Consider the following 810,044-nt stretch of genomic DNA (forward strand, 5'->3'; position numbering starts at 1 on the left):
GGGAGCTCTCGCTGCAGTGCCGAGGCCAGTTGCTGCTCCCTCAGCTGGTTTTACTGTTCTTGGGGACAGGCGATGGAGGGAAACTGGGATTGCCAACCCTGGGGACACACAGAAACATGTCTGACTCCATCCCACTGCCTCACCCGACTCCTTGGGGGGCTCTTTCTCCACCTCTCTGCTCCAGGAGTTAAAACCTTCCTTCTATCCTGGCATTGCTCATGGAAAGTTTATATATAGCCTTTTGTTTTTGCCAGCATCCCCCTTGAGTTTAAATAGCTCTTCCCTGTGTCTGGTGTTGACCCCGGATGTATTTATAGAGAGCAATCAGATTTGTGCTCAGCACTGAGCAAACCAAGCTTGTGTCGGCCCCTGAGGGAGGCCCTTCCACCAGCGTGGCCTCACGTTGAGCCTTGCCCCTGAGGAGGAGGAGGAGGCCTCGAGGGCTGATGGGGGCCGCTCGGGGGGTTCCGAGCTGGGGCTGTGCCAGGCTGCGCACTGCTTCCTTTAGGGGGGTGCACCAATTCTGGCCGTGGAGCAGCTTTTTGGATTGCCATCATTAGGGTTCAGAGTGAACGCTGGCCTGCAGGACTAGTGCTGCTGCTCCTTTGACACTGTTTCATGTGTGGAGGTGAACTGTGTCTCCGGTGCCACAGGCAACACAAAGCCAGGGCTGCGAGCAATCCTGCGGAATGGTTTAACTCCCCAGGGTTAAACGGGAGGCTCCTGCCACCTCTCCTGCAGCCAGCCAGCTCCCCCCGTGGGTGCCAGCTCTGCTCCCACCCTGGAGGTCCGTGCTGCCGGGCGGCCTCCCCTCCAGCCTCAGCTCTTGACTATTTAAGGCAAATCTCCTCGCCGGACTTTTAAACAAAACCCGGGCTCCTCTCGCTCTCCTCATTTTAAATAACTCGCCTGGCGTAAACAGAATGAGGCATAACACTATAAATCAGGCATTCCCGGGATCTGCCTGGCAGGCCGTGCGCGGGGGGCTCACCAGGCCCCTGAGCTTCCCCAGGAGCTCTTCTCGGGGCCTGGGGGGAGTGATAAGAGGGCAAGAGGGGCTCTGGTGGGGCAGGCGTTCCCAAGGAGACTAATGTGATTATGGGCTGCCGGCCTTTGGGGTAAAATAATTAAGGTTGCAAAATAGTTTCCATCACAGCCCCTCACTTGTCATTCCCCAGCAAGGCTGGAATTTTCCAGGCTGTATTCCCTGAGTGAAAATGAATTTTTCCAGGGAAGTTTGAGCTGGCAATGGTCAGTGATGCAAGGGTGTTTCACAAAGGTTTTGGGGGAAATACCTGGACTGCAGGTGTGAGCCCAGTGTGTCGCTCACAGGGACATAGGCATTTTGCAACAAGGCTTGTCCCGTCAGCTGAAGGGATCAGCTCTGGAAAATGGGCCCTTGTGCTGTTGGTCCTCAGTGTTTATGCCCTGTGGTCGAAGCAGAACAGAAGTAATTATAGCTTGTCCCGAGGACCAGTGCTTCCCATGATAACACTCTTTGTATTCTGTGGTTTTTAGGGCTTTGCCAAACTTTCATCATGAGCTGAATCTTTCGTTCTGGGTGTCCAACATATACCAATTCATTGAAACAGCCCAGTTTAAGCAAGTCTGGCCTTGCTGGGTTTGAGAATTGCGAAGATATATTGCGTTGTTTTCCTGCCAAGGCTGGAAACTCCAAGGGTTGAGACCTGGGATGCCTTGGGGATGGGAATGGGCCACTAACTGTGCCTGTGGGGAATCCTGGGCTCTGGCCAAGCAAAGGAGCCCTCAAAGACCCTGCAGGTGGTGCAGGAACCTTGGCTGTGCTGAGCATCCCTCGTGTGGGGACGGCACTGGGAGGGTGCTTATGTGTTGTGTTGGCTTTTGCACCCCCCATACAGGAGGGCAGGAGTGATGGTGGAGCTGCACTGCCATCCCTGGCCTGCCCTGGCACTGCCCTCTGCCTTCTCTTCTTCATTGAAAGGCAAGCAGGATGGATGGAGCAGCCTTTTGCAAGGCGACCCTTTGTTTAGCTCTCATCCTCCCCTGACTTGCTAATCCCTGTCATTATCCACAGAGTGAGGAGCAGCCTTCGCTGGGAAGTGTCATCTTCAGGAGGAGGGCATGGATCCTGCTTGGCCAGAGGAGATGGGAGGCTAGAGTCAGCAGGAAGTCTCCTCCATGCCACATCCATGCTGGGATCTCCCCCGTGCTGGGCAGTATCCTGCAGGCTCTGAAAATGGAGATGTCCTAGACTGCCCTCTGCATTGCTCAGTGCCTGGAGAACAGCTGGAAGGAGGAAAGAAGCTTCAGGAGACTTCTTCCCTACCCTTGAAGTCACCCATGGACACATACCCCAGGGTAGATGTGCTGCCTGAGGGGAACCCATGGGAGGTGTCCTGGGGAAGGACTCGACAAATGAGCTGATACGGGGCTTTTCCAAGCATGTGGCTTCCACGGAGAAAGTGCCACATCCAGGCTCGTCCCACATGTCCCCTCTTGCTCCCTGGCTTGCTCCAGCAGGCTTTGGGAACTGTGGTGCATCCTGGGTCGTCACCGGCGGCAAGGGCGGCAGGGGAGCTGAGCTGTGCTGCGTGTGGCAGGATTGCTCACTTGGGTTTTTGACAATCTGTTTTCCAAGTCGGGAGGTCATGTGTATGTTGGTCGTGTTGCCAAGGATTCCTCCACAACACGTCCTTTTGTTTTGTTTGACAAGGTCTCCAGTGTGCAGAGGGGCTGGACATTAATAACCTTGGTGAAAATGGGACGCCTTTCCCTGTTGAGTTCGAGTAGTGCCTTTGGCGGTGACCTGGGGACGTATCACACAGCACAGCTTGAAGCTGCCCCCCACCTCCTTGACTGTCCAGATGATTAATGGCAAAGTTTGGGAGCATTTCTGCCCTCCATGTGATCCATAATGCCTGTTACTTAAGTATGAAAATAATTTAGCAGAGGATGAGGTCTGTAGAGACCACATTGATGGGCAGAGGTGGCTCTGGTGAGCAGGTTGGGACATGGCTCCTCCACTTGGTAGCACCTGGCTGAGGGATCCAAACCTGGATTTGCCCCCCCTTCCCCCAGAGGGGCCTTGGCCAGGTCTTAGTTGTAGGACCACACACAAGGGCTTGGGACACCAATGACACTGAACATCTCTCAGTGCCCTGGGTCAAGCCACATTCTGTCCCTGCTGCTCCAGCCACCCCTGTGGGCATTGAAGCCGATGTTCTCACTGAGCATCTGATCAAAACCTCAGTCAAACAACCACAGAGGAGTGAAGGGGCAGGATGTGGCCCAGCAGGACTTGCCACATTGTGCTGTGCCTCCTCCCTGCTGCTGGGACAGGTCTGGAGACCATTGGTGCCACTCTGTCAGTGCTGAGTGCCAGGCCCTGAGCAGAGCTGCTCCTGATGGAGGCAGCGATAGTGGGGCTGGGAGGACCCTTCCTCTGCGGAGCCGAGAGCCTTTTCCAGTGATCAGCTCCTGCCATAGCTCCAGTGAGGTGGGATGGATCCAACTAAAAAATCCCTCTGTTATGGCTGGTATGGGACCACAGGAACCTGGGCAGCTCCCAGCTCCTCTGTGGACAAGGTTGTTGGTGAAGTCCAGCTGCACTATGGGAAGAATTTTGGCCCCTGAGAGTACTGTGGTGGTGGCTTCAGCTGCTCTCCTGACTGAATGGTGGAGGAGGAAACTGCAGGGGATGGACATGGAGGGACAGCCCCGATGCTCCACCATGTCTGCTAGGCCTGGGCACATCTCCTGGACCTGGAGCTGAGACAGCCCGCAGCCTGCACTTGGAGTAGTCCAGCTGTGAATGCCCTGTGCGCAACAGCTCAGTGCAGGATGAGTGCAGGAGCCAGGCTTGTGGCCACCCTATGGGGCTGGGCTGGCTCTGGGGCCTTTAATTAACAAATTCTCTATAAAGGATTCCCCCTGGTTCATTCCCTCATAATTAATATGCCCAGACAGTGCAAGTGACACATTAATTATGAAACTAAAGAGGTAACAGTGCATTGTTTCAGTGCTGCACAAGCAAAGAGGAGCACTGCCTTTTTTCTTCTCTGTATTTCATCTTCTAGGCAAAAAAACTACAAGTTTTGGGGCAGGCTAAAGTCCTGTCTTCATTTCCTAGGTGACTAAGTGGTAAATCCCTCCATGCAGCCGTGCTTTTTCCACTGGGAGATCGCCGGCACTGCTGCATCTGCAACCCATCAGAGAAAGCGTTTGGGTTTATTGTTCCCGCTCCTGGCTCCAAACAGGCTTTTCTGTTTGGCGCTATCTTTTTATTCAAATTGTCTAAACACAAGCTCTCCTCACCCGTTTTTGGTCGGGAGCCCACTCGGTGGGTTCACGTCATGGGGCTCAGCGAGCGTCCGCAGAGCTCGGCTCTGGCGGCGCTGCCAGGAGCCGCTCCGAAATGCCCATAAAAGCAGCTTTGCAGTGATCCGATGCGTCTGAGCAAACATTGCGCACACCTCCGAGCCCTTGTCTCTCTCAGTTAACTTCAGCTCGTCCTCCTGGGGGAAGGCAGAGCTGGAGAAGACGAGCGGTGATGTACGGAAAGGAATTAAAGTTTGAAAGCACTCACTGCCGTCCTCAAAGCAGCTACTCCAGGCATGTGATGTTGGATGAGCCCTGTAATTCCACTGCTTCTCTGCCCTGCACCCACTGGGCCACCCAAAGTCCTGCACAGCTCCCAGGATGGGGCTATTTGCATCCTGTCATTCGGTACTCAAATGACAGTCGTCCCAGGTACTGGTTTTCCTGCCATGACTTTCACCCTCTGTCCTTTACTGGTGTAGCCACGTGGCATTTGACCAACAGAAGGACCAAATCCATGGAAGGGGTTGGGAGCTGCTCTTCAGCCTGGCCTCAGCCAAGTGCCATCCCTGCTGTTTGGGGACCGATGCACCAAAGGAGGCTGTGGGGCCAGGAGGAATGGCTGGGCAGGTTCTGCGCTGGGCAGAGATGTGGACTGGGAGGTGAGGAAGCACTGAAGTGGCTGGTGAGAGGTCAGCAAAGAGCTGGGCTGGGTTACTCTGGCCAAAAAGAGGTTGAAAGAGGGTTTCCTCACAGGTTACATCTCCTAGAGGTGTAGTTACAAAGATGGTGTAGCTACACTTCCCTTGATAGTGGCAGATGATGTTACGTGAGGCAACAGCCACACATGGCGGCTTAGGAAGGTTGAGTTGGGTGTTAGGGAAGATTCCTTCCCTGCTGGATGGTACAGCCTTGGGATGGACACTTGGAGAGGTGGGGTTGCTCCATCCTTAGGCATTTTCAAGGAAGGACCAACCTGACCTGGTGCTGGTGACAGTCCCGCAGGATGTTGGATGGGAGACTCCCAAGATCCCTTCCCACCATCACTACAACAAATCTACAGATGTTTGGATGACAATCCATACAAAAAACAGCACCTCAGCCCTAAAGCTTTCACCTGCCTGTGGCTGGAGAGGTCTCTGAAAACTCACCTGAGGTCCTGTGAAGAGTGTTCAGTGACACCAGCACCCAGCTTGCACGTGCCCATCAGTGGTCTCAGCAATGACAGTGGGGTCGGCTAGTCTCACTGCTTGCTTGGAAATCAGGGTTCCTCCATGTCCCATGGTTGGTGGCCTCTTCCCAGCCAGCGTTGCAAATCCCAGTCCAGTATAATTAACCAGAAAGACTAAGGGCATGAGGCAAGAGCAGCTGGAATGGATGGAGGATGGAGGAGAGCAGCAGAGCAGTGCTGGCTGGCACAGGCCAGGGAGATGTGGGGCCTCCTGGGCAAGGACAGGAGGAAGAAAAGTTGGCACCAGTGGCAAGCAGAGGAATTTCTCCCTTCCCTTCCCCATACCTCAGAAATGCTGGAAGTGGCATGGGAGTGTTCTCTCTGCCCTAGGACAAGTGCCAGTGCTCAGCTGTTGTCCCAGATAAGTAGTGAGAAACAGTAAAAGCTATCCAGCACCTCATCCAAAGTGTGCGGCACCACCTGCAGTGGGGTCAGGAGAAACAGGGGCCCAAGGTACCCCCTATGACAACTACCATGATCCCCAAAATGAAATTCATGGCCTCTTTACAGGTGGATGAATGAGGCCTGGGAGCACAGGGCAGCAGAGTGAGTAGCAGATGCAGGAGCCCAGCTGGAGAGAGATGACCCTCCGTTATCACCTTAACTGGTTAACTGGTGAGCTGGTCACCTGCTTGTTGAAGAGTGAGAAAATGTAAGGCTGAGAAACTGTGTGAAAACACAAGATTGTCCACAGCTGGTTGTCATTTCAAGTCCTACCTCAATTTCTCAGCTGATTCCAATCTGTTTCTATCCCAAGTACTTTGTTACCCCTTTCTAACACCTGCTTGCTGGTTGTGAGCACCTCACTCCTTTTCCTTGGTGAGGCACCGTAGTTCCCATTGTTTGCAGGCAGGACTGCACGGTTGGAGCTGCTTGTGTGGGATGTTGTCACTGGGTTCATTGCCAGCTTGTCCACCCTGTTGTGGAATTGATGTGGGAGAGGTGGATGCATCACAGCATTACCTCTGCTCTTCTAACCAGCACATCTCCATGGATGTAGTATGGCAAGGACAAGGCTGTGGTGCAAACCTTGGCCAGACTGCAGAGCCAGATGTGGAAGGGGCCTCAGGGGAAAAAGTGTTGGTGTAAAAATACATCACTGTGAGACGTGGGTAAGCAAGGTCAAACCAGAGTGTTGCTTGGTTCTGCACTGGATCATCTGGTGTGGCCTCTGATTGCACACTTAAAGCTGAGCATTTCCATGTGGAAGTGGAGAGAATTGTCAGCCAAAACCTCTGCAGAGACATCACCATTTTCTGGTGGACTGGCTCACCTGTACAAGCTGGTAGCAGTGACTGCTTCACGTGTCCACCCCTTTGGGTTCCCAGGGGCAGGAATATCTCCCCACACAGCTGGTTGGACCATCAAGGGCTCCATGTGCTGAGGCATGTGTTGCTGTGCCTCAGCACTTTGGGAGGGGAGAGTCTGCCTGGGTGTGATGTTTATTGGGACATCAAAGGGATGATGAGCCACAAGATGCTGGGACGTAGGGATGCTGACACCACACACAGCTCTGAGGGGTAAGCATGCAAGGAGGATGCTGCTCTTCTAGCCCAATGGGATGAACTTGCCTATAGAATAAACCACAGCTTGTGGCCATCAGTGCAGCAGTGATGTGGCAGACCCACCATCATCACTCCAGTGTGATGGACGCAGCAGCTCTTCTGCTTGTGGCTGGGGTTTTCCTGCTGTGGAAGAAGCAGCACGTCTCCCCTACATGTGTGTGCAGTGTGGCTTCCTTGGGAGTCTGATGAAAACCCGCTACTGCTTCTGAAGTCCACGCGTTTGTGCCTTCCTCCTCTGGCCGCAGGCTCTGGACTCAAAGTCTGTAGAAAGTAAAACATCAAACCTAAACACAGAGAAGGAGCTGCAAGGTTGTGCTGGGTTTTGCTCAATTAGCACAGGAAGCAAATATTCCTGGTCTTCATCAGAGCGGGTTCACTTGGAGTCTCTGTGGCATGGCAGGCAATGCTCTTCCTGGAGTTACTCCTGTGCAGCCTTACGCTGGGGATGAAGTCATGGGGAAGCACAGCAACCCTGAACATCAGGGAGCCCTTGCTCTGCTGCAGATCTGTCCATGCCGAGCTCTGTGGATGAACTGAGGGGTTCTCACTGTTGTGTACAGGGCTGGTGTGTGAAGTCCTCCAAAAGACCACTCTGTAGGACAACATTTTAAATAAATAAAGTGCAGTTTCTTAGTTAAAGAGTGGGGGTTTTCTCCCCTTGTGCAGGTCCTGGCAGGGATCTCTGGCTTAGCAGCCTGTTACAAAGCCTTGGAAAAAGAAGCAGTGGCTTTGCCGCTGTCTGTGTGAGGACTCCGTACACAAACCTGCCCTGCTGCGTGCAGACAGCTGCTACTGCTGAAAGCCTTAACCTCGAAAGCAAGGAAACATAAAGCCAATGCTCCCAGGAGGATGTTTCCTCTCCTCCAACACACCTCTTGCAATGGAACCACTTGCCCCCGACAAGCACTTGACTGTGGGCACCACCTTGGTGATGGTGGTCCTTGCATTGTCTCTCTGGCACTGGCCGCAGAGCACCGTGGGTTGTGCTGGATAATGCTTGTGCATGGGGACAGCTGAGTTTATGGGGTTACATTTTCATAGGGAGCCTCTTTGTCACCAGGTGGTGAGTGGAGTCAGAGGCTGGGGCTTGAACAGGGCAGTGGACCCAGGTGTGGTGGGGAAATCGTCTGTGGTTGTCCCCAGAGAGGCTCACACCTCTTCACAACATGCACATGAGCAAAATGATATCCCTGAGCTCCTGCTGGAAGGAAATGATCACAGAGCCAGGATTTTGAAGTGACATTCAGTGCTGGGGGGACAGCACAGGTGTCTCCAGCCAGGGTCAGAAGAGGACAGGGAGCACTCATTTCTTTTGCAGCCCAGGGGACTCTGGGACCCCTTGGGCAGGGCAGGGCTGACACTTCCCCTCACTTTCACCTCTCCTTGGTGCTGGGGAAGCAGCGAGGACTGGGTACAAGCAAAGCTGGTTAAGATAACAGGGCTCAGATCCTTGAACATCTGCCACTTCATAGGTTGACCCCAAACTCTTGCAGTTTTACACCTTTGCCTCACACAGGGACCAAGGTGGGGGATGCAGAGTGCAGGAATGGGCCATGTATTCTATTTTCTGCTCATGTTACCCAACCATGGGCTGTCCTTTAGGATAAGGCTGGTTGGAGGTGGATAGTGAGGATGGTGAGGCCCTGGTGTAGGCTGCCCAGAAAAGCTGTGACTGCCCCATCCTTGGAAGTGTTCAAGGCCAAGTTGAATGGGACTTGGAGCAACCTGTGATAGTGGAAGGTGCCCCTGCCCATGGCTGGGGATTGGAATGAGGTGATCATTAAGGTACCTTCCAACCCAAACCATTCTGAGATTCCATGATTCTATGCCTGAATCCTGCTCCTCCTCCCAAGCCTCAGAACAGGGCTCTGCTCCGGGCACCCACCGATGTCTGTGGGGATGGATGTGGGGCTGCCCTGGCAGAAGGAACTGGGCTGCTGTCCCCAGGGTACTGGGGGCTGCTATGGGGGGACTTTGGGGCTACTATCCGGGAGCTCAGGGCTGCTGTCCCGGAATTACTGGACCCCCATCCTGAGCTCCCAGGGCTGCTGTTCATGGGGCTCGGAGCTCTCATCGGGGTGTCACAAAGATGCCGCCTCGGGGCTTTCGGACCCCCGCGGGGCTCAGCCACATTCCCCCGACCCGGGGATGGCCGGGAGGAGCGGCCCGGCCCCGCCGCGAGCTCAGAGCCCGGCGGGCCCTTTAAGAAAGTCGAAACCAGAAAGTTCATCAAAGTTGAGACAGTTTTTCGTGGAAAGGAGGGAAAAAAAATAATTAAAATAACTCGAGCCCAACAACAAAAAAAAACTCCCCGCGGCCCCGGGGGGGCCGGGCCGGGCCGGTCCGGGATTGGCGGCGGCGGCGGCCGGGGGCGGCCCCGGGCGGGGCAGGCGGGCGGGTCCCGGCCCCGCTGCTCGGTGCGCGGCGGCGGCACCGGGAGCGGCGGGAGCGGCGGCGGGGGCTGGGGCGCGTCGGCCCCGCAGCTGTGGCTCGTTGCGCTCCGCTCGGCCCCGCTCCGCCCGGCCCGGCCCGGCCCGGCCCGGCCCAGCCCAGCCCGGCCCGGCCGTTAACAGCGGCGCCGTCCCGGGACGCCGCATGTGAACCGGGAGGGCAGCGCCGCACCGCACCGCCCCGCACCGCCCCCGCGCACCGGCACCTCACCGGCACCCCGGCTCGGCCCTGCGGAGCTCCGGAGCAGCCGGCACCACCCCCTGCCCCGGCACCCCACCATGAGCAACCTCAACAAGGACACCGAGCACACCAACAGCGGCGGCAACGTCGAGGAGGAGGTGGGGACGGGACGGTGGGTTGGGGATGGAGCGCTGGGAAAACGGGAGCGGCGTCGGCACTGTGGCACCGGGGCGGCCGGGACTGGGGACGGAGCGGGTCAACGGAGCTGGGGCGCGACGGCGGCAGAGAACCGGGAGCGGCAGCGGGAGCAGGATGGGGCGGCGGGGGTGGAGCGCCAGGGTGTTGGGGGACGGGGGATGGAACGCGGCGCCGTCGGGTAACCGGGACTGGGGTGTCGGGGATGGAGCGCGGCGCCGTCGGGGACCAGGGAAGCGGCACTGGGGCGTCGGGGAAGCCGGGAAGGAGCGCAGTGCCGTGATCGCGGAACAGAGGACTCGACGCCGGGGCTGGACTCCCGGGCCGTCGGAGGACTGGAGCCTGGATGCCGAGGATGCCCTGGGCTGAGAAGCCGAGGCCGGGCTGTGGGAGCCGGAGTGCAGAGGTGTCGGGAAGTCGGCGCTGGGGCCCCCGGGCCGTCCCGAGGAGGGGTCGGAGCCGGGTGGGGCGAGTTCCTTGCTCAGCCCCGTGTTCCTGTAGCCCTGCAGGGCAGGGGGCTGGAAGGTCCCCGCTCACTCCAGTGAGCCCTCTCCCCAAGTCCCTGCAGCTTCTGGATCTAGCACTGTTCTACCTGTGTGGGCTGCAAGGGACGCAGCTGGACGATAGTGATGGAGTCCTTGCCTGTGTGCTGGCAGCCTGGCTGGGGCTGGAGGGCTGTGAGCTGCCCTGCCAGTGGTCCCCTTCCCCTGGATGCCATTACAAGCCAGAGCCTAGATGCTGCTGGACTCAGGGCTGGGAAGGCTAACAAGGGTTAGTTGTCTATAGCCACATGCCAGAGCTGAGCTTGCAACCCTCCATGTTTGCCCTTTGGCTGTCAGAGCCACTGGCTACTGTCATCACTGCACCCCTTGAGCGAGTGTTGGTGCAGTGGGTTTCCAGCTGCCCTCCATCTTGGAGAGGGCTCTGGAAAATGCCTGGTATCTGTAATGTTTTGCTGCAGTCCTCTGTGCCCGGCCCTCAGGACCGGGGAGGTGCTCAGTCCCCTCCCCTCGCTTTCCTCCGTGCGCTCGCGCCGCCGCAACATGGCGCCTGGCTTGCTCCACCACCCACTGGGGCCGGACTGGCCCTGAGTGCCAGCTGACTTGGGGCCATCGTGTCCCCTGAGCTTCAATCCCAGCAAGGGGGACCCGGGTAATGGGGTGGAATGGATTGGCAGGTGGTGGCCATAGCAATTCGGTCCCCAGTGCGGAGCAGGGCTTAAGTGATGCGCTGATGCGATGGGAGGTGAATGTGATGCTGCTGGTGGGATGTCCCAGCCTCACTGGGTGGCACTGGTGTGGGTGGGTTGAGAGCCAGAGCACCTGGGGCCCTGTGCCACTCCTGGTGTGGGGAGGCTCAGAAACAGGGGGTTTCACGGGCTGTGAACGCGTGCGCAGAAGACTCAATGCGGCTTCTTGATCTAATTATTCACTGGACTGCAAAGTCCCCCTAGGTTGCTGCCGCTTGGGGCATCCCATCCCATGGCATTGCTCCAGCTAGGCTGGTGCCTCATGGGTGGTGGTAGGGTGAGTTCATGGTGCTGGGGCAAAGCTGGTCCATTCCCCCATGCTGGGCGGTGGTTTGGCAAAGCAGGTGCTGCAGCATTTTGGGAGCCTGGAAATCCTTGCTCTTTGGAGAGGCTGGTCTTCCCAGGAATGGTGCTCAGTGACTGGAAAACCGAGTTAAAGATGGCATCTCTAGGGAATGGTGGGGGTTGAACGGAAGTGGCTCCTGCTCTCCATTGTGCTACCTCTGCATGTTTGTGGGGAGGGGGACGGTCCCATCCACCCTGCTGGATGGTCTGTGGCCTCACTGGGTGTGTCTGTCACCCTGCACCCACAGCTGCAGCAAAGGACCCACCACCCTAGAGGTGGCTGAGGGTGCCTGGGAGGTGGTACGTTGGGACTGGGGAGGGGATATGTCCCAATCCCTGGTGGACTTGCCGTTGTAAAGCCCTCTCTCTGCCAGGATCCACCATAAAAAATGCTGTGGGTGATGAGCACAGCTTGGGCTTCATGGTGGCTACTCTGAGCCTACAGGAGCCCTCTGAATGCTTGTTTTTCTGGTAGCTCCTTCTGGCTGACCAGGAGCCGTTCCTCACTGCAGAAGCTAATGGAGGCACAAGGAGTGACCTTGTGTTCAGCATCCAAGCATGGTCTAGGGGCCCAAATTCTTGTCCAGAGCTCCCCTTGATACAAATTGATAAATACGTTTAGAGTAAAGTGGAATCCTTCAGTCCCACTATACGCAGGAGGGTGTGCTGGAATATTTTCCCACACTGCATGGATAACACTGCCAGATCCTGGCGCTGTGGACACTCCTCCGTCCCCCCTGCCGTGTGCCTCCTTCGCCACCTCCCCGAGCCTTGGCAGAAGGGCTCCCTGTGCCCCAGATATGGCAAGGCGAAGCTCCCAAATTCAGCCTTTCCCTTTATCTTATCTGCGAGCCCCTGGATCTTGCAGCCGCTTCCTGGCCGGTGACATGCGGAGGACAGGAATGCCTCTCTCTCCTCTCGAGGTCGTTAACGGGAATGTTAAACAAACAGGGCCTAATGTCAGTCCCTGCTGTTCCTCACCAGACACCTCCCCAAACGTGGTCCCTCCCCACTTGCTGCTATCTTCTGTTTAATTTTCCAGGCAGCCGCCAATCTGCGTGACAGCATCTGTCCCAGTGCTCCTGAGGGGTGCTGTGAGATGGGCAGCTGCCTGGGTGCTGCACTCCCACCCCGGTGGCAGGCAGAGCTTTTTCTCGCAGCTGGAGGAGCTTTCTTGCTTCCTGTGAATACTGTGTGTTGTGTCCATGGCCATATTGCAATAAGGTGTGTTCGCCCTGCTCCCTTGGGTGCCTGATGCAGAAGTGTTGGTTCTACTCTGGAACTTCATCCTTGCTCTCCTAGGAGGTACCTTGGAGGCTGTAGGCCCAGAGGGAGTGTGAGAAATCTGGAGCTAGCTGTCTATGTGCCCAAACCAGGCAGCTGAAGTCTGTGGTTATCCTGTGTGCCCTCTTGGCTGGTCTCAAGGGCCTGATCGCAGCTCCATGAGTGGTGGCTGCTGCTGTTGTTGTAGAGCTTGGGCATCCTGGACTGCTAAAGGTAGAAAGCATCAAACGTGAGGTTGTGTAATGTGAGCAGAGACCAGATGAGGACCAGGAGAAGTTACCTGGCTAAATTCTGCTTGGAGAGGATTGTCTTAGGAAGAAATCCTTCTTTGTGAGGGGGTGAGGCCCTGGCACAGGTTGCCCAGAGAAGCTGTGGCTGCCCCATCCCTGGAAGTGTTCAAGGCCAGACTGGATGGGGTTTGGAGCAACCTGGTCTAGTGGAAGGTGTCCCTGCCCGTAGCTGGGAGTTGTAACAAGATGGTCTCTAGGGCCTCTTTCAACCTTAACCATTCTGTGATCTTCCCTATTGGTCCCTGGCAAGGCTGCAGTGTTCCCTGTTAGAGTCAGAAAGTGCCCTGTTGGGGAGGCAGAAGCTCTTGGCTCCCGGACAACCCCCTCTGTAGCAACTCCTTCATCCCTGTTTTTCCTTGGCTGCTGTGCACCAGGGCTGCCAGAATCGCCTGGGAATGCTGCTGGTGAGCAGGTTACGTGCTGGATGTCTGTAGCACTTCATGGACTGGTGCCAGGCATCTCTTGACTTCTGTAATCTCTGCTTGAGTGGACCTAGATACCTCGTGCATGTGTGGATTCCAACTCTCTGGCTGGAAACAAGCAAGGTTAATGTAAGTTCTGGATTCAAATATCTCTGTGACACTGCTCTCCACTATGAAGAATGTGAGGCTGTAGTGCTTACAGTCACCACTCACTAATCCTTCTGCACTTGGCCTGGCTGAAGCAGGATGGTGCCTCAGAGCTGTTTTCATGCATCCTAGAAGTCTCCTCAGTGTTAGATGCAGCTTTCTGTCAGTGACAAGATTGTTGGCTGAGCAGACACCCTGGAGTCACCATGCACACAGAGGTTCTGGGAACTGGTGTGTTCCCAGACCTCCTCTTGGTCTATCACTGAGTTGCTCTGACGGGGGGAGGGATATGGAAATCTCCCCATTGTCTCCTAGTATTCTGGTGCCTGTGAATACCCTCTGAAGGAGCTTTCTTCTTCTTTCTTGCTCTTTAAGTTTCTTAGACATGAGTCTGAGCATTAACATCCCAGTTAGTCCTGTGATGGGGGTAACTCCTTCCACCTGCCACTTGGCTGTGTAACTGGGGTAGTAAATGAGACTCAGCTGATGCCTAAAATTCAGGCTCTCAAAGAAACCTCTAAGACTTAGTTTCTGAGTTTTAGCAGGCAGGCATTCTTTATTGTGGCTTCAGAAATGAGTTTTCCTCCTCAGCTAATCTGAGGAGTTGCTGAGCAGAGCTTTCCCTAGTTGGCCTCAGAATGAAGGGGTTTTTGGTGGTGCCTGTCGAAGTTAGGAAGGGCCAATCCTGAAGGCTCCCTTGCTTTCCCCTCACCAAGATTGAAAGGATGCCCTTGGAGATGTCTGGGAGGTAGCTAAGAGTAGTTCAGGTTTTCCTGTCCTTCCTCATGGCTCTGCTAGAGGATCTGGTGCTGTGGGAATTCAAGAGTTGCTTGCTGGAACTGGTGTGGAAGGTTGTAGAGCCAAAAAGATCCTTTGGGCTTGCTGGTCTTGGCCATACCAAGTCATGGAGACTTTGCTGCTTGGATCACGGAGCAATTAGCAATGCCTGTCCTGGAGCTCAGAGTGCCTCAAATAAAGACTTCAGCTTGAAGTCTCACCATGGCATGAGTGTAGAAGTGAGGTGGTCAGACTTCACTACAATGCTCAACACCTTCTTGCACCACAAGGGATGCTGGAAACTGAATTCCTCCTGTGTGCCCAGCACTGTGGAGCTGGACCTTTGGAGGGGCAGGGTAATGGGACACTGGAGCTACAGAACTGTGTGATCTTGAGCCAGCTCAGCACATCCAATGAGGAAGGAGCAGTGGCATTAGGTGACCCTGCCCTTGGCATGGCAGAAATTGGTGCTGCAAGGTTTGGCAAGGATGCTTTGGCCACTGCCCCGTAGGGTCATAGTGGGGTTGGGTGACTGGAAACCTAAGGGCCCAGTCAGGTGGTCTTACCCATGGGGGGGATCTCCAGCACTGCTGTACAGCCCAGGAGAGACTGTGGGAACCTTGCACCTTCCTGTCTGGGATGGTGCCTTCCCTCCTGTGCTGCAGGAGGTGGTGAGAGGTTCTTGCATTGGTGTGGGGTCAGTCTTGGCACGTGTCCGTGTGTCAGAAGCTGTTGGCCTGGGGATGTGTGTCCTTCCCATCTGCTTCCAAGGGCAGAAGGCCAGTGTCTCCTGAAATGTGTAACTGCCCTGGGTCACCTGTACCAGTGGTCTGAAGTGCAGAACAAGCTATGGATTGTGAGAGCACCTAGAAGGGCATGTTGCAGGTTAGGGTTGGTATTTTTGGTCCATGTTTGAGTGGTGCAGCCCTTCCCTGCTACCCAGTGGCCTTGTCTTGCCAAGAGCTGGACTGATGCAATGGTGGCTTAGTCCTGTGGGTGCTTGTTATCCTCCTGGTGTCCCCAAGGATCTCCCTGTGTTTGGGGGTGATACTCCAATATTCACTGTCCACAGCTGAGAGCTGCTGTGAGCTTTTAGCTTACCATCACTTGGGTTTTGCTGTTGGGCCGTGGAGGTACCTGACCTGCTCCATGGGGCTGGGGCATGGCCAGTGGTGTGCTGTCCTGAATTGGGTTGATTTGAGGAGAGACTCATTTGCCTCTGGATGTGTCCTGGGAGGCACAAGACTGAAAAGTGCCCAGGAATCACTGTGTGGCAGGGCAAAGCAGATACAGATATAATTGCTTAAAGACCTGAGGTGAGAATGTTCCTTGTGGGGGTCCTGCACCCAGACTCATGTCTCCTACCAGCCTCTACTCTGAGCAGATACTTGTCTCACCTCTCTGCCTCCTGCCAGGAGAATGGATTGCTTGGGTGTGGGCAGGAGAAGCTGGTCCACAGCAGGTAAGGTCTGTGACTCCAGCCGATGGTGACTGGTGTCTGCAAGTCCCTGACATCATAGGGTGGCAAGTGTGGGTCTCTGGAGCCCACGGCTTAGTGTGGTGGCTGGGTAGTGCCAGTGTGGATGTGAGTGTCCTTCAGCATGTTGGTTGTGGTGCTTGTGCCTGTCTCCTGGCTTAGTGGACCTCTTGGCAAGGTGGAAGGTGACAATGACATCCTGAGGGTACTGAGCCAGCAACTTCCTGAGCTGGGAGCTGCCCCGTTGGACAATAATCTCTTAGGAACTGCAGGGCTGACCTTTCCAAATGTTTCATCAGCTTTGAACTCCTGTTGTGGTCCGAACACCTCCAGGTGCCATCCTTTCCATGAGATGCTGCAGAGACTCAGGGGATGGGACTTGATAGCACAGGGAAGCCTCCATGGCAGAGCCGCACCAGCAGTGCTTCCTCTGCCAGGGCCAAGGCTATTCTTGGGTACTATCCCGTTGTGCCTTATCAGCTCCCATGTGCTTCCTGCTTCCCCGGGCAGGGGCTGGTGCCTCTCCCTGCTTCCCCCTCACCCTGACCGCAGGGGTGGCTGAGCCCTGCTGACATCCCCCTGCCTGATGTGGGAGACAAGCAATGCTGAGGAGGGGCTGATCCATCGATGAGCAGTGTGAAACACCCCAGCCTTGGGGACAAAATGTTTGTGCACTTGGGCTTGCTTGTGGTCAGCCTCCCTCCCTCTGGGTAAGCAGGATGTTGTTCCTGGGATGTCTTTCATGCAAAAGGCTGATTTTGGAGGGAAATGCCTGAAGCCCCACCTTGCTTCAAGTGCTAGGAAGGTTCAAGGCACTCTTTCCCATCCGGGGATGGGTGAACATCTTTCTGGTGGCAAGGGAAGCTCTGTGCCTGCTTGGGGCTTCCTGGCTGGAGCAGCTTCTGGCCTGATCCTGCACTGGAGCTCAGTGCAGCCCTGTCTGAGGACATCAGGGCTCTGCCAGGGCTGGAATGGCAGCAGGAAGCCAGCTCTTGCCACCTCTCTGCTGATGAGGAGAGGGGAAACTGAAACACAGATCAGGGAAGGAGCCTGTTACAAGCCCCTTCTCTCAGTGTCTTGGCCCATGGTGTGGAGGCTGCCCTACTGTCCTGCTGAGCTGTCCCTTGCACAGACCACCATCTCTCTTCCCCAGTCTTCCCCTCCCCTGTGATTCCTGGGACTTAGATGCGCTGAGGAGCAAAACTGCCCCGTGCTGGGTCTCCCCCGTGCAGTGGCAGGACCTGCACTGAGAAGAAGGTGCTGTCCCATTTTACAGCCCCGCCGCTGGACTCTCGCGTTCCCCTCCCCGCAGCCCTGTTGTGCAAGCTCGCCTCCCTGATTTCGCTCCCGTGCCTTATAAGTCCCGGCTCCCGGGGCAGCCGCAGCCTCGCCGCATTCCAGCGGCCTCGCGTCAAGTGGCCCTGGCTGCACCGCCGTGGCCGGGACCGGGGCTCCGTGTGCCACTGCGGCTCTGCCGGTGGCCCCGGGTGCCTCAGAGGCACCCCGCTGGGATGCTCTCCTCTGGGAAAAGCTGGAGTCCACGTCCCTGAGCTGGGACATGTCCTGGCTGCCAGAAGTGGGGAGTGCCTTTAGGATGCTGCCATGGAGCTTCTCCCTGTCCTCAGCAGGATTACACAGGGCTGGTGGTGTAGGAAGAAGGTTCAATGGGCCTTGTGAGAACGAGTGGGAGATGGCTTGTCTGCAGGAAAAACTTGCATGCAGCTGGGGTAGCTTCCTGGAGAGGGGAGTGTCCAGTGGAACAGTGTTGGAGGAGACACTAGAACCCATTCCTGCTGTAGCTGTCCTCGGGTGTCTGGAATCACTGCTGGAAAAGGCTTGTGTGCTCCAGGTGCTGGGATTGTGGATCCAGGACCCGGCCAGTTTGGAGGGGCTGGAGTGGCCCCAGCTGTGTTGTGGGTGATGTAGCTGAAGGCCTGAACTCACAGAAGGGGAGGGTCAGCCTTACTGGTTCCCATGGGAAGAATCAGAGCAGTCTCCCAACAAAAACCCATCACCCACAGCAGCCTTGCAGGGGGTAGATACCTGTGCCCTTACATTGGGCACCTCTGACATCACCTGACCCTTGTTGGGCTGTGGGGCAGCCTCTGGCTCTGCTTAGGGCTCCCTTTTGAGAGCTCTTATTTAAAAGCAGTCATGGCCAGGAGCTGTGGATGCTGTAAGAACCATACTGACCCTCTGGTGGCACTGGAGCTGTGGCAGGTCGAGGTAGGTGCTGCTGCCTGGCTCCTTTGAGGGCTTGGTGTGAAGCTCCTGGGTGTGCTGGCACAAGGTGTGTGTCTCTTCAGGGAGATGCAGCTGTGCAAGGACTGACACTGAGAACTGAGGGCTGAATGGGTTTGTCCTTGTCCCTCCCTCCTCCTGCGTGGGAAGCTGTGCTGGGATCCTCCCTCTCTAAGAGATGGCCTAGATGGTCTTGTCCCTCCTGGCATGAATCCTGTTTTTCCGTGGCTCTCCTTCATCTCTGCCAGGTGTTTGGACTGGGGACATCCCAAGAGGGGCAGGGATGGGGCAGGGAGAGTGTTTTCTGCAGGGCCTGCAGCAGTGTGATCTTGCTGGGCTGTCCTAGGCAAGAGCTGCTCCCTGCCCTGCTTCCCTCTGTGCCTGTGTGTCCAGTTCACATCAGCCCTGGGTGGGATGGGGTTGTTCTCACCTGGTATCTGAGTGGGTGGCAGTAGAGCCCAAGAGCAAGCTTAGAATGTGGTATTCCTGGGGATCTGTTCCTGCTGAACGTCTGGATGTGCAGTTTGGCTCAGGCAGCTCCTGACCCAGCCCTGGATGGATATTTTTGGTGTTTGTTTTTTTTTTTTTTCTGTCCAGTGGCTTTTCGAGCTGTGCAGTGGGGAGATTCAAGATCTACATGGATCTGGTGTTTAGTGGCAGGGAGTTGAAGCAGGGCAATTATATTTTAGCAGAAGCTTACCCTGTCATGGCATATCGAGTGTGAGGTCTGAATGCCTAGATTTGTCAGTTCAGGGTGGTCCTACCGGCCTCTCAAAGCCTGCAGGACTTGGGCTGCAAAGGGCTGACCGGAGAGTTTCAGTTTGGTTAATTCACTGGAAGATGCTTGTTCAGATCCTGTTGCCCTCATCTACAGTTTGCTCTCTTTGCGAGCAGGGGAGGAGGCTGGACTAGGGCTGCTCTTGGTGCACAAGAGGCTCAGACTGCTGAGCTGCCTCCTGCTTTTCTTCTATGGGATAACCCAGATCTCCTTTGCTTTATGCCTGGTGTTAGAAGTGAACTTCCTCTGGCTTACCTCACTCTATCCATTGCATTATTGCTCAGGTCTCTCATCAGCTTCACCCTCCCTTCCCTGAATAACTTGGTCTCTCTTTCCCCTTACTCTTCTCTTGATCACTTATGGATGTGTTAAACTGCAGAGATCTTGGAAAACAAACCTCTTGGTCTTGTTGCTTCTAACAAGCTCTTCTGAGCAGGGACTTCTTTCTTAGTTTATCTTGCGTACACCCTCTTTGAGGTGGTTGGCCGGTGGCATTTGGGATTTCCCAGGCTTTGGGGTGATGCCAACCCTTGGTGGGCGCTGTGGCTTGGCTGTGGGACCCCCTTTCCAATGCTGTGGATGGTGGCAGACAGGACTTGGAGGCAAAGGGAATCCTTTGGCCTGTGAGAGAATGTTTCTTGTTCCCATCCTTGGCAGCAACTTACGCGTCTGGCGCTGGGAGCTTGTTACCTCTGGTACTGGGAGCTTGTTGCCCCTGACAAAGAGCTTTCCTGGGCACCTGCCTTGCTCTGTTCAGGCCACTGTAAGGGCTCCAAGTGCCGACTTCCCCTTCCCTGAGCCACTGCACAACTTCCATCCTGTCATGCCTGTCGCAAGGACTTACTGAGCGACGTGTCACGGGGCCATTTAGAGACCCAACAGGGATGCAGATTTCTATCTGCTCGGAAGAAACATCCATTCTGGGGGCTGAGCACACTCAGATCCTGAAATATTGAAAAGGGATGGAGCTTTCACATGGCTGAGGCACATGTGTGCCACCACACTCTGCAGTCCTCCCCTGCAAGAGATGGCCGTGGGTCTTCTGGGAATGCACTGCAGGCGCTCCTTGTGGCTCATGCCAGAACGCAAGCGCTGGAGTCTTCAAGGCATCCAGAAAACTGAGAAACAGTGACATTGCCCCCTCTGTCTGTGCATGGGGTGCCCCTGGAGTGAGACACTGAGGCATCAGATGAAGGGTGGCTGGGGTGGGGAGTCTGTTGGACCGAGCCTGGTGTGTTCCTGGAGTGCTCCACATAACATCCTGCTTTCCTAGGTAGGACAAAGCAAAGGTGCATGGTAAGGCCATCCATATTGAGAGGGATCAGGGGAGGGGATGGGAAGGATGCTCAGTGGCTGCATTCTCCAGTCTTGAGATGTGCTGGGCTGGAGAAGGGCTCCCCACACTGGTGGGGGGTGGTGGCAGCCCTCAGTCTCAGCATGCACAGAGAACACCCCAGCCTTCCACGATCACTGTCCATCCTGGGGGGCTTCAGCTGCCCCCTGAGTTGATGTGAAGGGTGTTTCTCTGCCTTGACAGGACTGTCCTGGGCACAGGAGGTCAAGGAGGTGAGTTTTCTTCTGCAAATAGAAGAAACTTCTCTGCTTGGAGGAATCTTGATCTGGCTGCCCCAGAGGAATTATGGAGTGCAGAGGCTCCCATGTTTTCATGTGCTCACTGTCTCTAGCCCAGGAGCAAGGCAAGTGTGTGCTGCTCAGTTTGATGGTAAAAGAGGTTTTGGGTACAACCCCTTTCCCTGGGGAAGGGGAAATGGCTGAGCAAAACCAAAAATGTGGGAGTAGAGTCCTTCTGCCCTGCAAATGTAATGGGGTCACTCCATACTGGAAGCAGGCCAGGAGATGGGCTCTGGCTTGAGGCTCCTGCTCCTTGTTAATGATGACGAGTGTCTTCATGACCCCCATTATGCATAACTTCCCTTTCCAGCTCTTTGCTGATTTACAAGAAGTCTCTGCAGCTTCATCATGCTGCTTCCTATGGAAACAGTCTGCCAGCCAGTGTGCAGGGAGAAAGTGGCCACAATGGACTGACTGTTGAGCAGAGTTCTACCAGGCCACGAGCCTTCAGCACTCTTCTTCCCGGCTATTCAAGTGAACTATTCTCTCTAATTTTAATGGATTATCTATTGAAATCCTCCTCTGGCACTGTGTTTTTTGCTTACACATGAGTGTGTTTGGACTTGGTCCATGACTTCTACAGCCTGGGAAGAGCAGCAGCCCTCAGGGCCTTGGTGCAACAGGGCTGCTGTTGGCAAGGCACAGCAGAACAAACACTGTGAGAATGGCTTTGGGAGAGACTTCTGAAGGGTCTGATGTGTGCTGGGGAAGGATCTGGGCCAGGACCCAAAAATCTTCCTCCAGTGATGTTGTAGGGCCCTTGTAGGTGTCAAAGGATGTGAGTGGAGTAGTGAAGTGTTTCTCAAAATTGAGGGCTATCTTTGAATTGATGACTGGAGTAAAGTGTCAGGATAGGCTTAGGAGAGGAGATCTAGTGTGTGATCTGTAGAAAGAGCTGGAGAGACAACTGGGTCTTCTGCTGGTTTCTTCTGGACCTTTGGGATGTGTCAAACTGTTAGTTCCTATGGAATATATGGTCTTTTCCAGTTTAACCATTAAGGATGTGGGCTGGTGATTGTGCCCTGATCAACCCAGGCCTTTCTGCTGGGCACTGAATTTTTGTAAAGATCTCCATGCTTTGTGGCAGGAATGAAAGGGCTGGGTGTCTTTTATCCTGGACAATGTTCCTCTAATGCAGGGAAGGGTTAGTGGACCTTTGGTTCAAGGTGTCCTACTCTTGCTGCACGTGGCTTCCAAGCTCTGTGCTCCCACGTTGGCACCAAGCACCTCCTTTCAGTAGAGCTCGTTGGCCTCTCCCCTAGGTACGGACGCTGTTTGTCAGTGGCCTTCCTGTGGATATCAAGCCCAGAGAGCTCTACCTGCTCTTCCGACCATTCAAGGTAAGGTCTTCAAATCTGATTTTTGGTGCTGAAGATGCTGTTTTGTGGATGACCTGGCAGCAAAGGTCTGTCAGGGGGAAGGGAGCATGATGTGGGAAGGTGGTGTCTATGCAAGCTTGGGGAACCTGAAGCCAACATGGTGTCCCTTGCTTGTGCTCAGATGGAGAACCTCCCCGGGAGCCTGCCATTGGAATCGTGCTGTCTCTAAGCCTGATGAAATCTGCTTGGACCAGCCCTCCCTTGGGGATGTATCCTGGTCCCCTAAACTCTCTATCCCTCTCTTATCACCACCTGGGCTATCCCTGGGGAAAGTTGGGGTTCCCTTGTCTGCACTCCTCTAGCACAGGGTGGGTGGTCTGTGCTCTATAGGCACTAGCCAGGGCAGGGTGCTCATCTTCATAGCTGGAAGGAGTGCTAGAAGATGGGATTTCTTCCCCAGGGGCCAGGATGGGATAGCTAAGATACCTACTCTGCCCTCAGTCTTCTCCTTTGGTGGGAAAGAAGTGTTACTGTCCCTGCTCCTGCTGCCTTATTGAGGGCTTGGTGCTACAGGAACTCCTGGGGCTGTCATGTCGTGTCTCAGTTGTAGCTTGGCTCCTTTGGGAGCCTGACACTGACTTGCTTTCTTCCCTCCTGCAGGGTTATGAAGGGTCACTGATCAAGCTGACTTCAAAGCAGGTACCTCCTTCTTCCAGCCTGGGTATTTTTGGCTTCTGCTAGAAAACCAGACGTGCCGGAAGGGGAGGGGGGATCCCGTTTTATTTTCAAACACTGTCTGGGATCAGCACCCTGTACACAGCTGAGTTCTGCTGACCCCACTGTCCTGGTGGTCCCAAGCATAAGCTGAATGTTTCCATGTCTTCTCTTGCTGCCCTGGGTGAGACTTGAGGCTTCAGCCTCACACCTTGTGCTGCCATCAGCCTTCCCTACTCCCATCCTGATCAAGGCAGCAGGCCCCCTATCTGGGGGCTATTGGGGTGAGTGGTGTCCCCACACGTGGGGATGCCAAAATGTTTTGGTGTGCTGGGAGAAGGCACAAAGTGGGAATCTTGGGCTGATGACCCAAGACCCTTCAAGCTCTGCCTGAAGCCCCTCTGCAGCTTTGGATGGTCTCCTTTGCTTGCTGTCTGGGGCAGAGGCAGGGGGAAGGTAGTCTGAGAAGTTGCAAGAGGCTTCAAAACTGAAATTGTTGTTATTTCTTTTAGCCAGTTGGTTTTGTGACCTTTGACAGCCGGGCTGGTGCTGAAGCAGCGAAGAACGCCTTGAATGTGAGTCCCCAAAGTGCTGGGGGACTGTGGGGGCTGGGGGCCACATGCCCTGCTGTAACTAGACCTGGAGCTGTGGGTTTGGCTTGGCTGTAGGATAGGACAGGAGGATCTCCCAGCTGTGCCTTTGAGTAAGGAAGCAAAACAGTCCTGCAGCATCACACCAGGGAAGCAGGAGAGCTGCTTAAGGCTGACATCAGCTGAGCAAATGGATGCAAGCTGTGTCCATGTTGTTTCTGACGGCTGGAAGACAGCTCTGGGGCCTCTGAGGGTGTGGGAAACTGTTGTTGCTCAAGAAGGTCTTGAGGATGATGGTCATCATGGGACCCAAAATAATCCCTATCCCATGTAGGCCTGCAGGAGTTGGTGGGATCTAGTCAGCAAGACATGGTTCTGCTCTGGTATAGACCTTGCCTTGGGCTCTGGTACACCTCTGCTCAGGCTGGCAGATGTAGTGGTACCATAGATGGGGGTTATACCAACTCGAGTACAGACAGGGTTATCTCAGCCCCAGCAGACAGATCTTTCCTGGCTGGTGTTGGCAGCCATAGTGGTTGATGAGCTGCACCTGAGGAGCAGAACTGTGTCCCTCATGTGGGAAGCAGTGGTCCTGGGCCAGCTAAACATAAAAATAAAAGCATGTGGGAGCTTGAGTGTTGCAGTGAGATGACAAAAATCTGGGTATGTGACTGCAGCATGGTGGCCTTAGTTCCCTGGTTCAGGGGAAAAGTCTGTGCTTGGATTGGAAGCTTCACGTCTGAGAGATTCCTGTTCTTTCTCCTGTGACAGGGCATCCGCTTCGACCCTGAGAACCCCCAGACCTTGCGGTTAGAGTTCGCTAAAGCCAACACAAAGATGGCCAAGAGCAAGCTGATGGCCACACCGAACCCCACCAATATCCACCCTGCCTTGGGTGCACACTTCATTGCACGGGACCCCTGTAAGTATGCTGGGAAGCGCTTGGAGATCGTTGCTGGTCCCCCCTGGGAATGCTGTCAGGGTGAAAGGAACCCCGATCCACATCTGCTTTGACTGAAACCTGCCTGGTGCAGAGAGGTTGGAGTTGCAGGAGAATAACAGACATCTGCTGAGGACAACACTAGAACTGTTGGGAGAGCAGAGTTGGTTTTGGTAGTTCAAGTGATACTGTAAATCCCTTAAATCATCCCTAGTTGTGAAACATCCCTGGGTGTGAAGCATAAAGAATGAGTGCTGTGCCATCACCCTTGGTGTGGCCTGGTAGGGTGAGCAGCCCCGCTGAGGATCATTGGGTGACGAGTGATGTCCTCTCTGAGAGCCCCCATCTTCTGTCCTGTGGCACCAGCCCTGTGCTGCATGTGTGAACCAGCCTGTCCAGAGCCTCTGTGGAGCATGTTCATGACCTCTTTTGGCAAGGCCGGGAGGTCAGAGGAGCAGCTGAGCACACAGATTTTGTACCTCATTGGGATGGCAGCACAAAGCTTTAGCCTGGGGTGGGAAATCCAGAGCCCGCCCCCAGAGCAGGCCTTTGGGGTGAGGTACTGAGGTCTGTCCCCTTGTCTCCTCCTGCACAGATGACCTGACTGGAGCGGCTCTGATCCCAGCGTCCCCTGAGGCGTGGGCTCCCTACCCCCTGTACACCACGGAGCTCACCCCTGCCATCCCCCACGCCGCCTTCACGTACCCGGCGGCCGCTGCTGCGGCTGCTGCTCTTCACGCTCAGGTGAGTCGCTCCCCACCTCCCGTGCCAGGATCCAGGCCCTCCTCTCTCCCTGCCCTGGTGCTCATTCCCGTGGTCTCTGCTTGCCAGTTTGACCCTGGCCTCTGCACCTTTGGCTCCTGGACAGAGCCTGTCCCTGGCTGTGGGCATGGGGGGCCCAGCCCCGAGCCAGCTGCAGGGGAGGGTCTGTGTGGCCGAGAGCAGGCAGAGCTGAGCCATGATTTCTGACCCTGCAGGTCCAGCCTGCTTTCCTGTGAGGGGCAGGCAGGTGGGAGGAAGCCAGGGCTTGATGTCTGGCTGACTCTGTTGGTCCCCATGGCCAGAGAACCATGTTGAGGGACTGCTGGGAGGAAATGCTACCTGTCAGCAAGTAAAATAGCTATGAAAGATCCTCCCTGAAGTCACAGCAAAGGCAACAGGCTCATCTTGGTGCTAAAACTGAGGGGCTCAACTGTGACCCAAGTGATTCAAACACTTTCAAAGCTGGAGAAGGGTGTCCTGCAGGAGATGAGTGACCAGAGCCTTGCCACAGTGAGGAATTATGATGGGACAGCCTGTTAACCACTTTGGGTGCAGGCTAGAGAGAAAGGTCATTCTGTGCATGAGCCTCTGGAAGTGCTGGTGGTGGTGCAACCAGCTACCTGGTGTCCCAGGGCTTGCTTGCTGACAGCTGGGGACGTAGAGATGCCTTTACTGGTCTGAAACTGGGAATCTTTAGGGTACAGAGACCAGCACAAAGTCCCTGAAACCATGGAATGCAAAGGGAAAGCCAAAACAGAAGCAGTGTCCTAATTCCAGGTTTAGGTGCTTGACTTGAAGCCCTTGTCAGGAGAAGCTGGAGCCCTGTCCCTGCCCTGCTCAGTGTTCCCAGCCAGTTGTGCTCTTCCTGCTTCTGTCTCTGCTCCCGTAGCGGTGCTGTGCGGGATTGGGGCAGTGGGACTGACCATTGGGGCTTAACCTCTGAGCTCTGCCTGCCAAGCAGGGCATTTGCCTCTGCTCTTCCCTGCTTAAATGGAGAGGAAGAGGAGCTGTGTCCACTCATCTTGTCCTCCTGGCTGGCAGTTAGCTCTGTTGGCCCTTTGGCGTCCTTGTGCTTCCAGCAAGCTTTGTGATGGTAACTGCCCAGCTTCAACCCAAGCTTGTTTCCCAAATGCCACATGGAAGGGGATGCAAACTCCTGGCCTCTGTCCTGCCCCCTCACACCTGCAGAACCCTCCTGCTTCTGCCCTTCTACAGGTGAGCTGGTGTTGTGCTGAAGTTCCCGTGGGGTAGGTGGGAATTATGTGGGGTTTAGGGCTGGACCAGGGACTGGGATGTTTTTCCAAGGACTTCCATAGCCAGGCTAGTCCTTCCCTGGGAGGCTTGTGCTTGCTGGTGTTTTCCAAAAGTGGTGGTGCCCATAACTAGAGGGGTGTGTTGTACTCCTCACTGACCCAGGAGAGCAGGTGTCTTCTTGCCCCTTGTGTGTAAGGTGGTGGAGCCAAGGTTGAATTGTCCCTGGAAGGGAGGACCAAGAAAAAACCCCTCCAACCTGGTTGAGGGAGGTGAAACACTTACTGCTGTTCCTTCAAAGATGGTCATTGGTGACTGTATGGGGACCCTGAGTGTGAGGGTTGGACACCAAAACTTTATGGAGCATGGTGGGGGAGAAGGAAAGAGGAAAGTTATCAAGGAGGCCTTCAGCCAGATCTTTACCCTCTGGGGTCTAAGTTTCTTCCCTCCAGTTGGCAAGTTACTAGTTTCAAAAGAGATTTTCTGGCCTGACTATAAAACCCTGAGACTCCAAGGAGCCCCCTGTGTAGGTAGAGCTCTCCCTGCCCAAGAGGGTCTATGGGTGGTGATGGCTCCCTTAGGAAGCCAGTGCAGCCCCTCCAGGCCGTGGCTGGACCCAGCTCTCTTCCCAAGAGGCTGCCAGCCACAACTGCTCCTCACTGTGCTGAGCCAGCGGTGACCTCGCAGGGGCACATTCTGGCACAGTATATGTTACCAATAAAGTTTTACGTGGTTAAACATTACTTGGGCTGGCAGCTGTGGGCTGCCCAGTCTCCAGGCTGGAGCCCTCTCCCTTGCAGAGCTGAGGCAGGGTGTAGTAAGTTAGGGAGGTGACTTTTGCTCACAGACTGGGCTAAAACCTGTGCCCTTAGTCCCAGTGTCCTGAGCCCTCTGCCCTCACTGTAGGGGTTGGCTTGCACATGTGATGGGTTCATGGGTTGTTCCCCAGGACAGCCACAGTTCTTTCTTCCGAGCCTGGTGTTGGCTGGAGGAGGTTCATGGGGATGGTGGAGCTGTAGCAGCTCCACAGCAATCAGCCCTGAGGCAGGAAAGCAGTTGGAGGCTGTAGCTAAACAGAGATCTTGTTGCAAGAGATTTAAACCTGAAGGGCTTGTCCTTTTGCAGCGCCAAGTTCAGCAAGGGGGAGAAGAGGTGGCTGCCCTTGGCCTCCTGAAGGGCTACCCAGAGGGTTGGCAGGAGAGATGAGGGGCAGGAGGTGGTGTGAGGCTGGCTTGGCCTTGGGAACCCTTGGTAAACCACTCCCAGATGAGACTGATGGCTGCTGCTCCCGGCACTGCTGCGCCACGGTGACGATCCTGGCGGGCACCAGGCAGCTGTAGCTGTGACTGCAGCCTGACCCTGCCCTGCTGGGGACTCTGCTGACTTTTAAGATTGTCCCATCTGCCTTCCCTCCCTCCCACCTTCTCTCAAATCCCTCCTTTGATGTCCCTAGTGAACTCCAGCCATGATGCCAGCGCAGGCTAGCCCTGAAGCTCAGAGCTGTCCCTGGACATGGGACACCCTAGTGATGCCTTATTGCAGCTAGTGGAGTGGCTGTACCACAGCTCCATTCCTAGAAGTGTTAAGCATGATGGCAGCCACATCTGGAAAGACTGGTAAGGTAACCATCTCTCCTCCAAGGTGCACCATGGGATTTGCAAGCTTCTGCCCATCTCTGTAGCCCGTATCTCCTTGGCAACCCAGTGCATGGGCCTCACGCTACCCACCCACCAGAGCCTGGGGAATGAGATACCAGGCCTTCTTTCTAACCCACATCTCCAACTTGGCAGCACATGACATGGCGCACACAGCATGGCACCATCTTACATCAGCTCCTCCCAGCTGAGCCAGGCTCAGCCAGGCCCCGCCGGTCAGAGGGGAGCAGCCCGGTTGAGCCAGGGCAGAGACCACCCTGCCACTTGGCGTGAAAGAAACCTGGTTTCTCCCCACCCTTGACCCTTTGAGGGCAACCAGAAATACACCTTGACCTCACTCCTGGCACACGGTGGGGGAGGTGAGTGACGTGATAGTGGTAGCACACGACTAAATTTTAGTGGGCACCTTAGACAACAGCACTTGCCGGTCACTTTGTTCCAGAATCGCATACCGGGACAGACCCTGCCCTTAATCATGGGTCTAATCTCACATCTTTCCTCTCCAGTTACTGGAAACGAAGCCAGTTCCTAGCTGGAGCTTGGCTTCTCTCTTGCAACCTGAAATCACAGGCAGGACACAGGTTGTGTGAGCTGTAACGGAGGGAATTGGCAGCCTGGGAGAGAGGGGAGTGGCATAGGAGACTGGGAGCTTGGGAAGAGGGAAGGTGGACTGGTTGGCAGGGAGATGGTTGATGTTTGACTGAAGGAGTCGAGTCCTGCCTCAGTTCTCCTTGCAGTGGTTCTGAGCAGACTTTTTTCCTCACTGTGCAAGTGATTTTGGGGAAAGAAGCCACCATGTTCCTGGAGCTCTTCTGCAAAGAGGTGCTTCTGGCTGTGGCTTCAGGACTCTGCTCTGGGCAGGGCTTGCCCTGGGAAACATGGGCTGGGCGCAGGATTGGCTCATAAGAGCATGAGTGAATCTGCTGGTGGCAGCCACATGGTGCTTGCTGACCTGTTGGATATCCAGAGCCAGGCAGGCCCTTGGAAGGCAGGGAGCCAGGTCATGGCTTGAAAGCTTGGAGATGCCAATCCTTTTAGGAAATGGGCTGCCCCGGGTGCCCTCGGGGCATCTGTGTTGCTGTTACCTTGTCGGGAGACTTTGAAGAGATAGCAGAGGTGTGTCTCTGATGCTGGAACCTGTCCAAGTGAGAGGTGGTTGGAAGGAGCAGTCCTGGATTGTGGGTGGTGGTGGTGCAAGAGGTTGGTACCCCAAAACCCCTTTCTCTGCAGCTAAGCTCTGACAGATCCTCCCTGGGATGGATGGAGACAGTGATGGATTTTCTGTCCTTAATAACTTCTTACCTCTTTATTTGGGTGGTTGTGTAGGGGCTTGGTAGGATTATTTTTTCTGGGCAAGCTCCATGCTTCCCAGGGGTGTGAAGCCTCTTCAAGACCTTCATGGTCGTAATGTCTTCCTAAATTCAAGTGACTCAGTGGTGGCATAGCTGACCAAGCAGCCCCAAGCCCTAGGCAGTTCTCTCCTAGCCACAGAAAAGCAGACAGGAGATGTTCCGAGCTCCACCAGGTACCTGCTGAGCAGCCGTCCTCACTAAATGGTGGGTGAACTGGACTGAGATGCCATCAGAAGAGACTTGTGGCCATCAGTGACTTTCCCTGCCTGGCTCAACCCAAAGGAAAGCAGCACAACTTGCTTCCACTCCAGGAAAAAGGGAAATGCTTGTTTGCTGCAATCTGTGAGGCGAGTGTGTCTCCATGAGCTGTAGGGGTACAAGGCATTGGATTGATGGATGGATGCCTGTCCAAACATTCCTAAGCAAGAGGATGGATCCGTGCCTGTCTTCTCCTGTGTGTTCCTCAGTCTGGTGTGGGATGATGTGCTGATCCTCCAGCTCTCTCTTGCTAGAACTGCCTGGGGAGACATGTGTGCTCAATCTGACTGCATCCTGCCTTCCTGATGGTGGGCTGAGCTGCTCAGGTCTCACACATCATGCCAGCATTTGGATGCTTGTTCCCATCTCCCTGGAGGACCCTGGAAGCAGGTGGCCTGGGTGCAGTGCCCGCTGCTGAGGCAGAAGGTGCGTGTCCAGTGTGCACTAATGGGTGAGGAGGTACCTTGTGGGTGCAGCTGCACCACTGTCCTGGCCTACCTGGGTCATGTTCCCACTGACTGTGTTTCCAGCTGGAGCAGAGCAGCTCTTACCAGCCATCAGCGTGGGTTGCCCAAGGCTCTCTCCTGGTGACCTTCAGCCGGGGGAGCAGTGACTGCGAGGCTGAGGATCTCAGCAGCACGAGTGAAGATGCTGCTCTGCATATGAGCAGCTGGCAACAAAACGCAGCTCTTGGATGTGTTGGTTGGATCCTACCAGCTCCCAGCAGCACAATGGAGTACTGTGTTCTTGCCTGTACCAGAAGCCTTTCTGGTCCCTGGGACTATTCCAGCTGTAGGGATAGCTCGGAGCTCCGAGAGCTGCTGGGGCTGCTTGCAGACCTAAAGGTAACTAAGGAGGAAAGGCAGGTCCTCCAAGTCAAAGGTGGCCTGAGGATAGATGGACCTGTATATTCAGTCCTTTCCCTCTTTCCTTCTGAAGGAATTGCTCTCCATGAGAATGGTGGGCAATGGATACTTAAATTCTGAGGGTAATTGGGAGAGACAAAGGAGGTCTTTACAAGGAGAGTGAAGTGCTGATGTGGTGTTTCTCTGCTGTATTTATCATTTCTTTGTGACTTTTAGGCAGCTGCTGCTGGTGTGCTGCAGCAAGTGAGGGGTGTATCAGCTGGCCTCTGGAAGGTGGCAGGTAGAGACACACATTTCTCCTCTCCAGCTCTTTTCTGGACAGATGTTGAAGGTGGCAGCATGAGGCTGCTGCAGTCAGCTGTCGGTTTCTGCCTCGTCCCTACAGGCGGGCGAGCAGGAGATGTTTCAGTGGTGTGACCAGCCTCCTTTCCAACTGTGAGCTAATGCTTCTCCAGAAACAACTGTGTCTCTTCCAGTAAAAACCTCCCTTGTTCTGCTTTCCTTGCCCAGTGCTGGACATCTCCATTCTTTCTCAGCTTCCTCCTTGACGGATGTAGTATGTTGAGGGGTGTGAAGAGAAAACTGCCTTGGCAGGTGCCTAAAGAGCGTGTCCTCTTGGCTGGCTACTGCCTCCGATCTGCTGCTTCCAGTGCTTTCTGCTGCCCTCAGAAACATCCCTCCTAGTGAGCTCCTGCCTCATCCCATCAAGCCCTTAATCTTTCTGTGGGCTGAAAGACATGGCAGGTCATTCCCTCGCCCTGACATCATGTCAGAGCCTTGGACTATACCCAGGATTGTCGCATCTGCAGGAGCTCCTGCTGGGCTCCAGGCTGAGCCTCTCTGGATACAGGGCTAGGCTGGTGGTCTGTGGGGCCACAGTGGGTTGGGCTGGGTGGGTTTGGTGTGTGAGCACTGGAGGACCTACAGGAGGAATGTGAGGAGAGGTGTCCATCAGCAGTGAAGGTTTATTAGTGCCAGAGCTATGAACAGTGTGTGTTTTAAGAGAAAAGCAGGATTTTTGTTGAAACTAGAGGTGCTGAGGCTCTGCATGTGGGGCAGAAGGTAGTTCAGACCCCTGAGGAGAGGCTGTAGGGCCACCAGGCTGAGGGAGTGGAGTGGGCTGTGCCGGCTCACACACGGCCCTGCTGCTCAGTGGAGCCCAGCGTGGGACGGAGGCGGCTCTCGGGGTTAAGCACTCGAAGCCTTGTGAACTAAGGGGGAGTTTCCTGTTGCTGCTGGGCAGGAGGAAACTGCTTCCAGCTGTTGAGGGGAGGGGTGCTGGAGTGGGAGACACTGGCCAGGGATGACGGCTGCTGGCTGCCGAGGAGATGTGGCTCTGCTGAGCAAGCACCTCCTGGTGACAGGGCTTGGGGGGAGCAACTGTCCTTGCTTTGGCAGCTGTTGTGGTGGCCCTGTAAAGTTGTCTGTGATGCTGCTGCCCACTATGAGCCTTCTGGTGGTGTCAGTGCAAGGGGACAGCAGTGTCTAGTGCAGCATGGTGGCCCTGACTGGGCAGCAAGGGCCCCTCTCACAGGCTAATGGAGAAGTGAAAACAGGCTGGGTGTGGCACCAAGACAGCACTTTGGTCCTGGCACTGGATGGGAGCCCTCTCTGGGGAGGAAGGTCTTGGTAATATTCATGTCCTCAAGGCTGGACTGACTGGTATGCACTTGGCTGCTGTGTCATGTAGTGAGGTATGGGGCCAGCTGAGAGCTGACTTAGTGGCACCCACTTGCCTTGTGAAAATGTCTGGCAAGAATCCAGCAGGTTATGGAGCCATAGAATGGTTTGGGTTGGAAGGGACCTTAAAGGGGGAGTTCTGCTGCTTTTCTCCCCATCTTAGAGCCAAGTCTATCATTCTGCTGGTTCCCAGAGCCCTGAATGTACCAAGCTGTGCTCCCCTGCCAGCAGCTGGGGAGGGAGGAGCATGGGATCACTGCTGTGCTCCAGCTCCCTTTGCAGCCAGCAGCAGAATGGAGCTCCACTCGCTGCTCCTGCTGCTGGTTCTGTGCTCAGTCAGGTGGCATGGGCTCGTCTCCTGCTGCTCCCAGGCATGGAGCTGCTAACACAGCCCAGCCTGACAACCAGCCTTGCTGACCTAGCAGAAGCATCTGGATGTCTCATGCTGCTGGATGTTGCCAGGTTTTCTGCGTCTCTTGATGGGCTGGAAAGTGTCTGTTCAGTTACTGTCCCTTGTCTGCTTGTTGAGGCCCCATGCAGCTCCTTCCTTGGTGAGAAGCAGGTCTGAGCAATAAGAAGTAGCAGCAAGGACCTGCCAGGGAAGCCTCCAAGCCTTGCTAGTTTGCAGCTCTACCAGGTTCTTCCCATGATGTGGTTTGCCTGCAGCTTGTTCTGGTGGCTGAGTTGTGACTCTGAGTCTCGCAGTGGTGGATGAGCCACTTCTTACCCATGTCATGCAGAGGCTGTCTGGTTTTAATGTGTAGTTTTAGATGCCTCCTTTGTCTGGCTGAGGGGGGAGCAGCCACCACCTTGGGGTGCTATGTGTTCGAAGTGAGCCCCTCTTCCCTGCTTGAGGCTGAACAGGGGGGAAAGAAGTAAACTTGGAGGGGGGGGGGGCAATGAGAGTGTGCTGGGGGTGAAGAGTCCCTCCTTGTGCCTGCTTCTGTAGTGGTGAACTTCATGGATAGCTCAGTGGTGAGGAGCTTCCCAAGCATGAAGAGTGGTGTGTGCTGTAAGTGAGCAGGGGCCAGGTGTGGGTGTGAATTTTGGGGCTGCCTTCTGGTTATGCCAATAGACAGAGAGTGCTCAAAGTGTTGAGACAAGCCCTGAGATGGGCTGCTGGCTTTCTTCTTGGACATGTGGGATCCTGCCGTGCTCCTTCAGGGAGGACCTGGCCAGGTCCCAGTGCCACCAGAGCTGGCCAGTGTGAGGCTGGCATGCTGGGCTGTGCCGGTGTGGTGCAGCCCCAGGATGAGATGCTACTCAAATAGTATTTGGGGCTCAACCTGGAGCCTCCTTTCCTGTACTGGAGACATCTTTTGATCCGTAGACTTTGCACACGGCTTGAAGGAGCTGAAGGTTTGTGCTCTGGTTGAAATAATCCTGGATCATGGACCTCTGCCGTGGCTTTCTTTTCCAGATGCGCTGGTATCCTCCCTCTGAAGCTACCCAGCAAGGATGGAAGTCTCGTCAGTTTTGTTAGTTCGTTAGTAAGTAATTAATTACTCTTGGAGCCAGATCCTTGTCCTGCTCTTCCTTGGGCTCTTGTGCGGGAGGAGGGATGGGAGCTCGAGCTCAGTCCTACACATCCCCCAAGGATGCAGTTGTGTTTCAGGGATGGGTTATGGGAGCGGGGGAACCCAGCGATCTCCGGGGTAGAGAGGGGGCCGTGGTGCTGCTCAGGGGGCGGATCCAGCCAGCCCCCCTCGTTCACGGCCGCTCCTCTCCCGCAGTGTCTCTCCTCGACTCGTGTTCCTCCCCCCTGCCTCTCCGCGGAGGGATGTGCCAGGGACGATCGCTCCGACTCCTCTCGGTTTGGTTTGCGGCCAGCGGACAAGGCGCCCGGCCCCGCCGCGCTCCCCCCGGACTGTGGGGTACCCCCTTCCCCGGACTGTGAAGCCGCCGCGGCCCCAGCCGTGGGGCTGTGCGCCGCCTCCATCCCCCTCTCCCTCCATCCTTCCCCCTGTCCATCCCCAGGACATCCTCCCTGACCGAGCTTCGCCGGCCGGCTGCGCCGAAACCCAGCCGGGGGGACTCGGTCCTGGGCTTCCCCGGGCTCGCCCTGCCCTGGGGGGCGGCTCGGCTGAAGGAATCGAAAGGCAAAATGGGTTTTGCATGTTTTCTGGCATGAATTAAAACACTTAACTTGTGTCTGTGTGAGTGTAAGTTTGTTTGTTCTAGCGTTTGTGTAACCGTTAGCAACAGGTCTTGGCCCAACGGATTGATCCATCAAGGTTTTCCTCTTGCTCCGGTGAAGACTTGGCTTTGAGAAATACTAACTGTCCTTGTCTCACCCTGTCTCCCACCTCTACCCTCCCCTCCCCAGGACGACCAGAAAAATTTGAAAAACGCCTTTTTTTCTTTTTTTTTTTTTTTTTCCTCCTCCTCCAAGTACAATGCACTGGGTTTCTGTTCTCATCCATTCTGCTCCTGTTTTAAAGTCAGGGTTATTATTTTTTTTTCTTCCTTCTTCAGACTTCTATATATAGAACGGCTGTAAAATATCTAACCTCTTTTTTGTTTTCCACATCCTTCTGATTGGAGAGCATCCAGTCCTGCCAAATAATCAGCCATCTTTATGGGAATACCGAACAAAAAAAATAAAAAGTACGAGTATTTTTGTACCATGTGTAATAAGGAAATATTTATGCATCATAAAGAATTTCTTGTGTGTTTGTGTGCAATTAATTATTATTATTATTATTAAAGAGAAATTGTAATCCTGTAAGATAAGTTAATGTTTAGTTAAAAGCTTGAAAGAGAAGGGTTGTCTTCTGTACCAATGATTCAGTCAGGCATAGTAAACAAGAAATTGTGCAATTTTTGTTTTAGCATCTTATTGCTTGGTATTGAAGTGCTTTAAGTATTATCTGACCATGGCTGTCTCGCTTGTATTAAAAGATTTGAGAATAAGTTGCTCTATAATTGCTGATCCTATGAGAATGTGAAACTGGATAATATATGAAATGCAACCAAAAAAAAAAAGAAAAAAATATATACCCAGAGGCTGCTGTGACTCTTTCTCTGGTCTCGTGTGTTTTCTTGTGGGCTTAGGGTAGGATGCTTCATGCTTGGTGTTACCCATGGCCTGTGCCCTCCCCACTTCCATTTCCCAGCCTGGAAGGAGGGGGGCTGATTTGGGATGCTGCTTTGGACCATCAGATGGCATCTTCCCCCACCCCCTCAGAGAAGGGCAAGTCCTTGCTGGCATGTGTTGGAGGGGTTGTTGGTGCTGAGCTCTGCTGGAGGCCTCTGAGAGGGCAGCCCTGAGCTTTTTTTGGGTGTTTTTGTTCCCCCTCCCAGCTTCTGGGGAGGCTGAGGCCTCTCCTTCGTGCCAGCAGTCAGCAAGGAGATGTCCATAGAAGGCAAATGTCCTCCACCACTGGAGCGTCGCCCTGGACTGCCCAGTTCCTACTCTGCTGCAGGACACCCTGGCCTGGGCTGCCCAAATCCTTCTGTGGCCTTGTCTGAACCCACCAAAGCAGCTGTGGGAATGGCAGCTGTGGGGCAGGGGGTGGTTGTCCCTGTGGGGTGTCCTGGGGTTTCCCTGCTGTGCCCAAGGAGCCCCTGGGGCTCAGCTCCCTGAGTCTCTGCCGTGGGCACTCCAAAGCCCTCCCACACAGCCTCCCGCCGCAGGGATCAGTGTTTTCCTCTCTCCCCAGGGCTTCTAGGGCAGTGCTGAGCAAAAGCAAGGAGCAAGGAAAAAAATCAGAAAAAGCAAAAGGCAGGTCTAAAAATAGCCCTGCTGGCCACCATGCCTGGGAATGGGCTCGGCTGAGCGCTGCTGCTCCGGGAAGTGACTCGCTGTGGGGCCATGGGCTGCCCGGGCCAGAGCAGCACTGCCAGCCCCTTCCCCGTGGGATTCCCACCATCCCAGCTCCTTCTCCAATCCCAGCTCCAGCGGGCCAGCTCTTCCCTGCTGGGTCTGTCCACATCTCACAGCTCTGCTCACCTGAGCAGAAACACTCCAGAGAGCAGCGGGGCCTGGTGATGGGAGCGTGCGAGGCTTTAAATTATAGAGCAGATTTTTTTTCTGGGTTTGTTGTTTTTTCTTTTTAAAAAAAAAAGCCTTTAGCACATGCATTAACATGGCCAGGCCATGAATAATTTACGCCTGGCTCTATTAAGCTTTTACACTGGGACCTGCTCAACACAGCTCGCCTTGGAGCTAAAGTAGGTCACGTCTGCTTCGAGGGTCCCCGGGCGTCCCCTCCCCGGCCGGAGCGGGGCTGGTGCAGGAGTGTGGGCACACACGTGTGTCCTCACTTGCTGCCTCGGCCCGGCCAGGAGTGCAATGCCTCTGCCCCTCCCTGGCTGCTCCCTGCTGGGGTCCTGCTCAAAGGAATGCTCTGGGCAGTGATTCGGGGACAGAGAATGTCCTCAAAACTCAGGGAGTAGAATCATAGAATCACAGAATATTTTGAGTGGGAAGACGACCTTTGAAGATCATCCAGTTCCAGCTCCCTGCTGTGGTCAGGGATGGCTTCCACTATCCCAGGTTGCTCCAAGCCCTGTCCAGCTTGGCCTTGAACACGTCCAGGGATGGGGCAGCCTCAGCTTCTCTGGGTAACCTGTGTCAGGGCCTCACCACCCTCACAGCCAGGAATTTCTTTCCAATATCCCATCTAACCCTGCCCTCTGTCAGTTTGCAGCCATTCCCCCGTCCTGTCACTCCAGGCCCTTGTAAATAGTCTCTCTCCATTTTTCTTCTCGGCTCCCTTCAGATACTGGAAAACTGCAGTTAGGTTACCCTGAAGCTTCTCTTCTCCAGGCTGAACAATCCCAATTGTCTCAGCCTTTCCTCATAGCAGAGGTGCTCCTCTGATGATCTTGGTGGGCTCCTCTGGACTCTCTCCAGCAGATCAATGTCCTTCCTATACAGGGAATACAGAGAATGTCCCCAAAGCGTCCATCTTCCCAGACAGGATGAAGCTCTGGGGTGCAGGGAAGCTCTGAATGGGTCACAGGCTGGTGGCATCACCAGGAAAAAGGGATCAGGTCATGGCACCTTTGGTCCTTGTGCTGCCCAGACCTGTTGGCTGTAGAACAAACTGACCAGGGAATAAGGAAGCAGGCATTGGGGTTGGAAGAAATATAGGGAAAAAGGCTGCTTTGGGCACACTTTCATTTTACAGTTTACTGGAAACTTCCTCCTCTTTTCCTTGTTTTGAAGGTGGGACAAAAAATAAGTCAATTTGGGCTCTTTCAGGCTGTTTTCTCCTGAACATGCTGTGCTCTGCCACAGCGTGGTCTGGGCACTGCAGCAAGGAGCATTTTGGGAATAGAAAATCCAGCTGCTGTGACGCAAAAGGGCCTCTCAGCACAGCTGTGCTGGATAAGCTGCTCCTGTTGGAGCTGATCAGACACACTCACAGCCGACTAGGGCGTGTGCAGGGGGGGCAAATCCAAAACTTGGTCCCTGCTCCAACCAGAGAGGTATGAAGGGATTCATGTCAACACTGGCGTTCATCCAGGGATGTGCTGCTCCCAGGGAGTCCTGTCCCCGAGGTCAGAGCACCCCGCAGTGCTGTGCTCCCCTCGTGGTCGCACACACCTTTGTTGATGGTTAAGGGTGAGTCGTGCAGGTGCACGATCGGTGCCTTCAGCCCATTTCTACGGGAAATGTGATGAACTATTTTTTGTAAAGTATCAAACCCCAGCAACTCCCACCTGCTGGTCTGCACCGGCAGTGCAGGGAAGAGGAGCCGCTGCCAACATTTCCTTTCCACCCATCCTCTCTCGGGCTGAAACCTTGTCGTGGCTGAAGACCATTTTGAATACTCCTCATGACCCCCCAGTTGTTGGTCCGTCGGGCAGACAGCGACAGGCATAACTGTGAGATGTCTGAGAGACCCCCAGATTCATCCTGCAGCAAGATTTAGCAGCTACTGCTCCCAGCTGACTTCCAAGAATCATAGAATCACGGAATTGTTTAGGTTGGAAAAGCCCACTAAGAACATCAAGTAAAACTGTTAATCCAGCACTGCCAGGTCCACCAACAACCCATGTTCCCAAGCACCACATTTACATGGTTTTTGAACAGTTCCAGGGATGGTGACTCCACCACTTCCCTGGGCAGCCTGTTCCAGTGCCTGATCACCCTTTCAGGGAACAGATTTTCCCCAATACCCGGTTTGGTATTGGGCACAGTTTGAAGCCATTTCCTCTTGTCCTGTCGCCTGGGAGCAGAGCCTGACACCCGCCTGGCTCCACCCTCCTGTCAGGGAGTTGCAGAGAGTGAGAAGGTCCCCCCCTGAGCCTCCTTTTCTCCAGGCTGAGCTCCCCCAGCTCCCTCAGCTGCTCCTTCCCCAAGGTGTTCAAGCCCCTTCCCCAGCTCCACTCCCTTCCCTGGACATGCTCCAGACCCTCAATGTCTTTCTTGTTGTGAGAGCCCCAAAGCTGAGCACAAGGTTTGAACTGCAGAAAGAAGCTGCAGCTCATGCAATATTTCTGGGATTCCCCTGGCAAACACATGTGGTACAGCCCTGTGAGGATGAGGAGCAGGTCAGGGAGCACCACCTGCCCCAACCCTGTGGGGGCCCAGCCCAGCTACGGCATATGACCAGATAAAATGACTGTCTGAGCTGTGTGATGCTGGATGAACTTGGTAGCACTTCTGGAAAAGGCAGGCAGGGCTGCTGGGTGTACAAGCAGGATCACCCAAGACCCAAATGTCACCAGGAAAGCAGGAAGAGGCAGGGAATGATGGAGACCAAGCAGGGAGGAGACAATGTGCTGGCTGCTCCTCACCTTCTGTTTCCTTATTGCACAGTGCCCCCGCTCAGGAGTTTTGCTTGGATATCACCACACGGTTTTCTAGCTCCAAAAATACCTCTGTTATCCCCCTGCCATCCATCTACTTGTTAAATTATTCCCCAACCTAGCAAGAAGACTGCAGAGATTTGGAAATGGCATCCCAATCCCCCATGGAAAGATGCAGATGATAAACAACGGATGGCACAGAGATCCTGTAAGTTTGTGGGGACACAACAGATGCTGGGGAAAGGTGAGGTACCAGTCCCACCCCCAAAGTGAGGGATGACATCCCAGAGGTGTCTTAGGAGTCAAGGTGCTGCTGCAATGGGAGTCCTGAGGGTTATTAGGTATAGGAGTTACCTCCATCGCAATTACAAAATACGTAGGATCGGGTCAGATCCTCAAAGAACAAAAGCTGCTCTGAACCATTCAGGCTTTACACGGCGATGTTATTTGGGATAGTGCGATGGGAAGGGTGCTGCCGGTCTGCGCTGAATCACAACATGCACAGTACAGCGGGAAAGCCAGGAGGTGGCATCCGAGACCTGAGCACAGGAAACCAGGACACTTCCTCCAGCAGGAGCTCAACAGCAGGTTGCAGCTTGGGACAGTGGAGAAAACACTCGTGGGTTTTGCCATGGACCTCCTTGGGGTGGGGAAGTAGAGGTATTTAGGCAAAGAATCTCTGTATTAAGTTAATATAGGAAAATATTTTTATTTTTTCTGGTCAGCTGCAGCGTTGTTACCAAAAATACATTGAATTTCAGCTGCGTAGGGGGGGAGGTTCATAGCCCAACCAGGCTGTGGTGGGACTGTCACCACTCAGGCCAGTCGTGGCTTGTTCCAGCCTAGCCTGGAAACCCCCTGAGGCTCGAGCTGTCCCTCTTGTGAGTGCCTCTCCCATGCATAGCTCCTGGTATTACTCATTTAACTAAAAAAGAAGAAGATACGTGATGCCCTCTGTGGTGACAGAGTGATGACACACTCAGCTCTACTCTGTGCAGGGCACTGGGAGCCTCCCCAGTGGAACAGTGGGCTGCCTGTTCAGCTCCCTTGGAAAGTGAGTCTGGAGATGAGCAGGAGCACCACTGTCACATCTTGGTGGTGTTGGGACAGACAGCACATGATACTGGGACATCAGCCCGGGATGTGTTGGGGTGCCCAGAGGGACCTGTTGGGCTTGCAGGTCTTGGCCCAGCACAGGAAGGAGCCAGAGGAAAGAACCAGCTGCAGCAACCCCAGGGACAGGAAAAGCAGGGAAACACCAGCTCCTGATAAAAACCTGGCAGGGTCTCCAAATACACCTGAAATATCCTGCTCCCTTGGTCTGGGGCACTCAAACCAGAAGAAATCCCAGCTCTTCCTCTGAGATGCAGATGGATTGGAATCTCTAGGATGTCTGTGCTGCTGTGGAGACCCACAGCTCTTCCCTTCCTTCCATTTCCCCTGCTCCCTAGGCATGGTAGACAGAGCATGCCTCATCACATGGGCTTCATCCACTGGGCTTCTTCAGGTGGGATTCACCTGGTGGCCTTCATCCCTGGGCTTCATTGTGGCTGACACACTCCTTTCATCCTCCTCGAGGTGACAGGAGCGAGTGGGACCTCCTGAATCTCTCCTGGGTTCCAAATCTCCACGCTGTTCACCTGGGACAAGTGTGCCAACAGGCAAAATGGGAGTGCCAGCTTTTGCCAGCTTGTCAAAGCCAATGGCTGGTGCAGCAAGTACTGGCTTCCAGGGCAGGCTGGTCCCACAACTGTTGTGCTTCCATCTGCCCTTTGTCCTCTATCCTTGGCGTAATGCTGAGGGCTGGGTTGGTTGCTCAGGGGTCTGTGGGTGACAGCATGACCTCGTGCTGTCTTGGTGAGGTGGGTATCTGCTGCCCTCAACAGGTGCTTTTACTCTCTCTGATGGCAAAGACATCAAGATCTGTCCACCCCCAGTTGGACTCACACAGGATGTGCTTGAGTTTCCCCAGAGATCTGCTGGCCCCATCTGAGAGGCTCCCATGGGACCTGCCAACATTAGGGACAGGGGCTGGGGGGGGCTCACGACCAAGGTTTTGGCAGAAGACCATGAATCTTGGAAATGCCTGGGAAAGGCTGTTGGCTCCACTCTGTCTACAGTGTTGGTGGTTTCAGCCTGAGCTGGATCATGCCCTGCTTCCCTCAGAAAGAAGCATCATGGCTGCCCAGCACCAGGAAGACCAAAAATCTGCCACCTCCCTGCCAGGAGCTGGTTCATCTCTGTCAATGCCCCCGGGAGGTCTTTGTGCTGGTGGGTGACCACATGTGGCATTTCACAAGGTGCCTGCTGGTGCAGGTGGATGCCAGTCAATCCATTCCAGCACCTTGCCTTGGGAACAGGTTCTGCTAATGCCAACAGTCTGAGCCACGGATGCCACTGTTGGCCAAAGTCAACAGCCTTTGGCACAGCTTCCGCATGCTTGTATCCACAGAGCCCCTGGTGGGGTGGGAAACAGCCTGACAACACATCCCTGTGTCACAAAAAAACATGTGCCTTCTCCTGCCCTCCAGCCAGACACCTGCAGCTTCTGCTTCCCAATCCCATACCTGGCTGTAATGAGGGCAGATGGGGAAGGGACTGGAGCACAAGTCTGATGAGAAGCTGAGGGGGCTCAGCCTGGAGAAAAGGAGGCTCAAGGGGGACCTTCTCACTCTTTGCAACTCCCTGACAGGAGGGGGGAGCCAGGGGGAGGTCGGGCTCTGCTCCCAGGGAACAAGGGACAGGAAAAGAGGAAATGGCCTCAGGCTGTGCCAGGGGAGGCTTCTTTGGATATTTTTAAATATCTTCATGGAAAGGTTGGTCAGACACAGGAACAGGCTGCCCAGGGAAGTAGTGGAGTCACCATCCCTGGTAGTGTTCAAAAAGTGTGCAGTTGTGGTACTTGGGAACATGGGGTAGTGGTGACCACGGCAGTGCTGGGGGAACAGTTGATGACCTCAGAGGCCATTCCCAGACTAGATAATTCCAGAATTCTATGATCCTGTTTCTGAACCAGCCCTTGCCCATGTGCCCTGAGCACATGAAAATGTTGACAAGGACCAAACAGGGTAAAATTTGATTAAAGTAAAATAAACCCCCTATTTTTGGGTTACTCCTTGGGCGTAGCACTCAGACGTGGGCTGAGAATCAGTAAGGAAATACTGCTCTTCCATGGAAGTTGCCCCCTGCCTCTTTGGTGGCAGTTTGGGGAAACTGAAGTATTTCTCTTGTGGATCAGCCTGGCTGTGCGAGGATCTTCCTGAAATGCAATGAGTGGATTTCAATAGATGCATCTTAAAACCACCCTTTCTTGGCTTGAACTGAGCACTTCGACTTGGACCTGTTTCATTATTATTTACCAAAAAAGGCTTCCCTGGAAATCCCAAGGACCATTGTGCCTGTTGTCTTGGTTTCTTTTCTCCAAAAACAAAAACAGAAACAAGTACAAAACCAAAAACAAGTCAGTTTTAAAAACAATGTTAGCATTTAACTAAACTAGCTAAAATTTAAATAATTAGCTAAAATTCCTTTCTTAGCATTTAACAGTTTAAAATTACTATTTTTCGTTTCTGGCAGAGAGGACCTGTGGCTGGGAAGCAACCTTGTTGGGAAGGGATTATATAAAAGAAAACTGAAAGATAGTAACTTCTTTTTAATCTGTTTGTGTTCTTAAAAAAGACCATTACAAACAGACGCACAAATCCCAAGCCAGTAAGTAAATATTTGGTTTCTAAAGGAAATATCTTGTAGTTAAGAGAAAATCGATCTCCCAGCAGGGTATTTGTGGATCAGATCAGAGTAAAGCTGCCATGCACGGAAAGTCCCCGAGTCAGAAAATGGAAGGAAACACTGGTGACACTCACAGCAGGTGATTTTGGGTGAACACTGGAAAACAAAAGGTTTTCTCATGTTTTGCTCAGTGGGAATAGCCAGAACTATGGACTTGTCCTTTCTGGGCAAAGTTACAGGCATGAATGTCAGATCCTGCAGCCCCAAGGACAGAGAGGGACTGACCAAAGCCAAAGCCAAGAAAAGAAAGGGAAGAGTTGGGCTGAGCTGTTCAGGGTAGAACTATCACTGACCCACCACATCAAAGGCTTTTTGCAGTGGACTGTGGAAAATAGCATTTTTATAACTACTTCCATTTAAATTCATATCTCTTCCTCCCAGCATAGCCTTGCATAGACAGGGCAGGATGCAAGGCAGCATTTTGGGACAGTCCCAGAAGAAAACCCAAGTGGCAGAGTGCTACCAGAACTAGTGAGGAACAGCATCTCCAGAGCCTGTGATGATGGACAGCTGCTAAGAGAGAAGACATCTCCTTCCTGAGGTAATGGAGCAGGGATACATGCCTTTCCTTGGACAAGCTGGTCCTCAAAACCACCCCAGAAAGAACAGAGGACCTGACTGAGGGAAACCAGCTCCATGTCAGGCCAGCAAGCCATGCCTGGCCTGAGTCATACCCAGCAAGAGATCTCACTCCTCAGAAATGCCATTGGTGTCAGGAAAGCATTTGAAAGTCTTTGTTTCATACTTACAGAGGTGTACCTTGGGGTGCCCTGACTTGCCTACAAAGATCCCACTGCTGCTCAAAGCAAAGCCTCAGAGTAAACATGGGCAAAACCAAACTGCCCTGTGGATATTCTGGGGCTAGAGAGACAGGCACACTCATGTCCAGCACCTGAGAGTGCTCTTATGAACACCTTCCTCTACCTCCTCTTCCCATGGATTCTGGACTGATTTACACATCCCTTCTCTCTGTCACTTGCATCCCGCTCTTTTATTCCTTTTCTAGGATCTCCTGCTACTGTGGATATTTCTGGTCACTATGAAAAGATACATTAACTCTTTGTGGGGAAAACTGGTCAGCTGCTTCAGATAATTTTGAAAATGTTCTTCTAGGGAAGAGCAAATACAGACTTTATACCAGCACTGATGCCTATGTGACTGAGATCGTTAGGAGCAAAGCTTGGGCTGAAGGCCAAGTTCTGCTGGTTTGAACCAAAAAGTAGATCAGAGAATCATGGAATCATGGAATATCCTGTGTTTGAAGGGACCAAGGATCACCGAGTCCAACTCCTGGCCCTGCACAAGACAACTGCAAGAATCCCACTCTATGCCTGAGAGTGTTGTCCAAACACTTCTGGTTGTATTCCACCAACGTGCAGCATGAGCAGCCTGGGGAACTGAGACAGTGTTTGGCTCCCACAGAGGATAGTAAGGCTGGAGAGAAAGTTGCCAAAGGAAATTTGTCAGTCTCCTGAGTGAAAAATGCCTGTAAAGTCAATAAAATTGTACTTCAAAGAGAAGGGGATCAGAGGAGGCAAGTGGGGGCACAGCAACACCACTAACAGAACAGTGCTGGTGCATGGATATGGGAGAATCACAGAATATGCTGAGTTGGAATGACACAAAGATCATCAAGTCCAACTCTTAGCTGTGAACAGGACCATCCCCAAGAGTCACACCACGTGCTTGAGAGCATCATCCAAATGCTTCTTGAGCTCTGGCAGCCTTGGTGCTGTGACCACCGCCCTGGGGAGCCTGTTCCAGTGCCCAACCACACTCTGGTGAAGAACCTTTTTCTGTTAACCTGCTCTTGGGGTGGCAACATTGAAACAAGGAAAGAAGAGGTATGGGAGGCATCAAAATAGATTAACAAGAAGATCTTACTGCTCGTAAACCGGTTGTATTAACAACAGATATCTGGAAGAATGGAGAAGGGGTGTTTGAGGACACGTAGAGCAGGAGTTACTCACAAAGCAAAGCAGAAATTCCCTGGATTGTCACCCTGACCTCAAAACCCCAAACTCCACCAAACTCCTCTGGATGACTCTGGCAGTGTGCACCCTGCTCTGGCATAGCCTGCCAGGCTCCAGGTGACTCACTCTGCTACAGGATATTCCAGGAAAGTACACCAAAAAAATAGGTAGACACTTGTTCCAATGTCAGCCACAGAACACACAGAACACACAGAACACAGATCCACTGCTGCTGTTCAGAAAAAGTTCCTTTGCAAAAAAAATTTGGTTGTGAGCTCCATATTTCTGAGGGTAAACACATGGTGCCAAGGGACTGTCAGCCACTGGACTCCTGTCCTGCCTCGGGCTTGGAGACAGAGTGGTTGCCATAACGGTTGACATGAAGGGAACAGCCACTCTCCCAGGAAGGGGGAACATACTCGCCTTCACACTCTTAAAAATCTAGCATGTGGTCCCTAAACATTTGTCTCAGAAGGACATTTCAAGTGATTTCCTGAGTGGTGCCTCCCTCTGGGGACAAACACGCAAAATATTAATTGATGGGATGATAAGAGGTGTCATGACTTAGCAGCAGGTAGAGCTGTCAGCAGGTGTAGACAAGGAAGTCAGGACTGAGTATGGCTTCTGTGGAAACTATAAATCTGAGTGTGCAGATAACTCCTTGTGTAGTAAATACCTGACTGATGAAATAATGGCTTTGACAGAAGAGGAGGAGGGAGGGGTGGCACGTATGTGCAGGGATGGATGAAAGTCTTGATGCAGAACACAATAATGACGCAAAAACTTATAACCAGCAGTCACAAAGGCTCCCAGGGCCTTCTCCTGCCCTCACCCAGCTGCCTGGGCAGTTGGCTTATTATTTAAGAATCTAATTGGCCCCACTTGGAGCTCTTCCATAGGATTATTGAACTTCATTCTAATCTAGGTTCGATGATATCTTACATAGCCTTAACACCCAAGGTCCCTTTGACTCAGAGGTGAGATAAGGCTGTCACAGGATGATGGCTTTATGGTTGAGGTGCTGTTATTAAGATTAGTACTGTGATAATTAATTGATTTCTTTTTCTAACTTTGTCAGAGGTTCTTGCTGATCTTAGACAGGAGCCTTAGAATTTCCTTTGTCAGTCTGGGAGAAAACATTTTGATCTAGTTGGTCAGAAACAGAATTGTGACCTTGGGATGTGGAAGAAGCTTCAGAGGGACCCTGTTGAGGGCGACAACACCTCCCAGGCAAACGTGAAAATTCTTTACAGGGGAACTAAGAGGAGAAGAATAGGAGTAGTTGCCTCCAATGTAAGTCCTGCATGGAGATGGAGAGCTCATGGAGGTGAAAAGATTTGGCCCAGGCTATGGAGAATTTAGCCCTTTGGTTGCATTTAGGACCAGACAGAGGCTTGCACCGACATCTGAACTTACAGCAGATATTTGGCTGCTCCACACAGGGCCCCCAAGCCAACACTAAACCTGAGGCTGCCCCAGCACATGGGAATGCTGAAGGATCACCACAAGGATCCCGGAGTCCAAACCACTGTCCTCACCCTCTGCGGGAAACCGGTGGGCAGGTGACCTCCAATGCTGCTATTTATTTTGGGGGAGTTCATCCACCAAGACATGGAGATGCATCAGCCTGAGGTCCTGCCAAACCTCTCCTCACTGAGTTAGTTCTGAGAGGTGTTTCATAACTTGCAAACAAGGAAAATACCTGTTGAATTTGACTGCTGTGAGTGAATTTTCAAGTCAACAAAGCACCTATCTCCTTATCCAGTGATGCCACAACAACCCTGATCATTGACTGAACAGGCAAACATTTTTTTTGGTTGAGTTAATGCAAAATGGAAGGGTTCTGTGCGAGGTCACCTGTGGCTATGACATAATCCCCACAGCACTGCTATTCTGTGCCTGAAGGAACATGGATGGCCTCCATGCTAAGGAAGAACTGGATGCCCACACACATAAATGAAAGAGAAATGAATTAGGACTACGTCCTAAGTGTGTTTTGTCTTTGGTTGGCAGTCAAAAGGGCCTGTCAGGCAGAGCTGAAGGCAAACAAAGAGAAATGGACCATGGCAAGTGCTTCCAAACATCTTTGAAATGAAGATCTCAGAAGACTTGTAGCAGCTGGTGAAGTCCTTGTGATCCTGAAGCAAGAGCAGGCCCAGTCAGCACACTGGAGATAGCTGCCAGGCAGGAAATGCCAGCAGGGAAAACACAGATGGGAAATGTGATGTGGATCTGATTCAGAAGGGAAGCGGGAAAGAGAAGGGGAGGCAACTGGAGGCAAAATGCTGACAGTCATGGCAGGGAGGTACAGAAGAGCTGAAGGAACCAGTTCCCCTGCCCCAGCAAAAAGCCACTTGTTGCCCAAAGGCTGGCAAGGAACCTTCTTCCTCCCCTTCTTGTTGCAGGGCAGGAGCAGAGGCTGCAGACACAGGACTGTGTTGGCATCACTGCACCTTGAGAAGAACCAGAAGGGAGAAGACAGAACCACAGCACTTCAAACCTGTCCCCCTGCCCTGTCAAGTGACACCCTGGGAACACCAGCAGCCCAGGCTGGTTCTCCAGAGCATCCCCTGGCATGCACAGAAGCCATTTTCACAGCAAGACAGACCACATGGTGGTTGAAACACATATTTTTTGGGGCTGCCCAACACACCTGCCATCAGCCTGGTCTGAGTGATGCCCACAGAGGAAATCCTGGCTGCATGCAAGGAACCAGCATGGCTTTGGCAATGCAGCCTGCAACTGGGCTCCAGGAAATGTAGGGAGTTCAAATGGAGAGAAATTATCCAGAGCAAATATTGAGCCTGTGAGAAATCTCCCTTGAGAAAGGAGGGAAAAGGCTGCATGGGTATGACCAGCTTCCCATGCATCCCCAGCCATGATTAATTCTAGGGAAGTCTGCTTATTCAGGGTTTTAGCTGTGGATCAGCAATATTGTGGAAGAGAGTCTGTGAGGAAAGCAGGATTTAGTGCTGCAGAAGATGATTCCTGTGACAGCTCCCAGTGGAGACCTTGACACCCTGCAATGCACTTGGGGAGCAAAACCGACACAAGAACCCGAAGGACTTGCTCATAGCAGGAGCCTCGAGTTCCCAGTGGAGCTCCCAGTCCATACCTCCAGATTTAGGGAGCCCAACAGCCCACAGGGTCCAGCTGTGTGGTGCTGTGTGCAGGATTTCATGGTGAATCCCACACAGATAATTAGTGTGGCAAGTCAAGTCTGGAGGCAAACACATTCTGAAAAGGAGAGGCACAAGCTGATGCCTTGAGAAAACAACCATATCCAAGAAAAGATGGCTATTCCATGAAAGACAAATACTGCTGCTTCAATGGATGTGGCGGGAATTGCATTGTTGTGTAAACACAACAGTGTTTTGTCACAGCTTCCCTCACACACACACACACACACACACAAACACACACACACACACACACACACACACACACACACACACACACACGTCCCCTGCCCTCAGAGTAACCACAGGAGCGGCTCACAGGTGCTGATTTGATGCTGACTCTGACCCTGATAAGTCTTCCAGGGAATTACGCTGAAAGGGGAAAAAAAAAGCATCAGTCCTCATGTGACTGGGAGGTGAAACATTGTTACAGGGAAATTAAATTCATAGATACACCCATTCATGCAAGGAAGAGGAAGAAATAATAGTAGAAACAGAGGCTATTTTTAGCTGGTTCTGGCAACTTTGCATGAAAAATCCTGTATATTTTCTATTTTTTCAAACTTGGAAAGCTTTCAGCTGCAGAATGTTCTTAGAATGCTCTTCTCTCTGATGACCAGCGACAGGACCTGAGGGAAAGGCAGGAGCTCTGTCAGGGGAGGTTTAGGTTTGGATATTGGGAAAAGGTTCTTCCCCCAGAGGGTGGTTGGGCACTGAACAGGCTCCCCAGAGCAGTGGTCATGGCACCAAGGCTGACAGAGCTCATAAAGTGTTTGGACAACACTCTCAGGCACAGAGTGGGATTGTTGGGGTGTCCTGTGCAGGGACAGGAGCTGGACTTGTTGAACCCTGTGGGTCCCTTCCAACTCAGGATATTCCATGATTCTATGACACTGGAGGGGATAATCTTTTTGAGATCTTTACCAACTCCTTTTGAGTGGAAAACCTCTCATTCCCCAAAACCAGGACCCCTGAAAATTGCACTTTTTTCCCCAATAAGCCATTTTTGCAGCTGAGATAACCACATTCCTATGATGCCATGTCCAGGCAAGCCCACAGATCAGCATTTTATTGGATTTTAGTCAAAGTGCAGGGCACGGTGTTGCCACCAGCATGGCCTGAAGCTTGGGCTGGGGCTGGATCTGGATGTAGGGCTGGAGCAGGGGCCAGGGCCTGGAGCCAGGGCTGGAGCAGGGGCTGGAGCTGGAGCTGGGCTTGGAGCTGGGCATGGAGCTGGGTCTGGAGCTGGAGCAGGGGCTGGGGCTGGAGTTGGAGCTGGAGGTGGGAATGACCCTGGAGCTGGGGCTGGAGGTGGAGGAACTGGGGTTGGAGCCGGGAGCTGGGTCTGCAGGCAGGGCTGGAGCTGGAACTCAGGGTTGGAGCCAGGGCCTAGGGCAGGGGCTGGAGCTGAGGGCAGGGCCGGGACCTGGAGCTGGAGCAGGGGCTGGGGCTAGGTCTGGAGCTGGGAATGGCCCTGGAGCTGGGGCTGGAGCTGGAGGAACCGGGGTTGGGGCCTGGAGCTGGGGCTGGAGCTGCAGGAGCTGGGGTTGGGGCCTGGAGCTGGGGCTGGAGCTCAGTGTTGGAGCCAGGGCCTGGAGCAGGGGCTGGAGCTGAGGCCTGGAGCCGAGGTTGGGGCTGTGGCTGGGCCTGGAGCGGGGGTCGGTGCCCGGTCCGTGTCGCCGTCCCGTCCGTACCCGCTCGGTGCCCGGGGGGCGGCGCCGGGCCCGGCAGGGGGGGCGGGGGCCGGGGCAGGGTCGGCCCCCCCGGCGGCGGCCCTTGGACCCGGTGCCGCGCAGAGCCCGAGCCATGGCGGCGGCGGCGGGGCAGAACATCGCCGTGGTCGTGCACCGAGCCGGGGACCTGCGGCTGGTACGGCGGGGGCGGCGGGGCCGGGCGGGAGCGGGGCCGCGCTCGGGGGGCCGCGGGGCGGGGGGGGCCGGCGGCGGCTCCCGCGGGTCTCGGGGCTGAGCCCCCGCACTCGGGGTGTCCGGCCACCCCGGTCCCTCCCGTTCTCCCCCTCTGGGTCCCCCCCGGTGCCGGGCTGCGAGCGGGGAAAGGCAGCGGCTTCCACACTCCTGGGGGTGGGGGTGACCCGGGGGGCGCAGGCGCCCAAATCCTGGGGTGCCCCGTGGTTGGGGAGCCCCCAGCCCCGCTCCCTGTATGGCAGCTTCGGGCTCCCCATAGCGGTGCAGGGAAAGGAAAACGCACCTGCCCTCGTGTGCCTTGAAGGTGAAACATTCTTGCCAGAGAAATAAATTCGTGGATACACCCATTCATGCAAGCAGGAGAGCGCAATACTGTTAGAAGCACGGTCTGCTTTCAGATGGTCCTGGCAACTTTGCGTGACAAATCCTGTACTTTTTCTGTTGTTTTTCCAAGCTTGGGAAGCTTTCAGTTGCAGAATGCTTTTAGGGGACACAAGCCATTCTCATAGCTGAGACAAGTGCTCCCAGGGAGCAGGGATGGAGGGTGGTTGTAGCTGCTTTGGGCTGTCAGAGCCCAGGTGAGCAGCAGAACAGAGGTCTCAGAGGGAGCAGGTGCTGCAGGACCCCCTTGCTCGGAGTGTGTGTGTGTAGGGGGGTTATTTTGTACTTTTAAAGTGCTTCAGGCTCATTCTGCTTCTGTCACTGTGAACACTTGGCTCTTCCTGGTTGCTGAATCATCACAGTGCTGCTTGGGGATCTGTGTTTGCCAGTTTGATGAGTGCCAAATGGGGGAAGGAAGATTTCCATGGGCAAACATTGGCAGGACACACAGTCCTGGCAGGAGGGCTCTTGGAAGCACACAGACTTTGGATACCCACAGTGCCTCATTTGGAGGATGGTTATCAGGGATTTTTCACCATTCCCACCCAGCCCAAGCTGCATGTGCCGGAGTCTGAGCGGTGTCTGTGGGGGTGGTTCCTGTGCAGCTCCCAGGCACCTTTGACACAACTGCACTTTCACTACAAGCACGTAGAGCCTGGGCCTGGAGCCTGACTACCAAAAGAAATAAAATGGGTTGAGGATTGAGGTGGTCCCTCTAATTCAAGAAACGTTTTCAAACTCCTGTGATTTGTGACACAGGTGAGGTGGACACTGACTCCATCACAGCTGTGTTGCTGGTCCCTAAACTGGATTACACCCACATGTGTGAGTTTTCCTTGGGATGTTTGATATTGGAGCTGGTCACCAGTGCCCCCCTGCCTCACTGGCAGCCCCTTGGTGTCATCCTCCTGGGCTTCCCTAAAGTTTCTTTGCCACAATGTGGATGGTGCTCACTGTATTGACCCACTGATCACCGAAGGAGTCTCAGCAATGAGCTCTGAACTTATTGATACCTAAAGCTGGGTGAGACTATTTTCCTGCAATTCCCATACTTTTCTTGATTCTTGGACATGTTTCCCATGGGAGAGTCACTGTGACCCCTGCACTATGTGAAAATGCATTGACTTTGTTTTTATTGACTCTCCTCTTACCCTTGGGTGGTTGCCACAGGCTCCTGTTTGGTGCCTGCTGAGGATTTATTGTTTTTTATACTTGTACCATGACCTGTCTTTCCCTGTCTCCTTTCACAGAAAACATTTACTGCATTTCCTTTACCAGTCACCATTTCTGAACTTCTCAGTGAACACCAATCAATAGCAGAACTCGTGTCTTTGGTGTTCTCTGTTTGGTCACTCCTATTTTCTACAAATCAGGCTGGAGGATTCATTTCTCACTAAGGTGTCTGGGTTTTTTTGGGTACAGCTGTAACTGAAAAATAAAAAAAGTATTCTTTTTTTTACACACCCCCATCTTCAGCTGGAAGTTCGCTTTATCTCTTACTGTGGACTATTTTGTTCAGTCTGTGGTCTGTACCTCTGGTGTGCCACCGGATCGAGTGCTTATTGCATTTTCTGTGTAAGAGAAAGACCTCTTTTAAAAATAATGCTCAGGGCTGTGTTCCTCAGTGGGACAAAACAACCCTCCCACATATTAAAATTGCAGCTACAGGTCTGAACCCAGAACACAATAATCATGCAAAAACTTATACGTTTGCACAAAGGCTCCCAGAGCCTTCTCCTGCCCTCACCCAGCTGCCTGGGCAGTTGGCTTATTATTTCAGAATCTAATTGGCCCCACTTGGAGCTCTTCCATAGGATTACTGAACTTCATCCTAATCTAGGTCCGATGATAGATAACTATCTTACACAGCCCTAACATTCAAGATCCCTTTGACTCAGAGGTGAGATAAGGCTGTCACAGGATGGTGGCTTTATGGTTGAGGTGCTGTCATTACAGTTAGTATTTTTTTTAATTGATTTGATTTAATTAATTTAATTTAATTAATTGATTTCTTTTTCTAACTTTGTCAGAGGTGCTTGTTGATCTTAGACAGTTTCTTTTGCCAGTCTGGGAGAAAACATTTTGATCTAGTTGGTCAGAAATAGAATTGTGACCTTGGGATGTGGAAGAAGCTTCAGAGGGATCCTGTTGAGGGTGACAAAACCTCCCAGGCAAACACAAAAATCCTTTACAGGGAAACTAAGGGGAGGAGAATAGGAGGTCTGAACATGGAAAATTTCAGTTGGTTGAATTGTATCAGAACAATTCAATGTGTTTTCAGAGTTTCTCTTTCTGTGATGTTTAGAATGGTGAAGTACAAAGTAGGAGTTGAGGAATATGCTGGGATTGAGAATGTATTTAATTAGTTAAAATGCAGAACAGTGCTCTTCAAAATTTGAGCAGCAGATGGATTCTGAAGGTTCATTGTTGGCACTACTTTGAGGGGGCTTTTCTTAGAGACGTGATTGTTGAGGTGGATGCTCAATGGGTATTGTAGTGTCTTGGTGTTGTAAAACCCAATAAGATGATTCCTTTCGGGTTTTGATGCAGCTGAGGGAGCTCAGTGAAGGCAAAATGCCTGCAGACCTTTTGGGTGGAAGGGTGACTTGAGGCCAAGTGACCATTCTCTAACTCTTCTAACTCTAACTTTGTTCATCCCATAAAGAGGTGCCACGGCAATTACAAGAGGACATGACCTGAAATGGGATTTACAGTAAAGTTTAAAGATGATTTATACATTGTTATGTATAAATCATTATGCAATTATTATGTACACATTATTATACATAAATATTATGTATAAATTATGTATCACTGGAACAGGGTGGGGAGGCCCTGGCCCAGGTTGCCCAGAGAAGCTGTGGCTGCCCCATCCCTGAAAGTGTTGAAGGCCAGGTTGGACGGGGATTGGAGCAACCTGGTCTAGTGGAAGGTGTCCATGCCCATGGCAGGGGGTGGAACTTGATGATCTTTAAGATCCCTGATAACCCAAATCATTCTGTGATTCTCTGATTATGTACTAAAAATATTTCCTATTATTTATAATAATAACATAATCACCACAATATTAAGGCTTTACAGAAAGTGGTGGTTCAGGATCTTCCCGGTCACAGAAGGTGATTTTTTTTGTCAGCCTTCAGGGATGAAGGATTAAACTGAAACTTGAGGCTGCTCCTGGGCAGAGAAGTTTAGTATGTGGCTCTTGTTTGGGCAGGGAAGGGAAATGTACTGCAAAATAGTTTGGAGAGTGGATTTCCAAGCTGGCAGTTGCTCACTCAGAACGGATCCCATAATCCTCCCCTGAGCCTGGAAAACGAGCTGCACTTAAGAGGAAGCTCCTCATTGCACAGCAGGGTCTTACTGAGCAGACAGGACCAAACCCCTCATCTGCTTCTGGATTTATGTGAGCTAACCTGGACTGGCCTTCCACAAGGTATTCCAAGGGCAATGTACACGCAGCTAAATGTTTTTTTTTTCCCTTTCTCCATAGGAAACCCGTCCAGTCCCAGAACCAGGTCCCAATGGTAGGTCTACAGATGATGCTTCTGTCTGCTTTCTTTACTGATCTCTTGGTTTTCTCATTCTCTCTTGTTACTCCTTGATATTATAAATTTATATATGGATAAAATATTTCAGAGGAAGTATAAAATAATCCAAAAAAGACTGTGGCTGAAACAGATAATACTGCTTTTCCAGCTGAAAAGAGGAGCAGGAGCAGTCACAGATACATCCCTTTATCTGGCTTTTTCTGCTTCCTGTTCCATCAGTTCATGTATGTCACATTAAATGGCTCTTGGGACATGTCAGATGATCTTATTGCAGGACTAAACATTAATAGGGTGGGCATAGGGGCTGATAAAAATTTGATTCACTAACTCTCCAGGGCTGAAACCACAGCTTAGGGAGAAGGAAAAATTAAATGGACTTGCTGTTTTATTCCTGCTCCAGCAATAGTCACACCCCTCTTAAATTGTATTGTTTTGTGGACCGTATTTTTTGTTGACATTAGCTTTTGTCTCACCATATTTTCAGCCTTCCTGATTTGTGAGTACATGCGTAGTTCGGTATTTCATGGTTCATGAATGTGTGAATGTGCCGTTCTGGTGTATTTATTTAACACCAGTAAATTTGGATGTGTCAATACTGGCTTGGCCTTTGCTGTGGGGCCCAGGGCCAGCCAACGTGCTGCTCTCCCACTGCCTGAGAAGGTGAGTTTTCTACAAGGAGTTTTCCCTGCTGTTCTGGCAGAGGTCCTGCTGCGCATGCATTCCGTCGGGATCTGCGGGTCCGACGTCCACTACTGGCAGCATGGCCGGATCGGGGATTTTGTCGTCAAGGACCCCATGGTGTTGGGGCACGAAGCTGCTGGGACTGTCGTCAAAGTGGGCTCAGGGGTGACTCATCTGAAACCAGGTATTTGCAACCAAAACTGTTTGGTTTTCCTGCTAATCAGTTTCCAAAAAATGTGTCCATAGCAGGCTGGGCTTCTTTAGGTCACACAAATTTATCTGGGGTTCTGAGGTCACAGCGCGATGTTCTCCTTCACGAAGTGTCACTGTGCTGCTCTTAATCACCCCGCTTGGCCACTGTGGTGTATGATATTCCTTAGGTAGCTTTATCCTGGGATATCTCGAGCTTGCCTGGCTGTATTTTAATGCAGAGCAGAGCATATGCCAGTACAAGGTGCCTTTTAAGGAAGCTTGATAAAGCTTCAGAAACCACGTGCGTTGCTCTTGCCAGCAACCTGCTGTTAATGTTTCTTCTGTGTGTGTGTTCTTGAAGTAGCAAAAGGCCTCCTGCAGTGCAGAGAGGTCACTGGAGCAACTGCTCCAGGCCTTGTGATGTGACCTCCACTGCTCGCTGTGCTCCTGAATGTCCTAGAAAATGGGCTGAGCAGGGAATTTTGCAAAGTTTGCTGATGAGAGCAACTTAGGCGGGATGGAGAGGAGGCAGGATAGCTAGCAAGAGTTACAGGGAGACCTGAGAGGTGCCATTGAGATCCAGGTGAGATTCCATGCAGGTAAACATAAAGTGATGTCCACAACAGAAGAAACAAATCCAGCTTTGTAACTAAAATGCTCACTGCTGAGGGGTGAGACCTTTGGTTCTGCCACTGAGCGTGGGAGTATTGCCTCAGCAATGGTGAAAAATGCAAATCACTGTTAGGAAAGTACAGAGACTCAGTCAGAGGACATCAGTGCCCATCTGGATTCTGTGGGCAGTTCCAGTCTCCTTCTTTCCAAAGGGATGTAAAAGAGGTGAGGACAGAGGAGGACAAGGAGATGATGGGACGTGGAGCAGCATCTCTGTGATGCATATCTAAGTCAGGAACTTTAGCTGGGAGCTGGAGAGACAACTCAAGGATGTGTGGCACATGTCTGAGGACTCATGGAGGGCAGGGAGAGGCCAGGTAAAGCTTTCCTGTTCTCTGATTCCTCCAATACAAGAGCAAGGGACAGTCAGAACCACATACAGCATCCACTGAGATGTAGCAGACCAGGTACACAGTGGAAAGAGGAGGAGAAATCGTTCAGTGTTACTAAATACAGACAAACCACATACAGCTTGGGAGGCTGGAAGAGCATTCAGAATGTGTGTGTCCTGCTCCTCTCACCCCCAGACATCCTCCCAGGCCATCTCAGAGGCGATGCTGTGGCCTAGATGGCTCTTTGCTTCTGTCCATCCTCCTGCTTGTCACCATGTCTGGCTGAAAGTCTTTGGTGGAGCTTCACTTAGAGATTTGGCTCCAATTGGCTTCCTTTTCCAAATAAATGGGCTGGTTTGTGTCCCTTGTGTACTAGCAAGTTGTACTGTGGTCACACTCTTTCCTCTAGTATGGAGAAAACATAATTGCCTCGTGATTGCAATTAGATAATCATGGAATCATAGACTGGCCTGGGTTAGAAGGGACCTTAAAGCTCATCTCATTCCACCCCTTTACCATGGGCAGGGACATTTTTCACTTGACCAGATTGCCCTGGTCCCTCATGCCTCTCTTGTTCCAGGGTTCCTGTGTTTTTTGGTGCTACTCATACCTGTGTGCCACCCTCTCCCTGACTGACACAGCCTTTCCCTGGCAGGTGACCGTGTGGCCATCGAGCCGGGCGTCCCGAGGGAAATGGATGAGTTCTGCAAAACTGGCCGCTACAACCTGTCCCCAACCATCTTCTTCTGTGCAACCCCCCCCGACGATGGGAACTTGTGCCGCTACTACAAGCACAGTGCCAGCTACTGCTACAAGTTAGTCCGTGCTTGCTCTGCAGGGAAATACACACTCCCTGGGGGAAGCAATCACCTCTTGGCCCTTCTGAGCACTCTTTACATGATCCCAACAGGTTTTGTTGCCTTCTGATCCATAAATAACATGTCTAAGCTTGGATGGCAGCCACTTTGCAAAGGATTTGTCAGGCAGGAGTAGTTTATCCCCTCCGGTGCCAGACATAAACATTTCTTGCATGTCTTCTGGGATGTCACTTCTGCTTTACCCTTTAATTATTTTCCTTTTCCCATTTGCTCTCTGCTCTTAGTTTGTTTTCTGCTGTCTTTTTATATCCTTGCCTTCTTAGGCTGGTGCCTGAAGGTTTTTATCTAGTTCTTTGAGCTGAGCTTTGCTGCTGCTTTTCAGGAAACACCATGGTGACTGCTGACACCTTGCTCTGTCATTTGAAACAAAGTCATCCCACTCGGAGCAGAGCAGGAACAGTAAGCAGTGGCCCTGCTGAGCTGTTTGTCTTATGTGACTCTGAGTGTCCCCACTAAGCTGCCAGCATTACACATCTGTTTTCATATCCAGTTCAGCAAACCTGAGTATGTTATTAGTTGTGGCAGGACTGACACATTTGCTTAGAAGCAAATTTGTGCTTAAACACTCTGGCAAATCATAGAATCCCAGAATGATTTGGGTTGAAAGGGATCTTAAAGCTCATCTTGTTCCATCCCCCTGCCATGGGCAGGCACACCTTCCACTTATTCAGGTTGCTCAGAGCCCCATCCAGCCTGGCCTTGAACACTTCCAGGGATGATGGGGCAGCCCTAGCTTCCCTGGGCAACCTGTGCCAGGGCCTCATACACTCTGGAAGCCTGAAAAAGCCTCTCCAATGTTATACCCACATAAGTGCCTTTAACAAGGAGTTAAAAACAGCCCAGTTAAAAATAATGCCCCCCTGAGACTGCTCTACCTGTCCAGCATGTTTTTTCGCAGTCTGTACAGAGCTGGTTCTTCCATGAGCAGGAAGGTCCTTGGGATTGATCCTTGGTGTCTGCACAGGGAGCATTCAGGACTGCAGCAGTCGGAAGGAGGCACTTGACTGCTCTTCTCCTGAGAGTCCTAAGGCAGGAAGCTTTCAAAGCAGATCCCAAGCAGCTGCTGTCAGGATGAGGTGCTGCTCCGGATGGGAATAACATCTCACTGTCCAGACCCACTGTCACTGATTTCCTGTGTATTAAAATAACATTTTCTGACAACGTCACAAGTTTTTGCGTGGGAGGACATGGCTGGTTTGTAGCCAGCTTCTTTCAGGGTTTTGCTTTTTTTTCCTCCAATTTGAGTAAATATAACTTTGGCTATCTTGTTTTATTTTTGAGCTTTGAAATGCAAATCCTGGACTTGGTGCTCCTGGTTTCAGATCTGCAGAGCTGTGGCTGGCTGATGCCGAGCAGATTCCCTGGCATGAAGCTGCTCTGCCAGCACAGGGAAGTGTGGTTTGCTGGGAACAGCTGATGGCTGAGCTCAGTGGGCTCTCGCACATTTGGCCAGTTATTGTCTGTCCTGCTGGTGAGCAGACTCTCTGTTGGATGCTCCAAGTAACTTGATGGAGGTGGGATCACACTGTGAACCTGCCCTCCCCATTGACAGGGCAGTGCCCAGATCCAGCAGGAGCAAACGTGATGCCAAACTCTGTGACAGATGAACTCTTGCAGTCAGACCTTTAAAGCCTCCTGGAGATAAGGGACATGCAGATATCTTACAGCTGTCTTCCCACAACCATAATTTCCACTTCTTTGGCTTTGTGTTGTCCTGGCTGAGATCTGACCTTGAGCTTCCCAGGGCTGTCAGAAAAACCCTCCTGGCAGGTACAGCTCTCAGCACCCTCTATGAGGGAGCCCATGCTGGTGGCTCCCTGGTGGGCAGCATTGTGGGGATGAGATTTATTCTGTCAGCAGTTCAGAAGGGTTTCACCCCCCTCTGCTTTTTTCCATCACTCACACTGGCTGCGTGATGGGGCTGTTTCTGTCTAAAGACTGCTGCGAGGGTGTGTGCTGGGACCAGTCCCCTGGTTTAAAACACTTAGTGCATCAGGGGAGCAGGTCCCAGGTGTTATGGGGAGACCTGGACCTGGCTGCCTTTTCTGGTGGCATCACCTTTGGCAACCAGATGTTTTCTAAAAATGTGGAGCTGAGTGATCCAACCCAGGTGAGAGGTCTGGGATCTCACTGGTGGGTCCCAGCCACAGGACAGCCCTTGGGGTGGTGCATGTGCAACTGGGGCGTTTATTCCAGAGGGAATGAGTGGCAAAGGAGTCCTTGGGTTCACTCATCAAGTACTGGAGAGTTGATGTGGGAAAGTTTGTGGGTCCCTGTGTTTGGTGCTTGGGCAAACCTCACTGGTTTAGGTGCACTTGATGCTGCTTTAGAGGAAAAAAACAGGCAATAGAACTTCTTGAAACACATTCCAGCCTGGTGTTTCTCTCACCAAGGGTGAGGGTGGGTTTTGCCACTGTGATTTACACCCATGTTTGGTCTTCGAGTGTCAGGGCTTTCCTTATCACCCTCATAAACCTCTTTGGTGACTGTTGCTTGTGTCCCATTCTTGCAGGCTTCCAGATAACGTCACCTTTGAAGAAGGAGCCCTTATCGAGCCCCTGTCAGTGGGAATCCATGCCTGTAAAAGAGCAGGAGTCACTCTGGGAAGCAAAGTCTTCGTGTCTGGCTCTGGTATGGTGAACACATTCAGTCCTTTGGTTCCCTGTCTGCTGGGAGGGGATGGGCAGGGCTCAGGTTGAGCTCCTGGGCTCTGCTGTCAGTGGGGGTCATGGCACAGCTCCAGGGGTGCCAAGGGGGACCTTGGGGCTGCCAGAGCCTCCTTTAACCCAGGAACACGCAGGGCTCTGGGTTCAGTGTTCAGAGCCTGTGGCTGGTGCTGCCTGGCAGTGATACATGTTCTCTTTCACCCCCTTGTACCCAGGACCAATTGGCCTCGTTAATGTGATTGTTGCTAAGATGATGGGTGCAGCTGCTGTGGTGGTCACAGGTAAGTCCTTGTATCCCTCGTGTGCCTATTTCCCACGATACAACGCTTTCACAGAATCACAAAATCATTAAGGTTGGAAAAGACCTCTTAGATCATCGAGCACAACCATTAACCCAGCACTGCCAAGCCCAACCGTGTCCATAAGTGCCACATCCACATGTTTTCTGAACACTTCCAGGGACGGTGATGCCACCACTTCCCTGGGCAGCCTGTTTCAATGCCTGGCCACCCTTCCAGGGAAGACATTTTTCCCTAATATACAACCTAAACCTCCCCTGGCACAACTTGAGGCCCTTTCCTCTTATCCTGTCCCTTGTTCCCTGGGAGCAGAGCCTGACCCCCACCTGGCTTCACCCTTCTGTCAGGGAGTTGTAGAGAATGAGAAAGTCCCTCCTGAGCCTCTTTTTCTCCAGGTTGAGCCTCCCAGCTGCCTCAGCTGCTCCTAGTGCTCCAGACCCTTCCCTGGCTCTGTTCCCTTCTCTGGATATGCTCCAGCACTTTGACTAATTCCAAATTATTCCTTCAAGTTTACTGCTGGGAAAGGCAGCCCAGGCAAATCTGTTTGTGACTGGAGTAGTAGCCTGTGCCTGTCTGGAGGGAATCCTGTTGTTCCCTGGGACAAGACTTAGATCTCTGCCCTAACTGGGATATCCAAGAAGATGCAGTTTGCAACTCCTCTGCTGGGTTAGAGGACCAGGGTCATAACTCCTGATTCCCAGCATGGACAAGTTGTGTGGGTGGAGTAGCCTCAAGGAGAACAATCCAGAATAAAGAAGCAATCAATGGTCCGTGGATCAGGCCTAGAAACCTTCTTCAGACTTTGAGCAGGTATTTCGGAAGAGTCAATGCATCTGTATGTCAGCTCTGAGTTTTTTCTGTGTGCAGCCACACTGTGCTTCTCACTTGTCTTTCTCTGCCCTTCTTTCTGCTCCTGTTGGGGGTTTCATTTTCCACTGGTTATCCACATAGACTGAAATGGCCTTTTCAGAGTCCCTGCATTTCAGAAATGGGCCTTCCTTGTGCAGCTGAGGTTTCTGGTCCAGCTGCTGCTTACAGCAATATCTTTGCCTAGCTGCATCTGGAAAACCTCTGAGGAAGGAGATCCCACCTTTCAAGGTACCTACTCAAAGTTTGCACCACCTCTTAACGAAGAAGCTTTTTCTGGGGTCCACTCACAAACTGTCATTTGTGGGGATTTACCCTTGTCTGCAAGAGCTGAAATGAGTTTTCATCACCTTTGTAGCTGCTCTTCAGGTTGTTGCAGAGCTGTTCCATCTCCCCTTTTTATCCCATGCTAAGCCAGCCCAGCTGCCTCCACCTCTCCTCCAGGGTTCAGTCTCTCTCTCTGTAGCTTGCCCAAAAGAAGGGAGAGCTGGAGAAACCTCAGGATGTTCACTGGTTGAAATCTCCACCTGGGGTTTGAGCAGGGCCTGGAAGTGGTGTCTCCAGCTCTCACTGAGACTCTCTGATCTTTCTGAGTGGTGATGGCCAGGAGGAGCAGTTACAGGTGCCACTGGACAATGAGCAAGGGTTGCTGCAGTGCTTTTGGGTCAAAGCCCCAACCTGGACCTGTCAGAAGGCTGCTACTCACCTCCCATTCTTAGGGCCAGGTGTATAATTGACCTCTCGACTACTGTGTTTCCATCTTTGGGTTGAGAGATAAAATTCAGGTCCCACCCTCTTGCCTTTGCAGAAACATCCTTCAGTAGTAGCTCAGGTCAAAAACCAAGGCAGATTATTGCCTTCTCCTCCCTTAATCCTCTTGCTGCCAAGTCCAGGGCATTTTTAGTTCTGCTGGCCTCACCCTTGAAGGTGTGTGTGCTTGATGGACGGGATCAGTCCACACCTCAGATTTTGAGAAGTGTTGTCATTAGTGGACGGTGTTTGCTGTAGCAGGAAAAACAGCTCTGCTCCTGAATCACACACGAGGAACTTTGCTGCCCAGCTGGGCTGGTGCAGGGGCTGGGGGTGACCCCGTTCCTGGGTGGGGAAGGGCTTGGTGAGCTGGCAGGGGTTGGTGGGGCTGAGGCAGCTGGCTCAGCCTGTCACCCCATTCCCACTCCTGCCTGAGTATATCTTCCCTGTAACTGAGAGCTGCTGCTGCCTCTGCCCATAGGCTGCTGCTGGGGGCCCTGGGTGAGCTGCTCTGTGTGTCATGTGCCACAGGACTCCAAGTGGCCACAGGAAGTTCCTGGTGCCTGGTTTGTAGGGTCAGTAGGCTTGGATACATGGAATTACCCCTTATCTCTGTGTGCTGGCCTAGATATTGATTGTGACTCGTAGACATCTCCCACACAAGAGGGGTTTGGCTGAGATGTTGAGAGACACCCATGGAGGTGCTGTCCCTAGTCAATTATTTGTGTGTGACATGAGCTGAGGAGTGGGTTTGGTTTGGCTCGTTGCCCCTTGGGATTTTGCTGCCCTTCTCAGAGAATTGCTTTTTGTGTCAGCTTTAGGAGCCAACACCTGTGAGATGCCTGTCTGCCCACAAAGGACCTCTTGTACTTTGCAATCAGATTCTTTGAATTCATTACCCGGAATTTTTATGATGTGTTTGTCTGTGAAGAGCTTTGTCTGTGCAGCACTTAAGGCTTTAAATGTTTGTGTTTGTTTTGACAAGCTGCTCACAAATACAGAAATATTTAGAAGTATTTAGAAAAGCTTTTTCCTCGCCTGGGGAGAACTCATCTCCTACAGCTTCTGTCTGGCTCACCTGGAGTGATTGATGTATTTAGCAGGCTCCAGCTGGGTGGGAAGATCAATTTGTTTCCTGGGTCCTCATCTACTCTTCACAAAGGTCTATGTCTTTCTCCACTCCACTGCTGAGTGGACGTGATTGATATTTATGTACAACCTTCTCCTGTCCTTCTGCCTTGCTGCTGCTCTGAAAAGCTGCTTTTCTCCTTAGAAACACACAGAAGTTCAGCCTTACTCCCCATCAAGTGAAGAGACAGTTTAGGTGTTTGTATGGCAGTGTTGGGCTCTCTTGCCTTGCTCTGTCTGTCACTAAAGTTGCATTTAGTAATTCCTATGTAAGGGAAATTATTCCTCTTGTGCTGTCTGAATCCTAAGTTCTGGGTGTCAGTGCCTCCAGAAACCCTGGAAGTCAAGGTCAGGGAGGATGAATAACTGTCCAGAGCTCAGCTCCTTTGAGAAAGAAGATCAACACAGAAAGTGTGAGAGCTTCAAGAATATTTACCTGTCAATTTGGCTCATAAACCATTATGAGAAGCTTAAAGGTAATTTGATAACTTATTTGGAAGCAGAGACACAGGACTACTCTTGTTCTGGCAGCCAAAACTTTAATTAGCTCCAGTGGCCAGGAAGTGAAAACAGATTTCTCACTAGAGGCAAGATGCAACCCTGTAATTGTATAATGGACCATTTTTGCAAGGCTTGTGTGGGGTTTGGCCTCAGTAAGGTTTGAAATTCAAATGACTTGGTCCCTCCCAAGACTCACAAGTGTCTGGAGCTCCGAACAAACCAGTAACCTGCAGATCTGTCTGCTTCAGGAAGTGCTTCATGCTGATTCACTTAGGCCAGAGATATTATTGCAGCCCTGAGCAGGGCTGACGGTATTTGCTGCCATGTCCCATGTGCCTCTCTGAGCCAGGACTTCCTTCCTGAGCAGGTCAGCAAACCAGAGGCCAACTACAGCAACGGTGGAGGCGGGGGGGCTTTTTTTGTTGCCCGAGAGTGACTTTTTTGGCCACTTTGAAACACACTGGCTGTCCTGTCACTCCAGGAGAAAGTCTCTGGATTATTTCTGCCAGAGAGACAGTTTAAAATACCTTAGTCACTGGGCAGATACTAAAAATGGCTGAGTCCAGCTGTGTCTGCTGTGAGCTGGTGTGAGACCAAACTTCACAAGGAGTTGGGTCCATTGCTGGGAGCCCTGTTGAGCCTTGTGGTCTCCTTGGTATACACAGATTTGGGATACAACAATCATGCTGGGCAGAAGTGTTTCTTATTACTTCAGGTGCCTCCAAAAGTCCCTGCCCATGATCTTGGAGCACAGGAGGTCTCTGAGTGCAGCTCAGCTGGGGTCAAGCATGACCAGACACATGGCCTGGAGCCCAGTGCCCAGAGCGTGGGAGGGACAGACCTGACTAATCCTCCTGCAGCCACAGGAACGAGAGCCCACATTGAGGCTTCCTGGGTGATGCTGCCCTTACTTTTCAGCCTTAGCTTTTCCTCTTTCATCTACATTTCATTACCCTTTGTTATCCCTTCTTGAAACTCCCTCCACAGCTCTTCTGGGTGCTCATCTCAGTGGGTGTGGCCACACCTGGCATCCCAAGCCCTCCCACTGCCTGTAGGGTCTTGTCCATCACCTGCCCTGCCAGTGAGTCCCATCCTGTTCCCTGTGTGATGGGCAGGCAGAGCCTCTGGTCCAGCTCCCTCCCAGCACGTGGCTGAGTCAGAGGGGCTCATGTCAGAGTACTGGCCTCAACCTCCTTTCCTTTTCCCTTGATATTTTCACCCCATCCCATCTCTGACTTCTCTGAAGACTGTGCCCTGGTGAGAGGGGTGTCTTGCACCTTGCTGTGTGTCCTGGAGAGGAGTGTGCCTGTGGCAAAGGCATCATTTTCTGAGTCTTCAAGCTCAGGACCCCTGGGAGGAGACACTGTTCACCCCTCAGTTTTGGGTCTAGGAAATCTTGGCTGTTACAGCTCTTGATTCAGCCATCTTTTCCAGTGCCAGCCTGCAGACCCCTGTAGACTACTGCTTTAGTGCAGAGCAAAAAGGTTGTTGACCTGGGAAATGCCACTCTTCTCCTTGGCTGTTCACCTCCTTATCTCCAGAGATGTCCTGGTCACCACTGGTGCCTGCAGAGGGGTGGGTGCTTCTTTCCATGGGATGTGGAAGAGCAGAGACAGTGTGGCTACCTGACAGGGCAGCTTGCTCCATGGTACAAACCATCCTGTGGATCTTCAGAAGGTATTTACAGTGCTGTCAAGAACCCTAGAGACAGAGTACTGGAATTGAGCCACGCCCTCACAGATGTTTATCATCACCAGCTTTGTTGCTCTGTCTTAATGGGGTGTCTGAAGTCCACCCTATTACCAGATCCACTCCCTTTTTATTTTATGGGCTTGTCTGTTCGTTCACCTCTGACAGAAACTGCCTGAGAGACACTCAGCAGTCTCCAGTGCTGTTACCAGGAGGGTAAAGGAGTGGGAGATGTCTGTGGCAGCAGGGACATGTACTGTTGACAACTGATGCTTTCTGCAGTTCACTCAGCCAAAAGCACCAGCTGAGAGTTCACTGAGGAAGCCCTCAGAGACCTCATGGTCTGCTCTCATCTGGTGCCACATTAATGATCCTCTGAGCCCGAAGTCTCCTGTGAAAAGGCTTCTTAGTGCTATGCTGTCCATACCCAGGTGATTTCTGGGCCATCAAGGAGCAAGGTCAGAGCAAGGTTCATGCCCCTTGGGAAGTGTCCTTGAGGGTGGGAGTAAATAATGTGAAGAGCCAGGGAAGGAAAATGCAAGAGTGGTGGATTTTTGCCTCATTGTGGACTCTTCCCTGTGCTAAAGGGGCTCCAAGAGAGCTGGAGAGGGACTTCGAACAAGGATCCAGAGTGATAGGACAAGGGGCAATGGCTTCCCATTGCCAGAGGGAGGGTTAGATGAGATATTGGGAAAGAATTCTTCCCTGTGAGGGTGGGGAGGCCCTGTGGCACAAGTTGTCCAGAGAAGCTGTGGCTGCCCCATCCCTGGAAGTGTTGAAGGCCAGGTTGGATCGGGCTTCGAGCAACCTGGTCTAGTGGAAGGTGTCTCTGCCCATGGCACAGGAGGGAACTGGATTTGCTTTAAAGTCCCTTCCAACCCAAACTAGTCTGTGATTTCATGATCCTCTGCCTGCCCAGAAGGAGTGAACACAGACCCTTCCCTCTCTTGGTTATGCTGCCCTGTGCACACATGTAGGAAGCAGTTTCCAGACTCAGGTTGCTCCTCCCCTTCTTTCATACAGTGCTCCAGCTCTTGACTTGTTTTGCTTTTCCCCAGATTTATCTGCCTCTCGCCTGCAAAAGGCCAAGGAGGTGGGGGCAGATTTTACCATTCAGGTGAAGAACGAGACCCCTCAGGAGGTGGCCTCCAAAGTGGAAGGTGTGCTTGGCTGCATGCCCGACATCACCGTGGAGTGCACAGGGGTGCAGGCCTGCATCCAGGCTGGCATTTATGTGAGTACCACTTGTCCCCAATGCAGAGCAGGGATGGCATTGGTCTGGTTTTGTCTGGGATGCTGCAGTGAATGAGTTATTTCACTCTCACTGTGTTTAATTTCACTGGGCTTGGTGTGGGGAGAGAAGGTGCTCATTGGACAGCAAAAGAAGAGAGGCAATTGAAGAGTTAACGTTGGCATGGGGATAATTGATAATTACTTTGATGCTCAGGTGCTAAACCACTTCCCAAAGAGACCTCAATAAGACCCCAAAACCCAAGCATGGCTGTGCAGCAGTGTCAGGCAGCTGGTACGAGCAGGACATCACCTTCTGTTAAGTTGAAGTTACATCCAAATAAGGAGAATAATCAAGAAAATTATTTCCAGAAGGTGAAGGAAGCAGTTAAAGAAGTGATGTTTTGCTGCCATGAACATATTAAGAAGAGGATGGGGTGAAGGTAGTGAGGAGTTTCACAGGGAAAAACAAAGAGGGAAATGGGACAAGTGGCAAAAAGAGAAATTGCAGTGAAGCACCAGGCTTAGTTTTAAATCTTTCCTATTGAAATCCCAAAGCACTCTTTGTAGTCCTAAATGCCAGCCATTTTTCAGAATGAGATTTAGATACCAGAATCCTTTGGAGATTTTCAAAAGATTGCATTTTTAGCCTTGAATACTGTGTGTTTCACTCTTACAGGCTCCTGACAGCATCCTGCCTCTCCCCTGGCTTCTCCATCATTCACTGCAGCCGCAAAGTGTGCCTTTATTTTTGACAGACCCTGCACGGGCTCCAGCAGCTGCATTCTGCAAAGTGTAACATGTTTGTGTTTTTGCTCTCCAGGCCACTCGTTCTGGTGGGACCTTGGTGCTGGTGGGGCTGGGGCCTGAGATGGTGACGGTGCCCATTGTGAATGCTGCCGTGCGGGAGGTGGATATCCGCGGGATATTCCGCTACTGCAACACGTGAGTTGTCAAACTCTGTCTTAAAATGAGAAATGTCTTTAAGTAAGTAATTTGGGAATTAGATTAGCTGCTGCACCCCTTTGTATCCCTACTGCTCTAACTTGGCCCATTCCTAGTTGGACTCCATGACTGTGGTTGGACTTGATGATCTTTGGAGGTCTTTTCCAACCTCTATGATTCTATGATTCTAAGTGGAGCAGCAATGCAATCCAATTGAAGAGGCTGGAAGCTGAATGAGGCTTTTCCTTTCCTCTCCTGCACCGAGTCCATGAGTTTGAGCTCCACAGTGGTCAGTGTGCAAGTGAGGAGGCCAGGTGAGGGGAGAGCGGAGCATGGCAGTTTGGTTTTCATTTGATGCTTCCAAAGAAGTTGTTTCCTTGATTTTCACTTGCTTCCTACTTAGCCAACTGTCTGGGAAGCAGGGCCTGCCTCCTCAGTGCTCAACAGCCCAGCTCAGTTGGCTTGTCCCATCTCCCATGCTGGATGCTTGAGATTCCCTCTCCAGAAGATCCTTTGCAGGCAAAAGTCCCCTTGGCTGCCTGGGCTGAGGAAATAGCTGCAGTGAATCAGGCTCCTCCCTGCTCTTTCCTTGGGCTCCAAAGCAGTGCTTGCTCTCATCCCCTGCTGTTTCCCTTGCAGGTGGCCCGTGGCCATCGCTCTGCTCGCATCCAAGCGGATCAACATCAAGCCCTTGGTTACGCACCGCTTCCCCCTGGAGAAGGCTCTAGAGGCGTTTGAGACCACCAAGAGGGGTGAGGGGGTCAAAGTCATGCTGAAGTGTGACCCCACTGACCAGAGTCCCTGAGCTGCTGCAGTGCCCAGCCCTCGCCCCACTGCACCGGCCTGCCTGGGACGTGCAGGATGAGGCTGCAGGAAGGAGGCTGATGTGGGGCTGTTGTGTGTTTGCAGTCACCTTGCACAGCTGCTTCTTGTAACTAGAAAATCAAATGGTGATGAGGGTGAGTGGCACTGAGATTCACCATTAGAGCACTAACAGGTAGTTACAAATGGACAACCAAGAATTCGAATCAAAATGTTGGGTTAGAAATGAGGGTTTTCACAGTTGGCTCTTCTCCAGCAGCCCCCCAGCAGAGCCTGGCCTGATGCCTCTGTGCTGGGGGAGGTGCTGGCACTCCACCTTCTCACCCTGCTGCTCTGGCTGCAGCCCTTCCTGCATGACAATCCCTGGATGTGAGATAGCCCTGTGTGAATATTCCCCCTTCCCATTGCACCTTCCCTCAGGGATGCTCAGGGATTGTACAGCCTGTGGAACAAAGCCTGGCCATCCCCCCTCCATAGGAAGCATCAGCACATTCAGGTCATTCTCTCCATGCTCTTTGCAAATATCCCAAAGCTCAGAGTCTAGGGTTTTTGTGAAGCTGGTCTGGAGGCCAGCTGGGACCACATCTGCTGTGTCACCCCCCAGCAGCTCCTTGTGGGACCACTTCAGGCTGGGAAACTGGGACTGCTGAGGGCCTTGTCCTTATGTGGTTCCCAGGGAGGGGCTGCTGTTGGAGGATACAGCTGCTTTTAGCACAGAGGGAAGTGCAGGGGAGCCATAAGGGGACAGCATCATTCAAAGGTTTTACCACTGTGAAAAAATCATAATTTTTTGGGAATATCGAACCTTCCTGCTGAGTTTGTGAGCCATGAACAAGGTACTAATGAGGTAGCAGGTTGCAGATAAAATCTAATCTTTGATTACAGTCATGTTAATTTTAGTACTGAGAGATCAGTTTCTTCCTTGGGCCGGTACTGAACTTTCCTCAATAAATTCTGCCTACCTGAGACCTACCTGGTGTGTCCCTTAAAGTGTGGGGTGACAGTGTTGGAAGAGTTTCTGACTTTGGGCCTTGGTGACTGTGCAGACCTGGGCCTTGCCAGGCTGCAGGTTGAGCTCGGTGTTGGCAAGACTGTGAGACCTCAAATGACACAACAACTTGCAAATCAAAGCTTATGTTTATTCCAGAGGTGGCCAAATTAATCCTGGCAGAAGTGGAAGCCCCCAACTCCATGCTGAGTTTTACAGGGATGATACATAATCCAGGGGAACTTTCTGTAGCCAGAAGGAGAAGTGGCCAAAGTATGTGCTCAGCACATTCCAGTGCTGGGGGGATCCCCACTGGCATGGCTGGAGGACCATTGGCCATCCTGACTCCCATGCTGGAGGGAGCCCCATAGTCAGCCTGGGGGACAAGTGGCCATCACAACACTCTGTTATTACTGGGAAATGGAAGCTTGCTCCCTGTGCTCTATGGCAAACCTCCAGGGGACCAAGAACCAACTACAAGAGGCAAGAAAGTGTTTTAGTACTTTGAACAGCTTTATTTAAGCTCAACCACAGCCTGCAAGAGAGGCAGCGATGCAAAGCCAGGCATTACTTAAAAAAGCACAAGTGATCCCTGACTGAAGGGACGCTGCCGAAAGAAGCCAACGCAAACACAGCTCAGGCCCTTTGCAAACCCAGAAAAGGCTCACAGAGTTAACAAGCAGGCACCCACAAGTGTATTAGGAAAGCTGAGCCTGTTTCAAGGAGAGAGATGGTGGGAAGCTCTTTGGCTCCTCACCCCATGTGTGCTCCACATTGGTCTTGGGGCAAAGTGCTTTGGATTCAGGTTGTGCAGGCACCAAGCTGTTCCCCAAAGCTGGGCAGAGACATTCCCTGAGTCCCACAGCAGAGCACAAGCTCTGTGTTGTGGGATTAATGTAGCAGAACTGGGCTTAACTCAAACACTGTGGTTTTCTGACTGGGACATGCCAGCCCAACCCTGGGCATGGGGCTGCAGCAGTGTGTGGATGGTATTAGTATGCCCTGGGCTCAGGGGTTCACACTGGGGCGGTGTGGGGTGATGATGGGATGGCAATGCTTTACTGGCACACCAGTCTCAGCTCTGCAGGTCTCAGTGTCCCTGCTCTCGGCCATGGATGGCTTTCTCTGGGGCGTGATGGTGAGTGGGAGCCCAGGACCATGGCCACCCACTGCACTGCTGCCCAGGTGCTGGGATGGACCAGACTGCAGCCCAGGGTAAAAAGCATGGGGTAGGGTCAGAAATTCTCATAGTGATGTGCAAAGTAGGTCTGGTCCTTCTTGTTCATCTGCCGACAAGCCTGTTCCACACTCTTTGTCATCCCGGGTGGGCCACAGCTGAACACCCCAATCTTCTGCACCTGGGAAAGGGGAAGCCAAAGGGGTCAGACCCAGGAACACCAGCTCTCCCTGCAGTCCAGCCCCCCTTGGCCCCTTGCCCTCTGACAGCTTTGGGCATGGACCATGGCCGTGCTCTCTGTCCCAGCCTCTGGAGGCTTTTGGGGAGACTGTAATTTCTGTGAGGGCTGTTAAATCTGCGGTGGCTATGGAGGCTGTGAGGACAGTGAAGGAAGGATGGGAGCCCCAAGACCTGGTTGCACCCAGGGTCCTGCAATAGCAGGGGGTGTTTGGTTAGCATGGGAAACTGCTGACTCTTGCAGCTCAACCTGGCTCCAGAGGGAAAGCAGGATCCATGTCCCTTCTGCCCTGTCCTTGGTGCAGATGCCACCAAGCTCTCCAGTCCTCCACTGGCCAGTGGGTGCACCTTCTCCTGTGCCCCATCCCCAGCCAGGCACTGACCTCAGGGTGCACCTCCTGCAGCGAGTTGAAGAAGGGTACGAAGGGAGGGCGCCCAAAGTGGGTGATGGAGCGCAGCCCCGTGAACAGGCTCTTGTTCAGCACCTTCTGGAAGTGCCGCTCGCAGATGTACTGGAAGAGAGATCGGTGCACGTCAGATGGCCCTGCACGGCCTGGCGTGGCCTGGCATGGCACAGCAGCCTCTCTGGTGGGGGGCAAGGCTCACCAGCATGGTGGTGCGCAGATCGAACTTCTCGGCCAGCTGCGTGATGTAGATGTGCACAGAGACCAAGTTGTTCCTGTCGGACTCTTCCACCTCCCGGATGATGTCTGTCAGCCACTCAAACTGCCGCTGCGTGCGTGTCACCCAGATGAAGTAGATCTGTGGCACATGAGGATGAGGCTCAGAGTGGGGCCAGCACCCTTATGCAAGTCCGTGGCCTCCCTGGAGGATTTTACCCCCAAAGAGGCCAGAAGCAGCAGGAGGCATCTTGGGAGGGCTTGTCTTTCAGATGCTTCCTCTTACCTTCTTACACAGCAGCTTGGAGTTTATGGATGACTTGAAGACCAGGTCCTTGAGGATGGATGCGAAGGGTGTCACCCCAATGCCTCCTCCCACCAGCACTGACACCTCAAATTTGTTCCACTCCTGGTGGCCCTCCCCGAAGGGCCCGTCCAGGTAGAGCTGGAAGGGAGTCAGCCATTAGCAGAGCATCTCCCATCTCTGCTTGCCCAGGTCTTAGTTGCCCTCAGGGCTGGAGAAGCACCTCAGGCTTGGCACAGCCCCTTGCTGAGATGCTCTTGGGCTCAGATGTCCCTGTGCATGACATCCTGTGCAGGGCTCACCTTGGGCAGCTTGCCGATGAGGGCCAGGCTCTCTGGGGAGTAGAGCTCCCGCAGGCGGGTGGTCCAGGGCCCCACGGCACGGATGTGCAGGCTCAGCGTGTCCTCGTGTGGCGCCGAGGTGAGGGTGAAGGGGTGGTACTCCGTGGTGCCCAGGGCCACGCAGGCGATGCGCACCCACTGCCCGGACTTGTAGTCAAAGTCCTGCGGCCGCTGGAACTGGAGGTGGGTGACACCTGTGGGGAGATGGGGATGGGGGCTCTGGTAAGGTGGAGATGTAGAGAGGTGGAGGCTCCTGCATTGCTGCAACCCCTGATGCTCTTGCAAAGAACCTGGGCTGGGCTGGTGCCCTGTGGCCAGGGATGTCGTGGTACCTGAGGGCAGGAGCTCGGCTTTCACCACGCTGATCTCCACCTTCTTCCTGCTCAGGCTGAGCAGCTTGTCCGCACTGTAGATGAGAGCCGGGACGATGAAGTAGATGTAGAAACGGGGCTGCTGGATCAGCGCATAGCTGCCATGGATGATGACCTGGGCAGGGAGGCAGAACCCATTAACAGGGCAAGCCATTGCCCCAGGGCTAATCTGGTGGCAGCTGAGCAGCAGCAGGAAGGCAGGAGTGGGGCCACCAGATCCATTGCAACCATCCCATCTATTCCATCTCATCAGCTGCACTGACTCAAGCCACAGGCTTGCAGTGCATTGGCACCACCCCTCCCTCCCAGCCCAAATCCTTTACCAGGACATAGAGCAGCACATAGAGGTGGTGGGTGATCCAGAAGCCCTGGAAGCTGACGCGTCGGAAGTGGTAGGTGGCGAACACATACATCACAGCAAGGACCACAAGCAGCAACACTCCTGTCATACCTGTGAGAGGAAAGGTTGGAAGGTCCTAGGGGGAACAAAGCAGTCCCATAGGGGCTCTCCCTGGGCTGGGCAGAGAGCTGCCCATCCACACAAAGGTGTGCAGGTCTATCTGCTAGGTGTTCTCACCTGGAACAGTCTGGAAGAACCACCAGTAATACTTCTGTGGGAGCTGTGACCTGGAAAGGGACAAGAGATTGCACCATGGAGTGACCAGAATGAACTCTTGGTTTCCATTTTCATTCCTATCCGTGCCCAGGACACTCTGTCTGGACTCTGCTCTAAATCCCACCTACCCATCATTTGTGAAGACATTGGAGAAGAGGCAGGACAGCACGCTGAGAGGTGTGACTGAGAAGATATAGACATTCACTACATGACCTGCAGTGTGGAGCACTGTGAAAGACAAAAATAGGGAGAAAGAAGCGTCATTTGATGTGGATGGAGATGTGTCAGACCCTGTTGATGTCCCCAGGGACCCGGAGATTCCTCCTCGTCTCTAGTGCAGCCCATCTATGTCTCCACAGGGTCTTCAAGCTTCTGCCTGGTCCTGCCATGGTGTGATGGGCTGGCCCTTTTGCTTTAGCTGTGGTTTGTGGGCGGCACATCCCCCAGCAGCCCACCCACCTGAGAAAATCAGGGCTGCCATGGCAATCCAGCGGTGGAAATCGACGGCGGCATCGAAGGGGATGTAGTGGTTGAGGAAGGTCTCCCGCAGGACGGTGATGAGGTTGCGGCACATGGTAAGCAGGATGTAGGAGTACAGGAAGGAGATGGAGGCAGCTGCTCCCCGGGAGATGATGATCCCCACAAAAGTGGTCTGTGCGATTCCAGTGCTGGGGGATGCAAAGGCATAGTCTGGGGAGAGAGAGCAGAGGGAGTCAGTGTCCCCAGCCATGACCTTTCTTGCAACAAGGGGGTGACCACCTTTGTGGCTTCACCAAAAAGAGGTTCCCAGGGGTAGGTTTGTATGGGAAAAGGGGCATGATCCCCCAGAACTGCTGGGTGAAAGGGTATCCTTGGAGATCCAGGGAGGGGATTGTCCTCCTCTGGTGGGCACTGGGATACTGCACCTTGGGAACTGTGGCCTCAGTTGGGGAATCCAATATAAGAGGTCTCCACAAACTGAAATAGAGTCCAGTGAAGGCCACTAGGATGGGTGAGGGCTGGAGGATGTCACATAGGGGAAAGGCTGAGGGAAATGGGTTTGTTCAGGTTGGAGGAAATGGGTCAGGGAAGACCTGGTGGCTGTCTGCAACCACTTCATGGGTGTACAGAGGTGGGAGAGCCAAAGTTGTTCTGAGAGATGCACAGTGGAAGGATGTGAGGCAACAGCACAAATTTCACAGGAAAAAGCTCAGGTTTGATGTAAAATAAAAACTCTTCACAGGGAGGATGGTCAAAAACTACCACAGGCTCAGCGAGGTGGTGAGAGCACCAGCCTTGGAGCTCTTTGCACCTTCTTTAGATAAGGCCTTCAGCAGCCTGATTCAGCTTTGGAAATGGCCTTGCCCTGAGCAGGGCATTGGACCAGACCGTTCCAGAGGTTCCTTCCAACCTCAGTGACCCTTTGGTTATTCCAGGGGAGGAGTGACACTGTTGCCCAGAGCTGTGCCATGCAACGCCCCACCACACCCAGCACAACCAGCAGCTTAGAGGCACCAAGTCCACGTGGGGGGCAGCGGGGCTGGGTGGGCACTCACAGTAGGCTCTCTCCACGAACACGCCGGCGGTGATGGCGGAGAAGAGGATGACGCAGACGATGTGGCGCCGGTAATTCTCAACGAAGCGCTTGAACTCCTGGATCTTCTGCTGAACTCGGCTCCGCTCGTACCTCTTCCGCTGCGCCTCAGTGTACAGGCGCAGCTGGTACTGGTTCCCCCTGGCAAAGACAGGAGGGTTGGTGTCTCTGCGAGGTTTCCCCAGCTCAGGGCCGCGCTGCCCAGATTTGGGGCTGCCTCCCAAAGTGCTGTGGCCACCTCTGCACATCAGTGATGGGGTGACCTGCAGAGCGCAAGTCAGAGGGTGATCTCAGGTCTCAGCCTTGCAAGCCTTAACGGTTGTAAAACCTGATAACAAATGTGTAAACAGTGACTCATAAATAAAACCATAGATAAGAACTGCCAGAGATAATTTTCATAGTAATAATCAACTGTCCAAATGATTCTGCATGGGACCAATTTCCTTAATTGGAGCAATTATGGCAAACCAAGATATTGTTGCCAACAGTAAAAACAACTGATCTGATTCCTTGCAGAAATACTTGCTGCTGCCACAGCAGCAAGGACCAGAGTCTCTCCTGCAGCTCTTGCAGAGAGCCCAGGTGACCCAGCAGCATCCCAAGGGATGAAGGAGCACAGGCAGGAACTGTCAGACAAGACCCATCTCTAAAAACCACTATCCCAGGCTCTGGAGTTGGCCACTTCATTTTTTTTTTTTTTTTTTTTTTTTGTAGAGGCACATCACCCAGACCCAGCTATGACACTGTCCCTGCCAAGTTGGGGCTGTTCCTGTAGCTCCTTGGCCAGTGGGAGCCTCCTTGCAGCAATGCCATTTGACTGGAGGGCTGCCCAGTCTGACTAGGGCATGTGAGAAACAGCAAACAGGCTGAACCTGAGCCCCAGAAGCACAACTATAGAGGAGAGGCTGTACTCACTTTCTGCCTGGTCTCTTCCTCAGCTCTTGCCCTTCTCGTTCCACGTAGTGACTCACAGTGTCCAGATTTGGGTCTCTCTCCTCCTCTGAGATGGTTCTGTTGGAAATAGAGCTATGTCTAGCCCAAAGCCCTATTTGCAGGAAAGGCTTGGCAAAATTATCCCCTTTCCCCTGCTTCCCATCTCAGGCTCAGCTGGAAAGGTGTCCAGCTCTTTCCCACAAATCTGTCTGTTAACTTTAACTGCACGTGGGCTGGATTTGCTTCAACATAACCCTTCCCTCTGAAAAGCAAGGCAGGACTTCCCACTCCCATGTAGGGGATGCAACAGGGGCTCTGCAGGGGGCAGTTCCTCCCCTTTGGCTGTGCCCAGGGAGGAGGGCAGCAGCCCCACCCTGGTGCCTGGTGTGCACCTCCCACCAGGATCATCCCCCTTCCCCAGCACTGGAAGTGCCAACACCTGGTGGGAGCATTTGTTGGGAGGACTGGGGATATGCATTGGGGCAGAAAGAGAAGGAATAGCAGAAACAAGAACAAGGAGGGGGGCTTACCCTTTTGGCTCTTTCTTTATGAAGGAGACACAGTTGTGCAGGTTTTGCTTGAACACCTCAGGGACACCTTTGAGGAGCAAAAGGGCAAGCAGCCATTCAGAGCATGCAAGATAAGGATTAGGATTCTCCCATGGGCAGGGAGAAGCTCTGAGCTGACCCAAACCTGTTGCACATGAAGCAACAGCTGGTGCCCCATTACTGCAGTTGGGTTGGAGGGATTGATGGGACAGGATTTGGGAGTTCCAATGGGTGCTGCCCATTTCCTCCCGCCCTGCAGGGCCTGGGGTGAGCCAGTGTTCGTGCCCACTGACCTTTCACACAGAGGTGGGTGAGACGAAGCTCGCTGTTGTGGTCCCGCAGCATGTAGTGGAAATTCTCCCACGTCAGCTCATCCCTGTCCTGAAACCCTGAGGCCTGAAACATGGACTCAGTCACCTGCTCTGCCTGTTCTCTTGACAGGCAATTGTTGGAGATCTCGATGAAGGACCTGGAGCAAGGAGGGGAGATGGGAACATCAGTTAATCAGTTCAAATAACATGGCAGAGCCCCTGACAAGTTTTATGGGAGTGGTTGTGAGTGTTGGGCCCATGAGTTTCTTAGGGACTGAATCACAGAAACTGGGACCTGCTTTTGAAGACATGTGTGTCTATAGACATTGTGAAAACATATTGAGAGAAGTACCTGACCATCCTCAGAAACTCCTCCTTGGAGAGGAACCCATTCTCATCGATGTCATACATCCTGAACATCACCTGGGACTTCTCCTCTGGGGACCCTAGTGGGGAGAGAGAGAGGTGAAGTAAGAAAAAGATCACATTTTCACTAACAAAGATGTTTTCAAACACTGTCTTTGAGCACGTGGACCTGCAGCAGTGAAGCCTCACCCTTCTACTGACTTTCTCAAGTGCAAGGTGAAACACTGGGTAGATATACGTTCTTGGGCATTATTTTGCAAAGTCAAAATGTGCTTTTACACAGCAATGATTTTCTGGAAGATGTTTTGATTGACTCTGACATTTAATGCCTCCATCTATGAATCCAGCTTTCCAGTGGTCATTTAGGGAGATTCAGGTGTCAAATATAGTTGCTCTGATCTCTCAAGGACAGGATGTGTCGTCCCTTCAGGAGACAGGACAAATGTGTCTGCGGTGGTAGAAAGTAGCTCCCCTCATTAACAGTCTTCCAGAAAACACAATTACATGGTCACTGCCTCATAACTCAAGTTGAGCTTGTCCTAAGTGAAGGGAATTTTAATCTGTAGCAGTGTCTACAGACTGACCTGCTGGATGGACCTTGTCCTTCACTCTGTCAGAGCCTAGAGACGGGACTAAGGATAACAGATGGAGTCACTAACCAGCCCCAGCTCCCACCTTTCATGAAGACCACCAAGATGTCCAGGAACTCCCGGAAGGAGATGTAGCCGTTGCCATCTTTGTCAGCCAGGGAGAACATGGAGTCCACAAACATGGAGTGGGCCTTGAGCCCCAGGGCCTCGGCAAACTCAGTCCTGCTCAGCTCACACGTCAGAGACTCCCTTGCCTTCTGTGAAGATCTGAAGTTGAGCTCTCCTGCATCAGACCTGTCGATTTCCAGCACCTGCAGGTTGTGTCCCACAGAAGAAATCCTGTGAGTACTGGCTCTTGTTTCCTTCCTGATCTATTGCACAAAGACTGGTGGCTCCCCTGGCACAAAACTCATGACAAATACCATGGGGAAAGTCCCGTATCTCTCCTACACAATGTGACTTTCACACTGCATACCACTGACCACTCTGGAGACCTCAGTTACATCATCCAAAAGCCTCTTTGCAACTTTAGATGCTTATATCACTGCAGCAGATCTCCCTTTGCGTCCCTCGGTCCTGGAAGTGTTAGCAGCTTCCTTGTATCTGGCTTACCAGCTCTTATGGAGAGCAACAGCACCAGCATTCATTGTTTAATCAGTACAGAAACACCTTCTTCCAGGCATCAGAGCCTGCCACACCCATACACACCTGAGCAAACAGGTGCCTGAAGAAAGTCTCCAGAATTTGTTTTCTCTGCTCCTGAGTGACTGCCCATTTCATAAGGTTCTGCTCCTTCGTCTCAGACAGATGCAGGTAGAGGCCATTCTCATTCAAGTAGTTTTGTAGCTTCCCAACAAAGCTGCTCCTCTCAGCCTCCTCACAGAAGAGCAGCACCTGCAAAGGACCCCACAGACTGTCTGCGATCATCAGAGGCTCAGCTCATGGTACGAGCTGGACCTGGTGGTTTTCAGGAGGCCACAACCATCCTTTAAGGACCTACACTCTTTCCAGTGCCCTGACCGAGTGGTGCAGAGGACTGTGGAGGGTCCAGAGAAAGGTGTCATACCCCAGGCATCATGGTACTCACCAGGTCATACTCCTTGGGGCTCTTCAGGAGCAGAGCTTTGTTCCCTTTGTTGTTGGAGAGGATCACCTCCACCCTTTGGTAGGCTTTCAGGTTGATGCTCCGCATCACAGACCCTCTCCCATCCAGCACTTTGAGCACTTTGTCAGCTTGGAGCTGGATGTAGACAGGACAGCTGTCTGTCTTGGGGCCGTGCCACTCCATGGCTGATGGGAGAGAGCACAGGACTCAGCTGGCAAGGGGCACCCGGGCTCCTACTCATGCCAGCACCTCCTTCACCCAGATGCAGTTTGGGAGAGATTTCACGACCAGGCACATCTTAAAGGAATAATGATGATCTCCCAGCTGCACAGCTCAAGCACATGGCCACAGGAGGAGTACAAACTACAGAGCAGGGAGGCAGGATTTTTCCAGTACCCAGAGCAAGGAGATACAGTCCCTGTCCTGGGGCTACTGGTGCAATTGCTTTACATGGGTTTCCTTCAGGCAAGGTGTGATCTGGGGAGGGTTGGAACTAGAGGGTCATATGATGACTCAGGTTGGAGGGGACTCGGGTTGGAAGGGTTCCTTGCCCAACCTCCTGCCCAAAGTAGGACCAGCCACAGGTCAGTCTGCTCAAGGATTTATCTGGTCAGGTCTTGGATAGGATGGGCTATCAAGCCCTCTGGGCTCTCTGCTCCCCTGCTTGACCATCCTAGGGAAACAGTTCCTCCTTACATCCCATCTGGATATAAGCCCCAGGCCCAGCCCTGCCTCATTGTGTGCCCTGACTCCAGCAACATCACCAGACACTGTCACAGGGTTGGCAGTGCCACCTCACCGTGTGTGGCCTCGCCGGTCACCTTTGTGCGCACCCTGGTGCTCTGCTGCTTCTGCAGCTTCTTGAAATCTCTCTTGCGGAAAGCAGCAACAATCCAGGCAACAAAGAGAGTCACTGGGGACACACAGGAGAAGGAGGTGTGAGATATCACAAAGCTCCTTCCCACTTTTGGCTCCCTCCTGGTGCCCAAGGACTCTGTCAGCTCAAGGACCTCGGGAGCGACCAGGACTCAGCAGCTCCTGCTGGGAGGTGCTTGGTCCATGGGCACTCAGCCCCTTTCTCTGGTGGAGAGGTGGAAGAGAATAAGGATAAGGAAACGGAGAGACAAACCCAAAGGCAGACAGCAGAGGACAACGATGATGATCCCAAAGCCTGCGCCGCTGCCTGCAAAGTATTCCAGCACCACCATGGGAGTGCAGTTGGCCAAGTGTTGAGCTGTCAGCTGCTGGGGCTGGGGGCACGGGTCCCCTGCAAGGGGGAGACAGCCTGTGAGTGTCACCAACCTTTTACCCATCTCACCTCCATCACCCCCAGGAACCTTTGCCCTAAAGTGTGGATGGGGTTCATGGCTGAGTCACCCAGGGAGCACTTCAGAATTGGGATGCTTGAGTAAACTCCAGATAGTGGGTAGAGCCTTTGGTTTGGGGTTGAACCTTTGCCTGCTACAGCAAACCGAGTGCAGAACTGGACTCAAGAGCTCTGTGGGCTCAGCACCATCACTCCCCCAATGGGATGGTCTGAGCAAGAAGCACCCTGGACCATGGAAAATTTGGGCTCAGAGCTTCTGCTCATCCAGACACTGCAAATCCAGGGAGTTCTTCTGGTGCAATTACATAGAGTGCATACCAAGGAAACAAAAACACCTTACAAGGGCTGGAACGTGACCCAGATGAAATGCTTATGGTAAATGGGAGGGGTGTGGCAAGATTCCGAGAGGAAAAGGCATATTGCCAAACACAGTACCATGCCATGGTCTAGTAACCATGGTGATGCTGGATCAAGGGTTGGACTTGATGATCTCAGAGGTCTTTTCCAACCCACTTGATTCTATGATTCTATGCCTTTTCACCTTGGGGTCATGCCTGGACTTCAGTCCTCTTTCATATCTGCATCACTGCATCAATGTCTTGCTCGCAAGCAACCCTTGCATTTTGTACTCATTTTGCGGGCTTAGGATCACATCAGGCAACAACCCCAATGTGTTCCCGGTGTCACTGAGTCACCAGCTCTGTCACCAGGATGGCTCTGCTTCCCTCACTGCCTTGCTGGAGCCATTCGCTCCCGCACTCACCATTTCTCCAGGTGAACACGTGAGTCTGGATGTCTGTGGAGTTGGCGTAGGTGACGGCAGCCAGGACGTCGTGAAAGGTGGTGTTACGGATCTCCCTGATTTCCTCCTCTGTGAAGAGCCTGTGGAAAAGGACATAGGGACAAGGAGCAGCCCTGGGTGTTACCGACCAGCAACAGGAGGGAACTGAGAAAGCTGGAGGATGCTTTTTCCCTCAGCTCCAGTTTCCCTGCATTACTGGGGTTTGCAGAGCAGTGGGCAGCTGCCAGATAGGGAAGAGGCCTTTACCCATTCTTGGTGTTTTCGAACCAAAACCTGTCGCTGTCACGCAGGCGCACAAACTGCTCCAGGATGATGGTGCTGAAGAGGGAACCATCAGCCTCCAACATGCCTCCAGGGAGCAGCTCCAGCCCAGCCATGTCATTGGCATACAGGGCAGCGACCTTTTGCAGGACCTGGTGAGAAACGCCCACCGCACAAGCATGAGCACCGGGAATTCTGCCAGGGCACCAGAAAGTCTTGGCAAGCTTCAGGAGAAGCAAGGAATGTGCATTTCCCAGGCATCACACATCTGTGGGCTGGGAAGGTGCTGAGCCCCACACAGCCTGGAGCTCACGGCTTGGACTTGAGTAACTAAGCATCACTCCCAGGGCATCTCAGCTCTGGGAGGAGCGTAGTGCCCAGTGGCACAGGAGCTTAGCACCAGGGCAGAATGATTTATTCATGCCATGTAATTACACAGTTATCCCAATGCAACAACTCTGCAGGCATGGAAGTCAGATAGGGCAGAGCATGCACTTCCTCTCCCTGTGATGCTGCAGAATTCAGTTCCTGCCTGGAATGTCCCAACATTCTCTGACCCACATACATTCAGTGCCCAGGCTTCTTCCCTGTTACCTGTGGCTCCAGGTGTGGTGCAAGGTTTGACCAGTTCTGGAGAGGTTTCAACCCAAATCGCTCCCGGGCTTGGTTATAGGTTGGCAGGCCAAGGTCTCGCCCTCGCTGGATCCAGCTGGCCACATAGTCAGTGCGGGAGTACTTCAGGGGCCCATACCAGTAATCTGTGTGTGGATTTGAAGCCATGGTGATGGCCAGGCTGAACCAGAGGAGCTATAGCTGCTGGGCTGGCCTCGCGCTGGCTTTGGGCTGTGCTGAACACAGATATCATCTCCATGCCCTTGCCAAAATGGTCCCACGGACACACTTAACACATCCTGTAGCTTCTCTGCACCTCCATTAACAAGGCTGAAGCTGAAACACTGGTTGGGTGCTGCTAGTGGTGACAATGGGACTTGCCTCCACACCTCACCCCCTGCACAGCTCCAGGAGTGAGGGTCCCCCACTAATGAGCAGCTGCAGTACAGACCTTGGAGATCTTCCACGACAATGTTGTCCTCCCTCTCTGCAATCTGTGAGCTCATCCCCAGCAGGAAGTTGTCCACATCCTCTGCCTGCTGCAGCCCTGGCCTCTGAGGGGAGATGGGAAGAGCAGGTGATTCCTTAAATGACCAAGGATGAGAGGTAGCCCCACACACCCCACAGGGGTGCAGTTCCTGGATGTAGGGGGATCAGGGACTTCTTCCAGGCTCGTTTCCTCTATGTCAGTTCAACCTTGAGGTCTGAGCCTGACGCAGCTGAAGGAGGCATCTGGGATGCTGGATGGGGAGGATCTCACTCCCTGGGCTGACTGTCATGCTCTGCACCTAATTTCCTTTGTGGCATCCTCCATAAAATAGAGTCCCTTCCCAGCCAGCCTCCCACATCCTCAGGAATCCTGCACTCCCTTCCCTGTACCTCTCTGCTCCAGTAGCTGTTGCAGAGCCGCACTGCTGGGAATGAGCCACTGGGGCCAGACACGTTCTGGAACCGGCACTCGGTGTCTCTGGAAGAGTAGAGAAGGGCTGGACCTACAGCCCTAGCCACAGCTGCCCAGAGCTGACAGGGCTTGCCTGTCCAAGCCAAGAGCAGGACACAGGGAAGGGGCACCATTGCCAGCTACCACCCCAGCTTGGGCATTCCCTTCCCTGGCAGGGGCACTGCATTCCCACAGCCCTGCCAGGCTGCTCCTACCTCTTATAAATGCCCGGTGGCACCATGGTGGCCAGGAATTGCGCAGCAGCTGCCACGAACTCTGGCGAGAGACTGGGGTCCAGGTGCTGCTGGTAACCTGGGAGGCAGCAGCCAGGCTGGAGGAAAAAGGGGCCAAGCTCCCTCTCCCACCTCATCCCCCACCTCCCCGGTCCCCCCACCCCTCCTTCCCACACTCTATTGCCTGTCGTACCCCTCACCTTTGTACTCTGGGATGTCTGACCCCAGCAGGGTCGGCAGCCACTCATACAGAACGATGCTCTAGGGAACAGAGGGGCTGGGTCAGGGCCAACACCAGGGAGGATGTTGGGGGTCCCAGCAGAGCTGGGGGGTCCCATCCCTCACCTGGAAAGTAGCAATGACCCTCTTGCGAGTGTGCTGGAAGAGATCCTCATCAGACCAGGTGGGGTGCTGCTGGGCTAGTGCTGTGGCCAGATGGTTGTGGTACCGAAACCAGGCGATGCTCTCAGCCTGCAGGAAGGGGTTCTCATTCCCCCAGGCACTTCCCAGGTCTGCAAGAGCCACCAGGACCTTCAATGGGGGATGTCACCACTGGGTCTAGCTTTGCCCATGGCTGAAGAAGTACTCCCAGCTCAGTGGCTGCAGCCCAGTGTCCCCTCATCTCCTCACCCTTCCTCCCTCCCCAGGGAGACAAGGAGCCTGAGCAAGTGAGCAGGACTGGCATCTCAGCATGGGTCAAAGGTTGGGCAGGTGAGGAACTCAAAGCAAGCTGAGCAGGTTTGTATCAGCGGCAGCCCCTTTCCCCAGAGAAGACCTCCTGGGATCAGAGTGACCAGCACCTGCTGGTTTCTGACCTGTTGCCTCCTGGGCATGTGGCATCTGGAGTTCAGGGAGTGTCCTTGCTGGGATGTCTTCACTGGGGCACACACCTTCCTCGCCCTTGGGCTGGGAAGCTGCCTGCTCTCCCACAGCCCTCCTGACCCCCATGTCCTGCCCCTCTGTACCCCCCGCCCTTTCACTCCGGGCTCAGCTCCAGGGACCTCCTGCTCTCCCTGCTCACAGTCAGGAATGGACAAAGCAGATGAAAAAACATTGGGAATGCCACCATTACCGTAGATGCCTTCGAGACCACCCTGTCCCGTGGATGGATCGATCGCCTTCCACATGGGGACCCTCCCGTCTGTCTGCCTCGGGAGGCGTCTGACAGGCCCCGACGCCAACTGTCCCCCGGAGAAGTTCCTCAGGGCGTCGCTCCAGGAATGCGAGGGGCCGTAGATGGAGCTGCCGTCCAGCCAGCCCGTCACCCCGTTGGTCTAGGGCAGGCACAGGGAACGGGCGTTAACCGGCGCCGGGGTTTCGGCAGAAAGGTGCAAAAAAGAGGTGTGAAAAGCCCCAGCGTGGCTCTTTTGTTCTTGCAAAGCAGCCGCCCCATCCCCTGTTTTAACAAGAGCTCTCAGGATGCAAACACGACAATCTCTGTGCAAACGTCAGGAATTAGTGCAAGGTACCGGAAAAGAGAACGTCTGGACTTTTCATAAGTACATTTTGGGGGTTTTTCCGCAGTTATTTTTGCTATACCAGAAGCAGACATCTGTGAATCCCTATGTGTGCTGGAAGGGGACTAAACCCATCTCTAGGGAAACTGGGAACAAAAGAGGTGTCTCCTCTATCCTCGCAGCAGGGAGTCCCGCTGTCCTGGCAGCATGTTGAGTATCTCCTCTGCCAAATGTTTGCATAAAAACATCCTTTTTATTCTGAAAATACGCTGGAGTTTTCATTTTTCTAGGGTTTTAAATGCTGCTAAAAACATGACTTGCTAAACTGGTCTCATCATGGTTTGTCACGTGAAAGGTTCAGGAGGGTATTTTGCTCCAGTGATTTTGGCTGGGAAGCTTTCCAGCATGAAAGAAATCTTAGGAACACAAACAGCACAGCAAAATTCAGAGAAATTGGGGGAAAACCTGGATTTTTTTCCAAAATTACTGAAATTCAGGGAAGCTTTACAACTTTATATACAGTGCCGGCTCAGCCTTGTGATATGTTATCAAAGATAAGAGTGTCTTAAAACGATCTTGCATGATTAACCAACCTAATTATGTTTTCCTTTCCCAAGAAAAGCTTTGACCTCAGGCAACCACCGGTGTCGCTCAGTGTGAATCTTGGACTTTGTGACTTTGGGTTCATTTCATTGGTTCAAACACTTGAGAGATGTATATTTTTAAGGAAATAGTGGTGCTCTCATTTGAGTTTTGCAAACTCCCTTGGCTGATGCAGCCCCCGATGTTGGGCAAAGGGCAAAGAAAACCACACTTACCTGTTCCCGGGGGCTGTTGGGGCTCTGCCCCGTCTCCACAGCCCAGCGGATGCGCTGGAAGGGCAGGACCACATCTCCAGTGCCAGCAGGGTCAAACACTGGGTCTCCGGGGGGGATGTAGATGTTGAGAAACTCGGCAGGGCAGCCGGGTTTCTCCGTCTCCAGGATGTCCAAGAGCACATGGAAACCTGACAGAGACACAAGCACGGTCAGCAGCTAGGACAGCTGCCACCAGCAGCTGGAGCAGGACATGAGGGTGGGCAGCTGAGCTGTAGGTGGGCTGAGGGGACCACCACGTGCAGCAAGAGTGTTCAAGGCCAGGTTGGACAGGGCTTGGAGCAACCTGGTTTAGTGGAACAAGATGACCTTTAAGGTCTCTTCCAACTCAAATCATTCTGGGATGCTGCAATTTTCCAGAGACAGGCGTCCCTGGGCTTGGAGACCCAAGACCCCACTGCTCTGACTTGCAGTTCAGGCCAGCAATCACTCCCAGCACAGCCTTATCACATCCATCAGGCATTTTACAAAGGGTCAACTCCACCACTAAAACAAAAGAGGAAGTTCTCAAACAATGAATATCAGTACTTGGGTCAACTGCCAGAGGCCATCAAAAAGCCACTGTCTCCTGGCTGGACACTACTTTGGGATGGCGGCACCCGAGGCTTTGTGCTCCAGGTGTAGGCCTGCTATGGAGGGGTGTGTGAGCAGCGCTCCAACCTGTGACCTTGGGTGTGTGAGAAATCAACATTTTTCCACACAAACCAGCATTTTTCCAGCCGGTGCCAGGCCCCAGGTCTTACCAAAGAAGACAGCCAGCACGGTGGTGTTCCTGCGTGAGGGCAGCCCGGAGGGGCCTCGTGCCACTGCGGTGCTGAGCTGGCGAGCGTTGGGCACGCGGGGCTCCTGCAGGGCCTGGTACACGCCGTCGGCAAAGTTGGCTGGCAGGAGACGCCGCAGCTGGGCACCTGCAGCACCAAAACAACATGGAATGGGCCCAGGTGGTACCCAACAGGAGGCACAGCAAGAGGACACCTGCCAGAATCCCAGGAGAGAGGAAGAGGTCGGCACAGATACTCATAGTGGCCAAGAACATGCAAGCTTTGGTGCCCCCACCCAAAACTTCTTGCAACACTGGGGTCAGTACTCTTAAAACCGGGGAGATCTCCATCTCCCTCTCTTCCGGCTGTCCTTCTCTTGTCCATGTGCATGCCTGTTGCCTCCTGGAGGTCTGGGGTGGTGCTCCAGTGGGCAACTGGAGTGGCGTTGAGCTGCCCCATGTTGGTTGTGCAACCCTACACAAGTGTGGGGTTTGCCAGCACCATAAGGAATAGGAGAGGGAACAGCCAGAGAAGCAGCAAGACAGATGAGAAGTTGAGAGAGAAACTTTGCACCCACTGCCGGTCCCAAAATTGAAAAGCCCAGAGGCAAGAGGTTGTTTCTCACTGAAGAATGAGTTAATTTTGAACGGCTCCTCACCAGTGTGGTGGGTTTCATTTGCTGGAGTTCCCCAGAACTGGGGAAATCCTGAATTCCTGCCTTAGTTTGGGGCTTAGTTCCCATAGTTTGGTTTCCAAAAGTTAAGGTCTGATCTGTCTGCTCTGGAAAAGGGAAATCTGCTCTGCCAGGGACCTGCTGGTTTTCTCTGTCAGGCTTTGGTGTAACCAGAGGACTGTTTTATAACATGTCATGTTATAAAGCCATTTGGACTCAAAGGAAGCTGTGCAATTGTGTTACCGTATCACCAGATCAGTAACTAATCTGGGCTGCAGTAAAGATAATTCAGAATCTTGAATATTTTAGATAAGATCCTGCTTGATCTGCCCTGGTCTCTGGCTCAGGGACATTTCCTAGAGTTGAGCCCCTGGGCTGGTTGTAGGCATGAGGAAGCAGTTCACCACTGCCAGAGGGAAATCTCTAATGCCTCACCCAGTACAGACCAATAGATGGTATCTGCCCTGTGCAGGGCAGAAAATTAGTAGGTCCAGGATGCCAGCCCATGAACTCTTCTGCCTCTACCCTTCTGTTGAATCCTGCTTAAACTCCATGCCCATTTTGGCTAAAGATGGCTTTCTGCAGCTCTGGGCTCCCTGACTATCACTGAAACACCTGCTGGGAAGAGTTGGATCCTCCCTGCCTTGGACATTTTGAGCAGCCTCACAAAGGCACAGCTTTTCCCTGGGACTGATCCAACCTGCAGATGGTGCCTGGGCAGCAGCTAAAAGTGGCAATGACAGGACATTTGAGACAAACTGCGCTGTCTGTCCCCTCCAGGCTGCTCTAACAGGGCTCTCAGGTGCATCGAGGGACCTCAGGGCCACGGGAAGTGGCATTGCCTGCTCACCTGCCTGGTTCAGGCTGAAGTCAGAAAGGGTTTCTTTTCTCAGCCATAAAGCAACCCAGATAACAATGTGCCAGCTCCCCTCACCCGTCCCACTGTCCCCTCCCCAAGCCTGGCACTCACCCACAGAACCACGGCTGTGGTGCAGAAGGTTGTTGTACCAGCCGTCGTAGCGCTGGACCTCCCAGGTGATGTTCTCCTGGGCTCCTGGAAGAGATCGGACACACTTGGTGAGCAGTAAAAAAGGAAGTGTGAAATGAGCAACTCCACTACAGAATCATATTTGTATCATGATATTTTCCCATATTCTTTCTGAGACTTTCCATACAAGCAGTTTTTTAGACAGGTTTTGCACTTCTTTTGAGGGATAATATCTAAAATTAGAAATTCATGCTTGTAGTCCTCATGTCCCTAAATCAATCTGTGGCCACCACAAGTCTACTCCCAAAAGACCGTCCTCTCCTCCTCTCTGAGTGGATCAGAAGTCTCTCCTTATTTCTGACTCCCACAATGTCTGTGTGACAGACCTTGACAATGGAGTTATGCTAGTGTTTCAGGATCAGTTAGCTTTTATGTTAATTTTTTTTGCTTTTACTATAGTACTATCAAGGAGGTGCCACTCCTATTTATATATCTAAACTGCAGTAGGGGAGTTTCCCAACCTGCATTTTACTCCATTTTTTCTTATCTCCTCACAAACTGCATCATAAAAACATAGATTACCAGAATGGTTTGGGTTGGGAGGGACCACAAACATCATCTAGATCCATTTGCCCTGACATGGGCATGGACACCTTCCACTGGACCAGGTTACTCTGATATGAAACTCCCCTGAGGGGCATCAGCTATCCAGGATCTCCCTTTTGGTCCCCTTCCCTGAAACTGCACTTACTCCCCAAGGTCCACGTCCCCAGCAGAACCACAGTCAAACTCAACATCATCGCTGCACGTTGCATTGACCACTGCGTTGTTGGAAGGAGGGACCTGCAAAGGGAGAGGAGATGGAGGGAGCTGGAGCTGGGCTGCTCCCAGAAGCTGGGAACATGCACAGGTCAAAATCTCAGCTCCTTGTGATTTCTACTGCTTGGTAAAACTCCGCTGCCATCAGCAGCAGTATCTCCCAGCTGTGGGAAGTTGGCAGGGGGCATGTGAGACCCCATCCCCTTGGGGAAGTTCTGTCAGGATGTGTCAGCTGGCCTGAGAAGAGATTTCTGCTGAAGCGGGACCAATGGCCCTTGGAGTATCCCAGCTGTAGGCTCACATATCATCCACATTCAGCTGTGCCAGCTCTGTTACAGAAACACACTTTTTGTTACAAAAATAAGTACATTTCAGCTAGGAATTTCTCTGGTATTGACCCATCCAAGCAAAATCCAGCTGTAAACATCCAGCTGTGAGCCTCAGCTCACAGTCAGGCATCCCAAAGTGTGCGAGTACTGCATACAGGACCTCTTGATCCCCTCCGAGCTAACCCAACAGCACTCCCTCATGATCAGCCTTTCTCATGATGCTTTGCCATCTCTTTTTCCACAAAACCCCTGGATCCAGAGCAGATTTCATCAGTGGGATCTGAACCTTTAAAACTCCGGCCAACAGCTGACAGAAGAGAGGGATTCCCAGCCCTGAACAGTGAAGTGATTTACAGTCACAAATGAAACAATGCTACTACCGCTGGCTTTCCATGCACGTGAATTCCAAATCTGAATTTAACTCCAAGACGGTTTTCCACTAAATATGGCTCTTTGTCTCCGTTCCAGCACTGTGGGTGTGTATCCAAAGACCACCATCATTTCAGAGGAGCTGTGCTGCCAAGAGATGCAGCAATGCACAGGTTTCAGCTTTTCATTATTTTAATTAAAACCTAAAGAAAATAGACAGAGCAGCAGCACTGCTGCAGAACTTAGTGTGGTCATACTGGCAGAGGAGAGCAGATCCAAGTCATTCCAGAAGCCTGGAGCCTGATCCCTATGGTCCTTGTTAGTCACAGCTAATTTCTATATCTCCCCAGTGCTGGTGGGACAGACTGGGGGGCTGCCACCTTCCCACACCAGCCAGCTGGGTTTCAGAACAGGTTCTATCTCCCCAGCGTTGGATCTCACCCAGAATATCCCAGCCTGCACACAGGAGCCAGCGGTTTCCCCAGCTTTCCCACATAGGGACACCCCTGGGACCAGCTGCCTCAGTGCCACCAGAGCACAGCAGGGACTCCATCCCCGGTGGAACATAAGGGGTCCCCGGCTGTCCCCGCGGTGTCCTGTGCCCACGCAGGGACACGCACCGCCCCAAACCGCCGTGTCCCGTGCCCCGCTCCCTCGTCGCAGGGACTTGCGTGGCTCCATCGCACCCTGCAGGTGAGGACACGCATGGCCCCATCCCGTCCGTCCTCACACAGCACCCAGAGCCCCCCGTCCTCGGGACACGGCTGTGTGGCCCGACCTCTTCTATACGACCCCATCCCAACATCTTCTCCCAGCAGGAGAAAAGGGGAGTAGTACTCGCCCCTGTATCCCCCACGAGTGACAACGCGCGTGGACAGAATCCCCCGCAGGCAGCAGCGTGCATGGCATCGGCTACCGGGTCCCTGCGCGGGGGCAGGGGGGACACGCGCGGTCCCGACCCCCCACTTCCACGCAAGTGGAAACACACGTGGCTCTGATGCCGAGGACCCACCCCACCCACGCAGGCAGGGACACGCACGGTCCCGGTCTCTCAGACCCCTCACCCCAAGTGGGAACACGCGCGACACTGAATCCCCAGCCTCTATCCAAGTGATAGCACACATGTCCCCCATCCTCCAGTTACTCAAAGCTAGAGGGGACACGTGTGTGCCCAATTCCCCAAGACCCCTTCCCCACGCAGGCGGCGATACGCCTGTCCCGACCTCCCCCCCCCGCAGGACTGACACGCGTGACCCCCATCCCCCAGGACCCCTTTTCCCCTACAGTCGGAGCCACACGTGTCCCAATCCCCTCACCAGCGGGGTCACGCGTGTCCCCGATGCCCCAGGACCCTTGTCCTCACGTGGGTGACATGCGTGTCCTGATCCCCCAAGACCCCTGTCCCGCCTCCGCAGGCGGCGACGCGGGCGTCCCTAACATCCAGGACTCCTGTCCGCCCTATATAGGGGGTGACACGCGTCACCGATCCCCTCGCAGGCGGTGACACGCGTGTCCCTGATCCCCCACGCCCCCTGTCCCCCCACAGGTGGTGACTCGGGTGCCCCCCATCCCCAGTGCCCCTGTCCCCGCGCAGGCGGTGACACGCGTGTCGCGGCGCTCACCTCGGGCGCTGTGCGGGCAGTGCTGCGGGGCGGGCCGTGCCGCCGGTTACATACGGCCCGCGCCCGCCGCCGCCGCCTATAAGAGCTCCGTGCGGGACGGAGCCGCCCGCGCCCGCCGCCCGCGGCACCGGCAGCAGCAGCAGGAGGTAGGTGGGGGGAAAGGGCGGCCGCCCCCCGCCCGCCGCGGCCCCGCGAGGGGCCCCCGGCACTGCCCGCCCAACCCCGGGGGTCCCGACTCACAGGGATGCTTCCCGTCTGGAATCAACCCTCGGTTTCCCCCATCCCGGTTTGACCCTCTTACAGGGGCAGGAGAGTGCAAGGAGGTCTCGCCCCTCGCCCCGCTTCCCCCCTCGCGGATTGCAGTTCTTATCATTCAGTTTCCAGGGGACAGGATTTCTCTTGTTTCTACGGAAAATGCCGACCTGCAGCCCTGAGCAACCCCAGCTCGAATTGCTGCTGGCTCTGCCGGCAGGAGTTTTTGGCTGAGCACTTCCAAAAATTTTTTTTACCTCAATTCATACTGGAGCAGGAAAACAGAGTTTCTGTAAGGAGAAACTTCTGGGGTTTGGGCAAACTTTCTGCTTCCTTTGTCTTTCTCCCCTGCAAGGCCAGAATATTTTAAACGTGAGATAAGTTGTCCATTTCTGCTGAATTACTGATCCTTCCTTAAAGATATCTCCTGTCTTTCCTCTCTCCATACACTGTGACAGAGGAAAACAGGGGTCTTTAGTGCCACAGCCAGGCTTCAGCACGGAGGATGCTTTCCAAGGTTCTAGAGGTTTGCTTTCTCCTGCCCTGAGCTACAGGCACCAGTTTTCCACTGGAAAACTGCAAAAATGCCAAAGAGCTGGTCTTCTATGCAGAGTAACCAAGAGAGAAAGATTGGGTGGACAGGAAAAAAGTTGTTTCCCTAGAAAAATCTCTATAAAACAAGTCCCAGAAATTGCAAAGCGAAGAGGAAATGCAAACACCCCTTGGTGCTGGTTTAGAGATAAATTTAGATTTAACCAGGCAACATTTTCCATGTTATGTTCTGGTTTTTAATTGTTTTAAGCTGTGAAGAGTTGTGTTTCGGTAAATACGGACTTGAAAATCTTTCTTCCCTTTGTCACATCTCATAGCAAATTTGGGCAAAGATACAAGGAAACTAGTGGAATTCAAGTCATCAAGATTTAACTTGTCCAAGGTTTAACTGCTCATTTATTTCTTCTCTGGCAGCAACTCCGACTGTTTTGTGGGCACATTTGCTGGGCTTGGGACCCACAGCTGGACTTCAGTAGCATCAGGAATCAGCTACAGCTCCTGCTTGCCAGGTAATCATGGCAATTGAAAGCTATCATTCTCCAGGCTAATCTTTCCAGGGAAATAACCCAAAGCTATTACAGCAAAATAACCTTAAGGAAGATTTGTAAGAGCACATGACAGCTCTGTTAGTCTGGAGCAGAGTCAAGATAAGGTCAGGTCCAGATCTCTTGTAAAACCTCAGTCTCCATTAAACTCTTTGCTGTAATTACCTGGGTTACTGGACAGAAAATGATTCTGAAACCAAATGCTGCTTTATGCATTGAAAAGTGATTCAGCTGCTCAGGCAAACTGTTTTATGATACTTACTGTGATTCCCACCCACTTCTAGCGATTTGGGACTTGCTTTTTTGTGGCTGAGCTGCTCTGGGCTGGATATTACCTAAAAATATGATTAATACTCTTGGCAAAAAAATAAGAATAAAATCAACTGCTCTGTACAGGGACAGAATGAAATGGTGTTTGGTCATGAGTCAGATTAGTTCTGGCATTCCCTGACTTTAGCTGACTTCCCAGGATAGTTACATGCAGAGAGGTTATTAAATAAGCAAAATAAGAGGACTAAGCATGTAATCAGTTTTGGTAGAAAAGATTTAACCCAGGCACAGAGTGAAGGTGTGTAGTTACTGGAACTGGAGTGTCAGAGGATGTTCAAAGTCATCTGCAGGAATTACACGCCTTGTTATTATATATAATCCACTTTCCTTTAGCCTTGAGATGTGCTCCCAGTGTTTGTGTGCTCCTTGGACCCACATCCCAGGACTAGGGGTTGCTTCTGGCCCCCCTGGACCAAGTGCAGTTCCCCAAATCAGCAGCTCCTGGGCAAAAGCTTCTTGGAGGAGATGAATAGGAATGGGAGTAGTGGGCTTTGTTCTGCTTGGCACTGGTGGCCTCTGACTGGGGATAATTTTGCTACTGTGAAATCTGTGTTCTCAGTGGTTCCTTGTAATTTTGAAGGATAGCTCCTCTGTGGTAGTCACTGGCTCGTGGACCTCCCCTAAGGGCTCACCACAAAGGGGAAAGCCCCGGCTGCACCTGCTGGAAGGAAAGACCCAACTCTGTCCGGGCAGGAGCTGCTCAGCAGGTTCCTGCCCTTGGGCTGCTCCTCACACTGCAGCAGAACGGTGGCTTTTGGTTCCTTGGGCTGGTGGAGCCCTGCCCCAGGCACCTCCTCTCCTCCACCGAGGGCTTTTGGGTGGTGCATTCTCTGCTGGGAATTTTGCCTGCCTGTTTCCTTGCAGCGTCACATTTCCTTGTCCCTCCGGGGAGCTCTGAGGACCTCCTGCAGCTGGTTAATTGAGCTGGGGTTGGCCACCACGGGCTGGGGGCAGCTGGGCAGGGCAGTGCAGGGGCCCCACTGTGACACCTCTCTCCCACAGGCTCACGGAGGTGCAGGATGACTCTCTTTGATGGGATCTACCCCTTCTACCCTCAGCAGAGGAAAGCTGCCAGCTTCGACATCAGCATCATTATAGTGATTGTGGTCTTCCTCACGTTGGCCTGCAGCTTCCTGCTCATCATCCCGGGCATCCGTGGACGGGCGGTGCGTGACCCCGGGGATAAGCAGCTGCTCCCTGTGTTCTGGATGTTGGGACACTCCCGGGTGGTTTGGGGTGATGCAGGAGGAGAGCTGGGACTGTTCCTCCCTGCCTGATGTCCCACCTCTCTCCCTGCAGAGGTTGTACTGGACTCTCCGTGTTCTCCTGAGCCTCTTCGTGGGAGTGGTGATCGTTGGTAAGTGCTGTGCAGTCCTCGAAGGGGGATTTGGGGGCAGGATTAACCCCCAGGGCAGGGTCTGTGTCTGGGAAATGTGAGCTGGGGGTCACAGCCGTGGTTTGGTTGAGACTGGCTGCAGGGCCTACCTTACCCCTGCTCTGCAAAGCACTCACACAGCTTTCTAAAAGGGCTTCTCCATCCCTGGCACAGGGGCTGAGAGCACTTGGAGGTGCTCATGGTTACTTCTGTGAGCTTTGCTGACTTTAACTCAAACAGCCCCAGCTCCACCGGGCTGCACAGCCCCGTGTTCCTCCCACCGTGTGTGTGACCCAACAGGGGCAGGACACAGGAACATGCACAAAACCAGGGGTGAAGTGCAAACAGCAGATTTATTTTCATTACCTCTTCTACTGGAGGATCTTCTAAGAGCACCGGGTGGTGGCACACAGGCAGGGAGGGGACACTGGTATGGCGTGGCTCAGTCCATGCTAGAGGCTCACCAAACCTGCTGTTCTCACTCTCAGTATTCCAGGGATTTGTGCAGGTGTAGTTTACTGATGTACTTTGATCTTTCCCATAGCAGGGCAGGATCTCAAGCCCGTTCAATAGGTGCCTATGAGCTGTCTAAACACAGATGTTCCACTTCTACAACACACAAGGCTAGACAGTGATTAGTATGGTCTATGGGGTTTTCTACACTCCAGTTGGAAGTTGATTGAGAGTGTTACAATCCTCCTCACCAATTTTCTATTCTCTTCCTCCGCTGTGTGAGCCTTCCTGTGCTGCCCAGGGCTCTGGCCAGGCACATTTTGGGCATGTGAGGAGCCTTGCAGAGACATGGAGGGAGCAGGCTGGAATAAAACACAAGCAGGGCAGTGGCTGTGGTGGTGGGGTAAAGACTTTCCCAAAGGCAAGGTGGGAGGAGATGGAGTGGATTTGATTTAGTAACAACCAGGAAATCTTCTGTAATAACTGATGCTGGAAACCAGGCAGTGGCATTTCCAGCTTGGACGGGGCAATAGGATGGGTAAGAAAAGAGGTACTGAGGGAATAGAAGACACCAGGTGGTGAGAGCAACCAGCCCTGACCTAAGTCAAAGAAATCCTGCTGCTGTGAAGGACAGGGTAGATTACAGGACTGCTCAGAGAGGGATGACGAAGTACAATCCAAAAGACTCAGCCCCTGATTCAACCAGGCACGAGAAGCAGGTAGCCAGGCTGTGACCAGCTACCAGATGCATGGACCAGCCTGGCATGTGGTTGCCACTCTGGAGATGTCCAGGTGCTGGGAGATTCCTGGGAACATGGTGCCAGGATGAAAATGGTAGAGGTCAGGGCTGGCTCCACAGCCTTATCCAGCCTTATCCCTGGAGAACCATTCAGTGCTGCTCCGTGACAAGGATGCAGAGAGGTGCTGCTTGGGCACACGGGAGGAATGAATTGTTCTGGAGCCAGAGTCAGAGTTTGCTGGCAGCAGCGGGGTACCCTCGCTCCTGCAGCCAGAAAACATTCCTGTGGAGCTGCCACTGGATCAGTGCTCTCACAAGTTGATTCAGCAGCCAAACTTATTTTCAGGCATGTTTTGTTGTTCAGCCTGAGATCAAATCATTGGCTTCATTTTCAGCCCATTTGCCTGCTGGAAAATGAAGCCCATCGCAAAGTAGAAGTGCTTCAGAAAAGGATACCTTGTTCCAAAAAACATATACCAGAAATACTGCAAATTTTTCTTTTTCCCCCAGCTGGAATGACTGTCTGAGCTGTGATGGCACTTCCCACCCCTCTGCGTCACCTCCCTTTGACAGTGACCTTCACTATTCACTAATAGTGCAGTTTAGGGAGCTTAATATGTGGATTGAGACTCACCCCTGTTCCTGTGGCTGATAACCAGACTCACCTCTGAGCCCTGTCCCTGGGTGCTGTAGCGCCTGCTGTGGTGGGGAAGGGAAGCCCTGGAGAGGATGTACAGGGAGGGATCAGGTCATGACGTTCATCCCTGGTGATCTGAGCTCTGCTGCTCCCAGATCCAGGGGACTGATATGTAGCAAGGGGAGAACCTGAGCTCAGCAGGGTGTGGGAGCTGGTTGAGGCACGTCTTGGTGGCTGAGTCAGGTCTCCTGCCCTCCTAACACTCCCTTCCAGTGCCGTGGTGGGAACACTGCCATTGGTGCTCACCCGTGATTCTCCCCTTGAGCATGACAAAGCCTGAGACCAGCCCCACTTTAACCCAAGCTTTACTTTTCCTGGCAGTTGTCCAGTTCACAGGGGACTGGGAGACTGGCTGGGTGCAGGCAAACACCTCCTACAAGTCCTTTAGCCGTGCCGTGGTGAACGTGGACATCGGGCTGCACATCGGCCTGGAGGGGGTGAACATCACACTCAAGGGTGAGTCTGACATCCCCGTTTGAAGCTCTGGAGTGGCCATGGCACCAGGAGTCCCCAGCTGCCCTGTGGGAGCCTTTGGTCTGTGATGAGGCTCCCGGGACCTTGCTGTGCCCATGCTCCTGGCTGGCAGTGCCCAGGTGCTGGCACACAGCAGGACCTCGGCTTCTCCCTCCTTCAGGAAACCCAGTGAAGCAGATCAATGAGACCATCAACTACAATGAGCACTTTCCCTGGAGCTTCAGTTCAAACTACGACCGCAGCTACAGCGAGGGGCTGGAGAAGGGGCTGCCCAGCCCCATCCTCTACGTGGCAGAGAAGTTCAGCTCGCAGAGCCCCTGCGCTGTGCACAGGCAGTACCGCATCTCCGGCCACTACGCCTCGGCCACGCTCTGGTGAGCCTTCCTCTGCTCGTGCAGGCACAGGAGAGGCAGGGATGTAGGAAGGGCTCTGAAGCTTTTTCCCTAGGCCTCTGAGATGGATGGGATTGCATCCTACTAGTAGGAATGCTGTGTGCGTGGAGAGGCCCCTACAAGGCCTGCAGTCAAACTGGTTGCCCTGTAGGCACTTTAGAGTGAGCAGAGAGGAGGTCCTGGTTCTCTCTGCTGGCCAAATCCACCAGGGCTTGGCACAGGAGAGAGGGACGTGGTGCAGGTCCTTGCTGTGATGTGGTAGTTATGGCAGAGGTCCATGGATGGAGTTAGTGGCCCAGAGAGGGCCACAGACACATGAAGAACTCTTCCAACTGCTCACTGCTCACTTGGGATGAGGGAAAGCTGGCCCACAGCTGTCAGGATGTGGTCCCTTCCACCATGGCTTGGGGAGGTCAAGGGCCATTGCAGTACTGTTCTCCCTGCTCTGTGTTTGACAGCAGGGATGCAGAAGCTAAGAAAGTGGCCTGGTGATGCTATGGAGCAAAAGCTCCTGGCCCATAACTGAGGACTTCCCCTGTCACCCAACTCCTCAGCAAAATGCAGAGCTGCTGCCAATGACTTTTGCCTGCTTCTGCATTTATCTCAGTCCTGTGTGTGGCTCTCTGGCCCCATTTGTGGAAGAGCAGGGAGCTGAGATGGTTCAGATACACCAAATGGGCTGCCATGGCCTCCTTCAGGCTGGTACTGCCTGTGGGCTGAGCAATGCGAAGAGAAAATACATGTTTCTGCCTTCTGGGTGTAGCAGTGTGAGCTCTGCACATCTGTTGGCTCAGCCTGAGGATTAGGCATCACTCCTGCCTGCCCACAGAGCTTCTCCACCTTGCACAATGCACCCTGGAGCCCAGATTCTCTTCCCACATGGAAATCCTCACATAGATCACCTTAGTCCATGACACTCACACGACTCATCTGTTGGTCTCCTCTTGTCTCCAGGGTGGCCTTTTGCACGTGGATCATCTCCAACATTCTCTTCTCCATGCCTGCCCTTGTCTATGGAGGCTACATGCTCCTGGTCACAGGGGCCTTCATGACCTTCTCACTGCTCTCGTTCTCCACTGTGAGGAACTCCCCAATGTGCCTGATCCAGATTGGAGCTGCAACCCTGCATGTAGCCTATGGGGGATCCTTCTGGCTCACCCTAGTGGTTGGTAAGGACACCACGGTGCCCCAGGGTGCACCACCTTGTCCCTCTGGGTGTGAAAGAGTCCCAGTGTTTTCATCCCAGGTGGAAAGTGCAGTCCCCTGGAGCCCCAGCCTGTGCCTTGGCAAAGCAGATCCTGGCCAGAGGTGTGGACAGGAGTGGCAGAAGGGGGAGCACCATCCCCATCTCAAGGGCAGTGAAGGGACTTTTAGTTCCTGAGATGCAAGGAGATGGGGATCACTTACCTGGGTTTTAAGATACTCAGTGCAGCTGAAGCCCCCTCGTACAGTGGAAGGCCATCTTCCATAAGCAAAGGCACTGTCCCCTGGCAGGGAACCCTCAGAGGAGGGATATGGGCTGGGAACTGTGCTGGTGTGCACAGGAACCCTCCCAGAGAGCACGTTTGTTTCCAGGCTTGCTCTGTTTTGTGGCTGGGATCACCGTTGTGGCACTGCACCACCTCAACTTGGACTTGCTGAAAACCTTCTTCGATCTCCGCGAGGACAAAGCTGAGGAGCACCAGGAAATGGCTGAAGTGTATGTCAACTCCTATTTTGTGAACAAGGCACTGGCTCCTCCTCAGCCCTCCGAAACCAACAGCCTCTAGAAGAAAGTTTTCCCCACTCCTTCCCTGAAGGTGAGCCCGAAAGGGCAGAACACAAACCCTTCTTGATGTCCCCACAGGCGCATTACCCTGTTCAACTGCCTTTGAAGGCCACATTCGGACAGGTCCGTGCTGGGAAGTACCTGCACAGACTATCTCCCTGACAGTGCCCTCTGGAAAAGGGCAAGCTTTGCTGGCAAGTTGTAATCAGAGCAGCTCACAGCTCTAGAGAGTTGAGCTGCACTCGCCTGGGGGTCTCTGTGCCAGGAGAAAATCCCTTCCTGCTCCATGCCCTGGCACAATGTGGAGCAGAAATCTCCAATGGCTGGTTCCCACTGAAAGTGAAAATCTGAGCTGACAGGTGACATTCCTCATGGGGAGCACCCACAACACCCACGACTCCAGGGATTAAATTTGCTCCTTTCTTCCCCAAACACTGACATTTAGTGTAGAACTTGAGGTGAAGCCAGGAAAACCAGGCCCAGATCCAGGCTCCGCAGGCTGGATGTTGCAGGAGCTGGAATAAAAAAATCTGCTCCAGTAATAATGACTGAGTAAATGTACAATGGAGTTTGCTGGGGAAAATGTGATGGTGGGATTATTTTCACTTTCAGATTTGGGCTTTAATAGACAAGACTTGTAGTCAGGTGTGGGCCAAAAAGATGCCTAAGGAAAGGAGGGAGAGGGAAGAATGAAGCTACCCCTGTCCAGCTGGAGCATACCTGGGCTGTCTGGGCAGCAGGACAGGGGGAGATTCTCCCCCTCTGCCTCGCTCAGGTGAGACCCCACCTGCAGAGCTGCCTCCAGCTCTGGAGCCCAACATCAGAACATGGAGCTGCTGGAGCCAGGCCAGAGGAGGCCCTGGAGATGCTCTGAGGGTTGTTAAGACCCTTGCTGTTAAGTTACTTATTTCTGTCACACGATATTTGTGTTGCACTAATGTGATTTGTTATGTACGAGAATTATTTTCAATAAAACTTTATTAAAAACCCTCTCATTTGAAACACTGTGGGCACTTGGGGGCTGGTTTCTTAAGAGGGGTTGTGGGGCACATCTGAAGGTGACTTCTGGAGAGCCACCAGCAGCAGCAGCCTTCCCACGGAGAGGATGCCCCAAAGGAAGGACAAGTCTCACTGGCACGTTTCAAGGGAAGCCACTGAGAAACCTTTGTCCTGAGGAGCAGTATGTTGTGAGGGTGTAGGAGAACCTCAAAAGGATTTTATCTACCTGGGTGGTGGAACAAAAGCCATAAGATTAAACCAACAAAACTCCCTAAGGCAAAGGAGGATCCTTTCTTGAGAATTTCTTGCATCCAAACGTCAGGCATGAAGGCATCGATGGGAAGATGCTACAGCCAACCACAAATAGCTGGGGCTGGTGTGGGACAGATCCCATGACTGTAAGCACAGGAGGCTGAAGGGTTCCCCATCCTTTCTGCCTGGCTCTCTCCAACCTTAATCTCCTACTTTTGGGCATGATTCCTCCTCAAGAGCATCCTCACCAGAAGGAAAGGTTTGTGCTGTTGCATCAGACATACAAGGGTATGAGAGGTGAGATTTATGAGGGCTGAATTTCTATTGAATAAATTAAAGGGGTTTGTTGTGCCTTGGATCTAGTCCATCTGCAGGCTGAAGCATCTCCTGGTAGAAACCATTGTGAACATCCTGCCCTGAGGTCTCCCAAGCCTAAGCAGTTCAGCTCCAAAGAGTTTTGAGTTCTCTTGGTTCTCGTTGAAGGCTCTTCCATCCGCAGTGGGATGTGTCATGGCTGAGCACCTCCTCCCCAGAGGCCCTGCCCCATGATGATCCCTCTGCAAACTCCTCTGCTGGGCTAGACATCACTCCCATCAAACCTTCCACATGCCTGGGGTCACTCCAGGAGCTAAAGTCCCTCCATATCCCCCCCGCTTGTTTGCCTGGGGATGTCCTGATACCCTATTTAGGGCATATTGATTGGACTTTATTGCCCTGAACCAACCGGCTGTAGTTGGATGCCCCATACAGGACCACAAAAGGGCTCTGCCTTTTCCTTCTCCCCTCCCTGTGGCTGCCTTCAGCCCTCAGAGGGACACCTCTATCAAAAGACAAGTGAAAGGCCAGGTCCAACTTATTTTACTGAGATACAGGGAAAATAAGTGAGCACAAAAGAGGAAAAAAAAGAAGTTGTGAAATCTGCACAGGGGAAAAGGAGTGCAAACCTGCAGTGTGTTCCCTCCCTCCCTGCGTGGGCAAGGTGCCAGCAGCCAGGACTGGGTGACTGCATCCACCTTGGGTGTGCAGAATTCCAGTGTCTCATGCCCCATGACATGAGTGTTTCCACAGCTGAGCAGCAGGAACACAGGCCTCCCAGACCAGAGGTGCTGCTCCCCTGTCGCCGGTCGGTTACAGCTGATCTCCGAGGCACTGCAGCACCTCTGTTCCCACCTTCTCCTCTCCCTCCCTCCCACCTGATCTGAGACCTCCAGCATCCTGCTAAATCATGGTCCTCCTTGCCATCCTGCCCTTCACCCCAAGAGGAGACGCTGGATACAAGGCACCCTGGTGAGCACAGTTCCACCTGTACTTCCTGGCCGCTGACAGGGAGACCATCCTTGGGCAGATGGGATTTCTTGGGGGTCTTCAGGGTGGAGGTACTGTTGCAGGGGCTCTACTTCTCCTTTGGTTCATATAAGTGAGTCTGCAGTTACTTGGTTTCTCCCCAGTTATGGTTTGATCTCTGTACCCTGGGAAGGACTCAGGCTTTGTTGGGATGGACTAAGGGGAAGGTTAGTAGCCCAGTGCCTGGAATTGGACAGCCAAGGTTGGGGCATGGGTTCTCCTCACGACAAAATTTCTTCCAGCTGCTGCTGAGTAAAACAACAGGGGGGAAAAAAAAGAAAAGGACAAACTTTTTTATTTGAGACATCTTTCCAGATTTGGACGTTCTCATCACACGGCACTTGTCGTGTCTCTTCCCACCTGGGCTCCTGCTGGATTTGGTGAATTCAGGAGCAGTGTCCTCAGGCCTTGCCCTGCCTCCCCCGTGGTTCACAGCTGGGTGGCTGTCACCTCGGAGAGCTCGGCTGGTGGGACCATCCACACGTCCTGCACGGAGCAGCTGGGCTCAGCCAGCAGGCAGGGCTTGTCCCACACCTCCTCTGCTCCCTTTTTCTTGTCCAGGTTAAAGATGAGCTTCAGCTTCTCTGGCTCCATGGAGTTCAGGATGATGACGCCCAAACCCAGCAGCAGGCACAGCAGCCCTGCCATGCACAGCACAGGGACACATTAACACCTCCTCCCAGTGTGTCCCAGCTCCATCCAGATCCAGACAGAGGATGGCGACATGTGGCATCACCTGGAAGGTCTAGGGAAGGTGTTATTTCCCTTTCCACATCTGGATTCTGACATCAGTCTGGGCTCTCCCGTAAAAAAAGGGGGGTCAGTGAATTGGGGCAGAGAGTTAGGGCTGGAGCTGGGGAAAGGCTGGAGGAGCTGGGCTTGTTTAGCCTGAAAAAGAGGAGTGTCCAGGGGAACTTAGTTGCCATCTGTCCTTGGAGGTGTTGTAACATGGGAAATTCTGGTTTGATGAAAGGAAATAATTGCTCCCCATGAGTGGGACTGCTGTGGGGCAGGTTCTGAAAGCAGAGGGAATCTCTGTCTGTGGGGACATCCACCAACAGATTGAATAAGGCTGATGTGGCTTTGAGGTTATCCCTGTTGTGGGAGAGGGACCCCTGAGGGTCCTTCCAGGCCAGGTCTTTCCCTGACTCTACAATTCCTGACTGTCACGCTCTCCTCTGGGCACACCTCCAGCAGATAACTCCAGCCATTCATATCTCTTGACTGCTCATCTCTTTTCCCCCCAACCTTGGGGGAAAAAAATCTTTTATGCCCTTAAAAAAAGAAAAAAGTAATTTTCTGTGACCAGACATGGAGACAGAAGGGGTGAAGTCCTGTTGAAACATCACTGCAGGGATGGAGAAGAAAAGCCCCTGGAGCAAGCTGAGCACTCACCTGTCACTAATGTCAGCCAGAAGGATTCACCATAGTCTGTTTTCAAGGAAACTGGGCCAAACTGGATGGGGCACTTGGGGGTGTTCCTCGCAGTGAAGAAGAAGAGCAGTGAGAAGAGGATCAGTGCAGCAGTGAGCAAAAGCATGTAACCACCGTGGAGCAGGACGGACATGGAGAACAGCAAGATGGAAATGAACCACGTGCAGAAAGCCAACCTGTGAAAGGACCATAAAACCAAGTAGGAAGCATCCTGGAATGAATGTTTGGAGAATCCACTCAGGGCCTCCTCTCCACTTCCCAAGGGAGGGACACAGCACCGGGCAACCTGCTCTAGCTGGCCTTGCTTCGGCAGGTGGGCTGGACAGGCTGATCAGAGGACACCCCTTACAACCCAAACAATTCTGTAACTACATGAGTGGTGGAGTTGTGGGACAGGTCCAGCAGTGGTGGAGAGGGATCTCTACACCTGGGAACATTCAGTGTTAAACTTCGCAAAGCCCCAAGCACCTTGATACGGCTTTGACATCAGCTCTGCTCTGGGTGTGGGACTGGAGTAGAAATCTCTGGACATCCCTCCAAATTAACTTTTTTTTTTTTGATTCTTGTGATCATCCACAGCTGGCCACCCCCAGGCAGTTCTTACCTGTTCAGAGGGACAGTGGCACCAAGGGACACCTTTGTCTGGAGAACTGCACCTTAAGCCATGCCCACCTGATTCAGCACCTGGAGTGAACCCAGCTTCCAGCCCTGCCCTGTGTGTGAGGTTTGGGTTTAGCCCACTGGGGAGCTGAGCCTAACAGCTCAGTTTTTCTTATTCCAAGAATAATAATGAAAAACAAATTTTCATCAGCATTCCTTCCTTGAAATACTCCTCCTCAATAACAGGAATGTTGGGGCAGGGATATTAATTCTTCCTGAAAATAAAACAGGAGATGTAGACAGGGAACTGGAGCCCTTCCCCATAGGAAGAATTGCAAGGCTCACTCTTTCCTCACTCTTTCTCACCACCTCTGAGGCACATGGGGGTGCTACAAGACTCCACAATCACAAAACACACAAGGGCTCTCAGCTTTGGACCACAGGACAGCCTCTGAGCACCCTCATGATGGTCCCTCCTGCTTCCCACAGGCAAGTCTCATGCCCTCTTGGCATGCAAGAGGAAGCCCTTCACAGCTGGTCTTACTGGGGCTCCTTATCTTAGTCCTTGGGAGAGGATCCTGAACTATAAGCCTCACAGCTGCATCTGTTTTCCCTTAAATGAAGAATAATTTTTCTCTGATCATAATTTTGTACATCATGACAGAGGACACAGAAAAGGACTCCAGAGAGATGGGTAAAAGCTGCCCCTCTGCTCTGGAGCCAGGCTGGGAGAGATGGGGGTATTCAGCTGGAGAAGACAAGGCTCCAGGGAGACCTTAGAATCCCTTCCAGTGTCTAAAGGGGCTCCAAGAGAGCTGGAGAGGGAATTTGGACAAGGGCCTGAGGGACAGGCCAAGGGGGAATGGCTTCTCACTGTCAGTGTGCAGGGTTAGATGGGATACTGGGAGGCAATTGTTGGATGTGAGGGTGGTGAAGCCCTGGCAGAGATTGTCCAGAGAAGCTGTGGCTTTCCTGTCCCTGGAAGTGTTCAAAGCCAGGTTGGATGAGGCTTGGAGCAACCTGGGATAGTGGAAGGTGTCCCTGTCCATGGCAGGAGGTGGAATGAGATGAGCTCTAAGATCCCTTCCAGCCCAACATTTCTGTGATTCTATGATTCTATTGTTCTATGATTCCATGACAGGCCAGGAAGCATGAGCATCCCCGATCCTGCAGAAAGCCAAGGCTTTGGCAAGGCCTTACAGGGAAGGGGGTGGCTCCATCAGATTCCCTCTGCTCTGCCTGGTTCTTTCCAGAGCAGAGACAGGGCTGACTTCTCTGTCTGTAACTCACCAGAGCGTGGCCGAGGCGTAGTGGCCGGAGATGCGGTACTGCCTGTGCACGGCGCAGGGGCTCTGCGAGCTGAACTTCTCTGCCATGTAGAGGATGGGGCTGGGCAGCCCCTTCTCCAGCCCCTCGCTGTAGCTGCGGTCATAGTTTGAATCGAAGCTCCAGGGAAAGTGCTCGTTGTAGTTGATGGTCTCATTGATCTGCTTCACTGGGTTTCCTGCCAGATGATGAAGAATAAGAAGCCTTGGAGGCAGCTCCAAGACTTGCTGGTGTGGGGGCTGCAGGGCCCACAGCCCCAGTATCTACGTGCATGGCTGCCAAACTTGCCCCCAGTCCCCTCCTGCTGTGATGTGCACTCACCCTTGAGTGTGATATTCACCCCCTCCAGGCCGATGTGCAGCCCGATGTCCACATTCACCACGGCACGGCTGAAGGACTTGTAGGAGGTGTTTGCCTGCACCCAGCCAGTCTCCCAGTCCCTGGTGAACTGTATGGCTGTGGAGAATTCAGAGGTTAGTTATGGCCTGGCACCAAGACATCTAGTGCTGGAAGCACCTGCCTGGTCACCATGGCCTGGGCATCACCTGCCTCGTCCCAAGGGCAAGGACTGGGCTGTGAGCCACAAGGAGGAAAGTCCTGTATGTCCTTCCCCAGTATCAGCCCTGACTCATATTGGGTTGGTTTCTCCCCAGCTCCAGTGCAGTCCCTAACTCTTGAGGCTGATGTGTCAGCGCTGTCTGGGCACTGGTCCTCATCTAAGCACCTTCCAATTTGTCTGCCTGGAACTTGGTGGTGGGATTTTGGTGACTGCCCTGGATATGACCACCAGTCTTCAGAGAGGAGACTTGCACCTTCTCCTGGTGGCTGGAGCCAGGTCCCAGACACAAGATGGGTGTGGGTCTTCCCCATGAACTCATCCTACAGGCTGGACTTGGTGCTTGGCTGCTCTATTCATGCTCCCTCGCTTTTCTCCTCCATGCCTTGGGCATCCTTGATCTTCCCCCCCAGAACCCCACTACTCACTGAGGAGCACTGCTCCCACGAAGAGTCCCGTCACCAGCCGCAGGAACCAGAAGAGTCGCTGCCAGGGGTGAGCAGAGCAAGGGGACAGATCTCAGTCAGATTTTGCCATGGGGACCTCAGCACCAAACATGTCATTTAGAAACACCAGATGGTGAGGAACAGGCCCATCCCTCCCTTAGGGAGTCACACCATGTGCTTTGTAGGCAGGTGGGGAACATGTGGCTGGTGGCACCCACCACAACCCTGCACAGAGCCCAGTGAGCAGTGCTGGGACATGCCCAGTGCACACCTCTTTCTTTTATTGAGATTTCAGGGAAGGTGGAGTGAGACCTTTGAGCCTCACCCTGCTTTTCCACCCCTGTGAAATCACTTGGCCTTGCTCATAGAGAAATCAAGCCAAGCTCAAATCTAGCTGCCTCAGAAATTTGGGATGGTGGAGTGATGTCTGTAGCATGGGGTCCATGCTGGGATGGGCTGGTGCTTACCCCTCTGTCTTGCTAGAAATCCCAGAGCCTTGCCCATAAACTGTGGGCATGTTTGCTCCCCAAAGCTCTTTTCAAGGCTGGGAAGGAGGAGGAATGTTGGATACACAGTTCAGAGACCAGAGGTCTGTACTTCCCCTGCTTCTCCACTTACCCCCCTGCCTCTGATTCCTGGTAGGATGATGATGAAAGTGGCCAACATGGAGAGGAAGATGGTGATGATGACAGCCCGGGTGGTGTCAAAGGGGAAACGAGCATTGGCACCGGGGTAGAAGGGGTAGGAGCCATTCCACAGCGTCATCCTCCTGCCTGGGAGGGCTGGGAATTGACACCAGAGAGACAGTGGAGCAAAAATCACCTCCACAGTTCCACCACACCCAGCCTTCTCCACAGAACCCCCTCCTGCCCCCTTGCCAGCGCTCTTCTTGTGCCAGGCACAGCTGTGTGTGCATCCCCAGTGCCTGGGACACTGCAGCCCCACACGGGCCATACTCAGGCATCTCCCACTGGAGCCCTCCATCTCCTCGGGGTACATCCCAGAGCAAAGCTGGGTTGGAGTCACCAGGGCATCTGCTGCAATCCTCAGGTTGTCCCCAGTGTGGGACAGCAAGACATGCAAACACCACTGGGTCTCTCTTCTGCCTGTTCTCCGTCCCTGCTGTCTTCCCCATGCTCCTCCCTCCCTGGTTCAGCCCTTTATCCTACAGCCTGGCTCCCGTTCGCAGTTGCTGTGCTCGGGGCGCTGGTGAATCACAGCACAAACACGGGCTGCGCCTCATCGAGCTGCTCCTCGCTGAGCCCCGACGGACTTAACTCCTCATCGTCCAAGGAAACAGGAATAGCGCGGAGGGGACAGAGGAACTGCCTGTCCCTGGCAGCAGGGTGCCTGTCCCAGGAGCCAGCTGGAGGGAACGGTGGGCAGAGGGATGCTGCTTGGGAAGCCAGACTTGACCAACTCACTTTCCCGCTAGGAAAGGGCTGCTCAGCATCCCTCGGGAATGGGGACCATACCAGAAGTGGCTGCAGGAACACCCACACCCCTTTCCCCAAGCCGAGCCTACCTCTGCCGCGGCCGATCCCTAGGGATGGGTGCTGTGCAGAGCTCCGTTGTGTTCCAGGATATTGCCTCGGGATGCTGCCTGCCCGCCCAGTGTGGAATCACGGCTGTGTTTCTCCCAGTGTTTTTAGAGTGCCCGCCTCCAAAGGCGGCTGGATTATCCAGCCTTACCCACAGCGGATCGGCCCCCTCCGGTGCTCCTGCTGAGCCCGGGGTAGGCAAGGCTGGCAAAGTACTGGGAGAGGTTTGCCTTCTTTTCCTTGACTTTTCCTGCAGAGCGGTGAAAAGTTCAGCTGTTCCTTATGGCACGAAGACCCTGGGACTCCCAGGCTCCTTGGGAGCCTGCTGTGAGAGAGCAGAGGGCTCAAAGCCCTCAGCTGCACTGCCCGGTGAAATCACCTGGCAGCTGAGATCACCTGGCACAGCTTGTGGCTGCACAGCCTCCTGCTTGACCCTGCTCCTGACTCCATCCACCCGGACAAGTTTCTTGGGAAGGTCCTGGCTGACCTGTCAATCCCTGGGCAAGGTGACAGAGTGACTGGCAAGGGGGATCATCAGAGACCCACAGCTCTAGAGGTGCTCCCAGCCTTGTTATGCAGAAGATGCTCAAGTTACTAACTTGGCCACAGTGTGGAGATTGTGAAATTCAAGCTTTTGGGGTTTGCTCTTGTTCTGTGGCAGTTTGGTTGGCTGCAGCAGGTTGCATTGGTGCCAAGAAGGACCAGTGTGGCAGAAACACTTTCCTGATCCATGTTTGGGGACTTCTCTCCAGAACTGGCACAGTTACAGCCATCCCCTGGGTATTTCTTTCCGCATCCCTGTGGATGGGCTGGCTGGGTGCCCTGGAGAGCTGAGCTTCTGACACCCTTTGCAGAGGAATATAAAAATGAGTTTTCACTGATGTCCAGCAGTAAATAAAGGCATTTTTGGGCAAAGACTTTGACATTTCCCCTCAAGTGCCAAACTGGTGCTACTCAGTCTGAACACTGAATCCCACCACAGAGGTGGTTTAAAAAAAGTAAAGGGTGGCAAGGGTGCCATGGCTGAGGAATGTGTGGGCAGAGATGTGCTGTGGGGCTGTCTGCTGGGAATGTGGCACCAGCTCTGACTCTGAGAGCCTCTGCAGAGCAGAAGGAGACGTGGACTTCACCACCTCAGGGGTGTTCTCACAAACACACAGGCTTTGGACCGCTTGGAAAGGTGGAAATACCTCTCCCTCCAGCATGGGAGAGGGATAACTGAGGCAGTGACTGGTAATTAGCAGGCTGAGATTAATCTAGATGTGGAAAATGCAACCATGTGAGGTGGTATGTGGGATGAGTGCTTAGACGATCCATCCCTCATTGAACTCCCTGGAGGTGGAAGAGGTAGCAGTGGAATGACCCCTGCACTGGCTTTGTTAAACCAATGTGTGGAGTTTGCCTGGGGAAAAGATCGAGGTGCAGTGGGTTTTGGGCTGTTCAGATGAGCATCACAAATATCTTTTGGGGAGATGCCTTCTTGCCAAAGATGAAAGGGAGGGGGGGGAGTTCCCTTCCTTCTCCAAAGGAGGTGCCCAGCAACACAGGGTTTGTGTGCAAGGACACTGGGAAACTCACAGGGCTGCTCTGGTTCCCTCATCTGTCCCCAGCAGTGATGGAAGTGGGGTGGGATGGTGGCACCCCTTCCCTGGGGGGCTGATGGGGCCATGGGCTGGTAAATGTGGAAAAGTTGCTGGATTTACCCCTCACCCATCTGCATCTAAGAGAAGCTCCTACAGAAAGCTTGAGGTCATTATTATAACTAGGGTTTGGGGGGTTTCCCCCTTTTTTAAAATCTTCTGGGTTTTTCTGCAGGTGGTAAAGCTTCATCCCAGTTTCCAGGGAACAGGTCTGGGTGCTGCTCACCAGCAGCTCACAGCCTCCTGCTCAGGGCAATACTCCCACCTCAGCACCCTGCCCTCTTCCCTGGGCAGCCTCTGCTTCACACCCTTGGGAGTGATGGATCCCCTGATTAGGGATGAGTCACCCGATCCAGGTCACCTGCGGGAGGTGGGGGCGAGGGGAGCAGCACCCAGCACCTCTTGCACAAGCAGCCAAAAAGTGTTGGATCAGCCACCTCTGTCAGTGCTGGGAATTGAGGTGGGGAAGGCGTGGGGACATGCCTGGGCAGGGAGGTGATTTTTGGGATTGAGCAGGAAGATTTCTGCCTGACCCATCGGAGCCAGTGGGACAGATGTGGTGCTTGTGCCCAGGTCACCCTGCCCCACTGGCTGTCCCCATCACCCCTCTGTCCTGTTCCCGGACATGGGGAATGCTGCAGCGGGAGTTGAGCTGGGGCTTTGTTGTGATGGAACTCACCCTGTGTCCCATCCTGATGCTTGAATCCTTGCCCAGGAATCTTTGCCAAAGCCGAATGATTCATGATGGAGCAGCTTGAAAGGAAGAACAGGAGGAAGGATGAAGTGACCCACTCTGATCAGTTCCACCTTGGTGAGCAGAGAGGTTTATGGTGCTGTGGCTGTGCTGGTTTGGCTATGGATATATTGGCAAGAAGGATCCATTTTTCCAGCTCTGTAAGTTAGTTAAACATTTTGAGCAAAAAGGAAGATGTTGCTGCCCACTACACTGACCAATAGGTTTCGTATCTTATGATGGAGACAAGTCAGGGTGAACTGAAAGGGCTGCCAGGAGATGGAGGCAGAGCTCTGCAGGAGCCACATGTCATCCCAGTGGGAACTGAAACAGGAGGGGTTTCAGCTACACTTTGAGGAAATACTTGTCTAGAAATTGTGTTGAGTGTTCAGCCCACTGCCCTTTCCAAGAGCCATCAAGCAAGAGAGGAACAAGTCTCTGGACATGGCCTGGACCTTCTGAAGCATGATCCAGGAAGATCATCTTGCGTGCGGGCTGCTTGATAGTCTCTGCTCCCAGGCCCAAAAGGACTTCCAGCTCCTGCCAGGGCTGTTGTGGGTTTCCATGTGCTGTCAGAGACCCAGGGGACAGAAACCCAGATGTCCCATTGCCTTCCCAAATATCTCTATCCTGCCCTGAGACTCCATGTCTGATCCTGTGGGCTCTAAGACCTGTGCCTGCGTGGGAAAGGGGACACCCTGACGTGGGAATGGGGCTGTTCCCTCTTCCTTCCCTTGCCCCTTGCTGGGATTGCCCAGCTTGGATGAGGGGCTGCAGGTCCAGCCCCTCTCTCCTGTCCACAGACCCGAAGTGTCCCTTCCATGCTGCCCTAATCCCAACTCTGCAACAGCTGCAGGAGCAGAAGGACATGGGGAAGGAGCATGGGAGAGTCTAAGCAGGTACTCTGATGCCCTGGGAGAATGGAGGAGAGGGAGAAGACATCACCTCCCATCTTGCACCTGTGTTACAGATGTTGCCTCCCCACTAAAGACCCAATGGGTTTGCCAGCTCCCAAACTGCCTCTCCAGCCTCATCCCTGAGGGCCTCCCTCACCCGACAGAGCTCTTCTGCCCCGGCATGAGTGTCAGGAAGTGTATTAGCCTTTGGGATGCAACTCAGTAGGGATTTTACTGTCCCAGCCTGGGGAACCCTGTCTCCACAGATAACAGCCATTCCTGCCAGTTTGATGCAACTATCAGCAAGTTGAACTTCTCTGGGCTTTGCTGGGGCTTGCTAATGATGCACTGGATGGTAATTAGCACTTTCATCCCTGGCTGCAGCTTAGAGAGCAGCTTTCTCCTTAATCCCTGGCATCAGAAGTCTAATTAACATGAAATACATTTTTCCATGGAACTCCTGTGTCTCATGTCTCCCTGACAGCCTTGGAATCCCTCCACTTGAATTTGGACCACGTCATGGATCAGGAGGGTGAACATTGTGGTGGAAGATATCCAAGGCAGATCTGAGGTTGGCCAAGTCTCCCGTGCACGTTCTCTGACAGCTCTGGGTGCCACAAGGGCTTGTGGGTTGGTGTTCAGACCTGTCCCCACCCAGCGATTTTGTCCCACAAAGCATCACCTTGGGGTGGTGTCTTGCAGTTGGTGACAGTCCTGCTGTGAGTGAGGTTGAACTAGAGACCTTCAGAGGTCACCCACTAGTATTTATACAAAGCCTGTGGCCCTGTTCCTCCCAGCATAGTCACACAGACCACACAGCAGAACTGGTTCCCTAAAACCTTCCAGAGCACGTGTTTCCCTTCCTTCCAGGGAAGGGACACACGGCAGGGAGCTGGGAAGCTGGCCTTTCATGAAAAAGGACATGATCTTTGAGGTCTATGGCCACCATCCAAACGTTCCCAGGCAAAAAGAATGGAGTCCCCCTTGTCCCAAGTCCCAGTTAAGCATTCTCACAAGTCCTCCTGCCCTGCTGGAGCTCTTGTATTCCTTTCCATGGCACTTGCATCCACCAGCAGCATGGCTGCCCCCCCCCACCAGCAGCACAGTCAGGTTGGAGCTGCTTCCTGAGGACAGGATAAGGTTCCCTTATCAGTGCCACCACCCTGCACCAGTTTGTGTCGGTTCTAATTTGAAAGCACCTTGAACGGGTACAGATTTCCTCCTGGAGGCAAAGGTCTTCCGTGGCACATCAGAGGATGGAGGATGTCAATGCTGTGGGAAGGGTGAGAGCTGGAAATTAAAAGAAAGGAGTGTCCTAAGTTGACTCTTTTTATATCCTGCCTGCAGTAGGAAGCAGTCTTACTGTATCCACCTCTGCCTACTCCTTCAGGAAGGAGATTTGCCTGAATTACTGCTTGGATTGGCTTCCCCCACTGGGAAAACACCTCAGTGTGGTGGTACTGACCTACACACATTTTATAAAATCCATCAATTCCACGGTAGTTCTGCAGCTCTACAATTCCTGTCAGAGTCTTAGCATTGTACAAGGGGCACTAAGGTTGCCTGGTGGACATGGTAGGAGCTGGTTTATGGCCCCTTCCTCTGCAGCACAGCAGGAACATGCACTCCATGAGCTGTTACTGCTGCAAAGCAATTTCCCAGTGCTAGGTTTATCCCACTGATGATATTTTATACCCCACAAACATAAGGAACCAATTAGTATATGAATACCTTATTCCTATTATAGTTCTTGGCTGTCAAAAATTTATCATAACAAACAGAAAATGGCAGTGAGATTGTGTTGGACCTCCTCTGGCTGCACTCCATCGTCCTGATGATTTTGGGAGTCCCATGTGGAAGGTCCTGTGACAGGAGGGTGCTCATCCAACCCCACAGCTGGTTTTGTCTATGCTGCACTAGAACTGTTTCCATCCCATAAAAAAGTCTTTGTGGGTGTGTAGCTGAAATGATCCATGTCTCCAGCCCAAAGCAGCAGCACTTGGTGCACAGACACCGTAAGAACCTCTCCTTCTGAGTAGGGTCATATAGAGGACTTTGGGTCAGGCACAGTAAACCTGAGGCAGCAATGACACCAAGTGGTGGCAGTGGACTTTCACTGACATCTCTCTGAGCCAGCTCCTACTCTGAGTCAGTCCCACAACTAAAGAGAGACAAATGTCAGTGGTGAAGGTGACTTGTCTCCATTTGTCTCATTTCATGTCCTTTTCCCATCCCTGGGGTCACGCCATAGCCTCAGGTTGTGGGGGAAACCCAGGAACAGTGATAGTCCCAGCTATCCATGAGCTGCCAGGGCACCTCAGGGAGGTCATCCCAGTGACATTACCTGAGTGGCCTCATTGCATCTCTGCTCGTGGTGTGCAGAAGCAGCAGATGCTGCTGTGAGCAAGGGCTTGAGCACAGGCAGCAGCGTGGAGGGTCATCCTTGAACCCTTGAGCAGCAAGGTCATGAGGAGGTGGCTTCCCCAGGTGTGAAAATGCTTGGGGGGGTTGTTTGTTTCCAAAACCTGAATCAGTACTCAAATACTTATGTTATACAAATTGACAATAAATATTCCACAAGTTGAGTCTGTTTCCTCCATGACAGCGATCACCAAGTGACCTCCCCCCTCTTTATCTCAATCCACAGTGGTGGGGGGGAGAGAAGACAGACAGACAGGACAGGTTCTGCCTGGGTGGGTGGGAGAACAAGGATCTCACCTGGTTGCCTCATGGTCAGGAACCTGCTCACCTTTCTGTGAGCTTGCCTGGATGGTCCCATGACACAACATCAGGTCAGGAACTGCATTAGGCTGTCAGTCCCTCAAGCTGCCAGCTGAGGGGCATCTGGTCTCTTCCAGTGTCAAACACGATCCACAATGTCATTATTTTTCTTGCCTATAATTAATTTTAAGCCAAGGCTTTGGTCCAGCTAATGAAAGGTGAGCTGGGGGTCACCTACATCCCAGCACACAGCAGCCAGTCTGGGCGAAAAAGTACAGACTGGAGGAAAGATTCCTGTATGGATGGCTGCAGGACAGTGGGAAACATCTTGAGCAAAGCTGGTGGGTAGGAGACCATGAAGGACACAGGAAGGGAATAGCTACAGGTGGTGCTACAGGTGAGTGTTTAACTACATGCACAAGGTAAGTGAACATCCCAAAGTAGGCTCATAACTGGTCTGACTGTTTAATGGCACAGCCAAGGCCAACAAGCCTGTAGCTAAGCCTGGGATGCCACGAGGTAGGGACCCTGCTTGAGCCAGAAATCCTACCACTGCCATGACAAGATTTTGCTAGTGATATCTCCAGTAAAGAGGGTCACAAAGATGTGCCAGTAGTGAGTGGTGTGATCAGCTCACCCAGGTGTCCTATTTTGTCATGTTTGGGCCTCCTTCAGCCAGCAGAGGCTGCAGGGACTGAATCCAACCCCTCCTGGCTATTGAGAGCCAGGAGCTTCCCTCCAACTCCCACCAAGGTGCTCCCAAGTCCCCACTGTCCCTGCACAAGCCCTGGGGTCTCCCCTCCCACCCCAAAGAGGAGTCTGTGCAAAGAGCCAGCTTTATTCACAGGGGCACATCAGACATCAAGAACACACAAAACATACACAGAGAGGCTCCACTTTTCATACACACAATCACTATTAACAATATTACAGAAGGAATAAATAAAATGTTGCTATAGAAACCCACAAGGACGATGCTCTCCTCAGTTCACCACGCATAGCTGACCTTGCAGACCTCATCCTCCCCAGCTGTACCTCTTCAGTTTGAAAAGTACTTCTCCAGCACCTTTGTTAAAAGCCCAGTCTCCTACAAAACAAGGCAAAATGGTGAGACACCAGGTTCTGTGTCCCACTGAGATCACCTGCTGAGTGCCACAGGGCAGCAGACGGGACAAATGTCCCATACTGGAGTGTGATGGCACTTCCAGGGGTGGCTTGGGACAGCCCATGAGAAGGCTCCTGCCTCCCACCTGTGCTCCAAGGGCTGGAACACAGCTGTCAGACATCAGAGGGAAACTTCACCAGCACAGTGACAGCATGACTGGGAATGAGCACTGGCAGGGCTGGTAGGGCACCAACACCCAGCTGGCACCTAAGGCACAGCCCCAGCGCTCGGGGCAGCCTTTGCCCAGGCACATCTGCAATGTGAGCAGTGACTGTGTGATTTGCCTACACGGGGAGAGCCACAGGGTTCACTTTTACAAAACTCACACCACATGCTCACCTCAACGAGGGAGGGCAGCACCTCCACCAGCTCTCCTATCCTCTCAGCAAGAGCCCTCCTGCTCAAAGGTTCCCCAGGGAGGATGGAAAAGGGTTCAGGACCTCCCCAGCCCTCTCCTTCCTTTCAGCTGCATCCGAGAAGCAAGCCCTGCAGCAGCACAGCGTCTTACAGGGAGTGGGGTGGGCTGGTGCCTTCAGCCATGCCCAGCTGTACCTTCACCTCTATCCCAATGGGACCAGCTCTCTAGGGAAGCCTCAGTTTGCCTTAATCTGCTGAAAGTAAGTCAAGAAGGTGCTTGAACAATCAGTGGCACTCAGGCTCACAGCCCTGCAACTCTGCTCCACTTGTGGCTTCCCAAAAAAAGCAAAGAGGAGCAAGCCCTGCCTATCCCTGGATAGCAGGAGTAGCTTTACCTGTGTGCAGTGTTAGTGGATAGCTCCTCAAGCTCCTGGCTCAGTGGGACAGCACAAGTGGGACGCATCTAAGAGGATTTCATCCCTTTTAGGCTCTTGGTTGCTTCCTGCACTGGTTGGAAAGGGTGAGACACTGGGGAATCGTGCAGGAGGCAACAGACCAGCAGAGCCACATGGACTGAGTAACTCCATCTGTGGACTGAGCAGTTCCACCTCCACATCCTGCTTGAGGATCTGTGTCTGTGCATTGCTCCCAGGGGTAAGTTTTCTACTAGGAGCTGGGTGAGCTCCAAGGTAAAAGACACACTGTGGAGCCTGAGGATCTGCTGATACACAGCGGGATTACTGGAGCTCCTGCCCACTCCCTGCTCCCCAAAATCTGCTCTGCAGCAGCACACACCTCCCCTCTGCAAGGCTTTGTGCCCCTCAGTAACAAGGGATCCCAACCACAGCGACAGAGCCAAGATGGGGGCAGAGGAAGCCCAAAGCTCTTTGCTTGACACATGCCTTTCCCTTCCCATACCATGTCCCTCTTGATCCCTCTCTGCAGAAATAAGAAGGGAAAAAGGATTTCCCTGTCTCTTCTTCACGGCAGCAATAGCAGCCATCATTCTCTTTTGCATCTGGGTGAGGAAGACCCAGGTGCCTGTTAACAACCCCTGCGCTGGAGATCACTACCACAGCTCCATCGCAGCATTCCTTGTTCATCCTCACACCCTTCCCAAGCACCCGGGACTTTTGTCACTGCCCAGCTAGACATGGCCCTCGGGACACTTCTCTGCCCTCTTCTGGCTGGTCTTAAGGAGTGGTTTAAGGGCAATTAAGAGAAGCGGAAAGAGGAGGGATGCACCTCTAGCAGCTGTGCAGAGGCTCCCACCTCCAGCATGGCTCCACCACCTCCCAGCTCTGAGCGTCTCCCTCCAGCTTAGTCAATATTCACCTGGTCAGTGAGGTCATATTTCCCTTGGTTCTCATCCAACAGTCTTTCCTGCAAGAGGATTTTCAGGAGCTCCCGGGTCAGCAGTTCCATCATGTCCTCCAGCAAGGCTCGGAGGGAGGGACCGAAGACCATCGGCATTGCAGGCTCCTCCGGCGACTCCAGGTGCGGGGACCCCGTGACGCTCTTCTTCCCCATGAAGTGCCCTGCAACACCACGCCCCGTGTGTCCGCGGGGACCCAGGGCTCCGGCTCAGCCGGCACCGAGTGACCTAGTGCCCAAATCAGCTGAGTAAAGGGAAATCCAGAAATCCCAGGTCCTCATTCCACGGGACTTCTGGGGATTTTGGGGAAACTTTCTGTCGACAGGATTTCTGGGGTTACAGACACGTCCGGGGATGCCGGACCGGTCAGTTGCCTGGGGCGTTGGATCTGCTAACCCGGGGATGCTACACCTGCCACACAGGGATGCCGGACTTGTCTCGCGGGAATGCGGGTGCAGGTGGCCTCACCCCCGCCGTGGCCTCCCCCTGCCCACCACAGTCCTGCCAGGATCCCCCTCCGCCCGTGGGGCACGGGGGGGAGCAGGGGGCTCCGCACAGGCAGGGACAGGGCGCTCGGGGAGGCAGGAGGTCGCTGTGCCCCGCACATCCCGCTTGTCCCTGCGACCCACCCCGTCCGATACCTGTGGCCCAGAGGTTGCCGCGGGGGTTGACCTTGATCTTGGCGGCCTGGCTGCGGTGCTCGGCGAAGTCGAGATGCACGGCGGGTCCCAGCGCGGCTCCGCAGAGCAGCAGCAGGAGGCAGCGCAGCGCCATCGCCGCCCGCGGGACCCGCGCCCGCTCCGCCGCCTCCCGCTTATAGACCGGAGAGGAAGGGCTCGGCACGCCCTGACCGCTCCCCCGCCCCCAGCCCCGCCCCCAGCGCTGACAGACCCGGGAACCACAGCCCACGGGGTCCTGAACCCTCTGCGTGTCCCCATCGTGTGTCATTCCACAGCCCTGACGGGGCGGGACACGGTGACAGACCCACCGCTGAGGGGACAGACTCACCGCCGAGGTGGACAGTGATAGACCCATCACTGCACCACCCATCAGTACACCTACCCACATGCCCAGATCTCTCCATCATGTCCCGTCCATGCTTCCACCTCCTCATGCTGCCTTTTTGCACTGGAGCTCAGCCATGAGCTTCATTCCCAGTTTAGCCAAACCCATCTCCCACTACATCTGCTTCTGCACCTGATTATTGGGATGGACTTGGAGGATCCTGTCCTTCAGGACCTTGCTTGGGTGATAGGTCTGGTTCTGCCCCTCAGGCATCTCTGAGCACCTCTTAAGGACCTCCCAGCTCTGCCAAGCTCCTTTACTTTCCCAAGAAGCCTCCTACAGGTTCCCACTGACAGCTCTCTGTAGAGGGTGAGGACCAGAGCCTGTGTATCACTTCTCAACTTTTCCACTCCCTCTGGGATTTTGCAGACCACTATTTCTTGATCACCACACCCAAACCTTCCATGGATTATCACATCCTCCATCAGCTCTTCCTTTTCTGTTAATGGGATGGAGCTGTGCCCAGCATGTACTGCCGTTCAGGAAAACAGGGCTGGAGGTGACACGTCCCCCTTCAGCAGCAGTGGGTCAGAGCCCAAACTGCAAACACAGCTCTAAACTTACAGGGAGAAAAAATCATAAAGTGCTCCTGTGTTAGTGAGTGAGTTAGTTAGTGTTAGTGAGTGCTCACAGTGAGTGTATGTTCCCTTGGGTGGCCAGCCTGTGCTCTCTCCTGCCCAGGATCTGTACCACAGTGATGGGCAGAGCCTTCTTCTTCTCCATCACCCATCAGGGAGGTGGCTGCCTCCGCCAGCCTTGTGTCCAGCTGTGCTGGATGTCTTGGGCTGCCATGGGGGATCTCACTCCGCTCCCTCACCATGTGTTCAGCAGGAGTATGGCTGAGCAGGCAGTACTGAGCACTCTTTGAGGAGGTGGCCCCTTTGGGAGCCATGGGGCGCATGAATATGATGGTCACCACAGTTCTGACCTTCACGTTCACATCGTGGCAGTGTCACCTCCTCCATCGAGTCAGTGGAGAGAGGAGCCCTGAGGCCCTCAGTCCTGGTGGCTGGAATGACCACTTGGGCTCTGGTGTCCCCAGCCACCCCCCACATGCCGGTGCTCCAGCTGGACAGACAGATAGAGACACCCCCAGCCCTTCTTCATTTCCTCTCACAGCCTGTGTCCCTCCCCACATGTCCTGCACTGTCACTGCCCTGAAAAAAAACACAGCTTGAAATGGACCGACATTATCCCAAGCCTTTTCTTCAAAACAGTTTTAAATTCACTCATGGTGCTGGAAATTTGGAGTGTCTGGAGAAGGCCTGGGATGTAGGAAGGCAGGAGGAGGAGGATGTGAGGTCCAGAGAAGATGCTGCATTTGAAGGAAGAGCCTGGTGCTGCCCAGCTGAGTCTGGTTTCCCTCACGCCGGGCAAGGGGTGTTTTTTGAGAAGCTGAGCAGCATTTCTCCACTGCAGGGAAGAGCAAGATGAAGGGTTACCTGTAGGATTATGAAGGATGAAGCCAGGGATAAAGTGATCCCAATTACAGAGAGCAGAGGAAAGAGCCCCAGGCAATTACGGCACCAACTGAAGCATGACGGGGTTAAGTCCTGTTCCTTCAGGGAAGCACAGGCAGCCTCCTGGGGACATGGGATGAGCAGTGGGAAGCAGCACAGTGTTTCTAACATAGTGAAGGCTTTTGCACTGTTCTAACTAAATACACAACGAGTGGACACACATCTTCCTCCTTTTGCAGCTGGTGGCTGCAGGTGTTACCTCAGCTGAAGTGGGAGCAGAGGAACAGGTATTTTGATTCCAGTGGCACTGCAGGCATGGGAAAGGCTGGGAAAAGGAAATCAGGGAGTTCCTGCCCTGTTGCAGTGTCATTATAAACCCTCAGAAACTGAGGGGACACTGGATTAATTGCTGAGTACTGAGGCTTGACCAGATGGAGTGTGTGTGTAAGATGGGAGCCCATAACTCTGATTTCAAGCCTGGGAAGAGCAATGGAATAGCTGCTCAGGGACTTGGTGGAGGCAGGAAGAGGGAGCACGACTCAGGGCAGCCAGTGGGGTTTTTATGGAAAACAACTGGTGAAAGGGCCCTGAGCTCAGCGCTCGCTAAGCAGCAGCAGCACCAGTGCTGGGATCCAGGCAGGGCTCTGAGAACAGCAATTCCATCTTCCCCACCACTTTGGTAAATACCAGCCCCAGACCATAACAGAGAGACCAGGTTTTCTCTGGATTTTTCCAGTCTTCACAAAAAAGTGATGTTGCACTCAATTTTGGAAAAATAACTGGTACCCTTGGGAAAGGCATCAGGGCTCAGCCCCTGGTCACCAGCCTGGCAGGGTTTGGGGTAGATTTGCTGCCTCTGCCTTCATCCTGCTTTGGTGCCCAGAGTGAATTCCTCACCTGGAGCCTGCTGGAGCCTCCAGCATTCCAGGCAGGAATTGTCACTGCAGTGCTCCTCCACTACTTGCTCTCTCCAGCCCAACAGCTACCAGCCTCCAAGGGAATCTTCCCAGCTTATATGTAAAAAATCACAATAGAAATTCTGTTTTATAAATCTGTTTTGCTGACAGAAGTCAGCATGGCTTCCACAGGTGGTGCAGGAGATGGGGCTGTTGGCCACCAGCTTCCTGCAAGGAGCCAGGGAGGACAGAGATGACTCCTTGAAAAATGCCAGGCTGCTGATGGTTATTCCTCGAGGCAGAGGAGGGGGCTGAACAGAGCTAACCCTCCCCTCTCCCATGGGACTTACCCTCTGGGGCTGCGTGAGAGCAGCCCTGCACAGACCCACACCCTCCAGGAACGGGCCCTTCTCACCCAAAACACCTCAGCTTCTCCCGGTGCCTCCAGCTGGAGGCAGCAGGGGTTGTTTTGCTTTCTTTTCCCCCAGTAATTCTCACACACCATTTACTCTCCCGATCACTGCTGACCACAGATCTGACATTTTCACAGCAAAATTTGTTACAACCCCAACGTTCCAGATGGTAACACTTAACTCGGAACCCGTTGTTTTATAAATGGAGTTAAAATTGTTTTTTCCCCCTGTGCACCATTTTATATTTATGTACATTTGAATTCCATCTTTTTTATTACCCAGGCTCTTCCCTCTTGCCTCCAGCCTTTTGTTCTTTACCTTTTAGCAAATGATTTTCCCCCATAAGGAGCTCAGCACCTCTTCCAAGGCCGCTTTCTTTCTTCAGGAGCCTTTGCTGAGGGACCTTGCCAAATACCTTTGGGAAATCCCAATGGGCTCCCCTTGCCCATACACCTCCAAACTCCTTCAACAAGCTCCAAGTCTACTTTTGGAGTGCCTTATTCCTTATCACCTGGGGTGTCCTATTCCTTATCAAACTCTTATCTGCTGTATGAGCAGTAACAGACCTGTGAAACGGGCACGATTAGCAAATTCTCCAGATGTACTGAAAAATTAAGTAGGATTTCACCAGGCAAAGGAGACTGTAACTATGCAATATAAATGGATTTAAAAACTGCACAGCCAAGAGGTCCTTGTTAACAACAAATGTAACAGACCAACCTGGAAATACCCTGGTTCAAGGAGTTTAAAGCAAGGTCCATTTTGTTCCTTCTCTTTTGAATTATGCTTTGCATCCAGGTCTGGAGTCCTCAGCACGGGGCAGACAGGAACCTGTTGGAGCAAGTCCAGATACAGCAACAGAGATGCTCTGAGGGCTGAAGCCTCTCTGCTCTGGAGACAGACTGGGAGAGATGGAGGTGTTCAGCTGGAGAAGAAAAGGCTCTAGGGAGACCTTAGAGCCCCTTCCAGTACCTAAAGGGGCTCCAAGAATGCTGGAGAGAGAATTTGGACAAGGGATGGAGGGACAAGACAAGGGGGAATGGCTTCCCATTGCCACAGGGAAGGGTTAGATGGGATACTGGGAGGGAATTGTTGGGTGTGAGGGTGGTGAGGCCCTGGCACAGGTTGTCCAGAGAAGCTGTGGCTTCTCTGTCCCTGGAAGTGTTGAAGGCCAGGTTGGATGAGGCTTGGAGCAACCTGGGATAGTGGAAGGTTTCCCTGCCCATGGCAGAGGGTGGAATGAGACAGGCTTTAAGGTCCCTTCTAACCCAAACCATTGTGCAATTCCGTGCTTGGTACCTTGGCATTGACTCTGCATCCCCCAGAGAGGTGACCAGGCGGCCTGGAACAGACTCTGAGCTGTGGAGCTCCAGAACTCAGTGCAGGCTTCCCATGCCCTGCAAATACCCACCTGGGCAGGCAAATGTGTGCTCAAAACCGATGGCTCTAATAAAAAACAAATACAAAGGGTAAAGGCCTCAAATCCCCCTATTTATCTCCTTCACAGAGCTCCTGGTGCCAATAAAACTCTTAGCAGCAGTTAAGTTGTTTCAGCCTCTTCACCACTTTTCCAAAGCCAGGTCCTGCCACATGCCTGAGGGTCTATTTTGATGCATTTTCCTCTTGTTTACAGAGATTAAATCCCTCTGTTACATCCATTCGTCCACAGGCAATAGCTGTTGTTTATAAAAAATAAAATTTGAAATCTCACACATCTTGTTTTCAACTCATTTTCAATTTTCATTTAAGCTGTAAATGAGTTGTGGTTTTCCCTGAGGTTTCCCACTCACTCCACGCCTTCAGGACATATTACAAATAACTGCTCTGCAAGAAGACTCAGAGAAGAAAATCGTGTTTTCTTGCAGGCAAATCCAGGTCCAGCTCAGAAGTGATCCAGCCAGAACTGCACAGCAGAAATCTGACATCCCAGTTTGAGTGAACTAAGGTTCAGAGAAGTTAATTTTCTCCATATTATTTTTACTTCAGTCTCTCAGCTCGGTTTCTACAGGGGAAGGACAGGTTGGAAAAGGTGATACCAAGATGTTCATCAGAGAGAGCTGCAGGAAGGGTTTTTGAATTATTAAACAAAAGGAACAAAAATAGCCAAAAGATGAGGAGCTGGGCAGAGGGATCAAGAGACTGAGAGTGTGTCTGCTCCTGGATCACAGATGTCCTGGATACAGAGGGTGGGTTTCTAGTCCATCCCTATTTAGACTGTTCTTCTCTGTGAAGATGTTGAATCCCCCCAAGGTTTAGGGAGTCCTGTGAGATCAGGCATTCAGAGGACATGCTAGAACTGAACACGTATAGGAATTTCCCCATGAGCAGGAACAGATTTAACACACAATGTGCTCAACCAGCAAGAACCAGCACGCAGGCAGGTCCTGCTCCACAGGGAAACAGGATGGAGCTGGTGGTTTTTTACAGCAACTGAGGGATAAACAGGGATAAGCAAACAGTTGCTACTGCGCAGACTATGAACAGCACAGGCACCCAATTACGGTGAAATAGATCCAACAAGACAGATTTTTCAGGAAAGCCACTGTGCCCCTTCTGAATCCAACATGCTCAGGCTGGTGGGTTTACCCCTGCAGAGACCTGTGGCTCCTGACAGGTGAGATGACAAGGGAGGGAGAAGGTAAAAGGGGCGGGGAGCTGTTGAATTGGCTCAAAAGGCAGTGTGGGTGCTGCTTCTCTCCTCCCAGCAATGAGACTGTGGGGCTCAGTCACCCACCACGCATCGACTGCCACCCTGACCTGCTGACATTGCTGAACGGTCAAAGCTGGGCCTCTCTGGCATCACTCTGGCACTCCTTGCTGCTGGAGGATGAAAACAGGACACTCCTCATCTGATTCAGGCACTGAGTCACTGACACCATGTGGGGCTGCTGCAGGGCCATAGAAACAGCTGCTCTGCATTCCCCCTGCTCTGGCACAGGAGGGTCCCCAAGGGATGTGCTCTGCCTAAGCCACCTCTCCTCTCTTCTTCTCCTTTTCCTCCTTCTCTCCTTCTCCTGGCCAACTCTTGGCATGTTTTGCAAGCTGCACGCTTGGTTTGCACTGTGCATTTCTCCAGCAGAAAATGGTGTTCAAACCATGCATGGACAAGGTTTCACCTTGGAGATTCTCCTCAGAAAAAATACAGCTGACCTGTTCTGATTTTGAGGGCAGGGAAATCACCATGAGATTATCCAGTCTCCGATGATCTACAAATCTGAGCCCTGTAAATTTCTGCTAAGCAACGTGCAGAGACAGATCTGGATGAACCACCTCATGCTTGCTGCTGTTTAACCAACAACTGCGAGTTCAAGCATCGTAAATATACAAAACCAGCCTCCATCTCCTGGAGCTTCAGCTTGCAGCACATAACCCCTCACAGCTCACCTCCCAGCCACCATGCTCTTGCTTCTGCATTTAGCTTTGATATGAAAAAAAAAAAATCACCCAACAGAATTCCAGCAATGATCAGGCACAGCCCAGCGTGGCTTTGCTCCATGAAACAGCTCCTGCTCGTGAAGGAATCCATACCCTGAACTGCGGATGTGACCAAATAGTACTTAAACACTGGAATTGCTACCAGAAAACCTGCCCTGTTTGGCTGTAACCACAACAGAGACAGGAGCAATCTCAGCCCTGGCAAATTTTGTCTTCATTACTCTTCTCCTTTATAAACCAGACCTTTCAACACCCATGTAGTTTACAGGCAAATCCCATTCCTGTGGTGACACAAAGATCTCTGTCCATTTCTAAAGCCTCCAGTGTCACAGGCTTTGCTGGAACTGCCCAAAGAGCTTCACCTTTACAAAAAATAGAATAATACTGAAACAGAACACAAAGACACATCAAGTTCTAGCAGCAAATGCCTTGGCTCTGTGAGAACCCAGCAGTGCTCCCAAACAACTCAACATCAGCACCCAGCCGGCCAGAGATCCTGCTCACTCTGTGGCTTTTCTGCTCAGCAGAGCAGAATAAACCTGGTGGGGAAGAGCCAGCAACAACTCTGTGTCATCCTGCCCCCACATCCCCAGTTTCCAGTTTGTGCAGGCTCGTGCCCAGCCCCCTCTCATCCCACTGTGGAGGGAAAGGTGTTGCAGGGATGCAGGAAGTGATGTGGGAGGTGGTGGGTGCTGGAGCTGTGAGGCTCCTAATTAGAGCCAACACCTCACTTCACGGCCACAGGTAGCAGAACTGCACTGAGCTGAAAACAGGCAGAGCACGGGCTGCAGAGATGAATTCCCAAATCCCACAGTACAGCCCCCCATTTAGGGCAATTGTTTCTGCTCAAGTACCTGCAGACCCCAAAGAGACAATTCCCAAAGCTGGGCTGCAGTGGGCTCCAGCCCACCCCCATCCCAACAAGCCTGCATTTTTTAAGCATTTTCTGGTCAATTCCTTCACACAGCATCATGCACGTGCAGGGCACACCCTCCTACAAGAGCCCACGTGGGGGTTGGCACCCACATTGCCACGAGTGTGTCCTCCAGCCACAGGGACTCCTGACACCAGCCATGGTCATCCTGCCAAAAACTGGGGGCTCAGCAGTTGAAGAGCTAATCCTTGCTCCATAATCATAAATCCTTTGTGTTTTAGCCTTTTTTTTTTGTTACATTAACTCAGTGACAGGAACACAACTGCTTCTGCATGCTCAGATATTTGGAGAAGGTGTGAAGTGGAGGGGACTCGAGCAGCAGCAGCACTACCGGCGAGGTGTTGATTAGCAGCTTTCAGATGAACTCAACTCAGCACTTTGTGTGAGCCCGACTTAAAATCCCATTTATGCACAAAACCTGTTCAAGCTGAAGGCAAGGCAGGGACAAATTCAGCCTCAGCACAAGTCGCAAAGGCAGAAATGCTGTTCCAGATCCTCAGGAAGGTGTTCCAAGCCCTCAGGAAAGTGCTCCATGGTGATGGTAGCTCTCAGCTAGGAATTCTATGTTCTCTCGCTGCTGCCTGGGTTTGACTTTTGACAGAACATCCAATCCAAGCTTTATAGAGAAACTGTATCCACATGCTCCCCTCATGGGCTCTAATACTGGGAGCAAGAGACACAGGTTTTATTACCATTTTTATTACTAAGTTACGATTACTTAGAGCCACAGCTCCAAGGTTCAGTGCTGAGGGCTGGACCTGTTGTAGTGTCCCACAGGTGATTTTTTGCTTTATCATACTCAGGGAACAAAGCACCAGGTAACGCCAAAACCAGCAAAATGGTCCCATGGACGTAACTAATGGCACAATTCAACTCCAGAGATGGGACAGACCTGACAAACCCAATGAGGGGCATATGCAAGAGACTGGAAACAGCCATGAACACCCCACTGGGTTTTGTCCTTGCCTTTCCTGACTGCTTTTGCCTCACACAAGCCATGTGAGTGGCAGCTGTGATGATCTGCACTGATCCCTGTTGCTGTGGAATCTTGGAGTGTGAAGAGCTGATAACTACAATTACCTTGTACCTTTGCCCTGGGCTCTCTCTGACACCACATCTACACCAGCAGGACCACGAGCCTGAATGAGAAGCCCACAAAAACAGCTGTTGCACATAGTGAAAAGTGGGTTTTTAAAATCAGACCTCAGGGCAGTCTGTAGCTTTCAGGTGAGTTGTTAGACCTGGCCAACTGCAGGGAGTACCAGAGACCTGAAATGCTTTTCCAAAACTAGGCAATTTTTCTTATTGCTTTGTGCTAAATCATCCCTGACAAACAGCTGTGGATATTTCCCATCTCAGTCCTTCTGTTACCTAGTGCTACAATGCATGAAGTAATACTTTGCCATCTTCTGCCCCAAATACCTTGCAGTCTTGAAGCAGATTATTTCGGTGTGATTTACAGAAACAGAAATATTAAACAGATCTACAGCTCAGGGTAGATTATTCTCCAAAAAGAGATGAAAGGAGCAGCTGCTATTGCTCTGTGAAGAAAGGACAAGTTAGATGGTGGCTCTAGGAGTCAGTCTGCAACAGCAAATCCCAGGTACCCCCCAGAAACTGGGCAAGGAGGCTGCTCCCAGCAGGGCAGTAACAAAGAACGTGGCAGGGCTCGTACCGAGCGAGAGGAAAAAATCTTTATTCCAGTTCTGAATTGGCAAAAAACCATCACGGCCACAGCTCACCACTGGACAGTTCAGTCAGCACAGGGAGAGGGCACCTGGCCCAGTGAGGCACAGACTGAGGACACAGTCCCGGAGGCACTTGGAGAGGAAGCTCAGCTTCAAAGTACAAACACTAAACAGTTTGGCTGAAATTTTTAATATAAAAATTCACTAAAAAGGCTGAAGTGTGACAAACCATTGGAAATACTGTGACAAACATTCGCCCTTACGCAGTACAAACCAAAACAAACCCAAACTGGCAAGAAGCTTTGAAATGCAGGTTTTCTTCTTCCTCCTGGCACTTTGGACGATCAGCTACTTAAAACGTTCATCTAGAAAAATCCATGGCACCTTCACCTCGTAGTTCAGTGCAAGGGGCTACTCTCGATGCACCAGCACAAACAAACCCAGTAAAAAGAGGACTGCATACTGGAAGAGAGAGCAGAGGAGACTCAGGAGCACATACTCATGTCTGCAGCAGCAAACATACAGGACACAGGGTTCTGCCTGTGTGTTCTCAGGAAGGAATTTTAGCTGGGGTGGGAAAAGCAGGTAGGAAATAAAAGAGCTCTTACCTTAAATTTTGGATAATCATTCATTAAGATAGTCACTATTCCAATATATGGCACGAACCTACAAGAATAAAGGTTTTCTTGAAACAAACACTATTCCAGGCTGCAGAAGAGTCATGCTGAGAGCTATAGTCAACAGGCTGGGGGATTTTGTCCTCCCAGGCAGGGCAGCTGTAGCAGTGGGGCTGAGTGGGAGCCCTAGAGCGTGTTTCAGCCTCTGCCTGATTCAGATCTTAATTTCCTACGAAGGCTGAGCCTCACAGAATAAATTTGATGGCAATTCTGATCAAGCCTGAGCATTCACTGCTCTTGCGCTCATGTCCATCCAGCATCACCATCTCGGGATGCAGCTCACAGCTTGGTATCTCCCCTGAAGCCAAGCTCAGAACTGAACCACCTGTTCTTCTGAGCTCTCCACACTTTCAGACAGGTCACAAAACCCAGCAGGGAGGGCTCAAGAGGAGGGGGAATTCCCATGTGGCTTCAGGGAGGGCTGTGTACAAAGCCACACCACTTTCAACTTCACTCACCCTCTCGCTCGTCCTACTACGTCCTTCTTCTCCAGCCAGTGCTGCCCCCGTTTGTAGAGCCCTCTGTCATCCACGGCGTTGTTGTCTCCCTTTGTCAGAAATTTGATGTCACCGTTTTGCCTGGCAAAGACAAGACAGGCAGGTAAGGCAGGGAAGGAGCTCGTTAAAAGCTGTTCCAGAACAAGTGTGAAGAGCCCAACACAAGGGCACTTGAAGCAACCGTGTCCCACAATTTGAGCAGGATGAAACAGGGAAACTCTGTCAAATGCAGCAGAAAGCAGATGGTTTGGAAAAAAACTGCCAAGGAAAGAATGAATTCTGGCCCCAGCCAAGCTTTACAGCAGAGTTTAAGAACAGAACCATCAGCGTGAGGCACACAAAGGTGCAGCCTCTTGGCTTTTGACCTCTCTTGTACTGATGCTTCTCTTGTTTCACACAAATGTTCAGGGTTCCCTACATCACCCAGAAGGAGAGTCTGGGGTTGAAACACGCAGCTCTGCTCAGCAGTGGGCAGAAGCAAGCTGAAACTTAGAAGTTATTAGGAAAGGAGACTGGAAAAAACCAAATAATACCATGATGATACTACATGAACTCATGGTGTGCCTACAGGTGGAATGCTTTGGGCAGTGCTGAACCCCCTACACCCTTTTCTGCAATTGGAGGGAAGAACTTGTAAAGGTTCAGAAATGGATGACAAGGTCTGGAATCACTTCTATACAAGAAGCAAAAGACCTTCAGCCTGGAAAAGACAGAGCTGATGGGAGATATGATGCAGTCCAGCACAAATGACATACAACAATCAAACAGCTTTTCACTGTCTCTTCCAATGCAAGACTCAGAGGGAACCAAAAGGAACTCAAGAGGTAAGGGGTTAAAACCAGACAGAGAAGGTGCTATGCAGAACTAGCCACAGCACAAACTAAACTGTGTCTCTGAGCAAGGGTATTTTGGTTGCTAAAAAATTATATTGGTTCAAAAGGTAACCAGATACTCCATGGAACTTGCTTGAACTTGGAACTTGTAGAAAGCAGGGAAATTATCTCTATATACTCTTTAATTCATCCTGAGATGAATTAATTAGCTTGCCAGAAACAAGATCCTGGAGCAGATGAACCTTTGCTTTGACCTGGAAAGAGCTTTTTAGATCCTTCCCCAGCCATTCCCATTCAGCTTGTGCCACTACTCAGGGATTAGCTGGGCACTCTCAGCTCACTGTGGCACCTGCAGGCAGGGGCTGAGCAGGAGTGTTCTCAGTGTTTGGATCTCAGCTTTCTCACAGAAACAACACATCAAATGTAGCACAGGAAAGCACACAGAAGGTCTCTGGAGCTCATGCTGTTTTCATCATGCCTGAATACCAACATGTGTTCCTTGACAGGAGAAACCTGTAAGGAAAAAAACGGCAGGGAAAAAGAACAGCTCTTTCTTCAGTGCACATTTGGCTTGTCATGTGGGAACAACAAACACTCCAGGAGCTTAGAGACACAGCCTGGGAAAAGATAAAGATCTCCAAAGGTGCAGATAATGTAGTTTAGCTTTGAGGAGTGATGGCACAGGAGCACAGCACCTTATTGAGCACAATCAAGGCTCTATCAGGACGCGGTATGAGAAGCCCCAAGCACAGTACTCTGCTGTCTGAGAGCTGAGTGAAGGTTGGTCTGGCTGTCCTGTTCCAAACCCACTAAGTAAATTTTGACCGCAGACTCTTTGTTAGTGATAAAGAATGAACCCAATTTTGGGCTGAAACAAGAAGAAAAGGCCAGCAAGTAACAGATACTTTCTCACTGACACAATACTGATGTGAACTGGGGCCTAAGTTGCCACATAATCATGAAAAAAAACACTGTTTCTGTTTTCCTGCATTTTGACACTCCTGTCAGCTTCTGCAGAGACCTCTCACTTCTAAACTGGCATCAGAAAACTATTATTTAAGTAGTGAAAGAAGCAGCTGACACCCAAGTCCTGCTTTCAGGTCACAATACGGATTTTTTCAGTTTCTCCCTCCTAACATAAAGATCAGGTCTGGGTTTGGTTGTTTTAGTTAAATGAAACCTAAAATACTAGAGAACAGCTTTACCTCACAGAATCCAGGATTGGCACTAAGGTCATATTACATTTAAACAAAAAATAGTGCTGGATACCTTAATATCTAGAGATAGAGCTAGGCAGAAAAAAGAAAGGTGGGTAACATCTGGAGAGGAACTGCTGGACAGAACAGGGAAGGAGGAAAGTTGTATTTCACCTAAAAGAGTAACCACAACATCACAAAAAGTGCATGTGCAACATTAGGTATCAAATTCACCCCGTAAACTGACCTTCTTTTTAAATTAGTGGTATCAAAGAATGGCACTTTGGAAACCGACATTGTTCAAAGTTTTGGGTACAGAATAAATCTGAACAGCAAAGAATCTGCCCTGCCTCCTGGGAGAGGTGCTGCTCCCTCAGAGCCAAGATTCCAGCTGCACTATTTCTGTGTACAAAGCTGGCTGACCCTGAGCTGGGCCAGACAACTGGTCAGCCACCAAACCACTGACTCCATTCCTTCACACACACAACCTGCCCAGTGCTGAGAGACTGAACAGTACACGGAGACTCTGAGCATAACAACACACAGCTTCCTACAGGGATGAAACACAAGACTCTGCAGGACAGCAGGAACTAGGACTATAAGCTTTAAAACATCACATTCTACACACAAAATACTCCCCGCCACAGCTCTGCCTCTACAAGAGTCACTTCACACACACACAAATGCAGCTGTACTACGGGAGACAGCACAGCACAGCAGCTCGGGGTGGAAAGGATGGCACAGGACACAGTAAGTGGTGTCAGCCTTCCAGTGCCTAAAGGGCTCCAAGAGAGCTGGAGAGGGTCTTGGGACAAGGGCCTGGAGTGCCAAGACAAGGGGGAACGGCTTCCCACTGACACAGGGCAGGGTTACATGGGATACTGGGAAGAAATTCTTCCCTGTGAGGGTGGTGAGGCCCTGGAACAGGTTGGCCAGAGAAGCTGTGGCTGCCCCATCCATGAAGTGTTCAAGGCCAGGTTGGATGGGGCTTGGAGCAACCTGGTCTAGTGGAAGATGTCTCTGTCCATGGCAGAGATGAGCTTTAAGGTCCCTTCTAACACAAACCATTCTGTCATTCTACAACTTGGAGAGTCCAGGAGACTGGCACAGACTCCCCAGCTTGTGCTTTCTACTGAATGATCTTTCCAAGTAAACCAAGGAGGGCAGATTTTGCTTCTCTGAAACTTCTGTGTTACTTCCCACAGCACCTGGATATCTATAATTGACATCCCAGCCACTCATTAACCCAAGGACATGAGGAATAATATCATTTAGGTACATAACAGCAGTAGAACCCCCCCAGATCCTTAACATACTTCTCGTGGATTTTCAGGACACGATGGACTATAGGAATTTCCCTTCCTTCTATCCTAAAGACGACAATTTCTCCCACTCTGATTGGATCTTCAATTCGGTTCGTGAGGAACAGGAGATCTCCTCTGTGGAACGCAGGCTCCATGCTCCCACTGAAAGAGAGAAGAGGAGCAATTGAACAATATTTGAACACTCAGAATCAGGTTTCAGAGTTTATAGTCCTTTAAGAAAAATCTCAAAGAACCTCGATGAGAAGAAAAGCTGTGGATGCCCCATCCACCCCTGGAAGCATTCAAGGCCAGGCTGGAACCTTGATGAAGAACTCCCAAGAAAAACCACCTTGGGGATCAGGCAGGTGTGTAACCTCTATTGCAATCAGGTTTTCAATCACCACAGTACCAGTAGTTTGGATTTTTTAGAACAAGAGCACTGCCAGCACCTGGTGTTACAAGCACATCCAATAGGAAAAGCTTTCTGAATAAGCAAAAAGCTGATGACAAACAGTATCTTTTGATTTCTGAGCTCACCTCTGGCAGGGTAACACTGGCAGTGCTGCAAGCTTTTTTATTTAATTTATTTTTTACAGATTGATTGTCCTCAGGAACAAAGCATTGAAAATACTGGACTCTTGAATTCCCATCTGGAACAGATGTGCGTGAGAAAAATTCATTATTGTGATTCATCGCTTTGCTTAATGATCTCATTTCAGACACCTTGACTCAAGTTATTTTTCTCATGTCTTGTAAATGGCAATTGTTAGCAACTACTTATTCTTCCTAATTCCACATAAATAATGCAAAACAGAAAGATGAACTTTAAGTTCCGCGTACATTCATGTTTTATCTGGGGACTGCGCAGCAGCTGCTCTTCAGAACAGCAGATCACATCGCTGAAGAGGAGATGTGACCTCAGGGCCCCCCGTCTTACTCACTGGGAGGAACAGCAGGAAACATCTACCTTATGCTTTGCATCAAGGAGGGAGTTTTGGTAAGTGCCACGTGGTCGTGGCATTACATCATTTCTACATCATGAACACCAAACAGAAACACAGAGAAAGGCCAGTGTGGACGCAAACCAGCATCTGTGCCAGCATCCAATGGAAGCTCACAGAACTTGTCCGAGGCAGCAGGAGGGTGGGAGTAACACCATTGGTAACAGCCCCGGTGGTACCAGCCCTGGTGGTACCCACTGCACAGTGCTGCTGCAAGGGCAACATCTTACACCCAAAACATCCAGTGACAGCGATATCCTCGATCCTCAGGACCACCTCTGTAATGGACAGTCACAGAACTACAGAATCCCACAAGGATTTGGGTTGGAGTGGGTCTTAAAGCCCATCCAGTTCCACCCCCTGCCATGGGCAGAGACGTCTTCCACTAGACCAGGTTGCTCCAAGCCCCATCCAACCTGTCCCTGAACACTTCCAAGGATGGGGCAGCCCCAGCTTCTCTGGGCAACCTGTTCCAGGGCCTCACCACCCTCACAGGGAAGGATTTCTTCCCAGTATCCCATGTAACCCTGCCCTGTGTCAGTGGGAGGCCATTCCCCTTGTCCTGTCCCCTACTTGCCTGTTCATAAAGTCCCTCTTTTTCTTTTTCACAAGCCCCCTTAAGCCCAGTCCAGCCAGCTGACAGAGCAGTGGGCGAGATGCTGTTTTTACCCACTTCCTCTTCCCTCGCTATTCCTGAGCCTGGATTCTCATTGAGCCTCTCGCCCGCCGGGGCCGGGGCAGGAGCCTCCAGCTGCCCCATTCCCACAGGGAATCCCCGTCGGGGGCCCGACCCCGCAGGGGGTTTAACCCCCCACACCCCCGGGACTGACCTCAGCACCACCACGATGGGGCTCTCGCTGCCCGTCACCACCATCAGCCCCTTCCAGATCATGAGGGCGGAGGACACGATCATGCCGAAGTTCAGCACCTGGTAGTACAACTGAGGGGGGGGTGGGTCGGTCAGGCCCCGCCGCCCGCGCAGGGCAGGGCGGACCGGCCCCCCCACTCCCCGGCTCCACGGACCCCCCCGGGCCCCCCGCCCCATCCGGCACCTGCCGCTTGTTCATGCGCCGAACATCGTCCAGAAAGTCCAGCGACAGCATCGCCGCCGCCGCCGCCTCCTCCTCCCGCCCGGCCGGCCCCGCTTCCGCTTCCGGCGCGTCACTGCCGCTTCCGCCGCGCGGGTGGGCGGCTCCGGGGGTGGATCCGCTCGGGGGGCCGGGGGTGCTCCCCATCCCGAACTCTGCGGAGGGCACCGGGAACGCGTCCCCGGGGCTCACCACCACCCCACATCCAACGAAAGACCCCATCCAACACCGCATCCAACCAACACCCCACCATACACCCCGCATCCAACCGACACGCCTATGAACCAACACCCCACCATACACCCCGCATCCAACCGACACGCCTATGAACCAACACCCCACCCAACCGACACCCCAATGAACCGATACCCGACCCGACACCCCATCCAACAGACATCCCACATCCAACAAAACATCCCACCTGACACCCCATCCAACTGACCCCCCGTATCTAAAACACCCTGTCCAACACCGCATCCAACCAACACCCCACCTGACACCTCACCCAACCTACACCCCACATCTGACACAACACCCAACCAACACCCCATCCAATGCACACTCATCCTATGTACACCCATCCAACACACACTGTACATCCAACAGTCCATTCAACTGATGGCCCATCCAATCACCGCCCCATCCAATGAACACCCCATCCAACCAACACCCACTGAAACTAATTCCTATCCAACCAACCCCCATCTGACACCCATTCACCTGACACACACATCCAAGTGACACTCATGCACCCAAACATCCCATATAACTGACACCCCATCTAAACAACCCTCCATACAACCAATGGCCCATTTCATCCAAACCCTACCCATCAACTGACACACCACCCAACATCCAGACAGCCCCAATGGGCTGTATCCACACATGGCGAGATGAGATGGCGACGAGCCCAATGCAAGGAGATAAATAGTTCTTAAATTATTTAAACATCGTCAGAGTAAACAATAAGGAGCGGGGTTCTGGCTCAACAGAATGAAAAAAATAATGGTATAGAAGGTAATTATATTACATGAAGCGCGGGTGTGACAATGAATGAGGGAGGAAAGAGTCAATGTGACTACATAGAAAGAAACATCTCCTAAGTGATAGGCAATGTGGAGCCACAGCAGGAGAGGAGCTACTGCTGGAGCACCAGCCCCACCACGCCGCAGAACGATGGCTCCCACTGGTTCCAATGCCTCTGTGAGCTCTGCTCTGCTCCTCTTCCCTCAAAAAGAGCTGGTCAGAGAGCCCTGGCACTGATGCCATCAGAAGCTCCAGGATGGTTTCACTCCAGTTGACCCCACAGATGGAGCAGGTGATGTTTCCCCCTTCTGGTGATACTGCCAACCTGCCCAAGCTCCCCATCAGGACAAGCCACTAAGCACCAGGCCTGGCAGCACCCATCCTGGAATGGCTTCCAGCAGCACAACTCCACTGACACACGAGGGGGACCAGGCCCTCCTTAACTGTGCTCACCTAGGAGGACAGGGGCTATGAAATCCTCTCTGAGGATGACTCATGTCCAAGACATTTCATTAAATTGCATTTTAGAAAAGCAGGTTGTTATTCACGCAATTAAGAATAACCAGCACAACTCACAGCTCGAACCTGTCCCCTGTGACGTGGATCCTGGACCAGCACAATCCTGACAAGCGCGTTTTGCTGAGCCAGCGTTATGAGTTAAAATGAGTAACACAAAGGCAGGATGGGAAGAGAAAAAAGAAGCCATAAATAGAAGGAGAAAGAAAGGGAGATAGGGAAGTCGTGGCTGGGGCTCCGGGCAGAGGCTGAGGCAGTGCACACTTGAAGGAGGAGAGCTCGTCTGAAGGAAACTGCAGCTGCAAAGTGCTCCTGGATCCTCAGGAGTTGGCCAAGCTCCAGCGAGGATTCTGGCCCTGCTTTCCCTTTTCACCTCTCTGGGCTGGCAGAGAGTTAGTGCTTAGGATGCAATGGCAGGGTTGGTTTTGTTTTTTTTTTGATTTTAAATTTCCCTTACAAATGGAAGTTAACGGAAAGCAATGTCCATCCCAAGAAATCAACAGAATATTTCAAAGATTTGCCCCAATCCCCACCCTGTATTTTGAGTAAAAACCCCCCAAACAAAAAACCCCAACCAACCAAAAGGGCTTTTTTTTGTTTTTAAGTCTTAAGAGACTTTGCATGATTGTTCTGTGAGGTGCTGTTGGGGCCCTCTGCGCCACACGTCTGACTGTGCTCACAAAGAGCTGAGTCACTTTTGCACTCTTTGTATTTGTTCTCCTCTACCGCCCTAGTGTTCAGCTCTCCATTGTAGCTCTCATGTCCATTCTCACTCATCTCCACTTGATACTTCTGCCTTTCATCTTCCTCTTCCTCCTCCTCCTCCTCTTCTTCCTCCTCCTCCTCCTCCTCCTCCTCCTCATCTTTGACTTTATGAACAATGAAGAGGTGTCTGTTCAGAGAGATGTGGGAGGTGTAGCACAGGCCGCAGAACAAGCACTGGAAGGTGGAGCTGTCGGTCTTGTGCCGAGGTATGTGTTCCTGGAACTCAGTCCGGGTGTCCGTCGTGAAGCCGCACTTGGCGCATTTCCAAGGTGCTTTCAGTTTTTTGGCTGGTGGCTCATCCAAACCCACAGTGGTCTCTGCCTGACCCAGCTCATCCGGTGCCATCCTCTTTGGAGATTTTGCCTGAAAAAAACAAGATTAAAAAGTTACTTCACTGTTTGAACCCACAGAATAATAAGTGCTAAAATCCACACGCGTGTCTGAAGACACCTGAGGGTGAAGCCATGCCCAAGGGATTCCTGGGGCATTCCGTTCCCTACCAGTACCCAAACACCTCACCCCATGGGCAGGATCTCAGCTGCTGTCCTGTGACATAAGATGGGAATGCTGTGAGAGGTTGGCTGGGCAGAAAAGTGATGAAGAAAGAGAGTTTAGAATGGTTTAGATTGGAAGGGACCTTAAACATCATCCAGTTCTACCTTCCACTAGATGAGGTTGCTCCAAGCCCTGTCCAATCTGGCCCTGAACACTTCCAGGGATGGGGCAGCCACAACCTCTCTGTGTAACAATTTGGTGTGGGAAGGAGCAGTCCACAGAGCAGGGACAGCTGAGGAACATGGGGTCATCATTAGCCCAGACAATGCTTCTCAAATTTAACTCTGAAAGTTTTCCCCTCCACTCAAGTTTTGTCTTTGTGGCATCTCTCAGCAACTCATCCTCTCTCTCTAAGAATCCTGTAGTTTCTTCTCCCATGAGGATGGCTCACTTGCTTATGTTCCTGCAGTGATATGCAAAAAGTATATTTTTAAAATAATGGAGCGAAGAAGCCAAATCAGCCAAACCTCCACTCCAAACCAACCCAAGATATTACACATTTGCTATACGAAATTACACAGTCCTACTTAGGAGAAATGCAGTTCTCACAGGTAATGGATCTAGTAAGTATTTTAAAACAGAAAATAAATCTTTTATAACTAGCAGAAAACGTAACGGAGAAAGAAGAAAAATGTGCCATGGTCATGAACAGGATGGCAAGGGAAAACAAAGGTCATAACAAACTTGAATTACAAAGTAGACTGAAAAAAGGTCAGTAAAACACAGGGTCACACGGTCAAAAAAAATCTTGAAAAACACAGACTCCCTTGTCCTGGTGCTGGTGCAGCTCAGCTGTGCTCTCAGTGCTGCTCCTGACCCTGCAAGAGAGAAGCAGGCTGGATGGAATGGAGAGGGGGAAGGAAATCTGCCCTATGGATGGGAGGGTTTGACTGGCACAAGGCTGCAGCTCGACTCAACACCCCAAGTGAACAGCTACTGACTGGGTACATTTAACTGGACGTTTATTTTTCATGAAAATAACATCAGTTACTTCTGCTGTGTCTCTCTCTGGAGCTTTCGCTTTGGCCATCTGGGATAGGTCTGGGTTTTTGATGCCGTGCATGAGGCTGATGTGGTTCTCCAGCATGAATGGCTGAGGAAATGTCTGATTTTCATCTGTGCAGTACCTTGAAAATACAAAAAGGAAAACAATTCATTAGAGGAAATGCTCTTTGTATTGTGCCAGACCAAGAGGTGTCATTGGAGACAAGACTCTGGTGAGTAATCTACAATTAGATTACCAAAATATGCAGCAAAGCATCATTTTAATAATAAAACACTACCCCTGAGAGAAAACTAGAATAGTTTGGAATTTCCCACAGTAATCATGAAGGAGAGTAGGGTGTGTCTTATTTACAGGCTACATAAATACAGGGACTGGTGGGGGATCAGGCCCTCTGTGACACATCCTACACTGGATACATGATCCGGAGAGAAAACACATAGAAAAAAACCAAAAAGACTGAGGAAAGAGACCTACACAGAAAGAATGATGAGTTCTGTGACACTGAGGAGTCCTGCAGCAGAACCTAGTCCTGCATCCAGCATTCCCAAGTACCCATGGGAACAAGCATCATATCTACCAGACCGTATGTATCATAACACACTTAAAATCCTTACAAAACTGCTGAAATTCCAACTTTAATACCAATAACCTAGGCAGAAGCACTTGTGAACATGTCATTTATAGGTAAGTCTTCACGTTAGAACTTAGTAGGACTCCAGTGCTGCCAGAGAGCTGGTTGACATTTCCAAAGGAGCTGTGAAGGGGATATGCCTTCACCCCTGGTCTCTACCTTCACTCCTGGATGACCGAGGTCTACTGGAATAAGTGCCAGGCCTTGCAGACACACAAACCAGACCCCCAAAGAGCACAGAGAGCTCTGTTAGCAATGGAGAAACCCCAAATTGACTATTTGAGTTGTTCTGCTGCCTGTCAGGCGAAGGTTCATGAGCTGCACATTGACCCAAGCAACGAGGCAAGTGACACCAGAGCTCCCTGAAATGCCCAAATTGCGGCTGAGACATTGGCAGTGTGGGATAGAAGGCAATAGAAAGGAGCTAAAGAGTCTCTGGGCAACAAAGACATCTTTTAACAGGAGAGAGGAAGATTCCTACTGATCTTCCAGTAACTAGAGGGAAATTAAACAACAGTCAGCAATGATGTGAAGACACAGATGTGGTCATTGAGTACTTCTGCATTTTAACAGGAATTGCTCAGATGATAAATCAATATTAATGATGATGGATTTTTTTTCTCTCGTGTAGGAAAGCTGAGAGGTTATTAAGTGGTATTTATCAAAAATAAATATGTTGAAAATCAAGTGTTCCAGACAGTTTGTACTTAAGACTTGGAAAAGAAGAGGAAGATCTTATAACAATAACCAAGTGAATTATGAAAGAAAATACACAAAACTTCCCAATATTTTGCAATTTGTCCTAACTTAGAATTCTTTTCAAGTGAGCAGGCAAAGATGTTCTCCCCTAACCTGAACTACTCCAGTGATGAGTGTGGCAGGGGGGTGTTCAAGCAAGTCCTCCATCACTGGTTTCTCCCTACAAATTTAATTGAAGGCAGAGACCTAGGCAGAGCAGGGGAGGAAGGGGAAATCCCAGCTGGGAATGTTAGAAGCCAGAGGTTGGTCACCTACAAGCCAGCATGGTGGAGTTAGAAAAACAGTCAGTTGTCAGATCAGTGACAGATTTTATTCATGTTTCACATGGAAACCCAGGAGAAGAGGGTGACATGAAGTTAAGGCATCAAAATCCCTGAAGAGAATAACAGGCAAGAGTGATACAGAATGCCAAGTGGGAAGAAGGAAAAGAGAAACCAGAACTAGAAGAAAAAAGGGCAGTGGAGATGTGATGCCTTACAGAGCCCTGAAAGAAGACAAGGAGGAATTCAGACATGGGAGGAGATGATTTTTAGAGCAGCGCTCTGGACAAGCTAAGGGATCAAAGGGGAGACAGGACAGGAGAATTTGGACTCAAACAAAGAGCAGCTGTTGGAGATGCTGGGACAGTATTTCTAAGAAGAGGTTTCATCTGAAGAGTGCTGTGATTTCAGTAAGTCTCCCATTATAATGATTAAAGAGAGCACAAGCACTGTTCAATTAAGACTTCATCAACAGATTTTGGGAAGGAGCAACTACAAGCTGGAGAACTAAATACAACCACAATCCCCTCGGATTTCTGTCTGTATCTTCTCTTCTGGCATGACTGTGGTCCCTTAGGTGAGGCTGTGGATCCACAACTGTGAGTCGTTCTGCACAGCAGCAAAGGCAATGCACACAGTAGGCTGGCATACCCCAGGTTATCAGCAATTCCCACACAAATCCTTCTTCCCAACTGATGCTCACTTTGATCCTGATACACACCACTTCAAAAACAACTAATCCAGAGAGAACAGATCTGTACAGATCAGGTGAATGGAACACTGAAGACCATCACCCGCAAACTCAAAGCACAATGAAACACACCAGGAGCCAACATTTCTCTCCTCCAGAGGTTCCAAGTCAGGGCACAGTTACAAGAAACGTAAAGTTTAGAAGTCTCGGATGAAACAATGTGTCAGGAACATATTCCCAGTGGTAATGCCAATACTGTATCCGTTCCCTAAAAGCTACTGTGGCTCACTAGACAGTCTCCAAAGAAATTAAGTATCCGAGGGATGTACTTATACTCTTCAAGACTAGCTCTTAGCAACTTGAGTGCAGTAAAGTGACAACATACTTGACACACATTAAACCAAAATTTCAGATAAATTAGAAAAATCCCCCAAACTACATCACTGCAAACTTCCCTTTCATCCCAAATATGTTTTAATCCTGATTCAGAAGGACGTCTCAGAAGGAGGCAGGAGGTCAGTCCACACAGTCACGCCGTGTACGACTTATTCTGCAGCAGTTGTAGAGGCAGATTCATAAGCACTGGGCTTTGTCCTGACCTGAGACTGTATTCACAGTTAAAACATGTTCACCAGCAATGATTTTCACTCACTGCTGATTTACAAAACTCGTCTGAAGTCTCCAAATCCATTTTCCTACTCTGAGGTGTGACTTCCCAAGCAAATCCAGCAAGATTAATTCTCCATTGCCCTGCAGCCTGTGCAGTCACTTCTGCCTGTGTACAGTGGTGGTAAGATCTGATTCTTTAGCATTTTACACACCTTCTGCACCCAAGGAGAAGGCACAAGAGTGGTGCATGACCACACTAACCATGAAGCAGCAAAAGACTTGCCCAATATGTTATTGGCTGTTTCACAACGGTGCACAATGTAAATCTCATTTTGCACATGCAGATCTCAAATCACACCTTCCCCTAAGTTTCCAAATGACTGCATTCATTGTGCAGTCAAAAGCAAGGACTTGTTTTAACCATCAAATCTCTTGTGTTTAACATATTCTTCTCCTCACTCTCCCTCCAGTAACTTAAAGAGTCTGGAGTAGACAGGAGCAGCAGACACGAGCTATTACAACTTCCAACCTTGAAGGACTAGCCTGTCGCTGAAAAGCAGTGTGAAAAAGGGCACTGGGTACGTACCAGCAAGTGTAAACTTTCTTTGCTGTGTCGTGGTTATTGCGGATGTGTCTGCGCAAGCTGTTGGAGGCGTTGAACGAGCGCTCGCACTGGCGACAGGGGTATCTCTTCATGGACTAGCAGAGGAACAGAAACATGTTTTAATAGCAGGGAGATGGAAGGCACTGACTGGATTCTAACATTCCCATGCTCTTCAACTGGATATGACCTCTCAGATGCAAAAAAATCCCTTACATAACATCTAATTGCACTGATAAAGATCTCTGAGACTTTGGAGCCCTTTTTAGACTCAGTCCAACAGTTGGCTAATACCGGAACTGATCTTATAAAAACCAGGACTAGATAAAGCACATGCTTAATTTTACTGATTTTTAATAGGAATTGCATTAGCTGCTTCTCCTGTGGGCTCATTTCACTCCAGGACTCCCCGCAGAAGGAACTCAGTGGAAGGTCCCTTCAACCCCAGAAGGCAGCAGGACCCCAATGAAGTACAAGTCCACTTACCCTTCTCTCTCCTCATAATTCAGCACAAGAAAAGGGCAAGATGTTAAAGAGCATCACACAGTCCCTCCTGCTATCCATGTATATCCACATCCCACTAATCAACTCTGCCCCATAACCAGCCTCCTCCAAAATCTTCCTACAGCCCTGCATATAACCTGCATGCAGATTTTATTCCACTTAAAATCTTCTTAGACTTGTTTAATGAACACATATATGTAGTAAACTGAAATATTTGGCCAATTTCCTACCTCTATAGAATTCAAATGAGAAAATCTAGCATTCTGACCCTGCCCCCATCGTCTCTTGGTATTTATCAATTCAGCCCTCCCCAAACCACATTAGAAGGAATCAAAGAGCATGTTCCAGATTTCCACAGCCTCTGCTCATGGCTGGTGACTCAGTATATCAAACAAGAAGTCCTGATGCTAAAATACTAAGAAATCTGGCTGCACACAACATCTTGGCCTATGTTCTGCCAGCGACAAAGATTAGCTTGACACAAGTAGGTCAAGGCAACACAAAGCCTGAGCTGGATGAAACTCCCAAAACTGAGATTTGCAGTTCTTGTAATGACAGCCCTGCACAGAGGCCTGGTGTGCAGGAGCCTGGGACTTCTCCCCAGTTCCCCAGCTTAAATGTCTCATCTGAATCCTTACCCTTCCATGATTTCTCTTCATGTGGGACACATAGGTTTCCCGGTCAGGGACCCACTGTGAACATTCCTTGCAAATCCAACCACTTCTTCTCAGTCTGGACTTGGATTCGGGATTGTGTCCTTCCACCCTCATGTCCTTCCTCGTCAGAGGGGAGTGGGAAGTCCCATTGGCTACTGACAGCTCCTTTGGTGAGGCATGAACCTGGTTCCTTGAAGCCTTCTCAGATTTCTGCCGAAAGTTTGAGAGCTCCTCAGGATTTTGGGGGACTCCATGAACACCCTGGATAATAATAACAGCGGAAACACAAACAACATTTATACGTAATTCACTTACGCACATTTGTAAATAAATACTATTTATTATTTGAACAATAATTTAAGTCCCCACTGCCCAAACAATGTGTTGGTGTCTTGCTCCTGTGCGGTTTTCCATTTCTCCTGGAAGCTGGCTGTGGTGCTTTCCCAAGCAAGAGATTTTCCTAAGAAACATGAAGCTTCTGTTTCTGTTTCCTGCATGACAACAGCAGCTCCTTGGCGCTGCCTGTTTAGCATTTTGGATGAGCCCTGGGAACTCTGGTTAAATAGGGAAGATGTAATGGAAGAGAAATGTTAATTGTCATTATTTCAAGAGCTTAAGCTCTAAAAACACAGAGCTTTGGTATTAAATGGTACTAAACACAGAGCTCTGAACTAAATGTTTGCTGGTATCTTGGGGGTTCCAAAGCTGCTTCATCTTTGCTCAAGGGAGGGAAGAGACAACCTTTAAGTTTCTTCAACCCTAGTTCCTTCAATTCTACCCCAGCTATTGCTATTTACATTTTTCACAGTTCAAAACTTAGCTCCTGCCATATAATATCAAGCATAAAGCCAGAGACCTGCCTTATAAGGAATACAGCTCCAGGCTCTTTAATTATTCAACAGGCCAAAATCCAAAGTCCCCTAAAAAGTTATTTTAACAAAGAAAATTGAACATAAAGAAAATAATCCAAAAATGAAGAGTTGTGGGAAAGCAAAAGCAAGTAAAACAGCAACATACCAAAGAAACCTCAAGAAACTCCCCTAGGAACAACAACAGTTCATCCACACAAAAGGCTAATTTAGAGGTTTAATTGTGCACAGTAATTAATAACGGGTAAAGTTTCAACACACGAAAGCCCCAGGCCTTTGGAAGTGTTTCTGTGGGTTAAACACCAAACAAAACTCCAAACACAGGGTCTCAGATGAGAAGTCTGTGTGCTTTGCACCTGATCCAGCTGATGGCCACAGAAGCTTCTCATGCTCCAGGGCACTGCCAGATACTCCGGAACACAGACACGCCCCTTTTCTCCCCATCTGGAAATCTCCAGAGTGTTTTAGTGCCCATTACTGCATTGTTGCACCACTGGGGGAAAATAAACTAGGAGCATGGTAAAATGAAGCCTTCAATTACCACCTCAAAGACCTGCTGATGGCCAAACAGCCTCGTGGTTAACAGGCAGAAGTTTTGTGGCAGAGATCTCGGGATGCTCCTGCACCCTGAGGGTGGGATCTGCAAACGAACCACAAGTTGTGTACCTCAACTCCAGCCTTTCAGCACTGGGGTTGAATGCCTCTTTGAAGGTCCCAGCCTTAATCTCAACTCTATAATGCAAGGAGATTAGCAATCATGGACTTCAGAGGAGGGCTACAAATTGTAATTCATTACTGCACGCAAAGCGCTTCCAGATTTGCAAGTTAAAGGCATGGGGGAGAAAGTAAAGATTTTGAATGGGTTTTGCTTTCAGGAGTGAGCTAATGAATCTTCTTGCTTTTTCAGTAAGTATAAACAAAATAAAGTCACTGATGAAAGAAAAATATGTCCTTTTTTATCCTGATCAAAGGGAAAGAAGACTTTGCAAGCTCTTCCTTCAGAATGCCACCAAGAACTCTTTGGAGAGGACTTCCATGGTAGTGTTGTTAGACATTGTACATAGAATCATACTGAGTTAGATAACAGAAAAATGTGGCACTTGTACATTTATAGGATAATCAGATCTGCAAGGCTGGTACCTCCAGGGCAGTCATTTCTGCCTCTGTCACTCCTCTCCTGCAGGCTGGTGTGGTTCAGAGCAGCCAAGGACTGAGGATGTTAAATGCCATGTAACCCCTCTCTGAGGCAGCTGCAAAGGGGCCAAAGCTCTCCAGGTGAGCATCCAAAAGAGGCAGATTCAGCTTGCACTATACAAATGGATTAACACTGTGGGCAGAGAATAATTCTCCCTGTCTGCCAGCCAAAGATAATGCTGCCACCTTAATTTAATCCCTTCTCTGGGTTTAAGAGGTTGTGGACTCCCCATCCCTGGAAGTGTCCAAGGCCAGGTTGGACGAGGCTTGGAGCAACCTGGTCTAGTGGAAAGTGTCCCTGCCCATGACAGGGGGTGTTACAAGATGAGATTTGAGGTCCCTTCCTACCCAAACCATCTTGTGATAAACAAGCCTTTATCATACAGTTAAAATACATCTAGATGAGAGGAACTGCCTGCATTAATATGAACTAACACAAACCGCTCCACTGAGTGGTTTCTGGATCCTGTAAATCACCATAGTCTGTTTTTCCACTAATATATTCCTCAAGAACCCTCCACTTCTTGAAGCAATTTTCTCACATGGTTGATGCAAACTCAAAGAATAGGATCTTGCACTAGTGGGGGGGGAGTTACCTACCTTAACATGCTGCATTAGCTGCTGTTTCTGCATATACACCAGCTGACACTGTGGGCATTTAAACACTCCCACTAACAACTTGCTGGTGTTCTGCTGGAAGTGCTCCTGAAGCAGCTTCTTCTTGTTAAAGACTGTCTCACAAGAACATTTGTAGATCACCCTGAAACAATTAAAGAAAGTAAATTCAATCTCTCTTCCTTAAGACGACAGTGGAACTTAGCAACTCCAGAAAGGGATGGGCTTCTGAGGAGGGCTGTGCTCTCCGTGTATTGTCAAGACACACCCACTTGGGTAAACTGAACCAGTAACTCGACTGGGAAGAACAACAAAATGCCTCAGGCACATACCACAGCTTGCTAAAAATAAGTTTACTTCTGTGCATAGGCATAACTCTGTGTGTGTGTGTGTGTGTGTGAGCACAGACAGATGGGAGCAAACCCAAAGTATTCCAGCTGGCTACACACTGCTCTCAATCCCACCCTTCCATAGTTCCTCCCTTAAAACATGCATTTTTGGCACTAGCTCAAGCCTTGGATGGAAAAGCTATAGAGTAGAAAAATCACAAGGTTTCTGTCTAGTGATTTTTGGGGGCAATGCTCCATGGGGAAACTCTCCTCTTCGAGTGCCAGATGCAGCAGTTGCCCTGGAGCCATCTACCATGAGGTGCCACTGTGGGTCCTGCTGGACAAAGATGTGACAATTAAGTTCTTTTTATGGACGTTCAGCTCTTCCCAGCCCAAACTCCTCTCTTCCTGCCCAGGAGACTGTGTTTGTATCAAGGAGAGCATGCTCTGGCTCAGAACAGACAAAGCAGCAGCTGATCTTATATAAGTATGGAAACCAAAACCAGAAAAAAGACTGGGAGGGAAGGGGGGAATCCTGGAGCTACCCAGCAAAGGAGAAGAGATAAAGCCAAACCACTTACTGAGTAGTCTTGTGAGGTTCTGCTGGGTGCTGGCTGGCCATGTGAGCCACGGTGCTGTCAGCTGACTTGAAGGCCTTGGGGCAGAAAGAACACTTGTGGAAGACTTCGCAGTGTTTCTCGTGGATGTGCACTTTGAGCATGGCGAGGGTCATGAAGACAACTCCACAATGGATGCACCTGTGGGAGGCAGGGAAAAGAGCTGAGTTACAGCTTCCATCACACAAGGAAAGGATCAGGAAACAAGGACTAGGTGGTGGCAGGTCCTTGGTTGGTTTCTTACATATTAACGTGGAAGAGTCAAGGAGGAATATGATACAAGAATTCTGGGCAAAACTCACAACCCCATGTTAAGAAACAAGTAAACAAGATCTACAAAAGAAACCTTCAGAGACTAGAACAACCCCAAAAATAAGGAAGATGTGGTTGAGCAGAATGTCAGCCCTGTATCTGTGAAAGCCAATTCCAGCACAGGTACAAATGAAGGATTACAGTAAAAGTACCTGGTGAGATCTTCAGGTAGCAATAAGCAGCACAAATACCAGCTAGACCCCAGTATAAAATAAAAAGAGAAAGAATATTCAGCTACGAAAACATCATCAATTGCTTCTCATGTCACCAAGCTCTAGAATATCACAACAGCAACAGCAAAGATACTGAAAACAGCAACAGAAACACCCAAGAAACTGATTAAGATCATTAAAATCATTAAGATACAGGTGCTGCCTAGAAAGTGCTTGTCTGGGAGAGCTGGGTGGGTGCTCTGGGAAGAGAGAGAGAGAGGGGAGCAGAGGTTGCACGTTGAGTCACAGGATTCTTCCATGGCCAAGAGGAGTGCAGAGCCACCCTGCTGGTCCCAGCCTGCCTCTCCTCCCAACAGGCACCTGCAACAGGTCTTGCCTTATACTCCCACAAGATGGCAACAATCAGCAGCCTTACTGTGTTTAACTTTAATACTCAACCCGAGATCTGCCTGCCACGCTCCAACACTCAACACTGCACATGAGGGTGCAGACACCTGCCCTCATCTGCCTCAGGAACACCAGTCACAGGGTTTATTCATCTCATAGGTGCAGCTCTGCTGACCTGGGACCAGAATAGTCTCTCCTAAGAAGATTCCACGACAATGACAACAGTGCATACCTGCTTAAGCCAGCACTGCATGTGCTCCGTTAGAGCAGAGGAGCTCAGCTGGGCAGTTCAGGGATAGTGGGATGCATGAGACACGCAGGGGATAATCCCCTCCTCATAAATACCTTTTTTCCTCTGCTCTGAGGGCTGTGTTTGCCCATGGTGCTGTCAGGTCTGTGTTTGGTGCAGATGGACCCCAGCTATCACATAACTGGAGCAGCTCCAAGCCCATATCAAAAACAAACAAGCCGCTGGAACATCCTTCCCTCCGAACCAGCCTCCCAACAGTGTTTAGGAAACAAGCCCAAGCTTTGAAGTTACACTTCAAAAGATCATTAGGCAGAAGCCAGCCTGAAAGGAGCCAAACCCTCTCCCCTCCACTTTAAGAAAACACAGAAATGCTGTTTTCTTAGTGTTTGAGAGGGAAGCGGTGACAGAAGCCAGTGTCATCTTTGGGGGAGCATGAAAACATTCTGATGGGGCAGCTCTGCCTTCAAGCCCGATCCTCATCCATGTGAGACAAGGAGAGAGAGAGACTTTCTAGTACAGTAACACCAGGAACCACGTTATCATGGAAAAATAATTCCCCAAGTATAAATGGAGGAACAAATGCTAATCCTGGCAGTAAGGAATAGCTGGTGCATCCGGGAATATCCAACGGGCTCCTTCCACAAACACTCCCTGAACTAGCAGGAGATGGTTCTGCATTACGCTTGGTTTTGGGAAGTACTTCATTAAGAATGAGGGATGAAATAAGCACTAACTCAGGGTCAAATGATCACAAGTTAATTTAATTTACAGTAAATTTAAGCTTAAACAACAGCCACTTAGTAATTAAGAAGCCCAGTGCCAGAAGGACAAAGTTTGATAAAGTAAACTAATTAGCTGAACAAAGTGGATGGAGGATGTCAAGAGGTTTGCCGTGTAATTCCTGCAAATTGCAAATTCTGCTATCATCCCCAGCACTCCCAGATCCCTCAGGGCAAGGAGGGGTGGCTAAAAGTCTTGGAAAGCATCCTGTGAGAGGAGATAAAGCTACAAGATGCTGTCTTAACCCTCTGAACACTTCCTATGCCGTCACCTTCCAGCCCCTCAACTCTCCAAATGGCACCAAAGCAGGTAAATGAGTTCCAGATCAGTGGGGACAGCTGGAAGGGGCTTGGAAAAGGTGGGGAAGTGACACTTAGAGCCAAGAGGAAAGGACATTTAGGACAGACTTGTTGGGTTTCATTTTTAACTACAGAAGCCCGTTCTCATTTTCACTGCAATCATTAGCCGTGACTCAACCCCAAAACAAACAACCATCCCAAATTTAATTGAATGCACTGGGGTATTGGCAGAAAAGGAGAGAGAGTAAGGGCTTATCACAAAACGCAAACCAAACTGATGCACCAGAAATTCAAGAGAAATAGGGATATAAAGAGAAGCAACAAAAGTCGAGCTGATCCTGGGAGGGATTTACAGAATTCCTCAGCTTTTCAGCTCTGCAAGTAACAAAAGTGAAAGGAAAGAAGTAAAGTCACTCGGTGACCACAGGACAGATACCACAGTTTATCTAGATACGGTTCTGCAACCAAAACGTCTCTCTTCTGATTTCAACAATGCCAGTGGCATCAACCTTGCAGCAGAGACAGGCAGGGTAATGAGGATGGCACAGCCACAAATTCACCTGTCTAGTGGACTCAGTTTTCCCAGATGAGCTTGAGCAGACGTGAATTAGAGGAGAAGTTAAAGAAATTTAGCTTCTAGAGAAGCTGGGCAAAGCTAAAAAAGTCCACAAGTATCATTTGTGAACTCTGCCTTGGTTTAGATCTTCATTAATGTCCCTGGCACAGAGATCAGGTATCTGCTAAGTGCATCTGTAGACAGATGGAAGCTCTTGTTGCTGGATTCCCAGGTGCCACTGTAATTCCCAAAACTGCACCAAACTCATGGATAATTTTCTACACCATTCCCAATTTTCCATCTCAGGGAAAATATTTTTTCTCCAGCTTTCCTCCTTCCCAGATTAACTCATTTTCAAACAGCTCCAGTGTCACAGCCATTTACTTTGTGATGGAATTAATTCTCTGTTGTGGGCTGGGCCTCCTCAAATCACATCCCACATTAAAAAACCTTATCTGTATATAATTAAACTCAGAATTGGTTTGTTATGTGCCTCTTGTCTTCACGGTTGAAAGAAAAAGCCCCTAAAAACCCCAATGTGATTTCAGAGTAAACCACACAGTGGAGGCTTCCTGAATTTGCAGACATCTTAAAAGAACAGCTCCAAGGGCAGAAATTGCCCTGTTCATTTGAAATCTTAAAGTATTTAAAGGCAATCAAGAGAAAAAACAGAACTTTAAGGAAACTCAAAAGATCTCAATCTCATCTCCCAAGCAAATCCTCATGTGTGAAGAGCTGTGCTGCAGCTGGGGTGATCTCAACATGCCAAAGAGGGAAGGCTTGTAGGGAAAAGTAACATATTAGAGCAAACAATTTGGTTGGAGAAAAGACACTGCACCATATCCAGGACTTTGGGAGCCTTCCTCTACCTGTCTCAGCTCATGAGAAGTGTCTGGAGAGTTGCAGGGGCATAGAAGGAAATAATCTCAGTCCTTGCCATGAAGGCATACATCTTCAGTCCTTACAACAGACATAAATATAAATTCAAGCCTTAAGGAGATTTAGAGGATTAAGATCTGCAATCTTTTTGCTGTAAATACCAATCCTGAGACAGCCGACTGCAACTTGAATTCCATACAAGTGCCTTTCAGCTCAGAGATGCCACAAAATAACTTCTGCTCTCAGAAACCTCCCTGAAATCCAGTTAGTGATTTCCCACTTCAAATGTTTTTTGTCATGCAGAAAACCACATCAGGCCCAGGCTACATCCCCTTTCATTAGAATCACAGAATGGTCTGGGTTGCAAGGGACCTTAAAACTCATCTTGTTCCAATCCCCTTGCCATGGCCAGGGATACCTCCCACTAGACCAGGTTCCTCCAAGCCCTGTCCAACCTGGCCTTGGACACTTCCAGAGATGGGTGTCTTGGTTTTGGCCGGAATAGAGTTAATTTATTCTCAGTAGCTGGTACAGTGCTGTGTTGTGGATTCAAAATGAGAATAATGTTGATAACACACTGATGTTTTGGTTTTTGCTAAGTCGTGTTTATCCCATGTCAGGATGTGAGTCTCCTGCTCTGCCAGTGAGAAGGGACACAAAGAAACCGTGAGGGAGCAGAGCCGGGACAGGAGCAGCCACAACTTCACCACCACTACCACCACTTTCCAAAAACATAAGTTCCAGCTCGGCAGAGGCCCTGTGGGGCTGCACACACCTGAAGCCGACTTTGCGGGAGTAGTGCAGGCAGTTCTCCTTGACGTGGGTTTGGAAGTAGGCCGAGCGGCACACGGCCCCGCACTCCGGGCAGCAGTACGGAGACTTGTGCGCGTGGATCCTCTGGTGGGCACAGAAACTGCACTGGTTGGGCAGCATCATCTGGCACACTAGACACGTCTGAGGAGAGAAAGGTTATATTAGCTGTATTCTCTACTTGGGGGCTTTTCCCCCCAGCCCCAAATTCACCCTAGAAAACTTTCAGGTTTAGAGGAGGCTCCAGCACATTCCCTCAGCAGCAGCATTAACTCTACAAAGTCTTTGGCTACTCTCCTTATCATCTTTCACAACAACCTCCACAGTTAGCCATTCCCAGTAACAGTATTCATGTTTAAACCATGCCCTCTATGGTTTATTTCCTTTTTTTCCCCATAAAAAAGGAAAAAAGAATCTTTCACCTCTGAGCTCTGATGACATTCCACTTGCTCAGCACTTTCATTTCCGCATTAAGAGAATTTCTTGACTTGAGGAGGAGAGCACTTTTCTCAACAAGCCCTCACACTGCATCAAAACAGCTCAAAAAAGCAGAAAAACTCCATTACAGCCCGACTCCAAACCCTTGCTGCTGAAGGCAGTGCAGTCCCAATGTGCTCCTTTCCCACCAAAACCACTGCTGTGTCTCTTGCAAAATTTCTTTGGATCAGATGAAATCAGAACTTTCAAAGACCACAAACTATGTGTGCTTCCCTTACAGAAACTTCTTGATGATTAGAAATGATGCAAAGACTCTTTCTCTCCCTGTTTCATCCTTTATGAAATCCACTTTTCCCCACATATTTACTATCAAAACTATTTTGCAGAAGCATTGTTTACTTGACATGTAAAGTTTTTTATGTGGATGTATCATCCCACTTTCATCAGCTGTCAAATCTCTGCTCCCTTTCACGAGTGTCTTGACTCTCTGTACTCCTTCAAAGCCCAGGAGCAGCTACTCATCCTCTGCAGGACGCACATTACTGGATGCCTGAGTGGGATTAGACACTAGCCCAACCTGAGCCCTCCAGGAACTCAATCTCTCTTCAGACATTAATAATCCTGCACAAAATCACTCCTCTAGCTTCAGAATGAACTACAGCAAGCAGCTAATTATGGATTAAGATATCAGGTAATTTAACTAAATAATTTCTGTGGACTTCGCTGCTGGTAGCCAGGGCAGAAACCCAGGACAGAAGTCCTGAAATCAGACTGAGAAATAAAATAAAATTAATGGCCTTTTCTGTATCACTGCGATTTCATACAGCATCTCTGTGATGCTCCACTACATAACATTCATCAGGGAACTGTCAAAATCACTGCAGGTAAGAGAAAGCATCACTTATAATAAAACGCAAAGCTATGACAAACCTGAAAGGTTCATGGGGCAGAAGGGAATTATTGAAGGTGGAAACTGAAATTGCCAAATGCATCAAAAGCTACAGACACATGATCTGGGATGTGTTGCAAACTTAAGTTTAGAGAAGAAAAGCCTTCCCCAGGAGGGAGAGAAATGAGTGGAAGAAACGTGGTAGGACCCCCATGCACAAACCCAAATGCAATTCAAGGAAACTCAAGAGCATTTCAAATGCTGCAGAAGTCCCCTAATTTCAGCAAAGAAAAACAGTGCTACTGAGCCATGGGAATGGGAGAATAAGAAATATAAAAGTCTCCAGGACCTCTCTGTGAGGAGCTGAGCAGGACCTCCAACACACTCTCAAATCCCCAAGTAAGAACTACAGGAAGAAATTAATGTTTGAGGCAGTTTTATTGTTTTATGGTATTTTTTCTAACTGGCTTGAGATTCATAATGGAAAATTTATCTCCTTGGTGCTGTTAAAACAGGGCTCCTCTCGCTGTGATCCCAACTAGTGTTTAAGGCAGACTCAGCACAACCACAATCCGAAAGCACGTTTGCCCTTGTAGCTCAGCAAGAAACATTCTCCATATCCTGCCTTGTCAAAGCCAATTCAGTTTCGATTTTAAGTCAGTTTGAGGCTCACCTCTTCCTCCCCAGCATGTCATACCCACTGCTCCCAAAATCAATCAGCACATGTTAAAAACTTGAATTTTCACTGCTCTGCATGTGCTCGTGCTGGATCTAAAATATGCCAAAACCAGTATTTGATGAGCTCCAGCATGGGCTCTGCTGCTTGGGGATGTGCAGAGGAGCAGTGAGGAGGAAAGGCTCTGCAGGGACCAAAAATATGCTAATGCAGGGCTGAAGAGTTTGAGGAGTGCTACAAGAGGCATCAAAACTGTGGTTATCTCCTTGAGGCTTGGCAGGAAGCTGCCAGAGAGTGCGGACACACGATAGGGGAACAAAAAGCAAGACTTGGTGAGGATAAGGCTAAATGAATTCATTGCTCCTGCAGATGCCAGGGAAGGAGCTGGAAGGATTCCCATGCTGACACCACACTCTGCAGGGGGACAAAAACCAGCCCAACCCTCTGAGCTCAGATTGTTTCATGGAAGAATCAAGAAGTTAGGGAGTAAACAGACAAAACGAAGAGCAATGAGTCACAAGGATGTATTAGTAAGAATAAGGAAAATTGTCATCCTTAGGCAGCATTAATTTTGGACTTGGGAAAAGTCAAGGTAGCTTCGTCTTTCTGGCCTTACGCAGCCATCAGGGCTCTCCAGAGGAGTCAGCAACCATGTAGGTGAGGAAAATCTGAGCCACAACAGGTTCAGGTTACCTGGATTTCCAAAACAGTTTTGCATCATCCTTCACTGAAGGATTTTGAGGAAAGTAAGCTGCCATTAAACTTAAAATTCTGAGGGAACTAAGCTAAGAGAAGAAGGTTTTTGCTTGGGTAAGTAAGTAATAAGAAGAAAGGAATGTCCATTGACAGAGGAAGGTCCTAGGAAGTCCTGCTGGGATTTGGGCTCTTCAAAATAACCTCAAAGTATCTGGGAAAGTGAAACAGCAAAGTTTGATGATTAATTCTACCGCAACCAAAACCAGCACCCTGACCCAGTAACTCAGCAATTTACAGATAAGGGCTGACAACGAGGGCTGCAAAAAGAATATGCAGGACTGAGTGACCAGGCAATAAAATGAATCAACCAAGGAATAAAGTAGAGCTTGAAGAAGGTTTCAGGAAGAGAAGAAATTATAACTGGTATCTTTGTGCTCACTCTCATCCTTTTCCCAAGGAAGACACAAGGCCAGAAACCTGCCCAGGGGGAATCACAGGAGGCTCTGCTCACCCGTTTGACACCGGAACCCAACTTGCAGTGGTGTGTGGGCTTCCCCACCAAAGGCTTCCTCTTGGAGACAGTGTTTTTTACTTTTGCAACTCTTCTGTTTTGTAGGAGAAACTGTAACTTAGTTCCAGATGTCACATTTTTATCTCTCTCCTAGTTTTCCATGACTTTTCAAAGAAGTCTGGCAGCAATTTGAGACATTCATTAGTCAGTTATTTCTAAAGCATGTTACCAGGATAGGATTTTGAGTTGTGTAATGTCTGTGTTTTTCATATACTCCCATAGCCTACGCTTTAATCAAGAGTTATTTATTACAAGTTTTCTTTAATTCCGGTTTGCCTGCCACATTTCATTTGGGCTTTTCTTCAACAAGTCACATTCACACACACATAAATGCTCAGAAGCTCAGCCGTTTTGGAATACTTGAGTTGATTCCCATTTTTACTTATTAGCTTCTTCAGAAGTAGAAAAAAATTAAATATTCACTAAAATAGAGTGAAGGTTGAAAAAATATACTACTCAGAAAAAGTTTGTCTATTAAACCCAACCCTGGGGCCACAGAGGTGTTTGCAAATCAGGGAGTGTATAGTTAACACACGGTTTTGCTCTGGAAGGTACCTGTGAAAAGGGAACTGGTTTTGGCTCAAGCAAAGAAATGTTACATCAGTTTTAGTCTCATTGCTTTACAGATTTAAGTGATAGTGATGAAGCTCACGTCCACTTAAGAGCTGCCCCCAGAATACAAGGGTCCTCCTTGATATGATCGTCACAGAGTTCCAGTTAAAAACACGTGGGCACCAACCCTATGGCACAGGACTAGGGTTAGGAAAGAAGAGAACAGTCATAAGCCAAATGATCTCTAAATAAAAAAAACAAAGCCAACTAAGGTCTCAGAGCGAAACAGTCAGAAGGGAACAGAAATCATATTTGCAGAATGTTAGCCTTTTTTAAAGAGTGCTTGTCCTTTACATATTCAAACCAAAAATCCCCTACCAGCGGTGCCCCAAAGCCCCAGTTCTTCCCAAATCCAGCCTTTTGTGAGCTTTAATTTTTCTACTTCAGGCAGAGCTGCAGGGACAGCCAGGGGATCACAGACAGAGATTAGCAGGATCCTCCTGCTGTGAAAAAAAAAAAAAAAATGACCAATTGCTACTTAAAGCTAACCTTTAAGTTCACCTGAGCTCTCCTTTATGGCCTGGCTGGGACCAGAGGCAGCAGCCTACACCCCTCAGCAGAGCTACCCCAGCAGTGGTGATGTGCTGGCTCTGGCAGCACAGCTGGGCCCAACACCTTTCCCTCTGCCCCTTCATGCTCTCTTCCTGCATCCCAGCTGGATGACTGTGTGCTGGGCCACGCTACAGCCAAGAGCCAGATCCGTGGAGGATGATTTTGACTGATTTCAATCATCCTGCTGACAGCACTGCTACACAATATTTCACCAGTGTGAGGAGAAGCAGCAAGCAAAGAATTTCTTTTGCTGTCACTGTGATAACTGAACTACGCTCCTGGCCAGGCTCTCTCTAGATGAATAGGCATCACTGCATTAACATGTTAATTTATAGATGAAAAATAACCCTACAATAGAAACTCAAGATTATTAATTTGAGAAGAAAAACTCAGAACCCAACTGTTACCCTAAAATCAATGCGTTCAAGCTTCAGTGACAGAATACAGGTCAAGTCCAGTCCTAACACAGAGGTTTTATCCTAATAAACACTCTTAATAGCAGATACTGATATTTCCTTGGCTATAGTTATCTATTTTGTCAGCCTAAGGCACCAATGCCCTGAGGGAGTCTGCTTGACCTTCAGCCCAAGGACATGACCACAACACACCCTTTAATCCCGAACTCCCATCCATCTTCTCATCTGATACCTTCAGCTCACTCCCCCTCATATCTGTTCATCCTCAGCCTCATCATTGCATCCCACCTCCTCCCATCGACCTTGTTCTCCCTTATTTGTATCCCTGAACCTCACTAAATTCCCAACACTCCCAAATCCAGTGTCCTCCTCAGACCTTCACCAAGACCTACTCCTACACACATCTAAATCATCCCAACACACCAGGATGTTTAAGCCTCAAAAAGGCACTCAATTAAAACCTCATCCCTGGAAACTAAGGCTGTTCAAAAACACAAAATCCATTTTTGTGTACATGGAAAAATCCCTGGCTAAAACACCAGTAAATCTAGAAACTCGACAGCTTTAGAAAACAAAGTGGAATTGCAATGGCAAAAGCCACCAGCATCACAGATTTTAAGACAATGTTGCATCAAATCAGCTTAATTCTGAATTTGCTCAGTCTGTAGTTCGTTTCTCTTTATGATCTCAGCTGTAATTTCAAGAATTTCAGTTTCCACGTCTTTTCTTTCTGACCCACTGTGCTGGGTTTACGTGGCAAGGTTTTGGCAGTGGGGGGTGCAGGGGTGGCCTCTGTGAGAAGACACCACCCAAAGCTGCCTCCAGGTTAGACACAGTCAGCTCCATGATGGACTTGTGGCTGGCCAAGACTGAGCCCTTCAACAGCACCTCTGGGATAAAACACTTAGGAAGGGGTAAAAGATGCTGTGCAGCAGCTGGGAGAGAGGAGTGGGAAGATGTGAGAGAAACAGCCCAGGTGCCAGAGCAGAGATTCCCCTGCAAAACACCATGAATCCATGTTACGCAGGTTGTGCCACTGTGACTCATGTAGAACCACAGAGGGACTGCAGCACCCTGAAGGAGCTGCAGCCCTCTGAGAGAGAGTCCATGGAGCAGGTTTTCTGGCAGGACCTAGGACCCCATGGGGAACCCACACTGCTTCAGCCTGTGCCTGAAAGGCTGCACCCCATGGAAAGGATCCATTCCAGAGCAGATCCTGAAGAACTGCAGCCTGTGGAAAGGACTCACACTGCAGCTCTTGCTGAAGGACTGTCTCCCATTGGAAGAACTCCACAATGGAGCAGGGGAAGAGTGTGGAAGAAGGCTGGGTGGGTATCTGGTTCCAACCAGAATTCTGAACTCCCACTTGCTAAAACTCTCATATATTGGATTAAATGAGTCTTCACATCCCCACTTTCAAGTCACCAGTATGACCCCACAGGCACACACTCCCTCCCTTTTCTTATGATGGCAACATTAAAGGCCTCTGCTCTTCCCTCCACCCTGCAGGGATGATTCCTGTCAGTCAGGGGTGATGCTCATCTCGCAGCCTCCGGTTCTGTCTCTTTCTTCTCACCTTGCACTTCTCAGTGCCTTGCATCCCATCAAAGACAGCACCATAGGTGTTCAAACACCAGCTTTGCTGTGATCTTCACCAATCACTTTGCTTTTTCAGTGATTCCCTTCTTACTTGACCCATCACTTACTTGCTCCTGCTCCAGAAGGAAGATACACAGTAAATGCCTCCACTCATCCTTTCCAACAGCCTCTCCCAGGACCAATTCTTACCAGTAGGTTCTTGCTTCCTGGGATTTCATGACTGGTTTATGCTAAGTCAATGAGTTCCTCCACCCAGTGAGCAGTCACAGAAGGGCTGAGGTTGGAAAGGACTTCCAGAGATCATGTGGCCATCCAACACCCCTCTTCAAGCAGGGCCATGTAGAGCTGATTGCACAGAACGTGACTAGGTGGCTTTTGAACACCCTCCAAGGATAGAGACTCCACAATTTCCTTGGGCAATTTGTGCCAGCACCAAGGCTGCCTTTGCCCTTCACACCTTCAGTGTGCTCTTCCTTGCTGGTATGAGGTCCAGCTGAGCACCTCTCACTGGCTTCTCTGTTGGAATCACTTGGCTCAGGACATGATCATCACAGCTGCCCAGGAACCTCCTGGGCTGTTGACATCCTGCCATGCTGTCCCACTAACACAGATGAGGGTAGCTGATGTCCCCCATGGACCACAGTCTGTGAATGTGAGGTCTGTAGGTAGCCTCATCCACTGTTCTTCCAGGCCAGGTGGCCTGCAGCACACACCCACTACAATGTCACCCATATCTTCAATCCCAATCCAGAAGCTCTCAGCTGGCTGTTCGCCCATCCCCAGGCAGGGCTCTAGGCACTCCAGCTGCTGCCTTGCATACAGGACAACCCCTCCTTCCTTGTCTTCCTGGCCTGTCTTTCCCAAAGAGCCTGTGTCCCTCCATCACAACACTCCAGTCATGCAACACACCCCATCACTTCCCTCGATGGCAACACAACCAGAGTTCTGAGACAGCACACAGGCCATGGAATGGTTTGGGTTGGAAGGGACTTTAAAGACCATCTTATTCCACCCCCTGCCATGGGCAGGGTCACCTTTCACTAGACCAGGTTGCTCCAGGCCTGGCCTTGAACACTTCTAGGGATGGGGTAGCCACAACATCTCTGGTTCTCTAGTTCTTTGTGTTTATTCCCCACGGCATGTGCATCAGCATTAGACACTTGAGAGGCAGGACTGAGCAGACCACAGCCACCACCACTGGGGCTCTCATGGCCCTGCCTGTCACCCCCAGAGCTCTGCAATCACTTTTGATACTCTCCAGGTTGTCTGGGGCAGCACCATTGGTGACCCCATGGAAAAAGAATGCGGGAGCAGGATTCTTCCTGTTAATGCCAGCAGACACCAGCTTCCAGCCTCAGTTCCCATCCTCCCTGAGACAGCCTCTGTTCCAGTTGTTCCCTCCTCCTTGCTCTCAGACATGTCCTGGCCCCCAGTTCACATCCCTGCTCTTCTCCTCTTCCCCCAGCTGCTCCCAGTCCCCAGGGGCTGCAGGAGCACCAGGGCCATGCAGGCAGGCGTGGGTGGGGGAGGAGAGGGTGGGATTGTTGCCTCGTGGCAACAGATCACACACTGATTTAAGCAGACCATGGAGCCGCACCCCGGCTTTTCTTCCTCCCCAGCCTCTCCTCCTCCTCACCCCATGCTCTGGTGTGGCCTCAGGGTGCAGGCTCTGCTCTCCTGCCACTCATCTCTTTGTCTGTGCTCCCAGAGATCCTTGCCTGGAGCTCCGTTCCCCCAACGTGCTTTCAATCATAACATCTTCCATCCCTTTGCTTCTACAAAATCCACTGGGAAAATTTCCATATAAAACAAAATCTATCCTTGCTCGTACCTAAGGACTCCATTAATCACCCTTGGTTTGGGAGAGGGAGAAAGCAGTGTGCTTTATGGGCCAAGGGAATTTTTTGTTGATTTTCAACTCTCTTATTTTCTAAATTAAAACATGAACTTGGGGGGGGGGGAAGGAAGAGAAAAATAGCAAAAATACAGCTGCTGCCTTTCTTTTTTGCTGCTGGGAAATTACCAGGGCAGCATGTGGTCCTACTAGCTACTGTCAGGTTTTAGCCAATAAATAATAAAGCATTGATTTAAGAGGGGAAAGGAAGAAGAAAAAGAAAAGGCAGCAATAAAATTGCTTTTAAATAACTCCAGTGTAGGTGGTGTGTAAACAGGATACGTCATAACTCATTGAAAAATTCTTACTGGACAAAAAAAAGAGAGAAAAGAACACGTAAAAAAGTAGGGAGAACAAAACCACAAAGGTTCAGGAAAATTCAGAGGTCCTTAGTTTATATTTTGTACTTTATTTGAGTTCTTAGCTACTTCGGTGGATTTTGGGTGGCCAAGGCAAAAAAGAAAGGGGGGGGGAAAGAATTAAACATCTCTGGTTACCAGTAGATGGACAATTATGCCCAAGAGGGTCAGGAAGTACTTTGAATTCTTGCACATGTTATTGTGCACTGGTCTGTCCTTGCCCAGAAAACAAATAGGCTCCGTCTCAAAACCAGTTTGTGTCTTTTGTTCCACTACTTCTGCTGCAAACCTCTTCCAGAATTCACTCCTCTGATGATTACAGACTGTCCTCTAATTTTCAGTGTAAATCTATTTCAGTGTGTTCTTGCATCATTGCTGCCCCTAAATTTAAAAGCTCCTTTCTACAAACACCACACTAGATACAGGGCAAGAGTGGATACAGAGGACAAAAAGCACATCCAAAATACAGGCACCAGGACCTGCATGGGCTTTGTTCCCTTCCTGTAATTTGAGCCCTGAAAATGCTAAAAAAACCCTGCCCGATGCTGATGAACTGCCCAGGGCAATCCCTGAGAGTACAGGAAGTGGTTTTTTTTTGGCAGATTTAGTTTCTGATGGAAAAAAAGTGCCACTACCCTTACCTTAATCCTTTGTCTGCTTCAGTGCTGAAGGAGACCCACTCTCACTTACCAGGTCTTTGCCAAGCAAAACTCATAATGGGTTTTTCATTTCCCCACAAGAGATCATCTTTCCATTTCTCTGCTCGTTCTTCCTTCGTTTATTCCTGTCTATCCTGATAAACACAAACAGTACACTCCTCTCCATCTCAAGGGAAGCAAGAGGGAGCATTACCACAGCCCTGCCTGGTGCTGCAGGTTGACTTAAATCCCCTGCACAACTGTCACCTCGGTCATTCAGGGACTTCTCATGACCAAACATCCTGCTTTTGGTTGCTTTTCATCCCATTCATACTCAATCTTCAAGATCACCTAGGTCCTCCTGTAAAATATCCCCAATTTTCCATGACTTCTTACTTTGTTGGTTTGGTTCAGCAAATTTTTCTACACATTCAGCCTCCAAGGTCCTTAACACAAACTTTAACTGCAGAGGTACCTCAAGCCATTCCTCAGATCTCACAAGAATCTGATCCCAGTTGCAGTTATTTCCCAGATTTTATCTGATTCTGCTCCAACCTCCTAATCCAACTTCTTCAGTACATCCATTGCCCACGTAGCACTCTAACAACCACCTCACTGAACATCAAGAAGATGAGGATCTACTCATTTCTCTACTCCAGAAATATGTGTGTATCAGATTAATTTGGCATAAACTACAGCTACTTAAATATCTTTTCTCCCCCCCACAAAATATCTTGCTCTAGAACACACCACCACTATATCAGACCAAACAGACCTGAAGTTACATGAAACATCTGCTATCACCTTTTGAACATCTGTATGAGCATAAAGCCTACATGCAGCACAGCTTCTGGTTTGAACAAAATCCAACCTACCAGCTATTCAAATTCCCATGCTGCTTCCTTCCTGCAGTTCAGCCATGGAAAAGCTGTACCTGGGTCCCATCGAGCACCTCAATTCACAAGCTTGCAAAAACTGCAGAACTGGCCTCACTAGTTGCCAAAAAAAGGCAAAGTCACTGTGATCCATTATGGTGACCCACTCAAAACATCCACGCAGTAAATCCAGTTCTTTCTGTTTCTGAAGTGGGTTATTCCAGTCTGTATCCTCCCTGTAAGATGCAGAGATCCCACTTCCATGTTTGGCTGGGAGGAACTGCCCTCATCCTACACATATTCTTCACCAAGGAAGCTAGGTAGGATTGCCCTGCTGTACTGTGAGCAACTGCAATCATGTACATGTTTAAAATACAACATTAAGGTCAAGCTCTCAATCATTTTTCTAAAGGTCTTTCCACTCCACCTTCTCAACCACAGCATCATCCCCCTCTCTTCCTCTCATGCTCTAAATCTTCTCCTTTCCCTGCTGTCCAGACCACATTCCTATCTTTCTTCCTTTCTGCAACACAACTGTGACCCAGCCATGTCATTCTCATTTTGGCCACACCTGGGAAAGTCATTTACCTGTTATCTGTCCTATTAAGGTGGGATTTACCCAAGACCATGCAGAAATGTAAACCCAAGTATTTCCCAAGCCACCAACTGGGACAAAGAGAAAACCCAACAATCCCCTTTTAAACAGCTCCAGGCAACATGAAAACATCAAAGTAATTCACAAAGTCATGGTAAGAAATTCCAATTAAAGTGAGAAGTCTTAAGTATCAGCACAGGATAAGTTTTCTCACAGAGCAGAGCCAGCTTAGGTTGGCTTCCCTCTCTCCAATCCAATCATTCCAGTCTTACCACAGTGTGCTTGTCCTTCAGCTTCTGGGTAACTGAAAACATCATACTGAAAAATAAGTCTCTTTCCTGCTACTTCTTTTCTCCATCGACCTTATGGGATCAGCCCTTCCTTCTTAGCAAGGTGCCACGCCAGTGCCACATAAGGTCCAAAATGGTTTTGGAATTAAAAGCACCATAACTGAGCACTTCAAAGCCTGTTCAGCTTCTCAAGTTATGGTCACGTTGGATGTGCATGTTAATAATCCAGATTTGGTGTCATTTAACAGAAGAGCTTCCAAGAACACTGATCAAAAATCCACCTGGCTTATTTTCCACAGGTCAGGGGTCTCCACCTTCTAGTACAAACCCAGGTGCTGCAGGTAAATTGCTTTTACATGTTGCCTTCAGCCAAAGACACTCTTTACATTATACATTCATCCACCCTTTCTAAGAATCCTCTGTTTTAGGGATGATCTGGTACCAAACATCTCAATAGTCACAGACTAAAAGCTTTTGGCCTGATACAGTGCGGACCTGCCCTGATACTTCTTGAAGCTCTTCAAAAGGCATAAATTAAGCCATGGTTTTACATGGAAAATATCAGTACTTCATAGTTTCTCAATGAGGCATGGCAAAGAGTTTGTGCCTGAATTCTGGGATTAAGGAGAAATTAAAAAAATATTAAAAAATTTCCAAATTATCAGAGTTACAATTTTTTGTTAGCTTTAAGAAACAATGACAATCCCTCTCCATACTGTCGTTTCAATACAGTGAGAAAGGCATCAGGTATGGAGGAAGAAATACTGTTTTTTGCTCAAATGCATAAAATTATGATAACCACCAGATAATTAGTCTCTTGAGATCTGGGGATGTGATTCATGTCCAAGCTTGCTTACCATTGTTAATACTATCCTACCTCTGCATCCTGACGGATCGTCCAGCCACGGCAGCCTGCTCTGGATCAAGCATCAGTACATGACTGGTGTGTACTGTGGTTTTTTTATTGAGATGTACCAGTAGATAAATGAACACTTTCTCCTCTGTGGACTGGTCTTGAACCACTACTGGGAGGCACTAAAAGATGTTCATTACATCAGTGCCTTCCTCAGCAATACAGTTTCATAGTCAGAGGATCACAGAAGGGTTTGGGTTGGAAGGGACCTTGAAGATCATCCAGTTCCACCCCCCTGCAATGGACAGGGACGCCTTCCACTAGACCACATTGCTCCAAGCCCATCCCACCTGGTCTTGAACACTCTCAGGGACGGGGCAGCCACAGTTTCTCTGGGTCCCACCATCCTCACAGAGAAGGATTTCTTCCTAACATCTCATTTCTACCCCTGTCCCAAAAAACAAGGGTCCTGGTACAACTCTGGAGATGGAAACCAGAGTTTTCAACCATCTAAGAAAGTGTTTGCGAAATCAGTCACTTGATCCTCTCCTGCTCATATCAACATTCCCCTTTTTCCTGATCAAAATAAAATAGTAACCCAAGGAATTAAGTTACTTAATGGAGAGAGCCAGGGGTATCCACAGTACCACCTCAGGAGGAGGCTGGCCAGCTCCTGTTCTCCTATTCCAGGAGTTTATGATGCACATTCCAACACAGCTTTACCTATGGCCTTCCCACACCATGATTAATATCATTATTATGTTCATTTATACCTGATATGCAAAATCTTCATCTCCTCAGGCCTTGTTACCGCTGGGGGCTACACAGTGTGTTACCCACATGAGACAAGGGATGACAAGGCCATCCACACCTCCCCTGGACAGCTCAAAGAAGCAGGCATCCCTGTGAAACCACCGAGTTTCACCCATCCTTTTACTCTCTCAGCCCAGTGCCACCAAACCTCTGTGTTCTGGGAGAAGGCACCAGGATGGTTTCCATCAGCTCCTGCTACAATCCAGAGGCACACAATTACAGGCATATGGGCACAAAGTGATATTTCCTTTAGAAATGTAACAGCTTTATTGAAACAGATGTTCTGGGAACAGCACGGAGCACCACCGAGCAGCCTGGAGGACAGCAGATATGGTGGAAAAGGACTCCCAGAGCAGTGCATGCATCCAGTGGAGCATTAGCATGGGAAGATCAAACAGGGAGGAGTCGGTTCCACAAGCTCAAAAGTAGCCTCTTTTTCCAATGTTTCTGTTCAGAAAAATACTGCACAAATAATCTCATATCTAGCAGAACAACTTGAAGTGAGAGGCTTAAACTCTATTCTTGGTTAAGTTACAGAATAAATTATTTGATTACAAGCTAAAAATACTTACTATCAGACATCCTTTCTCTCTTTAAGGAGCTCTTGAATTGATAATCGCACAACAGAAATAGGAAATACATTTTTAATGCCACTGATTAACATTTTAGCTCACTTTGGAGCACTCACTGTATCCCTTCTCCTGGAGGTTTTAATGCCAGACTGCTGACATTTCCTAAAAATGCATTATAGTTGAAAAATAAGTTGGGGTGTTGACAAAGAGCAGTGCTCACGGGGCTGCCTCGGGCAAGAAAACTGATTACGTGGCCACGTTGATCCCTTCTGGCCTTGCCAATTTTTATGACATCAAAACCATTCAGCCATAATCTATTTTTTTTTGTGGTTGACGAATTTAAGATAACAAAGCACCTAAATGGGACCACAGCAACCTCAATACTCCTGCAAGCCATTCAAGGAGCACAGAGAGGCTCTGGAGTGTGCAGGTGCTATGACAGCCATGGCAGACACCCGGTCATCCCCCCAGAATGTTGGCACCGAGTCCTCGTTTGTGGAGCCCTTGCCCTGGGGAGCCTGCCAGCTTTGCTGGCAGCCAGACCGACCTGGAAAGCTTTCTCCCCCATCCAAAGAGATAAGGAGAAAGGATTCCTCCTCTTCTTCCAACTTAGGGTTGGTTAATACTTAAACAGGATTGACTGTGGATTCCAAAATTAAAACCATAAACAAAGCATATGGTCTTAGTACACACTGAAGACCATCTCCTCCCCTTCATCTGGAGAATCCTAAGCTGGAGTTTTTAAGGGGATTCCAACTCTCTGCCTGTATGTACAAGGGAGGTCCACCAAGGCAGTGGAGACAAAAGCAGGGCAGCACAAGAGGAAGGCAGGAAGCCATTAACAAGGCTCTTGAACCCTCCTATGCAATCATGGCACCCACTCATCCCCCTGCTACCCAAAGGACAAAAATAGCCCAAACCAGCCCTCCACCCCCCGTGCCACAGGGCTCGGCTCTCGGACAGGCCTGTCCCAACACACACCCGGCCACGCTGCAGCAACAGCACCCGATGTGCAAAGCATTACACGGAAGGTTCTGGCACAAGTTCCAGGAAAGGCAACATTAAACTGTGTCAGATCTCCTCCAGCCACGCTTAGAGCACAAAAACCTGTTTCAGATAATGCTCCACTGATCCTCCCCTAGAGCACTCGTGCACACCTCATCCAAAAGATCTTTGATCTCCAGCAGCTTCCTTTGATACTCGAGGATCTCCAGTCTCCTTACTATGCTCTTTTTACTAGCAAAGGGTAAAAAGAGGGCAAGCAAGCAACACTAAGTGCCTCTTCACACTGACACCTCTGGGCTCATGTGCATCCCAAATCCTCCCCACAAGCACTTTTTTAGGCAAAGTGACTCATTTGCCACCACCATTCCCATTTTTTTCCCCTTGAGGACAATCTTTTTAAACTCAGAGAGATTTAACTAACAACATTAAAATGATGACTTACCAGTCTCTCATTATCTTCTGAGGTTCTCTGGTAATGAGCTGCTAAAGAAGCATAATCCTGCTCCTGCTTGTTACACTCCAAACACTTAAGTCCATGACGGATTAGCCTCTGTGGGTCCGGGTAGAGAGGCAAGGCTGGCTGAGTGTTCACAGAAATCCCCACCCCACCTCCTGAAGCAGCACTGGACTTGGGTGGAGGAGAGGATGAGTGCAAAGTCTGAGGAGCCGGAGAGGCTGAAGAGCTTGCAGGAGAAAGTGAAAACATTTGGTCTATGGAAATTGGTTTCATGAGCAGCTGAGAACACTGCATGATAAATCCTTTGCTCTTGTGATCTCGTGCATGTTTAAGCAAGCTACACTTATTAAAAAAAAGGAGCATAGTTGAACACTGTGTGCACATGACTTCAATGTGAACGCTTCGCCTACTATAGTGTTGAGTCAGGCTTTTCTCTAAGGCAAACGAGTCCCCACATTCCAGGCAACAATACCCAGAGGCAGGTAAATTAATACTGGTGTCAGGTGGAGGGCTGAGGTTGGGAGTATATATGGGCACCGGGTTGGCACTGTGCAGCACTTTGTGGAATGCCTCCATGACAACGGGAGCAGCTTTCTTGACTTGGTGCACCAGCGGCACCGACATCTGTGTCACCTGAGGCTGGTTCCGCCTCTGCGCCGACGACTTTGCCGTAACAGAAGCAGCAACACTGTGGGGGACCAAGTTGAGATTTGCCAAGTGCACAGCTTTGGGAAGAAGGCCGGAGGAGGTGGTGGCATTGGACGGCTGCGTCACCGTACCCTGCTGCTGCCTCTTGACACCCACTTTTATGGCACCGCTGCCGCAGTTTGGCAGTGGAGATAAGGACACGGTACACGTGCTGTTTGCAATATCCATCCTTATACTGTCTGAGTAAGGACTTATGTTCGACAGCTGGATAGCCACAGCAGCCCCATTTTTGGTTGAATTCCTGCCAGCCTCACTTTCCATAGCTGCACTAGTGTCAGGGGATGGGAAAGATTTGATAAACTCTTCAGCAGAGGAGGTTTCCGCAGGTGACTCTTCTGAAGATTTGCCCAACTCATCGTTTTCTGGCAAAATTCTCGTTACAGTCCTTTTAATTTCACCAGAGGATGTCTTGATAGTCTTTATTCTAACTTTGGGAATAGCTGGCGGAGAGCCAGCTGCCATGGAAGGAGAGCCTTTCCCACTGCTGTCACTGCATACACTACGAGGACTCTCAGGCTGCTTGCTGGCCTTCCTGACCGCCTCCAAGGGGCTTCGGGGACTCTTTGGTGACTTGGGCATTTTTGGACTTCCCTTTGTCCCGTCTTTAAAAGGACCAGGTTCCTTGGTAAGATTTGGCTGATCACCTTTTGGAATACATGCAACCTTTTTGGCCTGAAGAGCTACTAATGCTGCCACACAGGATGACAATTTGGAATGAGTTGGCTTTAACCTCTGCCGAGGTGGGACTGACGAAGACACGTTCAGCTCGGGCACAGACCCCTTACTGTCTCCTAAATTATTGCGAGGGAGGTCTCCAAACACCAAGCCTTCTCCAAGAAAGCTGTTGCTATCTACCAAGTCCTTGCTTGACTCCACAAACCTCTCTGCTGCTTTGTCCTGCTCTCTCCTGCTCATTTCCAGCCTATTCTCTGGCTGGCAATGGATTTCCATCTTCTGTTCCTTTTTACAGTACTGATCAAACATGCTTAATTCAGGCTCTGGTACCTTCCTAAGATGATCCAGGACTGAAGCTCCTGTCGGTATATACATTGAAGGCGGTGGAAAATAGGGAGTTTGGGCATGTTTGGGTTTATCCCCAATACTGTTTTCTCTGAATGCATCCTCCGGTTCAGGGCTGGAAATGGGGCTAAACTGACTAAATGTTGGCAAAGGCTCTGACTTGGACTGGTCCAGTTTATCAGAGTAACCTCTGGAGCTGTCACCATTAATAAAAGTTGACTCAAACTTGCCATAATTATGGACTAAAGCATGAGCCTCTGCTGGCAGATCAGACCCACGGAACCCGTTGTGTAACAGACCGGTTCCGAGGTGATTCCCCTCCTTTTCTGCCTCAAAGGACTCCTGGCGACTTGTGTTCTTCACGATCACACTCACAACAGGCGCATCAGAGGGAGGCAGAGAGTGGGACAAGGAAACGTTCTCATCGATGCACATTCCCGACGACTTCAGGTGATTCTCACTCTCCTCCCCAGCTGATGGGATGGTCTCCTTGGCATCCAGGCTAGTCGGGTCGGGGATGTCAAAAGCAGCCAAGAGGTCATCAAAGTCAGGGGTTTTCATGTCCCCCATGATGAAAGCTACAATTAAAAGCACAAGAAATACTTTGTAAGGTACATTTCCCCCCTGGACAAACTTTGTAAGACTCATTTGCATCAACATTTGTGACAAAAACCACAGCTGCCCAAAGGCCAGTTATGGGCAGAGCTGTTCCCAAGCAGCATGGTAGGAGACAGCATCCCCTTCTCCTGGGATCCCCAGCAGCAGAGCTGGTACAAGCATGACCTTTTACAAGACACCAAGCTCATGCAGGGGACATCTTTTCAACCTGTCAGGTGCATCACTACTCCAAAACCAGCTGCTGTCATGAGCCTCAACAGAAAAGGTTCTGAATTACATTAGTACAGGGGTTTTTGTTGTTCGTTTGGGGTTTCTGTAGAGCTAATTGCTGCAGATCTCTCAACAGATTCTCACATCTGAAGAACTCAGTTGTCCTTCAAGGAAGGAAGGCAGGAGCAAACAGGTGCCCCAAGAGAAACAGGTCTGAAAAGTGAGATGACTCCTACTCCAAGCAATTTAAATAATAGAAGTCTTCAGTAAATATTTCAATACTGCAGGTCCAAGTAGGGTTATTTGAAACAGAGGCAATCCTTAATTAGGTAACCATGTGAGGCAAAACTGCCCAAAGACAGAATAAAGGACTGTATCCAAATCATCACAAAAAATGGTGTTCCCAGCCAGCAATCTCTTCCTAAGCCCTCCAGAAGGGAAGTGGGGACTTGGACACTCAACACCGTGACCTACTACAGCAATAATCAGCTCTGATGAGATGCATAATGAAAACTGACAGCACAGTCACTCGAACATTTGTGTTCACTAATGTCAGGGATACTGTTTTTCCCCTGTTAAATCAAAACATTTTCAAGTTGGTGCAATACAGAGACTTCCCATTCATTTAACATGTTTTCCATTTAAAGCCCAAATGTATGTGCACTGATGTATGCTGTATGTAGGGGAGGGGAAAAAAAACCCTGAAGAGTGTCAACAAAACTATCAGGGCACCAGTTCCTGCTTGGCAAGGAGCACCCACAGGCAAGGTAAGTCCTGCCACGCTCACTTGACTTGGGCTGCAACAGCTGCCAAAGCCAGCGGCAAGAGAGGGAGACAGAGAGGGTGGCAGGATTCCAGGAGAAGGGGGAAGAGCTGGGAGCAGAGGTGCAGGCAGAGAGAAGGATCGTGGGACAAGACAGAGGAAGAGAGAGAAGCTGTGTGATGCCTTCCCAAAAGGCCCCTGATTTAAGGCTGCTCTCATTATTTACAGTTGGGTTTAAAAGTTCATCAAGCGTCACATTCAAACCAAACAAAGCTCAACCCTTCTGGTCAGGCTGCTGGAATGGGGAACAACTCTCCAGCCAGGAGAAATCACTTCAGCCTGGAGCACAAGGACACAGTGGTCTTTGAGCCTTAGCTCAGCCATGCCTCCAGACAAGTCCCAGAGGTGCTGCTTTGGTTAATCTACTGCAAAACACTCTATGGAGATTTACTTGGCTTAAGAGTGGCTTGCTGTATCTGAGCTTAAACTCTTTCTTAAATTAAACCACAAATATGAATGTCCACAGAGGGCTGTGCAGGAATTTACAATCACATCCCTCAAGGAAGCGCAGCTGGGTGTGACATCCCTGGAAGCCCAGATTATCCATACGCTCCACATCCCCAGCACTCGATAAGGACTTTGGGAACATCACAGATTACTGCAGTTGGCAAAGGCATGGACCTGAAACTTCCCCTTCCTTTGGGTGGGAAATCTTGTGCCAGCTGGGAGAGAGCTAGGCACCATGCAGCTCCCAAAATTTCTGGCACACAAATCCTTCTGCAAGGAAGACACTTCATCCTTAACCTGGCACGCTTGAGTTCTATACAGAGATAAATGAGCCTGCCAATCACTCCTGACTTTCCCCTTCCCACTCTGGAACACCTCTCCGCCTCTTCAGGCGAGGGCGGTTTAAAATCCGAGACAAAATAAATCCCAGGTATCTGCAGCATCCCAAAATACCCTTTCCTTGGAAGAAAACTTGCATTTTCAGAAGCTTTGTGTACATCTTTGAGTTCTGTAAAAGGCCAATTTACTCTCTTTGCTACCATGAGAGCGCAAGTCTCTATTCAAGTATTTCTCAAAAAAATTGCATCTTAAATTTGTCATACACAAAGCTACAATTTCTCAAAATAAAGCAAAATTTAAACCAGATTTTAGAAAACGTGCATCTTATCAATAGAAGTGATTTTTAAATGACATAAATGGTGTTAAGTAAAAATTTTAAATTTATCTCTGTTCACAGACAACAAACAGAAAAAGGATATTAAAGGAAATTATGTAAACTAGCTTGTGAGGAAAGCTGAAAGTAAAGGCCTTTGTCCTTACTCCATCCTTCTTGTGCAAAGGACTTAAACCCCAAGCTTGGAATCTAATGAAAACATGGAGGTTGAGATTGGCAAAGCAGTAGAAGAGGTGAATAAAATGAGCAAAGAAGGACTTATGGAGTAGAACACGTGTATTTCAATGTGCAAATCCAACCTCACTACAGCACCTTTCTCCACAGCTAAGGAAACCTAGAAGGCTCCAAGCCATGCAAAAAAACTCTAGGAAAGGATGTGAAACCCTAAGGCCTTGTATCATGGATCAGCTTGCAAGTCGGGGAGAGGCACCACAGGACCCGCATCCCACAAACCCCATACAAACCTTTAGCTAGCAGTGCTATTCCCAGGGACTTTTGGAGACTGGAAGCAGATGCTCTGCAGCTCCCAAACCAGTGTGTACCATACTGTTCAGGGAGGAGGTTTGAGATTGCCACCTAGTAGGAAAGCATGAAAACCCAATTACACCAAGGAAAGTAATCACAGAACGGCTTGGGTTGGAAGGGACCTTGAAGACCATCTAGCTCCAACCGCCCTGCTGTGGAGGATTATTTATCATGAACATTATCACTAATAAATATTGATAATTCTCCAAAACAGCAGTGTACAAAGGAAAACATTGCCAAGGACTGCTCACACGGGGCTGGTGTCTCCGGGAGGGGATGCAGGGACTGCCTGCCACGGGAATCCCTTGGGAAGGCAGGGATAGCAGGAGCCGGGGAGCGCGGGGAGGGCAGGGGAAGGGGGCACCGGCCGCGCAGGGGCTGTCAGGGCTGCAGGGAGGGGACGGGCACGGGGCAGCCGCAGCGGGCCGGGGGTTAAACCGGAGAGGGGGCTCAGTGGCAGGCGGGACCCGGGGCTGTAACACCCGTGAAAGTTTCAGGAGCCCAGCGCGGCTCTCGGTGCGAGCGAGGCCGCGGGGGGCTCGCCCGGCCCGTGGCACCCCCGCACCGGCCCCGGCCCACGCCGTCCCCACCCGAGACAAAGGCTCGGCCCCGCCGCCCCCCGCGCTGACAGCCCGGCCCGGCCCGGCCCGGCCCCGCCGCACGTGGGCCGCCCGCCCAACTTAGTTTGTGCCGGCGCCGCCGGGCCGGGCCGCCGCGGGCGCCGCAGCCGAGCCGGGGCCGGGGGGAGGCGGCGGCCCCGCGGGCCGGAAGAGCCGGTGTGGGCGCGCAGGGCTCGGTGCGCCGGCGGCGGGGCCGCCCGCCCTGCCCGCGGGGCGGCAGCACCGCCCGGCCGCGGGGCCGGCGGGAGGGAGGGAGGGCGGAGGGCAGCGGCAGGGGCGGTCCCGGCGCAGCCGGGCCCGGGCGGGCGGGCAGGACTCACCCACGCAGGCGGCTCCTCCGGGCCCGCCGGGCCCGCGCGGCCTCACCCCGTACCGGGCACCAACGGCCGCAACATGGCGGCGGCGGCGGCGGGCGGGGCCGGGGGCGGAGCGGGGCGGGCTGGGCACGGCGGAACCGCCCCGCCTTCCCTTCCCTTCCCTTCCCTTCCCTTCCCTTCCCTTCCCTTCCCTTCCCTTCCCTTCCCTTCCCTTCCCTTCCCTTCCCTTCCCTTCCCTTCCCTTCCCTTCCCTTCCCTTCCCTTCCCTTCCCTTCCCTTCCCTTCCCTTCCCGCCCCGGCCACAGGGCCCCGCCGCCCCCGAACCCCCCCCACCGCCGCCCACGCCTCAGGGAGGCTCCTGACAGAGGCGCCCCCGGGCCCAGCCCGGCCCCGCCGCCCCCTCATGCCGCCGGGCCCCGCGCTCCCGCTTTTCTGAGGTTTCCTCACCCAAAACCTGCCCCGAGAACGGCTCAGTCACCGCTCTCTGCCTTAAACTCCTTCGTCATTGTGTCCCTGGTGCGGTTTGCCCGCAGTGACACTGGTTGACCCGTGTCCCAGAGCGAGGATACGGGGAGCTCCAGCTTCACCCCGATCCCTGCGGAGGTGACGGAGCCAGTAACCCCTGGGGCCGTTTCCAAACACAGCACGGACAGGGAGATGTCTGGGATCAGTCAGCGGGGGTTACAAAGGGCTTCCATCCTTGATAACCTGATGCCTTCTGCATCGAAATTACTAAAACAGTAGATTTAGATTAGAGATTACAGAGAAATTCTTCCCTGTGAGGGTGGTGAGGCCCTGGCATAGGTTGCTCATAGAAGCTGTGGCTGCCCCAACCCTGGAGTGTCCAAGGCCAGGTTGGATGGGGCTTGGAGCAACCTGGTCTGGTGGAAGGTGTCCCGGCTCATGGCAAGGGGTGGAATGAGATGAGCTTTGAGTTCCCTTCCAACTCAAACCATTCTATGATTCTATGACAAGCTTGGGGAATGAGAGAGAGAATGTTTATCCTCCAACTGTGTCCCCTTTTGGGGAGAGACATGGACATACTGAGTCCAGCAAAGAGCCAAGAGGATGATAAAGGTGCTGATGATGAAGGAGCTGAAGCATCTCTTGTATGAATAAAGGCTGAGCGAGCTTGGACTGTTCATCCTGGACTAGAGCAGGCTCAAAAAGGGGGTCATCCATATCTATTAGAACCTGCAAGGAGGGTGCAGAGAGGATGGAGCCAGGCTCTTTCCAGTGGTGCCCAGAGACAGGACTGGAGCCCACCCACTGATACACATGAGGAAACACTTTTCCCCTGTGAGGGTGACCAAGCACTGGCACAGGTTGCCCAGGAAGGCTGTGGAGTCTTCATCCTTGGAGACGTTCAAAAGCAGTCTGGATTTTCTGAGCAACCAGCTTTAGGTGGCCCTGCTTGAGGCTGGACCAAATGACCTCAGAAGGTCTCTTCCAACCTCAACTACTCTGAGAGGATTTGAAGCATTTTGTATCCAGGTGTGAATATGTCACTCTCCCATCGTAATAAATAAACAAACAGTATTTCTTGAGGTTTTCTTTCCTGTGTCCTGGCATTTTAACCACCTACCCCTGCTACTGGGTGTACAGAATTGCTCAACTATTTCTCATCTGGTTAAATACTTATTCTTTTATTTGTCATCAATCCCATGGGCAAAAAAATTTCTTTTTTTCTAACTGACACATTGTAGCTTCACATCTTTGATTTCTGAATCAGTGTCATCACCCTTCTCCTTTTGGAGGCGATAGCCAGTTTCTCCAAACCAGCAAAAGCACAAAGGGAGTCACAAAAAGGAAACATTTTCAATATTGCAACTGTTAACCTGTAATTTTAGCACATCTCTGTGAAAAGCTCTAAGTTGTATCTAGTAAGACAGCTGACATTTGTTACACAACTACTAAGAGCTGTCACAGTCCTGAACAAGTTGTGGCTTGCAGGAAAGCTGTGGTAATTTGAAGGATTGTGCTAATTAAGAAATATAATGCTAGTGGGAATTTAGCTCCATCCCAGATGGCCAAGGAGGAGAGGCAGCCCTGGAGTGGCTGGGTCCCTTTCTCAAGACAGCAGAGACACAAAATGCACTGAGGAGAGTCTATATCCTTCTGCATCATCTAAAAATCAATTCCTTTTCTTATTTTTAGTTGAATGTGGTGACTCGACAAATCTGGAAATAAAAAACCTTCCTTTTTTTTTTTTTTTTTTTTAGGTTTAAATTTGTCCCTTTAGGCTTGTTTTGTAAATGTTGTGGAATCCCCATCCCTGGAATTATTCCAAGCCAGGCTGGAGGGGGCTTGGAGCAACCTGGTCTAGTGGAAGGTGGCCAGGGGGGTGGAATGAGATGGGTTTTAAGGTCCTTTCTAACCTAAAGCACTGTGTGATTCTGTGCTTTGATGTGGAAGGGACAAAAGATGTGGGTCTAAGGAACTGATGTCTAGAGCAGCCTCCTGGAGCTGGAGCAGCGTCAGCAGGACCCCCTGTGCCCTGGTGGCACCTCGGAGAGGGAAACCCTTGGATGAAATACTCTCCATGTCCAGCTGCATCTGAGACCTTCACTTTTAATTCTTAATCTGCTTGGGGTTGTTGGTGCTTGCTTTTTGGCTGAGGGAAAATAGTTCTTCCCAGGTGCTGGCTGTGTCGGAGGGTGTCTGTAGGCAGGCGGGCTGGCAAGGACGGTGAGACCCATTTTATTTACAATACAAACATCACTGAGCCCTCATGCCCAGGCAACTGTCAGTTTTCACATCAGCAATTCAGTTGCTTCTGTCAGAGGTCAGTGTTAGAGGGAGCTACCTTGAACTGGTTGCAAAACTTGTGTGTTACAAAACTATAATTAATGTTTCAGAAACTCCAGGGAAGGTTTATTACTGGCAGGGTGAGAATGAATCCCCAGACACAAACATTCCTCTAACATAACAGCATAGCCTTCAGCATTATCTAAACACACACAAAAAAGCCATGCAACTTAAACCCAGGTAATTAATTACACAGATGTCTTCTATATACATTTAAAACCATTTACACCTATTGCTTTGACTGTCTAGTCTCCCTCACTCCCAGGGCATGCCTTCTGCATTGCCCTAAACTGATTTTTCTGCCTCTTTTTCCTTATTGACACAAATATGGATGAGCTGATGCAACTCTTCATTGAAGATCCCTCTGTACTGATCCACCATGAACATGTAAAAACTTGCCTCTACTCCAAATTCATGCTCAAGACAGCTTGTACTGGTCATGGTACTCTCTTGCAACCACGGAGCCCTGACCTCAAATTCCTGAGTCAAACTGAAGGGAACAAAGCTGTGTATCCTAGCAAATTTGGGAACAGGAATAAGAACACTAATGTGGCAAAATCCTATTGGAGAAGAACTACTTCATGCCCCACTATGCTTCTAAATCCCACTTGTTGGAATTTGTTGGATTCCCAGGTGGAGACGTGATGAGATAGGCTGATTTCTTGCAGGGAGGTTGCAGTCAAACCCTGCTGAAGCGCCAAGGATGCACGTTGCCCATATCACTAGCGCAATACCAAACCTGTTCTACTGCTCGACTGGAAAACTGGGAAAATAACTTCCAGACAGCCAGTTTTCTTCACCCATGAGAACTGCAGGCTCTGGTGCAGTACGGACACGCTCCAAGGTCTGGGCAAGCAAGGACCCTTTGCGCAATCCTCTGCGCCCCTGGGCTCTGCGTTGCTTTGCCTGAGTAGTGGCGACGCTTATGAGGCACTACATGACTGCTGAATGTGAGCAGGGTTCACATTGCTAAACAGGAGCAGGATTCACAGCGCCCCTCTTCTTCTCCAGCTACCTCCAAATGGACTCGCTCCCATGCTCCAGGCTATGGCAAGAGGACTTTTCCTTCTCCAGCTGCCTCCAAATGGACTCACTCCCATGCTCCAGGCTACGGCAAGAGGACTTTATCAAGATGCTCTCCTGTTTCATGTGGCTGCAGCCTCGGGCCTGCGGTGGCCAGGGCAACTATGGTTTCCCCATGCATTTCCCAGGGTGGCAAGGCTGCCTTCAGCTGTTCTTGCCTTTGTGCTCCAGCCCCTTCCCCAGCTGAAGTGCCTTCCCTTCCCTTCTCTGAACATGCTCCAGCCCCTCAATGTCTTTCTTGTCGTGAGGGGCCCAAAAGTGACCCCAGGATTTGAGTTCAGTTTAGACAGTCCCACAAATGTTTGTGTGGGTAAAAGTGAAGACTGTTGGCTCCCAGGTGGGATCCAGCCAGAGGAAGAACTGCTGGGGCAGGGAGACCAGTGGCATCGAACCACATATGCCATGTTGCTCCTGGAAACTCCCCTGAACTTTGCTAGAAAGTTTAACCAAAGCTTGAGAAAACTGCAAGAAGAGTTAATTCCGTGAGGGTTCTCTGTCTTAAATTGCAGGTAGCACCCTCCAAGCAATATCAGTGCAGTTGTATCTTGAAAAGCCTCCCCAAGAAAGCTTGAAAGAATGCTTTGCATGCTCACAAAAACAGAGATATAGGACTGCAGGTGGTGGCCAAGGTGTGTGGTGCAGGCATAGCTAAGGGGTGAGAGATATTTATCCTAACAGGAGGAACAGGCAGCCAACATGACCATGTCTGAAGTAAGGTAGGAAACACAACCATGTCTGAAGTGAGGTAAGGTAGGAAAGAAGAGATGAGTAGGTGAAATTGTTCTGCATGCAAATTATCTCCCAGAGCACTAGAGGCATTTAGGAGAATGTATGGATATATTTCCAGGTGTCAAACAAGGATTAAGGGCAATGTAGCCCTAAAACAAGATGTAGGACTGAAATCATGTACAGAAGCTAATTCCAGTACTAGAGTAAGGATAAAATAGGTCAGAAGTGAGGGCTTATGGTGCACAGCCCCCTGACTGACCATGTCATTTCTGCCCCAGCCCATTCATACCTGAGCACTCTTGTTCTGCTCCTGGCTGTTGAAATTACCTCAGGCACTTTCCCAGGTGCTCACAGGAGCCCTGATGATCCTTCCTGGAGCGCAGTGGAAAGGTCTGGAAAGGTCTCCGGTGGACTGTGAGGCATCTGAGCAATTTAATCTGCAGTGGGGTGGGTCCAGCCCCAGGCAGGGTGGCACATGTTGAGGCTTTATCCCACAGCCTGCACTGAGGAGCAGGACTGGATTTTAAACTCTGCCCAGTCTGGGGCAGAGGCTTTTCTTTATAACTAGGGACAAGAGGATAGCTAGCAACCAAAGGATTTGTCATCTTGCTCTCCAAACATTGTCAATTCCTAGGAATCCCACGGGTGAGGCAAAAAAATCCTGTGTTTGATCTCCACCCTGTCATACTAAGGCATCTGCACCAGGAGCTGGTATCCCCTGTGTGTCTCTCCTGAGCAAATGTGCACCAGTGACTTTCTTTCTCTTCTTCTCCAGAACTTTTGGTTTTTATCCCTAGAGGGAGAAGGACTTTGGGAATTCACACATGATATCTCACCTTGCTTTGTCCTTAAGTTCAAACCTGGCTTTAACCGAGACAACTGGTGATGTGTCTGTGTGTTCCAGAGGCTTTTCCTGCACTATAAGACTGAGAAAGCTGAACTGGCCTCCACTCTGCCTTTGGTATTAAGTTGCCTTCAGACTCATATGTCCCTGGAGAAAAGAGCAGCCTCTGACCAGAGTTGGGCTGTAACTGAGGAATTGCAGCCTGACAGGAACTGCAGGGCCTGTCAATGCCTGGCTCCCAAGTCACATCTCCTTGGGAACAGGCAAATTTGGGCTACGAGTCAACAAAGTATGGGAGAGTTGTGGCATCAAAAGGTCATGTTTTTATGGTTTAACAGTAGAGACTATCTCATCTGATGACTTTTTGGTAGAGATGACTGGGAGAAAGAACAAAATAACACTGTGTATCATAGAGTCATGGAATCACAGCGGGGTTTGGGTTGGAAGGGACCTTAAAGACCATCCTGTTCCAATCCCCTGCCATGGGCAGGGACACCTTCCACTAGACCAGGTTGATCCAAACTCCATCAGGGCACAGGGTCTCATAAGAGGTGCAGGATGCTGAATACTTTTTGTGCAAACCAAGCTTTGAGAGAAAGAGGAAGAAAGATAGGAAACTATAAGGGGATGTGACAATTGGGCTCTTCAAAAAAAAAAAAAAAAAGAAAACAATTTTAAGATTTGTTAAGGAGAAAATTCTTTTTATGCCTTAAAACCACAAGGGACTGTGCTGAGAAAGCACTGTAATAGAACAGTCAAAAGTCATCTGAAAATGAAGTTTTCCATCGTGGGCCTCCATTGACCCCATTAACTGTGAACATTAGAGCATTTTTGTGTCCTTTTTTATCCTGTTAGATATCCACAGGCCCTCAGTTACACTGGGCTGTCACTCAGGACACTAAATGATGGGCTGTGGTGGCTCCGATGTGTCAGTGAAAGATGTTTAACTACAGGACAAACAAATGTCTCTGGCCTTCAAGAAACAATTTTCCAAAGGTTGAACTCATCTTGACTCACGGCAGCGCAGCAGAGAAATGGGCTCAACACTCCCATTGCAGCACTGGGAAGCAGCAGCATTTCCTGGGAGGGAAAATAGTGGAGAGGAGCCAAGAATGAATAAGCAGCCTTATTGCATTGTGGATTATAAAACCTCTTCCTGTGAAAGGGCTGAGTAGGGCTCATTAAAGCATTGATGAAGACAAAGAGTAAAAATACAATGAGGTAGACAGAATAAAATTATAACCTACAGCTTTGGGGTAGGAAGGAAACAGGTAATAAGGGAATTGGCCTGTCTGGGTTGTAGCATGTCTCACCTTCTCCTGGAGCATCTCCCTATGTCATAGAATATTCAGGGAAGAAATCCTTCCTAATATCCACCACTCCAGCTCTCCTCCAAACTCCTAATATTACAAGCACATTTACATTCCCTGGGATGTTTCCCCCCAAAAGCAGCCCAAAGACTCCCTAAATGAGCACCTGAAAAGATGCAGAGGCCTCAGATGCCTGGAGCTAAAAGCAGTCATTAAAAAGGCATAAACAAAGGGCATCGTGATTGTTTTGCCACGTCTCCAGACTTGAGAGGAGGCTGAAATAACCTTTACATTATCCCATTAGCATTTTCTAGTGAAAACAATGGCATTTTAGGAGGCAGAACAATGTCTTTTCTTATCATCCAGAAAGGTCAAAGGTATTTATCTGATTTAATATTTTATAATTGATATTAAGCGACACAGAAGAATAAGGGAGGCAGGCAGGTGATGGCTGTGGTGACACAGCAGAAGCTGCCCTCTGCTCTTCCAGTAATGTCTGGGGCTGGGCAGGAGCCAGGTCTGGGAGCAACACCTCCTGTCCATCAGCTCCACAGAAAAGAGGACTTTCTGTCATGCCTTGCTGTGGTGAGGACCCCAGATACCAAGGCCTTCACGCTCACAGTCCTGCCACTTGACCCTATTTCAGTGTCACATCTGCAGGAGCTGATGTTCCAACCAGTGCAGTCCAGGGGATGAAACACCTCAAAGAATCACTGAATCATTAAGGTTGGAAAAGCCCTCTAAAATCTGAGTCCAACCATTAACACAGCACTGCCAAGGCCAGCACATCCCCAAGTGCCTGATCTGCACATTTTTTGAACATTTTCAGGGATGGTGACTCCACCACTACCCTGGGCACCCTGTTCCAATGCCTATTCACACTTTCCATGAAGATATTTTCCCTCATACCCAATCTAAACCTCCCCTGACACAACTTGAGGCCATTTCCTCTCATCCTGTCCCTTGTTCCCTGGGAGCAGAGCCTGACTCCCACTTAGCTCCGCCCTCCTGTCAGGGAATTGCAGAGAGTGAGAAGGTCCCTCCTGAGCCTCCTTTTCTCCAGATTGAGCCCCTCCAGCTCCCTCACCTGCTCCTCATCAGACTTGTGCTCTAGACCCTTCCCCAGCATCCTTCCCTTCTCTGGACACATTCCAGAACCTCAATGTCTTTCCTGAAGTGACGATCTCCTTGTCGTGAGTGTATCTCCATCCTGCCTGTCCTCTCTCCTTCCCCTGGTTGGGCAGGGTGGTGGCACAGCCCTGGCCAAACTGCTGCATCCTCCATAGTGGGAAGGGGTGAGACAAAACCTCTGTGGAAGGGAAAGGGAGAGTGGGAGAAGGAGGAGGATATAAAGGCTGGGATCTCAACACTAGGCCACAATGCCCAGTTGGAACAAATGCAGTCAGTGCGCACACACGGTCAGGCATCGATGCTTTCCATGGTGGTCACTTTGAATCTGGAAGAGCAGCAGGTCAGGACCAGCACCCCTCTCTAGGCCCCCAAACTGCCCCATCTCATGCACCCTATAGGCAGGTAGGGACAAGAGTCCAGTGTTACAGTGGGTGCCCCATTACTGCCGAGGGTCTGCGACCATGCAGCCCGTGGGTAAGTATCTCCTATTTACCATCTTTGGTAGGGAATGGAAATGAGGATGTTATTCTTTGCTGAAACATTTTGGAAAGTCACAGCTGAAATCTCTCACTTGTCTCTTCTATCTGTTTATTTTTACCACTTAATAACACGTCTGTCTCTTCAACTATTCCTGACACCGTTGCAAGAAAATCCAACTCTGTGAAGACAGTTTTATCAAAGAGACATTGGCTCTTCATTACTGTGTGACACCACGTCAGCTCTTCTCCTGTGGATGAAGTCTGCTCTGTAATTTCAAAGGGTGTCTTCTATCTCTTTGAGGAGGTGATATGACCAATATATTTGAAATTGTTGCTTGTTATGCAAAAGGTTATCCAAACTGTGAAGATAAGAAGCAACTTCAAGCGCTTCAAGGATTCTCATTTGTTTGGTGATGTTTTTCTCTTCACTGCCACATGATGTCACAGACCTAATTCCAAGTGATTAGTAACAATGGCAAAACAGTCATTGAAATAATCTGTGATAGAGAACTCTGGGACAACATGAAGAGGCTGTGCTATCAATAATTTCTCACCATTAATAATATAAAGTCCTGGTCTACAGACACCAGACCTGCTCCTGCCTCTGCTTTCCAGAGGTGCCCCAGCTCTCTGCAGAGGGGCAGTGTGTCTGAGTGCAGGTCAGTGCTGTTCAGCTCCTTTTAAATTAGAATAATCTTGGGTTTATTGACTTGGCAGTGGATCACTTCACTCACCTCTTTTGTTTAAAACTATGTTTCTGTTTTCATTTGTGAACCATCCACCTGAAGGGCAGGCCTGGAAGAATGGAGTCTGAACCACCTGACATTTTCAAATGAACTGTTTTACCGCCTTTCCCTTATTTTCTAGCCCTGCCATAAGTTTTTAGTTTCATAAATTTTGGAACCAGCCAAACTGAGCCAATGTCCTTGTTTGCTTTTTGGACAGGGAGTAGGGATATTTCACTGAAATGGAGTCTTGGAACTCGCAGTTTGCTGTTCAGAATCAGTGAGAACATGTACACTCTTTCAAGCATATTCTGGTAGCAGAATCCCAGCAGCGTTGGTTGGGAGGGACCCAGTCCAACCTCCTGTTGGAAGCAGGATGGTTGCCAGCATTAGGAGAGAGGAGAGCACAGCCGTGGGTGTCTCCATGTGCAAAGCATGATGGATAAAGGCCGTCTGTGACAGCAGCACCTGGATTTAATGATTCCAGACCTCCTCACTAGTCCTGAGCCTGGTATCTCCTTGTATCTTGTGCATGGTCCTGTTGTGCTCACAGGAAGTTGACTGCCAGTACTTGGTGTTCCAGAAGTGATCCTCAGTTAATAAAGCAATCCTCAGCATTTCAGAAAAAAGGCAATTCCTGTATCAAATTAGTGCAAGAGATCATTCTGTTCACTCTTTGTCCACATGAAAGGCAATGTAACTACCAGAGACCATGATAACCTGCCCTTTGGGAAGCTCCTTTCTTCCCTGGGAAGAAATGGCCACCCAACACCTCCAGGACCTCTCCTGCCTGTATAAGAAGCTAATTGCAAAAACTAGGGAAAGAGGACCAAAACTGCACTGTTGAATCTCAGAGTTTTCCTGTCTGTCCCTCTGTATGTTCTATTCCACTGCAGGTGTATCCCATCGACAGCACCACGAGCTCTGCCCTGAAATGTGGAGTAGGAAATGATCTGGCAGGTTCTGTAGATCATGGAAAATCTCTAAGTGAAAAATAAGGAGAACCTAGCAGCTTCTGAAGAGTAAATTCAAATTCACTCATGTGAGAGAGAAGGATTTGTTCCAAAAAGGTGATGAGTTAAGTGAGCTTGTAAGTAAAATGGCTCAACATTGCCCCATATTGATTTTTTTCTCCCAGAAATTACTCCTTCAATGAAGGACTTGCCTTTATTCTTCTCTCTCTCTTTGGCTGAGACTGAAGAGTGGGACAAATCTACCTTTTCCTTGCTTTGGTCACAAAAAACCCAGCTGAGAACAAACCTTCAGGAACCTGCTGCCAACAGAAGGGTGCCAGGCTTGGGTGCATCTGCCAGGGCACATGTAACACAACTCCTGACTGTGGCTAGGCTCATGATTTTCCAGTAACACACTGAAATGGCATTTCCCACATTCCCTGATTTCCCCTGCCTTGTTTTCTCAATCCTTTTGGGTGCACTTGCCTTGTTTTGTCAGAAACTGCCAAACCTCAGCAAGTGAACCGAGAACTGCCTCCCAAATGAATTCTGTAGCAGAAGGAGAGCATATCAGGCTGTTGTCCAAGGTCCTTTCCTTCAACACATCTGCACTAGCAGAGAGGAAAAGAAGGGCACCTGTCTAAAAATAAAATTATGAAACATTTAGCTGTTGCTATTTTCATCACATATTGTTTTAAAGCTTCGGTTCACTTGGTGCGTCTTAAAGAAAATATAGACTTGGGTGAAGGGAAGCACCTGTATTACCTACAGAAATGCTTCTGAGTGCTGAGCTGTTTGCAGCCTCTGGGCACAGACTGGCCCAGAAACGAGGGAAGTGGAGGGTGATGGCTGTGGAAGGTATGGAGGCAGAGAGGGAATGTAAATTGGAGCTGATTTCTTGGTCCCACTTTACCTGCTGTTGCCTGGGTGCTCCTTCCTTCCCACCCTTCCAGCCAGCACAGGGAGCTGTGGAGCCCAAGGCTGCAGATCAGGAAGGACGTGGTCAAGAGACACACGGTGATCCTGGGATGACTTGTCCGTCCTGGATGCTGGGAGATGGAAATACAGATTCACAGAAAAATTTAGAGGCACTCAACAGTTTAACCACCATGAGGGAGTTTGGATTTCACATGTGAGCAGGGAATGAAGGCAGACACAGCTTCACTTCCTCCTACAATGACTCCAGCTGTCATGGCCAGAGGCTCAGGACACAATCAAACTCTACCTTTGCAGTTCAGCTGATGTTCCCAGACATAACACACCATCATCTGAGGGGCATGGGAACGTGGCAGTTCCCCTGGGCTTGGCTGCAGGGTCTCATTGAAAGAACAGGAGAGCTGGGGACAGGGACAAGTGCTGTGGTTGACACCAGGACAGGAGGACCACTAAGGCTGATCCAGCCACTCAAGAGCCACACTTACAAAGGCGATGGATAAATCACAATGAATCCCGACTTTTAACATCTACACATTTCACTTGACATCATTTCATCCTATCCAGTAATTTGATCCAACTTCTAAATCCAAATATCAATACTTTCAGTTACCTAAAAAAAGAAACAATGCTCACACACAGGAGCCCAGAAGCTAGAACTGAAAGCATAAAACCCCAGTAGGTCAACACTGAGTCACACCCTGGCAATTAGAGGGAAAATGAACACAGTTAACTCAGAACCACGTGAAGCTTTGTGCATTCAAAAACACCAATAGTGTTTTATTCAGAAAAAAGAAAGACTGGCTTTGAATGAGATTAACATTCACATGAGGTGACATTTGCCATGATAACGTGAGCCAGAAACAAGTCTTGTCCCAACAGTACAGGAGGGTGTGTATAATCCTCACAGAGGCAACAAGACCCCCCAGCTCTTCCCAAATTCCTGCAGAGCCATTCTGATGACCTGTCCTCAGTGGCTGCTGGTGTTGAGTGGATCTTTGGTTCTCCCTGCAACTAGTTTATTGTTTTCTGGTTTAGCTTCTCTATCAGTCTATCTTATTTAAACTACATCCTTTTTATTTTTTTGAGCTTTACATTTTTGCCTTAGAGACTTTCTAGTCTGCAGCCAGATGGGGCCCCTCTTCTTTCCCTTGGCTCTACTCACTGTGAGGAGAATAAAAGCCTCCTCTGTTCTCTTTGGACAGGTTTCCAGCACTTGTAGGATGGTTTATCTGGAAGGAACATTTCAGATTTTTCTGTGCTGTAACAGACACCATAGGCAGGGATGTATCTTCATTGCTGAAAAAGAGCAAAACTGAGAAAATGCTCTCTCCAACCCTCTTTTAAACTATGACAGAGCTCAGGCCCTCTCTCCACTTTGCTATCCTTGACCTCTCAAGAAGTTTTGCTCTACAAGCTCTTTCTTTCACAGGACCACAACAGCCAGAAGGGATCTCCAGTGCTCTCTGGTCCAGCCCCCCACCAGCTTGGATCAGGTCACCAGCATCTTCTGCAGTCCAGAGTGAACTAACCTTCAAGGATGGAGACCCGACACTTCACTGGGGTCACTGGCCTCTGTGGAACTATTGAATCACCCTGCCAGGCCCTTACTGAGCAACCACCTTTATCAAACAGATATTACAGTAGCAGTCAGGGAGGGGACTGTGCCCACCCAGGATGTCCATTGGGCCCTGCTCACCCTGTGGCTTTCTCTGGACAGTTGGTTGTCCATGAAAGGTAGTACTTGAGGTTGCCCACAGCACAGATAGGCACTTAGAAAAAACAATTTGCACTAATAATAACTCTTTTGAGGTTATTCTTTATCAATCCCAGTATTTTCCATCTCTCCTGTAGGACACTCTGCACCTGAGAGGAACTGGGGACTGCACAGGGCTGAACACCTTTTAATGCCCCTTGGACCATGCTGGAAGGGGCAGGTGTCAGTGTACCTGCTACTCCTGGTGGCTGTTCCTGGTGGAAAACCAGCCTCCCCCCTAAACACACACTGGATGGAACTTCCTTTTCCTGGCAAGTGACTGTCACCCCAACTATAAATACGTTCTTCAGAAACACATAAATGCATAACTTAACATCTGCTTTGACACAGGCATGGGAAGAAAGCGACACTGTTACCCCAGGGAGAGCTCACACCATTTCACCTGGTCCCCTTGGTGCAGCCCCGTGTCCCTTGCACAGGTGTGATGGCAGCCAGCAGCCACGGCTGGGACTGGAGCTGGGGCTGTAGTGTTTGGGGGTTTCTCATCACATTTAATGCTGCAACGTTTGTTTTCGGGCAGAAAATACCAGCAGTGCCCTTGACTTGCAGCAGTGCCTTGGCAGTGTTATGACTGGCCGGGTGGCCCTGTCCTCTGCAGACACCACAGTGACTCCCCACTGATCCCCATGCTCACGTGGGACTGGGGGTAGTCCCAGTGGGCTTCAGGCCCCGCACGCCACAGGGTGCAGATGGGAGAAGCCTTTCCAGGAAAGCATCCTTGGCCTCACTGGGACAGCTGTGGATTCTGAAGGATTCAGCACTTGAAGAGCTGTTGCCTCAGTTAAAACCAGGGCGGAGGGTCAGGGGCCAGCCCGGAGCAGTGCCGAGCAGAGCTCGCCCAGGTCACTCTCATCGTTCTCCTCGGGCTCGCTGCTGAAGGTGGAGGGGCTGCTGCTGGGCAAGCTGTGGCCAGAACCTGTCCTCAGGGATCCTTGTCCCTTTGGGTCTGGTGTGTCCCGAAGGCACACACTGCCTTTGCCGGCAGGAGTTTGCTGGAAGTCTGGCTGAGAGTCGCTCCTCTGGCTGAAAAATTGCCCCAGCAGGGATTTCTGGAGGGTCGTTCGCAGGCTTTCACAAGTCCTCTGCTTTGTGCTCGGCTGGGTGTAATGCAAATCCAACTGCAGGACCACATCCGTCTGGAAGGGGAGAGCGGAGGACGCTAAGTGAATCGGAGACTCAGACTGGAAGCAGAGCTTTCCTGCTGTTGCTGCCAGACATGAGAGCCTTGGCTGGCTGTTGAGCAGGCTCACAGCCCCATGCTGTGGCGTGATGGAGCAACGCTACTGCCAGAGAAAACAAGCTGTTACACACTCACACAGCTCATGACGTCTGTGGGCCTCAGCCGTGGATTCTGGATTTCAGGACTGCTCCTGAAATCAGACCACCTCACTTGGGATCTTGTCAGCCCCATCAGTGAGCCCCAGTGCTCATTGTCACTGTGAGCATCACGCCCAGGATGCTGGCACAGGGGAGCAGGAGAGGAGGCAAGGAATGGCACCATGTCCATCCTGGCTGTGGCTGGGACCATTGCCCAGGGGAGAGGAAAGCATGAAAGGGAGAGATATGAACCACTCCCAACCCTGGAAGTGTTCAAGGCCCGGTTGGAATGAGCTTGGAGGAACCTGCTCAAGTGGAAGGTGTCCCTGCCTGTGGCAGGAGGGTGGACCGAGGTGAGCTTTAAGGTCCCTTCCAGCTGAAACCATTCTGGGATGCTAAGAACTGAAACCACATCACACTGTAAAAGGCAACAGCTTTAAGCAGCAGCACTCCACAGGGATCTGTTCACAGCCTAGCACTATTTTAGAATTTTATAAAAGATGAAGAAATCAGAAAATAACCATGGCAGCTAAACCCCTGAAAGCAAACCCCCAGCATGGGGTTGTGCCTGAAATGCCTGGCTGTATAGAGCAGGTAGATGTATAATGGAACAAGATTTTGACAGGCAATGCAGGGTCCAGGTCTCCTGTCTGCACTTAAAAGCAATGCAGAACAGTTGGAAAAGGTTCAGAAAAGAGCTCCAGGAACAATCAAGGACTGAAAGCACTGCCATATGCTGAGGCACGTCACGTACTCAGCAAATGGAGCTTGCTGTGGGCAGCAGCAACCCAGGCAGAGAGCAGCACTCAGTGCAAGATCCACTGGCTGTCCCTCCTGGGGAGGAGAAAAAAATCAAAGTAGAAACAAGGTGCACACTGTTGGGAGAGACAAGCCAGGGGACCGGCAATTCTGCCTCTCTCATGGTCTTTAAATAGTTTGAGGGTGTTTTGAAATGTGTCAAAGAGGCACAGTTTGGATCAGGCTTGGAAGAGTTACTCTGACGACAGGAGCTCCCGGCCAGCCCATGAGCTCATCTCTCAGGCAAGAACGCAGCCTAGTGAAGACATCCTTCATGTGAAATATTTGGGCAAGTCTGACCCCCCCTAGGTTGATGGAGCAAAGAACAGTCTCCTGGCCAGGTAGCAAAGAAAAACAGAGCAAGCTATGATGGGTGATGCCTCTCCCCACTCCCAGGGTAGCTGCTGTGGGTCAGGTTTGCTGGAAGGGCCAAGCAGGGGAGACAACACAAAAGCAAAGAGCATCCATGCTCAGGCTCTGCAGGCTGATGTGTAAATCAGAAAGGTTTTGCAGAGGTGGAAAAGGTGAGGTGAAAGAGGACAGTCCTCTCCTATGGAGCCAGGCTGGGAGAGCTGGGGGTGTTAAGCCTGGAGAAGAGAAGGATCCAGGGAGACCTTAAAGCTCCTTCCAGTGCCTAAAGGGGCTCCAAGAGAGCTGGAGAGGGACTTTGGACAAGGGATGGAGGGACAGGCCAAGGGGGAATGGCTTCCCTCTGTCAGAGTATGGGGTTAGATGGGATACTGGCATGAAATTCTTCCCTGTGAGGGTGGTGAGGCCCTGGCACAGGTTTCCCAGAGAAGCTGTGGCTGCCCCATCCCTGGAAGTGTTCAAGGTCAGGTTGGACAGGGCTTAGAGCAACCTGGGATGGCAGAAAGTGTCCCTGCCCATGGCAGGGGGGTGGAACAGGATGAGCTTTAAGGTCCCTCCTAACCCAAGCCAGTCTGTGACTCTGTGAAAGAGGACGGCTTTTGTTCCTTGAAGATCAACAAGCTCCTCTAACATCAGTCTGGATGTGACACTGACACAGACGTGTGGTCAGAGGGGCACATCCAGCTGCAGCCTTGGGGATGGGGAGCACCAGTTATGAGAGGATGTAGGAGAACAGCAGAGAAGCACCTGGAAGCTCCCTACCTGAATTTTCTGAAGTCCGCAGAGCTGGAAGACGCAGTCCAGCTCCTCCCACTTGTACACGGAGGCGAGCAGAGTCTCCACATGGTCCAGACGGCTCTCCCTCTGCATGGCCACGGCCTCCATCTCCTGGGTCAAGAAAACAAGAGGAAATGCAAGGAAATTTCAGCATCAGCATGGAGCATTGAGGCACAAGTGCCCATCAAAAGTGCTGCTTCTCTGCACACAGCAATGCCCAGGGCTTTGATTGACATGCTTTCAGGGTGGAAATGCTATGTATCCTAATGGAAGTACTACAGAGAGCAAGCAACAGAGATTTTGCACATTCACCTTGTGACAATCAGTGAGAAGACCAAGCTAAACATCCCTGGAGTACATCTGTTGGGAAAACTGGGGTATAATGGGATTTGCAGCAGAGCAAAGAGCAGCTACAGCTGGTACCACAACCACAGGTAGCACCAGCATGGTGTCATGGAGGGAGCAAATTTTCCAAGGGCACAGCTGGAGGAAGCTCAGAGTTGAGCCGAGTGCCAAATTAGCCCCCCACCATCTACAGAACTGCCAGTTCTTGCTGAGTTACTCCAACTTAGCCAAAACAGCCCTGTCTCTATGAGAGACACCTCTTGTACACCTCCTTTTCACATGTGAGCTCAGGCAGGAGCCCCCAGCACATCCACGCAGGCCTCCTGCAGCATTTGCTTGACTGCCTGTTCATCAGGATCCTTGAAAATCCCCCAGCTCTCCAGGGCTGTGTCCCACAGGAACACAGCTCTCCAGTCTAGTGACTTTGAGACATTCACCTCGGAAAGGAGCAACCTGATGTGTTTGCTTTAGCAGGAGGGTTGGACTGAATGATCTCTAGAGGTACCTTCCAACCCCAAACATTCCATAGCTCTGATCTCAAGGGATCAATTAAAACCCTGACACACGAAATTCAAAGCCCCTCAGCTACAGCAATTCATTAACCACAAGAATCTGCACTCTGCTAAATTCCCAGCCTCCATAGCCTCCTGTTCCACAAACTAATTCCCTTCCACATTCTCCATTATCATTTCTGGCTGTGTAGGAGAAAATGGAGAGAAGCATTTTCTGAATTAATTTTTTTTAGCCAATTCATACTTATTTATAAACCTTTCCCCATGGTGGAATACATTTTTTAATGAAGATGATGCCCAGGAATTGGCAAGGCCAGAGTTTTAGCTAGCCTAGAAAAACAGATATTCTATATAAATGGGGGGAAGGGTGACTGGAAAGGCCATTAGGTCAAACAGCTCCAGATCAAGTGAGTGGAAAACAAGGAGATCTAACATAAAGGTTTTTAAAAAGTAAGGATTCAAATAGTATAGAGAAAAAAAATGGGAATGCCCTAGCTGTCAGCATTGTTCCTTTCTACACATGTGCTACAGCAGCCTCTCCCTCTGAAGACAGTGCTTGTCAGGTAAAATGCAAGTCAGGCAAGACACAGGATGGCAGGGAATATGGGACAACTAAAGAAAATTGATCAATGCCAGAAAATTCCATCCTAATTGTCCCTGCCAAACACACAGCAAACCCAGTTAAATCCCTTTGATAAGCAGAATGTGGCAAGTGGTGGGAAAACTATCATTTCCTCAACGAAGCAGCTTCCTGGGATCATTCCCCAGGGCTTGCAACCTCCCCTTCAGCCTGGTTTTGTTGGTCCTGCACTTCAGCAACCCCACCTCCCTCAGCATCCCCCGGGAGGGCTGGCACAGGGATCCTGGCAGAAGCCCTGCAGCCTCCTGCAGATACCTGTGCACTCCCGTGGTCCCAGGGGTGCGGGGGTGGCCTCTGTGGGAGTCTGAGGTGGGCCGGTGCCAGGGCCGGTGCGGTCGGAGGATGGTGGGAGGACGTGCTGCCGCCTCAGCAGACACCACTGGAGGTCAGTGTGAGCCAGCACCGCCGTGCAGTGGGACAAGGACAGGGATCCCACTGCTGAACTGGGGTGCCTTTTTTGTCTCCTCAACCCTCTTGAGACAGCTCCAGAGGCAGAAGCACACGGCTGAGTGCCCCTTTACCCTGAGCTGCTGATGTGGGGTGGATGCATGCAAATATCTGCTCACACACACACACACACACACACACATTTTTCATGCATGATTAGGGAGCTCACAAGGGGAAACGATGCTCCAGCTTGGGAACAGGTAGGATCAGGCTCCAAACCTCCTGGATACACCATGCTGCATCAGTGACCCCAACGTACTGAGGAGCAGTGTCCCTCCACGAGCAACAAGGGCTGAAAAACCCACCACAATCAAGCTACACTTCAGCAAAAGGACTAAAGAAAACTAGGGAGATGGTTAGCAGAAAGGAGCAGCAAGTTAAATCCTTAGTGGTGGCATGGAGACTATGGAGACCACCAGGAAAGACCATGCTGGGCAGGTGGTCTGTTAGGAAAGGTGTGAGAAAGGGTGCAAGGAAGCTGGTACGGCTCAACAGGGAAGAAATATGGAATATGAGCAGAGCAGGCTAAGAATGCATGATTCAAAAAGCCAGATCTGCTTCCAAACATGGAAAACAGAATGGCTCTTCACCTCAATCAGATTAAATACAATAATTTAATCAGGCAGGACAGAAATCAATCTGAGGAGTAACTGGTTAAAGCCATCAAACCGGTGCAAAATCCTTTTTGTGATGCATGAGGAGCAAGGCAGGTGGCCTGTAGGGAACCCACTGAGGCGTGGAAGGAGCTTCAAGGAGGTGTGGGCAGAGGAGGGGATCCTTTTCCACCTGGGATCAGCCTTTCCCAGCCCTCAGGACCCCCTGGGCTCAGCCCAACCACGCTCCCACCTGTGTCCTGGGGAAAGCAGCCCAGGAAGGGGAGCTTAGAGGACTCACCGGGGGCTGGCAGAGCAGGAGGCGAGGGGCAGTGACGTGGGCCGGGGGGGCCTGCAGCTTTGCACACACGGACATCAGGTTGGAGAAGAGCCGCAGGAAGCGGAGCTCTGCCCGGGCCCCGCAGGGGAAGGTCAGTGTTCTGCTCGGCGGCTCTGGAAGGGAAATTCAAGAGGGATCAGCTCCTCAGAGGGTCCAGCCGACATCTCCCTGCAGCCCGGTGTCCCTGAGGGGCACAGGGACCTCCAGCCCTCTCCTCCCCATGCCCTGCATGGCTCACCGTGGCTGTGTCCCCAGCGCTCGGCACCTGCGCCGGAGGGACAGAGGGGGTCTGTCAGGGACCGGGCTTCCTTCAGGGTGTGTTTGATCTCCATCACCTGCTTCCCAGTGACCAGGGGATCCCGGCCAACGTCTGTGGGAAAGAGTTGGAGGCACATGGGTCACTCCAGGTTCCTTATTGATCTCCCTGCCTTTCAGATCCTACAAGAACGTCTCCATACTGCTGCCAGGCTACTGAGAGCTCACATGGGGCACAGCCTGAGATTTGGATTTTAGGGAGGAACGGTTGGCTGGCTGCCTGGGATGGGGTGATGTGGAGCCACTTGGTCTCTGATCTCTCTTCTCACCCCTGTTACTGAAGTGAATGGTTTCTCGCTTGTCCCTCACCTTCCAACACATCCTCCAACATGTGTGTAACCTTCTTCTCTTTCAGAATGTGTTTCTTCAGGTATTTCATGAAGATCCCAGAGCTGAACTCCCCATCCTGCAGTTCATAGGCTTCTGCATCTTCACTCCTGCAAGAATAAGAACATTTCTTCAGAGACCTCACATTTCTGCACCAGGCACAAAGTCCTGAGGGTGAGTCTGGGCTTGCCAACTCCATCCAGACTCTTTTGGCTGAGTCTGAGTTTGCTTCTCAAGGAATAACACAAAGTGCTTGGGTTTGGCCCAGGAGATGGTGGGAAGGGCACAGGATGGGAAAAAGCAATGGAAGGGGATAGGATAGAAAAGCACAGTCTCCAGCCTAGGCAGGTGACAGAAGGTGAAAAACCAGAAAAGCTGGCACTGGAGCAGTAAACAACACCCATCATCTCAGGAGGCTTCAGGTGGGCTGTTCATGGCACATAAACCTAGGGAATCAGGCTCAGGCCTGAAGGACAAGTGACAGTAGCTGAGGTCACCTTTATGCACAAGCACAGGCTGCCATGAGGGATAGCAGGAGAAAGGACAGAAGCGCCTGAACAGTAAATGCAGCAGTTGGAAGGCGAGAGCCAGAGGAAACATAGTGAAGCCCTCTCCAGCCTCCAAAGCCACCGTGCATGAAAGGATGAGAGTGGGTACGGCTGTGCCAGCATCTGGTCCTGTGTGCCAGCGTGGGGACAGCAAAGTGCACTTACGTGGCATAGCCATAGACAGTATTTCCCCAGGGCTCCAGCGGCTGCACCTGGGAGAGGGCACGTCCTGGGTTGTACCTGGAAGAGAAAGAAAAGGCACGAGTCAGTGTTGAGGACATCTGTCAGCTGGAGGGGACAAAGCCCACACGCTCTCCCACATCCATCTCCCAGGGATGGCAATAGCATCAACCCTCACCTCAGATCCAACCACAGAGACGAAAGCTGGGAGTCCCACCAAGAACCCAAACCACAGGGAAATGAGTAGATAGGACCAGCTGTGACCTATCTGCACGGGTGAGCTGCTCCCTGCCCCACACTGAGCCTGGAGCTGTGGGGACAACCTTCCCTCCTCTCTCCCGAGGCTGGATTTTAACAACTCCAGGCAGCAACAAAGTGCAGAGAACACACGGGGTCACTGTGGCCCAGTGGACAACTGTCCCTGTGGAAATCAGAAGTGTGCACAACACATGGTTACAGCTCAACTGCCTGTGCTGGGGTCTGGGGCACCCCACAGGGCCCCTCCAGACCACACACACACTTCTGCCTCGGGGAACCAAAGCAGGTTATGGTTCATACACCCCCAGATCTCACCGAGAGACAGGATCAAGAGACACACACCTGGGTCTTGAAGCCCAAAACTGGCCCCGACACCCTGGTCTAGATACAGCTGAATGAGAACAGCTCCTGTTATTTCCAAAATCAGGTAGAACCACGGTGACAGGCCTGGTTTTCACCAAAAAAGATCTCATGGTTGCACTGAATGGTCAAGCCTTGCCCATCTGACTGCATAGGGACAGGCTGCCTCCAGTTCACACCAGTGACATGGAGCTGCTCCCAGTCACATAGTGACAAGAGCCAGGCACAGAGGCAGCGTTACTCCACATTATTCAACTCCAGCACTGCTTCCTGGGGCTGAAGCTGGCACACTAAGGAGAGCAGAAGGGATGGCTGTATCACCAGCAGCCAGTGTCACCTACTACTGGTGGCACAGTCTGGAGATATTTCATGGTACGATTCAATTGGCTTCTGTAAGTTGTCTTAAAGATGATCAGAAGAGAAAATGTGGGAAAGGAGATACGCTTCTAGATATGAATACTGAGATTTATCTGCTCCTCAGCTGCTCCTAAATTAATGCAGAAATCTGGCATTCCGGGTCCAAGGATAAATCAGAGAATTCCTGGAAGAGGCAATCGCATCCGCCCAAAATCAGCACATAAATGTATGAGGCTACACACAGGCTCCATGTTCCTGGTTCCTCCTCTGCTAAAGCTGAACATCTGCTCCCACTTGGCAAAGGAGGCTGTGTTTCTCACCACCCTGGCATTTCTGATGCCAACATATGGGGTGAGGAGATGCTCTGGGTGAGCTCCTTCTCAGCACAGACACAGCCCCTCCTGGTTTGTGCACAAGCTGTTGACAGACCTGCAGCATCAGTCCTTTCCCAGACCCAAGGGCCTTGGGAAAGGAGACCCTGGGAGCCTCATTTTACAGAGTTGTAAACACATACAGCTATGAAATCCAGACGCTTTCCCAAGCTAAAATGGTGACTTCTCAAAATAAAGGAGCTCAGGAGAGAGTTTCTACAGCAATCCCCCACAAAATCAGGGATAACACCCACTGCATGAAGTGCTGTGCTTGTTGTGGAAAAGGGGAGGTGTGAGCTTTAGGGGAGGAGAGAGAAAAACAGCTGCACAACCTTGCCTAAACATCCCAGCAGATCTCACGCTGCACCCTCTTCCCAGAGCCCATTGAGACTTCACTGAGCACAGGAACGCCAAGGAAGGAGACAGCAGCTCAAAGGCAGACAGCAGCTCAAAAGCTGTTTTATAGACCGTTAACATTTGTGTTGGTGCTCCCTGTGCAGCCTCCATGTCACCTCCCCATCATGCACTGCCCTTGGACAGCAGCCCAGAGGTGCAGCTCCAGCGGTGTATCCGTGAGAGCCAGGTGTTCCTGCTCGGCTGCATGCCATCCTCTGCCTGTTATCCTGCTGGGGAGAGCAGGAAGGTGCTGCCAGGTGTGCCAGGGAAGTAACACACACTGCTTTCAGCAGAGAGCAAGAAGGGAGAAAGGGGATGCTTCACTCTGGGGAGCTCAGGGCAGGATCAAGGCACATTAAGATCTGGTGACACTGGCAATTCAGAGCTGCAGGATAAGTCTCTGCACAGCCAGCTTGAAGCTATTCAAAGTGAGCATCCTCACCTCTGCAGCTACAAGGCATCAAAGATTTATCCTCTCTCCAAGGGCTGGCAGCTCTTTCAGGGTATCAAAATCCTTGTCGTCTTTCCGGTTCTTAGCACAGGAACCACAGCAGGAAGAGAGAGACTTTCCTGCATTTGCTCTCCAGGTCTTTACTGACCTGTAAATCTGCCTCAGGAGACTGAAATAAATGAACTAATGACAGCTTCTACTGCAACAGTCCACCCACCTCTGCTGAAATTGGACAAGTAGTAATTTTCTGCAGCAGGATAGAGGTCTGCAGGCCAAGAGAGGATGATAGGCTTTCCACAGACAGTGGGAAAACGCTGATCTCTGACCTCAGCAGCAGCTGCTTCACAACACAACCACTTCAGAAGGATTTAAGGCCAGTAAAAAGCAAGTAGCAGGGCTTAAAATATTTTCCCCATCATGCTGCACTCTTCTCACTGAGATGTTAACAAGAATGCAGCCAGGAGAAGAGAGGTGAGTTGAACACTCCCAGCCTGAGCACTTGGGAAACATGGACCAGGAAAGCACATGATCAGCAAGACAAGGTTAGGTGGGTCAGGCTTGAAATATAAAAGACAAAGCCTGTGCTGAGTTTCAGCCAACAATTTATGCCAGACACAGCCATTGCTCCATGGGCTTGAGGCAACCTGCTTGTATTTGCCAGGCTTCTTCACCTCAAAAAATCCAAGGATTTTTCAAGCCCCTTCTCTCCAGCAGATCTCAGACAACATTTGATGCTCTCTGCACTAATATGTGAACGACCCATCTTTCCAGAACATCCTGCAGGACCTAAAAGTGCTGCTGCTTTATGACACACAATCAATAACCTTTGATGGAGCAGCACCACGGGGGACGTGGCCCCAGCAATCTACGGGAACACCCCACAGGGGGAGTTGAAGCCCAGAGCTGAGGCTGGACACCCTTCCCTGGCCCCTCAGAACACCCATCCGAGGTGAGGAAGGGGGAAGAGCACCCTACCACTTCCTGCAGGTGTCCAGCAAGATGATGTTCAGGGCTGTCTGCTGCTGCTGCATCTTCTGGAGGATCCTCTGCACGCTGATGCAGTTCTCAGGGGAGTAGGGCTGGGGGGCATCAACAGGGACCATGTAGTTCCTCCCCAGATGTTCGTACCCGTGCCCGGCATAGTAGAATACAGCTGGGAACAGGGAGAGGAGAGAATGAATCAGGATGCCAACCTGCAGGTCTGTAACCAGTTCCCCATGGCCACATCCCACCTCCTGTTCTGATGGGATACTGGAGCAGGGCAGACCTAGACCAGCAGCACCTATGGAACTGCAGCTACGCTGACCTCACAGTTTTGACTTTTTTCCAGTTTATCCCTTCTTTATCCCTTTATCCCTTCTGTAGAGTCAGAAGCAGCCCTGAGAGGCTCCCTTGTGCTTATGGATTCCCACACTGTTTGTCACCTGAAGTCACTGGGTTTACATATTTCCAAGCCCTCTGTGCTACAACACCCAGGCTCAGCACCTGCCAGGCTGAATTCCACCTTTCACGTGGAAAGCACTGGGGAGCTCAGCATGGCCCAAGCTGGTGCTCCCCTCTGACCCGTGTCCCGTGCAGGGCTTTCCTACGTGGGCTGAAGCTTCCCTAAAGGAAATTGCACAGTGGCTGCTCACCCCTCCCCAGCGCTGATGACACTGCTTGGGGGATGCTGATTGATGAAAGCCAACTTGGGGAACTGAAATGGGTTAAAAATAGCTCTGTGAGGTGACACAGTTGTGCTACCACAATGGAGGGATGGTGAAAAGTGAGAGATCAGAAATGGGAACAAGCAGCTAAAAGGCAACAGCAGGAGAAATTCTTCAGTCAGACTCACTGCCAAAGCCCACACTTGAGCGAGTAACCTCTCCTCTGTATTCCCTCCACTGTTCCTGCCCCTGGACTTGGCAGGACACTCGCCTTGATCTCTGATTCTGCAAGGGATGTGGTGACAGGGGCAGGAGCTGAAGGACTAAAAGCATGACCTCATCGTGTGGAAGATGGAAAACATGATCTCATAGTCAAAGAGGCCTCGAGTCACCTTTGGTTTCTATTCTCAGGGGACAATGGAAAGTTTCTCAAATGGCTGTTTCCACAGATGCCCACAAGATTTGGGTTCCTCTTCTTGTGGATTGCCAGCCAGATACGGCGGGCTCTGACCTGCAGAAGCTCTGAGCTTTTGTAACTTGCAAATCAAAGCCACAAAACCCTCCCCTGAGACTAGAAAAGAGTATAAAACTGGAAGCCTTCTGGAAAAATTAGATGCGGGCATTACAGGCTGGGCCCCTCAAGTCATCAAGTGCTGGTGCCTTTCATGCCTCTGCCCCTGTTCATGCAAGGAAGTGATGACATCTATCATCAGGCAGCATCACTGATGCTTGGAAAAAAATTAAATGCTACAGAAAAGCCCACAAAGAATGATTCAATCCTTAAATTTTCTAACTTTTGAGGTCTTGTGCACCTGAATGCACCACCAGGTGCTCCCCACACTATATAAATCCCAAAGACTGGTGTTCAAATCCAAAAAGACATGTTTCACAACAGCTGAGCAACTTTTCCAGCCTCTTCTGGACATAATTTCTCTCCTGAACAGGAAAGTCAACAATTTGCTCAGAGAAGGAAAGGGCTTTTTTATTCTGAGCTCTTCCCACGTCGTGTGAGTCAGAACTGCTGATCACAGACAAACTTCCGAGTACCAAATTAAAAAGGGGAAGCTCCAGGCACTGCTCATAATGCAGGAAATGTCAGCATGAGGCTTAATTAAGGCATGACTCCATATTCCAAGTATTTCACTCACAACTTTCTGCTCTCGTTGCATTTCCAATGCAATTTTTTTGACTCAGGACTTTTTAGGACACTCAAAATAACATCCTGGGGGATTCACCTGAGGAGAGAATGATTTAGATCACCCAGAGGATGCCTGGGGCCTTCAAAAATCCTCTGCAGCTTTTCTAAGAGATCTGGAGGAAAAGCAGCCCAATGACCCACCACCTCCATACTGTGAATTGGAGAAGCCTTTGGTACATAAAATCACTAAGCCTGGAAAAGACCTGCAAGATCATCAAGTGCAACCTTGGACTGAATCCCACCATTTCCACTAAACCACATCATGCAGTACCACATCCACTCACTTTCTGAACACTTCAGGCCCAAGGCCTGGGAGGAGGGGGGGAAGGCACTGGTCTGGTCTAGAGTTGTGGAAGTGGATGAAGGTCTCACCACAGCCTACAGTTCCTGGAGGGGCAGTTACAGAGACCATAAAGCCTTACTCCCCTCGTCAGCATGGATCATACAACACGGGGCAGTGAGCACCAACCCATGGAGGTTCATGTCCAGCAATCAGCCCTCTCCTCCCTCTGTATGTCTACACAAAGCTCTCCTGATCTCAGCTGTGGTGATTGCTACACAGGAGGTCTAACCTCCAGGTAAAGCCTGAGATACAAGGGGATTTCAGAGAGCAACCACAAAAGGAAGCTGCAAGTGAAGTCATAGGAATACACTGTCACCAGGTGATGCCACAGCCGTGTGCAGCCCTTCCCACCAGCTCAGCCTCCCTGGTGAGTCAGTGCTTCCCGGAATAAGGTGGCTGCACAGCATTTCCCTTGTGGCCATGTCCCTATTATCCATTGCACAACCTCCAAACCTCCTGCTGAGTGCCAGGCTGGAATCGGCCCACGCTGACTTTCACTGTCTGGGTGCCGCACAGCTGGGAGATAAGCCTCACACTGAGGTTTGGAAGCAAAATAGCCCACCTGGCAAGGTATTTTCAGGGTATCTGTCGGGCTGGGAGAACTCAGGGACCCCAAAGGTGCTGCTTTACCCATCAAATCTGAACACCTGCTTTAAGACCCACAAGATCTGCTGGTTGGGTTTGTGTTTGAGGATCACTTCCCACTGAGAACAGTGCGCAATAAGCTCAAAGCCCAACCTCAAAGCCATCTGCAGCTGGCAGTGCTCTTCTGCAAAAAGGCTGTCAGGGGCCCAAATTAGACCTTCAGGAAAGAGAAACAAGGAAATCATAGCCAGATGCAGCAGTCAGGGCTCAAAAGGAGCTCCCCTACCTCACACAGTCTCCTCTATTCTGTTATCTACAGAAAAATGAAAACCCCTTTTCCCATTCACTATCAGAAGCACTGGCTCTCCAAAAACTCAGCGTGAGCCCATGCTGTTGGGGCTGGAGGCTGCCACGTGATGGAGAAACACTGCCTTTGCTGGCTGTAACCTGCCCAAAACTGAACAACACTTATCCAGGGGCTTCTGCCAAGCCTGGTACCACTGCAGACTGTGCTGCAGGTCTCCCTTGAGAGAGTAAAGTTCAGTTTCTTCTTTTTCAATTCAACAGCTGTTCAGAAAATTACCAAATCCCTGCTCAGCATGGGCAAGTGGCTGGGCTGGCTTGGCCTTACCATAGACTCCCTTTTCCAGGAGCTGCAGGAACTGACTGACCGCTGTCGCCATCTCAGCCTTGTTCAGATCCAGGAGGGAGACAACCTGGAAGCCCAGCTGTTCCAGAAGACGACTCAGCTCAAACACATCCTTGACAGGAGCCATGAGGTTGGGATGATGCTGGTAGCGGTTGTTGCCCACTAAAAGTGCTATTTTGCCTGTAGCTGAAACAAACATTAGGTGACAAAGCTGTAAACGCTCAGTGGGAGGCAAGGTCTCACCTTCTCCGTTGGAGTGAGGATTCAGGAAATCTAACAAAAAATTTAGGCAGGCAGGATAGACCCTAGGCTGCTGCAAGCCTCGAGCACTCTCCGGAAAGTCCTCGGCTTTCTGAACACTTCAACAAAATACACAATCATTTTGACAGAAAGGGTTGAGAAGTTTACACTTGACAGCCAAAATCTCAGGAGTGCAGGAGGTTCTGCTCTACCTGCCCTACCGTGACCGTGGGCCTGGTGTGCCAGCAGTGAGAGGGAGGGGGATGCACTGAGCCAGGCTAAGGAGTCCTTTCCCTCACAGGGCTGAAATAGAGAAACCCTGGGGTCCTGCTTTGATTTTATCCCCACCTCCCCACTGTAAAAAAAAAGGATTTATGTCACTCAGCAGTGGTGGGAGTGAGGAGCTTTGCCCTGCTCTGAGGAGGTATTTCAAGGAAGGGAAAAGGTGTCATGTGAACAACATCTTTAAACCCATTTGGCAGCCCCAGAGCTCAAGACTCAGTTACTCATTAGGAATAATATTACTCCACTTGCTGAGAAAGATCAGGGCTTGGCAGGGGATGGGACTCATCTTGTGCCATGCAGCTCTGATCTCAAAAGCAGAGAGCCTGTTGCAATGTGGGCATAAAGGCTTGAAGTGGTCTCTGCAGGAAAAGAACTCCCACTCCCTGTCTTCCCATCCACTCTGGAGCCTGGCTTTGAATTAAGATAATAAGTGCTCAGGAAGAAAAGATGACAGTACTCACCAAAAAACTTTTCAGAGCCACATGTACCTGGGAAAGAAAGAGGGAAATGATAAGCCTGTGCCCAACATCCAGTGCCAGGTCTGAATCCTGCTCCAACATTCCCAGCAATGCACAGCTGGATCAAACACATAGAGGATCTGTATAAGCAACGCTCCTGGGGCAACTTCTTCACAGCCTGACTGCTAACCTTAAACACACCGGTCTTCATGAAATCCTGCCTGATTTAGGACATCCTGAGCATCTGGGAAGCAAAGACTGGAAAAGGGGCAGGTCAGGGAAGGAGGGTCAGCACGGAGGAGCTCATACGTGGGCTTCCTGATGCGACTCACCTTCTCCCTCACTGCAGCAAAAGCAAAGGTAACACAACAACTCAAGGTCAATAAAAGCTCCAAAACAGAGTTTCTCCCCATAAACATCTGCTGCAGAGGGAGCCACCATTTGCTTTTGATTGTGATAATATTCCCCAGGTTGTTCATCTCCCTTCTCTGACTTTCCCTGCTTTTTAGCAGTTCTGGCTCAGAAAAGCCCCCCCAAATGTGACTCACTTTGGTGAGCCCCACAAGCTTCCCTGCCCAAGCACCTCCAGCTTCTTAAAATTGTTACTCAAACAGCTCCAGCTTTTCCTATTTAAATTAGAAATTAATTTCAGAAGTCATTCCAGGAGAAAATTCTAAAACCTTACAGGTTCTAAAAGAAGAAATTAAAGATAAATTTCATACATCTCATGGGTCTGGAAGACCTTTGGCCCCTGAACCAGTGTTGCTGAGGCACCAGGGATGCCTGGAAAGTTCAGAACAAAACCATTCATCCTTTTCTGCCTCTGACAGAGGCGCCCGTTGCACGTTAAGCTCCGTAGCTGTAATGCTTTGAACCCAACCCAATCTGGTGTCCTTTTCTTGCTGCCTGTCCCCCCTGGATGCAGTTTTGCCAGCTGTGAGGAGGCAGGCAGATTGCTCTCTGGATATACAGGATCAATTTGCACTTTGAAGAAATTTTAAAGCCAGCTTAAAAGGCAGGATGAGAAGCTTACAGCATAGAAAAATCTCTAGATGGAGTAAAGAGCCAGTCAAGCCAACTTGTGGTATTCCTGCTTCACATAGAGCAAAGGCAGGGGGCCAAGGGAGAGGTGGAGCATGCCTGAGGCTCTGGGGACACATCTTATCCCTGGGATCTGTCACTCATGCAGCATCAGCCCTCAGCTGCCAGCCCGAGGGGCCTGAACCTTCCCAAAATAAACCCCATCCTCTCCGGCTCTCTGTGTCTGAGCGCATCACTTCATCCCAGTGAGGCTGGAAATGAGTTTGGGCACAAGAGCCCACTGCGATTTGGCTGTGGAACTGTGAAATCAGCACCTTGGCAAGGCAGGAAAACCACAGGGAGCAGCTGAGAGCACCGAGCCTGCCCTAACACAGCAGGTTTCTGGCAGACTGCAGAACCCAGCATCCCACCCCACCAGACAGTGCATCAGCAGGTCCGCGGGGTTCTCTTTTCCAAATACCGCTTCCTTCGCTCCCTCTGAGCCCTGATACCAAGGAATCCTATTTATCACAGCCCTCGTTCACCAGCTTGGTGCTTCCAGACGAGAGCATTAAATTCCACTGTACCCTCTAATTACTTCTCTCTCCAGGTGATGTGCAGCAAAGCAACGGGGGTTGGCTCTGCTCACCTACGTGAACGTCCACAGCGTTGGTCCAGTGCTCTCCGTGACTGTTGGAGGCACAGCAGAGGTACGTGCCCGAGTCACTGACCTTGGCATGGGTGATCTAGACAGATCAAAAGTTAAACCACATTATTTATGGTGAAAGTCTGCAGCTCCCTGACAGGATCTGCTGAAGGCACCCGTGTTCCTGGAATAGAGTACTTTTCCTGCTATTCACTGAGACTTTGCCTCACAAAGAATCAGGACAGGGACAAGAACCAGAGCAGTACTGGCTGACAAGGACTCTGGTTCTCCAGCCCAGGATCCTGCTCAGAGAGGGACTAAAGCCACCACTGAGTCAGGTTGGCCATAGTTCTGTCTATTCCAGCCCTGAACATCTCCAAGAACAGAGACCTCATGGTCTTTCTGGCTCCAGTGTAGCACCATTCACCTCCAAATGAACAACCTCTTCCTAGTGCCCAGCCTGAACTTCCCTGTCAGAAGTGCACAGAGGACTTTCCCACAACCCTGCAACCAGCTTCTCCCATCACCCGCCTCAGCAGCCAAAGCTTCTGAACTATCCCCAGGCAACCTTACCCAGAGTTTTTTTCTCTTGTGCTGTTCCAGCAGGTTCCCATTCCGGTACCACTGGTAGCAGGGGGCTGGGACCCCCATGGCAGCACACTGCAGCTGCAGTGGCTTCCCCACCTCCACCCTCTGCTCCATGGGGTTGAGGATGATGACGGGCTCTCCTCGCCACAGCCGAGGGGGCAAACCTGCAAAGCAGCAACATGGAATTGGTTCTCCCTTCACGAGGACAGCAAACAACGGCCATTTTTCACCGTCACCACTGCACCTTTCTGCTTTGGGAGCAAGGAATGCTTGGGAGCAACACCTGCAATAGCCAATGCCAGACCACAGCCCTGCCTCTGGCTTCCCAACCCTGACCCTTGCCCTTTCCTGCCAAGGGTGCAGTCAACATGCTGAGGTCAACCACACCCTGAGTTATTTTTGGTCAGCTTTGAAGTAACCAGATGGACTCTTCTAGTCCCAGCACCCCAAATAGCCCTAGAAAACCCACAGTGAGTGATCAGCAGGAGGTGTAGGTACATGCCAGGTTGGATGGAGCTTGAGCCAACCTGGTCTAGTGGAAGGTGTCCCTGCCCATGGTAGGGGTGTTGGAACGAGATGAGCTTTAACGTCCCTTCCAACCCAAACCATTCTGTGATTCCATGACACATCAAGAAGGTAGAAGACATGCTTGTACCTCTGGCGACACACTGATGGACCTCCACCTTCACCCAGTCAGAGAAGACAGCATTTCTGTAGAGGTCATTGACTCTGCAGGTGTAGAGCTGGGTCTGCTCTGCAATAATGGGCAAGTCTGGGTTGGTTGCTCCAGGAATCTGGTGGCAGTCAGACTAAAGGGAAAACACAGGCAGTGGGCAGTGATTCCCTCCTCATTGCTGGCAGCAGAAGGCACTAGGAAGCCCCTTGTAAGAGCAGTGAAAGTGGAAATTCCTAATTTCCTCCCTTCCTTCAGCTCCCCCACTGTGTGCAGGGACCCAACCTGGTGCCATACCCAGGGACACACGCTCCCACCCTCACCTGGTGCTGACAAAACCACTGGTACTGCAGCAAGGTGCTTCCCTCGGCTCGGCACCGCAGTGTGAAGGAGTATCCCACTGGGACAGAGATGGAGACTGGTTGCTCAGTGATGGTAATGGCTGTGGAGAAACAGGGTGTGGAGGTGGAAACAATACAGTAAGCACAGCCCAGGGCTCGCTGGGCTACAAGAGTGGCATCCATCCTAGCAGGAAGGTAAGTTTGGAGGAACAGGGATGCTCTGTGCAGAGGGCATGGACGAAAGGACGGATGGATGGGTGGATGGGTGTCACGAGGATGCCACGAGGCTCTTCTGGGTGCTCTCCCAAGTGCCACAGGGGTCGCACGGTCACTGTTCCCACCGCCCCGTGGCCGCTCACCTTCCTGCATCGCTTCTCCGGCGGCTCCTTCCTGGCCTGGGCGGCCGCCGGCCGGACCCGCGACGGCTCCTCTCCCCGGGACGCGGCGGCGGCACCTGCGGCGAGGGGACGGCGGCGCTGGGGGCGGCTCGGGCCGGGCCGAGCGGCCGCTCACCGGGCACGGCGGCCCATGGCGGGCTCGGGGCTGCGGCGCCGGGCCGAGGCCCGCACTCCGCCGCCGCGGCCCCCGAACTTCCGCGCTCCCGGCCCGCCCCGCGGGGGCGGCGCCGCGACACGGCGGGGCTGCGGCGGCTCCGCAGGGATGGCACGACACGGCCCGGCACGACACGGCCCGGACCCGCGCGGGGTCGCCGGGGACGCGCCGCTCGCTCGGGTGCCAAGGCTCCCGCACCACCCTGCCCACGAGTGACCTCTCTCCCTCCCCGCCGCCTTACAGGTGTATTTGAACATATCCGCTCCCTATGGGTGTCCTCCTCTCCTTCCCGCGGTGCCCCTCTCGCACACTCCTTAGAGGTGACCTCATCTCCACCACCACTGTTGACCTTCCTCTCATTCCCACAGGTGTTCCCCTTACAGGTGTACTTGTCCATATCCCTACGGGTGTCCTCAGCCCCCTCTACACGAGTGTTTTCAACCCCACCAGTTACCTCATCCCCACAGGTGTCCTTGCCCCTATCCCCACTGGTGACCTCAACTCCTTACCCATGGGTTTCCTCCCTCCTTCCCATGGTGCCCCCTCCACTCCTTACAGGTGTGGATATCCCCAGTGGTGACCTTGCCCCTCTCCCCAAGAGTGTCCTCCCCTCCTCCCCACAGTGCCCTTCCTCCCTTACAGGTGTATTCACCCATATCCCCACGGGTGTCCTTACCTCCCTCCTCACCAGTGTCCTCAGCCCCTTCCCCACAGGTGTCCTTGTCCTTTCCCCACAGGTGACCTCACCCCCATCCCCACAGCCATCCTCACCCACAACCCCAACAGAGTCCTTAGCCCTTCCCCACAGATGTCCTTGCCTCATCCCCACAGGTGTTCTTGCCCCTGTTCCCATGACCACCCTTGCTCTCATCCCCACAGCCACTCTCACCCCCTCCCCACTCCCACCCAGCCCACCACCCTCACACCCCACAGCCGCTCTCACCTCTCTCCCTGGAGCCACGGACAGAAAGGCTCATGTTGGGCCCAGTGCTGCTTTGTGGGTGGGCACATAGAACCTGCCTCCTCCTCCAAGAAGTCCCCACCAGCTGGGCCAGGCATCACGAGGGCCCCAGGGGAAGTGGTGCCGGCAGTGCCAGAGGTTGCACAAGCCCCTCTGGGAGGGAAGGGACACAGTGGGGCGTCAGGACTCCAGCGCTGTGCCGTGACTTGCACTTACAAGGTTAGGGCAAGGTCAGACTTGTTAACCCAGAACTCTTCACCTTTCAAGAGGCAGCAAGACTACAAGGAAATGAGCTGGAAATGGTGGATGGAGAGGACAGAGGGTGGCCAGGGAGTGATTGATTGTCATTCCCAAAGAACTTTGCAGTGACCAGGCAGCGAGACTGACACAAAGCCTAGGAGGATGAAGCAGGTCTGGGCTCAGGACTTGGGGTGACAAGATTCCTACTCCCAGGGCAAAGAAATTCCCACCAGGCTGGCTTCTCCCCAATAGTCCTAGGAAGCAGGTCCCCACAGAGCCAGGAGTGATGGGGACCAGGACTTCTGAGCATGAGGGGGGACCATGGACCAGCTAGAGAAGAGGTTGTGAGGGGCTCTCACTTCTCTGCTGAAATTTCTCTCCCCTGGGGCTGTAGCAGTGCTTATGGGCTGACCAAGGAAAAGCAAGACCATCAGGGATGTCTCTCCTAAGTGGCAGCATGGAAGGGCACAAACAGATCATCAGGATGGCAGAGAGAAGCAGTTGTGGCTGAGTGGTCATGGATCACCTCCACAGGGCAGGGCTGGGCCATGCAAGGGTCTGAGGGACTAAGCAAGGCTGAAGGATGTCCCTCTCCCTGCTGCTTTTCTCTTAGAACGGATGGGGAAGAAGGTGGTAGGAAAAAGCCAACCCAACACAACCGGTAAATGCAGGAAGGATTTTCTCTCTCCATGTCCTTTCCTCTGTGCAGGATGGGACAGTTATGCTGCAAAAGCAAGAAAACCTGCTACACCCTGTCCATCCAATGTGATACTGAGTAACCCCTGCTCCAACCAGGACTGGTCTTTTCCTTTCATGGATACAGAAAAGGTGATGCCTAGCTCATCTCCCCAGCTGTCTGAGATCACATGGACTTTTTCCTGATTTCTTAGGGGTCCAGCCAGGCATTTGGAAATATACACTTGCAGGTTTAAAACCTATGAATGATTGCAAATGAAGGTTCTGGCTGAATATGTGCCAGCAGCTCCGTGCCACACCTGTGCTGCAGAGTTATTATCCATGCAGCACAGGCAGCTAATAAAAATGATCATTAAATTAACCCCATCACTTTCCTAGAGCTAAAGATGACAATTCTGATTGATGTAGCATCTCTTCAAACAGCTGGAGGTTGCTGCATTCCCTGTAGACTGTTTCTCCAGGCTTCAGAGAGAGAATCCTTCTGCAAATACCTGCTCAAAAAGTCTGTCATATTTGTCCTCTATAGCAGAGCCCTGCCCTGGCACGGTCTGTGTGAATATCTGGGGAAGAACCAGGGGTGAGAGCTTGTTGTCAGAGTGCAGGAAGAAGCCTGTGATTTTAGAAAGGGAGGAACTTATGGGCGCAGGGTGGGAAAGGAAAGGATAAATTGTGCGAGAGGAGTGAGAAAACATCTGCGACGTGCTGTGAGTCAGTGCTGGATTTGCAGGCAGAGGAGGAAAGCTTTGCTAACAAGGACTGAATCCTTGTGGCTGGCTGGCTTAGGCTTCAGCAGCTAAACATGTTTCCAAAGTGAGACGGGAGCAGAGGGCACTGTCACTCTCTGTGAGCAGAATGACGGGAGAGCAGATGTGAGAGGAAGCTGTTCCAGCAGGGATAGGCACAAGAACCATTCAGAGCCTGAAAGGGCAGAAAAGAATACAACCCCCGTGCGTCTGGGGGGAGGATCAAACACCACAGCAGGCTTTGCCTCGTCACATCTGAGCTAAACCTGCGCTCTCCATCCAGGTTTCCCTCCACTGCTGGGGTGAGGCACTGAACCACGTTGTAACCAGGGTGGGAAGGGACCCCTGGGGGTCTCTGGTCTAGCCCCCCCACTCCAAGAAGGACGTCAATCATCTGCTCAGCACCTTGTCCCCTCCACTGTCTCACAGGATGGAGATTGCCCATTTCTCTGGGACCCTGTGGTACTGTTTGATCTCTGTCACAGGCCAACTAATTTTCCTAAGATCTAATCGGAACCGTCCTCCTTGCCACTTGCATTTTGGCCTCTCAGTCCATCACTCTGCACCTCTGAGTCTGTACCTTCCTGTGAGGTAGTGAAGGAAACGAGGAGGTCTCTGTTTAGCTCTCCCCTGAAGCCTGAAACCCAGCTTCTCTCACCCTCTCCTCCTATGTCAGGTGCCTGAACTCCCTCAGTCTTTTTGGTGGCCTTCACTGGACTCATTCCAGTAAATCAGTGGCTTTCCTGTATTTGGGACTCTGCAACCAGACATAGTTCCAGGCCCAAAGCAGAGACCTACCTGTTCTGGACACCCTTCTCAGGTGGGCTGGGCTCTGTTCTATCAGATCAACATGCCAAGAGATTGGGCTCATGGTGAAATAATGTCTAATTCATATGCTGGGGCTTGAATTCAGGTTTCCTGAAGCTGTGGGACCTGAAAGTCCTCCTCCTCCTTCCAGAGAAAGGGATGGGAGCAGGAGAATGCTACATTGCATCCTCCCGGCCCAGCATCCTCCCTCCCACATTTGGGCAGCAGCCAGGGCGCAGTGAAGGGTGTGAGATCAGGGCATGCACACTGAATATTCTTATGTCGCTCAAACGCTTCTTGAGCCAAAGGTAGTGTCTTCATCCTGCATAAACCTCAGGAGATTTTAGCAGCACAGGACACATTTGTGTGGGAGCAGCTTAATGCCAAGAGGAGGGAGGAAGCATCTCCCTTTTACTGACTTTACCTCCTGCTAATTTCACTCGATGCCCCTGGTCTTGTTCTCCTCGTCCCTCACAGCTGTGTATGCCTCAGTCATGGCACCTCAGTTCATTCTCCCAGGCTGAAGAGTCGCAGTCTATGTAGTTATTCTTCATGCAGCAGCCAGGCTGGACCTTGGCTCATCCTTGCTGACCTTCTCTGTGGCTTAGGTTTGGGGGTTTTTTGGGGTCTACTGTACTCTGTTAGAGATGGATTATTCCTAAGTGGCATTAGCCAACACAGAGACCACTGCTGCCTATCTAAAATGACTATTGTGGTTTCCCCAATGGATCATGTTATGTTTGTTTTATGCAATTTCATCTGCTGTTTCACTGCCTGGAGAAGACAAGGTCTTCAGTCAGCCCTCTGGGACCACCTTTCCTTATATTTCTTAGGACCACATCCAAATGTCTTAGGAGGTCCACCTCCTTTGCCTTTGCCAAGATTAAGTATCTTCTCTGGTATTCAGCCATTTACATGCCTAATAATGTGATCACCTGCCACCATAGTGCACCCTGTGATCACCTGTATGGGTGATCACACACTGTCTGTGTCCGTGACCACCCTTGTGCCAGTGCCTATTCAAAGTCACCCTCCAAATCCCAGTGTTAGCTGGGGAAAAGGAATCAGGAGTGTCCTGCTCCAGGCGATCCATCACATGCCCCCGATTGTTGTTGCATCCGCTGCCTCTCCTGCCCCAGGAGGATCAGCTCAAATCCTGTTCTCTTTCGCAGTCTGGAGCAATTTGCCATCATCTCCCTGCTCCTGCAGCAATCACTGCTGTGCAGCTGTGGGCAGGCAGTGATCCACAGTGAATCTGCTCTATCCATCATTCCAGGGCTGGAGGGATGCGATGCCACCAGTGATGTGCTTGCGGCGCATGATGCAGCAGCTTGACAGGCAAGAGGAAGGCAGAAAAAGAATAAATCCAATTTTACTACTCATTATGTTTTCATTTGGTATTAAATCACTGCTGGTAATAGTTTGTGACACGTATCCACCTTTTATAGCCCTGTTTTGTGCTGTCTTTTCCATGGAGACTATAAATACCATCACAGACCGTCTCCTGAGCATTCTGAGATAAAGAACAGATTGCCAAGACATAAGACCCCAGTGTGAGGACGTGACTGCTGAGTGGTGCCACCAGCGAGGGTGGGAGCCTCGTGTCTACAAGAAATCAGTGGAGGTTGTAGCTGATCCTGAGAGATCATAGAACCATGGAATATCCTGAGCTGGAAGGGACACGCAGGGCTCAAGTCCAGCTCCTGGTCCTGCACAGGACACCCCAACAATCCCATCCCGTGCCTGGAAGCATTGTCCAAATGCTCCTTGATCTCTGGAAGCCATGAGGCTGTGATCACTGCCCTGGAGAGCCTGTTCAGTGCCTGACCACCCTCTGGGGGAAGAACCTTTTCCTGAGATCCAGCCTAATGCTCCCTTGACACAGCTCCAGCCGTTCCCTCGGGTCCTGTCACTGGTCACCAGAGAGAAGGGACATTTGAAGTGTGAGAAATTCCCCTCATTGAGGTGGAGGTTATTATTAAAAAAAAAAAAAATAAAAAATGTAGACTTCTTCCCCAAAAGATGAAGTGGAGCTCGCAGCCATGGGGAGAGAGAGAGGCCGGGCAGCCAGCCCAGAGAGGCCGGGCCGTGGCCGCTGCGTCACGTCCCCAACACCCCGACTGACAGCGGCATGTGCAGGGTCGCTATAAATGCCAGCGGTGACTGACAGGGCGGGCAGCCGCGGGCAGGGGCAGCCGCAGTCCGGCCGCCGCCATGGGCTCGACCCGCCGGGCCCTCGCCGGGCTCTACGGGCAGGGATCGGGCCACGCCGATGGCGCCGAGGAGGCCGAGAGCGCGGCCTGGGCCTCGCGGCCGGACCGGCGGAGTTACCTGCTGGGCATCCGGCCCCAGAACAGGTGAGAGCGGCCGGCCCGGGGGAACGGGCTGCTCGGGGGTGTCCCCGCTCTGGCCGCTGCCGTGGGTGCGAGTGACACCGGGGACGGCACCTGCGGGAGACGCGCCGAGGGCGGGCGGGGGCCGGAGGCGCGGGGGAGGCGGTCCGGGCTGCCCGGAGGGGCAGCAGGGCAGGCTGGACACCTCCCAGGCCGAAAGGCAACGCCCGGCCCCAAACCGAGCTGGAAGTGGTGTGGCCACCTGGGCCTCATCATGCCCTGTGGGGATTCTCCCCACGGACCATTCCCGAGGGGGAAAAGCCAAGTGATGGCTTGGGCTCTCCAGAGGGGCTGGTGGGCCCCGGGCCAGTCCCTCTTGCCCCCTGGAAAGAGCTGGGGGTGTCGCGGTTGTTGCTGGGGCAGGGGGTGTTGGTGTCGCGCATCACATGTAATGGGGTGGGTGTGTGGAGTCCTGGAATCATAGAATAGAATTGTGCAATATCTTGGGCTGGAAGGGACCTGCAAGGATCATCAAGTCCAGCTCCTGGCCCTGCATAGACACCCCAACAATCCCATCCTGTGCCTGGGAGCGTTGCCCAAACACTCCTTGAGCTCTGTCAGCTGTGGGGCCATGACCACTGCCCTGGGGAGCCTGTTCAGTGCCCAATCACCCTCTGGGGGAAGAACCTTTTCCTAATATCCAGCCTAAACCTCCCCAGACACAGCTCCAGCCGTTTTCTCAGGTCCTATCACTGGTCACCAGAAATTGATCAGTGCTGCCCCTCCATTTCTGTTCGTGAGGAAGATGCAGACCCTGATGTGTTCTCGGTCGATGGCTTCCCTTATGAAATCCTGACAAACATGAGTGTCTGTCTCTCCAGTTAAATTCAGGGAACAGCACTGACCTTCCTGCCTTCATTGTAGTGAAGCTGCTCAACACCACAGAGCGAGGGGCCACACTAGTGCCTTATCTTATTGCCAAAAAGGCATTTCTACAATGTAGATAGGGGCCAACAGCAATGAGAACAGCATTCCTGGGTCAGGAATGGCCTCAGGCAGAGGGTCTGGGGTAGAAATAAGGCTTTGTTCGCTGGGGAGAAGGTATGAGAAACATGCTGTCAGCTGAGCCTGACTGAGGGTAGCTCACACAAAACTACAGGGCGATGTGCCAGTGGAGCCAAAGGTGTCGGTGATCGTGTGAGGTGTTCAAAAAAAGCCTCAAAATTGCTTTGAATGTACTGGGAACACTGTTCAGTCTCCAAACGAGTGTACCTCTTCCCTGCTGATGGTTTATAAATAATCCATTTCCAGCATGTCAGACATTGATGCCTCAAAGAGTGAGACATTCATAAAAATAAACACAGGACCAAAAGACATAAAAAAGGGCTGCTTGGAAGTCAGGTGTTAAAACTGGGTAACACCAAAGTGGAGCTGCCTAAATTGAGTTCCTTTGTGCTGGCATCGTGGGGTGCAAGCTAATTGTGGTCTGGCTGCACACAGTGGCATCTTCAGCACCAACAAATGCCAATACAGGGTCCACAACCTGCAGTCTCAGGAAAATCTCTGAGCCCAGTGACTCCAATCTGTGGATTACAGGCAGAGAGGATTTAATAAAGAAGATCTCAAGGTGTTTGGATTGCCTGTAGCTTGACTTGAGCATATTCCCCCTGACTATGCTGGAATTGCAGCTTTAATCAGTTTAACCATAAAGGAGGGTTCATCCATCCTGCAAGCAATACCTCCAGTGTTCCCTAAATCCCCTGAAGTTTTCCTTACATCTGCTAAGGAAGGCATGGAGTGATGTTGGTCTCCTGGGCAGTGCACCTGATGTCTTCTGACTGGATCGACTCTGTGGCTGATGTATGGTAAATCCAGCCCATTTCTGCAATGCTCTGAGCCCTGAACTCCTTGAACTTGTCAGACTGGTGCTGCCAGGGCTGCACCCCAATTCCCATCCATGGGAACCTAATCCTGGCAAAGGGACTCTGTGCTGCCACACTCAAATCTGCAGCACATTCAATTTCCACAAATTGGCCAATCCGTTTTCCAATCCGTTTATGTTTGTGGTTGTCAAAGCCTGTGGCAAGGCAATTTTGTTTTGCCTGTTAACTCCACTGTCTGCCCCTTCTGTTGTAAGAAGTGGTGAATAAATATTTGCCAAATAGCAAAACTGACCTTTCCCTGTCATGGCAACTTCCAGTTTCCCTGATGAGTTAGGGTAGAGTCATATAAAAGTCTTGTTCCCTGTGGAACCCTACAAGTGGTGAGGAGGGTGAGGATGTGTGGAGCCAGGATGTGTGGAAACTGTTGTTGTTGTCTAAGATGTAGGGTAAGGGGTTGAATTAAGTGGCTCTTTTTGTCCTGTAATTAAATAATGGATCAAAACAATTATGGAAAGCAAGTGAGTGGAATGGTGCAGCAAGGAGACTTTCAGAAAGCAATTATGAGTTTAATTAAATCCAGGAGCATCTGGAGAGCTTGCCTGGGAGAACTTGAAAAGCAAGATGAGCAACATGCTGAACGGCAGATAACATTGAGCAGTTCTCTTTGACACAGAACAGATTTGGGTTTGGAGCTAACAAAGGCATGGGACAAGTGATGCAGACACAGAATTGTGGTGGGAGGCTGCTGTGGTGGTTAGAAAACAAAAATGGATGTTCTGGTCTAAAGAAAGTGCGGGTTTCTTTCAGGCTTCTCTGTTGCTGTCTTTATATGTATTTATAAAGTGTATTTAATAAAAATATTTGCCTGCTCTTTTCACCTATTCTTAAAGCAGTAGAAGGTGTAGTGACATGGTAGAGGTACATGCAGGCATCTTTAGGAAAAGAAACTGAAGTTGGGAATCCCTGCTTCTGGGGTGACTCGTGGACACATTCTTCAGTCAGCTCTGGGGTCTCAGCATAGGAAGGACTTCCAAAAAGGAAGGACTCTTTGGAGTGAGTCCAGAGGAGGCCACAGAAAGATGAGAGGGATGGAGCCCCTCTGGTCTGAGGAAAGGCTGAGAAAATTGGGATTGTTCAGCCAGAGAAGAGAAGCTTCAGGGTAACCTAATTGTGGCCTCCCAGTACCTGAAGAGAGCCTGCAGGAAAGATAGCGAGAGACTGTTTACAAAGTCTTAGTGACAGGCCAAGGGGGTATGGCTTCCCACTGTCAGAGGGCAGGGTTAGATGGGATATTAGGATGAAATTCTTGGCTGTGAGGGTGGTGAGGCTCTGGCACAGGTTTCCCAGAGAAGCTGTGGCTGCCCCATCCCTGAAGTGTTCAAGGCCAGGTTGGATGGGGCTTGGAGCAACCTGGTCTAGTGGAAGGTGTCCCTGCCCACAGCAGGGGGTGGAATAATATGAGCTTTAAGTTCCCTTCCAACCCAAACAATTCTGGGATTATATGTAGAGGGCAGTTTGGATGATCTTACTTGGTCTCCCTAATCCTACAGGAGGAAAGGGATGTTGTGTAAATTGAAGGATATGAATTTGAAAACCAGAACATGCTTTTTCTTTTTTTTAGCTTGTAGAATATGCCAGAGGTGGTGCTACAGAGGCCAAAAGCATAGAGGTGTTGAAAATGACTGTAGAGAGAATAGAAATCCTTTTATTAGACAGAGTGTTCAGGGTGTTTATGCTGTGTGCCCTCAGGAACTGGTATTTAGGAAGGATTTTTCCTGTGAGCAGACAATTCAGTGTCAAGAGATCACTGGCTTTCCTTTGCTGGTCTTTTAACATACCTGATATTGGACAATATGAGGAGCAGATTGGTGATTTGCCTTCTGCCCTGGCTGCTGACAGGACTTTTTTATTTTGGGGTAGCTGTTTTGTTTGTGTTGGTTTTTTTTTTAAACCCTCTTATATCTCAAAGCACTTGACTGTAATTATTTCACAAAATGGGAGGAGGAGCTGTCAGTCCTTTCCATGGTCTGCCTTAGCTGCATTCACAGCTAAGAGCCACAGCTCCAAGACATCTCTTTAGGTGTCCTTTTTGTAAGAACTAGTGAGGCTGCAGAGTGTCTTGTGCAGAGAGATGCAATTTTATATAAAATCTTCACCTGAGTCCCAGGTGAACTCCTCTGCTGGCAGCGATGTGCACCTCTGGCCTCCTGCAGGTGTCTGCTCCTTGGTCTCGTTAGAGCATTGCCTCCTTGCTTATATATCTTTCTACTGTCATAGCTGCATCACACACAGATATTTATAGAGTGTAGTGACATTGCCTCTGATCTTTTCTTGGATGACTGTCTCTGTTTGGGGTGGCAGTTGAGCTCAGGAGACAGCCTTGCCACCTGGCTCTTCTGGCTGGAAACCATTCCCAATCTTGTCCCTCTTGCTTTGCACATAGATCTTTCTCCTTCATTCGATATTGTTGCTATAATAAAGTGTGCTGGAAACTCAGGAGCACTTGTTTCCTGAAAAGCATGTTTAGTTCAGAGGAGTTCCCTCTTCAGCAGCTGGGCACCTGTATCATCCTGTGTGACCTTGCTTTGGCAAGGAATGGTGTAACTCCCAGGTAAGGTGCCAGCTGAGGCACCTGAGAGCATTCAGTCAGTTTGATTTGTGGGATGGAAGTGTCCTAAACTCTAAAAGGAGGAACAGCCAGTACTCACTGGAAAGGCAAAAGTAAAGGTGCCAGTGATTCAGCTTCAAGCCCTGTGATCTGTAGGACAGAGGCATCTGTTTCCCATAGGTGTTATTACTTGCATAGTGGTGTCTGGTTTGAGTGGGGCTCCTTGGCAGTGAGTAACGACACTGAATAACAATCCCAAACAGTCCCAAAGGGGGATTTTTCAGCCCCTTTTCCAAAGTCTCCTGTCCATATATCCCCTAGAAAGCCAAGCAGAGATGAGTGTGTAGGTGATAACCAAGGCTGGAGGAACTCGGGCTGGACAAGCAGTGCCCTTCAGGGTCACTGTTAAAATACAGAGCATATCACATGTGAGAACTTTGGTCTTCCCTGGAAACCTCATAAATGGAGATGTTCCAGGCCAAAGATCCCGTCTCATTGAGTGCAGGGGAGTGTGTGGTCCTCTCCAAACAAGGCATTTCCCATGCCACAGCAGATGCAGTTCCCAGCAGAAATTAAAACCTTCTCTACCCTCGCTCTGTTTCAAGGAGGGGAGGAGACTCTCGGGTGAATGAGGTTGTTATCTTATAGTGACTCAGTCTCACACTTCACAGCATCACCTGGTCCAAGGAAGAGGAAGGAGTAAGAGCTGTTACAGGCAATTTTACTTTCACTTTTCTTCTTTTCTATGCACAGTGAGCTGCCAGGAGGATGTCAACTTTCCTGGGCATCCCATTGTCCAATATTTGCTTTACTTTCTTTTGCCATTTCTTATTCCTCTGTGTCTTTCTAAGTTTAATTTGGACCATAGAAACAGCAATAATTCAGAGTTAAAATACACAGATCTGAGCCATCTTCAGAGCATTACAGAGGCTGATACAGGAATGTGTAACTTAATTTATTGTTCTCCACCTTCTCTGTTAATGAAATCTAACTCTCAATTGTTACACACAAGTCTATGTTCATCTCAGCACAAAGTAAATTACCTGCATAAAAAAATGCCATATTTCTGCAGTTCTGACATCGATTTGGTCTGTGACCTTGACAAGCAAAGACTCAATACATCCATTTTCCAATCTGAAATAACAATGTGTCTTGTACAGCAACACAGCCCTCACAGCTGCTTTATCAGGGACTGCTGATAGCTGCTGCCATGGTATATGAACACCAGCACACTCCTTCTGTGTGTGCATGGAGTGCTTGATAAGGAGCGGCAGAAAAGCGGCCTAAGCATAACCATATGTACATGAAAGCCTCATTATTGGATTTTAAATGTTGAAAAGGGTTTGCTGCCGACAGCTGAGGCAGTATTCGGAGTGGCTTGTATTTGTTTCAAGTAGTATTAACCTTGGAGGCAGACAAGTTCATAGGAAACCTTATACTTGGAAGTCTACATGTGCAAAACATGCCAAATAATGTCACGGGTCAGAGAGTCAGCAAGGGGATTGCCAGGGCTGTCCCTCTGTCCAGCTCCCGGGATGGACAGGCTGCCCTGCTCCCTGTGGGCTTCCCGAGGAGCTTTAGTGCAATGCTTCTTCCCTCAAAACATAACTCAGAGCTCTCTGCTTTGCTGTCATGGACTCATTTAGCTGTTTCCTTCCTGCACTGAGCAGCTTGTGTGGCTCAATTTTCATGCTGTGGAGAAGCACAGAAAAAATATTGATGACTGCTGCAGTTCAAGCAGCTCAAGTCCAGGTGCTTGTCCATATGAGGATGGAGCCACTGTTAAGCCTATTTCAGGGTCTCCTGAGCTCTTGTTGACTTCTGTGTGAGGAATGAGCTGGAAGGAGAGAGATTTCTTTATCTCGGGGAGAAGAAATACTGAAAGAGGGCAATTTCATGGAGTGATTGCATGAGAGGGTTAGAAAAGTGTCAGGTTGAACATCTATGTTTTTCAAGCAGTTAACTTTTCAGTGCCAGTGAGGTGGTGTACCAGACCAGGCCATCAACTTGAGTGGTTAAAAAAAGTGAGTGGTGTTGACAGTTCTGCCTCCTGCCCGTGCAAAACTGAAATTTGGCAAGTGCCTAAAAACGGGGAAGGCTGTCTTCACTTCCAAAGGAAATTATGGGTAGTTGAAGGGCTAAAACATTTAAGAGTATGATAAATGGCTGAAGGAATTTGAAAGCCTCTGATACAACAGAATTTAAAGAAGAACTGAGACTGGTAGAAGGTATGTGCTAGAGGAGTATAATTCTGTGTCCAGCTGTTAATAAACAAACTTGTATTTTCAGAACTAGCTTATAAAAAGCTGAGCTTCATTTCATGGATGTGAGGTGTGCCCGAGCTGGCCTCCTCCCACTGATGCTGGACATGCCTAGAGCAGACCTCTTTGAACTCCACTTCTCCAGTAGAAAGAAGCCCTATACTTGAGACTGATTCACCACTTTAGATGTGTTCCTCAGGATAACATAAGCGTTTACATTCATCCAGTAACTGTAATGGCCCTGAGCTTGCTCGAGGGAGACACATCCACTGCTGATGCTGCATTTCGTTAGCAGAGCCCTGTGCTGTTTGTGCTAATAAGTCCCTGGGGAGCCCAGGGCACAAACAGCCCAGTCCCAGCAAGGATCAGACCAGGCACACTGGGGTTTCCAGGTGAGTAGATTGGGTTCAGAGTCTGATGTAGTTGTGCTGTTGCAGCTCTATATGGATATGCTGGAACGTAATTGAAGTGAAGCACCAGCTGCCTGCAGGCAGGGCTGTGCTGGCTGCAGCATCCACGGTTTGATCTTCCTCTCTCGGGGTTTAAAACTCTAGTCTGAAAAGCAAATTTAGCATATTGAGGTTAAACTTCAGTTAATACATCATGGCCTTTTTCTTCTGATAATATCAAAGCTCCTCAAGAGACCCTCAGTCCAGCGTTCAGCGTTGTCTGAGGATGTGAAGTGAATAAAGCCCACGTTGCCTTAACACTGGGGATTAAAAAAAAAGCACTGTCAATGCTCAGTGTTTGATCACATGCATGAGCACAAGGGGTTCATGGCACTGACACCCTTCCTTCTGACTCCTCTTTTCTTTACATCTAAGCCAAGACACATCCCCATTTGTCTTATGCAAGAAATGATGATTAAAACCACACTTCTGCCTACACTAGCATTTTCCAGCAGGGATTTTGGGATCTTCCCTCAAGGGATGCCCAGGTCCTTAGTATTCCTGGAGGGCAAGAGGATGTTTTTCCCTTGCAGTGGTAAGCAAAATGATTTGGTGTTCATTTACAGTTGAGAAGTTGGTGGTTGAGACAGTTTAAGCCCATGAGTTGTGTTTCCAGCCAGACAGAGCTGCCTGGGGGCATCCCAGAGCACAAGGATGAATCTGTCCATGGGATCACCTGCAGTGGTAGTGCTTGGGAGGAGCATGGGGAGGAGGAAGCTGGATCCCTGGGAGGTCAGGACAGGGTGAGAGCAACAAAAGGTGCAGTTTGAGCTCTGAGGGTGTCTGTGAGTGATGAGGACAAGGTGAAGTGGTGATCAGTAAAGCAGGTAATGCAAAGGTGTGCCTGGCAGTGCCAGAAAGGACATGGAGCTCACAGGGATGTCACAGGTGGTGGAGCTCAGCTGGACAGACAAAGCTCTTCTGTCTGACTTCTCCCATGGGCCAACACAGCACACGAAAGATGGATTGTGTGTGATGATCGTGATGATCAACCTGTTATGGTTAATGTTTGATTTTCCCAGCTGGATAATGCCCAATCTCTGGCATCCTCTGGCTTCATGAACAACAGTTGGCACTGGGAAGGGATCAGGATTGTGTAGCTGGGGGTGGAGAGGGTGAAGCCACTGCTACCCATGTTTGCTGGGTTAAAGCTGCTCCTGAGCAGCTGTCTAAAACTTCTACTGTCTTTGCTCTCCTGAAGGAGAAGAGTCAGTGAGCCCTTCAGGGTTTTTTTCCCTGGTGTAAATGTGCAATGATTTGTGTAAAGCGTCAGGCCTCCGAGCTGAACTTTTTTTCTTCTACTCATGTAAAGGTTCTGCCTCCACCCGTGGAACATACAGTTGGCAGAAGCACTTTTCAGAGTCTCTCTGTCGTCATTTTTAGGGCAAGACTTGGAGTCCTGCTGACTTCCACGTGACTGGGACTCGCACATTTGGGTAGGAGACCTGAAGAGGTGCACCTTCAGGTGGACCTTCAGGTGGTTCTTCCTGCTGTCTTCTCTAGCACCTTCATAGAGCACTGAAGTTTGGTGGTTCACTGGTCTTCAGAGCAGAAGCTGAGAAGGTTTGATCTGTCTGCATGGACGGATGTGGGAGTCTGGTATCCTACATCCCAGAGGGGATATCTGCGCTGCAGTCATTTCTGAGGCTACATGGTGAGGCTGTTGCATAGGCACAACTATGTATCTCAGTGCAATTAAATCCCTGAGCTTACTTGCTGTTGACTAGTCAGTCCCTGGTTAGTTTTAGACTTTTGATTGCCACGTGGGTGAGCTCAGGGCCTGAGGAACTGCTTCTGACTGCTGCATGTCAATGCGCAGAGGTTGTCACACTGTCACAATCCGGCAGTGAGGCCTTTTGGCTAGGACATGAGTCCTTGAAGACACTCCCTCCAGAGAGCTGGTGACCACTGGTAAGTAGATCATCCAACTGTCCTTTGTGCAGGACTCGGATGTTTGATTTTGTTCCCTGAATCGGTTAATGTTACAACATGCTCCTGCAAAGAAAGCAAAACGTGTAGATTCTTGTAAAATCTCCTTCTGTTATTTTATTTTAATGTTTTGCCAGACCTTAGTGATTTGATTGGCAGGCTGGAAAGCCATGCGTAGTGACTAGGGAGCTATCAGCTTCTCCCAGGAGCTGTCCTTGGAAGCACAGAGGGCACCCAGCTCAGGCCACCTGCTTGCCATCAGAGAAGGGGGGGGGGTCCCAGTCCAGACTCCCTCCTGCTGTTTAATTGGACACCTCCCCGGGGGGAGTTGCCTGCTTTGAGCACAACGCTGGTGCATGGAAGGCTCAAGGTGCTGCTTCTCAGAAACCTACTTGTATAAACGTCCTGACACTGGTTCTCTGCGGTTAACGACCATTTCATTTTTACAGCCTTTGATTTCAATTCACAATGTGGCTTGCTCGTCCTGGCAGGCAGCCTAAGGCAGCTGTACCTTCTTTAAATAGGAACTCTGACCTCTGCAAAACGACTCATCATTAATACGTCTCTGTAACGGTTTGTTTATTTCAGCTCCTTTCCATGCTTCTCTCTCTAATGGTTTTTATGCTGTTTTTTGCTTAGCTTATCAAGCAGCAGATTCTGTCCCTCCAGTTTAGGAAGGTAAAACTGCGTTGCATTAAACTGTTCTGACCAAACACTTTTCTGAATCTGCCTGCACATGACTAACCTGTAGTGCTTTGGTACTAATTAATTAATCAGTCGAGAGACCTGAAGTGATCTAACAGCCTCATTCTGCATGACTGGATCCCTAATACTTTCTTGAACTGCAGACAGAAAAATGAATGTTCATTGTAATTTCTGTATTAAGGTGCAAGAAATATTCCTCTTTTTTAGCCAAAGGTTGGGTGTTCAGCTACTTCTTGATATTAAAGTGAGACTTCCATACAGAGACATTAAAAATTGGATATGCCTGCCCTGAGACTTTTAGGAAAGAGATTTTCTTCCCCCATCCCCCACCACTGTTGTGAGTATCCTCATTCACTTGGACTCTGCCCCAAAATGCACTTGTACAGCTGTACTTTGCCTTTGGCAAAAGAACACATTTGGAAATGCACTTGCATTGCTGGTGTGCTGCAACGGCAGGTAGAGGAATGACTGTGGAGGGAAAGGCCTCTCCTGAACACCCCTGTAGCTGTGGGATTGCTAACCAAAAAGTCAGAAAAAGAAAATCATGATGAAGAGGAATACACTTCTGGAATCTCCTTCTCCAGCAGGCTTTTGTATGGAAATCCCTCTTTAATGTGAAAAGGCTACTGAATTGCTAGGGTTCCTTCCTAGTCTCCAGGGCTTTTTCTGCCCCAAGGATGCAGCTCCAGGAAGGCCCGGAGGAAAAGCAGCTGGTGCTTTGTGTCGAATTCCTTGAATACTCTGAATTACTCGTTTAGAAAGCAATTTGAATTGGACAAGCCTCTTTGCAGCTGGAATGAGTCAGCTGAGAGCCCCACAGTGCCCAGCATCCAAAACCCCTGTGGCCAACACAATGGTTTCTTTGAAAGACTCAATAGACCTTCCAGGCTTCCTGCCAAGTGTCATTGGGCAAGTCTCTGATTCGTCTGCTGAGCCTGTGGAGCCCCCAGCTCCTGGCCACGCTGCTTTCCTAAACCATTCAGTAGCCTTTGCTGTATTTCACTTGGTTGTGGGATTTGCACTGAGTGGACCAGACTTATTCCTGGTGCTGCCTGCTGGTGGCGTGGTGCTGGGATTAAACTGGGTCCTGAGTGTCACTGTGTGTGTGTGCATCACTTGATTTTTAAGATGCTGACCCAGTTGCTCTCCTGCTGGGGTATGAAATTTCATTGATGCTTGGGAAGTTCCTTTATGTGGATCTAAAAGGCATTTACTGGTATGGGACTGGGGGTCTGTATTTTGAAGGGATAATCAAAACCCTACCAGTAACTGCCTTGGTATTGGATTGTCTGCCTTGCTCTGTGGAAATGGGCATTTGGGCATTTTTTTCTCTTGGGGTTGGACTTTGGGAAGGTTTCTCTGGTTTGAAACAGCTTTTGACTCCCACAGCCCTTTCCTGGCCCCACAACTGTGTGAAGAGTTGCTTACCAGGACCAGTGTCCTGTGGACCATTGGTTTCCACAGAAAAGAATCTGAGCAGTGGAATCTGTTTTTTTACCCCATCCCACACGTATGTTTGGATACAGACAGTGCTTATAACCTTCATACAGTAGATGAGTCAGGTTTGCAACAGCCTGAGCTTCCCCTGTCCCTTACCCAGCACAAGGTGCCTGGGAGTTGGGTGAGACTCCAGCTGCATTCCAGTGGTTTGTTACTCAGGGATTCATCTCCCTGTGTCTCTTACAAACCCATTCTAGCAGGAAGTCAGAGTGAAAATCATGACACTGCAGCCTCCAGGTAAGTTTTCAGGGTGGATGGAACAGGCAGTTGCTGTGCCTGGAGCTCTCCTGACACCTTCAGCCATGTCTGCTCAGTCCCTGTCAGTGCACCTGCCCTTGCTGGTTCACGCTAAATGTGGGGTTTTCTGGTTTTTTCTCAACAAGTTTGCTTCTTTAGCAGGTAGAGCATGAGTAGCAGCAGCACCAGCATCCTGCCTGCAAGCCAAGGGCTGCTTGTGAGGCCGGGGTCCTCCTCGTGGAGCCCCCACCACGTGCTCTGAGCCCTTCTGCTCGTGGTGGAGCTGTGTCAGGAGTGGTTTGGGGGGTTGTTCCACCCCTTGCATGTCTCTAGAAGCTGATCACTTGTTTAAGGAATGTCTTTCACTGCTAAAAATTATATAAATAGAGCTGCCAGCTACAGTTCTCTTGTAATATCTGCTGTTTCTGCCAAGATCCTTTTGCTTGAGACCATGGGGTCCCCTCTCCTACTGTAAACATGTAGTGTTTTAATTGCAGAGGGAAAAATTAAATAAGAAGTTCTTAGTTTCCAAGAGTCTCAGAGCATTATCTGAATGAAGACCCAAGCTGGAATTTATTTAAGAAAGCCCAGATCTTCTGGGACCTCCCTTGGTGATGCTTTAGCAGGGTTGGCAATGCTGGATGAATACAGTGATTTATTGCTCTCATTGAACAGTGCTGAAATATCTGGGAAATTCAAGGCCCACTATGGAGCTTCACAGATTGCACTGATTGGATAGTTCTGGCTATTTGGGTATCCCAGCCTAAACTTTGAGGTCAGTGCCTGAGCTCAAGGAGTAGGGACTGTGAGTCCTACCTGCAGCAGTGAGAGGTTAGGCAGCAAATGGATGCCAGCTTCCCAGCTAATTCCTGAGCACAGAAAGCTGCCAGCCAGGCTCAGTCTCCTTCAGTGAGCTATCCCACAACTGCCAGCTTTTCTTAATTCTCAGACAGCTGCTGTGTTCTTGATATGTATTCAGTTCACACTTGGCCTAAAATGACATAAGAATTCTTCAGAAATAAAGAAAAATCCCAGTGAACAGAACAGCACTTGAAACACTGACGGTTCAGAAATTACTTTGTTAGGTCTGGCCCTGAGCCTGCTGACTGGCCAAAGAGATGTTTTGTTGTAATAAAGAACTAAAATGGTTCTTGACATTCATTGCCCCGATAGCCATAAGGGCTAAGACAAAGGGAATGTCTCCCAAATGACACTTTAAATTGCCAGTCATCTTAGGAGGGAGAAATCAGTCAAATGCTCTGACACTGGACTGGACTTATGAGCAAGTGTAGGGATGATGGGAGGGAAGAGGGCACGTACAACAAGAACAAAGGCTGCTGAGATGAGACAGAAAGCAGACCCTTTGATTTTTCTGGTGCTTTGATCTCTAAGAAATGCTTCTTGAATCTTCCAGGAGCACCTTCTGCGCAATCATTTCTCAGCTGACGGAGGAAACACAGCCACTATTTGAAACCACTATCAAATCCCGTTCTGTGTCCGAGGACTCTGATGCTAAATTCACGTGCATAGTGACAGGTAACAGTGTCTTCAGTGAATAACCTGGTCCTGCCTCATCTGCTGGACTTGCACTAGTTAAACTCTGCAGCAAGTGGTAACAAGGATAACAAGCCCACTGTTGTCAGACTGCTAAGTAAGAGATTTGGCAATTGCATGATGATTTTAGCTTTAACTTAAGGGAGGGGGGAAACACCTGAGAGTGTAAAGAGGCAAAGACATAAGCTAACATCTCAGACAAGGCAAATGAAAGGCCAGAAAATGGAATATGCTGGTTACTTCTTGGACCAGCTACATTTTATTGTCCTAATCTCGCTTCCTCTCTAATCCTGGACACCTTAACTCAGGAATGTGCAGTTTTGAAGACTAAGGCTATTGTACTGGAGCCGACTTTGTCTGTCTTTGCTGGCTGTAGATGGTTAGAGCGTTTGTATCAGTGATAAACTTTTGTGTCTGTCAACATCTGAAATAAAAGCTGCTCCTTTTGGGCAGGAAGGGGTTAAGCCAAAAAAGAGGAGGAGGAGGGAGAGGCTGAAAAAGAGGACTGCTGCTAAGAAATTGTGGTGATGTGGCATGGCAGTGCATTGGTGTAGAGGCAAGGGGCTCCTTTGCTGATGAGATGTTGTTCTTTAAGTATTGATGCTCTAAAACCTCTGCTCTCTGTGGTATGTACCTGTGGTCCTTCCTGACCTCGTCTATGTTAATTATTCTGTGACATGTTACTCAGTGAGAGACATTAAACAAGTTTGTAAATTTTAGAAGGAGAGTATCCTTCTCCAGTGAGCCTCTTAGGCACAAGACCAAGGATTTCCTAAGGAAATCTAGTTTGCCATTAGAAACATGCTGGAAGTAAGCTGTGCACCAGGAAGCACAACCTGAGCCCTCTGAGAGCTGCTGGCTTTGAATTCTTGGCTTTTCTCGCACAGCTTCCCTTGTTCTGCAGGTCTGACTTTCTGAACTTGCAGGGGTACAACTGATATATTGATGTTATTGAGGCTTAACTTCAGCAGACCCCCTCTTGCTCGAGGGCTGTGCTAGGGAGATGTCTCCAAACCATGCTGTTTGGGGATTCATTAGAAGGGCTCTTCCCAGTTAAAGCTTTCTGAAAGCAGAAGTTTGACATATTGTGCAGTACCATGGAACTCACCATTCTGCAAGTGTCAGAGGTGGGAAAATGTTTAGATATGTTGGGAAATCCAGAGTAATAGTCCTGGCTTCCCTCACTGGCTTAAATCTTTACTAGCTGCACCTTGAAGTTGATGGGTCACTCCAGTGAGCTCCATCTGTTTCTAGTGACTTGCACCAGGTGGAAAACTTGACCTGATACTGGCTTCATTTTCTACTCAATGGTCAATGAGTCTCTTCAGCATGTATCGTGGTATTTTTGTTTGGTAAACTAGGCTGGGGGATGTCTTTATGCACTTCAATTAATAAACCTGTAAAACTAGGAATTTTCGTGGAAATGTTCTTAAAATCAGCCTGGACATATGGGCAACTCCTGCACATGGTCCTATGGGCTGCTTTAGGAGCTCAGGATCTCTTTGGGAAAGAGGGGCAGGAGATGGGATGCTTCCTCTTGACTGCAGGGTCTGGTCAGTAGCTCAGGTATCTCACCCTGCCGTGATGTTTGCGATCCACTGGGAGATGTTACTGGGAGAAAGGAAGTGGCAGTGGCATCCCTGGCCAGTGACCAGAGTGGAACCAGTTCAGTCCCAGCACTGTGGCTGGAGTCCAGGGACACTTTGGTGGAGGCAAAGGGCAGACAGTCAGCTGCTCCTGTTTTGACGCTCAAGACACAAATATGGATATGTGACCTACAATGATACCTTAACTTTTTTTGCTGCTTCTTGACTAAGAATGAGAGTTACAGGGCAGTCCCACATCAGGGAACACTTGGACTAGGACTGGGCATGTCCTAGGAAGGCAGAAAGATGCAAGTGTTTGAGGAGCCAATCTCCAGAATGTGCTGAGTGGTGCAGGCAAGGAAAAAGCAGGTCAGGCAGAGGCGGGTTCCTAATGCTCTCAGGAGGTGGCACAAACCCTCCTTTCCTGCTGTTGCCTAGTTCTGCCTGCTGCTGGTGTCCCTACTACATCTGATTTGATTGTTTTGGGTCAAATCCTGCATCAGTTATGACATGTTTTCTTTTTTTAGACAAAATTAGTTCATCGTTTGTTCTCTGAGAGGTGTGAAAAATGGAACATTTCCATTTACTGTGCAGCTTCACCCCATGTCTCTGCACCAAGTGTTTTCCTTGGTGGGTATGTCTGGACTTTGGGACCTCGAGTGCCATCACAGATCCTTCCCAGTGAGTGGATATTGGGCTTCTCTCTTCAGAGTGGCTCTTAGTGGAGCTACAAGGATTTTCCAGCTTTTCAGCCATTTCTATATAGCGTTGGCTGGGAAGGAGGGATGTTGGCTGATGAAATGGGGAGGCTTGGATGAAGGTACCTGGGTTTGTGGCTGCCTTGTTAGGGAATGAGTCCAACCAGGAGAGGTGATGGCTGGATCCAGCCAAGACCATCATATGTCAGTGCCAGCCCACTGTTGTAGAGCTGCCTCTTCAGTGCTGTTTCGACCCTCCTTAGGCAAGTTCAACCCCTGTGACCTGGCTTCCCAAATCATCAGCTCAGGGGTTCAAGCCCATCAGTGCCTCCATGGTTTTATTATGAGTACAGAGGGGAAGAGCACTGGGGTAAGGTGAGTAGGCAGTCACAGACTTAGTGGAAGAGGATTTTAAGGATAAAGGAGCTTAACTTGTTGCATCTGTGGTGGTCCTCTGAGGGAAGTGTTTGAAAGATGAGAGTGAAGTGCTTGGATGAAGGATGTCTGGAGAAATGCAGGAGGGGTTTGGAAGTGGGGTAGTGAGTACAAGAGCAGAGAGCAGGCTACTGGGAGATGAGGATGTTTGGGTTTGGGGCAGCCAGGACAAGAGAAAGATGGAGAATGAGCACTGCCCACAGGCTGGTGCCATGGCAAGCTACTGCCCTTTGTATCTGTCCCTCCTGCCAGCATTGCTAGAAACTTTGTCTTCAGGTGCTGGGGAGGTTTAAATCCATGAAGCCAGAAAGAATGAGATCTTACCATGAATTTTATTCCCCAAACTGCCTGAAATTCCTACTCCACGTAGCTTGTGTAGAGCAGAAACAGGAAACTGTGGTGATTACGTGTAATGGTTCTAAAATCTTACCACCTTCATTTCAGAAGACTTAACACTCCCCACTTTCCTGCCCCCAAAAAATCAAAAGAAAAGTTACTTTAAACAGAGCTGCTCTGGGTGATTTTGGATAGATATATTAAGAACTGTTTTGGATAGATATGTTAAGAACTGTTTTGGATAGATATTTTAAGAACTGTTTTGGATACGGTCACCAAAGCTTTGAAGACTTCTCAGATTTTAACAGCTTTCAGAAAGAGAATGTTTGATCTAAACCTGGCAATCTCCATGAAAAAAAAAATCCTTGCTCTGAAAAGTCTCCTGGATCCTGTGATGGCTGGAGCAATGCTGCTGGAAGTCACGCTTCCCTAAAGGCTTTTGCTAGGCCCGAAGATGTGCGGGGGATGCCTGATCTCCTCCCCGGAGCACCCGGCACCGCTCCGTCTGCAGCAGCAGGGCTCGGGCTGGGGCAGGCAGGGGACGAGCAGCTGGCAAATCCCTCCGGCACCATCTGCACGGGGGTCTGCAGCAGTGGCAGATTTTTGAAGGACGAGTGCTGATTTATGCTCAGGGTGTCTCATGCTAAGGGTGGGCATCTGGTGCCCTGCAGTATGGCAGTGCCCACCGATGGAGCCCTCGGCTCCACCCCGTGCTGTGGTTTCAGGGGATGTGCCAGGAGTGATGCCTGCCCTCTTTCCGCCTCCCCCCCCCACACCCCGACCGGGGGAGTTCATTCACTCAGCAGCCGGAAGATGGATGCCTGCAGCGTCAGCAGCAGCTCCCCTCCCCATGCCAGGGAGCCCCGTCCCTGCACAGGCATCTCTCCATCCCCTGCTTGGCTCAGGTTACAGCCTCTGGGGAGGGATGGATGGTGTTTGGACAGGCAGCTGGGGCCACTGTCCCTACGTGGGAGGTGGGAAGCCTTTCAGCATCCCTCTGCCTGCAGACTTCTAGCCCGCACTTGCCTGCAGCTCCTCTTGGCTGCAGGACGGGAGCGTGCAGTGGGAGCTGGTCCCTCCCTGCCTGCACTGGGCTGGCACGGCTGTAGCCCCTCGGAGGGAGCAGGTATCCTCAAGGACACAAGTGCTACAGGTCAAACGGACTTTAGGCTTAGCAGGAGGAAAAGCCTTTCCTCGAGGCACTGCACAGTTATGGAAAGCACAGTTCTTTCCGGCAGATGTCAGCTGGGAATGGAAATCAGCTGCAGAGGCCACGGGGGGACATCACAGGGCTTCTCGGAAACGATCTGCTGGCAGTTCCCGGAATGAAGGGCTGGGCTGTGATAGCTGCCCGTAGGGTATTAGGAAAATCAACCCGCCGGCTCCCTGCGGTACAGACCGTGGGGGCCTCCCGAAGGACTTGCTTGTGGAACAGCCTTTGGGAAGGGTTGGATTGCTCTTGGCAAAATGTGAGCTTTGCATGGAAATTGTTTTTTTCATCACCCCTGGAGCAGAAAGAATCCATCACAGGCTCATTCAGCCCAAGGTCCTGCTGCCAAGTATAGCCAGTAGCTAATATTTTATGGAAAATATAAGCAACAGTATCAATCCCTGATGATCCCATCACCGGAATACTCTCATGACTTTCTCTCTCCAGTTCCCAGTTTAGGGCTCATTTTCTTCAGCCTCAAGTACCTGAGGGCACATCTCTAGAAACTGTTTTGGGGGTGGTCAGAGCAGCAGCAAAAAACAGGCTGTGGCAAGAGGTAAGGATGGAGAACCATGCAGGAAGGGCTTTGGGAGAAAGTCGTGGCTTGGCTTCCTGCAGATGAGGAGGAACAAGGCACTACCCAACGGAAAGCCAAAGCTGCTGGTGGCAGCAGTGGGAGCAGAATGAGGCAGCAAAGCATGTGGGAGATGCAGGGGCAGTGAGGATGGATAGAGGGGGTGCTGGGACAGTGCAGAGCAAAAGACCTCAGTGAGGGAGGAAAATAATAGAGTAAAATCCGGTCTGTGGAGGTGTTTGGGCCATGGGGATGGCTGCTGCTCATGGAGGAGAGCAAGAAAGGAAAACTTCTCTGAGACTATTTTCCCAACCCTGTCTGGTCCCAGTGGGCTAAATCCCTCCAGAGGACCAGGGGCCAGAGGACACTGGGGAGCCCCACAAGCAAGGGATGTGGACAGAGAGTGTTGCAGAAGGGCAGATTGGGGCAGAGGAACCAAAGCAGTACATGAGATTTGGCATACGCTGCTTTTCTGGAAAAAAGGCATTTTGGATTGGCCAAAACCTGGGTGAATTCCTGCTGATATGTCTCTGCTACTAGACTTTCACTCCTGCTATAGGACCTTCATAGGAACGGGAGTAAGCTGGGCTTAGGCATTGCTATGGGCTGCCAGCATCTCTGGCTGGTGCAAGGAGGAGGTTTGGGGTCCTGGTCAGCCTTGAAACCTGTGGGTTGGCAACTGGGAAGTATCCAGGATAGGTAGGGAGTGTCCTGTCTCTGCCCTGTCACTACTCCAGAGTCATTGAGTCTGGACACTTTGGATATTCCTGGAAAGTCCTGACTGGCCTCATGCCAGGGATGTCCATAGGAGCTGAACCCCCTTGCGTTCTGGGATGCTGGGGGCTGGTGGGGTGAGCCCTGGGGACTGGTGGAGGTGCCGAACTCCCTTCCTTTGGCCACAGGGAAAGCCAGCAGGGACATGTGCAGAAGATAAGTCTTGAGTGCCTGCCTTGGGGCTTTGAACAACTGCTGAGCATATTGACTATAGCTGAGACATGACGTGATCATTGAAACTTCCATCCTGTGTCTTGGGAGTTGGCTTGGCTGTGCCAGGAGCCCTGTGTGAAGTGCAGGAACTCATGCTGCCTGCTGGCTTGAGCAGTTTTTACATGAAAGCTTCTCTTACTCTGAGCTAGAGCTGTTGTGGGTGAGCGCTGAGGGCTGTGGCTAGCACTGGTCCATGTGGGACTCACATGCTGATCCAACACTGCTGCCAGTGGTGGGAAACGTGGCTGTGTGCCCGGCCTGCTGGCCAGCCAGTCACACACATCATGATGTCATTCTACTGAAAAGGCAGGTGACATCTGTTGTCAAGTGACATTTGTAGGACACTGAGCTGACTGTGATGCAATCAAGGTTGTTTCTGTTCAATGGAAAGTTTCAGATCAACTTACAGGCTGTGACACCATGTGAAATGCTGAGAGCTCCATGGAAGGGAGAGCTGTTCTCCAACCATAGCCTTGGTCTCATCAAAACATCCCTCTTCACATAAAAGTGACGGAATGCTCACCTTCTCCTCCTGGCCAGTGTTACAGGAGATGAGCGTGTGATCCACACTCCTCTGTTCAGGAATGAAGTGCTGGTATTTTTTTCTCAAAAATAGCCCTATTCCTAAGAGTGATAAAAGTCTGAGATAAGCCCATCAAGTTTCCGTTGTTTGTTTCTGCTGTGTGATTTAGGAATGTGGTGAGCCCAGAATAGCATCTGTCCTGGTCTGCTGGAGCGTTTTGGTTTGCTGCTGATACCAGGCTGGCTGTACTCCTGGCTGGAATGTTTCACACCCTCCATCTCCTCCCCAGGGTTCCCGCAGCCGGAGGTGACATGGTACAAGGATGATGAGGAGATGGATCGCTACTGTGGCTTACCCAAGTACGAGATATTCCGTCATGGAAATCGCCACACCCTGCAGCTGTACAAGTGAGTAAAGGAGCTGGAGAGGGGCTGGATTTGGTGGTGGAAGCTCTGAGTGTGTTCTCAGTAGCTGGAGGAGCTGTCAGCAGTGATGTCCCCCCAGCACTTGTGCTGGCCCCTTCTGCTCCCCACTGCAAGTTCCTGGCTGTCTCTTCCCTTCCAGCTCTTCGCTCTGGTGACTCCCCAATCATAAAAGTAGGAGATCTATTACTGCATCCAGGGATAGCTGCCATGCTGCAAGCAACAGGAAGGGCAGGATAAATGCTTCTCTCTGGAGCCTTCCAGTACTGAGCAATAGGGCTGGACAAAGGTGACCAACGGCAAAGCACTGTCTGCCCCCAGGATGATGGTCCAGGGAGTCAGGCAGGACAAGGACAGAAACAGTTCACAGGAGTGTCCTAAGCTACAGCCCTGTCCCGTTCCTAGCTGTCACCATGGAAAGGGCTGCTTTGGCACTGATGAATGGAGGCAAGGCCCTCCTTTATCCAGCCCTGGCTACCAGCTTCTTTTAACTTTAAGCGAGGACTGTGTTTCTGAAGAGCCAGGCACACTGTATCTCCAGCAGGCAGGGACCTGTGGCACCTCAAGTCCTGCAACTGGGGTGTCAGACAGGTGCAGCAGTGACAGAAAATGCAGAATATCAGTGTTGCTGATTGTCCTGTCATCCTTGTGCTTCAAGCCTGGGCTTTTCTGCTGCCCCAGGTGTACTCCAGATTTCTGTCAGAGGCTGGCTCACCTCTTGCAGGAGCAGGGATCTCCATGGGCCAGGTGTCCTCGAGGGGTGACAACAGGGATGGCAGGCACGTGCTTGTGCTGCTGCCTGTGACATGGGGTGGGAAGGCTTTGGTAAGGCAGTACAGTGGAGGAAGAATAGGATTCATGTAGGCTGTGAAGAGCTGAGAGGAAAAGGTTCTGCAGAGGAATGTGACCAAGAACAGTTGGGAAGCCTGGTGCTGCCTGTTCCTCCTCCATCACAGCCCTCTCTTACCAGAGTTACAACCCAGGGTGGAGCTGGGCACGGATTTAACATCAAACCTCCTTGCCTGTTAGTACTGAGAGAGCACAGAGCCGGGGAGGGAGACCAGCCCCAGGCCTCCACACATTCTGTGGGCATCTCATGGGCCACATCTTCATTTTCTGGCCTCCCTGGAGCAGGAAGTGGGAGAGCAGGTGGGGAATGCCTGTGTGCCCAGTGGGAATCCTGGGGAGGATGGGTAGGTCTCATGCACAGCTTTTGGTTTCCAGGTGCCAAGAAGAAGATGCAGGCATTTACCAGGCCTCAGCTAGAAATACCAAAGGCATCGTGTCCTGCTCTGGTGTGCTGGAAGTGGGAACCATGACGGAATTCAAAATCCATCAGAAATGGTTTGACAAAATAAAGAGAAAAGCTGAAGAAAAGCTGCAAGAGATAGAACAGGGCAAGAAACGAGGAAAAGAAAACGTGGAGGTGGAGAAGTTGCAGGGAATGAGCCCCGAGAGGCTCCAGAGGAAGCGGAGGCTGGCTAGGGATCAGAATCTCCAGTCGGGAGACTCTTCATGGGAGAAGGAAGATGCAGCGAAAGTGCACGTCGCGGATTCACAGTCCAGATTGCACAAGGATATTGCTGAGACACAGGAGCAGCCAGTCAGTGCAGTGATGGGCTTCTCAAACAAACTGGTAGCACCTCTGAAAGCAGAGGTGACAACCAATGGAGATGCCACTTTGGAGACTGGGGAGGAGAACGGGAACAGCTTTCTCACGTATATCTATGAGACAGTGGAGGACCTGGCGACTAAGCCAGGGGCGAAAGACTCTGCAGCTAAAAAGAAAAAGAAGGTGGGGGCTCCTTCAGCAGCAACGCAGGAAGCTTCCAAGCGAGAAGAAAGTGGGAGAGACAGGGCCAATCCTTCCTCAAATCCCAGGTTTGCCCCTCCTGTCCCCTTACGTAAGAATGCACGTTTGAGGGCGGCAAAGGATCAAGAAGTGGAAACCAGTCTGAAAGTCAAAGAGCCTGAGAAAGCTGTGAATCAGGACACTAAAACCAGTGATGACGTGTACTTCTCATTAAAGGACATGTATTTTGATAAGCAGGTGAATCCAACAGCAGGGAAGGAGGAGGTGGGAGCCAAGGATGAGGCCGGGAGCGAGACTGCCCTGCGGCCAGTGGCCATCAGCAGACAGACAGAGGATGCTCCATTGTCCTCTGAGGTGTCAGAGGCAGGACCTGTGCTGTCCGAGAGACAGAGAGGCCAACACCAAGCACAGAAGTTGGAGGGAAACAAAGAGGTAACTAGGAGAGAGAGCAGCCAACGCAGGGGCGGCAACAAGAAAATACCTTGTGCTGCAGGGTTGTGCTGTGGCACCACGCGTGGGGGGCTGCAAGTGCCCCGTGGGATCTGCTGCCGAGGCTCCACAGCTCTCCACTGGTGAAAGCACCCAGGGAAAGGGCTTTCTGGACTTTGTGTGCCCGGAGAGCAGAGCTTCCACCCCATCTCCAAACAAATGTCAGCTGAGGTGGTGAGAGATGTAAGCCGGGGCCATGCGAGCAGCTGGTCTCCGGGTGGCCTGGGGTGGCTGTGAGCTCTGCAGTTTAATCGGCAGCCTGACCTCATGCGAAATGTTTTCAGATCAGTTCAGCAGGCAGCACTGAATGGCTATTTATAGCTGGGGGTGGGGGCCTTGTGCGTAGACAGATGAGGCCAATGGCATCTGTTCAGTTTAACAAGGGAGCCGGAGCTTCAGCGGCGCTTAACGAGCCCCCCCATGCAAATGAGCACAGTGTGCCAGGTACAACACATGAGCTGCGCCGCAGGGACTCAAGGTTTGTTTACAGTGCAACATGTATACAGTAGGTCTGGACTGGTTTTTTGGCTCTTCCCTGTTGGAAAAACTCTGTTGAGAGACTCATTGTGATGGTGATGAAGTGCCAGGGCACAGCACCTGCTCCTGACCCTCAGCGCATCTTTTAGTCAACTGCTATTTTTGTCGCTTAACCTGAAATATTTTCCATGAAAATATTAGACTGGAACCTACCAGACTATTTTTTACCTTTTTTTCTTTAATCATCCCTTCTGTGGTAAAAGGTTCTTGGAGTCCAGTTTGCTATCAGGATCTGGAGTGTGGGCTGTGGTAGGTGCACACTTTTGGTACAGACAAGACTTCAGGTACAGCACCTCTCCCTTGGTAGGTAATGCACATACTTCAGGATGTGGAAACATCCACAATACAGAAAGTGGGATTGCTGGGTGCCTCAGTGGAAAAAAAGCCCAATCCTTTTTTCCTCATTCAGATTTCTTTAGCCACAGGTAGGAGGAGCTTTGCTGGTAAGAACCTGCTGTGTTATGCAGTGACCATCTCTGTTCTGGCCTTGCCACTGCACAGCACCCTGAATCCATCTCCAACCTGACCCACAGCATCACATATTGCTGCAGAAATTATTGCTGTGTAGGCCAGCCTGTGGCAAATCCATTTTTTTCCCCCCTCTCTGCTCTCTTTTACACCCCTTGCTCTCAAAGAGGGTGGAAGATATTGGAGTGCAGCAGCCAGGCTTGGGCTGTCATCCCTGAGCTTTTGACATGCATCAAGGTATTTTTCTCTTCAAAATCCCACTCACAGAGGGAAACCTGTGACTTGTCAGCTGGTGTGCCTTTGAGGAGACAAAAGGGGATGCTCTTGATTTGAATTTGAATCCTTCAGCTCCTTGGTGCTGCTGGGGAAAGTCCTCAAGCTTTTGTGAGACCAAATAAGCTGTTTTAAAGCCCTTTAAGGCTGATTCCAGGCATGTTTGAGGATATTTTCACTCCTCAGGACACGGGTTACTTGTCTTTTTCTCTTTTATTCTTCTCTTAAACAAGACAAGGTCATAACATGGGTATTATCCTGGCCTGGGGACCTAACTGGCCCTCATGCTCAGGACTCCTCTTTTGAGCTGGATTTGACTGTAGCAAAATGCCAGACCCTATGGTCTGAAGCCAGTTTTTGAGCATCCTCCTCTGCAAGAGCTGAGAAGAAACTGGATTTGCATGATGATCACTCTTGCTCAAAATTTGAACTGATGATTTTATTATATTTCTTGTATATGGCCCTAGTTTTGAGTGATTTACAGTTACTTAAAGACAGATGCTTTCCTGAAAAGCTCCCAGAAAGCTTTTCTGACTGAGCTTTAGCTCGTGCACTGGTAATAAGCAAATTCCCCACAAGCCCTGAGCCCTCTTCAGCCAAAGAGTTGTCTCCATTGACCAGCACCACTGTACAGAGCCACCACTGTGCTTCCACCTGTGAACCAGCAGCCCTGACCCACCTGGAGCCCCCCTGGTTCAGCCCCAGAGTGGAGGGACCAGGGCTGGCCCCTCCTTTAGATTGGGCTATTCCCATCCCCATCCCTTTCTGTGTCATGGAGGATCAAATACTGTGGTAAAATTGAGAGGGGTTTCACTGCATGAGTTGTGTCAGTCTCTTAAAATCAGTCTCTTAAAAAGCCTGAGTGCTGAACTGCCCTCCCAAGGGAGAGGTCCTGCCCTCTGAGGCAGGATAGGGACATGACTCCAAGAGAACAGCAGCAGGGACCTGTGGCATCTGGAGGTGCCTTGTGCAACCCTGAGAACTGGAGCCCCATTTCTGCACATCCTGAGTGTGGAGACTTGAATTTTGTGGGCAGGAGTGGCCCCTAATGGTGCTCGTCCCAGCCCAACCCTCCGATACTCACTTTGTCCTAACAGTCAAAGATGGACTTTGGACAAAGGCCTGGAGTGATAGGACAAGGGGGAATGGCTTCACACTGACAGAGGGCAAGGTTAGATGGGATATTGGGAAGGAATTGTTGGCTAAAAGGGTGGTAAGGCCCTGGCCCAGGTTGCCCAGAAATGCTATGGCTGCCTATCCCTGGAAGTGTTCAAGTTTGGGTTGGATGGGGTTTGGAGCAACTTGCTCTAATGGAAGGTGTCCCTGCCCATGGCAGGGGGTTGGAATGACGTGATCTTTAAGGTCCCTTCCAACCCAAACCATGCTATGATTCTACAAATTCCTCTGGGAAGGACTTGCTGAGAGACTGGTGCTACCTTTCCTCTTTTTCCCAAGCTATCAAACGAAGCAGAGGCAGCACAAAATAGAAGGTCCAAGTGCTACAGCCCTCCTTTGCCACAGCCTCCATTTGGTAGGCTTAAAGCTCAAGTCAGGGACCTCAGGAGAAAATCCTTAGCAGCAGATCCTTGGGGACCTGTTGTGTCCCCATGCGATTGTCCTGGTGTTGCTCACAGAGCATCAGCCAGGCAGGGCGTGTATCTCTGCCTTCCCTACAGAAATAGATGGTGCCCCTTGGCTGGAGGATCTCAGCAGATCTCCTCGGGATAGAGCTCACCCGTCGCAGCAGGCAATGCCTGCTGGTGGGTAGCTGCGGTCGGAAACTTCGGAGCTTCCCAAATGTCAGAGGAACAGAATGGTTGGGCAGTGCTGATAACGTCATGGTGTACAGTTTCTCTATAAATCACTTGGGCAGCCTCATCCAGATAGTGTCTGACATCCCCATTGCCCCATCTTGGAGTGGAGATAGGGGAGCACCAAATATTTAACAAAAGCAAGGGAATTACGCAAGGTCTTGGCAGTGGCTGGGGAAGAGGGAAAAGTTTTGCTCTTGGGAAGGTGCTGAATCAGAGGAGGTTGGATTAGAAGCCACTGAATGATTTAGAGAGGCAGATCTCCTGCCTGTCTGTGCACAGCAAAGGCATTGAAAGGCAGAAGGGTTGGAGCTGATGAAAAGAAAATACATTTTATGCAGCAGGTGAGACCCCTTCCTGTGGGATGATGGCAAAGCCAGGAGACCCTGGATGGGTATCAGCAGTATCAGGTTAATACTCATGATTCAGAAATTGGGCGGTGCCATATGGTACAGGTGGACCACAAGTATGACTGAGCAGACCCATGCGGTAAAATTATGCTAATTTTTTTTTTTTTTTTTTTACTAGATTGCAGCAACAGTGGGACAGTCTCCTGGTGATCTAACACACCCAGTGTCTTGTCCAAGCACAGAGTCTGGTCAGCAAGCCAGTAAGTTAGAGGAGGTCAGAAAGGAGGTGCCTGTCTGCCAGGAAACCAGGGGGGCTGTGAAAATGACAAATCCTCGGCTGAGGCCTCAGGAGCCACCAAAACCAACAGCACCTTCTCCAGACCACGTACAGTCCAGCAAGGAGCACCCACCCCCCAGGAAACAGGCAGAAAGACATTCCCATGCTCTTGAGGGCAGAGAGACTCAGCAAGGACTGTTAAATCAAGAGAACAAAAGCCAAGGCAGGGAAGAGCCATCGCTAAAAAATTTGAGTCCTCCAAAGGATAAAACTGGAGAAAGCACTGGAGAAAATGTTTCTCATGAGCAAATCCCACATCAGACAGTCAAGGATGGGAAGAGCAAAGAGGCAGGAGCAGAGCTGTCTGAGAGCCATCCCAGTGTGAGGACAGGAGGGAGTGGTGAAGCACAGCCATGTCCTGGGGCTGTGCACAGGGAGGCAGGAGGGACAATTTTGGGGCAGCAGGACACTGAAACAGCAGCTCCTGCATCAGTTCCACTTGCCAAGGAAAAACTGCTTCCTACTCCTGCAGCAGAGCCATTGGTGGCTCGGGAGGCACTGCTGACAGCTCATGGAGCCCCAGGGATGGAGGCTACCACAGGAGAGGTCCCATCTGGACCCCAGCTGCTTCCTCCTGTGAGGGGAGAAATGGAAACCACAAAGACAGATGGATCTGCCCCGCAAGAGACGTTTTCAGCCAGCATGTTAGGAGAGGAGAATGCCAAACCAGTGCCCGTGGGACCTCAGGGGAGGGAAGGAGGAGAGCAGACAGCCACAGCTCCATGCCAAGGACCAGCAGCACCTCCAGGGGCTTTTGAAGGAGGTGCTGAGGTCCAGCCACAGGTACCGCTGGTCCTGCCTGGTCCCGAGAGATGTCAGGAGGTGTCTTTGGAGGAGAAAATGCAGCACAAAAACCTGGTTTCCTCCTTAAAGAACTACCTGCTGCTGCTTCTAAAAATGTCAGATAGCAGTAAGGATGCCACAAAAGGAGACACTGACTCTGGGGACAAGGAGCAGCCAGATGTGGGGGAAGGCATGATGCCAGAGATAGGCATTGCTGGGCTGAGCCCTCGCACCTCAAGGAGAGTTTTGGAAAAGGTACAAAACAACCAGCTCTTTCAGACAGCAGAGAACTTGCCTCTGACCCCCAGGACATCCAGGCGGATCACAGGCATGATCAACGAGGAATTTGTTCTCAGCCAGGAGATGCTGGCTTGCAGGCCTGTGCCACCAAAGAAACGCGCCGGGGTTGCCCCCAAGGCCGAGGGGCCACCCCTGCTCTCTGTGCCCTCCATCGTGGTGGGCAGCATGCCAGCATCAGGAGCAGGGCAGCCTCCTCACTCTTCTGATTTGCCTCCAGTGAGCTCTGAAGAGAGCCCTGGTGACCCTCTGGCAGTGCTACCTTGTGCCACGCCAGAAGAGCTCGCTTTGGGAGCCCGACGGAAAATATACCTGCCAAAACCCAAACAGGTGGGGGAGGAAGAGGAAGCAACCCTGGAGAGCCCAGGACACATGAGAAGTCCAACTGTTTCACCACAGCAATCCAGGAAGAACACACCCCTGTTGCATTCTCCTGCTCTGGCTCCATCCTCTCCCACAGAGCAGTGCTCTCCAACCCTCACGAGGAAGATGGCCACGTTGGAGGTTCCTAAGCTGTACGAGGAGCCTCCAGGTGACACCAGTGGTGACCACGAGGTCCCTGGAGATGCAAAGCCAGAAGCACAGCGAACAGAGTCCCAGAAAGCAAATAACCCATTTAAAGGTGAGGGAGGAGCTAATCCCCATAAACCGTGTTCTGTTGTTGCCTACAAAGGGAGCTGGTGATAGTGAGTTGGGGCCACATGAGTTCTCTGTACTTGCAGGGTTTTCAGCATTGTCCTTTGGCTGTGTGAAAGCCAAAAGTCTCCCCCAAAACTTCTGCCCAGTGCAGGGAGGGTGGAGGAATGCAAGAGGCAGCAGCACTGAGACTGGCTGTCTCCACAGCCTGGACTTCCCTGGTCCAAGGGATCATAGAATCCTCTTGTTTTTGGTCTCCCTGTTCTGGTCCTCACCAAACCTGATGCTGATCAGGGATCCTGAGCAACCTGGTCTAGTGGGAAGTGTCCCTGCTCATGGCAAGAGGGTTGGAACAAGATGGTCTTGAAGGTCCCTTTGAATCCAAACCATGATTCTGATTCAGTGGGCATCAGCGAGGTGGTCAATGCTAATTTGATCCCTCGTGGCATTGAATTAGAAAAGGCATAATCCTGGAGCTGAAGGAGATGATGCCCTCACAGGAAGCAGCACTCTTGCAAAGTAAGAAAAACCTTAATAAATCCCCACTTCAGTAGATAAATGTTTCCTCCAACATTCCATAGTGTTTTCTGCATTGTGTCTGACCAAGCTCCACTGGGTATTGCAGTGCTGCACTGTTGAATGAATTTGTACCACTTCTATCCCACCTTATTTATCCAAGCGGAGTTCTGAGACCTTCCCTGGGAGGGTAATGTTCTACCAGGCTGTGCTGACATATGTGTGATACCCAACACCAAAGCCCTGAGCAGCAGCATTGGGGTAGGCTGGCCTGTCCCTGGAGCTGCAGCCAGCACTCTGTGTCTCACCATCCATCTCTTTACACCCTGTCCTTAGTTCCACAGGTGGTCCGTAAGATCAGGGCAGAACAATTTTCCGATGCATCAGGAAACCTGAAACTTTGGTGCCAGTTCTTCAATATATTGAGTGATTCTAAGCTGATGTGGTACAAGGACGAGATCCCTGTAGCTGAAGCCCAAAGGAGGTAACTTGCCAGCTCTGCATCGTCGTAGTCCTTGTGTGTCACCTGCTAAATCCAGCTCCTTGCCTTGACTGGGGTGTGAAAGTGCCCCTCTGTTAAGGCTGCATGGGAAGCTCAGTGCGTGGCATGGTACGTTGTGAACTTCATCTTCTCAGTGCCCTTGGAGGGAAAGATCGCCCAGATGGGGAATTGCTTCCAAATTTGTCCTATTGATGCTCCATCTGGAGTCTGTGCTTTGAGTACCCAGACCTTGGGGAGGGCAGGGAAGGTATTGTGCCCATAGCAGTAACTGAAGGGTGGATGTAAACTGCAAAACAGTGACCCCAAATGATCCATGTGAGGGTGGCAGCGGTGCTGGGAGGGTGTTCGATGCAATCACCGCTGGCAAAAGCAGCTCTACCCGTGCCCTCTTTATCCCTTGGTATTGCCATTGTGCAGGGAGAGCATATTGGGACATATGGGTGGCTGGTTGTATCCTGGATGCTCCTTTGGGTGCACTATGGAGAGCAAGTTGTTCTCAAGCCCAGAGGATTTGTGTAGGAACATCATGTGCATCAGTTAGGATTTGCCTTTGAGTGTTGCTTGATCTGCCTTTATAATGAGCAGGCAGAAAGAGGTGATTCTGGGGCAGAAATGCTCTTTTGTGGCAGATCTTTGAGCTGGGGCAGATGGACCAGGAGTGGCCATTGCCTTCTAGGGGACCAGAGCAGAGCCTGCTCAGGCAGCAGGTCTCAGGATGAGGGTCCCAGCTCTTACTTCTGCAAAGCCCTGACCCAGCCTCACTCAGAGGCAAGTACCTTTATCAGTCTGTAGCCCAATCCTGGCCAGATTTTGCAGGGCTTGCCTGGAGGAGGAGCATCTCTGTGAGTACAAAGCACAGGGCAGGACTCCTGGTGCCATGACGTGCCAGGGGAGCAGCTGGGATACCCTTGGGCTGGCTTTCTTTGTAGCTCTCTTCCAGCCCCCTGAGGGCAGCACGGTGCTCACCTGCAGCGCCTGTCACAGGGCTCCTGTGTGCCCCCACACACCATACGGGGCTGAGGCCACGCTCCATTTTTTTCCCAGTGCTGGCGACGAGGGCCAGGCAGCTCTGGCTGTTGTGCAGGCGTCCCAGAAGGACTGCGGGGTCTACCGGTGCGTGATCAGCAACGAGTACGGCACCGACTCCACTGATTTCCTGCTCAGCCCAGAAGGTGAGGAGCCCTCAGCAGCCTCTCCCATCTGCCTGGCTGTGCTATGGGGTGGTGTGCCCAACTGTGGAGAGGGCTTGGTGCCAGGCTGTAGCAGGGGAGCCTTGCATATCCCGTAACACCACCTCTGTGAGGGGCATCTGCCTCTGTGTACTAATTTATGAGCAATTCCCACCATCCTACTTGCCATCCCTAGTCATGCAAGTGCATGGGGCAGGGTGGAATCCTGTCAGGACCTTGACACCTCTTTGCTTTCTGTCTCCTCTAGTGTTGTCAGGATTTAGCCTGCGGGAAGAGATTGAAGGTAAGGGCCCTATGTGATGAGCTGTGACCACTGCCCCTCGCTGTGCGGGGGACGGGCAGCTCTGTGGAAGGGGCAGGACGTGCCCACGTTGTCCCCACTCACCAGCACTTCCCCCCAGCAGTTGGAGAGGAGATCGAGATGACGCCCATGGTGTTTGCAAAGGGTTTGGCTGACGCAGGCTACTGGGGGGATAAGCTCTTCGGGCGCGTGGTGAGCGAGGACATGGAAGTGGGCGCTGGTTTCCTGCGCAAAGCCTGCCGTGCCAGAGCCATCTACGGCCTGGAGCCCGTCTTTGAGTCTGGCCACACCTGTGTCATCAAAGTGCATAATTTCATTGTCTTTGGGACCAAGAATGAGAACAGCCTCATCGAGAAGAACTATGATATCACCATCCAGGTGGGCATCCTTGTGGGGCACCATCCACCTGTCTCCCCTCCACCCTCCCCATCTGTGTAGGTTGGTCCCCAAACAGTCCCCAGCTCTGTGCCCACTTTTGCTATTTCCTTCCACTTTTGGAATGCTCTGAAGAGCAGTGGTCTGGTCATGTCCTTGTCATTCTTGGCTTCAGCTCTTCTCTCTGAGCAACACAGAGCTGCTTGGAACCTTCCCATCACTTGTCCTTTGACCACCAGGACAGGGAAACAACTGGCAGGGGTCCCAGGGAGGTGTTGGTGCGAGACAGGACAGGTCCTTGACTCTTCTGTTTGCACCTCCAGGAATGTAAAGTCCAGAACTCCAGCCGTGAGTACTGCAAGATCTTTGCTGCCGAGGCACGAGCCGTCCCTGATTTTGGAGCAGTGCCCGAGTAAGTAAGGTGCTGCAGCTCCACTGGCTTGATGCCCTGGCAGAGCATCCCAGGAATTGTGGGAGGGTTCCCTGTGGGTGCTGGGGCATCCCAAGGGACAGTGCACTGTTCTCCCACCCTCAAACAGAGGGGATATTAGGGGAAGGCAAAAGCCAGGGATGCAGACCATGGTGTGAACCTCTGCTTGCAGTGGTGGGAGAGCTCACCATGCTGACCCCATCTGTGCTCTCCCACACAGGATAATTCCACTGTACCTGGTTTATCGACCGGCCAACAACATCCCTTATGCCACAATGGAGGAGGACCTGGGTGGGCCCTGTGAGCAGTACTGTGTCACCGAGAGAGATGGCAGCTTGGTAGCAAGAGGCACCTCGGAGATCGTGCTCAAATGCTGTACCTTCCAGCATTGGGTCTACCAGTGGACAAATGGAAACATCCTTGTGACTGACATGGAAGGTAAAGGGATCTCCTGTCTGACTCCTGTGGCCCCTCACCACCCTCTGGCCTGGGAAAGGAGGAAAAAAAGCCCCAGCCTTGCCCTCCTGCCTCTCTCCCCACATGCTGTGGAGCCCAGCTCCCAGGGCAATGACCTACCCTTGGTGCCAGTGCCCATCCTTCTCTGGACAGAGCCTGATTGTCCTTCCTTTAATTGCAGGAGTGGGCTGGAAGTTGACCAATGTGCGGATCGCTACCAACCTGAAAGGGTGAGTGACCCCGAGCTGCTGGGGCAGCAAACCCAGCTCTGCTGCTCACCTGGCAAAGGGCAATGGTGGTCAGTGAGGTCGGGCTCCATCCTCGGCTCCCTGCTCTGATGGGACATCTCCTGGTGCAAAACAGGGGCTGAGGATGACTGTGTTGGCAGGTACCAGGGGCTGAAGGAGAGCTGCTTCCCCTCCCTGCTGGAGCAATTCCCGGCTGCTCACCGGTGCAATCGTTACTGCAGCATCCTGGGCCTGAAGACACTGGAGCCAGCCAAGCCCAAGGGCTCCAAGAGCCCCTCCCTGGGCAGGAAATCTGCCCAGTCCAGTCCCCAGCTCCAGAAGAAGGCGCTGTCAAGTCCTCAGGGCACCCGCAAGGCTGCTGTGAGCCCCAAGAGCTCCCGGAGAGCTGCAGGAACAGGGGAGGTCCCGACAGCCTCCAAACCCAGGTCGGGAGAGAGCAGCAGGGCTGGCTGCCTGCAGTAGCCGGAGCCGCTGCAGCTGGGACCCCCGCTCTGGACCCAGCCTGAGCAGCCCCGTGGCCAGTCTGGAAAAGGGAGATCCTGGCAGTGGTCTCTGCCAAAACTCTCCTCCCTCCAGCCCTGCCCTGGCCCGCAGCACTTGTGTTGTGTGGTGTGTGTTAGTGTGAGCGGCTGGACTGGGGCTGTGGGGGGCTGTGAGCTGTGGACAGCGGGGATCCCTCACCAGTACCTCTCTACAAGAGCTGCTGCTGTTGGTGGAGCCTGTGGGGCCACGTGCCCCTCCACACTGGGGCTCGCTTTCCTGTCTTGACTCTCTCCATGTGCCTTCCTTAAGGCAGGGGCAGAGCTGCTCCCTTGGGCTTTGCAGGTGCCATGCCCCTGCCTGGCTCCCCCAAGCAAACTGGGAGTCTGGGATGCCTCTTGGCTCCCAGCACCTCATGTCCCTCTCTGTGTCCTCCATAAAGTGACCAGGCCAAGCCCTGCCAGTGTTCTGTCCCTTGAGAACCCCAACAGCACCCAGGCAGTCCCATTTGCCCTGGTACACCGTTTTTGCTGCAGAGGGTTTCAGTGGTGGCTGCAGGGCTCCTCTGCTATGACGTGGGGCTCTGAAGTGTGTGCCAGTCCCATGGTGGGTACCAGCAGCTGCACAGGGAAGGGATTTTGCACCCCTCCCCTCCCCTGTGCCCTGTGGGAAGTCTCCCACACCCTTGCTGGGTGGCTGCTGAGGGTGATGGTGCTGCTATGGTGCTGGCCAGCGCCATGGTAAGAATGCTCTACCTCACATGGGATACCCAGGATCAGTGACCTCCTCTCCGTGCCAGTCTCTGCCTTGGCACATGTGGGTGTCCAGCCCTCAGGACTTGCTCCTCTTTGTCCCCCTGCCATACAAAGACCCCATACACCACACCCAGCCCCACACCATGACCTGGTCATGCTTAATTAGCACCACCCCTGCTTGGCACATGCCAGACTCCAGCGGCAGCTGGCAGCACGCACTCCAAATCCTGCTGCCCTGTGGCAGGAGGCAGTGATGGACAGGCAGTGATGTTCATGCTGGAAAGTAAAGCACCCTGCATTGCATCAAGCTTCCCTTGTGCCCGTCAGCTCACCCAGGCGTGCAGCAGCCAGCGGAGTGTGGCAGTGGGCAGGGGCCTCACAGAGAGCCCAGCACTGTCGGCTTCATTGTGCTGCAGAGCATCGCCTTCCCCGGGGCTCTGGAACAGGGTGCTGGGTGCCAGTGACACCCCCCTGCATGGTGGGGTCCCATACAGTGACTCGGTGCAGCCTGGCGGAGGGAAGCAGCTGGGCTGGGAGCACCGTGCACGCTGGGGCCCTGGTCCTTTCTCGCTGGGTGATTGTAAAATACCGATGTACATAACGTGGCCACATTGGCGACTGGGTGCTCTCGAGTGCAATAAAGTGAGGAGGACTGGCCTGTTCCCCAGCACTGTGGTCCCTGCGGGAAAGAGGCACCCAAGCAAGGGGTGATGGGGCAGCTTTGTGCTTGGAGAAAGGAAACATCTTCAAGTACCACCTTTACCCCCATCCATGCCCCATGGGGAGAAGAGGGTGGCTGTGGCCAGACCCCAAAGCTGGCAGTGGGTGAGGCTTGGCTTGCGAGGTCTGCAGTGAGCATGGGGTGCAGCCTCAGCAAAGCACCTTGTGCTGTGGTGGAACAGCTGCAGGTGGGGGCCAGAGGGGGTCTGAGGGCAAGCACATGGGGATGGCCATAATTTATTTGGGAGCAGCTTCCTTGTGTCCATGGGGCCAGCACCTAAGGGTGCTGGTTGCAAGGTGCACACAAATGTCCATCAGCACTTTGGAGTGGAGAAGACAAAATGCTCAGGTGTCTGTCAGGGTTTTTGCTACCTTTGGGGCCAGCCTTGCAGACCCTGGTGCCTCTCCCATGGTTCTAGGTTGTCCCTGCACAGGATGTGTGGTTGTAGTGCCCACAGCACTCCGTCAGCCACAGCACACTCTCCGCCTGCCCAGCCCAGGATCCTGTGAAGGAGAGTGTCCCGTTCTCGAACACCGAGCTGGAAGGAGAGACATGTGGTCAGGACAAGCTGTTGCCCCATCACCTGGGTCCCAGACAGCTCTGGGGCCCTTCATACCCACCTGGCAAAGAGCTGCTTGCAGCAGGTGTATATGCTGTAGCTGGTACTGTTGAAGTCGGCCATGCTGAAGAACGTCACACAGTCACCCACCTCCGTTGGCACATAGAGGAGACCTGGGGGACAAGGTCTCCTACTGAGACTTGAGAGGGACCATGGATTCAAATCCCATACCCCAAGCATACCTGTAAGTCCTGTGTCCCAACTCTGCTCACAAATCCCATAGCCCAACTAGCGAATCCTGTACCTGGGACTGTGCAGGTCCCACGAGCTATCCCACCTCACTCCCTGAAACTGCAGGGAGCTCCTTGCAGTATGCCAGATGTTGCCCTTGATATGTCCCCATCCCAGCCCAGATGAGGACGAGGGGCCCCAGGAGAGCTGTTGGGCTTCGGCAGCCCCTGGCAGAGCCATGAGGGGAGAACAGGGTTTGGAGGCCTTGGCAGAGCCATGGGGAGGACAGGCCAGCCACCCCCATTCCTGAACCTGCATCTATAGGGGTCTTCAACCCTGTGCATGTCCCTCCCCAGCTCCTTCTGGCCCTGCTGGCAGTGGGCAGGGACCTACCTGCCAGGCAGGCGTTGAGCATGGAGACGCAGATGCCGGTGAGCAGGGCCCGCAGCACCACGGAGGCAAACTCACCCTTGCGGTGAGGTGCCAGGGAGCCTGTGGGGCAAAACAGAGACCAGGGGGAGTCACATCTTGACTCCAGCTCTACCCTTTGCTGGGGACAGATAGGGACGTGTCTCTGGTCCCCAGCTGGCTCTGCCACACAGTGCCCTCCCCACACCAACTCCTGCTGTCTGGAGGACATGGTGGTCCCAGCCAGCACCCAGCACACTGTCTGCCTGTCCTGGCAGCAGTGGGTGCTGGCAGAGCGCTGTGCCCACCCTGCACCCACAGGTGATCAACCAGAGCCCTCAACGCTCCCAGCACCGGAGTCTCTGCTCTTTGTGCCATAGCTGGGTGACACCCAGGCTTGTGGGACATGCACATGCTCTTGCCCATGGGTGCAGTGCAAAGCCATTCCTTTCACATCATGCAAATCCTGTTTCTTACCTGGCAGAGACCAAACATGGAGGCTTGAGGGCAAATTCCTCCTGCCCCAGATGAGCCCTTGCTCCCTAGCCCAGGATCCCCCCTGCCTTGTGCCTAGGCACCTAGGACATGAGTTATACTCACCCAGGCTTCCCAGTATGATCCCAATGGAGCTGAAGTTGGCAAATCCACAGAGGGCAAAGGTGGTGATGCTCTCAGCTCGCTCCTGGAGGGCACAGGGGGACGGTCACCTCTGCCCAGGAGCAGCCCCAGAGCACCCAGAGCTGAGCACCATGTCAGAGCTCCCAGCCCAGACAGACATGATGGAGATAAGTCCTCCACCCCAACACTTTATCCTTTCAGCTATTTTGGGGAGCAAGAATGAAGGCTGTCCCTGGGAGAGGCTGGGCTGCGGGGACAGGTGACAGGGGCCCTGTAGCACCATGATCTGTTCCATCAAGGAGCAGGATAAATGGGAAAGGGCGTCACTGACTCCTTCCTCCCATACCCAGCAGTTGGGGAACATCCAAGTCTAGTTGGCCATAGGTGCTCTCCCACCCCCAGCACCATCATCCTGATTCGATAATCTTAAAGGACTTTTCCAACCCTCTGCCTGCCTACCACTCTGGCCAGTTCCCATGCCCCATTCCAGCTGGTCTCATCCCTGCCCTGTGCCCAGCAGGGTGGCAGGTGCCTCTCACAGATATCCACTGTTTCCGGCTCCCATCCCACTCCTCCAGGCCCGCCAGACGGTTCTTCTTGTATGTGGACAGCTGCTGGTATGCCACAAACTCGTTCAGGAAGATCTTAATCCCCAGGAGCTCGGCCACCACCGGTGAGTCTGCCCAGTCTGCCCCCATGACAAAGGCCACGGGCATGAGGACATAGGATAAGATCACCTGGGAAAAGCATTCCAGAAGGTAATGACTCAGAGCGGACCTTCTGCATAGCCCCCAGCTTGGACACCCACTGCCAGCACTTGCCAAACACTCAGCAAGGATCTCAACAGCCTACTAAGGCAGCAGGCAAAGGTGGGGATGGCTGGGGGATGCAGGGTCTGGCAGCCCAGACCACAGGTCTGCTCTTGGGAATACCTGGAAGGTGAGATCCTTGATGTCTACCATCTCCCCAAACCAGCGCACGGCAGCGTTGATGAACTCCAGCACCGCCAAGAAGGCGATGAGGTTGGCTGCAATGTTGGCCACGAGCCCCACAGAGGTGGCAGCCCCATTGCTGGCAGCTTCCAGGATGTTCCGCTCTTCCCTGTGTGGAAAAAGACCCCAATGTACTCATATGGCCAGGCATCCCCTGTGCAAAGTCAGGTGTCAATCCGTGGATGTCTGAACAACACAAGCTCTCCCAGCCTTGGGCCACCCCCAGTGTCCACTTGTGCCCCAAATTGCTCCCACGGCTTCCCCACAGTGGCAAAACACTCCACCCCCCAATGCACTCCCACTCCCCCACCTGTCCCCTCACACTCACCCACTGGCGATTTGGACACTTTCTTTGCCCTTGAACTTGGACTCCTCCACCTCGGGGTACACGAGTTTGGACATGGCGAGGGCGCAGGGTGCAGCCATCACAGAGGCTGCGATCAGCGACGCCGCGTCGATCTGCAACGCGCAGACCAGGGGCTTAGACACCTCTGTGCAAGGCTGTGCCCCGTGACACACCACACCAGGGCATCCCAGCATCGGGCTGGCATCAGCCAGTGACACTTGGAGCAGTTCAGGGCTCCCTGTTTGCTCAGGGTGCACAAACTGGCTGTTTTCCCAACTAAGCAGCAAAGCACATGGGGCAGCTTGTCTGGATGGAGGCATTGCTGGAGCTGCAGTGATCATGTCCTCGGGGATGTTAACCTCTCCTGCTGTTTGACTTAATTATGATGGTTCTTGTCCCTTGTTGCTATTTACCAGTATCAGAGCAATAGGTTGTGTAACATTGCGAACTTTTACCTTCTGATGAAGGGCTAAGCTCCCAGCCTCACCCATCCCCTGTCAATGTCTCATTTCTCTGACCTTCCACCCTTGGTTCCTCATTTAAGGAGACTAATTAATGTTTAAATAGCAGGAGTTCAGGCAGCAGGTCAAGGGGAAGGTTTATTTCCCATGACAGAGCACTGACAAACCAGATAGGGCATCCCTGGGTGTCAGGGCCAGGAGCACTGAGGTGATGCTGGAGGAGCAGGGCTTGTTTGGCTGAGAGAAAAGAGAGTTGAGGGGGGTATGGCTGTTTCTGACCATGTAAAAGGGGTTGGAGGGAAGACATTGCTCAGTGGTACCCAGTGAAAGGGTGAGAATCACCAGCACAGCTTTAGTGGGGAAATTCCACTTGGATATAAGGAAAAAATTGTTTCTTGTGACTGAGGCATCTGTCGGGGAGACCAGAGAGTTGGGGGGAGACCTCCATCCATGAGGATATTCACCACCAACCTGGACAAAGCCCTGGGCATCCCCTGGGGCTTTGCGATAACCTCATTTGAGCAGGAGGGTGGATCAGAGACCCCCAGAGAGTCCTTCCAGGCTAAATTATCCCATGATTCAGTGGGATTTGCCCTGCTTGCTGTGCAGGGACACACAGTCAGAGTCCCACAGCACTGCCCTCTACCTGGCAGGGCTCTGAGGTTCTGACCAAAGGTGAGGCTGGACCTGTCTTTGGGACAAGGTGAGGCTGGACACCCTGCCTCCATCCTGCTTATGGAAGGGGACAATGGGGCACCTGCTGGAGGTCTCCCACCATCAAGTCCAGGGCAGTTCCTGCATGTCAGGACTCTGCAGCAGGGAGCATGTGGCATACATCTACTCATGCACTCACCCCAAAGGATATGTAGGCACCCATCACACTGCCTGCGATGGTGGCAAAGCCACCAGTCATCACAGCATGGACTTCTGAGAGGGTCATGTCCGCAAGGTACGGGCGGATGAGCAGCGGGGCTTCAGTCTGCAGAAGAGAAAACCTTGCTGTCCTTGAGACAGGGCCACACAGGGCCTCAGGTCTCCTAGGAAGGGAGGAGAAGACCCTTTCTCCAGGGCAGGCTCAGCTATAAGCGCTGAGGAACTGGATCTCCTGCCCAGGCCCTTACCTGTCCCACGAAAATGTTCCCTGCTACACTCAGGGTCTCAGTGGGAGTGGTGCCCAACGAGACCTGAAGCAGCCAGGAGATCTGGGGAAAGACAAGGCCACCATGTTTACAGAGGTTCCTGGCACCCTGCCACCATCCCCAAGAAGCAGGGCACTGTTTGGCCCCTACACAGAGGTGATCTTGGGAAGCACCCCCAGACTGCATAGAAACATCAGCCCTAGGGTTGGGCTTTCTCAGAAGGACATGCAAGAAAGATGGGGTTTGTGTCTATTCTTTTAAGCAGGACAAATCACCACAAAGTAGTACCATGACAATTTTTCCGGGACATCCCTCAGTTGACTGTGGTAGTCGGAGAACCCCCCAGGTTCTTCTCCTTCCCATAGCTATCCCAGATCCAGGAGTGAGGCCCTACCTTGAGAATGAGCCACTGCATGACGCCAAGGTAGTAGAGGATGGACATCACACAACTGAAGAAAACAACGATGGGCAGGGTCTGCAGGCAAGGCACCAGGGCACAGGGTTAATGGAGAGCTGAGACACACACAGGCACACTTGGAGACCAAGAGCTGGGCATGGCATGGTATTGCATAGCAAGCCCATGCTATTGGGTGCCACAGCACTGGGCCAGGCTGGCAGGAGGGACACGGACCAGTGCAAATCCCCCACGGTACTGAGAAGGTCCATAGATGGATCCAAAGCTAAGGGAAACCCATCTCTGAGAAGCTCAAGCTCTACTGCAGCAAATCTGGCTGCATTTAGCTCTGTGCCTTTCAGGACCCAGCAAGGAGCCAGACTAGAAGAAAACCTCTCCACACCCCATTCCCCAGCTGACCTGGAAGGCAAAGACTTCTGTAATGAGTGTGTTCCCAAAGACGAAGCCAGAGCCAGCTGTGGTGTAGCCCAGGAAGATCTGCAAGGGAAGAAGTAACACAGTAGGATGGAGATCTCCATTAGGTCCTTTCCTGACATCTCACTTCTGCCTAGCAGGGGGCTGTATCCCCAGTCCCACAGCTGACTGCACACCAGAGAATGACCTGCTGAAACCTAAGCTGGGGACGCTGGTGGGCTGTCCCACAGGGCTCTGCTACAGCCTGCAAGGGAGACCACATCAAGGGGTCTGGGCTGCTTCAGAAAACCAGGGAAGAGCTGGCTTTCCTCCAGTTCCCAACATACATGTTTGTGAGTGTGCAGTCCTTGCCACTTCCCCAGCCCATGCCATCCCCTGCTCTTCCTGTTCATCCCAAGGTGCAAGCATGGGATGGGATGAGTAGATGTAGTACCTGGATCTGGTCACCCAGCCACTTGAAAGCTTGGACACCAGGGGTTGTTCGGAGGACAAAGACTCCAAATAAGAACTCCAAGCCAAGACCCCAGAAAACGGCTCTCCAGGACACCTGGGGACAAAAGCAGAATGGGGACTGCGATGTTGTCAAGGCCTACAGGCTTCCTTTTCAGCACACAGTAAACACCATACACTGTGCCCTGGGTGAGGGTTATGGGGAGACCAGTAAAGTGTCACAGAAACCCACAAACATGGGTTGGTGACAGAGAAAGATATTGAGTTGGTGGGACTCGAACTGGCTGGAACATAACTTGCCAGCCTGATCCAGAAGGGGACAAGCATCAAGACCTTCTGATGGTTCACTGGTAGCACAGACCTGCTAGACCAAAACTGCCTGTTCATTAACCCTCTGGAGGAGGAGGATGGAGGGGTTGCCCAAAACATTGAAGCAGGTTGGGCTAGAAGCCACTGGGACTTCAGTCACTTCTGACCAAGTTCCCCAGGGCACGCAAAGCTCAGGCCCACTCTCCACCCACAGCACCTGAAGCTCAAGTGTGGGGCTGGTGCTGGGCCTCTGGGTCTGACCCACCACAAGGGACATGGTGGAAAACAGGACAGAGGCACTGTGGGGCAGCCTGGGTTGGGAAATGGGAAGGAGAGCAGTGAGAAGAAGAGCAGTGAGGTGGCTTTGGGGTCCATCCACCCAACCAGTTCAGCTCCCCAGGCTGTGCCCAGCTCTGCCCAGGAGCTATGCTGGGCTTCTGCTTCCTCCAGGGAAGGAGATGCCCATGGGAAGGAAGCACTTGTTCTCCAGTGCTGGGTGGCCACCTCCTGTGAGAGGACTGATGGCCAAGCCACACCCGAAGCACGTACCGCGCCGTGGTGCTTGGAGCAGGCAAACAGGAACAGCACTAAAGCGCAGAAGCCACCTAATGAGATGAGCTGCTCTGGGTTTTTGGCAGTGTCCAAAACCAGCCATGCGATCAGGCCTGCCAGGATGGCCACCCACAGCAGCCTGCAAAGGAAACACCAGACTGTCAGCAAGAGGATGTCCCCATGGGGAGAGCAGCTTGCAAAGGGCAGGAGCTGATTGTGCAGGAGTTGCCACCGTAAGGTCCATGCATCTGAAAAACCTGGGGCTCAGACACAAACAAGGGATGTGAACAGCCATCACGCTACCGAGGCAGATGAGCAAAACATTTCTGCCATGGTTTTTACAAGGCTCCAGGCTGGGCCATGCCTTGTCATTCGTGAGGTGCCTGCATGGCACTAGAGCACAAGCCCATGCCACTGACTGTGGCTGTGCTGACAGGACAGCCACGAAAGGGGACGCAGATGCTGGGAGGGATCTGGCCCTGCCTTCTCCTGACTCACCATTTCAGCCACGGCCAGGACTTTTGGAAGCATTTCCCAATGGGACGGAGGAGATGCAGTACCTTTGCCCCACAGTGCTTCTTGAAGAAGCTCCAGCAGACGAAGAAGACAACCACAGCCGTAATGACCACCAAGGCAAGGGCTCGCTGGAAGTTGAGGTAACAGGCCGCAATGAAGTAGCACAGGTAGGCTGGAGAAGGCACATTGGGGGTCAGAAACATCAGGGCTGTAGGATCATGGGTTCATAACACTAACTGGGGCCAAGGGGGAGGTTCATTTCCTCCAAATATCCTCCCCTGGCCACCCTCAAGGTTCCCATCTTTGCACAAGGAGACCTTAGGGAGCACCACCCCAGCAGGGAGCAGAAGGGGCAGAGCAAACCCTTCAGGCAGGTGGAGAAAGGAGAGGAGGACAGTGAGGGGCACATAGTTCTGGATAGGAGTGGTGGGGTGAGGAAGGGGCAAGCAGTGAGGGTTGGGAGTGGATACAACCTCCACAAGTGACCACATTCAGTGTGTGGAGGCTGGGGGCATGGCCAGCCAAAAAGAATACGGAGGTGGGGTCTGAGTGCCAGGAAGTGCTCACCTGCTCCAAGGAGCCCCAGGACAACCCTTTTCAACACCTTGGCATGAGCCTTGCAGAAGTGCTTTGCCTTGGATACTGGCTGCAGGGCCTTCCTGGGGAGAGTCACATGCCAAAGACGTGAGAGACGCAGAAGGTGGATGTGGAAGATCAACCCAACCCAGTGCAACCCAACTGAAGCCAACTCAGCAGAGCTAGGTCATGACCACACCTCCCCCAGGCCACTTTTGGCAGCAGCACAGTGGTAATGGTGTGCCATGGTCCACACATCCCAACACCCTGGCACCATGAGTGGAATCCGGCACCGGGTGGCTGCTAGGGGGACAGAGATCTGCCACTGCCACCTTACAAGGCCACAATGACCCATCAGACATTGTCCCCCATGTGTGGTCAATATGACCCTACTCTGCTCCCAAATGAGGTTTGTCTCTGACAGAGCACACACACACATGTGGGGGTTATCCTACCTGCAACAGGAGGAGAATCTCCCTTTCCCTTCTCCTCTCCTCTTCTCTTGGCTCTCACCACTTGGACCACCACATTCCTCATAGTGTCTCTCCTCTCCCTAGAAAACATCATTAGCTGGAGCACCCTGTTCCCCGACAGGAAGGGAAGGGAAGGCAAGGCAAGGCAAGGGAAGGGAAGACTTACCTGAAAGCTGAAAGCTGGGTTATCCATGCCCTTCTCAAGGCTGTCCAGGGTTATCTGGTTTCCTTCCATCTCTAGAAGTTTGCAGCTTCAATGCACTAGAGAAACAGCTGGCTGGGGAGAGAAAGATGGGATCACCTCTGGGAAGGTCAAATGTCCCGCTCTGCTTTTCAGTTTTGTGTCTCTGAGAGGAGAACACCCTTTGCAGTAGGGATTCAGAGCAGCTCCTGCACTAGCACATCAAGGGACCATTTCATGGGGTCCTGAGCCCATGGGGCTGGTGTGCTGAATTCCTGTTCTCCTTTAACTCTGGGAAGGTCTTTGCTCTTCCATAATTCCAAGGAATTACAGGAGAGGATTACATGCATCAGGGAGTGCTGGTACTCCTCCTCCAAACTGGTGGCAGTGTCCACCAGCCTCCGTGAGTCCCTTTGCAAGTGGGATTTTAAAAAAAATAAATGTGGCTGCATCCTTCATTGCAAGGTCTTGGTGCAAGCCAGATAAGGAAAAAGGTTGATAACTAGCACAGTGCAGGAGCAAGGGGTAGGAATGAGTGGTAGTTTGCATGGGAACTGGTCCTAAAGGAGCATCATACTGGGAGAACTAGTCCAGCAAAGCCAGAAGAACCAGCGTTATGCCAGGGCAGGAACCCTCAGAGCATCATCCCATTTGGACACCTTCCCAGTTCCTCTGCCTGGAGAAGGATGAGGGAAGAGCAGAGAAGTTGCGGACAAGGCAGTGATCGACTGTAGGAGCAGAGCACTTCTGTGTAAGGACAGAGGCAGTAAGAAGTTGTCTTTGTTTTGAGGGCAGTTGTAAAGGTCTGTGTGGAGAAGGAGGAGACAGCAGGGTCATCATCGTCTTCTCACAGTGTGAGATCAGGGCCCACCGAAGGGAGGGACGCAGTCCCAAGTGAAATTGGTGAATGTGAGTAGTTTTGGAGACCATCCCCCTCAACACTGGCAGCTGAAGGTGGTGTGGGGCTCCACAGGCCAGCAGAGCCACCATGGGGGAGCAGTCTGTTCCTGGGGTCATGGCTCCCCAGCAGCAGGACAGGATACAGGGCCATGGTGGGAACCCAGGACCTCAGACCACCCTCCAGGGTCTCCAGCACCCCTGGTGTGCCTGCAGCTCAAGGACATCTCACCAGGACCCTGGCAGGGATCAGGAGGACCCCCCTCTCCAAGTCCACCACCACTAAAGGGCACTCCCCAGGACCCCTCTGGGCTTAGACCTCCCAGAGTTCCAGGCCCCCCAGGGTTCCTGGCTGTCCCCACCCTTCCAGGCTCAGTGACTTCCAGGTCCCCTGGGCTGATGCTACCTCCGTGTTCCCCCACCCAGTGCCAGCCCCCTGACAGCTCATTACCTTTTGTTTTGGTGCAGCCACATTGGCTGCCCTCTCCTTCATGGGTGGGACCACACCGACAGGCAGCAGGTGGATGCCCCCATGTGCCCCTGTGTCCTCACACCATCCCCATGACCCCCACGCCCTCCTGTCCCCTATGGGCCCCCACGGGCTTGTGATGCAGTGTGGCCACGCGCCCCTCTGCCCTCCCCACCGTGTCCCTGCACCCCACGCCCTCGCAACCCCCATCCTCGTGCCCCACACCTTCACACTCCTGTTCCCTACACTCCCCATGGCCTCGTGCCCTCCCCGTGCCCCGTGGCTCCCCCCGCCCTGGCACCCACCGTCCCCCTGCACTCACCCTGCAGTCCCACCGGCCGCAGAGCTCCCGGCCCGTGCCCCGGTTACGCATTAACAGCTCGGTCCAAAGAGCTGGGCTGGGCACTGCAGCGCCGGGGCTGCCCCGGCTCCTCCCGGGGCTCACTGCCGGGAACCCAGCGGTGTGGCCGTGCAGGGCATCGTGCCAAACGCAAAAAGGTCACCCATGAGACATCCACTGACATGCAAAACAAACCTTGAGTGGAGATACGGAAAGAAGATCACCTTTACCCCACCCCAGGAAGTGCTTCCCCAAAAAAACAAAGAGTGGGACACACGTGACCTCCAAAGCTTCAGTGGTGTGAAGTCACGTCCCCTGATCCCTGAGCAGGATGGGGTGGCAGCCAGCAAAAGAGTTCCGTGCCAGCATGTGTTGGAAACCACTTTTTCATGCAGGGTGGTGGGAATCGCATCCCCAGGTGCGTGCACTCCACTGATACCTCCTGTTCTTTGTTTGCACAGGGAGGGGTGATGTGGCTCCGAGGGTGCCAACACCTGGGCTGGCAGGAGTCAGTTTGGAGATCGGTGATTAATGACACCACGGGGCACTCAGGGCACTCACGTGCCACACGGTCCCCGTGGACCTTTCTGTGCATTCTCCCTGTGGATTTTGGCCAATGCCATCGCTAAAGCTGCCCAGGGCTGGGGCCAGTGAGGGGTGAGGGCGCGAGGGGGTGACGGTGCAGGTCAGCGTGTGGGTGACAAGGAAAGAAACCCTGAAAGCTGCTGGCGCGACGGCGGTGTAAATTCCCCGCTGCACGGGCAAGGCCCTCCCAGCCCTGCGACACGCGCGGGCCTCCCTGGGAACACCCTCGGGAGCACCAGAGGCGGGCCCAGCCCGGCCCGGCCCCGCCGCGCGTCACCGCCGACAGCGCCAAGAGCCGCCGCGCCGCCCCGCCCGCCCAGAGCCCCGGTAGCGCGCCGTGATCGTATAGTGGTTAGTACTCTGCGTTGTGGCCGCAGCAACCTCGGTTCGAATCCGAGTCACGGCATCGCCCGGCGGTACCACGGCACACGGGCTCCTCTTTTGCCGCGGCTGCTTTGGCTCATTACCTAAATTTAATTTCATTATTATTTTACTATTTCTTAACTTTTATTTATTTATATTAATTCTTATATTTGTTTATTTTTTATTTTTCCTTTTTTATTTTATATCATATTTCATTTTATATTTTTTATTCTATTTTTAATTTGTAATTTATTTTATTTCTTAAATTTACATTTCTTTCATGTCATCGAATTTTATTTTTAATTTAGTTTTTCTAATATATTTTATTTTTATACTTAATTTTATTTTATATTTTATATTTTATATTATTTTTCCATTTAAGTATTTTATTATTTTATTATATTTACTTTTATGTAATCTAATTTTTCATTTTATTTTTCTGTTATATTTTACTACTATATTTTTCTATTACATTTTATTATATTTTTCTTAATTTAACTTTTTTATTTAATCTTTATTTCAGTTGTACTCTTACTTTGCGTGTCTTTTGCGTTTTCCTTTTCGTCTCATTTTGTTTTATTTTGAATGTTAATTTTATTATTTTACGCATTATATCTCATTTAATGTTATTTTATTTAATTTTATGGCAGTTTATTTTGTCTCCCGTCACTCGTCTCCCCACGGAACCCCCTCGCTGGGCGGGTCCGGCCCCGCAGCCCCGCTGGGAGCCGGGAAAAAAGTGAAATATCGGCGCGACGCGAAAAGAAACCCCCGCGGACTGAGGGGTCTGCGGGGGGCGGAAAGTGCCAAAAGAGGAGCCCGTGTGCCGTGGTACCGCCGGGCGATGCCGTGACTCGGATTCGAACCGAGGTTGCTGCGGCCACAACGCAGAGTACTAACCACTATACGATCACGGCGCGCTACCGGGGCTCTGGGCGGGCGGGGCGGCGCGGCGGCTCTTGGCGCTGTCGGCGGTGACGCGCGGCGGGGCCGGGCCCGCCCTGGGCCTTCCCGCGGGGGCAGCGCCGAGGCCGCGCTCCGGGACCGGGGACCGGGTCCCGCGGGGACCGGGGTAGCCCGTAAGGGGCCCGGGGCGGATCCCCGCCCTGCGCCCGCCCCCGCGACCCCCGGCCCGGGCTGGCCCCCGTGCGCTGACGCCCTTCAGCCTCTCCCAGGCGCAGTCCCGGTGTCGGCCCGGCTTCCACCTCAGCCGCGGCGTTCACCCCCTCACCTTCACCCCCTCACCTTCACCCGCTGCCCTTGGCCCTGCTCCCTGCTCTGACTCTGACCCTGACCCTGCTTTTAGCCTTCACCCTGACCCCCCCAGCTCTTACTCGACCCTTCCCCTCATCCCACCCCTCATCTCCGCCTTCGCTGTGTCCCCAGACAACCCCATTCCCCACCCCGTAACCCCACCTCTCACCCCCCGCGTGTTTCTCAGGGAGTAAAGTTCCTCCCGACCACAGGATTAACGAACTACGGGGCACAAAGGGACGGCAGAGGAAGAGAGGGACTAAGGAAATGGTCCTTGTGCCCAAACAGCAGCAGGGATCAGTCTGTGCCGCGGCTGCTCGTTCCCCCTGCTCAAACACACATCAGTAGTTAATGACTGTCCTCACCACTGCTGCTGCTTTCCCCACTGCTCCCAGTATTAAAGGCTCTTTCATTTTGACAGATACACAAAGAATTCAAAATACTTGGGATCAAAAGGCTTTCTTGACGGAAAATATTTTTAGAGCAATCGCAGCACTTCAAGGCGCTGGGATGGCCCAAATGATTCATCCCCTGGGAAGAGCCGGGCACAGAAAACTCGGCTCCCGCGTGTGCCATGAGCTCATTGCTTGTCCTACGCATGCACCTCCCGTGGGGGGGGGTGTGCAGAGAGAGGCAGGGGTCTTCTACAACTTTGCTGTGCAGAGATATGTCCCTGCACCACATCCATCCTTGGGTATCTGCTGCAGCTGGCAAATCCTAAATCCAAAACTGCCTTCCTGAGGCTTGGGGTAAACCAGAGGAAGGCCTTGTGCACCTTGATTACTCCATGAAGTAATTGCTCCTGCCATCCTGAGCTCGTCTTGCTCATATCCAGCCCAAAAGAGCTCAGAGTGGTGGAGAAAGACAGAATAGTCTTTTGTGTCCTCCCTTTGTCTATGCCCATGTCATCCTGCCCTCAGCAGTTTGCTGGTGTGCACTGGTGGGCAGTGGTGTGCATGCTGGTCTCTCAGCAATGGTGGGAGCCTTTGCAGTGGGAGATGCTCTCCACATTGAATGTGGCTGACCAGGAGGTGGTGGAGGAGGGGCTCTTTGGTGTTTTCTCTGGATGACCTGGGTGTCCATGTGGTGCCCTCCTGCCCCAGTCTCACCCTTCTCCCTCCCTCATCTGCCTGCCAAGATCCCAGTCTGTGCCTCCCATGGGGATGCAGGGATACTGCTGCTGCTCATCTGTGGCCAGCCCTGTCACTGTCTGTGGCCCCATGCTGGACCTAAAGTGGATGCAGTGACACTGGAAGGAGATACATGTGTCTCCTCCCATGTGCAGGGAGTTTGACACTGTCATCATCCCCTTGGCTGCACCTTGGAGAGAGATAAGACCACCAGACATCCACAGGACAGGTGTAGCTGAGCTGTAGAGGTGGGATCACTGCAACCTCCAAATCCCAGGGCATAAGCTTGTGAAGGGGGAAGGTCCTTGGGCCTTCCTCCATGCTGTCACAATGCCATGAACTGGGCTGTGTCCAGGGTGAAGGGACAAGCCCAGCTCCGTGCTGGCTCAGACAACTGCTGCGTTGGGTCAGAACAGCTGTGGTGGGACCCACGGGAGATGGTGGGACAATGTGGAGATGTGCAGCCCCCTGGCAAGACATGCTGCCCATGGCTGGTGGGGACATGGAACCCACAGCGATGCACTGGGGGATTCCTTGGTGGCTGGGAGGAGCCAACTGGGCTCCTGCTTTGGCTGCTTGGCAGATGTTTCTGGAAGCAGGGAGATGACAGAATTACAATGACCTCAACTGCTGGAACAGGCATGACTGAGATAACACTGTAGCAGTACAGGGGAGTCAGCCAAACAGGGAAGGGAGAAGGGAGGTGCGGGTGGACACCGAGACAAAGTGTCCCGAGGGGCCTGGCAGGTGCAGGAGGAGAAGAAGGGATGAAGCTGCTGCCACTCACAGCTTCCTGGCCACAAGCCTGGAAGAACTCCCTAAAAGAACTGGGATGTGACCACTCCTAAGGAAATTGTGCAAGATTGTCAGGGCCTCAACAGCCCTTTGCCATGTGGTTTTGTCTGGATGGTTCAAATCTGCCAGGATGTGTTCAGACAGCATGGAGGAAAAGGGATGAGCTTGTGGGAACATTGAAGGACCCATCTGTCTGCTGGTTGACCTGATCTTTTCAGGCTCTGCTCAGCATCCAGGCAGAATGGCTGCTCCAGGCAGGCTCCTCTGCTCTTCCCGCCCTGTTCTGTCCATCAGTGCCTTTTCTCTGAGCCCTCTGATGCCTGTGGGTTGCATTCAGTGGGATTTTAAAGGTGCCTGCAATGTCAAAACACTGGTGCAGCCAGGCAGAGAGTGCTGCTGGGCCCAGATGTGTCCACCCCATGGCACAAACATAAATCCTGTGGCTGGCACAGGGATGAGCAATTCATCACTGCACTGCTGTCTTGGTTGCTCTGCCCCTCCAGCTGTTCCCTCACTGGGCAGCCCCTGGCCTCCTTTTCTGGTCTCAAGGAGGCAGATGGGAGGCAGAAGGATCCCCACCACCTTCTCTTTTTATCCTGAATCCCCAAAGCAGCCCCAGGAGCAGTGCTGATGCCGAGGAGGCAGGATGGATGCCTCTCTGCTGAGTCAGAGCTGGATGCTGGAGCAAGAGCAGGGAAATGTCCTGAGGATGGGATAATTTTGGAGGTGAAGGTTTAGGTGGGATTTGGGAGTGAAAGGCAGCACACCTGAACTGGGAGGCAATTGCAAGGAACCTGACCTCATCCTGTCCCCACCATCCACCTCCCCATCTTCTCCTAGGGCCACAAAGATGGTCTAAGGGCTGGAGCACAAGGGCACCTGCTATGATGGAGGATTGAGAGAGCTGGGGTTGTTCAGCCTGGAGAAGAGAAGGCTCCAGGGAGACCTTAAAGCCCCCTTCTGTGCCTAAAGGGGCTCCAAGAGAGCTGGAAGACAGACTTCAGACAAGAATCTGGAGGGACAGGCCAAGGGGAAGTGGCTTCCCACTGCCAGAGGGCAGGGTTAGATGGGATATTGGGAAGAAATTGTTGGCTGTGAGGGTAGGGAGGCCCTGGCACAGCTTGCCTAGAGAAGCTGTGGCTGCCCCACCCCTGGAAGTGTTCAAGGCCAGGTTGGAAGGGGCTTGGAGGAACCTGGTCTAGTGGAAAGTGTCCCTGCCCATGACGGGGGGTAGAATGAGATGAGCTTTGAGGTCTCTTCCAACCCAAACCATTCTGTGATTGTAGCTCATGAGACATGCACCAAGGACTGAAAGAGAAGGACTTGAGCATTTCTTGAGGTGAGTGTTCAGCTGTGATGCTCTCCAGAGGCTTTATGAGCCCACAACAGCACATGAGATGGTCCCAGTTCTTCTAAAGCCTGAACCTCAGAGGACATTTTCCAGTCTGCCAGTAAGAAGATTGGAAGGGAAAGTAAACAGGCTATAACAGACTGATTTTCTGCTAGGTTATGTTTTGGGATTGCCTTGCCTGGCTCCAACGCTCAGAAATCAAAGAAAATAGTCACCAAAATGTATGTGCTGTCCAGGGGAACACAGAATCTGGAGCAACTTCTTGAGCCCTTTCATTCTGTGGCCAGCACCCAGCTGAAGACGGGACATGACAAAAGTGTTGCAGGGGAGAACCAGCCACCCTGCAGCTCTAGATAAACATTTCTGTGTGTCTGTGTGTGCCCTGCCTGATTCCAGCTGCCAGGCCCAGCTCTCGCTCTGCCTTTGTCTGTGCACAGCAGGAGCCTTCTCCTGCCGCAGGGATTTACGGCCTTCACACAGCCACCTCTTAACCCAGCTTCGTGCTGCTGAGTGGGCAGAAAACAGGCAGCCACGTGCTGCCAGGCAGCCTGCCAGCCCTCACCTCTGCACCTCTTAAGCTCCTCTCCCAGTTCTCCTTCATTTTCTGCCTCTCAGCCCTTTCAGAGACACTGGGCTGGTGGCAAAAGCAATTGATCCTGTCTCCATAGGAGGAATGGCTGCTGTTTTGCTCTTGTCCACTGAGCCCATCTTCTTGATGGCTGATGACAGCCCTATTAAGAGATATAAGGAGATGCCAGGGGTGGTTCACACCCCACAGGCAATGTAAAGCCAGTGAGTCTGTCTGGAGAAGGACCCAGCTGTGTGAACACGGCCATTGCAGCTGGATTAATCAAACCTGCCATTAACACTTTCCCGGGGCACTCAGGCCCCCTGCCAGCCCCACAGCACAGGCCCCCATGAGCAGGTCGCTCTGATTGAGCTGCAAATGCTCCAGCTCCTTAGTTTTCTCAGCCTCAGATCGATGAGTGCAGGCGGCTCCAATCAATTCCACTTTACCACTTGCTATCGAGTTCAGATCTGTGCTCTCCCAGCTGGTCCTGCTTCCTTTGTTTGTTGAGAGGAGGAATTCAGGCATTTTATCCCACTTGGACACTGCTGTGCCCTTGCAGGGTCAAACCCCCTTGGTAGGAGCAAATAAAACCCCACGGAGGGCCAGCAATAAAGGGATTAAATTTGTGCTATGGTTGGAGCCCTGAGAGCATCTGCCTGGCTGGGCAGAGTGTGGAAGGGGGTGGCTGGATGAGGCCATGTGATTTGCATGATATAATAGAGCTGTTGCCACAGCATCTGTCATGAGGTTTTCCTGCCATGATCCTGGTTTTGCTGGGGAAATACTGAAGGCAGCTGCAGGGAGATGCTGTGTCTTGGTTCCCCTGTCTCCATGGGCACTGACTAGGGACAACTCAGCTCTCTGGGGCTTGAGCCCACGCAAAATGATTTTGCAGTAAAAAAAAATAACATCAAAGAGTTTACATGGTGGTTGTTTGGAAATTTCCCTCAAACCTGGAATTTGTCAGCAAAAGAAGCATTTTTTACCCTCTGGGTGTCAGTCCTGAAGTAATTTTTCTCTCGTTTCTGTCACCCGGCTCTCTTGCTGGCCTGTCTCCGGGTTGCTGCACCTGGATTTGTGGAAATGAAGCTCCCCACGGCTCTCCACACCTCGTTGAAGTGTTAATGAAATAACGGATCGCATCAGAGAGCAGTTGTGACGTGCAGAGGGCTGTCAGTGCCGAGGGCAGAGTCAGGGACCGGGCTCGGCGTGGCTGAGGCGATGACCGATGGGTCTGGCTCTGAGCTGGCAGATGTCTTTCAGCGAGTTGTCACCTCTTCTTTTGGTCAATTAGCATGGCCTCCATTATACCATCAACTGCATAATGATTTTTTTTAACAGAAAGTTTGAGGAGCGGCAAAAAGTGTCTGCAGGAATTTGCTCCATTTGGTAAAAGCACATGCTTTGAGCGTATCCTGCCCAGGCTTTGATGGCCTCCTGGTGCAAATGTGTTGCAACACTTCCCATGGACACAATAAATACTCACAAGGCTCCTTGTGCCAGTCCTTGTATTTAGTATGTGTTTGTATTTATGGATTTTTTTTCTGTGGATTTGTCTGGTCTTTTTCCTAAACCACGTAGCATCTGCAGTGGCCCCCAGCAAGGAGAGCTGCTGTGCACTGTCTCCTCCTTGTGTTATCCCTGATATTCCTGTCTCTCCCCAACTCCCCCAGCCATGCAGATCTCTGTCTTGTGACCCCACCTGTCTCTTTTCCATGCCAAAGATCCCTGGCCCTTCACATGCCCCACGTGCAGAGGCCTTGGATCATCCTGTCATCTTTCTCTGCACATTTTCCAGCTTCACTGTATCCTAGGGAAGGGGGAACAAGGATCACACACAGGCTGGGACTGACCAGGGAACAGTGGCAACTCCGACACCATCTCTCCTTTTTCCTCACCCTTCCTATCAGCTTGACGGAGAGTTTTGCAGTTTTGACCTCTGCTGAGTGCTGAGGGGACAGTTTCACAGACTGTCAGATCTCCCAGTCCCAGAGCCCATCACGTTAGACATGAGCCTGGGCTTGGTTTCCCCATGTGTGTCACTTCCCTGACCCTGGCTTTTGTCTCGTTTCATTGCCAAGTTGCTCAGCCTCTCAAAGTCCTTCTGCAATTCTTAGCATGCATCTGCAGTATCCAGATTAATTCAATATTATTGCAGATTTTGCCACTGACTTCATCTCATCAAAGGACCTGCGTGTGGAAATGCAGGAACCTCTCTGCTGGGTCACCCTCAGGGGCCTGCTGATTTTTTCCAAGAAAGCCACTAGCTTTTGAAAAAAGAAATTCGCTGCAAGAGAGCCGTGTCGACTCTTCCCCACTATGTCATATTTATCCATCTGTCCCCTAACGATGCCAGTTTCCTCCTTCGTGTGCCAATTTTTGTTCATTTGCAGAGAACAGATGTGTCATTTATCAGTCTGGGACTCCCTGGCTGCCAGGAAGCATTTCTGGTGTCACAGTTGCCACCTTCCAGTCCTCGCATCTCCTGCTGTACCCAGACCTTGAGGGAAGTTGGGGTCTCACCTGGCAGATGTGACATCCTCCTGGTCCCTGCTGTGCTGCACAGTGGGGTGTATGTGGGGTGCTCCTGGGAAGGGAAGGAGCTGCAGTCACAAACAGACATTTCAAAGCTTCTGGGAATGGCTTTTATTTGAAGCTGTGGAAGAAATACCTGGAGATTCAAGGAGCTGTAGGCTTCCCTGGCAAGTCAGGGGAGATGCTGGCATCAGGGGAAGCAGCCAACCCAGTGCCTGACTCAAGTGACATGCTGGCAAGTGTCAGATTCAGCCCCCACATTACCTGGGGGTGAGTCAGCCGGGAGTGTGCAGGAGCAGAGACCTTCTCCTCTGAGTCACCGGAAGCTGCTGCCTGGGGGATGCTGGGCTGTGCCCACACCACCCGGGGTTAAACTGGAGGAGAAGGTTTACCAGGACGATGTGGCATGAGCCCTCCCAAACCCAGGGAAGGTCCTGTCTCCTGTTCTTGGCCTGGCTGACAAACAGGGCTCCTGTCCCCAGCTGCAAGTGAGCACCAGAAGCACCAGGGTTCAGCCAAAGCAGCTCCCTGGGCCCAGGGGGACAGACGAGGGCTGAGGACACACACAGCTCTCTGCTGGGCTGGCAGGAGCCTGGAAGACATTGCCTGGCTTTTTCTTCCTGGTGCATGCTCCGACCTGCCTGGATTTACCCAGGCAAGCAGCTACTACTGCCTTTGGTGAGAGGAAGGGCCATGCTGTGAGAACCAGCCCAGAGATCTCAGCGAAGAGCTCCTGGACCCTTCAGAGGTGGAGCAGAGGGTGGGAGCAGAGCTCACAGTGCAGAGGGCCACCCCTGTGTCCTTGCAGGACACTGCAGAAGGCCTTCTGCCTCCCCTGGTCCAGTGGTCCATCAGAGTGAGCCACAAATCACTTCTCTGCAGCCATGGATTGTTCTCTTCCCACCTGATGACTGTGTGTGAGCAGCTCCATCACTATCCTTCCCTCCTTGCTGGGGGCTCCATGGGCTGTGGGCAGTGCCAGGGCTGCACATCCCACCTGGTGGGGCTTCCCACCACAGCTGTGCGAGGGAGCAGCTGAAATGTGGAGTCTGGCACACGAGTGGTGCAGTGTGTGCTCCCCGATCCTCTCCTGTCTGCCAGTCCTGCCCCTGTGCCCCGCCAGTCCCTACACCTGTGATGCTGTGACAGCCATCTGTCAAGGTGAGCCGTGGTGACTCACAGGCAGAGAGGCATTGTGGTCACCCCTGTGGTATCAGGGGCAGTCTCTACCATGCAGGCATCAGACCTGGGGCCCAGTGTGCATCAGATATGGAGCGTGTAAACAGTTGGGATTGGAGCAGCATCAGCTGCAGCACGAGCTGCAGATGGAGCCTGGCTTTGATGGTGTGAATGCAGAAATCTGTCACTGCTCTTTCAAACCTGAACCACTGCGAGTGGAGGGATGTCACCAGGGTCTCGTTGTGACTGTAGAAAAAATATGAGCAGCTCGTGCCTGTGCCAAGCCATGTGGGGCATAAGGAGCTCATTTGGACTCCTTCTGGAGATTCCTTAAAGGTCCCCAAGCACAAAGGAGGCTCCCAAGGGGGCTCCCACATCAGATGAGTTCTCATCACCTGATGCCCTGATGCCTAGGTAGTTTTGTCCAGGGGAAACCAATATCCAAGGGAAGCTCAAATCTGAGGGCTCAGCTGGGACCAGGGATCTTGCTGCCTCTCCTAGCTCTGCTGAAGCCTGAGGTGAGAAGGTGATGTCCCATGGGGCACAGATCAGAGAACAGGGCTATGTTGGGCCAGTTTGGAAGAGAAACAGGCCCAGCAAATGGTGAGGAGGTGCTGGGTCCTTCGTGAGCTCAGACCACAGGCCCTCATTGAATCCCAGCATGGCCTTGGCACAGCTGCCTCTCCAAGGAGGGAGGGATGTGAGGGATGTGCCAGGACCGGATGGGAAGGAAAAACCTCTGCAATTCCTCTGGTATGGTAGTATTTAAAAAAAACAAACACCACTACAAGCTTGATCCCCCCTCGGTTCTCTCTCTGGAGACACTGAGCGTGTGTTTTCCAGGCCTGAGGATTTAACAAGAGCCATCTCCGACAGATGTTGCTGAACATCCTCCTTGGTTACTGACAGAGGGTGGAAGTGCTCTCAATTTCTGTGCCATCAGCCCTGCATCCTGCTTCCTTCCAAATGCTGGACAGGCAGATTTATTGAGAATCTCTGTCTTTTCTGCATTTTAATAACAACCTCATCATCCCCATCTGCCAGGACTGAGGTCTGCTACTAGACCTCAAACAATGCCTGGTGATCACTCTGTTTCTGGCAGATGCTTTTTTCCCCTCCTGATGCCTTTTGTGTCTTGCATTCCCTATGCTTTGAAATTTCCAGTGTGTGCTATGGCTGTCTTCTCCCTAGGGAGGAAACTCCCTTGGTGTCCATTTGGACCCAGGGGATCTGTCTGGGTTTCTTGGGCGGGAGTGTGCTTAATAACTCAGCAAACCTGGGACCTGGTGGGTTCCCTGGGCATGTGTTGGGCATGTGCCGGGCATGTGCCATGCCAGGCTGGCACAGGAGGCTCAGTTCCATGGCAGCCCCATCCCCGCTCTCCTCCTGCACAGGGCTGGAAGGAAGGAGGTCAGCACGAGAAGCTTCTGTCCCCAGCCATCCTCTCCTCCCAGCAGCAAGCACCCTGACAGCCACATCCCAACATCTGGCCCACAGTGAGGCTGGAGCATGGCTCACAGTGTGAAGACATGTAGGAACACACCGTGGCATCTATCCCTGCTCACTGGATGCCTCTGCATTGCTTTACCTCTGCAGAGGTCTCGCTCTTGGAGCATCCTACCTCTGGCCCCCTTCTCTCTTCATATCCTTCTGGGGATTCAGCCTGTGAGCAGGTCTGGGAGCAGGTTTTAGTGAATGGTGTGTGTTTAGGAAGGGATGGAAGGATTCAGGGGTGTAGGTCAGAAGACAGGGCTGCACAGAGTGGCTGCTTGGGCTTGGGAGGGTACACAGTCGGTCCTGGGTGGTGGGTGAGCAGGGGGGTGGTGGCTGGTGATGGCTGTGTGTGCAGGGGGAGCAGTCAGAATGTGTGTCACCGTGCTGTTTGCCGCTGTGACCACGTCGGTCTTTGCTGCCATGCTCCAACACACTGCTCCAAATGCCCCGTTCCTGCTGCATCCCAGGGGATGTCCTCCAGCCCACGTGCTGCAGATCAGCCTTGCATGGTCGCCCCGATGCCCATGCACATCCAGCCTGGGTTCAGCCTTCTGCCGAAGCACTTCCCTCCCTTGTCCCTGCTCACTCCTTCCCGCAGTGCCAGCCTGGTGGCTGTTTCAGTGACTCTCTGGAGCGATCTGCTCCGGGGGTCCTGCAAGGGGCTGGTCCCACCAACACCTCCCAGGCAGCGGGTTTGCACCGCGGAGTTGGACTCGATAACCCTCGCAGGTCCCTTCCAGCTCAGGGCACATGTGATTCCACGAGGGACCCTCTGTCGCCTCTACCTCGCCGGCCGCCTCCCCGGTGTCCCTTCTCCCGGCGCCGGGGGATGCCCCGGGGTGTCTGGGGGGCAGCGCCGGGGCCGGATCGCGCCCGAGGCCGCGCTGAGAGAGCCGAGAGCGCGGGGGGCGGCCCGGAGCGGCGGGGAGGGCCGAGCCGGCGCGGGCCGGGCGCGGCGGAAGGCGGCGGGGAGCGGGGCGGGCCCCGGGGGAGGCGGGCCGGGGAGGCCGGGCCGCGTTCAGGGCCGCGCCGGTCCGTGCCGGGGGGAGCGGGCGCGGGGCCGCGGCGCGGGCGGGGCGGGGGAGGCCCCGCACCCGGCGCTCCGGCAGGTGGCACTGGCCGCCTCCCCCGGCCGCCTCCCCCGCGGCCCCCCCGGCCCCGCCGCCGCGCTCAGTCCGCCGGCGCCGATGCTGCTGAGCGGAGCGGCCGGCTCGGAGCGCGGCGGCGGCGGCGGCGGCGGGGCGGGGGCCGGCGGGGCCCCGCAGTGCGTGGGCACCATGGCCCGCTGGCTCCGCGAGCACCTGGGCTTCCGCAGCGCCCGGCCCGCGCCCCCCGCGCCGCCCAAGCCCGACTACCGCGCCGGGCCGCCGCCGCAGCCGCCCCCGCCGCCCGGGGGCGCGGCCGAGCCGCTGGCCGCCGCCCAGCCCGACATCGTGGCGGCCTACCGGCTGCAGAAGGAGCGCGACTTCGAGGACCCCTACAGCGGCCCGCCACCCGCCGCCGCCGCCGCCGCCGCCCCCGACGGGCCCCGCTACGTCTCGCCCAAGCACCGGCTCATCAAGGTGGAGGCGGTGGAGAAGGTGCCCGCCAGCCCCCCGCCGCCGCCGCTGGTGCCCGCCGCCCCCAGCTCACCCCCGGCCGGCCCCGAGCCGCCCGACGAGCCGCCGCAGGAGGTGAGTGACCGGGCATGGGCCCCCCGCCGCCCTCCCCGCGGCGTGCTGGCACGGGGGATGCCCTGGGTGACCCCGCCGTGAGGAGCCGAGCAGGACCCCCGGGGCAGGTGGAGCGCCCCGGTCACGGAGATGCCCTCGGTGGTCCTGCCAGACCCTTGGCACCCACAGTAAGGAGCAGGGTTAGGATCCTCGAGTACCAGAGGCGGGGGGGGTCACGGCCAGGCTCCGCGGGGCTCCCGTGCCGGGTCCCCCCGTGGCCCGGCAGCACAGACATGCCGGGCACACGTCAGCGGGGACGGCCCCGGGTCCTCCTGCGGCTCCCGCGGGAGGCAGGTGGGAGCCCCGTCAGGAAGCGCGCTCGCCGAGGGGTGAGAGCGCGGAGTTGTCGGCCACCTTCGCCCTCCCCTCGTGCCGTTTCTTTGCAGCCAAGTGCTTGGTGCTCTACGGAGGTGAAGACCTTCCAGCCTGGAAAGGCCCCGAGCGGCACAGGACCGTCTGCGGTGGCCTCCGATGCTGGGGCCGATGCTCCTGGGCCTCCCAGCGCTCCGTGCCCGGCGGCGCGGGTCTCCCTGTGCCCCCGTGCCCGGGGTGCCCGTGCCAGCGGCGGCGGCCGAGCCCTCTGAGCTGCCGAGCTGCTTTGTCAGGGAGCCTCAGCGCCTCTTTGTCTGCCGCCTCTCCGCCGGCTGCTCCGGGGCGAGAGCGGAGCCTGGCGCTCCCGGCGCTGGCAAGGAGGCGAGAAACATCCCCGGTGAGAGGCAAGAGACTGGGAGAAGACCCCCGTGGGGAGGCGGGCTGTTAGTGGCACAAGGACCTGGTGGAGGATAAACCCAGCCGGGGCTGCGGCCGTTGGTGCCGAACCTCTCTCCCTTGGCGGAGAGGCTGATGCGGGGACTGCGCAAATAAAGGCAGGAGGGGTAATTAGTGCCCGCTAGCGCTGCCGCCTGCAAGACGGGGCTTGTCAGGCGAACTCGACGGGATTGCAGATCTGGCTGGCTGGCGGAGGGAATGGTGGATACAGTCAGTGATCCCATCCGTGGCCCTGGTGTAATGAGCACCAAGCAAAATCTGCTCGGGAGTGTTTTAAGCAGATAGAAGAACTTGTTGCTGGTGGATCTCTGGAAGTTGCTCGTGCTGACTGATTGCTTTTTTGAGGTTTCCGGGGGGCCCAGCAGAGCCCCCCTTTTGAGCTGTGTAAACTGGTTGCAGTGGGCAGCAGAGGAGGGGGAGGCTTTGGCAGCAGGGACCTGAGGTGCCACTGTGGTGCTGTGGTTTGCTGACTTGGAATGGTTTTTCCTTTGGAACAGGCATTGCGGGATCAGAGCAAGCAGGAGCGGGTGGTTGTCATAGGAAGGACTCAGGCTGTGATATGCAAAGGGGTGAGCAGGAGCTGCGGGAAGCAGGGACTGCTGACAGGTACAGCCAGGCTGTTTGGGCATCTGAAGGTTGGGCAGAATCTGGAAAGTTTAGAGAAAACTCAGAAGCGGGGATACATTTGGGGAAACCCTGCTAACAGCGCTGGGCTGAAGAAGATCCTTGATCTTGTCCAAGATAGATGCTGATTAGATTACTGCTGATCTCCCTCGTGCCTCTCTGGGGAGGAGGTTTCCTGGTATGTGATGGACATCCAGACAGAACTCCAGAGGCTGGGTGAAGCTGGAGCGCTGATAGTGCTCTCCATTAAATTAGCTCCTATGCAGCTCTCCATTAAAATAGTTCCCCTGGAGGAGCCAGGGAGCATCCACCACGTGGAGCATCTCTGTTGGGCTGATATGCCCGTTGCAGCTCCCATCTGCTGGCCTTGGTGCTGGGCTGAGTGGTGGGAGGGTTCCCCAGCTGCTCCAACGTCATGGTGGCTCTTCCTGGAGGTGGTGCAGGAGGATGGAGGTGCCTGCTGGAGGGTTACTGCTGCTTGTGACCCTTGCTTTTGGTGATTTCAAGGTGTTCTGGAGCAGGGAAGGGATGCTGGGGCTGGGCTGGAGCCTCTGCTGAGATGATGGTTGTGCAGGGGGATCAGTGCTCCCACGCCTAAGGAAGAGGCGGTGGGCACTGTTCCCTGCCTGCTGCAGGGACTGGGACTCCAGACCCACAGATGTGAGCCTTGGGTTGTGGTGAGGCTGGAGATGAAGGAGAAGTATAATTCTGGGTACAGGTGAGGCTGCTGGAGCAGAGAGGGGTTTTGTTAACGATTGGTGGTGAAAATCACTCTAATAAAATGTGCAGTCCTTCTGAGTGGGGATGATGATGATGGACAGAAGTGGAAGGAGCAGCCACCATTTCCTGGTTTAGTGGTTTGGCTGAGGCTGTGTGGTTTGCAGGATGGGCACTGGGTTGAGGTTAGGGGCTGACCATGTTCCCTGGGAACCCTGTGCCTGCTATAGCTGGCGTGACCCTTCAGGAGAATGGAAGACAGGGCAGGAACATCTTGGCAGTGGCATCCTTCCTGCCTGGGCTGCACGATGCTTCACTGCTGTAGCATGAGCCGGCACATCTTTCCACCTTGTGTGGGATCTGCAGCATCTTGTGGGGACATGTTAGAGTGAGCTCTGCAATGGCTCCTACTGCTCTCCAAACCCTGCTGGGCATGGTGGGGACCAGCACAGATCCTTCTCCATCTGCTTGGTCTGCCAGGCCCTTCCCCACAGAGTGGACAGCGGACTGGCCCTGTGTGGTTCACCTGAGCCAGGTGGATGCCCTGAAGGTGTCTTCTCTGCCTGTTTGGATTAGGCACAAGGAGCACTGGGGTGCTGTGGGGAAAGATGCGAGGAGGGACCTTCTTGCATGTGGACACCTGAACCTCGGGCACAGCGTGCTTGAGGATGGTGTCGAGGATCTGCCTGGGGACATCTTTGTCCTGTGCCCGCCAGGACCGGTTGCTGCCGTTCTTGCTGTGAGCGCAGGGTCAGTGCCGCAGGGTGTGGGAACGGCCGGCCAGGAAGCTCCTGGGCGTGTGTCTTTCCTGTGAGAGCCTCCTTGAACTGAGTCATCTTACTCGATGCCGTGCTGTCCACCCCCTGCTCCCTCCTCCCGTGCCACGAGTGCAGCCGGGGGCTCCCTGCCTGGCCCAGCCGTGCCCCGTGGGCTGCGGACCAGACCCTTCTTGGAGATAGTGCTCTGTTTACTTTTGGGTTTGGCTTCGGTGCCTACCGAAAGCCAAGCTGCCAGATGTGTAAAACTGGGGGAATTTTGCACCTGATAGAATGAACTGAATTTGGTTAAACCCAGCAATCTCCTGAGGGGACCCCAAACGCGCTTTATGTCCAGGGCAAGAAACTTATTTTTAAAGTGAAGGATCTCCCAAGATACTCTCTGGGAACCTCTTTATAGAGTGGAGCATCTTGTGGGGGCAGGTAGAATGTTTCTAGGCAAGATGGGGTGAAGAGCCCCAGCTCTGCCCTGGGATCTCGGTGTCTGAACTGTGAATGCTCTTGGAGAGCTGTGGTCTGTTGCCTTCACTGGTGGGCAGCGTTTTTACTGCAGCCATTTGCCAGAGCCCAGTGATGATCTGGTTACTCACCTTAATTTTCCTTTGATTTTCTTTTTTTTCTTACTGTTGGCTTAAATAATAGAGTGAGACTAGCCTCAGAACTGCAGCAGGGATCTGGATGTGCATTGCCATGGCAGATAGTGCTCTGGGCAGATAACACTATGGCAGATAACACATGGTTTGAAAAACACTCCTATGCTTATGCAGGACGTGTGTCCAGATGCCAGCAGTGCCCAGCTGCTCCCTGAAGAACTAGTCTGCACTAAGAGCTGCCCTGGGGTGGTGGCTTTGCAGTCAGGCTTTTGCTTTGCACCCAAATTATTTCCAATCTTGCAGAGCTTGTGCTGTGTATGAGCAGGCGATGCCTCTGTACCCAGGCACTAGGATCAGCAGGTGGTCAGCAGCATCCTCTGTGACATGGAGCACAAGCAAAGCATGGAAATGCCTGGCCTTTGACCGAAGTGGAGGAGCCTGGGGCACCCTGGGAGCTGCCCTGCCAGCAGCTGTGGCCTTCTCCTGCACTGGGGAGCAGCTGTGTGTCCTATGGCTGCTGCTGAGAGCCGTGCATGCTTAGGAAATGTCAGAGATGCAGTTTCCTGGGCAACCCTAATTCGGCTCCACGTGCAAGGGCATTAGGATGCACCCAGCAATGGTGTGATCCCTGCTGTTTGCCCCGTTCCTGGCACTGGCTGGAGCCTCCAACCCCTCAGCCTTGGGGCTCATGGTAGCAGTTCTTGTGTGCTTGCTTGTGCATACTGAGGTTGTGATGCTCCTGGAGACAGGAATTGCCTCCTCACCTTTTCTGTGGCTTTTTGCTGTAATATCTGACCATTTAAAAAACAAGTGGGTTTATGTTCTCAGCATGCTACAGTTGGGAGACCTCACTCCTATGAAGTGGCATCCTTGAGGCAGTGAGCCATTTGCTCTGGGTCCAACCTAAGCCCAGCAAACCACATCCTCTGCCCGCAGAGCCTGTGTAGTCTCTCTGAGTGCCTCTGCACCCCTCTGTGAGCAAAATATCCAGTTTTAGGGGTCTTGACAGAGACCTGTTAGGATTCTCTACCATCTTCCGCTTTCTAGACCTGGAGGCATCTGAGTGGGGGCCACTCTGAGCTAGCTGAAGCTTATGTGTTCCTCTTCTGAGAAGCCAGACCCAAATGCTGCAGGAATATGCTTGGAAATAAGGTTGGGCTTGATGATCTTGGAGGACTTTTCCAACCTTAATGATTCTCTGACAGAGCAACTACTGCAAGCAGGGGAGCCTCTCAGGCTTGTCTTGCCTGAAGCTGCTCTGGGTGTATGGGGCAGAGAGAGGGTCCAGGACTGGCACCGGCAGCCAGCCAGGTCTAGCAAAATGCATCTAGGAACACGGGGTTCATGGCAGGTTTGAATGTGGGCAGGTTGGGCTTGGGGCTGGAGGAATGGACAGCTAACCCCTTTTTGAGCCCAGAAGGGTCAACAAATCGCATTTCACAGCCCCCAGCATGCTCAAAGCCATGAGAGCTCTCTGCAAAGGGTGAGTGTTGGGCATGGTCCTGCCTGTTTGCCCGCCTTGCCTATTGAGCCATTTTAGGGGATTTGTGTATGTAAGGAGGCTGGGGCTCGCTACATGAGCTCACTTGACACGAGCATCTGTGTGAAGGTACTGTCACTGGCACTGGACTGTGCTCCACAGATGTGGTGCAGCGAGAACCTCTTTGCAGTTTTCAAGGCGTGGGAGCAGCCCATGGGATCTCCCAGGTGTTTGGAACAGCACTGCTGATCTGCCCTTGGGATCTCACGGGCAGCAGGTGGGAAGCAGGTCCTGGTGACCAAGCAGCTGCAAAAGTCACCAGCAGCTTGCATTTCCCTGGGGGGGTTTTGCCCCGGTGGTGGCAAGCAAAGGGCTGCAGCCCCCTGGGCTTGGTGTTGCCCCTTGGTGTCCCTGGTGCTTGGCAGGGCCTGAGCGATGCCACGTCGTCCCTTGGATGATGAAGGTGAGAGCACATTGCAAAGCCAGGGGCCTGGTGCCTCGCTGGCACCAGGCTGTGGCTTAGGTAGAGCTGGTGCCCCTAGCAGCTGTCTGTCCTGCTGCTGCCTTGCCAAGGGGTGAGAGCATCTGCTGCCCCAACTTTCTGCTTGCCCAGGGTGGCTGTGAGCCCTGTGGCTGGCGGGGTGTGCTCTGGGGATGATCTGCTTGCTCGTACCCCAGAATGGAGGGACCAGACTTGGAGGGCTGACTCAGGTCCCCACTGCATTGGCTGCCCAGGGAGCCGGGATGTTTAGGGAGGAGGTGCTGAGCCGGGCACGGAGAACCATGTTCCTCCTGTAGCTCATAGGGATGTGAAGGCTCGGGGCTGCATGGAGGTGTTTACAGCTCCAGTTCCTGTTCCCTTTTCCTGCTGGGTTTTGCTGCTACAGGCTATTGTTGGGCGTTTTGCACAGGAAGGAGGGAGAAGTGTTTTGTTTTAAGCCGATTATTGGAGCTGCAGAGGAATGTGTGAGCAGCCTTGATCTCCAAGGCTGTCCAGGAGCAGGGGCAGCGTGGCAGTGAGGATGGAGCCTGGCACCAAGTGGTAATCCCACCAGCCGCCAGGCCAGTTTGGGACATTGGTTGTTACTGTGGGACATCTGCATAGCCTGTGTTGTGGTAACAAAGGCTGGGGCTTTGCATCCGGGTGGACAAGGTGCTTGGGTGCACTTGGATGCTGTTGGAAGTATTGCCTGGCCCCATCTTGGGAGCAGGCTTTGGGGCTGGAGGTGGGATGTACAGCTCCAGGCTTCTTGTGGACTGCAGCATCATGTGATGGGGTGCCCTGGCTGGCAAGCTGCTGAGATACTGGAGCAGGCATGTGGCTCCAGTGCTGGAAGGGATTGAGCTGTGGGACGTACTGCATATCCTACTGCAGGATTGTCTCCTTTTCACTAGAAAGTGCAGACCTTGGGAATGCTGTGCCTTCCCTGTGATATGGCACTTGAGAAGCTCCTGGTCCTGCTTTCCAGAGGAAAGCCCTGTCTTGTGTTATTTGGGGCGCATCTGGGGATGCTGCAGGGGCCTGGGAAGGAGCGGAGAGGAAGCTATAAGCTGTTCTTAGCCCTTTTGTCAGAAAACCTCTTCAAACATGCCCACAGGAGCCCTGGAAAACAACCAATGAGTTCCCAGTCGTGCCAGTGCCAGCTGACACCCCTGTTCTGGGATCTGTGCCCCTGCTCCACCTTGGGAGAGGAAACGTGGCTGTGTGCACATAGAGATCTGTGTGCTGTGGGGGTACGGCCCTGCCAGCAGCCCTGTGCCACACCGGGACCCAGCTGGGTGTCTGTGTGGGCACTGTGAGTGCTGAGCCCCATTGTGAGGGAGGGGGCCAGGCCGCCTTCTGCTCTGCTTGGCTCCATCCCAGCTTTTGGGACAAAGGCTGGAGCATTTCCATGGCCAAGTGCCGGTGCCTGGAAAGCTGTCAGCTGCCAGCACCTGCTCTGGGGGCTGCCATGATGCAGGTTTGGGCTCCCGGCAGCCAGTCTGGCTGCTGCTAGCAGAGCTCATGGTGAGCTCCCTGCACCCCCCAGAAAAGGCAGGGACTGCCCTAACCTTTCTCCTACCCTTCCCCTCTTCCAGCTGGCTGTCCTGGAGGACTACGCAGATCCCTTCGATGCGGCGCAGGTGGCAGGTAGCCAGACAGGGCTGGAGAAGGTGACTGAGAATGATGGATATATGGAGCCATATGAAGCCCAGAAGATGATGGCTGGTAAGGTGGAAGGCTCCATGCAAAGGCCACTCTTTGCACCTCTCTTTGGTCATGCAAACTCCCTCAGTTTAGTTGTCACTGTACTCTGTTCCTTGCAGCCTGTGACAGCACCAGGTCTCCCAGATAAGGCAAACCTGGGCGATCACTGTGATGGGGAACAGCTACTTTGTAGGCAGATTTTCCCATTTTTATCCATGTGCATTGGGTTTGACAGAGCCAGAGCACTCAAAGGCTGCCTGGGCCATACAGGCACATCTCTCCCTGCGATGCTGCCCCCTGAGACCCCACTTGCCAGGCTGAGACAGGAGAGACCTGACATTCCATGCATCTGGCTTAAAACTAAGATGGATATGGGAGCTATTTAATTCTGTTAGGACTGGGCCAGAGCATGCTGTGTCTGCCACAGCAGCAGGGTCCCCAGTGGGCCTGTTTGGGGCTGGGAAGGCAGTGAGGTGGGAGCGTGTGCTCCTGAAGGCAGCGCTCAGGATCACCATGCTGGCTCATGCGCTCCAGGCTCTGCTCAGGCACAGGCTCTGGCTCTGCTTTGCAGTTCTGTGGTTTTCCTGGAGCAAGTGGTTTCTGGAAAGCTCATGTGGCTTTTTGGAGTAGACCATTGTATTTCTTGGAAAAATCAGCAAGCAGTGGAAAGGCTGCTTGTGCCTGTAGAAGAGACTTTGTTTTGCATGAGGGAAGGGTGTTTTATTAAACTAGCCACACTCCCCTGGGTGTCCAGGGGAGAAACCCATCCTAGCTGCTTGCAGGAAATCAGGCTCTGGGATGCTCTGTCCCCATGGATCCTGCTTTGCAGGGCTGCCCAGGAGTGAGAATGATGATGTACTATGGAGATCTTAGTGCTGTGAACTGCTCAGGCCCTGGCTGCCCAGCAGCTCCCCTGCTTTTGGCAGGTGCTTGCTGAAGGTTTGGGGGGGTCTCGTCTATCACTGACACTCCCTATCCCATTTCACCTCTGGGTGACATTGAGCCCTGTCATTTAGCTGGGCTTCAGGGACTGTGGCCAGGCTGTGTTGAACAGAAAGCTCATAGTCTTTTCCCTCTTCTACTGCCAGAGATCCGCCAGAAGGGCTTACGGGAGGCTCCTGCCCGGCCACTGCACCTCTACGACACTCCCTACGAGCCTGTGCTGGACATGGACAGTGAGCGCCCAGCCTGCCCCAGGCCCAGGGAGTCCCGGCTGCCCGAGGACGACGAGCGGCCACCAGAGGAGTATGACCAGCCCTGGGAGTGGAAGAAGGAGCGGATCTCCAAAGCCTTCGCAGGTGAGTGATGGGAGCAGCCATAAAGCAACCAGCACTTTTTGTGAAGCTGGATTCTTGGGGTTCCTTCATCTTCTGGGGATCAGTAGCGTTGGCGTCTGCATTTCTGTGGCCCAGAGAGTGCTTGTGCACTTGCAGAAGCTGTTTCTCTGAGCAGGGAGCCAGGCTGGGCAGAGTGATGGATAGGACTGCCTTTGCCTCTTCCCTGCCCTGACTGATCACAGCTCTGGTGCAAGTTAACACCCCCAACCTTGGATTGCAGGGGAGAGGCTCAGCCCTGGGCTCAAGCAGATCCCTCCTTCCTGGGAGCAGGAGGATCCCCAAGGAGCCTTCGGCCAGGCTTTGTCCAGCCTCCCTGACCTATTTATCCGTGCTGCGGGATCGATTGTGTTTGTGTTTGGTAATGAGGAAATCCATGCTGTGCATTAGTGCTGGCTCCTCCACCGGTGCTGGCTAATTGCCACGCTCTTATCTAGGATGCATTTTAATTGCAGCATTGTGTGTCTGCTGCAGCTGGCGTGCAGGGCGCTCGGACTGGCAGCGCTGTGTGGAGATGCTGGCAGAGAGAGATGTGGAGATTTGGGCTCGAGGAGTGGTTCACCTTTTGGGTTTGAGCACTGCAAGCTGGAGATGTGTGTTCTGGGTTCGATGGCACAGTGTCTACTTGTTCCTGGGGTCACTGTGCCAAGGATTCGGCTTGTTGGGCTCCATCACGGAACATGGTGCCCTGCTGGGCTGGGTTTGTGCTGAGGTGTCTGTGCTCTAGATCTGGCCAGATGAGCCACCTTGCTCCATGTCCCTGGGTGGAAGTGGTGTGTTCTCAGGTCTGGCTCACATGTGGATGCACATGAGCACTGCCCAGGGCACTTCAGGCCTTGCTCTAAGTCCCGAGGGAATCAGGTTGCCATGCCCTAGGCCATGTTGGGACCTGCTGCCTGTTTTTTCCTAAATCCAGAGCAGGTCCTGCTGTATCTTGGAGGATATTTTTCCCCTCCTGTGATGCTAAAATCTCTCTGCTAACCCATTCCCCCTTTGGGGAGACCCCTGGGACCTCTGCTGGTGGACATTTGGTACCGGAACAAGACTGCAACCCATTGGTGCCTGGCAGGGAAACGTGGATCCTGTGGGTGGCTGGGAAGCCCCCAGGGCAAGATTAATGCATGGGCAGGACAGATGGCAATGGGATGTTTGGCCAAGGTCCCTCCGAGGGACATGTATGTGTAACGGGGTGATCACAGCCTCCCCCATGCCCCAGAGAGGATTGGCTGGAAAAGCTGATGGAGGAGCAGGGTCTCTCCATCAGGAATGTGCCCTGCCTCAGGCCTGTTCCAACTTGGTGCTGTGAAGGGGATGAGATGGCCAAGCTAACATGAGGCTCCTGGGAATTTAGTCCTCAAGTCTTTCCCCCAACAACTGCTCTCTTTCTCCATGGGCCCTCTGGTGTTGCTGATGGTTTTTTCTAAGCCCTTTCTTTCTCTCTTTCTCTTTCTCTTTTCTCTCTCTTTCCCACACCCCGCCCCCTCCCGCCCCCAATCCAGTTGAAATCAAGGTCATTAAAGACCTGCCATGGCCCCCGCCGGTGGGACAGCTGGACAGCGGTGAAAGCCCCCCGGATGGCGAGGCCGGTGCCCCCGTCCCTCCGCAGCACGGCCAGCACAGCTACGAAGACGCCAATGGTGGGTCTTGCGTGACAGGGGGGTGTCCGGGGGGGCTACGCCGGCACTTGCTGTGACCCTGCCTCGCTGCCACGCCTCAGGGCTTGCCCAGGGCACTGCCAGACACCCACCCTCCTCCTCTGCCCTCCCCCAGCCCCTCCTGGCCCCTTCAGTTGTCCTGTGCTGGACACCAGACATTTGTCCTCGCCTCTCCTGCACCTTCTCCAGCTTTACTGTGCCTCTTTGCTTGCAGCAGGAGATTATTTGGTGGCAGAGTTAGTACCGTCTCTTTTGTTCTCCCCTCTTTGCCTCCAAATTCGCAATGTTTGATGGCTGCCTTTATGGTTGTCTAGACAACTGTTCTGAGCATTTAGCTGATGTTTTCTTGCAACTCATAATGCCCAGGTCCCTTACAGGTGTGCTAGCAGCTAATTCAGGTCCCAGCACACTGAAGTTGGGGCTGTTTTTTTCCCTCTTCATCATTTAGCGCTGCTCTGTTTCCTCTGCTGTTTTATTACCTTGCTGCTCAGTGGCAGGAGGTCCCTCTGGATTCTCCGCTCTCGCTTTTGCTATCCTGAGCAGCCAAATCTCCCAGGTACACTTTGTCATCTCAGGTTTGCCTTGTTGTGAAGGCTTTTTTGTGTGTGCCGAGCACAGAGCCCCTAGGCAAATCCCCCTTGGACACTGCCGGCAGTCTTCGCTTATGAAAGCCAAATATTGCTGCTTGTCTTTTAACCCTTTATTAATATTTTAAGGACCTCGCTCTTATGCTGTGGTAGATTAGGATTTTGCCAAGAGCATTAGGTGGGGGCAGCGTGCTGAAAGGTAAAGGTTGTTACTGGGGGGAGCTGGGGCACGAGGCGTGCCGTTCCTCTGCAGCAGCAGCGTGCCGTGCCTGCCCGTGCGTCACTAACGCTGTCCTGGTGGGCACTGCGACGTGCCAGGTGCGGATGGCTGATTTCCTTATCTGCAGTTACCCAGATCTCTGCAGAGCTTTGTAGAATAAAACCAGTGTGGCTTTTGCTGCCTCCCAGGTGGGTTTGAGCGTGAGGCTGCAGGTGACAGCTGATTTTGCTGCTGATAGAAGGGACACTCCAGAGCGAAGTGACTGCTCTGCCAGGGCTGTGTTGGGTATTTCCCTAATCCGTAGGGATGCTGCAGGCTGAGATCAGTCCTGAACAAGAAAGGTCTTGGCAGGTGGGAACTTCCTGATTCTCTTCCTGCAATGAATGCAGGTGTCAAGAAAAATTAATCTCTGTGCTATGCAGCCTCTTCTCTTCCCCTGTCATTTATTATCCCCACAGTCGCTCTGATGTGCATCTTGCTCCTGATGAACACATCAGTTTGTCGTTTTTCCTGAGTTTAGCAACACAGAGTCTCTTTTTTTTCCCCCTGACTTGCCTTGCTTTGTTGTGTTAAGTTTATCTTGCCAGAGTTTTGTCTCATTTTCTACTTCCCCTGTCTGGGGGTGACTTGAACGTCTTGAAGGATGTCTTCTTCCTCCTAAGGGCTTGTTTTTAATATCCTGTTTAATCATGCACATGCTTCTGCCTCCCTCTGACAGGTGCAATGCATTTCTTCTGAGCCTGTAACGCAGTGACTTTGTGCCGCCAGCAAACACTTGGGCTGTTTGATTGTCTGACTTTTTAACGATTGCCCCAATTTTTTAAGGTGATGAGTTGAAATTGAAGCCAGGGTGTGATGTACGAGGGTGAATGTGGCCTGTGAAAAGCCAGAGCACTGCAGAGGCAGTGCTTGTCAAGGCTTAATGCTGGGCACCACCTCCTCCCTGAGCTGCTGCTCCGGGGGGTTTAAGCCGTGCTAAGCTGCAGAGGATTTTGACTGGGTTTGCTTTTGGCTGCCTTCCCCTCCTCGCAGAGCTGGGGGGTGGAGTCCTGCTCGCCTGCGTGGGGCCCAAACAGCCACCTTAGAAGATGCCCTGCTAGAGAGGAAAACATCCCTCTTGGGGTATTTTTTGCCTCTCCCTCCAGCAGCCAGGAAGCATGGCGAGGAGGGAAGTTGTCCAGTCTGGGACATCCCAGTTGTCCTGGGAGCTGCAGCTCCTGGTCTCGGCCACCTGCAGTGTGTCTGTGCTGCTACAGCATCACCCCCCCGCAGCCCCACACTGAGGCAGCTCTGCCCGATCGATAAGTAATTTGTGCGAGGGGGCTGGTGGTGCCGGGGAGCAATAATGAACTCTCGTGAGGAGGGAGAAACAATATTGTTAATGCTGAAATCATCCTGTGTGGAAATAACAGGCAGCGGGAGGCTGGTCCCCAGGGCACGGCTCGGTCAGTCCCTTGTGCTTGCTGGCACTGGTGTGCAGGGGCCGTGGCTGGGCTGGTGCCAGGCAGATGGCTGCATCAGGGAGGTACCTGCAGTCAAAATATCCCCTTCCCACCTCAAGGAATTGTTTTCTCACCCCAGCTTTACTTGTGCCAGCAGAAACGTGTCCATCGGTTCCAAACCGACTGCTCCCTTTAGCTCCATCTATCCCCTCCTCTTTTTTTTTAATTTAATTTTTCCCCCCAAGATTGGGGAGCCTCTCCTTGCTGCATCTCACTTAATTCTGTGCCACAGCTGCTGAATCTATGGTTGCATTAGCAAAACCTCCTGAGCTTTTGAAACCTCCCTGGAAATATTTTTCCATGGGCTCAGACCCTGGCCCCAGGCTTGGTGTGGTGGGCACCCAGCCTGGGCACTGCAGTGAGTAGCAGCCCAAGAGCTGCCCTTCCCTTGCTTAGAACAAGTGGATGGGGCAGCATGAGGGAATCCAGTGTGATGTAAAGTGTCTCTGGCTCTTCCCACAGGGGGAAAGCTGGGACCCAGCCTGTCTGCCTGTTCCTGCCCCAGCCATGACACAGGTCTGTCTTGCAGGTCCCTCGGAGGGGCTGGGCTACGGCCGCACCTCGCCCTGCAGGGAGGAGAAGGCCAGGGCTGCCCTCAGACACGGCCCCAGCAGCCTCAAGAGCACGAAGACGCTGATGGCTGAGCCCGGCCCCTTTGTTGGGGAGAGGATTGACCCTGCCCTACCCCTGGAGAGCCAGTGGTGAGTCCTGCCTGCCCCAAGTGGCTGCCTGACCCCTCCACCTGCCTCATGGATCCCTGTGGATCCATGAGGAGCCCTTGGGGAGACCTGCTTCTTCCTTTCTTCCCCGGCCCCACATTTCTGCCTGTTTGTCCCTGCCCCTTGTCCCCCAACCCCGGTGGTGCCCCCCCATCCCGCTCTGTCTCCGGGGTGCTGGCATTGCTGCTTTCCCAGGGCAGAGCCCTTCCTAGGGTGTCTGCTCTGTGCCTGGCACAGCTGATCCCTCTCCCCGCTCCAGCTGGTACCACGGGGCCATCAGCCGGACGGACGCGGAGACGCTGCTGAGGCTGTGCAAGGAGGCCAGTTACCTGGTGCGCAACAGCGAGACCAGCAAGAACGACTTCTCCCTCTCCCTGAAGTGAGTGAGCAGGGGCTGGGGGGTCGTGGACCCACAGCAGGGGTGACCCGGTGCTGTGGGTGGGTGCCCCGAGTAAACTTGTGCCCATGCTGACTGAGTAACTCTCGACCACAAGTGGTCAGAAATGGGTGGAACATGAAGTCCACGCTTTTCTGTGGTGTGGCACAGGCTTCTGTTTTGGTGTCTGGCAAAAGCATCTCTTGGGAAGGCTTGGAGATCTGGAGGCCCGCTGCTCTTCCTTGGCAGTGCTAGTAATCCTTCAGATGGATCAAATGATCTGCCTCACTGCTCACTTGAATGTGTCTGGTTACCACTTTCAGCTCTGCCTTCTTGTTCCCCCTTTTTTTGTAGTTTAGTTTCATGGGAAAAGAGAGTTCATGTGATCCTGCTGTAGATGGAAATGTGGGTACCCATCCCTGCCACCCCAGCCCACAGATTCATTGAAGCCATTGCTCAGCCTCATTGTAGAGAAGGGGGTTTTCCCTGCTCTGGTTTGCCAGCAGGGACACCTCATCCCCACAGCATGGCTTGGCTTCTGCTTGGGGTTTTTTTGGGGTTCTTCACATCCTCCCCAAGTTTTCCAGATTCCCTGAACGCCAAAATTGCATGAAGCATTGCTGCAGCTCCTCATCCAGCTCTTTCCTGGCTCCTGGGGCAGTGCAAACCCATGAAATCAAAGCTGTTACTGTCTGAAGATGATGATGGATGAGCAAATACCTTCTTGCCCTTCTGCTGGACAGCCATATTAGCTCTGTTCTGCCAGATGGGAAACAAGTATTTATGGAGCACTTCAGCCATCTCTGCCCAACAAGAGGCCTCGAATCCCTGTGCTTTTCTCAATATACTTGGAGTTTCCCCAGTGGTCTCTCTTACCTGCATTGTTCCCCAGGGGTTTTGGCCTCCCTGTTTATTTCCCACTGGCACAACTGTGAATTAGATTGCTCTGTCTCTCTCCATGTTTTTTTGTTTCACTCTTTTTGCTGCCTTTCACACCGAAACAGGGCAGAAGTTCCACTGAAAGTATTCTTTCTTCCTTCTGCACTCGGAGCTTTCAGATTAGCCAACAGCCCTTTCCAGAAAAGCTCCCTCCTTTCCTTTTTTTTATGTCAGCATTTTTACTGATGTTTTAATTTTGAGCCATTTTGGAGCAACAGCTTCTTCTGGTTGATGAGCTGTATTTGAGGCTGCGAGAGGTGTCACCATCACCTTGTGAATGGCATTAGCCAGCACGTGTGTTGGAGAGCCTGGGAGGTGATATTCCATCACCAAAGGTGGCTTTCCATCACCTCTCCACAGGCCAGTCACCCATTTCTTGGTGGTTTTTCGCTTACTTCTTGCCACCCATCCTTAGCCTTGTGGCAAAATACTCCTCTCAGGTGGCTAGCACTGGCTGTGCAGCAGTGTGCCACCTCCCCAGGGGACACTGCAGCCCATCCAGGAGCTACTTGGGCATTGCCTGTCCTTGCCCACAGCCTCGGGAGCAGAATTTTTACTCCACTGCCTTTCTCTGTAGAGTCTGTTCAAGGAAAATCCCCCGGGATGCTTTTTATATAGCTGTAAGCTGGCTGTCTGCAGCTCTATTTTTTTTTTTCAACTTTTCTTTTTTTTTCCTTGAGTAAGGAGGCACAGCTGAGGAGATGGTCTGAAAAGAGCTCCTGATGGTGACCTGAAGCTCTTTTGTGCTGATTTAAAGAAAAAATATGCATAAGAGAGAGCAGCAGGAGCAGGTCAGGCAGCCAGAAGGACTTAACCTTGCTGTGACAGTCTTGGCTGGTTCAGGCTAGGCAGCCCCACGCTGCCTGTCATGGACAGGGTTATGTCATTGCCTCAGATGCTTGGAGGATGATTTCCTCCTGGCTTGTGCCTCCATGAGAATGGCTGAGGCCACGCTGCAAAGGTGGGGTCCTTCCTCAGGTCTCCAAGGTGCTTGGCAGGAGCAGCACTTGCCCCTTGCCCTGTCTGCTGGGGTTTGCAGAGTGTTCCCTCACGCTTCTCTCCAGGGGTGTGCTTTCCACATCCCTGAGCTCATGACAAAGACCTGCAGAGCGATTTGGGCAGAACACAACCAACATCACCTCTCTGTGGTCCGTGTGGCATTGCTCTGGCTGGGGACACAGGATGTGGCCAGGCTATCACTTTTCCTTGGCCCCTGATGGGGGGCTGTGGCTGTCCCCTCTGCCATCCCCTGGGACAGCTGGCTCCTTGCTTCTGTCTCTAAATGGATTGCAAGCCCATCCTGCTAATGCAGCCAGGCTGTCCATTACAGCCCGTCTCCAGTCGGGGGGATGGGGCTGGGCTGTGCAGTGCTGGAAGCAGCTCAGCATCGCTGATGAGGCCCTGTCTGCTTTTAAGTCATCAATATTTTGCTGTAATGTGCATTCCAGACGCTGCAGACAGGCTGTGGCTCTCCTCGGAGACGCAAATTAATAGCAACAGGGCCATTAGCCCATCACTTGGAATCAGCGTTCATGGCAGGATCTGCCTGCACAGCCTGGTGTGGCTCGGTGCCCGTGCTGTGCCGGGAAATGGCCTCGCTACGCTGAGCGGGTTTTATGGAGCCTGCAGCAGTGGTGTGGGGAGGGGGAGCAAGGAGAAAATCCTTCGGCTGCTGGCCGAAGGAGAAAATCCTGGTTTGCCACGGTGAGGCTGGAGATCTGTGAGCTGAAGGGGTCCTGTGTGAGCCAGGGCAGTTGCAAAAGGGACTTTTCCACATGTAAAGGGTGAAAGCTGCTACCTCTGTGTCAGCCTGCAGTGAGAGCTGCTGTTGGTCCTGCCCAGGTGATGCCCTCAGTTACCTGCCCACACACACCTACCCCAGCCTTGGCACCGTCCTTGCCCCCACATGGATCCCACACACCCCACTGCATGGGGACAGGAGCCAGCAGTGTCCCCCTCAGCTGCAGGGGCAGGCTGCCTGTCTCAGGTAAGGGGGTCAGGAGCTGAGGGGAGGCTTGGGCCAGCTGCACCCCCTAACCCTACCTTGATCTGCCCTTGCAGGAGCAGCCAGGGTTTCATGCACATGAAACTGTCCCGGACCCAGGAGAACAAGTACGTGCTGGGTCAGCACAGCCCGCCCTTCGACAGCGTGCCGGAGATCATCCATCACTACGCCAGCCGCAAGCTGCCCATCAAGGGGGCCGAGCACATGTCCTTGCTTTACCCGGTGGCAATCCGTACCCTATAGTACTCACCCCCCACGAGCCAGGCTCGAGGCCGGGTGTACCCAAAACCAGCCCATGCGCAGGGCCGAGCGCTGCCATGCCGAGGATGGGCTCCGGACCGTCAGCCCACGAGCAGCTCGCTGGGCACGGCCGGCGCCGCTGGGGGATTGCTGCAGCCGGACCCCTCGTCCTGCTCTCTCGGAGGGCTCCCGTGCACTGGTTTGCCCACTGGCATGGCACCGGAGGGACCCCCTGTGCGAGGAGCTGAGTGGGGCTCGCCGGCTGCCCGCTGCCGTCGCCTGCCTCCAGGCAGAGCTCAGGACACAAGGACTGGAGCTGGGGCCTGGGAGACGCTGGGGAGGGGGGCAGTGTGTGCGAATACGGGGATAAATAATCCAGTAGCAGGCCTGAGGTGCCTCTGTGAGGGTGCCTGGCACTGCCCATGAGAGACAAAAGGGCTGTGCCTGTGGGCGAGGAGGCTGGCGGAGGCAGGTGGGGCCTGCCCGGGGCTAGCGAGGCGCAGGGGGCCGGGCAGGCTGGCCCTCACCTGCACAGGTGCTCGGTACTCAATGCCATCCTTTGCCAAATGTAAATAGAGACCGGCCTGGGCTGCACATGCAGCAGCACTGCCTAATAAAGCGGTGCATGGTCACCTCCTGCTCCACGGGGACTGTGCCCGCATCCCACCGCGAGTGGGGCAACTGTGTGGCAAAATGGCAGGGAGGGGCATTTTGTTACACAAAAGCTCTAAGTGAAGTGATTTTTCCTGTGCTTTTGCATGCACTGAGACCCTCTGTGCCTAAGCAATCAGCTGACTCCTCCGAGACACAGGGGACAAGGGTGGTCACGTCCTTGCGATGTCTTTGAGACCCTTCATGGGCAGTGATGAGCCAATTTTGGATATGCCTGTTACTCCCTGTAGAAGGGGGTGCTCTTCAGGATCTTTTGGCTCCTTGTTTTCCTTCACCTGTTGTAAGTCTGAGGCAAAATCCCTGAATTTCACAGATTTCCTGATCTCTTCCTCTGAGTATTTACTGACTCCAGTCCTGTTCTTTGTCTTCCTGACACCTTGTCTTTGGGCCAGCTTGCTCCTCTTTTTTTTGGCTGAAGCTCTATCTGGTGTTCTTTACTGTTTCATGCATACCTTGCCTTTTAAACTTTTTCCTGGTGTTGCTTCTGTAATTACAAATAGACATTTCCTCCATCCTTGCTTCAACCTAAGCTTTATCCCACTGCTACTCCCCAGCAGCACATTCCCTTTCCTCTCTGCTCCCTGGGTGGGGATGGCAGCAGCAAATTTGCTGCTGGACCAGCAAAACCTTTTCTGTGAGCAGAGCAAAGTGCTCAGGCATCGGTGGGGTGAGTTAGCAGTGGCTTGATGAAGGCTTTGTGAAAAAGCATCATCCTCCCCTCTGCCTGCTGCCAGGAAGAAGCTGTCCCTGCTGGTTGCTGGGGGGGGACAGAGATGATGGATGGAAGGTCCCACAGGGACCTTGCGAAAGTGGGCGCTGCAGCCGCAGCAGGAATCCTGCTTGACAATCCAGGGCTCTGGGATATTCCAGGCTCAATTTGTAGCTGGAGGATGGCTGTCCTGGCTTGTCCTTCACAGTTTGGAGCTGCTGTGGGGACCATCGGGCATGGCCAGTGTGGTCTGTGAGTGCACCCGCGGTTGAGAGCCTGCAGAGCTGTGGTGGCTTGTTCCAGGATGCCTCAGCCTCTACCACTCCTTAAAAGGCAGCGGATCGAGCTGGTTGGGCTCCTGGTGTCTCCTTACAGCCCACTTGGCTGCTGGCAGCCCTGGCTGCCTCTCTCCATCATCCCAGTGAGGCATTTTGTCCAGCAGGGACAGAGGTGACTCCAGCAGGAGGGTTTTTTCTCCCAGAGCCTGCAGGAAGGGCTGGAGATGCAGAAATCTTCAGAGATGCTCTTGGATGCCCTTGCTGCACTTAAAAGGTTTTGAGTGTCCTTTAGCAGCCCCGCTGTGACGTGATGGCTCCAGCGAGGAGCTCATCCCAGAGGATCCTCTGCCTTCTCTGTGGCTGGGTAAGCAGAGGCTTCTCATGTCTGTGCAGCTGGGCAGTGGAGGCACAGGAGAGCCTCTCCATGTAGAGGGGGGCTTTTTCCTCGAGGAGCTGTGGCAGGGAGCAAACTGCCTGGCAGCCAGTGCTGGCTCTATTAGCGTGCTCACAGCCTTGCAGTACAATCCTGCCCCGGCAGCCTGGCTCCATTCCGGGAGTATCCGTGCCAGGCACAGGAATGAGAGGAGTGAGACTGTGTGCATTGCAGCAGCTCCCCAGAGCAGTCATGGACCCCAGAACTGCTCTGCAAGATGGGCTGTGTGTCCAAGTGCTTCAGCAAAGCAGCTCTTGATCTTCACTGTGGGAATTGCATCCCTCCTCAGCTCTCTCTTCTCCAGGTTACAGAAGTGAAACTCCTGAAGCATTTCCTTGTACAGTATGTTCTCTGGCCTTGACTATCCTCACCAGGACTCTCTCCATGTACTTGGGGTCCAAAACTGGAAAGAGTATCCAGGTGTGGCCTCACCAATGCCAAATAAAGGTAAATAACCCCTTCCTTTGTCCTGGCCACCAAAAATAGATGACTCCAAGTCTGGGTGGTGCATTGCACCCTTGATGATGGGAGCTGAACAGCAGCTCCCCAGAAAATTTGAATTTAATCTTTCTTATAAGGGTATTTTAGTGCTGCCTTTACCATGCTGTTACTGAAGTGAGTGTCGTGTGGGAGCGAGGTGGGTGAGGGCAGCCATCCAACAGGGCTAGAGAGGTGACAGGGATCCCCATTCATGAGGATGCTAATCTCCAACAGGGACAAGGGCCTGAGCAATCTGATGTGGCTTTGAGGTTAACCCTGTTGGGAATGTGAAGATTGACCAAAGGCCTTTGTTTGTAGCAATTCCCAATCCCCTTGTCCCAGCAATGCCCCGTGTCCTCCCAGCTGCCTCTGTTCTCTGTCCCTCCTCCTGGCAAGTGAAACAGCCCTGTCATTCATTGCCTGATCTCTAGTCTCTCACTAAGCTCTCCATAATCAGTGAGCTGGTTTAACATACTACAGGCCCCAGTAATGAAGGAAGGAAGTTTGTTTTCTAATTGGATTAGCACTGCTGGGAACATGCAGTGTCAGGGCTGAGCTGGCTCCTGCTGCTCTGACTGGGTGTGGGCCAGCTTGGAACTGTGCTTCCCCTTGGACTTCCCTGACCAAAATCATGCTGAGAGGTCTGTATCCTATGAAGACAGGTTGAAAGAGTTGAGACTGTTCAGCCTGGAGAGGAGAAGGCTCCATAGAGACCTTAGAGCCTCTTCCAGTGCCTACAGGGGCTCCCAAGAGAGCTGGAGAGTGACTTTGGACAAGGGCCTGGAGGGACAGGACAAGTGGGAGTGGCTTCCCACTGCCGGAGTTAAATGGGATATTGGGAAGTAATTGTTGGCTGTGAGGGTGGGGAGGCCCTGGCCCAGGTTGGCCAGAGAAGCTGTGGCTGTGCATCCCTAAAAGTGTTCAGCGCCAGGTTGGACAGGGCTTGGAGCAACCTGGGATAGTGGAAGGTGTCCCTGCCTATGGCAGGGAGGTGGAATGAGATGAGCTTTAAGGTCCCTTCCAACCCAAACTATTCTGTGCTTCTGTGAAAACATACAGTCATGCAGGATGGAGGCAACCAAGAAGGATAAAGGACTGACTGAGGGCAGAATTGGAGCTTGCCCTGGGCTGTGTTTGCTGAACTCTGTCCCTAATGTCTCCCATCTGCTGGAAATAAAGTGCTCTGGTTAGTGTCAAGCCTGAAATCACCCGTCCCAGTACAAGCCATCAATGCTGCTGAGCACCTCAGAGGCTGGAGAGAATCACCAGCAACTGATCTTTGTGGGACTGGGTTAAACTTTCAGATATGTTTAGGGTGTGCTCTGTCATCCACACCCCATTCCTGCCCCTCTGGCCTGGAGAAGTTCCCTGAAGCCCAAGCCTAGTAATTAGTTCGAAACCCCAGCCCTAGCAGGGATGCTTAAGTTTCTGGAGTATCCCTGAGAACACAGTGCCCTGTGTTCTGCCTCCAACCACAGCAATCTGCAGGAGAGTCAAATAACCCAAGAGCTCAGCTGCCGGAGTTTAGAACAAGGGAGAGAAATTTGTTCCTGATCCCTGCAGGCTGCAGTGGAATGTGCAGGGAAGCACATACATAGCACAGACGGTTCACATGGCACACACATGGCCCAACTGAGTATGTCCTTTCAAATCTCCTAAAGACCAACAAGTTTGACCCAAGGGGTAAGTTTCAGCTCCTGACTTGGAAACCACCCTTGCTCAGTCCCTTCAGTACCATTCCCAGCATCCTCTCAAACCACTTACTTGCTCCAGGTGTCCTGTTTGAAAATTGTCCCAAGACATCTGTGCTTGGATGCCTCCACCTAATTTTCAGTCTACACTAGTGAGCAGTTCTCTCTTTTTCCTTGCAAAGTTTTAGAGGCTGTCTCCAAAGCAGCATGCTCAGGCACATAAGACAAGGGGTAATGGTTTTAAGCTGAAGGAACATCAATTTTAGACTAGATACAAGAAGTATTTTACAATGAGGGTGGTGAAACCCTGACACAGGTTGCTCAGAGGCAGCATTTGTGGACTCATTCAAGACCAGACTGGACAGGGCTCGGAGCAACCTGATGTAGTTGAACGTGTCCCTGCCCACGGCAAGAGGTTGGACTAGAGGACTTTTAAAGGTCCCTTCAAACCCAAAACTTCTAGGATTCTATGATCTTCCAGGTGAGACCACCCCAGTACCTTGCTACTGATCTGTTTGTGTCCCTCCCCCAAAACATCCCAGGCATGATGGTTCCACGCTCCCAACCCTGAACTTCTTGCTGTTGCCATTGGTGGGGTCATCCCACGACTGAGGTGGAGAACAGTACTGGAACCATTTCTCTGCTCAGAGACACCCCTTTAATACAGCCCATCATTTACTTGGTTAGCTGGTTCCTCCTCTTGCTATATCCACAGCCATGACTTCCAGCATTGGAAAGTGGTTCATACTGGGTGCAAACCTAACCAGGCAAAATCGTCATAAAAGCACAGATTCATAGAATGGTTTGGGTTGGAAGGCACCTCATTCCAACTCCTGTCATAGGCAGGGACACCTTGCACTAGAATGCTCTGCATCCCCTTGTCCAAGTTAATAATGAAAAAAAAAATTGTTACATTATCCTGAGACAATCTGTCTCCATTTGCTTTTTTTGCCTGGAATCTGGGTTTCCTTCAGAAAAACCTCAGAAAAATATGAGAATCTAGATATGTTTGAATCCTTCTTTTCCATTTTCTGGTTGTGAGAGGCACATTTGCTGCATTTGCTTGCAATTTGAGCCCTATCCACGTTATCCTAAAGCTGGCCCTTCCTTCATGGGGAAAGGACATTGCTCCTTTTCTCCCTGATCTCATACAGCCCCTCCTGCATTCCCAGTGTGTCCTCAGCCAGTGACTGTGCTCAGGCATTCTCTGCCTTTCCCATCTTGCTCAGCTGGATGACCCACACGTTGTAAATCTTCCTCTTAATTCCCACCATAAACACATGCATGCTGAATTTTTCTCCATTCAATGGCAAGCTCCAACCTGTGCCTCTGTGGGACCCAGGGGCTCGCTGCTCACGTCCTGTCTCCCTGTTCCCAGCGCCTTCTGCACATCCACAGCACACTGTGATTTACTGCCTGTGCGTTGCAGTCTCTGCACAGGCCCAGCAGGCCCTGATTTACTGCTCACACCCAGGGCTTCCTCTGCACAGCCACAGCACGTCTGGCTTTAGTGTGCTGTCTCTGACTGTGCACAGCGTGTCCTGATTCACAGAGAAGACTCCTTCATCTCTTTGCCTCCACAAGAGCAACATCTGAGCAACCCCCAACTCTAGCTGCTAATTCATGGTAAAGATTGCAGGCTCTGTGCTGCACCTAATTCCTTCTGCACATGCAGGATGTCAGAACCTCCCCTGCCCCCATTTGCTCAGTTCTTCTCATAACTGTGTCCTGCAAGGGCTGAGGTGCAGCCTGGCATCACCATCCCGCGCTGTCCTGGCTCATCCTGCTCTGGAAACTGTGGACTGAGCAGTGACTGGGTGTTAAAGTCCTGCCAGAGGTAATGGAGGGTGTCTCTGGCAGGCAGCAAGACTCAGTGTCCTGCCCAATATCATTTAGGCCAGAGTCCCAGCTGCCACCAAACTGCAGCTCCCGTAAGTGACGTGTTTTCAGGGGATGTTTATGGGTTCCAAAGGACTTCCTCTATTGACCTGTTGGACTGGGAGAGCAAAAGGGGGAAACTGGGAGATCAGAGCCCCCAGAAATGCTTCAGAAGGAACCTTGAAGTTCAGAGGAGAAGGTTGTCAAAGTTGCAGTCTGTGCCCATCCAGGCTTACACCAAGAAATGTGGGGAAGATGTGACCCACAGCCATGGCTACAGAGGCCTGTGAAGGAGGCACAGGAGGGGCAGGGTCTTCCATCCCTTGCCCTGGAAAGTTCTCCAGCCCTGTTTGTGATGCTGTGACCACAGCATGCAGGGAGAGCTGCCAGCTGGAACAGGCTGGGGCTGGGAAGGAGGGAGGTACAAGTTGAAACTTCTGTTTGTTGTAGGGAAGATGGTTCCTGTTTTTTTTCTTTTTTTTTTCCAGAAAAGGGCTGAGCTAAAAAGCACCTTGTCCTCTTCTGCTGTGACTTGTAGCTGAGCTCTCAGGTGCCACAGGCTGGGGGAAGTGGTCCAGGTGGGACCAGGGAGGTTTGGAGACCGCATCACCCACAAGATGAGGGCTCTTGCCCTTGCACTAGACTTCCATCCTGTCCCAAAGGAATAGGTACATTACACACCAGAGCTGGCAAGAGAGCAAGCACTGAGATGTTCCTCAGTCCCCTCTGCATCACAGACCCTGCACTGCCCCGCTCGGCCGAGGGTCCCCCTGGAAGTCTAAAATTCGGGACAACCTCAGGCTCTGTGTCTCCGGCACTGTCAGCCCCTCAGACAGCCGGGTAATTCGTGCTGGCAGCTGGAAACGCCACCATCTCTGTCCCTGCTGGGCTGGTCCCACTCGGGGCCATAAGCAGCAGGATCCTTCTTCATCATCATCCACCTCATTCCCGTCTCAGCAGCTGCAGTAAATCTGCCTGTCAGCGGGGCCTGTCGGGACACATGGTCTGGTCACCTGTGGCAGGGGATGATTTCGACACACTTGCTCGGAGTGTGGAGTGGGAGCGTCTCTCTCCTGGTGTAGGGTGGGCCGGGGTCTCTCCTGGCGGTACCGGGGGGACACAGCGATCCCCCTGCTCTGCTCTCCCTCCGGCAGCGCAGCTGGTCTGGGTGTGCTGGGACGGGAGGAGCGGGGACAGCCCATCTCTCCCTCCCCGATGGCAGCAGCTCATTTCCATTTAGATAGAGGAATTTCAATCTCAGTTTGCCGGCTTCTCGTCTCGCTGCGACTCAAGACCCAAATTTTCAATTTTCTTCCCCACGCCACGCCAGATGCTCTCGGGGCTTGGGGGCGGTTGGGAGCGAAAACGCGGTTGGGAGCGAAATCCGTTTGTGGCTCCGCGGGTCCCGCGGCTCCTCCGCACCCTGACCCGCGGCACCGCCCGGAGCGCTCCCAGCGCCCCTCGCTGGCCCCGCCCTGGAGCACAGGAGACACCGGCGGGGACAGACAGACACCGGGGGGGGGCAAACAGACACCAGCAGGGACAGACACCAGCGGGGACAGACGGACGCCGGCGGGCCCGGGGTGGAGGCGCTGCCCTGTTGCGGGGGCTGGAGCGCGGCTGCCGCCTGCCGGCAGCGCCGGGAACAGCAGGGCCGTGAGAGGGCGGGGCGGGGCCATGAGGGGGCGGGACCATTCAACGAGGGGCGTGGTCTGGCCGTGAGGGGGCCCGAGCTGGCGGGGGGGGCGCGGCGTTCAGTGAGGGGGCGTGTCCGCGCCGTGAGGGGCGGGTCCGTGAGGGGCGGGTCCGTGCAGTGGGCGGTGCGTCCGTGCCGTGAGGGGCGTGTCCGTGCCGTGAGGGGCGTGTCTCCGTCGGGTCGGAGGTGGCGGTGGCGGCCATGGCGGCCGTGTCGGTGTCGGAGGCGCGGCTGCGGCGCAAGCAGCTCCTCAGCGCGGAGGAGGCGGAGCTGTTCGAGCTGGCGCAGGCGGCGGGCAGCGGGCTGGACCCGGAGGTGTTCCGGTGAGCGAGCGGGGGGCAGGCGGCGCGGCCCCGCGGGTGCCGCCGCGCTCCCCGCCTGACGGGCGTCCCCCCTTCAGGGTGCTGCTGGACCTGCTGCGCATGAACGTGGCGCCGCTCGCCGTGTTCCAGGTGCTGAAGTCGATGTGCGCCGGGCAGCGGCTGCCACCGGGGCCCGAGGGCGGCCCCGCCGCCACAGCGCCGCTCCCCGCGGACACCCGAGGTACGCGCCGGGCCGGGCCGGGCCGGGGCGGGCGGGCGGTGGCACCGGGCGCGGAGTCCCCTGGGGACCCTCCCGGGCACCCCCCCGGGCCCGGCCGGGCCCCGCCGCCCCCCGGCCCCGCGCTGCGTCCGCCTCGGCCCCGCGGGCTCCTCCCGCCCCGCGCCCGCCCCACCACCGGGAGGGGCCCGCGGGCCGGTCCGGGGGGCGGCTCGGCCGGGCCCCGCGGGGCACGCTCCGTGTGAGAGCAGACCCGGCCCGGGGCCCGCTCCGTGTGAGCCTCGGCCCGGCCGAACCGCCCCCCTTTTGTCCTTATTCTTATCATTTTGGGGGGGGCTGGGGGGAGGTTGCTGCAGCACTCGGGGTTTTGTAGCTTCCTGGTTCTGCTCGCCAACAGAGAGAACCCCTTAATCCACACTGTTACATAGTGCTGCTTTGCTCGTATATAACTCGAAGAAAAAGAGTAAAGTTTCTGGTCCATGAGGAATCCCTGGAAAAGGAGGGATGCGTCCTTTGCTCTGTCCCCTCCTAACACTCATCCAGTGGTTTCCCTCCTCTACAGATGGTATTTTGGTGGGAAGATGAAGTGGGAGGCTGTGGGGAATTGTCAGATAAAATAGGAACTGCTTTTGACTGTGTTTGTCTTTCCTTACTGCTCTGATTTCTGTGGACAGCAGCAACCATAGCCCTGAACTTGTGCCATATATATATATAAATTTTTTTTATTCCAAACCAGCTCAAATAAAACTTGTATTTACTCCCTCAAGTGACTGTTGGCTGGTAGCTCACCACATCTGTGGATTCTGTCCAAAATGTTTAAAAAGAGGTAACTAAAGTAAGTCTGCTGTCACTAAGCCTGAATTCACAGTGAAAAGGCTCATTTTTCTTGTGTTTAAAAATGTATCAGAAATGGGCAATGATCCCATCAAGGGCCTAGAAGATGATGAGGTCAAGTCTAATTGTATTATGTCCCATTTTCCCATCCTCTCTCTGTTTCAGGGTGAAAACTCTGTTGTGCCTCCTGGGTTTGTGTTGACCCACTCTGAGTTTCAGGTCAAAGCTTTAAAGAGTAATGGTCAGCAGGGACTGTGTTGGGAACTCAGAGAATAGGACAAGAAAGAAAAGCTTGGTGGGCACAGATGGGGAGAGTGATGTTTCCCTGTTGTGATAATGTGGTACCACTTAGTCTGGTCTCACTCCTGAGGCTGCCTTGGTGGTTGGGTGTATTTATTCTCTTAGCTGTGCTTGCCAAGCCCTGTAGAAAGTGAAGTTGTGAAGCAGGATTTGTTTGATAAGCAGTCAGTTTTGGGATAAAGGGATTATGCCTCAATCTGGCATCTTCACAACAGAGCCTGCTGCTCCAGTGTGGATTCCCACATGGTAAGTGGGTGGGAATCCCCTCCTTGAGCAGCTGAGGGTGGCTGCACAGAGACTTGGGAAGTCTGCAGGAGCCCAAATGGAAGTTGCAGTGTGTGGATAATGTGTCCAGGACTCCATGGACTTCACCATGAACAGGTTTCCCTTTCAGAGGAGATGCTCTTGGTGAAGAATTCCCTGCAGGGAAGGTGGTTATGGTGACAAGAACAGCCTCATATGTGACTGAGAAGTAACTAAATGTGCACAGGGCCAGGGGAAGACACCTATCTGGTTACTTTTTTCTGAGCAGAATGGGGGAGGTACAGCACTTGTTTTTTTTAAAATAAGAAGTAACGTGCTATTCCAGTACCGTGTTGAGAGGACACATCCCAAAAGAGCACAGATTTTAAACAAAAGATGCTGTTAAATTTTGCTCTCTCTTCTCCACTGTCGGTGGTCCAGCTGTTACAGGCTGCTCAAACTGTGAAGGCACATTGGTAAGGTTTTTGTCCCTGTCTGTCTATAATGTGGAGCATCTTCTGTTCTCTCGTATGTACTGTTTGGGTGGTACTTTCTGGAAAAATTAGGCTTTTTTTCCAGCATCGAGCCACTGCTATGAGCTAATTGTAGCCAGTAGTAGGCTGGCACAGGTTTGTAACAGTCAGATGGCCACTTTTTTGTTAATCAGCATTAAATTTCTCAAGAGGAAAAGCCAAAAGCCCTAAGGTAGAGTTGATATGCCCTTAACCATTCCCTCCTGCCACCTGGATGTGCTACAGGCACCTTAGGGAGGCTGAATTTGCAGGAATTAGTATCTGTCTTGGGAGCTTAATTTGGTTGTGTCTGTACCAATCTAGGATGCTCATTCTGCGTTGTTTGCCAAGCATCTCCTGGTCTGAATCAGATTGCAGTCCTAATGTGTCCAGCTAGTATTCCTTTAAAATTGACATTTCTTCCCAGTATCTGATCTAAATATACCGTCCCTCAATTCCATAAAGAATCACTCCTCATTCACTGAGCTTTCTAGTTCTGGGCACAGTCTAAGTCCATCCTTCAGGAGCTAGGTAAGTGTTAATAGGGTATCTGGGGGTGTCCTCTGTGCTGGATCTGTTCTGCAGGAGCAGAACAGTTTGCTTTGCCTCCTTTCCCTTTGGGAGCTGTTGCAGGGAAGGGGAACCAAAGCTCTGTCTGCTGTTGGCTTTGCCATCTCCTGTTGGAAGGTGCTGCTTCCATTTAAGAAGAGGATGGTGCAGCTTCCACGCAGGACTAGGCATCTGGAGAAGAGATGCCTCTTCTGCATTGGTGGGACTTGTGTCTGTGGTTACAGCCAGAGCTCTGTACTCTGGAACAGCACCTGTCCTGCCCTTGCTGAGCTGCTTCATGCCCTTCAGCTCTGCCCCTCTGCTCTGTGTCTGCTTCTTCCCCTGTCAGAAGGCAGACAATGGGCTGCAGTTATCCAGGTCCATGCATTTGTAACTACTTTCTTCCTGTGTAAGTACTTGGATACAGTCAAGGTCTCAGAATTGTAAGTGTTGCTGTGTCTACTACACAGCTTGTTGCTGACTTTGTCCTTCCTGAGTGTTCTTCTTGCAATCCTTGTGTTTTTTATCCTTCCCTGTTCATCCCTTTTTCTCACTTCTTTCACTTTGTGCTGTCTGTCTTTAGCTGTGATGAGCCTTTTGGGATGGTGACCTTTGCTATGTGGGCCCACAGTGGCTGCCAGTGCCCTTGGGTGCTGCTGGCTGGCCATGCCAGCTGCTCTGCATTCCTCTTACACTCAACTTTGAGTTATCTCAGGGACTCGGTGTGGGATTTGTAGTGTAGACTCCTGTATTAAGGAGATAAGGATAATGCTGACAAGGATAATGCTCTGTAGATCTCTGATACAGCGGAGGGAATCCCCTTGGAGCTGCTAAGGATTTTCCTTAAATTTATTTAGTCTGGGTTTTATAAATCACCCAGTGAATTTTCCTGTTGGCTATACTGGCTGTTATGCTTTAATTGCAGATTAAATATATCCATGGGATCTGAGTGATAGAGAAGTGTTCTCAGCCGTGCCATGCACCTGGAAATGTCCTCGAGCACTTGGTGGTCTGTATGTCTTCCCTGAAAAAAATTCTCTAGAATGATCCATCAGTGACTTGTAGCACTAATCAAAGGACTAACAGAGTCCTGATCATGGTTTCTTACTTAGTTGCTTCACTCATACTCAGGTTTTTTCCAGTACTCTGACAAGGCCACTCCAATGAGTGGATTTCCTGCATTTCCTAAGGAGCATTTAGGTTGCTTTCTGGATCTTATCCTGCGACTCTCACTCACTCCAGCTTTTCCTCCCATAAACAGTAGAGTTTAAGCCTTTTGAATTAGAGGCCTTTATTCTTGCTTTGTGAAATGATGGACATGGTAAATACACAGGTCAAGTTTTATGCTCAGAGCATTCTTGGTGTGGAGTTGTTGCTGTCCCTCTCCCTTCCCCCAGGCTCACATTCCGAAATGCACTTTTTGAAATAATGCTTCTGTATTGTAGGCATTTCGTTAGTCCATCAGCAACTGAATACCTTCGATTTATAGACCTTTGTCATCTTGTGGTACAGAAATTATCATATGATGTCAGTTATTTTAGAACTGATAAAAAAAATTCTCAGCTGTACTGTGCTTTCTTGAAATTCCCTTGGATAAAAGTTGGTTGAAATTCCCTTGGTTAAAAGTTCCTGCACCTTTCCTCTCCCAGGGGGTTTATAATAAATTTTGATACTCTCAAAACACAGGTGGATGGGTGGCGAAATAGTCTTTTCTACTTCAGCAGAAACAGCACACAAACAGCTTTTATTTCTTCCTCCTTCTCCTAGGAACAACTTACAAAAAATCTAGGCTGGAATCAAAACCTGATGAGGCTCCAATAGAATAGATGGCCGTGTAGGTCTCTGTGCTGTCACACTTCCCCTGTGGGAGGTTTGCCGGTTTACCTGATGCTCTGAGTTTTGCTCTCTGCTGGGCATTGAGTTAGGTTTTTCAGAATGTCTTTTCAGGTTGCTTTTCAAGGTTGGTTTTTTTGTCCTTCCTGTAACTGAATCTGTTATCTCTGATAGTGTAACTGAGGGAAGCACAAACCATTCCTGTCCTTGCACACTTCAGGGGCTGGTTCACAAGTCAACACAGGGTACTTCCAAAAATATACTGAGTTTTTATGCTGTTTAACTGGTTTGTTTCCCTGTGATCTCAAGGCTAAGGGGATGGAGGGCACGTACTTTTGAATGCAGCTTCTCTTCAATCAAGTGACTCTTTCTGCCCAGGTAGTTTCAGCTGGGTCAGAACATCCAGGGCTTGACTCCAGTAGTGTTCCAATGGTACCCCTGTGTGTGTGTGCACATGGCTGGAGTTGTCGTACATGGGTGAGGGTTGAGGCCCTGCCCTCTCACCAGACAGATGCATGTGACAAAGGGGAGGGCAATCACCTGAAGAGCTGTCCTGGATTGCTGAAAGCATCATGGTGAATAATGCTTTTTATTCCTGCCACTTTTTCCTCTCAAATACTCTCAGATCACCTATTGCCTTTGGCAATGTGTTTGTTTTCATGGTCAACACTTGCACTAGTGAAGCTGCTTAAAAATGCCTGAGCTACAAGGCAGCTGGCAAGGCTGGTTGGCTGGCTTGGGATGGTGACTGCTGGCACGTCACTACTGTGCTTTACCTTAAGAGAGTTTTTTAAGAGCACCTGACTTGGCTGGGATAAGTGAATGGATTTTTTTTTTTTTTTGCCACCCAGATTTTACAGACACGTAGTGGCCACATACTCTTATTTGGAAGTTCATAGATTGTCTTTCTGGTACAGCAGGGTGTTAACTGGTGGTATTGATGTGAGTCCTGTTCCCAGACAGCTGCTCCAAGGAGACAGGATGGTTTGGTAAGTAACTGTGTGTGCTGTGCATAGCACAAGTGATCCAAGATGATGATTTCCAAACCGTGCCCTTGGAGACTCCAGAGTGTGGAGCAGCTGTTGGTGTTGTGGAAGTTGCTCTGATAACTATTGCCAAGATGTCACTCTTCATTTTAATTGCATGCATGTAACTACAGCTCAGTGTATTCCTGTTCTATTTCCTCCATGCTATTATGAAGTTTTATGATGCTTCGTGGAGGTTGCTGTCTTTAGAAGCTGCGACCCTTCACATCGCATTCCTTTTATTCTCTTTCCCAATGCAAGTCCTACTTCTCACCTGAAGCAGTTTTCTTCAGTGCAGGGAAAGTCAGTGACCCTCCCTTTATCCCCTCCGGACATCTGTGTCTGCACACAGAGTCTGTTGCTTTCTCCTCTGCTGGATCCAGCACCGTGAGCCATGTGCCCCTTGCTTCCCTCAGCTCCCACCTGTGTGCCCACTGCTGCTCCTTGCTCTCGCTTTGCCGTCTGGAGACGGTCAGTTGTGCCCACAGGAGGCAAACTCTCATCTTCTGAACTCAGTAAGAACATCTCTAAGTCCTAGGCAGGAGTCTGAGCTCCTGGAAATCCCAGAAAATGATAGGAAATCCAGACCTGCTCATAGATTGACAGAGGTGACATGGGGAGAAGTGTTTGTGATCTGATGGTGGGGTGACAGCCTCAGACACTGGTGTGCACTGACACATCCATTCACTTATCCGAGCTGGAGGTGTTGGAAGCTCTTGTTATCCCAGCAGTGCTGTTTGCCATGCTGCTGTTCCCACGTGGAATGAGTGGAACCAAGTGGCTGGTTACTTTGTAGATTAAACCTGATGAAAAGGAAAAATGCTCCTGCTGCAACATGTTTGGGTTTTGTGGTGCTGATCCCTGTTGGGCTGAATTCACCAATCCGCTTCCTGTGCTGGGTGCTGAACACATTTGTGGGATTTAACAGGATTTTGCCTCTTGCATGGTTCCTGAAGGAAAGCTTGCCCTTAGCTGTTGTGTGCCTGATGCTTGGGTTGGGATGTGAAAATTGATGGATGTGTTTGTTTGTTCAGGGAGAAATAAAACCAGCTCTGCCATCAGTGGGACCCAGGTTCTGGCAGAAAGGAGCAGCAGGGAAGGATCTGCCCAGAGGATGCCCCGACAGCCCAGTGCCAGCCGGATGCAGAAGGCTGGAGCCTCTGGGAAGAACACTGGGGGAGGCAACAGTACCTAAATAAGGCCTTGGAACTAGATGGATTTTAGTACTTGACGATGTATATAAACTATGTTTGTTAAAGCTGCTTGTGTTGTGTGTATTAACCAATAAACATGATTTGTAATACAGGACTGTTGTTCCAAAACTTCTTTGGCCACACAGTCTGTTAGGAAGTGTTCTTTCATTTGTTCTTGCCCTGTTCCCCTCCTGTGCCTGTTTATGGGGTTTTAGCACTATATCTGAAATCAGGTGGACCTTTCCCATGGCAGTCCTCCCAGTGCTGGTGTGATTATAAAGTGTTACAGTCCCCTTTGCCTCATGAGCCAGGTCAAAGGAGGAGGTTGTGCCAGATAAGGGAGGCAAGAGAAGTACCTGAAACAAGTAAATGGGTTTGTTAGGGCTCAGGTGTTCCCATTCATCATTCCAGAGCATCTCCAGGCAGCTGTGGGGGCAGGGGCCATGAGGGGAGGTGGCCAGGCACGAATGATCCCAGTGCTGGCCTTCAGGAGAGCAGAGTTTGGCTTCTGTGGGATCTGCTTGATACAGTCCCATGGGATCAAGCCCTGGAGGGAAGTGGCACTCAAGAAAGGAGGTTTATAGTCAAGGATTACCTTCATGCTCAGGGGCAGTCCATCCTGACACCCCAGAGCTACATCCCATGCTTGAGTTCCAACTGCATCCCTGACACCCGCTCTTAGAGCTGTGTCCCTGACCCCCAAGCCCATTTCTGACCCCTCATAGCCTCAGCCTTGTTCCCTCCAGGCCCTGCAGAGCTGAAGATGCTGCTGTGGGGCTGCACTGGCTGGGGTGCAGCACCGTGGGGTCCCCCATGGCACCTCAGATCAGGGTGCTGGGGGTTCTGTGTCCCCTGAGGTTGGTGCAAGGGGCACTCCAGAAGGGACAGGGCAGGATCTGGGCTGGGATGAGGGGTGGTGGGGTCAGCCAGGGCTGCAGGGAGCCCCCCCATGCCATGAGACAGCCTTAGGTTATGTGACTAAAAGCTCATCTCTGTGAGTGAAGAGGAGGAGAGGGGCAATGAGAGGTGGAGGAGCCCTGGGAGTCTCCGCAGTGCCAGGGATCCCCTGTCCTGGCTGCTCGTGGGGCCGTCGGTGGGCCCAGGAGGAGCTCCCACCCTGATGGCCAATGGGGCCACTCTGCAGGTCACTTCTTGTGCTGAGGGGGTGACTGCCTAGGGGTGAGGGAGACATTATGGGATGCAAGGGAAGAGCATTTGGGGATTTTACAAGACTTATTATGGGATGGTTAGAGGGAGGAACCAAAGGTTGGGAAAAGAAGGTATCAAGGTGGTTTAGGGAGCCATAAATGTGGGAATATTAAGAGATAAGGATATGACAGGAGCTGTGTAGCATCTAACTGCCCATCTACCATCTGAGGGTATGTGCTTCCAGGGGATACACTGCTGGGGACATGGACATTTGTCACTATTAGGATGCTTAATCAGGTGCACGTGTTGCACGCTAATTGGTGACTTTCTGTGCAAAGCTGGTTTTCAATAACTCTTCACTGTTTAAATGGGCATCATTTGCTGTAACATTGTCCTGAAGGCTTATAAAATCAAGACAATTTTATATTCAAAAAAGATTTGTTTTATAAGCCAGTTAAAGCAGGTAAGCCAATCAAACCAATTAAAGCTCTGTCAACATTTGAATAGAGATTTGTGATGCCAAGTGGAATTGGTACTACCCAAGTGACTTCAGAATTCTCAGGATTTTAGAAGGGTAACACAGAATGTGCAAACACTCCTATGGTAAGTTGGGGACTCACAACTTCACGGAGTTACCTTGGTCCTGACCCAAGGGGAGGGTCCCCAGCTGTCATCTTTCAAGGAGTACTAACTCTGCTGCCCTCCTTGCCCATCTGGGCTCCACCTATACCCCAGCTGAATCTGATCAGTGGTCAGATCCAGTCACAATAACCCTCAGTGGTCGGAGTCTGACCTGCCCCACCACAGCCACCACGCAGAGGTGCTGCACACCAAAATCCATCCATGGCACGGCTGAGGTCAGTCACAGGTCACTGTCTGCAGGGCTGGTGGAGCCGGTGCACTGTCATGAACATCCAGTGAAGTTTATCCTTGAATAGGAATGAACACCTGCAAAAGGAGGAGTAGGGAAAGCAGGGGGAGAGACTACAAGCTCTGCCAGGGAACCTTCTGCCAGGACCCACAGACTGTCTCCCTGCACCGTCACTGCCACAAAAGGGAGGGAAAAAAAGAGGGGGGAAAAAAGAGACCAAGACCCAAACAAAGCCACGATGGCCCGTACGGGGATCGAACCCGCGACCTTGGCGTTATTAGCACCACGCTCTAACCAACTGAGCTAACCGGCCACTGCCACCCCTCCCGCGTCACCGCCTCCTGCCCCGCGGCGGCCCCGGGGCCCCCAAAAGGGGCTAAAAACAAACAAACAAACAAAAGCTAGCAGAGGATGGTTTCGATCCATCGACCTCTGGGTTATGGGCCCAGCACGCTCCCGCTGCGCCACTCTGCTGTCGTTCCGGCGCCTTTTTTTGCCGTCAACATCCCCGTCCCTGCCCCGCCAGGCCCGGCGCGCAGCCCGGGGGCCCGAGGGGACGGCGGTGGCCCCGCACCCAGCGGGGTGGCCGCGACAGCCCCGCTGTCCCCTCACAAGGGGTGACAGCGGATGAACCGCTGTGGTGCGCGGCTGTCCGACCTGCTGCCGGAGCTTTGCCTTTCTCCCAGGAACTCGCTCCCCGTCCCCCCGCTGAAAGCTGAACAGAGACGTTACCGAACGCGGCATATTTCTTTAAAAAGGGTTCCACGCAGCAGCGGGGGAAGATGTTGGAAAATTCTTTTAATTTTTAGCAAAAGAGTGTTTGCCATGGTTACCACACAGTGCCTGGTACGAATACCAGAGATTAATGGGGCTTTGTGTTAACCCCCTACATCTGTGACTAATAGTCTTGTGCCAGATAATGCTCCCTTATTTACCTGTATAAGTGATTAATATGCACTAGTCTTATGTCTTATAATTAATTAATTAATTAACTAATATATACTAGTCTTATATGTCTTAGTTTTGAGAAGAAAGACGGAGTGCCAGAGCAAAGAATGGTAAGAGAAGTGCATCATGACCTGACCACATATCTGAGATACTCATTAGGAGATCTGGAACAATAAAAGGGAAATTTGGGGAATGGGATGTTCCCCAAAGACCACCAAAGACTCTCAAAAGACCCCTGCTCATATCTAAATACAGAAATAATTATCATATATGCATGCATTCAAGAATGTAATTAATATGTAATAGGAATGTAGTGAGTATGTATTAGTTTCATGGCTATAAATTGGTCTCTTGGGTTGCTGGGTGTGCATTTTGGGTGGAGGGATTCCCCATGCACCCAGTGTGTGGAATAAAGGAATGTTGGCTTCCTAACCCAACAAACTGGTTGGAGAGTTTATTTCCCAGTTTTCAATAACAGAGACAAAGCCCGTCTGGGATCTTCTATTTTTTGGTCTATTTGCTATAAACTGTGTTTCAACTTATTCTGAACTGAGTTTCAGCTGTAGTGAGGAAAAAGCAAGCAAGCAAGCAGAGTGGTAAGAAGATATCAAATCCAATAATATGTATATAATGACATTCATAGATTTATTTTGCTTACTTTACAGTGCACACCACATATTCTTTATCCCTCCCCAGACCACCCCCCCACTGATAGCAAGATTATTTACCCATTTTGTTCCTCTGGTTATATTTTTTTAAGAGATACACCTACATATTTCCAAGCTTTATTCACACTAACTACATTCACACGCAATGTAATTGTGTCTGTAACTCATTAAGGATCATTACCCCTTATTTTTTGGTACAGAAAGCAGCCTTCAGAAAGCCAGCAATTTTCTCATATGCTTCTGCAGAGCTTTCTTTATTTCTTTGTTTCTCAGACTGTAGATGAGAGGGTTGACCAAGGGGGTGAGAATGGTGTAAAAAGCAGAGAAGATTTTGTTTGGCAATATGTGGGTATCGTGAAAAGGGAGTATGTAGACAACTACTATTGACCAGTAAAAAAGAATCACCACAATCAGATGTGAGGAGCAAGTAGAAAAGGCCTTTTTCCTTCCAGTGGCAGAAGGAATTCTCACGACTGTGGCAATGATGCAGAGATAGGATGAGAAGGTCAACAGGAATGGAGGCAGCGAGCACACACCTGCCACGACAGAAGTGACAAATCCCACCAGCCGCGTGTCGCTGCAGGAGAGTTTCATCACCGGGAAGGAGTCGCAGAAGAAGTGGTCGATTTCATTCGGCCCACAGAAATCCAAATTCGAGATCAGGAACGTCAGTATGGAATTGGACAGAAAGCCACTGCCCCAGGACGCAGCGCCCAGGCGGAGGCAGAGCTTGGTGTCCATGCGGGATGGGTAGTGCAGGGGCTCACACACCGCCAGGTACCGGTCGTAGGACATCGCGGCCAGCAGGTAACACTCTGCCCCCGCCAGGCAGCCGAAGAAATAGTACTGTGTGAAACACCCCCTGACTGAAATGCGCCTGTCTCCACCTGCGTAGCTGAGCAACATCCTTGGCAAGATATTGGAGCTGTAGCAGATTTCCAAGCAGGCCAAATTGCCCAGGAAGAAGTACATTGGGGTGTGGAGGTGCTGGTTAACCACCGCCAGCACGACGACGCACGTGTTCCCAGTTATGGTCACCAAGTAGATCGACAGAAACATCAGGAAGAGAAAACAATCCAGTTCAGGGCCATTCCCAAAATCTAGGAGGATGAACTCCGTAACAACTGTTCGATTTTTCCACTCTTGATTTGCCATAACTTTTGTTCTAGTGTTAAGTCAGGAAATGCTACCAGCAATGAAGACCTCTACATTAGGAAAATAACGAAAATTTCCTCACAGAATAGAGAAACCAAGAGTAAAAAGTCTTTGCATCACCAGACCTGTCATGTAATTTTTTCAAAAAGATTTCTCACACACAGAGTCACATTAATTATTACTCCACATACTAAGAGGAGCACCTGCAACTGAACTGATGTCCATGTTTCTTCTCTGGCACAAGGGTGCTTTCTAGCATGTCTCCAGTCTGTGCAAGCAAATTAAAAATCAAGTTCTTTTATCAGATGCTGTCACAAGTTTTGCCATATTCTTTTCTGTTGTGAAGAAAATAAATATTTGGTCAGATTGCTCCAGCAGTGACATAGCTGTATTTGCATTGTTAATAAGTATTGGTGTCATTGATGTATATTATATATTCACTATTTATAGGTATGTAGCATGACTTCTTGTGCAGACATTTTTCTTATTTGAAGAACAATTCAAATTTAGCATTTCAAACACATTTCAAATCTTATTTGAATTCAACTTCCTTCACTGAAAAGAAGTATGAAGGACATGTATACCATTCTCCACATATGTTTACCCTGTCAAAAAAACCCCTGAAACACTCACAAACAAAAGCACTTTGCAATTGTTTCATTCTTGTCAAGAGGTAGAACAAATTTAAGGAGTTTAATTCACCTAAAAAAGACAGAGTAACTAATCTTTTGAAAGGACCAATTTTTTGTCACTGAGAAATCAGAGAGACTTCAGTAGCCAGGTGCTTAATCAGAAAAATACAGTTCAGATAAATCCTACTGCTTGTCATAGCGCTCTTTTTTATTTTCCTCTCCTGTGTCATTCTCTAGATTCCCTTACAAATCTGATTTTCCAAAAATCCTGGGGCTTTGAAGAATTTTTTCTGGATTTTCCTAAAAAAAAAATCAGTGGTCAAACTAGCCACAATACTGTGGTTAAGGGTAAACTGGTACAGGGAGACAACAGAGGGTGGATGCAAGGACAGGTAGCCTGAGAGGAATATAGAAAAAGAGTCTGAGCAGGCAGAGATCAAGTTAGGAGAGCTAAAGCCTTGAAAAAAGTTAAACCTGGCCAAGGACACCAAGGGCAACAAAAAAAGCTTCTATATATATGTTGGGGATAAAATGTGGGTCATCTCTGGAAAGAAAGAGATCTGGTTATGTGGGACTTGGAGAAGAATGAGGTACTCCACGGCTTTTTTACCTTGATCTTCACCAGCAAGTGCTCCATCCACACTGCCTGAGTCACAGGAGGCAAAGGCAGGAGTGGGAGAATGAGGAGAGGATCAGGCACAGACCATCCAAGGGGGCTGAAGGTGCACAACTCCATGGGAGATGACGAGACACATCTGTACATTTTGTGGGAAACAAGTGTCTAAGCCACATTTGACAGGTTGTAACAATCCAGTGAAGTTTCCAGTGAAGTTCCCACTGCCTGGAAAAGAGGAAACATAACCCTCACATTTAAAAACAGAAGCAAAGAAGACCCAGGGAGCTACAGATCAGTCAGTCAGTGGTGTGTTGGACACACTGGAGGGAAGAGATGTCATCCAGAGGGTTCTGGCCAGACTGGAGAGGTGGGACCATACAAACCTCCTGAAGTTCAACATGGCCAAGGGCAAGGTCCTGCCCCTGGGCAGGGGCAATCCCAGCACAAACACAGGCTGAGGGGAAATGGATGGAGAACAACCCTGAGCAGAAGGACCTGGGGGTGCTGGCTGACGAGAAGCTCATGGACATGCCCTGGCCACGTGTGCTGGAACCCAGACACCCTCCATGTCCTGGGCTGATCCCACAGAGTGGGCAGCAGGGGAATGGGGAATTCTGCCCCTCTGCCCTCATACAATAGCGTAACTTTGCAAGACTTACACACTTCTTTCCACAGAACTAATTTTAAAATTTCCCTTAAACTCTCACACATTCAAACCCCAAATTTTTAGTTAGTTTTCTAACATCTGACCACTGAAAATGCTGGAAGTGTGGCCTGTTTCTGTGTCAGTCAACAAAACCTTCAGCACTGTTTCTTACCTGAAGCCACAGGAACATTGAAATCCAAGTAAAAGCTCTTTGACTTCTTGAGGTTTTTGTATGCAGCTTTATTTTCATGAAGATCTTGATTTTCTTGGGAACAAGGGGAAAAAGAAGAAGATTAGAGCTCTGTGTTTGCAAAAACATGTCGTGTGTGTTGTCCCCTCAATAATTTTCAGATTTTCCTTTTTTTTTATTTAACCAACTGAATATACCAGCTCTTCCATTCTATCAGGTAGAGAATGTTCCTCCTACCCCTTCACTCCTTAAAATCCTTTTCAGAGCTGAGACCAGTGAAACACCCCAGGGGATAATCAAGCAAACAAAAGCCTTGGAGAGGTTGTTGTCATCAGCCTCATAAATAACATAAATAACCATTCTTTCCCAGTACACTCTGGTTGGAATTAGCTCTTTTTTAGCCTACACTTTGATCACTTTTTGGGCCCGGATGGAATTATGTGGATAGATAGAACGATGATTGAGCTAGAGATTACTATGATGATCATCATTGTTACCAAGTCAGCACTGCTGTGTTGACATCTAAACCTGATAGGGCCTGGATTCAGTGCCAGGCAGATGCCTGTGAGGCTAATTCAGGTGTCCTCTGGAGATGCTGCTCCATCTTCTTTCTCCACAGGGCTTCTTCCTCCTAGCTGTGGTATCACAGATAAGTGAGATGATTGTTCCAGGTCCTGATTTTGTACCGCAGCCTCCCAGCTGGCATTTAAGAAGGTCGGGTCCGTTGAAATTTGTTAGTCGGTGTTCAGGCTGCAAGGCCAGGCAGAAGCAGCTTGATCTCTTGGCAAAGCACAACTCTGCATCTGCTTGGTGAACCTCGAAAAGAAAAAATGCCATATGAACAAGGGAAAATTCAAAGATCACATGAGAAAGTGAAGTCCCTCCAAAATCACGAGGCGGTGTTGTATTACGCAAACACCGCTAGAGGGGAGTGTAGACAAAACAGTCTGAAAGACCAATTTCTGCCGCAGCGACTTGGGCCCCTACGGAGCTGCAGAGGCTGAATGTCATCCGTCTTGATTGCTGACATGAGATGGAATAGATCTGTCTCAAAAATACAAAATCTGCCTGCTGACTTTCCCATGGGATACCCCTGGTTTCTCACCAAGCAGCCACTGTGTCAGTTCTACTGTATCATAGAATAGAATTATAGAATCATAGAACCAGCCAGGTTGGAAAAGACCTCAGAGATCAACCAGTCCAACCCTTGATCCAACACCTCCGTGGTTACCAGACCATGGCACTGAGTGCCATATCCAGTCTCATCTTGAAAACCTCCAGGGACGGTGAATCCACCACCTCCCTGGGCAGCCCATTCCAATGTCTGATTACTCCCTCTGTAAAAAGTTTCTTCCTCATATCCAACCAAAACCTCCCCTGGCACAGCTTAAGACCTGTGCTCTCTTGTCCTGCTGCTGGTTGCCTGGGAGAAGAGACCAACCCCCACCTGGCTACAACCTCTAGGTTGGTAATAAAAGGAAGACAGAGGATAAAGTGGGCCATCTTTGGAAGGATAATGGGAGACATGGAAGCTGGCGCAGATGGCTTCTTATTCACTTTGCAAGGGTAGATGGTGGATGTTGAAATTCAGAACATGGTATCACCTGCAGTAGCAGTGTTTGTTTGCAGACTCTATTTCTTTGAATTTTGCAAAAATGTGGATCTATCACATGATCTTAGAGCCCCTCCAGAGCCTAAAGGGGCTCCAAGAGAGCTGGAGAGGGACTTTGAACAAGGGTCTGGAGAGACAGGATGAGAGGGAATGGCTTCCCACTACCAGAGGGAAGGGTTAGATGGGATATTGGGAAGGAATTCTTGGCTGTGAGGGTAGTGAGGCCCTGGCACAGGGAAGCTGTGGCTGCCCTGGCACAGGGAAGCTGTGGCTGCCCTGTCCCTAGAAGTGTTAAAGGCCAGGTTGGATGGAGCTTGGAGCAACTTGGTCTAGTGGAAGCTGTCTCTGTCCATGGCAGGGTGGTGGAACAAGATGGTCTTTAAGGTCCCTCCCAACCCAAACCAGTCTGTGATTCTGTGATTCTATGATTTTGTGTTAGCTGCTCCTACTCTGATCACCCTCAGTAGGGGTGCAGGGATCTTTGGGACTGCTGTTATTCACTGCAGAGAACGGAAGGGGCAAAGCTGATCTCACGAATCAGGCACAGGAGCCACTGCAGCTTGATCTAAAGAGGCAACCTTATACAAATGTCAGCAGACAGCTGGGGTGGAAGGGCACTTTTATGGCATTCTACGGTGTGGATATGCCTGGACATCCCTTTACAGCCAAAAGAAAGACATTGTCATTTCTTCAGTGTGAATCAGCTCATCTCTAAGTAACATCTGAAATCATCTGCTCTAACAGTGTCCTCACTGTGTTTGCTAAAATTTCTCCCATGTACTCCAGTATATTCTGTACATTGCCATAGAGTCTCATTCCTTCTGCTCCTATCCATTCATTCATATGTGTTTTTGGAATAATTATAGATGCCAGAAGATTGGTGTTTTTCTAGTGAAACTTTAACCTGGGAGGATATAATTTGGGTTTTGGACAGAACTTAATATCCTACAACATATTTATTTCTCTCTTTTCTGAAAAGCTTTCCTCTGACAACAGAGATAAAATGAAGGGACAAATGAGGGTATAAATAAGCAGAAAAATCAGAGATTTTTTTTAACCAAAATGTTTATTGCAGATCTTAACTCCCATACAACCTGAATTGATACTCCTATTTAACTTAAGAAAGAAATTATAGAAACAATGAAACAGGAAACTCTTGAATAGATCTGATGGAAATTTGAAATTTTCAACTGAAGAACATTTTTGTAATTGGGAGGGGAAAGATAGCTGTTTGCTGCTGAAACGTAAGCATTGTGGAACTTCCTAAATAAGTAAACTAAAAAACATAGGGGAAAAAAAGAAATGTAACTGATGTCGCTGAAATGTTTTAGAAAATGCAGAGTGATGTGTGCTAGGTGGGATGGTGAGGATTTAGCAGCAAGTAAAGCCTTGACAGCCAGGATGAGGGTATCAGTTAGAGACCTGTTTCACAAAGAATCTGGCTCCAAAGGAGTTGCAAAGAGTGTGTGAGTCAGACGATTGAAGAAAACAATGTCTTATCAGATGGGCCTTAAGCATCCGCTAATTAGGCGCAGAGTCCTCAAGGCAAGCTGGGAGTCAAGGGAGGGGTGTTCCTGGAGGGTATCCAGGTACCTGATACCTGTCACGTTCTGGTGGATCACGGATTGATAAATCCCTGCAGATGACCACAGCTCTCCTCTGTGAATTCCCAAGATACAGTTCCGGGGTTAGCATGGTCAAATTTTGTGAACTCTAGGTCTTTTGTTTGTTTGTGTGTGTGTGTGTTTGGCTGCTTCTTTAACAACTGAAAACAACAATGTTACATTGCTCTTTATGAGGACTTAATCCAGTAACAATAGCTATAATCCAAGGATAGTTGTAGAGTTGGGCACTTGACAAATACCCGTGAAACACCAGAGATTTCCAACTGGACTGAGATGTCTTCACTGAACCATCTTCACATTCTGATTTATCTAGAATATCTTTAGTGTCTGCAGATGAGGAGATGATAACTTAGTCTAACTGGAAATACTCTCTTCTCCTCTCTGATTAGGCATATCAAGCAATTTCTTTGGGTTTATTTTTTTGTGAGATAGACTGAATTTCACTTGTTCCAGTCTCAGAAGCTGTGAAATCCCTAAGGGTTGTGGAACCAGACCCAAACCTATCATGGGCAGACATTTCTATCTGATTGTAGACAGTGTCAGAAGAACTGCAGGTTTTCAATTTGCACTTCACGAGTACCTGTGCATTTTGCTGTTAAGACTCTCTTCAGCACACTCACTTGTAGCTTGATCTCATACACATGAAATCAAGGACCCTTTGATGGAATTGGTTCCGTGGAACATCCCACTGGGGACACTTTAGAAAAGTGATGGCTGCTCAATGAGGGCAGTAGGTGAGCTGAATGGGTATTGCAGAGCTGGGGGATGCTGGAGGGGACAGTATTTCAGGGAATTGTTCAAGGCCTTGGGATTGAGAAGAGGGTTGTGACACTGAGAGTGGGAGCTTGGGCACCCACTGAACGGAGCTGGAGGTAGAGCTGGGACAACTGGGACCTTTAAGATGTGACTACTAGAGATAAAATGTTCTTCATGGCTCAAGAGCTCCCATACATCTCTGGAGAGCATGGGGAATGGTCTGCAGGGAGTGGATACGGGTTGCAGGGGCAGTCTGTGAGGCACCACTGAAGCAGGGGGATCTGGTGGGGTGGGGATCTGGTCTGAGGCAGGAGGGACTCTGTGGAGAAGCTGGGCACCATCTCTGTGAGACTGGACTGCCAGGGGTCTGCAGGCTGGGCCAGAGGGTGCCATGAAAGGTGAGGGTTGTGTTTCAGGACAGAGCAGCAGTGCTTGACCCGGGACCACAGGGCAGGGGGGCACCAAGGCTGGGACAGCAGTGATGTGTGGGCCAGGCTCATACGCCTCTGCCCAGGCATCCTGGGAGCCTGGGTGTCTCCTCTGCAAGTCCCACACTGACCAGAGAGAAGTCTGAGGCACATGAGGCCTGAAAAGGTCTTGGTGTGGGCCAGCACTTGGCCCCTTTCTGTGACAGGACACATCAAAGGAGTTGCTTGGTGAAAGCATTTGTTCCTTCCTTTATTTTCCTGTAACCATGCTGTGATTTTCTGCTCCTGCCTCTTGGGAGAGCCACTTCAGTTGTTCCATCACTAATAACCTCACAGGCCCCATTAAAACTACAATAAAGTTCACCATCCTTCACCCTGTGTAATTTTTACCCAAGGGCTTGGTAGATCGAGTACACTGGAACAAACTTTCTCTTACTGCTAATTCTCTGGTACAGTCATCAGGTGGCTAATAGGAGAAACAGTCTTTGAGAAAGGTTTGCTCTACTTCAACTTTTTAATGATGCAACAGAGGATTTCTTGTTTCTTATTCAAGACATGATGTCAATTAATATACTCCAAATGAACCTAGTAAACATCATTCTCCAATGGAGGTTGATGCTGTCAAACAAAACCAAGCAAAGTTATCTTTGTGGTCAAGCAACTTGTGGAATCTGTGTCTTTGGCTGTTTCCTTCAGGAGTCACAAAGATGTCCATGATAAAATCATCCCTCTCACCATCCTCAGAAACAACACTGCATTGCAAATCTAGTAACAGCTCCAATTGCCACAGGTGCTGCACTTATAAAATTACCTGCATGCTCAGGTAAAACTGTACCAAAAACTGTGATGCAGATAAAATTTTCAAAAAAACCCAAATAGCATTTTCTAACACTTTGAAGATGAACACTTTCAAACTCTTTCACGACCACAAACCAACATAACCAATGCAAGCTGTGTTGCCAGAGACAGGCACACGATGAGAAGACACTCAAACCAATGCATAGATATGAGCATCATAACATGAGAGAGCAAAGGTGGGGGTCAGTGATGGTGCTCATCCAAGAATTAAACAGACAAATATTTGGTAAGACAATTATCAGGCTGATGTAAAAAATATTTGACAGGTAGACAGGCAGGGAAATAAGAATTTTTATTAGTGGAGAAAGAAAGTATTGTGAATAGTGAGATAGCTAAAGTAATAAGAACACAACTTGTGCACACATGGGCTATACTTTTCAAAAAATGAAAAATATAATAATAGATGCATGGGGAATATGGGGAATATTTACTCAAGTTCAGTCATCTTTAGAAAAGCAATCTTGGCAACCGAATTAAAGGATTAAAATTCAGGGGAAAAAAGGCTTTTTTTACCAGAATTGTGTATTTTTAATTTCCAAACAACAACTTTTCATTTAGAAATAGGTCAATATATACATTTAAAATAAAACTTTAATTTTAAGACATTAAGAGGATATGAACAAGCTAAAACATTTTGCTTCAGCATGAATGACAGCAACTAACCATAGCCCAAAATGAAACTAGCCAATGACCTCACTTGTCAAGAACCATGAAGAGAGGCAGGTGGATAGAGTAGATAATCACTTGTGGTCATTAATCTGCTGTATTCCCTAGCCCACAAAGGGGAACTTTTGTGATCTTGCAGCAAAATTAAACAAAAAATTGTATTTTCATGCTATTTCCAGAAGGGCTGGATTATTTTTTCTTGCCTATGATCTTCCTTCACTTTTCTGAAGTGGGAGGAGAATCCAATGGGCTGAGTGTAGTTTCTTCCCTTTCTTTTCCTTTGAAGAAAAGCTGTATCAAAGAGAAGCAACAAACAGTAGTATTGCTGATTTCTGAAATTCCCAGCTTGTTCCTTCAGAGGTGGTTGTGCCTCAGAAGGAAGGACTCCACGCTCTCCTAAGGAGTAATTGTCACTAAGATTGTCTGTAGAAACTGACTACAAGTAAAGTCACAGAAATTATCCTTGAATATTCCCTAGAAGAAGACTTCCCTGACCTAACTTTTAGCTGCTTACAAGCTAGGAATATCTCTCCTGATGTAGATCTACACAATTAACTTCTAAATGTGTCAAACCGCATGAGATAATCAGTAGTTTTACAGTCTCTTGCAGTGTGGTGTCCTTTTTACCTTTCTCCTTGTAAATATGAGAGGTGGAGCAGCCATATTCTGAGTCTTCTCCTTGTTTCAGTCACTTTCCTCCAGGAAAGACTTTTCTCCGTAAGGTTTTTTTCAGGGCGGTTTTCACCTCCTGGTTCCTAAGTGTGTAGATTAAGGGGTTCAGAGCTGGGGTGACAGCACTGTATATGAGAGTCACTTGCACATCCATTTGAGTGGAGTTTCCTGAGGAGGGTGGTGTGTAATTGAGGAGCACTGGAATATAAAACAGCACTACAACAGTGAGATGGGAGGCACAGGTGGAGAAGAGTTTCCATCTTCCTTCCTGGGACTGGACTTTATAGAAGAGGAAGGAGATAATATAGAGGTAGGAAGGGACTACGAGAGTGAAGGGCCCTAAAACAATAGATGTGGTAACAACATTGAGGAATGTCATGTTGAGTCTGGTCCTACTGCAAGCCAAATTCAGCAGTGGCTTGATGTCACAGAAGAAGTGCTGAATTTGGTTGTGGCCACAGAAACTCAGCTGAGAGGTCATGACTGAGTGCATCACAGCATGTACAAACCCAGTGGACCAGCTGGCCACAGCCAGCAGCAGACAAGTCCGTGGGCTCATGACCAGGGCATAGTGCAGAGGGTTGCAAATGGCCACGTATCGGTCGTAGGCCATCCCGGCCAGGAGCACTGCCTCTGTGCTGCCCAGGAAGTGGAAGAAGTGCAGCTGGGCCAGGCACCCCCCAAAAGAGATGGGCTGGTGCCCGAAGAGGAAGCCAGTCAACATCTTCGGAACAGTGACTGTGGAGAGGAACATATCCAGGCAGAACAGGTTCCCCAGGAAGAAGTACATTGGTGTGTGGAGCCGGGGCTCAGATATCACCACGATCACAATGATGCTGTTTCCCAGAAGAGTGGCCGAGTAGAGCAGCAGAAAGGAGGTGAAGAAAAAGTGCTGCAGCCCCTGGATATTGGTGAGACCCAAAAGGAGGAATTCACTGACCTCTGTTTGGTTCAGCATTGCTAGAACAGTAAGAAGCAAAGGCAAAATGTCTTTACAGTTGCGAGGAGTAACAGTGTTACATAACTTGTTTGTATCTCTGCTATTTTAATACAAACAAGTGTAGAAGAGAGCAAAACATAACATATGTAATCAAACACAAAACCTGCATGGGAACTCAGGAAATTAACATGGATAAAGACTTTTGCAGTCTTGAACTTTCTGTCTAGAACAGGGTAAAATATTGCAGAAGGAAAAATACTAAACCAGAAATGTCCATCTATGCATAACAGCTGAATATGTAAGGTGTAAAATATTGCTGCTTCTTCACCTTCAGCCACATCCATATTTCAGTTCTGCTTAGCTGTAACTTCCTGCTACATCTTTTTATCTCATCAACTGAGCTTCTAACATAACATTACTCCTGATGCTTTCTTTCTATTTACTGTTGTGCTTAGATTTCATTAAACCAGTTTAAACTTACACGTTTCTAACGGTTGTCATCTCTTCCAGACAGCTCTTTGATCTTAAAAATTGCACCATTTACACTTTTTTTCATCAGCAGCCAGCTGGAGGTGCTCCAAGGTATCATACAATCATCATCATTTCTTCTGTATGTTGCTGAGAATAAAGGAAGAGGATGCCCCAGCATGCGATCACAAATTGGTTTTGATAATGGACTGCATATTTTGCATAAAAAGTATCTTTTTTTTGAGCAGCAGTGGATGAATAGGACAAAACCCAGCACCTCATCTTCTACAACACCATGATGGAGCAAGACTGAATTTGCAGGAGCCAGAATAGCTGGTGCAAGTTCCAGACAAATTCACTCATCCCACTGAGACAATGTCATGGAATCATTAAGGCTGGAAAAGACCTCTAAAATGACCAAATGCGACCATCAACCGGGTCCAGGTCTTTTAAATGACAATGAGTAAACACTCACTTTCACTTTTTTTTTTCTGTTTCAGCTAAGTTTGTTTGTCACTATGTATAAATTCCAACCAAATTTGATAAAGAACAAAGTCTTGAGATCATTTTACTGGGGCAGGTAGGCACAGAGTTTTCCATCTTGCAGTATAGATGCAAATTCTACAAGGTAGATAGTTTTCTCAGTACATTCAATGCAGTGATGATTAACATTGATGAATACAACTAATGCAAAAACAACTCCAAAATATTTCCTGTGAATAGATTAAAACACATATAGATACATTTCATCATCTTTGTTCCTTTGTACTATATGCTTTTATTGAAAAATAAATGATTTTTGAAAATCAGTATCATATACCTCCAGTCCAGTCACTCTTTTTCTCACACTTCTTCAGTTTATTATTTCAGTGTGAAAACAGTAAGCAAATAGAAAACTTCTAAATTTATTTCTTAGTAAAAGAACATCAGTATGTAGCTTAAAGATAGTTTATGCACGTATGTGTCCACTCTAAAAATCTGATCATACTGCCCTGAAAATGCTTTTAGTCTGCTGCTTGAACAAGCTCTCTTGGAAACATTAGATTTGATAATATTATAGACTTACCAAAATTTTAGTCAGTCACCTGCTTTTGAAGAGGTATAGATGAAATTCTAGCTTTCAGCCTCTTGCCTAAATACGAGTGCAAAGAAAAGACTTTGCCTGTTGAAGCTGCCTATTTTTCCAAGTACAAAAATTACACTTTTAAAAAAAAGAGGTAATTGTGCACAAACCTCACATCAATACCCACAATACAATTTTCTCTGAGAGTGAGACAGAAAGCAAAGCTAAGGGCAAAATTACTCTTTTCATGGAGCTAAAAGACAGAGAATTTCTGTACTCCTTTTTCCTTCCATATCTACTTGCCACACTTGTGGCTGAGAGGTCAACACTGCAGGGGTGCAAAGGACTCCCACAAGTTCCTGGGGGCTGGTATTTATTCAGGTAGGATACAGGAGGCAGCTTTGCAAACTCTACCAGAAGTCTCTTATGAGACTACTTAGAGGGTGAAAAAAAGTCTTCTTATCATGCCCAAATGGGCAAAGTATCAACACCATCATATGGGAATTAAATTGCTTTCATCAGTCTCCTGAGATCTGTGAATCAATGGTGAGCTGCAGAGCACTGAACAAAGTGTTGTCTAAACATAATGCCCAGATGAGCCACCTGCAAAACACAAAGAATTCTGCAGAGACTAACTAATAACAAAAATATCCCCCAAAACGAACCACCAAGCCAATCTACCACTATGCACCCCCCAAAATAATCCATCACAAATATCTCCATCTTGGTGCACAGAGTTTATGGCTCAAAATTCTTTTGGAAATAGAGGCATGAGTCATACAACCTCAGCTGAACTGAAGCAATGTTTAGGCAACGCTCCTTAAATTTCTTTCAAATATTAGTATTTGTGACTCCTAGTATGTGTTCCATAGATTCTGATGTGTTAAGATTTCTGATGTATTATTTGTATTGGCATATCACAAATAAGGAGGCATTTCTGGTCTCTTTGAAGACAAGACCATCCCAAACTTGCATCTTAATCATCATTTTCAATCCTGTGGGAAAATTTCCATAATTGTTTGCAATTGCAACATGTTCAATTCTAGTCCAAGCAGTTCAGAGGTCAGTGTGTATATCCCACGGGAATTCCTCTCTCTAGGAAGGTGGTTTTACCATTTCCTCTATACAGGTCCTGGCAGCTCAGCTCCAGTCTGAGTGTAGGTTTGAAAACCCAGCACATTCAATGTAACTTTGTAGAAACACAGAATAATGTAGTTTGGAAGAAAGTTTTGCAATCTCAAGTCCTTCCTCTTCTCAAAGCAGGCCAACTGGAAAAGGTCTTGTCCAGTAAAGTTTTTAAAAATTTCAAGGATGTTTTGGCAAATTCTCTGGGCAGCCTGTTCCAAGTCTGAATATCCTAAAGGTGAAAAAGTATCTAACCCAAATTTCCCATGTTCTGTGTCACATCCTACCACTGTGCTACTCTGGGAATATATAATATGATCTCCTAGGAAGGGACAAGGATGATGAAACCCAAAAGCTGTCTTTTCTGCAAAGTTGCTTTCTAGCCAGTCATACCCTTGCCTTGCCTGCAGTGTTTACTCTGACATGGAGGTGCTCTTTTCTCTGCCCCTCGATCACTGAAGTGGGAGGAGGAGAGAGCAGCTGGGTGGGTGTTTGTCTGTGCTTCCCCCACCACAGGTATAGACACAGAAATGCCCCTCCACTTGCACAGTACAAGCCCAGCTGGCACATGTGTGAAGGTGGATGGGGACAGGTGCCATTCCCAGCATGTCCTAAGGCGGCAGCAGCAGCAGCAGCAGCAGCAGCATCACTGCGAGAGACAGGAAGAAGGGAGACAGTGGGCTGGTGTGATTGCTCTGTGTGTGCTGAGGACTGGAGGTGTCTATTGGAGAGGGAGATGTGTGTCCCCCCCATGGGCAGCATGATCTGCCTTGAGTGGTGGTGCATAGCAGAGGTGTGTGCAGAGTGTGCGTGGAGCTGAGTGCTGGTTTGTGCAGGGTGGTGCTGCAAGGGTGGTCAGTGTGTGGTGGTGCTGTGTGCTGGAGGGTGGCTAGTGCAGCTGGAGAGTTGCTAGGCAGGTGTTCCTGCCAGCAAGGCGTGTGCTGTGTGTCAGCTTGTGGTGGTGTTTGTGTGGGAATGGCAGGAGGAGGCCTGAGGGTGTGGGGCTGGGGTAGGGAGTGTGTGAGCTGCAGGAGCAGCAGGGCTGTGCCAGCAGATGCGTTGGTGGTATAGTGGTGAGCATAGCTGCCTTCCAAGCAGTTGACCCGGGTTCGATTCCCGGCCAACGCACAGGGCCTTTTGTTGGCTCACAGGGGCCAAGGGCTGCCCTGGCCCTGCAACCCTGCGGGAGAGGCCACAGCTCCTGCTCCTCTCTTGCCTGCCCTGACACAGCTGGTTTTGCCGGCCAGGCTTGCTCCTCAGGCCTCCTCCTCCCCAGTGCCTCTGCCAGGCATTCACAGGAGGCTGCTGGTGAGAAAAGCTCACACAGCCCCAGCTCCTGGGGCCCTGGGGGACACCCTGCCAACACCAGTGGCCTCTTCCAGCTGAGGGGGCTCCAGGCTGGGCTCCCCACTCTTGCTACAGCAGCCAGAGGAGAGGCATCTTTGGTGCTGCTGCTGCAGCTGCTTGCACCTGGCAGGGGCAGCGTGCTGCTGGGGCAGGCTGGTGATGAGGACTCAGAATGCCAGTGGGAGCAGGATTGTTCTTTCTAAAATGAACAGATCTTCTGGAAACTGTGCTAACACACAGGGAAAAGAAGGGGAATGGTGACAGCCCGCAGAGCCTCCCTAAGGGTAAAGGATGCCTGACAAAATCAGTGGCTTCCCACACTGCGCTTCCAGGGAGCAAACCTGGAGCAGGGCTGTGAAGGTGTCAGTCTGCTGAGAGAAGACCTGAGGGAGCCAAAAGGCTAAAGTAAAGAAAGGTCCCACTGAGATTTGAACTCAGATCGCTGGATTCAGAGTCCAGAGTGCTCACCTTTACACCATGGGACCTCCTGCACACCTCACCTCTTGACCCTCTCACCAGCCTCCCTCACACTCAGCACCAGCCTCAGCCTCAGACCTCTCTCTCCACCTCCCACCACATCCAACACCAACTGCGGCCTCCCTTCACCTCCTCCACGCCCTCTGCAATCACACCACCCTTCAAAGCACCAACACACCTCCCTCTCCCAGCCTCACCTGCCCTCTCTGACAAAGTCCCACACTCCAAACCTCTCACAAGGCTCTCTTGCCCCGAGTACAACAGGCCCTTTCTGCCTCACCACAGCCCCTGACAAACCACACAGATGCCTTCACACACCACAACACCCCTCACCTTCTCTTCTCCAGGCTCAACCAGCCCAGCTCTCTCATGACTGAGGAGAGGGAAACATTCACGCATCTCTAAAATGTGGAAGAGAGACCTTCTGGGAAACTAAGAAAAGCGGGAAGGAGGTCAAGGAAGCCAAGAGCCTGCCAAGTTGGACTCCAACCTGCTTCTCCCAGGAGCGCTGCCCCCGGAGGGCAGTGCCTTAGCCCACTGAGCCATTGTGACCCCAGCCCAGCTCTGCCTTTCCCAGGCCTTCCTCCATTGCCTCGGGACATGGCAAGCCAAGGCCTTGGCCTGTGGTGCTGCCTTGTGGGTACTTTGTGGGGCAAGAAGGCTGCTCCGTTCTGCCCTGCTCAGGGCCAGCAAGGCTGGGCCAGGAGGTCTCTGGCACCAAGCCCTGAGCACAAAAAGGCCTTAGCAGAGGATGGTTTCGATCCATCGACCTCTGGGTTATGGGCCCAGCACGCTCCCGCTGCGCCACTCTGCTGCCCTGTGTCCAGGGCTGCCCAAGGACTCACAGACGGACCCTTGGCTTTCAGTTAACAAGGGAATTCACTGGGATATTCTCCTGGAGAACACACAGAGGTCCCAGCCTACTGCATGGAGGACAACAATTACACGTGATCTTCCACATTACAGACTCAGACTCAATGACTCAGGATTTTCCTTCTCTGCTCTAAGCAGAGGGAGGTCTTTCTGTAACTGCTGGTAAGCTCAGGACAGCAGCCAGTGCTCATCCTGGCAGACCAGCTGGTAACGTGAGGGAGGAGGAGAACAAACGACCACGACTCTCCAATGATGCTGCACAAAAGGCTTTAATGAGAAGGAGCAAATGCAGTGGTACAGAGTAGAGACCAAGAAAGGCGTTTGCAGGGGTCAGGGAGGGACAGAGATGAGCCCATTTGCCAAGGAGCAAGGGGATGCTGTGCCATCCTCAGCAGTTCATGCTGCAGCGGGGGATAGGCAGACACAGGCCGGACCCCCCCAGACCAAGGGAGCCCCCAGAAGAGATGGGAACCCCCGAGGAGCTGAGGGAGCTGCCAACAGCAGCTGACAGAGAGGAACCCACGGCTGTGTTCTGAGGGAAGGAGGTGAGGATGGGGCCCGGCATGGTCACCACCACCGGGGTGGCCTCGATGTAGACGGTGGAGTCAGCGCAGCGGGCGTAACAGGGCTCAGTGCAGCTGCTGGCGAGTGGGGTTGGGCCACAGGGGCCGCAGGGGCGTGGGGGACAGGGTCTGCAGCAAGACATCTCTGGGTGAAGGAGGTAGAGCTGGAACACAGAGCAGGGAGCAACAACCTCAGGATCAGTCTGTCTATCATTTCTTCATCTGTCTCTCTATATCAACTCCTGTATAAAGCCCTCTCTGCACACTGAGTGGCACAACACTGCAATACTGCCCCAGTTTAGGAATAGAACTCAGCACAGTCTGGTTGAAGTCCCTGTAGTAAAATTGATCACAACCCACCTCCAGAATAGATCTGGCTGTGTTAGAGATATCAGGGGATGCACTGGGCCATTTCTTTCCACTACTGCAGGTGCAAGTTCTGATGAGCAGATCCCCCTGCACCTGAGACCCCTTTCATGCCCTTCTGCTGTTACTAAACCCCCAATTCCCAGCTCTCCCCAGCCAGTGCCATGATAAGGGTGACAGCTCTTCCACAGTGCTGTGTCAGGGCAAAGCTGAGATACCCAAGAATCAACCTGAGGAGTGACCATGACAGCCCTTCAGCCCACAGAGAGAGATGGAGCAGACTCAGGCTTACCTCGTTCCTCGAGGAAAGGGAGGCAGGAGAGGAGGATGCAGAGCCTGCAGCAGCACAGCCTTTTATGCTGTGTCCCTGAGCCCTGTGGGGCCACAAACATTCCTTGCCCATGAAGCATCTAAACACCTGGGAGTCACCATGTGCCAACACCTCATAGCTGATGAAGTCCCTGCCTCTTTCATGTCAGATATTGTTCTCTGGTTTCACACACAAAATATGAAAATGATTCAACTGTGTCCCAGCTTCCAAAGACCGCTTTACTTGCAGGTCTCAGACTACTGTGCCAGGTCAGTTGAAATGGGTTTGCATAATATTAATTGCCTTTTTCACTTCTCCTTCTTGATGGTGAGGGTGGCCCAGTCACAGTTACATTCAGCCATGAGGGACACCTCAGGTCAGCTCTCAGGAGCTTTCAGTGCAGGCACTCAGGCTCAGAGGGACATTTCTCCCCACAGGTCATCACAGACATACAGAAGAATGTGAGTGAATTGAGGCAGAAAGTCCAAAGTGCACAACCCCATATGGGGGAAGAGACTCATCTCTCCAGGGAGGTGGCAAGGAAAGTCCATGTTCAGCTGTAGGATGTACACTGCAGGAGAAGTGATGGCCAAGGGCAACTTGATTACAATCCTCAGGCTGTAGTATGTCCTGATTTTGTGATCAAAGAGATGCTGTGTCCTTCCCTGAAAGAGACCCACACCCCAAGTGACCTGTTTGGATCAGCATGTTCACCCAGAGGCCAGAGGCCTGGATGGTCAGCTTTGGGGAAGAGGCTGAGGGCAGGGAACACTTAGCTCTTGGCTCTTTGCCCTGGGTCAGGGATGGCTTGGCCCATTCCATGCCTTTCACATTTCAAAGGGACACTGGATCTGTCTCCCAGGGAACCTGGGAGTCATCGGGATGTGGAAGAGTTGGGAAAAACCCAGAGCTCCAGGCGAGCCTGAGTCACCCAGTGTGGACTTCAGTGGACACAGTGCCTCAGACTTGGGCATTCCAGGGATAACAGAGCTCATATCCTCCAAGTTCTGCTGCTGTCAAGGGCATTTCCAGACCTTTTAGCCCAATTGCAGGATCAACAGGTGCTTCTCTGCAATCCCCTGCATTTGCTGCTCCTGCCCTTCTGTTCTCTTCTGTTCTGCCTCATCCTCTGCCAGTCCCTCTCTCCAGGAGAGTTCACCACTCCCTCTCTTGTCCCTGGGGACACAGTGGGGCACAGCAATCCAGATGTGGCCTCTGCAGTGCCATGGAAAGGGCACCATTCCTGAGGGCATCAGATCCCAGGGTTATGGGGTGAGCTCTGGAGAGGGACAGTAAGGAGCTCTCAGGATTAGGAGTGAAGGCTCCACACAGGACCTACAGTGCAAGGGACTCTGTTGGGACAGACTTTCTTTCCTCTTTCCAGCCTTTCTGCCCAGAAGGGCTTTGTACTCCCTGCTCTGGAAGGGGAATGCAGAGCAAGGGGCATTCCCTGCACACAGCCCTGTGCTCTCCATGGGGCCATGGCATGTGCTCAGCAGTGCAGGCAGCCTCAGTGGCATCTCCTGGAGGCCCAGCTGGGAGGCTCAGCAGTAGAAACCATTCCCACTTCCTGGTAGCACACAGGGGCTTCCATGCAGCCCTGGAAGAGCTGCCCAAGAGACAGGGACCTCTCTGACACTGGCAGTGTTCAGAGGACGATGGGACAAGGCCCAGAGCTTCAGGAGGTGAGTGGGAAGTTTGTCCTGCTCCGAGCAGGACCAGAGCACTTCCAGTGGTCCCTCCTGACCTCCACTGTTCTGGGGTGCCCTGCACCTCCTGGGCCCTTGGAGCAGCCACCAAAAGACAATGTCATGGAAAGCAGCAGCAGCACAGGATTGCAAAGACATTCCAGGTGTTTTGGGAATTGTCCACAAAGGTGTGGAAATGCCTTTGACGAAAACAGAAATTGTGGAGGCATGAGGCTCCGTGCTCTGCTGTCCCTGGAATTCCCGAGTCTGGGGCACTGTGTCCACTGAAGTCCACACTGGGTGACTCAGGTTTGCCTGGAGCTCTGGGATTTTCCCAACTCTTCGAGATGGCGATGACTCCCAGGTGCTCTGGGAGACTGATCCAATGCCCCTTTGAAATGCGAAAGGCATGGAATGGGGAAAAGCCCTCCCTGATCTAGGACAGAGAGCCAAGAGCTTTTGGCTCCCTGCCCTCAGCCTCTTCCCCAAAGCAGGCCATGCAGGTCTCTGGCCTCTGGGTGAACACGCTGAGGAAAACAGGTCAGTTGGGGTGTGGGGTTTTTTTGGGAGTGAATGAGAGGTGGGACATTCCTCTGTGTGCTCTGGAAATCCCAGTCCCCACGGGCAAGAAGGCCCATGTGCAAGGGGAGGTAGGGGGGGCAGCCTGCAGAAATCAAGACCACTTAGCTGCTCAAAAAGGCCAAAATGCTTAGGCAGTGGAGGCAGAAATACACATCTGGGGATAACTATGGTCGGGAAGTGCAAGGGGAGGATCAGGAAAGCGAAGCCAGAGCTGGAGCTGAACTAAACTATGGACATGAAAAATCACAAGAAGGCTTTCTTCAGGTGCAGAGAACAGCAAGGAAAGATGCAAGAAGCTCTAACTCCACATGGGTGAAACAGGACAACATTTCAGATGAAAGAGGAAAGGACTTAATCAGCAAAGAAGCCTTACAAGTGATGACTACCAGGTGTTTTGATGTTTCATGGGCAAGGAATGTTTATGGCCCCACAGAGCTCAGGACACAGCATAAAAGGCTGTGCTGCTGCAGGTTCTGCATCCTCCTCTCTTGCCTCCCTTTCCTTGAGGAACGAGGTAAGCCTGAGTCTGCTCCATCTCTCTCTGTGGGCTGAAGGGCTGTCATGGTCACTCCTCAGGCTGATCCTTGGGTACCTCAGCTTGGCCTTGACAGAGGACTGTGGAAGGGCTGTCACTCTTTTCATGGTGGTGGCTGAGGAGAGCGGGGATTGAGGGTTTTCTGCAGCAGAAGGGGATCAAGAAGGCCTGGATGCACGGGGATCTGCCCAGCAGAAAGCATTGGAAAGAAATGGCCCAGTGCAACCCCTGACATCTCTAACACAGCTACATCTTTTCTGGAGATAAGCTGTGATCAATCTTTCCACAGATGCCTTAAACCCTCTCTGCTGGGTCCTATTCCTAAACTAGGGCAACCTGCCTGTGCTTTTCTACTTGGAGGGCAAGATGATAGTTGTAGGAATTGTAGGCAGAGAGTGTGTTTTGAAACAAAGTGTGTGTACAGAGAGAGGTAAGGAAATGATGGACTAATCCTGAGGTTGTTGCTCCCTGCTCTGTGTTCCAGCTCTGCCTCCTTCACCCAGAGATGTCTTGCTGCAGACCCTGTCCCCCACGCCCCTGCGGCCCCTGTGGCCCAACCCCACTCGCCAGCAGCTGCACTGAGCCGTGTTACGCCCGCTGCGCTGACTCCACCGTCTACATCGAGGCCACCCCGGTGGTGGTGACCATGCCGGGCCCCATCCTCACCTCCTTCCCTCAGAACACAGCCGTGGGATCCTCTCTGTCAGCTGCTGTTGGCAGCTCCCTCAGCTCCTCGGGGGTTCCCATCTCTTCTGGGGGCTCCCTTGGTCTGGGGGGGTCCGGGCTGTGTCTGCCTATCCCCCGCTGCAGCATGAACTGCTGAGGATGGCACAGCATCCCCTTGCTCCTTGGCAAATGGGCTCATCTCTGTCCCTCCCTGACCCCTGCAAACGCCTTTCTTGGTCTCTGCTCTGTGCCACTTCATTTGCTCCTTCTCATTAAAGCCTTTTGTGCAGCATCATTGGAGAGTCGTGGTTGTTTGTTCTCCTCCTCCCTCAGGTTACCAGCTGGCCTGCAAGGATGAGCACTGGCTGCTGTCCTGAGCTTACCATCAGCTGCAGAAAGAGCTCCCTGAGCTTAGAGCAGAGCACCCTGAGCTTAGCAGCAAGGACATGGACTCAAAATGAAAGAGGGTGAAAGGCTTTAGCAGCACTTGATCATTGACTGATTCAATATTTAGGAAGCAATATTATAGGACTGGCTGCAAATATAAAAAAGAATTAATTCTAGATTTACAATAAGCTTTCATTCCATCACAAACATACAGGCACAGAGATGTGCACATCTGTGTTTTGGTGTGTAAATGTAGCTATCAAAAATTTCCCTTGGTCTTTGTGAAATACTCACATCAAATCCCTTTGCATTCCTCAAGAAGTGTGGGCTGGACTTGGAGGAGTGTGTGAGTGGGGGCAGTGTATCAGCCTAGGCTGCCTTGTCAGAGATGCTCTTTCAGGTATCCCAACCTGATGGTTCTCAAGCTCCCAGAGACATCCCACTCAGAGGGAGGTGCTGGCACAGCCTACAGCAGTCCAGGAGACCTCAAGGGATGGCTCTTTAGAGGGTGCCAAGATGCTTTCCTTTAGTCAGCAGGAGGTTCCATCCTGCCTACAACCCAACTCCTAGCAACAATGTCCAAGACATTTAAGAATGGTTTCCAAAACTGCAGCAATAGTGGTGGTCTTCCACTTGGGCTCCAGTTCAAGCAGGGAATGCTGGAAGGCTGTGAGGGGCTGACTGATGATCCTCTGTCCCCCAGCGTGGTTGCAAAGCTGATGTTGCTGTTGTTGTCAGGGCTGTCCCCACCCATAACATGCAACAGCCCCTGGTGTGGGGAAGGACATTTCACCTCCCAAAAGTTTCTGTAAAGGGACACGTCAGCTCTCAGCTGGTTCATTCAAGACCTGTGAGGAGGAGGAGGATGGCAGAGGCTGCACCACCACATGGCAATGGCAGGCTATCCCAGATAGCTGGCTGAGGAGAAGGGTCTGGGCAGTGCAGCCCCAGCCTGCAGAGTGATGCCTCTCAGGCCTCTGTCAGGTGGCCCCAGGTGTCCGTCTGGCTCCGGGAAGGTCCCCACTGCAAATGTGGAGTGGAGCATTGCCCTGAACTGCCCGGGCGCCGGTGTCAGTGCCCGGGCTGTGTGCTGAGCGGGGCAGGGAGGGCTGGAGCAGGTAGTTGTGGCCGAGTGGTGAAGGCGATGGACTAGAAATCCATTGGGGTTTCCCCGCGCAGGTTCGAATCCTGCCAACTACGGGGCAAGGAGCCCTTTTTGGGTGCCAGCACCTGCACAGCTCCCACCCCTGCCACCTGCACAGCTCCCACCCCTGCCACCTGCACAGCTCCCACCCTTGGCACCTGCACAGCTCCCACCTCTCTGGGATGCCCACAGGGCTCCTCCTGCACTTGAACTCCCAGCTCTTCCCCCACAGCAGCAGCAGCACAGCAGGAACTGATGCAAACCTGCCCAGAAGGACCAGGGAAACCCTCAGGGGCCTTTGGAAGGCTATGGCAGAAAAGCTCAGTCATGGTGCAATGCTCTGTGCCCTGCAGCCATGGCACTGAGGGGGAGGGAAGTACTACACAGGAAAAGAACCTCAGAGATACTGTCAGTGCAAATGAAGAAAGAAAGGTCCAGTTAAGCAGGGCAGCTGGACCTGCAGCTGATCCATGGACTTCCTGCCCTGCACTCAAACACTTTTCCCTGTGCAATGCCCCCTGTAGTAGGTAGACTGGGGACACACTGCCCACATTCACATTTTCTCCCACATCCCAGCCTTCTCCATCTGGCTTTTCTTTTGGTCTCTTCTACCTGGGTGCTGCAGACTCTGCCCTGTGGATGGGACATGCAACCAGGAAATACTCAAAGCTCAAAAATGCACAACGCAGCACTGCCCCCTGATTCCTCACCCTCACCAAGAGGCTCTACCAGCCCTGAGCCCTCCTGGGATTCCTGGCAGCCTTGAACTCTGGCCACTGCCCAGTCTGGATGGGCCATCCCTGCCCGTGGGCAGTTGGTAACCAGCTGCACCCTCTGTAGTGTCAGGCAGGACAGCGATGGCAGCAGGCCCAGAGAGGGTCCTTGGCACCCTGCCTGCTGCCTGGGGCATCCTTTGGCTCTTGGGCCACAGCAAAGGCACGGCTGTGCCAGGATGGGAGACCAGCCAGGAGCTTTGGGGGAGCACAGCAGGGCCCTGGCAGGGCATGGGGCTCACAGCCTGTGGGAAAGGCAAGGCACCAACCACTCTACAACCTGCTCAATGCAACAAACTCTGACTAAGAGCTGCTCCCTCACAGTAAAGGTGACCTGAAGACCCAATGGAAAGGAGCTGAGAACATCCCACATAGACCATAAAAGAAGAGGACATTTAAAACTATGATTATCACCCCACTGAGCATATGTGCACCCCAGCTGCACGGGACAAGCACATAGTGATCGTGTGATCAATCGTACTTGATTAGCTGACAGTCTAAATGTTGTTGATCAAAAGAACTGTAGTGGAAACATAAAGCTTCTTTCTCCTGTAATTGTTGTCCTCCATGCAGTAGGCTGGGACCCCTGTGTGTTGTCCAGGAGAATATCCCAGTGAATTCCCTTGTTAACTGAAAGCCAAGGGTCCGTGTGTGAGTCCTTGGGCAGCCCTGGACACAGGGCAGCAGAGTGGCGCAGTGGGAGCGTGCTGGGCCCATAACCCAGAGGTCGATGGATCGAAACCATCCTCTGCTAAGGCCTTTTTGTGCTCAGGGCTTGGTGCCAGAGACCTCCTGGCCCAGCCTTGCTGGCCCTGAGCAGGGCAGAACGGAGCAGCCTTCTTGCCCCACAAAGTACCCACAAGGCAGCACCACAGGCCAAGGCCTTGGCTTGCCATGTCCCGAGGCAATGGAGGAAGGCCTGGGAAAGGTAGAGCTGTGCTGGGGTCACAATGGTCCAGTGGGCTAAGGCACTGCCCTGGGAGAAGCAGGTTGGAGTCCAACTTGGCAGACTCTTGTCTTCCTTGGCCTCCTTCCCACTTTTCTTAGTTTCCCAGAAGGTCTCTCTTCCACATTTTAGAGATGCGTGAATGTTTCCCTCTCCTCAGTCATGAGAGAGCTGGGCTGGTTGAGCCTGGAGAAGAGAAGGTGAGGGGTGTTGTGGTGTGTGAAGGCATCTGTGTGGTTTGTCAGGGGCTGTGGTGAGGCAGAAAGAGCCTGTTGTACTCGGGGCAAGAGAGGCTTGTGAGAGGTTTGGAGTGTGGGACTTGTCAGAGAGGGCAGGTGAGGCTGGGAGAGGGAGGTGTGTTGGTGCTTTGAAGGGTGGTGTGATTGCAGAGGGCGTGGAGGAGGTGAAGGGAGGCCACAGTTGGTGTTGGATGTGGTGGGAGGCGGAGAGAGAGGTCTGAGGCTGAGGCTGGTGCTGAGTGTGAGGGAGGCTGGTGAGAGGGTCAAGAGGTGAGGTGTGCAGGAGGTCCCATGGTGTAAAGGTGAGCACTCTGGACTCTGAATCCAGCGATCTGAGTTCAAATCTCAGTGGGACCTTTCTTTACTTTAGCCTTTTGGCTCCCTCAGGTCTTCCCTCAGCACACTGACACCTTCACAGCCCTGCTCCAGGTTTGCTCTCAGGAGCACAGTGTGGGAAGCTACTGATTTTGTCAGGCATCCTTTGCCCTTATGGAAGCTCTGCGGGCTGTCACCATTCCCCTTCTTTTCCCTGTGTGTTAGCACAGTTTCCAGAAAGATGTGTTCATTTTAGAAAGAACAATCCTGCTCCCACTGGGCAATTCTGAGTCCTCATCACCAGCCTGCCCCAGCAGCACGCTGCCCCTGCCAGGTGCAAGCAGCTGCAGCAGCAGCACCAAAGATGCCTCTCCTCTGGCTGCTGTAGCAAGAGTGGGGAGCCCAGCCTGGAGCCCCCTCAGCTGGAAGAGGCCACTGGTGTTGGCAGGGTGTCCCCCAGGGCCCCAGGAGCTGGGGCTGTGTGAGCTTTTCTCACCAGCAGCCTCCTGTGAATGCCGGGCAGAGGCACTGGGGAGGAGCAGGTCTGAGGAGCAAGCCTGGCCGGCAAAACCAGCTGTGTCAGGGCAGGCAAGAGAGGAGCAGGAGCTGTGGCCTCTCCCGCAGGGTTGCAGGGCCAGGGCAGCCCTTGGCCCCTGTGAGCCAACAAAAGGCCCTGTGCGTTGGCCGGGAATCGAACCCGGGTCAACTGCTTGGAAGGCAGCTATGCTCACCACTATACCACCAACGCATCTGCTGGCACAGCCCTGCTGCTCCTGCAGCTCACACACTCCCTACCCCAGCCCCACACCCTCAGGCCTCCTCCTGCCATTCCCACACAAACACCACCACAAGCTGACACACAGCACACGCCTTGCTGGCAGGAACACCTGCCTAGCAACTCTCCAGCTGCACTAGCCACCCTCCAGCACACGGCACCACCACACACTGACCACCCTTGCAGCACCATCCTGCACAAACCAGCACTCAGCTCCACGCACACTCTGCACACACCTCTGCTATGCACCACCACTCAAGGCAGATCATGCTGCCCATGGGGGGGACACACATCTCCCTCTCCAATAGACACCTCCAGTCCTCAGCACACACAGAGCAATCACACCAGCCCACTGTCTCCCTTCTTCCTGTCTCTTGCAGTGATGCTGCTGCTGCTGCTGCTGCTGCTGCTGCCGCCTTAGGACATGCTGGGAATGGCACCTGTCCCCATCCACCTTCACACATGTGCCAGCTGGGCTTGTACTGTGCAAGTGGAGGGGCATTTCTGTGTCTATACCTGTGGTGGGGGAAGCACAGACAAACACCCACCCAGCTGCTCTCTCCTCCTCCCACTTCAGTGATCGAGGGGCAGAGAAAATAGGAGGAGAATCCTTCCAGGTCGAAGCAAACACCAAAAAATGGCTTAGGAAAAACTGCTGCCAGCAAAGCAGACTAGAATTGGGAAAATTAATGTTTGGTCAATCGAAATAGGTTCACACAGTGAGACAAAAAAATCAGCATTAAACACCAAACTTAAAACACCATCTTTCCTTGCTTGTGCCTGGGAGCAGCTTGACTCCTTCACTCCAGACTCCTGTACCCACCCAAGCAGCCTGGGGCAACGCCTTTTCTCTCTGTTCTTTCTAAGCCTTCATTTTTTCCTCTCTCTTTCTGACACTTTGATAGAGGCCATAAGCTGCTGATATCCAAGCATTCCAATATGGAAGTTGATCCAATTGTGTGCTGCACAGGACAGCCCCTTACCTCTTCCCACCTGCTCACCGCTGCTCCTGGATCATCCTACAGGTGGCCTGGGCAGCAAATTAACAAGGACAGAGAAATTCCCCAGGTCTTTGAGTCAGTCACATTGATCTTTAACTAAGTAGCACCAGCCTCAGCCTCCTGTGCGCCTGCAGAGCCCTGGAGGTGTCCTCCTGTGGTTGGGAAGTTGGGGATTGAGCTGCCTGATGGGAAGGGAGAAACACTTGTATCCCAAGAACACCCAGTGCTGGTGGGGGGAAGCTCTGCCTGCAGCTCCACCCCCACCCCCTGCCTTGCTGAGGGGTATGTGGGGAGTGCTGGCACCTGAGAAAGCAGAGGAGAAAGCAGGTGGCAGTGTGAGGGAGCAGGGGCTGCAGGCAGAGCAGGGCCATGGGCGTGGGTGCCATGAGAGCTGCAGCAGCGCAGGGGAAAAGTTGTGGGGTGAGGCAGCAGCGGTGCAAAAGGGTCTTAGCAGAGGATGGTTTTGATTCATCGACCTCTGGGTTATGGGCCCAGCACGCTCCCGCTGCACCACTCTGCTCTCCCACTCAGCTCCCACACACCCCGGCCCGGCCCGGCACTCCCTGGCACTGCCGCACCCCCTCCCTCCCTGCCTCTCTCCTCTCAGCTCACACGGCACCCAAAGGGGCTCCCGCAAAACTTCATAAATACTGAAGCAGTAGATGATCAAGTCCAGCTAAAGCCATTCATCCTCTTTCATTTTGAGTCCATGTCCTTGCTGCTAAGCTCAGGGTGCTCTGCTCTAAGCTCAGGGAGCTCTTTCTGCAGCTGATGGTAAGCTCAGGACAGCAGCCAGTGCTCATCCTGGCAGACCAGCTGGTAACCTGAGGGAGGAGGAGAACAAACAACCACGACTCTCCAATGATGCTGCACAAAAGGCTTTAATGAGAAGGAGCAAATGCAGTGGCACAGAGCAGAGACCAAGAAAGGCGTTTGCAGGGGTCAGGGAGGGACAGAGATGAGCCCATTTGCCAAGGAGCAAGGGGATGCTGTGCCATCCTCAGCAGTTCATGCTGCAGCGGGGGATAGGCAGACACAGCCCGGACCCCCCCAGACCAAGGGAGCCCCCAGAAGAGATGGGAACCCCCGAGGAGCTGAGGGAGCTGCCAACAGCAGCTGACAGAGAGGATCCCACGGCTGTGTTCTGAGGGAAGGAGGTGAGGATGGGGCCCGGCATGGTCACCACCACGGGGGCGACCTCGATGTAGACGGTGGAGTCAGCGCAGCGGGCGTAACAGGGCTCAGTGCAGCTGCTGGCGAGTGGGGTTGGGCCACAGGGGCCACAGGGGCTTTGGGGACAGGGTCTGCAGCAAGACATCGCTGGGTGAAGGAGGCAGAGCTGGAACACAGAGCAGGGAGAAAAAAACCTTAGTATCCGCCTGTCTCTCTTTCCTACAGTAATCTGTAGGAATTAAATTTGCTCTAAAAGCACACTCTGTGCCTATAACTCCCACAACCCTCATCATGGCCTATGAGTGGAAAAGCACAGGAAGGATGTCCCACTTTAGGAATAGGGCCCAGCAGAGAGGGTTTAAGGCATCTGTGGAAAGACTGATCACAGTCCATCTCCTGAAAAGACATGGCTGTCTTAGAGATGACAGGGGATGCACTGGGCCATTTCATTCCAGCACTGCAAGTGCAATTCTGCTAGAGAGATCCCCCTGCAGCGCTGACCCCTTGATCCGCTTTTGCTGGAATTAAATCTCCAATTCTCAACTCTCCCTAGCCACCACCATGAAGAAGGCTGACAGCCCTTCAACAACTCTGTGTCAGGGCCAAGCTGAGGTACCCAAGGATTAACCTGAGGAGTGACCATGACAGCCCTTCAGCCCACAGAGAGAGATGGAGCAGACTCAGGCTTACCTCGTTCCTCAAGGAAACGGAGGCAGGAGAGGAGGATGCAGAGCCTGCAGCAGCACAGCCTTTTATGCTGTGTCCTGAGCTCTGTGGGGCCACAAACATTCCTTGCCCATGAAACATCTAAACACCTGGTAGTCGTCACTTGTAAGGCTTCTTTGCTGATTAAGTCCTTTCCTCTTTCATCTGAAATGTTGTGCTCCCACTTCATACAACACAGATTTGTCTTTTCAATCTAGGAATTATTCAGAGATGACCAGGACTTTGAAGATCATCAAGTTCCAGCCCCCTGACATGTTATCCCGAAATTCTGTGGAAGACCTGTTCCAGTGTCTCAACACGCTCAGCAGAAACAATTTGTTTCTCATCTCTAATTTACATTTACCCTCTCGCAGTTTAGAACCATTACCCCTTGTCCCATCACTACAAACCCTGACCAGATGTTCCTCTGCAGCTTTACTGAATGTCTGCTGGGAGCCTTCTCTTCTCTTCTCTCAGCTACACAACCCCAACCCTCTCAGCCTGTCCTCACAGGGAAAGTGCTCCACTTGCCTGATCAGCTCTGAGGCCTCCTCTGGACCCACTCCATCAGTTCTGTGTGTTTCTTCTGCTGGGGGTCCTAGGGCCGCACACAGGAGCCCAGGTATGGTCTCAGGACAGCAGAGTAGAGAGGGAGGATCCCCTCCCTTGCCCCACAGCTCTGCATGCAGCCCAGGATACTATTGGCTTCTGGGCTGTCAGCACACGTTCACTACCTCAACAGCCAGAGCCTGCAAGCTCTTCTCAAGGGCTCCTGTCAATCCACTCCTGGCCCAGCCTGTCTCCATCTTTGGGATTGCCCTGACCAGGGCACTTGTCCTTTTGGAACTTCATGAGGTTTGCAGGGACCCACCTCTCCAGCCTCTCCAGATCCCTCTGGATGCCATCCCTGCCTCTAGAGTATCACCCACACCACTCAGCTCCTCTGGATGCCATCCCTGCCTCTAGAGTATCACCCACACCACTCAGCTCAATGTCATCTACAAACGTGTTGAGGATACACTCAATCCCACTCTCCACGTCCCTGACAAAGGACTTAAATAATCCTGGTCTCCAAACCAATCCCTGAGGAACAACTCTTGTCACTCATCTCTACTTGGACATTGAGCCATTGATCACAACCCAATTCCATTAACCCAATTCCTTAGTCCCTGAGGGTCCCAGCCAGATAAGCCATGTCTCTACAGTTTAGAGACAAGGGTGTTGTGCAGGGTCCTCTTCCATGTTTTGCACATCAGTCGCTCTTCCCTCATATAAGGGATATAAGTGATATAAGTGATATAAGTGATATAAGCCAACGACAAAAATTCATTAAACCCATATCAGGTGAAGGACACTACTCTTCTCAGGAATGACTGCCCTTACTGAAGCCCTGTTGGCTGGCACCAATCAGCTCCTTCTTTTCTCGGTGTCACAGCACAGCTTCCAGGAGGAGCTGCTCCATGACCTTGCCAAGGCACAGAGGTGAGACTGCCTGGCCTCCACTTCTCAATTCTCCAGTGCTGAGACTTTTCAAATATAAAGTGCTTTAGCAACTTCTTCTGCCAGTCCCTTCAGGACCCTCACATGCATCTCATCAGGCCCCTCGGACTTGTGCACATGCAGGTTCCTTCGATGGTCTTGAAACTGATTGTTTTCTACAGTGGGTTGCATTTCCTTCTGCCACTCCCTGCCCTTGGATTCTGTCAATCACTGGCATGGCTGGAGCACCTGCCACTGAATACCTAAGCAAAAGTCTGTTGAGTATCTCCTCCTTCTCCATATTGGTTGTCACCAGGTCTCCTGTTTAACTCATGTGGAGTTAGAGTTTCTTGCATCTTTCTTTGTTGTACTCTGCACCTGAAGAAAGCCTTCTTGTGATTTTTCATGTCCATAGTTTAGTTCAGCTCCAGCTCTGCCTTCACTTTCCTAATCCCCCCCTTGCACTCCCAAGCCATAGTCATCCCCAGATGTGTATTTCTGCCTCCACTGCCTAAACACTTTGGCCTTTTCAAGCAGCTAAGTGGTCTTGATTTCTGCAGGCTGCCCTCGTGCCTCCCCTTGCACATGGGCCTTCTTGCCCGTGGGGACTGGGATTTCCAGAGCACACAGAGGAATGTCCCACCTCTCATTCACTCCCACAAAAACCCCACACCCCAACTGACCTGTTTTCCTCAGCGTGTTCACCCAGAGGCCAGAGACCTGCATGGCCTGCTTTGGGGAAGAGGCTGAGGGCAGGGAGCCAAAAGCTCTTGGCTCTCTGTCCTGGATCAGGGAGGGCTTTTCCCCATTCCATGCATTTCGCATTTCAAAGGGGCATTGGATCTGTCTCCCAGGGAACCTGGGAGTCATCGCCATCTGGAAGAGTTGGGAAAATCCCAGAGCTCCAGGCAAACCTGAGTCACCCAGTGTGGACTTCAGTGGAGACAGTGCCCCAGACTCGGGAATTCCAGGGACAGCAGAGCACGGAGCCTCATGCCTCCACAATTTCTGTTTTCTTCAAAGGCATTTCCACACCTTTGTGGACAATTCCCAAAACACCTGGAATGTCTTTGCAATCCTGTGCTGCTGCTGCTTTCCAAGGCATTGTCCTTTGGTGGCTGCTCCAAGGGCCCAGGAGGTGCAGGGCATCCCAGAACAGTGGAGGTCAGGAGGGACCACTGGAAGTGCTCTGGTCCTGCTCGGAGCAGGACAAACTTCCCACTCACCTCCTGAAGCTCTGGGCCTTGTCCCATCGTCCTCTGAACACTGCCAGTGTCAGAGAGGTCCCTGTCTCTTGGGCAGCTCTTCCAGGGCTGCATGGAAGCCCCTGTGTGCTACCAGGAGGTGGGAATGGTTTCTACAGCTGAGCCTCCCAGCTGGGCCACCAGGAGATGCCACTGAGGCTGCCTGCACTGCTGAGCACATGCCATGGCCCCATGGAGAGCACAGGGCTGTGTGCAGGGAATGCCCCTTGCTTTGCATTCCCCTTCCAGAGCAGGGAGTACTAAGCCCTTCTGGGCAGAAAGGCTGGAAAGAGGAGAGAAAGTCTGTCCCAACAGAGTCCCTTGCACTGTAGGTCCTGTGTGGAGCCTTCACTCCTGATCCTGACAGCTCCTTACTGTCCCTCTCCAGAGCTCACCCCATAACCCTGGGATCTGATGCCCTCAGGAATGGTGCCCTTTCCATGGCACTGCAGAGGCCACATCTGGATTGCTGTGCCCCACTCTGTGTCCCCAGGGACATGAGATGGGGTGATGAACTCTCCTGGAGAGAGGGACTGGCAGAGGATGAGGCAGAACAGAAGAGAACAGAAGGGCAGGAGCAGCTGACATCAGGGGTGAGGGCACTGGGCTTGTGGAACCTGGTGGAGATGGGCAAGGTGGAGAGGAGGGGATGCAACTGCTGCCTCCACCACCTCCAGGAGGTGCTGGAAAGGATGAAGCCAAACGCTCCTGAGAGGTGCAGTGCAAAAGGGCAAGAGGCAACAATCCCATGGTGCCAGAAAGGAGATCCCAGCTGTCTCTGGGGGAAAAGAAGGGACAGGCCTGGGAGAGCTGCTCAAGAGACAGTGACCTCTTAAATGGTGTCAGTGCTTCGAAGTCACCAGGACAAGGCCCAGAGTCTTCTGAGGTACCTGGGCAGTTTGGTCTGCCCAGAGCAGCTGGTAGGAGCACAAGAGCTCCAGAGCTGCATGCAGACCTTCTGGGCTTTTTCTGGGGTACCCTGAGTCACGAGGGCCCTTGAGCAGCCACCAAAAGGCAAAGCCTTGGGAGGCAGCAAATGCAGGGGATTGCAGAGAAGCACCTGTTGATCCTGCAATTGGGCTCAAAGGTCTGGAAATGCCCTTGACAACAGCAGAACTTGGAGGATATGAGCTCTGTTATCCCTGGAATGCCCAAGTCTGAGGCACTGTGTCCACTGAAGTCCACACTGGGTGACTCAGGCTTGCCTGGAGCTCTGGGTTTTTCCCAACTCTTCCACATCCCGATGACTCCCAGGTTCCCTGGGAGACAGATCCAGTGTCCCTTTGAAATGTGAAAGGCATGGAATGGGCCAAGCCATCCCTGACCCAGGGCAAAGAGCCAAGAGCTAAGTGTTCCCTGCCCTCAGCCTCTTCCCCAAAGCTGACCATCCAGGCCTCCGGCCTCTGGGTGAACACGCTGATCCAAACAGGTCACTTGGGGTGTGGGTCTCTTTCAGGGAAGGACACAGCATCTCTTTGATCACAAAATCAGGCCGTGCTACAGCCTGAGGATTATAATCAAGTTGCCCTTGGCCATCACTTCTCCTGCAGTGTACATCCTACAGCTGAACATGGACTTTCCTTGCCACCTCCCTGGAGAGATGAGTCTCTTCCCCCATATGGGGTTGTGCACTTTGGACTTTCTGCCTCAAGTCACTCACATTCTTCTGTATATCTGTGATGACCTGTGGGGAGAAATGTCCCTCTGAGCCTGAGTGCCTGCACTGGAAGCTCCTGAGAGCTGACCTGTCCCTCATGGCTGAATGTAACTGTGACTGGGACCACGCTCACTATCAAGAAGGAGAAGTGAAAAAGGCAATTGATATTATGCAAACCCATTTCAACTGACCTTGCACAGTAGTCTGAGACCTGCAAGTAAAGCGGTCTTTGGAAGCTGGGACACAGTTGAATAATTTTCATATTTTGTGTGTGAAACCAGAGAACAATATCTGACATGAAAGAGGCAGGGACTTCATCAGCTATGAGGTGTTGGCACATGGTGACTCCCAGGTGTTTAGATGTTTCATGGGCAGGGAATGTTTGTTGCCCCACAGGGCTCAGGGACACAGCATAAAAGGCTGTGCTGCTGCAGGCTCTGCATCCTCCTCTCCTGCCTCCCTTTCCTCGAGGAACGAGGTAAGCCTGAGTCTGCTCCATCTCTCTCTGTGGGCTGAAGAGCTCTTGTGGTGGCTTCTCAGGTTGATCCTTGGGAGTCTCAGCTTGGCCCTGAGAGGGAGTTGTTGAAGGGCTGTCAGCTTTTTCATGGTGGTGGCTGGGGAGAGCTGGGAATTGGGGGTTTAGTTTCAGCAAAGGGGGATCAAGGGGTCAGAGCTGCAGCGGGATCTGTCCAGCAGAATTTGCACCTTCAATGCTGGAAGGAAATGGTTCAGTGCAACCCCTGTCATCTCTAACACAGCCAAGTCTATTCTGGAGATGAGCTGTGATCAATCTTTTCACAGGTGCCTTAAACCCACTTTCCTGGGTCCTATTCATAAACCTGGGCAGTGTTCTTGTGCTTTTTCACTTGAATGGCATGATGAGGGTTGTGGGAGTTGTAGGCACAGAGTGTGCTTTTAAAACATGTTGTCTGTGTGGAGGGAGTTTATGGAAAAAGACAAATTGATCCTGAGGTTGTTGCTCCCTGCTCTGTGTTCCAGCTCTGCCTCCTTCACCCAGAGATGTCTTGCTGCAGACCCTGTCCCCAAAGCCCCTGTGGTCCCTGTGGCCCAACCCCACTCGCCAGCAGCTGCACTGAGCCCTGTTACGCCCGCTGCGCTGACTCCACCGTCTACATTGAGCCCTCCCCAGTAGTGGTAACCCTGCCAGGCCCCATCCTCACCTCCTTCCCTCAGAGCACAGCCGTGGGATCCTCTCTGTCAGCTGCTGTTGGCAGCTCCCTCAGCTCCTCAGGGGTTCCCATCTCTTCTGGGGGCTCCCTTGGTCTGGGGGGGTCCGGGCTGTGTCTGCCTATCCCCCGCTGCAGCATGAACTGCTGAAGACACTGGATCACCCCCTTTGGAGCACGAAGGAAGACTGGGCCTGTGCAGCAGCAGTAGCCTGGCCATATCTTGCAGATGAGCTGAGAGTCCTCATCGCAGCTGGCAGGAGGGACCTGTGCCCACTGCTCATCATTGCACAGCAGCCTTGCCGTGCCTCCTCTGCCTCTGCTTTGCTCTGAGTTCCTTGAGAAAGGGCTCCTTCTCTTCTGCTTTGCTGAAGTGCTGCTGACGGAGGGAGGGTGCCAGAGTTAGGGACTGCTCTTGTAGGGCTGGAATTGCACAAGGAAGAGCAGAATCAGAATGGTAAGCTTTTTGTATGGAGCTTGTCCTTGGGAAATAGGCCCATCTCCTTCGCTCCCTGACCCCCATAAATGCCTTTCTTGGTCTCTCTTCTGTGTCACTGCATTTGCTCCTTCTCATTAAACCCTTTGTGCGGCATCACTGGAGAGTCATGGTCCTCTGTTCTCCTCCTCCCTCAGGGAGCCACTTGCTCTGCCAGGAAGACCCTTCCGTCTCCCATGGCAGCAAATACACCCCTTATCATGGGACACTACCAGTTGTCAGTAGCTCCCTGAACTGATTTCAGAGGAAGGAAAAGAAAGTAACAGGGAAAACAGAAATGTCTCGGAGGAATGCAGAGAGAAAGAAGCAGTGCCCTGGGGTGGAAATACAAGTAATGCCACAGAGTAACCCTGTCATACTGTAATTATGGTCAAACAAGGGACAGAGCTGGCCAGAGTGGGTAGTACAGACTCCGCCTTTGGAGGTGTCCACCATCCAAGCAGACAGTGCCAGAGCAGTCTCCTATGCCTGAGCTGTTTTTACTGGGAGGTCACCACTTCAGTGTCAAATGTGCTGAGGGAAGGCCTGAGGGAGCCAAAAGGCTAAAGTAAAGAAAGGTCCCACTGAGATTTGAACTCAGATCGCTGGATTCAGAGTCCAGAGTGCTCACCTTTACACCATGGGACCTCCTGCACACCTCACCTCTTGACCCTCTCACCAGCCTCCCTCACACTCAGCACCAGCCTCAGCCTCAGACCTCTCTCTCCACCTCCCGCCACATCCAACACCAACTGCGGCCTCCCTTCACCGCCTCCACGCCCTCTGCAATCACACCACCCTTCAAAGCACCAACACACCTCCCTCTCCCAGCCTCACCTGCCCTCTCTGACAAGTCCCACACTCCAAACCTCTCACAAGCCTCTCTTGCCCCGAGTACAACAGGCTCTTTCTGCCTCACCACAGCCCCTGACAAACCACACAGATGCCTTCACACACCACAACACCCCTCACCTTCTCTTCTCCAGGCTCAACCAGCCCAGCTCTCTCATGACTGAGGAGAGGGAAACATTCACGCATCTCTAAAATGTGGAAGAGAGACCTTCTGGGAAACTAAGAAAAGTGGGAAGGAGGCCAAGGAAGACAAGAGTCTGCCAAGTTGGACTCCAACCTGCTTCTCCCAGGGCAGTGCCTTAGCCCACTGGGCCATTGTGACCCCAGCACAGCTCTGCCTTTCCCAGGCCTTCCTCCATTGCCTCGGGACATGGCAAGCCAAGGCCTTGGCCTGTGGTGCTGCCTTGTGGGTACTTTGTGGGGCAAGAAGGCTGCTCCGTTCTGCCCTGCTCAGGGCCAGCAAGGCTGGGCCAGGAGGTCTCTGGCACCAAGCCCTGAGCACAAAAAGGCCTTAGCAGAGGATGGTTTCGATCCATCGACCTCTGGGTTATGGGCCCAGCACGCTCCCGCTGCGCCACTCTGCTGCCCTGTGTCCAGGGCTGCCCAAGGACTCACAGACGGACCCTTGGCTTTCAGTTAACAAGGGAATTCACTGGGATATTCTCCTGGACAACACACAGGGGTCCCAGCCTGCTGCATGGAGGACAACAATTACAGGAGAAAGAAGCTTTATGTTTCCACTACAGTTCTTTTGATCAACAACATTTAGACTGTCAGCTAATCAATTACAATTGATCACACGATCACTATGTGCTTGTCCCGTGTAGATGGGGTGCACATATGCTCAGTGGGGTGATAATCATCTTTGGTTTAAACAAATGTTCTCTTCTTTTATGGTCTATGTGGGATGTTCTCAGCTGCTTTCCGTTCGGGCTTCAGGTCACCTTTACTGTGAGGGAACAGCTCTTAGTCAGAGGCAGAGTTTGTTCCATTGAGCAGGTTGTAGAGCAGTTGGTGCCTTGCCTTTCCCACAGGCTGTGAGCCCCATGCCCTGCCAGGGCCCTGCTGTGCTCCCCCAAAGCTCCTGGCTGGTCTCCCATCCTGGCACAGCCGTGCCTTTGCTGTGTCCCAAGAGCCAAAGGATGCCCCAGGCAGCAGGCAGGGTGAAAAGGACCCTCTCTGGGCCTGGTGCCATCGCTGTCCTGCCTGACACTACAGAGGGTGGAGCTGGTTACCGACTGCCCACGGGCAGGGATGGCCCATCCAGACTGGGCAGTGGCCAGAGTTCAAGGCTGCCAGGAATCCCAGGAGGGCTCAGGACTGGTAGAGCCTCTTGGTGAGGGTGAGGAATCAGGGGGCAGTGCTGCATTCTGCATTTTTGAGCTTTGAGTATTTCCTGGTTGCATGTCCCATCCACAGGGCAGAGTCTGCAGCACCCAGGCAGAAGAGACCAAAAGAAAAGCCAGATGGAGAAGGCTGGGATGTGGGAGAAAATGTGGGCAGAGTATCCCCAGTCTACCTACTACAGGGGGCATTGCACAGGGGAAAGTATTTGAGTGCAGGGCAGGAAGTCCATGGATCAGCTGCAGGTCCAGCTGCCCTGCTTAATTGGACCTTTCTTTCTTCATTTGCACTGACAGTATCTCTGAGGTTCTTTTCCTGTGTAGTACTTCCCTCCCCCTCAGTGCCATGGCTGCAGGGCACAGAGCATTGCACCATGACTGAGCTTTTCTGCCATAGCCTTCCAAAGGCCCCTGAGGGTTTCCCTGGTCCTTCTGGGCAGGTTTGCAGCAGTACCTGCTGTGCTGCTGCTGCTGTGGGGGAAGAGCTGGGAGTTCAAGTGCAGGAGGAGCCCTGTGGGCATCCCAGAGAGGTGGGAGCTGTGCAGGTGCCAAGGGTGGGAGCTGTGCAGGTGGCAGGGGTGGGAGCTGTGCAGGTGGCAGGGGTGGGAGCTGTGCAGGTGCTGGCACCCAAAAAGGGCTCCTTGCCCCGTAGTTGGCAGGATTCGAACCTGCGCGGGGAAACCCCAATGGATTTCTAGTCCGTTGCCTTCACCACTCGGCCACAACTACCTGCTCCAGCCCTCCCTGCCCCGCTCAGCACACAGCCCGGGCACTGACACCGGCGCCCGGGCAGTTCAGGGCAACGCTCCACTCCACATTTGCAGTGGGGACCTTCCCAGAGCCAGACGGACACCTGGGGCCACCTGACAGAGGCCTGAGAGGCATCACTCTGCAGGCTGGGGCTGCACTGCCCAGACCCTTCTCCTCAGCCAGCTATCTGGGATAGCCTGCCATTGCCATGTGGTGGTGCAGCCTCTGCCATCCTCCTCCTCCTCACAGGTCTTGAATGAACCAGCTGAGAGCTGACGTGTCCCTTTACAGAAGCCTTTGGGAGGTGAAATGTCCTTCCCCACACCAGGGGCTGTTGCATGTTATGGGTGGGGACAGCCCTGACAACAACAGCAACATCAGCTTTGCAACCACGCTGGGGGACAGAGGATCATCAGTCAGCCCCTCACAGCCTTCCAGCATTCCCTGCCTGAACTGTAGCCAGCACCTCCCTCTGAGTGGGATGTCTCTGGGAGCTTGAGAACCATCAGGTTGGGATACCTGAAAGAGCATCTCTGACAAGGAAGCCTAGGCTGATACACTGCCCCCACTCACACACTCCTCCAAGTCCAGCCCACACTTCTTGAGGAATGCAAAGGGATTTGATGTGTGTATTTCACGGAGACCAAGGGAAATTTGTGATAGCTACATTTACACACCAAAACACAGATGTGCACATCTCTGTGCCTGTGTGTTTGTGATGGAATGAAAGCTTATTGTAAATCTAGAATTAATTCATTTTTATATTTGCAGCCAGTCCTATCATATTGCTTCCTAAATATTGAATCAGTCAATGATCAAGTGCTGCTAAAGCCTTTCACAGCAGCCAGTGCTCATCCTTGCAAACCGGATGGTAACCTGAGGGAGGAGGAGAACAAACAACCACGACTCTCCAGGGATGCTGCACAAAAGGCTTTAATGAGAAGGAGCAAATGCAGTGGCACAGAGCAGAGACCAAGAAAGGCGTTTGCAGGGCTCAGGGAGGGACAGAGATGAGCCCATTTGCCAAGGAGCAAGGGGATGCTGTGCCATCCTCAGCAGTTCATGCTGCAGCGGGGGATAGGCAGACACAGGCCGGACCCCCCCAGACCAAGGGAGCCCCCAGAAGAGATGGGAACCCCCGAGGAGCTGAGGGAGCTGCCAACAGCAGCTGACAGAGAGGATCCCACAGCTGTGTTCTGAGGGAAGGAGGTGAGGATGGGGCCCGGCATGGTCACCACCACCGGGGTGGTCTCGATGTAGACGGTGGAGTCAGCGCAGCGGGCGTAACAGGGCTCAGTGCAGCTGCTGGCGAGTGGGGTTGGGCCACAGGGGCCACAGGGGCGTGGGGGACAGGGTCTGCAGCAAGACATCTCTGGGTGAAGGAGGCAGAGCTGGAACACAGAGCAGGGAGAAAAAACCTTAGTATCAGTTTGTCTCTCTTTCCTACAGTAATCTACATAGACACCATTTGCTTTAAAAGCACACTCTGTGCCTACAAGTCCCCCAACCCTCATCATGGCCTATGAGTGGAAAAGCACAGGAAGGATGTCCCACTTCAGGAATAGGACCCAGCAGAGTGGCTTTAAGGCATCTGTGGAAAGATGATCACAGCTCATCTCCAGAAAAGACATGGCTGTGTTAGAGATATCAGGGGATGCACTGGGCCATTTCATTCCAGCACTGCAAGTGCAAATTCTGATGAGCAGATCCCCCTGCAGCTCTGACCCCTTGATCCTCTTTGCTGGAAATAAACCTCCAATTCCCAGCTCTCCCCAGCCACCACCATGAAGAGGGTGACAGCCCTTCAACAACTCTGTGTCAGGGCCAAGCTGAGGCACCCAGGGATCAACCTGAGGAGTGACCATGACAGCCCTTCAGCCCATAGAGAGAGATGGAGCAGACTCAGGCTTACCTCGTTCCTCAAGGAAAGGGAGACAGGAGAGGAGGATGCAGAACCTGCAGCAGCACAGCCTTTTATGCTGTGTCCTGAGCTCTGTGGGGCCATAAACATTCCTTGCCCATGAAACATCAAAACACCTGGTAGTCATCACTTGTAAGGCTTCTTTGCTGATTAAGTCCATTCCTCTTTCATCTGAAATATTGTGCTCCCACTTCATACAACACAGATTTGTCTTTTCAATCTAGGAATTGTTTAGAGATGACCAGGACTTTGAAGATCATCGAGTTCCAGCCCCCTGACATGTTATCCCAAACTTCTGTGGAAGACCTGTTCCGGTGTCTCAACACACTCAGCAGAAACAATTTGTTTCTCATCTCTAATTTACATTTACCCACTTGCAGTTTAAAACCATTACCCCTTGTCCCATCACTACAAACCCTGACCAAATGTTCCTCTGTAGCTTTATTGAATGTCTCCTGGGAGCCTTCTCTTCTCTCAGCTACACAACCCCGACCCTCTCAGCCTGTCCTCATAGGGAAAGTGCTCCACTTGCCTCCTCTGGACCCACTCCATCAGGTCCGTGTGTTTCTTCTGCTGGGGGTCCTAGGGCCGCACACAGGAGCCCAGGTATGGTCTCAGGAGAGCAGAGTAGAGAGGGAGGATCCCCTCCCTTGCCCTGCTGCCCCACAGCTCTGCATGCAGCCCAGGATACCATTGGCTTCTGGGCTGTCAGCACATGTTCACTACCTCAACAGCCAGAGCCTCCAAGCTGTTCTTTCAAGGACTCCTGTCAATCCACTCCTGGCCCAGCCTGTCTCCATGTTTGGGATTGCCCTGACCCCACACCCCAAGTGACCTGTTTGGATCAGCGTGTTCACCCAGAGGCCAGAGACCTGCATGGCCTGCTTTGGGGAAGAGGCTGAGGGCAGGGAGCCAAAAGCTCTTGGCTCTCTGTCCTAGATCAGGGAGGGCTTTGCCCATTCCATGCATTTCACATTTCAAAGGGGCATTGGATCAGTCTCCCAGAGCACCTGAGAGTCATCGCCATCTGGGAGAGTTGGGAAAATCCCAGAGCTCCAGGCAAACCTGAGTCACCCAGTGTGGACTTCAGTGGACACAGTGCCCCAAACTCGGGAATTCCAGGGACAGCAGAGCACGGAGCCTCATGCCTCCACAATTTCTGTTTTCTTCAAAGGCATTTCCACACCTTTGTGGACAATTCCCAAAACACCTGGAATGTCTCTGCAATCCTGTGCTGCTGCTGCTGCTGCTTTCCATGACATTGTCTTTTGGTGGCTGCTCCAAGGGCCCAGGAGGTGCAGGGAATCCCAGAACAGTGGAGGTCAGGAGGGACCACTGGAAGTGCTCTGGACCTGCTCAGAGCAGGACAAACTTCCCACTCACCTCCTGAAGCTCTGGGCCTTGTCCCGTTGTCCTCTGGACACTGCCAGTGTCAGAGAGGTCCCTGTCTCTTGGGCAGCTCTTCCAGGGCTGCATGGAAGCCCCTGTGTGCTACCAGGAGGTGGGAATGGTTTCTACAGCTGAGCCTCCCAGCTGGGCCACCAGGAGATGCCACTGAGGCTGCCTGCACTGCTGAGCACATGCCATGGCCCCATGGAGAGCACAGGGCTGTGTGCAGGGAATGCCCCTTGCTTTGCATTCCCCTTCCAGAGCAGGAAGTACTAAGCCCTTCTGGGCAGAAAGGCTGGAAAGAGGAGAGAAAGTCTGTCCCAACAGAGTCCCTTGCACTGTAGGTCCTGTGTGGAGCCTTCACTCCTGATCCTGACAGCTCCTTACTGTCCCTCTCCAGAGCTCACCCCATAACCCTGGGATCTGATGCCCTCAGGAATGGTGCCCTTTCCATGGCACTGCAGAGGCCACATCTGGATGGCTGTGCCCCACTCTGTGTCCCCAGGGACAGAGAGGGAGTGGTGAACTCTCCTGGAGAGAGGGACTGGCAGAGGATGAGGCAGAACAGAAGAGAACAGAAGGGCAGGAGCAGCTGACATCAGGGGTGAGGGCACTGGGCTTGTGGAACCTGGTGGAGAAGGGTAAGGTGGAGAGGAGGGGATGCAACTGCTGCCTCCACCACCTCCAGGAGGTGCTGGAAAGGATGAAGCCAAACGCTCCTGAGAGGTGCAGTGCAAAAGGGCAAGAGGCAACAATCCCATGGTGCCAGAAAGGAGATCCCAGCTGTCTCTGGGGGAAAAGAAGGGACAGGTCTGGGAGAGCTGCTCAAGAGACAGTGACCTCTTAAACGGTGTCAGTGCTTCGAAGTCACCAGGACAAGGCCCAGAGTCTTCTGAGGTACCTGGGCAGTTTGGTCTGCCCAGAGCAGCTGGTAGGAGCACAAGAGCTCCAGAGCTGCATGCAGACCTTCTGGGCTTTTTCTGGGGTACCCTGAGTCACGAGGGCCCTTGAGCAGCCACCAAAAGGCAAAGCCTTGGGAGGCAGCAAATGCAGGGGATTGCAGAGAAGCACCTGTTGATCCTGCAATTGGGCTCAAAGGTCTGGAAATGCCCTTGACAACAGCAGAACTTGGAGGATATGAGCTCTGTTATCCCTGGAATGCCCAAGTCTGAGGCACTGTGTCCACTGAAGTCCACACTGGGTGACTCAGGCTCGCCTGGAGCTCTGGGTTTTTCCCAACTCTTCCACATCCCGATGACTCCCAGGTTCCCTGGGAGACAGATCCACTGTCCCTTTGAAATGTGAAAGGCATGGAATGGGCCAAGCCATCCCTGACCCAGGGCAAAGAGCCAAGAGCTAAGTGTTCCCTGCCCTCAGCCTCTTCCCCAAAGCTGACCATCCAGGCCTCTGGCCTCTGGGTGGACACGCTGATCCAAACAGGTCACTTGGGGTGTGGGTCTCTTTCAGGGAAGGACACAGCATCTCTTTGATCACAAAACCAGGCCATGCTACAGCCTGAGGATTATAATCAAGTTGCCCTTGGCTGTCCCTTCTCCTGCAGGGGACATCCTACAGCTGAACATGGACTTTCCTTGCCACCTCCCTGGAGAGATGAGTCTCTTCCCCCATATGGGGTTGTGCACTTTGGACTTTCTGCCTCAAGTCACTCACATTCTTCTGTATATCTGTGATGACCTGTGGGGAGAAATGTCCCTCTGAGCCTGAGTGCCTGCACTGAAAGCTCCTGAGAGCTGACCTGAGGTGTCCCTCATGGCTGAATGTAACTGTGACTGAGGCCACGCTCACCATCAAGGAGAAGTGAAAAAGGCAATTGATATTATGCAAACCCATTTCAACTGACCTGGCACAGTAGTCTGAGACCTGCAAGTAAAGCGGTCTTTGGAAGCTGGGACACAGGTGAATAATTTTCATATTTTGTGTGTGAAACCAGAGAACAATATCTGACATGAAAGAGGCAGGGACTTCATCAGCTACGAGGTGTTGGCACATGGTGACTATCAGGTATTTAGATGCTTCATGGGCAAGGAATGTTTGTTGCCCCACAGGGCTCAGGGACACAGCATAAAAGGCTGTGCTGCTGCAGGCTCTGCATCCTCCTCTCCTGCCTCCCTTTCCTCGAGGAACGAGGTAAGCCTGAGTCTGCTCCATCTCTCTCTGTGGGCTGAAGGGCTGTCATGGTCACTCCTCAGGTTGATTCTTGGGTATCTCAGCTTTGCCCTGACACAGCACTGTGGAATAGCTGTCACCCTTATCATGGCACTGGCTGGGGAGAGCTGGGAAGAGGGGGTTTAGTAAAAGCAAAAGAGGATGAAAGGGGTCTCAGGTGCGGGGGGATCTGCTCATCAGAACTTGCACCTGAAGTAATGGAAAGAAATGGCCCAGTGCATCCCCTGATATCTCTAACACAGCCAGATCTATTCTGGAGGTGGGTTGTGATCAATTTTACTACAGGGACTTCAACCAGACTGTGCTGGGTTCTATTCCTACACTGGGGCAGTATTGCAGTGTTGTGCCACTCAGTGTGCAGAGAGGGCTTTATGCAGGAGTTGATATAGAGAGACAGATGAAGAAATGATAGACGAACTGATCCTGAGGCTGTTGCTCCCTGCTCTGTGTTCCAGCTCTGCCTCCTTCACCCAGAGATGTCTTGCTGCAGACCCTGTCCCCCACGCCCCTGCGGCCCCTGTGGCCCAACCCCACTCGCCAGCAGCTGCACTGAGCCCTGTTACGCCCGCTGCGCTGACTCCACCGTCTACATCGAGGCCACCCCGGTGGTGGTGACCATGCCGGGCCCCATCCTCACCTCCTTCCCTCAGAACACAGCTGTGGGATCCTCTCTGTCAGCTGCTGTTGGCAGCTCCCTCAGCTCCTCGGGGGTTCCCATCTCTTCTGGGGGCTCCCTTGGTCTGGGGGGGTCCGGGCTGTGTCTGCCTATCCCCCGCTGCAGCATGAACTGCTGAGGATGGCACAGCATCCCCTTGCTCCTTGGGAATTGGGCCTACCTCTGTCCCTCCCTGACCCCTGCAAACGCCTTTCTTGGTCTCTGCTCTGTGCCACTGCATTTGCTCCTTCTCATTAAAGCCTTTTGTGCAGCATCATTGGAGAGTCGTGGTCGTTTGTTCTCCTCCTCCCTCAGGTTACCAGCTGGTCTGCCAGGATGAGCACTGGCTGCTGTCCTGAGCTTACCAGCAGTTACAGAAAGACCTCCCTCTGCTTAGACCAGAGCAAGAACAGCCTGAGTCATTGAGTCTGAGTCTGTAATGTGGAAGATCATGTGACATTTTTGTCCTCCATGCAGTAGGCTGGGACCCCTGTGTGTTGTCCAGGAGAATATCCCAGTGAATTCCCTTGTTAACTGAAAGCCAAGGGTCCGTGTGTGAGTCCTTGGGCAGCCCTGGACACAGGGCAGCAGAGTGGCGCAGCGGGAGCGTGCTGGGCCCATAACCCAGAGGTCGATGGATCGAAACCATCCTCTGCTAAGGCCTTTTTGTGCTCAGGGCTTGGTGCCAGAGACCTCCTGGCCCAGCCTTGCTGGCCCTGAGCAGGGCAGAACGGAGCAGCCTTCTTGCCCCACGAAGTACCCACAAGGCAGCACCACAGGCCAAGGCCTTGGCTTGCCATGTCCCGAGGCAATGGAGGAAGGCCTGGGAAAGGCAGAGCTGGGCTGGGGTCACAATGGCTCAGTGGGCTAAGGCACTGCCCTGGGAGAAGCAGGTTGGAGTCCAACTTGCCAGGCTCTTGGCTTCCTTGGCCTCCTTCCCACTTTTCTTAGTTTCCCATGAGGTCTCTCTTCCACATTTTAGAGATGCGTGAATGTTTCCCTCTCCTCAGTCATGAGAGAGCTGGGCTGGTTGAGCCTGGAGAAGAGAAGGTGAGGGGTGTTGTGGTGTGTGAAGGCATCTGTGTGGTTTGTCAAGGGCTGTGGTGAGGCAGAAAGAGCCTGTTGTACTCGGGGCAAGAGAGGCTTGTGAGAGGTTTGGAGTGTGGGACTTGTCAGAGAGGGCAGGTGAGGCTGGGAGAGGGAGGTGTGTTGGTGCTTTGAAGGGTGGTGTGATTGCAGAGGGCGTGGAGGCGGTGAAGGGAGGCCGCAGTTGGTGTTGGATGTGGCGGGAGGTGGAGAGAGAGGTCTGAGGCTGAGGCTGGTGCTGAGTGTGAGGGAGGCTGGTGAGAGGGTCAAGAGGTGAGGTGTGCAGGAGGTCCCATGGTGTAAAGGTGAGCACTCTGGACTCTGAATCCAGCGATCTGAGTTCAAATCTCAGTGGGACCTTTCTTTACTTTAGCCTTTTGGCTCCCTCAGGTCTTCTCTCAGCAGACTGATACCTTCACAGCCCTGCTCCAGGTTTGCTTTCAGGAGCACAGTGTGGGAAGCCACTGATTTTGTCAGGCATCCTTTGCCCTTAGGGAGGCTCTGCGGGCTGTCACCATTCCCCTTCTTTTCCCTGTGTGTTAGCACAGTTTCCAGGAAGATCTGTTCCATGATCTTACCAGGCATCGAGTTGAGACTGACAAGCCTGCAATTCTCCAGGGCTTCCTTCTTCCCCTTTTAGAAAATGGGGCTTATGTTTCTCCTTTTTCTGTCACTGGGAATTTCACAATTTGCCACAATTTTTCCTATTTCATGGATAGTGGTTTATCAACTTATGCCATTCCCTTAGCCATAAGCCAAAACAAAGGAGAAAAGACACTGATTTACTTCTCAGTTATCAAGAACATTATTGCACTCCATTCTGGTAAACTTTAGGATGTCTCTGCAATTATGGAGCCTGGACAAATTGGTCAGCAGTCCTGCACACAGAATGGGGACATGAGGTATCACAGACATGCAGTCGTGATTGTTCACCAGAGAATTTCAAAGGAAGTTCCCATGTGTCCCAGAGGCGTTTTTAGGAAAGAGTCCTACAGAGGCAATGAGTCTCTCCTCTAAACGCACATACGGTACATCCCCACATCCCCTCTGAAGGGAGTGACACTACGTTCGCTCAGCCAGCACTGGAGAGATAGAAAAGGTGGAGGAGAACGGAGAGCAAATTTCCTGCAATGTGACACTGGTCTCAGTGTCATTTCATAAAGAACAGGCCTCCTCCCACTGTACCCCCAAAGTGCATAACTGGCCTTATGAAGTACAGTTCAGGCCTTGGTGCCCACCTGCCCATTCTGAGTCCTCATCACCTGCCTGCCCCAGCAGCACGCTGCCCCTGCCAGGTGCAAGCAGCTGCAGCAGCAGCACCAAAGATGCCTCTCCTCTGGCTGCTGTAGCAAGAGTGGGGAGCCCAGCCTGGAGCCCCCTCATCTGGAAGAGGCCACTGGTGTTGGCAGGGTGTCCCCCAGGGCCCCAGGAGCTGGGGCTGTGTGAGCTTTTCTCACCAGCAGCCTCCTGTGAATGCCGGGCAGAGGCACTGGGGAGGAGCAGGCCTGAGGAGCAAGCCTGACCGGCAAAACCAGCTGTGTCAGGGCAGGCAAGAGAGGAGCAGGAGCTGTGGCCTCTCCCGCAGGGTTGCAGGGCCAGGGCAGCCCTTGGCCCCTGTGAGCCAACAAAAGGCCCTGTGCGTTGGCCGGGAATCGAACCCGGGTCAACTGCTTGGAAGGCAGCTATGCTCACCACTATACCACCAACGCATCTGCTGGCACAGCCCTGCTGCTCCTGCAGCTCACACACTCCCTACCCCAGCCCCACACCCTCAGGCCTCCTCCTGCCATTCCCACACAAACACCACCACAAGCTGACACACAGCACACGCCTTGCTGGCAGGAACACCTGCCTAGCAACTCTCCAGCTGCACTAGCCACCCTCCAGCACACGGCACCACCACACACTGACCACCCTTGCAGCACCACCCTGCACAAACCAGCACTCAGCTCCACGCACACTCTGCACACACCTCTGCTATGCACCACCACTCAAGGCAGATCATGCTGCCCATGGGGGGGACACACATCTCCCTCTCCAATAGACACCTCCAGTCCTCAGCACACACAGAGCAATCACACCAGCCCACTGTCTCCCTTCTTCCTGTCTCTTGCAGTGATGCTGCTGCTGCTGCTGCTGCTGCTGCTGCTGCTGCCGCCTTAGGACATGCTGGGAATGGCACCTGTCCCCATCCACCTTCACACATGTGCCAGCTGGGCTTGTACTGTGCAAGTGGAGGGGCATTTCTGTGTCTATACCTGTGGTGGGGTAGGCACAGACAAATACCCACCCAGCTGCTCTCTCCTCCTCTCACTTCAGTGACCGAGGGGCAGAGAATAGAGCATCTCCATGTCAGAGTAAACACTGCAGGCAAGGCAAGGGTATGACTGGGTAGAAAGCAACTTTGCAGAAAAGCCTTCATTTTTTCCTCTCTCTTTCTGACACTTTGATAGAGGCCATAAGCTGCTGATATCCAAGCATTCCAATATGGAAGTTGATCCAATTGTGTGCTGCACAGGACAGCCCCTTACCTCTTCCCACCTGCTCACCGCTGCTCCTGGATCATCCTACAGGTGGCCTGGGCGGCAAATTAACAAGGACAGAGAAATTCCCCAGGTCTTTGAGTCAGTCACATTGATCTTTAACTAAGTAGCACCAGCCTCAGCCTCCTGTGCGCCTGCAGAGCCCTGGAGGTGTCCTCCTGTGGTTGGGAAGTTGGGGATTGAGCTGCCTGATGGGAAGGGAGAAACACTTGTATCCCAAGAACACCCAGTGCTGGTGGGGGGAAGCTCTGCCTGCAGCTCCACCCCCACCCCCTGCCTTGCTAAGGGGCATGTGGGGAGTGCTGGCACCTGAGAAAGCAGAGGAGAAAGCAGGTGGCAGTGTGAGGGAGCAGGGGCAGAAGGCAGAGCAGGGCCATGGGCGTGGGTGCCATGAGAGCTGCACAGTGCAGGGGAAAAGTTGTGGGGTGAGGCAGCAGCGGTGCAAAAGGGTCTTAGCAGAGGATGGTTTCGATTCATCTGGGTTATGGGCCCAGCACGCTCCCGCTGCGCCACTCTGCTCCCCCACTCAGCTCCCACACGCCCCGGCCCGGCCCGGAGCTCCCTGGCACTGCCGCACCCCCTCCCTCCCTGCCTCTCTCCTCTCAGCTCACACGGCACCCAAAGGGGCTCCCACAAAACTTCACCTCCTTTCCCACCAGCATCACAAACTCCAGAGCCTTGCCTTGCCCTTCTCCCACACCTCCTGCCCACAGCCATGCACGGCCACCACCCTCTCTGCCTCTCCAGCTGCTCAAGGCAACCCTGCACGCAGGGCTTGGCAGGGCCCAGGACACCTCCAGTCCAGGGAGACCATGAGGGATGCAGCCCTCACCACAAATGCAGCTGCGCTCCCAGGCTGCTGTGGGACTGTACCCGTGACACAGTTCAATTCTTTGCTGGCCAAGGAGTGAGGGAGAGACTCTTTGCTTTGAATTAACAGGGAATTCATTCTCTTCATTTAGCTGTGTACACAGACCTGCCCTAGCCAAATGCTGGTCATTTTTACCTTGATATAAAAACTTGTATTCTAGGCAGAGTTTATACTTCTAAGCAGCCTCATTGCCATGGCTGCAGGGCACAGAGCATTGCACCATGACTGAGCTTTTCTGCCATAGCCTTCCAAAGGCCCCTGAGGGTTTCCCTGGTCCTTCTGGGCAGGTTTGCAGCAGTTCCTGCTGTGCTGCTGCTGCTGTGGGGGAAGATCTGGGAGTTCAAGTGCAGGAGGAGCCCTGTGGGCATCCCAGAGGGGTGGGAGCTGTGCAGGTGGCAGGGGTGGGAGCTGTGCAGGTGCTGGCACCCAAAAAGGGCTCTTTGCCCCGTAGTTGGCAGGATTCGAACCTGCGCGGGGAAACCCCAATGGATTTCTAGTCCATCGCCTTCACCACTCGGCCACAACTACCTGCTTCCAACTAAAGGATGATCAACTAAGGGGACTAAAAAGTTATTCAAAATCTCTCTATTAACTTTTACACAGAAAAAATCAGAAACTGGCCCTGCAGGGCCGTGATCTCCAGGTTAAAGTCTCAAGCTCAATGACTGAGGGTTTTCTTGCTGTGGTATGAGCTCAAGGAGCTCTTTCTGCAGCTGATGGTAAGCTCAGGACAGCAACCAGTGCTCATCCTGGCAGACCAGCTGGTAACCTGAGGGAGGAGGAGAACAAACGACCACGACTCTCCAATGATGCTGCACAAAAGGCTTTAATGAGAAGGAGCAAATGCAGTGGCACAGAGCAGAGACCAAGAAAGGTGTTTGCAGGGGTCAGGGAGGGACAGAAATGAGCCCATTTCCCAAGGAGCAAGGGGATGCTGTGCCATCCTCAGCAGTTCATGCTGCAGCGGGGGATAGGCAGACACAGGCCGGACCCCCCCAGACCAAGGGAGCCCCCAGAAGAGATGGGAACCCCCGAGGAGCTGAGGGAGCTGCCAACAGCAGCTGACAGAGAGGATCCCACGGCTGTGTTCTGAGGGAAGGAGGTGAGGATGGGGCCTGGCATGGTCACCACCACGGGGGCGACCTCGATGTAGACGGTGGAGTCAGCGCAGCGGGCGTAACAGGGCTCAGTGCAGCTGCTGGCAAGTGGGGTTGGGCCACAGGGGCCACAGGGGCTTTGGGGACAGGGTCTGCAGCAAGACATCTCTGGGTGAAGGAGGCAGAGCTGAAACACAGAGCAGGGAACAACAACCTCAGGATCAGTTTACCCCTCCTTCCTACTGCTCTCTCCATGGACACCATTTGCTTTAAAAGCACACTCTGTGCCTACAACTCCCACAACCCTCATCATGCCATTCAAGTGAAAAAGCACAAGAAGGCTGCCCAGGTTTATGAATAGGACCTAGGAGAGTGGGTTTAAGGCCTCTGTGAAAAGATTGATCACAGCTCATCTCCAGAACAGACTTGGCTGTGTTAGAGATGACAGGGGTTGCACTGAACCATTTCCTTCCAGCATTGAAGGTGCAAATTCTGCTGGACAGATCCCTCTGCAGCTCTGACCCCTTGATCCCCTTTTGCTGAAACTAAACCCCCAATTCCCAGCTCTCCCCAGCCACCACCATGAAAAGGCTGACAGCCCTTCAACAACTCCCTCTAAGGGCCAAGCTGAGGCACCCAAGGATCAACCTGAGGAGTGACCATGACAGCCCTTCAGCCCACAGACAGAGATAGAGCGGACTCAGGCTTACCTCGTTCCTCAAGGAAACGGAGGCAGGAGAGGAGGATGCAGAGCCTGCAGCAGTACAGCCTTTTATGCTGTGTCCCTGAGCCCTGTGGGGCAACAAACATTCCCTGCCCATGAAACATCTAAACGCCTGGGAGTCACCATGTGCCAACACCTCATAGCTGATGAAGTCCCTGCCTCTTTCATGTCAGATATTGTTCTCTGGTTTCACACACAAAATATGAAAATGATTCAACTGTGTCCCAGCTTCCAAAGACCACTTTACTTGCAGGTCTCAGACTACTGTGCCAGGTCAGTTGAAATGGGTTTGCATAATATCAATTGCCTTTTTCACTTCTCCTTCTTGATGGTGAGCGTGGCCCCAGTCACAGTTACATTCAGCCATGAGGGACACCTCAGGTCAGCTCTCAGGAGCTTTCAGTGCAGGCACTCAGGCTCAGAGGGACATTTCTCCCCACAGGTCATCACAGACATACAGAAGAATGTGAGTGACTTGAGGCAGAAAGTCCAAAGTGCACAACCCCATATGGGGGAAGAGACTCATCTCTCCAGGGAGGTGGCAAGGAAAGTCCATGTTCAGCTGTAGGATGTACACTGCAGGAGAAGTGATGGCCAAGGGCAACTTGATTATAACCCTCAGGCTGTAGCACGGCCTGGTTTTGTGATCAAAGAGATGCTGTGTCCTTCCCTGAAAGAGACCCACACCCCAAGTGACCTGTTTGGATCAGCATGTTCACCCAGAGGCCGGAGGCCTGGATGGTCAGCTTTGGGGAAGAGGCTGAGGGCAGGGAACACTTAGCTCTTGGCTCTTTGCCCTGGGTCAGGGATGGCTTGGCCCATTCCATGCCTTTCACATTTCAAAGGGACAGTGGATCTGTCTCCCAGGGAACCTGGGAGTCATCGGGATGTGGAAGAGTTGGGAAAAACCCAGAGCTCCAGGCAAGCCTGAGTCACCCAGTGTGGACTTCAGTGGACACAGTGCCTCAGACTTGGGCATTCCAGGGATAACAGAGCTCATATCCTCCAAGTTCTGCTGTTGTCAAGGGCATTTCCAGACCTTTGAGCCCAATTGCAGGATCAACAGGTGCTTCTCTGCAATCCCCTGCATTTGCTGCCTCCCAAGGCTTTGCCTTTTGGTGGCTGCTCAAGGGCCCTCGTGACTCAGGGTACCCCAGAATAAGCCCAGAAGGTCTGCATGCAGCTCTGGAGCTCTTGTGCTCCTACCAGCTGCTCTGGGCAGACCAAACTGCCCAGGTACCTCAGAAGACTCTGGGCCTTGTCCTGGTGACTTCGAAGCACTGACACCATTTAAGAGGTCACTGTCTCTTGAGCAGCTCTCCCAGGCCTGTCCCTTCTTTTCCCCCAGAGACAGCTGGGATCTCCTTTCTGGCACCATGGGATTGTTGCCTCTTGCCCTTTTGCACTGCACCTCTCAGGAGCGTTTGGCTTCATCCTTTCCAGCACCTCCTGGAGGTGGTGGAGGCAGCAGTTGCATCCCCTCCTCTCCACCTTACCCGTCTCCACCAGGTTCCACAAGCCCAGTGCCTTCACCCCTGATGTCAGCTGCTCCTGCCCTTCTGTTCTCTTCTGTTCTGCCTCATCCTCTGCCAGTCCCTCTCTCCAGGAGAGTTCACCACTCCCTCTCTTGTCCCTGAGACACAGAGTGGGCCACAACCATCCAGATGTGGCCTCTGCAGTGCCATGGAAAGGGCACCATTCCTGAGGGCATCAGATCCCAGGGTTATGGGGTGAGCTCTGGAGAGGGACAGTAAGGAGCTGTCAGGATCAGGAGTGAAGGCTCCACACAGGACCTACAGTGCAAGGGACTCTGTTGGGACAGACTTTCTCTCCTCTTTCCAGCCTTTCTGCCCAGAAGGGCTTAGTACTCCCTGCTCTGGAAGGGGAATGCAAAGCAAGGGGCATTCCCTGCACACAGCCCTGTGCTCTCCATGGGGCCATGGCATGTGCTCAGCCGTGCAGGCAGCCTCAGTGGCATCTCCTGGTGGCCCAGCTGGGAGGCTCAGCTGTAGAAACCATTCCCACCTCCTGGTAGCACACAGGGGCTTCCATGCAGCCCTGGAAGAGCTGCCCAAGAGACAGGGACCTCTCTGACACTGGCAGTGTTCAGAGGACGATGGGACAAGGCCCAGAGCTTCAGGAGGTGAGTGGGAAGTTTGTCCTGCTCCGAGCAGGACCAGAGCACTTCCAGTGGTCCCTCCTGACCTCCACTGTTCTGGGATGCCCTGCACCTCCTGGGCCCTTGGAGCAGCCACCAAAAGACAATGCTTTGGAAAGCAGAAGCAGCACAGGATTGCAAAGACATTCCAGGTGTTTTGGGAATTGTCTGCAAAGGTGTGGAAATGCCTTTGACGAAAACAGAAATTGTGGAGGCATGAGGCTCCGTGCTCTGCTGTCCCTGGAATTCCCGAGTCTGGGGCACTGTCTCCACTGAAGTCTACAGTGGGTGACTCAGGTTTGCCTGGAGCTCCGGGATTTTCCCAACTCTTCGAGATGGCGATGACTCCCAGGTGCTCTGGGAGACAGATCCAATGCCCCTTTGAAATGTGAAAAGCATGGAATGGGCAAACCCATCCCTGATCTAGGACAGAGAGCCAAGAGCTTTTTGGCTCCCTGCCCTCAGCCTCTTCCCCAAAGCAGGCCACGCAGGTCTCTGGCCTCTGGGTGAACACGCTGAGGAAAACAGGTCAGTTGGGGTGTGGGGTTTTTGTGGGAGTGAATGAGAGGTGGGACATTCCTCTGTGTGCTCTGGAAATCCCAGTCCCCATGGGCAAGAAGGCCCATGTGCAAGGGGAGGCAGGAGGGCAGCCTGCAAAAATCAAGACCACTTAGCTGCTCAAAAAGGCCAAAATGCTTAGGCAGTGGAGGCAGAAATACACATCTGGGGATAACTGGGGATTCTCCCTCTCTACTCTGCTCTCCTGAGACCATACCTGGGCTCCTGTGTGCTGCCCCAGGACCACCAGCAGAAGAAACACATGGACCTGATGGAGTGGGTCCAGAGGAGGCCACAGAGCTGGTCAGGCAAGTGGAGCACTTTCCCTGTGAGGACAGGCTGAGAGGGTTGGGGTTGTGTAGCTGAGAGAAGAGAAGAGAAGGCTCCCAGCAGACATTCAGTAAAGCTACAGAGGAACATTTGGTCAGGATTTGTAGTGATGGGGTAATGGTTTTAAACTGCAAGTGGGTAAATGTAGATTAGAGATGAGAAACAAATTGTTTTCGCTGAGTGTGTTGAGGCACTGGAACAGGTCTTGCACAGAAGTTTGGGATAACATTTCAGGGGGCTGGAACTCGATGATCTTCAAAGTCCTGGTCATCTCTAAATAATTCCGAGATTGAAGAGACAAATCTGTGTTGTATGAAGTGGGAGCACAACATTTCAGATGAAAGAGGAAAGGACTTAATCAGCAAAGAAGCCTTACAAGTGATGACTACCAGGTGTTTTGATGTTTCATGGGCAAGGAATGTTTATGGCCCCACAGAGCTCAGGACACAGCATAAAAGGCTGTGCTGCTGCAGGTTCTGCATCCTCCTCTCCTGCCTCCCTTTCCTCGAGGAACAAGGTAAGCCTGAGTCTGCTCCATCTCTCTCTGTGGGCTGAAGGGCTGTCATGGTCACTCCTCAGGTTGATCCTTGGGTACCTCAGCTTGGCCCTGACACAGAGTTGTTGAAGGGCTGTCACCCTCTTCATGGTGGTGGCTGGGGAGAGCTGGGAATTTGGGAATTAAGGGTTTAGTTCCAGCAAAAAGGGATCAAAGGGTCAGAGCTGCAGGGGGATCTGCCCAACAGAATTTGCACTTGCAGTGCTGGAATGAAATGGCCCAGTGCATCCCCTGACATCTCTAACACAGCCAAGTCTGTTCTGGAGATGGACTGTGATCAGTCTTTCCACAGATGCCTTAAACCCACTGTCCTAGGTCCTATTCATAAACCTGGGCAGCCTTCTTGTGCTTTTCCACTCATAGGCCATAATGAGGGTTGTGGGAGTTATAGGCACAGAGTGTGCTTTTAAAGCAAATGGTGTCTATGTAGATTACTGTAGGAAAGAGAGACAGGCGGATACTAAGGTTTTTTTTCCCTGCTCTGTGTTCCAGCTCTGCCTCCTTCACCCAGAGATGTCTTGCTGCAGACCCTGTCCCCCACGCCCCTGTGGCCCCTGTGGCCCAACCCCACTCGCCAGCAGCTGCACTGAGCCCTGTTACGCCCGCTGCGCTGACTCCACCGTCTACATCGAGGCCACCCCGGTGGTGGTGACCATGCCGGGCCCCATCCTCACCTCCTTCCCTCAGAACACAGCCGTGGGATCCTCTCTGTCAGCTGCTGTTGGCAGCTCCCTCAGCTCCTCGGGGGTTCCCATCTCTTCTGGGGGCTCCCTTGGTCTGGGGGGGTCCGGCCTGTGTCTGCCTATCCCCCGCTGCAGCATGAACTGCTGAGGATGGCACAGCATCCCCTTGCTCCTTGGCAAATGGGCTCATCTCTGTCCCTCCCTGACCCCTGCAAACGCCTTTCTTGGTCTCTACTCTGTACCACTGCATTTGCTCCTTCTCATTAAAGCCTTGTGCAGCATCATTGGAGAGTCGTGGTCGTTTGTTCTCCTCCTCCCTCAGGTTACCAACTGGTCTGCCAGGATGAGCACTGGCTGCTGTCCTGAGCTTACCATCAGCTGCAGAAAGAGCTCCCTGAGCTTAGAGCAGTGCATTTCTCTACAAATGTGAGCTGAACTTGGACGAGTGTGTGAGTGGGGGCACCCCAGGGTATCAGCCCAGGCCTCCTTGTCAGAGATGCTCTTTCAGGTATCCCAACCTGATGGTTCTCAAGCTCCCAGAGACATCCCACTCAGAGGGAGGTGCTGGCACAGCCTACAGCAGTCCAGGAGACCTCAAGGGATGGCTCTTTAGAGGGTGCCAAGATGCTTTCCTTTAGTCAGCAGGAGGTTCCATCCTACCTACAACCCAAGTCGATAACTCCTAGCAACAATGTGCAAGACATTTGAGAATTGTTTCCAAAACTGCAGCAATAGTGGTGGTCTTCCACTTGGGCTCCAGTTCAGGCAGGGAATGCTGGAAGGCTGTGAGGGGCTGACTGATGATCCTCTGTCCCCCAGCATGGTTGCAAACCCAAAGGTCGATGAATCGAAACCATCCTCTGCTAAGACCCTTTTGCACCGCTGCTGCCTCACCCCACAACTTTTCCCCTGCGCTGTGCAGCTCTCATGGCACCCACGCCCATGGCCCTGCTCTGCCTTCTGCCCCTGCTCCCTCACACTGCCACCTGCTTTCTCCTCTGCTTTCTCAGGTGCCAGCACTCCCCACATGCCCCTCAGCAAGGCAGGGGTTGGCATGGAAAGGTGAGGTCACAAGAGGAGCCTGTCTAAAAGGAGACAGAGAGAGGGGTTCTACTAAAAAAAAGTCTCAGAAAGCACCAGGGGTGTTGGCAGCAAATTCCTCTGGCTCTGCAAGCATGGGACATCCACAGCAACTGCTGGCAAAAGCAGGAGCCTCCAAGCACAAGGTGTCCATCCAGCGAGGGACGCATGGAATGATTGGGAAGTGCTCCTGTCTCAGCTTGGGATGGGCTCCTTGTAGGCTGAATCCAAGCTGACAGAGAACATGCTGCAGAAATCCGTCTAAAAGGCACAACTCTCCTGGGGCTGTTCTGAGACCTGGGTTGGCTCAGCTCCTGCTCTGGATAGCCTGTGGTGGGCTGGCCAGGAAATCCTCTGAGCTCAGCAGCTGCAGGATCTGCTCCAAGCTGTGTCTCTGTAGCTCCAACCAGCCAGTTTTGGGCACAACTCTCCTACCAAGCTGTGAGGATGCTGCCCCCCACATAACCACCTGCTCATAGTGGAAATCTCTGATGCTCTGGTTCTTGTGTTTCCAGGCTGAGTCACAGCTGTGCAAAGAAAGGCCTTGCTGCTGTTTCCTAGCTGCCTGCTTTGACAAGGTCCAAGCTGCTGTAAACCGTGTGGCCTTGGCCTTGGGAAAGCACTCCAGCCAGACTGGCCCCTCTCCTCTTGGCCTCTGCCCCTCCTTAGCCACATATTCAGAGGTGTTCAGGAAGACCTGCCTGTGAGCAGCTCCCAAAGCAATGATGCTCTATGGGTGGGCTGCAGGGAATGGCAGAGATCCTGGGCAGGATATAGGGGACAGAACCAGCAGGAATCTTCTGCACTTCCCACTCCTCCCCCTGCTCATGGGGTCCTCCAGGCAGCCAGCCACTCTGCAAGGCTGCTGATGGGCATGCATATGTCACACCTATAGACTGTTGGGGGTGGTGGGAGATTCAGTGCCACTGAACACAGGCTGCTGGGCAAGGCCTGTTGCTGGCCTGAGATGTGGTGACAACATCCGAGGTCAGTATCCATGCACTGAACAACTCTCTGGAGATGTGCATTCCGTCACATTACACCAAACACTGTCATGAAGGAAACCTGCCTCACCCAGATGGTGGAGTCCACCCACTTCACGTGGCAAGGGGAAACCTTCCTGTGTCCACTTATACTCGTGAGGCACATTCTTCCCCAGATGGTTAAGAAGAGGAAGGAAGCAAGGAAAAAAACCTACATTTTCCACTCTGTCTCTCAGACAAAGGCTTGTGAGCAGTGCTGGCCGGAGCAACAACTGTGCTGAGAAGCAGCACCTCAAGTAGGAGAGCTGATGCAGTGTGCTGACAACCTCTGGGCAGGCATATCTATCTGTTGGTGACTTTAGCCTATGGTGAAGCTTCTCAGAAGCAATGGGTTTTTGAAAGTGTCATGGCTTATAAAAAAAAAGGATGTTTTCACCTTTGAGAAACAGTTCAGCTGAAGGTGAGGTTTTTACACTAAAATGCCATCTGCCACTCACCTCACCCCATGCTTGTAGCCTGAATGATACACTTTAAATATGCATTGACAATGATACCTGTATGTGAGTGAGTATCATCTTCCTCAGTCATAGATACACTGTTTGGATGTGCTGTTTCCCAGGCTTGGTTATCTCTTCACTGGCTTAACTAAAACTGCCTCAGCTTGTTCTCTGCCCGAGCAACAGTCACCATGGCACAGGGCAGGTGGCAGGAGGAAGAGATCTCCCGTACTCCATCAGCCTGCCACCAAGTGACACTGTCTGCCTTTCCCCAGAGAGCACCTGCCATCCTCTTCTGCTCACCATGCACACTTGGTAGAAGACCAAGCAGGAGTCCATTCAAAAGTGACTGGCCCGCAAATGAGACAAGGGCAGAGTGGAATGGCTGAGCAGGAGCCTGTGCATCAACCCGTAGAGAAAATCTCCAGCCCCCCGGCACACACTGGCCAGGGGCAGTTGCAATTTCAGGAGAAAGAAACACAAGGAGACTCGGGCTGTGATGAAGCATTGCTTTAATGCAAACAGAAAGGGCTTTGGGACAGGAGGGGGAAGAGTGCTGAGCACGAGAGGGAGAGGGCTCCACAGGACATCACCCACCCCTTGCAGCAATGGGATGCAGAGCACCTGCAAGGCGCTCCTTTCTCCCCATCACAGCTAGAGCTGGTGAGAATCGCCCCCCATCCACAGCAAGGGCAGGGGAAGTAAAGCACTTCCCCTGAAAAGCGCCTTGGTCAGGGTTGAAGCTCCGGAGCCTGGGAGGGAGGGAGGGTGAGGGGCTAGCTGGGGATAACAAGGAAAGCATAGGAAGATTAAGAGCAAGAAGTGCACAATGTCAAGGGATGACACACGGCTCCTGTGCGTGGAGGGGAAGAGGCAGGAGCCCCACACACTGTGAAACCACAGGCATCTCCCCCATTCTGGATCCAGGTCGCGTTTGTTCGTTCCTGGTCGTCCTTCCCAACGTGAGGGATCCACCGTCCCTACAAGCAGGGATTGCACAAACGCAGGGACCCACAGAGACCGCTCCCAAGGCCTGCAAATCTCCCAAATCCAAGGGAGCCCCCAGAAGAGATGGGAACCCCCGCAGAGCTGAGGTTGCTGCCAACAGCAGCTGACAGAGAGGATCCCACGGCTGTGCTCTGAGGGAAGGAGGTGAGGATGGGGCCCGGCATGGTCACCACCACCGGGGAGGGCTCGATGTACACGGTGGAGTCAGCGCAGCGCTGGACACAGGGCTCGTTGCAGCTGCTGGCCAGGGGAGCTGGGCCGCAGGGGCCACAGGGGCATGGGGGACAGGGTCTGTAGCAAGACATCTCTGGGTGAAGGAGGCAGAGCTGAAACACAGAGCAGGGCATGAGCACAACATGGAAGCTGAGGGGAGACAACAGATCAGAACATCAAGTGCCTGCGCAAAGAGCCCGGTGCGGTTCAGACTTACCTGGCTGACAGGGGAGATGGCAGCGAGGGCAGTGGATGGCAGCTGTGGAGACACAGGGACTTTTATACCCTGTCTCCAAAGCCTTGGGGGGCCCGAAGCATTCTTTTTGCATGAAGCATTCTCCTGACTTGCAGTATTTGCTTGCAACGTGCTCCTGGATGTTTACACATTTCCCCCTTTCATCAGAGAGGGTTTGCTCCCATTGAACACGTGGGCAAGAATAAAGGTGCCCTTTGAAGTTCATCAATCGTTATGCTGCTTCTTAAAGCCACGGGTCTTGTTGTCCATCTTGTCTAGGCTGCCCGCAGAAACACACAGTGGCATTGCTGGCCACGCACATTCCTGGGGCACGGTCTCCACCACCGCCCTCCCACACCACACACTGACCTCAGGCACTCGGGAGTTCAGCACCTGAAGACACCTCAATGTTGGTTCCGGCTCAGGGCCTTGGCCTGCCCAGCAGAGACTCATTGGCTTTGCAGTTGTCTTTAGACATTTGGGCAATGACCCACCAGAATCTTTTTTGACCCATCCTCTGCCCAGCTCTTGCACTCTTCTGCATCCAGTACAGGAACTGTTTCTTCTGATCCTTACACAACAGAAGCACCTGGGAGCTCTGGTTCCTAGCCTTCCCCATATCCCAGAGAGGCTGTTTGCCTCCAGGATGAGCATGAGGAGAAAAACAAAGCCATTTTGGCTTGGCTCAGCCTCAGACAAGGAGTCATAAGGCCCTTCAAACATACCTTTCATAGACTTGTTTTTCAGTAAACAATAAACTCTCTCAGCTGAACTCATATGCCCAGAGGGAAGAAGAAAAACAATGGTTATATTGTCTAGGAATAACACCTTTCCCATCCAGGAGTGAAACAGTTGGACAGTCCTCATGAGAGTGAGCAGTTCAGCTCTTTGGACTGCCCTTTGATGTTTTGCTGATGTCCATATGACTTGGACAGTGGGTGAGCCACAAGGACTGATAACCACAGGCCACAGTGAAGGCATATGTCAACAAGTGGGGTGCTTCAGGTGCTGAACTCCTGAGTGCCTGAGGTCAGTGTGTGGTGTGGGAGGGCGGTGGTGGAGACCGTGCCCCAGGAATGTGCGTGGCCAGCAATGCCACTGTGTGTTTCTGCGGGCAGCCTAGACAAGATGGACAACAAGACCCGTGGCTTTAAGAAGCAGCATAACAATTGATGAACTTCAAAGGGCACCTTTGTTCTTGCCCACGTGTTCAATGGGAGCAAACCCTCTCTGATGAAAGGGGGAAATGTGTAAACATCCAGGAGCACGTTGCAAGCAAATACTGCAAGTCAGGAGAATGCTTCATGCAAAAAGAATGCTTCGGGCCCCCCAAGGCTTTGGAGACAGGGTATAAAAGTCCCTGTGTCTCCACAGCTGCCATCCACTGCCCTCGCTGCCATCTCCCCTGTCAACCAGGTAAGTCTGAACCGCACCGGGCTCTTTGCGCGGGCACTTGATGTTCTGATCTGTTGTCTCCCCTCGGCTTCCATGTCGTGCTCATGCCCTGCTCTGTGTTTCAGCTCTGCCTCCTTCACCCAGAGATGTCTTGCTACAGACCCTGTCCCCCATGCCCCTGTGGCCCCTGCGGCCCAGCTCCCCTTGCAAGCAGCTGCAACGAGCCCTGTGTCCAGCGCTGCGCTGACTCCACCGTGTACATCGAGCCCTCCCCGGTGGTGGTGACCATGCCGGGCCCCATCCTCACCTCCTTCCCTCAGAGCACAGCCGTGGGATCCTCTCTGTCAGCTGCTGTTGGCAGCAACCTCAGCTCTGCGGGGGTTCCCATCTCTTCTGGGGGCTCCCTTGGATTTGGGAGATTTGCAGGCCTTGGGAGCGGTCTCTGTGGGTCCCTGCGTTTGTGCAATCCCTGCTTGTAGGGACGGTGGATCCCTCACGTTGGGAAGGACGACCAGGAACGAACAAACGCGATCTGGATCCAGGATGGGGGAGATGCCTGTGGTTTCACAGTGTGTGGGGCTCCTGCCTCTTCCCCTCCACGCACAGGAGCCGTGTGTCATCCCTTGACATTGTGCACTTCTTGCTCTTAATCTTCCTATGCTTTCCTTGTTATCCCCAGCTAGCCCCTCACCCTTCCTCCCTCCCAGGCTCCGGAGCTTTAGCCCTGACCAAGGCAAAGCACTTCCCCTGCCCTTGCTGTGGATGGGGGGCGATTCTCACCAGCTCTAGCTGTGATGGGGAGAAAGGAGCGCCTTGCAGGTGCTCTGCATCCCATTGCTGCAAGGGGTGGGTGATGTCCTGTGGAGCCCTCTCCCTCTCGTGCTCAGCACTCTTCCCCCTCCTGTCCCAAAGCCCTTTCTGTTTGCATTAAAGCAATGCTTCATCACAGCCCGAGTCTCCTTGTGTTTCTTTCTCCTGAAATTGCAACTGCCCCTGGCCAGTGTGTGCCGGGGGGCTGGAGATTTTCTCTACGGGTTGATGCACAGGCTCCTGCTCAGCCATTCCACTCTGCCCTTGTCTCATTTGTGGGCCAGTCACTTTTGAATGGACTCCCGCTTGGTCTTCTACCAAGTGTGCATGGTGAGCAGAAGAGGATGGCAGGTGCTCTCTGGGGAAAGGCAGACAGTGAAGTTATGGTGAACAGGAACAATAGGGTTTCTATCACTTGGGAATCATTTCCTCTCAGTAACACTGACAGTATTTTTGCTGAGGTAACAAAAGTGTGAGTGGGTTGTGGATATTGTTACAGCTACAAAAAATATTCTGCAGCAAGAAAAGAGACAGAAGAGGTTTGATTTCATCATGACTTCACTGATTTATTTTTTTCCTTCTCTTACTAACAAGGTCTTCCTTGCACATGTATCATCAGTCCCTTGTTGCTATTGTGCCCCATGGAGTGTCTCCACCCATGGCATTAATCCCCAGAGATCATTAGCAAGGTTTGAAATCCATGCTTGGTACAGTTCAGCTTTTATCTCTGTCTGTGTGTCTCTGTGAAAGTCGAGATTGACCAAGAGGGAGTTCACTCTGAAAGGGTTTCTATCCAAGATGATGTTTTAGTCAGTATAAGGGTTTAGTAATAAGACTCAAACTACAGAGTACCAGATAATTAATTAATATTTCTGATACTGACATTAATTGTGCCTTAACTCCCAAAAGTAACAAAGTTACTGATGCATACACCCTTAGACAAGGGCCTGAGTGCAGATTGAAACCTACTCGCACCTAATACGTTCAGAGCTTGGAAAACAGCTCTGGAAAAATTGGACACATGCTGAATATTATGTGCATTGTTTCATCTGTAAGTAACCAGATACCACTGCCATGTGTATCAGCATTATTTTGAACATGGAAAATGGAGTTCTTAATCAATGCTCTTAATCAATGGTTAGTAAAAGATTATTCTCTATTGTTTCTGTTCTTGAGGTGGAAATTATATCTTCACTCAAAGTATTTAACAAGAAATAATAGTTTGCTGATTAATGCTTGTGAAAGTTTTCTGTCCTTCGTGAGAGAACATTTTGAGAGGATTCTTATTTGTACCCTTATATGTGTATGGACCATGCAAATAATTACCTACATTTTTATAAAAAAACCCATGTGTGCATTAACGAGTGGAATATTCAATGCAATAATCATTGTTGATTATGTATATAAGTTTTTATTTCTTCCAGCAAAAAGCAGATCCTTGGTGTGTGTGTGTCTAAGTTCATAAACTGTATACCTGTAAGTATATAATTTTATGATATTGATTAGTATAAATTATACCTTTATATATTTGTGCACATTCTTATACATATATTTGTGTGCAACTGGACTATTTGCAATGTATTCTATAACTGTCAGTGTCAAGTTTATGAAATACGTGTTAAAACTTACATTTCATGAGAGAAAGAGTCCAGGAAAGTACAGGGTAAAAAGGACAGAACTGGTAGTGATTTTGATGCTGTTCCCAAAGATTTATTTGAGAATCCTAATCTTTATAAATTTTAACCACTGAAAGTTATCATATTCTGATACTGATATTTTCCTTAGCAGACAAATCCTAGCTCTTTCCGAGAGATGACAAATGTTACAGCAGTGCTGGAATTCAAGCTACTGGGCTTCAGCAGCAACCCATACTGTCAGATCTTGCTATTCATGGTGGTTATGGTTATTTATATTCTCACCATCTTAGGAAACATCATATTATATTGGTGGTGAAACTGGAGCCAAAACTTCATTCACCCATGTTCAGATTTCTCCAGAACCTCTCTTTCCTGGAAGTCTGTTACACCACCACAATTGTACCTAAGATGTTGTCCAATCTGCTGGCAAAGAGGAAGAGCATCTCTTTCTCAGGATGCATGGCACAGCTTTACTATTTTGTTTCCCTGGGAATTACTGAATGCTACCTCTTGGCAGCGATGGCATACGACCGATTCCTCGCGGTCTGTCAGCCCCTGCAGTACAGTGTGGTCATGACTGACGAGTCTTACACACGTCTGGCTGTGGGCTCCTGGGTCACTGGTGTTTTCACTGGTGTTCTGCCCTGCCTGATGATCTCCAGGTTGCATTTTTGCAGCTACAACCTCATTGATCACTTCTTCTGTGATATCTCTCCACTGTTGAAGCTCTCATGCTCAGACACCACTGTCACAGAAGCTGTCATCTTCATGATCTCTCTCCTGGTCCTTCCCAGCTGCTTTCTTTTGACTCTGGTTTCATACCTCTTTATAATCCTTACCATCCTGAAGATACCCTCTGCTTCTGGAAAAAGAGTAACCTTCTCCACCTGCAGCTCACACCTCATGGTGGTGACTATATACTATGGTACAACAATTTTCATATATGTCCGTCCCACCTACGGCCTCTCCTCAGACCTCAATAAAGCTGTTGCTGTGCTCTACACCGTGGTCACACCCCTTCTGAACCCAGTCATCTACAGCTTGAGAAACAAGGCGTTCCAGAAGGCCTTGGAAAAAACACTCTTCGGACACCATCGCCTTCATTCTTCATAATTTGGGAACTCTTCAATACTGACTTTTTGTTTTTGACTTTTTGTCTTGATTTGCCTTGATTTTGTTTTTTGGGGGAGGAGAGGTTGCTTGTTTGGATTTGGGGGGGGGTGTATTTTTTTGTGTTTTTTTTAATTCACTTATTCAGAATAAATGTCATTCTGTTTTTCTCATACATCACTTGGGGCACATGAAAGCAGTCTAGTGATATAGAATAGAAAAAATGTATATGCATTTTATGAGGAAAACATATCTCAAACCCACATTTTTATTGTTACTTCACAATAGTTTATAAGAAGTTAATGTGATATAACAAGAAAAGCAACCTCAGCTGCGCCTCATATGGCCTCTCTAGATCCTTCACCATCTTCGTGTCCCTCCTGTGAATGCTCTCTAATAGCTCTAATCCTTTCTTATATTGTAGCACCCAGTATTGCCCCCAGGACTCCAGGTGAGGCTGCCCCAGTGCAGAGCAGAGCAGGACAATCCCCTCCCTTGCCCAGCCAGTGGTGCTTTGCCTGATGCCCCCTCGGACATGGTTGGCCCTCCTGGCTGCCAGGGCACTGCTGACTCATATTCAATTTGCACTGACCAGGACCCCCAGGTCCCTCTCCACGGGACTGTTCTCCAGTCTCTTTCTTCCCAGTCTGTCCATATTTGCAGGGTTGCCCCGACCCACACACTGGCCAGAGGAGGGAGCTTTCATGGGAATAGGGTGTTGGTAGAGAAAATGGAGACAGAGGAAATGTTCTGAGTGGGGTTGAAGGTGAGGGGCTGGGGAAATTGTGGATAGTATCACAGAGGGATGGGTAAGATCTCAGGATATCATAGAACATTATTTCTCATTTCCTTCCTTTGCTTATCACCTCAATCAGGTTTAACCTGCCTTCTATGGACTTCCCCAATGATGTAGGCAGAAAGACAAATATTGCCACTGTGAACCCAAGCATCCTTAACACAAGGTAATAGGTGTGGTAGTGAAAACAGAGGACAGGACTCCCAACTTTCTTTTCCCCCATATACTATGGTCTTGAAGAGGTAATGTCTTTTGTCTCTGTTCTGGGTCCCAGAAAACAGACAGAAACTTATTAACTTATTAACATTTCAAAATTTGAGTACCTACTCTCAAAAGCTTTCATTTCTCTAGCACCACTTGTCAATTAACTATTCACCACTTGCCACATTTTTATTATGCTTTGTTGGCTTCTGTTTGTTTTAATCAGGCTCAGTTAGCTGATTCTTTTATCTAGTTGTCTTACCAGCATTAGTCATAAAGCATTCAGTTCTATTTGTCCGAGCTATGCAGTTAGTCGTCATTCACGCTGTTGCAGATCAGAGTTAATCTGTCAGTCCTCACTGTCTGGTGGGTTGCCAGCTGCCCCAACCCCAGCAGTGCTCAAGGCCAGGTTGGATGGGGCTTGGAGCCTCGTGGTCTAGTGGGAGGTGTCCCTGCTCACATCAGGGGGGCTGGAACAAAGTGGTCTTTAAGGTTCCATTCCAACCCAAACCATTCTGTGATGACATGATTCTACGTCCTCGTGACACCGGAGCCTCACCAGAGCAGCTCGTTGAATCCCCCGTGGGGGCTGGGTGTCATACCTTTGTCCTTCACTTGGGATCACAAAGCTCATATCCTATTGCCCCAGGAAGAGCCTTGAGCCATGCATGGGGAGGAGGAGAGTGATAGATGGGGCTTGGCATTTGCCTTGGTAAATACCCCAAGGCTTTACACAGCATCAGAACCACCTGTGTGGTGCCTCTGCTTGACTCTCATCGCTGCCTCCAGTTTTCAGCATTAATGAGTCCGTGGAGAGGCTTTGTCAGTAAAGGCCCTCAGTGGGGCCAATTAATACTCCAAGAAACTTCAGAATTTCATTCTGACTTTGTCTTCTTGAGCAATTTGTTTAATCTCCTCTCAGTAACTAATTTAGAACCAAATACACCCTGGGGCTCATTAAAATTCTGGAATTTTCTTCAAGTCTTTGAGAATTGTACAGATAATTGGAGAGGTTTCAGGGGAGTAGTGAATGATGAAGATTTCAATGACCATTTAAAAAGAAAGGATTTTTGCTTCTTAAGAATATTATAATAATTTTTCACTTTACAGAAGAAGTGATAGAAGCATGATCCAGAGGGTGTCCTAAGGAGATCTGGGTGGACAGGAAAAGCAGTCTCCTTGAGCCCAGACACTATAACAACAAACTTCCTCATCACCTTCCTTTTATCTGCCCCGTGGGACTTCCATCACTTTTCCTTACATCAGACTTCTCCACTGAAATCTGCAGCTTCAGTGGGATGTTACAGCTCCTTTGCACCAACTCTCACCTGCTTTCCTCAGAGAACTGACTGCACACAGGACTTCTCTTCATTGTAAACAAACAAAAGTTACACAAAATACAACTTAATGAACAGGAAAACACTCCTTAACTGTATGCTAAGTCCAAACTGCGTGTAGTGATGTCCACAAGGGACAGTGGAACAATAACTTTTTTTGGAAGAGAAATAGGAAATGTTAGATACAAACACAATGATGTAGATTAAAGAGTACATTTTAGTATAAGCAAACCTGTCCCTTGTGCTTATTCTGAACACAATTGTTAAGTTCAAGGCAGCTGTCAGAGGTATTTCTCTGATCAAATTGAGTCATGTGCCACAGAGAGAGAGTGTTCAGTCTCTCTCTTCCCCATTAGCTGTATCTACTAGATGTCCAGTGACTATAAAGGTGGTAGTCTCATGGATATCCCTACATTGCTTCACCTAATCCAGTCCAGCTGCTGAATTTATTAGTCAAATAAAGGCCTTTAGTCCTAATTCAGATATCAAAACCATCTGCCACAATTGTAGCACATAGCTCATAAGGGCAGAGCAGGTCATGGTCAACTATCCTCATTCAGAGCTGGTGCACCACAGAATCCCCAGGTCATCTCAGACAGATTCAGCTTGCTTAGGAGAAAACCCTAACACTGAAAGTAGCCCTAACAGCGGGGAGGGAAGGTCTGGCTGCAGAGGAGATGTTTCAGGACTTGGAACACAGAGCCCTGAGGGCAAAGGTTGGTGAGGAGACAAAGGAGCTTGCTCAGAGGAAGCTGTGTGCTTTGAAGGGGATCATAGTTTCTGAATTATCCCTCCCACATTTCTGCTTTTACTTTCCTCTCATACCGTGATCATGTTCCTGCTGCCTGGAGATTTTCCTCTTGGGAGATATTTCCCCTTCCCTAGTTTTTTCCCTATCAGTGCTCACAGACTGCATCCCAAACTTTGTGCACTCACCCATCTCTGCAAGGCACTGGCTGGGCACATGTTCACGTTTGCAGATGGAGAAGGGCAGGTCAAAACAACCTGAAGGGTCTGTTAGCATCCAAAGCTGATGCTAATGCTGTCCACAGGCAGAGGAGTGGCTGAAAACACTTTACAAGGCTCCCAGAAGATCTGCTGATCTTTTAAAGTTACAGATTAGGCATCTGAGTGACTTGTTCAAACTGGAGGGCTCCTTTTCCCTCTCTCCCCTCACCCCACTACCCTCAAAGTAGGAAAATGAAAACACAAGAAAGGTCCTTAACTTTAAACTAATCCCTCCATTGAGTTTCCTCTTGAAAAGTCTCTGCTAGAGATGTCCTGTCTGGACGAGTCAGCAGACCTGACTCACACAGCACCCTCCCAAAAGCTGGGCCTGCCCTGAAAGGGGTTTCTCTTTCTCCCCAGAGCTTCTTCCTGAGATGCCATGGAAAGCTGTCCAGGCAAGCTGGGTGCTGACCCTGACCCTGGCAGGCAGGAGACCCTGACCCTGGCAGGCAGGAGTCCCTGCCCTGGCACACAGCTTCCTGGGGCACTGGGACCCTGCTCTGAAGGACAGCCCCGGCCATCTCTGGGTGTGCACATGGCTGAGCACCCCTGAAGACGTTCCTGGCAGAAGGAAGATGTTGTGTCCTGTCCTTTGACAGAGCAGCAGGGAAAGCCTGCTCAGGAGCACCTTCTCCTCCTCTGCATAAACCATGGTATGTGCCAATTCTAAGAAATACTTCCAGGCTACTGATCTGCACTGCACTGCAGCCAGAGACTTACCGTGTAAAGGTCTGAGAAATTTTCTCCAGCAGTGGGATTTCCTCTGTCCTCCCACACCAGAGTTTTAAGCCTCTCTACCTCATTCATCTTGGAGCCTGCAGGCAGTGTCTTCAGCTCTTTTGCTCCTGGGCAGAGGTTCCAGGAGATTCCTCAGACCCTGGAACCTGTCCCAGCTCAACAGCAGAGCACCAGCCTCTCTTGAGGTGTTCTCGAAGCTCCAGGGCTGACAATTCCTGGAATGCTGCAGGGTCCCCCCTGGGGTACGTAGGTTGAAGCAGACATATATTTACTGAATGTTCCTCTCTGAACATTGGAGACACTGCATTTGTAAGAGTGATTTGTTCTCCAGAACACAGTAGTCTTTGGGAGAAGGACATTTTCCCCTACCTCAGCTCCTATCCCTGACATATTGCCAGGCAGGACACCTCAGAAGTGACAGGAGGGGGTCATAAACCCTCGTGTAAGGCAGCTGAGGGAGGGAGGATACCACTCCAGAGGAGAAGATCCTCTCCACAGTGTGGAGCTGTCCCCTCCCAGCCACTGCATGACCACAGTCATCTCCAGGGCCACAGCCCCTTACAGGAGGTTCAGAGACACAAGGGTGAGGGGCCCTGGGGAGGGAAGAGAAGTCCCTGCATTTCCAGTGCAGGCTGAGCAGTACAAAAAAGCAAGTGTGGTTTCCTGCCCCACCCTGGGCAGCAGTGACGTGTGTACCCAACTCCCCCATGTTCAAAGTACCTGCAGCTACAAAGTGCCCAGAAAAGGCTGCAAATCTGCCAGGAGTTGGAAGGAAGTCTGAGCCTTCAGTGCTGGAAGGACAGGCCTTTTCTCTGCTGACCCAAAGAGAGGAATGTGTGAGCCCTTCTCAGCCCCACAATATTACTTTCCTAATTCTCGGTGCACCATGCAAATTCCTCTGGGGAAGCCTGCAATGCTCCTCTGGATGCTGGTCATCACCTTTTCTGCACTCCCTACAGGTGAGAGCTCTCCCTTTCCTGGGAAGAGTACATAGACAAGGGGGGGGGAATTATTTGTATAATTCCCAAAATACTTTGTCCTTTCCTGTCCTCCCATAGGATGTGTGGAGGTTGGAGGATGGATGTCTGATATAGCCCTGCAGTACCTCACTGCCAGGCATAGAAGAGAGGTCCACCAGTCCCAGGGCTAGAAGGGATGGGAGCCAGGCTGGGTCTTTGTGCCCTAGGCAGATCTGGCCTGCCATGGTAACCCAACCCATCTCTGCAGACCCCCAGAGAATGCACTGTCCTGCTGGAGGTGGGAACTGGGGAGAACCAGGCTGTAGCTGGAGGAGAAGGAGCAGGAGGTGGTTCTGATGTTGTCATGTCTTCTCTTGGCAGCAACTGCAGGAGGTAAGACAGGTCCCAAGAGGGGTCTCAGGAACACAGGGCCATTTTGAGGTATCCAGCCTGTGGACAGAGAAAGGTTGTGTCAGGGAATGGGGACATCTTTGGAGCTTTAACTTTCCTCTGTAAAAGGGAGAGGAGCAGGCTGTAGCACCCCAGCATTCTCCTCTCCCCCTACCAAACACCCTGTCCCTGCTGAATGTGCTGTCTGTGGTGGTGGGGAGCAATCCTGAGAGTGTGACACAACAGGTGAAAGTGATGGGGGGCCTTTGAGCACCCTGCACCTATCCTCTTGTTGCTGTGGCTGTGGCCATGTGCCTTGGTAGGTGTAAGCTCTCAGGTGCAGCTGGTGACAGGTGGAGAGGGGCTGACAGCACCCAGGGGCTCATTGCACCTCTCCTGTGCCATGTGTCTCCTACATCAGCCACAGTTCTTCCACACTGCAGTGTGGGGCTGCTGTGGACACACAGGCCACCACCCCTAGGAGCAGCTCCCAGAGCACATCTCTAGTTTTGTGCATCCTGCACCCTCAGGACTCACTCTGGAGCTGCACAGTCTCACTCTGAGCAGACTTGGTATTTTCTAGGGGCTGGACATTTCTTGGGAAGGTTTAAGAGCCCCAATAGAAGGTCAAAAAGCTTCTTGTCCCTCTGGTGCTCATGGGCAACTAACAAACCAATTCCTGTGTGTCCACGTCCAGCCTGTTCTCTGCACCCTCTGTGCATGGGGATATGTGTTCAAGCATAGCTGGTGAAAGGAGCAGGCTAACTGGGAAGGGCTAGGAACTCCATGCCTCCATGCTCTCCTTCTACCAAGCTTCTGGATTCATATTTAAAGACACAGCGTTAACGAGAAGTTACACAGGGTCTTGTGAGTCTCCTACCTCAGCAGTTCTTTAGTCTGTGGTGTCTGGACAAGCCACTGCCTCCAGGCATAAGTTCTGGAACTAAAGGCCAAAATTCTGTGGTTTTGTGGACCCTACAACCCCAGGATGGACTACTGCACCCATGAGCTTTCTCACAGACACTCAAATCTCCCACCTGCCCTATGTCTTTCCAGGTACCCTTTCCAACATAAAGATGGTGGCATCTGGTCCTAAGGCGGGGAAGGTCTCCGGCTCATTCTCACTCACCTGCACTGTAGAGGGAGCAGCTCTGGACAGCCCTCGATACGACTGGAATTGTGTCCGTCAGACCCCAGGAGGGCACCTGCAATTTGTAGGCTGGATCTACCCTTTTGGGAATAACACAGGCTATTCCCTAACCTTCCAAGGCCGAGTGACCCTTTCTGCAGATAAAATCAAAAGCAAGGTCTCCCTGCAGCTGCATTCCCTTACAGCCTCGGACACAGCCACCTACTTCTGTGCCAGGCAGCACACAGTGATGCCACTGCAGGGAGAGGGAGCACAAAAAGGGGGAGGGACTGCAGTGGTAGCAGGGCCCTTTCTCAAATGACAGTTGCCTGGACTTGCTCTGGGAAATATCAGTGAGACTTGGGATCGATAGATGTGGCCTCACCAGCACTGAGCACAGGGGAAGAATCACTTCCCTGGACCTGTTGGCCACACTGTTCCTGATACAGGCCAGGATGCCATTGGCCTTCTTGGCCACCTGGGCACACTACTGGCTCATGTTCAGCTTCCTGTCAATCCAAACTCCCAGGTTCCTTCCTGCCTGGCTGCTCTCCAGCCACTCTGTCCCCAGCCTGTAGCGCTGCCGGGGGTTGTTGTGGCCAAAGTGCAGGACCTGACACTTGGCCTTGTTGAACCTCATTCCCTCGGAATCAGACCATCTCTCCAGCTTGTCCAGGTCCCTCTGCAGAGCCCCCCTGCCTTCCAGCAGATCAACACTCCCCCCCAACTTGGTGTCATCTGCAAATTTGCTAATGGTACACTTGATCCCCTCATCCAGATCATCAATAAAGATATTAGAACTGGGACCAACACTGATGCCTGGGGGACACCACTAGTCACCAGCTGCCAACTGTTCACCACCACTCTCTAAGGAATCACTAAGGAATTGTAGTGTCTGTCATGGTGAGGAGAGGCTGGGAGAACCAGATGGTTCAGCCTGGAGGAAAGGTTGATTGGGAAATGGGGGATCTTCTCTGTATAAATACCTGACAGAGGAGAGTAAAGAGGATTAAGCTAAACTCTTCTGAGTGGTACTCAGGGAAAGGAAAAGACATCAAAGAAGAGGTGTCATCTGACATTGAAATGAAAAGACAGTTTTTGTATGACTATTCACCACTGTGTGGTCTCGGTGACACAGTGGTTAAAGGAGACTGAACCACCCAGCACAAACTGACTTCTGGAAAAGCCTGAAGGTGCAACTTACCCCACTTCTTCATGGCATCATCTTCCCCCAGACAGCTGCATCCTGAAGAACACATCTGACTGGGGTTCAAGCTATGGGACAATCACTATATGCCATGCCAGTTTTTCTCACACTTAAATACAGATGCTGGTTTCCAGATCATTTGATTTTGAACATACTTCTTACCAACTCCAGTTCAGCAAATTCATGTTTTTACTTGACAGAGTTTGGAAGTTTCTATCTAAGTTACACATTGTGTCCCCTCTACTTCATTGCAGAGAAACAATTGGTTCTAAAGAAATTTTTCGCTTCCCAAGCTACTTTAGAGAGATAGAACAGTTCAGTCAATTGTATTTGGTGCATGACTTCCTGAGGTAGCAAATCATCCTCACACTGGCCCACCCAGAAAGATGACAACTCGAAAACCCCATATTGTGTGTATTCTTTTTCTTCCTGGGCAACAAAATCAGAGCATAGAGAATATAAAAACAACATCAAAAAAGCCCCATGTTTGTAACTCTGAAGAATTTTGCTAATTGCTGTAGAATAATAGTAAGACTTTAGTCATGAGACTAAAATCTGAGCCTTGCCAGACCAACATTATAATCCTTCATTATAATCTTACAGGTATCAAGGAGGTTCAAATCTCCTCTTTTCTTTCCACATTCAGGTCCCTATTTTAAAGTCCATGTGATCTCTTATGTGGTATATGACTCCAAGTCTCACATGAAACACTGTACAGGAAAAGGGAAGGAAGCAGCACTTTTTGTAACTCAGTATATCACTGTGCTGAGAACTTGGGGTAGCTCACAGTGGCACAAATGCCATAAGGTCTCATTCAAAAACCTCAGATTACCAAAGGAGCAATACATTTTGAAGAAAGAATGGGAAAAGGAAATATACTGAAGAAGAGAACTGCAGAATTCCTAGGAATACTTATTCTGGAAGTATATTGCTTATTGGGGTAATAGAAGAGAGAATCTTTGACCTGGATCAAATTGTTTAAAATCACTCTACAATGAAATTATTGTTTTCTGCCCTCAGGATTTTGCTTATTTTTGAGCACTTTCATTGCTGTCCATATATGGATCCTTTGGACAAACTCTGGCATTTTATTGTCTGGTTTTATACACCTTTAGAGCGTGGTGAGGAAGGTGGGTTTATTTGCCTATGCGCAAACAGTGTGGCAACAGACAAGCTCGTATTTGGAACGGGAACAACTTTTTCAGTTGAGCCAAGTAAGTTCCACTTGTTTTACTAATATTGTATTTCTAAAGTCTTCTCTCCCTGTATGTTATGGCTAAGCCTTTCAGCCTCATCAAGTGAAGCATTTTTGGGTAATTAAAAAAGAACACCAAAACCTTTTAATATATATCATACATATCAAGCATATTAAGCTACCGTTGAAGTAAATAGTCTTCTTAGTATTTAATTTTTTTAATTAAAAATTATTATGATAATTTATGTTGTATTCTTAAAACTTCCCTCCCTCATTTCAAGGTCCCTCAGTTAAATATGTATGTGTGTGTGTGTATATATATGTATATGAGGACAAGTTTAGGAGTCCAAGAGATTTGAAGCTCCAATGAAAATCCCACCCTTATCCTCCCTTTCCATCTTTGATCTCCTCTATGGCAAACAGAAGGAAGAAATAAACATAGAAAGACACTCAGCTGTCAGGGGACAGATGTGGCTGGACTGTATCTGAACTATCCATGATTTAGCTCTCAGAAAAGCATGCAGAAAAATGAAATCAACACAAAACAATGCTTCTTTTTTTTTCAGAGAGTCAAAAAGAATCTGCCCCAGAAGTCATTGTGCTCAAATCAAAGAAGCCTAAACAGCATGACAACAAACTGAACACGGCTTGTTTGGCGAGGTCTTTCTACCCTGGGAACATCAGCCTTGATGTGCCTGAGAGTGTTGTTTTGTATGACCTGAAGGCACCTCTGGTCACGTCTGGGGGGTTGTACAGCACCATGAAGGTCGTTGGAGTGGAGCCAGATGCAGAGGTGACCTGCAAGGCTACACACAAAGGGAACAGGAGCAAAGCCAGCACAACTCTGCCAGGTACAGTGCTGTTGTCCAAGTGCCACATGACTTTGGAAGATGCATCTTCCACGATTTTTTCCTGCCCTTTGAGGATCTAGCAAGGAAAAGCGCAGTCAGGAAGATATTTAGGCACTTAGTTAGGTAAAGACAAGATACTTAAAAGCATATAACATATGTGACCTTAATTCAACTATTAAAGCACAACAAAAAACTAAGCCAACCTAAACTTTCCCCATCCCAAAAAAGAATAAAAGCAACCCTCTAATATTTGTGAGTCTAACTTTATCTAAGAGAAAATAGTTAAAGGGACACGGGTACACATGCCTGCTAGAAGAAAGCTTGAAATAACTTCTATGAAAAACACAAAATAAAAAAAAGGCATATAATTGTTCTCCAGATATTTTGGTTACCTTTCAATCACTTTTTTAATTGTTGTTTTCCTTCAAAAGGGAGAGAAAAGTAAAACTCAACAATCCTGAGGGGGGTTTTCTGCAATCACAGATAGAAAGCTAATTTTTCTCTTCAAATTAATAATTAATTAATGACCTGCCACCTGATTCTCCAATACTGCTTAACTCCTACTGGGAAAAGAACTATAGGTATGTTTTGTGCAATTCTTGTTTGGTATAGTTTGGATACAATTTATAGAGTCTGTCTATCATTTGACAGAAGAGAAAACTGAAGAATTTGGAACAGTTAATGATTGCAGCATTACAGATGCTTCTAAAAGAGGTGAGTTGCCTAAAGGAACATCAGAGTACAGTTGCTTTATTGGGGATTCAGTAACAATGCAGGAATGTGTACTGCCTTTGGTACAGAAATGTCTGAATTGGAGATACTTATTAACCTACACTTTAAGTTTATTAAGCTTATTAAACTGCACTTTCTGCAGACTCAATATCAAAACATGAATAACTGCTTTCTCCTGTGCAGAAATGTCAGAATTGGAAATACTTACTGAGAAATGACCTTCAGGTTAACAGACTAGATAGTGGACAAATTCCCATGGGATAAAACAGCAATGGGAAGTCCATTCTCCTCTCTTCCCTGCACTTGCTACATTCCTCTCTCATATTTTCCCCAGTTCTTGCATCCCTCATCTGGCTATGATGTGTGGATTTTCCTTCTTTTTTGGGGGTGAGTGGGGCAGGGTGGGGTTAACATCAAGATGACACTTTGTTCCCTCTTCTTCTTTTTAAAGCAAATGTCAAAACGAACGCACTCTTCATGGCTGTTTTGGGTTTGAGAGTCCTGCTGGCAAAGAGCATCATCTTCAATGCACTCATGAGTATCAAGCTGTTCCTCTTCTGAGGTAGGAGACACATCATTCAGTCCCTGGGAACATGGGAGGCAAGATCAAAGAGTGGCCATTTGCATCCTTCTGTAACCCCACGAGGAGTGACATCCATTCAGCTGTTCCTGTTTCCACTGGATGAGTTAATTTATCCTCCAAATTGCACCTTATCCCCAAATCAGGCTAATCCAGAGCATCTCAGGTTCTATTAGAAATCTGCTGGTTGTTTCAAGTGGCAAAGCACAAAGTCTGGGTAAATGTCCAAATCAGAAAGAATATAAAGGCAGAATCCCAAAAGCCAACAAAGGCAAAAAGAGGGGCAGGAAAAGAAGGAAGGAAAATTATAAAGATCAGGTAGCCAAACGACCAGAAAGTATTTGGCCACTATATTGCAGATTAACAGGAACTCAGCACCACTGCATTAAATGTGAATAAGAATTTAAAACAAGCATTGTTTGCTCTTTCAGGTACTGGGTGAGACAGCAATGGGCTGAATAAGAGCAGGAAAGAACACACAACAGGGTAACACTGTGTGTCAGCTTTGCTACCCATAAACATCTGAAGAATCAACAAATTCCCCCATTTCTGTGGATCTGTGAGTCTCTTCACTTCATCAAGGAGCTCTTTAGTGAACACCATCTAGAATCCTTCTTATACAGCTAATGTATAATGCTGAACTCTTGTCTAGCTTAAAATCATTAATAGAACAATTTCTGGTGTTTCTTATTTCCCTCATCCCTCTGTTGAGTAGGAACAGTAAGTTCTCCTACTCCTGGATCCATTGCACTGATACATCCAAATTGCTTACATAGTTTTGAAAACTTAAAATTTAACTGTATACTTAATATACTTTAAAAATACCACCTCTGGTCATATTACTTTGTTGTCTACAGAAATAATTATCTTCTGCTCAGGGATCCCAGGCACGGGGGGTGTACTGTATAATTTCAATTTTTACAGGATTTTATCAGTGGCAATTTTCCAGGGGAGATCTAGATATCATTTGGACCTAAAGGAATTTAATTCAGACAGGCATAGTGTTTTCATTTCCATTATCATTTTCATTTCTGTTTCTTCTTTTGAGCATTTTTTTCTCTCTTTTTTTTTTAAAGTATATGGTACCTGCATTTTAAGTTTCCTTAATATGCACCAAAATAAAGTTTTATTATGCTTGATTTGCACTGTGCCGTTTCTTCTGAAAGTTGGATGAAAATCTTTGAAATTCCACTGTCCTATCCAGTGACCACTGAGAACTAGAAAATTACTTATTACATTCTAGATTACCTTTTCATTAAATTTGCTTTCCTTGGGCTTTCCACGGGGAAAGAGAAAGACTCCCTGGCCAATTTAAAAGATTTCAGGACACCTATGAATTCTGGCCCTATTGGGTTTAAATGAATTTTAATTATTCGTGGCCCTTTCAAATTAATCAGGCTCAAAATTCTGGATAACAATATGAGAGACAGGTCTAAAGAGAAAAGGTGAGAGAACAAGCTGCTGCTTTTCCACACACCAATACTAGGAAGGGGCCAACAGGAAACACTGGGATGTTCTGATAAATCACCTAACTGTTGGCTGGCAGTCACAAAAACCAAACACTAACTTCTCACGAGCTGCAAGTTGACAGGATGCTGTGGTTAAAACACACTGACTCTATCAGGCTACTCAAGACAGATCCCCCCTTGCTTTTAAACACATTAACCACTTCCCAGGGGGCAGGGCCCACAACATTTCTCAGGTGCTGACTGAACGACTGTTGACTCCAAAAAGGCCCCCAGAAGGGTGCATGGTGAAATCTATTTAGCTAACTTTGACAGATTTAGTTCAGACCCTCCCTTCAGAAGCTGTGACATTTCTATGGTGAAAGCACTGTCTCTAGGTCCTGCAGCTCTGTGCTTGGGTCTCAGGAGCACACACTCAGTGTGGAAAAGCATGGTAGTCTTGTTATTGTTTCCTAGGCATCCCAAGAGCCAGATGGACATGTGGAGCAAGCTGACAGCAAATCTCCCTTGAGACAGCCCCCTTCCTGTCCCAGTTAAACAGGCCATACTCCACCTCTGCAGCCTGAGTGACTCAGCCACAAAACCAGGCTGCTCTCACAGCACCCTTCTGCTACTCTGTTGCTCCCTTTCCACTCTGGCTCTTGAGCCCGAGTTGACTTCTCTGCAGGTAGTGCCCAACACCTGTATTTCCCTCTCTGGGACAAAGGAGGCAGAAAACACGCTGGTTCAGTGCAAGGGCTTGTAGGGAGAGAAGCATCCATGGGAACAGAGGAGTTCCCGCTGCAGTTCCCATCTCCCTGCAGACGTGGACAGGTAACACCAGACCAGGCCAAAGCTTGGTGTTCCCTGTGCTCCAAAGGTGATGGATGGAAAGGTGGGAAATGCTGTTGGAGCAGGCCCTGCTCCACCAGGACCATGATTTTCCATCTTCCCAGCTCTTTTCTCCCTTCACTTGGCTTTTCCCTGGAGCTGTGGTGTGCCAGCACAGGTAGCCAGTGCCTCCCTTAGTCCCTGAATGCCCAGGACTGGACACAGAGCAATGATGCAACGGAGGAGGAGATGAGTGGGGAATCAAGGGGGTCAGGTGGGATCTCCCCAGAAAGGGAGGTTGCAGCCCAAAAATGCCAGAAAATTCATAGGGAGCGTGTGTGAAATACTAGAACCTTTAAAGTTTCTCATTTTTATATATGTAAACAAATATTATTAATTCATATAAAAATTATTTTAAAATAAAACCCCGTGCCTGCTATATTGTATACAGGATTTTAGGATATAAGACATCCTGAATATGGATCTATAGGGTTTGAGAATACAAATGTAACTTTTGAATATATATATATATATATGTATTAACTAACAAAGGGCTGGAAAATGTGAGGAAAGATGATCGATATGAAGGCAATAGGAAGAGCTCTGGGTGTTGGGAGGTTTTTTTCTGTCCCCTCTCACAGTCCCAGCTCGGGACCTCGGCTGGGACTGGAATCGCCGCTGTGGTGAAGGCAGGGACTGCAAGTGTTTGGTGACTCGCGGGTGACGCCTCCTGACCGAAAGCGGCAACATCGAGGTTCTCTGAGAGGGAAAGGGAGGGACAATTTTGGGGTAAAACCTGAGCTAGTCAGGGGATGTTTTAGGGAGTAATATCTGACTTCATGTATAGAGGCTGACTAGACACTGGAATGGGCTGCCCAGGGAGGTGGTGGAGTCACCGTCCCTGGAGGTGTTTAAAGAACGACTGGACGCGGCACTCGGTGCCGTGGCCTGGTTGACACGGCGGTGTCGGTCACGGGTTGGACTCGGTGGTCTCAGAGGCCTTTCCCCACCTAATCCGTTCTGTGGATATCGGCACTTCCCAATTGCTCACCGGCCTGGGAGCCGGGCGGGCGGGTACGTTATTAATTAACACCGCAGCAGCGAGGGCTATAAAGCCGAATTCCTCAGGGAGCACGGGTGATGAGAACAGTCCCGCCCCCTCAGGCCCCGGGCCGGGCCCGGGCGGTGTCAGGGCGGATCGGGCGGGGCGGGGCCGGGCCCGGGGGCGGAGCGGGGCCAACATGGCGGCGGCCGAGGCGGCGGCGCTGAGGGTGTCGCGGCAGGAGAGGGAGCTGCGCTGGCTGGCGGCCGAGGTTGGGCGGCTGAAGGAGCCGCAGGAGCCGCGCTGCCCCGGCACCGCCAGCCCCGAGCTGCAGCGGCTGCGGGCCGAGAACGAGAAGCTGCGCTACCGCCTGCTGCACCTGCGCCGCAGCCTGGCGGCCGAGCTGGGCCGGGCGGCGCCGGCCGAGCCCCCGGGCGGCCAGGAGGTACAGCCCGGGGCCGAGCGGGGGGTCCGGGCCCCGGCGGGGAGGGAAGGGGCGGGACAGGGGCGCTCACGGACCCGTCAGCAGCCCACGGGGGTCGCGATGCTCACGGGGCTGCGAGCCTGTCGCGGTGTCCGCCCGCAGCACTGAACAGCGCTCCTGCCTTTGCGCCAGTGTCACAGAATCTGAGAACGGGTTGGGTTGGGATCGTCTCGTTCCAACCCCTTGCCGTGGGCAGCGACACCTTCCACTACACCGGGTTGCTCAGAGCCCCATCCGACCTGGCCTTGAACACTTGCATGGATGTGGCACCCACAGCTTCTCTGAGCAACCTGTGCCAGGTGTGACAGCACTGAAAGTTGTTGCTGTTCAGTGCTTCCACGGTCTCTCTGGGGAGGTTTTGCCAGTGATAGTTGTAGTAGTGCCATTGGGCACTACTTTACCTGGCCACTTTACCTGGTGAGCGGTTTTGCTGTGTCTGCAGAGCATCAAAAAGATGCAGCTTAGAGTGTCGTGAGAAGTCTTTGTGCTCAGGACATTACTTATTCCCCTGGAATTGCCTTTTTAGCCTAGCGTTGTACTGGTCTGGTTTGGTTTAATGATTGCTGGGAAAAGTCTTAAAGACACAGCAAGTGCATACTTTGTATTATCACTGTTTCAGAAAGTCTGCAGTGCAAGTCCAGCTGATGCAGTGAATCAAAATAAAGAGGAAAAGAAAAAAGAAAATAAGGCTGTGAATCAACATGAGAATGATGTAAGTGGTTACTTTATACTACATAATAATAGAAGAAGGAGTGTTGTTTGACCAGGTTCAGAAAGGGTGCTCAAATCTGAAATACTTTGCTGTATTTTGAAATCCCAGTTTTTGAGAAAAAAGGCTTTCTGTAGCATAGAGGAAAAAAACCATTATTTAGGAGCTTCATCTTCTTTTAGTAGGGTTACTTTCACATTCTTAGATCTCTACTTTTAATGTAAGAAAACAATTGGGGTTATTGGGAAATAAAGGTCATAATTCTACAGTGCCTAAAGAGAGTGAATGTTCATGAGCAGTTAAACAGCGTGATGGCTAAAAGGATATTGGCAACACTGGCTGTAGTGTAGAGCTTAATAACTCACCTTGTGTTAAACTAGAGTAACCTTCACATGAACTATCTTCTTTGAATCTGATGCTTGGAATGGACTGGCAGAAGTGAGGGCTTGTTGGAGTGATTCACATTTCTCTAGGACACCTGCTAAATGCAAATTCTGGGGCAGGAATATAGGCTGCTTTCTGAGGTCAAACCCACAAAGCCACTTAGGCCCAGATTGATGAAAGTGCATGGAAAATTGGAAAGCTGCTATAAAACAATCAGAAAGTTGGATGAGACTATCCTGTGTATAATTATTTACAAATGTTTTACTGCATTTTAGTATAAATTCTAGTACAGTGAAATCTGGTCCAGGTTGGGACCTCTGGGGATGCACCAACACTGTGAATCCTTTATTTCTCTCACAAGTATGTATGTGTATAATCTGCTTTATTTGTTACAGCTGCAGTGTGTGCCAAGCTTCATAGAAGACAGACTGAAGCTTTACGAAGCACTGAAAAAAGAACATGATGCTTTGCTAGCTTACAGAGCAGCCAACCAGAGCCAATCTATCAAAATTACCCTGAAAGATGGAACGATGGCTGAAGGGGAATCTTGGAAAACCACGCCGCATCAAATAGCTGTAGGAATTAGGTAACCTGCAGATTCAAGGAGTTGTACTTTTGCAGTGATAAAACTGTTACTGTCATTTGTGTCTTACCTTGTGAAAAATATGTCGTGGTCAGTGGATGGTGACTCTCTTAAATTTGTTTATTTGGGAAGCATTGAAACTTCAGCTTAATGCAGAATAAACAGGTGGTTGAAATTACTGTTCTGAGTGATAGTTGAGGTTCATAATACTTGGGATGATAATGCTTGCTTACAGTTAAAGAGTAAATCAGTGAGAGTGCTAGGAATTAATAGAGACATCTGAAGTTCTGTGAGTTACCAGAAACAGGAGAACCTGTTGTACAAAGCAGTCCTTCCTCCAGATCCCCAGCACTGAAAGCTGTGGAATGAGACTTCTCAAAACTTAAGATTCTTTACCTTAAAAGTGGAAAAGTGTTTAAGACCACCACAGAAACAAAAATTTAAGGTCTTCAGGTGCTACAAGATGTAGGTGTGATCTCACAGGGTTTAGAAAACTAAGGTCTTTTACAGATTGAACCTAAATCTTCAGGTCTCTTGTCATCTTTTCTGGATTTTTTAGTCAAGCGTTGGCCTCGAATGCAGTCATAGCCAAAGTGACTGGTGAACTGTGGGACCTGGATCGTCCACTGGAGGGAGATTGTACTCTAGAGCTGCTGACCTTTGATGATGAAGAAGCAAAAGCTGTGAGTAAACACTCTCTGGTTTCTGCTTGATTAGAAGAACTAATGACATAAAATTGATTGCAGCATTAGGCTTTTAAAATCTTGAAATAAAAAAAAAAGCGACAAAACTTTAATGTGTTTCCCATGATTCAGCAAAGATGAGATACTAAGTGCCTATAATCTGAGAGTGAATAAAATCTTGGTGTTCTTTTTATCCTTCTCTTTTACATAAACAGGTTATTTCTCAAATGAGATCATACAGAACATCTTGATTTGTATGCTAACTTGAAATAGTTTAATGTCTTCTAAGATGTGTTTTGTGGTTTGACTCAGTGCATCTGAAGATCAGACTGTGAAAGCAAAGTAAGACTGTCTTACCATTTTCTAAAAATTGTCCAGTATTATATTTGAGTCATTAATAAAATCTTCATCTCCTTGTACTGGCACTGTTTAATAAAACCTTAAGTAGTCATATCTGAGTCAATTACACTATGAATATTCTTGGCAACATGCCCAAGATTTTTTTTTTAATGGGGTTCAGTCTGAAACCTTTGTTTATACACTAGAATTAGACTTCAGTTTTGTCAAGGAATTATTCACGTGATTAAGCTTGTCTTAGGCATTTCATGTAAAGGCTTTATCTTGTAGCAATGGCTCTCAATTAGTCCAAATTAATAGAAACTTCAAACTTAAGACTGGTTGTTGGCTCCCCTCTGCTGACATTTCAGGTAATGTACTTTACAGACCTCTTAATAAATGTACTGAGTGTGAACAGTGGAAGCTTAATTGGCTACATTGTTTTAGGTCTGATTAGTGTTGCATAGACTTTTGACTGGAAACTAACTTAAAAATGAACAAGGTACAGTAAGTACTGAGTTGATGGGATAGCACACAGGTATAATCACAGTCTTTCAGACTGAAGTATGGTGGGCCTTTAGTGCTACAGTCATTTAGAGTACTTCAAAATGAGAACAGGAAATTGTTTTACCTCTCAAAATTTAAACAACCTTAGTTCCAGTCTGTTTCCCATCTGCAGGTATACTTAATGGTTTGGTTTTTTCCTTTTTAGTTACACAATGCCATTGACCCCTTGGCTTGCTCACCTGACTTTATTTGCAGGTTTATTGGCATTCAAGTGCTCACATCCTTGGAGAGGCCATGGAAGGATATTTTGGGGGCTGCTTGTGCTATGGACCACCAATTGAGAATGGATTTTATTATGACATGTATATTGAAGATAGGTAAAATTTCAGTGTCTTAGAACTTTTATACTCCGTATTGAAGCTCAGTACTAGAATTGTTTTGTTCTGTCAAGTTTCTGCATGTTAAAAGTAAAATTGTGTCTCTAATGTGATTTGAAGCTGACAGGTCAGTCTTCTGTGTAGACACATAAATTGAGTGTGTGTGTATATTTAAATTCAGGAGCAGCGTTCAGACACCTGCTCTGTAAGACTTGCAGCTGTTCAATGTTCTGTGGAAAAAATGTAGGGTGGGTAAAACTTTGTGAACTTCTGGGGACACAAAGGAGATGGAAACCAAACCCCCATGATTCTTCAGGGAAACGAAATCACTTGTACCAAGGGCACATGTGCATGTAACTTGTATAAGTGTTTACTACTTTTCTAATCCTTGTGCACAGCTTTACAATTCTGTTTTTTCTTTGTTTATCTTTCTATAGTCAGGGAGAATACTGAATCTGCATCAGCTGATAAACAGACTCCTGCAGCTGGGTTGAGCCTTTCCTCCCCTCCTTTTTTTTTTTTTTCCCCCTAAATCATATGTATACTTCAACCTGAAGGTCTTCCAGACATTTAATCATGTCAAAGACTATTCTAGGAATGATTGCAGTGGGTTTGTTTGGGGTGGTATTGTTTATGTTTCTGAGTTTAGTGTCTGAAAATAGAGTTGATTGGAAGAAACTAAGAAAATACTGTGACAAATCACAACAACACATTTTTATGGTTTCAAATTAGACCACTAGAAAGTGGTTAATTGAAAAAAATGGGAGTATCAAAATAATTAATTTGTATTTCTTTTGCCTGTGTCTTTTTGTTTAGAGGTGTGTCTAGCACTGAATTCCCACTACTAGAGAACCACTGTAAAAATATCATAAAAGAGAAACAGGCTTTTGAAAGGCTGGAAGTCAAAAAGGAGACGCTGCTAGACATGTTTAAGGTAAATCTTTTGAGTAGCTGTGGTTCTGGTAAAATGATCTTTTAAAATGTAAGTTTTCTTAGAATTCTGCATGTGACTGACTCATCAGAGTTTTACCTGTCTAGTAAAACAAAGAAAAAGAATACCATCCTTTGCCCCCTCTATTTCCTCTCAAATGTTAAAAATAATTTTTATTAGTGCCTGAAAACATTTTGATTACACAAAAACACCTCAGGCTCAATGGGATGACAGATAAGTACACAAAAGGCACATATTCCCTCTGGCTCACTTGCACAGACAGGCCAAAAAAGACTTTTGGGTTAGCCCCCTGTTTTATGCAGTCAATATTGCCAGTCTCACTGTGCTGTGTAATTCAGGTGGTACTTGCCATCCTCAACACACCCTCGGGGGACTTTTTGTCCCTCCCCTTGTTTTACAACTCTTCTGAAAGGATGTTGAACTGTTGAATACAAGCTTTTTTTTTTTTTTTTTTTTAGTTGCAAGTGTCTATTACTGATGCACTTGCATTATTAATACATAATTTTAGAAGAGAATTTTGTTATCCATTTTATTGCTATTTCTGACTTTTCACGTTTCCACACGCAGTATAACAAGTTTAAGTGTCGTATCCTTAATGAGAAGGTGAAGACACCAACTACCACAATATACAGGTAAAGAAGTATACTCCAAAAGCATTATGAAGTATTTTTATACTTAGTTTATTTAAACTGAGAGGAGAATAAATTGGTTTTTTGTTTTGTTTTTTATTCTGACTTCTGAATTCTTGTGTGATTGGGACTTAAGTTTGCAGTTAACATTGCTACTGATGTAAAATGAGATCTTTTCTCTGCTGGGACAGATTAGGTCTCAATTTGTGGGCAAATGGCAAATCCAGTTTTTAGTCATTCCCTCTGGTTTCAGTAAACTGATTAAAGTAAGTTACCACCCTTGACACTGGATTGGTGCATAGTGGATAACACTAACTCTTAGCTCATTGTGGGATGAGGAACCAGCTTATTCAGTTGCTCATTCCAATCAGTTGGAAAATGGCAAAACCATTTTTCTGTTTGATGTGCATAGTTTGAAATCTCCTGGGCAACTTTAACACGAAGTTCACATGTGGAACTATATGAATTGGTAACTGTGCTATGATGCTCTTGATAATAGATCAACTGTGCTGAGCATTTACTGAGTGAATATCCCACTTCAGGTGGAATTCACAGCTGCATTTAGGGTGCACTGAACTTGCTGCATGTTGCATATTTGTATTTTTAGCACGAACTTGTCACTTTAGTGACTGTACAGAAAAATATTGGAGAGTTTGGAAATGAACACTTTTTTTCTCTTGGCGTATAGATGTGGTCCACTGATTGATCTCTGCAGGGGTCCACATGTCAGACACACTGGAAAAATTAAGGCCCTTAAAATAGTTAAGGTAAGTTAAAATTAAGTATGCATCGAAACTGAAATAAACTAGAGTACAGTTGATTTATTTATATATTTATTTCTCCTGAGCCGATTATGCTAGGGTCCTTTTATTGTTTTCTTTGTTTACTCTGAAAATAGTCCTTCATTTGTTTGCCAGCTCCCCACTGTACTAGTAGAACTACAGACTTTAATCATTTGTCTGCATCCAAGGTTTACTGATTCTTGACTTTCATGGTAGCACGTCAGTGAAAGTTAACAGCATCTTTTTTTATCAGAGTATTAATGTAGTAACATGCATGTTTAGACTGAAGAGTACTGCAAAAGCACTGTAGCTAGTAGTGACTAAATTAGCCGTGGAAACAATTGTCCCATGCCCAGTAGAGAAGTGCAGAGCCTAAGCCCACGTGGCAGTGCTGCTCCAGTATCTCCAGCCATCACTGCACCTGTGTCCTGGTTGGAGTCTGTACTTGCTGTCTCATCTCTGTGTGAGGGGTGTTGTGAGCATGCTCTGTTCTGCAGTAGATGGACATCCAAGTATTTATTGCATCAGAAAGTACTAATTTGACCTTGTCAGATGGTACAGGAGGTAAAGTGGATGCTGGCAGATCTGCTGTTAAAAGATGGCATTGCTTACAGGAAAGGCAGAGACAGTGTTGGCAGAGACCTCTGGTTTTGTGGTGTAGTTTAAGTTATTCACAGATGCTAAAATTGGTAACCTTATTAGACTGACCTCATCAGAACATTAATCATAGTTGCTTTTGCTGGCTTCCTAACTGAAGTGTATGGAACTCTGAATTCCAGGGATTACATATTAGATTGTCAAAACAGCTCAGAATTAACTCTGAGTTAAGTTTGTTGTGTCTTTCATGTTTCCACACTGCATTATGTTTTGAGTGTAAACAAGTGCTGCTTTTTTAGCTGCAAGCATGAAATAATAAAGCATGATGTAAGTTGAAACAAGGTACCTAAGTAGAGTAAAAATATTCCTTAACCAGTTACTTTTGTTTGTCATCTGTATTAATATGCTGACTGAAAGGCACTGCAATATCTTTGTGTTATAAACAAATGCTGAAAGACTGCATATGAATCTCTTGCCAAGGAAAAAAATAATAATGTTTGAACGTGTTAATGTTTATCCCTCCTTTCCTTGATATTATGTAATATTATCTTAAAGTCTGGGTTTTGTGTGTCAGAGTTCCTCTACATATTGGGAAGGAAAATCTGATATGGAAACTCTGCAGAGAATATATGGAATATCCTTTCCTGATAACAAAATGATGAAGGAATGGGAAAAAATACAGGAAGAAGCCAAAAACAGGGATCATAGGAAAATTGGAAAGGTACAGTATTCCATTGTCTACTTATTTTATGCTTCTATAATACAATTCATTCTCTTTCCATGTTTTTTAGTTTTGGTTTGTTCATTCTCTTTCCATGTTTTTTAGTTTTGGTTTGTTCATTCTCTTTCCATGTTTTTTAGTTTTGGTTTGTTCATTCTCTTTCCATGTTTTTTAGTTTTGGTTTGTTCATTCTCTTTCCTTGTTTTTTAGTTTTGGTTTGTTTCTTTTCCATTTTTGGCAGTTTGAACGAGAGCTAGTTCTGTTTGTTTCTTGGTGTTGCTTACATTTTGAATTTTTCTTCTACAGACTCAGCTTGTCACTTGCATATGAGTATTAAACTAATGTTGGGAAGAAGTTCATGGGTTTAGTCCCTTGGTTTAGGGAAGTACATCTTAAACCCTTTAATGTAGAGTCTACCTAAACCACTGTATTTTTCATAGTAGAGATAATTTATTTGAAATTGTATAAATAACATGGTTTGGTCTGTCTTTATTATAGGTATAAATAAAGTTTACACCTTTGCTATAGTTTTGTTGAGAGGGTGGAGCTATAGGGAGGGTATTTGGGAAAAGAAAGAAGCTTTGTGGATATGTAAAGGCACGATGAGCAGTACAGGTGAAAGCAGGGAGACATTTACTCGAAAAACTGTTATGTTCTGCAGTTCTATCTGAATTGTTGTTAGAGCAATCTGGTTTTAATTTACCTAGGATCAAGAACTCTTCTTCTTTCATGATTTGAGTCCTGGAAGCTGCTTTTTCCTCCCCAGAGGTGCCTTTCTTTATAACACACTCGTGGATTTCATACGGGTGAGTATATGGTGATGTAACTCTTAAGAAATTTAATATCAGTTGTCAATCTTAAATTGACATTCATAGCACTGAACTATCCACAGAAAAATAAGTATCTATGTATATAAATATTTACCAGATTTTCAGTGTGATTATACAGATCTAACCTTTTTTGAAAATAGTGCAGAGTGAAGCTGTGCTTTTCCAGTTGTGCAAAACTTACAGTAGTCCTTTAGTCTCTCTGTAAATTGCCATCATAATAACACAGTTTAAAAGAATCAAGCTTTGGCTTGTCAAAACCTCTGTAACCTTTTAAATGGTGAATTTGTTCTACAGGGGGAATATCACAGGCGTAATTTTACTGAAGTTGTGTCTCCAAACATCTTCAACAGTAAACTCTGGGAAGCTTCAGGACACTGGCAGCACTACAGTGAAAACATGTTCTCTTTTGAGATTGAGAAGGAAACTTTTGCCCTTAAACCCATGAATTGTCCCGGACATTGGTTTGTACTCTTAACTGGAAAATTTCTGATTTTCCTTCATTTATCCTTTTTGAGGCTGAGGAGAATAAATGGAGTATTAATACATGTTGTCATGTATGTTCACAATAGACTACTAAGCCAACTAGGTGTGTGGAGGGGGCTTCTCTGACAGTGTCCCAGAAGTGAGTCTGCCCTAAGTGAGCTAGGTTTGTGCATGCTAATACTAGTCTGTACCACTAGTGAATACAAGTTGTTTTGGGTAGAGATAGGCATCAGATGTGCTGTACCAAGAAGGTACAGATGAACCAGTCTTGATTAACTCTTGCAGTAGTTTTTTTTTCTAGGTGGTCTTCAGCAGTACATTCTGAGTGAAACACTTTTTCTGTTTGCCTGTCTTTTAGGGTGCAAACAACCTGAATGAATAAATGCTTAAAAATGTGATTACTGTCTGTATTGATCTTGGTTTATTTCTGTGTTGTCTTAAATCTCCTGTAAGAAGGATAAAAGGAAGGCTCTTTCATGTTCCTTCTAGCTTGATGTTTGCCCATCGGCCACGATCCTGGAGGGAATTGCCTCTTAGACTTGCAGATTTTGGAGTTCTGCACCGAAATGAGCTCTCTGGGACTTTAAGTGGCTTGACTCGTGTAAGGCGCTTCCAGCAGGATGATGCTCACATCTTTTGCACAATGGAACAGGTAAAGAAAGACAACTCCAAAATACCAAGCACCTCCCACACCCCCACAAGTCAAAACCACCCCAAACAAACCCTTTCTTCTCCCAGTGCAAACAGTAAACAAGTAAAGAGGAAGAAATCCCTGAAGTATTTCAACTCTAGCTTCTTCCATTGTGTTGCTGTATAGCATAACAGTGCTTTTGATGGTTTCTTTTGGTAGGTTTAGGTGCTTCCTTCTTAGATATTTGGTATTCCATATTTCTTAACTCTGCAATATTACTGAACTCAATAGCCTGTTGGACTTGGCTGCTTTGTTGCAAGTTTCTCAAATAGTAATGCCGTACTCAGTGTTCTTTACTTTATTTTTATTTTTTTCTTTAAAGTTACAAAGCAGAAAACAGTATTATCTGAGGGATCTTATTGTTTGTGAATTATGTAGTAAGATTTTCTATATGGAATTTTTCCATTTAGAAAGATGCACTGGGCAACTAAATCCCAAAAAATAATTTTTTTTTTTTTTTTTACATCTTCCATCCGCCCCTGCAAAGAAAAAAAACTGTTGACCATGTTTTGTTTTCTGTAGTAATGCTGAACAAATACTTCAATTTGGGTTTGTAGGATGTGGGTTTTAATTTTTTCTTATTTAATGGACTCTGTTATTCTGGTTATGATGAATTCAGTAGTTTCAATTACATTTTTATGTAAGTAACTTTTAACTAATATATTTTGGTTTATGTTTAAGATTGAAGAAGAAATTGAGGGCTGTCTTGATTTCTTGAAGTCAGTATATGCTGTCTTTGGTTTTACTTTTCAACTACATCTTTCTACAAGACCCGAAAATTACCTTGGAGAGCTAGAGATCTGGGATCATGCAGAAAAGGTGATTCATTTAAAAGCAAACAAACAGAGCAACTCCTTAATATTTGTATTTGCAGAGGTAGATATTTAACTGAGTTCCTTCATGTAGAATAGTGAAATTGCTTACCTCAGATCCTAAATATTGTCCTGAGTGGAAATGCCTGTTGAAAAACATCACATTAGATCTAAAGTTACTGTATAAAAATGAGAACTTCCAGGTTCTTACTTAGCCCCTTATCTTGAACTGGTTAAATTTCTGTTTTTTTTTTTTCTGATTAATCACACAGTGTACAAGGAACTACTATTCCAAGGTTACTTGTCATAAATGAACAAATGCTTGAGCAATAGGGGTTGTGCTGCCTGTTGGCTGCCTTTGAATTTTAAAGGCAAATGCTTTGACTTCCAGTAATGAGAAACCCTGCTATACCTTCTTTAATTACTCTCTCACTTTTTTGATTAGCAACTTCAAAACAGCTTGAATAAATTTGGAGAGCAATGGCTTTTGAATCCAGGAGATGGAGCATTTTATGGTCCTAAGGTCAGTGATTCAGTGTTTTAATATAACTTTGGGGTAGACAAGAATGCAGACATACTGCAGGCAAACTGTATTTAGTAACTGTGTTATTTTGCTTCACAGATTGATATTAAAATCAAAGATGCAATTGGGAGGTACCATCAATGTGCTACCATCCAACTTGACTTCCAGCTGCCCATTCGATTTAATCTTACTTATGTTGGGTGAGTGGTTAAGCTAAATAGCTTTCTCTTTTAAATGAAATAATGAATAAAAATAATCATAAATGCTTTCATTATCTGTAATTCCCATTATGTAATAATGCTGTGCTGCTCATTTAACAAATGGTTCGCCTGGCAAGGAGAGTCACAAACTTGATGTAACAATAGCTCACTTTAGTTGAAATGCTACTGAGTGCAGGAAAATCTCATCAGCTGTCTTGTCTGCCAGTTCTGAGGACAACTGATCATATATAATGCTAAAAAAACCTCAGCTGAGTCAGTTTTCACTTTCAGCCCAGTCACAGTGTCTCCTTGGAAGAAGACATACCATGCAAATTCAAACATGCCTTAAGGAGCTGCTATGTTTGTACTAAGTACTTCTTTGTTTTTATTGGGTAAAACTAGTTAACTTTGAACATAAACCCAATACAAAGAGTTTTTAGTGAAAATCTCACTTTGGCTTCCAGCTAGAAAGATGGATTTTTATCCACTGAGGAGATTAATCTTAATATCATGTTAACTCGAATACACATTTTCTGGGTTGTTTTTCTTGTAGTGTTTGTTTTTTGCATATTATCAAGATATCGATAGGGAAGACAGAATAAGAATCTTTGTTACTTTTTGGTCCTGCTGCATGTTCTGCAGTAGGTGCCATAGCTTTTTAGTAGGTGATGGTACTGTTGCAAGCAACTGGCTTTTTTTTTTTTATCACAGTATTGTAATTTAAGCAAAGTAATAAACAGGTGAGGTTCAAAAGGGCAGGTAAGGTCCTGTGCAACAAAATAAAAGCAAGTCATAGTGGAAGAGAGAGAGCAAGGAAGAACATAAAATATTAAAATGCACAGAAATGGTGCTGAGTCAGTCGAGTGTCTTTTCAAATTTAAGAGTTAGTGTCTATGCCACTGGCCATAGGCATGATTATTTTAAGTCACTGTGATTATTCAGTATTCCTTTAAAAGCCTAGATGACTTAAAGGGCATTTTTAATAAAAAGAGTAGATTTTGCCTGAGTGTAACTAACTGAATTTTGTCCATCTGTTAAAAGTAGAATCAAAAAACACTAGTAGGATTACATGTGTGTGAACTAAGACAATTTTATTTTTTAAAAAAATTTTACTTGCTTTTTTTTTTTTTCAGTAAGGATGGCGACGATAAGAAAAGGCCAGTGATTATTCACAGAGCTATTTTGGGATCTGTGGAGAGGATGATAGCTATTCTAGCAGAAAATTATGGAGGAAAATGGTATGTAGCACAAATGGACTTCTAAGAAGTGTTTAACAATGTAGAAAGTGCAGATCCTTCCTGATGTCCCATGTATTATAATGGAAAAATAATATCCCTAGAATTTTCTCCAAATTAGTAGGTAAGATTACAAGAAAAGAAGTCCAGTTTTCTGGTCTGAGTTGTAACTAGTTTGTTATTAGAAATTCAGTTTCATGAGACTGCAGAAAAAAGGCAGAATAATGCAGAAATAAGAATTGTAATTGAATGTGTAAGTCCTGCATTATTTTTGTTCCCATTTTTCTTAAAAATCATGCTTTTGTACTGGGAAGATGTCAGACATATGTAAAGCACTTTTTTGTATATATACATGAATATATATTTGTATATATATATTTGTATATATAGACATGAATTAGTCTTAATATATGAAATATTTTTTGTACTTCTGAGATGGGTTGGTTTATCTTGAATAAGCTCTGAAGGTATTTTTTCATGACTGTGTTTAAAGTATTAAGGAAGAGTTAATTCTTAGTTTCAGTCACTTATCTCTCTGACTGTTCACTTTTGACTGTAAAGTTAAAAATGAAAATTATGTGAAAAAAATTCTGTTTAAAAATGTGCAGTCTGCTAGGAAGAGAACAGAAAGCCCAAGTTCTGCATTTGTCATTTTACTGGAATCAACCCATTTGCTGTTTCACGTGAACTTGAAAACACGAAGATAACGTACTATCCAACGTAGCTAACGTAAAGATTTCTATAAAGTAAAGAAATTATTATTGTGGAACACAGCTGTGGTTATGAATGCAAGTGTCAAGTGCACATTTATCCCATGTGTCCCTCGTGCTCTCCAGGCCACTCTGGTTGTCCCCACGGCAGGTCATGGTGGTGCCCGTGGGACCGACATCGGAAGAGTATGCCCAGCAGGTGAGAGCAGGGCAATTCTAATGGATCCTCAAGGACTTGTTCCAGAACGGAGAATGAATGCTTTAAGGAGTTTGAAGATGTATTTGGGGGGGAGAAGTAAATTTTTCAATATACAGTTTCCCATCTAAAACTTGTGTAAGCCCGAGTAAGGGGTATGTAACTTTAAGTGGTTTGAGTTCTGTTATTATGGACATAATTATTAAAGGAAAAAACATTCTGGATGACAACTAATGCTTCATTTCACTACTATCAGCTTAAAGTGGGGAGGGAGCCAGTTTCATCCATTTCCCACCGTGTGTATTCTTGACTACATCACTTTTGACCATGGTGGGTTTTACCCCTCTCCCCTGCTTCTAATACAAGAATAAGTGGTTTTGTTCCTTCTGCTTTTTCTACTTTCTCAGACTTATGACACATTTTTAACACTGAGCAGTGTAGCTGCCTGAGGACAGCAGCACATATTTGATATGGACGTTATCTTCCAACTGTAGTCCTGCTAAGCACTTAAGTGTGTGTTCAGTTTTCTTCAGATAAAGTCATTGAATTCCTTGCAGTGATTCATAAGAGCAAAATTATGCACATACATGAATTAATTATTGGGAGAGATCAGTAATTATAGGATGTACAAATGTATGTTTTAAAATATATAGTAATACTGAGAGTGTTTTGGTTTGTTTATTTTTTAGGTTTGCAACCAATTTTTTGAAGCTGGATTTATGTCAGATGTGGATCTAGATCAAAGTTGCACATTAAACAAGAAAATTAGAAATGCTCAGCTGGCTCAGTATAACTTCATTTTAGGTAGGTAATTGCAGCATCTTGCATTGATGAATATCACTTAAGTTTTAATGTTAGACATGGAGTTTGTCTAGAGACTCATTTTGTAATGTAAATAGTTTCATATTATGTTCTGTGTCTTGCAGTGGTTGGAGAAAAGGAGAAAGCAAATAATGCTGTCAACGTGCGAACAAGAGACAACAAAGTTCATGGAGAGATTTCAGTATCTTCTGCTATTGAAAAACTCAAGAAACTTAAGAGTTCACATATTCCAAATGCAGAAGAAGAATTCTGACGTTGCTGTTGGGGAAAAAAATAATATTAGCTGCCCGTGGGAAATGTTTCTTGTGCACAGCAGTGATGCTCATCTGAGAGAATTTTCAGTTAATGGATACACAAAATAAGCCAGTGTAGCAATGTTGGTGCTCCAGGAAAAGCATGAGAAGACAGATGCACCTGCCAACTCCTTTAGCAGTCCCATGAGTTTCCAATCTGCCTGAGTCAGAGAATGCTTGCTCAAAAAGTCCTACGCCTCTAATAAGATCTGTTGGGTTTGCTGTGGAAGTAAATCAGGGCTGCATGACCCCCAGGAACAGGAGGCTGGGAAGGGCAGTGGCTGCTGTGGGAATGCTGAGCTCCCTCCCTCACAGGGCAGGTGCACACCTGTGTTACAGAATGCAGAGCTTGGCGGTCGGTTGGTGCCTGAGGAGCAGTTTGGTTTAGGTTTTTTTCTAGCTCCAGATTGTAACAAAAAACTTTTGTGGGGGGAATAGCTTGGTTGTTTCAGAATCTGTTCACAGACTACAAATACTTTGGTGTCTTTGGAAGTCTCAGTGAAACAAGGCACTGATGGAGCTGGTGTGATAACTGGTTGCTGCAAAGGTGGTTGCCAAGAATGCAGTTGAATTACTCCCCATATCTGTGTGTCAAGTGTTTTATTTTTTCCTGTGTTTGCTGTTGATTTGGCTTTTTCCTAAAACAAAAAAACTTCGAAAAACCTTTCTATGTGTAATTTATTGTTGCATTTGCTGGGGATACTGAGAGCACTAAGAAGGAGCAGAGGACAATTCTAATATTAAAACAGCATGTTGGAATTTAAATTTGCCATATTTCTGTTTTGTTTATGCTTATAAATGATTTTTAAAGTTGCCATTGCAGGCAATTGAACTGGATTTTTTCTGAGATTTTTACCATGATTTCTTTTCACTTTCATATGCTGTTTTCTAGTTGAATGGCTTAGATAGTTTTAAATGTGTTGCTCAGTTATCTAAGCTATACAGCTGTGATTTAAATAGTTGTGATTTAAATGCCACAGCCATAAAGCAGAAAATACTATTTAGTGCATAAATGTTACAGAGATGCAAAGCTTGTGTTTTACTTCTGCCTGACACTTGTACAGACTCGTGTTTAATAGGCCTTTGTTTAGTTTGGTATTTGTTTGGGTTTCTGCATCTCTTTTTATCTCCTGCTTTTAGAAGAAAAGGAAAAAAAATAGAAGGAATGAGTGGTAGGAAAGCTTTGTGTTCCACTTAACAGAATTAACGGTGTGCAGAGCGTGATTTTTATTTATATTTCTATATTTCATGTATAAAATCGTTTGGACTACAGCTTATTTGATGCATGTGTGATATATTCATACTGCAGAATTCAACTACTGGGTTCGTTTTTCTTACAGTGAAGTTCTAGCTTTTGCAAGTATCAAACTTTTTTAGCACACATGTATCGATGCTCTTGGCACTTCAGTTTTCATGTGACATGCAGCAAGGAGAGAGGTCAGGAACTACACAGAATGACAGAATAGTTTGGGTTGGAAGGGACTTCTGGAGATCACCCAAGGCAGGGTCACCTGGAGCAGGTGACACAGGAATGTCCAGGTGGGTTTGGAATGTCTCCAGAGAGGGAACATCCAGGCCCTCCCTGAGCAGCTGTTCCAGTGCTCTGCCACCCTGAACATAAAGAAGTTCTTCGTCATGTTGAGGGAGAACTTCTTGTGTTTTAGTTTATGGCCCTTGCTCCTTCTCCTGTCACCCAAAAGAGTCTGGCACCTTCCTCTTGGCACCCGCCTTTGAGGTACTTATATGTATTGATGAGATCAAACAGAAATCAGTAAAAAATAATGTAAAGTTTCCTACAGGGAGAAATATGCAGAGAGAAGGGCGGAGGGCCGAAAGCAGTGCCCGGCGCCCGAGGGGCGGAGGGCCGAAAGCAGTGCCCGGCGCCCGAGGGGCGGAGGGCCGAAAGCAGCGCCCGGTGCCTGAGGGGCAGAGGCCGTGCCCGCAGCCACCGCGGTCCCGCCCCTCACGCGGGGTGTGAGGCCCCGCCCCCGCGGGCCCGGCAGGCGGAGCCAAGATGGCGGCGCTGTGGGTGCTGCGCGCCCTGCGCGGTCTCTGCGGGGCCGCGCTGTTCCTGTCCCAGCTCTCCGTCCTCTCCGGCCGCGGTGAGCAGGGCGGGTGGGGGGCGAGAAGGGGGCAGGGGAGCCGCCTCGGGCGTGGGGGCTGCTGTCCCGAGCGGCCAGGGCTGAGCCCGCCCGGCGGGTCCCGCTGCGGAGGTGAGCGTGGTGCGGGGAGGATGCGCTGCCGCTTCCCTGGCTGGGGAAAGGAACGGGGTGCTTCGGGCGTGGACGCCTTTCGTTGTGCCGGCGCTGCGGGGCTGGGGCTGAGGTGCTCGGTGTTAGGGCAGAACACGGGCCAGGCCCCGCTCGCCGGCTCGTCCGCTGCTCTATTACACAGCACCTTTTGTGCTGCGCCTTGTCGGGAACGCGTCTGACCCAAAACGTACCTGGCGAGGTCCTGGGGCTCCTCAGCACCGTCAGGGTGGGTGGGTGGGTGTGACAAACCTGTTCACCCTTCCTTCCCGTGTGAGGGCTCGTGGTGGCCCATTACAGCTCTGCACGGCCCCGAGCCCTCGCAGCCGCGGGGCTCTCACAGACCAGAGCGCAGTCAATGCACAGATAGCGCCGGGGTTGCCGGCCAGTTCTTCTGTTCCAGCTGCCAAAGAATTACCTGCATGGCTTCACTAAACTAAAATCTGCTTTCTGAGCAGTGCTTTTACTTCTCAGGGATCAAAAAATAAGACTGAATGAAAATAAGTGTAGTTCCTCGTCTAAAAGGAAGGGTTCTGTTCTAATGCTCATTTTAATGTTTAACATAAACATCCTGCTATTAAGAGAACAGGAAAACAGAGTTTTCTAATCTCCTTACACTTTTCACTTGTATTTTCATATCAATGTGCTGAAATCAAACTGTTTCTGAAGGTTAATTTTATTCTAGAAATATCACTTTCTCCATGTTTTTTTCTTCTAGCGGGATCTTTGATGACAACAAAGCTTTCACAGCCACAGTCTACACTGGCAAAAAGCCTAACTTCAACAAGTACAAATACTCCCTATTTTAAAGCAGCAGGTATGGTATTATATTGTCTCTTTTCTTTGTTGTCTGTGAGCCCTTCTCCTCAGTGTCTTGAGTCTTAGCAACCTGGATGTGCTTTTCATAGCAGTAAGAAGCATTGTATATAACACATTATGAATTACTCTTCAATGGCCATAACAATTAGTTTCTAATTAGACAAGTGGCCCATATAAGAACTAGAAAATGGCTGGTTAAACTGCCATTGTGGTTGATGTGATTTATACCCTGTCAGGATGGTGGAAGTTCTTGAAAGACTCCAGCATTCTGCAAGAACTTGTTCCTGTTCCCTGTCCACCATCAGCACAGCTCTGTAGCTCCCTGGGGGTGCGTCAGAGCTGCCAGCAAGAACAGCATTTCAGTCAGTCTCAGAGGTGATTCTGTGCACATGCAAACAGCAAATGGCTGAGTGAGCTGTAACCTTAATTAGAGCTGAACTAAAAGTAGGTTACCCGTGTCACCCTGCTGCTGTGCTGAAGTGATTACTCTGAGAAGCGCAGGCTGAGGCGGCACTAATCCACGTAAGCTCTGTTCTGGTTCTCTGCTGAAGTGTTGCCGTGGTGTCCCTCTGTGGAGCTTCTGTGGGAGAGTCCTTGGTGGGTGCCCTGCTTGCACTGTGTGGCTCCCCTGGCTGGGAATGCTGCTCAGTGTGTAGTGGGAAAAGCCCTTTATACCACGTCAGTACCTGTGTTTATATATGTATATATGTATTAAAAAAATGCTATATATACTTTAGACTATTTAGCTTTTTTAATTCAGTTTCTTAATTCACTTATTGCCCCTTTCAGAAAGCACAGAAATTCCACCTTACATGATTAAATGTCCCAGCAACGGGCTTTGCAGTAGATTGCCACCAGACTGCATGACATGCAACACAAACTACTCCTGTATATATGGGAAGCTGGCCACTTTTGATTGCAAGGTCAAGCCACATGTTCATTGTGTTGTAAGTAACCTGCTACTTTTAACCCTAAATTTAAGTAATTATCTGTGGCATCTTGTTTTAAAATCCAGAACACTGATTTCCAGGTTCTGATGCAGGCAGGTTTGCAGTTCTGTGATATGTTTGATCACCACTGTAGGCTGTTGCTGAAGAGGCAAGTCTGCCCTTCCCTGGTTTGCCTTTCTTGTGTTGGATCTTTTCATTACTTGGCCATGGCATTGAGTTGAACCAGTCCAACCATTTTGAGAGTGGGGAGACTAAATATCTGTCAGAGCTACAAACTGACCTTACAGGTGAGACTGAATGAGTCCTCCTTTTGGCAGTAGCCTTAGACTGGAGGAATCAGGAATGTTACACTTGACTTTAATAACTCTTTGTTGGTTTCCTGATGTTGATTTTTCTGATATACTTGACTACGTAAGAAGTAGCAAACAGAGCAGTTTTGCCCAAAATGTACTTTGATACTGCACACTGATTTTGTTTTCAATACTATGGAAGTGATAATGCTGTCCTTTCACAGGATGAGAATAACCACGAGCAGGAGAACTTCACAATTAACATGACGTGCCAGTTTTGCTGGCAGCTTGCCACAAGTGACTATGTCTGCACCAACTCCACCAGCTGCATGACGGTTTCCTGCCCACGCCAGCGATACAATGCCACTTGTACAGTCCGGGATCACATTCATTGCCTGGGTAAGGTGGGCTAAGCCAGGTTCTGCAAAGCAGAATACTCTTTTTTCTAGAGTATTTAACGGTTTTTGTAATGGATGAATACAATGTTTACGTCCATTGCAGTAACAGTCTGCACCCTGATTAATCTGTTGGATTTTTTTATTGTTACATTTTCATTTTTGAGCATAATAGTGACATGTAACTGCAAACATTGTCTCATTATGCTGTTGTATACTGTCACACAAGACAAAATAGTTCTTTTTGCTTTTGTCAACTTGTACGAGTTTAACTTATTTGGACACCACTAATAGAATTGATATCAAATGTCTCAATAGGGTAAGTGAAAGAATTTATGCTGGTTCCACCCAACTAGTTTAATTTTTTTCCCTATTTGTTCAGTGGCTTTTCTGATGAAGGGACAAAGACTGATGGAACTGGGAACTGTAGGGTATATATTGTGTTGACAGTTGTTTTTTCAGTTCGTGTCAACCCTTTTAGACCCCTGATGGATAAATACAGTGTCTTCTTGCTTGTCATTTCCTTACTCATTATATGGTCTTTATTTATTACATTAAGGTTTTTATGTTTTCTAATGTTTAGGTAACCGTGTCTTTCCTAAGATGCTCTATTGCAATTGGACTGGAGGTTATAAGTGGTCTACTGCCTTGGCACTAAGGTACACAAGAACTATTAGATAATGTCAAGCTAAAATAGATTAGTTGTCTATAAAATCTTCAATTTATGTGCCTTTCTGCTTGGTATTTTTTAACAGTGCACTGAATAATTAATATTTCAAATAGTCTTGGAATAGGTTGGAATGTGGGGGCATATTGTGCCTGAAGGTTTCAGATGCAACAGTCCTGGCTCCCTTCAGCAAACAGAGCCAGAGAGAAAACAGTTACCCTATTTCTGCTTTAAATGTACTTCCTTCAGAGTAATGCCAATGATTCTTAGGCTTCACAGAGTGATCCATTTTCTGAGTAGAGAGGACATGTTGGCTTTTATTTGTGTGGTGATATCTGCAGATTTTTATTTTTTTCTTACATTTTTTCCTGTGTTTTTAAACAATTAGGGCTGGGAATTGCTCACAGTACTACTTGGCATTTGAAATGAATGGAGCTGTTTCTGAATTTGATAGGTGTCACTGAGCTGGCTGCAGTTTGTACACATTTGTTTCGGGTTCCTTCCCAGCTCTTACAGATGGAAATGCCTCAAGACCAAGTTCCTTGCATTTCCAATTATTAGGGAAGAGACCAGGGAAGCAGTATTGAAACAAACAGTAAAGGTTATTTTTGGAATAAGTCATTAGAGCACCACGATAGCAGTTTGAAAGTAACTGAAGTTCTTTTGGTGGTGAGACCTTTTTCACTAAATGTTAATATTTCAGAAGGGGTTAATATGATAAATTAGGTAGGGACACTGTTCCTGGAGCCAAAGATACAGTACTTCTGTGATTAAGGAAGTGATCTGACATACTTCCCTTTAGAGCAAGAGTTGTTCTTGCTGCCATCAGCTGGAGAAACTTACTGTTGCCTGACTCCTGTGTGGGTCTGAATGCAGCATTTGGGAATTTTCTGTTGCTTCTTTGTTGCAGGTTTTTACCTTTCACTAGTTTAGAAGAGTCGAGACACATTTATGAATTTGAGAGTTTTGGGTTTCCTGCTTGTCATGAACGAAAACCTGAAGTCTCTGGATAGTCTTTAATTAGCTAAGAAATAATAGTATTTCATCCAGAGCTTTTCTTATTAAATAACTGTTCTTTTTCTACGAAATATGTGTAGTTTCTTGAATGGTGTAGAGCAAAACAGTCGTTGGCTTGTAGGTACGTCAGTGTGTATGGATGCCCAAGCTGAGCTCCTCTAAAAATAATAATAATGAATCATATTTTTCTTCTTTTAGCATCACCCTTGGTGGATTTGGTGCCGATCGTTTCTATTTGGGCCAGTGGCGGGAAGGTCTGGGGAAACTCTTCAGCTTTGGAGGACTTGGAATATGGACACTAATCGATGTGCTGCTCATAGGTGTTGGCTATGTGGGACCTGCAGATGGTTCTCTTTATATTTAAATGTGGGTGCAGTGTATTTCAGAGAGGAGTCATTGCCTGGGAAGGGCTCTAAATAAAAGAAGGTGGAGATTTGAGCCTTTAAGGTTAGAATGAAGAACAACTGTTTGTTCTGTGTGCATACATTTTAATGTACAGTATCTGTACTTGGTTTGCCTTTAACTAAGGTGAAATAAAAGAGTGGATCACTGAGTAAGTTGAAATTAATTTCATTTCTTCTATGGATATGTTATTTTTCTATGAAAAAAAGTTGAATAGCTAACCAAATTCTGCACTGTGATTGAACTTGGATGACTGAACTGTCAGGCCCCAAAAGGGATGCAAACTAACTTGAATATTGAATTTTTAACTTCATATTCCTATGCTTGAATTTAACTTTAAACCTAACTTTCCTAAATATGTCAGTAATTTTTTTTTTTGTATTTGTGGAAGGATTCTTTATTTGCCTGAGTTATGCTGGTATTATGTAGATCACCATGTTTTATGATGTTAATTATATTCATCTCTTGTTCTAGGACATAGCAAGAGCTAACATCTGCCTATGGACCTGACTTAAAATTGTGGGGGGTTTAGAATTAGATTGCAGAAACACTAAAAACTAAACATGAAATAATTTAAACAGATTTTTTTTATTGTTCTTTGTTTTGGTTGGGTTTAACCTGCATATCAGTGAAAAGTTACAATGCCTAATCTTGTGCTAGCAAGCTTGACAAATTGCTTTAAAATGGGGTTGGCAATGTAATCCACGAGTTTACCCACTTAGGACTTCGGGACATGATAATGTAGCGGACTAGTGCCATTACAGGAAAATAACTGTGTAGTAGCGGTAAACACCCGGCGGTGTGTGCAGGGCGCTGACGCTGCCGCGGCACAGCCGGGCTGCAAATCGTATCGCTTGAATAAACTGCGCCTCGAAGCTTTTATGGCATGAAATACGGACGGTGTTTGTCGTGATCTCACCTGGCTCCCGCTGCGTTTGGCGGGAGGGGGCGGAGCGGCCGCTGCCCCGGGGAGGTGGGGTCCTGCTGGGTCCTGCGGGGTCCTGCCGGGTCGCTCCGTCCCGCGGGTCCTGCCGGCTCGCTCCGTCCCGCGGGGTCCTGCCGGCTCGCTCCGTCCCGCGGGTCCCGGCGGGGGCGGGCCCGGTGCCCGGGCGGTGCCGCCGTGACCCCGCATGTCCCGCCCCCCGCCGGCAGAGGCGCGGCCATGGCGGCAGAGCGGGACCGGGACCGGGAGCGGGAGCTGCTCTTCTACCGGCGGCTGCCCAAAGCGGTGAGCGGCGGGGGGCGGCCGGGCCCGGGCCCTCCCTGCGGCGGCCTCGGGCCTGGCACCGGCCCCGGCCCCGGGCTCGGGCGGGAGGGGGCGGCGGGGCCGGGGCTGGCAGAGCACCCGCGCTGCAGGCGGGCGGACGGACACACAGACACGGACAGACCCTCGCTGCTGCTGCTGCTGGCTCGGGGGGTTTTCCCCAACGCGCGTTTCCTGAGGCCCTTCACCCCACAGGAGAGTGTGTTTGCCCTGTCCAGCTTGTTTACAGACCTCAGCGACTAATCCCACCTAAATCAGTTGTGCGCGATCTTCGTTTTATCTTTTTGTCCTCTTCCCTCCAGTCTGGCCTAAAAAGTCTGGCTCAGATAACGCTATTTTTTCCATGTCCCAAGGGTGTGCCTTACTTAGGGCATATCTGTGCAAGCCTTGCATGCGGGTGCGTGCGGATTTATCGGGGCTCCCGTGCCGCGCTTGCAAAAGCCGATGGCACGTCCTGCAGGGCAGAACCTGCACGATCAAACCCGCCTCGGACCGCACCATCCTCGTATTCCCGTGCTCCTTTTAAGTAATTCGTTTTTCAGGGTGTGTTGTTAACGTCTGAGAGAATTCTATGAGGTGTTTCAGTTGTAAGTCTGTGAAAAATGTAAGGTAGTCGCAGCGCTGTGTATCTGGCTCGGTTTCCTGAAGCAGTAAGGAGCCACAGCTCCTGGTGCTTAGCTGGAGTTACAACTTCAACATGTTTTCCAGTGAAAGACATGAAGAGATATTTCTCCAGTTTTTCTTTTCCCAGTAAGAGGAATCTGTACGGGGGGATGAAGGGGTAGGTAGCAAAGCAGATGGCTTGCAGATACCTTTTGAATGGGTTGGGAGGGCATTAGGGAGTGTTCTGTATGTCAGGAGCGAGGAGGTAAGAAGGAGCAAAGGTGAAGTGCAGAATGGAGCTGAGGATCATAGATTTGGAGCCCACAGTCAGGCAGAAAGAAGCCTCAGGCAAAGGAGTGCAGTTGCTGTTCATGGCAGCATCTTGCTGCACTTCTGGTGTGAGTTGAAACTTCAAAGTATGAACAAAAGAAAGGTGAGTGAACATACACGTGTTGCTGTTTTTGAATGGTGCACATGTACATGTAACTTGCAGTAGATGGGGAGAGTTCTTGAATCATTAGTGTACTTAATACTGAGGTGGTTGTTGGCTTCCTCCTCACCTTGGCTCACACCACTCCAGCAATTGACAGGAGAGCTCTTTCCTGAGCCAGCTGTGCTTCCATGGAGACCAGAGCCAACAGCAGCCACCAAGTGAGAGCAAACAAACAGGGCAGTCTCAGCTGAACTTGCAAAAACGTGAGGAAATTATTATTAGCCAAACACAGAGATAACTGTTATTTTATTTTCCCTGTCGGAGTGAAATATTGGTGTAGGGTTCAAGAAGAGCAGTACAAACAAGATGCAGAAGCCATCCTTTTCACAGTCCACAGGATTTTTTTCCCCTAGGAACTGCATGCTCATTTGAATGGCTGTATCAGTTCTGCCACCATGAAGAAGCTCATGGCCCAGAAGCCAAACCTTCAGATCCAGAATGGAATGACTGTGATTGACAAAGGAAAGAAAAGAACCTTAGAGGAGTGAGTATGCACGTGTGTGTGATTTACTGAGGGTTTTTAAGTTGAAAACAGAGAAATGTGTGGCCTTATACATTGATTACAGAAAATAAATTTCAAGTTTCATAGTGTAATTGTTAGATATTTTTGATACTTGTATCTACAGAATAACTTCTTAGGTGCTTGCAGACTAAAAGGAAATCTCATGTAATTAATTCCATCTTTAAAGGATTGAAATTTTTTACTTACAGCATATGCTTTTCAGAGAAAATTGACTCACAGAGTTTCCTTTTTTTGGAAACTTCATGTTTTCCTTTGCACTTCAAAAAGCTTTATGATAATAGTAATAACAACAACTTTTGTTGCAAATGCTTTGGTAGCATATAGAATCAGAAAGTGCTGTTCAGATGGTCTTTTTATTTCAAGCTGCAGGCTGGTTAATTGACCCTACTGAGCATGTGTTTTCAGAGGGTAGATTTTTTTTTTTTTCAGAATACTCATTCAATGTTTGTTCATTTAACTTTTTATTTTAGATGTTTTCAGATGTTTCAGATCATCTATCAGGTTACCACTAGGACTGAAGATATTTTACTGGTAAGTTAAATAAAAGTTCATTTAAAAAAAGCTGGATTAAGAGCATTGGGTTCCCAGTAGCAACATCAACTGGAGGTCAGAATAATTATTGTAAAACTAATTTAGAAACTCAGGTTTTCATATAACTTCTACACTTAATTTTTGTTAAAGCAAAATCGTTACAGCCACTCAGGTGCTTGGACTGATAATGCCTTAAAAACATCACGTCTGTTGCTCGTTACCAGAGTTTAGATTTACTGTAGGTTCCTGTTCCTTTGGTTCATTATGTACCAAAACAACAGAACAACTGCCCTTTGTTCACCTCAGGTCACAGAGCTGTCCAGGAGAGCTGCTGTGTGATCCAGGCAGGGAGCAGGCAGTGGTGTGGTGTCCTCTTCTTGCCCCCTGTGAAGGGCCTGTGAGAGCCTGTTAAACATAAAGGTGCAGAGCTGGGCAGGGCCTTGTGACTGCCCCACACTGCACTGAGGGGGATCCCTGTTCAGACCAGGAAATTCTCATTGATCCTAACTGTCCTCGGTGTCCCTGAGGAGTGGAATGTGCCCTCTGTGGGGTGGGATTCCCAGAAATGGAGGGTACCAATGTTGCAAGTGTTTCACAACAAACAATAAGTGAGTCTTCTAGTTCTAAAGGAAAATATAAACAATTATAAGCATGACTTTTGTGATGTTGAATACACTGTTACTTAATCAGATAACTAAAGATGTCATTAAAGAATTTGCTGATGATGGTGTCAAGTATCTGGAACTGAGGAGCACTCCAAGAGAAGTAAAGTCCACAGGTACAGTCTGTTCTTGTTTTCAATTTGTAAGCTTGATGCCCTGTAAAACTTAGTTAAAGACTATGTTAATAACAAGTAAAGTCAAATTTAGTTGGCTCAATAAAAAATACGTATTTTAAATATGAAACCAAAGATTTAACCATGTAAAAGTGTGTTACTTTACCATTAGATTTTTGAGGACAAAAATGTGTTGGCTATAATTCTACTACCCAGGAGTTTGGGTTATTATTTGCTTGATTATGACATCTGAGTCTGCTAATATTTTTAAGAGCTGATCTATTTTATTTTATTACTTCATTTTTTGCTTTCTTTCAGATATAGTTTAATAGAAACACATAAGAGAAGTCCTGTTTTGACTCTGTGGTTCACACAAAGTTGTTTTCAATTTTCCAGGTGCTTAGGAGGAGGTTTAGTTCAAATGTATGCTTCACAGTAAAGCCATATTTGCAGCTAGAATTAGAATTATATGGATTAGAAGCCTGTGGAGTAAAATCAAGGAGGCTAGAGAGCTGAGTCTGCAGTATAATGAAATGAATTAAAATATGTTTGTTCCAAATGTGTGTATGTGTTTGTAGGCATGACCAGAAGGATGTATGTTGAAACTGTACTTGAGGGTATGAAGCAGTGTCAGGAGGAAGGCTTGGATATAGATGTAAGGTAAATAAACCATGTGGAGTACCTCTTTTCCAAGGTTCTGTGTATTCTGATGCTTGGTCATGTTTGCAGAGAGGTTTAAAAACCATCAGTTGTAGGAGATAAAATTGTTTTTAGACTAGATTACATGGAGTGGAGACAGGTAATACATATGAGAACCTGAATTTTTATCTTTTTTACTGCTAGAGAAGGAAATTGGATGTAAAACTTCTCAGCTTTATGCCTGTCCATTCTCTGCAACATTTTCAGGAAAAGCAGTGTTTTTCATGGAATTTGCATTAAAGGTTCCTTTTTCATAGCCTAGATCATTGCAGAGATTTTGCTTGATTAGCTGTACAAGCAGCCTGCTGTAAAGGAGAGCTGGTCCTGAGCAGCAGATAAGTTTCAGAAGGTGTCAGTGGCTGCTTGGAGGTGTTCTGCTCACCTGTCTCTTAGAGTCTCAGCAGCAACCCTTACCAGATTTTTTTGTGGAAGCTGAAGAATTCTCATCATTCATGTGTGCTATTGCCTGTCACAGGCCAACCTATTTATCTATTTGTGTCCCCCTGCACTTTGGTACCTTCATTCCTTTGAGTAGTTTCCTATACAAATAGTTTTTATACTCAGCCATGGAGGATGTGAAGTGCCATTTTTGTTGGTATCAGATCTGCTGAGCTCCTGATATTACAGCTTATATATAATTTAATACATGCATTTCTATCCCAGGTTGTTAATAGCAATAAACAGAAGAGATGGCCCAGCAGTTGCTAAGGAGATTGTTAAGCTTGCTGAAGAGTTCCTGCTTTCCAGTGATGGGGTTGTAGTAGGACTTGACTTCAGTGGTGATCCCACTGTAAGTTTTTGGTTCATTTTGGTCTGTTCTTGAAGATAAACATGTACTGTGGCATAAGAGCAAGCACTTCTAACCATGCTTTGTTCCTACAAGTTTTTGTCCGATGTTGTTGCTAGTTGGAATAGATTGCTTGTAGTCTTGCTACCAGGTTAGTCCCTGTTGCTGTAAGGGGCAAATACTCTAACAAAAAAACCCATAGATTAATACGTGACTCTGAGAAAAGAGCCACTGAAAAGCAGTGTTTGTCTGGTATGTGTCTGCAACTGAGTTGCCCCAGTCAGATTGGCTGGGTGGAGGCAAGTTGATACTGGTTTCAGTTTTGCTTAGCTGCACCAAATGCTTATTGCATAATTAGAAAGCAAAAACGTTTGAGGACAGCTGTGGAATAACTCAGGGTGGGAGCTGTATAAAAGGTATCAAAATCAAGACAGTTGACTTTAAGTCATGGGCATCCTCTGAGCTACTGATGTTTGCCTCGTTTATCTGAGTTGGCAGAAGGCTGTGTGACTTGCTGCATTCATTCCAAGTGAAGTAATGGGAAAAGAGAAATATTCAATGTAACTGTATTTGAATGAAGTATTTTGATAGTTTCTCAATTATGGCAATGGTTTTGTCAAATAAGCTCTAGAACGGTGATGTGTTTCTGTCTTCCAGGCAGGACACGGTCAGGATTTTTTGGAGCCACTCTCAGAAGCAAAAAAAGCAGGTCTAAAGCTGGCATTGCATCTTTCTGAGGTAAAAGTTTTCCTTATTTTGGTGACTCTCTGTAATTCCCACTTCAGGAAAAGCTTGATGAAACTAAAATCACCTTTGTGCGTTTGGAACTTCTCAGACCAAAGTATTTTGGGGTTTTGGGGCATTTGACAAGAGAGAGGAAAACAAGGAGAAATCTTCAACAATCTGTTGTGAATCAGAACAGTCAAATTATTGCTTCCTGTGCTGTATTGGGGGGTTAGGTGTGAAATTGAAATTAGTAACATTCTAAGAGATCCACTGTTTTCTTCCTGGTATTTTACTGTAAATCTTGTATAATGAAATCTGTGCAGTTTCATGAGTAGCGAGCTCTGTTAGCTTTGCTTGTATTAGTAGGGAGTTGTGCTTTGCCATACAATCTGCTGAAGTGGTGACTGGAGTTTACTCTGACAAATCTGATAAATCCTGAAGATAGTTTTATTTTTTCAGGAAATTAAGCTGGACATAGGATGTCACAGGCCTATTTATACTTGTTCCTATTTCACTAACACTTTCTTTTGGATATCCAAAGAGATGCTGTAAAAAAAGAACTTGAAGTCCACTGCAATTATTTAATATGCTGCTTTACACTGCCTTGACAGAATGTAAAACATTTCCCCTCTAGATTCCTAATAAAGAAGAGGAGACCAAAATTCTCCTGGGCCTGCCTCCTGACAGAATTGGACATGGAACATTTCTCAACTCCACAGCAGCAGGTTCAGAAGAGTTAGTGTCAATTGTTCGACAGAACCGGATACCAATTGGTAAGGAAAAAAATATTTACAATGGCTCAACCTCTAGATTTCAGAATGGCACATGAACTGCTGATCCAGTGACTCCAGTTTGTCTTGGACCAGATGTGGCTTAGGCAAACATGGCAGTGGGGATTGCCCTCCAGGTACACTCATAATGCTTTGGGGATTTTTGATGTGTTTGTGGCAGCAGACAATTGATGTCTCAGATGAAAACAAAAGTGAATTATAACTTACAGTTACTGTGCAAGACTGTGGTGATTCTGTATCTGGTTTGCAAGCTCCCAAATTTTGTACCCTGTAGAAATTGATTACTAAACTTTCCTCAGAAGAAGTTACCAAAGAAGCAGTTAGAAAATAGAGGAAACAACAGTAGCTGACTTTAATTTTTATTCAGGCACAGAAATAAGTCAATTAACATGTCAAAAACATGTCTCTCATTTTGATATATATACTAATTTCTTTTTTTTCCTTAGAACTTTGCATGACATCAAACATAAAATCTCAGACGGTGCCTTCCTGTGACAAACACCATTTTGGATACTGGTACAGCATGGGCCATCCCACAGTGCTCTGTGTAAGTTTTTTGATTTTAACCATGTATTTAGGCAAAGAGCCAAACTAATGTGAAGTTGGAGAAGCATTTCTCCTTTAATGGACCGGAGCTGACTTACAGTTTCTGACCTTGTAGCAAATCATTCACTTTCAGGAAATCAGAATGTTCAGTTTGAGAAATGCTGGTAATACAAATAGGAATTGATAGTACTTCTCTTGGTTCTGTTGTAAAGCCAGGTCTTGTTTTTCTGTGTGGATAAGATGATCAGCTAGAGGTGCAATGACCTTCATAGCTGTTTGCATACTGACAGGTTTCTCCTAAAACACAGGGTCCAGTGCTTGCACATAACACTTGTGTGTACCAGGGGGTCCATTGTGTTGGGTGAGAGTTCTTGTGTTCTCTTGACAGCTTGTTAAAGTCCTTAAACACTGAGGTGCCAAGTACTTGTGCTGCAGGATTTTACCATCATCCTATTGGTTTAACCCCCATAATCTGTAGCATTGTTCAAGTGTGTTTATAAATATAATAGCATTGTGCTTATTTTTAAAATAAGCCTCAATCCTTTATTGTCTAAAGGGTCAGAGAAGATGTGGAACACAGAGTATGCTCTAGTTCCCAGATCTAAGGAAAGGAAAAAGAGGAATAAGGAGACCTGCACATAGCTTGAATGTATGCAGCATTTGATAGCCATCTTTCTAGCAATTTTAGTAGGGAATCCTATTTTCTTGATAAATTATGCCATCATTTTAAGGAGTTTTCCTTTATGTTTGAATAGTTAATTCATTTTGAGTGAAAATAGGGCAAATAGATATGAAATAATTATGCACGGATGAAAGAACTGTGGAATAAAATGTGAGACAGGAAGATAAAACTGGTTTGTATGTATAGAAAAGGACTTCTTTTCATGTAGAGGAACTAATTTAACCTTTTTTTTTTTTCTTTTCTTTCACTGTAACTCCAGACTGATGATAAAGGCGTCTTTGCAACCGAACTATCACAAGAATATGAGCTGGTTGCAAAAACATTTAATTTGACTCGATCACAGATGTGGGATCTTTCCTATGAGTCAATCAACTATATTTTTGCTTCAAATGCAGTGAAATCCAAGCTCAGGGAACAATGGTGCAAACTGAAGCCAGCTCTGTTTGATTAATCAAACTGTTGTTCTAAACAGCTCGGGTGTAGTAGGTGAGTTAATAAGCATTTTTTACTGAAGTCCCCAGCTTTTTTCAGACTTCAGGGTTATAAACCCAGCCATAAACTGCTTGTGCAAAATGAAGATGATGGGAATGTATCCATGGTTTGTGGGGACAGAAGTAAATGTTCTTTTATAGTTGGGAGTGGCTCTCAACCAGTGACCAAAACTCCAAATGTGTTGTCACGTTGTTTCTTGTCAGCTGATCTGACATTTTAAAAAAAATACTTAGTTGAAATATGTCATTATAATATTAATATTTGAGAGCTGGAACAAAATGACGGCACAGCTGTTGGTGTTTCAAGTGTCTCTGTTTGGCAGTGTTTCCCCAAGCAGTTTGGATGTGTGGTGTGTATATCTGGGGGTTGTACTGTTTTCAGGTTTTGAGCAGTTGATTGAATGTGAAGACAGAAACAAACTCAGGGAGAATGAAATATTTGTCCCAAAGGAATTTAATATTTTTCTCTGTTTTTATTGCTGTACATGTATGACTGAAGGCTGCTGTGGATTGTGTGGCACATGGTGGCGTTCAGGCAGTTGAGAATCGTGAACGCCTTTGGTACCTGAGCTACCTGTGCAAAGTGGTCTCGTTCTTAAAATGCTTTTTAGAGTTGCTGTTTGTTGTGTAAAAAAAAAAAAAAAGGCAATAAAAATATCTTCAACCTCCGTGTTTTTGAAAGCAGCCCTTCGAGGTGAGGATGTGAGGTGTGGATGAGCGTGTTTGAGCTCTACAGAAGAGAAGCAGGATTCCCTGGGGGCGAGTCCCTGGAGCAGAGGAGCTGCCTGCCAGCCACAAAACTGCTGCCAGGGCTCCCTGCCTGGGGCAGCCACAGGGTTCACTGTGCCCTCTCTGTGCACTTGGCGTGTGTTTTGGTGCTGAGGGTTCAGAATGGCTCTGAACATGCACATGCAGCAGTATCCAGCACTGGGCACTGCTGGCTAGTGCAGGAAGTAGCTGGAGAGGAGGTGTTTCCTTTTACAGTCCTTTTACATTGATTAATTAAACATCAAACGTTCTGGGCTCCATGAGGAATACTTAATGTGTGTCTAATGATACAAAAGCTGTTCATAATACAGTCAGCATAACATAGCTCTGGCTCCTAAGTGCCAATAAGGCTGGGGAAGAGGATAGCAAAGAAGTTGGTATGTCTGTGTGTCTACTGGAGGTTTCCACAGAATATTTTCCAAGCAGAAAACATCTCCCTTTTGGAGATGCAGGGAAATTATGTGGAGCAGAGCTGTGGGTTTATATATTATCTGAACTAGAATAAGACCATATGTTGACTTTTTCTCTATAAGCAGTACTTGAAATTACTTTCCAAGTAATTTCACTGGTCACGTTACCAGTTGCTGTTTGATCACGTTTGTCTGTATTTTCTGTTAGCAAAAATAATTACCATGATAAGTGTATTTTTTCTTTCTTATTGAAAGCTCTCTAAAGACAGGTGGAGCAGCTTTCTGGAATTTTATAGTTAAGTATATGTTAATCACCTCAAATAAGATGGCATTCTCATATAAGTTTAGAGTATTTCATAGCTCATGGCCTTCTAATAACTCTTCAGTAACACAGTATTTGATTTATTATTGAAGAAAAACTGTAGACTTATTTATTTACTAAGGAGTCATCCTCAGTGTTCATTGTATCATGTGTAAAATTTTCTAAAGCAAAATAAGACTCATCATTAGTGTCCGAGACTTTTAGTTCCAAACTGTTGGTGTTATATGGAAGTAAATTGGATTTTTAAGGTTGTCATGTGGAATGTGACATGTAGAAGTGTTAATGCTGAGAGCATAGCCCAGGTGTATGCTGATATTTTCAACTTCCTTGTTTTTCTGCTAGTATGCAATGTCTTACAGACTTTTTAACAACATGGATTATTACATATAATTCCCAATATTTCCATTTGATTTACTTCTGTGTGTCTTCAATGATCCTGTCTTGCATCAGCTGTAGTGCTGCCCCCAGATAGTTTGGTACACGATGGCACATGGATGCTGCACAGTTTTATAATTAAAAACAACCAACTTCCCTGATTATTCATGACACAAGCATTTGGACTGAACCAGTGCAGTTGTATGTAATCTGGAGTTTTGGAATCCCTCTTCTGAAGATTTACCTTGTCACTCAGATATTTGCAGGTGTGCTGGTGATTATAAATACTACTCAGCACAAAGTGGTGTTTTTTTAATGTCTTGGTAATGGGAGTCAGGAGGTAACTTGGAGGATTCCACTTGTGTGCAGTAAAAGAACCAGGAATCTATGTGGGTGGCTGAAGAATCAGGATTTCTGTACATACGACTCTCACTGTTACTGAGGTTATTTCCACTGCAGAAGTGTTATGCTTAGGAAATTGGACAGGATGTGGACTTTTGGAATGAAGAATCACCATCTGATGAGACCTTTGTCATGCACAGTTCCCAAGCTGTTCTTTAGAACCTGAAACCCTCTTACTGTCTCTGGGCCAGTTTTCCAGAGTTTAACTTTTTTAAGTAAAACTGCAGTTTCTTTCTTTGGTTTCAGGTAGGATTATAGTTAATTTTAACACTTCTTGCTGAGCCTGTTTGTTAAATCCCGAGTTAGCAGTGACCACTGTTTAGTTTATAATATTATATAAAAATGACTGTGACACACAGTCACAGTGAAGCATCACCACACAATTAACCATCAGTAGTGGAGGAGAGGACTTTTTTTCCTTGAATACAATGGAAATTTTGAGTAACTACTACTAGAATTACATGGTATAAGATGAGGTTTAAGTTATCTATTCAGGTGCCACTCAACTTATTTTTAAAGTAAACAAAATAGATCTAGACTGAGTTAATATTTTTGTTTATTTCCATCTGATTATATGAGAGAACACTTACAGAGCAGTCTCCAATGCTCAGTCTTTACTCACATCACATGAAAATACACACTGGTCCTACTAAAAAATACTGCTTTGGCAATGTACATAAGAACAACTGCTCGCTGTGGCATAACTTTCTCAGTTCCTTTTGAGGCAAACACAGAAAGTCTTCAAAACCTCAACTCCTTATGATGAGACTGGTAACATACCACCCTTCTCATAATACAGCCACTAAACTGTAAGTATTTACACACTGCTCTTCAGGATCCCAGCTCTGCAAATGATGTAGTACACAAATGATTTATAGGTCTGTTTGGATGTTTAGGCATTTCAAAATAATACATTAAAGGAATGGATGCAGGTAAGGGCAGTGCACTAGCGAAGCGATTCAGCTGATTAAGAGGCTGGCACGTCCATCCTGTGAGGCCCAGAGAGCAGGTCAGACTGGAGAGGAGAGGGCTCTGGGGCCAGATCTCATCAGTGTTTTTAAATACCTGATGGGAAGCAGTAAAGAACAGGGAACTGGGCCCTTCTCAGCAATACCCAGTAACGAGAAAAGGGGCACAAAGTGGAACATAGAAGTTGCACCTGAATGTAAAGAAACACTTTTGTGGTTGTACATGGAAACATATCACCTGAACAGGCAGGGAAGTCTCTGTCTTCACAGATGCTCAAACTGCTCAGTGACTTCTTGTGGCTTGAGACAAGGAGGTGGACTGGGCAATCTCCAGAGATGCCTTCCAACCTCACATGTTCTGTGGAGAAAATATCCAAATATACAAATGATAAAGTTTCTATATGAATATAAAAGCTTGTAAAATTAAATACTGACTTAACTCAGTCACTGAAGTGACAATTTTTCACCAGGCTTGGTCACCAGCAGTTGGCTGACTTGTGAGCCTGTTTTTAAAGAAGAGTTTATTCACTCTTCATAGCCTTCCTTCTTTCACAGCCATTGTGGAATCCCTTGGTGCCATCAGGACCTTTAGGCAGCCTCAGCACCCCTACAGGGAGACCGTCTGCATTTTGTATTTTCCTAACCAACATGGGACTGCTGCTGGAACTCTTCTCTTGTGTGAGAGTTTGGGCTTTCCTTCTCTGTACCCAGGGGCTCCCAGAAGGGGTGATGCTGCTATCCGAGGAATAATCTGTACAATTCCTTGGAATTTCAGGGCTAGTGCTTGGGTTAAGCTTACTGTCTTCAGCCAGAGGAGATTTTTTTGTTACTTTCCTCAGTGAAGATGGACTGTTCCAAGGACTTGATCTGGGTGACACGTTAGGACTCAAATGGTTATTTGGATGAATGACGGGGCTCAAATTACTCGCAGTGTTTGCTGCAGTACGTTTGCGCCCTGACAGTGGGGATGTGGGATTGCTCTCTGGGTCAGAAGAGCTGTTTGCTGAAGATTCATCACCAACAAACTGAAGTTCCTCCACTCTCTTATTAAGGGATCGAGTCTTCTTAAGACTCTTGCTGGAATCTTCATCGTGGTTCTTGTCTTTGGGAACTTTTTTCTTTGGCGGTTTCATTCCTATGAGGACAACTTTCATGCCAGTCTCTCTCTTTTTGGTGCACATTGAATCATGAGCACGTATGGCAGCATCTACTTCTTCAAATTCTATAATTGCACATTCCTGAGTTCCCAGCTGGGTGTACCGGTTGCTGACCCTCCTGATATCAGGTGGTAGGTCCCTGCCAGGCTTGAGAATACGAACCGATGAAATGACACCAAAAGTTACAAAGGCTTTGAGGAGATGCTCCATTATCCTTTCCTGCATGCATCCGTTTTCTTGCTTGTTAAGGGCCTGCAGCTCAGAAATCATGTGGATGTCATACACCAGCAGCATCCTGGTAGGGACGTTTTCACTTGGAAACAGTGGAACTGGAGTCTTCCTTCGAACCTTTTTGTTGTCACCGTTGAGCTCAAGAGTGCCCGAGTGCTTCAGTGCGTAGGCCGTGGTTCTCCAGTCCCGGGTGAGGTGTTTCACCTTGGAGACAGACACAGGTTAAACACCACAACTGATCAAACCCACTCGGGTTTGATTACAGAATTTTAAGGCAGATGCAGTCTACAAACAGAAAGAGGGATTTAGGTTTCATGTAGCAAACTCGGTGGAAAAGTAAACCGTTTTCCTGCTATAATGGGCCTCGGTGAGCTCCTGTAAAGCTCATGGCCTGTTGAATCTGATGGAAACAGGAACTGACACTAAAGCTCAAACTGGAAATCGTTCCTGTATCTGAAAGCCTGCTCAAGGGATGCTTGGTCATTCCACATGTAGGTCTGAACCACAATCAGAATGTGTGTTCTTCTGGCAGGTTTATTTCGTTAAATTTGCCAAACAAGAAGTTTTGTCAAGTTTAGGACTTCATTGTCTTGAACTGTTTTTCCTCCCTCAAAACTCTCAGCTTAAAAAACCCCAAACTTCTCTATTTCCTTTAAGTGGTTTATCTCTCACCAATATAATCTGTTTGAAGTGGTCTGAAGAAGCCAGGAGTGCCTCAGCTTCTAGACTGAAAAACTCTGCAAACTGTTAGGTGTAGAATCTTGATGAAGTATTTCTGTTGCAATTTTAGAAATTGGTTACATACACATATTTACATTGGTGTTCCTAATTTAAGAAAAAAATCATAGAACTCATCTCACCTTTAAGAGACTTCAGTTACCAGTTACTTTATACTACTCTTAATTTTTGGATCTTCATACAACTGCAAAGATCAGGTTCACCATCCCTTCTCAGAGACAGGAATACAACTTTACCAGGATTACTCAACTGCTCATGCATAGTTGACATAAAAATTCATTTTATCTGATGTCCCAGGTGCTATGTTCTCCTCTCTCCCAGAATGATAATTTAAAAGCATACATGTTTTTAAGCCTATGATTTCCCTAGCCAATCATGAAGGAGTTCAGCTATTAAAGTTCTAGATGAGAACAAACCTAACCATCGCAGCAAAACAAAATCAACCCCTTAGAGAGGCAGATAGAGACTGTAAAATCGCCTCTGTAAAATGTAATTTTCATCTCTCAATGTTTTTAGATGCATCAGGCTTACATGAGGCACTTCAAGTCTTAAAAAGTTAGCCTACCTTCTTAAAAGAAGTGAGGAGTTTAACACTGACATAGCCCATCTTATTTCTTCTCACATGTTTCAGGAGGAAGGCATCTTTCTCAAGGTTCTCATCTGAGAAGTAATATTCAATCTGTGCTATTAATTTCTGGATCAGGTCATTTTCTGGTGGTTTCCAGTTCTGCTCAGAGTCATCATCGTTTTCCCCACCACTGGAAAATAATGAAATCATTTTTATCAACAGATCATCTTATATTAGTGGATTCAAATAGTCTTTCAAAATGAAAAGATATGATCACTTTACCAATTGGTATTGCTGCTTCCAACTTACTCTGTATATGGGCACTGAACAGTTACCACCCATCCATCTGGGACAGCTGGCCAGCTCAGAGGAGGAAGCTTTTCAGTCAGCATAAGGAGTCAAGTTCCTGAGATCATCCCCAAAGCTGATCTCAGTGCAGAATAAGCAGACATACACACTAACCTCTTGAAAACACTCTGCCAACTCAAATCCTCCACCAAAACATGAAATGAAGTTGCACAGGTATGTGGTACCATACAAAGCTCCTCCAGTGACAGTGTTTTATTTTTTAGTATGAAGATATTAAACATAGGCTTGACCTTTATGTGCTTCCTGGCTCACACATCTGAGGATGAATATCCCAACGTGATGCAGTCATGATTTCTCAAGCCTCTTACCTGCATGAATGCAGGAGCAGGAATCCAAAGAGTAAGCAGGGCTGACAGGAGTGTTGCACTTTCAACAGGTCACTTCCAGAGTGACAGAGTAACATAACTAGCAGTTTTCCATAAGGGCTTTTGTATGTATGTGTGGTAGCAGCTCATGTATCTCAGGAAGTCATTCTCATTTTTTCTCTCCTTCCCATCATACTGACTAGGTATCTGTGCAAAATGGAGCACTACTGGGCATCCTATCCCAAAAGAGATACTGCAACCATGGGTTCAAGATGAACTCCTTGCCATGCACAGTTACAGCACGTGTTTGTTGCTGAAATAGCAATTTAAAGGGTCATTTCCATCTAGAAGTGAGGCAAACGGCTCAGCCACAGGTGACTGTAATGCACAAGCCTGTCTTAAGCCAGAGTAATTTTTTAAGCTGTTAGCAATCCAGTTTTGTTATGGGACCATCATGAAAGTTTCTGTTAAAAAAATAAAATCACCCACTAAGTACCTTAGATCCTATAAATCTTGTGTTACTTCAGTCTCCCACATACCTCATCAACAAAAAAGGAGGAGCCATGCATTTGCCCAAAATTTTCTTAAATGGCTTTTGCAGAGCTTGTGCAATCACTAGGAAAGGGAGCAGGCATCACACTGGAGTCCCCTGAGGCTGATGTGGCAGGGGGGATGCAGCCTTGCTGAGTCACCCTGCCTTGACACAGCTCTGTCCTGGAGATGAACTGGAGGCTGTGAGCGCAGCACTGCCTCGGCAGATGCTCCTTTTATGTCTGAAGGTCATGTTTAGGTCAGTGGGCTCTGCACAGGGACCATGCCCCCACCTGTGAGGGCTACAGCAGTTCTCTGGGACCTGGCTGTTTGAAGCTTCCAGTCCATTTACTTCTTATGGCTCTTCTGATGATAGGGCAGCACATCATGGCACGTATGTGGATAGTTGTATGATCCCAGAAGTCCCACTGCTAAAATCTCCCTAGCCATTACTGGGGTACAGTTCAAAGAAAGGGTGAGAGAGCAAGAAAAAGAATTTACTTGGCAATGCCAGAAGTAGAGGATAATAGATGAAGTTATGATTAGGATAGTAAAAAATATTCGATGACCAGCTGTGGGTGCTGGTTTCAGAAGGCAGAAAAAAACAGTGCTGTTTATTTTTCATTATTGATATTCCCTTACCCCACTACTCATTCTTCATTCATTAGCAATTCAGAATTAGTGTCAACACAAGAAACTTGGAACATTTCAGCCGTTTTGCATATCCACACTCTGCTAAGAAAAGCTTACCTTCAGTTCAGGATGGGGCTGTTTTAGAGAATATATTAGCTCAGACATTTGCAGGTGTTTGGATGGAAACAAAAAGGGGCATCATGCCTTAGAAAACAATAAAAATGAACTGCATGTTTGCAACCACCAGTGTTGTTTGCAACACACTGAATCAGAGCAAAACAGGCCTCATTTCACCTCTCACATATTGGTCACAGCCTGACCTATACATGATAGTATTTGGCAGACAGCTCAGCTTTTACAAAATCCCATGGGCTCTTTCAGCAGCCCTCGCTAAGTGCTGTATGGAAATGCCACCTACAGCAAATGCAGAAATTTGTAACTAGCTCCATATTAATTCATGGTAGTGATCAACTGGTAGTACCTCTAGGGTATCAACTGTACTACAAAAGTAGATGATAAATCAATCCCAGCCGACACTGAGAATAAACCAAACCCTAGTAGTTATTCACAATTTTATTTCTTAAATATGCTTATCAAAACAGACAAAAACAATCTTTTAACCTGGTGACTCATCTGGCCATTAGTCACACAAGAAAACATATCTACATAGAGAGCAGATTTGGAGTTTTAAATATCAAGACTCACAAACAGTATATTAACTTGTTTGGATAGTGTCTAGCCTTTTGAAAAGTTTTAGCTGAGTCCCAAATGAATAAAGTATTGTATTAATAAGCAGTATGTGGTAATCTAATTTATGAGTTCCAACAGTACAATCTCTCCGAGGCAGTGCAAGTCTGTTAACAAAAATGTGGATACAATACTTGGTGCCTCCTAATGGAACATGTGGCTGCAGCAATCAGTCATTTTAATTTCGATTGTGAAACATTATCTTTTAGACTGACAACATCATAACAACATTCACCTTTCAAACTCACATTCATCCAAAATAAACTTGAGTAGAAATAGCTTTACTTCATGCACATGAGAACTACCTGTTTATTATCAACAGTCTGGAGATGGTTCTGAAGCACCTGGCAGCTCAAAGGCTGAGGACTGTATGTCACAAATACCCAGAGATTTCCCAAAGAACTGCAGGGCTTGACCACTGGGGAAACAGCTTTCATTTCATAAGTTATAAAACCTAGAAATTGAGGGGGGGGAAATTCAAATTGTCTGCTAGCTTCAGCTGGAGAGTGAGATGGCTCATTCCTAGCAGTTTTAGACCATCACTAATAATTTTCAAAATGCTTGTAAATAATTTCCTATCATATAAATAAGTGGCATTTAGGAGTAGCTATTGTGTGTTACAAAGCTTGAAAAAATAACCACCCTTTTTTCTAGTCTAGGGCTAGAAGCTCTAACACAAGTAATACTATCACAGATAACAAATGTAAAGAATTTCCCAAAACGAAGAAATCAGTAATTGGAATGCAACACTGTAGACTGCTGTACATATTTATAAAAATAATAGTTGTAATATGATTGTGGAAAAACTAAGCAGACTCAGCTTAAACATCCTAATTGTGCCTAGCTGTGTTCAACTCCTGTTTCTGTAGTATATAGTTGAAAATTCTGGCAGCTGCAAAAAATTCTCCCTCCCCAAGTAGCCCTCTGTAATTTAAAATAATACACTGCAGTTCATTCTGAGTCAGTGCTAGGATATGAAGTTAGAGAATCAATTAGAAATGACAGTTCTACAAACAGAATACTGGTTTTCTTGCTACTGTACGTAAATCTTTACATGACAATTTATTACTGCATCTGTACAGTACATTACTGTACGACATTAGTACAAATCATAAGATGAACTACAACTAACGAGCATTGTCCCTCTGCAGTTTTCTGGCACAAAAATCCTGGATGTGCCTGGATGTAAGATAATCTGGTAGGCATCAAAGCAATTTCAGGCACCACTAGTAATTCCTACAACATAGGAATTATGTAGTGCAGACAGCACTACTGGCATTATCAAACAGTATAAAGTGTCAGTTTTTTCTGCATTCCTAATGGCCTTGATTTTGTGTCTAGTCAGCTTGTTTCCAAGGCCATAACACGGGTCTGTCTGTCCATGTCTTAAATATCTAAGGAGATAACTCTGTCTGTAAAATAAAATATCGAGTCCATGCAATAAAAACCAACCAACCAAAAAAAAACCCAAAAAAACAACAAAAAATAAAATAAAAAACAACAACAACAACAACAAAAAAAAGCAGAGCACAACAACTAATCCTCAAAACCCTTTCTGTAAAAGGCAGTGAAGTGGCAGGGGGGAGCCGCGGCCCCGGCAGCTCCCTGGGGGGCGGAGGGGCCGCAGCCCGGGAAGAGCCATCCGTTCCCGGGCAGAGCCATGGGTTCCCGGGCAGAACCATCGGTTCCCGGGCAGAGCCATCCGTTCCCGGGCAGCTCCCGCCCAGGTGTCTCCTCACTGGGGGGGTTCCCGTCTCCCACCCGCCCCCTCAGCGTTGCATCAGCCGCGGCCGCTCCGTTACGTGGTGACCGCGGCGGCCCCGCTCCTCGCCCCGCACGGCCCCGCCCGGGGCGCCGCCGGACCCCCTGCCCTGCCGCCAGACCCCCTTCCCGGGAGCTCACCTGGAGCGCCCGCACCGCCCCGAGTCCTCCTCGCTGCAGCTGGGGCACAGCGCTCCGCCGCCCCTCTCCTCCTCCTCGTCGTCCTCCTCCTCCTCCTCCCGCTCTTCCTCCTCCGCGGCTGCCTGCACGGCCACTCGGATCTGCACGGGGCCGCTCCCCGCAGCCCCGGGCTCAGCCGGCTCCTGCTGGGCCATGGCCGGGCTCAGCCCGCCGGGGCTGCGACAGCTGCCCTCCGTCCCCTCCGTCCCCTCCCGTCCCCTCCCGCTGGGGCGGCGCTCCCGGCTCCACTCCCCCGGCGGAGTCGGACCCTCCTCCAGCGGTGCTGTCCCCGGGCCAGCCGGGCGGCTGAAGTGGCCTTCTCGTTGACGACTCCAACGGGATTGCTTTTATTTCATCGGAAGACAACGCGTTCCTCGCCAGAGAGCAACGTCGTCAGCTTCTCGTCGCCTGGTACAGCCCTGGGGCTGAGTCGCTGCGCCCCGACCGGAGCGCTGCGTTTTAAGAGATTCAGAAAGGTTTCGCTGGGGTAAGTGTGGTTTTAAATGCCGAGGATGAGATTTGGAAATAAGAAACACGAGTGGACAAGGACATGATTGGATACGTGTTGTTTTTGTAGAGCAGTCTGCTCTATAATTCTGTATGGTACTTACACAGAATAAAAACATTCCCCCTTAAGAACTGATTAAAATAGAGGCCCTTTTTCTGAAACACTTATACAGTGGTTATTTTGAACTTAAGAATATTGCACTTTCTTTCAGTGGACTGTTTCAGCTACTAAAGTTAAGTTAACATTCATGTTCTGAAGATTAGAATCAAAAACTTTTCAATTTTCCATGTAAATATTCATTCTTCAGTCAGGGAAGATCTTTTTTTCAATAGTGTCTAGACCTAAACTGTCAAATATAGCTTGGATCTTGAAGTCACAACTTCATTTGTGGCATCTTTGTCTGTATTACTTCAGTGTTTTCTTAAAAATTTGGATGGATGAAAAGTGAGGCTGCACTTGGGGCCAGTTTCTCTCATCCCTGTGACAAACAGTCCTCATGAGTCAGGTTTGTTGGCACGGGCACGTCCTGAGGCTGCTCTGCCTCAGTGGGTTTGGATTATTTTTTAACGTGCCTTAAGCAATGAAATATTTTGTTTATGAAATATACTGACGTGCATCACTAAGCAAATCTCTGGTTCTCTGCTAATGGGACATTCTGTAATATGTCTTGGGTAGGGCATCACTTTGCTATTGATGTCACTGGGAGCAGAAATACAAACACAAAGGGCACATTTTAAGACAGTACAGACAGGGACTGCGGGTCTGATTTTGTATGAGTTCGTGGGAGTTGTTTGCCTCCCTGGGTAGGCACAAGGTCAGGACCAGTATGAGCAAAGAACTGTTCTGTGCTGCAGCTGACCTCAGGGATTTACATATTTTGTGACCAGTCTGTGCCCACAAGGCAATTCCCTGAGGCAGAACGTCAGGGAATGTACATCCAGCTTCTTGTCCTGTCAGGGGTTTTCACAAACAGCCACTCGGATGTAGAATTCAGAAAAATACAATTGTAATTCAGTTAAAGAGAGACATGGGGCTCCTGGAGTGGATCTGGTGGAGGGCAATTAGGGTGATTGGGGAACTAGAGCATCTCTCTTATGAGGAAAGGCTGCAGGAGCTGGGCCTGTTCAGCCCTGAGGAAAGACCTCATCGAGGGTTATAAATATCTAAAGGGAGGCATCAGAGGGTGGACCGGACTCTGCTGGGTGGTGCTGAGCAATAGGACAAGAGGCAACAGGCAGAAACTGAAGTTCCACTTGAACATGAGCAAGAACTTTACTGTGCAGGTGACCGAACACTGGCACAGACTGCCCAGAGAGGCTGTGGAGTCTCCCTCACTGGAGATACTCCAGACCCACCTGGACACAATCCTGTGCCACGTGCTCTGGGATGACCCTGCCTGAGCAGGGAGGTTGGACCAGGTGACCCACTGCGGTCCCTTCCAACCTGACCCGCTCTGTCAATCTGTGGCTTTGTAATAGTGTCTTTTCACCACGCGGGGGGAACGCGGTCCGGCACCGGGCACAGCGGGGCGGCCGCCCGGCGCCACGTCCCTCCCTCCATCGCTCCGTCCCCTCACGGTTTCCCGCCCCTCGGCGCCGCCCCGGCCGGCGGGCGGGACGGAAGCGGCGGTCGCCGCGGCAACGGCGGGGCCATTTCCGACAGGGCGGCGGCGGCGGCGCGGGGCTGTGCGGGGCGTGGGGGGCTGAGGGACAGCGGCACATGGTGCCCAGCAAGGGCCGCACCGGCCGGGGCCCGCGGGCCGCGCCCGCACCGGTAGGTGCTGCGGGGGGTGCGGGCGGGCGGCGGCTCCCCCGGCGCCGTCTGTGTGTGTGTGTGCCCCCTGCGATGCGCTGGGAGGGGGTCTATGAGCCATTCGGTGAAGGGGTTCTGTTAATCGTTCTGGTGCCACGTTTTGTCATACAAACCCGAAGACCAGCATGTTTTTGCCTTTTGAAAAGAGGCGTGTTTAAATGGCAAGCGCTTGTCTTCTTCGTGATGAGAATTGCATCCCCGTGGAAGTCGTGCTTTCAGTGTATTTTTAAAACTAAAAAAACGTGATTTTTTTTAAAAAGCTAAAAATTATTTAGTGTTGCTCAGTGCTGTGCTGTGTTCTTCATGATATTTTTGCAAAATAGTTCCTTTCTTGACACATTTTGCTGTTGAAAATGCCTGTATTGTTACATTTAACTCTTGGTGTTGATACCTGGTTTTGACAAACGTAGCATTTAATTTCTTTTTCTTTCAACTTGCAGGTTAATAATTGCGGTCTTCAGCTGGTTATCCAGACCTCATCAATACCAGATAAGAGCAAACCAGTAATTATTACCTTTTCTTGGATAACTATATGAATTAAAGCAGTTGTATGATACATAAAAATTTGTATGCTTTCAGATATGAATTACCTTTTCAGTAGTCATTTGTTGACTTATAATATCTAATGTATCTGATAGTATTTTAGTAATTTATTTCATCCTCTCAGGGACATATAAAGTAAAAACAGGGGAATGTACTCTACCCTGCCACAAGCTTTATATATATATATATACATATATATATATATATATATATATGTGTGTTTTCTTATGCTTCTGCCTGAACCCCTCTTTCTCCTGTACTCCTTACAGGGTGGGATTGTTTTTATTTAGTCATCTGCATATGCATGTGCTGGTAACTTCCATATTTTCATTTTGGTTTCCAACACTGAAGCTTTTTTCCTAAAAGAATGAGTAAACGTTTTACTGGAGAAGTTATTATTTTTTTAAATAATTAGTAGAATTTCCTGAGAATCGTAGTTACTACTGAGGTTGTGTTTGTCTGTGTAGGTGTTATTTGCATTTGAAAACTTTAACATGTGTCTTAAATGTTGTGTTACAGTTTGAATTCAGGATAAATAAAGAACCGTCATCTTTCCACAACAGACTTCTGCAGCATGATCTGGAAAAAAACTATTCAGGAAGACAAGGTGATATTCAGTAGGGTTTGCTTTGTTTGTCTTTTGTATCTGTGTTTTATTAACCCAACAGTAAAGAGAGATTGTGTCATGATTAGAATATGTAAGAGTGACAGCTTTTCCTTCTTGCCTACAGCAATTCAATGTCATTACTGTTGCATTACATCCTTAACTTGCTGTCCTGGTGCAGATGTCTTTTTTCATCACATGTTTTCCCCTCATGGAAGAGCATTCTTTCTTCTACCTACAAAGCCACAACCTATCAAGTGCCCTGCTGTTTGTTCCCTCAAAAAGCCACACAGTTCTCTCTTGTAACATTTTATGGGACATTTAACATCTTAATATATTTAGACAGAATTAGTTTCTAATTCAGAACCCCAATATGGAAAGCTAATTTTCCTGTTGTGCTTGTGTGCTTTTGGCTTTGAAAAGCAAGATATTGGTGATGTCACTGCTAACTGTGGTGAGGACTGGAAGAGCTTTGAAACAGCATTTCTTGACGTGCTACTGCTGCTTACCTGTCATGTAAAAACAGTGATTGGCTAGGATAGAAGATCAATTTAAATATTATGGCTATTCTTTATTCGTTCTGGTAAAAAATAGAGACCAGCAGCCACTCAGAATGGGTTGATTTTTAGGGATATTATGCAACTTATGGAGTAAATGTAAGTCTGCAGCTTGGTTTGTTCCCTGCGCAGGAGACCAAAGAGTATTAAGTCCTTTGGTGTGTAATAAGCAGCTCTGTCTCCCAGTCCCATCCAGTCTGACAGAACTGTGTGGTTTGGAGTTGAAGCAGAGCACAGGTTCTTTATCAGGATTTGATGAGACTTCCATTCACACACCTACAAAATCCAGATCCTGACTAAACAGCCCCAGTGTTAGTTCACATGCTTCAGGTAACGCTGAGAAACATCAGTCTCTCTCTCTTTTGCTGGGTGCCTTACCAGAAGTGTTTCCTAGTGCTCTTTGGACATTAAGAGAGGTTAGTAGGTCATTGTCAGGAAACCACTAGAAATATTTTTCAAAAATGTAAGGTAGGCATTTAAACAGAGGCTTTTTATAGATCTTTCTGTAATGAAAGGGACCTTTCACACATGTCTTTAGGAGGATGACAGTAGAAGGAAAAAGGTCACTTTACTGATTTTTAAATCCCTGATCTTACGTTTATTGGCTTAAACACATGTGACACAACTAATTTAAGACTTTTGCAACAATCTTGATTTTTTTTTTTAGTGTCTCTGTTTTTTTTTTCTTCACAGTTGTTTTGATTTTGAAGGATACATAATGTTGCTAGAGTAGCTAGTGATGAAATGTTAAGAGTAGCACTGAAAAGATTCTAAGTTGAACAACAAATCCTTTTACTCAAATAGTGGTATATTTTAGACAATAATGAACTAACTCACTATAGCAGTTGTCTTTGTTTGTTGAAGAATTAATGTTTTTTCTGTTTACATTTGATTTATTTGAAGGAAGAGAATAAAAAAGAAAAAAAGGGGCAAACACATAGATGTGTTAGTGGTTTAGTTTCTAGTTCTATCAATATCCACCTAATCTGTGTCTTTAAATTTATCTTAAGTTAGGAAATACCTTCTTTGAGTTGAGATTCTGAAATTATGAAACAATTACACAGCTTTATGTTAAAACTGGGTAATTATCACTGGGTAATTCTAATCAAAATAAAAGCGTCTACAAAATATCTGCTTACAACAAATTCTTGACCAAAAATCTCTCAGAAATAAAACAAATGGATGTACTTTGGAAAGAGGATTTAGGGGGATATAGTTGAAAACAAAAAATAGTAGGAAAGAAAACTGATAAATCATAGTACTGAATGGAGGCAAAAAGCACTTTGTATATTATGTAATGCTTTATTCTTATTAAGCAAGAAAATTTTGCATTTAAGACCTGTAGTTAATGAAATGCATTTGCAAAAAAGTAATTCATATGTTCTCTGTATGATTTTTCTAATAGATAACACAAATTTTGGGAGCAGTTCATCAATAACATTTCCTGTATTGCAACGCACTGCTGAGGAAAAAATCCTGAACTCTGATAGACTTACCCTGGAAAGGTGAGAAGGTGACAGTGCACATACCACAGCACACTAATGTATTTATATTTCAAATGTCAAGTTCTGTAAACCAAAGAGAAATTTCATAGACATGGAACACTGAATTCTGATATCAACTGTCTGTTTATACAGTATCTGATGAAAAACTTAAAAAATTGTGAGGCTGCATCTGGTGAAATTTGAGTGTGGTCACAACACAAAACTTCCATGTAGTTTCCATGTAACAAGCAAATCTCTGACTAAGAGGAGAGGAATTCAGAAAATTTTGGAAACACTTCTGCTGTGTTTTCATGCTGGTTTTTTAATAGGTAGGAGGAGTTACTTTATTTACAGACTTTAATTAGCAAACCTAATTACCTTCATGTTACCTTAACTAAGATAATATACTTCCCTCTGGTCAGTCAGAGTGGGTGAGTTGAAGGTGGGTTACCAATTTGTTACTTACATGTGTGGTTTGGGTTTTTTGTTTCTTTTTTTCTTCCAGGCAAAAACTGACAGTGTGCCCAGTTATCGATGGGGAAGATCATCTTCGTCTTTTGAATTTCCAACATAACTTTATAACTCGGATCCAAAATATTTCTAATCTTCACCACCTTGTTTTCTTAGATTTATATGATAATCAGATCGAGGAAATAAGTGGGGTTTCAACTTTGAGATCCCTGAGAGTCCTATTGTTGGGAAAGAACAGGTAAAAATAATAAAACTAACTTAAAGCACCCTGCTTCTGTATGGTGTAACAACTGTAATCTGTCATTGTTTCTGTTACTTACAGTTCTCAGTTTGTGATGTTGCTTTGAGACCATCCCTAACACTTCCTAAGGGATCCTGCTGAGGAAGGACACAGCTTTTGTGTGTCATGTTCTTCAGAAACTTCCTTTCTTACATATATTTTAGCAAGAATTCTGAAGTACTTTGTATGTATCCATCTAATCTTCTATTCTGATCAGCTGTTAAATATGTGTTCTTAGATTGGTGTGACAGGTGGAATGTCTTTTCACATCAATTGGAGCATTCATTGATTATTTATAACCTACAGGAAGTATTTCTGCCTGATGTATTTAGCTGGGAAAAATACCAAGCAGATGAGTCATTAATTTGATGCTTACTTATTGATTCTAATCTTTAAGCCTCTAATACTGATAATTTAATAGAAGTATCTGTGGAATTGCTCACGCACCTAAGGGCTGTGCTCTCATCTTGTTAACCTTCCTTATTTTCTTTATATTCAGTATAGTGAGAAGTGGTGAACAAATTTCAATTATAAGTAGATTATAAAGAATGTACCTCCCAATTCATCCTGTATTCAAACCTGACAGCTTTCAGTAGTGCAGTGTATTACTGGAGCTAATAGCTTTGGTATTAAAAATCTCACTTGTACATATCAGTTTTGTTTATAGTAAAATACTGGGGCATGGGAACTATAAATTTAAGATGAGGAATTACTTTCCATATCATAACCAGTGCAGTTTAGCCTGTTTGCCTAGAAGTATGTTTTGGGGATAGTTAGGATTAGACATACTCAGGAGTGATTGATTACAGGGCAGACACAGTTGAAAGCAACTTGTTTTCAGCTTGATCTCTGTGTGATCTTTGGTTACTCTTGAAGCAAATGCTTAACACACATGTGTGTAATATCATCAGCCAGTAGATGATGCTGTTGAGAATATAATAGCCTAGGTTTGGAATCTGAGAAAATAGGACAGGACAGAGAAGTTTTAAGAAAATGAATTTGTTCAGGTAAGAAGACATACTGCCAAACCTAGAGATCTCTGTTGTCTAGAAAGGGCTTTCAGGGTTTTTTTAGTTCTGTGTTCTTTTAACAAACTCTCAAAAGCCTGTGTCACTATAGTTTTTCATTAAAATGGTTTGAAATTAGCTGTTTACCAGTAAGATTCTTTTTTTAATTACTATTATTTAGGTATCTGGATAGGTTGGTTGTCGACTTTGTTTTCTAGGGGAGCAAGGATTCCTTCCTTTTTCTCTCTCTAGAAGAGCCACATACATACTGCTGCTATTGCATTATTGACAGTCAGGAAGGTAATAGTCTAAGGCATACTCATTTATTAATTTTTTTTTCATGGTTCAGAACTTTTTTATTCTTCTGATACTCTTGGTAGCCAGGAAAAAATGACTAATGAAAAATACTTTTAATCTAATACTAAAAATAATCTATGTCATAATTGAAATCTTTCAGAATAAAGAAGATCTCAAATCTGGAGAACCTAAAAAACCTTGATGTTTTAGATCTCCATGGAAATCAGGTATAGTACAATAACTTGATTACTTATTTTTCTTGTGTAGACATCACGTGTGTGCTGTGTCTTTTACCAAACTATTGTTTCTTGAAAGGGAACTGGTGGCAAATTTTTCAACTTTTGAGGTCATAAGTAAATTAATAAAAGGGGACATGGTGTTTATTTTGAATCTTTGTATTAAGTCTCTTGTAATTCCAGCCTTGTACTTCAGGAAAGTTTCAGCAGTTAAAATTGAGTCCACTGGGTGTAATAACACTCACACCTACACAACAGTCATTTAGCACAAGTATTTGTGGTGCAGTTAAAGTAACACAGTCTTGGAAGTCATATAAAATTTTAAGATCCCATTGACTGTTGTGTTGTTTCTACTGCTGGTGGTCTTACAAAACCAGATCCCTTACATATATGTGGAAGACTTAAATTTGTGCAGGAAAAAGCAGAGTGGGTCTGAGCTCTTTGTTGATTCGTGCTTGTGAAGGGACTTAGGTCACTTAACATCTGTTCAGGTTCCTCAATTTGATACTAAACAATCATTTGTGCTTCAAGGGGTGCATTAAAGCTTTAGCTGTAGTGCATGTAAGAAGATTTTTTGTTTAATGGGTATGTCAGAAGCAGCATGGAGTATCAGGGGCAAGCTGGATGTAGTATTCTTTGTCAAATAAATTCAAACCACATGTAATACAAAATGTCCCATAATTCAGATGTTTAAAACAACATGTGGTTATTGTGACTGTATAGGACCAATGTGTGAATTCTCTGCATTCCTCTTTGGCGGTTTTAATGTCTTACTGATTTGATTTCTCTGTGTGTGTTTATTCTACAATTGCTTGACAGTGAAGAGTGGAAATGCTTTAAAAAAAAAAAAAGACAGAGGCAAGCCAGCACTATAGGGAGTTATTGTTAAAAGTGCTGCAGTAAGTTTGGGGCTGCATTGAGTAACACCAGGCAAACAGTGTGTGTGTTATACAGTGGCAGAGGCAGTCTAGGACCAGATGATGGCAATGCCCTTGGAGTCTTGGCCATCTCCAAACGTGTTCATTCTAAGGTTTTGTGTGGTTATCATCCTTTTCTTACTGCTGTTGGAAATTTAAGGGGAGTTATGTTTTTGATAAAAATACTTGCAGATAAAGCTGTGCCAGTCAGCACACAAAAGAAGGAATCACTGATGGAAATGAAACACATCATGCACAGCTCTTACAAGTGATTGTGATGTAGATCAGACTTGGTTTTCCCCCCTTCTTTTTTTTTTTTTCCCTTCAAGTATCTGTACAACTCTCTTTACATTAATTACAACTCTACTAGGAGTTGTGGGCATAGTGCCCAGCTGGCTGTTGCTAGATCAGCTTCATAATGGTAGTCCTACTTTGATCCAGAGAACATAACAAATTACCCTATGTAAGGAACTAATACTGTGGAATATAGTAAGTTATTTTGGTTTTCAGAATGTTTGAATCATAAACATATATGTGAAGGGCACAAATGTTAAAAAATGGAATTGGGGGTTTTTTGCTTTTTTTTTTTGATAGGTTTATTGTATTTTTTTTCATGGAAAGACCTGATAAAAACTACGAACTTCATTTTTATTAATAAATTACCTTTTCGTTCCTTTCCAGTTTAAAGATATGCGCGTTATCCCGTTTAGATTCTTTTTTCCTGTCTTTGAGAAATTCAAAATTTGAAACACCAATCTGCTGTACACAGTATTAGTTCTTTTTGAAGGCATAATGAAGGGAAGAAATGTATCTGCTTAGTGTATTAGTGCCCTGTTTGAAGGCTGTTCTTTGTTGTTGTTGTTTGCTTATGTAACAGTGAATAAGGGGCTCTTTTAACTCTATTTAAATTTGTGGTATTTTTATTTAGGGCAGCCTTCTAGTCTATCTTAAGAGATATTTCTTCTACATTGTAAATTTTTGAAGAACAGATTTCAACAGCAGAATTAGCTGTGAGAACTTCAGAATACAGTTTCCAGTGTTCCAGAATGTAACAATTTAAAAAACAGATCAGTAAAATTAGAGCCAGCCTTATCTCAGTGGTGTTCTGCAGAAGGACAACAATCATTGAGCATTGTTAATTATGCTCAGAGTCATTTCTATGTTCCCAGTGATCCCAGATGATCACTGAACAATGACCTTGTGTCCAAGTTATAGTAAAGTATTGGAAATACATTAGGCTATCAAAAAATGTTAGCTGTTTTCATTATACACAGTAATTCTGTGTAAGATGAGAGATCTCAGTGGGCATCTGAGTAGATTGTTGTGGTTTAACCCCAGGCAGCACCTAAATACCACCAGCCCCTGGCTCACCAACACCACCCTTCCCTGCAGTTGGACAGGGAGGAGAATCAGAAAAACAGGTGAAACCTGTGTGTTGAGGTAAGAACAGTTTAATTGAATCAAATTAAAATCCAATTCTAAAGATAGAAGCTCTCCTGGCTGTGCCCTCACGACTTGTGCCCCTGCTCATTGGCAGAGCATGAGACACTGGAAGTCCTTAACTTAGGGAAAGCACTGCTTAGAATACCTGAAACATCAGCATGTTGCCAGCATAATTCTTGCACTAAATTTAAACCAGCACTGTAACAGCTATTAAGAAGAAAAATAACTCTATTCCAGCTGATGTGGGATATAAATACTCAAATAGGATGTGTCCAGAATATGAATATTACTAATTTTATTTATCAAAAATAGTTCTAGAGCCTAGCTAGAACTTATTTATTCTTGTTAGTGTTCATGAAGTAGCAGTTAAGAGGAAAGCTGGATTCATGTTTTAGTCTTAGTCCCTCCCTTCCTCTCTCTGGGAGTGTAAATCAGTCCTGCAGATGGAATGCAGATTGGGAAACTTCTGAAGATGTAATGTTTCCAAAAGGTTGGAGGTGAGGAAAAAGAGAAGGAGAAAAATTTCATTTTTGTTGACTTTTGGGAAAGTATTCTGGTTTATTTGCATACTGGGTTCTTTGGATGATATGATTTGCTCAGAACTTTGAAACTTCTCCTGCCAAGTAAGAAATATACTGGGAACCAGATGTACTTTAAAACATTGAGGTATAGTATTCCACAATGCTAAATGATAAACCTTGTATGATTTTTTTTTCTCTTTTCTTTTTCAAATCAAGTTTTTCTAAATGCATTATACTTAAAAAAATCTCTTCATGTAATAAGTGGTCAAAAGAAAGTTAAAACCCCCCCAGTGTTATGTCTAATGAAATACTGCACTTAATGCATATGCCTCACAAAAAATGACAAAATGACAAAATATGAATTCTTTTGTCATACAACTACTCTTTACCTGTGTTTCTACATGATTTATTAAGGCTCTTGATACTAATACTGCCCAGTAAAAATTTGTAAGAATACAGCATTTTGGTACCACTAATTGAATTTTCACATAGAGACTCTGTTTCTATGATTAACACACTAATATGGACACAGGATACTGCATCATTCAGGGACCCTACACAGGAATTTTATTCTAGAATGCTTGAAGTATAAAAAGTCATTGGAGTAATTTCTTGTGTTCTGTTTAGTTCTGTGAGTTACTTTTCTTGCCAAAAGTTCAAGATATAAGTAGAAGGACAAATAACGAAACCTGATTTTTTACAGACGTGAACTTCTTTTCAGTAATCTCAGAAATGTTTTTTAAAAGATGCAACTTTTGTGCATTTAATTATTTGTGCAATTTAATTATTAATGAGTCATAATTAGGGGCAAAAAAACCTTCTTCTGAGCTCTGTTTCATAGCGAAGTATTCAAAGGTACAAGCAAACAAGAAAACAGAATAGTTGGTTTTGTTCAGTGTTTACAAGTAGTCTTTGACTTGTGTACTTGAAAAGGCAAATAGAAATGGTTAACAATCCTTTTTTATTTATAATTAATAGAAAACAGTCATAGATATAATTTCTTTACGGTATTATCAAAGTGTTACTTGAATCACCCAAAAAAAGGTGATAATAACTTGTATTATTCCATATCTAATAGTATATATGAGAAGCTGGTGTCCCTTCATGTGGGCATGAATAATTGAAACAGGAAATCCAGTAGAGTTAATCTGGAAATTTAGCAAAGTGTGAGAGTATCTCTATACATTGCTGATGAAATCATTATCTTTGCAGTAGCAGTAAAATGCCAGGATTAATATTCCACCCTGTGGCATGCAGTAATTCTGGCTAAGCAGATATCTGCAGAGGTCTGTGCTCTTCGTGCCAGCCATCTGCTCTCAGTGTTGCTTTTACAAGTTTTTTTTGTCTAAATATATTCTTCTAAATGGTGGCATTTTCTGTTCCTCCTGCTGTAATATTTTTGTATCCTGATAATTTTTTCCCCCTGCATAAAATGCACGTAAGTGGATAGTTTAATTAGCACTTGAATCAAAAGCAGGCTTAGGATGTTATTTAATTTTGGTCTTGATATCTACTTTGGTGTGTTTTTTAATAGAAAAATTGCTGAAGTACTGTTTATAGCAGCATATTTCAGTCATATGCCACAGACATATGTGGGTACATACATGAAAATTACCAACTCAGACTGTTAAATAATAGCTGCCTTGCCTCTTCTATTCCAGGAAGTGTCAGGAACTTGCTGCAGACTGGCACAGCCAGGGTTGTGCTGGTCTAAAGCCCCAGGAAGTTCCCTGTCCCTGGGAAGGTGACACCAGGGAAGGTGTGCCCCAGGACTGGGCGTTGGAGGGGGCTTGCAGTGGCCCAGCAGATGATCATTCTCGTTGGAAGGGACAGTGTTAGGACATTGTTAGTAGCTCTGTGCCCTGTATCCTTGGATGCACTGCCCCACAGGGTGGCTGGCTGGAGTCTTTTCCACAGGAAAACCTGCTGCCTTTTTGCCACACAGCACAGGTTTCACCAGGAGTATGACAGGCACATTCCCCATGAAGTGGCTGTGCTTCCCCTTCTCCTTGTATGCAAGTCATGCATAAGTGTCTGCATGGGGGCTGGAGGACAGACCACTGTGAGAAATAAATATCTGCACAGACAGCCTTGTGTGGATCACTGAGGAATACTAACAGCAGAAAGGGAACCCATGTTGTGTCACCAGAGCAGTAATCAATGCCTTTGTAAAACACAATTGTTTTTCCAGAAGTTAAACATAAAATTAAGGATCATTAGCTATTTTTACTCTTTTTATTACTTTTTTTTTTCATTGTCACCTGAATCTTTAGAATAGGGTATAAAGTGTAAGAGCCAACATCTGGCAGCTGCCTGTTTACTGTAGCTCAGTCTCTTTGTTTGATCCCTGCATTTTCTAATCACAGGAAGCCATGAGTTGCTGAAGTGCTGAGGGCTGTCAAGCAGATGTGCTGTGTATCCCAACTAAGGATGCTGCTGCTTCTTTCCTAACTTTTGAGTATGTCTTTCTGATCCCAGCGATTACCTGCTCATAAAACTTCCTTTCAAGCTGCAATTTCAAATAGTTGTTTTCTTCTTCAGAGGCTGTGGGTGCTACTGGCCCCTGCCTCACAGCAGGTTCCTGTCCTCATGACCTGCTGCAAAATCTGTCTGTGGAGCCCCTGTAGATAGAGCTGTGAGTGCTGCTGCTGACTTAGAGTCATGAAGGGAAATTGGTGCAGAGTTCTGTGATGGTAGGAAGGTAAGATGCTGCTTATTCTTGCAGCATAGGCACCAGGAGGTTTGTTTGAGTGTCTTTGCAGACAAATTAAGGGTGAACCATGCACAAAATTTCCTCATTTCAGCATACCTTGGTATCATCAGCGTTGTCTTGGTTTTATGGTGTCTTTGAGATTGCTGCTGCAGAGCAGCACAGCTGAAGTAACCTGATTTCTGATGGCAGGAAGGAAATGTTGACTGAGGTTTACTGCAGCGTGGCCAGAAGGGTATTGGTGAATATTCATTCTGAGTTTCTGGCAGACTGTAACTTGTTTTCAGCTGTTGGATATGAGTGTCATGGTTTATAAAAATCCACAAGCACGCTATTGCATTAACTCAATTGTTCATGTTTACTTTTTTTACAAAAAGTATGTGCAATGTGTATCTATTTTATATCCATTTAAACCACAGTGAGCATCTTTATCATACTCTTTCACAGATTACTAAAATAGAGAACATTGGTCATTTGAGTGAACTGAGGGTGTTAAACCTTGCCAGAAACCTACTGACCATTGTAGAAAATCTGAATGGACTGGATTCCCTCACAGAGCTCAACCTTCGTCATAATCAAGTCTCTGCTATAGTAAGGAGCAAAACTCTTTCATTTTTCCTTTTTACCCCTTTTCTTTGATTTTGACAAAATGCACTATAACTTGTTTAAACCACATCAACATTTCAGATTTGTGAAATCTTGTGTTTTCCTTGTGTTGTTTCATGTTTTTCTCCTGCAATATTTCAGTTCACAACATAAAGGTGAAAAAAAGAGAAATTAATTTTTGGTGTTATTGTCTTTAAATGTGATCAGGGAGGCTGGACTTAGGTGGCCTTTAAAGATCCCTTCCAACCCAAACTTTGCTATGATTCTATGATGACTTGGTAGTGCTTCAAATTTTGAAAGCTCATGATGTTTCTCTAGCAGGGGGGTAAAGAGTTTCTGGAGCAGATTTGTGGTCTGCATACAAATTTAGATACTTTTCTTCCACACAGTTTTGTTTTCTAGAAACAGTCCCAATTTCTGTAGTTTAGCTAAGCAGTCAGATCATCTTAAATTTCATGATCTTAAGAATGTTTCTGAGGCAAATGCAGAGAAAAGAGGTATTGATCATAAAAGCAGAATTTCCCAGTTCAAGTTTCAGCCCAGCATTGTTAGGCTTCATGTTCTAAAAATAAAGTTTTTCACTCTGCAATTTGAGCTGTAGTTCAGGTATGGCAAGTATATTCTTTGAACAAGAGCCTTTTAAAATAAAACAGTATTTATTTATAGCTTGTATGGCATTAAAAGCACGAATCTGTACATACCATGAGCTATGAAATAACTATTTATTTCCTTGTTGTGAATTAGGGACACTGTTTCTTTGAAAGACTGATCTGCTTGTTTGCTTTGAGGTATTAAAAGTTTAGAATTTTGAATTTTTTCACCTGCAGCTTGATCTTAGACTTGAAGGAGGACTACTCAAGGTGTTCACCATCTTTTCACAAAAGAGCTCCTGCCTTCTATGTCTACTGCCCTATAAGACTTTGTATAAAAACTGAAGTAGCTGGAGGCTTTTTTTTTTTAATAATCCTGCCTAGTGTTTGCTGTCACACCTGTGAGACTTCCAACATATTTTACAGGGCAGTAACATATCCTTTTAGTTATGGGAATTTGTCTTCTCCAGTGATTGAAATTGCTGCTAAAGAATTATTGAAATCATTGCTGCTAAAGAATTATTATGTGCGACCCTATAGTGCCTGTCTTCTTGTGTACGTCCACTGATGTCATGTGTGCCCACCCCTTCAGGCATCAGCACTGAGTAGCCTCAGGGGCAGAGGGGATGTCCAGATGTAATTCTCTTGTGAACTCCAGCTTTCCATGGTCTGACCTGGGAGGATTCAGAGCAGCTCTAACCAGGAGTTTTGCAGCTGCAGACCTGACCACGTGAGCCCTGCTCACTGTATCCAGCAGGGACTCTCAGCAGCCCTTGGTAGCTCACATTTGGGGTTTCAGTAATAGCAGCTCCATGGTTTGTTTAGAGCTGCCTTTGTTCACCTGTTTGGTTGGAATGAATTGGTTCTGGAATGCTCTGTGGATGTGTCACAAATCTTATGGAGGGAGGAAGAGCTCTAGATTTGATCGTGTGGCCAAAATCAAGGCAGTGAGCTCTGATGCTCCTTTCCATTTCTGAGCTTTGTGTCCACTGGCTTCAAGCAGGGTAAGGAGATGCAGGCTTGGAACAGAGGAGTTAGGTGTGCAGGCTGAATGGTTTGTGAGTCACTGCACACTGTGCTATCTGTCTGTTATGGGTTTATATTTCACAAATGAAGTTACTTGATGTGTTAAATGATATTACTTGATACATTTCATCTTACTAATATTTGAGCTATTTGCTGTTTAGAGGTGTTCTGCAAAGGTCTTTAGTGGCATATATTAAATTTACAGTTGCTTATTCTGGAAGCTTGCTCCTTTTTGAAAATGTTAATTGTAGAGGTTGTAAAGGTGACAGAGTCCTTCAGATCATTCTCTGACAGAAGAGTCACTGCTGTTTGGTGGTGCTACTTGCACTGCTGTATTGCACTTCAGAAACCTTATTTCAGCAAACCTTTTTCTTTTTTTTCTTTCCTTTTTTTTTTTTTTTTTTTAGCGTGTTTATCCTGCAGCTTCAGTGCTGAGACAGCACCTTGGCTTGTTTCCCAAAAGCCTGTTCAAAAAGCAGCAGCAGCCCTATCTTCTTTTTCTTTAACATCATTTGCTTTGCAAGTGATGCAGCGTGTTCTGCAGAGTGGGGATCTGCACTGAAACACTCCCTTGCAGTCTGCACTGGGGAGAGATGGAGCTGCACCTTCAACAGAAATCAGTGTTGCAGCGAGGTTATGGCATCCAGAAATGAAAGTGTCTCATCAGACCAGGTAGAGAGGTTCAAAAGCTACTTCAGCTACTGAATTTGTGCCTCTGTCTCTTCCTTCTAGAAAGATGTGGATACTTTGCCCTGTCTCCAGCGTCTCTTCCTCAGCTTCAACAATATATCTAGGTAAGGGAAATAGTAGTTTGCTTCCTATCAGTAATTTGAAATATCCTATTGGAGCTGTATTTCATTACAGTTAAAATTCAAACACTGTGAGTAAAGATACTTTTCTTCTCCCCCCTAATATATCAGATAACATAACCAAGCCATTGTGTATTTTCTAATTTAAACATGAAAATTCTTTAAACCCTTTGCATTTAAATGTTAGTTGTACTATGAGTATTGTACCAAGAAACATGTATTTTTAATTTAAAAATGATCATACTGTTTATAGGGGTCAAAATCAGACGTGGTTTTGTGGATCTCTTGTTTTACTGTTAACTTAGATGTCTGTTAGAGCAACATTATGCAAGGTACAAATTATGCCTAAAATACCATCCCTGTATTTATGGAGTTACACAAACTGCTGAGTCAGATTCTGCTTACAATGGGGAGATTATTTCATGCTTGTATTTTGCTTGTCCATATATTAATAAAGTCTGAAAGGTATATTCATGGTTCCCTTTCAGACCAGATGCAGAAGCAGAATAGCTCAACTCACAAAGCAGGTCTTCTATAGTTTCAAGTAACTAAGAGCATTTTGTTATAAATAGAACTGTTTGTCTTCTGTGCCTTTTCATATTAATGCATTTTTCGAGTCTTCCTTTATACTTGTGCCAGTATTTAAACAAAAAAAAAGTGCCTGCATTATCTTCAGATTGGTATGTCCTTTTTTTAATCCCTTGATCACCAGCAGCTTTCTTTGTTTAGAATCAAATAATTGAATGTGGGGTAGGGGAAAGAGGCTTCATGTTCTAATTACTGGAAATGCTGTGCTGTTCTTGTGCTATCTTCTTTCCCTGTAAAATGTTGTACTTAGTGTGGGCTTTTATTGTAACAGCTACTCAAACATTTTATGCTGACCTGCATTATGTTTTTTGCAGACAGCTCCAACCTACTTGTCTGTGCTCCTTAGGCTCTTAAAGTACAAATGCAGTACATCATCTTAAATACTCATGGCTATTAAGCATTTAAAAAAAATTCAAAGGTGAACTGCAGGGATCTTTAATATGCTCTTCCCTTAGTTAATTAGCTAGCCCTTTTTATCTTATGTTTTCAGTTGGCATAATGAAGAGGAGTTTAGCATTTTGCTTCTCTTGAATAATTTCCAGAATTGAGACTTGCCTTTTGTTTCTGGTTTTCTAAAAAAAGGTCTCAGGTTGGCAGGAACAAGGAGGGGACTGCAGTAACTGCCTCCCTTGCTGTCAGGGAGCATCACTGCAGTCAGTGCAATTTCCATCTCTTTTTAGATACTCAGTATATTTTGTGTCTCTTTCTGACTCCTTTCTAAAATTGTTTTATGCAAATTCCTGGTATTTTTACAGTGTTCAAAGAAGGAAAAATGTTGTGTTTTTTTCTGTGAGGTTTTGAAATAAATTTCTCAAAGCTCACGTGATCAGTAGCTTGCTTCTTGGTCCTATATCATAATTTTTGTTATTTATTTATCGGGGCTTCAGTTGAACTATTAATAAATCAACTCAGTTTTCATGTAAGCTAGAAATATTTATTTAGAACATGTGTGCAAATACATAATTTAGTTTTAATTTTCAGTTGGAATAGGTATAAAAACCCCTTAAGGTTAAACAAAAGACTCTGCTCTTCTATAAATTTTGTGCACATATGTGGGTAAGATAGGTGGATGGATAAGTTTAACTCTTTATTTACTAGTCATTATTTTAAAACAAAATAAAAATTTCTTTTGAACACATTTAGCTTGGATTTTTTAAATAGCAAACTTTTATTACATATTGCAGTTCTGAAGGCTAAAACCCCCATTAATTCCTGATTTTGAGTTATGTAGTAGATCTGTCTTCAAGCAGGAAAATGATTAAATATACAAGATCTTCTCAACTGTCTGTTTTTGATGCTTGGCTTAATACTGTTTGAACTGACTGAAGAAGTTCTATGTAACCATAATACTTGTGAATTGCTGTGTTCCATCTGAACATTCTTACACCCCTTTTAAATGATTTTGTGTGCTTTTGAGTTTAATGTGTGCCATGTGGTAAAATGAAGAATTATTTTCCCTAGAAACAGCCACATCTATATAACTGAATTTTCTTTGACAAGCAAATTGGTTCACAAATACTCTCATTCATTTATCTGTAGGTGCCTAGAAAAAACCTGCAAATGGAAACAAACAAAAAAATTGCCAAAACTTGAATATGTTTGTTACAGTTTCATGAAAATATTTTATTAATGCTCCTTTTTAAAAAACAGCATTTTTCAGGCAATGCTTCCGTGGAAAGTTTTCCTCGTTCCTGTTTTTGTGTGTCAGCAAAAATCCCCAAGTCTTACATTGACACACACTGACATATTGAATTAATATTTCAGCAGAAGACTCGGGAATGCCATTTAAAATTGTCACTATTTAAAGCATGAGAATCCATCATGGGTTGAATCACTATTTTTTTTTTTACCTCACGCCTCAGAGGAGGGCTCAGAATCCTGCTGCTTCTCTGCAGAGCAGTCAAGTCAAAAAGGATGCATTGGCAAGATAATGGAAGTGAAAACCAAATGCTGTAGGAGTTGATGCTGGTCTGAAACAAAGAAGTCCTGGTTTTGGCTTCAACCCAAAAATACTTAGCAGTTACAGACTGAAAGTGTTCATAACTGATGGCTGAAGGTAATACATATATATATCCAGAACTATATCCCCCTCATAAAGAAGGGGGAGATATCCCATTCTGAATTTGTCTTGTGGTGCAGGGAAAAGGTTGCAGAAACTTTTTCAGGAAAGATATGCCACTGGGATTCAGAAAGAGGGTTAGTGCTCATGTTTTCAGATGTCACACTGGGAAAGACCATTTTTTAGTCTTGAAAACAAAATACAGATTGTCACTGTTACGTTGCTGCCCAGGTCAGCACTATGTTGGCTTTTTTCATTTAGCAAGTATCTTGTCTGGCCATAGGGGAAGAGATGAATACAAGCTCATGTAATAGTTTTTCTTCATTTGGTTGCTGACTTGGAAACCCAAGAGAAGGAACGTTCTTAGCCTGATAAAAACAGGACCATACCTTTTTTTCTCAGCAGAATGAAAATTTATAAATAGGTTGTTAAATGCTTGAACAAAAGCAGTGCAAGGGGAATGAAAGGTTGGCTGTGGTAACACCTGTTTGCATCGGTAGTTTGGTGGTTAGAAATATGAAAAAATCCAAGTTTTCCTCTTTGACTGAATGTTTTTTGAACATGCAGTTCCCCCTCAGGTGTTTTATGAGACTGTAGTGAGTATGTTGCCTTCCTTCTCTATTTCAGAGCTTTTCTCCTTTATGGAACATGCTTTTAAAAAGCAGAGGATAAGTGTTCCTGTGTCTTGTGTGTAAGTGTGTGTCACTGCTGGAGGTTGAGCTAACAACACTCCAGAATGCTCTGCTGTTTAGTAATTGCCACGTTCTCATGTGAGGCAGGAGAAGTGGGTTTGCATCCCCTCTGGCAGGGGGAGAATTGGATGCAGGACTCTGAGCATGAACACAAGATTGTAAAACTGATCTATTCTGAAAAGATTTCCAGGAAACACTTTTTGAGAATTTAACCCAAATTCACACTTTGTTTCTGTGTTGCTGAAACTACCGTTGTAGCAAAAACATTTTATCTAAGAGGAAAGAAGGACAGGAAGGAGAGTTGGTTGCCATAGTTTGGTGGGACTCCTGCAGGAGAAGGCCTTTTGGAAAGGGAAATCTGTAAGTCATATGTAATGGCAGAAGTACAGTTTGGTTAAATGTTTAGTGGGAAGTACTTGGAATAAATATATTTAATGCTTTTAAATATATTTAAATTTTTAAATAATTTTGAAGACCAGAAATTTTCACGTTTGTCAGGCAAAATCTCTTCTTGTTCAATGGAAATTCGGTTGGTTTATTCTAACATGTTTAGAAGTTTGCTAAATTCTGTGTTATTTGGGAAGAATATCTTTCATCTTCAGGACATGTTGAGTATGTATTTTAAGTAACATGTCAGCCTAATCTTCCAAAAATGTGGTTCCAGGAGTTGTTTTCTGGAGAGGAAACTGAATCTCAAAAAGAAGCAGAAAATGATAATCAAACTTGTCACTTTAACCACATGTACAGAACACCCAATTCTTCAGATGTGCTCAGCACCCTCACTGCCTTCAGCACAATCTGGACATAGTTAATTTTCTGTTGGTTTTTAGGTTGTTCTCATACCCTGAGCACAAAGGCAGAGTATCTTCCTCTTTATTCTGTCATTTTTTTGCTGTGTTCACTGGGGGTATCATGCAGAAACTCCTTGCCTGCTGATAATTGCATGATAAAAGCAATTGCCACTTTATTCAGTGACAGTCTGCAGTGTGAACCTCTTCACTGTGGATGATTTTGGATCCCCGAGTTCAGGGTGTACTTAAGGTTTGACTTGGCTTAAGGCAGACTTGACTTTTGGAGGCCAAAGTACACAAGACTGGGAGCACAGTTGTACATTCATACATTGAAATCAACTTCTTAAAAGGTGTTGGAGAGTCTTATTTATTGCCACAACTGTGCAGCCTCTTTTAAATCCAGTTAAATAGTTCTCTGTCGTTTGAAAATACTGTTCCTCTGAGCTGCTTTCTTTTCACATTCCATCATCAGTGAAAGGAGCATGACACAGGCTATACATTTCTAAATGTAAAATTTCTAAATTTTACACAGGCCAGTTTTGTACTGGCAGGTAATAAAGCCCAGTGTTGTCTAAGAAGCCCAGTTGGTGTTGTTTGTAGACTGAACTCAGAACAATATCCTGATTTGTTTTGAAGATAATATACTTTTGTAGTTGTTTTACTTCCAGTATTAATCATGTTGCAAACACCAAGGATCATTCTGTGGTGTTTGTGGTTGGCTTTTCTCCTTGTATTTTCCATGTTTTTCGTGCTGCCTTGGATGGCAAATACACCTTGTATTATTTTTTTTGGAATATGAGTTGATATGTATCGTATTTTAGAGGGGGGTTTGATGAAACTGTGCTTCCATAGTTAACAAGTTCTCCTTATTCTGCATCTCTTTATTTATATATGAAGAGATAAACAAGTTTAACAGCAGCAGTTGTTGGTATTTCAGAATACTTATAATTGGATTTATCATACACAGTATTGATGGGTGGGGGTTTTTCAGTACCAGTAAATATTTGTTCTATCCTTAAGAAATAAAACCTTCCATCTCAAAATTCTTCTTACTCTATGACATTAAAACTTTAAACTTTTTTGGTTACAGTTTTGAGGATATTCTGTGCCTTGCTGATTCCTCATCTTTGTCAGATATCACCCTTGATGGCAATCCAATAGCTCAGGAGACATGGTACAAACACACTGTTCTCCATCATATGATGCAGCTCCGACAGCTAGATATGAAGAGAATCACAGTAAGAAATTTCTGTTTTCATCAAACTTAATAGATCCTTAAACTCAGAAGTAAAATTTAGGGTTTTCTGTGAATATATGTATATTGAGAATACTTTTTTTCCCCTTAATTTAGCATGGAATTGAATGGTGCATAGGCATTACAATATTTAAAACTTTAACCTTTTTTCTTCAGTATAACATAAGGGTGTGGGTTTTTTACTTCAACTTAATGTGTATTTTGAAGTGCTAAAACTTTTCAGCAGTAAATACTTGTGTGTTCAGTTGCCACGTGACGTGAGGGAGTCTGCAAAGTTTTTGGTTAGAACTTTCCTAACAGTCTTTACTGGTTTATTGTACAGGTGAGAAGGAGCAGCATATTCCTTCCAAAGGAATGCTCTGTTTGCCCTAAAATTGGTGTAACTGGTATCTTCTTTCATTAAGAGTTTCATTGGCTTCTTAAATCTGCCTCCCTGAGGAAACCTGGTGATCACACACTTTGTGTGTCTGTATTTCTCCTTTTCTTACCTGTCCTGCTCTCCCAACTCATTTGTGTTTCTGCTGCTCAAGTCCCAATAACCTTGATAAGGGAGAGAGGACTTGCAGACAACTAAGTCTCCTACACTCTGAAGGGCAATTACCAAGGGTCTTAAAATCACCTATTTTCCCTTTTAATAAAGGAATAACCTTGCTAATTCTTCTGTGTCTACTCAAAAGTGGTGTGTAAGCATGGCCTTACAAGAGAAATCTATCCAGCAGTAAGCAAGTGTTGCAGTGTTATCTTTTTTGACCACATAATTTATTTTAAATGCTCATTTGCTTTGTACAAAGGCTGTACTGCATTACAGCAGCTGTTGCTTTGCCATGTATCCTGTTGTCCTGCAACCAATCCACCACTAGTATAAAACAGAGCCAGTCAGAATGTAAAATAGGACATGTATGTGGAAAACATTAATTTTAAAAATGAAGTGCTTGGGACGTGAGAGGTTTTGCTCCCAGCGTTGAAAATACTTAATACTTGTTTGCTCACAGATATTCTGTGTGTTGGGATTTTTTATATTTGGTGAATTTATACTGACTTAATTCAATACTTGGTAATTAGTTTGCTTTTAAAGACATTATTTTGTCAGTATTATTTGAGCAACTTGATCACATAATGAAAATCTCTCTCCATCTTGCCCCCCTGCTCCGCCCTTCTCAAGAGGGGATGATCGTGGTAGAAATCTCAGTGATGGGAAAAACTGTTAGAAAGAGCTCAAACTCCTTTTTAGACTCCATGGGATCTGAATTGGGAAAAAGTTTTTAGAAAGGCACAGCCATGGGAAGAACTTAATCTGGGTTTGCACCTTGTTAAACATCAGAGAATGAACCACAAAGACAAAAAGCCATAGAAAACCAGGCTTCACCACTTCTGCTGCTCATAAACTTACTTGTAAAAATAATGTGCTTTGCATTCTTTATTTGCCTTCTGGTTTTGAGCCTTTTAACATTTTCCTCATATAGAGGGTGCTGTATATTTTCTCCAGTAAAAACTGTGTTACTCAGATAATTATATGACTTAAGACACTGGGATTTAAGGAAAAATAACAAGTATCCTGAGATGTGTGATAAAATTTGAGAGCTGACAATCTCAAATCCAGCTGTTCTGCCTCATAATGCAACATCCTGTGGCCACCACCTGTAAGGGTAGGTCTTACTTGGAGGGGGAATGAAAATACAGCATTGAGTATGTGCTTTTTCTCACTCAATTAGTGAACCTAAACTCTAATTATATTTGGATCTTTTCTTCATTAACCTGAAAAGTGCCCAGATCATTTTGAACTTAAGTGTTACTTTGTCTTGTAACAACCTGAGAGTTGAATGGTGGTGGTTTTTTTCTGACTAGGAATTCTTTGTTAACCTTTTCAGACTATTTTCTGCTCAAGAACTGAGTTTTATGCAATTTTTACTTCTGCTTTTAACTTTTACCTGCTGACTTCACTGGGACAGGAAAATTATTTCAAGAAAAAATAAAATCTTAAGGATATTTGCAAAACTTTACAAGAGATCTGGAAGTTTTATTCACATTGGGTTTCAAGAAGGCACATGCTCTCTGGTGCCAGACCTTTTCCATAGGATTCCCTGGAAAAAGGGAACCTTGGTGCAAAAGTCTGGTCCTAACTGTCTCTGCCTTAGGGAACTGTTCAGAAACATAGAGCTGCTATGAGAATCAAATACACTGCACTTGGAATAAAACATTTCTGCATTGTAATTGTTCTAATACTGCTTAAGTCAGGGCAGATTTGCCTTTATTCAAGGGATTGTGTGGTATTATGGCAACTCTTAAACCCTGACCCGTGAGGAAGCCACTGTTTTCTTGGGACATCTCATTGCTAAGCCATTTTTGAATGTGAGATTGAAGCTCTCAAACCACTGAGGCAGGAACCCAGTGGTGGTGGCATCAGTGCAGGTTACACACCTACACTGAGTTCCACTGTGAGCCCATAAAAACTTGTTCCTTGTCCATGCAAGAAGATGGTTTTCAGCTGAAAAACATGTCCACTTTTTCCATGGAAATATTTTGCTTTCTTGAGCTGTGGTAGATCAGTCCTAGAGACTGAGAGACTGGGGAGGAGGCTGAATTACCATGGCTGGACTGATTCCACAGTGTCACTTGTGTGTCTCTCAGCTGCACCTTCACCTCACCTTTGTTGCAGGGTGATGGGACTGGATGAAGGTTTTCATGGAATGGGCTTGTGAGGTTGAAGTGCCTTACAGTCAGGGCAGTAATTATTTACTTTGGTTAAAGCACTCTAATGGTTGTTTTTCTGGGCACTGAAGCTTTTTCAATGTGTTTTGCAGTTTGAACTCTTCCAAAAGGGGGCCTACCCAGTGGTGCTTTTAGTTTAGCTGTGACCAATCTGTTTTCCTCCACTCTTTGGTAAGAGTAAGCAAATATTGTCTGCAGACATGTAATAAAATATCAAAATATGAATGAAATGAGTACATAGTCCTTACTGAGGAGTTATTTAACAAGGAACAGTTGCTATTCATCACTTCAAATAGACTTCCTCAAAAGAATTTGATAAGTGTATATATATTTCTACATGTGTGTGTAAATATGATACACAGTGCATATTTCTTTAAAATGTGCTGTGGTTGCCAAATTGAAAGACAAACTGTGTCTCTTTAAAAGTAAAGTTTTGCTTCTTTTCATTGAGGTTTTATAGGTTTTGGATGTCTAAAGTAAGAGAGCTGTGTTTGGTTTTGATTATTTGCTTAGACATTTCATTGCTGATCAGGGAGTAGGTTCTACTGCTTTATCCAGAGTAGAATTCGTAACTGTATTCCATCACCACCATAAAGTGTTCTGGGTTTTTTAGGGAAGGTTCCCTTTTCTTTCTTTCCACTGGAAAATAAGATACTTCAGGAACTTCTACAATCATTATTCTGGATCATAATTCTTTCTCTTTAATCAGGTCTTGTGAAAATATACCAAATTAATGCTGAAAGTAAAAACAGAAGATGTAGCTCATTGTCGAATCATTCTTTAAGTGATATTTGACAATATGTTTTACCAATAATTTTCCATGGCTGTATTTCTACTGGAACTATTCTTACTTCATTCCTGTTTAAAATCAGCCTCTGTGGTGTACAAAACAAAGAGCAATTTGCCTTCTGCAAGTGTGAGCTGAATGTTGGGTATTTTAAATGTACTGCATTGGGTCTCTCCCTGCCTTGAAAGTGCAAATTATGTTCCAGGCCATTCTTCACATTCTCCGTGTGGTTTTGATTACCTAAAATAGTTTATATCAAGTAGACTGTAGCTGTTTCTAATCTACAGTACAATTGTGTGAATAATTACAAGGTAGGTGTCCTGTGGTGATCAAATGCTGCATTGCCTGTGTGCTGACCCAGCACCTTCTCCTCCTGTCACTTGTGTCATTTGTTGAAAAAGAACTTGTTTGCAGAGTATCAAAGCAGCAGTGAGGACGAATAGGTGCGTTCCACTGCGGTCCCTTTAGGATTCTCCCCAAATGTTGTGGATGTTCCCTCCTGGAAGAGCGGCAGGGATCGGGGTGTTGCGGTAGCGCCCCGGTAGCGGCAGAGGGCACTGTCGGCTCGTGGAATTCTGTGAGCTCGGGAATAACCCCCTGGAAAGGCATCCCCGCCTTGTCCAGCAAGGCTTGGTTTAGAGACAGAACAGCCATGGAGCGTAACAGCAGAGTAGTGAGGGGAAACAAGGAAAAAGGGAGATAAATAAATGCCAGGTCAAATTGAGAGATTTAATTAAAAAATTAAAAATTCCTGATACAAATCTGTCTTTCTAGAGAAAGATATCACTAATGTAGTTTGGTAGTGTCTATCCTTTATTTTAAGACTTTGTAGCAAACTCTACACTGGAATACATAATTGGAATGAACAGCTATCATGAGAACAATGTTTGCAGTTCTTGAAGTTTTGAATTCTTGAGGAACAGAGTATTTTGCATTATTACCGATTATTCATATTATATGCAATATATATGATATATTATTATATATAATGTTGTGTTTTATTATGCAATGATAATAATTATTAATATATGTGCCATGTTACCTGCATGGGGTTTGTGTCACGATTTTCACAGCTTGCCCCTGAACCTTCCCATTCAGGTGTTGAGTTTCATTATGTGGTATTTTGTTACATTGCCATCTAGAAGGCGTTTTGTACCACTGTGTGCTTTCATTTTATTATTTAGTTACTGGTGATCCTCCTTTAATGTGTGCTAGTGACCAGTTGATCCTTCTAACCTGGATTAATCTGTAATTCTGTGACACTACCTGCTTGGAAATACCCTGTTCAGGAATAACTGAAAATCCCAGTAGCCAAGGAGGCTGCCAACAGAACTTCACCATTAAGAGGGCTACAAGTTGCTTTCAGAATAAGAAAAAAAAAAAGTTACATTAAAAAAAAAAATAAAAATTAGGCTTTACAATTAGTGTTCCTGGGAAATTCTTGCATACATTTGGGTTAGAGAAGCTTGCTCTGGCCAAAGCCTCATGCCTTAATCTGCATTGAGGTACTCCTTGTTTAATACATGATACTAGGATAAAAAGTCATGGGGGAATGATTTGGAAATCTGTTGTTTAACCACTTTTCAGAGTGATGCTGAAATCTGTGGTATGTCAGTGGGTTTCAGGGGGACTGTACACAGATCAGGGTAGGTCTGTCACATGAGCCAAACTTCTTGTGCTTGGAAATTGTTTTATGCTAAGTGTGAGGTTCCTGTTTTGTTTCCCCTTCCAGTAAGCACTCACCCCTGTGCTTAGGGGTTCTTACAATCCTCTAAACATAGCATGTTTTATTTATGTAGAAATTTTGACATATCAATTTGTCTTCGTGGTTGATGATGCTTTCAGTTCATTTTTTGTTTGTTAATTTTGTTAACACATAACTTTTCCAGAAAATGCAAAGGTTAGGACAGGAGCTTTCTATTTTGAGGGAAATGAAAACACTTTTCATATGTTCTGGGAAGACACTTTAATAGAAATGCCCAAATGGCATGTGAAGTAAATCAAAATAAGTTAAAGTATGCTTCCCAAATATTTGTGTTGGAAGGAATCTACACTTTTTACTTCATAGTGAACATTTCTTTTGTTACTTGGAAATTATATGTTCTAAAAATACTGTGCTGTGAGAATGTTTAAACTTCTGTAAACAACAGGCATCCAACCTAATATGGGGGTATTGCAGTATCAAATTGCTGTACCAGGAAAATTAAGCAACTTCCATTGTTTAGGAATCAATGGCTTTCTTCTTGAGACTTCTACTTGATTAGGTAATAATATTGAGAAATAATGCTAATTATTTGTTCCTTTTCTTCTCAAGTTACCTTGATGATTGAGAGAAGGCAACCCCTGGAAATAGTTTATAATGATGCAAATTAGTCTTGGATTATGATTAAGCATAAATAGAACCCAGTTTTTTTGCTGCATGCCTTTTCTTGCAAAAAAAGTCCTACTGATTGCAAAATCTACTACAAAGATACCAAGATGCATTGCACTGTTATATTTAAAAATGTTCTTTTTCACTGTCATACTCACCATTTGCTTTCTACTTTTTCAAAGACCTTTACAAATATTACTTTTAACTTGGAGTAGTTATCTATTTATTCTGTATACCTTTATAGTTAATAATTTTATTGGTTTACTAATACTTAGAAACATTAAAATGATAAAAATTCTAAAACGGTATCGAAGTGAAAATTTACGTTTCAAATACCAACACAAAACCATATCAATGATTTATCAGTGATACTTTTCAGAACCTGATTAGTTCCTGCTTTTAGGAATTTGTTTTTTTGTTTTGACTTCCAGGAAGAAGAAAGACGTATGGCCTCTGTTGCAGCAAGGAAAGAGGAAGAAAGGAAGCGTGAAAGCCATAGACAGACCTTGCTTAAGGTATTTCCTATGGATGTTCTACAGATTACAGCAATAATTTGTCTTCTGACATTTTGTTGCTGAAGATCTTACATATCCCAATATGCCTCTGGTGTTTTTAAACTCTTTTTAGAGCTTGAACAGTGCACTGAAACTCTCTTCAGTCAAATAGGCAGGTCATACTTTAGCAAAAAAACCCCAGTTAAATACATGAGTGTGACACATGTAAATGGGGGGCAAACTTCATTTTCCTAAATGCAGAGTAAAGAACTTTTCCAGTGGTTTCAAATTCCTTGAGCTTGGTCTCCCAGTATCAGGTGAGAGCTCTGGCTGCAGCCAGGCAGGGTGTTCTGAAGTAGTTTTTCCTCCGTTCTTTCCCGTTGAAGTTGTTCCTTTGTGCAGAAGGAGTGAAGCTGCCATGAGAGCACAGCCAGACTCCAGCTGTTGTCTTTGTCAGGAGAACACTTCTCTTTATCTCCCAGCACAGCTGGCCTGGTTAGTGCTGACACAGGAGATGGAATATCCCGAGCAGGAGAGGCCGAGGTGCACTCCAGAATACTCTTTCTGGGGCTGCTGAATAATGAGCTGTGTTCCTAATAGGAGACCAAAGTTCAAGGATCTGAGAGCATCCACATTCCATTTGCTACATGAATATCACCATTTGTCTCCAAATCATTCTCCTCTGGAGGAGAAAAAAGTGCCTGAATTTTTTTGTCATCCAGTAATGGCTATACTGAAAACTCTTTCAGTTTGGCAGTCAAGCAAGCAAACAAAAATGTCCATGTATGCATATTAAGTTTCCTAGGTAAAATAATATTTCTGAAAGGGGATTAGACTGAAAGTAGTTGCAGGAGGCTATAAGAAGTTTAGCAAATGTATATAACTCTGAAAAATAAAAAGACACAAATAAAATGTATATTAAAAAATTATATAAGCATATTAAAAGTATTTTTAAATTATTTTTAAAATATAATAATAATATAAAGTATATTAAAACCACAAGTCTTAAAATATCCTCAAGAACCTAAACATATGAATTGGGGGAAAAAAAACGCTTCATGTCCAGTACCTAAGAATATATTTTGATTTCCTATATATTTGTATCCATATATATTTTCTGTTTAAAAAAAAAAACAACAACAAAACAATATTATAAAAAAGTCTTAGATACAGTTTTGGTTTTTTGAGGTGTTTTTTTAAGCAGTGTTGTGGTTTGGGAATTTTTGTGGGTTTGGAAATGTCTTTTTCTGTAAGATAGTGATGTATGTAAAGTCTCTTCAGGTTGGAAGTGTTGGTACCAGTTCTTAGTAGCACAAAGAAATGGGAAATTAGTAAATAATATTCACATGTGGCATTATTTGTGCTGTTGGAAATATAACTGTGTCCCTGACTAGAAAAAAAAAAAGTAGGTGTTTATTTGTAGTTCATGTTTTTAATTCTTGATGTCCCATTTCCTTATAGCAGGGGAATCATTTGCTCTGATGGCGAAGATTTCATGAGGCATTTTGCTAGTGGAAAATTCCCTTAGAAGAAAATACTATTGTTAATGTGTAATGCCATTATTACTTGATTTCAGCATTAAATTGCAGGTTTTTTAATTTAATAAAGGTATATTTCTCATCTTCAAATAGTTAAGTGGTGTAAAGGCCAAATACCAATCTTTTTTGTATGATTTGGTGATTTCATATATCTTTCCTTTGTAAAGGGATCCTTATGATTCAGGCTTTTTTCCTGTTCCACACATTTGCATTGAAGGAACAAATCTACTCACAGATACAATGTCCAGCACAAAAAGTCATGGACTACAAAATTTTCTTCAGAGTTCAATCTGAAGAAAATATTTCGAGAATTGTGTTCTGCAATTTTTGTTACAGTCACACTTCTCCAAACTTTCTTAAACTATATGAAGTGTAAATGAAATTCTAGGCCCTCATTCAGTAGCAAGCAATCACTGTTTTGCTGCATTGAAAACATTAATTTCATCAAAGTCATCTCTTTTTTTTTTTTCTCTTGTTGATACTTGTCTGCCCAAACAGCAGGGTTTCTTCATCTCTTTTTCCACACTGTTTTTTTATTGCTTCCAACCCACTCTTCTGGTAAAGTTTGAGATGTATCTGAAATGTGTAGAGAACGTAATTCCTTTCCAACAGAGGTTAAACTTAATACTTACTGGAACAAGAAAAAGTTATTGCTAGCAGGATCTTCACACCTCTAAAACGTGCTCTTTGTGAAATGTATTCTTGGAAGTTTTCAAAGCTCTGTAGGAATCCAGCAGCCCACAGCTGGGGGCACTAACCAAGAACTGTACAGTAATTAAGGTGGTGAGGAGACCCTCTGCCTCAAGAACAAACAGAATTTTCTAAAGGTGTTTGGAAAAAAAAAATGCTGCTTCTTTCAACTTGCCCCACTTTGTTACGTGGAGCCCAGTCATCACTGAAGTTGGAAATGTCCTCTAACAGGACAGTGTCAGAACTCTCTGGGCAAATGGAATGGGAAATAGAGTTGTGAGCTCTTTAAATGGAAAATCTTCCAAAAGTAGTAGTTTCCATGTACTTTCAGTTCAGTTCTAGACAATTATGGATGTGATTTTTGTCACTAAGGGCTAGAAGCTCCATCATCAGTCATTGAAATGAATTGTGCTGTTTGAGGATTGCAGCTACAGCAGGAGCTTGCTCTTTGGTTAATCTGTTATCTTCTGGTTTTCAAAGAAATAGTCATTTGTAGAGCTTTACACTTCATATTTCCAACACTGAGTAGTGTCAGGAACATTCTTGGTGAACTGCATTGCAGAAATGTCCAGAACTCACCCAGTGTGAAAGGAATTATGTAAAAATGTGATGGTAAGAGTCACATGTTACTTTTATAGATTAAAACCAGGACCATAGCGTCTGTAGGTCATGCTTAATGTATCAAAAGTGTTAATTTCAAATTGTAAAATTAGAGTTACCCTGGTCCCCTGCCATTCTCCATAGACATATCAAATAAATTATCTTTTTTTTCCCTATTTGATAAAAGGGACTATAATTTTGTGGTTAGTGTTGATATTTTTTTTGTGGATGTAAACTTAATTTATGCTAAGCTCCTGTATAATATTTTCCTCTCAGAAATTCGAAGTCACTATTCAAATTTGACTGAGATGAATACATCATCAGTGAGATGACTGACTCTGAGAATTACATCTAGTTCAGAAAAAACAAATCAAGCTTTCATTTGTGAGAGTTCAGCTTCCAATCCATGAGTTCTTACAAAGCACCTTGTTCTTATCCTTGTAAAGGTTTCTGAGTTAGCTGTAATAAATCATTCATTTCTATATGATGCAATAGAACACCTCCTGTTCTTTATATATAGGTGGTTATTTGACATGATTTGCATGATTGCACAAGAACAAATACTTAATAGAGTTTTAAAATACTGGTTTATTGACAAGAGCAGCCTAGAATACAAAAAATACCTAAAAAAACTATTACAGAATATTTGAACTTAGATCTGTTGTAGTCCTGTCCCTGTGTCGATCATGAAGGTAATTTTAATTTTCTGGTTTTATAAAATCTACCTTTCCCATTTTTCAGAAGATGATTTTTTTCAGAGTATGTTGCAATTCCTGTGAAGCCTTAAAGCAGCTGCATGGCTGTCTCAGCTGAAGTGTTGGGGGTGGGACAACAGTGTGCCCTGTTGTGTGGGAGGAGTGTTACAGGCAGCTCCAGACTGTCAAAATGAGACTTCTGTGATTATCCAAACTAAATATTTTAACTTTATGCTTTCCTAAGTTGTGGATTTATTTTGCTACTTTGCTTGTTTCTGTTACTGCAAGTCCTGGGAAATTGTTTGCTGTCAGTTACGCAAACCGGCACTGGAATGGCACGTTGGTTTTAATGAATAACCACCAGCCAGTACTGTCATTTCTTCAGTTTGAAACATTTAAAATGTTTTCATTAAGCAGCATTTTTCTTTCAGAACAAACAGATGTGTTGATACTACCCTGTCTTAACTTAATACGACTTCTGTATCTTGTCTCAGGAAAAGAAGCGGTTAACGATTTGTAACATTGCTCGTCAGTGGGAGATCCAGCAGAACAGAACAGCCCTTGAGGCTTCTTTAAACCAGGATAAGGACAATGAGCCCTGTCAGATCAATGGCAGTGCTGCATATGTATTTCCTGAGGAAAGCAGGTATTTTACTGGATAATGTTTCTCCTTGTTCGTGTCTTACATTCCAGGTTGCTACTTCTCACTGTATGACATTGTCAAAAGTACTATATCCAAATCAATCCTGAAAAGATGTCTTACTTATTACTACTGGTCAAAGGGTAATATATATTTAAAAAGTAATAAAACAGCAAGCTAAATTATTAGGTGATTTTACTAAAAGGTGGACAACTTCATGTTTGCAAGAAATGTTAAATATGAATTCCTGAGCCGCCTTAAGACTGTTCATTTCCTTGACAACTTAGATTGTTGCCTTCAGTTGAAATGAACAAAATGGAGATATAATGGCATTGCAAACATTTGTAACCTCTTTGTGTATCAGGAGGTTTCACAGTTGAATTCATGCTCTTAGTTTGAACAGCAGCTTCTTTTATTGGACTACTTTCACACCCATGATATTTATCAGTAGCAGTTTTTTGACTTAGGAATAAAACTAAGATAATTTTTGTATTCTTGGTTTAAAATATATTATCTTTTTAGCTTGCTTATTTGCATCTAAAAGGTGACCATCTGGCATTATATAGTTTTAAACACACTTACTTAAATGCTTGAGTGATTGCTCATGTCATAACTCTTACGTTTCACATGGCAAACACAATGTGAAGGGGACATTGCTTAAATAAATACATTGTTTGAAGTTGTGTGTAGATATCTAAAGCAACACCAAATATGCTAGGTTAGCATTCTGAGTTAACATTTTTAAACAGTTTTTTAAATATGAATGGATTCTATTCTTTATTTAATTTTACCCCTCCACCAACCCAAATACACCCAGAACCCTTCTGCTGAAGAAGTAAAACATTTGCAGTGTTACTTGATTGAAAGAGGATTTTTTCCAGCCTTCAGTGTTTTTGAACCAGCACCAGGTGGGGTCCTGAAAATGAATGAATGCTGAGAAATGCCATTGCATTTGACAGCTGGGTTTTGGTGAAAGTAAGGACTGTCATTTGTTGATGTTATTATTTCAAAATAGTGTCATTTATATCACTGTGTTTTTATTTCCTTTGCAGGTCTCTTGATGCAATTCTGAGCAGTGCAGTACAAGGCTTGTCTGTTCTAGAGTCTCACTTAGTGGAAGTGGAAGGGGACACTCTTGGCTTGTATGGTGCAGGAGCACTGGAGTGCCTGGATCGGAACTGGAGTGTTCAAACAGCTGGAATTATTGTCACAGTCTCCTTTATGTTCATAGAGTTTGATGAAATTGTTCAAGTGTTGGCAAAACTGAAGATGAAATTCCCTAATTGTGTGGTGAGTGTGCCTCAGGTTTCAGCTCTGTGAACAGCTATGGAAGGTGCATTTCCTAATGGAACCTTCCTTTGGCACAGACACCCTTGAGTGGCTTCATGTCAGTAGTTACAGTTATGAATTTACATCTTTTCTTGGTATTATAATGCCAACTTTAACTTGATACTAATTAAAAATCAATACTTCAGTTTAGATTCCTTTTCAGACTGGTTTTTATTTCTTTTAATTTCTTTGACCTAGCTGATTATTTTGAAGTTGAAAAACTGGTGTGTAAATACAGTCATGCTACTCTGTAATATTGTTATGGATCCATGGTATCAGGAGGACCTCATTTGTCTTGTGAGTGCAAAGATTAGATAGTTGATAGGATAAAAAGAAAGAAGTAAAATTGAAGGGAATAGCTAACTCAGTACAGCTCTTGGAATTACTCAGTTCTTGATGAAGCCAAGCAACATAAATAAGATGTCTCTTTAGTATGTCTCTTTTTCATTTTTCTCATTGGATGTTTAAATCAGTCATTTTGAAGCAAATAGTAAAATAAAGATGACATACATAAGCAACTTGTAACTCAGGCAGTATGACTCCCTGCTGCTTTTCAAGGTTTTGAGTATAACAAAACTTCATGGTTTAATTGAAATAGATAGATAAATTCGTGGGGAGCTTGAGACAAATTTATCCATATTAATGAAACAGTAGTTTGGGGAGGGGAGAAGTGGAATTTGTGGGTGATAGCAGAATCTTAAACTAAATTTTTATCTTCCCCGTGAGTTTTTCCTTCTTCTCTTTCCCTCAATAATGCTGCTGTGTAGCCAGATATATGATGCTCATAGGATCATTAGTGTAGGGCATGGTTCAAACACAGCAGGGTATGACTTAGCCAGCGTGTTGTGCCCAAAAAAGTCAGATTTTTGAAAACGTGTGTTGTATTTACTTTTATGTGTAGATGTTGCAGCTGCTTTACTTGCAGAATTAAAGTAAACATTGCTCAAGTAGTATCACTGCTTTTTGTAACACTGAAAATATTGCTGTTAGTAAAGGATTTATGAATTCCTTGGGGGCTGTGAAGTTGACATCTCTTAATATATGTAATATATAAGCAGTTAAAACATTGATGTGTTTTGCTACAAAGACCTCAAGCAGAAAAGAGCTCAGTTGCTTCACCAGCCCCACGGCTGTTTATCTGAGTTTCACAAATGGAGTGGCACAAAACAGTGGGTTTTGCTGTTTGTTTATGGAGTTTGCTGTGGTTTGACCTTTCCCAGCACCTGAAGTTCAAGGAGACAAACCTGGTGGCGCTGCAGCAGTTCAACGCCCTGGCCGAGGTGCATCGCATGGAGCAGCTGACGGTCGATCCTCAGGGAAACCCGGTGGTGAACTTCACCCTGTGGAAATCCTATGTGCTGTTCAGGCTGAACCACTTCAATCTGCAGAAGATAAATGGAGTGAAGGTAGGACAGTGTCCCTCCCTTCTTATGATTGGTCTCACGGGGTCAGTTAGCATTGGTTTTTAAAAGAGCAGATGAAATGATAATAAAATGAGCACAGCCCTGTCAGGGTCTTCTCAGTACTAGGGGGAAAAAATGTAAGTAGACTTCACCATGTAATTTGTTGTGAAATAGATATTAAAATTAACACAGTTTAATAATATTGAATACGTGCAATTAATATTAAATAACTCCATGATTTTACTTGATTTTAAGAGGCACTTGTTTATTGTGTTTGAGAAGATCACAGTGCTGACATTGAATACTTATGCAAAAGTGTGTGTTTGACAGACTCCTTAGTGATTTACAGCATATGATTATTTAAAATTTAAAATTCCCAGTGTTACAAAATATCATAGAATCATGTTTTCTTCTTTAAGGCTATCACAGGAAAAAGTAACACAACTATTTAAGTAGACTTTTTGTTACAATCTCGAGGTCAGGAAATTCAGTCTCTGAAGGAAAACTTGGAATTTAGTATTTCTTGGGGAGAATTGAGTAAATGGAACACACGTAGCACAGCACGATTTTCTGTAGGACATATATCACATCTTAAATATGTATGACAAGAACATTTTTGTCCTCAACAAACTTCTTCAGCCAGACCACACTATATGAAGATGTGCACACAACTTTTTTCCTAGTGTCATTAATCATTTGAAAAGTGTCACAGCCAAGCTGAGGAAAGAGATGAGCTCTGATTGCTGTTTTTCATTATCCTACAGCAGAAATCATGGCATCCAGCTTTGCAGATGTATATCACCTTTTGGATTAACATCAGGAATGGAAAATACTACTTCAGTGTAAAGAACACAACCCCCGAAGTGTGTTCTCAGACCTTAGATCAGCTGTAGAGAATCGTTTAGATGACAGAAAGGGAAATGTGCAGATTCTGCTGTTCTGATCACCATTTGTGTGCAATGTTTGTGGAGACTCTTATGTTGCCAACTCTGAGGTTCACAGAGCTGTGAAGTAAAAGCAATATATACTAACTGAATTAACTAAATAAATTGCGTAACTCTGGCACTTTTAAACTATAAAAGAATCCCCTGCATAACAAAGCTTTTATTTTTTCCAGTTCATGTTCCAGGCTAGAAACTGAGTGTTCATCTCCCCCAACAATGATTCTATTCCCTTGTCCAATTGTTACATTTACCGTGAAGAAGCAAACTCTCTTAGTTGAGAAACACCATTTGAAGTTTTTCCCAGTGACAGTAATCTCAGATTAATTCCAAATTGCCAAGGTTTGCAGTTACCAAACCCTACAGAAAGCTGTACAGCTGTGGTGTGGCACACAATGTGACAGATGCACCACATTCCCTGAGCTGGGCCTGTTGGCACAGTTGGTGCCTGTCCTCTGCACTTGGCAGGACCCAGGCATGAAGCCTTACATTTATGTGATACTACCGTTAAATCTTTTTGTGATTAATGGAGCAAACAATGCACTGCAGTAAGAAAGAGAACATGAGTTTTTGTGAACTGGAGAGTGTATTCAGCATTGCTGTCTCTGTTGACCTGGTCCTTATGCTTCTCTTAACATAAATAAATACATTAAAATCACTTTTTTCTCCAGCAGGCATTTCTGCCTGCAGTGGGCTTTGTTTCCCTAGCTGCCTTCTGTGCTCTTTGTTTTAGACCTTTCTTCTGTTACAGGCTGTTCAGCAAGACCATCTACTCCTAGGCTACTAAGTAAGACTTATTTAATTTTAAGTGAAAATGAACAAATCTAAACACTGTGAAAATGAAGTTGACTTTACATTTCTAATTTCCTGGTCTGTGTTTTCTCTGGTGAATTTATCCCTGCATTATGCTGTTGCAGTATAGTTTAGGCAAGAGTAGATTGAATAGTCCATAAACATTAAACAAGAATATAATAGAAGTCTGTTAATGTGGATCAAAGTTCCATTTTAGTCATACATTTGAATAATATAGAACACAAAGTTTGTCTGGAACTGCTTAGTAAATATTGTGAGTATTGAAGTTTATTTAATAATGGGTTGCTCTCCCAAAATATGTTACAGGATGAACGGAAATTAAATTTGATCCAGAAGTTAAGAAGTCAGTGAGTAAGTTTCATCATCCAGTGTTATCCAGGTCAGATTTAGATGCTCATAAAGATTGCTTCTGCTCTCAGTGGAAAGCCAGGAGTCCAGAAACTGTGCCAACAAACTTTTGGCAGTTGAAGGCAGTTCACAGTCTGGCCATCCACAGGCCATGGTCTCCAGAGGTTATGAGCCAAGACAAACAGAAAACAATAACAACCACCACCAAAAAATGAGCCTCTTCACCTTCTTTACACTTTTCAATTTTGTATAAAATGAATTCTGAAAACTTTTCAAGCATTGAAAATTAGCTTAAAGAGACATCTGTAACTTAGTGTTGACACAACAGTATGGTTGATATTTAGAGAAGTGTAATGGAGGAACACTTATTTTTGGGAGTTGAAAAATGCAGAGAAAATACCTTTTTTTCCCCTTTTGAAGCCTCTCTTTCTGTAAGGTCTTCTCCACGATTCTGCCAAAACAGGAGAGTCTATAACTTACCTTTTCACATGTGCATGCCCAGAATCTTTCTCCAGCATAACTTAATCAGAAATTTTCCAGTAGACCTTCTGCAAGTGCAGGCAATATGGAGCAGAATTGCTGTGTCTGGCCTTTAGAAAATCAATGTAAGAAACTTATGAAATTCCTTATTTCACAAAGACTGTCATGGCACACAGTACATAGATTGGAATTTCCAGGATTACAGGAAATCAAACAAGCACCACTACCCCATTTGGTTTCTTCTAAAGTACATTCGAAGTGCCAGTAAAAGCAAATCTGTTTTGAAGATGTGCCTGGAACAGATCTGTTTGCAGTGCCCTGTGTAACAAGTCTGAGTTAATTCTCCATGTACGTGTGTAATGAAATACGAATGTGCTAATTTTAAAATGTAACTTTTTTTTCCTTTTTGTTGCCTTCCCACTCCCTCACAGGTCACTGAAGATGATGTTGTAAAGGCAGAAAGGCTCTTTGGCATCCTGGCATATGTAGCATCTTCTGAGCTGCCACATTATCGTGTACTTTCATTATTTGGAGAATCCAGGTAAAACACAATGAACAGAAACTGGCATTTGTCCAGAACGTGTTGTTTAATTCTTTTGCACACTGTTGTGGTAAATTCTTTTTGGGTAAAAAGATAATTTCACAAATTCTGTCCTACGGTTGATAAGTCCTCTGCATATTGCACAAGTGTAACCATCTCCTGGTCTTTGTAGCCAGAGGTTTTCACACAATTTGTATGAAGTCTGCTGAGTAAAGTGAGAAGGGACATGCACACAAATGTACTGCTTGTTCAGTTCTCCAGTTGTATTGGTATTGGTGAAGACTTGTGGACTTTCACAATGAAAACTGGCTATTTTTCATGGGTATTTTATAGTGGGTGACTGTAAGAGTTAACAGATTTAGGAGTTGTACTGTAAAAAAGAGGTGCTTAAACCCCTCTATTTTTAGTCTTCTATAAATGAGTACTTAATACAAGTTTAAGCTGCAAGACTTCCTATTTAGGAGATGCTGTGTGATATATGTCAAGATCAATTGTATAGAGGCAAATTAATGAAGGAATATCTAGAATCATATGTATTTTGAATAACTTGAGGATGCAATATACTTGAAAGCTCAAAAATATATATTCAAAAGGAGAAGAAAAACCCCTCACAATCACTAGAAACATCTGCACTTGAAAAAAAATTCCAATAATTAGGACTGTAAACCTCTTATCTTTTCACAGGAGGAAGCAATTCCATTATCTGCTAGAGGGAAAGGGCAAGAAATCTGGGGTTGGGAGTGAGGAAAGTAGTGATAACAGAAGAAATGGAGGGGAAAGCACAACTCGAGCAACATTGAATTACATGACAAAGGACTTCCATATGGAAAAGCTTGAGGTAAGTGTATCATTAAAAAATACTTTCATTCTCTATTAGGTAACCTTAGGCTACTACCCATGGAATTTGTCTAGATATCAAGTTTCAGTTGTGCTGTTGAGAACGATGGTTTTAAAATACCACTGCTTAACATATTTACATACCTGATCAAACACTTCATCTGACTGATCTTTGGCAGAATATTGGAAAATGCTCAGTTTCTCTTTACTGAGGTAGTTGCTGAACAGTACCACTGTCTCAGAAATACATTCTCACCTACAAGCCTTATGTTCATGACAAAATGCAGCTCAATTATTAAAATATAAGAAGTGAGCACAGTTTTTTACAAAGAAAAACGTATATTGCACATGTTAGATTTTCCCAAAATGAATTGGTGAAGAAACACCTTGAGACAACACTTCAGAGAGTGTAGGCTGTAGTAATAAAGAGCTCTTTCCTAGATTTTAAATGAGCTACAGGCAAGTAAATATATATGAAATGTGTTAGGTTTAATTATTAATAAAACTGCAAGCTGGCTTGTTTCAGACAAGTGCATCAGTCACGGTTGTTTTAGTTTGTGTTTCTGATCTGCTCACTCTTTTGCTTGGGCAGAGGGAAATTGTTCCCAGAGGGAACATGATTCTTTCAGCCACAGTCTCCTTTCTGAGCAATCATCATGAGTTCTAGCTGTATACACCCTAATTGCCACATTTGTCCCATTATTTGCTTTTTACTTGTGTAGAAATGGATGAATCCTCTAGTGCAAGAAATTTAAGCAAGTTCAGTAATCACTGAATTCAGTTATTGCACTGTGGCTTTGTTATCTCAGATCCACAGCATAGAGCAGAGACAGTGACTGCATGTGTGGAGGGATTAAATTAAGAAAACATTTTGGTTTCAAAAGCTGTGATTGTAGCTCTTAAAACTTTGAATAGCACGGAGTAAGGCAGTGAGGTATTCCTCTTGTCCTTTACCATGGAACAAGCACTATAATATAATAAAACAAAATAAGCTTGGTATTTGTGCAGTCCATTAAATATATGTGTTGTTTTCTCTTCCCAGTGCAGCAATTCCCACCTTGTCCTTGGCTATAGCACTATGTTTGCAGCAGATATTGCAGGATGTAAGATAGGCAAAACCAGCTGCTTCCAGTTCCCCATCAGCAGTAAACTAACATGATAAATGCACCTCAGTAACCATGTTGGTAAAGATGGCAGTCTTGAGTCATTGTTTAATAATTTGGGGTTTTAGCTGAAACCACTGGAAAGTATTTTCTCTTCTTCATCTCTCATTGAAGAAAACTTCTGTTTCAGTGGCCTGAAGCATGATCTAGCATTTTAAACAATGCCATAAATCAAACTAGTTAGACATTTAGCACCAATGTAACTTATTGTTCAAAGCTTATGATGGCATTTTGTAGAAACTTTGCAGAAACAGAGATTAATACTGTTGGAGTTACTAAAATGCAGAGCTAGTAGCTGCACAAGGCACCGTATCTTTTTATTAATTTTTAAAGGTTCAGCTTGCTTCAGTATCTAATGTAATACTCATTAGGAACCATGTGAAAAGGATATGTACTGGCATGTTTTTCTATGGCAATATGCTTGTTAGGGCAGGTAGATAAACATGTACTCTTCAACTGTTGTACTGTGATGATGAAGTACTGGAAAAGGAGAGAAGGAAGAAAAGTGGTTTAGTGCTTTATAGTTTCTGTAAATTTTCACTGTGATGCCAGAAGGCAACAAAAATAGTTAATGCTGTTAAAAGTTATTTATGACCACTTAAAAGTTGATTTCAGATAATTAATGAATTAATATAGAATGGATATTAAGAGTACACTAAGATTCTGTGGCTCAACACAGACCCTGGGCCATGAGACTTAAAACTAAGAGAAGAAAGTGCACAATAACCTCTTTGCCTGTTAATTGCTACGTCCCTTAATTCATGACATTTCTGTGGGTTTTTTTTTAATTTGCTCTCGTTTAACCTTTTTTTTTTTCCCCCCTCTTCCTTATACAACGTGTAATGGTTCTCTCATGCAGGAAATCAAGGAAAGGAAAACCTTTTGCCGGACATACGTGGAGAACTTGGTGAAGGAGGCAGCTGACATCAACCTGAAGAACGAGTCGCTGCAGAAGCTCTGGCCTCAGCTGTTCATCGAGCTCGTCAGGGATGCAGTGGTAGAAATCCGCAATAAAAATTCCTACATGAAGCTCTGCTTGCAGAGGATCACTGAGCAGAAACAGTAGAGCCAAGGAGTGTTGTCTTGCAAGCTTTTGGGATCAGTGTTCCGTCATGTTTTACAAACTTCATCCAGTAGAACATAAAATTACCATCACTATGGCACACTTCACCTCCCCACCCAAAGGGATGCCTTTAGATCTTAATCAACTGTCAATAATTTTGAAATACAAGTTTACTTTCATACTGCTTCAACAGTGCTTCCTTGGCCAACTAAAGCAGTGAGATAGCATTGGTGAGGTAGCTCGGTGATTGTCGTGTTTTACTAAGTTATTGTTTATTTTTTTTCTGCTACCCTTGATTCTGTAGTGCTACAGCATTGATTTTTGAGGAACAAATTTACAATGCTTGCCTTATTTTTTTTATTGAACACTTTTCAGTTGTCACCTTTTTGACTGCTGCTGTTTAGGAAAAAAAAATCAAAAATAGTAGCTGATTTTTTTTTATGACCAAAAGCTAATAAATTATTTTTACACCCTAAACTCGATGAAGACTTATTATTGTTGCTTAACCTGTGAGATTATAGAACACTTTTTCACATCAGTGTCATGAGTGCTCAGCATATTGACATTTAATGAGCCTGATTCTCAATTGAACAGATTGCCCAAACTTGATTTCAAATTTTTTTCATTAATTTCACTAATAAGTTTGTGTGAATTATTATAGGTAAAATATGAACTCAAGGTAGCTCACTTAAGCTTTATTTTTGTTGTGTTAAAATATGTTAATATAATTTATTTTGTTTCTTGATTACTAAGTTATTTACTTCTGAAGTTTGCCAAGATCAAATGAGCTAAACTGCATGCATTACATTTGGTAAGGAGATTGATGACTACTATTGAGTTGTAATTTATTTCTGTGTGACTGTGTGAAAATTCCATATTATCAATAAAAATAAATTCTTCAATTTTACCCTTCACAGATACTGTAAAGAAGTACTGTGTGCAGAGAAAAGACTTAATGCTGCATGAAGAGATGAGTCACAACTTGCCCCTAAAATCAACTGTGAATGGGTAGAAAAAACCCCACATTCCATAGTACAGTAACTTCCACTGTAAACATCTTGCCAGCTTCTGTCCAGAAATTCAACTTAAGAACTGGTAGCAGGTCCAGCTGATTCCCATGGCTGGCATTCGTGTCCAGGTAGAAAGTTGTGCCATTTAAACTTAATTTTTTAGTTCCATTGTATTTTAACTAAAAGAATCCAGAGTCTTAGTGCATTGTTTTACTTTGTTCAAATTGTTCTTATTTTACTTAAGCTCATTTATAAAAAACAAACCAAAGAAAACTTCCTGCAAGGGTTTCTATGGCTCAGAACTGAATTTATTTTTAAACTTTATCTGGAAAAGACTCTCTGGCAAAGCAGAGATGCAGATACAGTTTAGTAGGTTTTTATGCCTTGAAAATCATGGAATCATAGGAAGGTTTGGGTTGTTCTTGAACACTTCCAGGGATGGGGCAGCCACAGCTTTCCTGGACAACATGTGCCAGGGCGTCACCACCCTCACAGGGAAGAATTTCTTCCTTATATCTAATCTAAATCTGCCCTATTTCAATTTAAAGCTATTCCTTCTTATCCTATCACCACATACCCTTGTCCAAAGTCCCTCTCCAGCTCTCTTGGAGCCCCTTTAGGTACTGGAAGGAGTTTGAGGTCTCCCTGGACCCTTCTCCGGGCTAATCAGACCAAACTCTCTCAACCTTGAATGAGTAGCAGGAATCAGGTGTTTTGGGATCTACTTGCATTCTGGTCCAGGTGGTGTATCTAATTTGTCAGAGAGAATGCATTTTCAGAGCATGTCCCAGGTTAACAGTGACATCCATCATGTTAATGCAGTTTTCCATTGGGTTTATGTTATATGTGATGTTCTAGACCATACTTGCAGGTGGTTGGTTTTCAGCCTTTATAGAATGTAGTGGAGGTTAAGTCACTTAAATTCTAAGGAAATGTTAGAATTCCTGAAGAAGCTGCTCCAGCACTTGAGAGAATTTAATAGAAACAGTCGCCCATCTGGGCTTTTTGAACTGCTTCATGGAATTTATAGGAAGATTAGTGTATTTGATAGGATTTTTTCCCTTTGCACTGGAAAATTGCACTCTCGTTTTATGGTGCATTTTATTAAGGGAACAAATGAAGACCCTGCAAAATGTGAGCAAAGGAGAGTTTACATTAGAGAAATAACCAGTGTAGAAATGCTCATGGAAAAGTGTTTTGGATCCATCAGTTACTTCACATCATTTCTGTGAAGGGTGGAGCAGTTCCAGCTTCTGCAGGGGGACAGGAACCTTGGCAGCTGTGGAGGTGCAGAACTCTCCTGATGATGTAGCTGGAGCAGATGGGCCCCTTTTGAATCAGATTCAGCAGCAATGAAAGAGTAGGAAAAAAAGTGGTTTAAGAAGGGTGTATTGGTTTAGAGGAACAGGAAGTTCTCCTTGGGAAAATCCAGGGAAAAACCAGACTTTCTGATATTGAGGCTTTAGAAGCATAATCCTGATTGGAGGCGTTAAGGTAGGGCCTAGAAAAACCTAAGATAAGTAAATCAGAGGATATTGATGGTGAGTTATAGAACCATCTCCTTAAAATGCTCTGTATTCCCAGTGGTCTGTGAAAGCTGCCAGTTTGGACTTTTTTCACTAATAGCAGCTGTTTCATAACAGGATTGCTAAATGGCTGAAGTGAGGGGTAGCTGGGCAGCTATAATAAATAAAAGATTAATGTTGGGCTGTTTATGTTCTTTTCACATAAAATCAGTAGGGAAATTGTTACTAATTCTTTTTAGGAAACAAGTGAATGATGGGTTAAAGGGAGTACATAGAAGTTTCAGTAGCCAGGGAATCTTAAAATTGTTTGCCTGCTATATGTCATTACTGTGTTTACCCAAATAATTTGTAACTTAATTTGTAACTTCATGTAGACTCACAAGATATATTCCTGTAGTTCATTACTGAAGAGTTTTCAAGTACCTAAAAATTTGAAGGTCATATAAGAAGTAAATTCTTAGATTTTCTGATTTTTTTATGGTTACAGGTATAATTTGAGGAGTTAAAGTAACCTTTAAATGCTGCATAAAACCAAATTTTGATATTGTTATTATTTCATTGATATCCCATCCAGAATGGACTGCTGTGATCCCCTAATGTAGCCTGACTTTCTGCACAAGACGGGAGCTATTACTATAAAATATCTGTATATACTCTGACTAAAAGTCATCTTAAGGGTTAAAAAGATACTATGTTGACTTTTAAGTCTTTTGAAAACTTTTTTCCCCCATTGATTTTTGGATTATTTGTACAGTTTCATTATTTTCTGAGAGAAATTTCTCCTGTATCCAGACGAGGGAAGATAATGATGTTATTTTTTTTCAGTTTCAGTTTAGCTGTGTCACACGTGAAGGCCTCATTATGTGACGCAGAGTCACTGTTATGCAAGTGAAATTTGATCTTCAGTGAGGAGACTGATGAAGGGCCGCGTTTCCTTTTGATCTGAAAAAGTCCTAGAGCTGCAAATGTGCTGCCACAGTGGAGCAAAGGGAGAACAGATTCCCTTGGTGCAAACCAAAAGCTGATGCTGTCAGTTACGAGGGAAAAAAGGTACTGGGAAGAGGTTTAAACTGAGCACAGAACTAAATAAAACTGCCTCGCTGCCTAGGACCAAGGGATAGATCTGAATCTGGAAATAGCTGAAAGTTGTTTAAAAGTGAATTATTCGTACTTTAATCAAGTAAACTACTTAAAATAACGACAATAACAAAAAGGTTAACTTATTAAAACACTGGCCATCTACAGATTAGGTTAGGCTATTGTAGAACCAGTAGTAAGTCCACAATCTATGTATACATTCTGTAAATTCAGGACAAGCAGCTGATTTTTTTTAAGGGAGCTATAGGGCTGCAAAAGTGACAAACAACGATACTTTCAGTTGCTACTTTTAATCATAGTGACACATCAACATGAACTGCTTTTTGTTAGCTAGTTTATTTAAAGAAGTTAAGCCAAATAATTACTATTTCATATTATTAAGCAATATCCATAAAGATGTGATTTAGATTGGGAGGTCTGTGTGCATATTCAAAATCACAATAGTAGCTATTTGCTTTGATTGGGAAAACAGACTCCTTGGATGTGTTTCTGTTTCCACATCATCCAAACTCTGCTACATCTTGAAACCCAGTTTCAGTGAAATTATTTTTATTTTTAAGTTGGAAGCATCATATTTTTGGGGTATTTTAAGACTTGGTGTTTTGTTGCACATGTGTAGAACAAGGATAGGAAAGAGGAGACTGAGTCTGCTGTGTTGTCTGATAAGGTGGCTTTTGCTCCAAAGTGAATATAAACTGTTTGGGGTTTTTTTCATATGAAAAAGTAGACAGTGTAGGCTACACAGACATTAGACAATCTTAGAAAAAGCTGATAGGTATCTGCTTACACACATCACCTCAGAGCTGGATTTTCTTGAGCATAAGCTCAATGAAATTGAATCTATGGGACTGCTTATACAACCCAAGTATTAATTTTGTTGGCTAGATTTGCTAGGCTTCTGCTCTCAGAGGAAGAAGGAAAAACTCATCTGGAGGAACTCCTGTCTCTGCTGTGGTGAAAACAGCATTTCTTTACAAGCTGTGTACTGGGCCTTACATGCCATGCTTGTGTACAGATGGAGTGCACAGATGCTTCTGCTTCTTGTATCAAATGTCAGGAAATCCTGGTGAAGGATCAAGAAGTCTTAATGGGGGAAAAGGTGACTCTTCTTGAATTCTACATTGTATGGTTTTGGTGTTTGGGTTTTTTTTTTCAGTTATAGATAGATATATTTCAAACAGAAACATACTTGACTGATAAAAGCACACTGAGTGTATAAAAAAACAGAAAACTGTAGGTTAGAATATTTGTATCAAATCCAGCATTAGAAGTGTCCAGCATCCCCAAGGAAAATGGTTGGTACAAGGCAACCCTATATTCCTTACTACTGATACATTGACTTGAGGATGCCCTTATGGGTACCTGTTTTATCCAGCTTTCTGGAAAACCCTGAAGGCTTCCTGATTGCTGTGGACTTGGATTGATTGGTGCAGTGCAAAATAATGTATCAAGACAGCAGGATTGGATTTCTCAGTCATGGGTTCCATTGGTTCATGCTTATTCCCACCTTTTACTGCAATCTTCCCAGTTAGGTAGGTACTTGCATATTCAGGAAAATCTTGTGTGCAGCCTTCATTCTTATATAGTGCATGGCATCTGGTGTATTGCTACATCCATAACTGGGACTTTCCAGTTCCAGACCAACTGTTCCTCTCACTTCTGTTTGACTAACATGTGTATCCCAGGGGTTAAATGCTGCAATTATCCATTTTACACCTAACAAAACTGGAACTTATAAGGGATACTGAGCAGGTCATAAACAAGTTCATTCTTTCTGGAATACTAGACATAGATAACATCAACAGCACTAACCTTTTTAAACAGTGAGAATGATACCTGTCTAGAGTAAAGGTAAGGAAAAGCCTTTCTGTGTGTAGTATGGAGCACTTAACACTTTAGCACAGGAGAAGATAGTCTGGAATGATAATGGTTTCCATCTATTTATAATGTATCATTAGACAAGAGGTTGAAAAGTTAATTCAGGTTACAGTGGTGAAGAAATAGTGCCTGTGAAAGTGATGTTTGTCCTACATGCCAGTGTAGTCTGGACTTCTTACTTAGTCATGCAAGTAACAGTGGTATTAATGTAATTTACACTCAAATGAAAGAAATCATAGTGATATGTAGAGAAGCTGTGACTTTACAGAGATAAAAAATGCTGAGTTCATTGATTAGCTATTATGTGACACTTAGAAATTATGTAGTGACACAATATGTGCTGTAGTTTGTGTTCTCTATGGGTGTGTAGCACACTTGCTGCCTGTTTGCATTAGGCTGCAATGATCTATGCTTTCTAATAAAGTAAGGAAATACTTCTGAGGGATGATGAAAGAAGCACAGAGTGCAGATTTTTCAGTTTCTAACTCAGCACTGACAATAGAGTATATTGAGCTTCATACAACTGCTGTATCCTGGGTAAAGTGCACATGTTGGAGCTTCCAGAGTCATTTGACTATGAAGCTGTTGTGAAAGTCTTCTCTGCAGATGTACTAATGCAAGATTTAAATGCAAATCAGCATGCTGCTGAAGATTCTAAAAGGTATTTGCATTGATTTATGCTCTTTATTAGGATGCATAATCAAAACAGGAAGATCTAAACCAGGTAACCTGTGTGAGCTAAAACCTTGATGCTGTTGAAGTTGTTGCAAGTGACAATTTATATTTATGGCGATGACATCTATGTCTCAATCATCTGTGCTGGCTAGAGGAAAATAGACACTTCTACAGTGTGAAAAATCTGATTTGTTTTAGATGTCCATCTTTTCAATGAAGTAGAGTTGCCTATTCTTTTTTTTTCTTCCCCTGTTAAGGTAGTCCAGGCAATCATCCAGATGTTGATGTCTGCAAAAGTTTGGATTTGTAGAGACAAGTTCCATCCTTCCCACCTGTTGTCTCTGCTTCCCTCTCATGTGATTAAATCCAGTGTTTTCTGCCATGCCAGTCAGAGCCCACAGAAGTAGCCCTTTGTATGATGAACAGGCATGTGCTCTGCTTGGCTTTGGGGTAAAATCTGAGTATCCTAGATTTCCAAAAGGAGTCATGCTAGTCTTCAGTGAAGCCTTGTCACCCTTGAAAAGGCTTTGAGGTCTGGCACACAGACTCAGGGCTCTCAGAACACAGGTTCTCTCCTTTGCTCTTTTGAATGCATATATTGCTGAAGGGGGGAGAGAGACTGAATTGGAGTAGACATTGTTAGACAGCAGATAACTGCTTTTTCACTCAGGTCGTTGCAAAAGCATATGCCTGTGAGTAGTAAAGAGTGTTGCAAAATATGTTAAATGGGCTTGGTGACAAGCCAGAAATACATGTGTTAAACATGTCAAACTAAGCAGCATATCTCCATTGTCAGGCACAGCCCTTTCTGTGGTGGGGAGCTGACTGGTTGCAAGGCAGCTGCTGTCTCTTGTAAGGGATTATTGTGCTGGGCAACTGCAAAGAAAGTAGGTCATTTGCAGATAGTATGGGTGTTCAAGTTGTTGAACAGATTCTTCATATATTCTGCAGGGTATCATTCTCAGAATTTTCAGATTTATTTAAAGGAAAAATTGCTTCAGAGATGTGAGGGACCCTTTAGCTTGGTTGTTAAGAATTTTTTTTTTAAACTGCACAAATCTGTTTCTCATTGCTGCTTGTAGAAGAAACCAAAAAGGAACCACAGGTGGTCTGAGAAAGTTGTATTATTTGTTCTTCCTTCTTTGTTGGTACTGAACTTTTGCCCTTGCTTGATGATGCTGTAGCTCACTCACCCTCAGGGATTAACTAGAGGCTGTGTCAGGAAACTATTTTAATAGAACTAGGTGTGCTCAGGGCAGTCTCCAAATTCCATCAGCATATGGTGCCATCTAAGATTAGTCATTTATTTTCACACCTTCCATCAACACCTCACTTCAACAACCTTTGTCACGTGGCAGGGACAAACTACCATTTTGATAACGTGCTCCTCAACATGGGACCTGTGTTTGAGGTCTTTCAGTGGAACAGATGAGTGTCAATTGTAAAAATTCTCCTATTAGAATATTTAGTGTAAGGTGTCTGTGCAGCCTTACTGCTGACTGGCTCTCAGTTTTTATTCTGTTACTGTCATAAAATACACTTGTCAAACACCTCCAAAATGGTATTCAGAGGAGACTATAGGATAAAAAGCTGTGCCTTGGTGAGGGTCATCCCCTCATGACCTACATTTTAACAGCAGCAAAAGTGAAAGAAAAACACTTATTTGCATTACTTATCTGGCAGTGGGCTGACAAAGGTGTTAAGGTAGCCAGGTGCTGTTTATCTCATCTGTGCTGTATATTAAGTGTGGGGCAGCTACAGAGAATGAGGCAGTCTTGTGTATTTTTAGAGGTGTGAGAACTGTTGTGGGGAGCCAAATCTTTCCAAATTTCCCCTCCCCTACTCTGCTGAGGAGGCTCTGACTTTCCCCACCCTTTCTTTCCAAGCTGCAGTGTATTCTGTTGTTATTTAAGGAAAATACTGTCAGCACTGCTTGTGTGTTTGTTTGTTTTGCCCATTCCACCCATAGCATGTGTGGAATCTGTGATAAATAAAACACACTGAAAGCAGGTATTTTTGTGTGAGTTTATGTGCTGAGCATTTAATATCACTTTGAAATATTTGTTGATTTAGAGGAGTCTTTTACTCTTGATTCTTTCATACATGTGTGTTTCAGAATGCTGTCAAGTCAGTGATTCCTAGTCCAAAGTGTTTGGAAATCTAGAATAGGATTACCAAGTCTTGCTTTTTTATTAGTATTTGTGTAGTAGGGGTTTTTTTTAATGACAATTTGTGATACAGCTAAAAATCTTGTAAAACTTTAAGTAGGTTCTGGAAATTGTCTTTAGAAGACCAAATAAAAATTATTTCAAAATTTTGGCTGAAATTTTTTCACCTATTTTAGACAAAGCTTTCAAAGGCTTATTTCCTTAACTATTCAAAAGACAGTTTTGTGATGTGCTTCAGACTACATCTTTCATAAAATCTGTTTTTTCAGAGTGATTCACAGAATCTTCTAGAGATTAACTTGGTGAGTAATAATTGTTTATCTTGTTCTCATTCTGGACTAAAGTGATATGATGCTGTTTGACTTTCTTCTTTCTAGCATTGTGTGATGACATCAGTCTTCACATCCGAGAAAATTAGAGCTTGAAACTACAACATATTCTTGGCAGGAGTTATGATACTGGAATCAGGGTTTTGGCTAGGGCAGACTCCAGGGTGATCTCCTGGAAATGAAGAACAACAGTTACTTGTACACTGAAACCAAGCAGTTACATGCAGCTTGTTTACTGGGGGCCAATAAAGATTTTTGTTCTTTAATTATTTTTTATTTTGTTATTGGGATTCTTGGAAAATTTGCATCTGCTTTCAGATCTGAGAAAAAATTGCATTGGTAGCAAATTATATCATTCCGTTCCTTGGAGGATCTTGGAAGGGATTCTTGCAGTTGCATCTAGAAGTTTAGGGTCTCTTCTTATCATATAGAGGTGAAGAAAGTGGTTATTTTTGTGACTGGAATGGAGATAAGGAGCAAACCAGGTCAAAATTTGTAATTTTGGTCTTCCTATTTTTACCTCTCTGAGACTATTGAGAAGGGGAGGAAGAGCTGGAGGGGTGGCAAGAGTGTGGGCTGTGAGATAGGAAGAGGGACTAGAATGGTGATCTGAAATTGGGAAATAGGCCTGTTTGAAGGGCTCCTTCAGGAACATGGGGAACTGGCAAACCAGCTGGCTCTGGTGCAGAGTGCTGTGGAGGAGAGGAAGGCCTGCAGGACTGCAGTGGAGTGAAGTGGAGACCTAGACACGGGGAAGGGGGAGCTGGGAGCCAGGATTGCAACTTTGATTTCAAGCCTGTAGAGTTTGGCAGGTCTCTGCAATTTTGAGTGAGAAATATGTGCACCCCAACCTCAGTGAACATTTGTCTTTTTCTCATAACATTCTTTAACTGTTCTCTTTGGTTGCTCTCCCAGCTCGCTCCAGAAGGCAGCTTTCTGCAGGCTGTGTTAAAGCAGGATGCCTCTGGCCTGTGTCAGGTCAGGATTTTACATCACTGTTGAGTGTTTGCTACTGCTTTATTTACTTTGGGAATGCCTGGTGATCACTTTATAAAATGACAGAGAATAGCTCTATCATACAAATACCTGTCTTGGGTTAGAAAGGGTAGGCCCTTTACAAGCAGTATTGATAATCCTTGCTGCGTGATGTCTCTCTCCTGGCACTCCACCAGAGACATTCCCAGGCACCTTATGAAAACCAGGAGCTGTGCAAACTTTCCTGCAAGTCTGTGTCACCCATCATCTTTGTGTTTTCTGCAGGGAGCAGTTACCTGCTCACTGCTGTTAAAGGCTTCATACATTTCTCAAAAAGCATTTTCACAGTTCTGTGTTAGAGCAGACAAACTTAAGAGAAATTCAAGCAAAATGAATTGTTCTGTTGGGGCAGCAGCTTGTTCCCATCTGCTGCCTTTGCCAAAAAGTTGGCAGATCTTTTCAGCAGGGATAAAAGATGGCATCGAGGATAAAGTGCCCCCAGTGCTAATTTGAAAAGCAGTGCAAGTGGGTGAGAAGTGGTGGGTGACTGCAGCTATGGATGGACACCTTTCCTTGGTGCTGCACAGATCTGAGCAGAAAACGTTCTACTGGCAAATGTCATGCACATGTGTTAAAGGTTTGAAAAGAGGTGTTGGAATTTTTTCCCAATATCAATCACCCCCACACATATCTGTTTTTTTCCAGGGTGGGGGGAGGCGGGAAGGGGGGAAGGAGCCACTTGCTGCTTATTTGGTTTTGTTAATAAAGAGCTGTTGTTTTCCCTCTCCACACCTTTCACCTGAACCCTCTTAATTTCAAAGTTGTAAAGTAGCGTGGAGGGAGAAGGTTGACTTTTCTGCCCCCCCCAACGGACATTTGTGTCTTGCTGAACTAAGACAACATGGAAATTTGCTGTACTGTTCCCTTTCCAGGTACATAGCAGGGGAGGGTCCAGCCCAGACACATATTCCCCTTTGGTGGGAAGAAGTTTATGGTTTGAGCTGGCTTGGATTAGTGTCTAAGGACAGAATAGGACCATTCATCTTTTAATGCTGTCTAGGAAATCACTTCCTAATCTGCCAGCAGTCCAGTGCTCAGGGTCTTCCTCATACATGGGATTTAAGAGGATGGTCTGTTATTTCAGGATTCACTGACGTTGCTATGGTGGTGACCTTGAGCAAAACGTGTTTGCAAAACCTGTGCAAATCAAAGGCCTCAGGTCTGAAAATACTCCTGAATGGTGTGGTGGCTTGGAAAATCAGAGACAAACATGAAAAGAATCTTCAAACTGGTCCAAAATGTTTCTTAAACAGAACAGTTATGTTACAGAAAATGTTGCTGTTACTCCATTATGCCTCTCCCAAATATTTAAAAAAGAAATAAAAAGGTATTTTCTCTGGCAGGACTTGAGCTTTAGGCTATAGATCAAACAGGTTCATACATTTTTCTGGCCTCTTCTTTTAAATTTTGTTTTTTGATTGATTTCTTTATATTCCCATCAACATTACTCATATTATATTTCAGAGTGGTCTGGCCAACAGTCTTGATACAGAGACAAAAATCTTTAGTCTTATTTAACCAAGCTGGTAAGAGATCTATATTTTCATCCTGAAGTCTGGGGCTGTCCTTGCAATATGTTACAGGAGTTCTGTCTCAAGATTTTCAGAAGTTTCTGACACTGAATTAGTATTTAAATGCTATTAAATGCTACTTCATTGGCATTGAGCTCTGTTTGAGCTCTTCTTTTCTGGAGCTGCAACTAAAATTGGTGACTAAAATCAATGTAGCAATATTAATTCTCATTCTTCTAATGTGCCTGGATACCACAGGGAATTGGATTGTGGTCCCATGCAGCTACTTAAAGCATATTGCAGCTGGTTTTGCTGCTCCCAAACTTTGTCCACACAACTGTATGGTTGGAGAATGCAGCTGTTTTTTGCATTGCTGAAATTTGGCTGACTCTGCAGCAACATCCAGGCCTTTTTGGATGCCTTATAGTAAAAGTCCAACACTGCTAGTGCTCTGCTTTTATTATTAGTGAAGGTGCAAGTGCTAAAAATATGTCTTGCTTTCACAAGAATTTAAGCACAGACAATGCTGCAGAGAGCTCCTTTCTGTCTGGGTCTCGTTTGCGTGATCTGCATCTGGAATTGAAAAGGGCCAGGAGGTTTCCACATAAATAAATCTTTGGGATCTTTGAGATTTCCATGATGTCCTGCTCCTCCCCCCCCCCCAGTCTCAGCTTTGATATTCTTTCTTTAAAGAAAGTTAGGCCTTAGCTGGTTTAGTATCAAAGAAAACCTCAAATATGTGAAGTTGGATGTAGGGGATGCAGACAGAAGTTTGCACAGAGCTTGTGACAGTAGTGGGAGGTGTGAACTACTGCCTTTGCCTCTATTGAATGTTAGCTCAGATATTTAGCAGAGGTGTCTAATTGTGTATATTAAGTATTTAATTCCTTAAAGAAAGAGTGAAAATACTAGAGACAGCAGAGTTTATTGATGTGTGGTGGGAGGCATGTCAGTTTGATGGCTCAAGCCAGTGGCATTTGGGAGTTGCTTCTGGTTGTTGGTGTTATAAAGGAGAAGTTCAACACTAAACTTGGTTGGGATAGGAACTAAAGAGTGGGGATTTTAGATTTCTAGCATGTCCGAGGAGTAGTTTGTCCTGTGGGCAGAAAACCTGTCACCCTTCATCCACATTCCTACTCTCACTATTATTAAACAAGAAAGCATTAAAACACTTCCAAGTCTGAAATGAGACACTTCCTGGAGTCCTGAATGCTGGACTGGTTGGTTGGGTTGGGGTTTTTTCACCCTGGTTGCCTATCCTGTCAATCCTTTTTTCTTTAATAAACTCTGTTTTGAACCTGATCAAACAGGACTATTGATACATATCAATCTGTGGATATGAAAGGTGAGGAAGAAGAAAATAAGCTTTTTTTATGAAGAAAAAAATTACATCCACTTCACTTTGTTTGGCTCCTGTGCTCCAGTTGATTCTTTAACTTAATTGGTTAATGACTCACTGGATGACTCAATGCAATTATTCTTTTTTTTTTACAATATGCAGTTTTTCTGTGTTGAAAAGGTTCTTTCCTCTATTGTTCCTTTAAAAAAAAAAGGCATTTAGCAGGTTTGGGCATTGCTACGATCTCTGCACACCTCAGGTACATGCTTTCAGAATAAAGCTGCTTATCCAAAGCAGAGTTTGAAGGTCAGCATAGAGACTTTTAACTGTAGATTGGATGTTAAGTACTTTCTTAAAATTCAAAACCAGTCCTACGTTCAGACTTGTCTTTGTAAGAATAAGAACAAACAAAATAAATGCAAATGCAGACCTACTTTTTGATATACAGGATAGACATAGTTGATACAGATTCCTTCTACTCTTTTTCAAATTTGAGACCACAAGAGTGAGAACATTCTCTGATGGTGTTGGAGAGCAGTTCGTTCCCTTAAATTTGCTGACAGCGCTTGAGAAAAGTTTGTTTTGTTTAGAACCTGGGGCCAAGCAGTTCCAGAGTTTAATAACCCAAGACAGGGTTATTAAATGGACATATAGACCATTAAGAACACTGGAACAAACTCAGAAAACCTGTTGAAAGGAAGAGAAAAACTATTTTAGCCACGGGACACAAGACCACACAATAGGAGAAGGACTGTGTGCCATTTGGAAGCCATTGCACTTTTCTTTCAGGAAGTACAGGACTCTAATGGTGTGGACTTCCACCATTCTATGGTTCTTTCTTTGACTGGTTTATAAACAATTGTTTACCATCTTTTTTTACCTCAATGGGATTTATAAACCTCTTTTTTTTTTTTTTAATTGATAACCAAATTTGAAGCAACATCTTCAGTGAAAGAAGTGATAAGGACAGACAAAACAACTTAAGTGTTTACACCTAAATGCTGCAGTTGTCAGTCAGCAGTTGTTTGAGCAACTGGGTGGAATAGGCAGGACTTGCACTTATTGTCTTGAGGATGATTTGCTTAGCAGGGTTTCCCTCAGTTTACTGTTGATTTTCAAGTGTTTCCAAATTCTTCATTCCAGAGCTTCCACCTGAAAAATTCCAAGTAAAGTTTCAAGAACTGTTAAATATGTGTATAGAGTTTTCTAGGAACCTTCAAGAAATGAATGAGATTGATTTATTGTCCAATTGGAACACTGGTGAGTGAATTGTACCAGTTCCAGGAGTTCAGGAAAAGGTAAAGTAAGGGCCCTGTCCCAAAAGTAAAAGACCAAATTTTTCTTTGCAAAGACTGTAAGATTGAGTATTGAAAGTGAGAAGGAAAAAAACAAAAGGCAAAGCCAGTCTTGAAATTGTGAGGTCAGTCCTATAGATTTTAAAATAAATCTCTTCTGTTGGTTTTCTTTTTCTCTGCAATAGAAGGTTTTGGGTACACCCTGTTGCACTTCTTCCCCTTACAGGACATGAAATTCACTACATATTATTTATACTAGATAAACCTATTTATTTGATTGTTCCTCCCCTGTCAAAAATTGCTCATGTGATTGCTGTCACAAAGAACAAAGATTCACTTCCTCTTATCTTGCAGGATTTTGGAAAAAAAGTGTGTTCTTTTTACTTACTTTGTGCCTCAGGGAACTTTCAGAAAGTTCTTTGGAATTTGGGGTTGTTGGTTGGGTTTTCCTGTTTGATTGTTTTGGTTGGGAGGGTGTTGTTGTTTTTTTTGTTTGGTGGGTGGTGTTTGTTTGTTTGGGGGGTTGTTTTTTGTTCTGTTTTAGGGATTTTTTTATGAAGTGAAAAAAAGAAGAGAAGGTGTGGAAGAAGAAAAGTGGAGTATAAAGGAATCTTGTAAGGAATGGAATTTGAAGGATAGATTTGATTCTTTCGAAGAAGTTAGAAATGTTTTCCCCTTGACTCTTCAAGTATTCTTTTAGCTTTTCTCTTTAGAAGCATAAATATGTGTGCACAGACACTGTGGTGTGTTTAATACTGTAAAAGTAATGTCTTTTCCATGTCTTTCCATAAGTTCTGCTATCTTATAAAACTTAGATATTTTACAGGGTGGAGGGAGTAAGAAACTGAATAAAAAGCATGCTAGATAATAGCTTTTTTGGAACTCTTGGAACGTTTTGTCCAAGATCAGGCACGTCTGTGTGATTTCACTGACTCTCTGCCTGGGCAGTGGCAGGTTCTCCAAGAATCTTGATTCTGTTCAGGAGGAAGCTGTCCAAGAGCACTGAGAGCAGAGCTAAAGGCAGCCCATGAGCACAGCACGTAGGACCAAAACATCAGAAGGCTTTTGGAACTCTCCCTTGGAAGGGCTTGCCTGCTCCAAGTGCTTGACTTGGGATGAAATATGGCTCAGAGCACTGATCTTGGTAAGAATCAAGGAAATGGAAAGTAAATGATGTGGGAGACTAATGTGTAATTAGAACTGTAGTGGTAATTTTTCTTTTTTTCAACAAAACATTGTTCTTCTCAGGGCCAAACAATGATTCAGGTAACTGCTAAAGTTTTGCAGAACATTTTTCTTGGCACTGGGTAGTAGGTTTATTATTCTCAAACATAGTGACACTTGTTCATAACACCAAGTCCTGTTACAACTACTGCTTTTGTTGATTGAGACAGGATGAGATTGGATAAGCATTGGAGAAGAAAGGGACAAAGACAAAAAGAATTGTTTCATTCTGTCTGGCATTCCTCTGAAGTGATACAAAAGAAGGTAAAGAATTTTTTTCTTCCATTTCAAGTATCCTAGAGATACAGTCATACATAATGGTGGAATTTGTTCTTTAAATATCTGCAATAGTTTTGATAGTCTCCTAAAAGTTTTAAAGGAATAACTATGAAGTGAACATGTGGAGAGTGTAAGTCAGGAACATACCAACATTCTGGAATGTTGCGGGTGTTGGTAGAAGCCATTCCAGAAGCTGCATTAATGAAGTATTTGTGGCTTGACTGTGAGGCAATATCAGCTGTGTTTCCTTCTCCTACTATGCCAGTTGTTCCACACCTGAAGTTTCACAGTATTTAGGTTTCCAGTTGCAGTCAATGAATTACTCTCAAGTAGTCGAATATCTTGTTTAAGATCACACACTAATTACATGGCCAAGGTGGGAGGAGAGGCAAGTATTTTGGCTCCTTAATCCACATTCTAGTCTTTACACTGTACTTACCACTTCTATTAATAATTACCAAATCTACATCTTTATCAAAGCAGGTTGTTCCTCAAGTAGAATTGTACTTGGTGATCTTTTATAGAGATACCAATATTTGGTACTACTGGATGTGATTCCCAAGGACGTGATGATACTTTGTTGAAAGAAGATAATAATTTTAGATTAATATCTGAAAAACAATTTCCTCATGTTTCTAATCTGGATCAGCTACATAATGACAGTTTTTCCATTCAGTGGAAGAAGTAGATCATGTGTGATAGCAAAACTGGAAAGAACTTCCTTGAACTCAGCTCATTCTCAGGACTCACTTGAATGAATGTGTTTTTACTGGTAGATACTGGTTGTTTTTCTGTTGCTTGGGAACAGGTCTCTAAACAACCTGGCCCAGAGTCAGTCAGCTGTGCTTTGAGCAAATGTTGCTCCAGATGAAGTTCTGAGAGTTCTGTTATTCTCTATTGTTAATAGGAGCAGAATTAGATTTCCAATTGTATTGTCCTGTCTTAGAGTCCCTCTTCAACAAAAAATTACTTTCAGTATTTAAACTGATGCTAAAAACATGTTTAAGCAATTCTAAGGTGGTTTTTAACTTGAAACAGTCATTCTTTTTGTCTGTGTTCCCCTGAAATAGCATTTACTTATCTATTACTAATGGATTTTGAAAATGTATGAGTAATCATTAACTCAATTTCATTAATTTCACCATGACCTTTTATGATTGTTATTTGCAGTTGAAAATAGCCAAGCAGCTGTGACAAATTTGGGTAAGAAAATTAATTTGACATTCCTTCATTCTCCATGTGTGTTGTAACTGTGTGTTGATTTTTTTTTTAATTTATTTCTTTTTTGATCTTACATTGTTAATACAATGCTGTGCACTGAAGAAAGAAAGATTTATGAGAACTTGCAGATCAAGTTCAAAGCTGGACAGGGCTTCAGGTTTTCTGCCTACAGGCCTTCCACTGGTAACTAAGGATTGTTTGTGGGCTGCAGATTGGTGCAAAGCAATGATTTCTTGCCAAGTGCCAGTCAGTGTTGGCAGACCTTTCACCAGCCCTGTTGCCCTTCTCTGGCCTTGCTCCAGCCTCTCAATGTCCTTCCTGAACTGAGGGGCCCAGAACTGGGCACAGCACTTGAGGTGTGGCCTCACCAGTGCCAAGAACAGAGGGAAAAACACTTCCTTAGTAGGGAATCAGTGAATGGGTATCTAGGGAAGGACCTGGAAGGCACATGCTAAGATGGGTTTGGAGCCAGTTAGTAGGCTTATTGCCTTCTCAGGTTTTTATGCAGAGTATTGTTTGTGAAACATTACCTAAATGCTGCAGTGGGGGCTGCAGTTTCAGCTTAGTCTGCAGCAGGGGAAAGGAAGGGCTTGGCTGTACTGCTTTACCTACTGGGCAGGAGTAGGTTGTCCTGGAACACAGGAAAAAGAAAGTCACAGAATAGTTTCTGCTGTTTAGTTTAGTGAAAACTGCAAGAAGGATGGTGTTTAGTTATATGGTGCTAATTTAGGGCACCCGAGCTTGCTTCCCAGAGAGCTGGGCAGGCTCTTCAGTCTCTCTGTTTCCCTCACCTTAAAGTGAGTAAGAATATTCTGTCTGGGGTTTGTCTAACTCTTGCTAGGCTGTCAGCTTTTAGGGATGGTGGTTTGCACTTGACATTTGTAGTTGTCTGACATTATGGGTCTTGATCTTTCTCAGGGCTCTTAGAAGCTACTGTTACACTAGTGCTGCTTCTAATTTTTAGAAGGTCTCCTTAAACCTGAACTAGAGTATAAAATACAATTGTGTAGCTTTTTCTGATTCCTTACTGGTCAGTAGCACTTGAAGAAAATGTTTGGTAATTGCAGTCCAGTTGTTAGTGGACAGATGTGTCTCTCTCTCTCTCTCTCTTGCAAAGTCTGTGTCTGCAAGTGGACTCTTTCCCTGGCAGTCTCCTCAGCTAAGTGAGACATAAGCATCCTCTTCCTGGTTACATACTTGAGGAAGAATTGCATTTGATTTCTGACTAGCAGAGCAGAATTTTGAAAAGGGACAGAAATCAGTATACCTTCTAAAGATTAACAGAACAGACACGTCCTCTGTTCTAGGAATGCTTTCTGGACATCTACTCTTCCTGAAACCAGAAAGATGCATGAGAGTAAGTATAAGTGGCTCTTGAAGGGATTTTGACTGCTGCTTTTGCCAGATGACAGCCAGAGACTCTGGCTTGCTGATCACAGTATGTGGGGTGCACCTAACAGCTATCAGAGTTCAATTTAGGAGAGTCTGGTTATTTCATTGCCATTCAATATTTGTTGTAATTAATAGTTTTTGTATGATTTTAGGATTAAGATGAACATAGCATACTGCATTAATAAAAGGGAAGGAGAAATGTGAATTTAAAATATGCTCCATGCTCTTGTATGGGCCTTCTTGGCACCATCAACAGAAATGCCCAGATTTCAGCCATTCAGAAATCTGGCCTTTTATTTCATTGACTTTTTTCCAACCCTTTAAACAATGAGAGACAAAATGAGTTCAAGTCAAAATTATTCCCATGGGTTCTGTGGCAAAGTGGCTTTGCCTAATGTTATGAATGACACAAGTTTAATATCTGGCAAGAAGAAAACCATGTTTATGCTAGGAAAATTATCTCTTGCTGATATTAAGTGTCAGCAGTATTGCAGCAGAATCACAGATGAATGTGGGTTTGCTGCCAGGATACACAAGGACAAAGTGTTCAGAACCATTTGGGGAACTGGCATTAATCTGGCACATTCTGCACTTAACTTGCAGTTGCATCCATCAGAACCAGCAGTAAGTGATTTCTGTAATGTAAACAAGGATAAAGAGAAGAAAATAATCTGAAATAATGGGAGTAAAGCAGAACTGTCGATGCAGGGTCCAGTTGCAGAACAGCAAAAACCAGGGAAGCAGCTGCTGGGAGTGATTGCCCTCCCAGCAGCTTTCTGAAAGTCTGCAGACACCATTACACATTCTGAAGAAAAGAAGCTCTGTGAATAAAAGATCACTAAATGTGATTTTCTAAGCTGTTAAATGGTCATATTGGAACTTCATTTAAATTTTGAAGTTCTCAGGAACGGTGATAAATTTTGACAATTTGAATGCAAACCTTAGCACAATGTTATTATATTTTACATAAATGCTGCATAGTAGAAGAGACAGAGTGGAGATCCTCTGGGGTGCAGGATGCAGACAGCTGGCAGTGAATTGAATAACTGGGTTTAGAGGACTTGCTCAGGGTTAGTGTCGATGGCTGTTGTGAACTGCACATTTTGAAGAAACTTATGGAACAAAATGGAGTGGGGTAGAGGGCTGGCATGGAAGTTTCAAAATGCTTTGTGACATGCACAGCACTAGAGAAAACTGCCAAAGACTTGAAGTCACAGGCTCAGGCACCATGATAACAGGTGGAATAATTGTCAAATGCTCAGTAACATGCAGTGGAAGGAATAATTTTAGCCAATCACATAAACTGGCTGAGGGAGATGAAGTGTCATTGATTCAATGAAATTATCTGCTCAATATTAAGCAACAATCAGAGATGCAAGTGAGCTGTGTAGATGTTTAAAGAAAGGGATAGAAAGTAACACTGAGTTTATAATGTTTTAAGAGTGACGTTTGCTGTGGCTGTACCACCGTGTTATGAGGAGATGGAAGGGGAACAAAGGGACCTCAAGCCCCAGAAGGACACAAGTGAGAGGAAAGTAGAACTGTGTGGGTTGAAGAGAAAAGGCCTGACTGGTGTGTTTGTACTGGTGGATGCTCTGAATAAGTCCACCTGTGTTTCTTTTCACCTTTGCTATAACACATGGCCAAGAACATTCAAACAGGTTGGAAAGCAGTGTTTTTACTTGTGGCTTTTTCCCTTCTTTTCGTATGTGAGCAGTAAACAATGAAAATGAAACTTGTCACCATCAGATGTCAGTGAGGCCAAAAGAACTGCTGAATTCTTGTGCTTTTCTCCAAAGCAGTATCATTAGTCACAGGAGGGGGGAAAACAATAGGAGATCTGGCTGGACTAATAGCCTGGTTTACAATGGCAGCTCCTGTGTTTCAGTGGTATTTCTATTAGTGTTACATACAAATCTTAACTCTTGGTCAAACTTCCCTAAATTTAGTGCACATATCAAACATTTATTTAGGGGTATTTCAAAGCCCATGCAACATTCTGCCAGTTCTTAGTGAAAGACCTTAATATCGAAATGTTTGTCTTTAAAAAGCAGGTGTCTTCCTTTAAACACTCCTCTTTTAAACTCTGCAAAACAATTATTCTTTTTAACTCCAGATCACTGTTATTAACAGAGTAAAGCTTCACAGTGTGTTAGGGCAGGTAGTTATAGGTGCTCAGCTTTTAAAAGATTATAAATAAGGGTTGCAACCTGGCTCTGCAGCTGAGAAAATGTCACTTATTTCAGGGCACCAGAATTTGAGCCACTGGTGCTATCTTTACTGAAAAATGTGGGTGTTTTGTTGCAGTTTATCAAGATTCAATTGGTTTTTAGTTCTTGTAAGGGTTCTGTGAGAAAAACAATACACTCTTATTCTTGCTAGAGTGAAATGGAAGCCAGCGACTGTTTTTTTTGAGTCTTACAGAATATGGTCTCTGACTTGTTTCAACACTGGACAGAGTTTGAGAACAGTTTTTGTGCCTGTTTGCTGTACATATTCACAGCTACAGTGAGAGTGTTTTATTGTCAGAAAGCTGTCATCTGCTGGGTTGAATTGAAAACAGTCAGGGTCGTGATTCTTTGTTGTTTGGGTTCTTGAAAGGCTTGACATCATTAACATTCTTAGAATGACACGGATTATAAATCACAGCATAGGAAAATTAGAGGGATTCACTCAGGTACATGAAATTTCAGTTGCAATGTGTGAGAAGACAATGATGTTCTTATGCTCTCCCCAGATAGTTTTTTGTGCTCTGATTGCCAGCACAAAGTTCTCTGATATCCATGATTTCTCTGTCCCGCTCCTTATATTGGCCAGAACGAAAAAGGATAGGAGGTAAAAGGAAAAAGACATAGTTGCAGCTCATAGATGTTCCAGCTGCTCCCCAGAGACCCTGTAGTGTCATCACACAATGTGCTTTTCTGACCTGTGCCCAAGGTCCAAGGAAACAGTCCCTCACTCTGCACCCTTTGTGGCAAATGAATTCAAGCGGGACAGACTTTTGTCCAGGCAGAACTCTCTTGTAACTTTATTACTCCATACCTATATCCAGACTCTCTACTGACCCTGGGCCCAGGCTACCCAGCCACACAGATGTTTTTTTATCTCCCCACATACCACACCCCCATGTGACTGCTTCCAACCACAGAGAACAGCCATGCTCCAAGCGGCTTGCCAGCTTGACCTTCTGATTCTTTTCTCACACACACACATCTTAGCTCTGGCTCGCTCAGGACCACAGTATTTTTGCTTTAGTATTTTCTTCTTTTCTCATCCAGGTGGCTGGTGTTGTCTATCCAGCTGCTCCTACAGTCCAGGACACAAGTAAGCCACTAGTGTTACTTGTTACCCACAAGTAACACTACAAGTTATTCATTTCGAAGCTGCATAGAAGAAGAAGGGCCAGTGAGTCACTTTGGAAATTCTGGCGTGGTCAAGGTTGATTGCATCATTTGTACTTGGTCACTACACAATACTTGGTGTAGAAACAGCTGTGTCAAATATGTTCCGAAATAAACCAGTATTTTGGAGCTCCCAGAAGGTCTAAATATGTTTCTTTCATCTTTCAGCAGTGACAGTGCTTTCTCAGAAAGCTCAGTTCTCTGACCAAGAGAACAAAATTTCCCTCCTTAATATCTAAAAAACTACTGCAAAGTAGAAAGGATAACATGTTTTCAAGTTTTTATAGGAAAACATATGAAGGACTTGAATGACAATAAGATAAATTCTGCTTAGTGTTGGTTAATGCTTAGTTAGGGATAATGTACTATTCCTTTGGAAGATTGTAAAATCTCTCTCACTTGGGCTTTTAAAAACAGCTCTAACAGGCAATACCAGGTAGCTCTGATCCTGCTGTGGGACAGGGGTCCCTGGAGTCCCTGGCATGAGCATTTTCTGTGACTCTGTGACTGCAGGATTCATAGCCTCTGGGGGTTTGGTTACTCTTTGAAGTAGAATTATTGGGCAACTTAATAACACGGACACAAATGAAGACATTAGAGAGACAAGTAGTCCTACATATCAAGAAAATTACAGCTATTTTGATTTAATATAGGAAACGTAGTGAGATTGCAAGGACAGTATAGAAATAGTTTAGTCTGCATTTGGGTGCCAGAATGTCTGCACATCAGCTTTTGGGAATTACTTCTTTTTGCTGTCCATAGCTGATGCTTACTGACTCCAGCTGTGACAAAATTCTCTCCTTAGATTAATGACATCTAGACCAATTCCAGGAAGGAGGATAATTTGGACGTGAAAGCAAGGAAAAGAGTTAGTCAGCTTAGAATGTAGGGTAGTTTTACAGGCAAAATTAAACTGTTGCTCCTGTTCCTTGAGACTTAAAAACTAAAATGGACTTCCAATATGTAGTATAGGAGCAGTGGTACTGAGGGCCTGACTTGATAACTTAAGATTCTATAATGTATTGTTCTTCAGGGATATTGCAAAATCTATATCAAATTTTTCAAGCCACATTTCAGAGTATGGTTTGTCATATGATATCTTCAACTGGTATATAGGATTATTTTTGCACTGCAGAGCTTGAGAAATAACTTCTGGCTTGAACATTAAATCCATGTTATTTTTGATCAGCTTTATCTTCACACATCATAACTTTGATGAGAAGTCAGAGTACAGGAAGAATGGGTAAGATGGTACTTGGCTAGTGCTGAGCAGAGGTTTGGTTTTGGAAGCCTTATTGGAATGGTGTGACTGGACAACAAGCTCCACATCTCCTCTGGCCTGGCAGTGGTGAGGAGGGGATAAGTGATGCTGTTGCCCCCTTGATTGCTGAACATCTCTGTGACCCTTCCTTAGGGGGAATGAGCACATTACTGACTGGTAAAGCAGTGCACTGGCATCAAACCAGTGGGTGGGAGTTGGAAACAAACCTGCTGAAATGGGTGTCCCGACAGCAGCAGTGAGGTTCTTTCTTTTTCTGTTTGAAAACAGAACAAAAAAATCAACAACAAGGCTGTACAAGAACAAAAATGAGAACCCCAAGAGTCTACGTGCTTCTGGTGCTGTGCCAGTGAGTACCCACAGCCATGGGAGAACAGGGAGTGTAAAGGAATGACTGCTGGAGTAAATACTGAGGAGGGAGTGTGACTGAGCCAGAACTGATCCTCACACCCTCCTCGTGGGCCAGCACTGGCAATGGGCCAGAGTAGGTGAGACTGTTGCATCAATTTATCATAGAAACAACAAATCAGGCCAGAGTTATCTAATCAGTTTTTTGTGATTAAAATATGTCTAGGCTCCTTTTTCCAAAACTGCAAGGGTTGCAGCAACAGCGAGATTAGGGATAGACTCCCTGTCTGTGTATGTGTATGTATGCATGCATCTATTTCAGTTTTCTTTGAGCATTTGCCCTTTTGAGAGAATAGATGGTAAAAAAGGGATAAAGCAACATAGGAGTAAGTAATGGGGAATAGTTAACAAGAGTTGGCACTTCATCTTGGCACCCTGGAAAGCTTTCAACTGCTAGGACATTTTATTTTTATTTTTCTATTTCGAGCAGGGTGGTGGTGGTTCAAGCCGAGCTGGCAGAAGTTTTCTAGACAGCATCAGATCTTGGATGAAAATGGGTGTAATGTCCTTTGTAAATGAAGCAGGGAGGAAGCTGATATAAATTTCTTCTGTCACTTACTTTTGATTGACTTAGTGTTTAACTCATCCTTCAGCACCTGGGGGACTGCAGTCCTCTTCTGCTTCTTGGTGCTCTGGCTTGTCTCTCTCAGTGCATGATTATCAGTGATCCATGTCTGGGTCATGACTCACCTTGCTGTGTTAAAGCTGGCCTTTGGAAGTGCTCTGCTTTCCCAGGACACGCTGCTTTATGCCAAGAGCCAAGCCAAGTGGTGTAGCAGGTGTGACTGTATAGAACGGACACTTTTGAAGCCTTCTATGTTTTAAAGGGAATAGATCAATCTCTTTCCCATGTTATTTAGTCCAGGGAAGGCTTTTCCCTTCTCACTCCATCTCCTGTCACTTTTGGCCCTTCTATCCTCCTCAGCAGAATAAGTGTTTTTCCAAGCCTTGGGATCCTGACATCAAGAGAAAAGTGAGAATGCCAAGATTCTCACAATCCTGTGCATTGCCATAAGGATTTGAAGTTGGATGTTGTTTGTTTTTAAGTGTTACTGATTGTGTCTTAAATGTAAGAGGTCTTAGTGCTACTCTTCAGAAGTCCATGGAAATGTTCTTGCTTTCATTTGAGTTACCAAGCCTTTCATAATGATTCTGGTGGCTCTACAGGCCAGGCCTCTGGGAGAAGCAAAACAGATAAAAGAATATCTAGAATGCTTTTGGATTCCCTGGAGGGAAGTATTTCCAAGGGAGAGTTAAAAAAAAAAAAAAAAAAAAAGATAAAAATCTGAATAAGTAAATCTGATTAAGTGATGTGATGAGTCTATTTTGTGTTCATTTTGTGACATGGACCATGAGTCACAGGAGCCCTGTGTAGAATTCTGGGAGCCGTGGATGATTCATATCTCGTTTCCTACAGACCATTCCTAACTGAGCCATCCTTGGACAGCCCAGCTGGGTAATTTTGGGATCACTTTAAGATAGAGCTCCAGGAAGAGACAGTTCTTCCACCTTGTCAGAAAAAAATCCACTGATGTTGAGATTCTTTGGTTTCTGTGGTGGTCACAGAGGTGTTCAAAGGTGCAGTACACATTTGGGTGTTTGTTATGTGTTTCCCTATCTCCTGCAGTGAAATGGTATAATTTCCTGAAGCACGCCTAAGAATCTTAGGGCTTTGTTCTTTTTTATAGGTTCTTCCTATTAGTTCTTCCTATCAAAGGTTATTATTTTTTTTAATGATAAATATCCTTGAAAAACTAAGCCATTGTACTTCCTGGCTAGAAGGTGCTCTCAAGAGAACCCTCATGGCTGAGATAAAGGATTTAATTTAATTTGAACCAATTCTGAACAAAGGACACTGATGTGTTTGCAACCTAACACACCTTTTATTCCCATATTAGGATAGCCCTCGATTTTATACCTTGATCTTTCAACAGTAGAGGAAGTGGTATAGAACTTCATTTGTCACCAGGTGAAAAAGATCTTGGCTTAGCATATGAGGAAGAATTGTATCTGTCCACTGAAACACCTAATTTTGCAAGACACCAGGAAATTTTCTGTTGGAAAATATTGAACCCTTTTAGCAATTGAAGTTCAGTATTCTCACTTTTCAACAGTAGTGATTTTAACACTTCTTACAATTGAGCTTTCTAGGGTTACTTTTGATGTTGCAAGCCCAAAGTAACATGAATCAAAATTAATCTGACTAAAAGAACATAAAAGCAGTAGTTCCTACTATGAAACTGCCTGCATCTGACTTCATTTATTTGCCCTACTTTTTATTTCCCATTTAGTTTTTACACAAGTGACCATACAAGTGTTCTCTCCCTGCAAAAAAAACCAAACAAATAAACAACAACAAAAAAACCCCAAACCCCAATGTATTTTAAAAAAAATTGTCAGAAATTCTGTTTCTTTTGTTTCAAGATTTTTTAAATTCTTAACATTGTACTTCCATTGCTTTTTTATTGCTTGAAGTTCTAATCCCTTATGATATAGTATTTTCTGCATCAGTCTACTGTGACTCTAATAAAGCAGAAATATTTCTAAATCATATTTAGGTTTTGTTTGGGTTTAGTTTTTCCATCTTTTTTCTTCCCCCAGGTATTTCCATCTGGCATCAGCAGAGTTCAAAAGGCCTGATTATTTTTTGGGTTATCAGAAGTTTCCTTCTACCTGCCTCTAAAGAAGCTCTTTTAGAGCTTGGTTTTACCTTGTACTAACAGTAATCTTGGAATCCCAAAACCTCTGTAATTATTTGCCTTTCACTACTGTGATGGATTATACTTTACAGTTTGAATCTTGGCACTTTTCTGGGTTGTATTTGGGTTATCTCAGCAATTAGTAAAAGGCTGGTTTTGCACCTACATAGTATTAAGCAACAGGTTTTATTTGATACATGAAAACTAGTCGGGGGGAAGACCACTTTTATTCTCTCTTCCTTCCCCAACCTCCTTTCCTCCCAACTCCTTTCTTTCTAAAAGAAATTGTAGTACAAAAGTGAGAAAAACAGAAAAGTATAGGAAAAATAACAAACAGGAAACTTATGATTTCTTCAGTGTAACTTTTAACTTCTTTGGAAAACCCATTATCTCAAGACTATCAACTTTCCCCTAGGGATTAAACCCCCCTGCTTTTCTGTCCAGCTCCAGTCAGAGATTGTGAGGGAATAAAATTTGTCTTCCTACTGAATGAGCCCAGGACTGGATCTCTGGCCAACTAATTATTTCCTAATCTGTCAGCAAATTCTCTAGATCCCCAAGTATGCAGAGGATTGTCTCATCTAAAACCGAATGTCCTGGCAGAACAGCTTCATATTCTTCCCTGCACATACCAGGGAACTGTGAGCTTGTGCAGGTAGAAAAACAAATATTGCAGTTGACTGAGAGTTACTTCTGCAGAGCATCTCTGTGGAGGTGCCAGAAACCTCAACTGTGCAGAGCCAGGCTTTGCTGCTTCTCCAGCCACATTGGAACCTGGAATCCCCAAACACACAGAGCCTTGGGAGCATGGGAAGCAGAGCACAGTGCTAGTTAAGATTTAAGATGTCTCTTGACCTCTTACAGATTTCTGGACATTGTAATGCATTTTCTATTACTTTCATTGAGTCCACACCTTAAAGTGGAGGTTATGATGTGGCTCGAGGTGCCTGTGCTGTGCTTTGACTCACTGTCCAGACAGTGTATGTGTAACATATAGAGAGGAGCAGGTTCCTCTCTAACTTTCTCAGAGTTGAAATTGCATCCATAATTTTAATAGGAAATGCTAAACTTTCAAGAGGAAGGCCATTGAAGAGAAATAAATGGAACCATACTGTTTTTAAAAGTTGAACATTGAACCCTGGCAAGCGTGACATAAAGTAGGCAAGATGTAAAGATGCTTCATTGTGCAGGATGGAATTTTGGGAGTGGGTTCAATTGTCTGTGGCTCTGAACTGCAAAATGCTGCAAAAGATGCAATGGTTACTAAAGAAATACTGGAAGTAAATTACATAATAATATGGCAAGTAATAACCAAGTGACCTGTAACAATTTTAATAGCCCATTAAAAAAAAAGTCTGTTTTGCTTCAGCCTACTTGGTAGTTATGTAAGCTCCAGAAATTCTGTGTGTTATCTGACGTGCTGGGCTAGAGAACTGTTGCTCTGTAGAAACAGAGATTGTTAACAAAGACAGATTCTCTTACTGGTTGTTGTGTCATTTTAGAATGTGATAGTGTCCTACTGGATCAAGGGAGTTGTAGCATCTTATCACAGAATGATTTATCAAAAATAATCTTCAAAATTTACATGACATGGAAAATCTACTTTTGACTTCAGGTAAAAGCATCTAAAAGTCCCTTATGCAAAGAGCTACTTTTATGTGACCATAATATTTCCTCTTCTTTTACACTCTGCCTGCCTTTTCAACTGCCAATGTGCCCACTAATGCTGTTTCAGTGAAGATGTTTTACTCTGCTCTGTGTTTACCACAGCACAGGGATGTGCCAGGGATGCAGATGTGGAACTCTTGCCACCCATGAATGCAGCTCAGTCTTGACAAATGGGATCAGAATGGGCAGAATTTAGTTTAGCTCTTTGCATGAGTCTCTTAAAGGTTTATGGAGAACTAGGCAGATTCTTCTTTCCCAGCCAGCAGTAGGTGTGCTTTCTCTGTTGGTAAAGTTCTCTTAGCTCAATGGTGATATTGGCCTAAAACACTGTAATCTCAGAGCCCTCAAAGTCCAAAGGCAAGGCTGTTGGTGTGACTAAAGAAGTTTCATTCAGAGCTTATCTGAGAAGAGCAAAATGCCAGATTCCCCCAGAAGGAGCAACACTTAGTTGATGAAATTAATGACAGGTGAAGATACGAGGACTAGAAAACAAGCCATGCTGTTCAGAGCTCTGAGGAATATGAGTTCTTAAGCAACCATGAGCCCATTTTTCTGTGTAAAATCATTACTTAAGAGTTGAGCATAAGCTGTTTCTTCCTTGCAGTGTACAGGTCTGACCCAGCTGCCCGAAATCCACGTGGTGTTTCTTCATTGATTTAATTCCATTTTGGATCATCTCATGTATTGCATATGCAGAGGGTAGATATAATCTAGATTGATTTATGTGATTGTATTGACTGCTCTCACATCAATATGTGACTTACCTATGACTTACAAAGGCTACTTCCTAATTTGTATAAAATCTTGGAGTAGAAGTTTCAAAAAAATTATCTGTTTGCAATTTAAAGCCTGAAGGGGTTTTTTTGGCTTTTACCTTAATAAAATGCCATGTAAATTGTCTTTTTTTTTCTTTCATTTGTGAAAAAGGTGTTGAAACCTCATATGTTTTTATGCATACGTACACACACACAAAATTCAAGAGAAGAACCCTCTACTAAAGCTGGAATGCAAAAAGTCCTTGCTCTGGTGGAAATGCAGGCTCTGCACAGATGTTGATTATACACATGGGACAGGCTTCGTTCAAGATGAATAGACAGTCCATAAAATGCACACTTTCCCTCCCTCATTCTTCTTGTCTATCTAATTTTGTAGAATGATTTTAATTAACCCCACAGAACTGCAATAAACTGCAGGAATTGTAAAGTGAGCATCCAGAAACGCTACAGATAGAAAAATTGCTGCGTAGCTGTAAGGTTATGCTTTTCTTCTTTTGTGCCTGTAAACACATCTGTTCAAAGCTACACATGAACTTCTTTTCTTCTCTGGGCAGCTGAAAGGCATAAGGGAATATTTTTCATGAAAAAACTTAGCAGTGCCTACTTCAAAGAAATTGGGAATTAGAGATATTTAGATAGTGAGGAGTATTGCACTCACTCTCTAAACATCTCTAAGTTGCTTTTCCAACATGAGAAATGTGCCTCCCATGATAGTACTTCTACTTACTTCTTTATAGAAAGTGATAAACTATCTAATATGAGGCTCTATGTGTGCTTATATATAAAAATACACTTACATGTCTAATTGTCCTGCTGGACAGATGCTGATATTATGTAGATTAGGTTTTATGGGAAGGTAGGTCAGTGAAGCAGAGTTTGGGTGTCTTGCTATGTGGTGTGTAGTGCATAATAGCTCTGAGAGTATGTCTGGCATGTTCCAAGCACCCTGGTCCTCCTCATCCAGTTGTGCTTGACTGTGCTTGTCCCTTGTTTCAAGTGCTTGGAGTCTGTGGACCATCTGCTTGAAGTGAACTGAGCCCTGTTTACACTGAGCACAAAGAAAGGCAATATATGAGATCTTGTTTACTAAATTATTCTCATGTTAATATTTAAATGAAATAGAGTATCTTCCCTCTCGTCTCCACTCTCTTTTTTTCTCCCTTTATTTCACTGGAGCAAATAAATTAAATGTGATTCAAGTTTTATCAAGGGTTTTTTGAGAGGCCACGTTGTGTGTGTTGCTGCAGAGGGCGGGCAGAGAACAGGCAGCTCACGAGCTGCTTGTTGGGAGGGATTATCACCAGGGCTCAGCCTTTGGCTCTGGGGAGTCCAGCTCTGCTTGGGCCAAACTTTTATGTTGACAGCTCATCCTGGTGCTGTGCCTGGCTGGGGAGCAGCCTGGGGATAGCTGGCTCTGCTCTGCTGGGGGAGAGAAACACAGGAAGGCTGAGGTTCTTAGGTAGCTCAACAATGCTCAAAGGATCATCCCAGGGAAAAGATCCTTCCTGCTGTGCATTACCTGTTATTTGTGTCAGGTGTTTGGAGGAGGGCAGGAAAAAGACTATCTGACAATCAATTTTATAACCATATGTAGGGATAAATAAAGAGAGAGTTAAAAAACAGGGCCGGATTTTAACAATTCACAACAGCTTAATGCTTTTTAAGAGTCTAAACTGAAATAAATGTGTTTTGTGTAGTAAGTGTTTGGCACTTGTTAATCAGACCCAGTTAAACTGTTGAATATTAGACTTAGAAATTGTGCATCCTGTAGTTGCTAATTATATATTGCTGAATTTATGGTCTGAATCTCTAGCATAGAAATTATATCCAAGACTATTAGGACTTCTTCTAGTTACTCTGTTGGTAAACTTCTCAAGAATAAACCCTAGGGTGGGCTTATTAGATGAGGGAATTGCTGTTCGTGACTTATATGGAACATGTCTTGGTTTCTTGCCCCAGAATGACTCCCTGTTTCTAAGAAGACAGGGTAAAATCTTGTTCACATTATGCTCATAGAGATTTGGCTGTAAAGATGACTTTTCACGGTGTAGAAAGTGTGTTACAAAGCAGCTGGACAGTCTTGGCCCTGACCATTTCTGTAAAAGCATAACCTGTCCATACCCTCCCCGATGCTGTGTGCATATGGCTCATCCTAAAAGAACCTTCTTTTCCAAGAGGGAAATCGAGCACACTTCCATTTTCCACTGTCCTGTCTTTTTCTCTCTTTGATAAACTAGTAATTCAGTCAGTACACAGTGTTCAAGTGCACTCTTCTCAGTGCAGAATGGAAATCTTTACTGTATGAGGGCTCACAGCCTCCAGTGAGAGTAAAAGATGATGCAGATCTAATAATGTCCAGGGGGCACAGGGGAGGGGGCCACCACAGTGTTTTCTTTCATGCTGTTCCTCGTGCATTGGAAATGTTTTGAGGACAGACCAATGTTTTGACATCAGATTTGCCTGCAGATCAGCACGCAGGTTGCCTGTGATCCAACTGTTTTCATGAATCAAGGGAAAAGCATCCAGGCATGTCCACTGTTACGGGGAGGCAAGCTCCATAGCTCAGTACTTATATCATCCATAAGCCTTTTATTTATTTTTGGTAAACAGCTCTCTTCTGCTTCAAATTAATATCCTGATTGAGTTGCTGATACAAATGTTAAACTATGTAGCATCAAGTTGCCAGAAGACAGCAAGACAAGAAACTGATAGGAGTGTTCCTGCCAATGACTTGGATTCAAGTATCTGATCAGAGCACAGCACAGAGTCTGGATCTCTGGATGTTGTACAGTCATGCAGTAGAGATAGCAAAATTTTTCTCAGGTTTTCAGGTAATTTTAAGTTCAGCCAACAATCAGTAAATCAGAAAAGTGGGTAATGTTAGGGAGAAAAACTGTCTGAAAAGAGCCTCTATTCCAAGCTATACATGTGAGTTCAGTCTGTGTGTGTGTGTGTGAGTGTGTGTGTGAGATATAGGGACTGTGGTCCACACTGAAGTGCAGGGGCAAGAAATAATGAGTAAAAATTAAATACTAATACTTGACTCTTGCATTCCTGGAAATACAGTTATTGTAGTGCACTAAGGCAATTAAAATCATGCCACAGAGCGAAAAATAATAATACTTTTCTAAAGTTCATTAGACCTAATTCTAATGTACTGTATGGGAATCATTTCACTGAAATAAATTATGTCGTTTTAATTTTCATACTGCTGCAGATGAGAAAAGAACGAGGCCTAGCATGTGGCTAATTGTAGCTGAGAAGATTTCTGGAATGAAAGAGATTCATGGCTAAATTTGCATTGCTTCTGTGGGGAGGGGAAGGGAAACTGATAAGTCTAAAATTAAAAAAATAATTTGAAACTGTATTTCACCCCATAATCAGTAGTGTTCTGACATGTGTTGGCAGGAAAGCACTGAGGTGACAAAGAATATGGAGTAAATCAAACGAACAGCATGAACTCCAACTATCAATCAAAATCCAGATTTTTTTTCCTTTCATGACCAAGCAATTGCATCGCTATCCCAAGGTCTTATTCTCGTGTCACGTATGTTGCCTTAAGCAAATTACCCCTGGGAACCCACTCGGGATGAAAAAGGAAAAATATAAAAGAAACAAGCAGAATTTTGTCAGAAGATTTATCCAAAGTCAATATTTATGAAGTTGTAACAGCCCAGGAGGAATCCATGCTGTTCCAGTACCACAAGCAGTGCCATTGCTTCCACAGTGTTTTTTAGTGTTTCACACCTCTGAAACAGCAAATAACTTCACAGAGGCACCTCATGTGCCAGGGACTCATCCAGACCATGTGGTTCATATTCCCTGCCCGGCAGGGTCAAAGCTCACGCTCAAGAACAGTTTCCTCAGTGTCATCCTGTTCTTCTCACACTTAAAGGCTCAAGAGTTGAGCTCCAGCACGGGGAGAAATGCACAAATTCGTGGTAAGAGAGGAGGTGCAGAGCAAGGAGGACCAGTGTGTGGGTTCTCCCCCCACCTTCTTTGTGAGGCTTAAGGGAAGGGGTTGTCTTGGCTGCAGAGCTTCTCACTGGGAGCTTCTGGCCACATCTGCCCATTATATCGAGCAGCACTACGTGTTTGTACTGCAAGCACTGCTACTTGTGCTGTCCCATTGATAAATCCCTGAGGTAGGAGCATCCTGAGGGAGTTGGGTGTTTATAACTACTCTTCTATTCAGCATATCCAGTTCTTTGTCTCATAGCTGCTTTTCAGCAGGAATACAAGATGTTTTGATTCTTAATCATAGGTCTTTGTAATTATCCCTTTGCATCCAGAGGAAATAAAGATGTCTTAGGTAAAGCTTGTTGGTGACTGGGCATCTGCAGTTTCTAACCTGTGAAAGATGCTAAAGTCCATGATTATTTCTAAGGTCCAAGAGCTGAGTTTTTACCTCTTTTCCATGGCAGTATTAGGCAGTAATAGTCCTGCTGCCCAGCACAGTGCCTTCCTTCCTGCCTGCTTGTTTCTGAACAGCTTGGGCACCCTTTGCTCCCAGTTATCATGGGATATCTGGTTGGCCACTAAAAGGTTTTTAACCAATGTTTTGGTCTAAATCTCGAGTTGTTTAACAGTTTTCAATAGACCTACAGCTGTGCATGGCTATTTTTGGAGGAAGTTAGGTTTTAAATAAACAGTTCAGATCTCCCAGCTCTTGCAGCGGGCAGGTCCGTTTGAAGAATGCCTCTCTGATGGCAGACAGGCTGCACCCAAGATTGTGCCAAGTCACTCTCCATTTGTAAATATTAGAATGTGTTGTAGTTACAGATATAGCAAAAGAAAGAAGGTTTAAATTATACAGCTGAGAAACAACAAAGGAAAATAAATGTAAAACAGCACATGGTGTGTGTGCTGTAGGTCTTCAGTCTTGCTTTTAGATAGGAAAGATAAGAAACACAAGCTAAAAATGTCACTCGGTTGAATGACTTTCTTGTTTTCCTAAAGGCATATTTTTGCTTCACCTAAATCTGTGTAACCTTCTGCTTGTCCTTCACTCATATTTTCTGCTGTGAATGTGTTCTAAAAGGAAGGCTTAAGCAGGAAACATGTGTAGACAGGTTATTTGACATAAATTTTGTGATGCTAGCTCTAAGTGACTAAAGATGGTGATTAGCAAGAGGCAATGGAAAAAAGTAATGAGTGTGTCCACATAAAGAATACTCTTGAGGTTTTTATATGTAGCACAGTGGTAAGAGCAGGGGGTGTGGTCTGTGTAGTTTTACATGACCTGTCTGGTGCTTATCTGGAACATGGAGAACTCCTCCAGTGTGGCCAGAGAGAAATGTTTAGTATGGAGGAGGAAGGAGGAAGTCCTTTTTTTCTTTGGGTAGAAAGTAAACCTGCCCTGCTGTGCTGTTGTGAAGTTTGCCTTAAGAGTGAGGTGTTGGTACCACCTACCAGGGCAGCTACTGGTCCCAGGGAAATGTGCCATCCCTGGAACGTGCCCTCACATGCAAAGTACAATGAATATAAAATAGGCATGTTCTCCCATTCCTGTAATGTGACATATTAATTGGAAAACTTTCCATCTTCTATGTATCTCCACTGTTTTCAAACAAGGATCTGACAGGAACAGCTGATCTAGCACCGGGGACAGGCATGGATGGGGACATGCAACAGAGGCTTTTCTGGACAGAGTTTCTGAGTTTGAGCTAAAAAACACTGCTGCTGTTCAGGGATAGCTAAGCTGCAACTGAGCTAGCTACTATTCTTTTTCTTTTGTGTCGTGTGCTCTTTCTACTAAGTACTCCAGCTTGAAGAGAACAGATCAAGGGGTGAAGAGAAAACTTGTAAAACTACCCTGTCTTTCTTCCAAGCCAGCCAGCTAACTCATTGTCTCCATTTTATTTCTTTTTTTTTTTTTCTGTTTGCTTTTGGGATTTGCAATAGTGGGTTTTTTTCCCCTCAAGATCTTGAAATCTAATGCCTGTATAAAAGGCATTTTCCAAGGCTTAACCATGCCACTGACCTGTGCTGGACATGTTGCAAATCGGACATTGTCCTCTGTACACCAGGCTGCAGATTTCTAACTCTTTGCAGTGTTGACGCCTGCTCTCACAAAGAGAGGGAAATGAAGCAGAAAGATCCCACTGCGACAATTAGTGGCTCACAGAGAAGTATTGAAACAAGTAATAAGTGGCTGAAACAATTCAAGGGAGGGAAACTCTAGCTTCCTACTCTACCACAATCTAATCTTCTTTCTCAGATTCTCTCTTTCCTTATCCCAATGGGGATTTTCACACACTTTCATTCTCAATGGTAGTGTGAGATGATTCTTTGTGACTAGTGAGCAGCAGTTCAGTCCTGCAGGGCAGTCCCCTGTTCTACCCTCTCCTGTTTGCCAGTCTTATCATTTTATGCTGTGCTCTAGTCTGAATTTTTGAAGTAGCACTAATGTCTTGTTCCCAAGCTGCTGTAACCCAAAGAATTTTAATGAAACCAACTGAAGTAGATCCCTCCTCTTTCACTAAGGCAGCTGGCCAAAGAACTGGCTCACAGGCAGGGAAGTCTTTCAGCTCTGGAAGTAAAAATACCCCAATACCTCTTGCATCTCAAACCAGAATCTTTGAAATTTGCTATGTGAGTGGTGCTGGTGGCTCTCCCTGCCCTCACTAGAGGAGACAAGATGTGGCTGGATCACCATGTGCTGAAGAAATGATCGAGTAGTTGATTCATGTGGATACATGTAGATGTGGCACTTTGATTTGGTTCAGTGCTGGGAGTGGCAGTGCTGGGTTTACAGTTGGATTCAATGATCCTTGAGTTATTTTCCAGCCTAAATGATTTTATGATTCTGTGATTCTTGTCCTACTCAGATCTTTCTTTCCTTGGTGAGTTGATACCTCCCTTAAATACATTATTTTCTGTGGCATCTTCTGCTAGCAAACTAAAGCTTTAAACAAGCTTTTCCTTTGTGAGTTACTGCAATTACATTTAATCTAGCAAATGCTGTTTTCTTTCAAGCATTTATGTTTTACTCTCTATTTAAAAGATTGATGCTGTTTCATATTCTACACATCCATCTCTTATTAAAAAGCAACCAGTAGACTGAGCATGTTGGGTTTTTTTCCTCAGATAGCCCCATTTGTTACATGAGACCATGAAAAACCTCGGATAACGTTTCAGTATAATGAGGAAACTCATAGCTCTGCAGTTGTTCAGAACAAATTGAGTGTCAGCTGCTCTGATGCACAGATAAGGTGTGGGAAGTGCTGCTCCTGCCCCTTCAGCAGCGTGACAACTTCCCGGAAAACACCGTGCACACTGTTGGGAGCAGCAAGGGGAGGAGGAGGTGCAGGGATGAGAGACAGGATTCTGCATCAGCTCTTGGGAGGGAGCAATCACTCCAAAAGTCAAATGGAAAGCAAGAGGGAGATTAGGGAAATTAAAGGCAACAAAAGAGATTGGAAGGGAAAACAGTGGCAAGTGTATGTTCCTTGGCTTTTCAAAAGGCCTCCTTGTGGTCTCTGCTTTAATGTACCAAGGCTCCAACTCTTCTGATGCTATTTAGTGCCCAGCTGAACCAGGACCTCCAGGGTGCAGACTAATGCTTTTCAGCTTCCCTTTATATAGAAGCAACTCCTCCTCCCCCGAGGGCTCATAGAGTTTGGTAGCTAGTTTTCAGATTGGCACAGCTAAAGTAATCTTTCTTCAATACCAGGAGTTAGGGACTGTCTCAAGCAGAGCGTTAGTTAAGTACAGTAATTAATACCTTAGTACTTAGGTCTTTGCTCTTGTAAAGAAACTCTTGTCTGCAGTCCCTCTGGCTACAGTTCTGTCTCTCCCTGAAGTAAACAGGAGTCAAGTAATTGGCAGAGTAGATGAAGTAGAACATGTGCTCTGCAGCAGCAATTAGAACTAAAATACTGTAACCTGCCAGAGCTAGTCTTGCTCACATGCTACCTGGCTTAACAATTAGTCACTTATGTATGTACTTCATTAGATCATGGTCAGAGTAGAGCAGAGTTTGCTTCCTGATAGATTGGCTACCACTGCCAAACAGGCTTCAGTGGCTTCAGTGCACTTCTGATGCAGAGGTACAGGCTTACCTGATACCAAACCAACTCATAACTCAGGAGGGACCAGTGGAATTCCTTCTAAATTAAAGCTGTGCTTTCCAAAGCCATTTGCTTCCTACAAATCTCAATCTCTTGGAGGTACTATAGCTACCCCTCTCTTAGTGTTATAATGCAGCTTTTCTTTGCCTGTGAGAAAACTTTAACATGCAGCTGTATACAGCTGTCTTTCTGCAGCCAAGATCTGCCATGGTGCCTACAAGGTGTCTGGAGCTGTTTGGGAGTGCTGTGCTCTGGCAATTGCCTGCTGAACACAGAGGGGAAAGTAAGTTTTGTGCAGTAGATCTTTTGCTTAGAGCCTGTTGCTATATGTGGACTTGTGAATGGACAAGTTTTTCTGGTGCAATGAACAGCACAATCAACACATCATCTTTTACTGTTTTGGCTCTGTTCAAGTGTAATTGAGCCCAAAATGTTGCCAAGGAAAAAACAACTTGTTTGCTGTGCTTTAAAGCAAATGGGTTCACCTGATTGGGCCAGTTCCAGCACAAGAATAATGGTTTTGTGGGGTTTTTAAAGCATAAAACTAAATGTTGCAATGAACTGCTGCCAGTGACTATCTGGTTCTAAGGTTTAGAGCTCGTGCTAGGCACTTTATTGCTCTGTTCAATAACAATGCCCTCAGGGGTCTTAGGTCCAGTACACTTAATATAAAGCAGGAACAGAGACACAAATCCATTTTTTTCCTGAGATGCCAACTCAAAAGTTTTCAAGAAAAGATCCTCCTCGTAGTTGCTTGTTTGTGGCTTGCTTTCCACAGTGTCAGTGTACCACTGTCACTGGCTCTGTTTCAGATCTCGGGCTTTTAAGCAAACACTATCAGGAACGCAGATTATCTTCTGGCTATCAGTATTTTTGCTGGAAGCAGATGGTCTTCCATCCAGCCGGTGGGCAGGGAGATGACAGTTGTCTCCCGTGTTTTCTTGTAGCGTCTGGAGGCAGCAGCGTGGGGTGCGTTAGTGTCTGCAACAGCGAAGGGCTGGAGGAGCTGAGAGATGACAATGTCCCGCATTCCCGCTGCGGTGGCGGAGCTGGACGGCCGCGGCAGCGGCACCTGCCCAGCCGCTCCCGCAGGGGCACCGCTCCCTGACACCTCTGGATGTCACCGCACCGCGCGGGGATGGACACGGGTGGGATGAGCGCAGGGGGGAAAGACGCCCGTGGGGATGGACGCGGGGGGGGCGGGAGGAGAGGGGATGGACACGGGGGCGGACGGACGGGGGTGATCCGCGGGGCAGCCCCCGCACCGCCCCCCGCCACACGCCGCCTTCTCCCCCGCACGTCCGCGCGCCGGCGCCGCTGGAAGGTGCCGTGCCCTCCCCTCCCCGGTCCCCGCCGGACACCCATCCCCGCCGGACACCCATCCCCGCCGGACACCCATCCCCGCCGGGCATCCATCCCCGCCGGACACCCACCCTTTGGAGCGCCGGGGGAGGGCTCGGGACGTGCCGGGCTCGTGCCGGCAGGTGGCGGCCGCGGGCGCGAGCGGCGCCGTGCGCGGGCGGGCGCGAGGGGAGCGGGAGAGGCTGAGCCCGAGCCCCGGAGCCGCCGGGAACCTGCTCGGGTCCGGCGGGGCTCCGGCATTCCCGGCCCAGGGCGCGCCGCCTCCCATGCGCCGGAGGCCGCGCAGGGTCTCAGCCCTCTCGCCCCCCCCTCCCTCCCTCCCACCGAGAGCGCCTCGTCGCGGGGCGCCCGGCCGGGACGCCGGGCACGGAGCGGTGAGGAGAGGCCGGGCGGGGAGCCCCGCGCCAGGTGGGCGGTGGGCGCCGGGCGGGGGCGGCGGGGCGGGGGCGGCGGGGCCGCGCTGAGGGGTCGCGGCCCGCGGGGCTCCGGCGCTGCCCCGGCTGCGGGAGCGCGGTCCGGGCTGCCCCGCGGGGCTCCTGCGCCGCGTGTCTGGGCTCCGTAAGTAGCCATTTCAAAGCTGCTCCCCTCGCACGCTCGGCTCCCAGGAGCTGCATCCAGGGGCTCCGCGAGGAGCTGCTGCGCTTCGCCTCGGTGTCCCACCAGGAGCCGTGGCTGCACGTAGTCTGAGCCGAATCCAGCAGTTTGTGCGAGAGAGGGGAAGAAGGGAATAACTCTCCTCGCGAAGAATGCGTGTCGCAATTGTTCTTGCTTTGGGCCAGGTCTTTCGGTCTGTCTGAGCACGGCGTGCAGAGCACGAACCGCGGTTGGCGTTCGGGATCTCTCTTCACGCTTTCCTGCTTCTGGTTTTGTTGCCATCTCTCCTGCGCTTGGATTCCAGCAACACTCAAGCTGTTTGTGCTCGGTTGTCAGGAGTATATGCTGTAGCAGAGAGTAATCTTGAAATACCTTTTCTTCTCCAGCTACAGTTTACATTTTTGCAACTGTCAGTGTGTTCACACCTGCGTGTTTTATAGCCCTTGACACACTTGCCATTAATTCATCCAAATGATTTTTTTCCAGATTCTAGAAATATGAACAGTTTAGAAAGTCTGTCAGCAGTGAGTTCCACTGGTTAATATGTAGAAAAACTATTTCCTTTTGCTTCTTTTTACTGCCTGATACTGTTTCGTTCTTATAAAGTGTGTTATGCTTGTTCTCTGCTCACTATCTTTGTACTATTTCAGAACTGTGTTCTTTCATTATATCCCTACCTCCTTTACTTCAAGGTAAAGAATTCTTAGCTTTTTAGACACTTCTCTTGTATAGAATTTCTTCCATCTCTCTTGCCTGTGTCATCTCCTTTCTCTGTATTTTTTATTATTTTACATTTTTTTAATCAGGGGGTCAGCAAAACTGAGCTATATTCAAGATTTCAGTACAATATGTGTTACATAAGGGCATGATGATGTCTGCTGGCAGAAATGACAGATAAGTTGGTGCATCAGTGACATGAATAGCCAACAAAAGTAATAGAAATATTTGTAACTCACTATGTGGTCACCTGTTATTGAATCAGCGTGGCTTAATTTTTTAATCAGAAACCACTGTCTGAGTCACTGTCTAAGTTGTTAGTAGCTCAATACAATGGTATAATGCCTAAGGGGCTCTTAATATTCTGTCATTCTGCTGTGCGTGTTCTTCCTGTCTTCTGTGGCAGGAGCAAGAACTGAAAATAGCCCAAATCTGCCTGAGTTTAGTTCTGTTTGTAGAACTGCCAGTTCACTCATACCAAGTTAAAGTACCAAGCTGTAGTTTGCCAACTCAAACTTCTTTCTGGTGTGAAGTTAGTAGTTACCTACTGGTTGATGTGATTTCCACCCGTTCAGTATCATCAGGGGTTCAAAATGAAACTTGATACTGCTGAAATTCATGAGATACCTGTAATTCTTGATGCTTTCTTTGCCATCACCAGGGAATTCCACTTCCAGGGTATGTAGTAGTAGACTAGGAGGAGAGACTGCCTTTCAAGGAGAAAAGTGCTGTAAAATGAGAATTTTTAGCCAAGTTAGAAATAAGAAGTCAGCTGGTGTGGGTTGTACCAGAGAGCCCTTCAAAGTGAGTACAGGTATTGTCATAGCTGTGCCCTGAATGTAACTTGTCAGGTTTTATTTAGGAGCAGGGCTAATCCCAGGTCTTGCTGATGATAAGTTTAATCTGAAACAACTCCATTGTAATTGAAGGAGCAACTTTTGATTCCCAGCTAACTCTTAGAAACACTTGGAGGTGTCACATGGTGCAGGATTTTTGTCTTTTCGCACTTCATGCAGCAGGTTCGTTCAGAACTCCAGCACATTTAATTACAGAAGGTGAACTATGTTGCTTCTAGTCGCTGATGAGTTTTATGATCTCAGTGCAAAACCTTTGCTTTTGCTGTAGAACAAACTGAGTAACTGTGCTAGGCAAACAAGCATTAAACAAAGGCTGAAAACAAAACAAAAATGATCAGAATCATCTCAAAGACTCAGGTTGGCCTCAGTGTGTGATTCTGTGCAGACAGTGACAACATAGAAGCTGGTTTTCTACATCATAGTCTCAGTTCTCTGTGATGTGACATCAGCTGTGTGATATTCAGCCTGTCCACAGTGGCTGTTGTGCTGAGAATGGAGCTGAAGTACCGGTCATATTTAGTAGTGATACTTTGGAATTTTTTTTTTTACTTTGAAACTCAGGTTTATTATCCACAGTGAAGTGCAGTCAGCGTAGACACCACTGTGGGCTTTGAGTTGTTCTGTTTGAGAAAAGGGAGGTTTGATGGTTAAGCACTTAAAAAACCAGGGAACTCCAAAGTCAACCATGGATAAGCAATTTTAGCTGTGTCCCCTGGAGTGTTGTGTTATCATAGCAGGCTTCAGGTTTAGGAGGCTGTTGTTTTTTGCAAGTAGGAAAAAAGTAAAAGCAGAAAACTTACTGTGTCAGACCAGCTTCTAAAAGAGTTTGGACCTTGATAGTATCACTTCTGCTGCTGTTGATAGGCAAAGTAGCTTTTAATTGTGAAATGCTTCCAGTGGTTGTAGTGCTGTCTGGAGAATTCTATGGCAAGTCTTGTTCCCTTGAGTAGGCACATATACAGTTGAGTTATTAGTTCTTTTGTTTTCAGAAAGCAGCTTTTCCTGGTATAAATGCAATTTGGAGGGCAACTTGGGTAACTGTAAAGGTAGCTCAGTTATGAATATTTGTGGTTTCAATGTGTGATCAATGGATATGGTTGCATTGCTAATGTATAGTAGGTGAAGTAAGAGTGTTTTGCATTTGAATAGCTTCTTTTTTATTCAGGATAGTACATTACACTAGATGATGTGTATTAGATTTTTAGGGAGAATGCATGGTTTAGTACTTCATTTAGAAGATTAATTAGAGGGATGCTAAGCAGATAAATGAGATTGATCGACAGAGTGATCTGATGGGCACTGACTTTGCCTCATATCTTACTCTGTATAAAGGGAGCAGAGCTGAAACCATGTGCTTCACTGTTACCTGATTACTTTTTTTGTTAATTTTTGTTCTTTGTGTCAGTTGACAATAACAGATTCAAACCCTGTAATTTAAAACAACTCAGTTATCTCCTCCTGGAATGTTCTGTCCCACCCATTTTTCTCCTGGGGACTTGTGAGTGTCATGTCACACATCAGCTTTGTTCGGCTTCTCCCTGCAGGGTTATGGCATTCCCAGAGATGGGTCAGTGTTCACGATTTTGGTTGCTGTTAAACAGTCAGCACTTGTCAACGCCATCCACAGACATCTGTTACATATTTTTGAAATGGTGGTACCAAGTTAAAAGTGGGGCTTCTCCACAGGAACTGTTCTTGCACTCGAAATATGCCAGTGCTGATACGATCTCATCGCGGTCCTTGTGAGAGCAAGTGGCCTCCTGGGCTGGTTGGGGGATATTTGTGGGAGTTGCTGGAATGTGGGCTTCTGTTTTCAGCATTCCCATTGGCCTGCTCTGGGCTGCTGATCAAGGCTGTTGGTGCCTTGCTTTATCTCTGAACTTGTTCCTTTATCTCTGAACAAGGTATGATAATTACAGGATGTTGGTCAACTTAAATTTCCTGAAGACAGTTGCATGCAAGGTGCTTTATGCTAAAAAACCAAAAAAAAAAAGTCATTGGTGTAAAAATATTGATTGTACATGAACAAACCCAGATTATGTAGTATGTGTCTCGTAGGTTTATTATTGTATTTCTTCAAATCACAGCTTAAGGTCTTACTTGTTGGCTATTTCACATCAGTCCTATGCTGCTGCTACTTGGCATCCCACTTCAGTATTTATTTTGGTCCTGGTTTTGGAATTTCCCTTCACAGGAAGATTCCATGCTCCTTATATGGAAAAATTTATTTAAAAAAAAATTACTTTTTTTCCATCGTTTCTGTAGATTCTTTTCTCAGTAAGTGCACGAGCCACTATCTGTTTTATTTAAAGCTCTGATCTAAGAGCCAGTAGAGGCAAGGAAAAGGTTATCAGTAACTTCAGTGTCTTTGGGATCAGGGCACTCCCATGTGATGTGCTCTTGTCATTGCCAAGCATGACCACTGGTTTCAGCCATGGATTTACAGTGTTTGCTTTGATAGCACAAGAGTTAGGAACTTGTTCTTTTAACAGGAGTTATATAGTTGGTTCCTGGAACTGGAGCCTTTGGAAAACTCTCTGGGTACCAAAAAAAGGATGTTTAAATTACAGGACTTGGTAGATAGAATTCAGCCCTTTGCAGAGGAGCTGCTTGTTCCTAACAAGCTTGATCCTTTATTCTCCTTCCTTGAGGACTGCTATAAACTCACAAGTTATATAGAACCATATGTGATTGAGTTTAGAGAGAAATACAGTTGTTCAGAAAACTGCCCTTCTTTAAACTGTATTTCTGTTGATTTCACTTTTCTTACTTGTGCTTTTTTTCCTAAACTCAAGTCATTAAAATACTACAATAAATAAAACAGTTCCCTTTTTGTTCTTCAAGGGGTAACTTGTGACAAGAGAACTTCCAACTTCTGAACTTTTTTTATCTTTGCCTGGGTTGTATTGATCTCTTCCTGTACTGGAATGAAGTTTAGCTGAGGAACCTGGTGGTGAGCAGGTCCGAATTTGCCTCTGGATGCAGGAGCAGGGCTGATGTGACACCTTGGGCCTTGCCTGGCCAAGAGGTGGGGCAGGGTCTGTCCTTTGTGGCTGCATGGCCTGGTGAGATAAGAGAACAGGAGAAGGCTGCCCAAAGTTTGCTGTGAGGCTGAGGATGCTGTCTGTAGTGCTCATAGGAGCAGTGTGGTTTCCTGCATGTTGCCCTCTACGTGAGTCATCATATCCAAGTGGGAATGTGTTTTCTTTGCCCTCCTTTTGGGAAAAGGATGGATAAAGAAGCCCTTTTTTAAAACCCTTCTCCACGAAACTTGCTTCTTGGTGAAAAACATCTGTTGTGCTTGGCCTTGCTGGATCAGCACTTGGATATCTGTGAGCATGGATACTGCTCCCCCAGGAGGGAAACGTCACTTGGATACTTGAATATCGGATGACTAAAATCTGCAATCCTGAATCGAGCGGATTCCCCTGACACTCTGTTTGGATTAGCTGGAGAGAAGTGCATGGAAGGACAAACTTATCTCTAAATGGCAAATTCAGCAAAACTATTGACACTAATCTGAGAGTAAATGTTGACTTGGAAGGTTTTCAGGTGTCCTGGATTTTTTTTCCACAGTAAAGATGACTGTTGTGGTCCTGACTCGGTAACATCAGACTATTAGTTAGTTGTATATTATACTTGCATTTTTGTTTGGTTATTTTTATCTAAAACATGTAGTTTCTACGAAAGTAAAAAGAAGAAATATTTTTGCTTATCAGATTGGCAGAGAGAAGCAAGAGCCTGTCCAATCCCACCCTGCATAATTGCAATAAAATGACATCCCATGACAGAAACTGCCCAAAAGGGTGATGAATTACATGGAATGGATGCAATTACTTAATCTGGCAGAAATGAAAACTCTGTCTCATTTTCTTGTAGTTCTGTGGAGCTGCATTCACTGGGGAAGTGAGTGTGGAATAGTGGGGAAACTTCCTTGCAGATTTTCAGGGTCTGTATGTGGAATTTAAGCACTTAACTAAACCAGCATAAGAATAAGGATTTAAAATTGTGGGTTAACCATTAACTGTTAGTATTGTTCAGCTTGGATGACCCAGGAAATACTGTTCATGTGTTGAAGGCAGGATGTCAGTTTTGATCTTTTTGTAGTGATAAGAAGCCATTAAAGATGTAATTTCTTACATTCCTTTACTTCTTCAGACATTGCTTGTGTCTGTTAATACATATTGCACACCAAAAAGACCGTCTCTTTTTTAATTTCTTTCTTTCTTTCCCCCCCCCCCCCCCCCAGTTCAGGGATTTGCTCACATTGAGGTGATTGGAGTACTTTTGTTGCTTCCCATAGGAGTGTTTACAGTTTTGCAGGATCAGGTTCAGATTTATTACTTAGGCACTGACAATGCTGCTGTAGTTCATCGGTTTTCTTAAAGCTGGGGCTTCTGCCTGTGTTTGTTGCTGGCCAAATTCATCACACCAGGACTGAATGCAGGGTCTTAGTTTCTGAGCATGTTTAAAATTTAAATAATAATAATGAACAGTTGTTTTGAACAAGACAAAAATCCCTATGCAGTTTTGAATCGTGAGGGCAAGAAAGGGCTAAAATGTCTTTGCTGCTTTCATACTGTTAAAATTGAACAGAAACTGTCACATTCTGAACTGACTTCTTTTGAACCACACTGTTTGTGATTTAACTGGGATTGTTTCTACTGCTTTGAAATGGAAGAGGGGGAGAAACTGTGTCCAAATGTATCTTGCTGGAACTTGAGGGTTAAGGAAGGTGAGGTTTGTTTCTGCTTTTTGTTTTGCTGTTTTCTTAAAGTTATGTTAGAAGGGCTTTTCAAAATTCCTGTTTATTCAGGCCATAGAGATATTATGTTTAACCAGGAAGCACAGTGTGAAGCAGTGCCCAAAGAGGGATTACATTCAAGTTGCATTCCTTTCAGCAAGTCTTCACCTATCTCCTACAGTGAGTACTCAAGTAGAAGATTACAAGTCCCTATATAAGACTTCAAGCACAACAGCAGTAGACTCATATTTAACAAAAACAAAACCAACATACAAAACTGGGTCACTTTTTCTCTTAAAGATCAATTGATCACCTTTGGCACTGGGACTGTTTAAAGCAGCAGCTGAAGTCCACAGTGTTGGAGCAGCTGCTCTTTGCCAGCATTTTGTAAAAGGCCGTTCTTGTTGTCTTGCAAATTCAAGAAGTCTCTCATTCACATCCTAAGTCCCCATTTTTCAGTCTGTAGACTGAATATTAGCAGGGATATTTTGCCTGGAGCATTAAGTGATGTCAGGTGAAGGTCACTGTGCTGTAATAACCTGCCCTCAGGCTCAAATAAGTTCAGGCTCCACTACCAAGAGGTGACCTTTGATTTCTTGTTACCCGATGCAATTCACTTTGCCATGTCCCAGCCATGATGGTGGCAGAGATTTCTGGACTGTAGATGACTTTGATAAACCAAATTAGATTTGGCTTTTATTGTGGTCAGAAAAGTGAAAGGTGAGAGTGGGCTTCCTTGTGACTTGCAGGGCTGCCAACTCTGAAACTGCCACTGCTAATTACAGTTTCTAAGCTGCATCTGATCAACAGAGATAGTGAGCGAAGATGCTTATGTATTGAAACATTTGTTATACATAGGCAGGAAATAATAGTTTAATCTGACATCATCAGAGATTTTAGCTACAGCCAAGAGGCTGTATGTGCTGTCAGCAGGTAGACCTGTGACATGGTAGTCACACTTTCCTGCTCTTGGGATCCTCCTAACCCAGGTTGAGCTGGGAGGTGCAGGGGTCCCACAAAACTAAATTTAATAATTTTGCTGTGTTGCAAGAATATTGTGGCAACCTTATTCTGAATAAAGTAGTGTATGGCTAAAGGGGGAGGCAGGATACAGTCACCTCTTTACTGTGCTGTGACTGACTGCACTGCTGGTTTCCACTGTTTTGTTAAAAGGGATTTCCATTAACCTACCTTTCTTTGTAAACCCATGCAGGAATTATAGAGAAGTATGACACTTCTTAGTGGTTTTTCTCTTCAACCAATCTGGTTTTTGCAGATGTGGGCGTGGGTACTTGTGTGCATCAGTTCCAGTGGATGACTTTTCAAGTAGAAAACTCGATTCAGTTCTTTCAAAGTCAGATTGTACAGTCATGTCTTATTCCTACTGTCAAGCAAACCTCTCTTAAAAGCAGCAGTGAATTTACTTTCAGGCTGAGAAAAACTCAAGACTAGAACCTGATCTGGCAAGGATGACTGGAAGTTGAAAAGGAGTCTTCCTGACTCCTCAGTTTAGTTTTTTTGCATAATTCTGTTATCAAGGATGACAAGGGCTGGTGGTGGTTCTGCAAGGTTCATATCTTTTATCTGTCAACCATAGACTCGTTCTTCACAGGCCACTGGATGGCATCTGCCAAACTATGCATTTCCTAATAGGGAGATTTTAATCTGCAGCAGATGAAATGTTTCAGCTTTGCTGCTCGGTGATTGATGGCCTGAGATTCCTTGAATGTATGATTATCTTGATGTTTTTGTGTCAAGGACTGATATCTCCTGTAGGAGTGTAACAGTTTATGCAGTTTACATTAAATGGACTGAAATACTGACTGTCATCTAGACCACCAGAGCACATGAGGCATAGCAGCAAGATTGGTAGGATGTCTAAAATCCCTTTCAAGCTGACAGGATAAGAATAAACAGCTTCCACGCCCCACCCTTAAAGGATCTTGCAGTTTGGTTTTAAAATGCAGGAGGCTGAAGGATTCACCACATGGAGTTATGATTCATACAAGCATTAGGGGATTTCTGAAACCTGAACCAAATAAGGACTTCAGGAAAATTACATTCAGTGGCATCAGTCTCAGGGTAGAACTGAGAATGTAAATTGTTTCTGAACATAGGGATTTGACATTTCTTCTGCTGTCACTAGTCATGGTGAATCTTAATTTCTCTTTCTTGAAAAGACAGTGATGGTGTTGTCATCCTTACTAATAAAACTGAGTACCAGCATTTTCCCTTTTATCCCCACTAATATTTTCTTCCCCCAGAGAAGAGATGCACCTCTGCAAATGTACCCCTTTAAGTGGTAAAGGTTTAGCAGCACAGTTGGCATCTGATGCTGCTATCTTGGTTGCCAGTTCAGTTTTGGAAGATTTGTAAGAATCTATATATATCAAACCCAGTGGATAAACATATTGAATGTCTGTGTTGTTGTGCTGATGCCCTCATCTAAATTTTATTGTGGGTGAAAGCTAAATAGAACTCCATGAAACAGTTCTTTGGGATGTTCTCTGAGTTATCCTGTATTTATTTGCATGCAGAACTTAATATTTGCAAAAGATGTTCAAGGCAAGTTACTGCCATTCTTCCAGAGATCCACTGATAGTTGATTTTTTCATGTTGGTTTTAAGTCCTCTGGCATTCTGTTTCAAAATTAATGAAAAAAATACTTAATTTCACAGTGCTCTTGAAAGACCTCTCACTAGACCTATTATTCATCATTATGTAGGAACATAAAAGAAAACAATAAATCTTCAAATTCCATTGTTGCATTTCCGTACCAGTATGTGGAAAGCCTCACATCAGAGAGGATTTTAATGAGAAATAAATTAGAGTCTCATCATTCTTGTAGTATTATTTAATAACAGAGTAATTTGAACAGTCTTTCATAACTAGTCCATTTCAAGATGTTTCAGGAGCCCAGACTCTGAACTCCACAATGTGAGATGCTTAAGCTACGTGATGAACTGGTTTTCTGTCTGTGACCTAGCAGTTGTTTTCTGATCTGCTTCTTAAAAATAAAGCACCCAAGTCTGCTATTAGGTATATGAATTTTCCCTCAGAGCGGATGTGAGCAGTTAATTTGTTATGTTTTGCTCAGCAAAGGCACATTCAGGATTTTTCTGAATGCTATAGTAGCTCAGCACTATTTGTTTCGGACATAATGTCACTTATTTTTTGGTGGTCCCTAAAATATATTCCCACAGGGGTACCTGAGAAGTTCCACATCCTTGCATCTGGCCACTAGCCAGTTGAAGCCTTATATTGCTCTCCTGTACTGCAACCATTTAGCAAGTCTTTAGTGTCCAAATTCTCCCAAGGATTCCGGACTTGCTGTTGATGAAATGTGTGAACCCTTCAGAAGATGGCACAGCTCTGCCCCTCCCTGCCAGGGGCAGTGCAGCACCTTCAGGTCATTGCCCAGCTCCTTCAGGACAGCTGGGTTGCACCAATACCTGAGCAGTTTAAGTAAAGCCCAATCCACATGAGAATTGCATGATGGAAAAAAGAAATCTCTTCTTTTTGCCAAAATAAAACAGTTTGCTCCCTGCAGGAGAGGACTGAAGGGAAGAGGACTTTCATCATATTACGAAAGCCCTGGTCACTTTTTTTTGGACATTTGTCAGGGCAAACTGTGCATCAGCAGACAGTTGTGGTGTTTTCCCTTCCAGCTATGGCAGTGTTGAAATGTATGTTAAAACACTTGTCCTTGAAAGCTTGTGTAGAGAAGGATTTGATGAGTTATTTTGGGATGTGTGCCCACAATAATCTCCATTAGAGAAGGTACAGGAGCCAGTGTCTGCAGAGCAGCACTGCACTGAATCACTGTGGGATTTGGATACCAAGACCTTCTTCCTTTGCTGTCAGAACTCAAGGAGAAACAGACACTTGTTTGTTTGTGGCCTGGCATGTCCATTTATGAAATGTATTTTGTTTGAAAGTAGATGGAGTAATAAATTGACACTAATTGCCTTGCTTTTACCTGTACTAACAAATAGGGTTGCTTTGTTTCCCTCTCCCCCAATCATTCTTCTGTGTCAAGGTCCCATTCAGGTCTTGAGGGAATGCCAACCTTCCTTTAGAATGCCTAACCCAAAGCAGAGAGCTACAAAACAGGCAGAGAAATCTCTGAAGTTCCCCAGAAATGATTTTTATCCCTTTTATAGTTCAGTACACAAAGAATAATGCTACAGAAGCCCTTGGAGTCACTGGAGCTGAAGTTTGAAATTGAATCCCAAGGATCTTAATGCTAATTTCAATAGATGCCTGTGTGGTATTTATAGACACATGTTCCAGTTAGTAGGGTTTGAGTTTAGAAAATGAAGCATCTCTGGCAACAGTGGATAGGAATAGCTACCCAGAGGAGAACTATTTAGTCAATCTTTGCAAGTCTTGTCTCTGGTAACTGGAAGATCAACAGTGATCTCTTCCAAGGACTGAGAAGGCTTCCATTAGAGGTTGGCTAACAAATTTGAAAAGTGGCTTGGTTTCACTTTTGGAGTGTCCTTTATCACTGGTCTGCTCTGGATAACGTGTGAGTATTCCCAGAAATCATTGTTATTTGGAGGTATTACTTATGCAGGGAGATGATTCCCACTGCTACTCCAAGGAAAATATTTTGTTTCTCAATAAGCAAGTGAAGATTTCAAGTCTCCATCACGTACTCTCCTCCCTGCTGTGTCCTGACACTGGCACCTCAGGGCAAGCAGAACAGAAGGAACTTTGTGGAAGCTGATATTTTGAGATTGCATCTGTTCAGGTGCTTGACGTGGACACCAATTTTTTTTTTTAATTTTTCTGTGAGGACTGTGGAGATTTAAGCATTCTGCTGTTTAATTTCTACCTTAGAAAATGGCAGCTATGAAGTCCAGGATTTTTGTATTGTTGAAAATGTTTCTGTGGGTTCACAGAGCACTTGCTGGCTCTTTATACTGTCCTGTTAGTTTGAATCAGCTCTAATTTAGAGAAAGGGCAGTTTCACATGAGTTTTTCTATTTGTGTTGGTGCTGTGCAGTAGGCTAATGACACACACATCTATTTACCAGTAAATGAAATATATCTTCCAAAGGGTGTGTTATCAACAGGATCACTTGATTTTCACCTATGGATGCTGTTGAATGTTGCCTAATACTCAGTCCAAAAAAATCATTCTCTGAAGCAGAGCCTCCTATATTTTGTTCCTTTTTTTTATTATGTGGAGGATATTGATGCTTAGGCAGGTATTTACAATGTTTATTGAACAGTGTGAAAATTAGTTCTCATGGTAAACAGCTTTAAAAAAATGAAAAAAAAAAAAAAGAGACTTGTGTTCTGCCAGACAGACATTCTGCTGAAACAGACAGCTGAAAAATAGTGTTTCCTCTTTGCAAAAGGAAGGTATCTCCTAACTTCACAATAATTATGTAATATACGTGATTTTTACATAATGAGAGGGGTGTCTCCCATCTGCATTACTAAGAAATAGCTGATTATACTGCTGAAATATGTTGTGTTTTACTTTCCTTGTACATGTGCCTTCAATTAGCTTTGCTGAAATATTTGTTTTCTCTGACCTTTCCAAACAGGGTGTGTTATAACTCCCTGAGTGAGGCTGGTGGGTCCTCAGTTTTCATGCAAAGGACAGTAGGTCCTCAGATCCATCATCTGCCTCTTGGTGTGAACTCCACTTAAATGCTGTTGGGAGCCTGAGCTTTGAAGACACAGACTAAGAAAGATTGAAAGTTGGAAGCTTTTCTTTGATTTCAGAGAGATATTTTGTGTCCTGCAAACAGCATCCATTTATCAAGTCGTGAAAGGAGCATAAGAAAAGCTCATTTTCTTTGACATACTTACAGGTAAAGAAATTAGTATGGCTAAAAGAGGCTCTCAGAAATTTCTGTTATTTCTAGTCGTTCTGAAATGCAGTTATATGCTTTGCTGTATCAATATTGTTGAGACTTTTACTAAATAAATAGACTTGCAGGCTGACATTTCATACATAATCCTTCTCTCAATGAAGTGTTTCCATCCAGGGCATTCGAGCTCCCAGTCACAGCAGACACTTTAGAATGCCTCACTCAGAAAACCTGAGTTTCCACCCATTGCAGTGGGTCTCAAAGCAGTGTATGAACCAAATCCAAAACACCACTCTAGCTACTTACACTTGGTAGAAAAGTACTTAAACCAGTACCTTGTTAAAAACAGATTTGTGCTGTTACTGGTCATTTTGTGGGCAACACTGGAGTTGTTTAATAGTAACAGAGTTCACACAGGTTTGTTTCTCTTGCTTGTCATAACAACGAAGGATCCACCTATATTTTGTGCTTATAGAGATGTCATGTATTTTCACCTGACTTTTTAGGCTGTTAAACATTCTTTTATTTGTATTTTTCCATACCAGTAATCAGATTAATGTTGATCAGGATTATGGAAAGGTTAAGAAAGATTGTTTAATGAAAAGGATCTTTAACATGTCATTTCTCCCTCCCTCTTACATGTGCAGTATCTTCTACATCCTTGGTTTGGGAGACTGTAGAAAAAATGTTCTTCACAAGGAAAAAAAATATGGAAATATATGGAATGTGCCTTGTTAGAAGAGGTCATGGTTTCCAATATGTAGAGCTGTGATAAGCAGCATTTTTCATGGCTTTCAAATGCTGAAACTGCTCAAAGTTTTCAATTCTCTGGGCTGGTTAAGTGTGGAACAGGCAGCTCTTAAAGGCTGTGCTGGTGTACAGTACTGGCTGAGTACTGGTGGGTCTGTGAGCAAAGGGGCTTTGCAGCCACATTTACATGACACATTAAGAATATCCCAGTTGAACACTGAGCGAGGTCTTCCATATGGGAACAGAGCTCCTCAGGCCCTCACACACTTGTCTTGTGTACAGTCTTCCCAGTTTGTTCTGCACTAGGGATACAGAACAGCTGTGGCAAGAGTTGGAATTCCTTAAATCAGTGAATGGTGACAAGCTGCTGGCAAGATTCCTGTAGGAGTCTCTTCTGAGAGAGGAGGGAAGGGAAAAAACCAACAACCCTGTGGCTTGGCTACCTTAGCTTTGGTAGTTGTGTGATGGGCTTCTTTTTATACACCTGCAGGTACATGAGTGCATATTTTGTGTCCATCCCCTGAGCAGTAAAAACTTTCATAAAATAGAATACTAAATACATACTGCAGCCACTTGGTCTATTAAAGGTGTTCTCTAGTTTCATTTTATTTGCCTACAGAGGCTTTTGAAGAGTTGAGGGATCTTCTCAATAAAATGTAGTATCTGGCTTTATAACTTTGTAGAAAATTGTGGAAAACATTACCCTGACTTTAGGCTGTCCTTAGAAAATAACACAGTAAAGTCAGGGAAAGATCAGTGACCTAATTAAGCTCTGCAGGTCTCTAATTTGGAGCTTAATAATGTTTTCTAAATTGTTTTCTGTAGAAGAGAACATAGATTCAAGAACTGAAAAATGCACTTTGAGTTGTGATTTCTTGACAAAACACTGTTCAGTTAGAAATGAGGTTGTCTATCTACAGTGTCATCATAAGAAATCCTAGAGATTGTAGTTGCTAAGCACAGTTTTAAAACTAATGCCAGGGATTTGGCCAAGATTGCACAGCCTATCACATTGAAATCTTGAAATGAACTTAAGATAGGTTTGCAATAGTTTCCACACAGTTACATCCTGAAAATCTCTCTGTCAATCTGGAGAGTTGTATGATCTCATTTTTGTGATTAATTTTATCTTTTACATAATTGTCCTCTGCCTGGGAACTTGAAATGCAGTTAAGCTTTTGTGAGAATTAGCTAATACTTTCAAAAGGTGAAAGAGGGGACAAAAGCAAAGTAAAAATGGCAATTTTGGTGCTGCCTGAATCTTGAGAAAGTATCATTCTTTTGGATTATTATTTCAAAGAAGTAAAAAAGAACAGTTAATTCAGTTTTTCTGACACTCAATTTTGTGTTTGCTGAACTTTTGATAAAACTGATCTTCACCTAAATTACCCTTTCAGAATTTGGTCATTGTAAATCATATCAGAATTACCAGTCAAATCATATCAGAATTACCAATAAATTAAACACTTCTACTCCAGCATACCTTCTTTGCAGTTGAGCTGGATGTCAATGAGCTAACTATATGTCATTATTCATACCACAACAATATACTTTATTTAATTATCAAACCTATTTCTATGGTGTTAAATCCATATTTAAGCTAATTATTAAATTTAAGAGTTCTTTAGTATTATATCAGACTCGTTATTGTAATACTTTCACTTTTATGATATATTTATTACTAGTGCACATTCAGCAAATATATAACCAGCGTTGTGAACAAAGATTAAGAAAAATTAAAGAAACAAATCCTACTAGTCATATGTTGTATGCCTGCACCTCATGACCTATAAGCAAGCAGTTCTTGCTTGCCCCCTTTACTTAAAAGATTAATGTCACAACCCTTGTTGGATCCTTAATTAAATTATATGTTCTTCAACAGGGACCGAAGCAGAGTTGTTTGAGTTGTGGCACCCTCCAGCGTAGCAATACTTTTAAAAGCCAAAATTTGCATTTTGTGAATGGATATTTTGGGAAATTTGGTGTATGATCACTGTTGCATTTCACCAGCTTTGTCTCCTAGATTTTCAGAGGATGATTAAATGTTACAGAATTGGATGCCAGATAAGCAGGTAACACGGTTTTGTCTCCTAGATTTTCAGAGGATGATTCAATGTTACAGAATTGGATGCCAGATAAGCAGGTAACACGGTTTTACCACTGACCCTTTGCTGAGTTAAGCTCTAGGAACTGGACCAGAATTTCAAGACTGCGCCAGGATGGCCCCGAACCTCACAGTTATTGTTTTATTTGGGGTCTTTGGCGCTCCTGTGTGGGAGCAGAGCTTTGCAGAGGTGGTGGCACCTTGGCCCAGGTCAGCAGGGGGTGAGGGGTGGCCCCGAGGTCCCAGGGAGTGTCTCCCCTGCCCCAGGAGCGGTGAGTCACAGCAGGTGAGTCACCGCCCGGGATGCCAAAGGGGATGGCTCCACAGGCTACTTGGAGAGCCAATTAGTTGCATTTGTGAATGTAAGAGGCTTGATCATTGCTCTGTGTGTATCCTGGAGGACAATTACTGCACCATGTGTGTTTTAGGCAAAGGAACGAAAACTTCTGGAGCTCAGTCAAGCTTAGATTGGAGACAGGCACTGAGCTTTCTTGGACTGCAGTAGTTCTGGACACACCCAGAAGGAGAACTTGGAAGTTTTCAAAGCGTTTAAAATGAAACAGAAAGGCACCTTCAGGGTTAGGTGGGGTAACTTGCAATTTCTGGTTTAATAAAAGGCTTGCTCCATGTAAGCATCAGAACTTTTCATCAGATACAGTGCTAGATTTCTCTGTTATGCACCTTCCAGAGACAAGTGTATGTTTTACTGTAGTTACTGAACATTTGAAGAGATTAGAACTCTGGTGGTAGGTGTCAACAGCTGCAGTTCAAGCTGCTGGATGTGTGCACAAATTATGTAGCCAGATAAACCTGGCGCACTGCGAGTGCTTTATCAAAGTCTTGTGAATGTAATGAATTTTGGATGCAATCCAGAGGACTTGCACTGAACATGATTTAATAGATGTGAATAACTAAACTAACAGATACACTATACCAACATACTAGGCAACAATCTCAAAGGCAGTCTTAAAGGGTGTATAATTTTTTAAAAAATATTTCTAAATATTCTTCATTTATTATTTTTCCCCCCACTAAATACTACAAAAAGAGAGCTTTTCACATCAGTGGAAATGTGCCTTTGGAACAATGCTCAAGTTTTGTAGCTACTTTAGTTGCCATTGTCAGTAGCTGGCAAGATACATAATCTAACCAGAATGATAAATATTGAAGGAAGGCTTGATATAAGTTAACAAGGTAAAATAGGCTAAAAGCTCAGAGCACTTTAAACTTGGTTGAATTAATGTATGTTTGTACATGGTGTATCTCACATCCTTGTTGTGAGTTAAAATAGAGGGTCTCAGATTGTTTAAGTAGGTACTGTACACATTCAGGCTAAGAAATTTCTGTTATAGTTAAAACACAGATGTATATGGATATATGTGAGTTGACAGGACTTACAAGGTTGATGCTAAAATGACATTGGAATTTGTGGAAGTGAAATACCGTCCACTCACAGCACACAAAGGGTACAGTCACATGAAAACCTGCGTGTGAGGAGTCCCGTGATAATTAAGAGTTTGGGGTGACTAATTCATGGGCTTTCTGCAAAATTTCAAACCTCTTTGTTTGAAGACGTTTCTTGAAGATAATTAGAGGAAGGGTGAAATGTTACCATTGGCTTCCCAGAAGACTTTCTTCCTCTTTTCATAACTTTCATAACAGTGTTTGTGGTGTCTTTCCAGCTAATTCTGTGTATTGCATCATTTACCTCTTTGAGAAATCTCTTTTTGTCCATGTCAGCAAATTTCTGAGATTGCCTATGAGCCTACTAGGTTATTTTTTGGGGTTACTGCCATTATCCATCTCTGCCTCTTTTTAAAATCCACATTACTAACTAGTATTTTTATTTTCTAAGGTCACCTAGACATTTATCTGAGCCCTGCTGACAAAGGGCTGCAGTGTGTGATTGCAAGTGGGAACTCTGTGAGAAAGGGGGGGAGACTTTAAACAGGGTCCTTTTGTTCATCTCATTTTCTGTGACCTGATGCACGTCCCATTATATGCAGTGAAACACCTCTCCCTTTGATTGTCACACCATGGTTGTTCTGGAGAGAAGGTTTGAATTCTTTCCCATCCTGTGTGGTGGCTTGGTTGGTTTGTTTGACTGGGTTTTCTGGGGAGTGTGTGGGTTTGTTTTGAGGTTCTTTTCCCCCTACCCAATTTCACAGATTTTTTTCATCCCACTTGGAGATGAAATAGGGAAGACTTCTGAAATGTGAAATATTTTAGTGCAGTGGAGAAGGTCTTACTAACTCTGTGAAGTACAAGAGTGTGGGTTGTTCCAGCTGAGAAATCCATATCTCTCCTGCTGTTAGTAGGGTTACTAGAAAGTCTTTTGCTAGATGGTTCTGTAATGCTTTCAGCCCCTTGTGGGAAGGTAATTTGACTTTCACATTCCAAGACTTTCTGCAGTAACTAACACAAGGACACCTCATCAGGCTTCTAGAAATTTCCCTGCCAAATCCATGTTATTCAATCCCAGTGTTAACTGTGGAGCCGTTTCACGTGTTCATTTTGCCCTGGATCTTCTGAAGGGAAAACGACTGTCAGGTTTGCACATTTTCATATCAAAGACACCACTGCCAAAATGACATTCCTTTCAATAGGCTGAAAGCACCTAAGCACTTAGATCATTTTGAAAACAAGCTCTTAAGTCACTTAAATATTTAGCAGTTTTTACACCCTGTACTTCAAATGATCCTTCAAAAGAAACGCATCTATGAGTTGCAGTAAGAAGTGCTTGGAAAAAGGCACTGAAATATAGTTGAAAGTTGAGTTTGTAATGCAGCCTTGCCATTGACAATGAAGAAAGAGATGAACTTAAAAAATTGAAAACATATCCATGGACTTTAAGTACTCTTTTTAAGAACAATCTCCAGAGGGACACTGGAGGTCCCTCTCCTGCTTGTTTGCAAAACCAGATCTATCATAGCATCTTTTCTGCTTTTCAAATGAAGTGCAATTTGCAAAGGGGATTAAGGGAGTGCAGGTTACTTTTCCTGTGTGTTTGTATCCTGTAGCAGTGTTCTGCTGAGATTCCCTCCACACAAGGATATTGGATAAATAGCTCATTGTGGAGTGAAAAATACTAAGGAGAACACATCTGGAAAAAACTCAAGCTGATAAGAACTTGAAGCCCTGTTGGTTACAATCTATGTTACAGGCAGATCCTCCATTTCCAATAAGTGATATAAAAGACTGTTGCATCAATATGCCTGGTAATTAAGAGTCAGGTTGTAGTAGTGAGACATAAGGTTATGTCTCCTCAGTTCATAAGGTTAGTAAGTATTGTCTTAGGGAATCTGTCTAAATGCCTTGTGTTGGTGCTGTAGGTGTGGACTTGCCTAAGGTTTAAAGGAATGGAGCTTTTACTGAATGTAGGTACTAAAATCTCAAATGCTGTAAAGTGTTGCAGAAAATCTAGACTAAAAATCAGTTTTCAGAAGTGCTGCCCATCTCATAAAAAACGATTTTACAATGTTAAGTGGTGAAAACGTTGAATAAGTTTGAGAAAGCCTCCTAGATCTGCTGACAGCTGTGAAACTGTGGGAGGAGAGGATGAGGTTTAGCTGAGCCTTAGTGCTTTCATCCTCAGGACTGACTCAGACCTGTTGCACACAGAACTTTTGTCGTGACACTTTCCTAAGTTTTCAAATTTTAATACCTTGCATTTAACAAACTAAACAATTCAAGAATTAAAAATAAAAAAAAAATTAAAAAAAAATCTTTTGAAGTTGTTACAAGTATTTGGTGATTTCCTAAACCAAATTTGTTGTTCTTCAGCTTTTAGGGGTGGGCAGGGAACATTTAACTTGTCCAGTTACCTGCAAACAATCCACATTTTTCTAGCAGTGGGATCTGTGTGTTATTTAACTGCACATTTCTCAAGTTCTTGTCAGTATTGTCCTGTTTTAGGTAGATTTTTATCTGGCTGTCTGGCAGAAATGGAGAGCTCTTTATCTGTGAACAGCAATGTTCTCTTGTTTCTGTTCACTCCACTGCATTTCAACATGTAACCACTTGTAAATAGCAAGATACAGACAACAGCTGATGAAATCCTGAAATATATGGATTTAAGTTCAGTTCTGTTAGTGTTTTATTTCCTCTTTTCCTCTCTCCTTGCCACTCTCCCCCTGCCCTCCTGATTTATATTGTATTTCCTTACTTCAGGGATATCTTTCCTGCCTGAAAATTCTGGTGTGTTTTAGGTGTCCAATATATGATTACAAGTTTACTAAAATAAAAAATTCCCAGATGTCTGAAAAATTATTTACAAACAATGCAATGATAGTACTTATAAATAAGGATCAGCTGAATTTATATTCAGAATACTGTTTAACCCCAGATTTCCTCTATGACTGTGGGCAAGGCATTTAATTTCATTGTGGGTGGGTTTGCCATCTGTACTAGAGGGAACAGCACTACTCCTCTGGGTTTTTTTCTGCAAACAGTATGAGCACTGACAGAAGAATCATCCTCTAATATAAATAGAGATGTATTAATAATATTACTGTACATAAAAATTGGTAACCCAGTTCTATGAATTCTATTAACACAAGACTTCAAATAAAACTGTTTGTTTTATTGTCATACAAGTGACATACCAGGAATGAGAAGGGAAGTAAGTTTAACACCAGATATGCATCCTTGGGAATCAAATCAAGATTTTGAGTCCCATAGTCTTTTTGGAAAGCACTTTGGCAACGTTGAAGTCCTGTTGCAAAAAATGGGGTGCATACAGTTTGTTCATGTAACATACACTGGACTTTCAGTTTGAATTGCTGTAAAGTCCCAAGAATTGAAGTAGAGATGACTAATGTAGGTCAGTATACATTTTTGTAACTATCCTGGAAAATACTGAATAAGCAGTCTTAAATGTGTTTTTCCTTCTTTCTGTAGGATTTGTGTGTGATCAGCATTGTGCTGTACCACAGTGAAGAGGTATTTTTCACTTCAAGATACCTTGCATTAAGGGATCATGGTAGACAGTTTAATAGTTTCTTTGAGGTAAGTGATGCAATAAAGCATTTAAAATCTTATTTAATGTTCTCTTAACACACTGCAGTAAATATCAGTTTGGTTATCTTTTGCTCGGGTGTTAAATTGTCTGCGTCATAGGAGGATAAATAAAAATCTTGTCCCAGGATCAAATACTCAAGTATATGCATACCAGACATAGCATTCTTTGGTGATAGTGAAAGAAGAAAGTTCTCAGTGGTTGTTTATGCTCAGAGCATCTCTTTATGAGTGCCAATGTGATGGCAAATATTAGTGGAAAGTGCCTGTTTTTTGATGAGGCTGCACAGCTACAATCACTGGGCTTAAATTACTGTTTTATACATTTTAGTACCTGTGCTGCAATTCATTCAGGGATTTGTATTATGCATTCCTGAAACAGTTTGCCAGTGGGCAAACATAGGAAAGACCTTTCAAACAGCTTTCCTAACAAAGGAAACATTCAGCTGTTTCTAAGCTGGTCTGGCCGGTTCTATAGTTGGGCAAGCAGATTCAGAGCAGGCAGGCTCCACAAACAAAAGGTGGCCTCCTCCGAGGAATGACAGCTCCCTGCTCTTGCATTTGGATGGGGACACTGTCAGTAACACCTCAGCTCTAACCTTGATCCTTGTGGGTTTGGGACAGCAATCTTTGAATTGCAATTTTGGCCCCCTCCTAATATGCCAGGGCAGATTCCACATCAAAATGGATCTGTCACGTAGTATTGACACGACCTGTGTTATCTTTGCTGTTGAAATTTCACCCTGTGTAGCTCCTCCCAAGCTGTCCCAGACTTAGGCTGCTCTGCAGACTTGGGAGGAAGTTGGGAATGTGGGACAAGAGCCATCCTGCAATAGTCAGTACCAATCACTTGGCTAAAATATTTTCACTTGTATCTGAACGATCCACAGTTGGCCATTATGTTCCTTCATAAAATACTAAAGAACAGCAGCCAGGTGAGAGATCTGTTTTGGTACCTCCAGCTTCATTCCTGCAGAGCTAATATTCACTGCAGTGACAAGGAAGAACTCTGAGAGGTGTTTCTCAAGGAGGTGTTCCTAGATGAGGTGTTAATTAGCAAAGTTTTTCTTGCTGCTCCTACAGTAGACCTAATGTTGTTTTGCTTTGTGCTTTTTGCCTCCCCCTCTCCCCCAGTTAAAGAGAAATTGGCATTGCCAGAAAAAGAATGTGAGCAAGTTTGCTCTTTGTAACTTGGATAGATGGACAGTTTAAAGCCTGACTTTGCTTCAGATCAGGTCCTTGGCTCCCAAGTGCCTTATGTTCTTACAGAGGGTTCTTACAGAGGCCCGAGTTACACAGCCATGGATCAGCTGCAATTGGTACCTCACCTGTTCCTGGATACTTGGAAAGTTTTGCCTTGTATTGAGGAGCACTTGTTCTTTTTGGCTTTTTTGCATTGTAAGAATACCTGAATCAAACCCACTGAAATTGGAGAAGCCTATTCTTGTAGCCTGGGAGGCCTGAGGTTAGTCAAGCACGACAAATAAAAAGGCCTAGTGTGGAGAAGTTAGCCAAAGCAAGCTACTGAGGGAAATAACATTAAAAAACCTAAATTGCCACACACTGATTTAAGCTAGAGGCTTGCCTCAGGATAGCTTAAGTATTCCTGGCAAATTTCCTGTGTGTTTGGAATAGTAGGTTGATACCATTGTTTCTGGCAGATCCAACTGCAGATACAGAAGCAAATTTAAAAAATAGCTTTATTGTCCTTGAGCCATGAACATATAGAGGATTATTCCTTAAAGAATGGCCAGGAGAGGCTTGGCACAGAGTAATCACACATACACTACAAGTTTGCATTTTAGAACTGAGAACTTTAATCTGGTAAGTAATTTGCTTTGAAGATTACAGCTCTCATTCAGTTCAGAACTCACAACCTTGTGCATGATTTCAGAAGAATTTACACATGGAAATCTGTAGTCAGTCAGACTGACTGTCCTGTTGAGGGTGAAAGCATTCATTTCCTTCTGCAAAGTTTGAACTTTCTTTCACATGCTCTGAGGGATTATAGGGAGTAGAAGCCATAAGGGAGCAGGGATCAGGTAGGGAGATTCTGAAAAGGAAGTTAAATATAATTTGCAGAGGACGTGGGCTGGGCCTGTCACAGGCTGCACTCCACCTACTTAGATGCTTGTCATTTTTCATTGAGAAGAGTGAGGAGATCACTTGAGCACTTGGAAAAGTGAAGCTGAAGACAGACTTGATGCTGTCATTTTGCAGTTTGGAGGTCTGAATTCTGATTCTTCCTTTGATTTCAGGTGGGATTTGCAGATCAGTTTATTCATTCGTGCCTTTGGCTTCCATCTACCCTTGTGTGATTGGGCCCTGCTCTGAACTCCATGTTTTGAGTGATTTCTTTGTAGTGCCTTATGCTGGCTCTGATTTCAGCCACCTCCTCAGTATTTTGTTTTATCATAGCTTTGTGCAATATAATACTTCCTTCTAACACACTTTTTAAAGTGCTGCTTTCCCCCCCCTCAAATTGACGTGGCAGTAAAGAAGTAATGACTTTTTCTTGCCTTTAATTGGTTTATTGCTTTGAGAGAGAGGGCCATAGATGATGAGGTGATGATAGGCCATGTGCAATCAATACTTGCCTACTGGTTCCTTTTGCAGTATGTTGGCAAGGACAAACAGAAAACTCAAGAAAAACATTCTCCCTAGTAGAAGAATGTTTGCATTGGTGGTAATGCAGTGCTTAGTATTAAAAAAGGCCCTTTCTGTTTAGGAGGTCTGTCTCAGCAAATACCTGAAACAATGAGAAATATTTAAAGAGTTACTGTGTAGGGAGCAAAGGAGGGAGCTGTGAGTAGGAAACACAGCTGGATTTTGTCTGGTCCATTAGTTTGCAGATGTATTCTGTGTCCAAATCCATCAGTTTTACTTCTGCATTGAAATTCAGCAAATCATTAGCAGCTTTCCCCTTTAGAGAGGGTCTGAAACATACTCTTTGTAGACTGAAAAGTCAAATTCCTGGTAGAAATAAAGATACCTTGATCTTATTTCTCATACCTGTCCACGTTTTCTTATGGAGTGGCTTGTTAGAAGGGGGCAAACCAGTCCCCATTGCAAATTATGGCAAACAACAGACTGAGCTAACTGTGCCTAACTTGTAACAGGCTCACAGGAGTCATTATGGTGGTGAGGCTTGACAGAACAGAGTTTTTTTGGGCTTGGTTCCCGTTATGACTCCTTTCAGACTGAAGATGTGGTGACTGGGGTGATGCTTGGCTGCTTATCCTGAGTCTCTGGTGGGCTGTGTCTGCTGCTTTCCACCTTCTGTGCTCATTAGGTTATTCAATTTTCACAAGTGTTAGGCAACTGGGGAAGAACCTATTTCTCCATGTTTCCTGCGTGCTGGAGGTGGGATGTTCATCTGGAAAGCGAGGAGCCCGAGCTAGAAGCAGACCTAGTCCACAGATGGGTGAATTCTTACTTAACACTTTAGAAAACTTGCAAAGCATATGTCAGTGTGACACTGAATGCTGAGGTGTTAAAATATGCCCGGCCAAGAATATTTTAATTTAAACACGGAGTTATGTGAAATACTGTCAATGGATTCTATTTGGTGCACTTTCTGTGTATGGCCCTGGTACTGTTTGCTGTGAATAGAATGTCATCAGGACATTTCATATAGTTCAGTGAGTTTGCTTTGGTTAGTAATGATTTTCAAGTATCTAAATATTTTCTTGCAGTATGAACCCTGTAAATAGGTTGTAGATGTGCAGTTTGTATTAGTGGTATTTATATGTTCTGTTCCACTGTTTGCCTTTTCAGACTTCTCAGTTCCCTAGCAGTGTTGGGATTTCAGTTTGTCATCCCACAGCCTTCAATTGAACACAGAAAGGTAAGCATTAGAAACATTCAGATCTTGTATACTTAAAGATAACAGTAGAAAACATTAGAGTAAGGTGTGTAAAGCAATGCAATCTGAATAAAGTTCTGGCAATAATTGCCTTCTGTTGTGTGTGTGGGGGGGTTGTTTCTTTTTATTTTTATAAATTATACTTGGTTGAAAGAGGCTCATCATGGTTAATTAGCTGAGTAATTGTATGGAGTGTTGTAAGTCACACATAGTTACTGAAGCTTTGGAACATTTTCATCATGTGACACACAAGGGAAAAAGAATTCTTGTCAGTGAGAGCAGACATGGAGTGATTGGAGAACCACCCAGTTGCTCACAGGTAGTTCATTCTATTAGAGGGACAGAAATGTCTGGAACAGAAGCTGGACCCAAACCCCACTCTGTTACCAGATTTCCATTGGTAGGGATTGGAGCTGGAAGCTGCTGAAGTTTCCTGTTGTGCTCCTGTGAATGGTTCACTCCTTGGTTCACTCCCAGGGTGTCTCTGAGGGGGTTTGCAGCCTGCACCCTTCCCTCCTGCTCAGCACTGCTCACATCTGGGCTGCAGCACCGGGGTTTTTGCACTGCTGTTCAGGAAGGTAGTGGACATTTTGGAGAGGAACACAGACCAGCAATGATTATCTGCAGGAGATTTTAAAATCTTACCTCTGAGGGAAGTTTAAATTTATTCTAAACATTAAAAGACTGGTGGCAGAGGCAGATATAATCTTCAAATACTTAGAGTGCTAAAGAGAAGGCTGTTCTTTCTGTCTGGTGGAGCAGATGAGAAGAAATGCATTTAAACTGAGGCAAGGGAAACTTAGGTTTGATGTTAGAAAAAACTTCTCATGGTAAGGATATAAAGAAGAATGGATGATATTGATGGGATAATATTTAGAATTTCCATGATGGAGGTCTCTGTGAATGTGTTGAACAAATGTTTGTCAGGAATGATGTGCAGGTGTTTGTGATCCTACCAGAGACCTGAGGTGAGACCCCTTGAATGCTGTTCTGTCTCTTTGTGGGCTGTGACCTTATATCAATGTTCTCGTTTCTTAGTTGATATTCAAACACAACCTTATTAAAGGTATCAAATAACCTATTTAAAAACACGTTTTCTTTTTAATATAGACTTTTAAATAATAATGCAAGGTGCATTTTTTTTAATAAACTGTACTTTTAAAAGGAGATAAAAGGCACATTTTCTGGGTTTCCTTTTTTTTATGCTATCTTTAGGTTAAAACATTTTTTGGGCAATAGCCTCATAGTTATGGACTAGAAACCTGAAGGCATCTGATAGTCACAGTTCCTGAAGAACAGAGATGTCCTGTTAACTCCTTGTGCAGCCTAATTGTAAGACAAGTTAAATGAGGTCAGTAGTGATGCAGTCTCAAACTGGCACTGTCCAGTCTGCACAAGCTGTCCAGGGGCTCTGTTCTTAACTGCTCTACAACACAGTATTCCTGCCTATCTTACATCTCTTTTGTCCTGCAGCTGAGATGGTCATGCTGCTGCTCTGCTTTCAGTACTCTGCCTGATTAGACATTCTTTTGTAACACTGACAGTGGAGAGATGCTGCAATCCAGCTTCCAAATAGCTTTAGGGGGAATAAATCTGCTAACTAAAATAGAGTAACTCAGAGAAACAATTGCTTCATTCTGGGAAGCCCCGGAATTAATTTAGATAAAATCAGATTCTTTGTTTTCAGTTGAATGAGAAATGCCACGGGTCTGGAGTGTGGTCTGTTCTAGTTAAAGGGACTTGGGGGCATGGTAACCACCTTGGAGCCCTGCTTTGTGCTGCAAACAAGAGAGGCACAAGTTTCCTGGGGAGTGTCTCACGCAGGCTCCGAGGCTGCCTGTCAGTCTGAGCTCTTACACCACTGAGAGGATTCTCGTCGTGCCAAACTGTGTTTAGTCTTGAAGTCTGTATTTGTTAAACTTTTCACAAGCCTTCTGGCACACCTGTCAGCTCCAGACTAGAGGGGTTGTTGGCAGCTCTGAAGGACATGTTTCTAACGGGGTGTGGGTTCCCAGCTTGTAGCTCTGGAAGTTCTTTTCCTGCAGTAACCTGGACACGTGTGTGCTGGCATCCCTAGGCAGCATCTCCTGAGTATTTCTGGGTGGATGTCTCTGCTGTCTGGCAGAGTTCCTTCCATGTGAGAGGAGGTCGGATTTTTCAGGAAGGAAGGGAGAGGAGGAGACAGGGATTTGATGAACAATACACCATTTTAACAAAATAGTGAATAACAAAAGTGGTGTTTGGTAACTGCCATATACACACTCAGAGGGTACAGAATGTGGAAACTAAATAACTACTGCTGAAGTCTAATGAAACATTAGACCATATCCCAGTCCTTATTGTGTGTCGATTTTGCAGCTAAAAGTTAAGAATGTGTGCATGACTGATGCTTTAACCTGCAGTATTGGAGAATATGGATTATGCCTTGTGCACCCTGCATATGGTTATTTTTCCTCTGAAAACTGTGGACAGGGAAATAAAATCAGAGAATTGGACTTGGGTATTTGGCTGAGTAATTTGTTAAAATATTTCCAAATAGTCTAGATGTTTTTCTTACAGTAAAACTTTTGGGAAAATGAAGTAAAACCCAGGACAATCCCCAAAGCAGTTGTTGGAAATCCACTGTAACTCCTACACACCCACAGTTCAGCTGAGATGTTGTTCTTTTAGGACTTGTGTGTGCTTAAAACCATCAGGAAATACTGGGTTTTTTTGTTTTGTTTTGTTTGGTTGGTTTTTTTTTTAAATCTTGCTAGTTTTTAAGCTTTTGTTTCTTTTTTGTTTAAAGTCACACTAGTTTCAGAGAAGCTTACTTAATGTAGATTCTTTAACAAAAATCTATTTGTGGTTTCCTAACTCATACTTGTAGGAGTTTTTTATTTAGCTTCAGTGTATTAGAACTGTTGAAAGTACCATTTGGCTACTCTTGACTTAGTGGTACATATTTAGGAGCTTAACAGGAAGAAAGAATTTTATCTTATCAAGCAGCATTTTTTTTTAATATTTTTTAATTTTAAGAGGAATTGCATCAACAGATTCTGGAAGAGCAGAACTCAGCAGGTTGCTTCCTCAGATGCACACACAAAAATCTGTTTCTGGCATGACAGCATGGGACTGTTAGCTGGAAGAATGAGCCAAATTACTTCCCTAGCAGGGAAGTGCAGATAGTGGAATTAAGACTTGGGGAGATGACAGAACCAAAGGGGAAAGTTGTGGGAAAACATTTGACTGGGCAATGTTTTCTGCTTTTAGACCTCATAATTTTTAAATGACAGTCCTGGAAGCTTGTCTGACATACAAAGTCAGAATTTACCAATACAGAGTTTCTAGTTTCAGAAGTACCCGGCTACCTGATTTTTATATAGAAATAGCTTTTGTGTTTATTTACTTTAAACAGTGCTGTCTCTGCTGTCAGAAGTGCACAAAAACTGAAAGAGCATCCTTGTATCTTCCTATATCTGAGTTTAGGGTACTCCTCTGTTTGTTAAGCCCTTCTCTGTAAATGGCACAGGTTTGTACAGTAATTCAAATATATTAAATATGGTATGTTTGTTAGATAGAAATGAAAATTTTTATGCAAAAGACTCTTATGGTTTCTTGTTGGAAACAGGGGTTATAGTGTTGGTTAGAAGCTTTTTTTTCATGATCTAACGTATTTATTCCTCATTCATAGGATAGAATTTGTATTATCAAGTGTACTCCTGTAAGGCCAAAATACTTGTCAATAATAGCAAAAAAAGGGGGAAATGTTTTGTGGAACCAAATTGCATTTTAAAATGAGCCAAGCTCTCTGCAGCTGGTTAAACTGAAATCTTTCTTAATATTTGAATGATTAACTTTCCTTGTCCATCAGTGCTGGACATATGAACAGCCCTCCTGCTGCTCATGAAACTCTCTGTTCTCCTTCCCTGTGCTTATTGTATTGAGATTTAACCTTGTCTGATGAGTGTCACACTGATTAAGTGACTGTTAAAACTATAAAACATAGCACTCCTTCTCCTAGACAACCACTGAAGTCTGTATTCCCAATTTTACAGAAGTCATTCCTGGGTGGATTTTTGACTAATCATGTGTTGCTGTGTTAAGACAGTAAGCTGTGGTTATATCTATGCTGTGTTCATTTTAGTAAAGCTGATAATGTAAGTAGTAGCAAAGTCTGTCCAAATGAAATTTCTGACATAAATATTGCATTGTTTGAACATCTCAGTTATGGTACTAAATGGCAGCATTGAAGCAATGGACTTGCTTTGAATTTATGCATATCTTTTTTGTCACTCAACTGTAGATGAATATTGACTTCAATGGAGCTACAGTATCTAAAGCTGATTTTCAGTGTCTGGAAGCAGTGTCAGGATTTATTTTTACAAGTTTTTGATTGGGACACTACCCTACTGTTGAAGAATTTTGAGCCTGTTGGGCTCAATATAATTCCTTTATTAAAGAAGAAATAAAGCAGGTTTTTTACCTTGCTATCAGACACACAATGTCTCTAGGAAAAGCAGCTATTTATTAAGTGAATGTGACTATACTCCCCACAAAATTTTGAGATTAATATACTTTAAGATGTGTGTTGTTGGGGTTTTTTGTGGTTATTTTTTCCCCTCTCTTGTATTGGGTTCAATTATGCTTGTTGAGGAGTCATCACTGCTAAGTCAAGAGAAATAAGGAACAGAAGAGGAGCAAAATCCAAGGGAAAAGAGAGGAACAGGGGGTAGGAAAAGGTGGCCAAGGTCCCTCATTTGGTCATGGTGAGCAGTTAGAGCAGTTCAGCTCCTTGTGGGAATGGAGCCTGAGCAGCAATGCAGTGTAATGGCCAAGCCCCCACATTACTCAAATAGCAGTTCAGTTCATAAAAGGGAATTTCTACAATTAACATCTACTTCAGAGCAGTTTACCCAGCTGTAGTAGAATGGGTTTTGGAGAGGGTGACGTTTTCTGGTTTGCCTGGAGGAGTGGGTTGGTATTTCTTTGGTTTCTTTTCAGTAGACACACAAGTATTCCTTACCTCTAGAAGGAATAGCTTCTGAGTTACCTCTCTTTGCCTTTTTCACCTTTCTCTGTTTTCCTTTTTCTCCACCATATAGTAGCAGTGTATTGATTTTACTGGCAGAATACATGAAATTGAGTTATGAGTTTATCAGAAGTTCATTTAAACAAATTAGTATGTCCCTGTGGGTTAACTGTGTGGGTTCTCTGCACTTTCCATTTGCTTCAGGACAAGATGATTGATTAAAAATACTTAATTTCCCTGCTTGCCTGTTCCCATGCCCTTTAAGGAGAGTTTTAAAATTGCATTACATTACATTTATTTGCTTTGGGATAGACCTTTTTCCTGAAGTTTGTCCTAGGAATGGAACATTTATATGTGACAAGTAAAATGAAATGCTAAGACTTAAAGGAATTCTGACATATTCTTAGGTTTATTGGACTGCTTACTTTGAGGGGCAAAAGCAAGGAGACGAGTTTGGTCACGAAATACACCACGGATTTATTTTCATCTTTGTGTCTTTCCATCTTTGCTTTCTTGGACAGTCTGGCTGGCCTGCTCCAGTACACTGCACTGCTGCAAAAGGCTTAAAATGGGAGGAATAATTCCTCCTACTGGGCTGTAGGAAGTGGGTGATGGAGATGTAAGTGGGAAGGTAAAGGGAGAGTGTGCAAAGAGGGTGATAACTTTGAGTACTATTTCAAGTGACAAGAATTGGGTTACTAAATCTGTGATGTAGTGTTTAGGATTCATATAGGAAATTCTGTGTATGAATGAGATCCTATACTTTCATTTATATTGTAATAGTGACAGTGGCTGACAATGTTTCTTCGTTTCCATTGTTGTTCTGCCCCATGGTGTACCACACCCCGTAAAAGTCACTGTTGTGTTCACTGAAGGGGATGCAGCTGCCCAAGCCATCTGAACACACTGTAACAGAGGACAGTGTGGAGCGTGAAGCAAATCTATAGCCTTGAAACACTGGAGGAAATTGGAGTTAGACAAAGTAGTTAATATCTAAGCCTGGCTTTTGGCCAAGACACCAGGGCTAAAGCTAAAGCCTAATAGCTCTCAGGAGTCCTGTGGGATCCCCACCACAGCTGGTCCCCACTTTGCCTTTCCCCATCCTCGGAAGCAGAAGGCCACGCCGTAGGCAAGGCCTGTTCCTCCCTGCAATGCAGGAAGGGTAAAGCTCTGCCCTGAGGGCAGTGGGGACTGAGGTGTGTGATGTGTCAGGGCTGGCTGAGCTGGGACTCCCTGACAGACCTACAGGACAGTTCTGGGGTCTGTCCTGCTGGGCTGTGCACACTAAACTGAACTTTCCTAGAGCGGCTCAGTCACCCTGTGTCTGCACAGAGCTGCTGTTTCCTCTTCCTGTGCAACAAATGGGTACAAGTGTCACACTTCTTCTCCCTGTAATGTTTTTCTTGTGTATAGGATACCTGCTGTCCATTATGATGGTGTTTACATACACATCAGTTCCACAGGATGCCTCCAACTCAAAGGGAGTCCACATTCCTCTTGCAGTTTTCCACTGGGCAGTACATTTGCTTGCCTTCAGTACGGCTGCTGGATTTTAACTGTGTAGATATACATGCTGTTCCATTCAAAAACTTTGGTAAAATAGTCTTTCTAGCTAATGGTGTTCTAATTGCAGTGACCTTCAGTAAACAGGAGAGGTGATTTAGTCCATGACAAGACCTTTTCTTTAAAATTAGCCTTTTAGTGCAACAGAATATTTACAACAGCAGCTGAAAGAATTTTCTTCCTATTTCTGCCTACTAATTCCCTGTCCTTGATGTTGTAGATTAAAGTGGTTAGGGAATAAAATTCTTCTTTGTTTGGGGAAAGGAGGCAGGATAGAGAAACATTATTTTATGTGAATACACTCTTTGAAAAATCAAGGCCATTGGTTTTGTTATTTTTAACCTGCTTTATCATGGACCACTGATATTTTTTTTTAATTTTTAAATTAAAAAATACTGACTTCTTTAATCTCAGAGCAGGAGTTCTGTGTTTCTCTGGGGAAAAAAAAAAGAAAATATCTTAATTCCATTTGGATTCCAGAGCAGGTGAGCTTACAGGGTCATAGATGAGCTTCTCATCTTCTTTCAGAGCAGTATTGCATTCTGTCCGAGCTGTGGATCAGAGTGATGATAAAGATGAGAAGCTTTTTGGATTCACAGTTGAGTTCTTCTGTTGGGGAATGTTGCCTTCTGTTTTATGACAGCTTGTCCTCTCTGCTGCTGGAGTGATGGGTGGGTGACTCACTGAGAGATCTGAGGATGTGATATCTGTTACTGAACACATCAAATGTGTATTTCCACCACATGTGGATCCCAAAGAATTTTTCTAAGTGTAGAAATATGATAGAATGGCAACAACTTTGTCACAACTGTAGATGACTGACTTGGAGGAGGCCAAGGGTAGTGCAAGCTGTGTGACTTGGACCACAAGTGATAGTTAATGATGAGGGAATCGTTTAAAAAATAAAGAAGCCTAATTTGTGATATAGTGAGGGCCTGATGCTTATCATCTTTACCTTCCTGTAAATGAGAAGCAATCCTACTGTTGATAAGGAGTGGTTGTGTGGAACTGGTAGAAGTGAGGTCAGGAGTGAGCCATCTGTCACTTGAAAACACTTAATGGTCTCACAGAAAAATGGGAAGAAACCTCTCCCTCAAAACACTGGGCTCCCAGAGTGCAATGGAGGTGGTCTTGGTGTGAAAAAAAGTAGCCAGACTGGGGGAAGCTTCGAGCTTTGCTGGCACAAAAACTGTCCTGACTTTTTCCAGAACTGTTTACTTTCTAGACTATTCAAATAATGTGAAAGTTTCTTCAGATGTGGTCAAAGTTGGTTGAAGGGGCAGTGAAGCTGTCCAGGCATTGTAACTCCCTTCAGTGATTTGTGAATACAAAGGTCTTCTATTTCCAGGCTTTTTAGCCCTTTAATCTTCACAGGCGCAGATGTTCAGGCAGAGATTTTATACAAAGAACGGAAACCTAAATCGTTTAAGCTGGTAATATTTACACTTACCACGTACTGTAAAATTCAAATGGTTTACTACTTCTCTGATTAAAGGCTTCCAAAATGCACTGAAGGATTAAAATAGCTGAGCACACTAACCAGGCAGACATGTACACATTGTGTCATGATGTTTTGTTTGGCCCCTGCCCCGTTTTTCTACCATTCTTGAGAGATCTGAGAAGTTATCTGCAACTTTTAGGGGTTTTTTGGTAGATTGTTTTTTATCAAACCACTAAAGTTCCACATCTTTCTTATAAAAGACATAAAAAATATGGTTGTTTCAAATGAACATGTATAAAGTGGACTGTAAAGACTTTCTGCTGGGAAATTATCATGGCTTTATAGGTATGGTCTTTATTGGAAATCAGCTGAGCTAATATTGGAAGAACATGCCTTTAAGATGCTTAGATTGGTGAAGGAATTAAACGAGTTCCATAGATGTGTTTACAACACTGGCAGGGAAATACAATAATGTTACACTTGAACAGGTTCTAAAACTAAACTATCATTTCCCCAGCTCATTGAGAATTTGGCATGCTCTGCTCTCAGCAGCAGTTCAGGTCTCCTTTCTGGGACTCTGCCTGCTTTTGTGTTCACACTCCTGAAATTTTAAGAAGGCAAAGTCCAGCTCTTACTTTGGGGCTTGTTCTTTGATCACTTACATAATAATTGAAGGTGAATGAGGAATACTGTGTTCCTCACATCCCAGACGTGACATATGCATTTTAAATAGTAACAATATCCTATTTGACTGGTGTTCTGAATCCTCAGTCAGGCTGAGCCTGGCTGTGATAAAAGCTGCCTGCATATCTCTTGTGACAGGCTGTGCCCTAGCGAAACCTTTAATCAGTCAGAACTATAAAATAAAGGAGGTGTGACCCTGGAGTAATGGAATAAATGAGGAGGTCATGTTTTCCAAGTGCCTTGATACCCCATTAATAGTGATGGGGACAGCTTGGTGTCACAGCGTGGGTTATCCTGGCATGAGAAGGACCATGGAAGAGACAATGAAAAAATGCCTGAAGAGTGTTTGGGGATATGAGCAGAACTGGAACTCTTTGCTCTGGAGGCACAGGACAGATAGGACAGTAGGAGCTGAAAATAAGAAATTACACACTGACTTCTGCTAATTCCACTCTGTGTCCAGGACATGGATGTGATTTAACTGAGGGAACACCATTGGTAGTGTTTTTCTGAGCAGGTGATAAAATGTTCTTCTGGATACAATTTCATGCCTTTGGGTGAAAATAATACTGTAAAGCTTTGTGGAACATACATGCATGTCTGTTATATCCCTTTCAGATGTATATTTATGAATATGATGTAATTAATTAGTTCATGAATCCATTTACATTCTGGGCATTTAACCAGAAAAAGAATTACTGGATGACATGTTAGAAGTTAAATCTATGAAATATAATATTATTGTATCTAAACTGAAATTGGAAAAAAAAAAAAAGACCTGAAATGTCTGATTTGGTTTAGATATCTCCAAGTTTAAAGCTTTCCATTGCCTTGTATCCTTTTTCAGTTTTGAATCTGGATTGCTATAACATGCTTAGTATCTGCAAAATACTTAGTAACATTGACTGTGGTTATAGCAGCTTAATTATGTAGCTGGCTAAAATGTATGTACTGTCACTAAGTATTATAATCATTATTAACTAAGCATTATAATCATTATTACTGTGAAATTCCATCATTAGTTCACATTTGGAGTACTGTGTGCAGCATTGCACACCCATGTAAGAATGCAGGAGTGGAAAAGGTGCTGAGAATGAGGAATTCCATACAAAAAGAGGCTGGACAGATTAGGACTGCTGAATTCCAGAAAGAGATCCTGGAAGTGGGTTGTGTTAGCAATTGCAAATCAAACATCCCGGTGTGGTGGAGGAGAATGCAGAATGATCATTCTTCATTTATCACCAAGAAAGTAATTTGGGAGACACAACGAAATTGTCAGGCTGCAGGTATAACCAGAGGTAAGAAAACCACTTTTTCAATTTAAAATGCACAATCTTTTGGAAGCCAAGATTAAAAATATGCTAAAAAGGGTATTAATTGTATTCATGCAGAATAGGTCCAGTGGTGGTTATGAAAAAGAATTGCAATATGGTGTTTAGCTGAAGGAAGCCCTGAAATTAGTGATTAACTGGAAGCAGAGGGTCTGTGAATGTCTCTGAATGTGCCCTGGTTCTTACACTGTTCCCTAAATCTCTGCTTGTTCCACACAGTCAGAAACATAGCACTGTTCTGTACTATACTGTAGATGGGCCTCTGATTCATCCACTTGTCCCTCCTGCTTTTCTGAACAGTTAATTTGTATGTAAGCTGTGGCTTAATGGATGAAGTATCCTACAGTATTTAAAATTAGTGTTTGTCAGGTCAGTACTGCAGTCTCTGCCATTGTGCTCCTGCACAACAACTTCAGTTTTAAGTATTTGTGGCTTTCAGTTCAAGTGACGTTTCCTCTTCAGGGACATTCTTGCATAGTATGGTTACAACAACTGCTGCTGAAATCCCAGGATGTGGATCTTATTTCTAGATTCTGACAGAGACAGTATTAGAAATCTGCACTGCATTTCTACAGTTAGTGTTCTTTTAATTTTTGCTGCAATTTTTGATTCAGGAATCAGAGTGAGTGCTGAATTACAGGAATTTGAGATAAACTGGTTTTCTATTTAAAATGTTGTCTACATCAACCTACTGGCAGCATGTTTAATTCAGTGTGTTTTTGCAAAGAAAAAAACCAACAAGCTCTTAGAATAAAACCTGGATGTAATGTAGCTCCTGTGTGGAAAAGTAGCAAAATACAAGAAGACTGGGGGAAAACCAGAAGGGGATGCAGAGCTGATGTGTAAAGGAAGGGGTGACACTGCAACTACCCTGCTAAAAATCCTGCCTTGATTCAGTTTGCCACTTACTGTTGGAAAGGTGGCAGACTGGAAGACACTTGGTGCATAACAATCATTATAAAGAATTTTTGACAGCAGGTTAATAGGAGTTAGTGCAGGTGTAGGAATTGCAAGCACTTGCACAACTGGGAGCTTCTCTTACTTTTCTTTGCACTGTTTATTGTACAGCTGCACATAGTGAAATGTGTTGCTTCCACTTACAAATCCTGTCCTGCCAAATAACTGAAGTGTATACAGGGAAGAAAGAAAGGGGGAAACTAAGGGGGAAAATAAATTGAGTCTGTAGAGCAAAATGTTTGGTTGTTGATTAATTTGCAGTAGATAGAAATCTTTTTGATGGTGCATTTATAGTTAGAATGAATATTAATAGGTCACCCAGAGAAGGGATTGGTCATGAATTATGGGAAAGTAGATTAAATGGGTTAGTTATCTCTCCCTTTTTGCAGGCTATGTGATTCTATTAAAGAAATTAGTTAACTTGGCAAGAGAAGTTCAGTTTGTGTTTCACTTGTTCCCCAGTGCAGGCTCAAACTCTTCCCTTCAGAAAGTGTGCTTATAATGGGTAGTTTTTAAAGCAAGAGGAAGAGGGACTTAGTGTCAGGAGTCTCTGAATATGTGGTGTTTCTGAAATGTTCTGAAATACTTGAGCTGTCTCCTGTAGCTACCTGAAATTTCTTGGCTGTATTGTAGGGCTGTGGTGGGATTTGTTGCTGGCTACAGAGTAACTTGGAAATCCCAGGAGCAAAGGAAGGGAAGTGGCCTGTGAGTCCTGTGGAAGGGCTTTGCCTGGCAGAGCTTTGGGATTGGCCTCGGTGCTGCCAGGATCTCCTCAGGCAATCTGTTCCCCTGCTTTGTTTGCCTTTCTGCTGAAGTAGTTTTCCTTACTGGCTAATTTAGGTCACCTCTGGTAAACTTTGAGTCCACTGTTGTGTGTTGACCACAGACAAGAACAGTTTGCTGCAAAGAGAAAAGGAACAACTCCTTGTATTTATTTATGTTAACTGTTTGGAAGACTCATTATTGTCCCCTCTGTTTTCATTCCTAAATCCGAGCAGTTTCAATTTATTCAGTCTTTCATAGTAGATTTGCTGTGTAGATTATACCATTAATCATGTCATGTCCTCTAAAGATTCATCTGTAGCCCACATCTTAAAGTAAGAAAACAGGGACCTTCATTAAAAATAAAAGGGCATAACCTGATTTGCTACCAAAAATTCCCATCTCAGAATTTTGTCATCTTATAGCTAAGTAGTACTGATGAGTTTGTACATCAGTACAAGACATTATAATATTACTTTTTTATTAGTTTTATTGTTATGTTCTTACATAATTAGCTAGATTAAACCTTTTTGTACCGTGTCTAGACCTCTTTTACTGTGAAGATTAAAGGATGTGAAATTACTTTAGATTACCTTCAGTCATATAAAGTATCATTTTATCTGAACCAATTCTTGCTGCAGTGAAGTTTGGCAGCCAGAAAGTTATCTCTGCAGCAAGTTGACACTTGTCACTGTTATATCACTTTCTGTTTCTGTATAATGACATTTCTTATGTTAATGGTAACTTGAGTTATCTTACAGACTAAGGGTTTTTAGTTGTTCCCTGCATGAGTGTCTGGCATTTTAAAAAAACAGGTGTACTGAACCATTATAGAAATGATTAAGAAATAGTCTAAACAAGTGAAACATCATTTGTTTGATTACAAAGGACTGCTGGTTTTATAATAAATAAATTTTGCTTCAGAGTGGGTTCAGACCAGATAGTGTTCCTGTGTGTAGCTGTTCCCATTTTATATCTGAGGGAAAACCACATTAATGTGCAGTGTAAGTATGAGCAGTGAATATTTACTGTAAAAAATCACAAACTGAAGAATAGCTTGTTTGGTTGGTCAGATCGTAAGCCAGTGGTGTTCTGTTACTGGATATAAGAGCAAATGTAACAGCCAGAAATCAAGACCTTGTTGCATGTTATTCATAATTTTGACATTGTGCAGTATTAGGTTGTACAGGTTGATGCCAAATGGGGTACCCACAGGAAAAAAAGACATATTAAATACAGAGACATCTGCTCCTGTTTTCAAATTACATGGGAGAAATGGGTAACATATCACACTAATGCAGATGCTTTTTGTTATTCAGAAGTTATAATTAAATGCAGTTTCTTCTGTGGTTGGTGATGAAAGTGTGAGAGCAGCCTCAGAGCGGGGCAATGTTTCAGATTACACAGACCACAACTGCCTGTTACACATCAGCACCACAAACCCTGGGCTGGCTTGGCTCGTTGGATTGTAACACTCAGGCCAACCCATGTTTGCAAACCACATTTCCCTCCAGCCTGCCCTGTTCCCAGCCACGGGATGAGGAATGGGAGCTCCCTGCCCTAGGTGGGATGAGGAATGGGAGCTCCCTGCCCTAGGTGGGATGAGGGAGGAATGGGAGCTCCCTGCCCTAGGTGGGATGAGGGAGGAATGGGAGCTCCCTGCCCTAGGTGGGATGAAGGAGGAATGGGAGCTCCCTGCCCTAGGTGGGATGAGGGAGGAATGGGAGCTCCCTGCCCTAGGTGGGGTGAGGAATGGGAGCTCCCTGCCCTAGGTGGGGTGCAGCTCAGTTACTGACCTCACGTGGGATCCGTGACTGGAGGCAAAGTGTGTAGATGTTAATCTTTTGCTATTATACAATTATTGCTGGAAGTTACATGCTTAGGTTCTCATCCTTTGAAGGGGGCAGAAGTGACACACAGACAGACAAAGCTCATTTTGAGGTAGCTACACACTGGAATAGCTCTGGAGGGGTATGGCAAGCATTTGTTTGTGGACAGTGCCTTCTTTTTGTCTCCCAAATGAATTGATATGTGTGTGTGCTTGTTGGTACAAAGGTTGTTCAGAATATAAATAAACTATTTAAAGGATGCTCATTTTAAAAGGATGTTCTGCATATTAATAATTGTGAGAAACAGACATTGGAAACCTGCTTTGAAAACTTGTGATTCACCCAGTTGGTCAAGGGAAGCAAATGAAAATACATCTAATTTCTGTGTGACAAAGTTGAGTTCTTTGCCCAGTGCAAACTCTGAGAAATCCTGACTATATCCAGCTCCAAGAATGGGTAAATTTGGGCCACAAATCCACAGGGAGATGGGGATGGGTAGTTGTAACTTCTTAGCTGCGCTGATATCTTTCCAACCACAAGGTCAGGATGTTGAAATATTTGGCCACAGCTTGAAGGGTTAAATCTCCTCGTGGTAACAGACCCTGACCTTCCTAATCCTCCCCAGCTTCCTTCACAAGAGGACCCCTCTCTTTGAGGGGTCCTTCTTTCACTTTCCTTGTGCTGCTGAATGGACTAAATGGCACTGAACACCAGAGACCAACAATTTGTCCTGTCTTTTATTGAGTTTGATGGGAGTTTCTGTGAATGTAGGATTTGGTGGGTCATCTTGAACAGCTCTTTCTCTTGAAGTGATAATATGGAGACCAGGGGAAAAGTGGTAATGTGAGAGTTAACTCTAGGAGCATTTTTGGTTGGTTGGAAATCAGCCTGTCCTCTTACATTATTGCTTTCATAAAAAGTTCCACATTAGATGGGAGTTCCTGATGTAGTATTGCAACCACTAGCAATCTCCATTGTTGGAGGCATCAGAGTGGGAGAGAGCAGCCAGTGTCTGTTGACCCTATTTCATCACCAAAACCAACCTTATTTCCTGCTTTTGCTATTATGACAACAGTTTTCAGTCTCCACATTTCTAAGCTTTGCATCACGCAGTGCTTTCCATTGCTGAGAACTAAAGAAAAACTGTTTCTATCCAGATAGTCAAAAAAAACGACCCACCCAGACTTTTTATCTGAATGGTTGATGGCTGTAGGAAACCTCCTCCTATACTGGCAGGACAGGCCATCCTCTGGCAGGCTGGGAATGAGAGATGCTGCTTCCTATGTCATTCCACTTCACTTAGGACTGCAGAGTGAATGGCTGGACAAGGGTATTAGTGCTCTCCTCGTGTTACAGCGTGAATTCTAATTCCTAAATCCATGTGTTGTGTCCGCAGGTTCCGCAGAGGATAGAAGAGCAAGGAGATGCATCTGAGGACAGCAGTGCAGGAATCCCAGGCATGTGGGGCAACTGGGGCCCCTGGTCTGCCTGCTCCCGGAGCTGCAGTGGAGGTGTGATGGAGCAGACCCGGCCCTGCCTGCCCGCCTATTACCGGGAGCGGGAGCGGGATCGGGGGTACCGGCGCCCGGGGCGGCAGTTCCCGGCCTCGGACAGGACTCACCACAGCTCCCACCACGAGGACTCGCTCTCTGCCTATCCCGGCCACGTCATTTCTGCCATCCGCACATCCGTGCCGCTCCACAGGAACGAGGAGCAGCTTTGGGCTGGGCTTCGTGCCCCTGGCCCTGCCGGGGGCCGGAACAGCAGCCACGGGGGCAGGGGCACACCGAGGGGCAGCCGGCACTCCCAGGGCCAGCAGCACTCCCAGAGCCAGCACCAGCAGCACTCCCAGAACCAGCAGCATTCCCAGAACCAGCGGCACAGCGCCCAGGCGGAAAAGAGGTGCGTGTCTGTGCACACACGGCATTCCCAGTGGGAGTGATGTTGTTTCAGAATGACATGGCAGATTAGAGTTGAGATTTTTTAATAGTTACGGTAAAGTTATTAAAGATTGAGACTGATTTTTGCAGCATTTACCATCTTCTGTGGAAGGCTGTCCTCCCTCATGACTATATTATGAGATATATATATATATATATGACTATAGATATGATAATACCCAAGAACACATGTAATCCTTCTATAATTGTACTAAGCAGATTATCTCATTCCCCTTTATCTTATTCCCCTTTTGCGTTATGATTTATTGAGAGATTTTTCCTTTTTCTGCCACATTCTCATTTGACATTTCCATCTTCACCATAATAATAAAAATCAGAACAAATAACAGCTCTATAACTGTATTCTTAACTTCCACAGCCAGTCTGATTTTAATTGGTTGAAACAAAGATTAACCTTTTTTTCATAAAGGATGACCAACTGTCCACTTTTTTCCTACTCAAAACTCTAGGTTTGTTTTGTATTTTTCCAAAGAATTTCTATTTATTACCTTTTTTATTTTCTCTTTTTTGCTTTTTTTCTTTCTACCACCTCTTTTAGCAAAATTTCCTGTTTGAAGAAAGAAACAAAATTATTTAGTATACAGAATATTTTAAGCACTGTATATGTTTATATTAATTTTGTAATAACAGTTGCTCAGTCTTTAAGGCTGAGTGGAACTGTGCTGTTGCAAGCAATTCCAACGAATTCTCTCATTTCTGAGGAAACACTTTTTTATCTTCTTAGATACCAATCTATCAGAGTTTTTTAATGTACATATGGAAGGAAAATAGATGTGTTTCCAGTTTGGAAGCTGAGCAGAACAGGCATGGAGATCCCCTGGGATGGAGTGCTCCTGAAATGTCTCTATTCAGTCTGTCTTTCCTCTGAATGTGTATTCCAGCAGTTCTCTGGTTCTTTCCCTCTCAGCTCTCTTCTGGGAGACGCAAGAAGAGAAGTTTTTTGGGGTAGTTAACAAAAAATCCAACCCAAGCCAAACAAAAAGCACCGAAAAGCCATAACCAAAGAAACCTTCCTTCATATCTTCTATTTCTTTAAGATTCCTAGTGATGCAGTCAGCTGTAATCACCTCTTTAAAGCCATATTGCTGCCCCAAACAACATAAAAAAGAGTGCAGTATTCCAGCCTGACTGCAGTAAGACAGTAGAACTCTGTTGCTGCTGATAAAGACATTCTCAGCCCCTGCAAGAACCTCTCTCCATCTGAAAGAATAGTTGAAAATAGAATTAACCTGTTAGCCTCTTGTTTGCCTCAGTGAAGCATAACTTTCAAGCAGCAGAACCAGCTGTTCAGATGCTGATGTTCCCAAGTGTTGCTCATTTCCTTTGTCACTGCTTTGTCTATCAAACCCATGCCTGGGCCTGTTGATATAAATCCAACATGGCACTGATGATCTTAGGGAAGTGCAGGGAATGCCAGAGACAGGCACAAGGAGTGTTAACATGACTGCACTGAGGCAAAAGTCATATTTTCTTTCTTGTGTTTTCCTACTTAATAATTTCCTATAAAGCACTCCTGTTCTGGGCTGTGCAGTGTGACAGCCCCAGGTTGTAGGACATAGCTGGGGCACTGCTAATCCTGGGGCCTGGCCTTGCACTGTGAGCACAAAGGCATCTGGAGCCTGTTTGCTCCAGCCTTTGGCACCCTCTGTATCCAAGGGAATCCCAGCTGGCCTGGCCCCTGCAGCAGCCCTGCTGCCAGGCTGCTGGCACAGCTGGGCTCCCATCCCCACAGGCTGGCCCTCGCTGCTGGGGTGGCCTCTGCAGGCCAGCAGAGACTGGGATGGTTTGGAACAATCACTGCAGGATTGGCTGCAGTGTGAGAGGATGATGAGCAGAAAATGATACTGCCTGTGTGCAGAAGTGAAGCTGTGTTATTCCCTAACAGATGCCTTGCCTGTGAAATGTTAAAATGATCATAATATCTGTTGTGTCTCCACTTTCTTATATGATGGAGGCCTTTGCTTTTGAAAATTCTTGTGCTTTCCTAAGCACAGTGCAAGCTTCTGTACCACAGTTGATTTTCCACCCCCCCACACACACTGCCCCTTGGCAAAAGACTGAGGACTCAAGGTCAGTGTTTTAATCTTACTTGCATAATAAGTTGTTTCCATCTTGTGTTAGCGTGTCCCTGGTGGCTTTAAAGCCTGTCTTATTGCATAACTTTCAGATTCTTTGGTGGTGACTAAAAACAGAATGAGAACAAAAAATGTTAGTAGGAAATGGAATTGTTAGAATGACAAACCTAAGAGTTTTCCTTAATTTGCAAAATCCACAGTAAAAACTTTCTTTACAAAGGAGATTAGTGTTCCTATCAAATAGATGGAAAACGGATTTCAAAATGTGAGTTACTCTAGACATGATTTTTATACTGTAGAACAGTGTTCAGTGTTCACTAAATGGATGATCCTGGAAATTCATGTCAGGCTATTAAAAAAATAACACCTCTGTTTTCACAAATTGTACAGTCAGTGGAAACTTTTTGGGGTATCTCTATTTACTGTGCTGGACTTTATATAAAAGCTGTAATTTTAGCAGACTTCCATAAAGCAATAAAAGAGGAATGGACATTTGTGACTGAGATTAAGCTCAAGTTGATAACATGGTAGAATGAAACTGGATGGATTCCAAGGCAAATAGGTTTGACAGCAACAGCAATCCTCTCCAGCAGCCCAATATGTTTGTATCATTGAGCTGCAAGTGGAAAAGTTCTCTGTCTGCTTCCAGGCAACTGATAAAGAACTGCTCAACTTTTTTAAATCAAAATTCAGAATATGATTTAGATATCATAGAATTTGATACACCTTGACTTTGAAGAGGATATTCACATTTTTAGCTTTTGAAAGTTAGTTCAGTTGGGCATTAGGGAACCAGGGCTGCACTTGAAGCTCAGGGAAAGAGAGATTTGAGGTACCTACAATTTGAAGCCTAGTTTGAAAAGTTTCAGTGCAGCAGAAATGATGGTCAGTCACTGGAAGGAGTATGGAAACACTAAAAGCTGATGGTTCTCTGTGATGTCTGGCAAAGACAGGGATCATTTCCAAGTCTTGTAGAGTTGAGTTCCCATTAGCACAGCCTGTTTTTTTGTATTTTGCACCTGGCTAAAATGCGTGGGGCATACCATACAGTAAGAACAAACAGGAATGAGGAGACAGTGAAAAAATATCACAGCATTTAGACAAAAAAAAAAATGAAGCATTTAGATATCTTTATAGAGAGGCACACATGGAAAAGTAATAAGGGCATGCAAAAGGATAACATGCTTAAAGAGAGAAAACACATCTTGAAAGGAAATATTCATGGGCTAGGATTTAGTATTTCTTATTGTCTGTTTTGGGGATAGAGAAGACAGAACCACAATTGCATATAACTTGTAGGATGCTTACAGCTGCCACCTTCTCTCTCTCTGTTGAAAAGCAAGTGGCTTTCGTGGTGGAGTGGCAAAACTTCTGAGTCCACATCTGTAAGCACGATGTGCACCTTGTATCTGGTTCTTAGGAGCAGAAAGAAAAAAAATAGAGTTATCACCAGAATAATAAAATAACTAAAGCATTCTTGCATAAACAGGGCAAGTTTAAAGAAATATGTTAACAAGGAAAGTGCTTCCCTAAAGCTTTTTATTTTTGTATTTGGAAAAGGAATGAGAGGAAAGATTTGCACTGAGGAAATAATCCAAAAATCATCGACTTCTCACATGGCTGTAGCTCTGTGGTCTTTATTGTGCTGCCAGCAGCTGACGTGCAAGTCTGCTGTGCTGCTGTGTACCCTGGATAGGCTCAGTCTGCTTTTCTAGGCCCGTGAGCAATGGAAAGGAAGAGTCTATCTTTTAATGTCAAACCAGAATTTCCTTTCTGAAAGTATTTCTTTTGCCCCCTCTCTCGGATGGCTTTGACCAGGCAAATGTAGGTCACTCAGCTGGCAGGTCTACAATTAACCTTTAAAGGGACAATTCAGTTGTTATTTCTTTAACCCGTTTAAGCATCATTAGCTGTGTGTTGTGATGCAATTTCTGTGACCTGTTCTAGTCAGCTCCAGTTCCAAGAGGAGGACAAATGGGTGATTGCTGCACCTTGAGGTTCAAGAAGGTATTATTTTCTCAAGTTGTGAGGGTTTATATTTGTTGGCATGAGTGTTTGCTTTTCTTAGTATCTGGAGTGAAACCCAGCTCAAGTACTTAGCCATCCCTCCTTTCATTATTTCTCTCATGCAATGAAAATGTCGTGCATTTAACCCCAAACCCAGCATGGTTATTAAAGCTTATTACAGGTTGATGTGTGTACAGAAGGAAGATAGAGAAGGATGGCATCCCTTTCTGAGGATAAATTTTTGAGAAGAAATCTAAGAGCTGTGGTGGTAATCAAAAAATTCATTTTGGTAGCACTTGGGGGATTTAAAGCCATGTGAGAAAGATGCTTAGTTTCCTTCTGAATAAAATTCCAAACAGATTCTAACAGCAGTAATGATCACATGAGGTATTTCCTCCCAAAATGAGTAGCTAGCTGGGGTAGTTGTGGCCTCAGGCTGACTTCATGCTGTCACACTTCTCATCTGGGTATTAATCCCTCCAGGTCTCACTTATTACTGAATTAATATCAGTTTTTATTATGCTACTGTGAGTGTGCTTTGAATAGTATTACCAAAAATAAAACCCTAACATGGTGCTATAATTGCAAGCCACCCCAGAAGCTTTCTTAGGCTTACTCTGAACAGTTCAACCCTTCCTGAGCTGGGCTGACTGAAGGAGGAGAAGTGAGAACACTGCTGGTGTTCAGTCAGGTGGAGACAGTGCATTTTACCAGGGAATTATTGCCCAGTCAGTGAGGGGTGGAGACACAGCAAAACTCCCATCACATTGGTAATGCATCTCAGCAGAACTATGAGGTTCTTTGCATTGAATTTCTGTTGGTTTACCTGCCAACTGCATGGCTACAGGATTCATTCAAGTCTTAAAGATGAAGCTAAGAGGATCAGAGGTATTATTGAACTCAGAGAAAAAGAGGACTGTAGTATTTGGGTTCAAATTTTGGAATCTCTCTCAGAGCTGAGTGACATAAATGAGGTTATATAGCACTTGCTGGGAGAACAGCAAAACCAAATATAGTAAGTTATTGTACTGGGCATATTGCAACTGTGCTGAACTGGGGCATTAGTGGTGGTCTCTGAGGATGGAAAATTTCATTTAAGACAGTCCACATCCCATTAATTAAACCTGTTCCAAAGAGGCAGTTTTCTTAGTGAGATTATTCATAAATTCTGCTTTCCCATAAAAATGAAAATATTTTTACCCCTAATATGATGTAGAAACGAGAACGTTTGTGATATAGTGTGGTATAATCCATTTTCCTACAGAAGAAGCACTTTTTAGGTGTGGTTGCTTGCTCTGTGAATTCTAACAGTGAAAATTTTTGAGACAGCTATGCTCACAATAATTTTAATACTCCTATGTGACATGGCAGGCAGTGCATATCCACAAATCCTGGTGTGGTCACCGAAGTTACCAAAGACATAAACCAAAGGAGTTAGTTCCTTTCTTTTAGTTAATGCTAATGACAATCAGTCAGATGAAGTGAATGCCTACACTGAATGAAGTGCCCTGCAAGGTGCTGATGAAGCTGAACAAGGTGCTCTGGTGTGGCAGAAGAAGTTTGTGGTGCTGGCCCTGCTTCCCAGTGGCTGATGCCCCCTTGGAAGGGCTGGTCCAGCTCTTGTGACCAGACGTTGGACAGGGATATCAGAGAGATCTGCTCACTGCTTTAGGGCTGGTTTCTAGGTCAGTGAGCAGACAGCCATGCATGTCCATAATATAAAACAGAGTCTGAGAGCTCCCCTCCTTCATTCATGTTTAAGTGATTTTCTCCAGATTGATTTGGAGCTGGTGAAAAGTGAGTCTGTGGAATGCAGAGCTGCACAGGGCTTGGGGCAGTGCTGGGAGGGGATACAGGGTGGCTTTTGGTGGGAAGCAACCTGACTGTTCAGAGCTCTCCTTCTTGAGTAGATGGAAATATATCCAGATCCAGAAATATATCCAGATCCAGTAAATCATTCATTTTTCTTAAAAAGGATTCTTGTCAAAGAATCTGCTAAAATACTCTGAAGATGTAAACTCAGCAGCAGTTATGAATAGGGTAACACAGTTTATTTTGTGACTTAAACATAAGAAAAAGGGGAAAAAATTCATGCTGGACAGTCTTTTTAAAGTAAACCTTGTTAACTTAGTGCCTAAAAATATATAAAACATGAAATAGAATTAAAAGCAGTAGGAGGGCTGGAAAGTAAATGATTGACTAGGACAGTTGTAGGCCAGTTACAGTTCTGAATTATGGAGGAAATGCCAGGGGTTAAAAATAAGTATCTGAAATTATTTTAAGGATACTATTTAGGACTAATAAGAAAAAATAAAGTACATGAAAAAATAAATGCCCATACTTATTCTGTTAACAGAAACTTATACCAGTAGGGCCAGGGTTTTTTCCCATTTGAAGTTTTGTGTCTGCAAGGACTTCTCCATCTCCCTTTATTTTTCTTCTTTATTACATTTTAAATATTGGAGTGCTATTTCAATAGCTGCATTGCTGACAGGAAGAGCTAATAAGTCATTTTTGGTTCTTCAGAAACAAAATCAAGGCAACTTAAATACTTGAACTGTTTGTAAATGGGTAGTGTCATTAAAAACCTGTCAATTAATTACAATTATGTAGTGCTGCTTAAAAGATATTTTCTATGACCTAAAATATTAAGTTAAATTGGGAATACTTACCCACGGAAATAGATTTAATGAAGTTAAAATGTATGTAATTGATTTAGTTATAGAGGATTTTGCCTGCTAACAAGCAATCCTGTTAAAACCATGATGAGCAGTAGGGCTTAAATTTAAGCTGAAGAGCTTTGATGGGGATCTAAGGGGACTGAGCTCCTTTAGAACGAATTTTCTACTTGAAATCAAAGAACTGCAGTTTTGGAGCATTTTTTGAAATAGAAATGAATAACTGCAATGCAAAAGCACAAATCAGTGTAATTTAAACGACATTTTGCAGTGGTAAATAACATGGAATATTGGGAAATAAAGCTATAAATCATATTTGTAACCTCTCTTCTGCCTTTTCTTCCACTTGGTCTTGCACAGAAAGCCTCTGTTTCTGCTGGTCACTGTTAAGTTCAGCATGAGTAGGTGCTGGTGGTGGATTGATTGCTGTGATGATGGGACAAAAACACGGCCAGCAACACTTCAGGGAACAGATTATAGGGCAGCTGCTTAATTCCAGTGAGAAGGATGGGCAAGAACCTGGAGAAAGTTTGTTTGGGGCCTGGGCACGCAGAGCCAGGTCAGCCTGTGGGTGCGGTTGGATTGAGCTTACTGAGGAGATGAGTTTCCTGGGTTTATTAAAGGACTTACATGTTAATTCCTGGACAGGATTCCTGGTAAAGGAACCTTTGAAAAAAGCTTCAAACTCGACCAAACTCTCAGCAAGATCAAGAGAAAGGTCTAAGTGTTGGTTTCACTCTGTCTGATGATCTGTGGGAAGATTTTGTTGTCTTTTGTTAGTGCGGTTGTTGTGACTGGGCAAACAGGGAAGGAAACCATCTTCCTCTGCTTGTGAAATTATTTCTGCCAATAGACAGTTTTGAAAAGAATATCTACAGTTCTTGTGCAGTTTTTTTCTTCTCATCCCTGGTGAAACTGTTACCTTCCCAGAGCATTACATTACTCCTGGAGAAACAGGGAAAGGTTGTGCATTGAAAATGTGGGAAATTGGCAGTTTTTTCATGTTCATTCTAAGGAAACTTTCCAACAGTACAAGTCTTCCTTGGTGTCATAAATGAGTGTTTTTGCTAATGTTCACCCTTGCAGTTTTTCATTTACAAGGGAAGTACTTTGATACTACGAGATAAGATGAATGAAATGCTACAAAGCTCATGAAAATACATTCTTTATTCTGTCAGACATCAGAAGAAAAAGCAAACGAGTTATGCTTCATCTGGAGGTGAGCCAGGGGAACCTCTGTTTAGAGAACAGAGGGAGAAATGTGAGGAGAGAGGAAGTGATGGAAAAAGGGAAAAAATGAAAAAGATATGTTGGAGAGAGACTTTGTAAAGAGCACTTAAGAGAAGAGGTGGAGGCCCAGGAAATTTGTAATCTTACCTGTGTATCTTAAAGACACTGGATATCCTTGGTTCAAAGAGGGTTTCTATTCAATATAAATATCCAGCTCCAAAAGTGCTTCCTTCTTGAAGACCACTTGAGGTTCAAAGCATTGTTCTTAGCATGAGGTCTATGAGACAGTGGCAGTGCATTTATTTGCTAGGGCACACGTGTGCTGATGGCTAAAATTAGGAAAGGTACTACAGCACAGTTCCTTTTTGACACTGCAAATGTGCTAAGAAGGGCCAGTTCTCACTACTTGCAGCTGACATGCTCTCATCATGAGAGAAGTTAAAAATTAGAACACCAAGAATACTAGCTAATAATAGTGATAATAATTTTAAAATGCTTGCTATAACCCTTACATTAATAGCACAAAACCTCATTTTCATACCTGTCTGGGCACATGTATTTTTGAATTAAAGAATATATTTAGGTTGGCTTAAGTTGAAAGGGGCCCATCATTTTTGTTATCAAAGTGCTAAACAGATTTGTCTGAGCAGTCAGTGAGGTGCAGGTGTTTGTGAGAATTATACCCAAAGGAAGGACATTGCCAGGTCTGTGTTAAACAGCTGTTATCCCTCTGCTTGAGATGAACACAAGAGATCAGAGATGTCTGCTGGCTGTGGTCTGACATGAAACACTGAATGCTTTTCTACATACGTTTTTCTGGGAGGCAGTAATTTGCCTTTAGATGATAATTCTATTCTTGGTGACATTTTTTCCCCCTTTTCATCCTAACTGACTGCAAATATTATTGAATAGTTCTTTTCCTCTTCTTATTCTCTCTTGTTCTTCTTCACTCCAGTGAAAAACTGGAAAACTTTTTATTATTGTGTTTATTTGATATACTGCACAGTTTAGCCAGAGAGACGAACAGCTGATGGAGCTGGTGAGATTTAGTTATCCTTGCTTTCTGATATTTCTTCCTTTCTGTTGTTTCTAATTCTTGAAGGGATATTTAGGACCTTTCCTCGTGCAAAGTATTGTAGACAATCACTGTTTGATATCTTTTTATCAGAAGCAATGAAATGAAAGGCTTGTCCTACATTAAATATTTTATTTACCTGAATGGATCAGCAGTAGTGAAAATCTGACTGACAGAAAGATTTGCAGCCAAAAGCCCTCATGTATAATTAACTGGCCTGGCATAAGTGAAACCTGAGAGCATGTCATTTCTTTACCTGAGCTGATTTGGCTGAACTAGGAGGAGGAACTTGTGTTTAAGTGAAACAGATGTGGGGTATGAACATAACTGTCCCCAGTCCTAAACTGTCTCTGCACATCTAAGGACCGTGGGGGCTCTGAGAAGGCAGCACACCTGACAGACCTCTTAAATCTCTGGCTATCAACATGAATTTACAGGCAATGGAAAATTAGCAGGGCTGTTTTGCTAATGCAGTCATATTTGGTTCAGCTGGAAAGGGGAATGCTTTTGGAAAGATTAATGTGGAAGGTAATTGGTAACTTCCTGAGGGCTCCAGCATGTGTGGAACGCGCTGGATTCACGCAGAGGAGGAACACGGGGTAGTCCTGCAGAGTAAAGTCCCAGGCTTCTCTTTCCTGTCACCTGTGTTTCAAACAGTTGGTGTTTTCTCCTCTCTGGGAGTTGAGTTTCTTGTGATTTTTAACTGTTTATTGTCCAGTTAAATGAGAAGTGAAGTGTTACTTTAACTGCTTCAGTTCTGAGCGTGGCAGTGCTTGTACCTTAGTGCCAGTGGTTGACTTCTCATTGGAATTCAACCCTCCAATCATTCTCATGATTGGTGCTCAATACCTAAGTAAATCCATCTCTAAATAATATCAGCCCTGCAGGGACTTGGTTTATCAGAAGGAACCTGAGCATTATTTATTATTGCTGTTTTCTTAGAGGCTGTGTGAAGAGTTTGCACTGACACAGTCATATCCTTGATCATGTGGTGCAGCATGTTGCAGGTTTTGGAAATGTATTAGAATCCTTTCTAAATACAGATGTTTTAGGAATTGTGCTGTGGGAGGAATATGGGGTTCAATTCTGCTACCAAACTCTTGTAATTATTTCTGTTGATACTGGGGAAGCATGGACTTGTGAAGGCAGAATCTAACACCACGCTGGAAAAGCTTTGTCAAAGCTGTCTAAAATTTGGAGCCTAAAACTCAGATCTTGCTCAAGTTGAATTTTCAGAGTTTGTCTGAGAGTTGTTGACTGTGATTCAAACAGTCAACATCACTCTGCAGCAACACATACTCAACATCTTGCTCAAATGCTCTTCTTAACCATTGCTACTTTAAGAAGGATAACTTGGTTTTTAGCATAGCTGGGTATGCAAAGACTAATGCAGTGTAACCTCACTCTAATTTAGGACTGGCTAAGTAGGCACAAGGCCAGGGGTTTTACTTGCTAATGCTTTTTTCCTCCTTTACCCATTACACTAAATGAGAGTGCATCCCAACTCTGACCTGGCTTATGATAGTGTGCATTTTAAAAACGAAAAAAAAAAAAGGAGGAACTTCCAAGCCATGCTGTGGGGAGGAGGGAGTTATGTGGCTGAGAATGAATTTAGGTAATCATAATGAATGACAGGCAAGAATAAGCCCTGCTGGCAACTGAAAATTCTTAACAAGCCAGCAGGGCTTGGCCTATGTCTGTCTTCTACCAGCAGACCAAAGCTGAGTGGATTCAGCATAAAGCAAACAGTGTCAGCAAGCTTGGTTTAATTTTGATTAGTAAGCTAATGTAGATTTTGTCTAATTTTCCTTCTCCTTTCCTCTCCATGGTTCTTCTTTCCCTGCTGTTTTCTCATTGTGTATAGACCAACATAACATATCTCACTTTCTCCCTCATTGCTGCATGACATTATAAATTCTACCTGGTAATCCCCAAGAATTATAAAAGTTAATTAACACTAAGCTATTTTTACAAGCCTCTTTATTACAGTGCAACAAACTGCATTCCTAATTTGTCAGGATGTTGCCAAGTGTGAATAAAAGATGCTTTAAGGCAAAACAGTGTTCAGAATAGTTTCAGTCTGGGCAATCCTGGTTTAAATGAATGCATGAACACCGATAAAAGTGTTAATAATTCGAGGTTGTGTGTTGCACTTTGTTTTCAAAATTAGTATGTTGAAAGCAATGTGATGTTCCAGAATCTCCAGAAATGGTGCTTCAGTTCCTCATCAGTGGGGACATCAGAAACATTTCCAAGTTAGAGTTTAGGAGAAGAAGCCAAGATGAGGCAGGAACTTAACAGCAAGAATGTTGTTACTGCTTTCACTTCCTTGTGTTGTTGCTGTATGTTTGTTGCAGTGACCAACCATTTTACAAGAAAAAAAATTTAATACCTTCAAAATCAATATTTTCTCATTTTTGCAAATAATTTGATGAAGTTCCAGCAGCTTTTGGACCCCTACTGCCTTCAGCCATGAGTCCTTCTTTCAGACACTGGTAATTCTATGTTTAAGGATACTGTGCCCATCTCAGCATTCTTTTTCCAGGCTGAAGAGTCCAAGTTCATGTCACCATTTCTTGCATGTCCTTCAGTTCTTTCCAGTTCTGATTCATGACTCTGTACTGGAGCGTAACAAACATCAGTCTCATTTTTGACCTTTTGCATGACCTGTCCTCGTTTGCCAGGCAGCAGTTTTCCCAAACAATACATCTTGGTGTTCTTCTCTGGAAGAGGCTAGTGCTTGTTTAATTTGGCATTCAGAAATCTGTGACAGAGGCATATTCCTCCCATGAGCTCTGCCCATGGCTTGGTGCTCAGTTATTAGCAGCTTTCTCTTCCTGTTGATGAAAAATGCCAGTAAAACTGTAGATGATCCCTTCAAAAGGCCAGTTTCAGTTGACCTGCCACCCCTTGTCCACCTCCCATAATCTCTGCTCCCTGCCATGCAGCAGCAACTTGCTCAGTGTCAGGGGTTGTTGCCCAGGTTCATATCTCAGACACTTGGAAACTGGTGTGCTCATGTTGAGAAGAAAACCACTCTCTGTACAAATCATGTAGAGACTGGAGCAAGTGAAAAGAAGTTGTATCTGTTTTCAAAGATGAACCAATTTGCTCCAAAATCTGAGATGCTTAATGGGAACTGATACCAAACTGTAGAATATGACTAGGAATCTCCAGAAAGATTGTTTGTTTGTTTTACTCTTGCTCAGAAATGAAGAGTTACATTAAAAATTAAAAATATCAGCAACATAGGGGGAATCAATTTATTTACCCATTAAAAACCCCCTCAAAACACAACAATAAAACTGTGTTCATTTAAATCAAACTGGATTTAGTCTAAACTTCTGAAATATTCCCATTCATAATTTCTCTTTCTTTCCTCTCCTGTTTACTTACAGGAAACCTTCCTTTCCCTGCCTTAATGCCAAAAGCTCTGCTCTGCACTGTAACTACCAAAGCCCTGCCTCGACAATGACTGTCACGGTCAGAGCAGATTAAGGGGAATAAACACTTCAAGAGTGCTGGTCTCTTATCTGCCAGGGCAAGTCAGCACTCTTGTTCACACATCTTGAGCCAGGAAGATTGATTAAAAGCCCCACGTGGCCATAAGGCCAGAATGTGAAGTAAATTACTTCCAGGGTTCCCATGTAACAAGAATCTTAAGAGAATGGAAGACTTGGGAAGAAAGCAAACCCTAGAAAAAACAAACCCAAAGAAAGGTCCCTTTTGATCTGGTGTCTGTGTGACATCTGTAGCACTTCAGTTTCTAGAAAATAAGTATGTCACTTTATAACTTCTGGTTTTCACTGCAGTTCAAGTCTATTTTGTATATATATTTAAAATATAGATATAATTTAATGGACAGAAAGAAAATTACTTTCCTTTATCAGTGTCTCCCTTCCTGAGCTGCAAAGGTTACCCAAAATAACTGTATTCACACGTTGCTCTGAACTGGAAGAAATAATTTTTTGCCAACTTATTCTTCAGACTGTGGCATTAGAAATCAGGGCCTGGTGTGATATTGAGCTGCACAGGTTGAGAAGAAAAGCAAATGCAAATGAGCCTATTGCTGGCAGATAAAATTCCAGGATTACCTCCCTTAAATGGTGAGACCCAAATGTGGTATAATTAATTCTTTGATTCTTCACTTGCAATTTGGAGCTGAGACTCCAGGCTGAGTCCACTATGTTGCTATGAGGAAATGACCTAATGGACCAAGGCAAATTGCCTTAATTTGTTATTTATTATATCTCTTATATCTCAGATGGCATCCCAGCTGCCTGAGACTGCTGGTACGGGTGTAACATGGCCCAAAATACAGAGTTTTCAGTAAGTGAGATCTGTGAGCAGGAGAGCAGACCTGAAACGTGGTGGTCAGTGCTCAGGGCTGTCAGCTCCTGGGAATGTTTTGGTAAGGGACAGTGAAAGGTGGGCTTTTATCCTGACAACAAACTGAGGTGTCACGACTTAGGAATTAAATGTATTGGAAATCCACACTTTGCATATTTTAAAAAAATGGGTAAATCTGCTGGCCATAGAAGAGAAAATCATCTGTGTAACATAATAAGAATATTTTCCTGCATTTGTCATGTTTTCCAGAGGTCTTTCAGTAATATTTTTATGTTCCTTATTCTTATTTCTGTTTCCATTTTTATTTCTTAAGTAGCAAATGAAACAGAACCACAGGAGACCTTTAGAATGGATACAAAATGTTTAATGATCTTTGCCATGCTGAATGCAAATTTTCTTCTGTCATTACTCAAATCCTCAGTAGGGATTTTCTGCTGTTATCTATCTCAAGCCCTTCTGGAACATGGTTATGAATTATAGCAGTATACAGCTTGGATTCTCTGAATTTCCATTTTAGAGCAGAGTCCTGGGGATCAAAAGAGCAACCACCACCTCACTCCAAACTGCTGTTTTATACCACACCTTACCCTCAGCCTTTGGGAGCTGATACTCAGTGACTTCCATGTGACTCTTGGCCAAAGAGGGCCCAGAATTTAGTTGAACCAGTAGACTTCTTCAGAGGTTCCCAATGTATCAAGCAAGACTACATCTTGAACATATTTTCCAGAAAACAGGTTGAAATTTCTGGTTACCTGTTGCTTTGCAGTGAATAACTCTGACAAATGACAGGTCAGGTATAAATATCGAACTACTCCCTCGCTTATGGATTCACTAACTGTTTTCTCTCTCTCTTTTTTCAGGAGCAGAAACAGAAATCCTATTGGCCCGGGAAAGTATGGATATGGGAAAGTGCCATACATTTTACCTTTACAAACTGACACTGGTCAGCAGCCTCAGAAACTCCGGAGGCAGCGCCAGTCCTCGAGGAGCCACGTGTTCCACCCGAGCCCCAGCCTCCTGAGCCCCTACAGCCAAGCAGCTGGGCCTCCAGTCCAGCATGGGAACCTTTATCAAGAAGCAAGTGGGCCTCAGGCAGGACATCAGGTCCTGGGACCCTCAGTTTATCAGTCACCATCCTTTCCTGCCTCTCCAAGTCTGTTCCAGAGCAGTGACCCTGTGCCAGCCCAGGCCCTGCAGGGGCAGCCCCAGCCCCAGAGGGCCACGGCCATCGTGTGCGTGGGCACCTACAAGCAATACAAACTCTGCAACACCATTGTAAGTCTGTTTTTCAGAGGAGTTTCCTGTATTTAATGTGTTGGACAGCTATGGCTTTCCTCACTATGGGAGATGTTCACATGATTGTCGAGTTAAGCTGAACGTTGTTTTTTTTATTAATTTAATGAAAATTTTTGTGAACTTATTTTAAAGCGTCTTAGGGAGTACTGAAAGTAGATCCATAATACTGCAGTTCCTTAAAACCAAACCTGCAAGGATTTAAAGCAGTGGCTTAGCCTACCAACATGTACAATTCTAATTGGATAGAAGGAGAAACCGGTCTTTTTGGTGCCAAAACCTGGGAATATGAGGAATTTGAGATAAGAATAGTAATGGAGGATGGTAGAGAGCAAAATATGGACTGAACAATGTTAGAGAGTGGAATGATCGTGGAGAATTTTTGTTGTAATTATGGTGAAGGGGCAAGGGATGGTTTTTGTGTAAATTATCTGCTTCTGTTTGGTGCTGTGATAATGTTACTTTGATCTTTTGGGGGGGGGAATTTTTTTTTTGTTTGGTTGGTTAGTTGGTTTGTTTTGTTGATGTTGAAGGTTGTGTGGTGAATGTGGATTTTAATGATAATTCTTAAATATGTGACTCATAGAGGCAGGGTAGTGTGGGGTGTATTGGGTTTGCATGGCCAGGTTTTGGTAACCTGTGCTGGACTGACTGTAACACCATTACTGTCTCCCTGCACTGCTGGGGGAGAGGAAGTAGAGTCCAGGAAAGAGAGAGGAATGGGGAGAAGGTTTTACTTGTTGTTATGCTGTTCTGATTTTGGCTGGTAATAAATTCAGTTAAATTCCCCACATCCAGTCTGGTTTGCCCATGATTGGTAGTGGGTGAGTGACCTCTCCCTGTCCTTAACTCATGAGCCTCTCCTTACAGTTTCTCTCCCCTGCCAGTTGAGAAGGGTAGTGACAGAGCAGCCTTACCTGTCATCCAACCAAGGTCAAACCATCACAGTCATAGACAGGTTTAATGTTTTTTTCATGAAAGAAGTGGAAAAATGGAGTTGAGGTGGACCACGTTATGAAGGCTGCCTACTTCCCAATCCCATAAGGAAAGGTTATCCTTTTGTGAGTGCCCCTCATGTTCTAGCTGGCATTTAGAGCCAGCACCCAGTAGCCCAGATCACTCCAGGATCTTTCCATGGTGCTGTGTATGTTCTCTGACAGTTGCTGCTTTTCCCAGCATTCGAGCTCTACATGCTTTGATTTTGGCTTCCTAATTCATTGGAATGAAAATCTGTTCTGTGTTAATTTTTAAATAAAACTTACTCTCTCACTGCTTGATTCAGAAATGTTTGGCTGGGTGTAGCTCCATGCTCCAGGGCAGCCTCCCATTGTATGTGGGAGGCGAGTGAGGTTTTGTTCTTTGTCCCCATTAGCAGTTTTCATCCTGCTAAAATTTCCAGTTTCTGCCTGTGCCATTTTAGTATTTCCCAAAGTATCTCCTCCTAATATTTTATCTTATTTGGGCTCCTAATCTAGCCTAATGTTGCAAACATGAAGAAGCCTGTATTTGGATATTGGAAGCAGGATGTTCTGGAGAGGTCTCAATATGTTGACAGAACAGGCCATATTTTTCTGGGTGGGTGCACATCTGATTCTTCTGCCTCTTAAAAATCCTGTTTTGTTCAGTGGAAGCCTGCATAGTGGAGATGGAGCAACAGAACACAGGATAACAAAAACATGACTACACAAATTAGATGAGTGCCTTTTTGCCTCTTAGGGTAGCAGTTATTACATCTGCTTTATTTATAAATAAAATCCATTGATAGAGACTAGAGCAGTTGATTGAAGAGACCTAATGTCAAGAAAGCTTTAGTGTATTTGTCTGGAATGGAAAACATGAAAGAGCTAATTTGAGCCTCTGAGAATAGTCTCTGGTACAAATTGCTCTTTTGAAAAACACTTTTCTGTTTTTTGAAGGAAATGGGAAATGACCTTAGTGCATGGGCATTAATTTGGAAAGTTTTCTGTGCCGAATTTTCTCAGTGGTGTCCAAGCAATACACAAATGCCCCAGTCTTTATTTCACCCCTCACTCATCAGGGCACAAAGTTGGACAGTGTTCTGCCTGACTTCATGTAAGAAAATCGCTTCCAGGAAAGAGGTCTTTTCAGAGAGCAAGGGGTGAGAGGTGAGGAAGTTAGAAATGAGGTGGAAGAAAGAAGCAATCCCAGACAAGGTATGGCAAAGGAAGGCTTGTAGAGGACATTTGTTGAGAATGACAGGTGGGCTGGAGAGCAGAGGGCAGTGAGCTTGTGAATTGGACACTGGCAAGGTAGGCAGGTCAGTGTGATGAGGGGTTTGGCCATGGGCAAATTTCTTTTGGTAGAAGGGGAACAGGAATGAAAATATTTTCATGTCAGTTTTAGAATCTGTTGTTTAAACGGAAGTGTTCAACAGATGAAGAGAAAACATAGGTGAGCATACTGTTTCTGCATCTTTGCTGTTGCTGAGGGCATAAATGCAGTTATAAAGAAATCTTTGGTTATATTGCAGGAGACTTTTAATAGCCAAGGGAAATTGTAGATGATGCAGCTTCTCCTAGGCGTGGAACTCTCCATAGTGATATTCTTTATTTAGTAACATTTCTGTTACCCTTGTTGAAGCTGTAATTGCTGTTCAGGGTTATTTTTCTCCCTAAAATGTGGTAATTAATGTAATTATAGAAAAGAAGTAGCTAAGAACAGTTTGAGTATAAAGGCCAGGACGAGAGCAAAACAAGGCTGATAGTGTTTCACTCTGTTCACTTGTTCTTTCTGATTAAATGCTTCTGCACGCGGGCTTTAATTTAATTTATCAGCAGTGACTTGTACCAACAGTCTTGCCAGCAAGCAGAGAACAGCATCTTTTAATTTTTTTTTTCCTCAGTTCCTCCTGGAGCACGCCAAAAATGAAAATCTCATTTATTGAAGGTATTCTGTTAACCATTATCCTGGTGTTTGGCCACTCCCTCTACAGTTTCTCCTAAGGGCAGTTAATTAATAACAAATTAAGTCAATCTGCCTCGGTCCATTAGGTCATTTCCTCATTATTGTACATTTATTGTTTTTTCATTAATAGCCAAACTCATTTTACATGACTGACAGCTTGATTCATAAAAGTTAAACTTGTGAGGTTTGGTCGGGGAGACCCTCGGAAGTGCTTGTATTTGTTCAAGTGTTCCTGCAGGTCCTTGAACCTATTTTCTCGTTACACAAGTGGCTTCCCCTCTTCAGCACCTTTCCTACATGCTCCCCTCAGAACACACAGCTGCCTGTCACCTCCTTGGGCAGGAAACAGGCAGGAAACATCCCTGCTCTGCACACAAACAGGTCTAACTCAAACCATAAGCTACCTGCAGTAGAATGAGATTCTTCCAGTGCAGTCTGCACTCCTCCAAAATAGGGAGCTGATGAGTAAATCTTCCTTACTTCCCCCTGCATTAAAGGAAGGAGAATTATCTGGATGTGTGGTTGAAGTGGAATTCGAATGCGACCTTCTTTGCGTGGTTTGTCGCCAGAACAAAGGAAGCAACTCCAATGGAACATTTATTTACTGAGCACTTTCTGTAATTAATTGTCCCCAGCGCTGCCAAGTCAGCAGCTCTCTGTGAGTGCCTGAATGTGTGAGAATATATTTGTAAATTAACTCCAGGCTGCAGGTCACTTGGGCAGTGTACAGAAGGAAGCTTTCAAGGCTCTGGACATTCAAGACTGTTTGTTTTGCAGTGTATATTTGGTGATACACAGTACCCCTTTTAAAAGTCAGTTTTACCTGATTCATTTTATTTTTTTGTAAGGCATGCAGTGAATTGTGGCTTATTGGTAAATACAATAATTCTTAGTATGTCTCTGTCCTTACTATGTAGAGATCTTATTGCAGCCTTTCAGTACTTAAAGAGGGCTTATAAGATGGCAGGACTTTTTACCAAGGCCTGTAGTGTCAGGGCAAGAGGCAATCCTTTTAAATTAAGGGAAGGTGGGTTTAGAGTGGGCATAAGGAAGAAATCTTTCCATGATGAAGGTGGTGAGGCCCTGGCACAGGCTGACCAAATAAGCTGTGGATGCCCCATCCCTGGAAATACTCAAGGCCAGGCTGGATGGGGCTTTGATCAACCTGCTCTGGTGGAAGGTGTCCCTGCCCATGGCAGGGGGGTTGACATCAGGTCATCTTTAAAGGTCCCTTCCAAGCCAAACCATTCCAGGATTCTACATTGTCCTTGGTGGAGAGTTCGGGCCTGAAGGCCCTGTTTACTCTGACAGCTTGTTAACTCTCCTCTTCTGCAGTTCCCACTTTCCAAATTGCACCAAACAGCTGATGAGGTCCCACAGTAACCATGACCCCTTCAATACCCTGGTCAGAAAACCCATAAAATAAAATAAAATAGTATCTTCTTTGATGATTCACTTACAGCACAACAGAGTATGAAAACCAGGTAGGGAAATTCATATATGAGTTTCAGCATGAAGAGCAATGCAAAAAGGATGTAAAATCTGAGTTGTCTTCGAGGTATGTTTTTGACCAAATTTATATCTCAATTTATATAGTAATTTGCAAAAAAACCCCCAAGGTAAAATGTATGAAAGGCTAATTGTTGAGGGCTCACTGAGATATTTATGGATAAAATTTTGCTGAGCTTGTCCAGTTTATTTCCAGTTACTGGTTCATATGGATTAGTGTCATGTCTCCAGTTACATTGTGTTGTCTTTCTCAGTATTTTATGTGACATAACAAGAAGTAATTGTTTTGGAGAAGTGTCTAGAGAGGATCAGAAAACAATGATTACTTTTACTTTCTTGCCCTGACCCTTCAGCTGTGCATACTGTTATTCTGGTAGCATAGCTATGGAAAATCCAGCTTTTGGTTGTGAATAAGAGTCCTCTACTTGAATCTGTGTGTAGAGCACTTGAGAACAGCACCTGAACAGGGAATGCAAAGTATCTGAAAAGACAATTTTGGAAATGGAAAGAGGTTTTACAATTGAAGAGATGAAGTAAGAGGCTCAGGACCAATCCCCCACCCTATTGTGATGGGATAAATTAATATATTTAATTGCCCAAAGAACCTTAATGATGATGATGACGATACTACTTTTGACTGGTATGAGTTAAAACTTTGCCATTGAAAGGCTTTTTTTGGACACAGACCCCCAATTAAATGGAATTGAAAAGTCCTGCAGTAACATGTTGAGTTCATTAAAAAGTGATGTGCTTTTCTCTCTCCCCTGAGCACATAGGTAGGCATTGGCAGGCTCCCTTGGCACCTGGGATCTTGGGCCATTCACCAGCTCGCTGGTGCTTCAGTTTTTTCCAAAGTTTTCCACTCTATAGAAACTGAAACGTTTCCAAGGTTTCAAGTGTTAACAAAGGTAGGAATGGAAATGTTTAATTTTGTATGGAACAGCAAATGTAATTCCCAGACTAGTCTTTTCAGAAGTGATACAGGGTTCTGCAAGTGTGCACTCTTTATTGTAGTTGGGGTGCTCAGGTATTGAGGTAAAGACTAACAAAAGACAATGTATTTTTAAGTGAACTTTCTTTTTTAAAACTGAAAAGCTCCTTCTTATTTCCAAAGAGCTACTGTGTGGTTTATTTATTCTCATTTGAGATTTGTACAGAGTAGGTGTTTGACATAAGTGGCAAAGTGGGGTTATGATGACATATCTTTTCCTGAGGAAATTTAACTTTATGTGAGGAATTTTCCATGTGAACACTGTGGGACTGTGTGTAGGTCTGGTAGTCTGACATTCCGTGGGTGTATAGGAAACTTATTAAAAGCTTTCATTACTGTGGGGTTTACTGTCCTTTCTTTGACTATTTTGATATTTGCAGCAGGATTTTGTAAATATTAGTTCAGAATGCATTTCACCAGTACAGGCTTAACATACCAGGCACTGGCTCAGAGACACCTCTCTTAAAATGTAGTTTATCAATTGTCATTTGTGTACAAAGGATTCACATGGAGACATCTTTGATAGAACTCTTGAGCTGCAGCTGTTTCCTCTCTGTGTCCTTACTTTATGACAACCCCTTCAACAGCTGAGGACACTGTATTGCAAAATATTTGGCATGATGACGTTCTTATTAGAATTTAAGTAATTATGGGAAATTGTCTGCCTTAAATCATTAGGAAAAGTATGCTGGGGTAACTTTAGAAGCTCTCTCAAAGAGTTTTATTCCACAAGTGTGCTCTGTAGTTGTGCCAGTGACAGAGGTAGCTGTTTTACACAAATGAATTATTACTAGGTTGATTACTTACTAATCTAGTAAAATGTTTATAATAAGTCCAAAATCGCACACTTCAGAAAACCTTAATGTTTACAGGCTTGTGGTTTTTAATTGAAAATTGAGTTACTTCCTTCCCTGGATAAATCTGAGTTATTTTGAACTAGTTTAGTGTCTCGGAGTCTGAGAGTCATACCCTGTTGTGCCAAGAACTGTAAAAACACAGACCAAAGGGAAAGGTGCAGCCAATGTATACATGGCTACTGTTGTATTCTGTGTTGTCCAGGTCTGGGAGAAGTGACCTGTGGGATCTTTAATGTTCTTATGATCACTGTCAAAAATGTACAGGAACAATGGGATCTTTGACTTTCTTCAAAGACAATAAGATATAAATAAAGTATAGTGAAGCTTAGGATAGAATAAACACCTTAAGGCAAGAAAACAGGAATATTCCACTGGAAAACAAAGATTGAAAGTGTGTGTCAGTGATAAAAATCTACTAAATATGCAAGGGAATTATTAAACACAGTGAGGAAGTTAAATGTTCATTTTACACCTAGAGGAATTATAAGGCAAGAAAAGCCAACACTGCCATAATTTGTCAATGAAACCATCTTAACTCTCTGCCTTGTGTTGTGCAGAACCAACTTTTCTATGATTGACACATTCTGTGACGTGCTTTTAGTTTGCATTGTGGTCTGTAGTGAGTGGCATCAACTGCTTTCACCCATGTTTTGCATTCAAATGCTATAAAACAAGAACTGGGACTCACATCGTAAATTTGAAAAATCCATAGCAACATCTCTGCTGGCTGGTATTGTGTTCACTCCACAGACAGCAGCACTGCTCTTGAAACAGTGACCACACATCCCTTCACATTAAATATGACATAGATCTCCTTGATTTTTAATGTACAGGACTTCAGAAGGTATGTTAGGAGTAGAACTTCAGTGTTTTACGATCCTGCAGGAAGCACTGAGGTGCCTTTTTCTTCTGTGAGGTTGATTTGGAAGTTCTGAGCCTATTAAATGGGTCTCATGGTGAAGCTGGAGAAGTCTGTGTGCTGCCTGATGTGAATTTGTGTCCAAGAGTAGCTGAAGATTCAGACTTCACTTATGTGCAGTAGTAACATGACATAAAAATGTTAACAATTCGTCTAAGTGCCTCAAAATCAAATGCACTTCAGTTGACTAAAGCATTTGTTTCCTGACTTCTTGGTGAACTATGAATATGAGATTTCATGTGGCATCTGCAACTGTCTGAGAAGTTACCTGGCTAATTATGAGGGTTAATGAAATGCTTGTATGATGGAGGAAAGGAAAGAGGAAAAGATCCATAGTTATGCAATCACTTCATCAGTTATGAACAGCATCACTAGCACTTAAAATACTGTGGAATGATTTGGAAACTTCTTGGGATGCTTGTCAAAATGAAGCAGATTTTCACTCAGCAGTGAAACAGGGTGGTTTAGGTGCCTGGTTATTGTTCAGTTGTAATTTCTGTGCCCAGTTTTAAAGAGGAAACTAATCAATGAAAATTTGGACTGCAACCAGATGGCTGCATTCCTGGTGAATTTGTAGTTTTGTTTAATAGGGTATTGCAAATTTGAGTAGAAATCATTTATCAATATAGTCAAGTGTTGTGGGAGGAATTTTAAGGCGTTCCAGCTTGTCCTTGTTTCTTTTTGTCAATTCATAGTGACACAAGTCTTTGTCTGAAATTCCGGTGTGTAATTTCTCACCACTCCTTTAATTTGAACAAGAAATGTGCTTTTTATTCCTATGTCAGTTTAATTGCATCCAGGTTTTCAAAGCAGAGAAAGCTGCAGATGTTTAGAAACTTTGATGGGGGAAATCCTGTGATTAATTTGCAAATATTTTTTTAAATGTTGTTTTTAGGAACATTTGTTAAATATTCCCATTAATTACATGAATTACAGGTATAGAAAACACTGTCAGATGTCAACATCTGCTTTGGCACATGGAAAGAGTAATTTTTTCCAGGTATTTTTAGGACTGTAGTTCAGGTATTGCTGATAACAATGACCAAGGTTAAGGCATGTTTTCAAGCCAGATAGCAGGAAAAGAGCATAAATTCCATGAATACAGAAACTTGAAGTGAAAGTACTGCCAATACAATCCCAATCCTCTCTGGTACCGACCAAGGTGAACAGAGGAAGAAGGAAGTACAGAGAAGCTGCCAAAATTAATCTAAGGGTGCTGAAGAAGTGATCTGTTCTAGTGATCTGTTAGCAGTGCTGTTAGAGTTTTTAGTTTTGTGGTTTGGGTTTTTTTTTTTTTTTTTTCAGTTTTAGAATTTTTAAGCAGGGCTTGAAAGCAGCAAATGGCCAAAACTCGTGCAGAAAGTTAGGAAACATAAACACACGTCTAGCAAGCATGTGTTCCTTTGTGTAACCACAGCTGAGCAATGGCAGCCCAAACCCTCTCCCCCACAAGTGGTGAAGAAGGAAGCTGGCACTACATGCCCTGTGGTGCCCAGAGCGGTTAAATAAGACTTTTGCATAAGATACATTAAGATCTAACTGCCCACAGAGCAATGCAAAGCCCAGAAATAATTAAAACTGTGGTGAGACTAAAAAAAAAGAAATAAAATCAGTCTGTGGTGCTCTGTCTCACCTTTGCTTGTACTTCATCCAGTGTGCTGTGTGTTTGCCCAGGAATAACACCTTGGTGGGCAGCATATTGCACGTGTGGAGCCACGCAAGTGTAATTAATAAACCAGAGTTTTGTTCTAGTGATAGGTTGGTAAGGCTGTTTTTCTTCAAACCCTTGACTCGTGTTTGTGGAAAAACCAATCCTGCATTTTTTCTGTGTGTCACAGCAGTGTTAGGGAGGCAGTGGGTGATCTGTGGGGGGAGGAAGCCACGAAAACAACCCTTACTTTGATCTGCAAACTGGCTTTGGGTTTTGGCTTCAGCATTCAGTAACTTGCCAGTCAACAATGTCCTGCTTGCTTTTGCTGAATGTCTGTTTGCATCTTCATTTGTTAAAGGCAGCGAGGAATCCTGATTGTCCTGATGGCTGTTTTGAGACCTCAGCTTGGGTCACTTCCTGATGTCAATCTTTTTGATGATGTGAGGTTTTAGTTGGAGCAGAAAAGTGCCATTAAAAGGACAAAGTCAAACCTGCAGCCATTTAGAGCTTTCAGAACTGGAGTTTTGTCAACAATCATATGGTAACTCTTATGTTAAGAAAACTGTTTAATTATCTGATAATATATTATTTTACCCCAGGGTCCCTGCATAAATCAACAGCTTAGTTATGAGTGATACACTACTCAGTGTTATTCTCTTTTTTATTCAGCCCTTGGCTCCCTGCCTTAGAAATGCTCCTTGCAGAAGATGAGAAAAAAGTCTTCTCCAAAGACCAGTTGTTGATACTGTTACTGCAGTGTTTGCTTTAAAATTCACAAAGCTGCTGTGTGATAGCAAGATCTAATCTGTTGTCAGAAATGGAGCTGAGATGTGGAAGAATGATGTTTAAAAGAAGTGTTCCATAATTTAGTGCCACTTGTTGAGTAGTTTGGATTGGATTTTTCCCCCCTGTTCAGTACCATATTTATTACTTGACGATAGTCAAAGCAAAATTTACATTGGCCAAAATTTTAATTATGATTTGGCAGCTCATCTGCAAATCAGGTCCAGAGGTTTTCAGTCAGACCCCCAAAACAGAAAGTACATAGTTCACAAACTAGGAGAGGACTGGATTAAATAAATTGCCCCATAGGTGACATTTTTTACCTCATAGCTGGTAGAGTAGCTGGTTCCAGAAACTGTCTTTCATGTTCCTTATTCTCTATGTCCATTGTATACCTACTGGGTTTTATAGTGAATGAGACAGAGATTATGTAAATAACTCTTCTAATTAAATATTCCTGGCTCCTCCCCAGAGTAGGTCCACTCTGCACTCTGAATGAGTCATAGATCATATGGAAAAAATGGTATGTAATCATGTGAGAATGGACCTCACAGACAAAAAAAACCAAATTATATAGTAATTGCATGGACAGTCTGTTCTAACTTGAGATTAAACCTTCCTTTGAGGTCCTGTGACTTACTTTATAGCATTAAAACAAACAAAAAAAAGCTTTCTCTTGACTCCCAGTCCCAAGATTTATCTAAGTTTTTCCAGAGTGTTCCATGCATTTTAGGTACAGGCATTGGCTTTGTCCATGCTGCCTGAAACAGGCTCAAGTGGTTATAAAGAACAGTCTCTGCCCTCAAACAGACCTCAGGAGCACCTCCCAATAATTGCTGGAAAGCTTCTCAGCCTCTTTGAGCCTCAGACGTGGAACACACTTGTAAACAGATTGTTCCACCAGTTTTGCTGCAAAACTTTAACAAGATTTGACCAAAAGCGTACAAAGTATGTTATCAGCACTTTTTTCTAAGTCTTGTGGCCTGGCTATACTTAGGTAGATTTCCATATAAAAGGCACAGGATGCATTCTTGAAAAAAACCCAACAACACACTTTCCTGGCTGATGTCATTTCACTCATTAAAATAAAACAGGCACTTATATTTTGAAAAAAAAAATTATCAGAATATTGGAAGCATGGGAAAAAAATAAAACCCTTCTCCCCTTTGTTTTCCTTCAAACTCATTCTTGGATGAAATGCTTCAGTCAAAAAAAAATGAGACTAAGACAGATACCAGCAGTGGAAAGTTTTAGTCTGAGCAGTTAAAGTTGGAAAAACTCCCCAGTAAATGGACAGTGCTACCAGCTGCAGCTACACCAAAGCATTATAAAATAAGACAAATGTATCTGCTAGTTAGTTTAAGGTGCCTTTCTTTTTTTTTTTTTTTTTTTAAGTATATGACCTAGGGAGAAAGAATATGCTACAGGAACAGTGTAAGAGGGTGTTGTAGCAGAAACTCATTTTTGATGGAACCAAGAGCTCTAGAATCTGAATAATGCTGCAATTTCTGGTGCACTGGGTTCCTGCAAACTCATAGTAATTTTTAACCTGTGTTTACAGTGCTCTAATGATGTTCCACATTGTAGGGTGCTTTTTTTTTTTATAAAAAAGAACAAAATGAGTTCTCTCAACAGACTTACAGTTCCCCCTGGATGTAGCAACATCTGTACATTTGCCTGTACATTTCTGCCTCATATAACACTGCAGTGACATTTCAGTTGGCTGGTTATTACTTAGACTAGAGATCATTCTCTAAAAATATTGTGATTACTGCTGTAATAAGAATTTTTTATTAAAAAGTGGAATATCCTGGTAATACAAATCAGAACTTCCCTAAACTTTCAGTCCTGCTGGAACCATTCAGGTAGTCCCTCCTCCCACACAAAGGCCAGTCATTTAAGTGGAATGCTTGCAATTGAATTTCCATTGACATTGATGAAGCTTTCATATAGAAATCTGTTGGAGGATTATTTCTGCATGCTGGTGGAGCTGGTAAAATAAAAGAGTGAAGCAGTGAAACCTACGTGGCATAAAGCCTGCAGTCCAGAAAGAATAGGCAGCTCCAAGAACAATGTTTTTAAAAAATGTAATAAAATACTGCTGGACACCCTAGAGTAGGTGTTTTATCACGTTGGCATAATTTTCTGCAAACTATGAGGCCTAGATATATCAACTTTGCTTCAAGTCTGTAGACTTTGGTAAGGATGCATCAAACATGAGTTTGTCTCTGAATCTTCCAAAGCTGCTACTGGTGGTGCCTTCTGGAGGGGGTTTCAGAGGGGCTGATTTTTCTAATATAAAGGAGAATTACTATAATTATATTAAAACAACTGTCCTTAGTACACGAACCTCCCATTTTCTGAAGAGTGCTATTAAAACATGCTCTGTTTTGCAGATGTTTTTGAACAATGTAGGCAGATGAGACACTGAACCTTCCACGTTAAGGCTTTGTCAGACTTTGAGCCAGGCTGTGTCACATGGAAATAGCTTTCCATTGATTTCCCACTAAATGAGGCAATAGCGTGCAGCTTAAGCACCTTGAGCATTATGTAGTGTTGCTATAAATAGATATTTGAATGGATTCTTGTATTTGCTGGGGTTTTTTTATGCAGCATATTTATATAGAAAAGTGATCCCACTGCTGAGACTGAGAGCAGCTGTTGTACAAAGCAGTTATGATTTCTGCTGCAAATGCCAAGCTTTTGATGCTTGATTGGGATCATGTGAAGGATATTCTATGTGAACTCCTGTCTCGATACTGAAGTAGTTCTCCCCTCAGGGAACTGGGCACTAAAAGTAGTCTGGGAAAGTAAAACAGTAACTACATTTTAAAAAAACCCATCTTTGAAATGAGCTGATAGTCACCTGGTTTTGCTGGATCAAAAAGGACTAGAAACAGTCTTCAGTGCACAGGTGTGACTGGACGTGGCTCTGACTTTCACAGCATGCCCAGCCCTGACAGTGGAGCCAGAGGTACCTCGGGGACAGCACCCGGTGGGCAACTCTGCCAGGGACCATCTTTCTTCTTCCAAACACAAACTCATCGCTGGCTGAGTGGGATTTGGGTGGAAATACACTGATTTTGTGTTGTGCACACATCTAAGGTCTTCACCATCTGTGACAGGCAGCCTCTGGAGAGGAGTGGGGAAAGGCTGTAAGCCCAAGCCCATGTTTGTTCCTTGCTCCCATAGACTGAGATGGTGTTGAATCTCTCTCTGGTCAGTAAAGCACAGCACTGGTTTGTGGTGATTGTCATTCCTGAGCTTAATCTCCATTGCAGCAGAGCCTGGGTGTGAATTCCTGGCTTGAGGCGGTACCCAGAGTTCTGCAATACAGGTGCTCCTTCTTGTAAACTTGTGCAGATCCCCCTGCATCCACAGATGGGAATTCTCATTCCATGTCAAGCCACACATTTATAGTGTACTGTCTGTGGCTGTGGGCTGTAACCAGAGCTGGCTAGCACTATTTTTACTGCAGAGCTGTTCTTCACATGCATTTTAAAGTTTCTTGCATATTTTTGTTTTTCAGGAGCATCATTTCCCTTTGAATAAAAAAATCTGCCTGTGATATTTTGTGCCACAGATATTTCCCATACCTTATTTAATTTTATTTTGTTTTAGTTGGCAGACAGTTGTCTTCATGTTCTGTTACCATTTTAAAAATTGGAACTATTGGAGGAATAGTCTTCAGTAGTTAAAATGCATCAGTTGCTGTCTTTCAATACGTGTTCAGGTAGACAAAACTGGGTTGCCTTGGTTTGAAGCCCATACACTGCCCTTGGCAATGCAAAGAGAAACAACTTAGCAGATGAATTAATATTTGAAGGACCCCACATTCCACTTTTATACATGGGTATGGAACTTCTGTAGGTTTCAGGAGGAACAAGACACTGGCAGTTCAGAGAAGAAGGTCACTGCAGACAGACATGGTGGGTTGTTGTGCAAAGACCTGGAATTTGTAGAATATGCATATTGCAAGGACATGCTACTGCTAAGAGTGAGCTCTGAAAATGGAAGAGGAATCTGCAGATTACTATTTCAGAAACAAGAATTTTAATTATTTTTCTTTGGAGGTGTGTTTATCCTTTGGGATGTCGAAGGATTAATATGATCACATAGAAGCACTACAGAAATGAAAGCTGGAGTACAACTAACTTACTTGGACTTAATTTAACCTGTAGCATTGCACACATAGAGAATATTAATTATAAATTATGCCTGAGCCTGGAGAATCAAGAAGGAACATGGGCCCTTGGAAAAAGAGTTTGCCAGTTACTGTAGGTCATAAGAACAAAACGTTGCCAAAAATCTTAGTCAATGTTTTAATTGCCTGTAGAGGTGGTTTCAGGACCAAAAAGGCCTGTTTATACATTTCCAGCAGTGCTTTATCTCAGCCCAGCGCTGACACAGGTTTGCTGATGGCAGATGTGAGCCCACATCTGCTGGCAGACTGATAATTTTCTGGTGTTCTGCCAACACTTCTTTAATTAACCAAAGTGTCAAAGACTTGTTAGAAACCTATGCTTTTTGAATGTTTCCCAAAAGCTAAAAGGCAAGTAGGGTGGTTTCTTTGTTTTACAGTCTTAGCTGTACCAGCAGCTCTTTTTAAGAAAGCTCTAATGGCACATGATAAAGACAAGTACTGTGTGTTGCTGTCCCTCAGAATACTTTCATACCTGCATATTTCAGAAGAAATTGAGGCATAAATAAAGCTGCTGTTCCTGAAGTACAAGTCACTATCAACAGCAGGCTCAGTGCATTTCAAGAAATTTGGCCTGAGGTCCCAAAACACGAAGGGATACTTCTAAAATGCTCTGTGTTAAGCACTGCCTGGCTCATCACTGCAGTGCTGTGCTGCTGCTGCTGATTTCACATTCTGAAAGTTCAGGAGGAAAAGTTGGCTGAAAAATGCAGCAGGGGAAGCTCTGAAAGCACCTTTACCTTGTGTGAAAATGTCCAGCACTTTGAAGGTAGTTTGCTGAATGCAGTCCTACATGTTAAATTTACAGCATTGGTTTGTCCAAGCAGCACATTTTAAGTAGGAGAAATGTCATTTGAAATTATGGATTCTAGATGCTGTATCTAATTTTACAGAGCACAGCTGAAAGACCAATAATTAAAAAAACCCTCTCCCACCAGAGGGTATATATTTCTAGACAATCTGCCTCTACACAAAGGAATCTGAGATTTATCTTAGTAGATGCAAAGTATATTTTTTGCTGCTCTGGCCTCCACAAACATGGGTTAAAAAGGAGATTTTATTTCCTTTTTTACAAACATTCAAAGAGGTCATCCTGTTTTCTGTATCCCAACACCTACGAAAAACTTTAGATGACTCCATCTGTCATGATTGTTAGATGATTCCAGATGTGTCATTAACAAAACACTGAAGTAATTTGACTTTGTTTACCAAAAAATTGTTTTCAAGTCCCTACCAGGCAGCACAACCCAAATGCCCCCATGTCACTGAGAGGGAACCGAGGGGGAGTCACACAGCAAGTTAAATATTTTAGCGAACTTAATTCCAAAAGTCTCTGGGAAATTTTGGAAAGAGATCTGGGTTGTTTAAATCCCAGCCCTCTGGCTTAGCCACAGGAACATTCTTCATCTGCAAACATGCCAACGGGCCTGCTTTTTACAGCCAATTGCCCTGTGCTGGGCAGGGGCTCAGTGCCAGGCAGAGCCCAGCTGAGCCCAGCCCAGGTAGGACTGGATCCCACTGCAGCCCCTGGGGCTGTGGGTAAGCCTGGCTTTGTCCTCGGGCTGTGGGTAAGTCTGGCTTTGTCCTCGGGCTGTGGGTAAACCTGGCTTTGTCCTCAGGCTGTGGGTAAGCCTGGCTTTGTCCTCAGGCTGTGGGTAAACCTGGCTTTGTCCTCAGGCTGTGGGTAAGCCTGGCTTTGTCCTCAGGCTGTGGGTAAGCCCAGCTTTGTCCTCGGGCTGTGGGTAAGCCTGGCTTTGTCCTCGGGCTGTGGGTAAGCCTGGCTTTGTCCTCGGGCTGTGGGTAAGCCCGGCTTTGTCCTCAGTCACCTTCCAGTTCTCCCAGCCCTGAGTGTGAGCTGGGAAGCAAAGGATGAACTCTAGACATTGTAAACATGAGCTTTCTTTGGGGTTGCCATCTTCTCCCCACAGGTGCTCGCTGCTGTATTTTAGGAGTTTTATAATCAAGCTACATATGACAGAATTAGTAATTAAATAGAAGTGTAAAAACAGGTCGTGCTCTCAGGGAATAAATAAAAATGGGGCATCTGTGGACACCCCCCCCTCCCAGTGCAGCTTCACTTTTGATTGTACAGGGTCATGCTTTTTCCTTTTAGTGATTTTCTGCCTTAAAGATGTGCTAAAGAGGCAGAGAGGCCAAGAGAAAATGCCCAGCACTCTTAAGTCTTCTGAGAAAGGCTCAAGGGTTTCATTTTCGGGGGGGCTGAGCAGCAGGCAGCATAAAACTGTCATTTCATTCAGCTATGCATTAACAATTTAGGTGGGGTTAGTAAATGGTGCATAGATGTTAACTGCATGTAGAGTATAATATAACACTTAAAACCTTAGTGATTCATAAATTGGAGTAATTTTGGCTACTTGTACTTTGTAGTTAACTCTTTCACAAAATACTTTAGAAGACATCTGAAAATAAAAATTGTTATAATCTATATAAAGAATAAAGCAAAGCGTTTTTGCAGACCAGGTCACTCTCTCAAATTTTGACTCAAAATTTTATATTGTAATTAAACCTTGATGAATGAAATAGGGAAGGGCAACTGAGTTGGGACTCCTAAAGTAGCAGGGGTGTTACTGAGTTAGCCTTTTCTTCTGATTTTGGCTTCATCCACACAATGTTGAGTGTATTTGTCAGTCCTTTGTTCTCCTTTAAAGCAATGGGGCCTCTGTCCTTTGGGCAACTGTCAGTAAGTTTAAAAGCAGAAATTGTAGCTATATGAAAATGATCTTAGAAGGGATGGGTGTCACTATTTGTTGGCAACAGCCATGAATATTTTGATATTTTTATTCATACATTGCCTGCAGTTGGTATGAGCAGAGCGTACAGGAAATGGTTGATGAGCCAGAAATACTGGTACACAAGGGCACGAGCTCAAGGGTCAGAAAAGGAAAAACAAGAAACAACTAAACTTCACAATAGGCTGGTAGCAAACGTGTGCCAGAAAAAAGGGAAAAGCGTTCCAAATAGAAACCCTTCAGGCTGGGTTCTTGGCTGGTGCAAGCTGATGTTTGTTCTGCTGTGATTTAGTGTAGTGACCTTAATTTATGCCAGCTCAGGTTCTGTCCCTTCCCCTTTAGGATATGTGCAATAATGGGGTTCCATGAAAAGTGTGAGTTTCCTCGCCGTGGTTGGTGGTTGTGGCTGAATTACTGTGCTGCAATGCTGTGCCACACATGGAAGGATCTGGATTTCAGTTGTGGGAATAAAGCTTTGCTTTCTGCTTTTGGCACTAGAAAGACTTTTGGTCACACCCTTCCAATGTGGTGGCTCATGGTCCTATTTTCAAGGAGGGCTTTTTGTTTGGTTGGTTTTGTTTGTTTTGTTTTGTTTTTTATTAGAGGGTTTGTTGAGGAAAGCACTATTTGCATGTACTGGAGATCTCAGAAGGGTGGGCGAACAAAGCACAGATGGCTGCTTGGCCAGAAACTGTGTTTATTCCAGAAGATTTGTTACCATGATTCTAATAGAAGATAAAGTAGTCCCTGAACCTTCCCCCAAGGCATGTCTTTGGTACAGTTTATAGCCCACTTGAAAACCTTTGACTCTGACGTCTCTTTGATCCACTTACAAGCATCTTCTTACAGAGATGGTGGATACAAAGCAAGAACTCCTCCGGGACCTCTGCTCTGCTGGCTTTCCCTGCAAAGACAACCCATCTTTCCCACTGTACAAATATAGAAGAACTGACTTGCAGTTGCATCAAGAGCTGTTCTTACAAATTCTCTTGCCCTGCAAAAACAGTTATTTAGCCATGCTGCTTTCATAGAATATCAGCTCCAGCTTTCCCTTGAAATCTCTGTCATATAGAAAAAAATTCTGCTGTTCTAGCCCAGTTCTTCATGGGATTTCTGCTGTTCTTGAATAGTGTTTTTAGTAGTCATTGATTATCTAAAGGATACCCAAAAAATGCATCTGTGCCCAAAGCTTGCCTATTTCTCCAAACATAGAAATTGTTCTAATTCACCCCCTGCCTTTTCTAGAAGTCTTTCTCCCCTTTGTGTGTGCCCACACACAGAGAAGGCTTCTGCTGTAACTGCAGTAATGCGAGGACACAGGCAGAACAAAGTAATTAAGTATTTTAACTATTTAACTTGTATTTACTTTTGTAATCTGCTTCAAATGTAAACAAGGCTGGTGTGCCAAAGGCTTGCATTGCAGGTGACCTCATAAAGGATGTTCCTTCCATCTGGAGAACTTGCCCTGCCTCAATACCTGTGTGTGCACACACGTGTGCTTATGTATAAGAAGCTCTTCCTGCTCTTCAGGTGCAAGAACTCTGAAGTTAGGACTTGAAGGCACAAGTTAAAATGCAGAGTCATGTAATGACTGTGATACCAGCATGTGGAAATACAAGAGGAAAAGTGGTAATATGGTGTTGAAGCACAGGATGAGAATGAGAAGCTGGTGTGGCCAGTTAAGGAAGCTCGTATGTTAAGTGTTTCAACTCTGTTGAATCTGAGCCCAGAAAATGAATGATGAAAAATATGAGGTTGTTATGGAAAGGAAATAATTCTGATCTAATTTATTGACTTTATCTTGAAGTGTTGTCTTGTTGCCGAGGAAAATGACATCTCAATTAAAGCCTTATTTTTTTTTTATAGAACTGTTGCTCCATTTACTCCACAAATTCATTTTCTTCTACAGGCACTTTTGATACTGTTACTTAAAAGCACACTGTTTTAAAGACAAGGAGTCTCCTGATGTTTCTATCATTCACCTGGCTTAGAATTTTGCAATGCCTTCATTAAGCTTCTGAAGTTATTTAATAAGAAGGCAATAATAACTTTGCTGTTGATTATAATGTGACTTTTTTTTATCTAAACAGATGTGTCCTGAAAGCAGCAGAAATATTAGAGAGGTGCAATGTGCATCATACAATAACAAGCCATTTATGGGTCGATTTTATGAATGGGAACCTTTTGCAGAAGGTAAGGGAAGACAACTTGGTTTTGCATTATTATACAGATTGTGTTTTGGAAAGCCAAATGTGATTTTTACTCAATGGAAGCCACGAGGATTTGAGTCTTGCTCATTTTCCTCTATTTGTCTGCTACATTTATTCATGGGCAGACAATTAGGTAATCTCACATCAATATTTCTTATCTTTTACAGGAATGAAGGCATGTAAGTCCTACTTTGGCTAGTATACCATCAGCTCAGTATAGTGGTTCAGCACCAGCTACTACACTGTTAACTATCTTCTTTTTTCTCTATTTACTTGTGATGACAAAGGCTCAGTATGGCTCCATTTCAGTAAATAGAGGGGTTTTCTTTATACCAGTTCAGCACCTGACTTGTGGTGCTTACACATTCATATTAGGACTCTGGCTGTTGAATTTGTATTTTCTAATGATATGGTTGAAGCTGGGATGGTGACTGTGTGAAGGATACCTGTGCTCTGGACTTCCCCAGCTGCATGTTGGACTGACTGTCTTGGAACACAAAGCAGCAGCAGCTCTAGTAGTGCTCTGCCACCCCTCTAGAGTCCTAATCCTTGGATGATAAAGTCTCAGTAAGAGAATATGGTTTGTGTAATACTTATTTATTTTGTTTGTCTCTTTGTACACAAGAGCTGAGCCCACTGCCTCAGATGAGGCAAATCATTAATTATTCAAATATGCTTCTGGATTCTGAGGAATTTAGTTTGTCTTTCTGTTTTAAATTACATTTTTAAAAGTTGTTTTTCACAAAACTCCAAAGACCAAAAAGGATTTATGCTCAGACAAACACATCCACTGGCTGAGCTGTCTTCGTGGTTCTGAAGCCCTTCTGGTCCATGTGTCTCCTCCCAGTGGAGGCACAGTCTACCTTGAAAATTTGAAAATACAGGATCTAGGCCCATCTACTTATTCTTGCTACATTTCAGAAGGCAAAGTGTAAGGAAGGTTATTACCTGTATTTTTTAAGTGTCTCTTAAATACAGCTTTTACTGTCTTCTGTGTAAGTAGCTACGTGTAATACAATGCACACAATGAAGCAGGAGTAATGCCATAACTTGCAATGTCTTACAGTCAGTTTGCAGGGATTTCTCTTTGCTGGAGGATGTCATTACTGCTCTGTGTATGTTTTACCTTCCTTCAGTCCTCAACTCATCATGATGAGTCCCTTTCCAAACTTTAAGAGGGATGCGAAGTAAGAGACTTGGAAAAGGAATGGAGGGGTTCTGCATGGTTCTCATATTTTCATTCCTCTTCTCTTCTTCCTGATAGGTTTGGAAGGAGAAAAGGGTGATTGTTAGTGGTGATTTTTTGCAGGTAATAAACTGAGGTCAGGTCTATCCTGCAGTCTAGAGCCTATACTAAGTTTTGAAGTGAAAGCAGTGGGAAATACATCTGTGCAGGGCTGCAGTTGGGGGCAGTTGTGCTGCTGTCACTGAATTGCTTCTGGGGACTGAGAGGACCCCTTGCTGGACTGCATTCTGTGGCTTCTGTCCTTTGCCTCATTACACAGAGGCAAAATGCCTGTTTTGCATCAATAAAGACCCTTCCAAAGATGTGCTGAAGGAAGTATTAGAAGTCATTGTTCATTTATTTTTCAGGGGACTCAAGAAATGTTGCAAATATGTGAAGTTCCTTTTTCCTCTACTCAGAAATGGACATTTGTGTGGGTGCTCAGCACACTGGCATGCTCTCTGTAGTTCCTTTAGATGAACAGCTTCGATCCACAGTTGCTGTTACCTATTTTTACATAGTCAGTGCAGATTAAGGTAGATTGGTATCTAACTCCTGGCTGATCTGATAATGTTTGTCTCTAATGTAGCTGTGCCTCAGTCCTCATTTTATCTGTTGCTGGTGTAGTGAACTCTTGCAGAGCTACACCCCTTTACCTCCAATTGGGAACATCAGTATATATTTACTGGTTTTTTAGTTAAAGTCATGTTTGGCTTTGTGAAGTTGCCCAAAAGGACGTTTCAGAGCTGTACAACTCTGGCACTTTGTACCATACATTTAGGCACAAAAAAGAGTTTGGTACCCCAGCAAGGATATGGCTGAAGGCATTGTTCTGCAGACACCATGACTTCTATGAGGTGGCCCCAAAGACTTGTGATGTATTAGCTTTGGTGCATCCCTTTTCAAGCTGCTGTTGACAGGACAGAGCCAATGCTGAGCCATCTCAGCCCACCTCCATCTCCTTGCTTCCTACACAGCAGCTTAGACTCACTCTGTCTTGTGCCAGGAAAGATGAATCAGGGGATCTAAAACATGCCATGATCATTTCATTTTCCCTCCCCTGCACAGCACGGCTTGCTCTTAATGTTTATATTGGATCAATAAAGGCAGCTAAACTGTAATTTACAACCCTGTCCTGATGGTGAGTTGTGTAATTATTGTTATTTTTTAAAAATGCACATATTTTTATTTCTCCCTTGTTCAGATTGGTGCAGCTGCATTTCTAACCCGTTTTATCTGCTGCTGCTCCAACACAAACTTTTGTCTTTATTAAAAAAGTCATACTAAAGGGACTATAAACTCTGTGAACTTAGAGTATTTAATGAAAAAACCCTAGTTTGTGTTGGAGAACCAATAGTATATGATAACTCTAAGGGCAGGATTTGAGAGGAAGGGTCCAGCTGTGACAGAGGGCAAACATCACAGTGACATAACCATAAACCTGTAAGGAAGTTTAAATCTACTGAACTAATAACTGATAATTGAACTCTTTAATTTGAACTCTTAAGTTCATCTAACTTTCTTTTTTAATTGTGATGAAAAATCCACAACCTTTTGATGGTTGGATGAAAAGAATCTGTTGAAAGGAGAAAACCTTTTGGATAGTTGGAAAGGGTAACTTGGAGGGGATCTGACCACAGGAGCCTCTCATAGTGAAGAATGACTGCATTTGTTGAGAGAGGGGAGACAACTGCAGATTTTTTTTGTCAGAAATTCTGTATAAGGTTAAAGATGAAATAAAGTCCTTTCCAGGGGAATCTCTGTCTCATATTTCATTTTCAGGAGGATACCTGGATAATCTTAAGCATCCAGAATACATTGTCAAATACAGTATTTTTAAATCCACAACTGCAAAAAATCCTGGTTGACTCTTGCATTGAGTTCTGTTTGAAAATGTCCTCCTGTTTTGTGCAGCAGTCCCAGCCCTGGGTTTGTGTTCCAGCAGTTGAGTGTCCCCTGTGCAGGCACAGGTCCCTGTGCAGGGAGGGCACCACAGCTCTGCTCTCTGCAGGGACAGGGGCCTTTCCCAGCCTGTGCTGCTCTGTGCAGGGGGGACCAGCCAGGGCAGCTGCTTTGCCCCCTTCCCTCACAGTTAAAGGAATGCAAACTTTTCATGGAAATGATTTTATTTGGTTTTGTTTTATTTTTCCTCCATTTTGTTATTCTAGAGCAAAATTTTAATGGGAAGTTTTCTAAAATGTGGACTCGACCAAGCATTTCCTCCAAGTGATGTTTTTGTTTGCTTTTTGTTGTAAATCAGCTCTAGTTTCAGTGCTCTCCTTTCAGGTGAATGCACTTGTTTGCAGGGCAGGACACTTATTTACTGACACTGTAGTGACTGAGGGAATCCTGGCTGTTCCCAGTGTGTGTGATTTCAGGTGGGCAGCTGTGACTTGTGTAGAAGCTCACTGGACATTTGCTGTAAAAGGAATAAGGAGTGGGGACGTGGCTCAAGGATCATCAGAGTGGTGTCTGTACAGATGATTTAGTTCCACTTGGTTAAGATGTCTTTGGCTTAAAATCCCCTACGTAGCCAGATGAGTTTCTAGGAACAGAGCCATGCTCAGATCGTGAGAGCTGTTTGAAGAGCTTGTTACTTTCAGATGGTTGCTGGAAGCTGCAGGGCCGTGCAGGGGGTGTGGAGAGGCCCCAGCTCCTGCTGTCAGCCGGGGCTGGCGCGAGGGCAGTGCCTTCACCTGGCCAGGGGTCGGGGTCAGGGTCAGCCAGCACAGGTGAGCTCTGGCGCTGAGGAGGATCCCTGGAAGGCCTGGCAGAGTTTGGTTCCTTCTAACTGCCAGGTATGGCTTCCTCTTATGACTTCTCTGTGTTTTTCTGTTTATTGCTGAGAGACAGAAGTCATATGGAGCCCATACACCACATGGCTCTTTGGAGCAGTGTTCCAGTCAGGCTGAGTTTCAACTGGGATAAGAATTCCTGTAGCTGAAAGCAGCAGCAGCGTATATAGAATGGCACTAATGTCACTGCTGTATTTTCTGTGGGAGGAAAATTTGTCCCCAGAGTTGTTGTTGCCAAACCCAGCTCTTGATGGGCACAATAACGAGCGATTCAAAATCAGCTGTGGGGGAAGATGCTGACAGGCACCAGGTGTCAGCACCAAGCCTTGTGGCAGGCTGGGTGGGCCATTTCAGCTGTTTTCTCTTGGAATCTGTCAGAATCCAAACTCTGAATGAAAGGGAGGATATTTGGTCTGCATGGTTTTCACACTGGACTTCATGGTACTCTTCCTCTAAGATGACTTTCATGTCAGTGCTCCAACCTGAAACCTGTGTTGTGTTCAGAGGAGAACTCACTGTACAGGTAGATGCTGTAAAATCATTTATTGTATTATTTTGTTTTAAAATACCTTCTAATAACTTCTAGCTATAGATGTCTGCCAGCTACAGCTGTGATAAATATAAGCTGTGAAAAAAACGAAATTTATCACTTCCACAGGTGTCTAGCAAATAGTGCTACTTCAATACTTTGTGTCAGGTAAGAAGCATTTATGAGTTACACTGAACTGGTCCTGGTGAAGACTAATGCAGAGCTGCTACATTTATTGATTTGTGGTTTTTCTTGCTGGATTTTGTAACAACAGATTTCACTGATTTTGAATGACAAAATAGCTTCTCCTAACAGATCAAAATATAGTGGCCCAACTTAAGACGTTAAAGTGCTAAGAAACTTCTTCAGTCTGCTGGCAATCGATGACATTGAAGGCACTTAATGAGCTCTGATTAATATGATTTAAGTGATTAACGGAAGACAAGCCTAATTGATCTGTTAAAAATCTTGATCAGGTGCTGAGAGGTTCAAGTAGCATTAAGTACCCAGGAGTCAGAGGGATTGGCTTCAGAGAGGAGTTGCAGGGAGTGCAGTGACCAGGACAAGGCAGACCCTGCCTGTGGGCACAGGGCAGTTGTGCTCGTGTGTCAGGTTTGGGAGGTTGTGGCTCATTTGCTGAGCTTTGTGCAGACAGGGGTGTATGGGCTTGTGAGGAAAACCATTTATTCAGTTCTGAAGTCTCATCACCAAGATGTTTTGTGGAGTATTTTCCATTCAGCAGTGGATCAGCAGAAACCATCCACCAGAAGCAGCAAACCTCAGGACATCCCTTCTGGAGGTGTTCGTGAGTGTGTTAAATGAGTATGAAAATTCTGACAAGTAACACTTCTGTTGTCTTTTCAGATTTTTAGGTGTTGCTTCTAAATTTTCTGTTATTACATGGGACAGTATATAGCTACCAAATATGCACAAATAATTTGGCAGTAAGTTTTGGGGCCAGAGAGGAATGTGGCCTGTTGGCTGTTGTGTAATGTTGCAAGTAAATGACTATTTTGGGCCAAGCCTGAATGTATTATGTTTGCTTTCAGTGGTTTAGTGTGTTTTTTCTTCTTCTGTTACAATTGTGAGTTATGTGTATAAACAAATTACAGATATATGTTGTTTATATGCAAGTTATTAGTGCAAGTATTCATTCAGTCTCCATTGTTGGATTTCATTGCATGTTGATAGAAAACCATTCTAGAAACGTTGTGAAGTTTGATATATACACAGAAACATAATTTTCATGTCTGGTTAAGTGAAGTGGAACTTCAGTTTAGAGTAATTAGTAATTCTTGCATAGGATTAGTCAGGTGTATCCTGAATGCCTGTGATTTCTTGGATAGAGGAATGCAGTCCTTGAGAACCAAAGGTGACATAATCCCAGTTTATTAATGCTTGGCCATTCCCTGTGGCTCAGGACATGCTGTGCTGGACTAGATTCTCTTAGTTTTGTGTGCAATACTTTAACAAACTAATGTTTTCGCTCAAGGGACAAGAAGTCATCTTACTGTTTTATTTATACTTTCTCAAGTAACTTACTTGTAGTTAGTGACCATCCAGATATCCATGTATACCATGACCATGTATGTATATATACACAGACACTGTGAATATATACACAGCATCTCTAGAAATAATCCAGCTGTGTTGCAGCTCACCCAGCTGCAAGGTATTATCTTCCACGAGGCAGCTGCTTGAAGTCTTCATTTCTCATTGCAGTAGATCATACTTCCCTGCTTCTCTTTTGCCTCCACCTGTTAGAAATCTTCTTGGTTGCTTTTATTCCCTTTTGTGGCTGGTTGTTCTTGAAGAGTGTCCCTTAATTGCATGCACTCTATTTTTGGTGTCATTTTTTGGTTGTTTTTCCTGTTTTATGTGAAATGCTGGAGGCAGATCCATCAAAGGGGCAACAGACACTTTTGGGAAATTTGAAATGTAATGAGTAGATCATGTTTGTTGATTAGCTACAACTCAAATACTGCACACTTCACTAAGATAGATATAAAACATCCTGAAGCATATACCTGAAATTACTGACAAGAGCTTAGGAAGTACAGGCATACCATTCCTCTTGAATTCTGATGGAATATGAGCTCTGATTTCCTTTAGGCTCACTGGCAATCTTATCCAAGGCAGTGAGGTATCCATTTTTCACACATTAGTGAAAATCCTATTTAATTTTTAACTGAAACATTTTTGAAGTGTTGCTGACTTATGAGATTAGAATTTATTCAAATGCAGTAGAACAAGAAGTTCACTTCTACTTTGTCCCTCTTCCCTCTTTATTTATTCCTGCTTTTTGAATGGACCACAAGAGAAAGCAGATGGAAGTTTGCAAAGCTCTAAAAGTATGGCTGTGCTAAAGTATCTGAGGCATTTCTTTGACTTCATCTATAAATATGTTTCCTGAACATCTGTTGTGTTGAGCTTGACCTGGAAATTGTAAATATCCTGTGTATTACTCACATATGTAACTACTTCTATAGCAAACTTTAATAAAAAAAATGCTTAGATATTTATATGTATGGAAACCTAGTGCTTCCACATGGCAACTTACCTTTTACAGTTACTCTTTCTGTATAATTTTATTAATATACATATTTTTATTTGTATTTGTAGCAAGGTTAGTGGTATTAGATCCTGGCTTTTACCTGTGATTCTGTGGTTGGTTACAATTCAAATAATAATGTATGTGTGTTTTTAACTGTCCTATTTTAGACAGGGACTGTACTCTGATGGCTGAAAGGAGCCATTTCACTGTATTAGATCACATACTCCACATGTAATGTTTCTAATTCATTGTGCATGCCTTAATTTCCTTACTTTCTCCTTGCTGTTTGGAGGGGAGATGGGCTAAGAGTGCAAGAGCAGGAATTTGTGGGTGTTTATAAGTGGACACCTGGATGAGCCTCAAGAACTGGAAATCGTTGTCAGTGCCTTTAGGAAAATGGGAAATGACATCCAACAAACCTTATAATTCAGCAGTGAATTCAGGACACTCCAAAGTGCAGTGGAAGTTAAACCATCTGAACAGAATGTATGTTTTTAGACAGGAAAGTGAGAGAAAGAAGGAGCTGACAAGCCATATCTGTCCTAATCTTAGAGGGCTTAGATAAGTTTTAGCTTTGCTGGAGGAGAGACTGTCTCCTGTGTCCAGGTGCCACTTGTTTACTGTGGTGGTTTAGAGTATCTGACCTGTCTGGTTACAGTCACTGTGAGCTGGGTGAACAGCTCAGGAAGAATTATGCCCTCATTTCAAACCACACTTACTGGTTCTTTTGGGGAGCAGAAAGTTAAGAACGGATGTTGTGGCTTGCAGGCTCAGATGTAGAAACAAAATTGTATCCAGACTGTGTGGAAATGAAGATTCTTAGGCTAGAACAGAATGTAGAGGAAGATTTGGTGTTTGCAAGGCAAGTGTGGAAGTGACTGGTATAGTTCCTTTTAAACCTACTTTGATAAAATGTGTCTGTTTTACCTGCTAGTGTCCCTTGAAACAAGATGCAGACCCAATATTCAGAAATGAATTTAAAAGAACCCCACACCATCCTATAAAATGGAATAAATGGAATATTTTGATCCACAAAACCCAACCTACTGGTATTAAGTACTTAGTAGCTTTATCACAGCTTTCTCACTGTCTGATTTAGCTGTCAAACAAAAGTCTTTAATAAGCAGGGCTACATGAGCCAACAGTATCTGACTTCATGTAATTGGTAACAGTCCACATATATATATATTTTTTTTTCCTTGCACATCTTCATTTTGCCCAGTGGCTGTGCAGAGCAGTGTGAAACTTGCTGCATGTGAACAACTGAGGACTTGGATCTCTTTGATTTGGGGATCAGATTGGGTTGTGTAAAGGTGGGATGGGAATACCTTAGAAGCAGAGTCCTACTAGGGACCAGAGGGTTATGGATGTGATTAATCAGGAGTGAAAATTAGCTGAGAGGAAGGTTGCTTTAAAGTAATGTGTTCTAGGAATTTAACCAGCCCAGGCAATTTCAGGGGTTGATCTCCATCTTTTCTGTGTCCTCTGTTTTGGATCTTATGCCAAGCAGAACTTTCTCAGGGGCAAATCCTCTGCTATGTACACATAAGAAATAAAGATAGTGCTGGTCTTCTTTTCCATCAGTTCTATCCAGGGTTATGTGGTGATCTGTAATCCTGCCCACCTGTAGGATTATAATCTTTTGGAATCTCCATTTCAGTTTGTAGCATCCACTCCTTTTGTGTGTTGGGTTTGTCAAGATAAGGGAAAGAACAGGGGGACAAATTATGATCTTGACTGTCTTATCAAAAGGGAGCTTTTCAGTGCTGTTGCACTGGCATGGTTACTGTGTACAAGTGCACATGTAGAATTAAGTGCTTGGGATGCTTTAATCATTTTTAGCTGATACTGTTGTACATGGGAGAAGTCCTCCACTAAGCTTGAGACACAAAATTTCACTCCAAAAATTTACCTTTGCAGTTGGATCAAAATGTTTACTTCTGTTGACTTCTTTATAGCAAAACACCAGTGTGAGGAGGGCATCCTGTCATTGTTCCTTGCTTGTCACCAAGGCTGGGTAATCATTTCAACGTGTCATCCATTAACTTTGGGGAGTATTGAACAAACAGGGCAGCAATTAAGTCAAAGATTATCAACATGTGTTCCATTTTTCTTGTTAAATGCATGAAATATTTATTCAACAAATTTCTTGTACAGTTTGCAATTTTAAAAATCAAGTATGTATTCTTGACTTTAAATACTTTCCTCTGGGCAGTGTGGGTTGTTTAACCTAGAAGGCAAAATGGAAAAAAATGCCTGGTGAATATTCTTTTCATGTTTAAAAAAAAAGTGAACAACTGAACCATGGGGAGGAAATACAGTGAGTTTGGGAAGGAAAGTAGAAAAGGGGCTCCCTTTCTACTAAAAAATACTTATCAAAAGCTACCTTAGATTTTTAAAATTACTATCTTGCCTCAGTTTATGTGTGGAAACAGTTTTCGTTGATTCAGTTATGCATTTCAAAAGGTTTTAAATAGTTTCCTAGTATTTTCCATGTGTTTGATTTCAGAAAAGCTTTCCCATTTATCTGTTCCAGCCAAGAGCAATTGTCCTAATGTGGTGCTGCACGTGTAGCAGGCTGCAGAGCTCCCAGGCAGGTTGCTGCTGAAGTTAAAGAAAGGCAACATAACTTTTTATAGATCCTAATGGTATAAGAATTGCTCAGGTTAGCATGAGTTTTTCCCATTCACTTCAGTGGCTTTTGGATGAGGTAATTTAGAAGAAAATTCCACATATAACTAAAAAAGTGAACTGAGCTGATGTCTGATCCTTCAGAACTTTGTTGCAGGCTGATAATATCCAGATTTCTTTGTGTTCAGAGAACTGGTGTGTACATAATTCTGTGGAGGTGCAGGAATTCACTAGAAATTTTCACAGTTTCTTTGAGAAATGAGTAGTTCAGAGGCCACCTGTAGCCTCTGCTCTGTCCAAAAGGAGCTGTTACCGAGTCTGGGCACGGTTCTGTTGGGTAAATGTCCAAGCAGGGACACATAAATGTGGAATTCAGACTTCTCTTTCATTCTGGGAAGAGTGACAAATACACAAAAAAGGAGTTGAGGACCATCTCAGAGACCAAAGTACTTTCCTTCTTCACCCCTTCCCAAAATATCTGTCTTTAGTTTTGCTGTATGTGTTCCTGAGCAATTAAAATTGTGACTATAAATGAAACATGGATGCTACTGTTGAACCTTTTAAGTATTAATAGTTGTCCTAAAAAGTCAAAGTAGTTGTGTATTCCTAGTTCAAAAGCCCTCCAAATACAGAAGTAACTCTTGGAGAAATGAACCATAAAAGAGGTCCTAGTAAATACAGACTCTTTCCCATCTACCTCAAAACACTGGCTTCTTATGAGTATTTTATTATATTGAAAAAATTACATGTTAAGATACTTCTCATTTATGCTTTGTTCATTTTGAGCCTGTTTCAGTCTCAGCTGATACAATAGAAAAGAGAACAGTAACTTCAGAGGGAGTCAGCTGTGAATCTGAACATTTATGTTCACAGTTTCCATTGGTGTACTCAAACATTACTTATGCACACACTCAGTAGAAGAACTTGCACTTTCTGGAATATTTAGGTGCAGAATTTTATTTTCTCAATGTGATTCCAATGGCATTAAGTGGATTTTAGGAACTAACACCTACATACTGAAAAGGTAGATATGCAAGTTCTGGTTTCACTAAAATGTGTGTATTTTACCTGATTCTTTCTAAATCTTTGAGCTTTAACTATCCAAGTTTCAAAACTGAAGTTTGGGTCAGTCTGCCAGTGGAGCCAGGAGCTTTGATCATAGTTCTCAAGAGCAGTGTGGTGTGAGTTCACAAGTCAGAAGTTGTGGCTGGCTGGAAAGTTTAGGAAGGCTGCTCGGCTGCAGAAGATGTTGTGTTTCAGATCTGACAGCTCTGCTGCTGCTGTGCTTTACTAGTGAGTGGCTCATTGGTGTTTGACATTGAAACATGGTGTAGGACACTTAAAGCATGAGCAATTTGTACCCAAACCAGGAGATCCAAGCTCCCTCAGGTAAGGCCATAATTGCAGGGTTAGCAGTTGGCAGGGATGCCTGGGTTTCCTCTGGAGGGGCTGTCCCAGCACGTGCCTCTGAGTGTCAGCCCTGCCCGTGAGCTCCTGCTGCTTAATAGATACACCCCTGGGAACATCCTGACTGGGAATGTCCATGCTTTTAGCCTGTGACCAACACAAGGTAAAAACCATTTGCTTAAGCCTCTCTAATTCTGATGAAACCTGTGGGATGGGAGGAAGAAGACTTTATCTTCTGTGGTATAAGACAAAAGCCTGCAGGGTTAGTCCCTGTGGCTTGAGCTCAGTGCTGAGACTCGCCAAGCTCAGTCTTAGTCTGAAGTCACTGTGCAGGACTTAAAGAGTGGGAGGAGGGATGGGAGGTTGTAAAGATAAACTGCTACAGAGGGTTCATAAGGATTAAGTATTACAGCCTATTTTTTAATGTGGCATTCCTTTAAGAGCCCTCAGATTGACCATTTGCAGCTTCATCTCCCAGGATTTCAAAGGAGCGCAGAGTTCACAGCTCTCACTGATGGGACTGTTTGCTAGAAAAATGAGCTTACTTATTAATATGAATGTGATGCCTGTGCTGCACATTATTATTTAAATATTGGCATTCCTCTGTTTCTGGAGTGTTCTGTTAATGTTTTGAATGGAGGTTTTTGGTAGTGCTGAGTGTTGTGAAGGGAACTAAAAAGATTTTGCCAATTTATCCAGCATAAGTAGTTGGACTGGCATTTATATATGCTTGATATTCCTTCTTGTTATGATGAATTACTATTTTCAAAGCAAGGAAACTCTTACCCACTGTGAAGGAAAAACTTATAATATGGATGAACATCAGAAGAAAGATTCCCAGTGGTAGTATATAAAATGAAAAGCAGAGCTGGTTTCTATTGTGCTCTGTTTCCATTAGACAGTCTTGGAAGTTTTATAAGCACGGCGCATAATAAATATCCAAGCCACAGTTTGAGGTCTTTTACAAAGGACAGACAATTCTTGCTAATATTTTTCTGGATCAGTCCTCACTCTTACACCCAGATTGATACAAATCTCTGGCATTTGTCCACAGAGTCAACTTGTGAATTTGTTAATATGCTTTCCATATTGCACCGTATAACTCTGAATTTAAATCCAAACACCACAAATTTAAAATTAAGTTTGAAAGAGCCAGAGAAACTGTGCATTAAATTGGCTCATATGTCTACAAAGAGAGGAGATCTGCTTCTGAATAATTTTGGTCAGAGGCCTAAAAATACTGAGGTGCAGCTCACTATGGTTGGTTCTGCTGCAGTGGTACAGTGATCCCCCTGGAGAGACATCACAAAGAGCCAACTGTTTGGACCCATTTCACCACTGAGGTGGATATCAAGTATAAAACCAGAAAGAGACCTCAAAAAGTTGAGCTTGATCTTTTTTCATATGTAATAATATGAGTCTGGTGACATCATCAGATCTGAAAAGTAATGTAGACTTTTACTATATTTTCTTTTCATTGCTCCAGTATAAATGTAACCCAGTGTATGTAAAATGCATTATAGCAAATCCACAAGCAATTTCCTTCATTGTAACAAATACTGAATCTCATTAGAGCAAAACAAGCCCCCAGTTATGTCACAGAACATCTGCTTAATAATTTCAAGTTCCTCCAACTATGCTGCCAAAACAGCTAAAAAGTCAACATCTAGTCCATTACTTTGATCAACTGAAGTAGTAAAATTATAAATGTGCCCCAAATGCAGCTCTGATGAAAGGCAGTGGTGCTGTTGGCCCTGTGCTCAGGGCTCTGACTGGTGGGGAGGTGGCACGAGGCACTGGGGCTGGGATCCTGGGGGGGGGCAGGCTGGGATGCACAACTTGATTTCTGGCTTGCACAGATTTCCTAACAGTGGGGAATTTAATTAACTTTTCTGTGCCCATATCCTGACTCTGAAATTCAGTTTAAAATGCCCTTTTTATCTCTCATGTTTTTTCTGTAATGCATATGAGGTGCTTTAACATTACTGACGAGAGCTAAAGCATCCTTAAACAAACAGCAGGGCAGTGTTTATGTAAAATTTCACATAAGTTGTAATGATAGTTTTTTTATTTGTCTACTCTGTATGTCTTAGGAAAAGGGTCATATTTTGTTGTTGCAGTGTTAACATCTTGACTACTTGTGTTCATTCCAAGTTTGAATAACAACTGAAAATGGAAAAATTTTCCAGGAATATAAAACATTTTTAGGTGTCAAATTATTTGGGATCAGTATTGTCAAGACTTAAAAACAGATTGTAATATTATTTCCATTTTAATGTCTTTAAAATTTCAGTGAAATAAAATGTTTCGGCATTGAAATGAAACAGAGAAGTGGAAATTACTTTGATTTTCCTCTTTCCATTTTCAACAAAACAGGCGTATTCTGGGGAAAATTGAAATTTTCATGACATTTAATTTTTGAAACAGTGGGGAAAATGTCATTTGAATGACTCCACTGTATTTGTTACCAGATTGGGAAATACGGTGAAAATATAATATATAAACAACGTTCTGAAGTGCAAGTTCTGAAATTATAATTTCCTTGTGAAATTATTGTTGTGCAAGGGCCAAGTGAAGCTCCTTCAGTGAATAACAATGTGTTACCCTCTCCCATTGTGTGGCAGTGAGCAGTGCCTTCCGTTGGTGTGTTTTTGCTGTTGGTTTTTGTGGTGGTATTTTGATTACAGACTTGTAAAGCCCAGTCAGTCACAGCCTGAACTCACTTTCAGACAGTTACCTGGTTATCCTTTCTGCCACGTGCCTTTTGTGAAACCTGAATGGGAGTTTGGTTTCTTCTGCTTTTACATGTGTTGACACTGCATAATTGCTTTAACTAGTCACAAATGATAAAACAGTCACAGGGAATTAAGAAAAAACCTTGAAGGGACTGTCAGACTTTTCTGGGATGTGATTTTCCTTCTTGCCTCTCAACATCCATCCCTGCACTGAGAGAAAGGTACACTGAAGTGAGTCTGATGCCTTTTGATATTAGAAAGTTGAAGATGTGCTTTCAGCTGCCTCAGATTTGTATAAAAGTAATTAAAAAAAAAGGTTTTGAACTTAGGCAATTTTGGAAGTGTGTTAATAAACCGTGGGCTAGGACATTCTGCTTTACTTGCAAAGCACAAGATTCTGTGGAAGATACCTGCATTGTTAGCAGGGTGAGACTGGAAAATATTGAAATACCTCATTTTAAAATCGTGATTTTCCTCTATTCATTTTAACTGTGCCATTAAGTCTGAGAAATATCAAGTCTCCATTATGAAATTTTATCATGGAAACATTAAATTACTTCCGGGCATGATGCTTTGTGTGACTACATGAAAGTTAAAATGAAATAAAGATGTGCATGGAGACAAAAGAATACAGAACTTTTTCAAAGAAAACTGCAAACAACTATGCTATTGAAAAGTAATTATTATGGTAATTGAAGTGGTGCACTAGTTAATTAAAGTCCAAAAACCAGAAGAGAAACAAACCCCACTGTGTTTTCCTATCACAATAGCTCTTGGCTGAGGTAATCAGATAGAGGGGGAAGATCTGAATATCCCTTTCCTTTGGGAAGCCTGAGTGCCTGACAGGAGTGGTTGGTAAAGCTCAGCCCCAGCGTGCCCTGCAGGTGGGACCTGTTGGAATTGGCTGCTTAAACCCAGCTCAGGACTGCAGCCCTTCCTGGCTCTGTGTGTTGGGGGCTTAAGGAGAAAAAGCCACGTTGTTTCATTGTTCTTCCACTGCAAGAATTTAACTAATGGCATTAATTAGGGTGTGGAGAGTCAAATTACTTTCATTCTGAAGGATAATTCATCCAGACAAATGCACGTCCCGAAGGTTTCAACTGTACCACCTGTGCTGCCCTGATGACAAAGTTAAGTAATCACCCTGGACCTTTCAAGGATATAATAGCCATAAATCTTTGAATCTGATGCTAGGAGGAAATGCTGGAATAAGCACTGGTATTTGGAGCATTACCTTTGAATTCATCGTGCAATTTTTGCTGTGTCACAGAAAGAGAAAACAAAGAACAGTAAGAAACAACAGTTTTTGTGTTTTTTTTTCTCCTTATGCCCGTAACAGAGGATAGAGGGATATCTGGGTTTTGAGGGGATCTTTTTCATGAGGTTCTGTGAGTGTGTTGTCCTTTGGGCAGAAGCAGCTCAGACCTGCATTAAATAGACTAGACAGTACTTAGTATATTCCTGAACTTCACTCATTTCCAAGAGATTCTTACATATGGCCAAGTCATTTGAAAGGAAAAGAAGCCTGATTCTGAACAGAAACTGTCACAGGAAAGCAAAAATACCAGCCAGTTTCTTGTTCCTTGCTTTTTATACAGCATGGTTGGGTCTGCTGTCTGCACACAGACTGGCAAACCCAGCTGTGGTGTAAATGGGATTTGGTTCAGGAAGGGGGTTGGCTTCACTTGGCCAGCCAGAGCCAGTGTTGACTGTGGCAGTTAAAGCAGGTCAGGAGTATCCTTTGTACCCTTTTTCCTCCTTAGACCAACGTTTGAGACAATGATCTGCTGCCTGAGCTGTTGCTGCAGGGCCATTGTTTCTCACCAGAGTGGTTGCCATGGGGCTTGAAGAACTTGTTAAGAGAACATGATTGCCAGTGCTCATCCATTAATCAAATCTGAATTTTAGCAGCAAACATGTACAATAAACATTAATTTTATATCAATGAACATACAGAACATTAATAGGGAAAAGAGTCAAAAAAGATGTGCTGATTAGCCTAATTTATCCATCCTTGGTTTCATTATGTATTTAGAACTTGATTTTCTGAGTTTAAATGGTCTTAATTCTCCTTGAGAAAGTTTTCCATTATTTAGCAGTCAAGTCTTTGCTTTTTTTTTTTTTTAAGTGAGTTAGGTTCTGGGCTTGGTTTTGAGGATTTTATTTTGATTTTACTTAATCCAAACCTCATATCAGCATTGCTGAACATTCTTAATCCTTTTTCACGTACTTACAGTATTTTCAGGTGTTTATGTTGCTGGACTTACTTACACTGTAAATGTTTAGCTTAAGAATAATTGGAAGGAAAGCCTGGTTATTTCTTTCATCATTTACAAAAGGAGTAACTGGGTCTAAGCCTTCCAAAAAATGTGACTTTCTCTAGTGACTTCATAAGCTTTCAGTGTTGGTTTTCTAGCACCATGGTTAGAGCAGATACTGCAGAGCAACCTGGATTACTTTTTGCTTGATAGATTGAATTCTCTCTTACTTATCTTTCTTTTATGCAGACAGTCCCAGTCCTCTCTATTTCAAATGCACAGGCACATCCTGGAGCTAGTGTGCAACATGTTCCTCGTTCCCCCAGGTGAATTGGGCAGGGCCTGCCAGCTGCCCACGTGTTTGTACAGCCCAGCTGAGTGCACTGCTCTGTCACCTGGTTTACAAACACTTGTAATGAAAGTGAGCATTTCTTAGCACATTTTATAAGCAGCAAGCTGTATAAAGTATTAACAGTTTGTCTTCAGGTTTAAAATATAGTTTATGTGCTGCATTCTGTAAAGGTTGGGGAATTCCTCAGTGAACAGGCGAGGCTGAGACAGAGGAAATGAGATCCTGGGGCTGGATGTGCCACTATTCCTGCTCCTGCTGTATGGCCTTGAGGAAGGTTTAAATCTCAGGTTAACCTTTAACATTATTCTTCAGGAAATTTTGGGGTTCAGAATGATCTTTAATACAGGATTGCTTTTGGCCCTTTTCCTGGCACACGCGGTTCTGTGAACTCAGCTCTGGCTCATCCAATAGCAGCATTAATTCTGTATTTTTGCCACTGCTGCCCCAGCCACGGAAATTACTGAAGTTCTCAAGGACAATGAATGTTGTTTTCCAAATGAAATAGTAGGAGTGGTGGGGTTAGCCTTGAAGAGCTGCAAAATTCAATTTAAGTCATAACGAAAAATATGGTGAAAGACTTAAAAAAATATTTTAAAATTCAAACCCAGGCTAACTATCTGAGTTGGCAAGTCCTATGAACGCTGCCTAATGCATGCAGACTCTTGCAGATAAAACTGTTTGCACAAATAAGCTTTTACTTTTATTCTTACATGTTGCTATTCACTCTGATGAAGTGTACCTCTAATCTGTTTATCTGAGTTTCATTTTCATGGCATGAGTGTTTACAAAGAGACAAAACAGTTATCAATAGTCAGCACTGAAGTATGTTCTTTAGTGTACAAGCAGATTTTAAAATCATGTCCAAGCCTAACAGCAGTTAGTCTTATCTTATTTATGCACTGTTAAATCCACCCCACCATTTAATTGAGGAATTGTGTGGTGTTTGTATATGAAGGAAATGCTTGATGTTTGTATAGCACATATTATATATTCTAAATGTTGATAGGTTTATGATTTATGAAACTGCACTGCAATACATATTAAGGTATTTATTGCAGCATTTAAATCACTGCAATATTCAATAAATTACGGCAATTTGCAATAATTTCACTAAGTATTTATTGAATAATTGCTTAGTGAAATATTTATTGTATTCCCATGAAAGTGGACATTTTGTTGACCAGAGCACTGTTTAGGTTGGATATTGGTCACAGTTACTGCTGGATGTTCAATTTGGAAGGCCAAGTGAAGGCAGCATATGTTCTGTGCTTGTCTTAGTCTAATCTAGTTAGCACGGCCATCAGCTGCAGGGAAGATACTGTGGCCTGAGGACTTGTATATGTTGGCAACTGGCATCTACACCTACACCACAGACAGCTTAAAATATGCATACATTTGTCTTCACAGCTGCTTTTAATCATATTAGCAAGACTGATGCTCTTGTCCGTGCCAGGGGCGATCCCCAGGTTAAAGCCTCTCCAGAACTGGGCAGGGCAGGGGCCTGACTTACAAATAGAGATTGGAAAGCAGGTGTTAAGTTTTCAAAGAAGAAAAGACTGTGTTGTTAAGAGCAAATCCTGGTTTCAAAAGGATTTTTCTACTGCCTGGGATATTGGATCTCTTGAGATAAGGTTCAAGTAACTGTGAAAACATGGGTATCATAGGCATGTCCTGCTATTATCAAAGGGCCACTTCATTAATGCTCCTGTTTGGCTGATTATTTTTCTGTGTTTCTTTTCCTATGAATTGCAGTCAGACCTGTTGCTTCGGAGACTTGCCTCCTGTCAGCTTTCTGAGCTAGATTTGGCATGAGGACAAATAAGTAATACGCTGTTTCCTAAAAGGCCTTTTTTCTAGGATTATTCACGGTAATCTTTCCAGTGAAAGTCTGTGTCCTGAGGGGCCCCTGCATTTATATCCCCATAGAGAGACTTCAGTAACAGCAGTAATTGCATTACTGTACCTTACTTGACTTTAGCCACGGTTCATGTAGCACACCCTGTGTGTTTAATCAGTTTATGACATAGGAACTCTACTGCAGCAGAGTATAATTCTCAGATATTAGACATCTCCTTCCAGGGCCGGTGCAAATAAGCAGGCACTGAAGGGGCAGGTCAGCAAGATATTTGGGTACCTAAGAAGTCGTTAGGAAATAAAAATATTCATATTCTTTTAACTTAATGGATTGAGATTTCTGTGGCATAGAAAATATTTATCATTTAGATGCAAAAGGTTTGGGTCTTCAACATTTGTCCGAGTGATTATCTGCATACAAAATCTGAGCAAAAGTTTTTCAACCGTGAGTTCATCTGACTTTCTTTTTCATAAGGAATATAAATGAGTATATTTTAAAATATTGTTACTTAAATGTATTTAAAGGATTGTGTAGAACAAAGAATCCAATTTGAAAAGTTAAGTATTGTTTGGAGATGGATTAATTCTTAACTTTTTAAATTATTAATTCAAACTATGATGGGAATTTCCTGTTTTCTTATGTCTGTTTTAAAAAGTCCAAGAAACATACTGAAAAAGTCTAATGTAGAGAGAGCTGTGTTCCTCATTTTAGTACAGAATAATTTCTGCATAAAGCAATGTAGACACTGGCTTTGTCTACATGCACTGGGAATGTGGAGAAAACAAGTGATGTTGAGGGTCCAATATTTGCAGTGTATGCATTTGGGGAATTGTTCTCTAGGTTAGCTGTGGTCTGATCCCGTGAACTAAATGCAATTTATCAGAAGGAGAGTGTCTTCCAGATTAATGTAACCTGAAAGGAATCCAGTTTTCCTACTTAGGGATTGCTTGGCAGGATGAACTAATGATGGGTAGTAGGGATTTTGGGGGGAGTTCTGCACCAAAAGCGAATTCCTTATGCAAACTAAAATTATAATGCAGGTACAGCTGTTGTATTTATTAGCATTTGAAAATGTCCAGGTGTCACTGAAGACTCACAATTTCAGTAGTTCAGTCTCAGGTGGGTTTTGTGGATAAAATGGAGCTCCATTGGCAGAGCTGTGAGGCCCCAGCTCAGGCTCTGCCCATGTCCAGGGAAGGTGCTGCTGCCCTGGGACTGAGGAGCTGTGCTGTGGAAATGGCAATTCCCAGTGACAGCTGCAAACAAAGTAAATAAGCTGCTGGAAGATCATCCAGAATGACCTTTGCCTTTGGTCACAGAGAGGAGGGAGGGTTGCTGAAGGACAAAGCTCTGCACGTGCCCGGCTGCCCCTTTGTGCTGCCTCCTCTACAGGGACAGAGTCAAGGGCTGGTAGAAAACATGAGTGAAGAGAATGTACTGGGCTGGCTGCTGTGAGAGAAGCACAGAGCTGTACTGAGGTGTCCAGGCTGCTTAATTTGTACCTTCTCTGTAAAAAAAAAAAAAAAAAAAAAAAAAAAAAAAAAAGGAAAATACAGTGATGCTGATATATGTCAGTTATTTAATGAAGTTTCATCTGGCTTAGAGAAAAGGAAAGCAAGAAATATGTGGTATAACAAATCTGATTAAAAACATTTGAATTTAACATTTTCTCCAGTTTTACAGTAAAATATTTTCAAATATTTTTTAATTGAAATGTAGGGAAATATTGTGGGTTATGTGAAAGCCTGACCCCTTGTGCTTGTAATGCTGGCTTATGGTCTTTACCCCTGGAAAGCTCAAAAGAATGGCCAACTTTGTGTTGTGAAACAGCACAACTCAGTGTGAAGGAAAGGAGGACTGAATGCCATGTGAATGGAAGGGGAGTTCACTTGCAGAGCTGTTGAGTTTGGTTTTACAGATGCAGGTCAGTCACAGCTCCTAAATTCAGGGGATTTGCCTACTGTGAAGAAAGAGTTGTAACATCCAAATCAAAATTTACTCCTGGAAAGTCTTCAGAACTGAGAAGATACCTTACTTTGTTACTGACAGATACACCAATGATGTGTTTTTGTCTTTATGAAGGAAAGATGTCTTCTGTGTGTTTAATAAGGAGTCAGTTGATTCCATCCTTCTTTGTCCAAAAGGTCAAAAGATGTAAGTCAGGATTCTGAGACTGTTTTCAGAGTTCAGTTTGACCTAAAATTATACAATACACATTAATTCCCCCCCCCCCAGAATTATAAATATTTGGGAAAATGACATAATTTATCTCCTTATTAATATAAATGGAAAATTAGTTGTTTGGGGGTTTTTTTGTTTGGTTGGTTTGGTTTTGTTTTTGGTTGGTTGGTTTTGGTTGGTTTGTTTGTTTGTTTTGGTTTTTGTTTTGTTTTGTTTTCTAAGAAAAAAATAGCTTTAAACAGACCATGAACTTTGTCTCTGGACAGAGAGAGAAGAAAACAGAAAGAGAATTCAGACTTACTGCCTACAAGTCCTGAGATGTTTCTAGGGATGAACAGCTACTCAGCAATACAGAAAAGTAACACACAGCAAAGCATTTTGAAGTGACAAGCTGAATTTGTGAATTGAATACAGTTAGTAAGAATCCATGGAAATAATCTCAGGTGAACTGCTGGGTAGGATGTTTGAGGAGCAGGATGGAGCTGTGTCTGAGCTGCTCTGGGACAGACTGTGCAGCAGATGCATGAAGGGCAGTTCAGCATCCTGAGCTGTCAGTGCTTTGCTCCTTCCCCACAGTGCATTGGAAATGTAGCTGTGCTTGCATGAGCTCATGGGCTGGAGAGCTGCCTCTCTGCACTAGGGGTAGGGAAGGTATGCCAAGTATTTAGGGTATGTGTCCATGCATGTTCTGTAGATTGTGCTCTGTGTTCTGCAGCAAGGAAAAGTAGAGAATTGCCTTTCAGAACAAAAAATGTGTTTATTTGCTTTTCCAGGGTCAATTTTTTTTTATAGGCTTCTTTAACTTCACCTTTTAATGTCATTACTTTTAAAAAACATTGTCTCTGCACACATGAAAATCCAGAAGTGTTTTAAAAATCGGACATAGAGGTTGTCCTATTTTTATCTGTAGTTTTAAGAAAAATAGCAAATATTGTGACATTTAAGATAAAGTCCAAACAGCAGGGAAAGAACTACTGGCTGCTTTTGGTACAGAGTCAGACTGCTGATAAAAATCCATAGGAGTTAGAACATACCAGCAGAGATGTTTCTGACTTGTTGGCTGGATGAACTGTGAATGCAGTTCCATCAGTCAGCCTTGTATGGTTTCAGAAACTTTAGAATTAATTTTATTGCTTAATTTGGGGCACTGAAACTAAAAATGGGAGTTTGACTGTGTTGTTGTTTAGTATTCTGTAGTAGATTGCACGGAATGATCACAAATTACTGAGATCCTGTGGTACTAAGGAGTAACTCATTGTTATGTGCATTTATGCCTAAGTACCATACACATGAGGGTTTTTGGCAAGATCTCTGGGCAAGGTGGTGGGTTTTGGATACAAAAACTAAGCTTTTCCTCCTCATAAGGGGAAATCTGAAAGAAAACATGAGCTGCAATTGTAAGTCACGGAACAGTTGGGGTCAGAAGGCGCCTCTGAAGATTGTCTGGTTCAGCTCCCCAGGTCAGGTGGGGTCAACTACAGCAGTCTACCCAAGGCCACGTCCAGTTGGGTTCTGAAATAACAGATTACTCAAATAACAGATCTGTTGCATACCCTAGAATAGAAAACATAGCTTATTTTGGACGAGATAAGTGGGTAAACTCTGAAGGCTGATTCTCTGCAAATAAAGCTGATGTAGCTGAGTCGAGTGCCTGAAAAGTAGCTCCTGCACTCTGTCAGCAATTACTTGTTAAAGCCATTTTCATAAGAAACTTTATTAGTGGTGCATGCCTGAGTAGCAGATACGTATTACCACTAAACACCTTAACAACTCCATTGGGCAAATACATATTTAAAAACCATTAGGCAGCCATTTAGAGGTCCAGTGGGGTTCCAAACTGCAAAGCACAAGTCCATTTTAAAGACAGAACTTACAGATGTCAACTGATCTAATTGCTCCGTTCCCAGAGGCACTGTATGTGAAAGTTGGTGTTTCCAGTCTCAGGGCATCAGGAAATTTGGATTTACTTTAGATTTGTGGGGCTTTTTAGCACCCATAGTGTTTTTGGATGGAATGTTCAAACCCAAAAGCCAGGTGTGCTTGGGATTTGATTGGGATCACACAGATGTGACAGCAGAAGGTTTTAGATGTGGTCCCTTGTGCCAATCTATTTCATTAGTGTAAAATGAGATTCAAACTTCCAAAACCTGAGGCTGAGTTGATTTCACACAGCCTTGAGTGAAGTAGCAAAGCTTTCATTCATCTTTGTGAAGGGCTGTTCCTACAACTTTTTTATATTAAAAAGGTTAATGCAGGAGCAGGCAGTTGTCAGACACACATGAGGAATGAAAAAAATACAGAACTATTTGCTAGAAAACAAAGGAAGCAGATAAACTTTCTCAGTTAGTTTTTCAGTCGGCTGGAGCAGGTGCTGATCTCTCCTTTTAGGCCCTGTACAACTCAACAGTATTTGCTAGATGTTTTACATTTTTTTCATTTGTAAGAAATATCTTCTCTTTCCTGTATAAACTCACCCAGGATCCAACTGCTTCCATCAGAATTGAGTCAAAGTACACTAAAAATATTCTTTGCTATTCAGGTTGGAGTTGTGCCTATTATCATGCTGTTGGAACTAAAACTCATCAAGACAAAGCACCAAAGATGACAAAGCTTAATTCACGTAATAAATAATAGCAAGGTAACAAATTTTAATGTTCTTTCTTCGGAAACCTTTTAGCTTGTTTGGCACAATATTTGCTATAGTGTTTCACATACTTCTAAAAAGCATTATTTACCTTTGGCTAAAATGCAATTGGTCATTACAAATGCCCTGGAATAAACACTCATCCCAACTCAGAAAACTATTAAAGCAGCTATTTAATTTTAAATAAGTAATTAATAGTCATGTCTACAAAATAATCTAGCACGTGACTGTGTGCTATCCAGAACTGTGGGCAGTGTCACTATATATGTTAAAAAACCAAGCAGAAGGTGATGTGGTGTCTGCAGACACACAAATGGTTTGAGTTTCTTTGCCCTCCCTGGGACAGGGCAGGTCCATCTGCACGTGATTTCCAGCGGAAACTCTTTGCTCTGAGTCATCCAGCCCCGTGTCCTTCACATAAAACAGCTCTGTGGTTTTGCCTGAACAGGCTCAGTGAGTGCTCTGGTGAGCTGAGGAGTGCTGTGGCACTGCTGGCAGCTGGGCACCTCTGTGCCAGGCACCCCTGTGTCCCTGGCAAGCAGCGGGGCTGGGTCAGTGTGGTCACGTCCTTGTGGTGGTTACTGAGGTCTGTGAGCTCTCTGGAATTCTTCCAGCACTGCTGTGTTAAGTGACACAGATGTCACTTGCAACAAAATGATACTTCAGAAAAAAAGACAACTCCTGAGATTGTTTTTAGCATCCCCAGATTTAGGGTGTTAAAACTTTTTAGGGCATTTTCCAGAAAATTCCTACCTCGTCACTGGATTTGCTTATTACTTTCCATGTTGAGTTGATTATTTCATTAGCAGTTTGTAGAGTGGAGTTTGTCATTTCCTGTTAGTATTAAGGGTGAAAATCTGCTATCCAGCTTGTGCATCTAAAATGTGTTTGATACCAGCTGTTTAATAAAATCTTTGTATTTGAAGGCTTTTAATGAAAGCAGTGATGTGGCACATAAGTAAATACATGCATGTGAAGGTTTAGGGAATTTATCATTAGAAGTGATCAGATTAGCATCAGATTAGATAATTTCTTTTTTTTCTTTCTTTTCCCTCCCCCCTTTTATTTTGTTTTTAAGTGAGTTATTTCCAAAGAGCATTGGTAACTGTTTCAGGCATTTGGAGCAAATTGTATTGTGTCAGCAAGTAAGACCTGGAGGTTTTGCTTCAAAAGGTTTACATGTTTCATTATTAGTGTTTTTAAATCAAAGTATTTAGCACTTCTGGTTTCTGAGGCCAGTGGAGAGTGTTGGCCCTTCTCCCTAACCCAGGAGGAGTTGACACCACGCCCAGAGTCTGAAGCAACCCTTCTTCTGCAGAGCTTAATTGGACATGAGACTTGCTCTGTGGTCTACCAAAGGAATCAAGAGGCTCCCTGTAGGTTCACTCCTCCTTAGGTAGGAATAACTTGGCTCCCTCCCAGTTGTGTCTTGATAATTGATCCCTCTGCCTTTTTCCTTAGAAGGGCAGCACGTGCTACTGCCCATGGCTCAGGCTTGTGGAGCTGTGCTTTCATGTATCACACACTGAAATTCGTGGGTAAAAAAGGAATTACATGTGTTTCCTGGGCCTTGCAGTTGGATATTTGGGGCTGGCTGGTGAGTTTCTGGTAAGGCCTTACAGAAAAAAAGAAGAGCCAGGCATGGGTGGGCAAGGGATCAGAGAAAGCTGGTCATTCTTTCCACAGACTCCTTATATGCAGGAGCCTGATGTATCTCAAATACATACATTTATGTTTTGCTTTTAGGAGGCTGCTAAGTGCAAATAGAGGGTACATAGGTTCACCTCACAGTGCTGGTGCTGTGATATGGTTTAGGCAGGACACCTGGATTAAATCCCTTGCCCTGTCCAGATGAACCAGGGAGGCATCAGGGAGAGGGAAGCACTGCCTGCGTCCCACTGAGGACCTGAGCTGGTTGCTGTGGGAGGAAGCTCCATCCTCCATGAACTGCTTCAAGCTCTGTATTTCATGAGGGTTTATCCTGTATTCTGTCTTCAGGTTGGGAAACCTTGGGAAATGGGAGCTCAGCAGCACAGCCAACCTTGCACCTGAGATTTCTGAAAGTAGTTTTGTGGAGCACCACTAAGTATCTCCAACATGTACATAAGTATTTCTGAGTGTTAGTATCTTGAAGGATGGGTAGAGTGATATTTTTTGTTTCCCAGGAGTAACAGAAAGAAAAAGCTAATCCTGTGTGTGTCATGCTGTCCTCTTGGATCTTTTTAACCCTTCACTTCGTGCTGGTATGGTTACAATTATCAGGAATCCTGTTGCTATCTAGAAAGTTACACAAATTTTAAGTTATTGAGCATGTGGAATCTCTGCTGAATATGATCTTGTTTTAGATCCAGAGAGTGGATTTTAATGCCTGGCCTTTAGTTTTTCTAATAAATTACAAGTTGAAATGACTAGTGTACCTCATAGAAAGATGTGAATTGCTGCTTCTTCCAAGAGTTGCCTCACTTGTTCTGAATTTGGAAATATTTCCAGTGGGCTGGAAGTGCTTTCTGAATTGCTAGATTACCCATGCTGTGCAGGCCAGGTCAGGATTCATTTCCTTCTAGAACTGTTGTGTATTTATGCTAAGCTGTTGTCTGTCTGCAAGGTTTGCTCTCTGCTGCCCTTAGTTTATTGTTGGGGTCCTGTGTGTTTCCATGTGCATCCAGTTATTTTCCTCGAAGGAAAATAAAGGAGTTCAAATAAAGGAGTGGAAACTTGTGTGAAACCAGTGACCTGCATCCAAGTGCTGATGGGCTCACGGTCTAAGAATGTGAGCTGCAGGCAGGAACCATTTTGTGGAATGTTGGTCTTGTCACTGAGTGCTTAGGAAGCCTTTTAATACAGGTATCCTTCCAAGGGCCATAGAAAATAGGTAATTTTTAAGCACAGTTTAGAGCTTCTGTACTTTTTGGTTTATAAGTTGATTGCTAATACCCACTGATCCTTCTACAATCATAGAATCATTTCAATTGAAAAAGATCATTAAGTCCAGATCAAGCTAGTCACAAATACAGAAACAAAATAAATTCAGTGCAGGAAAAAAATCCTGCTTGTGTTTTTCGTAAGAGCTTGACTGGTAGAGAAAAGCAGTTCATTCTCAGACTCTCAAAGGCTGTTGTAAAGGAGCAACTCTTAAAGAAAAGAAAGCAAATAAATACTCAAAAATGTGTTTTACTTATGGCGTAATTCTTCTTATTGAGAAACACAATAGAAGAAAAAAGGTCACTGAGTCACATATTGTTTGCAAGCTCTAGAAGAGCAGTGAAGTGGTGTGAAACAGAAGAATGGGGGACAAACTGAGCAAGTTTTCCAGGAGGAAGATTTAATTTTGCCATGTGATTCAGCATAAAGAACTGCAGGAACAGGAGGGAGGGGAGTCAGAACTGTCATCATTGTTGGGGCCATTTGCTTCTGGGTGACCTTGAATGATCAACGTGACCTCTGGGAGCTTCAGTAAATGGAAATAGGGGAAAAGCAAACTCAGAGTGGTGTCACTTCTCTGAAATTTCTACAGTAATCTACCAGAAAGAAAAGAGAAGAAAGCTGAGCCTTCCAGCTTCCCAACAACAACACCAAATGCTGCTGAAAGTAAACGTTTCTTATTGCCCTCCTCTGTACTTCACTTTAGTCAGGTAAATAGTCCAAACAAGTGAGGGACTGTTAATGTTCTAGAAATAAGTATGTATAAATACAGATCCAGAATCAAAATCTAAAAATGAAGCAGCAAATCAGTCTCTGCTGTTTACTTGGGGATTTTGTGTTGACTGCTCCCAGTAACTAGATGTGAGGTCTTACAGCCTGGCATAAAAATCCAGAACTCCCAAACTGGGACTGACCCATACTGTCAAATGTCTCAAAAAAAAATCCACAGGCTTACTGACTGACTGACTGACTGGAAATATTTTTTTGATCTGCAGACTTTCTGAACTTTAGTAAGTGCAATAGTAGGAGTCACGGGTTGCATAAAAATGGCACAGTCTGATTCTGCTACTGACTTCCTGGTAGTCAGTGGGAATTTTGCCATCCTACCCTTTTTCATGTGTTGGTGGAAGATTATTCTTTATGATGCTCAGATTTGTACATCTTCTGGAGAAGGGGAATTGTGTGAGGCTGTGGTCCTGCACAGAGCACAGACAGGGAGAGCTGGTTGTTCCTTTGTGTGGGTGTGAATGCTTCACTTTGTGCAGTGTCTGCCAGGCAGCAGCAAAGGCTGGCAGATCGTTAGCATAAGTCCCAGCAAATAGGATTATGGAAGTGTTGATGATATTACTTAAGTGGTAGTACAATGGATTCCAGCTCAGTTTGAAAAGCATGGTATTAGTGGGCATTACCCAGTTAACTGGAAGTGTATATTCCTGGTACATGTATAACCAAGGAATCAGATGCATTTGCCTTTCCAGTTCTGTAAGAAAATAGGGCTTTGAAGAAGCAAATTATATGAACAGATTTCCATGGAGTTTGTTTATTTATAGCTTGTTCAAATGGTAATCTAGGAAAGCAATAAATGAAAAATTATAGTAAAAGGAGAGTTTTGCATCATCATCAGTTCCTTCTTATCCTCTGACATGTGTTTAATATATAGGGTAGATTATGGACTGTGATCTAATTTACTCACGTCTCTTGCATTGAAATTGTGGAAACACCTTCTTTAATCAAACACTTCAAGTCTCTGGATATACTTGCATAACACGACAAAAAAAATTTCTGATCTCATTGTGGTTTTTCTCAATTTCCTGAAATTTTAAGTGGATTAAAATCTTAGCTATTTCCAGAAGTAGTTTATTTGAGTAACTCAGACCAAATAGGCTGCATTAATTTAGTTTGTTGTCAAGAATTGTGTGTTGGTAATTGTGAAAACATACAATTTTAACGTATCACATATTTAGATTATTATGGAAATTTACTGTCCTTGTTCCTCTCCACAAATATAAGTGTGAGAAATAAGAGGTCAGTAGCTATAAAAAGCCAGTACCAATTTCTTAATGGGAATAACAGGCAGTGTTTACGCTTTTCATTTGTTCCCAGGCAGACCTAATGTTCTGTGTGTGTGTCCACATCTCTTCTTCATTTCCTAGTTCAAGAACTCTCCGAGTGTTCAAGCCCTCAGTCTTGTGTGTGACCTGGAACTGTGCTGGGAATCTGGCTGGCTCTGTTCTAGTGACATCAAATGCTTCCTTAAAATTCCCCATTAGAACAAAAGTTGCAGTCACCCACTGAGCTGGGTTACAACAGTGACAACCTTGAGGCTTTCTAGTTTTCTTTGCCAGGTTGGCAAGGAGCTCCCCAAAAACTCAGTGACAGGACTGCTGGTAATTGTGGCTGGAGTGCTTAAATCCTACTGGAAAACTCTCAGTCTTTGGGGTTCACTGCAGTTGGGCTGGTCTGGGCTTCAGACAAGGAAATAGAAATAACCTGCAGAGAACAGGTGGGGTGGAAGTGTTGCTCAGCTGCTCTGGTGGGTGGGTTTGGCTGTACCTCCTGTGCCAGGGGTGTGACAGCCCTGAGGATGGAGATTGGAACAGCAGCCACGTCAGGCACCTGCTGTCCCTGCAGGAGGTGAACAGGGCAGGGCACAGGGCAGGGCACAGGGCAGGCACTGCGGCGCTTTCGTCCTTGTGCTTTCAGGTTTCTGCAGTTCACGTGTGAAAGCAGACTTCCTCAGTTCCAACAAGGTTCTGCTTTTCCATGCTGCAAAACTGGGATACAGCAGGAAGTTCTTGGTGCAGCCCTGGGACCAGGCGAGTTGCAGCAGACGAGGCTGGAGAGGCACTGAGGGACAGTCTGGGATCTCCCGTGGATCCCGTGCCAGATCCAGCAATCCTTACTCATGTCAAGGGATTTCAATCACTTGAAGTTCAGGTTCTTCCCTTCCATTTCAGTAGGGGTGTTTCCCCCAAACAAGGACTACATGATTGATGTGCCAGATCTGATTTCCTTCAGTGCTAATTTCTCAATTTAATCAGCTTGATAGTCACCTACAGTTTTGGAGCAATTTGGAGGAAGGAATGCTCTCATCCTTTCGTTGTTGTTGAATGCAGTCACATGAAGAAACTGAATACAAACAGATGTCTGTTTTTAAAAAGTCAGCATATTGTTGAAATTTAATATTTTTGTTAGTGTCACCGACAGAAATTTTATTGCAGAACACTCAATCTCTGGTTTGTGTTCAAACAATATTAGGAGATTGTTGCTGCACTGAAATTTGGAGGGTTTTCAAATAAGATCATTCTACAGCATTTATTTATTTATTTGTTTATTTATTTATTTATTTATTTATCTATCTATTTAGTGTCCTGACTGGCAGAAACTGGAATTTTTAGCCAAAGTTCCTTTGGCTGCTGCTACTCACCTTAGGGAATGGGGTGTGGGCAGTGACCCGTGGTCTGCCTTTGCCTTTCCAGTTGTGCAGAGAAGAAGGAGCCTGAGCCTGTGTTCTCCTTTGCATCAAGCCTGTATAGGAAGCCAGAAAGTTTAAGCCAGGTCTTTGAAGCAGAACCAAGGGACGTTTTAGTTGAGGGTGGTGGCTCAGTGAAGTGCCTTGGCAATGCAAAGGGATGGACACAGGGACTGGGTTCCTGATCCAGAGTGGGAGCACAGGGAAAATGTGAGCAAAATGAACCATGAAAAACTATCAAATTCTTTCAGGTGTTGTACAGGTTCATTAGCTACTGGTTCAGCAAAGCAATATTTAAATACTTTAAGTGCGTATGAGTCTGAGTAAGTCCAAACCTGCATGTTTGCTTTCATGCATGTGTTTAAGTTTGCTGAGGGGATTGTCCACCATGATGGAGCTTGAGTAGCTCCTGCTAAAATCAGTCAGAGTTATCTAAAAAATTTGCAGTAATTTCTTTACCATGTTTGCAGCATCCTCATTTTAAAGGAAAAAAAAAAGAACTTTTTCAAGTGCTAAGAGCTAAGCTGGAAAGTTTAACTTAAAAATGTCAAAGGTCCTGTTGTCTGGGGACAGCAGCTTTTGCTGCATAAATCTGCATTTGGCCAGATGGAAAGTTCTTACAGTTAACTGAGTCAACACGTTTAGCCCTTCAGTGCCTCAGGTTCTGCTTTCTTTTGGGGTGGGAGCTGGGAACACAGAAAAGATGCAGCATGTACAGGAAGAAGGTGAACTTCCTAAATTAAAATTTTGTTTTTCTTTACTAGATTAAAACATTATGTTGATGGAAACAGCACACGTTAGTCACTGGGAAATTAAAGAAGATATTTCAAATATGTTGGATCTGTTGTATGAAAATCACTTTAGAAGTCATCAGTGGATCAAGTCTCCTTGGGGTTATTGCAAGAACACTGGATAAAATCCAGTTTAAAATGAAGTCAGATTATGCTTGCAATAATATCCAAATGATGGGGTTAGCTTTTCCTGCCTGAAACAGCTGCAGATACAGTTGATTCTGTGTCTGGTGAATGAAGATTTGTGGGCAGTGCTCCTTCTCAGAAATTCGTGCCTTTAAAAGCTACACCTGTTTTGAAGACCCAGGTGCCAGTTTTGTCGTGCTTTCTCAGTCTGAATGCTGTTTGACTCTCAACATAAGCCTGGTTTAATCACAGTGATATCTTGCTGGATGTGATGCTACTCGGCACTGGGGAGCAGGAGACTCAACCTGTCTGTATAGTCATTTTGCTCTTGTGTACTATGTGAACATCTCAGAAATTATGGGAGTACTTCTGGGAGAAGGGAAGTTTTATCCTGATTCTGTGGTTTGTGATTTATAGAACATGTCTGATTGCTATTTCGTCCAATGCAATAAAACAAGTCTTAGCTATGGCAGGATCTAATATGAAGCATTCTGACTAAAATGTGATTTATTCTATCCATCATCCTTGAGACCATGAAAGGAGAAACTAAATGTCGTGATTAATTTAACTCTTACAGCTATAAATGAGTTTTTGGCTGAAAGACTGATGAGAGACTTCTATCTTCCCAGTGTTGTAAGCATTTTGGGAATTTCTCTGAAACCATCTCAGCTGCTTGCAGTGTAAATACAAAAGGAAAATATTGTTAATTGCTCATCTTTGCTGTTAGCTAGTCCATCTAAATTAAGCATTTTGAATCATATATAATTCCAGCAGACATTCTTCTTCCCATGTCTAGGGCTGCTGTGTTGTGCCAGGCCACACATCAGTCCCATCATCACCCTGTCCCCAGTCAGCACCCTCAGTGCAGGGATGGTCTGTCAGTGGAAATAAATTATTGGATCAAGAATTGTTTCCTCACTCCAATTATCTTGTAACATGCTCAGCTCAGTTGAAATACATTTCATGCACATCCCATTCCCATGATCCATCCTTATTGTCTTGTGAGGGACTCGCAGCCAGCGTTGAAGAGATTCTGTGGGAACTTTCTGTGACTCCTGTGTGCTGCCTATTGCAGAGTGGAATCATGGCCTTGTACTTACAGAGGTGTTTGCAGGTGGCAGTGGACATCTAGAATCAGTGACAGAATCTGACCAAACACATACAGACTGGAGATTCAAGAGAGCTGGAAAATATTTAGAAGATAAAGCAGTTTAAATTATGTCATTTAATTTAAAAACCACAATTTAATGTCAACACATTTGCATCTGATCTTCTACCAGTTCTAGAAAACTTTTCTGAAGTTTATACAGGTATGTCAGCCTATGAGTCCTTCCATCTGAATTCTTACCATCTCTTCCAAAATGAGCATGATTGATCTGAACTGCTGTGAATTAGCTTGTTGCCATAAAGCCTATTTCATTTTGGAAATGGAGAGACAGCCTAGGTACGAGACTTCTGCGCTGTACAGGTGGTGTACAGGAATTGAAATCTTGCTAAAACTCACTGTTAGACAGCTAGTCTGGTGTAAGAAGTCCCAACTATGGTAGTTAGAAGTACCAGCCTGTGTATTGCTGTTTCCCTGTCCCATGTGACAAACTGTGCTACTCTGCATTATTTACTTAGTGGCATAACTTAAAGCTTGGAAGGTGTTCCAGTCAGGAAAAATGGAACACAAACAGTTTTCTTGGTGCATCTGTGCATCCCAAGGCAGTGCAGATTTTGGACTGGACTCTCATGTGCACTGTAGATGTTAAATATCTAATTTAAATACCATGCAGTGTGCCTGTGGCAGAGATCTGTCTGCAGGAACTCCCAGTTGTAACTAATCCATCTTCCTATTTAATATCGTGAAAACACCTCCATATGTTTTGAATCTCCTTGCGTCTTCACTGCGGTTCTCCAGGGTGTGCTATTAATTTAAGATGTGATTTGGTTCTGTGTTTGTGTTGTGTGTAGGCTGGTCAATACACAGGCAATAAACTCTGGAGTAGCTGAAGCGTTTGCACATGTCAGGTTTCTCTGCACAAGTGCTTGGTAGGGTTAGTGTCCTCAGGTACATGGGCACAGAAGCTCACTGGTCTTTCAGAGAACCACAAAATTCAAAATATTTATTTCATCAGTAATCCTTTCAGAATCTATCTGAATAGGTCATTTGCTTGGCAGCATCTCTTGTTCTGTAATTATTAATTCTAGAAGAATAGTGGCAAATGCAACTTGAGAGCTCCTGTATTTTCCCTCTGACTCCCCTCTGTTTTCTGTTAAAGGCACAGTTGTTGCACTAGATGAAGTTTTGCTGTTCCCTTGCAATGGCAGGGTAGTGCCAGTTCATGTCCATGCTCCTGTTTCACTGCCCAGGATTTTGGAATTTAGGAAAATGCCAAATAAAAGAGTATTGAGTGAGGATGGGTATTTAATTGCTTTCATTAGCCTGGGTATTGAATCACAGTGCAAAACCCTCTTGTGTTTCTTGTTTAAAAGAAGCAGTGGATTTTTTCCCCCAAATCCATGATTATGCTCTATGGATTGGGCATCACATTGAGCAGGCTGCTTACAGGACTTAACCAGCTTATTTTCACCAGAGGAGCAGGCAGTATTTCAGAAAGGGGGAGGCTGGGCTGCCTAAAGCCTGTGTGTGCATATATAGTTTTAAAGTGTTTGAGCCAGTACTGAATGGTTTCAATGGAAAATGGATAATGGTTAACATCAGCTTTTGTACAGCTGCTTTTTGGCTAAAAGAGAGGTAATTTATATTTAAAGTCCGTGAGTGTGATTCGTTATTTTTCACAACAGTGTTTGGCTGAAGTTTCCCCTTCTTTGCCCCTCAGATTCTTTAGTTAGCAAAACTACCTCTGCTGTTCCAGCACAGTTTCTTCCTCTGTAAGGTCTGTACCAGGTGAACCCTAAATCACAAACTGTGCTTGCCCTCCGTTTTTGGATAATATTTGTGAATAGTTTACATATTTGGCTGCAGTCTGACTGCCAGACTTGAAAGGATTGCTGCAGTACTGTGTTGCACTGAGTCCAGCTTGGGGTAGGGGCAGGGAGAAGAGCTGTAGCAAATTTTCAGGGAACTGTAGTGATGTGTGTCCCTCTTTCTACGCTGTGTGAGCAAGCATTAATTGATACAGACATTTAAAAATGACTTGCACAATTAAACATTCATTCCCTCTCCCCCCTAATTGCTTTGGGAAGAACAAATGTAACTAGGCTGGACACGGTTTATTAACTTAGCTTTCTTGAGGGTTTGGAAATGTTTTTGCAGTGTCCCAGACTCCACTCCAATTCTGTATTGTTTTGTGTGGAGTAGCCTGGCTGCACAGGCACAAAGCAATAGGTTAATCTGCCTCACACAATCATTGTGGGGTGATTATAAATTTAACACCTTAAAATTAATTTTCAGAAAAGTGAGAAACTTCATTATTTCAGATCTTTGGAATGGTTCTGATACTTTCACACGTAGGTAACTGTTGGCTGCTGTGGTATGGAGAGGAAAAAGTGAAGTGTTAAACAAATGTGCCCTGTATTGCTCCCTTATGGTGGTAACAAGTATATTATCATTTCAGAGAAGAATTTTCTAGTTTTGAAGGCTGTACTTAATTACCAGGTGATCATCCTGATAGTTTCATTATTAGAGATTCATAGTTTGACCTCCAGCATCCTATGAAGACATTTTTAGTGACATGGTTCAAGGTAGAAACTAAGGTGTTTCAGGGTGTGTAAGACAGTTGGAAGCAGTTGCAGCATATTTCATTGCAGCAACCTTTAAATCATAGCCTGAAACCCAGATATATGTCTCTGTTTTCTAGGCACTTGATGCAGCAATTACTGTATGGGTTGCTGCTGGCATAATATTTAGGGTAATTGGTGATAACATTTTTAGAAAGGTTTTGAGATGTTATTATTTACACCCTTCTAGTCTGTTATACTCACAGCTCTCCACTGAGCAAGCTGGAGATGCTTTCCTTATCCAACTTTAGGGACAGAAAATTACGTACTGTAATTATGCTTTCTGCAGCCCAGAATGAGAGGTAGGATAGGCAAGGCTGAAATGTCACTGCTTTCTAGAGACAAAAACTGACTTACTGGAAATATTTTTACAATCAAGACTTTATGCTCCTTGGTGCAATTCTCTGGGACAGACTCCAACCAGGTGCAAGAAAATCTTCCTGCTTTCTCATTTTGAACTCTGAACATATGGGCATCTAGGACTGTGCTTGAGCATTTACATTTCTTTGGGGAGAAGCCACAGTGAGAAGTTTATTCATGCAGAAACTATTTTTATTAACAGTAACAGTTTCCTTGATGGTGAACAAACATCTTAACATTTACTACAGGACAGGAATATATTCTGAAGGAAAGCTACTGCTGTATCTGTTATAACTGGCCACTGTGGAAGGAGGCAGGAGTCAATAAATAAACACAGGAGGGCTTGTGCACTCTGTGAGATCTTAGATTAGGAAATGGAACCCTTTAGAAGAGCACAGTTAGTGCTCCATAGTGGTAGAGATTCTGCAGGTCTCCATAAGTAAATGGTGCTTAATTATTCCTTCTAGTGGAAATTTTTCTCTGACATGTAATATAGATTTCCATGCTACAACTTTGGCCCATTACCTCCTGTCCAGTTCACAGCCCACATAGGACCACTTCTCTTCCCTTCTGTACTTTGTCTCTACCTAGAGAATGTCATCCCCTCTGTGTTTTGTTTTTTTTTTTTTAAACACCACCATTATTTGAGTCTTCCCTCTTTGGCTTTGTTTTCTAGAGCACTGGTCACTCACTGTCTCCTCTGACTTGTCTTCCCCTGGGCCATCAGAAGTGGATGCAGTGCTCACTGAATGTTAGTTCCTGATGTGATCTGTGGTTTGTCTTCTGCTTTATACTTACCTGTACAGTACTTGGTTTTTTTTTTTTCGTAAAGTTCATGCCTTCAGTGTCTCATGTGAAGTGAAATCCACTGTCACTGCTCCAGATTCCTTGTGTAATTACTGCTTCTCCATTAGTTTTGCATTCTGTGTTTGTGCAGGTGGTTGTTCTGTCATAAATGTAGGATATCACACCAATCCCTATTACACTTCATCCTGCCTTTCCAGACCCTTCCCCAAGCTGTCAGCATCTTTTTCGAGCTCTAGTCCTTCTCTCCAATATTGTTGCTGCCTTTCCCAGCTTGGTGTTACCTGTGAATCTCTCTCTGTATTCCATAATCTATTCTCACTCAGGAGGTACCAAATCCCAGCCAGTGAACTACTGAGTGTACTTTTGTAAACAATTTTGCACATCCCTTATTGTAACTTCTTCTAGATGATGTTGTCTGAGCTTAAAGAAGTGTCAGGCCCCTTAGAAAAGCCAAGCTAAACTACAGCCACTGCTTCTCCTGCATACAGAGCCTGTTTGTAGAAGGAAATTAAAGGGGTTTGAAAAGATTTTTATCTTGACAAATCCATACTGGTTGCTACTGCTGCCCTGATTTCTTTATGGGTGTTTGAGAACACTGGGTTTGAATTCTTGCAGTATTTTTTCAGGAAATGAAACTGAATTGACTTGTTCAGCATTTCTCAGCTCCTCCCTGTTCTGCTCAGAAGCTGTCACTGTCTAGTTTTTGCCATCTGACACAGCCTCCAGAATTCTCAAAGATAAAACTGCTCTGAGACTGCCTCAGGAATTTCTGCAAGTGCTGAGGGTGTGTCCATGAGCCCAACTGCTTGAGGCTCCCCAGGGCTGTCTGCCTGTTCTCTGACCACTGTAAGGCCTGATGGCAAAACCCATACTGTGAGCTCTTTCCACGTGTCTCCAAAAGCAAACTCTCTGGGAGAATATGGGGGATGAGAGGAGAAAGTTGTACTTAGTTTAGTGTATCCAGTTCTATTTACTGCATGTGATGCTAATCCAGTCAAATGTGTGGGCACATGGACACGTCAAATTGGAAAGGACTCTGGTGTGCAAATTCCCTACCCTGGGGACTGCATCCTTCCCCCAGGCCTTCCCCAGCCCTGCCCTGGGCAGCCCAGTGCTGTGCTGGGAGGAGTGGGATGGACAGGAATGCCCCAGGTGAGGACAGGAGAGACAGATCCCAGTTTTGTGGGGCAGAACTCTCAGTGTGAAAATAGCCTTTTACTAGACACTCATTTTCCCCTTAGCTGAGAGAGATATGGGTGGTGAGGAGAGAGCTTCATCTCTGTTGTTTGGAAATCTAGTTGCCAAGAGCACAGAGACTCACAGTGCCTGGGTCAGAGCTATTGGAGACCAGCTCCCAGCATCAGGGAGCTGTAACTGCCTCCCAGTGCCTTCCAGTTGGATTTTCCCAAGTTCAAGGTCACTGAATTTGTACCTTTCAGTTTTCTGCAGGAATCTGAACATCTAGCAGTCAAGGCACACAAACTCTGAAAACGTAAAAGAAAAATTAGAAAGCAAATTTGCCAAGAAATCTTGAGCTTCAGCAATGATCATTATAGCTTTTTATATAAGAATAGTCTTAAAAATAAATGTAATGTGAAACACTGAATGTTCAGAATTTTATCTGCTATCAGAAGGAAAGCAGCTCCCAAGTTAACTGACTGAGCTGTGGGTCACTGGCATCCTGGTGAAAACACTGTTCTAATGAACGTTCATTTTTTAAACTGATGTTTATGAGAATGAAGGAAATAAATATCTTTGAGTATGTAAATAAAAGTACAGAATGTTTTAACTAATCCTTAAGAATTTATATGCCTATTAAAGGACTGTGGCAGGAGGCCATGGAAATACACTTAGGACATTTTAGACCAAATAGTAGTTATATTAATATTTAAATGAATACAAGTCTATTTTAGTATTTCAGAAACACTCATCACCCCATAATAGTTTTATTTTCTAACTTAAGACAATCTGTAAGTGTGTAAGTAAGGCTCAGTCAGAACATACTGACATGTATTTCTTCTGGGGCTGACTTTTAGCTGCTGCTTGTTTCTGGTTTTATTCTTTCTGCTGGGACTCCTCAGGTGGTAGTTTCTTGGTGTTATTCCAGAGCAAAGAATCTTCAGTTAGAAACCTTTTAGAAAAGGAGTTTAGTCTTCTCTCTTGCTTTTCCCATTGATGCATCCTGTGTATAACAGGTGTAAAACTTTAGTTTATACAAGCACAGGGAGTGGATTTTAAGTCCATGTTCATCAAAGAGCTTATCAGTCAGAGAGGTATGAGACGATTTCTAGTCTATTAATCAGTCCAGGAATTGGATTTTTTGGGGAAAAAAAAATATGTTTCAGAGTCATTGCCTCCTCTGGAGACAGCAAGGAAAAAGCAGCAGGGAATGACAAGGATTGTTATGGGTTTATCCAAAATTACTTGTCTGGGAATTTTTGACAAATTCAATCTCTTTAAAGAAACTAAAAATTCGAGATAACTGTAAACATTATTATCGTTTCTTAGTTGTACAATAGAAGTAAAATGAAAGTTGATTCCTATATACAAAATTTTTAAAAAGATTGTGTCATCATTTCTTATAAGTAATGAAGTAAAAAATTTTATTTTTAAAAATAAAGTGATAGGTTTCTTCCTTCCTTCCCCAAGCTAAATAACTCAGAGAAACCTAACTTCAGAAAGCATTCTGACTTCAATGCAAACTGTACTGCTCAGAGCAAGTTCTGTTTAAGAAAGAAAACAGAGATTTGCTGCCAGTCATGTAACAAAATGAGTCTTATTTTTGTATGTGGGAGTTTGATAGTGAGAAACAGCAGCATTGTGTTGTTGTGTTCCCTCCTTCCCCTGCTGTCACACTGGGCTGCTTGGTCCTTTTTATCTTCACATCGAGGAAAGGTTGGGATGCACCTCCCTGAGGAGTGACTTCTTACCTAGAGGAGAGCATGTCATGAGTTTACCTGAGGCAGGAGTTTGTCTGGATCCTTGTTTGGGGTTTTGTTAAATACTCAAGGTCCAGGTATTACACTCAGGGCCTTTTCAGGGCGGGCGTCGCTTCGGTCATTTTTGGTGTTCACATCCCGAGTTCACATTTTAACAGGAGAGAGACTTCTGAGCCATTCCACTTTGTGAACATAAATGTGCTTCCTTAAGAGATGGCTGAAAGCCTTTGTCTGGAATGCTGCTGGGGGCTTCACAAGCCTGAACTTGAATCTCCTTTCTTCTCCTCTACCTTTGGCATTTATTATTGTGAAGTGGGACATGAAGTCCTCCTCCAGTAGAACTGATTTGAATAAAACTGCCCAAGCTCTCTGTGGAAAGGCTGAAGGCAGGGTTTGAAGGTATATTTATTAAAGGTGCCAAAGTATTGATTTACATAATTTAACATTAGTTGATTTTGAAGATTTTTGAGGCTACTCGTGTGCTGATGGAGATAAAATCATATTTCCAAGTACAGATCTGGATGCAAACTGAGCCTCCAGAGGCCAGTAAGATTCTAATAGAGACAAATAGAAACAGTCAGTTCTTTCCAAGTTTAAAGACAGCCAGAAAGCAGTATCAAGCTCCTTCCAGAACAGCCCAAGCTAAGAGCATTTAGGAATGATAGCTCTCAGCCTCCCTCAGGAAGTGGCCAGCACTTCATGGGATGCAGCACTTTATGGTGTTTTTTCAGATGAGAAATTGCACTGCATGTAGCAGGTTTTCATCTCTGATTAGTGCCAGTATAAATAAATATATAAATCTGGCTGGAAAATGAGGTTGTTTAGATTAGTTGTAATTTTTTTTCCTCAGTAGTTTGGGCTTTAATAATATGTTCCCTAAATATTTTCATTTTATTTTTAATAAATTCTGTATAATAACATTGCAAGAAAAAGCATCTTCCATGAAATCCTAATAGTCTGTCTTCTACATACAGTTTCTAGAGAATGTTAAACCATACAATAACTAAATGGTTGATTTAATCAGACTTACATGTAAGTAGCCAGTTACACCAGCAAAAGAGTGAACTGGTGAGGAGAAAACTTCCCTACTGTTAGAAGCACCCATGCTGGACATTTTGGACAGTGATGGGTGAAGACCCATCATCTTATGAGGATTTTATTGATACAGTTTTAGCTATTGCTGGATATAGACAGAAACAAAAAGTTTTGAGTTTAAGCTGTTTGGTTTTATTGTACTTATCTAGCAACATCTTGATAATTCTGATTTTTTTGTGCTGGGAGCTGTTAGGAAAAGCCCCACCAGAAGTGCAGCCCACAGGAAGCTGCCACCTCTCCTGGCTGTGCTGGGGGCCAGAGAGGGCAACTCCTGTGCACTGGGTGTAAAGTGTAAGTGATGGCTTGGAAATAAAGGTAAATGCTTTTTAAAAACACTTTTTCACTGATAGAGAACTTTAATCTCTGTTTGCACAGGGCAGTGGAGACATCCAGTGGCCAGTGACTGACAAATGGTTGTCTCTGGGTTCTGATTGTCAGACACATGAAAGGCTGATGTGAAAAGAGGCATTTTTAGGAGTTGGTTTGGTTTTTTTTTTCCCCTTTAAATTCAGAAAAGAGTTCCAGATGCAACACAGTAAAAACTAAGGTCTGTAGAATAAACTATATTACCTGATCATGTCATTTAAAGGGGTACTGGCCTTGAACCTCTGTGAAACAGAACTTGTGGCAGTTGTACTGGAGCCAACAGTTCTTACTAGTCAGGTACTCATTGAAGCACTGGATGAAGTGCTTTACTGCACTGAGGCCAGCAGCACATTGACATCTCAGTTTAGATTTAAGTTGCATCTTTAAGTTTTTGTAGACAAACGTGTATGTATTGATTTCAACTTCAAATGAAAAATTCAGTTTTGAGCAATGCTTGAGGAAATTATTATTAACAAAGCAACAGCAAAGGCAAGGGATTGAGGATTGGGTTGTGGTTCCCAAAGCCTTGGGCTAGACTTGCACAGTGGTCAGAAATACCCTCAACTGGGAAAGGGTGGCTGCCTTGCAGTATGCAGTGATTTGAAGCAGGCACAAATGTTTATAGTGCTTTATTTAATTATGACTCAATAATGACATTTGTAGGATTTCCTCAGTGCTGTAAAAGCTGTAACCAGAGCAGAAAAGTACCTATTCAGATAAAGATCCTCTACCATTCCCAGTGTAAATGCCTGATATTCAGAGGAGTCATGCTACTGTCACTGTGCAAAAATCCTTGCTGTGTCAGTTATTGCTATTCCTACATGCTGTTAGAAACCCCAGCTTTAAAGGTTGTTAAGGCAGCCCTTTGGATCTCTCACTCTAGTAGAAGTAATTCAAAATGCAGACATGACTGAGCTCAGTGTGGACAACTCAGAAGCTTTTATTAAACATCACAACTTCCCAAATATCTGCATTCCTCTCCTTTTCCAGTGGGACCCAGGTAGAACATTCCTACTTGGCTAAAACAAATTTTCAGGTAGTCAAAACAAAAAGGAATGTCATAAAAGCACATCAAATTTACATCTTTTGCCGATTTCCAGATGTCCAACTGGTCAAGAGAGACTCGTACGCGTGTGTTTTTATGATTTATTTGTTTCTAGTTGGTTTCTTCTCATTTCATTGAATAAACTTTCTAGCTATTTTTTAATGCATGACACAAAATCTGTAAGGTATTTTTAGTAGTTTTTTAATGACAGAGGAATTTGGGAGGAATGGAGGTACCAGGAAAATAGAAGTAAAGGACACTTGCAAGTTTCTTATTGCCACAAACACTAACTATGAGGACAGGATTGTGGAACATTGGGGCCTTTTGCTTTCTGTGAACTTTTTGTTCACTGAAGAGTAGAACAAACTGTGGTATATTCAGGTAAAGCTGAAGAATTTCTTTGAGTGATATATTCCTTCTTGTCTTCATATTTGTTAAAATGTACATGCAGTTTCATTATAAAAGCTTGATTTATTTTTTTCACTTAATAGCAGAACCCCACTAAAGACAATATTTCAAAAATTTATTAAGTTGTTGAGACAAGGTGAAGTAATAAACATCTTTGCTACATGAGAAAATGAAAAGTGGAAGTAGAAAAAAAAAGGGAAATGTTTTCCTCCATCACTGGAATGAAGAATGGAAAATGTTTTTTGAAAAAAAATCTGAGCCAGGGTAATAAAAGTTTATAAGAAGTTAACAAAACTGAAAGGGACAAAGAAGGAGAAATATACACAACCTTTTCTGGTTATTGTCAAGAGATGTTCCCAAGCCTAATAAGGACAAAGTATCAAAAGAGACTCAAACAAAACAGACCACATCACATTACTATTTCTGTTGGAGAGACCAAATGTTGTTACATGCTAATTATTTCCTGGAAAATGTTTGCATATTGTGATTTAGAAGTCTGGCAACAGGTAACTGCTATAAAAAAGCATTATTCCTTCTGACCACTTCAAACACTTGTAACTGTCCATCAGTGGAAAACCACCCTGATTTGGGTTCAGTTTTCTCTTATGGACCTTAGAGCCTCCTAAACTGCTAAGCTGGAGCTAATGTTGCAGTGCTGATAGCTAAGCTGGCATAGTCTAAAGGAAACTTTAATTAAAGTAGCTCTACTTTCTTGAAAGCTTTGTAGAAAATGTGGTCTGTTATGTTTCCTTCTTTGTATAGGAAGCTGCACAAGCTGGGTTGCCTGCATGCAGTAGTACACCAACACTTGTCATCCACCCTGAGCTCCACAGGTGATCACTGCTGGATACTCTTTAGTGTGGAATTGTCATATTTAGGTCTGTGCCTGGCCTGGTGTGTCACTCTGAGTCTGCAGTGGAGCTGTCAACTTACAGCCACAGCAGTGTGCAGGACGGGGCTTCTTCCAGTACTGTATTGGACCTGCCTTTGTTTTCCTGGATGTACACGTGTCTTGAAGCACTTCCTATATGAAAACAGAACCTTTAAGGGGCCTTAAAGACTCTTAAATCTCATTCCGACCCCCCTGCCATGGGCAGGGACACCTTTCATTAGACCAGGTTGCTCAGAGCTTCATCCAGCCTGGCCTTGAACACTTCCAGGGATGGGGCAGCCACAGCTTCTCTGGGTAACCTGTGCCAGGGCCTCCCCACGCTCAGGAGAGGGTGCAGGAGAATGTCAGTCACCTGCAAGTGTATCCCTGCAATCCCATAGCACTGATAAGCTTTAACTGAAGTAAATGTTACATGGATAGACATGAGCACATCTCTTAAAAGTTTTTCCAGTGTCTGCTATGCCCCATTACACTTCCTGCAAAGCAGATTCATTGCTTTTATCATGAGTAAATACTGAATTACAGCCCATGGCAAGCTGGGCCCTGAAAATAACTGAGCTATGCAGAGACAACTTGTTCCTGGAACAATTGTTACTGACACATCATGGATGTGTCTATTTTGGCTCATTATTGAGAAGCACTGAAGTTGACTTTACAAGGCAGTGTGCACACAGAATGAAGCCTAATTTAAATTTGCTTAATCCTATAATGTAGTGTTAACATGAATGTGAAATTTGCTTGCCAAGAGTGTGGATGCCACTTCTCTGTGGGCACCCTCGAGGCATGTTTCTCAAATTGCAGAGCTTGTTATTAACTATTTTTAGATGTTTAGGCAAACTTACAAAAACTGACAAATGGTAAAAGCATTCTGTAATGTTCAGTGGAGAACTAAAACTGCTGTGTAGATAACAATGGGGAGCCTGGATCTCACATTAATTTAAGGTTTGGACTGAGGAACCATCAAGGAGGTTTAGTACATTCCAGTCCCTACTCACGGCACGGGGAATGTGAAATTCCTTTGTTGTATCATTTATTGGAATTGTACCTACAGTCAGTGTTCTCTGTGGCAAGAGATTGAATGTGTGTGCTGTGAGAGAAAGTGCATGCTCCAAGCAGCTGCAGTCTCGGGAGCTGAGACAGCAAGGAGGACCTTGGTACGTTCTGTCAGGGCAGTCAGTGGCTGGTTGTGCACGGTGTCATTAGTTCACTGATCACTTGCATTCTGGTTTGACTTGGGCATTATTTCCTGGGGGTTTTTTTGGTCTGTGGTTATTTTTAATTTCCCTTTGAACAACCGAATACATTATTTATCAAAGGTATTGTGGTTGGAATGCTCTTTCTTGTAACATTTTTTCCTAAGAGTAGCATTAGATTGAAATTCCGTGCACTGGCAAGCTGCCTGCTGAGCTCTCTCTGTATCTCTTCAAGCTTGCTGCCGAGTAGGTCAGCCACAGCTTGGCCTCCTTATCCACTGTGCCTGTGCCTCCTGCGGCCTTTCCTTGGGCTGGGGATCGGTGAAGGTGGCAGAATGCGCTGGAAGAGGAAGAAAGGGAAGAGCTGACATGAAATCCAAATGCTCTCCCCACACATGCCTTGGTGTGGGGGTGGAGGATCAGGAGGTGGAAGGCCTGAGCACAGAGTGGGCACAGGGGCTGTGCAGGGCTGGCAGGTTCTGGTCCTGGGACAGGTGGAATGTGCAGCCACACACAGTGCCCTGGGCTGTGCCAGCCCTGCCCAGCATCAGGGAAGGCGGCTGCAATTTGGGCACTGTGCCACTCACCGTGGCACCAGGGCAGCTCAGCACAGTGTTAGTTGGAAATATTCTTTCTCAGTGAAATGCAAACAGGTCTATTCATAAGCTCTCAAGTGGGAATGTTTCCAAAGGGGTGACTTTCTGCCTTTCCAACCGTGCGTGGGCTTTAGATTTGGGCTGGGTGTTTTGTGAGGTCACTGATTTTTTTACACTTTCATTTAATGAAGCCAGTGAGGGCCACTCTCAGTGGGATGGGGGTGAGGTGGTGCAGAGAGGCTGATTTACCCCCCGCACACGACACCATTGCTGCCAGCACTGCCCGGCCCTCACTGCTTTCCTTGTGGCCATCAGCTCCCTCAGGGCCCAGCCGGCTCGGAGGCAGCACGGGCAGAGCTGTGCTCCTGGGAATGGCTCCTGGGAGAGCTGTGCTCCTGGGAATGGCTGGACCCAGGGTGAATCCCAGAGAAGAACAAGTGTGTTCAGCTGCAGGGAGGTTTTGGTTATTGGCCCACTTGTTCCAGTGTCTCTCCCGGGAGTTTTCCCCCTCAGGACCTGCCGTATTTGGCAGGCGCTGCCCTCGCCCTGAGGCGCCGGCGGTGGCCAGACCTGCCCGTAGGGCTGGGCCTGTTCAGCCCCGTCAGGGTGACACTGCCTCGAGCTGGGAGCGTGTCGTGGGCTTGGACAAACCTGTGCTTTCTCAGTAGTGGGATTAAAAGATTGGGATTATTCTTTGGGTGTCAGCCTGTGAATCCCGGTGGAGGACATTTTGTCCCTTGCTCGCTCGTGCTTCCCAGAGGGTCAGCAGAGACAACTCAGCCTGAAATGCTGCTGAAAACCCACTTGGAACTCCAGCCACTGGTTATAGTGTGATAACATCTGTGTCTGCCCTATGATGCACAGCAGGTGCAGTTTGTAACAAAACATGAAGTCTCAGTGTCCTTGCTGGTGAAGCGGAAAGGGGGAGAACTGTGCTGAGGCCCTGTTTTAGCATGGCTGGGTCTCACTCCTCGTAAGGAAAGGTGGAAGGTAAGTTCCAACAGAGGATTTATAAAAAAACCTCCTGAGTCTTGCAGTTCAGAGAAGACCAGGATATCCCTGAGACTTTGAGAGAAAAGTACTGGTTTTTTGATTGAGATACTTTTTTAGTCTGTTAAATGAAAACCAAACATTACATGTTACTAGGATTATTTACCAAAGGCACCTTCTTTGGTTAAATCAATAATGGCTGTGTCTGGCAGAACCTTTGTGGTAGCATTAAATTTCAACCAAGTTCACTTTTTAATAAGGTAGGATAAGGTGTGAATTTCCACAAAGACTTGCTTGTGCTAAGGTGGACATGTGAATGAAAAGCAAATACATTAGGAGGACATGTTGAACAGTACCTATATATTGAACTGTCTTAGTAAATGTGTCACTTAAAAAGAACCCTTTTTTTTTTTTTTGTGGAAATGTGTCTTCCTGCCAGCTAGTTTGGAAGGTCTTCACCTAGAAGCCTTACTGTGTTCCCAGAGATCAGATAGATCCTTTTGTAAAGTCTGGGATCAGATGACATGGTGCTCAAAACTCATGCCTGTGTGGAATCAATCACTTCACAGCTCCCTGTTTAATTGACATTTTATGTCCAGTTGCCAAGCCAATAGTGCAGCTTGACCTACTGCTTAAACTGTAAAACCTCAAGAGTTGTGGCAAAACACAAGGTAGAGGAGGGTGTCAGCATAAGTGTGAGGTTAATAAGCAGTGGAGTACTTTTTTACTACTGTGGTGTCTTGTTTTGCATGGGAATTCTAAAATGTGTTCTGTAATTTCTGCATCGTACACAATAATACATAATGCTGACATAAAATCCTGTGGGAAATGCCCCTCATTCAACGGGGGCAATTCAGTTAACAGATTTTACTCTTTGTAGAGAAGTTTTTTCGCATCTTTCACATTGGGAACATTGTCTTTAGGTAGTAGCAATTGGTATATGCCTAAACAAGGTAGTAGCTTATCAAAGGAATCTGAATACCAAAGGCTAAAGGGTTATAGGATTTGTTTGTCATTAAAGTCTGATTGAGGTCAAAGCCAGTGACTGTTCTAATATTTTTTTATATGAGCAGAAACAGTTCCTAATAAAAAAAGAATGAAACACAGAAATTATGAAATGGGAATAATTTTTTACAGAGAAAGTAATTGCAGTCTGGTTGGGATTGTTAGTGTGCTGCCTTAGCAATGCAGGGGGCTGACCTACCACAGCAGAAGTGAAGGAAGAGACAGGTCCAGACAAAAATTCTCTGCTTCAGCAGTTAATTTCTTCATCTTTGAGTAGCACAGAACTTTTATTGGGATCGGGAAGGACAGCTGGTAATTTAAATAATAAATATTTTAAAGCATCAAAAACAAATGGGAGAGAATCAGGAGAGGAAGAGAATGGGAATGTGAGGTTTCAGGACACTTTGAACTAAGGGGAATCAACATAAAAGATAAGGATATTTCAGAAACCCTAAATGGCTTGTTAGACTTGATTTTAGGGAATTGGAAGATAAGAAAATGTACACTTTAGAGGTGCTGCTTGATTGCTGGTGTTGTATGTTATAAAAATAGGACACTTTGAGACACAGAAAAGGACAAGTTGACTTAAATTGTAATAAATCACTGAAACTGGATTGTATTTATTTGAGAATTCTGAATATAGTTATGTGTGAAGTGATGAAGCTGCTAAGAATAATGCTCAGTTTGTCATTAAACCCAACTGTTACACTTGGAAATTGAACTGCAGGAAATACCTCAGCTTTTTTGGTTTGTTTCCTTTCTTTCTTTTTTTTTTTTTTAAATAACTAAGTGAAGTCCTTGGAGTGATAACATGGTGAATCTATCTTAGAAAAAAGTATCCAATGGAAAATTGCCTAGTCAAATGTGACTTCTGCAAAAAAAGGGAATGAGATAAACAGATCTTTGACCTCACTTAACATTAGCAGAGGTTTTTAAGGATTTTATCAGAAGATTGCCAGACACAGTAGATGATGTGGGTGAGTTAAATATCTGGGTGAGGGGAAATGGAAGATCCAGATTTCAGAATGGGTCTGCACTAATCCTGTGTCTGCACAGGGGGTCACTGAAGCTGAGCTGAAAGTTCAGGACTTTTACAGAAACCAGATGTTAAATATGTATTTGATGTGATTGCATTTATTTATTTTGACCTTTTTGTTATGTCTCAGCTGAAGATTCAAAACTGCACCGAAGTCAGGTCGAAAATCCTGTGAATACAATGTTGTAGCAGTTCTCTGGGGTGCACAGCACCTCCTGTGACATTAAGTAGTGGGTTTCTGTTTCAGGTTAGGGCATGAGCTGAAGCTTGCTGATGTGAGGGGAAAGTATTGTCAAAAGAAGAAGGATTTCTGTTTGTACCTCACTGCCACTGTGTAGCAGTGCTACTCGTGGGTGGAAAGAAGCAGAAGGTGTTGTTATTTCAGTCAGCAAACAGGGGTGATAAGCTGTGAGCAACTTTGACCTGACAGATGATTTGCAATAGGAAGGCTACACAGATGTGTTAACAAACCTGATAGCAGCAGATATGTGGAGTGTTAGGCTGTATCTGTTTAAGGAACAGATTTTTACTGGAGAAGATAACATTTCTTGCTTCTTGTCTCTTGTGTTCCTCTCACCCAGAGTTCAGTGGACTGATTTCCTATTGGTTGTTTCATGTCAGAGGAAATAATGATGAGTTTTATGAATTTTTAAACATTAAAGAGGGTTTTTGTGGGTTTTCCTCAATTTTCTCCTGACCTAAGGAATAGTCACTAAAGGGCAACTTGTAAAAATGAAGAGAAAAAAAAAATATATTTTTTTTAAATTTGCATCTATTTTGTTCAATATGTTTCTTGATTCTGGATATTATTATACTTGATTGACCTGAACTGCCCAGTGACTATCAGTGAGCCTCATTTGATGCACATCTGTACAATTACAGTGCAATTTTGCTGCCACTTAGGAGTCACGAAATGCCATTACATGTTATTATGCTTTAAGAAGCCTAACTGGTCAACATTTGTTATGGAACTACAAATACTCGTGGTCATTTAGCAAAGTATCTGTCCCTAATAACTGAGCCGTGTTGCATCTTACCTTGGAGTTGGTTTTTAATCACCATCCATCAGTGTGGGCAGTTCGTTCCTTCCTCTCAGACCTCACTGTTCGTTTAACGAGCTTTTCCTTTTCTAGTCTTTGTCATGGTGACTTTTGTGTCTCCCCGCAGTGAAGGGAAGCCAGAAGTGTGAGCTGAACTGCCGGGCCATCGGGTACCGCTTCTACGTGCGGCAGGCGGAGACGGTGATCGACGGCACCCCCTGCGACCAGAACGGCAGCGCCATCTGCGTGGCAGGGCAGTGCAAGGTGAGGCTGCTGCCCCTGCCCACCCTGCTGGGCACTGGCTAACCCTGGGGGCATTGTCTTCAGCTTTTCTTATTTGTCTTAGGTTTTTAAAGCACATGTGAAAAATGTTAACTTTTATTATTACAGGTTGGGGTTTTTTCTTAGTGTTTCTGTCCACTGAGAACAAGCGATGGAATGCTAAAGGGTGACTTCAGCTTAAATAAGAAAGAAATACAGCATCTTTCTTTGATTCAGTTTTAGAGTGGAAATATTTTTCTCAGTCTGCAACAGAATGGTTTCTCTTGATTGCTTTACAGCTGCTGCCAGTCTGACTTTTCTCATTGATCCACATTTGCCTCAGGTCTTGCTGGCTCTCCATTTACTCAGCAGTGATGTTCTCGTGGAAAATATTTGAGTGAATGGTTACTTTTCACAGATTCAGAAGGAGCCCTCATGTTGACTTTTTGCAGTTTAGTGTGTAGGTTCCCTTTGCAAGGAATAAATACACTTTCTGCAAGATGGTAGCAATCTTAAACAAAATGTTACAGTGTTTAGAAAACAAAAAGAAGTTTGTAATCTTTCAAGTAAAGTTAGTAAAAGAAATCTATTCCTAGCAAGGGGCATTTGGCACTTGGCTGATGTTTGCTATATATGTTGGCAAAAGAAGCAGAAGTGGGTCAGATGTGACTCATGAACTCAAATAGTGAAGGTCAAGTTCAGTTTAAATAGTTGGTTTGCCAGGGGAAATCACTTATGAATGCAACCTTGTCCTCTGCATGTGCAGATTCCTCTTACTTGTGCACATCTGGACAAGGCTGTGGTTGTTTCTGCTCTGTGTTTCTTAGTACAAGGAAAGCCAGAGCTTTGAATTTCCTTTGTACATGATAGAGCTGTGGGAAGTTGATTGTGCTTTAAAACTTTCCTTGATCTCAAACCAATTCAGAAATGGCCAGAAATTTGTTTTAATGACACTTCTGATCTATGACTCTGAAAAATAGATTTAGTGTACCAGCAACCATGCAATCATCCCAATACTGTGCAATTACAAAAGTATAAACTGCTACATTTGTATGGGAGGTCTGGGCTAGAAATTGCATTGAAATTCTCCCTATTGCAGTTTGTGCCCTTGGTCTCTCTGTGTGCACATCTCTGAGAATCTGACTCCATCTGCTCTGTTCCCCTCCCGTTAGATGTGGACACAGTGAGATCTTCCCACAGCCTTCTTTTAAGGCCGGGGATTCCTAGACCAGAGTGTTTTTTTGCTGTAGTGTTTGTTCACCTCCTCACCCACCCCCTTTCTTTTTTCCTGAGGTGTTGAAAATAGATCTACACATCCAGATTTTGAGTTTTATTGAAGCTGTTCCTCGGTGGTGCTTATTGCTCAGTGAAGTGATGTAGTCTGTCATTCTTAGAGAGTCAGTGAACCACTTCTGTACTGGTGCCCAGTGCCCCATAAACAATTAATTCCCATGAGAAAGCCATGAGAAGGCAGGTAAAGGCACTTGGGAATGCTTCTGCTACAGGAAAGAGGAATGAGAGCCTGAGCTGGAGGAAGCCAAGGGGGTTGAGGGAGTCCTCAGACACAGTGATATTACCTGTGCTTGTGCAGGAGGCTGAACATTGGAAGCTTTGGGAGACACATTTAGCTAAAATATTAAAAGGTTTGTACTTTTCTTCTGAAAGGAACTCAATTCAGACGTTTTCCAGCTTTTTGTGATCAGTTCTCTTGATCTGTAGCAATTCACTCCATTACTTGCAACCTCAGTAAAATGAAAGTGTGTGTCAGCTGAAAGAAACTTGTCCTGTTGGGCCACATAACAGTTGTGTTGAGATTTTTTTGCATGTCTGTAAACCACCCTTTTCTTTCTTTCAAAGTTTTGAGTTAGTATTTGAGGGAGTATTCAGAGAAACATATGAAATATGTCAAACTAAAGGAAACCACAGTATTACAGCTCCAGTGTGCTAAAAGCACTGTCCCTGTTGACTCCCTCTTGGTGTCAGTGGTTCCCACAGTACAAGATTAGAAAGTGGGTGCTACAGATCTGCTGAAACTTTACCTCTCAATTGTCAATGGCATGTTTGCATTTGAGAACAGTTGATGTTGGATGAGATGTCCTTCATTCTTCTTAAAAGTACTTTAAGTTTCAGGATAGATTCATCTGTATGAAAATTACATGTGTTGCTCCTCTTTTATCTTTTATATTAAGTTGCATGTATTGTCCATCTCCTTGGACTCCAAGACTTAGCATCCCACTTCTGTAACAGCAACACTGTTAAAAATAAATGAAATAATGTTACTTACCAGTACTTTATACACTGCCAAGTGAACATGGATGTAGCTGAAGGATGTAATGATTAAAGAACCAAATAATTGAAGTTTTGTACTGTCAGATGCTTAAGAGAATATTTTTCTGAAAAGTTGTCAGCATTTACAGTTAACTGAAAATGTTTCTCAAGTAATGAAGATTATTCAAACCTTACCAGTAGGGAGCTTTTCCTTAGCTACACATTATTTTAATTTTAAGTCAGATAAATTGAGTTGTGCCTAATGAATTTATGGTCTCTATCACCCTCTGTTGGACATTTTTCTGCATTACCAGAACTATAATACCCTTGTCTTACAAAACATTATCTGTTTTGTTCCCAGGACCATTGGTTCTGGTTAGTATTTTCAGCTTACTTTATTCTTAGGGGAAAAAATGAAGGTGGTAAATGTTTCTATAATATAAAAAATAACTCAGAAAAAAGATAAAGAATATGATAGAGACAGGTTTACCTTCACCTGAAATATAAATTTAATCTGTGTGTAGTAAAGGTATTTTTCATTAACCATTTAAAAGTTCTCAGTATCTAAAATGGAGTCACACCTGTTAACACTGAAAATACATTATAGAGAAGTTTTGTCTTAATATAAAAATGTAATGTTTAATATATTAATTCTCTCCTTTTTCTGTTGATAACCAGTGTTGGATATAATAGCCTTTTTATAAAACTTAAGTGTTGTTTAATCTTACCAGGAGAGGTAAAAAACCAAAATATGTTCTTATGATGCAATACCCTAATTTTGATTGGTCTTTTTTCACTTTCTTATCTGTCTGTCCCAATGTAGTAACTGGCACATGTAATAATGCAAGTACTACAGTCAAAGCTCACTCATCATTGAATGATTATGTACCTCCTGGTGTGGACTAGACTCTGAATCCTAATGAAATGAAAACTTTTTAAAGGAATTAAATAATTTAAAAATAAAACTAGGCAAAATAGGAATGGGGTGATATTCCACCTATGCAGAAGAAGGAAGTATAGCAATGAACTTGGTATTCAGTTGTATTATTTCTGTGTAAATTTGTTTTTCTGCACATTTGAACAATATTCTTTCTGATGAATTTTGGAAAGTGAACAAACACTTTCTGACAGTCCCATAAAGTTCCACTTTTGTTTTTTAACAGTTTTTATGTGGTGCTGCAGCTGGTTGTTGCAGGATGCAGGCTTGCAGTATATTTCACTATTACTATTTGTTTCACTATTGTTGTTTGCTTTAATACATTTGCTATTTTATACACTTAAACATTTGTTGCCTCTTCTAACCCTAAATATCGACAGTGCTGTTAAAGACTGTATGAATGGGGCTTTGTCAACTTGCTATTGAGCCATAAGTGTCTCTTCTCTTCCTTTGAAGTATTATTTTTGCTTATTTTAAATCAGTGTATCCTTATATTTCTTTTGGAGCCAATGGGATGCTCTTATTCAGTAAATTTTAAGTTTAGAAGAAAAATGCAAGTAGAATGTTGAGGAGGTTTTAATGAACAAAGCAAAGTATGAGGAAAGTGTGCTCTTAATAATTAACCTTGACCATCATTTATGGAATACGCCTGTAGGGAAGCGTGTTGGGTGTGGGTTTGGGCACTTCTGGGACACTTCTGCTAGAAGAAACCTTTCCCAGTGCTTGGGCAGGTGTGAGCACTGACTCACTGTGGGTTTGGAGGCAGAAAAGTCCCTTGTGAGCTGTGAAGCAAACTGGGTTTGCACAGACCTTGGTCACCACGCAGGGGCGCCCTTGGCAAGAGTATTATTTAGCATTTTACCTAAAAATTCATTTGGATGGGAACAGCAGATACCTTTTAAAGGTAACTGAAACAAGTATTTTCTGTCTTCCGATTTTTATATTACTTTTTCCCTTGCATTGTATTTTGTTTTCATCTCCTAGTTAACTTCTGACGTTAACAGGAAATATCTAAGCAGTTTTTAAATGCACACTATGAGTAACTTCAGTAACAAAATGACTGGTAATGAAGATTTTATGGACCTTAAAGAAAAATTGCATCAGATATTGAAATTCTTGGAGACTTTCTAGGGGGGTAAATTATTTCAGCTATAGGAAGCATAACCAAGTATGTTAAATCTCCATCAGAAAAACAGGATTAGGCAAGGAGCTCCCATTTGGAACTGTGCTGATGTGCACTGGTGTCCAGGTAAGAGAGCTATGGGTGGCATGATTGTTTTAAGTTAGGGAACTCTTAATGACTGTAGGATCAGAGTGACAGATCTGAATGATGAGAAGTGTGTACTCTCCATGAGTTAGGGTTATTCTCTTAACTGATGAGTTAACTAACATCTTGGAATACAGAGTTGTTCTTGTAAAGGTAAAGAATCTGTTTCCTGTAGGAATCTCAACTTATTTGTGTGATGTTGATTGCTTACACTGAAAAAAGGTCTGGGGTGGATTTGGTTTTTTCTGTGTGTGCTTTCTAAAAGCTGGAGCCACTTCTTTCCTTTCTCTGTCCTCTTGTGTTTAGTGTGTACATTCTTCTGAGTCAGTACTCCCTACAGTGCTTCTGGGAAGCTTTTCTCTTTTCTTCTTAGGCATTACTGTGTTCTTCTTTTATCAGTAATAACGTGAGGAAGACCCTAATATCTGCTTAGTAAAGCAGAATCAAGGGCACATCAATACCTATATCTGTCCTTCACCTCATCTCCAGAAAATGTTTGCTGCTGCTTGTTCATCTCACTGGGTTGTATTGGAGGGGGATGTTCTTCAGTGCCCAGGGACTTTGTAGAGCTTTATGTCACGAGATACAAAGGCTTTGAGAGCAGCCTGAAAAGCTGTACCAAATAAACATTGGACTGTGCATCAGTGGCCTACTCTGGCCATCAGTACTTGGGTGTGACCCCAGCCAGCACAGGGGCCTGGGAGCATGGTTTGTGTTAGAAGGACCAGTGTTGCAAACTGTTTCCAGTTATTTGATCTTATTGTAAAAGTGATTCTTATTCACTACCTTGAACCAGTGACTGACTTGGGTTGTTTGTGCTGTGGGAGCCACTGTGTTGAGAAGGTCACGCTGAGAATTGTCACCAAAGCTTTGCCCAGGATGTGACTGCACAGCTCTGTGACAGTGAAGATGTAGGTTATGGAGCCCTTGGCATTCAGATGCTGAAATGCAGAATCACATGAAAATTAAATCTCTAGTTTGTTAATATTCAAGGCTTGATTTTTGAACTGTAAAATGTACCATAAACATGAAAATCTGTAATTACAACAGAATTCTCTCTCCTCCTCTCTGCCTTTTCATGTACACCATTATAATTTCTTGGCTGTTGGAAATAGGACTCTTCATTGTTGCTTTTCAGAATGACTTGCTAATGCCAAGCTTTGCATTGTGAAACACCTGCTGGGCCTTAATAAAGTGTTAATGGAAGAAACAGGTTCCTGGGAGCTAAGAAATAACTGCTTTTTGCCACATCTTCCCTTTGCTTGCATAGTTTTTTTGTTAAATGTTTTACAGAGTGAGCCTCTGTGAGATTTCTTGACCCCACTGTCTATAAAGTCTCTCAGCCTTCCTCTATTTATAAAGCAACACTAACAGGTTTTTTGGCCTATGATCTTTGACCATGACCCAATTGAAGTTGTTTCTGATACCAGTGCACAGCAGGTGCAATCCCTGCATGTAAAAGACAGTTAAAGGACAACTTTCCTGCCTTTGAACAGAGCTGGAACTGCTGTGAGAGCTGGTGATGGGCAGTTGGGAGTAGCAAAGCATTCAGGTCAGTTCAGTTCCAGTGAAATGAGGAAGCACTGGATCTTCTGTTTGGTCTTTTCCCAGTGTCTCTCAGCCCCTGGTAATCCAAAGGATGGAGCTCCTCACTCTTCCATGGAGCTGCTCTCTGCATCTATAGTTTTGCATCTTGTTTCATTATAAGTGACCCAGAAACACAGATGTTGTTGGGGCAGCTGTTGCTTACAGTGGCATTTGCCATATTTATCCAGCCCATATAATGCAGCATTCATGCCAGTGCTCTGGTTTGTTGGGTTAGGTTTTTTTTCCCCTCTCAGTTTTAATCCAGTTCTGGGGGAGTAAAGCCATTCTTGAGTCACTTTAAGTTAGTGCACTATAAGTGTGGAATAAACCCCACTGAAATAACCATAAACAGTCATGAACGTTTTTAATAAGTTTAATGAAAGTGAATTTATGTAAGATCTGAATGTCATAACTGTGTACAAACCCTTTTTTCCCCCATTGCAGCACTTGAAACCCCAAAGAGAGATTTCACTGTTTTGTTGAAATACAGCCTGACAAGAAACTTGTAAAAAGACACAAAATAGTTCAGTAACATTAAAATTTGGCTTACAAATTACATCTCTAAGTACTGGAGAAAAATGTTATCACTATGTTAAATTTTTTTCCCCAGAACTGCGGGGAAAAAGTAGAATAAAATATCTTTGCTATAAAAAGCCTGATTAAACATACTTTCTTCTTAAGTGAGAGAAAGTTCTGATGTTGATTACCTAAGGTAAAATCTCAATCTTAAAAAATGTCCAAATAAGAATTCAAAAAAGTAAATGCTTTGTAAAATATTTTTTTATCATTATAAGTTCCATAGCATATCAAGAGAATGTGTAATTAAGGTTAACTGATGCTTATAATTGTATGACATAAATTCTTTATTTTTGATCTAGATAATTTTTTTAAAGAGCAAAGAGAAAACAGCTTGCTTGTAGAACTCTGAAGGTTTAAAAATTAAAATGCTAGAACTTCCAATCATATTACATCCTAATGCTATAATGTTATGCAACTATATAATAATAAAAGCAAGTTAAAACAGTAGAACTTGAAAAAACACCAAATAAAACATAAACAAACCTAAAATGGTTTTACAAAATATCTTCATTCTGTAATGTTTTTAACTGCTTTTAAATATTCTCTATAGCGTGGCACTTGGAAAATGTTTGCTTTAATTCAGTTTGGAGCAAAAGTAGGTGCTGGAGTGTGACTTGGAATGGTGACTCCAAATTGTGATTCTGCCTGGACTCCCCTCTGGATCTCTTTTTTCCCATCAAATATAATTAATAATGTATAACCTGCCTATAGGAAGCAGCTTGAAATACAGCAAAGTAAAGGAGTTGTGTGGAGCTTTATTTTGTTCTTATTTCTGCAGGTTTTTTCTAACAATTATTTTCCAGATTTGGATGTCTTTATAGAAAGGTGGAATGTAATCCTGAGTCTGCAGTGTGCCTTTGTCTTCACAGGTTGGATAACAGTGTTAGAAAACACAATGAGCTGAATTGTGTCCCTGTCAAAGTAGTTCTGAAAGCAAATGCTGTTCTCTGTAATGATAAAGTGACACAATTAGGCAATCTCATTATACTTGAGGTACTCTTCTCTCTGAATTAGTTTCAAAATGATATATTTAAAAAAATCCAAAGTAGAACTAAGAAAAATTTGAAGTTTTCAAGAATGCTGGGGATACTAATGGAATAGAAAATAACATATTGTACATTGTTGGGCCTTGGTTTTCCCCCTGATTAAACAAGTTGATGTATATGAGGCTGCAAGTGAACCCGGGTTTGTTTATGAATAATTAATTATTCCCTAGGTTAGAATGATCAAATGATCACTTTTGGGTGCTGCTGACTTCCTTTGGGTCTAGCATTTAATATAAACTCTCTTGTTCAGTCTGTGACTCCAAGTCAGCTGATGGTTCTGGCAGCTGAAGAGTGAACCAGCTTCTGTAACTCCCTGCCAGGCTTTTTTTCCCCCTGTTCCTGTCTTTTAGACCTTTTTCCAGCATTTTAGTGTAATATCTTTTTTAATGACAAACCCTTTAGGTCAGACTTCATTTTTGGAAGTTTCTCTTTTTGCTTTAAGCTGTTAACATTAATTTTCAGTGTCTTTCTGAGGTCTGCAACTGGCAGTGTTTGCTGGGTGGGAAGTGAGGGAGATGAACTCAGTTGTTTCAGTTCACAGTACAAACAGGGGTTTAGTGTCCTCCCAGGAGAGCCACCATCTGCACCTTGCTTGGCTTTAAAAATTAGATAAAACCTTGTCATATGCTGTTATCAAAGTTGGGAGTGTTTATTAAGAAACATTCAGTAACACACCAGTCCCTTCTCATGGTTGTTCATAAACAAATGAACTCCTGAGCGTTGGTTTTGCTTCTGAGCTACTGGGTTTGTGCCATGATGTGGAAATTAAGTGTAGGCAAGAAGAAAGGAATATGGATAAAAATAGGTAATAAATGTGATATCAAAACTATTCATTTTTCTCAGTCCAGGCTGTTCCTGATTGCACTCTAACAAAACCTGCTGGCATAGCTCATAGGGAGGTGTTTTGCAGCGTGGTCCTGCATTCCCAAAAGAGGAAAATGCTGAGGAACTCTAGGCTCTTTATCATGGCTAAGGTGAAGAGTTTTATGTCATGTCTTTTATGTAGAAATTACTAATTTATAGTTAATGCCTTTTAAGTAACCAATAGAATCAGATCTGGTTTGTGTTACATTGCAGCAGTTCAAAGAAAAAAAACCCCAAAAATTTCAACCATTTGAAATTCCTTCGATTTCAAGGAATGCATGGGAAAGCAATTGTAAAAGAAAATCGTGGAGCTGGTGCAAGACCCCTCTTATGAGGTTAAATAGCAAAAGGAAACAAAGTAATTTAGATTTTATTGCAAAGAAACAAAGAGGGGTGCATGAGAAGTAAGGTTCTGAAACTCAGATGTAAGGGGTCTGTTAAACACCTGGACAAGCAAGCGATGGGGAGAAGGCCAATAAGGGGACTGGCTGCATAAATATTCATTCTTGTTCTCCTATTTAGAACATGGGGGAAAACTTCACAATTATTCCTAAATTATAAATGATAACAATAAAAAAAAAAATCTGTGTTTTTAGTTACAGGATTTTTCTCTGTTAATTGGCTGACTTATGTTTCTTGTGCTAGAGATCAGAACTTGTAATGTTCAAGCCATTTGGCTTTCAACATCTCATTGTGCTGATAAGCTTGGGACTCACAGAAAGGGCTTGTTCTCTGATGTTGTGTGTCAGCAGAGGCTCTGAGGGGGCAGCATCAGTGTTGTCCCATTGTCCCTGGAGACAGGGACAGGGGAATTTGCTTTGCTGCTGGGGGGGTTGTCATACACAAAAATGAAAATGAAGAAACCCTTCCTGAAATCATTGCTGTCTGCTGATGTTCGTACTAGGAGACTGTCACTGTAAACAGTCACAAATCATTTTGTCACTGTAAACCTGAGAAAAACCAGGGGAATAAAACCAGAATTGTTCAGTATTAGGGCAGGCTTGGTATGGTATCCTATATTTTATGACCATTCTCATTTGGTTGTGTTCTTTCTCCCTGCTTGCATGGTGTCTGTTAGTAGAGTTTAACCTGCAGTGGAATTGGAATGTGCAATAAGACTGTAAGTTATTACAACTAAATTAAAAAAAAGACAATGTATGTATGCTGGAGGCAGCTTATTAGCAGATTGGTATGTTCTCATGGCAGGTGGGGTTATGAAGTAGAAGGGAGGCTATTTCTGGACATTTGTGGGGGAAAATAAAGGCTTGCATGTGTGAGGATTTATGAGGTGAGTGCTAAAACAATAATTGAAACAATAAATGGAATTAGGATTTAATTTTAGTTTGATTTGTTTTGTTGCTTTCTCTGTCAGTTTGAATCTGTGCTGTGTCCTGTGAAGTCCATGGTCTAGAGATCAGGTTTTTAATTTGTTTGCAGTTGGAGAACCCTGTTCTCCTTTGTGCCTGCAAAGTGTTAGCAATGATGCTGTGTTGACCAGTGATATTTCAGACCTCATTTAAGTTCTTAGCAATACAATATTAAAGTATATTTATTGCTAAAGGTTTGCTCCTCTCTTTTTTTGGTAACACCGATGTACCACCTGGTGACATGTGAGTGTTGGTAGTATTTTAATTACTGTTACTAGTGATGAATCACTGATTTGATGAAAATTTTATTACAATTCAGTCATTTCAGAAACTTCAGAATTAAGGTACTGTAGGATTTTTTTTTTTTTGTTAATTGTAATAAACTATCAGAAGTCGATAACCCAGAGGTCGTAATGGAAGTAGAAGAATTTTTAGCAAGTGATGACAGTGCAGCAAAATGCTGTCTGACCTAAGCTGATTTTTACTGGGGAGCCAGAGAGTAAGTAAATGCTTAATTTTGTTTTGATGATTTTTAGGAGCAAATTGAAAATGCTAATAACTGTAACAGAATATTCCAAAATACCTATTATTTAATCACGAAACTGGAACAGCAATCTTGGAAATGTGGTCTACAGGAAATTAAGTATTTAGCCTTTGTTTTCATTTAACTATATTATAATATTACTTTAGAACCTGGAAAGGGTCCAGTATGTTTTTAGGCACTTCCATTAGAACACAAATTACAATTTTGATAGACTGGGATGGGCAAATTTGTCACATGAATAAATAAGTCCTTGGGAAGAAGGTACATGTAGACAGTAGTTCTGCTGGGCATATATTTTTCTTTTCATGCAGCACTTGCACACACATATAGAGATGCACCCAGAGCAAACACTTAAGGAGCTGTTCTGTTTTAAAATCTGCTTGAAGTATTGTCTTACTTTGTGAAATGAAAGCCATGCAAAGGTGCCACTGAGTTTGGGAGGTGCTGTTGGGTTGGTATCTGATGGAGAGATGAAGTCCCTGGGCTGAGCAGAGTGGCTGTTGTTTGCTTCCAAGAGCTGGTGTGGCTGCAGATCCCTGTTCCACTCAAACTGACAGGGCTGTTCTGCAGTGGATTTCCTTGGATATTTCATTTAACCTCTTTGGTTATTGTGACTGCAGCCCTCTGTAAGGGTACTGGGGGTGTGATCAATGTACAAACTGGACCCAGGAGCTCTTTTTCAGACTCTTTGCCCTGTTACAAGCCTATTTTTTTAACCAAGGTGGAACTCCATAGTATTGTGACTTCCCTCCCTTGGGTGGCTTGCTGGGAACTGGTTCTTGTATCTTCCACATGGAGCATCTTTGTCCCAAACATGCTTTTAATGCCTGGATTCTCCATCTAAAAATGGGAATAGCGTGGCAAATCCTTGCTATTACAATTTTGAGTCCTAATGGTGGTGAAATGGCTGTAAGGCTGAATTAAGAGCAGTGTTGTGCTTCATTAGAACAACCCATTTTTGGTATCCTTTCTCTCTGGGTTGCCCACACTGATCTGCAGGAAGCTGTGTTTGGCCTTGGAGCAGAACAAAGGTATGAGAGAATATTCTCAGGGAGAGCAAGAATCTGAGTTTTAACCCCTTGCTGAGACCAGAGTTTCAATTTTGATGCAGGAGCTCATGTTTACAAGATGTTTACAAGACACAGTTTAGTTTCACAGGAGTCTATGCAGAGTTCCCCTTCAGTTTAAATTTCACGTTGGTTAACTTTTCCCATGAGGGTTTTGAGCTTTTCTCAGAAGCTCAAAATGAAAAACTATTCTGGATGCCATCTGGTACCACCTCAGTTTGTGAACTTTAATAAGATTAGATCAGAGATTGTAAAATGGTGCACAGTTAGATCGAAATGAGCTTGTTCAAACTTGGTTGAAATTGAATTTTTAACAGAACCTGAAAAGGACCAGATTTTCACATGGCTTTGCAGTGAAATGGCCTCTAGGGATTGCCAGTTCTCTTTTGCTCCCCACAAGTGCCGTGGTGTTTGACTCTTGAAGTCCTACAGACTCCCACAAATGTATGAGAATTGAGGTTTTCATTTAAAGTAATGTAAATTTCCAGCTTCCCTGGTTACTGAGAGAAGTCCCAGACTGGCAAGATCATCCACTTAATGGCTCAGACTTCACAAAACCAGTGAGGTGAGTTCAAACCCTCACTAAAAGTCTATTGATTTACAAGCCTCTGCCCTATTTTGGGGTCTCAGGCATTTTAGTATTGCAGCAACAGATTTTTCACATGGGCAGAAATAGCATCAAAACTTGAACAAAACAGAACAAATGTGATGTTATTAAATAGGACTGACATATTTAATCCTTTTTATGGCCACAGGCTTCTCTGTAGTCACAGGAATATACCACGTTCTTGCTGATGAGGAGGCAATCCAATTTTCTGCAGTTCTGACAAAATGGTGTCTTTGAACAGGAGCATTTATGCCTTGCTCCATGGAGTCATCAAAATGCCTGTGAATAACTTCCTGTTCCCTCTTTGTAGCAAAGACACCTGATCTGTTCAAAGCCTCTTGTAAAAACCTACTTGTGCACATGCATTAAATTTGATAGGTTTTCTTTTTAAATTGCAGTGCATTTAAATGGATCGATAATTTTGGCCACAGGCCTTTGGGGTCAGCTTTCTAGTTGGAGGCAGCTTAATGTGGCATCTCATGTGCATTTCATGAAATGAAAACCTGGCCAAGGTTAAAGTTGTTGTACCCACAGTCCAGCAATCCTAATAGTTCACTGGCAATGCTTTAGCACAGTTTGGCTTGTGTGTGGTTTGAACAAATCCTGTGTAGGGGAAATGAGAAACATCCATATTTGTGTATCTCATAGCAGGGAACGATGACTTTGAAACAAAAATCTGTTTTCTCCTATAAAATACAAAATGTTTTCACAGACATTGCCTTTCCCTTTCCATACCAGAGCTGTGCCTATAATTGTAATCACTGCCATGACCTTACAGAAATCAGAAATGTCAGAGGCTTGTTAGTTCCTGCTCTTGGGCTGTTGTTGATGCTATTTATATGGAGTCTGGCTTGTTCTTATCGAGGTCATGGACACATGAGGAACTGTGCTGACAGAGGCAGGGACTGCATTATTTAGTTGCATTGGAGGCATTGGTTTGATTCCTCTGTAAATATGAAAAATCTCTGCACAATACTGGTGAGCAACATAAGAAACTAGGTGTGAGTAAAATCAGTCCTATAGTCACAAACTTTTCTGTGACAGGCACTTTCTTTCCCTTCCATGTTTATTCCCTGTATCCCTGTATGACTGATTTTTGTTCCCTTTAGCACACACAGCTTTACCAGTTTAGTAGAGTGGACAGTATGACAAAAGGAAGAACTGGGATTCTTTAGTTGTAGCTTGCTTGGTGCTTCTGTTGATGATAATGAGAGAAGAACCATATCTAGACAGTTCTGCCATGGCTTTGCAGCCACACAGGTAAGAAAGAGCATTGGGTAGAGGAGCTAATGGAGGACTTTGAAGTGTTACACAGCTTGGGTGATACAAGAAACAGATGGTTATGTTTCACACCTGTGCAGTATGTGCAGTACAACAAACACCTAAGGTTTGCAGGTACTTAGGGGTTGGATGTGAGACCACATTATTGCAGGTTACCTAGAAAACAGTAACCACCTGTGGCTGTGCTGCTTGTTCATGTCAAGTAGGAAATAATGCAGCCTGGAACTGCTGCAGACAGAGACTGAAGGTAACAGGTTTGCCCTTCATTTGCTGTGGGTGAAGGGTTATCCAATTGCTGTAGCTCTGCTGCTCTGTATGAACATTAAATTTCAGTAACTGGCTGTAGCTTGAGTATTGATTTTACTCATAATAAAAAATGAAGTTTCTTAAAAGAAAGCAATGGTTTGAAAAAATGTAATCTTCTAGAATATCTATTTTAATTTTTCTGGTAGCTTTAATGATCCAAGAGCATGAGCAAGAGGCAGTGACACTGTTCCCTTGAGGAAGAGAGGTAGGTGATAAAGGAAAATTGAATAAACATACTTATTAGAAGCGAACCCAGGCCTGCATCTCAACAAATACTGTAGAAAATAGATCAATTTTTACCAATTTCATTGCTGACTAAAGTTATTTTAGGCTAAAGTTAATTAGTTCTGTACACTTTGGTGCTTGAGGTTGAGATGGTTACCTGGAGAACAGCAGAAAGACAGCTTGGACCTCTGATTTCTCCAGCTGGTGCCTCAGGATTCAGGAGATCTTTTCTGTTGTTTGTGAGGAAGTTGTCACTTCAGTAAGAATCCTCATGTCAACAAATTATTAATACTGGAAAATCATCTTGGTTTGGTTGTTGTTCTTTTTTGTGTTTGTTTTTTTTTTTCCTTTTGGGATGCAGTGAATGGTGAATTGTTTCCTTCTCAGCAGCTTCTTTGGAAGCAGGCAAACCTTCAGAGTGCTGGATGTCCCTCTGCTGAGGACAACATTCTTCTGTGAGGGAACAGTGAGTTTCTAGGAGCTGCCAGGAATTCTATCAAAATCTGTACAATTGATTGGTGCCTTTGAATTCAGTGCAATGAACATGCATGAAATCTTGCTGAGAGCACTGAAACCTAGGATGTGTTACATGACTTCAAAAAGAGGATGTGGTTTGATGTAGGTTTTTGTGTGTGCCTCACCTCCCTCCTGCTTCTGCTGCCATTTGACTTTAATGATTCTATCTTGTTTAGGCACATTTCTATATTTTAGGGACTATATCAAGCTATTTTGAAGAACACTTCAATCATCTTGAGGTAAACATTTTACATTTTGGTCTTATTAAATATTTTTCTTCAGGTGATTCGAGCCAGATGTACCATACACACATACAGGTAGGGCTTTATGTGAAGTAGAAATGGATTTTTTGGGTTTTCATAATTTTCAGTACTTAAATGCAAAGACCACTATGTCTGAATTTATCTTAGCCATTGCAGGACATCTTTTTGGGGTTTATGTTGATAAGCCAAATCTTATTTTATTGTAGTTGTATGTGTGGCTAAAGCTGAAGAGGAATTTGGCTAATCTTTTCCATTTTTTAAAAAAATAGAAGTTCTCACAGTTATGCAGCTGTTTCATGATTTAAGGTTCTCATAAACAGTTCACATAGAAAAAAAGTTTATCTTAAGCAGTAAAATTGTAGGACTGAATGTGAAATATGGAGAGATTTGAGGCAATATGCATTCACTGAAGTTTATTAAATAAAATGTGAGCACAAGCAAATTAGACCCTAAATTTTGGGTCCTAATTTTAGAATACTCATCTCAGTGTTGGCTGAGAGGGAGGAAACAACTAAAATAGATTCAGGCCTTGCACAACCCTCGAGTATTATAAAGAAACATGATCTTTTCATCTCATTATTGTTGCATTGAATGGAAGAAATATGTGTGCATTGAAACTGTATTAGTGTCTGAATACCCAGCATTTAAACCCTTAAGTAGGTACAGTGGCCTGCATGGAAGCAAACTAAAATATCTGTGTTCTGCAAGACTGGAAAAGAGTTGTCATAATTATATGTGTCTCCTACCATGGCAAACCTTCATTTTAAAGGGATTGTTGCAGTTTATGCTCACATTTCAAGAAATGGGGCATGACTGAAAAGTCTTTGACCTGTGGAAATCCTACCTGCACGAGGAGATTGTTTTACAGCCTATAGAATTTTATTAAAACAAATAAATTTTATTACTGCGAGGTTTGCTTGTTTGGAGTTGGCTGGATGTGGCAGATGCAGTTTATCTTACGTGCCTGAGGTTTGGTGAGCCCCTTTGCCAACACAAAGTCCCAGTGTGATGGACATGACTCCTGAACTCTGGAATGTTTGCAGTGGACTCTCAGGCTGCTCCAGGGTCAGTCACCTCTGTTATGGACACCAATGAATTTCTACAGCTACCAAGGGTAAACTGGAGCTTGGAATTGCTTTTGTAGGTTTGTTACCCCCTCTGCTGTACTTATAAGGCTTAAATTTCTGTTTTCCAGGGCAGACAGACGTTTTAAAAAAATGTTCCTGTTTTGCAAGTAATACTTGCACATTGTGATTTTCTTCCACCTTCCATACAGCTCTGAGGTCATTGCTGTTCTCAGCAGCAAAATCCAGGGGGATGGAATAGATTCTGATATCATTGTTTCTGTTTTCCTTACATATTAGTTGCTCATCCTTTTTTCCGGTCTTCATTTGATTACCACCCCCATTTCAGTGATAAATGAAGTAGAAAATCTATATATCAAAAAAAGGGTAGTTCAAAGAATTTTTGGAATAAAATTTCTATTTAAAATGTCACTGCTTGTTGCATATGATTTTCCAGAAGTATTAATGTTGCCTGTGCAGTGTTTCTTCCATCAGTAACAAAATATGAAGGAGATCTAACAGATTCATTGCATATCTACAGTGGGTTTAGATTTAAAAAAATTAGCTTTGTGGAAAATATACATCATGGATGCTTTACTGCTGCTGTTTATTCTAATAAAGACCAGATACTGGACAGAACCAATTAAAACAGTCCATAAGGAGATCATGAACAGCATTGATAACTAACTGGGTCTTGCTGGACTATAAAATGCTTGACTTCTTGTGCAGAGCTTTTTAAGATTGTTGCTTAACCTTTAAATTGTAGCAGATATTTAAAGCAGCATATATGTCTGTGCTGTTCAGGAGCCAGTACAAGCAAACCATGATGTACTTTCTGTGAATCTAATGGAATAGGAGTTTAAAGTCCTGTGTTTTTGGAGTTATATTAGTGAAAACAGTACTTAAGAAAAGCTTCAGGCATATTTTTGCACGATGAGTCATTGTTAAAAAATGTGTTCATCTTATTTGTTTTCTCCTGCAAGGCAGCTTTGCTGGTATAAGTATAATTGAAACTTGATCCCTCAGAAAATGGGTTCTGTACCGTTGTTCTTCTCAAGTTAGACTTTCTCTTTCTGATAGCTTTTTTATAAAACAGTATAAAAATCCTATCTGTCAGGTGTTTGGTCATTGGAACTGTCAGATATGTCAGTGCTGTTCTGAGAGAGAGGGAATTATTCCAGTCTTGTGAAACAGAAACCTTTTGGGTTTGTTTTTATCCGAACTATATTATCTTTATCTACTCTCATTTTTGGGAAGCATCAGGAAGACTTGTCAGTCTCAGAAGAATCTCACTCATGTATTTTTAAATAAGCTTAATAATATGAATGAAACATCACATACTAGAGGCTTTTTCTATATTTTCCACTGCTCCCTTTTGAACATCAGTGATGCAAAGGGGAAGAAGTCACAAGTCCTCGCTCTCACCACTTGTGTTGTGTTCCAGCTGTCAAGTTTTCCTGTATCTAGTTTGCCACACAGTGGCAAGAACAAACCTGGTCCATTCCAGTGTGAAAGGTTCTGTTTAGAAATTAAAAACACTGTTTATAAGATTTTGTAGTGTATCTTCCTTTGGCAAAAAATACCACAGCTTTTGAGCATCTGTAGCATGTAAAATGCAAGCAGAGGAAATGAGATATTACAACTGTTTGAAGGCATTCTGTTGGAAGGTGTTGAAAATGGCTATTTTTTGCAAGCATCTTCCATTTCTTACCAGCCTTAAGGAGCATTGAGATTGTTCCTAATTTTGACCTTGTATTGAATTCAGTGGGATTTGGAGCTCTGTCCCATTGCTTTGGGAATGATCCCAGTCACTGTGCTGCTGGATCCACTGGGCAGGGTGTCACCTACCAATCCCATGGCAGCTCTTCCCCTTCCTGTGCAAATGATGGTTGTTGCTTGCAGTGAGGTCCCACCTTCCAGGGAAATACCCAGTGCAGGCTCTGGAACTTGAGTATCTCACACAGAAAACACTGAGGAATTTAAGGCATTATCCCACATTCAGATCAGCTGTGTTTGCTTGAGAACACACATGAAAATTTTGGTAAGTCTTGCCAGATCCTGGCATTTCCACACGTTCAGTGTGTGCCCTCACTCTGGGCACTGAGGAGTACGAGGAGCAGGTCACTGCTGCTATCCAATATATTTTTTAAGTCAGCTTTTTACTTCTATTGTATTTCACTTTAAAATGTGAAATGGTTATTCTGAAACAGAATGTATTTTAGTTTAAACCCCTATCTTTTCCTTTAAAAAAAAAAAAAGGCATTGTGCTTATTTTTAAATTGATCCAAACTGCTTCATTTTTACATTTCTATGGAGCAGACAACAAAAAAAAAGAAGCAAGTAGAAGTAGCAGTAAATTTTTAGTTGTTTGTCCAACCAAACAGATGCTGATATATGTGACTCTAAGAGATACCTGATAATGAGGACATGGGACTGTGTGACTCCACTTGTTGCTTCACTGTTTGTCACAGTATCAAGTATTGCAAATTTCCATTTCTTTGGACAAAATGTGAACAAACAGTTCATTCCCACCCCGAGAGGCATTGCTTTCTTGTAGAAGTTGGAAGCTGCAGGACTGAATCCTTGATTACATTAGTGCACCCAGTTGAAATGATATTCCAAATTTAGACTTAGCATACATTGTTCTAAAACTATTTATATAAAATTCAACCCAGTGACAAGAGGGGGAGGTGTCACTGCTCAGCAGCATTGGACAGTTATATTCCTTCGGAACTGGATGAGTGGTGAGAAGCAGCATGAACACACCTGGAGGAAATGCTTGCATGCTTTATTTTAGTTATGATTTCCAACACCTTTGTTGAATAAGTGCTCCTAAAAGTGCTCAGCTGAGGTTTGAAAATATCTTGGTGGAATTCAGTAACTGGATTTCCAGCTAACTGCTTGTTGTAAAGATAGTTAAAGGATTTATTTGTTATGTTGTGTGTATTCCCTAGAAAGCTGCTGTACCTTCTTACAGCTTTGCTGAACATTTCTTCTCCATTCTTCTTTTTTGCTTTTTGAAGGGCTTGGGTCTAGGCCAAAGAGCACAATTATGCTTACATGGACCTTGATTTTTAACTGCATGCCTAACTAAGCAAGTGAGCAGTGCCATTAAAGTCAATGGGATTACGTGCATGCTTGGAGTTAGGTGCAGGCTTAAGGGCTTTGATGAACTGAAGCTTTACTGACTGACTGAGTCTTGTAACACAAGAAAGCGTTTCCAAGCACAGATATACTAATAAAAATGCTTAACTAATGTATCTCCCATGGAGAGAATCACAAATACATATTTAATAGGGAAAAAAGTTACAGTAGATGAAAAACAAGTAGTTAATGACACAAAATCCTCAAGGAATATTACATCTTTGCTGTTGTATTGAAATAGGAAGTCCAACCCGTGCTGCATTTTTTAGTTTATTTTGGTGGGAAATATTTGCAGTCAACTTAATACAGAGAGTTATGGTGGCAGTATTTTATAATATCTTGAACGGCATCATTCTAAAATCTGGCAATTACTCATATGGGACTTTCAGCTCTGTATTTTTACTGAACTACTGCAAAGTAGCAATTTCCTTGAGCCACCTTACTTCTGAATGTAAAATTTTCTTTGACTTTTCAGTGGTTCCCAAGCAGAAATCTGCACTCAGGCAAACAAAGCAATGCTATGACTGTTTTCCATCAAAAAGAGAATTCGTACAAACTAAGAAGCAAAAAATCTCTTTCTGAACTGGAGCCTTTGAGAGATCTCCCAGCAGCCCAGGGATCAGCTGTGCTGTGGCACTGAGATGAAGTTATCAAGGCTGCCTTCATTTGCATGCCAGTAAACCCACAGCTTTGCCAGCTGTGGGAGCTGACCTTTGTCTGTTGACTTCAAAATAGTTTCACGTGATTCCTCTGATTCTTCATGTGGCAGGGAAGTGTCTGACTCTGCTCGGGAAGGGAAGGCCAAAAGCCAGGACAGGACAAGAAAAGCTGCTTGTTCCCTGCAGCTCTGCCCTGGCTCTGGCTCTGGGAATACAGCAGGAGCACTGAGCAGGGCCACAGGGAGGTGTGGCAGGACAGGGACAAACCCATCTGTCCAGGTCACTCAGATAACTCCCTGAACAAGGATATAAGAGAGATGTTTCCGTATCCAAAGTGTCTCCATTGCCATGGCATGATCAAAGTAAATATTGTTCAGGTCTTAACTCATTTTAAATCTTCAGTTTGTGTTTGTGTGCATCCTGTGAAATCAGATGAACTTCTCTTCATCTTTGGTTCAGAACTGGTTTTTCTGGAGAGCCTTTCCTGCCTCTGACAAGCCCAGTGTGGGAACTGCACAAGCTTTACAAGCGAAATCAAGGAACTTTGCAAACCCCTCGGAGGTCTTTACTGGTCTCGTGAGGGCAGTGGGCTCTTGCTTGAGAACATCTGCTGTACACAGTATCAGGTATTATATAATTGAATGCTTTTCAGATGGCAGACTGTCAGGTTTTTTATTCCAGCTGTAATGTCGACTTGGTTTCAGACTTCAAATAACTGTTACAAATTTGTTGAGACTCAGAAATAACGAGCCCAAAAGGACTGAGTGCTGTGATACTGTTTAATTGCTCTCTGCTGCTGTTTCTGACTGAATTTTTCCTTCAGGAAATAAATATTCCTTTAGGGAATAAATAGGTTAGTGGTAAGGCTTATGAGAATGGAGAAGTGTGTTGAAATCACAAGATTTCTTTTTTTGGGTGTGCATATATGTTTTCTTGTTTTGGCTTGGGCACTTGAGGAGTTCAGGGAAATGCATAAATTTAAATTTTGGGATTTAATAGTGAAACGTGAATTCTGTGTACAGCAAAGAATAAATCGTGTGTCTTACAAATTCTTGGATTGTACTTCTTTATATTTGTGGAGTTTTAAAAGTGTAAGTAAAAGAACATAAACAGATATTAACCCCTTCACATACTCCCAACAGGATGCTGCCAAAGATTAATCTAAAACAGTGGGGTTTGCAAATGTACCTGCAAAAGTAGCATCAGGTTTCAGTGCTCTGGTATAGCTGATAGACCCAACTGTATTTTTCTAGGTACTTTGTGTTATGTATTTGTGCTGCAAAACAAGTAGAGCAGATAAAATTACCTCTCAAGGTTTGTTTTACTTGTCTGAGACTAGAATGTGTATACCACTGTTTTTCATTTTAAGCCTTTACTTTTGCTTGGAGTTCTTTTTATTATTATTTTAGGTTATATTTCTGGTAGTATTTTTAGCACAATGTAATTTAACTTGATGGTTCTGGCCCAATAGCTGAGTAATTTGATGTTGGTGTTGCTGTTTGGTCTTTGTAAATGTCTCCTGTCTTAATATTCTGACTTTGGAGTTTTTCAGTAATTCAGATTTAATAACTGCAGCTTTTTCTCCTGGACTGGCATATTTTAGGCTTCCTACTGTATCATTCCTAACCATTCTGATGGAAAACAGAATGTCTGTGATCAGTCTGTTTGTTGTAATGAGCTTTAGTTCAGAAACATCATTAGATAATAGTTAGCCTATTAGTCTTACCTAGTGTGGTTGAGCCCACAGGATGACATTCCTGACTCCAGTGACATTGTATAAAAACATTTTGAGGTGAAAGAAGAGGGAGGACTGACAATACTGCAGGAGTGGTGGACTTCATAATAAGCTTCTGTTTTCAAAGCCTCCAGAACTCAGGGCATGGTGTGAAAGCCAGAAGTCAGTGACACAGGCACTTTTGCTGCAGTATTTTTCTTACACTGAGCACAGTATTGTACTGTGACCCAGTGAGTATTGACCTTGTTTCCCTGTCCTGATCTGGAAGATGATGTGATGTCTCTGCAGAAAAGCTTTCTCTCCTTTGTGTACCTTTATTTTTACTTTCTTTTTTATTTATTTTTTTGTTTTGTTTTAGTTTCTTGTAAGATAACAGTCGAAGTGGCCCCCCTGAGCCTGAGGTATGCATATGACAGTCAAAACTTTGCAGCCCAAAGCCTCATGCACTCAAATAATTTGGAGGTTGCTTTGAAGTGATCTTTTGCCATGTTTTTGGCAGACAGACACAAGGTTTCTTGGCTCCTGCTCCTTGCCATCCAGAAGCTTTGTAGCCACATGATGCTGATCCTGAGTGTGCCTGGTACTCTGTCTCAGAAAGGCACACAGCTAAACACTGTTAAATCATGACACCTTTCACCCTTTGTCTGTGTGGGGCAGGTTGGCATCTCTCAGGTCTGAAGGAGGACAGGGTAAGTTGCATCTGTCTGCAAACTGTCAAGTAGCCATAAGTAACTGTGAGAAAAATTGCAAAAGGTCCCATCTTTGGCTGTAAGGCAGCTCTGTACTCAGTGGAGAACTGTAAGCAGGAATCTGTGGTGTTAAGTGAGTGCATTGATTTATGCAAATCTTTTGTGGAAGTTTTTACCAGTAAACCTCAGTTTTCACCTGGTGGATGATTATTTCAGCAGCTGTGCCTGGGGCTATCATCTAGAGAATATTATGGCTCTGAAAACACTTTAGCATGCCTGCCTTTTACTCAGGAGTAATTAATTTCTATAATAGGGTTTTAGAAGGCTTAGTTAGTAGTTTAGAGTTTACTGTGTTCAGATTGGCTTTTTTTGGAATCATATGAACCCCTCAGTGACTCGAGTCTCTGGTTAATTCCTTGGCACCGTTGCCAGTGAACCTTGTGTGGAGAAACCTGACTCCTGGCACAGAAGGATTGTGCATCCCAGGGCTGGTCCAGCTGCACAGAGCTCAGGCTGAGCAATTCCAGCCCTGACTCTCCCAGCACTACTGACCTACCTCGCTGTTTCCAGGGCCAGCCTGAACCCTCCAGGGGCTGAAGTTCCCCCAGAGCAGGAGGAAATTGGCCCATGTGTTCTCCTCAGTTTTAAGAACAGTGTTAAGGAAAGCTCTGAAGCCTTTTTGTAGGGTGGGCGTGTTGGAAAATAAAAAGCCAGATATTTTTCACTTTTGACCTTATATAATTTACTGCTTGTTTGTTATTTTTTTTTTTGAGGACTCTTGTTGTTTTTTTCCTTTGAAGGTCTTTCTGAGGGACAAAGAAAGAATGAGAATTTGATTGCAAACAAAGTGTAAAATGTAATCAGGAGTTAATTTTAAAAACAGTTGCAGACTTCCTGCACAGACTCTTCTCTCTCACTCCTATTGAGCATTTCTGTTACAGAGCTGTACCAGCTGCAATAGCTTTGGCATAGCATGGGAAAAGGGCCGAGATTTTTGGAGATGTTCCTTTTGGAACAATGGTGGAAGCCACTTGCCAGCATAGATCTATCTTAGTAGTTGTTGCTTTACCTTGTCATAACTGAATTATGTTCTGTATTTGGAGCAGATCTCTTGAAGCCCACCTTGGGTATCTCTGCCTTGCATGTGCTGGGGAAAACCTTCAGCAGCCTGGGAGTTACTGAGTCCTGAAGTCATTGTTGCCTTGTTTAAAAAAAGTGTTCCAAGTACTCACTCATGAGTGCTTTGTTCTGATTTTGAAACATGGAACTAAATTGCTTTCTAGAAAAGTAGTTTAAAGATACATTTGTAATTTAAACTGCCAGGTTTGTTCTCCAAATAAATAAAAAAGTTCTTACCAAAGAGTAGCACTCTCAGAAGCACATAAGAAGTCTAATGCTGAGTAAGGGAACAGTCATTTCAGAGAGAAGAATGACTGAAGGATGTTTTTATATTCTTGTTGCTTTGTGGTGTAGATTTTCTCAAAGCACTTGGGAAAGATAAACACAACAGATGTGCTGACTTGCTGTAGGATCTGGGGTTCTTTTGCACTTCAGGTACAGTTGGGAAATTTCCCTAAGGGTAAAGTGGGTTTTTGACTAAATGGATTTAATCAACTTTTCTTTAGATATGCTAAGCATGAAATATTAATTATTAAAACTTGAATGTGAAATTCAAGATGAAATTTTGCTTTTGGAAATCTTCTGCAGCAGTGCCCTGTTCTGTGAGCAGATTTTTAGTGAATTAAAGAAATCCAGATCTTACAGAGCGAGCTCCAGGTTTCCATTTGTCCTTCTCTTTGCCATCACTGGCAATCCCTTGAGGGTTGGGAAGGAAGCATCTCAGGAGCTCTGTGAGTCAGAAGTGCCTGTCCTGACTCTGATCACTGCCTCTGCTCCCCAAAGGGGAAGGACATTTCTGTGAAAGGTGATGTATGTTTATGAATGTCTTTTTGTGTAGTCATTGCATCTGAATGTGTGTCCTCCTGCCTAGGGAAAAAGTTATTGCCACCCACAGTTCCTGTCTGGAAAGGATTAAAAGTTCAGGAAAACAATGGGAAAGCCATATCATTTTTAATTACCTGATAAAGTACAGGTCAAAGCCATTCATGATTATAATGTTAATGGAATGTCATTGTTACAGTACTTGTGTCACTTACAGAGAGATCTTTTAAAATGATCAGTGGAGAGAACCCAGTTTTGTTTGTTTCTGGTTGGCCAAGATCTTGGAGCCTGCTGCACAGCTCTTCTATTGGATATACTTACCTGTGTAAAAACTAATTTGAGGTGTTCAATTGAGTTTTACAAGTATGCTTTTTAATGGTTTTATGAAGGGGGGTTCTTCATTCTTTAATTTTCCATTTTAATTTTTTTAATTGTAATTTTTAAAGGTCCTATACTTCTAAATTTTCAAATAACAGTTAGCTAACATTGAAATGCCGTAGTAGTTAGATGAATTATCTACACTCACTGAGGAACAAAAAGTCTTCCAGATAAAGCCAGCCAGCATTTCTGGTGCCAATGTAGATTGTTGCTGGTCCTCAGGAAGCTGTTCTACAAAAGAAGGCCATAATATTTTGGACTGTTTCTTGATCAACTGTTGTATGTGTCTTACCAGAAAGTGCTTGTTTGTTTTTTTAATAGAGTATATTTGCTTGCTGTTTGTTGTCCTTTCTCAGGTGGATGATTGTTTCCACTTCCATTTTGTCCCTGTTGCCCATTTGGCAAGCAGTTTATATCACTTGAATAATTGTATGTGCTCTATTTCAATATTTCCTGAGATAATCACTTCAAAAGTATTATTCCTAATGTCATTGCTTGGGTACAAAATACTGGTTATGTGCAACTCAAGGGTGTGATGTTCCTGTTTCACGGGATCCTCAGAGGAGGCACCTCCCCCTGGGCTCATACTGAAGCAGTGATGCTCTGCCTCTAAACCATTTGGTTCCTGCACTTTTTTCAGTCATCCAACTTCATTTTCTCATCTCAGTTAATCACGAGTATCAGTCAGACTCCTCCTCCTCCTCCCCCTTGCCACACATTCTCCCTCTGTCAGCCCCTTCCCTCCTCCCCAGCTTGGTGCCTGTGTTACTCTCCCAGTCAGGAGCAGGCTGCCTCAGTCAGGCTGCCTCAGAGTCCTTCTCTCTTCTTATTCCTTACTCCTCAGCACCACAATTTTGAAAGTCCTCCAGGAATGTTTTTCATTTTAGCCAAGGGACCACACAGCTAGAAAAAAATCTGCACGGGGAATAGGAACATAGTGCAAAAAGAATATAATCCTTTGTTTTGCCATTTTTAATGGCCCTTTTCTGTGCACACTTAGATTTGGCTGGAATGTTCGTATTTGCAAACTTACTTATGCAACTGAACTGCCTTCTTGTCTCTCCAGAATTCCAAGACACCCTTTATTCACAGTTTTCTGTTTCAGGGTCTGTTGTGTCAGTGGATGGGTAGTGAATACCTGCATGATCATATTTTTAGGTAGTAATATTGGTTAAAAAGTTATTACTGTATAGACAGCTAATCTGTTCATATATAAAAACATTGGGAATCATCTGTAGAATATCTTAAGCTAGCCTGAGTTTGGGAAGGATAAATCATTTGGTTTTTTGATGGAGCAGTGAAAGATGATTAGATCACACCTAAATAAAATGCAAAATTTTTACTAGTTTATGACCAGCTCAGACCAACAATAACTTTCCCAGTGTTTAAAAGTTCAATTTAAAATATTTTAAAATATCTTACATTTGTTGCATTCTTATTGTGGGCAGTAATGACATAAGATGTTGGCCTGAATTAATTTATGGCATTAATTGCTATTATAAGTGTCTCTCCTGCTGTGTATGTCTTCCATACTAATTCTGCCTTGTGGTGCTGGAAACTGAATTAAACTACAGTCAGCTGTTATAGCTGTAGAGCCAGAAGCAGAAATTTGATTGGTATAAAACCACATTTTATAAGCACTCGCCCACACCTTAGAAACAATGTGGTGAAAAGTCACCTTTTTGAAAACATGGTGAGGAAAATGCTCATAAAAGTGTTTAAATGTGGTAGAGCAGTCGGTGTGGGTTAGAACAAGCACAAGCCATGTCTGAGTTAAACATTTGCTCCATCAGCTTGACAACATGAATGTCATCACTGTATCTTTCTTAAACTTTTAAGGGATGCTAAACTGTCCACAGTATTTTAAGTCTCATCATGCCTGAAGTCTTTGCTACTTGATAAGTCAACTGAATTTAATCTTAGGTGAAGCAAAGTTGAGTATCTTTAATGTGCAGTGTTGTGCTTCTTCCGTTAAATCAACAACTCCTCCAGGGCTCTGTTGATATTGTGTAATCCTGTTGATTTTGGTTGAAAGGTTGCCTGGTTTTGGTTCTTTAGTTGATCAGAGACTGATGTTTGTGCCAGATTTTGTTCTGTTTGTTGAATAAACGAATGTAGAACAGAAGACAGGAAGATCTGACCAGCAAGGAAAACAAAAAGCTATTAATAAATTCACATCCACCACTTAATTACCCATTAAAGTCAGTGGCAAAATTGTTAGTATTATCTTTGTAGAAGCATATTCTATAGACAGTCAGTGACGTATCTGTCTGAAATGTGCCCTCCCTTTTGTCAGCTATTACAAAGAACATTCTGTTGAACTTTCCTTTTGGTTTATTTGCATAGTGACAGCAGTCTAAGATAATTTCCAGCTTACTTACATATGTATATACTAAATTTCCCTGGTGTCACCAGCTATTGATCACAGAATCGTGTAGCTGTCCTTGACAGATAGTTCACACAGAAGCTTATCTCAAGCTGTGTAATGTGAATTTTCAATCAATCTGTTCTGTTTCCTTGGTCTGTGTGGTACATGCTCCCATCAACATACATTATCCTGCACATGGAAACTGTTGGCTTTGAGTGTTTGGAATCTGTGTTAACTCCTGTGGAGGATTCAAAACATGTCTGCATAACAGAACTGGGGATCACCAGAAGTGTTTTAGTGAAGAAGTTACTGAGGATATTGGAGACAGCTAATGCTCAAAGCCTTCCAAAGACTTTGCCTGCAAATAACTGTTGGGGCAGAGAATATTGCACAAGTCACAGGGACTCTCTAAGAAAACAGACACATAGGCAGGAAAGACCAATAGAGGCCTTTCTGGTATTTCCTTGGCAACAACTGCACAAAGACTGTGGAAGAGGGAAACTGTCCCTGTGTATGTGGAATCTAGGAAACTTTTAATACTTCTGTTTCTCATCTCTCACTTCATTTAGGGATCGGCCAAGGGGAATGTTGAATGTAAAATCCTTGCAGTTTTGGAAGAGGTGATTGGAACGGCATCTTCAAATCAAACTATCACAGCCTGGTAGTTTTCTGTCTATGTCAGATTTCTCTAAATTTCTCTAATTCTCTAAGTTCACTTATTTCTCCAAAATCATGAAATTCAGTCTTGCTTCGATGCTAATTTTAAAATTTAAACTTAATTTTGAAATTGTAGTTGTATGTGGATGTCCATCCAGGAACACAGACAGCTCATTTCACTTGTGCTTAGGTGTAAGCCCAGAACTTTTCAGAGTCCCTTCCATTGCCACAGGCACAAGGCCTCCATTAGCCCTTCTCCTGTTGCACAGGGAAGAGAGGACAGAGGGAGCTTTACCTGCTGTACAGCGACAAAACATGGAGCTGTGAGTTCCAGCAGCCATATAAATGGCTTTGCCTCCTTCTCAAGGTGGATATTCCTTGATTGCTTCCCAGTGCAGCTGCAGTTTTTCCTTACAAACTGCAGACCCATGTTTGGTGAAGCCAATCCCAGTCCTCAAGTCAGAGGTTGAGGTGGCACATTTGTAAAGAGTTGCTTGCCTCTGGCTGAAAAAATACTGAAAAAAGCTGCAAAGAAAGTTTTAACTCATATAATGCATCAGTTTCTAACAAATATTAAAACCCTTATAAGGAAGATTGTTTCAATGTCTGTTTTACAGTCATATCCGACATTTTTATTGCACAAGGCTCAAGATGCTGCACTTCTGCCAACACACAAGTGAATTCTTTCTAAGATGTTTGATAGAGGATATGTGGTCAATGTTCTGGGAGTTCATATGCTTTTACTGTAGCATATGTGCAGTTTTGATCTTGATTTATGCAGTTCTACAGCTTCATTTCTAAAAAATCAGAACTGTCCACTCAATTTGCCATATGATGTTTTGCTTTAGTGGCAAACCTGTGCTTTTTATTTCAGTACATGTTTTCAGGAACAAGTATTTTTTTATGAGTTTGAAGTCTTTAAATCACTGCAAGCACACAGAATATTCAGTGTTTGCTCACTTCTCTTATACGAAATACTGATTAGAAAAACTATGTGTTACATAAAGATCCTCACTTTCATGTCACATGGTGGCCAGACACAGCAGCTGAAACCCACATTTAGAAAAGAAAACATTTTAATATAATGAGAGTCCATAGACTTGCATCAAAGTGAAATATTGTTTTTGTAGTGATCAACAGCTTCAGACCTCCCATGCTCATCATAAACTGCCCAGGCCAATACAGCTGATTTGTTCTCTTATTGCCACTGCCCTCCAACTGCCTTTCCAAAGGCAGATATCACAGTTGCTGCCAGCTAGAAAATTAGCAAAAGCCTTCTCTTTCTCCTTTTCTTTAAGCCTGTTATGTGTGTGATATTTTGGGTTGTAGGTGTGGTGTCTCTGGGTGTGTCTTGGATGTATTCATGGATAGAAGGTGGAGAGCTCCCCTCTCAATCTGTTAACTTACACTGCACTGGTTATGGCAACCCCATGGTCAGGCCTTATCTCCTCCTCTCACTTATACCCTCCTTTCTTCCTGGAAATATTGATCTGGGAGAATAAAAGGCTTTTTGTGCATTTGTCCAGTTTATCCAGATGTGTAACATTATGGCCAGTGTTACAAAGCAGTGGATTTCTACAAAGTTACACCAACCCTTCTTAGGTGTGTGGAAAAGGCACTCTGAGATGCAGGCCAGGTATTCCACAGGACAGCTTAAGGTAATTAAGGCTACCAGATTACATCAAGTCAGTCAGGTCAAGATCCTCTTTGAATTGGCAGATGCTCTTTAGCAGTGTGTCAACAGGCTAGGGTTGAACAAGATACAGATCCTGGAGGTGCTGGGCATCTGCAGTTCTCCAAGGAAAAAAAAAAAGGCAGATTTGGAAATAGTACCAAGAAAATGAACTCCAGTGCTGAATCTCCACCCAGATGATGGTCACAGTTTGACCCCTCTTGCTGAGAGAATATCAATTCCCAGCATATTTGGGCTTGGTAGCTGTATCTGCTACAGCTTACATGTTAAATGGAGCATCCCTGAGCAGGCTTGCCTTTTGAAGCTTGAAGAAGCTTTTTATCATCATGATTTCATTTTCTTTCTTCATCTTTCCCTTGGCTGGTGGGTGCAATGAGCACGTGTTTTAATCAATCAAAGAAAAGAGCTCTGTGTGTAGCATGTATATTAAAGACCATAGAAGAGTTGAGTGTATAAGTTGGATGGAGAACCTTGACATCAATTATTAGAAGAAAGTAGAATTAATCACAGATAGAAGTGTAGGATTTTAATTTTCTCAGAAGTATTTCTGAGTATCTGTTTTAAGTCAGACTTGATTGGAATTGTAGTTCTGAAAGGGAAAATTATTCTCTGGCTTGCTTCTGAACTACAAAGATGGCCTGTAAGATCATTGTAAAGAGTTTGGGTTTGCTGGGGTTTTTTCAAAATGGAGGCAGAGCTGGGTACATTTTTAAGCCTTCGTAGCCTGTTATATGAAATGATGGGGAACCAGTCTGAGGATCTTAAGATTGTGTCTGCAAAAGTGTGATACAGAAGATAGGAAAAAATAATAGCAGACTGTTTCAGTGTGTTTACACTGTGATGGTGGTAGTGGATTGGATCTTGTGAGATAGGTGGGTTCACATGCTCAGGATATTCCTGGGAGTTTCTGTATTACAGTGTCCCCATGGACTAAGCACATGTGTGGTCAGAGTGAGCACTGTGTGACTGATGTGAGGGGTAGCAGAACTGGTAACCTGGGGGTGTGCTAAAGCCTGATTGAACTAATGGCAGAATGCAGAATTAGATCCAGAATTATCATATGTTGCATAACTTGTCTCTTCTAGAGCAAATTCACTAGAACTTATTTTTGTGTAAATTACAAGTTTGTATTTCTTAAGCATAATTCCATCCACTTTTCTGAACTTGAGAGTCATTCAAAAGGAACTTCCAGCTCAGAGATTTGTTGCAAGTCTGTCAGTTATACACATACTTTACAAATTATGAGCAAAATGGGTGCAGCATGCAATACAATACATTCAAAGGCTTGACTCTTACAAAAATGTTCTCTATAGTCTTACTATAATCAAGGTAAAGACAAAGTTACCTTAAAATCATTTTTCTAAACTCTCCTGTGGTCAACTCTGATCACATCTGATAAACTAGTAACAGTCATTATTGCAGAGCAGCTTTGGTTTTCTTTTCTCATTATGCTTTAGGAATTACAGTGATGAGTTTGACTTCAAATTCTTAGTTGCTTTTTGTTCCATGTATAAATGCAAGAAGATATTTTGCTTTCAGCACTTTTTTCAGAATGACAGCTCTGACAATTTTCTTGTTCCTTTTAAGTGCAAGATGCCCCATCCTGTAACTGAGCAAACTGTCCTGTTGGGTTTCAGTTTGTAAGAGGAATGTTAAATTAAGCTTAATGGGTATGTCTTTTGGATTAAAAACCTATATATTCTTCCAGTTAAAACAACATGCTAGACTACTCATAACATAAATGTGCTTAGAGAAGACATTTGTTGAGGAAGGGGTGTCTGTGGGTTATTTTTTTTCAGCCATATACTGGACAGTCCTCACTTCCCCACTGTTGTACCCATTAAAAAAAATAGGTTTTTTGGTCTAGAGTTACTCTTTACTGTGAGCTACTTGCTTGTGTATTTATGTATGGGGGTTTTTCCTTTCTATTTTTATGCAAAATGACCAAGTGACATCAGCAGACCTTCTCAGTTTTAAAATTTGCTGGGAAAGCTATATTTGATTTCAAACCTCAACCTACACATCATTGCCTTGTAACTACAAGTCCTTTTGGTACTGTGGCTGTTCGGTGAAGGTGAAAACTAAGTACTGGTGTTGGATTCTCCACATGGGTCTTTATTTTGAAAGCCCTGCTTGCCAAAGATGTTCTTGCACTTAACTAAGCCTTATGGACAGTCTAATATTGCAGGAGGAATGTGAGGGAGCATTAATATGAGTGAGTGAGGCCCTCTGTGTTTTCCTTTGGAATATCTGCCCTGCTTGCCAAACCACCTTGGCAGGGAGTTGCATGAAGGCTGGATGTGGAATTATGGATGTGGACTATATTTTTCTCCACAGTGTAGGGAGTATGGGCTGTGACTCTTACACAGATTTAAAGGCAGTGATTGAAGGTGTTAGGACTGTAGGACAGACACACTGAAGAGCCTAATTGGTAATCTCTTAATACTCTCAAAAGTTCATTATGCTCCCCCTAATAATACATCTAACAGATGATCTTGAAAAGGTATTTCTAGGAAACTTTTCTTCTTAAATATATTGGTGATTTTCTAGATATGGACATGAGAATATTTATTAAGTAAAACTAAGTGTAGCATCTAACTTTGAATCCTTCACAGCTGAAGTTTTTAAGAGAGAAGGAAAATAGAAGGAAAAGGGAAAAAGAAATAAAGGTGGCAAATCGAAATCTAGTCCTTACTGAACACTTTCTTTAGTGTCTCTAGGTTGCAAAAAATCTTACTAAGTTGCAATACATTCTATGTCCTAAGAATTAGTTCATATGGAACCTGCTGATTCTGCTGTGCCAATGTCACAGGACATGAAAACTGGAGGAACTGAAGCCACATGTGACACTTGGATTGAATTTACATTTTAAGTTCATATTTACTTATAAGATCATGCCCTGAGGGACCAGGCTGTTTCTAAATATTTGTTGAAGAAGCAGTAATTTTTATTTCTCTCTAAGTTACTGGCAAAGTATCTGGTTTGTTATTTGATGGTGGCAATTGAGCTGAGAGATTGTGACATCAGGGACTAACAATGGATATTACAGGAGTCTGCTTGATAATGAAAGAGGGCTGAGAAAGAAAGAAAGATGGGTGAGAACACAGAGGTTCTCACCTCTTGGAAAAGCTGGCAACAAAGTATCTTGATAATACTATATTTAGATTAAAGTTAATCTGTTTGATGTAAAAGGAGTGCTTGGAAAGTTAAAGAATGAGATATAAAAAGCCTTTTTAAGAGAAATGCTTAGTCTTCCATGATAATACTTCACAATAAATATTTTCATTCATAGATTAGTGGTTGATTTAATCTTTGTCTATTTTGGCTTTGGATAAGTAGTCATTAGGGGTCCATGGCAGATTGAATTTGTTTAATGCCATTTACCATCACATTTTAGCACGTATACTAAAGTATTGTCTTGATCCACTTGCACATAATGTGTTTAGAAATTTGAAACAATACATATTTTGTGTGAACCAGGCTTCTAGTCAAGCATATTGTGCAGAATTTCACACTGCAAATTTTTATCTATGAAACCTTCCATAAGAGAGAGGAGTATTGTAAATTTTCAGTGAAAATAAAGAAGGGAACAATCTGTCTGTCTTCCTAGAAAAATGAAATAAATGGTTACTGAAAGAGAAGGAATCAGTTTCTAATCAATCCCACCTTTTCTGGTTAAATAAAAATTAACCAAGACACTATAAAGCAGCTACTTGCAGGCTTGAGGAAAAAAAACAAGATTCTAGACCCAGTGGTTCAAAACATTATTTGGATATTTGTGGTTAAGAACTTCTGCTGAAAACTTTATCGTTGCAATTTATTTGATGTATTTTCTTGGAAAGGGATAAAATGGCCATACTTAGTTGTAAACTTGTTTCTAAAACAAGTAATGACAAATATGCAAAGTCATACAGACAAAATAAAACTACCAGTGACCGGATTTGCTCGGTGATTTGTCATTTGGGGAATTTCTGTATCTGGGTGTGCTTTTTCCAGCTGATGATATTAATAATCAGCAGCATTCCCCATGCAGCTGTCTGGCATCAGGGCAAACTCTGTTGGATCTTCAAGCAGCTACCAAATAGACCAGGAGAGTCTTAGTCACACTTGCCATCCTTCACCAGCTCGTGTCACTGGGCTGTTACACAGCTTTGGGAAATGCTTTTGGAAATTTCTGGGCAGGCTGCTGCCATGGTGACTCCATGGCCAGGCTGCTGACCTTTGAATTTAGGACAATGTCTAAAAGAATATTCAGTTCTGTGTTGTGCCACAGGCCTGCTTGGTGATGTGCAGGCCCCTGAGTACCACAAATGTTTGCAGTTGAAGACAGCAAAATAATAGTCGGGGGGGGGTGTTTTTGGTTGGTTGGTTTTTGTTGGCTTTTTTTAGATGTGTTTGATGGTGTGTGTTGGTGATTCTGGGTCAGTGCTCAGCAATCTCAGCCTAAAGGCCCTTGGACAAATTTCTGTCAGTACCAGTTTGGATCGGGACACCCTGGAAATCTGCCTGCCCTGATGAAGGACAGGAATTCTCTTGGGAAGTTCTTTTGTAACTGCTGGAAGCTGTAAAAGCTCCATTCCAGATAACCTGTAAAATCCCTCTCCAGCTTTCCCAAGTGTAATCACAATATTGGCTATTACATGACACTATTTTCTGCCAGAGTTGCTTTCCTGTGAGAAGTATCACTGAGTTTGCTGTCTTTCAGGAATCATCTTTCCTTACAGTAATAACAACAGTGAAATGAGTGAGCTAAACAAAACCCAAAAACTCCAAGCAGACAAAAAGCTAAAGATGGGATAAATATATTTTTATTTTTTTTTTTAATTCTTATTTTTGTTAACTGTTTTGGATGCTTGCACTAATCCTTTGACAGCGTGTCTAAACCAGGAGGGATAAGTGGTTTGCAAAATACATGTGAAAAAGGCAAGTCAAATATAAACCAAGTATTTATGGCAGGGTTAAAATGCTGTTACCCTGGTGAGTACTTGTCCACTGGACATGAGCCAGCACATGGGGCTGTACATAAAAATTAAGTGATATATTCACTGAGAAATAATTCATTGTGAGGAAGTCTTCCCTGAAACACTGTCTGAAGATTATTTGAGACATGATCCATACAGATATGTAGTTACTGTATTGAAAAGACTTGGAACAGTGCAGGAAATCTTCAGGAGGAAATCTTCCTTCCACGGTGAAGGAATTTTCTGTGGGTTTTATTCACTTGCTTCTTGTTGGAATTCTGATTGTTTTCCAGCCATGTGATGGTGTTGGCTGCACAGATGTGCTTTTACAACCAGGTTTCTCAAACAGTCTGGTTTTATGTCTCTCCACGGGCCTTTAAGATTAGAACTGGTGTTATTGCTCACTTTAACCCACGTAGACAGTCTGAGGATGGGGATAAAGGAATCAGCACCATTTGTGTCCTTCAAAACATACACAGAGAATGTTTCTTCACTTCCTTTGTTCTATGTGGCCTTTTAAGAAGTGATTTTTTTCTTAGTGTTCATACTCTTATTTATTTGCACCTTGGTGTCAACAAACAGTATTCCCAGATTTTGTGCCACTGTGAAGAGATTTTACACTGTATGCTGAAGGGTTTAATATATGTATATATGCAGGGTTTAATGTACCAAAGGTTAATTTTACTGCTTAAAAATGAAATGGCATGCCAAGTAACTTCTTAAAAAATGTTTTCAGAGTATTCAACTACTTCATGCAGTCATTTTGGACTTGACTTTCCTCCTTATATAGTAGAGAAGTGTTCCTGAATTTAGACAAGCCGTTTGTCCCGTGAGAAAATTTGATAGTACTGAACTTTGTTTCAGTTGTCTGCTTCAGGAAGGCAAATTTCAAGTTAAATTATACTGGACATGCTCTGGGTACTCAGAGACTTATCAGCTGTTTATTCAAGTATTTATCAACTTTGTGAGTCGCTGATCCTTTAGTAAATGGAGCATTTGAGACACAGGAGTGCATAATTATTTTAAGATGTTCCTTATCTGGTTTGAGCTGCATATGAATTTTCAGAGTTCATATACATGACATGTAGCCCAAGATTTAACATAATCTGTAGCTCTGTGGTTCCACTTCCCTGTGCAGCAGAAATCAGCCATGCAGAGGAATTGGGCATTTTATCTCAGTAAATGACACCTCGAAAAATGGAGTTAAGTCCATGTGTGTGCTCTTCCTGTGTGCTTCCCAAACTTTTAAGCATGTGGGATCACTGTCCAGAGTCCAGAGAGCTGGGAAACTCCATATACATTGATGGTTCATTTGGTTCTAATGGACAACATGTGTTTAATGGGTTTACTTGGAAAGCAAGCACATTTATAAGATAAACTATCAAAAAACGTATGATATAAACAATCAGATTTCCCCAGAATTTTGTTTTTATTGAGGCAGTAAAGATGCACAGTTGCTCTTTAATTACAGAGTTTATTCATTTTTATGTGCTCTACATCTGCAGAGAAAGGGGAGCCTTGTTCTTGCACTGCAGCTCAGCTTCTAATTTGTACCTAATTTGCACCAGCAGTGTAACTGGTCTGTTGGTGCTGCATGGTTTTGACCTGGCATGGACCCCCCAGTGATGGAAAATGAGCCTTTAGTTGACTAATGGGGTAGATTTTGACCTGGTGTTAATTCTTTAAATTTGCAATGCAATTAGGGGCAGGGAGTGTGCTGAGATCAGACAGTCTTATTGATAGAAATGGCAAATTGGGAGGATGAAATCAAACAGAATATGGAGAGATTTTTGGGGAGGAATAATTGCATCTTTGATTTAGGAGTTTTGTAACTAGATGGGAAAAGTTGGGATGTGCTTTCTGCTCAAACTGTAGTTTGCATTACTATGAGATTAGTTTTGTTTGCTCACTTCAGGTAACTGGGTTGTGAAATGAAACTACTTTAGAAATCTTCCTCCTCTTTCTTCTTCTCTTTGGGCTCTGGATGAGTGTTTCATCCAGTGTGTTTTAACCAGTATTGCAATTAAATCCCAAGTCTTCAGTTGAGCATACACATTTCCTTTGGCATCACAACAGCTATTTTCTTTATTTTTTCCTGTCAGAGGAGGAGAGAAACCCAGTATTCCCATAAAGCACAAAAAATACAATTGGATTATGAATACAAGTCTTCCAAGATTTATTTCCTGTTCATCCTTTGGATTTTAAGTCAGTTCTGGTTCAGTACCTCTGTGACATCAGAGAACAGAAGTGCCTGTGCTACAGAATTGTCCTTGGCTCTGGTTCTCCAGCTGTATAACTCCTGCTTGGATGTTGAATTTCTTTTGTTAGGTGGAACCCTGCTCTAGTTCTGCCCCCTAAACAGTGTGTGTGTTCTGTGCAGCACTGACTCTTCTCTGAGGTTCCCTCTATTTCAAGACTGTTTATCTGCTGCCTGAGAACATCTCTTGTATTCTTTCTTTTGCCTGGTTGATCTCCACTGTTACTGGCCCTCTGTACACACGGTTAGAAATGTGCATTTTGGCAGAGGCCCAGATGTCCAGGGCTGTGATTATGCTGATCAGCCTTACTGGCCTTGCCCCCACCTGTGATTCCTGGGACCAGGAGCCACAGCTGAACTCAGCCCTGGGCCTTCAGTCCCTGCTCGGGCTGCCTTCGAGCAGCCTCTGTGCCCCCAGCTGAGATCCTGCTGGTTTGCACCCTGATCCTGACTGCTCAGCTTGGACCTGCCTTGTCACTGCAGGCTCGTTGGGTGACCTTGGCTCTGCTTTGGCCCTGGCTGCCACCCCTGGCTCTGCCCAGCTCCATCCCGTGGTGGCAGAGGCCTGGCTGGTGAAGCCACCAGCCTCACTGCCCTTGTTGGCAAGCTGGACACACGGCTCCTCATCCCTGCCACTGCTCCCTGACAGTTCCTCAAGGTGACTGGGGCTGTTTTATTGCTTTAGGAAAGTAGTAAGCATGAATAATGTTGGCCAGCTTTTGCAGAGCTTCCTTTTCATCTTTAGTTGGCAAGAAATGAGCATCACCTGCCAAAGTAGGTTTTACCCTGGTGTTTTCACACAGTTCCTACCTGCAGGTTATACTGGTATGTGCTGTACTTCATCCACTGCTGGGGAGGACTCACAGTGATTTTCCAACTTCTGTTTTTCCCAGTCTAAAAGAATATCTTTATGGCTTTGAGATTTTTACCAATATAGAAAATAACAGGACAGGGAGAGTGCATGCATGAAAACATGGTCTGTCAGGGCTTCCTTCTCTGCAAGAATTTCAAGGATGTTTCCAAGCAAAACTGAAAATCAATACTACATTTGCAATCCTCACTGGTTAGTTTTCCCTTGCAGACAGCTTGTTGCCATCGTTTTATGAGGCTTGTTTGAGGTAGCAGTCATTTGCCAGCTGGTCATTTGGGAAAATGTATGTTAGCACTAAAATCCAGTTTGAAAGTTGGTGGGTTTGGGCCTGAAGAAAGACTCTCCTTTATAATTCTGATCTCATAGGAGGTAATGGCCTGTTGTGTCAGGACATTTGGTACTTCTCTTTAGTTGGTTTTATAATTAAAACATTAGTACACTTACATGATCCAGAGACCTCACCTTTTTCTTTTTGTATCTTTAAAATACTTTCTACGTAGACTTAGAGGTATCAACCTTTATCCCTCATGAAGAAGTGATTTGAAAATATCATGACTCCAATTTATATTTAGAATGTTTTATCTAGGGGGAGGCTGACTTTTCCCAGGGAATAGATATGCATTATTTGTATAATTTATAACTAATTTGATGTAGTTACAGATTATTTAGAGTTTTTCCACAGGGGATTTATTTTTTTAAAGGACAAACAGGCTTATTCTCATTTCTTATTTTAGGTAAAGTATCCAAATATAGCAGTGGTACCAAGTAGGTTCATTCCAGTTTTGTTCCAGTTGCGAAGGAATGGCCTCAAATATTTTAAAGGGTAAGGCCTTTTCCTTCGGGTCCTATTTTTAGTGGCTGCTCATTTGCCACACTTCAACATGAAACACAGATCAAAATGCCTTATGTGAAACTTGGGTGATGAGAGGTAGTTTTCTAGAAATGTGTGTCTTTTTTTTTTTATGCACACAAAGAGATTAAATGTGAACCATCAAAGAACTCTTTTCCTCTTGGTTTCACCACTCTGTTCTGTCTAGGAAGAGGTAGAAGACAGCATGAGTAATGTTGGATAACGTGTTAGGAAAATACATGGGAAAATAACATTAAAGTTTAAGTGTGAGGAGAACCAGAATATGGTGCTAAAAATCTTAAGGCCTTATTAGGAAAGCAAAAACATTGATTAACAAACGCAGAGAGAGAAAATTTTGTCACAAGATGAATGGTAGTCATAAAAATTAGAAGTTCAAAGCGTGGTGTCCACTTGTTCTGTAGTCAGAACGTAGTGTTGGTCAGAGGAAGGAATGCCTCATAAATGTCGTCTGATTCTACTTGCACTATGCAACTACTGTCTGGGGAGGCAAAGAGGTGCTTGGAGAACGTGGGATATAAACCAGAATTCTATCATCAAAATACAGAAAATTGGAATATGGCCATGAAAAACACACATTCTAGCCCAGCCCTGGGCAGGTGATAACCAGAGGTCCTTTTCTCCCTCTAGCACTCTGTAATGCCAGAAAAGAGAAAGGGATAATGGATTTAGTACTGAAGGAAAGATTCGAGATGATAAATCAATTTGAGGTTAATACTCAGCTCTTTGAAGTTGGACCTTTTCAGTAAAGTCTGGCTTTGTAATCAAGAGCCTGAGCTTTAAGAAGTCAAGAGTAGGGAGAAGAGGAAGGAAATGCTCAGATTTCCTTTTCAGGGTTTGAGTGCAATTTAAAAGCACTGGCAGTACCATGGTAGTGAGAGGAGAACAAGGGGATGATCATGAAGGCCAACATGGTTTTATTGAATTAACTGCAATGATGCAACCAAAGCTGGGCTGACCTAATTAGATACCAATAGCTCTTTGAGACTTACTTTGTAATGCCATTTTCACAGGAGGCAACAACAACACCTTTTTAATTGTGTGTACTTTCTAAACTAATCTGATCTCTATTTCCTCACAAAAGAGAAGCAAAAAGATGAGAAACAGAGGAAAAGTCAGAACTTGGAGTGACTTCAGATGACAAACAAGTGGAAAAATGAGGATTGTTCAGCTTAGAAAGGGAAGTAAGCTAGAATAGAAGTTGAAAGTTAAATTGGAAAGCAGTTAACTAGCAAAAGCATTAGCAAGGACAAAAAGTGTCTGTATGGAATAACTTATTAAAATCTCTAAGGATTTTTTTTTCCACAGCATCCTTTTGTCTTTTCCATAACTGTAGAGTGGGATCAAAAAATGATTAGACATATAGATAGATAGATAAGAATATCTGTACCTTTATTATGGAAGGTAACAGTGGAAGATGTGCTACCCCATGCAATGCTGTACTCTGGCAGCCAATCAATATTTCAGTTTTGGAAGGAATTCTTTCAGGGACAGAGCTATCCCCTTTAATGCTTCTTTGTACAAGAAATTGTGTGGAGTCAGCTGCTTTCCTAACAAAAACATTGAGGAAAAGGGTAGGATGCTGGGACTTACTTGGAGAAGCATTAGTATATGGAATACTTAAATTGAGTTAAAATTTCAATGAAGAAGAAACTGCTGAGATGCAGTGAAATATGTGTGAGACTCTGGGACTTGGTTTCTCCCAGGTGCTCAGTGTCTGAGGTTTGCTCTCACAGGGCTCCAGATCCTCAGCCTTTAGGCTGTAATACACAGCTCACACCTTGTCTTCCTCCCCAAGCTGGGTGGGATTGGGAAGTCCAAATACTCCATCTTGGTCCTTCTTGTCCTTGTTGTAATCTCCTCTGTTGCTGGTCAGTAGGAGACAGAGGTGCTGCTGCACTGCAGACTCAGTGTGTGTGAGGGTGCCTCTGGCAGCAGCACTGCAGGACAGTTGCTGGAACTCTGGAGGGCAGAGGACAGGACAGACTCTCTTGCTCTCTTTCACCACCCCTCTGGGCAGTGAAATGCAGAAAGCAGTGGAGTGGATGTAAAAGCTTCCATGGAGGTACAGAAATCCCCCTGTGGTCCAGCTGCAGTATTTCCTGAATCCAAGAAGGTAGGGCAGGGAGTGGCGTTTTTCTGCACTCACTCTCCTCAGTACATTGCTTTTATCTTCAAGGAAAATACATTCTTTCTGCACTCTAAATTCCCTGTCTGCTCAGACACACATAATGTGGCAAGAAACATTGTTATTTCAAGTGTTTAATTAAATACAAACTTTATTTTTTAAATAAAAATAAAAAAACCACACCTCATAGAAGAGATCTGAAGTGTTATGGCTGGTGTCTTTCAGTTCAGGCTAAAGGACAGCAGTAATTTATTCTAACCTTAAAACATCTGAATAATAAATTCAGAAGGAAATGCTTCCTGTAGAAAGTGAAGTGAGATAATGGCTGGAATTGCCTGTCTGACAGCAATAAATATGGCAGCCATCTTTCCATATGACTTCATCAATGTAAAAATTTTCTCTGTTGCTTCTTTTTTTAAGTTACCTGTAGATCACCCACCGGGAGAGATGACCAGTTAAATAAAACCAAAACATAATAGATTTTCAACTTTCCTCTGTTAAATTTTTACATGGAACATTGAAATAAAAACCTAACACCTTTTCTTAAGTAGTCATATGTCTACTGCTTTTGCTGTTAGTGATCCCTGGAAGATGGTGTCTGTCCAAAGTAAATTAATGCTGTTTTAAATACTTGTGACAAAATTTTTTCTCTCTGCATTTGTTAATCAATGTTTTTGCTTTCCTAATAAGGCATTAAGATTATTAGCACCATATTCTGGTTCTCCTCACACTTAAACTTTAATGTTATTTTCCCATGTATTTTCCTAACACGTTATCCAACATTACTCATGCTGCCTTGCTTTGAGAGTTTGAGCTCTACAAATTAGGACTGTAGGAAGTAGAAAGGAAGTCTTTAAAATCTTGTTTTGACTCATGTTTTCTCCTATTATTACTTTTCTATTAGGAACTTGGTCAGCTTTCTAAGCTGATATCCCTTTAGCAGAAAGCAGTAGCTGTGAGTGATATTACCTGAGCATACTGTTCATGATTTCACATGGAGTTACTGGAAGCCTGAGAGACCTGGGAGGGAATTTTGTGCTTTTGATAAGTTCAACAAACTTGTCCTTGTTTGAGATTCAGGTGCAATTGCCTCAGGAGGAAGCTGGTCACAAACTTCATGAACTGATTGATTTTACAAACCCCTGGAGACTGACAGGTAATTTGTTCACATGTGAAAGTCAGTGCTCTTTTAATGAGAACTGTGCTGTGCAAAGATGCATTGTTTGTGTTGTGTATTTTTGTTTCTGAGAGCAAACAGTAGGGACTTTCCCCCTAAAGATTCTGGTGGCTTTTTTTGTTTTTAAAAAATATATAATTTCAGATTTTCTATTTCAGTTATATATACCTAAAATAGTTATGCTGTTATTTTTGCTGTGTTTGTATGTTTCTAAGTATAAACAAGGATGTTTTTGTGTTGAAATTAGAGATATCATTTCTTCCATTTTACTATTGGAAGGTATTTTGGTTTCTCTATCCACTACTGCAGAACTTTATATCTGAAATAGCTGATCAGTCATAAACTGATTTTTTTCTGTTGCTCCAGTAGTTTTTTAATCTCTAATGTGGTGATTGTTGAGGTTTGCAGAGTTCTGATCTTGGCTGCAGCAGTGCAAGTTTGGCTCAGTGTTAAGTTTCAGGTTTCTCTGTGCTGCAAAGAAAGGCTGTGGTTGTGTTTGTGAACATGCACAATTCCATCCAGTTCAGTGGGATAAAGCTTGAAGGCATAATAGCAGGTATGAACAGATCTCTTGTCTTAATATGGAGAACAGAGCACCAGCTTCTGAAATTCAGGGAATTCTGCCTGTATTTTTTGTAGAGGAAAAATTAAATGCATATGGAAAGAATTAGCTATATGACTTATTAAATGGGAATGTAGTACAGTTTTCTGTGCTCAGAAACTCATCCTAGTAATATTCAGTTAGACTTCAGTAAGGTGGTTCATTATTTACAGAGAATATCCTGCTTTCTGGAATGATCAGCAGAAAGAAGCCTAAGTTCACAGTTACTCTTAATTTTTTAAAATTCCCTTTTCTACCTGCCATTAAAAAGGAGAGGATTGGCAATTTTGTGCCTGTGCTATATATTTAATCACAAAAACTAGTGATTAAAACAGAAAAACAAGATAAAGCTTAATTTTATGGAAGCAGTAGTCAGTCTGCACGAAGCAGCTTTCATCATTGGAGTTTTTGTTACACACTGCAACATCTGAAATGGTGTATTCTTTTAAAACTTTTTCAAGCTCTGAAACTGTATTTTCAAAGTATCATGGTTGGAGCTCTCACGTTGGAAGTGTTTTGAACTCCGGTTTAGTTGGCAGTTTGCTCACTATCCTTTTTCCTTTTGTGGTATATCTAGATATTTCAAAAAAATATGGAAGGACAGGTTGGCTTCCTGACAGGGTTTTGATGGAAAATTTCCTTAAGTTTATTTGGCTTTACATTTTTAGTCTGGAGGCTTTGCCATAGGCAACCAGTGTACAAAGTACCTGTGATGGCAGCTCTACATTTAGCTGTCAGCACCACGGCATAATCTACAAACCTTCAGCTCGCCTTAAAAGGGGGGAAAATACTTCTTTCATTTAGGTTTTGAAGAGAGGTGTTGTATTTGTGAGATCAACATAGCAGTAGAGAGTTCTGGGTGGTTTTTGTCAGAGAGTACCATTAAGGGCTGTGTGGAGTTTTCAATAACTGCAGAGTTGGCTGCCAGTCCCCACTGTCACCGCGCCGGGGCCGACTGCCTGTGATCATTCAGATCCTTTGGAAGAACCTCTCTGGAGCTCCTTGTGCTGAAACTCTCATTCTGGACTTTTAAACCTCCTGAAGCTTGTGCTGTTCCCTCGAGGGGAGGCAGCTGAGGAGGGGGGACTCTTTGCCAGTGAGACCCCCCCTCCTGTGTGGCCTCCATTCCATCTCTTCCTGCCTGGAGTGCCCTCCCTGGACACGGGGCTGGCGGGAGCGTTCCCTGGGCCATGGAGCTGCACAGCTGTGGATCAGCAAGGGAGAAAACAGCTGACCCATGAAAGGTGTTCTGCTGATTTGGGAGGCTAAAAAAGGGCAGGCTGCTCTGTAGGTGTAGAAGAGAGACAGCACTGAGAGTCAGTTTAGGCAGGAGAAGAGGTAGGACTCTTTATGGGCAGTAGGAGGAGTGACAATGATGTCTGGTTAGCAGAGCTAATCAGATTTTACTGTGCTGGAGACCCAGATATCCAACTGCAAATACAGCAGAATCTGGACTTTCAGCAGCAGTGAGAATGCTAATTTGCTCTACTGGTTTAGGAGTTTGACTATTTAATTGCAATTCTGCGAAAAATATTTTATCTTTCACCTCTCGTAGGAGAGGAAAAGAATGGTTGGTAAAGCCAGTTTAAAAATAGCCTGAAGGGTCTGACATATTCAGCTGTGTATACAAAGCTTACCAAATTACAGAAAGAAATGTAATATATAGTAATGGTGTGCTTCTCAATTTCACCAACATTTTTACTTCCCGCCTCCTAAAGTGTTGAGATATTTTAAAGTACCTGTATTCTGAGTTCATGTGGTTTACTGTTTGACATATGAGACCAGGTTATTCCTGGGTCATATTTTTGAGATTTCCCCTGGAACCATAAGGATAAGAAGTATGTATTTACATGAAAGATGAGAATATAGTGTATTTTCTTGACTTCAGGAGCTGGAACTTTAAGAAAGGTTTGCACTTCTGCTTGCTTGGTCAAACCAGGTTATTTGATGAGTTGGATTGTTATAAATCAAAATTTCCTTTATTCAGCTATAATATGAAAAAGAAAGAGAGGTTATATCCATATCCTGCTCCAGGATTATCCTGAAGGATGGGGGTCCATTCCGGGAAGCAGTTGTGACATTCCTGAGAGCCAATGGGCACTTGGGTCCCCCTTACCTTACCCTGGGGCCAGGAGTGAGAGCTCGAGGTTCCCCTGGCAGGATCAGGCCATTGGGATTGCAGGACTGTGCTGATGTGGGGCTGACTGAAACCATAGGCTGCTTCCTGCTTAGATTCTCAGTTATGATTTATGGATTACAAACTCCTTCCATAAAAGGAGGTGCTGTACCTTTAAGTAGCACATGCCGTCTAACCATCAACAGGCATCTCTTGCAAGCAGCGTTAGCCTGTTTCTCCAATCATGCCTGCCTAAGTCAATAACGCTTTGCCAAACCTCCTCGTGCATTAAAGGTTACCGTTCAGCTTGTTCCATGAATCACAGCAGATGCATAACTTGGCAGTGACCATTGCTGTCCCTCCCCTTCTTCGCTTCCTACCGCCTGCAGCCCCCCAGCTCCGAGCTGGCCGAGCCCCCTCCCCCAGCAGGGAGAAGTCATTACATGAAGAGATCAACTTACCAGTTGTCTTCAGAGCAGTGGCTGAGAGCAAAGCTCCTGGTCGGACCGTGAGTGCGAGAGCAAGGGGGAGAGGGAGAAAGACTCGTACCTACGAGAGCTGAGGGCTGTGATACTGAGACACAAGTGCATCTGCTTGCTGTTAGTACTTGGCAGAGGGTTCTCTCCTCCAGGGTAGCTCTAACTTTGGGTAATAATGTTTGTCAGCTACCTGATACTAACGTTGCTCTGCTTTCAAACAGCAGTGTTAGCAAGACCTGGGGGTGAGGTAAGCAAAGTATAATGTCTTGTCAAAAATTGTCTTGTCAGAGTTGCGTTTTCTTCGTATCTATTAAGATGGACCGTGAATGATTTTTATGCTGTTAGACATTTTAGAATTGCCTTGTTTGCTTCGTGTGTAAAAAGCTCTTGTTTTGTTTGGGTTTAGTTTGGGGGATTTGTGTTTGCTTTTTTGCCGTTGGTTTGGGTTTGTTGTTTTTTTTGTGGGTTTTTCTGCAAAAGTCCATAGGTACTAAAGGAGAGCAGTTTGCAAGTTAACTTCTCTCGACAGGACGCTTTCTGTGAGAGATGACTAATTTGTGAATTTTTCTTTACTAATATACAGAGAAATATGATACTCAGCAGCAGTAGATGGTAGTGTTTTGTTCATATTTTCTACAAAAAAATGTGCACTATTGAAAAAGTTTTTACACAGGCTATATTTTGGGGATGTGGGCATGTGAAAACTTCAGGCTTCATTAATAACATTCTCTTTGTGCAAATACATGTAATGTTAGTATGTGTCAGAGCAGAATAAACTTGATTTTTTAAAAAATGCATATCATATCATTAAAGAGGGACTTTATGCATTCCTTCTATTCCTAATTCCTCAGTCTTGAACAGTGGAATAGAACAGCTCTTGCTATGCTTTAAAAAGTTGCTACTTGATTTACGAAGAGACGTTTTCTAGATTTTTGTCCTCATCAGAGCAGTTTGTCATCAAGTTATTTCATACCAAAGCAGAAATTTTCAGCTGGTCATTTGCCATTTAGGAAATAATTCAGCAAGCACAGTACTATTAGATAAAAAATATTCCATCTAATGAAATTATTAGCAGAAACCACGTTTGTTACTCATGCTGGCTCGCTCTGACTGAAATGTGATGTGTAGCTGTGCATTTTAAGGGAATCGTTGGCTGGTTTTGTTCCATAAATATGCCTTCCTTAAGTAAATCTTCTGCAAACAGTGTTTCTGGTTTAGAGCCTTGTCTTTTGTTAGCCCTATCATAACTTTATGGTAGCCTAATGAAGTCCAGAGCCATTACTTTCTCTGGTAAAAGAAAGTGGAAGTGAACTGGAAAAAACACCTTGTCCAACAGTGTGTGGTTGACACTCTGTAGCTCATATGTCTAGATAGAAACTTTATTTTGCTTTCAGGGTGGTTTAATAAGAGAAGCTGTAGTGGTTTTGATTCAAGAAAATGACTCAGTGAAATCTTGAGCTGCCTTTGATCTAGTGAAAGCAGGGAAAAGTTTTCAGCAGAGTCTCAGCAAATTTAAGTGGTTTGATGATCAGAGCAACTGGAAGCTGATCATTGCCCTCTAGTTGTCACAGGAGTTTTTAACTTCCTGGTTGATTGTTACCGAGCACAGAAAATGACAGATGGACTCACCTTGTCCAGACTGAGGGACCTTAAAATCTGTGGTGGCTCATATGGAAAATATTTCTGTCACCACTGCAGGCACATGTGGTCTTCAGAGATCCATATAAAGAACAAATCTAGAGCAGCAGCAGTGTTGCCTGCCAATTACCCTCGTTAGCAAGTAAAATAAAAGCAATGCTGTGTTCTTACCTGGAAATGAATTTCTGCTGTAAAAGTGCAGCGTGGAATGTTTTAGCACTGTGATCCATATGCCAAGTACTTTAAACTGTACTACTGTTCTGAGTTTTTGAGCTAATACAGCGAACAGAGTATGAAAAATGGCCTGTTACTTTATCAATGAATCTTAGGTTGTAGGTTTTAGTGTAGGTAGTGAGAAATTTTCTCCTTTATTATGTTCATATGGCTAATTTTGAAAATTCCGTAATAAAAAATATACTGCATCTACTGTTATTAATATAATATTGCTTTGTCCTGTATTGTAAGAGACCACCCGATAATCTTGTGCACTTCCCTGCTCCAGCTGCAGAACCTTGGCTACATAAATATTATTTCTCTAGGAAATTACTCAGTAAAGATTTTTCCCCTGGTTGACAGTGAGTTGAAGACACAGAATATAAGAGAGAAGCCATTTTTTAAAGGAACCTGTACTGTAGTTTGTGCTCTTCTGAACTGTTTTGTATGCTTCTCTGAATATTTTAATTGATTTATAGGTATGTATTTTTAAAAGTTCTGCTCATAAAAGTGTCAGATTTTGATAGATTATAAAGTCAATGGGAAGCTGCTTTACTTGCCAATTTGTTTTGTCTGTATTTTAATGCTGCAGAACTTTGACTGTTCAAGGAACAGAAAATTACAAAAATCCAAGTGTTACTTCTTTCCCTTATAAATCTTAAGGCACCTCTAACACTTGTTCTGATGTGTGTATGATTATGTTCTGCTTTTCATTTGTTGTTGATTTAAGGCATGGCTTGGCATGAAGTCAGTGAAACTGCATTGCATCACTTTTCCATCCAGGAGGGAAGGGAGGTTGCACAGCTTTGCAGCTTGCACCGTGTTTGTAGTGGCCAAGCCCAAAGTTTTTTTGTGTGTGCTTCTTAGGAAATGAGCATGTTGAACTCCTGGGCTCAAAACAATACTTAATCAAGGTTTCCACCTTCCCATGTCTTTAATCTGGTGTTTGGAATCATTTCTAGCATGAAAATCATTGGTTTTACTGGATATATTGGGCTTAAGAAATCTTTGAGCAACTCCTGAGGAGCAGACCATCCCCATACTTTCAAGTATTCCAAAGCCTATCATTATTCTTCACTCACAAGCAGGTAACCTTTTAAATAGTTTTCTCAGTATACTTGATAGATATTTGTATTTGAGAAGAGAATTTCACATTCCTTGAGATTTTCATTGTTTCAGCTGAATTCTCCCATTTCAGTAGTTTCCTTGATCTTGTACAAACTGAGCATCAATCAGTAGGATGAACCCTGCCTGGCTCAGGACAGGGGGCAGTGGAGCTGTGCAAATTTACTCAAGTCACCAGCCTGGCCTTCTCAGCAATAAAGCAAAACCAAATTGTGCCATTCTGAGTTCTGTTTGAATTGTTTTCTATTGGCATTAAAAAAAATTCAGTCTAGCTTACAGAATGTGTGGACAAAGGGAACTAAGTCTCACATATAACTTAGATGTTGCTTCGATCTGTATTTTAATGTGACAAGTAATCATAATCTGACTAATCATAAAAATACACGATCTGTGACAGCACAGAACTTTCAACGTGGATAAGTGAATAGAGCAGCTTTGTAAGATCTAAATCTAATTATTTTCAGTTCTTGAGTAGTATTTGCTCAGGTAACAGGATGTTTTGCTGCAGTTAAGCTGTTTATAGAAGCAAAAGTTTTATTTAAATACGTGGATACTATTTAGAGTATCTGATAGTGTTCAGCTTTCTTCATAAAGTAGTTCAACATGAAGTGTAGAAGATACTAAACAAAGTCCTTGAGAGTTGTTTTAATATATTTTTTTATTATAAATAAATTTCACAGCTGTGAAGTGTTTCTCTTTGGAATTTGGGCATAAAGAGGGTGGAAGTATCACGTTCTACCTGCTAAATGGGTAAAGGGAGCCTGAGCAACTTGTGGTGCTCCAGACACTGCTGGGGCTCATCGGTGGCTTATGGGCCACCACATGGAACAGTTGTTCTCCACCGTGTCCCAGGCTCCAGAGCAGGGATAAACAGACAGGAGTGCTGAGGATCCCATTGCCACGAGCTCCCATTCATTTCCACCTCCACAGGAGGCAGCTTGTCCATGGGAACCAAAGTGAACTTGTCGACACCTTAAAAGGTCACTCAGTTCTGAACAGGTTCAGGTGTCACAATCCCAATTACACAAATGCAGCCCATTGTGAGAAACATCTCAGTGTTGGTGCCAGCATTGGGACTGACTTCTGTGTGGTGCAGTATGAATGGAGCTTTCCCTTGCTGATCTCAGAAACAGACTGCTGAAGCAAGAGTTCAAAATCACAGAAGGCCCAAACACGTTGAGGTCATGGCCCTTTGGACACTGTCTCTTGACTGACTTTTTTCTTGTCAAGGACTAACTCTTTGTTGTGACTTGTTGTAGTGAAATTTCTGACCTTTCTCAGTAGAACCTTTTGGTGTTGTCTGGTCAGACCTGATGCACGTGTGGCCACTGGTGTGTGTCCTTGTGCAGAGGGGGAAGAGAAGCTCCTGAGAGGTCACACCTGCTTGGGTAACACAGTTTCATGCATTTCTTTGGAAGGGCAGCATGGAGAATGAGCGTGGGAGTGCTTGTGCTACATGGCTACTTATGGTCTTCATTTATTGCATCAACTTTACCTTCCCAGTCACATTGACACAGCTCTAATTACTGTTGCATCTGTGGATTTTGTCATCTTCAGGTTTTTAATCCTTATGCTAGTCCTGGGAGGTAGAAGAGTGCTATTACACAGCTGTTACTTATAAATTCTAGGGCCACAGAGGTAAAATACAATTTAGAAGCTCAAAACAAGGTATCAGTGACTTTTATAGAGGCTTGACAAATCAGCCTGGCACATAACTAGTTTTGTATCTGAGAAACTGTGTCTGGGCAGGAGATGAACTAGTTAACCTGTGCCTGCTCAGTCACCAGGCTGCAGTTTAGCTGATGCTGCTCCTTCAGTTATGGGCAGGGAGCACATGATGCAGCCCAATAAAACAAGCATTTCCATCTCTGACTTCCACTGGGCCAGCATATAAGAAAACATAATTTCTCCCACTGACATAGTGACAAAAGTAATTTCTCATCTCTGTACCTGAGTATTCCCATCTGCAAGCCAACGTTAATAGGGTTTCCATCGATTCTCCTGAGAAATTGATGTCACCTTGACTATTATTTTGCCATAAAACATCACCCTTCACCCTTCTGTTTATGAAGCATGAGAATGTTTGAGAACCCTTGTGGACTGGTAACTAAGGAGGGATTGAACCATTTATTTGTTTAGCACACATAAAAGAAAGTTATTTGGATTTTCTTTAAAATTACTCTGTTCTGAGTTAGAAAAAACAGATGGTAATTTACATATGGCAGTAACTGCTGACATCACCAGTAAAACATCTGAAAGTGAGACATACCATAGTTGAAAAATAATCCTGTCAAGTAAATATCCACAGCCCTGGTCAAATTATAAGAATATGCTCTGTATTGCTGTAAGTACTACAGTACACGTTTATTTGACCCCTGACATTCCTGCCTCACTCTTCTTGGCTTTATTGTCTGTCTCAACTGCAGTATTAATAATACAACCCTGTTTTGCTTTAAAAACTCTGATGTAAATTTAGTGTAGTAGGATGTTCAGCTTAAAGTTAATTACATTCTAGCCAAATGCCTCAAAGTGTGTTCTTTCACCCTTTGTGATGGGGTGGAAGAAATATTCTTCCAGTTTTATTCTCAAGATTTCTCTGTGGCATTTAGTTCTTCCTGTATGGTGTGTCTGTGCCTATTCTTGAGGGAAAGAGGACTGAAATCCCAGCAGAGTGACCAAAGGCTGGGAGGACACTTCCTTAACAGCTCTCAGATCATTAGCCTGGATCCAAAGCCTTTTGGCTTTGGGCTCTGGTTCAGGCTGTGCTGAGCTTCTTGTTCTGTGCCATAAACATCTAAAAGACAGATTGAGGGCTGCAGGAATTCCCACAGTAATTACAGCATCATGCCCAGTCCTACCATAGTTAAGCTAAATTCATTAAGTCATTACCAAATCAGAGGTTACGTGTGATGGATGAGCTAATTTGTTTCTGAGATGTGGTTCAGAGACCCTTTTCTGGAAAGCTGTTCTAGAAACTTGTTGGATTACTTGTTAGATAGACTTGTGTTTAAATAAATGTACCATGAATTTTGTACGTGGAAATACTGTTTTCCCTAGAAACTAACAGTTTACAAAATACTTTCTTGATCGTATTTCATTATCAGTATCCGTTCTTTTGATTTGCTTTATGGGTTTTTTCCATCTTTGCTTTTTGAAGTAATAATTCTCTTAAAATTGAGTTCTAATGAAGGTATTTTTATCACTGTAATGTAAATGCTTTTTCTTCTGGCACAGTGAGTTTAACTTGAATTTCTTAGGATTTTAATATTTGTTCCAAACATGCTGAGCATATAAACGGAGCAATGAATTTAGAAGGCAGGTAGTTTATATTAGGATGTATTGAAAGGTATTCACAAACAACAGAAAAGGGGTGAATAAAGATCTAGTAAGTAAAATAAGTCCCTGTGATTATTTTTTAAATCATAACTGTCATTGTATAAATAGGTCTTTCTTCTAAAGACTTCTTTGGTTGTCCTATCTCTTTATGGCAATGTTATAAGGCTCTGAATTTTTAAGTGCTCTGATGTATAATAGGGCACAGGAATGTGTTCCAAGACTCATAAAGTCTTTAATTAAAAGAATGGAAATTCTTGTAAACTCCTGGTGGTTGCCTTTAAGTAATATCACTTCTTCAAACACTTCCCTCTCCCCCGGTCTGTGAGATTCTCTTTCATTTTGTGTTCAGCACTGTTACATTCTGTCTCTGGGTGATGGACACATTTCAGGGAAATGAGTTGATTATTAAGAATTCCCCAGCCTCTCTGGCACACAAAAGAGCCTGTGCTAAGTAACCAAACAACTGCTTTGCTGGTAAAAGTCAAAATATCATTTTGCTCCCAGCTCCCCTGCAGGTAACTGTGCTGGAGATGGAACCCAGCAGTGCTCACCGAGCTGCTGCTCAGAGCCTGGGAGTGCAGAGCTGGGGGGAATTATTCAGTCAGCAGGAACAGAAAGCAGATTTTGCCTGCATGGTTGAAGGGCAGTGGATAGAAGGGGGGACTGTGTGTGTCACACACATCCCTGTCCTGACTTGATCTGTGCTTTCTCCGTCGTTCCTTCAGTACCACTCGTGGCAGCCAAAAGGACAGCAGGCATCAAACATCAGTCCCTGGGGTGTGAAGGACCCAGGGGCACCAACCCAGCAATTATGTCCCTGACAGCAGCTACACTGCTTCTCTTTAAAGACCCTTTTAAATGAGACACATGAAAGTGGAGCATGAGAGAGTATTAAATTAAAGCTTTGCCTGTGTATGTCATTGCCTGAAGCTGTTGAGCTGTTTCTTCATGGGTTGCAGGTATTATTTTCCCAGCATGTGGGCTGGGAGGAAGGTTTTATCAAGAGACAGAAGTTTTTGACAAATTTCCACTCCCACCTACTTGGCAGTCACAGGAGAATGAGGTGAATTAGGAGTCAATAAATTCATCTTTCCCACCATAACTGCTTTTTGACTGAAGCATAACGTTTGCTTCCATTTTTCCTGAAATTTCTTCCCAAAATGGCATGGTGCTGGGAATAAATCCTTTAAAATTTTTGACTTCAGAGAAAAATCCCTTTGTTGTTAAAATGTTTAAACAAAAATTTAAAAGGTTTTTTAGAACTGTTTTTTAAAAAGATACTAACTACTGGGTAAGTCATCACAGGTAAATGATAACGTAGCAGTAGGAAGCTTGGTAGCTTAATACAAAATTACCTCCTTGCTCCTTGGAAGTTGAAGTTGTAGGAGCAATGGTAAGAGCATATGGAAATGCTGCATTTTGATCCCAAACAGGGAATAGATTTACCATAAGAAATCACCCCCTCTGAGGAAAGATTTCTTTCTCTTAATGTACTAATTTCACTATACATATGAAACAAGCTCAAGGTGACTGCTGCAGAGACAACAAAGCCACATTTGATAGCAGTCAGTGCATGGAGGGTGTATTAACATCTGACAGCAGGTCTGAAACACGTGCTGGACTCTTGCTTGTAAGTACTTGAAAAGTGAGATTTATTTAGTGCTCCAACAAGCAGGTGATAGTGAAGTATTCTAGCCAGGGGCACCAACTGTTTTGATGTTTTACCTATGAGCCTGTATCCTGTAGAAAAGCACAAGGACACAGAATAACTGTATAAATTGCTTTTCTTATTTCCTCATTAAGGGGAAAATTCTTGCTGAAATGGCAGAATTATCTTATTTGAGCCAATCTGTTGAACTGAAGACGGTTTTGTTAAATATTTGCTTATATATTTTGAGAGTGAGAAACTCACTTCCACTACCTTTCTGATAGTGGAAGTAAGAAAATACCCAGTGCATCCAGCTGTCACAGTGTGGCTCCCAGGGATTAGCTCCAGGAAGATCATGTCAGCAGAGGTTGGGTTGTGTCCTGCCTTTTCTTTCTGAATGATCACTGCTTCTGATTTTTAGATGAGAGTGAGAAATACAAGAAGTGACAACTAATGTTGTGATGCTTTACTTGTAATCATAGAAATCAGTTTCTAACCATGTAAAAAATGGCTAATAGCTAAGTAAAACCATGCTTCAGATTCAAGTAAAGGTAAAAAGCCAAAATAAATTGTTCAGAAGAAATTAGAGAGATTAGTAGTCTCCTTTTTAGGGGTACTACCTTCCCTTCACATAGCTGTGTCAATACTGAGAGGCTTTAAAGGAACCTTCATCTCAGTGAGAATTGGGCCAGAAATCTATCAAGTACAGTTCTGTTTCTTTTTTGTTCTCACTCCCAACAAACTACCTGAATATCACACTATTTTAAAGGTGATGATAAATATGTGGGCTTTTTGTGTCCATCAGTTTTGCTTTAGCAGTGGACACACCGAGTCCTTAGGCATATTTCACTTTTGTCATTCTCGCTGCAGTCGATTCTGCTTGTAAGAAACGAGCCAGCTGATTCTTTTATGAATTTCCCAAAGGCAATCTTAGGAAAGAAGAATCAGTAAATATCTGTTTACAAGACAAGATATGGTGTACTGAAAAAGTAGGAGTTATTTGAAAAAAATCTAGTAGATTTTTCTATGTTGTCAGCAGTCGGTATGGATGCACAGAAGTCCATTAGTCCTGGAAGGAGTGGCAGTTGGTGCAGCTCCAGCTGTATATGCAGCCATTCATTTTAGGAATTGATTGAGAGCAGATGAGATCAAAAGTTAACATCTGCAGCTGTCTCTAGCTGCTAAATAAGCTTTAAGAACCTGGTGAAGCCGTATTTTAGTGAAGGATAAACACTTCAGAACTTGCAAGTCCAAATTTCAGGTCTTGCAGGACCTGAAATTGGTTCTCACTCGAGTTTCAGCACTGGGTTCTTCTCTCTGTTGAAGGGAAAGCTGGGAATACCCAGCAATCAAGTTAAAATTTGCAGAACTTCACATCTCCCTGTAAGGATAAGAAGTTAGTTCTTGGATAACAAACTGATGTTGCTAAAAAATGCTAATACTTCTGCTTCAAGTCAGAAGGAAATTTCTGCATCATAAACAGTTTGGCAGAATTTTAGAGAGTAAGAAGTGAATGCTGTTGCTTAAAACATTGTTTGCTTTAAGAGGATTTGGCCAAGGGAAGTAAGGAAATGACCTGAAAAAAAATCAGCCTTGTGCAAACTATTGGAGACTTCATTAGGGAGACATTGCAGGGAAGCAGAAGTGGAGGATCAGCACTGGGAATGTCAAGGTGAAGTCTTGGCTCGGATGAAGATGATGAAAGCCAAATGGTCACTGATTTAAAAGTGTCATAAATAGGGTTTTGATCTCAGCAACTGAGGATTTAGGACAGATGTCATTAGCCAAATCCTGCTGCCTTGATTAGATGCAAGTTTTCCTATGTGCATTATACAACCCTGTGCAATGGCTGAGTTGTAAGTGCATTGGTTCAGAGGATCTGGAAATGAACGTGGTATCCTGCAACAAAAGGAATGAAAAAACCATCTGGTGTGGGGCATTTCTAAAAATAGTAAGAGCTGACTAAACTCTGTGCAAACCATTTTAAATTTTAGAATGTCAGTGCTAAAATGAAGCAGAAATGCTGTTCCTTTTTCATTCAGAAAAGTCCTGTAGCCTAGTAAGGTTCTGATTTTTATGCATTTATTTATTAAATCTAATTTTAAAACACTGTCAAAAGGTGGAGAGTGGTGGATGGTCTGTGTGTAATTCAAGGAGTGCCCAGACATGTGCCCTGTCCCAGTTAATCACAGACAACTCTGCCTGGATAACAACCCTCTGCCAATGCACAGAAGGCTCAAACAATGCTTCACTCTGGATGTTTGGTGACGCCAGTCTTGGGGAATGTTAGGTTGTAAGCTGGATGCATATTTAATTACTAATATTGCATGGGGGGGGGGTATTTCAGCCTTATTGTTCCTCTTTTTTTCAGATAGTAAATGTTCTTATGTGATCAAACTGCTCTGTGTGCTATTGTTGATGATTAGTGGATGTTTTTCCATTTAATGTCCATCCTGTGTGTGATGAAGTCTTTGTATGTGGCTTCAGGAGGCTTGCACAGGTGAGCTCTCAGGCCAAGTCAAAGACTAAAAGCAGTATTTTCCAGTTGTGAGTAAATATGTGACTATGTTCTAGCACTTTGTGGCATTACAGCAATTATTACGGGATTATCCCTGTTTTCCTTTTTTTTCAGTGTTTCTTGGTTTTTTGGGTTTTATCTGTCTTAAGTACTGAGGGTGTTTATGTTTCATGGAAAAGATTGTGTCAGTATTGGGATCATCCTCCTAGTAGTCCTCCTGTTTGGTGATCACAGCAGTTACAGTAACTAGTGAAAATGATGAATTCCAACTTTTCAACTTTTTAAAAATATTTTTTTTTTTCAAAATTCTTGATCTCTGATTAAAAATGAACCAATATACCACTTCAGTTTTGGTAGCCCTTAAAAAGAGACATGCCCTGGTCAGCTCTTGGACAGGTTCAACCCTTCAGCTGTGAGAGGAGTTCCCCTGACCCAGTGCACTTGTTTCTTGCTCAGGTAGGACCAGAGTGAGCATTACTCTTGGAATTTGGTGGGAATTTCTCCCCAGAGCAATGGAACCGTGTTTCCAGCCGTGGCAGGACCACAGCATTACTGGCAGCTGAAGAAAAGTAGGGAATAAAACCTGTTTGTGTGAGACTTGCATGATTGTAAAAGGTTGTTTCTAAGTTCTTATGCAGCATTTTGAGACTGGGCTGTTGTGGTAAATGACATTTGCAGACACATATGAGGTTTGTGAAGGACTAATTGGGTCAAGAGTTCCCTCTGGGGCAGGTATTGGGAAGTGACATTTTTTGCAATCGATGAGTAGTGCTGAGATTAATAAGGAAGACATTGTTAAAACAGACTTCGTAGTGATGCTTAAAAATTAAGTCCTTTCATCTGTTCTTTCTGGTTAAAAAAAACCCTCTTTTCTTCCTCAAAGAAGCTTTAAAAAGTCTCAGAGCTACTCATAGTTTTATGCTCAAGAGAAAGACTATTTAATCAAATTCAGTAGTTCAGTATGAAAAATATCAGAAGCTGACCAAGTTTTAACTTGGTAAGAAAAATTAATGAGTTTTGTTGCTTGATAGTTATTTATTGATTGACTGAGTCTCTGGTAGAAACAACTCTGCTTGTGCATACAGGAATCAAGGTTCTTCAGTTAATTGATCCTCAGTCACTGGTGATTTCTGATGTTTATTAATGAAAGCCTAGCCCAAAAAAGAACATAAAGAAGATGTATCTTTTTTAGTAAATCTGTCTAATAGCATTGGCATCATCTTAGTAAAGTGTCACTTTTATGAAATTACTTCTTTTATACTGAGGAATTTAATGACATTTCTGATTACATTTTGATGACATCATTTTTATAATGACATTTGCCATTATTTGCTTTCAGTCTATGAGAATATTAAGCCTTTGTCTCAGAGATCAGGTGATGTCTAATTAGCACTTTTAATATTCACTCACTGACTTCTGAAACTTACAGATATGAAGAGGTAGTTAATTTTTCATTCAATCTGAAATAATTGTCTGATAATTACCTGATAATTACAGAACTCTATGAGGCCATTGCTTGGATGCTTCAGAGGATTACAGTGATGCTTATCAATGTATTTATATGTACATGCAGTCAGTTAATCTCCCTGTGCTCTCTCTTTTTTTCATCAGAACATACCATTTTAAAAATAATTCCTAAATCAGACCAAAAAAAAAGGTGTTTTTTGCTCATTCTTCTGCAAACTTGTTATTGACAAAGTGTCCTTGATGTGGTATTTATTGTGTCCCTGAGACAAGTGAACATGAGCTACTAATTTTAATTCTATTTTATAGCATCTTCTGGATAGAAAATGTAGTGTAATGTTGCTTCTCATTAAAGTATACACCATTTTTAGTGGCTTGCAGCCCTGGTGTGTATTTGTGCAGGCTGCATAAATCCCAAACTGCAGACCACAGTTTGTGGAGTCACATCCACAGCTGCACCTGCTCAGATGCATGAATGGATTGCTGTAACATTGGGGGCCTGGGTGTTCTTGGCTTTTGGGGTTATTTTTCTGTTTTTTTTGTTTAACCTGTGGAATGGTTTCTACTAGGGATTTGTTGAACTTCTTCAGATAAAATGCAAACTGTGGAAACCTTATCATTTTGGTCAGGAATCAAACTAAATTTCATGTCCTTGAAGCTCTAAAAAATGTAACTAAATTTTTGTCCTGGTATTTTTCACTTTAAAGTATTTCTATTGTTTTGTCAATAGAAAAAAAAAGAACCAAAACAAAAACAAAAACCACAAAACAAAAACAAACAAACAAAAAAAACAACCAGAAGCTTTAATAGTCACACTGGAATATAAAATTAAATAGTCACACTGGAATATAAGATTAGAATTGTCAGTGTGGGTAAGGATGTCCCAACTTCTGTTGCAAGTTACCTTATCTTATGATCTTTTTTCTAAACCTGACAATTTCCATCTTTCTTCCTTTTCTTCCCCCCCCCCCCATCCTTGAATGTTCTGAGATAAGTAGTTAAATTTAGACATATGCCTTTTGTTGGGAAATGAACCTACAAAACTTGGATAGTCTGAATATTTGATGATTTCCCAGAAAATACGTAAGATTGTGAAGTTCTACAATAGCAACTAGGAGTAAAGGCAACCTTCTTATGTTTTGGGAGGGCTTTTTTCTTGTTTGGAATGTCATCAGGATTGGTTTGCCAGCTTTAGTTGCTTCCTATCAATACATTAATTTCTGTAGCTGCTTCAGTTTTGGTGGAGCAGGCTGACACCATAGGGATTCTTTTTTATCTAGTTAATCAGATATTTCAAACACAGCTTTCTGATGTTCTGACATTCAGAACAGATAATTTCTGTATGGATGCTCTAACAGGGGTATGATAGTTTACACTGTCAAGTTTTTCTGATGGAGTGCCTGTAGGTTCACTTTTTTCCACAGGGAAAGCTGTTGTGTCATGACTTCCTGGAAGTTATTACCATTTTCAAGTCCTCCATGCCACTCACTTCTGTAATGTTCTATTCACCTTTCCAAACTTATGTTCATCTGGGAATCCTGAGGTAAAATGAGGGAGTCCCAAGCCACAGGGCAGCATCAAAGTGTCCACAAATGGTCTTAAAAATTGCTGGTGTCACTAATCCCTTATTAGATATAATGAGGCCCTAAAATTTCTTTTTGAATTGCCTTCATTAACCTGAGTCCTGTGTAACTTGGAGAGGCAGATTTTAAATGTCTTTGTTAACATAGCAGGAGAGGTTATTAGAGGTTAATCCCTGAAGCATGACAGTTTTTTATGCAGCCATAAATTTATTTGTGTACGTTAAAAATACAAATGGTTTAAAGTTCAGCCCTCACAGTCTGTCTGGAGCTTAACTCAATGCACAATCATGGCACATTTCCAGACAGTGGTTGTGCCAGGCTACAGAGTTGGTTTCCCTGTAGTGGTGAAGCTGAAACCATCTGACTCCACATACTTGAAGTCAGTTCACTGTTGAATTGGCAGCAGTTGCGGTCAGGCTTCAGTTATAAGAAAATGCTTTATTACTTCCAAGTTTCCCTTTCAGCAAAGAACACTTATAAGACCATAAAACTGTCTGTGTCTTTCTAAGATCTATCATGGCAGCCTGGTAGAACAGCATGTATTTTTCATTTTAATAGTGTTTTCCAGTTATGTAGAGGGTTTAAATAGTAATATTTATTTGTCCTCTGAATTGTTGCCTGTTGTTTTCCTCCATCCCTTCTGACATGCACTGGTTGGTATCAACAGTGTGGAGATTCCAGTTCATCTCCTGGTTTTAAAACAGCAGGAGATGTAAGTGATGGGAATATCTGCTGCAGCACAGTTCAGCACTCCTGCCAAAAAGAAAGGGAGAAAAGTGCCACAGTGCTTTAAACCAACTCTCAGTGTGAAGTGGCACGAGGTGATACCTTCTTTACATCCTAATCTTGGAGTTAAATTCCACTCCCACTGCTCCTGTCTGTGGTAACTGTGCATGCTAATCCATTTGCAGGACCACTGGCTCTACAAATTCCCTATTTGCACTTGCCTTTGCTCACAGGGTTTTTTTAGGCAAGTCCAGCAGAGGCATCATAACAAACTGGCACACACAGCTTCCTTCCCAAATGGAACGTGTGTTTGTTGGCTTCTTTCAGATAAACCTCAGGGAGAGAACCCCTTCTGTTCATGACTTGAAAATATCAGGGGTGCAAAGAAGACAGGGTTGTATTTTTTTTACTCAAAACAACTCTCTGTGTGAGGAAGATGAGAATCTGTGCTTGTATTACAGGTCTGAACTTCCTGGAAATACTGTTTTGCATCCTGTTGCATCCATTTGCCCTCTTCCCCCCCCCCTTAAGTACAATTAATTTAGATTTTGATACAAGAATTTGATTTGGTTGGGAAAGCTGAAGTTCTCCCTTTCTGCAAGTCATGAAGGACTGATAGTAGGAATAGCATGGGAGGTGAAGGCAATCAGGTGGTAGCCCTGTGGTTTCAGAGGGTGAGAATATTCACTGACTGATCAAGAGACAGGATTTTGGTGTAGGAAAGTCTTCCATTACTGGAACTTTTTGGTTTTCAGAGAGCAGGTCTGTGTGGTCTGTCCCCTGCAGCAAATCCCTCTGGTCTTCCACAGGCTCCTATTGATGAAATCCAGCAACAACTTTTGTCTTATGGGATTGTCTCCCAAAATTCTCTTGAACCCTGATGGAAAGGGGCCTGCTGGGGAGGAACACAAGAATAAATAAAAAAATAAAATTATTTTTTAGGGATTTGGGTCTTAAAAGTTACGGAGAGATTTTTTTAAAAAGTTATCTTGTTTCTGTATCAAGTGGAGTGAGGATGATGGGACAACTAACATGTATAGTTCACCCTGTTTCCTCAGTTCATTAGAAAGGTTTAATCTTTCTTTTGAAATATACTGAATGTGGGGAAAGTTGTTTTTAAAACTTTAGAGTTCTTTACATATTGCTTCCTCAGATTTGAGATTGAATCAAGGATTTTCCCCCAGTTAACCAGCCAGTTAGTTTCCCTGAAGAGCCTGTCTAGAGAGTTGCAGCTTACATAAATCTTCTGAAAAATACTCTGTGTGGCTGATACACCAGGGAGAATGATTTGTCTTTATTTCTTACGGGTGCAGAACAGAGAATACTGTTGAGAGAACTTAAGGTTTTAGATTATTTTGATAGTGGTATGTCATTCAGTCTTATCAAGGTCTTAAGCTCAAATTAAGCAAAAACATTCAGTTAATATATTAAAAGTTGAGTTTATGAAGGTTGGAAACATACTTATGAATTTGAACCTAAACTTAGTAGAAGCTAAAAAGAGGGGGAAGGAAAACATGCAGAAACAATTTAAAAATGAAGCATGATACTTAAAATGTAGTTCTGTGGGATGTGGAAGGGTGGCTTAAATGGGTTTAATCAAACGTATGCTTCATTGTAAAGCTCTTAATTGTTTCACTTCTGTTTGAATTAGTTTTTGCTCTTAACCCCCAATACTAATGGTGTTTAGGGCTGTCCCAGTCTGAGAACACAGACCAAGTTCCCACAGAGGGTATGCACACATGTCTGAGAGAACATGTACTTACACAGGCAAGTGCAAGAGCTGAGATGCCTTGAATGCCTGGAATGGACATGGCAGAGCAGTGACACTATAAAGGAACAAAGGGTTTTGTTTCCTATGGAGCATTTCTCTGAACCTAAATCCTCTAGTGGGGCTATGGGATGTACTGAAGAATGGGTTAGAACAGGACAGAGATAAAATGAGATTTTAAGCAGAGCTTCCCATTCCTGAGATACACAGCTCCAAGCAGAGCTGCTTGTTCAAGTAATCATTGCCTGCTTTGTTTGGAGAAATTTTTATTTTAGGTCCTAGGTTTATTTTTTTTTTCATGATTGCTCTATAAGAAGTTGTACTGATAAGCTGTAACTGCACACAGAGTTGGTGTCATCCTGGTCACTTAACTCTGTCAGTGGTCATACAAACCTTTCTTTATTCCTGTGCATTTATTCGTATGTGTTCTACAAGATAAGGTAAGTAATACAAAATTGTTAGGATACTCATTGGTATATAAGGGTAAGTTTAGAAAGGAAGAAATTCTCCCCTCTGAGGGTGGTGAGGCCCTGGCAGACTCTGCCCAGAGAAGCTGTGGCTACCCCATCCCTGGGAGTGTTCAAGGCCAGCTTGGATGGGGCTTGGAGCGACCTGGGCTAGTGGAAGGTGTCCCTGCCCATGGCAGGGGTTGGAACGAGATGATCTTCAAGGTCCCCTCCAAACCAAGCCATTTTATGGTTTTGTGTTATAAAGTGATTTATGATTTTCGTGGCTGGAAACATGAGCTGCTTACATGCAGCAATGACTTTCACTGCCATTCTGCTCAGCTTGCAGAGCCCTGTACGTCCCCAGCCAAACCCTGCGGTTCTTACCCAGGCAAAACTCCCCCTGACTTCACTGCCTGCAGCGGGAGTCCTGCCTAAGTAAAGACTGAAGGATTTGGATCACCAAACTTAGAACATAGAGTTTTCTATAACCTTGGGCTGAATTGCACATGAGACAGTGGGTGTTTGAAGGAAAAAGGAAATACACTTTTTTTTTCTACAATAATTTCAGCCCTGTTAGTGCTGAAGTTAAAAGCATTCCTTCTGAGAAAGCCTGGCTTCTAAACTCTGCCAGTGTCTTGGGCTGGGGATGCTAAGAATTACATTTGGAATTCTTTGTTCTGTACTGCCAAGTTTAAGAAGATACTCTTCAATGAATTAATGTAAGTATTAGTAGGGTTGGTGTTTTTGTCATGTGGTAACAGAATAGATGTTCTGTGAAATATAGCAGCGTGCTTGAGTTTTCTTGCTTTAAGTTGAAAGCAAAGACTGGCAAATATCTCATAAATATAAAAACCTTGAACCAAGTCCAGGAAACATCTGTTTACTTATCCAATGCAATAAATATTTTAAAAGTCCATCTTATAATTACCTACTGCTTACTACTTGTTTTAAAGACTTCTCCAGTAAAATGCAGTTAAAACAGTTTTCCTCATCACAGTGTTTACTGCCCAGGTCAGCATATGCCCAGGTGAGTGTATAGATTTTACACAACAGTGCAAAATAAGTTTCAAATATAAGCAAATCAGAATATTAAGTGTGCCACACCCACATTTCCCCTGTGCCTGTGTCCAGGCAAAATGCAGGATATTTGAGGAAGCAAGCCTGGAGTAGTTACATAGCAAAAATGTAGCAGTAGCATCTTCCTGGTTACTGTACAATGGAATTGAGGAATTCACTCCTGAACGGGATGTGAGGCCTGGAATTTTTCATGTGGCTGTGGGTTTTGTGCTTTCCTGCTCGTAGAGGCTGGGTATGCCATAAATGTGGGCTGTTGAAATGTTCCTGTGGGCCAAGGTGGTGGTTGATGGGAATTGCACAGCCATGTTTGCTTTTCTGGGATCAGTTTATCTCCTCTCTTCGTTGGTGGTTAGATTAGGTACCACAGTAGCTCTAATCTGGGGGGTTCTGCATAGCACTGGAGAACATAAAGGAATGTGGAAGCAGAAGGGGAAACGCTGATGAGACCTCGTGCTGAACCCTGGCATCCCCAAACCTGCCTCTGGCTCTCAGGCCTGTGGTGGAGCTGTGGCAGAACCCCGGAGGAAGGGAAGGCTGCCGGGGAGGTCTGGAGCCACACGGGACTGTGGGCAGGGGATGGAAGGGCTGGATCCTAAACCAGGATAGTTTATTCAGGCCTACAGATTTCATAGTTCCTTTTAAACAGTGTACATCACCCAAACTCTTTGTTAATGTTGGGCAGGCTTTGAAGGTTTTGTGTCAGAACTTCAAAGTGCTGCTAATTTTGCTCTAGGGTAGAAAGTAGAATATTTAGGCTCTTTTTTAATTCTAGTGTCAGGTTTCTAAAACTCTATGATATGACTCTTCTTTATACTGAGACTGTATGCATTGTATCCAGAATAACAGAAATCATTCCTTTGGAAACTAATCATCACATATGGACAGACTGACTTAAATAATGATTTCTTTGAATTCTAATCTGTGCATAGAGATTTTAATAAATGCATAGTAAGAAACATCATGTAGTGACTTTTTTACAACTTCTTGTAAAATGGTGATTGCAATCTGCGATAAATTCTGCAGAAAGACAATATTTTAAAAGTAATATGATAAGTACGTAATAGGCCAAACTCTGTGGTCTTTATAAAATTTCCTGGTCCTACATTTTACAAGTCTGTGCTCTTTGCATAAACTCCTTGAATTTCCTGGTCATTGATCCTGGTCAGTGCAGTGGAGGAGCAGGGAATTACTTTTCCTCCTGTCCCGTTAACTGTAGGCTTGAATATCTATTTGGTCTTGTGCTGCAGAGCACACAGTGGTGGAAACTTCTGGCTCTGCTTCATGTACAGAGCACCGAGTAGTGGAAACTTCTGGCTCTGCTTCCTGTTAGTTTGCACTTGGGCTGGTTTGTTCAGCATCCAGCTTGGATTGTGGAATCTTTGTTTCCAGCCCGCTCTCTGTGTAGTCTGACAGGTACAATGGTCCCCACTGCCACACAGCTCACCCACCTCACTTCTTGAGCAGGAGGGACACTGGCAAAAACTCCTCGGGACAGATCCTGCTCTGGGAATTCTAAGGCTGTCAGGCAGAATTTTCCAGTGAAGGAGAAGTACCTCACACTGTACCTGTCATCACTGGCAGCAGTGCTGTGCTTCATCAGCGTGAGATAACAAAGCTGTTGGAAGACATTTTAACAAAATGTTGAATGTAATTACCTCTATTAGTAATTATTGCATTATCTTTGAGCTGTCATTTTTCTGTAACACACCGGTTGTTTGCAACCTGGATTGCAGAATAGTGAAATCTCACCTGAAATGCTGAATTATGTATCCATAAAGAATAAGGATACTTGGCCAAGCACAGTGCTCAGTCAATAGAAAGTCAAACATTTCTGCTTTTTGACAAAACTGGTGATATTTGGGAATGTGTGTTATTGTTCAGGAAGCAAAGATTAATACTCAGGGATGCTTCCAAGCAAAACAAATAAGATGTGCAGTCATCTCCAAATTGAAAAGACAGGTCTTGGAAAACTATTCTGTTAATCTACAGCCTTAAAATGAAGACTCTGACATAGTCCTGACAGAATTCAGCAGTATGAGATAACACATTTTGAACTGGGCAGTAGGGGGAACAAGGGTTGGTGATATGCTTTGTGTTCTCATACTTTGGCACGACTGAAGCAGGGATTGATTTAATGTCAGAATAATTTACTTAAGGATGTAAATGCATTCTAATTCTTAATTTAATTATTTTAAATTTTAATTAATTTAGCTCCTGGTGTAGATGGTTCAGTTGCTTGCATTTACTTACACTTACAGATTGAGAAAAGGGGGGTGGTGGTGAAAGAACCAGTCTGGCATTAAGAAATAGTCTGTACTTAAAGTCACCATGTGTCTACCATATATTTAGTGATTTTCTCTAAAAATTAAAATTACACTTGTAGTTGGTGTTATCATATAGTCTCTTTCAAGTTGACAGTTTTAAACCATTACCATCTTTTACCAGTGCCAGGAAAACTGTTTCCTGTAAATGGTTTGGTTTAGAACTGATGGCTGGCTTGATAGTAATAGTGGATTTTCAACTTCATCAAAGATAAGGAAAAGTTCTAGAATTCTAGAAAGAAGCATTCCAAATTTATCTAACAGATCAGAGGTCTTCTAGGGGTAAAATTTACAAGAAAATCTGGCTGGCTGTGGAGCTTACCCTGCACATCTGTGGAAATTAAGGTGACAAAACTATACAGTGTATTCATTATGTTCCTCAGTTTGACTGTAATAAACAGTGTCCTCTGTTAGCAACACAGGCCATTTTTTTTAAACTCTTGCTTGGCTGTTTCTTATGGAGCTTGTATATGTTTTCACCCTTAACAGTCTTAACATTTTTGGTACAATTCTCTACACAGACTTCTGTGGCAGTTTTGAAGGTGTCAGTCATTCAGAGTTATGATTTATCTCTGGGAAAATATTGTGAAGACACTCTATGTCTTATTGGCTTTTGGAGTATTTCAAGAAACTCTTGTAAGATTTTTTTTACGTGTGTTCTCCAGACATAACTTTAATTAATGAAAAATGATTCAAAATTTTCCGTAGGAAAAGAATGACTTGTCCACCATCCATTGGCACCAGAATGGGAGCTAGTCTGTGCAGTTTACTTGCTTGTTAGATTTTCTCGTTGTATCCTCTGCTAATCTATTACTAATCTTTCAGTTGATCTCTTTACCTTAAAACTGATTTTCCTCAGCCAGCACTGATGTCTTTGCAATCTCTTATAATTTCACAGCCAGTCTGTCATCACTAAAACCACAATATGGTAGTATTATGTAACATACTTTTCCTTCCTTTATTCTGTTTAAGTAGTTTCCCACCTATTTATTTTATTAAAACAACATTGTACTATCATACAACTATTCCAGCTCTGGAGTTTCATCTGAGCTAAACTATCGGGCAAGTTTTTAATGTGTTTTATTTAATTTGCTAATGATATGGACATTAAATGTAGATGGAAGCAACACAAATGCAGTCTGGAATGTTCATATGGAAATATATTTATTGTCATTGAATCCATTGCCTGTAGAACTTGACTGCAGACACACACTGAGTAATAACAAAGTTTTGATTAGAATAGTGGTTTTCAGCAAATTCACATCTTGTTGACAGCAATTTATAGAGCCCTTCAGGTATTTTGGCATAAGTAGATATTGCACATTTTGATAGTGCTCCCTGATTATTTTAAGGACTAGGGAGCATGTTTTCCAGTGCCTTTCCTGTTCCAAGGTTATGTTAAACTGCTTAGAACCCATTCTGATGGGCTGTTCTGTTCAGGCGACTCTTGAAAAAGTGAAGACCCAGATTGTGTGGGATTGTACTTTGTAAAGTTTTCAGAAGCATTAGTTGCATTTTAGTACTTTTCTTTGTAGGCACCTCGCTGACTTAGGTCAATCTTAGGACCAGTGAAGGAGTTGGACTTCGTTTTCTGATTGACTTCCAGTTGATTTCTGAGGGCACTCTTTAGTTTCTTCATATAACAGTGCAGGTTTATTGATGAATTCATTTCCCCCTTTTTTATTCCTTTGTGCTTCTATTTAGTTCATCTCGAGTTTGTTATGGGCATTTGAATATTGCCCTCATTTTTTTAAATGACCAGCCTCACGTGTCATTGCCTTTTTGAGCCTCTGCTGCTTTGTGTTCCTGGATTTGTTTGCTGTGAGATCCAGCTGGTGAACAGCACACAGGGTTATTTGGGAATGGTTCTGCTTGTACACTGTGCATGATGATCACATGCTCAGAGAAAATTTGGTTCCCTCCACTTCCTTTTACAGAGAACTGCTGGGAAACCCTGCCTGCTCTGGTTCCTCTGTGGTTAGAGGGCTCTGCTCCACGGCCTGGGATGGAGCTGTGCTTCTGGAGTATTTACATAGGGGTGAATGCACAAAACACATGCTCACAGGAGTGCTGCCAAATTTGATCAGGATATTGATTCAGTATAACAGCAAATACAGCTGCCAGAATTCTGTGCTCTGGACTATTTTATGAATTTGTTCCAGGTGGAAATTCACCTCTCTTCCTTCTCTCCTTCCTTGGATAGGAAACCAAACAGCATGTTCGCTTGGCTGGCTCTTCCCTTGCCTGCCATTGGTATTTTGTTGGCTGTTTTCATATAGCTTTTGGCTCTTTCTCTAATTGGAAAAACCTAAGTTTGCCAGAAGTTTTATTGACACTGTACTGCCTGCTTTTGCAGTTACTTGTTTTGTACTACTTTGTGTTAGGGAAAAGTTTATTTTGCTTTTTTTTGTGTGTGTGTTCGAAGTGAGTCTGGACATATTGCAGGATTGGAATGAGGAAATTATTCAGGTGTGGGTTTTTGCTGCAGTTGTATAAATTCATGTGAGTGGATCCTATAGTTAGTCTCATTTTTATGAGAATAATGATTAAGTTATTTATGAAGTATCAGTCTGAGATACCATGTGGCATCTATTTGGGCAAGATAATTACGTTTCTAAGCCCTTAAATGTAGATGTCAGCATATTTTTGTGGGATCTTATATAGTTACTGTTGCTACTATACACCTATAAACACTTATATGACACTTTTCATTTAATTTCTGCTTATTTGTAGCATGCTCTTAAGTTATAGCTCAGTCCTGAAGACCTCATTGAGGGCTTTATTCAGAGTAAGATCCCCACTGTAGTCAAAGCCTGCAGTTCTTCGTACCTGAGAGTGTCATGTCTGTACAGTTGGCCAGTGATTGTGCTGTGGTGGGCACTGGAGGAGATGTTTAGGAGAATCAGAATTAAACAGCATTTCTAAATAATTTAGTACGGTTTCAAATTCAGAGAGAAGTTGTAGGCAAGTTAGAATCTGATGGGGATGCAGAAATTCTCTCAGCTGTGTGTGCCATGAAAGCTCAGATGAGTACACGTGCTTCAAATAGATTCTAATGCTGTTTTGATGAATAGCATAGAAATGATTGCAGAGGTTTTGAGCTGTGGCCTTCTGGAAGGGAGAGCAAGCAGGGCAGTCCTGGGCAGGAGGAGGGTTGTCTGGGGTGTCTGGCTGGATGTCAGAGAATCTGCACTGTTCATGCTGGGCTGGGCTTTTGTGTTTGCATTGGACAGCTGGAACTGCTGCACCAAAGCAAACAGCAGGCAGGGCTCCTGCTGGTTGTGTAGCACCAGGTCAGTAAATCACAATCCAAGGGCACTGGGAAATGTAGGTAGGTGATACCTGCATCTCATTAGCTGCTGCTGAATTATATTATGGAAAAGTGCTACATTTTTTTCCACAGTTTGCCTGATGGAGAAATATGTGGGGTTTTTTTCCAATAAATGAAGTAGCAGAATTACTGTGGAGTTCAGTGCCCAGATAAGAAATTTAGGAGGTGAAGCACAACACTTTTCATCATTTCTCTCTCCTTCCCCCCTGCCATGAATAAACAAATACTTGAGTGATAGAGAGAAAAGACTGGAGAAAAGCAAGCAGGATTGAAAAAGGAATGGGACTGAAATCCTTCACAGCAGCTAGCAAAGTAATGTTTTTGCCTTCAAGCCACAATAAGTACAATAGAGCTAAGTGAAAGAAATCAACAGTTTTCTATTTGAAAAGCACTCACTGGCAGAATAATAAATTTTAAAAAGACAGAATTAGATGGAAGAAAATCCTCAGTTTACAGCCAGAGGAAAAATTGTATTTATTTCCAGCAAGAGCCTAAATGTGGATCTGCCTTGAATAGAAATGCAGTGTTACTTTGGCTTCCTTAATGTGCTTTATCAGGCACTTGGACAAGAGAGAATAAAGCTAAAGAGTAAGAGCCCTAAAAGAGTTGTTTTTGTGATTTTGCTGGGGATCAAGCATGGGCAGACTGTGATTAATCCTAACTGTCATGTCTTGGCACAAATAATGTGTAATAATTAAATTACATCAGTGAGTTTGCTGGTACTTTGAGTGAGAGATTTTGAAATGTCTAAAATACGACTGAAAGTGAAATTGTGTTTAATTGGTGCCATACAGTGAGTGAGTGAGAATATTACATAATCCCTGAGGCCAAGCTAATTTACTAACACATGGATTGTACATTCTAAGAACACAAGTGCTGGGAAAAAGATGCATGTGCTTTGCTGTTAGCATGAGAAATACAATAGATTCTAGTCTTCACTACAGAAGTTAAGCTAAGGAATTACCTCCCACTGCTGAATATGAGTTTCTTGAAAGAACAGCTCAGTTCTTGTTGGTGCAAGACATCAGTGCTTGACAATTCCTTGGATTTTGGGGTGCCATCAAAAGAGGTAGGGATTAAAGACATCCAGAAATGTCTTTTTCATTCAGAAAGAATGTTTCTTACCTGCTGGTGGTACCACCCCACCTACTTAGTATGGAATCAGTGTTGGGGTGTGTCACTGCACCTTGGGAATTAATATGGGGTTTGGGAGGTGGGGATAAAGAGAGTTTGAGAGCTTATTGAGAGATGAGGTTGAATATTGTCATTTTCCTGTGTTGAACAGTCATATAAGTTTCTTTGTTTTTAAAGAAGGAAAGCTGCAAACCCCTGCTCTCCCAGGGGTGTTCATCAGGGAATCACCTGGACTCTCATAAAGGTCAGCAAGTGCTTCAGAGTCATTAGATAAGAAGCCTCTGGGTATCAGCTGTTTGCAGAGCAGATAAAGTGTAAGAGGCAGGATTCCCTGGGACAGTGTCTGTCCTTGTCACCCACAGACTGTGTGTTCCTCACTCAGGTACAGCAGAACCAGCTTCTGAGCTGGTTGTGCTGCCTCCCTGCCAGCAGGCTGTTCTCAGGCATTTTCCTGACAGTAGCAGTTGCAGGCCATGTCTGGAACTTACTTGAAGCTCTGGAGCATGCACAGTATGACTGGGGGTTTTTTAGTGTTGTACTGCCCAATTTTTAAGTTCTGTGTGTTGACTGGATGCCATGGTGATACTCAGGGGTTTAAATCTTGACTAGACATGGGCATCTTTTCATAAGAAGAGAAAAGATCCCATCCTTGATGCTGTCTCAGTCTCCGTGCCAATTTTGAGCCCCTGATCTTAAAAAAGTGTATTTCTGAGCATTCCTGAGTAAACCAGTTATAAGTTCTTTTAAAAACTATTTGCAAAACACACAATTTTGTTTAATCCTAGTTTTTGGAAAAAACCAAAATTATTCTTGTGTTTATTTTCTTTGAAAAGAAATGTTCAGCTTGTTTCTAGTCCCTGGCAAGGAAATTTTCAGTGTGGGTTGTTAAGTTTTGGCAGAGCTATAGCTGTCTAAAAGCAACAGGGATATTATAGGAAAGCATTTGAAAATATTAGCCATTACTATAGTTACCAGCTCTGCTTGTATTTCTTTTGGGTTTTTTTAACTAAATTGTAACTTGAAATATTGCTGGGGATGAAATTGTATCAGGGCAAGTGGTCTCAAAGGTGGGTACACCAAGGTGCAGAGGAAGTAAAGCCCTAAGGGCAGCACTGCAGGTCAAGCCCAGGTCACAGAGCTCCTTGAGTTCTTGGGAGATCCCCCAGGGATCCCGTTCCTGGGTGCTGCTCTTGGCACCTCCTGGTTCTCCCCAGCACAGTTCCAAGAGTAACACACATAATTAAACCCCTGGAGGAGGGGAAAAAAGGCAACACAGCAACACTTGTTGTTGAATTTCAAATTTATTAGAATGAAAGGAGTTAATTACCCTTGTCCCAGGAGATAATAGAGAACAGTGTATTCTGTGCTGCCTTTTTTGTGAGCGACATCACGGATAAAAAAGAAATACATGCAGTTGAAAGAGAGGGCTAATGAGTAAGTGTTTATTGCACAGATATAGTCTGGCTGTGTTAGCTGCTGTTTCAAGATCAGACATCTGTCCTTAAAATATTTTGCTGCTTGGAGGTTTTTTTCTTTACCTTGAAATAAAGCCAAGTTTTTCCTTCATAAAGGAGAACACTTGAATAAACACAACCTGAGTATAAAGCCAGTTGGGACTAGTCTGCTGGCAATGGCCAGAGTTCTTTTCACTTTGGGAATTATTAGAAAGACAGTGAATCTGACTCTCCCCTCTCAAGGGTCCCTCATCTGGTCTCTGTTCTTGACTTCTGTACTATTAAGCAGCATGGAAGAGTCAGGGGTTTACAGGAATATTACACGGGGACACTTTTATATATTGTCACCTCTTTTTCAGAAAATGCTAAGTATTTTTTTCTTTTAACCTTGAAATTGCAAAAGATGCAAGTGTTTGTTAAACACAGTATACTCATAGGGGCATTATTTATACATACCAAGCAGGTAAAACTTGTAAATCTATTACAGAACAAGGACAGTTGAGAAGTCTGTGTGGCTTAGAAAGCTGAGGTTTGTGTATTCTGGGGGGCAGTGTTGGAATTCAGTGAATTCCAATAACTATGAATTAGATTCTGAAGAATTTGGCACACTCTTTTTTCCCCTAAAAAATTGCTTCTCAAAGTTGGATTCTCTGTATGTTAGACCAGGACACAAGAGTTGTAGCGCTGGTAATGGCTGAAACCAGTTAGTTCTTTCCTTTGTCCTCAGTTATACAAAATAATTCTTCACTGGGACCTCTTGCTTTCTAAGTTTGTGGACGTGAGGGAGTGTCTACATAATACAAAAAAACCCCTACCCTTTTGGTATAATGAGAAAAAGCATTTGGAAATAAACCCCCCAAGGTTCAAATAGACAAAACTAACTGCTGCATTTCCATTTCTTTTCTCGTTCATCCAGTTTGTCATAAAACTTGCTGCACAATCCCTTCTTATGTAATCAGTGACACACAGAATGACAACTCTAGTTCCTCTATTTTTCAACCTTTCCTTTTGAAATATAAGAAAATGCTGTTGTCAAAATTCTTTTTCAAGTAAGGAAACAACTTTTTTTAATGTTCTGTCCTCTAATTCATCTTTGCTGAAAAAAAAATCCAAATATCTGATCCATATATAGGTCACTACTCAAAACAGGAATCTCAGGTTTACAGGAGCCTCAAATTAAACTTGTTTAAGTCGTTGTGGCAGGAGTTTTGTTCAAGCAGGATATAGCAAATACATGGTGACTATGTGGTGATTTTGGGCAATAAAGAAAAAAGTAAAATTCCTGAAATCTGATCTTCATTGCATTTATATCCATCTTCTAGTAATCTAGGAGGCATTGTGTTACATTCCTTTTAACTGTTTTCCCATTTTACAATAAGCTATCCTTTACAGTAAGGTTTTCCCATTTTACAATAAGCTACATAAGGTTTGAAATTCAGATGACATTTGACATAACAAAACTTAAACTGAGATTTGTGTATTTGAACAGCTGTTGAGGCCACCGAGGAGATTCTCAGTAGTTCTCAGGTGCCCCTGGTTTATCTGCCTTGATTCTCCCCCTTTCACTGACAACCAAAGGAAATCACATCAGAGGTTGAGTTTGTGATTGTCTTTCCTATAGCACAAAAATGGTTTGAGAAATGTCTTGAATCGAACTGCAGCTCTTTGAACTGAAGTGCTCTGGGAAAAGAATTAGATTGGCTATCTCCAAGCCCAGAAAAGAATCCAAATGTTGTGGCTGTGACTTTTACAGGGCATTCCAAATGGATGATGCTTTGGGGAAAGATTTCACCTTTTAAAACTGCCTGCAGCTTTCATATCTATTTGGACCTGTCAAGATGTCAAAAAAAAAAAAAGAAGAAGAACAAAGATCTTGAGAAATAGTTCCAGCAAAACAGGGAAATGGGGTTTGAGATCCAGAACTCTTAAGTGATTTGAGGAAAGGTAGTAGCAGAAGGAGTTGCCTTCTGGAAACATTTTAGAGCAAACAATAGAGTAAGAGCAGTATGAGGGAGAGTGAACCCATAAATGATTGGGTCAGTTGTGAAGGTGGTGCAGTTTGCATTTGTTTGCAGGCACATTAGCCTTTTGCTTAGTGTGCCAAAATTAACCAAACCTTTAAGGAGAGACTGAGAAAACATTGTGATGTGGTTGTGGCTCTGCCTGCAGAGAGCCTATAGTGAAATTTAAAACAGGATTGGGCATCTGAAAAGTGCACATTCCTGAAAAACATCTTAAAAACAACTAGCTTTTTAAAAACTACTAGATGTAACAGCCTTCTGCATAGGCACTAAAGCAAGGGATATTCAAAGAATGAGATTAGAAGTAGTTTGTTCAAATGAACATAATGAATAAAAAAAAATCTGAATCCCAATTTAGATGTAAATTTTCCTAAATCTCTGTTATGTTTAGAAACCACTTTCAAGTGTTACTAATCCACTCATGTATGAATAAATACTTTGTCATAATTTGTACTTCATATGACCTTGTGCTTGAGCATCTCACTTCACCTGTAATGGGTGTAGCTGTCTCAGTGCTTTTAAAAGGGGAATTGAGCTCACCCAATGTATTTAAGCTCTTTGAAGAGGTACATCAACAAAGTGGGACAAGGAAGATCTTACTTGGATTTCTCCAGCTTCTGTGGAAGTTTCCTTGTTAAAGAAGTGAATTTGTGATGGGATAAGAGGAGAGATCATGCTGTAGATGAGTAACTGGTTAAGAGAAAAGCTCAAAGCATTAGCACATGTGGTTCTAAGGTTTCTTAATGGAAAAAGAATTATTTTTATTCCTGTGTCTTGGCTTAGGCTTACACTGTTCAGCACAATTAAAGGCAAGTCATCCACAGAAGAAAAGACAGCCCCAAAATAAAAAACCCATAATGATAGTAAAGTAGTTTGTCATTCAGAAAAAAAAATTCAGATGTTTTTATGAACATGCCAGCTCACTGTAAAATAGCAAAAAAGATAATCAGAAGTTAGGAATTAAAAAAGTGAAAGAACAGGTTGTTCAGTGTGACTTTCTGTGTAAGGGTAGGGACAGATGGACAAACATACATGTGGTGCTTGTGCATCTCAGCTGCCTCCTCAGATGGGACCCATCAGAACTGCAGTTCAGGCATCAGAGATGACCAGGGAATGCAATAAAATAGGCAGGAAAATAGGCTGGAAAAACGATAACTTGGGTGAGGATGATGGAGTGAAGTCCATAAAACTTGAGAGTTCATGGGGAATGTGAGAAGGAAATGCTGGTCATTGTTTTCTCAGTACAAGCTCTACAAGGCACTGGCAGAAGGTGCCTGGTGCTGTTCTCAAGAGGAGATGATGTGGAGGATCTCACTGACAGAGGAACTGGGTCTGCTGCATTTCAGGAAGGAAGCTAAGCATGTTCCATAAAGGACTCCTAAATGATAGAAAGACATTGCATTTGACTTAGGAAGTCTTTGGGCCTCAAATAAAAAATACAGCCTGGAAAAATATTCTGTCCAAATAGCATATATTTTTCCTGGTTTTAGGATCCCTCTTCTGCATCCATGTTTGATACCTTTGGTCTAACTTGCAAGGACTTTGTGTTTCTGTGTTCTTGAGTAGAGAGGAACAGTTTTGGTGATGGAATCTAACCATTCAAAGGGCCTGATCATTGACTGCCTTGAGATTCTTCTGAAGCTCTTCATACTCGGGTTTTTTTGCTACCCTGAATATCTTCACATTAGCTAGAAAATACTGGGAGCCAGGAATTCCTGGTGCAAATGAAGGATGAAGTCATTATTGACAGGATGGTGAAGTTGAGCATACTCTTCTGAGGCAGGCATTAGGCCCCATTTTTTGCCTTATTTGTGTGCCAGTCAAAATAGAGAAATGTGTGCAGTTTTCCATTACTCAGGGACCTTGTCACTGATGGTTTGCACATTTTCTCTCTGATTAACAGAAGTAAAAATATTTGAAAGCTTGCAACATTGAAATAGGTCAAAATACTAAATACTTATACCTGACCATAAGTCTTGATCCTGCAAATATTAAGGAACTACTGAAAAATAAGAAAATACTAAAAATTTTCAAAGGGAATTTGTTTAAGTCTTTAGTGATAATGAGGTCTCATCACTGTGAATTCTAATATTTCTTACTTCTTCATGTCTACTCTGAGATGTTTAAAACAGCTTAGTTAAGTAGCAGCTTTAAAAAATCTTTAGGTTTCAGGAATAACTCTTTTTTGTAATACAAGCTGCTAAATCTGACCCGTTCAAACCCCATGAAGTCATACACAGGTAACTGAGAAAGGAACTTGGCACATTCAGAGGCATTATCTGGAGCAAGATCATTCTTCAGTTTTGGATTTCTGTGAGAAACTGCTTCACTGTTGGCTGAAGAGGTTTAGCAGCCTAGAAAAAGGATATTGGTCTACAATTCTGAGTTATAGAAAAATCAGCATCCTAAGAGTTGGACTTTACCAAGGAGGAGAACAGATAAATTATGAAGAACCAAATTCCCTGGTTTCTGGCTTCAAAAAATGCCACTCAAAACATAAATCTCATTGTCTGATAGTGTTTGAGCATGAAAAATATGTCCTGATTAGTCCCATATAAGAATCCTATTAAAACAAGTAAAAAGGAGGGCTGGTTTTAGTTAAGTGTTTTTTCAGAACTTTATTCTGTCCATCTTCAGATATGAGCTCTACAAGTAGGGGTGGTGTGCTGGTACTACCTCATTCCATTTCTGTTACCACAAAATCACATTGTAAAAAGGAAATTCATCTCTGCAAATAATTTTCACAAGTAGGTGAAGATCATATAGCAGAGGAAACTTCCCACTGCAGCCAGTTGTATTTAGAACAAAGTTTTAGTGTGCTGTATAGTTATTTGGGCTAAACTCCTTTAAACCCAGGAACAGTAATGTTATTTTTTCTTTTAATCGAATGGGATGTTTTAAAGTGTGCATTGATGAATCTCAGCTTAGGACTTTGGCACAAACCTTACAGCAACACCGTGTTCAGAACCAAGCACTAGTTGAATCCAGTCCTTGCTGGTTGAGGAGCAAAGGTCTCTTTCAAGATAAATCTAAAAAGTCTGACAAATGATCAGGGCCTCGTGAGATCCTGCAGGGAAGTGATCTGCAGCTGTGGGGAGGCTTCCACAGAGAAATGTTCACAGGTGCTTGTGTTCATAGGAAATGGGTGTTCCTCTTTCTGCTGGTTGGGATACAGGCACACACTTGGAAGGAGCTTTTTATGCCATCACATTCTCTGCTCTTGTGGTCTCCTCCCTCTTGGATTCACACATTTCCTTCCCCTACAGCACTGATGTACAGCCAAAAATCCAGATGGCTGAATGGGAAATGGACTTTGTGCTTAACTCATGTAGCAGAGCCAGGGTGCACTGCCTCCTTGCCTGAATTCTGCTCAACAGGAGTATGTAAAACTCCAGAACATTTAGATTCCATATGTTTTGCAGGGCATTTGTAAGAAGCTCCCCTTCCACCTTTGTGTTTTAAGGGCTATTATTTTCTATAGGACAGGCAGAATTTTAGTATTTTAGTACTGCAATCTTGTGGTGGTTTGAGACCCTCAAAAATCCAATTTCCAAGTCCAAGCCCCCCTCCCACAATTTGCTTCAGTGTGAGAGGGTTTTCAGACAAAACACAACTACTCAGCATTGTAAATACTTACAAGGTTTGTTTACATACATATATAGGTAACAACTATCTCTTCTACAATGAAATAACATATTTACATTAGATTAAATTTCTCTTTTTCTTCAGCAAGAGTCCAAGAAGAAAAGAGAAAAGTCCTTTTGTCACTTTTCAGGTCACAGTTCCTTCAAATTAGTTTCTGTGGTATTAGTTAGTGTCCTTTATTTTTAAGGCAGCAGGTTTGCAGAATTTATTAATCTCTTTTAATATACTCAATATCTTATCAAGCTAGTTGCATATACCATATACATTACAAAATAGAGCTTTACAAGAATAAAATCTATTTAGTTTTGTTTATTTAAAAGTAGACAACTTGGACCTGTAAGTTTGAAAGATTTCTTTGCAAGCATCTCAGTTACAGCTGCATATATTATATAGTTTCTTTAAGAAGAGAAAGCATTTGTATTTGTGTAAATAGATAAATTTTGTGGTTTTGGGTAAATCACCCATGTTGTTTAAATGGATGTTAGTTGGGGTGATACCATAGAACTATTCAGCACCAAGGATGGAGAAAATAGAACTGTATTGAATGGAGGCTTCCACTGCTGGCTGTGACATTGGAGATGGAGTGGCTGCTCTGCCACTTCTGATTTTCCAAAGAAACAAATTGTACTCAAATGGACAATATACCAGTCCATTTTTCCATCTCCTCTTCCTAAAGGGCAGGATAAAAACAGCATCAAAGAGGTCACCATGCCACAGAACTTCTGTTCAAACAATCAGATACCTGCTGGGGCAGCAGTGCCTCTCTCACTGCTGTGTGGGAGAGGTGAGTGTTCCCCTGTAGGTGCTCAGGAGGCTGTTCTGAACTTCAGTCATAACTAAAACTATTTGTGGTCTCTTCCTGAGGTTGTCTTCAAACGCTGTTACTGCTTGTTTATGCTCCTTATGACGTTCATGAACCAGAAAGTAATAATGGTAGGTATTGTAAGAGTTCAGGAGAGAACTTAAAATGCAGTGTTTTGAGGCCAGCAGGGAGTTGGTGTGTTGTGTTCTGACACAGCCATACCTTTGAATAGATTATATTGTGTTTTACAATTGTTCTCTGAAGTATCAAACTTTTGAAGAGAATTGTGGAGAGCCTGACCTGGGCAGGGTGCATTATTGCATCAGTAACACCGAGATATGATCAGGCTGCTGCTGACATGCATTAGCTCTGGCCACTCAGATGAGAGGTGTTTTAAAAAGGCATAGAACTAATATCAATTACAGAACTGTATTACTTTGTTTAACTGTTTCTTGTCATTGCCAACAAGGTCAAATTAGGCTAGATTTTATGAACCATTTCATGTATTTTCAGACTGCACTGTTAGTGATTCAGTATGTCTGTACATCCAAGCCCTGGCTGCATTTCTGAAGGTTTTAGCCTTCTGATCCACATCATAAACATACACTTTGTGTACAAATCCTGGGAAACAAGATACCATTCTTAAAGAATATAATGTGTGGAGTTGGTATCTGACCTTAGATATGAAATGGTTTTCTGCTTTGCCAGTTGAGTTGTATAAACAGAAGCGTAGAGTTTGCTACTCTTGCTGAATCTTTGATATCAAGTAATCTGATATATTTGCAGCAGATCAATATATTCAAGCAGACATGAGTGCTTTGTTATATGTGATTTAGGAATACTTTTTTCAGATTAGATTTAGTCTGGTCTTGGACTAAAGCAGCTTTACTGTCCTTGTTGTTTTAAGTTTTCTGAAGTGAAAAAGCAATTAGTGCATTTCAGAGATGCACATACCATTTGAAGCTGTTGTACCTCTTGAGCTTTAGAACTTTCAGGGTATGGAGCTTCCAGTTGCAAATTCAATGTTTGGTTTAAAAAAAAAAAACCAAACCCACAGTCTTTCCATTTCAGGTACTCTTTTTTTTCTCTCACGGTATTCCCATCCTTTATGGAAAGGAGCAATCTGATTCCCTTGAAAGTGTGAAGACCCAAAACTGAAGCCCCAGGATGCTGGATGTGCTTCTGAATGCTCTGGCAGCAGATATGTCTGGGAACAGACTGACCCAGGGTCCAGGCATGGTGAAATAAGTCTCCTTCTGTGTTAGGCTCATGTGCCTGTGGTTGGATTCAGTGCCCAGAGCCTCCTGGGAATGCTTAAGACAGATTTCTTCCTCCCCAGGCAGAGATGAGTGCTGATGACTGAACTGTGTGTGATCAAATGGGGAAAGGCCCACCAGCCTTGCCCTCCCCATGTGTGCTTTCCAATGGGATATTTGTGTCACAGTGAGGGATCTTCAGCTCCTCCACTGGTAAATGCTGCCAACGCAGCCACCTCAAAACACTTGGGTAATAAAATCCTGTAATAAGCTCTTTGTAGAGTGGAGGGCTCAAAACTGAGTATTTATCTTGACTTTGATGAGGTGACAGCCAGAAATGTTCTGGTTCTATTTCAGCTTTTTGTTGCAGCAGCATCACTGGAGATGGGGCAGATTTCACCCACCTTGCTGGGCTTTGTGTGAGGGAGAACTGCAGGTCCCACTTATAGAAACTTTCCTTAGAACAAAAATAACTTGAGAGAAGTTGTTTTGCAAAGTGCCAGAGGTATCAGTGTGAGATGCATGCTTTACATTTTTAATCCCCTTTTATTAGCTGTTACTAGTTGATATCTTTAAGGGCATCTTTTCACTTGATTACTTTTCCTGGATGGCTTTCCTTTTTCCATTGTAACAAGAATAAAACCTTTTTGCTCTCAGGTAATTTTCTAGCCAATAAGAAACCACTGAATGTCTTAGTGAAAGAGTCTTTATATGTCTTTATGTGAGTGGCTTTTTTTTTTTTCATTGAACCGGTGCATATCTAGATACTATAAATGTCATTTGAATTCTTAAGGTTGTCAAAAATGAATAGCTTGCTTCTTCTTGCTGTCTGAAATTTATCTGACAAAATGAAGTTCAACATAAAGCACAGATAGGTAATGAAACCAGCTATTGTGCAGGTAAGCAAATCTGTGATTGATTAAGTGGGCGACATCTGGATGTGACCAGAACCTATTCGTGAGGGGCTGTAAATAGCATCAAAGATTTGTGAGGGTTAGGGCTGTGGGCAGCAGGAAATATTTGAAAGCCAAAGCAGGATCAAATGTTTAGGTAAACATTATGGTTATAGCTTACCACAAATCAAGTGAGAGCCATTAGAATGTTGTTTGTTATCCTGTGGTTGAATGTAAATTCTCAACATTGCTCCTTTGATTTGTAAAGCAAATGAGGGTTAGGTTGCAACCTGAAGACATGGGAGATGCTGAAGTGAGACAAGCAGGCCCTGCTGACTTTGTTGTGCTCTGCCTTTGGAGGTTTTCTGGAGGTACCTGTTGCTCCACAAGCATAGCCTTGGTTCCTCACTGCTGAGCACCTTGTTTTGTTCCCACTGAAGAACGTGCACCACCAAACCTTGCACTTGTGTTTGTGCACAGAACTCCCTCCCACAGGGAAGTGCTCCAGCCCCTGGCTGTGTGCTGGCCTTTGCTCACTGTTCTGTTGGAATGCTACGGAGCACAAACATTTTGGCTCCCTCAGGGAACAGCAAAGCTGAAGGCTGTTCCTGGAAATCTGTATCATTCTTCTCATTTACAAATAGCTCTGGCAAGCGAGGGGTGCATTTGGTGGGAATCCTACTCCTGGTATGACTGGCATGTGCTGGCTATTGCTCTCTAGCATCATTACATCTTCATTGGTGCCTCATTTAATACCTGCCATAGACAGATAGAAATGGAAGGAATTATATTTATCTAATTTTAGGAGTTAAATTTATAAGTTCATGCTTGAAAGTCAAAGGTTTTAACAGTGGCCAGAGAAATGTAGTATTGTTATCCTCAGCTGCTTCACACATTGAGGAGAGAGCCACCCAGCCAATCTCCAGGCAACCTTGCTTAAGTTTTGGGGGGAAAAATAAAACAGAAAACTGGTGTCCTTCCTACTGGAGAGGAGACAGATTTATTGAAGACAAGAAACAAGGCTTGTGATGGGAGTATCAGAAACTGTCTGGGAAAACAATCTAAATCCACTAATGCCAACTGTAATTCTGAGAGATGAGGAGCCAAAGCTTTGAGATGCCAAAGCAGTATGTGCTTTGTTGTTACTAATCTGATGGACCTCCTGCCTGGAGGGGAAGGATTAAATGAGTAGCACGTCTGTGAGCTGCGGTTGAGTGAAATTAGTGAAGTTGGGACTTTCTTAATTTCTCTTGCAATGCCTTCTTTATCCAGGCTTCCTTGTATGAGTTCTTAAGGGGGAGCCTAGACTGTAAACACCAAGCTAAACCAAGTGTTTAAGGACTTAGTTAGTCCCTCTAGTCCCTCCAATATCATAAATGACTTTGTGGATAAACTAATACCTTCTGGAGTGCCACATCTCCATGTGATGTGTATTGCCACAGAACCCCACAGACAGAGCTGCACCTTTGCTTTTGTAACCAAGTACTTCACCAGTTCTGGTTTTCCCAGTGATTTACACACCATTAGGATCTCATTTTACTAATATTTACTCTCCATTTTTTCCCTAAGTTAAAGTGATTGATCTGAGAAAAAGATTATCATTTACATGCTGAAACAGTGTTGTTTTTTTTTTTAATACTCTTTTCTCAACATTGTGCATGAAATGTTTCTAATCAAAGTGAGAAATGTAGAAAGCTCAAGCTGCTCAAACAGAGATTAAAACTCTTGTGTCTAATATATATCTGTGTTTGCATTAACTAACCTTGCTGGTGCTCATTTGTTTTTCCAATTTACTTGTTTGAATTTCTGTGTGTTTGGGGATTGTAGGGTCACATTCACTCCCTGCTGTGAGTTTGAGCTGTTGGACACAGCACACACTGAGGGGGATTGATCTTCTCTGGGTGTACCCTGAAGTGGGATAAGGTGGCTGAGTTTATGTCACTATAAGCTCCTGAAAGTTGGAGTTCTGAGTGGTACTGATAGTATAAAGAGACATCCTTTCTAGTTTTATTTCTCAATTATTTGCTTACATAGTCATTACTCTGGGAAAAACCCACTTCTTTTAGAGTGTTGCTTTGTTGAAAATGAACAATGGACTGTTCTTGACTAGCATCCTTGGCCTTTTTTAAAATTTTGAGTTTGTTGTTTTAACTTTTTTTCATTTCAGTGAGATGTCTGTGATACGAATTTGGCTCTGAAAGGGATGCTCAAGGCTTTCTTTTTTAGAAAAAGAAATCTGGTATTAAAAGAACAGTGAAAGGATCTTTCCTGTATGTTTGTTTTAGTTTAAAGATGGAACTATGAGGGCTGCTAGGGAGAAAATTGACTCCATGTCAGACAGACTCAATACACTAGTGCATAAATGAAACCTTAATTCTTGAATTAGAAATGTATAAAGTAAATTATAATGTATATGAAGTATAAATGTAGATGTCTACTTCTAGACAGTTTTTATCAAGTTTACTGCCTGTTCTCCAGTGACTGGCTCAGAAAACTAATAGAGATGGAACTGGAATTAATAAGAGATTAGAAAGAACCATTGCTAGTTAGTGGTGCAACTTTGAACAGAAAATAAGAGAAGGAAGCAATGCAGATCATCTTAAAAGATGTAAAGTGGAAAAAATTGGTAACTGGTGTTGTTTTATTTTGATAATCAGTTAATTTTTTTGTGGTTTCACATTTCTTGATATAATTTCCTGGTATTTTCACTTTTCTTGTTTTGGAGAAGGCAAAGTTGGAAGAGGGACTTGGTTAAGGAAAACAGGATAAAGAAGGGGACTAAGGTTTATCTTTGACACATTTAGAAGCTTTTAATACTTTCTCTCCAAAAACATTCTGAAAGTCAATGCCTTGTACTGGGAGTCCAAAATTGGACATAGTATTCCATTTGAGGTTTTTCTTGTCAAATGGAGGGCATAATCCCCTTCCTTGACCTTCCAACCACCCCTCTGCTGGAACAGTCCATTGTGCAGTTGCTGTCTCTGCTGCAAGGGCACGTTGCTTGTTCACACCCAACTTGTTGTGCACAAGATCCCTGAGGTCCTTTACTGCAGAGCTACTTCCCAGCCTGTCCTGGTGCATGGAGTTATTCTGTCCAAGGCACAGAACTTTCCATTTCAACTTCCCTGCCCCTTCTGCCAGGCTGTCAGGACACCTCTGAGCAGCAATCCAGTCCTGCTTCCAGCATCTCCCTGCAGTTTGGTGCCACCTGTGCATTTGCTGCCAGCACACTCCTGTCTGAGCATCCAGGTCACACAAGGAATGTTTAACAGTATTGCCTCCAGTATCCCTCCCAGAGAGAGGCCACTGGGAAGTGCCTGTCAGTTGGATTTTGGAGCAGGATCACTACCCATTAAGTCTGGCAATCCAGTGGTTTCCCACTCACCTTACTGTCCCCTTTCCCAGTCTGGATTTCTGCAGCGTGGCTTTGAGACCACTGGGACAGATGATGTTGAAGGTCTCACTGAACCCAAGGCACAGAACATCCCCTCCCCACTTCCCTGCTGAACTCACTGAACCACAGCAGACAGCAGCTTGTTCAGGCACAACTGGACCTTGGTATGTCCAGGAGGGTTGTTCTCTTTTTCTTTTGTTGTTTTGGGGTTTTTTTGTCCTTCATGTGTTTGGAAATGACTTCCAGGAGGATCAGCTCTGCAGTCTCCTGAGGGCTGTTAGGGTGACCAACCTGCAACTGAGTCTCAGGTCCTCCTCCTTGCCCTTAATGCAGATGGATGTGGCAGCTGCTTTTTGGGCACTCCCACCAACCACCGTGACCTCACTGGGAAATCATCCAGCTCTGTTGGCACTCTTGGTTGCATCCTGTCTGATCCCAAAGATTTGTGTACATAAAAGTTCCTCAGGTGCTCCTAAACCTGATCTTTCTCATTCCCACAGATTCAGTGGGAGTGATTAATTTTACACAGAAGTTCAAGTGAATGGAAAAAAAAAAAAATATATATATATACTTCTGTTTGACACATTTAAGTCCAAAAGTCATTTAAACTTGCTAGTAAATTTTGCATTGTGAAGACCATGGGATTGACATAATTCTGCCCTGTCAAGTCCATAAAGAGCCTGACCCTTGTGACTTGGCAAATTTCCCATTGATGTCAACTTTGAAGTCAATGAGGATTCCTTTGGAGGGCAGACACCAGAATTTGGATTAAAACATTTGTTTATGATTGATAAATGAAGTCCACCTGTTGACCAGACAAGGAGAACATATGATGCAAGAAATAACAGTTTGAGAGGTTCTCCTTCATTTCAGTTTTGTACAACATTTGTATTTCAGATTAAAATACATCCCAAACCAAAAGAAATCTTTGGATTGACTGAGATATTTTAAGATCCTGTTACCAATAACAAAATGACAGCAGTTGTTATCATGTGATAAAGGCTCATTTGAAAAGAAGTGCAATACAAACTTTGTGTAGAGGTGTAAAAAATTAGCTTTTTGCCTTTTTTTTTTTTTTTTTTTTTTTTGCAAAGACCTTCTGCATTTTGATTTCACGAGGATTGTAAGTGCCACCTTGTGGACATCATTATTCTTGTATCTCATAGGATACAAGTGGTAAAGTAGAATAATAAAATTTAGTTTCAAAATCTGTGACAGAAGTTATTTATGTTTTCTTTGAGGATCAGGGGATTTTATTTATTTTCCAGTATGGTTAATTGATTTGCTGAAGTTGAAGAACATAATACCTTTGGGTTTCATGACTGGGAATAAACCCAAACTCTACTAGTCTTGTTGTGGAGCTCTACTCCTTCATGATTTTTGCAGTTCTGGCTGGAATTCCTTCGTTGGTCACTCTCAGACCTGTCTCCTGAGTAAGACAGTGGTGGGATACACAGGAGTGAAATCCCAGATGTCTGGTGTTCTGACAGGCTCTTTTTGTTGTAATCCCTTGTCCTTGTGTGGAAGTGCCTTGGTAAAATGGTCCATGCCATTTCCTGAAGGAGCCCATGTCATTTTGGAGGGGTTGTGGTTTGTTGGGTTTTCTCTGTTGGCCATCCTGGTGTTCCCTGTGTTTCTGGCAGCTGCATTCTGCTGGTGCTGGGACATCTCATGGTACTGGGCACATCAGCTGTGCCATGTTTCAGAGGGTTTGGGGAACTGTCTTGTCTCCCATACCCGAGCACCACGATGTGTAACAGCAAACCCCAACTCAGGCATTTCTGCAGTTTTCGGAAATAAAACCAGATTTTGTACTGAGGAATACAGAGTTTCTAGTTGTATGGAGCTAGTTTTCTGCTCTTTAATAAATTAAAGATATTGTCACCAAAGTAGATTAAGTATCTGCTGCTTATTTTGAAACTGTCTCTTGAGGATCTGGAGCTTCCTCTCCAACCAACTCCAGTTCCAACCTGTGTTCAGGAGTAAATCCAGTTGGTTTGTCTGTGTGCTGTTTAGCTGTCAACCATTCCAACTGCTTGTGCACATCACAAATTCCTACTTATCTCCAGGCTATAATTAGACCATAGCCAGTATCAAAATTCCAGGACATCAAATCTCTTCCTTGGCTTGCTGCTGAAGTGCTTTCTTATGTTGTCACAAAGCAGAAGCTGATTGATTTCATAGATAAGTTGGTTTTTAAACTGTTACAAAAAAATAACAGTGTTGTTTTTGTGAAAACACAGTTGCATTCCTGGTCAGTGAAGAAGTCTCCAAATTACCATCTCAGCTGCAGGGAAGGTGTTTTGTGGAGTGCACAAATGGTGACCACACCTGAGCTCCTGGGCCAACCCCAAATCTCCAGTGTGAGAGTTCACTTGTGTCCACTTTGTCACTGGTTGAATTATTAAGAGAACATCTTCCCATTCTGCTTGAGAGGCCTGGGAAGTAAAAGCATCTGACTTTATGTGGAGAAGATACCTGACATGGCAAGAAAAGCTTAGAAATTCAGGTAGAATACGGGAAACTGTTTATTAAAATGAGGATGATGGAATGTCAAATATGATTCTCTTAACAGAAGAACCATGAACAATGTAGGACAGGGGTTAAAAAGATAAGGCTCCAGCACTTGGTAGGTAAGATCAAAAATGATGGAAGAATTGTTGTTTACATGCTTTTATCACATTTCAACTTTAGCATGAGTGGATCTGGTATTTCCTTGATTTATCTGTTAACAACCTTAGATTTTTCCTTTTATCTGTTGCATTGTTGCTGTATTTTTAACTTATTATGACATACATCTTTCTGACTTTCAGCTTTAGTGTGATCATGAATGATTTCTTTGTGCTTAAAAAAAGCTTTGCTTTGGGGTAGACATGAATTTATTTAATTTACTTTGAACTGCTACATTTGTAGAATGATAGAATGGTTGGGGTTGGAAGGAACCTTAAAGATCATCTAGTTTCAACCTCCAAATTACATTTCATAAAATAGGTGATAGATTTCTGTTCTACTGGCTCATGTAATGTTTCATTCTTATTTGAATGAGAATGAGAAGTTCTTTTTTGGGATGTGCAAGTTAATCATAGAAGTAGATGATAGGTGTTCATCATAAAACTTCCTTAAGTCTGTAAATACAAACCAGCAAGATCAATGAACAGAAATGTTTCTGTAAAACAGGAGGGAGTGCATATACTGTAGAGACTTTTAAAGTGCAGTAACTTGGAAAGATTTTTTTTTTCTTGTTTGTGTCAAATCTGTAACCTCTTTTCTGCACTTTAATTTACATTATTTTAAATGCCTAGAGAAACGGTGGCTGCCCCATCCCTAGAACTGTTCAAGGCCAGGTTGGACAGGGCTTGGAGCAACCTGGGATAGTGGAAGATGTTCCTGCCCACGGCAGGGGGGTTGGCATGAGATGATCTTCAAGGTCCCTTCCAACTCAAACCATTCTATGATTGTAGGAAATGATTTATTTTGAATTATCCCGTCCAAGTGGGTGCTACTGACTGGGTTGAAGATTTTCTACTCAGTGAACTGGAGGATCCCTTCTCTAACTGTCAAGGTGCAGCATAAAGATTTCTGAGAAACCTCTTTTGGTGAGAATAGGCTGAGTGCTCAATTTTAGAGGAGATTAGGACAACACTTTATATGTGAAGTAGTTCTGCTTTTGTGAAAAGCCCATTTTGAATCCTGCCATAATCATAGCTCTCCACCTCTTCTCTGGCTGGCAGCTGTGGGAACTGTGCTGTTAAGAGGTTCTTTCCTTTCAGCCAAGGAGGATGCAATCAGTGATGAACAATGCATTACTGTTCTAGTGTGTTCTTGTATTTTTGGTAGCAGGATGTAAAAACCTGTCAGCTAACTTTGAAACCCCGAGCCTATGAACCCTTTAGCTTTTCTGGCCTTTTCCCATAGGGATGAACAAAGGAAGACATTGCTGAAATGCTGATTCTCAAAATGGTTTCACAACTGATTGTTCTCTGAAAGTCATGCTATCCTTGGTTATTATGTCCAAAGTCTGCAGTTGTAAGATCTTGGAAAAAGAAATGTTACTTTATTTTGCAGAGCATTGGCTGTGACGACTATCTGGGTTCTGACAAGGTGATTGACAAGTGTGGAATATGTGGAGGGGACAACACTGCTTGCAAGGTGGTGTCTGGAGTTTTCAAACACACGCTAACAAATCTTGGCTACCACAAGATAGTGGAAATTCCTGAAGGAGCTACTAAAATCAACATTACTGAGATGTCAAAGAGCAACAACTATTTGGGTAAGTTGCATCTCAGGGAATGAAGCCTTCTTTGTGCTCTAGTGCAACTGGGTGGAGGTTATGCCAGGAAAGGCCTTCTGAGCAGCGTGCAATAGATGTCAAGAAGAGGAGGGAGAAGGGAAAAAAGTCATCAAACAGGTATTTTGATCAGAACTGTCTGTAATTCTCAGTTTTTCTTGCACAACAAACCCCACAGACCTGTTCCCATGTATCCCCTGTCCATCTGACCTGGCTTTGGTATTTCCTGTTAGTTGGTTCTGCTCTGGTGTTTTCCCTTCCTGCATCACTGCCCTTCTCTGAGCAGTCAGGAATCCAGCCAAGCATTGGTTGTTCATGTACATTGAATTGAGACTGCTTGAGGAGGAAAGAGCATCTTCTAATTGCCTAAAATTTCAGTTCTTTTAAAGTGAAAGAATGTAAAAATTGTATTGAGATAATTTGGTACTGAGGTGGCATTTGCAGAATCCAAGGTTATTTGTACACTTGTTTATTCTGAAGCAGGTTCTTAATTCAAAACCATACATCATCCTTGAATATTTATATTAACATAACACCTTGAGGTATATTTCTAGATGTGTGTAATGGGTTACAACTTAGAGATTATGTGCAGTTTATGCAGATCTGTGTCAGTCTTGTGTGCATTTATGAACTGTGGCTTTCCCTGTTGTCACCTGTCCTGTTCCCAAGTTACAAAGCCCTTGGTTTGTCTATATTTGTGCATGTTTTGGAGGCAATTCTGCTGAGTGGACTGGAGAGAGAAGAGTCAGTTCAGATTTATAAAACCTGCTCCTCACCCTTTACTTTCTCTTCACCTGTTAGTCCATCCTTAGATCTGTCTTACCAATTGCTAGAGCAGATAGTAAAATTGGTGTAGTCTTTGCTAAAACTGTACTGGAAGTTCCAAACCCCAGTATTCCTGTTGGACAGCTGCTTTATCTCACTTGTGGCTGGTGAGCATCTCAGCTGCTGCTCAGGTACAAGAAAGGAAAATGCTTGTTATGGAATGGCTTCTCTTCTCTTTTCTACTTTGTCCCCCTTAATTTCTGCTGGAGCTGTACTGAGTTTTACAGGAACATTGCCTGTGCATGGGAGTTTATTGTGGGGAACAGTCTGAACTGTAACGTGAGCTCCATAATTGTACAAGGAAAGTGACCCTTCAAAAACTGAAGAAATAATGTAAACTACCCACAGTCCAAGAAAACCAAATGTCTGGACCTTTCGTAGGGTGGTCTTATCAGTTCTAATTGGTTTCATCCAAGTGAGTTTTTGATACATTATGTACCTAAATGCACTAGCATTCATTTGTTCATGCCAGCAGTTTGTATAACATCCATCAACACTAACTTGATTGATGATGAACTAAATCAATCATTCTCTCTAAAGAACTTCCCTAGATACTTGTACTCTTGGTAGAAAATGGGTGAGAACGGAGCTTACTTGGCAGTACAGTGAAAGCAGTCATGTTACTAATGTATAAAATCATGGAGCTGAATGTAATTTTTCTGTCAGATTTATGTGCCAGCATCTAAAAACAGCTGGCAGAGAAATTCCCTTAACTATGTTAAAATGGCCTGAGCCACTTCAACATTTTTGGAATGGGCAGCACAGAAAGAAAGTAACATTTTTTGATTAAAAATAACCAGGCTGTTGGCCTGGTTCCCATGCTACTCCTTAACTGCTTATCCCCTGACCCCTTGGTTTATGCTATCATCTCTTTTCTTTCCTTGTTTTTTTCTTTTTGTTTTTTTTATCCATTTCATATGTTTTATTTTAAAGCTGCTGGTATGGATTTAGTCTGTTCAATTTGCCAGCTCGCTCGCCTGTTAGGAATTCTCGAGGATGTAATTCCAGCTAGAAGGACTCCAGCTGTTCTGCTTACATTGTTACACAATAAACTTGCTTTATTGAGGCAGGTGAGTTGCACCAGGACAGCAATGAACATGTTCCAGCAGATCAGAAAACTGAAACCACAGGCAGGTTTATCAAGCAATTTACTGGACGAGTGAAATGGTAACTGTGAGGTTGGGTTTTGGCATGTTGGTGGTCAGAAATTTCCCACTGATAAAGCAGCATTCAGAATATAGACATAGTGCACATGACAGTGGTAGAGCTGGGAAGCTTGAGAACTCAGGATCTGGTGTTTACTGTTTTCTTTATGTCTATGGTAATAAACAAAAGTCTTGAACTTTAAAAGTAATAATTAAAAAAATCCTTATCCTTAAGGTGTAGCAACAACAAGAAAAACAACCCAGCAGCCATTCCTTTAAGGATGTAGTTAAATACTTTGCAAAACTGAATTTTCTGGACCCTGTTCTGTCATGATCCAGTTGTAGCCAGCAGAGCTGCTTGTAAGCAACATTCCACTTGTTTCAAGGAGTGTAAGGTAGTTGCTTTTGGTTTTCCTTTCACTTTGTACATTTTATGGTTTCTTCAATGCAAAATCATAAGTTGGCTCAAGGTCACTGAGATTTATTTTTTTTTTAGAAGACGACAGCAGATGTTTCTGGGAATTGGAGTTATCCTGTGTGTCTGTGTTTAGGAGATTGTCTTGGTTCCATGTGTTCCAATTTTTACAAAGCTCCACATCTTTTTACTGTTTTATCAAAAGCACCAACCAAGTGAGTAATCAGAAAAGTTTTGTTTTCACAAGGAGGTATTTCTGTAAAATCAAGAGGTGCTGGAAAAAGCAGGCAGGAATATAAGTATCAAACTCAGCTAAAAGTCATTCAAACATTTAAAAGCTTCTCCACACTGCTTTTGTGAACTTTTCTGTAGTAATCTATTGCTCATTGTTGCAGAGCTTGTGACCCTCATAAAAAGCACAGTCCTAATGATTCTGCTGAATATGATGGAGCTTCTTGAGGTTTGCTCATTTTAAGTACTGCATTTTTGGTTTTTGCACACAAGTTGGAGTGATTCCAGTATAAAATTTTTAAGTTCCTGCTACTTGTAAATGATAAACTTCTGTCAAAAGAGAAAACATGACAGTGGTATATAAAGCTTTAAAGTATTTCTGGAACGTGTCATTATCTGGGTACTCAGAATATGCAGATTAAAGGAGACAGGCAACTTCAATGGTTGTTTAGCTGGTTTTTCATGTAGCTTTGTAATTAACTTTTCACAAAATCCCAGTTTTTGATAAATGAATTTCATATAACACAAACATATTTCCTTCCCTCCCTGCCCAAGTGCTCCAGTTCCTTTTAGGCTTTCCCTTTCTTGCAGCTCTTCACTGGAGGAAGAGTGTTGATCTGAGAGAGGAAAACATTTTAGCAGTCAGTTTGAGAATGAGCTGCAGCATTAACTAGTGTTTCTTAGTGAGCCAAAATTAACTAACTAACAGAGCCATTGGGTGTATCTGAAATTCCCCAGGAAACATCTCATGTTTGTTTTCTAGTGTGTGTTTGTTCAGAAAGAAAGCAGTCCCGTTTGGAGTGCTGTATAATAGCTATTCATTCCTGTTAATAATGTATTCATCAGGCTGTATATTTACTCTAGTATTTTATTACAATTTAGGTTTAGACTCTCTAAAGTGTAAAGAAGGTTAGAGGCTGTGCAGTCCTGAACTGTGTCAGAAGGATTTGCCTCTCAAAGCAGTTTTCAGCAACATTTTCTTACTGGCTGACACGTTAGACCCGTTGGTAACAGAACAGCTGACCTTGGACAGACTTTTCCATTGGCAAAGCACTTCTGTCACATGCTGGCCTTGTACAGAAAAGAGACAAAGACATACTTTTTATCCCACTGGTAATCATCAGCTGGCCAGTTCTCATACATGGACGTGGGAAGCTTGCCACTGAATTAAGTGGGGCCATAATACCTTCAGTGGGACCAGGATGTTACAGCACTTGTGCTGCAAAACATGTGGTTTTGAGTAGAAATACTTCATCATCTTTGGGATTGGGATTTGAGATAAGGGCAAAATTTAAGGCCAAATAACATGAATCTGAAGTGATTATTTGGAAGGTGGGTTTTTTTGCCTTTTTTGTGTCTTGAGAACCTAATTTAAAGAAGCTGATGGTTCTCCATATCCACAGCCTCAGCAGCAAGGCAGTCTGGTGGGAAGGAGGTACCAGTAGTTAAAATTTAGCTTAATATGAGATTCAGAGATCCAATGGTTGAAAATGTGCTTGTTTTGGAATACACTTACACTGTATAATGAACTTGCTCTCATTAAAGGAAGTTTACAGGACATGTAATCATGTCCTGTAACTCAAGGAACAGTTTGTTTCTGGGGCAGTTGTCCTGTGGCCTTGGGATCCAGTTCATCCAGCAGTCCTGGACACACAGTGCCACCAGTGCTGGCAGCTGGGGGGTGTGAGTGTCCCAGGAAAGGGAGGGGAGATCCAGCAGAGCTTTAGCAAGTCTCTTAACATTTTGTTTCTCACCTGAACACTGCTTGCTACAAAGATGGTTGTTCCACAGAGAAATTCATTTCATTGCTCACTGTAAAGCACATCACAGTTCCTTCAGGGAATAGATTCTGTATTTCAGTTTTGGTTTTAGTGGAATTAAGCAATTTCAGCCACTAAATGAAATAAAGATATCTTTGGGTCTAATCCATTTCCCTCACTTTCTGTAAAATCATACTCTCCTATTGTAGCATCTTCTCTTGGCACATGCCAGTGTACAGTATTTATGATTAAAATAAGAGTTGCACATTAATATTTTTAAACAAAACTCCAAGAGTTGTAAATAGCACCTTTGTGAAAATTGGTGTCCCTGAACACCAGTATGGCTGTAAGAAATTTGTCATATGGAAAGAACAGGAGCTGATACTAATGGGGCTGTGAAAAGATGCTCAAAACCCACTTTCACTCCGTATTCCATGCAGCAGATAACATTCAGGCAGTACATTTCATGAGGAAATATTGTTAGCAGCTCTGGAGGTTAAAATAACATTTTGAAATCAATTTAGAGATTCAAATTTACAGGAGATAAAGGAGTTAGTTTAGAACACTGGCAGAGAATTTGGATAAAGAGTGTTAGAGGCACTGATGTATCACAGGTGATCATATGAAAAGTTTTATAATATAAGCAATTAACTCATTTCCTTCATATGGGGCTAAGAAGATCAATTAATACACTTCAAAATATACTTATTTCTTAATTACTGTTACTGATTTTATTTTAATTTTATTTTTATACAAGTTTACAAGTTTCTGTGCAAAAAAGTTGCAACAAATACTATATAGTAATATGGAGGAGAGGATACATGTTTGAGTTTTCAGTGACTTAAACATGGCATTTCTTCTGGTGTGTATTATTCATTGGGTGCATCCCTATCCGTGCCCTGGAGTTGGAGTGTTTCTCCTGCATCCACAGCTTACTGAAGGCAGCACTTAGAAAACATGTAATTACAATATCTGGATAAGAATAACTATTTTTTTTACCTTTTGTCCTTGGTCCTCTTGCCTGTTCTCTGCTGGAGTTCAGCAACAAAGACATTTCTTTGTACAGCCAACAATGTGCTCCAAACTGTGGAGAAAAGATTTAAGGAAACACTTCTTAACTGAAATTCAGCACAGCAAGTTCAAACCATAAGGAAATTGCAGAGCAAATTATTAGTTAGAATCTCTGTGTAAACTTAAGCAGAACATTTTGAATAATATTCCTAAGAAATACTTTTTATGATTGGGTATCCCAATGGAACTGCTGTGTCCTTGTTTCCTGAATGCTGAACTGAAGACTCAGGAAATATTACACAGGAAGAGGAACAAGTTGGGGTTTGGGGTTTTTTGTTTTGGTTTTTTTTTTTTTTAATGTTTGCAAGATCAGGTATTCCTATAAAAACAAGATACTGGTAATATAAATTGAGAACTACTGGTTATTTGCTTCTGCCTTATCTTTTTTTCTCCACTCTCAGTCTTGTCCTTCAGTGCTTCAGATTCTACTTTTGGTCAAATATTTTCTGATTCTACAAGACTGGCCATTAACAGAAGCTTTAAAAATTTTTGGGCACCTCAAAACTTTCAATTCAATGTCAGTTTTAAAAGAGAGCTGATGAGCAGAGAAGATTCTAATTTTTTTCCACTTAATTCAGTTCAGTTAGCATTGGTTGCTCAGTTCTAGATACACTGATTATCTGAATTAACAGTAATTTTAATAAATTGCTCTCTGTGTGGCCATACTTTAATTCAAAACTAACACAGGTCTACTAAGAGCATTGTGTTTCTCACCATGGATTTTAAAACAGCCTCACTGCTGAAGTGTCTGATCCTGACCTATCCAGGAAAGTGCTTTTCCATGACTGTTGTTTTATGCACAGAAGGTCAGGGGCTGATCAGACAAACATGCATCTTTTAGCAACTCCCCAGTTCAGTGCATGTTGAGTGAATGTTACCCTGATTGCTGACAGATTCCCTCAGGATTTATGTTCTGACACGTTTGCTGGCCTGAGATGTTCAATAGGTTGTGTTTCCTTAAACCAAAAAGTGCACTATTGGGGTTAGTTGGTTTTGGCAAAACTTGTTTACATGCTGATTTTTGATCATGTCATGGTCTTCCTCTGCAAACTACAGCTTCAGTGTGTGTGTGTGACCTACAGCCTGCTCTGATTTTGGGTCCTGATAATTCCCTTTACCACAGCCAGTCTGACTAGCACGTCCTGTTTGAAGGGTTCAAGGCAATGTTGAAGGGACATGAGGAGTCTCTGTTTAGGCCTGGGGATGACAGAATCTTAGCAGCATGTTCTGTCAAGAAGTTTTGCATCAGTCTGTGTTTGGATCTTGCCCTTTCTGATCATGTGCCTGTCACAGTGAGCATGGTTTTCCCCATTAAAAAAGTGACAGCTAGGATAAAGCATCCACTGTGTTACATTTAAGTCTCTGTCCTTCCTTCTGTGTTGTTGGTAATATTCTGTTTATTAAACCATTCCTTCCCAAAGGGTAATGCTGGGTTACAGAGCACTTGAGCTCACTGTTGGTGTTTGTAGCCACCTGGATGTTTGTCACATAGGTGAGCTCACTCAGGGGAGTGGAAGGTGGGATCTGTGGTGATGAACACAAAGCCAGGGAGAGGGTAGGATCTTTCATTTGTCAAAGCATTTGCCTTTTTGAAAACAATATGAACTCCTCATCAAATTTAAAAGAAGAAGAACAGAAAAATCCAGAACTGAGGAATCACATTGTGACCTCTTCACATAAGGTATAGGATGGGAGGCATCCTGAATTCCACAGTGGACACTCCTGGACCTGTAAAGGGGATTTCACTTACAGTCAGATCCAGTGCTGCTTGAAATCCTTGCAGGTTGTGTCAGTGTTTGATCTTTGGGTCCAGCCTGTGTTTGAGGAAAATGCATAAGTTGCCTTATGGTACCTTAGGAGAATGAAGACTAACACAAATTTGCTTCTAATGCAAAAGAAATGCAAAACTAATAGGAGACAGTATATTAAACCAGATAGAAATGTGCAATAGCTACCTTTCTAACATTTCTTACCTGTAGTTTGTTATTAAGATGCCTGGTTCTTCCTGCACACACACTTACATATCCTTTGAATTATTGTCCATAAAATAGTTTCAAATGGTTTTTCTTCAGGGACAGTTTCTTTCACTAAATAAATGTTCATCTTACTGTAGCCAACATGTATTGTTTGGCTGGGGGTGATCACCCTCCTAAACCCCTTGAAGCTGTTAAGACTTTGGATGAAATTCAACCCTTGTGTTAATGAATTCAACTCCACTGAATCCAAGTTGCACAAGCATCTTACCTCGTGTAATGACCTGGAGTTGAAACACAATATATCCAGGACATTATTCTTTGCTGACCATATATTTTTTCAGTACTGGTGTTGCTGAAATAATTCCAATTTGAAGTTCCTGGCAGGGTTATCTTATACTGAATTCCAAAGTAACCTTTTCCCTTCTGGCTTCATTAAACAGCTTGTATCTACCACTCTGTACAGTGGTCTGTAGGGCTCCAGGCACATTTTGAAAACATACAAAGGAAATGCTTTCTCAAAAACTAGTTTAATCTTTTTTAAATATTAAATGGCAGATCTTTAAAAAAACTTTTGCTAAAAGACAGACCTTGCTACTGATCTGGGTGAGGGGAAGTGCTCTTTCCTCTGCCTCAGCAAAGTGGTTGAGCCTGGATGGCTGGGTCAGCTCATGTGTCACAGCTGTCCCCCTCTGCCTTACAGACCAGTTTTCTGATGGCACTTGCCATCAGTATTTTCTCTGTTGAGCTTCTAAATGAGTTTCTCCTTGTTTGCTGCTGGTGGGAGATCTGGAGGGAGCTCTGGGTTGGGATGCTGAGCAAGAAGCCAGGGAGCTTCATGGCTTTCCATCTGACCTGAACCTGAAGGAGAATTCTCTGTGTTGCTGTTTTTCCAGGTAAACAGCTTCCTGGCCTTTATCCTCTGCATCTTGAGGGAGAATAGGAATGTTTCTTTCCATCTCCCTGTGCTGGCTGTGCTTTTTGGCTCATACCTGCTCGTTGGTGACAGTGGTCATGACCAGTTTGGAAACTCATAGAAATCCTGTTTTCATTTCCTGTGTTTCCTAGTTCTGCCATGTTTGGCAGAGGTGGTGTTGTGGTTTTTTTACCCTTTGTTTGTAAGCAGTGTTCTTATGAAAACAGCAATCCCCAAGGCTGAAGCCTGCTGTTGCTTTGATGACCTGCCCTGCAAATACATCATCTGAACAACAGCCAGCAGCAACGAGTCCCACTGAGGTGCTTGTTTCATAAGTTCTGTATTAAAAGAATGTTTTTTTAACTTCTCTTGAAATATGGAAAGATTGCTTTGAAAGGAAGGGAAAGGGATAAAGAGAAATATGCAAAATAGTGAGAGGGAACTCAGAAAGGCTGGTTGTTCAGTTTGCCTTGTAAAGCACCCAGCAATCTGGTTGCTTATATAACTTTGCAAACCCCCTTGGCCTGGAAGCCTCTGGAGAACTGACTCTGCAAGATTTTTAGTATTTCCTGCTTCTTGTCAGACCCCAAAATCTTTAATTTCAGCCTTTCTCACATTGTTTTGATTATACTTCTGTTTCCAGCTATAGACAGAACTAAGGAACTTGAATGCAAAAATTTCAAAGAAGTGCATTAAAACATGAAAGAGATGGGCTGTTTGAACAGTTTTTATTAATCTGAACCCAATTAATGTGAACTTTTTAGATCTTGAAGCTTTGGATTATTTCTGTCTTCTAGTTGATGACCAAACCATCAAGTAGTTTCCATGAAAATACTCATTTGAACAGCACGTGGTTTTTGGAATATCAACACATGGTTTGTTCAAGGCTTCTTAAAGTATCTAAGCCCCCTGAAGAGTGTATGTTAATTGAGCACCTTCTGGTACACAGAGTTCATGGCAGTGACCAATATTTAGAAACGTGGATTCTCCTCTCAGGAATGCAGCTGACTTTCAGCTCCTCTCCATTCTTCCTTTGTCTCCAAGATGACCAACAAGGGACTGTTTTGGAAATGCCATTTATTCTTTGGAAGTAATTAGCTTTGTGAGTTAATTGAAGTCCCTCATATGCAATCTGTTGCTCAGTTGTCTTTTTACATGGAGTAAACACTATTAAGTTGTTATCAAGGTGTAGTCATTGGTGTGATAAAATACTTTTCTCTTCTTATAAATTTTAATTTAAAAATAATTTTGTTCTCTGGCTTATCTGTACATAAGGAGTGACCAGTGTCAATCCAAATTCATAAATGAATTCATAGGCAAATTCCCAAATCACATGAAGACACATTTCTTTCCTTTCTTGCCAAGAGGAGAGGTTGTTACTAATTTAAATAGTTGTTCAAATGCTACACAACCAAACTTAAGAAAAAATGGTTGAGAACCTGGTTTCAATTGTCACAGATATTTCTGTACAGCGTTCTTTGATTCCCTAATCTTATTTTATTCTGAGCAAAATTCTCTTTTGGATAGCGAAAAACCTTTCTTTGTTCCTTAAGCATCTCTTGATCTAGTGAGATAGAATGTGTTCTTACATCTTTGATTCTGTAAAAGAAACTTTTTTTTTTTGCTGTTTCTTCTCTTATTTCCCTTTGAACTGCTCAGTTTCAACATTTTTGGGTTTTACCCTTTTTAAAATCTCTTTTAGTAAAATAATCACCCAGTAGAAGTTCTACATGATTAGTGGCTTCATGGTTGGATCAAATAAAGAGATTTCATCTGCAGAGAATATTTTTATATTGCAGCATTAAATTCCAAAAGAAATCCAAGTCTTTTTTAATACAGAATATATATGGGGATTTAAAACTTGATTTATAGACTGTGTGATTAAGTTAGTCAAGGGAGATTAAACTTTATCCTTTATTTCTTAACTTGCCCAGTGTCTTTGTTTTCTATTGAATATTACTTCAAACACTTTGTGTCAGAAGAATTTGGGTGCTTAAAAGCCTTACAGACCCAGTCTTGCTTTCATATTTGTACCCACAGCAGTAGTACTTACCCCACGGTCATGACTCCATTTTTTTTAATATCAAACTGCTGTAATTCTGAAAACTTTGGTAGTGTGCTTTAAAGATCTAGGTCAGGTGAATGTCTGCTCTCTGAATATGGACTTATTTTTAATGAGCTACCCAGCAAAGGTTACCAGCTTGCACTGCTGAGCTGGGCATGGCTGAGGGACCCCGAGACAGCAGAACAGAAGCTGTTGGCCACTGGTAACCACAAGGTGCTAATAAAGGGGTTTAAGGCTGTGACTGTCCAGCTGCAGCTTCTCTGCATTAAGGTTGATACTTCAGTCCCTCTCCTTCACCCACAGCCACCTCCAGCAGCAGAGGGGGAGCAGAAGGGCAGAATTGCCTGCCCTGAGTCAGCAGGCAGTGGGTGTGAGGGGTTGTGTGGCACCAGCCCACAGCAGATGCCTCCACACCCCAAAACTGTGTTGCTGGAACAGAGCAAGGAACAGCTGAAGGGAACTTTAAAGTAAGGATTCTTTGGAGGAGCTTCACTGAAATGGTGGGAGGTGAAGCTCAGGAAGGAGCAGGAGCAGGACTGGTCATTGGGCAGGAGGCCTGGAACCAAGCATGAGAACATTGAAATGATAAGTGATGCCAGAGCTTTGGAGAACTTGGGAAAGAGATATGTTTTGCTTGGTGAAAAGAGATCTCATCATTACAATTACTTGTGAGGAACTAAGGCAACAATATCTTAGTGTATAATGAGATGTTCAGTCTTACTGCAAAGTAAAAATTCCTTCAATAAGTGGAATTATAAGTTTACTGTTGAATTTCTGTCATAACATTTTGTCATTCTCTTCTGGGCTCATATTGCAGAGGACTGGAAGGATTGGTTTTTCCTCAAGTGTCTGGCAGAGCTAGAAGAGGTTGTTCTATATTCAGAATGATAGTTCCTCTGATTTTTTATTTGTTCTTACCAAATACTTTTTCTTTCCTTTCCCAAGCCTAATTAACAGCAATTAATGCCAAGCCATGGAAATTGGTTTGAGCTTAAATTTGCATTATAAACAGACAATACCTTTCTTCAACTGTCTTCTGACAATAAAAGGCTGAGAAGCATGATGCAGTCTTAAATTTTTATCAAGAGATTGTAACTTCCCAACATCATAATTTTCTGTTTTAAATTTATCAAAGCAGCCTTTTGAGAAAAAGGTCTCCAATGTGTCAGCTGAAACATGTAGTCTTAAGAACTTGTAGTTTCTTCAGACTGTATCTATTGATAGAGTGAAAAATCAATTTTTTCTACAACCCTCACCTTGCTAAATAGCACATTGTAGTTAATTCCTGAAGCTTCCAAGTCTCTGGTTCAGGAGAGTTCCTTGGGGATTGTTTTGAAGCTGTTCAGACAGTCCTGATGAGCAGCAGACCTGTTTTGTTGCTGTGCCAGCAGTGAGCTCTGTTAGAGGGAGAGGAGTTTTGCACTGAAGCTGCAAAATTTGGGAGTTACATCCAAGCAAAGGTTTGTGAATGAAGCAGAGCATTCCTTCCCCGTGCCTGTCAGTGGGAGCTCAGGTCTGAGCAGCTGTGCAGGGACAGATTTTGGAGGACTACAAAGGAAAATCTCAGTTTTATTCTGTTCTGTTGGTTCCCGAAGAAGTGTCTCGTGTCTGTAATTTAGTACATCACCACAAACCTTACAGACAGTTGAATTCAAAGAGGTTAACAGGAGAAATTCTATTGATGTGTTCAGGTTAACCTCGAATTCGCTTGTCCTGCCAGTGGCCCTTTGCAGTGGTGCTGTACAGCAAACTGCCTGGGTGTTCCCGAGCCAGGAGAGGAGTGTCCCAGAATCCAGGGAGAATGTGGCCCAGGATCACCCAGCCAGGGGTGTTTTGATGGGCACCTTGGGAGGGTACACTTTGCATCTTTGTTCTTTCCTTTATTTGTCTTCAGTTAACAGACTGTGCAATGAGCACACCAGCAAGTAAAACACAATGTTATTGTAGAAGTAAAACCCGTCTGTTGCTGAAGAGACTCAAACATTTCAGAAACCAGCAATGACATTCTGTGTGCACCTTGGCAGATGAACAGTATTTTATATTTATTGAGAAGCAGGAGAGTTTGATACTGACTTAGATTTTGTTTGCTAAAGCTGAACATTAAACTGAGAAACAGACCAAAAAAGGGGTCTTAAAATTCCCTGTTCACTGTTGTTTTTCGATTTAGAGTGTGTGCCATGTCTTTAACATCCCCACTGCACACATTTTTGAAGTAAAGGTGAAATCAAATGGAATCATTTTTTTCCTACCTTGGAATTTCTCTAAAGATCGAGGAGGCAGAGACAGGGAATGTGGAATGGGATGTAAGCATTTGTGTTTTATTTCAATACCATCCCTAATGCCAGTGAAGCAATAGAAATTTGGCACTTTTCTGGAGGTGAATTGATGAAGGCTTTTTTCAGTTTTTTAGCTTCATCATTTGTTTTAAGCTGAGAGACCCTCAACTCTGCTTAGTATTAAAGCATTAATAAGTTACCTGTCAGATTGTAAGGTGTAAAAATCTAAACCTGAGAATGCTGCTTGTTAGAACAAAGGAATACTGTGACAGAGCAGATAAACTTCATTACACAGTGATGGTATAAAATTTTCCTTAGTGTTTCCGTAGTGCATTTTGTGTCTGCATCTGAGGATGCAGATTTTCCTGGCAAATTTGGTGTCATTAGTAATGAACTAGTGCTGTTTTCTTTTCACTTGGTTGAATTGTGCCATTTTTATTTACTATGTTTGAATTTTCATCCTGTCTTAGAGGTAGAATGAGTTAACACTGAACTGTAAGTACTGACTATGGCATCTGCTTGTATGTGAATCATCTGTTGCTCTGTATTTCTGGCATACTTAGGTCTTAAATTTGGTATAATATTGCATATTTAGAGTCAAATTCCTGTTAGATTTCGGTTTTAACAAGAACTGGTGTCTGTTATGCATCACCACCTACTTGTGCTTTTTCTTCCCTCCTCTGGTATAAAGCAACCATCCTATGTCTTTCTTCCCTTGAAAACTGGAAAATAGCTTTTAATGTCTAACTTGTAGATTTATCTCTTGTTCTCTCCTTCTAAGGTAGTTCAGTACCATCACTTGCAAGGGTGCAGCTTCTGCTCTCACTAATTGTGCAGAATAATGGACTAGTGCAATTCTCTGGGTCTGCATAAACGCTGACTCTGGCAACTTCAAACCCTAAAAACACACTCTGTAGGGGAGGTTTTCAAGCAGATGTTCAGTGTTAATAGTAATGTGTTTAACTGACCTGAGGTACTGAAGGCTGAAGTCCAGATTCTGTCTTGGCATGTTGTGCATCAGATAAATTACACTAATCCTGTGCAGAGTATTGGGTGTCACAAGAGAGGTGGGACCAAAGGTGCTGCGTGTTTGCATCCCCAGCAGAAATGATGGTGGAATGGAGTTTAATGTTTGTTGAGATCCTCATGTCTGTCATGATGATCCAGTTTTCTCAGAGTCCAAATCCATGTGAGAAAGATCCTGGAACTGATCTTCTGAGGGATGGGCCAGACCTTTCCTGTCCTGCATGGTTTGGTGCCTTGAGCATCAGCAGGGCTGCCCAGGTTTCTCAGTCTTCAGTAGATCACTAAGATGTTCCAGGACTATTTCAAGACACTGCCTCCTAAAGTTAATTATAAATAGCAATGTAACTTTTTAGAGCTTAAAATCCATTCAGCATGGTAAGTATTTCCAGAAAGTGGGAAGTGACTAAAAGTTTTGCTGTGCAAAGCTGCTCTCCTTCACCTTTGCTCCATTTCTGCCCAAACCCACCACTGCATGGGTTTGTGTGTTGTGCCTCCATCCAGAATTTGGCTGTTGAAACAAAAGCTCCTTGGTTCTTTGAGAAAATCATCACAGAACGTGCATCTTATCTTCAAAGTGTTTTTCTGACATTAATTAATTGGATCCTCACGATCCCGTGAGCAGGATAAGGAGCAGCCTGAAAATGCCCATTAAGCACCTACTGCAATGAACTGTATTAACCTTTTTTGGAGCCTAACTGGATAAATGGTTTTTTCTACTGCCTAAATAACTTTAGAAGTGTTTGCAAAGGAGGGCACAAAATTTAAAACTGCTTTTGAACTTTGAGCAGACTTTTATGCCTACGTGCTTGTGGACGTAGAAAAGCTGCTGTTCAAACAAGCAGGGGCAGATCCTGTGCAGCTTGGAAATTACAATGGTACCATTGATTTCCTTGGGCCTGGGCTCTGCACATCAACTGGAAGGCCTGGCTCCTTGCTTGGGAAGTAAAGCAGTATGGAGTAAGCCCTGATTTGAATAAAGAGCTTTAAAACCTAATAATCATAAAAGTAATAATACCTATAATGAAGATACACTTGGAAACAGATGGTAAAGATTTTGTGTGAGACTGACTGAAGAGAAAGACACACTAAATGAATGGAAAAGAAAGGCAAAACAAAATAAAGTCATTGGTATTTGTGGATATAACCAAATATGAAAATGGAAAATATTTTATCTCTCCACGGGATTACTAAAAGTTCCTTTCTCTCTCAAGTGACCATTATCTTAAACTGTATCTGACAGTAAGTCTTTGTAAAGGGAACCAATTTTTTTGTTTTGCTATTTAGGGTGGGGTTTGTTTCTGTCTTCACTGAAGTTAATCAGGAAAAATGCTGTTAACCACTGAAGTCGCTGTGTGGATTTGTGATAGGATTATAAATGAAAAAATACACAGTGTTGAAACCCACTGGACTTGAAATATGTGTATATCAGTATTGTCCAGCAAGATCTTTAATATCGAGTTCACATTGCCAGTTCATGGTCAGATATTTTCCCTAGGATTTATGGGCCTTAAACAATGGAAGAATGATCTTTGATTTGGAAGTAAAGTAATTGTTAATTGAGTGGGTTGTGAACTTGGAAACACTGAAACAGTGATTTTTTTTAAGAGAAGACAGATAAATATCATATTGAAGACTATGAGTAGTATTTCAGTCTGCAATTTAAACAAGAGGTGTAGCTTTCCCTGTATCAGTCCTGTGGTGCCTTCCTATTTAGTGCAGGCAGAAATGAGCTCAGGAATGGGAGAAGAGCTCTTGAGTAAATGATTGATCTGTTTTGTACGTTACCTCAAGGCAAGGTTCCAGTAACACACTGTCTTTTTTGGTCATTGGCAACCAGGGTGGCAGTGGAGATTTTTGTAGACACCTCAGAGTGCAAGAGTATTTCTTGGTTTTGCCCAGGCTTTGCCAGGGATCTGTGGGTGGCTCCTGGGCCTGTGTGTGTGTAGCCAATCACCCAGTGAGAGGCTGCAGCTTTTGGGCAATAGGTATAGAAGATTTTTATCCTCTAGAAATTTAATTCAGTTATGTACTGCCCTTTTTCTGCTGCATTATTATTCCTACCCTGCCTAAGTAAGCTTTGGAAACCATTATTGATTGTTGATCAGTGCACTGAAGATCTTGAGCTGTGTCCCAGAGTGGTTAATGTGGAGCTCAGTTTTGCTGAGGCACCCACCATCCCTCTGTTCTGGAATGGAGTGACTGAGGAAAGCTCTTAGGGAGCCCCACTGCCTTTCTCTTCACAGTACATTTACAAGTGAGAAGAAACTGTGTTTGTATCACATTTGAGAAGTGTTGAACATCTCCTTTAACCTTTTTGTTGCTTTTTCAGTTGATTTTGCTTGTGGGTTGGTTTGAGGTTGTGTTTGGTGGGGGTTTTTGAGCAGAAGAGACTGTCAGTGCAGATGTCTGCAGTGATTTTATTGGCTTGAGTGGAAGAGATGTTGTTTGATCAACTGGTTATGGTTTCCTTGGATGAGGTAGGCAGGGTTTGTGTTTTAGATTAGATTTTTTTAGGCAGCTAGTATAGAAACAAATAGAGAAGGTAAATAGAAAAGAAATAGAAGGGGTGGAAAAAGTAAAGTGAAGAAGATGCTAATTGAAAGGCAGCATAAAGGGAAATACCAAAATGCATTCAAACAAAACATTCTACCAATGCATTCTTTAAAACACTAGTAAATATTTTAACCTGAATTTGTATGTCTGTCTAAAGTCATCGAGGAAGTATCTGGGGGGTGATGTTTACTTGGCCTGCTAATAATCATCTGTGATAAAGGCTTTTTTGGTTCAGTTAATTTGTTCAAACTTACCTGGTGCATTTCTGTAAATGTAGGTGACTCAAGAGCTTTATTGAATGACTGTATCTCAAATCCAATTGTTTTATATAATATAATGGCTGCAAACCTTGGCAGTTACCTCCAGGCCTGCTGTGCTCATAGCACAGGCCCAACCTCTAAAGGATCCCAAAGCCTCTCCTAAATTGACTTTCTTCTCTCCAAAAACCTGTTCTTGGCTCTTTGGTCAGTAGTTAGACCTCTTCAGTGTTCCATTAGTCAGGAGTGAGAGGTGAATTGGAAGATGCAACGTGTGCTTCCAGTGTAACAGCTGTAATTCCACAAAGGCTGCCCAGAGGTGTTCAGCAGATATTCCAGGGCTGGGCAGCAGCTCCTCCCAAGCCATGGCCTTTCCCACAGGACCACAGGCCATGCAGATAAACAGCTTATCCACCATAGTGGCAGCTTGTTCTGTTCATGGATCAGGGGGTGGGAGGGGTTTGCCCAAGGTCCTGCTCCCTGGAATACAACTGCAATAGCAGTGCTGGGGTTTCTGGCTTGGCAGTGGCCTGGGCGTGTAACCACTTTAAATTAGGCCAGTCACTGTGGTCTAGTCCACAAAAAAACTGGATTAAGAGGATTGATTTCTCTGTGTCTGCCCTCTCCCTGATAAAACTCCTGGGTTTGCCTTGAATTGTATTGAAATAGGTCGTGTAAAGTTGAAGACTTTGGGAAGAATCTGTGCTATCATCCAGTGGCACGGAGTATTTCCTAGACATGTGTAACCTGTTACATTGCAGTAATTGTTTAGTTTGTGTTTATAACAGGAAACCAGTTTAAATGACTTCTGGGAGGGTAGGTATTTAACAGGCTCTTTACTGGTAGACAGCATTCATAAAAAGACTTGCTTATTTATCTCAAACTTGGAAAAAAAGTGTTCCCAACTCAGTATGAACTAGGTGTGCTGGATGTACTTTTACAAAAAATTAAATTCACTGTTAATGTAAACAGTGTGAGAAATGCTGTCTGAAATGCAGAAAAAACATAGACTGTGGGTTATATTAATTTAGGTAATTAATTATTTGGGTATATTAATTTTAAACAAAAATTAAGGCTGTAGCTAATCACTTTTTATAGTTCTGAAAAAGTGATACTGGAGAAACTCCATTAAAGGGAGAAGATAGAGCTTATCAAACTTTAATAAGAATTAATCAGACATAAAGAGAAGGATTTTTCTTTTCCAAGATGGAATTTTAAAAGAGAAATTAGAAAATTGCTGCTGAAATGTTGGATATTTAATGTTCAGCATGTTAAATTAATTTCAGTCATATTTCATGGTTTAAGAGCCTGTATATAACAATTTCTGTTCAGTGTATTGATCAGGAGACCTCTGGAACTGGTGCAGAAGGTCCAGAAGATCAAACTTTAGAAATACTAGCAACAAAGTGCAGAGCAGTTTGCAAGTGATCTGCTTGCACAGTGTGGGGGGTAGAAAATAAGTAACTTCTTGCTAAAAGAAAGAAAAAAGCAACTTTCTTGTTATTAATATAGTCTTTCCACATATACTTGGAAAAACTTAAATTTAGTTCCTGATGGCAAAATAATTATGTAGTTTGTCCTGGTTGTACTTAACTCATTTTTTTCTATTGTGTGTTTGGAATCTGAACTCTACTGTTTTATCTATGCTGCAGACAAAAATACTGCCATTAATTAGTTTTTCTTCGTTAGCTTAATAGGTAGCTTGGGAGAAAAGAACAGTGATAGAATGAGAAGTGATACTCTGAAATGATTTGTGTCTGGAATAATCCTGTGTACTGCTTTTTGTGAAATATTACAGTCGTATTCTTTGTTGTTCTTGGAGCTATAGAAGTCATCAATAAAATGTGATGATTTCTGGGTTTGTCATGTCTGTGCATTTCTGGGCTTATCTCCAGGTATCAGTCGTGTGTTTCACATGGTTTGGTAGCTTTGTCAAATAAATATCAACTCAGTTCCATCCCAGGACATCTTTGTTATGTTTAAATGCGTAGACTGACATAAACAATAACATGTGTGATACTGGGCCAAGCCTTTATAGCCAGAAAATAATGTCTGAGAAAGTGCATCCCAGTGCTGACTCGACTTGCTTTGCTCTGACCACCCAGCCTGTTGTGCCAGGAATTCCTGTTCTGGCAGAGTGTGCTCAGGTAAATGGAGACAGCCTGTAACTGGTGTTTATATTATTTTTCTTTGCTGGGAGCTAAATACTCAGGAGGATCTGCTATCAATTAATGTCAAAGCACCTGTATCCTTACCATAGTGGCCACCAAATTAGTCAAAGCCAATCTTTCCCACCCGAAGTAACCTCTGATCTGAGTTTGGCTTCAGTCTCTGTGCAGTGCCCTGATGTAACTTGTGTGCTGGGCCCAGCTCTGAGTTTTCCCTGCCCTGCTGGGCCAGCTCAGAGAGCTGTGGGCTCAGGCTCCAGTCTGCTGTTCAGTAGGAGAAAACTATTTCAGATCTCTCCTCTGTCCTGCTGTTGGCTCTCGTCCCAGTGTTACTGTATTCGAGACTTCAGTGTCTGTCAGACTGGCCTGCAATCAGACAGTGGCTCTGAAAGCCTCCAGAGAGTGGGAATGACAGACATTGAGCCAGAGGAATTCATGGCTAAGCTTAGGGGACCCAAGAGTGCTCTCAGATCTGTGTGTTTTGAGTTACAGTGTTCAACTTTACCACACAGAGCATCCAAAATTCTTGAGAAATTCCACTTGAAATTCGAAACAGTTTAGGAGTATTCATTAACTCCAGTTTTTCATTGCAAGGACTAAAAGCTATTTAGCAAACAAAAGAAGCTGTTATGATTCTTTTTTCTTTAGCTGTTGATTCTCATGAGATACAGTGCTCTTTTCTGCAGAGATGTCACAATCTGCTTTTTTAGCTTAGCTGTCATCCAACTATTCCAGTTCTTGGCAGTTGTCAGGAGTGCAAAGAGGTACAAAACATTTTTTGTTATGCCAGCTGGAGAAAAGAGTGGGGTATTTACACATGTGCATTTCACTAATCTAACCCTTCTGACTGAACTAATGTCTAGATTAGAAGATAATTCAATTGCATTTATCTACCCATAGGATTTTTGCCAAATGTGAGCTGAGTTTCTGTGCTGGGGTAACTAATGTGCAGCTGAGCTGTGCCAGAAGGCTCAGCTATCATGTTCAGAGCCATTAACAGCCACTCCGATCAACTTCTGAAATATAAGAACCAGATTTCAACTGAAATTATGTAACTAAGCCAAATACTGTAATCTGCAGATTCAGTGGGAGCTGCATGCCTAAAATATCACTTGCTATATTGGAAATGTGTCCCTCCTGGAGACTACCAAGTCCTGAATGTTGTTTGTTATATATTTCTAAATAATTTTAAATATTTCTAAATATTTGGTTTACGGCTATTGCCAGTGGAGAGTATTTCCTGATGTTACTGAGGTAGGATAGGAAATATGTTGCTAAGAATTCAAGCCAAGCTTTTTCACTGGGCTTAGACTGAAATTCTGGTTGTTCCCAATAAGAACTGAAGTCCTGAGACTGCCACTTAGAAACTGTAACCTTAGTTATGCCCTGCCTTCTTTAAATTAAGAAATTAAGGATGTGTAAGTAAGAATGGGAAAGGGCTTTATGAAGTTCTGTATAGAAAAAAAAACCAAAATTCTGAGTTAGATCTTGCTGATGAATTCCTTTGTTCTTCTGAACCACAGGAGCTCCATTTGAGGTGCTGAAAACAGAATAGTAAATGTGCAACTGCATATACATTTAACATAGTTTATGTACAGCTACAAGACATCCAGGATTTTTACTCCAGTTTTAGTGTGTTTTAGTGCTGTCCTTTATCTTCACATTTCATTTCTCTTAGTCTACTTCTGGGCCAGTCCTTCTGTCCTTCATCTTCAGTATTTTCAGGCAGACCTGACCAATGGTAAAATGACATACAATTGACAACAGCAGAATATTTACACTGACTTTAGTGAAGCTGGAAATTTAGTCATTCACTGCTACCCCTTCAAGTCAAGGGAAATTTCTGTGCAAGTTAAAAGAGCAGGAGCTTTTTTTAGATCTTTAATAGTACTTAGTAAAATGTATTTGAGGTATGTAGTTATAGAGAATGTCTAGGTAAAACAAATGGAAAGTTCATCTTTCTTATCATGTACTGTCATTGTGTAGGTTAATTGTGTGAGCCCCTTTAGTTCAGCTCATCTGCAGAATAATGGAACCTGCTCATTTTCAGGTTTTGTTGCAATGATTCTTACCTTCCCCAAGCTTTGGGCTGCCTTCTGACAGTTTGTCTCTCACAAACTCCAGTGTAGGGGCTGTGATAGACTACTCATAAAATGCAATAAATGTGTTTGGGAATGATGTCATTTCTCACAGGACTTTTTTTACTCATTGCAGTCCATCTACTTTGATACAAATTGGAAATTGAAACTCCCATAGTGAAGAACTAGGTTGTTGCATCTTTAATTGTGGATATTGAGATCCTGATGCAGTGCAACACTTGCATATGTAATTAACAGCATGTAACATTAATGCCTCCACACCTTCCTGACTTCATTAAAGCCTGTCATGCTGAGGAGGACTGAGCAGGTTTTTGTGTTAGAGACCTCATAAACATAACACTAGCATAAAGATCAACTTCATCTCTGTTGTTTCCTCTTGTTCTTTCATTTGCTTTCCCAGTAAATGTTAATATGTCCTACAATAAATGCTTTTACTAACTAATTGTATGCTCTGGGTAAGAATACTCTTTAGAGTATTCTCTAATTCTCTGCTGTTTAGAGTAATATCTCAACATTTGGGATTATTGCCTTTGAGTAACCTACTCCCCATGGAAAGCTTGGGAATCATGTAAGTGTTATTAGTTTTGTACTTATGAATAATATTATTAGAAGTCTTCAGTCACTCAAAAGCACCTGCTTGAAAAATGGGAGAAGGCTTTTTACCAGAGCAATTTTAAAGAAGGGAAGCAGTAATGGGAAGAAAACTGAAAATGTAACCGAAGATGCAACTCAGGAGTGCTTATGCCTTGCAGTGCAAGAATTACCAAAATGCTGAAATTCTGCTTTAATTAACCTTTTTATTTGCATCATCAAATCTGCTTCGTGAACTCCCTGTTTCAAAAGCTCCAGGCTGTGTACAGCCAGAGGTTTGCAGTATTAGCCTGGCAGCTGGGTGATAGGATGCAGAACATTTGCTGAGTGAGTAACACTGCAATTTCTGTGAGTTTTCCAAAGGTGTGTCGTTGTATTCTCTGTGTTGCAAACTGCTTCCCACTGGGATGGAGTGTGATGTGTGGGAGAGCAGCAGTGACACTGAAGGGTAATAAATGCCCTGTTATCACCTTTTACAAATGTCATATGTCTGTGTGATTGTTCTGCAGGACCTTGTGTGTGCCAGAGGCTCAGAAGTCAGAATGGGAATACTGTGCTTAGAGAGGGGGTTTCTTGCCTTTTGCTTCTCATCAAAAAGGCATAACAGAAGAGGAAGTGTAGAACAGCTGATGTGGTTTTGTGTCAGTTGGCTGTAACTAATACCTAGCAGGGAAGACTGTTAAAAAACACAGGGAAATCCTGCATCCTGCCCTGGGAGAAGCTCAGGATACTTGCCTTTGGTGACGTGCAGACTGAATCTGCAATTTGTTTGGAGATTTTACTGAAGTTGTTGAGATTTGAACCTGTCTGGCCCTGAATAGGTTGCACAGCTATATGACAAATCAGGGTGTTTTTTTCTCAAAGCCCATGTTGTTTATTGCAGCAGAAGTTATTTGTCTGTTCTGCTTTGTTGCCCCAGCATTTTCCTTGAGCTGGTGCATCACCCTGGCTTTTGGAGTCAGAAGCATAAAAAAAAGCAGGCATAACTGAGTGAAGAGGAAGCTGCAGCAGCAGGGGGAAATTAGAGGGCAACTGTTTAATGAAGACTCCAAAAGGAAAATGACTGTTTGCTGCAGTGCAGAAAATGAGCATTTCTGTTTGCAATGATTAGCTGTAAACCTTTAAGAAAGTAAATAGTTGTGGTTTTTTTGCAAGTGGGGAAAAAAAAAAATCACAAATCTTTTGAAAGCTATAATGGGATTTGCTGCTCTCAAAATCGTTAGGAAATGCATCCAGAAGATGACTGCTTCCTCAAAAATGGAACAACTTTAAATTAAACCTAAGACAGCAGAACCTGTATATTTTGTACTTGTTTTTTTTGACACCATCATGGTGGAAGAATAAAACCTGCCAGTAGGACCTCAGGACAAACTTGGCAGAACTGGTTTAATGCAATTCACTGTTTCAAATTTATTCCCCTATGGAGCAGAATTTCTTTAATATGATAGGTCCCTAAGGAGAATATCCAAACAACTCCTTGAGCAGGATTAGGCTGTTGATCTGAAGTCTACAATTAATATTTTAGATAAGAAAGGAAACTCCATAAGCCTTTCCTTGGAAAGAAGAGTGTACTTGAATTATCGTTTCCTTGTAACAGTGTTGACAATCTGGTGCTTTTATCTAGTGTGTGCTGTAACAATATTTAAGCAATTGCTGAATGCAAATGTTAGCAATAAACACCATGTGTCGTGTTTAATTTGCAATGTTATGACTACTACTCAGTTCATGGATAACATGCAGCAGTACCTTTGCAAAATAAGCATATGCCCAAGCTATTCAAAGCTGTAAGCAAAGATGCTTGTTGTGTTTCTGAGAAGGAGATTTTTAAGTTCCTAGTAAGTGAAAAAATGAGTGAGGTTTGTTAGGATAGGGGTCTATATTACAGGGTAGCTGTGTAGTCAGACAAACTCAAAATTTCAGATGCTTCCCAGACCTGTACAGGAGTAAGTCTCTAGAATTTGGATACATGTGCAGAGAGTTCTGATTCCCAGGCTTTGAAAATGGACTGAAAATGCCACTACACCCAATTTACTCCTGGTTTCAGTCCAGATCTTAAAACCACCTGACAAGTCATGTTATACTTTTGTATTATGTTTGCTTCTGGTCCTCCCTGGATTGAGTAGGAGTGGAGGCAAACACAGGGGTTTTTTGCCCTAAAATTTGTATTGGAAAGTATTCTTTTGCATGAGGATTACATAAGGTCATGTAGCACTTCTCAGTGGAGAGTCCCACTCTATAGTCTGTGTCCTTTTGGGCACAGTTCAAGTGACCAGTAATGGCTTTGAACTTCCAAAATAGTTGGAAGTTCAGCACCCCTTTGCCTCAGCTGTGCCAAGTTAGAGGGTGCCCCATTTTTGTCACAGGGGATCTGCACCCTTCCCCTGTATGAGTTGCCAGTGAAGAAACTAAATCCAGTGCAAGAGGTAAAGGTGCTCAACCTGCAGAGACACTGTCTTCAGGTTTGGTTTGTACAATCTGATACTAATTTAGAGCCCAGTCAGTGAACTGCTGACCATTTTCTAATATCCTCTGTTGGCTCTGGAATAAGGGTTTTGTAGGATCAGATTGTTAAAATCATTTGATTCTTGCTGATCATGAGATCTTAGCCCTACTCATATTTCTTGAATTAAGCTGAGAGTCCTGTGGGAGCTTTGCCATGACCTCAATAGGAGTTTGAATTCAAAAACTCAGAGGCAAATAATAGATAATTCAGTTCATGCCAAATTTATTCTTAATGCTCTGTAACTAAGGTGTATTCTAATAATCAGCAAATATCTATCGTTTTGGAAAGGAGTTATTTCAGAGAATCCATTTGAACTAGTGCATATTTCATTGGACTGTTCCAACAACCCCCTTACTTCCAAGTTTCTCTTTCTGTGAAGTTCCTCATGGTTTGTACCATGAAACCAACTGAATTCTCCCAGGAGGTTGCACAGGGGAATCTGGGTGGTTTAGTAGCACAAGATGCACCATCCTGCTCTGATTTTTATAACCAGTGTGTGAGTATTTTAGATTTAGTTCTGAAAGCCCCATATAATTTATTTTTGTGCAGGAAACATAAACAGTAGAAATTGGGCATTTCTTTCATGTCTTTGGTCATAATGCTTATTCAGAACTAGTCTTCTTACTTACTGCAGCTGTTTCTGGGCATTTTCTTTAAACATGCTGGGAAGGTGGTGTTGTTTCTACAGAAAGCTAGTATGGCCAAGATATTCTTGCATTTTAATTCAACTGAAACAGCAACAGAACTGAAAAAGAAAAGGCTTATTAAAATAAACTATTAAAAATACGCTCCAAATGTGATGTGTCACGTAAAAATTGTGCTAATGGTGTAAAAATAAGATAGTTGCCTGTCAGATGCTTTGGTTGAATTGGCAGCTGCAAAACAAATGCAGCTTGAGAGCCCCACTCTCCTCTCCCAAATGCCTGTTCTTGGTGCCTCCTTTGAGGATGTTTATCAAAGAACTTTTTAGTCCCTGCCTCTCTCTGTTTGGGTCAGGACCAAATGAGAGACCCTTCATCATTTTTGTATATGGGAATTAACTTTGATTCTGTCTGTCTGAAGTCTTATTATGGTTTGTAAAGCAATTAAGTGGGATTTAGGACACTTCTCCCAGACAGAACGGCCTTAGGACAGAAAAATGTACTGTATTACTCTGGATATTAGTGCTGTTGCCAGATTTGAGAGGTTTCATTTTATTATTGGTACTGTGCCTATTTTGGGTGGAAGTGTACTGCAAATAGTGTGGGTATTAGACCCACACATAAAATATTTCTCTTCAGATATGGTTAGAAAAATGGGAGTCATTCAGCAAGACATTTACAAAATATATCAAACTGCTTATATGGAAATACTAATCAGAGTTTGTATCCTGAAATACTCTGTACAGCTCATGCAAAACATTATTGAAGGCCACTGTAAACAACACTGTTTTAGTTAAAATGCTGTTTCAAAGATGAAAGATAGATTAAATGAGCTACAGCCTGTATGAGAAATTCCTCATGAGGAATTAATGGTAGAGCTTTTCCTAATCTTTCATGCTTTGGCAAAAAATATTAGCACCATAAAAATTCTTCAGGGGGCAGAGTTGAGGTGGTAGCTGCAGAGTGATCAAAACATAAAAGAGGAACATTTTCCCTTTTTATGGAGAGGCCTCTTTCAAATCTGTCATATGATGGATTTGAAATGAAAGTTTAATGTGCTCGCAGTTTCTCAGACAGCCATCTTTCTACAGCTTCCTTATTAATAACAATTTAATCTTAGCCAGCTCTTGCTTTTTTCTGAGCTCTTGATGATTCATTTATTTGTTTAGCATCAATCTAAGAAAAAATACCCAGATCATAAAGTTGAGGAAGTGTTCCACATTAATAAACCAACGTAAAACCAGTCTCCAATAAATTCTGCAGAAGTGTTTAATCCACAGTTGCTTGAATTAAAAAGCAACAAGTGTAAATAGTGTATAAATAGCAAGTAACCAATGTGACTGGGTTTCATTTTTAACCTGTGTGCAACAGTGTGTGAGCCATAATTTTTCCTCCCAGCCCTGTGTGAGTAATGATGAGGCCATTTACATGGCTGATGTTGTATAAAATCTTTTTCAGCTCATGTTTATGGGGCAGAGACTGTTTTGTGAGTGTGTCAGTAAAGTCTGAAAAGGTGGGAAGTTCTCCCCCGTGACTCAGTCCCTCCAGGTTTGTGTGGGTGCAGCTCTGCCTGTCCACTCAAATCCATAGAGTGTTTTGGACAGGGAGAATTACAAGTCTTAAACTTCACCCATCGAGACTCTTTACAGGACAAGTGGTCCAGGGCCTGTCCTATGTATTTCCTTGAAAGTAAACACTGTCAGCAGTATGGGCTTCTTTCTCACGGGTTCAGAGCTGGTGGTAGCAGCTGCTTTAATCCTTCACCTTTCTACATCTTACATTTTGTCCAGAACCATAAAAAAAAAAATTCTTACAGTGTAGGAAGAAGGAAATGCAATAATATAAGCTCTTGTAAATAAAATTGTTTACTTTTATACCCATTGTATTCAGTTTCTACCTTGTTTTCCTTTAAAAGCAGATTCAATACTATTTAAATTTTTTCTTGCAGAAGTTGGGATGCTAATAATAAAGATTAAACTAATTTAAATTTTAAATTTACAGATTGCACGTGTTTTCATATCCTTTGTTATGAAAAAGTTACTTTGAAAAAGTAGGTTGCTGAGTCCTTTGCCTCTGTAAGAGGTGTGACAGTACTGGTTTGGTGCAGGAGTGATTCATAAATCCCATGTGACTGCAATTCAGCTGTTTGTTAGTTATTAGATAATACATCAGTGTTGCATACCTCTGTTTCTGCATAAGGCAAGCCAGTGCAAGCTGACTTGAAATCACAGACAAACCTGAAAACTGGAGTTGGTTGGTGTTTGAGGACTGATAAAGTCACACTTTGTGTAATGAGCCATTGCTCTTCCATTCATGGATAACTATGGTAAGGACATAGAAGAGACCTAAGTGTGGTGGTATCCAAGCACTGTTTACAGAATTTATCAAAAACCACAATGAAGTCATCTGCTATAAAAGATTTCAGCAATATTAAGCAAATTATATAGTTGGGTAGTCACCAGCAACCCCTCCTATGGGGGAAAAAAGACTTTGAATGTTAAACTTTAGACAAGGACACTGGCAGTGGCACTGTCCCTTCACACAGGATCTTCTGCCCTGTCCTTCTCTGCTGGATTGGCTTTGAGCCTGGAGAGCAGCTCAGTCTTTGGTAGGGTCCAAGGTAGAACTTGCTCTGATACTGATCTGTCCAATTCCCTGGATTTTGTACTGACCCTTTAACCCTTTAACATGTCTATATTTGCCTGCATCTTTGTCTGTAACTATGGAATTTTCACAACACAGGTTTTTTTTCAACAAGGAGGTAGTCAAAGAGGAGTAGTGAAGTGGTTGACGTGCTTTGTGAAATGTTGGCAGTAGTATTGCACTTAAAATCACTTATTTATATACAAGAACAGTGATCCTTGCAGGGTGGTTCTCTTGCTGTCCTTTTCTATCCTAACATGATGTCCCTTTACACTGACATTCTGTGGTGTTTTTCTCCACACAGTCACAATGGTGTTCACTGAGAGGCCTGCAGCAAAAGCAGGAAGACTGCTTCTACTGATTAATTAAGTCAATTCAGATGTCTGGAATATGTACAAACAATTTAAGTTTCTTCTCTAATGTGCATTATTTTGGAATTAATGGCATAAATTTAATTTCCCATCATTTAGGCCATGCATGTAGACTTCTTAAGTTTTTCCCAGTAACATGAATAGTTGTGTGTAGTTTTGAGAGCATTTTAACTGAGTATCACAGTTGCTGGGACATGGCACAGAAAAAACAATCTTTGGAATATCTGGATCCTTGACCCTAAATTTTTGTAAGTTCAAAACTTGTACCTTGAATTTACATTTTAAAACATAAATTACCAAGCAATATACAACCAGGGGTATTAGCAAATTTTGTTGTCTGTTTTAAAGTCTGTATTTAAAAGCAAACTCTTTAGTAATAAATTGGAAAATCTATGAGTTTAGAGAAAGGGTTGTGTCTTTCCAGTGTGCTTAAACAATGTCTGATGTGGTTTCAGCCTCAAGATATTACTATATTTTTAAATAATATATAACCAGTATTGCATACAATTATGCACATATATGTGCAGGAGTTTCTGACCTTAAGGACTTAGTCACATAAACAGATAAAGGAAGTAGGAACCAGAAGGAACAGAAGCACCTGAGCCACTAAAGCAGTGACTTGCCCATGATAACAAAGGGAATGCACTGCCCAGCTGGATATTGGCTCCATACTTTATCCTTCTCTGACAAGTATCTGATTTGCAAGTCACTTTTTCTTATGCAAGAGAGCTCATCATTCCAAACTGTGCTGCAGATCAGGGTCCTGCAGATGTTCTGGCAAAAAAATCCTGTTCTGAAAGGGAAATGGAGGCACTGGCCAAGCGGCTCCATGAAGAATAACTGGAATATTTTAGCAATTCAGGATACTCCTGTATCCCTAAATTGTTTGGTGCTTCTACACTGTGTAATGTACTGATTTCCTGTGTCTGACTCAGTGTTTTGTTCTGCCTAAATCACAAATTAATCGATTCAATGGGAAGAAAGTGGAGGAAAACCACTTCCTTGGCATCTGTACGTGCTCAGCGTGTGCCGCTGCCTCGCTGAGAGTCACATGACCACCTGTGACCAGAGAAACTGTTGGTAAAGTTTTCCAAACTGTCTTTGATTCTCCTTTCTTTTCCTGCAGCACAAACATACAAAGTGTTCAGACAAAGCTTTCTAAGACTGGGTTGCGTTTGGGGTTTTCTTTTTCCACAACCACTAATCCAGTTGTTCCTTCCAACAGCTTCGTCCCTTGGCGTTGGAGAATCCCTAACAGTGTCCTCTGCTCCTCTGGGGATTTGGTTGGGCAGCAGAGTGTGAAGGTGATCTCCTCTGACCCCAGTCCTTGTGTTTGTGTCCCATCCCTGCAGCCCTGCGGAGCCGCTCGGGACGGTCCATCATCAACGGGAACTGGGCGATCGATCGGCCCGGGAGATACGAAGGTGGTGGGACAATGTTCACCTACAGGCGCCCGAACGAGATCTCCAGCACTGCAGGGGAGTCGTTTCTAGCAGATGGCCCAACAAATGAAGTCCTTGATGTCTATGTGAGTCAGTGTTTAGATTAACCTTCCTGATGGAAAAACAAAATGTTCGGTTCATTGTTAACGTGCAACACTAAAATTACATTCAGTACCAATACTTTGTTACTTTAAGTTTGAAACATTGCTTTTGTTATTTTGCACTTGTTTGCCGTTGTTTCCATCCTGCTCCAGGTCATAGGAAATCTAAATCAAGCCTTTTTCCCTCAGAGTTTACTGATCCAGTAAACCCAATTTTACTTGTTCAGTAAAACAGATAAAACATACAAATGTCTGAGGCTTTTTCTTTTCTTTTTTTCTTTTTTTTTTTTTTTTTGTGAACTGGATTTTCTCTGGATACTTATCTATTGAAGCAAAATTGTTTAATTGGAACAAATAGTTTAATTTTATGGTGAACAAGCAAATACCTAAGCCAGACAAGGCCTCTTAAAGAGGGGTACCATCTCAGTTTCCTTTAAAAGAAACAATGCAGAAAACCTATAGAATGTAAGATTTGAAGCAGGGCAGATTTAAAATGAAGCTGTACTAGGAGACTATAGATAAGAGCTATTTGAGAAAGGAAGAGAAAAAGACCAATTGTGTCCAAGAGGGAGAAATCATATTGAAAAAGCTTTGTACTTCAGATGGGACAGGTTTTTAGTTCATCATACTGAAGTAAAAAATCTAACTGGAATTGATTACAACTTATTCAAAGATAAATGGTGTGTTCTTAGATCATACACTCCCACATAGTAAATCAATTTATTGAAAAAAACCAGTTCGGCTGATTATATGATCGTTTCATCCAGCTCTGGCTTTTTTGTCCTTGAGTGCAATATGGGTGGAAAATTGAGTGTACTGGGTCATTTCATAGAAGAATTAATAGTAAGTGCCCTGATTACTAAGCTGGGAAAAGTTAAATGTTGGCAGAGTTATTCCCCATCTGCTATATGGTGCCTTAATAAAGCAGTGCCATAATTATGCTAACGTTAGAATCATTAAGGTTGGAAAAGACCTCTAAGATCATCTGATCCAACTGATCCAAACTTCTTTTCCCATTGATGGCAATGTACAACTGGCAAAAACCTGGAAAAGTAAATGATTGGGCTAGTTCTGCAATGCAGACTCTTATGTTTTTAAAATCCATGTGTCATTGTGCAGTTACAGGGTTTGTGAGCTGAGGCTTGGCTGTAAGTTTTTATTGTCAGCTGATTGATGCCTAATATGTAATGACCCAGAGAGAAAAGGGTCAGGAAATGGATTAAACAGATATTTCCAAAGTAATACCATAAAAAACCTGAAGTTTAAATTTATGATAGTGTAATGTTTTAGTTTAGGCTTAGTCTCTTTCTTTTTCTTTTTTTTTTTTTTTTTTGCTTTTGCAGTGACTCTTAGGAGCTGACATGATGGGCACAGCTTTATCAGTTTGCTCTGTGGCTGCTGGTGTGGATTGTCACATCTCATTTGGCTGGACTCTTATCTGAGATGTTTCTTGTTCATATGAGGAATACTACAATTCATTATAAGATGATAGTTCACTGTCTTTTTTAATGTAGTGTGGGAAGATAAAGCTGGATAGTGCTAGATGAAAGAAAATCAATCATCAGCATGACACAGCCTCTCTTATGGGTTTGAAATGTGTAGCCATGCAGATACAGATGTCTTTCTTCAGACTTTGTCTTGCCTCAATCATGCAATTCTCTTTTCATCCATACTCATGATCTTTATGCTCTGTGTAGCAGAATGAAGAGATTTGCAGATGGGAACTCCAAATGGCTTTCTGTCCTGTTTACCTGAGATCATGCTGTCTTTCTTGCACTCTGAAAATGGAGAGGAAAAAGCTCTCTGATTTACAGGAGGTTATAACAGCAAGATAAAGAGATGCAAGTTCTGTCCAAGTGTGAAGTAAATGTTGCTACAAAGACTCAGGTCCACTAACTCAGAGCAAACTATTCTATCATTGCAGGAATTTTCCTGCAGGAAAACTGGGACAATATACTAATTAGGGACTTCAGCAGTTAAACTCTTTATAACATGTCTGTCAGTTGTTTTGAGAAATGTGATGCTAAAACCATATGAACAACTGGAAAGCTGCTCCTGGAACCATCTAAAGAGCAGAGTCCTGGTTCTGGAAGGGGCAACGTTACTCTTCTGCTGAAGTCAGCTCACAGTTCTTGGTTCTCTCAGGACCAAACACAAAGAGGGTGTATTTTTTGGATAACAAAGTGACATTGGAAGGACCAACCCTTACAAAAAAATACTACAGGCAGTGCATTATTAGATGGTTCAGAAAAGTGAGTGATCTCTGAGGGACAGGTTTTAGAGGAACAGCTATTATACTTGGCAAGGAAAAAGTGATTCTGAAACAAGGAAAAACAAAGGTCTGAATCCCTAGTTGGTATTAATTGATGTGATGAACTTAGTGAAGCCTTGAAGTGTTAATTGTGCTCTGCTGGGTCATTAGGCCATTAGCATAGCATGACTTTTTTCTTTTAGGTCCATGGATTGTCAGAACCAAGGAGCTAGTGCAAGCTCTGCTGTTTGCTTGGAGGTTTTTTGGGTTGGTTTGTTTGTTTTTTAAAAAAGGTACTTGGAGTGTAATCTGAGGCTTCTACCAGACTAATCCCCACTGAGAGTTCAGGACTAAAGCATAAGTATCATTAGAAGCAGTACTGAAGTAATCAAAGCAAAAGTAGTGAAATTAGCAGCTTATGATACCCCTGCATTCCTAGTGTGAGAATGCTCAGGCTCACAGCAACAACATGACAGAAGCCAGTTGGGTATGGAGTGTGCTACTGACAGCTTTAAAAAGCTGTTATAAAGTCAAAGCTTGCTCAGGTCCCATTCTGCCTCTGCTTAAACAAGCACCCAAAGTAACAGGGACTGTCAGAGCCTGCCTGGTGTCAGCTCACATGGGCCTGTGTAGCAGTGCTCTGAAAACACTCAGCTTCACTCTCACATTTACCTTATAGATCCTGCCTGTGTTTCATAATGAGCACTTTGATAGAGTTGTGGCTTGCTGTAAAGCAGTGGGAGTCTGGCTGCACTTAGATTACACCTTCATTGAGCTGCAAATGAGCGTGGAAGGATGCAGGAGGGTTGCACAGGCACTCTTCAGCTGCTGTGACAGGAACGTGGGCCTTTGGAATGTGTTCACCTTTGAGGAGCAGAGCTCATGGCCAGGGCAGCACAACGTCAGTGGTTTTAGCTGGGTGGTTGCTGAGGCTCCAGGGAGTGGTGCCGAGGTGTCTGTGTGGTGTGGGAAGGAACACTTGGATTTGGGAGGTGCCCACGCAGAATAACACGTGTGTGCTCTGTGCATGGGCTCTGTTCAAGTTCCACAGTGAACCTTTAAAAGGTAGAAGGCCAAATGTGTCGATCAGGAGTTGTGGTATTTGTTTTTCTCTGCTTTGTCCCTCCCTTGCTTTCATTTCCTCAGGCATCTGTCAAGCTCCTGCTCTCTGAGAATGTTTTGTTGACCTCAGGACCGTCTCTTCTGCTGCTGAGGCCTGGTATGAGCCTCTGCTGCTCCCACTGCTGAGAGGCACAGCCATGGCTGGTGCAGCCACAGCCCACCTCGGCCCCAAGCATGGCAGTTTGATGTTTTTCGAAGAAGATTTAGACAAATAGTTTTTGTGCCATCATAAGCTGGCTCGGTTTGCAAACACAGTAACTTGTATTTTCTTCCTTGCAAATAGTGACTTGTATTTTCTTCTTTACAAACACACAGTAACTTGTGTTTCCTTCTTGTATTTTCTGGAGACAGTCATTAGTCACTGCTTCTAACACGACCATGAAAAATGATGTTATGTAGCTGAGCAGTTCAAGTTGATATTTAAGTAGTAGTAACAAATGGAAGGACTCAATATATGGCTGTTTTTCTTTTTAGATGATACATCAGCAGCCTAACCCAGGTATCCATTACGAGTATATCATTCCAGGAGACAATGTCATTAGTCCTCAGCTGCTTGCTCACAGGAGGCCAGGTAAAATGCCACCATTTCCTATTATTTAACACATTTGGTTACCCAATAAACTAATGGAGAAATTCATACCATTAAATTCAGTGTAAATGCTGCCATTGATGTGGGAGGGGCCCAGAATTTCACCCTACACGTTGAATGAGATGTCAGCATAGATTTAGTAATTTCAGTGAATTAATACAGGCAAGGATTATTTATACTTTAGCTGGGAATCTGCTCACAGATTTCTGCTTTCAGTAACAGTTCTGTTATCAAAATTTTAGCCATGAGTTTGCATGAGCTGGAGCGTTGTAACCTTCTCTCAGAAATGAAATAAAACATGATTTTTCTTTTCCGAGTGTGAGATAATTTGAAACAACCCTTCACAGTTTCTTTTTCCTCTCCCAACTGGAGAGGATCAAACAGAACAGTGTTTCTGTCCCAAGGCAGAATCTGGGCAGCCCATGCTCCTGCCTGAGCTGTGGATGTGTGCTGTGTGTGCTCTAGGGAGTCCTGAAGGACAGCAGAACATTTGCAAGTGAATTTGGTCCTTGTTTTGATGGTCGTGACTTGCCTTGACAAATTTCTAAGTCTGTTTGCAGCCTGTTTGTAAAGAGGAGCAGCTGGACTGGGCCATGGGGAGGCACAGGATGCAGAGCATGGTACAAAACAAAAGAGCTTTGGGAGATTTTGACACACTGGGTGCATTAACTCTATAGTGTGTTTGGAGAGTCTTGATGTATTTGCAGGCTGAGACTTGGTTATCTTAGTTTAAAACAACACAGTCTTTGCAGGTCACTATTAGGAATTCTCTACATAGCAGATTAAAGCTGCTTCCAAATTTAATGAAACTCCAGTTCTGATTATTAGTGGATCAGAGCATAGACTGACATTTGCATGTGAGGCTCATTCTCATTATTTTACTTTTCTGTGTGTCCATCATCAGGGGAGCCATTGAATGGTCAGTTGGGAATGCCAGAAGGTACAAGTCATGAGGATGAGGATTTGCACAGAGAGACAGACATTCTCACTGGACAGTCAGCTGGAACTTTTCCAGTTATTCAGCCAGGAAGATTTCCTTCTCATCAACCAGAAAACCAGGTGCCTGCTATGCAACAGCCAAGGCAAAACCGAGAACACAACTGGAAACAGGTTGGAAAAACTGAGTGCACTACTACCTGTGGGAAAGGTGAGTGCTTTGGGCACCATGCACAGAAAAGAGATGACTCGTGGGAGGGTTCAAAGGCAAAATGACAAATCTGAAATCTGCGAAGGAAAGCATTCCAGGAAAGGGAGGAAAGCATTCCAGGAAGTTTGTGGGAAGAAGTGTAAACTGCCTATCTGCTTGTCTGGTTGAATAGCATTCCACTGGTGTTCATTTCATTCTGTGCAAGAAAGTTAGGTCTAACCTAAGCAAAATCTTGCATTTTCAGTTCAAAGTTAATTTTCCTGTTTGTGGTTTCTTTCTCAGCCTAATCCTGAGTTTCTGCACTAATCGGGCTCCAATACCAATAAATAATTAGTCGTTCAGAGTTATTTGCTGTAGAGTAGCCCAAAACAACTAAAATCACCCAATTTTTAAGTCAGTGGTTTGGCTTCAAGTGGTTGAAGTGGCAGTTGTTGGTTGTACCTTGACCACTTCTCCTTGGCTGAGTTCATGTACTTTAACTTTTTGTTTACCAAATACAAGCTCACATGTTGGCTCTTTGTAGTAATAGTAGAGTTCTGTCTTTCTGCTCTGGCACGAAAGTTACTTAAAGACTGAGCATTAAATATGAAGAGTAGTCATTTTTGGTGATGTTTAACCTGTAAGCTTTGGCTGATGGATCTTTGCAAAATCCAGATAAAGTGGATGATGTTCTCCTGTATTTACTCTCCACGTAACTCTGAAGTCAGGAGGCTCAGTCTCTTTCCAAAAGCACAACAGAATAACTGCTAGTTTTTTCCTCCTGCCAAGCCTGTATTGTGGCCTCTTAGCTGCATGTTTTTTGAATTGCCTAAATACTTAATGTTTGTACTCTCTGCACTGTAAAGATCTTATGCAGACCCAGGGACATGTTTTCTCAGCCTTTCCTACAGTGCTGTGCTATACTTTCTATATACCAAATACTTCCCATAGTATGACAATGTAAACAGTACAGCATTCAGCTCTTACATTTGGAAATTTGGGATAAAGTCTGTATTTCCTGTTGTCAAGTTATGCTTTTCCTTTCTACGTCAGTGTTGGATGCTACTGTTAGAACTGCAGAGTCTTTTGCAATCCTTCACCTAATTTTCTTCTCCATTTCAGGATCACAGTACCCGATTTTCCACTGTGTCAACAGAATCACTCACGAGGAGGTCCCCGAGGGTTACTGTGACAGCAGTACCAAACCCATCCCAGAAGAGGAGGCCTGCAACCTCTTCCCATGTCCAGCTTTGTAAGATATTACAATTTATGTCAAGTGAAATAAGGCAGTGCCGTTGAGGTTTTGTCTGTGAAAGAGGCTGTTCTGAGCAGGAAACTAGTTTGATCTTCTAAGTACTGTGCCCTTGTGTCAGAAAGTGTAGTGGATTTTTTTCCTTAGTTGTTGGCCTTCTTCCCCTTCACAGTGTTTGGAGTAGGCAAGAGGGAAGTTGGCAAAAGTAAGTGCAGCAGCTCCTCCAAATGTGTGTGATTGTTCAGGCAGGCACAGGCTACATGGTCTCTGTGGGTACATCTTTTATCAAGTGAGAGGTTTCTGCACATACCTGTCTAAAGAAGAGGCTCTGTGGGTTCTGTCACTCCACATTAGATCCAGGTGCTGCAGTGGCCACCTTTTCATTCCTTGGTGTCGTATTTAAAGATGAGATAGTGCTCACAGCAGCTCCCTGGTAAATACCCCCTCTCTTTGAATTGGGTAGTTCTTCAGCTCCAAGACTGGATTCTGAAGTGGTGGTCCTCATTTCCAGCACACTAGTCCAGCTCAGCAGTGATTTCCTTCTGAAATGACACTGTGCATTGCACCCAAAAGGACAATTCATTCAGGGAGCATACCAGGAAAAGGGTTAAACCCAGTTGCCATTTTAGCAATGTTGTCAATTTTCCGTCTCTCTGGTGGTTACACTCCTCAGTTCTCTTCTGAGCAGCAGAATCTCCTTATCCCATGGAGATTTCCAGTGGTGTAAGTGCTGTTACAGTGTCAGAGATGTCTGAAAGCAATTTCCTGGTGTGTATTAGATACTCAGGAATTTCTGAAGCCTTTTACATGGAGATGTCTTCTCTTACCAAAAGCATTTTTCTCACCTTTTTCCTTCTAACAACTCATATTAATTCAGGATAATGTCAAGAATATAAGCAAAGAAATTTAAATATTTAAATACAACTATTTTGCTTATTCTCCACAAGAGTTCTGAAATAAAATATGTGAACAGTTCAGATACTTCCCTTATTTGTGTCTGTCTTCATGCTTGAAATGAAAACTGAAAGGGGAAAATGACGTATTTGTACAAAGGTGACAAAATAAATACAATGAAATCTTGAAATGAGAAGAATAGATCTAGGGATTTTTTTCATCTCTAAAATGAATTGTATTTATTCATTGCTTATCATTTGCTATTTCAGTTTTGCTGATGAATGAATGCCTGGATGCATTACATTACATAATTTTTGTGTTACTGCCATTTTTTAGTGTCTTTGCTGCAGAAAACCTTTACGTTGTACATCTTAAACTTTTGGGAAGTGTCATTCGAGCAGTAATATATATTATAGGTAGAATCTTTAAAAAACCAAACAGCTATTAGAGCCTTAAGTAATGTTTGTAATATGTCTTGAGACCATAAATTGGGCCATCTGTATTCATGGCTGTTATTATGAACCACTGCAGGTGGATTGTGTATACAAGTACATAATTTTGTCTCATAAGAGGTTGTTTTGCAGCACTTTAAGTGCTATTTTATAGGATTCTGTACCAGCATCAGAATCATGTCATTCAAGTTCTGTTAAGATTCAGTGTTAGAGAATTCTTTGCTGAAAAAAAGATGTCCCCTTTTTTTATTTTTCCCTTCAGCTGGGACATAGGGGAGTGGTCTGAGTGCAGCAAAACCTGTGGCCTGGGGATGCAGCACCGCCAGATCCTGTGCCGGCAAATCTACGCCAACCGCACCCTGACGGTGCAGCAGTACCGGTGCCACCACCTGGAGAAGCCTGAGACCACCAGCACCTGCCAACTGAAGATCTGCAGTGAGTGGCAGATCAGGACAGAGTGGACCTCAGTAAGTGTGATTGACTCATTCGGGGCGTAAAACCTCCGAAAAGAGTAAGAATTTTCTTCCAGGTGTCACTAATCAAACGTGAATTTTGGTTTTGTTTGAAACGGGGAAGTGGAATGCTGAAGGCCTTGGAAATAAGTAAATCTTAGTTCAGTAAACCCCTGCTTCACTGTGACCATTAAAGTTTCCTCACCAGAAAGAAGATGAAAAAACACAAACCATGCAGATGTGTCTGTACAGACGTACACAGGCTGTCTGAGCAATGGTTTTTTTTACATGCTGTGTGAGTAGGAGAGTCCTGAGAGGTTTGCCTGAGGTGGCAAACCTATTGCTCTTTCTCACAGCATGCAGAACTCAGCTCCAGGAGTTATTTAACATCACATATGTATTTAGGATAAAGGCAGTAGTGGCTGTTACTGTAGTTGGTTTGAAGCCATGCCAAGACTTTTAGATAAATGTGGATGATACAGTTTTGAGATTTAACTTTTTGGTGTTGCTTACAACAGGTTTGGTCAAGCTGACAACCATCCCAATTACTTTCATGGCCATGGTGTGAAAGAGAAAATATCCTGCTGTATTAAGTGAAGTGATACACAAATCTCTCAGTATTCCATGAAACAAAGCAAAAAACTTTTAGTTGCTGAATTATGGAGGTGGATAGACCATGAAAAATTCTAGCTTAAACCCTCAAACTAAACCTACTTTTTTCTCTCTCCTGAAGTGCTTCCTTGCTCCTACTTCCCCGGCCTGTGCATCAGGCATCAGATACCCAGAGATATCAGGTATCAGGCAGAGATACCCAGAACTGTCAATGTTCTCTGAGGCTGGAGAAAGCAGGAGGAGAAGACCTCTGCTTGGAAGTGGGATTCAGGAGTTGTGTTTCCTTGCATTTCTCTTGCTTCGTATCTGCTTTTATAGGTCAAGATCAAAATGATGCAGGGTATGTCAGCCTGCTACTTAAATACCAGCAGTTCATTTTGATCAGTGCAGTATGACCTGTTGAAGATGGAGTTTTGTGTTTTCCAAATGTCTCAGCGTGCTACACTGTAGAATACCACAGACTGAGCATATGATTTAATATGACTGATGTGTTTTTATTCCCTACTCCTGGCAGTCTGGAATAGTTCTGTATCTCCTGCCTTAGCAGGAATGAATGAGCTGGATGTTCCCAGCTCCCTGATAAGGCACTGCTCAGAGTCCTGATGCACCTCCCTTTTGTTGCAGTGTTCAGTGCCCTGTGGAGTGGGGCAGAGGACTCGGGATGTGAAGTGTGTCAGCAACCTCGGGGACGTTGTTGATGACGAGGAGTGTAACATGAAGCTGCGGCCAAATGACATTGAGAACTGTGACATGGGCCCCTGTGCCAAGAGCTGGTTCCTCACAGACTGGAGTGACAGGGTAAGGCTTCTCTTCAGCTTGTGCTGCCAGATCTTCTAAAACTTAGGGGCATCAGAATTAAAAAATATATATCTGTACAGCCATAAAAGGAGTAATCTTATTTTCCATATTTATCCTTGATCTGTTGAACAGGCAAAAGCAAACAAAAACATAATGATCCCAAGGGCATCTCGAGTTTGTGTTAAGATACAAGAATGCACAGAAAGGGCATGTGGGTATGTGGCCAAACATCTGGATTTAGAATTGGCTCTGAGTCTGAACTTCCCAAAATATTGAGTGTGCTGAGATTTATTATTCTGCCTTGCTTAGGCCTGAGACTCAAGATTCAAACTCTTAAAATTCAAACTCATTCACTGTTTTTTTTAGAGGATGCAGATTTGAGGCCTGATGTCTGGGTTTAAGTTCAAGCCATAAAACAATTATCTTCTAGCTGTGAAAAGAGGGGAACAACTTCCTAAACTCAGGCAAGCTTAATTCAGGCTCCTGTACTTTGTGAACATGGGGGGTTCTTTATTCCAGTGAGTCTCTGCATGAAAGCAACAAACCCAGTGTTGATTGACCTTGTTTTGTGATTTGGCTCAGAGCTGTTGTTCAGTGGTGATATTTCTATGCTGTCATTAAAAGGCTCACAAACATGGGCTAGGAAAAGCTGGGTATTTTGGTCTCTCTTGTGGATGCCTGCCTATCCACTTCATCTGGAGACAAGTTGAACCTTCAGTCTGTAAACTCCTGGTTGCATCTCCCTTTTTTTTTGACAGACAAATATTGTAATTTCTCACTGAAGCTGTAAGATTCCATCCATAACTTAAAGATTTCGTGGTTTAGATCATTTTGTAGCAGTACCTCTGAAAGCTGGGATTGTCGGGCTCATGGGCTGAGCATTAGTTTGGACACTCAGAAGATTTTGCACATGGTTTAAATGCAGAGATGGAACGGGAACTTCAAAAGTAGAACAGGTAGCTGATAATTAAATCACATCATTAAAAAGGCTGGTAGACTCTTGTTACAATTAAAGGCCTGCAAAATTTTCAGCCTCTAGACAACTCAAATAGATTTTATAAAAAACCCAGAAATATAGACTAATAAATCTGTGCTGTTGTCACTTTTTTTCCAGTGTACACTCTGGCATAGTATGGACAGAAAGTTACCAGGTGAAGTATAGGTGTATTAGTGCAAAGGGCAAAGATTTTGCTGTAGGGGAAATGGCAGTGCCTTTTTTTTAAAGTGATATTTTACAAGTAAGAGAGAAAAATACATTCTACCCTCAAAGACATCTTTCTTGAAAAAGCTGGCCCAGCTGCTATCAGCTACTGGTTCCACCACACAAAGCACAGTCATTCCAGTGAAGGTTCTAGCACCATTTGCTTCATTTTTCTACACTAATATTCTGCCCTCTGCAGAATTAAAAGCAGCTTTTGACCTGAAGGTCATAACTGTAGAATGTTATTATGCTTATTTATATGTGTTGAATAGAAGTGAAGCAGGTAATGTGGAAAATGTTGGAGTTTTTTTTCTTACCACAAACATTTTAGGGCCAGAGAGCAAGGAATGGATTTTGTTACCTTCTCAGTTTATATAAGTGTACAGATTCATTTCTTCCAAATGCTTGCTACTGTAGTTGGCATTGTTCACCACCACTTCTGCCAGCAGTGGGTTTGGATTCACAAAGGGGATGTAAGGAACAGCTTATTTCAGGAAAAAAACGTAGATTTGAGCTGGGATATGCAGGATCTTCTAAGATTCACACATACCTCATAACTAGGGTGTTCAGAGGAGCCCCGTGGCAGTGATTCCAGTGGGACTCAGTGGAATAAAGGAGTAGTCAGCGGCTTTGCAAAGTCAGGCCTTTGGCATTAGCTTTCTTATTTTGCCACAAAAGGACTGGTTTTGAGGGTCAGAAGTCTCTCTCTCTTTGTAGAGGGATGTGTTCCTATTGAAAGGCAGGAGGAGAATCCTGTCATGGGATGGAAATGGGCATTCCCAGGTGTATGGGCTTTGCGTGTGTGATTTCCCCAAACAATTCTTTAAGAAGTGCTTTAAGCCAAGCCACACTCCAGCAATAAGCCCAGATCAGCGATGGGCAGCCACAAATGGTTCAGATAAGCAGCCAAAAGTTCAAATGCTTTAAAAAAGCTTGTTCAAACCTCTTGAGTCTGCAAAACTGTGGTGGAAATCTCACAAGAACAGACCTTCTTTGTGAGATTTATTACATGCCTACTTCGAGTCCCAGCTGGAAATACCACAAAACAGTCTTTCCCATTGTATTTTGACATTTCAGCCGTGGCTGGAAATAAGAGGTAAAAGAACTTATCCTAACTTTTGAGAACGTTGGAACTTTGAAATGGTTGAGTTCAAACTTGGTTACAGCCCTAAGAGGAGGCCTGGTCTGTACTTTCCTGAACCCACTTTGCAAACACTTAATGTGTACTGTTGCACATGCAGCAAGCAGAGATTTCCAGAGGGCTGTCAGAGCTCAGTTAAACACGTCCTTTCTCTTTCAGCAAGGGATGGATCAAACCTCCGTGTCCAGATTTATGTGGTACATGGGGCATTACAATATAGCCTTGGTTAATTAGTGAAACATCAAGAAAAATCACAGTAACATAAAAATTACAGTTGTCTTTGCTGCCAACAGATGTTAAATTTCAGGATAACTGATTTGATAACTGTGGTACATATGTGTGCACAATTTGACAAGGGTATTCTTTAACAGTGTTTTAAAAATAGAGCGAGATCTAATTTAGGGATGCTGGAAAGATTTTGGGTTTTCTTATTTTACTGAAACCTTGCAAAGTTTTAATTGATGAAAAAAATCATGCTAGTTACCTTTATTTTCACTGATAGATTCTGTGGTTCTGAATTGGAAGATGATGTCATTAAATTTCCCTAAATGTAACTTTGGCAATATAACATATGTGCACTTAAAACCCTGCAGAGCACATACAGATTTGCGTGTAAAAGTTGTGTTTCTTTCCCAGGGTGGTCTGTTTGTGGTTTTACTCTGTAAATAACACTGGGCTGCCTTCTTGCCATGTTCTCCACTCCTGTTTTCCCACAATGTATTTATGTATTTTATGGCCACCTGTTTCCCCCCGTGGCATCGACCTTCTTGGATTCAGTTTCTGCACACAGTGATTCTTTATATATGAAATTAAAAATCCCTGCATGTTCCTGAAACAATACAGTTCTTGATCTGTGTAATTTTGACAAACAGGTATCAAAGTCCACTGTGTGTATATTACACACACACACTCTTTTACCTGCAGAGCTTATGACATGTGTGGCCCCACTGGTGAAACATGTAAAGGAAGGAGGGAAAGCAATTCATCCTTAGGAAACAAACACTTCTTTTCTGAAAAGTATGTACTCTGTCATTTGTTTGTGACCATGTGTTGATATCCCCCAGGCTCAATCTTGAGAGAAATAGAAATTTTTACCCATTTCAATGGGAAAGATTGCAGGTTAAAAGTCTGTAGTAGCAAAGTGAGACCAATCTTATTTGTCTGTGCCTGTCTTTATATTTATTGCTCTACCTTGAGTATAAATAAGAGAATTAACTCAAGTTTCGTGGCTTTGACTTCTGCATGATCTTTAACCTCTTTTGCCTATAGAGGGTCTGGACAACCTTTTGTGATATTTTTATGTGCATTTTTAGAAAGATGGCTTCCTGTCTGCTAATTCTCTAAAGATGTCACACTGCATTAAAACAGCACAGCTCCACCAACCAGCATCCATTAATCAGTGGAGTAAATCTGGTGAACCTTACTGAACTCAGCAACAGAATGGGATTGATGGGAGCAGATGAGATTCTTGCAAACATTTCACATGACTGATTCTTTGACAGCTCTAATTGCTGGAAAGTTTACTTCTCCTGTGGGTCAGAAGTGGGAAACTGCATTCTCCTGATTTACAGCAATGGGAGGCTCACCAATGTTTCCTTGCAACTTCCAACTGGAGCATTCCCTTCTCGCAATTTTGTTTATTCCTCATTGCCATCTCCTCTGTTCATTTGTTTCTCGTTTTATGTTTACGGCCTACTTAGAAAAGAAGCCAAAATACAAACAATTCTTAGATGTTAATGAGATTCTGCGGCCAAAATAAAACCTTGGGAAGAAAGAAAAAATGCTGCCCATCAGGGAACATAATCAAAACAAACCAAACACATGCTCTGGATTTCACTCTTCATTAAAAGGAGTAATGGCAATGCTTCTGTAATAATCTGCCATAAGAGAACTGTAGTGAAAAGAGAACTTCATAAAAATCAGTGCTTTATTCCTCACAATTCTAAAACATTGCCTAATAGGTTTGAGTGGGTTTGCTGAAGAGTCAGATGAGGAACCACCAATGAATACTGTACCTTACACTCTTCTTTCACTATTTTTTATTTAATTCTGGGTAGTTCACTTAAAATCTCCTGAATCCTGGGGGGAAAAAAAGAAAAAAAAAAAAAACAGGGGAAAAATTTACCATGCAGCTTGTGCAAGAGTTCATTATTTTTTATTACCACTGTTTATTTGTTTTCAGTATAAAATCAAAACAAGATAAAATAGCCCTTTTCATTGATTTCATGTGGAAATCATATGGAAATAGAAGGTTTGCATTCTTTATGTATGAATATGTAACACACTTCATAACTTGAGATGAAACACAGTTGTGATAGAAGGGGGGCCAAGACCTGCAGAGATTTGTGTTTCCTTCTCTAGAGCTGATCTGGCTGTGCCACAGTTCAGCTGCTGCACATGAAGATCAGCAGATCAAACCTGCAGGGCAGGAGGAGCCTTCCCTGTGTCCCCGGGAGGTTGGCAGGGCAGGGGAGGTTGGCAGGGCAGGGGAGGTTGGCAGGATGGGGGAGGTTGGCAGGGCAGGGGAGGTTGGCAGGGCAGGGGAGGTTGGCAGGGCAGGGGAGGTTGGCAGGATGGGCTCACGAGTGGCAGGCAGGGCCGAACCAGGGGCCAGATTATCAGGCACCATCACAGGGATGAGGAAGGGCCAAGGGGAAGCTGGAAGTCAGTGCAGGGACAGTCACCGGGGTCAGACACAGCCCAGGGATCCTGGGGCAGGTCTGTGGGAATGGGGCAGTGCCAGGGTCAGGCTGGGAAGTGAGTCCAAGGGTGAGGGATCACTGAACCCCAGGCTGTGGCTGGGAAAAGGCACATCTCTGAGCATGGACCAGAGCTGAGGTTAAATGGAGACCCCGGGCCATGAGCAGGGGGTGGGTGGAGGCCCCAGGAGAGGCTGCTCTGGTGCATTCAAGCCCTGAGAAGTCCTTACAGCTCTCAAGGCAAATAATATTTATTAAATGAGCCAGAGTAGTGAGGAAGTCTGTTCTGTTCCCTCACGTTAACTACTCCTGAGAGCATCAGTATTGTGTGAGTACCAACAGTGTAACCTACTGCATATAAAGAAAGTTACTGTGTATGTAAAAGCAATCATGATCCAGCTGAAAGACTAAGGCTGTATTTCAGAATGTTTGTTCCCTTGGAAGGCTGCCATGGAAGTGTGAGACCGATCCAGCACCTACTGTGTGCATAGATGCACTCTGAAGGGGAACAGTTCAAATCTCGCTATCAGAAAATGCTCTGGCAATACATGAGGATATTTCTTGCTACAACACACCCCTTTCTTTTTCGTTTTTTTAAGAAATCAAGGCAGCTCTCAGTGGTTTTACATCCTTTGAAAATCTGCCCCAGTCTTGGAACTGTGGCCAGAAGTGAGCTTCTGAAACACAAGTCTGAGTTAATTATTGGGAAAACAAAGGTTACATAATCTGTCCAAAATCCCTTCTGAAATGTGTTTTCTCAGAGTAGGTCAAATAATGCTAAGGAGTTTCATAAATGTATTGGAAATGTAGATCTTCATTTTTGTTTTTTGCAGCAGTGTAACATCAGGAGGATGACTGATAAAAATCTTTACTGCTTTGTGGGAAATAATTAAGATGGTGAAGGTTAAAGTGTGGTACATAGAAATCCTACACAAATGGGAATGTTTTACTCAAACTCAATTGGTTGTTATTTAAAAATTTAATTAATGCCAGCAGTGATACTGAGACCTGAGTGAAAGGGCTCTGGAGGTCCAGGAGAATTCCTGCTGCCACTCTCCTGTGGTCTGTTGCCCCATTTGAGGGTAATGAGTGGGGCTGGCACGTTGATGATGGGCAACTGGCACTGTTTAAGAGGATTTTTTTGCTATACCCATGTCTTGTAGCTCGGACAAAAATCCAGGCTTCCACTTGCAGTTTTCCAAGTTTGCAGGAACTAGCCTTATTTTCCTGGACTGCTGTTCAGTTGTTTTCTGACAACTATCAGAGCCCTGAATGAGGGGGTTTTATTTTTAGTTTTTAATGGGTATGGAAAGCTTCTGAAATTGAACTCAGGAGGGAAGGACCTCAGGAAGAGGAAAAATGGCAGACTCCTTAAAACACAGACAGAGGTTTCTGAGGAATTTGTGCCAATTAAAACAAGACTGTGAAACAAAATATCTTTAATAATAGGACCAGAATAAAGTTGCAGCTTGTGAAAGTTCCTCATGTTTCACAATGTTAGGTTATGGCAGTTGCTATGTATTAATGCAACAAATCAATGGCACCAAATTGAAAGTAGTGGGTGTGTCAGTTGTGAAAACCAAAGGGGAGGATTCATTATCCAAACTCTCCCTACTCCCTGCCTTGCACTTTGGAAATCCATGGCTTTCACATAGAAGATTTTTACTGAAAAGAAGAAAAAAAAACATGAAAAAACAAATACATAACATGAAACACTCAGGTTGAAGTTTGCTTTGTAAATTCTTGGAGGGCAGTTAATCTGTAGTAAAATATTGCAGCAGAGGGTAGGACAGCCCTATACCTTCCCATTTGGTATTTCCTTTGTTATTTGATATGCAAGCCTAGTTCCTACATAATCACTTAAAAGGTAAGACTGTGGAGGTTTTCTGGATGACTGTATAGGCTAAACTTGTTCCCAGCTCTGGTTTGCAAAGCAGAAAAGCAAATTATGTTGTCAAATGAAAATTAGTTAGAAATAAGAAAAGTGCTGTGCTTAATGTGATTGAATATACTTGCCAAGGATGAAAGGTGAGCAGCCACAAGATGTGTTTCTGCACAGTGGTCTGAGTGGTGGCCATCGAGGGGGGCTCAGCAAGGCCACATTACCTGAGAGAGGGCTGTTTGCCATGGGTGTAGTGTAGTCTCAGTTTATATAAACAGGAAAGTGGCAACTACTGGCACATTTACATCACTCTTGTGTTTTCAAGATTTTGCCACTTTACTTTGAAAAGGCCTCCTTAGCCATGAAATCTGGTTTGCTGAGGAGGTAGGTCTGTTTTACATATCTGGGTGAAAGTGGACTATTTTCACAGAATCACCAATAAAAAAGGTTCATTATGTTACTTATAGGCATCATTTAGGCAAAGTTTAATTACTTGATCTTGCAGATGGAGAAAGAAACCTGAATTTCTAGTTTTTCCGAAAGTGTACTTCTGTTTGTTAAAAAATTTGCTTTACAGAGTTGTATCACTTGTTAGTTTTGTAGGCATTCCATTTCAGTAAAGCTTTGCTATCCTGTTTGAACATCTTGTGAAAGGAATCAACTTGCTGATAGGAAAAACATTTTTCTATTCTGTGTCTGTGAAATAAATGTAACATGACTAGATGTTTCACACAGGTTACAGGTGTTGCTCAGTGAGTAAAGAGCAGTTTACAGCCAATTGTATTTTCAGTCACTGGTCCCTCTTGAGAAGCTGAGTGACTGTATCTGTTCCCCTTGTTGTTAACAGTGGTGCTGGCATGGCATCTGCTGTCCTGTAGTTGAACTCCTGGCAGTGAACCCTGACACTATTACCAGTGGCAGCCAAATCAAGCTGTGGTCAACTCTGTGTCTGATTACCAGCTTTTTGAATCATTCTTATTTAATAAAGTTTAAAAAGTGCTCCAGTGCAGAGTTATGTTCATCCACAAGGAATGTGGTGTTCATTGTGGAAGAAAAACACAGTTTCTCCTAATTTCATGGTATGTTAAACATAAAATCTGAAATAGCAATCAAATGCATCCTTTTCTCCTATAGATTGCATATTTACTCGTGGTTTTCTTTACATGTGTGATATAACTGCTGTGTTTAAATTCCATTATATACATATCTTTCAGTGAGCTGCACATAGGTTTTTCTTTATATTAATGGTCCAGCCACGAAAGGGAAGAGTAAGAAAGAATTAAGCAACAAAAGAACAGTCTAACACAGGAATTTCTTACTTCCTTGGCATATTTCTGGTTTTTAAATGTCAGTCGTTTGATGCTGCCTAGAACAGTGGAATATCAGAGATTTCCTGCTGCAGTAGATAAAAGAGCAAACTCTAAGGGCAAAAATGGAATTTATCCTGTATGATTTATGGATGACATGCATACAGTCTCTGAATATGTGACATAAGACTCTGCATATCACTATTTAGTAAGTGCTTTCAGAATTTAGCAGTGGAACTTTGAGAATGGTAAATGTTAGTTACTGGAAAGTCATAGCATTAAAAAGCAATATTGAATGTACCTAAAATTCTATGGCTACCTCTTTTAAGACTAATTAACAATTTACAATTGAAACAGGTTAGACAAAAACTACTGGTAGTTAACAGTTAATTGCTGTTGATTTACCTCAATCTTTTGAAACCACCTGTCAAAAAAATTTATATTTTTCTACTCAATTGTGCTGTCATATTTTGTCAACTTGTGGAACATCCAGGATGTGCTGCACAGTCATTTTACTCCCAGTGCCACAGCCCTCAGAGTCTTCCTTGCCCTTTCAAGCAGTGTGAGATCCACCTGGCTGACAGCTTGAAGTGGTCAGAGGAGAAACTCAGAGAACAAATCAAAGGCTGAAATAGGACTGCTGTCTGAAAAGCCTTAAGAAAGAGATGTCTTTCTTAACTAATCCTTTCATTTTTGACTGTAAAGACAGGTACTGCTTGTGCTTTCGAAAGTGTGAAACTGTGAGACGATTTCCTACAGCTGAATGACAAGTAAAAAGAAGTGACTTTGCCTAAACTACTTTCCGTTTGCCCGCAGTGCTCGGCAGAGTGCGGGGCCGGGATCCGCACCCGCTCCGTGCTCTGCATGACCAACCACGTCAGCAGTTTGCCTCTGGAGGGCTGTGGCAACAACAGACCCTCGGAAACGACCCCCTGTAATAACGGACCCTGTGCTGGTAAAGTGGAGTGGTTTGCTGGGGGCTGGACACAGGTGAGCCAAATGCTGTATCTGACATACCTACTGGTTTTCTGCTGGTATTTTAATTTAAAACTCGTATTTTTGTGCAATAAAGGTGTGTGCCATAAGGTATTTCTGCATCTCTGTGGAATATTTGGGTATTTTTTCCTGTATTTTGCTCAGTTGATGTTCAGTAATTTTCAGCACCTGCTGTTGTGTTTTTTTTTTATTTTGATGAAAATAAGATTTTGTTCTTTTCTTCTCTGTACTTTTTTTTTTTTATTTTTCATCTCCTGACCCAATGTATTTATAAAATGGAAGATAACAGAATGCTGCTTAGCATATTCAGGTGAACACTAAAGCAACAGATTTGCATCTTTTAAAGTAAAGCCTTTGTGATCATGCATGCATGCAGGGAGATATATACATATATATATATATATGTATATGGGATTTCCAAGTAAATAAGACAAAAACTAATGGTTAACCCCAAAAGTTATCTTCAGTACTCTGTTAGGACAAGCAAAAGAACCAAACTTGGTTAGTGGCCTGTATCCTGATGCTCTTTCCTCAGGGTAAATTCTTCCCGTTGTCCTCATCTCAGTAGCCCTTCAGGAGCTGTCACTTTGTGCCCAGGCATTTCTGTCCCTTGCTGAGGGCTCTGGCACAACCTGGAGAGCTTTTGAGAGTGTTGGTGCCAGCCCTGGCTGGAGCTGGGCTGGTAACTCACTGCCCTGCAGATTCTGAAACCCTTCCAGCTGAGAAGGAGCTGGAAATTAAACTGGTACAGCTGAGGTGGAGATTGCAGGGCTACTGCTGTGCTAATGCTTCTAAGTGATAATTGTTTTTATTGTATGACAATAACAAATTCACATTTCAAAAATACTTATCTGCAGTTCTAATGGCAGATGAAATCAAGGCTTGTCACTTAGACCTCTCCAGCAGATTGAATGGGAGCTCTGGATCCACTTTTGCTGCCCCAGGAGAGGTGTTCAGTAAAGGCATCCAAACTTCCCTGGTCTTTTAGGCTGATTCACCTTCTTTCTTTGCATGAGATTGAATTGTTCGGTGCACACCAAAGGTACAGTCTTTGCTGTGTGCTGTGTGCCATCTGAAAGCAATGTCTGCCAGCATCAAATCCTGGCTTCTAAATACCCAAATGAAGAGAGAGAGTCAGCAGAGCAGAGCAGGAGGGAGCACTGGAAGTTCAGGCTGGATGTTCACAGCCTGTCTTCTGGAGGAACCACTAAATGGAGCAGCAACAGAGATGTTTGGTGTTAAACAAAGTGCAGTTACTGTACTTCTGGATTTATTTGGGTGCATTTATCTTAAGGTTCTTTGTTCAGCTCAAGGTTTTTGTGGGAATCTGGTAAAGGGATTGTAAATTCTACCCAAAATATAAATAAAATCCCCACTGCTGGTAACATATGGTTGGTTTAGGCTAGAAAAAGCCTTCTGAAAATCATAATCCTTTATGCAACACAGAAACCTGTATGTTACTGGAATCATCTTCTAAAAGCCTTTTTACAAGTGCCAGGAACAGTACTGTGTGTGTACCTAACCTTTAAATGGACAGTAAGAATCCAAGTGAGTCAAATTTGCTTTTCAGAACTGGAACCAACACTACATCACACAGATACTTGCAAACATGAAAATAACACCCTGGCAGATCAAGGCACTTTCTAAGAACAACACAGAATGTGGAGCTTTGTAAAGCTCCAAAACTGTGCTCTAACCTTATAACCCTCAAAAGTTCAGTGCAGTACATACAATCCTGCTTCAGCAAGAAGCAGTTTATGGAGAAAGTGAGTTATGCTTCTCTTTTGATTAGAAAAATAAATACCAGTTTCTTTTCTGTAGCTACAGGTGAAACGACACTTTCACATTTCTCCAAAAATATACTTAGAGTCCTTATTCATTAAAACAATTAGAAATATGTTTTGAGTCTGTGGTACCACATGGAATAAAAATTCACAGAAGTATCTTTTTAATTTCTATAGCCATTTTTAAGATTTAAAATGAAAAAAAAAAATTAAATTAAATATGTAATACCTGACACAGTCAGTAGTCACTTGATGGATTAAATCATTACTATATCCTTCAGCTTTTTCTTGTACTGGTACTTAGCTGGGACCAGTGGCTGCTTTGTTAGTACTGCATACAAATAATAATAGTAACCCAAGGTTTATCCAGGCTGCTATTCTGATTCTGGGAGAGAAAAATCTTACTGCAGGATCTTAAGGAATACTTTGCCCTTTTCCTTTCTCTTCAAGTCATGTACCAGTGATGGAAGGAAAGATATAGTTAAACTCATTTTTTCTGAGAAAAAAACATATGAAAGTGAGGAAATGGATTTTGGATGTTAGTGTCTAGATAGGTGCCCAGATCTTTCTATTTGAATATTAACTTAAAATGCAGGTGTACATGTGTGCAAGGGTGTGTGCTATTTTATTTCAGGAACAAACATGTTAGTTTGTAAGCAAGCTGAAGGACATAAGTAGAATAACAAATTCCCCCCCTTGTTTTTTGTTTTCTGTTACAGTGCTCTTCTGAATGTGGCAGTGGAACTCAACAGAGAGAAGTCATTTGTGTTAGGAAAACTGAAGGTAATTTTGATGTTTTGGACCCCTATGAATGTTCATATTTGGAAAAACCTCCCATCCAGCAATCCTGCTACCTCAAACCATGTGGATCGAAGTGGTTTCATACAGAATGGAGCACAGTAAGTCTCTCATGCTTTCCTCTGTCTCTTATTTTGTTTGATACAGCTTTTTCCATTCATATTGAAAGAGAGCACCATTCACATTACAGGTCTTATAAAATCACTTTGTGTTTCAGTTCTCTTTCTGAGCAAGCTGTTCTGGTTGAAGGTGTCCCTGCTCACTGCAGGGGGACTGGATTAGGTGGCCTTCAAAGCTCAAACTGTTCTGTGATTCTATTCTATATTGTTACAGTTATCAACAGAATATGTGGCATTTCTTACTGTTGGACCTGAAGAGAAAGGATTAGGGGTTAGCTGGGAGCAGAAGAGCTGACCCAAAGCCCCTGTTCTAGGTTTGGGAACTGTCAGGTTCATCTCTTCAGACCTTTTGTATGACCTAAAATAAATGGCACGGCCTCTCAGTCAGGGGGATCAAATGGCTGGGTTTGTGTGCAGTCTGTTGAGTGTCTTGGTTCCACTTTAAGTGCTTAAGATCTCTACAAACCTGAACTAAAGCTCTTATTGCTGCCTGTGGAATAATTACAGTATTCTATATGGGCATGTAACAAGAGTAATGCTGGAAAAAAAGGTGTTCTATTAGTGCCCCAGAGCTGCCCTTTTGAAAGGTGGTATTAAAGATGAAAGAGCAGTCTAAGAATATAATACTGAGAATACTTTGGTCAGTTTGTTACAGTGTCTGATTTTATGATCATGATAAGTTGTTTCTGCAGCATTAGGAAAAGAAATAATTATGCCAAAAAAGTCAGAAAGAAGACATTCTTACTAGTTCAGGGCTGTTAAGGTTTTAATCATTATAAATTACCCAGATGTAATTAAGTTTGTGAGCATTAGGTCAAACTGGACAGTGAACCAAATCTCAAAGACCTCACTCAGGCGAAATTCTTGAGGTCAACAGGGAATTTGCTTCAGTATGGGCAGAAATGTGTAATAATTGGCTTTAAAAATACCATGGCAAGCAAGTACAAAAATCTCTGGCTTCATAACAGACTTCGGACATCAAAAGAAAGTATTTCTGTGCTCCTTCAAAGAAACCTATAATGCTTAGTAAAATTGTGTTGCAGGAGGTGAAAAATACTTGAGTGCCAGAAAAAAAGGCAATTAAAATTATTCCTGCTTGAGTATTATTAAATGGCAAAAGGGCAGTGGAGGGCAGTGCAGTCAAGTAGTAAAGTTCAGTGCAGGGAGTTCTTAAAGTAGGAAATGTGGAAAAAGTAGATTTGGGAGATATGTATAAATAAGCAGAGAAGGAGAAGGCTAATTAAAGAAGCAAGAAGCTAACTAATAAATTCAGAAAGGGAACTATCCTGGCTTGCTGTCAGTTGCAGTGTCACCACGTTTACTTGTCCAGTTGTTCCTCCTGTGTTCAAAACCGTTTTGGAGTCTTTACCAAAATTGCACCTGTGTATTATGGGCTTCATAGATAGAAAATAAAAAACTGGAGTGGTGAAGTTGATAAAAAGCTCCAGTGATGCCTGGGTCTGGCTTCAAAGTTCCCTTTTCTTTTCTTTCTGTGTTTACACATCTCATATTGTCTTCATGAACTTCAGCTTAATTGTTTCAGTGCTCCAAATCCTGCGAGGGAGGATTTCGGGTGCGGGAGGTGCGGTGTCTGTCAGATGACATGGCAGCCAGTTCCCAGTGTGACCCCCAGCTGAAACCCGAAGAGAAGGAACCCTGCAACACACAGGATTGTGTCCCTGAAATAGGTAAGGAAGAGGCAGCTTCTGCTTTGACTATGGATCTCCACCTAGTGGAGAAAATATTTAGTAGTCTTGAAGAGGTTTTAACAGTGCGTTTTCTTTATTGAGTACAGAGTTTTATTTTTACACAAAATACAGCTCTTTTCTGTGCTGTAAAAGGAGGTTTTCATTTCTGATTTAAAATGTTTTCCTAGTAATGTGTAAGAAACTGGCTTACTTTTGAAGTTGCTGAGAATGTGAGAGATCTGCTTCTGTGAAAATGCTACATACAGGGTGTTTTTCTGCTGTCTCCTTGCATTCTCCAAGGTTTCTCTTGGCAGAGTCTTTAAAACAAAAAGAGGATCATGTATGATATGTATTTGGTAACAAGTTCTATAAGAACCAACAACATTAAACTAAGGCATTAAGTGCAATTAAGCAGTTTTCTTTTATATATATATATTGAATATACACATACAGACAATTTGGTTTTGGAATTAGTCATTCAGCTCCTACAGATTTGATTTTAATAGCAATGAGAATGGCAAAGGAAAGGAAGATACATAATTTAGAAACAGTTTTAATGTTCTACAACAAGTTTCACTTGAGAATTATTCAACGTACTTTAAGATAACTACATAAAAAAACCAGGGGAACTGGGCATGGGTACATTTCTTCCATGGCTTATTTATTTTTCTATTATAATGTATAAAATCTTGAATAATCTGACTTATTTGCATAGGTAGCTTATTTTGACCCGAGAACGAATGTTTAAATACAGATCCAAGGGATTTTACGTGGTAAAAAGAAAGGAGATTGCTTATTTGTTGCTCCGTTACTTCTTTCTTCAGTTCCTTGTCTCTCCTTTTTCCCCCGCAGATGAGAACTGCAAAGACAAATACTACAACTGCAATGTGGTGGTTCAGGCCAGGCTCTGTGTCTACACCTACTACAAGACAGCCTGCTGTGCATCCTGCACCCGGGTGGCCAACAGACAGTCGGGGTTCCTGGGCCGCAGATAACAAACCCTCTGCTCAGAGCAGCCGTGGGGGGCTGCACGTGGAGCCTGAACAGTGTTACTGCTTTGACTGCAGCAGTCTTAGCTTCTTAGAGAGGGGGGGTTTGTATTGCTGAGTGCATCCAGACTATGGTTAAATCTCACACCCTTTCAGTTATTGTGCAGTTATCTCTTTTGTTTGTTGTAAAACCGTGATCTTTTTCAAGCATTAGTTGCTAATGATACTGTTATTTGCACCTGCTCATCAGATAATTATTTAAGGAACATACCAGCCTTAATATTGTGAAATGAATGAAAACTGAATCAATTGCAGCAATTACTGGAGATAGTTGACCAGTGTGGATGCAGCTGCTGCATTATTTTCTGAGTGCTTACTTTTACTTGGTATTTTGGACTGCCTTAAATTAGATGACTAAATCAATGAAACATGCACATGAGAAAAATTATTTCCCAAAGAACCAGACCCTTGAAGACCCATTTGTCAGCAGTTTCTTAGCACTCTACATTATGTTTTTAATTACTTCAGTCCATTCATAATTAGAGTCACTGTTAAACTCTCTCAGTTGTACTTTTAACTAATGTCCTGTCCTCAGGCAGTAAATATATACACACTTGACTGCCAAAAAGTGCCTTTATATTTAATTCATAAACTCTTGAAGATACACTTTTATAAGTTTGTATGGATTTTAAAGTAATTACCTACCAGAGTGACACTAATGTCTAGCCCTTCAAGTCTTTAACAGCTCCATCTGTCAGTGAGACACATTCAGCAGAGAGGTGAAGAGCCTTTGCTGATGTAAGAAGTGATTGTTTCCCTGGGTGAGGTCTCTCTCCTGTAGGACAGTTATTTCAGTGAACTGGGATCTTGCCTGATCCTTTGTCTCTGCACTATTGCTTAACAACTACCATACCAAAGTACTTTGTCCAGACCTAGTCTGGATGTGTCACCAGTTTCTGAAACCACCACCAAAGGATGCAGGTCTGAGTGCTTTGTAGTCGTGTGTTACTCGTGGTGTCAGGCAGCAGTGTGAGTGTAGTACCTGAGTATCTGTCAAGAGATCTTGGCTAGTGACATTCTTCAGGTTTTGATCGGTTGTTACAACATATTTGCCTTTTTTCACTTAATGTTTCATCACACAGATCTATTTATACCACTCCTTTTCTGTTACTCAAGAATGGCTGCAGACTAAGAGCTGAATTTAAGTGGTGATTTTTCATTTCTGCAATTGCTGTACTCAGCCTTGGGACTTGCTAAAAGCAAGTAGGGTGTGCTGTGCAGGGCAGATCAGTTTTTGCATTATCTGCATGTTCTCTAGCCTTTGCTTGAGAGGTCTTTCAGATGTGTAAATAAGGCTGAAGGAAAAAAATGAACACCACTGCTTATTCAGCTGTTTATTACGGCATATTTTTTGTAAATTAGTGATGCTCAACTATGCATCTCTTTCTAAGGTGCCTGATGTCTGAGTTGAAAAACAGCTGTGACAATCATGTTCAGTCACTCCCAGAGATGTGATATGACAGTGGTTAAGGTGTCCTGCTCCTGATGCAGAACCATGTTTGAGCCTCACTGTGTGTTCTTTTCTTCTTACTGCTTTGGTGGAGAGGACATGGAAAGGGAATGGAGCTCTGGGAGGCAAAGGTTGCTGGGTGTGGTACTGGCCACGTCAGGGTTTGTGCTGGAAGCCACAGGAAGGTGGAATTCCTGTAGTCTAAAAGCTGCCTTGAGTTGAGACAAACCTTTGAATTTTTGGATTCAGTCACTCGTGAAAAATATATTTTAGACATGATGAACTACCACTGTTTGGCTAAAGGAAATGAAAGGAAAAAGTGTTTCCCCTAGAATTCGAAGTTAGTCTTTGTGACTATAAACCAATCATGTCTTTGGCTGTTTCTGTACACCTTAGCTTAGGCTTTTTTACTGTAAATAATTTATATAAAATTGTTAGAAACAGAAATGCTAATTAGAAAACTTCTGAGTTCACGAATCTTTTACAGTCCTGTTCCCTTGTATTATGAAGATTTATCCATGAAGATAACTTATAGATTTGTGATGATATTATATTCCTTAGATTCTCGACCAAAGAATGTTATGGAGACAGTGCAGTGTAAACAACTCTGGAATCCAGTATTTCTAAATACAGATTTTCATCTGTGTATCTCATTGCAGCAAATTTTGACATACATTGTATAATTTTTGTTGTTATCTCTTTTGTCCCAAGGAAGTGTATCCTGTCAGCTTGAGGGAAATACCTGTTCCATAAAAAGGCTTCCTGAAAACCCCAAGGCAGAGGAGATGCAGAGAGCTAATCAGGTTTGCAGTCAGTCCATGGAAAATTATCTTACACATGCTTCTGGCTGTGTGTGACTCAGCACACAGACATGAGATCCTATTTTATAAGATATGTTATTTTGTGCTGGAATATATGGCCATGAGGTTATTTGACAAAGATGATCATCTTGTAGGCTCTGTTAAGCTGCCACTAAAGTAAACAGAGTTCTTGGCAGCTAAATATCAAAGAATATATACTTACAGGTAGCAGTGTAACCCTGTAACACACCTAATATGTACGGCTTTGTGAATTAAATGCAGTGAGCTATGATTATACAAATTGTACATTTTTTGTTTTTTTTAAGTAAAGAGACAATTTTCAGATGTATCAGATACAACAAAAAATACCGTTTCACCTAATTAAACATCTAATGGTAAGAAAACTGCCAGAATGCTGCTGAGCTTAATCATTTATCATCTCATGTGTCAGCATTATCAAAATAGTTGTTCCTGCAAAATGAACTAATAAGCCCTTTTTATCAGCACTTTGATGTACTAATATTGTCTGCACAGAGTAAGTGCTGTGCTAAGATTCCACCATCTTGCAAAGCACACTTTGGAATTGTGCCTGTAGCAAGTGTTTGTTTTAATGGAGCAGTGCCATTAGGCACTTAGGGTGATGCCTGCAGAAGGACCTGATTTTACTTTTGCTCTAAGTCAAAGGTGGCTTTAATGAATGTAGTAGACTTAGAGCAGATATAAACCCAATAGAAGTAAGAAATAATGCAGACTTCTGATTTTAAATGCTTCAGTTTCTTTTTCTGACATTTTAACATCAGTCAAAATCTTGCAGAATGGTGTAAAAAAATATGCTTCCTTGCCTTGAAGCTTTTCACCTTACACAATGAAGGAAGACCAGAGTGAGTTAGATGGCTTATTTAAAGAGTCTAAGCAGTCCAGCTGCTTACAGCTTTCATGGTTTACAGATGTGCAGCTGGCCAAAATCACCCCATCCAGAGCAGGCTGTGTGTCTCCAAGCACTTTCCCTTTGGAACTGAGGGTTCCTGGTGCAGTTGTTTGTCAGGTTATCCAGGGCCCATCAGGGTTTGCCAGCTCCTGTGCAATGTCACCTTCAAGCATATGTAAGTAGAATTCCTTGTGTACTGCAGTTACATGCCAAGTTTGAGAGCACTGAATTCATGGAGTTCTCCCCTCCTCTCCCAGAAGATGGTGTGGAAGCATGAGGGTTGCTCCTGTGGGAATGGCCAGCAATGAGACAGAGTTAGTGTTTGCTTTGATGACTCTGACCTTCAGTCCCCAGGGCTCTGAATCAGGGAAGGGCTTGTGGGGAGGCAGTGAAGAGCTGGGAAGTGCAGTGCAGGAGACATGGGGGATCCTGCAGGCCTGCCAGCCTTGAAGTCCAGCTGTAATGTATGACCATGGGCTGGATGCAGGGCTGCTTCAGCATCCCTGCACAGGGAACTGGCTTCTTTTTCATTACACTCAAAATCTTTTTCCTTTTTTTTCCCCAGTATTTCAGCAAAAGGAGGGCTTTCTGTATGAATTAAGCAGTGTTTAACATTAATGTTATTGGTTAGATCCCGTTTTTATGACAATATGGTGCAGTTATATATCAGTCATATATATATATATATATATATGTCATTATAGCCCAGACTCAAAGGAGTACATTAAACTACTTGAACAGAAGACCACAAGGGGCAGCAGCTTTTCGAGGACCTTTGCTTGTGTCTGAATCCTAGAGAGTGCCAGTCACCACTGAGAGAGGAAGAAGGTAGGGGCTCAAACAGCTTATGGCTGGTATAGGAGAGGTTAAGTCTTCCTGAAGGAAACACTTTGTTTTCTCTCTTTATAATCTATACCACTGTAAGTAGTAAAATATACTTTAAAGAGCTTTGCTTTTCCCCATTCTCATCCTGACCTGTCTCCCTTTTACACCCAGACCCCCAACTCTTCTCCTCTTCCCCTCATCTCACTTTCATCCCTTTGTCCTCTGGGTTACAATATTAAATTTTGCCAGAATTACTGAAAGCCCTGAGCTGGCCTTGTGGTTTGTAAGAATCAGTGTTAGAAATTAGCCCAGCTGTTAAGAGAGCTATATTCCTGGCAGCCCAGGGATTTTTGTGTCTGTGTGTATCCACGATGGCTAGTTTTTAATGCATAGTAGTAAAGTACATACTGAATTAAGCCCCATGCAATGAACCTGTGACTGCACAGCTATTGAAGTATATAGTGGCCATTTATTCTCATAAGTAACATTTATCACATAAAAAAAAGGATTATCCTCGTCACAAAGGAAAAGCTGTGTGTTTACTTGGTCTTCTTGAGACTTAGACTTAGTGGTTTTGACTTCTTCAGAGCTGTTCTGTGTGTTGGGCAGATAATTTATGTGCACACCTGTAATTCGAACACAAAACATGACATTTTGAACATGAATGTAAACTTCCTTTATGTCTAAACTTACAGAATGTTTCGGGGAGATAAATTAGGCATTGCTTAGAAAATGGAGTAAAATAATTATTTCCACACCAGAAATGAAAAATCATCCACTAAGCATTTTCAATATATTTTAAATTAAACTTCTGTTCATTATAATATCTCAGTAGCGTGGGCAAAATTCAGACCTGGTGAAAGGGAGAAAATTCCATGTAAGAGAACTCACAGCAGACCTGAACTCAGCTCTTTGCTTCTCATCTTTAAACAGCCAGAAGTTCTTAAGAATGAGAGCTCCCAATTTTCTATATCCCCATATAGTAGTATAAGGGGATACAGATAACTACCACCATCCCTGGAGAGGAGGGAAGCTTAATTGTGATAAATCATTGACCTTCCAGCAACAGTCATTGCTGCTTGCCCTGACCTGTTTTTCTATGCTCCCTTTGGGTCTCTTGAGACCAGTGGCCTTGGCAGGGGTTGGGTACATACAAGTTGTGAAGTCCCATAGTAGTCACTCAGGATCTACATAGAAGATCAGGAAGGACGGGAGACAAAAGAAACCCTAACTTTTTTTTATATGTATAAAATTGTCTACTTGACCCTCATAATTGATTTTGGGCAGAAGGATATACTTTATTATAACTTATTTTGTTGTTATTTGTAAATACAAGATGTCTATGGGAAATATGTAATTCTGAGCTGTGTCTATGGAACAAGCCACTGCGCCAAAATATTTCAAATATTTAGAATAGGCAGATTTTTTTATTAAAAGGGACCTAATATGTATTTATTTACATATACCATTCAAATTTTGTCCAGCTTTTTCATTATACTAACCCAGCTTTTTAGGGAATTTTATAGCACAGGTATTACATATATATTTTTTGTATATATGTCATACTGTAAATCCATAATACAATTTTCTAAACTTTCTGATTAGCCAGTTCCTTGAGTGAATTAAAGGGGAGAGTATAGGCAAATTGCTTTCTGACTCGTTCAGGAATATGTATCTGTGGCAATGTACCTGAACCAGAACTGTACAGTATCCTTTTCATATTGTATACTTTTTCTCTTTGATGAAAAAATGTTAACTATTTTTGTTTATGACTAATTTATTTTTTATTATTGTGAAAAATAAAGTAACTCAAGATGAATTTATGTGACATGTTTTATTTCTCATCTGGTTGATCTGTACTGGAGTTTCTCGGGAATTAAGTGCGAGCATCGACAAGGGTACAGAACACTGAGGAAATCCTTACACAAATTTAGGAGTGGGCACAATATAACCAAGTTGCAGAATATAACCTGTGTGAGAGCCCTTGAGAAGTGACAGCAACACCCTGACTGCCCCAAGATGTGTGAGTATTGCACAAGTGAGAGCCATGTCCTGGATGTTGCAGGAATGTGCCCGTCTGAGCTGGATCTTCTGCTGGAGCTGATGAAGGGTCACACCGGTTCCTCTCTGCTCTGACACAACCAGAGCAGCCCTACAGACAGTTCTTTGCAGATTTCATTGTAATTCCACTGTAAATAAGTGAAGTCCTAGAAGCACAGAATTGTTAAGGTTTGAAAAGACCTCTGAGATCATCAAGTCCAACCTTTGACCAAACACCACCACCTTTGACCAAAACCAGACCACGGCATCAAGCACCGCATCCAGTCCTCGAAGTCCTGAGGGAGAAAACCCACACTAGAACCTTTCTGGAGGTGACCTGATGTTATCTGACCCTCCATCTTTGCTGTTGGGAGCAGTTCTGCCCAGTTCATCAGAAGCGGGAGTTCCAGGTGTTCTCAATTCACGCTGACAGGGCACTGTGAGGGGTTATGCACAGGCACTGCCTGAGGCGCGGCGCCTTCCTGCCCACCGGGCGTGAGGGAAACCAGGCATTGAGGGGAGACCGGCCTGGGCCTGAGGGGACTGGCCAGGGCATGAGGAGACCAATCCAGGTGCTGAGGGGACCAGCTCGGGCATGAGGGGACTGGCCAAGGTGTGAGGGGATCAGTCCAGCTGCTGAGGAGACCAGCCAGGGCATGAGGGGACCGGCCTGGGCGTGAGGGGACTGGCCAGGGTGTGAGGGGACTGGCCAAGGTGTGAGGGGATCAGTCCAGCTGCTAAGGGGACCAGCCCAGGCGTAAGGGGACAAGCCTGGGCGTGAGGGGACCGGCTTGGGCATGAGGGGACAAGCCTGGGCGTGAGGGGACCGGCTTGGGCATGAGGGGACAAGCCTGGGCATGAGGGGACTGGCTAGGGTGTGAGGGGACCAACCTGGGTGCTGAGGGGACTGGCTAGGGTGTGAGGGGACCAGCCTGGGTGCTGAGGGGACTGGCCAGGGTGTGAGGGGACCAGCCTGGGTGCTGAGGGGACTGGCCAGCGCGTGAGGAGACTGGCAAGGGCGTGAGGGGACCGGCTTGGGCGTGAGGGGACCGGCTTGGGCGTGAGGGGACCGGCCTGGGCGTGAGGGGACCAGCTTGGGCGTGAGGGGCCTGGCCCAGGCATGAGGGGACCGGCCCGGGTGCTGAGGGGACCGGCCTGCCTGCACCCTGCACAGTGTGGGTGGGCTGGGGCAGAGCATGGGTCGTGGTGCTAAGGAAAGTAAGATCTAAGTAAAGTTGTATTTAGACCATTCATGCTATTTCAACTGTTGTGAGAAAAGCGGGTCATGTAACTCCAGTGGTTCTAATAAGAAAGGATTTTTTTTCCTTAGCAGTGATGGGATGGTGGTAGTATTTCTCACCAAAATCAAATTACTGTTCAGTAGAGCTTTTCCTCTCAGGGTTTTTTCCATATGTAACTTATGAAAGAGGATGGGAAATGCTGTACTACAACCTTTATTATTATTACTCATCTATTTTGCTAGAAATCTGTGTATATTTTAGGTACGTATGGATTTCTAAAAACTTAATTAAGGATATGGAACAACTGTAAATTAAAACAGATATGCAGTGAGTAGAGATGAATTGTCACCCGTGCTTCCAGTCAGTGGCTTCCTCTGCAGAATGTGCACCAAGAGGTGCTTTTGATGATCTTCAGAAAGCTGAAGGGAAGTTCTCCATAGTTTCTTTCTCTGAGCTATGAAGGCTGTTGATACTGAACATTGTGTTGTTGTGTTGTCTTCAGCCATGTGACTTCCACAGCTCAAATGCCTGAGAGGATTTTAACTGCAATCTTGGGATCCAAAGCAGAGAGTTTAGTGTAGAGGTGAAGCAATTACTGAGTGGAGGAGATGAAATAAATGCATATAAATGTCTGCACCACTGCAGGCACTGTAAATAATTTCTGTTGAATTTCCTTTGTTGCACTGGGCGGTCATATTTTGTTTGTTCTCTGTTGCTCATTTTTGGTTGGGATATATTGAAATAAAAGGGAATATTTGAAGAAGAAATACTCCAGCTTTCAGAAGAGGTACAATCCAGTAGGATACATCAGGAACCAAAAGTAAATTTGCTCTAATATTAAAATAACTTCTTCATTCCTATTTATTCATTGTGTAATTTTGAGGAAGGCATAGGAAAGTAAATATTTAAAGTGCACATAATATGAAATGAATGTAATGCACCAGTACTGAAATTGGAATTATTTGGACATATGCATGTGCAAATGAATCAGTAATGATGAAGAAAATTGCATTGAGTGCTTTTGATTTAATTGGTGTCCAGCAACTGTAAAACCATTAGTCAGTTTGTGCCAGACCAACTGTGTTGTGGTTTAACCCTGGCTGGAAACTGAGCCCTGCCCAGCCACTCACAGCCTGCCAGTGGGATGGGGGAGAGAGTCAGAGGAGTAAAAGTGAGAAAACCCATGGGTTGAGGTAAAGACAGGTTAATAAGTCAAGCAAAATCCATGTGTGCAAGTAAAGCAAAACAAGGAATTCATTCACCACTTCCCACAGGCAAGGCAGGCAGGTGTTCAGCCATCCCCAGGGGTGACCCAGCAGCGTCCCCTCCCAGTTTCTTGTGCCCCCCACCTCCTCACTGGAGGGTGCTGTGAGGGGCAGAAAAGGCCTTGACTCTGTGTAAGCACTGCTCAGCAGTGATGGAAACATCCCTGTGTCATCCATGCACAACATATCCCCATCCTAGCTACCACTGAGGAAATCACCCCCAGCCCAGCCCAGCACAAACTGCTGTTTGCAACATAGGCAACCTTTCTCCACTGTGGCAGGTAAGCTGCAACCTGAAAATTCTGTCAAGGAACTGTAGCTTTGCAAATTCTTTTGGTCAATAAATGTAAGTGTTATATTTTCCCAGTGTTCCAATTTGGTTTTATTGCTATATATGTTTAAAAAAAAACCCAAACACGTCCTTAGTGAATGATCCTGTGCAATTGTGTGGATGGATTATAACTACCAGTTACAATAGTTCCAGTTCCCAGACCTTAAGTCAGATGACTGAAATGGCAGTGGATAGCAGTGTTATATTAATCCAGTGGAAGTTAAATCCTTTTGGAATTGGGAACTGTCTGCACCAGGTAATTAGTTTTGCTTGGTATTAGGATGCGTTACCAAAAGCCAGCCGTTGTGAGGAGGAGGTGGCAGCTCTTGTCTGTATTGCCCAGGCTCTGGCAATGGTGACACGTGCAGACAGGCCCTGCTTCCCAGTCCAAGTCACCAGCTGGCTTTTGTGCTGTCACCTGTCCCTGTGGTGTGAGGCTGAAGGAAAGCATAAGATTTGCCAAGGAGAAACAACCAATTCGGAACTGTGTTGTTGAGTTTTGGGAAAGTGTCTTTCCTTACTCTGGAAAACAGAACCAAGAGTCTGATGGTTGGAGAGTAAACCACAAAATTCCACTGAAACTAAGGGAGCTACACCAGACTGCAAAACCAGGCAATCTCTGGGAAAAATAACTTTTCCATTATATGAATGGATCTATTTTTACCTGCAAGAGAATATAAAAACTGAATTAAAAGTGTGTTGCCCTGGGAAATACACTAAACTGTGTTTTCTCTCCCTTAGAACATGACTAGCTGTTCTCCAGCTTTGCATAGGAAAGGAAGGGAGCTTCTGACTTCAGAGCAAAACAGGAAGAAACATGCCAGTGGAAGGAAATGTTACTGGAGCTGAAGGCACTGCTTTGGGGCAGCTCTAAGGTATCCTCTGTTGTTTTTAATTCAGGATTGCTCACTTTATTGTATCTCCAGAACTTTAAAGTTTTGTAAGGTCCAGACTTCTCCACTGCTCTTGCAGCTCTTTGCCTACAGTTTGTGACATAATTGCTGCTGCTGGTTCTAATTCCCAGTCAGGTGGTGTGAGACTGCAGAAGGTACTCCAAATAGGGCAGGAGGCCTACTTAGTTAAAACAAAATAACAGGTGATACAAAAAAGAAGCAGCACGTTACTGTTCTCCAAGAAGCGTTTAATGTGCTCCTCCTACTATGTGCTAATTGATTTTTGCAACATCAACACACACTGTATTTCCAACACTAGGATGTTCTCTTTGAACCAGACTTCCTGCTGCCTTGAAAAACCTCTTGGCTTTTTTATTTGTTTTGTGGAAAGGATGCTGCCTGGTTTTTTATGGTTAAGGGCTAACTTTCCTTGGCAATGGTTACTATTGCCCTAGAGAGTATGTGATGGATGCAGAATGAAGAAGTAGCTGGAATGTGACTTGCTCAAAAAGACTGTCATAAATTCCCTAGGTCAGGATGGGCTTTCAAATAGGAATGAACGTTGTCTGGCTGCCACAGAATGATGGGAAATGAGAATTTGTAAATCCAGTCCAGCTTAATTACTAGGCAACACCTGTATGAAAAATTATTTTTGCTTGTAACTGAACCACCTTATTCAGCACTGAATTTTGGCTAAGACTGGAGGATAAAATGTGGTCCCACTTCCTAATTTCATCCTAGAGATTGTCAAGTGGTGCCCTCGGCCATATAAACACATGAGTATCCAGTTGGACTTTTGGGATCTATTTTGACTCAAAAATGTGAAGAATTGGGAGCCTACAGCAGCAGTAAACCCTTCTAACCTTTATACCATTTTAACAAAGAAGTAGTGAAGGAGAGAACAAGGAAAAATATGTGCAAATGTTCTACCAACTTTTTTTATAGTTGTTAGCAGATAACCTTGGGCAAGGGTGTTTATTTGAAAGGTTGCTCCCAAAAAAGGAGCATACTTCACATTCTAACATTTAGAACACATTTTTTAATCATGTTCTTGCTGTAGAAATTTGACACATAATTCTTTTAAAATATTTAAAACATCTCCAGTGCATTAGCTACTATTTTTCTCTAAAACATCATGTTTTTTACACTAAACAGTAATAATGGGCTACCCCTCCACCCCCAATTTTTGTGGTTTTTTTTTTTTTTTACACTGGGGATAGTCTTCCTTAGCATAAAAAACTGCCTGACTTACCCTGTCTTTTCATGATGTAAATTGGTAAATTATGCTGTTGTACCAGGTCAATAAATACAACCTGTGGGACTTGGATGCAGAGCACAAAATACTTCTGATGTTACTAGTATAAATAAAGAATGAGTGGAACAGATAATATTGGTGTGGAAGGCATGCAGACAATGGATCAGCTTAACTTGTTAATTCTTGCTGATGTGTGGTTATATGAAGACATGTTCTGTCTCCATGTTTTAGGCAAGCACTTTAAGGGCAGGATTAGAAAGCCAGATTGTGAACTGCAACTGTAATCTGAAATCAATAAAATGAAATAAAATAGACAAAGGGTAAATTATAAAATACTGCATTTGGAACGCAAAATTAAATGATCAAATGCAAACTGGAGAATAATTGCATTACAGAAAAAATCAAACTGAATGATTAATTATAGGTAACACTTCAGCAGTGATTTTTTTCCTACCTTTCTTCATGCAAGAGCAGTGATTTCTCTCTCAGTAGCACTGACAAGCTCTACACTTAAATCGTGTGTTGCATGGAAAGTATTGTTGGGGATTTGAAAGGAGACTGGAAAAGGGAAGTGAAAATAAATATATTTGCCTCTATACACTATGAGCAATTTTTAAATTACTTATGTTTGTTTGTTCTAGAAGATGAAGCCTGGACATGGATTTAACAGTCCACAGCGTGTTAGGTTTTTGAATTTAATTATTTTGGTCATTAGGAGGCTAGTGATCAATAAGAGTCTTGCAAGGATAAGGGGGAAAAAAGCAATTCAATTTTCAAGAAGAAAGATGGCATTTACCATGTGTAAATAACAGAATTATTTTCTGACCAGGGGGGATATGGTGGAGTTGATGCAGGATAAGGATAGGTTGGACAGACATCTATTTTTGAATCTTGCTTCAGGACAGGAAGATGGACTAAGCAGTCCTGTGAAACATCTTCTGTTCCTGAAAGTGCAGTACAGCAACCAGGATAAGAATAATAAAGTCATTCTGTTTGTCTTGGGTGTCCTGTATCCTGTAAATAGGGAATAAGCTGTGCTTAATTTTGGGAAAGAGGCATATTCCAAGTGGGGGAGATACTGTCAGAAAAGACTATTGTTTTGATTGGGGATCTGGCAGGAGTGGGTAAGTAGATTAAATTTGTATACAGCCTCCCCTTGCTGAGACCATCCAGTGAGCTCTTAATTGAGTATTTATTTCTTGCTACATATCAATAGTTTGATTGTCATTCAGCTAGATTCATAACCCACATCAAGGATATGTTTTTGTCTGGTTAGGGTTTTTGTTTGTGGATTTTTTAAAAAGAATATGTATTTTAAAATATGCCCTCGTAGGAAGTGCATTCTTTTATGCATTCCCTAGTTAGGAAAAGTCAATCCTCCAGTTCTATATTTTCTGGAGACCTCTATTCCTTCTTAGTTATAAGCCCTTGCCATGCTAGAGTTGAACTTGGATGTCTGGCCTGGGAAACAGGCTGAAGTTTCCTTTGGGTGAATTCATTATTCTGTAGTCTTGCTTGCATTCCTGATTCCCAATTCCTTCATGCCTTTTCCTATCCTTTGCAGGCTGAGTTTTCAGTCCATAGACACTTCTTGAACAGCAAGAGAAACATAATTCAAAGCTATTCCACTTGAATAATATGCCTTCACAAACTCCTGGGATTTGCCTTTCAGTGTGAATTTCTACAGTGCTTATGTGAAGATACAGATTTCTTTTGTGTTGTTAGATTTCTGCAGTATCTGAACCTTGAACATTTTAACATAGTCCTATGATTCCCAGCTTGTCACTTTTCCTAGAATTGCTGCAATAATGTTGAAATAGAACAATAAATCCACTGTGATGATGAATGTTTTGAGCAAAAAGGCTGCAGCACTTTGTCCACATGAGCAAGGATTGATCAGACCAAGAGTGCTGTAAAACTCAGCCACCACTTCTGCCATTCTTTTTCTGCTGCTGAAAACTGGTGATTCTTCTTTTAGAAGTGCAGAGGGAAGGACTCTCTTCCCCTCCCTCTACTTCCAGATGGAAAGTTGTAGTTTTTCCCCACTAACACAATATCAGTACATTTGCCATCTTTTCAGTCCTGTGTTGGGAATTCATTGTACAGTGTGGGTCTTCTTGGATTAATTGATAATAATGCCAGCATGGCTGCATGTGCTACAGCATTTACATCTTTCTTTTTATCACTCACAGTAAGAATGTAATAAAATACTTGAAAGTACTTATCAGCCAGTTTGCTTCTTTCAGTTTGGCTCTACAGCTTCTTAGTATTCTGCAGGAGATGCAAAGTCACTTTTTCCTAAAGGAGAACAGTTTTATTTTTTCAGTTTAAGCTTATTAATACTTATTAGAAACTAAAATCTGTCACTCCGAAAATTCCTTAAAGAATCTTGGTAAGTGTTGTCAGTATTTTCATCGGGGTAAACTTAGTATCGTGGGACCTTGTATTTAAACACATGTATTGCAGTTACATACCCACCTTTTGTGGCTCAGTGTGCTTTAATAATCTGCACAGGTAACATTTGAATATGCTATGAGCTGAATACATCCCAAACTCTGCCTGTTCTCTGGGTGCAACCCTTTCTTTTGCTGCAGTTATCACCAGCAACCAAAAAGTTGGATAGGAATTTAATCCTAAAGCTTAGAATGCCATTAAGAAAAACAATCTTTTCCACAACTGGAATTATGATTATTACACAGCAGGAGGAATGGAAGTTGTGTTTCTAGCTAGGAATTATGTTTCCTCTGCAACTTTCTGTTTCAGATTTCTCTTGGCATGTATTTTGTAGCTTTCCAGTTAGAAAATATTGGCTGCAATTGAGACTGAAGGTGCCTCACTACAGACAGTCAAATGACTACAGCTGATATCAGTGTGAGCACTACATTGGGGGTTGTTTTGCTGTGCTTTTTTGTAACTCTCTTCTTTGTTTTTGTTTTATTTTTCAAGAGAAGTTCAATATTTATCTGTGCTGGAGAAGTAGCGTGAGTTTTCACTGTACTGTGCCTTTCATTTTTAGAACACTGCACTGTACTTTCTGAAAATTGGAAGCAGAAAAGCTTTAACAGCACCTTGCCCATTTCATACTGAACAGGTTTCCCAGGGAGTTCTATTGAACTAGTGAAGAGCCAGTAACAGTGTTGTTGAAGGGTTGTGTGGGTACTGAGTCTCCCAAGAACACTCTCTTTGCCACTAATCCAGATCATTTTTGCCACAGGAAGGTCCTAATCAGAGTTATGGATCAGGCAGCTGATTTCTGTTTTCTCCCAGTGTAGTAATAATGTAGAGAATATAACCCTTTTCTTCTTCATACAAATCTAAAGTCTAGAATGTTTGCCCAGTGTGCATAAATTGATTAATCTGAGTTAGATTTGTAGCACTGCAATATCACCACCACCCCCAAAGAAGAAATCTCGAGGTGCTCTTCCATTCATGAGGTTTCCATAGGAATATTTAGCTGTTCTGTCTCTCCCTGAACCTGCCTCCCAGCTATTGTGTTACAAGTGGTGAGAATGTTGTTTGAAAACTAAATGAAAAAGTAATCTTTGAAGCAGTTCAGGGACAAGAACTTGCTGTGTTATACATTGTTTCATGAGAGCTTAACTCAGTTTCCAGGCTAGAAAACCCAGCCCTGTGTCCTGCAGGCACAGGCACGGGGGAAGCCTCTGAAGAAGACTGAAGGGCTGGGCCTTTGCATGCAAGTGTCTTTCCCCACAGCAAATGAGCCAAAGAGCAACTTCTATAAATACCACATTTTCCAACTGCAGAGGTTTCTCGTCCTGTCCCGTGGATCCCTTGCCAAGCGTTTTCCCAGTCCTGAAATAGAGATGGTTCTGTGGCCAGCACGCACTTAAACAGCCCTTGGAGAGCTGGGTTAGATTTTTGTTGGCTTTAGTTTGAACTCTTAAACTGTCGGATTATTTTAGGAACATTTGTGGAGAAACATTGCCTCTTGGTGTTGCTTGCTCTTTGCCAGTGTTAGAACAACGTAGTAAAACAAGGCTGTGGCTGATATCTGGGGTAATATTTATACCAAGAGTATTGCATTGCTGTGCAGCACTTCTTTAAACAGTGACTTTTTCACCTTGGAGCACAAAGGACAATGGCTCAACAAAACTCTTTGAAAAAAGGGGATACACATTTATTTGCAGATTTCCCAAAGCAAGTCTTGTTGCTTCTGGTGTCTGAAGCAATTGTACTGAGAAAATGCTAATTTCTCTTTCTATCAGATGGTGTTGAAACTGAAGTATAGTTAATGGTCATAAATCAGAAGCAGGCAAAGTTCTATTTAAAGGTTTGTCTTTAACAGAACAACTGTGCTTTGACAATTTTCAAGTATTAAGTAGTAGAAATATTTATTTAAAAGTAAGGGATTAAAAGATACATCTGGTTTATCACAAATCAAGTTTAATCAAGTACTTGATCCTGGCAAATATGTCAGTGTTGCCACAGCATCTTTGCACTTTTGGAGAATAGAAATGCAAGTTGGGGTGTTTCAGTGTTCCCTTTTTCTCATAGGTATTTTCTGGTTATTTCTTAACTAAATGTGTTATTGCAATATTGCAAAAATCACTTAATACTGTGATCATACCACTAAATTCAGCAGGCTTCTACAAAGAGATCTTGAAGTTCTAAGTGCAGGCTTTGGAATGCACAGCATTTTTGTAATTTTGCAAAGAACTTTGCGTGGAAACTGCTCTTGAGGGAGCTTAGAGCTTGTTAGTACAAGGGCTGTCTCCATTACAGGATGGCTGTGGGACAATGGCAGGAGAAAGTACTGGGCCCTGCAGGGTGTCCAGCAAGACAATTATTTCCTTCTTTCTGTTACAGTGTGTGTTCTGACACCGTTTGAGACCAACACCACAGTTTGGGAGTGTGATTCATGACATGTGTCAGGTACAGTGAGGTACAGCAGATGATGCACACCAGCATTTCAAGGAATTAAAAGGGTTTCTTTCTCTGGGTTGTTCTGGAGAATTCCTAGTCCAGAGATTTATTAAAAAAAAAAAAAAAAAAAGGTTTTTTTTCCTGATGCTTTTATTAAATTTTAAGAAGCAGCTGCAGTTGCTGGCAAGTATCTGAATGAGCTCACAATGGTACTCCTAAAGTACTATCTCAAGCTCATTATGTCTTCATTCCAACATTCTACCTACTGGTGATGAGTTTACCACCAACACAATGTCTACATCAACTGGTATGAGTTGCAGCTGTGTTACTGTCTAGAGAGTCAAAAGTGTATAGTTGTCTTTTTTTCTTTGAAAATGAGTAGCAATAATGATAATAAACCTTACCATTATTATCTTAATTTAGGGGAAAAAAAAAAGGAAAGCCAAAGTAATACCTTTAGGATTCTAAACTAGTGAAACACATATTGTCCATAGTATACCTTGCCATTAAAGGCTTGCAGATTTTGTGCAGAGGGTTTAGCATCTGTAAGTCATTCATAATAAAATCCAATCCCTCAGGTGCCATGGAAAGCAGAAAGCAATGATAGCTGCAGTTAAACAGCTGATGGATTGATAGTTGCAGTTAAGCTCAATTAACTAAGCATTAAATGCCAGCTGTGGACAGGACTCAGGTTCCATTTTGGAGCCCTTTGGTTCCATTGCAGCCCAACCCAACTGAACCCAGTTGAAATAGGGAGTCTTTATTTCTTCTGAGGTTTAACTGTAAGTCACTTTGGTGGATTTTTTGTTGCATCAGTCTACAGCCATTCAGGCATAAACATTCCACTGGAGTTTTCACTGGAGAGAGCCAGGGCAGAAACTTGCCAGCAAAACCATCGTGTTCAAGCCCCTTGATTGAAGAGCAGAAACTATTAACTGAGCTTGGCTAAAAGCAGAGCTACTTTTACAGCAGTGAAAGGCATCTGATATGGACTTGCTTGGGTAGCTAAATATCACAGTAATGACTGTGGGAACAACACAGTCCTGGGAGAAGGGAACAAGGAAGAAGAAAAGTATCTTGTGAGAGGAGGACGAGAAAATGGAAGCGTGCTGGTGTCTGTCCAGGGAGCAGCAAGAGGGCAGATTCTCTGCTCCCTGCTTTAGCTTTTGTGTCTATGTTAACCATCCAGATCTCTGATTCCTTCATCAAAACGTGGATATTCTGTCAGAAATACTGTTGCTTTGTGGGATACTTGGAAAAATGAGAAATCCTTTAAATCAGCATGTTGTCCCCAAACCCACGTTGGTCTGGGTTCTGCTCTGGAAGCTCTCTGGATGCATCAGTTGGAGTATGAGGCTGTAAATGGCATTCTGGAGTTCTGGACTTGGATAAAAGGCTTGGCTTTGATCTCAGTACACTGCATCATGTTAAATGATTATTAGGATGGGGAGTGTTGAAGTAACTGAAATGAATTATTAGGAAATACTATGCTTGATATTTGGCTAAGTGGTATAAAAAACCATGAAACATCACAAACTGAAATGCAATTACCTACTGTTTATAGATGTTCAGAATTCACTACCAGCGTGGATCTGGAAGTTAATGCAGTCTTACAAATGTCAATTTTAAGAAAGCCAGAGCTGTTCACAGGTATCTAAATGTGTATTTACCTTAAATTTGGTCTGAGCAAAACAGACATTTGCTGCATGCTGTCATCATCTGCATAAAATGACTAAATGTTAATGTAAGTTCATTAATTCTTAGTTGCATTGAAAAAATTGCAGTCATTTTGCTGGTAACAACACTCCTAAAGTTACAGTTTTGAGAGATTAAGCTGCCCACAAATTTGGGAATGCTGATTAAACGTGTTTCATATGCTTTTCAAGATGTCTCAATTAACTGAAATAAGAGCTTATTCATCATATTCATCACTTTAGGGGATATTCATTTTAGGTTGCTTTATGGGGATGGATGGTGCAGATGTATCTCTGGCAAGTTCACAAGTTCTTAAGAATCTCATATCCTGATTCTTACAGCAGTTTATCAGTAGATTTTGATTCCTCAGTGTGCATCCATTTAATCTGGTCACAGTAATGTATTTACACTTCCCATTGTGTTAGGTGTTAACACCCTTCCTTTTTTCATGTGTGGTTAGAAGGCTGTTCACCAGAAAACACACCTGGTGTCATGAATACTGTTCTCACAGACAGACTGTGGCTCTCAGATGTGGCAGCCAGAACTGGGGATGGCAGAGCATTTGTGTTCCATAAAAGACAGAACTGCTGGTTGGTCAAGTCTAGACTAAACACAGAAAGATTGAGAACAGTCTAAAAGCAAAACTGTAATATTTAAAAACCGTTCAGCTGTTACCTGGTCTAAGGCATAGGTTTACCCCCACACACACCCCTCTCCCCTCCTCACCCTCCAAAAAAAGTTTGCCCTTTGCTTGGGAAGTTTTGCTTCTGCATGCATTGGAAACTTGAACTTTGTTCCCTTTGCTTTGTTTGACCTGGTGCTTTGTGTACAGATGCTTTCTCTTCCTCTGAAGGAATCTGTTCTGATACAGAGCGAACCCTTGAAGGCTCCCACCTTCATCTCGTGGTTATGATCCTCAGCTGGAGTAACTCAGCCTTGCTGCAGGTGCTGTTGTTTAGTTTTTCAGAGGCTGTTTAAAATCATGTCTCCTACATGATTTTAAATCATGTCATCATTTATGGCTGTTTAAAATCATGTCTCCTCCTCTCTCTTCTCCAGTTCAGAGGCCTTGCCCCTGCTCTTTTTTCTTGACTCTTCAAATTTTGTATGTAAAACACAATCACTTCAACAGGTGAATTTTACAACGGGCAATGGCCTGGGTGGGAATCAGCCTTCAGGGAACAGGTGCTATAAATTAAGGTGCAAGAGGAAACTGAACCTCTTCAGACTGTGAAGAATGAGCTGATGGGGAGAGAAGAAGGATGACAGTAGCAACCTTCCTTCTCTGGCATATTTTAAAATTTTTTGAAACAATTTTTCTTCAGGAGAGTTACCCAGTTGTTCTTCTCAACTAGGACAAAGAACTCTCAAATAGCACTGAGCGATGGGCCAAAAGGTAAGAGAAGATAAATCCACATGCAATCAGTGGTCTGTCATTTTTTGTCATGAACCTTGATAAAATTTTTACCCAGGAATACTGCTATGAAACTCCTTCCCCAAATGCTAGAAATGAAAATGCTAAAAAAAGCAAAGCTAAAAAAGGTGAAGTAAATTCATGAAAAATACATGTCTTTAGTTATTTTAAGTACAGAAAGTCTCTGACTTCCAAACAGTTGGAATCAGACCCTGGCTCAGAAAGACTCGGTATCAGGCCTTTTCTTCTTAAGTTGCTTTCCATGGCTTCTCGTTCTGTTTTACCTTCAGTGTGTTCTTTTCTGTTCTGATGAGGGCTCAAGGGGGGTTGGGTCAGGGAGCAAGGCAGGGTTTGTAAAAATTATGCTGGGCTGCAGCTCCCTTTTGGTGTGGCTCACTGTGTTCCTGTGGGAAGAGTGTGAGCTGAAGTCTGAAAGGAGCAATGTGTGTGTTCTACTTGTCAAGGAAGTCCAGCAAACTAGGCTTTGCTGCTGTGCTTAAATCAGAAGGTATATAAAAATTCTTTTTAAAAAGTCTTACATGTCACTTCAAAACAAATGTTTCCTTTATTTAGTTTTCAACATGTTTTATTTTTCTAGTAAGAGTAAACTTAAAAAAGAAATCTTCAACAGCTCTCTTTTTTTCTTTGAGAGGATCTAAAATGTAGTTGCTTATCCATAACTGGATTCTGCTCAGACTTGCCAGCAGCACAAGGGTGGATGAGAGGAGGCAGGGAAAGGCATCAATCAACTTTGTAATGTGTGTGCTAGGAAATCTAATTATCTGATTATTGCTGGAGCACCACAAAAGCAGGGCAGTGAATCAGGGAATGGCTGTGTGATTGGTAAGCTTTGTGGTAGTTTCCCTGGAAAGGAAAGTTGAAAAGCATCGTGTTCAAAGTGAGTGCTGTGTATACCATGTTTTTCTTCTGCTTTCTTTTCTTGCAGTGTGGAATCGTGGATTAATATAAAACTAATTAGTTTCCCATGCATATAGGAATATATCTTCTGTGGTCAGCCAGGCAGAAACACTGAACATATAACAAACTGCAAACCACTGCATAAAGGAAACGCCTCTTTTATACCCGCAGGGAACTCTTTAGGAGTGCTACAAGTTTGCCCTTTACAATGCAGATTGTGGGGTGAGTAGAGGTGACCTGCAGAGTCAAGTGAGTGGGTCAGGAAATGAGCTTCGGTTTGTGAGGGTCTGTAGGATGTTCCCTCGGTACAGAGCGTGGTACAGATGCTCTTTGCAGTGTTTCTCCCTAGCACTCACAAGCACTAACAGCCACAAGGAGCCTTTTTACCTTTACTCCATAGCTATTGAAAAAGCTCTTTTCTCCTACAGACTCCCAGAAAACGATAGGGAAGAGTGAATGGGCATAAAATGTGTGCAGGAGCTGATCAGTGAAGGAAGACTTTGTGAGTGTTTATGTGGTACATTCCTGTTGCAGTAAGCTGGTAAATGATTAGGGGCTATTTGGAATTAAGGAATGAGGAAATCTTGTATATACAGGCTTCATTCTTTTCTCAGTAGGATTTGAGGCATTGCTGTCCTTGGCAGGGCAGATGAGCTGGAACCAAGTCAGAGGATGTGGCTCATATCAGTGAAGGACTCCTGGGTGTAGGCAGGGAGAGCCAAGAAAATAAATGGGGCTGGCTATAGATGCAAATTCCTCTTTCAAGATTCCAACCAATAATCATTCAGATTAACTATTGCAAGGGCAGGAGGGAAGAGTTAAAAAACCTTTTTATTTAATCTCATTAATGTCTCAATGACAGAACTGGGGGGGGCGAGGGGAGGGATCTGCAGGGGTGACCTCTGTGAGGAGAGGCCAGAGGCTGCCCTGTGCTGGGGGCACTTGGCTCCACAAGGGACCTGCTGCAGGACATGTGTGAGCCCACTGGTAAAGCTGCTTGAGCCTCTGTGACAGCACATTTAAGGAAGGGCAGAAAGTGCCCAGAAAGAGGAGCAGTAAGGCCAGAGGAGTGGGAGCCCCATGGTAGAGCTGGCACATCCCTGGGGGTCTGTGGCACGTGGAGAACCCGCAGCAGGGCAGGTCCTGCCCCTGGAGGGTTGACAAGGGAGTGGAAGCTGGAGATGGGGGGGAAGCTGAGCCTGGGAAAGGGGAGGAAAAGTGTTTTCTCTAGGTGTTTAATGGTTTGTCATCTTTGTTTCTGAATACCTGAATCAGTAATTAAAATGCTAACTGACATTAAGTTTAATTTCACACATTAAGTCAATTTTATTTGCAACAGTGGTTTTTCCTGTCACTTTGACCCTTGAATTCTCTCCTTTTTGTTCTTTCTGTTTTCTCCCCTGCCCTGATAGCACATGAGTGTGAGCAAGTGGCTGTGTGTGTGCTTGGCTGCTGGCTGGGGCCAAGCCATCCCATTTTTGTGTGTTCCTTTTAAAATTTGTGAAGTCATTGTGTGTCTTTCCCTTAAAAGATATATATTTAAAATTGTAGGCTGATAATATGAATTATGGAACACAGTCTGATGTATCTCTTACTTTTTAATGACAGACCAACTCATTTATGCTAACAAGCATATTGCTTTGAAGTAGGAGTTCTAATTAGTTTTCTTAGAGCTCTTGGTAAGAAACAACAGTACAGTGGCAATCCCAATAACAGATCTTTGCATTCTTAAGCCTTGTTACCCCACACTTCCTCAGGAATTTGGAACAGGTGATGGTGATAGAAGGTACACTCAGTGACAGACTCCAATTGCAGCCTTGTAAAATAATCCTCTCCTTTTTGTTGTAGGTAGCTTTTAGCTATTTGGGCTGTTATGTACTTGAAATTATCACACTCCTGAAACCTGAGGTTACATCAATATGTAGAGAATTGATCTGCAGTCAGTTTGTGCAGCAGGTACATGTACCTGCTTTCTGAGAGTAAAATACAAAGTGATCCCTCCATAGCAAAAGCACTTTAAAAACAAGAAGTCAGAATGCCCTTTTCTGAGGATTAGATGTGTGAGTAGATGATGGAAATTTCTTTCAAATGACTGTTCTAGAAATTCCAGCTGAAGGAGGAGGAAGTCCCAGCAGAAGGCAGTTAGTGCAGATGAACACTTGAGATGGAGATTGGCTCACATCTTTGCATCTGGCAGTTTTGCAAGGAGAGAAAGGATTTCATTATTGTCAGTGCATGTAATGGCACTCTGTGAACATGAGGAGTGCTCCCCTGGAGCTGATTAGCTGGGCTGGGAGTACTGGGGGGTGGAACCCTGGGCAGTGGAAGGCAGGTATTTTTAACAATGGACTAGGTTATGATGTTTGATTTGCCTCTTGTACCAGTGCAGCATCACTTGATTTTGGCAGATACATAATTAGTTACAAGCTGGAGTGAAGACAGTTCTTTGTTCCTCTTCTTTAACTGTCATGATCCAAGTCTGGAGGTGTGATGACAACTCAAGATAGGTGCTTTTCCAGCTTCATTCCTTCTGGGTACTGAAACTCAACTGTCCTCAGCTCTTGTAAGAAAACACATCTACCTTTGGGCATTATGGGATTCTAAAAGTTCTAAAGACTAGTTTTCCAATTTTTCAAGGGTAAATGTATTCTGATTACTGACAGTTTTATCTGTGTGATCACAGCATGAGCTGTCATTACTGAAGGAACAGCATTATGTCTTATGTGCCAAAGAGACCAAAAAATAACCTTTTCTAAGGTAAACAAAACCTTATGCAGAAAGAATTATCACCTGCATTATGTTGTACCCTTTTTATTTTGTCAGCAGGGTGAATATTTTAACAGAATCCAGATATTTTAAATATGACTTGTTTTTCTGCACTTGGACAGGATTTAGAAGTCTGTTGTGACTTTTAGTTTAAAAGCCTGGGTATTATTTGATTACAGGGAAGCCCCACCCTTGGTCTGTTGGTGATAAAACTGTGCTGTGCAGTTTGGAGGTCACTGTTTAGGGAGTTAACTGACCTGTTTTTTCTTTGAAAGTTTGTTTTCTTTCAGTAGCTTAAAAAAAAAAAAGTATGTATTTTTGTAAAAATTGATCAGTCTTCGGAAAGTTTATTTTTTAAAGGGTCCTGTGTCTTTCATTCTTTTTCAGATAAGTAATTTTTATTCTTTTTTAGATGATTCAGTGGCCTTGCCTGACAGGCAAATCCCTGCTGAGCAGATAGTCCTTTCCAAGTGCCATCCCTGGCTAGATAACAAACAAACAGAAAGGTTTTAAAAATTTGTGATTTTTTTCATTTTCTCCCACCCCTTTTTTGATGTGAAATAATATATAAATCCTGTGCATGATTTCAGATGACATCAAGTTATATGTAAGTTTCTCTCCAGGAAGAATTTAAATTAGTTAATCTTTTTTCACCTTTTAAGCAAAATTTTAGCTCACTTCTGGCACCATTAAATATGCCATTCACAGGAGTGTAGGTAAGAATGCAGCCTTTATTTCTTGATCCTTAACCTGGGTTATAATGAAATAGGTCTTCTGTCAAAGACAAGTGCTGGTATCTCTTCAGCAGTTGGACTTGGTTTTGAGTCAGTCTAAATTTGATTACCATTGTCATTGGTTCCAGAGCAAGAGGCCTTCAGAGGTCATGTTGGGAAGCTTTGGAAGGGCAGAGCAGATCATCCCTTTTTTCAGATCTGGAGCTGCAATTAATAATGTCCTTTTGGGCTTTGTCTGTTACTTTTGACCGGGTTTAAATGTAGAAGATGAAACACCCTGTTCAGATTGCACTGAGCAGAATCATAAAGAAATAAGAATATTCCAACCTTTTTGAGGCTTCCTACTCAGAGTAGTTTGGGAGTTACTTGTGTATAGTCGTAGGTTAGTTTTACTTTCTGTTGAAATGGTATTGAAAGTGCTGAGCAATGGATAGATCCTGTACCATGGAAGAATCCACAGTCTCTCTAAGCTGATTATTATGTTTTACTGTGATTTAAAATTAATCTTATTCATCTTCAGGGACTTGGGAATTTAACTGTTTTCCCTTTGTAAGATACAGTAGTAACTGTTCATGTTCCTATCTTTAATTGAAAAAACTCAGTTTTTAGGGGCAGTGCTGCTAAATGGAATGGTTTGTTACACCTGTTCTGGTTGGTACAACCATCTCATAGTGGATCAGATATATGGCCTAATGAAGGTCTTGATATTTGCAGTCTTTGTGTGTCTTCTCTTAGTAACTTGAGGACTAAGCTGTTCTTGCAGTCTGGGGAAGTGATTCCCACTCTGCATTAGCTCTGCTGGTGCTCAGCCTGAGTATACATAGAAGCTCTGGGCTGCTTTGTGGTTCACTGTCCTGCTGTGCTTCTCCATGTTGTCTGAGATAATCAAACATGAAGATGGGATTATGTAAGATCCTTGCACTGTCCCCAGCCCTCACACAGCTGACTGCACTTCCAGGAGGATGATTTTTAGGGAGAGAAACATACTATTTTCCTCTGAGTCTGAAAAATACTCTGGTGTGAAAGATATTACTTTTGTTTTGATTGGGTTAGAAGACTTTAGAAATATTAGAAGAAATCAAAATTTGATGCAGACTGGTTTGACAGCAGATCCAATAGTACATGCACACTCAACTTCAGAGTAAATTGTAAGCACTGCTTGAGGAGGTTCACAGTTTGAAATCTTTTAGGCTGAGCTGTCTCAGGAAGCTATCAACAGTTGATGAAAGCTGCTGGACTCGTGTGGGCACATAAGAATGTCATCTGAGAGGCAGAACACATTGCTGTGTTCAGAACTGCTGAGCACAGACAGATTCTGGAAGTGCCTCCTGGCTGTGAGCTGTGTGTGGCAGGGATTCAGCAAAGGTGGTGTGCCAGTGGGAACCTTACATGGCTTTTTAAGGGGAGAAGGTTTAGTTTGCAAATGGTCCCAGTGGTCCCACATGGCCCCTTGTCCTACCGTGCATGTCAGCTGGGTTCACTCCTCTGCAGGGTGACCTGTGTTCATCCAGCAGTCTGAGCTTCTGTAGGAAGAGTGTTATGTGCCATATGGACCTTAGGGAATTGGTCAGACCATATTGCAGGGATGTAAAGAAGCTGGAATTCTGTATATTCCTGTGATAATTTTCCCTTTTTTTTGTCGTCAGGTTGTCTGCAATGTGCAAGAAATAAATATATTTTTCTTGCTATGTATTGTATTTTTATTACATGATAGATGACAGGAATTGTATTTGCACAGTTTTACCTTATTTGCTATACTTTATTTCCTTGTGTTTTGCCATGAAATCCCGTTTGAAGAAAATCTGTTAAGATTTAAGAAAATAAACAAAGGCTTGACAGGTCAAAAAATGCATTTATAGTGTCAACCTTATTTACTTAGAAGTCCTTGTGACATGCAAAACAAACAGTATGAAAATAAATCTTGTTATAGTCTCTTTGTAAGAAACTAAGAGAAAGCAGTAGATGTCCTATATGAATGCAAAATTTCCAAGAATGGCTGTCCTGAAGGGAAAACCAAATAATCCAAATGCTGAAGCACCATAAGATTTTAACTGCATACTTGATGTAGATGCAACTAGCCATTTACCTTTATATACTTCTGCACTGATTAAAACGCTCAATTTTGAAAAATCCTGGCCCAAACTTTCCTAGTGCTGGTAGCAGAGCGTGGGTGGATGTTGTGGGCAGGCCCGGGGAGTGTTGGGTGGTGACACACAGGCCGAGCTGGGTGGTGTTTAATGTGCTGCACGGGGGTTCTTTCCCCTGTCCCAGACGGCATTCCCAGCACAGCCCGTCTGCCAGGAGCGTTACACGGCCCTGCTGCAGTGTGACTGGATCTGAGCAGCAGGATCATGGCTATTGAAAATCTTCTCCTGCAAATTTAGTGGCTTTTTTCCTTTCTCCTTATTGCCTAAAAGTCTCTTGCAGCGGTTCTAATTCCAGCCTCAGGTGAATAAACAATGAAAATTGAGTCCTAAGAGTGAAGAGCTTGAGTGTGAAAGGATGACCTACTTTTTTATCACACTACCTGAGTAAGTCTTCCAAGAACAATAACGTGTTAATCTGCATATAATGGGGGCTTAAGCTATCTGAAAGGAACCCATCTGAGAACCTGTTTCCTTTTAAATGATAAAGCAGGGCTTAGAATTCGAAATGGCACCTCTGGAAGTATATGTGGAGGCACGAGTCAGCTTTACAGGCAAACTGAAGCTGGAAAATAAACTTTCTTGGTTTAGCAATTACAGAAACACACAGTTGGAAATTTCCTCTTTTTTTTGTCTGAAATGTGTAAATAAGAAACATAATTAGTCACTTCATTTTTGTTATCCGGATATTTTTGTCTCCTAAGATTTGCATACCAAAGTGAGCAGCAGCCTTGCATTTGGGAAGTATAAGGCTGGAATACTAAGCACTGAGTCTCCAGGGCTGGAAGAGTAAATTAGGTGACTCTGTACCATCTTCTGAAGTCTGTGGTGATTGGAAAACCTTACACTGAATATTCTGTCCTAAATTAAATGAACATTTACATAAATCTTGGGTCACATGCTGCCTTTAAGCCACGTTTGTGCAGATAGAGCACAAAAGCTGCTCAAAGCTCCGGAGGAAGCCTTTCTGGAGGTGCTGTAGGTGATTTCCTTTGTCAGGAGTCTGAAAAATCCTGTCCTTTCATTTGTAGAGATTAATGATGCAAATTGAGGTAAGTCCTTTATATTAGTCCAAAAGAAAAATATGCTGTTGTTTTTTTTTTAATTCTGTCTGGACTTGTGAGCAGGCCTATACCAGTAATTAGCTTCAAGCTTAATCCTTGAATAGAAAATAACATCCGAATTTTGTCAGCAAGAGCAATAACCCAGATTTCTCAACTAGAATAAATCAACCCAATTCTAATTACAAAGTGTTTGTTCGATGTAGGAATCATGCTGTGTTGAAAGTCAAATTCACCTGTTTTGAGTAATGAGTTCTTAAGACAGAGGAAAGCAAATGGCCAAGCAGTCCTTTATCTAGTACAGCCTTCAGGCCTCTAGAAGACAATGGCTTAGGACTTGTTTGGGCCAGTATTTCTGTGTGACTAGAAGATGAGGAAAGGATTCTTTCTGAATGAGGTACTACAGTGAAACTAGGGAGATTTCACTCTTCTTGCATTACATAATTTCTGGGTGCCATTTCCATTCTTGTTTTAGAAATTGCAGTGGTGGAGATGGTGGAGGGGAAATAACCCCATCTTCCCTCTCCTTTTCATAGTCTTTAGCTGTTAAAGGGCAGAGACAGACATGCTACTTGCAGAGTGCCTTTCTTAAGTGTAGGTGAAGTCCCAAACAGTGACAGAAATGTTTTGAATCTAAACAGGTTCTAGCAGGGAATGGCACAAGTCCTAAACAGTAGCTGAGCCATGATTCTGTTTTCAAGTTTCAGCAGCATTCAGGTTTGCTGAAGAGTATCAACCTTCTGGGCCTTCAGTCAAAAAGACACTTTCAGAATCGAAAGGAAGTTTTAGTTACTCTTTAAAATGATGTGGTGTTCATTAAAGAGCAGGACAGTATGGGAGAATGGAATAATGGGACAGTGTTCTCTCATATATCTCCACATTGTTCCTGACCTGCCACAGAGATTTTGACTAGCTGGGAGTTAATATTGGAGCAAGCCCTGAACCTTCCTGCTACCCAATGGGGAATTTTGGTGAAAGGAAGCATGGAAGATTTCAGTTTCTTTTTAGGGTTTTAAAGTGAAGAAAGACTGATATGTAAGGGATAACAATGGGAGATTTTCATATTTTCTAAGGCAGAATAGGATAAATTCATGTTAAAATTAAGATTTATTTGTAGGTTTTGTCTGAGACACAGTGGAGCTCTGAATTGGATAAAAGGCAGTTTTGTGAAGATGCTTTGAAACCTGTGATTGTTTACAGTTGATGAACCAGTTATAAGTGAAGCCACTGGAAAGGTGTCAGTGAACTGTCTGGGAAAGATTAGAGTAGATGTGAATCTTCAAGAAGGAAAAGGGAAAAAACCAGCCTAAATAGCTAATTAGATGTGCTCAGTAATGTGAACACTGGAGAGCCACATTTCCCCCTTTCATGGAAATCAATCAAAAGCCTGACATTGCAGCAGTAAGTTCCTTTCCAGAGGAATACGTGGGTTCATCTCTGTGTTTGCAACCTTCATTTGGAGTTCCACGTTGTTTGCAAACCATTTAAATTAAACTAATGATGCAGTGGGAAGTTTTAAAGCAGCCTGACATTAAATTAGATTTCTTGTGCCAAGATGCCTGCTTCTGAACTCTGGTAACTCCATCTTTATTAAATAAACCTTGATATCATTAAGGGTCCTGCAGATGTTTTTGCTGTTACAGGGTATATTTGCAATGTTTATTACGTGTCTGTTGCCCTACATCCATGTTACTAGGTTGTACTTTCAGAACCTGGTCACTGCTGAGAAAATTGTGTTTGTACACATGAAGTGTTTAAATGTTGGACAGAGATATTTGATTTCCCTTGTAGGGGCTTACTTTTTCCCCCCCTATTCTAGACCTTTGTATGCTAAATATTAATGTTGTCATTGGTTTCTTTAATTTTTTTTTAAACACGATGTCTATGGAAGGAACTAGTGACTGTAAGTCAGCTTAGTTTCTGTACCACATAATTGTGCTGAAGTGTTGCTTCATTTGGAGAATTCAAACACTGTGATGGGACACACAGTAAATGGAAAATACAGGGAATAAGTCTCATGTGTCTCAAAAGCTTCAAAGGCAGCATTCTTCCCCCAGTTCATTTGACGTGCTGTGTTCCATAAAAATGTTCCCTAGAACCTAAATTTTAACAAACTAAAGAATTTTTCTGGCAGTAGGTAAAATATATGTTATTACTTTTACACTTGATGGTAAAAATTAAAGTGACTCTTCTCTTGTTGCACCACTGTATTTACACAGTGTGTGTAAAAAGATCCTTTTGTTTTAATAATTAAACCTTAGATTTCTTTGTTCTTTTGAATTCTCAGCTTTACTCTCATCAACAGGCAGTGCTGCTGTGCCGTGTGAGAACTTCAGGGCAATATACTTGCTTTTCTGATTTGCCCTCAGTCTTTTGCTACTTGTTTTTCTTGTAGTTCACAGAACCAATTGTACAGAGGTATTTTCTCCATGTTTTTTCTGATTCCTTGCACATCAGGATCCTGACTTATGTCGAAGTTCCTTGCAATGCCCATGTTGTGCTAACTGTATGTGTAAACCCAAATAATTTATAAGGTGCTAAAACGTTTTAAAGTCACTTCATAAGTTTCCTCATATTGTCATCTTGGGGATTATTTGTACCTCTGTATTGTCATGAAAACCACTCCAGCACCTGTCCTGTCTCAGGCCAATGGAGGGCTTGAATGTGGAACAGCTCATGTGTTCCTGTGGATGGCACCGGGTCAGTCACAAAGGGTTCTTCAGTCTGAGGGAAAACTCTAAAGGTGAATGACTATTAATGTAAGAGAAGTTTGACAGGTGGGAAAAGTTCTGTTTTCGTTATGACATGTTGGGAATTGTGCAGTTTGTTCTCAAACAGTAAGCTAAATGTTACAACTGGGGCAAAAGCGTGTGCAGAGGTTAAAGGGAGACTTTTCCCTTATTCCAGCTCTCCACTGTGACTTAAAAATTGCTGTCTTGAAGGCAGTTATCTAAATAATGTGCAAGACTGCTTTAGCCAGGTGACTCCCTTTATTTTTTTCTTACATTTTTCTACAAGCAGTTTTTCTATTGCAAGTTAAAAGATGTCAAAACCCATCAAGGGTCTTTTCAGGTTTGGCTTCAATAATTTTAAATGTTCCTCCCTCCTGTGTATAATGCCTCAGTGAGCACATAATGATGGATGCCATGTAATGGCTCTGCAGAATGTAACTCAAATAGAAAGATCTTTCACATTCAGAAAATAGAAGTTATACAAGATTGATGTTTCATGTGTTTCAGAAATAATAAATGCCCTTCTTACTAGCAAATATAAATTGTAACAGAAAAATATGGGTGGGCTTCCTTAAGTGAACATTATTTTTCTGTCTGTGATGCATCTTTTTAAACTGGTTTCTACCTTACTCAGCACCTTCAGTGCCACGTAGGAAAGAATTCCTTTTTCATTCTGAAGGCAGATACTCAGCATCAGTGTATCAACTTAGCATCAGGCTGAATCATCAGCTCTCCTTGAGCAGTCTGGTTTCTATTGGAGTATTTATCCAGATGTATTAGAAACTTAAAAAAAATAGCTGCAGCATAATGATCTTTTGCCCTTGTTGAATCAGCCATGAATGTAAAAAAGGAAAATATTTCATATTGGCTGCAACATAGAATGATTTTCTCATTAAGAACCTGAGGAGCAGTGATATGGTTTGAAATTGAAATTAATTAGTTTCTACTGAAAGCACTTATTAACTCTTACTATTGATATAAATACTTGGGGAACATGATCCAATGAAACACAAAATCAATGGTATAAAGTAGTGTAAAGGGGTGCAACAGAACTGTGCCCTTACAGTGCTCATTTGAAGGGATATCAGGGAAAGTGGCTGTCAAAGGAGAGGAATGAGGAATTTGCTCCCCAGCAGCTGACTGCTTAGGCACTACAGACATCAGACAATTAGAAGTTCCTCATTGAACACTAACATGTAGCCATGTGGCTACAGACTTTCCAGGACTGGGATGTATTGGGGAAAATGGCAACAGGAGCAGGGGGTGCTGCTGGGGAACTTCTGTGGGAGGAGCTCAGGGGCTGCCCTGTGCCACTCTCCCGTGCCTCAGATACTTTAATTTGTACATATGTAATGAGGATGCACTTGTCAGAAGTACTGGGAGGGGAAATAAAGAATCCCAAATGTGCACTGGTAGCAAACATTGGTCTGCATAAGTAATTCTTGCTTGGGCCTCTGATGGTAACTTGCAAGTAATTTTTATTTTCAGAGAGCTTCCTTCTGGCAGCCCTCCTCACTTAACATGATAATGAAGCTGCTCACATCCTGTAGGCACTGATGAATAAAGGTTTATGCTACGTAATTGCTTTAGTTACTGAGTTGTTTAACCGAACTTATTACCCTGCAGGTTTTTGCATTAATTTTCCTTCATTGCTTTTATTACAGTTAACTCTGACAAGATCAGTTAACTCCTTTTCTTTTATTATTTTTTTAAAATACAAGCATGTCCTTCTTTTCCTCTAGCAAAGTGAGATTAAGTTACATGAGAAGAGAATAGGACATTACTTTGTTTACCTCCCCAATGTTATGTTTGAACGTCTACCCCCTTCCGGGAGAAAAACAACTTGCAGTTGTATGCTTCAATCAATAAACTGCTGTTAATTTAATGAGGAACACGGTGTGTTAGCAATATTTATTGAGTTTAGCAGAAGCTTTACAGCACTTCAGTAAGGGAATGTGATAGAATGTAGAATGCTCTTACCATTTTGAGGAAGTACAGTGATGTATGTGTGATTGAGTGTCTTCAGTCCACCCTGTGCATCTGTGTTAACAGTCACCCACAGGAGATTTTAGTGTTCCAGGAGAGAGACTGACTGGCATTTATGACACAGTAACACTAGAGAAGGCGGTTCTTTCTCGTATAAAGATACACATTCTTATACAGGGCTTCATTTTTAATTTACTTTTTAGAAGCAAAGCTCATTTTAGTGAATTTCTCAAATACTGTAAGAGAATATAAATGCTGTGTAAGTTTTGGTATTACAGTCCTGCTTTCTTTACTAAAGACAGAATTATTTTGCTACTACAAAAATGTTCTTGACCCTTGCAAAATTATTTATTTCAATGACAGTGATAGTAAGAACTGACGCCTTTGAGGTCTGAACACTGAATTGGAAATAGAAAGTCTTCTGGAGCTTCAGATTGAAGTCCCAGAAGGGATGATTCAAACCTCTGTCTCTTGGCTGCCAAATTAAGGGGGTTTGCAGCTTGTTGTGACAGATGTATTGGCTGAGACCTTGCAAAGTCAAGTTCCATCTGGTCTGTTTTGGACATCAGGAGTCTTTGTCACAATGTGGAAGAATTAATTTTCCTCGGTCTTTCCAATTATATAAATAGCTTTATCTTCATAAAATGTCTTTCCAATTTGTCTGTCTAGATTCCAATAATATGGGCTTTATATGAATCAAGTGAATTTGTCCCTCTAGTGAAAGGAGCATATGAGGTGAGAAGGAGCTCTCCAAACCTTACAGGATTCCAAAATTGTTGTTCCTCTGCCCAGCAAATGCAATTCTTAGAGCTGACTTTGTGCTGGACACCTGCAAGATGAGCTGCAGCAGTGCTTGAGAATGGATCAGCTTAGACAACATGGTGTTTTCTTCACCTAAATGCTTTTCTGACCATAAACCAGAGATCCTGTAATTCTAGTGGTGGATCTTGATGAAATCTTTTTTATTGTTGCAAAGGAAAAAACAGGTGACACCTTGTCTTCCTCTGTGTGACCTGTGACATGAACTTTCTCATCTTTAATTTGTGTGTAAGCCTTAGTAGGTCTGAGCTTTTTCTACTAAGATGCTAATATCTTGTCAATGCAGAATATTATCACTAAACTAGATTTTAATTACTAGAATCACAATGAAAAAGAAACTTTTAATTACAAACTGTAGTGCACTTTCAAGAAAACAAAGCACTAATATTCTGAAGGTCTAGAAGTATTGACAGTATCTTCAGAACATATCATTTTCAGAGCTCTGAAATGAGTGCTGAATGAGATACAGTAAAAGACTGTAGCTGATGTTTTGGTATCATACAAGGAATTTTTGGGATCTCTGGTTTGTTAACTGCATATGCTTATTTACAAGCTTGTCCTGCACTGTTTCAGGATACTTTTGGCAGAGCTGAAATTGGAAAGCTATTCCAAATTATTAATAACAAAAGGGGAGATTAGAAGAGGCTGCACTATGGATTGTCCATTTTAATACCCAGTACAAATCTATAGAGTGTACTGCTCTAGCTTCAGATATAGGAGACCTTTAGTGGTACAGAATTAATTTGACATATTACATGTAAAGATGGTACCTCTCTGTTTCCATATGGTTGTTTGTGTTTAGGCACCTATCTCATGTGTATAAAATGATTCAGTGTATGGTGACTGCCACAGGATATGGATCCATGTTTGTTATGGCCAAAGAAACTGGGGGCTATTGATACTTTTCTTATTTCCTCTGTAGAAAGCAGAAGATGACTGAGGTACTGGGGTTTCTTTTCTATATAATAACCTCATTAGAAGTGGGGAATGGACAGAGAAGGTTGACATCATGCTCTGAAGGATACCTGTAAGTTTTGTGTTTGAGGTACACAGGCAATGGTTTGGTTTCCAAAAGATGAGGGGGTAGGTCCAAGGGAAGTGTAGAATAGATGAAGACTGTGGGAGATGTTGAAAGCGAGAAAAATCCCCATGCATAAACAATAGTCTCATTTACTAAAAATATAAATGAGAGGGGGGTTGTTTTCTTTTGCAATTACAAGCTACTGTTAGTAATATTCTAAAAATCAGTACAGCTAGGACTAATCACTGCAGTAATAACAGATTTCCTCCCTTAGTAAAGAGGAATGCTCCTAGGGAATTAATTAGTTAAAAAATACTTAATATACCTATTACTTGAAGCAATCTTATCTATCCATATTTCCTGTTCATACAGACTAAACTTAACAACCTGTTAGACTTACAGACCCAAGTCATAGTGTGGGGTTTCTCGCTTGTGATGGTAGCAGTACACAACATTTTTCTGCTTGTTCCTGTCTTGTCACTGGTACGTTTTCTGTTTCTGGATTTGATGTTCAGCTCTGGTCTGATGTTTCAAAAGTTGACAAACTTGTATGTGTGTGTGTTTGCAGAAGCTCTGGATTTTTGGTGCAAGTTCTTAAGTAAGATGTTGCTCTCTTTCTGCAACAACAGCTAAAAATTGTTGAATAGAAATAGAATAGAATAGAAGTTAAAAAAACAAATGTTGCTTGTAGCTCAAAACACTGTTATTTAATGATATTTAACAGTGGTCAAATGACACAGTAAAGACTTTAATAGTCTTTCATTGTATATTGCCCCTCTACCTCGAGCATACCACTAGAAAAGGTCACACACCATCAGCCAGATGAGACATCATTGTGCAAATGTCAAAGACTATAAAAATAACTGCAAGGGACTTTAATTGAGTCTTGTGTCCATACACTGTGTCCTGATGTGTCAGAACTGCACACTGACAGCTGGCTGGAGAGGACCCTTCCAGCTGTGGCCTGAGGCTTCAGCTCTGTGGGCTTGGCCTGGGCACAGAGGTGACCCATGGTTCTGGTTTTATCAGGATTGACCATGGGTTGGTCTTTACTGGGGCCTCCAATCATGGATCAGTGAACTTGCTTTCCAATGGCCAACTTCTTGTGGTTCAGACCAAGGCTGACTTCATGCTATGAGAGAACACGGTGAATTCTGTTAATAAACTTACTGATCTTCCTCCTCAAGAACTGTAGAAAAACGTATCAGCTGCACTTGGGGCAGTGGCAGAATGGAACTCCTTAAAAACTGCGTGCAAGGCACAGTAAATTCAGAATTTAGTATCCACTAAAGCTCCGTCCACCAACCCACTGGGTTTATGCACAAGGTTTGGTGGCAGCAGAGCAGATTAATGGCTCGTTTTCTTTGTAATAGAGGTTGCACAGGTGTGAGATGAGTTTTTGCCTCACTGCTGCAGCTAGAACCTGAAATGGAAAAATAAAGTGCTGAAGATGTCCAATCGTGGAGAGCTGTGGCTTTCCCATGTTGAGAAAGATGATAATGCTTTAGGTAACTAAATATATGTTGCTACAGAAATTTGTAGTGTAATAAAATATGTTTTAGGTTTCTTCCTGAGGTTTGAAATAGGAAAATTTCTCATTGAGGGCATTATTATATATGAGCTATATTTTATGACTAAAGAAATCAGCTGCTGCATTTGACATGAATGCTACTGCAATTTTATAAAATGCAAATAATAAGTCAACTACTGCATTTTCCATGAAGGCTACACTGTATGTGAAGATGATGCTTATCGTGTGTGCAGAAAATGTGTGCTTCTTAGAAGAACCCCTAAAGAAAATTCCAGTAGAGTTTTGAAGATAAAACCAATTTATTGGACTTACCCTTAGATACACGGCAGCAGTTATTCTGTTCAGCTTTGTGATCCTAAGCAAAGTGTGCTGAGGATTCCCTTGTGTGTCTGAGCATTTGCATTCCTGAGGAGGTGTTCTGGTTGCTCATAACTTTCCCAGCCTTTCTGGGGGGATGAGCCATGGAAAAGTAAAACAGGGCAGAGTCTTGATGCGTGTGCATGTATTTATGGTAGGAACACTATAATGTATAAATTGGTCTAGTTAGGCTGTTGGTGTGATTTCTGCTGGCACTAGAGAGAAATGACATATAATTTTGGTGCATTATTACTGAATCTATTTATGTTGGTTGAGTAGAGGTGTCTGAGCTGATTTTTTAAATGATCCCAAGTTAAGGTCAATAATTTATTTTGCTAGTGCTGACATGTGAGAATATAACCACGTTATCAAATGTACTAAAATTAAGGATCTGGATTCCCCTGTGCAAAATAGTTCTATATACCATTTATATATACAGGTGTGTTTCTGATAGAACACACAGTCATGGCAGCCATCAGAAATGGCTCATAAATGTGACTTGTAGAGAGGATACATATTTACAGAGTCCATCTATTTACTTTTAGGTTTCAGAATGAGTCTTGGATTGCTGAAAAGCTGAAAGTAATTCCAAGGGCTGATGTGTTCCCTACATTGCTTGGCTCACTTATTGCTAAAATTTATGCAAAACAATATTTGTAGCACAGGGAAGACTAGCACTTAATGAACTCCTATTGGAACAGAGCTTTAGTGTGGCAAGCTGTAAGCTTCACCTCTGCTCTACCAAATCTGGAGTGAATCCACTAATTTCCAAGTTGCTGTCTCTAGTGGTAAGAGGTTTAATAGGAATGTAAGCCTGTGTGGTGTTCTGGTTTGGGGATTTTTATTATAAATTTACAGATTGAGAAAGCAAGTGCTGTTGTGTCCTTCTCTCTGCCCCTTTAGTTACCATTTTCTATTTCACTGCAGCACTACAATAACTTTGAAAATTTGAAACTTTAAAACCTTGAGATGCACTCTGCCCTTTCCAACGAACCTGAAAGTGAGAGTAGTTTTAAACTTGTATGAGGGATAACCTAACCAAACTGCTCTTCCCTGCTTCTTTTCTTAACACCACGCAGAGCATCAGGCAGGGTTTGGAAACTGTTATGAGAACTGTTCTAAGTGCAGTTTGCTGCTTTGCCTGGGCTGTGCCAGAGGGATTGTCAGCACTGTCTGTGCCCAGCTCCCCTCTCAAGGCCAGGAGGGAGGGCTCGTGTAGCAGCACAGGGAACAGGAGCCCTCCAGCTGGAAATTAAACAGTGACCTTTTTCACTGACAACCTCACTGGGATTTAGGGTCTGTCAGTGCTCAGATTTTGACACCTGTAGGGAAATAAATTCACTACAGGTTGTGTGATAACTGCTGAGGATTTCTTTCCCAAAGCTGCTTTTCTAAATGCCTTCTTGTTCCACGGAGGAGATGGGGTTTGATTGTCATTGTCTGCATCCATTTTCATTTCTCGATGCAAGTTGTCCAACTTGCTTCTTATTACAGGTGCGTTCTTTGCCTGGTTTTCCAAACTTGAACATTTTAAGAGGAAGGTTAAGCTAGTTTTCTACACTGAAACAATGTCTTTGATGAGGAATACTGTGTTGCCATAATTAAAGGGAGGAGGTTCAGTACCTTGACTAGAAACCCTTCAGACTTGTACTCTGATTCTCTTTGTTGCACCATTTAAACTTCAGAAATAATTAACTTTATTAACATGATCGTGTAATACTGCAATGTCAAGTGTAATTGCTCAGTTGTGGTTTCAAATTCTGTCAGTTTGATTTGCTGCTCAATTATCTTATGGGATTTATATTGCAAGACAGTAATGAAAACTCAGACTCCAACCCTCCCACACTGAACAGGACAGCAAGGCAAGCTTTGAGAAAGAAATCCAAGTTCCTCAGACTGCTTCATGATAATGTAATGAAGATAAAGCTTTTTAAAATAGCTGTATACAAATAATTTATGGTCAAATGTCACTGCAGAAACTGATGCCCCTAGATGGTGCTATAACTCAGATCCTGATTTGCTAGGAAGGCATTTTCCTGATCAGTTGTCCTTTGCTGAGATGATATATGAGGCTCACAACAAAGTTAGAGTGAGCTGGATTGATTGGAGAGAAGAATTAAACAGAGGAAATGTTATGTAACATTGCTATGGGTGAGGTCTCTTTAATATTATGAAAAGATTGAACTGTACATTTGTGAGGGATTTGGATTTTTGCTTTTGTTTTGTTGTTGGTTTGTTTGTTTGTTTGGGTTTTTTTGGGGGGTTTGGTTTTGAGGTTTTTGGGATTTTTTGGAAATATGCAGTTGATGCCCTGCCAGGAAAGAGGGTCACGGGGATCTGTCAGCCACATCTGTGCATACACAGCGGGGAGACTTTGCACCTGGATCGTACCTTGGATGAATAAATAAGAATCCTTTGCATTCATTTAGTATAAAATAAAGTTGATTTTCAATTAACACACTGAATTTTGCAGAAGTAATGGATAACAGTGCCATCAATTTAATGTTAGGCACATCTGAATGTTGCCATCTCAGTTTATCCCAAGGGGAGCAGTGAAACCAAGCCAAAAGCCTTTTGTTCTCATTGAAGCTCAGAATTTGAGGAGGTGTACTCCTGTTAAATTTCCTTCATGTAAACTGATATTTGGCTAGATAATACATTTTCTGCTTATTTTGCATCAATTATATAGGAATAATTCTGATAAAATTCATTTTCCCAAGCAGAGCTCTGGACACATTTTCTATAATGATACGTTTCTGATGCAGTAGATTTGCTTTTCATTTTTTGTTGTTTGAATAAGTAAAACCAGAATGTCACACCAATAGAAGTGCAGTGACATAAATAGAATCAGAGACATGTTCTGACTAGATATCACTAAAATAATCTCTCTGAGCTATTTTGAGGCACTTTTTAAATTTGAGTTTTTCTGTGTGAAGAAAAACTTGGCTTTCTTGGGACCTTTTTAAATTATCTTTTCCACACAAGCCAATTGCTGTTATTTAACATTGCTAAGTAGTTGCACAGATTGAATAATATCTGTAAAGAAAACCTTGGTACTGCTGGGATCAATAAGTTGGCTTCAGCAGTTGCATTTTAATCAATCCCAGTTCCTAACATTTATAGAATTTGTTATGATAAATAAAATTCAATTTCCAGCCATAGATGCTGTGTGCTTAATTGTGTGTAAATAAAACATAATTAAGAATAAATGAGATAAGCAGCCTTTGAATTAGGGTAACTATTTCAAGGGGTCCTCAGAAACTCCCAAATCAACTCTATCAGTTTGCAAGTACTGTAAGGGTGGAATGTCATCAGCTTCATGAAGTTGGTTTTGAATTGTATTAAGATGCTTTTCCTGGTGGGGGTTTGGAAGTGTTTGGAAATGTCAAGGTGCACATCTGTCACATGAAGAGATGACTTAATACCTCCTCCTAATGCATCCAAAGGTGTGAGTGAACACCACCCAAGGAGCCAACAGAAAATCTGCATCCTGAACTGAAATTCCAGGGGCATCCTTTGTGCCCAGTTCTGTGGAATCCATCCATGGGCCTTTTTGTCATGCTGAGCGTGCAAGGATTATTCCTTGGGCACTTCAAAGATTGTTTTATTTTTTTCTAATATATCTTCATATTGGTTTGGTCAGTCAGTGGAGAACCAGCACAGCTGAGTGTCAGTGAAATTCAGGTCCTTTCCTGTGCCTTTATGTGCAAGACAGTTTTTATCCTCCTGCTCTGCTCCACTGGTGCAGGTTCATCATCAATCACGAACTGCTGAGATGTTACTGAGGTCCTAATTTGATCTGTAAATCTTTATTACTTTGGATAGTGCACGAGGAGGGAGCTCTGTGCCTTGGCTGTAGGAGTTTTCATGACAGCTGAAGGAAAAAGTATTGCTGTGGGTTGAACAGGTGGAACTGTGAGTGCTCAGAAGTGGTCATTGTGGAACCTCACAACTGCACGCTCAGAGATGTTATCTGAGTGATAGACACGGGGCTGTAAAACATCCCCTGCTTTTTAAAGGGTCATTAATTCCTACATCTCTGGAAATGAAAGCTAATATGCAAAAAGGGGGGAAACTAATTTAAAAATCAGCCAATCCAGAAGGGCTGCTAAACCCATGATGTGCATATTAAGTATCTGCTTGTACAAACTCCTCTTCAGCAAAATGCTTGAGCCATTTGGCAGTATGACAAATTGTGCCAGAGACTCTGATCAAGAAAGAAGCTGTTTAGCCCTAAGGTTGCTTCCAGCAGGGTGTTTGTCCAGAAATATCTATGAATTTGGTGTGGGTGGGGTTTTGTGTGTGTGTACATGCCCAAATGTACATTCACATTTGTTAGACTTGTACAGACCTCTTAAAATTGGAGGCTTAGAATTGTAAAGCAATTAGCTGGAATATTGGAGGGGGTTTTCCTGAGCAGTTAAAAACTGGCACTTAATAGCCTGCCACGTGAAATTACTGCTGCACAAGCCCTGTGCCTGCACACTGTGCTGAGCTGTGGGCAGTGTCCATGGCACAATGCTGTGCCCACAGAGATGCCCCCTGGGAGTGATGTCTTCCTTTAATAACAGGACCCTGTGACTTCACTGCTGCTCAGCCCTGTTTGCCCAAGTGCACCCAACAGAACTGTTGCTGTGGAAGTGATTTTTACATCTCTTTGTGAATGAAATTCCGAGGGCAATTAGGTTTTAGTGTTCATTGTGGGAGTAGGGAGGTAAATAAGAATAAATACATTGTGTGGAGCGTGTTGATGTTCTGCCTTTCTCCAAAATGTAATCAGAATTTGACAAACCATAGAAAACCTGCATCAAGAGTGAGTTTAGGCCCACTACTGCCATTAGTTTCTGTATAATAGAATTAAACTGAAAATAGAGTATATTTATGTTCATGATTGCTTAAAACCAGTCATTATCATTTGGTATAGTGATGCCAGTGGGCTGGGGTAAACTGGTATTAGTTGAAGTAAATCCAAATTAATGTAATGGCCTTTCCATTCTGGATGAGTCAACAGAATTAACAAATGATGTAATCTTGTTTAGTCCTCAGTGGTTCATATAAGTAGTTCATAAATAGCAAAAGCAAATGGTATGTCAGGACTGCCTGTGATCCAAGAAGGAAGGGATAAGCTTGCTTTATTCTCCTCTACGAATCTTCCTGTTTCAAGAGTACCTTATAATTTGACAAAAGACCTTCTAGTCTTAAAAGGCTGTTTGGGACCCTGTTATGGATCACTTACCCTTTGAAGAGAAATAGTTAGCAGGATATTTGCCTTGCTCTAGCCCACGTATGGCAGAATAAATATAAGGGAGAGGTGTTTGAAAGCTGAGGGGTCTCTTGACTCCTTATTTCCATTAGGAGTAAGTGAAAAGCTGGAGCCTGCCCCAAAGAGACCTGTGTGCTCAAGTGCTCCTTAGCCACCTAACTCAATGATTTTGTGTCTGCTTTCAGATCTGGACTTCATCAGAGTGAATTACATGTCAAGATGACATTTTTGTCTTTTAAAATTTGCTTCCCTGACGTATTTGCAAGTATTGCCTCAAGAAGTTGGTTATTTTTTAATGTCTTTAGTAGGGAACCATGTCCTTCTTTGTTTTGCTGTGACTTGCATTCTCTGCTCAGCTTTTTTATTCCAGAGTGCCTTTTTTCTGGGCCAAGGCACTATAACATTTGCTTTGAGATGGTTTATCTTTCTATTACGTTCCAGTGAGAAAGGATATCAAGTCCTTTAAGCAGTGGTCCTGCTCAGCTGGGTCAGAGAAATGCTGTAATTGGAATTTGAAGGAGAAATTTATTTTCCTGGCTGAAATTCTGGTGGAAACTAGATTACACTGCAGAGATTCTGAGCTGAGCTTCCTGGGGTGATGAAGAGCTTTGCTTCAGAAACAGCTTTTGAGGGTGGCAGAGAGGTTCTTTACCTGACTTTTACCTGTTTAGAAAGAGGAACACAAAAGAAATGACAGGTGTCAGAGGTGTCCTTTTCTACAAATTGCTCCGTGAGTTACCTCTGCCTACATTTCTGTTAAAAAGTAGCTGCAGAATTAAGTTTGCAAATCTCAGCAAGAATTATGAGTAACTAAGGGATGCAGCCAAAAATTCTTTTTTTTCCCTGCAGACTATTTCCAAGTTTATCTCCTACTTAAAAATAAGAGATTTTGTGTTTCAAATTTGCAGTTTAATTAGGTGCAGTTTTCCCCTGCAGATTGTTCACAAGATGAAGGCTTAATTTTTTTTTTAACTCTATTATTTTCTTTTTCTCTTTTTTTTTTTTTTTAATTCTTATAGTTATTGTGCAGATTTTAAACCTTTAGGCAGCATTGTAATGGAACAGTTCCCCTTGTGCTTAAAAAACCAATTCACATGCTGCTGGATGTTTTTATATAGAAAAGAATTCTAGGAGCACTGATGATGATATGAAGATCACTAAACTTTATTAAACCTCTCAGTAAAGATGCTTATCTTTTAAATTATCCCACCCTTCCTTTGCCTGTCAGCCACTACAGTCAGTAATGAGGAAGGAAGATTGCTCTCTTCACCAGCAGAGAGTGTGTCAGACTCACACCCAGTGGATGCTTTTGGCAACTGCCTTTGAGATAAATATTGCTGAATTTTGCTGAACCCCCCTGAACAGCAGGTTATGACAATGATAGGTTCTCACTGGGAAGTACAAAAGGCAAAAACGAGCAGTGGTAACTTATTAGCTTATTAATCAAGTCAAATTAGGCTTGTATCAGTGGAATCATGATGATGCTTTGGAAATCACCTCTTGGCTTTTAGAGTACAGGAAGTTTCTGCTTGTAATGCTTCGAGTTACTGCCAGTAGAGGTTCCCCTTCTATCCACACATCACACCTCTCCTCTCCTCTGGAATGCTCAGTGACATCTCATCTCAAAGCTGCTGTTAGGGCTCTGTGCTCTACACTTGGTGCTGTTATTTCAAATTTTATGGAAATGCATCTTGCACTTTGTATATTCAAATCTCCTGAGTAAAACCACATATTAAATGTTATATACTTAATTTACAACAAAGTAGGGTGTAAGGGGCTCAAAAGTGACAACTGTGTAAGGTGAAAAGAATAGAAATACCCAAATGACCAAATCCTCCTTCCAGTGCTGTAACAGGTCTATAATTTGTAGCCCTTCCCTGCAAATATCCTCTGTGTTCTGGAATTGCTGCTAAGACCAGCAGTTTCCATGGTTTGGAATACCAGCTTAGTAAAGGGAAAACAACAGGAACTGGAAATGTTTCAATCCTAAGCTCGAATGGATTTGAAAGTTATGTTTAATTTTGGCCTTTCCACAGATGTTGCTGTAGTATACAGCCATAAATAAAGAGGCTATAACTGAATTGTTATACTATAGTCTTGTACAAACAGGACATAGCTTGAAAGTGTCTTGAAAATACTGTGCTTATTCTGGAGAATGGGTTGAGGCATTTTCAAACTATGAACTCACAGAAAATGACAAAGGTTTTTCTGAAAGTTATTTTAGTGCCTGAATATCAGTCAGCTTAAAACATTGCAGTACTGGTTTTAATATTGCTAAGGAGGAATAACTCGGAGCAAATTGAGGGAGCTGTGAAGCATAAACCAACCCACATCAGATAAGAGGTACCTGTGATGTTGAACCAGCCTAAACATGGTCTTTTGAACCTGCCTGTTCTGATTCCAGTGTCTCTGGATAAAATCACTGCAAACATGGTAGAACAGGGAGGCTGGACAACTTCAACAGCTTTAAGGCTGATAGAGACCCAGAAACCAGGGAAACTAAGCAGGTACTGCAAGAAGAACCTTCCTTTGGCCTCCTGAGTTTGTGTCAGAGCAGCTTTCCCGGGGCTACAAACCTGTGCAGAGCAGTGCTTGGGTTGTTCAGCACAGCCTGACATCTCACTGCTCTGTGGCCTTGATGGAATCCTGTCACAAGGTGCATGGGCAGGTTACTTTGGGATATTTATCTGGGGGGACTCTTGGACTGAAGCAACTCACCTTTATTATTTACTCTTGGTTTTAACATCTGTTCTGGTGCTGAATTTCATTTTAGTTTACCCTTTTATCATTCCAGTTGCCTTCTGTAACTTCGGTTCTGTTCTTCAGGAATTGATTGGAGCTAATTGGATCTGAATTCTGGTACTGGAACAAATTGAGAAGAGCAAAGTGATCTCGTGGTCTTTACTGCAATTCTGTTTTCTTTTGATAGTCATTCTGTCATTCTGTTACATTTGGGCTCTTGGCACTGCTCTCTGTTTTTAGCAGAGCTTTTAAGATGTATGAATTTGTTGTTTACAGTGTAGCTGACTTTGCTAGGAAATTCATAGCCATTCTCAAGGAGGTGAAATATCAGCATCCAGTTCTAGGTAATTAAATGAAAGGAAAAGGGAAACTAATTTTTCAAATTGTCTTTTAATTTCTTTGAATTATTTGCCTGTTATAGACAATATATTTTGTTGTTGTGGTTTTATTTATTGAAAATGAGTACTGAAGTGATGGAGTGAAAGCTTGTTATGCAGACTAATAAATTGGAAGAAAAACAAATCTTGATTAATGATAAGCATATATAACTTGCCCAAAAGACAGTTAAGCTCCTCAGGTTCTACACTTCACTTATAGTAGGGACTGTATTATTATTATTATTATTATTTTACTGAGAAAGAAACTCAGTTCTAGGAAATCAAGATTTCTTTTCTGCTTTGACTGTCACATGTTGTAGTACATTAAATTGGCTGGTGTCACAACGCTGTTGGCATCTCGTTTCTGACTCATACTTGTGCATTTGAACATGAAATGAGGAATTACTTTGGTTTTATCTGTTGTTTTGCTGTGATGGGGAAGTGACTTGGAGTTCTGCAAAGTGCAGCCAGATTTCTAGTGTTGTGTTCCCTATGATATAGACTAACACATGGAAAGCCTGAGAAATTTTGAAAGGCAATACTGAATTCTTTCTCTTCTTTAAGGAGAGAAAGGGAGAAGGAATTCTACAGAATTCTCAGTCCTGAGTGTATCGTGTTAAATGCCATTTCATTATTGCTGAGGAACTCTGCTCTTCAAGGAAGCAAATTAAAGGAAATCTGAAAGGTTAGCTCCAGAAATGGACACTCTGGATTCCTTCTTACAATTCCCTGTCTTCATGCAGAGACTTCTTTTATTGGCTGCGACTGGAAAAAATATTTGGAATTTTAAAAAAGTTTTGGGGGAATGCACCTGCTGATACCTGGAGGGAATTGCTCTGGGCTCAGATGCTGTGCTTGCATCTGACAAGAATTCCTGCTTCACTCGTCTGCATACATTTTTAGACTAACATCTGAGTTTTTTCCAAGTCTGGAAATTTCTCTAAATTTGTCTGTTCTAGCCCCAAAATAGACCTACAGACAAGGAGGCAGACGGAGGCCAGTGCTGGAGGTCTGAAACCCTTTTTTTATTTGACATCCCATCTGTGTGTGCTGTCCTACTGAAGAACCCATGCTGGCTTTGTTTCTGAGGCTAGGAAGCCTGTGTGCCTAACAACTTTGAGCTTTGGCAGTAGGAGTCAATCTAATCCTCTCTCTCAAGGCAGTTTCCAGTTGCTCTGTTTCTTACTCACAGCTGCTTTGTTTATTTATTTATTTCCCCCTAGTCACCCGTTGACTTACAGAATCATTTTTTGCTTTCAGCTGGCACTTCAGCCAGTAGGTTTCTGTGCAGCCTGACAGTTGCCAAAGGCTTTCCTCCTGTTTCTCTCCATTTCTCCCAAATACAGTCAAGTGACTGAAATAAGCTGTTGTAGCAATTCAACACATGCTATAAGCTCTCATGGCAGAGGAAAGGTTGGTTCAATCTTCTTCCTGCTCAACTGTCTTAGGTGGTTGGAATCAGAACAGTCACTGTTTCCTTGAGCAAACAAACCAGAGATGCTGCTGCAGGTGCCAGTCAGGCAAGCACAGCATGTGTGGTTAAAGGAGACCACTGTACAGCCTCACATTCCCATTGTCCTCCCTGAAATTCAGTAAGAACATCACAGCTTACACAGGTTGTGGAAACAACTTCCTAGTTATTCTAGACTACTTTGTGAGTCATTATTCTGCACTCTTGGCTCACAGGATGGTTAGAAGGTTCCTTTGCATGTGATGGGGTTTTAAAGCTTTTGATTTCCTTTGTCTGTAAGGCTCCCTGTGGTCCTGCAGGTGGAAGAGGGGGATATTACTGATTTCTTTGTGTCTCTGAGCCTGAAAGATTCAGAAGGGGAGGATCTAATGAAATCAACCCCTTGTGCTGTTCTGTTGCAGTAAGGGTCTGCAGATAACTGGTAATATATACAGTAAATACAGGCCAGAATGTTCCTCTTTTATTCCAAGTTTTATTGAAATTGTGAAGATGAATGAGATATCAGAAAGAATTGCCATGGAAAGGGAATTTTAATCAGGGTCAAATCATTGAACACAGCTGTGACAGATGAATGCAAAATTTAGTAAAGTATCTATTGTGAGGCTGTAAATTAGATGCCTCAAACAGTTGACATACTACTTGGCAAGGTAATTAATCTGGGTCAGACACTTGCACATAAATTATTTTTGCAAGCAGTTCCTTGAGATGCTGAGATACAGCCAGTGAATTTCAACTTTCAAAGAGATAAATGCTCTCTGCTTGTTGATCATAGTTTTGGAAGAGGTTAAAAACCACTAATTTGTAGCACTCACTCTCCTTCTTTCTTTCTCTCCAGATATTTGAGGGAGTAAAAGTTGCTGGAGACCTCACCCTCAATTTCAAGTGATACTAATTTGTTTTGTGAAGGGAATTACAATCCTTCTGTTCAATATCTTGCTAATCCTTTTGGAGGCTGAGGTAGAAAATTTCTAAAGCTGTATGTCTGTCTCCCTCATTAACTCTCTTCTTGTTTCATTGCATCTGCCTCTAATTATGTTTTTCACTGAGCGATTGTTAAAGCACTACCCCTACAACTTGTCTTCTGTTGTTCTTCCTTTGGAAGGTTTTTTTACATAGGCAGGTAAAATAAACAAATAATAAATTAGACCTTGCATATTTTCATAGTTATGGCTTAAAACTCTGTCTGGAGCTGCAATATGGGAAAATGTAATAAAACTTGGAAACACTGAGGTTCATCAGTTGGTTTCCAGTCAGGTGATGTTAAAGGCCAATGTTTCTTTGATAGTTTTCTTTGATACCTCATTTTAATTAATGAGTCAGATATAGCTGGAAGTTTTGGAAATGAGTCTCTGGAGAGTTATTGACAGGTGGCATGTATGGAAGTTTTATAAAATCATTACTGGCAGCCTGTCTTCAGCAAAGACAGGTTGCAATGTTGCTGTGCCAAGAATGTACAAGCTAGTTTTTTTTTAATTGTAGCTTGTTGCATTTCAGAGTAAAAGCTGTTATGAGAGATTTGTAGAAATGCTTTCTGTGTGGTTCTGTGAAACATTCCTCCCCAAGCAGAGCACAGTCTGACTAATCAGTCATTCCTAATTTAGCAGTGTAATTTTGCTCAAACAGTATGTTCTGGTGTTGCTGATTTTTGGTTGCCGTTTTCACGGTTGAAGCCGAGCTGAGCAGCCGATGCCTCGTGCCCTCATTAGGGGCTCCTGCAGCAGCTAATGAGCGATGGCAGAGCCTGGGGCACACTCACCTTCCTGCTCAGCTGGAATCCTGGATACTGATGCACTCCAGGAAACTGTTTGCCCTTATTAGAGGGGTCTCCTGCAGAAAGCCTGGCCAAGAGAATTTTAGGAAGTTCTTCTGTAGGGCTTAATTTCCTTTATCAACCAAATCCAAAATGCATTTGACCTGATGCTCACCTGGGGCAGGGGGGCTGAGAGTTGACAAAAGCAAGGACAGAAACTTCATTGAACATTTATGTGACTACATCTTGAGGCTTTCCAGAGTTTGTGGATCCACATGTGCTCCTTTTGAGTGTGTGTGTTTATGAGGAGAAATAAAGAGAAATAAATGAAACTAGTTTTGACACAATTAAATAAAATTATTTCAGTAGTTAGAGCCTACTTTGGGATTCAGTGTTTCATCACTGCTAAGTATAAAGACTCAAATGCAACAAAAACGTGCCTGAATACATCTGGTATTCAGACTGCAAAAACTGGATGTTTTGGGTTGCCTGTGTTCAGATGAATTCAAGTTTTCTGCATATCCTAAATATTTAAAGTATCTTAACAGACAAAATGTATGTAGCAAGGCTTACATTAAACCTTTTAGAATGAGGACCAAATCTCCACTGCAGACTTACTGTGTACCACAGCTTTCCATTTGGAAAAGGGGAGGAGGAGAATATGGTCTGAGAGTAAACATATTTAAGGTTATGCCATATTCACATATGAATGAGTTTTTAATCACTGGAATAGTAGGAGCTCCTTGGAATATCACATAATAGCTTTGGCAAACCTATAAAAGAGCAGTCCAGATTCAGGCCATGTGTCCTCATGTGATCTGTGTGTACATGGATACCAGGTTCTCATTGATTTCTGCCTTGTGCGAGAGAGAATTTTATGTCTCGTTCATCACAAATACAGGCACACTGTGCACCTAATAAGCTTAATATATTTCTTTCTTATTTTCCCTTAGAAGGCCAATTTGAAGAACACCCAGTATTGACTTTGGTGTCACAACTTAAGACACAACTCCACTGACCATGATGTTTTGCTTTGCTCTGACGTGAAATTGTGCATCCATCCAGGCTGCAAGGAGCTGACAGAGAAAAAATCCCACAATAATTCAGACATCTCAGTTCAGGAGCTGCTGAGCAGCAGCAGCACATCTTGTTGTTTGAGATGATTTATTTCCACATGCTTTTCATTATTCAATTCTGATGCTGCTTGATATGTTGTCTATCAGTATGCTTGCATCTTCTGATTTGATCTCAAGGTGTCACCTTGCCTTTGCAAACCTGTAATAACAGCAATATATAGAAACATCCTTGTCAGCTTGAGAAGCCTCTAGTGCAGCTGAAGAATGTAGGTAGTGATCTGACTCTTGTTCACAAATATGACTGAACAGAACATCTCCCAGTCAGATTTATCCAGTTTGCAGCCTGAATAGTAAGTACAATAAAATCATAGTAGTGATGCCCCTAAACAGGCATTCTGGAGATATAAGACATATCAATTTTCATTATTTTCAGGAAACTCATACCATGGAACGTTATGGTCTGATGTGTTTGTTCTTCTGATGTGCAGTAGTTCATGTTATTCCTAAATTAAAATAGACTTGGCTGCATTCAACCAAATCATAAGCCTTCAACACACTCATCACTGCTCCTTTTGATAAGTTCTTTCCCAGTACATTTCCTTCCTGCTCCCATGGGAATGTTCACTTCATTGCCAGGTGAACAGCAGAAACATTCCCAAGCCAGAAATGCATCAGTAGATTGATCCTTGGCACTCACTACACTGCCCAAGATGATCCCTCAGCAGGTCCATTACAACAGTATTCACTGCAGCTTCAAGCAAGCAAAGAAAAGAAGCTTCTCTCCTTCAATGTTTTAGCTAAAAAATAATGCAGCTCTCCATGGGAAATAAGTTTAACTGCTTTCCCATCACAAGGTGAAAATTTCCTGCCTAAAGAGTTGTACTAAGGTTGGGAGAGGAGAGTGGGGGAGAAGAAATGCCTGGACAGCAAATCTATTCCATGGTGATACCTGTTACATTGCTTTTGTTTGCAGCAAGATCTCCTCAAAGTCAGCACTCTGCAGAAGAACCAGGTTACTGCACCTCCAGCAGGTACACAGTTCCATAACTGCCACTGCTGAAGTGTTTGGGTACCAAAGGGTTCTGAATTCAAATGGTGCAATTTCAGTGTGGGTTGAAAACGTTAATATATTACTTTGCAGGTTTGTACCAAAATAAGCCTCTGTTGTCAAGCAGAGAGGTTTCTGATAATATTCATCTATGAGTTACTGTCTTACAGTCCTTACATCCTACAAAACTGCACTATCAAATTTTAATACAATTTTTATGCTGTGAAAACACAGGGCCTTCAAATTCAATCTAGATTAGACTCTTCTTCATAAAAGCTGATGGAAAGAAAAAAGTCTTTCCTTTTATCTGGCTCTACATTCGCTGCTTTGAAGTTTAAGTATGAAACAATCATCTAAAATGTTTTCAAGCATCAGCAATTACAGTAGCATTTTACATTGATCAAATCTTTTGTTGACATAATCTCTTGTTATATAAGATGATCATTGTCTGATAAAACAGAAGTAGAAAGACTTAGTTATTCTGTGCTGATAGGCCCTGTTGTTTTCCAACTGCTGTTTGCCCTCCTTTTCACTGGGAGTAAATGAATTTTAATGGGCTGATCTGTGACATTGCATGACACTGTACCTCCACTGTGGTGAAAAGTGTTGAGATTTGTGTTCCACAGTGTCCTCTAGCAGCAACTGGTTTTAATTTCATCTGTATGCAAACCATGTGATGCTGAACATTAACCAGCTTCAGAATGTTTAAATTCATCATTCAAAAGGTGATTTTGCCCTTTCACGTCTTAAAGCAAAGCTTTGGCTGAATGAATTGCAACATTTCTGACTAATTAATGAGTTTTATGTGTCACCTCGTTGAAGAAGGGATATAAAAGATGGATTAAATGTTGCCTGTCTTCCTCCATCATTAGCAAACGTGGTTGTGCCAGTGTTTGTAAAGTTAGCACTCATGCATGGGAGAGGGATTAATGGGATCCCTGCACTTCCTCCTTACCTGCAGACTTGCCACTGGGAATAGAGAAATACAGGACCAGCAAAGTTTCTGCTATACTGTGCAAGAGAACCAGTGCCAGTCACTCTGAGACTGAGCTGGAGGTTTTCAAAAGGCTGGAAATGCAGGCACAGAGTGTTTGCTAAGGACAGCAGAAGGTGCCTGTGTAGTCTGGAAGGCAGGAAGAGGCTTGAGGCACCTCTGTGGAACAGAGTGAGCAGTGACTCATTCACAATAAAGCTTGAAGGGTGGAGTTATGAATGAGTAAAAAATTCTTATGGAATTGAGGCATGTGTTTTGATTGAAGTATGAGCAGCTTTTCATGTGCTGAATCTGTTTTCTCAACCTGCCACAAGGAAAATTCAGATGGCTTAGGAATCATTAGGAATGATTTGTTAGGAAAAGTGTTGGAAATGTTGCATCTCTAAGAGATGCAGGAGCCAGCCTTCATGAATGGAAGTCGTGGTCTTAATAGTGAGTGACTTCACCTTTTCCAGAGGCTTGGGTTTTTTCCTTTTTGTTTGGTTTTGCTGCCTCTTGAAGTGTGCATCAACACTGGATTGGTACAACTGCCTGTTCAGAGACATCCTTCATAGCAACACACCTGGTGAACTGCAGTGCAAAAACTAGGATTTAATTTAAAAAGGAAAAAAGTCTATCTGAGTGTGAGTGCCTATTGTTTGAAGGCAACAGGACCATGTGCTGGGAGGGAGCTGCCAGAAGGAATTCCCTTGATTTAGTCCACAAGTCGACACTGAAAGGATAAATTAATATATTAATATAATAATATATTAATTAATATAGTAATTAATATATAATAGAATGGTATGTTAATTAATATGTTACTATGTTAATTATACTTATAATTAATATGTTAATATTATAATTAATATTAATAATAAATAAATGAAATGTGGATTATGTTGTAATGTGGCAGCAGTGGAGGAAAGACTAATTTTTTCTTAAAATCACTGTTGATTAGCACTGATGAGTGACAAGAGAAAGTATGTCGAATTAAGTGGGGTTTTGATGCATTATTTGATTTAAATAATTTTACCCCAACAGGTAAGGTACTTGTCTTTTGCTGACCAGAACATCCAGTCACTCTGTCATTGATTTTGCTTGGACACATCAATGTGGCTTTGCTGAAACAAGCAAAACTTGCTCATTATCTTCTCTTGTTCTTTCCAATTCATCACCTGGGGCAGTCCTGTCTTTATATCATTTAATAAATCCTACACATTATCCCTAAGGCTCTGAGCACTCCAGGTTGTGCTGGATCTCCCAGCCTTGGATCTATTTATTGATGCAAGCACAAGCACGTTGGACTCAAGGATTGCAAACTGTCTCTGAGGCACAGCTGTAAAAGCAGAGAAGTACTTCTCTAATTTTGAAAACCACATTTTCCCTTGTAAATCTTATTGAGGCTTTAAATTGTAATTTGCTGGTCATTTCTTGTACCTGATAATACAAAGACTTTAAGAGGCAATTTAAGATTATCTGCTTATTTGTTTTTATCACCACATGGAAGTTGCTCAGAAGGTGAATATTTTGAAATATACTTCTACCTTAGTATGCTCTATTTTTCTGCACATAAACATTTGAGTTATTGACTCTGAATCACAAATATGAAGAGCAGCCATAATTTAATGAGTCTGTGCTCATTCTTGTTCCTTGACCTCCTTCCTCCTTAGAACCTTCAGTACTTAACTGTCAAGTTTAGAGCTCAAAGCAGCAACGAGGAGTTAAATTTGCTTCCTGGAGGTGACAGGTGTGTTGTCCCTGTGTAACAGTAATTCACTGCTCAACTGCTGATGCTACAGGTTCTATCTGTGGTGGTCAAGATGGATGTTGAATATTCTTGCCTCCTTGACTCTTTGGCAGCAAGTCACTTTGGTGGTATGAAGGCATAGTGGGGAAAAAAAGCCCAAACCAACCAAACCCAGTAAGTTAGATTAGTGGAAAAACCAGTATGAATTACTAAAGTAAAATTAATGTATCCTATTAAATAATAAACATGTTGAAAAGAAGAAATTAAATATGACTGATGAAGATGCAGAACAAATGTAATTTTTAAAATAATTCCAAATGTATTGTGGAGAAAGATGTTTCTACAAAATGAAGACAATGAAATTATTATCCAAAATAGCTTAGTCCCATCTCACAGGGACATAATGCCCCTGTGAGATGGGACTTGAAATTAATGTTAAAATCCTGAAATCAACTCACATCAAATTTAACATCTGTGCATTAACTAAGAACAATCACAAAAAGCATAGGACAATTTCATTTTTCCATCCCAGAGCTGCAGTTTAGATTTTACATTATTTGGAATAGTAGATCATATCCATAGTAAACTTCAGCATCTCAGTCTCATTTTAAAAACTTGGGAAGTGAAGTAGCAACAGTAGACTGGGAGGAAGATTAACTAAGGTCCAATTCAGCAGCACAAATGAGCAACCTCTTCCACATTTCTTTCAAACCACATGCATTTCCTGTTTTTCTTATATCTTGCAAAATATTGAACTAAATATTAAGATGAGAAACACTGACATTTTGGATTGTAAGATTAAGAAAAGTGAAACTTCTTATAGAGATAGAAATCATTAGTTAATCTAATAAATGCAGTAATACTTTTTTTACTTTCAAATACCCCCCCCTCGAGTGTCAATTACTGCTCCTTTTTAGAGTTGTATATTTAAATTTGTATGAGCCCAAAGGATTCAGATGTGATAAGGCATCATACCATGTCCAGGTTTTGCTTGAAGGTTTGGAGTGAGGTTCAGGTGCTTATTAGGGAGCACAAGGTGTTCTCTCTGACACTGTGCAACCTGCAAGGAATCAGTTCTGTGACCAGCTGGATTTACACCATTCTGTCACCCTGTAATGCAGCTCTTCAGAATTTCTCTTCCTCTGTCTTTGACTCAACTGGAATTTTAGTTTTAGTTATTATTGTCCAAAAGCTTGTAATTGAACCAGATGATTTTTTTTCATCAGCTAATCTGGAAATTAAATAATGGAGCAAATATAACTAAGAATGGGGTAACATTATTTTGAAATTTATGTTATGAAAGTACCCTTTCAAATGATCTATGGAAAGCACATATGCTTTATCTGTTGGTGAAATAAAGTCTGTATGAGGGTAGAATGAATGTGAACTGTGAGATCACCAACAGAACAGAGCAGTTATTGAAGTAGCACCATAAGAGTCAGTAAAACAATTATTCTTAAGTATCAGTTCAGTATAAAGCATGGATGAGATTAACCCACAAATAAAACAAAATTATTCTGGACACAAAGAAGGCCGTGAGAAGGTGAAGTATAAACTGCAAACTAATTCATATACCCTGTCAAACCACCCAGAATTCTCTTAATAAAGCTCCACATGCTCAGTGCTCTATGTGCTTATGCTGGGAGACCTAATAAATGCACTAATTTGTCATATGGTGAGTGAAACAAATGAGTTATATTTTCTATTAGCATTTTGCTCTTGTAAATCTTGTAACCAGCTCACACTTCATGTACAATTTATGGCACAATTTATAAATTGCTCTGGAAACTCATAGAAACTTATATGTGCTCTGAAAAAGGCAGAATGTTTTGCATTTTTCAGAGAGATGTTTGAGATGACAAGATTTCTTTTCATCTTTCTATCACATTAAGCCACTGTTTCACCATTTTCCTTTTATTACTGTCTAAATTTATGTTGACTTTGCTATTCAGA

General features: G+C 45.2%; 22 protein-coding genes, 18 non-coding genes and 1 gene segment (V, D, J or C); 20 read left to right on the plus strand and 21 right to left on the minus strand.

Moving 5' to 3' along the window:
- Positions 1 to 9,670: 9,670 nt before the first annotated feature.
- On the plus strand, positions 9,671 to 34,972 carry RBPMS2 (RNA binding protein, mRNA processing factor 2). The gene is made up of 8 exons (XM_051796522.1): positions 9,671 to 9,884; positions 21,826 to 21,903; positions 22,543 to 22,581; positions 23,109 to 23,171; positions 23,958 to 24,108; positions 24,722 to 24,870; positions 33,371 to 33,440; positions 33,684 to 34,972. The coding sequence occupies exons 1-7, from the start codon at positions 9,825 to 9,827 to the stop codon at positions 33,431 to 33,433; spliced, it is 603 nt and encodes a 200-aa protein (XP_051652482.1). The 5' UTR covers positions 9,671 to 9,824; the 3' UTR covers positions 33,434 to 33,440; positions 33,684 to 34,972.
- Positions 34,973 to 49,393: 14,421 nt separating this feature from the next.
- Positions 49,394 to 68,125, plus strand: SORD (sorbitol dehydrogenase). Its single transcript, XM_051796498.1, has 9 exons — positions 49,394 to 49,522; positions 53,450 to 53,483; positions 54,208 to 54,372; positions 56,040 to 56,199; positions 58,775 to 58,893; positions 59,144 to 59,209; positions 65,221 to 65,396; positions 66,216 to 66,337; positions 66,977 to 68,125. Exons 1-9 carry the CDS (start codon positions 49,460 to 49,462, stop codon positions 67,140 to 67,142), a joined length of 1,071 nt encoding a protein of 356 aa, XP_051652458.1. The 5' UTR covers positions 49,394 to 49,459; the 3' UTR covers positions 67,143 to 68,125.
- Positions 68,126 to 68,259: 134 nt separating this feature from the next.
- DUOX2 (dual oxidase 2) lies at positions 68,260 to 86,983 on the minus strand. The gene is made up of 33 exons (XM_051796367.1): positions 86,920 to 86,983; positions 86,151 to 86,234; positions 84,490 to 84,654; positions 83,690 to 83,877; positions 82,487 to 82,688; positions 81,760 to 81,926; positions 81,615 to 81,675; positions 81,397 to 81,493; positions 81,121 to 81,208; positions 80,693 to 80,795; positions 80,224 to 80,387; positions 79,615 to 79,781; positions 79,330 to 79,448; positions 78,369 to 78,506; positions 78,039 to 78,152; positions 77,222 to 77,424; positions 76,843 to 77,028; positions 76,220 to 76,445; positions 75,531 to 75,624; positions 75,161 to 75,336; positions 74,850 to 74,916; positions 74,302 to 74,397; positions 73,349 to 73,527; positions 72,273 to 72,503; positions 71,942 to 72,041; positions 71,775 to 71,824; positions 71,521 to 71,648; positions 71,159 to 71,312; positions 70,788 to 71,020; positions 70,468 to 70,626; positions 70,168 to 70,323; positions 69,945 to 70,073; positions 68,260 to 69,505 (listed from the first exon to the last, which is right to left on the minus strand). The coding sequence occupies exons 1-33, from the start codon at positions 86,981 to 86,983 to the stop codon at positions 69,383 to 69,385; spliced, it is 4,611 nt and encodes a 1,536-aa protein (XP_051652327.1). The 3' UTR covers positions 68,260 to 69,382.
- A 5,022-nt stretch (positions 86,984 to 92,005) lies between these two features.
- Positions 92,006 to 97,039, plus strand: DUOXA2 (dual oxidase maturation factor 2). The gene is made up of 6 exons (XM_051796508.1): positions 92,006 to 92,152; positions 92,286 to 92,343; positions 94,572 to 94,706; positions 94,885 to 95,098; positions 96,071 to 96,285; positions 96,692 to 97,039. Exons 1-6 carry the CDS (start codon positions 92,006 to 92,008, stop codon positions 96,883 to 96,885), a joined length of 963 nt encoding a protein of 320 aa, XP_051652468.1. The 3' UTR covers positions 96,886 to 97,039.
- Positions 97,040 to 99,908: 2,869 nt separating this feature from the next.
- On the minus strand, positions 99,909 to 105,438 carry LOC127475086 (dual oxidase maturation factor 1-like). The gene is made up of 7 exons (XM_051796501.1): positions 105,367 to 105,438; positions 104,460 to 104,623; positions 103,824 to 103,881; positions 103,161 to 103,295; positions 102,804 to 103,017; positions 100,875 to 101,089; positions 99,909 to 100,120 (listed from the first exon to the last, which is right to left on the minus strand). Exons 2-7 carry the CDS (start codon positions 104,604 to 104,606, stop codon positions 99,909 to 99,911), a joined length of 981 nt encoding a protein of 326 aa, XP_051652461.1. The 5' UTR covers positions 104,607 to 104,623; positions 105,367 to 105,438.
- Positions 105,439 to 112,190: 6,752 nt separating this feature from the next.
- Positions 112,191 to 115,421, minus strand: NMB (neuromedin B). The gene is given in 5 exon segments (XM_051797059.1): positions 112,191 to 112,459; positions 114,230 to 114,432; positions 114,911 to 115,082; positions 115,132 to 115,382; positions 115,385 to 115,421. Coding segments are annotated over 5 exon segments (711 nt in total). The 3' UTR covers positions 112,191 to 112,411.
- An 8,720-nt stretch (positions 115,422 to 124,141) lies between these two features.
- On the minus strand, positions 124,142 to 130,855 carry SEC11A (SEC11 homolog A, signal peptidase complex subunit). Its single transcript, XM_051796500.1, has 6 exons — positions 130,721 to 130,855; positions 130,499 to 130,608; positions 128,680 to 128,829; positions 125,296 to 125,415; positions 124,769 to 124,826; positions 124,142 to 124,622 (listed from the first exon to the last, which is right to left on the minus strand). Exons 1-6 carry the CDS (start codon positions 130,769 to 130,771, stop codon positions 124,572 to 124,574), a joined length of 540 nt encoding a protein of 179 aa, XP_051652460.1. The 5' UTR covers positions 130,772 to 130,855; the 3' UTR covers positions 124,142 to 124,571.
- Positions 130,856 to 131,090: 235 nt separating this feature from the next.
- Positions 131,091 to 169,085, minus strand: ZNF592 (zinc finger protein 592). 3 transcript variants are annotated; one of them, XM_051796383.1, is made up of 10 exons: positions 168,614 to 169,085; positions 167,169 to 167,280; positions 162,191 to 164,511; positions 147,371 to 147,549; positions 142,924 to 143,100; positions 141,999 to 142,158; positions 139,318 to 139,596; positions 138,161 to 138,273; positions 134,610 to 134,745; positions 131,091 to 133,426 (listed from the first exon to the last, which is right to left on the minus strand). In XM_051796383.1, the coding sequence occupies exons 3-10, from the start codon at positions 164,501 to 164,503 to the stop codon at positions 132,899 to 132,901; spliced, it is 3,885 nt and encodes a 1,294-aa protein (XP_051652343.1). In that variant the 5' UTR covers positions 164,504 to 164,511; positions 167,169 to 167,280; positions 168,614 to 169,085; the 3' UTR covers positions 131,091 to 132,898. The 3 variants fall into 3 exon arrangements, with proteins under 3 accessions (XP_051652343.1, XP_051652345.1, XP_051652344.1); XM_051796385.1 differs by lacking the exon at positions 168,614 to 169,085 and adding an exon at positions 168,170 to 168,195; XM_051796384.1 differs by lacking the exon at positions 168,614 to 169,085 and adding an exon at positions 167,481 to 167,800.
- A 5,217-nt stretch (positions 169,086 to 174,302) lies between these two features.
- Positions 174,303 to 205,378, minus strand: LOC127475058 (mucosa-associated lymphoid tissue lymphoma translocation protein 1-like). Of its 7 annotated transcripts, none has more exons than XM_051796424.1 (16): positions 200,105 to 200,360; positions 199,671 to 199,765; positions 199,294 to 199,412; positions 198,953 to 199,106; positions 198,283 to 198,461; positions 197,713 to 197,809; positions 196,047 to 196,073; positions 195,043 to 195,246; positions 191,615 to 191,792; positions 188,432 to 188,506; positions 187,701 to 187,828; positions 187,315 to 187,446; positions 187,038 to 187,189; positions 184,185 to 184,310; positions 179,142 to 179,277; positions 174,303 to 174,710 (listed from the first exon to the last, which is right to left on the minus strand). In XM_051796424.1, the coding sequence occupies exons 1-16, from the start codon at positions 200,221 to 200,223 to the stop codon at positions 174,634 to 174,636; spliced, it is 1,998 nt and encodes a 665-aa protein (XP_051652384.1). In that variant the 5' UTR covers positions 200,224 to 200,360; the 3' UTR covers positions 174,303 to 174,633. The 7 variants fall into 7 exon arrangements, 6 of the variants coding, with proteins under 6 accessions (XP_051652384.1, XP_051652383.1, XP_051652382.1 ...); XM_051796423.1 differs by lacking the exons at positions 174,303 to 174,710; positions 179,142 to 179,277; positions 200,105 to 200,360 and adding exons at positions 179,913 to 182,074; positions 200,807 to 200,977; positions 203,735 to 205,378; XM_051796422.1 differs by lacking the exons at positions 174,303 to 174,710; positions 179,142 to 179,277; positions 200,105 to 200,360 and adding exons at positions 179,913 to 182,074; positions 200,807 to 202,922.
- A 93-nt stretch (positions 205,379 to 205,471) lies between these two features.
- On the plus strand, positions 205,472 to 239,254 carry ALPK3 (alpha kinase 3). 4 transcript variants are annotated; one of them, XM_051796363.1, is made up of 14 exons: positions 205,472 to 205,667; positions 215,413 to 215,451; positions 218,630 to 218,751; positions 225,408 to 225,525; positions 226,765 to 227,785; positions 231,460 to 233,320; positions 234,187 to 234,334; positions 235,397 to 235,524; positions 235,790 to 235,825; positions 235,944 to 236,221; positions 236,542 to 236,630; positions 236,869 to 237,086; positions 237,286 to 237,334; positions 237,493 to 239,254. In XM_051796363.1, exons 1-14 carry the CDS (start codon positions 205,525 to 205,527, stop codon positions 237,812 to 237,814), a joined length of 4,572 nt encoding a protein of 1,523 aa, XP_051652323.1. In that variant the 5' UTR covers positions 205,472 to 205,524; the 3' UTR covers positions 237,815 to 239,254. The 4 variants fall into 4 exon arrangements, with proteins under 4 accessions (XP_051652323.1, XP_051652324.1, XP_051652325.1 ...); XM_051796364.1 differs by having other exon boundaries at positions 235,947 to 236,221; XM_051796365.1 differs by lacking the exon at positions 215,413 to 215,451.
- On the minus strand, positions 239,165 to 249,884 carry LOC127475061 (sodium/nucleoside cotransporter 1-like). Its single transcript, XM_051796433.1, has 18 exons — positions 249,637 to 249,884; positions 247,934 to 248,044; positions 247,750 to 247,847; positions 247,286 to 247,377; positions 246,701 to 246,890; positions 246,200 to 246,341; positions 245,325 to 245,438; positions 244,877 to 244,954; positions 244,457 to 244,537; positions 244,045 to 244,125; positions 243,777 to 243,902; positions 242,445 to 242,575; positions 242,057 to 242,225; positions 241,664 to 241,861; positions 241,107 to 241,188; positions 240,492 to 240,590; positions 239,929 to 240,040; positions 239,165 to 239,846 (listed from the first exon to the last, which is right to left on the minus strand). Exons 2-18 carry the CDS (start codon positions 248,000 to 248,002, stop codon positions 239,723 to 239,725), a joined length of 1,986 nt encoding a protein of 661 aa, XP_051652393.1. The 5' UTR covers positions 248,003 to 248,044; positions 249,637 to 249,884; the 3' UTR covers positions 239,165 to 239,722.
- Positions 249,885 to 250,573: 689 nt separating this feature from the next.
- Positions 250,574 to 250,645, plus strand: TRNAH-GUG (transfer RNA histidin (anticodon GUG)). The gene has a single exon. It is a non-coding gene; the product is annotated as a tRNA-His (tRNA).
- An 802-nt stretch (positions 250,646 to 251,447) lies between these two features.
- TRNAH-GUG (transfer RNA histidin (anticodon GUG)) lies at positions 251,448 to 251,519 on the minus strand. The gene has a single exon. It is a non-coding gene; the product is annotated as a tRNA-His (tRNA).
- Positions 251,520 to 262,081: 10,562 nt separating this feature from the next.
- On the plus strand, positions 262,082 to 282,086 carry LOC127475073 (SH2 domain-containing adapter protein F-like). Of its 2 annotated transcripts, XM_051796472.1 has the most exons (7): positions 262,082 to 262,584; positions 269,661 to 269,790; positions 270,858 to 271,067; positions 272,603 to 272,740; positions 275,597 to 275,768; positions 276,046 to 276,165; positions 279,163 to 282,086. In XM_051796472.1, exons 1-7 carry the CDS (start codon positions 262,099 to 262,101, stop codon positions 279,347 to 279,349), a joined length of 1,443 nt encoding a protein of 480 aa, XP_051652432.1. In that variant the 5' UTR covers positions 262,082 to 262,098; the 3' UTR covers positions 279,350 to 282,086. The 2 variants fall into 2 exon arrangements, with proteins under 2 accessions (XP_051652432.1, XP_051652433.1); XM_051796473.1 differs by lacking the exon at positions 272,603 to 272,740.
- Positions 282,087 to 287,321: 5,235 nt separating this feature from the next.
- Positions 287,322 to 294,327, plus strand: LOC127475099 (mitotic-spindle organizing protein 2B-like). Its single transcript, XM_051796526.1, has 3 exons — positions 287,322 to 287,506; positions 287,584 to 287,726; positions 294,054 to 294,327. Exons 1-3 carry the CDS (start codon positions 287,385 to 287,387, stop codon positions 294,212 to 294,214), a joined length of 426 nt encoding a protein of 141 aa, XP_051652486.1. The 5' UTR covers positions 287,322 to 287,384; the 3' UTR covers positions 294,215 to 294,327.
- A 2,144-nt stretch (positions 294,328 to 296,471) lies between these two features.
- On the minus strand, positions 296,472 to 296,545 carry TRNAI-AAU (transfer RNA isoleucine (anticodon AAU)). Its single transcript has one exon. It is a non-coding gene; the product is annotated as a tRNA-Ile (tRNA).
- An 89-nt stretch (positions 296,546 to 296,634) lies between these two features.
- TRNAM-CAU (transfer RNA methionine (anticodon CAU)) lies at positions 296,635 to 296,706 on the minus strand. Its single transcript has one exon. It is a non-coding gene; the product is annotated as a tRNA-Met (tRNA).
- Positions 296,707 to 298,058: 1,352 nt separating this feature from the next.
- On the minus strand, positions 298,059 to 299,104 carry LOC127475330 (olfactory receptor 1020-like). The gene has a single exon (XM_051797060.1). The coding sequence runs from the start codon at positions 299,001 to 299,003 to the stop codon at positions 298,059 to 298,061; it is 945 nt and encodes a 314-aa protein (XP_051653020.1). The 5' UTR covers positions 299,004 to 299,104.
- Positions 299,105 to 306,896: 7,792 nt separating this feature from the next.
- On the minus strand, positions 306,897 to 333,385 carry LOC127475088 (olfactory receptor 12D1-like). Its single transcript, XM_051796506.1, has 2 exons — positions 333,045 to 333,385; positions 306,897 to 308,664 (listed from the first exon to the last, which is right to left on the minus strand). Exon 2 carries the CDS (start codon positions 308,660 to 308,662, stop codon positions 307,721 to 307,723), a length of 942 nt encoding a protein of 313 aa, XP_051652466.1. The 5' UTR covers positions 308,663 to 308,664; positions 333,045 to 333,385; the 3' UTR covers positions 306,897 to 307,720.
- TRNAG-UCC (transfer RNA glycine (anticodon UCC)) lies at positions 312,357 to 312,428 on the plus strand. Its single transcript has one exon. It is a non-coding gene; the product is annotated as a tRNA-Gly (tRNA).
- TRNAQ-CUG (transfer RNA glutamine (anticodon CUG)) lies at positions 313,061 to 313,132 on the minus strand. The gene has a single exon. It is a non-coding gene; the product is annotated as a tRNA-Gln (tRNA).
- Positions 313,867 to 313,938, minus strand: TRNAM-CAU (transfer RNA methionine (anticodon CAU)). The gene has a single exon. It is a non-coding gene; the product is annotated as a tRNA-Met (tRNA).
- TRNAS-AGA (transfer RNA serine (anticodon AGA)) lies at positions 320,213 to 320,294 on the plus strand. Its single transcript has one exon. It is a non-coding gene; the product is annotated as a tRNA-Ser (tRNA).
- Positions 321,694 to 321,765, plus strand: TRNAM-CAU (transfer RNA methionine (anticodon CAU)). The gene has a single exon. It is a non-coding gene; the product is annotated as a tRNA-Met (tRNA).
- TRNAQ-CUG (transfer RNA glutamine (anticodon CUG)) lies at positions 322,482 to 322,553 on the plus strand. The gene has a single exon. It is a non-coding gene; the product is annotated as a tRNA-Gln (tRNA).
- Positions 323,188 to 323,259, minus strand: TRNAG-UCC (transfer RNA glycine (anticodon UCC)). The gene has a single exon. It is a non-coding gene; the product is annotated as a tRNA-Gly (tRNA).
- TRNAQ-CUG (transfer RNA glutamine (anticodon CUG)) lies at positions 332,784 to 332,855 on the minus strand. Its single transcript has one exon. It is a non-coding gene; the product is annotated as a tRNA-Gln (tRNA).
- A 186-nt stretch (positions 333,386 to 333,571) lies between the features above and the next one.
- On the minus strand, positions 333,572 to 333,643 carry TRNAM-CAU (transfer RNA methionine (anticodon CAU)). The gene has a single exon. It is a non-coding gene; the product is annotated as a tRNA-Met (tRNA).
- Positions 333,644 to 335,049: 1,406 nt separating this feature from the next.
- On the minus strand, positions 335,050 to 335,131 carry TRNAS-AGA (transfer RNA serine (anticodon AGA)). The gene has a single exon. It is a non-coding gene; the product is annotated as a tRNA-Ser (tRNA).
- A 6,759-nt stretch (positions 335,132 to 341,890) lies between these two features.
- Positions 341,891 to 341,962, plus strand: TRNAM-CAU (transfer RNA methionine (anticodon CAU)). Its single transcript has one exon. It is a non-coding gene; the product is annotated as a tRNA-Met (tRNA).
- A 716-nt stretch (positions 341,963 to 342,678) lies between these two features.
- TRNAQ-CUG (transfer RNA glutamine (anticodon CUG)) lies at positions 342,679 to 342,750 on the plus strand. The gene has a single exon. It is a non-coding gene; the product is annotated as a tRNA-Gln (tRNA).
- Positions 342,751 to 344,027: 1,277 nt separating this feature from the next.
- TRNAG-UCC (transfer RNA glycine (anticodon UCC)) lies at positions 344,028 to 344,099 on the minus strand. Its single transcript has one exon. It is a non-coding gene; the product is annotated as a tRNA-Gly (tRNA).
- A 2,151-nt stretch (positions 344,100 to 346,250) lies between these two features.
- On the minus strand, positions 346,251 to 346,332 carry TRNAS-AGA (transfer RNA serine (anticodon AGA)). Its single transcript has one exon. It is a non-coding gene; the product is annotated as a tRNA-Ser (tRNA).
- A 13,611-nt stretch (positions 346,333 to 359,943) lies between these two features.
- LOC127475331 (olfactory receptor 11L1-like) lies at positions 359,944 to 360,881 on the plus strand. Its single transcript, XM_051797061.1, is given in 2 exon segments — positions 359,944 to 360,064; positions 360,067 to 360,881. Coding segments are annotated over 2 exon segments (936 nt in total).
- An 8,822-nt stretch (positions 360,882 to 369,703) lies between these two features.
- Positions 369,704 to 373,046, plus strand: LOC127475332 (T cell receptor delta constant-like). The segment is given in 5 exon segments: positions 369,704 to 369,857; positions 370,405 to 370,689; positions 371,341 to 371,403; positions 371,873 to 371,983; positions 372,433 to 373,046. Coding segments are annotated over 4 exon segments (612 nt in total).
- Positions 373,047 to 375,504: 2,458 nt separating this feature from the next.
- On the plus strand, positions 375,505 to 391,130 carry LOC127475057 (threonine--tRNA ligase 1, cytoplasmic-like). The gene is made up of 19 exons (XM_051796420.1): positions 375,505 to 375,764; positions 376,423 to 376,515; positions 377,292 to 377,482; positions 378,039 to 378,162; positions 379,261 to 379,382; positions 380,199 to 380,316; positions 380,902 to 380,966; positions 381,652 to 381,730; positions 382,917 to 383,063; positions 383,771 to 383,869; positions 384,188 to 384,354; positions 384,866 to 385,028; positions 385,749 to 385,886; positions 386,325 to 386,402; positions 386,502 to 386,602; positions 387,736 to 387,840; positions 388,674 to 388,746; positions 389,433 to 389,547; positions 389,670 to 391,130. Exons 1-19 carry the CDS (start codon positions 375,519 to 375,521, stop codon positions 389,816 to 389,818), a joined length of 2,373 nt encoding a protein of 790 aa, XP_051652380.1. The 5' UTR covers positions 375,505 to 375,518; the 3' UTR covers positions 389,819 to 391,130.
- Positions 391,131 to 391,812: 682 nt separating this feature from the next.
- TM2D3 (TM2 domain containing 3) lies at positions 391,813 to 396,798 on the plus strand. Its single transcript, XM_051796514.1, has 6 exons — positions 391,813 to 391,960; positions 392,826 to 392,924; positions 393,716 to 393,873; positions 394,391 to 394,565; positions 395,145 to 395,220; positions 396,444 to 396,798. The coding sequence occupies exons 1-6, from the start codon at positions 391,873 to 391,875 to the stop codon at positions 396,607 to 396,609; spliced, it is 762 nt and encodes a 253-aa protein (XP_051652474.1). The 5' UTR covers positions 391,813 to 391,872; the 3' UTR covers positions 396,610 to 396,798.
- A 937-nt stretch (positions 396,799 to 397,735) lies between these two features.
- ADAL (adenosine deaminase like) lies at positions 397,736 to 406,226 on the plus strand. Its single transcript, XM_051796499.1, has 10 exons — positions 397,736 to 397,875; positions 399,361 to 399,491; positions 400,001 to 400,061; positions 400,752 to 400,839; positions 401,415 to 401,496; positions 402,199 to 402,325; positions 402,980 to 403,060; positions 403,683 to 403,821; positions 404,286 to 404,386; positions 405,327 to 406,226. Exons 1-10 carry the CDS (start codon positions 397,810 to 397,812, stop codon positions 405,516 to 405,518), a joined length of 1,068 nt encoding a protein of 355 aa, XP_051652459.1. The 5' UTR covers positions 397,736 to 397,809; the 3' UTR covers positions 405,519 to 406,226.
- Positions 406,227 to 408,374: 2,148 nt separating this feature from the next.
- LARP6 (La ribonucleoprotein 6, translational regulator) lies at positions 408,375 to 416,186 on the minus strand. Of its 2 annotated transcripts, XM_051796448.1 has the most exons (4): positions 415,985 to 416,186; positions 411,495 to 411,687; positions 409,333 to 410,395; positions 408,375 to 409,161 (listed from the first exon to the last, which is right to left on the minus strand). In XM_051796448.1, exons 1-4 carry the CDS (start codon positions 416,176 to 416,178, stop codon positions 408,893 to 408,895), a joined length of 1,719 nt encoding a protein of 572 aa, XP_051652408.1. In that variant the 5' UTR covers positions 416,179 to 416,186; the 3' UTR covers positions 408,375 to 408,892. The 2 variants fall into 2 exon arrangements, with proteins under 2 accessions (XP_051652408.1, XP_051652409.1); XM_051796449.1 differs by having other exon boundaries at positions 409,019 to 410,395.
- A 63-nt stretch (positions 416,187 to 416,249) lies between these two features.
- LRRC49 (leucine rich repeat containing 49) lies at positions 416,250 to 457,721 on the plus strand. 2 transcript variants are annotated; one of them, XM_051796429.1, is made up of 16 exons: positions 416,250 to 416,510; positions 418,784 to 418,895; positions 419,405 to 419,493; positions 421,453 to 421,552; positions 422,037 to 422,240; positions 423,747 to 423,813; positions 429,861 to 430,004; positions 432,368 to 432,429; positions 437,665 to 437,812; positions 444,128 to 444,211; positions 448,208 to 448,359; positions 449,406 to 449,643; positions 450,903 to 451,088; positions 454,099 to 454,208; positions 454,893 to 455,046; positions 457,068 to 457,721. In XM_051796429.1, coding segments are annotated over exons 2-16 (1,947 nt in total). In that variant the 5' UTR covers positions 416,250 to 416,510; positions 418,784 to 418,893; the 3' UTR covers positions 457,275 to 457,721. The 2 variants fall into 2 exon arrangements, with proteins under 2 accessions (XP_051652389.1, XP_051652388.1); XM_051796428.1 differs by lacking the exon at positions 416,250 to 416,510 and adding an exon at positions 418,163 to 418,304 and having other exon boundaries at positions 418,784 to 418,846; positions 419,406 to 419,493.
- A 562-nt stretch (positions 457,722 to 458,283) lies between these two features.
- Positions 458,284 to 762,373, plus strand: THSD4 (thrombospondin type 1 domain containing 4). Of its 8 annotated transcripts, XM_051796399.1 has the most exons (19): positions 458,284 to 458,409; positions 460,633 to 460,857; positions 515,413 to 515,520; positions 519,307 to 519,376; positions 534,369 to 534,874; positions 549,209 to 549,623; positions 568,318 to 568,420; positions 616,540 to 616,676; positions 703,045 to 703,249; positions 732,149 to 732,324; positions 736,187 to 736,283; positions 737,206 to 737,448; positions 738,550 to 738,679; positions 740,288 to 740,492; positions 741,714 to 741,887; positions 750,934 to 751,107; positions 753,617 to 753,796; positions 755,358 to 755,502; positions 756,355 to 762,373. In XM_051796399.1, exons 3-19 carry the CDS (start codon positions 515,492 to 515,494, stop codon positions 756,495 to 756,497), a joined length of 3,132 nt encoding a protein of 1,043 aa, XP_051652359.1. In that variant the 5' UTR covers positions 458,284 to 458,409; positions 460,633 to 460,857; positions 515,413 to 515,491; the 3' UTR covers positions 756,498 to 762,373. The 8 variants fall into 8 exon arrangements, with proteins under 8 accessions (XP_051652359.1, XP_051652357.1, XP_051652356.1 ...); XM_051796397.1 differs by lacking the exons at positions 458,284 to 458,409; positions 460,633 to 460,857 and adding an exon at positions 495,058 to 495,290; XM_051796396.1 differs by lacking the exons at positions 458,284 to 458,409; positions 460,633 to 460,857 and adding an exon at positions 495,059 to 495,324.
- Positions 762,374 to 810,044: the final 47,671 nt, after the last annotated feature.

The sequence above is a fragment of the Manacus candei genome, unplaced genomic scaffold (assembly GCF_025592945.1).
Source record: "Manacus candei isolate 608988 ecotype Guabito, Panama unplaced genomic scaffold, ASM2559294v1 h1tg000046l, whole genome shotgun sequence".
NCBI classification, from domain to species: Eukaryota; Metazoa; Chordata; class Aves; order Passeriformes; family Pipridae; genus Manacus; species Manacus candei.

What these genes read in the sequence shown, in the direction of transcription:
- THSD4 (XM_051796399.1), top strand. Translation starts at nt 515,492, where the DNA reads ATGGTAGACAGTTTAATAGTTTCTTTGAG. An exon ending in CACTACTACCTGTGGGAAAG is followed by an intron (nt 737,449 to 738,549) that starts GTGAGTGCTTTG and finishes TCTCCATTTCAG; the next exon opens with GATCACAGTACCCGATTTTC. An exon ending in GGATTGTGTCCCTGAAATAG is followed by an intron (nt 755,503 to 756,354) that starts GTAAGGAAGAGG and finishes TTTCCCCCGCAG; the next exon opens with ATGAGAACTGCAAAGACAAA.
- DUOX2 (XM_051796367.1), bottom strand. Translation starts at nt 86,983, where the DNA reads ATGCAACGTGCAGCGATGATGTTGAGTTTGACTGTGGTTCTGCTGGGG. An exon ending in CGTGCTGGCTGTCTTCTTTG is followed by an intron (nt 83,878 to 84,489) that starts GTAAGACCTGGG and finishes TGTCTCTGTCAG; the next exon opens with GTTTCCATGTGCTCTTGGAC. An exon ending in ATCTGCGCACCACCATGCTG is followed by an intron (nt 70,074 to 70,167) that starts GTGAGCCTTGCC and finishes TCTCTCTTCCAG; the next exon opens with TACATCTGCGAGCGGCACTT.
- TM2D3 (XM_051796514.1), top strand. Translation starts at nt 391,873, where the DNA reads ATGGCGGCGCTGTGGGTGCTGCGCGCCCTGCGCGGTCTCTGCGGGGCC. An exon ending in AGCCACATGTTCATTGTGTT is followed by an intron (nt 393,874 to 394,390) that starts GTAAGTAACCTG and finishes GTCCTTTCACAG; the next exon opens with GATGAGAATAACCACGAGCA. An exon ending in GGATCACATTCATTGCCTGG is followed by an intron (nt 394,566 to 395,144) that starts GTAAGGTGGGCT and finishes TCTAATGTTTAG; the next exon opens with GTAACCGTGTCTTTCCTAAG.
- ZNF592 (XM_051796383.1), bottom strand. Translation starts at nt 164,503, where the DNA reads ATGGGGGACATGAAAACCCCTGACTTTGATGACCTCTTGGCTGCTTTT. An exon ending in CAGAAGATAATGAGAGACTG is followed by an intron (nt 147,550 to 162,190) that starts GTAAGTCATCAT and finishes TTCTCTCCTCAG; the next exon opens with ACGTGTCTAGTGTGCCAGAT. An exon ending in AAGAAAGTTTACACTTGCTG is followed by an intron (nt 134,746 to 138,160) that starts GTACGTACCCAG and finishes TGTATTTTCAAG; the next exon opens with GTACTGCACAGATGAAAATC.
- LRRC49 (XM_051796428.1), top strand. Translation starts at nt 418,251, where the DNA reads ATGGTGCCCAGCAAGGGCCGCACCGGCCGGGGCCCGCGGGCCGCGCCC. An exon ending in AAACTATTCAGGAAGACAAG is followed by an intron (nt 419,494 to 421,452) that starts GTGATATTCAGT and finishes TTTTTCTAATAG; the next exon opens with ATAACACAAATTTTGGGAGC. An exon ending in ATAGACAGACCTTGCTTAAG is followed by an intron (nt 444,212 to 448,207) that starts GTATTTCCTATG and finishes ATCTTGTCTCAG; the next exon opens with GAAAAGAAGCGGTTAACGAT.
- LARP6 (XM_051796448.1), bottom strand. Translation starts at nt 416,178, where the DNA reads ATGGCCCAGCAGGAGCCGGCTGAGCCCGGGGCTGCGGGGAGCGGCCCC. An exon ending in GGGCGGTGCGGGCGCTCCAG is followed by an intron (nt 411,688 to 415,984) that starts GTGAGCTCCCGG and finishes ATTATTTTCCAG; the next exon opens with TGGTGGGGAAAACGATGATG. An exon ending in AAGAAGGAAGGCTATGAAGA is followed by an intron (nt 409,162 to 409,332) that starts GTGAATAAACTC and finishes TTTTCTCCACAG; the next exon opens with AACATGTGAGGTTGGAAGGC.
- DUOXA2 (XM_051796508.1), top strand. Translation starts at nt 92,006, where the DNA reads ATGACTCTCTTTGATGGGATCTACCCCTTCTACCCTCAGCAGAGGAAA. An exon ending in GGTGAACATCACACTCAAGG is followed by an intron (nt 94,707 to 94,884) that starts GTGAGTCTGACA and finishes TCCCTCCTTCAG; the next exon opens with GAAACCCAGTGAAGCAGATC. An exon ending in CTGGCTCACCCTAGTGGTTG is followed by an intron (nt 96,286 to 96,691) that starts GTAAGGACACCA and finishes GTTTGTTTCCAG; the next exon opens with GCTTGCTCTGTTTTGTGGCT.
- SORD (XM_051796498.1), top strand. Translation starts at nt 49,460, where the DNA reads ATGGCGGCGGCGGCGGGGCAGAACATCGCCGTGGTCGTGCACCGAGCC. An exon ending in GGTGACTCATCTGAAACCAG is followed by an intron (nt 54,373 to 56,039) that starts GTATTTGCAACC and finishes TTTCCCTGGCAG; the next exon opens with GTGACCGTGTGGCCATCGAG. An exon ending in AGTGCCAGCTACTGCTACAA is followed by an intron (nt 56,200 to 58,774) that starts GTTAGTCCGTGC and finishes CCATTCTTGCAG; the next exon opens with GCTTCCAGATAACGTCACCT.
- LOC127475099 (XM_051796526.1), top strand. Translation starts at nt 287,385, where the DNA reads ATGGCGGCCGTGTCGGTGTCGGAGGCGCGGCTGCGGCGCAAGCAGCTC. An exon ending in CTGGACCCGGAGGTGTTCCG is followed by an intron (nt 287,507 to 287,583) that starts GTGAGCGAGCGG and finishes TCCCCCCTTCAG; the next exon opens with GGTGCTGCTGGACCTGCTGC. An exon ending in GCTCCCCGCGGACACCCGAG is followed by an intron (nt 287,727 to 294,053) that starts GTACGCGCCGGG and finishes TTGTTTGTTCAG; the next exon opens with GGAGAAATAAAACCAGCTCT.
- LOC127475086 (XM_051796501.1), bottom strand. Translation starts at nt 104,606, where the DNA reads ATGACGCTGTGGAATGGCTCCTACCCCTTCTACCCCGGTGCCAATGCT. An exon ending in CGTGGGAGCAGTGCTCCTCA is followed by an intron (nt 103,296 to 103,823) that starts GTGAGTAGTGGG and finishes AATTCTCCACAG; the next exon opens with CCATACAGTTCACCAGGGAC. An exon ending in GGTGAATATCACACTCAAGG is followed by an intron (nt 103,018 to 103,160) that starts GTGAGTGCACAT and finishes ATCATCTGGCAG; the next exon opens with GAAACCCAGTGAAGCAGATC.
- SEC11A (XM_051796500.1), bottom strand. Translation starts at nt 130,771, where the DNA reads ATGCTGTCGCTGGACTTTCTGGACGATGTTCGGCGCATGAACAAGCGG. An exon ending in CCCATCGTGGTGGTGCTGAG is followed by an intron (nt 128,830 to 130,498) that starts GTCAGTCCCGGG and finishes TCTCTCTTTCAG; the next exon opens with TGGGAGCATGGAGCCTGCGT. An exon ending in GTAGTAGGACGAGCGAGAGG is followed by an intron (nt 124,827 to 125,295) that starts GTGAGTGAAGTT and finishes TTATTCTTGTAG; the next exon opens with GTTCGTGCCATATATTGGAA.
- LOC127475330 (XM_051797060.1), bottom strand. Translation starts at nt 299,003, where the DNA reads ATGGCAAATCAAGAGTGGAAAAATCGAACAGTTGTTACGGAGTTCATC.
- ALPK3 (XM_051796363.1), top strand. Translation starts at nt 205,525, where the DNA reads ATGGGCTCGACCCGCCGGGCCCTCGCCGGGCTCTACGGGCAGGGATCG. An exon ending in ATTCACGTGCATAGTGACAG is followed by an intron (nt 218,752 to 225,407) that starts GTAACAGTGTCT and finishes TCTCCTCCCCAG; the next exon opens with GGTTCCCGCAGCCGGAGGTG. An exon ending in ACTATGATATCACCATCCAG is followed by an intron (nt 236,222 to 236,541) that starts GTGGGCATCCTT and finishes TTGCACCTCCAG; the next exon opens with GAATGTAAAGTCCAGAACTC.
- LOC127475058 (XM_051796421.1), bottom strand. Translation starts at nt 200,223, where the DNA reads ATGAGAGGAAGGTCAACAGTGGTGGTGGAGATGAGGTCACCTCTAAGG. An exon ending in GGATATGTTCAAATACACCT is followed by an intron (nt 199,766 to 200,104) that starts GTAAGGCGGCGG and finishes CCCTCGCCGCAG; the next exon opens with GTGCCGCCGCCGCGTCCCGG. An exon ending in CCATCAGTGTGTCGCCAGAG is followed by an intron (nt 198,462 to 198,952) that starts GTACAAGCATGT and finishes GCTGCTTTGCAG; the next exon opens with GTTTGCCCCCTCGGCTGTGG.
- RBPMS2 (XM_051796522.1), top strand. Translation starts at nt 9,825, where the DNA reads ATGAGCAACCTCAACAAGGACACCGAGCACACCAACAGCGGCGGCAAC. An exon ending in GCGGCAACGTCGAGGAGGAG is followed by an intron (nt 9,885 to 21,825) that starts GTGGGGACGGGA and finishes CCTCTCCCCTAG; the next exon opens with GTACGGACGCTGTTTGTCAG. An exon ending in CAGCGAAGAACGCCTTGAAT is followed by an intron (nt 23,172 to 23,957) that starts GTGAGTCCCCAA and finishes CTCCTGTGACAG; the next exon opens with GGCATCCGCTTCGACCCTGA.
- LOC127475061 (XM_051796433.1), bottom strand. Translation starts at nt 248,002, where the DNA reads ATGGAAGGAAACCAGATAACCCTGGACAGCCTTGAGAAGGGCATGGAT. An exon ending in GGCTGGGTGACCAGATCCAG is followed by an intron (nt 244,955 to 245,324) that starts GTACTACATCTA and finishes CTTCCCTTGCAG; the next exon opens with ATCTTCCTGGGCTACACCAC. An exon ending in CAGAAGTCTTTGCCTTCCAG is followed by an intron (nt 244,538 to 244,876) that starts GTCAGCTGGGGA and finishes CCTTGCCTGCAG; the next exon opens with ACCCTGCCCATCGTTGTTTT.
- LOC127475073 (XM_051796472.1), top strand. Translation starts at nt 262,099, where the DNA reads ATGCTGCTGAGCGGAGCGGCCGGCTCGGAGCGCGGCGGCGGCGGCGGC. An exon ending in CAGCTACGAAGACGCCAATG is followed by an intron (nt 272,741 to 275,596) that starts GTGGGTCTTGCG and finishes TCTGTCTTGCAG; the next exon opens with GTCCCTCGGAGGGGCTGGGC. An exon ending in GACTTCTCCCTCTCCCTGAA is followed by an intron (nt 276,166 to 279,162) that starts GTGAGTGAGCAG and finishes CTGCCCTTGCAG; the next exon opens with GAGCAGCCAGGGTTTCATGC.
- LOC127475088 (XM_051796506.1), bottom strand. Translation starts at nt 308,662, where the DNA reads ATGCTGAACCAAACAGAGGTCAGTGAATTCCTCCTTTTGGGTCTCACC.
- ADAL (XM_051796499.1), top strand. Translation starts at nt 397,810, where the DNA reads ATGGCGGCAGAGCGGGACCGGGACCGGGAGCGGGAGCTGCTCTTCTAC. An exon ending in ACCGGCGGCTGCCCAAAGCG is followed by an intron (nt 397,876 to 399,360) that starts GTGAGCGGCGGG and finishes TTTTTCCCCTAG; the next exon opens with GAACTGCATGCTCATTTGAA. An exon ending in AAGAAAAGAACCTTAGAGGA is followed by an intron (nt 399,492 to 400,000) that starts GTGAGTATGCAC and finishes TTTTTATTTTAG; the next exon opens with ATGTTTTCAGATGTTTCAGA.
- LOC127475057 (XM_051796420.1), top strand. Translation starts at nt 375,519, where the DNA reads ATGGCGGCGGCCGAGGCGGCGGCGCTGAGGGTGTCGCGGCAGGAGAGG. An exon ending in ATGAATTGTCCCGGACATTG is followed by an intron (nt 384,355 to 384,865) that starts GTTTGTACTCTT and finishes TGTTCCTTCTAG; the next exon opens with CTTGATGTTTGCCCATCGGC. An exon ending in GAGCATTTTATGGTCCTAAG is followed by an intron (nt 386,403 to 386,501) that starts GTCAGTGATTCA and finishes TTTGCTTCACAG; the next exon opens with ATTGATATTAAAATCAAAGA.